The 897,333-nt window shown below is 32.6% G+C and overlaps 4 protein-coding genes and 1 long non-coding RNA gene across 6 annotated transcripts; 3 read left to right on the plus strand and 2 right to left on the minus strand.

Moving 5' to 3' along the window:
• The first annotated feature begins 212,312 nt into the window (after nucleotides 1–212,312).
• On the plus strand, nucleotides 212,313–737,162 carry LOC118183131 (protein qui-1-like). The gene is made up of 28 exons (XM_085817074.1): nucleotides 212,313–212,441; nucleotides 437,654–437,706; nucleotides 524,533–524,707; nucleotides 608,300–608,502; nucleotides 612,042–612,229; nucleotides 617,606–617,766; nucleotides 622,079–622,162; nucleotides 631,445–631,595; nucleotides 640,068–640,239; nucleotides 652,546–652,749; nucleotides 657,010–657,198; nucleotides 659,998–660,473; nucleotides 667,409–667,581; nucleotides 686,174–686,346; nucleotides 688,864–688,960; nucleotides 700,444–700,559; nucleotides 702,526–702,643; nucleotides 703,924–704,184; nucleotides 706,685–706,808; nucleotides 708,480–708,667; nucleotides 713,019–713,362; nucleotides 719,216–719,396; nucleotides 721,083–721,273; nucleotides 721,486–721,679; nucleotides 723,542–723,704; nucleotides 727,669–727,867; nucleotides 732,800–733,030; nucleotides 734,473–737,162. The coding sequence occupies exons 3-28, from the start codon at nucleotides 524,587–524,589 to the stop codon at nucleotides 734,964–734,966; spliced, it is 5,196 nt and encodes a 1,731-aa protein (XP_085673200.1). The 5' UTR covers nucleotides 212,313–212,441; nucleotides 437,654–437,706; nucleotides 524,533–524,586; the 3' UTR covers nucleotides 734,967–737,162.
• LOC146999126 (uncharacterized) lies at nucleotides 290,813–296,594 on the plus strand. The gene is made up of 3 exons (XR_015041234.1): nucleotides 290,813–290,875; nucleotides 293,404–293,493; nucleotides 296,459–296,594. It is a non-coding gene; the product is annotated as an uncharacterized LOC146999126 (long non-coding RNA).
• Nucleotides 737,163–749,171: 12,009 nt separating the features above from the next.
• Nucleotides 749,172–769,096, minus strand: LOC118183132 (uncharacterized). The gene is made up of 6 exons (XM_035352560.2): nucleotides 768,898–769,096; nucleotides 765,538–765,590; nucleotides 764,045–764,152; nucleotides 758,187–758,234; nucleotides 754,202–754,258; nucleotides 749,172–749,342 (listed from the first exon to the last, which is right to left on the minus strand). Exons 1-6 carry the CDS (start codon nucleotides 769,058–769,060, stop codon nucleotides 749,292–749,294), a joined length of 480 nt encoding a protein of 159 aa, XP_035208451.1. The 5' UTR covers nucleotides 769,061–769,096; the 3' UTR covers nucleotides 749,172–749,291.
• Nucleotides 769,097–801,649: 32,553 nt separating this feature from the next.
• Idi (Isopentenyl-diphosphate delta isomerase) lies at nucleotides 801,650–837,883 on the minus strand. The gene is made up of 7 exons (XM_035352555.2): nucleotides 837,713–837,883; nucleotides 829,806–830,023; nucleotides 819,007–819,099; nucleotides 815,355–815,485; nucleotides 812,400–812,583; nucleotides 808,391–808,532; nucleotides 801,650–801,962 (listed from the first exon to the last, which is right to left on the minus strand). The coding sequence occupies exons 1-6, from the start codon at nucleotides 837,739–837,741 to the stop codon at nucleotides 808,399–808,401; spliced, it is 789 nt and encodes a 262-aa protein (XP_035208446.1). The 5' UTR covers nucleotides 837,742–837,883; the 3' UTR covers nucleotides 801,650–801,962; nucleotides 808,391–808,398.
• Nucleotides 837,884–839,477: 1,594 nt separating this feature from the next.
• On the plus strand, nucleotides 839,478–844,232 carry LOC146999127 (uncharacterized). Of its 2 annotated transcripts, XM_085817093.1 has the most exons (4): nucleotides 839,478–839,684; nucleotides 841,372–841,530; nucleotides 841,662–843,724; nucleotides 844,061–844,232. In XM_085817093.1, the coding sequence occupies exon 3, from the start codon at nucleotides 842,419–842,421 to the stop codon at nucleotides 843,505–843,507; it is 1,089 nt and encodes a 362-aa protein (XP_085673219.1). In that variant the 5' UTR covers nucleotides 839,478–839,684; nucleotides 841,372–841,530; nucleotides 841,662–842,418; the 3' UTR covers nucleotides 843,508–843,724; nucleotides 844,061–844,232. The 2 variants fall into 2 exon arrangements, with proteins under 2 accessions (XP_085673219.1, XP_085673223.1); XM_085817097.1 differs by lacking the exons at nucleotides 839,478–839,684; nucleotides 841,372–841,530 and having other exon boundaries at nucleotides 841,578–843,724.
• The last annotated feature ends 53,101 nt before the right edge of the window (nucleotides 844,233–897,333 follow it).

Consider the following 897,333-nt stretch of genomic DNA (forward strand, 5'->3'; position numbering starts at 1 on the left):
CGCTGTTATAAAGATATTACTTAACAGTAGTTTAAAGAAGGATGGAAATTTAGAATGAGAAGTAAAAAACTAATATTCAGTTGATTTTCGCTCTTTATAACAATTAGATTCATTGAATATGTTAATGCTGGAACTTTTGGAGATGGCAGTAAATTCAGTCTTCTCCGCAAATACACTAGTCTCATTACGCAACTAAAGCAATAAGGATACTATCGAAAAGTAGAAGTAATTATTTAAGTTGATAATAAATGTATGAAAGAGCTTGATCACTTTAAGCATTATATCTCATATAGTCAGCCATTGCCCTATTCATGCATGTTCAAGAAAGTTAAGGAATGAAGTAATAAACCAAAGATAGTATTCATGACTAGAAGACATTTTCACGAAAGGGGTATGTATGTGATGCTACATCCCTGATATAATTACCTATACAAAGAAAAATTCTGTTTCAAGAATAAACAAAACTTTTGCAAGTTTGAACATTTTCGTGGGAATTTTAAAAGTCTAGGAGAAGCTCCTTCGTTGTTATCTATAGATAATGACATAATCCGAATTAATTTCCAAAGAAACCAATAGATATTCTTATTACTATTAAAATCATAGCCAACCGTAACCGTATTAAAATCATAATGTCATTGCATAATTGTGAAACAAAATTCTGTGTGTTGTGTGAGGAAGTGTATCATTGGGAATGCCTAGAAAGGTGTTGGTGAAAAGAAATGGGATGAACAATGCGGAAAAGTACTTTTTCTAGCAGTTTGCAATAATCCAGCCGAAGATTCACCCAAATTGCCAAAGAGCCAGTTTGGCATTAACAGCGGTTACTTCATTCTAGTGTACTAGGGAAAATTTATCTATAAATGTTAATAAGCTTCTGAAAAGAAACATTGTAGAGACCCGTCATTGCCGAACTAATCGGTTAAAAGTCGCAAAGCATGACTAAAGCACTTTTCATCCCGCCCCCAGAAGAAATTAAAACTTGTTAACATGAGAGTCATCAGGGCGCGACGTTCGAATGAAAGTTTTAATGCATTTTAGAAAAAACGCATCTCTTTTGCGAACTTATTTTCAAATAAAAGCATCCACTATTATAAAATAGGGACATTTATGCTATTATAAAACAGGGAAATTTATGCTGCTTCAAAATATATGACAAATTGTGCCATATGGCTGGAAGAAATAAATATATGGAGGTTTTCAATTTTTACTTAAGTATGAGATTCAGCTTATCCTCGAAGTTTCCATAAGTGCAGTTAATATTTTGATCAATGTTTAAGAAAGTTTCGATTTGGCCATAACCTAGCTAACTATTAGAAGAGTGGAAAATCAGCTATATTAAATTTACGACGATATGAGTTTGAAAATATGCTGCAGGAAAACTTAAGCGTAGCATCTTTTCAAAAAATGAACAATGACTAGATTAGTCATTATAAATAAATATATAGTTTTTGAACTGTAACTGAATTTGCAGAATAATGCAAAAGGGGCGAAGAGAATTATAGCCTTTTGATTTCTTTGATATGACAAAGTAGAACTGAAATATTCAGTGCAAACATTTGTTTAATACAGTGAGCCATGGCAGGGAATTGGAATGCAGGCTTCCGTGAATGAATGTAAAGTAAATCATATTTTGAAGCCAACCATATCTCACAGTGAACTCACTGTGATTCACAGTGAGAAGAATAGGAAAATGAAGTCAGTAATCAAAATCTTCAAAATCTTAAGATATTTCTAAAATGCAGCGGTTGATTTCTGAAGTGTCGGAAGATATATTTGTCAGAAGTCTATTTCTTTTCATAACTGCCCCTGGAAGACCGAGAACACGATATAAGCAGGCATTAAGAACGTGCCATAAGATGCAATAGAATACGATATGTAGCAATACTTCAAGGAAAGGAAATTTCCTGTGACTAAAATTATAAAATTTAGGATGAAAGATAATGTATTAAGGCGACTGCCTTTCTGTTTAATCAAAAATTCACGAGCTGATAAATCAATTTTTAATTTATCCCACATCTATCATTTACGTCACAGACGACGCATTGTTTTAAATGTGAGAAGATTTGCCATAGCCAAATGAACTGCTACTATCCTACAAGATGCTTTAAACATGCTGGAAGTCACAGAAAGTTATTTGTAAATTCCCACTTGAAAAAGGTATTAAACCAACCTTATCATTTGGATACAAAGAGCATATAGCCAGTTGTAAAGGTTGGGCTACATTCTTTAAATGAAACAATTTAGGAAAAACAAAACTTGAATTTAAAAAAAATACCGGGAAACATTCTTAATTTTGGAAAAAATACAAATAGAGAAATTCTGAAGTCCAAGTAAGGAAAATATCTGAAGAAAGACCAGCAGAAGTTTCAAATGAAATTTCATTTCTTTGCTCATCTGCTAGGACAAGACTATTTTAAACATCATTCACCTGACAAAATAGCTGAGAACTTTTAAGACTGCACTTGATTGATGACAGTAGCTAAATTCCTATAAATATTATTACTTGCATTTCTTTAAAGACGGCTAGAGCTCTGGAATAGGCGGAGGTAAAAACAAACATATTTCAGAAACTCGAACGTTGGAAACATCAGTTAGCAGACAGATGGCTTAAGTGCTCAGTCCTGGCCCACACATGAGGAGACTTATCATAAGATGAGGCTATAGATTACAGAGTTAGCTAAATTAATTAAAAATAACATAGCATTTCTTTCAATAAACCGGTAAAATCCCACCCTTAAGTTTAAAACCATCAAAAGAGCCAATAAAATGAATAATGCTGCTGACATTGACTTACCACCCATTTTGAATCATTACATTAACCATTCATCCAGGCTCTTTTTTACTACTAAATTAAAGAAATTTGCAAGTTGATCTCTTTTATAAACTAATGTGAGCTTTGATGCCTGGAACCTAAGCATGAGCTGTTAAGTTGAATTTGAGATCATTTTTTACAACAGGCATCTTCATAATTATAAGAGAAACATGCATTCTCGTGAGTTTAAAATCATCTGGTTTTTCCTTCAATTGGCTGAAATAACCGCAGAAAGATTTTAAAATAAGTATAAATAATTTCTGAGACTTTGTAGCCAGTTTATAAACTGGCATTCAAAACAAGAAACATTTGTATACAAATGTTTTTGATAATAAAAATGGAAATCCTAATTACCTCTGTTTCTAAGACAAGAAATGATTATCATATAGGTCTTTCATAAACATGAAAATTTATCCACATCGCCGTACAATTCACTTTCTGTAGAAATTAAAAATTCGTTATGAGTGCTTAACTGAATATGAGAATTTTTTCAGTCATTTGAGAAGTAAAGATATGAGAATAGGGGAAGTGTTCTTAAAGGATGAAGAACCAGTTACTCCGGAGTGCAAACCCCCGATTTATAACACTTCAGAATTTAGAATTTTGTAATTGAAACTGGCAACCAATTTAACAAATGTAAGCGTACATATAATTTATTATAAATATATAATACACACATGAGAATTTAGAATTCCAGTCAGTTCTCTGCTGTATTCTAAACTTACGTGCTAAGAAAATAAATAAGTCGCATTAGTCGAAACAGAAATCTTTTTATTTTTATATGGAATTAGCATTAAGAAATATATGTGTGATAATAATCAGCATTATAATAATGGTAAATATTCATAAAATGTGAACACCTATTTCAGCATCATGTGCCAAAACTGATGAACTGAAGAAAGAGAATCAATGTGATAATGCACTACAATTATTTATAGAAATACAACTTTTCCAGGAAAACAACCGATTAGCACATTAAGGCAAAAATGTTTGGGCTGAAAATTAGCAAAATAAAAAATCCTTGCATTTAAACGTGGATTTTCAAACCTCTGTCGATTTTCGAAGTGATCAGGCACAGGCCCTTTTTCGTCAGGAGTAAAATAATTCTTCGGAGTTTTAGCAGAATGATTTCGACGGATTTATTGGCGAAGACGGATGTGCGCCTGTTCTGGAAAACACCCAATGAGCTATAATTCAGAGCTTTAAGAAAAGTAAATATTTAGACCTTTGAAGCTACTTCAAACTAATTGAGGATAAAAACAACTTTTGAAATCAACATTAATCATATTAATATTCTCATTGGGAAAAAATTAGGATCTATGTTTAACTTATTATGGAAGTTTCTGATGTTTTACAATACTAAATTACAAAATTTTGAAATTTAATCCGGTACTTAAATCTAATTTAAACTTTTTTTCATTTTGCTTTTTTTGTATTAATTAAAAGGATAGGTGTTCATTTATAAGTATGAATTATTGTAAAAGTGTGAACAAATAGTTTCTAAAACAAATGTTATTTTTAACCAAAAAATAATAATTTAAATAATAAAAAATAAATAATAATAATTTAAATAATAAATTTGAAAAATAAATGGAAAAAAAAGGCATTCAAATTAAGATCCTAAATGATCTAGTATTTGTTTGTTTCCTTTCGACAGTTATATCAGAAAAAATATTTTATCGTAAGCATGTGACATGCTATTTGAGTTTAACTAGCAGTTAAGACTTTAAATATACATATAGTATTATGTATGCGCAAGCCTATAATCCAAATGTATTGTCATTCACTCAAAAAATATTGCCAAAATAACCAAAGTTCAGTGAGGTGAATGCTCTAAAGAATAGCAGATGAAAGAAGTATGATGCACTGAGGATTTTGATATGTATTTCCAGTGGTAATACTTTAGATATGTAACCATAAAACAAGTGAAACAGATACGATCATAGAAGTGTAAAACACGGAGTCAGTAAGTGAAATCAAACTATGAATTACACAAGAAAAATTCAAACTGTACGATTCTGCACAGAGTTCTAATTCTCAAACACTAAGAACGCAATATAGATGATAACCTAAATGTACGGAAAAAATAAAAGTAAAGCGAAAACCTGTGTACAAATCAACATGCATTAATGACTATAAATTATAAATCAAACGTTTGTGTAAACTTCTTTCGCCCTTGCGTACTATTCAGAGAATGCCGCTGGTCTAATACTGCAAGAAGTATATTTGTACATTCCAGCTATTCTCTGCAAAGTCAAGGCGAATAATATTTCGATTTTGTATTATTTTAATTTACACTGACAGATGGTAATGGAGTGAAGTTCAATTTTAGGTGCTTGTTTATGTGTGTTTCCACAAGTTTGTTAAGCTAACGACTATAACTCGCATCATAGCTTTACGAAACACTGAGGAGGGGGAGTAGGATTTAAGTACTACACTAATGTTTGTGAAAAATGAAACACCATGAAGGAATTGTTGGAAATGAATGAAATTTATTCCGCGTATTGCTGATAGTGATGCAATACGCGGTTAAATTTACAAGAAAAAAAATTAACGTCGGAAATCAGTTCTTTGTGTGTCCGCCACGCTGAACGATGAGAGCCTGTACAAGTCGCGGCATTGAATCCTTCAGGTTCTGAATGAAATTCCATGTGGCTTCAACTTGCCGCCAAAGTTCGTTCTTAGTGTGTGCCCCACCTCTTATACGAGCGAGTCACCGACCAATGACATTCCAGACATGCTCAAGGGAAAACATATCCGGGGAAAAAGCAGGCCATGGAAGAAGCGAAACCTGTTGCGTTCTAAAAAGGCGTGTTCAGTATGAGAACATGTGCACGGATATTATCCTGCTGTAATACAGCCCCCGGAATGCGTCGAAGAATGGAAAGGACCTCTAGCTCTTCAACTTTCCTTATGTAGCTATCACTGTTGAGATTGCCGCAATATGCACTAGATGAGATCGAAAATTATACCTAATAGCTCCCCACACCATGATGCCAGGCGATTGAGCGGTATGACGCTGGATAACACGCTGTGAGAGCGGATGTTTCCCTATGTAACGTCTGACGCATACTCTTCCGTTATTGTATATTGAGAAATCTTTTCAGCTCCAGATTGTAGCACGATTCATCGGAAAAAATAATTTGTTGCCACAGGGCAAGTCACACACTGTGTTGCAGTGTCCATTGAAGTCGAATTCAGTGACAGGGGAATCCTGCGTAGGAGAACCCTTGGACACAGTTCATGCTGCAGCAGACGGCGACGAAACGTGTTATGCTATTGCGTGCCCCACTGCCAGAATTTCGTCTTGTTTGAAGTCTTAAATTGTCCATTTCTTCCAAACACGCATCACTTTGTGGCAATACGTTGCGTGTGGACTGCGATTGCTCGATACGAAAGTCCTCCCTTTCGCATACTCACGATGCGTCCCTCGGTTAGTTGTTGGTATGGCATCCTCCACTGTTGACGAGACATAGTTACTAATAATTAAACGCTCACCGCAGACAGAGGACGATAAAATAAACAGATTTCAGTGCTATGTTATTTTGATGCTATTGTTATTATCCTGGCATGCAGCGGGCAATTCCTGCAATTCCTGTCCCTGCTATTTCCAGATTTCCAGATTCGTGATTAAATCCTGAATTGGGCCTGACGTCTGAGGAAGTCCGTAAATAGTATTCTCCAGATCGGGTGTAAACTGAGATAGGAAACATTTTAAAGCCCATTGCTTCCTGCAAGAAAATGCCAAGACTGGACGGAGCTGTAGAAGGGGCTGTGGTCAGGCACTGTTTAGCTGGTCACGTGTCCCAAAGAAGCGCATCTAATGTCATGAAGGGGAATGGATTGCTGACTACTGCACTAAATGAAACGATATATGCACATAATTCAAAATAACTACATGCGAATTTCAGAAATTGCTAAGTACACTATTTTCGTGGTGAAGAAATAAATAAAATGGCTTTTACTTTTCAGGTTGCTGGGGACCGGAGATTGCCTGCTTGAGCGGTGTCATGCAAAGTCCAGTATGTAAAAAATCACAATAAAGGAGTAAGCAGTCTTAAAATTACTTGGTAGTCAATTGCCATGTATTAATTAACGAAAACAAAGAGCTAATTAAATCCGACGACCATAGGAGGCTTTTACAATCCTTTATATACAAGGTACAAACAACCGGTTCTTATTCCACGCATGCGCAATAGCTTTGTAATTCTAATTTTTGCATGTATTTACCTCACTTTATATTTCCTGTAAGTTTCGTTCAATTTGCATAAATTCCTTCATGGTGCAGCAATTTTCACAAACGTTATTGTAAATTACTTAGAAATAACCTCTTAGTTGTTAAAAACCTCGTACTACATTATCAGATAGTCTTATATTTATATCTTTTTGGTTGCGCTTCAAAGTTTCAGCAGCTACTTTTGCTTAACAATATGTATATTGTTTAAGAAATATATTAATATAATTTTTTCTTTATAAATTAAAAAATGTTTGACACATTTTATAGCAGAAAGTCTAAATACAGCCATTTAAAAATATGTAAACAAATGATTATTTACAATGATATGTTTAATTATAATGTAGCACAAATCTTTAGCATATGTTTGGAAGTGAACATTTCTTTTTCAAATGCACTGACAATCATTATACTGGATCAGAAATCATTTAATTAGAGTTACTATTCTTTTTAATTTCCTGTACAAAGCCAGCTGTATTCCTTGTGATTTCAATATTCAGCGAGTATTGTAATCGCGAAACATTTCGGGTATCATATTTCAACGTAAACATCCATTGCGATGTCACTCGAATACATTTGAACACTGTTTCTGCGTGACATCTGTACGTACGGACAGAATAAAGGACTCTTTTTCCCAAATTTGTGAAATGGATTCAGAAGAGATACTTTTTCATGATATCTCTACGTACGTACGTATGTATGTATCTCGTATAACTCAAAAACAAGTAGCCTCAGAACGTTAAAATTTTGTATATGGCAATGTTATAACATGTAGATGAGCAACTCCTTTCTTGGTTGCAATCGGCGGCACCGAAGATGTCTAAATATATGTCTTATATGTACCCATTATGTTACTCGTCTCGGTGAGTAAGCTAAGTTTTTATTCTTATAAGTTGATAAATTGTGCATTTTCTGCTTTAAAACTGATTGAATTGTATTGTTCTTATGTTCCGGTTAAGGGTTTTATGCTTTTAATTTAAGCTACACGCAAACGTTATAGAATTATAGACAATTTAAAAGTTGAACGATTTTTAACTCTATTTGGTGTTTTAAATTTTTCTGTATTTTATAATTTTTAACGAAGTCGTTTTGAGTTTTAATGTATTTTTCCTTGCTGCGAAGTGAAAATTAAATTAATTGAATGAGAAATATATATCTAATGAAATTGGAGGAAATAAGTTTAATTGAAATGCAGCAAAAATTGGGCACAATTTAATAGGCTACACATTAAGGAAGTCATATGATATCCACATCAGATTTTTTTCCTTATCATTGCTAACTGCACACGTTTGAGCCCTATTATATAAATTAGCACTTGTTCATCAGCTGTAGTCATTACGTCGGGTCAATAAATATTTTTATAACTCAATAATTTTTTAAGACCTCGATTAATTTAAAATCGCAGTGGATCAAAATCCGATATTTTATTTTCGGTATATCATTGCACTCTAAATGTTTACGCAGAATTGATGGACGCACCAGTAGACATCACGCAGTGATCATCACGACTTACACATTTACAAATTTTTATTTGCAGGAAAAATTAGTTTAAGTAAAATGCATACATACTTTATTTTATTTTATGTTTCTAAACTCACTTGTTGCTTATTTGAAGACTAAATTAAACTCCTTTATTGTTGATGCTATTTTCTACATAGATGCCCCTTGCCGAACTAATGAAAATACTCTGCAAGATCATATTAACATACCTCAGTGAATTATTTGAGCATCTTAATACAAGTTTTCTAAGCAGAAAACTTCTTTGATTACTTATTAGTTAGAAGTAAAAGCAAGATCAGTGGTAAATGAATTAAATTAATGTAATGACAGAAATACCTCTTAAGGGTGATGTACCCGTTAAAAATATTATGAAATTAAAGTAAAATAAATTAAATAGTAAGGTGAAAAATATCTAGCACAAATATAAATATAAAAATAAAATAAAAAGCACAAAGTATAAAAAAGGCTAATTAAGCGGTAAAATTATCATATTTGCTTCAAGTATTAAAAGCTGTTACCATGCTGTGTTTTGTAGCCAAAGTTCATAATGGTATGATATTTTTTCCGGGTAACTTCACAACAAGGATTAGTAAATTTCTTCAGCAATTGAAATCTTTTGCATATTTCTTAGAATACCTTTCGAAATAATACCTTTCCTTTGAAAGATTGTAGTATGTCGGTTTGACATGCAGACAATCCTCTGCTAAACAGTTTGGTTGCACGTTTTTCCATATTTAGCAACAGATTGCACCGATTTTCAAATGACTAAGGTCAGGAGTTAAGAACTGAATTTCAAAGAATAATACTCAAAGGTGCTTAAAAACAGAATCACGGACTCTTTCTTTCAAAATGGGTTATAAAATGGATTCAGAAGAGAATTTTTCGTGACATCTGTACTACATGTGCACTTACGTATGTGAGTACCTCGCATAACTCAAAAACGAGTAGCCTTAGAACATTCAAATTTTGTATATGGCACTGCTATAACATGTAGCTGTGCATCTCTCCTGTTTGTTGGAATCGGACGCACCAAACGTATGTGTATGATATAACAAAATATGATTTAAAAATAATTGGCAACCTCAAAATTAACTAGTCTAAATTTGGTGCTCTACCCTAAATTCATCTGTTCTCCCAAAGTCCAGTTCCTTTCATGTTACATAAAGACCTCTGAACCACCTTAGCAATCGTCTTTGAATAAAAATCTGGTATAAAATCCAGATTTCAAAATGTGGTATTAGAGTTTTTTTCTCCTCATCTGCTAAGCTATTGGGGACATACACAACATTTTTTGAATGGAAAAAGTCTGAAAAGAAGGAAAGGCAGGATAGGAAAGGGGCCAGATTGGGAAAGGTAAAAATCAGGAAAAATAAATTGTCCTAGTTAGGGTTTAAAGTCTAGATCAGGTTTTTTAAATTTCATAATCGGTAAAAATATTTTTGATGCAGAATTTTGAAAACTAAAATAAATTAATTTTGGACAGCGACAAGGATTCTACTCTTCCTAACATTTCATTTAAATTCACTGTCTGGTTTCAAAGGTCTAAGTCTGGATTGAATGAACAATTTCTGATTTCATTTTAGTAAGAGGATTAGGCTTCTCTATTTCAAAAATAACTTCAGAATATTGTTTTAAAATTTTGTAAAGTTTTTAAAAAGAAGGGAAAAGTTTACGGGTATTAGGATATTGAAATTCTCCATACAATCATCTGTTACAAAATTACTGGGTTTATAATGGGTACCATATCTTTCTTTATTTATATTATGGTAATCATCAGATCTTTTTATGCAATTCTTCTAGCTTCTTCATTTGATGGATATACTTCTTGATTTTCAAGATTCTTCACTTACAGTATGCCTTCGTGGTGTAACGCTTAGCACACTCAGCGTGTATTTGAGATGTCCATGTTCGAATCCCAACGAAGACACTGCACATTTCTCACTTTAAAAAATCCTAATCACTCTACAGTGGCGCCCGAATTGAAAAGGTGATATTTAAAAAAGTGGTGGATGATGGTTCTTTACCACCAGGATTTGGCGACTTTTTTCCCTAATGCTCAGTGACCCTTAAAAGGGGGGAGTATGCAAGGTACTTTCTCTTTCCTTCTTGCATGCCTCAGTGGCATAACTGTAACACACTTGACGCATATTCCAGAGGTCCAGGTTCGAGTCCCGGCGAGTGTATTACTCATATTTAATATCTCCTACTTTAAAATAACCTAATGACTATACACCGCGACTTACAAAAAAAGCTGTAGTAGAGTGAAGAATGGGACTGAGAACTGCCCGTTTCCGGTTATGTTGTATCACAAATTTTAGAAGCCAATTTTCGTGATGTGCAGGTTCATTAAACTGTACTTGCCAGTTTCTTAAAAATATAAGCTATTTTTTATTATATTTTGGTTTTATTTAAACCTTAAAAAAGTAAATTTAAGAACAGGCTCAAACTTACTTCGCCAGAAAAGAAGAATAGTAATTCGGATAACTAAAATTCTGAGTATCCAGAATCTGGATAAGTCTACTGCGGTTAGCAAAGCCCTTTGATAAGCTTTCAAATAATTAACCTATGAGCAATAAAATGATAATTTGAGAATGTTACTGAGCAATCGGGAGGAAGAACTAACAATTTAGGTCAACTTCTACCATCTGCTCTATTTCAGGAAAAGATGTTTCTTATAATATATTCACCTCTAAGCTATTTTCATCTCCCATCCATGAGGAGTTAGGCAAAAAGGGAAAAAGTTCTAGCATTACCTGCAACACGTGTCTGAAACAGCAAGTAAATAAAATTAATTTCCTGTACGCCTCACGTGTTAGATATTTAAATTTCTGGGAGCGCAGCGTGATGTTTACGTTTCGTTTTGAACCGCCATTTTCGTTTCGTTCAGCAATCGTTCGTTTCGTTTAAATATAACTTTAAATTAAAGGGCAATAGTAAATTCATTTTAGCGTTAAATTATTTATATTAAAAGCAGTTAGTTTAAAAAAAACTGAAAGGCTTCAGATTTTAATGGCCACCTAAAAGAGTTTGTTAAGGATTTTTACGCTCTCGCTGAGCTCGCAGTCTACTAGTCTGCTCTTCTACTCATTCCTGCTAACCCATTTTTTTTTTGGTTCTTTTTAGCTTTATTATTAAAACACCGTTCCTTTGCACTTACATATATGTCAAAAACAAAATCACAATATATTTAAAAGTTGTATATCAGCATGGGTTTAGAATTCCGGATGTAGTGTTTTCGCATACATTTTTATATTATCAGTCTTTTCTCTGTTTATCATATCAATATTCCGTTTTCTGAGTAAAATGGTTGACAGAAATATGTTTTTTGTCTTTTTATTATTAGCGTTTTTGTGTTAAATTATTAAATATCACTTTCTTCCCTCTTAAGTCACTAAAATTCAATTCAACAGCAAAATCACAAAATATTCAAAAACAGCTTATCATTAGAATTACCGATAGAGTGTTAGAGGTTGCCAGATAAATATCTTACACATTTTCGAATAGCAAGTTTCGCACGCTGGAGATAAAAATATTTTATTTCGAACAATGTTGCCACTGTTAACATTTTTGCGATAAAAACACACTGTATTTTCCTAGAAAATTACAAGCTTTGAAACAGCACATCATGTATGTACTTTGATTCTTTTTAGCCTGCAAAGTATCTGGAAGATCAGCAGTGAAGTTTGGATTGTTAAATTTTAAGATGACAATTAATTTCATTCGAATATTTTGTGGGCAAGAAAGTCTACCTATGTACAAAATGACACTGTGAAGAGACGTCCCTGATTCCAGACATATCGGCACGGAAATACAGAGTCAAGTCGTAAAACCATGTGATATATAAATCTCTAGGGCGGCTTTTGAAGAATAATATATATTAAAGTAATAAAAAGCGTTTAAATATTATAAATATAGGTTTGATTAGATATAAGTGCAGGTGCCACCTATTATTTCTCCTAAGTAAGTAAGTAAAGGTCCCAAACACTAACTATCCAGATTAACAACGCCTTCCTTGGACCCACGGTGCAGTTCCGATCCACTGGTGTAATCAACAGCGCTGCCACCGCTGGTTATCCCGTCTTAAGGCCAAAATTACAGCATTATTGAAACATTTATGGTATATCATTTACGTCCAATGGTTACACAGCTGTTACATGATCTAGGTTACACCATAGGAAACTTGATCAGATTGAATACTCGTTGTCTACAGTTACCTACAAAACACAATATTTTACGATTTTGAATATAGAATGTATAGATAAAAGTTCATGCAGTTTGTTCACATGTACATGATATGCATACAATGGTTTCAGTATGATTACATATATTAAAAATATACTTAATACTCATAAATAATATTTAACTCATATTATTTATTATAAATATAGCTGACGTTTTACATTCTGAACTTTTATAAAATTTGATATTTCACATAATACGTAGTTATAGCCTGAAGGACACTAGCAAATAAAGTACTATGGCACAATGATTTAAAGTTCTTTTTTATCAGTAATTGATAGAAACAGAAGTTCATTAACTTATTGCAAATGACTTCAGAAATTACTCCGTTGGAACTTTTCTACGGAGTAATTTATAGTTAAATGTCTTATAAAGAGTACCGTCTTTAAATCTTAAACATAGGATGACATCTGCATGTAACAGTACAAACGCAGAGATATTGTAAAGTATATTTTTGTTGCACATATATACGATAAGCCTACGTATTTGCTGATGCTATATATTTGAATTTTATGATCTAATAGACACATTTTATAGGATTCTTATGTCTAAATGTTTGGTTGCCTTCTCGGTGTTTTGGATTATATGTGCTAGTTTTTAATGAGTCATTTTATACTGACTTTGTAAGACATTTTTTTTTTTCATTTATTGTGTGTTCCGCCATTGGTGACTGCACAGAAAGGGAGAGATGCCCCATGGAGAAGTTTTTAAGGAAGCTGGCTTATATCCACGTTACAAATGGGTAAAACCACAAAAAAACCTATGCAGTCAGCCCCTTTTCCGGGATTCGATCCCCGCACCGAATTACCAGTGCTCAATACCTTTTACTGCAAGGCCGATGGTGGGCTTTGCAAGCTTTTATAGCCATTTTTCCCGTGCATTTATATTAATCGTCATGCAGCCTTACAATTTTGTCTATCTTCCGAATGTTATTCTACATAAAGGGGTTCGATTATGAAGGTGCGAGCACTTTTCTTACCAGTCAGCCCGAGAAAACCTGCATGAAAGTAGTCCAATATCAGTGTGCCCAGACGCTTATGAAGATCACGCTTTAACTTAAAAAAAGCATCTTTATTAAAAAAAGCATCATTCTCTTTAAAATAAAAGACAGCACTTCTTAAAGCAATGATCCGTAAAATATATCCGTATGTTTCGCCTGTATGAAACATCGTAAACAATATGAACCTAAATGAATTACAGTTTCTACGAAATAAAATTCTCAGTCATAGAAAATTCTCAATTATTACAAATATCCTCTGTTTCTTGCGTAACAAGACCTTCTGTGAGGATCTCAATATTAAATATGTTAAAAACTAACATCAACTTAATAACAACTTCTAAAATAAAGCAGTTGACTGCGAAAGAGTATTTATTAAAATATGCCTACGAAATTTTCGAAACAGTTGCAACTACCTTTTCCATTCTGTTTCTTCAAAGGACTGTTGCAGCTAGCTGAGTGGTCAACGCCCGTGAATAAAAAGGAATAAAAGCGGTCTCATTATTATCGTAATTCAACATTCTTTTTCTATTTTCGTGAATTTGGGTTTATAAAACTACTTTTCTCATTTTTTGGAACGTGTTTCTTATATTTAATAATGAATCAGTTTATCTATTATTCTTATAGTTTCAATTCTAGTTTCAAAATGTTCGTTATACATATAAACCAGTAACCCATTATATAACGATATATCTGCAATTTTTTTATAAGTTATATCTTTACTTTTACCTCGTTGCATATTTTTTTCGGTACATAATTTTACAAAATCTGTTCAAAGTTTAAACCTCATCTTAAATACAAAAATAAAAAGTATACGCCAATAATAAAATTATTTACAGTATCAAAGGTATCAACTTACGCATTATCGCAAAATTCTTGGTGAGGAGAAGCATCATTCAACACCATCCAATAATGAAAAATTATCAACCGCCTTCGCCGGGAATCGAACCACAGGCCTCTGTAATACCGGCTCAGTGTGCTGACCACTCCACCACAAAGGCACGCTAAAAAGGCGGGAAAAATACCTTATAAATTTATAGAAATGAACAATACCTTATAGGTACTAAATATCAAAATGTAATACTTTAATAAATATATTTACCCTTTATACATAAAAAGGCACATTTACATTTCGGCTCTACTCTTATATGCGCCCTAATATCACCAAATGTGGCGATATGTGTTCTGCGCTAGTTTTTGACGCGATTGCGTGTTGTATGGCAACCCTGTTGACGCTGAAAAATCTTTTGCTGGAGTAGTTTAATTGCTCGTTGGTTCGTGTAGTGCGTGTGTTGAAATGGCTTATGTTGCAATGAGAGACGTGCTGGGACGATTTCAGTCCCGTATTTTAGATTGTGTGCAAAAGAAATTTAGTATTAAAAGGTACGATGTTGGAATTGTTAACGAGTATGCTCTTTGTCTGAGAAGACGGGGGGGGGAAGATAAAGTCAATAACAAGGAAATATCATCGTGGCCATCCTGTTGAGGGGCAGTGGATATTTGGAGTTGTGCAAAGAGAGTCTGGGAGATTTTTTTTTGTGGATGTGCATGATAGAAGTAGGGAAACGCTGATGCAGTGTATTAAAAAGTGGACTGAGCTTGGTACAACTATTTTTTCGGATGGATGGAAATCTTACAAGGATTTAGGAAAAGGTTTTGAACATTTATTTGTGAACAATACTATAAATTTTCTGGATAGTGTGTCTGGCTGTCATACAAATAGGATAGTGATTATGTGGTGGCATGTTAAAGGCGGTATGAAATTGGTATTTCTGCTGTTCGAAAAAACATTCATTCATGGTAACTGCATTTTATTTTATTCTTGTTCTTATTTTGTAGAATGTTATGTTCATTGTTTTTTGAGTATGAATTTCTGTCGTTATTGTTGTTTTTTCGAATTGTTTGAAATTTATTTTATTTTATTTTGTTGATTAGTGCGTAGTACCTAGATTGTGCAATTCGTAGATGTTTTTTAAAGTTGAAACAGAACGCTGAGTACATAGTATATGAAATGTATTGTTGGTATGTTAATTTATTAACGCGAGTTGTGCCTAGTTCGTAGATTCGTTCATTGCCTAGATTGTGCAATTCGTAGATGTTTTTTTAAGTTTAATCAGGATGCTGTGTACATGGTATTCTTTGAAATTTATTGTTGCTATGTTAATTTATTAAAAGGTGTGCCTAGTTTGTAGATTTGTTCGTTGCTTAAATTGTGCAATTCGTAGATTTTTTTAAAGCTTAAACAGGATGATGTGTACATGGAAATCTTTGAAATTTATTGTTGTTATGTTAATTTATTAAAGCGAATTGTGCTTAGTTCGTAGATTCGTTCGTTGCCTAGATTGTGCAATTCGTAGATGTTTTTTTAAGTTTAAACAGGATACTGTGTACATGGTAGTCTTTGAAATTTATTGTTGTTATGTTAATTTATTAAGCGAGGTGTGCTAGTTCGTAGATTCGTTCGTTGCCTAGATTATGCTATTCGTAGATGTTAAAACATATCGCTGTGTACCTGGATTCTTGTCAAATATTTTTGGTTAGAAACTTTACGTTTTTGCTATCTAAACTTTTTGTTTTTGTTACGGATTTTTAGCTTAAATTTTGTGTTCAAAACGTGGTTTTTGCATGTGCGAAAACCGCGTTTTTGGAGATATTTTAAAAAGTAAATTGGAAAGTAATGCTTAAAGTTCGAAATGTAGACAAAAAATTTAGATAGTAATATGACAGCAACTCCACGCTGTCATATTACTATTTAAATGTTTGGCGAGAAATTTGGCGACTTGAGGGGGCATACAAGAGTAGTTCCTATATTTTTAATAGAAAAATCACTTCATTTTAATCTTTTGTTATGAATTGCTATTTTTTCTAAAATCTATTAAATTTACAACGAATAAATTCTACGGATGAATTTTTTTCTAGTATATGTGTAACAATAATTAGAGAATAATCAAATAATACATAAATACATGAACATAAATACATGTTAGATTGATTATATGGTGGGCGGCATTTCAAGTCCTTCAGTTCTCGTATTCATTATAATTTGAAAGCCATTTTATAAATCTTAATTTACATAAAACTTATTTGTAAGTATAATAAATGTTTAATCTTTCTATGTTGTCTGGTTAAATTGCTTAATAAACAAAATTTCACAATAAACTGAATTGATTGTAACATTTTTCTGACCAGACTACCAAGCAGGAGATGATACGCTTTGCGTTTGAAGTCTTCTATAAGTGCCACGTGATTTTTTTTCTTTTTAATTATTCTGCTGGCTAAACGCAAATTTTGCTCGTGTCTTCGTTTGGAAGAATTTTTGACGACAACGTGTAGTTCGTTCTCCGATTTACGTAGCCAGAGTAGTCGTGTGGACGCATCTTTAATAGGTGATAAAGTTTGGAAAAGTTTCACTTTGACGACAAATAGGAGTATGAGTAGTATGAGTGCAGAAATTTGGACAGCAAGTGAATAATGTGAAATACTCTGAAATATTTTTGTCCCGAGCTAACATTCTGCTATTGAGGGAAAACGAAATGGAATTTGCGAAAGCTTATTGTTGTGAGTAGGCATGACTAGGCACGAATGTCATCGGACAAGGGCAGGTAAGGTCATCGGACCATGACTATCACCGAAACCTTGAGCGGTAGGGAAGGACAAAATTTGTCTTGTCAATATTTCAGTCGGAGTCGTCTTTTCGAGTACGCTGCATATATTCAATCATCGTCTTCCAAGTATTAAATACTACAAGGGTCCCGGTCCTTTTCCGTAGGACGCACACAGTAATTTTCATCGATTTGCCGCCGATGAATGTTATAAACTATTTTGTACCATCTAAAGACGTGACAATCATGGACCACAAATATCGGTGTATACAAATTCAAGTATGTCACGGCTTACTGTATGTGTTTCTTTTGGTCTAATCTAGCTTGTTTATATTCTGTACATATTTCACAAAAGAAGGTTTCATTTTTACATTTGCGAATTTAAACTGTTCTCCACCTATTTAGGATGCAATACCAGCTAGATTTAAGCGACCGCAGCTTTCATGCAAATATTTCGGTTATTGCATTACCCTTTGCAATATTTGAAACCTCGGGTACTTTCCATTGATTTACAGCACATATATTTACAATATACAGCATTTTACATCATACAGCTTATAAAGCTAGGCGTTTTTTTTTTTTTTTTTTTTTTTTTTTTTTTTTTTTTTTTTGACTTCAACCCAACCATGGTTTTTTCTAAAGTAAACGGTACATGTACGTTGCGTCACTAAATTAACAGAAATTAGGTAATTTTCAGGTCAAGAACGTATTATGATACATCAACAAGCATTATATGCTGTGAGTTGAATTGACATTTTACAGAACTTTCAACTTTCTCTTTCCTTTTAAAGTCTAGAAATTCTTTATTTACTCTCTGAATTTTATTTTCCACTGCAGTTGTTAATGTGAATTTATTTCTGTCATAGCATATGTGTGCTTTGCTCTTGAATCATGGAACCGGTTAAATGTTTCTGATTCTCGAGTTATATTGATAATGATGAAGAAACAATTTTATTTGGAGATTCTTAATAAGGATTTGTTTTAATTTTTCTACATTCTGACTCTTTGTCTCCATTTCTCTTGCAATCATAGCACAGAAAATCTTTGACAATCTTAGCCTTTCGCGTTGTCGTGGTATTTAGTAGCTAACGCATTCTGTACTTGACTGTTTGTCTTGCGCTTTAAACTTAGTGTACTAATAACTTAGCTTTTAGAGTATTTAAATCGGGCAATCTATCACGATACTTTTATGCCGATTCTGAAATTTTCAAATTCTGCGGTAAAACTATATAGTTACGTAGTAGCAAAAGAGTTTGGAATTCTTCTGGAGTTTCAGATTCTATTTCTGTAAGTTTGTCTACAATTCCGAAGAAAGATGTTAAATAATCCTGGACTTTTTCAATTGCATTCATATTTTTTCTGGATAAATTTTCAAAAAAGTCATTTAGAGTGATGAATTTCGAACAGTTTTATCTATGCTTCATAAAACGTTTGACATGTTTCAATGTGCACTATCTCAGATAATTTTGTGTTCAGAGCAACAATTGCTAAAGCTTTTTTTTACCTTTTACTACCAATTCATGATGATGAGTTTTGGAAGTTTCTGGCTCGGTTGACTGCCCTCTCAAATTTTTGGAAACTGAGGAAACTGCCCAATCGCAGTTAACTGGTTTGGTTAACTGCAACTTCTTGAACTTCTGACTGGATTAAAACCATTTTCATCTGGAAACGGCACATTTCAAAGTTCGTGTTATTTAACTTCTCAGTTTGAATATTCGTATTCATCCCTTTTATTAATTATATATAATTTTAGTAAAGCAAAAAAAGAATAATTTTGTTTACCTTGTTTGCCACTAAAAACACATACGCTTAACTCATTGCTTAGAAGTATATCTCCAATGGACTTCTGTGCACTTGGGAACCTGGAATTTATAATCTGTTGTCTGGTTTTTGATGTTGTTGTTGGGAGTTACTACGCAGTTGAAAGCATGATTGCCTAATAAAAGAGCACACTTAATGTAAGTGAAACGTAAATTTTAATGGGTGCTTTCCTTGAGTTTTACAAAACAAATAAGCCGGGTATGTCAACCAATGAAATGTGAGGGGGGAAACATAAAAGGTGGTTAACTTTGGTGTAAACTGCTGCGTTTGCTCGATAGAGTTAATTTGGCAATCTATTTTGGTAGGCAGGTACTTGGCTTTGCAGTAAGAACTATCCGGGCTACTCTGGAAGAATTATATTCCCATTCTAGCCTTCGATAGCTATATTCTATGTTCGGATTCCCTGCATCACAGTGTCGCATCACGCTGCACAGAATCACGGCTACTGGCTTCTGGCTAATCTCGATAACCAGACCCACACCGCAAATAGGTACTTTCTAGCGATCCACATTAATCACACATTTCTTGGCTTCTACCGCGTGATTATATCAGTTGTTCTCTGTAAATTACGTTATTTTGCTACTTCTGAAGAATGCTTTGTTACCTAATTTAAACACAAATTTTGCACGAGTTATAGTTTTTCCTTTCTTTGTTCATGAAAAAGTACAAAGCAATTATTTTGCATTTGGAAAAACGTTTTATAATTTAAAATTAACGTAAAGTTCATTGGTTGAACATAAAGTTCATTGGAACTTTACCGGGAAGGCAAAATTAAAGTAAATTTGGATCTGAGAAATCTTAAAATAATAATAATAATAATAATAATGGAAATTAGAATTACCAAATAGAAATTTATGAAAAATTATCGTAAAGTAAGGTTTTGCAGACGGCGCCAAAAATGTTGACATAGGCATTTAAATCAGAAACATAAAGGTATCTTCTTTTATTTTATAACTTGACAATATTTTTCAAAAAGTCAAAGATGTTGTCAATGTTGAATGTTGTCAATTTATTCGATTTTCGGGCCATTTTAAAGGTGTACTGCTCCCCCTCAAAAGATTACTAGGTTTCTCGACATTTTTCATATTCATCCTTATATGTTGAAAGGTGTACATTCTCTAATGTAAAACTGTAAATCATTATTCACGTAAAAACTTATGTAAACAATTCTCAATAAATGCCCGTTAAACAAGCAACCTCCTTTGGCTTGGTGTAGCACACAGTATATGGTATTCATCGATGGAGAATCAATTGCCGAAAGTTGTAATGATGGTGCGGCTGCTCCATTGATGGTCTTCTTCCATCTGTCAGTTATCCTAACCTGAAACACAAAAGAAAAAGCTTCGTGCAGCTCTTTCTAAGGGAAACTGCGTCGTATTCACGTTGCAAGGGATCCATAATAAAAACATTTAAATTTCATCAATTTAGGTTATAGCGCATCATGGCATACTTTAAAGATTTACTTCATTTAATTAACTTCTTAAATCAGATTTATGGGTTTCGATCAACTGTTTAAGAAACACTGAAAAGTGAAATCCTTTTTCCAACCGTCTCGCGCAAGTAAAATGACGCACATGATTCTATGTTATTTCGCTTGTTATAAAAATAATTTGTCAATATAACACTCAAATAAAATTTTTCAACGTAAAGGAGACTAAGCTGAAAATTGTAAATGAACCATTTTCCAGACCATCGAAGCATAATCTTTAACTGACGTACGTACGTACGTACGTAAAAATCAATAGCTTTTACAAACACGGAAACACATGCTGAGAAAAAAAGAGACAAGTTTTTCCAAATAATTTAGTTCATGTTACATTTTGTATCAGCAATAAATAAAAACTCATGAATCTTTTTTTTAATTGTACGTGCGTAAGTAGCACTTTATACGTAAATTTTGAATTGCATTATTTTACAGTAACAATTTTCTGCCAACCATCGCTTTATTGTGATCTTTTTTAACCTTACGCAATAATATGCTACTGAAATAAATATTGCTTTTGACTGTGATAAGCATGTAACTTATTCTGCGGTATATTTCTAACTCACTAAAAGGGTAAAATATTGAAGATATGCTTCGTCGGGGAAGCAGACAAGTTTGCGGATTGAATTCATAATCTGCTTAACTTTGCACTGCATGGGTCGAAATAGTGCAGAGAAAATACAGGTTTCAACACGTGCATATGACAGAGATTTACTGAGAGTAATAAGCTATAAGCTTTGATTTTGGAAATTAATCCATTTTAATTAAATGGTAGACAAATTATCTACGTAAATGAAATGAAATTTCTAGGTAAAGCATTTAATAGAATAAAATTTCATAAAATTTCAAGAAATAGGGATTCTTTGACACAAAATCATTATTTATAGTTCCGTCTTAAATTTCTTCAATATATTCTGATTTCACATAAAACAGGGTAATAGGTTAGAATTAAGAAGTAGGAATAAATTAATAGCTTAGGAAAATTCTTTAAGAATTGCAAAGTTGCAGAGAATTATAAAAACTTGAAGCACATTTCTTTTCTCATTATAAATTTCACTTACCTACTTGTTTGTAAAAATTTATTATCAGTTTTTTTTGTAATTGAATCGAGATATGATATAGTTAACATATTTACCAATTTATACTTTGAAAAAAAAAACAAGAATAACCAATATTTAAATTAGTTAGAATTAATTAGTTCAGAATTAAGAAACATATTCACATTTTGATAAACTGGTGCCCAGGATATGTTTATAAGACATAAATTAAAATGAAAGGTTTCAAAACGGGTTATGCAACTTTCCATAAGAGCAAAAATATGTAAATAGCAATCAACAGCTTGTTGATTTTCCAAATAAAGAGTGTCGCTTGAAGTTTTAACATGTTTAAACTCAATATGACCGCCTCCAGTAATCTGGGATGCTAACCATTCAAATGTATTTATTTCCATTGCCAGATCAGTATATCTATTGTAATTTCAGTAACGATTACAGTAATTCTGGAAGGCTATTCATCAACAGTGTTTCTTAATTCTGATATATGAATTTGTTCACTTGGAAAGCCGCACAGTAAACTTTAGGATAAAGTGTTAATGTTTCACTCTATATATTGTTTTTTTAATAATCAAGCTGTGGTTTGGTCTTTTTTAAGAAAACAATCTTCAGATATTGTCAGACGTGTTGTCTGGTTTTGATTTTATGTCATGCTCTACTTTCAAATGACAGTCGAATGTATCCTATAATTTTAAGCAAGGCAGAGTGAAACCAATATAAATTTGAAGGATGTTTTTGCATTAGTGTCGCGATAGAGAAATTTCTAAATGTGCGAACTTAACGCATTGCATTTTAGGGAAAAATGCGGTTATGCTTCACTTTCTTCTCAAAAACCGTCATTTAAATTTTCTTCCAAAAATCTGTATTAGTAAGTTGTTCCAATGTCATAATCCTGATGTTATTACACTGGCATCACAGTTTATATATTCCTCAAATTAATGTCTTTGGGGAGATTCCAGTTCCCACCATCTTCAAGTCACTTCAGTTGTCAACGCTTTTATGGAAACCATCTTTTAATGAAACATTTTTCATCAGGTTTTATCCTACTTGAGTACAAACACGGAAGACCATATTCATAGCCTCCAGTATATTTAACTTCCTTTATAGCTTGATGTAATACTCCGCAGATAAATTTGAATTAATTTCTTTCTATAGAACATTTTTGATTGTGTCTGTATATAAAGATTGCAATGCCAACGTAGAGTTTGACAGTATCTCTTCTACATTTTCCCAAAAATGGTAGTTCAAGTTAAGTTGTATATGGATGTATTAAAAATAAACTTTCATTGCGTATCTTCTCAAAAATTTGTCTATTTTTTGAGCAATATGTAATATTGTTTCCAGCCATGCATGTCATTTTATGCTATTCGTGCTATAATGGCAGGATGTTGGATGGAAAATGGTTTCAATTATTTCATGTAAATATCATCTTTTTCATTCCTTTAGCTTTTACATAGGATAAAACAGTGAATTTATTTTTCTTTACTACATTGCTTAGACTTCCTTTAAAAATTATGTGTGTGGAGGCATGAAGTAATAGAAATCTATCCATATTTTTGATAACTACTTAGTCAACAACAAATTTAACTGAAACAGTTTTTGCTCTCTATCTGCGAAATGGCATAAAATTTAGTGTTGCAACTGACCTTCATGTAGCGATTTAGTTGAAAGAGAAGCGTTCTTTAAATTGAAATTCAGATCTTCCGATTTTCCCATTGCGATATTACATACATTAATCATTATCAGCACTGGAATTAAACATCCTTTAACACCGGAATATTTTATTCAAGTACAATTCTTCTTTAAAATTTTCCCGGTCTTGGAAAATTTCCGCATTGAACATGCAGCTTCATTGAAGCGGATATATACCAAACTATTGCTCATTTGTCTATTCTCCTTGTTTCATAAAAAGGTTGTATTCGGTTTTTGAGACGAATATCTGGTTTTCTTTGACAGTTACAATTTTGTTTTCCCTTGTAACAAAGAGTACCTATTCTTTTCTAATCAATTTAGCAGCAAGTTTGTGCAAAGAAGAACGCAAAAGGTAAATAACACTTGAATTAAAGCGTATTTACTAGATGATACAAGACAGAGCATCCTGCAATTAGCAAACTTAATGTAGTCACTGGAAACTACTTCTATTTCATCCAAGTAACTCCATTTTCTTCAATCTACCATATTTCAATCCCTGTATGAATTTGAACATAAATAGTTCTTTAAACAGTTCTTGTTTTCGTTTCCTTTCTTTTGTCAAATATTACAACTTCCAAGTACTGCCGAAGGACAGAAAAGATTTCCAGAAAACATTTTATGAGACGTAAAAAAACATTGATGGATAAGTCTTCAATAAAATGACGTATAAATGAAATTAAAAATGAAACACTATTAAGACGAATAGGAATAAATCGGGGCAGAAGTCAGATGACTGTAAATGTAAAATAGTACATATAAATGAGCAAAGAGATTTAAACAGTGTTTCAGTGTAGTAGGTACTATTTTAAGTTTTCTTTGGATGTACCCGTAGAAAGAGACATCTACTAAAAACAGATCACGAGTTGTTTTGTTTAAATTTAAACATATTCAAGAAGTTAACTCAAATTGAAGTAACTTGCCTATTTGAAACTGATAGAGAAAATTCACTTTTGTATACATATTTAAAATCATTCAGCTAAGCGTATTCTTCTTTAGTAATACCTCTTGCAAAATGTCAACAAAAGAACGTATCAACAAAGAACGCTTTTCATTCTTTATGTAAACAATAATGTTTTAAGAGTTACAATGATGTTTCTGTAAACAATAATGTTTCCTTTTTTATTCGCACAAATTTTTATTTAGTTATTGTTAACGGATGTATTATTTACGACAGTCACTGAAATAAACATTTTATTTTTTTGCAATGAGTATTGGTGAAAAAAATTTTCAAAACAGTCTGTGTTAAAAACTTAAAATTATACTGTACTCTTTTATAAATGCTAGGGATTTAAATGCGCAAAAGTAACGAGTTTTGTAATGTTACCCTGATCGCAATATTTTTGGTGATGCAAAGGAGCGTTCTGAGGTGATTTATTTTAAGTACATTACATATAAAACGCATATTTGCTTATAACAGGCTCTATTTTATTGCAGCTATTATTATTTTAAAAGTTCTAAATACAATGACAGTGAATCTTCTTAATCTATGCATAAATCATATGAATGTGTTCTCAGAATGAGTTATTGTTTAGCTTAAAAATTAGTTTATATACCTAATCTATTAAATACATTAATTTATGTGTTTGTATTATGTAAACAATGTATGATTTTTCTTTAGATCGTTAACTAAGTGAGAAATTAAAAATAAACAACAATATTTTCTAATTATGCAAAGCCAGCATGCTCTTGAAACGTTGTAAGGTTTATTCTAAGTTGTTAACTGTTTAGTTAAAGCCACTTTTCTGTCGTTCCTAATTTCAGCTTATAATTTCCTACCAGAATGTGTTTTCAGAATCGCGATAAAATGCAATTAAAGGAAGACAAGTACCAACCTAAGCTATAATAAAATAGAAATGTGAAAACGTTTTTAGATACAAACAAATCCTTAACATTTTTTGAAAAATTATTATATAAATAACATTATTATATAAAATTATTATATAAAAATATTTATTAGAAGTTAAGAAGTAATTTTCTTTTTATATTTCTTAATTACTGAGTAACTTTTAATTAATGGTTGTATTGAAAGAGGACACTGTTATTTTTTAAGATAGCAGTCTGTCATTTTTAGCTATATTTTTCTTGTTTACTCTATGTCTTTTCACTAATTAAATTAATCATGTTACACATTGTAATAAGTCTATGTTCATGTCGTTTTCTGAAGTCAATTACTTGAATGTTTCATTTTATCTTTTACCAATCATTTAATTTTAATGTTCGATGTGTATTTTCCAATCGATCGAAAAAAAAGACTAAATTCCAAGTGTTCAAACGCTGGTAAATGATAATAATTGTAAACCGAGGAAAACAGTATTTATTAAACAAAAAGGCTTGGTTCAACAAAAGTTTTTAAAATCAATTTTTACTGATGATTTGGAAATTATCAGCTCAAAAAGTTGAAAAACCATACTTGAAGAAAGGATTGAATGCTTATGGACCTGAAAAAAATGGTTGATATCAATCTACTTCGGTTTAAGGAAAATATTTTAGACTGAAAAGCTTAATATATGGGATATTCAGTAAACAGTAAAATTGATAAAACATTAATTAATATTTTACTGAATCTGAATGATTATTATTTAATTCGTTCAGTTGCGTTTATTCTTTTTAATATACCTGTGTATATCCTTGCTAAAAAATCGGAGAAGCGTGTTTATTTACTATTAGGTATCTTTTAGTAATAAACTCATCTCCTCAACTAGCACAGAAACATCACACTGCCTAAAACATAATTGCCTAAAAGCTGTCTGTGTAGTAAGATTGTTTAGTGGACAGTAAAGAATCCAGCGTCAGTGGTAGTCTGCAGCGTTCAGCGTATTAAACATAGAGAAAGGCTACGTATTGCTGGAGCAATTATGAGATGAGAATAATGTATATTAACGTTTTAAGATACAGCAAGTCGCCCAGACGGTATAGTGGTTAGGAAGCCTACTACAGTACCGAAGAGCCCGGTCCGAATCCCGGCATGGCGGCACAAATATGCGGTGAGCCGAAAGTCCTCTCTCGTGGATTGATGGAGAGGAGAGGGTGGGAGACCCCGGGATCGCCCCTCGGTGTGCACATGGAGGTAGCAAGTTTCCTACCTGCATGATCGGAATGGTTGAAAACCAAAAGATACGTTTACTGGGCTCAGCCCAAAATCTTGGGTTGATTATGTAATCTAATGGTCCAGGGATTTCAGCTCATTAAATTTATTCATGTCACATTATGAAGCGAAATATATTGACAACTTAAAATTCTAAATGTTATGGAATGGTTGAGATAGTAATTAACAAGATATTACCTGGCAGGATAATAATATTATATATAATATATATATATATATATAATAAAATAAAGAGGATTCAATGAATTATACTATATTAGGCATTGCACTACACATAGTTTTTTTTTAGTTAAAATATTTCCAAAAGCAGTATACAATTCAGTATTTGTTTCAAACGAAGCTATTTATTGCTTTTGCATCTTAATTTCACATGTAGTATCCACCGTCCAAACAAGGTAGTGGTTAATGACCATGATTATCGTGCCGAAGGACCCGCGTTCGAATCCCGGAGAAGGCACGAATATTTGTAAATGCAATAGTGTCTTGGCGACATAGAGGCGCTCTAAATATATGGCGAGCGGAAAGTCCTCTTGTATGGATTAGTGGCAGGGGAAGAGAGTAAGAGATCCTCGGACCCATCCCCCCAGGTGCTGTTCCTCAAAATTGGGGTGCAAATGGACAAAATCGTATTATCACTTATATGGTATCCAAGGTTCTTGCCAGCAACAGGCTAAGACTTGTATTCCGTATTACGATGAATTTCATGGCCTTGTTCTGATATTAGATAAGCGCAACACAACAACAGCACATGCAATGTATTGGGAGAACGAAAAACAAATTAGTACGTAACTAAATAAGAGTGAAATGATTTGAATTTTAACGTATTTGTTACATTATTTCATTCATGATATACCCTTCCTATATTTCTAATGTAACCTAGGTACATTTCCTAATGTAAAGCTTAGGTTAAAAAAGCAAGTAGTACTTTCTATGATTATGCGTCAATGACCTGATTTCTGTCCAAAATCTTTAACATTTTCGGAGACAGCATAAATAAAAACTATTTAAAAGTAACGACTGAGACACGTTCATAAAAAAAATCCCGATTTGGTGCAAATTTTACCACTCCTTAATTTTTCCCTTTTACTATCGCCTTCCTACCCCCATACAGGTTGGTTAGCAAAGGTTGACTGACAGATATTAATTTAGGTTTAATCTTGTTTGATCTTTAATTGTTTAAGGTGAGGATATTTGTGAATATAGGACGTTTGAGAAAATAGACACACTTCACTCGATCCTAAAATCCTCTGCAGAGGTTGATATTAAGGAAAGATGGGCACAAGACTGTCGAATTCGCTTGCCTGCAAACCTCTGGCTGTAAAGTAGGATCGGGCTGAGGCAGATAGTTCTTACGCATTTTATTTTAATAAAACATACCGGAGATTTATACCGTACCTATCTTAGCATGTCCATTAAGCTTCTAGTTTTGCCTTAGATGTAAAACATTGATAAATACTTCCTCGTAACTGTTTTTTTTAATTTCTAAAATACTCTGAGGATGTTATTTTAATGTGAGACTTCCTTTTAGAGAAGTGGGAGTTTTCAGATCACAAATCTGACGATTTTGTGTATGGTCAAGAAGAGATAAACTTTTATCTAAAATAAACTGCTTGATCATAGTCTTAGCTTTGAGAAATGGTATTATCGAGCAACAAAACTTAGCTATCTGATCGACAATTTTTCCATTAGGACGTAGGGAAGTACGTTGAAAAGTTGATTTATTACTCGCTGGTATAGCACAGAGTTTATTTTTGATTCTTTAGACTCAAATTCTTTGTAAATTTATCCTTCCTAATCAAATAAAAATCATCAGTCTTCCTTCGGGACTTATGAATCTGAACTATGAATAGACAAAACACACTTTTTCTTATTCATGTAGGTGTAGCATTTTGGGCTGCTTTTTGTTAAAAAAAAGAGCAATTCTTTTAGGTCGTCTAATTTATTTTCTTTTCATAAACATTTCCCGAACTCTAGCTTTGTTAACACTAGTTCGTTTACTATCGATGCGGAGATACAAATGACGATTTAGTTTTTCTTTCGATAACTCGAAAAAGGTTCAAAAGCTTTGAATTTGATAAATGAGGTTCGCTCGATAAAAACTGGAATGGAGCTTATTAGATAATCCTCGTATAATTCATCGCATTTAAATAATCCATTGCTTATGACTGACTGCCATAACTCTTAAGTGTTATCATTCATGCCAGATTTTGAAGATTGTTAAATCCTGAATTCCTAATCAGCATGTTCTGTCCATTTCAAAACTGTTGATACAACAAAAAATGATCCTTTTAAATGCCTGATTTCCATAAACTTTAAATATCATTCCAAAAAAATCATCTATAGAGTTTAGCTGAATTAATATTCCACTAGTCTTCACTGTTTAATCGGTTAATCTGTAACACCAGGTATCGGTTGCATAAAGTGAAGCATATATTTCACTTAACATCTTTTTGTATACATGTGAAACTTAAAGCGCAAAATGAAATGAAGTAACAAGCATTATTACTCTCTGTTCTTTGGCAGCTTCATTTGGATTTATTAGAAATATTCTACTTTTAAAATTTTATGAAAGCTGCATGTGCAGTGAGTGTAGTATTGTTCATTTTCATAAAATAATTACGTATTGTTATTTTTGATAATAATAAGGCAATTCGGAATGTTTTCAGTGCTCACAGTTGCATAACAGACTAGTTCTCTCACTGGATATATACTGACATTGGTGTATTCGAACCATAACAAATACACAGTACATTTTACACCGGAATATGATTAGAAACTAAGCCCAATATTATCCATTATTGTAAATTAATAACGCTTATGATTTACTAACGTCAGACTTCCATATTTTTAACATAATATTATAACATACACTCCCATATTTTTAAATTGTCTTCTATTGTATCACTCCTAAAAATTCTTTTTTTTTTTTTTTCAATTTTATTTTAAGAAGTACAGTAAACTTAGGAATTTCTAAAATAAATGTAAAATAATGTAAGCAGTTTATCTTGCAAACATCTTACATTTAAAGCAAGTATTGATAAATTAAATTAATAAAATATGATTGTTTAACGATATAGCAAACTCAGATGTGCTCTTTCTGAAGATACCCGGGTTAACAAATAGTTTTCGAAAGTTTTAACTCAGTCAATCAACATTTTTTCCTAATTGCTGAGTATCTTTCACGTAGAAAATGTATTCATGAACATTTTGTTTCAGAATCAAATTGCTTAGTAACAAAGAAACTTTTCAAATGTTTGAATTTAAGAAGATTATTTTAGAGCTTTTAAAAACATAATACAGACTCACGCTTTTGTCCAAAAAATGTTAGACAAAAGTCGTCCTCAACTTGGTTTTGTATTTATAGGAAATTTAAAAGTCAAAGAGAGTCAGGTAACGAGGGCTATCTTCTATAAAGACAAAACAACCCAGATATAAGCCGTTTGAAAAGATAGCAAGGAAGCAGATAGTAGGATTAACTTAAAAGAGTGAATGCAACTTGTAACTTATTTTCGCACTAAATGAATTTATGATTATATATATATATATATATATATGTTGTATGAAATGTTGTATGAACTTAAATCCATTTAGTGCGAATACAAGTTATTATTACTTGCGCGATTGCTGCAAAGTTAGTTAATAATAATTTATTTCCTAAACAGTATTGATTAATTGATTATATTATCTCCTAAGTTTAATTAAAGTAGAATTATTTTAAAAGTGTGCATCCATACTGGTAAGTTATATTTTGAAAGATGTTTTGAAGTAATTTAAAAGCAAAATGTTAATAATGTTTTAACGGGAACTGGAGTTAAATCATCACGAAGAATAATATTTCAATTGTAAAAGGAAAATTAAAACACGTAATTATTGTCATTGATCGGAAATTAGTTGACTTTTCAAGGGGAACAAACCAACTCCCGTTCAATGAACAATAATTGATAAAAATACGTAAATATGAAAGTGTTTCGTCTTTACTCGAGTTATAAGTTAAAGCCAAACCGGCAGTTCTAGTCAGGCCAAATATTTCCATATATATATATATATATATAAGAATACTTCCCAGAAACAAAAGAGAAATAGCGTATTCGTACCTGGCTTAAGACAAAGCAAATTAGGAACCATCCTACCTGCCTAAAAGGAGGGATACCTTCATGAAGAAATTTTAAAGGAAACTAGTTTGTGTGTATATTACACATGATTAAAACCCTCAGGTTGCCAAGCAACCGGCTCTTTCGATAGAAGTTTTTACTCAGGTCGAATCTTCGCTTTTAAGCGTTACCCACTGTAGGCGTCGCTCAAAGTAATTAAGACCCGCAAATTTGTAAAAAATTAAAATTTAGATAGAATATTTGGTAGGATTGTAAGAAATTTACTCCAAATATAAAGCAAGATAAAAACCTATCGTATGTTGGCGTTGAATTTATAGAAAAGCTTTAAACTTTTGCCTTTTTTAGATGATCTTTAGCTACATAACTAGATATATATGTATTCGTTTTAGATACATTCTTTAAACTATTATTTTTATTTTTTTCCCTGCAGTAAGTCCCAGATTTCTGCTTGTAATCTTACCGGGACTTTTTTTTGGCCAAGACATATTGTAAAGACATTTGTAATGTTGTAGATAAGAAAAATTGTTCACTTGGTGGCAGGCGGATTATTATGCGTTAAAGGACAGTTATATTCAAAATCTCCTGTCTCATATTTCAGGAAATGGTTTTTTTAAATATTGCTGTATTTTTTTTTCTGTTATTTTGTCTATATTACATGGAAAAATGGTTGCCGGAGCCTACTCCGAAGAGGATGGACTTCTATTTTCCACCCCCAATTTTGAGGGAGTGCACACCCATGGAGGTAGGAAAGGAAGGAGGAGCCAACCGACACTAGAAGTGAAGCACTGCTTTGAAGCTTAGGTCACCATATGGGGTGTTCTTTGTTTACATTCAGAAGCTCGCTTAACAGGGTTCTGATAGTATTTCGACACACGACAGTTCCATACAAATCGAAAAAGGGACACTTTCGCATGAAAGAAGCATTCATAGTGTGATGGATAATAGCAATTTGTATAGTTTAGTGGCATTTACGCAAAAATCACATCTTGGTTATTTTTATAATAACTAACAACAGCGATATTGATTATGAATTTGTTTTATAAAATTCTAAGCTGTTGAACTACAAAAATATAGATTTTAAGAAAAATGTTATGCTTAAAGAATGAAAAATACCTTACGGTACATTTAAAATGCAGAGTAAGGCAATCAAGATTGCGATCTGATGACAATACGGTTAATTATGTGAATTGGATGGTTATTATTTATTATATTATCAAAGAATTATTAAATTGTGTAAAATTGCTAAAAGAAATACTGACCATTGAGTGGGTATTAAAAATAATGCATATAATTTTCATTCAAATTATATTCATATATATTTTTTATGTAAAACTTTCGGGTGTATGCTAAATTAGTGTAAATTACTTTACACGAAAAACATAGTGAATGCACAGAAATTAAAGATTTGCACATGCCGGAAATGAAAAATAGGAAATATGTATGGGTATTTATGCATGTGCTTGCAAAAAGCATGTATCTGCCTTTGACAAAATACATAAATATTCGTTAAATTATTTATAAACGTATTTGAAATGAAGAATTTATTCACTTATAAACAACTGTGAAAGTACTGTGAAGAAATCTAATTATTAAATGTATCTAATTTATAATGATCATAAATGTTATCTAAATATATAATAACCTTAATATTGAATTGCAAACATAAATTGAAATCCTGTTAACAAATACGTTATAAAACTATTTAAGCAAGAATTGTTCGTATTGGAAAGCAATCTGTTAAAAGGTATTGTAAAGCAAATGCTATGAGATGCGCACTTAAGAACGTAATAAAGAGTTTTGGAATATGTATTGTTGAAATGAAGGGTAAAAAAAAAATCTGATAAGTATAATTAAAAGAACTATTCCCCTTACATTTTATAATAACTCAGTTACAAGTCTTAAATAATACTTAAAAAAAAAAACTAATTTATTCCCTTTCAGAAATATTCAGAGAAATTCAGAGGTATCAAGTACTATTTAAAGTACTATTTAAAGTATTTCGCTAATTCCTAATAATTCTCTAATTTAAAATGAACCGAATAGAGCATTAATTATAAATTGACTTACATTTTTCGATTTAAAAGATGCCCAGAAGCCAAAAAACCATGTCATATTTAAGAAAGTATTTTAGGAAGAAGCTCTATAAATAGAAAAGAAATAATGCATAATTTTAATATTAATAATACAATAAACTTTTATCTTAATTTTTGTACCTTAACCGAATAAAATCGAATTACCTTATCTTTTTTTTCTAATGTAATTAACGAAAACTTGTGAAAATATTTCATTCAAATTAAACGGTTCTGAGAAAACTATCCTATGAAAAGTATAGCATTTAATTCCGTTCAGAATGAAATGTTGTTTAAAATATGTTGTTTTCATATACTTAGGACTCTGAAGTGTTGTAGAAAAAGAAAATATTTACATTTATATGTATATTTACGACGTAATTACAAAATATTTACATCCGAACGCGTCAAATCCCATTGAACTCAATGGTAAATGACCCAATGTTTTGGTCACCACGTTGGGATCGCCGGTGCTTCAGAGTAGGGTACGGGAGAAACTTGTTTAGGGCTACTCCATCTTACTTCCTACCTCCATGATTACGATGGTGTACGTATTTATTCTTAGTATGGATAATAATTTTTAAATGAAGAAATATACTTATTTCTTCATTTAAAAATTTTTCCTTTAATTAAATATATTGCAATCCTGTCCAAAAATATTTCGGAATCTACTTGTCAGTCCTTTATTATAGAATATAAGAGAAAAATATAAAGCGTGTTCATAAAACTTCTTACGCAGTGGGAAATAGTATTGTCAAAGAAAATATACAAGCGGTTTTTTAACTTTTCACACAAATGTTTTCGAATTTTATTTTGGTTTTAATATATTTCGATATGTCACTCAAGGCTTTTCCCACGCAAAATCATTCGACTTCTTAAAAAAAAAAAAAAAAAAAAAAAAAAAAAAATATATATATATATATATATATATATATATATATATATAAACAATATTTACTTGTAAGTTTGTACTCTTGTATTTACAACTGGTGTTTGATCATATTTATTTCTGCTTTATAATACTTCTTAAAAGTTATAATGGCATTTAGATGTTTAAAATAATTTAATATATTTTCCAAATTTTGCATGTAATGTAATGTAATTGTGCACGTAATGTGTTTTCCTTACTTGGAATAACTTTTGACATTACATAAGAAACTAAGTTGTGAAGACAATAAGTAACGTCTTTGGTAACGAAAGGTGATTTAGAGTCTTAATTAACTGCAAATTATTAGTAATACTAGATACCACGATAATTAAAAGTCGATGAAAGGAATTTAAAAGCATCGAGAACAAAATTCGCTAAACCGAAAATGTGACTTATAAATAACCTTAATTTCCAGTACCACACTACGATTTATTAAACTTTTGGTAAGCGAAGCTCAATTATGTACATATAATAAACTGTATGTGTCTTTATATATGTGTATGTAAATGTGTAATGATGTAGAAAATATTGCTTGCGGAGGTGTTGAAGATGTTGATACATAATGAACATCAAGTTGGCAGCCGATGTAGATTTAATATTCAATTTTATCTCTGTTAACATTTGTGGCCACGATTTATTTGGCACTCTATTCGTGCCTATTTCAAAAACATTTACATTTTTGATGTTGTTGCGAGAGGAAGAAAGCAGCGCAGCAGTCTTTTAGCGGCTACAGAGCTGCAAGCGAAGTGCATAGTTATCCAATATGGAAGCTCATTAACAGAAAGGTTTCGGTTTCAAGAAATTTTGATTTCCGACTTAGCTACGTCATTACCGTTATATAAATGTCATATGATATGCATTGATACAATGAAGTGACAAAAGTCATGGGATACCTCCTAATATTTTGTCGGTCCTCCGTTTGCCCGGCGAAGTGCAGCAACTCGACGTGGCATGGACTCAACAAGTCGTTGGAAGTCCCCTGCAGGAATATTGAGCCATGCTGCCTCGTCCATAATTGTGAAAGTGTTGACTGTGCAGGGTTTTGGGCACGATCTGACCTCTCGATGATGTCCCATAAATGTTCGATAGGATTCATGTCGGTCTATCTAGCGGGCCAGATCATTCGCTGGATTTGTCCAGAATGTTCTTCTAACCAATCGCGGACAATTGTGGCCCGGTGACATGGCGCATTGTCATCCATAAAACTCCCATCGTTGTTTGAGTACGTGAAGTCCATGAATGGCTGTAAGTGATCTCCAAGTAGCTGAAGGTATCCATTTCCAGTCAATGATCGGTTCAGTTGCACCAGAGGACCGAGTCCATGCCATGTAAAAACAGCCCAGACCATTATGAAACCACCACCAGCTTGAACAGTTCCTTGTTGACAACTTGGGTCCATAGCTTCGTGGGGTCTGCGCCACACTCGAACCCTACCATCAGCTCTTACCAACTGAAATCGTGACTCATCTGACCAATCCACGGTTTCCATTCGTTTAGGGACAATCCGATATGCTCATGAGCCCACGAGAGTCGCTGCAGGCGATGTCGTGCTGTCAGTAAAGGCACTCGAGTCGGTCTTCTGCTGACATAGTCCAAGGAAGACAAATTTCGACGCACTGTCCTATCGGACACGTCCCTCGTACGTTCCACATTGATTTCTGCGGTTATTTGACGTAGTGTTGCTTGTCTGTGAACATTAACAACTCTACGCAGACGTCGCTGGTCTCGGTCGTTAAGTGCAGGTGGTCGGTTACTGCGCTGTCCATGGTGGGATGTTATGCCTGAAATTAGATACTCTCGGCACACTCTTGACACTGTGGATCTCGGAATGTTGAATTCCCTAACGATATCCGAAATGGAATGACCCATGCGTCTAGCTCCAACTACCATTCCGCGTTCAAAGTCTGTTAATTCTCGTCGTGCGGCCATAATCACGTCAAAGCCTCTTCACATGAATAACTTGAACACAAATGAAAGCCCTGCCAAAGCACTTCGCATTTATACATTTTCTATGCGATACTACTGCCATCTGTATATTTGCATATTTATATCCCATGACTTTTGTCACTTCAGTGTATAGAAATGAAGCAGTCCGAAAAAGTTATTAAGCAACTGCTCTTTTTAGATCAGAGAGTGGAAATACCTAAATTAAAGTGAAGAATGAAAGGGCTTTTGCTAATTTAGGTTACAATTTTGATTGAATTATTTTGATATTATATATGCATATGTATTGCATCTGACTGCGTCAATTAACAAAAGGCTTATATAAAATCTTAATTTAAGTTCCGCTAAATGAAAAGAATTTATAATTTTGTGATTCTATTAAACACAATATTATCAATTTATATTCATATTAAATAACTCTAATTTTTACTCTGAAAATATATTCTCACAGAATTGCAAGAAAAAGATTCTAAGATTTGAGCCTCTCAAAGTCTAATCATAAAATCAACATTTAAATATATCGAATTGCAGACTTTTAACCAGCAAGAAATGCAAGCATCATCAAAATTAAATACTTTCTATCTTTCGCGAGCATGGATGCAGAATATTTGACAGCTTTTCATCTTGAAAGAAATCTCCAGATAAAACGCAGCACTCGAAAGAGAATGGGATTTTTCACTACGGTGAAACTTAAGTTAAATTGCCATTCTACTAGATTTTAGCCTCTACGGTTCCAGACTGCTTTAGTCTTATAGAAAGGTGGGCGCCATACGCTAAGAAACAGTAATTACATCCAAACAAAGAGGCTTCCAAAATCCTACGAAATGCCGTTTACAGTGAGAAGATCCACTGTATTCATTTGGAACAGCGAATTTGGGTGAAAACTTTTTATTCTAAAGAAAGAAAGTTCTACGAGAAAGGTAATTCGGCTTTCCCTGTTATAGAACTCTTCTTTAGCATTTTTTTTTTTTTTACCTTTTCATTCTTGTAGAAATGATAAGTCTGGCAACCAATGCAAAATATTTCTTCTTTTCTAGCGCGCTTTACCCAAACAGACAGCTGAATCCACCCGCAGATGACAAAGAAAAGATAGGTGTGCAGGAATTTCAGCTAATAGTTATTCCTCGAGGCAGAGCAAAGCAGAAGGAAGTTTCTGAAGTGAACAATAAAATGATTTGGTAATGGAGAGTGCGACGACACTCATACATAATTTGAGTTTCACACCGACATACACCCATCTGCATATATTATTAAACTGAAAATCCGAATGAAAAGCAAAACTTGAAAATGTTTCCGTTACTATTACTGAGAGTTAAGAAATACAAGATATGTTAAGAAATAAATAATTTAAAGCATATAAGTTAAACGATGAATGAAATATTTGATAAATATTTTACAATTCTTGTTATTATACATATTTAGGGACAAAAACAACCTACCCGCAAATTTTACGAAATAAGTGTTAAGTGTTTCTCTTTGCACATGAATAAAAGCTAGTTTTTCCACCCTGAAAAGATAGTTTACGCATTTTTATATCAAGTAATTTAAGGCTGCACATTAAAAACGCATTGAAGGATAAATTAGCATAAAATGTGCCATAATAATTATGACATATAGTTTTGGAAATTGATCATTATCACCATAATCTAAACTGAAAGTACAAAGTGTTGAAATGATGTCGTGTTATAAACGAAACTGTGTTTTAAAAGCATGTTGCTGTTTTTAAGATAATGAAAAATATTGCTTTAAAATGTTACTTGAGATTTTGTAGTGCACATGTTGTAATAAAAAGGAGATTTTGTAGTGCACATTTGTAATTAAAATGAGATTTCGTAGTGCATATGTTGCAATAAAAATAGGTTCATTTACAAACGCTATTCTATATTTCTAAGCAAATTAAGTAAGTTTCTATGAAAAACTGTGTCTAGGCCTGATGTTATAGAGAACGTTTTCAGCATTTTCGACTAAAAATGCTATTATATTTATAAACTTCTTAATACAATAATAATGCATATTTCTCACAAAATAATATTTTGTTTTACATTTATATGCTTTGAAAATGTTGAGATTATTTAAACCCAAATTGCCAAGTTTTGCTTTGTGTAAAAGCAAATAGGAGTCAGATTTAATAATGATGATGAATTATATTACATATAATATGTTTTCAGAGAGCGGAGATACATTTAAGCATAAAATCTACCTCTTTTGTCTTACCTTTGACCAATTATAATAATTAATCTTTGAGTTGAAAAGCTTTCATTCTTCCAGTTGCAAATACTCTTGATTTTATGTACAGATTATTCAGTGCATTAATTATAGTTACTAACTACCTTCTCATCACAAGAAAAGAAGTTAAAATTAATGTGATAATACCATGGAAATTCTTTACATCAGTTCTACCGTAAAATGATTTCAGAAGCAGCAGTCATCCAAAGCAAACAAGCAGCTAATTAAGATCAATTACTCTTGCAATCGAGGTATTTGAAGCATAACGTGCATATTACGCTATGTGAATAAATAAATTCCCTCACATTTCCATTGGCTCTTTCAAACTGATTCACATGATAGGAGAATTTTTTATTTCTTCCGTAATATACCTGCGTCTCGGAGGATTTAAATTTCTCTGCCAATCACATGAGGAAATAACAGTGCAGTTTATTCCAAATATTTTTATTCTCGATCAATCCAGACTTTTCCAAGGCGCTTTATGTCAAAACCTAACAAATAACTGTTGAAAAATAGCCAACGACTTAAAACAAAATTCTGAAAGGTTTCAAATCTTAACGGTCACCCGAAAGGGTTTGTAAAGGTTTTTTACGTGCTTCGCTGAGCCGCACCAGTCAGCTGTTTATACTCACTACTACTTTTTTGTCTTTTTTAGTTAAATTATTAAGCATAATTTTCTTCGCACTTACGCCATATTACAAAAACTTTAAAAACAGCATAGTATACATTTAGAATTTCCGATACAACGATAAGTTTTGACATACAATTTTTTTTTTTTTTTTTTTTTTTTTAATGTCTTTTCTCAGTTCATTATATCTGTGTTTAGTTTTCTTACTACGATTACATTACAAAACATTTTTTTTTATTAAACGTTATGTGACGTTATGTGTTTACTTTATTTATTAAATATCACGTATCGCGTTCTTGGCGTTTACGACACATAAAATTCAATTCAACAGCAAAATCACAAAATATTTAAACATAGCATATCTTCAGAATTTCCGATAGAGAGTCTTGCGAGCTGGAGATAAAAATATTTTGTGGGGAACAGTGTTGCCACTGCTCGGTTTCAAATCATTGATTTTGTTAGTTGAAAATTCATTAAAGTTTTACAAATTAAGAAATACATTTTTTAAAAGAATTGAAGTTCAAAATTCGCGCTTCCAGGTGCCCATGCTGAGTGGAAGACTACGTTCTTCAAAATTTGATCGCCCTAAGTACCGCTGTTTTCTCAGAGTGCGAGAAACATGCATATGTTCTTGTCGATTCTTCATAATTTAATTTCTCTAAATATAATACATGACTATAATAGTTGGTTGCAACAATTTGAAAAGTGATACGCCATTTATTGTGATTCAACGCAAAATGCTATTTCGAGACTAATATCCCATTCGGGTCTAATGACCCTCTTGGGCTAAAAACACGTTTTATATCATAAAAAAATGTGTAATTGAACCAATTTTACTAGGTATAATGCCTCTTAATCATGTCGCATTTGTTTTTCCAAACTTTAAATTAAACTTGACAGAGCCACTGTCCTTTCTTTTTTGTCACTGATTTTCGTGCGGTGCTTATGTTTTATCGCATCAACTGCCAAAAATCCAGTTTTACACAAATGAGAAGTAAAAGTTGAGATCGAAATTTTCTGAGCTCTGGTACCTAAAACTGCATATTCATCTAACCAAAATTGAGTTAATACATCGGTACTAAATTTTATTTTTAACCTATTGTTATAAGACAGTTCAATTAGATTTTCATCTTCTGAAGCATCAAATTCAGAGAAGTGGCATTAAATGGGTTTTGAATCAATGTAAATTTATCAATGTTAACATTTTAAAAGTATTTCGCAAATCGCATTTTTGGGTTTTCGAGCAAAAATTTCTTTTATGACTTTACCGGCGGTAATGCTAACGCGACCGCATTACCGGTGGTAACTCTAACACACACACACACACACACACACCAAAAAAAAATTGCACATATAACATAGAAATGAAAATGAAATAAAATTATTAAAGTTGTATAATATTTGGTGTCGTCCTTTTGACGAAATAGTGACTCTCCAATTCTGAAAGACGCACTTTTTGGGAACCACTACGTGTAAGGAATTAGAATTTTTTTTTCTATGTATAACATCATTAACTATAATTAAGACACAATAACACGCCGAATAAATACTGATTCAGAAGCCAAACAACAAAAATCAGCGTCAATTCACAAAATTTTCACAGGACTAGTTTCGATGGTTTTACCGAACCATCATCTTCAGCTGCAAAACCGCAAATGAGCAAAATGTAAGCCTGTTTGGGGCTTCTATAATTAAGACACAATAACACGCCGAATAAATACTGATTCAGAAGCCAAACAACAAAAATCAGCGTCAATTCACAAAATTTTCACAGGACTAGTTTCGATGGTTTTACCGAACCATCATCTTCAGCTGCAAAACCGCAAATCATTTGCGGTTTTGCAGCTGAAGATGATGGTTCGGTAAAACCATCGAAACTAGTCCTGTGAAAATTTTGTGAATTGACGCTGATTTTTGTTGTTTGGCTTCTGAATCAGTATCATTAACTATGTTTGATTAACTTCATATCATCCACTTTTCTCTAGTTGTCTTTAGGTATAATGCTAGTAATCTAAGTACATTAGTAGTAATATATAATTAGAAAAGGGGACAGAGGGGCTTTCGAAAGAGGTAAGAGGAAGATCGTCTGCCGAACATCCTAATGTATAATAATGGTCGCTGTTGGGAAACAGTTTGATAAATAATGTTACACATTATTTAAAATTAATTTTGTTAAAAACCTTGTAGCTAGGCATATTAATTTTATAAAGTAAATTTCACTTTTAAAGTACTGGTTTTAAGTTTTATTTGAATGCTAGTTATCTTAAATTAGGAAAAATCAATAAGTTAAAAATATTTCGATAGGTGGAATCAATAAGTTAAAAATATTTCTGACATGGTCTATTGTTATGTATCGCTTGGATTATCAATCAATAATTCAATTTAATAAGTCAAAAATTACGGTTTTGATTACAATCTACCTTACTGGTATTTATTTTAAATAACTTTTCTCTCAAATTCCTCTGTGTCTAGGTCCTATACGAAAGGAATGGTGAAAAGAAAATTGTCACCAGACTACGATTAGGCATTTTCAAATATAATCCAGCTTTCTTTAGATGGGAATGTGTAAGAGACTAAGACATTCCTTCCTTGCGGTTTTCATTCTGTAAAGTTGCCATATTGAACGATTACTTGAAAATCCCTAACTGGACTCTAGGGAATGGCACAAATTGTTCTCAAGGATTCATAATTTGAGCAATTATAGGTTTCTACCGTGAATGTTCCGAAAAATCTTAAATTTTCATTCTCTTTCATTCAGGATGGCAGAATGGATATGAGGGTAGAACTCTAGCGGTGCGACTCGAGCTCGATGATGTATTTAGTTATGGCAAAGCACACTAGGGCTATCTGCCTAAGGAAGGGATGCCTTCGTGGAGGACTTTCTAAGGGAAACTGGCTCGTATACACGTTACACATGGGGAAAACCACGAAAACGCCCATGCAGCCAGCCCGTTCGCGGGATTCGAACCTCGGACCGAACTACCAGTGTTTAGCGACTTTACCGCTGGGCCGCTGGTAGGCTGCGACTCGAGCTCGAAAAACGTTGGTGAGCGAGCTGGCTGTGCAATAATTTTGTTATCCTTCTTATGTGTAATGAATGTCCAAGCCATTGTCTCTTAAAACGTCGTCTCGAAACCATCTTTTTCACAGACAGATAGTCTCCGTCTGCTTTGCCATTTGTAATTAAGCAAACGAATTACTTAATTTTATGAGATGAGTAGTTTTGTACATAACTGATCCAATTCATTTTCGTTAATTTTCAATGCTGACTTTGGAATTGTGAAATTTACAATTCTAATTTTTCTGACATGCCAAATTATAGGCTTAAAGAACAGTCTTTTGAAAATCTGTACTTCCGTGTTAATTTCCATGTGATTACTTGTCTTTTTTAAATGAGATATTTGTGAGTAATTTTTACATCGTTTCTAAGATTTAAGAGTATTTAGAATTTCTAGACTTACTTCCTTTTTTTGAGCCATAACATAATGCTAATCTTCTAATAGGTTCCTAGATCAAATTGAAATAATGTAATCATTAACCATCAGCTGTTTTTAGTTACGAAGTTTTAAAGTTTTCGTGTAGATTTCTGTGATAAATATTCGCCTCCTTTATATTCATTCATAAAATATTTCCATATTTTGTCAAATTTATTACGAGTATTGTCATATTATTTTCCTAATAAGCACTATATTAGTTGTGATATTTTTATTTGTTTATATTTCGAGAACTCATGCATGAAACTCTCATACGTATGCAGAATTTTATGAATCTCTGCAGGAGCAGGTTAAAGACAGAAAAATCAGTGAAGTGCTGGTTAAATTCCTAAATGACAACTAAATTTGGATAATACATGAGATTCATTTTAGAGTTTACTTTTAAAAATCGCATAAATTATGCCAAAACATGAAATACTCTTCAACATCTGTTTGGTTATTCACCCAGTTCTGTCATGTAAACCGAAAGAACATCGTTTCTCTTTTTGAAGTGATTATGCTAAACCTATATTTGCGTCTTTAATATGAGTGTTGGTAGGGGAGACAAATAAACTGAACGTCTTTCGAGATCTTTGAAACAATGTTTTAGATAGCATCCTCATTGCTCCTAAATTTCTGAGAAATTCCTTTCACAACTATATTTAAAATGCCCACCATTGGCCGAGCGGCAACGTCGCTGAACACTGGTAGTTCCGTCCGAGGTTCGAATCCCGCGAACGGGCTGGCTGCATGAGTGTTTTCGTGGTTTTCCCATGTGTAACGTGTATACGAGCCAGTTTCCCTTAAAAAGTCCTCCACGAAGGCATCCCTCCCTTAAGGCAGATAGCCCTCGAGTGCTTTGCCGTAATCTAATAAACCAAACCAACTATATTTAAATCTGTTGTTTAAGGAATATTTATGCCTGAGACATGCTATTACAAAATTATGAGAACCACAAATCCCATCCTATCAATAGTTAAGGAAAGAATCACAAAATCTCATATCAATAACAGCCATGGGAAAATACGCATTTTTGCGATACTGCGATTTAAATCCCTAACGACTATTCACGACAATGTCAAATGAAATTCCTTAAAATAGTCATATATTGATGAAAGAAATAATATCCCTATGCATAAAATAATACAATATGAATAAATACTAAATAATAATAATAATAAAGAAAATCTGAAAGGTTTCAGATTTTAAATTACGTCCAAAGGGGCGTTTTTTTACATTTTTTGTATTACCTTTATTTATTAAATATAACGTTCTTCTTACTTAAACCATAAAATTTAGTTCAAGAACAATATCGCAAATTAATTTTAAATTGAGCATATCTTTAGAATTTCCAATACGCAGTCTCGCGCGCTGGAGATAAAAGTGTTTTTTCTGCACAGCGTTCATTTCTCGCTTTGAAATCGTTTAGTGTTTTTAATCAAAAATTCGTTGAAGTATTACAAAATATGAAATCGATAATGAAATAAATTTCAAATGCAAATTAGGGTTTCCACATGCCCATATTCTATGGAAGATTACGTTAGTCAAATTTGAATGGCTCTAGGTAACGTTGTTGTATCACAATACGAGAACATATATACATTTATGTAGATTCTTCATTATTGAATTTCTTCAGATATAATACAGAGCTATAATATTTGGTGGCAACGATTTGAAAAGTGATACAGCCTTTTAAATGTTTCAACGCAAAATCGCAAAACAAAAGCAATAGTGCTTCAAGGCAACTTGCCCCTTTGAACAAATAATACTATAATCTGTCTATAGTAACATCTGATTAAACGGTATAGACATTTTCTAATTCTAATTTACTTAAATGTATACAGTTCGTAGCTGCATTTTGCACTGTGAAAGATGAATATGCAAATTGCCTTGTATTCTTGAAAAATTAATTTACTGCTTAGCAAATCTGTTGAATAAAAATCTTTCATATATTATTTAATTTTTTGTATTAAATCTTACATACTGAACTGGAAAGATTTTAAAAGACTTAAACACGTTACAGAAATAACGTAATCACACTTTAATTTTACTTTAGGTTTATTTTCACAATAGCGATACTCAGACGCTATTCTCAAAACATCTACCAATTCTTAATTTCATTGCAGAAAAAGAATGCACAAGAACATATATCATATAATGAGTTATCAAATCGTTGTTATATGTTTGATGCAAATACCGTAATAAAACTAAAACGATGTATAACAGAAATTAAACAAAGAAAAATAAAAGAAAAATAAAAACATTTTTCAGAAAAGATACCACAAAACTTACTATTAACGCGCATGCGCCGCTTCTAAACGTTCTCCTCTGTCCGAGATAGACTGCCGACAGTATTTTTCTGTCATATTTCTCAACAAACTGCACATTAAATTAAAACATTAATGAATAATTAATTAATTTTCTTCTAATATCTATTCTTTCTAAAAGTAATTTATAATTTATTCTAATGTCAACTTTGAGTATTTGTAGAACGAAAAGAAAGCATTTAACAGTTTTCAGGGATTTCTTTGAAACCATATAGAAATATTGAATTCTTTTTATAATGTTCCTTTTAAGACGCATTTTGGAGACAATTTTTAATGCTTTAAATTAAGTTAAGAAAGAAAGAGAAGCAGATTTCGTTAGAGGCATATAAAGGCAATTTGTACATAAAGCAAAATTTACTGTTCTCATGATCAAACGTGATGATTATAATTTGATTATAGAAAATTTTCACGAATATCTTGAAATTTCAGAAATATGTGTGGAATAAAGCTGCAAATCAGTGATGCAGCATTTCAGCTTCGAAAAGTGTGTGCTGACAAATTAAGCGTTTTGGGCAAGTGTAATTTGTGGAATCACTGCGGAAGCACTTTTACGTATTTTTTAAATACTGCGGATGTGTGTGTATTAATGTCGTGGAAAGCAATTATTTTCTTCATGCAAAATGTTTTTTCAGAAACGTATCACTTCCTGTTAATATTTTCTGACATGTAAATCTTAAACACCTGTCATGCAGCCATAATAAAAGTTAGTTCGAAAAAAATTGCAATTAATTGTGTGCTGTCTGTGCATAAAACCTCTTTCCCATTTATCATAATTAAGGCTGTTAATTCATGAATTAAATGACTGCTGAAGACGCGTAAAGTCCTAAATCGATCAATTAATGCACAAAGAGTGTTCATTTTACCTACTTTTAGTTGGTAAAAAAAAGAATGATTGAAATGCATGAAAATTACTTTGCTGTTAGTGCATGTAACATGAACAATGCAGGCTTTCATATTTTTAAACAACTTTTCCCGACATGCAACTCACTGTCATCCTTCCAATAAAAAACAAAATATTTTTTATTGCTTTAAATATGTTCGTTTACCATAATTAGGTTTCAAATTTGTGATTGGTTATTTCCTTCCTGTAAAGACATCTAGCAGTAGGCACGTGATGTATGTATATCATGTAAGTGTACAGTGTAATATTTTTTTTCAATTGCATATTTTCTATGCTATGGTATCTGAACAGTGCTGAATTCCTTTTCTTGGAATTATTGTGGTTTTAATTCATTAAAATGGGTGCAAGAGTCAGTACGTTTTTTAGCAAATAACTTATAGCTTTCAGTAGTTTTATAACAGTTATTTTATGACAAATTTCATGCAATTGTGTTGATTTTAGAAAATGGTATATTTTATATGGTAGTAGCTAAAACTTTATGAGGTTCCAACGTAGAATTTACAGCTAAGTGTATGGAATCTTGAGAACTGGTTAGAGAATAATCGCTTAAGTTCAGGAGACATACACGTAAACTTGAGAAGTGTTAATTACCCTTTATTGCTCAAAATAAAGTTCACAAATGGTCCTTTCTCAGGACGTACATAAAAGCCTCCACTTGGGCTTGAACTCAAGCATACTAAGAAATAAAACTTAACTAAAAAGATGTAGCCGAAGCTATCAAAATTCTACAGGAGTTGGCCCCTTAAACGCTAAATGGCGAAGCTATCAAAGGCCTGAAATACGGCCGAGCGTAGTAATAGCTTAGAGAGAGTGTATCCAAAAGGCGAACGCGTGCTAATCAGAATCTCAGGTTCTCTAACGAAGTCAGTGAAACTTCGATTTTTAATATGGTAAAGCATACGGAGGGGTAGGAATGTGTTCGTGGAGAATTTTCTAAGAAACATTGGCTCGTATTAACGTTGCACATAGAGAAGGTCACGAAAGCCAACCGCGTCGAACTCCGGGTAAGCAGCAAGCTTAACAACTCAACCATTGGCAAGGTTCCACTGTATTCTGTAAATTTAACAACAAGGTTATATTTATTCTGTTGTACTTATATGAGCTGAAATACAAAGCATTTTTTACGTATTTGAGCCGCTAAATCTCAGTATACCTTAACTACTGTGTTCCTACTTCTTCCTGTTCTTTATGAAAAAGAAAATCTTGGTTGCCATTTTATTAATTTTCGATTTTCCACAATATTGCTGTTCTTAGTCTAAGGTATATTTATCATTCGCTTCCATAGGGTGAGTTCACATTATGGCATTAAGTATCGAAAGTAGTCTACATTGCGTTGAAGGGTTTTCCTTATTTTGCATAACAAATTTATTTCAAGTTTGATTATCTGCTCTAAACTTCTCAACTTCCCCTAACATTCTCTCGTCGGGATGTGAATTTAAAGTCAAGTGAAGTGCTGTTTAAACGTATGAATATCTCAGTTTATTCAGCGCGTGTTTCGCTAACTAAGCGCACGTTTCGTTGTTATTTCGCGGTCACGCTAGTAAGTCTCTTAGCCTTATCAGATTAGTATCCCGCCTGTTAGATTCCTATGAGTCCACCTCTTAGGCGTAAACTTAGTGCGCTCTTGCAATATTTTGACTTGTATGATATTCTACGTTTTAGTTTCCACCACAAGTGGACGGTGTTTTTGTAACGCACGAAGTCCATGCCTTTCTGTTAAATTAATTTGAATTAATAAAGGGTTATTTTCACCCTCTTTCTCTGCTGGTAATTAATTCAGGCCTGTGCGAGAATTCGTCAGAGTCATTGTAGGATCTAATTTAGTTTGTGTGGAATAACAGACACAGATCTTATAGCGTTATATCACAAATCGAAACCCTAGGGCATAATATGGTATAATATGAAGACAAAATATTTCTCACTACCTACCTCTATTTACCTCATGCAAAGGGATGAAGGGATTCACTGGCTGGAGGGGGATTCTTTAAAAAGCAAATCGTAAAAGGAATTTTCACTTAGTTTCAACGCAGTTCTCATTGGCAGAGCATCATAGATTGGAATAGGACGTTTCTGTAACTTTTTTATATTACCAATACCTTCTTCAAATGACTTTCCGATAAATGGATTTGAAGTTGCCCTGGTCTTAAAGCCATTAAAATCACTGGCCGTAAAGACATACATCTGATTTTGATTCTAGGATTCAAATCGAAGCAACCAACTTAACCAATTCCAACAACTCCAACGAAGCTGCTGAAGGTGACAGGGCCGGTGGTGTGGAATGGATCAAGCGCGTATCCTTTTTATACCTATAACTATCGCTGCTCCTTGTGCCAGGCACGGACAAAATTTGAAAAGAAATATCAACAGCACAGAAATAAATGACGGATCTCCTGAAGCACGGTGTGGTTATTACGAAATGATTTAAGAGTTGAAAAACGTTTTCTTGGAATGACTGTATCGCTTTCAATTTACAGACTTCAAATGTTTCAAAGTTTTATTACGTTTAAATAAAATATAGGTGATTTTTATAACTTATTATAATAATAACAGTGCATTTTCTTCCTCAGAAACAGTTTATAAATACACGCGAAATTTAAGATTTGTATAATAGTTATATCATAAGTTAATATAGGACGACTAATAATCCCACAATAAGCACTTAAACACTTAATGGTAGCCAGGGTGACCACGTTTGGGAATTTTTTACTGAGTCTAGAAAAGAGTTGGATATATGAAATTATTCCTTATTTTGAAGGCAGGAAAAGATGGCATTTAACAAACCTATGGTATTTAAGCTATATTCAATCGTTATACCATTCTTCTTATCTTTAATAAATTCAAGCAGTCGTTCTAAATTTAGATAAGGACTTTTGTTTAAGTATTTCCTTCTACAAACCAATATACCGCAGCATTTTACAAACCAACATACCGCACCAACAATTAAGGAAATTCTAGACAATGTCTTCTGTCAAAACATGCCGGATGAGGACACAGAACATCATAAATATATAAGAAATAACCTATCTGTGCCATCTACCCCAGAAGATTTGGACTTCACACTATTAGAAGTTAAACAAGTACTCAGGAATCTTCCACGTAAAACGGCTCCTAGCACGGATGGGATCAACTATACTATAATAATAGTAGTAATAACAGCTTCACTGCATTTCTTAATAACTTATTTCAACAAACTATTACACGCAAGCACTTTTCCGATGTTATTAATGTGCTAGCTGGTATTCTACCCCTACCTATACGCATAGAGGAAGAAGCAGTTAAGTAAATGGTCAAACAGCTAAGATGTCGTGCCACTTTTCATGATGAAACACTTTTCCCAGATCAGTTCGAACAACGAGCACCACACCTACACATTCATCCGGAATAAAAGGCGCCGGAGTTGATCTTTCTCGTGACTAAGGGCAAACAGCCCCATCAGATGACTTATCAATCTATATCACAAACCCTTCGTTATCTAATAGATATCAATATCCACAAAGCTACAGCATATCAATAGTCTCTCCTTAATGTATGCCATTGCGAACGTTGAACATTCTTCACCAATTATTGCCGAAATACGGAGAGATTCTAGAGAACATGCATATGCTAATTATCTAGTTAAGTGGACCAAAGCTCATATAGGACTCTATGTAAAGGAATTAGATGATGGCCTAGCAAAGGAAGCAGCCACAGGCAATAATATACCGCGCATCAGTGTTCCATGGCCAACTTCATCTCTTAAAAAGACTTAAAAAGACAAAAGTCTATTGCAAAATGGCAAAACGACTGGGATAATAGCCAGACAGGAAGGATAACACACTATTTCATAACATATGTAGATACGGACAGAATTATTGTAAATCCACTTATTGTCCGTTTTATTTCGGGACACGGCCCCTTCCCACAATATTTTGAACGAATTTCCATCAGTAACACCGACATTTATACTTGTGGCGAAATGGGGTCTCCAAACCATTATGTAATAAGCTGTTCCTTAACAGATGAACAGCACATCAAAATCTCTGATGTCAATAGACAAGCGTTTTGTAAATTTTTAGTTAAACAACGCCACCTCAAACGAAAAATAACTACCATCATGGCTAAACTAACAGCGCTAGGAACAGACTTAGGTCAAACTGTGTAGAGCCTTGAGCAATTACAATGTGTAAAACATTTTATAGAAATATATCTCGACCAAACAGCAAAAGCAATATCAATGTTGTTTCCCACCTATATACTCGTAGTTCTATGTATATAATGTGTGTTTAAAGATTATAGTATTGCAGCGTACCCCAACAGAGTGCAATATGTATCATGGTGCTGTATAAGACACATTTTTTATTTATATGTCTTTCTGTATTCTCTAACACCCTATATGTATCATGCAGTGTCATATAATGTTATGCCATTAGTTTTACGCAGTAACATATGGTACTCCAACAAAGTGTAATAAGTATCATGATCCTATATTGGACAAATTATTGATTTGTATATCTTTATGTATTCTCTATCACCCAATATGTATCATGTAGTATCATATAATGCTATGCGTTAGTTTTATGTAGTAACATGGTATCGTCCATACAATCCTGTTGTCACACAAAGTAATACATGGTAATGCAAGTATCCTGTATGTATCATGTGGTACTGTGTAGTATCATTTAGTACTATGTGGTATTATGTTGTATTATTTTATGTAGTATTATGTTGTACTATGATATGTCTATTGTGTATTATGCTAGGTTACGCTCTCTTCAGCATATAGTGTAATAGTATATTTTCATGCAGTAATAAATGCATCATGTATGTTAAGTAGTATAAAATAGTAACATAGTCTCAACGGAATCGCCTGTTATTTAGTACAAATCATGTAGAAAGTTATTTTCTATGTATGTAGCATCTTATAATCATGTAATTATACAGCATAAATGTATCTGTAGAATAATGTAGAATCATGATGTATTATAGTCTCACTAGTATTATATCTTCACATACTGTATCATGTTGCATTATGCCTTGCGTGGTGTCATACAGCATGTTATTTTTAGTAGCATTCGCATCATATGGTATCAAGCATAATAAGTTATCCTGCATCATGCATATCATTCAAAGTTAGTTTTCATATGGCTTTATATCTTTATACCATATATAATGCAGCAATATGTTATATCGTGCAAAATCATTATTATTTTAATTATTGTCATCTCTTAGTCTCTTATATCATGTAATCTGTAGTCCTTTTGCAATATATAGCCTGTAACCTCTATGCAGTATATGGTCTGTAGTCTCTATATAGTATATAGTCATGTCTTCCTGATTCATGTTATATATAGTTTTCATGTATCGTGTAATATGCAACAGTCTAAATGTTATACAGCTAACCAATGTCATTAGTACCATTGACTATCATCCAGTAACATATCACGTAGTTATCTCATTTCATATGGATATGGAGAAATCTCGTGGACACCCATTGTTTGACCATTGGCAATGTGGGTATTGTCCAGCCACACTAGATATCCAGATAAATTACACCCCAGAGGACCTTACAGGGGATCCTGCCAGGCGTTGCTTGCAATTCTCTGTATTTTACCAGACTGCGGGCAGTGCCTTTCTTTTTCCCTTAAATATACATTGGTGTTTTTACAGTTGGTGCCTTTCGCACGTACATGCTAGGAAGGGCAGCTCCAGGTCTGCTTCATACTATGTTTTAAGTAATAGCTTTCTTATATTATTATAGGTTGTGCTGCATAGCCCGGTACCACTTGTGGACAGGTAGCTCATTATAATTATGATTTTTTTTTTCAGAGATGGATGTTCCTGATAGTGTATCTAATAAAGGGAGTCACTTCACTCTCTGAATTCGGGACTTTTAGATGATGTTCAGCTGTAAGGGGGCATTTGAATATATAATGGTCGGAAACGCCTTTTTCTCCACATGCACATTGATCTGAAGTTGCTAGTTTCCTTGCATAGAAGTACGTGGGAAAAGGGCCATGCCCTGATAAGAACCACGTTATTTCTCTAGTTATTAAATTGGCCTACTTTTGGGAACAACTGATAAGTCCTTCTTCCTTGTTCGGCGTTGTCCCACCAGTTCTGCCATTCAGCTTTAGATTTGATGGTTATGATTTTTTAAGGTGGGAGCCAGGCCATGGTACTGACAAATTTTGTGCATTTTGACCCCTAGCTGCTTCTTTGGCTGGGATATCAGCCTTCTCGTTGCCTTTTGTTCCTGCATGTGCCTTCAGCCAAGTGACAAAGAAGTGATTTTGTGATGCTGAAGTTCTTTCTGTAATCTCCTGGATTAAATTTGATCGGTGGCGCGAGTTTGTGATGGTATGCATCGCTGAAAGACTGTCTGTAAAGATATGTGCTGCTTTTAGGGAGTTTGTGATGCTGTATTTTATTGCTTCAAGGAGCGCTACTGATTCCGCTTGGAATCCACTATTTTGTTGATCTAGGTGGAACTTCTGTTCTGTTGTCGAATTGGGATCTAGGAAGATTTTGATTGCGCTGCTTTTACCTTCTTCTATGCCGGAACCGTCTGTAAAGAGTTGGGGGAATTTCTTTTCGCTTACTTCTTTTTTCATGCTTAATGTGATATTATTTTTCTTTCCTGGGTGGTGTTCATATGAGTGTGCCGGTGTCTCGTAATTCTCTGCTAAAAGATCTAATGATTTGTAATGGCTCTTCTTTCGTAGTTTTAGTTCTGTTATCTTATGGAATTCTTGTTCAGCGCGTATAAAAAGTGGAGTGTTGTTATAGATTTGGAAGAGCGCCGCATTTGATGTTGCTATTTAGCTTCCTGTATAGTTAAGAAGGAAGGGTCGCTGGATTGTATGAAGCGTTTTTTGCTTTCTTATTGTCATTGGTTCTGCCCATATGGCTGCTCCGTATAGGGCAATCTTCTGGATTACTGTATGGTAGACGAGGTGTTGGACTGGTCTGCTCATTCTCCATCCTATTCCGTTCATTCGCTTTAGATTGGTTACTATTTTGGAGGTCTTGCTTTTAATGTAGTCTAGATGGTCTATAAAGTTAAGTTTTTTTTATCAATGATGACACCCACGTATTTTAGGGAGTTAAAAATTTTTATTTTAATTCCTTCTATTCCTTACATTTCATGTATTAATCACATTTCATGTATTAATCACATTTCATGTATCATTGAATGTCTCATGCAATACTATGCTGCGTATGTATGTCACTTAAAGCACTAATTGTGGCAAAGTACTTATCTGCCATGGTCCTTGTTTGGCATTTTTTCAATTTTAATTTAGTTTTATTTCACTTTTTTATTTATTTTATTTATTTATTTATTTCAATCACATGACATTCATTAAATATACTGGGTCTCGGCGACTGTACTGGGGGGTTTGTGGGGCTCCCTTCCTTCCCCATACCATCATGTGGTGCTTTAGATAAAGGGGGACGCCGTGCTATACCAATTAACCGCCATGATAGAGGGGTGGTACTCGCGTCCTCCGTGACTAAACTAAACTAAGTATTTCCTTCATTTTGTAATTTCATCAATAGGAAATAAAATAAAAATTATCGTGAAATTTTATCGTGCTATGAATATCACCAAATAAAAATAATAAAGCTAGCAGACATTATTTAATTTTTAGACACGGACGATATACATTTATTATCAAGAGTTGAAGCTTTTCTGAAATGAGTTTCGAACAGAGTGAAGTTCCAGAAGGAGACATAACTGAGAAAAACAGAAATAAGACTTCATGGGAAACAGTATCTATTGAGGCCTGTAAAAACATGGAAAATAGGAAGAATTCCTCGTTTAGGGGATTAAAATACTTGCAATCAAAATTATCACTGAAAACCAAATGATTCGTAATTGAAAAATATTAGTTACAGTTCCACTGTACTCGCATTATTGGCTACCAACAGTCTAAAAGAATATTTCCAGCAGTGTCAATAAACATGAATAAAATAAACATTCAACTACAAGCTTACTTTAAAAATGACAACATTGGACAGAGGGAAAATTAAAACATTCACCATCGACGTTTTCAATATCTGTTAAGAATTAAATAATTTACAAAAATCTGCTACAATAATGAATAAATATTTTCAGTGTTTTTTCTTGCAAGAATATCTGCAACTAGCAAATAAATTAAATATGTATGTTTGAATTGCATAATAAATAATTAGATTATCTACATGGATAAATAGAAAAATTACATAATTAAAAACGTAAGATATTTAAAGGACTATAATGAAATAAAGTTTGCTATTTTTGTGTTCTTAATTGTCGGATATACGTTAACTTGGAGTTTTAAATTGAATCTATGACTTAATATAGTCAGGACTCGATCAGATCTTAAACCCACAAGGTCCTAAGGCCCCCATGTTTTAAGGCACTCTTAAATCCTCGTATGTCCTCTCATAATCCAGTATTTATCTAGTAAAAGCAAAGAAAGTAAGCACTGAGGAACTTAGAATGAAAGCTATGCATAAAGCATGAGGCTATCCTAAAAGGACCCTGAAGAGAGTAATAACGTAATGCGCTCTAAACAAAATGAAACAAATTCATCAAATATTAATGTAGTACTTTTCCTCCTGTACTTTATAATTTAATAGAAAACATTTTTCTTGCGTCGACATCCTGATTACGGCATTATCTTGAACCTTAGAAGCCTTCGCTAGAAACAAACGGTATTTATGGCGATTGAAACTTGCATATGTGACAAATGAGATTACTATTGCATAACAGAAAGTACTCTCATTTCCTTTACAAGTTTATTAAAGTCGCCCTTAAAAATTAATGCTGGTCTAAAAATTGCTTTTTTTATTTTTTAATAAAAACTTCTTTAAATGAATTGTAGAGACATTATGTTATTTGCAAGCAGGAGACATGAAAAATGTGCAATGCCCTCGCCGAGGCTCGAAACTCGGACCTCTCGAATACGCGTCGAGCGTGCCAACCACTACGCCACGAAGGCATGCTAAGAACGCGAGAGAAATAGCTTATCGAATGATTATTATAAAATTTTAAATATTTCCTTAGTTTACTCCTGTGTTATTTTTCTCTCTTCCGTTTCTTTTTTCAAAGGGTCTCTATTCAAGAGACCCTTTCAATTCTATTTCTTATGATTCCTATCTTTTCCTGAATTAGGAATTTCATAGTCAGTGTATGTATATGTGTATTTTGTTACCATAGCTACATACGTACATCTACACTGAAAATAGTTTATTAAATTTTCAGAAATACTGAAATACCAGTAAATAGAACTTTCCAAATGTCCCATAGTTTACGAGTGAATAATTACATACGAATTATGCTTATACTCCTATCAGTCGTTGTTTTCTACTAGGTTTATAACATTCTTACTTATTTTGTATCCGCTTAAGGAAAAGGTACACGGGTACGCGTTTTAATTTAATTCACTAGAGATAAGTCTGCAAACACCCTATAAAAAGCTATAAAAAGATTCCTAACAATTGGTTAACCAGATTGAGTTGCAATTTACCTGCGGTTAATCCATGAGTTGTTGGTGTATTTTACTTTTCATTCAGAAATAACTGGTTGTTGGCATTTACACCATTAGTCATTTCACCTCCCAATATATACAAGAATATCAATTTTATAGGTTACAGAATTAAAGCTGTTAGTGCAGAGAATCTGTTTAAATGTATTCTGTTTTAAATATTTCCATGCTTAGTAATATCTTAGCAGAATTAGAGGTTATTAAATTTCTAAGTTTTTATAGGAGAATCGTTGCTTCCTGTGTCAAGAATCATTTCTATCTTCTTCGCAATAAGCTGACATACACTGGAATACTTTAGAGTCGTCAAGAGGACGGCGACTTTGGAAAACGTGGTTATAAGATCCCTGTAACATGCAGCAATCAAAAAGCTCCTGTTAGCAAGAGGAAGGTTATAAAATATTTTCTCCATCCTTCCAGCATGCCTTCGTGTTGTAACGGTTAGTACACTTGGCGCATATTCAAGAGGTCCAGGTTCGAGTCGCGGCGAATGCATTGCACATTTTTCACATTTCCTACTTAAAAAAATCCTAATGACTCTACAGTGGCGCCCGAATTAAAAACAAAGGGTATTAAAAGAGGTGGTGAATGATGATTCTTCACCACCAGGATTTGCGATTGAGTCCTCTAATCTCCAATCGCCCTTCAAAGGGGGGAGTATACAAAGTACTTTCTCCTTCCTTCCACCATACCTCTTTGGTGTAACGGTTAGCACACTCGGTGTGCATTAGAGAGTCCTGGGTTCGAGTCCCGGCGAGGGCATTGCTCATTTTTCAGGTATCCTGCTTCAAGAATCCTAATGACTCTACAATATGTGCGCCCATCCAGCGTGATGCCTGTCCAGAACATCAACCGTTAGCTGCCCTATTGGTCCCTTTCTTGGTTGTTAGGAGACAGTAACAAATCCTTGGTTCTCTCCATATGAAAGTTCGAGAATCAGTGTTTTGTCTGAATCGGGACTCACTCATGCTTGGTGTAAAACTGATGTCCTCGCACCATGCTAAATGGGTTTTCTTGTGCGCAGAAATGTGTCTAACTCAAAAAGCGGATCTTCTTGTAAAGATACAATATCTTAGAGCCCTGTGTTCGCGTTTTCAGGAGTGCAGTTGGCCATCCTTTTTTTATAGAAGACAATGCTCATCAATATTAGGCGAATTATAGTTGCAAAGTGAAATTAACAACAAAAGAAGTAATCAGAGAGATTAGAACAAAATCCTACAGAATACGCGTGGGATACTCTTGGGAGAACAATCAAACTTCTCTTCTTTCTCTTATAATACTACCGGATCTGAAAAGAGCGTTGAGACGGAGTGTCAACACGGTTCCATATACTATTTCATTTCTAGTTATGAGAGTTGTATGGCTGTGTTAGAGACCATGTTAAAGTTCCTATTTTGTTCCATTCACAGATTAGTCTTTCCTGAGCCTTTGAGAAGTTGATCCCATTATCCTTGAAATAGCAGATTACACTGAATATGAGAAATTGTTCATGTCTACTTGAATTACTGAGCGGTTTACATGCTGCAGAAAAAGGATTTAGAAGTGGTAAGTATGCACAAAAGTTTGACGAATGTAAATTGATTGCCTCCTAGTTTAAGAGTACAAAAGAAGTTCTAGGCAAATAGCTAGACGTCTGCTTCAGCATCTTTGCCAATTCGTTTTCTTAAAACCGTATATCAGATGCTGTATTTATTTATTAAATACGTTTTCTTGCACATATGATCGAGTCTCCTTTTCCTAATGTTTTAAAATTTTCGATGAAATGACAGTAACTTTACTGCCAAAGTAAAGGTTCTGATTTTAAAACATTGTTGCTATAAATTATTTCGGTCAACTCAAAATTATTTTCTGCTTCAATGTTTTTTGTGATCAATAAAAAGAAATTTAAGGGAAAAGTACTTTGTACGTAAAATTCTTTTTCTGTATATTTTGTAATAAACAGCTAAAATAATTTATTACTAAGCTGTGAATATTTTGAATAATTTGAAAAAAAAAATCTGTAAAGAATTATTTAAACCTTCTTTTTTATTCAAATTCATTTTTCAAAATGTTACCTCATTTATTAAAATGCTACTTGAGTGCAAACTAATTTTTTTAAGCAGTGCAAAATTACAGTTGAACATATCAAAATTTGGATTAAATTTAAGATCAACTACTATTTAAAACTAAGTTTTTAAGAAAAATTAATGTATTAATTTTAGTACGAGTTTAGAAAATAAAGAATTCAATTTCTTAATTCGTCTAAATTTTTGTATTTAGAAATTATAACACATAAAATATTTGAAATGGAATTTAAAATAATCACTTAATGAAATACTTAGAGACCAGTTTATAAATACACAGAGCAAATTAAATTCATTAGCGAAATGATACGTGCGAAGTTAAAGGATCATGTTCCTGCCCCAAAATTATTTTTCGGCAAAATGCCCCCCCCCCACTCCTTAGAGTTATATATGTGAAATCACGTAGCAGCGGGACAGACAATGTAAGATGAAAAGAGTAAAATTTCGCTCGTAATCAAAGTGACTAAATGAACTTAAATAAATGCAGTTTTAATATCAAAAAGAAATTAGCTCTGTAACAGTGTATTTCTAAATTATTTAAGTTCAGGATCGGAAACAGTGTTACTTTCAAAAATCTGATTAAATTTTTCCTAACCATGAACTCTGCTAAATTACCTTTTGATAAAATTCAGAAGTTATGATCTATTCAGTACAAACTTTATCCTTCAACATAACCTTTCCTGGGGCACTTCCCACTTCCCTCACCTGACCTACAAACGCGCAGCCGTAGGCTTTGAAATGTTCCGTAATATCTGCCTCAGAATGTTACGTAACAACTTTCACCTTCATTTCACCTTGTATCGCATGGCGCCCGCACTCATCTTCGTTTCCCCTCCCTCATTTCCTACATCACATTTTTACTCAGAAAAGAATTTTAAACTGCTCATTGCAAATTTTCCATGGTTGCTTCTTCCATTAACAGAGCGATTGAGAAATTTGAAGTCTTTCCTGGTACATTTTTCTTTTTCTGGGTCAGAAACATGGATTGTTAAAAGCTTTAGTGAAAATTTGATATCAACCGAAAACACATCCGTGCTTAAATCTGACATCATCTTCTCCGTTATGTTATATATCAAATAGCAGGTTAAACTTTCAGAAGGAAAACAAAATTGTATTCGTATTGTACTTCTGTGGAAATAATGCTGAATTACGTAATTAACTCTGAATTCGGTACATGAAATGGGAGATAAATATTTTCAGTAAATTGATCAACGTTGGAACTTTGATTTCCTCTTATATGCTTTGCAATAAAATGTAATGATGTGTATTTCCAATTCCTAATTGTCTCGATGAATCAGATGGGTAAAATTTTTAGAAACTCTTTTGTAAATGAAAATATGTTAAGAATAATTAAAATTTATCAAATGTGCTCATTTTTAACATTTTTAATTTAATAATTTTATTATATTGCTTAAAATATATTATTTTGTTGTACATCACTGAGCAGTTAATCTTATACAGTTAAATACTAATAAGCATTCCTGTGATAAGGTAGTATAATCATTTGTCTTTTATTTTAAGGTCAATATGAAAGATTTAACATCTTAATTTCTTTCTTTAATTATTTAAATTATCCTAAGCATAAAAAGATATTTATAACTAAGAAAGTCGACAAGACCCAAACTTTACTTTAGTTTAGTTCAGTTGTACATCTGTTACAAGAATACTTCAAAAGAATAACATTAGGCATTATCTCAGAGCTACAAGGTCGTATATACAAATTGTAAAGTTTTGTATTAATTAACAGATTATCTTATTATTTTGTCTGCACGTCTGTTTTCGTCGGTGGCTACCAGGATGCAAATTATTTAAAGTAATAAAGCGCCGAGTTCTTTAGTTTGAAACAGAACATCTGAGGCAACTATCGCGGACCGTCTATCTGATACGTCTCAGTAGAACCGAATTATTTAAATCGGCTTTAGCTTGGCTAGCAATAATTGTTTTGTGAAATACTGATTGCTGAGGTAAAGCTTACTACACGGGTTTTACTTTTATTTAATCTCTTAATTTGGTTTAAGCATTAGTTTCTGAATTCCTCGCAATCCTCGGAATTGTTTTTTACGAGATTGTGTAATCATCAGGCTGACGAGTAAATGAAAGGTCCATTTTAAATCTTCTCTAGGTTTTTAGTTATTCCTTTTAGATTCCATGTTTTTATGGCTCCAGAAGTTAAATTTGGAAACGTACTATTAACCGTGTATACGTACTATTCCAAATAAGTTTAAATAAAATTACTATTCTAAATAAAATAACAGAAAACATATCTAGCTGTAAGATTTCTGCGTGCTTGTTTAAACGTAAACACTATTCTGATTGCTTCAAAAATTCGTTGGGTTACTCATATTATTAAGATATACCTATGGGCTAGGAGCAGACATATAACACAAATCAGTATCTACAAATAAATATTATGATTCCGATATACGCATATAACAGCACAAACATATCAGAAGCAGTTTCATAACTTCCTAAAATTTTAGAATCTTTTACGAAAATGGTGCCTTGTTAAAGTGTTTGCATATAGTAATAGACTTATACATTTAACAGAATAAAGATAAAACACTTAAAAGCAGGTAAAATCACAAGTAAATATTCTAATCCAATAAATACTTTCGCCATTAGATACATATAATGGAGAAAGTAAAATTAAAAATATAATATGCAGGGCGATTTAAAAATATTTGGCTAAACTATAAAGGCAGGTAGGGAGAACTGAAATAAGTAGTTTTTATAATGGAATGTGCGTGCGAATATGGCATGTTGGATTGGTAGAGGGTATTGTTAAGGGTAGGTAAAAGCGTTTTACTGGCATAAATTGCCCTCTCTGTGCGATTTTCGATCGTTAAGCGACACTACACGACGTTACACAACATATATACAGGGCTGCGACTCCAGCCGAGCAGCTACTCAGAGGATATACAGAGAAATTTCCAAAGTACTTCCTCTGAAGAGTCCGTTTCCATTCACTGCCCCATACCTACAATGCATGCTGACAAGCTCCGCTTTCGTGAAGCATTGTATATCGTAGGAAATTTACACAGGGACTGCCAATTTACATCAGCAAAATACCTTTATCAACAGCTCTATAGCGCGGTATACCACTTGAGCGGCCTATTTCTGTACGCAGATTCCAATATAAAACCTGCCAATTCCAGTACCCTTTACAATTTTGCCAGAATTTGTTTTGCTGGCATATGCTTCAATGGTCGTTTTTATGTTTTGCTAAATATTACATCATGGCTTTTGAACTCGAAAATGCAATTCTGTTAAGCTTAGATAATTACTACGCAAGCCAGTGCAAGTGATGAACTGTATGCAGAACAGATTGAGGAAATGGCAGCGCATAGTGAGCAATATTATATAGCTGAACTTACATATGTACTATTTGTCATGTAATAACAAGATTAATTTAAGCAATAGTCATTAAAATATACTGAACAACAGCCATATTTGATCACAAATAAAAATTTGTTGTGCCAAAATGAGAAAAGGAGCAAAAACGGGTTTTTTTTTTTTTTATTTATCAAATACTAACCTGTTGACCCACATTAAGGCTGCGTACTCTCCAATAGCTTTTCAGAAGATAATTATAATTAGATAATGCGGATAATGTGAGTAGCAGTCATATCGTATCCAGATGAACACAAAAGTCGACAATATTGAAACGAAATAAATGGGCACGGAGACAGTTAGATCCAGTCAACAGTCTAAACGTAGCCACCGCAGCTGCATGAGGAGCATTAAAAAAAATAGGAATTAATTTCGAGCACACTTCAGGATTTAGTACAGCAGGTGTGAGCCGATACTGTATGAACGGACCGTTTGAAGATTTTTTTAATCTCCAGTTTTGAAGCACGAAAGAGCAAATTTTTATTTGGTTTCTCAATTACATTCCAACTTCTATTTGCAAAACAGTCCACTTTCTTATTTCAATCAAAATCACAATAGGAGGGTACCCACTGAAAATCCATTTTATGTTGAACTCTCTCAAGTAGAAAGCTACACTATCGGATACGAGTGCTTTTATTCCCCTGATTAGATAATAAAGCCTGAAGAGCAGGTGTTGAATCAGGAGGATCAAATCCTCACAAAAAATTCCAGCGAATGGAAAATTTCTGGAGAGTTATATAGATTGATTCCATCTCAATCAGCATCAAAATAGGTCAAAATAGCATGTTCAAAAGCAGTTCAAAATCAGCATCAAAATAAGTCGTGAAATTTCCAGCTGGCAGGTAAAAACAAAACGTTCACAAAAAAAGTAATAGGCCCAGCTCCTTAAGTGAAGTCCAGATGGGAACCGTAGGTATAGGTGTGAAGTCATTCATGAAAGGATTTTGGATAGTTTCCAAAGCAATCGCACAGAGTGCTTCAGGACAATAGCCTGACTTTTTTTTAAATTTAGGTTCATGCAATCCAAGGGGTTGGCAAGAGTAATTCAAAAGGTGTATTGTTAATGAAATGGAATCATTCAATTTCATATGCACATTGGATAAAACGCTTTGAGCTTTCAGGTTACGTTCTTGATTATCATTGTAGTCTCTCCGAAAATAGTTATTAGGTAGCCTAATTAATTTATTATAAAGAACAGATAATCGTTTTTAATCACATTTATAAAAAATTAGTTTTTGCTGTCAATAGCTGCATCACCAACACAGGGATGGTCTTAACTGCTCTAGAAATGATTTGTAAAACCTGGTTTCCAAAAGTCTGTAAGTTATTAATCACCCTATCAAAAGCAGAAACAAATACTTCTTTACAATAGCTGAATACACGTCTTATAAGTTGCATTTAAAGCTTCTCTGTTACAGCCCTATTTAGCTCTGGCTACTAGTTTAAAAATAAGGAGACTTTTTTCTGCCTTTATAGAAAAGAAAAGAGATAAAAGAAGAAAGGAAAGAATGCTCAGCAGATTCCCTCCAAGTTGGCTTGTTGTTGTAGATGCAGCCTAAGTAAATTGAAAAATCATTAAGTTGTATATGTCTATCCTGAAAAACTCTTGAATTTGGAAACAAAGGGTTATTGTTTAACTGTAAAACATTGGTCGGTACCTTTTTTTATGTTTCCTAACATATTGTATCCTTTCACCAATCTTCAAGTCGCTGCAGGCTTGGGTTCAAAATAGGGTTAAGCTCGGTTTGGTTCTTTTTTTACAGAGCTACACCAAAGGACTAGATCGTCTACAAATAGAGCCAATCCATCAGAAGTCATCAGGTCAAGGAGGTCATTTATGAAAACCTGAATAGCATGTGACTAATTACAATGCCCTGTGGCACATGCGTTTAAAGTCTACAAACACGGCAAAGACTACAAACACGGCAAAGACAGAATATCGAAGATTCAATGCGTGTTTTATAAACAGGGTCAAGAAGAAGACCTGTTGGCTAGCTGATTGGAATTTTCTAAACCCTCCTGGGTTGTAGACAAACGATATTTTTATCAAAATACCAGTTAAGATGAGAAACTATAAACCTCTCCATGACTTTTAGCAAAACGCAAGTCAAAGAAACAGGTTAGTAACTATTCAAGTCAGCTGGAGGTTTATTTTTTTACGAAGTGAAATAACGATAGTTTTTTTCCAAATGTCAAATACTCCAAAATTCCAGCTACAGTTATATAATTTCAAAGGCGCAGAAAGTGCATTTTTGCCGAGATATTTAAAAAATTCCGGGAAAAAGTTATTCGACTTAGACACTTTCCATGGTTTCCTTGAGTTCCAGTATGCCGAAATCACTATGGAAGATTTCAAATCCTGATTTTTTTGTGCTAGAAAGAATAAAGTTCTTTAACATGCCTTTTCATGAGCTTCTGCTTTTTCTTAAGATCGTAATTCAACCTTTATCTTTCAGAATGAAAAAAGGTTAAAGCATTAGAAATCTCTTTGTCATCAATTAAAAATTGTCTCCCAAATCCCATTCATTCAATAATTTTCTCATTAGATTTTTCTCCAATTTATTCACAGAATTATAGATCCTGTTACCGTCCTTTCTATAGTCAACCTTAGTCGTCAAATCGTTAACGCTTTGCGGCACAGTGTGTCCGGTTTGGACACATCTAAACATTTCCTTCTGTACGCACAGAAAAATTGAATTAAAAAAAAATTGTAGGTTACTATAGGTTACTCTGAACCTTCTTTATTTATAGTAGATGGCAGCTCAACACAAACCAGTCGATATATTTTAGCCATGTTTAGTTTTTTAAGACCCTCATTTTTCAAAGAAATATTCCAGATTTCTTTTAGGGTATAAAAGAAATTGTTTGAAAAGAAATTTCTATGTTATTTTTTTGGCTGTGTGCTAATCTCCTTATTCTATATCAGTTTTAAATTTTTACCTTGAAATCTTTATCTAAAATCAAACGACGAACCCTGAGTGTGCCCAGACCGGGCTCACCGATTATCTAGGACAACTGAGAGTCTGTATTCTTTATTTCTCTGCATCTCATCGGTCAGTTCATTGACAACAATGCTCGTTTCAGCACTCGTTTCGAAGCTCTATTCAATCAGTGTGCCCTTTTCGGGCACACCCACAGAAATAAACAATAAGTGCTTTCTTCACAAAATTTTACTTGTGTACTCCTCTAGGCCTAGTTAGACTGCCTACCCTTTTTTTTATCAAAACTCCGAATTTAAAAGGTAGCCTGCCGGAAAGGGTTAAAGCAATCGGATTTTACAGTTAAAATTTCTTTGCATAGAATAGCGATAATCTCCTTCAGAAATGGATGTCTCCTTGTTAATTCTGCAGTATTGGCAGTAATTAGATTTCAAATAATCAAGCTTTACGTTCAAGAATGGTTTAAAATTGTGTTGTTTTCTTCTAAGAATTCATTTTCCAGAGCATGAAAATATAATCTTTTGGAATCTAGAAAAGTTTTATTAGTACTTTCTTTCGGGACGAGGAATTAATTTGAAGGAGAAAAGGAATGTTCTTTTGAGAATTGAACCCAGTTGGCCGTTTTAAAGTTTTAACACTTTTTTTAATAGAAGTGTTAAAGGGTAATTTAATCCCTTAATAATGATACAGTGACTCGAATGAGGGTCGAAGATAAGTTTTATGCTGGTAATTTCAGCAGACAGGCATATAGAGATAGAACATAAATGGGGGTCTGATTTCAATGATAGTTGCACTTTTTTTCCTCACGGTGAGCACAATCTTCTTCGTGTTTTGTCCGGCCAACATCAAGAATTTTATGTGTTACGCCTTTAATCTGTAAGCATGCCGAATAAGAGGCCTTTAATCTGTAAGCATATCGAATAAGCATACACATAAAAGTCAAACGGAGAACCAACTGCAAATTGAGATGTGTCGTCAGCAGTGCAACCAATGTACGCGAGAATCCAAACAAATGCTACACAGACACTGCTGCCATTTATTAGTTCGTTGGTGAACTAAAATATGTATTGTATTACTGGCGCATAGAAGACGATTTCGTATGTTGGGAATGGTCACATCTCGAAATTCCTACTTTCACAGTTGTGCCAGTATTGCAGTTTTTCATCATTCTGCCATGAACGAAATATTTTGTTCATTTCGTTAGTTTTGTATTCCGAAATGATAAATTTATTTGTACTTAATCATATTTATCACATTTCTAAAACAGTACCTATCATTTCTTATGACGTAAGGAAAATATTGGTTACTTTTTTTAGGAAATATGCACTGAACATATACGTAGATTGATCGGCTGCTTGAATGTACAAATGGTTATTTTCAAATATTATACTTTTGAAATCAAATGATCGAAACAAACTTACAGATGCAGTTTTAAATAACGGCTCAAGAGCAGGAAATTTTAATTTTATATATGATTAGAATAAATTAGCATAAGAATTACATTGTCAAATTTCATATTACGTTTTTACATATAATAATTACTCGTGCTTTACTTAACTTGATTTTGTAGATATTACATGCTCATGTAATATTTACTTTTTATAATATTTCAAAACATAATTATTTATTCACCAAAAGGGACAATTTGCCCAGAAGGGCTATTAATTTAGCTTTAGAATTTTGCGTCGGTTCACTATGAATGGCGTTTCACTTTTCGAAATGTTGCCACCAAATATTAGAGCTCTGTATTATATTTAAAGAAATTAAATAATGAAGGGTCTGCTTAAATGCATGTATTTTTCTCGCATTGTGATAAAACAACGGTACCTAGAGGCATCAAATTTTGAATAACGTATGTTTGCATTCGAATATGGACATCTGGAAGCTCAAATTTGGTACTTCGAATTTGTTTTAATATCTATTTCATATTTTATAAATCTTTAACGAATTTTTTAATTAGCAGACTCAATGATTTCAAAGCGAGCAATCGCAATACTGTACAGAAAAAAAAATTATCTGCCAGCGTGAGTCTGTGTGCCCGAAATTCTGAAGATGTGCTCATTTTAAAATTACTTTGCGATATTGCTGTTGAATTGAATTTTATGGTTTTATGATATTTAATAAATAAAGGTAACACACAAAACTTTAAAAAGCGCCCCTTTGAGCGGAATGTAAAATCTGAAAGCTTTCAGATTTTTTTTAGTAATGAAATCGATATTATCCTACTAGTTACACAATAGTAGTTTCTGTTTAAGTAATATCTTATTCTGCTAAATGCCTTTAACTTATTCTATGCAAGAAACGTGTAGTGCACTCTTCGTAGTATATATATATATATACACACACATATATATATACACACACACACACACACATATATATATACACACACGCACACACATATATATAAAACTTTTTTCCTGCCTTTTGCGTTATTCCCATGAAGAAATAGTTTCGTTCCATCACCAAATTTCCATGTAAGAGCTTTCTGATTCTGGGTTTCAAAGCTTCGCCTAAAATCAAATTTCATATTCAAACTGAAAGCTATAAATTCGATGACAGCAGAAAGTTGTCTGCAACTTTGGAGAAAGAAGTAAATATAAAATTAAGTTTTCGTTTTAAGGTTAATATAACATATTTTGAAGTCCGTAATTTAAGTTACTGTCCCCAACAGCTCTCTAACTGTTTATGGGAATATTTTAAATATAATCCTTAGATAAATAATGTTGCTTATTGCAACTAGAGATAGAAAGGGAGCAAGTAAATGTTTTAAATGTAGAAAATATGTTTAAAAAATTACAACAACACTGAAGCCTAATCTAATGTAAAACTGCGGATGAATTTACTACCACATGTCTTCCTTACTGCGTGTCTTCACGGTGTAATTGGAAAGCACGTTCAGCTAAGCCTGGAAAATCCCGACGAGAGTAGTGCTATTTTTTCCCGTCTCCTCCTAAAATGCCTAATGGCCTTTACAAGTGTGGCTCGAACTAAGGTTTGGTAGCCGATAATTCACCGCCAGGGTTGGCGATTGGGTCCCGGCCTTCCCAGTCACGCTTTATGTAGGAGAGTATGTAAGGTTTTTCTTCCTTCTTTCCAGGTGCCTTTGTGGTGTAAATGGAAAGCACATCCGTTTAGCATATGCATCCCCCCCAGAGTTCGAATGCCGATGAGGGCACTGCGCAATTTTCATATCTACTGCTCCAAAATAAAATGCTTAACTAACTCTGCACACAGATGACACTGCCATTTCAAGAGTTTACTCATCTGTAAAATATAAGCTATTTACCTAGCTTGATAAAAGATAAGATTAATCATATAATAATTAAATTCCCATCTTCTTGTAAGGAAATTATGTATAAGGCACATAAATGAATTATACGTGACCTTGATTTGAACTAGCAGAGAAATTTGCAGAATTTCATACAATTTGTACAATAAAAATAGAAAATCATAAAGCCAAAAATTTGGTTTCAGCCTACCTGTACATTTATTTTAATGTTTTCCTGAAATCTGCGACTTTTGTGCACTTGAATAGAAATTCATAACACATTCAACTCCAAAAAATAGTTAGATATTGGTTAGATGTTGCTTTTAATGCTATGCATCTAAACCGCATTTACTTACTCTATTGACTACAGGGTCAGCTAAATAATTAAGAATTTTTATTTTGGTTATAATATCAGAACTGTAATCTGTCCCGCAATTCCCAGTCTTTTAAAATTAAAATCAAATGTTTCAGATTAATTCCGTATAGGATACGAAGAAGAAACCTGAAACAAAAGAAGTCATTAGTCGGACATCATTATGCCAACAGCCAGAGCGGAACGCCATCTTAGAAATTGAATCTTTGTTCCGGCGGCTTCGAAGACGGAAATACGGTTTCAAAGACAGAATTACTGTCCCTTAACAACTAAATCGTGACAAACGTTGTCATACAGATCTACCTGTCGTCGCTGAGAAATGAATAATTTATAAATAATTAATGGTCTGAGACTAAAAAGAAAAGAGGAATGTTTTTGTTACAGTAATTCCGGAGACTACTATTTTGAGAAATTAGTAAGGCTTTATTAGTGAAACTTCAAATTACCAAAGCACACTTTAAGTTACTTTTCAAAAAAATTACGTCAATTAAGCTGATAATTAAATTTAAGTATTGGCAACCATTAATTTTGTTTTAATATCTTCAAAAGGTATTCTCACTCCAAAGCACGTGTAAATTCGAATTCGACGAAGACACAAGACCGTGCCGTCAAAACTGTTTCCATCTTGCATTTTACATCTTTAATCCCCTCCATTTAGCCTTCAAATTATATAAAAGCAATATTTTTTAGCATTACGTTCTGAGATATTTGAGAATTTTCAATTATTTTTCATTCTTTATTTTTCAATAATATTTACTTATTTTTCAAGTGTAACAATATTATTCGAATTCCATGCGATGATTTCATCATTGGTGAGGAACACTGATTTTTACTTCCTTGTACAAAGTATTGTAGTTTCTCAAATTTTCGGGTTTCATATTTCAATGAAAATATCCATTTTGATCGCTCTCGAATGGAATTTAACGGTGTTTTTGAGTGACATCTGCACGTACAGACAGAATAAAGGATTCTTTTTCTCAAATCAGATTGGAAAATGGATTCAAAAGAGATTTTTTTCATGACATCTATATGTACATTACGTATGTGTCTCGCATAACTAAAAACCTTTTAGCCTCAGAACGTTGAAGTTTTGTATATGGGACTGTAGATGTGAATCTTCCCTTTTGGTTGCAACCGGGCGCAGCAAACGTATATAAAATATATATATGTATACACACTCTCTGTTACCCGGATCAATGAGATCAGTAATTTTGGTAAATTGCGCATTTTTTGGTTTAAATGTGACTGAATTATGTTTTTCTTATGTTTTGTTTAAGGCATGGATGTATAAATAAACTATGACCATTTGAGGGCCGCATTGTAAAGGAAAAACATTTGCGGGGCCGCATTTCAAAGACAAAAAAATTTGCGGGATAACACATACAATATTTTTTAACAAATTGAAATAAAAATTAGCTCTATGTTGTTTTATTAAAATAAATTAACTTTTTTTATTAATTTTTTTAATTCGAATTAGCTATGTACAGGTACATATTCATTATTAATTTGTAAACGTTTCTTTACATTTAGTTTGGATTTCATTAAGATGAAAAAAATCTGATGTGTACACCACATGACTTCCTTGTATTGGAATATTAAATTGAAATATTAAATTATACGCATTTTTTCTTGCATTTCATTTAAACTTATTGGATTGAATTAAATCTACTTCACCGACAGCGCATAAACCCCAATAGAATAAATGTTAAAAATTAAAATAAATGTTAAAATAAATCTTTAAAATTCACTCTAGTATTTGTTTACCATAGCCACACTCTGGCGCTAGATTCACTTAACAGTATTAATAATTATATAACAGTTAACTTATATAATAATTATATAACGGAAACTAAGTTAACTGTTATATAATCCAATAATTATATAACAGTTAACTTATATATTTCGTTCATATTATAACTCATAATGCACAAATTTTATATCATTTAATGAATCAAATATCAAAAAATGAAGATTGCCATTATTTTCAACATTTCTATAAGTAGAAATGTATTTTCTGAAGTTCTTTAGTGGATATGATGTATAAAAATCTGATGTGTACACCACATGACTTCCTTGTACGGAATATTAAATTATACGCATTTTTTTTTGTATTTCATTTAGACTTATTGGATTGAATTAAATCTCCTTCGCCGACAGCGCATAAATCACAATAGAATAAATGCATTCTTTAAAATTCACTCTAGTATTTGTTTACTATAGCGACACTCTGGCGCTAGATTCACTTAACAGTATTAATAATTATATGACAGTTATATAATAATTATATAACGGAAACTAAGTAAACTAATTATAATCCAATAATTATATAACAGTTAACTTATAGATTTCGTTCATATTATAACTCATAATGCACAAAATTTATATCATTTAAAGAATAGAATTATCTAATCGTTGCCACATGTTCTATTCAAATACTATAATAAAGCTAGAATGATGTATAAAAGAAATTAAGCAAACAAAATAAAAAAGAAACAGTTTTTCACAGACGATTAAGTATTTCTCATTTATTTAATTCAGTTCTCACTTCGCGAGAAGGCAAAAATACATAAAAACTCAAAATATCTATATTAAAAATTACGAAGTAAATCTCAAACACTTATTTCCTCGAAAAAATTCCAGAAAGAATTAAGCATGATTTAATTGGCAATAATAAATGAATGCTATATCTTTGTTGTTGCGAAGCTAAGTTTCTCTAGATTGGCAACAAATCCACTAGTCTCCTGTTTCAAATGTAAACATCAATGGCCGCCATTAAAAAAGGCTTAGCGACAATTAAACAACTTTAAAATTGCTGATAATTCTAAAAATATTGCACACAGATTTACTAAAGGCATAAATTCCTTAACCGGAAGATAAAATCAACATAATTCAATCATTTTTAAAACAAAAAATGTACAATTTACAAACATATAAGAGTAAAGAAACTGAGATCACTGAGCCGGGTAACAGAGTGGATATATATATAAATATATTTATATACGTTTGGTGCAGCCGATTGCAACCAAAATACGAGGTGCACATCTACATGTTATAGCAGTCCCATATACAAAATTTCAATGTTCTGAGGCTACTCGTTTTTGAGTTATGCGAGATACAAACGTACGCACGTACGTACATACGTTCGTACAGGCGCCACGAAAAATTCTCTTCAGAATTTATTTTAAAGCAGTTTTATAATTTTTTTAAGGAAAAGAGTATTTTATTCTGTCCTTACATACAGATATCACGCAAAAACATCGTTAAAAACTATCGAGAGCGGTCAAAATGGATATTTTCGTTGAAATATGCTGCCTGAAACTTTTCGCGATTACAATACTTCCTTTTTACTCCGAACAAGGAAGTAAAAATTCAAATTAATGAGATGGGATGAATTTGCTTTTGCTGAACAAGCAAATCGATATCGGGTTCAATAGAGGAGGTTGCAATTCTTAATGCATTTTCAAGATGTTTGTCAGTGATCTTTGTTTTATTTTTGTTTTTTTGTATGATTCATTTTTGAAAATAATTGTTCACAAAATTAGTATTGCCAAAAGCTGAAGACATTCATAAAGCATGATTGTGAAAATCTTTATAAAACTCCATTAAAGAAAAGTTTTCAAATTTTTCTTTCAGTTGAATGTCACTTTGCAAATACATCATGACATACTAAAATATTTTTATTTAATTTTTTATTTTAAAAGAAATGCCAATGTGTGTGTATTTAATTATGGCAAAGCACACTAGGGCTATCTGCCTAAGAGGAGGGATGCCTTCGTGGAGGACTTTCTAAGGGAAACTGGCTCGTATACACGTTACACATGAGGAAAACCACGAAAACGCCCATGCAGCCAGCCCGTTCGAAGGATTCGAACCTCGGACCGAACTACCAGTGTTCAGCGACTTTACCGCTCGGCCGCTGGTGGGTCGAAATGCCAATGAATCGATTATATAAGAATCAAATTCAAATATTTATGCTTTTAAAAAATGTGGAAATTTGATTTTGGATGATTATTTTTTTTTTTTTTTTTTTTTTCATAATTCGCGTTTAGGCTGCATTTTAAAGACTTTTGTGGCGCATGCCGCTCGTGGCCTGCACTTTAGACCCCCATGGTGTAAGGTTTTTATGCCTTTATAGGTATGCTTTTTTATGCTTATAGATGATAGTTGTAGAATTATCGACCATTTAAAAGTTGTTCACTCTTGCTAAGCCTAACGAATTTGTTTACATTTGAAACTCTTAGTACAACATTTAATTAAGTTAGTTTGTGCACCAACTGTGTGTCTTTTGCGCAGTAGGACTAAATGTAGACTTTTAGATTTCTGCTCCAAAAGATCTGTCTTTCTAACCGCCGGCCGAATTGCTTGCGTTTGCATAGGAACTCTAATTTTAATTCTATAAAGGTTTTTTTTAAAAACTCTTTTTAACTGTATCTAGTGTTTTATGTTTTTTCTGTATTTTATAATTTTTAATGAAGATGATTTGAAATTTTATGTGTTTTTGCTTTGCCGAAGGGAGAAAATTAATTGAATGAGAAATATATCTCTAACGAAATTCGACGAAATGAGTTTGAATGAAATGCAGCAAAAAATATGTATCATTTAATAGGCCTTACCAGGTTTTGTAAGGCCTATTAAATGATACATATTTTTTGTCATGTAGTGGCCACATCAGATTTTTTTATATATATGTTAAAATTCTCGTGATTTTAAAAAGGATGGAAATTGTAATATGATATTTTTTATATCTTAACATATAAATATGATATGAACTTGCCTCTTTGTACATAGAAACAAGCGATCAAGAAATTAAAATTTATTTTATATTTACTCGAGCATGCATATGTTACCTAAACTAAATACTGAGAATTTTAAATAATGAGCAAGATTATGCCTGCGTGCTCTAAACTATAAATAATTGATTATGTAGATTTAGAAAATGATACATTGTACATTGGTTATGATTATGTACAATATATCATTTGTACACTGCGAAAAAAAAAAAAAAACTGGGACAGTTCTGTATCTCCCCTTCTACTGGCCCGATTGAGGAAATTCAACTTGTGTTTTTCATGTCACGAAAGCGCGACATAGAATATGTATTAGATTTATATATAGCATTGTTCTAATGTAGGTATTTTTAAACAAAATCGTACTTTTTCTGAAATAACATACCAATTTTTTTTTTTCATATGTCGATTCTACGACTCAAATTACGCCAAACTATTAAGTTCTGTAAAAATCGCACAAGTAGTTTTATTTAAAAATTAGTTCTAAGAATTTTAGCTCCTCAATGTCAATTAGTTTATATATTTATTAATCTCTCTCTTTTTTTATTAAACTTATTTGATTCTTCCTTTCACATTTCGAAATTCAGGTTCATTCCAAATAAAATTCACCCATTTTTTGTGATTTATTTTCAAAATTTGTTTTAAATAATATTTATAATTTTTTCAAAAAAAAAACTTGAATTATAATCTATAAAACTTTTACCATCACTTTAAAATAGACGTATTTCTAAGCATACCTGAAAAAAATTACAGTTTCTTATTCAAAATTTCCGAAGATATACGTGAATTTAGATATTTTCGGGTCTTGAAATGTGGTATATTTGCTGAAGGCGATGAAACATCAAATGTGGTTTAAACACTTTGCTAAAATTATTTGTAGTAGTAGGAACGATGGAACATTTATGTCACTCATGCGCAATGTAAAAAGGTAGAAACGAGGTACTACTTTTTTTTCCGCTCCGGCATAATGGGAGGGAAAGAAAAATTGGTTGCCATACATTAAGAAGTTCGCCAAGTGAACTATTGGCGCAAACTGAAAAAAAAAAAAAAAAAAAAATTGCGCAAACATAAATTTTTGAATTTCTCCGTAAATTTTGCACCAAATTTTACAAAATTTAATATCTAGGCATAATTTGAGCCGTAGTATCGAAATATGAAAAAAAAATTGGTATGCTATTTCAGAAAAAATTCAATTTTTTTTTGTCAAAATACCTATGTTAGAGCAATGTTATATATAAATCTAATATATATCCTAAGTCGAGCTTTCAAGACATGAAAAAAGCAATTTGAATTTTGTCAATCGGCCCAGTAGAACAGGAGATATAGAACTGTCCCTTTTTTTTTTTCGCAGTGTACATCTCATAAGGAATGATTCCATTGGGTAATTAAGTTACCTCCTCAGTTATTAATTCGATTAAAGTAAAATTCCTTACAATTTTACAAAATAGAAGGATTGGCCCTTAAAAAGCACTGTTTTCATGATTCGTGCAGCCGTATACATTATGAAGTCATGCAGCATTGTCGAAAAATAGTGATCACTTTCATTAGCGCTCCTCAACCATGCTTCTGAGAGATAATTTGCAAGTATTTGTGGTGTAGTGCTCTGCATGTGCTTGGAGACGTTGTAACTACAGCTGTAGAAGCTGTAGTTACAACGTCTCCAAGTATAAATCAGTTACTTAGTACTGTGTTAGTATTAGTACCATTTGCGGGATTAACTAATTTCTTTCGTGGTTTACAGTTCCATGATCGTATCCTGATCGGCCCAGCCTCTTTATAAGGAGATCATTCGACACTCATTATAATTGATAAACTCATAGTTTCCGCTGAATTATGGATAATGACGTGGCTTAATAATATAAAACAAGTATTATTAGAAAAATATAAAGTCAATTCCTACTTAAGTCAACAAAGAGAAATTTAAAAAAAATAAAAATAATTAAAAAATTAAAATTACAAAAAAAATTTAATATGTGAAAAAACTGTACACAAACTGTGAAAAACATCAAGTGTCATCCACTACAAGTTTAAAAAAATGTATTTGAACTTGAGTGGATGAATAAAAAGGGTTTTATTAACGATTGAAAATTTGAACAAGATATAGGGAGAATGTGACTTAATAGTAGGAATTTAAAAAAGTCGATAGCTTTAGTCGATATTCGAACACGCGATACAATGGCGAGGAAAAGAAATGATTGAAATAACATCCAATTTTATTGACGCCATCAAAAATATAATTAACTTAGATGGTAGATAGCATATCGCAACATTATTAAATCATTTTTGCGTTTATTTGTGTTAGGAATATTATCTTTATTCGCTCTGTTTTTGAATTTTCAGTTACATAAGTTTAGGAATTTCAGTTACGTAAGTTAAAGAACAGCAAAAAGTATACTCTGGTTCGTAATAGAGAACGGACCTCCTGAGTGCTCGCCAAACATACTATCTAGTTATATCACGAAGGCATGTGTTAAAGAGGGAGAAAATACCTCACAATTTATTGATTTATTATTTATTAATTTACAATATAGAAATAATTAATTCTCTTATAAGGGTCAAAATAAACAGAAGAATCAGCCTTTGAAATTCTGAATCTTTTGATTCACTATAAATGGCGAATCACTTTTTAAATTGTTGCCACCAAATTTTAGATCCCTGATACTATTTAATGAAGTTAAATAATGAAGTATTTGCGTAAATGTATGTATGTTCCTCACATTGTGATAAAACGATGGTACCTAGAGCCATAAAATTTTGAATAACGTGCGTTTCCATCCGAATATGGCCATCTGGAAGCCCAAATTTGGAATTTGATTTATTATCGATTTTATATTTTGAAACACTGTAACGAATTTTTTGATTAAGAAACTCGACAATTTCAAAGCGAGCAATGGCAACACTGTACGAAAAAAATATTTTTATCTTTTAAAATTATTTTGCGATATTGCTGTTGAATTGAATTTTATGGTTTAAGTGCGAAAAACATGATAATTTAATAAATAAAGGTAACGCACAAAACGTTAAATAAACGCCCTTTTGTGCGTAACATAAAATCTGAAAGCTTTTAGATGTTTTTAACAAGTTCTTTCAATAAAATAAGAAATAATTGATTATATTTTTGTCTTCCATAAGATTTTAATTTTTTTACCGTCTTTTACCTGTTTCTGGCATTAATATCTTTCTCGCATTCAGCTGAGCAAATGTAAATACGTGCGCGTCTTCATTCATCTGTTTGCATGAGAACGGCAATTTTAAACTAATCTGTAAAAGATAAAAGCAATTCTACTTCAAATTCAGCTATTTACTTTAGAAAGCCCAATATTGTTTTCAGATATTCAACTTCCCTTTCAAATATTATTTATAAGCAGTCTTCTTTGAAAAATGGTACTATTATACAAGTAATCGCTACAAAAATTGACGTCTTCTTAAAATAATATAAAAATATAATTACACAAAGAAAAAAATCGATGCGCTTAATTAGAATTCAAAACTTGAAGCGCCTAACATGAATGAAATGTTAATTTAAGAAATGTGTTTCCTTGCAGAACTGTATATCCGTAATATGCCAAATTATAGCAGCTAAATATTAGTTACGCATTTCCTGCTACAGTTCGGCAAAAACCATTATCAGACAGCATGGTGTCATTTAGAAACTTTAAGATTGTAAATTGATTCTTATTTTTTGCAAATTTAGCTAAATATAGTTTTAACAAATCACATTATAAGGTATTTCTCCCGCCTTCTTAGCCTGCCTTCGTGGTGTAGTGCTCTGCATGCTGGGCGCGTATCCAGAGGTCCGCGGTTCGATTTCCGACGAAGATGTTCGCTCATGTTTTACCTCTGCCTGCTTCCACAAGTAACCTAATGTCTCTACACTGGCTCCCGAACTAAAAGGGTGGTGGATGATGATTCGCCACACCCAGGATTTGGCGATTGGGTCCTCAAAATACCCCAGTCGCCCATTAAAAGGGGGCGTATATAAGGCATTTTTCTCGCATTATTAGCGTGCCTTCGTGGTGTAGTGTTCTACATGCTGGGCGCGTATCCAGAGGTCGGCGGTTCGATTCCCGGCGAAAGCGTTGCTCATTTTTCATCTTACCATTCAAAAACAACCTAATGTCTGTACAACATAATCTCATGGTTAAGGGCAAAATACTTTGGAAAGTTCAAACCAAGGAATATACTTTTTATTATTATTATGGCCAGTTTAAGGATTTAATTATCAATTATCAGGCTTGTCCACGTAGACCAGGTCATTCTGAAATTCGCGCAAACCAATATTCAAAATTATTGGAGGTCCAAAATATATAACCTGTGAGAGAAAGTTTGAAATGCTTTGAACGTTTTTTAGAAAATTTAAATTCTGAAATACTTAAAAATATTTTAGAAACAGCTCCATTAAACAGACTCTTCCAAATTCCATACCTATTAAATGCAAGTATAATTAATTACAGAAATTTGTGTTACCTAATCCTCGAAAAACACTGAAATAAAACAGATTCCATGCCATTTGTAACACAAGAAAGAACAAACACTTCCCTTTCTATGCGAAATATGTAATAAATATCATCAAATTTCCATTTGAAAAAATGGGTTAATGTAATTAAAACGAAATTGAAGAGTTTAGCAATAATAATTAATTATATTAAGGTTATCTGGCTTTGTTACTATTGTCATGTGTTTGGTATAGCTAAATTTAATAGCTTTCGTGCATTAAACCCAACTATTCATTCATGCATTACAATTAAAATTAGTGTAACGTCAATTAAATAATTTTTGTTGCTATGGACGACTGGACATTTTTAGTTTAATGACAGAGAATGTATTGTCTCCATACATCTCTAATAATTTTTTGTCTATATTTATAGATAGCGACGCAAAATCAATCGATCAAATATATGCATGCGAGAAATTCTTTGCTAATTTTGCAACTTTCAAAACTTCGCTTTACATCTCAATTTGGAGCCTATTCCAGGTTGTGAAATGTCTATTCATTAAACAGTAACCGATGTCATACGATCAGTGAAATCTAACAGTGTGAAATGAGGTCGTGCTTACCAGTTCTTAGTATTTTGATTTCTTTTAACGTAGACATGTTCAAAGAAAATTCTGTAAGTTTTAATTTTTCTAATTCATTAAAGAAAATTTCGGATTTCGTAATAAAAGAAACTGGGATTTGTTACCTCAATTATTGCAAAATATCGGAGTGAAAATATCTTTTATTAATCCGACATTTTGCTTAGAATTTGCTCCAAGTTTCAAAATTTTGCTGAAATTTAGCTCATTAAAAATTAAAAAACAACCTTCTGTATTTTAAAAATAATTTTCTAATGTCTTTACTATTGAGAAGACATTTCTGGAGTTAGCGCTGCGTATTTTATTACTGTAGTAATTCAAATGTCAAGCAAACATTTAAGATCCAATGAAAGGAGATTATGTTTATTAAATTGTTTGTAACATGAGATGTGCTATCTCATACTCGTACACGCGAATTACAAACAAGACAGTTTTTAATAATTCATCTTTATTTTCTTTTATAAGTATCTTCATTCTCAAATGGATTTTTTTTATATGTGGTGTATTCCAGCAAGAGCAAAATTATTCATTTTGATCTATTATAAATATTTTTGTTTTTACTAAAATTAGGAAAGAAGTCTTAGTTGTTATTCCTCATACTTCTAATATCCATTTAACAGTTTGATGGCTAAGAAAATGTTAACTTTCAGATACTGTAATTGATATTTGCAAAGCAGTGTAAATCCTCTAAATGTTGCAGATCATTGACGATTGGTGAGAAAACGTGACTTTGTAAACACTATAAATAAGTATTTGCATAGCGTAGGAAATGATTAGTGTTTTTCATTTCAATGTTGCAGATCATTTGCGCCTAATGAAAAAAAATTCGGTTGAGTTGCTTTATAAAGGCGGAAGTGAAATTTGGAAAAACAACTTCATTAAGGGATTGACGTGACTTCTTTTTAATTTTTTTTTCTCACGTCAGAAGATCTAAATTATCTTCGGTCACAGAAAAAACGGTAAGATGGAATTTGAGAACTACAAATTTCGATTCAGGACGTCAATTGAGCAATCTCAGATCTCGTGCCTTATTTTCAAATAGCAAAGGTATCTCCATATGCAGCCAATCGTATCTATCTGGGTCATGAATGCAAATGTTCGGCAGGTGCTGACCTTTACTTGTTGAAACTTTCTAACTTCCTGCATATTCTCAATTGCTAATTTCTTCTTTTCTCGCTATCTATAATATTGCACACTAGAAGGTACCTACTTTAGAAACTCGAAGGCCTAAAACCAGACGTAAATTTGCTTGAGGTGCCAATTATATGTGAATTTACCTCTTATTGTTATAATATTCATGCTACAACAGCACATTTAATGCAACTAGCATGCGTGATGAATTACATTAACTATTCAAGATGTTTAGATTAAAAACGAAGGGCTAAACATACTACTAGTTTTGTGTTTGAGAAAGGAATTTTAACGCGGAAAGTGCTATGATTATACGTAATTAATTTGTGAATGAAAACAAATATTTACCTTAATGATTACTAATTAATGATTACCTACTAATTCATGGTTACTGCTTAATGATTACCTAACATAATGCGTACTAAAAATAATTAAAATAAAAATAAAATGGGAGAAATTCAGCTGTTTTACATTCGCAAATCACTTTTCATGAAGGAAAAATGTAAACATTCTCTACGTGCATATAAATCTCTGAAAACGATCACCTCCATTAAATAACATATACCATGGTGTATGAAATTATTAGTAATTTCCTAGGTCTATGAGGTAACATGCTTATTTGTTTGAAGAGATATCTTTTAAAATATTTACTGTATAAGGTATTTCTCCCGCCTTCTTAGCGTGCCTTAGTGGTGTTGTGGTCTGCATGTTGCGTGCGTATTCCAGAGGTCCGTGGTTCGATTCTCGACGATGGCGTTGCTCATTTTTGATTTCTCCTACTTCCAAAAAATCCCAATATCTCTACAACTGAATTAAAAGTAAAGAATTTAAGGAGACATTAACAACGGCCTTGCAAGACAGTATGAGACCGTATGCGCGCAATTACTTAAGCGTCCTTCAAACACACTTGTATAATATTTATGAAGAAAAATGTAAAATATTAAGCATTTATCTCAATGGAATTTAAGACCATAGACTTTTGCCTCTGTGACCCTCTTACGTGTGGTTAAGTAAGTAAAAATGTAAACGTATTGCTTATTGGTGTACCTAATAAACATTAGAAGCATATATATGCTCCCTTTAAAGAACTACAAAAATATTTTTTGTCAGTTATGAAACTGAAAGTTATGAACAGGGTCTAACTGAGGACCTTTGCAGACTTTATGCAAAATAGTGTTTATTTATACTCTCTATTTATCACATACAGATGGCATATGAATGACGAATGTACTTATATTCTGACGTATCCTGTCGCCAAATACACATACAATTTCTTAAAAATTCTATATACATAAAATCGTATAGTAACATAATCCATATTAAGAAGTAAATAATTATTTAATCAAATGTCTGCTATACACAAATGCTTATTCTTCAAAAGCTATTTTGTCACTTTGCTGCTAAGTCTAATATAAAATTTTATTTTTATTTAACTCATATGTATCAAATAACTGACCCATCTATTTAATTGTTTTTGCATGCAATGGTTGTCATATTCTTGTCTGCATACTAGTTTAGATCCCGCTGTATAAAAATCTTTGCTTCTTATTTCAAAATCCTGTGATCATTTTATAGTAAACCTAAATTTTAATATATAAAATCAGTAAAAGTTGAAGTTTCAAAGCGAATTTTAAAGGCAATATTTAACTCTTTAGTGTTATATTTATGGAGTAGTTCCCACTAATATTACAGCATTGAAATCCTTACACCTATTTCACTTTATGAATGAAACATGGAGATTTTAAAAGAAATTGAGTGTACTAGTTAGAGCAATGATTGAAGAGATTACTTTGTCAAGTTAAATTGACCGTTTGATTTTCTGTCATACATCAATCTGTTTTGATGTGCACTATAATTATAAATTGTAGTTATTAGCTTTGTAGTCTTCATGCTTTGTCCTTTGTTTCGATTGATCTTTATGCTTTGTCCTTTGTTTGGATTGATCTTTATGCTTTGTTCTTTGTTTGGATTGATCTTTATTCATTGTCATTTGTTTGGATTGATCTATATTCTTTTTCCTTTGTTTGGAATTATCTTTATTCTTTGTCCATTGTTTTGCGTTGATCTTTATTCTTTGTCTTTATTTGGACTGATCTTTATTCTTTGTCTTTTCGCAGCTTCTTTTCTCTTTGCGTCAGATCGCTTTGGATGAAAATTTAAGACAGATCTATGATACTAACTCGAGACATTTAAATTGTAAGAAATCACTGAATGTTTCTGCTCTCGTAAGCTTTTGTTTTAAACTACACGTTTGAACGGCCAATCTAAATTAGTTATTTTAAAAAATAAAAATATGTTATTATTTTAATGAGCCAAATAACTTTTTTAAATAAAATATTTAATTACTTAATAATGAGCTAAACGTATCGCTTTTTTGATTAAGTTAAACTTTTCAGTCCAGCGATTCCTTACTTTAAATGAAGCAAAAATGATACAATGAACAGAGCTAAATACTAAAGCTCTTCGTACAATTCCTATAATAGGACTTCTTTTAATTATGTTTCGAAAAGGTATGGAATGAAGAAAAAAGTGTTTCAAAATATTTTATTTTTCAGTGCATAAAAGCATTTAATTTCTTAACCGATTTAATACAGAGAATGAAATATCAGAACCAGCTCATTTCTTTTCTTCAAATCTTCTCAACATTATTCATATTAGTTGCGGTAAGGTATTCTATTTGTTAGTATCCATTTGCTATATTCAGATGTAGTTACCTCAGATGTCGACTATTTCATAATTTTTTCACTTGTCTTCTCTTCTCTACATATAATAAAAGAAAGTCTATGTGTGTGTGTCTTTCGTTCGTGCTGCGCGTAAGCTTATAAACCCACGGCTACGAAATTTGGTACATAGGTGCATCTAGTCAAGAGCCAGCGCACCTCGAAGCGATTTTTTCGAAATTCGAATTCGAATTTTTTTTTTATTTTATGTTTTGTGACGAAATCGCGTTATTATGAGACATAATGGGCTATAGGAAAGCGAGATTTTACTCTACACACTCCATTTTCACATCGTCATGAAACGTAGGGACTTAGCTATTTTACGAAATGTCGTATTATTTTACTAAATTTCGTGTTTCAATAAATCGATTAAATACGCATTTATTTAACAAAGGGAGCTTAACACCTTTTCAACGGGATTTTTTCTAAAAAGGTTTATTTTTGAAAATGTACAGCTTATTTTTCTTTGATTTTTGGACACGTTAAAATTTAATCCTTGCGACTGCTTTTACAAAAAGAATTTTGGAAAAATGATAATATTTTGTATTAAAAAAAAATTAATTGAAGCTTCCGAGTACACTTCTCACATCTCACATCTTTAAAAATGTGATTTTGGCAACAATTTTCCTGTCTTATTGTTGTTGACAGATTTTTGATGAAATCGCATCATTTTGACTTGTTTCATTATTTTAGAAATATCGGTTTGGCAAAAAGTTTCCATCGTATTTCTTATGTCACTGTTTTTAAGAGATTGGCATATTTAATTGTCATTTATATATATATATATGTAGAATTGGTACTTGCTATCTGGGAATATGATGTTTGTAAACTTACTTCCGATGTGGCTGTCTAGGGGCTAATAAACTAGTCCGATTTATGTAAAACTTGAATATTTAATGAAACATGAACAGTTGCTACAGACTACAAAATGATTACATGTGTAGAAAGATGAATTTACATAGATGATATATACAGATGAAGAGAATCAACTGTCTTTTACATTTAAACATCTTTTAATCGCGTCATCGTCTTAATGGCGGAATCGTCTGACTTCTATCATCGGAAAAGTAAAAAATTTATTCTCACAGCTTGTCGCGTCATTCGATTATAATGAACGATGCCATCCCACAAATGCTCGTCCATCCTGATGGAATGCGGCCTCGCATTCTCGTAACACCACCATCTACAGCTAGGGATCTGAAAAATGAAATTTAAAAAAAAAAAAAAAAAAGTTTTTAGTTAATATTGAGGGAAAAGTCGTCTTAAAAGGTTTATTTCAGCCATCTTTTCTCATCATCTTAACATCTACAGAAATAACGGCTTTATCCCTTCTTCAATGCTCTTTCAGTGTTCGTTCATCTTTAACAGTCCATCTGAATACATACATTTCACAAACACGTCTTCTTTGATGTTGTCTGGTACAATTCGTCTGGATTCGTCTTTACATAAGTTTTAATATCGTCTGAATGCGTCTTCTTAGATACCGTCTGGATACGTCTTCTGAATGCGTGTTAGATATCTTCAAGATCCGTCATTCGAATGCGTCTTCTTAAAATCCTCAGATGTCGACTATTACTTCTTCTTTAAGCCGTCTTCCTTCATACATTTCATCCTTAGACATCGTCTTCAGTCTTCTTAAATTAGTTCACGTCTTTAAAATAATAGTCCATTAGTCAAATCGGGAGAAATTTGTCAACTTGGGAAAAAGTCTATAATTAGAAATTATCAAAATCGGTATTTCATTGTCAAAGCCTTTCGGGTTTCTTCCTATATCTTCTGAATTTGCTTTTTCGCTTCTTTTTTCTCACCTTCTTTAGTTTCTTTTGTTCCGTCTTTGCTTTCTGTATCAACGTCGTTGTCGTCAGGTTTTCTGATCGACTTCTCCTTTTCAATCTTCTCCTCTTCGTTGGTCTCTGTAGTTTCTTCGACTCTATCATCTTCTTTTGCTTCTCTATTGCAAGGTATTTTACTGAAAGAAATTGTTTTAGAAATTGTTCTAGTAGAATTCGCATTTGATTCATCATCTTTAGCAAATTTCTCTTGTTCGGGAAAATGCTTCTCTTCAGAATCTCCTTCTGCAGTGGTATTTCTCCTCGTTGGCTTCAGAGTTAATTGTATTGTGCTTGAGTTTCCTTTTTGCACTAATTCATCTTTAATAGCATCATTTTCATTTATATCAGAATCTACATCACTCGGAATGTCGTCCGAATTCACAGTCAGGGAATCATTGCTACTTGCTTTGATTGTAAATGAAGTATCCAGTTTGATCACATTCTGTACTGTATCAGGAACTTTATTAACAGGATCAGTTTCTGGTTTTGGATGTAAAAAACCATAATTAACAACTTTTTCAAATCCTTCTTCAGAACCATTTCCATTGCAATAAGCATTTTTTTTTTTTTTTTTTTTTCTCTTCAGAATCATTCTTAGATTTCTTGTTTTCTGCGATAACACAAATATTGGATAGAAACGACGAACTATCAGCTTCGAATTCACCTTCAAACCTTCCTATAGGCTTAATTTTCTCATTACCAAACCCCGTTAATTGTAGACCTGCCGACTTAAGTTCAGGAGAACCTATCTTCTTATGTATATCTTCTCGGATTAGCGTTACTTGACTACCAGTATCTATTAAAGCATCAATTTGCAAATTACCCAAATTAACAGGTTTATGCATTTCTTTCTGACAAGTCTGAGTTATTGGAGTACAGGTTTTGGCATCTTGGATATTTTTAGATGATGCTTTCGAACAATCTACGGCTTTGTGTCCAAACAAATCGCATTTAAAACACTTAAATCCTTTACTCTTATTGTTACAGAAATTCGATTTATGGCTTAAACTTCCACAATTATAACACCTTGGCTCTTTAATCTTACTAGGTACAGCGCGTGTTTTATTTTGTGTGTTAGTACTTGAATAACCCTTATTTTTCGTATCTGGAACGCGAATTTTCTCATAAATTTTTAATTTCTCTTTGAATTCAGAAACAGTTTTACACCCATACAAAACAATTTTGTTACTACTCTGATCTGGTATCCCATTGCTTACATAATCAAGAATTGATGAATCATCAACAGAACCGCGACTGGCTATTTCAAGCATGGCAATTAAATATTCGGAAAGTGATTCACCAGGTTTTAAGTGTCGTTTCTGTAACAAATTATGAAGTTGTGCACTGTTTATTTTAGAACCAAATTCAGATAAAAATTTTCTTTTAATTTGTCCCATGATATTATACCCTTCAAAGACCTAATAAATACTTTAGCAGAACCAGTAAGCAATTTTTTAGCAAACACAATTTTCTGTAATTCCGATAACTTAAATAATTTAAAAGATTCTTCTAAATCACCAATGAAGGATTCAACTGGATATGTATCAGTGCCATTAAATTCACAAACAATTTCTAAAATATCGCGAAAATGTAAGGAAATATTGCTAGGCATTATAATGTTTTCATCCACTGAGTTATTTATGGGAGGTGATTCTGACCGAACAGAATTAATATCATCATTTTTATCAGAATCATAAACACTTTCGTTTTCAGATAACTCATCATCGTCATCACTTTCGGATTTAAAAGCTTAAAATCACAAAGACTATTCAATATTAAATCACAGTTTTTATCAGGATTTGAATCATAATTAAGATGTAACATATTACACACAGAAATAAAATCATTTGCAGTAAGAGTTTTAAGTAATTTTTGTTTTGTTTTTCAATATTAAAATCAGATGGAAAACCACAAAGTTACGCAATCTAGCTCTATTTTTTCGATCACCCAAAGTTCCAAACACAATTTGATGTAAAAGTTTAATTGGTGCTACTTTGTTTAATTGACTTAGTAGGCCCAGTCTTTAAAGAATTTGAAATTCTAGGAATAGAATTTAAGGTAGTCATCTTAATTCACAGTATCATAGAACACTATTCTTAAAAGTAACAATGTGGAAATAGTCGAAACAAAACTTACTTCTCTTCTTTTGTAATATTCATCATGCTTCTTCCTAGGCTCATAGCGGCCTGAGCGCCCAAATCTGTAGAATCGGTACTTACTATGTACTAGGAATATGATTTCTGTAAACTTACTTCCGATGTGGCTGTCTAGGGGCTAATAAACTAGTCCGATTTATGTAAAACTTGAATATTTAATGAAACATGAACAGTTGCTACAGACTACAAAATGATTACATGTGTAGAAAGATGAATTTACATAGATGATATATACAGATGAAGAGAATCGACTGTCTTTTACATTTAAACATCTTTTAATCGCGTCATCGTCTTAATGGCGGAATCGTCTGACTTCTATCATCGGAAATATAAAAGATTTATTCTCACAGCTTGTCGCGTCATCCGATTATAATGAACGATGCCATCCCACATATATAATACATTTTTATTTATTTTTTTGATAAAGTTGTTCTGTAGAGTAAAATTCTGAGCGGAATTTTATGTTTTTTGAGTTGCTTTCATGTTATTTTTTGCTTATTTCACTGTTTGTAAGGTATTGAAAAGTTTTGCATGATTTGTTTTTTTCAACGGAAAGTTGGTTAATTTTTTTAATACGATAATTAATATTTGTATTAAGGGATATAGCTTATTTCATTGTAATTTTTTTCTCTTGAAAATATAAGATAAAATATCATTAATTATACTTTGCTTTTCAGAATTTTTTGTTTTTTGTATTCTTTTATATTATTTATTGTTCATTTCACTGTTTTCAAGATACTGAAAAGTTTTGAATGATTTTTTTAGGAAGCAAAGTTCTTAACCTCCTTTATACCATTTGAGTTCTTAAGATTTTGCAAAGGGAAGTTGTGCTTATTTCATTGTAATTCTGTTATACGTAATAACTTTTTTTAATGAAGTTGTTCTTCAGAGTAAAATTCTACGAAGTTTTAAAATTTAACGTTTGGTGTTCCCTTCAGCCATTTTTACGGTACATTTAAAAGCCAGACGAAGGATGGCAGCAAAGCTGCTAGTTATTGAATAAATCAATGATAGGGAACACAACTGTCGTTCTGTAACAGCCTTTGTGTATATTATTCTTGTAGTAAAATTCCTTTTTTCTCTTTGTCTATGCAATGAAACCAGACGAATCTTTCTTAAAGAAATAAAAAAGTTCAAGAAAGGACCTTAACGACAGTATCAAAAGATAGAAGGAATAGTCCTGGATGGACTAAAAGTAACGAATACTAAATACGACTTCGCTAACATGGTTCCAGCTGAGAAAGGCTCTTATCTTAAGGGGACTCGTACACCTTAAAACCCGTAAGATCTTCAAATATGTGACTGTTGCAAGAATTGAGATAACTTATTTATTTTAATAGCAATTACTTCCAACTTTTTACAGCTGACTACATAATACAGCTGCTTTCTGAAATAGTCATCAGAAAGTTTATGTTGCCACAAATATTTTTATAATTTAATCCGCTTTGTGACAAAATATTTCGTCAAGGTTCCACCTAGCGCGCACAGTTTAAAACATTCTGCTGCATAATTTATTTCAATATTTAACATATAGCTTTTATAACATTTGGAAACTACTGTGAACCTAAAATTCTAAAAATTTCATGTTAAATTTTTATTTTATTTGGAGTTGAGTTTATAAAATGTATTTTATTAAAAAAATGTGTAATGTTTTCGTTCATAAAATTTTTCAATATTAAAATATTTATCAGATTTTTGGTTCAGTTAGAAAATAGTACTCATATAAAGAATTCCATCAAATTTCAAGTATGTACCATTAGCCATTTCTAAAATATCATGCGCGCAAGGTGGAAACATGGCGAAATATTTTGTCACAAAGAGGATTAAATTACAAAAATATTTGTGGCAACACAAACTTTCTGGTTACTAGTTTCCAAAGCAGCTATATTATGTAGTCAGCTGTAAAAGTTTGGAAGTAATTGCTTTTAAAATAAATAAAATATCCCAATTCTTGCAACAGTCACATATTCGAAGGTCATAAGGAGTTTAAGGTGTATGAGCCCCTTTAAGTTTTCAGATTAAGATATAACATATGAAAGAAGGAATTAATTTTAAAAATTCTAAAAGACCATAAAAATGTAAGAAAAAATGATTCTTATCATTTACGTACCATATGAATTATTAATTAGAAAAATTATTAGAAATTAATTAGAACAATTATTTATAATTTACAAATAAAAAAGACAAATGTTCATAAAATCTTTCAATTACATATATCAAAAACTAAATGCATTTTCATTTGAATGAAAGAAATACGTTACTAAAAAAGGCAAAAAACGGATGTTATTGAACCTGTTTATCAGCAACAGACAGATAAAATTTGGAACGTAAATTAAATTTCTTACGATTCGCTGAACGGCTGAATGGAAAATAAAGAATTTTATGTCGATGAGGCAATACATTACTTTAAAATCGCTGAGTTTGTTGATGAAATTGAAAGGATACATATCTTATTCTCTGTCAAATAGATTGGCCAAAAACACATTGGCGCGTGCAATATAAAAGCATATAGCATATAGGCACTAGTAAGAGCTTGCATCTAAGCTGTTGAGTTTGTTATTAAAAATGCATCGTGTTCGCCTAAATATTTAGTAGTTCTAAGGCTAAGATGGGCAAAACAAGCCGGCAGGTAGCCTAATTACTTATTAAGGCCCGTTATGAAATACATTTTCCTCTCCTTCCTGCCCGATTTTGTAAGCAAACTGCCGAAATCAGCAGCACGATTACGCATATGTTGTTACAGTGTTACATGCGCATGTAAATGCATGATTATACTACTAGCGATTAATCTCAGCTGAGAATACTCGATATGATAGAACGCATTTGCCCTCGAGACAGAATCGAGTCCTATAATTTCTAGGAGCTTTAATTTAGAAATTACACAATGAAATATGAGTTTTGTTACGCCGAAGCAAAGATCTGAAAAGGAGCTTAGGAAAAGAAAACTTCAATGCTGTATTTTTATTTAAAAAAAAAAAAAAGAAAGAAAGAAACAGTATACTTGCCAATCATTTGACGACCAATAGGAACAGATCGCATTTTTGGCTTATTTGTGTTTTACGTTTTAATTTTCTTAACTGAAATTATAATTTAAAAATAATTATACCTCTAAAGGGTGTTTCTCTCCCTCCCTCCATCGCTTCTTTTTAGAAAGAGGGGTACCGCAAAAGGTAGCCCAGTCCGTAGGATGCACTAAAAAAGACATTCTTTCCGTGGTTAAAATTATTTGCCTAGCCGCCCAAACGGGTTAGTGGTTAGCGTCGTTGACTGCCGTACCGAAGGGCCGAAATTCGAATCCCGGACAAGCATGGATGCTTGTAAACGTATAGTGTCTGTGCGGGATGGGGACATTTTAAATATATGGCTAGCCGAAAGTCCTCTCGAGAGACTAGTGATAGGGGAAGAGGGGTAGGAGACCCTCGGAGCTGTTCTCCCCTTCCCGAGTGCTCTCCACCAAAATTGGTAGCGGAGCTGAGCAAAGTTGTGTTTTCATGTGTATGGTGCTCAAGGCTCTTCCCAAAGACAGGAACAATCTTGAACTCCTTGCCGCGAAGAATTTCGTGGGCTTGTTCTGATGTTGCTGTCAGACAAGGAGATAAGTCACAACATAATAATAAATATTTGCCTACCTCTGTTCTAATAAGGTGTAATCGTCTTTGTACATTATGAAGCACAAACATGCTACAAAATCTTCATTACTTCATTATACATAACTGCGAAAACTATGTAGCATCGTTTTATAATCCACAAGCCATTTGCTCGGAAAGCCACCTAAAATAATTATTGTAAAAAATAAAATAAATAAATAATGGTTTTTAATGAGCTCAGCTAGCGTAATTTCACCACTCCAGCTGATGTTAGTCAGGAATGTTGTGAAATGAAACATGAGTTTAATTGCTCTTAAATCGATTAGTTTGTTAATCAGTAACGGATAGATTAAATGTGAAAGAAAATTAAGTGCCTCACGCTTAACGGCAAAACACTAGAGCGTGAAAGATAAAAATATTTTATTTCGAGCAATGGAAACACGTTTCTTTTAAATCGGCGTGTTTATTAATTAAATTTGAACGACAAAAATATTATTACTTTTTGCTGAGTGGTAGCATACTGCTTTTAAATTGCAGAATTTTTTGGTTAAATTTGAAGCATAAATAATTTACCCTTTGCCCAGTGGCAACATATTGCTTTTAAATCGTTGAGTTTGTTACTCAAAAGCATATAATTCCTAAAAAATATGAAAAAAATTAAAAGCAATTAGAAAAGTAAAATTTGTGTTTCAAGGTGCACATGTGTGAGAGGCGGATAATTTGTTTTCAAAATCTGGAGGATCTAAGAGCTGAAAGTGAGGAACGCGTATACATGCATGCATACATACATGACACATACATACGTAAAAAACGAATCTTCGTTATATAAGAACAAAAATCATGACCATTTATTGTAAATTATTTTGCTTTCCGTCTATAAGTTGTTCTAATTATTTGTTTCACAAAAGCATGTGGGACGTATACACGTGCTTTCTAATCAGTAAAGCATAGAGAAAACTACTCATTCTATGTTTTAGTTTATTTTAAGGCGGATTAACTTTTTGAATGAAAGCAACTGAAAACAAACGAAACTTGAAAACGAATAATACACTTCCGCATGTCTCTAATCAATATAGATCGGTTTAAAGTAAGTTCGGGAATCAATGCATTGGCTCATTTGCGTAGGATGACAAAACCAAAGCCATTTTTAATCTGCTTAAGAGCTAGTTATTCAGTAAAATTTCAGTTCTTTAAAATAATTGAAAAAAGAGAAATTTTCTATTATTTCCACTTTTTCTTTTAGATATGACGCAACTTTAAATGCGAACAAAGATTTTAAAATAAAGAAAACACTAAAATGGCTCTAATAAGCGGTAAACTATACGCAGAATTAGTTCTTCTATTAAATGGAATTATTCAAGGAAGTTTAACTTTAATAAACCAAAAGAATAAAACGGTTTAGAAATGCTTCGTAAATGAAAAATTGGCTTTAACAAATTATATTCTCTTAAATTAGCTGAATTAAAAAAATTGTTTCATAAAAATAATTTGAACGCGTATTTTTGCTGAATAGTTGCAAATTCAGTGCATAATATTTCTACATAGGATCATGCAAAATTTCCGAAAATCTTAAGTAAATGAAAATGCTTAAATGTGTTTAATAATTATGACATATTTTAAACAAATATTTTATTTAAATAATGCAATAAACATAGTTCCTGTGGTCTTTGTTAAAATTCTATTAGATAATGTGTAAAGTGAAAAGAGTTAAGGTTTGAAAAATACCTTGCAATAGACAAAAGAAACCAAATGGCTTTTTTATAAGCCAAAATAATACAATGGGTAAAAGTACTTAATAAATTTAAAACCCAAATAGTTTTCATTTACCGTGATATTTGCCCATAGTCTAATTCAATGAAATAAATTTATTCTTTCCCTAATAATTTAGTAAGTAAAGTTTCTATAAGTATATACACCTTGCGTATAAAGGGGGGGCAGTTCTATATATTGAGTTCCACTGGGGCGACTTTAAAAATTTAACTTGCGTTTTTCCTGTCTCGAAAGAGCGATTTAGAATATATATTAGATTTATATATAGAATTGTTCTAACATAGGTGTTTGACGCAAAATCGGACTTTTTCTGAAAAGTCATACCTATTTCCTTCCATATTTCGATCCTACCATTCAAATTAAGTACCAAGTTTTGTAAATATGAGACGAGTAGTTTAAAAAAAAAATAGTTCTCAAAATTTTAGCTCGTCAGTGTTAATAGAATTTGGTATATATTTATTAATATCTCTTTTTTTAATTAAACGTACTGGACACCATCTTTCACAATTCGAAATTTAGATTGAATTCAAACAAAATTCGCAGCTGTTTTCTAATTTGTTTTTATAAATTTTTAAGTTTGTAATTTTTATAAATTTTTCAAAAACCTCTTTGTATTATAACCAATGAAATTTTTGCCATCATCTTAGTGCGAATAACATGATATTTAATAAATAAAGAAAACGCACAAAACGTTAAAAAAGCGTCCCTTTGGGCGTAATATAAAAACTTTTAGATTTTTTTACTTGTTGTTATTTCCCCCCCCCCTTTTTTTTTCCTTTCTGCAACATTTACTAAATATGTTACAGCAAAGCAAAATGTCATAATCATGGTATAACTTTATAATGTTTTAACACAGAAATTCGAAAGACATTAATTTCAACAAACCATGCTTGCCGTTTAGTTTCTAAATTTTTAATAACTTTTTACAGAAGATCAATAGAAAAATTATTATTTAACTCTTTCAAATTTTGCATAAATTGCGGAGTTTAAATGTTTTTAAAATTTGGTAGCTTTCATGTGTGATCCTGTTTAATTGAAAAAACTTATAAAAATTATTTTATTATTGTTTTATTTGTTTAAGTATTATTTTATTTAGTTTATTTGTTTAAATATTTTTAGAAGTTTTTCTTCTACAGCACGTTAAAATAAGACCTTTCTTTAAGGTTAAAAAAATTTTATAAGTGAAAAAAATTGAATACTTGTAAGCGAAAGTGATGCTTCGTGTTTACAAAGAACAGCTTGATTATTTTTTTTTTTTTTTTTTAATCTTCTGCCCGAAAAGGATCATAGTATTTATTGAACCTTAATTTTTACCGAAAATAATACGAAATAAGTATAGAATTTATTTAGTTACTTGAATTTTTATAGTAGATTTCTTAATCAGTTTTTGCCATCGGTTAGGTTGTATACTTGAACATAATGCACCTGAGTGAGATTTTTAATCATAACTGTATTCAAAATACATTTTAAATCATTTTAAAAGTCATCAGTTTTAAAGTCAAATTTAATTACATTAATTTTTTTAAAATTCGTTTTTTAAATTTCGGAAATTAGAAAAATAATTAAATAAAAATAATTCGTGACCTCATTTTTATGAAACTTCTCAATAAAGCATATCATATAAAACTAAGTTAAAAATTTGATTGCAACTTTTTAAAGGTTTCGAAGTTTATTATTTCATGAATTAGTTATTAATTTAAAAAATAATGTAAAAGCGTTGAAATTCTCAGCAACAAAGAAGAATCGAAAAATAATTTTAAGCCTTCTTAAGAATCATGTTATTGGTCCTTTCAGAACACAGAAATATTACATTTGAGAAGAATTATATGAAACCTCTATAAACGCCAGTCTTATAAATTAAGATTTGCAACAATGCTTAAGGTGCTTGGAACGGTTAATGTTGTGAAAGCAATTCAACACTAGTTCTTTCACCATTAGTGTTATTTAAATATAATTTTTTTTAAAAGTCTTATCAAAAATTTCACATTTTATCTTTTACAAGACTTCCGTCTAAATCCTCTCCTAAATATGTAAATTATTAGAGCATTTAACTAGTAAAAGAATAGTTAATGCAGATTAGGTTTTACATTGTTAGGTTTTGTTATTCAAAGCTGCTGCAGCTTCGTTTTGAAGCACTGCTGCTTAACCAGATTAACCAGTATAATAAAACAAATTTAAATCATTACTAAAGTTCTAAATTCGTTGAGAACTTTATGCGATTACTATGAATGAGTGTATCATTTTTATTTAAGTCTAGTCTTATCTTACCTTTCAAATGGGACACTGTTGTGCATAGTCCGAGTAATCTATTCCGCCAGTATACCTGGCTATTTGAAAATGAACCAATGGACACTAAATGCGTTTAAAATTGATAATTGGTTGAACAAATTGCTTTCTGTTTTTTAAGAATATAAAAAGTGATTAATAAATTCAAATGCCTTTATTGAAACTGTTAAAAATGCACGTTTTTAGTAATGCTTTTCTTATTCTCTAAAAACTGCAAGACGTCCAGCCGGGATAGTGGTTAGTGACGGTGAGTTCAGTAAAGGTCCCGGGTTCGAATCATAGAGAAGGCATGGGTGTTTGTAAATGTATGATGTCTGTGTAGCATGGGGGCACTTTAAATGTGCGGCGAGCTGAAAGTTCCGTCGAGAAGTTAGTGGTTGGGGAAGAGAGATGGGAGACTCTCAGACCCGTCCCGCCGCGTGTTCTCTTTCGAAATTGGGAGAGGTGCTGAGCAAAGTCGTACTGTCACCTATATGGTGCTCAAGGCTGTTGCCAACGACAGACGCAAACTTACCTCCTTACCCCGATGAATTTCGTGGGCTTGTAATGATATTAAACAAGCGAGATTAGTCACGACAATAGCAAGAAAAAAATAGCAAAATCGATATCTAGACTTTATTTTTATTTATTTTTTTTTTTTTGTTTTTGTCTTTACTCTTGATACATTTGTTTGTAGCAAAAAATTACATCGCTTGTCTTAAGACTGACTGTAAAACAGTTTTTTTTTTTCTTAAGACTGACTGTAAAGCTGTCTCCAGTATTAGGATTAATTTCCATAATATGCTTTGAGAATGTTTTAACCATTCCATTAAGTTTGATGGCTGTTAATTTTTATGCAGGCTGTTAAACGTTTTCTTTGACTTGAATTCTAAAGTAAGCTTATAATATCAATACCGTACGTGGTACATTTTACTATTTTATAGTTCAAACATAAATTCAAATGAAATATTTCGATATAGCCTTTTGCTCATAGTATCTATTTCATTATTAGAGAAATTCATCTTTTGTGGGTGAAAATTTGGTAGTAGATAAAAGATATAACTGAACAAAATAATTAGATATTCAGGTTACGAATTAGAGGCAAGATAGAAAGCAAAGTTGTAGTCGCTAAGGCAGAAGATACCAACTCCCATTCAACTTAATAGTTCCTTGAACGTTGTAACCCTTGTTACTTGAACATTCATCACTTAGCTTCTTGAAGTCGCTATAAATCATTTTGATGGTTTCCTAATTAAATATATTTTTTTAGGTACGTAAGGTGTTATGAATGCATATTTCATTGTTTTTTCTTAAGTGCTTAAATGTTTCTCTTAATTTTTCTAATCAAAGACTACAAATTAATGAAATTCCTCTTTGAGCTGTATGGCAAAATATGGTAGTTTGTTGTACGCTTTGCATAAATTTATACCTGCAATAATGTTTTTTTTTTGTTGTTAAATATTAATATGCGATATGTTTTTAATTTCCGTTTCGGTATTTTTCTAATTATTAGCAATAATGAATATAACATATTTTTAACATAACGGCAAATTGATAGTTTCGAATTTTTGTTTCCTTTTAGATGCAGTTTAAGGTAAGCCTTTCATTTATTTTCTCTAATGTACTCAAAATAATAATAATCACTAATAGTTCTAAAATTAATTACCTGTAAAAGAAGTTTTAGGCAGGTTATTTTAACTTTTCTAAAGCCAAACATGTTAAAAGTTTAAATACGTTTCTGACGCAACACAGATTTTCATAACATATGTTCTGATGCAAGCAGGCTTAATTTATGCCATGACAAATGGACATGTCCTCCCCTTTCAAGATGTCCTCAGAATTCAGCTCTAATATTTAAAATGTATAACATTTAAAACACTTTTTAAGTCCAAAAATATAAAACTAGAACTCAGGAACGAAATTCAAAATTTCAATGTTTAATTAGCCCAGAAGAGCTATTAATTTCGTTTTGGCATTTTGTGTTGAAAACTTTTCCTTTAATGTCCGTTTCACTTTTCAAATTGTTGCCACCAAATATTATCGCTGTGTGTTTTATTTAAAGAAATGAAATAATAAAAAATCTGCATAAATGTAGGTATCTTTCTCGCATTGCGATAAAACAACGGTACCTAGAGCCATCCAATTTTGAATAACGTAATCCACCACCGAATATGGGCATCTGGAAGCCCTAATTTGGAATTTGGAATTTGATTTCTTACAGATTTCATATTTTGTAACATTTTAATGAATTTTTAATTAAAAAACTCAACGATTTCAAAGCGAGCAGCGGCAATACTGTATGAAAAAAAAAAATTATCTCCAGCGCACGAGACGATCTATCGGAAATTCTAAACATATGTTTATTTTAAAATTATTTTACGATATTGCTGTTTAATTGAATTTTATGGTTTAAGTGTGAGTAGCATGGTATTTAATAAATAAAGGTAACTCACAAAATGTTAAAAACACGCCCCCTTGGACGTAATGTAACGTCTGAAAATTTTCAGATTTTTTTAGTCCAAAGGGACTTGAGTCCCGAAGGACTATTACTTTCGTTTTGGCATTTTGCGTCGGACGGATAAATGTCGGTTCACTTTTCAAACTGTTGCCATAAAATGTTAGAGTCCTGCATTATATTTGAAGAAATTAAATAATTAAAATCTGCGTAAATGTATGTATATTTCTCACATTGTCATAAAATAACGGTACATAGTGTCATCGAATTTTGAATGACGTAATCCTCCAACGAATATGAGCATGTGGAAGACCAAATTTAAAATTTGAAATTTGTTTTATGATCGATTTCCTATTTTTTAAAACTTTGACGAATTTTTGATTAACAAACTCAAGGATTTCAAAGCGAGCAATGGCAACGTTGTGCAGAAAAAACATTTTTATCTCCAGCGCGTGAGTCTCTGTATCGGAAATTCTAAAGATTTTTTTAGCTCGTTTTAAAACTATTTTGCGATATTGCTGTTGCACTGGATCTTATGGTTTAAGTGCGAGGAACATGATATTTAATAAAGAAAGGTAACACACAAAATGTTAAAAAACGCCTTTTGGACGTAATTTAAAATCTGAAACATTTCAGATTTTTTTTTTTTTTTCTTTCTTTAAAACTTAGACACAGAGCCTTTATCTTGCTGTTCTCACTGGCGACTGATGTCGTTTATCGAAACCATGATTTCAGGCTAACGCTAGCTTGCATAGCAGTCTCTGCTATCACATGCTACTACACGACCATCACATTTGACTCGAATGATGTCACCTAAATGAGAGGGGGATTATTTTGATTGTTGTAGGAATGATCAAGCATAAGATTATTAAGTTGGTATTTAATTATATTATTTCTGAATTTATTTTATTAACTTTTGTAACAATTTCTGTAAGAATTCTTTAGGTTGTTTTTTCTTTTATTCCAGGTTTTGCAAGTAAAAAACAAGACGCTGATTTAAAAAGGGCGTGATTATATAAACTTAAGCACGTAAACAAAGCATATAGAAAAGTAAAATACGCTTTTTTAAAATAATTTTAAACGAAAACAATAGTAAATTATTAGATTATTTCACGAAATATTTCATTAATTCCCATCTATTACATAAAAGCAAATAGAGAAGGAAGAATCTGCATAAGATGTTCTGCCTTGGTCTTCCATTTTTGTAAATTGAGGTCTGTTCTGATGTAATGTCTACGATATCTCTATATGTGGTAAGATTATTTCAAATAAGTCCTGTTTTACCAGTTACCTCTTGTTTTTTTTTTCGAAACGTAATCTTGCTGCTTTAGTATTATGCAGGATTAGGATTAGAAAATATTTTCTGATGTTTACTAAAACCCCAGGATTGATTTGTTTTTCCAAATGGTACGAAAAGATTTAAAATAATGCACCTGAATCCGGTAATTTGCAAAGTAACCCTATAAGAAACTGTATTACTACACGTGCGTATAAAATTCATAGTCCAGTTTTCTTCTTGCTCAACAGGGCGTAATAAATCTCAGTTTAGTTTGCAAGGTAATCAATAGTCGATTACACATATTTTGAACTTCATCAAATCTTCCACGTACTTGTGCATGTGACGCTGCACGCAAAAAACAACTAACTAGCACACTGAAGTAAGGATTATGCGCTGCCGATTCCAATCGCTTTTATCACGAAGTCTAGAAAATGGGTAATTCTTCGGTATAATACATGGTGCGGAACAGCAGCAAATTTACGCTGGGAATTTGGGAGCAACAAACGTAAGCAATATCATAAAGTCAACTATCAGGGTTATAGGTCAAATATGCTTTCTTTTTTTAAAATTATGTTATGAGTCGTGATGGTTTTAAGAGTTATTAGCCTGTGATTATGTATATTAACTTCAAATCTTTCAACCTGAACAGATCTGGGTACGGAAGTAGCGCGTGCATGGCACATGCTTGCAAAATAAATGGCATTGTTTTGTTTAATATTAAAAAGATGAAATTAAAAGACTTAGAAGGCTGATATTGAGCAGTATTAGAAAGATGAAATTAATTGACAGGACGTAACCAAATGTAACTGGTATCAGTGAGATACAGTATAATTTAAGACACTGAAATTTATATGCGTTATTATTTTATAACGTTAATTAATGTGGTTGCATATCGTAGTGACGGTAAAGATTACCTATGCCAGGGGTTCTCAACCGGTGGTGACACAAAAGAAAAATGGGTGGTACACAAAGAAGCAAAGTATTTTTAACAATTAAATTCAAAAATTAAAACCCCAACATCATGATTGAGTTTTTTCTCTAACACTCGTAAATTTATGCGATCTGAGCTTTGTTCAACAGTGGTGGTGGTAGTAATACTTTGTAGTGGTGATACTTAAGGTTTTTCAATTTGTGCTTAGTTGGTACGCGTTGGTCAAAAGGTTGAGAACCGCTGACCTATGTCATTCATTGTAACAATCTAATAAGTACATCTATACAGAAAAAGAAGAGTGACCATATGTTTATCTTTCATATATATCTACAATTTTATTCCGATCTTCCGTCCATCTATATTTTTGAACTTCCTCCCCGTTCATTCACACTGAGCGAATATTATTCCGATCTTCATGAAACCTGGTAAATTTGAATTGCAGGTCACAGTTTTCATGAGAAGGTCACAACGTGCATGAGATATTTCAAAAACCACTCTACGGGGTCCGCGCACTTTATATGTATATTTTACGATAATTTAAAGGATTTTTTGATGAAAATTTCGGCAGTTTAAAAGCTTTATTTTGCCACACTGCAAAGCGTACGACATTTATGTTTCAAATTTAATCCAAAAACTCGTCGATAGAAAAGAGTTGACACTTGGGAAAGCGCAATACATTTATTTATATCTCGAATTTAATAAACAAACTCAGTGATTTAAGAATAATGTGTTGCCACTGACAAAATTAAAATATTTTTACGTGTGTTAGCCTTCAGCAAAGGTAAAATGTTTAATTTTTCTTTCAGATTTATTCTGTTATAAATTAACAAACTAATCAATTTAAAAGCAATAAACGCAGATTCATTTCGGTATTATTAATTAATAGCTAAAACCTTAAAATTAGACTAGTTGGACTCATTAAAGTCACCTATGTAAAAATATATAATACATATTTAGTGTTTCATACAAATATATAGTGTGATCATACAAATCCACACTTTCGTTTCGATCTAAATGAAATTTTGCACATTTGACCTTCAAAAGAAAAGTAAGGTTGTAGGATTCTCCACTGTGTAATTCTAAGTTACAGTTGAAAGGGAAGAATCTTAAGAACTAGTAAGCGAATAATCGCTTGAGTTCGGAAACAACAAGTAAGAAGGGTGAAATAACCCTTTATTATTTCAATTAAAGTTTAACAAAACTCCGTCTTGGAGTTGTAAAATAAAGCTGTCACTTGGGCTTGAACTTAAGAAACTAAGAATTTAAAAAAAAACTAATCTTAACTAAAGAGATATAGCCGAAGCTATCAAGATTCTAACAGAGTTGGCCCCTTAACGCTAATTGACTGCGAAGCTATCAAGGGCCTAAAGTACGGCTGAGCGTAATAATAACTTACGAGAAAGTAACCTAAAAAGGTGGACGCGTGCAGCCAGAATATCTGGTATCCCTCTCACTAAACTGTAGAACTTCTCGGTTATATACCACTCTTCTTCATTAGCATTCAGAAGTGATTCTAAAACTGCGTTCTGGCCGAAAGTGGTAAGTTGAAGTAAGAATCGATAGGAAAGGAAGTTTAACTCAAAATTTAACTCTTAATAAAATTAACATAATTCTTACATAGCTCCCGACTAGACGTTAAATAGTAGTAGGCTACAGGTCTTTAAACGGCCTTGATTAAGACTTTAAAGTCTAAAAACTTTCTGACGTTAAACTATACACTTCTAACTCTTTCATTAACTAGATTCACTTTAAACAGCTGTTGTTAGGGCCAACTTTACAGCAATTCTAAAGCTAGAAAATTTTACAGAATTTTACAATTTTCATCTGTTTTTGGACAAACATCAACTTCTTTGATTCCATCAGTTATTCTGCTGCTTTTAGTCTTCATCTTTCCATATGTGGAAGGAAACAATATTAGTTTTTAGAAACAATATTACTTTACAAAGTTTTCCTTACAATTACTACTTTATTGCCTCTTTTGGACCTCATACGCGTTCATTCATACTTAAGCTTCTGTTTCCCCCTGCTCTCCAGAAATATGTTCTGAAATAAACTTGCAAGGATCTTAAGTTTTACTAACGTTTATTTTTATTTTAAATCTTTACTATCACTTCTTATTTTCTACTTCCGGCAAGAATTAAAAGCTTTAACTTATTTATGCAAATTTGTCTGGCGAACGCCAAGTACTTAAGTTGTGGCTTTTTGCCAAGCGAAGAGAAGAAGGAGTTAGTCGAAGCAGGCCGCTTACCTTAGCAGTTTTACTCGGTTGCTGGTTGCCTTCCAGGCCAGAGGTTTAATCCTCGTGATAATTTTAAACGTATTGTAGTGTTAACAGTTCTCTGTACTACATACGGCTTCCTGTTAATATACGGCCAATCTTCCACGTAGGCCCTTGTTTATTATTCCAAATTTAAGTTAAAGTATAGTTAATATTTTTATATTCTTACGTTCAGACCACAAGTAGTTGGTCTCTGTATTCCGAATTACGGAAATTATTGTAAAGAGTGAAAAATAAAGGGTTTCGTATACCCTTCCTGTGTATCTTGTCTACTTCCCACATTTATTGAACATAGCTTTAGTAAGCTCCCTGTTCCGAGTCAGGTTCCTCAATATTCCCCAAGCAAGTAAGGAGAAACACTGAACCTGATAGTGCCGCCCAACGAAGAAGAATAACCATGGCCGAGTTTCAAGAAGAACCTGTGCTGCCTGCAGAAGCGGCTCAGAATCCAGAAATGCCAGCTGCCGCCCTGGAAGGATTTGGTTACATCGTCCAGACCATGCGCGCTTCGATGAAACTAGAAGCAACATTTAATGGAAACTCACCGGTAACCAGTTTTTTGGAAAAATTGGAGGACCACTTCATGATGTATCCAATGTACGAGTTCCAAAAAGTCACCTTAGCTACCAGCGCTTTGAGGGGCCAAGCGCTTAACTGGTTCAAATGTATAGGCAGAAGTCTCTTGGGTCAAGCAGAAAGTCCCACCTATACTTACGAAAATTTCAAGACTGCCCTAGTAAAAGCCTTCCCTGTCGTAAGGGATCGTGCGAAATTAGAAACGGAACTCTTCAGCATATATCAGCAAAGAATCGAAAATCTCTCAAGCTTTATTTTAAGAAAAATTCACGCCTTCAAACTCTTGTATGGAAACCGTCCGGATCCTGAGATAATTCAAGTGATTTTGCCGAGGTTACTTCCCCAAGTACAAGACTTTATTGAATTAAGGAATCCGACTACACTGGAAAAGTTATTTGAGCTAGCAATCCAGTTTGAAAGTAGAAGAACGGCGGACATTGAAAGAAGACGCCAATATCAACAACGAAACCAATTTGGTGCGCCAAGACCACAGCAAAGTCAAGCACACGGCTACGGAAGCAAAGCAAATCAGTGGGCAAGGAAACCCGAGCATACAAAAAACAGCCGGCGAACGTCGACAGTTCAATAGCAATCCAGGAAAAAAGTCTGAAGGCCAGTGGAAAAAGAAGGAAAGCATGGAAAGGAAAAAACAAGATTTAAACTAAAACGGATTTCTGCTGACGGGAGGGTGCGGAAATCCGAAGGCAAAGAAAATCCCTCTTCCTTCAAGTTAAATACAGAAATGGTGAAAAATTTGACTCTTCCGAAGATTGAAGTGTTGGTGAATAATATCCCAGCCACCGCACTCCTGGATACAGGCGCGCAGTGTTCCTGTGTGGCAGAAGACTTTTTTAGAAAGTATTTTCGTAAATATCGCATATATAATTCGGATAATACGACAGTGTTAGCTGCGCAAGGAGAAAGATGTCAGTGCATAGGTAAATTACCGATATACGTCCTTATCAAGGACGAACAAGTAAAGGTTATGTTTTTTATAGTAAAGAATCTGCAAGCACATATTATCTTAGGAATAGATTTTCTTTCAGAGGCACAAGCAACGCTGGATTTTAATGAAGCGTCCCTTAAGCTGACGATGAAACCAGTTCGAGAAGAAAAATCGGAGTCGCCGATGTTAAACCTTGACCACCTGCCTAATGAAGAGCAACAAAGAATCCGACAAGTGGTAAGTGAATTTGCTTCGTTATTTAGTGATATTCCAGGATTTACTCAAGTTACTAACCATAGTATTGACACCGGAGATTCAATGCCAGTTCGCCACAAAGCATACCGGTATGATAAGAATAAAGAAAAAATTATAGAATGGCACATCAGCGATATGCTACGTAAAACGATCATAACGCCCATCTCAAGTAGTTATGCTAGCCCGGTGGTTTTATGTAAGAAAAATAATGACTATCCATTAACACATCCAAAAAGGTGGCGTTTCGCAATCGACTATCGTAAATTAAACTCCATAACTAAATATCCGGTATATCCGTTACCTATTATTGAAGAAATTCTAAGGAACATAACGTCTACCAAATATATGACGACTTTAGACTTAACGACTGGTTATTTTCAAATAGGGGTTAGACCTGAGGATGTGCCTAAGACTGCTTTTATAACCAAGTCTGGCACTTATGCATTTCTGCGTATGCCGTTTGGCCTTTCAGGGCCACCGGCAACATTTCAGCGATGTATGGACATTGTGTTAAGGCCTGTTCTTGGAAAGTCCACATTTATCTATTTAGACGATATCATTATTACTAGTGATAATCTCGACCAACATGTACAGGATTTAAGACAGGTGTTTTCTTTATTAAATGAGGCCGGTCTTAAAGTTAATGTCGAAAAGTGCAAATTTGCAGCCCCTGAATTTAAATATTTAGGTTACAAAATATCTCAGAAAGGAATCGAGACAGACGAATCAAAAATAATCGCTGTGAAAAAGTATCCGCCGCCAAACACGGCGAAGAAGCTCTCTTCTTTTCTAGGACTTTGTTCATATTATAGGTCCTTTATAAAAGATTTTGCGGCTATCGCTGAGCCATTGTTAAAATTAAAAATGAAAAAGGAAAGATTCTCGTGGACGGCCGAAGCCAATAGTGCTTTCGAAAAATTAAAGCAAGCATTAACGCAAGCCCCTGTGTTGAAATTTCCTGAAAAGGATGAGAATTTAGAAATTTCAGCGGATGCTTCGGATTATGCGGTAGGAGCGGTACTTTCGCAAAATCAGCAGCCCCTGGCATTTTTTAGCCGAACTTTAAATCAAACACAAAGAAATTATTCCGCGACCGAGAGAGAGGCACTTGCAGTTCTGTTAGCAGTGCAAAAGTTCTGAGTCTATTTTGGAAAGGCGCCAATAACAGTGTATTCTGATCATGCGGCGGTAACTAGATTGTACTCAGGGAAAAACTTATCCCCAAAGTTAATAAGATGGGCACTCAAGCTACAAGAATATAATCTGGTAATCAAGCATACCCCCGGAAACAAAAATATCGTAGCAGATGCCCTATCCAGAATTAAAATAGATGAAGAAGGTAATACTGTAAAGGTGGCAATGCTCACAGCATGTACAATAAATTCCCGAGAAACTGTAATAACCGAACTGGGTAAGGATCCTGAGTTTGGAAGCATTTATGAGTATTTAAAGGATCCTGAAAATTTTAGCCACCAAGATATTGTGGCGATAAGAAATAGGGTGGCCCATTACGAACTAATAGATGGTCTATTATTTTATACAAAAATTACAAATTCCAACAACGAATTTCGACCTGTTATCCCAGCTAGTCTTAGATTAAATATCCTGCAGGAGTTGCATGACAGCCCTTTAGCTTCCCATGCTGGTATTCGAAAAACTATCCAACGCGTACGCGAGGCAGTCTGATTTCCTGAACTGCAAAAGTTAACAAAGGCGTATGTCCAGTCCTGCCCAACATGTCAAACAGTTAATTATATTAATTTCCGCCCGGCCGGGTTTCTAAATAGTATTAAATCCGAATTTCCAAATGAAATAATTGGCATCGATTTATTGGGCCCTTTCCCAAAAAGTCAGTTAAATAAAAGTCGCTATCTCCTTGTTATGGTTGATCATTTTAGTAAGTGGACCGAAATTGTTCCCTTAAAACGAGCCTCCGCGAAATTAGTTACTGATTCTATTTTAAATAAATATATTTTAAAATACGGGGCGCCCCTAAAAGTTATATCGGATAATGGTCCTCAATTTGTAAGTAATATATTTGAAGACGTGTGCCAAAAACTGGGCATACGTCATTTAAAAATGGTCCCGTATCGGCCGCAATCAAATATAGCGGAACGGGTCAATAGAAATATAATGAAAATTATCCGTAGTTATGTTAAAAATTTTCATAAAAGCTGGGATAACTATGTCAATGAATTTGCTTTCGCCCTTAGGACCGCAAAACATGATACAACGGGCAAAACTCCTGCTGAGTTATTTTTAGGCAGAAAGATTATAACGCCGTTAGATAAATTATTTTATGTGCAACATAGAGCCCCAGAATTTAAAATGGGTGATATAGAAAAATTAATTAAAGAAACAAAAAAGAATACTGAAGTAGCACAGAGAAAACAAAAACTTTATTACGACTTGAAACGACGGGGAGTAACTTATAAAGTAGGAGATGAAGTATTAAGAATTAAGCATTCACTTTCTTCAGCACCAGAAGATAAAACCGCCAAATTTTTTCCACGATTTGAAGGACCATATGTCATAGAAAAAATAACTCACGCTGTAGTGGTGTTAAAAGCCAGGAATGGTGAAACATGCTCCGCAAACATTGATCAAATAAAACCATATTATGATCGTAATAAAATGCAAATTTTCAAAGATCTTTTGCAGGATCCGGCACGGCAGACACCGCAGGCACAAGCCACAGAGGTGGAACAACGACAAGTACAAGGGCAAGCCATTAAGAGGCAGGAGCAAGTGAAAAGAAAGTTTCCCCGCGGGAAAATTGAAGGTAACAAGAAAAAGAAGCCGTTCCACCGTCCAGAAAAGAGAGCGCACGACCACCCCCAGAATGAAGAAGGGAGAAGTACGACGAATGCAAAGAGAGCCAGGAGAAATAACGGCAACTATAACCCGGCTCCCAACCGGAAGATTTACTCATCGGACAGGACAATCCGCAGCAAATGTCGCCGAACTGCGGAAAGGCCACCAGAGGCGGAGGAAAAGATACAAGGAAAATTTGAACGGCCAGCAACGAGGTCTAAGCAAGAACGAGAGAGAAGTGTCCCGGTTCCGCCAAGACCAGCTGCCATCAAACGGCCAAGACCACAGGCAGAGGCGAAAAAGAAGGTATTAAAGGGTGACCGAATTGGAGGAAAAAGAAAGCTGATAGAGGAAGGCACTGAAGGGCGAGCCCGCACAAGAAGGAGGATAAATCAAACTAGAGTCTTCGCTACCTTCCAGGACTGGGCTGAGAAAAGAATGTCCGAATATCACAAAGATAAGTAAAATTTTATGTTACTTTGCAAACTTAAGTTATTCTTTCATTCTTACTGCAAGTGGCAGATTTCAAGAAGTTTTACCTCATGTGAGGTCTACCTTTATCGCCAAAAAGGCGAGAAGTGAGTTGTTACCTATTTTGGTATTATGTTTTTCAATTACTCGCGAGTAAAACTAAAGTTAATGTATAATAGGAATGTGTAAATACTTGAATATTGTAAAAGTTATTGTATAAATTTTATTTAAAACATTCTGGCAAGAAAGAAGTTTTAGTCTGAAAGACTTTTGAAATGTACAGTTTCAATGTAGAAGAATTGGCACTTGCTTGGAAAAGAATAGAAGTTAACAATGTACTACTAATGTATGTTTTAAAATGCGTAAAATTAACGGCATGTTAATATGTTCTTATATACAATGTGAACTGTTATTTTAAATGTTAAGAAATACTGTGATATGGTAAAAGTGAAAGCAATGCAAAAAAATTTTTAACTTATTCGTGTGACTGTAAAAAGACCAAATTATGGTGAATATGTGTTAAAGGTTGAATGAATGTAGTTAGGGTCTCTGACGCTACACTTCAGAGTTAGCCACTTTCAGAATAGTACCTCAGGGTTTAGAGTTGAAGATAGGGTGTGTTACGAGGTCTTGTTATGTTGAATTTTAACACGTTAGTGATTGATTGTAGGCGGCAGTGTTGAACACGTATACATAAGCACATTCGTGTTTGGTGTTTTCTTTTACAACACATGTCAGAGAGCACGGGGAGAGATAATTAAAATAAAGTCATGAATGAAATAAGAATGTTAAGAGAAATGTAAATATTCATGTTACTTGCCATTTAATTGTGTAACATTTTATTAAACTAGTTTTCCTTCCAGAGATCTGGAAGGAACCAGATTTGAATAAAAGCTCCTGTTTAGATGCAGTACAGATGAAAAATTGGTTGTCCATGGAGCTGATATTGTAAAAACAATTTTTTTTTTTTAAATTTCTAGTTTCTAGTGAGAAATGTTTGTAAAAGATTGGCCTCGCGTTAGATTCTAGAGCTAAAAGTTTTCAACAAGGTCGTTTTAGACCTCAGTTTCAAACTAATTAACTCTGGCGGGAAGTATGTAAGGATCTTAAGTTTTACTAACGTTTATTTTTATTTTAAATCTTTACTATCACTTCTTATTTTCTACTTCCGGCCAGAATTAAAAGCTTTAACTTATTTATGCAAATTTGTCTGGCTAACGCCAAGTACTTAAGTTGTAGCTTTTTGCCAAGCGAAGAGAGGAAGGAGTTAGTCGAAGCAGGCCGCTTACCTTAGCAGTTTTACTCGGTTGCTGGTTGGCTTCCAGGCCAGAGGTTTAATCCTCGTGATAATTTTAAACGTATTGTAGTGTTAACAGTTCTCTGTACTACATACGGCTTCCTGTTAATATACGGCCAATCTTCCACGTAGGCCCTTGTTTATTATTCCAAATTTAAGTTAAAGTTTAGTTAATATTTTTATATTCTTACGTTCAGACCACAAGTAGTTGGTCTCTGTATTCCGAAGTACGGAAATTATTGTAAAGAGCGAAAAATAAAGGTTTTCGTATACCCTTCCTGTGTATCTTGTCTACATCCCACATTTATTGAACATAGCTTTAGTAAGCTCCCTGTTCCGAGTCAGGTTCTTCAATGTTCCCCAAGCAAGTAAGGAGGAACACTGAACCTGATAAACTTAGGGTACTTATGATGTGTTACCGCGAACAAAACTACCGCTACGCAACATTTAACTTGTTAAATTTGATATACTAGACCTCACAAGACTCCCTACACGCCAACACTTTCCTAATGTACTAAGCGATAGCTTAAATTTACTTTTAAAATGTTAACTGGAGAGCCTAACATTAAATACACATACATATCCTAAAACATTCAATTCTTTCAAAAATTCATTTACACGGAGGCCAAAATTTACCTTTTGTACAAGTTTACTTTACGACACTTTAACACAGAAATAAAACATTTCTACTTTAAGATAAACATTTAGATATTTACACATCACTTTTAAATTCACTTTACATCAAAAGTCATAGTTGCAATTTACCATCTTTACACGAAATTTTAACTTTAATTAACAGATTTCAGTATTCAAAGAGTCTTTACGACTAAACATATTCACAATTAAATTCTCGCAACTTGCGAGTTCTTAACAAAAATATTTACTGCTAGTAGCTTCTCGCCAAATTGCTAACATAAAAATCTATGATTACAGCTATTTACAACTCGCTATCTGCTATTTAACTTTTCTAAACATCTTTAGCAACTTAGAACAAGATGATATAAATTGAAATCTGTTTTCAAAGTAAAATAAGCAAAGACATTTTCACGTATCTTTTTCTGTACTTCTCCATTCTGATCTAACAGAACTGTACAAATGTAGGGTACCTCAGAACCTCCAATCTTCTTCTAGAACTTTGATGTCCCGTGCCGTTTGAATCTCTCCTTGTCCTCTTCTATTCCTTTTCTGCGACCCTCGGATTTTTGCGGGACGGCTGGGGGTTTTGGAACTTCAGTCTCCTCTTGAGTTCTGGTGGGGCCATTCGTCATTCAGGATCTTCGAACTTGCGCTTGGACTTTCTAACTTCTTGATCAGGCCCGGTTGTATCGGCTGGTCTTTTATCTCTTTTCGTCCTCAATTCTGGATCTCCTTGGGCCTCCCTCATAGTCGTTGCCGCTGGAAAACGTGGCTTGCGTCTTGTTGATTCCGTCCGTCGTTGAAATTGCTGTTTCGCTGGAAACTCCTCAGCAGGCCTCAATCTCTAAGGGGGCTGCTGAGCATTTAAAATGAATTTTAAAGAGAATTTTTCGTGGCGTCTGTACGTACGTACATACGTATGTATCTCGCATAACTCAAAAATGAGTAGCCTCAGAACGTTGAAATTTTGCATGTAGGATTGCTATAACATGTAGATGTGCACCTCGTACTTTGGTTGCAATCGGCCACACCAAACGTATATACAGTGGTGGCCAAAATTGTGGGAACTTTGGAAAATTTTTATGTTTTTGAACTTTGTATGCTTATAGAAAACGTTACGTTTCACAAAATGCAAACTTGTATATATCATTTTAAAGCGAATTTATTACTGAATTCAATACAAAACACAAAATTCAATTATTTGCAATACAAAAAAGTTAAAAACGATAATAGTTATCGATATACATTAGACAGTGATGATTTCAGTGAGTTATCAGTACTTAGTAGGGTACCCTTTATTTTTGATTACAGCTTCACATCGACGTTTCATTGAGCTGACAAGAGTTTTAAGCTCTTCTTTCGTTATTACTATTTTTGTTATTATTATTGCCAGGAAACAATTATAGCCTCAATTAGTTCCCTTTTATTTGATGGGCAGCTCATTCGGACAAGAGTTTTCAAACGGTGCCACAAATTTTCGATAGGATTGAGGTCAGGACTGTTTCCTGGCCATAACAACAATTTAATGCTCTTTGTACGAAACCACTCTTTCTATATTTTGGCCGTGTGACAAGGAGCAGAATCCTGCTGAAAAGTAAACGAAGCATTGTTGGGAAAGAAATCTCTGACGGAAGGTAGAAGTTTTGTTTTAGAATAGTGCCAATGTATTTTCTGGCATTCAGTGTCCCATCGATGACATGAAGGCGACCAATACCACCTGCTGACATGCATGACCAAATCATAACACTAACTGGGTTCTTCACAGTGTCTTGAATGCAGTCAGGATGTAGCTCTTCTCCTATTCTACGTCATACATATTTTCGCCCATCACTACCGAATAACGATATCTTAGTTTCATCACTCCATATAACTTATGACCACTGATAATCTGTCCAATTAATGTATTCCTTTGCCCACTGTAGTCTTTTTTTTTTTTTTTTTTTTTTTTCGTTGCTGAAAATTAAGATAAGGCTTTTTTCGTGGAATTCTACCTCTCAGTCTAACATCTGTTAATCTTCTCCTGATTATTCTTGAACTGACAGAAACACCAGCATCATTCAGATCACTTCTGATGGTCGCTGATGACATTTTTCTATCTTGGAGACATAGTATTTTTATTCTTCTGTCATCAATAAATGTGGTGCACCTTTTTCGGCCATTTCCTTCTTTGTTTTTTATTGAATTTGTCTCCTGATATCGTAAACAAAACTTTCGGACTCCAGATGTAATCACTGAAGCACAGGAAAGTCAAGATGAGCTATTAGAAGAAATTACTTTTTCTCTAAACATATCTATGTTGCGTATATCAAATTTCTGGTTAATATTTCTTAAACCTTGAATGTATTAAATATAAATATCGAAGTTAGTTGTTCATTGAAACAGATATACATTTTCAAGCATTGCATCAAATCTAACGCATCTTATGGTTAAAGAAAAATCTAGTTAGTGGTATTATATTACGTTTCGTTACAAATGCTGTAATTACAATTTTTATTTTTAACCGAAATTGTTTTCAGAAATATTCAGCAGAAAATGTTTCCTTTTAACAGAATGTTTCTAGAACTAAATTTTAGATTCTAATTATTTGTGTAGTGGAATATAAATAGCTCGTATACATGAAAATATTTCCTTCTCTTGTTCTAAGAAAACGTACAAAATTAATGAATGGTAAAGTTTTCCATGAAATGTATATGGCTATGAAATGTCATGAAGCATAACAACCACTGCTGCAATATATATACATTCTTATAATTACCCTTTTCAAAGTGCAGTAAACTTATATAATTTTCAAAGGAAATTTAATTTCAACAGAGAACAGAGACTCACTAAAGTAAGATTTAAAATTACACAAAACAGCAGCCATATGTTGGGCACAGAATTTTATTGAAACTCTATCGATTTTGAGAGAAAAAAATGTAAGTCTATCTTCGTCAGGTGCAAAGAAATTGGCCTCCTCGTATTGATGTTCGCTAGATCAACTTCAGAAATTAATGAGGCCCCTTTTAAATATTTGTTTCTTAGATTTACAGGGAAGAACTACGCTACGCAGTACAAACCTTATATAACCACAAACGTATCAATCCCCTTTGCATATATATATATGACCTTAAATTTACTTAGTGCGAAATATATATATATATTTGCTCCTGGCGAATCAGAACCTATACCTGTTCGTCCTCGAAATTGAAAAATTTTAACTAAACTTAACGCCAAACACAAAAGTTTTGCCTAACTTTAAATCATCTTATTTCTTGAATTATTATTAAGATGTGATTTGTTTTTAAAGCTTAAAGAAAAAACACATAATTAAAGGTATTATAAATATCCATATTTTATTTCATAAATTTCCCGTCTGTTAGTAAATTTAAAATGTTACATATTTTAATTTTTAAGGCAATAGATTAATGTTGATGAATTCTGTTTTGGCAGTTTATAACAATTATCTTATTAATAGACATCGTTATTGAAAAACACCTTTTTATGATGAAAGCAAATGTAATGAATTTTCTTTCTTGTGATTCTTACAATGTATAATCAATGCAATAGATTACTGAAAATGATAAAGCCATGAAAATACTGCATTTTTCAAATATGTTTCAAACGTGTAGAAACTGTTTTGAGACAAAGCAATCCATTGTGCATACGTAAAATTCTGACATGAACAGTCATTTCAGTCATTAGTTGAAATCAAATCAAAATATCCGATCCGACGAAAATTATGTTGCTTTCAGCTCTCATTGACAAATGGAGACACCATCGATGCAAGCAAAGCAGCTAAGAATTAGGAATAAAATTGCAATGAATTTCTATTTTTAGGGGAATAAAAGAAAACATTCTGCTGCGAATTTAAGAAAACAACATAGAGTGCTTTTTCTTTTTCATCTAAAAAAATTAAATAACACAGTCGGTTATGAAGTTAATGAATTTAGAACTAAATTTCAGTAAATATGCAGTTTTAAAAGAATTATAAAAAAACAGTCAGTTACGAATAGATTGAAATTTGTCTATATATAGTTTTAAAAGACTACACGAAAGCTATGATTTCGTCTGTGAGTAAACAGTATACGCCTTGTGTTGAACGTGACGTACGATTTTAAAATTTCCAACCTAGTATTATCAGGACTTGTGTTCCTCTTTACTTGCTTTGGAAACATGAACTGTCCTGACTCGGAACAGGGAGCTTACTCAAGCTATGTTCAATAAATTGTGAAGTAGACAATACACAGGAAAACCCTTTATTTTTTCTATCTTTACAGAGATTTCCGGAACTGCGGAATACAGAGACCAACCACTTGTGGTCTGAACGTAAGAATATAAAACTACTAACTATAACTAAAACTAACTTTGGATTAATATACAAGTGCCTAACTTTAAGATTGGCCGTTATTTAACAAAATCCGTATGTAGTACAGAGAGCTGCTAAAACTACGATACGTTTGAAATTATCAAGAAGACTAAACCTCTGGCCTTTAAAATTCAACCAGCAACCGAGTAAAACTACTATGGCAAGCAGCCTGCTTCTAATAACTCCTTCCTCTCTCTTGCTTGGCAAAAAGCCACAACTTAAGTACTTGGCGTTAGCAAGACTAATTTGCATAAATAAGTTAAAGCTTTTAATTCTGGCCGGAAGTAGAAAATAAGAAGTGATAGTAAAGATTTAAAATAAAATAAACGTTAGTAAAACTTAGGATCCTTACAATATTACATGTTTCGATTATCCGAGTTAGTATTTCACCCAATTCCATTTCATATAAAAGGCTAAAAATTTCTTTTTTCCCTTAATTGAGAAACGAAAAGATGTCGAAGAAATGAGATATAAAAATGCAAATATTAGTATTGTATTTGTATCTCCAATATGAGGCAATACTAAACTTTCATTGTAGTGATAAAATGAAGTTAAATTCTTTTCTACTGATTTTAAAGAAAACATATTTTCCAAGTAAGCAGATTACAAGAGCTTAGGTTATTTCTACAGTAAGTACTTCCTAAGTTTTCAAAATACCTTTTGCAATCCAAAATAACTAGCATTTCATAACAAAAGAAGTTAAGTATGAATTATAATTTAGAAAAAAGATAAATTTTTAATCTTTAATGCAATTACTGTTCTATAAATAAGAGTTTTTAATACATTAAAAAGAATAAAATGTCATGAATGTCAAAATCGCATAAACTATCCGCACAAGACAGCGTTTCTTTCACAACTTCTTCCGAGCCTATTTGCATATTTTAGTTACCCTTTTCCTGAATCATTATTCCATCTCTGATGTAATAACTAATTAGAGATTTTTAGGCCATAAAGATATTTCACAGTGAAAAGGAAGCTGAAGAAAGATAAAAAGAAAAGAGGTTAAAGAAATAAACTGTTAGAAACAGCTTTGTGCTCTTGGAAAAATAAGTTAAATACTACAGGGAAATGACAAATGCGTATGTGTTTCTAGAAAATACATTTTCGTTTTAAAATTTTTATTCCCAATTAAGACTCAAAAACGCATTATAAAGATAAAATACACCAAAAAATATATTTTAATATTCTTAGTAATGCATTTGATGATTATTACTAAAGTTGCTGTAAAATGTACATCACAAATGTGGGTAACTTTCTGTTGAAGACACTAGCATGAAATGAACAGAATTTCTGAAGAATTTATATTAATTTTTACAAAAGAAGGAGTTGGTTGCTCAAGTGAAACATTTAATTATCAAAGCTTGACAACTATAATGTTTAATAATTCCATTTTAATTTCTCTGTCCTTGATTACCAAAGTTCCCGATTTATCTAAGGTGAAGGTCTAAGTGTAGTAAGCTATCCTTTTCATAATTCTTAAAACATTATTCGCCAACATTGGCTCCAAACGCTCACAATATCCTCACAAACATAGAATACCCACTACCTGTGGATTGAATGAAAGCAAAGAAATAGCTATTTTATGTTCTGCCAGCAGGCAAATTCTTAAGTCCAGCTTACTATGTGGCAGATCTGCCGAACCTAAACGAGAAGCCAATAATCGCAAAATAAATCGCATCAAAAGTAAACAGTTCTCAACAAAAATCCAAATTTTGTAAAAACTGAAGATCATCTTTAGTCTTCTTTTCATCTTCAGACTGAATACTTCAGGTGAAATAACAACAGTGATAAAGCGATATGAATATAAGCAAAATTCGTTGAAATCTAAAACTCTAAGCGTTTAATAATACTGTCGCATTCTTACAGGGTAGGATACGAACTGCGCGAAATTTAATTGAAGACACCCCTTCTTATCTAATCCACGAACTGCGCGACGCTTTCCTGTCTCCTCTTTCTAAGAACCTGAATTCCCAAGAAGATGGGTGCTACAAAAAGTCATTTATAGCCATTAATTTAAAATTTTATTGAGACTACAGGCCTCTATTTTCGTTTATCAGATATTGTAAAAATTGTGCATACAAAACAAACATTAATTTAAAATCTGGCGTGCCCTAAAGTAGAAATGAATTTCTTTTACACTCATATTAAAGTTTTATGATGCTTAAAAGAATAATGAGCGAGATATGTTTTATTCTCTATAAGAATTAAAAACTTTCCAAGTTTGGCGATATCTCGCCAATTTAACGAGATAGCGATTTAGTCAATGTTAAAGAGACTTGTAGTCTTATCTTAAAAAAAAAAAAAAAAAAAAAAAAAAAAAACTAAACTAATTTTAGTGAAATTTTCATCTAATTTCACTAAAATTATTTATTTACATATGTACAAATTCGCAACAATACGTACTAACAGACGTATTTTCATCAAATATTCTTGCTTGTACAACTTTTTTATTTTATACTTGTTTTCCTTACCTGGCATTTTCATTCAAAAATCTTATAAAAATTCTTAAAAGTAATACTGTGTAATATAAATTGTTGAAAATTTAATTTCCGAAATTTTAACTTGAAAATGGGCGTGATCTTCCGTTACATCTCAATTTCCGTCTATCCGAGGACTCTCGGCCTACAATATCTGGAATAATCGAAATTTGCATTCAGTCATATATTAAAAATTAATGTTTTTCAACGAAAATCACAAGCCATGGAAAGTCACTACTGACGTTTGAAGTAAACTTTGAAATTAAAAATGACATGCTATAGGATATTAAGTTTTCGGGAACGAGAAGCGTTAACAGTCTACTACATCTTAGCCGGAATTCATGTCAGTCTTCCGACTGATAGCTGAATATGTAAAATATTTATAAAAGATGATTCGCAGAACAAAAGGCATGATTTCATACACCCATCTCCCGTGGGGCAGCTAATATGGGCGCAGCTCCTTTGCTTCATTAGACGAGCTTCGCTTGTCAGGCGGGCCGTACTGTGTCCTAAATAAACAAATAAACACCAATCTCCCGACGTGTTAGGGAAAAACATGATAACATAAAAGAATTCTACTGCCGCAATAAAGTTTGGATTTGCAGAGGATTTTATGAATTTTATTAATGACAATAGAACAATACTGGGAATTTTGTTTTGATGTTTTCAACTGTATTTCTGTTTTAATCTTTTGTTTGTTTGTGTCTAGTGTGCTGGCCTACCCATGAGACCGATTATTATCGACCAGGAGGGTTGCAGCACACCCGTATATTACATTACATTACATCCATCTACCGCCATTTAAAGGTTGACGGGAGACAGTTAAGAAACCTTAGCTGGTCAAATTCTGATGCTGATATATTACCGTACACCGCATTTTAGCTTCGATGCCACTTTGTCAGTTGGATTTGTGCCTCAAGATCCAGCCCCCATGGAAAGAATGCAAAAATTTCTTAGAATATCATCTTTTTATGAGCAGACGTTCAAGTCGTTCAGGTATGTTGGACTAACACCGGACATAGTGCTTGCAATTTTTGTCTATCCGGCCGCAGAATTACTTCTGCGGCCGGATAGACGCGAAAATTAGTCATGAAGCGCTAAAATAATGTAAGTTGGTGAAAAGTACTAAATCGTAATGCAGAAATTTCTCTCTTTTTACTTTCGTTACGATTTAGTATTGTTTTGTTCGTAATTTAAGTATATTTTGCGAATACTTGCATTAAGTAAACAACGTTAAACGGAATTTGCATATTTCTTCAGTACACAGTCTAAGTTTTGATTAGTAACAGGTATTTTTTTTAATATGAAAATGAATAATAAGCTCTTTAAGGAATTATCGTATTTACCCCTTCGTTAGAGGATCCACGGGTAGAATCTCGGCAAGGGTATACCTGCTTTTCTCTATAGGGCGTATCAAAAGATAACTTTATTTTCAGATTAATTTTCCAGCGATAGTATTCGTTTTGTTGAGCAGTAATAAAATCATAACCATATAAAATGCATAACTTTATTTTATATTTTATTATAACATTAAGTTATAAAAGAACTTTAAAAATTCCTTGCTGAAATCATGTGTTTTGATTTCTGTTTACTTCATAATGAAAAAAAAGAGATATTCTGCAATAAAATACTAAATCGCAATCAACAGTTAAAAGTTATCACTATGGTAATATTCATGTCATCTTTTAAACACTATATCTTTGTTATTTCAGTAAATGGACGAAATATTTTTTAGAACTCTCTCAATCAATGCAATGATTGCACTGATTAACAAATTTTACTTTTCCTTACGTACTTTGCCAAAACTGTGAACAAAAAGTTTCAAGAAAATTCATAGCTCTGGTATCAAAAAGAGATATGTATAAAATAATGTTTCGAAATTCCAGCTGATGCTGCTGCACTTCCTTGTGAATTCTTACAGAATATGTATCCTTTGCTTTCACTTTTACTCATTTTTTTCTAAAACAATGAAACCATTTTGTTTACGAGAAAGCTAACTCATTCATCCATAAAATTGCAACACAATGCAATCGTTTGAAAGAAAATGTTCCGGAAATGTTAGAAGTTGAAATAATATCAGCCATTTTGTCAGATATAGGTCACTACCACATACGGTGAACATAGTTTTAAATCCTAAAGAACATATAGACTTTGTTGAAACATAGGTACTGACTAAAGATAAAGTGCTGCGGAAATGGGTACTACCGGGGTCCTGCGGTTATTCTGATTGATTGACAGATGTCTGTAACCTTAAAAAGTTAAGCACTTCCGGAGCAAAATACGTGTTTCCGAGATGTTATTAATAGTAATTTTTCTTAAGTAGCATTTGGTAACCTGGATACGTCATTCGTTATATGTGTGACGTTTTTCGGAAAGGTGCTGATGATGGTTTGGAATTTTTCGCTCCAAATATAGACGAAAGTGAAAGTTATTATTATTATTTTTCTTTTCTTTAAATTTCTTCATTTCCATTTCCCTTTTTCTTACACTCAGTCTCTTTCTGTCAGGGAACAATATGAATTAAGATAAAACCCCGGAAGTACTCCATGTTTAGAGAAGTTATGACTATTTACTGATGTGAATGAAATAAAATGTGAGAGAATTATTATTGAAGTTTGAGCTTACACAAAATCCATATTAACAGATGTTAGTTGTATATAATGGAAATATTATTTCCGTTCAAAATTTTATTGTACATAGGATACCATTATTTAAGTTACGATCTAGAAAAAATATTGCTACTAATTCCGCTATGTAAATGCGCCTATAAATATGGATATTAAAGTCATCTGAGTCACATGGCGCTTTGCTTCGGTTGTAAAGTAGTCTTAACTTTGATGAAACACATCATTGTTTATTTTTTTGGGAGTATCACACACCACAATATTAACACACTTGGCATAATAAATTTAATTAAATAATATTTAAGAAATACATGTAAATAAAGAACAGGCATATAAATGCATTTAACATAAACGCAAGTATCTTAATATGCGAAGAGACAAATGAAGGTATATAAATATTCATAGAAAAGCGAAAGATGAAACTGACTTCTGTTTGCTTTTAATACATTTAAAGAAATATTCCTTGAGTTTTAAATTAATTTGCGTCATAAATTAATACGTAATTTATTTCTCTGTGTTGTACAGATGGAGAGGCGATTACTTTATTATTTAGGATCTATTTTATTATTCAGGATTATATAGGATTTCTGTAGGATTTAGTTCTCAAAGCAATTAAAAGGATTTGTTGGTAGTGCATAGATATAATATAAGCTCTGAATCTTTGAAAACTATTTTAAGCGTCGCGACTTAAACCAGGTAATGCTTGTTGAAACCAAAAGCTTTGACCAGCTTTGACTGACCCATTATTAAATAGATGAAATAAAAACGGAAATATAAAAATAATAAAAAAATTACTTGATGTCAAAATATTTGCAAAGTACTGTTTATTATGTTTTGCTCATTCTCTTGATATTATCTGCATGTAGATAAAAGTGCAAATATGATTCGTGACTTTTACAAAGATTTACACCAGTGAAAATTCACTTTTTGCATATTAAAAGTTTAGTTATCATTTCTTAATTTTACTACTTTTGCATGCTTACTAAGTATTTCTAAATCTTTAACTATATTTAAAATTCCACAGTCGGTTTTCGTTAGAAGTACAACTCTGAGATAATCCTAAAGAGAATTTCAAAAATTTTCAAAAAATCCATCGCTTACTTTATATTTATGAAGTAAATTTTACATTCTTGCATTTGTATTTCAAGTCTGAGATTAAGAACAACAGAATTAACATTTCTTTTTTCAAACATTTAAATTGCAAAAACGATTTACTAGCAATCAATTTCCACCAACTAATCGCAGAGGCCTTACAGAAGTTATTTTTGCAGCAATAGAAAATTGGAAGGGACGAAAATATTCAAGTGTTTTCTCTGTGGGTGGTAAGGACAACCGGATGACCCTTACACTGCTGCATGTAATTTTAGATTTTTACCTTCATATTTCATCTTAACGACATCCACCCGCCATTTCACGGCGGGATGTAAGTCAATCTTTCGAAAAGCATTTTATTGATTTTCTTTTCTTATACAGCATGTTTCAAGGTTAAACTTTCTTGGCCATTAATTTTATGACATCAGTTAGAAATACATTTCGCGGAAACTGCACTTCTTTTCTTTTGGTACGACTTAACCTTATTCTTAAAGCGCAGTTTGCATTCAAATTGAAATTTTCTTCATCTAATGCCTGAAAATAAAAATAACATATTTTCATATTTGTAGATGTTTTCATCGTACAATACTTTCCTGATTATAATGGTGATAGAACAAGGTGCTCCTAATGGATTCGTTCTAAGAATTTCTAAATTATCTACCTTAGACAGTTTGATTTATTTAATTACGCCAAAGCAATCAAGGGCTGCCTAAGAAGAGGGATGCCTTCATGAAGGACATGATAAGGCAGACTGTTTTGAATACACGTTACACATGGGGAAAACAACGAAAACGCCCATGCAGCTAATATGTATGCTGGGATTTGAACTATCAGTGTTCAGCGATTTTACTGCTCGGCCACTGGCGGACGTTATGTTTTAGAAATTAACTAATTGTTTCTTGAAGGAGATATTACGTAGGTCTTTCATTGCTTTTACTATCATAATAATAACAAAATATAATAAAATTTAAAATTATCTCATACTTTTTTACATTTAATTATTGCATTAAATATACTAATCTCAAGAGGTTGTATCTGCTACTCATTTAAAAAGTACTATCATAAATTACTATACAATTACATTATCCAAAACATTCACTATGCATGTTCTATGTTACTTATGATGATCATATCAAAAGAAATTTATCATCATATCATTAAGACAGAACCGCGTGTGCTTGGTTTGTAAGATTAATTTCATTCATATTCAGGATAAATGCAATAGGTTTACTTCTATGACTCTTTCAACTGAGTACAGACTATTTCCAAAAACTAATACAACACATTATTTTCCTATTACTTCATTGTGAAGCTTCTACTCGACAAAGAACATCCTATAGTTTTCTTTCTACGTACTTTTCCTTTCCTGAACGAATGACATAATGTGAATTTTAAGGAAAAAAAAAATCTTAAGTAATTTATTACCAAGGACACGTGACTGGAAGTCAAGAATACGCCACTTTAATTCCACCCATGTGCCTTTACTGCAATCCTATACTGTACTTTGATTTCGAAGGGATTGACAAAACGTGAAATCGAAACAGAAGACTACAAATTGTAAAGGTATAATTTATTAATAAAGAATTTCAAATTTGAATTAGAACGAAAAACATTTTCTGTAAAATATCTATCATGATTAATTAGCTGCCAAATATGTCAATTAACATGAAATAATTTATTGCTTGATTCTAATGTGACTTCAGGATAATGATTAGGGAAGTATTTGTATAAATGTAATCAAGTGTAAATATAAATTTTTAATTTATTCTTTGTTTTCATCTGTATATTCAACACGTTTTCTTAGCTTTCTTGCTAAATTAGTTTTAAGCTATAAGGTATTTCTCCCTCTTTCCTAGCGTGCCTTCGTGGTGTATTGGTTCTGCAGGCTGGGTCGGTATTTCAGAAGTCCGTGGTTCGATTCCCGGCCAAGGCGGTTGCTAATTTTTAAATCTCTCTTATTCCAAAAAATCCTAATGTCTCTACAAAGCAAATGGCACAGTATAGAAGATGTACTCAATTTGCTAATTGTTCTGTCATTTCAGGATACTTTTACTCTTCATCTTTGATAAGTATTGCAAAAGCTCTGTTATTACATTTAATTAACTTAGTATCTAGGAACATTTATTTTGTTTCTTCTGTTAAACATTTGCTAGCACTTATGTAAGCATTTCTGTTTGGTTAATTTAATGTAAGCTTTTACATTTAATTTTCCAATCCTTGTATTATAGCGATTATTAATTCCCACATGAATTTTCTTTTTATTCTATGACTGCCGTCATAAAATGGCTTGCGAAAATTTTGTTATGTAATTCCAATAGCTGAACGGCTAAGGCTCCGTATGCTAGTTGTTAGACCCGGTTTTGAGCTGAGTGAATGGGCTGACTGCATGCTTGGTTTCGTTGTTTCCGCTTGTATAATGTGAATACGAGCCTTTTTTCCTTAAAAACGTCTTCCACAAAGGCATCCTTTCTCTTATTCAACGACTTGTTTAGTTAGATAATATCAAAAGTCTCAAACAAAGTTAGTTGACAAAGCAAAGACATTAATAGTTCTCAATTTCGTAAGAAGTAAAAATAAACAACCATGATGAAGACTAAAAAAATAAACTATGGATAAAAATAAACAATTAAAATTAGGGCACCCTCTTAAAAATACTTTCAAAAATGCCTCATATTGCTTATTTAAAAAGTTTTAAGCCTGCATATTGCATTCTATTAGATATTATCAAATTTTAATAAAAATGTTGTAAGTTTCTTAGTCTTGCATTTTATTTCAAAATTTAAGAGTTAAAAAACATTAATTTTATAATTTTAAACTAAATACTTTCATATCGATAGTATTCAACTTGGATTTAAGTTATTTGTCATCGCATGCGCATTAAGGTTATTCGGAACTTCAGAATGCTAATTTCATAATTTAATTATATGCAATTCAGGATGTAGAATGTGACATTCAGCAGAAAAATTAATTTTTACGTCACATGTGACTAAACAGGAAAACCTTTCGAATAACTCTCATTTTTTTAAATATGTTTCAATTACATAAAAAGAAATAACTCGAATGGATAATAAGGACTATTTTACAACAACATTTTTTAGGTGAGATTTCTAAAGGTATTGAAAAGAATAAGAAATGGAAATAAAAAAAAATAAATAAATGTATTAAACATCAACACTATAAAATGTACTCGCTTACTTATGCTTCACAAATTGACGAACCTAAGCCATTTCTCCTATATTCTAATTCGTTTGTAGTAATTTCTTCGGCATAATTAACAAAATGTTTCGACGTATTTCTCTGAAACCAAATTGTTAAACAGGTATCGTCTTGGAAATATCTCTCTAAGGAAGGGTTACATAAGTAAATTTCAACGTCAAAATTTATATTTTTATCTGAAGAACAGATAGCAATACCACTACAGCTCTTCGGAAGCCTTAGGCTAAGTGATTCCATGAAAACGTAGCGCATTATTTATGTGATTGACAAGAAATACTGACAATCTAAATCAAATTGAACTTTCTTCAGAGAGAAAACTGTTAACATTACATACTTGGACATACTAATAACAGTTCATCCCTCATATTCAAGCCTTGAAGTATGAAATTCGTCTTTGACAAGATGACGCTCCAATATGTTAACACAGCAGAATTAGACAATAATTGTCAGATTTTCCTTTTTATTAGTCATTGGACTGATTGCATTGTCTCTAAAACCTGTTGATTCTATGATTAGTACAACATTTGAGATCCTAATAAGGAAAGGTTCCTCGAGATTAAAATATGCAAAATTTCTGCTGAACAGAAGAACTCCTTGATACGATTAACAACTATAAATTCCTTGATTTTTTTTCCAATGGCGGGCACTTACCTATAACGGCATTGGCCGTTACTAAGCACAGAAGTGGTAGACTTCAGTACGGAAGTCAGCCTTCCCTAACCACTGTACCGTCCGAGCATCAATTCCTTGAATTTTAAAGCATCCGTTTCCAAAAGTCCTGGATTCCGTCCTCATTCTTACCTCGTTTTTTTTCTCTTTCATCCTCACAGAATTCCTTTTTTTTCGATTATGTTGACGACAGATTTAATGTAAACGGAAATAAAATTCCTTGAGAAGCTTCACCAGTACACCATTGGTATCCTAAACGAAGGATAATAGAAACGAAAACGAAATCAAATTTATACTTCATTTTATAGTTAAGTAAGATAAAAGAAATAATGCGAATATATATATGAAGAAAGAATTAAGCTAAAATATAACCTATAAAAATTTTCAATTTGTTTATTTAAAATGAATCGAAATATTTTGATTAAATAAGAGTGGAATTAAATGATTATTAAATATATGTTCTGTAGACTATGAAATATTTAAATAAAAAATAAGAATATGCGTTTCTTATCTGAAATACGAATAAAAATAATGTATGGCAATTAACATCTTCTAGTTATCAATGTGTAACAATTGGCAGTATCAACTGCTTATTAATCATTAATAAATACGTTTCAGAATTTTAGATGTACCAAATAATTTCCCATTATATCAGCCAAATCTTGATAAAGAAAAACTTCTAATTCCCGACGCAAGTAAATAATTAATACTTTTGTTCACTTATATAATGGAAAATTTAAGCAAAAAGCAAGAATTTTCATGCTATAATTTAGATTTTCCGTGTGTCACTTTTTGAATTTCCAAATAATTCAAAGAAATTCTTTAAACCGCACCTTTAGCAATAATTGAAAATAAAAAATGCTATTATTAATTTTTTTTTTTTTTTGCTTCAGATGAACCTACGACTATATGAAAGGCGAAATGAAATGTGGCAAAATAAAGAATGACAACAGAAAACTTCTCTACAAATCTTTTGATCAGAGAGACAAATACGTAACATATTTTCGCTTGAAATATAATTAGGTAACTACTTAAATTATTTAAATACGTTTCTTTTATTCAATTTTATAAATTGCTTTTCTTCTTTTCTACAGATACTTCCTGCATTACAGAATTGAAAAGTGGAAAAAAAAAAAAAAAAAAAAAGTTGTATTCCGTTCCTTTTAAATCACATGTCATCCAGAAAACCCTTCGTCCCCCCTCCCATCATTTTTAACTTGCGGTTTCTTTCTCTGCATGAAGTTTTCTGGCCTTGTCAAACTGAATGATGGATTACTTAAGGATTGACGTTCATATATTTCGCGACCAACGGTTTAACACTTTTGCGAAGAGCATTATTTAGTTATTCGTTTAAAATCTGCTCGTGAAAAATGGCTTGCCGGAAGTAACGTCATTTCACTGTCAAGTTTCAGGTTGAAGTGAAAAATGTTACCCTTAAATTTTAACTTGCTAATGAAGAACATTAAGAATAATCATAATCGTATAAAACACCGATTTTTATCTCCTTAATGCATATTTTTACTTTGTTTAAAGTAATAAAATATAAAAAAATATTTTCAGCAGACCTAGATGAAAATTACGTACATTTTTTAATAAAAAATTTACATTTATTGTAATTACAGTAAAGCATCCTAAGCGTAAGAAAGTCTTCATGGAGAACTTGTTTAGAGAAAATGGCCAGTAAACTGGTTACGCACGACGAACCCGTCAAAACTTCCATAAAGCCAGCCTGTTCACTCAGATATGGACCCAGGTTGAACTAAAATTTTTCCGTTCAGCCAATTGGCGGGCTGAAAAACATATGATAGATCGTCTCTATTTTTAGGCCGCTTAAGAAAATGACGTCTTTTCTCTTTGTCTTAACGATTTATTTAAATTTATTGAAGACTGGCAGAAATTTACCATCAGTTGGATCAGGCTTATTACAAATATTTTATAAGACTTAGCAATGGAAATAGAGTCTTTAGGATTTAATTATATATATAAACAAATATATGTATTATATATTAAACGATTACATATTTTATACTTATAATCTGTATAAAGGCAAATCTTGTGTAGAATTCTTCGACATATCATTTAATATGAACAGTGGAATCTGTCAAAATATCTTACCAGTGATTTTTAAATCATCACATCTTTTAAGTGAGAAATATACTTCAGCCTGTATTCTGAAGAAATCACCGAGAAAATGCGTCGATTACAATCACTTACCTATAATAAAAAGCGTCAGGAAGTAAACGATGCTCTAAGCTAATATTTAATAGTTTTCTGAGGCTGTGTTTCTTTGTATAATCCCGTTCAAATTCTTTTACCAATTCTTGATTTCGATGAGTTGCGAATTTTCTAGTAGTTTTTCTTATCACGATGAAATCTTGGAGGCGTATGTAGTTTCACAAAATATAATGTTTTGCAAACATAATCAATAATATGAACACTAAAAGTAAAATTATATAAAATTAAAGTGTGAATTAGTGTCTCAAGACATTTCCCTTATAACGCTATACTTCAGTTCTTTTTTTTTAGACACCGGCCTTTTTTTTATGCCATGCACGTTTTTCTTGCACGTCTTTTTATGTCATGCACGTCACGTTTAAGTAAATCTCAGCAGAAAAAAATTTCATCCAACTTTATCAGAATTTCATTGATTCTACACCAGTTTACCATTTTCGCAAAAGAATGAATCAATGGACTATCATTATATTATTGACGCAGAAATAAGAGCTAAAACAATACTGAAATAGTTAATTACGCGTAGTAATTGCTTATTGTTTGGTGGTAGCAAAGCTAAGAATTTGAAGTTAAGATTTAATTCGTTTAGTTTTTATTCTTTCAATTTCTAAGAATTATTCAATTTTTGAGCCGCCCAGACGGTATAGTGGTTCGGAAAGCCTGACTGCGATACCGAAGGGCCTGGGTTGGAATCCTGGAGAAGGCATAGTTATAACTGTCCGTCCCCTTCATAGGAGGCGATGGTGGCCGACCTATTAGATGCTTCCATAATAAAGGGACCACCCCATCTGCATTTGTATAGATTAATGATTGTGTTACACTGTAACTGCTCGCAATCTGCCATTGAGAAAAAAAATTAAATTTTTGAAATGAATTATTTCATTACGAATTGTGTCATTATTATTATCAGTATACATTGTAGTTCCTTAAGCATTAGATTACAATTCGAAATACAGATAATTATTAGAATGAATGCAAAAAATAATAGATATACTCTCTGACAATTTTTATATTCGTATTTTACTATATTAAAATCAGCACAGTTTTGAAATATTTCATAAATAAAACAAAGTTTCTTAAACCTTTTTCAAAGTTTTTCATTGAGGACTTTTGACATTTAAGAACTCTCGGAAGTATTTCAGAGAATTTGTAATTTCTTCCTTATTTTTTTCCATCATTTTCTAAATTATTATTATTGTTGTTGTTGTTGCTAATGCTCCTTTTCTGACTTATAGTCAGCTCAAGCCCACGAAATTCCTCGTGGCAAGGAATGCAAGTTTACGCCTGTCGTTGGTAACAGCCTTGAGCACCTTACAGGTGACATTGCGATTTAGCTCAGTTCCGCCGCCTCCAATTTTGATGGAGAGCACCCCGGGGGGGGACGTGTCCGAGGGTCTCTCACCCCTCTTCCCCTACCACCAACTCTCGAAAGAGCTTTCGGATCGCCGTATATTTAGAGTGCCCCATGCCTCACGGACACTATACATTTGCAAACATCCATGCCTTCTCCGGGATTCGAAACCGGGCCTTTCGGCAGGGCAGTCGGCGACGCTAAACACTATATCAGTTACACTAAATTATATTATCTATCAAATGGTATATCTGATAAACAGTACTAAAATTTTATTTTAAAAATGAAGAAAATAAATTAAAAGAATTATTTTGGGATTTCTGTTCCTTTAAATTCGCAAAATCTGTAATGTAGTATGAATTTTTCGCATTTTACATTTTTGAAATATAATAAATACAGTGAACTCTCTCGTAACAGGCACCTAATTAACCGGTATAATCAAAATAACAGCATTTTTGGTAATCTAACTTTAAATCCGAAATTTAGGCTTATGAAATTTTAAAAAAATATTTAATTAATTAAAAACTTAACAATGGAAAACGTTTGTGTTATATTTCTGCCGTCTAACGTAGCAAGCCTTATCCAATCAGTATAAGAAAGACTTATTTAGAATATAAAATGAACATACTTTAATAATATTAATAATTAGAATATAAAATGAACATATATCACTTTTTATGTATCCATGTGTGAACTTTGAAAATAGTGTCCATGATTTCCTTGATATTGAAGGACATCACATTTACTCGCATGGAAATGATGTAAAGAACATTATTGCGTCTCTCTTGTAGTAAATTATGGTTTATGATCATATTCGCATGGTGAATAGAGTGAGAGGGATTCTCTGGATTTTAAAATCTTCCAGCGTCCATGGCCATCATCTTGAATTTAGTTATATGTTTGGATAAGGTCAGTTCTGATAAAAAGGAGGTACTGGCTTGGGTGTATATAGTCATTTGTGTTTCTGGTATACACTCTCAAGATAATAATAATCTAGAAATAATCTGACATGTAGTAAGAAATTGGAAAGATAATGAGAAGGAAGGGATGATGAAGATGAAGCCGACAAGCAGAGTAAGGAAGTTACTTGGAAGAAAGCTGACGAAGGATTGCAAAGTTTCAATGGATTTTCCCAGAAATATACATCTACGTCAGCATATGATGCTATAAAGCTCCTCTGTGTCTCAGGGAAGTTTCAAACTATGATGGCAGTCTCGCAAGCACACAGGCTATATACCATCACACTAAGAAATTCGTAATTTTAATGTGATAATATTTACTGTAATTTTAAAATTTTGTTTAATTTTATTTTTGTAAAATATGAAAAATCACGTATATGTCTTTTAATCTGAAGTAATTTGAAAGATTTTCGACATCCTTTCCACAAAAAACACTGAAATATGTTATTACCAAAAGAAAAAATTCAATTAGTGGACTAACGGTCAATTAGCTAAATAGGCGGTGGGGGGGGGGGTAAACTAGAAATGTCAAACCCAAGCAACATTAAATTTAAATATAATTTTGGTGAGGATGATACCTTTTATGTAACTGACAAAAAAATAGGTAGGCTGGCAATCTTAAAAAATAGAAATCGACCATTATTATATCCTAATGGTACAAGAATTTAAAAAAAAAAAAAAAAAAAAAAAAAGGACATGATGCATGTACTTCCAACAACATGACTTTTACAGGACATTAAGAACAGAACAAGGAGATAAAAATTTAGATTTAGATATCTTGGAACAAGAAGATTTTTGTTATGCTAAATAAACATAAAATAGAAAATATTATTGAATTATTATTACATAAATTTCTTATCTTTTAGAGTTAAGATGTTGCCACTGTCCCAATAAATACTTGCGTTTTTATTTACACATTCGTACATATCTTGTTTTTTTTTCAGAGTCAGTCCTTAAAAATTGCTTTATATAGTTTTCTGATCAAATTAATAAACCAAAAATTTTAAAAATAATGAATTAGAAAATCTTAATATTCTCAGTTTTTGTTTTCTGGACTTCAGCTCATAGGTTTCTGAACGACTCGGTTAGAGTCATATGATGGCCATTAAATTTGAACTGACACAGTTTAGAAAAATTTATTACAAGCAATTATAATTTTTAGAACAAAAAGAAGGAAATACACAAATTAAAATGAAGTATTGAAAATTAAAGTTAGTATTTTCATTTGCATCGCCAAAAGAGTTATTCTAAATTCTAAATACAATACATACTTAACTCCTTAGAATAAAAAGAATCATTCCTTGCTGATGTTGCAATTTTAATGTCCAGCAATTTATTTAATCGAAATGAAATTTTTTTCAACTGTTGTTTTTGATTTTTCGATATAAAGGTTACGTATTTGCTGCTAAATAAAAAAAAAAGGTAAATTTTAAACTTTCTGCGTTGGAGGTATTATATTTAGAGGTTTAAGACGAGAAAATAAGTCATTTGATCATCTCTATGTTTCCAGGAGTTAAGAGTTAGAATAGGGTGGATCGATACATTTGCTTGGCAAGAATTAAAGTGCGTATTATGTAGACGTCTACCGTTCACAAAGAACCTCCATATTAAACATCTGTGCATGCCCATCGATATTTCTAGAGTTATATTTCCATCTTATATCTAAATTTATTAAATGAATTCATTACAATAATCATAGATATACTATATTATTACTGTGTTATTAATTCTGAATTACCTATATTTGAAAAAGAGCACAAAATTCAACAACCATGGAGTTCGACTGATAGACAACTGGAATATGCGCTCGACGCACCGTTGATAAACCGCGGCACAAGTTGCCATATTTATTAGTGGTATGTTATCTATATCCACAATTATTCAGAAGATTTCAAAGATAGTTTTTTTTTGAATTTTCAACAACGCACTGTTTACTAATTAAAATTCTGCAGATTTCACTGATGCCGTCATGAAATATGTATTATTCAAAGCATCCATGGTGATTCATTATACTTATGATTTAGATACTACTAAAAGTGCAGTTGTCTCCTTTATTTAATGAATTTTCTTTACAGGGCATAGTTCAAACCGGTCATTCCACAGTTTTGACTTAAAATGTTGTAACAATTATTTAGATAAGTATTCGAATAATTCGAATGATGAAAAACACCCAAGATTCGAAAGTCCTAACTTCAGAAAAAATAGTTGTTGTCTAATTAGAAGTTGATAGAAGATTTACAGTCGCAACTTATAACGTGTAACTTATTATTCAGTGCGTATCCAAAGAATTAATTCAAATATTTAAAGTTAGACTTAATCTCAGTATGTGGGTACTGATTGTGTTGAAAATAAAATTATTAAGTTTTATGTAAAAGCAACTTATGCAAAGCAATTATTAATTTTTATGCAAAGTTAAATGCTTGCTTTAATTTTTTTTTTCTTTCTCGCATAACAATTTCTCTACAATGCGCGCTGTGCCATATCACTAATTTTATTTTATCAAAAAGACTGAGTTTGAGTTGAGGGAAAAAAACACTCAAACTGTTTTGAAAGTTAGTGATTTATGCTTCACTTAAATGAAAAACAAAAAACTTTTTTTCGATGTTGTGTTTCTAAAGATCAATTCTTCCAATTTCAGTTAATTTCTAGTAAAACCAGACAAAAATTATAAACGGAGGAGAGAAATAAAACCAAAAAATGCTTGTCAATCATTTTCTTTTGGTTTTCCTACTTGAAAAAAAAAATTGAGTTGCAGCGTACGATAGTTTCAAATTCGTATTTTCTTGAAGCTTACTTTCTGAAATTAGAACAGGAGTTATCGATATTTATAACTAACCACATTAATTACATAGAAAATGAGAAATTTTCCTTATTTACTTAAGTTTCTTTCTATTCAAATCACATCTTATTATTTTTGAAAAGATACAAACATGTATTTGCGGCTTTTAAAAAATCCAACTGATGCTCTCGAACTTTGATGAACACTTACCATGCGGCTTCTATCGTCACGAAGCTTCCTTCCCTACTGTAAATTGTCGATCGCATTGCGATATTATTCTTTAAAGAGTGATTTGGAAATTCATTCATTAAAAAATTACTTATAACAGCAAATTCTGAGCTTTAATGCTTTTCTAAATCCTCAATAATGTTCCAGGACACGGCTCTGAAGCTCTCACAGCATCCATATGTAGAGGTTTTATTCTTACTACCGATTTCCAATTCCGTTATCCAACCAATGGATCAAGGAACAGTAAAATATTAAAAGGCTAGTATGTCAGGCATGTTTACATCTCTGTAAATAAAGCATTCGACGAAAGAAAGCACAACAAACTAATGGTATTTGGGAAGCAATATTAAACCTAAGACACTACATCGAAATAATTAAATTCATATGGGAACAAGTGAATTCATCAACAATGAATGCTTGCTAACATCAGCGCTGGCCAGAAGTTGTGAACAATTTTAAAAGTTGTCCATCGATTAAAAATAATGCCGGTGAAAGCCTTCAAGCTGCAAAAACAAAATACGGCGAAGGATTTTATGTAAGAAGGAGAAAGTCGAGAATGATGATTGTGAAATGATAAATGAAGATTTGGATGACTGCGAAGAGTAACCGATAGTAAAAGCAACGATAGTGTAAGATCCTTAATATACAAACAGTTAAAACACATTGATAAAAGCGACAAAGGGATTGTTAGATTTTTCTAATGAAGCAAGAAGAGGACATTCTATGAGCGGTATTGAAAACCTCTGCACTCCTTACCGCGAAATGTTTAAGGAGTTGCGTCAGACATCGCCCCAAGCAAAAATCACCAGGTATTTATAAAAAATAACTGTATCGTGTACCTACTTGTTAAGCAATAAATAGAAATCATTTCAATTAACATTTAACTTTTCCCTTTTAATTACAATAAAATTTAGAGTTATGTCATTTATGCATATTTCTAAACTGAACTGAACCTGCTTTTTCCATAACAAGTTAACTACGTGGAACTGGATTTTGTCGTAGGCTCAATATATTCATGACGTAACTCTCGCGTCCGGCAAGGGTTTATTGTTTATCAGCTCCTAAATTAAGCTGAACACCATCTGCATATTGCATGGAGTCAAGAATTTCTGTAAAGATTCTTTCAAGGTACCACCAGAATTCGATTAGCCGTGTAATACTCATTTTTTTAGGAAATAACATTAGTTTGCTATCGATATTAAACAGTTTATTTTACGTACGAAGAGATGGGGTCTTTGTGGAGAATGAACAATTTGTTCATGTTATAAGGTATTTCTTCCGCCTTCTTAGCGTGCCTTCGTGGTGTAGTAGTCTGCACGCTGGGCACGTATTCCAGAGCTCTGTGGTTCGATTCTCGGCGAAAGCGTTGCTCATTTTTCATCACGCCTCCTTCCAAAAAATACCTAATGTCTGTACAAGGTATCTAAAATGGTCTCTAATTGAAATATTTTATATTTATGTGTCTGTTTGCGATAGCATAAGTTTCCCGCTTAATTGAGGAATATATATAAAGTTCTAATAGAAACTAGACTAATATTATGTCATAATAAAGAACGCAAAGCTATTTATTTATAGTAGCCATTCTTAGGTTAGACTGCAAGTGAATTTCACCGTTTTTGTATTTGATTTTGTCACTGATTGACTCTATTGGAAGTTAAGTAAATTAATTTATGAAAACTGCATATTTTGAGGCTAAGCTTATTGTTATTTTTGTTTCTAAAGGAAGGAATGTAAATAACTAAATAAGTACAAAAAAAAAAAAAAAAAAAAAAAAAAAAAAAAAAAAAAAAAAAGAAGAAAAAAGAAAAAAAAAAAAAAGAAAAGAAAAATCAAAACATTCCTCTCAGTTTTCCCGCATTGTAAATGCAAATTTATGCAAAAATTTATAGTTATAAAACTTTCAGGAAGTAAAGACAAAAACACCTGAAAAACTGATAATAAGCACATCAATGAGACTTTTAATTAAAAAGAATTAAGACTTTTAATTAAGAAAATTAAAGTCCTCAACAAAATTTTTAAATACTGAAACTGCTTTCTTTCACATCGAGTCAGAGATATAGATAGTCACATTTTCGAACAGTTGAAATAAGTTTGAAACCATCTGTGCAATAAAACTGTATTCTTTCTAAAAATCATTTTATCTGTTATTACTGTAAGAAGAACCAAATGTTAAACAATAATTTCATGAAAAAGGCGTCATTAATGTCATTTTCCAAGATAAAAATCGTTCATAACTAAATATTTTTGAAAGGAACAGTATTCTGTTTAATTTAATATATTCTTTATGGAAAACTTTTAAGAATTATTAAAAAATAAACAGACATGCCTTTTCCGAATTTTAAATTTTAATGAATAAACCTGCGCAAGTTTGTGTAAAACAATTACGTGTATTAGTTAAAGTAAATATTTCTTTCTATTAAAAGTTAATAAAACTTTCTAAAATGGTCTTATAAAGAGGAAACTTGAACTTTTATTTCAGTTTTGTTTCAAGCGGTAGGAAATTGCCCCTTTGGAAGAAAAAAATCTGAAAGGTTGCAGATTTTAAATTACGTCCAAAGGTGCATTTTTTTAGCGTTTTGTGTGTTACTTTTGTTTATAAAACACGTTCTACGTACTAAAACTATAAAACTCAATTCAACAGCAATATCGCAAAATAATTTTAAAATGAGCATGTCTTTAGAATTTCGGTTACAGTCTCGCGTGCTGGAGATAACATTTTTTTTTCCCGTACTGCCATTGCTCTCTTTGAAATCGTTTTGTTTTTTAATCCAAAATTCGTCAGAGGTCTACAAAATATGATATCGATAATAAAACACATTCCAAATTTCAAATTTTGGCTTCCAGATGCCCATATTCGCAGGAGGATTACGTTTTTCAAAATTGGATTTCTCTAGATACCTTTGTTTTGTCACGATGCGAAAAACATACATACAGTTATACATACAGTTATTCTTCATTATTTAATTTCTATAAATATAATACAGGGCGATAATGTTTGGTGGCAACAATTTGAAAAATGAAACAACGCTTATAGTAAATCAATGCGAAATGCGAAAACGAAATGAATAGTTCTTCTGGGCAAATTGGCCCTTTGGACAAAAAATAATATTAATAATAATAATAATAATAATAATAATAATTTGTAATCGTAAGAGACTCACTTTTATCATAAAGCAATCAAAATGACTTTCTTTTTATCCGAATGTTGCCCTTCTCCCAATCATGAAATAACTTGAGTTCACTAAAAATACAATTTTCAGGTTTTTTGGCCATCTATCGATGAAATCCATTCATATCCTGCAAGGTTCTATTTCTGACTTTTATTTCTTAACGAAATAACCATGTACCTTATCAATATAGTTTTACAGATACCATTCAGACTGCGATTTCATGTTAAGGAACTCGAATTCTTTATTAGAAAGAGAGAAGTAAATCAAACTTCAAGAACTAATTCCAGCTTATTTCTTTACTACAGTTTTTATATTAGTTCTGACATTATTCAAAGAGTTTTATCTTTCGGGCAGTTCAATTTTCTTGTAAGCTATCACATTCACAAAAATCTACTTTAAAAATATTTTAATCCACATCCAGTTTTCCCCAAAACTACAAAATTCAAAGTTCTATTTTTTTTTTTCTTGATTTCGTTTCTGCTCACTAGATGGCACCATGTCGTTTTTAGCTCGTTTGCTCATTTATTTTTACCTACATTTACCGTATATACCCGCGTATAAGTCGAAATATTTTGAGCAAAAAAAAAAAGACTTCAAAGTGTGTGTGTGTGGGAGGGGGGGGGGTCGACTTATACGCGGGGCCATAAAAAATTAAAAGAATCGGGAGTTCAAAAATTTCTTTGTATAATGCAGTTGTTTTCTTCCCGCACTCGAACTTATCAAATAAGTCACTTACTTGAAGTAATTTCATGACTTAAATTATGTGACGAACTACAGTGGTGGCCAAAATTGTGGACACTTTTGGAAATTTTTATGTTTTTGCCCCTGAAAAATGCGAATGCCTGCGAAATACCCTCTGAATGATTATAAAATCATTTAAAAAATGTTGTATTAGCAACGAACTAGACAACACGGAAGATGATGCTGTTTTTGAAAGTGAAAATGACGATGAAGGCTGTAGTAGTGATTGTAACAATACAGAGTTCGAGATTGAAAATATGTATGATGACGAGCCAATGACGACAGAAGAGTTCTATGAAATGTTTGGCGAATCTGACCATGAATCAGACGTTGAAGGATTTTGATTTTGTTTATTTACCAAGGTATTTTTTATCGTATATTTACTTTTTTTCTCAGATGATTTTGAATAAATGTAGTACTTAAAAAAAATTTTTCGAAATTTCTCGATCGATTTCGGAAGTGGGGGATCGACTTATACGCGGGTTTCTTATTTTCTACGAATTTTTTATGTCGAAGTGGGGGGGGTCGACTTATACGCGGTATCGACTTATACGCGAGTATATACGGTATTTAGAAGTTCGTCTCGCGCCTCTTCCCTTAGCACAAAATCTTTTTTGCGCCAGAAGAAGAGGTTAATCGGCCTCGATATTGAACGCGTCTTATATAAAATCTACGCCAAACTAAGCAGAGTATTTTTATTTATACAATATAATACGGGTTTTCTTCCGCTAAGCGCATGTTAATTTTTTACCTAACTTTACATTAAAACATTCTAATTCAGCTTCATCAATTTTTAGTAATATATTTTACTGGTTATTTTATTCATCCTTTCTGATTTGAATCTGAAATTTTCATTCTAAAATTTCGATATTATTCTGAATCCATTATTTTTTAAATAAATTATTATTTCTTAATTATTTTATTTTTTTTTCTCTCTGCTACTTTATATTTCTCATGGATTTCATTTATCACTAAATAGCTAAAGGATATGTCTTTGCGGTTTTCTTGATCGTGTAATTTAATTTTACAAGTTACTCTTTATTCATGAATAAATCCCATATGTACAGCTTCTTGTAAATGTGCTGGACCTTTTTTTCATTTACCTTTTCTTTGTCTCCAGATGAAGGGTTTTGCAAAGTTTGAGCTATGCCATAAAAAATCAACTGGTAGAAAGGTATGCTGAAGTATGTTCACTGATTTGCTGAAGAATCACTTGATATATCAAAGGAATACCACTAAAATAAAACAGTTCTCACAGCAATAAAGTGGTACACACGAAGAGGCAGACGTAACAAAAACACTGAAAAAATTTGTAACTAATTATTTTATTTACTTTTTCCTTTCCATTTCATATAGGGAAAGAATTTTTATTAGTTTTTATATGAAGTCAGAAAACTTACCAAAAACAGAGAATTTTATTTTCAAAGTCATAGATCAATCAACCAGATACCAAGGATTATGTTTTACGGAGTACCTATGGTTAAAAACCATTTACCTTCACATCAGAACATACTAGATAGAGAGCAGAAATAGGAAAATTACATAATAATAATTAAAAAGGAAAAAGCTAGAGGGAGCCACATGGCTCGAGAAAGATTAGGTAAAGGAAAAATAATTGAAATCGCAAGTTTGATTTTTTTACAAGTTTTAATAATTACTTTGTATTTCAAAATTTTTATTTATTTATTTATTTGGTCATTGATCAATCATTTCAATGCAACTTGCTTATCATCACGATTCTAATATTAAATTACTGGTCACAGGTTGCATGTATAAAATATTTTATTTTCTCAAAATTTCTGTATTAACTATTCATACAAAAACTTACAATTAAGTTTAGCATTTAGGTCATGAAACCTGGTCATTAAAGCTTTGAAACTAACTATTGATTTTATTTTCAATCTCTCCGTGACTTCATTTCAGAGAAGAAAAGAATCTTTCCTTGTTGGTGTTACTACCACTGAAAAAACTACGCTTTCACCAAAACTCCTGTGATTTGGCCTTTCTGCGCTACGACTGTGCTCATTCATTCTCTTCGATTTGTGAAGTTTAATCGTAACTTCAATATTTAGTGCTGCCATCTATTGTAAACACTTTCAACCAATGGGAATCCCCTCCTATATACGGTATGTATATATATAATTTTCTGAATGATATCATAATATTATTCAAATTACTGTAATTAATGATAATAAACATAAATCATAAATACAAAGAATTATTATTCAAATATATTATATTTTTATTTCATATTTTAAACGAAATAAAAATTATATTGCTTTCAGTGACGTTAAAAAAGTACAAATCTGTGCGAACATTTTCCATTTTTTACGTCGTTATTTGTAGATAAAAGTTGCAACAATATAGTATATTATGTATTTATTGCGCAATGTGTAGCATTGTAATGCACTGCAAAGCAATACAACTTTTAATATTTTTTATTCCTTTTAACGTGTTTAAAATATGTGGATTATTTAAATAATTATAATCATGAACATAATTTGCGACTTTAAAATTATAATAGAATTTTGAAATTTATGGAAACGTAATTTATTATTAAAGTAATTATTTTTTTAACGTAAACTTAGATAATTTAAAAATCTTAATAGGATAGATTTAATAATTTAAGCACGAATTGCAAGTTTATATAAAGCAAGTAAACGTGCTTTAATTTTAAGTATAATAACGATAAGAACTGCTTTCAAATCGCTGAATTCATTACAAAACGTTGTTAAAATGAATCAACTTTATTAAAAAAAGTGCTTTTCAATGAAAGTTTAGTTATTTCGAAGACAACATGTGAAACATACTCTCAAATGACATATTGCACATGATTTTTGCAAACAGGCATGTATAGGAGGATAATGAGGAGAGTAAATACGAATAGGATAATCCGAGCTTTCCTTGCTCGAAGCTACTACGGCTCTTAGAAGAGCCATTTTATTTTTAATGTTATACGGCATGCATCTGAATTGAGCATCCATTTGTTATTATTTTTTCAGTTACCTTACTTTTCAATTTTTATTTTGTTATCTGCAATTTATTGTATTTGTATTTTAAATTATTTATTTTTGTTTTATTCTTTTTACTTTATTATTAGTTATATTTAATTTGTATTTTGTTATTTATACTTATAAAATAATAACCACGTGAATTTTTAAGAGAAAATACATTTATAACCGTAAGATAAAACAATATAGTGCGAAGCATTACTGAATATAGGTGTAGTTAATGCATGGAAAATTAATGCTGTATTTGCAAAAATGTAGCTGAGAAATAGTAAGGCAGAAACCACATGTTTGTAATTTGCAGAATTAGATTGATCATGCAAAAATAAAAGCTTTATGGTCGGCAGTTTGAAATTAAAATCCAAACATTCATCTGACATTTTATACATAATATATATTGAATCATTAATTTTAAATCTACTTTCTTCTTATTTATTTATTTATTTAAAGGACAAATTAAATTAAGTTCTCCAAGGTGAAAATCATTAACCAAAATATGATGGTACGTAACTGTGGTATGTAATAACATTAATATCGAACAATTTCCAAGCAGTATGTTCTCGTTTAAAGCTACTGTCTGTATTACAGTGTTCAATAAAATGCCTTTTTCTGGCGCGACTAAGATTATCAAATGTATATTAACGATCACTAAATGTCTAGTTTTCTTAATAAATTAAAGTATATTAGGCTAAGATTGCTAAGGATTTAAAATTTCATGTCAGTGCTATGTTAAAAACTGCTTCTAAAAGTACAGTAATCAACTAAAATTTTCTTAATAAATTCACATCTTTTTCAATTATATTCAATTATATAAATCAAGGGATTGCAAAGAAATTATATTGTATGTTATACTGTGTAGAAAACTACTTCTAAAAGTACAAAAATTTTATTATAATCTTTTTAATAAATTAAAATGTATTGGGCACCAAACAAACCAGAAGTTTACTAGATAATTAAATGTTCATGTTATACTGTGTTGAAAACTACTTCTAAAAGTACAGTAATAATTATAATATCCTTAATAAATTAAATATATTATGTACCCAACAAATCAGAAGAGAGCTAAGGAATTAAACTTCCATATTAAACTATGTAGATAATTATTTCTAAAAGTACAGCAATTAATTATACTTTCCGAATCATTAAGATTATCATTTGTGGGTCTCTCCAGCGTTTGAGTAGTAAATTCGCTGAACACTAACAATCTGACCCAGGTTCTATCTCCGTCGAACGGTTTGGCTGCATAAAACTTTTCCTGCCTTTCTCTCCACGTGAGATAAATAAAAGCAGTTTCCCTTAAAAGAAATTATTCCAAGTTATAGCTTTAAACAGATAGTCGTTTTGTACTTTCTGTATTCAAACAATCATATCTGATGCTGAAACAGTATTGATTCTCAATTTTTTTTTACGGTGAAAGTAAAATTCTCTATGAGAATGTTATAGTAGATAGTGGTAGGTAAAAATAGAGCAGTGCTAAATGTACAAAGAAGTATAACGATTTCAAAAACATTTAAGACCGTTACCTTAAAGTTAAAATGCATGCGGGACGAACGCTCGGTTTAAAAACAGCTGACGGGCCAAATTTTTTTATGAAAATAATTTTTGATAAATTCAAAATTTCCTAAGTATTTATAAAAGCAATATAATAAACAATAAAATAATATAACAAACATTGTATACAATAATATTCGTGTACAATAATTAAAATATTAATAAATGCATGTAAAAATTAATTTGTATAATACAACAATCTAACATTGTACACAAACAATAATAATAATATCCAAATAAAGAATTTAAATGTAGTATAGTTATTTTCTATTTGAAATCTAAAGTTTGGTATCTGCAAGACCTTTTCGTTCCTTACATTTTCTAGTTCAAATATGCTGTTGGCAAAATATTACATTTTCGGATTCATATTTATTTCAAATAATTCTAAAATGTTTCATTGATCATTAAATAACTTACTTTAATTTAAAATATACGTTGGCAAATTTAGAAGAAATCAGCAAAAAAATCAGCAGAAAGTTTTTTTTTTAAATTATCATTAAGGTTTTATGCACACATGTCTTTCCAGTGTCTTGCTTACCTTTACATATATCAAACATATCAGTTTAAATTATTAAAAAAAATGAATATGGGCTTGCAGATGGCCATATTGGCAGGAGGATTACGTTTTTCAAAATTTGATGGTTCTAGGTACCATTGTTTTGTCACGATGCGAGAAACATATATACATTTATATAGATTCTTCATCATTTAATTTCTTTAAATATAATACATGGCAATAATATTTGGTGGCAACGATTTGAAAAGTGATTCGCCGTTTATAGTGAATCGACACCAAATATCAAAACTAAATTAATAGTCCTTTTTGGCTAACGCTCTTCGGGTTAAAAAACTATGAGATATTTTTTTCCAAATTTTATTGTCTCTGACCTTTCACTTATGAGTATATTAATGATAAATAATAGTACAGAATGAGGAAAATAAATGCATGACCTTTGTGGCTTTATCTTTAAACAACATACCAGTTATTTTACATAAAAAATAACTGTTAGAACAAAAAAACATGCTCGTGTTTATCTTGAAGTGACGTATCATTCTAATATTCGCTTTTGCGGGGAAGAGATAAGTGAATGGCAACTTTTAATGTTAGAAAGATGAAGGTGTTATCATTATAGTAGTTGTTATCATTATAGTTATTCAGTATGTCATGAAAGAAATAAATATGATGTTTAGTTACATATCAGTAATAAAAACTATTAGTATAGAAAATGCAGGGAGTACATCAACTTTCGCTCAGACAGCTGGGGAAAAAGAAAGCCATATTCTCCAAAATATTACATGTACTCTCGCTCCCTTTTCTCAGATTCTACTACAGAGGCTGCGCGATAAGTAATTTATTGACCATAAAAATGTGCATTACTTCTTGTTTTTACTTATGCACTCTAGACTTCCAGAAGAATATTGCGTAAAAATATATTTCGTTGACTAAATTTGTGGGGAAATGCACATTTTGATCCTACTGAAATCCTGTTTGATATGTTTACGGTGATGTCAGTATGCATATGCGTCACAAAATTTTATGAAATTCTAGCTGGAAATCCATTTTGAGGTTTCTGTGATATTTTTAGTATATGTAGATCAACGTCGCATAATAAAAATTTAAAAATATCCAATCAAATTTGTTTTACATATAATACATCTGTAACAGCAATATTAATAGCTACGAATTCAACCTGAGTAAACTATTCGGAAAAATAATTGCTTTTGTTTGATTTCAATATTTAACAAAAAATCTCAGCCTGTTCGAAGAGATAAAACTTTAACTAAAATCTGTGATAATTTCAAAAAACTATAATTACAAGTTTGATGTATAAAAGGCAGAATTTTCTTCCAAAATACAGTCAAACGTATTTAATTCGCGTAGCAAATTATTTCGTGGGCAAATAAATGTGTCAGTTATAAAAATCTGAGCTAGCTTTTTTTCCGTTAATTACATTTACAAGTTTAGTGAGAACGGAGGGATTGGACATCCGGTACGCAGAGACGCATTCTATAATAATCACATTAGCTAGCTCCTAAAAACGAAAAGGGCTTCCAGAAAAACAGAATTCCCTTGCCCAAAGACGTTCCTTTAATTCTCGAAGGAGAATTTTTTAAAAAAGTTTTATATACATACTCTTTGTGGTCTGGCGACAAGACTATCTGCATAAAGTATTTAAATAAATTTGTAGAGGTGTCTTGCTGTGTCAGCAAAATTTGCAGCTGTTAGATCGTATGCACATTTATCCTTTTTATAAAATCAAGAAACCTTTGGTAACATAGGTGACACGATTCGACAAACCATTTTATTGAAGGCAGTCCTAACGTCAAGTGTCAGAACTTGTGAAACAAATATATTAATGGATTTAACCACGTGCAGATATCTAGCGTAGAAGCTTAAGCTGGTCACATTTGATTTCTTTTGAAGTTGAACGTCGAATTTCAAAAATTAGCGGTGTTTTTCGATCTATTTCTGACTCATCAATGGTTAGATGGATAAGACCGCTGAAGACTGATATTTCGATGTAACTTCTAATCCTAACGAATAGATTTTTGTGGTATTTCCCTTATACAAAGTGAAAATGAGCCAGTGTCCCTTAGAACATCCTTCAAGAAAGCATCCATTCTTTTAGGAAGACTGCCTTTGTGTGCTTTGCCTTAATTAAATAATCCAGTTGGTGCATTTCTAAATATACATCGCATTTCATCTATAAGGTGTTTCTAGGAGTTCATATATGAATGCTAAAGAATATATCGATGATAAAGATCAGGCGCAGCAAACAATGTGTTACATACATCAACGCTTAGATGATAGAACTTCGATACATGGAAATATGTCAATTGGAATGATAAGCAGTATTTCCGCCTGCAGGCTAGATTCTTCCATGACACACACATCTCTTCTTTCAAAATTGGGTTCAAAAGGCCAACGAAAATATTGTTACGAATTTGGTATTTAAATAACTAATGTTAGTAGAATTATGAATTAAATTATTTTATTCCCCGTACATTGCTGCGAGTGACGAATATTAAGAGAAAGCTAAGCTGTAAAATTTAAAATACAAGAGCAGGTGCGTTTAACATTTAATAAATAAATATCTGTTTTTGATTTCGAGAAATTGCTAGAACAATCTTATGCGACTGATTTAAAAAGCTATAAAGGCCGGAGAAAGAACATCTCAGCTCGGGTTCTTTGGAAAAGGGCTGTTGTTCAGTGTTGCGAATCCACGGCGAGATTGGATTAGCTTTCTCTACGTTTCTCTATTTTGAATTAGTTCTGTTGAACGGTTTTAGTAGTTTAAAAGATAACTACTGTGAGATATTGGGCTATTGTACGAATATCTGAGGAAATTTAAGCATTTTGTTTTATTTGTTGTGATATTAATAAATTTTATTCATTTTGTGCATTCAATTCATAAAGAACCCGTACGCACGCAACAACATGTTACAGTTAGACAATTTTTTTCTTGGAATCAAAAATTATATCGTGCACGATACAGAAACATGTGAAATGATCATCCAAATCAAATCCATAACTGAAAAAAGACCTACCCGGACCACATATATCAATAAACTGACCACACATATCAATAAACTATCACATATTGCATGATTCTGTGCAACAGTTTATAGTTTTGTAAAACTATTGAGTGACTGAAGAAACACATCAACATATTCGTCTCAAACTTTCCTGAAGTTAACCAAACTGAACATTAGTAGAGTATAATAAACTGGACATGAGAGATTCTGATAATTTCTAAATATTACGCTTGAGGTCTCTGAGCAGCTATAGAGAACAGGTGTCTAATTATGCGCAGAAGATTCTCAAAAATCTGTGCATTATGTTTTAGGCTTTCTCAGCTACATTCATGGCTTACTTAAATTGATTGAGTTATCACCGCCCAAGGTTTTATTTTTCAAGCAAATTCACAAATAATACTCTCGTATAATAAACTGGCCACGCCCGATATAGGCATCGAGAGTTAATATGCATCATACGATTTCTACTCTCATTACTAAGGAACGTTTTCTAAATACCAAAAGAGGCATTTGTAGTTCCATCCACGTATCTTCTAGTGACCGAATGTAACATTCCCACTGAAAGCAGCCATCCACATGCTGCGATGCACCAGAGCGAAGTGAAGAATAGAATATGCTCTTTTTACTTGCTAAGAAACTACTTTCTTTTCGAATATACAGCCTGCCTCCACCTGAATAGGAGGTTTAATCAAGAAGAAAACAAATACAATTCCTCAAGTAGGCCAGGATCGGAATCAAGTTTAATACTTCAGTAAATTAGATGTTTCCTGAATATTCACACGGCAATCAGATTCAGAATTTCCTTCAGAAGAAGCCATCTTATCAGTCAAGTTCCTTACTACAGAAGGCATTAAAGCATTTTTAAACAGATAATGCAGATGATAGACAATGGAAATAATAAAGGACTCTCTTCGATGCTAAAGTTCAGAGATATTTTAAAAAGCTTGTGATAAGGATTTAATGGAGTGTGGGAGAACATAGAAATCTTGCTGTGAGATTTTATTATTCATGTGAGTCACAAGTAAAATGTATTGCTTTCAGTTTTGATATTTTTTGCGCAGGAAATACTACTTTGGAGGCAATAATATCATTTGTATTACATATCTGAATTATTTTTTACAAAGATCAGTATGTAAATTTACTATTCTTAGTATTGCTGTAGTCATAGAGGACCTTGCTGAAATAAATTACAATTATTTACGAAGATCAGTATGTAAATTTATTGAGTATTGCTGTAGTCATAGTGCACCTTGCTGAAATAAATGACTATTACATTGTCATGCGAAGACGATCGATCGCATTAACTAGTTTCAGATGTTGCAAGAAAGAATGGTAAAAGTCAGTATTTGGGTGGGCCCCGGAAAGAAAAGAAAGGAAAAAAAGGCCTTTAGTAAAAGCAAGGCAACTTCTTCCATTAGTACAGCAGACATTTCCTGAGTAATGAGCTGTGAAGACAGAACCTCTTATCGGCTAAGATGTTATTGTCTGTCGAAATTAAACGCGGTAATGGACGAACAAATCTCTCACTGAATCCCAAATAAAAATCCAAATGTCCGAAAACGTTCTCAGATGCAAAAGTAATGAATAAGGTTCAGAAGTATCTTAGAACTTATTATTAGGTTTTATAAAGTGTTTTGGGGATCCATTGCACTATTTTAAATGTATTTAACTGGAATTTTTGTCAGCATAAATTTACGTCTTTAGGTTACTGTTACTTATGTCGTAGGTGTTTGTATCCTATTTTAAATTCGTAATATACCCGTTCGTCATACAAGAAAACAAACTTATAGAAATCTTTGCAACAGCTGATTTTCTCGATCAGAAATAATTCATGCACGCTTGCAAATAAAAAACATGGTATTGTTTCACATATAACAGAAGCAAACTCTCTTTTATTGCAAGAAAATAAAATGATAAATATTCTGAAATTTTTTATATGTAAATATAAAATAAAATCTTACGATTCATGTATGTTTTTAATCAATTAATATGTAAACTAGTAAAGGAAAATATTTTTGCGAAAAATCTGTACATGTGCTTTATTAGCAATAACGCACGACAGAGCTTTGCATCTGAGAAAAAAACAATTTTCACATTTTATCTTATCCCTTTTTACTGGTGAAAGAAAATTTTTTAATTGCGTGTGAATGTGTATTTCTGCAGTTTTAAATATTAAGTAGCTTGATGAAATATAAAATAAATTGAGCTGATTCAGAAATGGAACTCATGTAAAATTTAATTTCTCAGTTCTCAGTTTCAGCTAATTCATTAACCTTTATTAGTAGGACATTACTGACTAATGGTCCGAGAAAATTTTGACAAATAGTAATTAGCTGTATTTATGCTTCATTTAATAGACGTTCACAAAATACATACAGAAAAATGTCATTACCTAAAAAAACTATAGCTGATTGCAGAATAAATACATAAATGTTAATTCGCATGCACAAATGAAATAAGTAGATAAAACCGCAATCAATTAGTTTACAAATTGTTTGCATCGAGTGTTACTACTTTTTTTCCCGTAATGAACAGAACAAAGGGCCACAAAATGATGTAATTTCAGACTAAATATAAGATTGTAAGGTTATTATTTAAATTAAGAAATTATTTACAATTTTAGCCTTTATTGCAGTTTTACCTTTCCGTTTTCTCACCAAAATATAAATGAGTTAGCTGTCGTTTAAACTGAGGTTTTTGTATTTTAAGACAGAGCGTCTTTCTAGATGCACGTGCGCGCTTCGCTTATTTTCTGCAAGCCCTGATTGTTGTAACATTCAGCTTTGCGTTATTCCGCAAGTGACGACTTGATCTTAACACTCCGGTTAGAATTACTCAGCCAGATTAGAGTATATTAGAATTGTGTAGTCTTTGACTATTACTTCGCGTTTTAGCCTAAATTCGACTGTTTCTGGTTATTTACCTCACCACCAGTCGTGGCTGATATTGTTAGCACAAGAAAGGAATTTATATTCAAATTTCTGTTTAATAAAAAAAATTATCAAAACCCTATCATGAATTATAGTTACTTCAGATCTAGTGATAATTCGCTTCAAGTGTGATGGGGTTATTAGTTTCCGATCGAGTTAAACCTCCTGACGTAAATGTATAAAATTAATACTTTAGTATCCAATACTCCCATAGTTTTTACTTTTTATATTATTTAACTTTTATGTAATCATGAAGTAAAATTATATAGATTAGATTAATATAAAGCAAAAAACAGTTTCAAATACACAGCTTTGGAAATATTGTTATTATTTCCATAAAACCTGCATCTATATAATGTTTACGGCTAATTTATCGAAAAAAATGCAAGACGCTTCCTGGGAATAATTATCATCGTTAATTGCTATGATATCTCAATTTGCTTTTGGTAAAATACCTTTTGCTTACGGGTGGAATTTTCTATGCAGTTAACTGCTTGCTTTGATCCTGTGTAATAGATTCGAAGGCTGAGTAAAGAACAGCAATGAATTTTTTATGGAAAGCAAAGTGAACGGCAACGGATGCAATGGATACAACAATATAGAGTTAGGCATGGTCTGAGGCTTTTCATTGGTAAAAATTATTTTGTTGTGAAGACGAAGATACTGATAATAAACGCAGGAAACAGTAGCCCTTTGCAGTCGGAACAGATGAGAGCATCTAAAAAGTTCTTTAAAAGTGGCTAAAAGACATCACCTGTATCTAGGAATGATAACTGATGAATTTACCATCAATGAAGACATTACTTCCAAAATTATCATAGAAGGTCTCGAGAAAAGAATACTTTTTTCTTGCATTGTTCTTTACGCTTTCAATATAGATCAAAAAGAAGAAGGAATTTCTACATAACATGATTTGGTTCAAATGGCAGATATTATAACTACCTTTTTTGTAAATTAATCTGTGATCGGAAATTAAAAATTGGTGCTTTGTTTAGATTGATTCAGAACTGCCACAAAATCTTTGGTTCCAGAAATCTCGAGACATTTTTCTGTAAAGACCATGTTGGTGACATTTTGTGACTGGAAAGAAGAAATTCACGAGGATTTCATTCTGGAGAATAGATGGCAAACATTATATCTCATTAGGTTATAATGAGCAGACTTCTGAAGAGCCTGATAAAAATCAATGGAATAACTGGTTTCCGGCCACATGATAATGCGCCATCACATAATTCCTAATTGTCTAATGAAGAAATGTGTCACGGTTCTTATGCTTTGTAGAAAAGAAATGATGAATATTTTCATTCTTAAACAACTTTTATTGGATTCTTATTAATCAATATCCTTTAATATAACCATGTACAACCGAAGTGACTTCAATCCAGACTCAATTTTATAAAATAATTTGGAATTCTTAGAGCTGTACTGTGGTGAACAGGCAAACAACATAAAAGTCACAAAAAGACATTTTTAATATTTCCTTAGGTTTTTGCGTTATTAAAACTGTAGAGACATTAGGTTAATTGGAAGCAGGAAAGATAAAAAAATATGCAACCACCTTCGCCGGTAATCGAACCACGGACCTCTGGAATACCGGCCCAGCGTGCCACGAAGGCACGCTAGGGAAGTGGGAGAAATATCTTATATACTCCCCTTTTTAAAGGGCGATTAGGGTTTTAGGGGACCTAGTCACCAAATCCTGGGTGCGGAGAATTATTATCCACAACCCTTTTAGTTCGGGTGCCACTTTTAGAGACACTAGGTTAATTGGAAGCAGGAAAGATGAAAAATATGCAACCGCCTTCGCCGGGAATCGAACCACGGAACTCTGGAATACCGGCCCAGCGTGCTACCGTTACACCACGAAGGCACGCTAGGGAAGTGGGAGAAATACCTTATAACACATATGTCAATATTTGATACGGTATACATCACTGCAATGATATTAGGTCAAAAATACGCATATAAATACCAGTAAATTCGCAAATTCAAAATCGTAATAAATATTTATAAAAAAATGAAAGGTCTCAGATCTTATAATAGGCCCAAAGGGGCTTTATTTAATGTTTTGTGTGTTACGTTTATTTATTAAATATCATGTTCTTCGCACTTAAACCACGTAAAATTCAGTTCAACAGCAATATTACAATGCCATTTTTAGAATTTCCGAGAAACAGTCTCGCTTTCTGGAGATAAAAAGTCATTTTTCTGTACAGTGTTGCCATTGCTCGCTTGTTAAATTCTTGAGTTTGTTAAGCAAAAATTAGTTAAAGTTTTACAAAATGTGAAATAGATAATAAAACAAATTCGAAATTCAAAGTTCGGCCTTTGAGGTGCCCATGTTCCGGTGGAAGATTACATTATTCAAAATTTGATGGCTCTAGGTAGCGTCGTTTTTTTTTTTTTTTTTTTTTTTTTTTTTTTTTTCCCACAATGCGAGAAACATGCCTACATTCATGCCCATTCTTCATTATTTAATTTATTTAAATATAATACAGATTTATAATATTTGGTGTTAACAATTTAAAAACCGATTTGCCGTTTATATTGAAATGCCACAAAATGGAGTTTCGAGACTAATAGTCTTTCTGGGCTACTTCTCCTTGAGGGTAACAAACTTGACGTGGCTAGAACTAAGCGAAGGTTTGTTTCCAAAAATTACAAAAGTCAATTCTAGACGCTAAGAGAAGGTGAGGAGTACTTATAAAGGTTGAAATAAAACTTTTGGGAGTAGTTACATAGTTTTTTTCTTCGTTACGTTCGAAATTCCTTCCGACAAATAGGCCTGAATAGTAACTGATAGTAACCGATGAATATATCATACTGAAAGCGGGTTCCAAATTCAAGCACACCATGATCATCAGCTCGCATCGGAAACTGTACCTGAATACGATGCCGTATAGTGGAACCTTACGCACCATCGACAGTAATTTAATCAAAATTAATCACAGAAATTGAAACTCCAAATAGAATCCAAATAGCATTCATGGAATATGATGCTGCAGACTAGAACACTACACACTATTTGAATCTCATTTCATCGAATTAAAAAGGGGAACTCTATATCCTCCAAAGCTAAAGAAACAGAAAGGATCCCAGGAACCAGTGGCTTTCTAATTAGCATACTTGAGCATTTCATCATCGTCGAAACAAGAAATTTTATAAATCTGTCTCTTCTTAAGTATCAGTATCAAAATCAACTCCATTTTTATTTCAGATTCTTTTTTGGGGAGTTTGCTTTCTAGTCACAACAAAACTCCTTCTTAACATCAGTCCCTTACGCCTCTTCTTTTATTTTGCCTTTTCTATTTCTTTGCAGCTCTTCCTCTTATTCCTAGAATATTTTAAAGTATTAACTCCTGACCTAGTTATTAAGTAAAATTGACTTTTGACTCATGAGCGACGAAATTGAATTTATGCACCGCAGTTTCCATGTTACCTCTGAGAAAAAAAAAGACTAATATATTTTTGAACCCGCTTCTATAAGATCCAGGCAAAAGGCATAAGACCCAGACAAAAAACAAAATAAGCCTGGTAAACATCTGTCTATATTTTTATTTCTTTGTGTGTCCAAATGCCAATCGAACAATAAAATGGCTCCTTACTCAAAGGAAAGCATTTTTTCAAATCTGTCTCTTATATCTTGCCACAAAAAATGAATTTTTATAGCTACATGTATACGTCAAATGTCCTTAATTTTAACTTCTAGCTATTTATTCAGTCATGCCCCAGGAAGCGCTTTCTTTCACAGCAATGCCCTTTCCTTCACAATAAGCTCCCATGGCTCTGAAATAATTTGGCTGATTAACAAGACCAGATACAAGGTACAAGTGGGCATGACACCAGAACTTCACCATTGTTCGCACAGGTTTAGTCCCGCCACACTAACTGTGACGACCTGCTCCAGTTTTGAGCGACGGACCGAGTGTCTCCCATCCCTCCTCCATCAACTACTCGAAAGGATTTTCGGCACGCACGTATTTTTAGTACCATCATGACGGACAGACATTATACTTTTACAAAAAAGCATGCCTTCTCCGAAATTCGAACCCGGGCCATTTCTGCAGCACTCAGGTTCACTGACCTATCAAGATGCCTTATTAACACGACAGGAAGTATTATGTCTTATTATAGGAAGCTAAGAGAAAAGGATCGTTTAATTTAAGTATTTTTATTCATCTATTTTTCCTGGCGTCTGCAACTTATCTTTTATCACATCCATAACTACGTGCCTTTCTTTTCATGGAATTAAAATAAATAACTAGAACTGTTTAACACTTTCTGAAGCAGATTGCTGCTTACCACCTTTTTTAAGCTACCCTATTCACCAGATTTGCCACCTACATACTAAGTGCTATAAAGTTCATTTGTAGCTCAAAAACTATTTTTTAAATATTATTCGAGGATTTAGAAAAGCACGTCAAACACTTAACCAGTATTCCAAAGACGCGTTTGCGGAGAAATGAAACAATTGTTTGAAAGTGACAACTATTGTATGGACTTAAAGACAATATATTGAAAGCATTGTTTTCTTCAATCTCCGATTTTGAGCAACTTAGTTCTGAAACATTGAAGACGCACTGTGTATTTTTTAAAAAATTGCCGTTTAATATTTTGTTAGGACTATCAAATATTTACCTTGTTATATTACGAAATGCATTCTTTTTCCTTCCCATCTGTTTACTCTAATCACAGCTGCGCACGAAAATATTATTAATAATATCTAGAATAATCCTAGCGTAAATAAAGGCTTCCGATAAGTATTAACATAAATGCTACTAGAAGCAACGCAGAAGGACTTAGAACCAATAATAATCATTGACATTTGCCGAGTAATAACAAGGAGATACATGTTCCCATTTCTCAGATGCATTGTTCGCATTTCTGGAGAGAAACAAAGAAAGTACAGAGCAGAATATACTTAAGACTTCCCTAGTCAGCAGAAAGGATTGTCTATAAATGTAAATAATATTATATGTTATGTCCATAATTAGAAAAGTCACAAGATATTTTTCTAAAGAGAAAATTTAAGCAAGTATTGAGGAACGAAAATGAGTCGATTATTTTTGTATATGATTTGTACTAAGATATGCCAGTCTTTCCAGCTATGCATAGTCAGAAAATTAATTTTAAAAGAAGAACAAACTTTGGCAATAAAGTACGAAATGTAAAAGTATTTAATCATGATACATTATTATTTATATATTATTAGCCAATACGAATTATAGAGATTTGCGAAAAGGATTATTAATTTTTTAGGAATGGTTTGAATGGAAGGGCATTCTCTGGAAGATTAATTTTACACCTCCTTTAATCTTTCTAGCATCCATATTTATCTCTAACTCAAAGTAAAACTTAAACTCACTTGAACAGCATATTGCTTATAATGTTAATTAAAAGTTTATACAGTACTTTTTACTTTTTATTAATTAATTAACTAACTGCAGAAAAATGAATTAATTAATTAGCAATAAAATGTATTTTAAATATAGACTGGGATCACAAATTTATTCTTCTACTTCTGCTCTATTTTTTTAAGAAGGTTTTTACTTTATGCCAAATAGTAACTTTTACTTCCTGATTTTAAATTTGAAAGCGAAAATGAACATTTCGTAAATTGATAAAATATTGAATTATTCAGTAAAAGTGCACAGTGTAGGGCAATGTATAACATTTATTTCTAAGCTTAATACTTAACATTCCATATCCAAAATCTTAAGAAGAAATTTCATGCATTGTGTAATTACTTTATTATGCAATTGCTTATTTAATTTCAATGTGCAATTACTCTATTAATTACTTACAATTATGGTTGTTGTGTGCGCGACATAAAGTAGCATTACTTTCTTCTATTTTGATCTAACTTCCTTAAAATAAAATAAACATTTTAATTAAGTTTAATATACATTATATATGTAACTAATTACGTTTAATATACGAATTAACTACGTTACGTTATTAGCACGTTGATTATACGAATTAACTACGTTACGTTATTAGCACGTTGATTATACGAATTAACTACGTTACGTTATTAACACGTTGAATATACGAATTAAGTACGTTATTAACGAGGTTTAATATACGTTAGGAATATACTTTCTACAATACCCCAAAAAATAAATACATGTTATGCAGTAAGACTGCGGATATTATAAACTAATTATTCTTGCAAAATACCAGATCTCCAAGAAGGAATAATGGAATTTCATAAAGTTTTAGTAGAAATGGATTAAAAACGTTTTTATTTAGCACCATGACTCACAAGAGTCATGCACATGGGTTTTTAATTTGTATATACGAGGCATAAAAAGACAGCAAACATTTGCCAACTCAAACTGGTCGTAGTCTTCCAAAGTCCATTCTAACCCTCAGTGAAGCGCTCAGTTTTCCTGGTGGAAATAGTGCCATCTGGTGTGTCCTCGAGTCTGGTGTCGAATCCCACAGAAGACATGGATGTTTGTAGGTATACGGTGCCTCTTTAGTACGAGGGCACTTAAAATGTTGTCCGACCGAAATTTCTGTCGAGAGGTTAGTGGAAAGGAAAGAGTGACGCGACATTTCAGGTTTCGTCATCTATCAGGTTCCAGTGGGCTAAACCAATGACAGGCTTAACTTTCGTCTCTAGGTCCCAATAAAATCCGTGGAAATGTTTTGATGTTACTGTAGGATAAATGAGATACGTCACAACAGCACTTGGGTTTTATTTAATTTCTTTCAAGATGTACATTCCATGGGCCGAAAAGTCAAAATTAAATATTTCAAATAAAATCGAAATCAGCAATTATTTAAAATATATTTTTCATGTGAAGATTAAGCATCTTATTTATATAAATATTCGCTATAAATGGTGCATGAAAATGCATCAAACTGCTTGCCAAGCTCGAAGGGAGGCGACTGAATCAAAAGAAATAAACTAATACCACAAAAGTTATTTTCAGATGAATCAACACACTTTTAGTAATATAATAGCTCTAATGAGCAGATTTTATATACACAAAATTAAAAAAATACGTCATGCATTCTTCATTATTATGAACATATATACTTTCTGTGTCAAAAAATGTTTTAAATGATGCAAATATAAAGTTTCGGCATTTTAAAATTTAAATAATTAATTTTTGTGCAAATTATGAAATCTAACTTTACACAATTTTGTGAACTTATATTTAGCAAACGCTATAAAAATTATAAAAAATAAAACCAAAAAAAAGGGGCGAAATATGAAAGCTTTCCCATTACGCCCAAATGGGCGTTTTTTTAACGTTTTGTGTGTTAACTTTGTTTATTAAATATACTCTTCGCACTTAAACCACATAAAATTCAATTCAACAGCAGTATCACAAAATATTTAAAAACCGCATATTTTTAAAATTTCCGATACACAGACTCGCGCGCTGTGTTTAAAAGTGTTTTTCCGCACACTATTGCCATTGCTAGCTTTGAAATCGGTGAGTTTGTTAATCAAAAATTTGTTAAAGTTTTACAAAATTTTAAATAGATAATATAGCAAGTTTAAAATTCAAAATTCGGGCTTCCAAGTGCTCATGTTCGGTTGGAGGACTACGTTATTAGAAATTTAATGGTTCTATAGTCTGTTGGTTTTTCAAAATGTGACAAAAATCTATGCATTTATGAAGATTCTTCATTATTTAGTTTCTTTAAATATAATACATGGCGATAATATTTGGTAGAAACAGTTTGAAAAGTGAACCAATGCAGAAAGTGAAACGACGCAAAATGCCGTTTAGAGACTAATAGCGTTTTGGATCTAACCCTCCTTTGGCTAAAAGTTTGACTTGCGTACGACAAAAATTGACACAAATATTTAATTTTTAACTTTGGAAATTTTATAGATTTTACAGCATTAGCAATTCAAACTTACCACCCTTATCAGCAGTTAAAAATAAATTAAGAGAATCCGAGGTTAATATTTCCCTATTTAACGTCATTCGAGAATATTCCCTTTCATTTACTTCAATTCATTTTTCTTTTATAATTTTATTACATTTGTTAATTTGTTAATTAAATAACATTCCAGTAATTATAAGTTTTTAAAGATATTTGTATCAATAATAGTTTCATTAAGTTTTATTATTTTAGGATAATAATCTGATAGCCGTATCAAAAGCTCAATAGAATTAAAATATTTTCCATTTTTACTCACTTATTTTTACTCACTATTTTTACTTTACTTATTGCACATTTTAGCAAAAATGTGCAATATTTGAAACTACCACAATTTTCCAAAATGAATTTTATAGAAATTTGCAAATAAGGTCTCTTTTTTGAAAACATTTGTATTGATTAACACTTCTCACGATAGTCTGCATATTAATGTTCGTTATTTAATAAGTGACCATCAGAAATCTTTTACTGAACTGATATTTCATTTTTAGTACCCTGTTATTTCTATATTTCTTTCTTCAATTAGCATACGAGTTTTCAGAAAACATAATCTCATATAAAATTAAATATCTCGGTGAGATTTTGTTGTGTGGGAAACGAAAATTTTAAAGTTTTATTTTTTGGAACTTTTAATATTTTTATGTAAAGTTTTAGTAAATATCATTAGAAGAGCTAGGATATTATAAAATGTTACATCTCGTAATTTTTACAGTGCAATTTATGAATATTTGAAACGTTTCAAATATTTTTGTCATTGGAAATTTATCTCTATGTCTAATAGCAGAAAAGAAAAGGAAAGAAAAAGGCTCCGTATATATATATATATATATATATATATATATATTTTATGGACACCGTGTATAAATTCAGTTAACTTCTGATTAATATCAGGATTTGAATAACCTTAAAAATGAAAAAAAGGATATGAAAATGTAAATATAAGGATTCAGGATAAAAAATTTACCACTTATTCATCACTGGCCACGAAAATAAATACGTAATTTTTGCTTTAAAAAACGGAATTTGCAAAAATGAAAATTCAGAAATGAAAATTTCATGTCTGCTAGGAGGAGAGAGCACAAGTAAATGCATAAAATAAAATAGAAATCAGGAAATAAATAAATAAAAATTAAGAAATACAGATCACTGTTTTCGCAACCAAATAAATTAAGGCAGTATTGTTAAAAGAATTAATCATATATTTCAGCGGCTATTACAATTACTCACTTGTTTGTTTCTTACTGCTTTTTTTCTGGAAATAGGCGCTAAATATCTCTCGCTAATATGCGATATAGGCGCTAATATGCGGTATATATTACTTACGTCTCAAAGTTTCTCCAGAAGGAAGATTATCTGAAGGAAAAACGCATTTTGCTAAGTAATCACGCATAGCTGGGTGATCTAATTTATGCAGCGAAATATTGGCTTTAAACGACATTTTTACCGCATGCTGAATTAATTCTTTTTTCATTTTGACACGTTTTTACACTTGAAAACTACTATCCGCAATTGTAGTTTATCACTGAATCTGAGTGAGACTGATGCGAGTACATTTTTCTTCTTTAAACCACTAGAATTAATCATACGTTTCGTTAGAGCCTCCCTTTCTGGCTAACTAGGTCAGCATGTAGAGTCATTAAGCAAAAAAGATGAAAAATATGCAACCGCCTTCGCCGGGAATCAAACCACGGACCTCTGGAATACCGGCTAGGCGTGCTACCGTTACACCACTAAGGCAAGCTAGGGAAGTGGGAGAAATAACTTCTTAAAGGGCGACTAGGGTTTTAGGGGACCTAGTCGCCAAATCCTGGGTGTGGAGAATCATCATCCACAACTCCTTTAGTTCGGGCGCCACTTGTAGAGACATTAGGTTAATTGGAAGCAGGAAAGATGAAAAATATGCAACCGCCTTCGCCGGGAATCGAACCACGAACTCTGGAATACCGGCCCAGCGTGCTACCGTTACACCACGAAGGCACGCTAGGGAAGTGGGAGAAATACCTTATAAACATTACAATATGTACATATAATGTATGTAACTTAAGTCACTTAAGTACTAACGATCTTACACAAATTCTTTTATTCTGCCAATTGTTTTCAATTTTATGAAGAATCGTGGTGATATAAATTATGATCACTAAGCTGAACTATGTATTTAGGAAATAAAAACAAACACGCGCTCTTGTAAATTTCAGTCTAAACTATTTTACGTTGTGCCACAAATTCTGGCTGAAATAAAATGTTAGTTACTTTATAAGGTATTTCTCTGACTTTCCTAGCGTGCCTTCGTGGTGTAGTGGTTCTGCACTCTGGGCCGGTATTCCAGAAGTCCGTGGTTCGATTCCCGGCGAAGGCAGTTGTTAGTTTTTCATCTCTCCGGCTTTTCCAAAAAACCTAATATCTCTACAACTTTTCATTTAATTATTTATAAAATCTTTATGCTTTCGCTGAAGATGCCTCCCATTTGCCTTTGTAATCTAACCTACGTCAGTAGGTTAAAGCCATGTCGACAAATTCGATTTGAGTATTACAGGACAGAATGACACAATTATGTAAGAAACTGATGTGATTCCATCTTCATCAAAACATATAAATATTGTACCGTTTTTCCTCAATAGATGGAATAAAGGTAAATTATGATAAATAGGAGGCATTTTTTGAACAAAATAGAAAATAAAGAACTACAAAATGTGCAGTTAAAGCTTTTTAACAGTTGGGAATAAAGGAAATAACAGTTAACTGGAATCTGCGAGAAAATTTATTTCGCGCACCGAAGACGCCTTTTTATATTTTTAAGGGAACTAAAGTGAATAATCTATGTAAATGCGATGATTTTAAAACAAATCTAGGATTGTATTTTGGATCATTATAATGGATAGGCGATAACGCAAATTAAATAACCAGCAGTCAAATGAATTTAAATGTTGATCAGTAATTTAAGACTACAAAGTTGAATACTAAGCTACAAGCTGACTCTCATATATTAACAGCTCGTAAGTTTAAAATATCGAACTGCGGGAGAATGAAATAGTTACGTTTAGCTAGATCTGACATAAATCTAATTACGCCTACACGCGAGTGGCAAAACTCTGCCTTTGTCTCAATATTAAAAAAATCCTCAGCTTAAATACTCTAAAATTAATTTGCATTCTGGCGAGGAATATGGAAAGAAAAAATTAAAGTAAAGATGAAAATCATAATAATAGGTTATTTTAACATTAAGTATCCTACGAGTGAAATCTAAATTCTATATTTTGTACTTGAATTAATTTATTAATCATTACCATTCTTATCATAATTTAAATTATGTGTTATTAATTGCAAAATCAGAAAAATTTTAAATACTTCAATGCCCATACAAATGAAAGGTACACACGGAAGGACTGATACCAGTGCTAAAAAATAAGAGCGCATAATCTTAAAGCGCTCTTGTATAGCTGTAAGTAGACCTGTGCCTAAAAATTAATTATTCAGAGGTTTCAAAGTAATTACTTGCAGGGCGTTTATTGAAAAGGGTTTAATTAAAATTAAATAAATTTACATATATTTTGAATATTTTTTAGAATAAACTTTTACATTTCTTTTCTTGATTCCCATGTTGAATTCCTTCAGACCATATGAAAAAAGTGATGCCATAATGATTTTGAAAAATGATTTTTAAGTTTATTCACCCATATAATTTAACAGCATTGTTTTACATTTCAGGGCAACTATTATTTTTATTTCACTATTATTTTTATTTCTATTATTTTACTATTACTATTATTTTTATTTCACTGCCATTATCAGTATTATCTTCGTTGTTTTCTGCTGGATTCTCTTCAGTCGTAACTTCAGAAATATTTTGGTTAGAAGCTTGCATTATTCTTCATCCAGATTTCTGTGTTTTATTTACTTTTCAAATTCTTCAAAATCCTTAAATTATTCAATTGATATTCTATGCTATTAGCTCATCAACAAAAATTCTTACTTTACTGCATCAGCCTCAAGTATTTTTCTGCCGTGACGAAAGCCGAAATTTTTATTTTACAAAACCCGCGAATTTCTTCTAAAATTTCTTAGTTTTACTGATTGAAGTAGAGGACTATATTGCCAGCAATGACCTTGTATTCCACAATACACCAGACTGTCTTCCGACATTTGAAGCGATCATGCGAAAGGGCTGGCCTGATCTGACTGCTGCCCTTGCTTCGAACTTGTCAATTGCTGTCCTTGCTTCGAAAATCGAGAAGTGAACTGACAAGGATGTCTCTTCAAATTCAGATCATCGGTACATCACATTGAGTATAAGCCATCCCCATACCATATTCACCGATCGAAGATATAAAACCTCACAGCGCCAGCTAAAGCAATTCACAAATAAAGTGGGTCCATCACTGGCATGAATAGAGGATGCTCTAATAGTGTGCAGAGATACAAAAGAAGCTGAAACCATCATGAATAACTTTATAAAGGAGCTGCAGTCCATATGTAACACTAACTTTATCATCAAGTCCCCAAAACGTCTTAAGGCAGTTAACTGGTCGACTAAGGAGTTTAGAATTCTACGAAGCCGTACAAGAGCCATGAGGGGCAAAATGAAAAAGGAGCGAGAAGCGGCACGAAAACAAGAACTCAGCATAATTTATAACAAAGCACAAGCGCATTACAAAAAGGCAATTTTAAACGCGAAATTACACTCATGTCCATAAATTAAGGATAATGCAAAATCAGGCAAAGGAAGAAAAGCAAAACAAATTTGACTTATTTGTAAAGCTAATTTATTAAACAAAAGGTAAAGAGCAAAAAAGATGCTATATGTTTGATATTATTTAAGAAATTAGCTATTTTTTCTCCCTGGAGCAAATTACAAAAAACACCTATTTACAAAAAACCAATATTATATGGTTGGTATGATTGTTAATGCATTGTATGTCTCCCAGACGATGCAATACAGTCCATACAATGCCTAGGCATGCTGAGTATCAAATTATCGATCTGATCTTGGGGGATATTATACCACTCAAAACGCATTGCTCTCCAAAGCTCCGGTAGACATGTAGGAGGAGGTTGACTGGCTGCAAATCGTCGGCAAAGCATGTCCCACACGTGCTCTACTGGATTCAAGTCCGGTGAGAATGCTGGCCAGTCCATACGGATGACATCCTCCGAATGAAGGCATTCGCTTACGATGTTTGCACGCTGAGAACGGGCGTTGTCATCCATAAACACAAATTGTGCGCTCATGGCGCCCTGAAACAAACGTACATGTTGTTCCAGAATGATGTCCCGATAGATTTGGCTTGTCATGGTTCCAATTTGAACATGCAGGTCAGTTCTGGAATCCAGAATAATTCCACCCCAAACGAGCAGTCCTGCACTACCGTAACGGTGTTGTTCAATGATGTTTTCTTGGTGGTAACGGGTACCTGGAGCTCTCCATATGAATGTCCGGCGAGAATCGGACTGCGAGCTAAACCTCGACTCGTCGGAAAACATCACACAAGCCCACTGTTGCGGTGTCCACAATGCATGCTCTCTACTCCAGGCTAACCGCAGGCGACAGTGAGTTGCAGTAAGTGGAACGCATCTGACAGGTATACGAGCATATAGAGCAATCTGCTCTAAGCGTCTGTACACGATCTGCCTTGAAATTGTCGTACCAGTGGCTGAACAGAGCTGACGAGACAGGTCTGACGCTGTGCTCCGCCTGTTTCTTTTGGCAGTAACTGCCAAATAAAGGTCCTCATTCGGCGTTGTAACTATGGGGCGACCTGTGCTGTAACGTCTACTCACATTACCATCATCTTGGAATGGTTGCCAAAGCCTGAAGATGACACTCTGGGTAATTCCAAATTCGTCTGATATTTCCAGTTGGGTATGCCCACATTCCAGACGGCCGATAATTCTACCACGTAAAAAATTATCTAAATGCGTCCTTTGTGTCAAAACTATTTGGTTATTGCACTGAAATGCTTATAAAACGCCTGCGAACAATTTTACTTCTTTGCCTGTATTCCTTATATATCACAAATTATTATCTCTTACACTCTCGTCATTGTGACGTACCATCGGTGTCATCTGGTTACTTCCTGAAATTTGCATATGATTCTTGAAGATATGTGTAGTGATTTTACAGGTGATATATTTATTTTAGAGTTCGATTTCCGCGTGACTCCGAATTATCCTTAATTTATGGACATGAGTGTAAAACGCTGTACGGACTTTTGCACGAGAAACACTGAAATTTATGGAGTCCTGCATAAAATAGGGTCAAACAAGGTATTTCGTCCTCCTCATCATCGAATCTATGCAAGTCTACATACATGGCCTACTGGCATAATGGAGGATATCCTTCGGAAAATTCTGGATGCGGTTTTCCTAATGCAGACCCGGAAGACAGAGATACTCACCCGGCTTACAATCTGATAACCAGCACGCCAAATAACGTACCATTCAAGAATCAACAATACAGTCATTAGGTCACTTCCTATTAATAAAGCACTAGGCCCTAAGCCCCGATTATAGAATTCTGCATAGGCAATGCACAGAGGACGCCCAGGTTGTCTGGCAAAACAAGTTCCTGGAACTTAAATACTTCCCTAAAGCTTTCAAGACAGGGAAAGTGATTCTCTTCGCCAAGGAAGGGAAGGATCAAAGTAATCCAGCGTCCATCAGACCAATCTGGCTCTTACCAGTGTTAGGCAAGCTATATGAGAAGTTGATCCCCCTGAGACTAAAATACTTTCTAGCGCATAAACAAACTCTCTCAGAAACACAGTTCGGCTTCCAAGAACAGCGATCAACACTTAACGCATTAGACGTAATATGTAGGCAGATGAAATATTTCCATAACAACAAACCTCATACAGCAGTCTTAAGTCTGGACCTGCAAAGCGCGTTTGGTTCCCTGTGGTGGCCGGCAATGTTAGAGGCACTTCACAAAGCTCAAATACTTGACAACATATTACAAGTTTTCAAGAGTTATCTCAGTAACAGGACCTTCATAGCAGAGCATAATGGAGGACGTTTCACCAAACGGCAATTAAGGGGCTGTCCGCAGGTATCGTGTACAGGCCCGGATTTATGGGATATCACCTTCAATTCCATTCTCAACGCGAACTGGCCAGCTCACTCGAAGGTAATTGGATGTGCAGACGATTCAACCTTAGTAGTTAGTGGCAGGAGCAGAGACATTCTAGAAAATAATTGTAATGAAGTTATCTCAATGTTTTATAATTTGTGCAGGGAAAAGGAGTTAAAAATTGTTGAGGCCAAGTCGAAATACATGATATTTCATAAGCCGGGGCAAACAATCACACGAAATCCATGTATCTCTCTAAACTCGAAGCGCTTGGACAAGAGTTGTGTCAAGCAGAATAATGTCTAAGAAGCTGCAAGTTGAGCTAAGTTATGTTCAGCTAAATATTCGCTTAGTAAGTCTATTTTTATATGCCAGGTAACACTCCATATGTAGTGCTTGACGTCCTGTTTTTGTCTTTTCGTGCTAATTCACAAAAATTCACGTTTCTGTATGCAATGTTGTGAAGGTCATGTAAAGTTGTTAATACTATACAGCAGTACATTATGATTTGAAATGTATTCGTAGTGTATGATACGTTATGCAGAGAATTCCATATGGCAAAGTGTTTAATAATAATATGCAGATTTGTGTAGGTTATGTAACACTGTATATTTTTGCTGTTGTAAATACGTTATGTCATGATGTTAAGTTGCCAAGATATGTCCATGTGCTACGTTATATCATGTCGCTATGTATGCTTATGCATGCATATGCTATGCTATGTTCAATTACTTTTGTCTACGCTATGCTATGTCCACCTGCTGTACAGGTTATGTTACGCTGTTTATATATATATATATTGTTTAAAAATGTTTTGTCAATATATATGCCTCCATGCTATGTTCATATGCAAGGCTATGTTCTGTATGCCGTGTAGGCTATATGACGCTGTGTATTTTATGTTATAAATCTGTGACGTCAATATATGATATCGCAATATTATGTATGTTACGTCGCAATACTATGTATGTTATGCCTATGATATGTTATGGTATGTCTCTATGCTATATCCACCATTCATGTAGTTACTTTGTGTATTTAATGCTGTAAATATGTAATTCTTATGCTATGCTATGTCATATCATGTTGCAATGCTGTGTCATGTTATGCCTACGCTACGCTATGATATGTCACCACGCAATGTCCACCTGTCGTATAGGTCATGCCACACTGCGAATTGTATGTTGTAACCTCAATATGTTATGTCGCTATGTCTTATCTATGCTTAACTATGTCGCTATACTATGTCCTCCCGTCGTTTAAGTTCCATTACCTTGTGTAATTAATGTTGTAAATATGTTTTTGTTGCTATGCAATAACTATTTTCTATACTATGTCACGTCGAAATGCTATGCCATGTCATGTCTGTGGTGAGCTATGTTATGTCACCATGCAATGTCCACCTGTCGTGTAGGTAATGCAACGCTAGGTATTTTATGTTGTAAACATGTTATGCTCTAGATGAAGCGGGTCCCGGACAATACCCGATTAATCTTTGAAAGCCGTCCGGGTGTCCGGCCCTGCTGTCACCTGTCACCTGATCTCACTTACGAATTGAAGTAAGTTTTAAAAGCCATTGTGTCTAGGTAATCTGGACACATAACGGAGAATTCAATACTAATTCAACATTTTAAACCTCGATTTCATCAACAATTATTTTTTCTCAGCTTTATAATATTTCGATAGGATACTCAAATTAATTTTGTTTCTAATTATTTATACAGCATAAATTATCGCATCTATACATCGCGCACCTCTCCTTCATATTAGAAAGGCCATTAGAAAAATATAGGGCGATAAAATATAATAATTTGATGTTAATCGTTAATCTCCTTAATCTCGTTTAAAAGTATTTTTTGAGCTGCAGGAGCATGCACACTCTCGCAAATACTTATACATTTTGTTTTACCACAAGAAATCGTTTTTGGCAAAGAAGAATCTGGAAATAGACTGCTTTAACAATTTGTGCAATTCTGGCTATTAAAAGTGTGATGGTGCTTAATCCTATGATAGACTGAAGTAATTTCAATTGCTAACAGATTGTCCTGTTTATCTGAAAATTTCTTCATGAAAAAGTTCGAAACCGATTGCGAAGAATCCCTATTCAATATTAACGACTGGTGTTTCTTGCTTTGAGAATGTACAGTTAAAGCTCTAACATCCTCGTACTTAATATTAACCGTTTTCCTACATACTTTACATTCTCCGTTAAAGGTGTCTCTCTTCATAAGCTAATCAAATTGAGTTTAACCACCTGTCTTGAAACGACGTCGAATATTTTGTCCTTTTTTTTTTTTTTTTTTTGTGGGACTTGTTTATTTGCAGAATCAGAATCGTTTTTTTTTCACTAGACATTATTATGAAAGTATTTAAATAATTTCAAAATACGCATTGTTTATAGATAGCTAGCTAACTGCTGACTAAATGAAAGAATGAATTGAAAATGAGAGAATGAGGGGAGATGAGGACGCATGCGCCCGACACGCCGGCAGGAAACCACGACACTATCCCGTAAGGCACTTAACTCACCGCTCACCGTAGATCGCTGCTGCATAGAATATGTATTGACATAGACGTTCTTTGGCTGCTGTGCGCGATCGTGTAAGTTTCGATGCTCTCAACCATTTCGTCCGTGCACATTGTGTCGTTATTTTCGAGAAACATGATATTCCGGGAGAGTAATATTTATTTTAAATTCTTTCCGGGAATCGGGAGATTTTAATTTTCAGGACTCAAATCCGGGAGAATCCCGAATTTCCGGGAGAGGTAGGAACCCTAGATGTGAAGGCGACAAGTAAATCCATACCTTTTAGCAGTGCGATGCGAGCTCTAATTTTCTGTTAAAATAACTTGGCAACTTCCTAACTCATTCTATTGTTGTCTGAGAATTGAATAAGTGATTGTCGGAAACGTTCGTCGTGTTCAAATCAAAATCAACAGATTTTGAAACACGACTACCATAAAAAATAACTATCAGATTGTTCTGACGTAGCTCATTTATCTGATAGTAACAGCAGAACCAGTCAACGAATTTTACTATCACGGAGAGCGTTAGTTTGTGTCTGTCGTTTTCATGGGCCTTGTGCATCGTATAGGTGACAATGCGACCTTTAGCAGCTCAATCCTAGTAGTTGTGAATGAGTGTACTACGAGGGAATTATTCAAGAGGCTAAACTGCAATCAACTTTCTTAACAGCCTGCCTCGTTCCCAGTCACAAAACCTCTGAAGAGAACGTTCGGTCCACCGAGTATTTTAAGTGATTCCAAATTCGCAAAGACAACTTACAAACTTCCAAACCTTTTCTGGATTCGAAACATGGCCAGTGATACGGCAGCTAGCATCGTTAACCAAAATGCTGATCAGAAGATTATTTGTTGGATTGTTAATATTCTCAAAGATAGTTTCATAAATCGTATCAAGAATTTTGTTAGCATACTTAACAAGTTTCGAGTTACATTTGATGCAGAAATTTTTTCTACTAACCATTGCAGAACCTGCAGACAAAACAAAACAAGATGTTAAAAAGGAATTCAAGATGAAAGCGTTATGTGCCCACATCTCGACGTTAACAGATAAAATGATGCAAGATCAACGAAGAATTAACTTCTGACTTACCTTTTGTCTTTCTGTTTAATTTAGCAGCTGCAACAATAAAAGATGTGAAATTTCCTCTAGACGTGGTTTAGTAATTTCACAGATAGAAATCGCGATTTAAGAACTTAGTAAATTTTGATGATGGCCACTCTATGTGTAAGAATAAGGAATAAAAAATATATACGATCGTTTAAAACGTTTTTAAGTGACACAAGACGAATGTGATTCAAAAAGACAGAAAGAATTCTGCTTTTATAAATGGATTTTATTGAAGAAGCTGTATGTTTTGAAATAAAGTACCTCACAAAATGACAAGGAAAGGATTTAAAAAAATACTAATAAAATAATTCTGAACAGCTTTGACCTTTCAGAAATGTCAAAGCAAGAAAAAACGACATGTAACTGCTGTTGTAAATGTCACATTGGAAAGAGGGGAAACCGTTTAAAAAGCACTTCATATATACCAACTATTTTCCTTTAAAAGGACTTTTTTCAGCATGAGCTGACCAAAAATTAAACAGAAAAGTTCTTAAAAATAAAAATATTCTGTTTAATTAATTTTATGAATAAACTCAATTTCAACGAGGAAATAATAAATAATTTTGTCATTTAGTACTTATTATGTTTAATGTATTAATTTAAAATTCAACCTTTAAGCACAGCATGTCTACTTTAAAATAAATATTTCTCTATTCACTAAATGTCGAAAAACAAGTTTTATTCAATATAAAGTGTTCGAAATGAAATACATTATGAATATACGTACAAAAATGCAAAAACCATTTCAGCACCGTAACCACCTGCATAAAGGAGAAACAGTTTAAAAACTAAACAAGGGAAGAAAGAGAAGTCTGGAAAGAGTAATGTAATAATGAAATAATAGTATTCAAATAGATATAATTAAATAAAAGTTAATAGTTAATTAAACAATTAAGTAAATATAACATTTAAGCGAAAATGTATCAAAACGTTCGCGATAAATTCATATTATGAGGTGAAACTTACAAAATTTAAATTGGCTGTTAGAAGACATTAATGAATAGAAGAAATACACGAAATTACATCATCCAAGAAAATATATTTCATGATGTAATGCAATCGGAAGCAAATCATCTTCGTGTCACTCAAAGCTATGTCATATTTCAAACAGAGAAATTTTCATTTCTTTCATTAGAATTAAATCTTGATCATTCTCATCAGGCAAATTTCTAATCATCCGATTTTCCTGTCCCCTCTTCGCGACTCTACGAACAATGGTTCTATGGTATCAACGTTATAATTCAATTCAAATTGCCCAAAAGAAGGAGATATGTAGTCTATAACAGTTACCAGAAGAATCTTTCTTCCAGTGCTTTGAAGAATGTCAGGAGCAATGCAAGTGCGTTTGTTTTTGATAGATACTACTTAGAAATTGAAAACGAATAATATTTTACGTTTCAAATAAAATCATATTCTCTGAAAATGTAGTGAGGGAACCGCCGCATTTTGCAAAGCTAACATAATATTGTAATTTTACATAGCAAGTACATATCATATAATATACACCATATCATATAATATACACCATATCATATAATATACATCATATCATATAATATACAGCAAATACAGGTAAAACGTAGCAAATGCAGGTAAAACGTGGCAAATACAAGTAAACGTGGGCACCCAGTACATGCATTAACGAATTTATGGCAAGTTATCTAATCTTGTCTGTGTGATGTATGATGTAATTTTATCACTCAAAAAACTTAGTTTAATTTTTTTGTTCTATAAATTTCAATTTCATATACTACTCAGCCTACCTGAAGTCTAATGCGAAACAAACTGTTGGTGTTTTTATTCTGTAGTATACTAAATTATCCATTTTTACTTCCTTCTACAAATTAAAGAAGTGTTGTAATCGCGAAATATTTCGGGTATCGTATTACAACAAAGATATATATATTGTCCGCTCTGGCATCTATTTGAACCTTTTTTGCGTGTAACTCTTTTGTTGCAACTGGTCATACCAAACGTGTATATATATATAAGAAGAAGAAATATTGTAGCGAGCTTGCTAAAACGTTACCAGGAGCTGTAGCTCCATGAAATAGTTCAACGCAGTAGTACTAAAATATTAACATAGAAGAAATTTTTTAAAAAAATTATTAACATGGAAAAAAGAAAAAACTGCTTACACGCGAAATAAAACTGTTAAAAATCAATGTTGGAAAACATGTGAATGCACGAAAAAACTAATCTGACCGTTGTGACATGTGAAAAGTTAATACATATAAAAATATAGAAAAATAGATCGACGAAACAAGTTAAAACATAATAAAATTAAAAAATAATTAAATAATTAAAACATAAATTGCAAAAATTATAATTAAAACATAAATTGCAAAATTAAAAAAATTATAAAACTTACAAAGCGGAAAATGGTAAATTAGCCCAATCGGACCCTCAACCAGGCTTTTCAAGGGAAAAATGATTGAATGTCGAACTAAGCCAAATACTATCACGCGTCTCGCCGAAACAGACCATTGAAGCTCTTGTTTGATGAAAAAATTTTTTAAATAAATATGAATTGTCCCGAAAGAATTTTTTTGGAGCTTCAATTCTCTGTTCCTTTTTCCCGACGCGACCGCAGAAAAAACACATTAAGGTGTAAAAAAAGTAAATGCAACTCCGAGCAATACAAAATTAAAATCAAAATAAAATAAATAGCGGTCTGCTATTAGTCAAAATTACAATAACGTACGGGCTGGTCCTGCTAGCTTAAAAAAGAAAAAAACCTTTATAAAGATTATGGTACTGAAATCAAATTAATATGCAATTAAACTCGCATGAAAACAAACGCCGTTGGGTCTTACTAGGACCAAAAAAGTTTTTAAGAAACGCATAAAACAAAAGAAACAAAAAAAAAAAAACAGACCTGGGTTGGGCCGACCTCTGGATCGCGTAACAGATTTGAAAAGGGTGTTCTACCAACCATCCCTCTCGTCGTGTGACGTAAGTGGGTGAAACAATGCTATTCCGAATAGGCCAATGCGCTTAGATTGTAATTTGGCGGGAACTCTTATCCCCCTCCTTTGCTAAAGAGGGTTTGAGAGACGCGAAAAGACATGGAAAGAACTCAAAATGGCGTCAGTCAAGTTGTTAGAAGAACAAAACTGCTTCAAAAAGGTGAAAATAGCTAATTCAGCTAAGATTACTTACTTTGGCCACAAAAGAAAGAGTAAAATGGAAAAAAGTCATTTGTTAGTAAAAGTCGTCATTCTTCAAGCTAGAGGGCGGTCAAGCTGCTATGAAAAATGAAAAGGCCCGATTTGTTAATAATAGTAGAATTTGGCCATCTAAGTAATTCAAAACTATTAAAACAATAGTATTAAATTATAGTGCCAAAATCTTTGGAGGAAAGAAAATGTACTGACGAGAATAATCTGTACATTTTTACAATTTTTACATTAGATTATCTGAATCAGCCATCCACTTTATACTGTCGCATTGGGCTTTAAGTATAAAATTTCATTATTCAAAACAAATTATCTAAAATTGGAAAGGCTAATGCCAGCTTTTTTTAAAGTATTTTTAATTATTTTATGAGGAATTTGGTTATTTTTCAAAATTGTGACGAAGTAAAGTATTTCTTCTTGTAAGTGTTCTGTAGTATTACATATTCTTTTTATTCTAAGTAGCTGTGAAAAAATTGTGTTAATGATGATTCTTTTGAAAATATTAGAATTCCAGTTGGTTAACTTTAGTGAAGAAAAAGTGAATTCTCTCCTCTTGACGTAAACTTTAATAAAATTGTAATCAATAATATTTAAGTCAAGGTAGGCTACATTATTTTGCACCGTATTTGTATTATTTAGTTTTAAGCAAGTTGGGTAGATATTAGCAGCTTCTATTTTGTTGTGGTTGTTAAAGGCAATGATATCATCAATGTAACGATAGATGTGTTGGTAAAATTTATGTTCTTCTTTACTTAGTGAACGGACAAAGGTCAATTCTTTTGTGAAAAGAATAATTCACACACAGCACTTGAAAAATTACCACCCATTGGTATTCCTTGAATTTGTTTAAAGATGCTATTGTTAAATAGAATAAAATTATTGAAAAGCACGCTTGAAAGAAAAAGTTGCCATTTTTCGGTATTAATTATTGTCGAAATCTGTGGAATTATATCTGGTAGAGCAAGTAAGCTTGTATATATTTCTTCAAGTGGTAAGGTGGTATATAGGTTCTCGAAATCGTAGCATTGTATATGGTCTATTTTAAGTGAATTAATTGTCTTGATCACTAGCTCTTTAGTTGAAATCATCCAGTTGCAATGAAGATCCTTAAAATCATAGTTATTAATTAAGTCACGTATTAAACGAAGTTTTTTTGCAAAAAGATAATCTATTTCTTTAAGATAACTTTTGGTACTATTGGCAATAAACCTGAATTTAATAGGAGACTTATGAAATTTTGGTAGCGTATAGAGATTTGCAAATCTGTTATTATAGTTCCCGGGATGTATCTTGAGTCTTTTATGTAAAGCGTTAAATTTATTGATAAGAATTTTAGTGCTGGCAGTGATTTTTTGATATATATATATATATATACCCACCAATTTACCCGTTTCGGTAATATCTGTTTTTTTTTATTGTTATATGTTAGTAAATAGTGCATTTTTTGCTTAAAATGATTGAATTCTGCTGATTTATGTTCCGGTTAAAGTTTTATGCCTTTAGTTAATTTGCGTGCAATAGTTGTAGAATTATCAACAATTTAAAAATTGAAGTGCTGGGTCTAACGAGGCCGTCATTTGCTTACATTTGAAACTCTTAAAAAATAAAGTTACTTGGTGCATCAAATTCGGTGTCTTTTTTGACCAGTGTGGCCAAAAATTAAACTTTTGTGCACCTAAAAGTTTGGTTTCTTCTCGTCCTTTGGACGAATTGTTTAATCTTGCGTAGAAACTCTAATTTTAATTAAAATATTTTTTTAATGTTTTAACCGTATTTTGAATTTTAGGGTTTTTTTTAATTTTACAATTTTAAATGAAGATATTTTGAATTTTTATGTATTTTTGCTTTGCCGCGAAGTATGAACTGAATTGATTAAATGATAAATATATCTGTAAGGAAATCCGAGGAAATAAGTTTAAATGGAGGCAGAAAACAATGTCTATAATTTAATTGGTCGTACAAGGAAGTCATGTGGTGTCCACATTAGAATTTTTTTTACATTTGTGATAAACGGAACTGCTCAGCACATTATAGAATGCAAATGGTATACGCCTTAAAAATTACGTTTTTGTCTATTTGGAAAATAATTCTTGAATTCACAACTAATTATTTTTATCGTAAGATATTCTGATATCACATAAATATCATCATTTTGGGTTTCGTTGATGAAATATTGCATTAGAATGGAGTTTAGATTGAAATATTGCATTTAATATATAATCTCGAAAAAAAAAGTATAAAGCGCTTCGCTTGGCACATGAACTTAGAAATCTAGCGAACTAATTTTTTACCATACAGATCACGAAAGATTATAAGTCTTACATAAAGTAACAGAAATAGCCCGCTGAAAAAGGAACTAATTAAGTTCATTATCATTTATAGTTGTTTGAGGCAAAGCTATCTTATTGATTTAAAACTATTTTATTGTTTTAAATCTATCGAGTTTATTGAAAATCTAAATTATTATTCAATGGTCATCGAAAACAGGTTTCAAGGAGTAAATGGACTAATGACGTTACAGGTATCAATGTAAAAACTTGTAAATTTCAAATGTTTTTCACCAGTGTATAGTTTTAAATTAATACGTACGAGATTGGCTGCCATTGGTGGAGTGATTAAAGCAGCAGAATCCTGCTAAACTTATCCTGGTTCTTTTCCTGTAGTCGGCTTAATTATTGTGATTGAGCTAAAGTTAGTCAATTTGATTTTGAGTTAGATTGGAATTTTTAGCCAAGTTTTGAATTGTTTTGTTAGACAAGGACTATAAATTTATAAAAATACTATTGTGTATTACTTCATTAGAGGTTCAGCGTCAAAACTCTGATTTCGCCTGACTGTTTTGCTCATCGTTTCATCATGGAACGTATGACTGATTTCATTAGCGCTGGAATTACGAATCTGCAGTGCATAGAAGAAGCGGATGGTCCTCTTAGTGAACAAGATGCCAGGGATCTATTTTTTCAAAGACTAAAACTTTTCATAGAAAATGAGATCATCCAGAAAAGAACCGTCGCTGCACCGAAGCCTAATATCCCTGCTGCTAAAACATTTGATGATGAATTTCCGATTCTTGGTCAGATCAAACCTAACGCTCGAAGAGCCAACAGCCCAGCCCGTTCTGATGAGGAAGGCTCCAAAAAATATAAAGCCCTAGACGATGATAGCAGCAATTCTGATATAGGACCCAGAGGAGAAACCACCATACGTCGAAGAAAGCCTGTCCGGAAAACCAACTCTTCGGATAGTTCTGATTCGTCGAGAATACCGCCTCCGGAGACGACTGCAAATGAAACTTCTGAAAATATGGAAAAGGTCCCTAACGAAACTCCAGCTCAAGACGCAGCCAGTCTGGATGCAGTACCTTTTAAAAGAACACCGCCGATAATAATTAAAGACCAAAGGAAAAATTTCATGCAACTCAAAGCCTTATTAATCGGATATAACCTCTCTACTAACAGAGATTACTACGGACAACTTATTAGCGGAGGAATTAAAATACATGCTCACAATCCTACCATCTACCGCCAAATCATTACTCAAAGATAAAGGTGTGTTTTATTATTGTTACGAGCTGCCAGAGACCAGATATGTAAAAGCATTCATCAGAAACCTACCATCTTATATGAAATCGGAAGATATAGAGGAAGAACTCAGAGAAAAAGGATATAGTGTTATCAGAGTCAACCAAATGAAGTGTCGCCATGACGGAGAAATAATAAGTTTACCACTGTTCCTTGTGACTTTAAAAAGAGAGGAAAAGAGCAATGTCATCTTCCATGAACATTTTGTGCTTGGAATGAAAATCAAAGTCGAAGGTTATAAAGGAAGAGCTGGGCCCTTACAGTGGTTTCGCTGGCAAGGGTTCCACCACTCTCAAAGTAATTGTCATCACGCCCCGCGCTGTGTTCGCATATGGTGCCGTGACAAAAGAAATAACTTAAAATCATTTAGTTCAGGTTGAGAATTCAAATAAAATGTGTGACCTATAGTATATTTGCTGCACATATGATTTATATTGTTGAAAATTTATGATAAATGATAGGTAATATGCCATGAAAGAGTAATTCTATTTTGGATAATTCAAAAATTCAATTTCATATGTATTGTTATATATATATGTGCATATTTAAAGAAAGTTTTAAGATATTTGAATCAAAAGCTGATTTCAGTAATTTCATTGGATTGTGGTATGTAATGATAAAATAATGTTCAACAGTATTAGAATCCAGAAGTGTTAATGATCAATGTACTTATATTGCATCACTAATTTGATATATGCATGGTTGAAGTTACAGGAGATCCTAATTAATTACTAAATAAAAAAAAAATAAACAAATAAAAAAATAAAAAAAAAAATTACCTTAACTTTGCTATCTACTCTTATATGCATGTTTGGTAAATGTATATGTAAATTATCAGAGAGAGTGCTAAGTGTTTGTGTAAAATAATGTAGATCTCAATAACATTAAAATAGAAATAGCAGATTGTAAGGTAATGCAACATAAGTAACTATATTTCTTCATCCATGTCAAAGCTTAAAGGTAGATCTAACACTGGTATGGCAACTTCCCTAGCTTCTGCTCTACCCACATTTAGTGGCAACTTATCTGAAAATGTAAATTTCTTTCTTGATCAAATAAATAGTGTTGCTAAATTAGAAAAATGGTCAGATGAAAAGAAAATAATCATTCTGAAAATAAACTGTAGGGATAAAGCTCTAGATTTCCTAATTAATGATCCAAGAGTGGCTAAGGAAAATAAATTTGAAAATTTAGAAAAATTATTAAAGAATAAATTTGCACGAGTTGAATCCTTTCAGGACATTCTACAGCAATTCTCAAACATTTCTCAAAAGTGTAACCAATCTGTTAGGGAATTAGCTGACGAGATTACTACAACAGCGACAAAATACATAAATGAAGATTCGGTTGAGGATTCTAGTTTACATAAATTAAAAGAGAAAGTGAAGCTCACTAAATTTCTTGAGGCCCCCAGAACAGATATTAGGATTGAAGTTAAGAAATTAGGTCCATCTTCCTTTGATAAGGCTGTAGAATTGGCAAGTAATATAGAAAATGCATTGAATGATGAGAAAACATATTTGAACAGTATAAATGTTGAGAAAAATTTAGAGATTAATAATCTTCTCAAAGAAAGACTTGAACAGAATAAAATTATTCAGGAGCTAACAGATAAAGTAAATCAACTTTCTCAAAATAAGCCTATAAACACATCTTATACAAGAATAAATCACAATGCTTCTACATCTCAAAATTCTAGCAACTTTAATAGTGTGTCTTGTCATATATGTAGCAAAAGACACTTAACAACAGATTGTTGGTATTTTCCTAGGCAACACCAGCATAATTTTAGAAACAACACATTCAGGGGACACAGACAATTTCGAAACACTCGGCGGAGGAACTATCATCCTTACAGAAATAATAGTCAATACAAAAAAGGTCAGAATAAGCATTTAAACTAGCTAAGGATTCTTGCCAGATATATTACAACAAAAATTTTAGACCCCTTGCAGGAATCCGCAGAGACTGGGGTTATAAAGAACGCCTGTATAGACATCATAATCCAAAAAAGATCCAAAGTAACAGCAATAATGTCCAACACAAGTTTGCAAAAAATAAAAGATGTAATAATAGAAACTCAACCAAATTGTTGATGTCTTGTAACTCAGAAAATTCTAATTATCTGCCAATAATCAAACTTAAAATTGGTTCTCTGACTTATGAAGCTCTTCTTGATACTGGTGCTAATTTATCTTTAGTCCAACCAGATGTTATTGAGGAAATTAAACAATTCACTAAAGTTGAATTTGTTTCTCGGATGGTAAGAATAAAAACTATTGAAGATTCATGCATCCCTTACATGTCTGCAGTTAATTTAAAATTTAAAATTCAAAGTAAATGGTTCACTAATTTATTTTATGTCACCAAAAACAATTGGAATTCTACTTATCAGATAATCCTAGGTTATGACTTCATTCAAAATAACAATATTTTGTTAGATTCCATAAATAAGAAACTCATAGTAGATAATACTCATTTGGACTTTGAAGAAAATTATCCCAATAAAAAATTAAGCAACTCAGTTAATGTAAGAAGAAAAAATTGTAATTTAAACTCATTAAGAATGGTTTCTAACATAACTGTCCAGCCAGGTCAATCTCAAATCATTTCTTTAGCTGTTCCTGAAGCTTTAAAACAATTTAAAGAAATTTTGCTTTCTCCAAAGCCATCAAAAAATAAGTTCCATATCAATGAATCTTTACATATAGTTGATTGTCACAACCACATTCAAACTATTGTTGAAAACAACACCAATGAGAAATTAATTTTTAGGAAGAATTCTGTTATTAAGACACAATAACACGCCGAATAAATACTAATTCAGAAGTCAAACAACAAAAATCAGCGTTATACCTACAAAATTTTCACAGGACTATTTGCGGTTTTGCAGCTGAAGATGATGGTTCGGTAAAACCATCGAAACTAGTCCTGTGAAAATTTTGTAGGTATAACGCTGATTTTTGTTGTTTGACTTCTGAATAATTCTGTTATTGGAACTGCTGTGCCATTTCACTTTGAGGATATTGTTAGTCCCAAAAATCATGAGACTTTACAAATCAACACACTAAATCTGCAAGAAGTAATTAAACTTAGAAAAGAGGAATTAAATGTATCAGACTTTAAACTAGATCATTTAAATGAACAAGCAAAAAATGAAATGATAGAATTGCTAATGAATAACTATGCTGTGTTTTCAAAATCATATAATACTTTAGGATCTACTGATAAAGTTGTACCAGAATTTAAACTTCTTCACAATTTTCCAATTCAAACTAGACCTTACCCTATTCCTAAACTTGCAAAACAGTATGCTCAACAAGAAATTGCAAAATTATTAGAAGCAGGCATAATAGAACCCTCTTCTTCAAGTTATAGTTTTCCTGTAATATTTGTTAGGAAAAAGAATTTACGTGGTGAAGATAAAAATGCACCAAAATTTCGTATGGTTGTAGATTATCGTCTATTAAACTGTATCACAGAATCATACAAAATTTTTTACCAAAAATTTCTGAGATTTTGCATAACATTGCTGGTAGGAAATTGTATTGTGTACTGGATTTGAAGTCAGCCTTTTTCCAGATCAATTTGCAGGACTCTGATAAAGAAAAGTTGGCATTTTGCACCGAACTGGGTAATTTTCATCCTTGTAGACTTCCCTTTGGAGCTCGCAATAGCACTTCTTATTTCCATACATTAATTTCAAAATGTTTAAATGACATTAAAGGTAGTAATGTTCAATTTTTTCTAGACGACATTATTATTGCAGCTGATAGTATGAGTGAGTTAAAAGTAATTCTTCAAAAAGTGTTTGACAGATTAAAATCATTTAATTTAACTCTAGATCCAGCTAAAGTGCAGCTCTGTAAATCTGAAATAACTTGTTTGGGTTTCAATATTTCACAAGCAGGTTTTTCTCCTTCTGAAGAAAATATTTCAAAGGTTACAAGATTTCCTATTCCAAAGGATGTAAAACAAGTTCAGGCTTTTCTTGGCATGATGAACTATTTTAGACATTTAATCCATAATTTTGCTGAGATCACTCAGCCAATAGTACACTTAACTAAAAGACATGTTCCCTTTGTTTGGAATCAAGATTGCCAAGATGCTTTTGATAAATTACAATCAATAATGTTGGACAAACCAACTATAAGGAACATTGATGATAATCATGAGATATTTTTGATCACTGATGCTTCTAAAGTAGCTATGTGTGGTATTCTGTTACAAAAGATTGATGATAAATTCTTTCCTGTAGAATTTTATTCGAAACTTCTCACTCCTGCTGAGTCTAGATACCCATCGATCAGGCGTGAGCTTTATGCTATTTTTTCTTCTGTCAAGCATTTTCATGAACATTTATATGGCAAAAAATTTACTATTTTAACTGATGCTAGACCACTCACTTTTCATATGCAGCTGGATAAGCAGCCTGACATTGTTGCCAGATGGTTGTTGTATTTACAAGATTTTGATTACTCTCTAAAACATATACCTGGTTTTTCCAATCCTGCAGATTTTCTTTCTAGAGTTCCTGAAGCATCTCATAGTGTAAACAATATCAACTTATTTCATTCAGATAATACTCAGTTAAGCATCCAAAATATAGTTAATCACCAAAGAAATGACAAAAATATTAAGGATATCTTAAGCCAAGTTAACAATAATAAAGCTGATATTTGTGGAAAATATTTTATTGATAAAAACAAATTGTGTAGTAATGATAAAATTAAGACCTAGAGCGCATCATTTAAAGACAAGGCATTTAGAAAATAAAATTCTACTTCCAAATTCTTTAGTAAAACCTTGTTTAGAGATTGCTCATGCTCCGCATTTTGGTACTAGTAAAACTTATGAATTCATTAAGAAAAAGTATTTCTGGAAGGGCATGTTTTTAGATACAAAAAACTTTTGTGAAAAATGTCAACAGTGTTTGGAGAATAAACCAAGGTCATGTAAAACAATTACAAGCAATATAAAAAAATCTGAGTTAGCACCTGGAGAAATGTTAGCAATTGACATTGTGGGTAAATTGCCCAGATCACATGATGGCGAATTTTTCATTCTAACTATTATTGATCATTATTCAAGATATTTAGAAGCTATTCCTCTGTCAAATATTACATCTGCTACAATAATAAGGTGTATGAATCTTTATTTTTCAAAATTTGGTATTCCAAAAGTAATTTTATCTGATAATGCTTCAAATTTTTGTTCAGCTGAATTTGAAAAATTTCTAAAAGATCTCAATATTGAACACCGAAAAAGCTCCATTTATTATCCACAGTCTAATGGAATCATAGAAAGAGTTCATCGAACTATGAAAGAAAGCATAGCTTCTTTATCCAATAATGTAATCGAATGGTCAGATAGATTAGCCTTTTTCAAACTATATTACAACAATTCTAAACACATAGTGACAGGTTTTACTCCCGCACAGTTATTTTTTGGGCGAGAACTCAATACACCTCTAGATACAAATAATGAACCGGCAACGGTAGATAATCCTTCACAATACTTATTACGTCAGAAAGAACACATTAAAGCAACTAGAGAATTAGTGAAACAAAACGAAGAAAAATATTTTCAGTCTCAAAATAAAGTTGTTAAAGGCAGAGAACCACCAAAATTAATTATTGGAGATGAGGTATTTTTAAAGGCTTTACAACCACCTCATGCTTTTCAGCCAAAATTCAATGGACCTTTCAAAATAATAAAAATTTTTCGAAATAAAAACTACTTAATTCAAAACATCGAAGACCACGAAACTAAAAAAATTCATTGTAGCAAATTATTTAAAAGAGTTGATCCAAGGTTCAATTTGATTAATTAAGAACATTTATTTCATCGAGCTTGTTTTTCTTGTTCACTAAGTTAGAAAAAATAAATAAATAGAAAACATACACATATTTGTAAGTGTTAGGAATTTAGTGGATTTATTTCCAACAAAAGAATTTTTTTTTGAGATTTCATGATTAGTTTGGGTGTCGGTTGGCCACCTTCACTCATACATTTGGTTGGCTGCAGGCTGGTCCGGGTTGACTAATGTCATGGAATTTAAAAAAAAAAAAAAGTGTGCAGTACACTTAGTGATCATTACAAATAACGAGCTAGACATGAAAATTGTGCTACTAAAACAAGCTTGAGTAGTAAAATATATATACATATATAACAATAATAAAAAGAGGAAGAAGAAAATTAATGTGTTCAAAAAAAAAATTTAAATTGTAGAGTAATTGGTCTAGATGAATTTAGTTATTTCAAGGGCTATTTGATGTCATCCAGAAGAATTTATAGAATCTGTATAATTAGAAACTTGTCAGAAAATGATCATTAATGCAGAGTTGTGTTTAACAGTGAAAATGTATGAATGTAAAAATAGGTATTAGCTTACAATTTCCATTTACAAAGAGAAAATTGTAACTTGACTACAGATTATAATGAAAGTGTATGCTGTAACTATATGAGTAACTTGTATGATATGTATTAGTTATTAATTTTTGATTGTACTTCATATGTGTAGCACTTATCCCAGACAGTGAAATTATGATAAAATAATTTTTGACTATTTTTCATTTGATTTAACTATTATACCAGATCATACTTGTAATAAGTGTTGTGCGTCGGTAAATTTATCGTGCAATGAACTGTGTTTCGGTGAAATTTATCATGCAGTGCTCAGCGTCAGTGAAGTGCATTTATCATGCAGTGTTCATGCGGTGATCTGTGCTTTTTCTTTGGCCGGAAGGAATGTGCTAGCAAGCCGGCATCTATCAGACTATCGCTTCAAGAATTGTCATCATTTCGTCCAAGCCCTTGGTGGCAGTTGTTGGACCGGTTTTTTTCCTCTTTGCTGCTGGAAGTTCAAGGGTGAAGGACGGGCTTCGGCCTGTCTCTTCACGGACTGTCTCTTCACCTACAGCCGTGTCTTGAGGCACGTTTAACTTTCCTGAAAAGTCCGATAACTGTAATTTTTTTTATTGAATATCTTCATTCTATATGCAGCTGCTGAAAATTCATCCTGGGTGGAATGAAGATTTAAAACAAGAATTTTAACGATCTCATTTTGCAATTTAAGACTCATCCATTGTCTATCGCCACGTGGTGACTGCTCCAAATTAATTCACTGGTAGAAGCTTTAAAATCAAAAGAAATTTCAAGATAAGTATATTCCGGGTCTACATATTTCTTCGATTCCAGATATTTCGTGATCTATAGAAAGTGATGCAAATGGATAGTGCTCTGTAGTATATCGATAAACGAATGGACGCTCAGTATTTATAGTAGGACTATAGCCGTGATCTGATATTTAATTTTCTTGTTTATTTGTGTGAGCTCAGCAATAAAATTTTTTGATAGGAAAGATAAATAGTAGATGAATAACTTGTATTTTCTTCTTCGACTATCACGAAGTCTGGGGTAAGTACTTTATTTTGCTATCCTCTGTAGGTCATACATTTTTATCCCTATCATTCGGGTTATTGCGGAAACAATGTGATGTACTCTTAATCATTGTTATAACTTCATCGCTGATAAAATTGATATTCAAAATTTTGGTTATCACTTATACACCTGAATAATTATATTAAATATTTCTCATAGCTTGCAGAAATTAACACATTTTCATTACATAAGAAATTAAAATATATAAGTATTTTTACTACATACAAATATTCTCACTACATATAGCTCTCCTCTTCATAATAATATTTTCACCACAAGGAGCATGAATCTTTCACATGCAAAAAAGATAAAACTACTCCTCCAAAGTATGCGAATTGCCTTATGGAAGGACACACAGCAAACTACAGAGGATGTGAAAGATTTCCTAAGACGAAAACTTTCTCTACACCGAAACCATTCACAGATCGTGTCATCACAAACAATTCATACGCTGAAGCGGTAAGCTCTGGATTAGCCCCTGAATCTCTCATGGAAGCTTAAAAAGTGCTTTGTGACTAACGGGCCATCGTTTCCATCATTCAGGGGGCCCACCAGCGGCCGAGCGGTAAAGTCGCTGAACGCTGGTAGTTCGGTCCGAGGTTCGAATCCCGCGAACGGGCTGGCTGCATGGGTGTTTTCGTGGTTTTTCCCATGTGTAACGTGCATACGAGCCAGTTTCCCTTAGAAAGTCCTCCACGAAAGGCATCCCTCCCCTTAGGCAGATAGCCCTCGTGTGCTTTGCCATAATTAAATACACCACCACACCACCATCATTCAGGAATATGGAATAACTCAAATCTTCAAGCAATTAACTACTGATAAAGCTTCACTTCCTGACAAAACTCAGCAACATGGATAAAACTACCAGAACTGTGAATCCCCATCCGTTTCGTCATCTGGGTGGAGGTGTTTGTATATACGTTAAACGCACGTTACTATCATGTTTAATTAAGGAAAGCAGAGACTTTAACTGTGAACTACCAGTTTTTAAAAATTTTTCAGTCTGTGTGACGCTACCATTTTTTAAAAATATTTATTTCAGTGCTCTATACAACCCGCATAATAACAGGCTTAGTGATAACATATTAAATGCCTTTTTGCCAAGTGATATCCCGACCGTCCTTGCAGGGGACTTAAATGCAAAGAATACTGCCTGGAACCGAGGGTACCACTAAAATGTTCGCTTACGCGTCAAACTATTACGCTACCAGCGTATCAAGGACTCTAAAGAGACTACTATATTCTAAAGTATTCATTTATTTAATAAAACATCATTCAAGTACATAACATACAATTAATCTTTAATAAGCCTAACTAACTACAGAAACATGTTTACCTAATTCTATAATTGCCCTGCTGCCACTCTCATGAAACCAAACTAACAACAATTATTAGTGGCCAAAAAGTAAAAGTAATAAGTATTGTAAAATTATAAGTATAAAATTAAAGTAAAGTAAATACAAAATACAAACTACATTGTTTTGAAACCCAACACTGTCGACGATCCAATGCAAATGGCAAAATTTTATATAATTACATACTTAATAATCCTATTGTAATTCATCCAATGATTATACTTATCGTCCAGATAGACTCGAGTACTCTAATATATTAGACATCGCTTTGTCTACCACTACTATTCCTATTACTACTGAAGTACTTCAAGAACTTCTATGTGACCACCTGCCCGTTATCGCTTATCTGGGAATTACTAAAACTGAAGCTCGTACTCTTAACACAATTACTGACTGGTCTCTTTTTGAAAATCTTATGAGTGATCGTATTATTCCTCTCTATAACCTCAATACAGTGCAAGGAATTGAAAATGCGGTTTCTGCACTTAATGAAATATTAAAAGTGCTATTGCAGAAGCAAGTGACACTAAACCACTTAAAGATAATAGCCTTCGACTCCCTAATTAAATTCGCATCAAGATTAGACAACGCAACAGAATGAGAAAATCCTATCATGTGACCTGCGACCCACGAATGAAACGCGAAATCAATAAACTTAATAAAGAAATTCAGAAAGACATAAAAAATTATAGAGAAGAATTATGGTGTGAGAAATTAATTAATATTGACACTAGAGATGGCTCATTATGGACATTAATTAAGAATCTTAAATCTCACTATACTACAAATCGCCCTCTTCGCCATAATGGAGCTCTCGCAGTCACTCATCAGGATAAAGCAAATGTGTTTGCGACCTACCTAGAGGAACAATTTACACCCAATGAATGGCCAAATAATAAGGACTTTGAACATAGCACATTGACACATGTCAAAGACTGGTTATATTCCCCCACTGCTAGAAACTTAATTAAATTCACCAACCCAGCTGAGATTAAAGAAATTATCAAGAACCTCCATCATAGGAAAACACCGGGAATAGATTGCATCACAACTAAAGCTATGAAATGCCTTCCCAGAAACACTATCGGAATAATAGCAAGTATTTTTAATACTTGCCTTACATCCTCATACTTTCCCAAATTATGGAAAACTGCTAAGGTCATTTTAATACCAAAACCTGGAAAAAGCCACTCACAAACTGACGGATACAGGCCCATTAGGTTTACTGCCTGTATTAAGTAAAATATTTGAAAGAATTATTCTCAGCCGAATGAAAAATTATCTTCAACTTCTTCCGCCGGAGCAGTTTGGCTTTAGAGAGAAGCTCTCGACTGCAAAACAACTTTATTACGGAGTATTCGGCAGCTGATCTACATAATAAATTGAATGTTGTTATCCTCGTGCTGGACGTAGCGAAAGCTTTCGACCGCGTCTGGCATGAGGGACTCATTGCAAATCTAATCAACCTTAATTTTGAAAGAGAAATTCTTCTGATCATCCTCTCATTTATCTCGGTCAGGACTTTTAAAGTGTACGTAAAAGGAGCTTACTCCTCAGAACTACCTCAAGGGTCTTGTTTAGGCTCTGTACTCTATTTATTTTATGCTGCAGACTTCCCTAAACCCAACAGTAACGACTCTATCCCTGCATGTTACTCAGATGATACTGCCCTGGCAGTTAAGTCTGCGAACATTAACTTCGCTATTAAGAAACTACTAGCCTTTATTCCAAGTATCGAGTCATGGTGCGCAAATTGGAAAGTGAAGATTAATGCTTAAAAATCTCAATTATTGATCATTCGCAGAAGGAAAAGAAATAAGCAACTAAAGAATCACCTTCTCCTCTTTAATGAAAGAGTTCCTATAGTGAAAAGTGCCAAATATCTCGGAGTCACTCTTAATGATCGTCTTACCTGGACTGACCATATAAACAATGTTCGAACCACTGCACTAAAAATTATCAAGTGTTTGCTTCCTATACTCGGTAAGTACTCTAGAATGGATTTGGGGAAGAAAATACTTCTTTATCTCTCCACAAGTAGACCTATTTTGACTTATGCATCTCCTGCCTGGGAGGTAGCCAAAGACTCAGATGTAAACAAACTCCAAATCGTTCAAAATAAACTCCTGCGTATTATCACGAACGCACTCTATTATGTCCGCAACAAGCCCTCCATGAGGAGCTCAAAATCGATACCATCGAGGTACATCTGCGTAAACTTAACGATAAACTCTTCAAAAATGCACAGGAATGTAAGTTCATGAATAATTTCAACATGTTTCATTATGAAGTTCTCATCGATGATCGATTTCTTCGACCTTTCGCAGCCTACATACTCAGTGCAAACGAAAATTTCCCCACCTAATACCAAGTTAGTGGAAATTTTGATCTGTACATAGTGATTTTACTCTTATTTTCTTTTACTTTACTTCAGAATACTGCTTTTCTTCAATATACAAGAAGCACTTCTAAAAGTCAGCGCCTCGGAGAATGACTTCCCACGTGACCTAAGAACGTGAGTTCTATGTTCAGCCTATTTGTAGGACTTTCTGCATTTTTAGGACTGAAATTTCTGGTATTCCTTATATTTATCATATTGAAGAACATGAGAAAAATAGTGATTTTTCGCTATTGCAACCTATTATTTAATTATTTTACTCTTTTCATCAGTTTTGGACACGTTTACGCTAAGCGAATCAGAATGCCTGATTCCGCTCAAGTGATATGTGACTTCTTCTAAGTATGCTCGGGGATAGACATCTTGAATTTGTATATATGTATTTTGTGTTAACATTTGTTCTGCATTTATTCTGTTATTTTCTAACTCTTACTAAAATTATTGCTTTCCTGAAACATCTTCGACTGTGATAATGAAACCATGATTCTGTTTACACCACCCCGATCACGTTATCATGGACTCAGAACTTCAACTTACAAGACTGCTAGACTGTATTATGTGATGAAATTTGGTTTATTCCATATGTTGTTACTCTGATGATTACTAGAAAAATTTCCTTTTATGTAATTATTTCTGCAAATTTGTACATTTAATGTTTTCTTCAGCATTTCTAACCCGAAATCTCGCAACGTATTAACGACTTCTTCACACCTCACGTGACAAGGTAGTCACGCCCTCTCAACATCTGCAATCCTAACTTAGGTCGCACTCATGCATTCCTCTACTTTCAGCGCTCTATAGCAACTAACTCAGACAGCCGGAACAAAACTTGCAAATCCTGCAAGTTAATCTGCGGCGCATCCAGCGGAACTTGGAACTTGGTGGTCATCTTAGCCTGGTTGCTTAGAAAGCTTCCACTCTTTTATCGTGTGTAACTCAGCCATGCAGGTAATCAGTCTTAAATATATCATCTAATGAAACATCGTTGCCAATGTCAATAATTCTATTCATTTTCTTTTAATTAATTAATCTTTATAATTAAAGGCAACGCAAAATCAGTGAGAACTTAGCTAAATTATTCTGTCTGATTGCTGTTTATGTTTGCTATCTGGAAATTTTTTAGTATTAAAAAATCTACATTAATTATTTTCAAATAATTTTAATAGCATCATATTTTTTCATTTCATTAAAATTTAACGAAGAGCACATAACTAACAATTGTGCTTGAAAGCTCTGTATTATGATCAAGTATTTTCTATTTTTCATATTTTTTATTTAAAATGCGGTTATTCGAATATTATTGAAGTTTTGTGCATTTAAATTTAAAAACCTGTGTTCCAAAAATTAAAAACAATATTTAATTCAGATCTAGCAAAGCCAAACTTAGGCTGATCTTAGACTGATGACAGATTTTTGAGAAATGTTCTGCTCATACACGGCCCTTTTTTTAACATCACGTTATCTGAAATTTCTTGTCGGAAATATATTATCTGAAAGCTAGAAAAATTCAGGTAATATTTCATAATTTAAATTACTATAAAAGAATAGCTTTTTGCTGTTTAAGAAGCAAGACCAATATCAAACTCCCTTCAAATGCTTATTCAATTTTGCTTACACATGGCACTAAAATACTCTCAGCTAAGATAAAATATCATTGGTACTTGTGCAAATAATCTTCAGAAAAGGTGAAAATGTGCATCGCAAGTACCATCATTGAAAAATGTTCTTTGAACATCTGATAGGTTTTAGGGTTCCAACAAGCATTTTTAAAATGGACAAATCAGTAGGTGTTCTAAATTTAATATACGTGAAAAATTCAGCTTTCTGTGTCTCAGGCGAGAGAAAAATCAGAAAGGTAAACAAATGAACATAACTCAGTTCACTGCAGATCAGTGAAACAATGCCCTTAGTTATTTTACCAAAGGAAAATCTACGCTATAAATCGTATTTAAAGGTTATCCACTTCCTCAAAATAAAGTTTGCTTATTACTAGCATTGACTTTTAGAAAGTCAATGCATTACTAGCATTGAATTTCTAAACCCTGCGGAATGTTTCTATGTCTTAAAAATAAATAGAAGTCATAAAAATGTATGCTTTAGTTGCAATTCACTGCTGCTTATTAGCGGTCAGTTTAGCTCAGTTTCAAATCATTTGTAGATAAAGTAAGATAAGTATTTATTAAAAATAGCAACCTTGATATTTCTTGTATTTTTCAAAAGTTCAGAAATGACTTTTAGACAGCCGATATCAGTTTTTAAATCTTCTTTCTGATCATTAAAGAATACAGTCTTCTCCTCTTATCCATTTTTGATCTAATTTTATTTTCTTAGAGAATTTCTGCAGTCGATATTTTAACTCCTGTGAGTTTTCCAGTGATTCAAATAAAATCTTTACGAAAATGAAATTAAACTATATAAAATCCCAGCATTTGTATGGTCACTGTCTTCAGTGACTTATCACCAAAATAAAATTTAAGGGAGAATTTTGTCATGCTGAAATAACGAAGAACAACTTCCTGTTTTATTTTACTGAATATCAAAATCGATTATTTAATAATAAGGTCAGTCATTTTCCTTTATTTTTGAAAATATTCAACCTTATCAATGTTCGTCTCCATTAAGTAAAGGCAATGGCAGGAAAGATTAAAAACAACATTTTAAGAGATGAGTATATATTTTGAAGACAGAATAATGAATCTCGTAAGATATTTATGTTGAAGCTTCTCACATAGCTTCAAAGAATTATTCTCAGCTCTTGAAATTATTATTTTTAAATGTCACAATGCATTTCAAACTGTGAAAAGTGTTTTGGCCTTGACGTCTGCGTAGATTTGGGGACAGTCAGAAAAGTTTTTGGATAGGATATAAGACACCAGTAACCGAAAGCCATTTCTGACATCGGTTTTCTATTTTTTGATTAGTTTGTCCAGTTGTACTATAAAGTATTTCTCTCGCCTTCTTGGCATGCCTTCGGGGTGTGGTGATCTGCATGCTGGGCACGTATTCCAGAGGTCCGTAATTCGATTCCCAGGGAAGGTGTTTGCTCTTTTTTTACTTTTATCCTGCTTCCAAAAAATGCCTAATGTCTCTATAGTACCTGTGGAATTTAAGCTGAATCATATTCTGAAGTAACTATAGAATAGGAGTTTGGGGACTGCAGTAATGCATTTTTCTGAATCTCACACATATTCCAATCCACTTTATCTACATACTACGCCGTATGATTGCTTCCTTCAATTTCAAAATAATCGGACACTAACAAGGTAAAGGATCATTATCGGTAATTAAAGCAAAGTTATTATTCGCTGAAACTCTAATATACACCGTAAAAGGATCAAGATCTTCGTTGTTATATCTTTCAGTCATTATACTTCTACCATTAGCAGTGCACAGATTAATTATACCATCATTTTAAAATGATGCTTGCGCATAAAGTGTTTCTTTGCACCAATATCTTTCAGTGTTGTTGTCAGTACTAAAATGTGAGTCTGGCTTATACTAGGTTTACGTTGAGAAACACAACCCACTTCTAAAAAATGAAATAAGTCAGCAAAGAGACCTTGGCATTTATTGACATTGCTTCAGTGACCATTCTGTCTGCAACATTTTGACCAGACACTCGTCTGAGCCTGAGTCAGTGGGAGACTCATTCTTCATGTTGGTATATCTTCCAAGAAGTCTTTCACTTACAATGCGTCAGGATATACCAGATCATGCAGGTGTAACAAATTGCCTCACAGCATATAAGACAATAATTTTTTTGGTCTTATGGCAAAATGACAAAGGACCTTTGTAAGCAGATATGACGCGTTTAGAGCTGTAGAGAACTATCGGGATACACTAGTCTGCGACTGTTACGAAGCAAGCTGAAACATCGCAATAAATCTGATAAAATTAGTTCAAAATTCTTGAAATTTGTATATTTTACAAATAAACCAAGCTGCACCGAGCAGCACTATGCAAAAGAGGGGCGCCGCATTCATTTACGTAAATATGATGCAGCTCAGGAGGCAGTCGCTATTCAATAAACGACAGTACATTAAATAATTTCCAGATAAGGATTTTGGTGATAAGTGCAAAAGCAAGTTCCAGGCGACATTTGCCATCAGAGCTTCATTATGGAGCTATAGGACAATTAGAAACGGCTCAAGATAGTTTGCTATTACAAGATAGTAAAATGCCAACCGCTATATTGTAAGTCGGTTGTAGAACCAATTTCTACCTATTGTTTCAGCCTCTCAAAGACCAACCGAAGTTAAGCCAATAGCTGCTACTACTGCAGATGGCCGGTATTTGCAACTTAATGCATGTCGCAACAGTACTTCAAATCTATTTCAGCTTAGATCCGAGCATGTTTTTACTACAGAAAGGATTGTATCACTCATGAGAGTACGAAGGCTACATGAAAGAGGTCTGCATGCGGGGCGACTGGCATTGTGCATTCTGCTTACTTCCCGCCACCAGAATTGAATACTTCGAACTGAACATTTTCATACCAAATTCATAAAATCGGTTAGTTTATTTAGAACTATAAACCAAAGAGTCACGGCAGCGCCTCGCAGGGCGACTTGAACTCTAAAGAGGATAAATACGATAGACAGAAAATAGAAAGTAGAAGAAGAGTGGAGAAGAAAGAAAGAAGAAACTAATGAGACTTCGCTAATCGTGACAGTCGACTTATGCTCAGCACGTAGGTTACCCCTAAGGGAAAAGAAAATAAGAAGACTAGAAAAAAATACCCACAAGGAGACTCCATTATAAAAAATGAGCATGATATGCTACAAAATAAATCTTATTCGAAATTATGAGATAGAAGCACTTCAGGTAAATGTTTGAAAACAATATCTAACCTGATATATCTCGAATTTATTAATGCGGACATTATCACATACAGAAAAACAATGACAATTTTTATTTAAATAACAAAGAACAAACATTGTTTCAAACTTTATAGATATAATTTGTACGAGAAGGAATAGATCTCAGTTTTACACATGCATTTATTTAATAGTTTCTTTCCATTTAAGTTTGCTTTTCTTTGAGCAAATAGATTTTCACTGTTATTAGAAACGATTGAAATTGATTTATGATAAAATTTAAAAGAAAACTTTTTAAGCTATGACTGAGAAGTCGCAGGTCCACTTAATGGCCTCATGATCCTTCTCAGTTTAAGTTTTAAATTTTGAAATCCACGAGCATAATATTTGTGTTTCTCTAAGGAACGAAACTTGGTGTATCTTTCCATCTAAATGCATGAAGATTATAATGCTAATCTATGATTCTTTGACTTTATTTACGAGTGGCGGTTCACGAACAACTAAATTTGTATAATAATCGTATTTTTAGAACAAACCGATGAAACGTTAATATAAATGGATAGAATAAATTCATATTTTCTAAGGAGTGATTTGGAATTCTGGAGAGCTTTCGTAGAGACATTAGGATTTTTTAGAAGCCAGACGAGATGAAAATTAGCAACCGCCCTCTTCTGGAATCGAACCGCGAACCTCTGGAATACCGGCCTAGCGTGCAGAAACACTACACCACGAAGGCACGCTAGGAAGGCGGAAGAAATACCTTATACTTTTGTAACCTCAATAAACGCGCAATCACATTAAAAATTTGTTGTTGTGTGTTGTGACTTATCTTACTTGTCTGATAGTAACATCAGAACAAGCCCTCGAAGTTCATCCTGGCAAGGACAGCAAGACTTCGCTCCATACAGGTAACAGTACGACTTCGCTCATTTCCATCCCCAGTTATGATGAAGAGAACCACGGGGGGGGAGTGGTCCGATGATCTCCCAACCTTCTTTCCCTACCATCCACCTCTCGACAGGCCTTTCAGCTCGCCATCTAGTTAGAGTGTCCCCTGCTGAAAAGACACTACATATTTACAAACATCCATGCCTTCTCCGGGAATCGAGCTTGGAGCCTTTTAGTACCACAATAGGCTCCCCTAACAACTATACCGTCTGGGCAGCTTTAAAATTTTTTAACAATAAAAAATTAGTTTAAATTTTTTATCGCGAATGCTAGATAAACATTTAAAGAAGACACATCAAATTAGTTTTAGGAAAACGCAGGTTCTCCTCTTTGCTTTCTTTTATAAAGAGGACGAGAAATAAAAATATCACTTTTGGTAATTTTGTATGTAGAATAGAAGATTCGGAAGCCGAATAAGAAAACCCAGCACAGGTTCCTATTCAAATAATAGCCCTGTATATAAACTTCCGTGCCGACTTGATTTATCTTAACGAGATCCCCAATCAATGCATGTTGCTTGAATCAAGGCAGATTACGATGCCCAGAGGAGAAAGCCACTTAATTCAACACAGAGTCACTATGCATAGCCATTTTATACAAAGGTAGTGCCAATATAATGTGCTCTTTGCCCTAAGTTATCTTTTATTTTCAGATCCGTTGTCCTTGGCGCAAAGAAAAATATGAGCAGTTATATAATCACAAGTACTACAAAGAGGACACGATTCTTCATAGGGAGTCTTAAGTTTCAATGAATAAATCACAAGAAAATTTTAGAAAGCAGAAAAGAAATGTAAACGAAAGAACTAATGGGATCCCAGAGATTGAGATGCTTGTCTGTGCTCTAAAAGTAGGTGATGGCCCAGAAGGAGGAAAGGAAATTGGAAAACACTCCAAAAAAGACATCATTATAGTAACAATCATTTGGATACACTATGAAACAAAAATCTTGACTTTATTTAAATCTTCAAAACAGACAATCTAGAGACAATTTTTGAGAGTATTATCTGCTTTTATGTACCATGTTCTTAGTAATACGGATATTACCAAAACAGAAGCATGCTTGTAACATAAATAGGGAAGAAGAACACATTTAAAAAGTAAGACAATTTTATATGCGAAGGACTAAGCCTCTGTTTTTGAAAATGTGTGTATTTTCCAACCTTATCTCCTTATTTCAACTTTCTATCTTAAAGATACTTAAATCTTAAATAATAGGAAATAGGAATAATTTTAAATAATGTGTAAATACGTACCACAGAAAAAAGAACTTGCCATTCAGTTTTCGTTTCAATATAGATAAGATTGCTTCTGTTAGAATCACACATAATTGACACTTTTAGCCAATAAAACATCGATGTGTACGATAAAGGAATCGTTAACTAGTAGCAAATAAGGATTACTTACAGGAGCTCTTTTCAAGAGACTTGGGAGAAGAATGATATTTGAGTGAAAAAGCTTTGGTTCATATTTCACGAAGTTTAATAGTTCTGAATGGCATTCGGATGATAAAGTACACAAACCAACTAGATTGTGATTTATAGGCGCATTACTGTGGTAAGAGTCCAAAGTATCTCCGCTATGGAATAGCCGTATAGAACGCGAGGTTTAGAATGCGTATTAGATAGAGATATTTACTAAATTTGAGTATGCTCTTCAGCTGGAGATGACATAGTATCACCGTCACAAAGGAGTGGGATATTAGATTCAATGCTCTCAAGTCAATGCTTCAGAAACTTTCTAACTATTTATACCGTTTTAATTAATAATCAATAATGAACCTTAATACAACCACGCTTCACGTCATCTATTACTTGAAAATAATATTTAAAAACTCATCAGGAAATGCAGAACCATCACACATGGAGAAGCGAAAGCAAAAAAGATGCAAATACAATAAGAAACCCAATCACATGCTAGAGAAATTCTAACTTTTCAGTAGACCTACCATATTGAGGCTGTAAATAAAACGGGGAGTTCATGAAGGATGAATCATAAATAATAGGCCCAGGGGCACTCTTTTTCTCATCCTGCTACCAAGCCAACTGGGAACTTACGCAACGGTGCGAGAAGAAACTGCGAAAAGAAAGTTTCTTTTTCAAACATTCGCACTTTCTTCATCGCATACAGCAAAATGTCCACCTTTTTTATTTACTATTATTCTGTGTTATCTGATCATTTCTATAGTAGTTCGATCTAAACCTGTACAAAGAAGTATATTTTTTCAAAGCACAGTCCACTCATTAGCATAGAACCCGCAGTAAACTACAAAACAATTTAACTAATAAGGACATCAAGAATATAAGCAATTTCCTAACATTTATGATGAGAAAGTCTGAAAAGAATAATTTTTCTCTTATTTTTGGTAGAAATTCAGTATCATAATATATTTAGTAAGAAATCTTTTTGGAGATCAAAAATATATTTTCTTATACAAAACTAAGTTTCCCAAACTTTCCTACAAATGAGCTGAAAGTAGAATAATTATGCTATAGAGAAATCTGGTTCTTTCATGAAAACAAATTGCTGTATAACATTTACATTTAGTATAAAATAAATTTGTTAATGTAATGCTTCTAGTCTAAGTTCAATATCCCACAGAATAAAAGAATTTTATGGTATTCTATTATTAATTTAGATGATTTTGAAAGATATAGGATGTACTTCAAAAATTTTTAAATACTTACGTTTGAACTTCGTGGCTGTCAATTAAATTTAGTCGTAGAATGGCAAAACATAAAATGAAAGTGAGATGAACGTTCAAGTGCAGCATTATATGGTTCTTGTAACATCGGCTGAAAATGTGTTTTTTGATATAAAATATTTTGGGGCCTATCATTTTAGTTTAGCAAACAATTCCTTTGTAACAACATACTATCCTTTTTAGTTATACTCTGAAATACTAGTTTCTCCTTAAGAAACCTAAGCTTACAGAAAAACAAACATTAGAGGGGTCCGTCTTCCTTTCAAAAGCGGGAGAATATCTGCTGCACCATCGGAATGACAGAATTCCTGTTTTTCTACGAAAGAATTACTTCTCTTCCAAGATTTTACTTCATAACAGCTTACCTGCTTTGATATATTATTTGAAAGTTCCCATTTTCTTGATGGGATTCCTTTGAAAAGCATTGCTACTTATGAAATCTTTGTCATTGGTCGTATACTCTTCACTGGAGAAAAAAATTCCAGTAACTTCCGTTAGTATCATACCACTGATGTTGTACTTTCGACAAAAGTTTTGAGGAAAATATAACATTGTAGTGTATTTATTTCCTGAATATAAATTTGAAAATTAAGGGTAACAAATAATAAAATTTCTTGAGGTAGCATTTTTTAACATATTTTGCGTCTTTTCTGTGCGTCTAGTCAATTTATACCTTCCAGAAATGTTTAGACAAATTAAAATTTTTTACTCAAAGTGTGAGAATTCTTAATGGGATGTCTATAGATATAACATCTGATTTCTGTCATCTATAGATTCAGCCCATCTGATCATCCTATCTGATCATCTTTAGATTTTTAATGGGAGGTCTATAGATATTTTAATGGCCTGTCTAGTATTAAAGAATCCTATTTCAAAGCTACCTAAAACTGAAAGCACTTATCAATAAATTGCGAAATTTTGTGACGTAAGTAATGAAGGGATGAGAATGTTTTTCAGCAAAAACAAATAAGTTACAAATAGCGCCACCAGAGGGCATTATATTAATAAATTAAACATTTAGCTAGCCTTTACGATAGTTTTACAATTTTACAAATTTTGTCACAAAAAAAAATCATATTCCACATGATAGATATCATTTCCAGCTACCCTCTAAAATCTCAAGATGGCATGTTGCTTAGTCCACTGACGTGTGTGCTGGGAAATATTCAGCACGTTGCGCGAAATACTGGCTAAGATCACGCAAAGACTTGGATTGTCACGGTTTACCAGATGTTTCAAATGTCCTAAAAGCCCAAAATCGCACGCATTGAGGTCTGGGAGTCGGGAAGACCACACATTACGAAAATGTTCTGGTAAAATAATTTTAATAACACAGCGCAACCTCGTAAACTTATCGTCATTATAAATAACAAGCAGAGTGAAAACAAAGTCTCCGTGAATGTTTCTAGGTTTTGTAACACTTGCTGCATGACGTATGCAAAGATTTACATTTTTACTACAGGTTTTCAAAGTAAAGCGCCATCTGGTGACACTATTTGTAACTAATTTTTTTTTCTCTGAAATTAGTTAATGAAGACATTCTCATACCTTCATTAAATCCGCCACAAAATTTCGAAGTTTTCTGATTACTGGTTTCGCTTGTAGGCAGCTCTGAAATAGGGTTTCTTTAATTATAGACACCCTGCATTTCATGGCCCACCACCACCCATGCCCTAACTCTGAAATGATAAAATTCTTGTTTCAAGAAAATTTCATTTAAAAGTACGTCTTCAGAATTTTAAACAAAACTCAAGTTATTGGTTTTAAATAATAGTTAAATTATATGTCCCTCCCTCTCCTGCCACATCGTGAAACTTCGAAAAACAGAATGAAATGCTCTTAAATGAAAATGGCAAAAGATAAAGATTCATGCTTTGAAAATGATTTCGATGATATTAAATTTTAATTTTCTTCGCCAAACTAAATTTCTACTTTTTGAACTAACATAAAGGTCTTTTCACGGATGACAACATAAGTTGTAGATAAACTTGATATGTTAAGAAATTAAGCAATATCCTAAAATATTATTCCAGCATAATTTTGCTTTTATCGTAGATTACATAAATTTATGATTAATATATCAATCAATTCCTTTGAAAGGGTCATAACTTTCTTTGTAAAGTATGAACAAAAAGTCAAACTTTATAATTAATTTTAAAAATTACGCAAATTTTCCGTGTCTACAGTTTCTTAATATTAAACTTAGGTAATGATAAGCTGTCATATGAATAAAAAAGTTTTCACATATTAAGATCAGTAGTGTATGAATAAAATGCTATTAAAATATTAAAAAGAACACTGAATTTTATAATGAAATGTTTTCCATTAATTGCTGGCTACTAGATAAATTATGGACTTTCATCTGTCTGAAATAAATCAGAGTAAAAGCATTTTACTTGTTATCTCTAATACAATTATTGTTTATACTATATTTAAAGGAACAGTTCCTAAGTTTATGTATTAGTTTAAAATAAGAGAAGCGAATAAATTATGTTGCTATTACCCTGAAATTTCTTTTGAATCATGTACTTTTTTATCTCTCTTGACGATTATGATTTATTAAATAATTAATGATGGTGAAAAAATATTTAAAAATTAATAATTAAATCATTAACATATTCAATAAATGAATCTGGAGAATTAATGAACGAGAGCTACATAGCTTAAGCATTTTGCATAAACTGTTTTCTTTTGGATATCAACCAATCATTTTCAATTATTAATCATATCTGTCCTATAAAGATAAAAACAAATGTAGTAACCAATTTGTAAGGTATTTTCTCCCTCCTTTGCTACGTTCCTTCGTGGTGTAATTGGAAGCAAGCTGAGCTAGCAGTCGGGAGGTTCGATGTCCAATCCTGGCGAGGGCATTGCCCATTTTTCATGTTCTCTGCTCCGAAATAAACCTAATGACTCTACAAATTAATTTTATCTCTTAATGTGTTTCGCTTTCGTAACGTCTAAGACATCTTTGTCATCATCCGTACTATAATGTTTTTTCCTTTACTTTGCCATGACACGTTTTCGAGAAACAAAAGCAAATGCAATACCGGTAATTGTGAACAATAATAAAACTGCTGTATAGAAGCAACGAGACAAAGGAAGATATTTTGCTGACCCTTTTGTTTTCTAATGGAAAGTATTGGATTATTATTAAACTGTCAGCATACGATTCTGTCTATAGAAATTAGCATATTCTTGAGGATATCGTATAAGGTATTTTCTCAATCCTTCCTTCAATATACCTCCGTGGTGTAACGGTAGCACACTCGGTGCGTATTGGAGAAGTCCGGATTCGAAGCCCAGCTACGACATTAAACATTTTTCCATCTCCTGCTTCAAAAATCCTAATGTCTCTACAATTTGACCTCCAATATATTTTCTGTATTTAAATTTATTGACTTTTAACTATTTTTGTAGTTCACAGTATTAAAACCAAACTTTTATATGACATCTTCTAAGTACTATTTGTAAGCAAATCTCTTTTTATGTTCATAAATCTTTTACATAGGACGATCTATGAAGAACTTAAGCCAATAAAAGTGCATTTATTTGAAATGTTGTCATCGATTTAGCATCTCGTTTCCAGTTAAATGTTTACACGATTTTATTGGCTTAAAATTTTGTATATTGGAAGAATATTTCCAGCATTAAGTCATCAACTAAATTAGTCCATGCATTTCCAAGACAATTCAGATTTGTTTTGGCCGTTATTGATGCTTTTAGATATTTGTAATGAAGATTTTAATTTCTTTTGTGTGGGCCATATTTCAGTTTGAGCTATCTCATTCCTTTCCGTTTTCCATGGTAATTACTTTATATTTATCTGGAATGCAAGCAAGTAATCACTCGTAGGCAAAATGTCAAACTGAAAATCCATATCATGCTTAATTCATTGTAATAGAACAAATGCCAAAGTTAGAGGCCTGAATTTCTAGTATTTATTATTTTAAATCCGAGCAAGATATGTGCATAGATGGCCCATTTAATATTAGTACTGCAGTTATCCTAACATCTTTCTCTTGTTAGTTTTATAAGAATAAAAGCCTAACGTAAGTATGTATAAGGAATTTGAATCACTTAAGAAAGAAGAGTTCCACAGAACAATTAAATGAATTTCTGTTTTGACTACATCTTTTTCATGATTACTGTGTTTGGTTACAGCCGAAAACATCGCGGAAGAAAACGTCGTTCAGGAAACAACGCAAGACGAAAACATCGTGCTACAAAACATCGTGGGAGAAAACATCGCAAAGAGAAAACATCGCAGTCCTAAAACATCGTGGTACAAAACATCGTCGTCGAAAATAAAGTAGTTCAAAAACTTCGCAGTCGAAAATATCGTAGTAAAAAATAAAGTATCTACAAATCATCACATGTAGATAACATCGCTAACATGCTTTTTTCAGGTATGCGTTTCTCAGACATGCTTTAATAACTGTAAATGGGTATTCCCATAATGATTTGTGAGCGCAAGATGGAAAGAAGAATAATTTTTACTTCCATATTTTTTATTAACTAATAAATGTTTGCTGAGAAAATAAGAAGGAAACTTAAGCATAGAAAATTAATGCAACTTATAGCACTTAATAGAATTTTAAACCGACATAGTTAACCAACAAAGGCCATTAATAAATAATTTTTTATAAAGTTTTGACTGGTAATTTTTCATGAAAAGTATAATCTATAAGTTGCATTTAATTTTCTATGCTTAAGTTTCCTTCTTACTTTTTCAGCAAAAATTTATTAGTTAAAAAAATGTGAAAGTAAAAATTATCCTTCTTTACATCTTGCACTTACAAATCATTATGGGAATATCCATTTACAATTATTAAAACCTGAAAAAAGCATGTCTGCGATGTTATCGTCTTGCGATGATTTGTAGATACTTTATTTTTTACAACGATATTTTCGACATTGCGAAGTTTTTTAACCGCTTTTTTTTCGACGACGATGTTTTGTACCACGATGTTTTAGAACTGCGATGTTTTCTCTTTGCGATGTTTTCTCCCACGATGTTTTGTAGCACGACGTTTTCGCCTTGCGTTGTTTTCTCCGCGACGTTTTCGTTCGCGATGATTTTGCCGCGATGTTATCGGCGGATCCCCTGTGTTTGAGGCATCTAGGTCTCACACGGCAGAAAAAAAATAGTCACACTTACAAAATTCATTGTTTAGAGCAGTGGTATCTTTAAAATGGGATACGTGAAGTTAGACCTGTCGGTACGCCAAAGAAGTAGGCTGATAGACATTTGCGAGTGTATGATGGTGTATTACGTTAGTGCGAGGTTTTTCCATTGGTCGTTGTATCTACACATACATACATATTACATTATATAAATATTATGTATAATATTGTGTTATAATGTAGAACACTATATTACATTGCATGACATTACATTCCAGTACATAATATTGCATTACATTACATTACATAATATTGTATTACATTACACTATACTAATGAGGTAGAACTTATAAGTATTTTCATTTTAGGAGTACACGATCAAAAATATTGAAATGGATGCTCTAATGTGTATTACACGACTTTATTTTATTGTCTACGGCAGCGATGTCGCTGTTCTGGAATAATTTTATATAGTTCTCCGTTCAGCCCGAGGGAAAAAAAGCATAATAATAATAATAATAACATTATAAATAAAATTTCACCCAATATTTAAGGGTGTAAACAATCTTGTATTTATGAAAAAACTCTAGAGATGATTTCTTTACACATATTATCCAATTTACAGATAGAATTTATAGAAATTCAGCTCGAAATATGAATTCAAAATAGAAATTCTAAAGGAAAGGTTCATTGAAATGGCTATCCCCGAATTTTACAAACATTTGTCTACACGATTCTCAGAAAGACTCAAATTTGCATCGGACGTGATTTATTTGTTCGGTAATATGTATCAATTTAAAAAATTCTTTTGACTAATGAAAAGAAGCAAGTCCTCAATGAGATCCAGGTTAACAGACATCCATTTGACATCCGTTCAGAAAATGTTTCATTCGAGCAGTATCCGAAAAAGGCTTCAGGAAAAAGATACATGGTGTCAGGAAAGAAATAATTGGTTTCCATCTTTATGCCCCTCCAGTTTAAAAAATACTACGGTATGCAAATTTTATGCATTTACTCACATTTTAAATGCATTGTTAAGTACGAAAGTGTTTTCCCCTTGTTTTTCCTTGGTCTAAGCTCGCTTTAATGCACTGAACATAATACACATTACTACGATTCCCGACGAAGGCGTTGCTAATTTTTCATCTTTCCTGCTTCCAAAAAATAACTAATGTCTCTACATTGGCGCCCGAACTAAAAGGGTGTTGGATGATGATTCTCCTCCCCCAGGATTTGGAGATTGGGTCCTCTAAAACCCCAGGGGGGAGTATATAAGGTATTTCTCCCGCCTTTTTGGCATGCCTTCGTGGTGTGGTGGTCTGCAATTTGGGCGCGTATTCCAGAGGTCCGCGGTTGGCTTCCAGGCGAAGGCATTGCTAATTTTTCCTCTTTCCTGCTTCCAAAAGAAAACCTAATGTCTCTACACTGTCTTCCAAATCCACTTTAATAAAATATTTTCAAAAATAAGATTGAATAATATACGTAAATAAAGTTACTGTGGACTTTTATAAACTGAAAGATGACTATAAACGAGATCAAGTTTCTTTACGATTACAAGGAACTTATCCAAAAGTATGCATGATCAGCAAAGGATACAAAAACGAAAATGTGACCTCGGCTTTCATCCCGCCTTTGTTTCCAGTCATAGCAATCCTACCATTAATCAACTCCGAGCGCTCTTCTTACTTTTCTAGGTCGTTACTTATCGACTCGTGACTGTTGCTAGCTTCTGAGTAAACTGGTAATTATGTCTTCTGGGAGTTACGTAGCTTCCTTTTGATTGGTTGTTGTGAGAAATAAATATTTTTCCATTGGTTCAAACGCAGCCAGTATCGACAGAATGGTAGAAAGCCAATGCTGCAATAAAAAAGCAAAGATTTACAGTATCCAAAAGTAACATGATATATATAATTCGAACTACGATAGACATATGATGGTACTAATATCTTACTAATCTCGAATAAAGTAATATTAGATGCCTCTAAATATTTGAAGGCGCTTTATAAAACGTAGATCTGGTATCTAAAAGTGGATTTGTATGTATTAGTTTGATATTTTTAAACTATTTTACAATTATTATTAGACGATCTAGATAGCACAATTTAAGGCACAATTTTTCCTCACATTTAAGATAATCGTAATAAATTATCTTAAGACCTATTTTGTAAATGCTTCGTTGCTTCAAACAATGAATATAAATTTCAAAAGTGTTTTTCAAATACAAAATACCGTCTCATGTTCTAGCTTAGGCATAGAATTTTAGTACAATAAATTCTTTTATACACTTTTAAATTATTAGAATCTGTTGCATGTCAGAAGTTGTTAGTTTGCTATATGAAGACCAGAGTATTATATTCTTGCCATAATATTCTAGTGTTTATAATATTACCATAATATTCTAGCCTTAGTAATTATCAGAATGGGAGCATTTGCCTCAGGTGAATGGCTAAGTGGAGCCAAATTAGCTGCAAAATTTTATAAATGAATGAAGAAAACTAAGTATCCTTTTTACTTTCAAGTTTGAAACATGTTGACAAGTGCCATTTTGAAGTAGTATATATAAAGCAATGAACATCGAGAACTTGTGCACTATTCTTGAGTACCCGCGCGCTCGAGCGCTTTAACATTAACATTTATTTTACGTAATTTTTAGCTCAATTATTATTTTATATTTATATAAAGTTCAAATGCTTTTAAGGTTTGGTTTGTTTTATTGGGATTACGGCAAAGCACACTAGGGCTATCTGACTAAGAAGAGGGATGCCTTCGTGGAGAACGTTTAAAGGAAAACTTGCTAGTATACACGTATGGGAAAAATCACAAAAACGCCGTTTGTCTGGAATCGAACCCAAGTTGCAACTAGCAGTGTTTAGCGAGTTAACTCCTCGGCGACTGATGGGCCTCAGATGTTTATACGGAATCAAATAATTGGTTGAATTTAATTAACCCCTTTAAGCAAATAAAAAATTTACATATATCTTCGTTTAATTTAACACACTAAGAAAAACAAAAATAAATAAGGCCTTGCAATCCGAAATTTTAAACGTACAACAATTCCACGCTTAACAGAAGGATTAAACTAATGTTGAAGCCCGATGAATGGGGTGCCTGTGTTAAAGATTTTATGGTTTTCCCAATATGTAAATACAAGTCACGTTCCTCCAGGAAGTCCTTCACGAAAGTATGCCTAAGAAGGTACACTCACGAAGGTATATTGAATCAAACAAACATAATAGAAATAATATATCTTCTTTTGCTAGAAATGAGAAAAACAATATTCTTGAGAAATGTGAACCTTCAGTTTTAAAAGTAGTTATGTCAAGATAATATGCAGAGAAGGGGAAATGAAAAAATAATAATCAGAGTGTCATGATCAATTCATAAAAAAACCAATATTGACATTAAACGATATAGCTAGTATTTTCTTTCTTAAATGATTTAAATTTTTAAATGATAAAAAATTAATGTCATTGGATTTTTAAGTATTTTGAAAAGTTAGAATTTAAATATCCAAATGATATAAATATTTCATATATTCAGTGCGAAATATCTATTTCTAAAAACTCTGCTATTTCAACAATTCTGATAGCTACAGCAAAATTAGGCCTATTTAAAGATAATTCAGGAATTCAATTTAGTTCAGTCATTACAATCATTAATCATTTTGAAAACATATGGGCATTTTGTTTCATATAAATCGAGAAATATTACATTACAAAAAGGTAGCTTGATTATTAATGTAATACGTCTTATATGAATAAAAACACTCTTTATGTTATTTCAATGTTACTTGCTATTTATGAGAAAATATACTTTTCAATGTTTTCATTTAAAAATTCTAAACAATGATATGCATTAATTTTCTGAATGAATAAAATTAAGTGTAAAACTTATTATGAGATATATGGTATGGCCTTGCTAGTTAACTCTGTTAAATATAGATGTGGCTTAAAATAATATTTTTTGCTCAATCCGGGACATGTTTTGCTCAAACGAGAAAATTTTTGAGAACATACTGACAACAGAAAATAAAACATATTAGGATAAGTGCTCACATACAAATGTAATTACAGATACAGTATACAGAAACAGTTGATTTAAGAAAATACTCATAACAGAGAACAAAACCAGTCAGGTTAAGTACTTGTGATTGAAAAATTTAACAAAATACAATGCGTTAAAATAAATTTTCACAACTCAACATATCTTATGATTAAGAAGTTATCAGTATTTATTGCTACAATGAACTTTATTTAAAAATTATTTATTTTCATGACATCGAAAAATTCTCTGAAGTTTAGTCAAGTATTAATTTTGTAGCTTAGCAATATAGAGTTTCTCGCTTATGAAGGAATAACATGTTGTATGTTACAGTGTATTATCCATCAGGAGGCATTATGTGGTTTATCCCTACAACTAAAAGACGTAATGGACAAGGTTTGCAAAATTACTAATTTAATTCTCGGCGGAAATCGTTCTCTTACACAACGAAAATTTAAAACATTTTTTAGATGAATTGGAAACTGAGTATGGAGATCTGCTTTTATATAGTAACGTTCGTTAAGTGCTGGAAAGTGCTTGAGGAGATTCTTTACACTTCGAAAAGAAGTTCATCCTTTTCTCACAGAAATTGCCTTCGATGAAAATTTAACAGTAAATTTAATTGATAAAAATTTTGTTTATTCACTTGCATTCCTAACGGACATTACATATTATTTAAATATTTTGAATAAATACTTGCAAGGACAAGATCAAAATGTGAATTGCCTTTATAAATATGTTGCTGGATTTAGAAACAAATTAAAATTGTTAAGGTTTAATTTGGAGTAAAATAATTTATTTCATTTTGAATCTTGCAAAGAGATCTATGAACAAATGAAGGAATGTAATATAGAAACGAACTGTAAAATATTTCTACCAAAATTGGATATGCTAATTACAGATTGCGATGAAAGATTTTTTCTATTTGATGATCTTAAACCGTCTATTGATTTATTTTGTCATCCAATTAATATTGATATCAACTCCGTTGATCTCAAATATGAAATAGAATTATGCGACCTGCAGGTTGACCCTTGTTTACATCTCGTGGAGTAACTGGAATAGAAATATTCAAATTTTTAGATAAAGAGAAATATCCAAAATTGAGAGATTTTGGACTTTAAACTGTATCAATGTTCGGATGTACATATATCTGCGAGCGTACATACTCGGATATGAAATATATAAAGTCAAAATATTGAAACAATTTGAAAGATTTCACTCTTGAAGACATAATTAGACTTGCCACAACAAATATTGATGTGGACATAAAAGATATTGTTGCTAAACAATTACGGCCACAATGTTCTCATTAATATATTACGAATATTTTAACGTTTCTTTTTAGTATATATAAAATATTTTTAATTAACATAAATTAACTTTTCATTTATCAACCTTCTTGGCCCTCGAAATGTTTGGTGAAGAAAATATGGCCCGTGGGCTATCATAAGTTGGACAGCGCTGGCTTAGTTCAAGAAACAGAGAGTGTAAACTCAGGAAGGGTTAATTAACCTTTATTCACCCAAAATATGGTTACAAGTCGGCCCCTTTCTTCGGGCTCACTGCAAAACCTCCACTTGAGCTTGAAATCAAAAGTAAGAAATAAGAGCTAACTATATCTAACTAAGAGATTTAGTCGAAGCTAACACATTTCTAATGTAGTTGGCCCGTAATCTTAGACTATCAGGCAAACTATCCAAAAGGGAGGTAATTATACGGCCGAGCGTAATAACAGATTAGAGAAACGTAGCCCAAAGGTAAACGCGTGCTACTCAGGATTCCTAACTCTCTCTGTCGAAGTTCATTGAACTTTCCTTTAATACTATTATTTCTCATTTGCATTCAACGCGTTTCTAAAATCTCATTTTGGTAGTAAGTTGAAATAACACGCTTGATATGACATATTCCCTAATTTTATTAAGATAGGACAGATTCCCTATATTAAAATAACTTTTGTAAAATTAAAAATAACTGTTATAAAATTAAAATATACCTTACAGTAAAGTTTTACGATTGATTCAGTTATTCTGCGTCTTTCTTCATACCATATGATACACATTACTCAAAATATTTTTTGTTTGTTGCGAATGTGAATGGGATTTTGAAAATGTATTCTTTTATTTGAACAAGTTTGGCCAATGTATAAGGTTAAGCTGAAGTTAAGATCATGTTGACCCTAACAGACAAGTCAGCGAGTTATCGCTACGTCTGAATTATTATGACAAATTCTGAGAACATATAAATAACCTTAACACAGAAGGAGAAAGTATGCTACAGAGGAACCACCATTCGGGCGTTTAAAATTAACGATGACAGCAATTTAAACGTTGATAAAGTAGTCTAAGACTACACATTCAATAAGCTAATCTATAAGCTGACTCAATATTTTACCTGCGTGTAAGTTTAAGACACTGGCTAGTAAGAGAGCGCAAAAGCCGGAGTAATTACTTCTATATAGATCTGGCGAAATTCTAACAGCGTGGCGAAAGTACCAGAAACTCTCTGTCTAGGATTCAAAACGCTCAACGTGTATACTCTCTAACATAATTTGCATTCTGGTGAGAAATAGCGAAAGAAGAAGTTGTATTACAGATCAAAATCATTATAATTGGTTAATTAACATAAGAACCTTACAACTTTACCTTTTTAAAATGACAAAATAGTTATATCCATTTTATTCACAACTTTTATGTTTCAAAATTTCATAATCAGCTACCCAAAAAGCTTTTGCAATTACTTTATCAAATCATTGATCTATGTTATTTGGGACAATTTCATTAGTAGTTCCACGTAAAGCTACAATGTTAATTCCATGCTAATTCACTGTTGTTATTCAAATAACGGCTTCTGCTCCACTCGAAAATTCGGCACTTTTAAAATTTTACCAAATAACTAGGACAAAGTGACCAGCTGGCGGGACGCAGAAACTACATCATCACATCTGGACAGTGCTAGGTAAATATGGATATCTAGCAAGCCTGCGAATACAGATACAGTTCAGCTGATTGAATATAAGAGCACTCATTTACTTCTTTACCTGAGGTAAAAAAATATTGAGGTATGACTCTGGTAATTATGACTGCAATGTTTATGTACAAGGAGAATTTTTAATTGTGTCTTAATACAGGATCTCATAAAGTTTTAATAAAGTTTAAAGTTTCTCATAAAGTTGAATTCTTTTTTTAATCTATTTTTTTATCGACATGGACAATTTTTTTTCAAACAAAGGAGATGCATTAAGATATAATAACACGTCGAACAAATATTAATTCATTATTTCAAATTTTCACAGTCTGTGAAAATTTGAAAATATAACGCTGATTTTTGTTGTTTGACTTCTGAATTAAAGGAGATGCCTGTTTATATTATTCACTGTAAATATTCGATTTTAATATTCATTAATCAAAATTTATAATTATAGTTAAATTTATAGTTTTATTTATAGTTGAATTTATAAATATAGTTTAATTTATAGTTTTATAATTGTTCTTTCGTGAATTAAAAGCATGTTAATTCCAACTTATTTAACTCTGGCCCGTTATGAACCGCAGTTTATTGGTTTTAACCAATTTTTCTGAATTTAGATAGATGTTGCCTTGATTTCTGGTAACAGATTTCATTTTTGATTGCAGATTTGATTTTCATTTGTACATGATGCTTTGTTTCTATTTGCTGAAGAATTTGATTTGCACGTAGTAATTCTACTCTGAAATATTTTCATTTTTGTGTCATAATGACTGCGCTAAAAATGCTGAGTTCAAGGATTTAACAGATCTCGTAAAAGCAGCTGAGATTTATAAATACTTAAATTTATATGCCCAATGCATATGAAGAATTTGTTTTACTCAACTATTCTCAGGGAACTCTTCAACTCAAGAGAATTATTTTTTAAATTTTATATTATTAATTTGAATTTCATCATTTATTGTACATACATAAAGAGAGGAAAAAAGACGAAGATTATAAAAAGCACATCACCAAGTAAATTAAATACACATAAATGATTTATGGAGTAAAAAATTCTAGTAATGATTAAAAAGGACAAAAACCCTAATTATAACAAAAAGAGTAAGAATTATTTTCCTTAAAATTTTAATGAGGTTACTATTTTTTCTGCCAATAAACGAGTTTAAGTCTTTTATTTTTAATTTATTATGCCATTTCAATGATATTTATTCAAGCCCTAGCCTAGTCATCTTTTTATACATTCTGAATTAATTCCCACTTCCTATTTGTTAAACAGCTTTGGTTTTACGAACAAATACAAAATAATTTTCAACGTTCAGAGGCTTGAGAATACGTTAAATGAAACACATTATTCTAACGCTGTAGTTAATATTAACACTAAAATTAATTTTAGGCCTCTCAGCAGCAATAATATATTAGGTATACATAGAAATTAGCAACTAGAGAAAACTTTCTGCTAGAGGAAATTGAACATCACATGTTCCTTTAAAGCAAAGAATCTCCCCTTCCCCAAAGTGCGTAACAAAAGATGCACATCAAAGAAGCCCAGCGAGAAGATGCACATCAGAGGAGGGCTCATATGAATACGACCATATATAAGGGCTGAACAATTTAATCATAGATCTGATATAAACAAAGTAAAACCGATCAAAATGTTTCCTTGATTACAGTTATTAAATTAATTTAGTCATTATATTTACTATTATATATATATATAGTATTAAAAAAGAAATTTTATCTGTACCTTTATAACTTACTCTTGGCATATAATTTTGCACACTATTTGAATAAAAAGTTAGAAGTAGTTATGACTTTCTTATATGTGGTCAAAAAAAAGGAAATAAAGCAATGATTTAAGTAAAGAAATCCCATCAGAAGGCAAAAACCGAAGCTTGAGAAATACAATGATCTTAGAGTAATACCAAGTTTATTAACCTTTTGAAGACGGGATGGCCATTATAGTGGCCATAGAGTCCTCTCTTTGAAAAGACGGGGTTGTCCACTTTAGTGGCCATGTCTTTTTCCCCCATTTTCCAGGCTGAAAAGTGGGGTGAAATGTCAAATTTGACGTCCCTAAGGTTTTAACCATTTATCTCTTTCAAAGGTCTGCCTTTTGCGACATAGATGCAACTCTCTGAGAAGCCATTAAACTACACACAAGAATCTTTGTTGCAAATAGGAGGTAATTTCTTACAGGGGAAAAGCATTCGGTTCAAGATTCCCCGTCCTTTGGTAGCTTTTACTGCTACTAAAGCCCCGGCCTTAAAAGGTTAAATTTCCCCAATCAAAATTCATCTCAGAACTATAAAAAAGATAAGTATATAGGAAGAAAGTATAAAATATTTTCATTGACTTTTGGATGATGGTAAACATAAAAACAATAAAGGAAACGTAATAGATAAATTACCGTACGATTATTAATAAAAATGAAAATATAGCACAAATAATAGTCATGATGGAATCTGGGCTTCAAGAAGGTAATCCTTTTCCTATACAAAGATATCCTCCACATCAAAAACGCCATACAAATAACAATCTCGCATGACTGTATTGTTGGCTTTAAAACAAAATCCATCCTTTAAGGTAGTTTAAAAAAAAGAGCATATATTGTCAAAAACACAAAAGAAATCACTAGATATCATGAAACATAATAGAGCCTATTTGTTTTACCAAATAATTTTCAATACACAATTTTCCACAAATTGTATTATTCGAAAAGAGTGAAAAATACCTTTGAAGAAATTTTGTGCTTGACTAAATTTAAAAAAAAGTTCTTACTATTTCGTATTAATTTATCGCCATGTTTATTCTCATTACTTAACACACGAAGTCTAAAGCTACAGATTCCAACTAACTGTAGAATCTGTAATTTTAGAAGATATTCACTTCGTAATTCTTGTCTATGAATCTGCTTTAAATATTTTGTTTAAATATTCTATTCACAGCATATCCTCATGATGTAATGGTCAGTACGCTATTCGAGAAGCCCGAGATTCGGGTGTCAGCGAGGGCATTGCTCATTTTCATGTCTACTGCTTCGAAATACCTAATGTCTTTGCAAGATAACCATCTAAAAAGAATTTATTTTGGTGAATTTAAATAATACGAAGCTTTAGAATTACTTTAAAAAGAATGACTTTTTCCTTTATAGTTTTAATAATATTTTGCCCGTATTTCAGCTAATATAAGGTTTACGAAGCTCTAACATTAGATATGTACATAAAGGAAATGGAGCTCCTATAATACTTACTTAAAGTACAAATAAAATAAAGAAAGTATCTGAAAATCAAATGAGTTTAATTAAAAACGTTAAAAAAATTGTAAAATCATTTAGAGCAACAGAATTTGCTTCTTCAATGCTTGCCAAAATGAATGAAATTTCCTCAATTATTTATAATGTTACGTTTGCTTAATTAACCAACAAATCTTCTAGCTTACTCACGTAACCAATTACTTTTCGTATACGGCCAATTACTCCAGAAACATACACATAAACAATGAATAAAATAATATAAAATAAACGAGAACATAAAAATATTTGATGGATTAAAACTTTTGCTGCTGACTCTTTCTATGTGATTAATCAACACTCAAACGTAAAAGTGTAACTAATAAGAAAATTTAATAATCAGTCAAAAAGAGAGTCCGTTTGGCAAGAAAATTTTCTTTATTTTAAGTAAATATTATTTGAAAACAATTAATATCATCTGTCCAAATATTTGAACTGCTAACTGTTTGTTATTACATAATTTTATGTTTAAATCGCTAGAGCTCTCTCTGATTAAAAGTAATTATAATTATTTTAAGTCTAAACTAGAAAATCAAATTCCAAAGTGAAAAGAAACTGCTTAATTTAAAATATATTCGTTTTATTAAAAAGCATCTCCCAAAAGTCAGATAAAAACTGTACGTTAGGCAGGCCATAACTGAAAGTAGTTACTATATTACCCAAACAAAAGTATAACTCTTCAATATGTGCCTCACAAATTAGATGAACTCACAAATATTTTATTTAACAAACTACCTACGCCATGATATGCCATGTGACTAACATGTGGATATACATTTGGGCAGAAAGGTATATCACATAATGCACACCGTCCAGAATTAATTGTAGGATAGAAGTAAAGCGCAGGAAGAAAATTCATTAGTGAGCTCTATCTCTTTAATACTTTCTCAGCTGCACAGCTGAGGCAAACAGTATGAGAAACTAGGTGAACTCACGATAATACTTTTTTCCCAATCCAATGAACTAAAACCCAAAAAGTTGAAACTAAAACCTAAGTGTGTTAATAAATTAATAAAAACCTAAATACAACTTATTCTCTTCTTACCTCTAAAGCTGAAATTTAAAATTTATTAAATCCGAATTTATCTACGTTGATATGTTTAGTCATATGATGTTAATATTTACATGTAGCAACTTTATGGGTATTTGATTTCAAATGCTTTGCAATAATACTGAGCAACGACTTTTGCATTTTGTTTATCCCACGAATCAAAATATGGGATCTAACACTATTTCTTCTATTATATGCATAATTAGATAGAACCTATTATGCAAGAATTTTATCCCTTTTTAAGTTTGTACTTGCTCTGAGCATATATAGTTACTTATTCAAGCATATATAAATATTATTCTAATTCGATACTCGTGCATATTTATTTATCGCTTATTTACAAATCAGTATATATGTATATATCGATTATTATAAATCATGACATGTCAGTATATATACCAGTCAAAGTATAGAAATCATTAAAAAATTAGGATTATGCGTTTTTCTACTGCACATAACAATCACACAGTACGTTAAAAATAAATAAGTCTTAACAGCTTTTCTAAGTATCTAAAATTTTCTATTTGAAATGCTCTCTGCAGCATACCTTACTGCTTTGAAATTAGTAAGGAAATTATAAACAGATATTACCATTTATATATGTACACATACACACATATATATATATATATTCTGCAGTTTCTCAGAAATATTCATGCAAATATTTTTCAAAAATTTTTACGCAGCTTTCTATCAACTGAATATAACACATGACTAGATTTTCGATAAAGAAATGTTTTGAAGATTTGTGCTTTCACCTCCAAAATTTTGCATTTTACCTTTGGAGATCACTGTTTAACTTTTATTCTTAAAAATGTACAATTCCTTTTTAAAATTGGCAACGAAATTAAAATGCTAAAAATGTAATAATCAGTTGCATTTTTCAATGATTGTTTTAGCAACTTCATTGTTTGTTTGTAACTGGACTTCCATCAGAGCAGTACTTTGGAGACATAGATCTATCAGTGTTATTATTCTTGATTTCTTATAAAATAAACGAGTTCTTAATTATTCGTTATTAGTCGCGTTATGCCTTTCTTGTAACAACCTTCATTTACACTAGGGAATTCTTTTCTGCGGTGTCCGAAAGAAGCCCTTTGTTGTCTTAAAAGAATATATCATACGTCCCTTTTTAAGTGTGTCTGGTGCAGGAATATTTTTCTCGATAAGTGAGTTATGTGACTTTCTTGATAAGTAAGTTATAGGCTTCTTTAAGTGACTTATATTATATGAGTTTTTCTAGTTGAAATATTCTTGCCGTTTCTAATACTATTTTGATCAATGTTTTCAGTCTGGTTCTTAGTTTTAAGGGAAGCAGAAGTATTTTGTGGAACCCAGTCATCTTCAAGGAAAGCTGCAATTTTTTGTTTTAAAATCACGACATATATTACATTTAAATGTTCCTACCTAACATTTTGTAGAAGATTTGTTTTTACTTTTCATCTATTTGTTGTTTCATTCTGATAACAAGTACTAACTCTTTTTTATTATTAAGAATTAAAGCTTGGTTTATGGTTATAGTTATCTGCAATGTGGGAATAAATGTTCACACATATAAACAAAAACATTTCTGTAGTTCAAACTCAATATAACGCTTGTAAGTAATGATGCTAAAAACCACTAGTGATTTATCTGAAATTAATGCAAAGAACGACGCACGAATACAAAGTTTAAAAAAATGTTTTTCCATGGAAAAAATTCTCATATTTGTATTGCTGATCTGTCTAATTATATGAAAAATTCCTGTTTTAATTCAGAGTAATTTATACCAAGAATGTGTGGTGTATGTACAAATTGTTACATGGAAGAACTGCTTTAGAAAGTCAACCAACAGCATTAATTATACAAAGCAGTATACATACGGGGTTATTACGGTCATTAACATAATGAGGAAAAGAGCAGTGAAATAGTTTCAGCACAATATCATATTCGAAACCAATTAGCTCTCCATTACTGTGTAGGGTTTATATTTATTTTAACTAACATTTATTTTAAGCTATCTTTCCTGTCAAGCCTTTATTTCCTCTAGAATTGCTCATGCCAGAGTATGTAAATCATAGTAGAACGCGCAGAGTATTCAAATTTTAGCAGAAGTAAGTTGAGTTTAAATAGAAGGGAAACGATATTGTAAGTGTGCTTCTTGAATCGCGAGCGTGAAGGTTGCTAGGTAGAAATTTAAGAACCGCGCGTTTTGGCTTGTGTGCCTATTTCGGCAGTTCGTTGAATCTTTCAAATTCTTAATCAGAAAGTTTGCTGAATCTCAGCTGTATCTTAGATTTTCAGCTGTACTTTTCTATTTTTGTTACACCGCCGGGTCGGCGTAGTTTGTGAGCGTCAAGTAAACACATCTGTGATTTCTAAAGTGGAATAAAAGGGATTTAAACCCTTCTTACGAGTTTGTATAATTTGCAGTTTATAGCAGTCACTACTACTTTTGCGGACAAGTTGGGGCCACGCAACATCATAACTGTATAAATAACAATTACTTTTGACAGACAGGCGTTTTTTTTTGAATAACAATGCGTTATTTACGTTCTATTTACCTTCTGCCTTTTTCTTAATTTTCTTACAAATACCAGATCAACATATAAGTTAAATTAATATATTTCGTAATTTCAAACTGCGGGTCTAATTACAAATAAGTTCAAGCAGCAGGCAATTATATTCATTTTACCCTTCTTTAGAACTTTTTCGTATCAAATGAAGAACAACGAAAATAGTTTTAATCATTTATCACAACTTATATCTTCATCTACAAAAAAGAAATCTAGACTTGAATCTATTATAATCAAAAAATGGTCACTCTCTAAATGAATACTCAGAATAAGAGTTCTAAATAATTACGTCCTTAAACAGAACAATAGACGCAATCAAACAAAAGCAAAAAAGTAAGCCTCTAGAAAGAAGATTAGAAAATTAAATCTAAGTACATAAAAACAACCTTTATTCTCTCTTCGAATGCTCTTAACTGGAAATAAATTTAGATTAAAAAAATGCTAGAATCGAAAGTAATGCGATTAAATACATTAAAAAAATCTGAGATTTTTAATTTAGTGATAGATGAAAGAAAGAGAACAGAGAAAAGATTTTATTTAAAGATTTAAGAGCGTAAGAGCAAAGGTCGTTTCTTTAAGATGCTATAGCTATGTTTTCATCAGCTCAGAACTCATTAAGAATCATTTGCTTTAAACACTTGATGATACGCAACTATATCATGTTGAACTATATATCTATATGAAGCAGTATCTTTTGATCTGTTTCCAAATTACATATTTAAAATGGGTACTATTTTCAGCAAAGTAATTGTGCAATAGCATCACAAATCTTGAAGCTGTGTATTCCAGGTATCCGAAACACCAGTTACGTAGATAGCTTGTTCTTTCTAGTCTAGGCAAAATTAAGCTTATATATTCAAAGACAAAAATCAGCTGATATTTTTTAAAGTAAATGGTTGGAAAATAAGATTGAAACTATGCACTTAGAGGGAATATAGCTTTATCTTTTGCTAGAAGGAAACAAATTTGCTCCTTGAAGAAATGCACAATATTTAATTTCTTGAAAAACAGAAATCTATGAGTAATTTCTTAAAATCCACACAAATGTTCTTTAAAAATTAAAACTACATCAACGGAAGATTATTTAAAATTTTATTTGGTTATTCATTGAGTCTACTTCATTTAACCGAAATATTAATTTACTTATTTATGTGTGATTTTTTTTTCTTTTGTGTAAGTTATACACAAAATCAATTTGGCAGAAAACAGTTTTTAGAACCGTATAAAGTTACTTGAAAAATTATTGAAAAAATTTCAGGACTACAACGAAAGAAACGGCATGCTTTCTATTGAAGTAATAAATTTACTATAACATACAAAGGAAAAATTACAATAATATTGTGGTAACTATATGGAACATTTAGGTTTATTTTACTGCATTTTCATTTTTGTGCATTGTTGTATTTTTATGCATTGCTTATATATATATTTTTTATTTTGTGCATTTTACATTATAATTTTATTATGTAATCGAATTTGTGGCTGCACATTATGCTTAAAAATCATTTATTTCGTACACAGAATTGTAGACCCTATGACTCATATAAGGTATTTCTCCTGCTTTGAAACTTGGCGACAGTTTTTATCACCAATTTAGAGATTTTTGATGTTTTTTTTTTTTTTAAAAGGTGCTTTTGAAGCTCTAAAGCGATTTCTCTTGAAGCTTCCAAAAGGTTAAGTAATTCTATACTATACCGTTGCATCTGCAGCTCGAGAGCAGTTCATTTCAAAGAAAAAGCTGAGGGAACTAGTTAAAAATTGCGCTGTTATATCAGTAATTATTACTTTACATTAATTATTACTATTTAACTTTTACTTTGTGAATGATACCAGTGTATGCAATATTTCTTGAGAGCTGAGAACTTGCCTTAGCCCTGTGGTCTGCTTGAGCTATTTACAAATGCTTACTTTGGAATGAACTATTATTCCTTTTCATAACGTATTTATTTATTTCTGCTCATCTGCATCATTTCTAAAACACGCAGCTTAAAAAAGGATATTGTTAATTTTATCATTTTATGTAAATAGAGATGCAGCTTTGATTAACTTTATATGAATCAAAAATGGGTATATTTTTTACATTACGCAAGTAAGCTGTAACTTTAATTCATCAAAAGAAAAATAAATAAAGAAAACTATTTTGTTCATTTTCGAACCCAGGCAGGACGTTTAATTGTTTTATTTTAACTGAAAAGGTAATTAAAGGTTCGTGTAGGCAAGTAAATGTAATTCTTTTGTTTAATTTCATCAAAAAGGTGTATTATACACTTTGCTTTACAGAAATAAATGTATTTTATCTTCTCTGATCTAATAATCATTATATGAATAAAATGTGGCAGCAAAAATTAAATTCCATCAATTGCATTACAGAATTAGCCTTGATGAATAAAAAATGATGACTGAGTTATCCACACTTTTCAAATATCCAAATATTTTGGCTTCTTCTAGAGTAATATATTTCACTTGTAATTTCAAGCTGTTAACAAGTAAAATGTTGTACTGTAATTAATTAAAATCACACAAAATAAAGAAAGGATTATTAAAATTATTTAAAATATTACTATTAAAATATTGAATTCTGAAATTCTGAAAGATTCCAGGATAGATTTTTAATAAAAATTTTGCTGTAGATTTGGAAAGTCAGTAGTTTCTAAGCAAGGCAATCCCTTCATGCAGAAACCTCTTCTCCTATTTCAGATACTTTTTACAGCTGTTATTTAAAACTGACTTCTACGCATTACAACTTCATTTTTTCGAATTATTATGAAACTTAGATTTTTTCTTTAGCAGTGCAGTAACCTGAGAACAATAACAATTTCAGTAATTCGGAGTCATTAAATTGATTTCAGACATTTCGGCTTCAGGCTGGAACCCACTTCAAAACGGAAAGTCAGCCTCCAAAAGTTTTAAATTTCATCCTTTCATAGGAGACGCTATATTATACTGAGAATATGATTTATGGCTTGTTTCAAAACTTATTTCAGAAAAGCACCCATTTCTCTTAGAAACTTTCCAGGCTTTCACAAAAATGTGTATTAAAGTTTCGCTAACGGAATCATTTAGCGAATTCATTCTCAGAAATCAGATTTCGTGCGCAAGATATTTTAAATGCTGTTAGATTATAACACGCATGTTTGTTTAAACACCTCATGTATCTACTGAGTTTAATGAAACTTTGGGTTTCATTCCCAACAGAACAAGGCTCACTGCGCTCCCTTCCTCTGATTCGATAACAGAAGTTTGCATTCGATATCTAAAACTTGAAAACCATAGAAATTGGAGCACTCAGTTACGATTAAAATAACACTGTCGTCCACAGCAAAATAATTTTAATTGATTGGACGTATCCCATTTATCAGTAGACGTACTGTGTCAATGGTACTGAGCTACAATTTTACCAGCGGATCTGTAAGGTGAACTGAAGGAAAGCATATTTATCAACTAAATGTAATATACTGCAAATATCTATGCTTCTGAGAGATTGACTAACTTGAACCAAAAATACAAGACATAGATTACTGACTGAATGTTTTCAGTAGACGTTTATGTAATTGAAAGTGCTAACAGAGTTTGATTCAAAACTGTATTTAAAAGTGATGCTAGGATTTTAATCGAATACTGAATCTTTTAAGTTCAGCCTTAAACTTTAAATAAGTACTGATGTACTGAAGCTTTTAAGCGCAACATTTAAGTAAATGCTTACACTGAGCTAAAAATTTGAGTTATTTATACACTTTAAAATTTTAAACACCCAGAATTTTTAATTCTCTTCTGCAGAAACTATACAAGTTTCATCACAATTCAGTTCTAAAAGCATCTTTCAGAATTTTATTGAAAGCTCATTATTTTTCATTATTTCATTTGAAAAATGAAGGAAATAATTTTGGTCATAGAGCAAATTTTTCACCATTGAACTAGCGAAACGACTTCTATTTCTGAATTTTATTTTTCCATGCGCATAAGAAACCAGATTTCACTTTGCAACTATTTATTTTCTGTTTAAAATCACATCATGAATGAAGCATTCCCCACTGGTGGATGGAGTTTTTCTAGACAGCATGTACTATACATATTTATTTATTGGTTATCAAGATTTTAGCTTTCTATATTTTTATAACTCTTACATCTACGTAATACCTAGCCTTACAATGGGCGTTGTAAAACACTAACCGCATGACCGTTGTTTCGGTTACAAAGGATGTAAAGGATTACAGTTGATTTAAAAATTCATCTTTGGAAAAAAAAAAGGATTTATACATTTTAGGTAATGATTTCAGTCTTCCTATCGATGTAGTGGACATCAAATACTCCTTTAACGCTCTGAAATAAGGAGCCGTAGATGCAATGTCATAATATCTGCCAAAAGCCCGGGGGACGCAAAATGTATGTGTTGAAAGATTTTTAAGTGGTTGATGGAAGTGTCATAGAGTACGAAAATTTAGAATTTGATATGTTAGGAAGCTGGTGATCACAACTGTCTGGTGGGTTGCAGCGCCATTCTGTAACTGCTAGTGCTTAGGGTGCAAATGATAAAATTTGAATTTAGCTGCCAATCAGCAATTGTTAATTAACAAACAGTTCTGCATATCGTTATTCAGGATACTTGTATTTAAGCAAATGGTGTTGCTCGATTTAAGTACGACTATTCTGTTAATCTTTTCAGATAGTCCAGTATTCCGCACAGACGGTATAGTGGTTAGCGGAATCGACTGCGATGCCGAAGAGTCCGGGTTCCAATCCCGGAGAAGGCATGGATGTAAATTATCTGCTCTACCCACATAGGAGGTAACGGTGGCCGTCTGTTGAATGCCTCCATAATAAAATGACGACCACTTCTGCTTTTAGTAGTGGTGAAAGCCTAAAAATGTCTAGTGCGCGCCATTTAGGAGAAAGACTTCCAGTAATGAGGAAAATATCAAGAAAACAACCTGGGAAATTAATGTTTGTTATATAGCAGAAACATATCATGTCCATGGCTTTGGTGTGGCGCATGTGTTTATAAATTTTACGTTTTATTCAAAGTTTTGATAAATTACTCAATGATTTAAAATTTAGTATTTCTTTATAAAGCTGCAAATTTGTTCGAGACTAATACATAGTTATCAGGACATGCACCTTCCGTTTTCTCTGTTTAAACCAAAATTTCTTCTTTTCTGAATATCAAATTCTATTTTTTTAATTTATGCAGTACTGGGTATTTGTGGACAGGACTTCGTCTCAAAATAAATGCTATCGATATTCGAATCTGTATCGATTGTCTTTTTCATTCACGAGGACTGCAAACAAAAGCGAATTCCTAGCTGACATTTAAAACGAGAGACAGTTCTTTATTGGTCCAACTAGACGGCGCTGCGATCACAGGTTTGAGTTCGAGAGGAACACCTCTCAAGTCAGTCCGACAAAAGCTCTGCATAACGTACATCTCCTTCAGAAAGGGAAGGCATTACGGTGATAAGAGGAAATAATTTTCCTTCAAAAGTTTTGTCTCAAAAAGTTGGCATCTGCCGACGGCGGAATAAAAGGTAAGTAATTCAAAGAATATTTTTTCTCTGATTACATTCGGGGCAATTGGCAACGGACTTATTTCTTTGCGTGCGAGTTTGTTTTGCAATTTCGCGCCTGTCCTAGTGTTTCATTTCTTCGAGGAAATCAATAAATTTTCGCCGCTGCCGAGGAAAAGGATAACTGTGTGAATGGGATGGTTGAAGTTTCTTGTATAGTTGGAAAAGGGGAATATTGTGTACGTGTTTTTCGAATATTCTAGCTTTTCGAGAGTTATTCAGATATATAAACTTCTTAAATTAAATGTATTTCTTGAGGCTTCTAAGGTTTGGAGAAATCTAAGGATAAAGTTCTTTGAGCAAATTAATATATCAGCTTTTTATTATTATCAAGTTCTTTGAATGAAAAGTTTTTTAAACTTTTTCTTTTTTTCTAATTTTGATAAATTTATATTCTGTCAAAATTACTGTTTGTTCTAATGGCATAAAGATTACTTTTTATTGGAAATGCCATATTGATGAAATAAAACATATAAACAATGCAGTGCTTTTAAAGTGTTTTAAAAGATTAAAATATATTATTAAGAAGGCCTCAGATATATGAATTTGATAATATTAAATATTTTCCGAAAGGCAGACACAGTTACTAGTGTAAATTTCATGTTATATTAAAGTTTAATAATTACTAATTTAATTTACCTCAGTAAATTCCAGCAATATGCTTATGTAGAAGTTGCAAGGTAATTGGTATGTATCATACATAGTGATGACATATCTTAAATCCATAGCCTATATTTTATTTTTTGATTAATTAATTAATTGTAAAGTCGATAATGAATAAATGATAGATGCGCATTATCGCATAAACTAATTTATTAAATTTTATCTGTTCAATTAATATTTTCATGGTTTTAGAGGCATACAGAAATATCACATTAATGAAAAAATTTTAAATGAATTCGTTGTCCACTTGTTTTGATCAGTTTTGTTTATATTGTTGTTGATCAGTTTTGTTTATATTGATAAAGGAACAGTTTTCCATGGATATATTTAGAGATAAATATTTTACTTTAAAATCAGCCGTATGTATTTACGTAACATTGGACGCTTTTATGTACCACGAATAAAACATTAAAATAAAAGGACTAAGTTTGTGATTTTTTAAAATAAAATATCACACATTTATATTAATTGTTTTGTTGTCTGTAATAACTTTTCAACGAAACAACAATTACCTTTAATTATTTCTTACTTCATTCTCTTCATCCTGAAAACTTTAAGGTAAGTCTTTCAATCTTTATTAAAAACTTTAGGTGAAAATAAAGCGAAGTGATTTATTTAAGTCTTACATAGTGTTTTACTTAATATTCAGGCATGTTACCTGAAAAGAAAGAAATATATCTTGATACGTACATTATTCGGCTATGTATGGTCACCTTGCATGTATGAAACTACTATTAATTAAGGTGCTTTATTTTATAAGCTAATCTGTGTGTGAAATGATTTCATGAGTTCGAATCAGTACTTTATCTATTTAGCTAAAACATATCGCAAGGTATAGTATTAAGGTAATTGAATTTTCTAATTATATTTCATTTGAATATCAAAGAGGTAACTAATAAATTATACTATCGTAATTGGTTCATCTTGTCTTTTCGACGGCAAAACCATTAGTCTATTTTTTTCCCGTTTTCGTTTACATGTTTTCCTGTGTTATATTTTGGTCTTTCATATTATGCTATTGGAGAGAGAAATTGCTATTCTGTGAGAATTATTGGGCATAAAAGATAAATTTTCTTCAGCCGAAGAGCATGTCAAAATTTTAAACAAATTTTCCTCGAAACAACGAAGTTTCTTATTCAAATTTTGATGTTCTAAATATGTTGGTTCGTATAATAGGCTATGTTTTGGAAAATTTTAAATTGGAAACATGTCTCATATTCAGGGAATGCGATATATCCAGGTTTAAAGTTTTGCTTTCCGATTTCATTAAACAAAAACATTAAAATTAAAGTATTTAAAAAAACATTAAAATTAAAGTATTTTTAAAGAGATAATAAATATATAACCTGCTCTGTATCTTGATGATTACCTTTAAAATTTCTCAAATCGTTTTAAAATGCGTTACATTTTGAATTGATCATTTAATTATTTTAAATTAAAATTTTAAAAATAATTTACGTATTTATCCAGACATAATTCAGAAACGTTGCTCTGTAGGTAAATCTTTCACCTATTTCTTGACTAAAACCCTGTAATTATTAATTACTATTTATTATTTTTAAATCATCATGTAACATTTTAATGATTATTGTTTATTTTTATTATTGTATAAATTGAATTTTATTTCAGTTCAGTTCCCAAATTTTTTGCTTCAGTTGTTTTTAATTTCTGCCTACCCTTTGGATAGTTTGCTGCTATTGGTTGGCTATCAGTATTTGCTTAAAACGCTATTCGAGGATTGCCATCCACGCCTGAGCAGTTCGTCAATCCGTTGAAATGCAGCAAAGCAACAAATTTTATTTCCTTCAATTCACAATCATTTTTAATCTTTTTCATATATATCTCTGAAAACTGCAAATAGCACAAGTAGGTCTGTCTCAAACGTTTTGTATATGCTGGAATTACTTCGGAAAATAGAGGGAATCAGAAAGGTAAAAGGCAAATTTCCTAATTTTGCAGAAAACTCATGATTGTAAATTTAATAATGTATACCACAATATCTTCATGATGGCTATGGTGATTAATTAAAGTATAAGCAAAGATAACATGAAAATGCATCTTTGCTAATATAAAGAAATCCTAATAACTGCTCCATTCTCTCACTGATTACATTCATGCACCTTTAATTAAAAGTTTAGCTTACTTTGATTTATTTTACGCATATAAAATGTGCAAGCAAGCAAATTTTGTGTTAGTTTATTATTTATGTTATCAATCAGAACTTTTATAACGGAAGTATTCATTAAGTTTTTGTAAAAGTAAAACGTAAACCACGTTAAAAACTGGTGCGGCCCACCAATGGCTGAATGGTAAAGACCACTGAATAGTGGGTGTTCAATCCAGGTTAGATCTTAGGCGAACGGGCTGAGAGTTTTTCCATGCGTAGCGTGAATAAGAGCCATTGCTTTGAAAAGTCGTATTCCAAGATATTTTCGTCAGGCAGGAAGCCCTCGTGTGCATTACTATATTTAACTAACCTTAACGTAAATACTCGGCGTACAAGTCCGCGTAATTCTAAAATTGTGATCTAATGTCCAGTTATGATTAGACTATGAATTTTGACTATGGTTCTGAAAAACCGTATCTGTAAAATTTCTTAGTTAGTGAACCGGATTTACTTGAGGACATATTGGAAAGAGCATTGCTATTTTCCTCGAGAGATGGAGCTACGCTCGTGTTGGCTTTTCTTCCGCTTACTGCTTTCGGTATGGAAACAGTCGTCGCTTCTCCCTTTTGCAAAATTATTGTTGCTCCTAACGAAAAGTGATCTGTATCTGATCGCCCTCGAAATCGATAAAGTGTTTTTCAAAAATATAAGACTGTGTCTTTCCTGGATTGTTACACCCCAAATAATACTTGGTACTTTTGTTTGTGTTCGACCACCACTTCAATTCCTTCGTACAGTTGCATGCATTATAGAGAGTTACAGGGGTTGCATACATTACACATTTTCACAACGGTTTTGCAACTTGTTCCGGAGATTCTCGATAGGGTTCAGGTCTGAGCTCTGAGGAGGCAAGTCCATTCGGTTAATCCCATCCTTGCAACATGACAGCTGGCGTTGTCGTCTTGAAAGTAACATGGGCCCAACCTGTGAAACTTACACAAAGTAAACAGGCATCGAAAATAGTGCAGTAAGCTTTAGTCTACAGTACTATTTTCGATGACAGTTAAGATTATAAGGCATTTCTCTCGTCTTCTTAGAATGGCTTCGTGGTGTAGTGGTCAGCACGCTCGACGTGTAATTGAGAGGTCCGTGGTTTGAATCCCGGAGAGGGCATTGCTCATTTTTTAAGTCTTCTTCTTCGAAATAACCTAATGTATCTACAGTGGCACCCGAACTAAAAGGTGGTGAATGATAATTCTTCACCACCAGAATTTAGCGATGGGTCGCCTAAATCCCAATCGCTTTTTAAAAGGCGGAGTATAAAAGGTATTTCTCCCCATTCTTAGCCTGCCTTCGTGGTGTAGTGGCCAGCATGCTCGATACGTAATCGAGAGTTCCGTGGTTCGAGTCCCGGCGAAGGCATTGCTCATTTTTCATGTCTCCTGCTTCGAAATAAACTAATGTCTCTACAAACGTACCATGAATTTGGACCAAGAGTCTCAGTCCACACCAGGAGAAACATCTCCAGACCATAATTCCACCTCGACCAAACTTTACTGTGGGCACAATATATACTGGTAAGAAACGTTCTCCCAGCTGCAGTTCCCAGACCTGCCATCCGTATGGTACAGAGGGTGAAACGTGATTCGTCCTCCAGAGAACCCATTTCAATTGATCTACGATCCACCGTCGACAAGCTGCGCGTTTGGGACTTTGAAATCAAAGGGATATCGGCGTTGAACGGCCATGAAAACCAAGCAGATAGGCTTCCTTTGAAATGCCTGAAGAATGCTGGTCACAGTTGGGAGTTGTTCTTCCTTTATCACCTGTCGTCTCTGTCTCCCTGTTTGGAGTGTGTGCCCAGGCGGGACACTCGCTGCTCATCTTATGCTTTTGAATCACACAGGTCACTGTAGATTTTGGATAATTCAACTCGTTAGTTGTGTCCCTTAAGAACTGATATTTTCGTGATGTCCGACGATTTTACCTTTTTCAAAATCAGATAATTTCGTGATGTCCGACGATTTTACCTTTTCAAAATCAGATAATTTCGTGATGTCCGACGATTTTACCTTTTTCAAAATCAGATAATTCTGAACGTCGGGGTATCTTGCATGGGACAAAGGCCAGTGTTGTTTTCTCAGGATATGCAACGGCGGATGGCATGACATATATCAGGACATCAGATATGGGTATCTGAATGGGTGCCCAAATAATTAATGGTACATAATGTATGAATATATCCGTACATTTTCATTTGCGACTTTTACCATTTGTTGAAGTTAATGTCATGTAAAAACCAGATTATCGCCGATTACAAGTTGACGATATACCCCTTAATATACGTACCTGGAAGCCTGTTATATGCATAGACGAACATTTAGAAAATATATTAAAACAATTATCACTAATATTTCAATTTTTCTTTAAAGAAAGACATATTTACCTTTTCGATCCACCAAATATATTATTTAGATATAAATGTTTTCTTGTTTCTTGTTAATATTTAAAGTTAATAGATAGGAGGCCACTTATTATAAGCCAGAGGTTTCAACCAGAGGAAATGCCTACAACGTTTAAGTATTTTAGATGTTAGTATTAAGGCTGTTAGTATAAGAGATTTCTAACTGTTTAGCTTTAGTTTATAAATATAAATAATTTCTCTTATTCAAGTTTTAGTATTTATAAATTTATGTGCACTTTTTTGAGGTTTGGAAATGAGAAATGATCTTCTAGTTATAGGGAAAGGGGTGCATGAGACATAGCAGAATGTGAACCACTGGTACAAGCTGTCATCAAAAATCCAGGATAAAAGATAATGTAAATATCTTATGCTTTTATTATAAAGAACATTTAATCATTAGCCAGGTATTGTGAGAAGAAACATTTAAAATTAATGCTTTTATTTGTTTGATAGGATGTAAACACATGTATCAAGGCAAATCTAAAATATTTGACATAGAAATATTTCGTAAACATCTCAATTAAGATATCAAGTTGGATAGAACAAACATGTGCCTTGAAGTAAACATGTTTGCTACTAGTTTATTAATTGCCCCTCATTACACTTGTTGTTTCTTTACATAATTATAATGCATAAAGCAAGTCTTTGGACAATAAAATTTTCATAATAGGTTATCGTAAGGTTAGAAAGATACATACCTAAAATTTTGAAATTATTGTGCATATTAATTAGATGGCCTATTTTGTTCATTCACTGTTTTTAATTCCTTGAAAATTGTCAGTCAAAAAATTAATTAGACTGTGTAATGGTTAATTTGTATATTTAATTTTATCCAACAGTTCGTCTTGTTGTAAAGTCTAATATATAATTTACAAAAAATAAATTTTCAGCAAATAATTGTCTGAAAGTAACAACATAATTTTAACAATAAAAAAATCGATTTACAGTTATGCATAATAATGTTATTACTATCTAAGGTATTTTCTCTCTAATTTCCAAGTGCTTTCGTGGTGTAACTGGAAGCATGTCCAGCGCGCAATGGGAAGGTCCTCATTTCAAATCCGAGACGAGGGTAGTGCGGATTTCTTCGATTTCTTCTCTTGGAAAAGTTTTAAAAGGACTCTGCAAGTTGCGCCCGAACTGAAAGTTAGTGAGCGATTGTTCGGCACCACCAGGTTTTGGCGACTGGGCCCTCATACTCAGTTGTCCTTTAAAAGGAGGAATGTATAAGGCGTTTTCTGCTTCATTTCCGCGTGCTTTCACGGTGTAACTAGAATCACGTCCGACGCTTAATTGGAAGGTCCGAAATTAGAATCTCGGTGAGAGCCTAGCTTCAAAATTTTTCAAAAAGACTTAGCTATTAAATTATTTTAAAAGAAAAACTCTTAATTAATTGCTGAAATTCCAATAAGCCGAGTATTGGAATTTGATTAACAGATTGGAATTTTATTGAGATCAATACATTGGTATTGATCATTTATTGCTACATTTTTTTGTTTGAAGGTTTTAAGTGATGGGAATTGGTACAACTCTAAGATTCTGATTTTATTTACTGTCTTTGAAAAGATACTACTATCTTTTTTCTTCTTGAAAATATTTTGAAGAAGAAATAATAACGTCCGTTCTAGCGTTTCTGTTTAAATGGGCGCCATGGAACACCGGTTGGAAATCACTGCCGTAAATAGTTAAGAACAGCCTATTCAAGATAATTCAGCTAAACCTTACACACCTCTAGAAGGCATACAAAGCACATAAATAGATCAGAATCAACCGAATCAACATAGCGGCGCAGTGGTAGAGGAAAAGGCTATGGATTTATGAGCTTATAAGTAGTATTTTTGCGACATGCGGGTACTTAAACTGCACTCGAAAGTCTTAGCGAGATGATCTGTTTGGCTATTCCTGACGAATTAATTAAGTTGCCGGTGTTAGGCGATTTGAACTAGCAACAAATCGGAGTCACATAGAACTGCAGGCTCGAAAGCATCACCTTCATGTATTGGTCCACGGAGAGGAAGAAATGTAAAAGATGTTAGATATCTGAAAATTTGGGGTTTTGAACATTTATGACTTTAACTCAAACTGAGTAGTGGTGCCGGACAAAAACCTAAAAAAATATATAATCATATGAACATTCATATATCATATCGAACAATTGTACAGTGGTAGTACAAATTAAAATTTCGGTTTGCATTGTAACTAACCTATGCAAAAGGAAAATTAATAATCCAAATTCAATAGAGCTTGTATGTTTCTTAAAAGCCTACTGGCTCAAACAAATGGAGTGACATGACAGACCAAAGTAAGTTAACACACAAAATAAACAAGTGCAATTAAAATTCTAAATCAAACACATTTATTAAATTCTTTAATATAATAATATTATTAGTAAATACTTGGGTAACTGATCAGTATACCCTACCACATATTTTTACTATGAAAATATCGCATCTGTCACACAAAATTTCTGCTTAAAATAATTAAAACATTTAATTAATAATTAACATTGTTTTTCACAAATTAAGAAGGTGTAACATATTTTAATTCTCCAAATAATTGGTTGTCATTAATTAGAAACTAGCATTTTCTGACTCACAAAGTCAGCAGGTGAAACAAATTTTAAACATCCCAAAACTGGCCATCACTTGAAATAATAAATCACATCTCAATTTTACTAGCTGTAACATTTAATAAGTAATAACAATATAAAAAGGTAGATAAATCATTATTAACTGTTCCACTATGGCATTTAGGAATACTTTAAGAGAGAGAGAAAATAATCTTAAAAATTTCACTCACATATTCTTCGGAATACACAACCTTGAGGGGAGTGTTCAGTTTTCCTAGTCACGGAGGAAGTCTATTTTCTCGAGCCAACACTTTGATTACAATTTAACTAACACTCTCGCGCTGAAGTTCATTCTGTACAAGAATATCTGGAAACGGGATGAAGTTCTTTTTGTAAAACTAACTGCCAGATCAGGGAAAGTTCGTTCTTCAGGCACATATTTCTGTTTGGAACGTGTAGGGGTCAGGAACCACAAGAGCCGGAAAGTAATAACTATACTCGATCCGGAACTTCCAAGTGTCAGGCATATTCACTTCGGGAATATCAAATTTTAGGGTTCGGAAGAGATTATTAGGAGAATTCTGTTCTAAATTTTCTTGGTAGATTTGCTCTATTCATTTCGCACTAAAGTAGTAATCAGCTCTCAGCATCTTTGCAGCGCGCGCACATTTCTCTAGACATCTCGAGAGGAAAATGTTCCTTGCATCTCGCACAAAAGCTTTTAAACATTTCGCAGAAAAGAATGTATCATCTAGAGCAAAGAAAAATGCAACCCAAGCCCTCTTGCTCCGGCACAGGCAGCAGGAAAAAACGTCCCTTGTTGGCTTTTTCTTCTCTTTCACATCACCGCTGCTCAAAATCTCTCCATATTAGACTCCAAAGGAAAAACCATAACCGGAGCCCGCTGGTACACGCCGCTCGCGAGAGCAAGACCCACAAGGGTTCAAGCCCCCACACTTTTCTCCTTTTCCTTTTAGCTCGAAAATTAGAATCAGAATGAATTCTAACAAGGTGTAAGCACCGAGGTAAACTCTCCTTTCCGCTTCCCCCCCTCGAAAATTTCATTTGTTTACAAAAAATCATAAAATTAAATTCACACCAATGACAGAATTTTACTTTATATAAACTGAGAAAATTACACCTCCACAACGAATCAAAAACAAGAAAAATCTGACAACGGAGTCCATAAACATCTATACACACAACGTGGGAAGTAAAGTGGACCTCCCAACTAACAAGTGGAAACTGAGCTTTACGAGAATCCAATTACCTAAGTTTACTGAAAGAAACATTGCAAATACAACAAAGCGAAAGGAAGACGATTTTCGTTACAAACGCCATTAGTAAAAAAGGCCACCAGCGAAGAAAGCGACAACAACGTAACTGCTCTCACTATTAGAAAAAGGCCATAAACCAATAAACCAGGTGGCTCTTACAACCGTTTCCTGTCTTTGTTTACACCAACAGTTACACCTAAATAAGGCCTTAACAATGTAAGAATATCCTTTTTACCAGATTAAAATACACATGAGTACAAATAAAAATACTAGAATAATGATAATTTAAAACACATTAATATAATTAAAATTCGCGACATAACAAATATAACCGCAAGCAAAAGAAAATACTTTTTAATGCTATACATAAGATATTTTCGAAATGCGGTGACGTTATAGAAATTATTCAATACTGCTGCTATAAACGCTAACAAGCTTGCTTGACGCTTGATGTGACACACGCTTGACATTGTAGGTGCATGACAGTCGCATATGTTTTGGGTAATTCCTTGTGTGTTGCAAACGTCTAAAGCAGCTGTAGATATGCCAGCTAGATGATCTTATTACTTTGAACGGGGATATTGGGCACCATTCTTTTGACGTAATAACAGAAAAGTAATCAAAACATGTTTACTGTGATTATCTTAAAAGCTAAGGAAAGGGACCTCCTTTCCTGATCAGTAGTATCAAAATGCCATATTTAAGTTAAGATTATGCCTTATTTTCTTGTAGGTTGGTGGTTTGGTTTAAAAGATTATATGGCAAAGCATTCAGGGTTTTGAGGGAAACCGGCTTTTATAAGTAACACACGGGAAAAACCAAGGAAACGCCCGTACAGAGAGCCCGTTTCCTGGTATTCGAAATCTGGACCGAACTAGCAGTGTTTAGCGACTTTACTGATTGGCCGCTTGTGGCTTTTCTTGCAGGTAACATTGTGAAAATATAATTCACAGCGAAATAACACTGGGAAAAGGTTCAGGCCGTAGTCTCTGAACACGATGTTGACGAAATAGATAAAATTATTATTTATGTGAAACCTTCTATTCAGCGGATTGAAACAGAGCAAATCTATGGATAAGTTTTTCTTAACTGACACTTGAAACGCCTGCTGAATGATTTAATGCATTCGTTTCGAAGTTAGGAGTGCGTGCTCACCATCCCCGGGGTTTGATAGGTTTCTGAAACAGCCCCTAATGTTGCCATGCAAACACGTAATGGTTTGGCACTCGTTGCATCGGGCACCTTCCTTTTAATTGTAGTTTTTTCCGTCCATTGTAATCCGTTGCTCCATACGCAGTGATACTGTTAAAAAACTCTACATTCGTGAACATAACCACCCTGTTACTTTGGTGTGTTTTATAATTGATGGTATCTTGAAAGAAAGTACGAGCAGTCTTGAACGTACGAGTGAATATTAAAAGAACGTATGCAACTTGAGAACTCCATCTGCCGCAAGAATCTGGCATTTCTGATATTCTATTGCTGTATGATTCTTGTGCATCTTCCCTTCCCAGAAGTTTATACATTCTTATCTGAATCACGCTGTATATCTGATTATACATAGCCTGATTTCATTCTGGTTACAGTAAATTTAAATTTAAAATGAAAACGTCTTCCCGAACAAAAAAGAAATATAAAATTAAGCAAAGGAATAACCTCATGTGTGGCGTAGATTTTAGTCAAGACTGTATCGATTTCAACGGCAAATAGATACAGGTCCCTCTTCATCAGACGCAAAGAAATCTCCAAAGATGAAAAAGGGATTTTTATATTTATACTATAAATCAGGAAAGGGAGCGAGAAGGTAGTGCCATCTGTAAAGAAGAAATATTAATGAAAACTCAAAAATTAAGTTAATGGAATTTTAAAAGCTTTAGAAAGGACTAGATTGTAATTAAAGCCAGTAACTAAGCAAGATAAAGATTTGCGAATGTGAAAAACTTCAAGCAAATCCAATTCAGCAACATAAGAAGCTTTTTGTGTAATTTTGACAGACCTATAGACAAAATTATAATTAAATGTATGACTATGATTAGCTGTCGAAGACTTGTTAGCTTCACTTTTTCGCACATACGAATTGTGTTTCTTGATACGAAATTTTAACAGTCTTTTTGTTTGGCCGATATATCTCAAATCACACTAAAAAGACATGCTATAAATTCCCCAAGATTTAAAGTCAGAAATGGAATCTTTAAAAATCTATTCATGGATTTTATTGATAGGCGAGATCTTGTTTTGAAAATTGAAATTCTAAAGAATTTTTAAGTTTTGTAACTTAGTAGAAGAATGAAATAGAAGCACGACAAAGTTACTAATACTACTACTAACAGCGGAATGTCTTCTTTGTAGACCAAAACTTTGATTACCAAAAAGGACCAAACCATGAGAGCGCGAAATACATAATAGTTAAAAGAAGCCATGTTTTGCTTAGCAGGGTGACGTGACGTAGCATGACGAGGCAAACAGACAGAAAAGTGTTTATGGTAAACAGTAGTGCTGAAATCAGATTCACTGAGAATTATAGAAATATCAAGGGAAAGAACGGAGTTGTCAGATTCAGCTTCAAAAAGAAACTAGATGGCGCATCTATAAAATTTATAACAGACAATGAGATTTATCTTGTATAATAAATGCCTTTAATTCCAATCCACTTCTTTCTAACTCTTTTAAAATTCTATTAACGTAATTTTTCAATTTTAGTTACTATTTCTGTTGATAGATGGCTCTACTCTCTTGCTGGGTTTACTCTTTATGGACAACTAATATAACCGTGGGCTTTCCCTTTGGTGCAGATTTACTCCTGATGAATAGGGGTCTGTGTCTGTGTGCTCTCAAATTCAGTTTTTACCGAAATCTACGCCGAAAACAAGCTTGTTGCTTTTCTCAAATTTTATGTTTTACTTCGGCGTGTTTCTGTTGTCTCTTGAAAAAGAAATCTATTTTACACTTAACAAGATTTTATTCTTTTTCACACTGTGACACTGAACGGAAATTGACTTTTGCATACGACTACAATATTACTTCTGCCCCTGGGAATGCTGTAAATATTGTCGTCTTTCTGTTTTCAACGAAATTTTTTCTATGTTTTCTTGAGCAAATGTAGCACGAATCGCGTCTGTTGCTGATGTTTGGCCTTACGAACGAATTCGGCTATTAATCATTGTGTTCGTGTTTTGGTTAGAGTACTGTTTAATTCTCTATAACAGAATGTTAACAACTTCAATTCACGTTTAAACATCCCAGGGCGTTCCTAATTAAGATCACGTTCAACAAAATGATTATCTAATATTTTGCCCACTTCCAGAATTTCTTTCATTAGATATGCATTTAGAACTTCTTCATTTTTTTCATTATTACTATGTTCTATAGGATTAGGATTCTTAAGAACAGCTTCTGATGTTTCATCTTTGCTTTGGGATTTGACGACGAGCAACTCATCGATATCATCAAATGATAGATCATCGAATCGTACTGCACCAAATCTGTGTGTCATCGTAATGATGCTGGGAAATTTGCTGGTATTTGGGGTGATGCGGCCTTTCCTTCATTCTCCTCCGTTAACTCTCGTGCAGTCTGTTCGTGCGTAGAATACTACACAACAGATAGTTTTAGCCGAAAATGCTTATTAGTTTCCAAATAGAATTTTCGTCGATTCACTATAAACGGCGTAACACGTTTATAACTGCTGCCATGTTGTATGTATGTATGTTCCTCGCACTATGAAAACACGATGGTATATCTAGAACCATCCAATTTTGAATAACTTAGTCTTTTACCCAAACATGTGTAATGTGCACCTGGAAGTCCGTATTTATTTTATTATTTATTTCATATTTTGAAAACTTTAGTAAATTTTTGACTAACAAACTTGAAACCGACCAGCGGCAACATTCTTCGAAATAATTTTTTTTTTTTTTTTATCTCCAACGCATGACACTGTTTCCATTCAAAAAAATGTAAGATATTTATCTTCAATTTTACATGACAAATTTTACTGTATGAAAGCAATGTGTTTTTGCGGCCAGAAACAAAATACTGTTATCTTCCCCGCCAGCCTGTTGTCATTCCGTAAAGACCAAGATAATTTCAAATTTAATCTGGAAGGTTACTGAGTAATAAACTAAGCGATTTAAAAGCAATAAGCGCAGTTCTTAAGAGTATGTTTTCTTAATTTTTAACGTGATTTATTTAAATAAACATGTATTAAAATCATGAGATGTCTAATTAGAAATATCCAATATTTTTCTGAAATTACACTAAATGAACTTAGTTTTAAAAGAAATAATTTTGCGAATATAAAAATATATGTAGCAGCTTATAACACTGTATCGGGAATTCTGAGGATATGCAGTTTTTAAATATTTTGTGATTTTGCTGGTGAATTGGGGTTTATGTGGCGAAAATGCAAAGAATGCGATCTTTAATAAATAAAGTTAGCATATAAAGAGTTATTAAGGGTAAGGCAAAAAAACCGGTTAGCCATTTTACTGAAACTGAATACTGATATTACTTGGGCATTGGCTTTACGTGATGAGGAAGCTCTGGAAATATTGAGCGAAAGATCTTGCATTCTTGGAAGATATAATTTAGGACTATAAAATTTACAAAAAAAAAAAAAAAAAAACTGATATTGTAAAATTTGTCAAATTACAGAGAATTAAATGAGCTGGGTATCTGGCTAGAATGAATGAAAATCGTTGCTGCAAGTTGATTGTATCGAAAAACATCTTAATATTTTAAAGGTTAAAAACTGGAAAACAGTTGCGAAAGAATAGAGATGCCTGGAGAAGTCCAGGTCCCGCCCAGAACTGTCGAGCCATTGAAGAAGAAGAATATTAATATTATGAACTGAGAAAAAAATGAAGAAAATTTTAAAAAAAAATTGTATGGAAACACTTAACACTGCATCGGAAACTCTAAAAACATATGCTACTATGCAGCTTTTAAAATTTTGTAATTTTTTTGTTGAACTACATGTGGCGTAAATGCGAAGAAAGCAATATTTGATAAAGCTAAAAAGACAAAAAAAAGGGATTATCACGAGTGAGCAGACTGGTAGACTGCGTGCTCAGCGACAGCGTAAAAAACTATAACAAACCCTTTTAGGCAACCGTTAAAATCTGAAACATTTGAGCTTTTTTAAAATTAAAGTTATCAGGTTCAATGTTTCTTCTTACCTTCTTCGGAAACATACAATGACCTGACTAGAACAGAGAGCTTACTAAAGCTATGTTCACTAATTGTAGTAAGTAGACAGGATACAGACGAAGGGTATACAAAACCCTTTATTTTTTCTTTATATACAATGACTTCCGTACTTCGGAATACAATGACCCTCCACTCGGGGTCTAACTTAAAAGATATCAAAATAAAACTAAACTCTAATTTAACTTTAGAATAAGATTGGCCTTATAATAACAGAAAGCGTATGTAGCACAGAGACTGTGAACACTACAATACGTTTAATTTATCAAGAGGATTAAAACCTCTGGCCTGGAAGGCAAAGTAGCAACTGCGTAACTTCTAAGGTAAGCGGCCTGCTTCGAACTCACGGCTTCCTCTCTCCTGCTTGGCAAAAAGGCCACACTTAAATACTTGGCGTTCGCCAGACAACTTTGCATAAACTCCTTCACGCTTATAATTCTGGCCGGAAGTAGAAAATAAGAAGTGATAGTAAAGATTTAAAATAAAATAAACGTTAGTAAAACTTAAGATCCTTACATACTTCCCGCCAGAGTTAATTAGTTTGAAACTGAGGTCTAAAACGACCTTGTTGAAAACTTTTAGCTCTAGAAACTAACGCGAGGCCAAACTTTTACAAACATAACTTAGCTAGAAACTAGAAAATTTTAAAAGAAAGAAATTTGTTACAATAGCAGCTCCCGGAATATACAACAATCTTTTTTCTTTTTCATCTGTACTGCATCAAAACAGGAGCTTTATTCAATTCTGGTTCCTTCCAGAGATCTGGAAGGAAAACTAGTTTAATGAAATGTTACAGAATGACATTGCAAATAACATATAGAATATACTTTTCTTAACATTCTTATTTCATTCATGACTATTTTAATTATCTCTCCCCGTGCTCTCTGACATGTGTTGTAAAAATACCAAACACGAATGTGTTTCTGTCTATGTGTTCAACACTTCCTCCTACAATCAAAACACTAATGTGTTAAAATTCAACATACGAGACCTCTTAACACACCCTAATTTCAACTCTAGACCCTGAGGTACTATTCTGAAAGTGGCTAACTCTAAAGTGTAGCGTCAGAGAGCCTAACTACATCATTCAACCTTTAACACATATTCACCATGATTTAATCTTTACAGTCACACGAATAACAAATTTTTTAACATTACTTTCACTTTTACCATATCACGTTATTTCTAAACATTCAAAATAACAGTTCACATGTATACAAGAACATATCAAGATGCCGTTAATTTTACACATTTGAAAACATACATTAGTAGTACATTGTTAACTTCTATTCTTTTCAAAGCAAGTGCCAATTCTTTCTACATTGAAATAATACTACATTTCAAAAAGTCTTTCAGACTAAAACTTCTTTCTTGTTAGAATGTTTTAAATAAAATTTATACAATAACTTTTTACAATATTTAAGTCTTTAGACAACGCTATTATACATCAACTTTAGTTTTACGCGCGAGTAATGAAAAACATAATAAGAAAATCGGTCACAACTCATTTCTCGCCCTTTTGGCGATAAAGGTAGACCTCGCATGAGGTAAAACTTCTTCAAATCTGCCACTTGCAGTAAGAATGAAAGATTAACTTAAGTTTGTAAAGTAACACAAAATTTTACTTATCTTTGTAATATTCAGACATCCTTTTCTGGGCCCAGTCTTTAAAGGTGCTGCAAACCGTAGCTTGGTTGATCCTCCTTCTTGTACGGGCTCGCCCTTCAGTGCTTTCCTCTGGAAGCTTCCGTTTTTCACCACTACGGCCACCCTTGAACATCTTCCTTCTGTCCTCTGCTTGTGGTCTTGGCCGTTTGAAGGCAGCTGGTCTTGGTGGAACCGGGAAACTTCTGTCGTGATCCTGCTTGGACCTCGTTGTTGGCCGTTCAAATTTTTCTTGTACTTTTTCCTCCGCCGCTGATGGCCCTTCCGCAGTTCGGCGACTTTTGCTGCGGAGAGTTCTGTCGGATGAGTCAATCTTCCGTTTCACAGCCGGGTTATAGTTGCCGTCCTTTCTCCCGGTCTTTTCCACATACGTCGTCCTTCTCCCTTCTTCATTCTGGGGGTGTTCGTGAACTCTGTTTTTTGGACGGTGGAACGGCTTCTTTTTCTTTGTACCTTCAATTTTTCCGCGGGGCAATTTTCTTTTCACTTGCTTCTGTCTCTCATTGGCTTGCCCTTGTACTTGTCGTTTTCCCACCTCTGGAACTTGTACCTGCGGTGTCTGCCGTACCGGATCCTGCAAAAGATCTGAAAAGATTTGCATTTTATTACGGTCATAGAATGGTTTTATCTGGTCAATGTTTGCGGAACAGGTTTCACCATTTCTTGCCTTTAATACTACAACAGCGTGAGTTATTTTTTCTATAACATATGGTCCTTCAAAGCGTGGGAAAAATTTGGCAGTTTTATCTTCTGGTGCTGAAGAAAGCGAATGCTTAATTTTTAGTACTTCATCCCCTACTTTATAAGTTACTCCCCGTCGTTTCAAGTCATAATACAATTTTTGTTTTCTTTGTGCTACTTCTGTATTCTTTTTTGCTTCTTTTATTAGTTTTTCTATATCACCCATTTTAAATTCTGGGGCTCTTTGTTGCACATAAAATAGTTTATCTAACGGTGTTATAATCTTTCTGCCTAGAAATAACTCAGCAGGAGTTTTTCCCGTTGTATCATGTTTTGCGGTCCTAAGGGCGAAAGCAAATTCATTGACATAGTTATCCCAGCTTTTATGAAAATTTTTAACATAACTACGGATAATTTTCACTATATTTCTGTTGACCCGTTCCGCTATATTTGATTGCGGCCGATACGGGACCATTTTTAAATGACGTATGCCCAGTTTTTGGCACATGTCTTCAAATATATTACTTACAAATTGAGGACCATTATCCGATATAACTTTTAGGGGCGCCCCGTATTTTAAAATATATTTATTTAAAATAGAATCGGTAACTAATTTCGCGGAGGCTCGTTTTAAGGGAACAATTTCGGTCCATTTACTAAAATGATCAACTATAACAAGGAGATAGCGACTTTTGTTTAACTGACTTTTTGGGAAAGGGCCCAATAAATCGATGCCGATTATTTCATTTGGAAATTCGGATTTAATACTATTTAGAAACCCTGCCGGGCGGAAATTAATATAATTAACGGCTTGACATGTTGGGCAGGACTGGACATACGCCCTTGTTAACTTTTGCAGTTCAGGAAAGTAGACTGCCTCGCGTACGCGTTGAGTAGTTTTTCGAATACCAGCATGAGAAGCTAAAGGGCTGTCATGGAGCTCTTGCAGGATATTTAATCTAAGACTAGCTGGGATAACAGGTCGAAATTCGTTGTTGGAATTCGTAGTTTTTGAATAAAATAATAAACCATCTATTAGTTCGTAATGGGCCGCCCTATTTCTTATCGCCACAATATCTTGGTGGCTAAAATTTTCAGGATCCTTCAAATACTCATAAATACTTCCAAACTCAGGATCCTTACCCAGTTCGGTTATTACAGTTTCTCGGGAATTTATTGTACACGCTGTCAGCATTGCAACTTTTACGGTATTACCCTGTTCGTCTAATTTAATTCGTGACAGGGCATCTGCTACGATATTTTCCTTTCCGGGGGTATGCTTGATTACCAGATTATATTCTTGCAGCTTGAGTGCCAATCTTATTAACCTTGGGGATAAATTTTTTCCAGAGTACAATCTAGTTACCGCCGCATGATCAGAATATACTGTTATCGGCGCCTTTCCAAAATAGACTCGGAACTTTTGCACTGCTAACAGAACTGCAAGTGCCTCTCTCTCGGTCGCGGAATAGTTTCTTTGTGTTTGATTTAAAGTTCGGCTAAAAAATGCTACTGGCTGCTGATTTTGCGAAAGTACCGCTCCTACCGCATAATCCGAAGCATCCGCTGAAATTTCTAAATTTTCATCCTTTTCAGGAAATTTCAACACAGGGGCTTGCGTTAATGCTTGTTTTAATTTTTCGAAAGCACTATTGGCTTCGGCCGTCCACGAGAATCTTGCCTTTTTCCTTTTTAATTTTAACAATGGCTCAGCGATAGCCGCAAAATCTTTTATAAAGGACCTATAATATGAACAAAGTCCTAGAAAAGAAGAGAGCTTCTTTGCCGTGTTTGGAGTCGGATACTTTTGTACAGCGATTATTTTTGATTCATCTGTCTCGATCCCTTTTTGCGATATTTTGTAACCTAAATATTTTAATTCAGGGGCTGCAAATTTGCATTTTTCGACATTAACTTTTAGACCGGCCTCATTTAATAAAGAAAACACCTGTCTTAAATCCTGTACATGTTGGTCTAGATTATCACTAGTAATAATGATATCGTCTAAATAGATAAATGTGGACTTTCCGAGAACAGGTCTTAACACAATGTCCATGCATCGCTGAAATGTTGCTGGGGCGCCTGAAAGGCCAAACGGCATTCGCAAAAATGCATAAGTGCCAGACTTGGTTATAAAAGCAGTCTTAGGCACGTCCTCAGGCCTGATCCCTATTTGAAAATAACCATTCGTTAAGTCTAAAGTTGTCATAAATTTGGTTGATTTTATGTTCCTTAAAATTTCTTCTATAATCGGTAACGGATATACCGGATATTTCGTTATGGAATTTAATTTACGGTAATCAATAGCGAATCTCCACCTTTTTGGATGCTCCAAAGGATAATCATTATTTTTCTTACATAAAACCACCGGACTAGCATAACTACTTGAGATAGGCGTTACGATCTTTTTACGTAGCATATCGGTAATATGCCATTCTATAATTTTTTCCTTATTCTTATCATACCGGTATGGTTTTTGACGAACCGGCAATGCATCTCCGGTGTCAATACTATGGTTAGTAACCTGGGTAAATCCTGGAATATCACTAAATAAGGAAGCAAATTCACTTACCACTTGTCGGATTCTATCTTGCTCGTCATTAGGCAGGTGGTCGAGATTTACCCTTGGCGGTTCAACCTTTTCTACACGCACTGGTTTCATCGTCAGTTTAAGAGACGCTTCATTAAAATCCAGTGTAGCTTGTGCGTCTGAAAGAAAGTCTATTCCTAGTATTAAGTGTGCTTGCAAATTCTTTACTATAAAAAACATCACCTTTACTTGTTCGTCCTTGATACGGATGTACAAAGGTACTTTACCTACGCACTTACATTGTTCTCCTTGCGCCGCTAATACTGTTGTATTATCCGCATTATATATGCGGTATTTGCGAAAATACTTTCTAAAAAAAACTTCTGCCACACAGGAACACTGCGCGCCGGTATCCAGGAGTGCGGTGGCCGGGATATTATTTACCAAGACTTCAATCTTCGGAAGAGTTAAATTTTTCACCATTACTGTATTTAACTTGTAGGAAGAGGGGTTTTCGTGGCCTTCGGATTTCCGCACCCTCTCGTCAGCAGAAATCCGTTTTAGTTTAAAGTATTTTTCCTTTCCGTGCTTTCCTTCTTTTTCCCCTGGCCTTGAGACTTTTTTCCTGGGTTGCTATTGAACTGTCGACGTTCGCCGGCTGTTTTTGAATGCTCGGGTTTCCTTGCCCACTGATTCGCTTTTTCTCCGTAGCCATGTGCTTGAGTTTGCTGTAGTCTTGGCGTACCAAATTGGTTTCGCTGTTGATATTGGCGTCTTCTTTCGACGTCCGCCGTTCTTCTACTTTCAAACTGGATTGCTAGCTCAAATAATTTTTCCAGTGTAGTCGGATTTCTCAATTCAATAAAGTCTTGCACTTGGGGTAGTAACCTCGGCAAAATCACTTGAATTATTTCAGGATCCGGACGGTTTCCATACAAGAGCTTGAAAACGTGAATTTTTCTTAAAATAAAGCTCGAGAGGTTTTCGATTCTTTGTTGATATATACTGAAAAGTTCTGTTTCTAATTTCGCACGATCCCTTACAACAGGGAAGGCTTTTAGTAGGGCAGTCTTGAAATTTTCGTAGGTATAGGTGGGACTTCCTGCTTGACCCAAGAGACTTCTGCCGATACATTTGAACCAGTTAAGCGCTTGGCCCCTCAAAGCGCTGGTAGCTAAGGTAACTTTTTGAAACTCGTGCACGGGGTAGAGCATGAAGTGGTCATCCAATTTTTCCAAAAAACTGGTTACCTGTGAGTTTCCATTAAACGTTGCTTCTGGTTTCATCGAAGCGCGCATGGTCTGGACAATATACCCAAATCCTTCCAGGGCGGCAGCTGGCATTTCTGGATTCTGAGCTGTTTCTGCAGGCAGCACAGGTTCTTCTTGAAACTCGGCCATGGTTATTCTTCGTCGGGCGCCACTATCAGGTTCAATGTTTCTTCTTACCTTCTTCGGAAACATACAATGACCTGACTAGAACAGAGAGCTTACTAAAGCTATGTTCACTAATTGTAGTAAGTAGACAGGATACAGACGAAGGGTATACAAAACCCTTTATTTTTTTTTTATATACAATGACTTCCGTACTTCGGAATACAATGACCCTCCACTCGGGGTCTAACTTAAAAGATATCAAAATAAAACTAAACTCTAATTTAACTTTAGAATAAGATTGGCCTTATAATAACAGAAAGCGTATGTAGCACAGAGACTGTGAACACTACAATACGTTTAATTTATCAAGAGGATTAAAACCTCTGGCCTGGAAGGCAAAGTAGCAACTGCGTAACTTCTAAGGTAAGCGGCCTGCTTCGAACTCACGGCTTCCTCTCTCCTGCTTGGCAAAAAGGCCACACTTAAATACTTGGCGTTCGCCAGACAACTTTGCATAAACTCCTTCACGCTTATAATTCTGGCCGGAAGTAGAAAATAAGAAGTGATAGTAAAGATTTAAAATAAAATAAACGTTAGTAAAACTTAAGATCCTTACAAAGTTAGGCATAAAATATTCTTGCAATTTGTTTGGATCGCTCGTATTGAATCAAAATGACAAGCTAAAAAGGAAATGAAATATTTACTTCAAATTTATGTAAAAGCAGAATCAAGTGTCAATACAGCACGACAGTTCATAACAAAATAAAATATACATACCAGAAATGTGAAAGTATCATTTTTATATTAACTATGCTAATTGCATATTTAGTGGGAAATAATGTCAGGGCAAGTAAATTTGAGTGCGAATAAAACAATGCTGATTGATGTAAATTGTTTTCAGCGATTGAAAAGTATCGACATTTTCAGCCACAAATAAAGGAAAGGTGTTTTTGTAACAGATCCATCTAAACGAGATTTCATTTGCAATTAAATGTAAATTTTCATTATGTAACTAACTGAAATTAATGAAAAACTTTTATTTCAAATGACATACTTTTATTTCTGTGCAACGTAAAAAATTGGCAGTGTTTATTCGCTTAAAGCGCCTCTTCTAAAATAAAATCCATGTTATTTAATATCATTTTTCTTAATTTATGTACATTTGTATATTTAATCTTTAAAATGATATCAGCTTCCTGCTACGGAAATATCTTTTAGGTTTTCATGCCTGATAAAGCTTTTACTCATAGTAAATCATTCGTAATGAGCGTATCATATTACAATATACTTTACTTTACATAAATTTAAATCTATTGGTTTATTGATTTTTTTCAATATTTTAGAATAGAAAACAGTCATGATTTTTTATATTTAACAGCCTAGTATTAATCAGTTCTTATTAAATCTTCCAGAACTTTTAAGCATTTCTTCCCATATGAAAATTTCACCAGTCTTATTAATTCGTTTAATGTTTTAAAATTTTCACTGTAGTTCAGGTTGTCATAATTTTAAGAATAATTAGTTCAAACTGCTTTCTAATTCGTGCGTTCTTTATCAGCTAGTAGCTTTTCAGCTTTGTATCTTTTCATGTGGTTGCGGTTTTTATGGGCTTTATAAATTTTTATATTATCACATTTTTTATGTAAAATCTTTCTTTTTAAAATGTATCTTCCTGCTATTATAATTAATATTTTATACGCATTAAAATGCAAACAAAAATTTATTTTTTATATTCCGCATGAATTTTCTGTACCTATGCTCGAAATATAAAAATAAATATATATGAATTAATCAAGTGATCTTCCTGCTTAACTGATCCAATAATATTGCATTGAAATTGCATGCGTATTTTTGCATTTATAAACAGTGAAGATCATTTTGAAGATTAGTCATATTATAAGTTATTTCTCTCGTATTCGTGCCTTCCTGGTGTAGTGGTTTGCACAGTGGGCCGGTGTCCCAGAGGTCCAAGATTTGATTCGCAGGGAAGGCGTTGCTAATTTTTCATCTCTTCTGCTTCCAAATAACCTAATGTCTCTACAATGGCGCTCGAACTAAAAGGTTGTCGGATGATGATTCTCGTCACCCAAGATTGGCGATTGGGTCCCCTAAAAACCTCAGTCGCCCTTTAAAAAAAAGGAGTGTCTGTACGCTGGTCCGGTATTCCAGAGGTCCGTGGTTCAATTCCCGCCGAAGGCTTTGCGAACTGTTCATCTTTTCTGCTTCCAAAAAATACCAAATGTCTCTACAGTGAACTAAAAGGGTGTTGGATGATGATTTTCCTCACCCAGGATTTGGCGATTGGGTCCCCTAAAAACCCTAGTCGCCGTTTAAAAGGAGTATATAAGGTTTTTCTCCTGCCTTCTTAGCGTGCCTTCCTGGTGTAGTAGTTTGCACACTGGGACGGTTTACCAGATATCCGAGATTAGATACCCGGTGAAGGCGGTTGCTAATTTTTCATCTCTCCGGCTTCCAAAAATAATGTCTTTACAATATCATTTCTGATTTATGGTTTGATAACTTCAACTGCATTTACATATTGTAGTATCGAACTAAAAACATTGTATAGGATCAGCCTTTTACAACATTATACTTTGTGTAAAATCATCTGCGTGTACTCTATGGTTATCAGACTCAAAGATAACGACATTTTGCTCCACTGAGTCTGTTGTATTATACTGTTTATTCTTGTATAAGTTATGCGTATATTTCACAGATTAAACAAATAAACAGAGTTACATCAATGTGCATATCAAATCTAAAATGCGTCTTAAACTCAGTCATTAGCGAGTAGATACCGAAGCTGTAGTAATCGGAGAGTACCTGTTCTGAATTCCGAGGTGAATGGATATCTCCTTGCAATTATAAAACTAAATTTCTAAAAATATAAAAATGGATTAAACAACCTTAGAGTTTTTTGTTGAAAAACAAGTATTATAAGCAGATAATAAACAAACTCCATTTTTTTCTATCCCTATCTTTTAATAAAAAATCCACGTAACTTAGAGGAATTTATTTTAGTAGTTAGCTTTTATAATATTTGAAAGGCAGCTACTTTTTTCAGCGTTAACTATTATTTTTCAGCTTAAGGATATCATCTCCAGTCTTTAAAAAAAATATTTCTTAAGTAGCCTCTATCTTGACAACGTATGAGGAAAGATGCTTAAGTCTGCTTTTTTATCTGAATTTTTTCCCCAATTTTCTTTAAAAAAAAAGAAAATTTTGAGGCTGCAACTAATTCAAGCATGCTTCTAGAAGATTTAGAAAAACTATCTGCCTTTTTCAGCTGGGTAACTTCAAAAATAAAAAAATAAAAAAGGATCGCTTGTAATTAAAAGCCTACAAGTTAGTCTATATACCTTAAAAAATGTAAAATTTTATAAATATTTTCTTGTAAAGAAAAAAATTATTATTACTAGAAATAGTAAAATGCAATTGTTTCTTGGATAAGGAGAAAAAAGTGTACGCGTAATTAATATTTCGTAACCAGTTTATCTATTTTTTTATCGTTTCTTAGATTTTTGTAAAATGTTTTTAAATTTTATGGTATGAAATACAGCGACGCTTTAGTAACATGTAAAGTATTTAGAAAAACTGGCAACGGGGTAACTTAAATGTTGACCCCCCAACCATCAAATGCATTTACATTGCTAAAAGAAAGAGAATTTAACATAAAGACTTTCAAGATTTGGATAGGATAATGCTCAAAATATAAACCTAATTACGCGTACGATCTCTGTGGATCAAACGTTACAATATTCGTTATACATTAATGAGACAAAACTTTTGGATATTTTTGCGAGGCAATTTCATACAGTATTATGAAACGCAATTGTCGCGTCTGTTTCTCATATCCAATAAAATAATCTCCGGCACAACCTAATGGGTATAGATAAATGAAAAAGAACCTGTTACCGGCATGTGCTCTTGAGTATCGGTGGTAAGCCGGAGATTATTTGCTCATTGCCCCCCAACGTCAGTTCTGACCAAGAATACCCTGAAAGATGGAATCCAAGAATAATGTGATTGATCTTTCCTCTAACTACCAGATCGTAGAGAACTTGACCCGCTTCATCCTGCAAAAAATTTATGTATTTTATGTATTTGAAAGCAAAGCTGCTAGTTTCCGCTATATTTTTGTGGCTAAAGCTTCAGAAGAAAATATTTTTGAGATAGTTACAAAGATCAGTACAGATACAAGATTATACGCTTCCCAGTACTCGAATTCAGTGATGTCACGTGACTAAGGAAACAGGTCAGAAATGGAATAGCTGCTTTAGAGCAGACTGCTAGTCATCAACGTCCAAGAATTTCAGGCCAGTAAGAAATGCATTTTAACACAAACTACAAAATAAGAACTGTTCCTTATGGCGATTAATAGCATCTTCTTGGGATTTTTTTTATTAGTTCATTATGGCAAAGCTTACTAAGGGCTGTCTGCCTATGGGGAGGGATGCCTTCGTGGAATGACTTTCTTAAGGAGACCTGGCTCGTATACACGTTACACATAGCGAAAACCACGAAACCATTCGTGCAGCCAGTATGTTCGTTGGGTTCGAACCCAATTCGGAACTTCTAGTGTTCAGTAACTTTATCCCCTCGGCCGCTGGCGGGCCCATTCTCTTGTATAAAACAGCATTCATTTAAAATTGTTAATTGGTGTACAGTAAGATCCGTATTTAAGCCTCCCTGACCGATAGGGTATATACAGATTATACGGTGTATGAAACATATTATATTATAATCTGGTGTATGAAACTTAATTAAGGCTACTCTTCTTAAACAATTAAACTACAGTACATAAACTCTCCATGTAGAAATGAAAGTCCCCTTGGTACCACGAACAAAAATGTTATTAATTAAATTGTATTCTTCGACATACAAAATTGTGCATATTACATTAATATGCACAATTTTGTATTTTGTATGCACAATTGTGTACAAATTTACCATAATATTATTATAGTGCATATTACATACTGCAAAACAATACAACTTGAATTGCAATAAACTGTTAGTAATTAATCAGCAAAGTGATAGTACTTAAATCAACACAATTTATCACTTGTGTCAGCAATGCAATTAAATATCATACAATATGCATATAACGAATCCTTAATAAAAAAATCTGATGTGTACACCATATGATTTCCTTGCACGGAATATTAAATTATACGCATTTTTCTTGCATTTTATTTAAACTTATTGGATTGAATTAAATTTACTTCGTCGATAGCGCATAAACCAAAATAGAATAAATGCACTCTTTGAAATTCACTATATTTGTTTACCATTACCACACATTAGCTCTAAGTTCACTTAACAGCGTTACATTTCATTCATTTTTTAACTCTAATCCTAATCCTAACAGTCTCTGGTATACTGGTACACAATGAGGCTAATCTTTTGAATATGGTAACAGGTACTTTGGCGACATTTTGGTAAGGCGATAAAGGTTACTAGCTAGGACTTTAGCAGTGTACATGGATAAAGTCAAGAGTGTGCGAAATGCCATTTTTCTGCAATACTGGGATGTTTTTTAAGTGAAAACAGGTCGACGTGTGCATGGATACCGTGTATGTGCAACTCTTAAAAACGCGGCAAGCAGTTTGCGATTCTGCACTTTCTCCCAATTTCGCACCTAAACTTCGCCATGATTAAGCACTTTTGTTCCATAAAAGTTCTAGCATAAGCGTAATTCGACTAGCAGATTGTTGGAAAAAAATGTTGAGTTAAAAAAAAAAATGCCTTTACTTCGTGAAAACAAAATGGCGTCCAAAAAAAATCTAGCAGGTTGCTGTAGCAGGGTTGGTCGCCAAATTTTTGCCAAAAAAATCGCGAAGTTACCATAATCCAAAGATTAACCCAAAATAACATTAAGATTTTAACCAGTTCGTTTTGCATATGTCTTAGGCCAATTGCGTATGTAAATAAAGCAAAGTATAAAAGAAATTAAGCAAACAAACAAACAACCAAAACAAAAACAAAACAAAACAAATAAAAAAAGTTTTTCGAAGACGATTCAGTATTTCTCGTTCAATTAATTCAGTTTCCACTTCGCGACAAGGCAAAAATGCATAAAAACTCAAAATATGTATCTTAAAAATTACAAAGTAAATCTTAAACACTTATTTCCTAGAATAAATTCCAGAATTGATTAAACTTGATTTAATTCGCAATAATAAAAGGAGGCGTTATTTTTGTATTTGCGTAGCTTAGTTTCTCTAGATTGGCAACAAATCCGCTATTTTGCCAAGTTTGAAATGTAAACAAACATGTCCGGAATAGCAAAATTAATTAGACTTAGCTGCACTTAAACAACTTTCAAATTGTTGATAATTCTAAAAATATTGCATGCAGATTTACTAAAGGCACAAAAACCTTAATCAGAAAGTAAGAACAACATAATTCAATCATTTTTAAAGCAAAAAATGCACAACCCACAACCATATAAAGAAATTGAGATCACTGAGCAGGTTAACAGAGTGGATATATGTACGTATATTTATATACGTTTGGTGCGGCCGATTGAAATCAAAATACAAGGTGCAATCTACATGTTATAGCAGTCCTATATACAAAATTTCAACGGTCTGAGACTACTCGGTTTTGGGTTATGCGAGATACGTACGTACGTACAGACGCCACGAAAAATTCTCTTTAGAATGCATTTTAAATAATTTTTTTTGGGAGAAAGAGTCTTTTATTCTGTCCTTACGTACAAATGTCACGCAAAACATCGTTCAGTTGCATTCGATAGAGGTCAAAATGGATATTTTCGTTGAAATATGATACCTGAAATTTTTCGCTGTTACAATACTTCCTTTTTACTTCGAACAAGGAAGTAAAAAAACCTAAAACGGAAAAATATCAGTTTCTAAATGTCATAAACATACCATTGATACCATTCAATTAATTAAGCCATTTACATTTAACAATTAACTCTTTCAATTATGTCAACAGCGTAAACGTAATTACATAACATTGTAATACTTTGATCTTTTGATATTTCCTTTACAATCCTAACTAAGCACAATTTTATCACTTAATTTATTTATTTATTCACTTTGAGGAAGTTTATTAAAGTCTAATTTTCCGAAAAGCCGATGATACTTAATCATCTACTTTTCAATCTTTCACAGAAAATCACATTTGAATATCATCGGCGGTATTCTAACACTAACATCTTATTTCATAAATAGAAGGAAGCACTTTGATTATTTGAAGAGACATTTGCTTCTTCAATGCCGAATTAGAAGCCAGACACTCCATTACTTTCATTATGATCCAAAACTCTTTGTTGCAATTAGAATACAGCTGCTCTAGCATAGTATAAGCATTCATTCTGTGTCATATTTACAGTCCCAGTCATTGTGATCTTTTTAAGAGTTATAAAAGCGCAAAAAATGTCCTTAAAGCATTTTCTATGAAACGTGTCCAAATTCCTGACATTTGAAACACCTGGCTACATTCAGATGTTCTTTAACTGAAATATGGAACCATTTCAAATTAACTTTACTTAAGTTCATAAGTGCCTTACATTTTTTAGGTTGTGAATTTGCTTTGTAAAATGTACTTTTTCATACTTAGCCTTGATTGAAAATGACAATTATGCCATCTATAATTATTTTAGGATTTTTCTTTATCCGAGATTTCTCTTAAGCAAACGCTTAATTTTAATCTCGTCTTCTAAAACTGCAACGTCATGTTTAATCAAACATTCAACTACTATACCATAATTATTTCTAAGAAGCGTAAGCGATAAAGTTTTAGAAAGAGTAATTGAATGGAGAAAATATGGAATCGTTTATTTTTAAAGACCTGTAGTTTCCTACAGTCAGAACAAATAAATATTACATTTCTGCGGGTTTGATGACAATTGTAACGGCGGTGGCTTCTGAAGTGATTGATGAAAGTAGGTAGCAGCAAAGTACCTAGCTGATATTAGTGCTGAAGGAATAGCAAATAGCTGCTTTACCATTACCTTATTAGCTACTTCATAATTAACAAAAATTATGTTCAGAGTTTACAGATAGGAAATGTAATTAAACAACTGTAAATACTAAGTAATGCGACAGGAGCATTTTTCAATAAATATATAAAATAGTGGTATTTGTAAGTAAATGTTTAACTTTACTAGTTTGTAGTGTTATTAAGATTTTTTTGAAGCATGGGTAAATGAAAAGTGAGCAATGCTGTCGAATACGCGCCGAGTATGTTTACCGTTACATCACGAAGGCATGCTTAAATTCTTGGATCTTGGATCATATCTTTACTGCTGGCTTTAGCTACTAGGAGCTCTTACCAGTATATTATCATTTTACCATAGGCCATAAAGTTAAAAATTTAAGAGGTGTATTTAAAATACACCGCGCCCGAAGGCGAGATCAATAAATGAGAGAACTCATAAAATAAGTTTTGCTAAGTTGCAAATCATGGCATAGCATGGGTGATTATATACGTAAATGGTGGCGAGAAGCGAAATGAAATTCTAAACTTCTGCGTGAGTCAAGAAGAGCAGGAGCACGTGATCAGCGTCCGGCATTTAGATTGGTCGAGGAGTCAGAGTTCGAAAAATGAAGTTTTTGTAGTTTTTGGCAATAAATAAAGTTCGAACATAGTAAAAGCAACATCTATTTGTGAATTTAAGAGTCTTATGTCTTTTGAAACACTTGAAAATCTTCTAAACTTGCGATATAATCATTAAATGAATAGGAAACTGTAAAAGGTGAAAATGAGGTCATGTAGCTCACTAGGGCTAATGAGTGAGAGTAAGCACTTGGTGTTACCACGAACTTTGATTTTAAAACACACGATACGAAATATTAAAAATAAAAAGTAAACATCTTGGTTAAATAAGTAGTAAAACGAAGAATTCATCGATGAAAAATAAAGTCCTAATTTTGCAAAGTTCATCTTTCTTGAATAGTAACTGCAAAGGAATAGTAATTTTTTTTTTATATATATATACATTATATACACTACCACCACTTAGAATTGTGGTGGATCGTTCGAGGTCTTTTCACTACGTTCTCAATAGTAGGGTCATAGTCTGTAAGTGATTTAATAGCTTCATAGGGAGAATTTCTCATATCTTCAAAGAAGTTGTGTGCAGAAATTAGGATTTGGTCGTGAATTGGATTGATATCCAGGTCTTTGTGAATTTGAGAATTTCGCACGAACCAGGGTGCGTTCACTATGCTACGTAAGATTTTGTTTTGGAGTACATTTAATTTTTGTCTGTCTATTTTTCGGGCAGTAAGTAGCCCAGGCTGGAACTGCATAGAGGATTATTGGTCGAATAAGTGAGATGTAGATATTTTTCTTGGTACGGAGGCTTAACTTAGAGTTTCTTCCAATTAATAAGTAGAGAGCAATGAAAGCAGCGTTAGCCTTATTTGTAACATATTGAATATGATCTTTGAAATTTAGGGTTTTGTCAATATAGACACCTAAATATTTATAGGAGTTGGCAACAAGAATATCTTGGTTATTGAGTCGGATATTTATATTCACTGGGATATTTTTTCTGTATCTGCGAAAGAGAACTACGCAGCATTTATCAGTATTTAGTTTGATTTTCCAGTCTTGACAAAATTTGTTAATAATGTTGACTTGGAGCTGAAGTTTCTCTAAAGCATTATTTGGACTTCGTGAACTGGTGAGGATGACTGTGTCGTCGGCATATTTGAGTATATTAGAATGAAAAGGTAGAGGCATATCATTTATGAATATTGTAAAAAGCTTCGGTCCTAAAACACTGCCTTGAGCTACTCCACTGTAAATCACTTTTTTTTGAAGAGATTGCTTCACCACAACGCACTTGAAAAGTACGATGTTTAAAATAAGAATGCATAAGCTTAATAAAGCTGTTTGGTAAAAGGAAGTTAGATAGCTTATGAAGTAAGCCAGCATGCCACACTCGATCGAAAGCTTTTTCGAAATCGAGGAAGCATGCCGCTACTCCGTTCTTTTTTGTAAATTCTTGGGCAATAAATTCAACTAAATTTAATATTTGATGTGTGGTATTGTGGCCTTTGCGGAATCCAAATTGATGCTTGTCTATTAGATTAAGGCGTTCTAGATGATTGGTGAGCCGAGCACTAAGTACTCGTTCGAAAACTTTTCCAAGCGCTGGCAGAAGACTGATGGGTCTGTAAATATTTGCTAGCTTTGGATCTTTTCCTGGTTTCGGGATCGTAACAATGATCGAATGTTTCCACTGCGATGGAAAGTAGCTGAGTCTAATACAAGCATTAAAAATATTTGTAATTAAGACTATGCATCTTCTAGGTAAAGCTTGCAACGCTTCATTTGAAATCATGTCATATCCTTTAGCTTTGCGCTTCTTTAATTTTTTAATAATTTGCTGAACTTCGTTTGGAGATGCAGGGATAAAAAAATTAATGCTGGGACTGTTGAGGATGCTATTGACAGAGTAATTAATATCTTTTTCGTGATCAGAATTTTTATTTTCATGTTGTTTAAAAATGTTTTCTAATTCTTTTGCATGAATTTCAGCTATGGAGTCTTCGGAGTGGTGAATTTTGCCCATGTGATACAGGGGGTGAATTTGATTGGGTGAAAGATTTCTGAGTGATTTAGCTACTTTCCAAACAGAGTTTGGGTAAAGATCCATGTTTTCTAGGAAATTATCCCACGAATTTGATCGATGGGTGGCGATGTCTTCTTTTATTTTTCTGTTTAAATAATTAATATGACGTTTTTCAGTAGGATTGTGAGTAATATGCCATCTTTTTCTAAGTCTATTTCTTTCTTGTATAAGGGATTTAATTTCTTCTGGGATGTCATAGGGATTTTTATTCTTGACTGTATAGGTAGCATTATTGATAGCGTTTTGAATTTTGGAGTTTAATCTGGTGATTTCCAGCTCAATATCGCAGTCGTAACGAAGTGTGGCTCTGCTGTTAACAGAATTTAGCTGTTCGGTAACCATATACCAATTAACTTTTGTATGAGCTTTAGGGAGAGGGGGATAAAATCCATAGAAGTTGAAGACTATAGGGAGATGGTCAGACGAAAGTTCTGGGAGAACATCAAGATTAGGAATATTAGGAAGGTTTTTCATCAAAACTATATCTAAAATATCCCCTAGTCCGTTGTGCGTATAGTGCGTTGGGTGATTGGGAGCAATGAGATTGATGTTACTATTGTGGATGAAGTTGCTTAAATTTTCTCCATTTCTATTTGTGACTCTACAGTTCCAAGAGGAATGTTTAGCATTTAAATCACCTGCTATTAAGGTGGGGTAGTTATTTTCAGTAAGTAGTTTCAGATTATTGAGATCAAGAGTGCTGGAGGGGGGATTGTATACGGAGATAAAAAGAAAAGGTTCTCTAAAACCACTATAGATAAGTACTGCAGCATTTTCTATAGTACAAGCGGGATTTAAATCATATTTGGCTGTTTTGATATGGTTTTTAATGAGAATTGCGTTTCCTCCCCCTCTATTATGTCTTCTGTCTTTTCTGTAGATGCGGTAGCCTTGTATTTTAAATTTGTCGCAAGAGCGGAGATGGGTTTCATTTACTAGCATAACATCAATGTTATGTCTAGTAAGAAAATTTGAAATTTCCACTTGTTGGTATCTGATGCCGTTTGCATTATAGTAACAAATCTTTAAGAAGCTATTTTTAGCTGAGATAAAATTTATTTGACTATGAGTTTGATTAAAATTCATAGTTTAGATTTGAGAAATATTCGAAGGCCGCCATACCGACCTCTAGTTTGTCTAATATTGTTTTTGCTGTTTTAAATTTCTGAAAGAATTCTTTAACTTGAGTGAATTGGATTTTTATCCAGTCAAAAAAGCTAAGTGGGTTTGAGTTTGTGTCTTCTGTTTTACTAGTGTTTTCATTTTCCTTGGAAGTATTCCATGCATTTTTTGGTTTGTTCTCAGGGAGTGAAGGAAAATCCTTTTTGTTAAATTTAAATTGTTCTTTTTTCTTTTCTTCTTTGAAAGCTTTAGATTCTTCGATTTGCTTCTGAACATTATAAGGATGTTTACTGCAACCTTTGAAGGAAGAAACGTGATTTTGCCCACAGAGGGCACAGACAGGGAGTTTGTTGTCATTTTTTGTTTGTTTACAAGTGAATGTTTCATGAGGCTCTGCACATTTTAAACAGCGAGGTTTATAGTGACATTTGTCCCGTGTGTGCCCGTACCTTTGGCACTTATGGCACTGCACGGGTCCAGGGCGAGCTTTAAAAGGCTCGATGAAGACATCCAGACCTCTGAGTTTCTTTAGATCATATATTCTTTTACCTTCTTTATTTCTAGTACATTCTGCTATAAAAACAGGAAGATGAACTTTCTTTCCTTCAATAGTGTGAATTACTTGTCGAATTTTTTGAATTGGGATACCTTCTTGGGCAATTTCGTTTTTGATTAGTTCCATATTAGCTGTTTTTGGAAGTTTTTTAATTATTGCCTTGATAGGCTTTTCACTGTTGAGTTTATAAGTATGAAAAGGAATAAGTAGTTTAGTTAGGTATTCAGTAACTGTGCGGTAGTGGTCTGAGTCATAAACTCTTATGGTCAGTGTACCTCCCCTTAGGTTTCCACGATATTTTTTTATATTTAATTGCTCTTCAAAATCTTCTTTCATCTTATCCCAATCCCCCGTGAAGTCTGCTAAGACTGTAGGGGGAATGTGTCCTGCTTTTTTGTTGGGTGTAATAAATTCACCTTCCTCTGCTTCCATATTGTCTTCAGGGTTTAGTTCCTCGAATTTATTTTTTTGAGCTGGTTCTTCAATTTCGGAATTTGATAGAGTTCTTTTATGAGTTTTTCTAGGGGTTATGTATCCTTCTTTATCTATTGTGGTTTTCTTTTTGATTCTAGATTTTTGACTAGCAGTAATATCAGATTGATTTGTTTCCTCTGTTGGATTATTTAGGGTTTCTTTTTGTTTCATTTCATTAATGTATAATTCTAAGATTTGTATATCCTTTTCCATAGCATTGACGTGGGCTAAGTGAACTTCAGTCGCATTTTTTGGATTAAATGAATTTTGATAAGCATGAAACTCAGAAAGCATAAGTTGCTTAAGTTTTTCTAAGTTATCGCAGGTAACTTCCAGATTTCTGTGATCACACACAGATTTGATACGGTTTTCAATCGCCTCCTTGTCCATGATATGCATGAATCCTAACTTTTAACCTAATGGCGAAAAGAATAAAGAAAACATACTTATCGTGAACATCAAGAAGAGACGACAGCAACTCAGGATCAGCTTCAGTAGTGAGAGCAATGTCGTTTTCCCTTACTTCACAAAAACGCAAGAAAAGCAACGCCATAGACAGAAAGAACAATTTCTTTAATCAACAGCAACACCTCATGCCAGCACTACCAAATCCATGCTTAAAGGAAGAAGAAATTACCTTATATAGGGCGACTGGCGATTAGGGAACCCAATCGCCCAAATCCTAGTGGTCGGGAATCATCACTCTACATTCGAAAGAGTAGCATCCGACTCCAAAGAAGTGATATCGCACCTCCCTCTAATGCCAAAATGACACCAACCTCGAAGGAGCGACTTTTCGTTCTAGTAAAAAGCGGTCCCTTCCAGTACCTCTTACATACATGTATGTAGGAGGTACTGTCCCTTCTCACACAAAAAAAAGGAGTGACCCTTTTTTTTGTGTGTGACTACATACATGTATGTACCTCCTACATACATGTATGTATATGTATGTTACTACATACATGTATGTACACTGCTCAAAAAAAAAAATGGGACAGTGCTATATCTCCCGTTCTACTGGGCCGATTGACAAAATTCAAACTGCGTTTTTCATGTCTCGAAAGCGCGACTTAGGATATATATTAGATTTATATATAGCACTATTCTAACATAGGTATTTTGACACAAAATCGGACTTTTTCTGAAATAACATACCAATTTTTTTCCATATTTCGATTCTACGACTCAAATTATGCCAGAATACCAAGTTTTGTAAAAATCGCACGACTAGTTTTTAAAATATTAGCTCTCAAAATTTTAGCTCCTCAATGTTAATTGAATTTGGCAAATATTTATTAATATCTCTTTTTTTATTAAACTTTTTTGATTTTTTTCTCTCACATTTCGAAATTTAGGTTCATTCCAAATAAAATTTACCCATTTTTTGTGTTTTATTTTTTAAATTTCTATTTTTAAATAATTTTTATAAATTTTTCGAAAAAAATTTTGAATTATAACCTATAAAATTTTTACCATCATCATAAAGTAGGTGTATTTTTAAGCATATCTGCAAAAAATTAGACTTTTTTATTCAAAATTTTCTAAGATATACACGAATTTACATATTTTCGCGTTTTGAAATTTGGCATGTTTTTTTTGAGCGATAATAGCGCCAAATGTGGTCTATGGATTTTTGTTACACTGAATTGCCACAGCTATTTTTAACCTTTAATTTCAAGTAAAATTTTACGGAGAATTAATTATATGATTTTTTCCTCTCAATAAGGCGTAATAAATATTTATTAATACTATATGAAAATCTATTTTTTAAATTATAGATGATATTATTCAAATTTTTAACTATTTTTTAAAATTTCTCTCTTTCTTCCTTTTTTTAAAAAAATAAGAGTACATTTTTCTAAGAGTAAATTTTTACCTTCGGCGTTTTATCGTCTGCTACTTTACTTCGTTTAAATCCAATTGTCTAAAACTGAGAATTTTCGTTTAATGTTTATTTGAATTTTATGACATTAACTGCATAATTTATTTCTAAACAAACTGTTGCTTTTGAAGTGGCTGAAAGAGCGGCAGATACTACCATCCATATTTTTAAAGCACAGTATATTTTTATAGAAACATAAGATTTAGAACAATCATTTATATAAGTCAAATTATGATATAAACATACAACCCTCTAGAGACTGAATTAGTGGAAGTTCAATGGTTATGTAGAAATGATCTGCAGCTACTTAATGGCTGGATAAGTCAGCAGCTTCTGTGGACAAGTAAGAACAATTATATAAATGACACACAACATTCTGGATTCAATTAACAACGAGGATACGGTGTTTATTAAATGAATTTAAGAAGTTTTAACACATAAAAAAACCAACTCATTTTTTATCCTAAAATGTATTTTTGTTCGCAGCGTATTTTCATTATATCCTTAAAATTCAAATTTGGAATGTAATTGTCAAGAACTGAATCCTAATCATCAGTAATATAATAAGTAATCATTACGGTTATTAATAATCCTTCTTATAAAGTTATTGCAAATATTTCAAAAAACTTTGTCTGGATGCAAATATTTTTCTATGCAAAATTTTTAATTTTATATTAATCAAGATTGCACACGATATTATTTATTTACACTTCAATTTTTACCGTCAGCTCTAGTAGAAGTTACAAATCAATTATATTTAATTAAGGATTGGATTAGATTATTTAATTATGGCAAAGCACACGAGGGCTATAAGCCTAAATGGAGGGAAGACTTCGTGGAAGACTTTCTAAGGTAAACTGGCTCGTAGACACGTTACACATGGGGAAAACCACGAAAACGCCCAAGCAGCCAGCCCGTTCGCGGGATTCGAACTTCAGACCGAACTACCAGTGCTCAGCGTCTTAACCGCTCGGCCGCTGGTGGGCTATTTAATTAAGGAATGACCATCTAAATTTAGAAACAGCGTACCGTAACAGCAATTCAATTATTGGCGCCGTATCTTTCATGTTACTCCCGATTGGCAAGCTACATGATTTTTAATGTAGTGGTGTGTATTTAATTATGGCAAAGCAAACTAGGGCTATCTGCCTAAGGGGAGGGATGCCTTTCGTGGAGGACTTTCTAAGGGAAACTGGCTCGTATACACGTTACAGATGGGGAAAACCACGAAAACACCCATGCAGCCAGCCCGTTCGCGGGATTCGAACCTCGGACCGAACTACCAGTGTTCAGCGACTTTACCGCTCGGCCGCTGGTGGACCCCATGTTTTTTAATGAGTATTCGGGTTTTGCTAGTAACTTCATTTGGAAATCGCGCTTAAACTAGGTTAATTGGTTATTTGAACATAGAAAGAACATGGGAGCTATTTGGTTAAGATGCTTTCATAGAGAACCTTTGTAAAGAGAACCTAGAAAACTACGAAAACCAACCATGCAGCCTGGGTTAGACTTCGCAACAAACAATTAGTATTTAACAATCTTCAAATGCTAGGCAACTGGCGAGGCTCTAATTAAATCTCCAATTTAATATTTTATTTGTAAATATTTAAAATATTGTTATATACTTAGACACAAAAAGCAGAATTTAAGTTTTGTTAACTCGTTAATAAACTACCAAGCCGTAGTGCAAATGAATATTCAATTTCTTTTGCAATAATTGTATTCACTTAATATTCTTGGAATATGAGCTAAAGAAGGAACGTTCTCAGAAGTTTAAAGAAGTGTTTAAATCCAGTGATATAAGGTTTGTTTTAGAAGCTCAGGATCAAAACGATTCTGCAATTGCCCCAATAGTTGACTTGTAAATGGCTGTGAATTAAGCAGATGACTTTTAATCTTACGTTTTCAGTCAGACAACGTATTCCAAATGTTTTGTATTGCATGATAATGCATCTTTTCATTATTCAATAACCAGTCGGAGAACCACTTGTGTTCCGAAAATAAGTATGTGTACTCAATCTTCCTGCATGTTTTTCAAATTTGTCTTCTTGTGATTTTTTTCTTTCCCCCAAACTAAAGTTGCCTCTCAAAGGAAAGTTTTTTGATATTGAAGAGACAAAAGGAGTATGACATCTACTTTTAGAGGCATGTCAAAAACAAATCTCTATCTATTTTTATTACACTCTGATTACTTTACTAACATACAGAGAATATATACTAAATCTTTTACTTCAGCTTAAGTAATTCGGAATTTTTGTCGGAATTCTTGTCGGAACTAGGACTTAGAAGATAAGTCAAATTAAATATTTCGATAACCCAATAAATTCAAGGTCGAATTTCAAAATTTTATTTTCGAAGGAAGGGGAAATTTTTTCAGTTTTGGTCCATTATCCTAAGTATATTTGCTTCGATTCTTTATTTTTCCATAAAAGGAAAAAATTGACGTATGGTATACATATAACGCATAGCTTCAAATAAAAATTTAATAATATACGGAGTGGTTATAATTAAAGTTCCACATTGAAACGGTCATAAAACGAAAACTACTGGATCAAATGTTATCAAGCTTGGTAGTCGTGTAAAGGAGGTCATAGGAATTTATTTTCCGGGAAAAAAAGGAAGTTCGAAACCTCACCACCAGGGAAGAAATGGCTCTGTATACAATATTGTTAAACGAAATATGGGTCGGAATCTAACTTAACCTTTTGTTACACGGGTTTAATATGTTGTATATATACCCTTAAGAAACTTTGAAGTAAGCAAATTACCATTTAAAGGCGTTAAATTCGATAAACGTTGAGTGCGCCATCCGTGTAAGTGAGAAATTCGTCCGTGAAAACCACGAATTAGCGATTAGAAAATGTGAGATCGCAAATCACTCGCACAAGTCCGTACAATCTGGAAATCATTTTCTTACAGATCGCTAATTTGTAATTTTTGAAGCCTGAATTCGGCCCTAAAACATAGAGATACTGATTCAAAACGCTTTTAATCGATTTGGGCCGAAGAAATCCCTCATGTTATCTATCTAGCTTCATTGCATTCTCCTACTGCATTCGTCATATTGCATATACTGCATTCTCCTATTGCATAGCAGTCATTCCACACCGTTTAGTGTTGAATGACAGCTACTTTTATAACTGAACCATTTTTCTCTGAAGAGCAGTCGACAGCTGGAGCACTGTGTTTGCAGCCCACTTAGAGTCAATGTTAAAATGTTTCGTGATAGATGAACTGTAGTAACATGGCATTTTAGATACTATGATTTTTATGCAGGGCTGGGTCCCACCTGACGTGTGTCGCACAGTTACTTAGGCAACATTTCACGAATGAACGTCTTATAGGCCAAAACTTCCCCTCTTCCCACCAGTCCTCAACCTCTGTGACTTTTAGCTATGGGGTTTTCTCAAAAGCACTGTTTATGGTGATAATCTAAACAATTTGGCAGAAATGAAAAATGTGATACACTGACATGTCCGTAACATTCCTCCTGATATGCTAAGAGCTGCTGTTGAGAATGCAGTAACGGGATTTAAATTGCTTTCGGAAAATGCTGGACGCTACATTGAACATGCTTTGTAACACGTTTCGGAAAATATTAAACATATTTTAAACAGATGTTTTCGTGTCTTATTTCATTTATCAATCTTGTATACAGCGCCATTTTCCCCCTGATGGTGAGTTTTTGAACTCTTTTTTTATTTTCCGCGGAAAATAAATTCCCGTAACCTCCTTTACACGATTCCCAAGTTTGATAATATTTGGTACGGTAATTTTCCTTTTATGACCATTTCAAATTTGAACTTTACTTATAACCACCATGTAAATTAAACTTTAAAAATTTGACAGTTTTGTTCAGGTCCCAGCTTTAAATATATATATATATAAATATAATCTTTTATATTAATTCTCTTAAAAAGAATGTTTTAAGAAGCTAATTTTTCTCTCGCGTTATAGATTGTATAAAAAAACGTGTTCTTTAATATGATTTAGATTGTTTCAGCCGATATAAGAATCGGGTCACTCGGTGGTACAGAATAAACCCTGCTGGACTGTTATATTTCTTTGTCATTTAGCAAAAATCTTTTAATTAAAATATTTATCCTTTGGACTTCGCTTTAAACTTTATTTATAGTTAAAATGACTAGAAAATGAAAAGCTGTCTTCAGCTGAAACGCAATTCATGTAATTGATATTTTTAAAAATTGACAAGAATGCAAAATTTATGGAAGTCTAGCAATCGAAAAATCTTAATTTTCTTGTGTGTGCACTGAAAATAACTATAGAAGGAAAGAAGAAAATTAGGGAGAAAAGTAAGCAAAAATTTGCAGGGAAATTTGGCTGTCAGACGTACCAAGATGTTTCAAAAAGTTGGACGCTTTTGAATATACTTTCAGGATATTTCAAAGAATTTAGGTGTTTAAAGAAAAAACACTTGGACGTGTACACCAGCAAATACCATCAATTGAGCTTGTGGTTAACAGAAAAGACAAAAACGATATCATTGCAGATTAAAGTGAAGAGCGACTGGTTTTAGACTATATGGTTGTATAAATTTAAATTACGTTATAGAACATCATATCGTATCATAAATTGAGAATCCTATGATTTTCTCATTCGAATTATTTGAATATTCAGGAGTTTATCCAGTGATGTATGTGGATGTCACCTAAAGACTTTTTTTTTTTTTTTTTCTCCTGATGAAACAGCGGCCGAGCGATAAAGTCGCTGAACGCTGGTAGTTCTGTCCGAGGTCCGAATCCCGCGAACGGGCTGGCTGCATGGGCATTTTCGTGATTTTCCCCATGTGTAACGTGTATGCGAGCCAGTTTCCCTTAGAAAGTCCTCCACGAAGGCATCCCTTCCCTTAGGCAGATAGCCCTAGTGTGCTTTGTCATAATTAAATAAACCAAAACCTCTTTATGAAACCAGTCTTTCCTTTCATCTCATACCTTCAAAATGCTTAGCCTCTAAAGACTGATAAAGGCTCTGACCAAATATTGATGAAATGGATTGAATTGGATTATTAAGTTACGTCAAAGCAGGGCTATCTTCCTAAAAGGAAGGATGCCTTTGTGAAGAACTTTCTAAGGGAAACCAGCTGGCATACACGGTACACATGAGAAAATCCACGAAAACGTCCATGCAACCAGCCCGTTTACCGGGATTCGAACCCCGGAGTGAACTACCAGTGTTCAGCGACTTTACCGCTCGGCCGTTTGTGGGCCTTTATGAAATGGAAGGCGATAACTTTATTTAAAATGATTGTCAAAAATATCAAGATATTTCGAAAATTTGGATGCTTTTTAATATAGTTGCGAAATGCCTAAAGAAAAAGAGCAAGAATAAAGTAGAATGCCTGAACAAAAAGAGAAGAAAAAATAAATTTTTGGGTAAAATTTAGTATTTGTATTTTTTTTTTTTTTTTTTTTTTTTTTTTTTTTAATTTAAAACTTTTTAATCTTATGGTAGTTGATTCTTACGATTTCAAAAATAAAATATTTGACTAAAATATGAATAATATTTAAGAAGCCAAATGTAGGATAAAATTGTGTAAAGCAATGGGCACAATGATAAAACTGTTTAAAGCAGTGTATGCAATTCATCCTAAGTTAAAATGTCGGTTATACATCTCTCTTATTTATATATATCTTTTCTGAGCGGAACATTGAAAGGCGTGTTAATTGTGCTTTACTGTATTTTCTCTTTTAATATATGCAGTTTTCAAACGCATCGTAGTCCGGGTTACAAAGTATTCCTCCGAAATAAACGCAATTCAAATAAATAAAATCAAATTCTGGAAAATTTATAATAATAAATATATTAAAAATGCTCAATTCGAAGGAATTAATTGAAAATTTTAAAACAATTATCTGAAGAGACAATGCAACACAAACAATTAAAAGTATAAAAATTTAAAAATTACCTAAAATAATAACTATGACAAAAAATATATATAAAGAAATCTATTTGAAAAAAATAAACGCTGAACCTTTATTTACGCAGTTCGAATAGGTAAATAGAAAATTTTAAAACAGTTATTCGAAAAAAACCATGCAACTTAAACAATTAAAATGGAATTCGAAAAAGAAAAAATTACTTAAAATAATAAGTTATAATTAAAAATATAATATAAAGAATATTATTTGGAAAAAAGGAACGATGGTGACTTTTGTTCCTCTCACGGAAGGAAACTAGGTTGCCATATATTAAGAAGTTCGCCAAGTAAACTATTCTTGGCGCAAACTGACAAAAAAGTGCCAACATAAATTTGTGAATTTCTCCGTAAATTTCGCTCCAAAATTTACAAAATTTCATATTTAGGCGTAATTTGAGTCGTAGAATCCAAATATGTAAACAAATTGGTATGTTATTTCAGAAAAAGTCCGATTTTGTGTCAAAATACCTATGTTAGAATAGTGCTATATATAAATCTAATATATATCCTAAGTCGCGCTTTCGAGACATGAAGAACGCAATTTGAATTTTGTCAATCGGCCCAGTAGATCGGGAGATATAGGACTGTCCCATTTTTTTTTGAGCAGTGTACCTCCTACATTCATGTATGTAGGATGTACTGTCCCTTCTCACACACAAAAAAAGGAAAGACCCTTTCTTTGTTCGCTCTTCTCGATAGCGAGATATCGCCCGATATTCGGGTGAAACCACACACATTACAAGGAGTTATAATACTTGACTCACTCCTTGATGGTGCGATTTTTATATACTTATTTTATATTTATTTTATTTGCAAACTAAAAATTGGTATTTGCTGTATGTAGAGTTTATGGCTGAGGTAAAGTTTTAGATTTCTGGTTAATATTATCTCTTGAAAAAAAATGTTTTACACTACTTTTTAACATGCTATTGTGATTTTAAATATCTGACATATATATCTGTTTAGATTTGATACCTGTGTTCTTACAAAAACATTTACTGGTGATGAAGAAGATTATGAATCAAAGTAGACCATCACTGAAATAAAAAGCACAGTTTAAAGATAATCATATCTTCATTGTTTGGACGTATAGTTTTTCTTTCCAAATTTAACGAAATATATATTTCAAAAAATTACATCTACATTAAAATATTGGAAATTCGGTGTCATGTTACAATATTTAACATTCTAAAATACTTAACACTATCACTATCTCACAGTACTTCTGATAAGAAATTACTTTGAATACACAGAATATATTTTATTTTACAGAAACATGGTTTTTGCCTTTATCTATGTGTAGTAAGTAATAAAAATAAGAAAATCAATGCAACTTATGCATAAAAACTGGAATAGCAAGAAATTTAGACTGAAAACGTGGTTTTTGAATAAAAAATAAGGTCTTTCAGATACTTAAAAATTTGAATAAATATTTCAGAAATTTTCAAAATTTGATGTGAGAAATCAAAAATGCTTAGTTTATAAGGTATTTCTCCCGCCTTCTTGGCATGCCTTCGTGGTGTGGTGGTCTGCACGCCGGATGCGTGTTCCAGAGGTCCGCCTTTCCATTCTCGACGAAGGCGGTTGCATATTTTTCATCTTGCCTGCTTTCAAAAAAAAATACCTAATGTCTCTACAAGTTTCATAAAAGAAATTTAAAAATCATATATAGTGATATACATTCTGAATTTTGTATAAATATTTTAATTTAAAAAAAATTATGATTATTCATAGCTTTCATTCACAAGATTAGAACATGCAATTATGTAAGCTAATTTTTCCATTAAATAATCATAATAGTCGAAAATTAATTTATTAAAAATATTTCTTGAAAAATTTTAAAATCACGAAAATTTGAATGTGTTAAAACAGCTGATCATATATGTGTCAGTAAACCTTTGTTATAATCTTCTAGATTTAACTTCCTAAAATGTTACTTATAAATGAATATTTTAATACAGTTTGTGAATTGATGATACTGGTAGTTTGTCTACTTGAGCATAATATGCATAAAAAATCGAATAATAAATTTTAATATACATTGAAATAAGAAGAAAATATGTGAATTTACTTTCTCTTACATGAAAACTATTCAGCATTATTTGCAATGTATGAGATTCAGAAAATAAGTAACCATAAAATACACTCATGCTATTGTTTTCAACTTCATATATTGCACAAAATGTTGAGAAAGAAATGTTTCTACTTCTTATTACAAAATTATGAAGAGTTTAAAATTAATTAACCTATTATGCCAAATTATGAATAAAGCTTAAAATCTTCAGTTAGCTTATAACGCTTTTTATTTTTGAGAAGTTATATGCATACAAATTCCTGGACCTCAATCATTACAGGTGAATAAATGTTTACATATATTTTTAGACTATAACTTATTTTTGTATATGCTAATTCTAATTCCAAGTCTCATATGCAAAGTAAATTTTAAAGTTAAATAATATCGATTAGCTCACTCGTGTAAGATAAAAATTCATTTTTGAGAATTCTGTCGAAAATTCTTATGTATTTTATTTATTGATTAAATCTAAGTAGAAATCATTAGCATAACTGCAGAATTATAATAATTTCCATGAACAAAGTAATTTAAATATAAATGAAAACAAGCAATGCATGAAAAACTTTTTATTACGAAATATATGTATACATACATCATCCATGCATATAGCTTTTATCGTGTTAGCAGTATGTGTAATAAATAAAACTACGTTACAGCATTACACTCTAAAGAAAATTTACAAATACCTTAAAAAAAAAAAAAAAAAAAAAAAAAAAGAGAGAGAAAACTAAAACTACTTATTACATCCTTCAATTTTTTACATATAAATCTAACTATAAGACTATAATTTATAATGCTTAAGATATTTATATTAAGAAATAACTGTATATTATGTTAGCGAACTTACTTTTGGCAAAGGAGGTGCATCCATTGTTACGACTGTCCTCGCTTGAAATGGCGAGCTTCAGAAAACATGTTCGGGGACTCTGTCTCGACAGGGACGCCTTCTGTCTCTCAACTCACTCCCTTCTCCACTGTCATAATTGCAGATGGCGAAACATATTCTGTTACCAAGACAGTAAACCTGCGTTGTTTAACGCGAAATGGAGCAAAAGCTGCTGTCACTCTGCAAAATCCCACTCTGAGGGATTTAGAGTGATCATCCACCAAATTTTAATTCCGGAGCAACTGTAGAGTTATTATGATTTTTTTGAAGCATGAGTAAATGAAAAATTGGCAGTGCCTTCGCCGAGACTCGAACACAAGACATCTGGAATACGAGCCGAGTGTGCTGACCGTTACACCACGAAGGCATGCCGAAAGGAGGGAGAAAATACATTATAAAAATACCTTGTGTCTCTTTTATGAATTGAAAACACTTTCTTCTGTCTGTTTTGTAGAAAACATTTTGCATGCTAAGTCATATTTGTGTTTAACATAATTTTTTTCATATGGGGTGAAGATGAAGGTAAATCAGCAATTATTTTAAGAAGCGGGTGTGTCGCAAGTTGTTGAAGTTTTGCGGAATGAATTTCGTTTTAGCTGTGGAATAATTGCTGATAGTTTAATTCGTTATTGCAGCTGTATCCTCGGTCACCATTATAGTGATGGTGGTACACTGCACTGATAGCGCGAATGCTCGTAAGTGGTATTGCTTGCGTTTTTTAAGGTTACGTATTACTTACTGCATAGAGAACTCAAGTACTTTTATTATAAATCTAGAAGCAGTGCTGTTAACAATACATAATAACGTTGAAGGCTTAGAAATGATTATTATTACTTATTGTAACTCATTATATGAGGATTTTGATAGCGGCAAGTGTATCTCCAATCGAGAGTTCTAGAACATTTTTAATTCTTACCGCGTCTAAAACAATTTACGGACTGAATTAGTCTGGCACTCTTAGTTTTTGTGTTGTATTTTACGTTCTCTAATTTGTTATATTTGAAACGATATCAGAGGATCAAAAGGATTGTTGGTCCTTCAGCTTCAGTGTAAACGGGAGGCTTTAGAGTACAGATCATTTAAATTCCTTGACAATGGCTGTGAAGTTTTGATTCTTCTAATGTCAAGTAGAGCCGTAACTGAACGAATTATTGCTTCTGCAATGTCAGTACTTTTCGTCTGACACGTCGTAACAGCCCGGACACTGCGACCCGTGTGGAGCCCCACACATGAATTTTTTTATCTTTATGTTGTCCGCCGCACATGTTACAGAAGTTATTGCTTTCGACAATTCACATATTTCAGGGAATGTTTGCATGAGACTACGCATAAAAAATTTTGCGAGCATTTTCCTTCTATATTTTCCCATTTTTGCTTCGGTGCACTTTAACAGATCATGATCAAAATCTGTACTCAGAGAAGAATTTGCTCATTGTAAGTCACAAGTCGAAAAAAAAGTTAAACTTGGTGACTGGTTTGGATGGCGCAGCGGTAATTAGGTGCTTAGAATGTACATAGCTCATAAACTTCAAATCGTACATCGATTGTAGATCTGCATCCACATAGAATTCTAGAGTGTGCAGAGCCGCCGGACTACAAATTGGCATTCAAGTGTATATGCAGTCCACTTCTGATATTCATTTTATGAAATATGCCTCTTATAAATAAAAAGATATGTGCGAAAATCTCATCTTGGCATACTGCTCTGAAAAAGCCAAAATAGAATTTGATAGAATCCAAATTAATCAACAGAAATTTCAGATAAACGACGTTGCTTCTGGAATGCTACGGTGAAAAGATGACGGGCTGAGGCAAAAATATGAGCGTAAGTTTTGAGTTAAAGGCACTTCTGTTAGAGGGTGAAATTCCTAACGGATAAAATAGTGAGTATTATTTTTAGAAGCGTAATATTGCAAATATTTCAATTTCTTTTCTTATTTGAAGACAATAAAAATGTGACTACTAGATATAATGTTTGAAATATTTGTCTCTTTCGCAATGATTTCTATATTGTGGACCCATAAAAATTTTACACTTAGGCTATATACGCCATTTCTTTCCTCTGGCGCGGGAGACTTTTTGTCATCAAATTAGACTCCGTCTAAAGTGTGTCTAATTATATCTCAAAAATGAGTAGCTCTTACAATAATTTAATGGCCTTCTCACACGCTGAGCCAAAGATGATGAATAAAACCCCATACCATCTCACGATCGTTAAACTCAGAAGCGTAATTTATCATCGCCTCCCGCAACGTGCATATTATTTCGCAGATTTTTGACCATTAACTCCTTCTGGTCTACGTCATTTCTTCGATAGCCGTTCTACTTGACATTCGATGGCTTCGTGCCTCTTATACGGCTGCGAACAAATTTTTATGGAAGGTGATAAAGTTTACGATGCTGAAGAAACAATCTATAAAGTAATTTATTTGTACGTGAATTTGAAGTAAATGATTAAAACTTTAGAAAATGCATAATTTTAAAATTTTTATTGTTTTTACAAAGGCGTTGAGTACGGAAATGGAGAATAATATCATAGGTAATGATTGGTTGATGATGTAATCAATACCTAAATAAGAAAAAAATAGGTATATAGTTACTAGTATTTCATGTATTAGCATATGAAGTTGCCATTACACAGTATGATGAGATTTGTAAATTTATTTAATAATACAAATATTCGAGAAAGTTTCTTTCTTTTTTGCTAACTATATTTTTTTTCATTTAATCAATGTAATAATGATCCTAAAATGTTATAGTACACGAAAAACACAACCATGAAATCATTAAATGTACGACTGATGTCTTTTACAAATGAAGACTGATGAAATTTCTTAGAAACTGAATAATGTAATATTCGTAATATTTAGTCAATTATTAGAAGTTTTCACTACATAAAAGAATATCTACAGTTTCGGTGGTAGTTGCTAAGTTTTTTATATTTTTCATACGTGCATTAATTTAAAATCAAAAAATATTTTCAGCGAAAGACAAGAGAAATAATATTTGATTTTGATTGGTAACCAAAGGTAACTTAACGTAAGTATAATGTGTATTTAAATGCGATCGTTTTAAGATTTTTCGGGTACCTGCATTAGAAATTATAACGCATAGGAGGAACCAAAAAAATAATTAAAAATTTCATTTCTGAGAACAGCTTGCTTGAAAAGAAAATTTAAGTCTTCTCATAGTTTAAATTCTAAACGCACAATACAATATAGAAACGAAATATATTAGTTGCATTTTGTGACAAATAAAAGAAGTCTAAATCAAATAAAGAGTGTTTCATTAAAGCATTTAAAAATCATATACAACGAACAAACTAATTTATCAAAATGCCATTGGTACTTAAAGACCTATCACAGAGGCGACTTTGTTTAAGGATAAGACATATTTAGTTCAAATATTTACGACCTGCAGAGTTAATTTGACGATAATGTTCAAATTAAATTTTTAAAGCAATATGCCACCTTGAGAGCTTACGATCAACTGCTATATTATACCTAGTACTGTAACATGGTGGCAAATGAAAAGGAATAAATGCTGAATATTTAAAATTTTTCTCAGTGAGTTTTTATAGCGTTATTCATAGTGCATCTTATTGCAAAATATCTTAACAAATTCTTTCTACATCTAAAGGAAGAAAATTTACTAAAGGGAGGATGTTATAGGTCTCTGTGTGCAAACCACATTTTGATACGCACATTTGTGTATTTCATACGGCTTTATGAAAAGTGTGAACATTTATCTGACATGTTGTTATTGCAAATGACTGGACGTTTGCAGTTTAATTCATTTGTCGGCAATAACCAAAATCCATCGGTCATTTAGCTGCTTCATCACCAAAAACATTCCCCAAGGAGAAACATAATTTTCACTCACGAGAACGGGAACATGGAGCACATTGTGAGCATTGTCCTCAAGTGGTGTAAAACAGGAATTAAGAAATCCTTCGTTGCTGACATAGAATGTGATGAAATGGTAGAACTGAATGAACTAGTATCTAGTTCATTAATTTAGCACTGTTGTCATAACATGTCTGAAACAAGAAACTAGTGAGTTCTTGAGGAATTTTTGCTTAAGTAGATGAAATGAGAAGGCAGTGCTGAAATCTTCAGTTACAATATACGTATACTTTCATTTTTATACCTTTTATTTTAAATCTGTGCTCTTCATTTTTGTATTCTAAATGTCATAAAACTACTTAAACTGCGACATTAGTTGCATGCAAATAACCAACAGGATTTGTTGGCTCGACTACAGAGCCGTTATTGGTCCAGTAGCCATTTGTAGAAGATAATCATTCTGACTCCCCTTTGCTCATCTGCAGAAAAAATCCTTCTTCAAATCCTTTTGATATTGAGGATTACTTAATGGCAAGTATTGTTATTTTTCTTCCCGTATTAAATTCTGAAATAACAAGCAATACATCAGTTTATCAGATGCCTTTCCCTTCTTTTACTCACTGTCCCCCCTCCTCCGGTAACATAATATTTTATGAACTTTAGTCAATATAAATGCTAATATTTGTGATTTTTTTTAATCTTTTAAAAGGTTGTAACGTTGCGCGCCTCCAACTTGCACGCAACCAAGAGGTGACTGTGAAAACTGTATAAAACACAGAGTCTTGTGAAGGGTTTAAGTCCCTTTTTATTCAACGTAAAAATTACAATTGCGTGCTCGTGACGCTCACAGACTGTGCCAACTCGGCAGTCAAATAAAAATAATAACCTGAAAAGAAAGTAAAGACAATATTCTAACTACGAGGCTCTCTAAAATACTTAACTCACCGCGTTTTACAATACCGCTGCTAATTCAGCAGACTTGAAGCTCACTTGAACGATTAACACTACTTCCCGCCAAGCACACGCGGGGTTCTTCAATTTCTCGCTAACTACCTCCGCGCTCGTGAAGTAAGAATATCACACTCCGAACTCGTTTCCTTCCTATTTAAATCATAATACTTCCGCTGGTAATTTGAATCCTTGCGCGTTCTACTAAAATTTACATATTCTGGCATTGGCAGTTCCAGAGGAAAGTAAGGCTTGACAGGAAAGATAGTTTAAACTTAAAATAAATGTTAGTTAAAATAAATATAAACCCTACATTTGCCGCTGCCAGAATTTGGAAAACTTGGAAGCAGGTCCTACAAACGACCTGTTGTAAGTTTCTCTAATTCTGAACTAACTGGCGAGAACCTCGTTTACACAAAAAAATCTTATGTAACAAATTGTATTCTGTTGCTCGTTTTAACTCACTCTTCTTACAGCAACTTTTCCTGGACTTCATCAATCAATCTTGGTCTTTCCTTCCAGCATCTGGAAGGAATAAGTATCAGTATCTTTCTACATACATTATAATTTACACTTTCTTGACACAATAAATTTTTGTTTTTAAACGATTCGTTTTTCTTAGTTATTGCTTAATTCACATTCATTCAATTTTTCAAGCATTAATTTAACTTTACCCTGGCTCTCCACCGTGTGTGGTGTCAAACGGGAATATTCGTGTTTTAGTCTTACAACACTTCCCCTAACCACCATGATTTGTTAGAATTCAACGACCAAATAGACACACCTTACTCGACATTCTACAACTCAATGAGCTACTTTAATATTCTTAAAAATTCAAATGTAGGTGGAGAACCCTACAAAACACTTCATTCTAATTTCCCCCTCATTCATCTTTAAACATGCAGGCTTTCGCTCTAAAGCATGGCTTTATCTACAATTTACTACTTAAATTTTGACTTCATTGCTTTTAAGCATTCACTTTTAGCATCTACAATTTTATGCTTCTTGACTAAATTCTACTTTTACATAACATTCAAGTATTTACGTACATTTACAAAATTTTAATACATATGATTTTTATAATTTACCATAAAATGAATAAGAGAAAATAAATTTTTACTTTACTCATTCTTCGCCAAGCTGACAAGAATACGAAGTTATTTTTATCTTCGGCCAAATTTTGGCTTTAACATAACAGAATTAGTCTTTCGACCAACAGAAAATGCTTGTTTTTAGCTTTTACACTTAAAGAAAATAATACTTTTGCCTTAGCTAAATGAAGTAAAACAAAACTAAGTCTCAACCGAGATATATTGACTTTCGTCAAAACATAGAACTTCGTACTTATGCATAACATTTCGGAACAAAAGAGAAAAAAAAATTATAGAAGGTTTTAACTTATCTTTGAGTTTTCGATGCTTGAAACTCCGTCATTCGTTTTTGGCAGAATTGGTCCCAAGTTAGAGGTTTCATGGATGTTAATCTTCTCCTTACTGCCCTCCGAGTGTCGTCCACCTGACGTTTTCTCTTGCGTCCTCTACATGCTGGCCTCTTGGCGGAGTAATCGTCTGGTTGTTGGCCTTTCCGTTTTTCCCTGGGACGGCTGGTCTTGACGTCCTCCGGTCTGGAGTCCTTCTTGAATTTCTTCTGTTCCTCGTATTTTTGTGCCTCCTGTTGCCGTTTCAGTTTCCGGAACGGCGGCCTTGCTGGCACCTGACTCTGTGGCCGTGTGCGCGTTCTTCTTGATGTGTAATTTCTGTAATTTCTCCTGCTATCCTTTGTAGGTGGTGTTTTTCTCTTTACCACGGTTTCTTTACCCGGTGCATCTGTATTTTTGTTTTTCTTAAACGCCGGAGTTTGAAAATTATTTTTTCTTTTTGATACCGACGTGCGGGTTGTAGAAGTGCTAGGTCTCTCTTCAGTTCTCTGTTTCTTGGGTGGTGGAATAGTTGTTGTTGTCTCTGGACCTTCTATTTCGTTTAGACTTGAGTCCTGCAAGAAACTTTTAAGGATTTCAAAATCATTTGGATTATAGTATTTTTTCACCTGGTCGGGACTTGCTTTACAGATTTCCCCTCTCTCGTTTTTAATATATAAGACTACTCCTTTGATTTCCTGAATTACATAGGGGCCTTCAAACTTTGGAGCTAGCTTTGCCGTAAAATTGTCTGGGGCACTTGATAAAGAAAATTTCCGCTTCAATACTTTATCCCCAACTTTAAAATCAGCTTCACGGCGTTTTCTATCGTAATATAGTTTCTGCCTATTTCTTGCCGTATCCGAGGTTTTAAGCGCCTGATCAATCAACTTTTGCACATCTTTTTGTTTAAACTCCTGCTCTCTTTGTTGCACAAAGAATAATTTATCTAAAGGCGTAATTAATTTTCGGCCTAAGAATAATTCTGCTGGAGTTTTTCCCGTAGTATCATGATGTGCCGTTCTTAAAGCATAAGCTAATTCATTTATGTAGCCATCCCAGCGCTTGTGATGTGTGCTCACGTAACTGCGAATTATTTTTACTATATTTTTATTAACTCTTTCTGCTATGTTAGCTTGTGGTCTATACGGAACCATTTTGATATGGCGTATGCCAAGTCCATTGCATATGTTTTCAAATATTTGACTAATGAATTGTTTTTCGTTATCGCTAATGACTTTTATCGGTGCACCGTATTTTAAAATGTATCTGTGTAAGAATGCATCTGCGACTGTTCTGGCTGACGCGCGTTTAAGTGGAACAATTTCTGTCCATTTTGAAAATGATCTACTATTACTAAAAGAAAACGATTTTTATTTAACTCGCTCTGGGGGAAGGGACCAAGAAGATCTATGCCTAAAATGTCATTCGGAAATGTAGCGCGAATGCTATTTAAGTACCCGGCCGGGCTGTAATTAATATCATTTATTAACTGACATTGATTGCAGGACCTGACATACGCCGTTACTATTTTGTATAATTGCGGGAAATATACCGCCTCGTGTACCCTTCTTAAAGTCTTTCTGACCCCTAGGTGGCCGGCTATTTTTGCTTCGTGCAACTCCTTCAAAATGCTTAATCGAAGCGAGGCTGGGATGACTGGCTTATACTCAAGATTTTCGTTTGTTGTTTTCGTATAGAATAATAAATTATCTATTATTTCATAGTTTTTTGCTCTATTTCTTATCGCATCGATATCTGTATGCTCAAAGCTTTCGGGGTCTTTCAAATAAGCATAGATATTTCCAAATTCAGGATCAGCTTTCAGTTCAGTAATAACCGTATCTCTAGAATCTAAAATTTTTGAAGTCAACACAGCGCATTTAAGTTCATTTCCTTCATCGTCCAGTTTTATACGAGAAAGTGCGTCAGCTACATTGTTTTCCTTACCCGGTTTATATTTTATTGTGATATTATATTCTTGGAGTTTTAAAGCCCATCTTATTAACCTGGGCGTTAGGTTTTTCCCCGAGTAATATCTACCAACAGCCGCATGATCCGAAAAGACTGTTACTGGCGATTTGCCGAAATCAACTCGAAATTTGTGTACAGCCATTAATACGGCTAATGTTTCTCTTTCTGTAGCTGTATAATTCCTTTGTGTCTGATTCAATGTTTTACTAAAAAATGCCAGCGGATGGTTATTTTGCATAAGAACCGCACCCACCGCATAGTCTGACGCATCTGCTGCAATTTCCAGGTTTTCGTCCCCCTCCGGGAATTTTAAAACAGGGGCATTAATAAGCGCTTCTTTTAATCTTTCAAAAGCTGTGTTAGCTTCCGCTGTCCACGTAAATTTAGCCCTTTTTCTTTTGATTACTAAGAGTGGTTCAACAATATTAGCGAAATCTTTTATGAAAGATCGATAGTAAGAACATAACCCAAAGAAGGAAGAAAGTTTCTTGGCGGTGTTGGGCGGTGGGAAATTCTTAATAGCTTTTATTTTTGAATCTTGCGTTTCTATACCCTTTTGCGAAATTTTATAACCGAGATATTTAAGTTCCTTAGTTGCGAACTTGCATTTTGAGGCGTTAATTGTAAGACCGGCCTCTTTTAATAATTTAAAAACTTGTTCTAGATCATTCATATGTTGTTCCAACGTACTACTCGTTATAATTATATCATCTAGATAAATTAAAGTTGATTTTCCTAGGACAGGCTTTAGAACAATGTCCATAGCTCTCTGGAATGTTGATGGGGCCCCACACAACCCAAAAGGCATGCGTAAAAATGCATAAGTGCCCGATTTTGTTATAAACGAGGTTTTATGTATATCTTCGGGTCTCATAGCTATTTGATAGTAGCCAGACGTTAAGTCCAAAGTAGACATATATCTTGTCGATTTGATCTGTCTAATGATCTCGTCTATAACCGGCAAAGGGTAAACTGGAAATTTGGTAATACTATTTAGTTTTCTGTAATCAATAGCAAACCTCCAAGCCCTTTTATCCGAAGGAGGAAACTCGTTCTTTTTCCTACATAGTACGACTGGACTCGCGTAATCACTATTTATGGGCGTTATTATTTTATTCTTTAACATCTCCTGAATATGTTCTTCGATGATTAAGTCTTTTTGTTTGTCATAACGGCATGGCTTAGTCCTACAAGGTTTTTCGGCATTTAATTGAATCTTGTGCGTCACTATTTGGCAGTTTCCTGGTTTTTCTGAAAACAAATGAGAAAAATTACTCACCACTTGCTGTATTGCTTTCCTTTCATGGTCATTCAGATGGCTAAGGTCCAATTGCGGTGTCTCCACAGGTTCCACCACCCTCTGGTCCATCTCCAACACCACGGAACTATCTTGAAAATTTAATTTGGCCCTCGCGGCCCTTAAAAAGTCCATACCTAAAATAAGAGAGTGTTGCAGATCTTTCACCACAAAAATTAATACTTTGAGACTTTCCTCTTTTACCTGTAAGTTTAATGATAATTTCCCGATGCAGTGACATGTTTTTCCTTGCGCCGCTATAATTTCCGTATTTTTGGTTTTAAATAGTCGTACCCTATAAAAATTCTTTTTGAAGAAATTTTCACTCATAAAATTTCCTTCTGCTCCTGTATCGATGAGGGCTTCTACTGGTACATCGCCAACCAGGACTTGTATAATTGGTAGCTGTGAGTTTTTTACGATGACCGTATTTAAATGTCTATTTGAGGGTTTTTTTTAAACTTCCGGGGTCTGTACCCTCCCTTTCACAGGCCCCTCTACTCGTTTAACGCTTTCCTTTCAATCTGTGTCTTCTGGGTACGCGGATGCTTATTTTCAAATTTTCTTTTTGGGCCTTGACCTTCGAGTTTCGATGCGTTAGCTTGATAGTTCTTTCCCCCATAAGAGAGATTTCCATTTCTGGTTTCCTCCTTTGAAGATTTCCTTCGGGTACTTTGAGAATATGTTTCCCCTCTCGCTTTTTCCGCTATTCTGCGATTTTGAAACTTCACCGCCAATTCGAAGAGTTCCTGCAATGTGCTTGGGTTTCTAATTTCAAAGTAGTCTTGAACAGCGGGTAACAATCTTGGTAATATTATTTCGATTATCTCCGCATCGGGTTTCTTCCCATACAGCATATTCGTTAGCTTAATTTTTCGTAGAATAAAGTCCGTCAATTCTGCTGTATCCCGTTGATAGAAACTATATAGTTCGACTTCCAGCCGTGCGCGATCTTTCACTATAGGGAAGGCCTTTACTAACGATTTTTTGAAATTTTCAAATGTATACGTCTGGCTTCCAACTTCCCCTAATAAAAATTTGCCTATGTTTTTCCACCATAGCGCGGCCTGTCCTCTTAGTGCTGATGAGGCGATGGCAACTTTTTGTCTTTCGGGAACAGGGTAGAGCTAAAAGTGGTTTTCTAGACCTTCTAGAAATACCGCCACCGAATTTTTTCCGTCGAAATGGACATTTGGCTTGATTGACGCTCTCAAAGTCTGGACCAGGTATCCAAATCCTTCCAACTGACTTGTCATTTCTTGGTGTTGTCCAGCGGTTTCCATCCAATTTTCGGCCATTTCAGTTCGATAATTGTTCGGGCGTCAATGTAACGTTGCGCGCCTCCAACTTGCACGCAACCAAGAGGTGACTGTGAAAACTGTATAAAACACAGAGTCTTGTGAAGGGTTTAAGTCCTTTTTTATTTAACGTAAAAATTACAATTGCGTGCTCGTGACGCTCACAGACTGTGCCAACTCGGCAGTCAAATAAAAATAATAACCTGAAAAGAAACTAAAGACAAGACTCTAACTACGAGGCTCTCTAAAATACTTAACTCACCGCGTTTTACAATACCGCTTCTAATTCAGCAGACTTGAAGCTCACTTGAACGATTAACACTACTTCCCGCCAAGCACATAGGCCGAAACGCGGGGTTCTTCAATTTCTCGCTAACTACCTCCGCGCTCGTGAAGTAAGAATATCACACTCCGAACTCGTTTCCTTCCTATTTAAATCATAATACTTCCGCTGATAATTTGAATCCTTGCGCGTTCTACTAAAATTTACATATTCTGGCATTGGCAGTTCCAGAGGAAAGTAAGGCTTGACAGGAAAGATAGTTTAAACTTAAAATAAATGTTAGTTAAAATAAATATAAACCCTACAAGGTAAAGTTTATTTTTCTTGTTTGCCTGTGCGCATCGCATTAAACGAATATTGTTGCCGTATTTATTAAAAAGCAACATCAAAGATATATATATATATATTATACATAGGCTGAAAAATGTAGAAAGCGATACACAGAAATAAGGCGAAAAAAGTAGTATTTATTAGCTTTGAGCAAAGTTTTATTCATTTCCTTCTTATCTTCCTTACCGCCATTTGTCGATGGGCTAATTTAAATATTCGCAAATTTCCAATTGATCCTCAAAAGTAATTTTTTGTTCTTCACGAGGGTATTAAGGCCTGTTTGAAGTTCTCAGAGAGTAGAGTTTCGATTAAAATTGAGAACGTATAAGGTATTTCTCTCGCTTTCCTAGTGTGCCTTTGTAGTGTAGTGGTTCTGCATGTTTGCCCGGTATTCCAGAGGTCCGTGGTTCGATTCCCGGCGAAGGCGACTGCTAATTGTTTATCACTCCTGCTTTAAAAATATACCTAATGTCTCTACAACGGCGCCCGAACTAAAAGGGTGTTGGATGAGGATTCTCCACTCCCAGGATTTGGCGATTGGGCTCCTTAAAACCCCAGTCGCCCTTTAAAAAGGGGAAGTATATAAGGTATTTCTCCGGCTTTCCTAGCGTGCCTTCGAGATGTAGTTAGTGGTTCTGCATGCTGGGCCGGTATTCCAGAGGTCCGTGGTTCGATTCCCAGCGAAGGCGACTGCTAATTTTTCATCACTCCTGCTTTAAAGAAATACCTAATGTCTCTACAAACGTAAGTTAAAAATACATTAATAAACAAATAAAATTTTTATAATATGTATTCTAGGTTGACAGTTCTAAGAGCTAGATTTTTATTATGCTCTATATTCGAGATAGCCAAGAGGATATTATCCAAGAGCTATAAAATGTTATAAAATGGTTATTTTATCTACTGTGATAAATGAAGTTTTTTAACTGGACTGCTATATTTTAATATTGAAACGCATATTTAATTTATATATATAAATTATATTAACTGATAATGCAATCAGATATTTTTTACTAAAATGTTGTTCCAAATCCTTTTTTGTGTGTGCATATTTCTAAAGTAAGCCTTTTATCCAATTTTTTAATTCTTGAACTAAATTCAAGAATTCTTCTTTGTACTGTTTTATGATGAATACGTTAGATAAAGATTTTAGCATGTTAATTTTAGTTCCAAATGTATTATACTTTTAAGTGAAGTGACCTCAATTAAAAGATGAAAAGATTAACATAAAAAATATTTTTTTCCTGAAAATGTTAAAGCTTTCAAATATATGATTTTTTTATTTTGAAACGTCACGTTTGATGGCAGTCCAATTCCATCGCAACACTCTGCGTAAATCTTTTAAAGATTTTCATTTTGATATTTCAATCAGTTTTCCAATATCGGCATTCAGTTTGGATTGTTCTACTGACAGCAGCACATTTCCTTTTTAACTGTCTTTCGACAGATGGCGACCTTTATAAGGAAAGCTGTCAAATCCTTAATTTTAGCTCCTTTAACATAAGTAATCCAACAGCTATTACGCTAAAGGGAGACTGAAAACTTAGGGAAATAGCGAACAGAAATAAAAGGAATTTAAATATTAGAAATTCATTTAATTGGGAATTTTACATTGCAGACAGTCTAAATATGATTTCCAGAAATATTTCATTAAAAGAAAGAGGATCGCAGTACACGTTTTCGTTTTTATTAAAATATTATCTTAAAATCAACTTGCTTCCACATACATAACAATTCTTGTAAAAGGAGAGTGATTTTAAATTCCTGACTCTTTCTGTGCAAAGTAATTGGCCGTTTCATATCTGCTGATTTATAAAAGTTGGTAACTGGCTTCGGGTATTTTGCCAAAAATAAAACTGTTTCCTGGCATACAAATGATCTGATGGCACATAAAATTAGAACATCAATCTTGAAATGTTTGGGCATTGAAATTCTACAGGGTGGTTATAACTTAAGTTCCACTTTGAAATGTCCATAAAAGGAAAACTACTGGACCAAATGTTATCAAACTTGATAATCGTGCAAAGCAGGTCATGGGACTTTATTTTCCGCGGAAAAAAGCTCACAAACTCACCACCAGGGCGAAACGCGCTGTATGCAATATTTTTAAACAAAATAAGGGTCGGAATCTAACCTAACCTTTTGTTACACGGGTGTAACATGTTGTATACCCATAAGAAACATTGACGTAAACGAAGCTATCCTTTAAAGGGGATAAAAATCAGAAATTCGTTTGTGAAAAACCACAAATTAAAGATTACAAAATGTGAGATGGCAAATCACTCGCAAAAGTGTGCGCATTCCTGAAACCGTTTCCTTACAAATCGCTCATGTTATCTAACGAGTTCCATTGGTTTCTCCTGAAGTCGCCGTTTGATGTGGTATAACAGCTAGTTTCATAACTGGGCCATTTTTCTTTGAAGATCAGTCGACAGCTGGACCTGTTACATGCACTGTGACTGCAGCTTCCTTAGTGTCAATGATAAGACGTTTCGAGATACCTGAACTACAGCAACGTGGCTTTTTAAGATACCACGATTTTTATGCAGGACAGGGCTCCACAGCACATTGGTACATGTGTCACACAGTTATTTAGGCCAAAGAATAAACGGATTATAGGCCGACATTCCCCACTTATTTGTCACCCCGGTAACCAGACCTATGACCCCTGTGGCTTTTGGCTATGGCGTTATCGCAAAAGCACTGTTTGTGGTGATAATCTAAACAATTTGGCAGAATTGAAAGATGCGATACACCGACATGTCCCTAACATTCCTCCGGATAATCTGTTGAGAATGCAGTGATACGATTTAACTTGCTTTCGGAAAATGGTGGACGCCACATTGAACATGCTTTCTAATCTGTTTTAGAAACGACTAAACACATTTTAAACCGATGTCTTCACGTCTTATTTCATAACAATATTCCATACAGTCACCTGGTGGTGAGTTTTTGAACCTTTCTTTTTCGCGGAGAAAACATTCCTATGACCTCCTTGACACGATTACCAAGTTTGATATCATTTGGTCCTGTAGTTTTCCTTTTATGACCATTTCAAAAAGGAACTTTAATTATAACCACCCTGTATACATTTATGAAACTTTTATTATGTTGGAACTGACGCCTAAGTATTGAAATCCTTATTTTTAGTCCAAAGGAACGGTAGCCCAGAAGTGGCTATTAGTTTCAAAACGGCATATTGTGGTGTTTCACTATAAACGGCGAGTCACGTTTTAAATTGTTATCACCAAATATCACCGCCTTGTATTACATTTAAAGAAATTAAATAATGAAAAATCTGCATGAATGTAGGTATGTTTCTCGCATTGTGAAAAAAACGACGCTACCTAAAGCTATCAAACTTTGAATAACGTAATCCTCTAAACGAACATGGGCACGTGGAAGACTAAATTTTGAATTTCGAATTTTTTTATTACACATTTATTATTCTGTAAAACGTTAATGAGTTTTGTTAACAAACTAAACGATTTAAAACCGAGCAATGGCGACACTGTACGATAAAAAACATTTTTTTTTTATTTCCAGCGCCCGAGACTGTCTATCAGAAACTCTAAAGATATGCTAATTTAAAATATATTGCAATACTGCTGTTTAATTGAATTTTATGAGGTTTAAGTGCGAAGAACATGACATTTTAATAAATAAAGGTAACACACAAAACATTAAAAAAAGTCATTTTAGGCGTAATATAAAATCTGAAAGTTTACGGATTTTTATTCATATTTTTAAATAAATTTCCATGTAATACTGCGGTATACCATGTATACAACATATGAAAACTACTGTAATATCACTTGTGTCATTGCTCACAGTTGCTTTTCTAAAAGTTAAAAATGCATAAATGCGCGACAAAATGGGCTAAGAATTGCAGTTTTCCCTGCAAATTTTATTATTATTTTATTTTAGCCTTAGTTTTAAAATTTAATATATTTTTGGTGTTAATGTCTGTGAAAAAAAAATGAATCTTACATTTTTTCCCTAGGAAATAACTTAGAACATTTGATTCAAAATAATTTCCCAAAGATGTTAGTTATTTTTGCTATTAATGAATAGTAAGCAATAGAAAAAGATATGCTACATGTTAAAAATCACATCTGTTATTCCTACACTTTGAATGTGTGGTATATTTATAAAGTGGTTCGAGCTTCACGAAACTAAGACAAACGTGATGCAAATTAGGAATCGTATTATATTCCCGGCCACTATTATGTGCGATAAATTACTCTATTTTTGACACAACGATTTAAAAATGAGAGATCTCTGGAAACGTCATTCCTTGTGTTTTGTCTGTCAATAAGCGAAGCAACTATATATTTTGGCTTGGTTTGGTTTATTTGATAATGATAAAACACGCAAAAACGCCATCGAGCACACACTTTATGGAATTAGAGGCAACCTGCTATATTGGTGATGCACATATTATTACGAAATTCCCAGTTCAGCAGTGACTTTTCCCTCTCTGATTCGCCTGTTTTCGTGATTCAATTCATTAACAAAGACAGCATGGTCCTTTATCGAAGTTGACGGCTTTACTTCCTGGTAATAGTTTTTAGTATACGTTGTCCCATTCTCGAATAATCACATAGGGCGAAATTATTTTACTAGGGTACAGTTCATGCAAGTGGCGGTTGATCTTAACAGGATCACACACTCCTGCCCATAGAAAACAAGTCAATGTGCGCTGCTGGTTTGTATGCTATTTCTAAATGAAGTAGTATGTTCATTGATAACGGGCTGTCTATAACTGCCACGAGCCAACAGCTGCTTCAAAATTTAAAAGGAACTATGGTACTAAGCTAAATAATATATCTCTTTCGGATGAAATTTAGTGGATTGTAACTTAATGTTTAATTTACATAGGTATAAACCTCAGAAATAGTCAATGCATTTTCTGTTTATTATTTCATATCAGCGTAGAAATGTATACATTATATGTCTTAAAGACATATCTATTATTTATGAAATGTTATAAAGCAAAGAAAACTAAGATAAAGAGTCAGCAAGCAAATTCTTATCTCATAAGAAGTTATAAGCTTGAAGCTATAAAACTGAATCAGATTTTACAAATATCTACTAATCAAGAGATAACAATCACAAGATCTCACAAAAGGGAAGGTTTGCAGCTATTCATTAATTTAAGTCTGGCCGCAGTGTATCGAATTTAACATAAGTAAATATTCGTTGCTTCTAGCAAGTCTAGACGTTAAAATAGATTGAAAAGCACCTTTGCTTTTACGAAAAATGATTCAGCCTAACAGTATATGCTGTAAATGACCGTTACGTTACAATAGCAGGAAACTTCAGAAACACTTGGTTTAAATAAAAGATTTTATTTCGGAATTTTTAAACTCATTATGGCTCAAAGTTATTTTTTGGACCGTGAATGACAATTATTATTCAGAAAATGGAAAATAAATTTCCATGTGTGCAGACTCTACTTGGAATGTGAAATGAAATATTGTAACATTGTTGATAAAGTTGATGCTGGGGATATATTAGTGCCTGAATATGGAGATGAAGAAATAATTAAGAAGGCAAAATTCTCTAATCATGAAGTTGTAGCTAAGAAGTACTATTATCGGAGCATACCACAAATCAAATATTATGAAATCTGCTGAAGGTTTTTACTTAAAACCATGCATATGTTCCAGTGTATTTCACCTATACCTCTAACCAAAATCAAGGAAAATTTTTGCCAAAATGTAAAAATGTTTCATGTAACATAATGAACAAATTACCGTAGAATATTTAAGAAATTAATGCTTTTGTATTGGTTTGTCCTTATTGGTATTTTCTTATTAATAAGATTATATTACTAAGAAAGAAAAAAAAATATCCTGATAAGTTTGTGTTCGCCTTTTTCAGAGATCTAAATGCTCGTCCGACGATATAAAAAATTCAAAAGTTCATCAATCATCTCTAATTTTTCAGGTTTTATAAATAGTTACATACAGATATATGAGATCTCAGATTGTCACATTTAAATGCGCGAAAAAAGTACTTAATTTGTGTGTGTCTGTATATAATATTTCTCAGGTAGACGGGCAAATTCAAAAATATTCGCAATCAGATCTGACGAAATTGGCGTTAGGTATATGAGTATATTTAATTTCTTGATCGAATTACAAATAGTAGAAATGCTAAAGTAGAAAGTCATTCAATAAAAACGAATAAACGAATTATTGAAGTTTAATTTAAGGGAAAAGCAATGTCAGGTTTTGTTGAACCTGCTGATGTGCAGGAGTTAATTTAAATCACAATAGTTAGATATTAATAGCCAGGTTATGAACAGCCCTCATTCTGAGCTTAGATTTTTCTTTTTTAGAAACTGTTTTTAAAATGTCTTGTAGGCCCACATTTTTTTCCCAACACATACAATCTCCCCATGAATCGCAGATGTACGACACGGGGTTTACAAAAGTAAGTTCATTAAAACATTAAATATTACATGCATAAATAAAACGAAAAAAGCAGAGAAGAGTAGCCTGGACTTCACGAAACTAGAATCATGAAACTTATTCATTGGCCAAGTCACACCGAACGTTTTCAAATCGTTCTGCAAGAATAATCTAAGGCCATGAAAAAAATTAAATGTTCCATATCTTGAGGTACGTTTTTTGAAAATTCACATAAATTATTGGATTTTAGATTGAAACGAAACAGGTAATTTGCAGATTTGCCGTGACCAGATACAATCTGAGATACTTTAAAATTAATAGAAAGGAAAGAATCGGAATGAAGTGTATGGTAAATAGAACAAAAGTAGCCTACATATTAGATCTTCAAAATATCCACCTTCTCAGGCAACTTTACCTGAAAAGGAGGGTATCTGGTGTGTGCATCTTAACGCTACCGTTGCATCACGAAGGAATGCTGGAAGGAGGGAGAAAATGTCTTATATATCCCCTCCTTTTTTAAAGCGCAACTGGGAATTAGGGGACCTAATCGCCAGAGCCTGTGGTGGCGAATTATTATCCATCACCTTTTTAGCCCGGGCGCCACTGTAGAGTCATTAGGTTTTTTGATGCTGGAGACGTGAAAAATGAGCAATGTCCTCGCAGGAACTCGAATCTGGACCTCACGAATGCGCTCCGTGTGTTCTTCTACTTACACCACGAATGTATGCTGGAAGGAAGGACTTTTTTGCCACTAATGTAGTTAGCGAAAGATTTATCTTGCACTATGTAATACAATTTTACTTTGGCCCATTAGCCTCCCAGCAGGAAAAGCCGCTAAACATTTGTAGTTTTCTCCGTGGTTGGGGCCGCGGTGAATCGGCTGGCTGTATGGGCGTTTTCGTGGTTTTACTCATGTTTAACATGGATGCCAGTGTCCCTTAAAAAATATGTGTGGGACATCCCTCCCTTTCTGTGTAGTGCCTATTGATGGAGTACTTAATAAATAAATAAATAATATTAATAATAATAAAAGCAAATTGCTTGTGCTGTGGTCTAGAATTCAATATGATCATTTTAATTTAAAAGCGAAATGTGATCAATGTCATGATAAAATTCGAGCGGCGTTATAAACTTTAACTATTCTCACCGGAGAAAACGTAGTTATTGAGTAAGCTTGAAAAAAATTGTATATAAACATCTTGTAAATATTTCTTATCAAGAGTTACAGACATTGGAAAACTCGATTTTCGTTTCGAGATTTATCTTTGAAACAACTGTAAAACTGAGGATCTCATTTGTTTTAATTTTCTCAATTTTCGATAACTGTCTTTGGCTGATTACTGGAAATGCCGTAGAGATGAAAAACAGATTCCTACCGAAGTGTCTCGAGGATTCTCAAATGTACCCAAAAAAGCCCTTTAAAGAGTTTAATAACAAGTAATGCCGACAGAACTCCATTGTATGTGTTTGCTGAGGTACCCACTGCCTAGAGTTTCGGCTCGGTTGAGTTCGATTAAATTCTTGCTGACCTCTCGACTTTCCCGACAATTCATCAGCCTTTCCTGTCCATTAGGCACTATGGATTCTTGTCGTTATTGATTGCTTCATGAGGGTAAATGAACCGAGGATTATCTTTCGACATTTGTCTCACGTGTGGAATTTTGTGTATTGACGGAATTTAGCTTGTTTACTTTTTGTTTTAAGTTTGGTATTGCCACTTTTTTTAACTAAATATTTTCTCTGGCTCAGTTCATTTGAGTTAAATCAGAAGAAATCGGAAGAATTATCTTCTAAGCTAAACAGTGAAAAAAACACAGAATAGCGTAGCATTAAATTTGTAACCCCGGAAAGAGAAGAGGGGCAGGTATTGATTTCTAAAAGTAAGAAATATTTAATTATTCAAAGAATTTCTCAGAAATTTGAAGAAAGTACCAATTAAATGACAGATGTAATAAAAATAAGTAATTAACACTTTACTATGTCTTAATAACGACACAAATGGAATTTGTGGGATTTATATTTTCTGTTTCATTTTTGTTTCTTGAGTTCTATTCAAAACGATAACTCAGTAATGATGCAAATTCTGAAAAGATGTTAATGTGATATGTCAGATATTTTATCAGTTACAGACATTCAATTAAAACGTGAAATATAAAGATATAAATTTCAAAGACGTATTTTTATAGTTATTAATATTTCAGTTAATTAAACAACAACAATTATCATTTGAAAGGTAAAAAGTCTTATGCTATATCAAGTGAAACATTCTGAGAAATGGCTGTTTATGAGCGAATTCTCAGAATTAAATATACGAATAAATTACGAACAACCTAGTAACACAATACAATAGCTTTAAAATAGGAAATATTGAACTATAGACATTTTCAACTTCAAAAAGATTTCTAGGCATTACACCTGATGAAAAGTTAAATCATATATTCAGCAATTCTAAATTATACAATTGCAGAAAGTCTACGTAAATTACCTCTTCTCAGAATTACCCTTTGGAAGTTTTGAAGCAACTTTTAACCTTTAATTGTAAAACAAATGCATGCTTGAGGTTTACTGAATGCGGCAGAGCACTCGAAAGCCTTCTGCCCAACGTAAAACATGCTTTTGTGGACAACTTCTTAAGAGTACGTTTAAGGTGATTATGGAAAAGCATACAAAGCCTAAGGATAATATATAAGCCAATAATGTCGAAGGAGAATGAATGCCTGGATGCCTTTGTTGAGCCTACTCGTATTTGAGTTAGTCATCAGAAAAACTACGAAAGGGATTGCAGCTTTCTTTCCGGTATTCGAAACTAAGTCTATCTAGCAGTGTGTATAATCATAACCTTAGCACTACGTGAAGGTGGCCCACCAGCGGCTAAACGGTAAAGTCGCTGAACACTGATATTTCGGTTCGAATCGTGCAAACGGGCTTGCTGCATATGGGCGTTTTCGTGGCTTTTTCCATGTGTAACATTTATACGAGCCAGTTTCCTTTAGAAAGTCCTCCACGAAGGCATTCTCCCCTTAGACAGATAGACCTCGAGGTTTTGCCGTAAGCGCATAAGCGAAGCTCATAACCTTTTTCAAGGTGCTTTTCTCGAAATAAAACTTAACAATAACTCACATAGTAGTGGAGAAAGATAGCTTTAAGAGGTGACATAAATTAAGATTGTGTACAAACATTCCTAACAAAAAAAATGGAGATGAAATCAATTAAAATCAACTTAATGTTAGATTAATGCTGCATTTTCCCTGTTAGCACCTGAAAAGGGTGAAGGCATTTCGAAAGATGAAATCTCTTTCTCTTCCTAAAAAAATGCATTTTAAAATTCTAAAACTGCAATAAAAGACCTATTCGTTAATGTCTGCACATTACTTGAAACGCTTTTTTCGAATTCGACTCCAGAGAAAAACTTAATAGTGCATATTTTTAGCTGGCAAATTCCAACGCATAGTTGGCATATTTTTTTTTCCAAGCAGAAGGAAATGAATGTTTATCCGAGAAATACCAAGGAAAAATCACTAATGAACGGAGTTCCTTTCAGGACTTCAAAATAAATATCTAAGAAATAAAAAACCGGTGGTAATTTGCAATAGGTGCTTGAAAAAAACGATACTGCTGCTGGCAAATAAGAGAAATGTCTCTTGAAAGAAAAAAAAATGTAGCGTTTTCTTTTTATTTGTGAAGTATTTGTGAAAATACAACAGCACTCGAGACTTGGACAAAACTTATTATTTATGTGTACATCGATATATCCTTTCTTTCTTTCGGTACATATCACACATATGTTAATGTTTACTGAGAAGGAAAAGATAAAAGATATTTTTCCATGATCAGTTGAAAGCTACATAATTTTTTCCTTTCACTTCTTATAGCTAAGTTTCGTTGCCTGACGTTTCTTGTTTTAAAGTCATTAAAGTGTTTTATTCTATATATCCAAGATAGTTTGATATCTAATAGCTAGATTTTCCGTTGTTAATCACAGTCCAAAAGTCCCAAAAGTCTAAAAGTCCCAAAATTGCCTCATCTATTAATAAATTAAGTTTAACATTATCTTGTGTTTATATGAGCTTCAGTTTGTTTTACTTACACGTAAAGACAAACGTAAAATAAATAAAAACAAAAACGTATGCGAAAGTGCAATCAAAATGAAAAGAAGAATGAAAAAATGATATACAATATTTGAATTCTGTAAATGTAAAATCAAAGTTCATATTTACAATGAGAATTCTGACATTAAAATTTAATATTTAAGAAAGGAACATTTAACTGAATTATATATTTATGATAATAAATCATTTTAAAACATAAAAAGCTTTTGCATATTAAAAAAAATTAAATTCGAATTATTCAAGCATGTGGGATCCGAATAATAGTAGAAAATTTTAAATATTCAAATTGGTAGAAAAACATGCCAATGCAAAATTTGAAAAGTAGGCAAAAATGCTACCTTTATTGGTATGGATTTTGAAGAAAACTTTTATCTGCTTCGAAGACGATCGGACATAGGCTAAACTGTACACAGAAGATAAAAATACTTTTGCTAATACAGAGATTTTATTCAAAATCAAGTCAAACTAATGCTACATTATTGCTTAATTTTAAATTTAAAAACTCACCAGTAATTGATGCGCAAGGGATTATTTTGCACCGACGCCCTTGCTATACGGCGTCAGAAATAGTTTTTGTCTTTGTTAAAATAATGATGCAAACGAGTATGATGAATTACTGTTATAAGTTACATTAATGAGCGTTTTTTGAAACAAATAAAACTGTGTTAGTTTGAGCAATGTATGTATCGCTTTTGAATCATTCATTTTGTTAAACAGTGTACTGTTTTCATTTAAAAGTTAAATTAGAGATCTTAAGAAACATCGGAAGACAATGAAAACTAATAATTTGCTGGTTTACTTTGATATTGGTTTAGTAGCGTAGAGTAACGCAATAGTCACAAAAATAGAAAAACTAAATTAACAAACATTTGTATTTGTAGGATGAAGGCATGTATAAAGCAAGTGCAAAAAGTTTGTTTACAAAAGTTATGCGTGCAACCGTAAAATCTATGAAAATTGGAAAATAAAGCTTGGTAGCAAATGTGTTTATGCATGGAAAAAAAATTATGTGCAAATATGAAACCCATACTTCATTTTCGTGAATTATAGGATTACATCACATTTTGTTCATTAACAAATTGATATTAAATGATAAAAACAAACACAGTAAGGTAAATAGCCGCACCAGATCTTCACATAAATTATACATGATTGAAATGAGGTCACCTATCATCACATATGCTAACAATGGCTGTTCCTCTATTAAGGCTGTCTGAAACTAAGTTGAGGAATTAAGCATGCAGAAAACAACATACCTAAGAGCGTTCCATAGATTTTTAAATGGGTTTAAGATCGGGGAATACGACAGTCACACCATATGACAAATATTCGCACACTCCAAGTGCTCCTTAACTATGTTGGCTGAATGGGAACAGGTATTATCACCATAAGTTGGATATCATCATCCACACCGCTTTTGCAGCTGAGGATGATGGTTCAGTAAAACCATCGAAACTAGTCCTGTGAAAATTTTAAAATATAACGCTGATTTTTGTTGTTTGACTTCTAAATTAACGTAAGTTGGAAATCAAGACTAACTGCAGTGTAGAGTCTCACAACTACACGCATGTCTACATGCATGGACGCAGGACTACACACATGTCTTACGAGAGAAGGAAAAGATTAGAGTGGTAGTAAGAAGTATACCTTCGTACACTCCGCCGGTTGACGTAGCAGAAGCTCTTCCTGAACTTGGATATCAAGTTGACAACGTGATACAACTCACACGACGCAGAGGCCCGGACATAATTAAAATTCCCTTGTACTTGGTTTTTCTTCCTCGTAACGACAAAAGCAGGACAATCTATCAGTTTGAACATTTAATGCCTCTCAGAGTGAGTTTTGAGACATGCAAAGGAAGAAGAGGCCCTACGCAGTGCTATCACTGCCAGGGCTTTTATCATGCACAAAGTACATGCAAATTTCCTCCTCGCTGTGTGAAATGCGGTGCCGACCATGAATCCAAAGAATGCACAAGACACAGAGACGCACCCCCCACTTGCGCAAATTGTGGACTAGATCACGTCGCAAGCTATAGAGCTTGCAGTGCCTTTCCGAAATCTAAACAGCAAAATAACAGACTTTACTCAGAACCGGTTATAACTAAGAGCTACCAAATGCAAAGTTCCAGAAATTCCGCGGAAATTTCGGAACTTAATCAAAAACTCACAGAGGCCAAAGATGTGATTGCTAAGATCACCGCTGCTCAAAATATGCTTAAGGACTTACAACCAACTAAGTTGGTTGAAAATGTAGTCATGCCCCAATCCAGCCAAAATGAATAATTTTTCTTGCAACTCGTATATACCGGTCAAAATTATGCTATGGAATGCACAAAATTTAACAAAGAAACTTCACGAATTCCAGAACTTTGTCAGAAGAGAAGATGTGGATATATGTTTAATCACGGAAACTCATGCTATTCAGAGTAAAAGTCTTCGTATGGCAAATTTTATTTCCTTTAGATGCGATGGAAGGCGCCATCGGGGCGGTGGCGTTATCATTTACGTGAAATGTGACAGTTTGATTAAAACAGACAACTCTAAGGCGTTTGGAATGGTTGAAGGTTCAAGTAAAGCTTCCCAGGCTTGCAAAAATTAACTTTTGTGCAATATATAACCCTCCAGACAATCAATTGACGGACAATATCCTTGATGAATTGTTTCTCAGCCAAGAACCTTGTATAATCGGAGGTGATTGCAACTCGAAACATGTGGACTGGGGCTGTCACAGTACAAACAGAAATGGCATGGTAATTCATAACTATGTGTAAAATCACCCAGTTTATTTATTTATCCCTAAAGAAGCCACCTACTTCCCGAGCATCCCAGGCTGGCGTCACGATATTCTGGGCTTTTTCCTCTCAATAACATCCCTATTTCCCTTGAGGTGCTTACTGATCTATCATAAAACCATGCTCCTGTTATGGCTAGAATAGGTGAAGCTCCCAAGACAAATCCAACTCCAATGAAAATAGTAGACTATTTCACAATATCGCTAGTACATCGAAATTCAGTTTAGGCTCTCTTAATGCTAAACCAGACATTGACGCTGCAGTAAAAATCTTACCAAAAATTAAAGTACAGTAAGGATTGGAATTCGTCTATTAAGACGAACATAAATAGACTCTCTAGGCAGATTAAAGCTCTCACAAGTGAACACCGAAACGGAGTATGGAGTTACAAAATAGACATCTTAAATCTGGATGACGGTTCATTCTGGAACATCGCTCGAAACCTGAAAAGAGTCTATCACCACTCTTAGCCAATCAAAATAACACACGGTTTTGCATATACCGATCAGCAAAAATCAAGACACTTTCGCAAAGCATCTGAGCGAGCAGTTCACTCCGAATAATAATAACTCTGATATTGACAATTCTGTTCAAGAATGACTTGATATTAGCACTCCGAACAACACGATTCAGCTCACAACTCCTTTAGAAATAAAAGATATCATCAAGCACACCAACTCAAAAAAGGCGCCTGGAAGTGATAAAATTACGAACAGATGCTGAAGATGAACAGATGATGAAGAACCCGCCCCACCGTCTAATTACCAAGCTGACTAGCATCTACAATGCTTGTTTTACGCATTCATATTTTCCTACCCCGTGGAAGCATGCAAGCATTTTTCTGATACAAAAAACCAGGCAAGCCTCCCGATGAACCGGCCAGTTACAGACCAATTGGCCTCCTGTCAACACTGGGAAAGATTCTTGAAAGAATCATTTACAATAGAATTAAACCTTTCCTCGATATCTTGGCGGATGAACAACATGGCTTTCGAAGAGAACTATCCACTTCTCGTCAGTTAATCAGAATCAGTGAATGTATTGGAGCGGCTTTGCATAACAAAAATAGTGCAGCTATCCTGATGCTAGACGTGGCAAAATCAATAGCATAGCCGTCACACAACTATCTTTAAAGATGTGCAAGTGGGGTACGATATCCCAGTGAAACTACAGCTCACACTATGATACTGCCATTTCAGAATGTGTGATGTTCGATGATATTTTGGGCCAGATTGCGTCTGCTCGTTTTATCATGACCTTTAAATGCTTATTATCATTTGATTCCAGGACCAATTAGGACTTCTGTATGAACAAGATGCTTTGCCAGTCTGAGACAGTACAATTAAGATGCTGACACCATCACTTCAAACTGCTGTTCAACTTCGGATGTAACAATTGTTGAAGTCGCTTGACTGCTGTGGCAATATACCTTCCTTCAGATGGCGTACTAACCTTTCTTCGACTGAGTGCATTTCTCCCGACAACTGTTCGATTTGTATGGAATTATTTCTGCATTTAAAAATAATCGAACTATCAACATCAATGAAAACAACACCATCTTTAATTAACTATCCTACTCGAAGGCGTCCGACAGCACGCTAATGTTCACTATCTGTCATTCTTCTTTTTATAGCCAGTGAAGCACAGGTACCATCAACATGTATTCAACGAAATATTTAAACCCTTCACATCAGCATTTAAATGAACCTCTTCAAACCCTTCAGAATGCTGGCTTCTTCAGCGAGCATATGTTCGGACACTCAATCGTGATTAGATGTAACATACTATATACGCTTACTGACATCTTCATCCGCAAACGATTTCCAGTCCTTAAATTCAACTACGTTTTCCAAAACTTCTGATTGGCACTGTGTGCTTACGTTTTAGAATCTATTGTAATACAGTTTACCTAAAATTGCGGCTTTTTTATAAATTTTATGGTGAAATTTTTGTAATTGCACTTTTGTCCAGCTGATGGCTCTTTAGTCATGAAAAAACACAAATTACCTCAAAAATAAATGCTGAGTGTAACAGGTGTTATTACTGAGCAGTTCCTGAAACTAACATTTACGAACACCGCAAACAGCATTCGTTTGAGACACGTGATGTATGTCGCCGGATCGGGTCTTTTAAATTTCCCGGTTGACGTGATATTCTGGTAGCTTCATGTATACGTCTTATATGCCAACTTTCCAAGGTTTGATTTCTGGTCTTTCATCACATTTCTCAATGTTCCGGTAGATCAACGAATATTCCGGATTTTGCTAAGGAAAATATTGTTCAGAATAAGATGAAATTTATTGAATTAATAATTAATTTAATTGTGCAATTTCTATACCCTTAAACGCAGTGGTTTTCAGCATAACTTTTCTTGTTAAATTTATTCGATCTATGTTTTCTTAATTTATTATAGACATTTCTGGAATTTTTTACGCAGATTCAACCAATGTTTAATCAGTTAATATTTGTTGTTCATTTTGCAAAAATAAACAGTCCATTAATAAATTTATCCATACAGCAGTCTGTAAATTAATTATTAAATTTTTTTTGTTATCTTTAAAAATAGTTTGATAAGTAAATGTTTCTTTCTTTGCTCTGAAAAGCAATCTTTTAATCTTTTAGTAATCTTATTTTCTCACAAAGTTTTTTTATCGAGAATTCTTTTTCAGATAAGAATCTGACTTCCTTATTTAATTCTGAAACAGTAGGCATTCACTTCATCCACTGACTTCCGCCTAATTTCCGACTTTGCAGGAAAAGACTTTTATAGCCCAAACAGCATAAGAAACTTTTAGCTCTGTCATAGATATCATCTTCCAGACGATACAGTCTGGAAATTGGGGAACATTATCTGTAGCTTCATTTCGCTTTTTTTATACATTGCCATAAAAATAGCCTAAAAAAACTAGAAACAACAGTGTTGGTAGAACAATATAGTATTCCGAAGCTGAGCGAGTTGGATAAAGCATTTTGGTACTATCTAACTTTTTTACTTCATCTGTTAATTGTCAGAAGGACTGGGAAATGTCTTTTAAACAAAATAATAATGTCTATAGCAAATGCAAACACAAGAAACATGCTAAATACAATAAATATTTCAATTTTATAACAGCAGCATTAAAATGTTACAATGCTCAAAATTATTAGTTTGTTAGAATTTATTAAAGTAATACCATACTTTGCTATATTAAAACTGAGGAACATTTAAAATAGGTATTCACAATAAATATAACCAAAATAATTCCAAACTACCTCCAGTAATATAAATCGATGCTATCATGGGTAGCTGAAAACACAATGAAAAATCACAGGCATTTTGGATTAAAAGATTGAGGAATGAAATTGTTCTCTTACTTATAGCTTATTTACCAGATATGATTCATCACTTGGATCAATTGAATAAGTTACTGCAAGGCGGCCAAGATAATATATGCTAATTTCAAATGACAAGATCTTGGATTTAAAAGAAAATTAAACTCATGGAAAGATCATTGCTGTAAAAGGGAATTGTGATTTATTTGAATTACTGGCGGGACTAAATAGTGAACATGGATATCAACTAATTTCAAGTTGTATTGTTCCCCAGCTAGAGGAACGTTCGAAGAAAACTGGTAATTTTTTTCCACCCCTATCAACAGAATTATACGATTGCGGGAGAATTCCAATCTCTCGCGTTTTCGTTCGTCCTCAGAACCTAACTTTACAAAGAAAAGAGATTTTGAGTTTAATCACATGGTTTTGGACAAATTCTGGATTTCCGGTGAAAGTGAGTACCAAGCAATTGCTACAGATTTCAACATCTTACATGTTTAAACAAGCTTTTTCTTGTTTAGCAAGTATTCAGAGTAAGGACGGAGATCGTCTCCTTTCTACGGAAGATGAAATTCGCGTTCGTATATCAAAAATCATACTCCAAACTCAACATTATGTTTCAAAAAAGTAAGCGATTTCTTATTAATATTTGTTATAAAGTACTGTATGAAAGAAAATTGTATTTTTATCTGTACCTAATTATAGTTAGAACTGTACCAATTGCATATAATAGCACTTTTTTGTTTTGAAATAAAATGCTAAAATGATAATCATTTTTTGTTTTCATTAATGATTGTTAATAAAAATATATGGACAAATTTTGTTACATGGAGGCTGGGTTCCCTAGATATTTAACATTGTCATGAGGGTTCAATAGGAATGAAAGGGTTTGGAAACACTGATCCAAATAATGAAAGAGCTATCTATTCCTTGAAACTTCCGCACATTTAGTGGAATTTGCGTCAATTTTCACCGTGGATGGAAACATACGTATGTTGTGACGAATAATAGTATAACTGAATATATTTATAATATAATGTTGTTTGTATAATAGAATAATTGAATGTAATTAAGAACGAAAAGAATTGCTCATTATTTTGCTGACATATTTAATGAGTCAAATTTGATAGTAAGTAAATTTTTATTTTATTTTATTTATATTTAATGAGTTTTGTATGCCTTATTTTATGTTTCCTCAGTTATTACTATTTCATTTTATGAAGTTTTATAATGTTAGTTATATATAGCTCGTTATAATTATAAATAATATTCGAGTGATCCATAGATTCCGTATTTTTTCAAGTTTTTCCGTAGAAAATGAATATTTATTATTTCTCCAGTATTATATTTTTCAGTTTTATTGGAGAGTTCTCAAATATAGTTAAGGCGTATTTAGTCTTATTATAAGTGATCTTGATTTTTTGGTTTATTACTTGCTTCACCATTAGACACTGCATGGAAAGGGACGGTGCCCAGTGAGGGATTTTTAAGAGAAACTGGATCATATCCATGTTGAAGATGAGAAAAACATTAAATCACCCATGCAGCCAGCCCATTCGCTGGGACTTGAAATCCGGACCGAACTACCGGTGTTCAACGGCTTTTACCACTCGGCCGCTGGTGGGCAAATGATCTTGGTTGAATCTTTTGCTCTTCACTGCTATATATGTTTTGTCTACGTGAGGATTCAACATAATTTGCATTATAACGTTATCACTATACCCTCTTATCGAACTGCTAAAATCAGAAATGTCCAGTTTATTCTCTTATCAATAGTTTTATTAAATTTGGAAAAACTATTTTGAAAAAAAAATTAAAACTTAACGGGAAAGATGTATAAACTAAAACCTTAAACGTAATATTAATTGAAACTGGCCGAACAGACGTAAAGTGGATTTAAATATACTACTTAATTAAAGTGGTAGTGCCAACGTTTTGTCCATTTTAGTCATTTCATAACACAAATATCGGTTAAAAGGGTGCCGGATTTTTAGACATTTAGAACACATTTTCCTTGACTTAACTAAAGATTTTCCTAGTTTTGGATCATTATATCTTAAGAAAAAAGTGACTTTGAAATTATTCAGTTTTTATAAAATATACGATTTTTTTAATCGTGAATGAATTCTTCCGAATGTTCATCATTTATTTCACTTTTTTCATTTTTTGACCTAAGATTTCAAGGCGAAATAATCGTCATAAGCGCTGACCCTTTCTTAACACAGTCTGTCTCATAATGTCACAGTATACATAGAGCTATAATACGAGCGATAAAAATTTATCTATGTCATACTGGAACTTATGTGACTATACATATGCATATTCATCGGAGTTTATTTATCATCAAAGAACTTTGATAAATTAGGATGCAAGAATCTAAAATTTGATATCTTTTTTTATCTCTTTGTAAATATGAGATTATGAGATGTAAATATGAGATTTTTATGGCTGGAAAAAGTCTTTTTTAGCCGTAGCTAAAAATAACAACATCTCTTTTATATCCTTTATCGCGTTTTAGTAAAATTGCACTTTTTGCGATATTCTGCTGAAGCCGTGAATTTATGCAAATAAAACTGTTTAAAGGTTACATAAAATCTTTTTTGAATGTCATATATTTGGTGTTGTATTGAGGCGTTTGAAAAAGTGTGAAAGTTTTCATTAGGCTCTTAAATCTTTTACGCACTATTTTGCAAAGTTCTGGCTTCTTACGGATGTTACATAGCGAATAAATGGGTTGCTGAGAAATTTGAAAAAAAGTTATGGTGTAGAAATGCTCTTGCATTGAAATCCATGTGTTACTTTTCCTGAATTCTGATAATCTAGAAACTACTGCCTCAGGAAATGCTACCTGAGCATTTCCTGGTATCGTTGCCCACTAATGAATAATAATTTTATAAATGCTCTTATTTATGATTATATATTTTTATTTTCCATACTATCTCTCTTATTTTCTATTATTAGCCCAAAGAGGCAATTTGTTCAGAAAGGCTATTAATTTAGTTTTGGCATTTTGCGTCGCCCACTACAAAACGGCGTTTCACTTTTCAAATTGTTGCCACCAAATGTAAGAGTCCTGCATTATATTTAAATAAATTAAATAATGAAGAATCTGCATGGATATATGTATGTTTCTCGCACTGTGAAAGAACGAGGGCACCTAGAGACATCAAATTTTGAATAACCAAACAGTCCTCCACTCGAATATGGGCATCTGAAAGTCCAAATTTGGAATTTGGAATCAGTATTATTATCTATTTCAGTGTTTCTCACCCGCCGGTCCACAAGAAATATTTGCCGGTCCTCGAAATATCCAGCTATCTGTCCAAAACCCAAAGTGTTATCGGCCGACAACCGATATTAGAATGATTTATTACGGAAATTACTTTACAATAACAATAGTTTACTAGTTTATAAAATAATATGATCGGTGATGAAAAATATAACAAACTGGCAACTATGTACCTAATAGCCTTTCATAAACTGCCGTGCCGTGCACTTTAGTACACCAGTTAGTGTGCCCCTGTCTGCCTTGTGTGTCGCTGATTACTTGAACGCTGAATATCTCTCGTAGTGTTTAAGACGTCTTAGGTTAGGTTTCGCTTTTTATCTTGCTTGTATAATAACTTCTGAATTTAATACTGAGTTATAATTACTATTTCTGTAACTTTAGGTAAATTAAAAATCAATAACCAGGATGAGTAAGAAGGAAACGAAAGGCACACTACTAAAAAAATTTAGAAAGTAAGAAAGAAGAAGAAGAAAGAAAGTATTCTACAAAACCAAGTATATCGTCCGCCCCTTCGAATACAGATGAAGGTGAATACAGATGAAGTTCACAATCTGCCAAAAAAAGAAAAACTTTGTAAGGCACTATATCGCAGACTATTTGAAATATGGGGTTTGTCCTTTGGCCACAATCGGAAGAAAATTGTCCAAAACCTGAATGTATTATAAATGTGTTATAAAATATATGTTACTTAGAATTTATAAAATATTCTAGAAAATGATAATCCATTGAAAAAAATATTTTCCTTGTCTAAATAAATTTTCAAAAACATCAGAAAAAATAGCAGTTAAAATTAATAACAAAATAACAAGAATAAATCATCAATCATATCAATATTCATCAATATCAATATACAAGATTTAGAAATAACTTAGTAAAATACATATGAAAATTAAATAATGTGCAATGTCAAAAACCTAAAACTGGTAAATTTGAGAACAAATATCCTCAGAATGTTTGACAACCGAAGTCCTCCGGACAATGCAGTATGAATATCCTCAGGATGTGAAATTGGTGAAGTTCTCAGAACATCTGCGAATTCCATCCCCCCATAGCACAAAACATCCTCAGGATGTCCTATTTAAGTCGCAATATCCCGGGACATACTTAGGATGTCCTAAGGAGGTTGATTCTCAGATGTCCTGAGGAGGTCGTAATTTAACATCCTGAGGATGTCTTATTTAAGTCGCTATGTCCCGGGATATGACAGGATGTCCTGAAGATGTTGATTCTCAGATGTCCTGAGGAGTTCACCAATTTCACATCCTGAGGACATTCATTCTGCATTGTCCGGAGGACTTTCGTTGTCAAACATTTTGAGGATATTTGTTCTCAAATTTACCAGTTTTAATTTTTTGACATTGCACATCTGAAACTTGCACATTATTTTATTTTCCATATGTATTTTACTAAGTTGTTTCTAAATGCTGTACATTAAAAATATTGATATGATTGATGATTTATTCTTGTTATTTTGTTATTAATTTTAACTGCTATTTTTTCTGACGTTTTTAAAAATTTATTTAGTTATGGAAAAGATTTTTTTCAATGGATTAGCATTTTCTAGAATATTTGCAAAATTCTAAATAACATATTTTTTTATAAAAAATGTATAAATTACATGTATAATTACTTACAGATTACAAACCCTACTACAAATATAGGTAAAATTAGATATATATATATATTTAATTACGGAAACGATTTTTTTTTAAAATTTGGGTATAGAGACATTAGGTATTTTTTTGGAAGCAGGAAACATGAAAAATTAGCAACTGCCTTCGCCGGGAATCGAAGGACGGACCTCTGGAATACCGGCCCAGTGTGCAGAACCACTACACCACGAAGACACGCTAGGTGTGGTGGTGGTGTATTTAATTATGGCAAAGCACACTAGGCTATCTGCCTAAGGGGAAGGATGTCTTCGTGGAAGACTTTCTAAGGGAAAGTGGCTCGTATACACGTTACACGTGGGGAAAACCACGAAAACACCCATGCAGCCAGCCCGTTCGCGGGATTCGAACCTCGGATCGCACTACCAGGGTTCAGCGACTTTACCGCTCGGCCGTTGGTGGGCCGAAGACACGCTAGGAAAGCGGGAGAAATACCTTATATTACTTCTCTTTTTAAAGGCCGACTTTTTTTTAAGGGGATCCAATCACTAAATCCTGGGTGTGGATATACCTCATCCAACACCTTTTTAGTTCGGGCGCCACTGTAGAGACATTAGAATTTTTTTGGGAAGCCGTAGAGATGAAAAATTAGCAACCGCCTTCGCCGTGAATCGAACCACGGACCTCTGAAATACCGGCCCAGCGTGCAGAACTATTACACCACGAAGGCACGCTAGGAAAGCGGGAGAAATACCTCATAAGGAAAATTTTTTCCCTCTAATTACAGGACAGAAAATGTTTTTCAATCGCGCGATCTGTTATTGATATTGAATTACAGTCGTGCGATAATTTCGCAGTAAAGATACATCTCTGATGACTATCCAAGATTCTAGAAACTTTGGTCTTATATAGAGATGGTCGTCTTATAGAAATAATGCTTAATTTCAATATTTATTTATAATCTCAGAACTATTGGTCACTTTCAGAAGTGATCGTTTGAGAGGCGATATTCTATATATTTATTTACTGATACTCTCAGATTCCAAAATTTGTTTATATTCTCAGAAACATTGGATGGAAGGTGGTCGTCCCATACATGCAAAATTTTACATTTCATTAAAAATGAATTCGGCGTTATTTAACTATTTCCCTATTAATTAATTAATTAGATAAAGAAAAAATTAGGAAATAGTACTGTTTATTACGGAATAATGTAGGAAGTTCTACAGAACTATATTCTTTCGCGTCATTTCACATTGTATCCGGCAAACTACTAGTTCCTCGTATTCTTCCGCAAATCCGTAAACATCTGTCTGATTTGAAACGAAATCCAAAATGGCTGCGCCATGAGGTTAACTTGTATGGATATTTTTTGTTGCATGAAAGGTAAGTTCAATTGCAATACTTGTATGTTTACTTTTTTTGCTTTTCGAATTTATGTCATTTTGACAGTTAAATGTTTCACAGCTTTATGAATTGTTACCATTCTGTCGTGAATTACGTGTATCTCAATGGCTGGCTGTCTTTTCAAATATCTAATTTGCCCTGCTATCTAAATGTTTATGACTGAATTTTTTTTAGTCTAGTTTATGCATTCAGTTTCAAAATAATATGTGTGATCAGATTGCTTATTATTTTATTGCAGCAATAAATTTATGTTAAATAGTTTGAACAATTGTATAAAAATAAGAGTTTGCATTGTTTTGTCCAAAATATGTATGGTTGAAACATTATCTTAATCTAGTTTGTAATTCAAGTTTTTTTGGGGGTACTGTTCTGTTATTGGGACCAGAATCGGAAATGTATGAACCTGTGTTCGTAAGTATGTGCATAGATGTGTATATGTAGACATACAAATATACAAGCATACATAAATACATTTCTGAACCCGGTCCTGATAACAGAACAGTACCTTTTTTTAATCTTTTTTGAATATTTTATAAAAGGATTAAGCATTTTTCAAACTGCATATCATTTTAAGATTCGACTTGCAGGAAGACAAAATATGATCATTCAATCAAATGCTTATGAATGCTTTTATCATTTTCTCATAAATATTGTTTGCATTTTTATTGTATTTTAGATACTTTAGTTATGTAAAGTGAACATGAGAATATTAGGAAAGCTGAAGAATATGAATAGCTACCATAATACATGTATTTTTTCATCGAGCCCATTGTTTTAGAAACCAATGCACCATTATTATATGCTGGCTTATTTTATAGTTATATGCAGTTTAATTTCATGTTCATGTTACTGTAGTATTGTCATTATAGTAAAAGTATTGATAATTTTTGTTGAATCTTGCAAGTTGCCTAACATTCAGAATTATTACTACCGAATTTTACTGATAGGTTTTTTCGAGTTGACATAATCTGTCTGATAAATAAAATAAACTGGTGTTTAAATTATATGCATTTCTCTTAATGTTTCATTGAAAGTGAGATGGAAATATAAATGCTATCCAGAAAAGTGAATTCTTTTTGCCTGAAATAACAAATTGTGCTAAATGATTAATGTTTATATCATTTTAGAAATGTCAATATTAAAGTTTCTCCTCCTTCTCTTCTTTGATTTTGAAATAATTTATAATAAAATAATATATGCATAAGTGTAATTAATGTAAAGTGTCATTCAATAATATAATTTATTTTTACTGATATTTTTATATTTCTTATCTGGGTTTTCTTTTGGTGTTAGAAGGAGGAAAAGACTGTAATGTTTTAATTAAGGAAATAATTAAAACATTACAGTTTTTAAATAACACAGTTACAGTAATGTTTATTGAAGCAATCAGTACTGTGTGATTGCCAGTGATTGAATAATGTTAAAATGCATTGTTCATAAGGAAATCTTTGTGTTATAGATTTTATTTTGACACAAGCTGAAATTTGAATTATTAGGAAGCACTTTGAAAACCTGAATTATTTCCTGAATCATTAATCAGGCCAATATATAACATACAAATTTTCATACAAAATTATTTCTTTGAGCATATTATAAAGAGCCCATTTAATTTTATTATTTTTACAAATTTTAGACAAAAGTAGCATGTAACAGTTCAAGATTTATTGAAGCCTACTTGTTACTTGTGGTAACAAAGAAGTGTGAAAGATATTGCCACATTAGCGAACATGACGATCATTGATGCTTAGTTTAGAAATTTAATAATATATTGAGAAATGCTGGGAACTTTCAGAAGTAGACATTTTGGAAATGATGGGCTTGATAAGAAATTTGCATGGTTTTATTATTTATTCTTTAGTTAAGAATGGATTTTAGATGTTCATGTGAAAGAATTATCTTTAATTATATGTGAAAGAATTGTTAAAGTTTGGCATTTAAAAAAAATGAATTAATAATATGCAATTATCTTTTTATTATACATATATTACTATATATTTCTAATGTGCTATGTAAATGTCAGTACTAAACAATTGAGATACTATTTTCGGGGCAATCTTTTCTTATACATGAAAAATTCTGATACTTTCTTATCATCTGCCCTCACAGCTTCAACTTATGCTAAAACAGCAAGAGTATGCACACAATAATAGCAAACTATGAATATGCATACCACACACATGTATTTACATGCTTTATATTTAATCTTTATTTCTGAATAGTATTCCATTGGATGAAAAATATGTGAATATTGACCCAATATATATATTTTTGTGTGTGTGCATCCTAAAATTTCTTGTTTCTTATAAAGTGCTTATTTGAATTACTACTTGTGAACAGAGCAGTAGATATGAACCGTAAACTAACCATTTTGCCAATTTTCACAGCTTTGCAGATAGTCAGAAAGCACCAAAATTTGTAATAATGTTAAGTTTAAATGATGTTCTATACTTTTGTGTTAATTTTTCTATTCTATTAATTCTATTACTGTGTTATCAAACTTTCTGCAGGAATTTCAACTGGTTAAGATGTTATTACCATGTGGAGAAGAAATTGGTTTTCAAGCTAGAAAAAATTGCAGCTGAAGGATTTTGTAGAAGGTCAGTCAAACTGGTTTTAGTTAATTATAATTTAATTTTGGGTGAAGAATTCTCAAATTTATTTATCATAAGTGTCTAAAGGTCTTCTAAATTAAATTCTGCTTGTTTTTGAAATTTTTCATGACATTCATTCTTTGATTACTATTATTATTTTTTTTTTTAATTTACTAACTTATGTCCTGGCACATAATGTTGCATTTAATGCCATACCTTAAATAATGTAAAATGTTAAAATAATACATTTCACTTAAAAATGTGGTTGTGACAGTAAATTTTCTGTTACATTTAATCATATCTATAAACATTGGTATACATCATTTTTCAATAATCTGTATATTATTTTGTGCATTTTTTTTACATCCAAGATCTGGCATATGACTTGCTTTTCAAACTGATAACATGGTGTAATAATGTAATCTAATGGTTAAAGTTTACTATGGAACGGGCCAAATTTAATAAATTATTCTTTGATAGAAATTTATTCATGTGTTCAGTGTGTCTCATCTCTTTAAATTGCTAAAGTAAATTTTATGTACTTGCATTTAGGAATTTTGACTGTATAAGAGTAATTTTCAGTTATTATAACATGCAAAGGAAAAAATTCATTCATAGCTCCGTATTTAAAATTAGTTAATTAAAGTCCTTAATAAAGAGGGACGTTTTGTTGCTTTTTAATGTCGATAGAGTTTAATTCAAAAATATGCCACATTAAGGGTTACTTTTTAACCTAATTTAAAATTTTCATTACTTTAACATGTCCAATAATTGTTATTTTAACTCCGATATTGTAATAATATCAAAATTCCTTACTTTTTGATAGGTAATCCAAATGTAAAACAAGAAAAGAAAAAATTAAAATCTAGAAGTATATTTATTTCATACCTCTAACAAATAAAAACAATGCAAGCACTTTTTACTGTCTATCTGCATAGTGTGGCATGTCTCGTAAGACTGAGATTTGTATGGTCAAATCCATGTTTCAGTTAAAGGAAAATGCATGCACAGTCTTCTGATTTTCCCTTCGATTAAGGATTCTGTATATACTAGCATAAGAAATATATTAGTTAATGCAGTGTTATACATCAATATTTATAGGCAATTATTGTGGCTATGTTTATTATAATTTTGGAATAAATGGCTGGAGTGCCTAAACCATCATGCTGTGTAAACAAAACTCAAATCTTCATCTCTGCATACTGCTCCACTAGTGTTTAAACCACTGAAATGGTGATTATGGTAGAACATCTTTGGTAAAAATTTACTCTACTGTAACCCTTGGCGAATCGTTTCTTTTTTTTATATCAAGATCGTCACTTGAGAGGATCGGCACCAATTTCAAGGTGGCCGCTACACAAAACCAAAATAAGAAGTCAAAGACATACACAAACTCTGTGTCCATATACACATTGACCTATTAAAACAGAGAACTGCACAAACTGGGCATTGTGCACTGCCTTAACTTTGTCCATGTACACATTGATCTATTTTCACTTTAAGAAAATCAGAAAGTTAAAAATATCATAGTTACCAGAAAAAATTCGCCACTGTCTTAACACACAGACAACCAAAAATACACAAACAGAGAGGAATAAGTTACCAAAAATACATATTTCCTAACATAAAAACATTAAACAACAAATCTTCTAACAAAAATTAAAACACAGAATAAATGAAACGTCATTTTTTTAACATGCCTTTTTTTCACATGCATATGTTTAGGTTTGTTATGCAAATTTTTCGTCTCTTAGTCACCTCAGACATACTCAAACGATGGTACCCACACCAAAATAATAAATAGCATGTTCAAAATACAAGACCATACCACTTCCGTGCAACCAAACACAGCAATTGAAAAGAATGGTAAGAACCAAAAACCTGGGACCGTACAAAAGGTTTACTATTAAAAAAAGTAGCCCAAAACTAAATTTATCACAGCACGTTGGCAATATTTGCAGAAATAACTCCTTTTTATTGACAAAAAAAAAAGTTTTTTTTTTTTCCCCAAAGGCTACTTTCGCCAACATTATCAACATTAGGGTTACCAAAAAGCTTATTTGACGCAATGGGCTTCCACATTTCAAACAACCAATACCACTTTGCGATTTTTTTTCAGACAGAAACCAAGGTGTACCATACAGTAAAGATTAGCCACATCTTCATTTACTACTGTTACAAGTACTTCTTTGGTAAATTTCTGCGGTTAAATTCAAAAGTTTAAAATTGCATTAACATGATCAGATTCAGAGTCATAGCTAGGGTTTTCAGCGCTCAGGGACAACTGAAGATTTCGCGCCCCCTACTGCTTGCCAAGGATGGAAAACATTTAATTCTAAAATGTTCTAACATCAGTTTGGCGCCCCTTGGATTCTGCACCTGGGGACAGATGCCCCTCCTTCCCCCTCTAGCTACGCCCCTGATCAGATTTTATTTTCTGCACGTAGCTAACAATTACATATGTGTTGTCAGATAAATGTTACCAGATGCAGTTAATTATTTTTTACTTGCCAATCTCATGAGACAAGTTTTTTTTTGCTCCTGCAAGACTTTACTTTGTGTTGCAAAATAAATTCATTCTCACTCTTTTTGGACTTGCCTACACATTAAATTTAAAATAGTTTTATGAATAGGTAAGATGTGATTATCATAATTTTGTTTCTCTCTTTATCTTGGCAACTTTATATGTTGATTCAGTATCCAAGTTACCTACCAGTGGCTGATTGATAAAACTGCTCATATGTTCAGCTGGTGGTTTGAGTTTATTTTCTGACATAAAATATTTTAAAAGGCATCCCCCATGTTTATTTTACTATAATCGAAAAATCAAATAATTGCTACTCTGTTTATAGGTATTAAATGTTAAAATATTTTAAATGCTTCCTTTAATTTGCATTGTAATAGTCATTTGTTTAAATTTAATTATGAATTATATTCACATATAGTAATTGTGAGTGTTTTTTTATTTTAGGTGCTGTGAAAGGCAATGACAGAGATCCAATTTATCAAGAGTTCTTATATACATAAGAATACATGGATATAAGATAGTTTTTCATGAATTCAAATAAAATGTGATAAATTGGATTAATAAAAACTATTTTGAATTTTGAAAAGTGTTTTTCCTCTGTTAATCATAATATAGTGCCATAAATTTCTGAATGTGTTTAGTTTTCATCCAAATAAATAGCTTTACAAAAATTTGTCATATTAATAGATATTGCATAATTTAGCATTATTATAAATATTAATTATAGCAGATTTAGCTGAACTACCTTTTTAGTCTCTCTGCAGATGAAGTCACAAAGGTAAGTGGTTAGATATTTTTCTGTATTCCCCATTAAGTAATTTTATCTGGTAAATTACCATTACTTATATACTAAAGGTGAAAGAATAAGCTTTCCTTAAAGATACAAAAATTTTCAGATATTTCAAAAAATTGGTATACGTAAAAAAGTTCTTAAATTGCCACATATGCGAAACTGAAAATGTTATGTATGAAATAGTTCAGAAATATAAATATTTTCACTATTTTTTAACTATAATTCACTGCATTTGTTATATATAATCACAATTTAAGGTAGCAGTGCTTTTCTCACTGTGATTTCTCATGTATTTTGATTCATAAGTACACGTACATAAATGCAGGTATTTTGATTTCTCTTTTGAGACCGAATAAAAAATGAACTAAACATTCTCGTTGACATTGAGAGTTGAATAAAAGCTCACCTCAAAATAAAATGAATTAATAAATTTATGGAAAATTTTACATAGCATATATTGAGCAGAAAGAGTAAACTTAATATACTTAATGGAATTAATAATTGGTAGAGTTGATTGCAGAATAAAATGCCTTAATTGCATGGTAAACAGTAGATCTTTTGAAGTTTTTCTATGTTGCATAAAATGCAGATTTAAATTTTTGATATTGATTGTCATATAAATGGCAATTACTGTTTTATTTTGCTCTGAAATGAATGGTTAGTAATAAAATTCTGGATGAGACAACCTTTAACATGCGCTAGAATTTACAAAGTTTAATTTGGTGCTGATTTCAACTGGTAAATTTCATTTTACTGAATTTTGCGTAAAATAATACGAATGAACCATTGCAAATTATTTTCAGAACTTTTTTTTTTTAATCTAAAAGGGCTATTAGTTTTGAAATGTGACTTCATATCGTCAGTCGTAAACTTGTTTCGCTTTTCATTCAAGTCTTGCCATTTGGCAAAATTTAACATATTTATCTTTAAAATCTAATATATTATTGACTAACAAGCCAAGCTATTTAAAAGCATTACACACAGTTCTTAACAATGCTTTTTTTAATTTTTAATCTGATTGATTTAAAATGCATTTAATTCATGATATATCTAATTGAAAACATTTTAATATTTCTACATAATTACATGATATATTTCTTCAGTTTTCAAATATATAGAAGATATATAACTTTCTGATGTCAGTATCTTATAAAATGTTTTGCTATTTCCACTGCCCTATCTGTATTGATAATCTATGCATTCATAAACTTTTAGCCTCTTTGAGTGACTGCTAAAATCTGAGGCCTTTCAGATTTTTTTTTTAATTGTGTGAGCAGAAAGATAGAATTTTAGAAGAGCTTCTTGAGTTACCTTTTGAATGATATAAAGAATTGTTAACATAATGTCAAATTTTTACAACTAAATATTAAATATATAAAAAAGCCTGCAGCATTCTCATGTTACAAAAACATATTTATTTATTCTGAGGCTAGGAATTGATTTAGTTTCAAAAATACAATTTATTCCTTTTAACAATTTCCCAACAGTGTCATCAAAACACTATAAATTCCTTACATGTTTTAAAGAAAGATGATTCATTAATGTAAAGATTATTAAATGGCTAATTTTATTATTCAATTTTTAATACAAATTAATTGAAATTAGAAACTGATTTTGTAAAACAATTTAATTATGAATAATTCAATTTGGGGGCTATTATATGTTTAAAAATGATCAAAAGATTTTTAATATCTTAAAAATAAAAGCAAAATTTTCAGTTTTAATATTTTGTATTAATAATTCATTTTAATTTCCTTGCTCAGTTTTAATATATTCACAAATTCAGATTTAAAAACAAAATAAGTTGTATAAATATTTTCAACATTTCTGATTTTTCCATAGTAACCATAGGAGAAGGATTTGAGACTATCTGTGTAAAAAAAAGTAGGATTTAGATCATCACACCTTCACATGCTTTCACTGGAATTTTCCTCTGTATATATACTGGGATGTGACACTAAGCAGTTGAGAGTATGTATTTAAGAGGTTAAAGGGATATTGTAACTAGTGTTTCAAATCCTGATAACATCCCCTACGCTGTCGGTGGGACGTAGATAGGATGTCCTAAGGATATACTGGGATGTGACATTAAGCGCTCAGGAGGATGAGTTTAGGAGGAAATTGGGATATTACGGGATGTCCTGAGGATGTAGTAAGTAGGACTTTAAATCCTAATAACATCCCATATGCCGTCGATGGGACATAGATAGGATGTTTTTAGGATATAATGGGATGTGCTTAGGAGGTTTGTGGGATATCCCGGGATGTCCTGAGGATGTAGTAAGTAGGAGTTCATATCCTAATAACATCCCGCACGCTGTCGATGGGACTTGGTTAGGATGTCCTGAGGATATCCCGGGATGTGACATTAAGCACTCGGGAGGAGGTGTTTAGGAGGTTCGCGGGATATTGCGGGATGTCCTGAGGATGTGCGCATATCCCGCGAGCAACATCCTTGGGATATCCCAAGGATGTTTTTGTGCTATGTGGGTCTTCAGGACATCCTCTCATATCCCGGGACATAGCGACTTAAATAAGACATCCTCAGGATGTTAAATTACGATGTCCTCAGGACATCTGAGAAACAACATACTCAGGACATCCTAAGTATGTCCCGGGATATTGCGACTTAAATAGGACATCCTGAGGATGTTCTATGCTATAAGGGGTTGTTTGTAGAGATGTTCTTTCCGACAAAAGCATTATTCTGAATTCCAATTATTTCAGTTGTTGCCACTTGAGGACGAGAAGAAGTTGACAAGTCACGCTTCAGGTATGGTAGATAAGGGATCCTCATTCGTTTGTCCAGGGACCGTCACTGATCCGTTTTTATATGCAAGAGTTTTTGTGATTTTTTTTTTTTTTTTTGTAATAATGTGTGATTTTTCTCAAACATTTATTTACTTATATATGATAAATATACTGATATGTAATAATTACAATATTTGCTTATCTTTAAATTTAAATATGATTGTAGGAAAATGGTAATAAGAATATTACAATTAACTTATGTAGTAATTCTTGAATACCTTGTAAAGGTTTTGGGGCGAGGGAGGGGGAAAAAACCACCGGTCCGGGAATTTTTTTCGTAAGTTTTACCGATCCGCGGATCAAAGCAGGTCGAGAAGCACTGATCTATTTCATATTTTGTAAACTTTAATGAATTTTTGATGAAAAAAACTAAACGATTTCAAAGGAATTAATGGCAACATTTTATGGGGAAAAAAACATTTTTATCTCCAGCGCCCGAGACTGTGTATCGGAAATTCTAAAGATATGCTGTCACACAAAACGTTAAAAAAAGCTCCTTTGGGCGTAATTTAAAATCTGAAACATTTCAGATTTTATTTTTTTTTTCCTTGTTCTCTTTTTATTTCTATACGTTTTCGTAAAACACTATAATAATACCGGAATCCTTAAGGCATGCGTTTAAAAATGTGTTTATTGGCAGTAATTAATTAAAACATACACACAATAACTGTAAAAAATGGTGATCATGGAAATATGTTAGCATTTATTCTTGTTGTTGAGATCATAAAATAGTCACAAATGACAGAATATTACGTATTTAAATTTATAGCTACTAAACTTTCCATGACAAGAAATATTATATGTCTATCTCAAAATTATTTACTTAGTCGTTTACGTAAACTTGAGTGTTTATTTATAAACATCTTACTAAATAAGTTATATAAAATGAATAAAACCTAGGCAATTTTCAGTTCTCTCAATAACTGTAACAATATATTGTAATAACATTATTTCTTTAACAGAAAAACTATGCTTAATTTAGAATCTTTATATTTTAGAGCTATTTCTGAATGGCAGCAAATCTTATAAATTCAGTCATATGAAATTCATTATTAAGAACGTAAATTTATGTGCGAGAGTGTTAATTTTATAAAACTCGTTTTTTCCGTTCCCGTCTTCCAAAAGAAAGTGATTAGAATTTATTTCACTGAAATTTAAAAGCTAATTTTTCCAATCAATTTGTTTCCATTCTCATGCATAATAAAGCTTAATTAAGTACTAATTACACATTATTCTTAGACGAGAGACAAAGGAAATATTTACCATCTTCACTCGGTACATTGACCTTATCGCCAAACAAAAATCCATAATTCTTCTTATTGTCGAAAGAGATACTTCTTTTCAGATTCCGAGCTGCATCACTCAATAATCCATTTCGCGAATCATCGAAGCATATTTCAGTAACGTTTTAGATATTTAAATTTTTTTATGGTTATAGAAGATAGCTCAAAAGTTGTAGCCACTTTGAATGGTTGACTGTGGTTCATGAAAGAAGATAATAAAGGATAATCATAAAAGATAATTTCTCGTAATCATCCACAAGCAGAACTTTTAATAAAGGATAATCATAAAAGATAATTTCTCGTAATCATCCACAAGCAGAACTTTTCCTTTGATTGATTGACCCACATGAGATGAAGCTACCAGCGCAATATTTCTTGGTCGACTTTGGTGATCATTAAAGACAGATATCGTCATGACTAAAAATTTCTCGTAACCATCCACAAGCAGAACTTTCGTCCGATTGACTGACCTACGCTAGATAGAGCTACCGGCCTAATATTTTCCCTGAAATCGAAAAATATTACGACTACATATGGGAAACAGCTCGCTCAATACTAGTGTTACAACTAGAAACCTCTTTCTCAAATTAGTGCTGTTTTAACGCGTTTCTCGAAAACGTGTATTATTGCACATCGCCAAATCTCATAAGGAACATTGGTTTGAGTAATGCGAAAGGAAAAGAGCAGGTTTCTGTGTCGTTTTACTCTGAGCTATAACATATTATACATATTACCTGTTGCTGACAATTTAGCCAGTCAGGTACGAGATAGTGTGAATCGTCGGCTGCCAGTGAAATGATCAAGGACTTTGGTGTCCGACTTGAGGCAGTTTTCGTCACGTAGCTATTTTACTGTCATTCAAGCAAAGCTGTTCTTTCAGTCAGCCGTTATTACGATGTTAAATTCTCCAAAAAGGTTCTTAGTGTCTCAACAAACAATAATTATAGATAATAGAATCGATATTTGATTATTCTACGATTGCTGTTGATTGAAGAATCTTCTACGCTTAACCATCATAGTGCACGATTTTATTTATACCTAAAATTCAGGCATAGGCGAAGTTCAAATTTTGAATGACTTTATTTTAAAGAAAACAGCTATGCATCATACATCCTTGAAAAATACGAATATTTTGCCTTATGTTAATAAATACGTTATTTAATTAGCTGAATAAATAAATGGGATAATAAGACAGCAATAACACTAGTGCCATCTGTCGAACAAAACTGAAATTAAAGTGTAAAAAGTCCTTGTTATGAAATAAGGCTTTGAAAAACTTTAGATAAAACTCAGTTTGAATATAAATAATTAATTAAATAAATCGTGGTCAATAGACAAAGTTTGAAGAATATCTTCTTTACCAAGAAAATTTAAAGGAATTTGAACATTTTTAATTAACTTTAAGCTAAATTAAAATTAGATGAATAGTTGAAAAACGACAGTAGTTAGCAATAGATGCTTCAGTAATTTTCTTTTTTCTCGTAAGTAATTTTTATTTTTTAAAATAGTCAAGTATATTTTAGTGAGATAATCCCAACGGTATTCATCTAATTTAAAAAAAAGTCTTAAAAACTAAAAAGTCATGCATATGATAAAGGAAAAAAATCTGAATGATGATCACTTAATTATTTTTCCAAAAATATATATTTTAAAAACATATTTTCCTAAATTCTGAAATGCAAGTTTGTATAATATCTATGCAGAAATTCCATTAAATTAATATCTTTCTTGCTTGCTGTTATAAAAGTAGCAAAATTTATGAAAAAAAGAACTTATCGAGAAAATGTTCTTTGAAAGAGGGATTTAAAAAAACTTGATAAAAGCTGCCATAAAGCTTAAAGTATTTCGCATAAATATAAATTCATAACATAAATATAAACATTTTATCATTTAAATTTAATTTAATTAAAACTTTAAGGCTTTAAAACATAAAATATAAAAAATATTAAAGTTTCAATGATAACAGTGTAGTTAACTAGTGTAAGTAACTAGGTTTTTCACTTATACAACCATAATTATGTTCTTTTGTATTGTCTTCTGTTTTACCTTTGTTATCATTCCATTATATCTTCATTCTACTTGAAAAAAATCTTCTCCTATCCCTGATTTATTGTTAATTTTTAGTCCAACAGGGCTTTGCGCCTGAAGGACTATTGTTTTCGTTTTACGATTTTACGTTCAATCATTATAAATGTCCGTTTCACTTTTCAAACTATTACTACCAAATGTTAGAGTCCTGCATTATGTTTTAAAAAATTAAATAATTAAAAATCCGCATAAATGTATGTATGTTTCTCGCATTATGATTAAACAACGGTACATAGAACCATCAAATTTTGAATGACGTAATCCTCCTATGGGCATGTGGTAATTTATGGAATATGGGATCAAATTTGAAATTTGGAATTTTTTTTTATGATCGATTTCATATTTTGTAAAACTTCAACGAATTTTTGAGCAACAAAGTCAACGATTTAAAAGCGAGCAATGGTAACACTCTATGCGGGGAACCTTTTTATCTTCAACGCGCGGAACTTTGTATCGGAAATCCTTAAGATATGCTCATTTTAAAATTATTTTGCGACATTGCTATTGAACTGAATTTTATGGTTTAAGTGCAAAGAACGTGATATTTAATAAATAAAGGTAACACACAAAACATTAAAAAACGCCCTTTAGACCTAATTTAAAATCTGAAATCTTTCAGATTTTTTTTCCAGCTATTTCTTATTGATAATAAACCTTTTATATGAATTCATATTGCAGGTTTGTTGACGTAAAATAAAGGCATCTGTGAATGAGCAATATAAAGCGTAATGATCAGATGTGCCTTCTTGTCCGCAGATTAGAATATACCACAGAATTGGTGCCATGTATAGATACACAACAGAACTGGAGCAAAAAGCAAGCAATATACAGGCCACAGGTGACGGAGAACGGTGGCAGCTGCATCTACCAGAAAACGGCACCGGAGAACGGTGGCACCTCTCGTCCTTCACTATGCAGCGCTTGTTGAAGAATTTAAAGATTTAGGTGAGAAACATGCCTTTGCAGGGGCAAGGTGGCTGTACGATGGCAATATGCAACGCAGCAAGCAATATACAATAAAATTGGTGCCCGGCTTCCTTTCCATTAATTACAACCTACATTTTACATTTTTATAACTTGTAGATGGTAAAAGTAAGACAGCAGACATCATCTTTACTTGACCGAGCCATGCGTAGAAGAAGATTATATTGCTAACTTTATATTAAGAATGGTAATGTTACTTTAGTTCTGAAAGATAAACATTGCACCACTTCACAATTATTAATTAATAAAATTTGGATTAGATTATTGTTATAAACTGAATGAAAAATTTTGCTTAGTGGTTAGGGGAGTCTGACTGCGATACCGAAGAGCTCGGGTTTGAATCTCGGAGAAGGCATGAACATAAATTGTCTGTCCCTTCATAGGAGGCAAAGGTGTCCCACCTATTAGCTGCCTTCATAATAAAGAGACCACTACATCTGGCCTTAGGAGTGGCCGATGTCAACATAGGCAATTACCTGCCATTGGGGGAAAAAACTTTCCTTTGCCGTTAGAAATGTACATGAGTCATTTACATTATACGTAGGTGAATTATAAAAAGGTTACAATCATAAGCAATTGAAAAGTAATTATTGTAGAGGAAATAATTTTTCCCCAGAGTGTAGATAGACTGCACTGGATGTCTAGCAGTTTCTGTGCGGGTAGGTGGAATTCGTTCGCAGACGCATCAGAGCGATTGAAATGGCAAGACATTTAGAAAATGATCTCCGTTGGAGGTGCGAACCGTTTTTGTTATCTTGATCGAATATCTGGAGAGTGGCCATACCGTTACTGTCAATCGTTATTATGCAACTTTACGTGAAGCCATCCGACGCAAACGCCCTGGCATCTTGAATGATGGGGATCATCGTCTTGTATGATAATGCCCGACCCCATACTGCTCTCCAAACACACGAACTGCTGAAAAGTGGGAAGTCTGGAGTTCACCCCCCAGATAGTCGAGATTTAGCACCCAGTGACTATTTCCTTTTTACGAATTAAAGGAAACCTGGAATGAGGTTCTCTTCAGACAGTGCGAAAACACCTACCGAGGAACTGGCTGAATGAACAGGGACTTGATTTCTAAGAAGCTGGGTTATGCAAGTTGACCTTGCATTTAGATAAATGCCGAAATAAGTCTGGTGATCATGCAGAAAAATGATAGGAACGTATGCTTCTAAACCTCCTTTTATATTTTCTGTCTCTTGTTAATAAATAATTGTTGTTACTCTTGTAACCTTATTGTTGGATTCATCCTCGTATAAGCATCATATAGTAAAAATTAATTTTGAAATGATGTGTTTCATGAAGATGTGTTATAAGCATTCTGTAATTATTTTTAGACAGTAGCCGTCTGCAGAGCCAGCCGTCTAATATTTTTTATACAAAATAAAAAGTTATATAATTATTTTAATAAGTTCATCTAGCAATTAATACTAATAGAAATGTATTACTTTAAATTACTTAGTTTTAAATCAAGAAGAGAAAAACTAAATTTAAAAGAAAAATAGCTTTCGCTTTACCGAACTGCAACACACTGGGCTGTGAATGATACAGATATTTTTTGTAAGGCAGCTGCAACACATTTTTTGAACCGCTGAGTTTGCTGATTAAATTCAAAAGATAAATATCTTACATTTTGCCGAGTGGCTGTAAATTTCTTCTAAATCGCTGAGTTTTCGGATTAAATTTAAAACATAAATATCTTACACTTCGCCGGGTGGCAACACACTGCTATTAAATCGCTGATTTTGTTAATCGAAAATGTCATTACATTTTTACAAAATATAAAATAAATAAATAAATCCGGAATTCACAATTCGGGCTTCGAGATGTATATTTTCGCATGGCAGATTTTGCGTGTTCAAAATTTGGTTGATGTGGATGCCATCGTTTTCCCATAATACGGGTAACAGACACACATACATTTATAGAGATTATTTATTATTCATTCAGTAATCTACATAAAAAAAGGAAAAATATCAGATTAAAAAGAAATTTTTAGGGCTATTACAGTTTAGTTAAAAATTTACCTTACATAATTCTGGAAAGAAAATCTTCGTAAATGCCGCAACATTCCAATCCTCTCCCTCAACCATAACCAAATAGTTCTAGTAAGGGTCAAAGAATAATTATTATGAAACAGATCTGGTCCACCATGGGGATAGTCAATAATCCAGCATCAAAGATATCAGCGAAAGAAATCCTTTAACAAGATCATTTATTTCTTATCATTTTCTTTAAATATTTAAGTAATGTATACATTTCACGATAATAACCTTTCTTAGACCTGATTTCTTCTTTGAGTTAAAATAACACGCCAAATAACGATTATTGAAGGAGTTAAAATCAAAACGAATCAGGGTGCTTATGAATATTAATTGCGAATAATACGCTGATTCCTTTTGCTTTAATTCCTCTAATACTCATATCTTCTTGTTTGCATACATATTCGTAAAGGTTTTACCTTTTTTAATGCTAAATAGAAAACCCTCAACGTCTTTTAACTGAAGATTGTTAATAATTATAATTTGAAATTCCTGTTTTCTTGTTAATAATTATAATTTGAAATTCCTGTTTTCATCACTAGAAGTGTTACACATATTTTGAATTAATAGTGCATGTTGACTTATTTATTAATCAACCCAACTTTCGCAGCTAACAATGAATTTCAATCAAAAGTTAAAAGACTGCATAAAACCATGACAGCATTAAGTATGCATGTGTTTTCCTGTCATTATTTGTTCGTCTTTTTTCATTTCTGATTTAGTTTTTTGTTTAGTGCTTGTGATTTAATTTCAAGTTTCTTCAAAGCTTGAGAATTATTCATACCAATCCTTCGCATTTTATTCATATTTTGTAAATCCCATCCGAACCTCCATTAAAAATACCAAATAAAAGCTTTTTCAGCACCTTAAGTGAATTCTTCCGGAGAGGAGAGGGGATTTAAACCGTTTAAGTTTTTCTTTCGGTGATTTAATTTGAAAGTGGCAAAATGAGCGAGCAGAAAATAAGATTAAATTTTTCTGCAAAAACTTCTAAGTACATAGAAATCAAATTAGAAATAATGAAAAAGTTTTAATTGTATCTTACTTAAAAATTTGCTTTTCATGGGTTTCATCAACTTATAGTACGTTTTTGCCTTTTAATCGAATAATAAAATACATAGTTCTTAATATTTCATTTGAGAGAATTTTAATTATTGACTTTTAGTTACTTAATTTCCGATTATCTTTTGATATTTCCGCAATCAGATCAAATGAGTTTACTTTAAAAAATTGCTCTTATGCTTGGTTTTTATTTTTAATACTGTAATCTGCGATTTAAAGAACATTAAAAATTAACTCTATATTTGAATATGTTTCTGTTTTTGCTTTAATACTGAATTATGATTACGGTAAAGTTTTAGAATTAATGTTTTGTCCAGTATTTTTCTGGAAACTTGCCAAAGTTTTGATGTAACCCTCAAAGCGCGTATCTACTACTTGGATCTGCTACGTAGTATTTGCTAATTTAGAAGCATAATATTATATATAGTATACAGGTGAGGGAAGGTGCTGTTTAACGTATCTCACTTGCTGATAGTAAGAACAGGAGCTCAAGTTTGTTATTTGCATAGGCCTCAGACACCGTATAGGAGAGAGTATGATTTTGCCCAGTTGCGTTCCAGGTTTGAAGAAGAATTTCCCGAAGATGAACCTCTTTTCCTACCACCAAAATACTTGAGAGTAAGGTCAGTAGACAGATAAGGTTATGCTCTTTTGAGGTCAAACCTTACTCTTTCAGACACGTGAGGCAATGACGTAATTTATCTGTCTGACCAGAGAGCTCATAGAAATGGGATACTTTAGTCATAGAAATAGGAGCGGGACATCGAAGTCAGCACGCTGCTTGACCTTGGTCGAGAACAGCAGACCATGTATTATAGTAACTTTGAGAAGAATTTAGGCTGGTATTTATATCAAATAGAAAATTTAGTTTAGTAAAATGGTAACTAATAAGTCTGGCAAATTAATTTATATATTTTACAAGCATTTTGTCGCAAAGGGAATGGTTGCGACGAACTCAAAAATTTATGACAGTCAAAGTGTTAATGTAAAAACAAAAATTATTGAACGTGAAGAATATCGTTATCATTCAGTCAAAATATTAAATACTACAGAATATTAAATACTATTACAAGTGTTCCATTCGATTAGAAAAAAATCTGATATGTCCATCACATGATCACCTGCCAATTCTAAGTTAAGACATGGAATGGGTGGAATAGCAACGAAATTTAAGTAAATTGTTAACTTCCGTTTGATTATTTGTAAATAAAATTTCAGTGTTTATTACAAACGTTACTCATTTTCATTAGTCTCTTCGTCTATTAAATGGACAATGACAACAGTACATGCTCCTATGTATCTGTTCTCACGCTTTGACTTGAAATACCGCATTAATCGTAGTATATTCCTCTGGTCATATAGGGTTTCGTATTCATAAATTAATGAGAAATTTTTAAAAGCAGAATTTTTTTTAGAATTTAACTTGCTGCCATCCGTTTCTTTTTATATTCGATATATTATTTATTTTTGCTACATTATTTGTTTAAAAATAATACATAACGATAATATTTGGTGGCAGCGTTCTTTTATTCGAAAAATGGTTCGAAATAAAAGCGAAACGAACACCGAACTGAGGAGTGAGGCTAATAAATTAAACTACTTCGTAACGAAAGCTGGTCTACAAAATGAAGTTATTCTCTTTGAATTTAGCATGATTCCAAAAATACATTTAATGCTTATAAATGTAATATGGTGTTTTCAATCGCATGCCTATTTATTTTATATTTGAGAAGATTTGGATTTGAGATAAATTTGATTGAAGATTACGTACAATTTGATTTGAATTATCTCGTAACATATTTTTTACGAAAATCTGTTTAGAGCTTCAAGTAAAATACCACGTCCGTTATAAATTTTCAAAATTTCAGTATGCTTTTTGCATTGATATAAGAGTCTTAAATACTAAAATTGAAAAGTTTTTCATTATATTTTAATGTATTTCCGGTTGTCCGTTAAAGAGTGTTATTTGTTTCTTGTAAAATATCGCTTCTGATTGTCCAGTTTTACCAAAATCTAATCTACTGTTTTTCTGAATGCATAAATTTCAAATACGGACGATAGAAACTTTTGGAAGTTCGAGCTAATAGTGATAATTGACAAAAAGACTGTCATACCCATACAGACATCATTGCAAAAATAGTAAAAACGTGTTGTGGGAATCCAAATACATACTTATTCCCTGAAAACTCGCTATCAGATTTTTGGCCTGAAAATATTACCTCCTTTACCTATGTACTATATTGGTTGGTGGGAAGTAAAAACAATTACCCCTCCCACTATTGGTGGAACCGTTAAATTCATACGCATTTGTTGGGCTCAGTGTTCGGCAATGATATTGGGCTCAATGCCTTTATGGACTTCAAATAAAACAGCAGTTCAAGTTGTCCATTTTTACCCAAAATTTAATCAACTCATTATATTAATGTAGAAAGCTTAATACTGAAAATGAGAATTTTTGGAAGTTTCCTCATGTAAGAGTTATCGTGGGTGAAAACATCGTTACACACAGGTACCATTCTTGAAATAGTAAAACCGTACTCATGATTATTCATTGAAAACGTGCTATATAATTTTTGGATCGAAAACATTACCTCCCTTACCCATGTATATAGGTTGGCGGGTGGCAAAAAACTGTTCTTTATAGATTTTTATATCACTATACATAAGAAGAGAATCATGCGTCATTCAGTTCGTATAATATAAAGGGGAATAAATGAAAATTTTCTCCTAGGTTTTCTTTTTGTTTTATTTAAGATTTTGTTTAATATTATGAAAAATTTGTTTTCTCTAAAAAACAAGAACTACAGAATGGTGGAGGGTTATGAATGTTACTTAATTAGTAATATTAATAGTGTAAATATTACTGCTTAAAGAGCTGTCAAAATGCCCAAATATCAAATGAGATGTTATTGTTTTAAAGGAGTCTTTTTATTTTCATTCCTATAATTTGAAAGACAAATAGAAATCATATGTCAGATAAATGAGTGTAGTTTATCGGACTACATGGTTGATAAACGAGTAAAGGAAAGAAGTGTAAAGAGCAATGTGGCAGCATTATGTAATAGCATGTCATGACGAAAAAAATAGAGATTGATGAACTTCTCGTTAAAATTATTGTTTCATTATTTTAAGCTACTTGTTGAATGATCTCTTTATAACAGCGTTGATTACCCTCCAAAAGTATATCTTTATTTTAGATTTGGAGGTATCATTGTAGCCAAGAAATTTAGTATTATATAAAGTTTCATTATTTTGTCGTAAAAGTACTGAGCATACAAAATTAAAGATATGACTGATTTAATTTACCTCAGAGTGAGAAAATTTAACTTTAATACGTAATCCATGGTCCTGATCTAACTATTCAAAAATAAGCGATTTTGGTTGTTGATATAAATTAGGAGAATTGCAGCAGCATCTATCTATCTATCTGTTGATATATATTTATACTTCTAGCTTTAATAACGCAGAAAATGCGAGAGTTTGGAAACGAAACTAATCGATTGATGGGTTGAAATAGTTAAATACAACGATAAATTACCAAAATGGATTTCTTCAACATAATTTACTTTGGAAATTATAAATAACTAGTTCCAACGCGAAGTGCTGAGAATGACTATTAGCAATTAATTTAAAGGAATGATGTTTTAATGGAAAACAAGTGTTAGAATTTCTTAGATGGTGTGGATACGTTATCAACATTGCCCATTTTAAGACTTGCCTTGATTTTAGAAAATAGAAAATAATTACAGAGAGCAAAATATGTCATTTGTGTTATAAAACAGGGCGAAAAGACACTGTATAACAGAAAGGGAAATTAGTTTTAGCTCGAAACTATTCAACGACGAATATTATTGTGAAAAAAAAACTCATCTGTATATACAAACTTTATACATTAGTATATTCTCTGACAGAGAAGTTTCAAGATCATCTATGGCTGGTTTCCATTTAGAAATACGTTATTTTCTTGTTTCATCATCTCTAACGAGAATTTTGCCTCCTTAGAATTGCAGCAATCGTGACATTCAGCGAAGTAATTCGCATCTTTCCAGTTCCACTTACTTCACACTTATAGGTATCCAGAAGTAAGCATCCAGAAACATGGTCTTGAACAGCAAATGTTCTCATCTCTTAGCTGTGAAAGACATTGTTCAACATGTGATAAATTTTTACGTCAGCCTAGGTTATGCTAATTTATCATTCATTTCGAGAATCACAGTTTGTAGTACAATCTTTAGTAGCCTCTAGATTAGTTTGCGGTACTATGCTATTAGGAGTTCAACAGAAATTTCAAATATGTCGAGCTGCAAAGCATCTAAAGCTGTGAAGAATAGATAGATAGTACGACCACTTGTCATCTTATTCTCTTCCTGATATAAAACTTACGAAATGGCAAGCCTTATTTTTTACATTTATGACCGAAATATGTTAACGCTATTTGAACACTTCGGTGGTGCCCCCTTTTTTTTTCCTTCAGTGTGGAGACAAGCGTGCTTCTGACTAAATTGTACATTAGTTTGAAAGAAGAACTTCATTAATTTGAAATGTAAAAATTCAAAATATTTTTATATGTTTTCTGACTAATAAGAAAGTAAATTTTTCATACTAATAAAAATACTGTTAATCATAATCAAAAAGTAAAATTTTTCTAAAGAACTGCTAATTTTATAGACCTCACTGCGAACATAATCAAAAGATCAACCACTTGTAAGTACAACTAAATGACATATTTTTAACGTTTAGTCAAAGCATGCAATATTTTAATTTCAATTTCAGACCCTTTTATACGTAGTGGACGAAGACATTTATTTGATTTTTACTTTAGTTTGAAAGGTCAGATTTTATTGCCATGGATAACTTACTTTGTCAATATAGTATCTTTGCGGCAGAGGGGCATATGAAATACCATTCAGTTGAGAGTTATATCTAAAAACTGGTAGGAAAGTGGAAGACCGTGGGAGACCCTCAGGGTGTAATTCTCCATCAAAATAGGAGCAGAGCTGAACCAAACTTCTAATGTCACCTGTAAGCTGTAAAAGGCATTGGCTAATGATAAGCGCTATTCTTTGTCTCTTGGCCATTATAAAAGGTGCAGATCTTATTCTCGATTAGACTCATTTCATGAATAACCTTAACATAACCGCAACAGCTTGCGAATTTCGAATATTTTTCTGATTTGTGGGAGTCGATTCCCGTTGTGTATCGTATATTGTTCCAAATGTCTTTATCATCTCCACTGGTTAATGCCGTACTGCCTGAAATGTACAACAATATTTTTCCTTAAAAAAAACCATCCAAATGTTATACCCCTTTAAATTCGCAGCCTCGTTAATTATAAGTTACGTTATGTACTTTAAATTTTATGTTAAAGGGAATTAAAGGTTCCTACGTTTTACCTCAATGTATGCATTAGAGCATACCTCAGTGTATTGTAAGCATACCTCAGTGTATTTAGATCAGCATTCATCAATCTCTGGTCCAAAGACCAGAAGTGATCCTCAAAGCCTACACTTTTGTGGGCCTAAATTTTTAAAAAATATAAAAAGTAAATTTCAAATTGACTGCGTATAGTATAATATAGCTGCAAATCTCGAAGTATGGAAATTACACATGCCAATCCTTTATCAAATTTTCAAACTTAAGAGTAAAATTTTTTAAATAAAAACAAACTACCAAAATGGACTTGATTTATTAACCGATCTCAGACTTAAGCTGACCTACATGCATTCAAACTTAAAATAGCGGTGCAAGAATCGGTTGGCTCATCCACCTCAGTAATGAGTACGAACACGTATTTAATTTTTATTTAATAAGATTATCCAAACCGCAATAACCTAGAATTATAAAAAAGATATAAATTTTTTTCTGTTAAATTATTACTTAATATTAATATAAAGTTAAATGAGTTTTAATAAACTGCATTTAAGAAATTCAAGTGTACTCGTAGTAACCTGTGCTAAAAAACATTTCGTACGCAAGGGACGCAGTACATTTTAAATTATCAAAACGATCATAATTTGAAAAAAGCTTCAGAAACTAATTTAAACCATTTAGTTATATTTTTCGAAGAAATCTTCGCCATTTTAATCCCACATGACGCATGCTATTTACATCAAATGTTTTTCAGGAAGTACCTTAAAAAATACTTTTAAAGGCCTTTTTCGAACTACTGCGATATTCTGAAGTTTGTCTTTTGTAAATAATTATCTGAACATTACTATACTTCAGTTAATATACAGATAAGCAATTAATTATAATGCTGAAATGTGAGATTAAGTTTGAACTGATAAATTTAAATTATTTGTAGAAAGACCCTTTTATTAACTAAAATCTTTATTGTACAAGTTTCAAGCTTTGCTCATTGCATTTATGTCTTTAAAAGTAATAAGTCTCATATCATTAACGCTAATTCCTTTTAATTTGCTTCTTAGAATTCACATCACATTATAAATCACCGCTCTCTGTTTACACAACTACAACCTTCAGTATTTTAAGTACTTAACGAATTTTAAATGAATATTTGTACTAAAACTTAGGAATAACCTGAAAAATTATTAATCGGTTAATTTATCACGTTGACTGCAAAAGCTAACCAAATATCTGTTTTTCTTTTATGCGTCAAGTGAAGTAATGTGGTGTAAGTTTTAAATGTGATTTATTTCTGACATAACCGCTGGGGGATGCTATAAAGATAGAAATTCTCGATTTTATGCTTTTAAGGCTTAGTATTAATCCTTTTGAAAAGAGGGAGGAGATTCCCATGGTGATCTGTAAATAATCCATGCATGAAACTGAAATTTTCCGCGTGGTGATCAATCACGAAAATGTAGCATTCATTATAATAATTCTCTGACTTTAGTTTAGTATGTAGATAGAAATAGAAGGTCAGTTTAGTATGTGGGCAGAAACGGAAGTATTAATTTTTATTGACTCTTTGATTAATGTTTCACAGAACTTGAATGAAACATTTATTGCTTTATAATGATGTTGTATCATTGCAAATATTGGAAGTGTTGTTTCTAGATAAGCGTTTTTTTTATCATATAAATTGCAGCTTATTCTCCGCTATTAGGCTTCAGGCGATCCGACACGCAAGAAAGGTAATTCAGTTATTCCTCTTACAATGCAGATGATGTTGCGTTGTTGCTATTGCATCATACCTTTTGAACCGCTCTATTGCAGAGTTATAACTTTGCCTGGCGCAGATTGCGTTGTTGTTATTGCACCAAACCTTTTGAACCGCTCTATTGCACAGTTATTACTCTGCCTGACGCAGATTGCGTTGTTGCTATTGCACCATACCTTTTGAACCACTCTATTGCACAGTTATAACTCTGCCTGTCGGAGATTTAGATTATGCATTCTTCTTCGTTAGAAGCAGTTGGATAAAAAAAAAACTTAGTTCTTTTATAGCATTACCCATATTTAAAACAGCCGATCTAACTGACTAAATATCAGCATGATATTCACATTGGCGAAGTTAGCAATGATTTAGATAAGGTATGCAATGTTTAGCTCTTTCATTACTATTCAAAATTAAAGATTATAATGAAATGCATTTGGGATTTTAAAAATTCACTTTTCTGAAACTAATCTGACTAAGCAACTGAGACAAAGATGTTAAGGCAACATTTACGATTTCTTATTACATTTAACTTTCGAGTTAAATAATTTTAAGGCCTGGAGGTTTCCTGACTTTCAGAAAGACTAGAATACGCATATTAAATATGGTAATACTTTTCTACAGCTTTATTTTAGAAGTTACAGTTAAGTCTTTTTCAGCGTTTAAAAATTCGATTTGGTGAGACTCAGCTAGCTAAAAAATAGGAACAATTGTGCTACGGCAGGATTTAAGATTTCAGAAGCTTCCAGTTAACATATTAAGCCACGAAATATTTTTTGGGCCCAAACCTTTTCTGCCCTCTTCAAAGACAGTCATGCATATTAGAAATGCAAATATAACTCTATCAAACGGAAATTTGTTTTTATTATTGAGATAATGCGCTGGCTTAACATACTTTTTTTTTTTTAAAGATCTATATTTGTTTGCCACTTGTTAAAAATATGCAGATAAATGCATATAAATATTTTATAATAATTAAAGGGACTTATAGTATGGAGGTTAAATAATTTAGAATACAAGGATGATATGATTTCAATTTAAAGTCACATGATGGAATAGAATGTTTAAAATATGCATAAATAGTTTCATTAATTTTCTTTGAAAAAGATTCTTTGTCCCTTAGGGATTCCGTCTCTCTCTTATAGTATATTAACTAAAGGCCACTATCTTGAATGGTATCTGCCTTAACATAGGGTAAAATTAAAAGCAAATATTAAATAAATTCAACCAAGGGACAATATTTCATTAAAAGCTATTCTTCAAGAAGGAAAATGGCATTATTTCATAAATGAATGATGTATCACAGCTACAAAAAGAATACTTCATTCTTAGAAAAACCTTGTCTTAAAATATTTTAGAATCTTCTTAATCTGTAATATTTCATAGATAATTCTAATTTTGGAAGCAATCATTTCATATCGTTGGTGAAATACTTTGTAACAAATGTATGGGGCGATTTTTCCTTATTAAGTATTCCAAATCTAACACTTTCACCATTCAAACGTTACTTAAAAGCTTCAGTGTGAGTTTTCACTGAAAGCTTTACTAAATGGGAAAAGAACACAAACGCAAGTAAGTCGCTTTTAACTTAAATTTATTTGCCTGACTGCTTGCGAAGGACAATTAAAAATATTACAAAAAAAAAAAAAAAAGATTACCAATTGCTTGGCCTTTGCAGTGGCACTTGCAGTCCCTGTATTTACAAATCCTGGTACTTTCATAGAAAGCTACAATCTCTGGGTCGGCAATTAAAAGCTCTCTAAAGCATCAGCTTATTAACCAAACTAATATCTTGAGATTGTAATTCTCTCCCTAGAAGCACGTTTGGCTAACAGAGAAGCATGGCGGGCATATAATCAAACACTGATGCAAGGCTCTTATACGGTTACGAATTCTTTCTCTAACAGTATACTTAATTGATTACCTTTCAAACTTGTATTATTATTTGTAGTGAACGAATCCGAAAGAAAGCATACAAAAAAAGATGTAAATCAAATTTGTTAGTGAAAACCTACAATGCCACAACACAAAATAATTAATTGTAAATTTCCCCCTTTTGGGTTTGGTTACTGAATGACAAATAGAAAAAATGCTAATTATATAGTGTGAGAGTAAATTAGAGAAAAGGAAATTATTACTCACAAAGTTTAGTTTACATGGTGTTGTCGTTTTTGTCGTGTTGCTTGATATATGCCAATTTCCAACTGCTACTATTTTTCGCGGGGGCAAACGTAAAGCGAAAATCTATCTGAAATGGCATAGAAGTAACATAGGTAATTTATTTAATTTATTGGCAAATCAAAGCACACGATGGCTTTTTGCTTAAAGAGAGGGATACCTTCATGAAAGACTTTCTGAGAAAAACTGTCTTGTATTCACATTATACATGACGATGCCCCGAAGCTTCCTGCAGCTAACGTATTCGCCAGGATTTGGACCCAGATTGAACAACACGTTTTGAACAGTCTTAATTGTTGGATACTGGCGAGTTCAAACAGTTTATAACTGAAATGTTTCTGTGCTATTACGCTTAAAATTTAAGCCTAAAAATTTAAGGCGGTTAGCTCCAGTCCTAGCATATATACACTGCTGGCCATTAAAATGCCGTCACCATGAAGAAAAGCAAATAGAAAAAAGATATTTATTGCAAGTAAACAGTATAGCATGAAGACAAAATCATTAAATTTGTAAGCATTTTGGGGGTTTGCAGCGATGCGAAATTAGTAGAAACAGATGCCACCGCTGGAAGGTAAAACGGCATTTAGGCATGACGTCAAACTGGGCTTGAGTGCGAAATGGGCAAATCATTCCATGCTGCTTCAATTCTATGTCACACTTCATCAACAGTATTAGCTGGACAGGGGTGGCGAGCCAGTTGTTCAGCAATCCATGATCATATGTTTTCAGTGGTTGACAGATCTGAAGACTGTGCAGGCCAGGGCAACAATCGAATACCCTGTGTATCGAGGAAGGTCAGAACACGACGTGCAACATATGGTCTTGCATTATCGTGTTGGAACATGACATTTGGGAGCCTCGAAAATAGATCACAACCACTGGACGTAGGATGTCAGAAATGTACCCATCTGCGTTCAAATTACCGTCGATCCAAACTAGAGATGTGCGTGTCGGGTACCCAATGGCTGCCCATACATCACAGCAGGTATAGGGACCCTATGCCGATATCGAATGTAAGCAGGCGACGTGCGGTCTCCTCGGACACTTCAGATACGCATACGGCCATCAGAATACTGCACGTAGAACTGGGAATCGTTTGAAAAGGCGACATTGTATCACTCCTGTACCCAGCTTTGTCGTTTGGCACACTAGATTCACCGTCTCTCTCTCTTTGATGCATTTTCAAACGAAGCCGAAGTAATGGTCACCATGCTCATAGGCCACGCTGCTGTAAACATCGACGCACCTTGCAAGCTGATACTATGCGTGCTTCAAACATGCCCATTTCCTGACTAATGGTTGGTGGTCGTACGGTTTTGGAGGGATGGCCTCAGAGCATGTCTGTCCTCTCTGGCGCTAGTCATGGGAGGGCGTTGAGATTCTGAATGCGTTCAGTATGACCCTCAGCAATTCATAGATTTCATATTCCCATGAACAGTGGCTGGATGTCGACCGGCGATATCTCGGAACGATAACTTTCTATAGGCAACGATCCTGCCTCCATCGAATTTCGAAACTTGCTGGTAAACATTTCTTGTCCTTATTCGAGGCATAACACTACATTCTGAGCAAACTCCCACCTTAAAAAGCACTTTCCGAATGAGAAATCCACTACACAACTTTTGTTTGTGCAGTGCTTCTCCCTCCTGCGTCGTCTAAATGCGCTGAAATGGTAATTGTTTGTATATCCTAACTTCTTCCTTTCATGTTATTTTGACGTTCGTCAGATTATTCTTTCCTGGTGTTGCAATTTAATGGCCAGCACTGTATGTATATTACAAACAGAACAAACCAGAAAAATTCACAATTCCAGAATTTTAGATGGAAATACGCTGAATATAGGAGCAAGTTTATAGCAGAGGCTGGTGTACTTTAAATCTTATACATGACGTTATTCCTTCGGATTCATTTAACTAACTCTCATATAACACTGCATGCCTGAAAATTTGTTCTCCGAGAAGAAGGTTGCCAGATTAAGATTTTAGTTTTAAAAAATTTGTGAGATTGAAATGCAAGGAAAGTACTAAATAATATTCGATAACTGCTAATTAAAGGAGAGCCTGGTAAAGCAGATTTGGTGGATAAGACATACGAGCAGGATGGAGTTAATCTAGAATTCGACAGTAAAAAAAAGAAATCCTGAAATTTGAAATTTTAACTTCTAAGGCATCTAAGAAGACATACGCCTTAACTGAACGACTGGTGCCCTGAGATTCATTCAGAGCAAAATGTTCCCAAAATTTAAGAAAAAATTCCACATCTAAACCACATTCTAAGTTTTTTTTTAATTTATAAAAATTTGTCATTAAACGCTGAACAAAGAAAAAAAACTGCCATTTTGGAAACCAAAAAATATAAAAGTCATGTCACTTCCACTACTATGAAATCTTAGATAATGCTTCAGGTTTTAAAGTGCTTCCCTTCGAAGGAAAAAATATAGAATTATTATGCAGCATCAATTTTGATCAATTATAACACTCTTAATAAAAATACATTCTAAAATCTTATAAAAGAAAGTAAATATGGCTAAGTTTATTATTTTAAACCTAACCCTGCTTTTACTTCTTCACCTATTACTTTATTTATTTGCATTGTATAACATGGATTTGTAAAATGAATATTTTTTTAGGAATCTGTTATCCTCGCTATACGGGACTGCAAGCATACATATACTTTCCCACTTTTATCTATCTCAAGCACTTTATTTTCAAAATATTCTGGAGTTCATTTAGTAAAATAATCAATGTTACAGATAGAAGCGTTTTGGAAACCTAAATTCTTTCCATTACTGATTACTTAAAATGGCTGTAGTAACTTTTTTTTTGTAATTGTGCAGCTTCTTTCAAGCTCTAAGCTTATCCAAAATAACTATCCAAACTATCCACGTGCCTTAACTATCCTATCGCATGCTGTGCTGCAATCGATATCGATTCAAGTGTCCTCTCCCTTGCTAGCTACACACCCTTCTGCTTCTGTGTGTCCTCCTTTCAACAAAATAGTCGCTGATTCAGGTGCGACGAATAGCACGCAGAACATTCTTCAAATGTCAACGTACCTCAAAACAGAAATGAGCATAAGACACAGCCTGTCATCGTGTTGTTAGAACATGTCTTAAACAAATGTAATTAAATCCGACATGTGTAATGATTGTGGATATAGTCTCGAAACGAAACGGGTTTCTTATGCTTGTTAAATGCTTCGCTATATATATGACTCCTCTAACGTGCAGATGATATAATTTCAAAAAATTGAAACTAAAAAATATGAAAGAAAATGTCTAAAAATTTCTTATGATATCTCATAAAAATGTTTCAGAAGTTTCAATATTTTCACGAATTTAGGTAAATCAGCCATGTTAAAACAATTTTGAATCTGCATTAGAAAATTTACGTTTTATTTTTTTGGGGGTTTATTTCTGCGTTAGACGTAAATTTACGTTTTATTTTGTGCGTTAGAAAATTTACGATTTATGTTTTTATTTACGTGGAAGGGGGGGAAGAGGTCAAAGTTTAAAGAAGTGCTGTGAAAATTTACATTTCATTAATTATTTTTTATTTCATATTTAAATGGACGAGAACCAGTAGCAGGTCTATGAGTATCATCTTTAATAATAAAATAAAAACTGCGATTAGTTTTCAAAAATTGCATTTTCAAATAACATAAAATATTAAAGAGTATCTTTTCAAATAATACATCCCATATTACGTTTAATAACTATTATATAGAGCATTGGTAATTTTAGGAGATTTTTAATCAATATTTCAAATATATCTTCCACATTTTTACCTTTTTAGATGTAATGAATACGTTTATTCTGTCTGTGTTTGTATATTAAATATCATGCAGTGTTTTAAGGAATAACTAATAAAACCACAAATTGCGAAATTTTGCGGAATTTCTGTACATTGTAATATATAGTAAACTCCTCTCAGATGGAAGCTGGTTCCAAAAGTGACCGGAACACACAAACAGCAAGTTTGTTTTCAGCAAAACAACATTGTTCGTATAAATGCTCTTCGAAATAGCATTGCAATTTTTAAATAATTTTGAAAAATGGGGAAATGACAGGTTTCAGAAGTAAAAATATTTTTTTATTAAAAAATGATCGTCGTTGAAAATTCGTAAAAGTTAAAATTGGAACATCCAAAAAGAACTCGTATGTCGCTTCGTATATATATTTTTATACAGAATGATTTCTCAAAATTAAAATCTATTTGGATGAATAATTTCCAAGACATATTCTGGCTATCAGGTATCTAACCCACAAGTAAATTGCAAAACTGCAAATAAATATTTCAATTATCACTTTTGATAAATATAAAATTAAATTAATTTTTAAAATTGCATTTTCTATAACCTATTCCGGTCCCTAAAATAATGCTTCTACTAGTAAAACATTGTTAATACTGGTAAAACAACAACACTCCATTTTTCTATGATCCTATAATTCAAGGGTTTCCTTCCATGCCCGCGGGCACCATGGCGTCCGCCGATCGTTTAACCTGTGCCCGCCGCTGTGCGATCACAGTAAAAATGTTTTAGTTTTCAATAAAATTCTACTTGAAAGTTTTCTCATTTTTAATGAAATAGAAATTGCGTCCAACACAGATTACAAGCACAAACCGAAATGCGATCGAGCTCTATTTTTATGTGCATGTATCCAACATGCATGCGTATATGTGCTTTATCCAACTATAATTTCACCTTGAACAAGTAAATGGTACCACCGGCCAAGAGATATTCTAGAATGGGCTCTTAGGGGCAAAAAGGTTGGGGACCCTTGCTATTATTATTATTCAGTCCTATGTCTTATTTAGTATCTTTTAAAATAAACTATGCCACAACAACGCAAGTAAAATCTTTCTCATATGTATTGCTACGTACACAGGGTTCGTACTAGATTGAATGCACAAGTCCAATAATAGGTTAATGAAATTTATTCTTATCAAACGAAATATATCAAAAGTAAATCCGGAGTTTTCTTCAGAGATCTTTGTACTAAGTGTTCACAATATCGCGTAGTATAATCACTAGTTATACTTCAAGCAACTAAAAACGTTAAAATACAACACAGTGCAAAACGTATCGAAAGAGAAAGTTAAATCCGATAAATCCCAGTTTACGCGGAACTACAACTCGCAACAACAGCAACTAACTAAACAATTGAACTGAGATGTCTCCAACTCCAACTACCGTTGATATGTCGTGCAAACAAGCACGACGTGTTCCGGCTGTTTTGAAGTGGTGTTGCACTGTGGGTCTGAAGGTAGACTGATACCTAAACTGAGTCCAAGACGAACTGTCGAACAGAACTGAGATGTTCTCTCTCTGGCTTTTTTATAAGTTTCATCCGGTCACGAGATATTTTTAGTACTTTCTGTTTATCGAGATATCTGGAAAGCAAAAATAGTGGAATTACGGTTACAGATAACACAGTGTTTAATTACATTTATTCAGTTTAAATATAAATTACCGAAATATCCATTTATTCAATGTTAAATGCACGCGCTCCTGTATTTTTTACTTTTCTGGCATAGCTTTCTCTTAAAATTTGTCTTGCGTTGCCTTGCACGTGGAAATACAACATCTTTAATTATAATTCTACTAAAATTAACTACCTAAATACAAAATTCGTAGCTGTATGTTAATAAAATTTTATAAAGTTTATCTAACATTTTGATTCAGATGTTCCATCTATCATAAAAATGTGTTTACATCTCGCTGAAAATACTAGCAGCAGCGCAGTTGAAAGTAAACAAGATTTGCTCGAAGATTTTGTGAACGAATTAAAGTGTGTGATGCTTATTTATAATGAAAATCGTTTAGAAAGCTGCACATTAATTTTCTTACCAAAACGAATGCAATATCCCGTTCTAAATCATCTATTCAAAAATGTTTTTTACGACATTCTGCATGTAAACAAAACTTGAGGGAAACAATTTTAAAGCCTTCAGGGCGGTTCATCTCTTTAAATTTGCAAGAAATGCAATCATGATAATTGCTTCTCTTAAAAATTTACTTTTTATCTTTCCTTTCACAAAATTATGTAGCTCGAAAGTCTATGAACTTGAAAGTAAGCATCTCTGTCTGTTTATATTTGTTGTTTGTGTGGGAATTTCGTACTTTTTTTAAAATAGTTTACAATTTACGTTAACGAGGTAATTCTAAAGCATGCATTTTGTCATTTCCAAAACAGTTACTTTGATTGGGAACCACTGGAATCTATATTCTCTTTTATTTTCTTAAGATAGTATATTAAATCAAAATGTAACATTTTGTAGCATTCTTAAAGCAACAATTTTGCCTTGCCAGTATTATTTAGGAAAAATTTCCAGTCTTAATATATACATTCAGAATGAGCTAGATTAGAGTGTTAAGAGAAAATTAATCTAAACTGAAAGTTCAGTAGCTAGTTTTAAGTTTGTTTGTGAAAAGTTTTTATCTCAACGTACACTGCATTGTAAATAATTGCTTCGACGTTTCATAGCTAATAATAAAGAGCGAAATGTTTTCAAACAGAATTTCTAAAACTTTTTACATCTCTTAGAAAGTTAATCCTCCCGTTAACATAAACCTGAAAATAATATACACCTGTTAAGATAACAAAAGCATTCGAAAAAAAAAAAGAAATACAAATGCAAATAAAATAATCTTGTGTGGCTACCACGTGACTTCCTTGCTCTGCCTATTAAATTATACACATTTTATTTCAACTTATTTCCTCGCATTATTCTAATTTAATTAACTGACACCTCAAGGTAAGTTGAAAATGACATAAAAAATCGCAAGTTTTAAAATTATATATCCCGGTCAGTTTTTGTCGTATAGTCAAATTTCTCATAATTTTATTTTTTCATAGCGAGTACAAAACTTTCCAAACGATATAAGTATAGGAACTTAAAAACCGCATTAAAAGTTACATTTCGTTGTTTGTGGAATATGTATATGTATTTTTTTAATTTAACACTGCCGAAACATGAATGTTTTCGTCATTTAAAACATTTCTATAATTCGAAATTTGTGACTACGACCAATGATTGCAAAAATAAAGGCTAGGACTTTTATTTTGTTTTGTTGTGGGTAACTTGATAATAGATGACAGCTTGGTAGGGGAAGGCACTAACTCTGTTTTTAGTAACGGCCGAAAAAGCCTACTGCGTAGATTAATGGAAATTGCGGTGTAGCTGATGACTGGATATAATTTTGGATGGAGGACGACCATCCTGGTAGTTAAACATCATTTATTTCTGGATGAAAAATTTCTTAGCACATAACTTCTTAATTTGGAGAACCACTAGGACGATAAACGCGCCGCACAATTTTAGATACGCACCTACATCTTACATAAGGAAGAACAGACAGCAAAAGCTAAGCGATACGCTGCCAGTAGAAACGCGGAGTGAAGGATGCGTAGTTACTTGCGGTACTATTTATAAGATTGAAAAGTCTTTTTTTAATTCAGAGCAGAGATTGGACAAAAGATTTCGCTCTGCGGTTACTGAAGGGAAATTGCAGACGTTCAATATGAAGACATAGTTCAATATGAAGCCTTGAAGAGGAGATATAAGCAATTAAATTTAAGAATTTAAACGAATGTTCCAATTAAGTTTAATTTGGTGATAAATGTTTCTTCATATGTTTCTTTATATATATATACATGTGTGTGTGTGTGTGTGTGTGTGTGTGATTAATATTACTGTTTGAGATGAAAAATGGTGGTGGATATGTTACAGATGTCCCATATACAAAATTTCAAAGTTCGAATCGTTCTTGACTTACACAAGGTAGATAGGCAAGAAGGTACTTACAGATGTCACAAAAAATCCCTTTTGAATCTATTTTACAATCCGTTTTGGAAAAAAGTCCTTTATGCTGTTCGTACATACATACGAGTATATCACCGAAATTATCATCGAAATGGATTAAGAAACCGTCAGATATTTCCGTTGATACATGGTACTACGTTTTTCGCGATTACAATACATCCTTTACTTCGTACAAGGAAATAAAACGGAATCCATACAGTGAATCCACCAGGAAAATGTAATTAGAAATACTGCTAACTTCCTTAAAGATTTAATTTTCTGGTTACTGGAAATGAATGCTGCGATTTAAAAAGTTTTAATTTCTAGAAATGATGAAAATACTAGAATTCTAAGAAATATTTGAAATTTTGTTTGAATTTATTTTTATTTCGATAAAGAATATTTCTCTTCCTCCCTTACGTGCATACAAGGTGTTACCTGTAGAACGCCGGTAGCAATCGGAAGGTCCGAATTTTGAATCACGGCGAGAGTATCGCTTATTCATCCTTCCCAAAAAATATATATTCACTCTACAGTTCCAAGTACTGAAACTATTCGTGAACTCGCACACGTGTTCCCTGAATATAGAAACCTGTGATGGGGGATTATGCTATCTTGTTTAACAAAACATCTTCTCAATTTTACAAATTTCGGCAGTTCTAAATAAAGGTCAAAACTCCTCGAAGATTAACAGTTTTGTCCGTCATCTGATACAAACACTGGGAATTTATGACTTCTTATTATTTTTCTAAAATATAAAAATGTATTTTGTTTCTTCATCCTTTAACACAATCATTTCGATGTGTTTAACCGATTTGTAAAAATGCTATTGTGTAATCCTCTACAGAGGGCCGGATTTACGTATAAGCTACACAAGCTATAGCTTAGGATCCCCACTTTCTTGCGAGCCCAAAAAATTAAAATATAGTTTAAGTAGTATTAAAATATATTATAACAGACTTATAAAGGGCCCCATATCTCAAAATAGCTTAGGGCTTTATCAATCTAAATCTGTCTAAATCTGGCTCTGCCTCTACACTCACTACGTACTTGATGTGAAGCAAAACTAAAATTAAAAATCTCAAAGAAAGGACGTAATATGAAAATAATATAAATTTAACCTCAGAATACCAGAAAAATAGAATATTTAAAGCGTTAAGTATATAAACATAAACATGCTAGAAGCTGGGAAGATATTTCAAAATATATTATAACAGACTTATAAAGGGCCCCATATCTCAAAATAGCTTAGGGCTTTATCAATCTAAATCTGTCTAAATCTGGCTCTGCCTCTACACTCACTACGTACTTGATGTGAAGCAAAACTAAAATTAAAAATCTCAAAGAAAGGACGTAATATGAAAATAATATAAATTTAACCTCAGAATACCAGAAAAATAGAATATTTAAAGCGTTAAGTATATAAACATAAACATGCTAGAAGCTGGGAAGATATTTCATAGAGGATTCAATGTCTGCTCATCAACAATTAACTCATAAAGAGCATGATGATTTACGCATGGTCCTATATGTAATATTTCGTGACAGTCGGACCACAGTACGAGTTTTTCTTTGAAAAGATGCTTCTACATTTATTCCTTGTTTAAATTTTTCTTTTTGTGTTTATACATATACACAGTTGCACCGTAAAGTATTTATTTTGATCGTGATGAAAAAGGACGTCTTCCATCTGAAAATCTTTTCAGAACACAGCTCCAATTCTGTATGTAAAAAATTGCATTCATGATTTTGATTCTATTTCGGGTTGTGTTTTACGTTAATGCCTGTCAGTCTTACTCTGTCACTTACAGTGTTGTTGTATCTACTTTGCTGTCTCTTTTTGTTATGGTGGTTCTAATGTAGTTACACTGCTGTCTGTTTAAAGAATTGAAGGCTTTTGGAATACGTTATTCAAAAATAAAGGAAACAAAACAAAAGAAACTCATTAACTAATAATTTGTTCCGCTATAATGTTTGTGTACCGCTGTGAGTACGATTAGCCAAAAAATTGTAATCGGAATAATATTGTGCAGCGACGTGTTGCGATAGGTCCAAAACAAGCCACTTTTTTCGTCGCCCGCGTAAGCAACGGGACGATAAAATTCGATTTTACCTCTTGGCTGAAGGCCAAAATAATCACGTGACGACTGTAATTCTTTCATCCATTCACGGAACGCATCCTTTTCCAAAAGCTAGCATTAGTAAACTTTTCGTTCATAAGTTGAGATGAAAAAACTCGAGAAAACTGGGAATACTTAAGACTTATCCTAAGTTATCCGAGGGTTTCTCATTACTTTGTTTTCTATAAGCCCATTTTTTTACATTAAAAATGAAATAAGTGAACTTAAATTATGAAAATTCACTTTGTTTCTGACGTTGTTTTTCACATACACAAAAAGAGTTTTTAAAGTAGTTTTTAATTTCCGTTACACAATGAAGTGTAGAACAAATGTTTAGAAATGAAAATGCATTTGTTAGTTTATGATGTAAATTCATTAATTTATTATGAAGTTCATTAATCTTTTTGATTTCTGTATGTCATTTCGGTTGATAGTTAAAGTACGCATACATTCTTCAGTACTTCAGACGCCCTACGCGACCAGTATAATTGACGCCTAGTATAAATAAAATATGTTAATAATGCAAAGCAAAATATAACTTTTTTTAGTTGTTGCTTGGGAGACCGGGTATTATGGCGACCTCGAGAAACTTAGCTTCCTATCCTTCCCTGTGTTGCCTGTGCTTGGAGCTGGTCCTGTTGGTAAACAACGTTTAGAAGCAGAATGTACGAAAAGTTCTTTATTTGATGCTCACGTTCAACATAAAGCTTTTTATCTTCTCATTAGGTTACGTTAGGTAATTTGTTATAGCAATGTTTGGATGGTTATTTGTCTCAGAGTAGACGTACCCTTTGTAGTAGACTTTCGAGAAACAGGCTTAATTTCGTGTTTTACACAAAATACTTTATGTAACTTCCATAAGAATCGAACTTTAAACTATAATAGGGTCGTTTACGGTTTTAATTTATAGACTTGCATATGCAAGTCAACCTCTGTAGGACACACAATAGACCCTCTTTAGGACCCTCTTTAGGACACAAAATATTTTCTAAGTTGATAGAAATAGTTAAGTACTTTGAACCAAACCTGAATATACATCTTCAAATCTATAATTACAAAAACATTAATTATTAGAATTTTACTTTTTCAATATTGTGTGCAGTTGCAAGTGTTTAACACTGAATGAAAATTGTAAAACAATTTCTGTACCTGATCTGAAGAGCATATCAAGTCAAAATTTCTCCATATAGGCGAAAATTATTTTTTATTTAACTGCTTATTTAGTTAATAAAACCTAAATGCCTGGAACCAAATTTGATAAGAGAGAAAGCATTTCTCTACTCACGTATTTTAGCTTTTAACTGAAACAAGAAACTGATAAACATTTTGAACAACATGCAGATGATTCTTTAACTGTATTATATGATATGATGTGATAAACATATTGTAAAATATATATCTATATATAATCAGAAGAAAGTGCTAAACATTTTGAGTGACAGGCAGTCAAAATAACCCCACAAATTTAATGCAAAAATTATTAATTTTGTATAAACGGACTTCAAGTTTTGTCACAGGAAGTTAATATTACGTCATTTTTACACACGTTGAAAAAGGTTATGATCTAAAATAAAAGCTAAATTTTCTTAATTATAAAAATTCTGTGAATGCTGTCTCAAAGTCAAATCATATTAAATTAATGGTAACAATAATAGTAGGAAATAGAATTTGTATTGATAATAAAATTAATTCATTTGGAAGTTGTTATAGAAAATTAATCTGATCATTCTTTAACAATATTTTTGAAATAATTGTTGTACATGATTAACCATTAGCTAAAGCTAATGCTTTGATAGCTTTGTTATGTTTAATTCTAATTGTAAATTAGGTTTTTTATTTTTGAAGAATGTATTTCTAACAAATTGAATAATTCTTAAAAACGAAGAATGATAATAACAATGACTTGCTACTCATGTGATAAAACTGTAAATCAGGATTCGATTTTTATAGGTTTCTAAAAGTATTACAGAGATAATTTTTTGCAAAGAAAATTTTAGAACTCTTAGTTCAGTTTCTCATCTCTTTAACGCATTTCTCTTTGTCTACTGTACACAAATTTCCATTTTAGAAAATTATTCGGATAATTCTGGTGAAATCAACAAGGAATATTTTAGAAAAACAAAATACCATTTCTCCACTAGGTTAACGATTTTTATGTCCGTATCTCGTTTTATAAATATATTTTAGAACAGTAGTTTTCAACCTATTTTTCCCCGTGCACTCCTTTCATTATTGTTAGATCATTCCCCTCTTTTCAAAAAATCGAAAAATTCATTTGCATTTAAGTAGATTTAAAAAAAGTAAGAAAATCTTGGTAAATTGAATAAACAAAACTTGAATAAAAGTATTTTTATATTCATAAATTAAAATTTAATACGTAACAGCTAAATAAAAAGCTGATCGTATTCCTCCCTGAAACAATTAAATACCTTCCTGGCAAAGAACCCCTGATCTAGAATTATTACCCTAACAGATTCGAACTAAAATAATAACGAAAATTCTAGAAGTGGTTGGTGATTGCCTCTCTGTTGAAGACGTTATTCTCTTCATGGTTAACAACAAGACAATTATATGTTGAATTGTCTTTTTCGGTAAGTGCTCTCGAACTTGCTGGCGAATAAATTTCCCGCGTCAAGGAGAATTGCAATGTACAGGAAGAACAGATAAATTTCCTTTGTGCTAACGAGCGTAGGGGGATATTTTCGCATCAGTCATCAAGGGTTGTTGAGGGGTAGGCAAGTGCTATCAGAGTGAAATTTAACCGCAAGGAAGGATGCAGTGTAATGTGGTTAGCTATAAAGACTGAGGCATCGACGCTGAGGTGGGTACTCCTTACCGCGACCTACTTAGTTACTACATCGAGAACGGACGGATGAAATATTTGAAGCTCGTTCTTTCACGTTTTGCGACTATGATCTGATGTTCATTTCATCGAAATGTCTGTTATGAAGTATTCTCAATTAATGTTGCAAATGCTTGTATACCTTTTCAGAAAGTGAAGATGGAACATGACACTTATATGTGGTTCATGGTTATCAAAACTGAGAAATCCGAAGCTCGCTTGGTAAAGCCGATTGTTGCGAGAGTCAACAAGCAGGAAACTGAGTTTATTGAGCTTTTTAGATTTGATGGTTTCTCCTTCGAAACCATGATTATCCCTGAGGATAAGTCATCTACGACAGCTAAACCTGAAGATTATGTTTTTCTCGCTAAAGTCAGCAATCCCCCCCCCGAAAAAAAGAAGAAGGAAATCACTAATCGTCTTAAAAGTAGTGCTAAGGATAGCTGTGTCACATCCCCATTTAGCCGCAGCTAGTCTCTTAAGCATGGAGAGTCTCTTCGTAGCTTTTGAGATGACGTATTCAGCATGATTAGTCCATTTCAATTTGTTATCAGAGATGCAACTCAGATAAGTTGAAACATCATTATGCTGCAAGGAAGAACCTCTATAAACAAAATCAGATGTGAGTCTTCCCATGTTTACAGTCGTATTCTTCTCCAAACGCCAGCTCTCCAGCCTCTCGAGAGACTTCTAGTATTTATCTTGGATTGATCACCTTTAGATGCATAGCACCAAATAGAGAGATCTTCCGCAAACAGGACAGTGTTGGTTGGTCCATCAGAAGTGAAGATACTCGGTAAGTCTTCAATAATGATATTAAATAAAATAGGGCTGATCATAGTGTCCTATGGTCAGTTTCAGTTTGTTTAATGTTGGACACAGAAACGTTGTGAAAGAAAACTTCTGATCTAAGAGTGCATATTACTGCACACATCCAGGTTTTGTAATTTCTAGGTTATATTCGAGTCACCAAACTTTATCAAAAACAGCCACAAACACAGCCAAAACAGAGCATCTCTGATCGAGAGCGTCCTTTATGGACCGACTCAGCTAACTTGTTGTTTTGTGGACATCCATTTTCTAAATCCGGCCTGAGATGGAGATATAAGGTAATTTAGACTCCAGAAACCAATTCAGACGAGATGTAATCATTCTTTCCATGACCTTATATAAAATGCTGGTTAAATAAATGGGTCGATAGCTGTTTATTATTCGAAATGTTATTACTTTTAGGTATAGAAACGATGATCACCTTTTTCCAAATTGCTGGAACACCAGTGTTCCAACATTAATTGTAGGCCTTCAAAAATACAGAGAGTGATTTCTGCCAAAGTGTCTCAGGAATTTGTGATGGAAACTACCTGTACCAGGGCTCTTGCTACCCTTGACATGTTTAATAGCTTCTATAAGTTCTGCCGTATTAAAGTCTTGATAAAAAATCTCGTGTTCACAATTAAGGGAGGAGGCCGAGTGACGAAGTTCCCGTCTAATAAACTTCTGTTGGATCTTGAAATCTCTTCTCAAGCGTTGTCTAAAAGAATAACAAGAATTAAAAGCGTTGGAAATATCTCTGTCATCAGCTAAAACACGACTACCAATTTTCAACGGCTCTCTGGTAGATACAATCTTCTTATTCTGTAATGTGTTCACATAGTTGTAAACTGTTTTGCCATCCTTACTATAGTTCATTTTAGAAATTAAATCATTGAAACAGTTTCTTTTAGCAGAAAGGATTTCTTTACGAAGGATAGCAGCACACGTTCTCCAGTATTGAACGTCCTCAGGTCTCTTAGATTGTTGAGCAGCAGTACGGGCTATAGAAGATTTTTAAGAATGACAAGGCGTTCATTCCAGTAAGGTTTATAGATAAATTGCTTGCCTCTCGGTATCCACGTTTTTGCAATATCAAAAAAATATTAATAAATCTAGAAAAGGTGGAAAACTTATAGAGAGCGGCAGTCGCGGTAGCAGATTTAGCGTTACCCAGGGTGCACCATGTGGAGGACTGCTACATTATACCCGACAATAAAATTTAAAATCCGTGGTAATTAGTTTCGTTGAACGTAGTCTGCTCACAAATAATTTTTTATACAATTTGTTCTTGTTAGGTTTTTACGAGAAAAATGGTCAACAACTGTTTATTAAAAAATATATATAAACCAGAAATTTGTTTTATTAGATAGATTTTAGAGATGAAATTTTAGTCTGTCAAAAAACGGAAATATTAACGAATTTTTCCAAAGTGTAAATAATATTTTAGATATTAAGTTTTTATTGCTACATAAAAATATTTATAATTAAATTTACATATTAAAATATACATTTTTGGAAATTGCAAAATGCAATTAAGGAGGACAAATTATGGAATTATTTAAAAAGCATCGAATTTATAAAGTAAGCTTTTATTCATATCTAATTGCGGAAAACTTATTTTAAAAACGACTTAATGATTATTTTGACAAAAGATATTGTAAGATACGTGTCAAATATTTTCTCTAATATTTATTTTAAATTTCAGATTTGATAAATATGAAAGAATTTCAAAGAAAGAACTCATTAAATTATACTAAATTCCAGTAAAGTTCAGAATAATTTTCTAAATGTTCAATTTTTATTTAGCATTTTGACCTCACTTCATCACGTAAAGATTAACAGTCTTCTTTATTTAAGATTTCTTTTCCTTAACATTTCGCTAACATTTACATTTGAAATCTTCGAAGACTTAAGGGAATATGCAAATTATTTTTTTACCCAAATTTCGTATCATGTTTAATGAAGAAGGAAACAAAAGTTGTCTTTTTTCGTGAGAATCTCTTAAATGAATAATTCGAGAAGCGTGTCCAAACAGAATGAGAGAATTTTGATGCAAATTGCATTAAATAGGATAATTTTTATTTAACGAAGCTTTGTCTCTTTAATTAAATTAGGACATTCTATTTTATATGCACGTTTTGATCTTTATTTACGAATTCTGAATTTACAGTTCTTGTTTCCTCATAATAATGTAATTGTAACGAAGGATAAAATTTAGAGGCGTCTGTGAAGACATATCGCATAAATATTTGAAATAATTCCAAAAAGTTTTCAGCTGCAGAAAACTGCATTAAACGCAGCACCTTTTCTTTATGCAGATGAAAATATCTTTTAATATGGTTTGCCGGGGTTTTTTTGGAACTCTGACAGTAATCTTTATAATATAAGTAATAACCCTTCAGCCGACTTCGTCTTGGCCACTACTAAGGCCAAGCGTGTGTTCACTTTATTATGAAGAAACTTGATAGGTGGGCCGCCTTTGTCTCCTATGAAGTGACAGATAGCTATAACCATGCCTTCTCCGGGACTCGAACCCGGGCCCTTTGGTATTGCAGTCGGCTCCCCTAACCACTATACCGTGTGCGCGCCGTAATAAATTAGGTAAGCCGTTTGCATTTCTCATTTTGTTGTACGAAATATAAATTGTGTCAAATCATTAGCGTTGAAATAAGTAAAATATATATTCATTTCTAATAAATATGTCATATATTTACAGTTCTGATATGTAATAAATTTGAAGTAATTTTATTCGTGAAATTTCAACGTTCAGAGTGCTAGGTTTAAAAATATCATTATTAAACAAGCTAATTTTAAAAATCCATTATCCATAGTATCCATAGTATGTTTTATGAAAGTTTTGTGCCCCTTTTACATATAAATTATGTTTTGGAAATTAATTTTTTTCCTGTTTGACATGAGTAAATTTAAATAAATGAATAAGTTTTTGAACGAATACGAAAAAAAGGTTTTAATTCCATTATTAATGAATTTTGATACAAAACAGCTGCTAAGAGGAATTAGGTATTAAGCCGCTTGGTAATACTGTGAAAAATCACATATATATTCAAGAAAGAATTTTATTCAAAGAGAAAAAATTATAGGCAAGGATGATGGGTTTGAGTTTTGAGCACCTGAAAAGTCATGAAGTGACATGAAGTGCCTAGTAAATACATTTTGTATATATAACCCAAGAATAAAAAAATGAAACCAACTAAGTAATACTATGATGAAAATGCATTAAGACCGCGATAAAAGGAAGAATGAAACATGAAAAATGAATGTAATTTAAATGTAAAAGTAAAATCTCATGAAGGATGAATAGAATTATAAAAAATAAGGAATGCCAGTATAAAAATATAACATTAAATCCCACTACGTGAAATGCATGAAAACACAGATTGCATCGTATTTTAATTAATAATAAAAAAATTCAGATGTAATAAAGAAGAGAAACTTTGTTGAGTGACTAGTTTTTGGACTCGTTGATTCAAAGTTATTTTTATCTGCTATATAAGGTAAGTCTGGTTCCAATTTAATGGAGTATCGTTGTACACAAATATGTTATGTATAAAATGCCTTATTCGTGTATAATTGTCATTCTAAATTGTTAAATATACTACATTGTTTTATAAATTAGACTATTACCTACAAAAAGAAGAATCTATTATTAATTACAACTGTTCAGTTTTAAAAATGTTTATGCCTTATTTTATCTTTTTATATAGACGATGCACCAGATGTTTAATTCGCAATGTATTTTTTAAGTATGCCGTGTGTTTGTGACAGCAGATTAATAAAACCAAACGACTAGTATTCGATGCTAAGAAAGAATAAACTCATGTAAACAATTCTAACAGCTGATAAAGTCAAAATCTTATTCAATTCTTTGTGTCCTTTTACTGTGTAAAATTCAAGTATTTCCAGGTAACTATAAGTCGATGAAAATTCAAGGTAAGCTATTTAATAATTATTAATTATTGAATTAACAACAAAAAAAAAACAATGATGAAAAGGTTCATAAAATTATTGATTGGATATATTATAGTTAAAGTTGCTTAAAACTACACTACTTATTAAAAGTAAAATCACGATTTATATTATGAGACATGCATTTATTGCATTTTAACCATTCAGTTTGGCAAGCTATTACAGATTAGTTAAATTTAATAACAGCATAAAATAAATATATTTTGCTTTGCCGAATTAAAACAATCTAAAAATTGGCTATTTGCGTAACGCCTGATATATGAAGATCTTATTCTCGATCAGTGGCAACTTTTCCTACGTTAAATGGAATGCTAAATGCATGGTAGAGTTATGTAATATAGCATAACAATCCTAAAACTAGAAAGACTCAGTCACTAAAAATGTTTCTAACGTCTGTAAGCTAACAATAGCGTAAACATTAGAACATTATTCAGCAAACATCATTTATGAATTCAATGTTAATAAATCCAAATACTGTATCCAAATTTAAACTTTAACTTCCGTGATAAGAATAAGATAGCCTTAAAGTTGTTTCAGTGACCGGATATAAGGCTCATCATTATCATTATTATTGTTAAGAAATATAAATGAAATGAATTTGCTTCTAGCAATTATCAATAGATATATGCTTGCATAGCTAAAGCCTAAATATATTTATAACTAGCAGCTATGCGGCCAGCCTTCGTCTATCTTTTAAATCTACTGTAAAAATGCCTAAAGGGTGCACCAAGCATTGAAATTAAAAACTGCACAGAAGTTTACTCTGCAGAACAATTTTATCAAAATAAATAAATAAATAAACGCAAATTTCAATAAAAATGTATTACATATAAAAAATTACAATGAAATACTAAGCAATATCCCTTAATACAAATATTAATTATCCTAATAAATAAACCAACCAGTTTCCCGTTGTCTTCTCTCGATCAACGTCCAGTATCCAAGAGTGACATTATATTTAAACACTAAACAGAATTATCGCCCTCATTTCTCCGAGTGGCAACAGTGCTGATTTCAGCAACAACGGCAACAGCGATATATTAGCAACAATGACTGCAAACCATTGTTGCTGACATAATGAGGGAGAATTATTGATTTGATGCGATTTCATCAAAAAACACAAAATTAAAAAAATCTCATTCGAATTGAAAAATTCGCTTCGAGGTGCACTAGCTTTTGTTTAGGTCCAATAAATTAATCCATTATTTAAATTACCAAAGTGTCATTTATCTTGTAAGTTATTCTAATTGTTTCTTATCTGATAACTAGTTTATTTAACGATGTATAGCCTTCAATCTCGTAAGAACACGTGTCTTCAAAACTGAATTATTTGCTGTTTCCCTTAATTAATCATTGGACATGATTCATATACTTAATAATCTAAATGTAACTTTCGTTATGTAGTTTACCTCAAAGCCGCAATTCTTATACAGAAGCCGGAAATTCGTCACTTGAGGAATCAAGTCAAAATACATCACTTGAGGAAAAGCTCATGCCATATTTCACGAATGAATGCAAATTCTGCTTCGTTGCTTCTGTTCTTTCATAAAATAAAAACATTTACATAATTCGTCTTTGAGCTCAAGTAGTTTGAAAATTGGAAAACTAGACAGCTTAATGCGATTGCTTACATTGATTTATAATTCTTTGTATAAGCGTTTACTCAAAGAAGATACAATTTTTCATGAGAGACATATCTGCATAAAAGGAGTTAAAGGATTGCATTCTGGTAAATTTTGGATTTATTTAGCAGGAATTTATACAAGAACTCATTAAAAAAAACGTCTTGTACTGAATATACCCTTGCATTTTTTTTGTGGTGTAAAGTTTTAGCATATTGGGCAGTAGTTGAAAGATCTGCGGCTCAGTTCCCAGGTGAATACACTAATTTATTCTGCTGGCTCTCGTGCCTCTTCCTAGTTGCTCTGTGCGTGAGGAAGAATTTAAGGAGCATATTCTCTCAAACCTGGGTTCGTGGTGTAAAGAAGATCTGTGATTTATTCAGCTAGCAATTGAAAGCTATGTTACTTGAATCCGAGAGCAAACGTAATTGCGCAGTTCTTGTGCATAGTTGATTATTTTTTCGTCTATCGCTTCTAAAATGCCTTGAAAACTTTATTTATTTGAAAGTTAAATACATAATATAACCTACATTATGATGTTTTAAAACATGTAATGTCTCTAGAATCTTATCACTCTGGCTACATACGATAACTTTTATTTGACGTTTTCATTAAATTAAAATTATTCCTTTTGTCAAGGATCTGCGAAACTGCTTTCCTGAAATCTAGTAAATAGCATGAATATTTCATATAAACTCCGCAAATCTGCATGTGGTTATTGCATAATGTTACAGAGTAGAATTTTGCCTAGGCGTTTCCATTATATTCAGAAATTTTGAGTTTACTAAAGGTGACCTTTCATAGACTGCTCTGTTGGTTAGGTTAGTTACCTTAAGTCCATTATTTTCGGATATGACAGAACTGCAGTTTCAATTGCAACATTGTCTAATAGCTGCATGAATATTTACACAGCTTATTATAATATGTGTGTTAGTTACATAATTTTTTCATGCATTATTTACATAATTTTTTCATGCATTATTTACATAATTTTTTCATGCATTATTTACATAATTTATTTCATGACATAAGTTTCATAAATCCATCAGGAAAAGAAATGCTTTGGTTAATCTTCCTGAAAGATTAAAATAAAACCGCTTTCATATAAAAGTGTAAAATGTTTTTAAATTTTTATATGCTTTTATTGAAGGTATAAGACAATTTTGTAACTGAAAGCTTTCTCGACGCATATTCGGGAGGACGGAATCTCGAATTCCGGCGAAGGCACTGTGGATTTATTCAGTTTCTGAAAATCAAAAAATTGTAAATGACTCTACAAGTGGCGCCCAAACAAAAGGTGGTGTCCCTTTGTTTGCCTCTACAAGTGGCATATTTCGCCATCAATAGGATTTGGCGCCTGTGTCTCCTAATCCCTAGTCGCTTTTTAAAAACGGGGAGTATCTAAGGTATTTTCTCCGTTTTTTCCGCATGCCTTCGTGGTGTAACTAGAAGCATTCTCGACGCGTATTCGTGAGGTCCGGAGTTCGAATCCCCACAAGGCAATGCACATTTTTCACGTTTCCAGCGTAGGATAATTCGTCACCACCATAATTTGGCGACTGGGCCCCGTCATCCCCAGCCTTCCTTTAAAAGGGAAATAATATAAAGCATTTTCTCCCTCCTTCCAACACGCTTCCGTGGTGTAACGGTAGCACATTCGGAGACGTGTCTCCTAAGAGCTGTTTTCACAGGAAAACAGCAATGAAATTACAATACGACGGTGAAGTTAGCCATGGGACTAAAAGTAGTCTTTTTTCATTGTTCAGTTGTTCAGCTGAATGAGAGACAAAAGAAACAATTAATGTGCTGTTCTTTTATTTTAATATGGAACATCCTTTTTCTGGGTTTTCGAATTTCGCAGCTGTTCGGTGTAGATACGTATATACATTGTTACATTATACCGTCACGCATACTGATATACATTACTTAAGTATAAATATTCTTGGCAATTGACTATTACTCATACACAAACAGAGTAATATTGCACAATATATGATACAATTATCCGCACACGTTGAAGAGGCCAACTTTGTCCAAAAATGCTCATTATTGATTCATTGGATAGATTGTTTATCTAGCTTAAAACGTGTTTGCGTTTTTTAACGTTCATTAGATTTATGAGTTTTATTATTATATTAAGTATTTCGTAAAGACGCGAAAACCGGAAATAGGCATTTAAACCGCGAAAAATGCGTATTCGAAAAGCAGAAAACCGTCAAAAATGAACATAAATAGTTTTTTCCTTGAAATATAGTTATAAAGGTTTTTAAAGAGAGCAAGTTAAAAGAATCTTATCTCTAATTTGTGAGGCGATTAATTAAAATAAAATGCAATATTGTTTTTGTTTACATGTTGAAAATGTGTGTTTCTCGCTATTGTATGATTTTGAAAGTGATTCGAAACATGTCATTCGTATCATTTATGCGTTCATCGATGGCTGGAAAACGCTAGCCATGTCTGTAGTTACTGCGGTTGCAAAATCTATACACATATAAGCAAACTTTAGACATTCTGCCTTCAAAAGTAATGTAACTTAATTAACTCTTCTTGCATAAAGCCGAAGTTAAAATTAGCAGTGGAAATTTGCTTTAAATTATTTGATCTGTATGCTTTGTTCGAAACCAAAATATACAAGAACTTTATAAGTGTAATGAAAACACATCTATATAGTAACATAGGAACATATATTATGTGATATTCTGAAGGATTTTATTCATATTTGGGATTTTATACAATTTTAGCTCCAGGGTGGATTTTTCGTTCATGTCTATCCTGTAGTTAAGGTTAGAGTCTTCAACTATTTAATATTGCTGACGCTAAAAAAAAGTGAAATTTTTTGTGTATATAACGACTATTATATAATATAATATATAAGAACTATTTTAGTTATTTACTATATACAGCTAAACTAAATTGAAATGAAATCGAATATAGCAATACATGCTCAATAATAGAGCAATAACAAATCAGTTTGTTAAAAAATAATTGCTATCAAATAAAGATATATTTTGCAAACATTAGTATATGGGATATAAATTTTATGCTTGAAAAACTTTCAGAAATGTATTTATCGAGGGCCTTTTTTCTTAATAACTTTATATATGGAGAAGAGTAAAATAATAAAATAAAACAAAGTGACGACATATTCCATGGCAACTAGTTGCTTATTATAAAGAGACAACGATGCATGGCAGACTTATTGCTATAGCAACTCCCGTGGCTTCTACACTTATAAGACAGTTTCAAATCTATATTTTTACGTTTAGTATTTCTTGAATTTTATGAAAGAAAGCATATAAACTGCATTATACTAAACTGAGGTCCGCTCAAGTAAAAGCTCGTAAATGTATTATTTTAACGCATATATTTGTTTCATATACTCTCTCCTGTTATAGCATTAGAATAAATTTTCGAATTTTATAACGTAACTATGAAATCCTGTTATAGTTATTAAATTCAGCAGTAGATTGTGGAATGAAACGCTTCATTGCTCTCGTTTTCATTGATCGTGACTACAATCTACTCGAGGAGGATGTCCCACGACCGATTTGAAGTGCCGTTAGTAGGCAAAGAAACTTCAGCCTGTGCTGTTTAAATCGCAGGAAAATCTAATATCCTATTTGGGATTCCAAATTGAGGCCAATGATTTGGTAGCACACTCAATCTTACATAATCACCAAGAGTTATTACACTACCAAGAGTTATTACATTAAGTATCTACAAGGATAATTGTAAGAAAATATTTGTCTGGAATTTGGTAGTTAATACAGCACTTAATTTATGCAGAATGGCGATCAATACTCAGCTTAATAACATATGCAGATGTTTTTCTGATAGTGATTTTGGCTAACAGAATTAAAGTTGAAAACCGAAACCTGCTTAACATATTTCAATGTATGAACCATACAGATAAGATAAAAGTTTTGGCAGCCGATACTCGAGTATTGTTAACAGGCGAGAAGAAAGAATATCGCGGCAAAATTAGCCTCAATTTTCATGGTATGTTTATAAAATTTATTTAACAGATGTGTACAGAAGAATAACCTAGGCATCATTCTGGGCAACAGACTCACGGATCCCGGACCTGTGTTATTTAAAGTGGATATTTTGTCCAGTGTGACACGCTGTAGAACAACAGCTAAGTGGCGAATTTTTCTAAGACTTTTCTCAATATGCGAATGAGATGTCTGCTTCCCACCTTAAAGTTTACAATTATTACTCATATTGAGGGCAAAACATACCTCACACGTCAGCTGCAACGTTGGATATCGTAACCAGAAGACTGTTACTATACTGCGTAATATAACAAGAAGTTACATTAGCATGTGTTCGTAAACTAGATAATAATCAAGTCTGGCACCAAATTTTTATTTCTATGAGAAACTTATGTCTGTGTCACTAAATAAACCACAACATAGCTTAAAATAGTATCCAAAAATATATCCCAGTCAGAATGGCATGCTACATGGAAAGCTCAAAACGGTATAAGAAATAGGCTGTCAATTTTATTTCAAGAAAATGGAGATAACACAGATGACAAATACAGAGATTCATGCAGCTCAGTGTTTCAAGCGACATTTGACTCTCATAGAAAAGAGAGATTATTAGGCATGTTGAATAACATAAACCAACCGCAATTATCTACACCAACTCAATGTTCGGCACTAATGGCACGCATGATGAATTCTTTGGTTAGATTAGATTAAGTTATTTGAACACCGCAAACCACACGAGGACTTACTGCCGAAGGAAATGGATGCTTTTGAGGGGAGGAATGTTTTGAAAGAAACTGCCTCATATCGACATCACATATGAGAAAACCTAGAGGTGCAAGTCGCCTGTTTGCCTGTGCTGGAACTACCAATATTTGGTCACTAAGGAAACTTTTGGTGCAACATATACAAACAAAATCTAATCGAGACAAGACTTATATCTAACGTAATCAAACAAACTGAACCTTAGGCTACTAAGGAATTACGAGGAGTGAACCCACCTACCAAAATAAGCAGCAAGTGATGCAAGAGAATTTCTAACGTCATTGCATTCCACTCTCCTAAAAGTAGAGTATCTTACTCACAAAATGACACGTTTAATAAAATGATCTTAACAATAGATGTTTAATATAATAGTCACCGTTTGATATTAAAGGTAAGTACAACATTATTTAGCTCGAAACTCTCACAAACTGAATTCCTAAGGAGGCATTGTTACTACTTCTCATAACACCGCGGTTTCGGGTATAGCTGTTCAGATATTTCTAGGTATGGTGGGATCGCTGCGTTTACTGTTTCCAATGCAAGAAGGAGTTCCATCTTCGACAAACAGGTGCCATGATTTAGAACAACGCAATGCATAATATAAGAGCACTTTGAAAGATAGAGCAAAGAGCTAAATACTGTTCTGACGTGCATAATGTAATATAGTATCGCGCTGAGTCTAATTGATGCACTCTGTGACGATGAAGGCAAGTATGCTATATACATTTGGATTAAATTTACCATACTTTCCAGCGAATTCTTATTATTTTCTTAATGTTTGCAATAATACTCGTATAATTGGATATCATGTGTACTAATTGTAACAATGTGCAGTGTTTCAATAATGCAAGGCAGCGGAAAACGTTATGGAGCCAAGGCATTAAAGTATCGGTGATTCTGTAAAATATGATGTTGTTGTTGTAAACTGTTGCAATGTAGTGTTTGCTAGTATTTAATATTCGGTAGAATATTCATAATGAAATGCATTATATTTTGCAATATAATGAATGTTTTCTAATGCCTAATGTTAAATAACGTAATCACCGTGAAGACATACATTTATGTCTGGTGGTGGTATGTTGAGTTACGGCAAAGCACACGAGAGCTATCTGCCTAAGGGGAGGGATGCATTCGTGGAGGACTTTCTAAGGAAAACTGGCTCGTATACACGTTACACATTAGGAAAACCACGAAAACACCCATGCAGCCAGCCCGTTCGCGGGCCTCGGACCGAACTACCAGTGTTCAGCGACTTTTACCGCTTGGCCGCTGGTGAGCCTATTTATGTCTGAGCCCTGTGACATTATTGCGCTACCTTTCCTTATTAAAACTAATTTCGAAAATGTTGGAATTTTTTTATAATTTTTGTGATACATCTGACTGCAACGTACTGTCATGTAACATTGTTAGTAATGCATTGTTTATAATGTCATGTAACATTGTTAGTAATGCTGATAACGTACGTGATGTACGAGTGTGTTACAATGTCTCGAAAGAATTCTGCCGAGATAGAAGCTGAATTTCCTTTCGGCAGTACCTTTCAGATCGAAGGCCAAAGTACAGAGTGATTCGTTAGCTACCTTCAGTAATCCTCGTACTGTCCAAGATATTTTGTACAGTAACAATGCAAGCAATAAAAGGAGAATAATGTAATGAAATTTCTTGCCGTGTCATAGATTCAAATAGAAAAAGGGAGTGGCTACAACAGATGGTTTCGACAAAGTTACAATGATTTCTGTCCTCAGTATGAAAAGTATGTAATTACTGTAACTGTCTGACACTTCTGCCTTCGACAGTAGGAAAGAGTACAAGAGTATTCATCTTTAATAAACGGATAATTACATAGGTGCGCTTTATTTTACAAAACAGAAAATAAAAGATATTTTCCTCATTAGTTGTGAGGCAGTTGACTTCTTTTTAGGAAGCTATATTTATATTTTTTCTTCAAAGGCGAAATGAAAGAAAATGTAATTTTCCTTTGGGAAAATCTTAAATTAATTGCATTTATTAGATTCTTGAAACTCATTATATGCTGATGCTATTTAAATGAGCAAAGCACCATTTTTCTTGCTTTCAAAAATATCTTAATGCAGACGCGCAAAAATAATTTGTAAAACGGAAAGTCAGTTAACTTGTTTAGCACTTTGGCAAGCAAATATTATATTAAATGATAAATTGTTTGACGGTGAAGCCTTCATTGAAAACATACGTTAAGCTGTTAAGTAATTTTGTTATTATTTCAGAAAATTTTACATGCAAATATTCACAATATTATTTAATATTACTATTTGTTTTAGCCAATTTTACATAAAATATGAATTTTAAATATAGATTTATAAAGTGAACTTATAATATAATTTGTTATTTACAAGAATCATTCTCTCTGAATGGAATTAGAAATCTATCTTAAATTATATAAACTGTATTCAAATTTTTAATTATAGTACGGAAATTTAGCGCAATATATTTTAATGATATATGAAATGATTAATATTTATTCAAAATATAGATGTGTTTTAAATTCAAATTGAGTGTAATCAGTTTCTTTGCACGATGACAGTTTTCAAGGTAAAATTTATGAAACTTCATTTACATGAAAGACAATTTGTGATCAGAGACTTTTTTTTTCTCTCGTTAATAGTTAAGTTTTGTTTAATAGTCCAAGTAAAATAACTCCAAAGATAGGCTATAATCATACAGAAGTATTTTTTAGTTATTAGCATTCATTTAATTATCCTTAAAATCGAAAACAAAAGTTATGTACTTCATCTGCTGAACATATGCAATTTCTCCATCATAAAATATCAGTGGAAAGTTTTTAAATTCTATTACATGAAATCAGTAATTGCTCAGACACATTTAGTATTCAAAACAAACATGAGATTTCTTTGTTTCTCGAAAAAAGTTCTTATTCTAGCAACGAGAAATTTTATGATATACTTTTCTTTTTGCTACTTAATTTATTTTTTTTTCTTATGCATCAAGCTGAACTGATGTTGAGATAACCATTGCTGATACAAAGTGGTCATATAAAGTATCATCTTGCATGGTGCTATCATTTTTTCGGTTTAAGAAACAATCCGAGAGTGTTTTGATTTTTTAACAAGACAGACAAAGCGCTCATATAAGAAGGCAATTCTGAATTTGATTGTGTAGGAACACACGCACATTGCGGGTTGTTGGGATTGCCTGCAAAGAAGTGTGCGATATAAAATGTGTCAATATAAATAATCAAGCATACTGTCCAACTTAAAGCTTTCCGTATCAGTCAAAATAGAAGGTAAACTTCAAAATTCGATACTGAGAAGAGCACACACGTAGAAGATGTGATTATTATATGGGGGGATACGAGAGATAAGATACTTACAGATATTGTTTGAAGTGGGCGGGAATCATCAGTCGTACAAGTACTGTCTCGCCGCACTAACTTAACAATTATGCCCTAATTTTGAGGCAGAATACCTCGGGAAAAGGTTCGAGGGTCTCTCACGCCTTTTCTCATGCCGACAACCTGTCGTCAAGAATTTCGGGTCGCGGTGTATTTTGAGTGCGCGCTTGTCGCACAGACACTCTACGCTTACAAGCATCCATGCTTTCTCCGGGATTCAAACCTGGCCCGTCGGTACGGGAGTCAGCTTTTGTATGGCTGAGTGACGATAAGATGCTTACAGATGTATTTATGATTTATCTTTTACGGTGGTGTGGTGGTGTATTTAATTATGGCAAAGCACACTAGGGCTATCTGCCTAAGGGGAGGCATGCCTTTCGTGGAGGACTTTCTAAGGGAAATTGGCTCGTATACACGTTACACATGGGGAAAACCACGAAAACGCCCATGCAGCCAGCCCGTTCGCGGGATTCGAACCTCGGACCGAACTACCAGTGTTCAGCGTCTTTACCGCTCGGCCGCTGGTGGGCGATTTATCTTTTACATCCTAGTATATTTTTATGTAACACCACCAAATCTCTGGCTAAAAATGACAGTGGCGAATCAGTTTATCTCATCTAATTGTAGTGGCTGTTTTCTCAATTTTGAAACTTTAAACAATACTCTGTGTTAATATAAATTTATCACATTATTCTACTCTTAGTGTTATTTTATAATGTTGCGTATTTAGGAGCACGCCAAACATTTTCTTATGTAAGTAAACTTTAACTGATCCTTCGCTTTACGTAACTTTGGATAACAAAAGATTTTATAGCAGTCTTCTTATCTTTATAAAATTGAAGAATCTATAAGACAGTATGAAAGCGATTTTCTAAGATATTGTTAGGGTCTTTTCTTGTATATTTCATCTCCGTATCCATTCTGAACGAAATGAAATGTACAGTTCTATGTTCTTGAAAGAGAAACTCATTATTTGCGAAGGAAATTGTAGAAACATTCCAGTTTTGAAATCTTTATTCAAGAACTTCAGCCCTGATTTACTTTAGAAAAGAAATATCAGGACTGCAGCTCCAAAAGAAATTAATTTCCTGGCAGCCATTGTCTTTGACGAGGCACTTCTATAAACGCTAACCTCCTTGCCTTGTCTCAAGTGGAGCATTCATTGTGCTTAGAAAGGCGTTTTATAAGGGAAATGCTACTGGAGTACCTCGCTGTTAGGGTCTCTTTTATTGGAGAATAGCTTTATCGTCTGTTATGTATTATGATTTCTTGTTTTTAAGCTGCAAAGGGGAAAAGAAATGAATAATTATTTTGCAGTTTCTAAAATACCGTCAAATATTGTTCCATTATGATAAAAAATTCCTTGTAATATAATTTTTACTTTGCTTAACAGTTATGTTCCTTTTGTAATATGAATTCTCGAGAAAGCACGTCAGCATTATAATAACGTCTCTTACGTACTATGTCAAACGTACTAATGAGAAATAAGTGTGAGGAAGGGGACTACATTCGATGCAATTTTAGATTGTTTTTTCGTATATTACATTGCACTATATCAGAAGCCATATTTTTTGTGATGACACACATGTGAAGGAATTATTATGTAGAAAGTATAACTTCTTATCATCATCAACGCATATCACATCTAAAGGCATTTTGCTGAAGAAGAATAATTGTGCAATTCGCATCCGATATGTTTAGATATTAGTCAAAAATTGTTAAATTTTAGCAAAAGGTTTCAAATGATATATAAGGTATTTCTACTACCTTAGTGGTGGTTTTGCACAGTGGGACGGTATTCCAGAGGTCCGTGGTTCGATTCCCGGCGAAGGCGGTTGCATATTTTTCATCTTTTCTGCTTCCAGTTAAGCTAATGACTCTACATCTTTGCTTGGAAGCATATATTTATATGTGAGTAAAGATTTTCGCAGTTGAAAATTAATAAGAAACAAAAATGTATAGATTGGCCGATGAATATCCAAAATCCAAGATGAAAATAGTTTCAAGAAATGTTTCTCCAAGATTAGACAACTTATGAAAATCCAAACATCAGCAGGTGTTATAGGTGAAAGTTATCGGAAGAAATATAGAGGTTTATAATTATTTACCTATAAATAAATGTATCTTTTATGTAAACGTCAAAAAAAATTAATAAATAAAAGAAACAGAACAAAATGTAAACGTAAACCCCTTCAGTTTTATTTCATTCGGAACTGTTTTGTAATTTTTTAACTCTTGGTTTAAGTGAGTTATTTCGTTATCAAATCAGTATGTTAGAATTATTTAAAATAAGTAATCTGAAGTCTTTCCTTTGCATCATTATTATCACTGTTTACTTACTGCTCTGATAAATAAAATTTAGTAAATAAAACATTTAGTTGTTTAAAAAAATAATTTTAAAAGTAAATAAATAATTAAGCAATAAGTAATAATAATATGTAGTAGTAATAGTAGCAGTAGTAAAAGTAATTAGCAATAGTAATACGTAATAACGTTAATTCTAAAAATAAGTAATAGTAATAAGTAAAAATAAGTAATTGGTAAAAAATAAGTAATAGTAATAAGTAAGTAATAATTAAAAAATAAGTAATAGTAATAAGTAAATATTTTTTTACAAAATTTAGTAAATAAGATTTAAAATTTAGCAAATAAGATTTAAAATTTAGTTTAAAAAAACTTTTCTTTATTAAAAAAATCTTGGTCGAATGGAATTTGAATGCGAGCGCTGCTTTAAGCAACTAACCATTAGTAGATCTAAAATTCTATTCCTTACGATCGAAAAGAGCTACTCTATAGGACGTAATATCGATATGTGTCAGTTTCCCTCTAAAGCGTCCTTCGTTTTTAGACAGACAAATCTTATTTCTTTGTGACACTACTAATAAATCCAGTCATAGACCATTCAAAAATACAGTTAAATGCAGTTATGTTCTGTATTTTTGTACGGACCAAGATTGAATTATTAGTAGTATTGTATCATATATATATATATATATATATGCACACACTCTTATATATGTATTTATATCTATAAATATACTTTTGTCTGCAAATGGATAGTAAATCAGAAAAGGTAACAATCGAAACGTAAGTTAAATAAGAAGTTTGTTCCAAAAGTTTTAATGGTCTTCCCATTTCTCTCTCCGGAAAAAAGCTACAAAACCGAGAAACGCGAATCAGGGAAACCAATAAAAAACGGAATTGTTAAAAGAAAATTAAAAATTAAAAAAATAAAAATTTACAGACATCTGAGGTTTTTATATATACAGAATAGTCCCACAAACTCGACTTCCGATATCTGGACATTCTGCATAACTTGACAACATTTCAGGAACTTTTTTTAAGATATCACTAGGCCAAACAGAGCAGATATTACATACAGTGCATATAATTATTATTTATGCGTATGTCTTTCCTGTTCTACTCAAAGATTTGAGTGTCCTTTTTCTGTAATTTTTGCCGTTTTCGCGTTGTGTCATTAATTCTTGGAACTGCTTAACAAATTTCAAGATATGCTGGCAACGCTGTTTACTTCTTTCGAGGATATGAAGAAAGTCAGATAGCTGCTGGCCACTGGCTCACATTTCTTTCTATTGTTGCGAAAACTTAGGAGATTTATCCGAAGTTCTGTGACGGAAACGTATTGCAAACTAAACTCACCCCAGTTCAATGCGGGTATCGTTCCTCAGTTTACATCCAGGCGTATAAGTGTTAACATATTTTTGGAAACTTCTGATATTCTGTGAACTGAAAATGTCGTTAAAAAAGAAAAGAAAACAAACTAACGTGACAATAGAAATGAAGCTAGATGCCTTAGAGACTGAACAAAGGGAGAAATTTAAACAAAATTACCATGGATTTAGGTGTTGGACGTACTACTTTCATAGGGTGGAAAAGAAGAGGTCCGAAAACTAGACTTTATGTGTGAAAAAAAACATGTACGAATAGTTTAAAGAAAAGGAAAAATATGAAAGTTGATGAATACGAAAAAGGGAGGGAGTCACTTTGTTTGTGGTGCAGGCAGCAAAGGGAACAAGTAACATCTATTCCAGGACCAATTTTACAAAAGAAAGTTCTAAACTGTAATGATGAACTTAAAAAAGGAGAGCCTGGATTTAGTGCTAGCGCTGGCTGGTTCGATAGATGGAAAAAGCGATAAGATGTCAAGCAATTAAACATTTGTGGGAAAAAGCTATCTGCTAACTTGGAAAATGCTGCAATATTCAAGGATAGCTTCCACAAACTAATTGAAAAGAGGGGTACATCTGGAGATCAAATTTAAAACTGTGATGAGATCGGTTGGAATTTTTGAATGCTACCTTCAAAAAACGCTGGCAGCCAGGGAAGAAAAATAGGCACATGAGTTTCAAAAGAAGGAAGGAGTCACGATCTTGGTATACAGCAAAGCAACAGTTATAAGCTCAGAATAGCGCTTATAGGCAAATCAAAATATTTCCGAGCGTTTATAAGCATAAAAAGTACACTAATGGGACCAAAACTAACTATGATCTTTCTGTTTGGCACCGAAATCAGACACGCATGAATGAACGGAGGAATATTTAATCACTGGTTTCAATAGCTCTTCGTTCCAGCTTTGGAAAAGTTTTTAAAATAAAAAAATATATATACCAAGGAAAGCGATTTTCATTCTAGACAATGCCTCACCCCATCCTGATGCCAAAACGTTACGAGACGAAGACATAAGAGCCATATTTCTCCTTCCTAACGCAAAGTCAGTGTGTCAGCCGATGGGCCAGAACGTTTCAGAGGCGTTGAAGAAAAAATACAGACGTAAACTTCTTTCATCTCTTGTCCTAGCCATGGAGCAAGGGTGTGATATGATGGAAAAACTGAAGAAAACAGATATCTTGAATGTTGGTTTGGATGAGTAGCTTATTCTTGGGGTAAAATCGAGCAGATAAGCTTTGTTCGTTGCTGGAGAAAGTTGATGGATTATTCAGTAAACGAATTTCACAAAAGCAGAGAAGAGACAGAAAATCTTCAAATAGTTGACTTACTTAAAAAAAATTCCAGGCTGCGAAGAAGTTACTGATAGTCATATTGAAGAACGGATGGGACAAGATGAACCTTGAGAAATTTTAGGACATGCAGAAATAGTTGCACAGGTGAAAGACAATGTGGATAAAAATGAAGATGAATCAGAAAACGAAGGGATTAAAGACAACGGAAAAGCTAAAATGATGACCCATAGTGAAGGACTGAAGACCTCTGAAAGAATGCTCCGTTACATGGAAGAACAATGTGCATCTTGTATGGACATTTTGTTCCTTTGTCGCCTACGGAATGGAGCTGCACGACGACGGAATAAGTGGGAAAGATAATCTACCATCACACGATATTTTTCTACCAAGAACCACTAATAACTTTCTTCATTTTTGTATGTAAGTTTTTTTAATCAATTATCTTAGGGTACTTGTTCTTTTTATGACTCCTATTGTTCTAGAACTTGATATAAAAAAATCAACATTAATTTAATTGTATGCTGTATTTTCCGTGTCCAATATTGAGCTACAAATGTCTAGAGTAATTTACAGTTAAATATTAAGAGTTGGGAATTAAAATCAAGAACATATTTCTTTCTCTTTTTAAATTTTCGTAGCGTAACCTATGTTGGTCAGATGTTTAACCTTCTTGAATCATTTCCTTGTGCGTAATATTTTTAATGTAATACACTTCTTATAATCCAAACATTCGTTTTCGATAACTATAAAAAAAAGCTTTATTTTTAAAACATTTCTTCTTCAGCTGAGATAACGCAATTATCTAAAATTTTATTACTGTCATTTGTGTCTCATAAAAATCAAATTATAGAATATTTAAGAAGTAAGAATTACACTTTTTTTTACAATAAATAAATAAAATTTCATTTTACGTTTCAAGAAATAATCTTAACTTTTAAATTTTCGATATGGAGACCGTAGTTAATTAGCTTCTAATTAGGAATTAATTAAATAAATTAAAAATTTAAGATGAGCTAAATATTTTGAATTATTTTCTTTTCTTTAAGAATGAGCAATTTAAGAAATCAAAAGCGATAATAAGTCTTCATTAGCAGAGAGACTAAAAAGCTTTTGCACTTTTAAAATACTTTTGTACGTTAAAAGCTTTGGCACTTGTTTTAACTCTGTGAATATTTCTGAAGGATTAATTTATGTTTTTTTTTATAATTAATTACAATTTTAAAGCGTGCACTCTATCTGCTTGGGTTCAAGTTTAAATACTGCAAAGACTACCAAGAAATTAAAGCAAAGCTTTTGCTTTTCTTATTACTCATGAAAGATTTTTGATATTTTACCATATAAATGGCCGCAAGACAAGAAAGCATTTTCGAATGTTTTCTTTTCACGTTTTCCTCTGTTTTACTTTCAATAAATTCATTAGCGCAATCATACATTTTTGTCTAATTTTCCAGCGATTTGCTTCACAAATTCTTCAACTTTTAAGTCTGTCCACTTTCTTCGTAGTATAATCGAAGCAAAAATTAAGCGTATATTTTCAAATTCCTTTTTATTTCCTAATTTAGAAAACTGAAGGAGATATTCGAGTTTTCTCTTTTACAGAAAAATTTTATAACTCATTAAATACCAAATGCCACGTTAAAATTAAAAGAATAATAATTTATTGGCGTTGATGATCTGGTAGTATGCAAGGCAAAAAAAAAAAAATACAACTCTAAATAACAAATATAATAATAAATATTTTCTGGTGGAAAATCTTAATGACGCGAAGAGAGAGGATATAAATCATGTAAAATTACAAAAATGTGAAGAAAACATGTTCAGGAATTGCTGCTATATTCATGCTCTTACCAACTTTTTAAAGTTTTTGTTGATAAACCGTCTTATTTTCTCAATAGAAATGATATTTTATACCAGTAAAATTTTAAAATACTTTTAGAGTCTTTTCGAGAAAACTCCACACATTCGCATTGCCCTCTCTGAGACTCGAAGAGCAGACCTCCTGATTGCTAGCCAGCCGTACTATCCTGTTACACCACGACGAAAAGCGGAAAGGATGGAGAAAATACTTTTTATACTTCCCCTGTTAAAGAGAGATTCGGGATGAGGGGACCCAATCGCCAATCTCTGATGGAGAAGAAATATCCAGCTTTTAGTTCGGGCGCCACTTGTAGAGTCATAAGGCTATCGATGCAGGAGACTTGAAATCCTCGCCAAGATTCGAGCACCGCATCACCCGATTATGCATAGAATTCCAATTACACGAAGGCACGCGGAAAGGAGAAAGAGGATACGTTGTTGAGGTTTACCATTTATGAATCTGAGAGTAACTTACAGCTGTATGAGTTTTAAAAATATTACTTGGTATGGAAAGAAATTTAACACTGTATAGAAATGAATTTTTACCCTTGCTATTTGTTTTGAACAGTTCTTATTGCAAACTGATTAGATATTTATGTGAAGAATTTATCTTAACGTTGGGGGGTGCGGAATTTGAGCTGTAGAAATAATTTTGAAATACAAAAAGAGAACTAGAGATTGAATTCTAAGAACTAGGACACACCATTTTCTAAATTCCACAATCAAAGGGAGTAAATATGTATACGATGATAAACTTTTCTACTATATAATTAGTATTTTTCTAGATTTATCTATATTTTGCTTCGGAAAATATGTTAACCTAAATACATACAGATAAAGAAATAAAACATAAAGACAAGTAATGGATTTAGTCAACTACCATTTGCATGGTTTTAACTGCAGCTCGAAATTAACTATACGAATTTCAGCGTTGATAAATAAGTGAAATAAATGTGAATTACACCTTCACTGACCGCTTGATGAGACGATCTAAAGTAGCAATAAGTACATTTTATACGTAGCATCAAGACAATGCACAAAAATAGTAGCGACTCTTTCCTTCTTTAAAATGATTTTCTTTCACATAAAAATGTATATATTATTTTCTGATAAAAATTTTACAGTGCTCCGATTCGATATTTTCCTTTTTATTATTTAACCTCAATTTAGAAATTATTATGGCTATTAATTATTACTGTCACTAATAGTTTTGTTTCCTTGTCATATACGAAATACTGTTACCTGTCATTTCAGCAGAAGACTGTTTTGTATACTTCCATGTCATGTGTCTGAAGATTGGTTTCTTAAGTATTTGCTAAATATTGTGTTTTATATGCAAATTTCCAGATTAAAGCTAAGATATTGCATTTGTTTATCTATGCATTATTATATTTTATTCAGTGTACATTTTACAGCAATTCGTGCTTTTATTCTTGTTTACTGCAACTTTATACTCCTAATATATCTTTTAATATAGAGTACATTTTGTTGCTCGCATATTTTTAATGTTAAAGTACGAGTATGTTAATTTTTATAGTATACATATGTTGTTTTGTTAATAATTTTTAAATCGGTTTAAATTACGATATTCTCATTTTTATGTGTATTGCTGTAACGCATTTTTAGCTGTTTTTTTCGGGAATGTTCTCAACAATACTTTAAAGCTATATATACCCCGCCTGTACGGGAAAACGTCGTGTCTTCAATTCAGAAATTAGCTTAAGAGCGATCGACCGAGACGAGAGCTGTACATAAGCGCTTTTCCGTGAAGCCCTCTTCACCGTTATAGCCTAAAGGCTCCGTGTTTCAGCGTATTTGTCGTAGTTTTTCGACGAGTGTAAACGTGTCTTTAGAACTTAATTATTAATTTAACTTTAGAACTTAACTGGAGAATAAATTGTGTTTGAATTTTTCATGAAGTATTATCATCGATTACTACTCCAAATTTATGAGCCCGTAAAACGCAACAGTATATCTCTGTATTCTTTTGACGCATCATTCGTAATCAACAGCATTTAAACAAGAAATAATAAGTTTCGACTGAACATTTCTAGCTTTGCTGTGTATGCTTCAGTGCAAATTTTTGGTTCCTATCCACGTGGCAGATTAATGCGCAAGACGTTTAATATCATGATAATATAACGCATGCGTGACATTCGAATACTTGTTTTAAAATAAATAAAGTAAATATAACATTCCCCACCCCTCGTCTCCCATAGGCTGTGAAGTAAGTGCAAGTCAATGTAATGCTTAGTATAGATTGCTCCTTTTGGTTTGAAACACTATATCACACGAAGTTATTTTTTTAACCTGACAATTAAAGGGGTTTTGCTGTTCGTAATTTTCCCAGATTCTAAACTGGAATTCTGTGTAGTAGGAAACTCGATCTTTACTCTCTCCAAGGTTCAACAGTAATCTCTAACACAGGTTTTCTGCTTACCTACAATGGGCTACTAGATGATATTGTCTCGACATTGTAGTGTGCGTAACAACTTATTTCGCTCGTTAGTTGTTGGACAAAATCGCGAGTTCTAATCTCACTGGCTATTTCTTTTATTTCTTGGCACACTTTATTGAATTGCGTATTCTAAAAGTGGTGGAAAAGGAGCGACATAACGAAATGAAAGTGAACCTCGTTATTTAACCTAAATCATCATAATATTATTATAAAAGGAAATAAATTGTAATCAAATTCCAACAACTTCCGCGATTTAAAATATTTACAATGTACTAAGCATTACAACATTTGACAAAAAAACCTCCTAAATGTATCAATTTTCTGGTAAACGTATCAATAACGTCCTAAAATGTTTGTTTTTTACCATAAAAGAAATATGAGAATTAAAAAAAATTCGATATTTACTCGAAGGTTTAAGTATAATAAAAATCTGATGTATACACCATATGACTTCATTGAACGGAATATTAAACTACATGCATTTTTTCCTTGCATTTCATTTGAACGTATTGGATTGGATTAAATCTACTTCGTGGATAGCCCATAAACCACAATGGAATAAATACACTCTTTCATATTTATTATATTTGCTTACCATAGTGACACTCTGGCGCTACGTTCACTTAACAGCGTTACATTTCGTTCATACTGTAACTTCAACCTCAAATTATAAACATATCGCTGGAACTATTACTACATAAAAATGTAATTTTGCCAGCTCAGTGAGAATGAAGCCTAAAAGGCGCATGGCGTACAAAAATGACGATAAGAGTTTCCTGGCATGGTAATCTCTCTAAGGAGAAACGGAGGCAACGAGAAGAAAGAAGGGGGGCTTGAAGCTTGAAATCAGAGAAGCGGTCTGACTGATGAATAAGCTAGTATCTGATTGGAATGAAGACGCGAAGTGTCAAATTATTACAACACGGTTGATCTTACATTTAATAATGCAAGTTGAACAATGAAACGCAAATAATGCAGAAACAATGGAAAAATTTGTATATAAAAAATTCACTCCGTGAAGCAATGTTTAAGTAATGAGGTTGTCATATTATAACTCAGAATGCACAAAATTTATATCATTTGAGAATTATCTAATCATTGCCACATGTTCTATTCAAATACTTTAATAAATCTAAAACCATGTATAAAAGAAGTTAAGCAAAAAAAAAAAAAAAAAGACGGATGGGGAAAGAAACAGTTTTTCACAGACGATTCAGTATTTCGCATTCAATGAATTCAGTTCTCCCTTCGCGACAAGGCAAAAATACATAAAAACTCAAAATATATATATTAAAAATTACGAAGTAAACTTTAAACACTTATTTCCTCGAATAAATTCCAGAATGGATTCAGCAGGATTTAATTCGCAATAATAAAAGAAGAAGATAGCTTTGTTGTTGCGAAGCTTAGTTTCTCTAGATTGGCAACAAAACCGCTATTCTGCCAAGTTTCGAATGTAAACAAACATGACCGCCATGGCAAAAATAATTAGGCTTAGCAGCACTTAAACAACTTTTAAATTGTTGATAACTCTAATCCTTAACCGGAAGATAAGAACTACATTATTCAATCATTTTTAAAGCAAAAAAATGAACAATTTACAAATACATAACTGAGATCAGCGAAACTGAAATCACTGAGCCGGGTAACAGAATGGATACATATATACATATATTTATATACTTTTGGTGCGGCCGATTGCAACCAAAATACGAGGTGCATATCTACATGTTATAGCAGTCCCTTTATATAAAATTTCAACGTTCTGAGGCTACTCTTTTTTGAGTTATGCGAGATACGTACGTACGGACAAAAATTCTCTTTAGAATTCATTTTAAATGTTTCATAATTTTTTTGAGGAAAAAGAGTCTTTTACTCTGTCTTTACGTAGATATGTCATGCAAAATTATCGTTAAATTGCATTCGTAGCGGACAAAATGGATATTTTCGTTGAAATAAGATGCCTGAAACTTTTCGCGATTGCAATACTCGTACACGGAAGTAAAGAGGAAAAAAAGAAGAGAAAAGAAACATCCAACAACAGTGTCTTAATTTATCTGTTATTTTCGAAACGGAATCGTTTCAATAATTTCTCTGTAAATCATTACGAAAGTCTATATATTTTTCCATACTAAATTCAAATACAAATACTTTTGCTAATCAAATACTCAAAGATATCTGTTATTTGCATTTTGTATTTTTTTTTTATAATTTTAAACATAAACTGTACCTTATATGGTTATGTATCTTCATGTGTTCTTTCATATCGATATATTCTTTCATTAATAAATTATTTGGTGACATGAAAGCTGAAACAATAATTGGTTTCCAATACATAAGCAATTGTATATTTGGCCATTAAAAGAGAAAAATCAGTATCTTAACATACTCAGTTCCAAATTAAAATATATATCTCCTCTGGTTTTTACAACATGTGATATCATCAATGGATCAATAATATGGCGTCATGTCTGCTTTCATTATCTGCCATTCATGTTTAAACCATCAAGCTCTTTTCTTTAGATTTGAATATTTAATAGCTGTGTATCTTAGGATTCCATCTAGTCCATTGTGACTTAAGTTAGGAAATGCGTGAAAATGGCATTCCCGTGTACTTTGTCACAATGTCGCTCTAAGGGAATTTGAGGAATTTCTCCACTTAAACCGTTTTTTAAATAGGGCGACAAATATGCTTGAGGGGCATTGCGCAAACTGCGAAAAGTTTTTGATTCCATGAGATGTAATTCGCAACGAACTAATAAGCATATTTAAGGGCCTTTAAATTACCAAGAAGAGCCATTTTTTCTGTTCAGAATTGGTAGTAATAGACATAACCGGTTTCTCAGTAACGAATTTGTCAGGATTGTCTCCTGTCGTGACTCTATAAATGAGAGTGTCAAACATGTCTCCTACACTGACTCTATGATTCTTAAATAAGCAGTTCAACAGAAGTGCCAGCTATGAGGATCTTTTACGGATGTGTTCATTGAACTGATATATAGAAATTGCAAACGGAAGCTGAGAAACTGAGATGAAATGCAATATAACATAACAGTCGACACAAATTTATTCTTATATATTTAAAGTCTAGAAACAGAGTTATAAAGAGATAATGCATAAAGACGCTACTACGCCAAAACTTTGAATTCTTTTACAATTTTTAAAACTTTAAGTGCTAATATAACTCTCTATTCAGTTACGCAGGTGATAGGTTCAGATTATTCTTTAAAATCAGCCAATAAAACTAAATATTTTAAAATTAACTGGAGTTTCAATATAAATAAAACAGTAAGATTATTTGGAACTATTTAAGAAATGTACAAATTTGTCTCTTGTATACTTGAAAAATGAACAATTGTTAAAAAACTGCCATTCCGTTTGATTTTAAAAGTCCTTGTCGAGCCGCTTAACCGTATTAGTACTTAGTGACTCTGAGTGCTGTACCGAAGGGCCCGGCTTCGATTTCCGAAGAAGGATGGGTGTTTGTAAATATAAAGTGTCTGTGCGACATAGGGTACTCTAAATATGCGGCTAGCCGAAAATCCTTTCGAAAGGCTCTTGCCAGCGACAGGTGCATTTGGCTCCTTCCCACAATAAATGCCATCGGCTTGTGCTGACCCATTGTCAGATAAATGAGTTTTTTTTTTTTTTTTTTTTTTTTTTTACTTATTACTTGCTTCGCCCATAGACACTACACGGAAAGGAAGGGATGCCCCGTGGAGGTCTTTTTAAGAGAAACTAGCTCGTATCCACGTTACACATGGGAAAACCACGAAAACTCGCTTGCAGCAAGCCCGTTCGCTAGGACTCGAACCCCGGACCGAACTACCAGTGTTCAGCGGCTTTTACCGCTTGTGCGCTGGTGGGCAGATAAGTGAGTTTGGCAACAACAACAACAACAATAGTAATTCTTGTTGATACGTGAGTTAAATCGATATTGGCTCTTTATCATTTCTTCCACATTCGCATTTATCTTTCGTTACCTGTAATGTATTGCGGCAAATGCTTATCCTTAGAAACAACAACGCAAGCAATTACTTATGCAAAAATTAAGGACTTTACATCTTTATATTGAATCCTACTATAGCATAATCTGCAACGTAAAATAATTTTTCTACGAGCAAATAAGAGTAACATTAAATTATTTCATGAGTTTTCATTTTGGAATTATTGATGAAATTCTTAAACAGTTCATCATTGAACGAAGGGTTTGAACAACTGAATCATCAGCCTAATAATTTCCATCTACGACCGAGTTACGCGGATTAATAACAATGAAAAGTGTTATAATTTTGAATCACCAAAAACAGTATTAATGATGCTAAAGATGTAAATGATTAATGGATTAATGATGCTAAAGGTGCTAAAGATGTAAATAATAGAGATTTAGTATATGAGGAAATATTCTTATTTGAAGCTTATTTGACTTTGATTTCAAATGACTCTAATATAAAAATCACTAACAAGTTTAAAATGTTTACAGATCTTTTCATATTATTTTTGCTGTTATCTAGGACAAAAATTTAAAAAGATAGCATAAGTCTGAGCTACTTTTGTTCAAGTAAAACTACTTTAAAAAGTTGATATTTTTGAACATATTTTTATATATTTATATATTAGCCTTCAGGATTTTTAGAATTGCAACTGACGATTTTTCCTATTGATCGGTAATCATATTTTGCAGTAGTTTGGAGGTTAACGAGGAACAGACTTGAAGTGTTGGTACCAATACAGAGGTTACTACATTGGATAATACTTTGGCAATTGTAGGTACTACTGGAAAATTTCAGTATTACTTTTCACATATATGCATAACAGGCAGTTTATATGTTGAATATTGACAATATGTATAATATATATATTGCCAATATTCAACATATAAAATGTTGAATATTGGCAAAGGCTATACTGAATATTGGCAAAAGAATGTGTAATGAAAGGGTAATAGTGTCTTTTAATGCGTGGAATTTATCCACAATAAACTGTGGAATAGTACTTACTGAATAGATAAATGGAAAATCGCTTGTCATTATCTAGTTTTATCACTTTTTCAGGATTTTAAATCCTGAACTGACACATTCATTAATTCCTATTCTGATATAGCGTCTGTAGAAAGTTGCCAGTTCAAATCACTCTAAGATAGTTTTACTATATTGTTTACAACATTATAAGGTATTTCTCCTGCCTTCCTACCGTGCCTTCGTTGTATAGTGGGTCAACACGCTGGGCTGGTATTCCAGAGGTCCGCGGTTCGATTCCCGGCGAAGGCGGAAGGCATTTTTCATCTCCCCGGCTTCTAAAAAAATCCTAATGTCTCCACAGTGGCACCCGAACTAAAAGGGTGTTGGATGAGGATTCTCCAAACCCAGGAGTTGGCGATTGGGTCCCCTAAAAACCCCAGTCGCCCTTTAAAATGGGTAGTATATAAGGTATTTCTCCCGCCTTCGTGGTGTAGTGTTTCTGCACGCTGGGCCGGTATTCCAAAGGTTCGTGGTTCGATTACCGGCGAAGGCGGTTGCTAATTTTTCATCTCTCCGGCTTTTCCAATTAACCTAATGTCTCTACAACATGATCTCACCTAAATTTTAAACTCTTGGTACAATCGAATTTTGTTTTATTTTAGTACAGAAAATGAATCATTCTTCTTTAATATTTCTTCTTTTTTTTTACCAATGGCGAGTCCTCAGACGATTTCGGTTTCCTCACTCCGAAGGCCAGAAGTGGTGATCACTTTATTATGGAAGCACCTAATAGGTGGGCCACCTATGCCGCCTATGGACGGGACGGACAGTTAAAACCATGCCTTCTCCGTTATTTGAACTTGGACCGTTTTGGTATCGCAGTCATCATATATAATATTTCCATTGAGATGGTTTGTATTCCAGAAATTATGGTAATACAAAATAAATGAATAATAATTACGGAATTAACAGTATTCTTTCTTGGTGGGGGGGCGTTTCTCATGTCGTGTGTTCTCATGATGGAAACTCACACCTTTTCCGTTACCTGTGTAAGTCCTTATTTTCTTGTTGCTTGCTATAGCTTGTCAGTTACAGAGCATGACATTCTGACAGTTTGGAACATTCGTGTTGGGCTGATATTAAGGAATCAGTCTTTTATTAATAACTCCTTCTACGTCTTATGAAACCTAATATTACCGTCTTTGGATGAAGTCCTTTAGTTTCCTTATGTTGTATTTTCTATCAATCAGTGTATAATCTTCTAAATTTTACGATCTTGTACAAAATAAATTTTCTATCACTGTTGATTTTTCGACCGAGAAATGCTATTTTCTAAAAGAAAGAGATGTGTAAATTTCCATTCATTGTTTCCCCCAATTTTCAGATCACATAATTCTACTACTTTTTCGGTCGTATTTAAGTTCCAGTGGAGAATTGAATGAGATAATTAAAGCATTCAGATAGATGTTCTATCAAGAAGCTAAGATTTTACTCAATAAATTCATAAGAGAAAAATCTCATTACTTAATCTCTTATACACTCAATCAAGTTAATTCGGGTACACCGAACTAAACTACTTTATGCACCCGAGTAATCACATTCAAGAATACCTTTTCCTCCAGATATGAATACAACAGAATATATACGCAACAGTTTTGAGTTTAAGTGAAGAAAAAATTAAGTTAATATAAAGAATTTTAAAAAAATGGCGGAAAAGAAATCACTTTCTAAATTTTTATTAGCGCATTAAGGGGTTAAAGGATGACCAGGAGAACTAGAATGGTACTGAATTCGTTAGTTGTTAAAATTACTCTATAGCTGAATACATTATTCTTAGGGACTATCAAAGGACTAGTGTTTTTTAGAGACTTGTTATTTCAGTTATAGCTGAAGAGAAAGAAAATGAAAATTTGAATCACAGGCTCTAGTATGTTTTTTATGCAGACTGATCATTTCAATACAGATAAAAATGTAGTACATAGTTTCTTTTAAGTCGCTTTAGTATGATATAACACGGTACAATCCTGTATTTAAGCCTCATTTATTATCACTGTGGCCACATTTGTTATTCTGTGTCGCCAGAAATTCTTCATCAGTAATACAAGTGTTTCATTACTTACTTTTTCAAATATATATAATATTTAAATATATCATATAATACTTCACAGACATTTAATCTGAAAAATCACGTATATTTGTTTATTTGAATGTAGATATGAAGTGATAGGTATATTAGAATATTTATTTCAAATTTAGTCATTTAACAAATTTTTGCATTGAAAAATTGCCTTCCAGCGGCCGAGCGGTAAACGTCGCTGAACACTGGTAGTTCGGTCCGGTGTCTAGTCCCGGCGATCGGGCTGTCTGTGTGGGCGTTCTCGTGGTTTTCTCCATGTGTAACGTGGATAAGAGATAGTTTCTCTTAAAAAGACCTTCACGGAGCAACCCTCCTTTTCCCTATAGTCCCTAAATACGGAGCATGTAATAAATTTAAAAAAAAAGAAAACGGAAAATTTTTAAATGTAAAATGTAAAAATTACTTATTTATTAAAATTAACCATTTATTTTATGTTACGCATCTTTATCCATATTTCTTTCTTTCTATATTCCGGCCAGAATGCTAATTTTAGATCTCGCGTATTTGAATAAGGTAGAAAAAGAGAGTACTATTTAAAGGGAGGTTTTAGATTAGTTTATTAGAATCAAGCCATACCGAAATTATATAGTATATATATACAGGGTTATTCTAAATTATTTTTATAAATTTAGAGGGGTGATAGTACCCATCCAGACGAGCAATAATTACCATAGAACATAGGGTCGCATTCCACACTGAGAGGCAGAAAAGAGGAATATTTGAATTCCAACCTGAACTTACAACTTACAACAGTGTTGGAAAAGCGAATGAACCATTCCAAAAGTTGTGCAATCAGATTTATTGTTTAGTGAAAATCTTACAGAAAGTGCTCAAAATGTCAACCACGCGTGTCGTTGTACAGTTGACATTGGAAGAAACAACAGGCGCACCCTCCCGAAGATTCCTGGTATCGTGCTAACTTTGTCCGAGGCAAGAATGATTCTCGCCATGAGATCTTCAACTGAGTCCACAGACGTCTCGTACACTGAAAATCTCATCTGCCGCCAGAAAAAAAATGTGCAGTGGGTTGAGGTCCGGTAAGCTAGGAGGCCAAGCCAGAGGTCCGCTACGTCCCATCCATCGTGCGAGATATGTGGCATTTAAAAGGTTACGGACCGTGACGGAAGAATGTGCTGGAACTCTCGGGAACAAACCACGTGTCGCTCTGGATGGAGAGCGTAACAGCTTGTAATAAACTGGGAAGTACTTGTTCGAAGAAGATACGGTATGTTGCGCTGGTCAGACGGTCTGCCATGATGTAAGGGCCTGCCAGGTAAACACCTAGGATACCTGCCCAGACGTTTATGGAAATTTTCTGCTGCTGTTTATTAAGGTATTAACTTCTGGCGAATAGTTACTGCTGGTGTCTCCTTTTCTTTCCACTAAAGTGCAGTGGGGATTGCTGTCAGATCAAACGCGTTGATTGTACCTGTTGGAAATGCCTTCTCTGCTGAATGTTGCCTCATCGCTAAATAATATTAATGCAGGAAATTCTAGATCGTTATTTCTCATTCCAAGCATCCACTTCATAAAGTCTGCTCGGCAGGGATAATCATCTGCACCCAAAGATTACATCTTTTTCACGTGATAGGGGTGCATGCGTTCCTCTTGCAAAATAAGTTGAGAAATACCGCTGTCATATGCCACCGCTCGCGTACTTATAGAAGAGGCTGCTTCAAATCTAATCAAAACTCTCTCTTCCATTTTTTGGCGTTCGTGCATTTCACGAACGTCCTGCATTGCTTTTTGAGATGGCAAAAGAACCGATTTCTCGCAGTCTTCGATTAACACTGGGAAACGTTGCACGACTTCGAATCCGACGAATTGGTATTGGATTGGATTATTTAATTAAGGCAAAGCACACGAGGGCTATCTGCCTAAAGGGAGGGATGCCTTCGTGGAGGACTTTCTAAGGGAAACTGGCTCGTGTACACGTTACACATGGAGAAAACCACGAAAACACCCAAGCAGCCAGCCCGTTCGCGGGATTCAAACCTCGGACCGAACTACCAGTGTTCAGCGACTTTACTGCTCGGCCGCTGGTGGGCTGAGCTGACGAATTGAGAAACCGCTGTCCGTACAATCTTCATGCTTCGTGTCCCTTTCCTTTTGCTTCACCGTTTGTGAGGTGAATATCTGCCGATCCCTCGTACGTATACTCCGCCATAGCATTCAAGAAAAGTTTCGGACGATGTTATCAAGGTAATACTTGAAGCGATGACGTGTCTTTTTCAATGACACCATTTACTCTGATTGGCTTTCTCCGGTACCAACTAACAGCAAAATGCTGCTTTGTCTCAGGGCAAATTTGCATACGGTTAATTCTTGATAGTCTTAGGAGATACATAGTCAGTCTCCTTGTCCTTCCTCGATGCGTCTCCACTTTCTCTTGTCTGCCTCTCAGAGTGGAATGCGACCCTATGTTCTATAGTAATTATTCCTCGTCTGGATGAGTACTATAACCCCTCTTAATTTGTAAAAGCAATTTAGAATCACCCTGTATATGTTTTAATATGTGTGGTGCCCAGACGGTATAGTCGTTAGGTGAACAGACTGTAATACCAAAGGGCGAGAGTTTGAATCCCGAAGAAGGCATGTTCGTAAGTGTCCTTCCTTTGATAGGAGGCAAACGTTTAGCCCTCCTATTAGGACTGCTGCCTAAAGAGACCGCCGTTTCTGTCCTTAATAGTGGCCAAAGTCTATTAGGACTTGGCGCCCGCCACTGTAAAAAATATTCATGTTTGTATATATATATATATATAAAACTACAAAATAATTTAATTTAATTAATTTTTGAAAACAATACACAAACATGTTACATACCCGCCTTATTATCAGACTTAAAAATCTTTACCCGATTTTTGTCTTCGAAATCACTGGTCGCAGTGCAACACTTCCAGTTAGAGAACTGTTAGAAAGAGAGAGATCACTTAGTTAAGTTTGAATAATTCTAGGAAATAAGTGTAAATTAAGTGCAGAAAAAGTATAATAATTCGAGGAAATAAGTTTAAATGAGATGCAGCAAAAGTTTAATAATTCGAAGAAATAAGTTTAAATGGGATGCAGTAAAAGTTTAATAATTCGAGGAAATACGTTTAAATGAGATGCAGTAAAAGTTTAATAATTCGAGGAAATAAGTTTAAATGAGATGCAGTAAAAGTTTAATAATTTGAGGAAATAAGTTTAAATGAAATGCAGTAAAAGTTTAATAATTCGAGGAAATAAATTTAAATGAGATGCAGTAAATTTAAATAATTCGAGGAAATAAGTTTAAATGAGATGCATTAAAAGTTTAATAATTCGAGAAAATAAGTTTAAATGAAATGCAGTAAAAATTTGTATAAATAAATAGGCATGTCAAGGAAGTTATGTGGTGTTTGTTCACATCAGATTGTGTTTTAATACTAATGGAATTTCTTATGTTTGTGACCGCAGATGGAACAAAGCAAAATATATTTCAACTAATTAATTCAACTTTTCTCACAACATCAGAGTAATCAGCTTAATGCAAAAACCTTACAAAACTATATTTTGTATTTTTTAAATATTATAATATTAAATACAACTCTGCCGTATATGAAACCATTTTCAGTTTTCCTAAAGATTATACTTACGCTGTGCTAAAAATTTTTATGTTTCTTTGCTAGCACATTCATATGTATCTTTAAACGCAATATTTTAATACCGCTTAATAAATTCACTCATATTTTGCAGTTAATTTTGGTCTTCAGATTTACAGAGAAACGTCCTTAACTTCCCTTCGCTGCATGTGTTTATGATGTGCCAAATACATTTTGAAGGATTGTGACCTGAAAGTACCATTTCAATTGAAGACAGTTTCAGCCCCTCAAGAATAATTTTATTTCCCGCCAGATATTTTTTCACATACAATATTGCTTCCGCACCCCAAGGGGAGAATCGAAGCAACAAATCTGTAGAATACTTTTAGAAGAATCCTTCAGAAAATAAAAATCGAACATTCGCGAAGAAAAGATGCTGGGAGGACGTCGCAGAAAGGATTGTAGTACTGAAATTCCATTGGTTCAGCAGTTTGAATACTTTGACTTTTTTATTTTCCTTTTTCTTTTCGCTTCTCTTTCAAACTCACGTTTCTCATTGCTTTTGAAATCATCTTAAGAAATCACGGAGACAAAAGAAAAGAGAAATTGATTAGCTAGAATATACTTTGCCTTTACGCATACTATTGCGATAAAACTTATCGGAGAATAAATGAAATAGTTTAAAGCTAATTTTTATTTTTCTTCAGTTTAAACTAAAGGAAATATATCGGAAATACCGATTATTTTTAAATAAAATAAAAATAAAAATGTCAAATATTTAATATAGAATATTTGTTGTTGTATTATTTTAACGATAAATATTTAATATGGAATATTTGTTGTATTATTTTTAACGATATTCAGCTATAAAATAGGAACAAAATGCAGTTCTTGAAAACGAGCTGAAACGTTTATGAAAATGAGTGATTTGGCTTTTAAATTCACTTTTGAGTTACAATAAAACTGGTCCTTTTGCTTATTCCTGAATGATTTTTAGTTCTGCTGTTATTACTGAGTTATTAAACTATTATTATTGTATTATTATTGCTGTGTGTAACCTGTGCTATTATTACTTTTGAAAAGTTCGAAATTTTAAAGCAAACATATTCATCTTAAGAACTTGAATTTTTTTTACACTGCTTATAAATTTCAGTTCTATACATTTGTGTATCTAGCAACACTTAAGAAATTAACTATTCATATTTGCTTATGAATTATTATTATTTATTATTTCATAAGAAACTATAAAACAATTCTTGAAATTTATCTACGTTTTATGCCCATAGGACATAGGCACTGATGTGTATTAGTTTCGAAGAGATATACTAGCTTTTCGTATTAGCACTGTAAATGCTATTAACGCGGGCTGTTTGCTTGATTTAATAAACTTGTATTCAAAACAGTAGTATCCATAGTTAATTGTACCCGTTTAGAAGTAATATTATTTCCAACAGCTTTGTTTTAAATTCTATCCCATAAAATATAATTTTTGGAAATTAAAACTTCATATTAATAAAGCATTTCTTGTTACATATTGCACGCTTATAACCTCTTTACCCAAACCTTGAAGTAGTGCTAACTTTGTTAACTTATTTATCAAATTTTGATGCATTAAGTAGCTGCAGTTATTGCGGTTGCTAAAGTGGATGTTATGAAAGAATGGAAGTAGTAACATTACGAAGAAAATTCGTGATATCCAACTTTCAAGATACTTGGAATACATCCAGTAGATTTCGCGACATGAAAAACAGGGTGGTTCAGCATTTATCTCTCGTTAGTTTTTCTAACTTTATTTCGAATTCTTTCCTAACTTAAAATTCAACAAACAGCATAACATGCATGTAATTAACTAGTGTGATATTAAACTAACTGTGTAAATAAAATAATATTTTTATTATCATATTTCTTAACGATTGTGATTTGATTTTGTTCTTTACAGAGAAAAGGAGATTTTTATCCTAGTTCTTGCTTTTTTGGTTTTCGCTCGTCTGTTAATAAATGCATTTAATTATTGGATCGAATTCGAAGGTTTATATTAGTGAGCTGAAGTATTTCCAAAGAAGGTATTTGTTCCTTTCCCCGAGTACTGAAAAACACAGTACATAAATAATATGGTTTCCCGAAAGAGTAATGAAAGCTTTTGAAGGTAAGAAAAGTTATTTATCCAAGAACTACAGGGATTTCTTTGAGTTTTACCTGCATGCTTGAGCTCAACGATTGACGTCATAGCGAGTGAAGAGAATCCGATTTGTATTGGCTTTTCTGTACGATGAATTAAATCAGCTTTGACAAGACGCACTAACGCAGTATGACAAACTAATACAATATTCTCGTGCAAAACTATTTACACAATACGCTTCTGTCTTCAAGGTAGTTTAACAGATTTATAAATAAAACATAATAACAGTATTCAGGTTTCCAGTATTATCTTTAGTTTTAATGACACAATTAAAATATGTAAAGTACAGGCTGGGTTCTGTGCATAAATTAGGCTTCTTTTTATCATGAAAACTGATAATCGAGTTCTTAATAGTATCTCAGATGTACATATTTAATGTCAGACATATATTTTTTCTTTGAAAGAATCCTGATTTAGTTATCAGCCTTATATTTAAAGAATATATTACAGTATCTTCTCTTTATTTATGCAAAGCGTGTTTATTCTCTTTGTGATTTTGGTGACGAGTCGCTGAAAATTTTACCCAGTAAGATTACAGTCACCGTTCAATTGAAAGATAACTTCTTTTAACCTAAAAATCAAGTATAAATATTAAGTACCTAGCTAGCGATTTCAGTAGCACAGAAGGAGTGTGTCTGTCTGTGTGAAGAAGCTCTTGAGTTCGAATTTCAGTTTGCATGTCTGTGACACAAACAGGAAAAGTAGCTCTGAAGAAAGATAGCTGCATCTGTTTAGAGCACAGCCAAAATGAAGACCTCTAGAACAAGCAAGCACAAGGCTAGGCATTTCCTTGTTGCATATAGTTAGAGCATATCCTGTGATGTTGTGTCTTGTGACAAAATGTCAAAATTTTACTTGCGGTGAGAAAAATCAAAATTAAAGCAAACCCTCATAGGGTAGTTAAAGAGTATGAGAATCTGAATATTAACTTCTCATGGTCTTTTTGTGTTGATTTCCGTGAAACATTGAGAACACTCAGAGAATTGGAATTAGTGCACAGAATTACGTTGATTGCTTTTATAGTGATGCTTTCATTGCGTAATGAACATCTTCTGTACCCCGATAAATTAAAAAATGCATGAGTCTACAAAAGAAAATAAATGCAGTGCAGACTTTACGTTAGTTGCTAAGCAACAATACTCTTTCGTAATATATCCCCTGCTTTTAAAAACACGATTGTTAAATATATGTAATCTGCATTACTTGCAGGTATTCATTTAAATCGTAATGATTGTATTTTATAACCGTATATCATTCTAAGCGTTATATGTATTTTGAATTATGACATCAAGAGTGTGTCATCTGTGCAGTAAACTAAATTTGCCAAAGCATTTCAGCATGCATACAGAAGTTAGTGCACCTACATTCGTCATAATCCTAAACTCTGAACGAGTTCATTCTCTGAAATTCAGATTTCCGTATAGGTTTTTTTCTACGTGGACGGATTATATTGAAGTTATTTTTATATCAAGATGGCTAATTAGTAGATGAAAGATTTCGAACAAAGGAAAAAATGAAAGGACTAAAAGATATCAAGATTCAGGCTTGTCAAACGGTAATCTCTCATGAAAAGAACTGAAGCTACTGAAAATTTACAAAATTATTTTTGCACAAGCAGATTCGTTGCCAAAGCCAAGTAGCAGCGCGATAATACCGCAGATTGAACCGACTCAACAATGAGAGTAAGCATACAATGTGTAGTTCCGATATTCATGGTACAGCAAAAATCTACTGAATACGGCTAAGGTGTTAAATTTGTGTCTTTACAGAATTCGGTCTTTACGCATTTATAAAGTGATACTGAGAATAGGAAGGAAGGGCTTTGATAAATGTCGCCGAAAATCCACAGTGTCTACTAATTATGTGGCGCACAACTGGGAAGCAATGTTTCATCGCGTGGATACACTAAATATGAATAAGTTTCGAGTCTAGGTGAAGAGAATGAATAGGTGTGTACAGAAATGCTCCGATTCCTGCTACACTGAATGCATAAAGCAATCCGAAACAGTCTAAGACAGAAATCAGTATGGCAATGTGTAACTCATTCGCAACTCTGCACAAATATGTACAATTAACATAGGTATTTATGTGGCAGAAAATTGAATGTGTGCATAATAGTATGTCGAAATTACAGTACAATAGAATTATTAATTATGCTAAAGGAAAAACTGCAAAATATATTATTAAGAAGCATGTGCTACTTTTATAGCTTTTAACCTACTGTTAGGGATGACTTTTATAATTTTAAAGCTAATTAAAAAAAAACCTATGATGCATGAAATGTCAATTATTTGCACAACTGTGCGTTTTATCGACCCTTTATAGATTATTAGTAGCTATTCGGAATGGCAATTTTTTTGGACAATAGTTGCTTGGAAGATGCGAACGGCAATGTAATGTGATCTTAATGCAACAAATCTAGTAATCTTAATGTAAAAATCTTAATGCAATGAAATTCTTAGATTATCTTAAAATAATTATATTAAACTTGTATATCTAAGCTACTCTAATTATTTATTAATTTTTTCGATTCTGTTTTTTTTTTTTTTTTTCGTTTCGTTTCTGTGTTATTTCTAGGGAAAATGAATTTTCATTAGAATTAAAAGGAAAAATAATTCCCGTAAACAGTGCACCTGAAGTTATTAATTTTAAGAAAAATAATCTTTGTGTATCTGTTCAACCGAATATGTATATATATATATATATATATATGTAATGATAGCTGCACAATTTTGGAAGCATTGATGTAAGAACACTGAGATAGAAGCGTAGTCAAGTCTTCATGCGTAGGTGACGAATCCGGTAAATTTCTGGCCTCCGAAGACACTTTATTTCATGGTTGGAAGGATGAATGCATAAACCAAAAATTTCCAGATATGACCGTTTTGAAACATAATTTCATTGCACGATAATTCACGTCAAATCATCTTTCTGTAGATAAAATATTTTTCAATCATAGTTGAATGCAATAATTTCCATATACACGGGTTTTAAAAGTACTACGTTGTCTTAAGCAAATAAGCAGCAGCGTGGAACAGGAGCGTCTTGCAAGGATGAAAGCGTAAGCGAGAAGGACGTAGCTATTCAGAGGAAGAAGCGAGGGAGTCAAAAACTTTCAGTTCCGAGTTAAAAAGTTTTGTTTTACAATTTGGTGATTGGCCAAGAGGTATCTGCATTAAGCGTTGCGTAGGATAGCATGATTAATTTGAATGACGCAGTTTAGACTTATAACTATATTTTTAAGATAAAAAGATGAAGTCCCCAAATTAAATACAAAAAATAAATAAATAAATAAAGGAGGTCAGTTTAATTTAGAAGTTTGCTTTCATATTTTTTTATTTTACACTTGTAACAGAAAACAGAAAAAATTATAATAACGCTTTAAGTGTGATATAGGGCTATGATAAGCTATATGGCTAAAGTAACAAGTTTGATAACAGAGGGCAGCGGAATGTGAATGCCAAATGTAAACGTAGAAACATATAAATACTTAGCGTCAATCATTGCGGGTTCAGCGCATTTTATTTCTTTGCGAAGACATTTTTTGTCTACCCCCAAACACACACACACATATTTGAGCTGGTGAATGTCATGCTCCCATTCTTGGTAGTTGCATTTGTATTATTTTACATTTTAATATATTCAGAGCAACATCGAAAAACATGCGGATAGGATAGAGAAGCGGAAAAGAAATGTGAACCATCTAATATGAAGTTCTAACTAAGAGTATATCAATTTTAGTTAGACGTTTTCTTAATATATTACCAAAGTTTTTATTTCGAAAGTTTTAAAATTATTATTGACTGAAGCGTTATGTAAATATCTACATCATTAGCGTTAAGCAAGCAACAAATGAGAAGGATTAATTATGTAATTACGCAGTTTACAGATATTGATTGTAAGTATCATAAGAAGTTTCTGTTTATAGAATATGAAGAGGAAATGACAAAATTCATTAAACGACTTAAAGGACTATTAATTTGCAATGACAATTTAAGTTCCTTATGTAAAACAAATTCCTAATCTTAGCTTATAAAACAAAACTAAGACTAAGATTTATATTTACATATTTTTATCTTACATGTATTAAATACATCAAAATACATAGTATTAAAATACAATAAACATTCTTTAAAACAGGGTCAAGTCAATTAATTAACAGAAGCTTCTGTTAGATAATAAAGTAAATTAAAACTAGCATTTTTTCTGATTAAACTGTCAAGAACTGTCTCATAAACTTCAAAATACTTCGCTTGAAGTTTGTTTAAATATGGGCAGGTTGTTAAAATGTGATGCCCCAGTAGCACAGTATCCAGATTTCAGCAAACAGGTTCAAAGTTAGCTTTTAAAAGGTAGTTATGGGTAAGTGAGTGTGATCTATCCTAAGGCGAGTTAAAAGGACTTCCTTGCTCTTCTTTCTCGTAGTCTCCCAATATTCCATACTAGATTATTTAATTCTTAATTTATTATTGATCTGCATGTCTTATAACAGTTGCCTTTATTTATGATTTTGGCTTTGATCATAATTTTAAAGTTTATAAATTTGACAAGCCGGCTTGGACACTTCTACAGTAGACCTTGCCGCGATGTCCACCAGGTTACACGTCCAGGAACTCAGTGAAAGACTTGGTATCCACAATTTTATAAATTTACGTGTATTTGCAACGTTTCAAAAATTAGAGAACTTTTAGTATCAGAAAATGACTCTAAAGCTTTTAGCACATTATGGGAGTCACCATAAATAGCAGTTAATTCAGTAGTTAGTGCACAGTTAATGTCGTACAAAGGTCTACCTTCTATGTGGGTCCCGATGACAACTAATGCCCCAACATGAGTAGGTTCTCTGAATTTATTTATATATATGCTCCTAAAATAAGCTGTTAAAGTACTATCTCGCTAGTATCTATTAAATAAAGTATCTGTTTATCTTATTAAAATTTTGGAAAACACCTACGAGTTGTATTTGTGCATTCTGTGACGGTGAAATTTCCATATGCTTCACTGCTAGAACATTCACATCAGACATGCAATATTTCTGTCTTAATAAGAGGATACTTACATTAAACGGAGGTCCACAAGTAAACGGAGGATCGTGCTAGATATAAAGTGTTATAACTGTCATCTAGCTGGGGAAACCGACGAGGGTGGTAAAGTTGCAACTTCACTTTGAAATACAATTGAAGAGACAACGGTTCTCATCTGAGTTGAAGAAATGTTCAAAACAATACCCATACAAGCTTTTAATAGATGTTCTGAATGCACGAGAACGAATCCACAGAGCATGCAGACGAACAGGGTCTGGTCTTAATAAAACCAGAGACCATACAGAACGGTAAACTTCCGAGCCATAATCTAACCTCATCTAACCTATGCGTTTTGTAGATGAGCATCGTTGAAACCTCAAGATATATTTAAAAGATTTAGTGCCTTGAGATTTTTTTGTGACGTATAGGGCAAATTGAAGGAAGATTGATTTTCGCTCGAATATCACTCTGAAAATCTTCACTTCGGAAGCGACTGAATCAGGGATCCCTGACGGGGAAGCTGAGCTGAGAATTTTTACTTCGCTTTTTGTATAAATTCATGCACATAGTGATCTGTTTCGGAAACAGAAATCCATGTTTTTCTCATCACTTCAAGATTCTGTCAAGAGTGATTTGCATTTGTTCCTCTACATACCTTATTTCTGCACCTTAAAAACCTATCTGAAAATTATTGAACAGAAATCAAACTTTAATTCTTTTTAAATTGATATGCATCGTACTATTTTACATCTAGTTTCTTGAAACAATGGATTTGCAGATTCATAAATTTGATGAAACAGATCTACTTGCTACCTAAGATATTGCTTCTTATTGGTAAACTTATGTTTTATAAAACACTAGATTAAACTCTCGGCAGCGGAGTTTCTAGCAAGCATTTTAAGTGCAGATCTCACGCCACGGAAAACATTAATCGAGAAATTCCGTTATTTTCTTCGTAACTAGCCCCCGAATTTGCCTTTTTTGAATGATAAAACTGCTATTTAACTGTAATTTATAATATGTGTAATTGGAAATTTTTCAAAACACAGGTAACACTCGTCTAATTAATAAAAGAAAGTATTCAGTGAAACTCGGTTTAAAATGGTAGCCTTTGCGTATCTTAGCAACGAGTGCATTTTAACAATCAGATTTCGAACAAAATTGATACTACTTCGCAAAATCCTTTATATCTTTTGTATTACATTTTGCCTGAAACAGAGTTGGGATCAACCAATCAAAGTTAGTAGTGCATAAACAGAGATTCCACTAAACCTATAAACCTATATTGAAAACTCTGAATGGAATGCATGCGCAAACATATTCCTTTAGAGTTTTCTACTTCAGATGCTTTAACAGAAGTATACACTTTATCCCTTGAAGCTCGCATTTCAATTGCTATTTTGAACATAAAGGTTAAAAATACAAGAGTTGCTATGGCAACTGAAAATTTCTTCCAGCGAAATGAATCGAGAAGAAATACCAATTTTATAGTTATAGATACAATGGATAGGTAATTGATGCCTATTATTTCTTCCTCACAATATCGTAGACAAGGAAACTTGAGTTTCATTAATTTTTTAAAAAATTTGAAAACCTTTAACTTTCAGTATATTGAACGTTGTTGTGACAAGTGGTAAACAGTGTTTGTGATATCTCTAAAAATTATGTTTTCCGTTGAGATATTTTAAAACTCATAATTGGCATTAAATTCATTTTTGGATTTATTATTTCTTTTAACACTATTTAAAAGTTAGAAATTAGTAATGGAGAATTTCGTTTACTGTATCTCTAAAAAAGGTGGACTTAAGGAGGTTAGATTAGGAAGTTGTTCTTTTATACGAAATATGTAACAAGTATTAAGCATTTTAATGCTACATTAAAGTGCTAGATAAAGTTGAAATGAAATTCTTTTAAACTCACAAAGTGACGATTAAAAGTATTAACCATTTATCTATAAAATAGTTAATATAACGAGTAAATTTTGCTCAAAAAGATTTGAACAGAATTTTTTCAACACTTTTTGTTGCTTATACGCTAACGCCACCTCGGAATGGAGCATGCCTCCTTCTTGGATGTTACTAATAAAAGAAACTGCATCAGTTTAGATGCTTCTTTCTGTTGCCCAGCATTTTCACGGTAATTCCTGCGTAGATCTAAATTGTTGTCCGCATCATTTTCTTGACAAAAACTTCCTAAATGGGTCAAGAATTAAAAAGAAATATATTACCGATATAGAGAAGATGATTAAGTTGTAGGGACAGCATGTATATTTTATAAGCAGGAAAGATGAAAAATTAGCAACGCCGTCGCTGGGAATCGAACCACATACCTCTGGAATACCGGCTCAGCGTGCAGAACCACTACACCACGAAGGCACGCTAGGAAGGCAGGAGAAATTCCTTATATACTCCACCTTTTAAACTGCGACTGTTTTTTTAGGGGACCCCGCCAAATCCTTGGTGAGGAGAATCGCCAAGTTCTGGCGATTCTGGCCCAGTTCTGAGGATAATTATCATCCAACATCCTTTTTAGTTCGGGCGCCACCGCAGAGACATTTGGTTATTTTTAAGAAGCATAAAGATTGAAAAATTAGCAAATGCCTTTGCCGGGACTCGAACCACGGACCTCTGGAATACCGGCCCATCGTGCAGAACCACTACATCACGAAGGCACGCTAGAAAGGCGAGAGAAATACCTTATAAAGTTATCAGATTATTCAGGCGGGGAATTTGCAACTATGAGATGACAGTAAATAAAACGCATCTATTCTCATAACTTAGCAACATTTCCTGGGACAAAATAATGCCTATTTAAACACATAATTCCAGTGTAACGTTTCACTCTTTCATAGACTGAAATTTGCACTATTATATGCAATCTCGGTGCAATGAATTTCTCTCGATTCTGCCTCGACATTTGTACACTGTTGTGTACTGTTCCATACTATGCAATATACGGGTATTTGATGTAAAAAAAAAAAAAAACGTTTAGGAAAGTACGTTTCAAATGATAGCATTCTTCCAAAGTGGTGCAAATGTGGTACACATTTAGAGGTACAGGTAGAAGCTTGAGCGTCTGTCGCACCCTGGGAGATTCAGGCGTGTTGCTGTTGTGTTGTGATTTATCTCAGTTGTATCAGTAACATCAGAACAAACTCACGAAGTTCATCATGACAGGAGGAGTGCAAAATTGAGCCAATCGTTGGCAAGAGCCTTGGAGCACAATACAGGTGACAGTGGGACTTTGATCAATTTTGCCTCTAATTTTGATGGAGGAAGTGGGCAGGGGGCCTCCCACTCCTCCTCCCCATCATCAACCTCTCTAGAAGGCTTTCGGTTTGCCGCATATTTAGAGTGCGCTCACGCCGCACAGTCAGTATACCTTTGCAAACATCGATCAGTTCTCCGGAATTCGAACCCGGGCCCTTTAATAGAGCAGTCAGCGTCGCAAACCACTATGCGGGTTAGGCCGCTACATTGATGTTGCTGCAATTAGTTTACTGTTAAGCTTATCCCTCAATTTCGAATTCCGGAGGAGAAGACCGCGAGTGGGAGTCCAAGAATCTTCACTCCTCTTCCCGTAACAACAACCTTTAGAGAGGACTTTCGGTTCCCCTTGTATTTTGAGTCCTCTCTTGCCACACAGACATTATACACATGCAAGCATCCATGCCTTCTTCGGAACTCGAACCCGGAGTTATCGGTACGGCAGTCAGCATCACTATGTTGTTTGGGCGGAAATTATACAGGAGTTGGTGTCTCCAATAATTTTGTGACAATAAGCAGATTTAAAAACGGTTTTGTTATAGTTCCATGACTAGTAACTTACTTCTAATAATAGGAGACTGGAAGTTTAGTTGAGCATTCAGACAAGGGGTTTAGAGGCATTGGCTGATTATACTTAAAGATAGTTGCATATATCCATGCTATATTTTAGCGCAGTGTGTCTCTCAATGAAATGTTTTTGATGTACAGTAATCTAGCCTAATTTGAATTTTAATGTTCCTGGTAGATATACACGGCGCGTTACATGGCGATAACTCTTCTGCTTTACTGTTAACAAGCCCACCAGCGGCCGAGCGGTAAAGTCGCTGAACACTGGTAGTTCGGTCCGAGGTTCGAATCCCGCTAACGGGCTGGCTGCATGGGCGTTTTCGTGGTTTTCCCCATGTGTTACGTGTATACGAGCCAGTTTCCCTTAGAAAGTCCTCCACGAAGGCATCCCTCCCTTTAGGCGGATAGCCCTCGTGTGCTTTGCCATAATTAAATAATCCATCCATCCAATCCATTACTGTTAACAAACCAATCTGCATGTAAATAAGTTAAATGAAAGACTAAAAATAACTTTCTTCCGAACTTTCGCAGGTTTGCTCGTCACAAGATGAGAAGGAGTTAGGCTAAAAATTCTGATATACTTTCAGTTCTAACTAGCAACGAATATTCATAAGAAGCTTTTCAGGTTCTTTTCTCTATTGATGTATGTAGGGACCACTGTATATATCGATTCATTCTGACTGGTAAACGATTAAGTTTTCACATTTTCAAGCAGTTGATTCAAAACTGATAAACATGTGGAAGATAAATGAAGCGAAGTATTATTATATACGTTACATTGGATATATAAGTATAACCGTATTATAGAACAGTGTTCTAATACTTTTCATAAGAGTATTTATAAAGATGCATATTAATTATTCTAGTATTTTTTGTCCCATTGTTCTACTCTAGAGACCGGTCAATACCTACACCAGGAAGCATATCGCCGACTAAAGCATCTTTCCACATGTTATACGCGTCAGATTTATACCTCCAGTGCATATACCAGGAGTATTGTTCATTCACCAATAAAACTGCGTATGGAAATCCTGTGTTCGGAAAGCAATGACGGCTACTGAATCAGCGTTTTGCTTGCTAAAAAATATACGCCGTGAATTGTTTGATAATTTGTTATTATTTTAACACGTTTAATTTAGGATGCGACATTTATTTCGTACCATAATTTCATGTAGATTTATTATAATCGATAGAATATTTTTTTTAATCTTGGCAGTGGTGATTTGCTATTTTACGTTATGTACAGCAATGTGTTTTTACTCCATTTGCTAGCGTAAATTAAATCCGCTGGTTAAGGAAATACACCATATTATTAAAATTAAGACCTTAAAATAAAAGCAATGGAAACTCTAAAAATGTTTATGCCTGTTGTGAGACCGATAGATGTCTCCTATTGCGTACCTTATAAATTCAAAAATTTCGTAAAGAAAAAGAACAATTGATACAAATGTTCTGTGATTGATCTCTTAACTAAAGATTTCAAGTTAAGTTTAGGCTGAACTAAAAAGAGAATTTAAAGGCATTTCAAGTAAAACTATTAAATTTATATTCCCTTTTTGCACAACCTATTTCTGTGAAAAAGGATTCGATGTTATATTTGGAAAAAAATACAGAACAAAATTGAAAGTGGATCTTAATTTATGGTTAAAGGTAAGAGGAAATATGTCCAGACAATAAAGAAATTGATCTCCCTCAAACAGGGGAAAATTTCGCACTAAAATTTCAAACTAAAGTATTATAACTTAAATTTTGAAAATTAAAATAGTAACCAATTTTTGATCTAATATTTTTATGTGTTTATATTCAATACAAATAGCCAACAGGTTGCGCAAATGGCAAAATATTTTTTTTTTTTGTATTTCTATTGAGAAATTGAAAAATAATCATTCTAAAATGTAGTGGTGTTCTAAAGTGTTTCAATTTTTGTTTAGATGGTTGGCATTAGTCAAAAGGTTGAGAACCGCTGGTAGAGACGAAATTCTGTCTGGAGACATGGCAGAGAGGGAGATTTTACTGTGTTGTTGAGCAACTTTGTCTTCTTTTGTAGACGGCCCTTAAATGGCTTTACTCTTAAATTTCCGGGTGGTAGAAATTATTTCACATTTACATAATTCATTAGAGATTAACAAGAATAGGTATTTCAGTATCTGAAATAATGTGTTTAATTATTGAGGTTAATTTTGTGATGGTAATAATTTGCTCGAAGACCAGTCCATTCACAGAAGAATTAAGGGTAGTATTCATAGAAATAGCCGATTTAAAGGCTAGCGGTTAAATATGATTACCAGCCCTGTTTCGTAATTTTTGATTAAAACCTTTTAGGCACAATGCTTTTCCATTACTTTTAGTAATTACAATCAAATAAATCGATTTTATGTATCAAAACAATAGGGTGCAGCAAGTAATTATATATGTATATATTTAAAGGATTCGTATGTCCTCATTGTTCAATTTAATAAAGTGAAAAATAGATTCAAAATATTGTCATACTCTGTTCTTTCATCCGCATGAAAGCCCATAAGCTTTTAGATGTAAAATTCATTAATTGTACAAATATGTTTAAATCTAGAAAAATCGTTTTATTGCAAAACATATATACTAGCACTGAAGGCGATAATCAAAAAGGTGAATGGATTTCATATGTAATAGTTATAATACTCATTACAAAAAGGTTTTAATTTTACTTCAATAAAACAGTTCGATTTTATCAATGAAAACACATGAGCTCATTTTTTTCATTTTTAACAAGCTTTTGGAAGATCTCATACTGATTTCAAACAGTTAAAAAGAAACCTTTCATTCTATCGCTTAGAAACATATTTAAGTATTTTAACACTATTCATGAAATTGGATACATTTAATATGTCTCCGCTTTCTTATCTTTTATCCATATCAAATGAGAAAAAATTATGTGCATGCTTTCTCACGAAGAAAATGATAGCTGAAAATAATTTATTTACATCAATACAAGATGTAAAATGAATAATGCATAATTCGAATAAAAGAATAAAACAGCTTGCAAGGAATGGTATTTTCAGCAAAAAAAAATATATGAATAAAGAGGACGGAAAAAAATACATAGTGGAATTTTCAAATAATTTTCTCTCGACAAAACAGCTTTGTATTCGTTCTTCTTTTGAAAAAATAAATAGGTTAAAATCTTTTAGTTTTTAAGTGATTTTCCTTCAGTTTTCGTTGAAAATAAATTCTCGAACAATTTTACGAAAAAAACGAAATGAAACAATCTTTAATTTAAAGAGAAAGGTAAAAAGTCTTACGGCTTTTTTAGATAGTGAATTGTTTATATTGTTGTCGAGCAAGCACGAAAAACTGCTTAAATTAGTACAAACATTTTTACGAGTAAAACTTCTTAAATTCCTGTGAACATTTTAACAAGAAAACTGCTTGAATTCTTGTTGCATATTTATTTTATGAATCTTTACAGATTTAAATGACCCTTCCGCTAAGCTGGTGAGCACTGTACTCTAAGAAATGTCGAGGAAGAGAAGACAAAAAATCTTTAGAACCGTACAAGCTTCCAGAACAAAAATTTTCATTTATGATAGGTTGCGTTGAAAATATTATAATACCTATGATGTTTTGCACTGGATAAGACAATATTTACCTAAATATATTTTCCATTATTGTTTTTTAATGGTTTGCTTCTATTTACTTAATTGTTAAAATACAATAGATCAATCATACTGTAGAAAACGTAAAATAGTTAGCTGTTTGTATTATGTTTATGATTTCCTACCAATGTCTAACTTTAGTTGGTGTCCACGAATTCTGTTAGATGTTAAATCAAAACATTCAGGGAATGTTTTGGAAACATTTTGGGAAAATTTCCACTACAGATAACAGTAACAGTTTTCATGAACACACAAAGATTTGATTTTTATGATTATGCTGTTATATAAACTAAGAAAAAAAATCTGAAAGTTTCAGATTTTTAATTACGCCCAAAGGGGCGTTTTTTTTAACGTTTTGTATGTTACCTTTATTTATTAAATACCATGTTCTTTTCACTTAAAGCATAAAATTCAGTTCCACAGCAGTGCCACAAAATAATTTTAAAATGAGCATATTTCTATAATTTCCGATACACAGTTCCGCGCGCTGGAGATGAAAAGGTATTTTCTCCCCGTAGATTGTTACCATTGCTCGCTTTTAAATTGTTGAGTATGTTAATCAAAAATTCGTTAAAGTTTTACAAAATACTTAATTGTTATTATAAATACTTAATTGAATCGACAATAAAACAACTTCCAAATTTGGGCTTTCGGATGCCCATATTCGCAGTAGGATTACGTCATTCAAAATTGAATGGCTCTAGGTACCGTTGTTTTATCACAATGAGAGAAACATACATACATTTATGCAGATTCCTCATTATTTAATTTCTTCAAATATAATGCAGGTCGATAGTATTTGGTGGCAACGATTTGAAAAGTGATACAGCCTTTTAAAGTTTTCAACGCAAAATCGCAAAACGAAAACAATAGTCCTTCAAGGACAAAGCCCCTTTGGACTAATAATTTGTTACTATTTAAATGAAGAGGTCCTTGTAAAGGAGTCTATGATGTTCAACGGGTCCACTGGGGGCTTTAACCGAAAATTCACCAGCAGTTGATTAGCATAATCAAAATCCCATTGGTTACAAAAAATGCATTCGAAAAACTGATAATTAATTGTCTATTGACATTAATCTTTATCATGCAGATAAATCAAATCTTACATAAACGTAAATGGATACGCTAAGTTTTGGAATTTAAAAGTCATCCGAAAGAAATATACCCTTATTAAAGTTGTTACCGGACCAACATTAGTGGCTTTTCTCTTGTCTTACGTAGCGTAAGCAGGTTTTAGTCAAATTAGTAAATTACTACAGAACGCAAGGAACAGGCTGAATATTTTTTAACTAGGTGATTTAAGAGTTACGTTAATCTGTTTTTATGCCAAATATTCAAAACATTACATGAATGCATCAAGCGAAGCTATCCATTAATAAAATTCGAACTGTTAGGCAATTAGAAGCTGTCATTTTTATGTCTGATAATTTCTTCATATTTGTAAAACTGAAAACTATAAGAACACAGAATAACAAAACAATAATTGTAATAAACTATTTTTCGAAAATTTTATTAATATTTATAGCCTATTACATTTAAGTTATGTGTGCCTAATTATATGCATTATGTTATATGCTATATAGAGAAAAATGTAAGGAAGTCGATGAAAAAACTCTATTTAAAAGGCTTCAATGCGAGAAAAAATTTTGGAAACCCTGATTTAAACGATTCTATTGATAAGTAAGTTATTGATAAGTATGTTATTGATAAGTATGTTACTGTCATAGGCAATGCTCTGATTTTTGCATGACTGAAAAGTGTAATAAATTTTGATTATTCAGTGGACAGCATATACATTTTACTGATTTTAAAATTTTAATTGAGAAATCAACATATTACATTTCAGCTAGAAATTATTTTCTAATAAAAATATCCTTCCCCAAGGGTTTTCCCATAATCACATTCTTACATAGCCTCTTCTCTAAAGTGTTATCCTATTATTCCACAAACGTTAAAATTGAAGCTGGTTTGCTTCCGTTCAAATACATTTACATACATAAAAACATATAAAATATGATAGGAATAATAGTAAATTACTAAATTAATGTGCATATATTTGTCTGTAACAAGATATGCTTCATTATATTAAAATTAATTACGTAAATTATACATTTAAATTTAACAACAGCAGAAATATATGTTTCTTATTATATATTACAGTTTCATAAGGTGCCCGGTATTTTCGAAATCAGTCTGGCGTAAGTCTGGCAATAACTGTAAAATTATCCAGAGTAGGTGAAAGTGATTAAAGTTTCATTCTGTCAGATAATTTAATTAAAATACTCTAGCCACTAGTATTATATTTAATTTTCTCCTTTAAAGGTTTACTAAACAGTCTACGAAACAGATGACAGGAATATTAAATATAAAATTAGACAAAAGTCAACAATGTATTCAAAGCATTACATAAATGCATAATATAAAAGCATTACATAAATGCATAATATAAAAGCATTACATAAAAGCATAAATGCATCAAGCGCAGCAGGATGTGATATTTTCAAGTTAATTTTACTGAACAAAATTCAGTTTCTAGGGAGTACGCCAACGGGTCCAATTTCCTCTGGGAGCAAAGGAGGTAAAATATGCTTCAAAACTATTCTGCATCATTTGGAGAAGGGAGAGACGCTTTGTTACTACGAAATAGAGAGTTTTTCCATAAAACATAACTTCTATTTAGAACTGATTTGGGTCTAATTTTATATTTAAAATTTCTTCTGGGAATATGTATCAATGGCGTATTTAATGTCGGAGGCTTACGTTCCACGCTTCTGTCCCAAGTAGCCTGACAGCGATAAACCTCCCGTTAATCACCTCGCCGTAGGAAATCCCATGTGGAATCCAATTACTTATTGGACGAAGCAAGAACAACAATTTCCTCATCTTTAATGTCACAGTTGAATGATCATGGGAAGCCATTACTCCCGGTGGCTGGATGACAGTTGACATCATCCCTTTTCAGCCATTCGTCTCATGGTCGTCCTAAATGTCCGGCTTTACGCTGTTACCTTTTAAGCACATTCTGGGTGGAACTCGGTCAATACATGAGTTATTCCTCCAGGATGGATAGCAACCTGTCATTTTGTCGCACAGTGGACATCGAGTTATTGATCGTTTCAACACTGTGTGGCTGCATGAAAGACCTTGATGCGAAGAAAAGGTAATGAAGGTGATGGTTTTGTGGAGCGTACATGATTGAGAGACTATTATGTCTTCGAATATATTTAATAAGTTGCGTGTGACTGCTGTGAAAATGGGCTATGATGAATCTCATAAGTTTGTATTTAACTAAAGTGATGTGCTTTAATTTTTACTGAAACTTCAGTCCACGATTCATAAATGAAAAATTAATTCGAATCCGTAATGTAAATTGCTATGTAACTATGATGATGTGTTCTAACTGCTAACGCAATTTCAATCCACAATTCAGGAATAGCAATTAGCGTGTTTCGTGGAAGTCATAAACATTATGATGCATATTTCGCAGCCATTAAGCATTCATTAAAAGATTGCAAATGTTTATATATATCTGCTTTTATATAAAGCATATATTGCGTTTATATAATATGTTGCTGTTATATAAAGCTGCCTTTTAATAGCTTGCACCCAGAAGCAGCTTTGATGGTTATCCATACGCATTTTTTCGGTCCATATTACCTTCTTATGTATGCATAAGCATATCCACATGCATCAATTCAGTTATAAATGAAGAAATAATTAGTGATGAAATAAGACTTTATACAGAAATTCGAGCGCCAGACTGTGGCTAGTTCAAATTTTGATTTTCCCCAAATTGCTTAACTGCATATTTGATTACAACAGCAATAGAAATGTTAATAGTACGAATTAGTTGCTAGTATGGTAGCAGAGTAACAACAATAACGAAAAAGAAAACTGTCTTAGTAATAAAATATTATTGTTGTTGTTGAATAAGTAAATGTATTGGTAGCACTGTGTGACATATGAAAGAATGATAATAATATAAATTTATTCAATGATTTAGCACATTAAAACAGGTACATAAGAATTTTATGTAATTATTAATGCATTATTTATTAGTATAGTGAAGTTGCTTTTGCAATGTTGCTAGTTTTACAGACAAAGGGGAAGTCCTGAACTTTTTGTTACCTTTTTACTTATAGTAGCTGGTATGATGATATAATAATTGGTTAAGTTGTGGTATGAATGCTGTTTGGAAAGGGTTTCATTTTCATTTCTATTGCTATTATGTACGCATATAGTGCATTTGCGTTATGAAAGAATCGTGTATGTTTTATTTATTTTGGAATAATGCAGTTGATAGGGATTAGTTATACACAATTTATTATTTTATAGACAGGAAGGAAAAATAATGACACAAAGCGAATGACTCGGAAATCTGACACAAATTAAGTTTTTTCCTTAGATGTATACATAAAAATCGGAAGTGTAACATTAGGTGTAATTGTTGTTAGGTTCAACCTAACGCTTTCGCTAATAGCTGCAAAACATTTTTGCAGATTAAATTAAAAAAGCATTCAGACACATTTTTGACTATACTTCCCATATTTTACTCTTGCCATTAGCTTAACCTGCTCAATGCAAAGAACAAATAAGCATTAAAACATTTGCTTTACTGCGTTATTTTCATTTAGTTATTTACTTACATGTTTATTGTTATTGGGATTCACCAGGTATTTTTTTAATTCGTACGTACCTTCCTCCTATTTTGCTGCTTTTAAAATATTTTTTATAGTGCTTATTTTGCATTTTTTTATACTTTTTTTAATCATTATCACATCAACTCTTTTCCAGTTTTGTTTAATTTTCCCTATCTATTTTGTAATAAAATTTCAAAAGCTTCCTAAACATTTCTTTTGTAAGACTTATGCTATTAGGTAATTCATATTAGAAATACGTATATAAACAAACTGATAAATAATGCATATAATTTTTAATTTATTTATTACAGTTTCTGTAATCTTCGTTTGTTGAAATATAAGTATGTAACATCATGTTATTTCCTTTGCTATGCGAATGAAAATTTATAGAGATTTACAATTAAAATTATATACTAGACTTTCAAAACTACCCTCGAATTATATCTGAAAATTTAAAATTGTTTTTCCGTTTGTGTATTTCCAGAATTTGTTAATATATAACGCTTTCTCTGTTTGAAGTTTTTAAGCCCCTCATCAACTAAGTTCTCTTAACCGATAATTTAGCTTTAATTGTTTCATTTCAACTAGAAAGATATGTGTTTCACAACTTTAGGAATTATCTGTTTTCTAAAACGTTAGAAGTTCATCTGGTCCACCTTTGAGTGCCATTTTGTGATTGCAGTCGCTCAACAATGTCATTTTTCACACTAATGCATAGACGTCACGCGAATATTCATTCAATTTGCAGTTACATATTATTTTGTTGTTTAGTGGATATTTGGAAAATAATTAATTCTTTTATTCACCCTAACTAGAACCAGAATTATTTAAGTTTAATCTTCAAACAAAATCTTTTATGTATTTATAGAGCCAGACTTGCTTTGATAGCATAAACCAGCACCAAACTCCTTACAGACTTGAAACGAATTATAGCTTATCCGAAGTTAATAACAGAGACTTGAAAAAATTAAATATCTTTTTATTTAATCATAACTTAAATATTAAATGCACGTCTCGTGCATTTTATAATCAAGTGCTTACAAGATCGCCTCGTGCATACAAAATCAGCCACCACTTGTGGTGAAGTAACAATCAAATTGAAAATTTAAAAGTTAGCCTAACAGTCAGTGATTATTCACTATAACTTTTATCTGAAGTTGGCCCAGGACTTCTCACCACTGTAACAATTAAACTTTGGCAGCAATAATGTAAAGTAGTAGAATTTCAATCTGATCAAAGCTGTCGAAATCTAGTAACGTGGCAGAAACACATTCTGTCTTACATTCCAAAATCTCCGACTCTGATAATCTCAAACCGATTTACACTATGGTGAGCAAATGAAATAAGAAGTGATCGCACAGGCTGAAATGATAATTAATTGGTTAATGCAAAATAATAGAAACCATACATTATATTAATATTTCCTTTTTGTAAAAACTCGTATTCAAAATGAAAACTTGAAGTTATTAGCAATCTAACGGCCATACGATCCTCCAGTTATCATTTAAATCGAGGTTTTTTAAACTGTGGGTCGCGACTCCCAGCCAAACGTTTTAGCAGTTTTGATATTTCTTTAACTTATTATAATAATTTTACAACTGCCAAATATTTTTACACAATATATCTGAAAATAGATAAAGTTAAGCCAATACAGACAAAGGAAAAAAAACGAAAACTTTTCGACGCATTCTTTTTATAATATAAACGTTCATTTTCCTTGCTTCGCACGTGACGCTGCCATTTCGTCTGTTACTTATTTAAAATTTTCACATTGTTCTATGTCTTAAAATTGGAAATTAAAATTAATGACCTAAACCTACAATAGTACATTACAGTACAAGTGAAAACATTTACAGTTTCACTCACGCGTGTGTAGGATTTGCGCAATACTAATGGGAATACTTATGGCAATACTTATATATCACGGAATAACTCACCACAAAATTTTTGTAAATATTATGGGATCCTGGGGATTGTGAAAAAATCTCAGTAATAAAAAGGGGTCGCGACTGAAAAAGTTTAAGAAACCCTGATTTAAATTTTAAGGAGCCATTGCTCACAATTGTTAAAAATTGAACCATTTATAAATAAATAGTACTTTCCAGTAATTCGGGGAAGCGTAAAATGTCTTCTTTGATTACAAAATTTGTATATTTCTCGGATACTATCAGACATAATGATTTTTGGGAAATGATAATTGCAATAATTGACCTTTTCTGTAAAGAGTTAGCAAATTTCAGTTTGCATTCTCTTCATTTAGCTTGAAGAATATTACTTCCAGTCCCCGCTATCTTCTGGTCAACATTTGCTCTATAGTACTTGACACAGTTTCTGTTATTCTGGTCTTGAAAGTATCTAGGTCCTTGATATGTCTTTTTTTTTTTCGATTCACGAATGTTGTCAACGAACTTCAATAGGCTCCTGCTTCTTTGAATGTCACCAATGTCAATACCCTTGAAACGTTTCATACCAGTTCGTGGGGAGTATTCCGTCCATATGTATGTATAACAATATACATACATTTAAACCGCCATTAATGGCCATTTTAGTTCCATGATACAACAAACACGCCATTTTGTTACTAACAATTATCTGCGTTTAACCATTGTAACATAATGTTATGCAGGGTAAAAAGATATAGCCAATAACATTAAGTTATAAAAATTTTACATTTCCATTTTCCATGATTATTTTGCAAACATTTTCTGCAATCAGAGTAAGGTTTTATTCTTACCTTATATTTTGCTACGAATTTTATAAACGCTTGTGTCATTAAAGTGTACTTAATGAAAACTCAGCTATTGTCATCTATTACGTACGAATTTTGCTCAAACTGTACCCCGTTCTCAGTATTAAAATTTAATTGTAATGAAATTCTGCAGTCACAGGCAAATTATAATCATTTTTATGTTTCTCCCTTTCTTCTAGACAATATTATCTAGACAATATTGTTTATTTTGAAATAGGAATTTTATTATTACTATTTTTATTATTATTGTTTATTTCTCTAAAGTGTGTTTTTGTTTTATTACTGTGTGAAGTTTGTAACTATATTTCGTTTCTTGTGTGGCAACAAAGCTTCTGTAATTCTTCGATTTGCTCTTTTGAATGTGTGCCAAATTAGATGGAGAAATCTTTTGAAGAGAGTGTCGGTTGATTGTGTAAACATGTTGCTTCATAACGTTATTTCTTTAAAATATGCAAAATAAATGTTTTGTTTTCTGAATTCGGATTATGCAAACGTTATTTACTTTCAAAATAAAAGTCTGGCGTCCGTTTGATAGGACGTTTGTGCGATTTCGAGTAGTTTTGATTTAGGCGTTTTGTTAAAATGGAGTTGTTAAAAACAAAACGTAAAAGTGAACGTACTTCGTTTACGTTACCTATGAAGATTGTGAAAGAAGAATTGCTACATGTACGGATCCTGACAGATTGCAAGTATTGTTGGGGAAATTGATTGACAAATTTGAACGCCTGGACAGTACTCATAGCAGTGTTTTAGAACAAACCAAGGGAGCTGATTTTGAGAATGAATTTAATACGGCTGAAGGATACAGAGATTCTTTTATAGCTTTAAGGCGAAACTTCAGAATAAAATTGGACAGTTGAATTCGATGAATGTTACTACAGATATTACTTTAGTTTCGATTTCGGATGCTAAAGAAAATAAAATCACCAAACTTCCTAAACTTGAACTGAAAAAATTCTCTGGAGACAGAAGATAATTTTTAGGCCAAAATTCATGAATGCGGATATTGTTCCGAAAGATAAATATTTGTACTTAGTGCTGAGTGCAGTACCTGGCTCAAAGGCAGCTCAACGTTTGAACAGTTTTCCTGTTATCGCCGAAAATTATCCCAAAGCTATCGAGCAGCTGAAGGGAAAAAATCAAACAGCTGAAGGATTTGATAGAGAAGACCTTCTGTACAGATCTGTGTGCTAGATTTGCTTGAGCTTATTACGAAGAGTGCTACAACAGGCAGAACAGAATCGGACTTAGGAGTACTTTATGATAGTATTGAAAGTAAATTACGAGCGTTGGAAAGCTTAGGACGCACCAAGGAAACGTTTGCGGATTTTGGAGGACCTTTAGTAGAGTCTAGCCTACCTGAGAATATTCTACGTGCCTGGGAGCGGAGTCGAACTTCTGAACAAGGATAAGAAAAGAGTTCTGAAAGAACGCTTGAAAACCTAATGTGTTTTTTAAGGTATGATGTAAAATCAGAAGAAATGATTCGATTAGCTCAATAAGGATATATCGCCCTTTAACATATATTTCGGAGAGCTCTGAAGATGCTATCACTTTAACTCCGTCAATATTTTTAATTGAAAATTGCACTTCGGATGTAGCAGATTTAGATAAAATTGACTCTCAGCATTTTGAGATAAATTAAATACCGCGCAAAACTTCTTAACGATTTAAGGAACCGCTTCCGAAAAGAATATTTGGGGCAATTAATAATGAAAAAACCACAAAAAAAAGTAACTCGGTTGCCTAAAATTGGGGAGATAGTCTTAAAAGGGGATGATTTCAAAAAACGCTTGTATTGGCCTTTGGGTAAAATTATAAGAGAAAATTCCTGGTCAGGATGGCAAAGTTCGAACAGTTAAACTAAAAACTCAGACCGGGATTTTCATAAGGCCCGTTCAGCGTATTTATCCACCAGAGATACACAAAGATAAAAATTATTTAGTTGAAGAGCCTAACGTTAACGACGATAAGAAAACGATTAGACCTACATAGAACATATAAAAAACAGGAATTTACGTCATCAGGACGGCTTGTTAAGAAACCTAATGCACTAGACCTTTTTAATAGGATAACCTATATTTTTGAGTCATTTGCCACCAACTCAAAAAGGGGGGGAGGACTTTGGGTAATCTAGACAATATTGTTTATTTTGAAATGGGAATTTTATTATTATTAGTCCAAAGGGATTTGAATCCCGAAGGACTATTAGTTTCGTTTTGGCATTTTGCGTAGGACTCATAAATGTCGGTTCACTTTTCAAACTGTTGCCACAAAATGTTAGAGTCCTGCATTATATTTGAAGAAATTAAATAATGAAAAATCTGCATAAATGTATGTATATTTCTCGTATTGTGATAAAACAACGGTACATAGAGTCATCGAATTTTGAATAACGTAATCCTCCAACGAATATGAGCATGTGGAAGACCAAATTTGAAATTTGAAATTTGTTTTATGATCGATTTCCTATTTTTAAAACTTTGACGAATTTTTGATTAACAAACTCAAGGATTTCAAAGCGAGCAATGGCAACGTTGTGCAGAAAAAACATTTTTATCTCCAGCGCGTGAGTCTCTGTATCGGAAATTCTAAAGATATGCTCGTTTTAAAACTATTTTGCGATATTGCTGTTGCACTGGATTTTATGGTTTAAGTGCGAGGAACATGATATTTAATAAAGAAAGGTAACACACAAAATGTTAAAAAACGCCCCTTTGGACGTAATTTAAAATCTGAAACATTTCAGATTTTTTTTTTTTTTTTTTTTTTTTAATTTTTATTATTATTGTTTATTTTTCTAAACTGTGCTTTTGTTTTATTATTGTGTGAAGTTTGTAACTATATTTCTTTTCTTGTGTGGGAACAACGCTTCTGTAATTTTTCGATTTGTTCTTTTGGATGTGTGCTAAATTAGATGGCGTAATGTTTTGAAGAGAGCGTCGGTCGATTGGTAGATGAAACATGTTGTTTCAGAACGTTATTTCTTTAAAATATGTAAAATTAATGTTTTGTTTTCTGAACTCGGATTATGCAAACGTTATTTAGTTTCAACACCCTTTTTTCTTACTAAATGCATAGATTAAATATATGTGGGATTTCTTACTTGCATAACAGAAATGTTCAATTTGTAGAATTTGGAACCTTTTGCAGTTTTATAGTTCAGGTATGTAACATACGTATAGCATGTAAAAACTCATTTTAAAATATATCTCACAGTTTGAATTTGTTTTAATTTATTTACATGTCATATGCAGGTAAATGTAAATACATTCCACTGTAAAAAAATATATTTAGAGTTTTTAGGGCTAATCCGTTTGCTAATACGAAATTATCTGTTTATATCTACTTTGAAGTATTAAATTTGAATTGAAGAATCAGATTACGATTAATTTTATTTTAATATTTAAGTAGGTAAAAGAAATAGAAAAAGAATCGCATCCATTAAATTAGTATACGTAATAAAAGACGATCTAGAGGATTGAACTATTGTTAAATTTTCTCGATTATTTTTTCTCGTAAATTTCATTAACTTTGTGGGAAAATTTGATATGAATATCGTTTTGTGAAGATTCTCAAAGTATCTTTAATAAAAATGGATATTTTGTTTATAACCATAATTTTAGAAAGCCATCAAACGACTGATATGTAACGTATAAATAAGAAATTTATGCTTAAATATCTCAGAGTAGTAAAATGGTATAGAAATAGGGAACAAAACTAATTGCTGCTCATTAAAAATTGTGCATTTTTTTGAAAATCTTTACAGTAGAAAAATCTATGCTAACCAATTTTAAAAATAATTTTTTCTTACATTATATTACAGCTGTTTTTAAATTAATTCCGAAAAACTTGAGAATAAAAAATTAGAATGAAGAAAAAGAATTTAATATATAAAACATTAAGATATATGTTAATTTTTATCCACGTATTTGTCATCCAGATTTAAAAAAATGCCGTTCATTAAATTAACTGTCATACAATGCGAGGGAAATCGTCAATCGCAATAGATATACTGCAGTGATCGTTTTACCATGAACATTCAATCACCCACACATTTCTTGAATTATATATGGTCTAATGCAGTTTAGTCATTGATATTACACAATCTGAGTAGAATTCTAGTTATATATTTGGTCTTACATTTGAAAAAATGTAATAACGAAGGGATTCTCTCAATTAGCAGGAATATCGATTCTTCACTCGTCTTTGAACGCAATCTACACGACCGCAAATGATGAAATGAAAAACCATTGCAGAAAAAACAGGTTGCAGAACATATGATGTATCTAACTTTCACGCTTATTTAACTTTTTTTTTCTTTCAAATTTCAAGTTTTTGATGTAATGGCATATGAGTAAAAAATAATTATTTTCCAAATCGCCTTTTTGTAAAAGTGGTTTTAAATTTTCGTCCTCATATTAAATATTAAATCATTTTATGCTTTCGAATGATTACTGTGTTTAAAAATGGAATCTGAAATCAAACGTTATAAGCTTCATCACGTGAAAGATAAACATCTGCATTCAAGTAAAAAATAGGAAGTTGCTGTCAGTTGACGAAGCGTTAAATCTTTCACTCATCATCCATATTATAGAAATGCGTTCTGCATCAGCGCCACACTGTAGATCTTTTAAAAACCATTTCAATTTCTTAACAATATTTTGAAACAAGCATAATTATAAGTTATAATATTAATGTAACTCATAAAATATATTTATAATGTTATATAACGTATACCTGGATTACCAAATGTCTACATATGCAACTCGTGCACATATCCAAATGCATTAAAACTGAAATATATATTAATGATAGTAAGTTATGTAGCAGAGATAACAATTGTACATTTTTTTGATTTTTTTGTTTTATTATTCAAACGGTAATGCACTTATAATTTTCCTTTTTTTAAACCTTTCTAATTTAAAAAAATACAAAACCAACATTCTAACGTTTAAAATTGAACTGTTAACTAGTTTTCGTTTCATTTAAATTTAAATACTGGATTTTATTAGTTGGTGATAACAAGTATTACTTTCTTTCAGATAAGAAGCAAATTCTAGCATTTTGTCTAGCTTATCGTTATCCCAATAAATTTTCTTTCATAGAAATCAGAATTCTGTTTAGTTTACCTTTCTTTAAGTATGTAAAAGAAAATAATTTTTCCTGTAAAAATTAATTTTCATGCATTATAAGCACGTTCCAAAATTTTAATTTATTGATCGACTATCAGATTTTACATTGCAAATGCATTTGCATTAACTTTCAAGCTGCTAAGTTGAATTTATACTGGAAAAAGAATTAAATCTTCTCTTTACCGGCTTAGCTTATAAATGCTAATATAATAACGGGGATGTTATATCTTGAAAGCAATTTTTTAGCTGTAAAGATGCCTAAATATGTTTCTAAGTATCAGGAAATCAACTGGTATAAGACGATAAATTGTGTAATAAAAGGGAAGATTATGAACAGCTCTTGTTCTTTTATTTGTATTCATACAAATAAACTGCAGAATGAAGAGTTCTGACGATAAAAGGTTATTTCTCAATACTTAGCTTATTACCCTATAACGTCTCGTATTCTTAGCGAGCATAAACTAACTAGTCGTTACTAGATTATACAGGGACTTATCACTAAGTCTTAAGAACGACAAAGTTCAAAGAAAAGGTGTAAAGAACATTTATTAACTCAATTATTATTCACAGATGGTACCAACTCGTGCTTACAGAAAGCCAACACTTTTGGCTTAACTCAAAAGGTAACGAGTAGCTTAATATTAAATAGAATTAAGTTAGCCTAGTTATCATAGAACGCGCAGGCTCGCTGTGACTCGTAAAAGTCGGCGAAAACAAGTTAATGACTAGAAGAAATCTAATAGCTAGTTAATTAAGGATAAACGTAGCCTTCAGGCAGGCAGAACACGTTGTCTAAATTCACTTTCCAAAACTTCCCCTTAAATACTAATTTTTTCTACCTTATTTGAATGCACGCGCGCTAACTCATTTACATTCGGGCAAGAAAGAGTGGGTTCAAAGCGAGAGTAATTAAAATAGTTGCTTCAAAATAAAATGAACTGTAATTTAAATAAATCCTCACAACCCTTTTAACTCCTTTTCGGTTTTATTAAATATATGTGTTTCAATAAATCTGAGCTACTATTTAGGGTTCTAATAATGATATGTTGGGAAAACTAGCTTACGTTTCACCGAAAGCCCAATCTCGCAGTTGGATTGGAAAGATTATGTTTGAGGATTTTTATAAATTTATAACTAATTTGTTCTAAATTTATTAAATAGTTTTAAGCACATTTAATAAACTTATGTTAATTTTTTTAAATTTATATTTATTTAAGGTATTAAATTCTAAATTTTTCCTTTAGTTTTGAGTTGCGATGGAGGACTTCTGAGCCGACAGATTTTAAGTGCTGTCATTCTGCAAAACCACTGCCATAGTAAATATTTATGCCTTGCCTAAATTTTAAATTCAAAATAATTAAAGTACTCATGCTACTAGAAGAAAAATAATAAAAATGTCATAAAAACGAAGACCAAAGAAATAGTACATGATGGTCTCACAAATACCACAATAACTGGGATAAATGGATTTTGGCTTTCACAACATTTTATGTAAAAAATGTGTCTTTAATTTATGAAACAAACAGCGGAGGGTTAAGAAGTATGAATTCACTACAAAACGTATTTACGCATTATTTAGAAATATTTTGTCACGCCTTTTTAAATCTCTTACTAACTGCAAACACAAATACTCTTACATAGACAGTACAAATACACTATCCCTAAGTTAGAGCCTTGCATTTCCATAAAAGGGTTCGACTTGCTATAAATGTCTTCTCTTGCTGCCTAAACTATTTAGAAAGCGCTATTTTACTATTCTGCAGACCTAGCTTGTTTTAGTTACTTTTCTTTTCCCACTTTCAGCCAAGTTATTTTAGTATCTCTTTTTTATTTCTTAAAATGGCGGACAAATCGGCACTTGAGTTCCAGATAGCTTTGGCAATATCTCTTTTTCGTGACTTTTCACATGTCTTGTTCATTTCCGCTTCGCACTTGAATGAGCACATATTTTACAGATGTCTCTTCACGTCTTATTTAAAAACAGGGTCTCTATATTTAGCTTAAAGCAAATGTTCCTTTATATTTTTAAACATGGAATCTTGCTTTTTCAGGGTTTTCCAATATGTTTTGGTAAACGTGGAGTGAGGAAATTCAAGTCCGGGTCTACAGGAACGTAAATTAGCAAGTAGAAATCGTAAGCAGTTGGTCGCGGAATAGAGCCAGAACGCTCATCTTTACGTCCAAACAAATGATTGCTTTAAATCCAGATTTTAATTTTGGGTCATTTACACCACGAAATAGATCAGAAATTCTGTTTCGTCATTAAACGATAACACGACGCAGTTAACAGAAGGAAGCTGAGACTCCGTCTGCTGCTTTCTCAGTTAACGCTAATTTAATATACCCCAGTGTTTTCTTACCTTCTAAAAACGTTAAATTTGTATAATTTGCTACAACGAGGTTGTATTGCAAAGTTCTGATAGTTTAACATCCATCAAAGTTTGAAAAAATAAGCAAGAACATTTTAAATGTAAAAAGGTTAAGAACCATGACATCAAGAAAAAATGCAATCTGATGATGCTAGGCTGATTTTATTTTAACCCATAAATAAGTTTAAGCTGAGTGATTAAGGTAAACGTCTAAATTAAAAAAATAATTTCTGAAACTGATTAAAAAGATAAAATGTTATATTTAAAACGAGTTATTGAAAATTGGAACGTTGAAATTTAGAGAAACAAATGGATGCAACATTATTTCAGCACGAATTAATATCACATGGAGAAGTATCCTTTTATCTGATACAGTAGTATATTCTAAATATAGCTGCGTATTTATTTTTCACGAGATCTGTTCATGAGACTGGTAATAAGAATTTCCCTTAAATGGCTATAGGTTTCATCATATAGACGCAAAATTCATGCGCTAAGAGCAATAAGGCAATAATAACCACGAAAAGGGTTTTCTTTGAAAGTAAAATAAGTAATAACAATTTAGCATTTATTGCTCTCCTTCTTACCTCTTTTATTTCTCAGACTTTTTTATGATATATATCTTCCGTATCACACTAAAAACCAAAAAACGTCTAAACATTTCCATCTCAGTTTCTGGATGAATATAGCTCTATATAGCTTGAGAATGTATGTTTTAAATCTAAATCAAGCTATGTTCAGTTTTAAAATCTATCATTATTGCCTTATTACTACGTAAACATTAATTAGGTTTTTTGAAAACTACAGATGCGTAAAATTACGTGCTGAATTTATGGCAATTATTATAATCAAGCATTCTGTTGACATATTATTATGTATTCGAATGGCCGAAAACACGAAAAGCAACAAAGATAGCTTGATGAGAGACTTAAAGCCATAAATAATGTCTAAGCGGGATGGGAAAACTAAATGATAAAAGCTAAACGGTAATTTTGAAGCTTGTAAATTTTCTCGTCAGTAAAATGAGTCGATAAAAAGTACTTCTACGCATATTTATCACCTATTTAGATAAGCAGAGAACTCGCTGACAGAAACATTGCTATGAACGTTAAATAAAAATGACGTAAACAGTTTCAAAGTTTTACGAATCTCTATTATCTTTCAAACTAGCAGTTTACAGTAAATATTGAAGGATTCAATATTTTTATGAAGTTCCGAAAAGTACGGTGAAAAATGTATTAATTTTATTGCAACTTTTTCTCATACTTTTGTCATTTATTTATAACGGTACATAAATTTCACTAAGTACTTTATCCTATAGTTTGGTTTGGTGAGCTATGAATATTTTAAAGAAAGGTTCGCACTTTATTTTTTAGAAGCTGTTAAGTCATTAAGACTATTTAACTGTAAGATTACGTCATTTTTTTCTCTTCTTGGCGCCTTGCATGGCGCAGATGTTCATTACAGCAACCCTGTAAACGCTTACTCAGTTTTTTTTATTGCTGTTGTTGTTAGTAGTAAGTCATCCCTTGAAAGATGACACGCATTTGATTAAAGTTGTCGAATAAAATATTTAGTACAGTCCACTTCTAGTTAATTTGAAATTGTTGTATAACAACGCACGCATCGCATGAACACTTTATGGCCCGCCGAGCCACAGGTAAAAGATATCGTTGCTAAAATTAACTTTCTAGAACATTTAGAATACTTTCGTTTGGTTGTATAACGCATAACTTCATATAGAGTGTTTGGAATGCTTTCGTTTTCGTGTGGATTACGCAATTAAGATTGGATACTGTGTCATCGTTCATTTCCGGTGTTGCTGTCGAGAAATCTGCAATCACGGTAAGTGATAAATTATTTATTTGTTCATGATGAGTGAATTGAAAGGGATTAAAGCTAACAAAAAAGTTTAAAATGCAGTATCAGAAAGTTTGAACATAAGGTAAATTCTACAGTGGATGAAGCAGATATTTCCTTATTGGAGTTATACGAATCAAAAATATTAGAATTTAAAAAGGAATTAAGTAACATTTTCGATTCTTTATTTGCACATTGTGAAGAAAAGGACACTGACGAATTCATTAAGGAAAAGGAAAATGTAGTAGATAATCTCGACGAAATTCATTTGAAAATTAAAAGAAAAATTTCTGAGATCAGTTCTCAAAGGAATAGCTGTTCAAATGAAAACGGTTCGAGTAAAGACATAATTGTTTCGGATATAAAATTACCTAAATTGTCTCTTCCAATATTTAGTGGGAAAATCGAAGAATGGATTGAATTTGAGGATTTATTTTCCGCAGCTGTGCATAAAAATAGCAAATTAACTAATGCGCAAAAATTGCAATATTTAAAGAGTTCGTGTAAGGCAGACGCTTTAAATATTATTCAGTCCATTCCAATTTCAGATTCGAATTATGACATAGCATGGAATCTGTTGGTTGATCGCTATTGCAACAAAAAAGATTTGATCAATTCTATCATAAAGAACTTAATTTCTATACCTCAAACGAGTGATTCTACTTCGTCGCTTTTAAAATTTATCGATAAGGTGCATGAATGTTTACGATCCTTGGAAGCATTGGAGCAAAAGGTGGAGGAATTTTCAGACACGTTAATTGTTTATTTATTAGTTGAAAAGTTGGATAGAAATACTCGGTGTTGCCGGGAAAGGTCACTTAAAAAAGACGAGATAGGAACGGTTAAACAACTGACATTTTTTTTTGAAGGAACACGCTCGCACCCTATCACATTACAAACCTCCGCATGGGGAATCGAAACGTTCATTTAATACCAAAGCTCTTACATCACTTTCGAAAAATTCAAAAAATTGTCCTTATTGTAAAGCTGATCATTTATTGTTGAAATGTGCGCAATTCTTAAATCTAACAGTCAAGAAACGATTGGAATTTGTAAAGACAAAAAAAACTATGTTTCAATTGTTTATCTTCGGTCCACACAATCAAGGACTGTAAAAGTTCTAATACATGCAGAAAATGTCAGAAATTTCACAATTCGCTCTTACATTTTGATCGAAATGAAGAAAATTTCGATAAAGCAAATGGCACATCGAATCAAATCACAAACAAGACTAATAAATTTAGCAGTAATCTTTCTCCAAATGCTGATACATTTACTCCAAATGGCACATCGAATCAAATCACAAACAAGACTAATAAATTTAGCAGTAATCTTTCTCCAAATGCTGATACATTTACTCCAATGGCAAACAGCCAAAAGGTTAGTGACACTAATGAAACCAACCAAGTAAAGTCCATTAACGGTACTACGTTGAATATTTCCAGTTCTTTTAATAAACAAGTTCTACTTTCAACTGCAATTATTTTCGTTAAGGGTAATGATGGAAAATTTATCTCGCTGAGAGCCTTGCTGGATTCCGGTTCTCAAAATAATTTCATTACTAAAGAAGGTGCTGAGTTATTGAATTTGAAGAAAAGAAAAATAAACGCTTCTATTTCAGGTATCAATGGTACAGTTATGGGTGTTAAGGAAAAAGCTATAGCAACCATCGCTAAAGCTACTAGAGATTTTATTCATACCTTACAATTTTTTGTTGTTCCAAAAATAACTGGCGTAACGCCTGCTAGGTATATCAACATTCCTGATGTTAAGCAGTTGCAACTCATTGGTTTAGCTGATCCAGAGTTTTATAAACCTGGTCAAATACATGTTTTATTATCTAACGAAATATTTTTTGATTTACTGGGAACAAATAGAATAAATATGCAAGACCTGATTCTCCATCAGTCAGTTTTTGGATACATCGTTAGCGGGTCAGTACGCATGCCGCAGCAAGGCAGTGTTGATAATTTTTGTGGGTTTGTGGAAAATGGGGATAATTTATCTGACAACATGAGAAGGTTTTGGGAGATTGAAGGTATTAATGAAGCAAAAAAAGTGAAAAGTCAGGAAGAGGAATTTTGTGAACAGCACTTTCTTCGTACACACACGAGGCAAGATGATGGCAGATATGTAGTGGAAATGCCAATTAAGGAGGAAGGACTTAGCCTTTTAGGGGAATCGAGAGAAAACGCTAGTAAAGGACTGAATTATCTACTTAAACGCTTCACTCGCAATCCCGCAATGAAACACTTATACGAAGATTTCATTAAGGAATATAATAAATTAGGCCATTCCGAAGAAATTGATGAAGGGGATAGCTCTAGTTTCTCATATTATCTTCCTCACCATGGGATTTTCAGACCCGAGAAACCTAGCACTAAACTTAGGGTAGTGTTCGATGCTACTGCTCCTACGACTACTGGAATTTCGTTAAACGAGATTCTGCTGAATGGAGGGTTAGTTCAAGACGAACTATTTGATATTATTTGCAGATTTCGAACGCATAAAATTGCCTTCACAGCAGACATTGTAAAAATGTATCGTCAGATTTTGATTAAAGAACATCAAAGAGATTTATTACGCATCTTATGGAAGAGTAGTGAAGAAGAACCAGTTAATGTCTATAGACTGAAGACTATAACCTACGGTACTTCCAACGCACCATATCTAGCAACACGCACACTTAATCAATTAGCAGAAGACGAGAAAAATAATTTTTCGTTAGCAGCGCCAATAGTACAAAGGGATTTTTACGTCGATGACGTAAAAATCCCTTTGTACGTGCTCACAGGATCCCATACTCTAATAGAGGCTAAAGAATTACAGTCGCAATTGATTAACCTATTATCACGTGGAGGAATGCGTCTGCACAGATGGTGTGCTAATCATCCTGATCTTTTGCAGTTTCCGGATGGACGAGAGGAATATTCTTTCAGTAATTTCGATGACGATCAGAGCATCAAAACTTTAGGATTATTATGGAATCCAAAGATAGATTGTTTTTCGTACAAATCAACGATCAAGAAACCAACTACTGACACAAAGAGAACAGTGTTGTCTGATATTGCTCGCATTTATGATCCATTAGGACTGCTTGGTCCAGGGATAACAAAAGCAAAAATCTTCATCCAAAGACTTTGGTTATTGAAGCTTGATTGGAACGATCCGCTACCCGAAAGGATAATTAAGGATTGGCAACTTTTATTGATTCAATGCAATCTATCAACAATTTGAAAGTCAGTAGATATGTTTTACAGGATAGTTTTTCTAATATACAAATTCATGGATTTTCAGATGCATCAGAACACGCATACGGAGTAGCTATCTATTTACGCTGTAGAAGTGACAATAATTTATCTTCACATTTGCTTTGCAGCAAGTCCAGAGTAGCTCCACTAAAACCGCTGACAGTACCTCGACTGGAACTCTGCGCAGCTGTACTGCTAGCACAGCTTGTTGCAAAGGTGGTGCCTTTATTGAAATTGGACATCAGTAAAATATGTCTGTGGTGTGACTCAACCTGGTCAAATACATGTTAATAATGTTAGCATGGCTTCAGAATCCCCCGCATGTACTAAAACCTTTTGTTGCTAATCGAGTGTAGCAGATCCAAGAGCTAACACATACATGCCAGTGGAATTATGTGCGTTCAGAGGAGAACCCAGCAGACCTTATTTCCCGAGGACTGAGTTTTGACAAGCTGCATGATGCTGATCTGTGGTGGAAAGGTCCTCCATTCTTGAGTGAGGGTGTCATACCTAACAAGAACATTGACTTTGAACAATTAGAAAAAACAGAGACATTTTCTAATGAACTGAGAAAAAGAACTGACATTGCTTGTTTATGCACTTTGCCTTCAAAATTTATTGATAATGTCCTAGATATCACTAACAATTATTTAAAATTATTACGTATTGTTAGTTATATTTTCAGGTTCATTTGGAACTCTGGGTGTGCAAAACAGAAAGGAGCACAGAGAAGAACAGGAGGAGTAAGTTCAAAGGAGTTAAATGAGGCAGAATCCTTTTTAGTAAGAGAGGTTCAAAAATGTAGTTTTTATTCAGAATACAACTCCCTCGCACAAGGTAAACCCATTAATAATAAAAGTAATTTACTTTCTTTGAACCCTTTTTTGGATGCAAATAATGTAATGAGAGTAGGAGGCCGATTACAAGGGGCCAATGTAATGTTTTCACAAAAACATAAAATAATTTTGCCTGTTAAATGCAAACTAACTAATCTGATTGCTGAGCATTATCATCGGAAATATTTACACGTAGGTTCGCAAGCATTATTGTGTTTTATGAGACAGAAATTTTGGCCATTACAAGGTAGGAATTTAACTAGAAAGATTACCCATGAATGTATAATTTGTAGTAAAAATAAACCAGTCACTATCGAACAAATTATGGGGTCATTACCTGCAGAGCGCGTAAATCCAAGCTCACCCTTTAATCATGTCGGCACCGATTTTTGCGGTCCATTTCTTATTAGGTACAAGGGACAGAGGAAAGGAACTCTTCATAAGGTATATTTAGCTCTTTTCATTTGCCTTATAACAAAGGCAGTGCATCTCGAACTAGTGAGTGATCTCACCACTGACGCATTTATTGCCACCTTAAAGAGATTTATTGCTAGGCGCGGAAAATGCTCAATCATTTTCTCAGACAACGCAAAAAACTTCGTTGGCGCAAATGCCGAATTGCAAAGAATTAACAATTTAATTAGAAATCCTGACAAAAAATTAGCAGATTATTTAGGTGAAGAAGGAATAGTATGGAAGTTTATTCCCCCACGGACACCTAATTTTGGTGGACTATGGGAATCTGGAATAAAATCCGTGAAATATCACTTAAAGCGGATTGTAGGTAATGCAAGGTTGACTTTCGAGGAGTTATTAACTGTAGTAACTCAGATAGAGTCTGTTTTAAATTCTCGCCCTATTACTCCCTTATCTTCCGATGTAAATGATTTAGAGGCATTAACACCAGGTCATTTTCTCATTGGAAGACCCTTGAATGCTATAGTAGAACCCGAATTAATTGATATACCTGAAAACAGACTCTCAAGATGGAAACGAACTACCAGATTTGTCCAGTTGATATGGAATCGTTGGCATAGGGACTATTTAAACACACTACAACAGCGTTCAAAATGGAAGGTAGAACAAACGAATATTAAAATAGGTATGCTAGTACTAGTTAAGGAGGATGAGCTTCCTGTTTGTAGATGGGTGTTAGGGCGCATTACAAGAATTTTTCCTGGAGTTGACGGTAAGGTTAGAGTAGTAGAAATACAGACAGCAAAGGGCATCATTAAGCGTGGAATTACAAAAATTGCAATTTTACCCCAAGAAGAAGCTTCCTAAGTTAGTTAAGTGTTAGCTTATTATTATAAAACTTGTATTGTACATTGTATTGTGTATAAAATTTTTATTGAAAATTGAATATTATTATATTGAATTAAGAGATATTATTCGTATTGCATTATTGTATAAGGTAGTAATTGTACAATTTTGTAGGTTATTATGAGTATTATCGCACGAAACTATTGAAGTAACCCTTCAATGCCGGGGGGTATGTTAAGTCATTAAGACTATTTAACTGTAAGATTACGTCATTTTTTCTCTTCTTGGCGCCTTGCATGACGCAGATGTTCATTACAGCAACCCTGTAAACGCTTACTCAGTTTTTTTTTATTGCTGTTGTTGTTAGTAGTAAGTCATCCCTTGAAAGATGACACGCATTTGATTAAAGTTGTCGAATAAAATATTTAGTACAGTCCACTTCTAGTTAATTTGAAATTGTTGTATAACAACGCACGCATCGCATGAACAGAAGCAAACAACCAAATTTTAAAGAAATGTTTGAGGGTTTTTTTTTTCCGAGAAAGAGAAAATGCAAATGTAATTATGCATGAACAAGGAAAAAATTTTTTTAATTATAAAAAATAAAGGTAACAAAATATCAGATATGATAATTCCTGTAGGATATCGACCATCAATGCCAGGTCTTTTAAAATATTACATATTTAAGAGTTAGTTTGAGAAACTCTTATATTTATCATTTAATGCAAAATGCTTGAATAAACTTGGACGATTCCTCCACATAGCATGGGCCATTTGTAAAGTACGTGATGACATTTGTGGGACAAACATACAGGTAATTTTTAGTACTTAGACGCGCACAAACGCTTTGCATCATTGTGTGTGGGGAGCTATTGGATATACTTGTAGATCCCATCTAGTGCAGATTCCGGGCAACTCAACAGTGATCGCCTCATAAAGGAAGTTGTGTAGTCAGAGGTCTTCTCCATTCTTTGACGCATTCCGGGCTCTGTATCTCAGCAGAACAATATCCATGCACATAATTTTTTAGACTGCACAAGCCTTCTTAGGGCGCAACAGGTTTCGCTTCTTTCATGGCCTGCTTATTTCCCTGATATATCATCTATGGAACATAGGTCGGGGAATCGCTTCCACAACTGGTGGGGCGCACACTAAGGTTGAACTTTTGCATCAGGTCGAAGTCATATAGAATGCCATTCCCAGGACTGCATTCAGAACCTGTCTGTACAATTTAATGCCACGACGAGTACAGGCTCTCATCGCATAACGTGACAGACACACAAAGTATTGATTTCCAATGTTCGTTTTGTTTTTTGGTCTTGTAAATTTGGTCATTTATTTGTGCCACTATCAGTAATATGTGGAATACATTTCACTCATTTCCGACAATTCCTTCATGATACTGCAAGTTTCACAAGCATTAAGGTAGTATAAACTACATAATTCTAAATTTCTCTTCAGACTTTTGCAGTGGTTCATCTAAATGTTCTTGCTGAAATGGCATGTCTTTTGCTTGGTCGGATTTTAGCTACAGATTTAAATTCAAAATCCCCATCTACATTTTCACTAAGTTTGTTTTGGTAATTTTCAGAGTATTGATGTGATTAGAATTCTATATAATATCATCAGAGTATTTTAATAAAATTGTTTAATTTCCTTCAATGGATTCTAACACAAATTTAATCTTATTGTTATCTTGAAATTGTTTGCTGCTAAGATTTATTCTGTTAAGAATATTGTGCGAAACTACCACCACTAAATACATTTTAAAATCTTTTATTTTAATACTAGCCGCTATGCGGCCAGCATTCTTCTGGCTTTTAAATGTACCGTAAAAATGCCTAAAAATGAATGAAATAAGCAATATCCCTTAATACAAATATCAATTATCCTAATAAATAAATTAACCAACTTCCCGTTTGCCTTCTCTCGACAAACGTCCAGTATCCAAGAGAAACATTAAATCTGAAAACTGCACAGCATTTATTACGCTCATTTTTCCGAGTGGCAACAGTGTTGATTTAATGAGAGAGAATTATCGATTTGATGCAATTTCATCAAAAAACGTAAAATAAAAAAATTTAAAAAAATCATTCGAATTTTGAAAAACATCACTTCGAGGTGCACTGGCTTTTGTCTAGATGTATTTATGTGCCGAATTTCGTAGCGCTAGGTCGACTAGCTTACGCGCAGCACGAACAAAAGGCACCAACAGACAGACTTTTCCTTTTATATATATATATATATAAGATGTAAGTTTTGCGTTTCATGTTATATTATTTTATTAAACAATATTTCATAAAATGAGTCGTAAGTTTATCACAGATGATATCGCCTCAGCAAGGAAGGAGAAAATTCCCTATATTCTTATTCACTTAAAAATCAATTGGGGAGGAAAGACAACCAATATCCATATCCAGGTGGGGATGATGAAATTTTGTCCGCCACATTTTATTCAGACGCCACTGTAAATTGAGGTAGACATTTTTTGTTTTCGAAATTCGGGCCTTCTGATAGCTAGCGGAACGTGTTTCCAATTACACCACGAAGGCCCGCAATATAGAAATTTATATATATATATATCTAAATATAATAGGGCAAAATACAAGAACATGATATACCTAACGGAAGAAATGCCTTTACAGAGGATTTTTAAAGGGAAACTGTTCGCATTCACGTTTCCCATGGAAAAAACTACGAAAACAAAACATGCAGCCAGCGCTTTTCCCTGATATCGAACTCACAGTATTGAGTGGTCCTAAGCACTCGTCCACTGTTGGCGCCCGCGTTAAGGAAGGAAAAAATTTTCTTATATTCTTCTACACTAAAAGGTCGCTAATTCAGGAGGTTACGAATGTTATGTCCACCACATTTTAGTCAGGCACTAGTGTACATCCAAATAGATTTTTTTTGGAACAAGAAATGTAAGAAAAGTAACTATACTTTCGCCGGGATTCGAAATCAGCGCCTTTCGACTGTTTGCCGGATGTGCTTCTATAAACACTATATCTGTCAATTAAACATACTAAAAATTGTATGCTTATCCAATTAGATCTATTGTTAAAAACTAGATGATGTCAATTAAGTGCATTATTAAACATTTAAAAGAAAGATTAAAATTATTAAGAGTCACATTTATTGCTTGTAAATTGACAGTTTTTAATACTAATGCTAATAAGAATATCTCTTAAAAATAATAAGAATTAATTAAACTACATCGTAAAAAAGGTCTGAAAGCTTTCAGATTTTATATTACACCCAAAGAGGAAATTTTTCATTTACATTCACATACACATTTCGAGAGCATTTGGAGTAATGTTCCTCTGGGCTAAACTATTTAAAAGCAGCTTATCTTTAAAATTTCCGATAGGCAGTCTCGCGCGCTGGAGATAATTTTTTTTTTCGTACAGTGTTGCCATTGCTCGCTTTGAAATCATTGAGTTTGTTAATCAAAAATTCTTTAAAGTTTTGCAAACTATGAAATACACAATAAAACAAATTCAAAATTCTAGCTTCCAGATATCCACACTCGAGTGGAAGATTACGTTATTCAAACTTTGATGGCTCCAGGTGAAGTTTTTTTTGTGGAATGCCAAAAACATGCGTACATTTATGGAAATTATTCATTATTTAGATTTTTTTAAATATAATACAGGGCAATAATATTTGGTGTCAACAATTTAAAAATGACTCAGACTTTTATAGTGATTCAACGCAAAATCCCGTTTTGAGACTAATAACTCTTCTGGGCTAAAAATACAGTTATACTTTGAAAGATTATATTAAAAGTAAAGATTTATGTCGTGTAGAACGACAGCACTCAAATACTTGCTTATGTTCTGCACTGAACAGGTGAAAGAGATAGCTAAATTAGAAGCTAAAGATTTTATACATGGTGCAATGGCAATGCGTTTAAAGTCATATGAATTATAAATTTATACGGCAGCGCAACATTATGGTCCAAAAACTTTCAATCTAACTTGGCGAAAAATGCTTTTGATGCCAAGAGTTTATATGGCATTCCTACGATTTTCGCTTTTCAGCAATTGGCTGGCCCCTAACCTGTAAGGTAAGACAAACGAAAACGCCTTGTCTGAAAGTTAAAAGTATAGTTTGATGAAGCATTAGCAGTCACAAACATATATATATATGGCACTAAATCTTCAATTATATTCAGGTGCATTTAAGCGAGTCAACAGTCATAACATTTCACTTCATTCTCTATCAGACGTTAAATAAGCCCATTCAGAATAATAGCTCTCATGAACTACATTAAAGCATTTGAATTAATTGCTGTCGGATATTTAAACATAGGGCAAATTTGGTATAATGCAGGGTAGTAATCATGACAAAGTAAACATTTGATTGAAAGGCAAGACATAGTTGCTTAATAAGTTCGGGTAATTAACCATTGATTGAATGGAAATATGGTTTCCATTTCATGTAGCTGAACTTAAATGATTCAGTGTTAAAATCTTTTAAACTGAAACTGAAATTATATCAAAAGAACAAAATTTGGATGGCAATATAACCTTCCAATCTTTGCTTGTGATAGTAACATCGATGTAGTAAATTACGAGAGAATGATTACTTTGATGAATAAATGAGTAAATATGTAGTAAGAGGTAAATATGCTAAATAAATAATAAATATGCTATTATAAATTTCTAGGTCTATAATACAGGGTGTTTATAGATGAATGGTGCGGTTTTAAAAATGAATTATAAATTGATGTTAAAACAAAATTGATAAAAATAATAGATCTTACCTGGTTCTTGACCTTCTCAGCTTCTAAAGAAGAGTAATTGAAATTTACTTAGCTTTTAATCCTTTATTGACACATTATAACGACGGAAAATTCACTTGACAAGACACATCTTACACATTTAGCTACATTCAACTACTTTCTAAAGATAAAAGTAAACAAATCAGTTTTAAATTCAAGGCTCACTATCGCCCCCTATCGGCTGAGTTTGCAACAGATGTATTACCTTACACGTGCAAAACCTACACCGTAAGCATTGTCAACTATGCAAGTTTCTCATATGTTACCTATTGTTTGCTTGCGTTAGTTTCCAAGATGGCGCCGCAAATGGAAAAAGCTTTCAGTGTTTTGAGGTGTCCAGATCTGTGGTTTCAATGCAGCGTGAGTTTCGTGCATGTTTTCTGTGCGGTGTCCCGTGAGAAACAGCACGACCGATTTTTATTCCAACAATAAATTGTGATGGGTGACTCGTTTCCAGACTCCAGTTGTGAACCTGGTTGTTACCCTAGTTGAACACTAATTATGATGATGACATTTTGCAAATGGATAGTGCTCCGCCCCATTTTCGTAGGAATATATGAGAGTTTCTTAATCGTGTTCTTCATCAACGTGGTTTGGACGTACTGCAGCAAGAGACAACAACTTTCTTTCCTGGCCAACCCGTTCGCCGGATTTAACATCATGCAATTTCTTTCTTTGAGGGTTTGATAAAAACCGAGTTTATGTACTCCCAATGCTCATGACCCTTGATTGTGGTTGGATAAAACATGCACTGCAGATCGTCACGGCGGACATATTAGACAGAGTATGGGAAGAATTTGATTACCGTGTAGATGTGTGTCGTGTGACCATGGGTGTACATCTTGAAAGACTGTGATTAATGCATCAAAAACTTGGACAGTGTCTGCTGCTTATGCTGAAAGTTTTGCCCAAATAAAATAATACATCAATTTATTATTAATTTTTAAAATCGCACAATTTATTTATAAACACCCTCTATTTATATAAATATGCTAACATCAATTTCTAGGTATAAAATGCTAGTTATAAATAATAGCTATATATAAAATTTCTAAATTATTTAAGGCTATGTATAAAATATGTCCAGTTTGCGGCCAAAATTTCAAACATGTTATTAATCATAAATTTAGTAAACGGGTATGTCATAAGAGAAGTTTTCTAAAAATCTCATAAATATATCCATATTTGCATCCCTACCATAAAAGCATCCATACTTAGCTAAATAATGGATTATTTCTATCTGTACTTATATATAATATATAAATTAACAGTTAATACTTTTAAAATGTTTTCAATAACTGTTAACTAGTCTAAATCCCATTAGGAAGGAAGAAAGGTTTACCGAAATGTAACTTCGGCTTACCAACGACCAAGCGGTAAAGTCGCTGAACACTGGTAGTTCGACCTGGTTTCAATTTCGGATGAACGGGCTGGCTGCATGGACGTTTTCGTGGTTTTCCTCTTGTGTAGCGTCGATACCAGCTAATTTCTCTTAAAATGTGGTCAACGGAAGCAACACTCTTCAGCAGGTATCTCTCACGTGCTTTGCCATAATCAAATAACCCAAACCAATGTAATGCTGTAGACGGAATCATAATAAATGATGATAGAATTTTATTCTAAGCGAACTTTATAAACATCCGTAGGATATTATAGGTTGAAATGTTAAGTAATACTTTTTGTACTTTTAAAAACTTGTTTATTTTATCTATAAAAGTAGAAAGATTTAAAAGTAAAGAAAAATATTTAAGCTTAAGGACTCTAGTAAATGTTTTCATTTAAGTGTTCTCTTAATCTAATCCAATTTTCACTTCAATCTAAACATATTATAAGCATTGCATTTGGAAATCCTTAACTTGCTTCGCGCTTTCGTTTGCTTCAAAAATAAGACAAGAAGTGAAAAGGAAAAAAAAAAAGTGAATTATTTTAAGATTATGATATTTCGTCTTTTATCCGTTTGGGAAATATTAAAGGTTTATTGAAATGCTATTACAGCATCCTTAAGATATATCTTAAAGCAAATATAACATTGAAAATATTTAGACATCATGTTATGGCATTGATCCGAGGGTCTCTAACCCTTCTTCCCCTACCATCAAACCACACGAGAGGCCTATATAGTATTTAGAAAGCGCCCATACTGCAAAGGCACTATACATTTACAAATATCCGTGATTTTTTCGGGATTCAAACCCTTGCCTTTTGGTATGACAGTTATACTTAGAACTCAATCCTAAGTGATAATATTCCATAAAAATTGAAAGTAATCTACAATGTAGCGAAAATTTTTTTATACATAACCTTTCGAGAACCCTCTTTCAAACGTCAGTTCGAAAACAATGAAAATAGCAGTTAGAATCAGAGACGGCTAGGGCTGCCACAGTTCGGCCTCTTTGGTGAAACTAAAAACCTTCGTCGAGAACGCCATCTTCTAAAACGTGGTTTGGTTTGGTTTGTTAGATTACGGCAAAGCACTCGAGGGCTATCTGCCTTAAGGGAGGGATGCCTTCGTGGAGGACTTTTTAAGGAAAACTGGTTCGTATACACGTTACACATGGGGAAAACCACGAAAACACCCATGCAGCCAGCCCGTCCGCGGGACTCGAACCTCGGACCGAACTACCAGTATTCAGCGACGTTACCGCTCGGCCGCTGGTGGGCTCTCTAAAACATGAGTTTAATGCTCAAAGGCAAAGAATTTTGAATTTTAAAGAAAAATACTTTTTTCAAAACATACTGACACTTTGAAATGCCAACTGAAGAGGACAAATATTTATTCCTAAGAGTAAAATAAATAAACCACTTCCAAAATAAAACCCAGATTAAAATTAATAACAAAACTGCAATTAAAATGTTCAAAAAATTGTAGTTATAATGAATAACTAGAACAAAGAAAAACGGGAAAAGCAAAAACATTAAAATTAAAATACAAAATTCCAAATATTTAATATGCTTTAAAAATGGAAACGTTTTTTGCATTTTAAAAACTATTATCGAAGGTTCGTAGAAAATTCTTAATGGTGAATTTTTTTAAATAAAATATTTAAAACGTTTTTAAACAATATTAATTACAAATTTAGGCTTAGTAGAATGCAATGATTTTATATTTTTCTTTATAAAAACTTTTGGTGCTCATATACGCATACACACACACACACACACACCTATATATATATATATATATATATATATATATGTTAATTTTGAATAAGTTTGGACAGTGATTTCAAAATCCATGATTATATTTGCTACTGTATCAAGTATGAGACAAACAGATTACTAACAGTTACATTATTTTTTTAAAAAACTGTAGACATATTTTACCAGAATCAAAAGATATCCTTTTTCTCGTCATTTGTAATTTTCTCGTTATTTTTCTCATCAAATTAGAGGAAAATGAGATTTTTATTGCCTCTTGATACGAAACCTATAATCATGTATATTATTTTATTCTACACGTAGTAAATAAAAGAGATTAAAAACGAATGGCTTCTGACGAATATAAATTGAAAGAGAAAAATGAAAAATCTTAACTCTTAAACATTTACTAGTTAAGATACCGGTGTGCGATAAATTCTCGCGAAATACTTGGCATTTTGCAAGATGACTGGCATATTTTCTGCAGTCGAAAAAGAAATAAATAAACTAGGTATTAGAATCTTATTACAATAATTTTTATATTAAACTATTATTGCTTTCATCCTTTTTGGCCATTTAAGAAAAATATTTATTATCTATAAAATTTACTATAATTTCTTTCCTGGCTTTTTACAGTAGCTTTGCTTCAATATTATCTGCGCCCACCAGCGGCCGAGCGGTAAAGTCGCTGAACACTGGTAGTTCGGTCCGAGGTTCGAATCCCGCGAACGGGCTGGCTGCATGGGTGTTTTCGTGGTTTTCCCCATGTGTAACGTGTATACGAGCCAGTTTCCCTTAGAAAGTCCTCCACGAAAGGCATCCCTCCTCTTAGGCAGATAGCCCTAGTGTGCTTTGCCATAATTAAATACACCACACCACACCAATATTATGTGCCGCAGAAACATGACATATTAATACAACAGAAGAACAGTTATGAAGCATTACCTGTTAATTGCTGTATTAATAGTAACCCAGACTTAATTCATGATAACGTTAAATAAAATATAACGTCTTGTCTTTGATATTTGTTTTGGCCGTAACCCCATAGCCGTTGGGAACAAGTGATGGTTTGTTTGTTTCACTGCATCTTAGTTTTGATCAAAGAATGGAGGGAGTCCGAAAGCTTTCTACCTTGTTTCAGATTCAAAACTTCTGAAGCGCACTTTCGAACCGATGGATTTTCCTTTCTTAAATGTCCGTCCCTACTGAAGACGTGCTAAGTTTTAATGACATGTGTGTGGGGGGGATAACTATTGAGATTATCTGCTGCAGCTGTCGTTACAATGATTACGAGACAAACTAAGCGAAAATTACCCTGAAGTAGATATTCTAAAGTAGTAGACTACGAGTAGTATTATAAAGTAGTAGTACTATAATACAAGTCATTCATCTAAAAGTAATGCAACAGCATGATTTTATTTTTTTATTACCTTAAAGCACACGAGGACTATCTGTCTAAGAAGAGGGATGCCTTCGTAGAATTCGGACCGAATTACCTGCATTCAGCGATTTTACCTCTCGGCTACTGCAACGAAATCTAAGCAATAACTACATTGCCTTTAAAAGAATTAATCTAAAATTTAATTTTCCTGTCTTCTTTCCCTTTCAAAATATTTTTTCAGGCAGGTTTTAGAACCGATGGATTTTCATTACTCAGTATATATTCGTAAATGTCTGAGCCTCCCTGGGATTTCTAAGCAGGAAAACCACCTATGCGGAGCACCAGTCCGGTCAGGTGTCTTTTATAATATAAAAGCTTGAAAATAATTATTTTTATTCCCTCAATTTTATGCATAGCTTATACAAATCATTAGTATAAAGTTACTGCAACCGAATCTATCGAAAATTACATTGTTTGAATTATTCTTGATAATTTAAATTTTCAGTATTTATTTTAGTCCAATGGGTGTTAACTGCAAGGAAATATTTTTCTATTAATGCCGACTGATTTTATATTTCATTGTATCATAATGAGTTTTTCTTGAAGGAAAAACACTTTTAATAACTTTCAAGAACAAAATTCTGTTACAATACGTAATTAATGAAAAACGTTTAACACACGTGCCCATGTTTTCTAAATGTTAACGCATCACGTAAAATGTAATCCATGGGTCATTTTCGTTTTAAATGCAAACAATAATGACACAGTGGCTCTTAAATATATTATGCACATTTATAATTAAGAAACGAATGCAGTGTAAAAATTGTATATATCTTCTCGCTGGCATCGAAGATCACGTATATAATCATTATTTTACTCTATTACTGTATATTATTCTGTTGTTGTGTAACTGAAGTTTGAAACTTTGTTATTTTAACGAACTTGGACTTTATATCGCATTAATAGTTTTAATAACAATTATCCATCGCCCGTCACTGCTGTATAAACTGCTGTTTGTATGGTAGCGCTTTTAATGACCATGTATTCTTAATAAATTGTATTCATGTCTAAACGTGCTGTTCTCGAAATGTAATGCGCATTTTGACTCAATAAGATGTGTGTCTCTGATTTTCCCAATGCATTTCTGTGCTGGCGACTCTATTCACTACTGTCTGGGGCAACTCCAGGTACACGTCAAATTAATAACGGTGCCACAGTCGCGAATCTAAGCTACTATCGATGCTAATCCACGTGGTCCAATCAGAGCTCTGGATTTCTGAGCTTAATGATCACATTCGGCCTTTGGAAAGGTTCGTTAAGACCGATTCTCGATTTAATACTTGTATTTCGAGGTTTGGAATTGCATTCGAGTTTATCCAAACACTGCAAGAGAAGTCGATGGAATTCCATATTTGAATAGTTTGGTAATGGCAAGGTTTATTTCGATTTAGAAGCAAAGGCTCTTCTACGTAAGGCACATGATATAGGGAAGAGGGAGCAAGTTTGTATTTCAGTTGAAAATATTGAAATCTACTACCAGAATTTTTTGGGATAAATTGCCTTTAGAGATTGTAGTAACATAAATTATTTTAAACTTTTAGAATATGCATATTTTAGGGAATCGTTCCAAGCGTAATCAGTTTGCATGGATCGTTTTCATAAGGCAAACCGCATTCATTGCTTTGCAGCTAGATTTGTTCAACTGTGTTTTCCTGAACTTAGAAAATAATTTTCTCCTTATAGTTATAATAATATAATAACGTTCAATATTAGCAAATACTCTATTACTTTATATTATTTTATTAATAACGTACAATATTAGCAAATAAAATGACAGTATGCTTCAAACCACTTATTATTCAAACTACTTATTGGTAATGATTTATGAATATCATTACCGAATTCTTACTAGCGACTACTTTAGGGGGGGAGTCTGATGTAGTCACTACATCCCATCCGTCAATTGCATCATTTAAATAACAACGAACTTTAAGTAAAATATTACTTTCAGTTAATGGTTTGTAAACAAAATCTAATTTGTTATTTCATAAATAGAGACCAAAATTTGGATTATTATTAAATATAATTCACCATGTATAAAAGCTGTTTTTTTTTTCGAAAGATATATCAACATAACCAAATGTTCGGCCCTTCAGTAATCAAAAATTGTATTTTATTGGGGAGACGATTAACATATGATTTAATTTGCTTTACTGAAAGAAAATTTAGTGTTTATACAGATTTAAAATAAGTACCTTGAAAAGAATACCATAATTTTAATTTCTTCTACATTCTTTGATAGTATCAACAAGTCTAAATTCATTTTGATCTACACGTATAAATATTTTTCCCGACATATTTAGGTATCAGTAAACAATGCATGTTCTACTGCACAAATATACTTGTTGCAGAGCTAAGAGAATTTGAACATTACGTCTAAATTTTGGAAAACCAATGGCTAGATTTTAATAACATTTTGTATGCATATACATTTATAACTGAGGAGGAGATGTGCCATTCAAAAGTCATTTTATGTACGCATGATTATCGGGGAAGATCATAGATCAGAGAAGTCCAAAATGCACCTTTTGATATTGAATTGGAAATGAGTCTAATATGGGCATGCAGCTGTAATAGCTAATCATGCTATTATAAGCATGATTCTCTCTCACAGCCGGGTAGGTCGCGCAGCCTCCGGCATGCTTGATATGAGGCAGCTGAGAAGTCTCTGTGGCATTCCTGAACATATAAGACGAATGTTTTCACCGTCCACGTAATCGTCGACAAACGTGTGCGTGAGAGATGCCATCCATTAACCTGAACTCAGGAACAACTGCGCTCCCGAAAATTCGAATGTACGACTCTTGCGTTTTTCTCTCTGTACATCATAGCAGTTACGGAACATTTGTCAAAATCATACAGGGGTGTGCGGCAGTCTAGCGTAATGCCTGCCCAAACTATTACACCTCCACCACTGTAATGATGCTTTTCCTTGATAAGGGAGGGATGATATTGTGTTCCAGGCTCTGTCCAGTTACAAGTACGCCAATGGCAGCATGCAACTCACTTTACAGCTGTGATGTTGTAGAAATTCTGTGTTGCTGCGCTGAAAATGGCCATATAATGATCCCCATTCGTTGTTCTGGATCTTGAACGACTTTGTCCAGGTCTTCTTAGTACATATCTGGTGTCCTGAAACTTTTTCTACAAATTTCAAACGGCAGTGAGTGTTGTAGCCACCTGCGCTTGTAATCAACTTGCCTCCAATCTACTGACTATTCTCCATTTCATTCCATCATCCAAACATTCGTTGTTACTCATTTTAACTGACACCTTATAAAACTTACCTAATAACAACTTTACCAACCTTACAGAATTTATCAACAAACAATTGCTGCGAGAAACGTAGCGAACGAGTACAAGCGCACGAATCTCCAAAAATTCTTCGTGCGTTTAAATCCCTTCCACGATCGCAGCACACAGAAACGCACGTGCACGTTTGTGCATTCGACTCTGAATATTTGCATTTTCTTCCGATAGCATAATTAGTAACTTTGGTTCAATTCCTTTCATAAAAATAGGCATAATTTGAAATGTCTTTTAATTTTGCGTAAAACTGTATACAGCTGTTTAACAATATGTTACGTTGATTACTGCAAAACTGTTATAAGCTTCAAGTACCATTTCCGGTTGTGTATTAAAAATTGTTAGTTGCTTCAAGTACTACTTCCGGTTGTTCAGTTTTACCCAAAATCTAATTAGCTGTTTATATGAGTGCATAGATATTAAATACAGAAATTTCATATAAAAGTTATCATGGAAAACAAAATCATCACACACATACTACAGACAGACGCCATTGTTTAAAAGCATAAAAACGTGTTGTGGGAAATACATACTGAAAATCCACATTATTCAAACTATTCCTAAAAGAATAATTTTCCGTAAATTTCTAATGATGATGGGCAGTTAAAATTTTTCCTATTGGATCTGATAAATATTTTTGGAATGCTTTAGAAGTCCTATAAAATACAAAGGCACCAACTATCTTTCTTTAAGAAGGATCCAAAATAGGGTGAAATAAATAGGTACTTGCCTCGGATGAAAACATCAGAAGGAAACTGAATTAAACACAAAAAGTTATAAATTCCTCTTTAAAAAAATATAATTGTTATCGTTAAAGCACGCAGAACGTATAGTTCCTTATTTATACCAACATGACTTTATCTATCTATATATATAAAGAAGAAAGTGTGTGTGTGTTTGTTCCCTAATAACTCAGTCACTACTATAGCTATCGTCAACAAACTTTCTACAATTCTTTTCTGGATCCTGGAGAAGGTCGAAATCCACTTATTTTTTTTTAAAAAAAAAGAGAACAAGCAGAGATTTTAATTAAAAACTGAAAACGCTAATTTTGGCCCTCATTTTTCCGAGTGGCAACGGTCTCGCATGCTGGAGATAAAAATCTGCTTTAGTTCGAGAACTGTTGCCACTGCTGGCTTTCGAATCGTAGAGTTTATTAATAAAAAAATCTCCAAGTTTTACAGTGAAATAAAAATAGTGTTGCCAAACTTTTAAATACATTAGTCCCGATTACAAATTGTTCGTGGGGAACAATTTCGACTATTATCATCATCTTAGGACTTTAATCAGCCAAGATGTTAATTAAAACTCTGAAAACACGCATTTTGTCGAGTAACAAGAGTTTCGCGGCGTTGAAGATAAAAATTCTTTATTTCCAAAAGTGTTGTCACTGCTCGCTTTCTGATCGTACAGTTTGTTATTCAAAAATTTGTAGGTTTTACAAAATTTATCTATATAAAGAAGAATACCTGTTTGTTTCTTTGTTCGCGTTATTAATTTCTGATAAATTTTTTGCCACATTTAATCGACTGAATTTGAGTAGAGGTGAAATATTGGATGGAACTTGCGCTTTTTCGAACAATTGATTAGAAAGTCGAAAATCATTAAAAACTGCGTGCTATTGTAACTGATATAATGAGAGAGAATTGGTTTATTTTTCTATCGAAAGTTTTTATGTGGGTTCTTGGGGTAACTGAAAGCATACTCGACGCGCATTCGAGAGGTGCAGGCTTCGAGTCCGAACGAGAGCACTGCACATTTTTTACGTCTCCTTCCTTTAAAAAAAGGGGGAAAAAAGAACCTAATGGCTGTACTAATGGCTGTATATGGATTTCTCAGAAATCTTTCCTGAAGAGTGTTTAGGAAGACGAAGAATATGTGCAGCTTGTTTCATAATAATTAATAAATAATTAAATTATGAAAATCAACTGCATATCTCATCTAATTTAGTAAATAAGTAAATACTCGCAGCAGTTTTATAAGATATGTTTGGTTGACTTATCTACAGTTAAATTCACCATTCTACTTGTCTGCGAAAAATTCAAAGCAATACTAAGATATTAAATAGCAGCTATATTGCAAATGAATTCGGTAAATATAGATATATACCAGAAGTGATATCTTAATCTTACACGCTGTTCATCACACTAATAATATTTTTAGGAAAAAACATTCTTATCAGGCTAAATTAACAGAGCAAAATTCAAAGAATTATAAGAAAGTTAACTTTAAAAATAAAATTTAAAAATAAAAAATAAAATTTTAAACAAAATAAAATTTAAATTTTTTAAATAAAATCGTAATAACACAAAGGCAAAATCTTTTCATTATACATAGTAAAATTACATTTTCGTAATTTTCCTGGGCATTCTTTGGTATTAACGAATTTACACAACACAATTTAGTTTTAATCCTCTCTATAAATATTCGTCGCATTTCAAATAAATCATCTTTGTATGTAAATAATACATTTTATCGAGGGTTATTTCTTTTGAATAGGAGTTTGAACGAGTACCAGAATGAATGCTACAGTTTTTTATGTTGCATTGTCCTAGTTACAGAAACATATCTTTGAGAGCTGAAAAGAAACACTTGTGACTGAATACTTCCTATGCCTTTTGCCCCATCGGAGGGCAACTCTTTCTAAATCTTCCGCTAAAGCTCTTCAATTCCAAATTCGAAGGAAGGCTAATCTTTTCAATGGCCTCTTGAAAGCTTTACATTGGCATTGCTTCATAAAGTCGATTCTTTCCACGCAGCTCTTTGCTGGCGTATATTCAGTTACTTGTGGATCAGTGAACTGATGGATGCTGAGAGAGCAATTTTGCTGAATCTGCCCTTCGGCGCCTCAGGCCATTGGCGCGCAGGAGACTCTGCAACCAGAGAAAGCTGCTGAATCGTGTGGAGCCATCCTCTACTTTAGAATTCACGCAGGGAGCTAACGAATTGTTCTTTAGGGATTTGTTAGAAGCAAGTCTTTGATATTGTGAGTGGATCCTGGTATCAATTCAATTCCGCTTGCTCATTATTTCTCAGTCTTGAAGATAATTACTTAAGATCTGACCATTTTAAGAGAGTGGATTTTGTATTCAAACTAATGACTATGAAATCAAAAATTGGTATAGCCAACTATGAATTTGGAAATCAAGTATCAAATACTGATGAGTATCAAGAACTTACGGATAACCAAGTAGCTTTGAGGTTTAAAACCAAGAATCATCTAAGAGGTTTAAAATGAAGCCCATTTTAAAATAAACATTGATATATTCATTCATCTGTGAGTTTTCGAATTATTCCAAAACTGACAGAAATACTGTTTATATTGAAGAAAGAAAGTACATTTTCTTCTCTAGTTATTTATGGGAAAGTCAGATGAATTAAAATAAAAAAAATTATTTAAAAAAATAGTTAGTGATAACTGTTTGTGTAGTGTATGTAACTTGATTTTCTAAAAGCCACGAGTCCATTTTATATGACTTTAAAGGTAGGGAAACAGCTTTCAAACCGAAAGAAACGGCTGATTCTAAGCAATTATTCAATGACAGTTTCCCATTCTTTCTTTAGGACATTGAGTAGTTTTCATCACATTTTTTACCATATTTTAAAATATATATATTACCGTGAAAGACCTAAATTGAGAATGTCAACATTCACCAAATGCGTTGGTGAAAGATCGAATATTGCATTACATTCTTGTACATTCGGACCCTCACCCGTGTATGTAGACAATCACAGATATGCTCTGGTGTAGGTCGAAAAGAGAGGAGTATATTTACGTGCTGTCATTGCAAAAGGAAGTGCTTCACAAATAAATGCAGTTGTAAAAGCAAGGACCTCTTGTGCAATTCAAAGTGTCCTAATAGTTTAAGTTGTTGCAGTAAATAAGATTTGAATCACATAATTTAGTAAGTTTTTAACTTCTATTATTTTCCTTCCTCATTTTGAATGTACTGTGTGTTTTAAGTTCTCATTTTAAGTCTGAAGTGCGGTTTTTCGAGACTGAATTACGAAAAAGAAAACATAATATTCTTATATGTTCAACATTCACCTTTAGCACATGGTGAATGTCGACATTTACCGGTGTAAGTCAGAAATAAGAGTATTTGGAAAATATTTCGGACATGCACCAAGCGACTATGTGAATGTTGACATTCACAGGTGAAAGTCGACATTCTCCAGATTTCGGTGTTTCACCGTAACATATATATATATTACAATATGCACTACTTCGATGCGAGAACTGCACGAGGCTCACGAGCCGCAATAGGCTCGTGAGCCTCGTGCACTAGGCCACCACTGGTGTAAAACAGTATGATTCGTGGAAAATCAAATGACTTTATTTTAAGAATTGGAAGTATATTATTACATGTTTGCGAAGAGACAATATCCATTGTTTTATCGGAGTTCAGGTATGCGTCTCTCGCTTGCTTCTGACGCAAAGTAATGCATCTGAAAAACATGCTATTTGCTACATGATTCCTCTATTTCAGTAGTATTCAAACTATAGGTGGCAACCCCAAATTTTAGTGGGGTTTCACTGTGGGTAAAACTTGTAAAAAAGGTCTGAATTGATGGTATATAATTAATGGTTGACAATCTGATTGGGGTTGCGAAATTGTTTTGTGGGGTCGTTTGCGTTTTCGGGGTCATACCGCCATAAACGTTACCATACTACTGCTCTATTTTATATATATTTACTATATAATATTCGAAAATTTAAATTTCGCTACTGAATTTATTGAGCATGATTTCTGAAACATTAATTTATAATATCATAAATTTTATATTTAATATTTTGATTAAAAAAGAACTACACTTTTATAACATAACAAAATTATCAATTTGCATTTAAACTGTAACACAAAATATTTAAATTGTACTAATTAAGGAATAAATTACTTACTTTACAGTTATGAGATACTTTCAGCATACGTTGATTAGCAAAATAAATATCTTTTTAAATGAATCAATGAAATGTATTTATAATTATTAACCATTTAAAGTAAATATGTTTTAATTTTTTTCAGGAACAAGCTATATCTTTTTTCAAAGTAATTAAATCAAAGCTATGTTTTAAACTAAACAGAAAGCATAAAGCGAATTTGAAAACTCATAGCGCCTGTAATCAATTGTGTATCGAAACAAAAATCAGTTTATTGCATCGATGACATATATCAACCATATAATCAAAATATCGAAATACGAGACAGAGCTGAAACATCTGACCAAGCACATACTATAGTAAATCACATTTTTAGATTATTATAAGCATGCTGACTTAATTTTGAAGCATCTATTCATTAAATTATTTATTTCTTCTTTCTTCATTTTTTTATTTATTTATTTCTTCTTATTTCTTATTTATTTATTTATTTATTCTTATTTATTTTTTCTTTCTATTTTCTGAAAATTAGTGGAACAGAAAAGCGGCGATTTGTTGACAGGACAGTAAGCAAGAGCAGGAATTTTCGGCTTTTTAAGGCAGGGAATTAATGTTTATTTATAGCGAAAGTTTAAAGAGAATGGCTTGAATGTAGAGTTTATTTTTATAATTCCCATTACTTTAAAGACACAAAAATATAAAATAAAAGCATAAGAATGTTTTCTTATATCACAGGCTTACGTATTCTCATCGACTTCTTTAAAATAATTTAGACGTTGGTGGTGTTTAGCGATGACAGTTAATTCAGTTAAGAACTTGATGCATTCTTGGAGAACTGAACACTTCTTAATCTAAATAAAACTGTTTGATTCAAAAATTATATTTTAACAAACTTCAAATGTTATTTGTTACGTTACCAAAAGCAATTTAGTTCGATAAGGAAGCCTAGAGAAAGAATTCGTCGTATCCTTGAGGAAATCCGCACTTAAAATAACTGGTTTTAATGTAGTTTAATTTCTATTCCTAATATTAAGTTTCGGTTTCCAAATTTGGCGTCATTACTGACCGAAGTGATATGTAACCATCAGTGACATAAACATGATGTAAAATTCGTATGGCATGGATTAGCTTTGAAATGACGTAATTAAGAACGATAAGCAGTTACTACTTTGGGTACAGAAAAAGAATATAAAAAAATTAAAAAGGAGGCTTGAGGGACTATTTTGAATTAAAATGAGAATTTTTATTTAATATTTTTATGTTACACACACAAAATTTATAACAATACAAATAATAAATAATTGTTAAATATATGTATATGAAAAACATGATATTTTTACAAGCTATCTTTATAGTTAACAAAAAGATGCACGGAGGATATCTAAAACTCTGTAAATAAAAAACGATGGTAGTAATTTATGCTTCGATATTATTCTAGCTCATGGAAACTACATTTTTCGAAGTACAAGAGATTTTATTTTACCAGCTTTATATTATTGCATCCTTTTCGGGAGAAACATCGATAATCATAATATTAAATTATATTTTTTTTGTTTAATAATTTAACATTTAATTTCGCTTGAATATAAGAAGCTTAGAAAATTTTATTTAAAATTGCATTTTCTCCAATTTACTTTTCCGTATACTAATTATTTGTTCTTCCTTCCCTTGAAGTATTTCATATACTTACAGTTTATGAAAGATTAATTAAAATTATTCATTATGGCAAGTCGGGATTTATTATCCGTAGTCCAGTACTACGAAGTGCCGTGTAAGTCGATTTATAAATGCAGATCTGTAACTTTAAGAGAAAAGGGAAAATATTATGATTTTATTAAGTTTTAATATTCTGTATTAATTCATCGAATAATTTTAAAAATTCAGTGTATATATTAATCTCATGGATTATACGGTTTAAAAAGTCTTTTATTCTGATTTGGCGACTTTTATGGCATCATTCTTTCCATCCAATTCCCTTAAACAAATGTTTCAGCAGAAATGCGGTACATTTGATTTAATCAAAAAAACAAATGTTGTTATAAAATGATCAGAAAAAAATTAAATGATAGAGTTTCAGAAAACTATTTGCATGCGAAATTGATTATATTAAAGTATATTTAAAATGTGCTATTATAAGTTAGCTAGCAGCCCTCTTAGCAACATGTAACCATGACAATATTTTATGATTATTTTATAATGCTGCTCATATAGTACCAGTTTTTTCTACTACGTTTTATCCGCCGCTCTGTAGTTTTAACTCTGGTCGTCGGACCAGAATTAAATCTGCATTATAAAACTGCATTGCCAATCATAAATCCAAGTATTTATATAAGAAAGGAACAAAACTTTATGTACTAGGGTGTATATTAAAAAAATTCAAAATTGTTTCAAGGTATTTTAATCAATAAACGATTAGATGACAAAGTACAAAGCACAGTACATATAGATATCAAGTACAGTCACAGACGGGTAAATTTATTCGTAAAATTATAGAATATACAATTTGTGAATAAATTTATTTAATATGCATGCTAGTGCAGTAACTATGTTGTTCGAAATCATTTTCAAGAACATTTCAGGAATTTTCGCCTGTTGTGTGTTATCTTGAATTTTTTTAATTTTTTTATTTTTCATTAATTAATTAATTATTTTCAAAATTAAACCTTTCTTTTTATAGTTTTAAAAATTACGCTGCCCAAGATTATTTTTCATCTGAAAATCAGAGTGTAATATGACTCACAAATATGTATATGATGTTAAACTACATGGCACTGGAAGCAAGTTTTTTTTAATTAAAATATTTATTAAATGGTTTATAATAATCATCATTTATGTATATTAGAGCTCACAAAACTAAATATATTATAAACCGCACTGATCAGAAATATCTTAAAAAGTAAAAATAAAAATATAGCTTATAAAAAATTACATTTTAATTTTAAATCGCTCAGCACACCTGAGAAGAGTTATTTACACAGGTATAATACTGCTATTATTACTATTCCTATGAAAATCTGCCAGTTTATGTGAATAATATAAAAGTGCTCATGAAATGGCAACACTTATATGGAAAATTACATGTATAATAAATGTCTCATAGAGTACCTTAACATAATTTAAGGCAAAACAAAAAATGAAAATATTAAATTATAAGCATTTCTTACATGAATGTTTGTAGTAATGGGGGAAGTGAATGAATTAGTTCGCGCTTCATGAGAACATATTTTGGCGCTTATAACGTCATCAGTATTATCTATGCACGTTATTCTTGAAAGCGTTATTTATTATTTGGCTTTAGATAACACTCGCATAACATTCAAAAGTACGGCTTATCGAGTAATTTTATAACTGGAGAACACTATATTTTTTAATTCGTATGTCAGAATTTAATTTATTAAAAGATAAAAAAACCACGAAATCTGTTTTCATTTCTTCAACCGATGATTTTGGAAAATGCGAGTGAAATTCTTTTTTCCGCAGTATGTTATTGAATCTGCTTTGATGAAAATATTTCTTTAGACCTGTCACTCTTGCGCAGCTGTCACCAAATGCGTCGCCTGTGCTCTCGAGATGTAACGGTTGGTTGGGACCTGTGAACGAGGCGTGGTTTGTTGTCATCGAAAGAATTCTTAACTGGATTCCGAGAGTGAAGGTAACAAGGAGAAGAGAAAGGCAGAATACTCCAAAGCATTTCGCTAGATGGGATTTGAGGAGATTCTCGAACATTCATTCCCACTTTCCATAGTCGATGTAAGTGGAAAGGTTCATGAATAAAGGATCTGTTCTGCAATAAGCTTAGACATGAAAATCAATAATGATGAACAATTCTGGCACTTTGTATGGAACAGTTTATAACAGATAAAATATATACTAGGGGGAGATTGAATGCTCCTAATAGTTGCTAAAAGGTGGACTATACTATATGTGAACTTTAATAAAACTTATTACGAAATGTTGTGTTCATCTTAGCTTGTAGGTGTAAGATACTGAATATGGGATGAAAAGACATGTGGTCCCTTCAAAAATGTTATTCTCACATATGCATCATTACTGTGTTACGTTTGCATATAAAGCCTTCGGAAAATAAAAAATTTGGATTCTACAATCCTCAAATCGTCTGCTTCAAACAGAATTTGAAAATGGAAGTCGTTTCTAACTTTTAGATTTTTATCTTTAGAATAAGAGAAAGGAAGAAATTATAATAATCATTACTACTATATAAGAATTTTATTCAACTCAGAAAAATTGTTGCTTTTGTTTTTATTTTATGGTCACATGCTTATATAAAGTAAATTTATAAAATTACATTCTTTTTACATTTATTTGCGAAGGAAGTTGCAAAATTGTATTAAAAACTTTTGTGTTGCAATTTAGTTGCACTTACGAGGACGCCTTATGTTAAGCTTCCTGTAAATGCATTTCCTCTTCTGTGTTCTTCCAAAGAAGATTTGCTGAACTCCTGTCTTTATTTACTTATTTCTTATATCTGCTGTTTTTCTTCAGACTGAACGCTGTTTCTGACTAGTTCCTCTTTATGGAGCCCAATACCGAATTTTTGCCCGAACGCTATGCAACTAATCCATGAATTCTGTAAGCATTACCGAACTGTGGTTTTTCGTTTTCCATTTTCTTTCGCCTTTTCTCTAAGTAAGTTTACTAACGACCCTGTTCTTGGCATTTTGCCAAGGCGGCACTTCTGTTTTTGTTCATGTTGCGGAAAAATAAAGGAAATGATTCTCAGCTTGCGAATAATAATGATTTATACTGAGAATTTTCTGTCCTGAGTGAAAGACGATGTGGTGTACTGAAAATAATTTTTTCTCGTATTTTTAGAAAAACTCGAAAGTGAATATATAAATTGTAATATAACTTAATTTTCGCTAGAAGTCTTATTTGTACTTGTTAGCTAAGATACGTTTAGGTACCTAATTAAGGTTGATTTTCTCTCATTCCTTTATTTGTTGAATTATAATCCGAGCTAATATAAAAGGATTTTCCCATGCCGTCTTAATGTGCTTAATTCTTTCAAATCAGTCTCACTCTTTTTAAATGTTCATTATATTAACTCTTTAATGGAATTTAAATCTTCTGACAGCAAAATACCCAGTAAAACGTTATTATTAACTTCCTAACTGATCTCAAAATTTAACATAACAATAATCGTTTAGGATTTTGCAGTGTACTTTCCGATCTATCGATGTGGTACTGGATTTAATTAGAAATCATGATCCACGTTTTCAACCTGATAAGATGAAATATGCAACTAAAAGATTCGAGGTTCATTGTAAGAGTTACCCGTTAGTTTCGACTTATACATCATATGCGACTACTAAAATTACGGATGTGCTCACATTGCATAAAACCTAATGCAAATTCAATTTTATTAAATGTTTATTACATATTATGTATAGAAAGGGATTTGCAGTTTTAGGTAACTGGTAGGTGGAATTTAACGCAAACATTTTGCATTGTGTTCATAAAAACATAACTATTTGCCTTTTACTAAGGTAACAGTACAGCACTTTGAATTTTTAATTAACTCCGTAATATTTTAATTGAGGTTAAATCTATGTCTCTTTTATTAAATGGTGAAGAATCTGTATGTTTGTATGCATGTTCCCTTCTCTGTGGAAGAAGGACGGCAACTACAGTCGCCAAATTTTGAAAACAGAGTCCTCCACCCGAGCATGTGCAGCTCGAATTCCGGATTTTGAATTTCAAATTTGATTTTTTGTTTGTTTCATATCTTGTCGAATTTAATGACATTTTCATTAACACATTCCACGGTTTAAAAATAATGTGCTGCCATTTTGCAAATCATTAGATGTTTATGTTTCAAATTCAATTAGAGAACTCACCAATTTAAAAGAAATGTATTGTAACTCGACAAAATATGAAGCATTTGTATTTCAAATTTAATCGACAATCTCAGCCATTTAAAATGAAATATATCGCCACTTCACAAATCATAAGATATTTTCTTCCAAATACAGTAAAAAAATACCAAATACAGTTCTGTGATTTAAATGAAAGAGAATTATGGCCACCGACAGAAATTAAATGTTTTCATCTTCCATGCGTAAATGTGTTGCCGGTAAAACCTGCAGTGATGTTCACCTTATGTTAGACTATCTTGTTTAAAAGGAAGTAGCATTTTTTAGAACATAAATGAACGTATTGGTATTGAGTATTATTTTTATGTCACGTTTGTTCGCAAAGACGATCAGAACCGTGTGGTACCCTGAGTGTTTGGTGTTAGAGAAGTTTTACAGTGTACATCTTTCTTGTTTATGTTCTGAAATTTTATGAAGGCCAAATTTCTCTTAGAGAATTTCGATGTTTTCGAAATTCACTTTGTTTCCTTTTCCTTTTTAAGCTCATAGATCATGTTATATCATTGAAGAATAAAGTTTTAAAAATTTCTTCTTTCTTTTTTAAATTTGGGTAGCTTTTTGGGTATTTTTTACTCATGCTAATTGCTAATATAGCGTTTATGCTATTTCTGCATTTTGAATCATTGAATGGTGAAATTGTCATAATTTTTTATTAAACTATTTTTCCATAAACATCTCAGGCCAACCAGCGGCCGAGCGGTAAAGTCGCTGAACACTGGTAGTTCGGTCCGAGGTTCGAATCCCACGAACATGGCTGCATGGTGTTTTCGTGGTTTTCCCCATGTGTAACGTGTATACGAGCCAGTTTCCCTTAGAAAGTCCTCCACGAAAGCATCCCTCCCCTCAGGCAGATAGTCTTAGTGTGCTTTGCCATAATTAAATGCACCACACCACAATACACATCTCAATATTTTAAACATATGCAGAGCATTATGAATTATGGATTGGTTTTTATTTAATCTGGCAAACACAATTTTTTCGAAGAATATGTTCTTATATCTACCCAAATGTGTACTACATGCTACATCAAAGCCTAGGTATTATCAAGATGTGTTTTATCTTGTATGCTCTTTTAATGCTTCAAAAATAACTTTACAGCCTACCATTAAGCCAGGTCTTGCAGTTGAGGATCCTATTTATTGGACATCAAAACAGGGTCTATCCGCTGCTTTATAGGCCATCATCGGGAAGTATCATTACCAAACTTTACAACCCTAATGGTCTACTTCAGTTCGCGTAATAAATGTGACGACATAAAGAGATTCGATTTAAATGATAGTTTTATGTAGAGTAATACGAGCCTGAAAGACTGACCATGAACATAAATTTAAATTTAATAGTCGGTTGCCTTATTTTAAATTTACGCAAAGGATATCCCGAATTTATCGCCAGCTGAAATTGATTTGCCTATCTTTTTTAAAGTTATGCTTGATTTTTTTAAATCAATTTATTTTGCTCTTATGATAATAGTTGATGCAAACCAAAGCTGTAACAGTATCTTAATCGTAACAATTTACGTCACGTAAATAAAACTGCTTCATATTAATTTGCCATTTACACAATAATGTGCATTATTTATCCAAAGTTTTTTAAGTAATATCTCAAAGTAGCAAAGCAAAAACTGGACTTCATTAAGTGATAAAGTAATGTAGAATATCAAATATAAATAGTTATATTTTTAGTGATTATCCCGTTGTAGTGTCATTCCCTTACTCATTTCATTAGGCACTTGAATCTGTTTCCTGCAAGTTGGTGGCAATCTTATATAGCTTTATGTTAATCCTCTACCTTCTATGAATATCAGTTATAATGTTGCTTATAATAATTTTCCTATTGTTATAATAATTTTCCTATTGTTACATATCTAATTATGACATCAGCTAACAGAAAATTTGGTAAACCTCAAACCCATATCTGATAAGCATTTCCATAAATTTACAATTTGTGATTCGATATTAATAAAATATTTTAAGATTAATTATTAGCTTCATATTTTACTCCTAATTAAAACTCTTACAGAACTTTGCAAAACTGATTAAACGTAAACCCCTTTATTAATTCGGCATTTTTCTTATGAATAAAGTCTTGAGAAATCATTTTTCATAAAAAATAATGATCAAAATAAAATCATGAAAATTATTTTTCTCGTGAAATCTTTTAAACAAAATGCAAACGTTCCGTTTTTATAAATGAATTGTTTATAGATATTTCGTTTCATTTAACAGTTTTAATGCAAGTAAACATATGTGAAGTAACCTATGAAACACTTTCCTAAAACTTGCACTCAGACAGAACACTAATGAATTCACTTTTTTGACGCTTTTCTAATATTTCTAATGAACAGTTATAGGAATTGTTACAACATGCGTAGCTTAATAAATAGTTTTTTTATTAAATAACCAGTTTTTGATAAAATGATTTAGCCTTTTACATATAGCTTATATTTGCATTAAACAATCATTGAATAGCGAAAAAAGGCACTCGTATATGGCCAATGTATATATTCTTATGAAATCGACCGTCAGTGAAATTCGTTTGAATGATTAACACATGGCACATATGTCTCTTAGAAGAGTCATTTCTCAAAAGCTACAGCAAATAAACTTATGTATGCAATTTACTGTGAATAGAAAAAATTTACTTGCAGTCTAAGTTCTATAGCCAATTTCTGTTAGATCAAAGCTGAAAACAAATTATTATTTAATTTGTACATTCTGTTGTTTATAACGAATTATAAGGTTTTATTTTATTCATTCAGTTACATGACGCTGTTGTTTTCTTCCATTCTGATGCAAACAGCCTATTATATGGTTTGCAACTAAAAATACCAGTTCTTTACGATGAAAATGTGATGCAATCTCTTCAAGAAAATCTGTCTTCAGCAAAATTTAATTCCAGTGTTTATAAATGAACTGTCATCAACTTTCTAAATGCTTAAATATTTGCAAAGGTATGCATCGCCGTAAATGTATGAGGAAATGGGGAAACGAGTTAGTGGAGGGTACTAATCCTACAGAAGTTTACAAGCGTGAAATAATCTTTTCAAATATCTAAGTTTTCATAAAATTTTCTTTCATAAATAAAATGTAATTTTATAATTTTCAAGATTCAACCAAGCATAAATTACATTTAATCAAAAGTCTAAGAATATGTTTTATTTGTTAAAGTAATAGTACACAAATTAGACAGAGACTTTCAATATACTCGATATCCGTACCGTTTATGAAACATTCCGCTTGAAGAATTACGCAACTTGGGAGCTTCGCCGTAAAACTGCCGTTAACTTTTACGCAAATAAAACCCTTGAAAACTCTAGCCAAACTCATATCCCGTAGCTCGTTGGAAGGAATTAATATGCAAGAGGCTGTGTTTACCTTTTTAAGTGGACATTCTTGGAGTTCTTAGCTCCACGCAACCGCGTCTTTCATTATTAGATGGTTGAGATGAGAGTGCCAGAAATTGCTGGTGGTAATTCCAGAGAGAGGGACTGGTTACTTTGTGGTTATTTTCTGCTTGTTAAAAATGTCATTAGGTCCTAATGAATAGAGTGATTTCAGAGTTTATGGTATCAGATTAAAATTTTCTGAGGAATTTAATTTGGTTTTTGTACTTTTGTCTGATTGTAGATTCGAATTCCTCGTTTTAGAATTAAAATTTGTACAGTAGTCTTAATTATTATTACGCTATGATTTCAAAGACGACCATTTAATGCATAATTGAGATAGCTTCAGCGCTTGTTTATTCTATCATCTTAAATGGAAGTTAGCAAGATATACAGCTGAAACTAAGAAAACAGAGTAAAGTAGAATATTCATACACGTTGTTTGGATAATTAGGATGGAAATTAAACAGTGAATTAAAATTACGGATTTTAATTAATATGAAAAGCTTCAAAGTTAGTTTGTTATTTAATTGAGAACGGTCAATTGCACTCTGCTTTTTTATGGTATCAAGAAGTATGGTCTTTAGATTACACCGTTTAGCTACTACTACACATTTTCAGAGTGTATATTATACAGCAACAGAACTTGAATACATTTATAAGAACAATGAGTATGCGGTTGTTGCTTTTTTGATGACATACATTGATGGTTGCTTCTTCGAAATACAGGTTATAGGAGTAATTTGAAACATGAATATTAATGAATTGATGTATTTATGTATGCAGGTAACTTGAGGAGAAGCCAGAATAGAAAACGGTTGAATATAAAGTAATTTCTTCCCTTTTCCTGAAAATACAATGTCTGTCACTTATGTTGCAATCCTGATTGGCACATTTTCTTTCGCTAAATCCACAAGGGTAGGTGCAAATAAAGGCAGCCCATTCGAAAGGGCAAGCCCATTAGAAAGCCACAAGGGCAGCCCATTAGAAAGTGCACTTTCCTTCTGAATATCAGTAATCCCCGCAAAACTTCTCTTGAGTTTTTACTGCACTGCTAGTGATGCAATTCATTTTTGGAGGGACAATAATATTATAATGAGCAGTTATTCTATAGCAGCTCATTTACTTTTCATATCCTCCAAACATCAGTGCTTCTTCATCAGAGGTGCGAAATTCATTATTCTTAAAATAAAAACATCTACAGAGTCAAGTTCCAGAATGCATGGATTGGTTATATTAGCCACATTCAAGGATGAAGATTCAAGGATGGAGCCGTTTACCGAAAGTGCTCGTTCAAACGCCAGACTATCTCCGCGCGCAAAATAGTCATGTTCGCTCTGATGTCTACCATCATTCGAGACAAAAAATTCTTGATTTCTCCTTCCTCGCACAGTCCTCAATCTCTGCCGTGAAGAGAAGATATTTAAAGAATTTTGAATGGAGGACTTCCTGCATACGGCAACATATGACCCTCGAGTTCATTTTATTTTTCCTTAGTTCTTTCGGCATATTTTTTTCCTTTTGGAACTGGGAATGCATTATTTTCGTTGGTGTCCTTCTCCAACCAAGTTCCAACATTTTACCTTACATTTATCATACTCCATTTCGTCTTGGATGTTTCAGTCGGTTTCCCGCTTCGTCAGTTCCGTCAGTTTCAGTATTTTATCATCTGTAACGCAGGCATCGCTTATGCACCAACGTTCCTTTCTATTAGCGTTTTGTGCAGTCTCCATTTTTATGGCGTGTGTTGGAGCACTCTTCAGGGCTCTTTTATTCGGTATCTGGAGTGCTTCTGTTTTTTTAGGATTCCTGGCAGCATCCACACGATACTGAAGAGCTTTGGTGACAGAATCCACTGATTTGCCCGAGAAATCATTTGAAATTTTGTTTTCTGAGCGTTTCGTAATGAGTTCCTGCTCTATGGCAAAAACTTTAATACGAGACGAGATAACTGGACCGAAATGTTATTCAAAGCTGGATCAGATGGAACTTTCAAAGCAGGCTGAGTTGGCACGTTGTTTATGAATGTAACCGCTTCTACAATTTTCTGTTCTAATTTTAGAATCTCTTTTTCTAGTCTCTGGTTCAAACCTGATTTTTTTTTCCTTTAGACAGGATTTTAAATTTTGAATTCTTCTTCAAGCTTTTATCTGTGGTGGCTATTTCTTGTTCATAGCAGTAACAATTTTCCCTTCCGACAGCAGCAGCATTCTCCTTCATTTCATTAAGGGACTAATGAGACACTTTCTTTGATTTCTGTTATTTTCTGCTTCATGTCGGCAGCATTTGTTTGGATGAAATTCTTCATTTCCGCAGCATTCACTTAAGTCGAGGTCTTCATTTCTGCTGCTTCCCACCTCATCTCAGTGGCATTATCCGTCGATGGAAGTTTTCATTACTGCAGCATTCACTTTTATTGATATCTTCATTTCGGCGAAACTAGCGGCGGTCATTTCCGTTATGATTTTGAGTTCTTTTTGAATTCTCCTGCTTATCTGCACATTAAAAGAAATCCCACTTCTGACAGCTTGTTTCGAGCTTCGAGATCGTTAATTTTTCTTACCTATTGAGTCTTCATAAGCAGAAAAAAAGAACAATTAATTATTTAAAGAAACATTAACTGTCCTATAGCTCACAACAATATTAAACTGCACTGCTAATGTATACTGCAAATTTTCTAAAATGCTAGTTCACATATAAGATTATTAACGGCTGTATCATGCATTTTATTAATGAAATGATTTAAAATTAGGAAGCCATGAGATCCAAACATTTTCATAACCAGTAGAATGGTTGATTAAGATCTTAGAATAACACTGAAATGTAATACTTCTACCATAAAGTGATGTGTAAAAGCATTCTGTGGAAATGAATTGGGACTTTTCTGTTGCGTCAATATCAAAGAACGTTTGAATTTTATGAATACTACAAGAAGGTTCTACGCAGTTGGTGAATACAATCTTAAAAAGCGAAATTATCGATATTTAGATTAATCTAATAGGAATTTTCTAGATGACTAGTAATGAAAAATATATATTTCACGAAAGCACAACTAAATTTTTAGAGATCATTAGGCAATTTATTTCGGATCAGGAATCATGAAAAATGTGCAGCACTCTTTGACGGGATTCGAGCTGTGGTCCTCCAGCTGCCAGCCGGACGTGCTTTCTAATTACAGCCCGAAGGCGAGCGGGGGTAGATAGGAGAAAAGTCCATTAAAAGTTTTGAAACAAATTACTCAATTTATGAGGAGTTCAGTCAATTATTTTAAATTGAAAATTATACGTAGCTATCAAATATTAATGCTAAATAAAAATTCACTTTTCCGGACTGTCGTCGTAACAGGATTTTCTATCAAAAATTGTTAATTAACCTATTATAGAAGAGTAATTCCTGCTGTAAACACTGATTGAAGATTTTTTTTTAAATCCGTTTATCTTTCACAGTAATTAATGCAGTTATAATACTTTCTCTTACGTATAATCTTACTAGCTTCTTCAAAATATACAGGGATTGTAATATACATACTAGTTTTGTCCATTTTCTGAAAGCAAATAAAGAACTGAAAGAATCTGGAATATGTCTTTGCTGAAGTCTGCTGTTCCAGAACATGCATGACGATCAGAATCATTTTACTGAATTGATGAAAATTACAATTACTTCTCCATTAATTTCTTACCACAGAGAAAGAAGAATAAGTAGTGTATTGAGTACTTGTTCTTCTAACTTCTAAACAGGTTAGTGAAAGATTTCAGGGAACATATAAATTTGCACAGATTGCACGAATACTGTAACCGCGTAACTTTCCTAATTTTAGTCAAAAAAAAAATTATAAAAAATATATTACATTTTAACCGAAAAATGTTTAAATTTATGGGACACAAAAGTTGCATATTGAGATGCATTTTTAACTACACGTATGAAGAGAAACAAATTGCAATTTATGAAAAATGTATATTTAAAGAAACTTATATCATTCCAACAAGTCTATGAATGGTTACAGCATCAAGAATTATACGCATATAATATCTCTACAAAAGTGATAATAAAAAGATCTAGTAGAAACTAATATAAAAAACTGTAGAAGTATGTTATATAACAATCAAATAATACTATATTTCATTATTATATTACGAATGTGAAAAATGAAGAAAACGCGCACCGAGCGTTTTCTTATATCAAAATGACTGTAGTGCAATAAATTAGAATTTATTAAGAATCGCAGCTTTATTTGGTTGCTTAATACTTTTTAGTTACATTTTGTGAGTGCTTGCAGAACACATTTAAGTCTTTTTTTTTTAATCTGTGCATGGGAAACTGTTTTAAGGGAAATCAAAATATTAATACTATCGCATTTGGATTGTCTACCTTATTGATTCCTACACGGCATTTTGGAACCGAATTAAAATAATTACCATATATTAATTCATTTCTTAGATGTTAACGTGATATCTGATTTACAATGAAAGGGAAAAAGTATTCCTTTAGAAAGTAATGAGTAAGTCACATAATGATCTCAAAAATATGTGCAATTATTTGAACTCAAATTCGATTTATTTCCGTTATTAGTGCATTGCAATTATAATCGCATTCGTTTCTAACTAGACACTGAAAGCATTGTACCGTATTTAAGCAATTAAATAACTTAAACTAAACACTAATTAATATAATTTCGTGTCTGATGATGCAATTTTATTCCCACTAATTAATTACGTTTCCCCAAATGCAGGCTTTTAGAGCTGGATACCGCATTTTAAAATGTGCACGTAATGATATGCATCCTTAGTGGAAATAATACGAGGATTTCATTTATTTACAGTACCTGATATTTATTTAATGATTGGTTCTCCAGAGTAAACGCCGTATATTAAGTGTCTGTAAATTAGATAATGAGATGTGTCTACTTGCGTGTGCCATTAATTGCATTCGAGCGTAAAATAAAATATTTCAGTGGTATCCTTAATTAATCAAATTTAGTTAAGCATTCGGGAAAATGGCGCTTATGCAAATTATATAAACTGCAACTTTTGAAAATATTTCATGTGATGTAAATGCTGAGCTTTATCAAAATAATACTTGACAGTTTTTGATAAAAAAATAAGTAATTCACCATCTTTGGAAATAATAAGATGTGTATGTTACGTGTTCTGAATATTTTCTGCGGAAACTTAATTCCTTAATTCAGTTTGAAAATATATTACTGTATAATTGACAGCATATTTGAAATCAATGCAAAACGATGTTTTAATTTCCGTTTAAGATAAAATAATCGAAATTTGGTCTTTATGTAAATTTTGCTTCATAAAAAAATTTTAATGAATTTAATATTCTCAAGGTTTACGATTTCTAAAAGTGACACTACTTCTTTAGAATATCATGTGTCCAGCATGACTACCACCACAGAAAAACCAAACTGGTTGAAATTGGGAAGGTGGCTGAAGAAAATATCACAAATTCAAAACATTTCTGAAGAACAACTCTTTAATACAATATTACTGCTTTGTCACATCACATAAAATAACAATCACTTCGATGTTACTATGTAAAAGGGAAATTTGTTCTCCGTTATGTTGATGATGATGAGGCATTCGACGCTGAAACGTTTTTAGCGAGAGAAAGGAAAAAATCGTGTGTCTTTGTTTCAGTAGTAAACTAAATTGAAAGATTACTTGAAACAGTTGTTAGTCTGAAACAAGTTAATGTGTGATAGCAGCGTTAAGAATAGTTCATTATTAGTCTCAAGGAGAACAAGTAAATTTTTGCCCTAGAAACAATAAGTAGTTTTTCAGATTCAGTGCATTAAGGTACACAAATATTTTCCGAATACGAATAGTGTTGCTTTAAACTATCAGAGGTATTTATTATGTATGAGAGGTATCTGCTGTGTAAATCTTCGTATTATGAACCTATTAAATGCCTTAGTCTATTTTTAATTGAAAATGGGCTATGATGTGCGAATATGTGTAAAATTGTATAGACCACAGCAGTTGAGAATTTCTTAATGCATACAGGATAAAGGTACCAGTAGTAATTTTAAATCAATCATCGTCCAAATTTTAAAATTCTAACATATATTTACTTTATCTAAATTCTCATTCTTCTAACTAACAAATCGAACCGTAAATAAAATGCTGAAAATGATATAAATATTACAATTCTTATTTCGTTATGTTCCAATGGTGGTCATGCAAAATGCAAAGAATAATAGGCCACTGAAACATACAAGATTTTAATTGGCAAAAATTACATTTTGCTATGTGTATTGTCATTGATGTAATTGAAAATACACAAATTGATACACAAAATAAACAAAAGCAAAATTGATTATGCCACAAAATGCGTTTATAAAAAGTCTTTCGAAATCAAGTTATTGGTTTAAGAATTTATATAACTGAGTAAGTTTAAGGATTGAGTGAATGTCCAGTAGGGAACCAAGTGATCCACAGTTCGGCCTCCCTTAAAATTTAACTAAATATTTATTTTATACCTTTAAATCATAACTTGTGGACACATACAAAAAATACATATCAGCACTTTAATATGAAATGATCTATACGAGAGAAAATCAATACTAAATGAACACCTTAAAGGAAGGAATTGAGAATGAGCCGAAAAATTCTTTTTGTCTGACAAATTTGAAAAACATGCCTACAGCTTATCGGTTACCAAGCTATTGAAATGATGCTTTAATAAAATAACAGGTGACATGTGAAAGCGGGTTCGGACACTTGGGCAGCTTACATAGACTATTCGGGTATTGTACGAAGCCCATAACTCTCTAGGTCAAGCAGCTCCTGATTCTCCTAACAACCCCTTTGGGAGTTCATTTAGAGATGTTCAAAAGCATACGATGCCAAACAAGGGCTATATGCTAAGAAATACAAAGGAATGGTATTTGCTGAATGTAGGCAGATGGTACTACCTAATCCTGATACATTTGAGGCAGGGATATTGCTGGATGAACATTGCTGGATAGGCACTTATATTAACAGGAAGTACGTCACTAAGCATCAAATATTACAACTCAAGAGATAAATACTAAACGCTAAAATACTAGTACGAACAAACATTGTTACGAGTGCGACAAGCACTAATTATATAGATATTATATGCATGTGATATAGTATGGGATGCGGCGCTAAAACATTTAAACAGAAACATTTGCATAACATTATAATAAGCACTGAGATGTACAAACCACAAGCGAAAGGCACTTCAGGCATTAGTACCATTGTAAGGATCTTAAGTTTTACTAACGTTTATTTTATTTTAAATCTTTACTATCACTTCTTATTTTCTACTTCCGGCCAGAATTAAAAGCGTTAACTTATTTATGCAAAATTTGTCTGGCGAAAGCCAAGTACTTAAGTTGTGGCTTTTTGCCAAGCGAGAGAGAGGAAGGAGTTAGTCGAAGCAGGCCGCTTGCCTTAGAAGTTTTACTCGGTTGCTGGTTGCCTTCCAGGCCAGAGGTTTAATCCTCGTGATAATTTTAAACGTATTGTAGTGTTAACAGTTCTCTGTACTACATACGGCTTCCTGTTAATATAAGGCCAATCTTCCACGTTTATTATTCCAAATTTAAGTTATAGTTTAGTTATATTTTTATATTCTTACGTTCAGACCACAAGTAGTTGGTCTCTGTATTCCGAAGTACGGAAATTATTGTGAAGAGTGAAAAATAAAGGGTTTTGTATACCCTTCCTGTGTATCTTGTCTACTTCCCACAGTTATTGAACATAGCTTTAGTAAGCTCCCTGTTCCGAGTCAGGTCTGTGCATGTTCCCAAAGAAAGTAAGACGTAACAATTGAACCTGATACCATGTGGTGAACATTTACTACAACATTAATCCTAACTTTGGAAAACAACAGTTAAAGGTCTTAACGAACTTACTCTTCACGAAGAACTGTGACTATTTTCTCTTAAATACGATCGTGAAGCTTACTTTCTAACTTTGAAAATTTGTGGCCCACAATCGGTACATGACCGATTATATACGTACATATCCTTTGCGTTCTCATAGTTAAAGGCAATGGATATTTGATTTTGGGCTTCATAGAATCCAAAAAGATAATTAACTAGTCAAGTAGTTAATTTTTACTAGTCAATAGTTCCTTTGCATACTTGCAGTTTCACTTTCTGAATAAGATCGCTACATAATTTATTTCTAACTCTAAGTAACTGATGTTTAGTAAAAATTTATTAATTAACCTTTATTTAAAAATATAATTTAGAATTATATACTTGTATTTTAATCTTAATACATTTTCTCAGAAAGTCTTGAGTATGAAAATAGTTTGATTAAGTTTAGAGTATTTCTGAAGTTTAAGGGACTGTGTAAATTATTAAGAAAAAGCTTTTCAGACACCTAAGTGCATTATTTTATACAGCGATATTGTTTATTTAATTAAATTCAAACATCTCATTTTCCAGTTCTGCTCAGATGGTGATAAGCAATGCAAAAATTAAATTATCAGTCACCTAACACCAGAAATGTGATAACTTGAGATACCTTCAGCAATAAAGCTTTCTCTGTAAAAACATAAAAACTGAAAACACAAAACTAGGTCTTCATTTTGTAACTCAATCACCTCCCATATCAGCAATGCAGAACCTGGTATAATAGCAAAAAATGTAACCATTTTATAGAAAATTACAATGTTCCAATGCGCAAAATGTGATAATGTACGAATGTGTGAAAATGCACGAAGATATGTATAATTTGCTTATAGACCAGATGAACGCCAATATTCGATTATTTTATATCTCATCAGTTTATCTTATGTCTCTTATTTATTTGGAGAAAATGAAATTTAAAATACATAAGACTAAACTCATTATACTATTATACTTTCAAAATATAGTTTCTAGGGTTAATATAAACGTACCTTTTGAAACCATTATGTAGAAAATTACGAATAATTCTTCATTCTTTGCGCTGGTAAACGTCCGTGTTAAATGTCCGATAGATACAATGTAGAAAACAGCGTAGACGTTTAGTCCACGCTCTGCTCTAGTCTCTCAGTCAGTATCAGTCAGAAGTAGTGCAATAGAAGATCTAGAGCTTTATTTCCAAATACATAGGTGAAACTAATAAAATATCCCAGAAATTTTCTGCTCTCTCCCTATCTATGTCTTGTGAAAATTTCTAGCAAAACATCTTACATTTTCATACTCATTACTGTGCTATTAGAGGCGATGCACCCTTTATTTACATTGTTACGAGTGCGACAAGCACTAATTATATAGATATTATATGCATGTGATATAGTATGGGATGCGGCGCTAAAACATTTAAACAGAAACATTTGCATAACATTATAATAAGCACTGAGATGTACAAACCACAAGCGAAAGGCACTTCAGGCATTAGTACCATTGTAAGGATCTTAAGTTTTACTAACGTTTATTTTATTTTAAATCTTTACTATCACTTCTTATTTTCTACTTCCGGCCAGAATTAAAAGCGTTAACTTATTTATGTAAAATTTGTCTGGCGAAAGCCAAGTACTTAAGTTGTGGCTTTTTGCCAAGCGAGAGAGAGGAAGGAGTTAGTCGAAGCAGGCCGCTTGCCTTAGAAGTTTTACTCGGTTGCTGGTTGCCTTCCAGGCCAGAGGTTTAATCCTCGTGATAATTTTAAACGTATTGTAGTGTTAACAGTTCTCTGTACTACATACGGCTTCCTGTTAATATAAGGCCAATCTTCCACGTTTATTATTCCAAATTTAAGTTATAGTTTAGTTATATTTTTTATTCTTACGTTCAGACCACAAGTAGTTGGTCTCTGTATTCCGAAGTACGGAAATTATTGTAAAGAGTGAAAAATAAAGGTTTTGTATACCCTTCCTGTGTATCTTGTCTACTTCCCACAGTTATTGAACATAGCTTTAGTAAGCTCCCTGTTCCGAGTCAGGTCTCCAATTCAATTTTAGAAAGAGTTAATTTTCAATTTTTATTTAGCTTCCAATTTTATTTTAGAAAGAGTATCGCTTTTAAAGTTCTGCATTTTTTATTGATTTTATTAATTCTACTATTTGAACATAAGCCACTATGTTAGTTATAATAAAAGTATGTAAAGTTTCACTGATTAATTTGTTGAACTGTCTTAAATTTTATGCCATAATTTTCTCAATCTGTTTCGCAAAAAAAAAAAAAAAAAAAAAATGAAATTTCAGATAGTGCGTAATATTTCCTTAGACAAATCACAGACAGAAATCAAACATGAACTTGCACGATTGATTGAGTATTTCTTTGTTATTATGCATAATTATCTGCTAATTATCTATTATTATTTATCTACTCTGTTTTTTAATTCTATTATTCTATTATTAGGTACATGAAATATTTTTTTTTAATCAGAAAGTCTAAATTTTTGTCTTTATTTTCAGAATGAATGCTTCTATACTTCAAGTAACTATTCTGCCGAGAAAAATATATAAAGGTATGTTTTGTGTTTTAAATTATCTTGTTTTCAGAATACGTTTCTTTTACATATTTCATGGAAAATGTCTTAAAATATCTATTTCTTGTCTTCAAATTTAGCTATTTACGTGCATAAGATAAACAGCCCTAAACTTTTATGTTTCCAAAAAACAAATGCCTATATATATTCTCGAATAAGTTGATTTAAATTATAGCCCACTTTTATATCGTTTATGTTTAATGTTAGTTACAAAATTGACTAAACGAATATTTTAAAAAGGCATAGTTCTGTTCAATTCAGGTAACTTTCGGTTTGTATTATATTGTCGCAAAATTATACAAATGAAGTTTTGTTACGTTAAATTTTGTTTGTATTCCTAATTCATGTATTTAATTAATCATTAATATTTAACGTCTTGTTAGATTAATTGCTAAAATTCTCCTTACGTTCCGGTCCGGAATAAATAACCAACAATATCTATAATAACAGACCATCAAACATCTAAGAGAAACAGAAATTTAACACAGTTTATAAATAGAATAAATAGTGGCTAACGAGTCCAGATTGCATACTAGATAATTACGATACAAAACATTAAAAGTTTCCGGTAATATTTATATGCTCGGATTATTATTAAGATATATTAGGAATTAGGTTAATAAGGAATTAGGTTTGTTTTTTTCACCGCTGCTTTTATTGAATGTCAAAATCTTTTGTTTCTTGCACTAATTGCATGTAAACTTTAAAAAAATAAAAAGAGAAAAAGTGTATAAATGTTGCATGTAATTAAAATAAAGACGATTTAAAGATACTTAAAAATATTTTTATGAAATATTAAATGCGTAATTTTTATTAAATGTATTTTCTGAAATAATTAGTATCTTTAATTCAATATCTTAAAATATTTTTCTAAAACGTATCTGTTTTATATCCGCAGTTTTAGACTTCAAATTTATATATATATATAATTACAAAACAGTTCTTTTGAAAACAAAATTAAACATGGCTTCAATTTTGGTCTTTGTGAAATATTAGTTCTAAATTTCTTACTTTATGTCTTTAATTATATATATATATATGATAATGCAGATCTTCTTCTAAGCATTTAGGTTAAAAAACGATAATATATCAACCTGGTCTTCTTTCAAGGAATATTGTTTAGATCAATTGTCTTTCCAGTGGAACATGTTTAAAATATCAAGGTAATATGATATGATTTGTTTTATATGATTACGGCAGAATCTTCCAGGGCTATCTGCCTAAAGAGAGGGATCCTTCGTGGAGGATTTTATAACAGAAACTGGCTAGTATACACTTTACACATGGGTATAACCACGAAAACGCAAATGCAGAAAGCCCGTTCGCGGGATTTGAATTTCAGACCGAAACTACCAGTGTTCACCGACATTACCGCACGGCCGCTGATGAGCCTCAAGCTAATATGTAAGGCCACCTTGTGTGCCAGCAGTGTTTTCCCTGCAAGCATAATTTCTCAGTATGGTAAAAAGTATATGATCTTATATATGAAGTGTTTATTACACATTTTTTTGTTCGCGTTACTACAATTCATTTTACCTACTGCAATTGTTTTATGTGAACTCATTACAATGGTATATTTTGCTTCCAGGAATTTTTTATGAGAAGATTGTAATTTTTTATGTCTAATAATGTGCAGGATTTTCATTGCATTCACTAAATTGTTTATTTATGTACCTCGGTGCAGGTGCGATGCGGATGCAGTGATCAGGTACCCGCGAAAAATATTCGCTATCCCAGTATAACGTGATTAGATATTTTCTAACACATATGAGTTCCTAATTCATTTTAGTAGGGTGAACTCCATGATCTTGGAGATAGTAATTAATGATTAGGCATATCATAAGTTACAAGTTAAGAGTTCACAAGTCGTAAGCTCATCAAAGATGATGGCAGGAACCCGAACGGAGACAGATGCACTATTCCTGCAGATTCTGCAGAAAATCCAAGTCCTTTTGAATTAACTTTGACCTCATTTTCTTCCAGCTTTGAAAAGTAGCTATACTGTTCAGACGATTATTCAAAACGAAGTTTATTATAAATGACGAAATATGGTTTGATTCACGAAATTAAACTTGATAGTTTATAAGGTATTTCTCCCGCCTTCTTAGCATGCCTTCGTGGTGTGGTGGTCTGCACGCTGGGCGCGTATTCCAGAGGTCCGTGGTTCGATTCCCGGTGAAGGCGTTGCTAATTTCTCATTTCTCCCGCTCGAAATAACCTAATGTAGTAAAATCTATCTACCTGGTGTAATGTAATTAAATAGGGAATTAATAGGTTGTAGGTGTATGGTTTGGAACATATTGTAAAAAGCTATTACTCGCAATTAGATCATAAGCATGCATATTATTTCGAAAAAAGCCAAATCTGAGGTAGGACATTTATTTATAAATAACCAATCATAGCCTATGACATTAAAAAACAGCCATATTTGACCTATTTCATTCTCTGCAAGCAAAGTTTTAATGCATCTAGTATAAGTATGGAAGTTCTGAGGCAGTTTGCGGAAAAATGCTAAATCGCAGTTTTGTTGAAATCCTGCTCAGAGGTATAAATAAAACTTCAGAACAAAATAAATCAATACTATTGAGTTTTGGACAGCAGATCAATGGAACAGAATGCAAGCTACCATGCCTTCAGATAAATAAAACAACAGCAAAGAAATTTATATCCTCAAATGCATTTTCATTTCCTTATATTTCTGTTTTCTTTCGTTTTAATAACTAGTTATGCGAGACAACTTTTTAAAGTGACTTTCAATATCCGAAGTCAAAACATTTCGACGAAATGCCCCATTTTAGAGGAAAACAATTTTCTTAAAAAGTAAAACATAAAACAAAAGCGCAGTTCTGGTGTAACCAATAAGATCATTTATATTCTCTTGTTTCAGCAAAATCTGAAGTTTCCGAAAAAATAGTTTTCTTTAAGAAGAATTCATATTCTGGGTACAAACGTTTATAAATGAATGCATGTTTGTTATCTTTTAGAAAGCCATGTCTGTTTTTTGTTTTAAATCTATTACCTGATGCGAAAAAGGTATGGATTTCTGTAACAGGCGTCCAGAAACATGTATTATTTTTAACAGTTTAAAAAACGTTCTTAACTATTTCAAAAAATAGTCTTAAAATACGGATATTTAAAATTCTTCTTTTCGTAGAGGTATGCACTTTTTGGAGTTCATCTAAGAATGCATGATCAAATCAGTTTCCTGTTTTGATTGTTGTTTAATACGGTGAAACTTTTAACTACGTTATTAGTTTCACCACTTTTTACTGAGTTGTTAGTTATTTATTTTAAAAAGTGCATTTTTAGTTTTTTAATGATTAAAACTCACCCCCAAATTTTGTTATTTGTTGTGTGTACATGAAGTAAACAAACATCACTGCTAAGTGTTCGCTGAACATCCAGGGACATCTCTGTGTGCATTTGGTTCATTTGGAGTTGTACTTGCAAATTTATACTGATAAACTGCAATAAAAAAAGGAATAACATTTTTATTAAAGTCTACATTTAATTACATTAAATGCATTATTCGCATTTAGATTTACTGTGCCTCCCTAACGGTATAGGAGTTAAGGGAGCCTACCGCGATATTGAAGGGCCCTGGTTCGAATCCGGGAGAAGGCATGGATGTTTGTAAATGTATGGTGTCTGTGCGGCATGGGGGCACTCTAAATATGCTGCGGACCAAACATCCTCTCAAGAGGTTGGTCGTAGAGGAAGAGGGGTGGGAGACCCTCGGACCCTTGCCCCTGGGGTGCTAGCCGTCAAAATTGGAGAGGAATAGGGCGAAATCATACTGCCACCTGTTTGGTCCTCAAGGTTGTATCCAACGACAAGTGCTATCTTGCTCTCCTAGCCACGATGAATTTCGTGGTCTTGTTCTAATGTTACTACCAGAAAGTGAGATAAGTCACAACAATAACAGCAGATTTACTGTAATAAAATGCGAAAGAGCTGAATATAAATTTTACAAAAAAATAAAACCCATACTTTCATGCATTTCTGTACAAAGTGCAATTATTATAGAATGGTACATTTTAATATTTCTTAAAATGGGTGACAGTCACATTAAATGCATTATTTACATTTGTTGGATAGTATGGACATGAAAATCTTAAATGTATATTTTGTTTAAATGCATCCAGTACGTCCATTTCTTATATATATAGTTTATAATTAGTCTTAACTTATAGTTGGCTTGTATGTAAAGTCTTATATATATATAGCTTAAAATTTCTTATATACATATATACTTTATATTACCGTATGTTGTAAATTCATTAAAATAACAATGTTTCTTTTAAAGTTTGACTTACTTTGGATCACTGTTAAAATATTTAATATTTATCGTTCCTTGAATTAATCTTTCAACTAATTTAAATTAATATGCTTCATTAAATATCCTCGGAATACGAATATTGTGTGAAATTATAATTATATAAAAGAGTCGTGCCAGTTTTAAACCTTAACTTAAGCAAAGATAAATGTTACAAAAAACGCGCTTTTATATTATAGACACAATAATAAAAGCTCATTTTGGTATTATTCTAATCATGAAAATAAATGCACGTTTACTTAAAAGTTATTTTCCTTCTATACTTTTTAATATTATTATGAAAGTTATATTTGCGACTTCTATAATTTATATATTTAATTACAAAAAATAAATATATTCCTATTCTGAATGACATTTACATGTAGTGATATACTGAACATGAAATTTTAAAAAAGAACTACTATAAATGATTAATTGGATTTAAAAACATTATATTCTAAGCAATATTACTTATAATTCATAAAGGAAAACTAAAAATTCGCCATATTTTCTTCAATCATTGCAAACGTTCTGTTGTGCCCTGTTAGTCACGCAACACTTTTGGTCGCCCACCAGCATCCTAGTAGTTCCACCCGCTGCCCTGGTAGTCCAATCTGGATTCAAATCCTTGCGAATGGGCTAATGGCGTGGGCATTTTTATTGTTTTCCTCATGTGTAACATATATACGAGGCAATGTATCTTAAAAGAACCTTCACAAAGGCATGCACCTGAAGATAGCTTTTGCGTTCTTTGCCACATTAAAATAACCAATTAACAAATAACTAACCATGCGGCAGTCGAGTTGTCTCCATAACTTTTATAGCATTTCTTCTTCAGTGATCATGACCATTGATACTTTTCCTGAAGCCTACTACAATATTTGGCATTGGAGGTTTGCTAGAAAACAGTCCGTAAACCTACAAAAGACGAAATTACACGGCGTTAGATCTGGAGGCCTTGGGGCAAAAAAGACATGAAAGAAGCGAATATTGCTACAAAAAGATATGAACCAAACTCATCTATCGCTTAAACGTTGCAAGTCCTGGGACCAACAGGACACATGATAGAATATTCACACTGTGTGCAGAAAATCTGTTGAATTCCTCCTTCTTTTTAGATGAAAATTATTATTGTATATCTTGGCATCTCTTCCTTAAAATAACGCAGATATTTTAAGAATCATTATATTTATTATCTAAGAATTAATATTTGTAATATTATGTTATTCAGTAAAATTTTCATGATGGGTCAATTTTTAAAATAAGACAGACTTCAACCTCAAACTGTTCTTGACTTTTAGAGGAATTTTTATGCTTTTCGAGAACAAATGTCTCGATCTCATCGCATCAAAATGAAAATTGCTGGTTTGCTGATTCAAATATTGGAATCGTGTGTGTTATTTTGGCTCGAAATGAATTAATGTTTTCTTTAAAATGAACAACTTTCTAAATTTGAACGTTACTAAATATGAATTATAACTTCTTTTATAAATACTATATGTAAATACGCAGGAATTCTATCAAAATTGTGTACGCTTTATTTTTATTATAATTATGTTAAATTTACCTTTCTATATGTACTGCATTTTTTCGTACAACAGGCATCCATTTATTCTCTTGCGAGAGAGTTATTGAAGTCTGGTATTTAATAAAAGTAATAATAATTGTCTGCTGAATCTGCCCTTTCTTCCAAAGAAAGCTGCGTCTTTCTCTTCTAAAGATTTTTTTTTTTTTTTTTTTTGATAATTCGAACTGAGTTTTTTTTAAATGGTATGACCTGCATTCAACAGAAAATGCAACGACTTTAAGAATTATCAAAAATGATTAATGTTTCTTAAGTGTATCCAGATCTCTGTCAGTTTAAGTGCGAATTCATAAAGATATCGTACTACTTTATTTGAGATACGAGTTCCGTATTTCATGAAGCAAATGCTCTCAGCTATTATTTTTGGGTAATTGACTTAGTGCTGAAGTCTCATTATAACTTTAGCGTTGAATTCTCATTTTAACCATGCCTTTAGTGCTGAAATTCTCATTATAATTCAGTGTAACCACATGTTTTATTGACATTCACTGCGTCAATGGAGTTTCCACAGTGATTGTAATAAAACATTTGGAACAGCCGACGGATTGTCGAATTTGTGTTAAAATCTTAGCAAATTTGAGAAGAGTAAACTTATACATAAATGATTAAATGATTATTGAAAAAGTATACGCGTTTTTTCATAACACGTTTTCAGGAATTTTAATTCATGTTTTAGTGCGGATCTAGCAGGTGAGGAATCCATGTGAATGTATAATCTGTTATAAGACCAAAATATTTAATTGTCTTGAAACATTTGATATTAGTGTTATCGATTTTAGGAACTGACAGTCTTGTGATTTTGCAGTCTGATTTGTGTATAATAAGAGCGTGCGATTTACTAAGGGAAATTTCTTATTTAATGTTTCTACAGAGGTAATTAAAGATATTTAGAGTATTGTTGCAGTTTTCATAAAGTTAGTTTTTATGAATCCGCCTAACACGAAGATTGTCTGTACCATGTTTCCGGTGGCAAAAAAATATAAAAATATCCCAACGCCTGTTTAGTGAATTATTTATTTTAAACCTTTTTATTCCAGTGGCCCAGCTTATCTACGAGCAAAAGGTGTAAATGAAAATTTTGTAGTGAAACAGAATACCTTAGTAGAATTAAGAATTGAGTTATGTTTTACTATACTGCTTTTAAAGTGGATTTTATGTTCATTAACCACTTATGATGGTTTTAAGTATTACTATATAACGTCTCTGTATAGTATTACTGTATAACGTCTTTCCGTCTTCGTCTCTAGAATACAAATTAATGGAGTATTTAAGGCGAGGAATTCAATGTTTTAGAACTAGAGCTTTGGCAGCCTTGCTTTCAGTTACTTACTATTTCCAGCTCTGCCTGAGTTTATTTGAGCTTTAGCCACTTTGTTCGTCGTAATTAAAAACGCGGCGTAAATTATTTCAGAGCCCTTAAGTAGATTATTCTGTGCGTAGACTCAGACTACTTTACTTGAATTTTATCTGATTTATTTTAAATAACTCGAAAGTAGCGGAGTTATATTCCGTAGGGCAAGTGGTGCCTTCTGTTAATTTAAAAAGTTCAGTAAAACGGTCATTTTAACCTTTTTTAACCCATTTTAACCTCTGTTATCTTAATTCGATATTTATTATAGAGCGACAACTCACTTTTCAGTCTAGTAGATCATTGATTTAAGATTATATACAAGCAGAACCTTACTAGTTTCAGAATTTTATCAGAATATTTGAAGATTTCACTAGTATTTTGTTTGAATATCGGGCCTCAGTGTCTTTCAGCGGATACTATTTTAGAAATTTTCTGTTAAGAGGCGCAAGTTATATCTATAAATTCCAACAAATTACTTTCAGAAAGCTACATGGAAAATGCTAATTTTTAAACCTCTTATTGATTTTCCATTTTCAGTAAATCCATAATACGGGTAGGATTATTTTGTTTTTCACTTCAACTGCTCAGTTTATATTTAGTTTTAAGAATCGGTTTTATATTTTGAGCTTAGTTTTCCTTGTCAAAAGAAATAGAAAATATTTATTTTTTCAATACATTATTAATTTGCTAAATGTGTGTTTAATCTTAATTCAACTAGATACAGTTTCTTGTGGTTACAAATTCGAATTAGTAATTTCTTTCAAATCATTAGCTATAACTTCAAATATTATTTATATATTTTAGTGATTATTTAAGTAATTTTTTGTCATATATTTTTTCTTAATTAACTTGAATTGCTGTTCGGTTATTAACTCCAACAAAAACATGATTACCTAATATTTCGCATGCATATAAAAAGGTTATAATCAATAAAGTGAAATTTGTAGAATTCAAAACCATTGTGGCATAAACTGATGATAGTAATAAAAGTGGAGAGCTCCATTAATAATTATTGGAAAAGGTTATTGAATTACTATGCTTTTCGGTTATTTTACGCCCAAAGTAACATAATTTGGAGTTAACCTTAACAAAAATATGAAATAAAATATTAAAGAATTTATTAAATTCTCCTCAACCGAAATATCGTTTTTCAGTGTATCTTTATGCTTTTAAAGAATCTGTTTCTAATTTGAGTCGCAATTAAATTTTCTTTATTTTCTTTATCTTTTTCAAAAGTTGTAATAATGATAGGAAAGACATTTCTGCAGTGAGCCATTATGCTTACGTTATTATTTTACAACATAATTAAAAGTACGAGGAACTTTTGAATGCAATGTTAAGATTTCTTTTTCGTGAAATAGTTCATTTTTCGGGACGCAAAAATTATGTTTTAGTTTAAATTTTATGTAGAAGATATTCCCATACACTATTTTACTAAATATTCTTCTAAAAGTAACACATTTTCCAAATTCATCGACGTTTCCTTTCAAATAATTTTTATAATACATTGTTTAAAGAAGCAAAATAAAAATTAAAATCCTTTCTTTTTAAATGTATTGAATGTTTATACTTAAATCAATTTTACTAAATCGTTAAAATTTCTCCTTGTTAATTACAGTATGATAATTTGCATCTCTCTTTGTAGTGAAATGGGAGTTTCATTTTGCCTGTGTTTGATTTAATGTATGTGATACACTTCCTAGCTTCATTTTTATTTTAATCTTCATCTTATCTTCCATTTCATCTGTATTTTTAACAATATGAACATATACGCATCTCAGTATTATGCTTTAAAACGCAGTTCACGATTTTCTTCGTAATACTTCAATGGTTTATCAAACTCATGGTAAAATACAGATGCAGATGTAGGAATGAGGACCAATGACAAAAGGAAATACGTCTTAACACTGCATATAAAATATTGTATTGGGCCAAAAATAAGAGCTTTCAGATATCCATAGCTAAATATTAAATTAAAAAATGAATGTTGAGTGAGTTCTTTGTTTTATGCTAATAAGTATATATGTACTTCGCTGTACAAATATAACATAGAGTTAGGAAATTTTCAAGTGTCCTATGATTGCACTATGCAAAATAGTGGAATGGAAGACTTTCGTGTACAATTTACTAATTTTATTTTTTAACATTATTAATCCATAGATCGCAGCTCTAGAAATCTCTTTTTAATTCAAAATGTCTTTTCTCTTTTTCTTTATGCATCTGGTGTAAAGTGCGCAGAAGTTATACGCCCATTCTCCTTTTATCAGTGCTAATTATGCATAGGTATAAACAAATAATCATAGAACAAAAATGATTCAAAGGTGTTCCTAAAAATCTGTTTCCTAAAACTCTGTTTTAAACAGCCATTTTCTTGTAGAATATAGCAGATTAGGACAAAACAGCAGATAATGCACAAACTGAATTCAGTTTATTCCCCAACATACTTACACTTGCTACTACTACACTTTTATAGATATTAGGTCTCTTAATGGTGTTTTACTTTCTGCTTACTTTCTTCTTTCTTCTTCTTTTCCTTTCTTACTCGTATCAAAAATGAAAATCTCACGCTTTCGATATTCTTGTCTTCCCATAACTGTATTGCGCGTTTCTCCATTTATACTATGCTGCTTCAACTATGCTGCTGTTGAAATACTTCAACATCCAAAATAGCCTCAATAAGGGCCGGTTATTTCTACCTTTTATTTACAAATGTTTTCCACATTACGCTGTTAATGGTTAGTTTTTTTCTGTAGTCAGGAATTGGAGCTAAGTTTTTCACACATTTCTAATTCCTGCTTTGGAATATCCTGCATCAAAAGCAGAAATTTTCATGCAAAAGATAATAACTGCTTTTAAAATTGTCTTCATATAAGAGTCTGAAAATATTTTGACTGAAGCATTCATGTAAAATCTGCCAAAGAAATGACCAATGGTTTCAATACGATTTCTTTCTCCATTATATCTTTCTGTTAAAGAATTTCTTCTATAATTTATATGATAATTCTATAATTTATATATAATTTATATGATTAATTAATATGAACGGAATTCCCCAAGAATATCGGGCTGTACATAAAATGTTATAGTTGTCGTCTAGATGGGAAGCCGACAAGGGTTGTTGAGTTACAACATCACTTTGAAATATAATTGAAAAGACAACGGCTCTGGTCTGAACTGAAGCAAATGTAAGAAATATGAGATAAAATATTTTGTTTAAGCTCTCATATTTCATTTCTGCCTTTTTTACTTCCTTGTACGAAGTAAAAAGGAAGTATTGTAATCGCGAAAAGTTTCAGGCAGCATATTTCAACGAAAATATCCATTTTGACCGCTATCGAATGCAATTTAACGATGTTTTTGCGTGATATCTGTACGTAAGGACAGAATAAAATATTCTTTTTCTTCAAAAAAATTATAAAACTGCTTTAAAATGAATTCTGAAGAGAATTTTTCGTGGCGTCTGTACGAACGTATGTACGTACGTACGTATCTCGCATAACTCAAAAACGAGTAGCCTTAGAACGTTGAAATTTTGTATATAGGACTGTTATAACATGTACATGTGTACCTCGTATTTTGGTTGCAATCTGCCGCACCAAACGTATATAAATATATTTATATATATATCCACTCTGTTACCCGGCTCAGTGATCTCAGTTTCTTTACTCTTATATGTTTGTAAATTGTACATTTTTTCTTTAAAAATGATTGTATTATGTTGTTTTTATCTTCCGGTTAAAGTTTTTATGCCTTTAGTAAATCTGTATGCAATATTTTTAGAATTATCAACAATTTTAAAGTTGTCTAAGTGCCGCTAAGCCTTTTTTATATGGCGGCCATTGATGTTTACATTTGAAACAGAGGCCATTGATGTTTACATTTGAAACAGAGACTATATAGTGGATTTGTTGCCAATCTAGAGAAACTTAGCTTCGCAACAACAAAGATAACGCATTCATTTATTATTGCCAATTAAATCATGATTAATTCTTTCTGGAATTATTTCGAGAAAATAAGTGTTTAAGATTTACTTCGTAATTTTTAATATAGATATTTTGAGTTTTTATGCATTTTTGCCGTCTCGCGAAGTGAGAACTGAATTAATTAAATGAGAAATACTCAATCGTCTGTGAAAAACTGTTTCTTTTTCGTTTTGTTTGCTTAATTTCTTTTATACATCATTCTAGCTTTATTATAGTATTTGAATAGAACATGTGGCAACGATTAGATAATTCTATTCTTTAAATGATATAAATTTTGTGCATTATGAGTTATAATATGAACGAAATCTATAAGTTAACTGTTATATAATTATTGGATTATAATTAGTTTACTTAGTTTCCGTTATATAATTATTATATAACTGTCATATAATTATTAATACTGTTAAGTGAATCTAGCGCCAGAGTGTCGCTATAGTAAACAAATACTAGAGTGAATTTTAAAGAATGCATTTATTCTATTGTGATTTATGCGCTGTCGGCGAAGGAGATTTAATTCAATCCAATAAGTTTAAATGAAATACAAAAAAAAATGAGTATAATTTAATATTCCGTACAAGGAAGTCATGTGGTGTACACATCAGATTTTTATACATCATATCCACTAAAGAACTTCAGAAAATACATTTCTACTTATAGAAATGTTGAAAATAATGGCAATCTTCATTTTTTGATATTTGTAAATTTGAAAAAAGAATTTATATGAAAATTAATGAAATATAATTTTTATACTGTTCCCCAGGTTCTTTACCTATATTTAGAACATTTTATACCCATTAAAAAAAACTAAAACGTTTTACTCCCGCACGACAAGAAATTGATTAAAATATCTAATTTCAAGATTTGAAAAATTTGACTTTATTTTCCATTTGCCTGCAGAGGAATAGGTTAATATTAGAATAACTGGAGATAAATATTTTTCTTTAAATGCCACTCATTGATATTCTTTTATAGTTTCTAGTATATAAGATTAGTCAGTTTACATATTTGTTATGAAGCCGAAAGTATTTTCACACAAGCAATTCATAAGTTTCCAAAAGCTAAAAGGCCCATCAGCGAACGAGCGGTTAAGTCGCTGAACATTGGTAGTTCGGCCCGAGGTTCGAATCCCGCGAATGGGCTGGCTACATGGGCGTTTTCGTGGTTTTCCCCATGTGTAACGTGTATACGATGCAGTTTCCCTTAGAAAGTCCTCCATGAAGGCACCCCTCCCCTTAGGCAGATAGCCCTAGTGTGTTTTGCCATAATTAAATACACCAAACACCAAAAGCTAAAAATAGGTTATTAATATAATCTTAAATCTTCATTACTTTAAACTCTTAATTTATTAACGATACAAAAATTCATTAAAGTAGAAATATTTTAATTTATATTTGTCATGCTACGAGCTTGCTATGTTCAAATATGCAAAAAGAATTAACGTAAAGATAACATAGCAGCTAACAAAGCAACTAAAATAAACTTCACATTCTCTCTTCAACATTTAGAGTAATTTAGCATTTTTAAAATAAAAATAATAACAATAATAAAAATCTGATGTGGGCATCACATGACTTACTTGTACGGCCCATCAAATTACACACATTTTTTGCTGAATTTCATTTAAACGTATTTCCTCCGTATATTTTCCTCCGTATTTTCCGTATAAAAACTGCGCAGTGGTTAACACTGCGGAGTGTTAATCCTCATTACGAATTGAAAACTATCTGCAAAATAGACACTGAAGTTTCAGAAACTGACTTAATTCACTGTTTTGCTAAATTTCAAATGTAAACAAATTACTTCTCCTTTAGGTTTAGTCGCACTTAAACAACTTTTAAATAGTTGATAATTCTACAACTACTTCATGCAGATTAACTAAAGGCATAAAAACCTTAACCGGAACATAACAATAATACAATTCAATCAATTTTAAAGCAAAAAATGCACAATTTCGCAACATATATAAGAATAAAAATAACTGAACTCACCAAGCCGAGTAACAGAGTGGGTATATACCCTATATATATTCATATACTTTTGGTGTGGTCGATTGCCACGTAAAAGGGAGGTGCACAACTACGTGTTATAGCAGTCTCATATACAATATTTCAACATTCTGAGGCTATTCGTTTTTGAGTTATGCGAGATACATGAATAGTCACGGAAAAAAAACTCTTATGAATCCATTTTTTAATCTGTTTTGGGAAAAAGAGACCTTTGTTCTTTCCGTACATACGAACGTCATGCATCGTTCAGATATATTTGAGAGCGATCGAAGTGAATATTGTCGTTGAAACATGATACCCAAAATTTTTCGCGATTACAATACTTTCTTTACTTCGTACAACGAAGTAATAGAAATAATAATACAGAAACTATTTGAAATTTAAACAACATTAATTGAAATAATCGACTTGAGTTCTCATCCGTTTTGTCAATTTAGAGCATTTCTCTTGTTACTTCAAAACATATCCACATGAATAACAGAAATATTGCAGACTTGCACAAGTATTCAGGAAAACATTTTGACTTGAAAGAAATATTCAAGACAGGTGAATTATATGATTTTAATACATAAACGTCTAATAATCATAAACTACTAATGAATACTAATTTAATAATAGTTCTAAATAAATTTTTAGTAAATGTGACGTAAAATTGCAGTCGAACGAGCAGCTATGAAATGAATTTAATCAATGGAAAGTACAGAATCTCTGTGTTTGTGAAACTGGAATTTGATTCAAATGCTTAATACAGTATCATTTTTTCTAAATTTATGTTTTAACTATTAATAATCCGTAAACAAGTAGTTAGAAATGCATTACTAAAATTTGATAAATAAATATCATTAAATTCTCTTCTTTGCAAATCTCAACAAGGGCCTATGCTTTGTACCTTTTATTATTTGTACCAAAATATTCTCTAATAATACAGAAATCTTTCTAAATAGAATTAAAAAGAGAAATATTTAAATTTGTAAAGATATCTGCATACATGTATTTTATGTACTTCCAGTTTCTCCCAAAATAATTAACATAATTCGCATTTTTAAATATTCTGCTTATGGATTGAAAATAGATGAATATTTTTATTTTTTTGATAGAACTGCACTCTAACTATCTGAATGTTTATGCTTGATCCTGACCTAAAACCAGTCGACTATGAGAATAACTATATCACGGGTTCAAAGTGAAGAATACAATATAATATTTGTATCTCTCCAGAAAAATGCATTAATATAAACAGTAGCATGACAAATCATGAAAAATCCTATTATTTGAGCTTCAGAAACAAAGACAGGGCTTTGTTCACTGCCGTCTAAAACTGGTCATGTGGTTCATCACGAGTTAGATTACTAGAAGCAGAGTTTTAAAAGGCATATTTCATGTTGTTTTTCACGTTTTACATAAATACATTTCAGGAACGTTTCTCATGGTAAAACCGAACAGGATACATATATAGTACCTCTAATTTCCAAACCGTTATCTGATTTTCAGTTGATTGGTTGGAAATAGAATTCCTTCTCCTAACAGCAAGATATTTTTAGCTCTACTTCATCCAGTTCATTTAAAAAGAAAAAGAGAGCAAACAGACACTATTTATAAATAGAAGGTAGTGTAATATTTAATAGCTAGTATCGTAACTTTATCAACATTATATGTTGTCGTTTTACATGAATTAGTAAAATGAGAAAAAATATCTCTGATATTAGTATTTAAAAGTTAATTTTTGGGTTATAGGGAAAGATTTTTCTATAAGTGACTACTTATATATTATTGTTCTCGCATCTCCCCAGTATTGAGTAGACTAACGGAGAAAAAAAGTGCGTAGACTATATTCTGAAGAAAACCCATCATTGATCGAATGGTTAGGATTATAAATACTGCTTTTATATCTTGAGTTTGAATTTAGTATTATATCAGTGTTATATATCATTATTCTGCAATAACTCAACAGGGTCAGACTTCGTAACCGTGTTCATTTGATCACTTACACGATTTTTATCATTTGATCACTTACACGATTTTTATCAGCAAAGCAACAACATCGCTTTCATTTAATTTGGTTGCGTGCGTAATAGATTGAATGCACAAGTCCGATAATAGATTAATAAAACTAATTTTTATCAAAATAAATATTTCAGAACTATGAAATTTTCCACAGAAATATTCGTACAAGTGTTCACAATATCACCCAGTATAATCAGTAGTTACACTTTAAACCACTAAGAACGTTAAACAGAAGGCAGGGCACAGTTCTATATATGCCACAATTAACAGATATGTTTCTTCTTAGCTGAGACAACGTTATAAAATGCAGATACAGACTCATTGCCTTAACGGGATTTTACTGAACTACAAACAACATTACCATATTAACATCAAATCATTTTTCAACTCTAGTAGCAAAATTATATCTTCTCTTAAAACAAAACGTTGGATTCTAAGAAGAAGTCCAGTATGAAAACTGTTGCCACAAAAGAAAGTACAATAATATGCAAAGTGAACATTTGTTAACTATGAAAATGTTTGTGAGTTACTTTTAAATTAATTATTTACATTTTATGCCGTTACAGATGCGCTAAAAATTTAGTCTTTGAAAAATCGCGAATTCTGTTTCATAGTACAACTTGAAAATAAGTGATAATAATATTTATCAATGAACGATTACGATAAGTAAATATATCGTCTTTTCACATTATTGAAAATTTTTGCTACTATCAGCACGAAATCTGTTAATTTATTAAAATCTTTATGAAATATTTATTTTATAGGGGACACTTTGATAGACGAGAAACAACGTTTTCGTGAGAACTCATGTAACGAATTTCAGCAGATAGAATTAAGTCTTTATGTCCCACATAAATCAGTTATAAGGTATGCAATCCATCACAATAAATGCACCAAAAAAAAAACCTAAGCATAATAGTACTTGCTCGAAATAAGATCTTATATTGCAGAAATAGATCAAGCAAGAGAGAGGTACTAAATCCACAGTCACTCCCAATTTAAAAATAAAATATCAGTCATACCAAAAAACCGTAAAAATAAACACCGATTTTTATTATTTTTATGGAACTTTAAAATGCCTTCTTTCTAAAATATAGTACGTACATATTGGCAGGAACATATATACATGCGCTATAAAAAAACTTTATTCATGTTATGTTATTGAAATAGCATGGGATTTTTATTCAATAACTATTTATTCTTGACTAAATTCCTCAAAATGTAAGTCAGAAATAAATTTTTAATTACTGTTTGGCAATAATTGAATGCCCATAAGAAAATGAATGTTCATTTGATTCCCTGAGCATAATATAAACAGACAATTTGTAGTATTTATTATCAGTCTTTAAAACAATGTTACTTCATGTTATGAACACGCGTAAGAAAATAAATGTTCATTGGTCCTTTGTACACTGCGACAAAAGAATGTTATATATCTCCTGTTCTACTGGGCCGATTGACAAAATTCAAATTGCGTTTTACATGTCTCGAAAGCGCGATATTAGATTTATATATTAGATTTATATAAGCATTTTCACACAGAATCGGACTTTTTCTGAAATAACATAAGATTTTTTTTACTTATTTTTTACTTATTATGCCTAGATATTAAATTTTGTAAAATATGGTGCGAAATTTACGGAGAAATTCAAAAATTTATCCTGGCGTAATTTTTTCAGTTTGCGCCAGGAATAATTCACTTGGCGAACTTCTTAATATATGGCAACCAATTTTCCTTTCCCTTCCATTATGCCGAAGCGGGAAAAAAGGCACCTCGTTCCTACCTTTTTACATTGTGCATGAGCGGAAAAGATTCACATCGTTCCTACTTTCAAATAATTTTCGCAAAAATGTCGAAACCGCATTTGATGTTTTATCGCTTTCAACAAATATGCCAAATTTCAAAACGCGCCAATATATAAATTCACGTATATCTTCCGAAATTTTGAAAAAAAGACTGTACTTTTTTTTGAAGGTATGCTTAGAAATACGGCTACTTTAAGATGACGGTAAAAATTTTGTAGATTATAATTTAAAACTTTTTTCGAAAAATTTATAAAAATACAAATTATAAAAATACAAATTTAAAAAATAAATCATAAAAAATGAGTGAATTTTATTTGGAATGAACCTGAATTTCGAAATGTGAAATTAAGAATCAAATAACTTTAATGAAAAAGAGAGATTAATATATACATACCAAACTCAATGAACATTGAGGAGCTGAAATTTTGAGAGCTAATTGCTTAAAAACTACTCGTGCAATTTTTACAAAACTTGGTAGTTTGGCGTAATTTGGGTCGTAGAATTGAAACATAGAAAAAAATCGGTATGTTATTTCAGAAGAAGTCCGATTTTATGTCAAAATACCCATGTTAGAACAATGATATATATAAATCTAATACATATCCTAAGTCACGCTTTCGAGACATGTAAAACGCAGTTTGAATTTCGTCAATCGGCCCAGTAGAACGGGAGATATAGAACTCTCCCCTCTTTTTTTTCTCCCGCGCAGTGTACATAATATGACGCGCAATTTTATAGCATTTATTAATTAATTTTGAAAACAATCTTACCCCATTTTATGGAAAATTTAATCGTTGTGGTGTTAATCATTTCAAAATCGTTATCTCCGGAGAATTTCATGCTTGCTATTTTTTTGACGTCGCTTGCGTTAAAAACTTTATTTGATGCAACTGAACTGACATATTTTTTAAGGAAATGCATGTTTATTGTGTATTAACCCAACACGTCTCAATAAACTGAATAAAATATTTCTGTTTGATATATAGCGAAAACAATTATAAACGTAAAAAGTAATTCTGCATGTATTTTACCCTTCAATATATCACTGAAATCTATAAAGTATTCTTAACACGCATATACTAAAAACGCGTAGAAAATTATTCGATGTATAATGCATTTTGATCGAAACAACTCATCCCTAAAAATGATAGTAGTGCTACTATCCCTTTAGATGTATAAAAACGACTCTGTATGCGATGGATTTTTTTGCTGGGTATTGTCAGATTTTATTAATAGATCACATTTCTCCATGTCACATCTCTTTTTATCTAACATGTTTTGATGAAAGATATGCTATGTATCATTACTGGCAGGAGCCGATCATCCAGAGAAAAGACCGAATTGGTTTTGAGTGACAAACTGAATTCTGCCAAGAATGGTACTTTATCTCAATGTGTCTAAAGGAATGGATCCTTTTACTTAAGAAATAGGTCGTGACATGGTTTCTTCCTCGGAAGCATCACTAATGTTCTGCAAGATAATATATTTAGGATATTGTAACCCGTTAAGCATAATATAAACAGACAATATCAAGTATTTTGAATGCTTATTGTTTAAAAGCATTTATAGCATTTATATGCATCTAGTTCATGCCTTCAAAATAATTTTAATGTTCCACGGTGAAGTGTATGTTAATACATATGCAGCTGTACTGTCTCTTAATGCAGCTGCACAGTCTATTAAAATTCATTAAGGGCTTAGTAGTTATGGCAAAAGTACCTGGCTTCAAGATGTTGTCGTTGTTTTTTCTATGTGTAAGAAACTACCTTCTTTTAACAAAAGTGAGCATGCCACTAGCCCATGAAAATGAGTAAAAGATGTAGTTTTCACAGAGCTATGCGTAACATACAGAGAAATTAGATTATTTTGAAGAAGAAGACATGAGAAATGAGCAATACCCTTGCCGGGACTCGAACCACGGACCTCTCGAATACGCGCCGAGTGTGCTGACCACTGTACCAAGAAGACATGCTAAGAAGGATGGAGAAATACCTTATATACTCCCCCCTTTTAACTCTTCCGCATCGAAGTCGCCCGTAACGCCCATTCATTCATGCAACGGCAAACCGCCCCAACGCCTCGTTTATTTTCTACCTAGTGCTTTTCCCCTCCACGTTAGTGTATGGCTCATTGGTTTCGCGAATTGTTAAGAGACATGTCAATCATTCTTTTGAAGCAACTAAAGGAGACATACGGAAAGCTATTGACGTTCGCAGGCGCAATCCGGCTCTAAGGTGGAACTGCACACAATGGATGAAACCGCTGAAAAACCCCCATGAGAGAAACAGTCATTTCACTTAAGTAGGTTATTGTTAATGCTGTTTAAAGAGCGATTGGGGATTATTGGACCAATCGCCAAATCCTGGTGGTGGAGAATCATCACCCACCACCTTTTTTAGTACGGAGGCCACTGTAGAGACATTAGGTTATTTTGAAGCGGAAGACATGAGAAATGAGCAATACCCTCACCGGGACTCGAACCACGGACCTCTCGAATACGCGCCGAGTGTGCTGGCCATTACACTACGAAGGTATGCTAAGGAGGCGGGAGAAATACCTTATAAACATATAATATATATGTGCTTTTGTATTAATACAATACCATATTTTATAATCTATTTGTGCACTGCCATTTTGAATACTTAAATAAAAATATATTGGTGTAATTACTTGTTTCTAATCTTTGCCAGCCCCTCTATCAAACATTTTCTGTAGAAACCCTTTTAGTAAGTATGAGTTAAAGTGAATGAAAATTATAGAATGGTATTACTGCAGAGTATGTTACTTATGTAAAACTTTCTGTGTTAATTAGGTCTAATAATTCTAAAATATGATGAACTGGCACAAAAATACACACATGAGAAGCGAAGAAATAATAGGGATAATTATGAAGCGTATTAAATTAATATACAATTAATGAATGTACGGGTACAAAATCTTGTGTAAATGTCATCACGTAACCATGTCTTATAACGCAGATTAGATGAAAATAATTGTTGGTCTTTGACAGAATTTGACAGTTTTGAAGCGCTGAATCCATCAGTGTGGTTTAAATAATCTGATGTTTATGAACATATTCAATTGACCCTTTTATAATTGCTTGAAGGAAATTTCCAACAAGCCAAAAATTGGCTAACCAATTAGCCAATATCTATCACATTTAATTTTAATTAATATGAAGGCAATACATACAGTCCATGTCGGAACCATTCATTTCGCCTTCCGAAATGGCGGTCTAAATAACTGAATTTTTTTCAAGTAATTTACATTTTCATTCAAGCGAGTGAATCTGCTTCATTAGAATCGTAATGCTTCCTCTTTTGATTTGTGTGCATTTCACATAACAGTTGCCATTACGCTTAGATAATTACTCCTCACCAATGTGCTTTTTATTCTTTGAAGAGTAGTATATATTATATATATATAATTAGACATGATAATTGCAACAGCATGCATCGGTTCCAGGCAGAATGAAATTCATAGTTCAGTTATGAAAACATTATCAACATCAGTGCAGTAGATGCTCATAAAGGAAATTTTTGATAAAATGTGATATAAGATATGAAATAAAATTCATATATATTCCTTCCTAATTGGATCTCAGAAAAAATAAAAATTCATGGCTCAGAAGCACCTTGATTTCAATCTTTGGTGATGTTTGCCTACAAAATTATAATACTAGTGCTGTTAGCATCATCTTTACAATAAAGATGCAATCTGTTAGCAACTAAAATGGATATTTTCAATTTGTCTTCTTTCATTATTTTAATATTTCATTATCTAAAAAAAGATATTTTCGAAAGGACTTTGCATATATTTATGAATCCATTATAATGAATTCATAAATGTTATTAATCCATTATATTGGACTCATAAATAAGAATGGTTCGGTAGTGTACGTCCATAATTATGTCTCCAATTAACAAAATATAGCAAACAAAAAGAAGAATGTATTACTATCGAAACGACAAATAATATGTGTACGACACTTCTCTCAATCTCATTCTCGTTTTTGACTAAATCAATACTGTTGACAACGAGTGTTTATTAGTAAAAATAAGATTTGTCTATGATCTGCTGTGATTTGTCCATGATCTGAAGTAATTTTGAATTAAGCTTTTGCAGTCCTTGTCAGTCCAAATATTGTCTATTTCATTATATTTTTAAAAACAAGTAGTCATGCTAGCTTGTATTGGAAACAGATTCATTCAACTGCAACAACAGTTGTTGAATTTATCTGTACCTTATTATTGGATGGACAAATGTAAGCATTCAATAATATAAACATCGTATATAGCATTTTTATTGTAATATAAACATGAAGATAAATGGAAGGAGAGCGTTATATTTTAAAGAAAGACGAGTGCTCATGTCGAATAATAATGACCCATGCAATTACGTTTTTTATTTCAGTATCAAATGAAGAATGACATGTTATTAAATACAAAAATCCGTTCTGAAATGTTTCTTGTCTTTCACATTGAAAGGAAACTGCTTAACAAAGAGAACGCTTTTAGCAAAGAAGTATTCAAATGTAAATGCAAATAATGAATTTCGCTATGTAGTGAAGAAGGAATTAAACACAACTTTTGTAGAGTCCTGTTCAGTAATGAAATTATATGAATTTATAGTTTAATTCGAAGAAGTGAGAACAGCTGGAGCACGGAAGCTTAATGCAATTGCCATTGCAATATTGCAGTGTAAAACAATTATTCATACATTTCCGAAAACCAATAGCATGTTTCAATAAGGACTAACAATTGATCGGTGAAAGGATCTAGATACGTGGTGTGATTAAAATTGTTTCAAATTATTTTCGATTTTAACTCAGCCATATCCTATTGGTTCTTACTCAGAATTTCTGACAGTAATAAGAAAATATGAATCAATTTAAGCATATGAAATTAGCTTAACTCAAACGATGTCCGCCGAAAACATCGCAGACGAAAACATCGTGGTAGAAATGAAAGTAAAGAGAAAAAACATCGCAGTTCTAAAACATCGTGGTCGAAAGTAAGGCGATTCAAAAACTTCGCTGTTTAAAAATATCTTGGTAAAAAATAAAGTACCTACAAATTATCGCATGACGATAACATCACACATATACGTTTTTCAGGTTTTAAAAGTCGTAAGTACATTTTCGAATAGTTATCTAGGAACACAAGAAGGTAAGAGGGACATTTTTACTTCTATATTTCATACCTCTGAATGAACTAATAAATTTTTACTGAAAAAGTAAGAAGGACACTTAAGCATTTAAAATTAAAATTAAGTAGAAAATTAATGCAACTTTATAACACTTAATAGAATTTTGAATTTACATAGTTAATTAACAAATGTTATTAATAAATTAATCTTTTTTATGAAATTTTACTGATAATTTTTCATGACATATATAGTCCAAAAATGTTTAGAAAAATGAAGATAAATACCTGCATGAGGTCACCGCTATACAAATTGTTTAGTTAATTATCAAATTATTTTCTTTCACGTTTGTTAATTTCGACCTCTTTCTCTCTTTCCTTCTTGCGCTCTAAAACCATTATGCGAAAATGCGTATGTGCGATGTTATCGTTATATAATTATTTGTAGGTAGTTTTCTCTTTGCTTTCTTTTCTCCCACGATGTTTTGTACCACGACGTTTCGCCTTGCATTGTTTTCTCCGGGACATAACCACTCAAACAGATAACTCTGAGCTTTAAATAAAATGCATTAAATTTAGCCTATGTTATGTGCCATTTAAAGAGACACAGCAACACACAAAACTTTTCCTATCAAAGTTACATGTAACCTAATCCAAATAAAGTCATTGCGTTGTGTATTAACCGGATTAACACTGAAATAAAAATAAGTAGTGGACTGGTGAAACACATGAGCAATTCAAATAAACATACCTTTGATTGATCCAGAAAAATATGATTATTTATTTAAATCTTATGCAATTTATATTTTTGCAAAGTTTAACAAGAGTGGGAATAATAATAGAATAAAATAAAAAGTATACTTTAACAAATTAAACTCATAATTTTACCTCAAAAGATTCTACAAAATCAAACATTATATTGAATTAATACTGGCAAGCATAATCATTTAATTGTATGATAGAATAACATACCCTTCCCGGGGAGAAAAAATAATATTTAACAATTAGCACTTTGCAAGAGAATTCCACACTGAATAAGCATTTATGAACTTTGTTACAGATTTGAGCAAAACCCAACAAAATAACACTGATTTATTATTGCACATTTTAATTTATGAAATGAGAGAATAAACCGGCTAAAATTTTTAAGAATAAAAAAGGCTTTACATCTTAACAGACAACTTATTCCAACAGCGTAGCAATGAAACTCAGTTAATTGCACCTGATATTAAAACCGATAAAAAAAAATACTGCTTTAATTAAATTATTTAAAACTAATAATATATGTGTTCCTAGCCATTCTGAATAAGTTACTTTATCTCAGCAAATCAGAATTTTAGGAACAGCATAACAAGAAAAATTTTCTTAAGTACAAAAGAAATTAGTTTATCATCAAAACCACAAAATATTGGAAAAAAAAATAAATCACTTAGCTGTCGCTTCTAGGAGGCCTGGCTGGAGAGGTGGTTATCCAAAAATTTCTTACTTTAGACAGGTCGAAAAAAACCAGAAGGCTTGTAGAAAGTTCTGTGAGGTCTATTGACGCTTTCTGCCGGGAAATTCTTGATTTAGAAGAGTAAAAATTTATTAATTTAAACGGGTCGAAAAAAAAACCCAAAAGGCTTGTAGAAAGTTCTGTGAGGTCTATTGACGCTTTCTGTCGGGAAATTCTTGATTTAGAAGAGTAAAAATTTATTAATTTAAACGGGTCGAAAAAAAAACCCAAAAGGCTTGTAGAAAGTTCTGTGAGGTCTATTGACGCTTTCTGTCGGGAAATTCTTGATTTAGAATATTTATCTGCCATAGACATCGGCTTGACGAAATTTTAGTTGTCTGATAAGTACATCACGCCGGGAAGACTGGAACTGGTTATTGAGAATTTTGCTGCCATTGATGTCAGCATTTTGGAAGATTGATTTGCCAAATGACATCAGTTTGACGAAATTTTAGTTTTCTGATAAGAACATCACGCCGGGAAGACTGGAACTGGTTATTGAGAATTTTGCAGCCAAATGAACATTTAAAACCAATTGCTAATAATTGCAGATGACAAAATTAATGCCTATTAATCCGTTGCATTTTTCTTTCGAGGGCAAAAGCCCAGTAGATCACGCGGGAGAAGCTCCGCCATTTTTTTTTTTTTTTTTTTTTATATAAGCCGGCTTGCAGAGCACGCGACTCTAATCTCGTCACATCAGCTTAATTCGCGGCCAAAAAGTGACCTTGTCCCTCAAAAACCACCCGTTAAAAAGTAACGCGCGGGAACACAAGCTTGGCACCACGCACGCCCCGCCAAGGTGAAAACCAGTTGCAACACTCAGCTTTCCGTCATGCAAACACCCTCGCCAAAACCAACCGGTTTGAAACCACAACGGATTTTCCAACTCGCCGACCAGCCACACCTAGAAGAGGGGAGAATTTGGGAATCTCAACAACACTGGACGAAGCTCCAGTGAAAGGGCACTGAAGAACCCTAAAAACGAGCATTTTACCGGAAAAGGGAGATTTCCTCCCCCAGCATAGAAATCACAATGACAACTGTTAAAATCCATTAAGTAAAAGCTCATAACTAAATTGTAATTGAAGTTAGGAAAATAAAAGTTATCTCAAATTAAAGAGCTAATTTTTCTGCAACTATTGATATTAAAGTCTAAGAGTTTAACTTAATTTTTGTCATGAAAAACTGAGTTTATTACGTGAAAATTCACCTATATCCATTGTCTGAGTGTACAAGTTTGAAAACGCAGTGGGCACAAAACGACGCTAGCTTATAAGCATTTCGCGTAAAACCAAATGACCCAAATTGATTGCAATAAACTACTAATAACCAAATAAATTAATAAATCTAAACCTGTTGTGTAGCTAAAATTTTGAATATTGACACATTAAAATTTTGATTTCTGTTATTCATTTAATTACATTAAATTTTTAGTGATTTAAATATATTTATTATTATTTAAATTTCTAATTCAAATGATTTACTGTCCTTACGGTAACATGCATGTTTCATTTGCAAATGGACATGCATGGATTTTTTGTTTGCGTGTGTTCATAATAATGTTCCACTACCAAATTAAATACGAAACGTATCGAACAACTCATTAGATATCAAAACAATCTTAACATTAGAAGTTTGACTTTCAATCACAAATGATACTTCCCTTTAGCACCTGGTGAATGATGGCTATCATTTGTGACAATAATAAATCTCTGACAAAGTAAATAGTTACTGGAAAATTATCAGAAACTGTTACGCTGCAATTTCGGGTAGAGAGTTTCTTTTTGTGAAAATCTTTTGTTGCAGGTGATATTGAAAAAGAACTTCAAAGAACAAAACTTCTAAGCCAAGAAAGTTTTTTCCTTCTTTTTAGTCAACGGTGAAATATTTTCATTTTCTTTCCAATTCCTCTCTTCAAAACTTCTTGATAAGTAAGGTATAAAAATGGTCGATAAGATATCGTGACAAAAGAGAAAAAAAATGTACTTTAACCTCCTTTTATTCCTTTTTCTTTGAAACCTTTTACAGGACTGAAAGGAAAACTTCTCACCACATCTCAGATTTATCATCTCTTGTGACAACTTCACGCCAGTGGTATTATAATGAATAGATAAGAATATTTCTGAAAATAACTGAATATCAAATTACTAGTGACAGTTAGACTTTATATGGAAATAACGAGAAACAGCAAATAAGTATTTTTTGGTCACAATAACCTGATTCGCAATCTGCCAAATCACTTAAAACCGTCCAATAGCGATGCTAGCTAGAATAATGTGCAAATCTGGGAGGTAATCGGAAACTGCATGAGGTGCAGGAAAGATCTCCGACAGACTTTCACTTCTTACTTCAAGTGATACATATTCTTTGACCAATCTTTGAGGGATTGATTAAATGTACTGTGGTTTTCTCATAGCCACGAGTCTTATTTCTTAAAACATACCTCTGTTCCAAGGAATTGCAGATAGTATTCCAGCATTCGCAAATAAGTTTAATTTATAAATCCTACCAGTGGTAAAACATTATTTATATGAAATAAATTAATAGAAAAGTGTATTGTATGTTGCATTCGATATTTACAGAATCCTCGTACAAAGGAAAATGAAGAATTCTGACAGTATGTATGTACTCTACAATATCATTTGAGTTGGGTGGCCCAAGATAAATCTAACCCAAAGCAAGTGAAGTCTTCCAAGTCCGTTTGGGCTCCATTTGGCTCACCCAATATAATATCGCCTTGTGACTCAAATGTTCTTCTCTTGCTTTGGGTTCGCTTTGGGTTCAGCAGACAGACCGAAACATAACTTTCATCAAAGCACTATGTATGCAAATAGAGACGTGTATGTGCTCGTGGTGGGAATTGCTGAGTGGAGGTATACCTAGACGTCTTTGTTTTGCTGAATTTCGATGTATTGTTTTCTGCTGTCAGTTGGCTTGCGTTCCTGTTGCTCACGTACTGTTCGTTTTTTAATGCTGAAAGTTTATTTGGATCTAAGATAATCGCAGAAACAGCGCATAATGCATCAAGGTATATGACGATATGGTTATTCTTTAAATATATGTAAATATCTACAGATTATATATATCCACCTTATACAAATTATATATATATATATATATATATATACAGATTATATATATCCACCTTATTTCCCAAATAACCTGACAGAATGGCGCATGCGTGTTTGGGACCGTAATTACTCTGATGGTGGTCAGACAAGAAATAATAAGCAAACATCATAACTAAATAAATATCTTTGGGTAGTCCTTTTAAGTAAGACATTGTTCTGCTAGCTATATTCGTTGTACTTTATTTTTGGTACATTATAATTAAAAATTATTTTATTAATTTACTTGTTTTGCTACGTCGTCTTCTACTAGTCAGATCGCATTTGGAAAGAAGCCGTTTTACAACTAATCTCTGCTGTATATTTTTCAACTATTCTATGTTGTAGACAATTCCTTTCAGTTCATCGTTCAAAAAGCTGAATAAAACTTTGATTTTCTTTGAGGCAAATACATTATTTATATTATTATTTATTTATAATTACACATTATTTATTAGTTTACCTCAGACTATATAAAGTAATATTCTATGATAAAATTTAAGATAAATAATGTATTTATAGTTTATTTCATAATTTGAGATATAATCATATCAACGATAAATATCTTTTAGTGGAAACAATAGTGAGTAATCAACATTATAAAATAGAAAATATAAAGGTTATTTTGTTTTTCTTGTAGCTAGTTGCAGTGGAATAGGTTTTGATTTGCATAATGAAATTCGACTGAGAAATAAACTACCGCTTTCCATTTTGTCAAAAGACGCAGATAAAATGTCATGCAGGAAGTTTAAATGTATAGCAATATTTCAGCAACGAAGACTCAACAAAATTTAAGATGTCATTTATTGCAAAATATTGCTTCAAAATATACAGAAGTAGCCTAAATGTCCCAGAAAGATTTTTAAAATGTCTTTTTGCTCTTGAATGTTACATAAAAAACGATACCACTTATTATAGCAAATAACATCAGAGGAAGAAGACAAAATGTGGTATGCATAATCACGACCTTACGGTTGTTATGCATTGAAAGGAAGATCATCCAATTTTCCACTAAATACATTGTATGATAAATATCAACTGCAGGAAAAAAGAGCTTTTTTTAATAAAGCTAGAAATATATTTATTTCTTTTCTGAATAAAGGAAAGGAAAATAAATTGTGACGCTTTTGTCTAAATGGGACGCTTAAAATTTCGCCATTTTTCAACTGTCGTATAATTGTGCTGAATAAGCTGTTGTCAAAAGTGGCTGAGTAAAGTAATTCTTCAGTTAAACGATTCTCGTTGTTTGTTATAACCTGGAAATCCCCATTGCGGTATTTAAGTTCCCTTTTAAGCTTTTTAGTCTGCAAAGTGGTACTCGTGAATTTTAAATTGAATTGTGAGATATTTTAAAGCCTTTCTTTCTTAGTCATTTTAAGTTAATAAGTTATGCTGCTTTAAGGCCAGTCATTTAAATATTTTTAAAAGGGACGTTAAAAACACCTTAAATGAATTGACGTAATTTAAGAGTACTTGAGAAGAAAATTGAAATCACAATAAAATTATTTATTAATATAGCTTAATTATTTCCATGAAATTCTCCGAAGAGACATCGCAGAGATGGCATGTGTTTTAAAATGTATTTAGGAAATAAAATCAGAAAAACTCACATAAAAGACCATAATTTGAAAACTGACATATTAAATTAACTGTATAGTTTCAAGGCTGCACTGCAGTTTTCTGTGATAAATATCTATCAGAAAATGTCCTTTAAGGACTTATATATTTGCAATAGAATGAAAGTGTTTTCTGAATGTTGCTGTAGTTTGCAATATATTTTTTCTGGCATCGCATAAAAGGGATAGAAAGCTCTTACAGTTAATGAAAGTATTTCGAAATGATGTAAATTGTTTTTAGGCTTTCTTCTCTTGTCCAGCAAAGCCATCTTTCCTACTATCGTTACGGAAGAAAATATCTGAAGTTTAAATCTAATAATGAGACTTGTAGTAAATAAACTCTTAAGAAATACAGAGAAATATTTTTATGGATCACAAGAAAACGTATCAAATCAGAATAAGGGGATTTAGCTAAATAGCTTAAATAATTCGTAAAATATATTTTATGTGTTAATTTTACACTTAACACGAAATCAAGCAAATTAGGGTGAGAAAAAGAAAGCTCTAAAGCTCTCATACTGTAACGTGAATGTGAGATAGTTTCCTTTACAAAATTCACCACGAAGGGGAAATTTCCATCTTTGTTTAGGTAACTTTCGCGTGCTTTGCCATATTCAACTAAATAAATATACATATAAGAACTTCATGGTCTTCACAGAGTAACTTCTTTCTTCAGTCAATGGAATAGAACTAACCACCGCTTCCAATACACACTGCTAGGGGATGATTGTGCCTTTTGATTTTCATCTAAATAATATCACCCGGCGTTTATAATGTGATAGCACTTAATTGAAAATCTGTGATCTTACGGTTACATAGTGGTGTGCTGTTTTAACAGTAATAAAATTAAGCTACCATTCATTTGAAAGATTTTTTTTTTATATTCTGCAATGTTTGACAAGACATAATCTTACGTTTGACAAATAAATACTCAAATCATTTTAAAATGTACTTGTAAGTTTTTGCGTTTGAATTGCAAGACTTTTATTGCAAATGAGTGCTAATGCATAAAAGAACAGCGTTGGAAACAGAAACAAAAGTTTGAGACATATATTTAAATTTAAATATTTTGTGATATACGTCTTCGAATTTCATGACACATCACTTGAGAAACACTTCATCATTTTAAAACGAATTTTGTCTCCCATAAGTACCCATCTTGGTGAAACACAAATTAGTTTCGTGATTGCACTGGACATGTACAAAAATCTAATGTTGTTGCATAACTTTTTATATTTCCTGTACTTTGAATGTACATTTGCTGAGCAAAATGAAGGAATAATATGGTAATCTTGACATGCCATGAGGACACGGTTGTTTAAAAATAATATAAGATCAAAGCACAACATTCTGTGAAGCATAATATACGTGATTATATCACAAGCAAGAAAGTAAATGAATGGGAAATTTGTGAAAGAATGTTTTAAGGTATACAGATTCTGTTTCAAGTCTTCATAGAATTTGCTGATACAGAAAACGAGACGTTTACACCAAACAAATGCTTGAATTCTATATGATACAGCAATCAGCATTAAAAATATTTTAATTCAAATTTTTAAATTTTGCAAAATTTATAGCTAAATTATGAATGAAAGTACAAGTGAAAGTGTACCTACACAGAAGTGCATAAACCTTTAAAATCATTCAGGAACTACTTACGCTTAACTTACATCGTATGGAAAATATATTTTTGTTGACGTAACTCGTAACGTCCACTCGTTTTGGAAGAGGTATTTTGATGCATTGCAGTAAATGGAACCTTAATGATACAGGTACTCATAAATCTAAAGCTTACATAATTATCTAATCATGTCATCCAACCTTCTTGTAATTTATCAACAAAATAAATATGTAGTAAGTCTTGTAAACTTAAAATTATTCTTTGATGATACACTTTTTCAAAGAATATCCTGGCTGCGTAGGACAATGATATTAGTCTATTTCAGGTCAGTTCTAGAAGATATAAAGGTTTTCATGCATGTAATTGCTTACAAAAGTAAAAACACTCCATATATGTTTCTCAATAGTTGTCAAAGCAATTTCAAATACCACGTGATTTTAAAACGGAGGATAATCAATCTCAAATTAGGTACAGTTTAATAACTAATAATTAAAGCTGTATAATAAAACTGAAGGCAAATGTTTAAGGACAGCTGACTCATATTAATGCTCTTAAATTTTATAGGATACGGAACAATTAAGTAACAATGGTCTTACCTTCATGTGTTTACAAGATGTGATATTTCAGATGAACTAATATTTCAATATTAGAAATATTAAATTCTAGTTGATACATTTTTTCTTCGACTTCTTTATCTTCTCTTCGAAATCTAAATAAACGAACTTCTGAGTCAGAAAGATATCAGTACCTAGATTTAACTGCTGTATATAAAACTCCTCTATTAACATTGTTACGAAAATGCATATTACGGTTAATCGAGGTTAAATGTCATTGAATTAATTCCTTCTAAGAGAAATATCATGTATCTTCAATCCAGCTATCTAATAATATATTTGTTGTTGGTTTGGATTGGTTTATGTGATTACGGCAAAGCTTCGAGGGCTATCTGCCTAAAGGGAGGGATGCCCTCGTGGATGACTTTCTAAGAGGAACTGGCTCGTATATACGTTACACATCGGGAAAACCACGAAAATGCCCATGCAGCCAGCCCGTTCGCGGGATTCGAACCTCAGAACGAACTACCAGTGTTCAGCGACTTTAACGCTCGGCCGCTTGTGGGAATATTGTTGTTACGATATTCCCACAAGATTTGGGATTTAACTTTACTAGCAGTTAGTTTTACGTTAACCTTTTCTCCCTTTGCTCCTTGTAAGTCTGACTCAAAGTGTAACCTTCACTGAGGGTGACTTTTTTCCTTTGCGCTTTGCCTTATGCGGTAAGGGACATAGTTCAATCCTATGTTGTAATCTTAACCGAACGCTCAGTTAATTTGTCCCGGAGTACTCCCATCTTTTCATAAAAAGAAAATTTAAACATCAAAGGTTCCATAGAATTCGTAATTTTAACTAAATTCACTTAGTTATAGTTAGCTAATTCCTAAAGTGTAATTGATGTGATTCGAAATGGCGAAATTCGATTTAAAGTGTAATAGATATTATCAGGGTTTGGTAGTTAGTTGTCTTAAACTTTACTACCAGGCTTTGTGTGTTAGTGGTTAAGCGGAGGTAATAGCTTGCCAACCTCTAGACTTAATTTCTGAAATTTATTCCGTATTAAAATTATAAGTAACAATTTTACAAAAGGTTTTTTTAATTATTAGTCCAAAGGACCTTTGTCCCTGAAGAACTATCGTTTTCATTTTGCGATTTTGCGTCGGTTCATTATAAATGTCCGTTTCACTTTTCAAACTGTTGCCACCAAATGTTAGATTACTGCATTATATTTGAAGAAATTAAATATTGAAAAATCTGCATAAATATATGTATTTTCTCGCATTGTGATGAGACAACGGTACCTACAGCCATCCAATTTTGAATTACGTAACCCTACTGCAAATACGGGCATGTGGAAGCCCAAACTTAAAATTTGGAATTTGTTTTATTATCGATTTCATATTTTATAAAACTTCAACGAATTTTTGATTAATAAACTCAAGGATTTCAAAGCGAGCAGTGGAAACGTTGTACAGAGAAACATTTTTATCTCCAGCACGTGAGACTCTGTATCCGAAATTCTTAAGGATATGCTCAATTTAAAACTGTTTTGCGATATTGCTCTTGAACTGAATTTTATGGTTTAAGGACGAAGAACGTGATATTTAATAAAGGTAACAAACAAAATGTTAAAAAAAACGCCCCTTCGGTCATAATTTAAAATTTGAACCCTTTCAGATTTTCTTTTCGTTTTTGTTTTATTGCTGATAATATTGTATTGCAATAAAAGCTACACAAATATTGATCTCAAAGTACTTTATGATGTAACGTTTGGCATGAACATTTTATAACTAACTGGAAACTGCTTGCTCTCAAACCTGAAAGTTTCTCTTAATCACTTTTGAATATGACTTAATTTCCTGCAGCTTTTATATTAATCGTTTCATCTGCAATTCTACCCATGAATGAAAGAAAACCATATTCGATTATTTTATATCTGAGTGTAAATGAAATAATATTTTGCTTTTATTTAATCTCTTATTTGAAAAATAAATTACAGCTATGCATAATTATTTTAATTCTAAAATTTAGCTTCAGTGTACATTTACTGTAAATATACATCTCTTAGAATTCAAAGTTACTTTTTTGTTTTTGGTTACATAAACAGTAAAAGACAGTGCTTCATCCTGTTTCTGTCTCACTTCTTGAGATTTTAATACACAAATTATTTTTGACTACATTTAATTGTTTAAGGGCATAGTATCCAAATGGGGATATTTATCCTTAATGCTGTATCGTTTACCTATTTTGCAGGTATTGCCTTGACGTTAATTTATATGCTCAGTTCCAAAATGACTGATCTTTAGAGGAGTTTGTTTCAGCCAAAAATAATATATTACTATTATGTGTCCATACTTTGTTATAAGTACAACGTTTTATTCATTTTTATCTTCTGTTAATTTTCAAAACATGGAGACCACAGGAAAGTGTAAGTAAATTAAAAATATAGAGTAAAATTATTCGGTAATAATATAATGCTCTCCCAGAGGTTGCATTTGTAATGTGTTATATAAATGTATTCATTAAGAAAAAAATATAAGCGAACGAAGTTGGGAAGAATGGAGCGAATGAGGAGAATCGTAAACTTTTATCTTGCATTACCAATATTTCTCTAATGATCATCTTGATTCTCTAATGTTCATCATCCTGATTCGCCACTTCGTAACACGTGACCACAAGTGATCTCATCTCACGTAAACTATGCTACAAAAATCTAATTCTGTCAGTTATTATCTACATTAATTTCAAGTTAAATCTTAATTCGGAATACAAGTGTAAATTCAAGAATTATTTCAATTCGTACGAATAGCTTACTCAGAAATTATGTAAAACAACAGTGCTTTACTTCGCTAGTGCATTCTCATTAGAATTGATGAATTTAATCCTTGACTTTGCCTTTTCTATATTTTAGCCTTCGGATGAGCCGTGTGGTTGCATTCTAATTGACTTAATTACCACGAATGGCCTTAGGGCATAAAATTGAACTATCCGGTAAAAATCCTATGTAATTGTATGCCAGTATTGAAAGAAATAATCAATCTGATTAGAAATGGCTGCGATTTGTTTTGAAAATGAGGCGTAAAAGGTTACCAGAGAGGATATTCCAGCATCAGTTTGAGATGGATCAGATTCCAGAGAGGATTGGCATCAGTTGTACCACTTTTCCGTTTGGCGACTTTATCGCCTGCGTCGGCAAAACGGAAAAGTACCCAGTCCTTTTTTTATGATCTGACAGAAATTTAGATTACCTTCAGAGCACTCGAACTTCCATGTAATAAATCTGAAGGTTTTATCTTTGCTTATTATGATAAACATTCTGAAAGCAGTTTTGCTACATATGCAATATATCTCTCTTTATCTCACTTAGATAAATGTTCAGTAACGGTAACTGAGTGCTCTTTTATCTGTAAGTCATTTAAACTTACGTCACTAAGTAATATTCTCTTGGAATGCGCTTTTCGTTTGCCCTGCCAACACGTAACAACACTTAAACCTTAGTAGGATTTCTATGTCGTATAAATTCATTTCAAATTTTCTCTCACTGCTTTAATAACAGCAATCTTAATTAATTTTCCTAATTTGCAATCTTAAATGAAAATACATCAGCAATGATTGCTACTATTATCCACAAAGGACAATAATAATCAGTAGGACCACTGGCCTTGAGATCAAATCTTTATATGAATTTAAAATACTAATTTAGCTTATCTGTTAATATTTCGCGCCCTGTGGCGGAACATCGCTAATACTTTATAAATCATATTATTAGATAACACATATTAACTGAAAAATTAAATTTTAATCTAAGCTAAACTTCTAACTAACACTTCTGGCTAAGATCTTGTGGTATAAATAAGACTGCTTGAATGTCGAAGAATTATACCATCAATTGATATAAATTAGCTCTTGAAGTTTTGTAGAAAGACATATAGTTTTGTCTTTTGAACTTTCGGCATATTTTTATTGCTTAAAATGAATGCTGAAAATGTACCCTGAGCCTTCATTATAATATTGCGGAAGAGTGCGGAGCCAGAGCCGGATTTAGAATTGGGAAGGCCCTATACTATTTGAGATATGAGGGTCCATTTTAAGTCTGTTATATATTTTAATACCCTATTTATACTATATTTTAATATTTTGCGGGGAGGCCCTAAGCTATAGCTTGCGTAGCTTATACGTATTTCGTGCACTGTGCGGACCGCAGACAGAACGATCAACAGTAAGATCTGAGTCAGCCCAGACAAAGCAGAGCTTTATGGTTTTAACGAGAAAACTAAGATTACCTTTTCCTTTCCTATTGATAAAAAAGAAGAATGGAGAAAAAAGTGCTAAATGTGCTACGCATTGGAATTAAGTGCAAAAAAGGCGCAATAAAGAATATTACTTTACTTCCGTATCCACCATGGCATGCATATTTCAAATGTAAGGAATCTCTACGAAAGCAGGTTTATTCAAATGTGCTGTATCTTCAAAAACGTTTTTTAAGAAGTAAAAGTTCCTGAAATAGTCATTTAGTAAATGTCTTTCATCGAACAAACTTTAGGATTTACTAACAAAACATTCAAGTTTATCGAAACAGTTTAGCACTTCTACACTGTATGCCTTTCAAACTCGGTTCTAGAAAATCTTTCGTTTTCTGCTCTGCTTCTATTCTATTCTATTAAAAGGCTTTGTTTATTTAAGTAATACACTTCATGCTCTTAAGAAGACTAACTACTGTTTCAAAATCCTCAAAATGGACGGGCCAAAGGAGGAAATCCAACGAAGATTTATTGCAAGCCCTAAATTTCTTTCCTTGGAGAGGATCTTCTCTCACCCACTACTGCGTCTGGTATTTATTTATAGTAACAGATTTTGAGCTGTTCTGAGCCTTCGGTTTCTTTGAAAGGGAAAGACACGTTTGCATAATTTCTCTGTCATTCAAGGTAGAGATTTTTTTAACAGATTTATTGTAAATTTTAAGAGTACTTCATGTAAGGTGATTTTGCTTTAAATCGCATGCACACGCGATGTTTTCTCAGCTACAATGTGTGCACTTTTATTTAAGAGAGTATTATTTTTTATTCCATTTAGACTGCCAACCTCGAAAAATGTAACCTTATAAAACCTCTTTATAAAATTTTATTACGGCATTTTAATGCCTGGAAGCGAGGTGTATTTTTATCTCTGAAATGTAAAATTGTGACGGCTGTTTTCTTAAATCTTCTGTTGAAATATGTTTAGGAAAATATTTTCTTAGCTTTTAAATGTCTCCGGCAAGTATATTTTTATTGCTTTATAAGCATTAAAGTCGGGTAATAAAGAAAATATTTAGAATTATTTTGAGCATAGAAAGCTGAGCTCAGATAGGCAATACTACCATTTTATAAAAGCAGTTAATACTAATTACTTAATATCAGAAGTATGTATTCAAAACGAAGGTTCTAAAAATTTGCATTAGGTAAACAAAATTTATTGTATTACGGAAATAATATATATCTGCTATGAATTTTCCTATTGCTTGTTAATGCAATGAGATTTTATTGCTACATGAACTGCCTGAGGGACTGTAATTTAATTAAAATGTTATTACGTATTTGACAGAACATCTAGCTCGTTTTTTGAAAGCCAAATCTCATACATGACAAATTAAAAAAAATTACTATATTTTTAGTTTCACAATGTGGCGTGCGAATTATTTAGTGTTTTAGCTTATTTACATCTCTTTGTATGGCTGAGATTCCTTAATACCTTGCTATCAACATAAGTTATGTACAATTTTAATTACAACTACGCCTCAAATGGTTTGTTCAAATAACTCATAGCGTTACTCAAAGAAACATTTTATCTTCAAAATGGAGCACTACCAAGTTTCCAATTTTCTGACTGCTAAATATTTGTCTTTGTAAAAATAATAGCAAACCTTTATAATTGAAAACCTTAAAAGTATTTGGGTTGTTTCAGCAATCGTAAAAACACAGTCTTATAGTGTACGTTTTGTTATCATTGCCTTTACTTGTCTAATGACATAATTTCATACTGTTCAATCACGAATATATGCTCTTTTGTACCTCATAAAGCAATAAAAATGAACAGAATGCATTTCTTGATGCTACTATGAAATTCTGTGCAACAAATACAAGGACACAGCAATTATAATCTCCATAACAGATAAAAATATTTGCATCGTATTGTAAGGATCTTAAGTTTTACTAACGTTTATTTTATTTTAAATCTTTACTATCACTTCTTATTTTCTACTTCCGGCCAGAATTATAAGCGTTAACTTATTTATGCAAAATTTGTCTGGCGAACGCCAAGTACTTAAGTTGTGGCTTTTTGCCAAGCGAGAGAGAGGAAGAGTTAGTCGAAGCAGGCCGCTTACATTAGAAGTTTTACTCAGTTGCTGGTTGCTTTCCAGGCCAGAGGTTTAATCCTCTTGATAATTTTAAACGTATTGTAGTGTTAAAAGTTCTCTGTACTACATACGGCTTCCTGTTAATATAAGGCCAATCTTCCGCGTTTATTATTTCAAAGTTCAGTTAGAGTTTAGTTATATTTTTATATTCTTACGTTTAGACCACAAGTAGTGGGTCTTTGTATTCCGAAGTACGGAAATTATTGTAAAGAGAGAAAAATAAAGGGTTTTGTATACCCTTCTTGTGTATCCTGTCTACTTCCCACAGTTATTGAACATAGCTTTAGTAAGTTCTCTGTTCCGAGTCAGGTCCTTGCATGTTCCCAAAGAAAGTAAGACGGAACATTGAACCTGATAGTATGAGATTTATGGGTTTTCCTCTATCCGATAAAAGTGAAATAGTCCAAAACCGTTAACATATATAAACAGAATCATCGTTATGTCTGAAATTTATTACGGAGTCAGTTAAAGGCTTAACTGCGTAGTCTTATAAAGTCGTAACTACAGAGTTCAGATAAAGACTTAAATAAAACGTTTTATTTAAACAGAACTTAGAACATAAATGCACGTTAACAAAATCAAACCACAGCTCTTGGTGATGAAACTAAACAGAAACAGTCAATTTTAATTTAAAACATAGAATAGTACTACTATATACCTTTATAATTGGCCCGTTTACTACTACTAGTATATACTTTTACAATTTCAGTATTGGAGTATAATAAATATTATTTCCATCTGAATCACATTTTAACCTTATATTCGCTTCTTCTGATGTCCTATTAAATGAAGAACATAAGATAAAAGTTTCTAAAAAATATTTAGATGAATCTGAATGAGATGCTGAAAGCTTACATGATTTCTTTAACGTATAAAGAGCAATCTAATAAATAAGGAAAATGCTAATGAGATTTCATGCCGCTTAGGTGTGAGAGAAATGCCATAAGTGCAGTTATTCATGAAATTATTTGTCACTGATCAATCGCTATTTAATAATAAATTACCGGTTGAAGGAACTGCGTTATAGGGTAATCTACCACTCAATGGATATTACACTGGAGAACGTATTAATTTCCTCTTGCGCATTTAGGTGTTTTAAATGTGAGTATTCAGAGTACATAAACGCATTTACAGCATGTCACGAAACTAGTTAATAACAGTGATCAATATTTATATGACAGTCGATCTATAACCCACTTATTATAAAATATTCTAACAAAACCATGCACCTGTTATAATAGATTGTAAGAATATTTTGCAGCATTTAATACAGACGTGAATATGATAGCATGTAGAGTCATTAATTGCTTTAAGTATTGTGGTTAGAAAACTGTCTCAAACGGATAAAACAACTTGAGCAAACTGCACCTATTCTTGCAGCTTATTACCTATCATCTAACTCTTTAGACTAGAAGGTCAGAGCTTCTAGATGAATATGACAAAGTATTCCAGGTGTCTTCTCGAAGGATTTTTTGGTACTTATATATGAGAAACTTATATTATACGTATTTACTTACACATGGGAAAAACCACGAATACCTTCAGGGAGCTTGCTCATTTGCTGGAATTCCAACCTAGGTCGATGTATCAGTATTTAGCAGCCTTTCCACTCGTCCCCTGGTGGATCCTTGTTAAATTGTGTTTGCATGTATTCTGTTAGGGGACTAAACTTGAATTTACTTTAATATAAGATGTGGAAAAATTTTAAAAGAGTGGAACAAAGAAATATTGATTGACTGAAGTAAATTATGATTCAAAAGATTAATCATTTTAATTACATTTCTTTGTTCCCATTTATTCATAACTACTGTGTATCTTGTATGGCAAATATACCGGTTATCGTCGTCCACTGTTAATTTGACCAGCACATTTCTAAAATAATAATAATAATAATAATAATAATAATAAATATTTAACGTCATATAAAAGAAAGACTTCACGTCAAAAAGCAAGAGACTTTGATGAGTGAATAAATCACTGGTAGCAAGCACGTTCTCGAGGTATCCAGCAGCGCAATGAATTCGAGAAACTAAAAAAGAATATATTTCTTCAGAAAATGAAATACTGCCTTTGCTTGACCAAACATCCTGAAGAACATGTTTTGACTTGCTAAATAAGACCCAGTATGGACACGGAATTTGGGAGTATCCTTGAACAGAACGGAAGAAATCCAATTTAAGTGGTCTTGACGCTTGAATTAATTTACGCGAAATGAGAAATGGTGATTTTGTTATGTTTGCTCAAACAAGGAGCTCAAACATTGCTCAACATCATTTTCTGATGCAGAATATTTTGAAATGTTTTAACATACCTGCAGGTTTAAAAACATTTATGTCTAGGTATGAAAATTGCCTATTATTTGCAAGTAGCAATTAGCAAACAAATATGAAACTCAAAGTCTTAACACATTTGGACTCACTGAATAACTGACTTCACAGTTTTTGAGACCCTTTTCTATGCTAGCTTATTTTAAATATTTAAATTATTTATTGATGATCAAGCTAAAATGATTAGAACAAGGACTTAATTTGCTGACAGGTTCCAGAAAATACTAATTACTATTAACATGTCTATAATATAGAAACCCAGTTTTTATTAAATAGCAGCCACAGAAACCAGACTTTGCTAACTGAAATAAAAGTGAAGCGATTGCTAGCAATACAACATTAAAGCATGGTGCATTTAATTCAGTCTTAACACACTTATCGAAGGTAAAGATCTAAAATTTTTATATCAGCTTTTTCATACTTCCTCTTTAATGCAGCTAGACAAAGATCCGTTAAGTGTAGATTCAACCAAAAACAAAAAAAACTTCGTCATAGTTTTCGTACCATTTCCGATCGGCATTCATTAAATAGTCATCGTCACTGTAACATAAGTCACGCAAAAGCTGCTTCAAGGTTTGGAACAGAAATGATTCTCTTCAAGTCAGCTTTAGGGAGTACAGCGATGAAATCTACATTCCTAAACAGCAGTCTGGAAACTCTAAGCCTAGATTTCTGTAATACTTTAGCTTAACACTATTCTGCAGAGTTTGTTATGGCGTACTATATCTGCAGCTTGACGGAGTTGACAAATCAAATTGATACAATAAACACCTGTTACGATGGAAATTTATCGCATAAAATCCATACGTAATAATCTCTCTTCATTTCAAAAAAAACGTGCTTAAGGTCTTTTTGTCAGATATATGGGCCCTGAAACTTATAGGATAGGATAGATCTTTAATTTTTCTACACTATGATATCTTGTTTTGTTAATGGGCACAGAGCTGAAGTGACAATGTGTCAAATTGCCGTGGAAATGGGCATCACCATTGGATGAGTAAGGAACATTCTACATGAACACCTGGGGACCTCGAAGGTTTACGATATATTGGTACAGAGAATATTTACATCAGAAATATGGGGTCGAATGTTCTGAAGAACTCTGTATAGTCCATAAAAAATTCAGAGGGAAAATTTATGCTTAGTGATACAAATTTATGTCTAGTGACAGTATTTATGCTAGTGACAAAAAGTGACAGAAATTTATGCCTAGTGACAGCATTTATACTAGTATTTATGCCACTAGTAACTTTTTGAAACTTCGTGAAAAGTTTTGTGATTAAACGTTTTCGAACTTCCTATCACTAGTAATTATGGTAGTGTGTCACTAATATAAGTATATTCACTAGGCATAAATTTCTGTCACTAAGCATAAATTTATTTGAATTTTTTATAGAATATAAGGAGTTCTTAAGAACATTCGACCCCATGATTTTGACGTCAATATCCATTTCTGATGTAAATATTCTTGGTACCAATCTATTGCAAACCTCCGACATGCGCAGCTTTTCATGTAGAAATGTTCCTTATTGATCCAACGCTGATGCCCATTTCCACAGAAATCTTAAATATTGTCTTTTCGCCATTGATACTAGCTCACATATATTCGGCGGTCACATCCACACTGTAGCTTGGTCTGGTATTACATTCCAATTACACTTTCGATCGCTTAAACATAACAGCTCACCTTTCGACGGTAGCATAAATAAAATGCTGTATCGCCATAGACTCCAGTATTGCATTCATGAATAATTGTTGGCATTATGTCCTTTTCAAGTGATCTTTGTTACCAAATTATATTCGATATGTAATAACAACAAGAAGCATTATTGCCTATCATCCATTTAACTGCCTCTTAACAGTAAAATAATAACACATATTGTATATGTTTCTCTAATATTTCTGTCATTGATTTTGGCAGCTTGAAATTAAAAAAAAAAAAAAAAAAAAAAAAAGATAAAAGTAAAAAAAATAGTCATTGAGTAGACTTTAATTATATGGGATTTAAATTTCATTAAGTTTTTCTTCCAAATTTTTAACTCATTGGAACGTTTTTGTAAATTTTAAAACCTTTCGAAGAAATCATTGACACGGCAGATAAAAATTGAAAGAAGGAAAAAATTATTTAAAGAAAAACCCATACAATTTCAAAACAAGAAGTCTTTATTGTAGTTAGAACTTTCGAGATATTAATTTCAAGGATCGATCGAAACTTCAAAAATATATTTCATCAGAGGATGTAGCTCTGTATGAAGCTAAAGGACAGACTCATCGACAATTTAATAATCAGCATGAACAAAAATAAAAAAAATAGTGAAAATGGCTCTAATGCTTAGTGACAGTCTCTTCCAACGGAATAATAATACTCATAAACAGAGATCCAAATCCATTTTAGAAGGCAAAGTATTTATCGTGCTTTGGGTAAATCTTTTAATAAATAATTGGTTCGACGCCTGTAAATGAAAAAATTATGTGAAATCTTTGGAATGTGAATTTACTCGTCAAATTTATTTTTCAACCTACTTCGCTGATATTACTTTATGAAGACCTGGTTTGCCTAGAAAAATGAATTTTTCTCCCTGCTGGAATGAATGCTTGATAGAAATATAGATGAAACGAAATGGTATCTAATGGAATTTATACTCTTTTTGTGCTTGTGTTTATATCGGGCAATTGAAGTCGAATTTATGTGGTTGCCATAATTTTACTCCAGGAGTAAAAATCAACAATTACTCATGAGACTTAAGTTATAGATTTCGATGCATTAAAACGTATATTTGTCAAACTCAGAAGCAGACTGATTATGGCACTAAAAATGCAGAAAGCTAATGTGTCGAAAATTTCGCATCAAACAATGAAGTAATTTATTTTAATCTAATTAAATCTGTTACGTTTTCTTCATTTTCTATTTAAACTTAAAATATTTTACTTTCTATCATGCTGTTTCGTGGTTACCTTGTAAAAAATTCGAACAGTTACCATACAGAGACCTATTTTTCTAATAATTAAAGCAAGAAGTGTTATTACATTTTTCAGTTATTTGATTTGAATCTCAACATATCAAGTTATCCGTAGCTCTTTATTTTGCTTAGTCTGGCATTAGAATTAATAAGAGAAGAAAGTTAGATAGGCTTAAAGAAACATGACTAATATATACCAGCGGTCGTCAACTTTTAGAACTTCATGGACCGCTACATATATAATTTTATATTTGGCGGACCACTAAAATGAATTTTTAAAAATTGTAAATACAGTTATACAATAATAATCAGCAAATTACACATATTTCGTTCACATTGAAAAATTACATGAAAAGTACAAAAATCTTACCTTCTTGTACAGAAAGCCTCACATGTCCATAATACTGAAAAGGAACTTCACGAAAAGCAAGAACAAATCGGAAAACGCAAAGCAATGTCAATAAACTGATAGTGTTATGCCACCAATGTTTAACTATTGTAAACATAATAATCATCGTTTACTCAGCAATGGCGCCATCGTCAACAGTTAGACAAAACAGAAACGGTAACTTCCAGTGATGGAATTATAAACTAGAATGCAGATGGTTCTCATAAAAATTCATCAAGTTGACTATTGACACGAAGAAAAACTGTGTTATTAACGACTACAATAGCATACGTTTTTTATTCAAACGTGAAAGACATTCCATAGAATAGAAATAGTTTCCAATTAAAATAGAAAGATAATTCCAGTTGGCGCTAGTATTCATAATAGCAGCATATCCATGGATGCCAATTCTCACTTTCAAATGTCGCTAGATACGCCTGCAAAAGTAGCTAAATTCAGAAAATATTTCGCTAAAAGTAGTAGCTAAAATTTAGAAAAAAAAAGTATAATTCATATTTCATAATAGATTTTGTTAGTCGTCATTTTTTACTGAATCTTCATAAAAATATAAATAATGTCCCAATTTTTCTGCGTACCAGCAAAAAGTTATTGCGGACCACCGGTTGGCGACCGCTGATATATACAAAATATGATCCTTAATTTTATAAAAAGTATAGAAATGAAAAAATTTAACCAATCAGTTTTTGGTGGAAAAAAGCAACTTGCTCTGAATTTCAAATTAGGAATATTTTACTCAAATACTTTTAATTTGTTTTCATTTTAAATTGTGTACATAATAAACTCCTCAAAATGCATAAGAGAAAGAATATTTTTTTTTTCCTTTTAGGGAACCACTTTAAGACTCAGAATTATACGAATACTTAAATTGGCATTGCTGTATATTAAGTAATATATAAATTATTGCATAACACTTTACGAATAAAAAAAATAGATGAAGCTTTCTGAATGCAGTTGATACTTATTTACCTTCGGAAAATAGTTTTCTTTTGGTATTTCCATGTAGGCTAAAGCTTCAGGAATTGTTGTCTCAAACCTCATTCGTCTGATCTAATCAGAACAAGCAAGTGAACTGTATCAGGGCAAGGAATAATGTAAGATTGCATCTATCGTTGGCAAGGGCCTTCACCATCACATACATGACAGTACAACTTTGCTGACTTCCGCCCCAATTTTAAAGGAAAGAAACCCTGCGGAAGGGTTCCGAGAGTCTTCCACCCCTCTTTCCCTACTATCAAACCACTAAAGAGGACTTTCGGCTCGCCGTACATTTTAAGTGCCCCCTGTTCCGCACAGACACTACACATTTACAAATATGCACTCCTCGCGATAAATAAGTATTCAAATTCTGCCCTTTGTTACAGCAATTAGGGTTACTAAACACTATATTGCCTTAGCACTGTACCTTAAATTTTAAGGATTTGAGCTGACAAATAAAGACGTTTTCCTTGGCATGTATATTTTTCGTAATGTTTTCGGAAGTGCGAAGCAAGAATTAATAAATTTCGTTCAAAATATTTATTTTTGAATTTTTTCCCTTCAAAATATTTTTCAAAATACATATTTTAAAGATTTCGTTGATCGGTACATCAGAAATGAAAGAAAAACTATTGCTTACAGATTAAATTATCTATAAATAAATTCATTTTCAATGCAGTGAAATAACACATTAATCAATTTATTTAGATCTATTAAGTTGCATATATAATTCAAAACCTAAATATAGTCGTAGGCTGATTTACATGTAGTATCATTCTGCAGATCATTAAATAAGGCTTGGAATTACTTCGAATGCTAATCTAAAAATATTTAATATAAATAATTTCATTAATAATATATAACGTTTAACCTTTAAGTCTGCAATTTTACGCAAATTCACAAAACAGAATGAAAAAAAAAACATTCAAATGAATAAAATTTGAATACGCATGAGCGATTAAAATAATCGAAACCTACCATTTTCAACGTAGATTCAACTTTAAAGAAGGAAGAGGTTAGTTTCGTTGGAAATTCTAAACTGAAAATTACTCTCAATTTTGTGTTATATGTAGTACTGCGATTTTTAAGACGCATGGAAATTTCATTGCACAAAATTACTGTGCAAGAAGTTGTAAAACATATTCTTTAGTTCTCTGGTGAAAGTGAAACATCATAAAGGAATTTCGGTCATCTGCGAGTTAAAAACAATTTTCTCCGTTTAAATATAAACACTTATCATTATTGGACTAAAAGGTATAAAGATATTTCCTGTATAAAGTTGTATCTAATTTAACATTGGCATTTTCCAGTTTTGCCCGCTGTACTGCATTTAAGGTATACTTTTTGACAGTAGGACTTAAGAAGTGTACAGCATATAACAAGAGACGAAATAGGGAAAATAATCGATTGAATACTTGGTAAATTCATATCACGTATAATATATTTCAATGAAGATTAGTCAACATGAGCTAATTTTTCTAACTTTAAAACAAACAGAAATGAAAAGGAAACGATATATTTATTATGAAACTCTGAATAAATTATGTGAATTATGAAAGTACGTAAAAGGTCATATGAATCTGATGAAAAATTCATTCAGTTTTGTCATTTTAAATAACATTTCTTTAAAATGATCTTATTTTGCATATGTTTAAGATTATAATGCCTTATTTAGTTTGCATTATACTTTTATGACAGTATTTCATTTGGATTAAATTCAACATATCGCAAATCTAAACTGAGTAATACTTTCAAAGGAAATTACCCACGTTTTTCTATTTCATATTTTAAATTTCATGCATAGTATATTTAAACATCCCTAACACGCTTTTTGAAACATAGACATAAAGTTGTGTTTCTTATTAAGAATAAAATTGAGTAGAGAGTATCCTCTAAATCTTTGAAGAGGAAGATATTTATATTATGAGACCGAACATTGTGTTGTAGGATATGAACTCTTTCAAACTAAGTTTTACCAACTCGAAATAGAAACAATATTTTTGGTGACAACTCAAAGCTAACAATTTTCTTCTCGAACTTGACCACAGGTGGCAACCGTTCTGAAGGCTAAGACCGCAGGATTTTCAAGAAACTTTCTAAACAACAGAATGTTTTCTTTTTCCTAAATTGTTTCTTCTGGTTTCCTAAATTCTTTTTTCTTACTTCCAACTGCTGTATTTTTTGCATGTCCTGTAGTTTTCAATTCTTACATCATATCATTTTTGTTTTTGGTGTGTGTAGCTTAGCATTTCACATTACCATATAATCTTAAATTTATGCATCATTTCTTATGCGATGTAGTTCTTTATGCTTATTATATTCTTCTCTTTCATTGTGTTTTTACGTTTGTTAATATTCTTCTGCAATTCTATCAACAAATCTTTTTGTAGGTCAGCCTTTTGTAGGTCTTTTGTAGGTCATTTGATAATGAGCTAATTCCTTCTTAGTGTGCATAAGCATGTGCATAAACATTTGTACAGTATAATATTAGATTAATGTTATATTCACGTACAGTTATATTAGTGTGTCTATAATTAAATGGACCCAGTTCAGACTTACGGAAATGATGATGCGATGTTGAGAGTACAATATGCAACGTAGGAATTCTTTAAAATGCTAGGATTGATTCTATATAATCATTATTCACTCTACCTTCTGAGAAGAAAAATAGACATTTACTGATCGAGCAGTTTTATCAGAAATGCTGCAGTATCGTTTAGCTGCACCGAGAGAATAGCAACGTTTCAAAGGCTTGACAACCTAAGTAGATTAATGGTTGAAAATTGAATTATTAATAAATTTTAAAAAATAAGCAGTTTGGAGTGCTTCGCGGAAAAGGTGAAAAGGATTTCAAATGAACCGTGGAAGAAATCGATGTTACTGTGGCTGATCGTGTCCTATTTCCGATTTTCTTCGACAAGCGCTGGAGTGGTTTACGTGTTTTGTCCATCCCTTGGTCTATGATACATTTCAAAGTATCCATATAAGATCCCTAAGTTTCAAATGCTGTACTTTCAAGACCTGCAACAGCTCACTGAATTCGCACCAACTCGAGAATAGCCATTGGACGTACACGCCTTTGGAGCATTTTTGCGGTTTGACAAGGCGCAGCTTGTCTTAGATAGGGTAATGAATGTCCAAAACTAAAACATATGGGGTAATGCAAAGTTCCAGTGTTGTGCCTGAACTGCCTCTGCTTTCTTATTACGTGAATGTGTGATGTAATTTTGTAGCTGACTTAATTTTTGGTCATTTTTTCTTTGAGGAGAGTATTTATCAAGACCCTTAAAGAAGTAGGGTCATAACTGCCTACTACTACGAACTTCTGCAGCAGTGACTTAAATTATTATTTAATTCTTACAAAAACGAGAATGCTTAGAACACTTAATATTGGGTACCAAGTTACAGACGTCCAATCCGGATATTATCGGGTAAATTAGGGAAGTTTCCCGGATACTTGCCTCCTCATTCTCTAGACTTGAATTCCTGTGAGTTCTGGTTCTAGAGATTACTGAAGGATGGTGACGATGAAGGAAAAATATGCACTCTGTCTCAATCAAATATAAGTTAAACATGCCTTATTGCTGCAAACCCTTCCAGCTACTTTTGAAATGTTATAATGCACTTTGATCATGTTGCTGAACAATATAGAAAATAGTAAAAAATGTTTTGATTAAATGTTTTATGTGTCCAGTTTGCGTTTTGTGTTCCTCAAAACTGGAACGGAACTTCACAGTTAGTGCGGTGGGACAATACCCATACGCCCAATGGTAAAATTCCTGTGCTTTGTTCACTTGCACCCGTACCTATAGTACTTGGTCTGTCAATATATTCCAACAAAATTAGCCTGAAAATTGTAAATGTGAGTGAGAAAGGTTTTCATAGGTTGTTCATAGAAAATTTTTCCAATATTCAGAACGGAAGTCAATAACATGCAGTTAAAATTATCCGAAGTATCATCAATTGAAATTAACGGAACTTTCGCTACTTTCAACTGTGCAAAATAATATTTCGAATGCATATTCTGAAAGAAATGTTTTACATTAGCAATATATTAGAAGTATTAGTGACTAATTGTGTTTTATTAAGTACTAAAATTCGAAATTTTATAGTTGATTTTGAATTTAATAAAATTTAATTTTTATATCATCCTTGTAATTGGTACCGTAGTTTTTGAAGGAAAGCGTATTACCTTATGTATAAGTTCTAATAGATCTTCAGTATAATATAGAAGGAAATATTCCAATTATATATCTTAAAATTAAATATAAAATGTAATTAATTACACCAATATAAACAAAACCTCAAGAACTTGGATAAGATACCTCATTAAAAATTTTATTCATTTCTCCAGAAAACATTATTCGCATTTTATTGTAAAAGCATTTTTTTTAGTGAAATTTTCGTCAATGTGGTATCGTAAATTTATTTCATCCATTTTTTACTTAAAAATGTCACGTGACCGAAACTGCTATGATTTGAAACTGTATATGATTTTACTAGAAAGCCAGGCGGTCATACGAAATGACCGCTGTTCTAGATATTAAAAATTGGAATTAAAATGATTTGTGCAAAGATGTCCGCTAATTCAAATTGAATTACCCAGGGCAGGCGGCGAGGACGCTCCTTTGCTTACTACCCCACGGTGTTTCCCCATTCTACTTGTTTAATTGCTTAAAGTAGAGTGCAATGAAGGAAACCACTGGCGGTACATTTCTTAAGAGCCACCGCTAGCTCAATAAATAAAGGTGATTTAAATAATAAAATGTTAATTCACATGTCAAAGATCTCTTTGTACACAACATTTCTTGTGTAGATCTTTCCATAATTTTTAAGCTCGCTTTGCAGAGGACCATCGATTATTTTTAATTTTACGTCCGTTCTTTCACAAACTCTTGAACATGCAACATAAAGTTGACCGTCTTCAAATGCAGGCTCAGGTGAAAAAATGCCAACACGCTTAAGCGTTTGGCCCTGAGGCTTATTGATGTCCATAGCAAAGGCAAGTTTTACAGGAAATTGTCTACGTCTGAATTGAAACGGCAACCCTGTGCCGTGGCAACTTCACCTCATCGGCTAGTACAGTTACGCAAGCAACCAATAAACTATCGGCGACAAACAGACACTTATGCCGCATATAATAAAGATATATATTTATTTCATTTTATTTGTTTTTTCATTGTTGTCGGTTTTTGCCGGTTGCATATTTCCGAATTCTATTATATATAGATATTCAATTTATTTATTAAATGTTAAATGCACGTGCTTTTGTATTTTTAATTTTTCCGGCTTAGCTTTCTCATAATATTCGTCACGCGCTGCACTGCACAGGGAATAAAACAATTTACAGTTACGCAAGCAACTATCGGCGACAAACACTTAAGCCGCATATATATAAGATTCGTTACTTAAAGTACAGTTGCTGTCAACTGTTCAGCAAAATAGTTAATCATGCAACTATGTGAAAATTCAGAGGAATCATGTTCATGAAAATTCAGAGGATGTGTTCAGAGGAATCATCAGAACACTAGAATTACACAGTACTCAGGCTGAAGCCGTGTGTCAGAGTTACTTCATAAATGTTATAACAACAATAGGTAAAATAGAAAATCCGTATTTTTCATGAATGAAATTGCATGTTTAAGGTATTTCATGTTGCTTGATTTTTCACGCCCCCCCTCGAGTTAAATAAAAAAAGTGCAATCCAAATTATATAAAAAAGTGCGCATTCACTTTTGATTTATATTTGCCTAATTTGGCAATTCGCGTGATATCGCGTGATATATAGTCTTTTTCCAATTTAAACATTGTAAAAAAAAATTTGTTTTGTCAAATTTTAAAAAAAAAACAGTAATTTCACTTTCGACTTCTATTTGCGAATTCAAGCCGCATAATATCGTAATAGACATTTTTTTCAATTTAAACATTCTGAAAAAAATTGTTGATAATTTTTAATTTACCAAGGAGATAGATAGATGCCTTATCGTCTTTCCAGGTTATTTACGCATATTCGATTGTGATATAGTACCTCACAATCAAATATGCGTAAATGGCACCACAATGAAACTGTATGTAAATAAAAGTACGTGGAGATGCAACCGGAATTGTTGTAAACCGAAAAAGAGCATCCAATCTGACAGCTACTCTGGTGGTTTCAGAATACCATTCTTAACAGCGTTGCGTTTCATCTACTGTTAGACAGAGGAACTAACATCGACTAAGTGGTGGAACTAATATCCATTAAAACATCTCAAGATCTGTCAAAATACTGAAACAATTGACTGAAACTATTTTATTAACAGAGGTTTGTTTGCTTGATTTACTTCGACAACCTAGAGGATGAATAGGTAGCCCTGGAAAAATAGTCGAAATTGATAAGGTTGTTCGTGCGGCGAGAAAATAACTTTGGCAAGGTGCTTCCACAACGACGGATATTCAGCTGGTTATGCTGTGAAAGTGGCAAGTACTTGTTCACGTTCCAAATCGGGACGCAAGCACACTGATATCAACGACTGCAGATCACGTAGTGAAAAGATCCGACAATATACTCAGATTGTTGGCGAGTCTATAAAACCGATGAGCTTTAAAAGTGTGCGTACAGCCATTTAACTTGAATCATGTATTGAATTTTGTTGATCCAACGCAGGTGCTCACACCCAAAATCTGGAACGATTGTGGGGGCTCTGTTAAATGGCGGAACAAGAAGCAAAGGTGTACGGCTCGACAGCATCTAGAATCGTATCTTTCCGAATTCATGTGGCGGAAATACTTTGAAAAAGATAAACCTTTTGATGCCATATTAAAAGTTCTCACGGAGGTACGGAAGCCCCAAATTATATGCGAGTTGTTGGCGAAATGCATTGAAGGATAAATAATTCTGAATTTATGTTTGACAGTACTTAACAAATAGTTATTTTCAAGCGTGAATTTCAAACTAAGAACTTAAACTAGATATTCTTAAAATTTTTTACGTTTCTTTTAAATACATCCGAAACGTAAAATTCATTTAGCTGCGGTTAGTATTATTGCATACCAATCATTCCATTAAAAAACATAGACTATGCCTTCGTTTTATTTATAATAATGTAACTTCATTCCTTTTTATATTTAAAAAGGCAACAATTGAATGGTTCAGAGAAACCTGTTCTGTTTTTGTTCGAATAAAATCCAATAACGCAACCATCTACCCAAACGTTGAAAATGGATTTTTCATCTGTGCTCAGCTCTGAAGTTTAAAATAATGGCTGGATTCTTGCTTAAATTGATTTTCTAAGAACAAAGCTTCGCTGAAAGTTACTCATTGAATATTATCTTTTACTATACAACACTTTATATTTTAGTATTCTTTGACTTCCTGCCAATATTTCTATTATTGTTTAAATTAATGCTTTGCTATATACGTGCTATACGCAATTGTAAACTTTAAAATTTTATATTTTCCCCTGGATTTCATTTATCGTACTTGTCCTTATTATTACATATTATACTTTGTTTAATACAGTGCAAATAATTTCAATATTACATTTTATTTTACTACAGAAGAGGTAAAAAAAAATACAACATGCATTTAAATTTTACTAGTTATATGTACGTTATAAAATTTCAGTTTAAAAGCAAATTGTTTTATCTCATGTAGATTTTTTTTCCATTCCCTCACTGTTCATTTTTATTGTGCTATAAATAAATTTGCTCATTGTACTTAAAAAGACTGATAATAGATAAATAGACTAAAACATTATTATTTGTGTGATGATGAAAATGAACCTGGAAAAGTAGTCAGAATTTCTCATACTAAATTAATATTATTTGCATTTATATAACTTGGAGATGATTTATTGCTTGAAATTAAAATTAATTTATTGGTAAATTTTTATAGAAGTTTGTTTCAGCGTATAGTTCAGAATTAATGAAATGTTTTGAAATTATACGATAAAATGCACATTGGAAAATAATGCAGGTTCGAATTCCAGCCTAGATATCTTATTATAAATTCTTATTATTGTAAAACAGTGAATTTAGGCAACACAAAATTAATTTAACTTCCGCATAACGGCAAACGTTCACATTTTAAAACTAATTTGCTTTTATTCCGAAAACCATTCAAAGATAAATTTGGCATTTGTTTCTGGCAGTGTTCTCCTTTATAAAATATATTTTATATCTTTAATTTTGTAGAAAAAGCGATATTTGATAACTTTTAATTGAAAAATATGACCTTTAAGTACAAGAAGGTTTTAAAATGAATGGCAAAAAAATATCCTGTACTTTTAATTCGTATATTATTAGATGAAACGTATAAGCGATCGTATCTCAATTTTCATGTACAGTTTTAATTATAAAATAAATTGCTTTTGCTAATATACAACATTTTGCACTGAACATATTAATTTAAAACAAATTTCAAATGACAACAACAAAATAAATCAGTTTTACTTGATAGAATTGAGAATGTATGTTTTCTTTTTGTGTTATTACTTCTGAAACACACAATGCACTATAAATGTGGAAAATAGCTAAAATTAAAGCCAAAAGCATATTACAAATTGCAATTTAAATAATTCTATAATACTTCTAGCCATTCGGCTTAAACCATATTAAGAAAATTATTCATGCTTTCAAAAGATCAATGCAAAGACAGAGAACCTGCATACACTTGTATTAGTTTTGATTTATAATCTTGTAGATTTACAACCATCTGCATTTAGGAGTTAGGATTCAAAAAATTATCATTATGTTTGTACAAATAAGAGTGTCATCAACAAAAATTTTCACATTTTGTAAAAACTATTTTAAATGATTAAAAACTTAGATATTTCTCACGCTTGCTCTTTTTACTGTTTATTTCTGTAATAATCGACTGCAGCAAAGCAGCATGCAAGAATTACCTGCTCAAAATAAGAGATGCTTTCATAGAGGACCTAAGGCAAACTACATTACTCAAAACAAGTAGGAGAGCACATGGCTTCAACTAGATTACGCAAATATTGCTACTGTTAACTAATGTCAAACAAAATATCCATAGTTGAAAGAGTAGCAGAAAACAGAAGAAGAAAACTTCATATGTAAATCAATGTTCATGACTTCAAAAACCAGAAAAATGATATAAGTGGAGAAATTGAGATTTCGCAGAAGCTGCTGTTTTCATTGTCTCAGTGGTGAAATTCAACTCTTCTGCTTTTGTTTTGAGAAAAGGTGACTGGAAAGTGTCACGACTGCGTGATCGTTTCGAATCCATGGCTTGGTGTGTTATCGGGAAACTGGAATCCGGGCAAACGTAAAGAAGTGTAATGAACTCTGTTTGGAGTCTCAAGAAATGTCATTGCAAGACTTTAGACTCGATTCCAAGAAACAGAGGTGTTCGACATTGTCCAGGACAAGGTCGTCCTAGTGGTACCAGAGCAAATGATGACCGGTATATCCGATAAATACAGAGGAGAGGCCAATCAAGGCAGAGGAGCCAATGAGACGCAAATTCAGAGAGAGTTTCTTTTGGCAACAGGACGGAAGGTCTCAACCCAGACACTTCGAAATAGGCTTCATGAGGGTGGTCTGTATGCACGTAGGCCAATGTTGTGTATTCCGTTGACAGCAAGACACAGTGCGGACAGAAGAAGGTGGGCTGCTGAACATCGAGGTTGGATGCAAAATGATTGGAGCCAAGTGCTGTTCACGGATGAGTCCCGATTCAGTTTAGAGTGTGACACCAGACTTATTTTGGTATGACGAGAAAGGATCACTCGAAATAACTCCATATTCATTCAAGAAAGATCACATTACAGACGAGGTGGTGTGGTGGTATAGACTGGAATCAGCATAATCGGACGTACGGACCTACATATCATTCGGAGTGGCACTTTGATGGTTCAAAGATATGCAGACGTGATCTTGAGGCCCCATGTCGTCTCTTACGCTGCAGACATTGGTAGTTCCTTTTGCTAATGCAGGATAATGCCAGGCCTCATACAACTCGTCTTGTGGAGAACTTTCTTGAAGCTGAAACAGTACAGCGTATGGAGTGGCCCACATGCCTTCCTGATATGAGTCCGATTGAGCATGTTTGGGATTCACTCGGATGGCGCGTTCCTGCAAGACCAAGACCTCCTGTTACTGTCCAAGATTTCGAGATCACACTTCTTCAAAATTGGAACAGTAGTCCGTTAAGTCTAATCGATAACCTCATCGCATCCATGCCAAACAGGTTTGTGGCAATCTTAGCAGTTTGGCGAACCACATGCCATATTAAACATCCTGTCTCATCTCCAAACAATAAGTTTTGTATCGCTTACATGTAACCAAATTGTTGCTCTGAAGCATCATGTCATGTTCTTTCTGCCATTCCAAAGAATTTAAGTTCCCATACAATTGTTTTGCTTCCTTTGTTTTCGGTGTTGCATTTTATTATGCCTGTGTTCTCCATTTTATGGTCATGTATGGCCTATCGCAGGACTTTTTTTGTTTCACTTTTTTCCTTGCTCCCCTAATATTTTTGGGCAGTGTAGCACAAAGTACTAGTAATCACCCGTCTTATTTACTCGTCATTTGATAGACTGTTCTTTTTACCGAAATTCTATTCCTATAGTTTTTACTTGCGTCAATGGACACAAGGAAATTCGAAACTCGTAAGCACTAAATGAGCTATTACTTCAAATGATTTAATTTTGCCCATTAAACATACGTTTCGGTTGCTGTACTGCAAAAAGGGTTGCCAGAATCATGAGCATATATTATATTGTCCTTAATCCTGATCCTTAACATGTACTTAAGATTAAAAATTTCTTAAAATTAGATTCATAATTTTATAAAAATAGACACTATATTGTGGCTCTAAAATGAAACATTTGTTTGGATTTCCACCGAGCTCAAATTTTCTTTAGAAATCTATTTAGAATTCTGCAATTCACTTAAAACGAGAAGTTCTTAACGTCTGTGCACAAAAGCTGTTGAAATACGTTTAATAAAACATTTCGGTTTTAAGAAGTTATATACAAATATGTCAACAAATTTGGGTTTAACCAAGACGGAGTCATTTTTTTCCAAAGTCACCAGCATTTATATTGTAATTATTCAATAATTTTGTTTTAAACTACTGTAAATTTAAATAACTGAGAGCTGAAAAACTCGCCTGAGTAAGTAAATTCAGTCTTGAATATCTCTACAAAACATGCAGGCCGAGTATAAAAGCTTTTTACTTTACACTAAATTTAGCACGATTAATCTTTTACACTTTCGAAGCCATTTAAAAAATCCAGAGATTTACATTTATGGAAACTCTTCTTTTAAACACATACAAAATTCTGCACATTCTTATAGAACTTTGTAATTGGAAGTATATATTTAGGCTTGACATTTAAGCAAATAAAATCGTTTTATAACATCTTATGAGATGTTTGTTTTGAAGGTATATTTAATTATGCATTTCTTTGAGAAAAACGGAATCTATGAGTATAGTAATCATTTACAACAAATGCGCTAAAATTGTTATACTCGTATATATAACATATATTATGCAACACGGAGCAAAATATTATCGAATTTTCGTTAGAAAATGCTATACCGATCTTCGCAGATAAAAAACAAAAGAAAAAAAAACTAAATTAAACTAACTTAGCATGCTTTGTTTATACCAAAAGGAATGCCACTTTATCCAATTAGTTTAATCAGCTAGCATTTATTCGATCCTTTAATTCATTTAGTAACGCCATTTATGTGTTTTATTTATCCGCAATGACAAGAACGAGAGAAGGTATTACAGTGACCTTTTAAGAGAAGCCGATCGAAAAGGGATTTTCGTGAAGATTTTCTCTAAGAAGGGAAATTAGATTCTTTACTTGTTAGGAGGAGCAATTTACTCGTAAGAATCGTGACAAAGTATAGTAATTGTCTTATCTAGCTCGTGTTGTATATGTTATGAGAGAAGGAGACTTGTTGCCAGTAAACGAAAATGTCAAGAAATACTTGAGAGCAATGTCATGATTTGGAAATTTTTATTGATGTTTGGTGTATACCAAACGGTCGTCGCCTCACTGGGTGGCATATGATAGTTTTGTCGTTATTCGAAATAAGCTTTTGTTTCTCGCTTTTAGTTTTATTCAAAGACATCTGAAAGAATAATAAAAAATAGTTTTAAAAGTTCTTATAAATTAAGCTTTTAATTACAATTTATAAAATAAGTAATGAACTAAAGGTAAAAAAAATAGTTTAGCATATAGTTTAATTAGAATAAGATTTTAAATAATTCTGTATACAAAATAAATTTACAGTTTTATATCACGAACAAAAAAAGCTTTGATAAATTTGTAAAAATAATGGCTTATGCTTGTGACAATTCATTGCGATGATTACATTTTTTATTATTCGTGATATAAAATTGTAGACGAATTTTGTAAAAAATAATTACTTAATCTCTTTTTCATATTTACTATATGATATATTTTTTTTCTTTTCATTTCTTGAATTATCATATGTCTTAAATAAAAACTTATTTTCTGAACTTATTGTTTGTGTGGTTACTTTTTAGCTTAAAAGGGTTATTAATCTAGAAGAACGATTTTTTCCCTCTTTAATAGTTGTTTCACTTTTTATTCGAGTCTGTTGCCATTTAGAAAAAAAAGCAACGTATTTAAAAACATTAAATGTTTTTATAGAATTACATTAAACATTTTTCACTTTTTAAATATACAGAAAATGTATAATATTCCCACGTTAGTCTAAATGCATATTCGTCTAATATGCTGTAAAACGTTTCGCTGTTCCACCTGGCCCATCTCTATGGATAATATCTACCGATAAACCATATCAAAATTAAAAAAGCTTTTTTAGACAATTGTTAATATGATAATTTTTATCAATGATCCTCATTATCAACCTCGTTTTTCTACTGGATCCACATTTTAAATTATCTGCATTTATTAAAGCAAATATATAGAATTAAAATGAAATTTAATATGTTTTCCGTGACTCACCAACGTCTTAAATCGCCCATAAAGTTAAAGGGCGGTATTTAAATTAAAAATTAAATCACTTTTCAGGCAATCGATTATATGGTTAACTGTAACATAAGGATCAGACATTCGAATCCTCGTATCCCTCGAATCTTGAAAAGGATAAGACTTTACTTTTCAAGATTATTTTCAATATTGTTTACTTTTCAAGATACACTGAACCAAATCTTCGTGTTCTGCTTCTTTATTTATTGTTGTTCATATTTCTATATTCGTTTCGTAAATTATTCACACAGTGAATGTGTTCTCCTTATTTATACATGCAGATTTACCTACATTTTCTTTGTAAAACTCTCTAACAAGGCATCCTGTTATTCTAACCTTTCGCCTTTTAAAAAGAATCCTAAATTAACTTCAGAGCCGATATTACATGCTATGATAACAACATCAGGTTCCAACTGGCGAACAAAAAAAATTAACTTTAAACATAATGACATAAATATTCTGTTTTAGTAAAAATTCATTATTATTTTTAGTCCAAAAGAGCTATTAGTCTCGAAATAGAAATTGAAACTGTTCTTTGAAACTGAATTTGTCTGTTAGTGATTAACAAACTGAGCTTTTTGAAAGCAATAAATGTAGCTTTTAAAAATATTATTTTTTAAATTTTTTAATTGGAATGATTTAAATAAAAATGCATTTTATTCATAATATACATAACTAAAGCATGAATGACGTAATAATTGCTCTTTCCGATTAAACAGATGACACGTTCCTATAATATAAATTAAATATAATATAAATTCATCTAGTACAGAGGCTGTTCACACATTTTTTAGACGATGTATATTGTATTCACAAAACTAAATTACATAAAATTTTTGTGTTTTAAATGTTCTATTTGACATCCCTTATTCTGAACTATCTTTCGACACCACAATTTCCAGGATAATAATGCCTTTTGAAGTGGCAGAAGAGATATTTTATCCCTTTCCTCCTGAAGAGCTTTCCAGAGTCCTGTTAGGGTTTTGGGTCAACGTTTGGATAATGCAGTTTTTAAAAGTCCAAAAGCATAAAAATCCATAGGTGACACATCGGGAGATTTAGTAGGGATATCAGTGAAGGGTATGGCCTTGATACCAGTTTTTTGTTCCATTTCTTTTAGGAAATTTACAGTGGATTTGGATGTGTGACTGCTAGCTTTGTCCTGATGGAGTCTCACAGATTGATGGCACTGTGGGTAAAGCGATGGTATTTCATTCAGAAAAATTGGAGTTAAAATATGTTCCTGATAGTATTTGGAGTTAATCTTGATATTTTTTTGCACTCTCTTTATTTTTAACTTGCCATTATATGAAAAACCAGCAACAATCATGAATCCCTTAGAAAAACGTTCTTTCGATTCTTTGAACCATGTACTTATTTTTTTTCCTCTTTTATGATAATAAATGGCTCTTTTTTTGTTACAATCATTTAAATACACCCATGCTTCATCTACTGTGACAATTTTTTTTTTTTCATTTTCTTTGGATAAGTGTTTCTCATATAGAATTCTGCAGCGTGTCCTGCGTTGAGCGATATGCTTTGGAAGACGATGCACATTGCGTTTTTTCGCTTTCTTAAGATTTAAATCAACGTTTATCATTTTATTTACAGTGTACACCGAGCATTTTAATGATTTTGCAACTTTCCTTTGACTAGAGAGATTTTCTTTTAACATTAAACAACGTACTTTTGCAATTGTCGAAGATGTCCGTTTTTTCCTTGGATACTTGTTTGGAATATTTGTCACACTTAAGGTTCCAATTTGACGTTTTCTTTTCCTTTCTTGTTGATGATATTACCTATCGACGCTTTAGATATCACAAAACCATGACCCTCACATCGTTTTTGGATAACGGAGTATGCATATTTCTCTTCGGAAAGAGCGTAAATGTAGCCTTCAACCCACTGCTTTGTTAAATTCGCCATTTTGAATAAAAAGAACACTTTCAAGCCACAGACGATAATTTTGACTTTTAAAAACATAATACAATTGCAATTACTTCTTTTGCAGCAAACGATTTTTTATTACCGCTGACCAAAATCGTCTAAAAATGTGCGAACAGTCTCTGTATTCTACAACGTCTTTCTGTATTCCAGTTGGACCATCTCCTTTGATAATGATAAACTATATTAAACACTCAAAGACCCTTTGGGTCGACCATTAAAATATAAACCTTTTCAAATTATCTTAAATCTCTTTTTTCTAATTAATTAACGTCTATGTTTTATTTTCCAATATTTAGTTTTTCTTTACTGAAGCCAGCAACCTCCAAATTACGAGTTAGGTCTAAGTAGTATTATCTACTTTGTTCAGTTCTTTTAAATTTAAAAATTTCTTTTGACGCTAAAAAATGCATAGTGTGTGTTTACACGCACAATGTTTTGAATTTCAAAAACTGCATTAAAAAATTTTAGATCTGATAGTTATATAAAACTCTAAAATATGACTTATACTTGGATCGTACAGAAATGATTGACACAACGGTTCTCACAACGAAACTATTACGGAGGGAAAACTAGTGAAATAGACACAAAGGGTTGTGAGCTACTCGGCATGCATAAATGAAGCTGACCGCAAGCGAACGGTATAATTCAGACAGCGTGAGAGCGTGGACAGCAATGACGGAAGGTGATTATCGCGGCCAGTTGGACAGCGTGGTTCCAATGGAAGGAAGGGATCCATCGTGGCATGGTATAGGTGGGCGGGAACAAAATATCCTCAAGGCGTACCGTGTCCCAAGGCCAAGTTCGTCAAGCTGTCCAAGCGTCCCAAGGCTGGCCAAGTTCAGCAGTGGAGTGGAGACCGCAGTGAAAGGTGTCAGCGCGGGACGACCAGTAACATCGCATACAGCAGCAAATGTGGCAGCCGTATCGGATTTGATCACGGGGAACAGGCGCGTGACGTTCAACAAGATGCAGGAGGAGACAGGGCTTCCGCAAGAAACATTGCAGACGATTATGTATGGTGATTTGGAAATGACAAATGTGTTTGCAAAGTGGGTGGACCTCAGACCTCGAATCAAGACCCCGGACTACGCCTTGTTGAAAATTCTGCCGAATTGCATGGAATTGTCCGTAGGTGGTGCACCAACATCCCCACAGACTGGTTTACCAAAGCCCATCGGGACATTCCAGCCAGATGGCAGATGTGTATTGACATAGGCGGGGATTATTTCTTAACTGATGTGCTATCAGTTTTTGTTAATAAATTGTATTTCGCTCTGTGGCAGCATTTGTGTCATTCATTTATGTACGACCTAAATATTTACAGGGCTAAAAGTCAAAATAGTTTTGAAATTTCAGGAAGATAAAGAGAACTTTACTACTATTTGTTAACTTCAGAATACTATAAGGTATTTCTCCCGCCTTCTTAGCATGGCTTCGTGGTGTAGTGGTCAGCAAACTCGGTGTGTGGTCCGTGGTTCGAGTCCCGGCTACGACATTATTCATTTTTCACATCTCCTGCTTTTAAAAAATACTTGATGTCTCTACAACACTGCTAAAAATAAATTGGGACAACGATTTCCTTTATTAAACCAGAAAGGAAAAATGTCTTAAAGAATGGAGAAGGGGTAATGCATTGTACAATTAATCAGTAGATGGTAATTGAAAAGTATGTGGAATAAGGGCATATTATTCTTATATTTTTGCATCAGTAAAAACTGGAATAAATTAGAAACATGAAATTACCTGTCAAATAAATATCGCTGCTAGCATGAATATAACTATATTTGTAATTTAGTATGTTAATAAATATAAATTAGTTTAGAATGTTAATAAATATAAATTAGTTTAGAATGTTAATAAATATAAATTAATATTTACTTTTCCATTGAAGAGAAATAACCACTGGAAAGTACATTTAAGTCGTTTCTGGATACTGGACATACTTACATGTGCCCAGTATACAGAAGTGAATGACTAAAAATAACTACGATAAATAAAAGCGGTCTTATGAAAAGCGATATTGGGAAATCATCAAGCACAAATATGATGAAAGAGACAGATTTCTATGCAATTGCATGAATACCGTGGTTGAATAATACAAACGGATGATGTTCAAAAACCACAAAAGAACGGAAGACGAGAAAGTACATTCTAAAGATTTTTTTCCTAAATACATGACAAAATCACAAAACACCATACATTTAAACTTGGTATTCAAAAAGGATAGGTTTTAGATATACGAATGCATAGGCAAAATTAGTATTTTAAGCGTTTTCATTTGGTCTATCAGAAGATCTGTATTATATCCGTAGTCAGATCTGTCAGTACCAGATTCTTTCCCTATCAGAGAAATGTTCTTTTACTAAAAAAAGCTGCTTAACATATCACATTAATGTTTAGATGCCAAAAGATATTTTAGCAAATTTAAACATCTGTAGAACAAGGACTCCCAATAGACATCTTGGGGGTCGATGAAATTTTAAGAGGAATCGATGATGACTATGGAGGTCGATCGCCTAATATGTATCAACAAACTGCTGTTTTGCTTGCTGTTTCTGTTATCATAATCGTCGCTCAGTGAAGAACATTTATTCATTTGATTCATTGAGATCATAATTTAATTGCCCTTTGTATTCTGCATACAAAAGTTTTGATGGGGTAAGGAAGGCAGAGCAAGAAAGCCATTTTGTAATTTTTTGAATATGTCGAACAGAGTAAATACCGATCTCTCCAGTTTCGTATCATATGTTTTTTCGATCACATGTTTTCGTATCACATGTTGTTCCGGTTCTCTTGATTCTTCACTTCATCAATCGTCGTATGGATAAGAGGTCTGAATAATTTTAATTTAAATCAAATTGCCAGTATTTTTGTTATTACCTCTTCGTTAGACGCCAAATCTTAAACAACGGACTATCTGCGATATATGATTTATTTTATACATACCATAGGATATGTAAAGTTGTATTCAGACATGCATGACATTAATACGATACAGTACACCTTTCGTAACGTGATTACGGGTCAGTTCCTATTTTTAAGCCAATAGGGAAAACTTTTAGACCTCCACGATGACATTCCGCCCCTTAGACAGACAATCGTACTGAACTTTGCAATAATCCAATAAATTTCAATTAGTCTTTCTGCTCGAAAAATCCATATGACTAATATATGACACATTTAAAATGCGGCAACCTTATCCCCTTCTTGTTATGCCACTGATCGTACAAATTGAGATAATATTGAAACGTTAACGAGAGTATGAAGATACTTTTTCATTAACCAATTTAAACTTTAGTTCGGATTTCGCATTAAAGTTTTCTTTTTCTGTTGCTTTTGGGAAAGAAATGTAAATAAAAATGAAGAAAAGCCAAGTGGTTTATATTTTCTAAGTAATTAGTCAGAAAAGAAAGAAACGGTCAGCTCGTCTTTAATTATGCTGTTACGCTAGACATTTGCAGCCGAAGAAATTATCAAAGTTGCACTTTCGATTTTCTCTTAAACTAGAGGGTGTAGAAGCAGTGTCGTGTTTCCATCTAAGAATGAGCAGTAACTTTTAATAATTTTCATGAAGTCCAGTTAACATATGAGGACAAGTTTAGCTAAAACATCTCAGTTAGAGTTACTTAGAGGATATGAAGACGTAATTAACAAGGGAGGATTTGTTTATTTCAGCTTCGTATAAAACAAGCTTTCCTTAAATTATTTCTTAAAATTATAGACAAAAAGACTATGGATTCTATAATTAATTCTTTAGATTCATAGGTTCTTAAAATCGGTAGATAGTAGTTAAAAATAAATGACACGACTTTGTAGAGCCCTTAGCAACCATACTCTTTTTATATAAATAACCTAGCAGAGCGTTTCTCAATCTGTGATCTGCAGCCCACAAATGGTTTTCGAAGCCTGCCGTTGTTGCCGTCCTAGAATTCCAGAAAAGACAAGAAATGAATTCCGATTAACTGCATGCGCCACACTTCTCAGAATTTGAAAATGACGCATAATAGTCGTCTATCACACTCCCAAGACTGATATTTTATGAAGTTTATCACTCTTTGCCCTACCTATGGACTTCATACTCTATCTTAGCAACAAAAGAAGGATTTAAAGCACTATGACTAGTGCCTTCTCGTTTTCAGAATAACTATTTGCGCAGTTGTCAAAATCTTCCCCTTCTGCACGAAATCATCAGCCTTCATTACACACCTTCCAAAATGGGAGATACTTAAAGGAGATCGATAGGGTTTTGATACTGTCAGAAGAAAAAGAGTTTACATGAACAAAGTTAAGAGGAATAGACGAAAACATTTTACTTCAACGAACTGTTATAGAATAATTTAAATTATTCGCATTCATAATATTGACGCTTATACAAAGAATATTCTCAAAAAACAACCCAACACTACGTAACAGTTCTTCCTTAGCATCCTTGAAACTGCTTGTTGCATCAGGGGCGGGCAGTACGTCCCTCTTCGAATTCGCACATACCGAAAGATGTTTGGAAACGGCTGAAACGGATTCAGTTCTTATGACTGTAAGGCAGACAGCCCTTGGATGCTTTGCCATAATTAAATAAATAAACCTATGACTGTGGTGCTTCTCGTCATCCTTTCGCTGTACATATATTGTAAGGATCTTAAGTTTTACTAACGTTTATTTTTATTTTAAATCTTTACTATCACTTCTTATTTTCTACTTCCGGCCAGAATTATAAGCGTTAAGGTTTTTATGCAAAGTTTGTCTGGCGAACGCCAAGTATTTAAGTTGTGGCCTTTTGCCAAGCGAGAGAGAGGAAGCAGTGAGTCAAAGCAGGCCGCTTACCTCAGAAGTTACGCAGTTGCTGTTTGCCTTCCAGGCCAGAGGTTTTAATCCTCTTGATAAATTTAAACGTATTGTAGTGTTCTCAGTTATCTGTACTACATACGCCTTCCTGTTAATATAAGGCCAATCTTCCACGTGTATTGTTCTAAAGTTAAATTAGAGTTTAGTCTTATTTTTATACTTTTACGTTAGACCCCGAGTAGCGGGTCGGTGTATTCCGAAGTACGGAAGTTATTGTATATAGAGAAAAATAAAGGGTTTTGTATACCCTTCGTCTGTATCCTGTCTACTTACCACAATTAGTGAACATAGCTTTAGTAAGCTCTCTGTTCCGAGTCAGGTCCTTGTATGTTCCCGAAGAAGGTTAGAAGGAACATTGAACCTGATAATATCAGCGCACCTGTAACTAGATCAGAGACAATCCTGATTCATCATGAAGCTCCAAAGTGCTATTTTAACCAGCTTAAGAATCCTTTTTGGTAGAAAATGATATTATTATTAGAAAAGATTTATGGAGTGACATATGTTCTTATCAAGAAGCTGCGAGTTCACAATTTGAAATTTATTTCCTTAGTAGTAAATGTAACGAATTTTCATCGGTTCATCATCCCTTCTATTGTGATATTGACACTAACAAACTGCCATTCAGTGAAAGAGAACAAATAATTGTAATCTCGAATGACACCGGGCTTAAAATGAAATTGCAAGTGATGTGATTAATTTCTGCACCTAATTACCAGTGAAAATGGAATATAATGAACTATACGTGGTAATTTAAAGAATTAAAATTCATTTTGTTTTTGTGCATCTGTTTGAGAAAGGATTTTCAATTAACTTAAATAAAAGAAAAGTACCGAAATTAAATTTTTGTATGTGCCGATATCAGACTTAATTTACCAGCATACGTTCAAACACAGAATAACTGTGTAAGAATGGGACAGCTCATCAATATTTTTAATGTGAGTGCCAATATTTTTTTAACGTTTAGTTAATGAGATAAAATTATTAAAAATTTAATACCCTTGAAGTTTTAAAAACGAATATAAATTTGCTTCTGTTAATTTCATTGTTTAATATCTATATAAAATTAAATTAATTTTAAATAATCGTACTTTACAAATTAAGAATACTGGTTGAACGCGTACTAAATATTGCCTTCGAAGGGAACAAAATTACTGGGATCCGCAGAACATTCTAATTTACGCAAGTGTGTAGAGATATTAGGTATTATTAGAAGCAGGAGAGGTGAAAAATGAGCAACGCCTTCGCCGGGAATCGAACAACGGACCTCTAGAATACGAGCCCAGCGTGCAGACTACTACACCACGAAGGCACGCTAAGAAGATAGGAGAAATACCTTATAGACTCCCCATTTTAAAGGCGACTGTGGTTTTAGGGGACCCAATCGCGAAATCCTGGGTGTGGAGAATCTTCATCCATCACCCTTTTTAGTTCGGGCACCACTCTAGAGACATAAGGTATTTTTTGGAAGCAGGAGAAATGAAAAATGAGCAATACCTTCACCGAAAATCGAACTGCGGACCTCTGGAATACGCGGCCAGCATGCAGACCACTATACCACAAAGGCACGCTAAGAAGGCGGGAGAAACTTGAAGAACTATTGAGAAATGTTGACTTCGAATATTTCTCCATTTACCCCTCAAGTTTCTATTTTTAGCACAAAAGGAGCTATTACTCTCGAAATGCCATTTTGCGTCGGTTTACTATAAACGGCGTACCACTTTTCAAATTGCTGCCACCAAATACTATTCCTCTGTTTTATTTTTTAGAGAAACTAAATAACGAAAAATCTGCATCGTCCTCTAGATAGAAAACAACGGTATGTAGAGCCATCACATTTTGATTACATAGTCCTCCACCCCAACGTGTGCACCTGAAAGCCCGAAATTTTGAATTTCGAGTTGGTTTTATTGTCTATTCATATTTTGTAAAACTCATTGCTATAGAATGGCAATTTAAGGACTCAACTACTTGAAAGCGAATAGCGGCAACACGTTACGGTATACGCTCAGGACTGTTTGTCGAAAATTTTAAAGATATACTGCTTTTAAATATTTTGTGATTTTTCTGTTGAATGGAATTTTATGTGACAACGTGATTTTTAATAACTAAATTTAACACATAAAAAGTTAAACATAAAAATAGTTTTTCCAAAAAATTATTAGCCCTCTTACTAAGAAAACTGAACATTAATATGATGAACTGAGAAAAAACTGAAAACAATGTATGCATGCATGTCAACACCTAATACTGCATCAGGAATTCTACACATATGTAGCTTTTAAACATTTTGTGATTTTGTTGTTGGCGTACCTACGAAGTAAACGATGCCTAACAATAAAGCTAGAAAGACCTCAAAGAGTGTTATAGCTCAGCGAGAGAGAGAGAGAGAGAGAGAAAACTTAACAAACTTTTTTGGGCCACCGTTAAAATCTAAAACTTTCCAGATTTTTTTTTTTTTTTTTTTTAAATATTTACTATTTTAATAACAGTAGAATCTTTCAAAACCGGCAACAACGGAAATTCGCTGATTCCGGATCAGAGATAGTTTGTAATATTGTCGCAAGGTAGTTATAAAAATTAACACGGAACATTCCATTCATATGCTCTACGTTCATATATTTATACAGTACGTGCGCAAGGGGAAGAGTAAAGAATTATTTATTGCGGATTGAAATACAATACGTACCTCCTTTGCCACATCCAATGCCATCCTAGCTCTGAGAATGATTATGTATTACATCTAATCACTAAACTGCGCTTTTTAATAAATATAAAAGCTTTAATAATAAGTCTCTTTTGGTATCAAACATTCTATTCGCAATATCTTGAGTAATATGTCTTCTTTAGTATAATATCTCTCCTTTATAACTGATTCCAGTAATATATTTTCTTTGATATGAGCTCGCCAAACTTTCGGTAATAAAGCATAACTCTCAATCATTGCCTTGCGAAGTTTATATTACGGAATTTTTCTTTTCCTCCAGAATGCATCAACATAGTCAGAAAGAAAGAAAACTAAAATATTTCTAACTAATAACAGGTGACCTGTCTGTCCAAATCAGAACAGTTCGGAATAGATGTCATCCCCTCTGGGCCACATGATGATATTGATGGTTGGGGTATGGCATTTTGATAAGCGTAGGTCGTAAAAGTTCTGAGTCAGCCGTTACTGAACCTTTGGTGACAGTGCTAATCCACCATGGAATGATGATAGATATTAATGGAGATATTAAAGTGAAAGCTGAGATGTATTTTGGTGGTAAAAACTAAATGTTGGCTATTGATGCTAAAGATTCAATGGCTATACTGTCTGGATGGTTTAAAAACTTTTACGAAGAAATGAACATTGCTAAAATCCATTTATTTCAGTTATTTTTAAGTCTTTTTTTCATAATAAAAATATTACTGTTATTGTTAAGTAACGAAAGATTACAGTAACTGTTCGATGAATTCAACTGAAATTACTTTAGTTTTTAATTTCAATATCAAGCATTTCACGATATACTTTTAAATTAATACGCTTGTTTAGAACTTTACGACTGGGGAAGCGAATTTTCGTCCAGACATTGTAACTACATAGTTTGTTAAATAACGTGAACACAGTAATAGTGGCAAGGAATTAAAGACAATTATTAAACAACAAACGACTAATTATTATTTACAAATGAATGTTAATATCTTATGCTGTTATTCCTGTTAGTTAACATTAATATAAGGTATTTTTTGGTATGTCATTATTAGTTAACATTAATATTAGTTACTTATGGTTTGGTACTCGAGGATTATCTGCCTAGAAGACGGAGAAACTTTCCTGACTGGAAGGACTTTTCGTGAAGGACTTTCTAAGGAAAACTGGCTCGTATACACATTGCACAGGAGAAACACCACAAAAATATCCATGCAGCCAGCCTGTTGGCCAAAATTCCAGCCACTCATGGAACTACCAGTGTTCAGCTCGGCCGCTGATGGACCACTTATATATTTATCTTCTACTAGCTGTAGGCCCACAGCACGTACTTCCATGATGTGCTTGGAGTGATTAAGGCCAATCTGAGACTTAAACTATATTGTTACTATTCATTTGGAATCTTCTTTCCAAGTAGAATGATTAACGGTTTTTCTCTTGTTGAATAAAAATGTTACTTCTTTTGCGCTTAGAAATTTTAATACCATGCATTCAGAGCGTTTTTAAATTGTGGGATAGGAATATTTCTCTTCGGAAAACGGAGAATATCCTTCAAACCACAGCATGTCGACATGCGACATTTTAAAGAAGAATAACTTTAAAAGTAGCCGACGATATTATTTTAAATTTATTAATTATTTCTTATTTTCAAAGTTCCTTATTAATAAGTTATTGTGGGATACGTTTAACCAAAATATTTGCTTGTTTAAAATCTTTATCCAAATCGTTCTAAGGATACCACTTTCTTTCAATATCTCACGCAAAATTATTTGTATGAATGGTTACACAATTTTAATAGATAAATACTTTTCTTCTCGTTTTTTTTTCTTACTATGGTTTTATATGAAGGTGAAGAATCTGGTTATTTCAACAGAGCAGTGCTTCTGAAAAGATATGCTATGGACACTAACATTTTTCGAAATCGCGTAGGTGTATCGTGGCAAAAACATTATACATTTATTATGATGTGAAAACAAAAGGAAATATAAAACAGCGCTTCGCAAATGGAATTTGTCCAGGATATAACGGTGCCGCGACGTCGAATATTTTGAGAATGGTTGCGGCAGAGCCTGATGTTAATTACTCATGGAATAAATTAAGTAATACCTGAAAGTGATAATAACAGTGCTCCTTTATGTCTCGCAGACGCGAGAACATTTCAGATCTCTTTAATGAGGATCTTTATGCAAGCAACTAGTATCCCCAGTAATTTCAATTATGTAATGCTACTGCAATTAAAACAGTTGCAATCTAATCACAATTTCTTCCTAGCTACCGGTTATGCACTCGAGATCAGTAAACAACTTTAAATGGATTTCCTTCAATACCATGCATTTAAATGGATTTCCTTTAATGGATTTTCTTCCTATGGAAAGCTGTTCTTTGCCTTCTCTAAATAATCCTTGCCTTCTCTAAATAATTATTTTATATTTATCTATTAAATAAACCAACATTTTGTCATATTTAACTGATCGCTGATGGCTGTGCTCATAAAGTGTTTATTGTTCTACATTTCAAGCGTAGATATAATAGAAAAAGAAGTTAGTAAGCACGCTGGCTTGTCTCAAACGACGAGTTGATTCTGTCCACCACATTAAAACCCACTGACTAGCAAGCCCGTATTTATACAACCTAGAATATTGTTTGTGATGTCTGTAAAAACGTATATACACTTGCATCTTAAAATAAATCCAAGAAATTAAGGTAATATATTAAAAGTACTCAAATCCAGGTTATAACATATCAGGGGCATTTTAACATTAAAATCAAGATAATAATTCTTCCTCATGTTAGTTTTGGGGAAATTGTGCTTTTTTAACGAAAATCCTGTGCGCCAGTCAGACGGTTAAGTTTCTCAGCGTAATTTGCACTCACATTTCGGTTGATGAAAGTTATAGCTTAGTTAAAGCGTTATACAGTTTTAAGACGCGAAAGCTAAACTAAATATTTCACAGTTTAATATTATCGAAATATGTTCTAATCTAGATTATAAAAGATTGAGTAATAGTTTGGAACTTTTGTTACCATGAAATCTCAAGAAAATCTTGAATTGAAAAAAAAAAACAACCAAAGGTATTGTTTGCTTTTATTTAAATAAAGAAAACAATTCTGAAAGAATTCAGGTTTTTAACGTTGCATAAGAGAGCTTGTTAAGATTTTTTTATGTTCTTGCTGAGCTCTCAAGTCATCAATCTGCTATTCGACTGCCACTAACACAACATTTTTGTCATTTTACTTTATTTTCAAACATCACTTTCTTCGAACTTATTCCACGTTAAGTTCAACAATAAAAATTATAAAGTATTTAAGGCAGTGTATTTTTAGATTTTCCGATAGATTATTAATTGTTCTATCATCATTTAGTCTTTTCTCTTTATCATGTCAGTAATCAGTTTCCTTAATAAGGTGATTTGCACAGCTTTTGATGTCGTTTAAACTGTATTTATTAATCATCACTTTTTCTCCGTTCTAACACCGCATATAATTCAACATCAAAATCGAAAAATATTATGTCATGTAGAAGTGAAGGCGCCACTTAAACTTTTCCTTAAGTAAATAGTTATTAGCCCCACACACTAACTAGAAAACCAACAACCTTCCGGTACCCTCGAGTCATAATGAAATTATGATTCCAGCCAACATTGAAAGTTCTGCTATTACGTTCTTTTAGATATTTCAGCACACTTATGCGGATACATTGTCAGTTCATTATATTCAATTCCGTGTGTTTTTACAATAATGAATTTACTATAATTAGATTTCATGATACATTACGTTATTAAAACAAATTCAGTTTTGACAATTTATTATACGTTGTTCGCTTTTGATGCTATGTTTTGCTACCTTATGCTACGTAGAAGTTTATGTTCCATCTATTATTTACCCTAAGTAAATAAATCACAAAATATTTAAAAACCTCATATCTTTAGAATTCCGATAGAGTATTCAGTGTTGCCATAATTCGCTGTATTATTTATTATGTCGATAATATTTGGTGGCAACATAATTTTATTTGTAAAGTGATACAGCCAAAAAGTAAGCGTCGAGATTAATAGCACCTCTTCTGCTAATAAAATATGTTATAGTTAAAAATTTAAAACTTAGAAATTTCCCAGGGAGGCCACTGGGCCGATTTGACATATTAAAACATTTAATGAAGCGAAGAAGACAGAGTATATGCAAAACAATATTTAATGGCACTAAGGTGGCTGAAATATACATTTTATGTTTATCTTACATGTGAATAAACAAGAATAATATTGGATAAAACTTAATTGCAAAAACATGCTGCAGCAATATTTGTATGCTGCATGTAAATATTATATAAAACTACTCTTTACACACTACATACAATATGCTGCTGCAATTTAAGAGTAATAAACAGGAATGCAATAAATTCCATTGCCATATGAGTTTTAGTTGCATTTCATTCACTTTGAACTACTGCGCACTTTAAGCTAATTAAGTTTTAACCATTTGAATTGTTATAAGCGTGCTCAGAAAACAAAGATAAGATAACCAATTTTTTTGTTTCATATTCTTTTCTTAACACGAATATTAGTGAACCGCACGAGATTTAAGGCGTGAGGAAAATGGAAGAAGATTGAAATTAATTAAAAATGCATTTGATTTATAATTAGTTTACTGCAATAAAAATGAATTTCGTGCTTCTCAAACAACACTTGTTTTAGATCATGTTTTAAAAAATGTTGCTTAATATTAAGAGAAGGAAAGTTTTTGCAATTATGAGTTGCGTCCTAATGTTTTGTCTCCTTTTTAAGGGTAGAAATAAAAATATTTGCAATTAAGCAGTTGGACCGTTATTTCTTTCACAAGTCAGAAGTCCTAATAGAGGCATATTTTTTCATTAGATCTACTAAACAATTAACCTTTAAAAAATGTATGAGTAAGTTCGGTAAATTCAGAGTTACATTTTTGTGTTTTTCAACAATTAATTTTGCTCTCATGTTTTATTCAGTAAATAACAATGGCAACATATTGTTGCGTTTCTTACAGTTTCGTGGATTTGGAGGGATTGACGACAACACTTGAAGAAGAATGAAAACACAGTTTATTAGCCAGTATTAATTCAGAAGTCAAACAACAAAAATCAGCGTTATATTTACAAAATTTTCACAGGACTAGTTTCGATGGTTTTACCGAACCACCATCCTGAGCTGCAAAACTGCAAATGAACAAGATAGGAAATAATGATTATATAAGATAAGAAAGCCTGGACAAGAATAAGCAAGTGGCGCCATCTATTGGTGAAACCAGAACTAAAACATTAAAGGCCAAAGGCAAAGATGGATTGGTGTGGTGTATTTAATTATGGCAAAGCACACTAGGGCTATCTGCCTAAGGGGAGGGATGCCTTTGTGGAGGACTTTCTAAGGGAAACTGGCTCGTATACACGTTACACATGGGGAAAACCACGAAAACACCCATGCAGCCAGCCCGTTCGCGGGATTCGAACCTCAGACCGAACTACCAGTGTCCAGCGACTTTACCACTCGGCCGCTGGTGGGCCCCAAACATGGATTGGAATTAGGATCGTTAACTAGAACAGAAAGATTTTTATGAATGTGAAATGCCTCTAGAAAATCCAGTTCTCCAATGGAAGATGTTTTTTGAATAATTTTGGCAGCAGAAAAATTGAAAGTGGGATTTTCGGACCAACAATGTTGAGCAACAGAAGACTTCTGTGTTTCTTTTTTTCTAACATATGCCTCATGTTCCTTGACGCGAAATATTAAGGCTCTCTTAGTTTGGCCAAGTAGTATTATTATGGCAAAGCACACTAGGGCTATCTGCCTAAGGGGAGGGATGCCTTTGTGGAGGACTTTCTAAGGGAAACTGGCTCGTATACACGTTACACATGGGGAAAACCACGAAAACACCCATGCAGCCAGCCCGTTCGCGGGATTCGAACCTCAGACCGAACTACCAGTGTCCAGCGACTTTACCACTCGGCCGCTGGTGGGCCCCAAACATGGATTGGAATTAGGATCGTTAACTAGGACAGAAAGATTTTTATGAATGTGAAATGCCTCTAGAAAATCCAGTTCTCCAATGGAAGATGTTTTTTGAATAATTTTGGCAGCAGAAAAATTGAAAGTGGGATTTTCGGACCAACAATGTTGAGCAACAGAAGACTTCTGTGTTTCTTTTTTTCTAACATATGCCTCATGTTCCTTGACGCGAAATATTAAGGCTCTCTTAGTTTGGCCAAGTAGTATTATTCAGAACACCTCCAAAAACACGTTTACAATCGTCGAAAAAAACTACCACAAACACGAGGAACAATCAGCAACACAGTCTTCAGGATATCAGTCTATAACGATAAAGACAGCTTCACGGCAAAGCACTAGAGCACAGCTCCCGATTCGGTTCGGTCTTTCTCGAAACTCTACGTACTCTCGATGCTCTCCACGTTACAACTCGGGATGCACTCGACGATAGCCTCAACGATGCACGCTTTCGATGCATCAAGTTTATAAAGCCTTCGGGCTGCTTAGAAGAACATTCTGGGCCAAACTGGTAAGAATTCGTTCTAGAATGTTCTCCATCGGTCTATGGCATATCTGCAATTTTGTCACCAAATATCGCCAAATGGGCAATTTCGCGCCAAATCTTGCAACCTTGCTTTCCTTTTATTTTTTTCAACATGTTTTCGATATTTTCTGGCAACCTTAAACCCGCCCTGCGGGGAAGCTATCTTACTGCAGCTGAGTATTTTGTAGCAATATCATCTCTATGGTTCTAATTTGTTTCATTTCAATCACTAAAACGACTTTCAAGCAATTTAGTTTTTGTTTTGAATGCTGATAACGCTCAGTGATATTCTAAAACTGCCGCTAAATAGACTTTTATGTTTTTTCAAAGAAAGGGAGAAGTAGAGTTCCTGCTAATTTAATGCCCACGGTATCGTCTTTTTTTTTTTTTTTTTTTTTTTTTTTCTGGAGATTGCCAATGAAACTTTTCCTGTTAATTCTAGATTCTTATCTTAATTTTTGATTTTATGGTTACAGCAAAAACTTGTTCAGCTTTTCTTTTCGTCTTCAACATTAATTGCATTTTCTTCTTACTTGGTTCGAAATTCAGAATAATAATTCCTTTTTTAAATTGTTAAAAAGGTTTTCTAACACACGTTTTCTTCGTTATCTATTAATTAAATTAAATATTTTTTATTATTAAATTAATACCGCTGACTTTTACGAAACAGGTTTTCTTTTTTATTAACTACTTTCATTTCACCGGATGGTAAATCATCTGAGTATATTGCAAAGCATTATTAGAATAGAAATATTATTACATTGAATTATTTTCAGTGGGTTTTTTAAATTGCTTTCTTGGTGAATATCTCAAAATCATGTGAAATAGAATATAGCTTGCAAATACTCTGTTAGATTAGGCTTACGATTCAACAAGTGATAAATACCGTGGTCGTCGTAGAAAATGTTTCGTTTCCTTGAATAAATTCCAAAATGAATAATTGTAAATAATTGCATTCCCGAAAAAGAAATTTATTAACATGCAATATGCCCTAAAACACAGTAACCTTGAAAATTATCTTAAAGAAACCCCGCAGCGTGATCTGCTTTGCCTGATTTTTCTGCTGCTTGAAAAGTAGTTCACTTCTTAAAAGGAACTAGAGCTTAGTTTTTCTAGCGTACATCGGGTAATTTTATCTTTAATTACACTTTAAACAGATATAAGTTAAAAATAAATTCTTCACAGAAATTCCACTTAATGTTTTGTTGGAAACTTTCGTGTAGTTTGTATATAATCCTGTTCGTTAGTTCGTTTTGATTGATTACACACAAAGCACTTTTCTAACCTTTCTCCAAACAGAAAAAGAAACCTAGAAATCTTTCGCATACTATCGTTTCGAATAAATTCGTAAAAGTAGATTGTGTATCTCCTGAAGAACTAAATGTGGTGGAAACGCCTCCGGACAACTTCGGGGAATGTGGATAAAGAAGGGACAATGTTCTCTTAGAGTTCTCCAGCTGACACCCCTATATCGGGGATAAATTCAGGAAAGATATATCCAATTTGCTGTCAAATAAGGAAACGTTGTTGATATACCTGAAGTTTAATTATTAACAGTACTGAATGATTAAAGGGAACGTTTTCGGTGTGATAATATTTGGGAACGTAAAAGCAAATTTTAAAGTATGTAGTTTAATTTCTAATTTAAAGTAAAGTAATTTATTCAGCATAAAAATTAAAACATAATGTGTATTTAAATACCGTGCAGTAATGGGGTTAACATATATTTTCCATGAATTCCTATCTTAGCGACTCAGTTTAATGGCTAGCTGAACTTTTATATACCGCTTCCACTAAATTCTCAGTAGTAATATTGAGCTTAAAATATACTCGAAACATCATTTTTCAGTAGTAGTTAAAAACATTCCAGCTCGTAGGAAAGCTATACTGTAAAGAAAATATATAGTTTATCTTGAATAAATCCACCCAAAAGTTTTAATTAGCTATTATATCTGAACAAACCTAAATTTTAATGGATCCAAAAATGCTAATGCTTATTTCTTGCACTAACTGAAAAATGATTGATTTTATTGGATTTGACACAGGCCTTGGTTTGGTTTATGTGATTACAGCAAAGCCTCGAGGGCTATCTGCCTGAGGGAAGGAATATCTTCGTGGAGGACTTTCTAAGGGAAGCTGTCTCGTATACACGTTATACATAGGGAAAACCACGAAAACGCACAATTAACTAGGCCGTTCGCGGGGTTCGAACCTCGGACCGAACTATCAGTGTTCAGCGACTTTACCGCTCGGCCTTAGGTGGGGAACATTATTTAAACTCAGCAAGTACGTTTAGGCATTAGTGCAATTGGTTATCTTTTACAGAACAAGGTAAATCAACCAAGCATGATAAATAGGGAATCGATTACCAATCATTCGTCATGGCGACGTTCCTTTCAGCTGAATTTAATTACTTATTAACTTAAATAAAAATTTCATTTGTTTAAAATGAAAGTCCACCATATTGGCTGTTAGTATTATAATTGCAACAGTAAAGACCTTGTTAAAATAAGTAATAGCTATGGTGACTGATCGTTTACACATTGCTGCAGCAGAAATAAAAATATAGGGATTAAAGTCTGAATTAGAGAATTAATAATAGCCTTGTATTAACCCTAAATATTCCTTTTTGTACTGTTAAGAAATAAGAAAAGGATCTTTAGCAAAGTATAAGTCTTCGATTTAAAAGCTTTCAAAATGTACTTTGGCTATATATCATTCAAACAATTCCTTGTGTTGCGAAAATTATCAAAATCGAAACAAAACGAAAATTAAAGAGTTGGGTGCATGGCTTAAGATGTGTTTTATCTCCTTATACACATAAATATACGTGAGGTTTTCTAAACCCTAAATCTAATTACAAAGTTTGTAAAACGGGCACTCAATAGCTCCATCGAAAAATTTCTTACATTCAATTATACACTGCCCACGGCAGTTCAATTCTAAAACAAAGACGATTGAATTAATCAGGTTCTACATAGTCACGTGTCCAGCAGGGAAGGTGCTAAATAATCGAATAGACGGACTTGTAACGCCATCTTTTAACAATATCAACAAATATATCTCAACACCTGCTACAAATGAAAACTGGATCCTACATGTCCTTACTATGAGCAGAATAAGAAAGGCCTAAAATACCTGAAGATCTCGGATTCTAATTCAGATCTCGACTCGCTGATCGATATTTTTGAGTCCATCAAATTTCGCCAAATATTACCATCAAGGCTGCTAAATCCTTCAATACTATGCCATGGTGCGACTGAAATATCTAAGTATAGTTCACTTTACATATACACATATTTTACACAGCAATTATTAGATCGTAAATGAGAAATATGAATAGTATGCTTCAATAATTTTTCATTTTTTATCTCTGTTTTCATGGGTATGATGTACATTAGGTGAACTTTTACGAGGGCCATAGTTGAGCAGCGTGATTAATAAGGAATACTGGTATAAAATGTATTGAATATAGCACGCATACTATTGGCATTGAATGCCTTTAAAGTGTTGCCATCTGAGGCATTTAAAGGGGAATACATGTGAAATTATTATTATTATTGTTATCGTTATTATTATCATTATAAGTAGAAAGACACAAATTATATTAAATTATATTAAATTAAAGACACAAATTATACACAAATTATATTAGATTTCATTCAGTTCTAGGTTTTAAGCTGCAACATTTATCAATTATCTTAATCACTTCTTTAAAGATATCATACCATAGCACGACAATGCAAAACCTCTTGTTTTCAGGGAAGGTAAACGGGCATAAATCAATAGCCCAAGATTCAGAGACCCAGATCTTTGCGTTTCTCTATCTTAAGTATTCCAAAATTTGTTATCTGTAAAGCGCAAGATCTTGGGCTTCCGTCCCGGGAACCCATAAAGGCCTCCATAATTTGTTAGCCACACTATTGCTCCTATTTAAACCAATGGTTTAACAAAGCTCGTTATCATTCATTTTCGTCCAATTATATAGCTTAGCTTAGTTCTACCAGATGGGAGTGTTTAGTTAATAAGGAGACATTTGTCCCAATAATGGTAGCAATGTTTTTGGAAATACATTCACTACCAACCTCGATCGGAAACACGTTGATTACACTTCACATTTACAGAAGATTATCTGAGAGTACTAAGAATGCTATATTTTGATGAATATCTTCAAATTGTTCTATTGCATTAGCTTTAATTTTCCTTGTAAAGGTGAATAAGCACACCATATTTTAATTTTTAGTTTTCAATACATGAAAAGAAGCAATGATAATGTCGGCCTCTAAAATTTTGGAACACCTTTTTCGTGTCTGATTGATGAAGAACTGGCTACAGTGTGTATCGAAATACTTCGATAAAGTTATACATCTGCCCTCATGAATCACAATATTAGCCAAAATATAGCTAAGGTAGAATGTTTACAGTCGTTCAAAAAGATATATACACGCGTATAAGTCGAGATATTTTGGACAAAAAAAAAAGACTTCAAAGTGGGGGCGTCGACTTTGGGTCCATAAAAAATTTAAAGAATCGGAAGTTCAAAAATTTCTTTATATAACGCAGTTGTATTCTTCCCGCACTCAAAATGGACGACTTATCAAATAAGTCACTTACTTGAAGTAATTTCATGACTTAAATTATGTGACGAACTAATCACAGAGTTTCATACTTTAACTAGAGTAAGTTTCGATTAAACAAAAGAATTTTCGGCCCCCGAACAACCGATCAGTATCGAGCGATAAAAAGTTTCGCCAACACGCCAACAAAAGAGAAATGCAGATAGTTTTTACGTACGTATTAGTCTTTATAATAGTTATTGTTCATTCATGAAATACTTTTGTTAACAGGCATACACGTCAAAATTTTAAAAAATTGCTCAGTGGGTTAAAGATGCTTGAAACGAAATACTCTCTGAAATGGTTATAAAATCATTCAAAAAATGTTGTATTAGCAACGAACTAGACGGCACGGAAGATGATGCTGTTTTTGAAAGTGAAAATGACGACGAAGGATCTAGTAGTGATTGTAACAATACAGAGTTCGAGACTGAAAATATGTATGACGAGCCAATGACGACAGAAGAGTTCTATGAAATGTTTGGCGAATCTGACCATGAATAGGACGTTGAAGGATTTCGGAAGTGGGGAGTCGATTTATACGCGGGTTTCTTATTTTCTACGAATTTTTTATATCGAAGTGTGGGGGTCGACGTATACGCGGTATCAACTTATACGCGGGTATATACGGTACATCCTTCTTTAAAATAATTCAAAAAGCCGCTTTAAATCATTCAGCCAATTGAGGAAAACCGTCTTTACGCTTCATTTTGATATCAAATTTAACTTCTTTCAACTCGAAAGAATTTTTAACCATTCTTGGTTATTTTCATTGTGTCCAAATTATTACTATGAGCGGTGAATTCATTTGTTCCATATCTATTCATGCAGAAACGATTCTGATGAAACCTCCTTCCTCAACGCTGAACTAATTAATTAAAGAACTGAGTAGAACTTTCCAGCCCTTTTATTCTCCAGGGTATGAGTGGCTTATTCATTACATTTCATGAAGAGTTTAGAAACTCATTTCTTAATGGACTAGCGGATTATTCAAAAAAAAGTTATTATTTTTCTAATGTGATTCTTCAACAAAGTAAAGGGGCCATTTAGCTATTAAACTGTTTATATAATATGGATCATATCAATGAAGTAATATGGCAACACTGCAAAAAATAAAACTCTGGCTATCTCCCTCCCCCCAGTATTTTGTACCTTGCAGAGAATATAAAGAAGGGTACAAAAACTGGACTATTTTGACATGTGCATCATGCGAATGATGGGATTCTTTCTACAAAATGCAATAAAATATTTTCGAATTTACAAATATTGATTAATACTTACAGTTAAACTGAAAATTGTATAAATTTTAAAATGCATGATAATGCTGTTTTTATTAAAGTAGCTTAAAATTAAAGAGGGCAATAAACACATTTTAAAAATAATTGCTTAGCTCTAAACACGACAAATTATTCAGATGAATAGATTAACAAACATCTATGTATAAGCCCAGTATTATGCGTATGCACAGTATTTATAGGTAAGCAGCTTTTATGAAACCGCGTTCGTCAAATAATAAGCAGATAAAACAATTGAATATTGTTGCAAAGATGAAGTGATTGTATTAAGACAAATTAAGGGAAAATTATTCAAAAGTTTCAACGCAAGACTTTATTATTCGAACTGCATAAGTAACCACTTGTATACACTTGATAAACAAGCTGAAACATTTCCGACTGGGAAGGTTCTAGAAAATGGCGTATAAAGAAGATAAATTAACAAAACGTTAATTTAAACAAAATCAATTTTTATGCGACTTGCCTTTGATGGGTTTCGAAGTCGGGATCTTCGGCTTCTAAATCTGATGTCTCACCCACTGAGCCTTGATGCGGTCGGCCGAAAGGAACACTTTTCGTTTGAGAAATACAGCCCTAGTTCTTTTCCTGCCAAATTCTTAGGCATGAGTATTTAATAAATCAAAAGAAAGAAACATATTTTGGATATATAGCTGCTCATTGTTTCTCAAACAAGATCCATTATAAATGAGAGGATAGGATCTCTAATATTAGAAAATATTGTTGCGTGCGTACGAGTTCGTAATCGATTGAATGCACCAGTCGATAAACAGTTAATAAAATCTATTCTTATCCCAAGAAATATAATAAAATGCTGAAATTTCATCAGAGATATTCGTACAATATCACAATATCTCACAGAAGTTATGCTTTAGCTACTAAAACGTTATACAGAACTCAATTCAAAACAGAGAAAGCTAATCCGATCTCACCGCGAATTGGCTACAATCAAAACACGAACTAAGTAAACAATTGAATTGAGATGTTTTTCTCCCGCTTTTATAAGCTTTTTAATCCTGCACAAGAACATTCTGGTATTTTCTCCATTTTTTAGGATAGCAAAAGAGTACAATTATGATATATCTATTTATTAAACTCCTAAATGCGCTTTCTCCTGTATTTTAATGTTTCCGGCGTAGCTTTCTGTTCAAATAAGTCTCGTACTACATTGCACGAGAATGTAAAACAATTAATTACAAATTCTACTAAAGTAGCAAACTGAATACGAAAACCGTAACAATATAACATAGGCTTAAGTATTGGAAAAATGTGCTAGATGGCTGCTATGATTTTTTACCTTTAGCATCACGTTAATTCTAATTGGTAATCGCCAAAAACATTTCGTAAAAACATGAAGAAGCCTTTAAGCTTTTTGAAGACAAGAAGCGTTATAAATCAACTAAGGTCTTACCGGCTTTCGAGCTACGGATCTTACAAGCTGGGCACGCGAAACACCTACAATTCAAAACACACACATAGTGAACAGTTTATATGAATATGGCAAAGAAAGCAAAGGCTTCAGAGGGAAAAGATGCCTTCGTGGACCTTTTTGTGAGGAAACCTGGCTCATATTCATATCAAACATGGGAAAAGCCAAGAAAACATGATATACAGCCACGCCGTTTGCAAAATATGCAGCTGAAAAACTAATATACAGCCAGCCTGAGTACGAACCCGGTTTGAACCAACAGTATTCAGTCATAACCATCCGGCATTGGTGGTATTGCACGTGGTTGAGAATGCAATAATAACTAATATTCACTACAGTTAAAAGATGATTTATTTGAAGGACGAGATCTAGTCCACCAAATTCAAATCATTATCAGTTATCGTCACTACATTCTTACTTCTTCATGCCACTGTAGAGAGCATTAAGTTCTTCGAAGTCAAAAAACCTGATAAATGAACTTTGCCTTAGTCCAGATTCGAATACGGAACTTCCACTTGTGGAGTCATTAGGATTTTTTTGAAACAGGAGATATGAAAAATGTGAGTGCCCTCACCGGGACTCGAACCCTGCATCCCTCGAAAAGGCGTCGAGTATGCTTCCAATTACACCACGAAGCCATGTGAAAAGGAGAGAGAAAGTATACAGTTATCCAGATGGATTCACTAACCACATGACCTTGAAAACATGCGTTGAAAGAATGAAACTGATTTTTATACATACCTTTCTTAAGCCTTAGCATTTTTGCTATGATTAATTGCCAACTGATCAACTGATGCAAGCATTATTTATTGTTCTTTAATCATTATTTAGAGCATACGAGTTAGTGAATGAACTGGCTATTTTAATTTTATTTGAAATAAAAAATTCGAAAACTCAACCTTACGAAAACAAAGCACAATGCCCAAAATTCTATGGTATGCGCACTGTGTGGCTAAACGTAATAAATAAACCTAATGACTACAGAGAGGAGCGGGTGCTTACAATAATCGCTAGAAGTTTCATTTTTCAGATATCGTTGCCAGATATTTATTCAAAATTAATTATATTTATAAAACGATGCAAATCTTTATTTGACGACTTCGCGAAGATACTATGCAGATTTGCCGCCTTAGTATGTAGCAGATTTGCCGCCTTAGTATTTTTTCTGTGCTTATATTCGGCCTAAATTAAATATTTTCTTTAAAGTTTTCGCTAAGTTTTCCCTAAACCTGAAAGTAACAAACCTAAATCATTCACTCAGATTGGTGATTAAAATAATCGTATTCCATAAAATAGCTTACGTAATTATGTTAGCAGCTGAGCCCCTAGGAGTTATTAATTCTTCATACCAATTATTAAATATTTTGGGGGTACCTATTATTGTTAAACAATCTGTATCCATAACCTAAAGTTAACAGTGAGAAAAGGAGAGAAATATGTGATAGAGTTTAGAAGAAAATAACGAGAGATCAATTAATCGAGAAAGTTTTAGAAAAAGGTAGAGAATTTTAAAGGTATTTTTGTTTCTTTAATTGAGTGTATGTTTTCCGGAAGGGAGTGGGGACATTCTGACGTAAAGCAATCTAATAAAATTTAATTTTCAATTTCAAAGCTCTTTAATTACTATTTTCGAATTTGCTATCATTAAATTCTCTCTTATTTTGAGAAATTTGTTGCTACATTTTTTTAGTACCAACACACGTCTTCGATACAATGCGGAAATGGAAATCCAGTTTAATGGAGATCATGATGGAGAAGGAGACATCAAATTGGTTACATTATTATTTGCTCATGACAAACAATTGCTCAACAGAATGTTTTCGTATCATTTTCATATGTGTTTCTTATTTGTGCATTCATAAATCCTTCTTAAAAGAAACAGTAAATTCATTCTTTGGCAACTCATTATCTTTTCAGTTCGTCCACTTTTAGCTATTTTCATCCGAAGTTTTTTGCTACTCCCTCCTGTTTCTTTTAATGCGGTTAAACAAAACCACGAAAGGCATATATATAAAAAGAAAGATGCCTTCGTGGGTAACCTTTTAACGAAAACTGACTCATATGCACATTACAAAGAGAAAAATTCACGAAACCTGTTATGTAGACAGCTGATTTTGTGGGTATGGATATGCTTGGAACTACCGGCATTCAACGGTCTTAGCCATTCGGCCACAATTTTTTTTATATTCGCTTAAGAGTGTTGAAATCGAAATATCTAAGCTAAATACGGTCTTATCTTATTGGGATATTCAGAAAATACAGGTAATTGAGTTACCTTTATCCTATAGTTGAAAGGTATAATAAAATATATGCAAGTAGGTGAAATGTATAATATACTGTAATTTATAAAGGATTTCTTATAAGTATTTGTATCTTACTTCTATATTTAAGAGAGAATTACACAGATAAAAAAAATTTAAATGTGAAAGGGTTCAGATTTTAATGACTGCCCAAAAAGATTTGTTAAGGTTTTTCACCATCGCTGAGGTCGTAATTTGTCATTCCGATGTTGAGCTCACTCCTGCTAACCCATATATTTTTGTCTTTTAAGATTTATTATTAAACACCATTTTCTTCGCACTTATGGCATATACAGTTCAACGGCAAAATTGCAAAACTTTTTACAGCAGCTTATGTTTAGAATTCACGATACAGTTTGGCTGGCATTTATTTTTTAAATTTTTAATTTATTTTTTTCCAGTCTTTTCTCAGTTCATCATATCTTTAGTAAGATGGCTTAAAGTGCTTTTTTGGCCTTTTTATTATTAACGTTTTGTGCTTTAATTAAATATCTTGTTCTTCGCATTTAAAATTCAATTCAACAGGGAATTTTCAAAATATTTAAAAACAGTATACCTTTAGAATATCCCATATACAAATTTGAACACTGGAGATAGAAATGCTTTATTCCGTACAGTGTGACCACTGTGAGATAGCTAATCAAAACTTCAATAAAGTTTAACAAAATATTAAATATAAAATTCAAAATTCGAGCTTCCAGGTGAACATTTTCAAGTGGAGAACGGCGTTATTTAATGGCTGTAGGTACCGTGGGTTTTTTCCACAATGCAGAAAACATACATACTTATTATTTAATTTCTTTAAAAATAATGCAGAACGGTAATATGTTTTTAAAGTGATAATTTGAAATTTGAAAAGTGATATATTCATTTATAGTGGATGGCTCTAAATCCCGTTTCGAGACTAATAGCCCAAACGTTTACAACTTTATTTTTCTCCAGAACAATTCCGTATATATTCTACATTATTCTAAATTAATTAAAAATTATTACTACATTTTATATCTTTCTCTTAATTCTTAAATCAATGACACATTCGAAGTTACAAATAAATTTCATTTGGCCTAATTGAAGATCATGCAATCCGGATTATTCGGCATTCGAATAACTGGAGTTCGAAGAGTTTAAATGTTAGTTTTTCGGAGACAATGGATTTGAATTTGATTTATTTAATTACGGTAAAGCAACTAGGGCTATCTGCCTAAAGGAAAGGATGCCTTGGTGGGAGACTTTCTAATGGAAACTGGCTCGTATCTCGTTACACATGGGAAAACCACGAAAACGCCCATGCAGCCAGGCCGTTTACGGGATTCGAATGGGATGAAACCTGTTGGACCTCGGAGACAATGGAATGTTCTGCTTTAGTGTTGATATTATAAATTTTTGATAGATCCTTAAGTTCGTTCATAGTCTTTAGACATTATTAAAGTTTTCCAGATTAGAAATCTAATTACGTTGTAATAAACCTTATTTGAAGAACATGTTTCAAATAATTTGATCAAACAATTTTTTTGCCTCTTTATATGCGAGCTATACGATCTGAATGTTTATAATATTTTGCGCTGTAACAGTAACGTTACACTAAATGTAGTACTTTTTTTAAGTTTGCGCTTCAGCTAAAGCTGTAAACTGCAACTGCTGTATTTTTCTCATAGATATCATTAAATATTTTTTTAATTCTTTGCGATTACTCGAAGATACATTTTATGTCGATATTCCTGATGCTAAAACAGAAGCATGAATCAGTTCTTTTTACGTAGATTGAGCTGAAGAATTGATAAAGTAATTTGCTAAGTTTCTGACATTTTACATTAATTTAAAACTAAACTCATAAATTTAAATTTTTATCCTAGACTTAAACGTACTTCTAGTCTAAAAAACAAATCCCCCTACTTTTATTTATATATTTTTAGAAAGTCCCTCAACATGTCACCTTGTAACATCAAGCCCTCCGATTAACGGTCGGTTACAAATCAAGAGCTGAATCGGCTGGTAAAGGAAACAATAATTCTACGTCCGTAAATCATTCGCTTTTGTTACGAAGCTCTTAACCAACTCCTACTCTGTATCACGGCAGCCCCTTTTAGATAAAGAAAGATGGACGAAGTTGAGAACAGAACGCAAAGAAACCCTTATCTTGTTTGAAAAGATGGAAGAAATATTAGTAAGATGTCATGAGCCTTTGAAGAATACATCAGACTAATGGAAGAATTTTTCTGTTACTTCGAAGCTCTCTCTCTCTTTTCTTTTCTTTTTCTTTATGAATCTTTTTAGAGGGTTTTGAAAAACAAGCAGAAATATTTTAGAATTAGAACTTATATAATATATTGTAGTAGACTCAGTTTATGTCATATTTTGTAATAAATGAGTAGTAGTACTTCCTAGTTAAAATATATTTTCTTTGTAAGATTTATTATGCAGTATTTATGTTGTATTATTTCCACACATAATGTAAACCTGCCAAAACACAATGTGTTGAGTCTCATAAAAAGTGCCGGTTGCTTTTCGTATGTGGTTGGATAAAACAAGATTCCATTTTAGTGATAAAAGATCTGTTTGAGAAGCTTCAACTTCCGATTGCTTTCCGTATATGGTTGGATAGAACAAGATTCCTCCTTATTGTTAAAAGATCCGTTTGAGCAGCTCGAGCCAACTAATTCAATAGTCCATCGCGATTTAGAAGCTGAATGAAAATTGTTTAAGTAGCTTTAGAAAATTCTGCCCCTATTGTTAGATATGGTCTTAAAACAAGTAATAGAAATTCGCACACTTCTGACTTCTCTAGGTTGGAAAAAAGACCAAATAAAAAAAAACAAAATAAGTCAAATTGTCACCGAGTACAAAAAACAGTTTTTTTTTTTTTTTTTTTTTTTAACACGAAACGTAAAATGCAGTCAGTTTATGAAGACAAGATATCAACAGCAACTTCCAAAAGAAGATATTATGCGAAAAACATAATGTTATGAGGTTTCTTTTTGGATATGTAAGAAATTATCTGTTATAATCCGCTTCTTGCAAACTAATTGATCGCTGAAGATTTATACTGTTAGAAAGTTGCTTACATGATACGAGCAATTTAGAAAATATTAAGACAGATTAGAAAGAAAATTATGATTTTACTGACAGTTTCTGCGTTTCTGACTTGCTCCTGTTGCCGAAGAAACCGAATGGTGCTACATAGAGCCAAAGTATAGTGTGATTCAACAGTGACAATCAAAGACACGCACAACCTCAGCAAACCACAAGATAGACAGACCCTTAAAGTTTGAGTCTAGTCCTTATGGAACTGACATAGGCAATTAACGTGTATGTCATGTAACTAGTCAGTCGAAATGGTGACGTCTGCAGTGGAGAAGGCTTTTATTGTTCTTGAATTTAGCAAAACGGAATTTGCAACTGCTGTACAACTACATTTTCGATCGCAATTCAAAAACGAATCTTCAACTAGAAAATCTATTTATCTGTTTGTGCAAAGGTAAAAGTCCTGGACCACCAACTGTACGACTATATTCCAAGAAGTCGCCGATAGAGTTTGCATCGTGTCGTGTGACTAAGGGTTCACACATAGAACATCTGTGACTGTCTCTAGCAAAACTGAAAATAATCCTATAAAGTTCTTTTACAATTAGTATATAATATCTTGCATTGCTCTTGATTTATAGTGCATTGAAGTTGTACACTTCATTAGGAATCACCCTGTACATACAGCCAAACGTTTAAATAACTAGTTTTCTAGCTATACATATTAAACAAGCTGAAGGTTAATAACAAGGCCTCAATTATTCGAAGCGAAAGCCAGAAACGATTGTCCGATTGTTCAAACTGTTTTGTTTAATTAATACTATGGACGAAACTAAAGGCAATATTATCTATGAGGCAAAATGAGGACGATATTCATAGTAAAAGAGAGGACCATCAGATTCTAGTAGAAAATTATCTATTATCTCGAATTACAGAAATAAAGAATAAAAAAATATGATAACCTTTAATTTATACAGATTCTCTTGCATAGCTGCATAGCGGATTTTCAGAATGGTGTCATTCGGCAAAGCATTACATACGTAATTTATCTTTTAAATTTAATCAATATGTTACCGATTAAACATTAATCGATATGTTACCGGTTGATAAATTAAGCGATTAAAAACTCATTTCTGTATGTGCATTTGCTTGTTGAATGCTTGTACATTTGCTAGTTAAGTGCCCGGGATAAATTTATTGCACTCCTTACTAAAACTTAAACGATTGGATTTATTGAATGAGTTAAAGTTTTAGTCTGCTCGGAAAATTAATGGTATTATTTTCTCTCGGAAGGTTTTAACTGCTTTTGTTAACCAATTAACTGCTTCGTTAATTATTTATGTAGTTAATTACATAAAAGATTTTTAAAAAGCAACTAAATTAAAATTAAATTTTATTGTTCATTTAAATTCCGATATGTTTAGAGGGAAAAAGAATTTCATTTAATTCTTTTAATATTTTCTTTTCCAGAAAATCCATGAAGTTGAACCATAATCTTTGACACTAAGTGGGCAGGCACAGAGCATGGCCCACGATCTTCTGTACCAAGATGACACACTCCAGGCCACCTTTTTCGGCAACTTAACTGCCGTTCCGGACCCTCCTTCTAGGGTGGTAAACATCTTCGTCAGTTCTACGAAAACAGGTACAGTATAGTTACTTCATAACGTAAATAAAAGCTGTTACTGTAAACGCTTCAGAAAGGATTTCCTCAACTTTGTTTCTATTATTTACAAAGAATTGTTTAAAATTAAACCGAAAAGCAAGTTTAGTTGGAGCAAAAATTTTTTTTGTTACCCAGAATAAGAGGTACCTGTGTTTGATCGCCTTCGAAATCGATAGAATTTAATTCAAGACCTATGTTATGGATACTTTTTATTCACTAGATCTAAATATTTCAAAGTTTTGTGTATCACTTCCGGTTGAAACGTCATTGCCCATTTAAATAGTTTAATCATGATCAAATATTCGGAAACTGTCTGTCTAGAGGTATAGGCATGCCTTCGTAGTGATAACGTCGTATAGAAATTAACCTATGTTTACTTAACACCACTCACGTATTCAAAGAACTTTATAGGCCATTAGTCCTCCCCTCCTCGTTACGATGACGGTATATCTTACTAGAAACTTGTATCTGTATGTAAATAATCTAAACATTTAAAAATAATTCCAGTATTAAATATTTCTTTGAGGGTTAGTCATTCTCCCTTGCTTTAGTTTAGAAAATGAATTCAAGGTAAATGTAATTGATAATATTAAGGTAAATGTGATTGTTTAGATTATGACAATTTTGAAAACTGTTACCTTTTAGCAAACTATTACTTTTATTTGTTAAACTTTACTTAAACTGTTAATTTTGAAAGCAATTTTGAAAACTGTTACATTTCAGCAAACTGTTACTTTTATTTGTTAAACTCTAACTTAAACTGTTAATTTTGGAAGTTACCTTTCAGCAAAAATGTATTAAAATTAAAATTTTGTACTGAACCTCTGTGAAGAAAATCTCATCGAGTAAGGGTTTTTTTTTTTTTTTTTTTTTTTTTTTTTTTTTTTTTTTCGACTTAAATTCTTCTAAATAAAGCACTGGCTGTTAATATTTAAAATTGTATCTTATAAAAATTATACAACTTACTGCCTCAAATTTAAAGAACTTTCACTTGCGAGGAAAATGAAATTCAAAGGGCATTTTAAGTTAAATTTTATTATCCAGACTCAGAAGCAATCACCAGGAGCAGAAATTTGGACGGCGTAGAAGTGTTGATCCACGATGACTTGGAAATTGGAGGCGAAAGCAGATTAAATCTTCAGTTTTATTTTCATCAACATGTTGCGGGTACACACAAGTCGGCACATTAAATGTGCCTGTTCCAAAAGGCTTACATTTTTTATAACTTTGTAGCAAGAAAGCAGCAGCAGACAGACAGCAGTGCAGCTAGTCCAAAGCGTTGAAAGCCTGTGTGTAATATTCAGGATGAAATCTCAAGTCATACTGAGTTAGTTTTGGTTCTCAAAGTATTTTGATTGATAGTTAATATTGCTGTAAAATTACTATTGGCTGGTTGAGTTTTAGTTCCATTTAGATCACCATAAAGACGTAAGAATGATATGACATAGAATAGTCTCGAAATGACGCAGTGCAGAGAGGGGGTAACTATTTTTAGAATTGAGAAGGGAAATTAATTTACGCTGCTAATTTAATCTTTTACATATTATTTTCTTACATATCCCATCTTCAAGACAAAAAAAGCCGTAGCGACAAAAAAGCCTTTATAAAGAAAAAGCTTTAAAGCACTAGCAAATGAAAAAAGAATAAATAAATAAAAAAATAAGTCATAAAATTTCGATCCTGTAAAGTATAATTTATAAATATCCATTTTTTAATAAATTTAAAATTTTAAGAATCCTATTGAATTTTTCAGCATTTCAGTCCAAAAGTCCTTTTGTTTGAGAGTTAACATAATCATAATTCTTCACGGAAGGTTCTTGTTATCACAGAATATCACAAAATAAAACTGTTACATAATCATTACTTAAATGCAACACACATAAATAATTATGATACTAAGTTCTATACTGATAAATTATAATTTAACACCATAAATATAATAGGAGTAGCAGTTTCAGAAATTATGGTTTAACTGTTATTATCTTTCATTTACTTGATTTTACCAAACTGGAAGGCCTCGCAATACTTCTAAACAAACATATCCATCAATAGGCCTGTCCTCTTGAGCTAACCAGTGCGTTCGCTGCACTGGTGGCCCAGGGTGCCTAGGCAGTTACTTGAAAAGGCCTCCGTTTCTTGCATAAGGCAACTGGACTTTGAGAACTGCACTAATACATTCCCCAAACAAGGTATAATAATATAAAAAAATTACATACATTCATAAAATGAGAGCCTTCAACATTATCTTACATGAAGAGGGTCAAAGGAACAACTGTACAAAGGTAATTACAGGCCGCTGTTTAGGAACCAGTACACCCTCATCATACTTTATACTTGACACACAATCACTCATAAATTTTAACATGAATTTACCATAATTTCATACTATCTGTACTAATGTCACTTATTTTTTACATCTACTTGATTTTTAGAATAAATATAAAATTCGTATTCAAAATTTTCAACAAAATTTCAAAAATACAAGTTTTTATCTTAATGGACTTCCTTAAAAAAAACTAAAAGTCTAAGAATTACTTATTTACTTTTTCTAAATTATTAGAATTCAAATTTCTAATATCAATAAATTATATTTTTTCATACCACAGTGTTCAATTTTAATGTCCAATTTATTAAGAGAAAAATATCAGTTCCCAATGTAGATTCAGTTACGGAAAAGAAGAAGCGAAAATAATTTTCTGCCACCTAATTCAAGTGTAAATTTAATCCTATAACTTCGAATTTATTTGCATAAGAGACGGATCAAAACATGCAGTGCGATAATCTTGAAAACACTGGAATGATTTGAAACTTCAGCACTCGGAAAATATTCGTCATTTTACTATAAACAAACGCTGAATTAATTTTGAAAGGCTGGCACTAGATTTCATTTCTAAGTACTCGCAGCAAATCTATGATTCGAATTCTTTTCACATTTTCATATCGTTGTTCAATTACGACGTTGCACTTTTTAAATCCCCGTATATGCTAAATTAAATTTCGAAGAATGGATTTTGACTTTAAGCACACTGGTTTTGGAACGGTTCGGTGTAGTTGACATGCTGATACCAGGTTGCGCACATAGATTGACGGGAAGTAAATATATTGAAGATTAGAACATGAAGGCATTAATTAACTAATTTGCTTTCACAATCGTAGCCACAGTTTCGATGATAACACTTCTGTGAAGCACAGGTACACTCTGATGATTTAAAACACTTTTTTTTCTTCTAAACACTTAAAAGATTGCTGTACACTTCCTTTTCACTGACATTAGCACTTTTGGACTTGCAGATACTCGATGGCAACGCACAGGAATGTATCCAACGCAACGTATGAATTCTAACGCACAGGATATGTATCCTACCGGCTAATTAAGAACTTGTATTGAAGTGTAAAATATGTCAATCCTTAATTGCCTATGATGAGAAGAACAACTGCACATAATATATTATTCATAAATTGTATAATCTATTTCTTTTCTAAGTTTTATATAAAGGAAGAAATATTTTAAATATTTTTTAATCAAAGTTTACTATTATAAAAACATATTCAGTTTAAAAAAGTGCATCATATTTGTGAACTATCAACATGCATCATATTTGTGAACTATCAACATGCATCATATTTATGGACTATCTGGCATTTAGAGATTTTACGAGATATTTTCATTCTATTCGAACTCTTTTTATGAAAAGGACTTTCAAAAAACAAAATGGGAATTTTCAACAAAATTGAGTACTTTTGTAATTATAACTTATTTATTTATCAGTATTCCATATTTATTATGTTATACTTTTAAAATTAGTCATATATTGATATTGTATATTTATTTATAACTCATAGTTCTAATGTTCAAAATTTCATATGCTATACAGTCAATATTTTATATGAGAAAGTCAGAACTATGATAGGCCATAGTTAAAGCTTGTACGCTATGTCCTGGATGCTTTCATGTCTTTTCTCATAATTTTGCTTTACTAATATGCATGCTTTTCTCACCCTGGTCCTCTCTTTTTGATGGGGGGGGGGAAGATGTAAGATATAAAAAAATACGATCGCGATTTTTCTAGAAGCTACTCTGTTACATAATCTCTTCATATAAATGCTGCGTCATATGTTCTCCTAGACAGAAAGATGCCTTCTCGCCTTCATCCTGCTAACGCCTCCGCTATGCTCCTCTTTCTTTGTTAGAACGTTATGACGTATTAAAGTTTAAAGTCAGTCGTATCTAATAGTTCAATTACTGAATACGTTATTTGAGTAACTTCATCTGGAAAAAATCATCTGCTGTAAATTAAAATAAAGATATGCTGTTAAAAGTGAAAAGTCCTGAGTCGTCATTTTTCTCCGTGTTTCAATCATCCCAGCTTCGTCAACCATCTGCCAAAACGCGTAATGGAATAGCCTCACCATTTACCCACGATGTGTTGAAATAACTGAAAACATTACATATATATATATATATATATATATATATATATATATTAAATTTTAAAATTTATACCATTTATAAGAAATTATCATATCCTCTTTCATGAGGGCTTTCGTGGCGTAGGATTTAATATTTCTAACTATATATAGTGGCGTCTGAACTAAAATATAGTTTAAAATAATATTTAGATGAATTCAACTGGATTACCATTTAGATTTGTTCGACTGAGTCACGTGTATCTCTCCCCGCTCGCTGTTTAGTGGTTTTCGAAATAGTGGGCATGCCGAGCAGCTGCAGAAAAATGCTGGGCTGCAGCCAAAATTATTAAAAATGCATCTTCTATTGGTGAATTTGATTTTCTAGAGGCGTTTCACATTCAAAAAAAAATATGTCTCTTCTAGTTAACGGCCCTAATTCCAATCCATCTTTGCCTTCAGCCTTTAAGGAAATTATGTTTTAGTTATCGTTTCATCGATAGATGGCGCCAGTAGCTTAACTCTTATCCTGCCATTCTTTTCTTATCTTATCTAATCACTATATCTTACCTCCTTCATTTGCGCTTTGGCGGCTGAGAATGATGGCTCGGTAAAACCGTCCAAACTAGTCCTGTGAAAATTTGCAAATATAAAGCTGATTTTTGTTGTTTGACCTTCGAAATTAATACTTAAATAAGGCAATAGCGTTTAATGATACTTTTTTTTAAAATTTCATGTTTGGAATAGTCGAATTTTCCCTCGCAAGTATTTACAACTAAATGACTTAGGTGAGCAGGTCATATTTATAGGCTCCAGGATGCTGTTCGAACCTGCATGTAATAGGTTATGTTATGTAGAAGTGAGGGGCCACCTAATTATGTAATAAGTGAAGAAGTTGATAGCAATTATGACTAGAATTTCGGAGGTGAAAATTCGGAATACAATATGCGCTCCAGATGCGGAGAAAACCCTGGCAGTCAGACAATATTAGAGACGCATTACACTTCCGATAAACGCCGAGGAAACCAGATGTAGAGAGCTGAGTGTACGTACTAATGACGTTAAGAGTAGAAGTTTCTGATAGTCTGTAAGTTAGGAGTTAACAATATATACGTCTGGAACCAACAAGAAGTTCATTAATTAATTAAGAGCACTTATAATCAACAACATAATATTACGGCCGTTCAAATTCATTTTCAGTGTCATACTTTAATTTCTTTATCATCTTAATGTCTTATTAACATGCAAGGAATTCTGAAACCTAACATATAACATTAAGCTCGTGTCTCAACGAAACAAGTGTTACATATTATATTACGTATCTCTAACCGTGGGCTGTCTCAAGAAGCTTGGAATGAATAGTAGAATTTTACGCCTGCTGCACTGCTTCTTGACCGACTTGTTACCTCCTAAACTGAGTTTATTTTAATGCAATAGAAATTTACATATACTGCTCCAAAGTTTTGAGGTGCTTGTTCAAAAAGAAACCGAATAAAATATAATACTTTAATGCGCGAAACACTATTAGGTATATTTTCTTTAACTTCTACCTGCTAAATTTATTTAACTTCTGCCTGCTAAATTTATCGGAATTAATAGTATAACAAAAGAATTCTTATTGGTATTTTTATACGAAACTTGTATTACTCTTGTTAATAAATAACATTTATTAAAATCTATTATTTTCACCAGAATAATGGGATTTCAAAATATTGAAAAATGTGTGGGAAAAATATTATTATTACGCTATAGTCGTACAAAATAGTAACTAAAAATAGGCGAAGTATATTAGAAATCAAATTCCTTGCAGGCATGTAAAAAGACCAAGTGAAAAAAAATGAGAGAAATGCAGATGTAGCTTTCGCTGACGTGACCAGGAAATATTTCACTAAATTGGCAACTGGCGATTTGCCCATTCATCTTCTTCAGTATGCCTAAATTTCTCAACAATTTTCTCCAATTGAATGTAACTGAAATCCATAATAAAATGATACTCCGTTATGGCTCAAGTTACATTTCCTAAAACTCTCAGAAGGATTGGTGAAAGAGTTAAGAAAATATACTTCAATTTTCTATATTTTATTGGTGCGAAATGGAGATAAAATTCTCTTTCTCCATGCAAAATATCTCTCAGCCGATAACGTGCCTTCTCAATTTTTTTTCCACATAAATTCGATACGAATGGATAAATGTAATCTGGCTGTAAAGTTTAACAACTTTGAGAGTTATATTTGATCTTAAAATCGGGTATCTATCGTTAATAATATCTGATGCATTTTAATGCAAAATAAATTAATTTCAAATTTTGCATTTGATAAATATTTTAAAATTATGACTAGAATACAAAATTATCTAAAAGTACATAAGGGTACATGATAAGCTGTGTTAAATCTTTAAGAAAATAGGAATTTTGTTATTAAAATTTCATATATCTTGTTCATTAATTTCAATTAAAATTTAGGGTTACCTTCAGTTGTCAAGTCCTTACAGTTCGAATATTATGCTATCCTAAGATTATATGTATTGAAAAACGGTTCTTTAGATACTACTTAGAGCAAAGCTCATAGTTTAGAGGAAATGCGAAACAAAGGATTATATTTTTTGTTAGAAAACAAATTATTAATTTTTTAGTATGTCACACCTCAGGCTGAATTTAAACAGAATTTTTAAGGCTGGAAATTCGTTACATATCTAAATAATATGACAGTTGCATTTCTTTTCATTTTTTGTAAACTAAAATAATATAGTTCTGCAAATACCTGGGTCGGAATGAGTCAACGAAAATGTTACGTGCAAATATTATCTGAAAATCTTAAATAAGACATTATTGATCTAAGGGCCTATAAAATCTGTAAATGAGAACACAAAACTTAAATATTAATGCTGTAAAATAAAAACATTATTCACCTAAATCATAATTCAAATATACTTAATTCAATTGTAAACTAATTCAGCTGTTATCATTAATCGATAGTCACTCTAATAAATTCATTTTGACTTCCCAATTAAGTTTAACCACTAATTGAGCTATGATTTCTCTACTAATTATATCGAAGTTCAAAAAGTTCCGCAAATTTAAATCTAAGTATTCATAATAAAAAAATACTGTTCGATTTTTTTAATATTTTTAATCTTTAAATTTGCTATAGAAGACATTTTTAAAATATTACTTTCAAAATATAACAAAACTAGCATCGCCTTATTATTGTAGAACTTGAAAATTAGTTTAGAAAAATATTTTTGGAGTGATTAATTAAAAACATAAAGAGAAGCTCCCGTGAAAGTAATATTTAAAATTTTATTTCTGACTTAATATTTTTCATATTTCCCTAACGCTTCAAGCTGAAATATGAGAAATTCGTAGAAATAATGTAATAAACGTGGAAATTTTATTCATATATGAAATACACTCCGATTCAGAAACTGTACCTGAAAAAGTTTCTTGAAGGTAGACAAAAAGTTAATTTATAGATTTATTATAGAAGACTCTTTCTTTTATTATATGTAGAGATGTACATATTAGTTTAGCTTATAAAAACTACTTTTAGGAATTTGAAGAGTATGAATGCCGTTTTTCTATAGAATGAAATATTCATTCGAACATGAAAATTTATTCATATTTAAGCGTTACATTTAAAGAAAACTGAATTAAACTACATTCTCAAATAAATATCTCATAAAAAATCCTTAAATTTTCTTCAAGGGTTTAGAGTTTTACTGCAGTTGGCAGTTTGTTAAGTTTGTCAATTTTTTAAGTCGCTGTGGGTCCTATAATATGCCGCGGATATGAATAAAATAAATTTGTTAAAATTAATTCCTCATTTCATACAGCATATGAAGTATCCAAACAGTGTTTTAGGAAGCGTTCATTTACTGTCTTTTACGGTAGCAAGAAACTTAAAAATATAAGCAGTAAAATAGGCCTTTGGATTAATTATTTCGTTTAGTAAATAATCTCGAAACACATTTTAAAATTTGGAGAAAGTTACTTGAAACAGAATCTATCTAGATACTTAATCAGTCAGTACATTAGTAATAATTCATATACATCCAAACCAATTATCATGATGAAGTTATTCATGGTTGTGCGTTTCAAATTTATGTATCTGGAAATCTAATACAGTGTAAAAATAAAGTAAATCCGGCGCCAGATGCGAATAGTTTTCCGTATTTAGAGGGCGAGGTTTATTCTGCACGAGTTTTTATTTCTTTGAGCACATCTTAAAGTGTGTCGACTGCTGCATCCAGGCTAAGGATAACCTGTGTTGAATGCATCGTTAGAATTTCTTGTCACTTTCTCTGCTTTTTAAATTTAGTATACTGGTTTTCTCTAACACCAAATGTAGCATTTTTATGCGTAATTCTAGAAGATATTGACAGTATTAAATCTTATAATCATTTTATAACAACTTAGTTCTTGACTGCATTACGAAGGCAATGGCATATACAGTGCTTCATTTCATAATACACTAGAGTACCACTGAACCACGAACATTCAGCGTTATGAAAATAATATGTTGCTGGCCACATACCTGCTCATTTAAAGGCGTTGCCGTAACATATATCTATAGCTGGAAATGCAGAAAGAAAAGTAGAAAATGTGAAACGTAATATCTCGCGATTTAGATATCTTAGATTAAGGACAAACAGTAGAAATGCAATGCAAGGTAGAAATGCATGCAATGCATTCTGAATTAATTCGAGAATTGGAGTTCTCTCGTTCTACTGTTATGAAGGTTGTCTATACGAGCAAGAGAAATTATGGTGATCTGATCATGGAAAACACAACCATATCCTACGGAGCCAGCGACCCCAAATCTTAGCTGAGGTTATAAGGTATTTCTCTCGCCTTCGTGGTGTAGTGGTTTTGCACGCTGGGTCGGTATTCCAGAGGTCCGTGGTTCGATTCCCGGTGAAGGTGATTGCTCATTATTCATCTTGCCTGCTTCCAAAAAAATACCTAATGTCTACAAGGTGACCATCGATCTGAATAACAGAAAATTTGGTAGTTGGTAATCGACAGTTGGTAGATAGATCGTGGAGCACTCGTTTCATGTAGGGACTTCAGAAGCCGAAGACTTATGATGGTACCACTTATTTTTGTACCTCATCGACTTTAAAGTCTTCCATGGATTATAAAACCGTTGATTGTGGCCACTGTGCTAGTGTTAACGAAGAGGAACCTAGCACTAAACACAAGCCCCATAATGAGAACTCATCAAATGCAACCAAAATGAAGGAAAAACTTTAATTTACGTAAATATTTTATATAATATGCAAATAGTATCAATTTGCAAAATATACCTTGGCAATCGAAATTCGAAATGAAGGAGAGTGTTGCCACCATTTTTATGACATATTGGAAACTTTTAGAAACGCTTTTTTCCTAGAAGGGTAGTAAGTACCTTAACAGCTCAATAAGACCCATATTAAGCCAAGTACGTAATGGAACCGTATAACAATACTGCGACCAGCAAACAGTGCATTGAGATATTCTGAGCACATTGAGAGACCATTAGGAAAAATTAGACCTAACAAAAACTTGACCGGGATCCACATTCTCAATCTCTAATGCTCGCTGTCATATGTCTTTAGTAATATTGTTACGAAATGCCCAGCTGCGATAAGATAGCTTCCCCGCAAAGCAGGTTTAGGGTTGCCAGAAAATGGCAAGAGAAGACATGGTTACCAGTTTGGTCAAGAAATCGCCCATTTGACATTATTTGGAGACAAAAATTGGCAATATCCCATAGACGGATGGAGAACATTCTAGGATGAATTCTTACCGGTTTGTCTAAGAATGTTCTCGAAGGCAGGCCAAAAAACTATATAAACACCCTGCCTGTACCCGGAGTAACAGTGTATCGCGAGTTGGTGCATCGTTGAGATTATCGAGTGTCTCGTCAGTGTATCGCGAGTTAGAGCATCGCCGAGTTTTATCTTGTGTTGAGCTCCGAGAGCGATCGACTGAGTCGGGAGCAGTGCTTTGGCAAGAAGCTGTTTTTATCGTTATAGCCTGAAGGCTGTGTTGCTGATTGTTTCAGCGTGTTTGTCGTAGTTTTTCGACGACTGTAAACGTGTTTTTGGAAATGTCCTGCATAATAATGGCTAAATAATTTGTGTTTTGATTCTTCCTCAAGTGTTGCGTCAATCACTCCAAATCCACGAACCCGTAGAAACGCAACAATATCTCATGCAGTCAAAAATTTTAACTAAACTGCGATTTCTCATCCACTCTACTGACCTGATATTGCGCCATTGGGCTTCGACCTCTTTGGTGCAGGAAAATGTACAGGCTTTAAAGAAGTATGCTAAAGAGTACATCCCTGAATATTTCCAAAAGTAATTCCAGAACTGTCCTCAGTGTCGGCACAAGTCCGCTACTTATAATGGAAACTTACTTTCGCATGTGGAAAGAGTTACTGCCACAAGTGGAGTTTGAACGAAATTTGTCTATAATTAATTAAAATGTCAGGACGATTTTTTTTTGTAATATTTTGGCTACAGTTTTCGTAGATGTGCTGTATTAAAGCTAAATAATCTCACAAAATTTCTTCAGTGATTTGTTCTTTCTTTCATGCTTACTTGTATGTTATCGCGAAATAATCTGCGTGACCAAATTTGAGGACAGCGGTAAATGTAATGATGCATAAGTGTAAATATAATGACGCGTGTGAATATTGTTGTTTCTATTATGACAGATTCTTATTATAAATCTCGTTATTTTTATATGACAGTTCGTTATGGACTATTAGGAAAAGTGAACTTTTTTTTAGATATGAACCATGTTCAGTCTTCCCAAATAAGCAAATATTTTATATTTTTTCCAAGCCATTAGCGAAGGAAGCATATCTTTTTTACCCGAGCAAATAAATTAAAGCCACTACACTCAATTTTTAATTTAATAATATAACTTTTAAAAGCTTCCCTACTTTCGTTGAATTTACCATTCTCGAAATGCACTTTTGTCAATCTCGTTGTGATTTATTTTTTTAATTTTCTGGAGTGATTGCCTTGGCAAACTAAAGGGGGGAAGTAAACGGAAATTTTGGTTCTTGTGCAGTTTCAGGCTAATAACGCTGGTGATTTAAGCTTAAAAATTATTCTTCTAGAAAGAAGGAAAAAGAAGCGCACTATGGATTTTTTCTTGGATGGCTCTCCAGTTAAGTAAAAAATTAGCTGAACCTCTTTATTTAAGACTTTTTTAAGAGAGAGAAGTTGAATGAACGTCGTTTTTGAGGACCGTTCGGCATCTTTTCCTTTATCCCCTTTTTAAGTTAATTGATTGAAGTTTCTTAAGCAAAAGAATGAGAAAAAGAATATGTGCTTTCATAAACTTAATTATGGTAGGAGGTTTTTATTTTAATTTATTTAAGATATGAAACCAAATAAAAGAGAGATTTAGGCTAATAATGTCACAAAATCTAAATTCAGATATAATAGACTACAGATTACCTGGCATAATACTGGGGACGACATTCACACTTAAGCAAAAATCACGATTAATCCGATATCAGCTGAAAATTAATCTCAAGAAAGGTAATCCACGCTGTAATTACCAGAAAAAAGTACTGTTCATAATTTGCCTGTATTTCAGTAGCTTTTAAGAATAAAGTCCCTTGGTTCTGTAAAATAAATTAGCATTCAAAAGAAGAATTCACTTAAAAAAGAAAGAACAACGTCAACATTTTTCATTATATTAACTCTTCTATTTTGATAAGAGTCAATGGGAAACAGTAGATTTGTTAAACAAAGTCCGTTTAATTGAAAGTTAACTGCTAGTAAATACGTTATAGCCATCTTATCTTTCTTCGTCAGCTGATGGAATGCAAGGAATCTCTTGAATGGTTATCAGAATTTTTAACGATAATTTTGACTTCATAAAATCATCCATTTTTTCCCAGCAGTAATATTTTCCAGACATGTTGGAGAATGTTCCTCCTTGAAAGGTTTTATTTTAGTCAAAAATAGTACATTAAGTCACATACTAAGAATTTTGTGTGCGCAAAATAACACATATTTTATAAATGGACAAATAATAAACATTTTATAAGGCCATTTATAATAAGGTATCTCATAAAGAAGACGAAACAAAACTTTAAATCATAAAATTTTATTTATTGTCTTCAGTCGTTCAACATGCATTCCATTTGCATCAATCACATATTGAAAGTGCATCATATCATATTGAACTGTCGCGCGAAGAATGTCTCAAGGAACTGCAGTAACATATCTTCAGGCTTGTTTTCCATTCAAATAGAATCTCTGTGTTTCCTCCAAAGACACAATTTTACAGGTATACCCATAACCAGAAGTCAAATGGATTCAAATCCTGAGGAAGAAGAACCAGGTATTCAGGAAACTTCTTGAAATACACATCCATCATCTTTAAACCGAGTCCTTTCAGTGATCGGCATTGAAGTATAGAACAGATTTTCATTACGATAGCTGTCTCTAAGCATTCTTGTGGAGAGAAAGAGAGAAGAGAGGAATTACTTCCTGCAGTAATGATAAAAGTGACGGAACAGCTTTTAGACCCCTTGAGGAGTACTCTTCTCAAAGAAAAAGGAGGCCAGCATTAGATTCTCAACTCTAAAACGGCATTAGTTACACTATCAGTGCAAAATCAATGCGTTGATGTAGGTCTGAGGGTGCAGATTTGGTACAATGCGGATCATGTATGGATACCATTTTAAAATGGATCTCAGAACTTTTTGTGCTGGTAACCAACGGATAGAAAAACCACGTGAACCGCTGGAGCACTTGTCGAAGAAAATCAGTAACGTCTGTCAACCACAGCAATAGTGACTTCTTCCTCCGTTTCATTGAAATCTTGTTACGACATTTTCCTCGAAAAGTACTCAACCACCATTTTTTTTAAATTTAGAAGTCGTGCCTTTTTTAAACTATTTTTTGACATATGCTCTTTTCGTAAACCTTTTAGTATCGATATTCTCGAAGCTCAGATAAACTGTTACTACAGAATCTAACAAACCAACTGAACCTTTAGAGCTGAAAGGTGATTTTACATCTTTGATTACTGGTATTGCAAAGAATAGTAATATTTTTATGTTAATTTACAAGTCATTATGATTTGAATCTGTACTTTAACTTCTTCTTTCCGTAGTACTCACAGAATGAAAATTAGTTTTTGTGTTTTAAGCCGAGGATTCCAACGTTTAGAGCTTCTAGCTGCCTCATCTTGTTGCTATTTGCTGTCGCCAAGCAAGTTTATTTCCGAAAGCAATAACTCGCTTCCACTCAAGTGCATGAGATTGGCTCAGGCTTTTAGATGCAGCAGAACACTACACAGTTCTTAATTTGCATAACATCCACTCTATATTACATACATGAAATGCACTATCAAGCAAATGCAATGTGAGATTTTATTTTTATTGCAGTTTTCCTTTTCTTGCGGTATATATAATGTTTACGTCAAATTTCAACGAATTACGTCAAACAAAATGAGATCTACATAAAGCCCATTCTGTGAGTACGTCACTTTAATTATAACCAGTCTGTATAAGCAAAAAAAAAGCTAATTTTAACGATAAGTGATGTAGTCTCTAGTTTTAAAGATTTTCGAGGGATAATAGTATCAGAGAAACAAAAGCCCAGTTTTCTACCTAAGATAAAAACTTAGAATATTTTGTCAAATAGTAATTGAAGAAATATTAGTAAGAGTTGAAGGCTATAAATCACATCTTCCCGATTTACTAAACACATTTTAGTTTATTCTGGAATAATTGTTTTAAAAATAAATGTATATCATTCAATTGCTGCAAAAGCATAAATGAAAACCAACATACTAATAATATCGAATACTTTTTGTTAATATAGATGTAATGTTAAAAGTTCTTTTAATTACATCAATAATGAGATTTTGTTTCATAAAATAATTGTTTTATTTTCTGTAATAACGAGAATATTTTCATAAAAATAATTATGTTAATTAATTTAACTTTTAATTAATTAAAATTTTTAAAAAAATTAATTATTTTAATTTTCTTAAATTATACACATTTTTTAAATTAAACACTTCCTTTAAATTTGTTTCCTCGAATTTCATTAGAGGTATATTTCTCATTCAAACGATTCAGTTCTCATTTCACGGTAAAGCAAAAATGCATAAAAACTCAAGACGTTTTCCTTAAAAATTGTAAAATGACATAAAAATCTAAAACACCAAATACAGTTTAAAACATTTAAAAATATGTTTTCAATTATAATTAGAATTTCTACGATAAAACAAGCATTTCGCCCATAGAAAGACAAGATTTGGTGTAAAAAACTTTTAAGTTAACTTTTGGTCCTATTAGACAAAAAGATATTTAAATTGGTGCACGAACTGGGACTTCATTAACTATAGTACTAAGAGTTTCAAATGTAAACAAATTGCCTTCTCATTAGGCCTAGTGAAATATACACTTTTAAATTGCTGATAATTTTACATCTATTAGATTCAGATTAACTAAAGGCATAAACACTTTAACCCGAACATAAGAACAACATGATTCAATCACTTTTAAAGCAAGAAATGCACAATTTACCAACCAATACGCGAATCGTAAGACTAAAAAAATAGAGCTCATCAAGCCGAGTAAAATAAGATACCCGAAATTTTTCGCGATTACAATACTTCCTTTACTTCGCGTAAGGAATTACATCTATCAAATAAACATATATTTAAAATAGCTTATTTTCATGTCAGTTTTGATGTTTTAAAAATATTTTAAACTTTTTATCGATAAAAATTGCTGAAAGAGTATTTTGCGACCTTTGCTTTTTTTAATTTTTTTACAACTTTATCAAAGTTAATGTTTTTAGCTAGTGCGTTTTCAGTGAAGATGATTGCCAAGTCATTAAGTCTTCTTTGACTCATTCTTAATCTATGATAGCTATTTAATCAAATTTAGCTTTGAAATGCTTCTATTGTAAAAAGCACTTCAAAGCTTCCGTGGGGGCTTAAAGTCAACTTTGTACGTTCTTCAATTGTTGTAGCAATAAGATGCAATGACTGAATGGCTGCGAATTTTAATGCACCGATTTTTGATAGAAAGTACTGACAGATTGTAACACGCATCCTTTTAATTTTTGCTGCAATGTCTAGGTTTATGTTTCGCCGCTTCTCCTGGCGTCTTTGTATTAAACCATTTTTGTCCTAATTTCTCTATGGGTATGCCCATTTCTTCACATTCTGAAGTGGAAAATATTAAAGCATTTTCAACCATGTCGTCTCAGCTCTGTTTCAAAAAAAAATAATGCAACTGATTTTTGTATGATTTTATCCAAAGTAATTCCTTCAAGTTGCATGTACTGGTGGGTATGATACATCTCCTCAAGAATATTACATCACAAATGAAGGTAACCGAGAAAGTTGAAACCACAAGTGCTTTGTATAAAATTCTGGTCTGAAGTCCTTGTGTCTACATTTTCTGTTGCTTAATTTTTTCATGATTAATCCATATAATTTTTTCGTGCATTCTATGTAGAAAGTATTTTCACCTATCTACTTACTTTGTTCGAAAACATCATTTATGCTTGTTAGCGGAGCAAGAGCGCAAGAACAGAACAAAATATATACAACACTTACCTTAATGAATAGCCAAAAGGAGAAATGGGAAGTAAAAGATTTACTATAAATAAACTCATTTGCACGTTTATTACTTCAACACGCACATAACTAAAACTTCTACTGGATTGAATGACATAAATTCCAAATCTCGCTTCTTAACTATCTTCTTGTATTCAGTCTACTGAACTAATCTAATCTCACTTCGATAAAGCGGCTCGGCCTTATATATATATACACCTTCCCCCCCACACACAGAGAATATCCTTGTATTATTAAGCGTAAATTATACCGGACTTTTCCGGCCTAATTTTTCATTTTCATCGACCTTCTGTTTTGCTCTATGAGGTTCGATGACATCCTCTGGGGGTGTTTTCTAACCTAAATGGGTAACTCGGTTGTTTTAAGTCTTAGAGCTTAGAGAGTTAGCCTATGGAGGATCGTCCTCGGTTTCCTTTAAGGGCGCGGGCCTGCCAATCTGTGCAAATTCAGATTTTCTTTAAATCTAGAGAAAAAATTATTAAACTTCTTAGTTTGTAACAGTATTTTGACGCTAGCTTACCCACCCTCATTCGCACATAGAGCGGTATCTATCGCCAGAGTAGCCGCATGAAGGAGGGCGCATGGCTGGAGGGTTGGAAAACTGCTCATATCTTAAGAAATTATAGTATCTGCTCTTCTAACATAAACTTTTAAGCGTAAACATGGCTCATTTAACCCTAATCTCCCTTCCAGGATACAAAATCCTTTTTTCTGTGTTCCTACATATAGGTACATATACTTAAAAACTCAACGTTCTTCGGAGGCCTCTCTGATCGTAAGCCCGGGGCTGTCCGCACCTTCCTCGGTCGCAGCTGGGCCCATGCACACCTTTAACCATTGCTAGAAGATCATTCCTCTTTCCTTTTCAATACTTAAAAATACATAAATATATTTATTTAGATTTATATTATTTTTAAAGCGTTTTATAAATTAAAAATCATAAAGAATAGAAAATGTTGATAAATAACCAAAATTATTTATAATGAGAAACTAAAACTAAATACTTAACAGCTAAAATAAAAGGATGAACTTATTTTCCATTAGACACTATAAAATCTCCCCTGGTGGAAAACCCCTGCTATAGTAGTAAGAAAATCTTACTTTTGCATGGGAATAAATTCAATTTAATTCAGTTTTCTTGAAGAATGAAAACACCATTATAATTCGTATCTGTCAAATATGATGTTTTTTTCCTAAAAAATATTTTCAGAAATGAATTCCATCTCATATGCGTAGTTTACTATTTAAAAAAACATTATATTATACTGTATCATTTAAATTTAGTAGTCACTTTTTTTAAATCATTCTTCGACATACGCCCTTTTCGTAAAACTTTCAAACACCCAAATTCTCTAAAGTTAAATTAGGCTAGGTTCCTGAATACGATAAAGCACGAGGGCTATGTAAGAGGAGGAAGGCCTTCGTGGATGACTTTCTGAAGGAAACTGGCTCGTATTCATGTTACACGTGGGAGAAGTCACAAAACCCAAACATGCAGCCAACCTGCTTGTGTGAGATCGAACCCAAACCAGCTTAAACTACCTGTATTCAGCGGTCTCAACTATTCGGCCACTGTGGAGCCGATATTCGCGAAGCGCAGTTAAACTGTTACTGTAAGTTCTAATAAAACAACTTGACCTATAGAGCTGAAAAGAGATTTGATAACTTTGTCTACAGATACTCCAAATAGTTGTAATGTTTGATCTTAATTAGCCGGTTATTATTATTTGATCCCTTCGAGGATTATGTGCAGGAAATTCCATGTAGAATTTTTTGCCCATTAAAAATTTTGTTAGCTCCTGATGGATTGGATTGCATTTCAAGCGACGTTTCCTGCCACAAATATTCTTTCTGGAATACCTACTGAGAGAAATATTCTTTATTCTCCTCCCTTCCCCAGCCCGATTTACTCTCACGTTAAATGTCTGTACGGAAATTGCATCGCTATATAGTTGGTTAAACGAATACAAATTTGTTTAGTTTTAATGTTAAAATTATTTCTTAGACAATTAATTTATACAGTATGGGCCATGAAGATGTTACTATCGAGAAAACTCAGCATAAAATCTGATTTTTTCCGTATATTATGCACTTCATGAAGTTGCGAAACACAATTGTCGGTATGTATCGCCCTGTCACAGGAGAAATTGAATTGAATTACTATGGTTATTCAATGATAATGTTTACTGAGATCTCTGGGTTTCATAGCATAAGCATGGCCTTCATCATGTCCAATAACAAAACGTAATAGGGTGTGATTCTGTAAGATTGTGAATTAAAAAAAAGAAAGAAAAGCGTGTTGTTAGTATCCCCCTATGTTTGTCAACAAGGTATAGCCTCCAATAATAACTTGCAAGACATATGACTATTACTAACTTGCAAGACATTGTTATTACTCAGCCGCACTTTAATTTGCCCTTTATGTTATGCGGTAGCATTTTTATTGCCCATGTTTATTTCTCGTAAAGTATGTTAACATATCAAGTTGACATATACGCCGGACTCAATATATGCAATCCCTAATTTTAACTCATAAAACCTCATTAAAATTACAAATTCAGTTCATTCGTGTGGAAGCCATCATATATTTGGGCTAATATAACAACCGATATGCTATACATAACTTATGCCCAAATTTCGTTAGAAAGACTGAATAATTATTAATAATGCGATTGATCCATCACTGTTATTAGGATATAAATCTTGCCCATAATTTCCAAAGCCTTATACCATATAAAGGGAATGGTTTTGATCCTGTAAATTGCTCTACTGGTGTATGGGATTCAGTCAATTTATTTCGAAAGATGGGTGATCATTATGAAGCAGATGGGAAGCTTCCTGTCATAGACCTATGGGAATAAATCATTGAGATTCGATCGATATGATAATTAACATCCCTGTATCTGTTACATGTGAATGGATTTGGAGAGAGTTACGTATGGTTTATTTAAATTAATTGATCCTAATTTAAGGTATAGAATAAAATAATGCTACTTTTATGTTTCATAACTAAAATTAAATTATACGCCATTCATAATTTAAACTTTCTAGCGTCATAGCTACAGCAAATCCAATAAAAATGCATTAATCAGTTATCATAGTGTTTATACATTGGGGAGAGATCAGGGAAGTAATAATGTCAATAATGATGGTAGGTATAGTCACTTACCCTAAGTATGCTCCTGGTCATTGTCCTCGACCATAATGAGAAGAGATGACGCACACAAACGAACGTATGGAACACATTCATTTTATTTATAATTCCATCACGTTAATATGATCCTCCTTAAAAGCCGTCAAGAAAGGATGATATGATGGGCGATATGAGGTGGCTTGCCTCTTAAGATGAAAATTTGAGTCACATAATATTATCAAAACAGGATCAACATTGCATTAGATAATGAAGGTTCTAGAGATCATGCATAAGGCAGTCGATATTTTTCCTGTTATTCAATTGTCTTCAGCATTATTACCGCCGAGAGAAAGACCAAGCGCCGAAAAAGAATACTGTCGAAGATAAGACACGCAGTCATTTCATAAATTCGCCATCTCAAGGCCTTGGCAAAATTTCAAAAATAAAAGATGGCAACACACATTAAAATGAACGTGGGAATAATAACAACAGCCACCACAATAGCAAACATGCCTCCATAATAGCACTAACTCTTTCAATTGCAAACGAAAAGCAGAGAAAGGTAAGAAGAGAAAAGGGTCCGGTATGCGAGCCTGGTGACACGTCCAGCTTGCGTCTAGAATACTTAGATACTTCGTTCCCAATACGGGCATTCAGCACGTAACAGTAAGTCCTGATTTTACTAGTTTCTCAGAGAATCCCATTTTGCGTTTGGCCTATACAAATTCCGGAAAGAAAATTTCTCCATGTGAGGTAGAATTTGTGGCGAGAAAGAAATAAAGCGCTTTTGCTTCATGAATGAAGGGGATGAGCCTCATGTCTTGAAGTCTTGAGACGGTGAGCTGATCACGTGAGCATCATCAACGAATCAGGAGATGTGGGGGGCAGCTTGTTAACTACTTCGAAGACTAGATAAAAATATGCAAATAAGCAATAACGGAAATAAATTAACATACATAAACTATAATATAATACAACTGAAAATTGTTCTTGTAAGAACAGGAGCAGACACGTTTTAAACTTGAAGGCTGCTTGTTGTGGGGTCACGATCAGGCTTGTAGGTGTAAAGTCCATTCAGTATATCAAAAACGCATTAAAGTGCATAACGTAACGAAAATATATGGAAAATATATACAGTGATTACTCAAAATGATCCTCAAACTATGGTCAATATGAAGGGAAAAGAAATAATGAACGTAAGTCAGATATTGCCGAAATGCGTCCTGCAATCTCATTAGCTTTCTGAAGAACTTATCGTTAGTCCGAGAGGTAAAGTTTTTGATTGACTCCAATTTAACACCCGCATGAAGGCTTCTATTTTGAATGAAATACTGTGCATCCGCAATAATCCGTAAGAGTTGTTCTGCAGAACCTGGAGCTTCTTGAAATATCTATCACTGGCGTTAGCCCATGCAAGGGAGGCATATGTCAGTACTGGACGAATAACCGACGAATAGAGTCCTTTCTTAATACTAAGGCAGCTGTTTATCCTTCAACAGAGGGAATAATCTAAAACTTATTCCTGATTTTCCATATACATTCGTAACATGATTTGTAACTCCCAGGTAATTTGAATTATTAACTATAGGCTATTGAACTCCAAGGAGTATAACCTTGTTTATAATGGCATCTCTCCAGCGAAATTTTCTAACGAGTAAGGACGTTTGATTTTTCCAGGTGGCTGACATTCAAATAGCTGTACCATCTCTCTGTTTGCCCGGCGGGGATCTTTACTTGTAGCTTGACCACAGCATGATCAAGCCATCTAAATTTGGATATTAGAGCCATATCGTTGGCGTAATTGGCGAGAAGTTCATTAATGTAATCGTCAAAGTTGGGAAAGTCATTTATATAAAGGATGTAGAATAAAGGTTCCAAGATTGACCCTTGGAAATTTCTGCAAGGATATTATTCGTGCTGAAAGTAACGTTTTGGTACTTAAGCGAAAAGGTGCGATGTGCGATTTTTCAGGAAAACGATTGTCATAAGAATCAGTTGTCTGGGCATATCCAATTTAATAAGATTGCAGACAAGACCTGTATGCCAGATGTTGTCAAGTACGTTGGCCACGTCTAGCATCAAGACCCCGACATTGATTTTATTGTGTAGAGCAGAGCCAATGAACTGGGTTAACCTGACCAGTTGGGGAGAGGTCTTACGAAAGTCGTGTTGCTAACCGGCGAGACAACGGAGGTCAGTGAGCAAACGTTTATAAATCACCATTTATAAGATCTTACTAAAGGAAGCTAACTGGCATATAGGCCTATAGTTAGAAAGGTTATCATGCATTTCCCAGGTTTAGGAATCAAGAGGATAATCGCAAGTTTCCAAGTCTGTGGTAATGGTTGTTGTTGTTGTTGGTAATGCTCACTTGTCAGCCCTATAGTCAGCCCAAGCCCACGACATTCCTCGTGGCAATGAGTGCAAGTTTACGCCTGTCGTTGGCAACTGCTTGAGCACCTTACAGGTGACAGTGCTCAGTTCCGCCCCCGATTTTGATGGACAGCACCCCGAGAAGATGGGTCCGAGGGTCTCCCACCCCTCTTTCTCTACCACCATTCTCTCGAGCGGACTTTTGGCTCACCGCATCTTTAGAGTGCCCGAGTGCCGCACAGACACTAGACATTTACAAACATCCATATCTTCTCCGGGATTCAAACCCAGGCACTTTGGCATGGCAATCAGCGACGCTAACCACTATACCGGTTGGGTGGCTGAGGTAATGATTGGGCAAGCAAGCATTAAAAATGCTCGTTTATTTGCAGATCGTTTCGAAAGACATATTCTTAAGCACTAGATTGTTGATATCTTCACATTCTGAGGCCTCTGTAGTTTTAGAGTTCTAAGGATACAATTCACTTCGTAAGGGGATGCAAAATTTGCAATTTTCAACACACTTGGTAAAGTACTCCAGTTATTTACTCAGTGACTTCAAGGTCAGAGCCACCACCTATTGGGAAATTGCTCAGGCTGAACTGACAGAATAGGTGATCACTAAAAAATTATGACTTTCTTCATCAGAGTAAATGAGGCTATTCTTGCTCATAATGAAGTTCGTTGAAGGAGCTAATGCGTTTCTAAGATTTTACAATTACAAATCTCCTCATGTAATCACCTTTGAGATTAAGCTTGTAGATTTTGTTGTTCCATAACCTTGTCCTGCATGATTGTATCCAATGTTGTATACGGCGGTTAAGTCTATTAGTTTCGGTTTTGATTTCCGGGTCCCAAGAACGGTTGAAGCCCTTGCGTAGCCTGTTTCTGGAAGCAATGACTTCCCTGATGTTCTGAAGGAATTGATGTTGATACTGATGATTTCGGTTAACACTTTTTGAAGCCTGGGTCTTAGTACTTTTAAGAAAGTCAGTGAATCAAGCGTCCTCTACAGTAGAGACCATAAAAATGTTATGATACAGGCCCGAATCCATGATGTTCACAGGGAGCGGCTTCTTTGATTTGCTAACTCTAAAATAGGCTAGGAGCGGCCCGTGATCAGAGGGATAAGATGAGACTTTCTCATTTTCATGAAGCGTCCGTGATTGGCTCAGTGCTGTGACTTCCTGATCTTTGAGTGGGCCATACATCTTTTCGCTTCCTTCCTATCCTCCCCGCACTTTACTGTTTTTTCCTAATAGGTTATATCAAATATTGTGCGTTCATGTCCCCTTTTACCACACTGACTTTAACACTATTACGACAAGAGTTTACGTATACAATGGATGGTATTGATTGTGACACGCTGTAAGGTGATTGAAAGGAGCTTAAATTCAGGCCTGATGTCTGCTATATTTACCAGTGATGCACATTTCTAACACATGTAACATGCCTATGGAATTTGGAGAGGCACGATACATATTCTTATCCAGTTTTTGATGTATTTTTATAGTTAATTTACTCTAAACTTTCGAAATTCTAAGGAAAATTATCACTGATCCCGTACAAAAAGTATTTAATTATCAAGTATTTAATCATGGCAAAGCACACGAGGGCTATCTGCGTAAGGGGAGGGATGCCTTCGTGGAGGACTTTCTAAGAACAACTGGCTCGTATACACGTTACACAAGGGGAAAACCACGAAAACGCCCATGCAGCCAGCCCGTTCGCGGGATTCGAACCTCGGACCGAACTACCAGTGTTCAGCGACTTTACCGCTCGGCCGCTGGTGGGCCCTTAATTATCCAGTATATGAGTATCAATCAATACAAAGAATCTATGGCTTTCTCACAACAGATGACCTACCATGCTGTATCTCTAACAATCCTATCCTGAATTTCCCTTTGATTATGAATGTGAATCACCTGATATAACGAATTGACAGTCAATCATCAGATGAATTTTAGTGTTTCTCATACAATACCAATACTCAGACGAAAGAATGTCTATGGAATTATCTTATTGACGACCATCAAGGAATATGATAGGTCCACTTTAGTTTTACATTTTTGGTGATGTTCTATAATTTAATATAATAATTGGATCATGTAACAAACCGTGTGATATGTAATAAAACTAAGTAAATAAATTATTTTTATTTATTTAGTGCTGCTTTTCATGTGGTATAAAAGGTACTTTCTTCCTCCTTTCGGCATGCCTTCGTGGTGTAAAGGTAGCACATTCGGCGCGCATTCGAGAGGACCAGGTTCGAATCCCGGCGAACGTAATGCACATTTTTCACTTCTGTTGATTCGGAAAAACCCTAATACACTCTATTGTGACGTCCAAACTAAAAGGTGGTGGATGAGGATTCTTCACCACCAGGAATTGGCGATTGGGTCCCCTAATCCCCAGTCGCCCTTTAAAAGAGGGAGATTATAAGTGTGGCGCGGTCCACCCTCCTGGCAAGACCAAGCTTATGGCTTTTCTAGACAGGCCACAAAGGAAACACAGCATAAATAAAGGAGGTCTCCAGCCGCAACCATATTGGGTGTTCTTTGTTATTGTTCTATTCCAGTTGCGACCAGGTTTTTTTTAAATTCTTTCCATGATCTCTTTTGGTTTGTTTTCTTGCTATTATAAACCAGATCTTCAAAGACCTTCTTGCTACGCCTAAGGTATTTTGTGTTAATTCACACTCTTCCACATAGTGCCTGTTATTTCCCAGCTTCCCGCATAGTAAAAAGTATACAAGGTATATTCTCCGTCCTTTCCGCATGTATTCGTGGTGTGACGGTTAGCACACTCGGCGCGTATTCGAGAGGTCCAGGTTCGAGTCCCGAGGAGGGTATTGCTCATGTTTCACGTCTTCAACATCAAAATAATCTAATGACTCTACAGGTAACGTTGTTAGTTTCTTTAGTTTTGCCAATGGGTCACAGGCGGTTGGTCACCAGACGAGGTGTACGTCTTCTGTTGCGAGAATACCGAAGCTAGAGAAAAGAATCAGAGCTACAGCATACGTTTGGACACATTCTACAGTTTCGAATAGTAGAATAATAAAATACTTCGAATATTAGCAGCCTATAAAAACCGTATATTCCGGTGTATAGCGCGCACTTTTAATACAAAAAATAAAATCGAAATTTGTGGGTGCCGTTATACGCCGGTTATAAAAATGATAGATTAAATATAAGGAAAACTTCAGCGTAGAAAAATAGATTCTTTAAATTACCTAAATGTTGTTTATTTAAAAGAAATGAACCTTTTGAACTTAAAAATTTTCATTATCGGATAACATAAAAAGTTCGTAATGTTCGCCTTCCGTTATATTTTCGGGCACATCATCGAATTCTTTTCATCTTCCCCATCATTCTTACTCTGATCCATAAATAAATAATTGTCTTCCATTCAAACTTTCATCATCACCAAACATCCTTGCTGCAGCACGATTTCCATTTTCTTTCGAAAAATGAAAGACTGAGCGTTTGAAACTAGCATAGTGTTGTTTCGTTTGGCAGGAGCTGTATATATTACTAAAAGGAACGCTAAATCAACTGTATTTCAACTAATTCAAATGCGATTTTCTAAAGCCTGCTAAATAAAAGTGAGCTTCGATGTTCACTTCTGAACATCCGAATCCTAATTCTGTGAACTCATTCGAGTCGGAAAGCATTCTTACCCCAAATTCTGTCCTCCTTTTCTCGAAACACTTACTTCTTCAAGCATTTCCCTTCACATATGCATTGTTTCCCTGACCATTTCTCATTTCATTGCTTTCGAAAATAAAATCAGGAATGAATGACTTCGAAAGATAAGAACACATGTATTTTTCAAGTTTTCTCGTAAAGGAAAGGGTGCGCGTTATACGGAGAATATATCTAAAAATTAATAAATGTAGTTTGAAATGTTACGTGCGCGTTATACGCCGAAATGTATGTTATATATTATTTCCATAAATAAGAAATGTTAAACTCTTGTGTTATATGCGGTATTTTCTTGAAGTAATACAAAACTACAATACTGATATTACATGCAATTAACCATGTGATACCAGAGCTTATTAAATGACGTAAAGTTTCTAAAAAAAACAGTTCTTTGCCCCCCCCCTCTTTTTTTTTTTTTTTTTTTTTTTTTTTTTTACGAAATGTGTAGAAAAATTTCATAGCCCTAAAAACGTCTAATAAGTAAATGACCACTTTAAAATCTATCTTAAAAAATACTGTTCCTCTTAAAAACAATCTTCATCAGACCTCTGCAATGTACGACCTACGGGTCAACAGGTGACCGATTTCATAATTTTCAAGTAGCCGACTTGTTTTCGAAAATAAAATATAATATATAAAAATAAATTATAAAACACAAATATGAAACGAACGCTTAATACTTGAACACTTGGAGAATATATAAAAAATAAACTGCTAATAAATAATAAAAATAGGATTTACTTTTGTTAGATGGCAAAGCTGTAGTAACAAACCTGCACTTAATAAAAATAAAAATTGTAACTATAAGGAGATAAATGTGGCAACACCGATAAATGTGGCAACACCGATTCATAATTCCTTTTCTGACATCTTTCAGACATATGGCAACACTGGTGCCGTTCTCTCAGTTCCCTGTCAGTTGTAGCATTTGCTCAGTAGCGCAAGGATAATGGCGCAATTATAGTTAGGCAGTCAAATAATTATTATTATTCACCAAAAAGGATTGTTTTAAAATGAAAATACCACTAACCGGAAACATCTTAATACACACATTTTAGTTGATTTTGACCCTTAGCCAAACAATGATTGCCGATGACGATTTGAATCAAATTATCTGTGCAGAATAATACTTATATAAAGCGATTGAACTTTAATATTATATCGAGTTTGATTTTAACTTTATTACCATCCTGACCGTAATATGAGACGATGTCTTTCGCGTTAAAATGCTTTTCTGAAATCGTACTCATATTTGAATATCCTAATCTTTAAAAATAATACTGAGATATGTTTCGCTTAATTTTAATACATAGCTTAAAAGAAAATGTATTTACTTAGTTGTGCCGTATTTAGAATCTATAACCTGTTTGTGTGAAACTGTCTTACATACGAGCCATTCTAAAGCACCTTCAAACACGCGGATTCATCTTGCATGTGATTTCATTTTTTATTCGCGTTAATACGGTAACTTTAGAGAAGAGCTTTAGGAAAAGTTATTTAATTTTAAGAGAGATCATGCTTTTCGAACTGCCAAACATTTGTACCGTTTGTAAACATATATAAAATGTTACTGCGAATGTTTATAAAAAATTAAATAATTACAAATTTCCCCCCTTTTTATATGAAATAGTCAATTTGATCAATTTAATGATAAAATAATTAAAATAAAGGCAAGATAATTAATCGCAACAACAGCTGTTAAAATGTTAACTTTTAGCTTTCACATCAGGTTTCGTTTAATAATTTAAGAAATAATAATAAGATATGCGTGAGGTGTAAAGTCTGTGAACATGAGTGACATGAATTTCCACGTTGTCGCCAATAAGGCTTCACAGCAAACATTGACGGAACGATAAGATTAATTATATATCTGTCTAAAAGGAGGATAAAGAATGAATTGTATGTCTTCATAAAAATGGATAATTAATAATGGATGATACAAATATATAGACATTTTCTGGATCTACGGACAAAATGACGCAATTGTTGGTGACAAACATTTCATCATAAGAGATTTATTGTGGAATTTTACTCATGAAGAGTTAAAAATAAATGAATATAAACAAAGACACTTACTTCAGAGCTAATCCATCAAATTTATTGTAGCTTCTGAAACAACACATCGGAGTAAAGTGCTGTAAAAAACAATTCTTTAAAAATGTCAATGATTCTGTTTCTGGTAGGAGCTTACCAGAAACAGTACTTACTATAAAGTCTATTGTGAGAAGAATTGCTGAGAAACTTAGTAGATGATTTTAGCAATAAATAAATTTAGGCTTCAAAAGACAAATTAATTGTGCTAAGTCTAATGAGAGTGTGTGTGATTATTTTGCATATTAGTGTAATAACATCATTACGAAAGCTGTTAATTATTAACGTATAACGGAATCCTTGTTATAGGTATTAATAATTAGCGGAGATCTCTAATTCCAAATGGAATTTTGACGAATCAACTAGCATGAAAATTACATGCAATCTTTTCCTTTGTAATTCAAAAATAAGCTTGTAAATACTGAACATAAATTTTTCATAAACTTTTCTGACATCTTTTTTTTTTAGATTTAAACTTTTACGAAAAGCTAAGAAGTCTTGAACTGTTAAACAGTCAACTCCCGATTAACTGCGATAATACAAAGCAAGTCCGCCACTCTAAACTTAAATCATAGTAATTTGACAGCAGATAGAGAGCAAAGAAAAAAGAAATCGAAAGATTTACGCTATTACTACGCTTGGCCGTACTTTAGGCCCTTGATAGCTTCGCCGTTATTTAGTATTAAGGGCCCAACTCTGTTAGAATCTTGATAGCTTCGGTTATATCTTTAAAATTAGTTTAGTTCTTAGTTTTCTAAGTTCAAGCTCGAGCGGAGGCTTTATTGTAGCTCCAAGAAAGGAGGCGTCTCTTAAACTTTATTGGAATAATAAAGGATAATTTCACCCTTCCTACGTTTGTTCTGTGTCTCACGAACTCAAACGATTATTTGCTTGCCAGTTCTTAAGATTCTTCATCTTTAATTGCAACTTAAAAGTACACAGGTTAGAATCTTACAATATAATTAATAGAACATTATTATTAATAATGTAAAGACGGCGTCGCCCAACCGGTGTAGTGGTTAATGTCGCTGACTGTCATGCCGTAAGGCCTGGGTTTGATTTCCGGAGAAGGCACGGATGTTTGTAAATATATAGCGTCGCGGCACTCTAAATATGCGGCGAGCCGAAAGTCTTCTCGTGTGGTTTGGTGGAAGGGGAGAGGGGTGGGAGACCCTCGGACCCGTCCTCCCAGAAGTTCTCTCTATCAAAATTGGGGGCGAAACTGAGCTAAATCGCGCTGTCACCTGAATGGCGTCTAAGACTGTTGCCAACGAAAGGCGTAATTTAGCGCTCCTTGCCACGAGGAATTTCGTGCTCTTGGCCTGACAATGTCAGACAAGTGAGCATAAGCAACAACACATGTACAGATAGCGCATGACTTCCTTGTACGGCCTATTAAAATATATGATTTTTTTTCTGCACTTCATATAAACTTAATTTTTTGAAATATTCTAACTTAAGTATAAAATGATATAAAAACCTGCAAATTTTGAAATTAAATAAACCGATGCATTTTTGTCATATGGGAGTCAAACTTCTTAAGATTTTTAAGTTTTCATAGTAAATGTAAAACTTTTCGAAACATAGTATACCAGCAGACTGCATTAAAAGTTAGATTTCGATATTTTTTTTTAATTCATTCTTTTTCAAAATCTGACATTGCCAAAACATAAATATTTTCGTCATTCAGAAGAGTTCAATGATGATTATGATCAACGACTGCAAAAATAAAGGCCACTGGTACGGACTTGTATAAGGGGCTGGTTATATAGATAGATAGATAGATGTACATGTTTGGTCGTTCAACTGCAATAAAAAGGGGAGGTTCACAACGAGATGTTATAGCCGTCCCATGTACAAAATTTCATTGTTCTACGGCTAATCGTTGAGTTATGCAAGATACATGCATCAACAGAACACGAACATTTGAATCAGTTTTGCAAAAAAGAGTCCTTTATTTTGTCTGCACGTACAAGCGTCACGAAACCAATCGTCCAAATGAATTCAGGAACGGTCAAAATGGATTTTTCTGTTGAAATATAACACCCGAAATTTTTCGTGACTTTACTTTCTTTACTTCGCACGAGGAAGTAAAAAAACTATTGTAAACATCATTATAAATTTTCCAAAAAACTAAGTTATAAATGATATTAAAGAGAAATAATTTCGAGACAGATTAAACAACGTTTAATCTGCTTGCGTTTGAGCTAAGTGAGCTCAAACTCAAGCAGAGATGTTGCTTCGAACGTTTTGTCTTTTATCTCGCAATGGTTATATATCACAGAGTTCGTACATTTAACTGCATATTGTTGGGGATTAAACTATTTTCCAAATATTATGACATCATTTGCTATCAGTGCCCCAATCCCCTGCATTTTAGTCCACTTTTCATGTGTCCCGTAGACAGTTTTATTTTACATTGATTGCTTATGATAATAATTTATCGATCATTCCTCAACAAACAAACTTAATCACTAGTCTCTGTTAATCAGCCTCTGGATAATCCGTAGTTGACTGTATATAAAGCAATAATTCCGCGGAAAATTTAGAACAAAATTTGGGAGCCAAATTGGCAGTGATTACATTTACGCAGAATTTCTTTTATTTAGCTAAGCCAGAACGCTTAGCTCTTAACTACTGTCATATCAGTTATCTAATCTTTCTTCTGTAATCTTAAACTGTTAAATTACTTATTCACCACTATTTCAAGACTAACTCAGATCGAAACTAAACCGAAATCTAATCGCTAGCTTAGAATATATCTCACTTTCAGAGTTTACAAGCAAGCGCAAATCAGAGCTTTAAGATAATTCCTTTCGTTTACTAACATGAAGGAAACGATTATCTCCAGCAGCATTCAAGACAATTTCTAAACTTTATTCTTATCTCACACTATTGAATAAATTACGACTTCTACTTTTGACACTGACAGCAACTAGAAATCAAATAAATTGTTGTCAGGGGATCTGCCTTAATCTGAAACAGTAACAGCATAAAATATTTTTCACGCCGATTCGTAAGCAAATGTAAATAGCAGTAGCAGAACCAGTACTAAATCAGCTCTTAACATTTTCTACCTCTTCATATTACTTAAAACAGATAATATCTCTACTTTATTTCTTTCAAGTTTTAATTTATATCAAGTTTAATCATTTCCTCTTCCCACAAGGCGAGTTTTGAAAACAGGAAAAGAGGTAAAAGTAGAGGATAAACCTAAACTGTAAGGGTGAATGTGAGATAAATTTTACATTTTGCTTCATGAACTCTTGGAAAGGAACTCATGAAAGTAAATTATCTGTTAAGTATTTCTGGCTGCTGGTGTATATCATCACGTTAGTATTTTACCGAAGATTGTCCTCTTGGATCACACATTGAAGGCATTCAATGAATGATTTTTAATATATACCGCAACGAAAGATTATTTTACGTGTAAAAGTATAACATTTATTTTTCATCACATAAGAAGAAAAATAGCATTTCTTTTCGTTTGCCTGTATTATTTTGCAAATAATTATATCAAAAGTAATTTTAAAAGGCCACTTATTTTACGTATAATAATATTAAAAGTTTTAATTTGCGTCACAGACTGGTTTCAGTCTTTGGTCAACTTAGAACTTTTGTACTTATTAAGACTGTTAGACGATTTATCGCCCCTTCTACATAAATAGCAGCAGATTCAGCAGAAGGTTTAAACGAATATTTTTACCTAAACTTCAAACTTGATAACACACGACTTGAGTTTACAAATAAATCTTCGCCAGCTTGCAGGATTTCGGAAGCATATAAATTGAATTTAAAATCCGAAGTAATTTAACGCTAGGGTTTACAACAGCAAAATTCTAATAACCGTCGGCTCATTTCTAACTAAATGCAGAGCAATTCGGCTAGCGGAAAGGCTAACACTGGATCAAGTAACTCGCAATGTTGGGGAAGGAAGTATCACATCTGTCAGCATTGTTGCTAGAGCTTTTTCTAACTTTCAGGAACTCTGTTGTTACATACACTTCCTAATGAGAGCTCATTTACTTCCTAATGAGAGCTGACGAAAAATAGGTATGGTAATATAAATGAACTTATAAGGTAATTAGTTAATTAAGCTAAATCTTTATAAGTTTTCTTATGCTTTAAATTTTCATGTCAAAATCAATGATAACTGTAGTGAGGAAATTAAGTTTAATTTAAATAATTAAATTACAGAAGTAAAATTTTAATCTTTTTCTGTACCTTTTAGCGTAATTTTATTTCGAGCAAAGTTTGAAATTGTTGAGTTGTTAGGTTTTTTTTTTCCTGTTATTGTTGTAAATGGAAATCTTGAAAACAACTCAGTCGTACCCTTGCCGAGAACCAAGTCCGAGGCTTGGTAGTTGATTCTGCCGAACACTGCAGTTTAAGTCCTTATCACATATGTTTCAGCTACGCGGGAGTGGTCGTTGAAAGGGACATTTCTAAGAAACCCCACATTTGCACGAAACCCACGTAATTAGGTTACTATTTTCACGTGCTACAAAGACTTAAATGCTAAACAGTAATCGATTATCGCTCAGATTGGTATCGCGTGATCCTTCAGAAGCAGTCTGCTTGGTTGATCTCTACGCGGGACAGAGCTGCAGACGGTACATTTTCGGCGAAGTTTCAAAATATCCCGCGTATCCGGGACATGGTTTTCGTAGCTTGGCGGGACTTCGCTTCCAGCGGAGCTTTTTCTTCCGGTAATCCTTCCGTTTAAACCAATGCTACCAGAATCTCGTTTCTCAGAAAAGTGCCATCTAGCAGAGACCGTCACTAGATGTGATAACCCTTTTAGGGACATGCGGGAGAAATGTCTTTAATTATTAAATTCTCTTTTATCAAAAAGCCCGACTGTATCTCCTCTCAACCTAAAGCGAAGAAAATTCCATCGGGACCAAATCGGACAAATTAACCCATCAACGAGCCCGCCTCTCGGAACGAAATGCTTTGAAAACGGCCGCGTTGTCAGATAACAAACCCCTCCAAAAAAATCGCTTTCGTTTTCTGAAATCTCTCTAAGATGGCCCAGCCTAAGGCAGTATGTTTGCTTCCCCTTAGTGTGATGGATAAGCCATAAAATTGCCTCCCCGGTATTGAATGGCTTGCGTTTCGTTTCGTCTTCCTCCTCTTTCTTTGTACTAGTAGCCTGTAAACTTGTTTCTTTTAACATGTGACGGCCGAATTTTCCGAAATCTTCTTAGAATTTTAGCTTCCAAGCTTGTAAATTTTCAATTATTCGACATGTTTTATTGGGCAGTATTTTAAGAAAGATCATTATTTATTTTGTTACACAATTTCTTGCTATTTACTAATCTATTTTATTTAGTTTTAGTAGGCCAATTTATTTTTGGAAATTAAATTTTAATCCATTCTTTTAGCGACTATTTTCATCACATTATAAGTCCATATATATTTACGATGAGAGTACAATATTTATCAGGAATTTTTGGAAAATTTGGCATACGTATTTATATTTTAGCGTTGAATTTTTTCCACAAGTTGTTCGTTAACAGTCGAGCTCATCCTCGTAAACGCTTGATCTTTTCAGCATGGAAATGGCAAGCAATAATCTTCCAAATATTTTTCGGGATTCTATAGCAATTTCTAGAATTTTGGCGGTTTTCTACAAATATTTTGGGTACGTTTAGCTATTATACAGTTGCTACTAATGTGGAATTTAAAGCCAAAAATGTATTCCTTCGTTGATTTGAGAAATCGCATTTCGAATTTAAACGGAAGTTTAAATGAATTTGATACAATCTTAGCACAGACTAGAAGAATTATTTCTCTGTGTTGGATGGATTTTTCTCACCTTTCTGCATTTGATAGATTAAATGCATAAAGCAGACACGCACAAATAGAATTTAAATAAATTTATTTAAATAAATTTCTATTTTCATTTAAAATTTGTCATTATTAGCACCTCCCGCAGTTTTATGCAATCATAGGATTTTCCGAATTCTATTAGGTCGTTAACATAATTTCAAGGTCGAATAGAAAAGTGATAATATGGAAAGACTATGTCTTAAGTACCAATAGCCAAGTATTTGTAATTAAATAAAAATAAATATTGAATACCAGCCGCTTTTTTATTTATTTTTAGTCATATAACAAAAGATAAACAAGAATACTATTACATCTAAGAATTATTTAGTAAATTATTTTGCTAATGTTATATGAATGATGAAACACGGTAAAAATGTTTTAATGATTGAATTCACCGTTAAAAATCAAACAAACCACAAAATTCCTTTTTCCCAAAACTTCGTAAAATGTTTTGATTAAATATGATTTGAATAAGTTTTCCAATTCTGTTTTGAGTGATATAAATGAGGATATAAATATTATTAAATTAGGATATAAATATTAGGATATAAATTATTATTAGTAATAATTTTTGTATTATAACTTAGCAGAATATCGTTTACCGTTAAAATTTATATCTAAAAGAATTAAATTTTGTAAAAGAATTTTGTAAAAATTTTGTCTAAATTTTGTAAAAGAATAAAAAATATAATTAACTGTTCCATTTTGTCCTCTATGCATCTATTTATATAAAAAAGGAATCTGGCTAGGGAATTTACGACTTCTATATGAACTAAAAATTGGTATCTTGACAAAACTTGTCAGAGCATAAAACGTGTATATTCTGTGATATTAGTGTATTAATCATACTTCTGTATCCGTAAATGCAGTTTATAATTACCAGCATAAGTATCATAATGGATTTTATTAAAACGACGAAAACTGAATGCATTATCAAAGTACGGCTCTTTATCCCGTTAAGTATTGCTTGGGTCGTAACCAACACGAGTTTTATTTTTGAAATATTATTCCAAAACATTAAGCGTTAAACTATATGCATTTTAAACAGTTTTACTTTTTTATATGCATACAAATGTTAAGTAGCTTTAAATTGTACTTCACTTCTGAAACTTCTATTATTTTTAGAACAGATCAAGGACTTTAAAGAACAAGTACATTTTAGTAATATGCAACGTTAATGATATAGTTCAAATGTTATTGAACAACTGTACGATTTGTAACTGGCACTGGAAGAAGCAAAATTTATCTACAACTTTCCCTTTCTTCCCAAATTCGTCTGATTAGCAAGGATTGAATAGATAATTGTAAACGTCTTTGCTAAAAGTAATAATAATCGAGAAGAATCCTTTCTACCCCTGCCTCCTGGGAAAAGAAAACGACTTGGAAGGGAACCTGACCTCCGCAGGCTAACTGACACTAAAGTCTCCAAAGACTATTTCTAGTCAATAGAGTTTTTTCATTGTAGAAATACTCATTACCTAGAGCTATCTTTTTTTCTAGCCATTGTAAGCTACAGATATAGTGGGAAAAAATTCTCATTTTACATAATTTTCGGATAATTACATTTTACGTTAAATAATTTTAGATTTTGATTAACGCAATCGATGAATATGGCAGAATAATAGTTTGTTGTGTGTGTGTGTGTGTGTGTGATTATGGCAAAGCCTCGAGGGCTATCTGCCTAAGGGGAGATATGCCTTCGTGGAGGACTTTCTAAGGGAAACTGGCTCGTATACACGTTACACATGGGGAAAACCACGAAAACACCCATGCAGCCAACCCGTTCGCGGGATTCGAACCTCGGACCGAACTACCAGTGTTCAGCGACTTTACCGCTAATAGTTTGTTGTAAACATTGTAAATTTCAACGTTTTTTTAAGTAAAGATTTCAAGTAAACCAAACCAAAGATTATTAAATTAGTCTTATAATGTTTACTGTTTGGTTTTCAGTGTTCTGAATTTGCATTTTAAAAACATAATTTAAATAATCTTTCTTTACGCTAGTCGCTTTTAAAATGTTTACCTATGTAAACACTTACTAATGTTTAATGTAGCAACTTTGTATGTACTTAACGAAAGACTTAGAGGAATTTATAAAGAAAACTAGTTCACATGGAAAAAATCACGAAATCTTCCTTACAGCCAACGTATTGACCAGAAACTAAAACCAGGTCAAAATACTTATGATCATCTCTTTTATCCACATAGCCATTGGTAAACTTTTCAAACTTATACTTGTTCTTATTGCAGTTATAAACAGAAATGTGAACACTCAGATACTGCGCTTGTTAAAGTTAGTACAGTCTGCGGCTGATTCTATATCTTCCGAGGTGTTTTCGAAAAAAACTTGAAAGATAATAAATTATGTTACCTGCTGAGTCATCGAAATATTATATATTTGTTTATTGAAACTGAAAATTTTATAATTTTCTATAAAACTGCAATGGAATTATTGCATTGAGTAATCTTCAGTGTGATGTAATTAGTGCCCTAAATATAAAAGTATGTAAAAATCAAATTGGAAATTGCAGCAAATCAGTCCCTAGAAATATGCTACGCCTGTATTAATCTAGTAGCAATCAATTATTCATGAACATTATAGTATGCATGACATATAACAATTTGTCAGCAGTACAGGAAACAATTTCGATATGCGTGCCTTTTCTTTTAACATAGTTTTTCTCTCGTTACTTTTAAGATAAACATATAACTTGAAATAGTTTTTCTTCCTCCAGCTTTCACTTATTTACTTCTTAAAATATCTCCACTAAAATCAGAGTGATATAATCAACGATTTTTCTTTATTATATAAAAATAAAATTTATCCTTTATTATATAAATAATTGAAATGCTTAAATTTGACATTCTAATAAATATTTTATAGTAACTCTCTGAAAAATTTAACTTCTTTTAAAATGTATGAAAATGAATTAAATCGTGTATTTTTTTCAGTCTTAATGATAATAAAATTTTAGAATCATCAGTTATATATCCGTATTGATTATGAGAAATTATCTCATTCTTCTTTGAGCTGGAAATTGCTCAATGGAGCTTCTTCCAGCTAGAATTTGAACTCGGGGTGTAAGTGATAGTAGATCGGACTATCAGTCGGAATGCTTGTGGTTCGTATTCCGCTGATAGGATAACGGATGTTTCGTGTTTTTTTTTTTTTTTTTTTTCTCGTAAAAACGCTATGTCTCTTCAATGGCACCCCAACGAAAACATGTCAGACGATAATTCGTTAACACATGAATTATTCCGACAGTACCTCGTGCTTCTTCTCTCTCGCCCTTTAAATGAAACAAATAATAAAGGAATTATGTCATTCTCACTATCTTGTTATAAATAGAAGTCCTTCCAGCTAGAATTTGGAAGACCTCCTTATTAGAAGCACAATGAGGGCACTGCTGAATTTTCGCATTTCTTGCTTCGAAAAAAATCCAATGTCTCTGCATGGTATCTTTTTGTTTGTGCAGCATTCGAAATTATTCCGCTTTCGCAAATTTTTCAAATTTACTTTTTCTTGTATCGTTTTTCCATTTGTCGTATATTGATAGGTGAAACAATGCAGATTTCTGTCTATTTTCTTAAGTTTTCGTGTCGGCAGAAAAATATACTGTCGCATTTAAAATTGGTTTTAATGCTGAAAATGATTTGATTGTTTGGTTCTATTTTTCCTTTTTCTTCCTTTAAAGATTTATTTTTCTTCCATATACTTATTTATTTATTACATTTTAATCTAATAGTCTCCCAAAAACTAAAGCAATAAAAAAGTTCTTTGATTCCAAGATAAAAGAAACTTTCATTATGCTTTGAATTTCTTCAGCAATCTTTCACCAGTAGGATTTATTTTCTTCTTTCACCTACTGATACTATGTGATTCTATATCTGTATATGTATGTGTGTGAGTGTGTCTAATGGTTTAATTGATATATGTATGTCATCAATGATATATATATGCATTCATATTTTAGCATATGTATATATTAGAATGCATATATATATATTTCATTTTATAATTTCATTACACAAAAATTTTATACCTTAGCGAGTATATCTTTTATAGTAGATTTTGGGAAAGCTTGAATTTTGAGTGAAAAGGAAAGTCAAGATTTCTACTACTTTACCCCGTTCAGTGCTTTCTCTTTTACTAAGGAATTAACATCATAGGAGGGCTGTTTTTGCCCAAATGTTCGGCTTTTGTGGAAACGGTTAGGGGAAACCGGAAAAAAGCAAGAAATAATTTTTCATTCATGAATTGACATCTTCAAGAAGCATTGACTCTCAGTGAGTAAAAGACAAACATCTGGAAAGATGTATTTAAGCATAAAATGGTTTTCGAATCCAAATAACATTAATTTAGAGAAATTTTTGTGGATGCAATATATAATATTGAGATAAAAGTATAAAAGTAAGTAAAAGAGGGCGATGTAGAGTGATTTCACTGTTCGACTATTCGATACACTATTCGACTATGTTAGAGAAAGGCCTCAAACATAGTACTGTCGGCTCTGTGTTTAGATTTGCTAAATTTACTAAAGCACACGATATCTATCTACCAAGATAGAGATATTCTACTTCCGACGAGCTTTCTAAGAAACACTTACAAGCATTTAGTTTACATGTTGAGAAAAATTATAAAAATTCCATGCAGTTGATCTATTTCGTCGCTGAAAATAGAAGCCAAGAAGAATCGATAGTGTTCTATGGCTTCAGGCACCTAGATTTTTCACTTTGATTTTGGAACTAGAAATATAATTACAAATGTCTCTACTAGGGGAGATCAAAATTCATTATTTTTTCACATATGTAAAATCTGGTTAAATACGTTTTTTCGTTTATAAATTACAGAAGATTTTTCAATAACTCCTGATATTTTAAAGGAAACTTTTGATGTATTTGCTTCCTGTAACACGTCTAAATAATCATTCATTACAGCCACACTAATTTTAACGATCTGAAAATTAACAAATGAGTTGAATTCTTTCATAATTATAATAAAAAACTTAATTTGGGTTTAAGATTACCTCAGAAGTGAATTTTTTTTTTTTTTTTTTTTTTATTTTTTTTTTTTTTTTATTTCTTAATTTAGATGCCTTACAATCCAACAGTTATTTCCCCTATTAAAATACGGCCATATTAGTGGCCGGTAAATACTGGTAGTTCGACTTAGATTTACACCCTGACGAACGAATACGATGGCTGAATGGTATTTTCCCATGTTTTTTCCTATGTATAACATGAATATGAGACTTTTCTCGTTAAAAAGTCCTCTATGAAGGCATCTCTTCCCTTAAAAGCAGATAGTCCTCGTGTGTTTTGCTGTATTCCGTGTGTCCTCGTGTGTAATCCTAACCTTCAAACTACGGCACCTGTCACACTAAATCAAGATAAAAGGTTTCTAAACAAGATTTTTAATCGGTCTGCGAGCCCCAGTGGCCAAGCGCTAAAACCGCTGAGTTGTGGTAATCCTACATAAGTTCAAATCCTGGTGAACACGCTTGTTCGGTGAAGGTTTTCTACGTTCAATGTGAAGGAAATCTAGTTTTCCTTAGAAAGTCCTCCCTGATAGTTTGCCTCTTGCGCAGATGCCAATTCCATTAAATTTTCTGCATTAAACACAATTGTAATTCTTTCTTTTTAAAGAAATCTCAGGGGAAATAATTGTAAACATCAGATTCAGTGCGATTATGAATTATTATTTTAAAGTGGAAAAGTTTGAGTGGGGAAAAGCATTTTTAATACGCTCATAAACAACCCCTCCTCTAAATTGGCATCAAACTGTGTCAATTTCTACAACAATCTATATAAATACGTTTCCAAAAAATTCTGCTAAAATATTAAAAGTTGTATTTGTAGAGCATTTATTAGTTAGATTTGTGACTACCTACTCAACTTTTGTTTTTCATAACCTATAAGGTATTTTCTCCGCCTTCTTAGCATACTTTCGTGGTGTAATGGTCAGCACGCACGGCGTCTATTCGAGAGGTTGGTGGTTCGAGTCCTGGCGAAGGCATTGCTCCTATTTCACATGTCCTGCTTCGAAATAACCTAATGTTTCTATAGTGGCACCCAAACCAAAAAAGGGGGTGGATGATGATTCTCCGCCGCAAGGATTTGGCGATTCGGTCCCCTAATCCCCAGTCGCCCTTTAAAAGGGGGAGTATATACGGTATTTTCTCCCGCCCTTTTAGCATGCCTTCGTGGTCTCAGTACGCTCGGCGCGCATTCGAGAAGTCCGTGGTTCGCGTCCCGGGTAAGGCATTGCTCATTTTTCATGTCTCTTGCTGTTAAAAAAAAATGTAGTGTCTCTACAAACCTTCCATTCATCAGAATAGTAATAAAGTTATGAAGCATAGGGAATAGGAGGGAAGGAATTTTAAAGAAAAGATTATTTTTACAAAATGACTCAAAATTTCTTGAGACAGTATAAATAGTTATATAACTCAAATAATTAAATATTTGACCTCTTAATTTTACCAGTATTTCTGTATAGAAATAAAACATAATTAAATATCTTTAATGAGTATCATAGACAGTGGAGCACATCGAGTGAGCTTCACAATATTTTCAAAAGCAGCCACTTTGACAAATGAACAGAACTGTCGGGAATCGCTTATGAATGTCACTTACACGTTTCATAATGCCAAGAATGTTATAAAAATAACGGTTATGCTATATCAACAACTTACCGATCTTTCCAAAGTGCTTAAAAATAGAGCTGTTCCAAAAATTGTATTCAGTTCATTCACGGTGTTTAATCAAAAGCTCGTCGTCGATTTTTGAACTACTTATCGATAAGCTATTGAATTCAAATTTTGTACACACACCGTTTACGGATGATAATAATTCGATTTAGAGTTTTTAAAATTTAATGTCGAAGAAATTTTTTGCGCATATTTCCATTTAAGAATAAACTAAAAATCTCAAAATTTTTAAGTTTGCATCATTTTACAAAGCGTAAAATAGCTTTTGAAATAAAATTTGCATGAAATTCGTAACCTAATTTCTGATTTTGGGGCGAATTTTGTTTTAAATTTATATATCTTTTCGATTATTTGAGGTAAAAGGATACTTGGAAGTAAAAGACTGAACCAATAGTAATAATAATAATAATAATAATAATTTATCGTATAGATTAATGGTAATAAGAGATTACTTAATAGCTTCTTTGCTAAATTCCTGTACAGTTTTATAAGAAGAATCATAGGTTCTTAAATTACGAAATCAAATAATTGAATCGCATTGTCAGATGCATAATATTTATAAATTTATCAAAACAGCCTCACGTTTTTGTTATTCGTGATATAAATTTGTAGATAAATTTCTTAAAGAGAATTATTTAATATCGTATTCCCATTAAATTACACGATACATTATTTTTAAAACAAAGGGCGTTAGCCGAGAAGGTCTATTAATTTCATTTTCCGTTGAAAACTATGTCAGTTCACTTTTCAAACTGTTGCTACCACATATTACAACCCTGTATTATATTTAAAGAAATTAAATAATGGTTTCGGTTTATTAGATTACGGCAAAGCACTCGAGGCTATCTGCCTTGAAATTAAATAATGAATAATCTGTATAAATATATGTATGTTTCTCGCATTGTGATAAAACAACGGTACCTAGACCCATCCAATTTTGAATAACGTACATTTCCACCCGAATATGGGCATCTCGAAGCCGAGATTTGGAATTTGTTTTATTATATGTTTCATATTTCGTAAAACTTCAATGAATTTTTAATTAAGAAACTCAACGATTTTAAAGCGAGCAAAGGCAACACTGTATGAAAATAATAATATAAAAAATTATCTTCAACGGGCGAGACTGTGTATCGGAAATTCTAAAGATATGCTCATTTAAAATTTATTTTGCGGTATTGCTGTTTAACTGAAGTTTTATGGTTTAAGTGCGAAGAACATGATATTTAAAAATAAAGGTAACCCACAAACCGTTAAAAAAACGCCCTTTGGGCCTAATGTAAAATCTGAAAGATTTGCATTTTCAGATTTTTATGTTTGCATTTATTACTTTTATTTTTCTCGTTTTAATTCATTAATGCTCTTATAGGTAAACGTTCATTTTGTAAAAAATTCTATTTTTTATTCAATAACTGCTCTAAAACGGAAATTCTTAAATCCCTTTATATATGCATCCACTTTGTAACTGGTAATAAATTTGTTTCTTTAGAGTCAGTGTAAGGCCTTTATCCCAAAACATCAAGAAGATTTCTCCCCACGCTAATGACAGCCATTACCCATTGTCATCAGAATTGCATGGGCCCTTGTCCCCTTAGGCATTGGGGGTTGGAAGACATACAAAAATACGGGCTAGTCCTTTTTAGCGTGTTTTTTCGATAATACAAAAACACGGGACTGTCCGTTTTTGAGGGTACATTTAAACTAACAATAATCCGTAACGAACCGTTAAGAGACCTGCATAAAAGAACGAGAAAATCCGGGCCAAACCGTTAATGGGTTAAAGTGATGCCGAGTTACCAGACACATTATTTTGGTTCGTGTCACACTTTGAAATCTTAATCTTTTTGAGGAGGAAAATATAAGAGTTCGGAAGACGATTAATTGTGCTCTCGCCGAAGACAGAAACTGAGACCTGTCGATTGTAATCGCAGCTGATGACCACGAAACTATAGAATGATGTAAGGCAGATTGATTGATTCTTTACAAGACGATTAAACGTATTTATTACAGTTATTAAGCGTTTTAAAACTCACTTATTTAACTCACACAATTTTTACTTATAAGAATAGTAAATAAATAGCAGTCCATTTAAAGGAACGATTATTTTTGTTTATGTCAGAAGTCAAATACAAAAATTCTATGTTAATACTAAAAATACAGCCATACTAAAAACCTGAATTTTTTATCTCTGAATACTTTTACTGCGCTTATTCTCAAATGGCAGCTTTATTTTATGATTAATTGACATATATATATATTAAAGAAATCATATAAGTGTATTTAATTGTATAATTAAACGTATTTAGTATATTGTATATTTAAGGATATATTTAACATGTACACAAGGAAATACCTAAGCATATTGAATTTTTTAAAGGTTAAACCGGTTGAAAATATACCATGCTTACTCAATAAAAACTTATTTAATGATATTAAGTAAAGCTTCATTTTTTACTTTTACATGACACCTGCGACACGTAGTAATTATAATAATATCGTATAATTGTAATAATATCTTTCATCGTAACAAAATAACCACACATGTCTTAATTAATATTTTCGTATCTAATCACCTTACTTGTCATTTACAGTTTTTAATTAGGATTAAATGGAGTGAATGCGTTTGTAATTTTGTTCCTGATAGATGTAATTTTTGATTCATACCAGTTTGCTTAGAATTATACGAATCTTGTATTACAGAAAAATTCTTGATACATTATATGCAGAAAAATAGATAAAAAAAGTTACAAAATTACGTTGACAATTTATGGTGAATATTGAGATGAACCGTTAAAAGTGGTCGTTTAAACAATTTTACACCAGAAAATTTGCAACATATACTAATAAGGCGATCTGAATGGAAATTAACTTACAGTGCGTTTTTTTTTTTTTTTTTTTTTTTTTTTTTTTGCCTGCAGCATTTTTTAAAGAATTTTATTATATTTTTAAATTATTGAATGCACTTATATTCACTATATGCCTCGATGGTAACGACTTCTGTGAGAGCTACAGAATTTTTCATACTTTTATTTACCACTTTGACGAGCCACTGAGGTAACTGATGAATAGAATGATTCCTCCGAAAAATAAAAAATAAAAATTAGTGCAAAAATTAATCATTTTACATAGTCAAACTGTAGAATAAATTATGATTGTTTTGTTGCGTAATCAAATAATAAGTGTTATGTTAATGTTTACCAAAGGCGTGTCCTAAACGGGATATAAACAAGCTATACATCATATGAAGCACATACATCAATAAAGCTTTTATGGAGACAAATCCGCAGAGATTAAAAATGACATTTATGAGAATGCCAATAGAACTTTATGGGGCCGTGAAATGATATAGGCATCTATGGGAATGCTTTGGTATTCTCAGAAAAGAAAAAGTCTGTAAAGTAGGTTGTGACGTATAACATGCTTTCAGGAACATTAAAGGCCCGTCCACACGAAGACGCTCTCGACGTAGTTGACGTAACTTTTTGACGCCGGTGTAAATTCGCAGGACGCAGAAGACGTAAAACTGAGTACGCTCCTGTTCAGCTTTTTCGCCCGCGACGCGCGCGTATAGGCAATAGCCGACCGAGTTCTTATCACGTGTCATAATCAGAAAACCTTCTTGCTTACCCGTTTCAATATGGCGTCAGAGCCACACAGAGATGAGTTTTTGCTTAGAAATATAACTGTATACAGCAATAAAATAATCAGCATTGTTCACGCCATCTTCAGATTTCTCAAACCGTACATATTAGTATACATTTAAAATTCTCATTAAAGGGAAAACTGTATACTTATAATGATCAAAGCAATGATCCGACCAGTATATCCATATGCTTCACCTATTTATAACACCGTTAGTAATAGGAACCTAAATAAATTACAGTTTCTACGAAATCAAAGTTTCTGCCTTACAAAATTCTCCTTTATTATTATAAATATTGGCTATATCATGTGTAATAAAAAGCTCTATAAATATCCCAATATTAAATACACCAAAAACTAACTTCAATATAATAACTTCTAAAATAAAGCAGTTGACTGTGAAAGAGTATTCAATAAAATACAATTACGAAATTTTGGAGGAAAGTTACAACTTGTGTCATACAGCAATCATTTATTTAAGTTTAATTAAATTACCTTTGCAGCGACTTCTACTTGTTACATTATTTTTCACAAATACTGCTATCACAGATAGCTGAGTGGTCAGCGCGCTGCTTTGGTGGCGGAGGAGTGGAAAGGTGGCAAGTTCGAACCTCAACCGTAGAAGGTATAATTCAGTTAGATTTTCTCATTTTGAAACGTGTTTCTTATATTTAATCATGAATCATTATATTCCTATTTTATCTATTATTATTGTTTTCATTTCTTATTTTATTCAATATTATTGTTTTTAATTTAGTTTAAAAATGTGCAGTGCAAATAGAAATCCTTATGTAAAAATATATCTGCATCTCTTTATCATATATCATCTATAAATTCTCTCTTTATTTTTAATTTATTGCATATTTTATCATGCACATAATTTCTCATAAACTGTCCAAAGTTTGAACGTCATTCTAAATTAAAAAATAAATAAAAAGAAAAACAAAAGACCAAGGGAGAGCGAGTTAAAAAAATATGAAGTTGATTTTATTATATGGTGGATGGTGTATATAAAGAGAATTAAGTAATTTAATTCTCTTTATATACTGTATTCCAAACCAATTTTATAAATCCTAATTTTCATACAATATAGAATCTGCAAGTCTGTCAAACTGGTCGATACTCATCCTGAAGGAATTAAAAAACAAGTAATATACCCCCCCCCAAGAAAAAATTAAGTCAATTCCTACTTAGGTCCACAAAGAAAAGTTTAAAAATACAAAAATAAATAAATAAATAAATAAAAATACAAACATAATTTTTTTTAATGTGAAAAAGCTGTATCAAGTGTCATTCACTGCAAGTTTAAAAAATTGCATTTGAACTTGAGTGGATGAATAAAAAGCATTTTATGTACTGAAAATTTGAACAAGATATAGGGAGAGTGTGAACTAATAGTAGGAATTTAATAATTCCAGATATTCCTTTCGAAAACAAGGCAGTAAAAAAAAAAAAAAAAAAAAAAAAAAAAAAAACCTCTTTGAACAGGTCGCTCTAAATAAATCTTTCGGACCCATTCTTGCCATTTTTTGCGGTTTTGCCTCTGCTTAATAATTGCACATAATAGTAAAGTTTCAGCTATTAAAAAAAATCATCTGATTCGGACAACTTGCCGCAAACATACAGAAGAACAGCGAAGTAATAAGATACAGCTCTGTTGACGCTATATTACAGCGTCACGTGATTTTTGCGCAAAATAATTCTATTGGTTAAACGCACTCTTCGCAAGCGTACTCGTTTGGACGCTTTTACACTGGTAACATAAAAGCGCGTTCGTCAGCTACGTTTCGAGCGTACTCGTGTGGACGGGCCTTAAAACATGTTCCAAAATATTCCTAAAGCATTTACAATACTTTTATACCCTTTTCTGATTACGTTTTAAATAAAATTATTAAAAGCCAAAGCATTCTTACCATATCTAGCTAGGAAATTTATTAAATAGAAAAAACTATTTTTTATATGTTTCTTACTTTCATATTAGGCATATTTAACATAATAGTGCCCTGGCAACCGCAATTTTTAAATTTTAAGATGTATTGCGGGTACATGAATAGCTGATGTTGTATAAAACACAGTATGAGTATTATAAACATAATTACCGTTATGTTTAATAGCTATATTGCGCATATTAAATAAATCATAATAGCGTGCTCCATATTCTGTATTATGCTATTAAAAATAATGCAATATATATTGTTCACTACATTAGAGAATAATCTCTTATACCTATAAAATAACGGATTCTGACATTTTTAGTATGATGCACAGAAGACAATAGCATAATGCATTATTTCAAACCTTCTATTTTCCAACTTCTACTAATAAACGGCTACTTTTGAAGATGTAGCATCACTTTAGATGTTACGTTTTACCAGCCATTATGACGGTAAGTAATCTCTGAGTACAAAAACAGCGAGGAGGCACAAATAAAACGATTAAAAAATGTAAACCTTGACACAAAAAAATGGGACAGTTCTCCCGTTCTACTGGATCGATTGTCCAAATTTAACTTTCTCGAAAGCGCGACTTAGAATATATATTAGATTTATATATAGCATTGTTCGAACCTAGGTATTTGGACACAAAATACGACTGGATGTTTTATTTAATAATGACATACCAATGTTTTTCCATATTTCGGTTCGAAGACTCAAATTATGCCAAAGTAGCAAGTTCTGTAAATCACACGAGTAGTTTTTAAAAAATTAGGTCTCAAAAATTTAAAAAATTAGTTTTTAAAAAATTAGGTCTCAAAAATGTTAATTAAATTTGGTATATATTAATTAATACTTTTCTATTAAGCTTATTTCATTTTTCCTTCCACGTTTCGAAATTTAGGTTCATTCCACCAGTTTTTTTATGACTTGTTTTACAAAATTGGATTTTTAAATAATTCTTATAAATTTTTCGAAAAAAAGTTTGAATTTTAACCTATACAATTTTTAGCATCATCTTAAAGTAGATGTATTTCTAAGCATACCTATTAATAAATCTTATAAAAATTAAAGTTTTTTTATTCAAAATATCCCAAGATATACGTGAATTTTTATATTGGGGTGCTTAGAAATTTGGCTTATTTAATACAAGCGATAATAACGAGAATATGGTTTATATACTTTGTTGAAATTATTTGAAGGAATGAGCAACGGACGTGAGAAGGTTGGCATAAATGAAGAATTTCGCCAAAAATGAATTATTCTTAACGCAAACTGAAAAAGTGCGTCAAGATAAATTTTTAAATTTCGCCACAAATTTCTCACCAAAAGTTACAAAATTTAAAATCTGGACATAATTTAAGTCGTAGAATAGAAATTCGGAAAAACATTGGTATGTTATTTCAGATAAAGTCCAATTTTATGTCAAAATACCTATGTTAGAACAATGCTATATATAAATCTAATATATATTCTAAGTCGCGCTTTCGAAACTTGTAAAACGCAAGTTAAATTTCGTCAAGCGGTCGAGTAGAACGGGAGATATAGAACTGCCTTTTTTTTTTTTTTTTTTTTTTTTTTTAAGTCCAAAGGGATTTCAGTCCCGAAGGACTATTGCTTTCGTTTTGGCATTTTGCGTCGGACTCATAAACGTCGGTTCACTTTTCAAACTGTTGCCACAAAATGTTAGAGTCCTGCATTATATTTGAAGAAATTAAATAGTGAAAAATCTGCATAAATGATTGTCTATTTCTCGCATTGTGATAAAACAATGGTACATAGAGCCATCGAATTTTGAATGACGAAATCCTACTGCGAATATGGGCATCTGAAATCCCAAATTTGGAATTTGTTTTATTATAGATTTTATATTTTGTAAAACTTTAACGAATTTTTGATTTACAAACTCAATGCTTTAAAAGCGAGAAATGGCAACGTTATATAGAAAAAAATACTTTTATCTCCAGCTCGCGAGACTGTGTATATCGGAAATTCTAAAGATATGCTTAATTTAACATTATTTTGCGATATTGCTCTTGAACTGAATTTTATGGTTTAAGTGCAAAGAACATGATATTTAATAAATAAAGGTAACACTCAAAACGTTAAAAAAAACGCCCCTTTGGACGTAATTTAAAATCTGAAAAATTTCAGCTTTTTTTTTTTTTTTTTTTTTTTTTTTTTTTTTTTTTTTTTCCCAAAGTGTACAATTTACCAACACATAAAAATATAAAAAAAAATTAGCTCAACAAGCCGGGTAACAGATTGGTGTATATATATATCTAAATATATATATATATGTGTGTGTGTGTGTGTGTGTGTTTTCTGCCGTCTATTGCAACAAAAAACGGAGGCGCACAACTAGATGTTAGATCAGTCCCATATACAAAACATTTCAACGTTCTACGGCTACTCGGTTTTTTTTTAGTTATGTGATATATATATATACGTATGTACGTCCAGACAAAACGGAAAATATCTCTTCTGAATCCATCATTAATACATTTGACACTCCATTTTGGAAAAAAGGGTCGTTTCTTCTGCCCGTACGTACAGATGTCACGCAAAACAAAATTGTTCAAATGGATTCGGGAAAGGTCAAAATAGGTATTTCCGTTAAAATATGATACCTGAAATTTTTCGCGACTGCAGTATTTCCTTTACTTCTTACCCAAAAATAAAAAGAATGGAGAAAAATGTAAAACGGAGAAGTGGGAGTAGTGAAATGAAAAAAGGTGTATGTCAGATACTGTGTGACTGCCGCAGTTACCTACCAATGCGTTTATGGTCATTAAGCTGGGGTGCGAGCGAAAAAAACTCGAGAATCCTAAAAACTGCAGTCTTAAAATATAATGCTCACAAAAACTAATTACATTTCATCTGTTTAATTGTTTCAGCCCTTAATGAGCTTGTACATCTGTGATGACTGCGGAAAGATAGAACTGGACGCGAGTAAACTAATATTTCAGTATGCTGCGATTCATTATTACCTAACATGCATTTCGAATCTTCCAACTTAACGTGGTATTACCCCTTTCCCAATCGTCTCACTGAAGCCACGAATAATTAAATATATCTAATTGCTCATATATATTCATACATATTTCCGAATCATATGATATGTTAACGTCTAGGAATGTTCATGTTCACATATTTAAACTAATAACATGGTGATCTGGATTAACGGATATTTAATGATACTGAGATGTTATGGAAAATTCTGCATGTAAATGTCAGAACGATTTACCTTCTTCTTTTATCACTCTGTGGAGTTCTGTTGTATCTAAAGGCTTGTATCGATGTTCTGCAGCCATACTAGACTGAAAGCAAGTTATCGTTTTAGATTGGAACAAATTTATATGAAAATAACTAAGCAATTCTGAAATTCTGAAATAAATAGGCACAATACTGAAAATGATACGTTTTTAGTTTTTATCCTTTCATTCATCTTCTGGCAATATGAATAAATATCTCCCTCAGTGCAGTATTTGCGTAAATATCTATAATGATGTTTTGTTTATTTATTTTGAAATCCTAGTTGATGTTATTTCCAATGCTGCTTTATTTTCCTTAGAGCGAAACTTAAAATCAGTTGATAATAATTAGTTGGTCATAATGATGCTTCGTTCTTTTTTTCTTTTGAAATCATAGTTGATGTTATTTCCAATTCTACTTTATTTTCCTTAGAAAGAAATTTAAAATCAGGCCTAAAATTTTTGCATCATTGAAGTGTGTTTAGGAAAATTTCCCTGTTCCATTTTCATCCAATCTGACATTTTTTTTTTGCCGTGACCACTCACGGTAGTGAAATTCATGCCTCTTTTCCCTTCGAGAATTCTTCTCTGCTGCTGGCTTCCTTTAGAAACTGCCTTTCCGATCAAACTCTTTCTACTAAGACGTGTTTCTCAGTGACTTCTTTTGCATGAAACATACCCGTAGTGCACCGCTTTTTTCGCTTTTTTTCGCTTTTCTTCATGATTTCCCCATACTGGAAAAGAGTCCCATTTTACTGAAACTCATTTTTCGATTCCATTTGCGCACCGGGTACTTGAAGAGCCTTCTGAATTTCTACTGATCACCTCATTGTGATTTTTGCACAACAGCGCTTTTCATAAATTCATAATTTTCAAATATTCCAAATATTTTAGATTTATTTCAAGCACTAACGTACTTACTTAAAAAAACTTAGTTTCAAAGCATTCTGAGTTATTTCATTTTATGACCTAAAATTATATTTAAAAAAAAACTATTGGCATAAATATATGGAATTATCACCAAATTTTTGTTCGATAACTCGGCTGTCGTGCGTATTACCACCGTGTTCAGTGAGATCTGTCGCATAGTTTACCGCTTAGCCATACAATTAATAAAATATAGTTTGAATTCAGAATTAGGCGTGAGATATATATCCATATTTACAGCATCGTTACCAGAGAAGTCTACCAGAGAAGCGCACTAACTTGTTGCTAACTTTCTCTGTTCTTTCGTAGCAGGACATTACATGGTTTTATAATAGAACACAACACAGTAATGGGATATTTTAAGAGGCTTAGCAGGTACTTGAAGCGAACTTTACAGCACTTTACTGTTGAAGTGGTATCTTACAACAAGACAGTAAATTTTTGACATGATAATTAAGTAGATTTTGGCGAGCATATAAACTATGTCCTTAACACAGAGTCCATTTCTTTCAATATGAATTTTTTTTAAAACTTTCGATACCTTTAAAACTTCTCTGTTGATAAAAGAGCAGGGATTCAAGCAACACAATGATGGAGAGGCGGACTTTTGGGCAACTTTATGCATAGACCAAAAATTTCACTAGAAACCATTTTCATCCTTATAGTACGTTAAAGAGCCAACTACTTGAATGTCTACGGAATTTTTCAGTCTGTTTCTTCAACGTAGAGTTAATATCGTTGAGTATTCCAAAAGAAATATTTTGTCCCATGTTGTATTACTTTTGTCCCATGTTGCATGTACTTTTCGCTCTCTAAGTAGTACAAATCATAAGCATATGTTTGAGGTAAATTATCAAGTCTTTAAAAACTATGCATTCAGCTAAGAAATGTTTAATCTAAATTTATGTAGATTAAACATTTCTTAGATGAATGCATAGTGCAATCTAATATATATAATATATATATATATATATATATTTCATTAAATATAGATCAGGTATAGATATAGATTCTATCCCTATTTCATTCTATCTAAATGCTCGCATCTGTTTGGTGATACGTCAGACATTGGGATAATTTATTTGGAAGTAATGGAAATTTGAGTCTTGCCTTAGTTAAATGAAAGCAATGAAGATTACCTCTCAAAACAAGACTTTTCTCTTCCATGGCCGGCACGAAAAATTATATGCGTTGGCCACTACTAAGTCCGGAAGCGGTGGTCTCTTTATTATAGGAGGCACCTAATAGGTGAGCCACCGTTGCCTCTTATCAAAGGAAGAACTAATTATATCCATGCTTTCTCCGAAATTCGAACCCGAGTCACTACACTTTGATCTTAGTACAAAATCTGATGTGTACATCACATGACTTCCTTGTACGGAATATTAAATTATACGCATTTCTTCTTGCATTTCATTTACACCTATTGGATTGAATTAAATCTACTTCGTCTAAAGCACATAAACCACAATAGAATAAATGCGTTCTTTAAAATCCACTCTAAGCGACATTCTGGCGCTAGGTTCACTTAACAGTATTATATTTCGTTCATATTATAACTCAGAATGCACAAAATTTATATCATTTAAAGAATTATCTAATCGTTGCCACATGTTCTATTCAAATACTATAATAAAGGTAGAACGATGTATAAAAGAAATTAAGCAAACAAAACAAAAAAGAAACAGTTTTTCACAGACGATTGAGTATTTCTCTTTCAATTAATTCAGTTCTCACTTCGCGACAAGTCAAAAATACATAAAAACTCAAAATATCTGTATTAAAAATTACGAAGTAAATCTTAAACACTTATTTTCTCGAAATAATTCCAGAAAGGATTAAGCATGATTTAATTCGCAATAATAAATGAAGACGTTATCTTTGTTGTTGCAAAGCTAAGTTTCTCTAGATTGGCAACAAATCCACTATTCTGCTGTTTCAAATGTAAAAAAGCAATGGCCGCCATCAGAAAAATTATTAGGCTTAGCCGCACTTAAACAACTTTAAAATTGTTGATAATTCTAAAAATATTGCATACAGATTTACTAAAGGCATAAAAACCTTAACTGGAAGATAAGAACAACATAATTCAATTATTTTTAAGGAAAATATGTACAATTTACAAACATATACGAGTAAAGAAACTGAGATCACTGAGCCGGGTAACAGAGTGTATATATATATACGTTTTGTGCGGCCGATTGCAATCAAAATACGAGGTGCACATCTACATGTTATAGCAGTCCTATGTACAAAATTTCAACGTTCTGAGGCTACTCGTTTTTGAGTTATACGAAATACGTACGTACATACGTTCGTACAGACGCCACGAAAAATTCTCTTCAGAATTCATTTTAAAGCAGTTTTATAATTTTTTGGAGGAAAAGAGTCTTTTATTTTGTCCTTACGTGCAGATGTCACGCTAAAACATCGTTAAATTGCTTTCGATAGCGGTCAAAATGGATATTTTCGTTGAAATATGCTGCCTGAAACTGTTCGCGATTACAATACTTCCTTACTTCGTAGAAGGAAGTAAAAAGCTGAGAAGCGATGAATGAGAAATCGCTTCCGCGTCTGAGCGGCTCTCTATAAGATAACTGTCTACTTTAAAACCATTAACGAAACCATTTGGGAGTCAATTTCAATAAAATTATATCATAAAGGAAAACCTCATTTTTGAAAGGATTTCAATCAAAATTTGCCGCAGTAGTGTTGAATAAAGACATGTGTTATGGTTACTGTTTCGTTAACAGGCCCTTGAAATTTAATAATGTAACTACATAAATTGTTTTCCTGTAGTTCAAAAATTTCTTCTCTACCATAACAATCAAACAAAATTTATATTAATTTTAGAAATGCTCTTGAAAGTAATATAATTAAATGGCTTATTATGAAACTGCTGCTTATGGCACTTTTTGACCAAATTTGCAATATTTCCAGTGAATTAGGACTATTCTTAAATTTACTATATGATTTCAGTACGCTAGAGAAAAACATTACAGTGAAGTACTTTTCTCTGTGGAACTGTTTGTATTGCCTGTTGGAGCACTCGACCAGAATTTATTCCGAAGTAAAGCTTCCCAGCTGTCCAGTTCCCTCTTAATCTCTTTAAAAGCGAAGAATCTCTCTGGCAGAAAGATTTGTCTTATGACGTGTATGTGGAGGAAGCATTAATCACTCCAATTGGAGCCGTAACTCGTGGAAACAGGCAACTAACACTGGCTTTTTCAGTCTAGGTACGCCGGCTACCTTTCAGTATTTCTTTGTAATACTTATTTAAAGAAAAGTGCATTAAGTGCTTTTCTATGTTTTTTAATGTTATTATCTTTTCGCTTCCTGAGTTTATCTGTGAATTATATTAAATTTGAAGTATTATTGCTACATTAATACCGATTTTGAATAAACATATGAATGTTGTTATTAATTAGTGATTGTACTAGAGACGAAAAATTGCTAAGAAAACGATTAACATGCAAAGTTTCATTTTATATACTAACATTACTTATTAGGTAGTTTGTGCATTTACTAAAGCATATTTTGTCTAAATTAAAATAGAGAAATGCGGTTAAAAATATAAGCTATAATTTAAGTTCATCGACAGTTCAATTCAAACACATCATCACATTTATTCTCCTTAAAATATTTTTATATGTTATTAATCTTTCACAAGCTCATATTTTTGTGTGAAAGGGCTCCCTATTCTTTCCTACAAACCCTCCAAATTTCGTGGTCCTAGCTTCAATAGTTTTTTTATGGCGAATTTTTGAAGGTTTAAAGAATAGGCCAAAAATCGAACGGAAATTCCCCGCAGAAACTCCCTTCGCGAATTTTAAAAATCCGAGATAGCCAAAATGTTGCTCTCGAAGAGTAGATTAATTTAAAAAAAAAAAGTTTCTCTCTAGGCCCAATAGGACCCGACTTTCATAGGGTCAAAGTTCACGAATTTGACACATTTCGGCCGCGAGAATTCCCTGTAACCGTTGCACCGAATTTCAAACCGCTCACACAGCACTTACCATTCGGACACATGAACAATCCCCCGCAAGCGTTTTCTCGTAGCTCAATTTTTGACCCCGGCGCAAGCGACCGAAATTTCGATGGGGTCACCGAAATGGTGACTGAAATGGGCCAACTGACACTGACGGAAATTATACTGATTTAAAAATAAACATGCGATTATCACATCAGATAAAATCCTTAAGCTGCGATCAACAACATTTTAGTCGAATTTTGTACACTTTAAGCAAAAATCTTTTATTAAATGATTTTATTTAACTTGTTGTTTTTTCTCTCTTTGGACCAACTTCGTTAATTAATTTTGTGCAGCTTTGTCTGATTTATTTTAGTTAGCATTATATTAGTTTAATATTTTCTGTCTTGAGTTAAAGCCCAAATGGAAGTTTATTGTAAGCCCAAGATTTTTTCTCGCATATCCCTGTTAACGATCCAGCTTGTCGCATATTTTGATCTTTACACCATTGATATACCGAAAAGTCGTCTTTCAAATAAATATTTTGAAATTTCTAACCTAATTTGCCAAATTTTCCTATTTTTCAAAGATCGATCATTTTTGCTTAGTTATTGTGCAGCTGCTAGTAAATAATGGTTTCCAAAGGCTTAATCATTCGCTATTAGCAGGCCCGTGAATTTAAATGCTGATGCCACTGGACGTCTGAATCAAAACAAAAATTTAAAAGAAATTACGCACATAATCTTAAACTGTACTAAACAGATAATTTTTCTGTTTTAATGGCAATGTTTTCTTTCATCGTTATTCTTCTGCGAGTTGTGGATTCAAATGTCTATAATAAAATATATAAATATAATTTTAAATTTAATTATTTTAATCAAATGGCCTTTGAAAAATACTTTACAATACTCCTGCTCATCTGTGACTGTTTCATCTGTTTATTATTTTTGTTCTTTTCTCTTCCGTTGCTGTTGTTTTTAAATTCAATAATTTCCATTGATTTTGGGCCCACCAGCGGCCGAGCGGTAACGTCGCTGAACACTGGTAGTTTGGTCCGAGGTTTGAATCCCGCGAACGGGCTGGCTGCATGGGTGTTTTCGTGGTTTTCCCCATGTGTAACGTGTATACGAGACAGTTTCCCTTAAAAATGTCCTCCACGAAGGCATCCCTCCCTTAAGGCGAGATAGCCCTCGAGTGCTTTGCCGTAATCTAATAAACCAAACCATCCACTGATTTTGGGTTACGAACCTGTGTGCAAAGTACGGTCTCAAATCTAAATAAGCAGTTATCACTGGTCCAGGAATGAATTAATCTATTTTACATTAATTCCTATGAGGAAAGCTGTTTCGGTTTACGAACATTTTGATTGACGAACGACATTCAGGAACAAACAAAATTCGTAAACTGAGGTTTCTCTGTGTCATATTCTGTCCCTTTCTATCCTTCTACCATAACAGCCTTGTGTACTGTGAGCCTTCTCAAGAAAACTACACTTCCTTAGACGACTATTTTTTAAAGTAACCAACATTTGTCTGGATATTTTGACTAAGATCAAAGTGTAAGTATTTGGATAACAAAAAAAAAAGGAAATTCTTTGGAACCACGAGTGAACATTTAATTTTCATTCATCTTCATTCTAGAGTGAAAGTTCTAAAGCTCAATGATGATTGTGGTGGGATTTCTTGATAATTTCTTTTTATGTTTATGCTTTTATTCTTTGCATATAAAAACTTGAGTAAAGCGTATTGCTTTGCGTATGATTTCACTGCAGATGAGCATTGCTAATCACTGCAGATGAGCATTGCTAATCACTAGCCCTCGTGAATTTAATAATATAAAAAAGCATCATTGTGAAGAAAGTTTTCTGTCCCCCCCCCCTCCCCTGAAAAAAAGAATTTGCGACTCCGAGGAAATAACTGGTAATAGCATTAGCAACCTTCCTTAAGTAAAAGTCGGTTAAAGTGCTTCAGACTGATTAAGATGCAGAAAAAGAAAACAATGCTTAGGCATGCAAAAAGGTTTTTTTATTGTTTTTATTCACTTATACTCGTATTTACAGTAACTGAGCATTTTTTAATTTGCAGTGCACCGTATTATTGTTCTTTCTTAATGTCCTATGTTCAAATAGCAAACACTTCTAGACATTCTTTTCCCTTTTTAGTTTTTTAATGTAAGTTAATTATTATTTAAACCTAGGTTATTTTTATTTGGCTTTATTCAACTTTCATTAAATTTAATTATGACTCTCAAAGTTAAATGTGTATTCTTAATTATCATAATCAGATAATTCTTGATTAAATCATCCTTTGATATGTATACGCAGTAATCTTTCAGATATTCAGTATAAATAAAAATAACTGAATTATGATAAATAGGATTTAAACTTTATCTAATTTAGTACAGTTTACAAACTGATATTGAATTTCGAATAAAACCGGGGCATTGTTACTTCATGCTGTGTTTTATTAAAAGGAAATTATATACTTTTTTCTTACGTAGATTCTATTTTACAGTTTTTCACTGACTAAACACGCATGGAGTAAACACGTGATTTTTAACAGCAAAATCTGTTGTTGTTGAGGCTAATTTCACTTGTCTGATATAATAAAAACAAGACCAAGAATTTTATCGCGGGAGTGCAAAGTTACATCTGTCTTTGGCCTTCAGCATCATATATCCGACCCTATATGTGATACTACGGTTTTGCCCAATTACGCTCCAGTTTCTTAGGAGACTCCAGAGGAATAATTCGACGGTCTTCCAGCCCCTCTTCACCTATTACCAAAGCACTTCAGACGACGTTCGGCGTGCCATATGCCTCCATGCTGCACATACATTATAATGTTGCGGAATTTCTATATAATTTAATAATTGTAGTGAAATTTTGCATACCTCTTATATAATATAACATGAAAAGCCTCAAGACAATGAAGCTTCGCCTTAAAAATAAGGCTACAGGGGCAACTCCATTCAATCGTCAATAGCACGAAGCTGACGCCAAATTTGGCGAGAAATTGCCAAAAGTCGCGGAATTGACAACCGTTTTGGGAAAATTTGGTCCGATCCCTGTATAACTGTAATTGGTCTGATCTCTGTATGTAACTGTAACTGTAACCGACCCTATATGTGACTGTAATTGTATATGCTTTCTAGCGGTTTCGAGTAATTGAAGGTACTGAAAATTTCTCAATGGCCAGTGGAAAACTATATAAGACAGGAGAGAGCATCAGTTCTAAATTTTAATCCAGCACTTCTCTCACTACTGCCACCGTCACCAGATGGCGACACGTGCAAGATCTTCTTACCGACTTTTTCTCTTCTCTAGCTTCCTCCTAATGTTTTCTCCTGTTTTCTAAATCCAACTACCTCAAAATCATTAAGCGGTAGAAACCCAGCAAACCATCTTAGTATCTTAGTTCTAAATTTTAGCTCAGAGCAGAGTTCAGCTTTACGTCTTAGATGCGCTTTCCTTAGCATTCTGTTTAATGTTCGTAGTAGTTTGAAGTGGTGCTTATTGATACTTTTTCGCACAGTCTGAGAAGAGCTGTACGAGTACTTCTGTGAAAAGTTCCAAAACTGCAAAGTTTTCCTTTTTGGAAAATAAATTTTAACAAGCTATTATCGGTTCTGTGTGCATTCAATCCATTACTAACCCGTATGCCCATAACAAAACATTTACAAATATCCAGGTCTTCTCTGGGATTCGAAACCGGACCCTTCGGTACGACAGACCTTCGGTTAGCCATACCCTTCAGTAAGACGGGATAATTCATGTATAGTTATATAATATGTGAGAAGTGATATCGAATGTTCATGAAACTAGCGCTCTTAACCCCTGTACCATCTTTGCGCGGCGCATTTCCAACTCTATCCAACATAAAGGAAATTGAAACGGTTATTATATAAGCGGTTAATGTTCTCTAACTTGGAAATACCTAATACTGGTTATTAAAATGGTTACTAGATAATGAAGAATGTTATATAATATGAAAATGCGTAAAATTTGATATTACTGAAACAGATCCTCCGGACAAAGAGCAATATTTTGTTACAAACTAAGAGCATTAAAAAATGCATATATAATAACTATACATTGAAATAGATGAATATTTAATTCCTCTGTTTTGGTCTACACGCTGGAAGCGTATTTCAGAAGTCCGTGGTTCTATTCTCGGCGAAGGCGTTGCTCATTTTTCACTTCTGCTGCTTCCAAAAAATACCTAATGTCTCTACAAATAATTTTATTGACTCTCCCTTTGGTGTGCTCATGCGTTTAAAAAAAATGCATAGCTGTATTTTGCATATTTCGTCACAGAATGAATGCCGCTTATTCTAGCAAGAAACACTGCGACATTTCTAGCCTTCTATTTAAACCTAATACGGAGAAAGGTGCATCTCATGTGTGAGAGACAAGAAGAGGGTTAATGGGACTTTAAATGTATAAGTTAATATAATTCATAATTGTTCGCTATGCAAGGAATTTTTGTCCTGCGTGAAGTTGCTTACTTTTTTTAACGCAAAATGGCTTAGATTTATAATGTTTATGGCAAAAATCACGATCGAAATTATGTATAACCAAATCTTTCAGGTATCGGGAACTGAGGTGAGTCAGAACTTGAAACTACTGTTCAGGGATCTTTCATGTATAGTTATGTGAGTAATGATATCGAATGTTTATGAAACTAGCTCATTTTGAAAACACATACTTTCTTAAGTGTTTTCTGTGAAAAGAAAAACAATTACTATTTAACGCAATTTATCTCAATATCGATTAAGATTGTTTTAAAAGATAGTTGTCTAATATACACATTGCTAAGATTCTAGACAATGGGAAGAGAATAATGGGTAATAAAGTCTGTATTCGGGAAATGGAACAGAGCATAGGTGTCAGTCAGTTAAAAAGTGATAGAGAAAGTATTCTTCCTTTTAAAACTTACTTGGGCAGTGCCTACAGCAGTTCCACTTTACGTTATAACTTGTACGAAATTGAGCAGACAACACTTTTATCTCTAAATGTGTCATTATTTTTACAGCCTATAATCAAGAGAATACTGCAAATTTTATGGCTTATTTGCTAAAAACTATCTCGGAGATAATTCAAGCAATAAATAAAGAAACTACAATTTTTATGGCTACAGTTTTATGGAAATATTATTATTGTGTTTCGCTACCAAAACCCTGAAATATTTCAGTGACTATTTAAGTGCAAGCCATCAAGTATGGATATAATAGTGTGATAATATTGAAGAGCAGCATTACATAAAATGAAGAGGAACTTTAATTAAAGTTTCTGAAAGTGTCTGGGTAGTCACGTTGAGACTTAAAAAAATTACATTTTAATTAAAATTAATTTAATTAAAATTTTGCTAAAATAACTTCTTTTAGTTGTGTTTGTAACAAATACTAAATTGGTTCAAAATAATGCAGTTTCCTTTACAGGAGTGGCTATAGCACAAACATCTGGAAGCTTAAGGCAAGATATTACAGAAAAAATTATAATTATCTTTATCTCATTGTCGTTAAGCAAAGGCTGAATGCCTAAAGAAATCTAATACCTCGTCGTCTAAAAATATATTATTTAAATGAATAAATAAAAGATTTGTACAATTCCGATACACACTTCTTAACCAATAGCTTTGGTAAGATGAGATAACGCACCAGTAACTTTATCTAATGATGTGGAAATCATCAGGATGGAAATCAACAATACAAACTTTAAACATTCAGAAAGTTAATAAATAGTATAATTATTTATAAATTTTAAAGGAAAGTAATTATTTAAGTATTATTTTTGGTAAACAATCAAACAAAACCGAAATAATTTAAACAGTACTACAGTTAACATAAATATTGTTGCATAAATATTCAAGCTTCTATTTGTTTTATTAAGAAAACAAATACAGACATTCGAATTTCTATTTGTTTTATTAATTTCTAACATAAATATTCAACTTTCTATTTGTGTTATTAAGAAAACAAATACAAACTCTTCGTATTCCACGAAATATTCTACGAAGCTTACAGATATAAATAAATAAATCATAATACAAGGAGATACAATTCAACAATAAAAATATAATTTCTAGGTCTGGAGAGAGCAAAGAAAAAATTATAAAATACAAGTACTCATATAATAAAAATTCTAAAATATACCATGAATAATTAAACTATGTTAATACTTATATAAAAACGTAAACCAACTTAATAATTATACAATAATAATAAAAATGAGATAATACTTAAAAATAATATTGATACAATGAAAAAATGATGTATCAATGTTACAATCATACATAACGTAATCATACAATAGACAATACATAACGTAATCATACATAGACAATACATAACGTAATCATACATAGACAATACATAACGTAATCATACATATACAATAAGCAAAATATGATAATGACACATAAAAGACAAAAATCCAAAGCTCTGTTCATGGCCGCTGTCCCACAGCAAGGACAAATTGGTTTTTCTTAAAAGGCAATGAACTCTCCTTTCTTGAAGGTTTTGCATTCATTAGATGGAGATCATGCATTCTCGCCTTCCCAAAAAGGAAAACCTTTAAAATCCTTCTTTCTCACTCTCCCTTGTTCTAAAATATTTTCTCAAGTTTTTTATTTAAACTTAAAGCGGATATTGTAATTATTATTTGCTTTTACAAATATATTTAAACAGTTAGAAACCAGTTTTTCCTATTAAAAAATTAAATAAGAAATATAAATTTCCCATGAAGAAAATGACATAATATACCTACATTTTAATGAAAAGAATATTTTAGAAACTTCCGAAAGAAATCAAAAGGAACGATTCTCTCTACTGAATTACATTTTGTACTAACGTTTCAGATTTATATCAGCTTATTGAATCTCTTCCTGAACATCAGTTATAATATTTTGGATATAATGTCTACAGTAGACTTCCGATTATCCGCGGCCGCGCCTGCCGCAAAAAGTTTTTTTTTTTTTTTTTTTTTTTTTTTTTTTTTTTTTTTTTCCTTTACAAGCGTAAAACAAAGAAAATAAAAATGTTCACAAAACTGAAAGAAACGTTAAATTTGCTAACATCGTGCTTATTTAAGGCAAAAATATCCCAGGCCTTCTCGGAACCTTCCCCTCTGATGAGTAAGTGATTTCTTACTCACTCTTGCAGTGCCCGCTCCCCCGCCCTCTCTCGCCTTAATCTTACTGACACATCCACTTCCTCACACTCGACATTGTTAGTTTAAGCCTGATGGTGTTTGCGAACCGGCCGAGTTGATTTCTTTTATTATGTTTAGTGCTTTTTGGTTTTGTGTGGTTCCGATTTAAAATGTCAGGAAAACGAAAGAAGGTTGTGTTAACGATTGCGCAAAAACTATAATTAATTTCCAAAGTAGCAAACGGCGCTACAAGGCAGTAGATGGAATTGGATTACGGAATCGCGGAAACAACAGTTGCGTGACATTCTAAAGCAAAACGACAAATTGGTGAACTTTGCATCAATGTCGGACAGTGCTTCCGCGATGAAAACGCGAAAAACAATGAAGGGTTCTACCTTTGATGAGCTAGACACGGCATTGACAGAGTGCTTAGCTGAAGTTCGAAAAGAGGGTACTCCTGTAAATGGTCCTATCACATTGCGGCAAAGGAAAAACCTTTTTTGAGTTGTTAGGCTTGAAAGGAAATTTTGATGCGTCTCCTGGCTGGTTGACTCGTTTTAAGCAGCGACATGGAATTCGAGAAGTTGGACTTCATGGGGAGAAACTTATTGGTGACGAACAAGCAGCCGACGATTCCCACCATGAATTTGAAGAATTTGTTTTAAAAGAAGAGCTATCTTTTGAACAAATTTACAATGCCGACGAATCGAGACTTTTGTGGAAATGTCTTCCCACTCGCACTAGCGAAAGTAAATCGGCGGGTCATAAAAGCAGCAAGGAAAGGATCACTATCATGTCTTGCAGTAACGCTACCGGTGACATAAACTTAGACTTGTTTTTCATTGGAAAGTAAAAAAAAAACCGAGATCTTTCAAAAGCAGAATGATAGAAAATTTGCTCGTTGATTACTTTAATTAAAAAAAAAAGGATTGATGAACCGAAACATTTTTCAAGAATGATTCGAAAATATCTTTGTTCTTCAAGGGCGTAAACATCTTAAATCGAAAAACCTGCCTGAAAAAGCTGTGCTACTGATCGACAACGCACTTTCTCACCCAGCAACAAGCGTGCTAAAGTCTTCTGATGGACAAATTTTTGCAAAGTTTCTCCCCCCAAACGTTACTGCGCTAATCCAACCCATGGACCAAGGAGTCATTGCAACAACGAAGAGAACATACCGAACCAAGCTGCTATTGACCAAAACTGAAGAAAGTTATGATCTGAAAGAGTTTTGGAAACATTACACAATCTTGGACAGCATCTACGATATTGCATCTGCATGGGACTCAGTGAAACCGTCAACCCTCATAAAATCATGGAGAAAACTCATGCCTAATGTTGAAGCCAACAACAACCTAACTCCTTTGAGTTCTGAAGAAGAAAATGAAGATGTAGACACTTCCACGGCAACTCTTGCCGATATGGTGAAAAGAGTTCCGGATGGTGAGAACGTCGATGCCTAAAACATAACGAGTGGTTGGAGTGTGACCTGTCTTCGAACGCTTGACAGATTCCGAAATTGTGAAGAAAGCAATGGGAGAAACCAAGAATGAAGTACAGCGAAGTGAAGGCGAAGAAGAGCCCACTGTGCAGATGCAGAAGACTAACGAAGCGGCTTTGCAACAAGTCGACGGACTGCCGAGCTATTCGGAAGAACAAGACTACGCGGAGTTTGCCGAGAAACTTATGCTACGAAAAATGGAATCTCGGATCAAGAGAAAATGCTTCCAAAGCAAAAAGCAAACACAAATGACTGATTTCTTCAAAAAGGTGTAGTTTTACAGTTATGCTTTTGTAATTACATAATACATTACAGTATTAAAACAGTACACATGTATTAACTTTTCCGTGTATCCTTGACGCCTCTCGTAAGTACAAAGCACTTTTCTGTTTTCATTTACAAAATGCATTTAAGGTTAGTTTTTAGTGATATACTAAACTATTAAGCATTAGTTAAACATTTCCTGCTGTTTATTTTACGTTTTATTGTACATAAAACGATTTTTCAAAGATAGAATGACTGTTTTATCTTTTGCTATACCCGTTTTTAGCTTTTTCGGATTATCTGCTATTTTTGTTATCCGCGGCGGCCGTGCCACCTGATTCCGCGGATAATCGCGAGTGTACTGTACTTAGAAATTTTCGTTTTGCTGATTTTTAAGCAGTAGGATTTTTTTAAATAATATCATTTTCTCAGCTGATTTGAACGATTCTAAAAATACCTGTTCAAATATGTTAATCAGTAAATTTATCAGGTTCAATGTTTCTTCTAACCTTCTTCGGAAACATACAATGACCTGACTAGAACAGAGAGCTTACTAAAGCTATGTTCACTAATTGTAGTAAGTAGACAGGATACAGACGAAGGGTATACAAAACCCTTTATTTTTTCTTTATATACAATGACTTCCGTACTTCGGAATACAATGACCCTCCACTCGGGGTCTAACTTAAAAGATATCAAAATAAAACTAAACTCTAATTTAACTTTAGAATAAGATTGGCCTTATAATAACAGAAAGCGTATGTAGCACAGAGACTGTGAACACTACAATACGTTTAATTTATCAAGAGGATTAAAACCTCTGGCCTGGAAGGCAAAGTAGCAACTGCGTAACTTCTAAGGTAAGCGGCCTGCTTCGAACTCACGGCTTCCTCTCTTCTGCTTGGCAAAAAGGCCACACTTAAATACTTGGCGTTCGCCAGACAACTTTGCATAAACTCCTTCACGCTTATAATTCTGGCCGGAAGTAGAAAATAAGAAGTGATAGTAAAGATTTAAAATAAAATAAACGTTAGTAAAACTTAAGATCCTTACATACTTCCCGCCAGAGTTAATTAGTTTGAAACTGAGGTCTAAAACGACCTTGTTGAAAACTTTTAGCTCTAGAAACTAACACGAGGCCAAACTTTTACAATCATAACTTAGCTAGAAACTAGAAAATTTTAAAAGAAAGAAATTTGTTACAATAGCAGCTCCCGGAATATACAACAATCTTTTTTCTTTTTCATCTGTACTGCATCAAAACAGGAGCTTTATTCAATTCTGGTTCCTTCCAGAGATCTGGAAGGAAAACTAGTTTAATGAAATGTTACAGAATGACATTACAAATAACATATAGAATATACTTTTCTTAACATTCTTATTTCATTCATGACTATTTTAATTATCTCTCCCCGTGCTCTCTGACATGTGTTGTAAAAATACCAAACACGAATGTGTTTCTGTCTATGTGTTCAACACTTCCTCCTACAATCAAAACACTAACGTGTTAAAATTCAACATACGAGACCTCTTAACACACCCTAATTTCAACTCTAGACCCTGAGGTACTATTCTGAAAGTGGCTAACTCTAAAGTGTAGCGTCAGAGAGCCTAACTACATCATTCAACCTTTAACACATATTCACCATGATTTAATCTTTACAGTCACACGAATAACAAAATTTTTTAACATTACTTTCACTTTTACCATATCACGTTATTTCTAAACATTCAAAATAACAGTTCACATGTATACAAGAACATATCAAGATGCCGTTAATTTTACACATTTGAAAACATACATTAGTAGTACATTGTTAACTTCTATTCTTTTCAAAGCAAGTGCCAATTCTTTCTACATTGAAATAATACTACATTTCAAAAAGTCTTTCAGACTAAAACTTCTTTCTTGTTAGAATGTTTTAAATAAAATTTATACAATAACTTTTTACAATATTTAAGTCTTTATACAACGCTATTATACATCAACTTTAGTTTTACGCGCGAGTAATTGAAAAACATAATAAGAAAATCGGTCACAACTCATTTCTCGCCCTTTTGGCGATAAAGGTAGACCTCGCATGAGGTAAAACTTCTTGAAATCTGCCACTTGCAGTAAGAATGAAAGATTAACTTAAGTTTGTAAAGTAACATAAAATTTTACTTATCTTTGTAATATTCAGACATCCTTTTCTGGGCCCAGTCTTTAAATGTGCTGCAGACCGTAGCTTGGTTGATCCTCCTTCTTGTACGGGCTCGCCCTTCAGTGCTTTCCTCTGGAAGCTTCCGTTTTTCACCACTACGGCCACCCTTGAACATCTTCCTTCTGTCCTCTGCTTGTGGTCTTGGCCGTTTGAAGGCAGCTGGTCTTGGTGGAACCGGGAAACTTCTGTCGTGATCCTGCTTGGACCTCGTTGTTGGCCGTTCAAATTTTTCTTGTACTTTTTCCTCCGCCGCTGATGGCCCTTCCGCAGTTCGGCGACTTTTTCTGCGGAGAGTTCTGTCGGATGAGTCAATCTTCCGTTTCACAGCCGGGTTATAGTTGCCGTCCTTTCTCCCGGTCTTTTCCACATACGTCGTCCTTCTCCCTTCTTCATTCTGGGGGTGTTCGTGAACTCTGTTTTTTGGACGGTGGAACGGCTTCTTTTTCTTTGTACCTTCAATTTTTCCGCGGGGCAATTTTCTTTTCACTTGCTTCTGTCTCTCATTGGCTTGCCCTTGTACTTGTCGTTTTCCCACCTCTGGAACTTGTACCTGCGGTGTCTGCCGTACCGGATCCTGCAAAAGATCTGAAAAGATTTGCATTTTATTACGGTCATAGAATGGTTTTATCTGGTCAATGTTTGCGGAACAGGTTTCACCATTTCTTGCCTTTAACACTACAACAGCGTGAGTTATTTTTTCTATAACATATGGTCCTTCAAAGCGTGGAAAAAATTTGGCAGTTTTATCTTCTGGTGCTGAAGAAAGTGAATGCTTAATTTTTAGTACTTCATCCCCTACTTTATAAGTTACTCCCCGTCGTTTCAAGTCATAATACGATTTTTGTTTTCTTTGTGCTACTTCCGTATTCTTTTTTGCTTCTTTTATTAGTTTTTCTATATCACCCATTTTAAATTCTGGGGCTCTTTGTTGCACATAAAATAGTTTATCTAACGGTGTTATAACCTTTCTGCCTAGAAATAACTCAGCAGGAGTTTTGCCCGTTGTATCATGTTTTGCGGTCCTAAGGGCGAAAGCAAATTCATTGACATAGTTATCCCAGCTTTTATGAAAATTTTTAACATAACTACGGATAATTTTCACTATATTTCTCTTGACCCGTTCCGCTATATTTGATTGCGGCCGATACGGGACCATTTTTAAATGACGTATGCCCAGTTTTTGGCACATGTCTTCAAATATATTACTTACAAATTGAGGACCATTATCCGATATAACTTTTAGGGGCGTCCCGTATTTTAAAATATATTTATTTAAAATAGAATCGGTAACTAATTTCGCGGAGGCTCGTTTTAAGGGAACAATTTCGGTCCATTTACTAAAATGATCAACTATAACAAGGAGATAGCGACTTTTGTTTAACTGACTTTTTGGGAAAGGGCCCAATAAATCGATGCCGATTATTTCATTTGGAAATTCGGATTTAATACTATTTAGAAACCCGGCCGGGCGGAAATTAATATAATTAACGGCTTGACATGTTGGGCAGGACTGGACATACGCCCTTGTTAACTTTTGCAGTTCAGGAAAGTAGACTGCCTCGCGTACGCGTTGAGTAGTTTTTCGAATACCAGCATGAGAAGCTAAAGGGCTGTCATGGAGCTCTTGCAGGATATTTAATCTAAGACTAGCTGGAATAACAGGTCGAAATTCGTTGTTGGAATTCGTAGTTTTTGTATAAAATAATAGACCATCTATTAGTTCGTAATGGGCCGCCCTATTTCTTATCGCCACAATATCTTGGTGGCTAAAATTTTCAGGATCCTTCAAATACTCATAAATACTTCCAAACTCAGGATCCTTACCCAGTTCGGTTATTACAGTTTCTCGGGAATTTATTGTACACGCTGTCAGCATTGCAACTTTTACGGTATTACCCTGTTCGTCTAATTTAATTCGTGACAGGGCATCTGCTACGATATTTTCCTTTCCGGGGGTATGCTTGATTACCAGATTATATTCTTGCAGCTTGAGTGCCCATCTTATTAACCTTGGGGATAAATTTTTTCCAGAGTACAATCTAGTTACCGCCGCATGATCAGAATATACTGTTATCGGCGCCTTTCCAAAATAGACTCGGAACTTTTGCACTGCTAACAGAACTGCAAGTGCCTCTCTCTCGGTCGCGGAATAGTTTCTTTGTGTTTGATTTAAAGTTCGGCTAAAAAATGCTACTGGCTGCTGATTTTGCGAAAGTACCGCTCCTACCGCATAATCCGAAGCATCCGCTGAAATTTCTAAATTTTCATCCTTTTCAGGAAATTTCAACACAGGGGCTTGCGTTAATGCTTGTTTTAATTTTTCGAAAGCACTATTGGCTTCGGCCGTCCACGAGAATCTTGCCTTTTTCCTTTTTAATTTTAACAATGGCTCAGCGATAGCCGCAAAATCTTTTATAAAGGACCTATAATATGAACAAAGTCCTAGAAAAGAAGAGAGCTTCTTTGCCGTGTTTGGAGTCGGATACTTTTGTACAGCGATTATTTTTGATTCATCTGTCTCGATCCCTTTTTGCGATATTTTGTAACCTAAATATTTTAATTCAGGGGCTGCAAATTTGCATTTTTCGACATTAACTTTTAGACCGGCCTCATTTAATAAAGAAAACACCTGTCTTAAATCCTGTACATGTTGGTCTAGATTATCACTAGTAATAATGATATCGTCTAAATAGATAAATGTGGACTTTCCGAGAACAGGTCTTAACACAATGTCCATGCATCGCTGAAATGTTGCTGGGGCGCCTGAAAGGCCAAACGGCATTCGCAAAAATGCATAAGTGCCAGACTTGGTTATAAAAGCAGTCTTAGGCACGTCCTCAGGCCTGATCCCTATTTGAAAATAACCATTCGTTAAGTCTAAAGTTGTCATAAATTTGGTTGATTTTATGTTCCTTAAAATTTCTTCTATAATCGGTAACGGATATACCGGATATTTCGTTATGGAATTTAATTTACGGTAATCAATAGCGAATCTCCACCTTTTTGGATGCTCCAAAGGATAATCATTATTTTTCTTACATAAAACCACCGGACTAGCATAACTACTTGAGATAGGCGTTACGATCTTTTTACGTAGCATATCGGTAATATGCCATTCTATAATTTTTTCCTTATTCTTATCATACCGGTATGGTTTTTGACGAACCGGCAATGCATCTCCGGTGTCAATACTATGGTTAGTAACCTGGGTAAATCCTGGAATATCACTAAATAAGGAAGCAAATTCACTTACCACTTGTCGGATTCTATCTTGCTCGTCATTAGGCAGGTGGTCGAGATTTAACCTTGGCGGTTCAACCTTTTCTACACGCACTGGTTTCATCGTCAGCTTAAGAGACGCTTCATTAAAATCCAGTGTAGCTTGTGCGTCTGAAAGAAAGTCTATTCCTAGTATTAAGTGTGCTTGCAAATTCTTTACTATAAAAAACATCACCTTTACTTGTTCGTCCTTGATACGGATGTACAAAGGTACTTTACCTACGCACTTACATTGTTCTCCTTGCGCCGCTAATACTGTTGTATTATCCGCATTATATATGCGGTATTTGCGAAAATACTTTCTAAAAAAGACTTCTGCCACACAGGAACACTGCGCGCCGGTATCCAGGAGTGCGGTGGCCGGGATATTATTTACCAAGACTTCAATCTTCGGAAGAGTTAAATTTTTCACCATTACTGTATTTAACTTGTAGGAAGAGGGGTTTTCGTGGCCTTCGGATTTCCGCACCCTCTCGTCAGCAGAAATCCGTTTTAGTTTAAATTATTTTTCCTTTCGGTGCTTTCCTTCTTTCTCCACTGGCCTTGAGACTTTTTTCCTGGGTTGCTATTGAACTGTCGACGTTCGCCGGCTGTTTTTGAATGCTCGGGTTTCCTTGCCCACTGATTCGCTTTTTCTCCGTAGCCATGTGCTTGAGTTTGCTGTAGTCTTGGCGTACCAAATTGGTTTCGCTGTTGATATTGGCGTCTTCTTTCGACGTCCGCCGTTCTTCTACTTTCAAACTGGATTGCTAGCTCAAATAATTTTTCCAGTGTAGTCGGATTTCTCAATTCAATAAAGTCTTGCACTTGGGGTAGTAACCTCGGCAAAATCACTTGAATTATTTCAGGATCCGGACGGTTTCCATACAAGAGCTTGAAAACGTGAATTTTTCTTAAAATAAACCTGGAGATGTTTTCCATTCTTTGTTGATATATACTGAAAAGTTCTGTTTCTAATTTCGCACGATCCCTTACAACAGGGAAGGCTTTTAGTAGGGCAGTCTTGAAATTTTCGTAGGTATAGGTGGGACTTCCTGCTTGACCCAAGAGACTTCTGCCGATACATTTGAACCAGTTAAGCGCTTGGCCCCTCAAAGCGCTGGTAGCTAAGGTAACTTTTTGAAACTCGTGCACGGGGTAGAGCATGAAGTGGTCATCCAATTTTTCCAAAAAACTGGTTACCTGTGAGTTTCCATTAAACGTTGCTTCTGGTTTCATCGAAGCGCGCATGGTCTGGACAATATACCCAAATCCTTCCAGGGCGGCAGCTGGCATTTCTGGATTCTGAGCTGTTTCTGCAGGCAGCACAGGTTCTTCTTGAAACTCGGCCATGGTTATTCTTCGTCGGGCGCCACTATCAGGTTCAATGTTTCTTCTAACCTTCTTCGGAAACATACAATGACCTGACTAGAACAGAGAGCTTACTAAAGCTATGTTCACTAATTGTAGTAAGTAGACAGGATACAGACGAAGGGTATACAAAACCCTTTATTTTTTCTTTATATACAATGACTTCCGTACTTCGGAATACAATGACCCTCCACTCGGGGTCTAACTTAAAAGATATCAAAATAAAACTAAACTCTAATTTAACTTTAGAATAAGATTGGCCTTATAATAACCGAAAGCGTATGTAGCACAGAGACTGTGAACACTACAATACGTTTAATTTATCAAGAGGATTAAAACCTCTGGCCTGGAAGGCAAAGTAGCAACTGCGTAACTTCTAAGGTAAGCGGCCTGCTTCGAACTCACGGCTTCCTCTCTTCTGCTTGGCAAAAAGGCCACACTTAAATACTTGGCGTTCGCCAGACAACTTTGCATAAACTCCTTCACGCTTATAATTCTGGCCGGAAGTAGAAAATAAGAAGTGATAGTAAAGATTTAAAATAAAATAAACGTTAGTAAAACTTAAGATCCTTACAAATTCTAGGCCAGAAAAGTTTGAAGAGAAATTTGTAGTTTGAGTAATATTCAAGACATTTCATGATTTTTCTATGTAGTACATAAAGACTCTAGACTTATGTTTGATTCTTAAAATGATAAATGGCAAAACTCTTATCAATATTCAATGCCGTAATTATGTTTTAATATTTTTTTCAAATCGATGCAGCTTAAGCATGTCATATCATTTGTTATAACTATACAATGGTGAGTCTCCTAACTTTTGTAATTCTTGTATTTTTATATGTTATAAGGTATTTCTCCCGCCTTCTTATCATGCCTTGTGTATTCCAGAGGTCCGTGGTTCGATTCCCGGCGAGGCCGTTGTTCAATTTTCATTTCTTCCTGTTTCAAAAATAACCTAATAAATCTACAGTGGCGCCCGAACTAAAAGGGTGTTGGATGATGATTTTCCACACCCAGGATTTGGAGATAGGGCCACCTAAAAAACGCAGTCTCCCTTTAAAAAGGGGAGTATATAAGGTATTTCTCCTGCCTTCGTGGTGTGGTGGTCTGCACGCTGGGCGCGTATTTCAGAGGTCTGTGATTCGATTCCCGGCGAGGGCGTTGTTCATTTTTCATTTCTTCCTTCTGCAAAAATAACCTAATGACTCTAGAATGTTTAAATGCAATACACTAGTTCTTTAGAATATGTAGTAGTAATTCGATAGATAAACAGAAACTAATTATTTTATATCTTTTATATTTTTTCTTCAATATCTAAAATGTAAATCACAATATACAAAAAAAATAAAAAGGCATTTTTATTTTGAATTTCATAATGAAGAATTATATTAATATTACTTTACTGCTAAGATCAACTGTCTCTCAAAAGATTACACATACATTTTATTTGTGTATAAAGGCATCAATTTCTATGACTATCCCAAGGCACAAAATGTTAGCATCTGAGAGAAACTCTGCAAAGGTCATTTAAAACGCCAGCTGTACTCAAATTTTCCTCACTCATTATACATACCACGGACTCTTGTATCTGTGAGCCGGAAAGGAATTCAATTCAGAAATTGAATACATAAAGTGAGATATGTATTACCTCTCGAAGTATTTGAACTATTATGTATTTTGAAATGTCACTGATTAGATGACATTTTGCCAGATTTCGTCATCAGGATCCACCAATTCCTACAATGTAAGTTTATAAATGAACTTGTTTAAAGAAGGATGGGAGAATGTGCGCATTCTTAAGCTATGTTATTCTACACAAGAAGTAATAGTTAATTCGGATGTAGTCATAAATATAGTTGATATTTATAAAATTAAAGTAACTTCATTACTTTACGCGCTCAAAAGACTTAGAACCAGGAAAAGAGAGAGTAATCATTTGTATGCAATTGCCCACCCTCTGCAGCAATATTTCACGTAAGGGAGATTCAGAAAGAATTAAAATCTGATATCGCCTCTTTACATTTGATTCTGGTCTTCAGACTTTTCACTGTATCTTCTTCTGTTAAGTTCACTTCCCCCTCTTTTTTTTACTTTTAGTTCTTCCAATGCTTTCTTCAATTTTGAAAAGTGTTTTGATTGTAGAAATTGAGCTGCATTTCTCATTTGCAATTTTTGAGCATGTGAGAACAATTTATCAAAATATCTCCTGGCAGTGCAGGTAACGCTTTTAATAAGCGTGAGGATTTATGACAGCACATTTGCTTCATTATCAGTTTTGAGTTAATGTAAATAAATAATCTTATAACGGAAATGAGTAGGCTTAGTTATGCTGGTGGTCAGAAGTTAAGAAAAAAACCCGTTTAGAATATCGATCTATTCATGTATTTTTATCGAAACAAATATTATCTATTATATGTTGTACAGATATTAGGTACTTTTTGAAAGCAGGAGATGTGAAAAATGAGCAGCGCCTTGGCCGGCAATCGAACCGCGAACCTCTGGAATACGCGTCCAGCGTGCTGACCACTACGCTACGAAGGCATGCTAAGACGGCGGGAGAGATACCTTATAATGTGACTCTCCCTTTCTACATTTTGGCAGAGACTGTCGACTGTTGATGATTAGCTCTATTATATGTGACTTTCCCTTTCTACACGAGAATTTTCTTCCAGAATCCATTCAAGAATGTAAGTCTAAATATGATCTCATGCGAAACCCATGGCCTTCAAGCTAACTTCTGGCTCCGTGAGACCGGTAGGCGATATATCGTTCCGCTTAGTCTTACATAATAATAACTATAAATTCAGAAGAAGGTATAAAATAAACTTTTTTTATTAGAATTTCAACGACTTAATGCATTGTACAATTGACAAAGCAATTCGTTTTCTTGCGGTATTTAAGACATAGTCGTTGAACAAAAACTTATTTAAATATGCAATTCACACAGCAAAGTCTTACTGTAAATTTGTCTCCATGCGAGCAAAACCCGTCTATTAATGCCTAAATCCGATTCGAATAACTGCTGCCAGGTGCTTTTTCTTAGCTTCAAAACTCTGCTCTTATACACGGTGAATCTGAAAAAGTGGGCAGAACTTTACTGGATGATAGAACCCAGCTATACGAGCAATATTAATCATAGAAAGTTTCCGAGGAATGCAAACTTTAGGTGGCACTTTAGAACCACTAGGTGGCATTGTAAATGGTATAAAAAGGGTCGGCCCTTCACACTTAACGGCATTTTTATCCGTGTATTGCCGAGAAAATGGCTGGTTATACGAACCATAAAATTCCAAGACGATGGATTGGTCGAGGGGGTCCCATAGCTTGACCACCAAGATCACCGGATGCCCAGTGTTTGGACTTTTACCAGTAGGGCCATGAAAAGAATAATCTTCGACTGCCTCTTTGAAACCAGTATGGATCTAGTCGCCAGGATCGCAGTTGTTGCCGGCGACACTCGGTAAATGCCTGATGTCTTCGCAAATGTGCACCAGTCCCTATCCCGCAGGTGTGGTGCCTGTATTACATCTGGCGGAAATGTCTTTTGAGCATGTATATCAATTACATTCATGTTAAAAAAATTTTTCTGAAGTATCTCCTGTCGTTTTTGTGTTAATTCTTTAAATGTGATAATGAAAAACTACTATTTAACTTCTCCCCGCTTCCGATAAGTTTATGCATTCCGACCATAAACTCTGTGACGAGTATTGCTCGTATATCTGCGTTCTATCACCCCGTAAAGTTTTGCCCACTTTTATCGGATTCACCCTGTATACGTTAACTAGTTTACTTCTTGTTGGAAGACAACTAAAGTACAAGTGCAAGTAAAGATGAAATCGTAAGATTATGGTTTAATAAATGTAAAACATCTTTCAAACTGACTTTTGTGCTAAAGAACTCATGAGATTAATTGTAGAAGATAAGTTTATCGGTTTAACCATTGCGGAGTATTAGATGTGTTAGTCTAATTGCTAAAATTTCCTTTTTTTCATAACTGTGACATATATGTTTGTACTGCAATATTTATTAATATACATAAGATTTAATTAATCACATAAATAATAATGTTACCTTTCTTTTCATTTAATATAAGCGTCACAGGCAAGTAAATGTTGATTTAGAGATTACCTAAACATACGTGCATGCCGTTTTTGTGATATTTTCCCTAAGGCCCATTAGTAATTGTTCGAATCTATTTTTTTTTATTTAATCAAAATTCATAAAAAGTGATCTAAGTGGTAATGAAGCAGACATATAAAAGCATCTGAAGTTACATAACTAATCGAGGATACAAAACGCTAATTAACGAATATACCCGAAACTAGAAATGATAATTAAATGGTAATCTAAGAGACTCAAACAAGCTCACTTTTCAAACACCTTTCCTCTAAATTAAAGGAAGCAGCTGAGTGTACTAAATTAAAAGAGAAATTACATAACTTGCTCCACTTTACTTCTCAGCGACGTAATGCAGGAAAAATTGTGTATGTACGCTTTGATAAATCCCTTGCCAAAACAATCAGAACACAGCGTGAGGGAACTCCAGGCAAGCAAAATTAATTAAGTTGAGTTAGCTCGCAGCTTGTTTCTGCAGATGATATTTTTTGATAAAAGTTCTGTTTGAGTAGTAAAAATATCCTGCGGTTTTAGGAGAAGAAAAATATTTTAGATTTCTTCACATAGCGTTTTTGAATAGAGGCATGCTTTTTGCTATATTCGTTTTTTCTGCGAAGTGGGAGTTTTATTAGAATGACAGAAATGTTATTTATATATCCCACAAAATGGAAAATTGTTTATTTTACAAAATAAATTTTACACTATACGAATATAAGATTAAAATTCCGTTTGCATCTTAAGCCGTCAGTTTTAAAATATTTTTTCCTATAGCCAGGATCTACTTCTTCCAAATGCAGTGAAAGAAACTGGAAAATAAAATGGGATAATCATAAAGAAACTGGAAGAAGCGAACATTGAGAGACTCGTAGGGCTTTTAAAGGGATAAATTTACTAATAACAGTTTAAATTTTGTGAAAATGTTTCATTATTTCTACAATAAAATGCAGTGTCATTAAATAACTTTTTCTAAAAAATCTAACGAAAAGTATAGTGAAACATCTTTTTACAGTGACTATTGACGATGTACATTAAATTTTTTAATAAATAATTCGGTTTAGTTTTATGCTGTTTCTGAATAAATATATTCATATAAGAGCTTTTTCTAAGCACAAACCCACCCCGATTGATGGATCTGGAAAGCAGTAAAAGAGGAATGGAAATCAATGCGCCTCAGAAATTTTACGAAACGTCCTGCTGTCACTAAGTCACGATGCAAGTTAGTCCAGAAAACAAACTATCAGATCAAACATTCAAACAAATACTCTTTACATTTTAAACGTCAATTAAAAGGCCCAGAAACCGTTTTAAAAGTGTATAAACACACTAATTTTACGTCTGTATCATATATATGTGATGGGCTGTCGCAATACTGTGTAATGTAATTCTGAAAACTTATATGCGTGAATTTGTACTGATTATAAAATGCTGTCATGTGAAGTTTTTAATCTTAAGCGAAGGGTGTAATATGTTGTGTCATCAGATGAGTGTAAGTATAGCCGTGGTTTTACATTTTTTCATCTGAAACAAAGTGCTAAATGCGCAGCCCTGTATACAATACATAGTTATTATCCCGAAGGTCTATCAATTTCGTTTTGGCATTTGCGTCGATTTACTTTCTGCGTTGATTCGCTTTGCAAACTGTTGCCACCAACTATTACAGCCCTATATTATATTTAAAGAAATTAAATAATGAAGAATCTACGTAAATGTATGCATGTTTCTTGCATTCTGATAAAACAACGGTACCTAGAGCCATCCAATTTTGAATAACGTAAACCACTAGCGAATATGGGCATTTGGAAGCCCTAATTTGGAATCTGGAATTTGTTTTTCTTTGATCTTTTTCATATTTTGTCAGACATTAAAGAATTTTTGATCAAGAAACTCAACAATTTCAAAGCAAAGAATGGCAACACTGTACGGGGAAAAAACTTTTTTATCTCCAGAGCGCGAGACTGTGTATCAGAAATTCTAAATTTCTGATAAAATGATTTTGTAAAATTTCTGATAAAATGCCCATTTGAAACGTATTTTGCGATATAGCTGTTGAAGTGAATTTTATGTTTTAAGTGCGAAGAACATGATATTTAATAAATAAAGGGAACACACAAAACGTTAAAAAAAGTCCCTTTGGTCGTAATGTAAATTCTGAGAACTTTCAGATTTTTTCCTTATCTTTTCATTATTTATTTATTTATTTATTTGAGAGGCGACTGAATGAATAAATACGTAATACTAAATAATCTATTAAAACAAGGATTATTAAAATCAGAGATACATACACACACAAATATATATAAATATTAATACATTTAAAATCCATCCCATATTCAATTCGCAACAAATTATATACAAAAATAAGAACAACCATAAGCACAGTGGTAAATTGCATATAAAATGCACAAAATTGTTAAAACTAAAAATGAGAAAAAAAGGGATCATTTACATCTTTCGTTACACCGTCATCAGGGGTTTGATGCAACGAACATACTAGAAAATACATCAGCCTGGTTTCTGAACAACAAAGCTAGAAATTAAAAATTAAATTATTAGAATAATCTCAAAAAAGTAACCAAAATGATATGTGTATTGATCAGTCCAACCCTTACAGGTCGCAGTAAGTACTGCTAAAAATTCCGAGAACATTGGCGGCACAATTTTTTTAGAAGTAGCATATGGCATTTCCATTTAATTAAGAGTAGGATTCTCTTTTGTGAACGCATTTATGAACGCTTTGTTTAGCTATCTAAAACATTTAATGAAACATTCATTAAACATTTTTATCCCTTGTAGATTTTTTAATTTTTTCGTTACAGAACAACATGCATTCTCCATAAGATTTTCTCCAGAAATATATGTTTGTCAATTTGGTATTTTCATTGAGATAAACGTACTTTGATAATCAGCTCATTCAGCCGTGGGATAAATATTCCTAAACATGAGAAATTTGTCTTTTAGGTTAATAATCTGAATAAACGAAGAAAATAACAGAATGCCATACCTTAAAGAAATTTTACTCACATTGCTTACTTTGAAAACAGGAATATATTCCTGTAAAATAAGAATAACAAGTTTAATTTAACCGCGGTTAATATGAACCGCTGGCTCTGTAGAAAATTGTTCGGTGCGTGTTGTCTTATAACGGAAAATAACACATACTTTAACATGAGCTATGGTTTTGTTATATAAAGTCTGCAATACTTTAATACGAGCCAGTCTAAGTCCTCCACGAAGAGATCTATCCTCTTCTACGCTTTTTCATTTTTAAATAACCTAATCTAATGAATGAAAAATACTACGTTTTATTTACATCAGTCATAGCAAAAACTATGAAACCTAATATAAACAGGCTCGCTCATGTGTCGGGATTCAATCTGAGGTCGAATACAAGGGTATCGTCGTATTAGTCATTCGTCTATCATTGTGCCAAATGTAAGACAAACAAATATCTCTAGTGTATAGATTGCAAAATTGAGAAAAATCCATTTTCGTGTGTTTGTTGGTTATTTGACTGATAGAACATATGTTTTCCTTTACCTAATGGAACTATTTCCAGATTGCCTGTTTCAAAACAAGTGCTTAAAATGGATTTCGAAATTTATGCTGTCATCAACAAAATTTTAACCTAGGATTCGTCTCACAGCTATCCAGTGACGACATAGGAAGGAATGTCATTGTTACATGGGAAATTCACTACTCATAATTATTATATATGCAAAAATGTAGGCTAATTTAAACACCGGAAGGGAAAAAAACAGACAAATTTCTGTCATAATCTGCCATTGATATGAAGTATTTAAAATTCATACCAAATTTTTATTGAATGCTTCCGTTAAGAGTAATTACTATAATGTAGAGTACGCGAGATCTCATAAATTTACAGGTGATGTTAATAAGTAATAATAAGATTTACAGGTGATGTTAATAAGTAATAATAAGATCTACAGGTGATGTTAATAAGTAATAATAAGATTTACAGGTGATGTTATTAAGTAATAATAAGATTTACAGGTGATGTTAATAAGTAATTCTCATTTTAATAATATGTAATTCTCTGCAGGTTTAGAAGTAAAGAGAAATATTGTTTTGCAGACAATGCTTGCTGCTTTAGAAACTTTGAAACTTCGAGGATCAGTACATTCAGCAATGTGTTAATACTGAAGGCGAATTTTAAAACCGAGTAATTTTATAGTGAATATAAATATACGGTTTTTTTTTCAAAAAATATAGCGTAATTTTTTTATCCATACATAAAAATAAGATATATTTTATAAAAATCTTTGTAACTGATTAATGCAATTAAATACAGCCATACCTAAATGGAATGAACTAGGTTGTTTCACATTAAATCATCATTCCTTTTTTTTAATGGACAGCCAAGCAAAATTTATTTTCTTCATGCAGTATGAAATATTTAGCGCACTTGGCTATTGCGATGAAAACCGCATGTTGAAATTAACAGAAAATTAAGTAAAGAAAGAACTGCTCTGGAATCATTCTTGAAAATAACGTGTGTTAAAATATTTGCAATAAAACTGTATCAAAGATTCAACATATGTGCATTCTACTACTCTTTGAATTTCAGATAAAATTTTCTGTTCTCATTATATTTCGATTTCAATAGAATACACATAATTTGGTTAATACGATATATCCGTGTGTGATTATTAATGATTAGAGGTACATTAAGCATTCTGCAATATTATGCTTGCTGAAGTTAATAACGAAAATTAACTCAAGGAACATTTCCTTTGAAAATAGATTCAGTTCGTCTTTTTTAAAGTGAAGAGAATCTAAAGGAACCCTTTGAAACAAGTTATTTAAAAATGCCCTCCTCTTTTGCATATATAATAATTTTGGAAGAAATTTAATAGGTCGTGCAACAACGAATAATTATGCTCGTCTTCCCATAATGACTTTAACTTCACACAAGGCTACATAATTAAACTTTCCTAGGGATTAAACTGCGCACTGTGTTCAACGGGTTGTCTAATTATGTACAATTATCTTAAAAGGTTTTATAGAAGGAAATGAAATGAAAGCATCATTGGAACTTTGTTCCGATCCCTTCATAAAATCCACTTTGAATCTCACTTTCGCAAGGACTGCTGGGTAATTCATTTTCATTTTACTTGTCTACCCCTTTGCATTAGATAACAATCTTAATTAAGTCCACAATTGAACAAGTAAACGTTTATGTGAATGTTCTTGGTAAATAGAGAGTAAATTAATTCTCCGAATATTCGTGTATAAGATTTGTTTTAATGCACATGGGAGAAATGTCTACAATGAAGAATTAACTTAGTTTGTTCGATTACAGAATTAGGAAGCTTCTTATTTGTGTTTTAAACTATGACTTAGGACATAACTGACATAATTATTTATTTTAATTAATAATAATTTAATTTCATTTAACTTATTAAAAAGTAATAATTAATTTACTCTATTATTATTTTAATTGGTTTTATTTTAATTATTAGCCCAAAGAGGCAATTTGCCCAGAAGGGCCATTAATTTCGTTTTGGCATTCTACGACGGTTCACTATAAATTTCGATTCACTTTTCAAATTGTTGCCACCAAATATTAGAGCTTTACATTATTTTGAAAGAAATTAAATAATGAAGAATCTGCAGGAATGCATGTATGTTTCTAGTAGTGCGGAAAAACAACGGTACCAATTCTGAATAACGTAGTCCTCCATTCGAATATGAGCATCTGGAAGCCCAAATTTGGAATTTATTTTATTATCTATTTCAGCGGTTCTTATAACCTTTTGACTAACGCGCACCACCTAAACAAAAATTGAAAATCTTTAGTACCACCACTACAAAGTACTGCCACCACCACCACTCTTGAACAAAGCTCAGATCGCACAAATTTACGAGTGTTATCGAAAACATTCAATCAGAATGTTGGGGTTTTAATTTTGAATTTAGTAGTTAAAAGTACTTTGCTTCTTTGCGTACCACCTATTTTTCTCTTGCGTTTAGTACCACCGATTGAGAACCCCTGATCTATTTCATAATTCGTCAAGCATTAACGAATTTTCGATTAATAAACTCAACGATTTCAAAGCGAGCAATGGCAACACTGTACGGGGGGGGGAATTGTCTCCAGCGCGTGTGACTGTGTAGACTGTGTATCGGAAATTCTATAGATATGCTCTTTTTAAATTATTTTGCGATATTGCTGTTGAATTGAATTTATGGTTTAAGGGCGAAGAACATGTTATTGAATAAGTAAAGATAATCCAAAAAATGTTTAAAAATGCCCCTTTGGGCGTAATAGAAAATCTGAAAGCTTTCAGATTTTTATTTTTAATTATGTAATATATTATTATTTTAGTTAATTATTTAATTTAGTTTATTAATTCAGAGTTATTTCAAGTCGTATTTTCATTCTTAAATATGGAACCCAAGCTTTTTTTTTTTTTCAAGTTCTTTCATTGCATAAAAGTGGACAACAAACTTTAACATTTTATGCTGTTCATTATGTGTTTTATCAGTTTCAAATTAATATAAATCAGTCTTGGTTTGTATAAAATATGCGTATGGTCGTTCTGGGCTTTACAATGATTTCCTACGATTGGCCTTTTTTATTTATAATCAGAAATAATACATGTCGCAATTAATTATTTCTATATTCTGCTATAGAATAATGCTCATTTAATTTTTTTTTTTTTTTTTTTTTTTTGCATGCGTGTGTGTATACACCTATATTTAAAACGCTAGCCAAAACTTTATATCGCTCACGGGAAATTTTAGAAATTTAGCTGAGAGAAAATGTTGGAATACTTTCTACAGAATAAATGCATAAAGTGACACATCCGGAGCTCTCGTTATAGAGCAAATTAAATTCAAAGATCTGTGGAGCTTTCAACAAATTATGGCTTTTCGTAGAAAGGGCGTTTGAGAAAAACTGTTCGACATAATTACATTTATTTGAAAGTCTTATCCAGTACTGATCAAAAAGAACAGCTTAATATTTCAGCTTTACTGTTTTTCTGTTAACATAATTAGGGAACATTTTCTTTAAGTAAAATAATTACTTTTCTACGTATTGTTTCATATCTGAGTGACTGAACTTTGAGAAGCTAGCGAAATAATAATAATATGGTAAATATAAAACTTTTACTGTCGTAATAATAATACTAATCCTTTAAAAAACGCGCATAAAACACATTGTACTCATGTTTCTAAGAAAGCATTGATGCAAAATGAAAATGACGATATTCAATTTAATAATTTACTGTCACGCACAGTAAACAGAAAGAAATTAAAATAAATCAAATCAGATAAGTTTTTAGGTATCATGGTAAAAAAAAAAAATTGCACAAATGCCTAAGATTTCAGATGGTCAGAGAGTGGAAAATTAAGTAATCTAGCAGATTAAAAAATTAAAAATGTATTGCACTTGCAAGATAGTAAAACATAGCTTATTAAGCAAACCATGGTGCAAGCAAAATAGCGTTATTTAAAGCTGATGCTTATTTAGCAGCAGCTCTTTCAGCCGTTCAAGGAAACACAGTCGTGTTCTTGAACTGAACTCAGGAGCGGAGCGGGTTATCGGGAATTCAAAAAAATTGCCCGATACGGTGGTACCTGTGACACTGCTTCCTTACCTGATGCCCGTGGTTTAAAAAAAGGTGAAGCATCAACCATAATTATAGAAATCATGGGGCAACCACTGAACGCGCTTTTGCTGAAAGTAATCTCGTCAACTAATGCTGTTTTTCTTAACTCATATTTTATTCGTATCACTTTTGCGTTCAAATTGTTTTTTTAATTATTTCCGTCAAAGGGCATGTATTATTTTAAAAGTATGTATGCATATTTTAAAGCCATGTGTTATTTTTAAAGAAATTAAATAATGAATCTATATGTGTTTTTATATATGTGTGTTTGTCGGACATATGCCTGTTTAACTATGTTATACGCTAGGCGTCCCCGTCCTCCGTCACCTGTCACCTGTATGTGTATTTTTCGCATTGTGGATAAACAATAGCACCTAGTGTCACGGAATGTTTAATATACGTAGTCTTCCATCCGAAATGGGCGCCTCGAAGCCCGAATTTTGAATTTTAAATTGTATTTTATTTATTTAATATTTTGAACAAACTTAACGCATTTCTGCTTAGCAAATTCAGTGATTTAAAAGCGAGAAATGGAAAAACTGTTCGAAATAAAACATTTGTATCTCGAGCGCGCCATTTTGCAAAATTTGGGAACATTTAAGATACTGACTTACAGTTTCAATTTACACATTCGGCTTTTTGAAAGGAATGTGTTGCCGTTGCCTCAAAGAATACTTATTAAGTCCAGCATGTTGCCATTCGGTAAAGCGTAAGTTGTTCAACTTTTAAATTTAGTTTTTCTGTTATAGTGCATTATATCAAGTGATTGAAAAGCAATAAAGGCATTTTCAAAAAATATTTTTTTATCTGATTTATTAAAATAAAATTGAGTTTAAAACATGAGATATCAAATTAGAAATATTAAGTATTTTTATGAAATGAGATTAGCTGCTTTCGTTAAAATCAGAATCATTATATACTTTTTCCTTTTTTATGGTAACCCGTCTAGGCGGCTGTCCTCTCGAGCGGCTAGTTTCCAAAGAAATGATGAATGGAATATTCAAAAGCATGTATCGCAACCCCTAGCACTTTATCGGGAATTCTAAAGATGTGCTACCTTTAAATATTTTGTGATTTTGCTCTTGAATTTTATGTGGCGTTAATGCTAAGAAAGCGATGTTTAATAATGAAGCCCAAAAGACAAAACAAGGGTGTTAGCAGGAGTGAGTCCAAGAGCAGACTGGAAATTTGCAATGCTCAAGACTCATCTCTAATATGAGTATCCTATTATATATTTTGTGGCTACCTTCATCTAACCTTTAAGAAGACAATTGAAGAATTTCATTTTATTATTACTTATCAACAACTTGGACATAAATATTGCTCAGATGAAATACTTTTTAAAACTAATTTGAAATATGAGAGAGAATGAGCTAAAAACTGTGACAAACGTCTGAAAATAAAACAAGAAGATTTGATTGGTAATTTATTCTTTTGTCATAACAAAAAGGTATTTTGAATTTTAAATGTTTAATACGTATATGCGCATATATTTCCTTTTAAAAGATGACGAATTTCTTTTCGAAATATTTCTCTTGTTCATAATGATGTTTGACAGAAAGCATCATTACTCGATATAACATACCTTCTTAAGCGTGAAATATAATTTACGAGGGATTATTTTCTATTTGACGTTTATGAATGTTTTCATTTTATGTTTTATAAAAGGTTAAAAAAAGTAGTTAAAAATTTAGTATTAAACGATGAAAGGAATTTGTGTACTTTGATCAAAAAAATAATCATTCAGTAACCTCAGTGTTTTACGAGTTCTGCTGCTTGCAACCATAATTTATCATTGTATTAAGAGCGAATTTTATAACCATTGAAGGAACTTATTCAGCATGAAATGAAGTTTTATATTTAATAGAATATCGAGATATTTTTGAATTCCTTCCTTATAGATTGTGATTTATATAATTTTTTACTATAATTATTTTATGCATGAGGTGTCTTGTAGTCCAGTATAAAAATCAAATGTATTCAGTATTGGAGTGAATCTTGGAGAAATGTATACGGGTCAGCGGGGAAGTTATCTCCCGTGTAAAAACAGAACAGGTGTGTTTTGTAACCTGGTATGTCCGCTAACGATGGAACGGATAAGACTGTAAATCACAACAGTTTAACCTAGTTTCTAATCCTACTGGCTATATAAGAATTTTGGTCATTTCCCTCCCGTGTAACGTAATTGAGAGCCAGTTTCCTGCAGAAAGTCCTCGAAAGCATGCCTTTTACTTAGGCAGATAGTCTTAGTGTGCTTTGCCATATTCTAACAAATTCAAATCTTTTAACGCTGTGAAACATTTTTAAATAAATATTGAACGATAGAAAAATGGCATATAATTCTTTGCGTATTATTAATCAAATTTTTAAATATATTCATTTAATACTTTACTTCTTTTCAATATCTAAATTTCTTGATCATTCCTATGAATTTCCGAACACTAACTTAAAATGAAACCCATTCCTTTTCTGTCCTCAGATTTAGAGCTTGAACGTCGTCAACTGCATGAAGTCGTTCTTCCTCAACTCCAACGTGACTGGTCATCTTTGGGACTAGATATTCAGTTGTTGGACATACAGAATGGAGGGGACGAAGATGCGATTATTGCTCCTCAGGCCATTGCAAGACATTTGGAGGACATAGAAGAATGTCATAAAACATCCTTGGGCTGTTTCTTCTTGGTAATATAAAACTTGCAATAAATAAAATGTTTTACAAACAAATATAGTCTAACAGTAATTTTTTTAAACCGCCTTGAAAATGCAGCGGTCAAAATTACCGAATAGAGATAAATTCGTATCTTATTTTTTAATTACTCATTTTATATTTTATTTAGAGATTTCATAAACGCTGTTTGCGGCCAACGGTTTAATAATTTCACCTTAATAAATAAATCATCTCTTATTGTTATTTAATGTTTATTGTGTGATAACTTAGTAGCCATTTGCTAGCATGCTGCTTCTTATTAAAATTTCCAAAATAATTTTTTGGTATCTTGACCAAACCTTCCGAAATGGTCCTAATTTATACAGCTTTGTTTTTCTCAAATCTTAACTGTTTTGCACAGGAAGCTGAAAAGCAGCTAAATTTGTATTCTGTAAAAGTAGGTTAATAGATTTAATGAAAGTTAAAATTATTTTGTATTTAAATTTTAGTAAAAATTATCTATAGTTTAATAAAACCAAATCTGAATCAGTAGCAAGTCAAAACTACACTGGAAATAAAATTAAAATAAAACCCAGAATTTATGTTAAAATAAGCGTAAAAGATCTAAGCATGAACTATTAGTATTTAATTTTATTATGTTAAAATGTAAGGTTTTCCTTATTTTGCATAACAAATTTATTTTAAGTTTTCCTGTTCTCAACTTCTCAACTTCCCCTCGCATTCTTTCGCCTGTATGTAATTTAAAGTTAAGTGAAGTGCTATTTAAACGTATGATTATCTCAGTTTATTCAGAGTGTGTTTCGCTAGCCAAGCGCACGTTTCGTTGTTATTTCGCGGTCACGCTAGTAAGCCTCTTGGCGTTATTTACGCCGGTTAGATTTCTGTGAGTCCACCCCTTAGGCGTAATTTTGAATTGCGTTCTTGCACTCGTTTATTTTTCAGAATATGATTTGTAATATAGTTTACGTTTAGTTACCGCCGCAAGTGAACGGTGTTTTGTAACGCACGAAGTCTGTGCTTTTCTGTTAAATTAGTTTGATTTAATAATTCACCCTTCTTCTGTGCTGGTATTTAATTCACGCCTGTGCGAGAATTCGCCAGGTTCATTATAGTATCTAAGTTAGTGTATGTGGAAAAGTAGAGATAGGTCTTACCAAAAAACTAACAATTTTCCTATGTACTAATCTATAAGGCTATCTGAGTTTCAGTAAGTACAAGAAAGGAACTTTTTATTAATAATTGCTTATCATATTTTTTATTACATTACTGCTTTGATTAGTGTAAAAGGTCTCATCCTGTAGAGTTTCTCCAAAAAGAAACAATTTCTTTCCAGATTAGTAACCTGAAACTGTAGTAAAAGTCTCACAATAGCGCGTATATTAAAATGATACACCGAAATTAAAATATTTCCAAATATAGACATTAATCGTTATTTCCACTTGAATCAAAGTAATTAGGCGTAAGGACACTCTGACAGACTCTGGTGAGAAGAGGAAGAAATGAGTAATATACGTTGAGTATAACTGCATTAGTTTATATATAATTTCTCTAATCATTTGTCTAATCATTGTCATATTTCTTCTATTATTCGTAATTGCAAAATTTTATTGTTTGTTCTTATATTTTAAGAAAATAAAGTAATGTGCGCTTAAAATTTAGAGAAGAGATAACATTACTATTAGACGTTAATACAGTAGAGATTATGATAATTTTCTGAACGCAAAATAGTGAGAAACAATTGTGCGCTGCATGTGATACGAACCATGGAACCATACACCACGAAAGTTGACTAGGCATACTTACTACCCAAGAGCACGCACGAGAGAATCTTGTAATTCTTTTCATTTGTCTGTAGTTTAAAGTAATGATGTGCTATTTGCTCGCAAATTGATTCAATAAATACATTCACTTTACTGAGCGAGAGAACGTTGATTCGTCATAAAAGAGCGGTAGTTCTTGTAACGTTTACCTATCGAGAACTTTATTGTAAGTTTGCCAGGTAAGTTTTAGGAGAGAAAAGAATATTTGTTCTTTGTTAAAAATGAGTTTAATTTTTATCATTTTTCAAATTTTCGAATTTTTTTTCTATAGAACTTTATTGTTAGATCTGTATAGAAAAGAGGCTTTAAGTAATCTGAAAATTACAGCTGAAAAGTACCAGTCTAAGGATTAAGCTGTTGGATTGAGTTAATTTTTCCTATAACACTGATTGTTCGATTCTTTCCGCTCTTCGTTTCATTTTCGCATACAGTTCTTGATTCACTCTCTGTTCAATATCTTAGTCATCAAAGTTATTGTTAGGAAGCGGGAAGTCAGAAAGAAGAACCGAATCATGAGTAAAAAGTTCTGATCTAATCTGCAGAAGCGGTTTTGCGCATTTCTACTATGATATAGGGGAAATGTGTTTCAATTTCGGTATAATGTGACGTAATAAATCAAGAAGAAATTTTAAAATATATTCTTATTCTTTTCTTTCCTGTTACAAAACATTCTAAATATATAGCTGTAGGTAACAAAAAATTGCCATGTTGGCCCAATGTAAGAGAGATGTGATTTTCTTTAAGATACACTTCTGCATGCGTAACCTGACGTTAAAAAATTATTATTAAAATATCAATATTTATCTCAGAATGTTAATGATAAAAGGATGCATATTTACGCAAATATATCTCAAGGTGTAGTAATTATATTACATAATTATCTTCCTTTGGAATATTCAAAATATAAGATGTCTCAAAATTAACGCAGGATTTTAATTGCTTAGCACTTTTTTCCGTTGGGATTTTACGATGGGTTGAAGCACATGTTGTAGTATTCACATTTCGTTCATTATTTAGTCAGTTGTGGTGGAGAAATATACACAGGAGCATATACTTATCGTAAAAAACATTTTTAAAAATATAAAGTTACGTACTTTATATTTTGCACTGTGTGTAAATTACGTGCTGTGCGGTACGGAACTGTAAAAGGAACGGCACGAAATTTGACCAAGTAGGTTTGATGATGGACGTTCTCGTACCCGGTGCTGGGCCGAAAATATTGTCACTATGTGCTTTAGTGCCGCTGAGTGTTCGAGACCGTCAATTTGCCGCAGGTGTGCTGAGTTAGAAATTTCAGATCGCAAAGTATTATTGCGAAAGATGCGTCCGTACAAAATTCAGATGATTCAATAGCTTAAGCCCAAAGATCATGTAAAGCGACGGTTATTCATCAATTCTATGTTAAGCGTGAAAAACATTTGCTGAATATAATTTTACATATTTAATCGGAATGTTTAATATTTCAAAGTACATTGCAATTTTGCCAGTTCTTGCATAAACAGAAATTCATTTTGCAAAATTAAATACTTGATTTTGCAGCATCCTATATTAAGTTTTCATATATGCAAAGCCGCATTTTTTTCAGGCTGTTCTTCTCCCTTTGTAAAATACTTAAAAAACCTGATCTGCTATCTTATATAGGAAACTGCCTGATATATACATAAAAAATATTTGACTTATGTGCCGTGCAGCTGAGTTTTGTTGGACTTTTTAATTGTTTCATTTATTTCTAGTGTCTGATCGGCAACAAATATAGACCATATCCTCTTCCCGCTTCCATCGATGCCAAAGATTACAACCACATCCACAACGCGGCAATCGAAGCGGGGCTTGATGCTTCCCTGCTCGACAATCACTATCTTCTCGACACAAATCTTTTACCTCCTCGCTATGTACTTCAGACTCAACCACAGTCCAGTGGGTAAGTTGTATTAGATGCTTTAAATACGCTTTTAAGTTTTCAATGCATTAGAATTAGATTTACAACAAATTAATTCACCACAAATTACAAATTAAGGAATTTCCATTTTTATATTTCAGTGGTATTAAACGGTATAGAAATATTTCTTTTTTTTTAATGGACTTCTAATACTTTAAATTACACAAAAATAATTCACTAATTGCGATAACTAAATAGAATCTTTCTTTCTGAAATTTATGAAATTTCTAAGATTTCGAACTTATGAAATTCGCGTTATTTTATTGCCTCCCAATAAAAAATGAGAATATTAACTTAAGAAGCATAAATTTTTAACTTTATTTAAGTTTAAAAAGTTCAAAAATAATAATCGTATATGTAAAATATTCATGCTTATTTATTAAACGCATAATTATTAAAGACACAGTGAAACAAATAAGTATCTCATGATTATGTGCACTGAGGGAATGACTTAAAGCAAGAGCCGCCTATGAAACCTTCTAGAGCTACTTCCACCTTAATAAAAAGAATTTTCCTACGATTTAAAAAAAATTATTGATTGGATCCTGTGAGATGAATTCTGGCATTTCGGAGGTGGAGTGCAAGTTTGAATTTTCAGATGTAGTTATTTGTGAACGTATAGTGACCGAAAAAAGTTCAAGTTGTTTTTAGTGGTATTTTGAAATTACGACAATGGTGTGGCTGATCAAAAACTCTTAATAGACCTTACCAAGGATCAATTTACTTAAATAATTGCACGCGGCAGATACACAGTATTGCCTTGAGTGACATCGGAACTCGTTATCGAAGTCTCGAACCCATCAGCATAAGGAATGTGGACAATTTTCTTCGTGATAGGGGCGTTAATAGCCAACGCTCAAATAGAATACTTCTGATGAATATATGAAACAAATATGTTCAGCTAACGTGTTTTCGACAATGAGCAAACTGAGCACATGATGACTGGAAACGACAAACTCGCATTTCTAGCTATTTCGGGTAGGTGGAAGGATCTGTGTGAGAAGAAACCTTCGTCAGTATTTAAGTCATGGATTCCACAATTAACTATGAAACCACTATACAGACTACAATGATTTCGAAATGATGTAAGGGTTTTTTTAGCTAACAATTAATGGCATCCTGGTATGTTAATACTATTGTTAACAGATGAAACTATATGCCCTCTTGTACGAAGTAAAGGAAGTATTGTAACTGCTAAAAAATTCGTGTATCTTATTTCAATTAAAACATCCATTTTGACTGCTTTTTGATTATCTTTAAACGATGGTTTTGAGTAACATCTGTACATACGGACAGAATTAAGGACTCCTCTTTCCCATAACTAATTGTGAAATAGATTTAAAATGTATTCAAGAGAGATTTTTTTTTTTTTTTTCCCTTGACGTTTGTAGTATCTCGTAAAACTCAAAACCGAATAGCCTCAGAACATTGAAATTTTGTATATGGGACTGCTATAACATGCGCACCGCCCTTTTTCGTTGCAGTCAGATCCACCAAAAGTATATATATATATATAAACCCACTCTATTACCCAGCTCGGTGAGTTAAGTTTTTCTATTCTTGTTTCTTCGTAGATGGTGCATTTTTTATTTTAAAAGCAACTGAATTATATTGTTCTTATGTTCCGGTTTAGATTTTTATGTCTTTAGTTAATCCGTATGCAATAGTTGTAGAATTATCAACAATTTTAAAGTTGTTTAAGCTCCACTAAGCTTAATGACGCCTCCATTTGTTTACATTTGAAACTTTGTACCAGAGTGAATCAGCCCCAACTTCAATGTATTTTTGCCGTGTGGTGCCCAAAGTTTTGCGCATCGAAGAATCTGTCTTCCTGCCTAATTTTAATTAATTTAAACTTTAATTTTAAGTGCAAAAATTGTTTTTAACTCTATTTGGTGTTTTAGGTCTTTCTGTATTTAGAAATTCTTAATGAAGATGTTTTGAGTTTTTATATATTTTTCCCTTGCCGCGAAGTGAGAACTGAATTGATTGAATGAGAAATATATCTCTAATGAAAATTGGGGAAATACGTTTAAATGAAATCCAGAAAAAATGTACATAATTTAATAGGCCGTACAAAGAAGTGATATTGAGTCCCCATAAGATTTTTTCTGATTATTTTTCTATATAATGGTACACGTTAGTACGGATCTACTGATTTTAATACTTGTTAGTGCATCCACATTTACAGAATTTAGATCTTTACATCAGTTTTCATAAGAAGTTTTTCAGCTGTCTAATCATCTAAGTGGAATAACTGTAACATTAATGATATTTTGCAATCATTTGCTTTCGTATTGTATAAATATTTTAGTAAAGAACTGAACAGGATTAAAAAAGTTGCTCATTGCATCATTTATAGCTTCACAGAGTTATGTTTTACAAATGATGTAGATATACACGCAAGTTAGTACACTTCCGACGGTATTTTTGAAAAAGGACGGTAGAACCATTAAATTTTGAATAATGTTGCCGTCCACCTCAACATGTGTACCTGAAAGCCCGAATTTCGAAATTTATGTTTCATATTATAAAAACTTCTAATGAAATTTTGATTAACAAACTCAACGATTTGAAAGAGAACCGTAGCAACACTGTACGGAATAAAATATTTTTATCTTCAGCGCGCGAGACTGTCTGTCGGAAATTCTGAAAATGTGCTCTTTTTAAGTATATTATGATTTTGCTGTTGAACTGAAGTTTGTCATATAAGTGCGAAAATCGTGTCACATAAGTGATATCTAATAAATAAAGTCAACACACTAAACGTGAATAATAAAAAGACACAAAAAAACGTTTTGCGAGTTATCTTACAAAGAACACTGAACACTGATATGATGACCAGGGAAAAGACTGAAAAACAAAATATGGCAGCTTTAAAATGTTTTTTTAATTTTGAGTTGAGTCATATGCTTTGTTGTCGAATCATATATGGCATAAGGGGGACGAAAATGATGCTTAATAATAAAGCTAGCAGCAGTGAGTGCTGGTAGACTTCGAGCTCAGCGAGAGCTTAAAAAAACCTTAACAAATCCTTTTGAGTGATCGTCAAAATCTGAACTCTTTCAGATGTTTTTCTTTGTATATTTGTTTTAACTTCTGCATGTTAATTTTATTTATTAAGTATCACGTACGTGTGAAGGAAATTATGCTTAATATTAAAGCTAGCAGTAGTGAGTGCAACAGCAGACTGGTAGGCTGCGAGCTCAGAGCTAAAAAAGCCTTAAGAAATCCCTTTAGGTGATCGTTAAAATCGGAAAGCTTTCAAACTTTTTTTTTTTTTTTTTTTTTTTGCATATTTTTTATTAAGGTTCTGTATGTTAACTTTATTTATTAAGTATCACGTTCTTGATACTTAAGCAACATAAAATTCAATTGTGCAGGAAAGTCCCTAAATATATAAAAACAGCATAGAATTTCCAACAGAGTCTATCGCGAAGAAGATATTTTTTTTTTATTTCAAACAGTGTTGTGAATGCTCTTTTTCAAATCGTTGAGTATTTTAATGAACTATTCATAAAAGTTTACAAAATATGAAATAAATAATGAAACAAATTTTTGGAAATTCAAAATTTGGGCTTCCACAGGTGCACATGTTCGGGTGGAGAACTGCATTATTAAAAATTTGTTGACTCTGGATACCGTCGTTTTTCACAGCGTGAGGAGCATACGTAGATACATGCAAATTCTTAGCCCCTTTTAAGCTAATAAATATTCTGTATAAAGTGCAAATATATGAAATTTGTATCCAGATGGATGAAAAATTATTTATAATAAACACAAGGAAACAGTAATTTAAGTTTCATATCAAAGTCTTAAAACACCATCTCTGATAATATACGGAGATCTTGTATATAAAAATATGCAACCGCCTTCGCCGGGAATCAAACCACGGACCTCTGGAATACCGGCCCAGCGTGCTACCGTTACACCACGAAGGCACGCTAGGGAAGTGGGAGAAATACCTTATATACTTCCCTTTTCTTAAAGGGCGACTAGGGTTTTAGGGAACCTAGTCGCCAAAATCGTGGGTACGAAGAAACATCATCCACAACCCTTTTAGTTCGGGCGCCGCTTGTAGAGTCATTAGGTTAATTGGAACCAGGAAAAATGAAAAATATGCAACCGCCTTCGCCGGGAATCGAACCACGGACCTCTGGAATACCGTCTCAGCGTGCTACCGCTACACCACGAAGGCACGCTAGGGAAGTGGGAGAAATACCTTATAATCTGTCTAACCACAAGATTTGTTTTAAAAAAATAATTAGGTTATGCTAATTTTTTCTGTTCATTTTTTTCCTTTAACTAAAATGCAAATTAGAATTAGTTTAAAAAGCGAGTGCTACTATATCTGAAGAAATTAAATTGACAAGGCTTCAATTTTGATTCTGAAATGAATTCTATAGACCTTTGAAGCCGCTGTTGTGTATTCTCCCCTGTATTTGGTATCCATGAACGGCTTACTAGTTTAATTAAAGCTGTTGCTAAGCAAGAATGAGTTAACATCGTTCGGAAGCTAGTGATTCTTTATAACTTAAACTTGTGTGCTGCCGAAAATTATATTTTATTTCAGACTTTGGCAATAACAGTGGATAACTGTTGTTAATTTTACTGTAACAATAATTTCTTTGCCTTAGAAATAAATATTATTTGTTGAATTTTAATAAGCTGGGAATCGAAAGTCGCAATGCGGAGTCGGTGAGGACCAGTGCAAAAATACGTAACTTTAGTATTATGTAATCGAAATTTAAATTTATTTTATGTGGATAAGAAAATTGTAACTTTATTTATATAGAAATGCTTGTCCTAAACATTTATTCGGAATTTCCTTATAGTGCCATCTGCTTAAAAATCCTGATATTTAAGATCTATCCTTAAAAAACTATTCAAAATATTTTAATTACTCGTTATTAACCAAAGGAGCTCCAATATTTGAAGCATAAATATACATACAGGAATTCTTAAACCCGTGAGTCGAGTAAACTAATTTAAAACTTCTAACCAATTACAAATTAGACTGCAAAGCAAAATTCGGGTTTTGATTTAAAAGCTAACAAAAGAGAATGATTAAAAAAAATTTCAAACGAATGTGAGATAATCGTATTTAGTATCTATTCTTCAGTTTTCCTCGAAATTTCTTTAGGTTAGACGTTAATAAAATCCTTTTCGTCTGCTATTTGTAAACTCCGATTTATTTCGTCTTTAGTTAAAAATTTCTACTAATATTTCTCTAAATCTTTATACCACTACCATATTACTCATTATTTTTGCTGGACATAGTCAGCTACTTTTATTGAATATTTCTTAATAGTTGTTATTCAACTAGTCATTAAAGGAGTGTATATTTGACATTTTCAGAGGAAAAGAGCCCGTGAGCAAACTAAGGCAGGAGTCTGAAGAAACGAACTGGCCTGATGAGGAGGAAAAGCTAGTTCGCATAATTCAATACGGCGCACGATTAGGCATTCAAGAAGGGCTTATTGAAGCTGAAGACCATTCTCAATCTTATTTATTATCGGGTGAGTGTCAAATTTTTATTAATTAATTTTTACTTTTTAAATTTTTATTTAATATCCTTCTTACATTCTAAACATTTTTCAATTCTATTAATAACCTGACACTGCCATGAAATTGTATAACTGGAGCGTCTTCGGTGTTACTATGACACTGCAATGACTATTTTGTCATTATAGCCTCTATTCGTTGACGAAGACCTTTCTTTTAAGTTTCGGTAAATGTATTCAAGTATATTCCTTCATTCCTGTGGAGAAATGCTAAACGGCTGTGTATCAGCTTTAAGACGATTTGCTCTGAGCTGAACCGATGTTATAACTCATTGTTTCCTGAGTAGACAGTAAAACCAAGAAAAAAAAATTAAAAACCTAAAAGGTTTCAGATTGTAAATTACGTCCAAAGAAGCTTTTTTTTTTAACATTTTGTATGTTACATTTATTTATTAAATATCACGATCTACGTATTTAAACCTTAAAATTCAGTTCAAGAACATTATCTATAAATAGTTTTAAATTGAACATATCTTTAGAATTTCCAATACATAATCTCGCGCGCTCGAGATAAAAATGTTTTTTTCTGTACAACGTTGCAATTGCTCGCTTTGAAATCCTTGAGTTTGTTAATCAAAAATTCGTTAAAGTTTTACAAAATACGAAATAGATGATAAAACAAATTCCAAATTTCAAATTTGGGCTTCCACATGTCCATATTCGCAGTAGGATGATGTCATTCAAAGTTGGATGGCTCTATGTACCTTTCTTTTGTCACAATGCGAGAAATATACATACACTTTATGCAGATTTTTCATTATTTAATTTTTTTGAAATATGATGCAGGACTCTAACATTTGGTGGCAACAGTTTGAAATGTGAAACGAACATTTACAGTGATTCAACGCAAAATCGCAAAAAGAAAACAATAGTCCTTCAGGGACAAAGCCTCTTTGGACTAAAAACAAGCCCATACCATTACCCATTCTAGCCCATGTTTCAGTGAAAACAATATGCCAAATAATACTCACTTGCATTCACCAGATCTATCGTATCTGTATAGTAATGCCACAATCTGTAATGAGATTCATCTCTGTATATGATTCTTTTTCACTGAGTTTCTTGACGATGTGATTTCCTCTTCTGTAATCAATTTAGTGATAATTATCTTATGAAATCCAAGCGAAAACATTTTGAGATGAACGGTACAGATAGTGGTATCACTTTCAGATGCCATTCGATGCCATGATTTGCCGATTTCAGCAGTCAGGTTATGCTATGGTCTCTAAAAACGGAACTTGCTGGTTAAACTTTGTCATATGTGGGAGGCATTCACGAATCGGGATTGTAATTCTATAACCTCTCACATTTCCATTTTAGCAATGTCAATCATTTTTTCAGTGGTATCTAGAACTTGCCAGAAATCTCAGTAATGGAATCACTGAGTCAGTGGGCACTGATTATCATTCGTCTTCCAGGCTTCCTCAGTTCTCGTCCTGCGTTAATTTTAATAGCTGTAATTACTATATTTTTCCACTTAAATACCATTGTCTTTTAAAATACTGATGACTTGCAACATTGACCAATGGGCGATCGTGTTTTAATTTCGACGAGAACAGTCATTAAAGGCAATATTACGTTCTAAGTAATAGACGTAATAAATGTGCATCTAGTTATCTTAATTCGACATTAAATAATTCAACTGCATTCATTTAAAAAAATGAATGTAATATGAAAGGCAGCTGCGTTGTCTAACTCAGAGAAAATTTGAATTTAATAATGGGAATCCGATTCCATTGTCTTTTGAAAAATAGGAATGAGCATCTGATGGAAAGTAAAATTTAGACTTACCAATTACTGTTGAAAGTGCTAAAATTATCTGTTCGAGTAACAGCAGTCGAGAAAATATCGTTCCATATTACTATATTGGTAAATATATGTCTGGTAAACTAATGGATGCTATGATAAATATATTTACATATTAATAAGGCTGCACCTTACTTATCAGATGGAAGCTGTTTAAATGTTATTAATTGTGATAAGCATGAATCTGCATACTATTATAAATTACTTTTTTAAAAAATATTGCATCATTTAGGACTCATTCTCCTCATGAAAAATGATCTATTCCATAGTTAACAAACACGCCAGTTAGCTTTGGATTACATCTGAATTTTCACACTGGAAGGTTAGCAGGCGAATTAAAAGTTTGCTCTTTTTATATTTTCCCTGTTTTAATTAAAGCTGGACATGCTCTAACCTAGTGCAATATTCTCCTATCCCTCCAATTATTCTATTCTCTTAACAGGAGATGCCGCTGTAAAAACCTGGATTTCAACCCGCACTGAAATTCAGAATTCATATGCTCTCTGTGCCATAGAGTTATTAAGACCAAACCCAGTCTGTCCAAATACGATGTTATTGGACCAGAAGCAACTTCGTAACAGAGTATGTGATGATCAGTCGTTATTCAATTAGCAGTAATTATAATGATCTTTAGCGCGGAAATTTCAATAAGATTCCATTTTTCGTTTCATTGTTTTTCTCAGTTAGCAAAACAAATAACATCCATCATACTGAGAATTAGTTTAAGATATAATTTAATTTTTCGCTTTAGATATTTCAGAAAATTTTTGTCGTATATAAAGTAAAGGAATCTTAATAAATCGCACTGTAATTCACATAACATTCTATCAAAAGATTCTGGGGAAAGAATTACTGGTAATTATGTATTTAAGATTTAAGTATATAATGCTAACTGACGAAATGTATGTAATGGTGCACAGGGTCGTTCTTAGGTGGTATGGGGCCCCTAGGCGAAATAGGGGTGAGGGGTGGCTTCGCCCCCTCCCCCTCCCGGAAGCCAGAAATGGACTGTGAAAATTGATTGAAAGATACTTTTTCCAGAAGAGCAAAGAGCAAAATTCATTATCGTACCTAATGTAAGCAGTACGTCGGAAAACGCCACTAGTCTGGCCATTTCCTGACCTTTCGTGGACGCCGCGGGACGGCATAGATAGGGATTTTATCCGTATATATGTATATTACATGAGCATATCAGAAGAATCTACACTACTGAGTACTGACGACGTGAGTAACTGAGTAATCTAATTGAAATAAGGAGAGGTAACGTGGACGATTAATGCTGAAGCAGCTTATTGTAACGAGGCGTGAAAAATTAAAAAACAAAAAAGAAACGAAAAAAGAAATCTGCAGGCTTTTCAGATTTTATATTACACGCAAAGAAGCTTTTTTTTTAACGTTTTGTGTGTTACCTTTACTTATTAAATATCATGTTGTTCGAACTTAAACCATAAAATTCATTTCAAGAGCAATATCGCAAAATAATTTTAAATTGAGCATATCTTTAGAATTTCCGATACACCAGTCTCACGCGCTGGAGATAAAAATGTTTTTTCTGTGCAACGTTGCCATTGCTCGCTTTGAAATCTTTGAGTTTGTTAATCAAAAATTCGTAAAAGTTTTACAAAATATGAAATCAATAATAAAACAAATTCCGCATTTCAAATTAGGTTTCCCAGATGCCCATATTCGAGTCTGATTACGTCATTCAAAATTTAATGGCTCTAGGTACCGTTGTTTTATCACGATGCGAGAAACATACATACATTTATGCAGATTCTTCATTATTTAATTTCTTCAAATATAATATAGGGCGATAATATTGAATGGCAACAGTTTTAAAACTAAAACAGACATTCAGAGTGATTCGACGCAAAATGGCAAAACGAAAACAGTAGTCCCTCAGAGACTAAGCCCCTTTGGTCTAATAACTGAAAATTGATGTGGGGATAGATTAATAATAAGGTGAATTTTTAGATATTAAAGCAGCCCAAGCAATGCATTCATGTCATGCTTGCGGTCCCGTTATCTTGCACCAGATAGTACCATATTATTATCCCTGCGTCAGATAGATCATTAGTAAACCTGTCTAGACATCTAGACTTTGGTATTGTCGGGATTTATGGCCTTCGAGAAGTGAACTTTTATCTCTGCCATATGCTTTGTCAGCTGGGCACAGGAAGTAAAATGGCGTGAGAAATATATGCTCATATAAATATAGTCCTGGTGGTTATTAACTGCTGTACTGCCATTAATATTCCCTTTATGTTTTCCCAAATAGAATAAAATTTGTGTACTTCTGAAGTGACTTTCTATTTGCAAAGAAATAAAAAGAATAAGCAAAATTTAAAACAATGCTAATTAACTGTATTAAAAAACATTTTGTGAATTTTAATTGAGATAATTTTTTAATTGGAAAATAATATCACTCATTTAATGTTTAATATATTTCATATTTTTACAGGCGTACATAGACATTTAAGGCATGCCATAAAATTGAGCAAAACAGATCCAAGCAAAATATTGTGTGTTGTAAGGCAATTTGAAGGTAAGAAACCGTTTAATTACGCTTATACTTGCATAGCCTCTGACAAATTTTAATATTGAGTAGGTTTTACTATAATCGCATTTTCTTAGATTATGTAGTTGCTTGCGATATAAAACTGGCAACTGAATTAAAATTTTCTAAGGTAGAAAGTTATATGAACCTGTTCCAGCAATTTTTGTATGCGACAGAAGTGAACTAATGACGAAACTTCCAAAAATATAAAGTAGTAATTAAAATTAGGGACCAAAAGTAATTTCGGACTTTCAATGAAGTCGTAAACAGGATGAAATCTGTCCAAAGTCATTAATAATAAATCGTGAAGAATAGCAGGTATTAATGCTATTTACGATGTAAAACGCTTCAATTCATTTCGAAACTGAAGAAATGGTTTCTTTTGCAAACAGCTAAAATGGTTGTAGGATGTTCCATATTCTTATAAATTGTCAAGGAAATGTTGGCGCTCTCAAAACACGAATTAAAATTTTATTTTAATATAAAAGCCATCTGATTATTACCTTTGTTACATTAGAGGTATCCTGATTATCCGATCTTCGACTATTACGTTTAACCAATATTACATTTTATCCATCTTATTGCAAATATCTAAAGTGAACGTTATCGTTATATAAAAATACCCCTTGTTTCAGTATGTTTCTTTGTTAATGTGACTTTTATTTTGTGCTGGGTATATCATAATGGCCTCCTTTTTTATTTTCATGTAAAAAATTCTTATTGCTCTAGTTATTGGGAGATAAAATTACATTATGATATCGGTACGCAGCAATCTGTGTATTATGTATAATGCTATAATAGATAGTGTTTCTATAATAGATAGTGTTTCTCTTGAGTAAATTTTGTAAAACATATTTTTTACATGGAGGATTTTATTTATTTCAATAGTGGATTTCGTTTAGTTCTGAATTATTAGACTACCGTGCTGTACCGTTTATCACTTATAAACTACGTAGATTCTATTTTATACAATATTCAGTAATGAAACTTAATAGACTCAGTTCACGAAGGTTTTATATTCAGTCATTCAGAGAACAAAAAAGTTGCTTAAAATCGATGAAAATATACAGTATAATATGCAATATTTTTCAGAATATTTCGTTGAAGCATTTTGTTCTTTAAACATATTTTGTTATTGAATTTTCATTGGAGAATTTATACCTAGGAAAGAGTTTCGTTTTTGCAATATTAATTAACAATTAATAGACCTATCCACTTCATATAAAATACTTTTGCTGTTTTATGCCTCTCGTTTATACGGCATTCTCAGTCATAGAATAAATTTCCAGTTCTCGGCGCGAGAAATTGGAAAAAATTGCTTAAATTCTCTTACGCCACATTTCGAAGCACCTTTTCAATTACGTCTCTCAAAAATTTTATCGTTCAGCTTGGTTCAGATAAAAAGGATCTTCTCCATTGTAGCGTCAGTTCTAAGAAACCTTTTTCAACCGTCCTTTACACAATCTCTGGTCATCCCATCTTTATTACAATGTATTCCGGCATACAACACGAACTGTTAATGCAAAAGTTAGATCGAAATTTAAGGGTGCACGTTATACGCCGGATATAAAAATGATAGAATGAAAAATAAGGAAATGATGAGCAGACAAAATTAGATTTCTTTATTTATTTAATTCTGTTTATTTAAAGCAATTATGTACTTTATGAACTTAAAAAGTTGCATTATGAGCGCAATGAACATGATAAATTCGTCACATTCATCTTTCGTTATATCGTCAGGCACATCATCGAATTCTGTTTCATCTTCAGTATCACTATAACTCTAATATATAAATAAATTTTCATCTTCCTTTCCGTCTAGATTGTTAGATACACCACATTCTTTAAATGACTTTGGAATTATGTCGGGTTTAATCTCATTCCATGCTTTTATTATCCACTCACATACTATTTCTAGACTGGCATGACGCGTATGATCTTCTGTTGTAAATGTTTTTTCACCTTCTAACATCTATCTATTGCTCCGTCGTTTTTATTGATACACACATCTACAAACTAAACTAATGGCGTTTATCATCCTGGAGTAACGGCCATGTCTGTATTCCACTGTTTCAAAAATTTCTTCTTATAATCCGTTAGAGAGGATATGAGCATGTCCCAAACTAAAAGACATTCTGGATTCTTTAAAGCTACAGGGCGCTTGTACTAAACATTTCCTATCGACAGTTTCATACCGTTTTTGTTCCTCTGTCCTTTCTCGTGAACATGAATAAAAACACCATTTGGGAAATCACATTTCGGCATCGCCTTTCTTTTAAAAATAACCATGTGTCTTAACCAGGAAAGCACTATGATGTTGTTTTATTCCCTATCATACGAAACATACTGTAATTTCATTCATATTTCCAATATGTGACAATATTTTTTTGCTTTCGTAGATCAATAATATACTTCAGAAAACTTAACAGTTTATTATTCTGATCTTTCGGAAGCCTTTGTGAAACTTTTGTTTTCGCGTAGCAATAAATTATTTCGTGACATAAATCGACTACGGGCAAAACATTCAATAAATAGGTTACAACAACTCAAAGTCGCTGTAGAGTTTTCACTTTCATTTGCATTGTTTTTGTCCCAATTTAAGGCAAATAAACGTGCGCTGTTCCTTATTACAATTAATCCATTCTGCGACTGTTTATGATCCGCAGTTCGCAACACTTTTTTCTACAAGATGATTAAAAAACACGTTAACAAAATTACATGGCAAATTAGGTATATTGCAGGGATAAAAAAATCACATAGGAACACAGGGACGCAAATGTTATCCGGAGCAACTAGAAGGCATTTAACAAAACCATTCCAGATGATTTATTTATATTAGTCAGAGGTATTTTTATTTCGAAATTTATTCCAATAAATAGCGCATTCTTTGCAATAAGAAGGTAGAATAACTTCAAGTCATTTGAGAAAGTTTACTGCAATTCTTCTAATGACTGGCCTAAAAGTTTATTGCATTGCAAACATTAAAATTTTTTCATTAGCTTAGACTGAAAACGTTGAAAGTAAGCGGGGAATAGTTGCATTCTTTTCTTATTTCTCTCTCTCAGTTTTTATCTTTCTCTGTTTGTCCCTACATACGGATACACATAAATTAAAACGTACTTTAATTTTGTTAAAAATATTAACTGTATTAATAATAATTGATGTATTGAATGGAACAAGCCCTTAAATGAAAAATAGAATTCTAAAAAATCACTGCCGTGTTAAAATTTCACATAGGCCTTATTGCAAAATTCCACAAAGCACCAGTACTCCGCCAATTTTTGCAGTTATCTGGAAGCATTCTTAACTGAGGTAAAACTCAAATAGATTTTTACTCAGGTAGATTATTTTCTGAAACAATCGGAATGAATATACAGTCATTTAAGTTTTTAGTCCTAACTTAAAAAACCATTAAAATATTTGACTCATAATTTTGTTAAATTAGTTTTACTGACGTACAGTATATCCATTCACTGAAAAATGAATTCCAATGTTGCTGTTTCTGTTGACCAGAATCACAGTACCACTTTGGGAGGGACGGTTTTGAGTATCCTAATCTTAATTTTCTAGGATGAACTTAGCGTTCTAAGTTAACTGAATCAGTAATAATAATTAATTACAATAAACCATTTCTCAGCGAACACCTTCCTTAGACGAACATGGGACCAGAATTTCTGAGAGCGTAAATATACATCGGTTCTGCTAACTGTAACAGGTCGTCGAATGCGATCCCTTATTAACTCAAGAGAAATCATTTGATATATATTAAAATAGAGATGAATATTGAATTACCCAAATATCTTGATTTTTGTTATAGATCAAAGCATTACATTTCCAGTTCTTAATGATAACAGCGAAATTACTTTCGTGGAAAACAGTAGGAAATTATAAATGCATCGAGATGTAATTTGGCATATTTGTGTTTATTTTGGATTAAAAAAGAGCTGTCTGTAATCGATTCATTCTGTTCCTAAAATGTTTACACTACCTTTTTCCTTGCCTGTCGGAGCCAGCTACTAATGTGGCCATCAAGGCATTTACTTTTATTAGATGACATTGCTACAATCAGTCGCCTTTAAAGCTGATTTTAAAGCTGATTGGCCTGTGTTGTTTCTCATTGTCACTTTTGTTGTCTTAATTAGGTTCTTAATTAGGATATTTTAAAACATAAATAAAAGTATTAAATAATGAAACACAATTACAAATTTTCAAATATACTGATGGAGATCTGTTGCAGAGGGGCTTGATAGATATGGTTGGATGGGCATTTTAATAAACAGTGAGTGTTTTCGAAATTAATACACAAAATGTAATACTTTTCAATATTTTAACACCAAAAAGTTTTTACAATATTTTAGATTTACCTGTAAATTTTGTTTTACGTATTTAAAAACAAAATTTACAGAACTAAACACTAGAAGTGAATATTGTAAAACTGTATATTTTAAAATTTATTTAAAATAAACAATTTTACAATATTCACTTCTAGTGTTTTAAGATTTTAAGTATATGTTATTTCTTCCGAAGATTTCTCTCTTATATTTATTCATTATTCTCCGTAATTAATGCAGCGCTTAGATTTATTGATAAAATGCTATTAAAAAACCGTTGAACCGCACATCTGATTCAATATTTTTTCGTTAGTAAGATTGCAGTAACTTAAAAATACGGTAAATCTATAATTAAATTAGCATTTGCTGTCATCGATAAATATTTTCGCCAAGACGATCATTTCCAAAGAAGAGGCATATCGTCTAGGGTCATAAATAGCCTTAGAGTTTGTTCATGCTGCATTTGCGATGAGACATGAAAACAAAAGAGTTGGCGTAATGAAAGTGATCAAGTTCCTGACTGTATCATTATTGAAAACCATGTCGGAATAAAGATTAAGCTCTTAAATTAATTAAAATATTCCTAAATGAATTTAGTTTGTTCAAATTTCAAATACTACTTTTTGAAAACATGAATAGAACGACAAGTTAATATTATTAATTTTGATTATAAATATTTTAATAATTACTATAACTGTTTTAGAAAATATATTATAAAGAATTCATATCTTAAAGTTTTTTGAATGTGTTTTACAAAACAAAAACAGGAAAAGAAAAATTCTGTAGCATTTTATGATTTTTTGGCAATATTTCTGGTCAGGTAAGGTTTTTATGTAAAAGTTTGTAATTTATATTTATATTAACCAACTCGTTAATTTAAAAATAGATCTTTAAAAAATTTTAGAGCATTCTAATAAATACAATAAAATATTTTTGGAAAAAACATTGAAAATTATAGGAGAATAAAGAAATTTTAATTATTGAATATTTCTGAAAAAAAAAAAATTAAAAAAATGACAGGTATTTTTTTCAACTCAAAATCATTTTGTCTTACAAACCCATTTACTAATATTCAGAAAAAATAGATGTTCTTAAATAAAGGAAATCATTTTAAGTGTACCGAGTTTTTTTAAGATTCCTTGCAGTGGGAGAAATGCTCACAGTTTTTAATTGAATCCGGTTCGTGTTTCGTTATACTGCAGAAAAACTGCTCAATATACATAAGTAAACCACTGAACACCAAAGAAGAGAATTCATAGTGAACTACCAATATCCTGTGCTTTAGCCACTGCACCACTGAAAATGGATATCAAGAATTATAAAAACTTATCCCTTTAAAAGCATATTTAAATTCGCATTTATTACCATCGGTAACAATATTATCTTTTTAACTGTATTTATTATCTTGGTAAAGTTGTCAATAGTACATTAAAGGCAGTTTCTGTTGGTGCACTGACGACAAGCACACCTTCCAGCCGGTAAATATTAACGCATAAAAAACAGAGAATAATCGATATGACGAAGAATAGAGAATAATCGATATGACGATGAATAGAGAATAACCGAAATTAGAGAAAAAAAAAGAAAGAAAACCTAACATTTTTAGTTGTTTTCCTCAAATAAATGCTCTTCAAATATTGGCGAGGAATTACAGAGATAAATTCAAGCGTCATTATAAGCCATCAATTTAAATTTCCTTCAAAGGCAAATGATCATTTTCTCTCTTCAGACTCTTTAAAGCCAGTCAAATTGCCGCGGCCCATGAAGTATTTGCATTTTCTGATACGGATTCCTAGTTATCGGAGCAAATATTGCTCTTGAGATTAAATTCGAATTTCCAAAAAGCAAATCTTTCAAGAAAGCGATTTCTGATTATTTATTCATGGTTCTACTGAACAGCAATTTACCTCCAGCTATTAAGAGATTATTTTGTTCCTATCGAGTTTGAGATAGATTTTCATTGTCGGCGAACGTTTTCAGACGTTTCTTTAAATGTAAATGTGCGTAGCTGCATATATTGAATAAAATGATTTATATTCACGTTTGTGACTACAGTATTGAAAGGAAATTCTGAAATGAATAAAAATGTTTTCACATTCCTTCAACTACAGTTCTCTACACATTAAACCGCTTTGGGGAAATTCTTTTAGAAAGTAATATAATTTCTGCTGGACTAACATTTCACACCAGATGTGATTACTGATTTTTATTAGAATTTTTCCGCTGTATCTACATTACTGTAATATTTAAAATAGCTTGCTGTAGTTGTGAACAATGTATTTAGTCTGAAAAAGTGAGATATCTGAAAATTCTCGTGAGTTGTTAATTTATTTGATAGTGCCTCAAACTGAAACATGAGCCCTTTTTGAGTTAATAAGTTATACAATGCTTACACCTGCAAATTTTAAACTGCGTCAAGTGTAAATCTCACAAAAGTTAAATTCACAGAATATCGAATCTAGTGTTTGAGAGACAAATAACTTTGTCAGGTAATATTTCAGTATTTACGGATTAAAAAACAATACAAAAAAATCCTTTGTGTTTATAATTTCGATAGCGAACAAACTTCCATAATTTAAATTGTAATTTCAGCTGATTACCAGAGCATTAACTTTCTCTTTGTCGGCATCATGTACGCTGCCTATGAGCAATTTAAATATAAATTGCAAAGGTAGTGAGAACCATCTATTGAGCTGAATCAAATTTCAACTACCAAATCTCATTTCATGTTAAGAAGTAAACGGACAATCTTTTATTGCCAAGATCAAGTACTCTGCATGATGAATAATAAATATTTTATCTTCTATATGAGATACAAAAATACTAGTGTGCGCCACGTGTTGAACTAGATCCAATTGAGAGAGATGAAGGAAAAGAGAAAAGAAGAAAGAACATCAGAAATAAAGCTATTTAAAGTTTTGGAAAATAAATATTAAAATATGAACACAAATTAGAAATAAATGTCAAACCTTTATCGAAATCCATTTCTTCGAATGAAGGCATCTTTTATTAACTTGAAGTGTAGAAAAATTTGACGTAATTTTTAAATAACTAACAGTTTAACGACAGAAGAGTTTTTGATTTCTCCGTTTTTAGAGTCGAATTCATTTTTAATTAAGTTATTGCGATCGCTTACTCTTTAAATGTCTGTCTTTAATAGTCTGAGATTCATGAATTAAATCAAACTGACAAGGATTACGTTGTCAAAGGCTGGCAAGGGCAAGTCTTAAACCCTTCAGCGCTTACAAGGTTGCAATCCCGTGTTGTGACTTACCTCACTTGTCTGATAGTAACATCAGAGCAAGCCCACGAAATTCATTATGACAAGGTGAGAAAGACTGCACCTGTCGTTGGCAAGAGCCTTGACCACCATACAGGTGACAATACGGCGATTTCGATGGATATTTCCCAATTTCGATGGAGAGCAACTCGGACGTGTCGTTTGCGCCCACTGCGATGCGTAACTGGAATGCGAGCTCAGTTCGTTGATGACCATCAAAACGTTAATGAACTTACCAGTAACTCAATTGTGGTGCAAGAAGCTCAAGAGAGAAGTTCATCCTCGCTAAGCAAATGACTGACATTTATTATGGACAACATAAAATTTTATAAACGTTTTGTCAATAATAAAGAGAGTTGTAACAAGTTGTTCGAGCTCTTAAGAGCACCCTCATATGTTGAAAAAGCCAGTGATTAAGCCTGTAAACTTCCAGTTTCCTAAAAGTCTTCAGATGATGCATTTTGGAAATTTCCTCCAAGGCTTGAATTTGATAACAAAAGGTTGATTAGAGATAGCGGTCTCATGATACTTGTTTTCCAAACATTATGATATATATGCAAAACTTCTCTCGTATTCCCTTCTTTTATCTTTTGATTTTCTCAACTGGATCTAGTAACTTTCTGAGATACTTTTAAATTGACTAAATTATTATAAATGAGTAGAATGTTTACTGCCATAAATATGCGTAGACCACACCAATTATGAGATGGTCGTGATAGACAGTTTCAGTTATCAATTGTTTTTTCAGTCGCTTCTTTACTTATTTTTTTCTTTTTGCACGTCTTCATATTATGAAGGTTCTTTTACTGTCAACCTGAAATTGTATGTTTCAAACGACACAAAACCTCATGTATGAACTGCTGTACAACCTCTGGCAGAAGAAACTCCCTTTCTTTAGTTGTAGTAATTATGGGCGTGGTGGATTGAGTTTCGAATATGTAATTTAAACAACTGTATGACATGCTTCGTTATTCCATGTTGGGGCAATGGACAAGCGGACTCCTTGCAAAAAGAAGTGCCAGCTTACTACAAAATCCTAATACAGCCATTTCTTATTAGAAGATTAAACTGTTTTTTTTAATTGTTTACGTCTGATATCTTACCAGGTCTTCAGACTCGTATAGCCTTAAAAAGTTGGAGAATGATAAATCCTTATCTTATTCCTGATAGTCTAAGACGCATTGCAGTTTCTGTCTGTCTACAGAACATGTTTGCCTTGCCGCCAACCTGCACCGCATAGGCATTTCAAGCGATCTTATTTGCTCACTTTGTGATTCTGGAAAAGAAATGGACAGGGACCACCTGCTTCGATGTGGGGCTCTTCGAGGTCTTGCAGAAGAGTCGAGATACTGGAAGGCAAGAACGCTTCTTAGGAAATGGCAGTATCTTTTTGTTCATAGTTCTATTTTTAACCTCTGTTCATAAGATCAACAGATCTTTAACTGTTTATAAGATCAACAGTTCTTTTTAATTTTTGCCTAGCCATTGGAAATTTAAAAAAACATTTCTACAATTTGTTCGATCTGCCAGTATTCGTGTATATTAATTTAATTTACTATGATGTCAAGAATTATGTTTCTGCTTGTAATTTTCTCTGACGTGCATTATTAAAATTTTTTGTTAATATTTAAAATATATGAAAGCTTACTTTGTTTTTAGGCATAAATCCCTCTGACCAAGCAGCTAGCATATATTTCGATAGTCCGGCACCGGACGGTGTGACAACAGATGATGATAGTACAGCTGGGATACAGGGTCTCATCGAAGATATCATCTTACATGTGGACAGGAAAAACGTTGCTTATTTTAGGTAAATATACTATTTTATAAATTTGCTGTTTTTTTGCAATTTGAAAGCATTTCTGATAAATTATTTGTCGCATATAATGTATATATATGTAATGGTATAATTTGGGAACAGCTGTAATGGACTACTGTGTAGTTTGGATGGTGCATAAATGGAGAAGAAAAATTAGCAGACGTGGCGGAAAATATGCCATATAATTTATCTCAGAAGGATTCATTCTTACTGTAAATAACCTTCTCACATCCTTATGGGTGCGATATGCACCTCCACAATTTTAGCTTATTAGATCTTTATGCGCGAAAGGTCAATAGGTCTTAAGGAAAGAAGTGTCCACTTTGGCTACTGGTTCTGACAAGATGCGCTTGCGCAGATAGGCTATTTTGAGTAGGCTGGCGAAAAAAATTGAAATTTAGTCCTCGAGGGGGGGGTGCGAGATTTTGTATTTTCTAGTAGCTTGTGTAATCGTGCGTAGGAATTTCGTGCGTAGAAATTTCATGTGTTCTCTTCCGTTTGCTGTCTTCGGTGTAGTTGCTTGTCCCTCGACTGTTAAGAGGGAATAGCTGCAATCGGGCTCCCCGACCGAGCTTTCAATTGGAAGTTTGGGGAACTGGACTTGTTTAGCACTTCGGAAACAATAGTACTTGAATTGTGATAAGAAAGATTCTTAAAAATTATGATGTCGGAACATTTTCCGTGATCTTGGAGAAACTTGCAAGTGCGACTTCACTTTTTGCTCAGCTGCCTTGGGAGTAGGTGGGCTTTCCTACGATGATACCAGATGGAGGTCTTGTGTTCTGAGTCTTTGGGAGAACTAGGTTTTTATCTCGATCGTAGTTGGTTAATACCTTCAGTTGGATTCGTGTTTTTTGGCCTTTCATCGGTAGTACTGAGAGACTTTTGGTTACGCTTGTAATGTTGCGCGTAAATCACTATTTAACTAGATATTTACTATCAAATCAAAATTACATGTGCCCAATATTTGCGGGCCTTTAAAAAGATATCTTGTACATTGCGTTATAACCCTAATATAGAGAATAATAAAATGCCTCACTTACCCAAAAATACAGCATGAGGCTTCAGAGACAATTTTCTTTCTCAATCTCACTTTATTGAATTACTTAAGCATTATCTGGATTAAACACATCATATTAATATCATAGCACACAAAAATATAAAAACTGCCCAGTCTTGTGAAAATAGAAAGCAAATCTAAATCTAAAGACATTGTTCACTTTCCTTCTCGAAAATATTTCGGCGTCTCGTGCATATATTCCGGAAGTTGCTTTATACATGACTCGTAGATTATTTAAATAAATCATCTCCTATTTCAGCATGATGGTATTTGTACTACTCGCAAGTTCCCTCAATAGACACGGCTTGAGCGTATGTACCACGAGGTAACCACCCGATGATAACAGAAGTAATTTGTTGGGCAAAACATATAGTAACAGAGTTACTTCATGATAGATTAAGTTTCAGCATTATTACTTATGGATATCTCCAGCAATTTTAGCCTGCTTCTATCCTTTTTACCATCAATGCCAAGCTCTGCATTCCAAGTGTGCGAGCGATGAAAGGACCGCAGTCCCGCATACTCTCTCAAGCCATAGTCAGCAAAGACAGAGAAAAACCTGTCTGGCGGGTATTTATATGCACGTGTAGTTTTGCGATTCCGATTTATGTTATGATAGTGTCCATGACGATGAACTGCGTGGTGTGAGAAACTTCCATTCTCACAACGCTTTTGAAGAAACGTCGAGTCAGAGGACTTCGTCCTTGATATGGCGTACTTCGTTCGTGAGCTACGTATTTTAGATTTTCCGCTGTGAACAGCAAAGTGATGACTCTATTCTGGGCACTTGGACTTATGCCTTTCATGTTAATGGGAGAAGTAAGATTTGCAACAAGCACATGAGAAATTTTTCTTTTCATGACTGAGACGCCCGCATACCTCTGTCGACTGCTGCTTAACGTAACGACTCATTACTTCCTGAAGAATGATCTCTTCCGCCACGAGGAAGCAAGACTTCGTTCCGAGTAGTGTTAAAAGGGTAATCCCAATGCAATGTGAGCGTGAACGAGATACAATCTTCGAGAACCGCTTCAGTGGAGTTTCAGTCTTCCATTAAGAAAAAATAAGTTAGTTTGAACGTGGACAGTAGCCGCCTTTGTCACCATTTTTTAGTTGTGATGAATGTTCACCCGTTTTGGACTGCGCGATTGGACAAGTAATTTTCTTTTCCTTTTCCGTTACTCATGCTTAGAATTTTAAAGTGTTTTCTTGGTTTATCATAATTGTGCAAAAATCTGAGAAATGTTTTGTTTAATAATCTAAGAAAATAGAAATAGGGCTATTATCAGCAGGAATTGCTCTTCGCCAATTTTTCTTGGTTTTAAATGTATAAAATAATTAAGTATTTTACCTTGACTGAAAATCCACTATATGTAATAAATCATATCTTACTCGGAATTTTCAATTATATTTAAGAGAAAATGCTTTAATAAGGCTTACTGCTAACCATGAGGAAATAACCATAGAAATTTTTGGGTACCCCTGTCTTTGTTATAATAATAGTAGTTGTGTTCCATATGTGTAAATTTTTGTTCATTGTTTTGGCTTAGCACTAATGAACTTATAAGTTTCAAGGCAAATTGTAATTAAAGTAATTAATTTGAAAGGAAATTAAATTCCCACAATAATGATAAGGTGGAATTTATTGATAACTCCAGTTGTTCTATAAAAATAATGTATTTCTCCTTAGGTTCTAGCATGAAATAAATTGATATGTAATAGTAAAAATGATTTATGCGCTATTACTTTTAATTCATCAAGATCATTCACATGCACGGTCCCAGAAATACCAAAACACAGCGCAAAAAAAATTATTACTCATAATTACGATCACAGAAATGTTAACTTTGTTCGAACTTGAATTTAAGGTTAAATTAGAAACTAGAAATTTTTTTTTTTTTTTTTTTTTTTTTTTTTTGGGTTAGATAATTTCTTGACCCGTGAGTTTATGTTAAAAAGTCAGTTCAGTACCGTGGCGGTACTATACTTCGGTACCGTACGCCGTACTGAACACATCGACCGGTCCCAAGATCTCCTCATATTTAAAAGTCAGCAGGACCTAGGTGGCGGGCTACTTGCCGATCTGGTCAGCCAGTTTTTATCATGCCGCTGATTCTTCCCTTGTCCAAATCTGACAGCTCATCATACTGTCTTCGATAACATTAATGGTGTCCGGGGTGAAAACGCGTAGTCTGTCACAAATTAAATGCAATTAGAATGCCTCTGCTTACCTTTATTATATGGCCTCAGTAACATATTGAGCTTTTTCATGCCCACTGCAAAAGGAAGAACGATGTTCAGTGCTCTCTGGTGACTTTGCAGAATGTGTTGTCATGCTGTATTTCTAATCATTTACATATCTCTGCTTGACACTGTAACAACTTCAGTTATTTTCTAACTCCCAGCCCATATTTCTTGGAAAAGCTGAATGTGACCTTAATCACCATACCTATTTCTGGTACCGTTCTCGGTTCTCTGGTTCGTTTCGTGGTGGTCCGAAAGAGACTTTTGTTTCATGGAGAAACACGGAAGAATTAAATCCCTTGCTTAAAGTTCTTACGCATTTTCTTCTATGTGTCTGCCCGTCGCTGACTACCCCTGTAGACTAGACAGCTAACTTCCGGATCACGCTCCACGTCGGAGCTTTGGAATTGTCAAGGACATTTTCCCAGGCTTTGCAACATTATACCCGCAAACAATCCGAGTGCACTCGCCAGTCGAGTGACGGTCTGAAACGTTCGAGCAAAAGGGAATCTAGGAAGCTTTCTCGATACGTTCAGACGATCTTGAACAAAACAAGGTTCACAGCACCAAAGTGAGTTAATGAATCTCTGTGTGAAAAAAAGAGAGATTTCTTCTTTTCAGCTAAGAGCATTTCCTTTTCGCTTTGTCAAGAACAACTTCCTACATATCTCTAAAGAGAACGGTTAGTAGGTTGTCCGGCACCGAAAGGCCTAAGGAGTTCTGAAGACTGCTTCTCTTACTCACGAACGTACACCTGCACTAGGAATCATTAGCATCCGACTAACGGACAGGAACATTTGCCAAGACGTTTTTTCAACGTGAAAAACAAACTCACTATCTTATACATTATTTGCGTATAGCCCAGAATTTTAAATAAATTGAATACGCTACCGACTACTTGGCTTTGTATCAGCTCGTTACAACACGTACTTTTATGCAAAATTTTATTGCCGTCCGACAATTACTTCTTGGTACATAAATTTTATGGCTATGGCTGTATATAGTTAAGAAATACACTTTCTTGCCTTTTTTTTTTTAAAATTACTCTGTTTACAAACTTTTTCCTCGTTGTGCACCCTTAACTTTGGTTTCATGTGACATAATGTTTTTACGTTTATATAACGTTTATATATGTACCTTGGTAAATAAAGGGCTTATGTCAAGTTTCCAAGTTTTAAGGAAATTTTATTTTAACATGTAAAATTCAAAGAAAAAGGAATTGGTTCTTTACATCGGTACCCCTTCAGGTATACACTTTAAAACACTTCAGGTGTAACTTTAACACACTCCAGGTGTAACTTTACACCTGAAGGGGTTCCTTAGTTTTTTAATATTCATCCATTAAAATGTTATTTCACATTCATTAAATTATTCTTTAATACACATTCATTAAAATAATGTTATAATGATATTTCTCATTTCAAGGTATACATCATATTAGTCTCTTGAAAATGGGTCTAACATAGAATGGAAGGACTTTGGGAGATCTCCTAACGCTTAAAATTTCATGTTGTTGGTGTAAATGCTCGTTTTGAACAATTTAAGCATACCTCCTTTCTTGCAAAGCTAGAGAAAAATGTGTGTACATTTGACAATTTTTTGTATTTTAAATTTATTTGATAAACAATATTTATACGTTATTATAATTTTGTGTTTTATTACGCGTATATTTTGAAATAAAGATTGCGTGTAATTTTGCCGTAATATAAAATTCCAAGGATAATAAACAACAACAATTTATGTTAAGGCTCCGATATCCTAATTACCATTACTCTTGAACATTTGCAACAGCGATCACAAAGTTTGCGATTTTTATCCCCTTCCTCCCTCCCGACATATGAGCAAGCGCCGAACAAGGCGGAGAATCCAATTCCTCCCTCCTTATTCTCGAAATTGGCCGTTAATTAAAGCGAAGAGCGAAAAGCTTCGCATTTATACCACGGGTAATGACAATTTAGCATGTCTGATGCGGGCTCGAGTAGACGTTATTAATCTCGGAACTTCTTTCTTCCGCTGATGCCATTCAGAAATCGTTTCGCTCTTCCACCACGCATGGGAGAAAAGGTGAAAAAAAAGGTTCTCTTCATTAACCGACGTCAGAGAAAAGAAGACGGAGTTTAAAGGATGACATTGCAGCACGGGTGCGTCTTTCTCCCGCGAAGAAAAATGAGTCGATTTATTTGGAGTGCTTTTAAAGTCGAGGCTATAGCCGTCGCAGGAGATTGACTCTGGGAAGATGGTATAGGAATTCTAAACTCTGAGCATTTTTCTTGAGCGAAGTTCTGTCATTCCTTTTGTGCTCAGGAGAGTACAGGTTAGCTATTTGCTTCAGATTTTCCTGTGGGTAGTAGAAACAAAGGACTTTTCTATTTATAGGCACTTATCTGAAGGAAGCGCAGCAGACTCAAGGGAACTTACATATCTCTTTCTTTTTAAGCAATAGACACTTCCAAATTACAGTTTTGTTTTCATTTTAATCTCAAGGATTACGTTTATTCAACTGAAATGAAATTTTCTCAGTAATATTTGTCATTTAACGAACTGGGATCTTTACAAAGAAACGGAAGTCGCTTCTTGACATGAAAAGAATAATTGGGTATCTGATCACTGAAAAAATAATGTCATCACAAGTACATTTATTATTTACGTAATAAATGTACTTGTAATGTTACTTGTGTACTTGTGTAATACACTTGCAATGTACTTGTGTAATAAAAGATGTAATACTTACAATGTACTTGTGTAATACAATATATAAAGTACATTTATTATTTACGATATCTTAGCAATGTTTAAAGTGGAGAAATATTCTTTATGTTTTGGGTCATTTATCTGCCAAGGACAGTTACAGGGAGAATTATATTAATTTTCTGGAATTTCTTTTCTTCTCTGAAGATGAAAGGAATTTTGGAGCTCGGAAACTTTTAAAAACTGCCCCTTCCTCAGCCTGGAATTGAACTTGAGACTTTCACTAAGCAACATAAAAATTGCTTTAAGCAATGGTTTTGTACTCCTCTCTAAATAAATTCAGTTTAAGGAAAACCAGACATCCGCTTGTTAGTCATACGAAACTATTAAAAAAGTATCTTTTTTTTTTTTTTTTTTTTTTTTTTTTTTTTTAATTTTAGTCTTCGGTTATGAAAAAAGAGATTCTAGAAACATTGGCGATGCTTAGAATCAAATTTGAGACTTTTACACTGCAAGATCACTTGAAGGAAATGCCTTTAACTCCGAGTTAAAAGGAAAATATAATGTGAAATTTATGTTTCATATCTTATTCAAAGTATTCATTTGTACTCTATTAGAAACAGAGCAACATTTTAGAGTATTTACGGCTAGCGGTAAATTAATAAGCTCGTATTCTTTTGAAACGACGTTTTTCTTCGTCAGATTTTCTTCATCAACAAGCAATTAATTCAGATTATTGAAATGGGTGAAGATGGATATAGATTGAATTGCTAAAAGCATTTAACTATACAGCAGTGTCAGTCTGTATACCAAGCAATGTAAAACAATTATATTCTGTGCAACTGCACAGAATGCTTTTAACACAGGGCAAGTTCATCTTCAGTTACAAGAACTGATTACATACAAAGCAATCTAAACCAACTGCATAGAATTAAAATCGTTTATAATTCTTTTGATGCAAACTGAATGAATTTTTAATTATAACCATCTGCTTATTCAGTATCAAATTCTGTTTCTGTTAACCAGTAAACTGACCACTTTCAATACGGACATCTTGAGAGAGAGTCGATCAAGAGATTTTTTCATAAATTTCGTTTAATACATACACTGGCCAATGAATTAGAAACCTTAAATTTTTATTTGAATGCGTGCTAGGGATGATTTATGCAAATATTTTTATGAGGTGGATTACAGTTGGTTACAATTCTAGTATAAGTAAGGTGTAAGAGTTCTTTTTACGATGAATGAAGTAAAATGGGGAAAACAACACATCTTTCACCATTTGAAAAAGCGCTCATTATTGTTGCCTGTTTAGCAGGGGCCTCGATTTCGAAGACAGGAAATCTCATGTATGTAGACTGAAGCATGTAGACTCGATGCCCAAACGAATCAGATGAGTTATCCGTGCAAAATGTGGTTCAATAAAATCATGATTTGGGATTTCTTATTCATTTGTATCTAGTGTACACTATGTACTTTTGTAAAATAAAAATATAAAATGATTTATATAATGATGTATAAGGTTTAATTGTTGAAAATATCCATTAATACTCTTAAGTAGTTTTGTAAGTATGCGATGATTTGCTTTACAATTTTTTTGTCTCTGAACAAATGACACTCGCTCTCTTACACTGGCTCATGGATATTTGTATCTACCAAAAAAGCAATATTTGAGGGTTTGAATTACTTAATCAATATAAGCCTATAAAAAGATAAAATGAATAACGGAAATCCAATAATAAAATAAAATATTTTAATATATTAATATGGTATACAAAAATTAAATTTTTTCACATGGATTTTTATATTAAATCCATTTTTTGAGCTTAATAGTTTTACTGAGGATAAAATGTTATTACAGTAAAGGAAAATTATGCTGTTTTAGTTAAGAAAATATAGTCTGTATTAAAATGAATTCAAATGTGGGAAAATCTATTATGAATTCTAATGCCGTGTATGAATTTCATAGAATTTGTTGCAGTTTTAATGAGCCACAGTAACAGATGCTTTCATGTTAGCTTAAACATTTTCCGTAAATGGAAATGATTGTCCTAATATAATGAGGAACCAAGAATCATTAAATTTCGTGAAGGTATTCTCGTTAAACACCTTTAACTGATACAGCAACACACGTTTTAATGGGTATTTGATTATAAGGCTCTGTTATGTGCTATATTTAACATTTCTTTCATTCGCAATTTAATATATGAATAAAAGACTGAAATAGAAAATAAAAAAATTATATTAAATATTTCCGGTACAATGTAACTATTTTGCTTTAAACTAATAACAGTAATAAAAATATAAATCTTTATTGAATTAAATTTATATGTAAAATGGTTTAAATATCAGTACATGAACTTTAAATGGCAAGATTGAAAATTTTACTTCAAAATGTGATCTAGGAATCCTGCTTAGGTAATGTTTTATTTATCAGTACATATGTTCAAAATTTGGTTTCTACCTTATAGCATCCCTTGGAGCAAGTCTGGATTGGATTCAGAAATTCCAGAACATGCAGCTTATTTGAAGACATTTTCTGAAGTCATCACTTCAAAGCTCAAAAGCCTTATCGATTCTGCCACGAAAAGCTGGGCTCCTAAATGGGAACTTTTTCCTTCAGTATACAGGAAATCTATTCAGGTATATTAACATTTTCCGAAATTCTTTAATAATAACCACGCAGTGAAATGTTAAGGTTGCAGAATTATATAGTATATTTTCGCATAATGAAAATCGTATTATAGTTGAATATTGCAACTCTATTGTAAGTTTCTGCAAAACTGAGTATTTTGGCTCTCTAGTTTAAAAAATAATATAAATGTATCTTAAAGCATGGCCTAAAACAACTTTTCTTTTTTTAATATAATATGATCCAAAGTTTTCAGTTTTCATATAAATTTTCGGAGCTTACATAAAGTCCTTGTACCACTTTACAGAAAATCCCTATACCATTATAAGTAATCATTTCCCAGAAACTATGCGACCTACAATAACATGGGTTTTGGAAGATATTCTACATCGCTCCAAATTTTATTTGTATTTACTGTGCTTCGTCGTATGCTCCTTTTGTTGCCCTCTAGATGATATTACAGGTCTATCCATACGTGTTGTAACTTAGCAACATTCATTAGCTTCACCTATGTAAAGAATTGGAAAATCTGGAAATATGGTTTAGTAGACATAACTGTTATATACCTTTGATACCCCAAAGGAAAACACCAAGAATGGGTATATCAAGTGAGCAGTGAAACCAGCAGATTGTCGGTCGTGGTCTCCACATCTCCCTGATCAATCACTATTCCAGATCTCTCTACTTTTTGCAGACGGATATGAGAAGCTCCTATGTTGCTATGCTACAGCATGTATGAGCAGAACTAGAATATCATGTTGACATCCTGAGGGCAACGATCGCTCCAAATGTCAAGGTGAAGTAAATGTAAGTAATGTTTGGAGAGATGGAGAAGTTTTTCTAAAAAACTGCATTATTCTAGATTATATAATTTCTGGGCAGTAGTTAACGATATTGGTAGCGGGACTTTGCATCCTTGATTAACGAAGTTTAATATGCAGGACAATCTTTAATTACAAAAAATAAGGATGTTAATAGAAATCGCAAAGTAATCTGTAGCAGTATAATTTGCTGAATGTCTGATAAATTTCAGTACACTCTATTTTTTAATGTTATTCACATAATTCTTAAAATGCATTGTGTAATAATTATATCTGATAACTGTAAACAATCTCACTCTCTAAGTCCACTAGGTCAAGACTTGTTAAGACTAAGCGAATTATCGCTATACCTAGATAAACACAGGTAAGACGGGTTTATTAAGAACTCAGATACAGCTGAATAGAAGACTCTTCTTTGCTTACAAAGCAGTCAGCATTTATGGGATAACTTATAAGTAAGGAATTTCAAATTAAAACTAAGCTAAATCTTAAGCTCGGCCAAAAGGCTACACAGAAATGATTAGCGCGTAAGTTGGCTCAAACTTATAACGGCGTGACAAGCGCTATTAGCAAGAATAAAACAACGTCGAAGACAGACTGCCAACGTAAAATTTCAATTAGTAACGTCGTCTTCAGCAGGAGGAACATACTCTGTCTATGTAATCAATCTAAAATCTCCCTTTAAATATTGTCTATTTCTACTTCATTTAAATACGCGCGACCTAAAATTTACATTCTGGCAGTAAAATGGAAAAGGAGAAATGACAGTATAACTGTGTAACATAAAATAACTGGTTCATTAAAATAAAAAAGAACTTAAACTGAGATGGCTTTTTTAACCAAAATTCTAACACAAATCTCTTTAAATGCCCCAAATAATAATATCAGTGTTCAAAAGGAAAGCATATAGCAATGAATAAAAACTATTTTTTCTAATATTGCAGAGAAACTGTAATAGTAAAACTGCATTTCGTTATCAAAACTGCAATTGAAGACACTGGATTTGTGAGATTTTATTATTTAGGCTAACACAGTAATGACCATGCAACTCTCAGTAGCCATTGAAGCAGCCAGTGTTGTATAGCCGAAAAATCAGTTCCGACTTTAAGCGACATTCAATTGAACTTGAACATGAGATGCTGAGTTTCAAAATGAGAACGGGTAAATAAATTCTATCAGATGAATTTTTGAATAAAACGGCTTATTTAAAGAACTATCATTGCTTTGTTGATTCCTTCGGCAAATACTAAAACGACTAGTATATGCTTCAAAGAATATTAGCACTCTAAGTTAGCAATTTCCCGTAAGCATTAGACATATGCGCGTATTGTTGCGTGCGTACGGGTTCGTAATAGATTAAATGCACACACAAAGGAGGATAGCCTGATAAAATTTATTTTACCAAAAGAAACACTTCACAGTTCTGGAACTTTCCACAAAAGTACTCGTACAGATCTTCACAATATCACAGAGTATAATCAGTAGTTACATTTCGAACTACTAAGAACATTAAACACAAGGCAGTGCAAAGCGCAACTAAAAGGCGAAGCTCTCACGGGAATTTTAGTACTCCGAATTCAGCTCTGAACTAACAACTACTTCTCCGAAACAGTTCCAACATCCTCTTTAAGAAGTGAATAGTGCACAGTTAAAATAATGCTTTCTCATGTCTTATATAGTTATTCCGTGACCGTAAGGAAATTTTTAGTTCTTGTCAGAATTAATGGAAGGCGTATGAGGGCCGGCTAATGTTAAGCTATATATAGCATCAATTACAGTTATTCAGTTGCAATACCCATTACAGTTATACAGGGCCGGACCAAAATGTCGCAAGATGGTCGCCAAGTTTGGAGATTTCCCGCCAAGTTTGGCGAAATAAATTAGTTGCCAAAACCATCGCCAGCTAGACGATATCTCACCAATTTAACGGGATAGCCATTTACTCAATGTTAAATAGACTTGCCCCTGTGTTCTTACTTTTCCGGGAAGATTCTCTTCTTCAGATTTTCATGTTACATTATAAATATACATAAAAAACTACAATTTCACTAAAATTATTTATATATGTACAAAATTCATATTAGTATTTTAGACTTTTATACAGTTATTTTGCTAGCAAAGAACAGAACTAACAAACTGACAGGGTGAGCAACAATTTTCAAATTTTAGATCTCCATACTAGAATACATTTCTTTGAGCCTTTTTTAATGTCAGTAAAAGCGGGACATTTATGTCCCAATCCCCTGGGAAAAGTTAAATTGAAATCGCTTCATTCCCACTCTAACACTCTAAGGGCAATAAATTAATTCATTCTGGATTCATTTCTTTGGATAAACACATATAAACTATAGAAGACATGGATTATCAGTTTCTCAGACAATTTTAACAATATATTTATGACTTCGAAATTGAACTGTACTTCATATATTTGTTACTCCATTCTCAGTTGATATTTGGAAATGGAATCCATACAGCTATAATCAGGTATGCATTATAATGTAAACTTAATATAAATGAACTTCTAAATTTGTACTTACCTAAAGAAGAGTTTTAGCGCTTCACAAGCATTCCATTCTGTGCCTCCTTTTGAAAGCACGTATCTTTGCGAGCATCTGGTTTACATTATGAAACGTACAGAATTTGAAATAAGAAATAAATATTCAGGTGAGCATCTTGAATATACTCTTCGCAATCCCTTCAACGTCTATCAAGCTGAATATATGCAGGGTATTTCATATAATATGAAGCTTTAGAAGATGAAGAACACACTGAGATAACCATTTTTATCACAGAGTGCGTGGTTGAAAACGAAACGTAAAGGCATCGAAGAGCGCTTGATGGGGAAATCCAAGCGAATGAGGGCAAATACGAGAATAATACAAAAGATGAAAAACAACTTTAATCCTGAATTTAAATTAATTTTTCGCGAAAACCAAAGGCAATAGAAGAACATAAATATTTTCAGAACTTATTTGATCGAAGTTATTTGATTTCAGAACTTATTTGTATACAGCTGCGGCGCAAACAAATATTCTCACAATGCATTTCCTTCAGAGATCAAGAAGCTCTTGAGGTTATCCTACACAAAGATATCCAAACAGATGGATTAGGCGATAAAGCGAGCCTAGAAATGATACCAAGTTTCTCAATCCGGTGAACAGGTACATCCAAGTATCGGTGCAAGATATACGCCGCAGAATAGATGATGATACATCCTACAGCAGTTCAGTTATGAACTTAGGCAAAAAATTATGCTTTCTCCCGTTGAGTCGAGAGATGCAAATCGGCTGTTTCATCAATCATATACTGATCCAAGGCTGAAGCAACAGTCCGTTTATGCTTGCAGAACATTCATTTGTTCGAAAGTAAGCACATTCTAGCGCTTTTGCGTTTCGTTTTCATCCTACTCTCTATGACCAATCTCCCCATTCCCCCACTCCAAAAAAAAAAAAAAAAAAAAAAAAAAGAAACCTTTACTTTGATGTGTTTCTCCAACTTCCGAAAGTTCGTCCTACATTTTATGAGACATTCTGTATCGGCACTGGTATTTAAAAAACTTGGCATCCACATTAAAAATGCTACGTTCCTTGTTTACCTCATAAATGTACCGGGGATTAAAAAGTGTATAAAATTATATCGGACGCAAGATTCATATTATGATTATTAATAAATTTAAAGTCTGCATAATTTTGTTGAGAACTGCGAAATACTTGATAAGATTCTATAAAGACATATAGCTTAGAAGTTTCGGAATATTATATTGAACTAAAATTATACACGGACATTATGTAGTGGAATATCATAAGCCTTTTCTTAAGAACAATTTTCTAATTAAGTACTATTATTTTATTCAAAAGATAACATTCAGATAACAAACACAATCACCCGCGTCTCAACAAACAAGTTTTATCATCATACTGACAAGTACTCGCCTAGTTCTGTCCATTCGCAAATTTTCTAGAAATAATGAGAATTAACCCAACGCCTTTCACCGAAACTTCACAGCCTGTTTGCACACTTTTAGACGACTTTGGTTTACTGTAAAACAAATCGTCTGCTTGGAAAAAAATTTTTAATTGCAATTATAATTTCCAAAGTGTAAATAATCATACTTGGCAATTTTGTTTTCATGCAAAAGGGCGCTTTTAAAGAAGCTATAGACGGAAGACTATGTTTGAGCTCTTTTCGAACAAAATCATTCCTATTTATTTATTACAAAATGCTGTGAAAGCCGTGATTTTTCGATATCTAAAGCAATGATAGATAATATTGTCAATAGGAAAGGAAATAAACCTCAAAATTTGGCTTCAAGGAGAAAAATTGTTCAAAACACATATTCAAGGAAAAAACGGAATGATATGAATGTTGCAAAGGTAAGAACTTTTATGTTAAAAGAAAAACTGCGGAGTCTAAAGACAATTGAATCATTAAAATGCTCAGTGTCAACCTTAAGTAAAGTGATTAATGCTGATTTGAATCTTAAGAAGGTGAAGAAACGGAATGTACACAGTCTTTCTGAGCGACATATCGCCAAAAGCAAAAGCGCTGCAGAATTTTCTATGAGAAGTTGTCACAAAAATTAATCGTGGGTCATTTTACAAATTAATCATGGGTCTATTATCAGGAACATATTTTATACCCAATTTTCAAATATGAAACACCTTCTCTATACCCACAGTGCCCTCAATCAGAAGAACTGCATGAAGAGACAAAGCAAGCAGCCGCACGGCAAAATCTATTGTTAATTTGCTGGAAAAAATGGAACAAAAAACTTGTATCAAGACCATACCCTTCACTCATATCCCTACTGAATATCCTGATATATCCTCCACGGAAGTTTGCGCTTTTAGACTTTTAGAAAGCGCATTGTGCGTCATTGGACTTTGGAAATCTGTTCAAGAGGAATGGGATAAAATAACTTTTTCAATATTAAAAAAGTCTTTATTTTCTTGGAAACTGTGGTATAGAAATATAGTAAAGAATAAGAGTTATCAAATGGAACATTAAAAAGACAAAAACTGTGGGTAAACTATTTCTGTAAATAGAATGCAAATCTTCTAAAAAATGCGCGAACGGCCTCTGTGAGGATAAGAAGAAGAAGGTATGTATGCTGCTGTTAAAATTTGGCCTTTTAATTTTTCCTTTAATTTATTTATTTAATTTGACTGTACATGCATAATATGTTTTCGGAATCAGAAGCTCGGTGTATTTATTACAATAGTTGTTTTAATCTGTCTCCATGCTGTTGACTCCTTCTGCCATTCTCTTTCCATATCACCTTGCATACCATTATGGGTAGTACAAAAGTTATTGTAAATTACTATGTAATCAATAAAACCGTATTAAATGTTTTTGGAAACATGGTAAAATAGATACAGGTCAAAAATTCCAAGTAGTTCCATTTTAACGTTTTTGGAAACATGGTAAAAGAGATACAGGTCAAAAATTCCAAGTAGTTCCATTTTAACCATTTTAAAACACAGTTGCTCCTTTTAAAACGTAAATGCATAACATCAGTTACTGTTACCAAGAGAAAAGCATTTCTGAGTTTTTAAGTTTAGAAATAGCAAATTTACGTCAGAGGAAAACTCATTTTATCAGTAGCAGAAAGTATGTTTTAAAAATTTTCTTTTCCTTACTTTCAAAGATAAAAAAACTACAACTTGGTGTACATAATATGCAAAAGATTCAAATTCAAAAGAACCAACGTTCCTCTTCTACAAGTGCAAAGTTTTGTGTTCCTCTTTATGGAATAAAATAAATGCTACTTACAAGGAAATTTCAAGAACATAATGTATATATAGCATACATATAAAGCACTGTTATGGGTCAAATATTTTATTCGTATTTTCCCTTAATGTAAATGCTATTCAAATTCTTTGAGTTAAATGTATCACCGTCCTTAAAAGCTTAAGCTTTATATCGTCCTGAGAAAACGTTAACTTATAATCGATACAGATATTTAAGAGCTAATAAATGTACATCTCCTCTCTAAGAAGAATATTTAAGGATAGATGAAATTTAAAACCTAAAAATACATAAACTAAAATCGATGAATTCATGGGTAACGAACGTTTAGTGCAAAGAATTAATATTTTAAAGACTAATGTTGGAAATCTGATGAAAGATATGCAATTCCAAATTCCTGTTAAATACTTTATTTCAATTACAAACATTCAATTCAATAAATTCAATAAATTTATTTCAATAATTAAATTATTTATTCAATAAATTGAATTAACCTATATATGGCTTATAAGTTATTTGCTTAAACATGAGAACGAAAGATTTATGTTGCTTAGATGTAAGTAAGAAGATAAAACTAGTTTGATTTACCTTATTCAATAATTTAGAAAACATTAATTAATCATTTAGGAAACATTTTTATTTAGAAAACATTGGTTAATTATTCATAATTAATCATTTTAAGCATCATCATTAAACATTAATTAATCATTCATAAAACATGAATTAATCATTATCAATCAATCAATAGAAAACATTAATTAATCATTTTCATCATAAGTCTTATATAAGTAATATTATCTCATCGTATGTAATTTGCGGTCTAATTTAATAACATTAGATACAAATCTATGAAACATAAAAATGCATTACGAAATGCTTCATCATTGTATTGTTACGAATTTTTGTAGATATGTAAATAATTTTAGCGAAATTTGTGTTTAAAACTGTAGTATCTTTGTATAAAGCAACATGAAAATTCTGAAGAAAGCGAAACTGTGCCTGAAAAATAAGGTTACAGGGGCAAATCTATTTAACATTGAGGTAAATGGCTATCTCGCTAAATTGACCAGATATCGTAAAGCTTGCGATGGTTTTGGCAAGCACCTTTTGTCGCCAAATTTGGAGGAAAATCCCAAAAGTCGCCAAATTTACCGTTTGTTCAAAAGTTGCCAAACATGGCGATTATTTGGCGATATTTTGGTCCGGTCCCTGTATAACTTATACCATAACTGAATTGTGGTAGTTGATCCTTATATTTAATTATAACCGTATGTGCCCCTTATATGTAATTTAACCGTATATACTATCCAGTAATTTCGAAAAATAAAAGGTATTAGAGATTTCCCGGCGGCCGGGAAAAGCTGCAAGACCAAGAAAGCATCAGTTCTCAGTTTTTAGTTAACAACTGATTTCGGACTATTAAGAGATCTCCGTGAGAACTTCGCCTTTTAAATGCGCTTTGCACTGCATTGTTTTAATGTGTTTAGTAGTTTGAAGTGTAACTACTGATTGCGTTCCGTGATACTGGAAAGAGCTGTAGGAGTACATTTGTCGAAAGTTTCTGAGCTGTAAATTGTTTCTTTTGGGAAAATGAATTTTATCAATCTATCACTGATTCCATGTGTATCCAGTGACTTACAAATGCAGCAGTATTATGAAGTCTACTATAGTCTGTTACTTTAATATAGGGTCATTTTTCCCGTCAAGCGTGCCTGATAAACATGGTAACGACAAGTGCGGCACATGGCCGAGTTCCTTAATTATTTTTTCTTCTCGTTTCATTTCTGTTTAAAGTATTTTGAATCGTGAATAGCGCACGAATGAAGGCTGACTTCCCCTATAGCCTCAAATGAGGTGGAGAATATGAATGCTGTACAGTTTGGACGATGACAAATGGAAGAAAGTTGTAAAGCCTTGAATTGCTTAAAGTATCAGTCTTAGAAAGAACTGAGCTTCGCCGGGAATAGATACGCGGATATCTTTATCGCGGATTTTACTCACTTAGCTTATTTTACTCACTGAGCTGCAAAAACCTATAAATAACTTGGATAATTTGTAAAATGTCCACGATGGACGCCTCGACATTCTGGAAGTTGCTAGTCACGACATTTTTACCTCACGTTTTGTTAAATGACCTACCACGACGTTAACAGTATTTGATGAAACCCCAAATTACATTATCCTTTGTCATTAGACAAGGCTTCTTGGACACCAATTAATCCGATTTGCACAATTATCCTATCTACCAAATTTAGAAGAAATATAATCAAACCATTTCTAACAGTCATTGCGAAACGTACCGGTGCTCTATAGTCCTTAGCCCACTGTACAATTTTTCAGCCGGCCGTTTACAATTCTGGTGTGGGTCATTCTTTGAAACATTTCGAGATGGTTACTGGGAGTTGCAAAATTGGCAAAATTCAAAGAGACCAAACAAATACGTTTCTGTCATTTTAGCCTATATCACGTTGTGGCTTATATGCAGTTTCTTACAAGAAATATCATTTTACGCTTCCCGAGGAGCAAAAAATAATCCATCCAAGGGAACGGTAATAAATCATACATTCAGCTGCGAAGATGACCTTTGCTTTCAAAGATACTGTTTGTAATTATTGTAGCATCAGTTCGCAAGCATTCTTGTGTTTATGTATGTTGATATGTAAGTAATAATTCATGCATTGCTAATGGACGCCAATATTTCACTCGCAGATTCAACTTCAAATATCTGCCTATTGATTCTAATATTTCTACACTTTCATTTTAGTAGCTATAAACTAAGAACACTGGAGAATTTCTGCCATATCTACGCACATTTTATGTCTTACGAGTAGCTTTGCATTTCCCTTCACTCTGCAAAGACTGAAACTTCCCTGGTATTCAATTTTGCTTTTTTTTTAATGACTGCAATGCGGGCAATAGCTTTTGGTAAGATTTGCATATGATGCATAAAAAGTTTTTATGGCATGTTTACTGATAAGGTATGATTTCTAATCTCTTCATATTCATAAAAATTTTAGACTGCAAAGAGAAATTACACTAAAATGCTGCCACAGAACTAGTACGAAAGCCCATTCAATATACATAGTGAGTGCATGCTGCCTATGCATACCATAAATTGAGTCCACCAGTGCATATATAATTTTGTAGACATCTGTATTAGCTTCTAGATCTTTTTCCACTCTTAGAAAGAGAATTTCAACTACGGTCCAATATTTGAAGTTCATGAGATGGGTCTTATCATTTCAGAAGCAGAAGTGAAATATGGATCTTTACGTATGATTATTTAAAGAGTGTACAGTGATAGCAAGAAATCTAATGAGCGTGGACAGCATTAACTGGCAAAAAAAAAGTTTACGCAATAGGAATGCAAAACTGCCTCAAATAACGTCGAAATTCAGTACAGGGATTTCATAAAACATACGTATAACATGTATACCTATAAATTGTTTATTAATTTAGCTCAGTTCGTTCTTCCGTATTGTATTCTTTAATTATTGTTACGTATGTTTAACATATAACTCAATTATGATATATAAATCACGTTTAGTAAGTCTGCATAAAATGTAACGTATGAACATGCAAAATAAGTGCAGTATATATCAAGTACTGCAAGGAAGCATAATATTTAATGTATGTATAATATGTAATTCAAGTATAGGAAGTACACATAACATGCAGGTATAACATGTAATTGAAGCATAATATATACAACAATATGCATTTATTTAGCCTAATATACTCTTTTAATACTTTAATGCACGCATGATATATAATTCAAGAATAATATGTAAATCACAAAGAAGAATGCTTAAAATGTGATGTATGTATACCATGTATTCCAAGCATGTATACCATACCATACATATTTATAATATATATTATAAATATATATGATATTTAATGCTTCAATGTAATAATGTAATCAAGTGCAATACGTAACCGCGTATAAACGTACTTATCATGTGTAAATATGCCTGAAGTTTCTATATGATTTTAATCTATTTATCTAATCTACTACTATCATTTTGATGTATCTTTTATAAGCAAGTTATAGTCACACTATTGCATGCACAACTCAGCATTTTTGTCCTCATAAGAACACCAAAGCCTTTATACGACCATGAACCTCATATAAATTCCCGATCGGGCAGTTTCAGAGAAATGTTGCTCATGAACAGTGGAAGACAACTGCAAAAAGCTATTTACTTTTGTTAGACAGCAGGTGCCTTCGCCTTTTGTAGCTTGTACAGTGTACAATGTACAGGCTCTGAGTTGCCCAGTCGGTACAGTGATTAATGACACTGAATGCCCTACTTATCGGCCCGGGTTCGAGTCCCGGAGAAGGTATACCTGTTTGTAAGCGTATAGTGTCTGTGAAGCAAGGGAAATACATGTTGAACCGAATGTTCTCTTCAGAGGCTGGTGGTAGAGAAAGAGAGATGAGAGACCTTCGGACCATCATAATATGGGAACTATATTTTTTGCATTGTTGAACCTATAATCAGTATTTTATTTTGTATATATAATTAGAATCCAGTACATAGCAACTACTTTCATTGATATCTCAATAATCAGTATTCTAATGTTTCATATGGAGTATTTTCTATCATGTATTTATTAGTAGCTAGGCAGCATTATCAGTGAAGTTCTTATGTAATATTATCGTATATTCTGTTTTAGATTCCTATTAATTTTGCAACAAAGTAGTTTAGCATTGCATTTTTCAGTTTATTAAGGAGCATCAGAAATTGTAAACCGATATTCCACTGTATTCTTCTACTTATATTCGATAGCATATTTTGTAAGTGCTCGGTTTTTTATACTTATATATATAGATATGTATATATTGAAACTGTATACAAATTAACAAATACATAACTGTTTTCACTACTTTAACCTTAAACTTTCTTCATGTGCATTAAGAATGTATTCTGTAATAAAGTTTTGTGTAAGAGGAGGAGGAGACCCTAGGACCACCTCCCGTAATTTTCATCCACAAAACTGGGACGATTACTTTAGCCCATCGATACCCAATATACCAACCGGTTCCGGTTGGTATAGCACAGGTGTCGGTCTGGCTTCAGCCGCTTCAACCTGTACCTCTACAGGCTTTGGTGGTTTCGTAATGATATGAAAATAATCTATTTGTCACTGAATGGGACGTCGTAGCACCTGCAAACGTTACTGAAAGATGAATTTTGTTGCACATTCCTTCTAATAAGCTATGCTTATTCATGGCCAATATTCATCATGATGAATTTGGTGTCTTATAACAAAACCATATGCGCATAAATACGTCTAGAGATACCAAATAATGGTTAGCGAGACACTGACTTAAGTTTAGAATCTTGCAGTGGCCACATAAGCCAGTGGTCTCAAATTAAAATTGCATATGGGGGGGATGCACGATCTGAAAGCCGTTGACGGGCCGAAATTGTTTTACCAAAATACAGTTTTTTTAACAAAGCTAAATTTTACATTTTATTTCTAAATATTTATCAAATCATGCCGAAACAATAATAACTACGCAAAGGGAAAAGTTCCAGGTGTATATATATAACATTTTTGTCTGAAATCTAAAAGTTGGTGTCTGCAAGGAATTTCTGATAATTACGTTTTGTATTTCAAACATATTGACAACTGAATATTAAATTTTCACATAGGAAATTTATTTCAAATAATTCTAGTGTCTTGTGCATAATACACACAAATTTATTTTTCTGTTTAATCAAGTTTTATTTCTATTAGGAAGTGATGCGTGAATCTCAAAGTCACCTTCTAAATAGTCGGCGTTACTTGCGAGAGCTTGGTGTGTCCCAGTCCTTAGATAGTGACTGTGGGGCTCTGCTTCACATACAGCAGCTTATGTTGGGAGATGACGAAAAGTTGCGACATTCTCCTATCATCGTCTGTGGCAAGGATGGATGCGGCAAATCTACTCTTCTTTCACAAGTAAGATCAGCTTCCTTTTGAAATATTTGTTTATAATTTGAATTCAATGAAGTAATTTGCAAATGTTTTAATTTACATGTTAGTTAGAAAGAAGTGGCAGTCTGATTATGTCCTTGAAAATTAAAATTATATATATATATATATATATATAGATGAATTAGAAGGAAAATAACATAATTTTGACTTCTGACCAAACTCGTTAGCTAATAAATCTACCACTAGAAACTTCTGCGGCACTACTACACTACGGTAGCTGCTAGAGAGACGGATGCGTTGTATTTTCTAGATTTGTTGACGTAAACAAGAAAACAATCTTTATATTGTAAGAAAAATTCAAGAGAAGGGGTATATTGGCAACGAGAAACTGAGCCTTATTCTCGTTTCCCACTAAGCGACGAAACATTTGAAATCCATTCATGAAAAGCTACATTTGCACAGCGTTTATTGATTGAACTTGTATAATTACTTACTGATTTTACAACCTTCCTTTAAATATAATGATCTCTAGACCATTCAAGAAAATAAGAAAGAAAGGTAATATTAAAATAACAAGATAACATAATGAAACAAAGTGACGACATATCACATAGCTCCTTAAAAGTTGTTAAGCCACCTAGGATTTCAAATTTAATTCTGTTGTAAAATATATTCTTAAGCATAATAATACCCGTTGAAGCTATATTAAAAAGAATTGGTCCGGGAAACATAAGAAAAATCATCATCCGTTTAAACACTGTAGCATCGCAAAAGAAGTAAAGAATTTTTGTTTAAAATATATTAATGAAGTTCTTTAATTTCCCGGTTTTTCCAGTCAAATTGTTTAGTCATTCTAGTAAAGGCTAAGATATGTCTAATAATAAGATTTCAGTATCATTTTACATTGTAGTCAAGATAAGCCGTCATTAGCATCGTTCACTTAGTCTCAACAGCAGTGCCAAGCAGTGCAACAAGGTGCCTTTCGTCTGTGTTCTTGTCCTTTTTTAGCGTTCCTCACTTACATTGTCAAATCCTGAAGGAGAGACTATCTGTTCTATCTGTAAGTACGATAGTAAATTATTCATTGTTATTAGACAGAATATCTTTGGAGAAAAGTAAGAACGTCTGTTATGATATGTACGTTTAAAACAAGAATACGTTACATGTACATAGTTTAAGAATACGTTACATGTTAATAAATGTTTGTTTGTCTTTTAAAATCGCCTATTTAGTGTTTAATTCAAATACAAAAGGGAGCTAATATATCTATGGCGAAAAGATAAAATAGTATCAGTTTACAATTCTATCCAAGTTTAGATCCCGACGAACGAGTTGGAATGACAACTCTATGAGCGTTTTCTTGTTTTTTCCCGTGTCAAACGTAAATATATCTTCAGAAAATTCTTCCAAAATGCATTCATCGATTTAGGTAGATAGCTAAAGCTTGTTTTGCCATAATCAGTTAAACAAACAAGAATTATTTGTTTAAAACTAGATGGGATTTTATAATGGAAGGTAACTGCACCCATTTTGAAAGAATGAAATCCGTAAATAATAGTTTTTATTTATAATGTAAATATATATATGCTTGCTTAATGAGACACAAAACGTATACTTAAAGCATTCTTATACCTGCAATTTTCATATCAAGAACGATTTTTTTCTTATGAATGAGAGCTTCATATACATATTCCCACTGTTCAGCTTTTACCCCATATAATTTTAATCTTTAATTTTAATATCTTAAATAATAGTTCATTAAGATAAACTTAACTATTCAGTTCTTATTTTACTATTTCGTTCAATTATGACTTACAGCAATAAAAAATATCTTTTTTATATCTCCGATGAACTTGTGATTTTCATATCTTGCTCCAAGTTGTATCATTCAGCCACTTTTTAGTTTTATTATAAAATGAGATAAATGTCATGTTATCATACCTTAAAGCATAAATAACTAGAAAACTGATATTATTGTTTATATATTTTAAAACGTATTTAATTATTCAGAATTTTTTAAAAAATTGCATTCATTGAATCAAAAGAAGCAAACATCATGAATACAAAAATTAAATTACATACTTAATAAATCGAAAGGTAAAAATCCCATAATCAAAAGAGGAGCTCATTTCGTAACCTCATGGGCAAAAACAAATAAAGCTCATCAAACATTTTCGTTTTTCCTAACTTCTTTCTTCCTGTATGTCTAAAGCAACATGAAGGTATACATAAATAAATGTAGAAATATACTTGAAAAAACACTGTGGACGTCCCTCGAGTTGACAGAAAAAAAAATATTCATTTTACGGTTATCCAACGCATTCTGAATTAAGCTATGTTGTACCATAACCTGAGGCATCTTCCATCTTTTCTTCTCGTGTTTCTGACTGAAATTGTATTCTGCTTTTCAGAATTCTATTTTGTTTCTTTACTTCTCTTCGCAACATAAATAGGGAATTGGAAACGTCAAGTTGAATTCGATGACATGAATTCTTAAAATAATTCCTTTGTTTTCCACTTTAAGCAAATATGAGAGTATCTAAAATGCTTAAGGTAGCCTGATATGTGGTATATATTTCAATTTATCTTTAAATTATTTATCTGCATATCTATTAATAGCTTATGTTTGTTATTTTGACACCTACTCATAATGGTATTTTCTGTCATGAGCATATGAAAATTCCTAGACTTTCAATGTAAATTCAGTTTTTGCGACAACCACAGTTGTTAAGAACTTAATACTTCACCTTATTATAAAGAGATTCACAATTTCCAAGGGACGTACTAAATGGGAACAACTTCATAGAAATAAGTTAAGGATTAATTTTCTGCAGTTATTCAAAAAGTAATCATTCCGGAGTTGTAAACATGAAACATTTTTGCAGTGCATTGCAATGCAAAATCAAATTGCATAGCGAAATATATTGAAATAGATACCATTGTCAGAAACTGATAGAAATTATTTTTAAAAAATTAATTGCAGAGGATAAGATCTCCCTTCAGCCATAACTTGTTTTTAATTTTGTTAACTTTACCAAATTTAAGTTGCATATAATTCATTAATCTAGACATAATGTAAAGATGAAATTAAGCAAAAAGCAAATTTATGTTGGATAAATGCTGAAAAAAATTCTGTCGATTTCGAGGGCGATCAGTCATTTATTATTCAGGAGTGTAAAAGGAAAAAACTGCGGCATTGGGAAGAGTGAAATTTTTTTATATGTTAAGCAATGTGTGGTTTTTCAGTATGGCAAAGCCTCAAAGGTAATTTACCTAGAAGGAGAGATGCGTTCGTCAAGGACTCTCTGAGGAAAACTGGCTCGCATTCACATTACATACACGGAAAACCACGAAACCCAACCTTGCAGCCAGCTCCGTTTGCCTGGACTTGAACCCAGGGCAAACTACCAGCATTTAACCGGCGTAAAACACCATGATTTATTGAGTAAATTGTAATGCTTTGGTTTAGTTGATTATTAACAAAGCACGCTAGATCTATTTTTATGAAAGATTTTCGAAGGGAAACTGGCTCGTATACACGTTACACATGGGGCAAAAACGTGAAAACCCCTACGTAACGCCTCGAAACATAAATCACTGATTTCAGCCTGTTCGCCTAAGATCGAACGTAAGTCTGACTTAGTGTTCAGGGATTTTATCACTCGGCTGCTAAATAGTAATGAAACGTGAGAAAGCCAAAGCATTAGAATTTTAAAGGCATGGAAGAGGAATTAGAGTGCAATTAATATTATTACCTAAAACAAAAATCGTTTGCTAATGTGAAAAGATTCAAGAAAGATCTATTCACCAATTGAAGAAACTGCGTGAATTATATTCGCAAAACCATATCCAAAATTGTGATTAAATACCTATCTATGCTTAGGTATCGAAGATTTCATTATTCCTCATTTCCGAATCAACAGTTCGTATTCCTCGATAAGAAAATGTAACGATTTGATAAAAAAATGATATAAGAAATGTAAGAAGAGTAAGAAAATGTAACGATATGTGATTTTAGTATTATAGATGAGTTTTCCTTTATTTTTCTGCTATATCCATTAAGTTTAGCTTTTAAAAGGGAACACTTTAAAAAATAAATAAATAGATTAACCACAATTTATGTTAATTTTAATCGAATACTAATGCATAGTATCAGCGCAAATCTTAAACATATAAATGTCAATTCTTCTTTTAAATATGAATTCTTCTATTAATGATGTAGTGTATCTTTGTGTTTCCTCAAGAAAATGTTCGTTTGTATTTTTTATATACTTTTATTTTCAGGTAATAACTTACTGCACAGAATGGCTTGGTGGTGACGTCATTCGCATAGTACGTCATGTGGGACAGAGCCCATGCTCGACCTACACATCCGAATTATTACGAAATCTTTGTTTACACATCAGTTTAGCTTTCGATTTTAGCCCAAAACATCACAGCTATGAGTTAGGAGAACTAAGCATTTGGTTCCAAGTAAGAATAACTTCAAATTAATTTTCAAGAGTTTTTAATTACCTTTTATTATAATAGTCGTGGCTTGCGTGATAATACTTTTATAGAAAAAAAAAAAATATTTGTTATGGTAATGAAAGATGCTGCTTCTGTATGTTTTGCACCATTCGTCAGAGGTTTTAGAGGATGCATCTGTCGCCTTTTTACCAGCATTACAAATATTTTGTAAGCACGTAAAATCAGCAGATTTATTAGCAACTCTTTCCCATCCGAAAAATATGTCTTCATTGTAATAGTTAATAAAGTAATTCTGTTCAGTCTTGTTGTCAATTGTTAGATTCATTCAAATGAACGTCGTTATCAGGTTAACTAACCTGGATAAATTATAACCAGAAATAACAGCTAACATCAATATTTTGGGAAAACACCGTACCATGGAAAAAGTGAACGAGTAATGTAATTGAACCGATGAAGGTTATTCGATAAACTAATCTATGACTACCTCTTTGACCGCATCATTCGCTGTTAAATGCTGTTTTTGAACGCTAAAAATATGTTTACGCGTGACCTGAATATGGCACAATATCTCATTGCATTTTAGTATGTTCAATGTGTTGACGTTGAAAATACTCAATATTGCATTTTCACGTACGAGAATAATATCCTACGTTAATTCAGACACAATAACACGCCGAATAAATACTAATCCAGAAGTCAAACAACCAAAATCAGCGTTATATTTTCAAAATTTTCACAGGACTAGTTTCGAGGGTTTTACCGAACCACCATCCTCAGCTGCAAAACCGCAAATGAACAAGATAGGAAATAATGATTAGATAAGATAAGAAAGCCTGGACAAGAATAAGCAAGTGGCTTCATCTGTTGGTGAAACCAGATCTAAAACATAATTTCTTTAAAGGCCGAAATCAAAGATGGATTGGAATTAGGATCGTTAACTAGAACAGAAAGATTTTTTTGAATGTGAAATGCCTCTAGAAAATCCAGTTCTCCAATGGAAGATGTTTTTTGAATAATTTTGGCAGTAGAAAATGTGATTTTCTGCTGCCAAACAGAACCCTGTTGTCATTCCCTTCTTTCCATCAATTAGCTATAAAGTTGCACATATTTTGCAGAAATTTAACTTTCGGGTTGTTTATTCTCCCATCAATAAAATTCCGACTTTCATACTCAAGGACCCCATTCCAGATATGAATTCTTGGGGTATTTATAGGATTCCTTGCCAGTGTGGTTTGATTTACATTGGCCAAGCTAGGAGAGCCTTAAAATTTCGCGTCAAGGAACATGAGGCATATGTTAGAAAAAAGGAAACACAGAAGTCTTCTGTTGCTCAACAATGTTGGTCCGAAAATCACACTTTCAATTTTTCTGCTGCCAAAATTATTCAAAAAACTTCTTCCATTGGAGAACTGGATTTTCTAGAGGCATTCCACATTCAAAAAAATCTTTCTGTTCTAGTTAACGATCCTAATTCCAATCCATCTTTGATTTCGGCCGTTAAAGAAATTATGTTTTAGTTCTGGTTTCACCAACAGTTGGCGCCACTTGCTTATTCTTGTCTAGGCTTCTTTATCTTATCTAATCACTATTTCCTATCTTGTTCATTTGCGGTTTTGCAGCTGAGGATGGTGGTTCGGTAAAACAATCGAAACTAGTCCTGTGAAAATTTTGAAAATATAACGCTGATTTTTGTTGTTTGACTTCTGAATTAGTATCCTACGTTAATTTTTAGATCTTTTCAGACTAAAGAGAAAGCATCAGATTCATCGTTCAATCAGTTCTAATTTAAAGCTCGATATATTTCTTGGTTCCCAAATGATAATTTCTTGTGTGGTAAATGTGAAAGGCTAAGCTGATTCTTATGTGAAGCTGTTATTCGAGAAACATGATAACAGTAATACCATTGAAATAAATCTGAAAACTTGTGTTTCAATAAATTTTGGAAACTGCCTAACATTTATGATTATTTCTTTCAGTTTTCATACATTTTCTTAGTATTACATACAATTAATTTTAATAAAGAATAAGTAACACTTAAGAAATTAATGCAATATATTAAAAGTAAAATCCATGTATAATGCACCAGGGCATTCTGGCATTAAAATCAAGAAAATAGCTCTCTCATGACAGATTTTGGAAATTTGGACTTTCTTAATGAAACCCCGTTCCGGTCAAAGGGTTAAGGCAAGTTCAAAACGCCACCCATCTCCAACTTTTTTTTTTTTCTGTTTATCCTTTTTTTAAATGTTTCATCCTTGAGAGATAAATATATTTATGTAATAACAAATAACTTCAGTACACTGTATAATACACAAATAACTTTAATGAAAAAAATTTAATTCGCAAATAACTTTAGTACATTATATGCAAATATAGTGAACTATCCGAAATGATTGCTTCCTAATTAGTTCGAAAAAAAGTGTTATTGTTACGACGCAAAAAAGCACTTTTTATCTCTAATCCCACACCGATCGTAGTTTAAAATACAGGCAGAAAAGCTAAAAATATATAATGATATTACTACATAAATTGTGTAATGTGTGTCGCTCAGGATCATTCTTCACCATGACTTCGCAAAGCATTCATTGCCATATTTCCTTCAAAAAACTAGTTAAAGTACATTTGCCTTTATTTAGCTTCATTCATTCCTTGGCGAAGAAATAAATATTCGGAGTAAGAAAAGAGCCTTGATCTTCAGCAAAGAGAAAAGATGTGAACAAAAAACCATACGTTAAGACCTTAACGAACGTAATAAATATAAATCATTATTTTATAATATTTTTAATAAAATGTTATTTTCAGGATTTACTGAAGATGGTCGAAGAAACTCCTACTGACTTAGTAATAGTTTTGGACGATCTTCACGAATTACGATCCCCTGCCAGCAACCAGTCAGCTATTTTAGGTTGGCTACCATGGAACCTTCCACCGAACGTCCACGTAGTCGTATCCATCAGCGAAGAAGCAGAAGGTGTTCTCCGTTTATTGCGCTCTCGTTCCTCCACGGGTGACAACTTTGTTCACATACCGGATCTTGGACCGTCCGCGGCCATCAGCATGCTGCAATCGAATTTGAAGGACCGTAAGCATACCCTCACGACAGAACAAATGCAAGCGATCAAAACAAAACTAGCTCAGACCAGTCCTTGTCCTCTGTATATTAAGTTGTTATCGAGGATAGCTGAGACATGGCACTCATGGATGGAAATTTCTGAACTTACAATCCCAAGCAAACTTGAAGAAGTGGTTGATTTCATACTCACGGGCCTTAAAGAAAGGTACTTTTTATATCTATTTTCACTATTTTGATATTAAGTAAAGAAAGTATTACCATTTCCTAATTATTACAATAAGTTTTAATGTCAAAAAATAATAATTTTGGGGAACAATTTATACAGTCATTAGGTGTTTTTTATGCTGGATACATGAAAATCGTCGACGCGCCGATCGTGTTACCATTACACCACGAAAGCATGCTGGAAAGAGGGGGAAAATACCTTTTAAACATCTAGATTGTTTGCGAATACAAAAAAATAAATGCTGAAATGTAATTATTTTTTAATTATCAGTGAATTCAGAATTATTTATTTTTCCATGCTATCGAATTCTTCCTCCAACCCCCAAAAAATAATGCTTTTCCAAAGAAACTTTTTATTAATTTTTTGTATTTAAAATTACTAAATTATATTCGATCCTTTAATAACGAGCTTAAGAGACATTAGCATTGCAGTTGCAAATCCAGATATAATTTTTGCTTCTCCAGAAATTTCGTTAACATGATGCTCTTGATCAAAAGCCGTACTAATAATATAAGCATTAAGTTGATACATATGTTGTGAGTTATATAAAATTATGTGCTGCATTCATATTACCCATTTAACAACAGGAACAGTTATGCTTCTTATAATGACATACAGTAAAGCACAATTACCCCCATCTCCCCCCCTTTGTAAGAGAGCTTGAAAGGAGAGAAGGGAAGGAGAAAGTGTATCGTTTGAATCTCAAAAATAGATGGGCTGAACTTCCTGTCAGTGAATTCAAAGTGATTAATAGAAAATAAAACCTTTTAGTAAAGAGAAAAAAGATTTTGTCTCATTTTAGAAAACAGCTTATAATAGGCAATACGGACTGACCAGCTGCCAAAGTCTCTCACTGGTAAGTCTAGTCCTTGGTTCAAATCCCGACAAGCGGGTTGGCTGCATGGGCGTTTTTGTAGTTTCATCATGTGTAACGTGTATATAAGCCAGTTTCTCTTAAAACATTTCTTCACAAAGGCATCCTTCCCACAAAGGCACGCAGCTGTCGAGTTCTTTGCCAACCAAATAAGCACAATAAATAAGCACTTAGAAATATTGATGGCATAGCACTTAAATACCATAGAATGTAGAATGTTGAATCTGTAATGAACAGCAAGAATTTTGATTGCATAGAATGTTTATCCATAATGAATAGAAAACTGGCATCCGAGGCAGAATAAACATTCATCTTTATTTTAAGAAACATGTTGTGGCCTCAAACATTACTTATGCCTATTTCAAAATGTTTATATTTATGATAGCTTTGCAGTAAGAAAGAGCAACAGGGAACAGTCCATCAGGCCGAAAAGTAGAAAGCAAGTGAAGTTGTGTTCAGGATGAAATCTTAATTCCGAATTAGTTTTAGTTTTCAATGCATTTGACTGGTTAATTAATACTGCTGTAAAATTATTATCGGCTGTTTTAGTTCCATTTACATCACCAGCGTTACGTAAGAGTCATATGGCATGGATTAATCTGCAGAAAAGGCTATGATATTTTAGAATACAGAGGGGAAAATACCAAATTAAGCATTAAGGGGCTATCGCTAATTTTAATTACAATTTCTCTTTTAGATATGTTTTAGCTTGAATAACTTAGCACACTACGTTTGCCTATTTCAAAATGCTTACATTTTTTATAACTTTGCAGTAAAAGAGAGCAGCAGACATCAATCCACCTTGGCCGAATGGTAAAAAGCTCAGTAGGAAATCTTTATTCAGAATGAGTTAATTTTTGGTTCTCAATGTATTTACTGGAAAATTAATATTGATGTAAAATTATTATTGGCTGTTTGAGTTTTAGTTCCATTTAAGAGTCTTACGACAGGGAATAGTTTCGAAATGACACAGCGCAGATAAAGGCTTCTGTTTTTTTAATAGAGAGGGAAAATGAACATTTAAGCATTAGGGGGCTATTGCTAATTTAAATTATAATTTATCTTTTACATAAATATATTTACGTTTCAGTCTTGCATATCATCATATCGAATTTCAATAGCTCCTATTCCATGAATCTGATACACACGAGCATGCAAATGCACCGTATTTGTGCGTATCAGGTATGTCACATTTTTGCTCAATATTCAAGTCTTTATAACCATATTACATTTGGTATTGCTCTCATTGTAAGTATTGTCTACTTATATCAATTTCTTGCAGCCATATTAGAAGCAGATCATCAGTAACTTTAGTAGATTTGTGTTTGTCATTTTACATTAAAAAAGCGCTTGCATAATTACTTGCAGTAATATTACAAGCAAATCTTCTAAGCCTGTACATGTAATAATCCTAGTAAGGTTCCTGAGAACGCATCTGTTATTGTTTCTCAATTAAAGCCACGGCATTTCAATTGCCACGAAGTTTTTTAGTAATCTAATAAAAATTTTTACAGTGTATGTTTACATTTAAATCCTAGCAACACGGTAGCGATAAATATTGTGCTTTTTATAATTAAGCCGCATTCGTCAAAGATACTAGTGACTGGGAAGTTAATAATTAATTGGAGAAAGTATAAATCCTACTTGGACCGACTAATCTGCTGAGCTTAAGACTTTCAATTAGACCCGAGGATTTCTGCTCATTAAACATGAAGTCTATTAGATTGGATTGCGTTACGTTGAGGATCTATTTTTGGGAATTTTCGGCGTGCTTCTTGTAGGATTCGAAATTAACAAGCCTTTTATTAACTACTTCGAATCAGTCCTCAGTTTGAGATTCCCAGAATCCGATTGTAGATTTTCCACAGTTTAAATATTTGTATCAAATTTAACAGAGAGTAATACGTCGGAAATATTTCTGTTTGCGATCAGATTAAAGAAATGAAATATCTGATGCTGTGCCGTGTATTTTCATTTGATTTCCTAATTAATACATATCATGAGCAAATATATAAATGCTCATGTAAGTATAATATAAATATATAATGCTCATTATAAATATATAAATGCTCAGTATTAAATTTTGGTTTAAAATAAAAAAATGTAAATTCTTGGAGTAGATTAGTAATACATCTAGCCTTTACGAAAATGAATGGCTTGTAGATTCCATATCAGATTATTAATTTTTTTTCGAATGACATATTTTAATTGGAGATAAACAAGGAAATCTCAGAAAAAGTGTCTAAGAAATTATGCATCATAGGGCAATAATGATTTAAACACAATTTCAAAAAACTCAAAATATTTTCTTCCTCCGCCCTTAGAAACGCATTTTACTAACGTAATTAAATGAAAGCAAAAATTTATGTTGCTTGAAATAACAGGTTTAATACAAAGTAAGTAAATTTCTGAAACATTTGTATTTTAATGAATTTTCTACGTGAGGCAATATTGAAAAGAAGTGCAAAGAATCACATTTTTCATAAAATTTTAGGAGGTAGGTATATGAATAAAATTATTGTCAATTTCCTTGGCATTCTTTCACGATTAGTTTCAGTTCCAAAATATTTTACTGGGTATTATTATATCCCAACCGACAGTAACTGTCTTAGATTCTTCTAGTCACCTGGAACGTTATCATTTCCTCTTTTCATCAATGTAGCAACAAGTCGAGAAAAAGGGAGTTCAGCTTTTTTTTTTTTTTTTTTTTTTTTTTTTTTTTTTTTTTTTTTTTTCTGTCGCTCGATCTCAGTTATAGTCTTTACTCGAAAGCTGACAGAGACCTTCCTCTGCGTAAATACTTAGCCAGGTACATCGTCCAAGGGGTGCCCGTACCAGCACATAAACCGGACATTCAAGGAGAACTGAAAAACAGCATGGCACACGAGCTCTTCACCAGACGTATTTCCGCTTAACTATTTGTACCTTGGAATTTTACGTTATTTACAATGCACTCGATATTTACTCACAAAGCACTGCAGACAGTATCCAGCATATTGCATTACTGGCTATAGACGTTACCATAAAGAATTAAACAGCAAATCGAAAATTATAGGAGGCTAAAATATGCCATAGGTAACCATAACGTGATCTGCCATTGAATGTAAGTCAGGTATGTCAAACTCGCAGCCCTTCACTCATTTCTCTAAGGCCCTTCGTTCACCTCTAGAAAAGAACAAAATCTGTGTAATTATAATACTGATAGAAATTGGAATTCTATCGAATCAAGAATTCAGCACAAAGGATATCTCCGAATTTCACAAGTACCTGCCTTCACGATGTCTATAAAGCTGCATCAAACGTGAGTTTGTAGACTCATTAGGTTTTCTGAAGCAGTAAAGATGAAATAAGTGCAATGCTCTTGCGGTATTCGAACTCCAGACCTTCTGACTGCTAGCAAGATATGTTTTTCAGTTATATCAAGAACGCAAGCGGTAAGAAGAGGAAAATACTTTACAGACTCCGCCTCTTAAAGGGCAAACGGAACCAATCACTAAATCTGTAAAGTAATGAATTATCCTGCACCAACTTTTAGTTCGTTCGCCCCTTGTAGTGTGATTTAGAAATTTTTTGAATCCGTGAGAAATCAGCGATCCCCTCGGAAGTATTCGGACCTTCCCATTGCCAGCTGGACGTGTGCGTTCTAATTACCCCACAGAGGTACGCAGTAAAGAGGTAGAAAATACTTTGTAAGTTTCATGTTCGATAGTATAGTGGGATTAGCGTTTCTCACGTATGAAAAGGAACAACTCCTTAATGAAATCCATGTTAACGACTTCATCTGACCTCTGTTCTGAAAATTGTCTTGTGTGGAGACATAATGGTCACACTACCGCACTCCAAAACGAGTTGCGAAGGAAACGATGCCAGGTGCTGGGAAAGAAAGAACAGTTATTTGTCTGTTATCAGGATTTAATTATTTTCCTTGGATTGTTTTAAAGAACAACAAGTATTAGGAAAGATTTTATGTATTTACTCCTCACTTTAACAGTCTATCATTAAGATGAAAACGAACTTTTTATTTCTTTTGGACTACAGTATTGTTTTAAAGAACAACAAGTATTAGGAAAGATTTTATGTATTTACTCCTCTCTTTAACAGTCTATCATTAAGATGAAAACAAACTTTTTATTTCTTTTGGGTACAGTACTTTTGGGCTACAGTACAGTCTTTTGGGCTATTTAGCCCACTTGAAGTACTGAGTTTGATATGCCTGATGTAGGCTATTCGAGCGGATGTATTAATGAATATAGTTTCTGTCTGTCTAAGTGAAGACAACTGACAAATTTATGTCTAATTATCTCTTGATTAAAAGAGCTGATGAAGACTTCTTTCGTGACCGTTATACTTCTCGCCAAGTAGGCATCTTTGTTTAGGATTAATTATATTGCTCAAGTAGACATTATTTCATGCTTACCTCTAGTTTGCATTGGATCCATTGCGGATTCCTGCTATACATTTGGCTAGTTTCCTAAAAGATTAATAGCTCATTTTTTCCCACAAAGAAATGTCCATCTATACGTTATTGGATTCTCCAGGCAATCAATGCAACATGTTCAAACAATGCTATGGTTAGAAAAATCAGTAGCTTTATCTCCAGTCATCAACCTGTAAATACATTTTTTTCAGTCTGCATTCGAATCTTTTTTTTTTTTTTTTTTTTTTCGCAATGTACATGAATTGTTGCCTTGTATTGCTATTAGTACAGCCACTCAGATGTTTGCATTGTGCTACGCTATCCGATGTTAAGTGGCTGAAAACAATGTTATGGAGGCTCTCATGTGTTCCTGTTTCATAATCCATTTCAGTCTGATAACCTCACTTCTCTTGTTGGAGCAACTTCAATGTCTATCTATGTTTCACTGAAAGACAAGAAAATTTTCCACTGATTCATTTGTTAAACAAAGTGAGAACATGAATGTAATTTCAGTAATAATTTAAAACTGTAGTTTTTCAGCAGGATTAAAGAAACATCAAACGATTATTCACAAAAGCATTTATATGTTGATAAAGTGCACTTTCGTAATACGGTAAAAATGTTAACGACTCACACATCAATTAACTATATATTTCTTTTCTCTTTAAATGAATAGTTAGAGGAAATTTGATTTAAAATTTTGTTAAACGTTTTCTCATTTCTTCTATGTGTTTTTAAAAAAATTTAATATTCCTCCCAAACTTTAAAGTATATTAGAATTTTATTAAATGTAGCGTAATTTATTCGAAAGTTTGATCTGACAGTTTATTTGGTAATATTTTAGCCGTGTAGTTTATTGCAGGAGTGCAGGCCGAAGCAATTATTAAATACATTGAATAATTTTATGACTACGGATGCAGCAATTTGGAGAAATCGCGTTTCTCCTTTCCTCTGTCATTGAATATCATGTTGACCAATTTATTAATGACACATGGCTATCAGATTCGATAGTCATGTGTCATTAGAATTTTGAAATCTGTGCATTAAATTTAGTTGGAACTAGGTAACAGTCTCTTTGTTAGGAATTTTATTTAAAACCTTTAAAATATGAGGTGGTTCTTTCTCTGTCTAAAATATTTAATTTTTTATGGTTATTGACCTATATTAAAAGTATGCTTTTGTAGTTTAATGTAGTACGTATTTAATTACACTTAATATTCTGTCCCAAAATTTGACTTTTTTAAAACAAAATAGAACTAATTTGAAAGAAAAAATATCAACGGATTTCATTTATTCATAAAAAATATTAATCTGCTATGATCGTTCTGTAGGGCTATTTTCAGCACATTTATGAAATAAATAGCTTAGAAAACACAGATAATGCATCTCATCATTAATAAATATGTTTTGCTGATCGTTTTGCTGATTGCAAAGATTTAAAAATATTCTTTATCAGCCCTCACTTTATTTAACGAATATAGGTAAGGAAAATTTGTTAAAGTTAACATTCTTCACTCTGGATTAATTAATTTCCTTTATTATTTTTCTGTTATAAAATATCATGTCAATATGTGTAATAACTAAAGAATTTTAGTTACATATTAACACTCTTTTTTTTACTAGGCATGGATTTAGAACTATGCGGAAAGTCACAACTTTTCTGGCATGTACCACTTTTGGATTGAGAGAAAATGAATTGATCGATCTTCTGGCATCTACTGTCGAAACTATTGATGATGTACACAGCAGACAAGTCACAAGACCAGTGACATGGTTCACGGCGGTCAAGGAAATGAGTAGGTACTACCAGTATGTCGTTGTATTGTCGTTTTTGATTTTGCAGTATCCTTTCATTCATGTTTAAAACAAAACCATTCGTGTTATAAAGAAATTAGATCTTATGGAATATTTTGATGTTAATTTGCATCCAGATGAAGCCTTATAGCTATTTTTATGAAGCACTTGGTAAAATGAATATCATAGATTTTTTTTTCCTTTTTCTAATGGAATATAAAAGAATTAAGTTATTTTATTAAACATTTCTTATATTTATATCTTATATACATAGGTTGTAATATCCTAGCTAAATTAGAGTTCCTTGGAAACTGTAACATGGAACAACTGTGCAACGACTATTTGCTGAGTTCTTGTAGTGTAAGTAACAACTCCGGAGAAGCGTTGAATTACCTTGTATTCCAACTTAAAATGAATTAACTGTTAATTCATTTTGAATTTAAGAGTTCGACCATTTTGAATCAAAGAATTTTCCACAAGAATCCTCTACCTCGGCTTTAACTCAAAACATAAAATATAAAACTAGCTAATCCTAGATAAAATATGGTAATTTTGGCTTCCCTGCCTCGTGAACTCAATCACATTACAGGTACACTCCCCCTTTGGGGTACATTGTAGAAGTTCAACCTCCACTATTACCCCTCCAGAGGAGCGGCGCACCACCTGGAAAAATCTCCAGGCAGCACTGGTCGTCAATTGTTACCTGCCAGTCGCATGGGCGAGCTCATCGCAGAGGGCCGTTACCCAGAAAACGGGGGGGAAAGCCCCCGGCTACTGATTCACACCGCTCAGAACATGCCAGACCCCGAGGCCGGCCAATAAGTGACCTTTCCCAAGGCCTTCAGAACCGCCAAGTTCATAAATTTTATACCCCCGTGGCCGAGACTGCGTAGGTACAGATCCTAGCCAGTAGCTTCGCAGAGTTCTCTACGTCGACCCCCGGGGGGCCCCAAAATAAAATAAGTCAGACGAAGCTGCACAGAGTCAACTCGCTTGTGTCGAATGAAAAGAGAGTGACAGCGCGCTTTTACTCTGCATCAGATAAAAGAATGTCTGGAACAACAAAAGGAAAATATGAAGAATCAAGATGGTAGAATGAGATATTTCACTTAGCCGCCATCAGTCGCGAAGAAAGATGAAATGAATGAAAATAGACCAGCAATGTGAAAAAAGTTGGATCAGTAAGGTAGTAGGAACTTCAAATAATTAACAAAATGTTAGTTTAGAATATCCGAAGGATATTTGTGTTTTGCTCTAGGAAAAGGTGAGCATCGCAAAGAGCTGATACAGCTGTTTGGATGTAATAGTACAGAAAGAAAAAAAATTTTTGCAAGGTTTCTTTATGTAATTTTGTATAGTATCAATTTGAAGATCTCTGTGAATATATGAATTTGGGATGAACCAGGGTGCATTAATAATTTCACGAAGGGTTTTATTTTGAATAACTTAGATCTTTTTTTATGTGGGGTTTAGCGGCGTGTCCGCATACCGGACTGGCGTAAATAAAGTAGGTCTAAGGATGGACTTGTATAAAATAAGCTTATTGTTGATAATCAGATTGCTATGTCTGCCGAGGATAGGACGCACAGTAGCTATTGAGGTATTGAATTTCCTGATAGTTTCGTGTAAATGTTGCCGAAAATTGAGTTTTTTGTCAAGTATGACTCCAAGATACTTCACTTGATCCGTCCACTCAATTTCGTCGTCAAAGAAGATGGGATTAGGCGGAAGAAAGTTTGTTTGTCCTCGTCGTCAAAGAAGATGGGATTAGGCGGAAGAAAGTTTGTTTGTCCTTTTCTGAAAATAATGGCTTTGGTTTTGTTAGTGTTAATGACAATTCTCCACAGCGTCATCCAGTTTTCAAGCAGCTCCAAATAGTTTTGTAGAAAGGCAAAATACGCTCTCCTACTGAAGTATCCCAGACTTCAGCTTAAATACTAGTTTATATCTCATTTCCATAAATCGTAATCCTGAAATCTCATTCTGTCAGGGAAACATTGATAGATTAGGTGGAATTTATTAGAATTGATAGATTAGGAGTGTATAGGAAAGGCTTGTTCCAAAATAAATATAACTATTAGAAAAAACGTAAAACCCTATAAGGTCTAGTGTCAGAAATTTGAAACAAAAACACGATAGCAGTGTCCTCAGAATTCTGATAAAATTTATGGTGTAACGAAATACTCAGGGAAAAGTCACAAGCGCAAAATAATTTCTCTTCACTTTGAGCCTTCCGAAATACAGGTGTGCTCTCATGCGTTTAATCTTTAATAAAACATTATTGATGTCTTTTATTTTCTTGCACTTATTGTTTATAAATGTATCACGAATTGAAATTTGTCGTTGATAAAATTTGAAAACGCCATGTACGCTTTTGCGCACCTGCCCTAAGATCCTGGAATGGATGCCTTCTTTAAAGGTTTCTTTATAAAACAAAAGGCTAAAATTTATATTGTGTTCAACAGAAAAAAGAGAAAGAACTAAAATTTGACACAATTCATAATTAAAAATATGAGAACAATCCAAAAGGAATTAGCCTTTTATCCAATCGGCCATTGATAGGTCTGAGGATGATATTAAAGGATGAGTTGGTAATGCGAATAAATGCAATACAGTGAATCAAATACGATACGAGGTAAATCAGAGAAACGCAAAATGCTTAGAGTTTCTGTCAGGAAAACAATTCCCAGAAACAGATTCGCTATTTAAATCCCAAAGCTGTTACAGGGTGCAATAAATTTCATTTTAACTGCAAACTGTGCGCCATTGAAAGAACAAAATAAGATTATGTATTAATTCTGCAAAATATTGTATTGCTTTATTCACTTACCCGATATCAACAACTTGAAAAATTTTACACTAAGCTAGATTATGTTACGTAAAGAGGTAGTTGACTTTTTCTATTACTTAATCAATCAATAAAACTTTAGAGCAAAGAAAAAACTTGTTATAAACTAAGATAATTAATTGTCACTAATAGTAAGTTCAAAAGTACATACATGGATGACAAATTTTCAAAATTAATAGCGACAAAATTAATAGCGACTGCAATATGCTTTAACCGTTTAACCGAAGTTCATTCTTTTAGTTGAAGTCAAACTCGATCTAGCTACTGTTATTACGAACGTCAATAAAATTCTTAGGATAAAAGCCGAAATAAACAGTCCAGAATCTTTATTCAGATAAACCTTTACCTAAGTCAAATGTTCAGGATTAAGAAACAAGCAATATCTTGTTGAATAGTTACAGAATGTTCTTTGTTTTTTTCGGTTGTTCATTCTCTATTTGTCTGCAGCCGTGGATTTCTGCCTTATATAATTCAGACATTTGCATGAGTGGTTGTTTAAGATTTTTTCTTCGTATTCTTTCCTCTCTTCAGTGAGCATTGGAAAGGTGAATGAAAAAAGGAAGAAAGGGCAGTTTATTTTAAGTCAGTTACAGCAAACAATAAAGCGTTACAACAAAACGTCGTCTACTTTTATTACAGGTACATTTCCTCTGTTTACGATAACTGTCCTTTTCTTTTAATTCTGTCCACGTCTTTGTATTTTTACAAGTAAATTTTGAAATACAAACAACGCCTGTTGTGAAAGGAATACCTTGGTCAGCGTTATGAACACAGTTTTTTAATAATACCCTTAGTTTCTGTAATTGAAATTAATTAAATTTTAATTACTTTAAATTACTTATTAGTTACGTTACCTTTTGGCTGATTATGGATCAGTCTGGATTTTTGCGTTTGGAAATATTTATAAAGGTTTTTCAAAAGGTCCTTTCTTATTTGTGTCTATTGTATAGTAATGCTTCAAACCTCAAATTCTAAAATACACTCATTTTTGTGACATATTAAAGTAAACTATATTCTTAATACGCTATTTCCTTTACTTTTAAGAATAGAAGAATTTAAGAATATGTTTGCTGGAGCAGTTTAAAAATTTAAATGGGTAACTCGAAACAATGATTTAATGCATTTCATACAATTCTATCTCTTCTGGCACCTTTTTGTACGGCATACCATTAAAATTTCAAATATAAAATTAATATTCACATACTGCCATCCGTCAATCCGTCAGTAGAATAAAAACTATTTAAGGTTTTTTCCCCACCATTTCCTATCTTTCCCAATATTAAATCCTCGTACTTACGCATTTTATTACCTCTTTCTCACTCCAATATGGCCTTGGCATTTACTTTTAATAGTCAGCCCTCATCCACTCTGGAGTATGGTATTTAAGGCGTAAAGCTATCGAACGAAATAAGTTTTTTAATATTTCTTGAAAACATTAAGAGTGCTGCTCGTGTAGGGTAAGATGATATTAATTCACTATTAATAAGTCTCACTTTTAAGTTCTTTACTTCTTTCTTATGTTCAATTTAATTTCACATTACTCCTTTCTGTTTTCTCATAATTTCATGCACTGTACAGATGTATGTCACTATTTTGAAACTTTAAGGATTCTTTTGCAATCAATCATTTGATCTGTGGATAAATACTGCCTCATGTGCTATTAGCATTTTTATGCAGAAGAGAATATTCTAGCTACCAAATCGGGACCTGCGCTAAATTTACTAAAACTTCAGCATACATTATGTCTTCAATCAAGGAGAACAGAATGTTCGTAAAGGATAGCTAAGTCCTTTATTTTCTTAAAAATTGATTTAAGACGCATGCTTTAAATAATAAAGTTTTAAGAAAACCGTCTCAATAATGGAGGTGGAAAGGTAATAATATAACCTGAATTTCATATGGTCTCCCACAGGGTAAAAGTTCTAAAAGAATTCTTAGGCACCCACAGCATTCCATTCTGCGAGTCATCATCCTTTCTTTTCCTGCCATCAGCCTCTCAGAAAGACTTCGGGCTCGACAGATTTTAAATTGCTCTAGGCCACAAATCTGTCATAAACTCTTATACGTAATTCGAACGTAGGTCCATCAGCGTGGGAATCTGTCAGCCTGTGCGACTCTCTAATTCTATAGCTTTTGAAAGCAGATTAAAGAAAAACTAAAAAGCAAAATCTTCTTGTCTTGGTGATTGATGGTTTTGTTTCGAATAACACAACGTCAGTCATTAAATTTTAAACTGGTTTCTTTATTTTATATAATTCATTTAAATAATATTCGAACTTAGTGCGTAAATAGGATTTTTTACGGTTTTTGATTGATTGATTTGTTTGTTCAGATCTTCTTTTATCGTCCATAATACTATGGAATAGATTGCCTTGAATATTTTCACACTTGAGTATTTGAAATGGCGATACAAAATTTCAAAAGGTAGTTTTCATGGTAGATTTTTTTTTTCATATATTGTTGAGTTTTTCTCTCATATCCCTGTTTAACGAGCCAATTAATCTTTTGAAAATTTTGATATTTGAAACATTGGATAAATATAAAAATTATCTCTAAAATGAAAATTCTTTTTAATTTTCTGAAGTAATTTACCCTATTTCGTCGGTTTCAGGAAACTGTTCGATATTTTTTTTTACTATCGGTAATAACCGATCATCTGAATAAAATAATATCGGTAATAACCGATAATAACCGTTTTCTTATTGATAATAATCAATAAGGAATTTTTATATTAAAAGATATCCTAAATAGTTGGCAGCCTCGTGATTTTAAATGGTGATGAGATCTGTTTTCTGAAATAAACATAAATTTAAATTAAACGGCATCTACTATGGCATTAACTACGGCATCGGATAAATCGGCAAACTTTGATAAAAATTATTTCGATGCTACATTCGATACAAGAAATTTTCTTTCAACTTCCGTTTTCTTCGTTTAATAATCTTAAGCTTTTCTGCGTTTAATAGTTTAAAAGTCTCAAAACAAAATATATTTCAAGCATTTCAAGCAATACAGAACTAAATAAATGCGCAAAAGAGCAAAATATATTTCTCATCTACTGTAATATTCATGGTTGTATGTACCCAAAAACAAAATTATACCGCGTTCATATATGAATTCTATTGCATAATTGAACATTAACATAATTTGAAGGAGCAATAGAAATAATAGCATAAAAATGACATAAGAGAAATGAAAAATGGCTATAGTGCTTAATTCACTTAAAACTTCCATTTGGCAATTTTAATTTTAAAATCCATTACTGTTAGAAGTCTCCAGATTTTGTTTCTAATGAGATGCATTCCGATGACCTCATTGATCACGTGACTATGATACCTGTATACCTGACTGATGTATACCTTTTATAAACAAACAATGCAGATGACCTCAGAGATCACGTGACTTATGTACAGCTAATGCAAACAAGCAAGGTCAATCTTCCTCTTCTCTTGCGGAATGTATCTCATTACACACGACCAGGACTATTGTGATAGGTAGAAAAGTTATTTTTACTTTTTAATGCCTTAACTAAAATTAAGTATTTGGAAGTTTGTATATGTTTTATTATATAATTAAAGTATGACGAATTTTTATCAGTAGGATTTTTTAATCGACTTGAAACCATATAAAATATTAAGTTTTATAGTTACAAAATCCTGCCCATCCTAGAATATTGAAAATGTTTTCATAAAATTTTGCTTTTTTCCTTTAAAACATTCTATGATTGGAAGTACAAAGGCTGAGTAATTTATTAAACGAATTAAATTCATACTTAAAGTATATGAAACATTTGAAGGAAAGTAAATTACTTCTAATCTTCATTTCAGGAATATTAATGTAATGTAAATATGGCGTATGAATTATATTTAATTTTATATTCTCAAATATGTTTTTATATTTCAGTTTAAGTTCCTTAAAACTCGAAATACCCGGATTAAAAAGGCTCACCAGCGGTCGAGGTCACGATGGCTGGTAGTTCGAACTGGGTTTAAATCCTGGCGAATGGGCTGGCTGCATAGGCGTTTCGCGATTTTCTTTATAACCTAACGTAAATATAGAGCCAGCTTCTGTTTACTTTCATGAAAGTTTTCATTCCTTCCCTTAGGTAGATAAATCACGTGTGCTTTGCCTTTATGAGTTTAATCTAACCTAATTTCAGATTGGATTGATTAACAAACACTCCAGATCGACGAAAAACCAGGATAACTGAGTTTTATATCAAGAAAATAGAGAAATTTCCTCCAGCCGAATTAAATAGGGAAATTCCTTTTATATGCCTAATCTCGGGAATTTATTTCAATTAAATAAAACTATAAAATTAATTTATATTTTCATAAATATTCATGAAATTTTAATTTCATGTTTAGTGAACTGAAATTAAGTAAACACCTTTCTTTTCATTGGCATAAAACAAAACTCATAACCTATACAGTGCGTCCACAAAGTGTTAAGATTGAATTTATAACGAGACGACATTTGAAGAACCAACTTATTCTGCGTTTAACCTTCTACATACGTTCCTTCTAACATTATACATCTTGCCCGCAAAGTCAGTCTTTATTTTTCTATTGTTAGTCACAGACATATACGTCCAATATTTCCAATTGCAAAATTGTTTTAAAAGACTTAAATATCCATGTTTTGATATTATTAAATTTTGAAAAGTCAGTCTTGGAAAAATTCTTAAATCTAACTTTTTATACGGTCCACCGGTTCCTCTCTTTACATATAGCAAACGTTTATTCTCGTTATAAAATATAAAACGTTCGATTCCCATGTGAAATGTACACAAAAAAATAAATGATTACAGTTTCGCATAATTATGAAATAAACAATATGCAGAAATCAGTATCCCGACAAGCCGCCTTTGGAGTAAACAAGTAGCTGCTATACACCTTCGCATGGAGTCAAAAATACTGTGGATGGAAGGTACGAGCATTGAATGATGGGATGACAAAGGCCTCAGATATATACACAAAGCCACGAGCATTAAAACCTCAGTAACAACAGCTGATCAAAGTACCCGACATGTAGATTAGAACAGATATGTGAACAGATATGTTATGAATGGCATACCATACTATTATTCGAGTTGCTGGGCCAACATGATGATAAAAATTGCAGGCTTCTAAGGTTCGTTCTTGTCGGGTTTTCCACACATGGATACGACCATCATGTTGTTTTGAACAAGAGGAACATACCTATGGTATCGAACAAACTACTTTAGGCGCTGATTTTTGTACTGTAGCTTCCAGAGAAGCCGAAAAAATGGTCACTTTGCCCATAATCCATTTGCTGCGGATGTCGTCGCACCGTACGTGTGGATACTTAATGCTATCCAACACGTTCAGTTTCCTGATTCAGGATACGTGACGGAGTTTTATTATCCTTAACAGCTTTCCACGCCAGTCGTTTACTATACTGGAAGAGATTTATACTCTGGCAAACTCTGCACTACGGAACAAAATCACGAACCTGAAGGTTTCACTGTCCCTTCTAGGAAACAATGCGAATGTGATTGGTCCAGTTGAGGTGGTTGGCATACGACCTGCTCTGTTGGGAGGGCAGCCTGCGTTATGCTGGTGGGTAGCAAATTTTGACGACCAGTCAGATCTCCAGACTAATAGCGCACACCATCGTGATCTCTGGTCGCCGGCAGTTTAGCGTTTTGTTAAGTTCAGCGCAGGGTTCAGCTGTTTAAAATTCCTTAACCCAGCAATAGAGGCACGTGGTTTGGTGAAGGGATTTGTATTATCAACTTCAAGGTGATTTACGACTGGATTGGGCACCAAGTGCCTGTTATCGAGGATGCTCAGTTGGAACCCGGTCCCCGTAGTCTGTAGTGGCTTTTGTTAGTCGAAGCACGTAAATACGTTTTATTTGATATCTCTAACAGTCATACGGTCAAAACGCACGTCGTCTCAGACTGTAATGAGTATGAGTGATTGACATACTGCAAGTCACTGTGAGTGGTTTTCCTGGACAAGGTCGACTGTGAATTTTTATGACAGTGACTAGATGAAGACCAACGCTAGCAGTTGTTGCATTTGCGATAGTTAAAAGTCCCAGTAGGCTATGATTCTCCAGCGAGCGAATTCTGAAGCGCTTTGATATAAGTTTCCTCTTACAATTCACATAATACGACCATCAGTACGAAAGGGTAGTGAGTATATACGATTGCCAAATGAGAAATCGTTATTTTATTTTATTCTTTCTATTTATTTTGCTTCGAAGTGTCATTACTTCTGCCGATTTCTGGGCATTTCTACCTTTCAAGAAAAGTTCATGTTTCTTGTGTACTTCTTTCATAATGCCGCAAATTTAACAGTCAGGGAGTACATTTAAAGAGCAGTGGACTGTTGTTTTTCCTTTCCATTTTTACGTCCTTGTACGAAGTAAAGGATGTATTGTAATCACGAAATTTTTCAAGTATCATATTTCAACGAAAATATCATATTTCAACGAAAACATTTTGACCCTATCAAATGCAATTTAACGTTGTTTATGCTTGACATCTGTACGTAAGAACAGAATAAAGGACCCTTTTACCCAAAAAAAATGGTTGCAGAAAGGATTTAAAACGGATTCAGAAGAGATTTTTTGTGACTCCTGTACGTACGTATTTATGTATCTCGCATAACTAAAAAAACGAGCAGCCTCTGACATTGAAATTTTGTATGTAGGACTGGTATAACATGTAGTTGTCCATCACCTTTTTTGGTTGCAATCGGCCAAAACAAAATGTATGCATATATATATATATATATATACTATGTAATAGAAACAAACTTAGAAGCATTGAACAGTAGGAATTTAAACGGCTCAGAAATGTTGAAAATCGAATCAACAATGTATAAGAATTTGGCAATCGAAAATTCTTCATATTCTAAGAATGCTATATTATCAAACGTCATCAAATATGATAGTGAAGAGGTATTAAGTTCCAAATGGAGTAAATTGTGTTTTTGAATGACTTTGCATTATAAGTAATTTTGCATTTATAAGTAACTGCATTGTTTTATCATTTATTAATGGTAATAGTTTGCTTAAATCATTTTAAGGCCAAAGTTAATAATTTAAAAATTTTATGATTTATTTAAAATGTAGTTTTGTATTTCTGAACTGGAAAAGAAAAATTATTGAATTTGGTAAAAATTAGGTAAAGAATTTGAAGGTTTTACTTAGGGAAGGTTCCTAATATGAATAAGACTTTTGTACTATTGTTTAAATTTCTTTGAATTTATATATTTTTAATTTTTACTATATTTTAAGAATGATATTATTGTTTGAAAATTTTAAATTCTAGGAATTTCTTTAATGTTTTCAAGATAAATGTTGAAGGCTCTCACCTTATGAAAAAATACCATTTTTATTAAATCTAAGTATTTTTTTCATAAATATAGAATGTGTTTAATTTTTATAATGGAATGACAGCAGTTCGGAAAAGGCCAGTTGCCTCTATCGAAGGAACGGAGGCCTTTTCTATAGTAACTGCTAATTGGCAAATCGTTTGGCCACTGGTGAGGAAAAAACACCAGTTTACTCAACTGATAAACCAATATGATGGAAAGGCTAGTATTTAGAGAAAGTTGTGGAGTCTTCAAGTTTTGTAAAGAATAAATAAATTTTAAATGTCTTAATAATAGTGAAAAATTTGAAATGTGTTGTGTTTATGAATGATGTATTACAAAATTTTTATATTTTAAAATACCTTACCTAAAAAAACGTAATTAAATAACATGAAAATTGGCATCTTAATTTGTATTATAATAGAAATATTTTCATCAACAAAAATTGGAAAGACTTTTATTTGAACATTTATTTTGTGAAAAATTTGAACTTTTATCGTGAATTTGAACTATCAAGAACTTTACAAAATTGCATTGGACATTCTTATTTCAGGACTCTAAAATATGCAATTGTTTTAAAAGAATACAGTGTTAAATTAATAATTCAATTCAAAATTTTATGACTTTCAGTGAAATTTCAAAATTAAGTCAAAATATCGGTCAGAATTTTATGACAATAATTTTTTGTTTAAAAGTTAATATGTTTTGTATTTTCAAAATTGTATTTTTCGCATTTTGCTGCTTTAATGCTTTTTCTTCCACCCTGTTCACCCAGCCTTCTTTTGAAGGGGGGAATATGTAAGATATAACAAAATATGATTGCTGTTTCAAAAAAATAATTGGCGACCTCAAAATTAACATTCTAAATTTGGTAATCTGCCCCTAAATTCATCTCTTCTCACAGGCTCCAGATTTTTCTATCTTACGTAACATTTTAATGCAGATGCCTCTTGTCCAATCAAATTTATTGTAAACCAGAACTCTGAACTGAAACTTTTTCGACTCCCACCCTTCTTCCTCTGAAGTTCTATGATACTTACTCTCCCCTTTTTCCGCATAGCTCTCCTGCTGGCAAGACGCTTTTAAACCATGCTTCTGCTGCTTACTTACGTAAGATGACGTTCTAATTCAAAATGCATCAAATATAATAAGGAAACATCGTGTTGTCTGAAAAAGGATGATTTGATATGCATGGAAATAAAGATTGTAATTTTTCAAGACACGTTGTGCTAAATTGCGTCATCAGGCTTTCCATTCTGCCACCTTCAAGCCACTACGGTCTTCTCCGTCATCCACGCAATATTGAAAACTGTTAAAGTTCCAGTGCCTTCATCTACGCATTTTGAAATCATTACATACATATATGTAACAGAAACAAACTTAGAAGCAATGAACAGTAGGAATTTAAACGACTCTGAGATGTTGAAAATCGAATCCACAATGAATAAGAATTTGGCAGTCGGGGTAGATTTAATTCAACTTTTTTTTATTTCAGCAAACATGTTGTAGTCACAATCAAGTTGGGACATTAAATGTGCCTATTCCAAAAGGTGTGCATGTTAGATAAATTTGCATTTGCAATAAGTTCGTAGAAAGCAAGTGCCTTATGTTCAGGGTGACATTTTAATTTAGACTGAGTTAGTTTTGGTTCTCAATTAATTTTATTAATTCTGATTGGATAGTTAATATTGCTGTAAAATTATTATTGGTTGTTTTAGTTCCATTTACATGATCAGAATTATGTAAGAGTCATATGACGTGGATTAGTCTCAAAATGACGCAATGCAAATAGAGGTTACTATTTTTAGAATTGAGAACGGAAATTAACTTACGCTAATTTAATATTTTACATATTCTGTATTTTTCTTACAAACACTAATAGACAAATATATATATATATAAATTCTGGAATTATGATGTTCTTATCTTACGGTTAAGGATTTTTATGCTTTACCTTATTTTTATGCCTTTTATGTTAAGGATTTTTACAACTAGTAAAATTGTCAACAATTTAAAAGTTGTTTAAGTGCGGCTAAGCCTAATTTATTTACCATATAGAAGCCATATTTGTTTAAATTTGAAACATAACAGAATAGTGTACTAAATCAGCTTCTGCATCTTCAGTGATTTTTCCCGAGTGGAACCAAAAGTAAACTTTCAGTTTTGTGCACCGAAAAATCTGCTTTCTTGCCCGCTGGCCAAATTGCTTGTTCTTGCGTAGAAACTCTAATTTTAACTGCAAAAAATGTGTTTAATTATTTTAACTGTATTTGATGTTTTATATTTTTGAATTTTTAATAAAGATATTTTAAGATTTTATGTATTTTTGCCTTGTCGCGAAGTGAGATTTGAATTAATTGAATGAGAATAATATCTCTAATGGAATTCGAGGAAATTGGTTTAAATTAAATGCAGGAAAAAATGCGTATAATTTAATATTCTATACAAGGAATTCATGTCGTGTACACATCATATTTTTTTAATGCTGTAAACTATTTCCAAACGTGAGAACAGAATGTGCCTGCTATATAATATTGCATATTCAGGATGCAGATTTCCGAGTTAATTGAGTCACATAGCGTTCTTTCATCTTGAGAGCGTTTGGACTTTCATGAATGAAAATATATGTGAAATACATATGAGAGCTTGTGGAATTAGAGTGGCAACTTCTTCAGCAGATTCTGTGTAGCCCCTTGTTTCCGAGTGGTTTTCGGCTGCTTGGCCCTTCGGTGATACTGGCGGCACACCTTTCGCATATCACGTAGAGACTTGAACAAGAAGTTCTTACATGGCTGCGATAAAAACACATATGCATAAGATACTGAAACCCTCGTATATTGATTGGAAAATAATTCCATTGTAAATGGGGATATTATTCAAAAGTAAAACTGGTTCCTCCATAATAATTCCATGCATTTTTATTTCTCTAGGCATTTTAACGTATTTATTAACTATCCTACATAAATTAACTTGATGCAACTATCAAAACATTGTTTGTGTATAGCGTTATTATTTTCTGTTAAAATGTGAAATATTGATCTTTGAAAGTATGTTGAATCAGTCGAAAATTAAGAACACATAAATAGACTCTCAACGATCTTTATTTTGCTTGGCCTAGAAACAACAAGCAATTGAGTAATTAGTATTCAAGCTATCTGGAGTACAAATACTTAAAGTTGTACTATAAATAAAAAAACCACTAAGAGTTTTAAGTACTTTCAGCTTATTTGTTTCAACATTTTTAGAAATTCTGACTCAAAGTGGGAGGAAATTTAATAACTGTGAAAAGTATTTGAGATAAAAAATCATCCTTATCTAGAATTTAGGCAGTGAAGCCACTGGATAAGAGCAGGCGTACATATTTTGTCAAAATTTACTGCATTTTTCGAAGATACATCAGTCTTCATTAAAACATTTCTCGGGGAGTTTGAAAATTTGCTGGCATTTATTGATGATAAGGAGCGGGTAATTTGTTTTCCATTTTACAAGGAAATACCTTTTGAGAGTTCAGGGTAAGGAGATTTTTTTTCTTCAATATATATACAATGTTCTGAGTAGTTCCGTGTTAACCTTTTTGTCTTGTTCCATATTTTTCATTCATCTTTTGTAGTTCCTATTTATCTCAAAGTATTATAGAAAGAGCACCAGACACTGAATAATTCATAAGGAAACTGGATGATAAGAAAACCTTCAGCGAAAACTGTACAAAAATTTTATCGTCCATTATAACGGAAGAGTGATTAAGCGAAAGAGGAAAAGACGTAGTCCTTTGGATATTAATATTTAAAAAAAATCATTTCTTTCTAGAGTAGAGTGGAATTGAGATGTGCGTCCCTTCTTTTACTAAAGAAAATAAAAATTGTTCAAGACAAATCAAAATATTCAAAGCCATCAAAAAGAAACAATATTAGAAATTTAATAACGAAAATAAAGAATGTTTTTCATTCGCTGTTTCGAAGATAAAAGGCAATAAAAATCCAATTTTGCTTTCTTTTTGAATTATTGCGGTGGACGATTTGCGTTCTTCAGCTGCAGTTCAAACTAAAGTGCTTTTTCAGAAATTGAATATTCAGATGATATTTTGTATTGATTCGATTCTTGGTTCTTCGCTTTGTTCGCAAATCATTGGATCTTAAATCATTCATAATGTTATTTTCACAAATATTCTCATTTCCTTTTAAAAACTTTATTGGTGTCTTCTCTAAATTCGAATAAATTCAGTTACTTCGTATTAAAAGCTTAATCCATTTATTTTCTGGATAATGCGAAAATTTACAAAACCAAATAGCAATGTTCTCTATCGATTGTGTTAATGTCCAAAATAAATTTAGGTGAAATACTGAAAGAAAATACATATATCTTTTTATTCATTGCGAAGTCATTGAAAAACAGTTATTATTATAACTAACTTTAAAATAAGCTTTGCTTTCGGCCGCAGAGGCAAATATTAAATGGAAATTTGCTGCGGATATTAGGACATTTCCTTGAATTTATGGGACAAAAGAGCACTGATTTCTTCACATTATGTGATATACAGCAAAGCGTATAAACTGTGTTATAACTGAATGCTTTGTATTACCAAACTAAGTTTTCTCAACAAAACAGCTTACGTATAGCTTTCGGAAGGTAATGGGATATATGGCTAGAACGTAAAGGAGTAAGTTGCTGTTGATTAAAACGTTACATTTAATTATCAAAACAATTTGAAATGTATTATAATAAATATTCCCGTTGCCGTTTTGGTTAAGCATGGTTCTATTGTATTATAGTACCGTACAGTACAGCAAGTCCTGTTTAAATTTGTGATTAGTTGTATGTGTCTATTTAATGTAGCAACAGTATAATTAAAATTTATTTAAATCACTTATATTATGTAATAAAATAAAATATCAGTTCTTATTTAGGATTGTTTTATACTTTATCTCACATTGCTAATGCCTTTCTGAGATACAAATGAAGATTCCTCTTTTTCTTCATGAGAAAATGATTATGCTAACTGATTCCTAATTGAATTGACATTTTTCTCCCACTATTGTTCAAAAAGAAAGGAATAATAAGAAAAGTGAAATTCATCAGAAGATAAAATTCATTTCGAGCCTGCTGCAAATGTTTATTGTATTTTTATTAATATTTCCCAATGAAATGTAAAACTTCGTTGTCTAGTTTTCGAATTTAAAATTTTAATTTGATTTTCCTTCAGATATTACTGTTCCATGCGGTTTTAAAATATGTACTCTGAAATATGCTATCGCGTGTATTTAAACTTGATGATATTTTATTCTTCAGCTTTATACTATCCTATCTAGCATAACATATTGTTCTCTGAAATATGCTATCGCGTGTAAACTGATGGAATATTGTGTGCCTGCTAGAGATAATCCTTCGGTAGTTAGATATTATTAGAAGTCTTTTATATTATTATATATAAATATTTCATAATTTTAGAAATGTTTATAGCACTGCCATCAGAATGTGAAATTCAAAAATTGCTTACTTAAATTTTAAATAAATGTCAAATTTAATGACTCGAAATCTTAAAGGAAATGTTACTTTTAAATTTTAGAAACTTATAGAAAACATTTTTCTAGTGTAGAGTTGTTCCATGCCTTTAAAAGTTTATTCGATTGAATTTACTGAATTCCAGCCAAAACTACTGAGTTAACTTATATTTTTCGAAAGAACTTTTCCATAGTTTATTAAATAATTTCATGACTACTGCATTGTAGCAGTAGTTCTCGTTCATTATGTCCAACTTAAGCTCAATTACGTTGAAATGTGCACTGGAGAAAGCATGTACCACTATGACATGACAACCATTACTTTCTTTATCTTCTGACTTTGAAGCTATATCTAAATTGACAACTATGCAAAATCCATAAATTATATTTCCAGTAATATTTAGTCAAGAAACTGTATTTCCTGCCTTAAGTTTAACCTTATAAGGTTCACTATTAGCTTTCATTAACGAGTTATTTTTATATTTTAGATATTTACTGCCTTTTCTCCTTTCCGTTTCCTTGCCAGTATGCAAATTAGATTCGAGTATTTAAGATGAAGTTTTTAGAATATAAGAAAAGGCGTGTATATGCCTGTTTGAACGTACGTTACTTGTGTTCCAATTCTAACAGCCTGAATTTCTCGGCCTTGCATTGTTTGCTGCCGATATTTAAATATCTACGCCGGTTAGCTTCGTCAGCCAACTTCGCGTTAAACTGAATTATGTAGTCTTTGACTACTAGCTTATTGTTTCTTTCAGTTATGTCGCCATAAGTGGTGAAAGTTTTCTTTATTAGTATTGGGGATGTATTGCTTTATGTAAAATATTTACTATTTGTTTAGAATAAGATAATTCAAAGACGTTTCTTAGTTTACTGGTAAGGTTTCGTAGCTTTTCAGAATTCTTCAGATACTCTGATATATATGAAGGCCATCTTTGCTAAAGTTATGGAGAGGTTATCAGTTCAGCGTTATTTCTAAATGTTTTGGATTCTCTGACCTAAAATACCGAGAAAATAATGGTGAGCGTTAGCGGTAAAATGCAGGCGCCAATGAAAGTCAAGCAGTTAAATTATAAATAGAGAATCGTTTCGCTTCTGTGTATGTTACGGAGACAGAGAGAATGTTTCTATTCTTCTTGAGATGCGATTAGGCCCCTCCTAAGGAAAGAACGTGCGCTTGAAAGAAGAATTTTCACATGTGAAATTGTTGAAAAGCCTTTTGTTGTAGGAGGTAAATGGATGTGGCAGCTTTTTAAAGAAAAAGTTTGTCTTGATCGCCATTTGTTGTTTAAATGGGTTTTGGACTTAAATGCAAACAAACGTATTATTTTCTTGAGAGATGTTTTGTCGGTACGTGAAATTATCTTGGAGAATTCCCACTACAAACGACATGAGAAACGTACCCTACTCGCCTTTCCTTGGGGCGATTCCTAATTTTGATAGGTATTTGGTTATAATTGGCCCAGGAAAGGTTGCTGCAGATTGTGATTGACCAATGATAATCAAGTGAAAGTGTTTGCGTCAGAAGATGGAATTTTAATTGATACTTAGATTTGGTCGAAAAAACAGGCTTTTTTTTCGGCGTTTAGTTCTGGACTTCCTTTGTCGACGACTAAGAAATTTAGCGAAAATGAAGGGGGAAGAAAAGAGACAGAGAATGCAAGGAATAGCGAATAGTAAGGTGTGTAATATCCCTCTTTCGAGACGGAGAAAGAACTTGAAATGATGGATGATGCTGGAGATGACTTGAAAAAGACAAAGTGATAAAAGTTCCTGCTAAACACTGATGAAATGTTCTAGTTTTACATCTGTAAATTAAGAAATTATGTGTATTAAGAAATGACTCAGCGATAAATGTTCCTGCCGTACATTGATGAAATGTTCCAGTTTTACAGACGTTTAAGAAATGACTGAGTTGTAAAGGCTCTTATACTACATAATGAAATGTTTCAGTTTTACAGACGCTTAAAATGAAGGTTTCTGCCCTACATTGATGAAATGTTCTTGTTTTATAGACATTTAAGTGATAAAGGTTCTTGCTTTATACTGATGATGTGCGATTATCCTGGCGTTCTGCAATTGTCCTGACGTTTCCGACGTGTTATAGACTATTCTGAACTGCTATTTAGCGTGTTGGAGAGGATTGTTCCCCTCTATGAACAACAACGAACAGTATGAAAAACTAAGGCAATAAGTGACTGTATTTGAAGAGGTTACATGAGTTCATTTACAACCAGACCCTCGGTGTGTTATCCTTCAGCATCTCGTAAGTTTGTTTCAGATTCCAGATTATTGAAGTCTGCTGTTGTAAATACCCTTCAGCAGCTCCTAGCTTGTAGAGCTGACTTTTTAAATCTGAATTTTTTAGAGTAAATATTTCAGGTGTTTAGAATAAAGCTTTATTTGTATATTTATTGCGACTTTAATATGTTAATTTGCTAATTAGGGGCGTATAGAAAGATGAATGCTATTTTTCCACAATAGTACAGTTTATGAATCTTAAATTGTAATGTCAGTGGAATATGGGTTGTTAATGATATATTTAAATTAATATAGCTTGGGCACAATTTTTAAATTTCGAGATTATTTTCTCTAGATAATGATTTCGTTATTTTATTTATTTTATTAATTCCTCATGCAAAGTGTTTCGAAAAATCTACACTCTTTCGATCTCGAGCAGTATAATAGTACTCGATTTATAATTAATTGTTTTAATTTATTAATAAATTATTGACAATTTATGCAGTTAGTGGCAAATCGATCGTGTCGAGTTTTGACTGAATATATTACTCTGAATTTTAAACTTATCGTGCGCTTCATAAAATTTATTTTCTATAGCAAATATTTTAGCTCTATTAAGTCCTTAAATCAAGCTTTGATCCTTTATATACACTTACAGGAGCACTTCTGAAAGAATATTATGTTGATCGAAGGCCATATCTCCACTGGAGCCATAAAACGATTGCCAAATACATCATGAACAAGTACCTGAAGACTTCAAGAGATCTCCAGGCTTGTTACGCTGAACTGGCCAGTGCCTTTCAACTGGGATTTCTAATGGAAAAGGAGAAGGTGATACGTCCTTTTATTGGTCTTAGACTGATAACTTTCCGTGATTCGTCCCGCTTCTCTTTATAAAACACTCAAATTTTCAATATCATTTTGATTACGTAACGTTTTTTTAAACTTGATATCTGGCGTGAATGCAAACATACTGATCTGATATCATATGGCATTAATTTGAAATTCAAGAAAGCAGAATAACAAGAAATGCATAGAATGAAAGAAAAACCTCCTAAACTTTAAAATACATATGTTTTACTTTAGTTATATGAAAACTGTCAAGACGGTAATCAAAGTACCGTCTTGACAGTTTTCATATTCAACTTGACATATCATAATTGTTTCAGCAGAACCTTTGTTAGCCAGCTTAAGTAATCGATGGCAATTCTTCGTTAACAAATCACATAAGGTTTTAATGACATCCTAAATTCAAATTTTTCTTTTTAATTTGAATATATAATATTACAGTAAGCTTAAAAATACAGAATAAAGCTCATTTGAAAAGTAAATTATTGCAATGACTTCGATCGCCACGAAAGATATTGCTTCCTCAATGGCTAAACTGCAACGGCACTTTTAATTTAATTGCTCGCGACGTCATGCAACGACCATAGAAGACCCGATACGGAGCCGCTTCATCAGCAATTGGTTCTTACAACAAATTAAAGATGGCGCCACTAGAGAAACAATGTGTAATGGTCACAAATACTACGCTGTCTGTAGAATTTTCATTAAGCTGATGTTGAACTTATATTTGTAGGAGTGTATGAAACAAACTGGAGCAAATTTACCATAATTTTATTTGATGTCAATCAAAATCAAAGATGAAAAGATAGAATTATTTCTTGGATATTTTGCAAGAGAAAATACTTAGTATGAAATCGTCATGCTTAAAGCTGAGAATTCTTTGCAGAAAAGGCGAACTTTTTTAGATAAGGAAATAACACGAAGCTAATTAATTAATTAATCTCTATATTTTGCTTGTGAGGTATGCATTCAGCATATTGTTAAGCACAGGCGTTATATACCGTTCTAAAATATCTCACATAAATAGGATTAATGGCTGTATACTTTTGGAATGAGCATATGAGTTTATAAAATACGTTAGAATTTTCTTTCCTTTACCTCTCTGCCCTTCTGAACTCTTCTCGTCCTTTAAAATGAGAATTCTAGATCTTTTTATGTATATATATATATAATCTGCGCCATATTTGCTTCCACCCGCATATTTCTGATAAAAAAGGCTGCAAAAGTGCTTAACCATTTTCGATGGAGATGTCGCAGTCAATACCGTGAAAGATAGTTCTTCGAGTTTTATAGCGAATTACGTACGATCTAACGTATAATTCTGTTAATATAAAGAAAAAATTCTAAAATAAGTAGGAATATTATGGTATTGGGATCCAAATTCCTCATATTTCATTCTAACACTCCGAAAAAATGTTTATTAATAATGTTTTTTAATTAGGAGTACATAAAAATCATACAAATATTTTACTTTTTTCATAAGTAAAAATATATTGCTGTCAACTTACAAAACTTAATATTTACAGCTAAGTAAAATAAAAACACAACTCAAAACAAAATTCAGTTTTAATCTCTGCTTTTGTTTCTGCACTTTTTTAACGTCAAATGGTATAAATAAACAACTATCAAAATATTATTGGTTGATTAAAATTTAAAAAAGTTTGAAAAGAATTACAATTGTACATTTCTATAAATTTCATCATCACCGTTTGATTTTATTTTCCAGCAAAATAATAATAACAATAATAAATAAAGAAATAAAATTCTGAATGTTGCAATTCATCTACTATTGAGTGCTAGTAATGTAGTATTTTGTTATCTGGTCAATGATTTTTAAAATAATAATTATTGTTAAATGGTATAAGGAACTATGAAAGAAATAACTTTTAAAATATTTGCTTTACTTACAATAACAAGAATCGCATTTTTTTTATGTTTTACTTTAGTTACCTGAAAACTGTCAAGATGGTAATCAAATCCCTATCATAATTGTTTCAGCAGAACCTTTCTTAGCCAGCTTAAGTCATCGACGGCAATTCTTCTCTGGAAGATAAGTAAAAACTCTCGTGCATCAATAATTAATAACAACGTACGCTTCCGTTTCTCATTTTAATTTATAAATGAACAAAATTTTGTCATTTAGCTTTAAAAAAAATAATGCGCATGAAAGGCGTTAAAAAACAATTTTCAGTATTTGAAAACTGTTCGGATATTCTTTACTTCATTAACTTGCTTATTCCTTTTCCCTCTGCAGTCTTTAGTAGATGACCATGGTTTTTCATTTTTTATTTATTTAAGGAAATTATACCCAGTAAATTAATACAGTAATTTATTTTTGCGAAAGTGAGACAACATCATTCATCTCTCTTAATGAAAAGACATATCAGCTAAAATTCAAAACAACGAAATTACATTTACCTACATTAAATCAGAAATAGTACTGGTGCAAATGGTTATGGAGAAATAAAAAACATATTTTTTTTTATTATTTAAACGTAGGAAGAAAATTCTGGAACAGATCCATCAAAGCGTAAAGACGACTGGTGCGATATTCTAAGAGAAATCGATGAACTTTGGTATCATTTGCTTCGAAGTAGTAAGTAAATTATTTCACAAGTTATTTTAATAATTTCTTAAAATGTTCTGTCTAAATCTTCTGTTATATGCAGATATTTTAGCATACAGAAAATATGTATTAAGGGTATAGGTTCTCTTTTTGTTGTTTCAAGCCTAATCATAGCTAAAAGTAATAATTTTTTGAGTATTAAATTTTCTACTTAAAACGTAATTAACTGACCAATTTTCCGATTAATTATTTTTTTCACATTTTCTGTTAGATACTATTTTTATTCCGATTTTGAAATTTTTAGTTCTTAGTAGTAGTTAAAATTTCTGTTTATTTTGTAGGATTTCATCCGCCAGAAATTTGTTGTGATTCTTTTTTTTTGTGCAAAAAAAAAAAAAAAAAAAAAAAAAAAACATATCAAATTTATTATCTACAACAAATATTTTTTTTATTTCGCTTTAATTTATGACTACCTATTTTAGCAACATCGTGATTTGATATATATAAGGTATGCTCTAGTCAATAAGAGACAATATTTATTGCCCAATCGGACTCTAAAAACAGACCTCTAGAATCATTATATGTCTTTGTAATTTATGCGCAATGAATCATTCCGCCGTTCTGTAATACGGCGCATTTTGATTTGACATACAAGGTATGCTCTTTATGATCCCAACAAAATAGATACTTAAACAAAATCTGAAGGTAACTAACACTCTGTGGTTACTATCTTTAAGGACAACAACATCTTGTTAGTTGAATTATCAGATAGAACCAAAGTAACTAATTGTTTTCAAGCAGAGTTTGTTCCTGTACAAGCAGCCATCTAATCCGTCATAACCTTGAAACAAGACCGACTATATTTATTGATTCAACTTTAGTAAAATTCTGTTTCATGTACTCATTATTACAGTTTGTTTGTTCCCCGTATCCAAGAAATACTTTTTGTGCTTCCTTTGAACAAGAGAGATATTCTGTGCTGGAGTGTGACATCTACAGGTAGCCAAGGAAATGAAATGATGGAGTGGCTACCTAAGCTAAACTAGTTGTTTTCTCTTTCAACTCCCTGTTTATCTTGCTCTTCTTTTTCGTTTTCTCATATTTCATACCAAAAGTAAATTTTCACCCTCTTCTTCCAAAATTTTTTTGCAGCTTTTTAGGTAATTTTTGCAGACCCAAAATGAAAATTATGTTTAAATTTCCAACTATGATTACCTATAGAATGATTTTTAATTTCGCCTTTTCGGACATATGATTTGTATTCTTCGATGCGAAACTTAACGCACTTTTAGTTTGGCTGATATAACTCAAACAACACTGACAGGATATGGTATGAATTAAAGTCAGAAACAGAATCGTTAAGAATCGAACCACGAATTTTATTGATAGGTGAGGAAATATTTAGTCTCAAAATCGGTAGAGTTTTGACTAAAATCTACGTGAAACATAAAGTTCTTGCTTTGCTAATTTTTTGTTTTACTTTGACGAGTTTCTCTTCTGTCTTCAACGTTTAGTAGTCGAATTTTCAAAATCAAATTGGCCACAATAAGTCAAGTTTTGAACGTCAACAAAGGAAATCAGCCAACGATCTGGACATGCTTACTAATCCTGAAACCAAAATTTTGGAAAGTAATAAAATATTGAAAATTAATTGAATAAATAAAAACAAATCAGGGAAACCAAGCCAAATTCACCGCATAATAAAACAGGTTAGAAAAATACCTAAAAAAAAGAAAAAATGCAATTAGTAGAATAACCCCTTTAATTACTAGACCTGAACACATACGCACATGTTAAAAATAATTCAAGCTGAAAAAGAAATGGTGTTTGTCTAAATAAATAAAATAAACATCTCTCTCACATTTCAATCCCTATTTCTTTATTCTCATAAATTTTCATTATTTCCTGTGAGAAAATAAGTGCTTAAAATCGAAACACACGTCCGTTGCATTTTGAATCATGAGACATATCTCAAAGAAATGCTTGCTGTATTTAGTGCTTTTATAGTAAATTAGAGCTTTGGAGGATAAATCTGTTTAAACACCTGTGTGTCCTTATATAATGAGACGGCACCGGGCAAAATCGTTTTATCACTTATAAAGTGCCTAAAGCCCTAGACTACAATACACGTAATTCTGCACTCCTCCTCATGAAAAAAACTCGTGGACTTGATATCACTGTCAAACAAGTGACATACATTACAATTACAGCATTCATATAATATCCCATGGCCCAAAATAATTTGGTTGATATCAATATCAGTATATATTTTCACATATTTTTAGGTTGGTACCAGTTTCAAGCAATCTATATTTTTCTCGAACGCCTCCAGGTTTGAATTCATTCTTCAATAATTTTTTTCACACACTTTTTCAACACTTAAAGCTTTTCTTTTTGAACCTGGACCATAAATAACCAGTTATCCATCTCCAATGCATTCGTTTTGGCCTCTTATCACTGTTCTTACTGCCATAAAAACCAGAATGAGCTATGATTCAAAGTAACGCTAAATTACATGTGTTACTTAAATATTTTATTTTTTTGTCAAACTTAAAAATTATCTCTTTTGATGATTTGGGTAGAAATTTGTAATCAATTTCTAAACCGTAGAAATATGCTAATATGCAGAACCAATAACCCTTCTGGTATTCAGTGCCATCATTAAATGTTAATATCACGAGCTCCGAGGTATACTTTATCAAAATCTATTCCGTATTTTTTTGCCGGATAGTAAAGATCTTCTAACACAAAGTTAAAGTTTTGAGTCTTTTATTTTAATAGATTAGGATTCAGCCCATCAGATGTCTCCACTTGTTCACGTGACCATAGTCACTTTCCTTCCATACATTTGACTATTTGTCTTGAGCTCAGCCTATATTTAGTTTACCTCAAGGTCCGCAGTGGAATACCATTTCAAACCAGCCGGAACACGTCATGCAATCGCGGCATATCATCGGAACTTGGAGTTCCGATGACATGCCGAGACTATTAGATTATAAAATAGCGGATATTATGTATGATCTATGATACTCATAGAAAAGAACAAAGAAAGCGGTGGAAGGATATTTTATACCTGAATAAACTGTTGCAGTCAGTATTAGATTAGAGCGAAAAAAAGCATAACTATTTTCCCAAAGAAACGTAATAGAATTTTAGATGGTTATGATACATATTTTAATCTCTCCCAAAAATATTTACTTGATTATAACATTCGTTTCTAAAGGCATAAGAAACTTCACCATCTTTTTCCAATTTTGGTGCCATTAATAAATCAAAACTTCCTTGTGATATACTTTTCCCCTTAGTAAATGTTTTTTACATTTAATTTTAAGTGTTAAATAATCCTAACACCTCGCCAAAGATTAGAAAGTTTGGCTTAATTAATATGATTGAATACGACAAAGCACAAGGAGGCGATCTGGTTAAGAGATGGGAGACCTTAGTGGAGTATGTTCTAAGGAAAACATTACACGCTGTAATTACATGCTGTAACATTACACGCTGTAATTACATGCTGTAACATTACACGCTGTAATTATTTACATTACACGCTGTAATAACCACGAAAACATCAAGCACATTCTTAGGATTTCAAAATAGAGATGGATAATCAGCATTCAACGGTTTTATCCACTCGATTGCTGGTAAAAATGAATAGTTTCCCCTCTCAAATGAATTACTGTCGTCGCATATTATTGCATTTTTGTATTATATGAGTTCTCCAGAGCAGTACTGAGAAGGTACATGGTTCAAAAAATGCTAACTTGTAGAATAAAGGGAACAACAGCACTGCGAATCCTCACAAGTAAGCACTGATTACACCCATTACTTAAACTTTGAAGAGACAAGGATTTTTTGGAAGCATAAAAATGAAAAATGAGCAACGCCTTCGCCGGGAATCGAGCCACGAAGCTCTGGAATACGCGCCCAGCGTTCAGACCACCTCACCACGAAGGCATGCCAAGAAGGCCGGAGAAATACCTTATAGTTTAACCTGTAATTTTTCTGTTACTATTCTGTAACAGAAAGAATTTGGTACGTGCTGCCCTATATGTGCCAGAGAGTTTTCTCTAGAAAGATATGCAAGTCATCTTGATATTTCCAGCGATACAATGCAGTTACGTCATTATTTCATTTCAACTGTGGTGATTTTTTATAAAACATAGAAATGCCGTTTTTTAGGTTAGTTGTTTCAATAAATAAAAAGGGAAAAATGCCACACTTTAAAAACTCTTTATTTACTATCGAACAATGTTATACGGTATAAGAGCAACATATAAAGTCCAATGATGATAGTGATGATGACCGATGTTAACGCGCATATCATCCCACAGAAAACTGTTTAGTTCATGTTGTTATACAAAATTTTAAAAAATTCTCTTCATATACGAGGGCCATCCAGGAAGTAGATTACGTTTCCGTCTGTGTCCGCTAGGGGCGGGGCTAGCGCGGCCATCTTGGGGTCAGAGCGTTGCGCAGCTCAGTCTGCATCTAGCCGTGCTAGTGAGAGGTTCGTGCTGTGCTCCGTTCAGATACTGTGACGGTTTGAAATGTCTGCGTTAATTGAAAATCCCGCGAGCTGCGAGGTGCGCTCAGTAATAAGGTTTCTGACTGCAAAAAACTGTAAACCGATAGAAATCTATCGGCAGCTTCGTGAAGTGTATGGGGACAACATTATCACTGAAGGTGGAGTGCGTCAGTGGGTCATAAGGTTTCAAAATGGCCGAACCAATGTTCACGACGAAGATCGAAGTGGGAGACCCAGCATAGTGACCGCCGAACTTCTCGAAAAAGTCGATGCTAAAGTCCGTGAAAATCGAAATTTCACAATAACGGAACTTTCTTTGAGTTTTCCACAAATTTCGCGAAGTTTGTTGCACGAAATCATCAGCGAAAAGCTTGGTTACCACAAGTTTTGTGGTAACCAAGCTGCAAGAAGAGGTAACGAAGTGGTTGAAGGCGCAGGCGGCCGAATTTTTCGACGAAGGAATTTCCAAGCTCGTGCATCGCTACGATAAATGCCTTAATTTGTATGGTGACTATGTAGAAAAGTAGTATTTGAGTGTGGCTTTCATCTGTATATAATAAAATTTGTTTCCTATACTTTGTTTATTTTTTTATTCCAAAACGTAATCTACTTTCTGGATAGCCCTCGTAATTTACATCTGGCGAAAGTCGACAGAAAAACTGAAAGCACAGAAAAGAATTTACTTACTAATAACGGGTTAAAGAATTCTTACAAGATTTAATCAGTTAATTTATAACACCATATATCTCGGGTCTCCTACTTCATTTTACTGTACACATTTTATACACATATTTTGTTTATATTTCGATTTTTTTCTTTTTAGCATTTTTTTCTTCCTTGTATGCCTGAGTTCATGTATGCCTTTGTATTATTGTATCTTAACTACGCTGGTTATCATAAATTAAGGAAAAATCACAAAAATCACGATTACTGAAAAAGTTACATGTAGAATTTTATGAAACTTACCTACAATGTACAACACATAGTAAAGTATCAAATAACATAAAAATAAATTAAGAGAAAATTATGCTAATATAGAAATTAGCACATGTATAAAATGAACAAATCGAAGGTGTCAGTTTGCTATAGGAAAAGTACCTTCAATATGGAATATGGTCGCCTCTAGAAGCAATACAGCACATACAGCGATGCGTGATGCTTTCAATTATGTGGTCTATCAGTTCCATAGGAAGCCACAGCCATTGCTCTTGCAAAGCAGTTGCAAGCGCGGCAAAGGTCTGAGGGGAAAGTTTGAGAGCAGTTAGACGTCTCTCTAAAGCATCTCAAAAGTGCTCGATAGGATTTAAGTTCAGGGATCGAGCTGGCCACTCCATGCACATAATTGTTTCCTATTGAAGATAATCATTTACGATGCGAGCCCTGTGTGGTCTTGCGTTGTCGTCCTGTAACAGGAAAGCATTACCTATTGCCCCGGCACATGGGCGCACATAAGCATCAAGGATGTCATCTCTATAAACCGGAGCATTCACGATTTCCGTTGGAAAGACATGGAGGTCTGTGCGTCCACCGAAAGTGATGCCACCCCAAACAAAGACACTGCCTCTTCCGTATGCATCTCTTTAACGGGTGTTTGACGGAGGATGGTTCCGGGTTCTCTCCATATCAAATAACGCCTATTATCGCTTTATAGACAAAACCTGAACTCATCGGTAAAGAGAATAGCCCTCCATTGCTCAGGCGTCCAGTGGACATGTTGTCGTGTCCACTGCAAACCGTCTCTCCTATGGCGTGACTTAAGCGGCACGCAAATCGTTGTTCGCCTCGCCTACAGACCACCTTCGTGAAGACTTCTACGCGCAGTTGACGCTAACACCAACCTCCCGGTGGCTGCAGCAAGGGAGGATCTAAGAAGAGTCGGAGTAGCGGTTCTATTCCTGAGTGCACATAATGTCAAATATCGGTCATCGGCGCTCGTCGTAGCAGTTGGTCGTCCTTGGCTGAACCTCCTAGCTGCCGAATCTGTGATTTGAAATAGCCTCCAAAGTCTATGAACCACAGAAGGACTCACCTTTAGCCATGTGGCCACCTCTGTTTGACTTTGTCCTGCCTCTAGTCCCCCAATGGCTCTTCATCGCAGTTCTGCAGGCAAATGATGCCTGGAAGTCCTTGTTACGAATTGGCTATCTCAGATTTCTGATGTCACTATCACAGTGAAATATGCGGGCTCGCGCTCAAACATGGATTTTTATGTTCCTCGCAGATGACGTATTCCGAGTGCAGCTCCACTGATTTGCATATTGGAGTTTTACTCAGCTACTCTTACTTGGCAACATATTCAAATTTTACACGGTTTGGCTTATTTTTGAGGGAGTTATCGCTATTTTTGTGATTTTTCCTTAATTTATGATAACCAGTGTATAGAAACTTTTGTCTTTCATCCACAGTTACTTCCTATTTGTTCCACCTAAGAATTTCCTATTTCTATTGCCTTTCAATCGATGTCATATCTTCAGATTTTATATTTGAATCGTGTTTTCTATCTAGTAATATGGCACAGCTTTTCTCTCACTTATTATGACTCCTCTTCTAAAGGTTAGCTTGTAGAGACATTAGAGTATTTCGAAGCAGGAGAGATGATAAATGAGCAATGCCCTCGCCGGGACTCAAACCACGGACCTCTTGAATACGCGTCGAGCTCGCTGACCACCACACCACGAAGGCATGCTAGGAAGGCGGGAGAAATATCTTATATACTCCCCCCTTCATAGGGCGACCAGGGATTAGGGACCCGATCTTCAAATCCCGGTGTTGGAAAATCATCACCCACCACTTCTTTTAGTTCAGGCGCCACTGTAGAGACATTAGGTATTTTTTAAAAACAGGAAAAATGAGAAATGCCCTCGCCGGAACTCGAACCACGGACCTCTCGCATGCGCGTCGAACGTGCTGACCATTACACCAAGAACGAATGTGCAGAATAACGGAGAAATACCCAAGCTTAAACTTATTCAGAGTAATATCCCAATTCAGACCATAATGTTAAACATGCAAAAGAACTTTGTTACGCATATGTATGGAAGACATATCAGTCTTGCAACACGTACACTTACTGTTGATTGAAATACGTACAAGAATATTCAAAATGACTGGCACAAGATGCAGATGATCGCTGTTCTGGTTCCTATTAACAATGCGTTAATTTGATATACAGTAACCCTTCGACTTGCGTAATCCTCGACTTAGGTAAATTCACAGTTACGAAAGTGCATAGATGCCGTGACATTCAAAGCGCAATTAGAAATATTCTTTTACTTAAGCTTCGCGTGGATAGTTTAAGTAAGTCGCATGTGGTTTAGTCACTTGTTCATCACCATTACTATTCATTGTTTATTCATCTTTTGAGGAAATAATCATATGAAACATAAAATAAAAAATTTAAAGGACTGTATTTTATAGATAGCAGTGCAGGAGAATTATTGCTACCTTCATTTCAGCGCATTATGCGTTTCCCATGCTTATGTCTACTTTAAAATGAATTCGAATTGCAAAACTAAATGATGTTTCGTTAATAATATAATTAAGGGATTAGTGTGGATCAAATGAAAAAACAAAAAAAATCTTCGAATTTTAGAATTTTAAAACCGCTGTTGCATATAACTTATCTGCTTTCAAATTTGTTCAGTTTACTTATTATAAAAAATGCATAACATTTATTTTTTATAAAGCATCAGTCACGTGTTATATATATATATATATACACAAGTCATATAGCATCAGTCACATCAAATATATATATGTGTATATACATACAAGTCACATCATATATGTATGTATACATATAAAATTAAGCGTTGCTGTCACGGTGCATTTAAAAAAAAAGGAAACGAAAGAAAAGAAAATATTAATGTAAAGTATTACTGGTTTTGAAATAAAATATAATAATTGAATGACTAACTGTAATAATAACAACAAATTTAATAAGAAGTAAAAAAAGTAAAAAAATCAGAAATCAGAAATGATTCAGATTTTAGCTTTCAGGTGGAATAGCAAAACATTTTATGATATTAGATGAGTATGCATTTAGACTAACATGGGAGCGTTATATATTTGATGTTTGTTTAAGTAAATGACGAAGTGTAAGTAAGTGACGAGTTGAATAAGTGACGAAGTGTAAGTAAGTGACGAGTAATGTAAGTGAAAAATATTTAATGCAATTCTGTAAAAATATTTAATGTTTTCAATTAGATTTGCTTCCAAACAACTTAGTTTATTAATCAATCGGAGACAAATTAAATTAGAAAGATAAATATACATTTGGCGAAAGGCAACAGTCTCGAATGGAAAGTCAAAAACGCATTTAAGTGAAACAATGCAAAATCGTGTTTCAAGACTGATAGCCCTTTGGGCTAATAACTGTTTCCAAAACGTATGCCATAAAATTTCTTTATAGGAAATTGATAATTTCCGAAAATCGGTCGCGGAAAATTTTATCTTGCGCGCTATAGAAGTCTGCGACTTGGTGTATTACTGTGCTGCACAATAACATCAGAGCAAGAAATGATAATACGCGCGTTATTGTTATTTGGAATAGGAGAAATTGTTTATTGTATGTTATTTGGATTTTGATTTTCGTTGCTCTTATTGTTCTTTGTTATTATTATTATTATTGTTGTTGTTGTTATTTTCGACTAGTTCTATTCCAAAAATGCCTTCTAAAACTGTTATCAGAATCTGCGTTTTAGATCTTAAATCAATTAAATCGAAGTTCTGCTTTGAACAAATATTCGTTATTCTTAGTAAGCATTTCTTTTATAGATAAACTTATTTCCTAAAACGTGTCGTGTAAATTTTTATTTTTAATTTTCCACTGCGTTTCTAGACACCTCGAAGAAACCTTTTTTCAAGGCATTAATTGATTTCATTTAGCGGATTTGGCGTCCTAAAAAAATAAAAGTATTCCATCCAGTCGATGCATTAAAATAATGAAATCGTTAAATTCTCTTTTAAATAAGCACATAAATCTAAGGCAATATAATGAAATATTATAACAAGTTTTTCCCCTACTGTTCGGTTGGTTGGTTATTTGAATATAAACGACAGCGCCACCAGGGCTATCTGCCTAAGAGGAAGAAGGCTTTCGTAGAGGACTTTCTAAGGAAACCTAGCTCGTATTTACATTACACATGCGGAGAACCATAAAAGCCAACCATGAGCCAGTCCGAGGTTTGAACCCAGACCAGTCTTAGTACCAGTAATCAGAGGTTTTACTCCCCGGCCTTGGGCACCATACAGGGATTCTTCTATTTGATTCTGATGTTTCTAGTAGCTCATTTTAATTACATGAATTTATATTCTATATTTTGAAATTTCGGAAGACCAATTCTTAAACTTGTAGTCTCGTTGCAAGTGCGTAGCTTGAAATAATCTTGCATATTAAATTAAAATCTGCGTTATCAGGCTCAGACAGCAGTTTGCTTTCAATCTTTAGTTTTACTGCTTTATTTATTTATTTACCTTTTTGAAACATTAAATGTCAACTGTTCAACATTTTTGAATGTAACTTAGAATTTCCAGATTGCAATTTATTTCTTTCAAATTTAAATCATGTATTTTGAAAGCCCGTTGTACAATATATATATATGACAAACACCAGCAAACTCTTGTTGCTCATTTCTTTTGTTTTTCATTAATATTAAAATTTAAAATACGTAGATTTATGACGGATTAATCAACAGACTTCATCATCGTGCTCATGTATAAAAAACAAACTGTAGTGTACGCTACAAGGGAGAATTTATTTTCGAAATGATTCAAAAAAATGAATTACTTTAGAGCGAAAACATTTCTTTTTTTCTGCCATGTTAAAAGAGAGTTCAGTTTTTTTCATTTCCCAACTTTCTGAACTGTTTTTTTTTCAGTCTAGAATTTTATTGTTCTATGTAGAAAGGAAAGTTTAGGAATCTGAAAACTATAATTGCGTTTCAATCAAGAGAGTCAGCAGTTAGATTGAATCAACTCTTCTGATCCTATTACTCGTTTGATTCTTCCCGCTCTTCGCTGGATTGTCTCACTTTGCTCTTGATTCACTCCTCATTCTGGATCTTATTCATCAACGCTGTTGGTAGTGAGCGGTGAGTCTAAAATCATTAATTAGTTCATTGAGTGAATGACTCTGATCTCATCTCACAGAAGCGTGTTTTGTCCAACTCTAGTGTGGATTACTCTGGTTTAGTGTCAAACGGATCATTTGTGTAAAAGGTTGCTTATACGACTCAGTGGCAATCAGGAATTAAGGAAGGAAAAGATGGTCCCGTCTACCATACAAGCTGGAAGTCTTCAATAACCTTTCAACGGAAATAAAAAAAAAGCAGGTCGTTCTTTTATTTCCCCCCTTTCTCTTTTAGTTTAATAATCAACACTGAATGCAAGTTACTCATATAGCACATAAAAATTTAAATAAATATGAGCTTAAGCCTTGAGATTGTCTAACAAGCACTATTATTAAAACGCATGTCTGACAAACACTATTATTAAAACGCACCCCAATCAACTTATAGTTAACTTATAACCTTATTCTTTTCCGAAACTAAACTAGCTTATTGAAGATTAATCAAGGTCACATTAAAAAAATGACAAAAGATTTTATGAGTATGTTGCAACAGCACGTTAATCCATTATTGCCGCTAATTTGCATTCTTTGGCGAAAGTACTTCTCTGGCAGCGGATCGAAAATGTTTGCCGAAAATAGTCGCTGGTGTAGTAAGTACCGAAAAGAATACTTTCAAAAAATATCATTCTAACGAAAATATCGAAAATATTCCAGCAGGGAAAAGAAATCTGTCATTCCAACAGCTAGCAACTTTCTTACTGTAAGCGAATCGAAGGCTGAACGTGGATGATGAAATTAAAAGTAAAAAAAAATTCTAAAGCTGGTTGTTCGTATAATTGGTCTTGCTAATATTATTAAAAAATTAAATGTTAGTAAATGAAAAATTTTTGAAACTGTATACCACTTGTGTTACAGGTGATAGTGGAAAACTCAAGCAAGATGCCATATGTAACTTCGATTTTTTACAATGCGCTGTAAGTGGGGCTTCCATAAGCTACGTAAGAAGTATGATCGAGCTCGTTAAATGCCATGTAAGTATATTTCTTTAGTTAGAATAGGGGCTTGTTTAAACTTTTCTGTATCTAACTCGGGAAATTTTCGTCATTAAGACGTTCTATCGGCGTCACCTGATGGCTTTTCAAGAAATGTGAAATATTTCTACAAGTAAAAAATTTTTTTAGTGTTCGATTTCCGTGTGATTCTGAATTATCCTTAATTTATGGACGTGAGTGTATATTATAGAATATATCTTTTACGAAAATGCAAAGTAATTTCCTAGCCTTCTTAAATTTGCTTTGCATTTTAAAGGAGTCATGTGTAGGCACTTATGTATACATTTTGAGCACTTATAATTTCGCCTGAAATTCTATTTCGTGTGAAATAAGAAGGCTACGTGTGTTGACTGTTTATATAACGTTGTGAGTGTGTATGTGGCGTGCGTGTAACACAGTACGACTGAAGGAATCTTCCGAATTTATTCCATGCAGACACTGTAGATATACACAAAACTGAGCTGGTTTTCTCTTAATGCCGAATGTTTATTTTTCTCTTTATTTTCCATTATCATCCATCAAAATTGCCGCATCTGTAAACATTGGCATATAGTTTTTCATTCAACCTCATTATCATTTGCCGTTCCATTCAAATACCTACATCTATTACAAAACTTTTCCGGTACAAAAGTTCACAAATCTCTTTATAAAGTTCTTTCGAATGGCACTCTAAATTTTCTTAATAGTATTTGGTCACAAATGTTTGGAAGTGGAAATCACTTTGTAAACTCTCATTGTTTTAACTTCCCTAAAAATGTCTGATTTTCTAATTCCGTTAAGTCGCTACTTCTCTCAAAGTGTCTAATTTTTTAAACTTCTCTAAAATATCCTCAAGACTGTGTTTAAACGATGCTAAAAATACTAATACTTATGAAGCATAGGACAAAATTATTGTAAGACATAAAATGTCATTTGTCAATGAAAAATGAGGAGGTTATAAATCTGACGAATACGTTTTATAGTTTACAAACGAAGAAGATATTTATGTTAATATCAGAATCATTCTGATGCTGTTCTGAAAACAAATATATCTAAAGTTTTGGCACATCTCCTTATATTATCTCCTAAGCACTCAATACAGAACTCTATGGGACTTTATAAATGTCTGCACAGTAACCCAAATTGTGCCATAGATTTCCCAGAATTTCATTTTGTGGGCATAACAGTGAATTAGATGAGTGAGAGAACACAAAATTCTCTTTAATGTAGCCCTTAAAATAAAGCACAAGAAAACTTGGACTTCGTTTTAAATAAAAAAGGAAAATAATCTTGATAAAAGAACTTTGATGTTCTCATCAGACATTTTAACAAATATGTGTAGCTTCCACTATCACATCCGATCGTCTGCTGTTCAGTTTCTACAGCAACTAATATTATATGAAATATCTTCCATATTTTCTTTTTTGGAGGACTATAAATAAGTCTAATATCTGCCCTATTTTGCGTATAAAATATTACTGAAAGAATTTTTAAACATCCTGTACAAGAACTCAGTTTTTATATTATCAAAAATAACTTATTCACAAGTTCTGTTTTATTTATACTACTTTTAGGATGCTTACAACTGCTTTTTTAAAAATTATTTTCATAACATTTCACAACAGCCATGCAAATCACTGTCGCTTTCATACACCATATTGGAAAGACCTAATACGTGTTTTAATCAATTATTATTTTATTTCACCCCGCTAGAGATGTAATTTTTTTAAATGTAGAATAGTTTAAGATTAGGATAAAAGCAAATTTATCCTAGCCTATGTTTTTGGCTATTTCAAGAACATATATTTCTGTCCTAATAGGCTTGCTTTTCCAGTTTTAAATTTCATATATACGCAGTTCTTTTTCAGTTAGATTCGGAGTAGTCTTGAAAATTAAAAATGGTAATTTATTTTCTCACATTATTATAATTTGATTGTTATAATAATTTCATTTATTCTTAATAAAGATCTTGGACTGGGAAACTGAAGTATTATCTGCTGTGACAAAACAAGCTGTGGATATTTTAAGCCAAGATCCCACACAGCTTACAACTGAACTGCTCAACTGGCTGAAGCCATTTTCCGGTGAGTCAGAAATGCAATTTTTACATGTTCCCTATTTAAGTTCAGTTTTAAAATTTAAAATGCATTTAATTAATATTTCCTACTTCTATTCTTCTATAAAATCGCGAAAACCGTTCAGAATCTCAAACTTTTATTTTAAATTCAACTGAATGATGACTATCAAACAGTTTTTAGCTGTATAAAATTCTTTTTTAATGACAATGATAACACCTGACATTTTAACGTCAGATATTACTGAAATTTGTAATGATGATTTGTATTATTAATGTCAATTGTTTCGAAGCGCTCAAATTCTAGCATATTTCTCACTCAAAATAATTCAGAAAGAGAAGCATTATTTGGGTAACTTTTAATAAATATTTTATTCGAAAAAATTATTTTATTTTTAACAATAACAATAAACTTATTATTCTTCGAAGTATTTAATCATTAAAATATAGTGAACTGCCATTTGAAATTCTTTTTATGCTAAAGCTTGTATGCGTCATATTTTAGCATAAATTAGTACACATTAAACTAAAGCGTAACTAATATAATTTTCAATCGTTAATAAAATACTTTTTATTCATCCACTCAAGTTCAAAACATTTTTTTAAACTTGTAGTGGATGACACTTGATGTTGATACAACTTTTCACATATTAATTTTTTTTTTAATTTAAAAAAATTTTTCTTTGTTGACCTAAGTAGGAATTGAATTTAAAAAAAATTTGTTTAATTAATTATTAATTAATTAATTAAATTTTAATCGTTAATAAAATAATTTTTATTTATCAAGTTCAAATACATTTTTTAAACTTGTAGTGGCTGACACTTGATGTTAATAGAGTTTTTTCACATATTAAAATTTTTTTAAAACATTTTGAATATGTGAAAAAACTCTTATTTTTATTTTTTTATTTATTTATTTATTTATTTTTTAAATTTTTTCTTTGTTGACTTAAGTAGAAATTGACTTTTTTTATATTACTTGTTCATTGGGATATTAAAAGACGGTATTAGAAAAGTATGTGAAAATAAATAATGCAGCAATACCAAAAAAAAAAAAAAAAAAAGGGAGAGAAAGAAAGGAAAAGAATTTTCAAATAAGTTAAAACGTTATAAAAGGCGGTTTTATCTAAAGTTTTGTAATAGGAATCAGATGTTAAAAATATGGAGTGTAAGTTCAACGTGAATTATAATTAATGAAAGAAAAGTAGGATATTTAATAATATAATCATGGTTAACTTACATGTGATAAATGTCATATTGTGAATTATTATCTATGCAAATGTCTTCTAGAGCTTGCGGGTTCCAAATGTATAAAGAGTCTAGTCACAAACGCACTCAAATTCTGCAATCGTTGCAAGCAGCCTAGATTGATTCCTACAAATACATGGTTGACGCTCAGTTTACCACCTCAAGTAACAGTATTGACAGTTCCTCAAGCCATAACCCACATGGTAACGACACCAGACAGTCAGCATGTGGTGTGTGCTTCAGACTTGAAAGAAATCAGCATGTTCCATATACCTTCTAAGAACCACGTTCGGTCCTTTAAAGGTTAGATATTCCTGTTTTATGTATAATTTAGTATTGGTTTACTAATACGCATAAATAAATTGAGTTTTTCTTATTATTTTGTAAATTTATTACTCCATTCAGTATTTAATGCTGTTGATACAAACTATTAGAAATTTTATTATTTCGCCTGCACAATTCAACGCTTCCTTTACACTGTTCTTTAACTTTCATAAATTAAATGAGATGCTTTCTAATTCTAAGATGTTATAATTATTTTTGAAACAATTATTCATTATACAAAGCTGAATTACTGTTATTTCTTAATATTGTCACCCTAACGTTTTTCGTATCGATTCTTTAGTTATCCATTTTGCCCATTTGAAAGATTCTGATGCAAGAGAGAAACGATCTGAAAGCTCGGAATCAAAGAGTGCCTTTAAGTGTTAGGAAAGCCGAATATTACTGCGTGCATTGTTGGATGAGTACGAAACTGCCGTGAGTAAGTTCTGTTACCACGAGTCCTCAGATGAGTAAGGGAATTAGATGACTTAAGACATTAGGTGTAGACATTAGGTATATTTTAAAGCAGGAGACATGAAAAATGAGCAATGCCGTCGCAGGGACTCGAACCACGGACCTCTCGAATACGCGCAAAGTGGGCTGACCACTACATCACGAAGGCCTGCTAAGAAGGCGGGAGAAATAATTTATAATAGAAGCCAACTTTCCAGGTTTCCTCAAGGCAACTTTCTGCAGGCTTTTCAGACCGTTTCATTTGTAGTTTTAACTCGACAGATATGCGAAGGACACCTAATATGCAGTAATATTAAGTAGATTTCATCCCCAATTAGACTGCAAGTTGTCACTGGATTAGTCAGCCGAAGACATCTTATTACCCTTTGTTGTTCTATTTGCGTAATTATGTTTTTGGCAGACTGTTGCATTTCTGAGGTTCTTTTGGTTTGCTTTTATTCGATGTTCAGCCATGAGTTGCTTTACTAACGACTGTACATTTTTCATGTCCGCGCACCATTACCAAAAGTTTCGCTCAGTTGACGATGATTTTCAATGATTTTCATTCCCTGAAAATGGAGAAAACGAGATTTCCTTTAGCCGGATAGTTTAGCCATTACTCACTCAAAACGTTAAAACTACTCTCATACTTCTACATACTTCCATTCGTGAGGAAAAATTAAAAACTTAAATTAGAACTTAAATGCACCTCGTAGACCAATTAAATGAGCAATTAACATAGGTCATAGACCTTAAATGACCAATTAACATAGGTCATAGAAATATAGAATGTCATACAGAATTTTTTAACAACTTAGTCAGCATATTAGTTAACTAGTATGATCTAATAATAGCTAATTTATAGGTCATACGTATCGGTGATTTTTTTTTCGCAATCAAAGGATTAAATATTATTCATAGTCGCTTCTTATATTTACTTTAAAACAAATAGATCAAAGAATGACGAAATCAGAGCCTTTCTTTTCGATAACATATTAAATGATCATTACATAACTAACAAAATTTTTCTTCATTTATCTATAATTATATCAGTTTCTGCTTCTTCACATTATGAACAATTTTAATTAATAATTTTAGCGTAGAATTATTATTACATTATTAGCGTATAATGATCTTATATTAAAAGAATAATGTAGGTAATTATCTAAGATTAAAAAATATGAAAGCAAACTTCTAAATTTAATTGGCTATAACCTCTTTTATTTTTATTCAATTTGGGGTCTTCATCTTTCTGTATTAAAAATAGCGCTATAAGTCTAAACTGCGTCATTCAAATTAATCATGCGATCCTACGTAACGCTTAGCGCAGATTCTTGCCCAATCAAATAATTGTAAACCAAAAACTTTTTCTAAATCGGAACTGAAACTTTTGACTCCCTCCCTTCTTCCTTTGAAGTACCGCGACACTCTTCCATTTTCACTTGCGCTTTCATCCTGTTAAGACGCTGCTGCAATCATTTATGTTCGTTTCTATCGCTATAGTATCAGAATTGTTCTGGAAATAGGCACGATTGGAGTGCCAAGTTAATTGTGGCCACAAATATAAATTTAAATGAAAAAAGAAAATTAATCCGGCTCGACTTGTTCGCCGTTAATATGGATCAAGTATCTACGCTAAACAACACTGCCACCCTTCTACGTCTCAGTGTTTTTGCATCAGTGCTTCCAAAATTGTGCTATCATTACATGTATGTATAAGAAATTACGGTATTTATGCAAATGATAATTAAAATCATCTTTTGAAGATAATTTTAAAATAATGGAATTTATTAAATGTTCTAAATCATGTTCACATTCTTAGTATGTATGCAGTTTAGAAATAATTGCCTTTTCTCAAATTCAGGTTTTTCATATTTCGTAAAATAAATGTGTTTTCCATATTAAGTAACAATTGCACTGAAATATTAGTTATGGGTTCTTCCAATGATTTAATGTCCATGTAATATCTAACAACTTTCATATATTATAATCAAATATTGGAAATTAAATTAAGTTACATTTTTAGGTCACAAGGCATCAATTACATCTCTTCATGTAACATCTTCCGGTCAATGGTTAATAAGTGGATCTGAAGACACGGATGTCTTGGTCTGGCACATGGATTCTGGCCAAATAAAGCATAGAATGAGGTAATTTTATGAACTTTGACAAGCTTATTTTTAACCTTTTTTTAGAAATATATGTATAAAGAGTTTAATTTCATTAATTATAAATCGTATAATTAAGAAATACATCAAGTATATTTTAGAGAAAGGTATTTTTAAATCAAATCCCATTTGCGTAGAAAGATGCAATATTACATTAATTATTTTCCTTCGCTGTTTGATAGTTCGTTTATTTGTATATTATTGTATACAGTATTAAAAATAATACTGAAATTACGAAAATTTCAGTATTATTTTTAAGTTACCGGACAGCATGATTGTAACATTATTTTAATGTAAAACATTTATGTTTTAATTTAGTTATTAAAATAAAAACGAGTTAAAATATGATGTCACTTTTTAACATTATGTTTTTAAAAAACATTTTACTGTAATATCAATTTTGAAAACAACATTCTTTTCTTAACTTGGCGTGATGTGTAGCATCCTGAAATTCTACCAATGGTCTAAACTGCGAGCAAATAATATTATTTGTATGCTTTGCGGCGTTCGCATTAATAAATTTGTAGAAACCCACTTCAATAATAGTGATAATTCATGGGTTTTGCACACCAGAATGCACCTGTTTACGATGCTCTTGTTCATAAATTTGGGCCTTCAATATACGGCTTCGAAAGCTCTGTATTCACATTATATGGCACCGTGTAATATTTTTTTCGTTATCATATAAGCCAACTCCTGTAAAATTTTGATAGCTTCTGCTATATCGTTTTAGTTAAGCATTAGTTAAGTTTGATTTTCTTAGTACTCTTGAGTTCAAGCTCAAGTGGAAGCTGTTCTGTACGTCCTGAGAAAGGGCCATTTGTAAAACTTTACGCGCACATAGCTGTAAATTATAGGTTGGAACCTTATAAAGGAGACAAAAACGTAGTAACCTATAACTGTACCGTGCAATACACAGTAACTGTTTTTAACACCGTGTTTATGTTTTGCGTCATGCAGTACGTAATTTTAATTTTCGTTTATTCATTACATTATTATTTGTGTAAGTTGCACAAATATCGCCTTATATATAGGCTTAATCTTATCGGGGCTTTTACTTCACGGCAGGAGATCTTGTGTTTTGCTATCCGTGGATATGAAAGCCTAATGACTGTTGGGTCGGGTATACGAATTTTAAACAAAAGTACTAAAATACAAAACTTTCTATACGAAACATTCGCGACCTTCTTTTTTCGGGATGAAGATATGAGAATTATTCGCAAGTTAGAAACCGTTACACATAAAACTGACTTATTCGCGGACTTTTTCCAAAGAAACCCAGGTATACATATGTTATAGGAATCAATTTCAATCAAATCATCGACTCTGACCACAACTGATTATCTATAAAAGTTTATGTTGAATTACATCGACTCTGACCACAACTGATTATCTATAAAAATAAAGGCGGAATTCATTGAAATGCCTTAATGCATGTGAGATAAAAATTCAAATCTTTATCATGCTCCTTACGATCCTGTTTTTTATTGAATCTACTCTAATTTAAACAAGTCAGTTATCAAGTTCAAGCATTGTCCTATATCTATAATATTATAACGTAGGATGATCGCGACAATATGTGTCTGTAATATATGATCCTTATTTAGGTAATTAGGTTCTTGTAATATATTCGTATTTCATGGCTGTTTGCAGCAATCATATCTCAGGAGTACTATGTGTCACTTCCACCCATTCCGAAACCTTAGTCTTGAGTGGATCAGAGATCGGAGTTGTCATCGTGGCAAGTCTAGACACCGGGCAAGTAGTCCAACGTCTCGAAAAACATCGGGGACTTATCAGTACCATCGCAGTAAACAGTGGTGATGATATATTTGCAACTGGTAAATATGTGTTATTAATTACACTCATTTATTTCTTTACATTATTTAGCTTCGCTTTCATATATTTATTCATATGATTATTAAATGTGGATATGAATCATTACTCCTATTAATTTTAACATCATTTCTGTTAATTAGTCGTACGTTTCATGAATTCTTAATGATTGTTATTGTGCATTAAACATTTTTCATTTGTTTTCGAGAATCATTTTTCGAAGTCATGGCACACCTCACCTAATGTCACGAAACACTGCAGAGAAATTTTTTTTTTTTTTTGCATTACGTGATTAATTTCTTATATTAAATACTAGGGATTCAATTAATAAGATGTTTCTTTCAAATATCTTTGCGTTATGATTCATAAACATTCCAGCTAGCGATTCATTTCAATCTTCATGAAGTGAACAAACATAACAATGGAATGAAAAAAACTAATTCATACATCCTTAGTTATATTTGACATAATTATTATATCGCATTTATGAAGTAAATTGTTATATTTGAACGCGTGAAACTGTAATTAAATTTATAGAACGCTTACGTTATTAAACTGTGATGTGAAAATACAGAAGTAATATAAACTGAACACAAAAGAGTTACTGTCTATGTATAAATATATTACATTTAATAGAAATAATAATTTAATGAAAAAATATCATTTTAAGCATTAATATAAATATATACAGTTTTCTTTTGCCAGAGTTGTACCTGTATTATGTTTTTATTGCTTGCCCGAGGAAAACATTTTTATATCTTGGTCTATGGCCAAAAGAGCAAAATGCAATTCTTGATCAAAACTTTTGAGTGATGATCTTTATTTCTTGATAGCGTAGAAACTTTGTTCACGCATTTATATTGTTCAAAATGGTAAAACAATGTTTATAAATTTTCACCAATGGATAAAACCTCCGTTTTTGCAATTACCCAGAACTGAGATAAGGATGCGATCACTTTTTATGTTCAATAACTCACCCTTTTCTTTCATATAAATCGAATTCCACGTGACCAAATGAAGATGAACATGGATTTTGAACCCAGTCGACTTTCTTCATTAATTCAAGGAAATGATGAAGCTTTTTCTCAAGTGTGCGCAAATATTGGATAACAAGTTATCGTAGTCTTTTTTTTATTTCTTATTGTTTCGAAATGTCCAGCTGCGGTAAGATAGATTCCCCGCAAGCCGGGCTTAGGTTTGCCAGAAAGTTCCCACTGAAAGCAGTGTAGCCATATCTTTCGCGAAATCACCCATTTAGCGACAAAATTGGCGATATGTCATGGACGGATGGAAAACATTCTAGAACGAATTTTTAACGCTTTGGCCCAGAATTTTCTCGAAGGTAGCCCAAAACCTATATAAACCCTGCTGGTACGCGGAGTATTGTAGTCTGTCGAGTCGATTGCGAGTCTGTCGAGTGTCTCGTAGTCTATCGAGTTGATCTTCAGTCTAGTGTCGAGGTGTCTTGTCAGTCTATCGCGAGTTGGTGCATCGAGAGCGTGCATTGTTGAGGCTATCGAGTGTATCGTCGAATGCATCGCGAGTTGTAGCATGGAGAATCTTTAGAGTACGTCGAGTTCCGAGAACGATCGAACCAAGTCGGAAGCTGTACTCGGGTGCTTTGCCGTGAAGCTGTCTTCACCGTTATAGCCTGATAGCCTGACAGCTGTGTTTCTCATTGTTTCAGCGTGTTTGTCATAGTTTTTCGACGTCTGTAAACGTGTTTTCGAGCTGTCCTGAGCAATACTGGCTACTAAATTGTGCCTTCATTCTTCATTAACTGTTGCCATTAATCACCCCAAATGCACGAACCTGTACAGTAATGCAACAGTATTACAATGCCAATTAAAGATTTTAAAGGAGCCATTTTTCAACACATCTTTTCAAAGTTTATTTTGTTTTAGAAGTGCATCAAATGGTCCCTGCATTTTTCGGCGAAGCCCATTTAGGTATTCCGTTATGTCAGCTAAATAGGCCATTTTTGCAACCAGTATCTATCTTTCAACTTAGCCGCATAGTAAGCAAATAAAATTTTTATTCTTCTTTCAGCTTATGAACTTTAGACAGAACTTTCCCTCTCGACAGCCAACAAATTTTAGTTCTTAATAAGAAGGATTGATGTTATGATCTCTTTCATTACATAAAACTGAATAAACATGCTATTGATGTGGTCTACGTTCGACCACATTCACCATTTTTATAATGTCATTAAACGTAGCTTTAATTCTAGAAGTAAATTATTTGATATGAGAGCTTTAATATAAGGAAAGCAAAGTATCATTTTAACATAAAGATTTCCAGACGGAATGTTGGAAGTCAAGGACGATGACCCATCTTGTCATTGTAGCCTCACCATCAGTGCCTAAATTTACGTACCTTTTCGATGAAATTGATTTGTATGAAAGTACTGATTGATAACTTTCAGCCTAGCCTTCGGCGCTGTTGCCTGATAATCAGAGCTTTGAGGTTAATTTTTGAGACACACTTCTAGTCCGTTCACAGCACTCAGTTGGGAAGCACTAGTTTAGACGAATGGCATAAGTTATGGATCGAATAATTCAGAAATAATGTATTTGTGCTATCATATGTAACGTAATGTTCCAAAAATGTTTGTAAAACAGTTGCACAGCGATTGCATTTTATGAGAATTCGAAAGCATTTCTCACCTTTTGCTAAACTGCAAATTACAATTAATAAGAACTCTTTGCAGAAGAATTTGTAGTTAAATGAATATACTGCAGTCGTGTTTTATGTTAAAAAGGTATTCTTCAACTGGTAAATATACAAGCACTCTTTGTAAATATAGTAAAAATTATTCTTATATTTCCATGATCTTAAAATAAGTAAGTAGCTTTAGAGATTGTTAAGGCAATATTTTAATACATTTAATCGCATTGCATTATAGAACAATATTTTTCAACAAAATCTTCCAAGTCACTGTCCAAATGTCGATGTGAATCCCTTTTTCTGTTGGTACACACTGAAATATCTTAAGGTATTGGTAACATCAACTTAATTCAATAAAGTACCGGCCCACCAGCGGCCGAGCGGTAAAGTCGCTGAACACTGGTAGTTCGGTCCGAGGTTCGAATCCCGCGAACGGGTTGGCTGCATGGGCGTTTTCGTGGTTTTCCTCGTGTGTAACGTGTATGCGAGCCAGTTTCCCTTAGAAGGTCCTCCACGAAGGCATCCCTCCCGTTAGGCAGATAGCCCTCGTGTGCTTTGCCATATAAATACACCAAGACCAATAAAGTACCTTAGGATTTCTTACGTATGTTATAACTGTGTCAAGTTCTTTCATTACAAAGCATTTAGTTTTAAGGCAATTATGTGGATGTTATATTTTTATCAGAAATTTTTTGAAATTCAGACTTGCGTTCTTCAAAGGATGTCCGCCGAAAACATCGTGGCGGGAAACGTCGCGGAGAAAACGACGCAAGGCGAAAACATCATCGTACAAAACATTGTAGGAGAAAAACGAAAGAAGGAGAAAACATCGCGATTCTAAAATATGGTGGTACAAAACATCGTCATCAGAAATAAAGTGGTTTAAAAGTTTAAAAAAGTCGAAAATATCGTGGTAAAGAATAAAGCACCTACAAATCATCGCATGACATATCGCAGACATACGTTTTTCAGGCTTTAAAAGTTGTAAATGTACGACGACGTTTTCGCCTTGCGTTGTCATTAGCGGCGTTTTTGTCCACGATGTTTTTGCTGCAATGTTTTCTCGTGTAACCCCTCAAAGTCATACTTTATTCGAAGTACCTCATCGTTATTGACAGCATTCAGTTCTTGCCTAATCAAATTTTTTTTGATTGGATGTGCATTTTTATTGTGGAGAATGCACTTTATCTAAATAACCCACACTCATTTAGATAGTGTCATATCCGTAAGAACATTTTCCATTTTATCCATTTTTGAATTCAGTGGGAAAGTTAGTATAATTCTTCTCCAGGTTTGTGACGACGTAAGTTGCAATGTAGGTTAACACAAATATGATTGCATGATATTTTATTTATGCAGTTAAGTATGTAAACTGTGGATGCAAAGTGAACATTTAGTAGCCTTAAACAGGAAGAAGAATTTTTTCTAATTACAGTCAAGCACAGTTTATCTAATGACTGTTAAAATTGGGAGATGAAAACATTTAGAATCGTAAAGCTAAAAACCTATTTTATGTTTTCCACGTATACTTTATTTTTGGAAACGTAGAAAAGGGATACGAAAGGCATCAATGTAGCACAAAATTGCTAGCAGAAATATACAGAAACTTACTTAGTTTTGCCTTAGTTGCTAGATATTATTATAACATACCATCGATGTTACTAAAGTTTACTTTAAAATATTTTTCAGGCTCCAGTGATAAGACAGTTTGTGTATGGAGTCTGGAGGATTATACTCTCCTCAACACAATTGGCTTAACGTCATCCATTTCTCGTATGGACATCAGTCGGGACAGCACTTTTCTTGTTCTGGCTTGCGATGATCAAACACTGCACGTCCGCTCACTAACTACTGGATCTGAAGTCCATTGCCTTCAAGGAATCGGATCACTAGTGACAGCTGTCTGTTTCGGACATGATAATTGTAGATGTGTGGTTGGATGTGCAGACGGGAAGTGTCATGTGTTTGACATACATTCTGCTTCCCTTATTACAACACTCAGTGGTCACGTAGATGCTATTTGTAGCATACAGGTAATTACTGATACGATTGCATTTATAAAAATAGGATTTGCTTTAACCTACAGCTCGCAGTATATCTACTTGGTAACATTTAGGAAACTTCTGAATTATATATATTTCAAGTTTTATGCAGTATCACCTTTATTTCAAATCTTTCGTTTGAGTTTTGTATTTTATAAACAAAAAACAGAAATATTATTTTTTTTATTTTAAGTATATGTTATTGACAGTGTATGAAAAAAAGATGTTTTATATAATACCTGCCGTTTGGGGGCAATTCACCAAATATCCTAATTATTCTAATACTAAAAGTAAAGAGAGTCATCCAAAGATTTTTATAGAAAAGGTGTATTTGAAAGTGGAAGAAATACAAACTTAAGTATAGGACTTTCTTTTTGAGACAAACAAGAAATTTTCGTATCGCTTACTACGTTTTGGTAAGTAGATTCGATTAAGAAAACATGGTTCCCTCCTCCTCCAACTTTTGCTTGCATTTTAGATAGTTCATCATAGAAATGTCGTTGCATATCAACATGTCATCATTCCTTTTCGAGTATTATATCCTGATCTTCCATTATCATACAGCTAGTCTGTATGTGCTCTTTGCTGAATACATTGAAAGTAACATATTTCGTTATTTCCCAGCAAAAAATTAAATGTAAATAGAGAATTCTCTGAGGTAATCTTCATGTCCCTTGCTCCATGATATTAGAAACGTCATTACTAGGTGTACTTTGTATTTTGCCGGCTTGTCATGTGGCATTGCATAGAACGCTTGTGAAATATTATTCATTTCATATTTTGATGTCCGATTTTGGGCATTCTATACAACATCTAATTTCAAACATTGCCTATAGTATACATACAAATTTTGAAGAATTTTGGTTTTTTTTAATCTTTGAAAGAGAATCTTAAAAATCGATTTAATTAATTTTAATAACTTGGTAACTAAATATTGAGATTCTGTTGATAAGATTTATGAATATGTAGCACAAATATCTTCAGTCATAATTAAAAAGCGTATTTGAACTAAATGTGTGTCCTACTAAATGCGAATATGACAGAAAAGCTATATATAACCTTTTTCATTTAATTGATTGTAGTTGCTGAAACTGAAAAAATAAGCAAACTTTTTAACTTTTTAAAACTTTTTAACTATTAACTTAATTCTTCAGGTAAACGGTTCATATTCGATACTAATTACTTATATACATTCTATAACACTGATTTTCAACCTTTCTTGCACTATGCACCCCTTTTCACCATTGCTAGATGATCATCCCCCCGTTTTCCTTCCAAAACACAAAAAATCCATGTACATTTTAGGTTAAAATAACACACATGTACACTATTATAAATTTAAATTATTTTCAATGCTTTTATAAATTACACCAAAAAATACAGAAAATATTAATAAATGCCAAAAGATAAATAAAAGTAGTTTTTTATATTCATAAATTAAAACTAAATACTTAACAGTTAAATAAAAGTCTGACCACATTTCTCCCCCCCCCGCCCGAAACTATCAAATACCCTAAGTGAGGACCCCTGCTGTATAATATAAAAAAGACGCACCAAGAAGGAGTTATCCGAATGGGACAAAATTGCGCATGTCCATACCTTACAATAAAATACAAATGGTTAAACTTTGGAGGTCAGTGTTTAGCTAGCTGGAGCTCCTGCGCATTGCAAAGGAGTATCCGGATGGTATATAAAACAGAGGACATTTCAATGCTAAGGGCATAACTGCGAGTGTAGTTCGTCGACCCTCGTGAAATGTACGAATGTACAGAGAGGACGTACAGTTGGACCAAAAGAAGCAAGGTGGTCAAATCTCTGTATCCCTAGACATTTGGGTCGGAGCATTGCCACCATTTAACGATACTGACAGCTCAAGTGAATGAGGGGTGGACCATGACCTAAGGTGAGTTTTAGTACTACCAAAAACGATACTGACAAGAACTGTTGAACCATGGCTGTATAAAGCATCAAGGCGGGTGAGCCGGGAGTGGCGACAGATGCTCTCGGCCCACCGCCCTGAGGCGCCTTTATCAACGACCGAGACCTATAACCAGGACACCAATGACAATTAGATAGGCAACTCAATGGGGGATGAAGTCATGGAGGCCATTATGCCGCCTACCCTTTACCTTTACACGCTGCCAGGCACATTTGCAGTGGTGCCGGGAGCATTCGAAATGGAGTCTTACGGAGTAAAATTGCTTCGAACTGAGCCCAAAGCCTAGCGAAGACGTGTCTGGAGACGTCCAAGACATCGGTGGATACTTACCGGACTGTCATTCGCCCCATAGTCCGACAATCAGGAGTTATGGTATGGGGTCTATCTCATTTGATATCTGAATCCCTTTGATTGTCATCTATGACAACGGCGGTATGTTGACACGATTCTATGACCGGCAGTGTTTTCCTTCCTTTCGCAGAACCTTGGTCTCACATTTCAACAGGCTAATGTCCGGCTTCACGCAGCCCTTCTTTCCACTACTTGTATCCGTGCTTCTCCAATACGTCCATGGCTGGCACGATCGCCAGAACTCTCCTCAATAGAGTGCGTTGGACTCTAATGAACAGTCTTCTCTGACAATCCTTGTTTCCCGTCGATCTAACTCGCTAAATGGAATGATTATGATAAGCACTTTCGCAAGAGAACATTCGCCAAATCTATGAGTCAGTGCCCAGCCGGATACCAGTTTTCATCAAAACCACAGCATTAATGATTTTTGTACTGTTGTAGCTGTATTTCCTGAATAAAACCTTCAGTTCCTATGCTACTGCTTTCGCTTTCAGTACATGTAGTACATAACATCTACCGATTTTCGTCCCATTCGGATAACTCCTCCTTGGTGCACCGCTTTTTGTGTTATAGAATGTATAGTTGCAGGCTTCCGTAAATAAATAAAATTTCGCATAAAACTGTTCCTCATATCCTTTCAGTAAAACTAAAAGCTGATATGATTGATTATTTCCCAATATTTTAATTTTGATAATGTAATATGAAAATCATCTTTATATCACCTGTTATACTAGACTCCCTATTATCTGTTATTCTCCAATTCACCATATTATGAAGCTCGAAATAATTATTGTTATTGAAATTATTATTATCAGATTATTATCATCACTCTAATATGCGTTTATTCATAGTCTATTTTTGCATTGCCTTTGATTAAATTTTCCAAATAGCTTTGTCTTTATCGGTAACTACTTACCTAGTAATACAGATTGTAGAACATCACAAAGTACTTATAGTTTACTGTTTCAATTTCCTTTATTATTCACCGCAATATATTTATTTTTCACTGCGCAATTTTTATGAAAAGCGCTGTATCGTAATTACATAATAAATTATTTAGTTAATTATCATGTAATTACGATAGTATTAATTAACTACGATATTATTACTGTTATTATTTAGTTAATCGCCTTACTATTTTCGTTCATTTCTTAATTTTACAGACAAATAAAGGAAAAAGTTAAGACGGCAATGAATTATGCCCTTTGCGGCAAGCTATTAATGTAATTGTTTGTTTAGTTCAACTCATTTAATAACCAATCATCGGGAGTTTCAGGTTATTTCTATACCCCAACCACAACTCAGTACCTTATATAACGGATAATCGGAATTGTGCTTTATTTTTTTATGAAAAAACGAAAAAAATATAGAAAGATGCAGGGTGAGTATAATCAGAAAGCCATTGGAAGATTAGATGTTTTTCTGTCTAATGATCGAATCCAAATTTCTTCAATTCGCATTCAAATATTAATTTAGTTTTGTTTACAAGCAAAATTAATATTTTTCAGACAAGATATGGGGTTGAGAAGCCTTTTGGGGCTTTTAGCACTCATCAGTTAAAGATTGTTTTTATGAACGCCTTAATGCAAAACTAAAAATGCTTTGAAATAAATTTTGCAGCTTATCTTCTTTGCACCATTAGCTTACAAACAGGCAACATAAAATTTTGCTGTAAATATCATTCTCTAAAACTGGCCATAGCTTATTACATGAGGCTTAAAATACTGAAAACATAGCATCTCCGAAGAGAAACGTTTAGGCAATATTCTAATATTTTAACATATATACAAGGTGGTCATAAAACACATCTCCGGTATATGAATTCCTAGCGGCCTATCCACTCAACCAATCGAAATGAAATATCAGCTATTGTTATTTGAAGGTATGCGCTCTAGATTGTTATGATGTAAAACAATGGAGTTTTCACGGTTACAGTCACAGTGAAAACATTTCGAAATTTTCGAAAGGCAACACCCACTTTTCTTTCAGCGCTTTGAAAAATCATTAATGGCATTGCAGCGATACACGTATGACAAAACTGCGATTTAAAACTTTTGCAAAGAAAAGCATTGTAAAGGGCCATTGACAATGCAGAGAGGAAGTGCATAGACACACTTTGCATAATTATATCTTAGTAATTTATTTATAACTTTATTTAACGAAAGGCCTCACGATGTGGCACCTTTATACTAAGCTAAAGTGAAATGTGGCATACCAAGAACATTCGTTCTCACTGCTTCTTCGAAAAGGTCACTTCCACAGGTATAAAATCGTTCTCCATCTCAAGTGCTTGATGTACAACAATGCTGCAAAATTAGGTGATTCCATAACTGCTGCCGCGAAATGTCGTTAATGACATTGTATGGATTCAAGATGATGCTCCTGTAAATTTCACCACATGTGTTTGGCAAGTGCTACAACAGTACTTGGGAAATATCTCCCATAATTTTGCAGTTTTAGTGCCACCGTGATCCTCAACCTCATTCCAATGGATTTCTTGTTTTAGAATTATCTAAAGCCTAATGTGCGGACATGAAACCCAAGAAATTTGTCTGAACTGATAGATCTTATAAAACGTAAAGTTATATAGGTTCCTCCTACCATGTTACGTTCGCCATTGCTATCAACAGTCTCTCGCATTCAATGTGTTATTATCTGTGAAAGTGGGTACGTTGAAAATTTGTCATTCCAATAAAAGTATTTTTTTCTCTCTCCTTTTCTGTGTTGTTATTGGATCTTTAAAATTATTTTCTTTTGAAATGATTTATGCTAACAGTTTTCGTCATACGTGAATTGATCCATCGCCATTTATGGTTTTTCAGTGCGTTGATCAGTTTCAGTGTGTTGATCAATTTGCGCAAGTAAGTGAGCGTTTTCATTTGAAAATTTCGAAGTGTTTTCTCTGTAACCGTAATTGTGAGAGCAATTTTATTTTAAAACATCACAATCTCTTCAAATAACAATATCTGAAATTTCATTCTGATTGTTTAAGTGGATAGGCCGCTAGAGGTTCATATCGAGATCGATATATTATATCTATTATTGATTATCAATATATCGAGAAGTTTTCTATGTTTATTCTGTAGTTTACTGATTTTTGTTTATTGTTATGACAGCTGCTTCATTGTCATGGCTCATTTCTCACCCTTGAGGCCTAGCAAACTGCTAGTTCTGAGAGGTATTGCAGCTATCTCACGTGTTATGACAATCTGCAAATTTTAATAGGTGTTACCATTCTAAGCACCGTAAAATCGTTAAAAATCTACCGTGCTTAAGAAATAAAGAAAGTTTAAAACAATGTACGCAATTCCGAAAATGTGCATCTAATTGCTACAGTATATGCTACAAGGTTACACTAATCAATCTAAAGACCAAGTAATCCTATTAAGCTGCCGGAAAACTTTTCGTACTATGTTTACTTGTAGTTCTACAACCCACGTTGATAACATGCCATATAAAAAGAACTAAAATACCACTCTCGTAGTTTAGCTTTACCGAATATTTTTGTTTGTTTTGTGTTTTGGTAAAACTGTTTCTGTTGTATTTCGTTACAGGTGCAGCCAAATGACACGTTTCTAATTACGGCTGGTGGTAACAAAGTAGTAGTTTGGAATTTCACGTCACCGAAGCGTGAAACTGTCAGTCAATCAAAGCCGAAAGTCAAGAGGGTAGACAGTCACCGCGAACCCATAATGTGCATAGCTGTCTCCAGAGATGGCACTCTTGCCGTATCAGGTAAGTTTGCAGATTTTGAAAGACTAAACGTCGCGTAGTATAATAAGTACGTTGCTGTCGAACTTATGGAAAATAATTTCACATTGCCGAAATTTCTTTTGAGCTTGTACATACATACATAGAGACAGACAAAACAAAAAGTTTCCTTTTTCCTTTTGAAACTTCTTTTCGTTACCAGTGTTACTTTTCTATTTGTTGTACACATCCTGCGGTATACAACAAATAGAAAAGAACATTGAAAAATTAATAGAGGAAGATATCATTGTTCCCCTTAACATGTTTGAAGCAGTTTCAAATAGTAAAGTGTTACGGTAATATTAACTGAAGTTTCTTTAGAAAACTGAAAAAAAAAATCAATAACATGACATTGTAACTATACACTGGCTGAGGAGGGAAAAGAGTATGATCTGAAATTAAAGTTAAAATGTGCGGTTTTTCAAACAACTAAGTGTATTGTGCATAACGTGGGGAGGGGAGAATATAGTATGTTGAATTTTACCCATTTTCAAACCTGAAGAGATGTTGCAGATTAAATATTTAATATTTTAATATAGATCAAAAAATAAAAAATATCATATTACAGAATTTTTAAATTTTAATATATAGCTTCTTAAAACTCCGAAAAGAACTGCGAAAATTGTTATCGACATCCAGATTTGGACGCCCTGTACATATACTAAGGTGTAACATTAAGCACTCGTGAGGATGTGTCGAGGTTAACGGGATATTTCAGGACGTCCTGAGGGTATGGTATGAGGGACTTTTAATCCTCATAACATTCCATACTCTGTCGATGAGACCTAACGAGGATGTATTGAGGACATCCTGAGATGTGACATGAAACACTTCTGAGGATATGTTTAAGACATCCTTTAGCATATATGCATATCTCGTGATCAACATGCGCAGGATGTCCGGAGGAGCTTCTGATGCTGTATAATGATATTTTAAACTTATCACTATGTCAATTACCAATAAAAGAAATCAAAAACGAAATATTTTTAAGCTATGAAATGGCAAACAATTTGTTCATGTTCATAATAATGATTGTTTAAAATTCAAATTAATAACTGAATATAAATGCAGGTCAATTCCATTGCTAATTTCTTAACTCTACAGTAGGATAAATTAATTAAGAATTTTCGCGTTTTTCCCCTGCTGACATCGCATGGTTTTAATCTGAGGAGTGATTTCATGCGCGATTAATCACAGGTTCAGTCAGGATAGTTGCAAATCATCGTAAAGAGTGCGCATGTTTAGTTTTCAGAGCGCAAAAACGTTACTTTGAACTAATATTATTCGGGATAGCGCTAAACCATCTTTTGTTAGGAAATATATTGCTATAAATGTAAATAAATCAATATGTGAAAAAAAATTGATATGTTTATTGATAAATCTATTCTGGTGAACCAAAAGATGAGTTATAATCACGACTTTCTACAGTAAAAGAACAAACTGTGTAAATAAATTATATATCTTCTGTCGAGAATGGGAATGCATTCACCTCGTGAACTAGCATTGACCATTTATAAATTTCTTCGGTCCCATCGAGTTTTCGAAGTCAAGGACAAGACTTTGCTCAACAAATTTTAATTTTCGTATTTTTTGCTTCTATCAAGTGCTAATTAAATCTAATCATAATAGAATTATTCTGTATTCAAAACTTATTCATCTATAATGTTTCAGGCTCTAAGGACAATCTCCTTAAAATATGGAATTTGACGACTGGAGAAGTCAGTGAAACACTTTCCGGACACTCTGGTCCAGTGACTTGTGTTGCCTTCGCTCCAAATGGTTTGTTTGTAGTCTCTGGGTCTGAAGACACAACTCTTAAAGTTTTTGGTTTAACTTTGGGTCTCGTAGAAGCAACGTTCCAGGTAATAAATATTAATAAAGTAATTTTACTGCCATATCTAATTTTCCTCTTAACCTTTTATCAAACTATTCATCGCAAGTTATATTTTCTAAATAAAACATCGTGCTTACAATCAGACATTAATTTGTAATGTATATGTAACAGAGAGAATGATGTACATTGAAGTATATTACACCAAATATTTAAAATAAACTTATTTATTATTCAATTTAGGAACACCAAAGCAAAATTCTGAGCGTAAGTGTCACGCCAGACAGCAGGCGAATTCTATCTGCGGACAGTCAAGGATTCCACAGATTATGGACTGCTGATACTGGAAGCCAGTTGTACTGCTATACTAAACCTATAGTTCAAGTTACTGTAAGCGGCAACTTTGTGTTCGCTGTTGGCGGAAAAAACGACAACATGTAAGATAACTTTAAAATGCTTAGCTATGAATTGACCATTCGCATCAGCTACGTAACATTTCTTATTCTTTCCTACAGTATTAATAACAGTTTTCCGTTTACAGTATTTGGTTATTATAAGTGTGTTAAGAACTTGCAGGAAACGTTTATTAAAGCAGTCTATTTCAATTCCTTTCGAATTATTTCCAGTTTGTAACTTCCTACAGTTTGCTGCAATGTTCAAAAGATTTTTTTTAGTTTTCTTATTTCATATATTTTATTTTTTATTTGGATTTCGGTCACACAATTTTACAACATTTCTCATATTAGCACACAATTTTACAACATTTCGTATACCTTTATTAGGATCTTTGCAATTCTCCGACGATGGTAAACTTAGTACATGATATTATATTCTTCGTCTAAACTTTTTGAAACAAAGCTAATAATAACAAAATTAATAACAAACAATTTCTGTTTTGTATGTAATACCAAGAAGTGCCTGAAATTGCATTTCGCCTGATTTTTACTAATTTTACGTTCGATTTGTACTTTTTGTGTTAAAACGCAGTTTGTATCCAATATCTCTTGGTCTTGTAAATAAGTATTTTCATGTGGCATAATGATCTATTCAAATGAAGAAACTATGTATATTTGAGAATTATATATAGTTTTGATTATCTAAAATATTTCGATTACTTGATTATCTAAATAATCATAATAAATTACATTATGATTATGTAAAAAGAAAAAAAACACAAATCACGCAATTTACTTGAATTTTCAGCCTTACAAAAGCTAAATTGGTTCGTTTTTTTAGATTAATAAATAACAGTTTGACGTAAAATTAGCGTTATCATATAATGAATATAAAGTAATAATATAAAAATATATCTTATTTTAGCATTGTTATTTTAATTCTCTGCAGAACATATAGTGTATTTAGAGTTAGATATTGTTTTTAGCGTACATGTTATTGTGTGCCTTTAATTCCACGTAACACTTGAAATATAACAAAATTTGTATATAACCTTAGTGCATCTGATCAGCAGAATTTTAGCATATAAAACACTTATCCTAAAGCAAATAATTACATCTTATATATGAAAGGAATTAAAATGATAATTTCAAATGATTCATGTTAACTTGAATGGTAAATTTCACCTGTAGTATGGCTATATATTTTATTGATAATACAGTATGGCTATAACCTGTCAGTATTTTCGATTTATAAAAATTTTACTCAAATACATAATATTTAAGATTTTCAAAAATAGTGATTTCTTTCAAATGGAATTTATTTCATTTAAATGGAATTTGAATAGAGTTTCATTTAAATGAAAGTGATTTCTGTATTTAAATGGAATTTATTCAGTAATCTGTGTCAGCGAAATTTAGTATTTTATTATTTTTTAACAAATAGACATATCTGGTATCTTTTTAATTTCTTGCCATGGAAACAACAGAAATTCTTTTAAAAATGTTAAAAGTCAAACCTGTTGGTTTATAATTATTCAGTATTTTACAGATTATATTTGTGAATGTGCACAGCAGATGAGTTCATTAACGTAAAAGCATGTATAAGTTAGGCATCGGTGCTGTTCTTAGTAAAAACTGCATTAAAGAAATTTTATAGAAATATTTTATATCATATTTCATGTTGCAGCATAAAGTACAGAACAACAATTTTAACTGTAACTGAGTACAGCTGCTTAAATGCTAATTTCAAATGAGTAAAATAATATTTTATTCCTGCAGAAAAATCCTTTCTCTTTCTGAAGATATCATTTATTTAAAACTAAAGTCATACTTAAGATAAATTATACCGGTGTTCAAAATTATGTTTATAGTTTAAAAACTTAATGTAATCCGTTTACTTTCAGCTTAAAATTCTGGCCTGTTATTGATGTCGATAACGAAAGAAGTGTCAGTCACAGTGATTCCATTTTGTGCTATACTGTGACTCATGACTGCGCAACGGTCATCACTGGTTCCAACGACATGTCTTTGAAAGTCTGGGAGGTGGCTACAGGAAAATTAACCCAAGTAACTAACACTTCAAATAATGCCTTAGAATCGTTAATTTTTTTGCTTTTCAATTAGCCTGTTAGTGGAACATGTCTGATATTTGGAAGAATTAAAAATAATTTTACGTTTTCACTTAGGTAATTGGCAGGTAACTGTTCCTGTAAGCCAGAATTTTCAGGTTCGACAACTTTGTTAATTCATGTTTTTCTGTATACATGATTATCCAAAAAGAATGAACCCATTTCATTGAGCTACTTCTAACCATAAAAGAAATATTTTATTGATAATACAGTTATTATTCTTGTCCAACAGTTGTTCAAATTGGTTGAAAACAGCTAGCTAAGATTTCTGTAGTATCCGCTGAAATGCTTTTCTTATTTTCTCTACTATTCCTCATAAATACACAATTGGTCCAGGAATTTCTTCTTTACACGTACATCCCTTGTCTCTTGATACTGTCGAAATAAAAGTCAATAGACAAACAAGACAAGGCTCTTCCTAACATCGACGTCACTTACACAAGTGGAAGACAGGAAAACACAAGGGAAGTAATTGCTTTTGACCAGACTAGGAGTCAATGACGTCGCACAAGAGCAAACCTCGTAGTATAGCAATCTTGATCGAAACCACCATTCTCGTCCAATGTCTGCGAGAACGCAGAAGGTTAGGATGCTGAACAGAATGCTGAGGTATCACTATTCTGAGCAAATGAAGGTCGATTGAAATCCTCGACCATCCAGAGCTCGGCAGAACGCCCTCTTTGCGACTATTCAGAACTTAGAAATCTACGCTTTTGAATGTACTTCTTCCATGATGATAGCTCAGGGCTACCAAATAGGATTTAAAAAATTTTTTCATTCATTTTGAATAATTCTGGCTATTTCTAAGTTGCTGCTTTGTAAGACGCGACTTTTTATCCACTGCAGAACTTGACTGCATCAGATTTTCTTAACAAACAATAGGGGAGGATTGTAATATATGACTACCTGAATGCGGTAAAATATCTAAAATTGTGTCTACCTTTGTGCCAGCTACAGAAAATAAATTTAATGTCAGCGAGACGCATAATATTGTTGTTAAATATTAAACGAAACACTTCATCCTTACTTTAACAAAGAAGTTTGTTTTCACCTATTGATTTGATTTTTGCTAATAAATAATCGTTTTTAATGAAAATCAGTAAGTGTTCACTGAAGGGAAAATTTTATTTACTAATTTCGACGTCACTAATAATAAATCCAAATTCAAAACATAATTTAAATATATCTAGACTTACTATTAAAATATTTCATTGAATTAAAATTACGCAGTCGTAACTGAACAAGTTATAAACTGATAGCTGTCAAAATGGATATTTTCGTTAAAATATCATACTCGGAATTTTTCACGATTACAATACTTTCTTTACTTCGTAGAAGGAAGTAAAAATAGGTTCGAAATCACTTGATTCATTCTAATTGTTAAAACTTCTAGAAGAGTTTTAATTTGGATCATTATTATTATTATTGCATTCTAAATTATCTTCATCATCAAGACGTAATCTATTCTAAAATTCAAGTTCATTCGCATTCAAATATTAACTCTGCTTCTTCCCAGTGCGTGTTGATGCATGTATGGGTCAATAAAAAAGCTTATTTTTAAAATAAATAAAATTTAAAAACTGTTGATATTTAACCGAAAGTTTGACTATCAATACATATTGAATATTCTGTATTCTGATTACAGAATTTAAATATATAAGGTATTTTCTCCCTCCTTTATTTATGCTTTCGTGGTGTAATTGAAAGCATACTCGAAGCATATTCGAGAGCTCTTGGGTTCGAGTCCCGGCGAGGGCAACGAGCATTTTTCACGTATTCTTCTTCAAAATAACCTAATAACTCTACATGTGGTGCCCGAACTAAAAAGTGTTAGACGAAAATTCGTCACCACCCATTTTTGGTGATTAGGTCCCCTAATCCCCAGTCTCCATTTAAAAGGGAAAAGTATATATGGTATTTTTGCCCTCTTTTGCACGTATCTTCATGGTGTATTCGGAAGCATACTCGACGCGTATTCGAGAATTGCAGGGTTCGAGTCCCGGCGAGGGCGTTGCAGATTTCTCATGTCTCCTGCTTAATGACCCTACAACCGAATGACTAATGACTCTAAAAACAAGTATGTACAAAAGACTCATAATAGAAGTTTTATAAGGTATTCCTCCCGCCTTCTTAGCATGTCCTCGTAGTGTAGTGGTCAGCACGCTGGGAACGTATTCCAGAGCTCCGAAGTTCGATTCCCGGCGAGGGCGTTGCTCATTTTTCGCATCTCCTGCTTCCAAAATATCTAATGTCTCTACAGTTTAATTAGTTAAATATTGAGTCAAATTTCAACTAATACACATATGTGTCAATATGCAGTGTAGGGTAAGCAAAACTGTAAAGAACAAATAATAAAAAAAGAAGCGATAAATAAAATATTAAATAAACAAACAAATTAACAATAATAATAACTAGAATCAGAAAGGTTTCAGATTTTAAATTACGCCCAAAGAGGCGTTTTTTTTTAACGTTTTATGGGTTACTTTTATTTATTAAATATCATGTTCTACATACTGAAACTATAAAATTCAGTTCAAGAGCAATATCGCAAAATAGTTTTTAAATGAGCATATGTTTAGAATTTCCGATACAGAGTCTCGCGCGCTGGAGATAAAAACGTTTTTTCTTCCGCATACAGCGTTGCCATTGCTGGCTTTGAAATCTTTTAGTTTGTTAATCAAAAATTCGTTGAAGTGTTACAAATATGAAATCGATAATAAAACAAATTTCAAATTTAAATTAGGGCTTCCACATGACCATATTCTATGGAAGATTACGTTATTCAAATTTTGATGGCTCTAGGTACCGTTGTTTTATTACAGTGCGAGAAACATACATACACCCATGCAGATTCTTTATTATTTAATATCTTTAAATACAATACAGAGTAGTAATATTTGGTGGCAATGATTTGAAAAATGAAACAACGCTTTTCGTGAGACGCAAAATGGCAAAACGAAATTAGTAGTCCTTCTGAGCAAATTGCCCTTTGGACAATAAAATATATTCATGGGTAGGGTGACGAAATAACAAAAAATGAAAAGATACTCGCATTTCATATTTATAGTACCCTGTAGACTTTTATTCGCATTGCCTGTTCAAGATTGGATAATTTCATTCCACATCTGAAATTCCTTCGGCACTTTTTAAATCAATTAAAATGTCTCCGATCATTTATATACCCAAATGAAAAATTTAAAAGAAAAATAATAATAATAACGTAAGTGGGAAAAGTTATTTTAGCTAACATAATATTTTTATGTTAATTTTTTTGCACCTTTTTAGTGTTTCTTCCCTCAATAATCAATCAAAATGTAAATTAAAGTTGAGGTTTAAGTACTGAGCGAAGTTTCAGCTTAGAGAGAGATCTATGGCTAGCCGCCAGCAAACCTACTTACTCTGAGACGCCCACCCATAATCGATCTGCCTTTTCTGTGGATGTTTTTTCTATTATTCAGCGTGCAGGAGTCCACATCAGCTGCAGTCGAATTAATTTGTCATTGAATATTAACTTTTGTTTATAGTTTATCACATGAATAAATCACTTTTTGCTGGTTTTCAACCTTGCATATAATAATAATATCATAAAATGTCCTCCTTTTTTTATTGATTCGTACCTCAGTATAATGCTTGTTAACTGCATTAAAAACTATGTATATTACATGTATATTTCCTGTACTGGATGTAATTATATTATGCAACAGATATCCGTGTAGCTATTTTTATCTGCGCTTTTCTATATTTAGTGCAAAACGATTATAGATAGCTATAGAATGTTTTCCCATAAACTTTATGCTTTCGAGTTTTACTATACTTCAGTGGGTTTACTTGGTGTTATATAATATAGATAGCTCAGTATCTATAAATAAATATTTAAGATTCCTTCTTTTCTTACATCTTAGGTACTGGCTGGTCACGAAGGATCAGTCACCTGCGTAGCTGTCGCTCCTTTGAGTCCGTCTTCAGTGGTTTCAGGATCCTCTGACTGCACTCTCATCTTCTGGGACATGCTAACAGGAAACGACAACTTGACTTTCAGAGGACACACAGACTCAATTAAATGTGTGGCGCTTACACCAGATGGCTGCACAGTACTATCAGGTAGTAAACATCACATATATTATGCGTCACAAAATAGTGTATCACATTGTATATAGGTGGGAATATTACAGCAGCATTTGAATACTTATCTACCAATAAACGGAAATATTGTTTATTTTAAAAAATGCCTTTTTTGGGGAGGTGCCAAAAATAAGAATCAGACTGCTAAAGATGTACGTTTTTTTTAATGTGTGCGCGTGTGTGAAATATGCATAGAGAATTACGAGAATAAATCTTTAATTTGTATTTCAAATTTTTATTCGTTTGTTATTGATTAACAAAGAACGATTTAAAAGGAATAACACATTTTCAATCATTTAAATCGTCATTTTACTTTCCTTAGTCATTTATCTTAATACATAGAAGGTATATTTAATATATCACATATCCAATTGATAATTGTAGAGGCATTTTCAGATATGTTTTAATTGGTAACAGATGTTTCTAACCCCGCGTTGTTACACAGACTGGAATAAAATTTATCTCTTTTTTTCTTCGAGGTGTTTACTAATATCATTTTGCATGACGTTGTTGCAGATTTCGAATACGTAAAATATTTCGTTAGTGCAGCATTAATGATTTAAAAAGTGAATAAAATTTGAGTTACCTAACAATATTTTTACGACAAACACGTATTTTACACCATTGTATCATAAATAAGGTGAGTTTCTAATATACTATAATTTAATGGATTGTAAACTTTTCTCACTCTACATCTTAGGAGCATTATCATTGGTATCCAAAAGTGTTTGCAAGAGTAGATAATGTGATTATTTATGAAGAGATGAGTAATATTTGTGAGACTGTGTTCACATTTTTTAACCTGTTGTCTACTTTTTCATTTTTAAAAAATTTTTAATAGCTCCTTGAGATGTTAGACTATAAACTCTAAAATTACAGTATTGTAATCGAAAGTGTTTTGGGTGAACGTGGAAATCTAAAAATGTAAGTTCTTGGATGGAAAAAAAGTTAACAGACTAATAGAAAATGTAGTGCAAATAGGAAAAGTTCACTTCATATAAAAAATGCCTTTTCTTCAGTTTTATTAATTTATATATTATTTATTTATTTATATTTCATCAGCGTACCAAATATCTGGAATTCCGTGCTGAGAGTAAAACAACATGAAGACGCCAAACATTCATAATAAAAATACCCAACTTCTTTCCGACCGCATGAAGCGATCATTTTCGAATATTGGATTTGCTATGGGATGTTAAAAGCATCATTTAGTCTTATTTAACGCCAGACATTTTACCGACCACGTTAGAAGCGTATACTAAAATTGCCAAGCAATTTTATTCTGCCGTACTACAAGTCTCATTATTGCTCCCGTCTTACTCGACATTTATGGGAACCGAATTCCTCTAGCTCTTTACGCTGATGACATTTGTGATCCTATCAGAAGAAAAATGAACAAAGTCTGCCTACCCCACAGCGTCACAGGATCATATTCATTCATTTGGAACCTGGCTAACGGACCAGAAAACTCTGCTAGCAATGAGGGAAAAGATGCTGCTATATTTTCTACAATAAAAATAAATTCTTATGTTCATCATGTTGAGTGGTGCAATGAAAACGTATCCTTATCAATGCAGCATCTATAATATTATATGTCTGTACCTAGATATATACTAGATTTAACTTCGTTTATCACGTTGCGTTTGCGTTCCTAGGTACTGAGTTTCTAAACGCAGACTGTATTCCTTAATATATTTGCTAGGAATACTATACTAACTCTAGATGACAAATTTCTCATTCATTGATCCTTACGCATCCCATATGTATTCGTGCTTGTCCTGTGTTCCCATATTAAATCGCAAAACATGTTGTTGTGACTTATCTTACTTCTCTGACAGGAACATCAGAACATGCCTACGAAATTCATCGCGGCGTGGAACGGAAGATTGCGCTTGTCTTTGGCAAGAGCCTTGAGCACTATACAGCTGACAGTACAACTTTACTCAGTACCCCCCTCCCACAATTTTGATGGAGAGCACTCTGGAGGGACAGGTCCGAGAGTCTCCCACCCCTCTTTCCCTATCACCAACCTCTTGATAAGACTTTCAGCTGGCCGCATATTTAGAATGTCCCCATGCCGCACAGACACTACACATTTACAAACATCCATGTCTTCTCCGGGATTCGAACCCGGGCCCTTTGGTGCGGCAGTCAGCGTCGCTAACCACTACCCCGGTTGGACTGCACTGCAAAACATACTGCACTATACATACACTTTGTCCACAAATTTCTTCCCCGGCCTATATTTTTGCAGCCATTGATCGGAAACATATAGTTCCAGTTATAAAATTGTTTTAAATGATATAATTATTTATATTTTGGCGTTTTTAAATCTGCGATACCAGTTTTGTACAAAATACGAAATTTGACTTTTAATACATTCCCTCGGTCTCTATACTTACATTTAAGAAAAATTTATACTCGTTATGAAAAATAAAATGCAGAATATGTGACATCCGCATGACAAAGTTTGACCGAGATATTTCATTTTAAAGTTTGAGATAACATTCAGAGGTCTTACACAAACAGAAGACAGAAATTATAATTTTGTGCGTTACTAAAAATAAAGTGTCAGTTCAGAAAAAGATTTCTGTTATTATTAGATTAAGTATTGCATAATTCGTTCTCAAAAAAGAGGTCTTGTTCTCGAAACCCTGGATAATTCATGTGCTTGGAAATATTGGCTGATTTCCGTATATGCACATTGCCAACTCTTATTTGCATAAATTATTTGCATAAATTAGAAATTTTAAGCATATCTAATTTAATTAATTGCTTTGCATGCTTATTATATTTTGGTTCTAAAGTAACGAATCTTCATGAGAATATTAATAAAATACTTTTAGCATTTGAACATTTATAAAATTATTTTGGCTTAACAGTTTTAACAAAATTATAAATTAAAATCACAAAATGTTACAAATCACAAAAGGTTATCATTGAATGGCGGAAAAATCAACCTCGAATTACTTTAATTTATTTATTAAACGACCCCTTAAGATAAGTCCCAAAAGACGTCAAATATCCCAGTTTTGACAATTTAATGCCAGTTTTTATCGTACTTTTTTTGTAAGTCAACTTTTTGTTTCTTATTATTTATAATGTGTATGAAATTTTCCTAATTATAAATATAGAGACAGAGGAGTCTGCATAAAAAGTTAGAAATTATAATTTTTTTTAAATTGATTTTTTAATGTAAAAATGACAAAACATGAATATTTGGCCTTTTGAAAACATTTTTATAATTGGAAATAATGTCTACGATCAATGTTTGTAAAAATAAAGGCTAGGTAAGGAATGTTATGGATATGACATAATATTTTTTGAGCGTAGCAAAGTTTTACGCTAAGCACCATCTCTAACATCTAAGACACAGGATTCACGAGCTTAATAAACTGGTTCATTTGGACTTGCAAACGTACTTTCTTTCTAGAAAAGAATTACTGTAAGGAACCGTATTTCTATTTTCCGGGAGACCAAACTCTGATCAATTAGCTACATTTATCTTAGACTTTTATTATCTCGCCTAGGAGTCATAATTATTTCTGATGAAATCTTCTATTACGTAACTTAATTTCAGTTCTTAAATTAATTTTTATTAATAATTTTAAAATAAACATTTTGAGTTAATTCTTAAAATAAAAGCTCTTTCGCTCATTTTCATTCATTCTCATTGATGCCATGTCAAAAAAAAAAGCATATTTTTGCAGTTGAATAAGAATTAAAATCGGAAATCATTGTGATTTGTTAAATGCACCTTCACCTTTAAACGCACTGATAAATTAGTTTTTCTGAATCATTTTGTGTTTTGTACAACCAGTATCAATACTTTTTGATAAGTAGCTATATCACAATTTACCATGTATATATATATATATATATATATATATATATATTTATATATATATATATATATATATATATATATATTAATTTATAAAGTTTTCTTCATCAATAACTACTAACGAAACGCTATTAATCAAAAAATCTAAAAACTAGATTTGTAAAAAGTTTTCCTTATTTAATGCCTGCCTTTATGGTGTTACTGGAAGCACGTCCGACTGGTAATCGGGATGTCCGGAATTTGAGTCTCGGCGAGGGCATTGTGGATTTCTTCCATTTTCTGGCTTCGAACAATATTTTAACTTCTCTGCAGATTCATGTTTCCTTTTAATTATTTATTATATCTATTTTCTTATATTAATTTTAAAATCATTATAGCAGAAGTGAGAATCTGCTGATTATTGCTTTTTGATACACAAAAACATTTAATCTGCAGGAAATACAATTCTCCTCTATTAATTGGCTTTCAAGTCTCCCGCATGCGAAACGAAAAATCTGTAGTTTGTTAAAGTAAGCGTTAAAATAAGTACAAAATAAGTTCTTATAGAAGAAATTCATATTTTGTGTAATTTCTGCGTCTTTAACAAAAAAGCGATGGAGGATATATTTTGCCTACTTACTAATCGCTATTGACTACCAAGATATTTGCCTGCTATTAAATATCATAATGGTCGAAAAGATTGAAAAATCTAACATTTTTCCGATGCGAGTACTATTAGTCTTTAGTGTGTAAATAAAAACACAATGCGATTTTCATTGTGAACAAAGGAACGTTTTTATTCTTATTATTTTTCGTATCTGTAACTCAAATTAATCTTCTAAAGCTCTCCTTCTCAAAAGAAGTTTACCTTTTGACAGCTTTATTCATTTAAACGGCAACTGTATTATTAATTATTGACTATTCTAGAAAACAAAGACCCTCGCAATGAAAGTTGCTTCATTGTTACCATACTTAGTTTGTTGCTGTCGTTAACATAAATACCATATTTATAATAAAAAAGGCTGTTTCAGTTTGTATCAATTTACTGAATAAATTTCTGGGAAATACGACTTTTGCATTGCTTTCAGGAGCTTCAGACAATACAATACAGCTGTGGAACATCCAAACTGGAGATCGGATTAGCATGCTGGACCTTCATGCTCAACTTGTGTCAGTTGCTATCAGTTTTAATTTAAGTCAAGTGGTTGTGCAACTTGCAAAAAGTTCTTCGGTGCCAATTTTACGTCTTCATAACAATCCTGCAAAAGGTATCACGCTGGATATGCTTCCTGGTCAACAGGAAGATCTAAAACTCTTTGGTAAATACAAGTAGTCTTAATTATTAATTTTTTAATTATTAATTAATCTCAATTTCAGAAATGTTTGTACTTTTCTTGTGGACTATTAGACAATTATTTACCACTTGAAATATATTTGTTCCCACTCTGAATTATGTGAATTGTGTAATTTCTTTATACTGTCAGTAACTTTAAACATCGTAATAGGTATTTTAATTATTTTACCATAAATTAGTTTATAATATCCTAGCCAAAAAAGTTCCTTGGAAGTTAGAGTACTAAAGAACTGTATAGCGTTTATTCGCTGAGTTCTTGTGCGTAAGCAACAAGTCCAAAGAAGGTTTTTAAATACTCTTTTATTCTAACTCAAAATGAATTAACTAATGACTCCTCTCGGTCTTTCTGCACAAAATCAGCTTCCGTAGTTGGCCCTTATTGAAGGATCACCTACGTATATTAGCAGGTACGGCCGTAGAAAACAAACTTAGACGAATAGCAACAATGTGGCCGAAAAGCAGAATATGCTATTCTACTGCAGCACAGCTTAAATACTCGTTTCTACTTCATTTACATAAATCGTAGACCTGAAAACTCATTCTGGCAGGAAAATGCAGGTGAGGAAGGTAAAGTTAAAACTTGTTGCAAATAAAAATAACTATTTCAAAAATAAAGGAAAACCCTTCAAGCTATCTTTCTAATAAAAGCTGTTCTTTTAATTCTCGATCATTCATGTGTAATTCTTCTCTAAGTCTAAAGGCAAGCAAAAACTGAAATTTATTACAGTAAAATATATTTAAAAGAGTTCCCTTTCTTAATTTTTCATCTAAAACGATTTAAAGAAGTAATTTTTAACCATGATGCATTTCTAGAATGAGTGGTACCATATGCATTTTATCTTATCAGAAGTTTTGAACATTCCAAGCTCAGAGACCTTCCGTGTAATGCTTCCTTCTGCACGATATACACAGATATTAAATTTTAATTAAATTCTTTTACTTCTATGCTTACATCTTTTTCCTTTATTTTTAAGCTTTCTTAATAGTAAACTAAAATATGATTTAATACAATAATATCAAGAAAGACAGTATTTACCATTTCTTTTAGCTCATCCTGTTAATATCAAAAAAACGTCAGTCCGGGCAAAAACTATAAGAAATTTTAGTTACTATAATATAACCATTAGTTATAACTTATAATACATTTAGCATTAAATGATTTTGTCTCGTTAGCATTAAGGAAATAAAGTTAAAAGATCTTCAAAGAAATTGAAGTTCTATGTATATAAAAAATGAATAAATGCTTATAAAAAATGTATTGTTTAGATTGGAATTTGTTTAATTACTTCTAAGGATAATAAGAAAAAATACTTAACTAACATAAAGTATTTATTATCCTTTTTACGAATAAAATTTATCAAATATTATTAAAAATATGTACGTAATGATATCGCTATTTTGCTTTAGGTCCGGCGGGTATACTTCCAAAACGAGTGTTACTACGAGGAAATCTGAAGCGAGAACAATCATTTGACTCACTTTATTGGGATTTAAAATCTGCTTCTCCGAAGCACGACTTTTTGTTGAACTTGGATGATGTAAAGCGGCAGCCATTGCCCTTCTCGTCTTCGAGCAGTGTGTGGGATGGCACCAAAGGAAGATTGCCTGGTAGCATTTTACGTCCATCCGATCCTCTCAGCATGCAACCTAAGCCTAAACTTGCCAAACATAAACTTTTGAAAAAACAACAGAGTATGTTTGCTTTTTTTCCTGAGCACAATCAGCAACAGCAAGGTCTAGCTGCAAGAGACATGGAATCAAGGAAGGCAGACCTCTTGGCAAGAATCCAGTCAGCTAATCGGCAACTGAATTCTCCCGCCGAAAATCCAAAAGAAGCAGATCCGAGTCAACAAGAGAAAGGAGCTGACGTTAGCGAGTCCACTATCTGCGCCATCGCTTGAGTTCAAGTCCATTCAGTGCAACATATTTGGCATTTTCTTTCAACTTTTCATTTGATGACGATCTTTTAACACACCGGCATCCAGTGATAAAAGAGCTATGAAAAGAGCATTGTAAAACTTCAAAGTTGTTTATTGTTTTTACCTCTGCTAATGGTTAATGGTTGGTATATTTACACTCACTAAATATATGTAACTGAAAGGAGGCTGGGAAAGGGGAAGAATTAAACTTCACGACCAAACAGACTTAACGCCAGTGGAGTAATCAGAAAATTGAGATGGGCTAAGATCATTTTCAGTACGATAAAAGTCATAAGCATAAGTAATATGCAAAAAAATATATTCATTCCAGGTAAGATTTAAAGTAACCCGATTCTGTTTTCTTTGAAAGTCTGGTTACACCACTGCTACGGATTGGTAACCTATGCACATTCTTACACTTAAACGTGAACTTATATGTTGTGTTACCAGTAGAATTACAAATTTTGTATTTTATAGCTATGCAACGTTCTAAAGGTTTCTTTGAATAATGTGACAGTCATGAAGAAGTTATAAAAACTGTTCCAGTATATAGTTTTAATAGCCTAATAATTAAGTCAAGAATTTTTATGAATGATTTAGTTGTTATTTTGAATATTTGATTAATAATTTGGATAAATTCCGAAAACAGGGAATTTTTTTTATTTGTGACCAGACCTGATCGGTGGATCAATTCCTGATCAGCTAGATGGCAAAAAATGTATAGTTTTTATAAATATTCTAAATTATTACTTTAAGTATATTACACTCAAAACTTTATAGTTAAAAAGGAGAACTTTGCAACAGAAAATCAGGATTGTTCTAAACGTTAGGTCACATTATGATTAAAAGAAGTAGAAGAAAACGCACTAAATCAATACATTAGAAGAATTTTGGGAATCTTAAAATCTAATTAATAGTTCTTTCAGCTCTTTTGACCTTATAAACCAATTTTAAATATTATATTGAGTTAGCAAGTTAGCTTAAACTTTTACAATCTTAATTAATACATCTGCATGCTTACACATCAATTTAGTCAAACTATACGTAGATTTCAAGAATATGATAATTAAATTAATATAGATTTTTTGCAACGAAATTTAAGAATTAAAAACGTAATATTCTGGATCCCAAGGATGCCATAAACTGCACAATCAAAAACATTCTCAGTCTGTAGTGTCTATCTGACAACTCAGATCTGTGGATTGAAGACCATGTGCATAATGGATGACACAACGCCACTTTTTAATTATTTTGAATCAGACCAAATTATGTCTTTGAATCTGATTTAACTACCTTTAAATACACTGCTTATAAATGTGTTAATAACAATTATTTTCATTGAAAAAGTTTTGAAAATTTCGATACAGTAATATAGTGCAATGTTCATAAGACGTTCCGCGAACTTTTTACAGAGCGTTACGAGTATAAAAATTTAACACAAACATCCGTAACAAAACTGAACTTTCGTGAATTCTTTTGGGAGAGAATGGCAAGAGTTTCATGCGAGGAAATAACGCAACAGAAGTGAAATTAGTTAAAACTATTAAAATCAACAGTTCATGCAAAATAACGAAATCAAATTACGATGTAAAGTTTAATTACTACTTTGCAAAGACTAGATTGTTACAGAAACACTCCAAATATCCGAACCGAGCTGTAACACAACTTTAACCGGATGCTTCGAAAGTCCGGATAATTGGATTTTATTTTGAATATTTATTCATTGTAATTCGAGTTTTTCATAAATCATATTTCACTTTAATAAAGATTATTCAGTTAATGAAAGAAATATTACTTTTTCAATAAAATAAGCTACAAAACGCTATTTTTCCTCAAAATTTAACAATGAAATTAGTTTTATATTTATGTAAAACAAAACATGTTCGTATTCAACTAAAAGTACAGTATTTTTATTGAGCTGAAATAATAGAACTATAAAAAGAAAAACTGGAGAAAAGGGGAAACTTATTATGGATAAGCAAGAACTCATGCAGTAAACAAAGATATACTCTATCTATGCATAGATAAACAAAGATATACTCTAAGACACAATAACACGCCGAATAAATACTAATTCAGAAGTCAAACAACAAAAATCAGCGTTAATTTGCAAAATTTTCACAGGACTAGTTTCGATGGTTTTACCGAACCATCATCTTCAGCTGCAAAACCGCAAATGAACAAGATAGGAAATAATGTTTACATAAGATAAGAAAGCCTGGACAAGAATAAGCAAGTGGCGCCATCTGTTGGCGAAACCAGAACTAAAACATAATTTCTCTAAAAGCCGAAGGCAAATTTGGATTGGAATTAGGATCGTTAACTAGAACAGAAAGATTTTTATGAATGTGAAATGCCTCTAGAAAATCCAGTTCTCCAATGGAAGATGTTTTTTGAATAATTTTGGCAGCAGAAAAATTGAAAGTGTGATTTTCGGACCAACAATGTTGAGCAACAGAAGACTTCTGTGTTTCCTTTTTTCTAACATATGCTTCATGTTCTTTGACACGAAATTTTAAGGCTCTCTTAGTTTGGCCAATGTAAATTAAACCGCACTGGCAAGGAATCCTATAAATACCCCAGGAATTCATATCCGGAATGGGGTCCTTGAGTATAGAAGTTGGAATTTTATTGATGGGAGAGTAAACAACCCGAAAGTTAAATTTCTGCAAAATATGTGCAACTTTATAGCTAATTGATGGAAAGAAGGGAATGACAACAGAATTTTTATAATCTCCTAAAATAAGAGTGTGGCTTTTGGTGTGTTGAGATGAGAATTTTTTAACTGCTTGATTAATAATGTTGGGTGAAAAGCCCCTGTCAATAGCTATTGCTTTTAAATAATTTAGTTCTTCATCAAGGGCCAGTTTGGAGGAGCAAACTTGAAGAGCACGGAAAACATAGGAATAAAATGAAGCTAACTTTTGTTTAGTCGGATGACATGATTTAAAGTGTGGTGGAAGGCAAACCGATGAAGGTTTACGGTAAACTGTAGTACTGAAGTTGGATGTGTTACGTGTGACCAGAATGTCGAGAAACGGAAGAGAATTGCAAGTCTCAAGTTCAAAAGTGAACTGAATAGCAGGATCAATAGAATTCATTGTTGAAAGAACTCTATTTAAATCATCTTTATTACCTTCAAACAGGGTAAAAGTATCGTCTACGTAGCGGAACCATGCCGGGAAGTTTAAAGTTTCAAACAATTTTGATTCATAATAATGCATGTAGATATCAGCCAGGATGGGACTGAGGGGGCTTCCCATGGCTAATCCCTCAGTTTGCTTGTAATATTTATTTTGGAAAACAAAATGTGTTTGTTTCAAACAGAGTTGAGTGAGAGAAACTGTTTGAAACAAACACATTTTGTTTTCCAAAATAAATATTACAAGCAAACTGAGGGATTAGCCATGGGAAGCCCCCTCAGTCCCATCCTGGCTGATATCTACATGCATTATTATGAATCAAAATTGTTTGAAACTTTAAACTTCCCGGCATGGTTCCGCTACGTAGACGATACATTTACCCTGTTTGAAGGTAATAAAGATGATTTAAATAGAGTTCTTTCAACAATGAATTCTATTGATCCTGCTATTCAGTTCACTTTTGAACTTGAGACTTGCAATTCTCTTCCGTTTCTCGACATTCTGGTCACACGTAACACATCCAACTTCAGTACTACAGTTTACCGTAAACCTTCATCGGTTTGCCTTCCACCACACTTTAAATCATGTCATCCGACTAAACAAAAGTTAGCTTCATTTTATTCCTATGTTTTCCGTGCTCTTCAAGTTTGCTCCTCCAAACTGGCCCTTGATGAAGAACTAAATTATTTAAAAGCAATAGCTATTGACAGGGGCTTTTCACCCAACATTATTAATCAAGCAGTTAAAAAATTCTCATCTCAACACACCAAAAGCCACACTCTTATTTTAGGAGATTATAAAAATTCTGTTGTCATTCCCTTCTTTCCATCAATTAGCTATAAAGTTGCACATATTTTGCAGAAATTTAACTTTCGGGTTGTTTACTCTCCCATCAATAAAATTCCAACTTCTATACTCAAGGACCCCATTCCGGATATGAATTCCTGGGGTATTTATAGGATTCCTTGCCAGTGCGGTTTAATTTACATTGGCCAAACTAAGAGAGCCTTAAAATTTCGTGTCAAAGAACATGAAGCATATGTTAGAAAAAAGGAAACACAGAAGTCTTCTGTTGCTCAACATTGTTGGTCCGAAAATCACACTTTCAATTTTTCTGCTGCCAAAATTATTCAAAAAACATCTTCCATTGGAGAACTGGATTTTCTAGAGGCATTTCACATTCATAAAAATCTTTCTGTTCTAGTTAACGATCCTAATTCCAATCCAAATTTGCCTTCGGCTTTTAGAGAAATTATGTTTTAGTTCTGGTTTCGCCAACAGATGGCGCCACTTGCTTATTTTTGTCCAGGCTTTCTTATCTTATGTAAACATTATTTCCTATCTTGTTCATTTGCGGTTTTGCAGCTGAAGATGATGGTTCGGTAAAACCATCGAAACTAGTCCTGTGAAAATTTTGCAAATTAACGCTGATTTTTGTTGTTTGACTTCTGAAAAGATATACTCTATCTATGCATAGTTATATTATGATTTCCGTAACACAGACCTTGAGCTTATATATTATATTGCTTTTCTATTAGTTTTCGTAGGCTACATAATCGCTGAACGCTAGAAAACGTAAGAAAGCTGTTCACTAAATTCTGATGAACGAATTATATACGTCCAGCTTAAATTAATTTAAAAGTTTCTTAAGAAAACTATTATTTTGTTATATTTTTATGTGATTAAAGTCAGAGACAAAAAGGAGTAATACGCAAATAAATAAGAACAAATTTAATTTTACTTAGCCTAGAAAACAGAACAAGTAATCCAGGTAATTAGAATTCCGAATATCTAGAGTCTGTATAATTGGGATTGTACTTTTACCTGTATATAAACGTTAACAGCAAATAGTCAAACACTCAGCTTTAACGGGTTTTAATTTCATTGAATTCATTAGGACTTCATACAGATAACTGGGGGAAGAATACCAAAACTCTTCCTGGGTGTCAGTTCGACAAGTAAATCAAATTGCCGCTCCATTCCCAATATAAATCTAGTCTTTGTTATATAACAAGTTAACTAAATAGTGAGGCTGTTGAAAGAACGTAATACAGCTTGAACTTCTAGTTACTAACTGCTATTTCGTATTGTCCACTGTTTTAATTAAATTTAAATGTTAACTAAATTTGTATACTATTTTATTATTTAGTATTTTTGAGCACAAGCAAAGAATAGCAGAACTAAATTTTATACAAATATTTTAATAATTTAAATAATAAGAAAAAAAATAATCTAAGTGCATTCATGTAAATTTTGTATTTCACTTTCAAGACCCTTAAGTAAATTGAGAAAGAAAAACAGTAATATTAAAACTGTAAACTGGAAGTTTATTATTTGAAAATAATATTATCATAGCTATACTCATAGTTTGAAATTGTATTATTCTTTGTCAGTTGCATTACACTTGTTTATACTTAGCTGATTGCTTAGTTAATTTATCAACTAAGTAATGTTTTTCAGTGATATTTTTTGTAGAATATTGTATACGTTTTCACTCACCAATCTCTAGTTTATGGCAGCCATAAGTGTGTGGTGCACAAAGTACAACAGAGCTTGTGTATATAGCATTAAAAACGAAACAAAATTTGAATGTCTTTTTAGAAAAGTTAGTAAAGGTACAGTTTCGTATTTATAAGAAGGTTTTACATATTCCCAGAGCTACGTAGTCTCTATGTCACAATTTCCACAAGTCCAACCTTACAAATTTTGCCAAAAAGCATTCTTGCTCAACTTATACCTATTATTCTAAACAAAGGCTTGCAATATCAGTTTTTGCTACAAAATTACGAGCTTGCAACAAAGCTTGCTTAAAAATGGAGTCAAAATTCGTTTTGAAAGATATATATATATATAATACATTTGTAACAGTTTACATTTCTAAACTTCAATTTTAAAAATAAAAAAATAGGCAGATCATTAGCCATTTCAGTAAAATTTCGAATTTAAAGGACACACTTATTAAGCATTATTATTATTATAAATGATTCTGATGAAAGTAAGTGATACTGTTGCAAATTAAAAGAAACGTTCTCATCTCTTTTTATGAATATGTAAGCATCAATGTTTTGCTCTTATAACATTTTATTTTCCTCTTTTATGAATTACGTAAACATCATGTTTTGCTTTTATAACTTTTTATCCTATTATCATTTTATATCGTTATTTTATTCATTATTTACATTATATCATACAGTTCTTAGTAATTTTTATATCCGAAAATTATAATTAAGCGTGCTTTTAGTTATAATGATGAAATTAAAGATTGTTTACATATAGAAATCAATATTTTATACGTAAAACATCAATATTTACTGGAACATTTCATCTGTTATATTGTTTTCCTTAATAATGTGTTCAGTGTTCCGAAATTACGTTCTCATGAATTAAGAATTAATTTTCTTGTATTACCGCATTTTATAGTTAATCCAACAAGTTAGAAATTTGTAACAGATTAGAAATAATCAATTAATCAACTGAGATAGCGTTTTGATTCATGTTATGGTTATTTCAACAGTTCAGCTGTTATTATGCATGGAATTTGTTCTATATGTATTTTTTCAGGTCTATAAAATTTCTGCTGCTTCTTTTAAATGACGTATATTTGCTATTACTATCACTTATAACATAGTATTCTTGCACTTTTTATTGTTCTCTTCGGTACTGTGCCAATAGGATTTCTCTGTGAACATAACGGAAGTATTGGGAAATATTTATTATAAAATGAAAATACTGTTTGGTATGATTTTAATATTTTAATACGCGTTGTTCTTCTTTACTTTATTTAATATTTTATTCTGATTTAATATTCTGAAGCTGATGAAGGTATTTTATCTTCTGCTTATAATGCTAATTCAATATTTTCCCCCCTCTTGCCATTTTTATGAATGTACTGAGCATTTTCCTCCTCATTTCTGACTCGTATTTTCATAGTGATAAGATAGATAGTTCTGTACTTGATATTTATTCGTAAACTTTCATTTTATTCACTTAGTTCAAGTAGAATATGTGTTTTGAAGTTCTTGTGTTCTTGTTGTTCTTGTTTTGAAGTTCTTGTGTTCTTGTTCTTGTTGTTCTTAAAAAATACTTTACACACAAACCTCAGGCATGCAAGTTTTTATAAAAATACAAATTTACGTACACTTAGATATAATTTCATGTATGTTTCATGCTTGAATTTTATCGTATATATTTCCATTTTACTTCAAAAATCGGATTTTTAGTTTCGAACTTACCTTCGCTAAGCTTTCTTTTCTAGTAACTTTTTTATAAACATAGTTTCTACGCTTTATATATTTAATATTTAAACTGCAACTACCTTCTATTTTTAACACGATGACTACCACGTGGCATACATACGTTCTGATCTTAAACGCCAATACGACTTATTTCGTTCCATTCCTTCTACATATTGCTAATATCGGCGGCGCTTTGTTCTTGTGCACTCGGATTGTCGAATATTATTGCACGAGACAGGAAATCGTTTAGTTTTAAATAATTTTCAGGTACAATAAATTTATATATATATATAAGTCACAATAGTTATATTACCGCCATATTAATTATATTATTAGCCACATTAATTAAAAAACAAATACTCCAATGGAAGTTAGAAATATGAGTAATTCAGAGAATGAAACATTTCTGGCGAACGATCCAGATATTGATGGAAATCATAATTATATTATTTTACAATAGTTTATTACAATAGAATAATAAGGTTGAAACAGTTTTTGTGAAAAAAATTTTTTTGTCTTATTTTGTAAGTGAATTATTTTATTATTATTATTATTTCTCTTTGCCCGTGCATATTTACTATTGTTACCTCAAGCGCCCAGTATACGCAAAATTAATTCGTGCTTGCTCCGAAAACGTTCGTAGTTGACTATAAAAATCAAGCGCACAAATACGAGTATATCGTAGTAGAGCACTACGATATACTCGTATTTGTGTCAGAATGCTGAGTCAAAATGCTCTTACGAGTTGTCTCAAGGTTGGCAGTCAATGTGTTAAATTAATTCAAAAGTTTAATGAATTGAGCCTTTTCGTAACGTATTTCAGTTTAGTAGCTCTTAGCTTTCTTATTGTGTAATAATGATGATTTTGATCTTAGAATGGTTCTGTTCTGTAATATAGTTCATTGGCTAGTGATATTTTCCCTCTATTGTTTTTGAGTGCAGAAATTATCTTTTTTTTTTTTTCTTTAAACATTCACATTCTAGGTAATCCTACTTTCAGTACCTTTAAAATATACCTGTTATGACGTCATCAATTTTACCAATATGCCTTACAAATCCTATCTGTTACATATTCATACCTTCCCGAGATTTTTATATTATATACACTCTATTACACATACCTGTACAATAAAACTTCATCTACAAATTAATTGTTTTCTTCGTATCCTTTATTTTATGCATACTAGTTCAGTGTTTCCCTAAATTGTTAGCATTGCGATCGACATGCATTTGATTATTTTGGAAAGAGTTGGAGATAGAATAAATAACAACGAAATAAAAAATGTATGTAATTATTTATAATAAATCAATAATTGTGAAATTATTAATAGATATAAATAAATTTTTGCTTTAAAAATATTGCACGGTTAAATATATCTTAAACAGTTGATCTTATCCTGGTAGCATCGCTCCAAAAATATACGCTTATTTTGAGGAATTAAAATATATGTTACATTTATATATCTAAAAATATATCGAAACAAAATATATATAAGTAAGTTTTCAGAACCATACTGCTTGAATGTGAGGAACCATACTGCTAGGGAGTTATATTTCAAGAAATAAATCAATTCATGTAGGCCTACTGAAATTAAGATAATTTTAGTCATATCATAATAATTAAAGTTAAGAAGAAAGAAATTACGAAAATTGTGGGCACCACATAAGGCCACAAGATTTGGGAGAACGACAAATTTGTCACGACATCATTGTTAGTTAAAGAATATGAAATTTAAATTTTTATATAAGCTTCATACACAAAAAGTATCAATGAATAGAAAGTTCTCGTAGTCGAGGTTTCCATCCTTATATAATCAAAGCTATTTAATAAAGCAATTAATTCAGATTCTAGATGACAATATACAAATATTACTTAAATTCGAATTTAAATTTTCGAAAGAAATTTTTAAAATATATTTTTACGCTAGAAAAATACTAATACTGAAGCTTGACTTTAATAAAACTCAATCAAATTCCTCTTTGTAGAAATCATACAGCTTGAAATTTTTTCAAATACAAAATTCAGTTTTGTATGTAAAAGGGTTAAAAGTCGCATATTTTTTCAGTAATTTCTTAACAACACTTTTGCATACCATGGAACTCCTTCTACACCTGAAAGCATTTATAAAGAACAAATAATAAATTAGTTGGAATTCTTTTTGTTTAAGACCCATATAATAATTTAAATTTTTTGTAATTAAACGAAACATTTCTCTATGTCCAGACTTAACCGATTAGAAACCCTGGATTATTTGATTCATATTTTAAAGTGGAGCAGTATTCCATGAACTTGCTTCAAGCGATATTTGACCGTGCAATACATTTGAAATATCCTGTATGTTTTCCTATATTTTTATAACTGAATAAAAGAAACAAAAAATTTCATAAATGTTTAGAATGCAATAAAATTTGTCTTTAACGCATCCTTTGGGAAACACAATAACAACTAGTTTCATAATTATTTGAAAGTAAATTGTATTATTTACATTAGTGATTAAAACTTCTCAGAACAGAATCAAAAGTATTTGAGAAACTTCCTGATATTTTTATTATGTAAATATTCACTTTCACATAGATGGAGAGGTCAAAAGGTCTGCTTAGTTTCCCGTAAATAATTCAGATATATGTTAATTTAATCTTTGGCACAGAATGGTAAGACCGGAGCGATTGTTACAATTTTCAGCGTATTCGCTAAATGCGTTGATTGCTAAATGCGTTAATAAATTTTATCCCAATTAGGTAAGTGAATAAATAAAAATAAAGTAAACACAAAACAGCATCCATAAATATAAGGAAAATACGCAGTGAGTACGCCAGAATAGGATTTATTGATGAAACCTGACTGGAGGATTTTTCAGTAACTTGGATTGCAGGCCAAAGGAGGTTAAAACAATTAAGCAAAATTATAAAATTTATTTCTATGAAACAGTTCTAAAGATTTTGTTGACAGTGCAGATATAGAACGTAAAAAGAATTTCAAATAATATTTTGAGAATGAAAGAATTTTAGTTGTAATTGCTGTCGGTTCCGGCGAAGCTGAAAGAAGATTTGGTAATATAAATAACACAGCTGGAGTTAAAAACATTCTATTAATTCTTTAATGGTTATTAGATACTATTCTATATGTTCATTTCTGATTGAGAGAAGGATATTATGCAGCAAGCAATAAACTCATAAAACGAAAAATCCTTGTTATAGCTATTCGTAACCAAAGTATGATTAGCAAAGTTTACAGTGCATTTTGCACAGTATTACACGCATGGGACTTGTAAATAAATAATTCTAAATCAACGTCTGCAATACGTTTCGCGGTGAACTGGTTAATAAAATATATTAATAAATCCGGAATATCATTCACTACTGTGACCATTAATATTTCAAATGATCCGTCTGTCAAAGAAATCTTTGACGTTGGCAGAAATGATGTTAAAAACGTAGATAATAGGCAAGCTTTTTGGAAAAGTATAATAGTACAAAAATATAGTAATATACTGGGATTTATATTATTTATATGAAGTTAAACAGAACTTTTGACCAATCTTTCAAATATAAGTAATCCATTCTTCAAATTTCGCGTACCTAGAGCTCATACTTAATTTTATGAGTTATTAAAAACAGAACTAAAACAATTTTTATGAATATGCATTTAAAAGCATGTATGCATTACAGTAAAAATTATTCCCATCAGAATTACTGTAATTGTCCCTTTGATCCATTTTAAATTGAAAGGTCAGCAGATATAGTCCTTACTACAAATGATGTAAACACCAAAAACTCTGCGATATAGTCTTTACTTACGAATTAGCTAAAATTATTCATACAGGAAATAGTACTGATTCGTCAGTTATGCGCAGATCAATTTACATAGAAACAAAGTTTAATATAGTATATCCGAAATTTGTGACATCTGAATTTTTTTTTTATATTACGCATTGTTTCATGTAAGGAATGAGACTTTTTGGCTTACATAAAAACCTTGCACGGTTGTCAAAACAGGTGTTTTTATTGACTATTGAACTTGCACTGATGCAGCACTCAAAAATAAAATGTGAAACTTTGCACTGCTTTGGGTGTAAAATGAGTTCAAATGTATATCGGCGATGTAGATAGTTTATATGGCTGATGTGAATAAATATATTTGCATTCTTTCGAATATATTTTGTTCATTTATTTAATTTAGTTATTCATACTAATTAAAACAAAATCTTGACTTGAAATGTCATTTCTAATGAGCCATCTGAAATCTGTCGTATATATTCATATAGGGTATATAGCAATTCACTACCAAAAACAAATAATAGAAATGAGTGAAAATGGTAAAAATGGTACTAAGTATTTGCATTTAAGTATCCCAAGAAGGTTAATGGCCAAAGACGTAAATATAGGAAGAGCAAGTGTCGTAATTTAGGAAGGTCATATAGAATGTCCTAGATCATTTTCATATATTTTAAATGATTTTCAGAGATTTTACAAATTTCGAATAAATCCCCCAACACCTCTCATCACACAGTATTGTTATATATTATTAATTAATTCTCTATCGTATTATTTCGCAATTCGTGCTTCAGTGCATTAGTTTCTTCAAGGTAAATCAAATTTTATTAGTTGCCAACTTGAGACATCACATCACATTTGCCGCCACGTTTACGTGACCTAAGATACAGCGATCTCTCGCCAGGACTCGGACGCCATCCCAGCCATCTCATTTTCAAACTTGCCCCAACTTTTCGGTTTCTTCAAAGAAAAAGTGTGTCAATTTGTTTCTCTCATTCCCCATCACCGGTGGCGTGGTGCTGTAATCCAGCTGCTTTAGAGGTTTAGGCTGTTGGACGGCGTGAGGTTGAGAGTTCTGTTCCTGCTGGTTCCTGGGCCCCTATACCAACCACGTCCCACCAATGGTACCAAAGGTTGGGATAGTGCTTGTGAATAGTTCTATGGTTCCGAGAATCATGGTTATATAACATCACAATGTCACGCTTCACTTGGAATTCTCTTAAGTTTACTGGAAAGTGTTACAAAAGTTAACATCCAGTATAACTACTACAGTATCACAGCGTTAAGTACACAACATAGAAATCTTCATTTCTTATGACAACTTTCGTAACACTGGGAGAATCTGGCGGATTTAGAAACGAAAAAATATCAGTTTTAAAATATGTAATATTTAGTTATAAGTTTATTTGAATTATTACTACTATGCATTTGGTAGAAGGGTTTTTTAACAGATTTTTTCCATTTAAATATTACTACCTGGCCATAACAACGGCTTGCGTTTATGTGAGTTTTTTTTCTTTCCTGAAAGATGAGATCTGCAGGAGCTTGAAAATGAGTTGTCAGTTTCCAGCCCAAAGTTATGGAACAGTTGTCATTTCTGATTAATGTGAAACACGTTTCTAATAATTTCGTAGTGTTTCAAAATAAAACTTTGGGAACATTGAAATAAACACAGGAGTTTTTTTTTTTTTTTTTTTTTTTTTTTTTTTTTTCTCAAGTTTTTCAAGTTTTTTGTGTTTGTTTTTCAGTTTGGCCGAATTCGGGAAAAAGTGGCATCTCCGGTCTTATCGAGAGATTAGGGAAAAAAACTAACGAGCATTTCACGCAGTAAAAGAAATTAATTAGTTATAGTCTCCAAACATTTGCCGAGATAGACGTTTCCCTAAAATCAGACAGTGGTAATACAGAAAGGTGATGTACAATTATCCAACTTTCGAATATTTAAGCAAGAGACTAAGCGAGCTAGTGAGGAGGGCCTCTTTAAAAGTTACCGAAATAAAACCTATTCTATGTAACAAGTTGAAGGCTTGTAAATTAATGTTCATGCCTTCTTAGGACTATTAAGATATAATCTTGGAGATTAAATGCTTAGAAGCAGAGTTATATTATAATCTGCTTAAACACGCTATCAGATTCATAAATCATGAATTTTTCATAATTTTGGAGACGATAATGACATGCATTCAAGCAACGATGGAAACACTAATTTAGTACACTTTCTAATGGCCAAATGCTTAGAAACCTTTTGCTTCTTAAATTCAGGAGGGAAACCACCTTTATTTCCTTAAACTATATGGATATAATATTATAAAGTATTTCTCCCGCCTTCGTGGTGTAGTGGTTCTGCGCGCTGGGCCGCTATTCCAGAGGTCCGTGGTTCGGTTCCTGGCGAAAGCGATTGCTAATTTCTTCATCTTTTCTGCTTCCAAAAAATTACCTAATGTCTCTACATTGGCGCTCGAACTAAAAGGATGGTGGATAATAATTCTCCACACCCAGGATTTGGCGACTAGGTGCCCTAAAACCCTAGTCGCCCTTTAAAAGGGGAAGTATATAAGGTGTTTCTCCCACCTTCTTGGCGTGCCTTCGTGGTGTAGTGGCTCTGCACGCTCGGCCGATATACCAGAGATCCGTGGTTCGATTCCCGGCGAAGGCGGTTGCTAATTTTTCATCTCTCCGGCTTTTCAAATTAACTTAATGTCTCTACAATATTTTTGCGAAATATTACACTGCCCGAAGATGTGTATGCGTTGCAAGAAATGGTGATTTTAAGATATATTTTGCACAATTTCTCAAATGTATAACATAGTAACCGCATGGTTGAAGCTTGCAGATCCTAAATAGAAACACATCGCATATTAAGCAATTAGGTATGTTCGTAGTTGTGGTAATTTTATATGCGTGTTAATGATGTGTTTCAGATAAGAATCTCTTATATTAAAATTTAATGACTTTTTTCTTGGTATGACATTTACTTATGTTTTAATATAATAAAATATTTGGTTCGAGATTTAAATTTCTTCATGCTACTGAGATACATAAAACTATAAAATTTATGTAATTTCTTAGGGTTACAAATCAATACAAAATAATTAAAATCCTTTGTACCCCTTCAATAGAAAAATGAAGGTTTTTGAAGAAACCTTTTACTATCTTCAGCATTCTTCCCGATCATGGTATTCCTTCAAAACTTTTATCGTGCAATCCTAAAAAATAAACAGAAAATACATACTTCTTTAATTTAAAATATTTTTCATAAAATATGAATTTAAAATTTATGAAGGAAATATTTTAAAACTTAAATTTTTGAGATGAATTTAGTTATTTTAAATTACTTCTGTACATTGGGGAAGGAACTAACTCCTAATCCTCTGATAAGAAATAATTTAAATTATTTCGATTATTCTTGGTTATTGCAAATATTCTTCCGAAACAGGAGACTTATTTAGAGCTCGCCATTCAAAACCAAGCGATGGAAAATAGATCCTCCGAAAAAAGGAAATTTTTTAAATACCTGCTTATACGATCCAAAGCAATAATAATAATAATCTAAAATAAAAACGTACAGCAAAGTACAGAGGAATACAATTCGAACCTCTAATTCCTAGATTCTGAGACAGAGAACTTCTAACCAAGGATGCTGCAGATCCTAGCACTAAATGTATATACTACTACCTACAGATCACTTTTGCCATATATAGTCTATTTAAAGCATTTAAAAACAAATGAATAGCTTACGTAAACATAGCCTGTTTATCTGTTTTTAAAGCTCAAGGAAAGCTTATTAAAATTTATGATTCACTTATGTCAAGTGTGCTTCTTCCGTATATAAGCACATTTTCTACTATCTATTACTCTCAACAGCACCAAAATCCAAACCGCAACATTATCTCTTTAATGCATTTTTAACATAAAACATTTTTAATGAAATGTTTCAAATTTAATTTCTTCAAGCACCCCTGTTCTGGAAGCTGAACTGATTGTCTCACGATTTAATTATATACTTTGATGCTACGCAGTTTAGAATATAAATATTTTATGATGACAGCCATTCTTTCAATAACTCCAGCAAGCAAGCATAGCAAAGAGTGCTGCGCATGTCTAAAACACAACACCATGCACCGATCAGAGCTTCGCAGGTATCAGAAATCTGATCGTTATTCCTCGAGTTTGACAATAGTACCTCTCTTTGGTAATCACTTATATGAATTCAAAGGTCAAAAGCTTCTTAAAGTAGCATGAAATGGGATATTAAAATTAAGCTATTAAAGTTTTCAATTTAAAAGGCAAAAACGAAAGGTCTTAAAATTGCCTCAGGTTTCATAAATTAATGCAAATGCTTAACTTATTCTTTTTTTTCAAACCTATGGAATATTTTCATTCCTTTAAGTTTTAGTGGCAAAATACATATGTAATTTAAAATACAGCAGTTCCAAATTTGCTTTTATATATCTTTACAGAAACACTTTCAGAATGTTCTATATACATATATCACCACGAACAAAGAAATTCTCGATTCAAAACCACAAAAGTGTATGAAAACGAAAACATTTACAGCCCATTTGAGCTTGTTTAACTATCAAATAAATATAAGTTTGATCAAAGCAGAAATATGGGTATTTAAAGCTATCTTATGTCAATAGGATATTTTGAAATGAAAGAAAGAAAACAATTATTTTTGAGAGGCTATATTAAAAGTAGTCAAATTTGATGACCTTTCGCTAAAACCATTTTTACAGCTAATATAGGACATTTCCCCTTTAAGGAAAGAATTTGGTATTTACATTTTCTTGTTACCGTTTTCAGATACCATTTTTAATATAATCTTTTGCTACTTTTTTTAAATTTTCATTTTATTTATTTTTGATTGAAATACGAAATTAGATATTTATTTTGGAAATGGCTCCTAAAATTTGAAAATGAATACAAGGTTATGTAAATGAAGTTTCCGAGCGAAAATATTCATGTCAACAAAATGCAAAACAATGTAGTAAACAAGGTTATTGGATTTCAAGGAAAGGCATTTCTAACATATTAAATTTGAAAGGGAGAAGCGTCTAGCTAAAAGTAGAAATGGCTTAAATATCACATTCTAAGACTAGTCGTACGTGGGTAAATATCAAGAAAGCGAAGTCTCTGATCTTGAGAGAAAATCCACCGAGAAAGAAAAATAGATTATCGAAAATTGTATGGAAACACTTACGCTGCTGATAAATAGAAATTTGTGGTAAAACTTCATGAAGCATTAGTATTTTTCAGTGACTGTAAAGTAAAAAGTATCAATTTTCTCTTGTTCAAAGCTAACTAAAATAACAATACGAAATTACTTCGTGAAGGTAAAAAAGCTTCCCAACAGGATTCAAGATAGTTTCAAATTTAGTTTGGTTTAGTTTATTTACTTACACCAAAGCACGCCTAAAAAGCACGCGGTTATCTGTCTTAAAGAAGGGATGCCTTCGTGAAGAACTTTTTAAGGGATACTAGCTTGTATCCACGATAATTTCAGCTTTTTGTTGCAAAGATAAATTAAAACTCAAAAATGTTTTAAATGTAAAATTAATATATGTACATAAGTAAGTCATAAGTAATTTTAATGTAAAATTAATTCACCGTACTATCAGCAGAGTATTATAAAAACAATTTTTGAAGAAAAAGTTCTAACCTATGTAGAAAAGACATCATTAAAGTTAAGCGTCATGTGGACAAAGCGCCTAGTCACACGTCTAAGTCAACCGCCCCTTATTTAGCAAAGGAATGGGAAACAGAGATAAAATGCGCTGCATTTAGTGAAATACCGGTAAAATCATTTGACGCTTCTCGTAGGAGCTTTTGTTCTTTTAATTTGTTAAAACGAGCCTAAGATTAGTTTGATTACTTGAATATGGTAAAGCCACGAGGGCTCCTGCCTTAGAAGAGGGATGCCTTCATGAAAGACATTCTTAGAGAAACTTGCTCGTATTCGCATTAGAAAGTATGGAAAAATCATGAAAGCCAGCCCGTTTGCCTGGGATCGAATTCAAACCATATAGAACTACCTATATTCAACGCTCTTAACCACTCGGTCCCTCGTGGAGCATAAACAAGCCTTAGGAAAACGTCATCCAAGAACACTAAACGGACTTTTGAAAACGGCCTAAGAGTAATGAGATAAAATTGATAGGATGGTGCTAAGGAAATAGAAAGTTCGAACTGAATCCAAGCTATCGGACAAAAGTAAATCGCTCCAAAACACAGAAATATTATATTTATACACAGAAATATATAATTTATGCACAGAAATGAATTATCAAAATCATTTCTATAAATTGTGGACGATCTTTTGTACTATATGAATGGGCATTTTCTTAGGTGGATTAAATTAAGAGCTGTATTCCTTGTTGTTCAAGCAAGAGATTACTTTAAACAACCTATTGGATACTTATCTACAACGGGCATTGTTAAATTCTGTATTATGATTAAAAATTAATTTTGAAAAATATATATTAAGTATAAAAATATATAGTATAAATATATATTTAATTTATATTAAGGCCTACATTTTCTCTTCGGAATAATGTAACTTTATTAATGATTAAAATTTTTATTTTTATTTTCGTTAAACAATTTGCTTCTGCTCTCAAATTACATATTATATTATCAAAACATGTATAGTAAATTCTCGAAGGCTGTTTGTTATTAAATATCAAAATAAGTAGATGAATTTACCTCATTTTGAAATCGTTGTAATTTTGCATGAATATACGGATAATAAAAAGAAGAAACCTACTGGCATGCTACTAATAGAGAATGAGGAAAACCTTTTATGCCTACTAAAACTTGTACTCATCAACATTTGAAAAATATTATGTTGCAGCTTGTAAGAGTTTGAAATATGATCATCAAGGCTGTAGGTGAAATACATGATTGATTTTGCACTGAACTTAAGTATTGCAAAAAAAAAAATATCAAATGGACACAAATATAAGGGCAATGTTTTTCTCTACAATGCTTTTTCTGAAAACCACATTCCCCTTACATGTGCAGTTTAACAGCTTACATTAATTTACTTAAATTTATACATTAAGCGTACATTAATCTCTTTAAATTTATGTATTAAATTTTCGTCAAAAGAAAAAGTGTTAATTTAAAGCATTTAATTATTATGTTAGTATACCTTTTAATTAATATCACTATAGACCAGGGCTTCTTAAACATTTTTCAATCGCGACCCCTTTTAATAACTGAGATTTTTTTCGCGACCCCAGATATTAAATATAAAATAAAGATAAATATCCTCCGGTAAATAATTTACTTTTTTGGTAAACAATATACATATAAAAAGAAGTATTTTAGGACAAAATTTTTAAAAATTCTAATGAGACAGATGTACTCGTTTTCTGCTGTGTAACAAATTAAATGTTGGTGCAATATTTGACACCACTGGACATAAAGCATCTTCAGCATGTTTTAATATTGAACGACATTTGGTTTTAGTTAGTGTTAAAGCTGAAAACGTAGTTTTATAAAAATATGGGGTGCTGAATGAGAGAAGAACATTTAAATGCCACTCGTTAATATCAATTAATGTAATGTCTTTATAAGTCTAATTTCATTAATGTAATTTCTTTAAAAGTCTTATACTAGTTTCTTTAAATTCAACTATCGAATTGAATTTTCGCTACCCCAAAAATTTCAATTTGCGACCCCATTTTGAATCGCGACCCATAGTTTAAGAAACTCTGCTTTAGACCAATAATTTAATTATTAATTTCAGAATGCCTTCAACACCTCAGGCTGATATATTTAAGCCTGTTTTTAATTCACGCCTTATTTTCTGTAAAGCATTTCTGAAATTTTAAATCATCATATATGATAGACAACCTTATATTCAAGCCAATACGGTAGCAGAACTATTTGCAGGAAAACAATGTGAGAATGAAAAAACGATCACTAAATCGAGGGCATTAAAGAAATAATTCCAGATGAGAATAAAAGTATCTATCATGCTCATTTGCCTTAAGGAACTTAATTTAAGAATGCCACATATTGAAATCCGACAGTACATTAAGATTAGTGTTACACTTACGTGTGCGTCTTCCCATGTGTTACATTGTTCATTGTCCATTGGATTCTTACAATAATCCTGCAGAAAAAAAAAAGGAAACATAAAACAAAACTCTTTTTTGAAATTAATTTGGTCCTCTGAAAGGGGAAGAAATATGTGTTTAAACTCAAAATATATTTGACAAATGTTCCAAATTTCATAATAATGTACTTTCTCAAAAGAATAAAAATATTAATGATTCCCCTCTTTCTCTAGGAAATATGTCGACAAGCGAAATATATCAGAATTTAAAGCCACCATCAATAACACATTTGCTCCTTTATTTGGGCTGAAAAAGGCTCATCATTGTTTGTGTTATACTTTCACATTTCAATCATGAAACACTTAAGGAAAAGTCATGAAACACCTACACGCGTTACATAAAATATATAACTTAAGGATTATATATCTTATATAACTTCTTTTATATACATTGGCAATAATTATGGTGTTTGTTCCAAAATTTTGCTAAATTTCAAAGCATCCTTTAATGAAATAACCGCGAACGTTTAGATGACCAAATGAGGCAGACATTCGTTGGTAGATTGAAGTCAGTGTAATCCCAAGCTCGAGTAAACTTTAATTCCTAGCGTTGTATGTAATCTGTTGAAGCAGTTTTAGAAGATCGGATCCCTATTCAGTAGTTCGAGGCAAGAACTTCGGTCAATGTTAACTGACATTTGGCACTTTCAGTAAGGTGCCAGAAGACTACACAGGCCAGACAGTTCTCTCGTGCTGTGTGCTGGCAATAAAACCTTAAATTAAAGGGTTACTGTTTCCTGATGCTTTCTAAGAGAGGTTTTCTTCTCAAAACATAAAACAAAATTGTGTCTGGCATGATAAAAATATATCTGTGTCCGAATTCGACGGCCACGTTGTCCATTGATACGTTTAGACTCAGTACAAAAACACTCATTTTCGAAGCACCTTTACCTCGAGAGAACCTCGTACTTGACATCTTTCCTCTACCATTAGGAAAGTTACCACTGTTGCGATGTTCCATGGTCTAAGGACGAATTATGTTAGATAGTTGCACACCATTCCATGTGTTTGACAGAGGCCCCCTTGACCGCTTATATGTATAGAAAGCAGATATCAGAGCTTTAAGTGGCACTTTTCAGAGCCGCATATTTCTCTCAGCTCCTTTTTCATAGGCCACAAGTCTCGTTCACATAAGGTTGTACTAGTAGACAGGTATCTTCAAAGGATACTCTTCGTAAAGATCGATCAGCCAGATCTTGAGACCTAGACCTGATCAGAATATCCGAAACGTACTTAGAAATTAACTACAATTCGCTAACCACCTTTGAGAAATATTCAGGAGCTAAGAACCATTTTGGTGCAGAACTGAGTACGGCTGCAACAAGGACAAGTTTTCTCATTAAGAAAGTAAGGAATCTCTGTGCAAGATATCTACATAGATGACCATACCCTCCATTAGCCTCATATTAGGCGCCATCTTGCAGTATCACATTAGGGTATTTCCTTTGTTATGAGCATTATTCGAGATCATAAGAGGGTACTTTCACTGCTGTGTAGTATAAATTATTGTTTTATATTTCTCTGTCTCCATACTAAATTTCATTAAAGTCTGTCTTATACTGTTTAGCGAAATTCGAAAAAACTCATTTATTCTCTTAAGTTTGAACACGAATAAATTACTTAGAGCTAGGTAGTAATTGATAAGAGATATTCAAAATATATATGCTTCTGGATAAAAGAAAGACTTGCTGTAGACAGCTGCGTATTGAAACAGATAAAAATGTGAATATGCACATAAACATTTCTCTAAAATTCAAATTATGCCCCTGATAATGGAATGAAATACAAAAGTTATGTATCAGAATGCAGATTTTCAATAGCATACGTCTTATCGTTACGTTCGTTTTGTAGCAATCCTGATAGTGAATTCCATGACTATTTTTCAAAATGAATATCAAAGAACAACCGATTTCCGATCAAATACTTCTTAATTTTCACCTAATTAACATAAAACAACTTTCTTTAGAATCTGACGAATTCGGAGCTCTGTTAAACAGCCCGTATATATGTTTATGTATATAAATTATAGTGCTGTTATACAAATGAAAGGATTTGCATAATTTTATTTAAAGTTTATTTAAAAGCAGTTTCATAATGCCCTCGATACCTGTATGCAAATTGAGAGATTTCATAAATGTGCAGACATCCTTATAGAAATTCAATGCTAATTTACAACCGTACTAGCAGCATCATATAGAAACATGAAAGTGGAGAACATTGCTACATGAAAGCGGAGACACTGAGATGCAATGAAGTGATTTTGCATACTTGCCATGGTTTTGCTTCATTACCTGCTTTATTATTTGTTCAGTAAGGCAAACAAAATTCCTGCTTGTTTAGTAGTATCCTAGTATGAAGTTGCTTATACTTTTATGAAGAGTTCTTTGCTTTTTTAAGTAAAAAAATTACTTTCATAAAGATATTAGATTTTTATGCTGTGACATCGTTCTCAAATTTTCTGTCTTGGTGAACACAGAGTGACCTGAATTAACTTACTAGCACCTCTGTGATGATATATATTATACAATACTTCGTAATTTTCTTGTAGTATCATGACATTTTTATTATTCTTTTTACTATTATTTTAGAAAGGATTTCTGGTCATAAAATCATCCTGATTCCGATTTTCCAAGAATTGTTTCAGTTTAACAACTAGCATTGAGGAAATCATTTCTGAAATTTGTATGTTGCCTTTTTTAGTTATGCTTTTTTGGATATTGCATGACTCCGATTACGCGCAATCCAGCAATAGCCGAAATGATAAAGCCAGTTCGAAATACTAAATAGAATAATAATAAATGGTTTACAGTTGCAATTAATATTTTTAAGCTGTTGTGATTTAGCAACAAGTAATTTTTATAAACTCACGTTGACATTTAGTTTAAAGCGAACTCTCATCTAACTGAAAGTTAAAAATCATATTCATTTTTGTCATCATTTGCTCAATATAGACTATGGTATAAAAAAGTAAGCAAGAAACAAATCATTAAGAATAAAAATAAAACATTGTTGAATGAATTTCAATGAAGTTTCTATAAAAAGATTTGTGAGCAAACCGTACTATATAGTAAAAGTACAAATAATAATCTCACACATCTGTCACTGAAATAATCTTAGTTCTCACTGAAATAATCATACTATAATCATATGCAGTTTGATCATTGTACTAATGTTTTTATAGTTGGCTTCTATGTCAACATGAGCATTAAGTTCCTTTGCACCAGCTTGCAAATGCCTTCCAACGTATTTCATCTTTCGAAGAATTTAGAAAACAAAAAAAAAAAGAAGAATTGTATCACAGCAAATAGGGCTAATTCATGTTTTTGGCTTACGAAAGATGTTTTCTAAATTTTCTATCAGACATTTCTCGCAATATGTTGAGTTTGTGACACTTTGGAAAGCGCAACTCGAAGAAGCTCTATTTTGAAAAGTTTTATTTTGACTCATTATATGTTGCACAAATTTTGCTTGTATTATTTTTCTTTAATTTAATTATACAAATTTTCAATATACAAATATTGAATATACAAATTTTGTTGATTGATATACAAATTTTGTTTGCATATTGGAAATCAGTAAGAAAAACTACATCAAACATGTAAATTTAAGGTTTTAATTCTAAATAATAGCTTCCTCTTTGGCTATTTTTACACTCGCTCTTTATTTGAGCAGTACTGTAGTAGTTGCTTAAAAAAAGAAAAAGCACTTGTTTCTAATTTTTTTTAAATGAGAAAATTGGTAAGATGTTTTTTTTTTCTTAGAAGCATTTAAAAGTAAAATTTGTTTCTCATTTTTAATATAAATAAACTAGCAGTAGATGAACTCACAGAAATTTCATCTTTTATTCTCCGTTAATTTGATTTTACTCTTTGTTATATCTACTTTCTAAAATTAATGATTGGATTAAATTGAAATATACACTTACCAACATGATTTTAGTTAAACGATCTGCGAAGAATTCGAAATAATCATTCTGTAAAATAAAAAAGAGTGGAATTAAAAATTAATCATTTACTGAATTTATGAGAGTTTAATACAAAAACATTTCCTCTGATTCAACTCATTCAAACAGTCGCATTTAACTTACATGTAAAATTCGGCAATTATTCAATATCTCATCTTTCATATAAAATTCTCTTACAGCAATGCAATTTTAAGACAACAGTATAAACATTTATTAGGTTATATGTTCTTTTAAAGGGCTCTCATCCCTCTAATTATGTCGTTTAATATAACAGAACATCTAATTTTTGTATTACGAACTGTGCAGGTATGTAGAAGATGAAAACTTGCATCGTTGAAAAGTTTCATTTCCAGGCTGATTAGGTATTTAGAATTTAGAATAAAAAATGTAGTTTATTGTGTTTTGAGTATAAATTTGTGGAATATTTAATTACAAATTATTATAAAAAAAGTATTGGCAAAGTTTTTTTTCCAAGGGCAATAAATTTTTATAAGTGCGTCATCATGTTCTTCAACATTTTTGTAGAATTTAATAACTGCGTTACTTATGAGTTCTACGATGGGGCCAAGTCTGAGATCTTCATGTATTGGACTACTTTCAATATACGTATCAAGGAGTATCTGTTCTCTCTTTTAAGAGCTTTAGTTTGGAATTTCTGGCTTTTTCAAAAATTGTTTTTTGCTGCGTATTCGACTTTTACATATAGTTATAACATATGCTAATTTAAGATTTATAATTAAAAAAACGTAAATGGCGTAACAGCCCTAATGGACCAAGGCCTGCACTGCCCGAAATCTGCTTTCCTGACCGTGGGCCCCGGGGTGCGTAAGCATATGTCCTGAACAAGTGGTCAGCTTGTCGCAGGACCCCGAGTGTTTAGTCCCCAAGCGAACTTGGTACTCATTTTATCGACCCAAGTGATGGAAATCAAGGGATGAAAGGCTGAGTCGACCTTGCCCAGCCCGAGAATCGAACCCCAGACCTGCGGTGCTGCTGCGCGATGCGCTAGTCACTGCGCCACCGGGCCTTAAGACATATGCAATAAATTATTAATTAAAAAATATTACTTTGTATAAAATTACTTTTTTTAGTGAAAGTTTCCTTTATTTCTCTAATAAGTGTCTTAAAGCTGGTAATAGAAAAAACGAATTTTTTAATGTTCCGGAATATGACCAGAAATGTAGCTGTCTACAACTAAATGTTTCGAAATATGACTAAAAAGGTAGCGATCTACAAATGAATAATTAAGATATGCTGTTTCCTTTTTTTCATTCAATTTCTTCGCTAAATATCATTCATTGTGTTACTTGTTTCTTTCAGACGGTACCGTTCTTAAAGATGTTGGAGTTGATTTTAGGTACTTACGCTTATTCTCTAATTAATAAACCAAACTTCAAGAATATCCAGATAATTTTGCAATTAAATCTGAAAACATTTTATATTGTCTGATTGGGAATGATAATTGTATCACAGCAAATAGGGCTAATTCATGTTTTTGGCTTACGAAAGATGTTAGATGTGCACATACTGAGCAAATATGAGTAAAGTATAGAATATTAAGGAACCGTAGCACAATTTCCTCAATTCTCAATCTTTAAAGTGGGCATCAGATAGATAAGGCGTAATTTACTGATAAAAATACGGAAAGATGAATTTGATTACAGTTTATATATTAATCCATTTCGCTAAGCATTCCTGAAGATTTCGATAGTGTCTAAGAAAATTCTCCTGTTAGGAATCTAGTACTATTTCACTCAGTATTAGTGGTTTTACTCTTAACACCTGTAGGTTATTACATTTGCTTTGAAATATAAACTGTTCAGGAAGTAAAATTAGTATGTAATTGTACAATGCCTTGAATATCTTCAGTAAGCCTTCACAATGACAGTAGTAAGGACAGGACAGGACTAAGTGTGGGAAGCACCAACACATCGCCATGGGCAGAACTGGTGTCGCTCCTTCACACTAATCGTCTTGAGATGAACACCTCCACAGGGCGTACTTAATGCCACGCATCGGTGTTAATTGAAACGTTAATCATTAGGGCATAGAGAACTTGTGGTACGGGAGATACAGTTGCTGATGACAAAGACATTACAAATACAATACCATACATTACAGTTGATGGTGAAATTATAAATATAAATATATGTACACAAATAAACAAAAAAAAATTGAATGGAAAAACATTAAACATTATTATCTTGGCTAAGTTATTGTGATATTAATGTGATGTTTTGGGGACTGTAGCAGTTCATAGATGGTTCCCAGTTCATTGACAGTTCATGGATTGGATCAGAGTTCATACATACAGCTGAGTTCACTAGGTCCAGTTATGTCATTTCCCCCCCCATGTGCATAACTGTGGTCGTATTGTCTAGGTTCTAAATCTGTACTGACCTTGATACACTAAGATAAACTATTGCAATGACTATAAAGGCACCCCCCTTGGAAAACTGGCGTTCGTACCAGAGAAGAAGAAGCACTTATAACAGTTCCAAGCCGTGACGGTGGAGTGTGTCAATTATGTTTTTGATACTAATGTGGATTTTCCGGTGGTTTATCAGGAAGCGTTTGAAGTCTGTTCCTGGTGCTGTGGGATGGCGGATATGATAGTCTGCTGTTATTAGGGATTGGAATAAATAATGGTCTGGATCACCCGGATTGCCATAAACGCATGCTGAACGGGTGATAATCCTGGTGAAATACATAATCATCTCTTGGTTTTGAAACATTGTCCTAAACATATAAGAATTATAATTTCCTAACATAAATTTATATGCAATTATAAGGTATTTTCTTCCTCCTTTCTGAATGCCTTTGTAGTGTAACTTTAGTATACTAAAGTGCGTATTCGAGAGGTCCAAGTTCGAGTTCCGGCGAGGACATTGCTCCTTTCTCATGTCTTCTGCTTAAAAATAACCTAATGACTTTACACAATCATATCATGCTATTTAATATTCAGAAAAGTATAGAACTGAAAAAAAAATCAGCAAACGCTGTCTTAATACTCTTGAAACACGTGATTTCAGTTTATAAAGAAAAATATAAGTTTAAAATTTTGCCAATATGTTAAACTTAGTTTCGAAATATTTCAAACTGGACATAATCTCTAACTTTTTATTGAATATTCAGTGGATATACAGGACAAAAGAAAGATGCGTGGCATTTAATAAGTCTGAAGTGTTTCTCGTTTTCCTGAAAACTGTACTGATAGTTAAATTTGCCTGTCAACTGGGTTTTAAAATTAAGTCACTAATCGAGAATTCTGGATTCTGAAAAATATTAAAAACTGCTGACAATGACAGCTGCGGAACAAAATGATTTTACAATTTTTCAATATTTGAAATGATGTCAGAAATTATTCTGAAGTCTCAAATCGATTATACCTCGATAAGGTGTGGCACGAGAAACTGCCGTTATGAACAACTTTTACATTAAATGTCCAAAGCTTCAGTAATATTTCACTCAAATAAATGTGTTACGTTTACCTGTACGGAAAATTCTATTTAAAGTGCTGAGGATTCTCTCGAGATTTCCAGTAATATCTTTTCTGAAACAGAGACTGTTCGAAGGGAAAAAAGTTTATTATTTTTCAGGGAAAAATCTCTTTCCTAGCATCAACTTATACAAACAACCCCAACATCTTAGACATCCTATGTTTGGTTTAAGGCACCCAGTACAGTGCTTAAAATGTAAAACGAAACTCAGTAGAAAAGTTTCCCGTAATTGCGTCACTAAATTTTCAAGTATTTAAATGTGCCCACACATTTTGTTTATATTCTCTAATAGTACTAAATTGGTTTCCTTTAACTAAAGAAAATACGGAAATTTGCGATAAAGCCTGCAATACATTGTGGGACAGTTACAAAATTTGGTCTAGTCAAAAAATGTATATTTCATTAAACCGTTATATAAATTTATCTAGATTGCATCCGTTTATAAAACTGGATAGTTACGTGAAATTAACTGTCATATAACAAATTGTTTAATTTTTCTAAATATAAATTAAACAGTTCGAAATAGCCATTTATAAGAAAGTGCTAAAGCATTATTTTTCAAATTTTTGTTGTTCAAATTCAAAATTTTTCTATTTTATCTTTGATAGATCGTTGAATCAGTTTCTAAGCATGACTTATTCTTGCTCGAGAATCAGTCAAACCGGGCTATATAGCTGAGATAAATATACAATGTTGTTATATTCGACTCATTCTAAGATAAATCGTATAATTGTATTGACCTGACCAAGCTTTCACTCATTCTTTCCCAAAGCAACTGTCGCAAATATTGTGTTCGATTTCACTGGGGCAAATAGCCGAGTAAGTAAGACCACCGAGCATTATAAATAGACCTGTATTAACAATCACACAATCTATAAAACTTCATGAAGGTAGTCTTTATCTTAAGTGACCAGCAATTTCTGCACCTTTCACTGAAGAATAATGAAGGCCGCAATCTTTCGAAGTAACGCCAGATACTAATTATATGGTTATATGATATTAACAAGCATTGTTCTTATGTTTTTTTAGTTACCATGAGTTTTCTTTGGACGTAAATTGTACCATAAAAGAAGCCAGTGTATATTGTGTGATAATACCTTACTCGCTTCCCAAACGGCATAGTGATTAGTGACGCTGACTGTCGTGCCAAAGAGTCTAGGTTCGAATCTCGTAGAAGGTAGGTATGTTTGTAAATGCACAGTTTCTGTGCGGCATAGAGCACTTTAAATATGAGGTGAGCCGAAAGTTCTCTGGATGTGTTGTGTTAGGGAAAGAGGGGTAGGAGATCTTCGGGCCCGTCCCCTCAGGGTGCTCTCCATCAAAATTGGGAGCGGAACTGAGCAAAGCCGTACTCTCACCCGTATTGGGCTCAAGGCACTTGCCGACGGCAGACGCACTCTTGCACTCCTTGCCACGATGAATTTCGAGGACTTGTTCTGAGAAAATTCACAACAACAACAACAATGTTCTACACATATCCAGCTAAGCACTGATTTCACTAAAAATTATTCACCACTTCACCTGCACATTTGAAACTAAAAAAAGGAATTTTATTGAATTACCAATAATCCGTCAGAAGGTAAAATTTCGAGCGTTAGACTGCATAATTATTTAGTTTAGCAGATGCTGCTGAAACCTGCTGTTGTTTGTTTCTAGAAATTGAAATATTTGATTGCTTCTGAGCTAAATTATAATAAAAGATTTTTAAGAAATGTCTTAAGAATGTCATGTGTCTTAAGAAAAACTATGCAATGAAAACAAAACATTCCACAAAATAAAGCAGTTACTTTAAGCAGATAATTTTAAATATACAAATGTTCTAATCACTTATAATCACAGCAATATAATACTATCAACAATATGTTTTGCATAATATTCTAATCACTTAAAATAATCACAATAATATAATATTATCAACAATACATTTTGCGTAATATAAAATAAGGCAACCGATAATTAAAAAGGTGGCTTGATCTTCATATCAATACGCAAGTCAATATTACATATATTAGAGTCCTGAAAAATTATTCTTTTTGATAATTAGCTACTTCTTTCACCAATCAAAAGAAGTGTCTTCTCCGAGCATAAATTTAGAAGCTCGAACTCTTGCACGGTAGGAGTCATTTGAATAGTATGAATCACCTTTTAATTCATTCAAGAAGATTTTGAGTAAAATTAAATTTTTTAAAGGATTTGACCTCAAAAGAATATTTTTTGCCATTTCTTTCAAGCTTTTATTAAAAATGACATTTTTTTCACAAAATGTGTATCCGAAAGACTCTTAATATGTGTATAGAAAAATATGAATTAATGACTTACATGAGTTTCCTCGTCGTCTTTGCACATCTGTCCCAGACGTTCTTCCGAAGCTTCAGATTCAAATTCTATCGGATACTCCAAGAACCAGTCGAATGCCATTTTCATTTCCTAATTAAGAATGAATACATATATTAAATAATCGTAATTAAGATGCTATTGTAAAAAAATAGTTCAGCTGCACCATTAACTTAGTTTGGCAGAACAGGTTAAGTAAATTGACCATAATTACACTATCAAACACAAAATTTCATTCCAGAGAAAAGGCATAAATCAGAAAAAATTAAAGTCTCTCGTCTTAGCTACTTAACTTCTGTGTCACTTATTAATTAGAGTTTCACTTTTAAAATTAATTATTGTTTTTTATTAATTAGAATTTCACTTAATTAACTTTTATATTACTTATTAATAAGAATTTCACTATTTAAATTCGAAAATGAACATTTCTTGTTTTCAACGGCAAAATTTTAATACATTGGGTGTTGCTTCAAACCCTAGCCAAGCACCTCTATAAAATATTATAAAGTATCAGTTTTATTATTTTTAAATGCATTACTTATGTATTATTTTTAATAAAATAAAGAAATAATATAGAGATATAAAAAATTATGACAGCACTTAACACTCTATCCAGAATTCTAAAGATATACTGTTTTTTAAATATTTTGTGATTTTTATGTTGAATTTTATGTGGTGTAAGTGCAAAGAAAATATCGGCTAATAAATAAAGTTAAAAAGACAAAAATTTAACAACAAAAAGACAAAACATGTAGTGCATATCATCTTATTTAGAAAACTGAACATCGATATCATAAACCGAGAAAAGACCGAAAAATACACAAAACAAAAATGTATGGCAATACTTAAAACTTTATTAAAAATTTAAAAAATATGTTTTTTTTTTTTTTTTTTTTTTTTTTTTTACTTATTTATTGAAGTTTAAATGGAGTAAGTGCGAAGAAAACGATATTTAATAGTTAAAAAGAAAAAAAAAAAGCTGTGTAAATAGGAGTGAGTCCAAGCGCAGACTGGTAAACTGCGAGGTCATCGAGAGCATAAACAACCTTAACAAACCCTCTGGTGAGACATTAAAATCTGAATCCTTTCAGATGTTTTTCTTTTCATTCTTATAATATTTTAGTTTATTATTTACTTGTTTATCATTAATATTTTTATAGTTTGCATTTAATTTAATTATTCAATATTTTTTGTTTATTTATTTATTCATCTTTTTATTTTTGTTCACTATTCGTTACATCCAGTCTTCTGTAGTGTTCCCGCAATGATACGTTTAGGTATTAAGACCTACAAAGGACAAATTATCATGTCAGGAGTTAATCCATGAAAACTAATAGAAATTATTTTTGATTAACACTCATTTTCCGCATGTTCAGTTTAAGGATTGCTGACGGAGGAAGTAAAGTTAACAATTGTTTAGTCAGTTAAGAGGGTAATGCATCTGCAGATGTCTCTTACATAGTAGTGTGTGCACTTACTTCTGGCGGTAAAATGTTCACGCAATCCCAAATTTTCTGATATGCTTCTTCCCCTGCGAAAAGAAAATAATAAATTAAAATATTATCTACATCAATACAGGCATAAAACGTACAAAATAGGAAAATACGTTATCATAAATTCTGATGGCAGTGCAATTTTTTTTTAACTTTTACTATTAATTGTTACACCCAGATTTTATCAGAAGAACTAAGCAATAAAAAGAGAAGATAAGCGAACGTCCAACCAAATAATAATATTTCATGAATCTGCCTATCTTCTGCTGTAATTCCATATCAGTTCACATTACAGAAAGTCATAAGATTCCTATTCTCTCAGTATCATATAATAAAGCATAGGCCTCTGAAAGTTAAAGAGAGTAACAAATAGGTACTGTTCGTGTCTTTGATCCGTTAATAGCTCCGTTACCGTTAAGTTGGTTATTTGAATATGACAAAGCACACGAAAGCTATGTGATTAAGGGAAGGGAAGCCTTAGTGAACGACTTTCAAGGAAAACTTGATAGTATTTATGCTATATATATAATATATGTTTTATGTTATAACCGCGAAAACAGCTATTCAAACAACCCATTCGTTTTACTTTGAACAAAAGTCATATTCAGCTGGCTTAACCACTCAGTCACTAGTAGGACACTTCGTTACTATATCGCACAAAATTTTATCAAGTTACTTTCTGCATTAGTTTTCTCAAAATTCACTTGACATCTTCTTGCCTCTTATGCCTCTTAATCTTTGTTTTAATTTTTAGTAGACATTTAGACATTTGAATTTTCTGTTTCTTCATTTTGAAATGCTTAACTCTATAACAGATCATAACTCTGTATCTTTCATGATTTTTATCCGTTCTAAAACTTTAAAAGCACTTATATGTAATTCGATATGACTTGGTAATAAACTGAATTTTCACTTCACATTTTATGAAGATAACAATTAAGAAATAATAAGTTCACATCAACAAAAAAAAAAAAAAAAAAAAAAAAAAAAAAGAAGGCAACAGGCGTTAAATCTAATCCATAGAAAGAAATTAAAGTTTGGACGAAACCTAAGTTTTATTGAGTCCGAATGCCAGTCCTGAAAGATCCTCAAATCTTTCACATACGAAACACAATGAGAAGAAAAATACAAAATTTTATTTAGTATTAAAATTTTAATTAAACCGAAATTTGAAACCTGCGTTTAACGAGAAACAAATTTAACAATACAGTTTTAAAAAATACACCTACATTTGATAAGACGATACAAATAAAATCTATTAAATGAAGTACATAATTAAAATTAACTTAGTTCATTAATTCAAATTAATTTATTAATTAAATAAAAGTTAATTTATTGAATCTTGAAATTTATTTCTAGGTATAAATTGATAAGAATATTTGTGCAACATTTCAAGAGTTTTACGTTTTCTAGAATTTTTAAATCAAATCAAGTGCAAACCAGAGATTATTTTAAGTTAACAAAGGTAAACACTATACACGGAATGCTAAATTCTCTCCAAAAAAATAAAGAGTAAGGCACTTTAAACCATCATCTGCTGATAATGGTGATTCAGGTCTGCTCAGGTTGCAAAAGGAGCTCTGTATTTTTTAATGAATAATGCTATTTTCATCAATAACTTTAAATTTTCTAAAATTTTGAGTTGAAACTTCAATTTTTTAGGGTAGGATTACAGAGTTTAAAGTCGAATAAAAAGGGGAAATACTCGATTTTTTTTAAATCTTTTGTTAAATTAGTGGATTCGAAGATCTATAATTCTGTCCCTAGAAGAGACACTAACCTGTTTTCGTCTGAAAAAGACGAATGCGTGTTGATAGAGTTTTATATAACAGATAGAGATTGGTTAAAATTTATACATAATTTATTTAAATATTTTTCCACTTTCCATGATTACCTCAACAAAAAAATATATTTCCAAGGTGTTTAAAAACATACGCACTTATTTAATTTGTATAATGATAATTGACTCAAACACTGCTACTAATAGTAAGTTGGTTTCGCTGTGCATTTACCAAAGTTTATTTTTTGACTAAATCCAGTTGAAAACTAATGGACCATTGCATTGTTCATTTTCTCCTGAAAAATGGGAGATTATTGCAGACTTTTAGATTTCAAGACGGTTATTTTTTTAATTATTTTGGAGTATTACATATAAATAAGTAAAGTGAACTATTTAAGAATTTAAAATTGCCGAATGGAATGGTATTTATTATTAGTTTAAAGATGAATGAAAAAATACAAATAGTAGCAGACAGGAAAAGTGAATAAAATTTCCTCGAGATTTTTGGAAAAAATTAAACTTCTTTACCTCCTTTGTAATGTGACCATTTTCAAATTAAATCTTTAAGACATTTGCCAGCAAAATACTTAAGAAATGGCTGTAATATTTTCCAAACGAATGATTTTCAATTTTGCCAATAATGTTCATTTGTAAAAGATGATGTTTTTAATACTAGAAACAAATTCTCTCGTAAATTAGTTCCCAAGACTTCCATTACATTTCTTCAGTTGCCTTAAAGAATTAAAGCAGTTAAACATCTTTATGAGACAAATCTACATCATAAAACTCTAAAGGCGATAAGTCAGCATAAGGATTATAAATCTTTATTACCATAAAGATAACTTCATGCATGAGATTTATGCCATAAAAGATTGTGTATTTAAGCTCAGATTATTCAAAAATAATTTCTAATACATTAATTTTTTGTGCTGTCTTCTTGCCATATAATGTAATCTTCCTAAATTCTGCTACCCTACAATGTAGTCCCTAAATTCTACCACCCAGTAGGGCCGCATGGATTGCACAGGCTCTGATGCCGGACATGCTGACAGAGCTAAAATTTTATGGAAGAATCGAAATGTAAGAGTTCAAAACATCCCTTCTGCATATTAAATAACGAAAGGCATTACGTCTGCAAATATTTTTGTACTAGATCACTGGCGAGGAAGAAATAAGCAAGCAAGTTCGTGCATTTATTTCTTAAAGCAAGCAAGTCGGGTCTACGATTAGCTAGTGAAGAGATATTTATTCAAGCAGTCGTTTTGAAAACCCTATGTATCACTTCAGTCAGGAAGGTAACCCTGCCGAATGATTGTCGAAGTGATACCATAGGATCTGCATACGAGAAGCCTACCTTTCAATATGTAAAACATGGCCAAAGAGGTCGAAAAAACATGAATTAGTGTGATACAATTTCGGCCTATGAATATAGAGCGGGGTGAAACAGCGATTGCCAAATCAGGAAATCCTTTGTAATCGAATTGCAGTCTATGATCGAAGCCAAAAAGATTTTTAAAAATATTCTAAGGTCCTAAAACAGAAAGGAAACTGAGAAGCGTATATACCTAAATAGCAGCTCACATCGAAGAAACATTTGACCAGCTCATCTTGGGACATATCATTATCCTCTTCTTCTTCGTGTGGTTCCAAGCCAAATGAACAAGCAAAAGGGCAAATCAAAATCAAAACTACAAAACAAAACGTGAACATTTTAATTAAAGCTTCCATTTCTTTTTCTGATATTTCAACTGCCGAAGAATATTTTCAGGATATATTTAAAGGCTTTTAAATAAAACAAAGCTGCTTTTTATCCTTATTTAAGCTTATTTAAGCTGTTTAAACAACTGTAATTCTTCTATTGTTGTTTATCCTCAGGCAATGGAAATACTCTTTTTTTTAATCCAAATGCGCTCCCCAGGGAAAATGGAGAAAAATACCTAAAGTTATTGGTTATTGGTTCCTCGTAATATTATTACACGCAAAATGTTGTTCAAATACTGTGACTGATATGCAATGTTTTTTCCTTTTATGATTGTCCATACACATCATGCTAAGATTATTAAGGAAATGAGGTTCAAATGGATGTGTTTTCCATGATGTGGTATTAATCAATATAAAACTTTGCAAATGGAAAATTTTTAATTCGATCGCTGTTGTTACCCTGATCATTAAGCAGAGCTTATCGAGCAATTAGATTTTTTTCTCAATCTAATTAAAATAATTATTTTTTCCATTAAATTAGGAACAATCAGCTAATTCGCTTAAATTAATGTTCAAAAATTCTCACCAAATTTTTTACCTCAAGAAACTATTTATTACTCGGAAATAACTATCTATATCTCTTTAGTTATTTATGACTCTACAGTAATTAAACAATTCCTTTACTCTAAAATGAAAAAAAAAAAATGTTACACTGACTCTCTAAAAAAAAGAACATAGTATATTGTCATTCTCTGAAACATTAACTGTACAAAACATAGATAATAATATGAATAGATAATGAATGAAAAAAACCTATAGAGTAAAGAAAACGATTACATCTGCTTGAAGCTCGTGCAATATTACTCAGAAGCTGCAGTTAGAAAAAAATGTAAACAAAAATATTAGAGTCAAAATATTGTTCATCCTTCCAGCTTGCAATATGTAATTCGGTATTGAGTATTGCAAAATAATAAAAATTTAAACATTGTTCTCACAAGTCCAATCGATGAAGAACTCTAATTAACCTTTCTGATTTGGTTATCGTGGGCGATTTTGAATGGGTATGGATTATTCTATTTGTTTCTACAAGTACATCATCAATTGGAGTTTGCTCTACCAAAATATTTTCGCATCGTTGACTTCCGCTGAATTTCGATGGAAGTTTCTCGGCAGTCGATAATTCCAAAGGATAAAGATTTTGTACTGCTCTTATGACTTCTCGATTTTGCACTTAAATTCTGGCTCGTCGACTTTCAGCGTCGGTACCTGGAAATAATTGTATGATTTTACCAAGAGGGCAATTTAATCTCCTTTTGTCATCGCTTCCAATTAAGACAATGTCTCCTTCTTTTAATTTACAACTTCTAGCGAATTTTTTGCTTATTGTTTTCAAAGTTCCCAGATATTCCTGTCGAAATCTTTTCTTGAAAACCTGGTTAGCATTTTGGATATAACGAAATCTACATTTATAAAAGTTAGAACTGAAGTCATGTTTTACAATTGGCGCTGAATGGTTTTGTATTTCCCGTAAAAAATTTCCAGGTGTTATGGAAATGAGACTTGAATCAGCCGATACAACTGTTAAAAGTCTATCATTTAAGATACTTCACAGTTACACAAAACGGTACGCATTTCCTCATAACTAAGGCAGGCTCTCCCAAGAACCTTTCTTAATATTTTTTTCATCATTCCTATGAGGCGTTCCCACTAGCCACCCCACCATGGAGCGCCTGGGGGAGTGAACTTCCAAATATACGTTCATTAGCTCTTTTTTTTTTTTTTTTTTTTTTTTTTTTTTTTTTTTTCAATTTCATTGAAATCGATTAAAGCAAGTGCATTTCAAGCTCCACCAAAATTTGTTCCATTATCAGTATAAATTATGCATGGCTTCCCACGTCTAGCAGCAAAAAGATGAAAAGCTTGTAGAAATGTATCCGTCGTTAAAGATGTAACCAGTTCCAAATGAACACAACGGTACACTGCGCAAGTGAATAGGCAAATCCAATGCCTTCTTGTATTATCTAAGAAATATAGATCCAGCATAATCTATGTCGGTTATTTGAAACACTGAGGTATCTTGTACCCGATCTCTAGGAAGTGGTAGTGCTGGTGGGTTAACATTTTTGTTTGAATAACGCTTACAGGTTATACAAGTTTTCAAAACGAATGATACAACTCTTCTTCCCGCTAATATCCAAAATCCTTCTCTTAAAGAATTTAGGACGTGAGAAACTCCAATATGTTCTTTCAACTTATGTTCTTCCACTATTAAACTTCTTATAAGAGTATGATCTACTTGGCAAAATAACAGGAGTTCTGAACTCAGATGTATCTTCTCGTTGAAATATCACTGTTTTAGATCTGATGATCCCACAATCAATGAATAGATTAAGACTTAAAATCCGTTTATCTTCTATTCCATTAAAGGACTCATTTTGTATTAAACGAATCAAGATATTCTCTGCTTCATTTAACTCAGATACAGTAAGTTCACCTTTTTTTCTTATTTTGATGTTTACAGTTGTAAAGAAAACAACACATCCACGCTACCAGTCCGATTGTCTTTCGATAATTTGAGAATCTAGTAGCAACTATTTCACTAGCATTAAGATTTATTAAGGACGAAATAATCCTTTTCTTTTTCTCAAGAGCTATTTCTTCTTCATCAGCACTAAAATCTTCTTTTGGCCATTTTTCTGGTGATAAATATAGTCATTTAGGACCTTCCCACCATCTAGATTCAATTAAATAAGAAGCAGAGCATCCTCTACTGGGCGAATCAGCAGGATTCAATGATCCTGGTACGTGCCTCCAAGATTCAATAGAAGTCACTCGCTTTATTTCCTTAATTCTGTTGGGAACAAATACGTCCCATACTTCATTCCTCTGTATCCAAGCTAGCACAGTAGACGAATCTGTACAAAAATAAATATCATCAGCTTGAAATTCAGGTATTATGCTGGATGCTAAACGTGTACATATTGTAGCTCCAAGAAGTTCCAATCGAGTTATGGTTGTCTTTCTTTCCGCTGGAACTCTCGCTTTAACTTGCACCAAATGAACTTGAACCAAATCCCTTGTTTGTACTCGAATAAAGGTCGCAGCTGAATATGCAAGTTTACTTGCATCAAGAAATGAAGTGAGACATTTTCAATCTCACGATAGTTTAACCATCTTGGTTTATTTCCAGACACTTCAAATTATTCAACCATTTACAAAATTGTGAGTTTGAATTTGAATCAACTTCTTGGTCCCAAGATAACTTAAATTCCCATAGTGCTGAAGTAAAAGTTTCGGCACAAGAGTTACGGAGCAAGCTATTCCTAAAGGGTCGAATATTTTGTGTATAGTAGCTAAAATCTCTCTTTTAGACAAAATTTCTAGTAGGCAGGTGATGTTAGTAATATTAAGGCAAAGGTAATGTCCACATCGTTCCCGAACCATTCCTAATACATTTGTGACACTAAAGGAATTACCTGTTGGGTCACTGTATTCTCAACCACGTAATTCTAGCTTTCTTGTAGCTAAAGTATCTGAAGCAACTTGTATGAACTGTTGCAATTCTAAATCCTTTTTCACACTCGCTAAACAATTATCTACATAAAAGCTCTTCTTCAATTGCTCAATAATATCCACTTTATACTTTGGGTTTCCATTTAGTTGTTTCAAAGTGGATTCTAGAAGATGGTGAATTACAGAAACTAGCAAGAAAGGGCTACTTGTAACTCTACAATGCCTACTATGCCTGTAATACTTCAGTTTTCCATCAGTTCTATACCATAAAAATCTTAGATAATCTTTATCCTTAGGGTTGAGACTTATTTGTAAGAATGCTTTTCGTATATGTTCAGAAACTCCTATTCTGTTCATTCGGAATCTAAGAAGAATTGAAGGAATCAGTTCGATAAGGTTCCGACCCTTTTCTAGACAATCATTGAGACTAGATGACCCTTTCTGTTTGGCCGAGGCATCAAGCACTAGCCTGATTCATGTAGTACTTTTTTATTTTACTACGTGTCGATGTGGTAGATAATGGCATGTTACATCAATTTTGCTTTTTGGTACTTCTTCTATGATGCCTTATCGTTCCCATTCACTAAAAACTTCTCCATAAACATCATAAAGTTTCTTAGCTTTTAGTCGTTTTACTGTAGAATCTAATCTCTTTACAGCTAAGTCATAGTTATCTTTTAACGGTAGATGGTTATCAAGCCATGGCAAGCTGACTTGAAAACGTCCCTCTTCGTTCACGTTTACAATAGGTTCATCTTTACAAGAAATGATCTCTTGCCTCTTCTTGAAGTTCCAGTTTATTTTTCTTCTCTGAGGGATCTAGAATTCCAAGTGAATCTAGAGACCATAGATCGGATATCAATATTTCTTTATTCAACATGGATGTGAAGAGGAGTGCGGAGTTGTCCGAGATCTCACTCATACCATTTTTCCCAAAAAGAGTCGAGCCAAGTTTAGTTTCTATAGCAGCAAGGCCTGAAGTAAGCAATTTAAATCCTCCGGTCATCAACTTGCCTGCAATGTCAGCGCCGATAAGTATTTCTATTGGTCCATTGCTATCGTCGCATACGGAAATATTGTTCTCTTTAAGCTCTTGAATCCACTCGCCTTTAGCAACCGGTGGTATACTTCCACAAATAATATCTTGGCTAAGAGCTTTGAAGTTACAATAATAAGTTCCATCCGTTTAAAACAGGAACACTGTAAAAACATCGTGGTTTATGACATCAGTACATGACCCGCCAAATAATAAATGGCTCAATCTTTCTTTAGATGTACTCTGAAATTTCATTTCATCTGCAGTGCTTTTTAGATTATAAGATCTTTGTGAAGCTGAATCGATAATAGCACGTGCCTGGCTCTTTCTATCTTGCCCTTTCAACGTAACCGTTAAAGTTTGCAAAAACACATTTGTTGTTCTCGCCAAATTGGCGAGGGCTTTATCTTGTTCAGGTACTGCATCCGTATTTTCATCCTTATTCATGCTAACAGGAACTGGAGATTTTGATTCAGCTTGGATATTTCTACATAAAAGTATGCGGTGTTTCTTCCCACAAATCACACACGATGTTCATTTTTTTTTACATTTAGCTAATGCATGTTTTCTGTCTAAGCATAAAATGCAACTGCGACTATTTAGAAATGCTTTTTGCCTTTCCTCAGACGTCATCTTTCTTGCTTTAAAGCAATCGCCAGATGCATGATTTCCAGCACAAAAAATACATCCAGTTGAATTTTGTTCAGATGTTGCTATTAGAGTAGAAGCAGAAGGTGTTTTGTAAAATTCTCCACGGTTTTTGAAGCCAAAGTGTTTAACATTCCCAGGCTTAGGAGTCTGATATTTAGTAAAGCACTGAGTAGCTATAGATACTCTCTCTTCACCTTCAATTTCATCGAGCAAAAATGAAAGCATCTAAATTCATGCGATGTGTTGACGCATTTTTCTCTTTTTGCTCATTACTTTCAGATTCTCTCCGACTGCAATTGATAACTCAGACCCTTTGCCATGCTCTTAATATATCATGCGGCAATGACGATTCGACTAGAGGATATAACATCGCCGCATATTTATCTCTAGCAACACCCAGAACTTCTAACGCTCTAAGTTTTGATTCTAAGTTATCATAGAGTTTTCGTAATGAAAATTTCTGCTAAGAGTATTTTAATAATCCTAACGAAAGTAGATCTTTAACATATACTTCTATAAGAAGGTCTTCTTTCCCAAAACGCGATTGCAGTTGTTGTAAAGCTTTACTATAATTTTCACCACCGGGCGGAAAGCTTTTGATTAACTCTTCTGCAGATGACCGTTTTTCCATAGACTACAATAAATACGCAAATTTATCATGATCATCTAAATTGGGATCAGTATCGATCTTTTTTAACTGGCCCCAAAATCCTAACCAGCTTTTAATATTCCCATCAAAAATCGGGAGTTTGAGTTAAGCTTTCATTAACAACAGAACCGTTTTCCTCTTCAGCTAGAAGCGAAACTAATTTACTTTCTACCATTCTCCACTTATCAATATAGCATTCCGACTCATCAAACTCATTATTTATCATAGTTTCATCTTTATCAATTTTAATAAATTCTTCTCTATAAGTCTGTTCTATTTCAATCATAGGTTTCGCTTTGTCCTCAACTAATTTAAGTTTCGAAATTTTTCCGTCTAAAGATAAATGATTTTCATTCTTCTCAAAATTATTTAAAGCTCTTGTAAACAATCTCCTAAATTGACATCGTTTGCACTTGAAAGCATCCATTATAAATAAACGAAAGGATTCTACTTACAGATAACAGTCCTGTCGCGGACGCCAAATTTTCAAAAATCTCACCAAATTTGTTACCTTAAGAAACTATTTATTACTCGTAAATAACTATCAATATCTCTTTAGATATCTATGACTCTACAATAATTAAATAATTCCTTTACTCATACTCTAAAATGAAAAAAAAAAAAAGACTAACTCTCTAAAAAAAGAACATAGTATATCGTCATTCTCTGAAACATTAACTGTACAAAACATAGATAAATAATATGAATAGATAATGAATGAAAAGAACCTATAAAGAAAACGATTACATCTGCTTGAAGCTCGTGCAATATTACTCAGAAGCTGCAGTTAGAAATAAATGTAAACGAAAATATTAGAGTCAAAATATTGTTCATTAAGGTGCCTTACATTTGACTATAATTATGTAACCAATAACAGAATATTATATAAATACAGCGTAACTCAATAGATACAATGCATAAATACAGTACAATCTTTTTAATTTGAGCGAAAGCTGAAAACCCGAAACTCTCATCTGTGAAGAAATGATTTCTGGAGCTCTTTTTGATAATTCGGACTATTTTTGTTAGTCCCCACGACTTCAAATTAGTTAACATCTTCTGCTTATAGCATGAATATTGATTTAGGTTGCATTAAATTTTATAATCAGAGAATAATATAAAAATAGATATTTTAGATTAAATCATTTATTCACTCTTTTGCACTCGGACTTTATTCGCCTAGCTTTCAGTAGTTGGGACTTTTTTTGTGTTATATTTAGATATGTAACGTGTAATTTATTTGAAGGTAAAATATGCATATAAAATTTTACAGCCAAGATATTTTAACGCTACTTTATTATTATTATAATGTGAACATTTTGCAAATGAAAATTTTTATTATAAATTATTCGTAACTTTCAAGAGTATGATACCGTTTATAGCAATCAGCAGAATGTAAGCCTGGTTGACGATCGCAAGTTTCAGAAAAATAAGCAATTTGTCTTCTAGCCCCTTGGGTTGAATAGAAAAAGCAGTTATCACTAACACGATCTATATTTCGCTAACACTATCTGTTTTCGCTTAACACTATCTAAATTTTCTCACACGTTTTCATCACTTTCACTAGAATTACTATATTGCAATACTTTTCCTTTTTTCCTCACTGAAGAAATAGTGTCGCTGTCATCAGAATCACTTTCATATTCATCCATACTGAATTCATCATCACTACTATCTTAAACAGCGCTTCAACAATCCAATCACAATTTTCACTATGATGAATAGTAATTTTTTATTTGTATCGGCCAAACAAATGACTTATCAATGAAACATTATATCACATGCAATTAAAATTTAGCTGTGATCAAACAGTCGCGTGATTAATCACGCGATCTAGGAAACAATATCCGTAATTATTACGGCCTGTTAAGAAATATTCTTTCAGTTCAAGAAATATCTAGAAATTTCTAATATTTTTGACTTGTTCAAAAAAATTTTAAATTAAATTAAAGTCAAAAATTGCGATTTCCTGCTAAATAAATTTTACTTTTCATCTTCTCAGCTCATATTTCTCAATGTATCCAGCAAAATCTTTCATTTAATATATTATATATATATAGAGAGAGAGAGAGAGTAAAATAAGAAAAAAATGTGTCATTTTGCGTTTTTGTTTGTAAAAGGTCCTTAAATATTATAATGTTTAAATGATACTTTTCTACTCCTTTCGGAGTTATTTTCAGTTCTAAATACCTTAATTAAATGGCAGAAACCTTATTTGCTTTTAAGGTAACTATTAAAGCACTGTGTTTAAAAAACAATAATTCTGATTGTCTTACAGATTTAACATCAAGCTATTAAAAATTTTCTTAACAACTTAGTGATATAATATGCAAATCTGAAACGTGGCGGAAGTGCTACAATTGTGATACCACAGGGACTGCCTCAAAGTCAAAAAATGTTTATTGTTGCAGGCTACGGTTCGTAGAGAAATTTAAGGAAATATTGCTCCTAGGCCTTCGAAAACGGTCGCCGACACTTAGCCGACGAGACAATTAACCGACACCAGTTTGCCGACAAGACATTTAGCCGACATGGACACTTAGCCGACAGGACATTTAGCCGACACGGACACTTAGCAGACAGGACATTTAGCCGACACGGACACTTAGACGACAGGTCATTTAGCCGACAAGGACACTTAACCGACAAGACACATAGCCGATAAGGACAGTTAGCCGGCACTGACAGTTAGCCGAAACGGACAGTTAGCCGACAGGACATTTAGCCTACACGGATAGTTAGCCAATAGGACATTTAGCAGACAGGATTTGGCCGACACAGAGAGTTAGTCGTCAGGACATTTGGCTTCGGGGCACTTAATTGTCAACGCATTTAGTCAGCAGGACACTAAGCCGACAGTGACGTTTAGCTGACACGTACGGTCTTGTGGGTTAAGTGTCCGTGTCGGCTAAATGTCCTGTCGGCTAACTGGTGTCGGTTATGTGTCCCGTCGGCTAAGTGGTTGTCGGCTAAAGTGTCACGGACCCCTTCCAAAATTCGTATTCCGTAACTTCTAGTTAAACTAAATCCATTTAAGATATCGCTAAAAATCCCCAATTCTCCGTGCTAATTGTTGCAAAGGCCCGGTGGCAGGGTATTTGCCCACATTTCTAGTTCTGACTGAGCTTTTTTTACTTAAACATCGATGTATATACATACATACTTCAACATAATACACGGAACAAGCATTTACAAACACATATAAGTGGCTACAAATTTGATTAAAAAACAATACACAAAAAAATTATGATGTCAAATGCTATTAATAAATTTGAAAAACTTCATAACACTACTAATATAAAACCTTAATTATAAGCAAATGAAAACAAATATTTGCATAAATTAATATATATATATATATATATACTAAATTTTGTAATAAAGGTTGTCTTTTAAACGTTTCTTCCTGTTTCGGTACAATAAGAAAATATTCATATATTAAAACTAATGTGATCTTTAAATAATGGTGTAATCATCCTAAATATTTCTTCAATTATGAGGCTGCATAGCGAATACTTAAATATTTTATTTAATTTCCTACAGTGTTCAGCAAACTGCCATGTTTCATAATCAATCGCCTGTTATGTCACTATATTTCCCTTGTAAAACACTGCAGGCTGTATAGATAATACATAACTATTACTTTAATGCATGTATAAAAATAAAAGCTGTGTATAGGTCGTGTATCACGTCTCTACGTTTTTATTAATAAAATATCTTAATCATTGGTAACGATATTTCTTTGTCAAATAACTTTTACATATTTAAATTTGTATATATTCTACTCATTTAGCAAACATGTAGATCGAGTGCTGATATTTTTTCTATCAACAAATAGGTTTTCTAAAGTCTTTTGAATTTTTTTGTTCCCTTAAAAAAAATAATACCTTTTTTCGAATCAAAAACGAGATATTTTTATTAACTTTTCTAAACTGACTACAGTTAAAATAGTGAAAAGAAATATTTTGATTTTGGTCGCAATATTAACAATTTAACTCTGTATAAAAAAAAAAGATCCGAAGAGGAATTTTGTTGTTTGATAAAATGATTTAATAACATCAATGTTGTCAACAAAATTATTTAATGCCTGACAATCCTACTATAGAGTACTAAGTACCTAAAGCCGTGAAACGTTTAGTAGTTCACTCTAGGTTCTGCTTTTTGGAGGTAAGAAAAACTGCTAAGGCTTTTTTGATCGCCTCCCGTGTAAAGTAAATACAGACCAGTTTCCCTTAGAATTTCCTTCACGAAATAATTCTATCGTGTAGGTAGAGAAGTAGTGTTCTTTACCAGAATCAAAATAGCTCAGATCGCTCCATCATACAGAGGGTGTTCACACATTTTTGTAATGATTTTAATTTTTCCATGAATTTTATACTATTAATTTTAAAATGCAAACGTGACTGGCATCCAACTGGAAAAAGGTTTAATTATCGTCTGCAGCATTAAAAATATACTTTTCTTTAAATTGTAGCTTAAAAATAAAAAAATGGATCGAAGGCTATATTTTTGATCAGTCCAAACAAAAATACTCTTATTCAGTTATTAAAAAATGATGTGAAAAGCGTGGTTTTAATATTTCTTTAAGTAAATTAAGTGACATAATTAATATGAAAGAAAAGAAACGTCAGACTTCATTCATATGTGACTGGGAAAAAGGCAAAAAATGCATATCCAACAAAGGTAGGTACAGGTTTTATTAAATCTAAAGTCGCAATTCATGTTTTAAATAAAAATCCAGCCCTCGAAACAACTATTGCAAAATCTTTAAATATCTCTGCAGAAACTGTGAACAAAATTATAAAATGTGATTTAAAGATAATCAAAACAAAAAAAGGTGATGTTCATCGCCTAACGCCAAAACATGTTTCTCGGCGTAAGACTAAGTGTGGATTGCTGTATGAAAATTCTTTGGCAGGTGAAAAAGGGAAATATATAGTTATAATTGATGAGGCTTGGATATGCTTATCTGATTGCAATAGGAAAAGATCGATTTACTACCGAAAAAGAGGAGAAAAAGTCTTAATATGTTAATTCATAGAAAACAAGAAAAGTTTTTCTTAAGGTTTTACGGTTATTACTGGATTCTCTCATAACGGAAAATTTAAAATAAGGAAAGAAGAAAAATAATGTCAAAAATGCATTCGGATTACTATCAGAAAGATATTTTAACACTTATTTCTAAAGATGAAATTCCATCTCTTTATCCGAATAATCTTCACTATGTTAAGTTCCAACGGGATAAGGCTCCAAGCCATACCTCTAAATCTACTGATCCGTTTTTTGAAAGAATAGGAAATGAAACCGGAATTGAACTCCCCTGATGTGTGTCCTATGGATTATTATGCATTTGGATTTTTAAAACGAGCTCTTTATAATTGGCATCTCAAAACACTGGATGGACTCTGGAAGATTGGGAAGGAGGAATAATATTAACCTTTATGTTCCAAGAAAAGGATTTTCATCTTAGAAATCAAGAAGAATATTATTGTTCAACTGTAATATTCTTCTTGAATATAGTATATTACTGTATAGCCGAAGAGAGCCCATAATAATGGTGTTAAATTTACAAGACATATATGATCATGGAACCTCAAAGAATGACACTTTCAAACTCGGAAATTCTCAAACACATATTTTTAAGAAGAAAATTATACTAATGTGACTTCACATAGACGCGATTGATGTAAAAAAAGTAAAATGTCTATTTCATTTACCTCTAAACCTCTAAACGCCAACTTAGGCATATAATGCCTTCTGTTTGTCTGAAATAAAAGGCTAAAGGAACTTAATTTATATTTATAGTATTTTTTCAAACAGCAAGACTTTTTCCTTATGAACTTAATTTACATTATCTTTCCAAACAGCAAGGCTGTCCTTGGGACATGATCTCCACCATGAATGTTTTTCCTCTGGGCATCAATGGTTTCTTGTGAAAATTTAGAAAGAGAGAAAGAAGGATTTACTCCTTCTGGGAATCAACAGCTGCTTGTTTTTTAGGGTGATCAGTTATTTCATTGGCTGCTAAGAAGAAAGGCTGAACTCACTTCAAGGCCAAGTGATGTAACCTCCTGGAGACAACAAGCAGGAGTTGAAAAGTAGTTCTGGATTCGAAACAGAAGTACTTTGAAAACTTTATTTCTAATGCAAATTATAAGGAGAATAGTTTAAAGGTCTATAAATTGTTGGCCAATATCTTGAACAAGAGTCCAGTGTCGAATGACAGCTATTCTCCACTTAAAACTAAAATCTTGATTTCTCATAAAGGCATAGCAAATGCTTTTGGAAGCAATTTGGAAGCTTTTGGAAAGCCAATATTCAGAACAAGAGTCCATTTTGGAAGCTTTTGGAAGCTTTTGGAAGCCAATATTTAGATATGAAAGCATTTGGGAAGCTTTTGGAAGCCAATATTCAGAACAAGAGTCCAGTGTCGAATGACAGCTATTCTCCACTTAAAACTAAAATCTTGATTTCTCATAAAGGCATAGCAAACGCTTTTGGAAGCAAATATGCTCAAACTCAGAGAAAGGGAATATGTGCAAGAAGAATCTCGAGGCTTCTAAAAATAGATCCGAAAGAGACTCCCTTTAGTAAAAACAGAGTTGAAGCAAAATCGAAACGCTGTTTTAGAGCTCCTTTTAGAATACATAAATTGGATTTAGCGCTTAATTGCTTGAAAGTTGAAAAATCTCCAGGGAGGATAATATACATGCGGAACTCCTTAAACATCTAGGTGTAGTGGCATAGAGGTTCATCTTAAGAGCTTTTAAACATATTTGGAAGACAGGATTAATCCCCTCACTTTGGAGAAAGGCCACTATCATTCCACTACTAAAAAATAATAAAGACCCTAGGTTGCTTAAACCCTTATCACATACGATATTTGTTGCCGGAACAAAACGTTTGGTGGAACAGTTCTGAGAAACGCTCTTTGGCGAAATAGGGTTACCATCTTCACTTGGTAAACAGGGTGAAAGCCAAACAAGAATCAGTTATCGCTCAGATTGGCGAAAGCAACGTTTCCTTTCAAGTGACGTTTGCTTCTTCGTGTTGTTTTGTATCGCTCACACTCTTTTCGTTTTAAACTTTATTGTTAGTAATGGAAGATAATAGAAAGGTAATTGCTATCAAGTTAATCACTTTGATCTCCACTCTGGCACTTCAAGTAACAGATAAACACACTTCTGGTTATAGCAATCAATTACATCAGTAATAGCCAAATTCTGTATACACTAAGAATAGTTTAAAACGTGTGTTGGATAAGTCTACTTATCATACATTACTTATGTGTATTTTCTGTTGTCTGCATTCCAATGAAAATTTGATGACTCACTGGAAAATTTGTGACCTGGTGACCACCTTCTGACCTTGACTAACTTTATGGCTCATAATTACTGTTCTGTCCATTCAAACAAACAAACAGACACACACACAAAAAAAAGAGGGGGACCTTTTATGACAAAAGTCTATATGGCTGATATTTACATCCTCACAGCCAGCAGATACTATTCAGCAAAATGAAGGTCAAATAAAGCATATGAATACATGAGCAATCAAACATGTGCGAGTTGTTTACTGTCCCCTAGAACACTCGGTAATATACCTAAAACACATTAATTATACCAACTGTAGAAATTAAGTGGTGCACATCATGAGTTTGTTTTATGTGATTACAGCAAAGCCTCGAGGGATGTCTGCCTAACAGGAGGGATCCCTTTGTAGAAGATTTTTTAAAACAGTGCACAACTGATTATCACCTTCATGTCTGTTTACATAAGGAATTGTACTTTCCAATTAAGTGCACGGGCCTACTAGTGGCCGAAGCGTCGGTGAACACTGGTAGTTCTGTCTCAGGTTAGAATGCCGGGAACGGGCTGGCTACATGGGCGTTTTCTTGGTTTTTCCCATTTGTAACTGGTATACGAGCCAGTTTTAAGTAATCAAATGTTATAAATGCACAGCTGTTACATTTCTTACCATTTATTAGTCATGTTTATATTACGTAGATCATACATATGATATAATTATAAATTAACCCAATAACAAAATGTGTGCACTCTTTAGTACTCAAATGCTCATCAATTATTTTTCATCTGTTTATTACATATCCATAATAATTTGCAAAGAACTGATGACTACAGTTGCTGCCAATTACATGATCGTTATATGAATTAAAAGTAACTTTAAATAAACTTTTTGGCAATGTTCATTTTTGTATTCATACATACATATAAATTCATACACATCTAATAAGTCATATATTTACATACAGATACAGAGATGCGATGGTTTAGAAGTTGTTAATATATATTTATTAGTAAAAAGATAAGTAATTAGGAGAAAAACCGCGCATATACAAACGGATTTTAAAAAATTATTCAACTTAAATTTAAGAAATAAAATTCTATTAAATAACAGTGATAATACACGATCAGCACGAAATACGACAAATTTGGCGAACTTTTGGCTAAGAACAATATGTAAACAAATCCGAACTGCAAGAACATCGTAAAATACTGTCAACTCTGAAATTTCCACGATTATATATTTAATGAATATATAAACCTTTCAGAAATGACTCAGGCAGTTATATTACAAAACAGCAATAATTAAATCGGCCTCTATTTCCACCGTCCATGACTTCACAGGAAGGAAGGCTCTTGCAGAAATTGTTGAATTGTGTCTTGGTCAAAGAACGTGTAGAGTCAAATATGCAAATGAATTTTGGAGGTATTTTAACTTACAAAGTGGGCTTTCCCATGGAACCGTAAACAGCTGCACCCTCCTTAATGTTTATATCAATAACTTAATTGAGATTCTAAAGGCAATAAATAAGTGACATTAAATGTCTTTTATTTTCGGATGACTTAGTGATCTGGACCCAGGCACCCAAGAAAAATGCGAAGACTTTTGTTGAGGAGATACTCAACAAAGCACTTAATGTACTTTCAGAATGCCATAATGCCAATAATATGAATGTTAGCTTTAAAAAAAAAAAAGGCTATGCAATCATTTTCTTTAACACATCAGAGTTTCGGTTTGAATTTGAAATATAGAAACAGCTTCATTGCACATACGGATTGTTTTACTTATTTAGGTATAATATTTGATAGAAAATTGTTTTTGCATCTGAAAACAGCGTATTGAATCAATTTCAGAACGGTTCTAAAAAAGAAGCGCTTAGCAGAAGTCATGTTCCCGCTTCACTCTCAACATTACTTCGTAGTGTCACTTTTGACTCACAACTGCAAACTACTATGAACAATCTCAAATTTTCTTAAAAACTCTAGAAAGTCTACAGAACCAAGCGTTAAGGCTTATCATTGAGGCAGTGAAATCCACGCCTATTGATACAACGTTGTGTTTGACAAAAAGAAAACCCATTCAAAATAGTATTCAAAAGAGAGCTTCAGTTCTTTATGACGAACTTATTAGACTTTAGGATACTTCTTGGAGAGCTAAGACCTATGTGTTATGAGTTATCAAAAACTACTGGGCATTCAGTTCAAGATAAGCTGTTAATAATATTTTGCCTTTGTGATAGCTTCGTGGTTGAATAAGGCAATATGTAACAAGACGAAACACACATTTATTAAAATAATGTTCAAAGCATGATATTAAACTCAGAGCCGTGCATCCCTCCTACAGCAAAGCAAATCTAGTACAGTAAGACCCCGCTTAACGCTGTTTCGTTTAGCGCTGTTTCTGTTTAGCGCTCTTTTATTTCAACCCGGGGATTCCACGAAATCGCTCGCAGCATACGGGGATTCCCCGAAATATTATGCAGCGATAGGTTTCAAATACATATCCGAAAGAGTGTACTTGTATTTCTTGTTTGGTGCGGTATTGTACAGACATATTTTGAAGGGGTAAATGTGGAAGATGTCGAAGAAATAATTCAAGAAGCAGCGGCTAGTCTTTCTAATGATGAGCTCAAGGACTGAACAAGAAGAAAACAAAAATGTTGACAGCAGTGATTCAGAAGAAGAGCAAAAAGAACTTTCGATGGCGTTTGTAAAAAGGAGTTTGTCTACCATAACTGAAATAATGGATCAATTCATTGAAAATGATCCGAATTTTGACAGGAGCTCAAAAGTAAGGCGTGGTGTTAGAGATGCTCTATCCGTTTATGAAGAACTTTTAAGAGAACAACGCAAAAGAAAAAGGCAAACAACATTAGATGCTTTTGTCACAAAAAGGCAGAACACTGAAAACGCGGAAGGCTAACTAAATATGACTGACTTAGAATTTTATTTATTTTTTTTTTAAGAATATTCGTTTTGTTATTTATATTTTGTTTTTATTTTTGCAAGAAATAATAATGTGGTATTAATTTGGGCTTTAAGAAATAAATGTTTGGTTTTATTTTTATTAAAAAAACATACTTTTTAAATTTAATACCTAACCAATTTCCTAGCCATCTTACCCTAACCCCAATATTTACATGTAAAGACAGCCTCGTTTAGCGCTGTTTCGCATTACGCTCTACTTTGATGGAACGTATCCCACGCGTTAAGCGGGGTGCTTACTGTACCTTCCTCTTCTGAGGCTAATATACAACTCTCCTAAAAAATACAGTAACCCTCTTTGGTATATTAAAGAACCTTGCCTCTTTGGAGAAGAGGCTACGCCCGCCAAGCGCGCTTTGTTGATCGCCAAACAGTCGCAAGATACCACAGCCTTCATAGTATAACAAAGACCCCTTGAATACTTAGCAAAGCGACTAGGGAGTCGATATTTGCTTATTTAATGGTATTCAGAATGTTCATGAAATTTTTAACCAAGTTAGGAATGCTGTATCCAAGCGAAGATCAAATTTCTTCGGGTGCATTGCACCGATGCTTTCTAAGAAACATTAAGTTGTGACACAATGATCCGCTCAAAGAGCTTGGCGTTGGGGGGGGAGGAGACAAATGGGTTGTACTCCGTTATCATGGCAAACTCTATTCCATTCTTTACGAAAAATAATATTTCGCTGCCTTGTTGTCGATTAAATCACTTTTCCCTAGAAAAAGAACAAAAATATAATTTGATGGAACGTAATGACTTTTATAATAATATAAGCTTCTAAATTTTGCAATCTAAGTACAGGTAACACAGTGATATAAATTTTTAAAATAGTTTAGTAAAGTTATATATCTTCAAGGTTAAATTTTATTCAAATAGTTTCACTAGATTATAGGCTCAGTAGACAATTTCGATAGTTTAATAAGATGCAGTAAGCTAAGTTTAAAACAATTCCAATCATTTTTTTTAATCAAAAATGTATGTTCTACGATGGCAGACAGAAAATTAAATATAATACATAACCAAACAGCAGTTTTTAAATTGCATAAACTAAATAAAACTATCCGTATGACTATTTTTCATTTTACTTTTTTTTTCCCCACTTCTGAAAGTTCAAACTCACAGAATCAAAACTTAACGTAAGAAGAAAAAAAAAAAAAAAAACCTGAAAGCTTTCAGATTTTACATTACGCCCAAAGGAGTGTTTTTTAGCGTTTTGTGGGTTACCTTTTATTTATTAAATAACATGTATCATCTTCGTACTTAAACCCTAAAATTCAGTTCAACAGCAATGTCGCAAAACGATTTTAAATTGAGCATATCTTTAGAATTTCCGAAATACAGTCTCGCGCGCTGGAAATGTTTTTTTTTTTTTTTTTTTTTTTTTTTTTGTACAGTGTTGCTATTGCTCGCTTTGAAATCGTTGAGTTTGTTAAACAAAAATTCGTTAAAGTTTTACAAAAGATGAAATAGATAATAAAACAAATTCCAGATTAATAAAATAAATTTCAGAATCCAAATTTTGGCTTCCAGATGCCAATATTCGGGTGGAAACGTTCGTTATTCAAAATTTGATGGCTCTAGGTACCGTCGTTTTATCACAGTGCGAGAAGCATACATGCATTTATGCAGATTGTTCATTATTTTATTTCTCTAAATATAATACAGGGCTGTAATATTTGGTGGCAATAGTTTGAAAAGTGAACCGACATTTAAAGTTCTCAACGCAAAATGCCAAAACGAAATTAATAGCCCTTCTGGACTAACACCCTTTGGGCTAAAAATAAAGAAGTTAACTTTTAAATTTCCAAACTTTTTTTTTGACTAAACTATTTAAACATTTATAGTTCTCTTGCGTTCTCTGATATACAGCTGGGAAAGAAAGGTAAACAAAATTGCGTTTGTAGTTACAAAAAAACTAAAATAAAAGTGGCCAGACTGCTTTTCTTCCCTTTGAATTTTTTTTATATCTATCTATTATACGTTCATATAAAGGATTTGTTTCAATAAATATGTAGTCGATTTTATGATTTCATTTTCCTGTTTAACCAAACCCATTGTACTCAAATAATGCATTAGTAAAACGGAATCAAATGAAAGATTCGAGCTGATTCATAAAGTGACATTCCTAACCATATAAAAACTGAGGGGAAAAAACTTTTATAGGCGATCGTGTTCTGTCAGTAACCTGAATGTTGCATCAACATTTATGAACAAATACTAACTGACTGCCCTAATCGAATTTTGTAAACATTCATTTTAGACCAGTAGCATTATACAAATTTGAATTATTGTAATCGGATTTTAAAAAAATTGAATTCGAGGTTTTAATTCAAGCTCAAATCACGCTATTGTTGTATTATAATAATTTATATGTGAATTTATATGTGAAGATTCTAATCAAATTAATTTCATGTAACCAGTACATCGATAAAATTAAATTGAGTCACCTTCCAAAATTTTTTAGATGTAAAGCATTCCAAAGAAATTCACAAACATTCGTAATTTTATACTATATGCAAAACTAACTTATTACACCACATTAATAAATAGATAAATTCTGCCACTATGAGAACTATGTTAACCAAATACTCAACGCATTGACGAAACTTTCTAAATTCAGAATTGTTATACAACAGATTCAGGCTCAAATAACATTACATTCTCTCCCTATACTTAACAAAAGGAAAAACAATAAATTTTCAGTGCTCTATGCAACTAAATATCGTACATTTACAAATTTCTCTCGTAGATAACATTGCTCTGTTTCGGGGTTAAGAATAGATCTCTCTCCTTTTTTTTAATTCCCTCTCAGAATAGGAAGAATGACAAATTCATTCTTTCATAATAAGAACTTATAAAAATACTACATGAACTTACTGTAAGCATTTTTTTTACAGTAATTAATATGCGCTTGCTGTGCTACGAAAGCCTATACTTGCAACACAGGCTTAGAAATTGAACTCTCTATTTCAATCCCTAAGGTTGAAGCGGAACACAGAGCTCTTGTCAAACCTCTGGTTCGCGGAGTCGAGGAAGGCCTTTTGGATCGAGGAAGGCAATTTATAAACCCTAAGTTCTTGGCCGTCACGCTAGCCCACTCGGATGGCCGCAGCCACTATCATCCGGGCCTCTAAGGGCTTTGTAGCTGAATCATCGGCCAGGGAAGCTGGGGGCTTCGCTATTGTCGTAACACAGTAACCGTAACATAGTAATCCGTAACAGCATAGGCTGCTCTTTCTGGCAGTTGGAATCGGGTTCGTGTTATTGACGCTATTGTTATAGTATGATATAGTCATACGAACCGCTACTTTCATATTAAGATACTAAGCCAATGTAAGCAACCCAGGGCGTCTCCCATAATCAAATAAACTATACCAAAACTCTCTGATAAAATTAGCGGGATGGGGGGGGGAAGTGTTAGAGATATCAGGCTGTCAGGGAGAGAAAATGCCACAATATGATGAAGCAAATTCCCGCTGAAGTAAAAATGTGCAAGTTACTCAAATGACTGCTTTTGAAAATGAATCATACGATTAGCACGCAAGATATGATCACCTAAAACAACTCGCAAAACCATCAGTTCCGGGGGCGTAACGGCTAGAATGCCTTACTTTTCCTGTTCTTTCAGAAGCTAGTAAACAAAGAATGCAAGAGAATCCCTTTAAAACATCGTCGTATTCAACACGGTTTCATGTTAGACCTCCATACCGTTGGTTGATCCTCGAGCAGGAAAAACGCAGGTTGATTCCACAGTTGTTAATCGAATGTAGTGACAATAAATCTAGGAAGGAAAGGAAAGTCAGAGCTCAGAGATCACAAACCGCCGTGTACAATGCAACGTTGTATTGCATCCAAGGTGGATAAAGTGGAGTGAAGAATACAATATTTTCACTGCTCCAATATCGATGTGGACATCTTTGTGACGATTAGCTGATGCAAATTTAGTGTTCAGCCGTCCTTTGCAAAGACGCCTATTATCATAGAGCCCACTTCGTAAACATTTGAAACTGTGTCTCAGCAGAGCTGCATGGAATGCCGAATGACATAATCCTCAATGATGAATATCATTTTTGCCTGAGAAATAATGATAGACGTGTGTAACCAACGGGAGGATGCCTCTGTCATTTCCGAACGACATATTACCAGTCAAAGTGGAGTAAAAATGGTTATAAGTGTCATTAGTATTACGTTCTTTCATTTATAATGTGCAGAAGCACGTTAGCGAGATGCCGTTATATTGATGACCCTGCCGTAGTCCCATATTCATCTTTTATATGTTCAGAGCATATACAACGCCATTTTTAAAAAGATAATGCCCGGCCATACATCGTAAGGTGTGAAAATACTCCCTTATCCAGCTTGATGCTTGATTCTCCAATCGCTTGCCAATCCATCATTTGTGGTATATATTTGAATGTCGGTTGAATACTTCCCTTTTTTTTCTATGAAACAAAATGAACTGAGGTGTCATATCATCAATGAGAGGGGAACCATACCACAGGGCACGATTCGGATACTTATTGCTTCTCTGTAAAGACGCTACTATGTGATAACGTCAATTGATGGTCGGAGCTTTCCACAAGAGTGTTTTATAAAAACGTTTGTGTTTACTTTTCTAGGTGGCATTACTTCGCATGTTATGTCTCAGTAATTTGGTGCAGATAGCTGGCAAAGTTTTAAACGTTGAGGATATTATATATGTTGACTCAACAAACATAGATATTACATTATTTATTATTAAGATTGAATTAGATAACTTATACATAAAGGAGACATTGACACTACATTGGCGGCCACTAGTGGCGAGCGTGTGATGCAGCACAATTACCGTGCACTTGCTTGGCCACAGTAAGGCCAGAGGCACGCCATCTACGGGCCAGTACAGCAATGAATATCCGTCATTCCCTTTTACATGTAAACAAGACCAGTTTACAATATAAACAAGACCAGTTTCACATGTAAACAAGACATTGCATGTTACATAGCAGTTAAATTAGTAAACATTTTGGCATTAAATCACTACTCAATAGTTGACCCTAGAAAACTTAAATCTTTAAAATTACTATTTACTGATATTTTAGAGTTCTAAACAGTTAATTAAATTCCCTAATTAGTATTTCATTAAATTCAATAATTAGTCCATTAAGTATAATTTTATAGCGTCAATAATTTCTTCCTAATTTTCTCTATATCGAAGAGGTTTTATTTTATTTCTACTTGATCATCTTAATACTGACTCAGTTTTCCTGGAATTTGAGAATGTTTAGTAAAATCCCTTTCCTGTTCCTTAGGTGGATTTTCCTTATCTTCATCTACAAGAACCTGTGGTGCTTGACCAAGTCTAAAGAAACCTTCTGCTGTTTTGTTCCACTCTGTAGTTTTACATATAGTATTATGTCTTTATGAATGTGATGCCGGTTTCCCCATTACACAGTTCCATCATTCGCTTTTATGACATAAGCTCTTGATTGAAGACCTGCTTTCATGATTATATCCTGTTTCCAAGACTCTTTAATTTTCCTTTTGAACCACACTTTATCATTTTCATGAAGTTTTGGAAGCTGGGTTGCATGCTTGTTGGCATATTTCTTTTGCATGTTCTACCTTCTTTCTAAACAGAACTTTTTCCTGTCCTTCTTTATAAAGCTTTGCTTGGACCTTTTATTTGAAATTTTGGTTGCAATGTTTTCCCTCTGAGCGGCCAGGGTCTTCTCTAAGAAAGCACAAATTTCCGAAACCTACTATGAGAACAAATTATTTTTTTGATTTTAATATAAAAACTCTCCTGGTATTTCATACCTGGATTTGCGTGCTTTTGATATATTGCCTTAATTTCTTTGACATATAATATGTGATGGAAGAAAAGATCTTAGTCTTCTTCCCATTAATAATTCAGACGAAGATGGAATATCTTTTGCAGGTTTAATTCTATAATCTAGTAAAACAAATATACAAGTCTTTTTCCGAAGCTTTGTGCAGAGACTTCTTGAGAGTTTGAACAGATCTTTCAATTTGTCCATTTACTCTAGGAAAATGTGGTGATGTGATGTTATGCATAACACACCATTCTTCAAAAAATTTTCGCAATGCTTCCGAGTTGTTTTGTGGTCCACCATCAGTGATGAGCTTCTCTGATATTCCATGTGTTGCAAAAATGGACTTTACAATTGTCATTACAGCTTGAGTTGTTATACTTTTAAGTGGTTTCAGCTTTACATATTTTGAAAAGTAGTCTATAATTAATAGATACTGTTGTTCCTTCAAGTAAAAGAAATCACAAGCAACGTTTTGCCAGGGTCTGTCTGGTAGATCACAGTCTAAAAGAACTTCTTTCTGATCTGTCAGAAATATCAATAGGCTATATTGATATTTCTGACATATGTCACATTTGGAAACATATTCTTCGACGATGTTAGTCCAGTAAAAAAATTCTCTAGCTTTACTAGAAACTATACCTTTGTGAGAAACATGCAGTTTTTCATAATTTCTTCCCTAAGAGATGCTAGCACAACTAGTCGTTGTCCTCGAGAAATTATTCCAATCCATACTATGCTTTTTCCTATCCATACATTTTTTACGTGAAAGGGTCCTTTTCTGTCAATTTTGCGATTTCCTCCTATTTTGTTGGAGAGGCTTGTGTTAATAGACTTACATTAACAGTAGGTTCTTGCCTAAAAGTGTCATGAAAGGTGTCAACAGTTGATTGTGCTCTGGACAGGGCATCTGCTATCAGCATTTCGTTTCCTGGGGACATATTTTAATTTGAAATCATACCTGTCCAGTTTGAGGAGCATTCGCTGAAGACGAGGTGAGATTGTATCATAAGGTTTCTTACTAAGGCCTAGTAATGGTTTGTAATCAGTTTGTAACAGTAAACATATATTCCATACGTAGAGTAGTTGAAATGTTCCAATCCATATACTACTGCTAAAAGTCCTTCTTCAATCTGCGCATACTTTTGCTGCGTTTCTGACAATGATGCTGATCCAAAAGCCACAGGTTGATTATTTTGTAGGAGAACCGCTCCAATTTCATACTTACTGGCGTCTACTGACACGGTTGTGCTCATAGTCTCTTTGGATGTTTTCATCCCATAATCATTCGCTGTCTTTTCTCAAGAGTTGCCTTAACGAATGAGTTAGACTTGACAATTGAGATGTAAATTTCTCTAAGTATGTCACTATTCCTAAAAATCGCTGCAAGTCTTCTCGGACTTTTGGTTCTGCAAATTTTTCAATCTCTTGGGTTTTCTTTGGATCAGGCGCTATGCCTTTATCAGACAGTACATGTCCTAAATAAGTCACAGAGGTTTGAGATAGCTGCGTCTTCTCTCTGTTAAATTTTAAATTAGCACTTCTGGCTATCGTAAGTGTCTTACGCAACAGCTTGCAGTGTTCTTCGACAGACGAAGAGCTAAATCATCAAAATACGGATTTACCTCATTTCATTGCTAAAAATCTCCTCCATGGCCCTTTGAAATTCTTCAGGTGTATTGTTCAGACCAAAAGGAAAAACCAAAAATCTGAATCTTTCCCAGGGCGCTGTAAATGTTGTCAAGTAGGATGATTCCTCATCAAGAGGTAGTTGCCAAAATCCATTCTTGGCATCCAAATTGGTAAATATTTTACCTCCCTGGAGTTTTGTCATGAGGGCTGTAGGAATTGGATAGTGAGGTCTTTGAATAGCCTCATTCAGCTGCCTTGGGTCAAGACAAATTCTCAATTTTTGGAGTATTTATCACAACTATGTTGCTCACCCATTCTTTCGGCTCGTCAATTTTGGCTATGATGCCATTTTCAACCATTCTGTTTAGCTCCCGCTTAACTTTTTCGTGCAAAGCAAGTAACACTTTACATGGTGCAGCAACATGAGGTGTATAATTTTCTTTTATTTTTATCTTTACTGTGCGATTTAGTTGCCCGCTTCTGGCTTAGTTGCCCGCTTCTGGCTTCAAATCAAACGATCAATATTGCTTTTTTGATTCGTCACCACAAACATGTCGAAAAAGCGCAGTTTTTGTGCTTTGCGACTCTTGGCTATATCTTAGAGCCTCCATATAATCTTAAAAGTCTTCCTTCCATTGTCTCCAAGCCTCAGAAGGGTTCGATCTAGTGTCAAACGGTGACAACGTGCACAAGTTATGCGCCCATTTGCTCCTTAAGTTTTTCAGACGCAAGTAATTCTTAAAATATTAATTTATGCATTAAATTCGTAAGCAGGTTAATTCTGACACCATATTAGATATGTTGACTCAACAAACATAGATATTAAATTATTTATTATTACGAATAAATTAGATAACTTATACATAACGAAGACATTGACACTACATTGGCCCCGGCAAGTCTGTGATGCAGCACAATTACCATGCACTTGGCCTGCCCACAGTAAATCCAGAGGCGCTGTCATCTATCGGCCAGCACAGCAATGAATATCAAACAGAGGAAAAGGTCCTTACTGGTCCCGAAAACCAGAAGAGCCTTAATTTGCTACGTGCAATGATTGAAGAACTATATCCAGGTAGAGACGGTTATGTGAGAGTCGTCAAAGTCAAAACTCACTTGATCACCTCGTTCGTCCACTTCAAAAGATTTACCCATTAGAAATTGATTCTTCTGTGGATTCGATTACATCAGATGAACATCTTGCTAATGGTCCCTGTACTGAGACCAACACAGAGCAGATACGTTTATCATTCCAGCGCTAATTCATTGCCTACTAACAACGTCAATGAGTGAACGCCCGATTCAAGACAATGTGCCTGCGGCTCTTCGGACAGCGAGATATGGCAGCGTAATCAAGGCTGCGAAGAGTGGACTCTGAACTTTTCAACATTTTGTCAATAGATGGTGGGAAATATCCAGGGGACTCTGTTTCGTGAATAACTTTGTTTACTTTTCTGGGTGGTATCAGATTTGCAGCGCGCTTCGCAAGTTATGATCTCTATTTTTCTTGGGGTAGTGTTATAAAAATTCTATTAATGTGCATTTTCTATGTACCCCATTGGAAATTTATGTTTCAATTCAAGATGTACAGAAGTTGATTATATTAAATACCCATTAAAGCTGTTATTCGTCTAAAATAGGACTATATCATTTCATGTCAAATGGATAAGGTACTGGAAGTCGTGCACGCTACCCAGGCAGAAGAAACACATTTATCACTTTCTCAATATTGAAAGCAGATATTCTGATTAGCATACTGTGCCTAGGTATTTTTTATTAAGTGTCTGCTCAGAACAACCACTGACGTGTAACCTCGGTCTAGTTCTGCTTTCGCATTAGATTTTTCGGTAAACGTTTACAAAAGGATGCCCCTTGATATTTCTGGCGATTTTTTTAGGCGCTATGAATGGCGCCAAAAAGCAATTTTTCCAAGACGGCTGTCACCTAATGGTTTAGTTTGGTTTATTAGATTAAGGCAAAGCACTCGAGGGCTATCTGCTTTAATGGAGGGATGCCTTCGTGGAGGACTTTTTAAGGGAAACTGGCTCGTATACACGTTACACATGGGGAAAACTACGAAAACACCCATGCAGCCAAACCGTTCGCGGGATTAAAACCTCGGACGGAACTACCAGTGTTCAATGACGTTACCGCTCGGCCGCTGGTAGGCCCGGCTGTCACCTAAAACAACGCCGAAAATGTACATTATAAAAATAACAAAAGTACTTACCTCTTGTACTTTTGGCTACGTCACATTGTCATCGTAGGATGACTACTACTCATACACAGTACAAGATTCACGTATAAGCTACACAAGCTATAGCTTAGGACCCCTACTTTCTTGGTGGCCAACCCAACAAATTTAAATATTCTATAAATATTGAAATAGAGTATAACAGACTTATAAAGGGCTCCATTTCTCAAATAGTTTAGGGCCTTATAAAGGCTCTGCAACATACATAATGCAAAACATGTAGTCCCGAAACAGATCTTTCTTCTGATAACGCTCTTGGTGACGCCACATAAACTCTGCAAAGTAGGAATACAAATTTTCATTCGATGACTGCCGAAGACCCCGCTTACGAAACTCGCGCTTAATGTGGGTGAACATGCAGTCAGTGGTGTTGGTATGAGCGCCAGTTTCGAGTACCTTTCTCGCGATAAACCCACCCACAGACATCCGATTGAAATTTAAGCTCAACGCGTATCTTTCGTACAAACTTGACATTCATAGCGAGAACTAATTAAAACTTCGCTCATACACCAAAATTTATAACTTTCTTATTCTTTCGCTCTAATTCATGAAGAAACGATCTAGTAGTTATCTTGCAGACATGTTTCGTGGAAGTGACGGGATAAAGACTAGTTAAAACAGCCAGCAATCAGAAAGTAAAGGTCAATTAACAGCAATTAAAATTTCAATAAGTATTCAAAACATGTGATTTGTAGTACGTGATACACGTACTACAAATGACCAATCATTAAACTACAAGTTCTAATCAGATTAAACTAAAGAAAAACATGGGCAGGTAAAAATGAAATGGCTGCTATAACGTGGGGGAAAACAGAGTGGATGCTGGTTTATCAGAAAACTGGTACCGTCAGTATTTGGCGCCAAATCAAAATCATTTTTTTACGCTAAAACCGATTTTCCTGGGGTACGTGACAGGATTTAATAAGGTTATTATTAGAATTATTTTTTCTTTAATTTAGTTAAAGTATTATTGTATTGTACTTCGTGAATTAAAGGTGATATAATTGCTATGAATCCTACTACTGCAAAACACATGTAGTGGTGAGTTGCGTTCTTTTGCCAGAACCATTAATTTCTTGAAAAACGAAATTGGTAGTGGCGATTTTTCAAAAGGAATAATTAAAGATAAATTTAGCAAGTTACAAAAGGATATTGAGGAGCTTAATGAGGCTGTTTTGAATTCAATTATTCCAAACGACAAAATGGAGGATAAAATTTCGAAAGAAATAGAAAGCTGTGGTATTTAACCAGATTAATTTATTACCATTTTTGGCTAATAACTAGAGAAGTTAGGTGCCTCAGAAGAGATACATTTAGAAATGAGGTTACATAGTATTATTTCTAGCGATTTGTCTTGTAACACTAGACCTTTTAAGCTCCCAAAAATTAAGCTTAAGAAGTTCAATTGAGATGTCTTGAAATGGCTTCAGTTTGTTCTTAGTTCAAAAAAGGTGCCATGATTAGCAGTACAACAAGGACCATGATTTGCACAAAAGCAACAAATTTCAGTATCTTGTGCAAAGCATGAAACAAGGTACACTAACTAGAGATTTTATTGACAGTTACCCAGTGGCTACAAAAAATTATCCAAAATCTATTAGTACTCATAAGAAATATATTGGGAATCATGATTTAATTATTGAGATATAAGTAAGATAGTTCATTAAATTAATTGTCACGATAATGGATAATGGTAACAATTGGACGATAACTTGTCAGTTTAACCTGGATAAAACATAAGCTAGATTTATCGTCCTACCGTCATATGGTGGTAAAAAAAAGACTTTTCAGCACATTACAAAAACTCAAATCTTTGAATATGTTAGTAAAATATGACACTGAGTGCAGGGCATTATCACCATCCTGTCATTCAGTCAGTCTTAACACCAAGGTAAGACCAGTATTTGATGCATCATGTAAATCTAAACATGGACCTTCCCTTAATGATTGCTTGGTAAAAGAGAACAATTTAATCAAGGTTTGGTTTAGTTTGGTTTGGTTTATTTAATTATAGCAAAGCACACTAGGGCTATCTGCCTAAGGGGAGGGATGCCTTCGTGGAGGACTTTCTAAGGGAAACTCGCTCACATACATGTTACACATGGAGAAAACCACGAAAATGCCCATGCAGCCAGCCTGTTCACAGGATTCGAACCTCAATTTAATCAAGGAACCACCTGTATTATTAAGGTTTAGATTGAGCACGGTGGTCTTATGTATAAGAGTACAGTGGATATAAGATGCACATTTCTGCAGATTGAATTCAAAAGGATCAAGATTTTTTAAGGTTCCTTTGGTGGGAGAATGATAATCTCATAAGAGTGCATCACCACACATAGTTAAATTTTGCGACCACACCAGCTCCTATCTTTTAGGTGCTGTCATTTCTTTCCGTTTGTCTTGAATGTCTGCCGAACTAAATTATGCAGCAGAAAAACATGGAAATTCTTTTTACATAGATGAGTGTGCCCCATTTCTTGATACAGAGCACGAACTGAAGTTTTTTTATGGATAAGCCAATAACCATTTTGGCAAAAGCTAAGATGGGCCTTCAGATGTGGATATTTTGTCCTATCATAAATTGTTATTAAACTTTCGAGCAATGATTCGAAATCCATTCCTGAAATATGATTTCAGTCTCTAACAAAAGGGATTTTTTGACCAGCTGGGATTCCTGGAGAATGCAAGAAGTTTGGGACACTAAATCGGATTTGGATTGCCTACTGCTAAAAGAAGTCGAACAAAAGTTTTTAAAATCATACAGCGATGCCAGATTAGTGAAACGTACAGAGAAAACATTAAGAGTGATAGAATGGTATAGAAATAGGTTAGAGCAGCTATTCTTATCCTGTGGTACGCAAGAGAAAAATAGGTAGCACGCAAGAGAACAAAGTATTTTTAACTATTAAATTCAAAAATTAAATACCCCAGAATAATGTTTAAGGTTTTTTTTTTTTTTTTTTCTCTAAAACTCATAAATTTATGTGATGTGAGCTTTGTTCAAAGTCAATAGCCACTCATAGACTTTAGAAAAATAATCCGTTTTTATTTTCATATATTCTTTTAGCCATAGGCATAACAAAATTTGTCATAAATGATATTTTTGAAAGTAGTAATAGAAATGGTTGTATTTAAGAGGAAAATAAGTTCCTATAAAAATATAATAGTATTTTGTTAATTCTTTTAGAGTTCATCAATTTATTAGCATGTCTACACTTGCTGTCACCACCATTTCCAGCTCATACTGCTTTCCTTTCAATTAGAATCATTTTTTTATTTCGATTTGGTGTCTCTAATATCAGGTATTTTATCTTCTTGTTGCTTTGTATTCCTTACTTTTCTACGCGATTTGAGAATCGTTTCTTTTTGAAGAACTTGTAATATACTGTGCATTTAAATATTTATGAAAGAATAATAAAACAATCCTAGATTTTCAAAATGGAAAAGCCTGACTAATTGGAAAAGTGATGATTCACAGGTGATGGAGCCAGGACAATCTACTAGCTCTAAGAATATTGAAAAGAAAAGAAAAATTGTTTACAGAAAATATAATCAGAGTTATTTATCATTTGAGTTTACTTGGAATGGACCCTCAACCTCAAGGTGTTGTTTCCGGTGAACTATTACCTAATCAAAGTATGAAACCATCATTTCTTAAAAGACATCCTGAATCTAATCATACCAACCTAAAGGATAAATCTTAAGAATATATTAAGAAGAAATTATTGGATTTGAAAAATAGTAAACAAGTGATAAAAGGTGTTGTTACTTCAAGTGAAAAAGCTTTGGAAGCTAGTTACCTAGTAAGCCTAAGAATTGCCAAGACTGGGCAGGCTCACACTATTGGAGAAAACCTCAGATTACCGGCAACTAAAGCTACCGTTTTAACATTATTCAAAGAAAAAGTGGCTAATGAACTTGATAATATTCCGTTATTAAATGATACAGTAAGTCAACGAATACATGAAATGACAAATTCCATAAAAGAGACACTTATTCAAAAAATAAAACACAGCGAGAATTTTGCATTACAATTGGATGAAAGTATTAGCATAACGAACTTTGTTCAATTATTAGTTTACATACTTTCCGAAGAAGATAAAAGAGTTTCCGAAGAGTATTTATTTTGTGAATCTCTTCCTCATAGAAGAAACTCAAATGAAAATTTCACAATCATTTACAAGTTTATGTCTGAGAATGATATTCCTTGGAATAAATGCATAGCGTTATGTAGTAACAGAACTCGGGCTTTAACAGGAAAATATGGCAGTGTTATTTCTCGAACAAAAAATATACTCACTGTTTTATTCATCTTGAAGCTTTAGTAGCCAAAACAATTCCCAAAAACCTGAAAATCATTTTGAATCAAAGCTGGGAAAATTGTAACTTTTATTAAAAGTTGAGCTTTAAATTCAAAAACATTTACGAATCTATGCCAAGAGATGGTCAAGTGAAAATTAAATACTTTTCTTTTTAATATTCTGAAGTAAGGTGGTTTATTCAGAAGTAAAGTTTTAAATCGTTTTTTTGAACTCCAATCAGAAATTCAAATTTTCCTCCGTCATTCAAAATTTGAATTGCAAAAATGTGTATTTAGTGAATTATGGTTGGAGAGTTTAGCATATTTAGCTAATATTTTTTGAAAGTTAAATTAATAAAACTTACAATTAGAAGGAGAAAGTGTTCATTTGTTTACCAGTAGAGAGAAAATAAATACAATGATAAAAAAATACTTGAGCTAATAATCTAGGAATTATATATTTTAAGCTTTACGACCTTTAGAAAGTTTTCTAACCGAAAATAATTTGAAAATAAAAGAAGAATTAGCAACTGACATTAAAAATCATTGTTTTTCATGGATAAATAATTTCTACATGTATTTTCCCGAGGATTATGAAAAAGAAAATTGGATTATAAACCCATTTTGTCCAAATGTACCTGAAATTTTATCTCGTGAAGAAATAGAACAATTGATAGAAATTTCCTTTGATCGAACTCAAACTGATGATTTCAAAAATAAGACACTTGTTAACTTTTGGGTGAAATGATAAAAAGAATTTAGGCATTTCAAATAAAGCTATTAAATTTTATTGCCTTTTTGCAGAACATCTTTGTGCGAACAAGGATATTCTTCCATGTTACATTTGAAAAATAAATACAGAACAAAATTAAAAGTGATTCCTAGTATACGATTGAAACTAAGTGAAATAAGACCAGACATTAAAAAAATTGATCTCTCTTAAATATGTCTAAATTTCACATTAAATTTTAGAATTAAAATGCAACTTGAATTTTGATAATTAAAATAGTAACCAATTTTTAATCGAACATTTTTAATGTGTGCATATTTAATACAAATGGACAATAAGTTGTGCGAATGGCAAATTATATACCTGTTTCTTAAATATTTCTACCAGAAATTGAAAAATAATCATTATAAAGCATAGTGGTGGTGCTAAAGGTTTTCAGTTTTTGCTTAGATGGTACGCATTAGTCAAAGTTTGGAACCACTGGGTTAGAGCTTTTAAAGATCATCGTACGAATGTTCATGATGATGAACAAAGTGGGCGACCTGTCATTACTGAAGATTTGGAGCAGAGCATTGATGAATGAGCGAAATGCAATAAACGCTTTATGATTTCTTCATTACATGAAGACTTTCATTGGGTTTCACGCAGTGTTTGTTCTGTATGAAATTGTAAGCGCGTGCTTAAATTATCAAAAATTGAGCACAGCTCGGGTAAAAAAATTTTGACAAAGTTGCACAAAAACAAACGTTTAGTAGCACTTTTATAGTCAGTGGTACAGTAAGAAAGCTGATGATTTTTAAGCCAAATTATCACAAGTGAGAAAACCTGGGTGGCTTATACTATACCAGAACGGAAGCAGCAATCCATGGAATGCTGGCATTCATCATCACCCAAGAGAGTAATTCAAGCAAACAATTTCAGTCCAGAAAATCATGTGTGCTGTGAAAGGTGTTGCTTGTGAGCTTTTTTGCATCATGGTGCCATAATAAATCATATGATGTATTGCGAGACCTTAAACTGTATCATGCAATCCAAAACAAAAGGCATAGCATGCCAAGTAGAGGAATCGTTTTCTTCATGACTATGCCTGTCCACGTGCGACTAAACAAACTCAAGATCTCATCGTGTTATATCACTTTGCAAACATCTTTATCATAGCGCCCAGTGACTTTCACCTGTTCCTGCACTTTAAGAAGCATCTGGCTGGTCTTTGCCACCATGAGGATGATGAGGCCAAAACAAACAGCTTGCAATGGGTTTCAAATCAGTTGGCAGACTTCTATAAAGAGGGGATTCAAAAACTGGTTCTTTAATACGATGTGTGCTTTAATACTGGCAGAGATTACATAAAAAATAGACTCAACTACAGGCTTTCATGTAAAAAAAATTGGTAAGATAATTATACTTGTTTCTGTTTCATTTCCAAATAGTACTTACTTTAAAAACATGCCTGAAGAAATTGATTTCTCACCAATGGCTATGCCTTAACTGCATCGGAATTTTATATGCAGGTCTTTAATTTTAAAAAATTCAGTTTACATTGCATTCCCTCAATGAAGATCTTATATTAGTACCCACACATATCAAATGTAGTATTAGGTGAATATTTTCGCCTTTATAAAAATTCAAAAAACAAAAAGTATGTTGAGTAATTTTTTTTTTCCAATAATGATTGAAGAAAAGTGCATAGATATTTGCTTTATTTCAATAGTTATCATTTAGTGTCATGAATCGAACACATTTGAAACTTATTCCATAACAACAAGTCTTATTTATTTCAAACTATACAAGCATTTATTTTAATTCTTCAACACATAATGATAAAACATACAATAGTAAACATTCAAAAAATATACAAGACATACCAGAAACCTTCATTACTAATAATTGAATATACATAGCTTAGCTGTACATATGTATTCATAAAAAGTAGATATACAAAGGATTTGAGCAACAAAAGGCACTAGAACACACATATACCACAATTTACTTAAATGATACAAGGAAAGAACTTCATGTATAGGTGGTTAAAACAGACAGTACAGGTGCAAGCTTTAACATCTAAAAAAGAAATGAAAAATCAGTAATTCAAATGAATTTAATTCTACAGAAAACCATTACATAGAAAATTCATTCATTCAAGTTATTAATCTAAAGAGAAATAATACTTTTCTTAATATATGAAAATAAAGCCACAATAATAATAATTAATGCTGATTTGAATCTTAAAAAGGCGAAAAAACATAATGTGCATCTTCTTTCTCCAGGATATATTGCTGAACACAGGATTCACTGCAGAATTCTTTATGAGAAACATTCGGACAAAAAAGGAAAAATGCTGTCACAATAGACGAATCTTGGTTGTGTTTAAATGATCACAATAAAAATAGATCCATTTATTATCAACAAACAGAAAAAAATCTTAAAACACCATTCAAGGAATCTAGAGAAAGTTTTTGTAAGAGATTTAAGATATTTGCTAGTTTTTCATATAATGGAAATTAAAAATAAAAAATCTGATGTTGTGCACCATGACTTCTTTGTACGGAATATTAAAGTATACACATTTGTTCCTGCATTTCATTTAAACTTATTGGATTGAATTAAATCTACTTCATCGATAGCACATAAATCACAATAGAATAAATGCACTCTTTAAAATTCACTATATTTGTTTATCATTAAATCTACTTCGTCGATAGCACATAAACCACAATAGAATAAATGCACTCTTTACAATTCACTATATTTGCTTACCATAGCGACACTCTGGCCCTAGGTTCACTTAACAGTGCTACATTTCAATAATTTTTAACTCAGAATGCACAAAATTTATATCATCTTAAGAATTATCTAATCGTTGCCACATGTTCTATTCAAATACTATAATAAATCTAAAATGATGTATAAAAGAAATTAAGCAAACAAAAAAAATAGTTTTTCACAGAGGATTCAGTATTTCTCATTCAATTAATTCAGTTCTCATTTTGTGACAAGGCAAAAATACATAAAAACTTAAAATGTCTGTATTGAAAATTATGAAGTAAATCTTAAACAATTATTTCCTCGAATAAATTCCAGAATGGATTAAGCACGATTTAATTCGCAATAAGAAGGTGTTATCTTTGTTGTAGCAAAGCTTACTTTCACTAGATTGGCAACAAATCTACTATTCTGTTGTTTCAAACATAAACAAGCAATGGCTGACATGGCAAAAATTATTAGGCTTAGCAGCACTTAAACCCCTTCATGCCGGGTAATGCAAACGCGCACTTATCGCGGAGGCCGGCAGTGTCTTACGCGAGTGTCTGTCCAGGGAGTGGGGCTTTTTTGCTATTAAGCCTAAATCCACGAAATTTCCGAAGTATCAACGCATTGTTTAATAATTCTCTATAGAGTATTTAAACGGCTTATGCTTTATAGATATTTTTATATATACTTTAATTACCTTATTTCTTGTTTAAATGCATATTTTACACATTTTATTTTCATTACTCACCAATTTATGACTTTTAACATTATACGTCTGAAAACTAAATATATTACTTAAAATTCTCTTTTCGTATGAAAAATTTGAAAAAAAAGGGATCCACACACAGCCCTACGTTACATTCCTTGTACTCGTAATAACTCATTTGCCGTTTTGGAGAATTTTTCTGGGAATATGAACAAACGAAGCATCGTCGTCTCATTTTCTTATCAGTCTCTTCTGAACAAAGTTTTGGAAAATATCTTTCAGTTAATCTGAGTGGATTTAATGATTGTGGGTTTCTTTATAATACTCATCAAAATTGTTAGAGCAAAGAAAACAAACAATTCTTCCACTGTAACATTTAAATACTTCGAAGAAGTTGCTCCAGATTCATCCTCAGGATATTTACTCCTTTGATACAAATTAGTCTCTTCAGTAATTAATTTAATTATTGTATCATCAAAATAATACCTAAAGAAATCAATTTCTTCTTCAACCGAATTATCCACTTTAATTCCAGGAACAGCTTTAAATGGTAATTCCGATAAATTTTCTATTGTGGATGACCATGGAGAAGTACTTGCTTTCGACGTACTCGCCATACAGATGTCCGAAATGTCCTCATCATCATTAGATTCGCCAGATTCTTTATGATCAGAATATATCATAGTATCACTATCACTACTATCAGAATCTGTTTCAGAATCAATATCTGAAATAATTTTGCAGCATTTCTGCTATTTCATGCTCTGTTAAACATTTTCGACGCTTCAACATTGCAACGGTAAAAACAGAAAGAATTCACATCTAACAAGATCTAATTATTTTCTAAAAACTGAACTGCAAACTGAAATACCCAACGCTTTAGCAAAAATAAAACTTCTCTACTTACAATAAACAACTACCACGGGCGAATTTAAAGAGACGTCATAAAGCACGCCATTCGGAAACATTTATTTCCCCTTTTGTTTATATAATCAAAAACACGTGTATGCGAGTTATGCTTCTCTCATTTCGAGTAGAAGGTCTAATGTACATGTATCTGAAACCATATGGACATACAGTGTCATCTTGTGGCAGAAATTATAGTTTTTAAAACATTCCAGGACACTGGCACAAATACGTGACAGTCCGGGCTGAACGGAAAAACGCTCTGGCATGCCTGCGTTTCGGCCGGGAAGTGTATGTGCCAGTTGGCACGAAGGGGTTAAACAACTTTTAAATTGTTGAAAATTCTAAAATTATTGCATACAGATTTACTAAAGGCAAAAAAACCTTAACCGGAAGATAAGAACAGCATAATTCAATAATTCTTAAAGCAAAAAATGCACAATTTACAAACATCTTACATATAATAATATAAGAATAAAGAAACTGAGATCACTGAGCCGAGTAACAGTGGATATATATATATATACATACATATATTTTGGCGCGGTAGATTGCAACCAAAATACGAGGTGCACATCTACATGTTATAGTAGTCCTATTTACAAAATTTCAACATTCTGAGGCTACTCATTTTTGAGTTATGTGAGATATGCACATACGTACACACAGACACCACGAAAAATTATCTTAAAAATTCATTTTCAATTAGTTTTACAATTTTTTTTGGAGGGAAAGAGTCCTTTATTCTGTCCTTATGTATAGATGTTAACCACAAGCATCATTAAATTGCACTCGATAGCGGTGAAAATGGATATTTAACATTGAAATACAATGCCTGGAACTTTCCGTGATTACAATACTTCCTTTATACTTCGTACAAGGAAGTAAAAAAGTGGTGAAAAATGTTAAGATCAACTCTACATATTATCAAAAACATATTTTATACCCAATTTTCAAATATGAAATACCTTCATTTTAAACACAGAGTGATCATTCGGTAGAACTGAAAAAAACAAAGCACAAAATCTACTGCTAATTTCCTGGGAAAAAAAATGGAACAAGAAAGGGGTATCAAGGCCATACTCTTCATTCATATCCCTACTAAATCTCCTGATCTATCAACTGATTTTTTACGCTTGTGGACTTAAAAAGCAGGTTGTCCGAATGTCAACCTACAACCTCCTTAGACTTTGAAAAGTTGTTCAAAAGCAATGGGATATAATACCTCTACAACTATCTTCATACACCGTCTTGGAAATTACGATGTATGAAGATAAAAAAAAGAATAAGAATTATCAAATAGAATATTTAAAACAAAAATTTTAGGTAAAATATTTCTGTAATTACAATGAAAAATCGTCTAAAAAATGTGCGAACAGCCTCTAATATACAGCATAAGAAATGTCCGATTCATTGCAATACCAATACAAATATTCATAAAAATGAGCAGTTAGATACATTATAAATTATAATTTTACAAGATATTTTAGAAAACATGTAACAAAATGGAATGTAACAAATTTGGAAGGTTAGGAGAAACAAAATTTCATTGAAACAGTCAGTGCACTTTCATTCAGAGATAAAAAGTCAGCTATCACTTCCAGCTTGATGAATGGAAGAACACCAATAACTTATTATTGACGATATTTTCTCTATATATCACCATACTTAAAAAAGCCATCAATTTCTTCTCATGGCATCCTGTGAAATCTATTGTGTACAAGAAGCTTATTACATACCTCCAACTACCTTTAAACAACATTATTAGCGTTTACTGTGAAGTACCTCTTGCAAGATATAATATGGGACAGCTGCATGTATATACACTGTCAGCTGCATTATTATGCATGTAAAATAGCACCTACTGTATAATATAACATATTTTGCATGTATAATATAAAATAGCACTTAAGGATGTTTGTTTGTTCGGTTTTTGGCACACAACCTGAAAAGATATTTGCGCCAGACGCATATCAGTCCTGATTTTAAATAAAAGTTTAAAACCAAGACATAAAAATGAGATACATAAAGATGAAAAGTATATAACGATGAGATGATTACAGATGTCAAGATCAGTTAAATACAAAGTGTTAAAACAAAAAGTTAAGAATGTGTGTTAAAATACAAAGGAATATTCTAAAACATGATTCAGATTAAATAATAAAAATCTGACTCTAGCAGGTAATGAAATAAATTAGTGCTGACCTCTTTTCCAATTATTCAGTCAAGAGGTAAGTCACAGCTGTTAAAATGCTTCATATGAAGTCTGTTAAGTTTAGGGCATCGAGTTAAAAAGTGATGAACTGTTAAAACAGCATTACAATTGGGACAGATAGGTTTGTTTTCACCTTTTAAAAGATGATTTTGGGTAATACGACAAAGACCAATTCTAAGGGAGTTAAAATTACCTCTAGTTCCCAGCAGCCTCCCTATATTCAACTTTATCCTTGATGCTTCGTAACTTGTTATTTACTTGAAGTTTCCAAAATTGCTGCCATTTATTTATGACCTTGTTTTTGATGACCATGATGATGTCTCTAACTTGAACAAAACCCAGCAGAGAAACTCACAGCAGATTTTGAAGTAACATCTGCCAGTTCATTTCCCTCACCTATGTGCCTAGGCACCCAGCAGTAAAAAATAGTTAAATTCAAATGCCATCCACGAATATTTAAATTCAAATGCAATGTTGAAATTTCAAGTTGGAGAATTCTGGGTATCAATAAATGCCTCAAGAGCTTTTAGTGCACTATACAGGTGAGAATAAATAATAAAACCTTTTCTGAGTTAGTTTTGATATATATAAAAGGACACAGTATACAGAAGTCAACTCCACAGTAAGCACCGAGCAAGCCTCATGCAAATGCTTTATTTCTTAATGATTTACCGCTATAAAAGAGGATACAACATGACTGGCTGTTTTTGAGCCATCAGTGTATATGGGAATGTAGCCACTATATATTTGGCTATGCTCAAGAAAAAGCTGTTTATAGTATCGTATTGTTTTTATTCAAATGATGGAAAACATTAAGCAGCTGGATTTGTGAATTTTCCCAAGGTGCAATGTCAAAATGCTTTACTGTCTGGGAATTCAAGCTAGTTAGAAGATGTTATTCAATCAATGGCCAGACTCTTAGGAGGAAAGAAGGCACACAACATGGTCGTGCTTCAAACAAGTAAAAAAAAAAAAAGTCACGGTGGTGTAAAGTGGTGTTGCCAGGATGTCCAGGCTATGATAGTTTATTAAGATAATGACTAATAAATAACTGCTTACGCCTTAACTGGAGAGATGGCTCAAATAAGTCAATATACAGACTCTGAACGGGAGACATCCTAAATGGCCCAGAACATATCCGGAGAGCCTGGTGGCGAACAGGTTCAAGTTTTGACAACATAGAAGGTCATGCCTCGTGCTCAGCCATAGTCCAGTTTTGAATGCATTAAAGCCCTGTAAACACTAAACACGGAGCATAGCACAGTGATCTGCCCCCCCCCGAACGTGTTCGACAATACTTTTAGGAGGTTCAGAGTTTTAAAGCATTTCTTTCTTAAGTGAAGCATGTGTGGAACAAACCATTCTAATACTGTTTTCTTTATCTAACTTCCTGAATATGCAATGTTATATTGTCACAGTTTTGCTGTATATGTTACAAATCACATCACTCCAATATTAAAAAAATAAAAAATATTAAGCACATTTTATTGCTTTTAAAACATTTGGCTGTTTAATGACTATGGTTATAATTCAAAATAACTCTTAATTTAAGATAGTGTAAAACACCTAATAACAACACAAAAACATGCTATTTGCCAGGAAAAATTGGAAGCTAAATTAAAGATCTTGTATCTTAAATGGCAATACTTGCTGTGCTATAGGGAAAGTAATGCCTTGTAAATGTAACATGATTTAACGGCCCAAAAAACTAGTCATTTGAAAACCTTACAATCTTTCAAAATGTTCTAAAGATTTTATGTTGTTCTGGCAAAAAAGTAACATTACACAAATCTGCAGAAATATTATTCAGCATTTCTGCAAGCTAATACACATTTTTCAAGTTTTAAGAAGAGTCTATGATAAATTCAGAGTCTTCTTATTCAGAAATAAAATAATATTTATGAGTCATACCTTTAGAACTAAAGACGATGAATGGTTTTATGATCACGCAGAGGTTTTAATTTGTCCAAGTTATCCCAATAATTAGGCAGGAAAGACTTTGCAATGAGTTGAAACCAAGGAGTAATTTTGTAGCCTTTGTTCTTCATTCCATCTAATATAAAGAGTCTATTATGAGCAATTATATGAATAATTATCACACTATACAATATGAAAAGAAAAATTACAAGGCTAATAAAATTTACCACAACACATACTAAAAGCTACTACTTATGAAATAGATAGGAAGAGAATAAAGATCAAGAAGTCCATAATGAAAGGATTTTTTTTTTTTTTTTTTTATTCTTTTTAAAAAATTTCAAAGAAGTTATTCAGAACACTGCTTAGAGATACACAGCAAGCAAAATCACATGTCAACATATTATGATTTCATGCTATATACAAATTAAAGCAAAATTGCCTACTTTATTGATTGTACATAATTAGTATAAAGCACATACATTATGTTTCGTTATTGAAAAAGTTTATAAATTGTTTGTATCTTAGATGATTAACTCCAACTTTTCTTCCTTTAAAGCACCTTTCAGTTCTGTAGAGCAGCTTTCTCAGACTGGCAGTCTCCAAAGCAATATTTTGCAGAGCACATATGCATTTCAATTATATATTTTTTTTTAAGCATGGTACTACAGAGATTTCAAAAATTTAGATATTTGAAGTCAGTTTGCATTATTTTCATTACCATTAAAACCAAACATGGATAACAAACTAGAAAAATCCACAATTGGAGCTAACTAATTTACATTGTGATATAAATCTCATTTAAAGATTTGAAGACATAGATTTTCCTACTTTTATTCATACTTATTAAAAAATAGAAAATCCCAGATAGGAATTTTTGCACTAAAAAATGCTTCATTTTGTAATACATATTTATATATGAAAATGCAAACATCTTTTTTTTTTCACAGTTGATAATTAGTAAAAAATGAACCGAATTAACTAATGAGCATCTGCAATCCATATTGAAGATAATTTCTAGGAACTTCTCTCCAAAGTTACAACTTTATATTAACACTGTTAAGTGTCAAGCTGTAGTATAATTAGTGTAGTACAAGTGCTATAATTATTTACATAACACAAATACATTTTTAATTAAACATTGAGATGAGAAACGTGATAAATAAGAGAAAATTGATAAATAAGTGAAACAGACTAAGTCATTATTTATTCTCAAGTTTTGTTCCAATTGGTAAAGTTTCTGAGAAAACTTGAAAAGTTTTAAAAATTTGTTTTAGTTTAAAGCAAATTATTTAATAAATAAGTAAACATGTTAGAATAATTTGAAATAAATTATGAGTTTGAAAATTTAATATTTGGTTGTCAATACATTTGAGCCTGCAAACTATAGTAACCAGGAAATGTTTTGCGATACTGCTTGCTTCAGATGCAAAATAAATATAAATTTGAATCTGAATTTTTTCCTTTCTGATACTATTTATTATTTATATATGTTTTGATAAATATTTAGCAAAATGAAATTTAAAATAATTTTATTATGTTAATATAAAATTATTATTTTGTTTAAAAATATAGTTCTAACTGATTAGCTATTTTTAGATTATGCCCACATGCAAATTTGAGTTTGAGACCATTTCTGCAAAGTGCGATTCCAAAATATTTTAGTGCATCATTTCTTGAGAAATAATATGGCTTTGAATATAAGTTTAATATTTCTAGGGCACTTCTCATACACAAAATTTAAATTGCCTCATATAAAGTTTAAAGGTGCAATATTCAGTGTTCTAAGGAACACTAAATCTGGTATATTAGCAATAAATAATAAAACCAACTGATATGAATGATTACAATCAACCAGCTACTGTAATTATAACAGTTCAATCTAAATTTCTAGTCAACTTCATTCTGGGCATTATATACATTCACTACTGTATTACTCTATATAAATATATGCATATAGATGCATAACAAACACACACAGATCTGTGCTATATTATATGTCATAATATATCCAGAATTTCATTTATTACTTAAGCACAGTAAAATCCCAACTACCCAGTATTTAACTAACTTTAATTTGGGAGAAAAATTTAGCAAATGAGAGATTTGCAACACCATTATAGAGCTCGTAATACTATTAATATATATACATTATAGCCAAAACAGTGTGATTTACCACCAATAATGGATAAACATGACACCCCAACACATTCACACGTTCATTTGTTTAAATGTACATTCAATTAATTCTCAAAAAGCCAGTTTAAAATTTGCAAAGGAAGATGCAAGTTCTATTTTTCTTAGCATTTTGATAAAAAATATATTAATATTTGGGACTGCATGAAGTGGAGTATTTTCAAAGTTCTGAGCCTAGAAAAAACACCCGTACATTACTTAAAAAATGGACAAACGGTGTTCATGCAACACGAAAAATTATGATAAGCAATTTAAGTTTTTATGTGCTATACTGTAATTTGTATCTCCTTATTAAGCAAATACTTCTGCTCATTTAAACTTCTAGAATGATCGCCGACATACATATACCATGGTACTCTTGTTTCACATTACTTGCTTAGAGGTGCTGTGGGTTTTGCTCTTATATAGATGAAAGTGTATCATGCTCTTGGAGAGCTTTTGGAGGGTGAAGATATTCAATGCATGAATTGGCATGCAAAGTCAATGAATCTAAATCCCATAGAATATGTTCGGGACCTTCTCAAGGAAACATTTGGCAGCATATGAACAGCTACTAGTAATGATCCTGCAGCTGAAACTGGCACTACAAGAGGAATGGGGAATGATAACCTTAACAGCTCCTCAACTACCTTGTCTTCCACATAGAAGAAGAACGTTGCAACTCCATTATCCAAGTCTGGTGATTCTATCCCCTTCTAAAGAATATTTATTTATTTATTTATTTGGCTAAGGTCTGTCACATGGATGTTCTTGTCTTCTCTCTAGTTCTGCTCACACAGCTACTTTTCTCTAGTTCTGCTCACACAGCTACTTTTTTTAATAAAAAGCTCTTTTGACCTTTTGATTTTTTGTTTGGATGGTTTTACTCACTTATCCCAGATTTCCACATTTTGTGCATATATATAGGAAAATTTCAAGCAGAACCATGCAACCATGCAAAACAAAATTATCAAAAAAATTTTATTACCTTTAGCAACCTGTAAAAGATAAGAAAAATATAAAGCATTCATAAATTGAGAAAAGTTGACATTCCAGTAATATCTTGTTTCAGCCATGTCATGTCAATCAATCAGCCATGTCAATCTTTGTATTTGATCATTATTGAATAAAACATGCTTTGCAAACCAAAGAACTTAATATGCTATAGGCAATTGATATAGCCTTTGGCAACACTTGTCATAATTCTATTGCACTTATTAATCATTACTACTCAATCATACGCAATATCATCTAAGGCTATTTCGATCATCATAAGGATATTTTGTTTTCCACAGCCCCCTTTCCTACTAAAAATAATATCAATAAACAAACTGTGGATGATTTTGCTTTTTTAGAATACTTCAATGTGAATTGCTAAAACATCACACCTATAAAATTATGTAAACATTTACATAGTCTGACAGGAAATGAACCAAAATGAAACAACTTAAGTTTGGCCAAAATATCTATCTTTTAAAAACATCTTCAATCAACATAAGTACGATAATAATTTTAATAATTTTATACGTTTTCTAAAAGTAGTTGTGTCCAATTTAATAGAAATATGTTACAGCACAATCAGTCTTTTCATATGATAAATGTTGAATAAAACATAAAATGCTAGCAAGATCCATCACACATACCATTTAAATTTTCATTTTATAGAAACATCCATAATTATTTTTGAAGGAAATAAAACAATATGTCATGGATGCCCTGTATGTATCAAATGTTCCTTTGATACACTTGGGATACAGTAATAATTTAAACTAATCTCATGATGTAAGAAATCAAAATTTATAATATAAGAAAAAATATAACATTTTACCTAGGAAACCTTGGAGATCATTTCGGGCTACATATACACATTCCTTCACTTCATTTGGGTTAGGATTAAGTTCAATATCTTTTTTAAGAACGAGGATGTAATCTATTTCTCTCTCTCCCCACTGGTCATCAGATGGTGCTGTGTACATAATTCTAGTCATATACAAGAAATCTTCAGGTGCGACCTATAAAAATATTATCTATTCAGAAAACAAAGCCACATAGTTATCTGCAATTAATTATGTCATACCCTGAACTATCATTTATTTAGATCATACTAAAATATTTATCAAAAATCTATGTAATCTAATCTCTAAGGCAAATGAAAGCTATACCCAAAATTATGGCAGTATTTAAATCAAGAATGCCATTACAGTATAGATTCAAATGCATGTTTCTCTTTCCTTTGAATGATTTTCTTTCATGTTTCATTCCATAATTAAGTTAAAAACAGTGGTATTTTACATGCCACAATTTAATAGAGAATACTTTCATCTTATAATCTGCACTTAATGACTGTCAAACAATTATACAGGTTAATAAAATCATTTTCAGTGCAGCTCATCAAGTGAACGATTTTATTAGTTCCATGACTTATAATCTAAGTTTTCAAAGAATGCAATAACTGCATTCAAAATAATATGAATCAATGCATTTTTACTTTTTTAGTGAAATTTTATTAACACACAAAAAATTATACCTATATGAAAGTTTAGTTCATATTTTAGGCCTGTATTTTAACTCCAAAGTTAGGAAACTTCTCAACTCCCTTCTTTTCCAATAACTGTTCAGATTTTAATATAACATATATATTACATGACATTCTATTAAAAAAGACTTCATGATTCCTTCCAAATATTGTTTGTTAAGCATATTTCAGATGAAATATTATCAGTTAAGAGCTATATAATTAGACTACAATGAATAATGAATGATTATATACAGTGGACTTTTAATTTGAACTTGTACAAAAGAGCAAAACTGTTCAAATCATTCCAATGTGGAATAAATAGTATTCCTGAAAATCAATTTTAAAATATAAAAAAGATAAAATTTTCTAAATTATGTCATATTTGTAAACACATGTATAACTATATTAAGTATATATATAAAAGTGTTACAAAAAGTACTGACCAGTAGTTTTCTGTTCACCCCTATTAATTTCAGACATTTAAAAAGTTTTGCAATTTGTAACAATTTTATGGTTAATGACAGCTGAAATGGAATGCATGTATACAAACACTTAATAGACTCAGTAAGTGCTTCTCAGGTGGTAGTAAATATACTCGAAATCATGGACAAATTCTTCAAAATTAGATTTGTTTTTCTCATTTCAAAGACAATTTTAACAATTTCTTCATCACTTACTTTACAAATTTCCAAATCACTGCTGTTTGAGACATTAGATTGTAAAACTTAAAAGTAGGACTCCTTGTGACGTTTCTCCTTTTCCTTATTGGGTTTTCCATTCTGTAATTTATGGAAAGGTAAGTAAATCCAGTAAAGTTCTTCACTTTTACTGCAGATTCCACAGTCTCGAAGCATTCAAATCAGTGAAACCAATCGAACAGTTAAGTCATAATTTTTAATCTACTGAAATAAAACCTATGACTCTTATGATAATGACTTCAGATTTTGATTATACCTTCATTAATAATAGTATTATGTACAGCCTTATTAAAGGACTTTCAAAAACATCTCGGCCACAGTCACATTACATAAATGGAAAATCAACCATGCAACCAGCCCATTCGCCTGGGCTTGAACACAGGTCAAACTAGCAGTATCTAACGAGCTTAACTTACTCATCCACTGGCAAAACTTTGGTACTTTGGTACGAGTGGGAAGCCATATGAAAACTTAGAAATTGCTGTAATTGATCTTCTCTAATAAAGGAATGATCAGAAGTAACTTTCAAAAACTTTCCATGAGCTATTAAACTCATGAACTCCAAGGTTTCAGATAAGTGTCATTTTCAACAAACGTCTACTCTGCATATTTTTTCCCTACAACCATAGTGCGCCTACAATTTGCATGAACATTTAAAAAGCAGTAAGCTTTAAAGAGCTCCATGTTCCAAACTCACAAATGAAAAGAAATTTTGTGAACGTCACAGAGATTTTGTGAAACTCATAAATGAAAAGAGATTTTGTGAACGTCACAGAGATTTTGTGAAACTCACAAATGAAAAGAGATTTTGTGAACGTCACAGAGATTTTGTGAAACTCACAAATGAAAAGAGATTTTGTGAAACTCATAAACGAAAAGAGATTTTGTGTGTGAGACTAGAAGCATGGAAAAGGAGAACAAAGATACTGCCACTATTCTAATAGAAACTGTTCGGTTGCAATGCATACATTAATCACCAGGTGTTATATGTTCCTATTAAAAAGAGTGCAAAATAAAAGGTGCTATAGAAAAAAAGAATAATAATCAAAAACTTTTTTCAGGAAGGAAATTAAAAAATAAATATTTGGAATAAATCCAGGACATTTAAGATATTTTATCAAAAACAAAAATAATGGTAGTCTTATGTTAAAACCATAACTAGTTTCTTTTCATGTTTGATTGCCATGCTGGTTAGTTTGTTAACTGAATGAGGCAAAGCAAAAATAGATTATTAGCCTAAAAAGATGACTTTCTGAGAGAAACTGGATTTTTTTTATATCATAACCCCATGCAGCCACACATTTCACATGAATATGAATCAAACTACAAGTATTTAGCTGTTTATTCTCTCAACCCGATGCTTGACATACCTCTGTCACAGAACATGTAAAATTTTGGTACATACTTTAGTCACAGCAATATCTATATGCTGGAAAAAAGTAATAATGAATAATTTATATATACATTGGACATTTATTTTTAATTGTTTTTCAATCTTTTATAAGTACCTGTATGGGTTAAAAAGCCATTTAGTTTCTTCTCCAGAACAGAATTTATTAAAACTTACACTGGCTGGATCAATTCCTAATTCGATGCCTAATCTTCTCTGAGCAGCTCTTTTAACTCCAAGAGCCTTAATTTCCTCCAATTCAGATGCAATATACAATGGATGACTGCAGCAGGTATTTGTGTAGTAGCCTGTTAAACAGAAAATTTTATAAATTAAAACATTGCATACTTATCCGTTCAAAATACAGAAAGGAAAATGGCAGTATTAAACTACACTGAAATCTGCAGTAGAAAAAAAGCATAATTATAGAATCCTGCATTAAATTGTAACAAATTATTTATATTTAGTACTTTTAATTACACAGTAAAAATTTTATTTCATCCAACTTATCACAATTTGTGGTATTTAAAAAAAAAATGGAGAGTCAGGGTAAACCACTTTACATAATAGCTTGTTGGTTTTCATTTCATTACAATTTGATTTTCTGAATTCAGAATCCTTCATAAATTATGTTTAATTTAATTACTACACATAAGAGGTTACATGAAAAAATGTTTCATATGGTGGATTCATATATTCAACATCACAAAAATATCAGTTTTTAATTCTTTACAAGTAAAATAAGAATCTGTTTTATTTACCTTTTCTTTTTCCTTTTTTTTAATAGAGTAAAAAGAAGAAAAACAAGTGTCATGTACAGTACACTCCCGATTATCTGCGGAATTGGGTGGCATGGCCGCCGCGGATAACAAAAATTGTGGATAATTCGAAAAAAGCTAAAAACGGGTATAGCAAAAGAGAAAACAGTCATTCCAACTTTGAAAAATCGTTTTATGTACAATAAAACATAAAATAAACAGCAGGAAATGTTTAACTAATGCTTTATATTTTAGTATATCACTCAAAACTAATCCTCCCACAACTCAAAACTAATTTCCCACCACTCCCACACTTACACACATTTTTCTAATTCTTTTCCCCCTGCTCTGCTTTTGGCAATTTCTTTATTCTCATTATCCACATTTTACTGCAATCTTCCTCATCAGAAATATCTTATTTCAAAGCATAAAAATATTGATGTTGCTACTGCTAACTAAGCTTAACAGAAACTGTGCATGTCTCAGTAATGTCCATTACCATTAGCAAGAATGTAAAAATTTTGAATATTATAGAAATAATTTCTAGGTGAAAATTGGCACGTTTTATAATAGGAATAAATCTCAGTTTGTGAAGTCTAAAAGAATAAGGGAAGGGCTAATTTTCTGTGAAACCACAAAATGTAACAGCTACCTATCATAAGAAGGACAAAATGTTAATGAAAATGGGAAAAGCCTTCAATTTTTTATTCATCTTTAGCTTCTAAAGAAGATTATCCTGAAGACCCTTAGATCATTTCTTCAATTTCATACAAGCATACCGTCATCATAATGTCTAGTCTATACTGTTATCATATTGCCTCTGATCATTGTAAATATTGTGCGATCATCACATAATTATAGGTGTTGTTAAATCCTACAGTAAGTTAATATCTTTTTCCAAACATACAATTTCTTTCTTGTATGTTATGTACAAATATATACACATAATTTTCACTGTAAAATTTGCAGCAATAAAAAGTATTTTGAAAGAAATGTTTTCCTTTTCCAACATTTTCTGAAACAATTCATTGCAATATACAGCTGCTTAAATCTGCTTAAATTTTTAGACTTCTTTACTTAATACATGCTAGTGAGAGAAATAGTATATTGCAATACAGAATAAATTTTTAAGAATATAATATATGAAGTAATATAAATACTACTACAGTGTAAAATAATATGTTACAGAAGTACAGTATATTTTATTTATAAATACTGATAATGCCTTGTGTCAAATTCATCAAGTTTCACCAAATTTATACATATAATATGAGTATTCTATTTTATACAGCATCTCCTATTATCTGCAGTCCTGGAATAAATTCCCTTCAGATCAGTATTATCGCCAGCAAGCTGAAAAATATTTTGTAAGAGTCACTGTACTTCATCACTTTCAAATAGTGTCTACAGATATCCAATGCAGATGAAATACTAGTCTACACAGAGAAGGATTTTCAGATCACAACAATGTTATTTGTACAAGCATAACACCATGATAATGATTTCAGTACGGATGCAGCAGAAGGAAAACTGGATGAATAAAAAATCTGGCAGCAGACCACAAAATGTAATATCATGGAATCCAGAATACCAGAGATCTCATCTGCATGGCAGGGCTAGATATGCATCCTCTTGTGTGTTAGTGTAACACTCTGATATTGACCATTTGTTGCACAGTAGACTACATACTTACATTCTTTTGTAGAGGATTTCCTTAACAATAAAGCACTGAAGTCTCAAACAAGGATGGTTTCATGAACAGATGGTGTTTTCTGATAAGTCCTATTTTTATCTGGATTACAATAATGGCTGTATATGTAAAAAATTGCAATGGTTTCATGAACAGATGGTATTTTCTGATAAGTCCTACTTTTATCTAGATTACAGTAATGGCTTTCCAGCATGTAATTTAGATCTTAAATAAATGAGAAGCATAGTATGTGATGACAGTTATGATAGATGTTCCTAGCTACTATGAATTACATGCACTATCAGCTGGCAACTGCTAAATCAAGAAAGTTAAGGCGAAGATCACCCCCCTTTTTTTTTCAACACACTTCTGGTGCTTGAACACTTCACCAAGCTTTCACAACCCAGCAGTAGATACCACTCCTTCCTGGACTTATCTTTAACAGACATGCCAACAACCGAACATGTCTGGGATATAGTTACTCATCATTTTTTTTCGAACAGTCAATATCACTGAGCTGTAGACTTGTACTGAAACAGACTGGCATACAGCACACCAAGGATACATCCTAATTCTTTTCAATTCAATGTTGCAACATAGATGGCTTTCAAAAATACTAATTTTGTACCAGCAATTTTGCTGCAATGATCTGAAATCACTCATTTGCATAATTTAACGTTACATATTCAAACTGGGAAAACTAGTAGTTATTAGATATAGTACATGTAACTAATCCAGTTCCAATCGCCAGTTCAACAAGGGTATCAGTTTTTGGAAGGCACAAACTAAGTAAGAATTAAATGAAATAATAATATAAAGCCAAATATAGCTTTAACATACTTCATTTACATCACGAGACAAGTGTATTCATTATCTAGATATGGACTGGATATTATCTGGATATTATCTGGATATGGAGGTGGGACAAAAATGCTGGGAACAAGGCATATATAACTATAATCATTACAAAATGCTTTTCTGAAGAAATACTAAAGCAGAAGGTAAATATATTAAAAGATGAATGTTTAAGAACAAATATATAAAAGTACAATCTGCTGTCTGAAAATCTTGAGGATACACATATTACATTTAAGGATTCAGAGCATACATATAGTATAAGAGCCAATAAGCAATATACAGTAATACCAATGAAAATATATATTTGATGATGCTTTACATTTTCATTTGATTATTTTTTTAGAACTTAAAACACAACGATTTATGTTCAATATTGTTCAAACTGCTTCAAATGAAAGTCCTTAATAACCGCATGCAACAATAAACAAGTGCTCCCATCTAACAAATTTATTTAGTATTTCTTATCATTGCACTACAGAATTCTGCACTGATAACAGAAAATGTGATCTATTGATCAACTAACCTGGGAAGGTAATTTTGGCATCAGATCTTTGTTGCAATAGAAGTTCACCTTTCATGTTGAAAAGAAAAACACTAAAAGCTCTGTGCAGTAAACCTGTAAAAAACAAAAAATTTAATGTTTTAATATGTAAAAAAAAAAACTGACCCTTCCTCAAGAAAAAAAAAGGGGGGGAAGGAGAATTTTTTGTATTTAGCATTACAAAAATGCAACTAACTTTTCTAAATGGACCTCAATCACAGGCACAGTTTTTCTGTTAGAACTTTTCTAAATTTTAATTTCATATGACAGCTAACCAGAAAAATAATTATATGACCAATTAATATAAAGTTTGGTCAACTAACAGTCAATAGCATAACTTTCTTGCGATGTAACTGGTTAGGTCAACTCCATAAAATCTCATTAACGGACACTCCTGCATTAGTGTATTAAAAAGGCATTTATTTTAAAAAATTATAAAATGAATATATTTTTACTAATTGAGCAGTTTTAAATTACATAATTACTGGATAACATATATTGTTTTTACGAAAAATAAATATTTTTACCAAGAATTTACAGTTTTGCTATCTTCAATTATTTTATTTTAATCACTTGATGCAATTTATGTCTTTACATAAATTTCTCAAAATTTTGTAAACATTATTCCCAAATTGTCACTAATATTTTACATTCTTCAATAGCATGGGCATATATAGATACACATTTTCATATTTTTTTTTACTCATTTTACTGAATACTCCTAAATTAACCCCTCTTATAACTGCTCCAGTGACTGATATAACTGCTCCAGTGACTGATCTTCCCTTGAGGAGAAATGGAAATATTCCAAGTCCATGGAATAAGCAAAATTGATAAATGAATTAAAACTTTGCACCTGCAGTTTTAATGAGGACTAAGGAAAGATTAAAAACAGCAAGCAATAAAGTAAATCTAAAGAAATAATGAATGCATGAAGTCAACTAACCACAGAAGTCTATTATGATTTAGAATCTTACACCAATAAAATTTTTTAAGGGAAACTAGTCCTTGATAAAGTTCTGACATATTACGCAGATTAGGTTGAATGTGTGTGGAAAGAAACACAGGCAAGATAGAAAACAACTTGAGCAAAAATGATCCATGCATCTAATTAAGAATGTGTAAATTCTATCAGGAGACTTGTTGCTTATGTAGGGGCTAATTCCTTCAGTCTCAGATCAGCTGGGGTCTGTGCCTCTGGCGGCAACTTCTGCAAGTAGCAAAGTTTTAGTATGGATATTATTATTGCAAATATTACAAAACTGCATATTTCACAGAAAATGTCAATTAGATTATAGTGCGAAAATAGATTTTATTGTGAATATGTAAATATTTATTAAGTTATTGGGCTGTGTGAAAATGATAGCAGGGTTCTTGAGTAGCATACATAAAGACATTATAGTGAAATGAAATTTTAAACTGCCACATTAAAGTTGCAGTTAATTTAGAGAAATTGGTGTGTTCATTACTAAATTTATTTCATTTGTGATTTATAACATGTATATATTTGTTTAGGATATTGATTAGTAATATGTCATTTCCATTTCTTATACTACGCTGAACTGATTAATATTTAGTACTGAATCATTTTCCATTAGTTTGGCTAGTTATTATTATTGGCTAAAATCATTTTCCATTAGTTTGGCTAGATAATACAATATTTTTGCAATATTTGCAAAATTGTGTATGTACAGAGAAATCTAAAGATTTTTATTATTAGAGTGCAAAAATAGTCCTCTGTGTGAATATGTAAATATTTATTATGTTATAGGGCCGTGTGAGGACGATAGCAGAGTTCCTGAGTAGGCTACATAAAGGCGTTATAGTGAAATGAATTTTTAACATGCTAGGTTAAAGTTACTGTTAGTATAAATTGGTATAAAATTATTCAATCTATTCCATTAGTGATTTGAAATTTGCTTATATTTGTTTAAATGAAATTTGTATTATTTAGTAATGTGCGAGTCCTATTTTTGTACTGTGCTGAACTATTTCAGTGTTTAATATTGAATCGTTTTCTTAGTATCATTTATTAGTATGAGTAGTCATTGTTGCATATATTGAAAAAATGCCTATTTCTGGGAAAATGTAAATTTGATTATTTCAGTGCACTGCAGAGACAACTTTATTAGAAGGGTTCGAATGGGGTTTTAATTATGTAGCATTAAAAATATGTATGATATGCATGTCATGCATGTCATGTCACCAGCAGCTGAGCGGTTAGGTCTGAACACTGGTAGTTCAGCGGGGGGGGGGGGGGGGCTAGAATGCCACCAAATTAGTTGGCTGCATGGGCATTCCCATCGTTTCGCTCACGCATAACTTGCATATGACCCAGTTACTCTTAGAAAGTCCTCAACGAAGACATCTCTCCTCTTAGGCAGATAATCCTCTTATGCTTTGCCATAAGTAAAGAAACAACCATTTGTTATGTATATTTCTGTTATAACAAAAATGGTACATAAAAAATGTCTTACTATAAATAGGATTTTACATTTATCTCACACCCTACCTATTTCTATGTTTATTTAAAAAATTTTAATTTACTAGAGAAACTTAAAGGAAGATGAGTGAAGGCGGCAGTTTTACGTTTTTGCTCCATATAGGAAAAATGCTAAATCCGGCGCTGACTTCCTTCAAACCTCTGATTGAAGTCTCATAACAAACTTCATTTGGTACTTATTTTAGACTAAATAATTAATCTACCTTCATATAAAGTACCTAAGGTTTGTTTATTTTTAGTGCATATAAGGAAAACAGTACAAGCAAACAGATGAAATGAGGACATAATATTAAATAAGGTAATAAAGCAAAAAAGGTACGCAAAAAAAGTATTATTAATGCAACAGAACATTAGAATCTATTCTGGGAGCAGGAGAAAGATCACCCAGACAAATAACTATTGCGTAATAAGATAGAAAAGCTGCCAAACGACTTCCATGCCGCCGCGAATCGCAAAGCAAAACAAAACTGAAAATCACTAACCATGTCTTGTTTGACCTTCAAAATATCACTCAATGATTTTTAAATACAGACTTGCTACAAGAAATAAGTGGAACGAACTAGAACTTTCTCAGCGCTTCACAGTTGACCTTGGATAGCCCTGTTGGTAATTCTCAAAGTAAATAATACTCATAACTTTGCCTTGCAATCCCTTTTTTTTTTTTCTTTTTTTTTTTTTAACTAGACCTTCTTTTAGCTTTTAAGTAGATTTAAGGTCTACAACTCTCATAGAAATTAAAATGCTGTTATATTCAAATAAATTACAATCCAAACTGCAGTTTAATTATAACAGCATATGCAATTTTTAATCAGTTTTATAACATTAAATAGTACTAAATATAACCAGGATTTGATTCAAAAACATAAATTGAAAAAAATTTCCGAAAAATTTGGCGCAGTAATATAAACTTCAAATTAGATATTCCGTTATAGTATATAAGAATAAAAAGATTAATGTACTAGCAGAAATTTTGTAAACAATACATTTCATATTTAATAAGTTGTTCCCTCAGAATCATTTTCATGCCTAGGAACAGGGTCTCATCAAAAACATTAATTAGGGATAATTATGAATAAATTTAGAGCAATGTTGCGGAACAGCACAACATAATGCTTCTAATCAAGCAGTCATGGAAAAGTTTTCAAATAATTAGTTCCATCATGCATTAAAATAATTTAGAATCTCCCTTTTGCAAGTATTAATTTATGATTATGAAAATATTCCTATCAAATTTAATAGCTCCATATCAAAATGTTTATCTTCAGTAAAAGATACTTCAAAATTTAGATTATGCAACTAAAGTCACTTAACAAATCTACCCAACCAATTATATTATTTGAATTTTTTATGATAAATTTATTATAAATACAAAGTAAACATGTAATGAAGTAACACTAGCAATTATGTATAATTTTCACTCAAATTATTGATTTTCAAGAGTTTCTCAGAATTACTGCTGCACCACAAACGATATTCATGGAAAATAAATGACATTTTTTTTTTTTTTTTTTTTTTTTTTTTCGGTTTTGAAAAATGAAACTAGAAGACACTTCCTAGAAGAAAACTTTGGTCAGAGAGGAAAAAATGATATGGTATTTAAATAATATTTTTATGGTAATTCATTATTAAATTATATTTTTATGGATAGCATAAGGACTATATGCCTAACAAATGCATTAAAAAATGCTTTTGCGAAAGATTTTTAAAGAGAAAAAGGCTTATATTCATGTTACACATGGGAAGGAGGAAAATAAAAAGTAAATGCAATCAGCCCACACTTTAAAAGTCAAGCCACCAGTATTAAGTGGCCTTATCCACTCTCTGTACTGGTGGGCTTCATGTTAAATATTTAATCATATTAATAACAAGATAAGGCTTCAAGTTAGCCTTTTTAAGTAAGAGATATTACACACACATGTAAAAAATTTCATGCAACCAGCCTATTTCAGAACTAGAAATCGAAGAATATTGAAATTATCAAAACAAAACCTAAGCTGAATGACCTACTGAAACAATATACGATACAGGTAAAAGACTTGTACAGGTTATTTATTTTGTGATGTTTAAATTAAGTACCAGAAAGCACACAAGTATCTAAAAGGGGTAATACTTTTGTGGAAGACTTATTAAGGAAAACTGGCTTGCATTTACATTACACAGTACGAAAACCACGAAAATATCCATGCCATCTGCAAGGATTCGAACCCTGATCAGATGGCTGATCAGATGGCAATGTCACCTACTCAGCTAACAGCAGACTTTTCGTAGTGTTATTTCTATGACTAGATCTTAATCCATGCTCACTAGTGGTTATTCGATAAAACTATGAAATACTGACACTCTGTTGCAAGTTCAACTCCTGCCACCTAAGCTGGGGGGGGGTTGTAAAGCATTTTTGAGATTTTCGAAATGTGGAACATTAATACAAATTTATTTCCCCCTCAGATAATTTACTATAAAGTTATCCATTCTTAAACAAAATAATAATAATAACAAAATAAGTCTCTAATTCGGATGTCCATTATCCGGAATGATCTATAATCCGGACCTCAAAGCCACAAACTTACGCATGCGCGTAAAGCCAGTAAAGCGTTTACCTATGCACGCTTCCGATAGTGAAGAAAGTAACAGAGAACATTATTGAAAACGAACAAATTTCGATTGACAAGTTAGTCGGTATTCTCGACACAGCAATTACAGGACTTGAACAGTGGAACTTTATAACTGAACAAGAAATTATGTCTGTTTATAGAATTAAAGAGAAAGTACTAGCACAAAAAATGAAGCAACTTAAACAACTTACATTGACAGAAATGTTTACTAAAATAAACAAATAAATATTAAGCTTTTTTTTTTTTAAATTTTGATACCCTTTAGATCATAATTGCTCTTTATTTCATAAATTAGGGTTTCATATTTTTAATTGTATAATTTCTGCATGCCATCTTACCAGATTTAAATTCATGATCTATAATCCAGAAAAACCCCTAATCCAGAATCGCTGAAGTCCCGACGAGTTTGGATTATGGACTTTGTACTGTCTAATAAACTACAATAAAACCTAACTTTGGCAATGATTTGGTTGAATAATTTTAATAAATACAGATAGATGCATACAATAGATATACATTTTAACAGTTACAATTTACAATTCAATTTTCTATTTACTTATGCTTCTCATTAAAATCATTTTTTTTCAGGGAGTTTTTTATTTAAACATACAGGTTAATAAAGGCTTTGGTTTTCAGCAATTTCCTCCCCTCTCCTTCCCATCCATTAATATACAAAGAAGAGTGAAGATTTCAAATGACATCCTTTCTACTTCTAACAAATAAAGATAAGAAACTACTAATAAATCCTTTTAGGACAAGCTGTCTGCAATAAACTGATACAATGCATTTGGGGAAACTGCATCTGCTACTGCCTGAGACCTTACCTGAGAGATAAAAACAACATCAGAATTTCGACCATTTGGGACAGTTGTAGTCATTTGAATGAAAGGCCGTTTGGGGTGCTATGGTCTTCAAAAAGTTAAACCATAAAATTCAATTCAACAGCAATATCACAAAATATTCAAAAGAGCACATCTTTAGAATTTCTGATACACAGTTGTGCAGGCAAGCCTCCACATTTATTCAGCGTCAGGTACCTCACACGCTGGAGGTAAAACTTTTTTCTCCGTACAATGTTGACATTGTTCACTTCAAAATCATCGAATTTGTTAATCTAAAACTCTTAAATGCTTTACAAAATATGAAATAGGTAATAAAACAAATTCCAAATTTAGGTTTCCAGATGCCCGTATCCGGGCAGAAACGTATGTTATTCAAAATTTGCTGGCTCTAGGTACCATTGTTTTATCACAATGCGAGAAACATATACACTTATGCAGATTCTTCATTATTTATTTTCTTTATATATAATATGAAGCTCTAATATTTGGTGGCAACAATTTAAAAAAGGATTCGCCATTTATAGTGAATACACACAAGATGCCAAAATGAAATTAATAGCCCTTCTGGGCAAATTACACCTTTGGGGTTAGAAAAAATAGAAGTTTCAAATACTTAGTACATTACGCCCAAAGGGAACTTTTTTAATGTTTTGTGGGTTACTTTTATTTATTAAATATCATGTTCTTTGCACCTAAACCATAAAATTCAGTTCAACAGCAATATCGCAAAATAATTTTAAAATGAGTATATCTTTAGAATTTCTTATGCACAGCACTGGAGATAAAAATATTTTTTCCTGTTTCGTACAGTGTTGCAATTGCTCACTTTGAAATCTTTCAGTTTGTTAATCAAAAATTCGTTAAAAGTTTTACAAAATATAAAATAGATAATAAAAGAAATTCCAAATTTGGGTTTCCAGATGCCCATATCCAGGCGGAAATGTATGTTATTCTAGATACTATCGTTTTGTCACAATGAGAAAAACATGCATAAATTTATGAAGATTCTTCATTATTTAATTTCTTTAAATATAGTACAGGGCTGTAATATTTGGTGGCAACAGTTTGAAAAGTGAACAGACATTAAAGTTTTTTATGTAAAATGCCAAAATAAAATTAATAGCCCTTCTGGGCTAAAAACACTCTTTGGGCTAAAAACACTTACTTAGCATAACAAACCTCTGTTCTTGATGAATTTAATTTATTTAGCTACTGAGTACTGTTCTGTTATCAGGACCGGATTCAGATATCATCAAAAGCTGGCAATTTGGTTAAAAATAATCATCAAAATATTTACATTAAGTTCGAGAAAAATAACAGATATTTGACAAATTACAAATTTTTTAATGCAAATTAAACAACTTGCCAAAGTAGTCGCAAAAAAAAAGAATGGTAGGCAATTAACTCTTAGATTACTAACGGGACATATATGTGCTACTAAAGTTTAAAAATTACTGCTGAGTTAAAAGGTACTTTGAATCTCCAGAATGTTAGCAATCATCTTCCAACAGTTGGAAAATCTAGATGCCGCTGTACTCGTTAGACACAAATGAACATAGGGAAAAGAACAAATATGAGTTGCCCAAAGCGTACTGCTGGGTTATGCAAAGATTGCTTTTTGCCCTGTACCATACGATATAACCTATTTCATACAATAAAATTTTCCAGAATGTTAGGTATGCTTATATTAAGACAATCACTAAGTGTGGGACATATGTATCCCACCATTAACTGCAGCTGGGGCTTAAAAACCACTTGTCAAAAAATCTCAAATGCTAAATTTACCTTATTTGTGATATACAGTACAGTCTTTAATACGGACTCGTCGGGACTTTGGCAATTCCGGATTAGGGATTTTTCCGGATTATAGATCATCAATTTAAATCTGGTAAGATGGCATGCAGAAATTATAAAATTAAAAATGTGAAACCGTAATTTATGAAATAAAGAGCAGTTATGATCTAAAGGGTATCAAAATTTACAAAAAAAAAGGCTTAATATTTATTTTGTTCACATTACTAAACATTGCTAAACGCATGCATAAAGCATACATTATGAATAGTCAAAATTAGAAAATTGCAACCAGAAAACTATTTGATGTGTATATTTATAATGACGAGGAATTTTCATATCAAAGACGGAGTACATCGAGATGAAATACTACATTTAGTAAGGAATTATAAGCCGAATAAAATAAAAACATCTGCCCTGAAGATAAGGATAGCACTGACGGATCAACTTCCAGTTCATTGCGCGGCATTCATTTGAAATGAAATTAAAATGAATTGAAAAAATTAATGACAAGCTGAGTTACTATTTTTATTCACGAGCTGTATACATGAGTAAATAGTTATTTTCTATTTTATTGACATATTAATACATAAATATAAGGATGGATGTGATATTTGCCATTAGCAATTAAACTGATTCATTTAGTTACAAATCTCACGGGCAAATTTATGTACGTAATAATAGCAGCAAGAACTCCCTAAAATTGATACCATTCTTAGGAAGCGAGCAGGAAAAGGAGCAATTACTGATCAAGCAACGTGATAAGGAAATACATATTTGATAATAAACAGTTTTTAGAATTAAGAACTTTTTTAGAAGTAGATAATCCTAATGTTTCACTAACAGAAAGACTGTGGAATGATCTTGCAGAATTGGAAACTCTTCTTTCTACAACTTATATAGCCACAAAAAAATATGCAATCTGAAGAATTGACAGGAGGGAAGAATGGGATGTTTGTTCTTTCTGAAATAGAGGGTTTATTGCAGAAGGAATCATTTCTTCAATAAAGAAAAGAGAAACTAGTTTGCTAGACAATGACATCTTGCTGGGTTCAATATATGTAGATCCGAAACACAGTCAAAAGTCGTTAATTTGTACACCCATAATCCAGACCTCAAAGCTACAAACTTTCTGCGCATGCGTTGTATTGACGCATGCTCGTAAGACCTTTACGGCTGAGAATACGCGTGTGCGCATGCGCAAAATGAGTTTACGCATGCGCGTTTAATGTACAGTATAAGCTAAGCTAAAATTATCTAATTCAGTCAATGTTGCAGATTGCGTTGTTCCTTAATCTTCGAATTAGATCCGGCTTATTAAAGCGAAAGTATGTTTCGAAGTCCATTAAACAAAAAGTGGAATTGCAGCAAAAAATGGATAAAGGCATATCCTTTGTTTATCTAACCATTCCGAAATCTGAAATCTGTTTATTAATTTCACGCTGCTCTGCAGCGGGGAGGGGGGAACACCGCGCAATGAATTGAAAGTTGATTTGTCAGCACTATCCTTATCTTCAGGGCAGATGTTTTTATTTTATTTGGCTTATAATTCCTTACTAAATGCAGTATTTCATCTCAATGTACTCCGTCTTTGATATGATTTAAATCAAATTCCTCGTCATTATAATTCGCTTCCGATAGCGAAGAAAGTGACACAGAGATTATTGAAAACGAAAACATTTTGATTGACAAATTAGTTAGTATTCTCGACACAGCAATTATAGGACTTGAACAGCGGAACTTTGTAACTGAACAAGAAATTATGTCTGTTTATAGAATTAGAGAGAAAGTATTATCACATAAAAAATGAAGCAACTTAAACAATTTACATTGAAAGAAATGTTTAATAAAGTAAACAAATAAATATTAAGCATTATTATTTTTTTTTTTTTTTTTTTGTAAATTTTGATACCCTTTAGATCATAATTGTTCTTTATTTCATAAATTACGGTTTCATGTTTTTAATTTTATAATTTCTGCATGCCATCTTACCAGATTTAAACTGATGATCTATAATCCGGAAAAATCGATAATCCGGAATCACCAAAGTCCCGATTAACAACTTTTGACTGTACCGAATTTTCTTGGATGACGAACAAATTAAAAAAGGCAAAGAAAGTCCTCTATGAACGTTCATTAAGAATGAAATTATTCTCAGAACAACTGGAGAATTTGAATCAGGGCAGTCAAACTGCAGACATTGCAATTGAGTCTCTATCATCCTCTTCTAGTGATAAATCAGATTTTAAGAAATATTTTTGGATAATATTGAAAAGGCTAAGGCAAAGCGAATGAAAATAAAGAACCAAGAGCCTTTAGATATAAAAATGAAAAAATACAAACAAGATTTCTACACGACCTTTAAAGAAATAGAGAAATATGATTGTGCTTGCAAGACAGCTCTTTTAGAACTCATAAAAACCCGCCCTGAAAAGTTAAAATAAGTCATATATATATATATATATATATATATATATATGAGGGATTTGGAGTCGGAGTCATTAAAATTCCAGGAGTCGGAGTCGATCATTTTCCCTAACGACTCTACAGCCCTGGTAATATGTCAAGTGAGTAAATTCAAGTACATTTACACATGTGTGTGATATGCACATGAGTGGATTGGCTACTGCTGCATGTATAGTCATATCAATGCCAAGAAAACGTGACAGTTCTGCCAAATGTTGAAACCTAATGTGCAGAAAATCAAAAAGTATGAAGAAAAATGTAAACATGTATAATTTGCACATATTTTTATATTAAAAAAATATGTATAGTCAACTTACTATTTTCAATCAAGTTTGATTTTATTTTTGATGATTAAATCATCAAACTATTTCAGACTTTTTTTAATTAGATATACTATATACAATTAAAACTTCAGAACTTCCCTAAAATCAAAAATATATAATATAGTAAATGTATAATAGTGTTAGCAATACAAATCAGCTAAAATTTTATAAGATTTAAAATCAAACATTTAAAATATTTAAATAATTATTTTAATTTAACTGCATTTTATAATTATTCACTTACCTTTATTTATATTAGTCATTAAATGACAATCTTTTTTGGTACGTGGTCCAATAACATTATCATTTTCATCAACAGCAATGCACATTTCATCCAAAAGCCTCACTTGCACGGGATCAAAATTGGACAAATTTTCCTTTACTCCAACAGAGCTTTGCACAAAACGACAGCTTATCTTTTGGTTACTGACGCTTACATTATTCAAACTACATCTTATAAACCTAAAAATAAATGTCGAAACATTTATAATAAACTGATTACATTTATAATACATTATAATGAAACATTTATAATAAACATTGTTCCAGTCATTTTAATTTCCTGAAAATATTTTACAAAATGTTCACTCATTTAAAAATAAATCTATATTAGTTCAACATTATATTGTAATGAGAATAGCGAGTTAACTGTAGGAAATGTCTACAACATAATTTCCCATGCTTTTTTTGAATCACCATTGCCATTTTGAGAAATTACTTTTCTCAATGACTTTTCCGAATTTGTTTAGGATCCTTCCCCTCTTTCAACAATATCATAATAGGTGTCTTTTGACATGATCTGTGGATACCAACTGAAAGCAGAAAAAAATTTCTAAGTCTTTATGCATTTCACCAAATTTTAAATTAACACTCATCCACCAATGTGAATAAATGCTCATAGTTACGTCTCTTTACACAGTGGAAAGAAAATTAAAATAAAAATGATGTCAGAAGTAAAGGTAAACTTAGGTGAAATTACTGCATTACATTTTTTAAACGGGTGTGGGAGCACCGAGTGCAGAAACCGAAGCAAGTGGATCCATAGAGGGAATTTGGAAGTCAAGTAATATTAAATTATTCATTTTTATTTCAACTGACATTTGTGGCCAACAATTCACATGGCACTCTAATTGTGACTATTTTCCAGAACATTTACACTTTGACACTGTTGTGAAAGGAAGAGAGCACAGCGAAATTGCATCCAAGCAGCACAAAAAGTAAAGCTAAAAGTGTGCATTGATCCATTCTGGAAGATCACCAAGAGGAAGGTTTTGGTTTATATCAGAAAAGTTCCAGTTCTAAAAATTTTGAGTTCTAAGTTCCTAATTAGCTACGTCATCAGCATTATGCAAGCCATGAGACATAGATTTATCTAAAAAGGTACAACTCTGATATACGCCCTAATTTCACCAAATGTGGCGATATGTGTTCTGCGCTGGTTTTTTGCGCGATTGCGTGTTGTATGGCAACCCTATTGACGTTGAAAAATCTTTCGGTGGAGTTCGTTGGTTCGCGTCATGCTCTGTGTCTGAGAAGCTAGGGGGAAAAGATAAAATGGTGAAAGCTGTTGAATTGAAGTTCGGCAAAAGGAAATATTGTCGTGGCCATCCTGTTGAGGGGTAGTGGGTATTTGAAGGTGTGGAAAGAGGGTCTGGGAGATTTATTTTAGTGGCTGTGCATGATAGAAGTAGGGATTTGTGATTATTTGTTATTTTATTTATTTGTGAAGCATAGAATGAATTTTCTGGATAGTGTGTCTGGCTGTCATATAAATATGATAGTGATTACGTGGCAGCATGTTAAAAGCGGTATGAAATTGGTATTTCTGCTGTTCGAGAAAGCATTAATTCATGGTAAGTACATTTTATTTTATTCTTGTTCTTATTTTGTAGAATGTTATGTTCATTGTTTTCTTAGTATGAATTTCTATTTTTTTTTTTTTTTTTTTTTGAATTGTTTGACATTTATTTTAATTATTTTGTTGATTAGTGCATACCGTCTAAATTGTGCAATTCGTAGATATTTTTTAAAGTTGAAACAGAACGCTGTATACATGGTATTCTTTGAAATTGATTGTTGTTATGTTAATTTATTAAAGTGAGGTGTGCGTAGTTCGTAGATTCGTTTGCTGCCTAAATTGTGCAATTCGTAGATGTTTTTTTAAGTTTAAACAGGATGCTGTTTACATGGTATTCTTGAAATTTATTGTTTTTATGTTTATTAAAGCGAGGTGTGCATAGTTTGTAGATTCGTTCGTTGCCTGGATTGTGCCATTCGTAGATGTTTTTAAGTTAAAACATATCGCTGTGTACATGGACTCTTGTCAAATAGTTTTGGTTAGAAACTTTACGGTTTTGCTTTCTAAAGTTTTTTTTTTTTTTTTTTTTCTGATTTTTAGCTTTAATTGTGTGTGCAAAATGTGGTTTTTGCATCCGCGAAAACCGTGTTTTTGGAGACATTTTAGGCTTAAAGTTCGAAATGTAGAAAAAAAATTTAGATAGCAATATGGCAGCATGGGGTTTCTTGCCAAACATTAAACGAGCATGGGGTTTCTCGTTTGGCGAGAAATTTGGCGACTTCAGGGCACATATCAGAATAGTTCCTCTAAAAATCATGCAGTCCAGATGTGTTATTAATTTTCTTAGAATACAGACAGATGAAATACCCAAATTGAAAATGAAGAATTAGAGACTATTTACCAAATTAAATTATAAAATTGATTTACATATTCCTCCCCTTCAAAGAGAAAAAAACTAGGCGACAGAAAAGAATGCTTTCAGAAGAAATCATTAAAGCATTAGCAAAACAAATGAAACATAATTGTTTAAAAAAAAACAAAATTTTGATCTAAAAATTTTTTTAAATAAAATGTTAAAGATATCATTTTTAATAATATATGCAAATTGAAATTTGAAAGTCTACAAGTTCATTTTTATGTGAAAATACGGTAGAGTGTCCTAATTTTTTTTCAAGAAATAACAGGAAAAGTTCAGAGTTTCGTAAAAATCTTTGTATGAATATCATAATCATATTTTGCAATCTTTAGCTTGAATGTCTTTCATAAAAATTGTTGTTTTCAATATAAAACCAAAATTTTCTTTTATAAATATTCATGAAATTTGTATATTTAACACTTCTAAAATAATCCACATTTTCTTAATTGTAAAGGAATAAAAAATGTAATTCAGATCTCAATAAACATAAAAAAGTAGCAAAATTCAGTATTTCAACAAAATAAACTGTGATAAAAAAACAAGCAAGTCCTCTACAATGCAAATGAGCATTATAACTTGCTGATAGCTGTGGGATGCTTAAATAAAATAGAACCTAAAAAACCTCCTTTCTTTAATAAAGGTAACTGGCTTCTAGTATTGTATGATTATCAAAGTTTGTATTTATAAACTATGGCCATAAAATCCTTCAAATTAGATAATTGAAAAAGAAAAAAAGACAAAAAAATTAAAATGTATGACATATAACTTGTATGTTCAAGTTAGGTCTTTTAAATTTTATAAATAAAATTCTACACTGCCTTACAATAATAATATGGACCATATAATCTTGAGAATATAAAATAAGAAAATTAATTTCATAATTATATCTGGAAAGAAGGCTTTTGAAACTTAAAATATAAAAATTTTTCAATACAACTATTAATTACATTACAAAATCACAAAAATTTTAAAATATTATAATGCAATTACTTTTTCATTTAAAACATCATCTGAAATAATATTACTAAAATAATGCTTTCTATTATCGACATTTCTAATTTACTTATTTTATACAAACTGGTCAACAATGACCAGTTCTCAAATGTGTCAAGAGAACTTCTTTCCTTCTATTTAATTTAGATGGCCAGCAGTAAATTAAAACTTTTAACATGTGAATTCATTAAATTTCAATCAAGATGCCTTAATAAACTTTCAAAATTCTAAGAAAAATCAAATCACTTTTATGTTATATGTTAATGGCTTCTTGATGATCATCATAAAATATTAATGAAATATCTCTTGAGGCTCAAAAGTTAGTCACCTTTAAATAATTAGCCCAAAGGACGGTACAAGGGCTATTAATTTCCTTTTGGCATTTTGTGTCGAAAACTTTAAATGTCTGTTTCCCTTTAAAAGTTATTGCCACCAAATATTATTGCCCTGTGCTATATTTAAAGAAATTAAATAATGAAGAATCTGCATAAATGTATGTATGTTTCTCACATTGTGGAAAATAGTGGTACCTAGAGACCTCAAATTTTGAATAAGTAGTCCTCCACTCAAATATGGGCATCTGGAAGCCTGATTTGTTTTATTAGCTATTTCAAATATTGCTGAATTTTTAATTAACAAACTTGACAACTTCAAACCGAGCAATGGCAACACAGTACAGAAAAAAAAAGGAAAAATATTATCTGCAATATGTGAGACTGCATATCGAAAATTTCAAAGATATGCACTTTTAAATATTTTGTGATATTGCTATTGAACTGAATTTTATGGTTTAAGTTCAAAGAACATGATATTTAATAAATAAAGGTAACACCGAAAATGGTTTAAAAAATGCCCCTTTGGGCATAATATAAAAACTGAAAGATTCCAGACTTTTTTTTTTTTTTTGAATGAATTTTGAAAATATTTTTTAACACTTTACGAAAATAATCTTCAAAATTATACATTTTCATTTTTTTTTCTTCCCTAAGAAATCTCTTAAACTTTTTTTAGAAAATAATCGGTACTTACGTATTATCGCAACCAGGTTGGCGCTATTTGTAAGTTTGAGTAAAAAAGTATGAATAGAAAGAAAATGTACATTTATTAATTAGAGATAATTTTTAATACAGTTTTTTATATTATTTTGTTTTAAAATATAAAATAGCAATTAAACCCTTCCGGTTTCGAATTTGAATAAGTTGCAGAATTATTTTTTCGGCGGAAATCTTTTGGCTATTGCTTTTAGCACTGATTGAAAACCGTATTCACCATAACCATGTACACGTCGACTTATTTTTACTTAAAAAAACATCCCAGAATTGCACAAAAATGGCATTGCGCACACTCTTGACTTTATCCATGTACACTGCTATTTTCTCATAAATTACAAAAATTTGCACGAAAATGCAGGAAAATTTTGTGAATCTCCACATGCAATTTTTACAAAACTACGTATAACACGTAGGGTTGCCGTAAGTAGGGTCGCCAAATTTGGCAATTTATGCGAATTTTGGCCTGGTTGCGTTAATACGTAAGTACCAAATAATCTTTCTCTAGGAAAGTCAGTATCATTGAAACTAACAAAATTTAAAGGCATAAATTCTCTTAAGGAACTTTACACATCCCCACTTTTTTAAATTATTATAATTCATGTAGAATAATTTAAACTGAATTTTAAAATACTTCAGTTAACTCCGTTTAAAGAACAGTGTGTATAAATATTGGTAAGCAATATGAATAAAATCTAAAAAATATATGTATTGAATAGTATCTAGTTAATTTCTTAAATTATATGCTGAAATATAAGAAGTTTAGTTTCATAATATTTCCTCAGAATTATAGTATGCATTTCTATGCATTTTACGAATACAGTGAATAGATTTATTTATATTACATGGCCTAAATAATGAACTATATCCCCCTTAAAATTCGAAGATATAATTCAAAAATTTCTTATTTACATGAAAATCTGTTTTATATTTTTTGCTCAGTGTATTTTATAATCCTTAGCAAGTTTTTGAAGCATAGATGAGATATTCTGAAGTAAGTATTTAAATGTAGGAGGAATAGAAGACTGTGTTACTTAAACTATTTTCATGTAGTTAATATTTTGAATTTCTGATGGAATTTAAAGTTTCAATATAAATCAGTACTGTTCACATTTCATGCAGTGATTTGTGTTTTTTTTTCAGTAAGTACAGAAGGTAATGTTACATAATACTACAGTTTATAGGTTAATCTTTGGATTATGGTAACTTGGCAATATTTTGGTGAAAATTTGGCGACCAACCCTGCTACAGCAACCTACTAGTTTTTGTTTGGACGCCATTTTGTTTTGACAAAGTAAAAAAATTTTTTTTTTTTTTAACTCAACATTTTTTGCTTAATCATGACAAAGATTAGGTGCGGAATTGGGAGAAAGTGCAGAATCGCAAACTGCTTGCCACGTTTTTAAGAATTGCACATACACGGTATCAATGTACACGTCGACCTATTTTCACTTAAAAAAAATTCCCAGAATTGCACAAAAATAACATTGCGCACACTTTTGACTTTATCCACATACACTGCCAAGTAGTAATCTTTATCGCCTTATTAAAATGTTGCCAAACTACCTGTTACCATATTCCAAAGATTAGCCATTAATCTTATTTCTTCTGGCTGTTTACCAATTACAAGGTTTCCAAAAAACTATATTATGCAGAGGGATGCCACCAGCGGACTAAAGGAACTAGGCTAGTCCCCAAATATTTTATGTATTTATATTTCTCAAGTATGTTTTTATCTAGTATTCAAAAGCATTAAGAGAAACATCACTTTACTACTTTTAAAACTGGGTGTCATTTGAATGTAACAAGGTTTTTGGTGGGACAAGCTTGGATCTAATCAGCTTTTGGAAGGAGTAGCTTGCTTACCCCTCTTCACCTAAATGTCTATGGTATGCTATTAACTACTCTTGATAAGTCATAAGAAATTTTAATTTTCTTGTAATTTTTATGTGTGAAATTAACTTTTATAGTTAGTTCACCTGTATGAAAGTTTCTTACATTAAGTGAAACAATGTTAAACACACTCAATTAATGCAGTAATGCCAAGTTTGTAGTATGGAAAGGGAAGAGGTATGAAAAGCTAGTCTTACAGAAGAAATCACTGTGGAGTATGCCAAAGCAGTCTTTGACAGTTTTGTGATGACATGCTCATCAGCTGTCACTGTCACAACAATCCTGTAGTCTCAATTGTTTATCTACCATACTTTTGGGATAATATATTTTCAAAAGACACAAGCATGATAAAAGGTCAATCTATTCCACATGTTTTTATTTGCACAAGCATAAAATATTACACCTGTTATTCCTAAATAGAATATTATATATTTCAAAATGATTCACAATATACAAAATAAGCAGCGATCTGTTTTGATGGCCATGTGCTCTTTACGAGTTAAAATATTTTTGACTAATTATTTTTATGATCTCCAGCACATTAAAAAATTGTTTATTATGATAAGATCATTTTGACTGCCCCTTCATCCAATTTTCATGAATTCATTAGTTTTTAATCCTTACTGTGATCATTAGTCTTCAAATTATGCCATCAGCTCTCCTACTCAAAATATATTAAATCCTGTTATGATGAGCACCTTCTTAAGATAACCAGTTTTGAAAGTGATCAGTAGTTCTGTAAACATAAATACTAGTACTGTATTTCACCTCTCTATGACAACTATTCTTACGGTCATCTAGGAGAGACTTTAATTTTTCTTCATCCTAGTTCCCTTCACACTTTTTTTTTTATTTTACTATGTGAAAAAAGAAAACTTACAATTTAAATAAACTAATTTATAAACACGATAAAAAAAAAGAAAAATTACAAGAATATTTTATTTTCATTATTTCGGCAAATTTACTAATATATTTTGGAAGATTAATTTTTTTTTTTTTTTGGAAGGTAAGTGGCTCAAAGTTCTAGCACCCATTTCCCTAATAATAATACCCATTTCCCTACTATATTTCAAGAATTGTATTATTAAAATGAAGAATCTGTAGATCCATAAAAGATACGTTAACTAGCTAATTTTATATGTCTCATTCATCCACAAAAACATAACAATCATTCGAGCTTCTTGTTTACATATCTAAGTTTCTAAACAGAAAGAATTCGTAAAAAAAAAAATTAAGCATGCAATTACGGAAAAAAGAAGAAAAAGATAATTTATATGTAATAGTAATTCATGAAATTTTGTCAGAATTAATATAATTAGATAATGAGCAGCCTGAACATACACACATATTTTTAAAACAACACCTGCACAGATATACACATAAGTCCGCAAATGCACAATTAATTACTTTCCTTTGAAGGTGCACTTCATAATTTTGTATGTAATATACAACTTACAATTCGACAAACTAAAACTTAAGTACTGAAAACATTCATAACTTACTTCAACAATTTCGTCATTGTTAATGCCATTGTAAGCTTTAATGCTTATTAAGCAGTAATAATTTTCACCATTTACATAAACCTAACTACAACTAACGACTACCTAATATTTTACTACGTTTTGCTCAGATTAACTTTACTTCACAACTCTCAGACTACACCTTGATTTCTATCTACAAGGTCGGCGTGCATATGTTTATAAACTTTGCAAGTAACACCGCACTCTGGCGGTAGAATTGATAAAAATTCAAATATTTACCTCTACATTAGTAAAATATATGTTACTAATATTAATGTAAAGTTATTATAAATGCCTGTAAATACTTATAAATTAAGATAAATACTAATTTAAACGTGATATCTTCAGATTAGAGTAAACTTATTTTATAATTTCAAAAACATGATAAAATATATATGCGTAATACCAACACCGACTCAATAATACGCCCATAAAAATCCTGGTTATTTTGACGCATTAAAGTACGCCTTAGGTTCTTTATTTTTCCTTGATAGAAGTAAATGTTTTTTAAAATGTCTTCTGCTGTTAGATTGTAAGTTTCACCTACGAAACTTATATTAGAGTAGAAAACAAGAATGAGAAAGAAGAAAGTGGCCTCTTGTCAGCATGCGCTAAACAAATTTTTCTCATAAAAATTGAATGTAGAATCAATATGTAAGAGACTATGCTAAATAAGTTAAATAAGCTAATTAAAATATGGGAGCAGCCAATGGCGCAACTTGGCCAGCCTGGTGAACGTAAATTCACTTTGTAGCCACAATTTAGCTGCAGCAGCCAAAATGCCAAATATGTTTATATATACCGCTTAGCTATAAATGAACTTGCACTTAGAACTCACTGGTATATACATAATAAGCCATGAAAAGATATGTAAATATCCCCCGATCAGTGGAGTAGTTAGGGTGGGTCAAGGGAGAACATCTGTTCCCGGGCGCAGCATCCAGGGCCTCAAACCGATGTTAAGAAATTTTAGAATGAAACATTTTTCATTCTTGACACACAGAAACGGAGGCAAGATTTTCAATTGTTCCTGGGCTCTGAAAACCCTAGCTATGTTTCTGTCCCAGCTTCAGGAAAATTCGCTTTTACGAGAAATTAAAATCTTTTGAATTAATTAATGAAATCCAAAGAGAAATTTTGTCTTTATGAAATAGGGGAAAAGCGAAACTATGATTCATGTTTTTTAAGCAATGAATATCAAACAGTATGATAATTGCATAGCAAAAAAGGTTAAAGGAAGTTTTTACAAGAAGTTTCGACTGCCAGCTGAAAATTATACATCAGAGGAAAATTTTGTCAGTCTTTGAAGCTAAGCATATACTTTTACGGCCGATGCTATTCACACCACCGGTGCGATTAGCCGCTTAAGCTATTCGCTCCAACATTAACCACGCATGCGCATTGAGTTGTCAATGGGCGGTGTGACGATGGTTTTTGAAAGTTCTTTGATTTGCTGTCATCCGTGGTGTTAATCCATAATGGGACTTATTTCTTCTCACACATTATTTTATTTATATATATATATAAGAGGTATTAAGTAGATTACAAAATATTTACATAAGATTAACATTAATTAAAGTCAATTGGAGAGTACACGCCTGCATATTATCGTGTAGTCCTATTAAGATATACGGTGAGTGCACGCCTGCGATAATCGTGCAGTCACCTCCGACGCTGTCCAAACCTATGCTATATACCAGGCTGAATCATCAGGCATTCGCTATCCCAAGTGGGAGATTAAATGGCGGCTGTGTAGTTACGGTGCAACAATTTTTTGTGTTTTTTTTTTTTTTTGTGTAAAATGGGCGGATGTGCAGCTATTAATTGTTCAAATCATTCACGGAAAGGTCATACATTGGTAAAATTTCCTAAAAATGAAGAAAGAAGAAAAATATGGGTAAATAATTGCCGAAGAGACAATTGGAAACCTGGTCCAAGCGCTGAAATTTGCTTAGTAAGTATAATGTTAATTACGCCTTGATTTAGAGTTTATATCTTCTCTGATGTTTATAATGTGTAAGTAAAGTGAAATTCTTGTGTACAATAACCTAAGTATCTGCTAATTTCTGTAATAATAGCTATAATTAAATTAGTCTAGGGTTAATGTACCCGTCGCCAAACATCGCCAATGTGGATGTTTTAAATGTGGAAAAGAAATTTCTCTTCTAATATAAAGCGCAAATTTTGTTTTCCTGTGCTAATTGTGGAAATTATACTAATGTAACATGAAAATTAGCATATTGAAATTTATTAAAAAACAAATCATAATTTGGAAAGTCAAGATAAAATCTGAATGTTTGCTAAAGATATATGTAACATTATACTATAGTTGCAATATCGTTGGAATGATATATAATTTTTTTCTTTATTTTATAATCACTATTGTTAAAAAGTTAGATGAGTTTTTTATGCACGGTGCCCACTAATGTTTCTTGGTTAAAATAACTTCCAGAATTTTGACATTGACATCTGAAGTCAATAGAATAAATTGAATAGTATGAGACAAAATATATATAATCTGACTTCAATAATTGCAAGTACCATATATTTATAATCACAGTATTATACAATTTGGCAATGGAGTAAAGATTTAGAAATGAATGCAGAACATTCAAATAAGCACAGAAAACTTGTGAAACTGCATGTGTATTTTTCAAAAATAATTGTAGTGTTTTTAATGCATGTGTAGTGTTTAATGCATGCATAACAATCAAATAAATCTGCCTATAATGATGAATTTCAAAGGCCAAGCCAAAATCCTTTCATGAATTTGATACTTCTAAAGAATGTGATCTCGTCAAATTAAATCCTCATGACATTGATAAACAGTTATTACTGATATGTGTTACAAAGCAGATTTTTATACATGATAAATAATATTTTCTGAAGCGTTATTTTGTGTTGTCATCTCTAAATAAGAAATTGCCTGCAAATTCAGAAAGCTACTGAACTATGTTCTAGAGTTTTTAATAACTTTAATTGGATATGTCTGTGGGGATGTAATTTAAAAAATTGTCGTTTAAACTGGCCTTGATGCTTTTTAAAATGCATGTTGGCACTGTGCTTCGAAATTAGGCCTATGTTTTGAATGATTAGAGAATTAAAAATTAAATATTTCAATTAAAGCAATAAACATTACTACAATTATAACAAGAATCATAGTCTGCTCTAATTATAAATGTATTTATCGGCCTAGTATCTTAAAAGTTGGGTGAAGTGAACTCATATTTTCTTATCTATTGTAAGAGCACTATAGCAAGAAATATAAAGTTTTATTTTAGTTTTTTTTAATTTTATAGCAAAACACTACTTCATTTAATTTTTGGATAATGTTCTAAAGAACACTTTAAATTATAGGCAAAAAATAAATATTGGATAATTAAATTCTGCCCAAGCTTACAAGATGCTGCTGCTGATATGTTAGACATGGTTTGTTTATTGTTTCAGTTTTTTATAATACTGCGCCTAATTTAATTACCTGCATATTTATTTATTGCCTATACTTACTTACAGTTCATGCTTGCTGCCTTTGGCACAACCTCACTGTGTGAAACACTTTTCTCACATTTCTTTCGTGTGGTTTGTTTTTTGTACTTTTATTTATTTTGTATACTTTTTTTTATTACTTTATGTATTTACAGGATCATTTTGAGGAATCTCAATTTGAGTCACTATGCAAAGATAGTTAAAAACTAAGAAAAACTGCAGTACCAACACTCTTTAGCATTCCAAATCCACCACCATCTGTAACTGACAAAAGGATAAGAGAAGTAAGATGTCCTAAGCCAAATACTGAAGTGGTAAATTATTTAATATTCTCCAAAAAAATTGTTGAAAAAATCATTGTTATTACAAATATATTAATTCAGTCAACCATTGTTTAAAAAAATAATCACAGCATAACATGTTTACTATTTCTTTTTGAATTTAGGAAACTCTACCTGCTTCAAATGAAGAGTTGTTAAAAAAAATAGAATTCCTTGAGCAACAGCTTCAAGAAAAAGATGCAAAATTGACATCATTTTTGTCCGATGAGCAAGTAGGAACCCTTGCTGTGCAGTCAAAAAGGAACTGGTCAGAAAAGTCCATTATAAAAGGACTGAAGATGCGATTTGCTTTGAGCAAACATGGATATAATTACCTCAGAAGTACTGGATATCCAGCACCATCGTACAGTACCTTGAACAGGAGGATTAGGGACATAAAAATTAATTTCAGCATTTTAGAAAATTTGTTTTTTTTCCTCAAGACAAAAGTTCATTCATTGGATGCTCTTGATAGGAACTGCTGCCTTTTAGTTGACGAAATGGAAATAGCTTCATATCAAAATTTTGATACATCGTCTAAGTCATTCATTGGAAATGTTACGTTAGGAAGCTAAGCATTACACTATTGTAATGCTTAGAGGCCTTAAAACATCATGGAAACAGATTGTTGCCAATGAATTAACAGGGCCTTCAACATCAGGTTCTGACATGAAAGATCTAATTCATAGAACTGTAGTAGCAGCTACAGAAATAGGTTTAACTGTAAGAGCCTCTGTTTCAGATATGGGAAGCAATAACAGAGCAATGTGGTAGTCATTGGATGTGTCTGTCTCTAGGAGAGATAGGAAGACAAATTACAACATTGGAGGACCTGATGTTTTCATTCACAGTATTGCAGATGTACCACATCTCATTAAAAATATGAGAAATACATTTCTTTCAAGTATTATAATATTACCAGAGGAATTTCGCCACCAGCATGCCTTGCCATCGAGGATAGTATCTTCAGTGTATGTGAAACGACTCTGGTCAAGTGAGATAGAAGCAGATGCTGCCCTGAGATCTCTACATCACTTGAACAGAGTTCATCTCTTCCCAACACACTTTTCCTCGATGAATGGGGCATCTGCTGTGCAATTGTTTTCTGTAAAAACAGCTGCTGCTATTGAAAAAGCAGGTATTTTACACCAAGTTGCAAAAGAAGCATTAACTTCCGCATGGTGGCTGAGACTTGTAGCAGAATGGTTTACAATTATGACTACAAGGCATCCAAAAAAAAGCATCACTATCAAAAATCAAGATGAGAAATTTAATATTTTATTGAAATTCATTCATGTGACTGAAACTGTTCAGTTTGGGAAAGCATGGAAGCCATTTCAAACTGGCATTATTATGAGCACATTGAGTGTTGTGAAACTCTCAAAAGAATTATTTTCCGAGGGGTTTACATTTTTCTTACCAGGCAGGTTGACACAAGATGCGCTGGAAAATGCCTTTTCACAGATTAGACGAAAGTTGGGTGCAAAGCCTACTGCTTTGCAAGCCAAGAGAGCACTGAAATTAGTGTGCCTATCACAGTTCATTTCAGATATCAATAATCCAAATTATTGTTCTGAAAGTGACCACAGCCTCTTTGATGCTTCTGAATTAGAGGTTGCTATCAGAAAGGAGGTCTTGCATCCTATCTCCAATTCTGTAGTGCCATCTACCTCTTCTGCAGTGGCAGTGAAACGTCGCTTGCCCCCAGCTGTGGAAGAAAATGATATACATTACGTCGCAGGAGCCATATATAATAAGTTGTTGAAAAAAAAAAGCATATGTGAAAATTGTAAAACAGCTATGACCATTTCAGAGGACATGCTGGAACCTGACATACCCGAGCATCGCACAATTCTTACAAAACATAGCAATAAAGGTGGACTGAAGGTCATCTCTTCAGGAATGTATCAAATATGTAGGGAAGCTGAACGAGAATTTCAAAAATGTAAAGATGTACTCCTTCGTTTATAATCAGCCATCACAAAAGAATTAGTTGAAAGAATAATTGATAAATGTACGCATGTGGCCATGCCAGAATGCTGTAATCTTAAGAAAGTAATTATTGATAATTTTTTTTATTACTAGATGCAAAGGCCTTACACAGCATCTTATCAACAAAAGAGCCCATAACGTTTCATATTCATCAGCATCGGCCAATAAGAAACAAAAAGTAAAATAATTTTAGAAGGTATGTATGTTTTATATTAAATAATTTATGTGTTTTATGTAATATGTATTACTTTTTCCTAGGCTACAAGTATATAAATTTCTGTGTTTGATGTTATATATGTTACTTTCTGCTAGGCTATGAGTATATTATTATGGTATTATTTTCTTGTTTCTAATATATAGAAATATAGCATATTTTCCAGTATAAAATTTCAGTTCAGTTTTACTTAAAAGTATGGGAAAGCAGATTTGTTTCATGCATGATCTTTATAATACTGGTATGAAATGAATGAATTTTAATCTGTAAACAATTTTTTGTTAATATTGAAATGTGTTTCCTTGGGTACATTTTTAGGCACTTGTGGATCATGTCAGACAACATGCAATAGAAAAAAGATGTCCGTGTGCATAAATTTTTCATTGTGTTACTTCATTTTATCTAAATTTCAAGGATAATTCTTTTCATTTTTATATGGCATGTTATTAGTATAAAGGCTAGTGAAAATAAATTGGTATGTGTATCTGTTTTTGAAGTGTAATGCTTAAATTAAAAGATGGTGTGTGTTTCTTCATTTAAATAAAATTTCAAAGATAGTATTTTTCAGCGTTGTACTGTTTGTTATTTCTCAATGTAAAGGGTAACAAGGGGAAAAAATCTGGTATGGTACATCTGTTTTTTAAGCATGATAATTTTATTTATTTCTTTAGTGATGCATATATATAGAAAGAGAGAAGGTATTTGGTCCAACTGAAGTTATAATAAATCTAATTTTACTAGATCTCTCCCTCCCCTCAGGTGTAGAAAATTTTCAAATGCAGAAAGTTTATTTGCAGAATTAATTCATTTCTGATAAACTTATTATCATTAATTTTTTATATACCATGTTATTAAGTTACACGTATGACTACTGTGTAATAAACTTGTATTTAGGGCAAAAAATTAACTGTTTTGCAGCTGGTGACTAATATCATATGCTTCTAAGAATATTACTTTAACTTTTTTCATAACTTTTGTATTTCAGGAACATGAAACTGTTATTTTGATATACTTAAATAATAAAAGTGTGTATCTGAATCAATTAATGGATACAAATATTTTACAGTTATTTTTAGAAGATATTTGCCATATCGCTTCTAATAATTCATAAAGTATATTAAAATATAGGTAAATAATTTGGTGCAGAATTCAAATGTAGGGTTTGAAATATAGTGAATCATGAGACTAAATGATTTTTATTGTCATGATTTGCCTGGGCTTAAGAATGTACTTTTCGCCCGGTGGAAATTGTCATCAAACTGTCCTGAACAGGCTTTTTGTTGATAATAACTTCCAGGCTTATCAGTACCTCCTTTTGAGTGGAGGGTATACAAATATAGTACCCAATTTAAATTACATTGTGATTGTAATAATATTGTGGTATTAAATAAGTGATTATAATTACAATTTAGATAATTGCTTTGTAATTATATTACATTGTATCTGTGAACTCTTAATTTCATTACTTTATGCAATTATGTTGTAAGTGCATAATCTAATTGCAATAATATAATCTATTCACAATTACAAAATAATTATAAATGCAGTTACATCTTAAATAGAGGCCATTTTAATACTTTTAAATTTTTGCAAGATAACTTCCCATTAAGGTTCATTTGGAGGAAACTATGCAAATACTAAAAAAGAAGTTATGTTAAATTTACATATTTTGTACAGTAGTTTCTTGTTATAATGCTGTTCAATATATCTTCAATACTTTTGTAAATTTAACGACATTCTTTGCAATTATTGTGGGGCTTTAAAAAGAAGTTTCTTAGTTATGCTTTCTAATAAGAATGTGTTAAAAATTAAGTATTATGTATAATAACTAACAATTAAAAAAACTTGACTGCATGAAAATGCTGTTGCTGTGTAAAATAAAAAATAAGCTTTCTTTTATGCTTTGAAATGAATTACATGTGGTTAAGTCGTCCTTTTACAATTTAAGAATGTGGTTAACACACATTCTTAAATTGGACAGGTTTTATCTAAATTATTAGTATAAAATATATAAACTATGAATTATTTTGTAACATAACTCAAATTACAAAATTCATTCTATATACGTTCAAATTTATTATCTTTTATGGAATAACTGTTTTTTAATTTAGGTAAAAATTGGATTTTTAGAAGTATTACAAATACAATGCAACACAAAGGTGATCTGATTGGAGAGGAAGGACTTTTTATTACGGTTTCTAGTTCGTATTTATATTACATTTGGTGAAAGTCATCCAAAACACAGAATGCTGTACTTTCTTCTTCCATATATGTTATGAAATATTTCACACATTTAAAAGAAAGTGTTTCTTCAGAGTCTTGCACAATTATTTCCATATACCTCAGACTAAAATGACAACATATTCTTAAGTTATTTTTTTAGTATGAATTTACAGTGTTTTTATGGAAATTTTTGTTAAAATGTCATTAAGATAAATTTATTTGCACACTCTACGCTTTAACTATTTCCCCATTTGACACTATTGAAAGTTTTTATTCATATCTTATTTATTTTAGTCTGCTAACGAAACTGAAACATCTAAAGAATAATTTATTTTGAATATGTTTACAAAATATACGCGAAATTTTTATTTAAGTGAAAACGTCTATATACTATTCGAGAATTAATTAATTATCCGAAAAGTTTATGTGCGCTGAATGCCGCGCGTCTGTAAAATAAATCTTTAAAAAAAAAAACAGCAGACATTCAGCCAGCGTGTGCGATAAACGCGCCAAAATTGGTAGCGCGTTCCCTCCCTCGCCAAGAGAGAAAAGTTGGTGATTCAGCCTGGTTTAGAGGAGCCTTATCCAAACCCTAACTGACTCTTCCCTGCGACAATCAATCGCCAGAGGGAGTTGTACAATTTTTTCCCTCGAATACCAGGGGGAGGGAGGTATCAGACATTACAGGCGGGTTTCTACCTTGGCGTAGTTTATCATTTTTTAAGCGTTGGCGACAAAAGTTTAGAAAGAAAAATGGATTCATTTTCTTATATATATAAAAAGAAGGAATGCATTTCTTTTATTAAAGTATATATAAAAAAGGCACATTTTTATGTTCGCAGTGTTTATCCTTTTCCTGAACGGTTTGAATAGTTTAAATGACTGATTTGAAGGGGCAAAATCGTGTTGACATTTTATGTACATCTTAGAATACATTTAGCTTTAAAGATGTGTTTTGCGCAATCAAGCCTTTCATTCATTCCTGTTTGGAAAAATTTCGTCCGATAAAAGATATTAAAAATTAGACAGAGGATTTCTGTGTAGAAAATTTAGACATGAAATAAGTTAAAAGCGATTATATGAACTATTAAATGAATTATTCTGTATGCCTGCTTATTTTTTATGGAATTTTCAGGACACAAAAAGTGCTTCAAAGAACTTTGAAATATTAGTACAAACACATTAATCGATTAAATTGAAATAAATAATGGGATGTAATTTAAAAGACAGAAATAATTTAATGTAAGAGATTTAGATTTAAAAATTTGCACACACAAATGATTTATCAGATTTTGTAAGGTTTTATTTCATAAATAACTGAAATATGGCATTTGAACCTATAAACTGTGTGGATACTGAAAAAGTGATGAATGCATAGAATATTATCATTTTCAGTAAGTTTTCTTGTTGAATAATAAATTCTGACAGTCCTATGCTATAAGAATAGGATTATAGTTTGTTTTCATAAAAGTTAAAGTTTGCATAAAACTTCCTCTGTTAAATAAAAGAATTTAGGTAATTTCTGTAACCTTTTTGTCAATACACTAAAGATTTTTTAACTAATTACTCGTCCTCGCTTGCAATTAGAACCATCATTAAATCCTTATTTTATCTAATCATTTCCTGAACATTATCATGTATATAGATTGACCTCGTCTTTGTAACTGATAATTATTACTTGCAAATTATTCTCTTGCTGGTGAACTATTAACAACCCTTTCTATTGCTGAGTTAGGATTAAGAACCTTCGCTCTCACTACCGCCAGCCTTGCGAAAATCAGCGTAAAATGCTGGTACCTGGGCTGCTTGTGCGCATGTGCGAATGTAGGTGGTGTGAATAGCCTGTTAGCTATTCGCACCGTCGGTGCGATTAGCCACTGCGTACTTTTACTGCATCAAGACTTTTACATTAGAAAGTGAGCAACATATTTTAATTTTCAGAATTTAGAAACATAAACTGAACAGATAGTGATGTAATATATATAAATGAGATATTTCGGGTCATTGTTCTCAGTTTTCTACACTTCAGTTATTGAATATTCCACTGTAGTATATCTCCGATGGCTTAAAAAAAGCATACCATTCCTCGAAATGCCAGCTCCAAGCACAGCCGGCTTAGGCACTCGAGAATAAAATATGATCTGTGTGTCTAGGGCGCAGTTTTTGATGCCATAACCTAAGTTGTTTTTACAGTTGATAACTAATTAAAAATTACCTTTAAAGAATGAGGAGCTCTCCCAGAAAAATAAGAGTACAGGTGCAGATCCAATTAACACTGAAGTAATTGGCTATCTCGCAAAATTTACGTCTGTGGATCTCGCCAAACTGGGGCCAAATTGACGACTGGGGATCTGACGGCTATCTCACCAAAATGGGCAGGGTTTTGGTGAGGTCCTATTTCTGTAGAACTATAATTGGACTGATCTCTATATGTAACTGCAACTGTATCCGGCCGTATATGCGACTGTAACTTTCAATTTCGAGAACGGTTATCGTGGTGCTGAAAGGAATAAATTCATAATTCTGGGGAAGGGCGCTGCGATCACCGAGGCAATCGGCTGCACGTTCGCAGCGCTACGTAAAAAAAGTGAAAAAAAATCCTTTTCCCTAAGTGATTATCAATTAAATTACTTTGAAATAGTGTTTTTTCTACAAAACCTATACCTATTCAAAGAATTTCCTCTCCGATGTTGACGAGAATAAAACAGCGAACAGTGTGAGGATATACTACGAAAGCCTGGAATTTTAAGATAAATACCTTTCTTTCATCTAAATTAAATCAAATTTCTATAAATAAGTGCTTTTAAATCAATAAATTTAAATTTTTCATCAGTTTTTAGCACTAAAAAATACTTGAAATTGCTCATTGCTTGTGGCTTCCTTTGTGAATCAATTCCAAACAGACGCCAACGTTATCAGTTCACGTCTATCACCACCTACAAAGCCCCCCTTATCTTGTTTTGAGGAATCTCGTGAGAGGGAAAATTGGGGATTTGGGGCATCGCGTTACGTCTCTCTCGGATCTTTTTTTCCCCTTTTTTTTGATCGCTTAAATATATTTTTGCCTTTAAATAATATTACACCTCACCGTTTTTTTTCTCATACTGTTCCTTGCTATCTGTTAAATGTCCAAATGTAAGGGATGGATTATTCTTCATTGCCTTAAATAAATTCTTAGGACTATAAGCTTATATACATAACAGTGAGCTTCAATGAGTTAAACTATGTTTCATTTATGTTTTTAATACATATACTCTGTAATTTATACAGACATATATATATATATATATATATATATTGTGTGTGTGCGGTTGTGGTCTTGTATTGTGTTTGGTTCTATGTTCTTTGTCTGCTGCTGTTTTTTGGAAAAGGTATGAAAATGTTTTGAACGAAAATAGCATAAGTTCGTTTAGTTAAATTAATATATACTTTTGTCTGATGTTATGGGTCTTTTGCTGTTGTGTCTCAGGCTGCAAGTATACATTACTTTGTTTTGCATGGTAAATACCTTGATACGAAGCATTTTAACACTGTCATTTTTTTTCCAGTTCACATCTATTCAGCATAACTAAACACACTCACTACACACACACCTGTGAGTCACTATTTACTGTAAATGAAGACAACCTTTTACTACACTCATGGACACAATCGTATTTTAGGACATTTTCTACTTCTTTTCCTTTTCTTTCTATAGGCCCTTTTTTCCCCTCTATTAATTTTTGAGCCATTTATTTTAAATTTTATTTTGTCCCATCTTTTCTTCCTGGCTTTTCGAACTCGTACAAAATGTACGAAGTTTCTTTTTACTCTCTTCTGAAATACGAAATTGCCCCCTTTCTATATACCTTTCTTTCGCACCTAAGCTTGAGTTTTCGCCCATCGGTGCAGAAAGACTTAGCGGGTGAAAACAAGACATCTGTCTATTTTGTCTGTCTATTTTGTCTGTCTGTTTGTCTGTCTAATTTTCAGAAATCGAAGGTACTGGAAATTCCTCAGCGGCCTGGGGAAAACTATATTGACCAGAGAAAGCATGAGTTCTCACTTTTTAGTTCCGAGTTTATTTCGAAATATTGACAGATTTCCATGCGAGTTACGCTCTTAATGTGCTTGTTATTGTGTTGTGTTTAACATTCTGAGTAGTTTAAAGTGCTTTCTGCTGATTGTGCTCTGCCATGCTAAGAAAAGTTGTACGAGTATTTTTGTGAAAAGTGTAAAGTGGCTCTTTTAAGAAAATAAATTTTATCAAACTATCATCAGTTCTCTGTGCATTCAATCCATAACGAACCCGTAGCTACGTTAACAATGCATGTTCAGCATTAGTTTTGAGATTTGTATGGAGCATTCTATTTATGACGCAGATAAAATTATTTTCAGAACATAGTTTTGAATTACTTGGAACTTATACATGCTTCGAATAGCATTATGTGTTATGCTAGAGAGATATGACTTATACCGAATCTCACCTTTCATTTGTTACATCTTTCACCGAGCTTACATATGAGCTTGATGTTTCTATTTTGCACGATCTAGTTTGAATGACTTGACTGCTATTCAGCGTAACATGGTAATAATGAATAAGAGTGTGTTCCTGTTTCCGAGAATTTGAACCGTGTTATATAAGTATAGTGTGTAACCAGATATGAACTCTGCAGTACACCATGCTTAATGTTGTGTTTATACTTTCATTCAATATAAATATAATAACTAATTTCCTTTATTCCGGAAATAATAAATAATTCCCTTTATGCCAGACAAGGTAGACTGCTTTTTCCGCATCTAACATAAAAAAGCGCAACTCATTTTTTATTTGCATAGAAATTCCGGACAAATTTAGCTACATTACTTGCTTTGTCGTGGAAAGTTGTTATGGGAACCGAATCTGTTTATTTGGTTAAAGTAAACTTGTCGTCTATTTAGAAGAATTTTTGAAACTGTTTCCTAGACCTGAGACCTCTCGTATATAAGTGTCGTAAAAATTCTCTTTGGGAATCAGCCTATATTGTGACAATTTAGGATCTGGCAACATTTGGCGAAATTTGAGAAATTAAAAAACTTTCAGAAGAATTCTGAATTTTCAAGCTAAACATTATGAGGAAAAGGAAAAGAAAATACTGACAAAATTTTTGGAAATCTCTCTCCTCTGCCTTCTCTGAAAAAATGTCATAAAAAATGAGGAATCCCACCATTCATTATCAATCAATCACTGAAAGAAGTCAGAGCTTTTAGTTCCTCTCTCAATAGATGAGTTTATGATTTAATGCCACTTTTAGCATATTTTGTTTTTTAACGCAAAACTTTTAGGGCATTCTACCCTCGTTCCTTCCATATTTGGGAAGATAATTTTCAATGTAATGTCCTATATTTTGATTATTACTAGTTTATGAAATGCCCTAGATTTATAACTCGTTCTTTTTGTCCCGGAATCGATAAGATGGGTCATAAAATTACTGAAAGTTGTTCATTTGAACACCAGGTTTACCACTTACACCATTACAAATGATTTTTTCCACTTTTTACCTTTCTTCATAAAAGATCTCTTTTCGAACTTGAACATGATATGTACCGTTCTTAGATATATACCATTCTTAGACTGAGCAGTGCGCACAAAAGTGCAGAAGGTGTTTAGACGATGTGCATCGGTTTACCAAGAAAAATTAATAGAGAAATGGAAAGTATGAGGATCTGATATAGTTCAAATCGACTGAGACAGAGATTGTGCGAAAAGTGTGTTGAATCGGATGAGTCAGTCTTTCTTTGAAAATGTTTGGGGCACCTGACACAGTCTTTATACCACGTATTGTATAAACGTAGTCTCAAGTGTCCTCTTAGTTGTTAATAAAGTGTATTACGGCAGGTATCAAAAGAACTGATTCTTCTGTGCCAGGATTATCCAACCTTTTTGTCTGAAGGGCTTTATACAAGATTTTGCATGTAGCATGCGGGATACGAGTCCTTCTACAAAGTGCAAAATAAGGTGAAAACAGTAGAAATGCACCATACAATGAGAAATTACAGTTTTATGCATAATTTTATTATTTTATTTCCCACAATAAAGATTCAAAAGCACTAGAAATGAATCGCAAACTGGGCATTAAAATTTATAGATAATACTAATATAAATTAAAATTAGTTTTATCAGTAACTTTTGTGTGGCCACTGCTCGCTTAGCATGAGATTTGACAATGTTTTTGCTTACGCAAATAGCTGGTGTGTGCCCTTGATATTGTAACGTTTCAAGCTATTTTATAGACCACCACAAGTTCTGAGAAAAGGAATGGCCACATCGAAAGTTCCCACGGACAGAGTATTTCTTAGGCGAATTCTCGGAAAGAGGATGTGACCAGCAGTCACAAAACAATCTCAGCTTTTTTGTTCCTCTTATAGTTGTTCGAAAGGAGACATTGTTCAGTTCCCTTTCATCAGTTTATAGGTTCAGTGTCTCAGACTACCCGGTTTGAGACCCCCAGTTGGAATCGAAAAGATCTCACGGACTTTTTCCCAGGCTGTCTTCATCATATCCAGTTTTTAATCAAAGTGCTCTCGCCAATCAAGAGGCGCTTCTAAAAATTACGGACAATTAAGGATCCTGGAAGTTTTTCCGACTCGCCCAGGACAACTAGAACAAAATCATGGAACGCAGTTTCAGAGAGAGAAAAAAAGTGAGAGTTAGTTGCAGTAAGGAGAGAGAGAAACCTTCTCTCGGGTTTTCTAGATCGGCCACGAGCAAATTTTTGCTTCGCTCTGCGTAGAGCGATATTAATATCTCGGCTAAGAGATTTACAGCGAGGTAGCCGGGTTTGCCGCTACCTTACGAAAAGCATCCTGCTCGGACACAGCTCAGTCGTGACCTTCGAGAGGGAGAAGGCCATGACACTTAATAAACATGGCGGAGCTTTCCTTCCGATGTTATCGTCGGAAAGTCATTTGAATTTTAAAATTTTATGATATAGTTCAAATCGGCGAAATATAACTTTATTATGTTGCTTAGTTAATTAAAATAGCTGAAAGAAAGAAGGATTTATATACATACACACTTTTTAAGCGTTTTACAAATATTTTAATTAACTTTGTGAAAAACAAACGAACATTTTACAAAAATTTAAACGCTGATTGAAAATTGCCACTGTAATGATAAATTGGGAAGGGGTTCTTAAGATAATAATTAATATTTTACCTAGGCTCAAGTGTTAATTTATTCGCGTTTCAGAGCAAAATATATAACCATCATCTTCTATATCTCCAGCGTATGTAAATGAAATACTATATAAATTAGCTAATAAATGTGATAAAAATATTTCATACAAGAAACGTACCTAAATCTTATAACAAAAAAGCCTTCCAACATTCATATTGGAAATGAAGTAACCTAACAAACAACATGCACAATTGGCAATAAAAATATAATAAGCATATAAATGATAATCGTAATTCCCATTATCCTAAAATTTAGAAACCAAAAATATGTATATACACCTGCATATGATTGAAAGAAATGGTGCTAAGAAACATCAGCATTACTACTAAATATTGTAATCCATAATTATTGCATTTTTAAATCATATGATATTTAAAAGACATTAAATTTTACATTAAGTGCAAATTGCAGTTCTGTTATTTTTCTCTTTGAATTTGTAGTATATCTCTTGGCATGAATACGAATGTTTCAAGTTATGTTTTTTAATTATTACATTTGAATACATTCCATTTTCATTGTTAATTTTTGTACATGCTTGTGATAGCAATAAAATTCAAGATGAATGGGAAAAAAACTTTTTATTGTGTGCTATTTAATGAAGAGAAGAATTAAATGTGCAGTTCTTACTATTGTGTATATTATTCAAATCATTTCTGCCAAGTATACAAGGGAAAGTACTCAAAGGAATGTTATTGATTTGAAAAAATGAATAAAATGGCCGTGAGAACCTGCCTCAACTTTTAACCTTGTCTAAAACAAGTGTATATAAATATATTTACATATGATAGAAAGAAAGGATGTTAAATCATCAGCATTTCTACTAATTATTGTACTTTTAACAGCTTGCTATTTAAAATACACTAAATGATTTTTATTTAATTGGAAATAGTAGTTCTGTTACTTTTTCCTGGTAACTTTTAAACACTGGATAGTTTATGTGTTTTTTAAAATATTGCCACATACACTAAATATCTCAACATACACTATTTAAAAATATTTAAAACATTTTTTTAATATTTTAAAATAGTGTGTGTTGTTTGTTAGGTTATCTCATTTCAAATATGAATGTTGGAAGGCTTTTGTTTTTTTTATAAGATTTAGGTATGTATTATTTTTTAATCACATTTATTAGCTAAGTTATATAGCATTTCATTTACATACGCTGGAGATATAGAAGTTAATGTTCGTTTGTTTTTCGGTTCTTTCAATTATATTTATTTACAAAGTTAATTAAAATATTTGTAAAACGCTTAAAAAGTGTGTATGTATATAAATCCTCCTTTCTTTCAGCTATTTTAATTAACTAAGCAACATGATAAAGTTATATTTCCGACTAAAATTTAAAAATTCAGATGACTTTCCGACGATAACATCGGACGGAAAGCTCCGCCATGTTTATTAAGTGTCATGGCCTTCTCCCTCTCGAAGGTCACGGCTCAGTCCGGCAACCACCGGCTTAGTGATTCGATTTATTCAAGACAGCCTCATCTTGAGCCTACCTTCATCTTGAAATATTTCCAAACAAGAACTTTCTTTAGCCCATTCGATACAGGACTTTTAACTTCATAATTACTTTTCTTTGATTCTAAGAAGACGTCATTTATATAGCGCAACCTTAATTTTAATATTTGGAACAGAAGAAAGTGACAATGATTTTTAAATAACTGATTGATTAAAAAAGAAAGAAATGCTGAAATAACATTTAAAAAATACTTTAATCGACTTTGATTTATTACCAACAGTTGCATGTGTTTCAATTAGGTGTTTTAAAATAGGTAAATTATTAATATTATTACTTCAAAATAAATTGCATTTAATAAATATCTGTGTTTTTTAAAACACTATAGTTTCTAAAAACCAGTAGCAGATCTACTAAGTACCCTCAACAAGCCCTCGAGAGAAATATTTCCGCGAATTTTCGTTTTTGGGATATCTGATAGGCTGACTTACGTAGAAACTAGTTCCTTGGGGAAAAGCTACGAGGAACACAGCTTTAAGCAAGACATTTTCATATCGACTGTAAAATGTCCCGCGTAGCTGACGACATTGATATATTAATTTCGGCTGGAAACTCTTCAGTTGTAGTAGCAGGAGAAGCTCATTTCTCGGAAAAGTTTTTCCTAGCCTTACGTATCGGTAGATGTGATGATAGGACGCGTCCTTTTTTTTAGACACACTTTCGTAGGTAAAACACATCTTTTTATCGAAAAAAAAAATTGCGTCTTCTATCACAGACGCATTTTGGGGAAACATTTTTACGTAAAATGCGTTTGTATAATCCAGAAAATGTGAAATTTTCCGTCACATCTATTTCAAATTACTAGTCTCGTTTGTGTGCCATTTTTGCTTATACTCTATCGTAATAACGACTTAAAATCATCTTAAGACTTATTTGGGCTCTCTGACAGTACAGTAGAGTTTATTTTCTCAAGATTCTGCATAATAGCAAATGACTGCTTTTCAAATTCAAAGTATTGTATATCTACTCAAGGTTGTATTTCTCTTCCAGTTTGTAGATTATAGCTCTCAGAATATTTAAATAAACATCTAATGTCTAATAAAATGGAGAAAAGACACAGATCAGTCTATTACACAAACCGAAATACACAGGTAATGTTTCGGAATTTGCTATTTTGTATCGAATGGGCTACAGAATATAAAATACTGTCTCTATCCAGACATTGTTCCTATTTTCACGTGACCGTGCTTTAATGAAACGCTCATACAATTTAAATAAGTAAAAAAAACGCTCTTTAATGTGGCAAAATCATTAACAAACTTTTGAAACCAGGATTACATTAAACGAAATTAAAAACGATACTAACCCTTCACTAACGAGCATGAACTATAAATACTTTATAATACATCCTTGAATATATGAATGTGTAATCAATTAAAAATATATAGTCGTTTAGTATTTTTTTATACTTAGCGGATTATCATGGTTCCGAACAACTGAATATTACATGTTGAAACTGCTGCATTCTATGTTCGTTGCAGCTCAGTAGGAAAATAATATGTTGATTTAAGCTATATTTTTCAAAGGTCGTCAAGCCCTTAACTTGCAAAAATACTTTGCGATACTGGGAGGAGCTCTGAGCGTAATAGCTTCCTCATGGAGAGGAAAGTCTGTTTGCTGATAATCAGTACAGGCAGATGTTTAGTTTACACGTCTCTCTTTTTAACCTTTTAGTTCTTAGATTTCTCATCATCTTTTGTTGATAATAATTCCTTTTTTTTTATGTGTTTATTTACTTTTAGTTTATTAGACACTTATTAGGCTATACATTATCTATTTGCATTAGACACCCTTTTTATCAGTTACGTTCTTTTAAATTTATGCACTTTTGCCATCAAGAATAAAGGTTCTTTTAAGCTATCTTTAATATTTTATTATTTTTAATAAAAGCATGAAAGGTATCCTCCATAATTTAGATAAAAATACTATAATACTAAGAATAGCATAAAAAGGGTGCTTACAACTTATGTCATAATGTTACAAGTAGGTATTTATAGGATCATAAAAAATTTTCTTATATATCATGAAATATTTTGTATATTCATTTTTACATGCTGACTGAATAAATTCTGAATTTCAAAATTTGAAATTCTTAAAACAAATTTATCTTAAACATTAGGAATAAACATTAGGAAAATTCAGCTGGAGAGTTGTTATAAATCTATGTATGAAATAAGCCTTTCTCTATATTTCAGTTAGACCCTCTTTTAAGATAAAAGAAAGCAAATTTCCTCCGTTTTTACCATGTATATAACTAGATTTAGATTATTTTAGGAGTAATTCATCTGCTGGCAACGGTATTCCTTGAAACGAAAAATTTGGAAATAAATCTTCTTGCTGAGTAGTGGTTACCGTTTATAATTGTCAGCTTGCTTTTAAAAAATCATTCTTTTGTTTAAAGAAGACACTGTTAACTACACAGTTTAGCAAAATTACTATTTGCACAAAGAAAAGTTGTTCACATAATACTTTACTAAATGGAAAAAATATCCATTTATATTAAAAAGGCATATGATACCTAGTCACGGTCATCAGGTTAAGGCTCAATTTCAAACCATACAAATAAATCTATCAATGAGTGTTAGTTTAACAATCATTACCTAGGGCAGGCTCGTTCAACCCAAAAGACTTTGTGGGCCCATTTTGGAAATTCATTTTATTCCAGGGAATAATTAATTCGTTTCACACGATTTATGCATAATGCTGCAATGCAAATATCTTATAGCCAACTAGATAAAAGATTTCAGTTAAAACAGAAAAATTTTTTGTATTCTTCTCTCCCACGCTATCTTCTAAATGCATCATCTTTTGCTCTTTGCTTCTCAGCTTTGCAACTTGCCGCTGCTTGTTGTTTTCTTTTAAACATACTGATGTAAACTTCTTTTAGAACAAGGAGCTATAACGCCCATTTATAAGCGTCGGCTTAGTAAAAAAAATATATGTCAACCATGAATAAAGTGGAAATAATTTAATTTGGCCACTTTTCAGGTTTCTGCTTCTTTATGCATTCATCTACGAAGCCACCAGATTTTTTAAGTTGTTATTACACACACACAAAAACACGTAAACTGAAATCATAGCTGGTAGCTTTGCGATAAAATACATAAGCTCTTCTACCTTAAGGAGCTATATCCTATTCCTCTTGTCAGTGTTTTAAAGACTTCTCCCAGATCTTTCAGATCTAGGTAGCAAGAATGGGCATAGGCTGAGCATTGATGTTTTTGGCTGCTTCTTTGGCGAGGTCATCGGCTTCTTTATTCCCCTGGGATCCAGCATGTGCCTTTATCAAGGATATATGAATAATCCTTCGACTCTCGCTCTAAGTAAACACTGAATGTCGGCTATCAGAATAGAGGGATGGTAGGGATTAAGGATTGCATAAATAGCAGAAAGGCTGTCTGGAAAGATGCGGAATGTGTGTTCACCAAATTGTTCCATCGCTGCGATGGCCTGCCTAATTGCAACCACTCCAGCTTTTTTGAAATACCGTGTTTCCTGATCCTAAGTGCCCTTTCCGTGCTTGTAAAACTTCATTGTTACGCTTTATTACAGCGCTGCATCCAACTTATCCATCGAGTTTGGAACCGTCTGTGTATTGCAAATTGCATTCCCGAAAAATTTTGGCTATTGAGCAGCTTTGGGTGAGCATGGATCTGCTCCATGTTGCGCTGGATGGACACTATATAGCGACTTCTTGTACTCATAACCGGCTGGGTTAAGGTGAAGATCTCTGTACTTTGCCTGTTTTTCAAGCAATGGGCCATAATGGGCAGATAAACTTGTCAAAACTACCCCCGTGAAAAGAAAATTAGAAAATGTAATTAGCTGTTGTGCTTCCCAGTACGCCGCTACTAGTAGCCAGCCATAAATAAAAACTGGCTTCATTTCAACAATATATTGGGACAGTGAATAATGTAACTTGTATTTAATAAAGCGTTTGTATGATTATTTGTTTGCATAGATAATCCAGTTTATAGCGTAGCCAGCACATTCAGTATTGTGGCATAAATTGCATACAATTGAGACTGTTAATTTTTTCCATTGCTTATACAACATATCTCCCTCATCTAGCATGCCTTCGTGGTGTAATTGGAAGCATACTTGACGCGTATTCGATAGGTTCTGGCGCGTATTTGAGTCCCGACGAGGGCACTGCACATTTTTCACGTCTCCTGAGATCGAAAAAAATTCTAAATGATTCTACAAATGGCGCCCTAACTAAAAGGTGGTGGATAATATTTCTTCACTACCGGGATTTGGCGATTGGATCAACTAATCCCCAGTAACCCTTTAAAGGGAAGAACATTTAAGGTATTATCTCTCTCTCCTCCCAGCATGCCTTCATAGTGCATTTGGAAGCATACTCGGCGCGTGTTCGAGAGGTACAGGTTTGAGTCTCGGCGAGGTCATTGCACAATTTTCACGTCCCCTGTTTCGAAATAGCCTAATTACTCTACAGTGTAATCCACATTTGTTTGTAATCAGCACATTATTTTTGTTAAGTCAAAATCGAAAAGGGTATGTTACTGTTACTGTGCTCTAATTATTTGATATGCAAGTAACATAGGCGCATTCGCGCATCTTGAAATATACCTAATACTACCTTTGCAAGCTCTAGATTTAATACTGTTTTTGCAAGCTCTAGTCACATTATCTACTTGAAATGTACCTAATACTACCTTTGCAAGCTCTAGATTTAATACTGTTTTTGCAAGCTCTAGTCACATTATCTACTTGAAATATACCTAATACTACCTTTGCAAGCTCTAGTCACATTATCTACGCTGACAACATAAAATCAATAATTATGCATCTATATGGCGATTATGATAATAAAAGAACTATGTTGACTAACAGACTCAGCTGCCTTTGCAGCTTAACTGTATATGTACCTATGCATTTCAAATGGACCTTGTTTGCTAATGTAAATTTTTTTTTTTTTTTTACTATGAATTTCAATAAATGCCATCCGGACCGTTGGCCTTACCTGAGGCAAAACTTCGTTATTATGGTGGATAGGATCTGCCATGTAAACGTTTCTTGAAAATAGACTGTTACACTTTTCTTGAAAAATTTAAGGTCAGTGGTCATCCCTAGTGGCGTTTGCGCCATTAACCACTATACCGGTTGGGCGGCTTTACCGGAGTGTAGGTGTATTGCCTGCACAGGTATGGGTATTACGTAAAAACCCACGGTAGAAAGAAATATGAATTTTGGAAGTTTGATCCAAGAAAGGCGAAATTGCAAAATTCCTTCAAAATACTGATTTAGATGCTTTTGAAGATTACAGCTGATTTGTAAATAATAAGTGCACAAAAATAGCAGGGTTTGGAGACATTTCATCTTATCTACAAACAATCATCTATGTTTCTAATCATCTATGCCAGTGCAGAACAATCATCTATGTTTGTTTTCGACGGCTCGCGTTTCTGCTCTCATTCGCACGTGAAAGGGTGCAAAATACGCATATTCCGCCAAAGACGCACGTGCTGGACTTTCGACTTCGTCCGATATGGCAAAAAATAGACTACGTGGTGATAAAGCGCAAGGTCAAACATACATCTTCTTATATATAAGACAACGCTGGCATTGCACGATAATCGTATCTCATTCCCTTTTTTTTTTTTTTTTTTCCTACTTACAGAAGGATGTTTATGAATATTAAAAACAGAATGATAAGTACGTATTTTCATGGACTTCAAACTTTGGATCTGAAAATCAACCTACAGCCATCCAACCTGTGTTTTAAATTGTCTGTGTTGGTCCATTATCTTATCGATGGCTTTGCACTGTAGAGGGTTGAAATTTCTAAATTTGATGCAGATGATTTAAATATTTACGACAAGGGTTTTTATCAGACTGCTATCGATTTCTTAGGATAAATGATACAATGACTTTATTTTATCATCCTGAATTCATTCAATACTTGATGTTTCGTGAAATTATTCCGTTTTTTTGATTTATTGTCACTGAGACAGAAAACAGTTTTAATATGTCTATTACAGAAATAGCCAAAGTAATTAAAGCTACATGTTAAAATTTAAATATATTCAAGACCCGCAGATTTCCCAAGAGCCGCAACTTGATATTTATATCATTTTAAAAATAATAACACGTAGAATTATTATTATAATTTTTGAATAGAATTACTTCTATTTAATTTATATTTCTGTGATTATTTTCTAACTATTTCTATTTAATTTATATTTCTGTGATTATTTTCTAATTATTTGTATTTAATTTATATTTCTGTGATTATTTTCTAACTATTTCTATTTAATTTATATTTCTGTGATTATTTTCTAATTATTTGTATTTAATTTATATTTCTGTGATTATTTTCTAACTATTTCTATTTAATTTATATTTCTGTGATTATTTTCTAATTATTTCCATTTCTATTTAGTTTGTAGAAAAACTAAGGACAAATATTGATCCATACTGGAGATTAAACTCCGTAGCCGAGGCAGATTATTCAGTTTTTTTTTCAATTGACATATATATAGCCACAATTCACCTGACACTCTAATCGTGGCTGATTCGAAACATCTACATTTCCGACAGCTTTGCTGTAAGAAGAGAAACAGCAAGCAAAAATCTGCATTTGCTGAGGAGCAGAAGCAAAGTGCGTAGTTATCCAGGATGGCGTTTTATTAAGAGAAATGTTTCGGTACATGAAATTTTAAGTTCCTAATAAGCTACGTCATCATCCTTATGTAAAAGACGTATGATATAGATTAAACTACAAAGGACGCAGTTTAGAAAAAGTTATTACTATTTTTAGAATAAAGAGAGAGATACACAAATTAAAATAAGGAATGAAGGTGTTATAGCTAATTTAAGTCACAATTTTGATTTACATATTTTTTATTTTACGTGTTTATGTATGTAAGATATAAAATGCGAAATTGCTTTCGTATTTTAGTACTTTTGTATTTTAATTGCTTTCGTATTTAGTAGTTTGCCCTACTAACTTTAATTCAGCAATAGCCTCTTTATTGTTCATTTTAATTTGGGTACTTCTCCTTTCTGTCCTTAAAATAGTAACTTTTTACAAAAATATTAATCTAAACTGCGGCATTGCAAAATTAATACGCATCATACATCAGAAATTTCAGTAAAAATCGAAATTTTTTGGAATCCTCTTCCACGTTTTTTCGGAATGCGTCACATTCGGTTTCCGCTTCACATCTGCTAAATTTCTCCTCTTGTTTGCTGTCTTCAAAAAATATATTTTACAAGTCTATCGGTACCGATGTGAAAATGTTTTAAGAACAGGGCGTTGTAACGTCCGTTTTATTTGCGTTGGCTTAATGAAAAATGTGCATCAACCATGACTAAAAAGGAAATAACTGAATTTGGCCACGTCTGTAAGTTTTTTCTGCTTTGTGCATTTATTTACGCCACCATCTTCCCCAATTTATTACATTTATATGATTAATGTGGTTATAAATATAAATAATTCGAAAATTATGTTATAGGACAATAGGCGCGAAACAATTTTGCCTAAAAACATGCACGGCAACGTACTCACATCATTAGATTATTTGGACTAGCGTAACATACTTTCAGAAGTAAGAAATATATCTCTCAGATTAGTTATTTCAATAAACAAAAAATAGAATGACACGTTTTAAAAACAATTTATTGACAAAATTTGCCTTAAAAACAAGAATATTGTTGTAAGAAATAAGTGCAATGTATTTAATTAAACGATGGCCAATAAGAAACGTTGGTGCAAGCTTTTTGCGCAACATGATTTGGCGCTTGCTTCTGTATAACGGGAAGATCCAATAATTCTTGTTACTTATGCTCTATATTCAAGAACACATATTCCTGTGATACATAAATTTTAAACTTCAGCACTTTTTTTTTTTTAAAGGGAAAATTAAGACTTTTTTCGGGTTTCGGATTAAAATTGAAGATCCGAGGGGGGTCAGTTCATTTATGTCCACTGAAAGGGATTTTGAGGAAAAAAAAAAAACTTATTTTTGGTTTCTGGAACTTTAATGATAAATAAATATTGTTAAAAATAAAACAAAAAATCGTAATAAACTTTTAACCTCTATTTAATAAAATGTACATTATTAAAGAAATGGGGAGAGAACTTTTAAGGTAATTGAAATTCGTTTCCCCTTAGTTTCTTCTGTTTATCGTGAGAACGCGAAGCTTCTTGGCTGTCATAATTGGTTCTTTCACTATTGAAGTTCTTTCTCCAAATTTATTTGACAGAACTTGGATCAGTTTTGCGTTTTCTTGTCTTTTAGTAAGTTTTTCCGATTTTTTGGCAAGCATATCCATCTCTATATCACATCCGATTTTTTGGCAAGCATATCTTACGATTTGTAAGTCTCGTGTGATACTTTGTGGTGCACGAGGATTTCTTTTTCTTTAAATAAAAAAAAAATAAATAAATAAATAAATATCCATCTCTGCTTTTTATGTACCGCAAGATTGCAAGTGTTCTTTCTTGGGTAACTGAATTCTATGTTGAACTTAGAATTAAAAATATCTTTTAATTTATCATATGACACTGGATTATTCCTTTTGCATACATCGTGTAATGCTATGATGTTTAACTTTTCCCGGAAAGTATATGTTTTTACTCTTTTTTAAGGAATTATGAGACTTTCTTCAGTTGAGGAAGTTGAGAAACTCGATTCACTCATTAGAAATAGTTTCCTCATAAATTGTATGTTTTTAGTTTGTATGTACTTGGCTGCGGTCTATCGGTTCATTTTTGTCAACGGCCAAAGCTTCTATTATTTTTTAAATTTGATTTTTGTAATGCCTTTAAATAAAGCAAAGATATTTATACAAAATTACAAATCATTCCATGGCTGTCTTGGAAACAAGATCTGAGAATAAATCCTATGAAATGTTCGATAAGAGTAAAAGCTAATGTATAAAGATCCTTCATTTCCAAAATTCGGCATCGGTATATCATTAAGATATTAATTATCATTAAGGCAAAGCCTTTAAGACCGATGAGATAATGATTTTGGATATTATAATTCCCAAGTTCATCGAAAACTTTGAGAATTCGTTGTGTTTCACTTCTAGCGATGAACATCGTGAAAGATCAAAGTGTTTTTCTTCGACCACAAGTCAAAGAAAAGCATTGAAAAAGTTTGCACTTACAATCAGGTCTTCACTCACTCGTGGTTGTTTTTGAAACTTTCATAGCATTGCGGATTCTCCCCGTTTTCTTCCTCTTATTTGAAGAAATCTCGGCGGCCGCTGAATTGGGCCTGCACTAGAAACTTCATTTTCCCTGTTCACAAGCACTATTAAAGAACAGATGGTTTGTCGGATAGGCTTGTCGTTACAAGAGGCAAAAACGAACCTGAATAAACTTGATCAAGGATGCTGCTGGACATAAATGCTTCTTCCCTTTTGACGCGTGGATAAACCAAAGAACTTAAAAGAAGAAGTTCTTAGGAATTAACTGCTAGAAGTTCTTTGGACAAACACTGTTTTTGCCCAGTATGCAAATCTTTCCTTGGTTAGAGTTACGGGCATGAATGCTTTCCTCCTGAAACGATTTACAATATAAAAGCTATTCTTATTGCCCACTAGATGGAATTAATTGGTGTAAATGGTGTTCTTCCTGGCCTTCAATTGTAAACTCATTTTAAAATTGTAAACTAAAAGCGAAAGAGGCCGTAATGGTTTTTACAATAACAATAAATTGCGCGCAGAATAAAACTGTCGAGGTCTCAAGTGTGACTGACAAATGTTACAAAAGATCAATTTTTGGGGGGAATGTACAAAAACTAGAAAAATCATTAAAATGTCCATGTAGCCAGTCCATTTACCAGAATCCGAATCTAAGTTCTAATTTAGAAGTAATGTTGAAAACAGGAAAGGATGTTCTTTTTAGTAAATACCAGCATTCCAATAACGCAAATATAATTTTGTTTTGAGTAACAAATAACTCAGTATCTATCATTATTAAAAGTTTAGCTTAAGAATTTTATTTCAACGTCTTTTCAGTTATTTTCTTACTCCTCTTTTAAGACTTAAATGTTTTTAGTAATTTTTCTTTGGCAACAAAGATGAGAAGGATTTTAGAAGGAAGAGATTTTAGCTTAACTGTAACAGAGGAGAAAGCATTTAAATTAAAAGGCCGTTTTTAATGTTTAGCCCTCTTTAAAAAGTATACACTGGAGCTTTTAGATGGCAAAATAGTTACTTCACTGTTATTGATTCTGGCATTGTAACCACAGAAAGTATTCCACGAAGGCATCCCAACCCTTAGGCAGATACCCTAGTGCCCTTTGCCATAATAAACTAAACCAAAACAGTCCTTGTAACACCAAATACGGTCATAATAAATTATGCTGTTCCCGATGCAAGTTTCCAGTCATCAAGAAGCTAGTTACGATCATTGAAAAAGAAAAGCAAAACTCAACGAAGATAATAATTTGGCAGAAAATTGAATACTAACATCTGCTAAAATGTGTATGTTAATGAATGAAACGCATATCGAAATCTACTAAGGTAAGGCAGAAACTTTGTAAGGGATCTTCGTTTTTTAATGCGCGCTTTTGTGGTGTAATTGGAAGGAAATCCTGATAGCAGTTAGGAGGTCTGGGATTCGAATCCTAGCCAAGGCACTGCTGATGATGCTTTCTTTCTGCTCAGGAATAAACACAGATACCTCTACGGCTTCAGACATTTCATAGTATTTTAATCGTACTGTTTAACAACAAGTTTAACTTCAAGCAATCAAGCAATGTATTTTGTTGATCTCACGGTACATTTCAGTGAATCTGTGAGTAGCGTACATCCAAACTTTTTTATGACAAACACATTAATTAATGATTTTCAACATCTTGGCTATAACTAACTCATCGCGGTGCTTTAATCATCAGTAATAAAGGTAACAATAATTATTTGCATGTACAATAACAGTTTTAAAAATACACTTTGGTATGAAAGGCTATGAAAATTCTTTCATCCGTTTAGATCAACAAGGAAGCACCTGGAAGACAGACACGTGCCTTGAATATTCATACAATTGACCTACTTCTTGAGGCCATGAAATCTAGACCCGCTATCTTCAGTAGTTTCTCGGTTACTTTACTTCGTGTTCTGCAAGTAGTTTTGAAAATTCTTGAACATTTACCCCAATGGCATTCTAGAGTACACTTAACCTCATGCACTTGTTGAGGTCTAAATGCTTACATCGTCTCTAACAGAAGTCAAAATCTGAATACGTAAAGTGAGGGTGAAAAAAGAACTTGATTCAGATAGGCTCTTTTGTTTCGAGATTCCGTTTCTTTTATACTTCTCTCAGTCGATGGAGTTATTTTCTTTACAGACTCTTTTCATATGCAGCTTTTATCTTAATACAGAAAAACGAAATAAAGTGACAAACGTTAATTTGAAAGTTACAAAAGTACAAAAATGCTAAACATAGTGAAGCAAAGCATTTGTCAACAACAAATGCTAAGCTTCACTGTGTTTAGTGTTTACTTTTCTTTGCACAAGACAATATTGAGCTTCACTGCCATAACATGTATATAATATGAAATAGGAATAATTTTTAATTTAATTCACATTTGGATTCACCAGAATTTATTCCGTGATGTTACAATTATATATTGGGTTTGCTTGAAACGTGTTTTAATAAAATACGAGTTCGAAAAATTTTAGTATTGTGGTTCCATTAAACGTTTAATACAGTTTGCAAGCATAGTGTACCTTAGATCAGTGGTGCGCAAACTAGGGGTCGCCAGAAGTTTTTGGGGGATCGCCAAATTTTTATGAAATGCATTATGCCTGCATGCTGCATACCAGTGTTCGCATGAAGTTGTAGCATGTAGCAGTTGGCCTGCAATTGTTTTAGTTTATCCTCGAGTTTTATCATGTGACGTTGTGTAATTATGATTTTTTATATTTTTATCGGGTTTTTCTACTCTTTGTTATCAGTTATGTACTATCATTAGAGAAAGATCTCTGTTAATTTTATTGAATTTCTCGAAAAAAATGATAAAATTTTATATATTATTTGTTTTAGTTTAAATAACTTAACATCTATCTTCATAATGGATAAATGCGAAATACGTACACCAGATACATCTTCAGCTAACAAACGAACAAATACTGATGAGGACTCGCAAAATACTGAACTAAATGCCCGATCTAAAAAAATAAGAAAATACAATGAGGAATTAATTAAGTATGGTTTTACATTTTATGTTGTTGGTTATGAAGAACGCTCGATATGTGTCATTTGCAACGAAAAATTAGCAAATGAGAGCATGAAACCAGCTAAATTAAAAAGGCACCTGGAAACTAAACATAAAGAACTTCAAAATAAAAATGCCGATTTTTTTCAAAGACGAGCTGAAAATCTGAAAATTCAAAGTGCACATTTAAAGAAATTTTCAATAATACCTCAGAAAGCATTACGAGCTTCTTTAGAAGTTTTTTATCTAATAGGAAAAACAATGAAACCCCTATACAATTGGAGAATCCGTTATCCTTCTTGCAGCAACTAAGATGACATCAATTATGTATGGCGATAAATATGGAAATGAACTAAAAACAATACCATTATCAAGAGATACCGTGTCTCGGCGGATTTCCGAAATGTCACGAAATATCGAGTCAGAAGTCATAAAACGCATACAAAATTCATCTGTATTTGCTTTACAACTGGACGAGACTACCGATATTACTAAAATGTCACAACTAATTATTTACGTTAGGTTTATTTTTAATGAAGATATAACAGAAACGTTTTTATGTTGCAAACGTTTGGAAGGAAAAACAACTTGAGAAAAAATATTCGAAGTAATAAATGAATATTTTGAAACAAAGTTCCTTACCTGGGCAAACTGTGTTGCGGTTTGTACTGATGGTGCTGCAGCATTAGCAGGTTCGAATAAAGGGCTCAGAGGCTTAATTCAGAAGGTGGCGCCTCATATGGTATTTAATCACTGTATGATTCATCGGCAAGCACTTGTTGCAAAAGATATGATGAAGAGTTGCACAACGTATTACAAGACGCTGTTAGTTCAATTAACTACATTAAATGCAACAGCCACAACAGCCGTCTCTTTTCAATACCTTGCAATCAGATGGGCTCAACGTATGAGAGATTACTATTACACACCGAAGTCAGATGGCTTTCACGTGGGAAAATACTACGACGGATATTTGATTTGAGAAATGAAGTGTACATGTTTTTAATCGAAAAGAAACATAGATTGGTAAGTTATTATACCAATGAAGTTTGGCTAGGGAAGCTGAGCTATTTAGTTGATATTTTATTTTTGAAAAACTTAACGACTTAAATTTGAGCTTGCAGGGTGAGAATTCAACTATCATAACTTCAGCCAGTAAAATTCAAGCTTTTAAGAATAAGCTTAGTCTCTGGTAAATTGAGCTGAATAAAAACAACACCTACATGTTCCCTTGCTTTAACGATTTTATCAAGAAAAATAATACAGATATATTTACATTTAAAAACATCATTTCCAATCACATTGAAAAGTTAAAGAAAAATTTTTCCAGAAGATTCGAGGATTTTCCTGAAAACGATCTTGGTTGGATTCGTGATCCATTTTCCTTTGACATGTGCAGTTCAGCTCTTCAAATTAGTGAGAAAGAGCAATTGATAGATCTAATTAGTGATTATACTCTTCGAAATCAATTTAAGACTCAGCCTTGCCAAAAATTTTGGCTATCTGTAAAGATCATGACTTGTGAAGATCGTGACTTAAAGAGAACGTGAAATATAAATAATAGGACAAGAACTTGCATTTTACGGTGTGGCAACAAGAGGAGGATTCGAAAGATTTTTATATATATTTTGTTTTAGAGAGTTTAGGAAATTTTTTTTAATAGTTGTAAGAGTTTTAACTGCAGTAGTTAAGAGTTTAGAATTTTGATAGTTTAGAGCTGCAGTATTTATTTTTTTTTGGTTCTGTTTTAAAATTTAAATAAAAGTATTTTGTTTATTCTGAAAAATTAGCTTTATTCTTCCTACAAGATTCAATATTCATTATATTGAAATAAATTGAAATAAGGAAAGGATCTTTACTGGCGCAGTCGACAGGATCGGGATTTACCCGCATATAATTACGAACCAAAATAACTCAGGTGAGAGCTCAATTTACCTTGTAAACGTAAAAAAATTAGTTAAGATTATGAAGAGTTAATTATTGTTTCCGTCATGGAATCTTAGTTTATTTACTTGTCAAAGTAATGAATACGCCAGTGTTCAAATGTAATTTTCAAAGTAATGAATACGCCAGTGTTCAAATGTAATTTCGTTTGACTCGCCAGAGTAAGTGAACAACACATTAAGTATTGATTCCACTGATTGATTTTCGTGCCGAATAAAATTAAATTAATTGTGAATTATATTTAAATAGAAAAAGAAAAGAGAATTTTTTTTTTTTTTTTTTTTTTTTTTTTAAACTAAGAGTCTATTGGCTGAATAATGAGACATGGCTTTTATGGGACGTGGGAAAAAAGAGGATTTGCTGGCTTTAGCTGCTGAATTAGAAATTCAAGTAGATCCAAGTATGAAAATCGTGGCGATAAAAAATGAAATAATTCAAAGTGATACATATGATGAAGCATTTGCTAAAGAAGTGTTTTTAACGATTATTGAAGAGAGGAAAAGAAAAGAAGAGGAACAGCGAAGAAAGGAAAAAGAAGAGATTGAGGAACAGCGAAGAAAGGAGAAAGAAGAGCTTGAGGAAAGGCGAAGGAAAGAAGAGATTGAGGAACAGCGAAGAAAGGAGAAAGAAGAGATTGAAGAAAGGCGAAGGAAAGAAGAGATTGAGGAACAGCGAAGAAAGGAGAAAGAAGAGCTTGAGGAAAGGCGAAGGAAAGAAGAGATTGAGGAACAACGAAGGAAAGAAGAGATTGAGGAACAACGCAGGAAAGAAGAATTAGAAGCACAGCAGAAAAGAGAGCAAATGGAGTTTGAATTGAGGAAACTCGAAATTGAATCTCGTGTTCGACTAACACAAACTCCACCAACAAATGAAAATGGACATCATAATTTTGATTTAATTAAGCTTATTCCCAAATTCAATTTAAGACACGATGATATTGTGATTTATTTATCCTTATTTGAAAGACAAGCTAAAAGGACAAAGATTGATCCTAAAGATTGGGTTTCATGTTTATTGACTTTAATGCCATCTGAAATCATTCAATTAATTGGTAGGAAATCTGAAGAAAATTTTGAAGATTATGAGTACATTAAGGTCATTTTATTGAAGAGATTTAAATTAAATCCTGAAAGCTGTAGAAAAAAATTTGTGATGCCCCAAAAGAGCGCTGAAAAATCATGGAGAGATTTTTGCTACGAAATTACAAGTTATTTTGAAGAATGGATCAATGGTCTTGAAATCACAAATTTTGCCGCGTTAAAAGACTTGATTATTACTGACCAAATTAAGAAAAGAGTACCCTATGAAGTAAGAGACCATCTTCTTGACGACTGGGCGAAGTTCGTTTCTCCAACCAAATTAGCTGATAAACTTGACGAATATGACGGTGGTAATCCATCAGCAGACAGAACCAATAAAAAATGGCAACCTAATTCTCCCCTTCCAGAAAGAGCTTTCAGAAATAAATCGCTGTCCGCTGAAAACACGCCAAGAGTGTACCCATCCCGTAGGAGTGACGAACCACAAAAGCCTAGTTTCAAACTAACTTGCTATAATTGTGGAAAAGAAGGTCATACATCTAAGTTATGTACCGAAAATCGGATACCAAGAAGTGCTTCTGCAACAGCACAAAACAACTTAATACAAACACAAGCACCCCTTACAGAAAAAGAAAAACCAGAAGTGCTAACTGCCAAGATCTCTATTCCTGTCTCAAAATCAGTGGACGTGTCTAGAAACATAGATGAATTAAAACTTGTCAAAGTTAAATGTGGAGATATTATTTTAAATGGAATCGTAGACACGGGAGCACAAATCTCAGTAGTCCGTGAGAAATTGGTTGACAACATACCTTGCGAAGGAGAAAGTAAAATAGAGATATCTTCTGCTTTTGGTGAAAACGAAATTACTCCACTAAAGATTTTCCAGATGAAAATTGACGATGATTTTCACGGTAGAGTGTCCATTACGTGTGCTGTTTCAAAAAAGCTAGTCACCGATTTGCTATTGAGTTCTTCAGCTTATGAAACACTCTGTGGGAATATCGAACTGTTTAACTGTGATCGTTATTGGGATGCATCCCCCTTAGAGTACAAAGAGACAGATGATAAACCGTTACCAGTTGAAGAAAATACTTCAAATTTGGCTGTTGTTAATCAGCTTTCCCAAGAAAACATAGAGTCTGGGAAAACAACGAATAGAGTAAGGCTAGAATTCAAGACACATCAAGAACAAGACGAAACTCTGAAAAAATGCTTTGAATGGGCAAATAAAAATCAAAATTCACATACTTTCGATGATGGCATATTACTTCATTCCGAATATATCTGTGGTGAAAACATTAAGCAAGTTGTGTTACCTTTAGAAAAAAGAAGGGAAGTCCTAAGAATGGCACATGAAATCCCTCCTGCCGGCCACCTCGGTGAGAAAAAGACAAATCAACGAATCAAGTACTCATTCTTTTGGCCTACTATTAAGCAGGATGTTAAAAAATTCTGTGAAAGTTGTAAAGAACTGCCCTTTACAGAAATAGAGAAAACAGAAATGATAGAAGATAAAATTGTTGAACAGGAAGCACAGAAGGAAGAAATTATGACTGAAGAAACTAAGTGGGTAGAAACAGAAGATGAACTCAAAGAGGAAAAGTTAATTGACAGCAAAATAACAGATGTGGAAATTATTCCACCTGAAGGTAAAAACGAATTTATGGGTAAGACTGAAATCCCAGTTGAAAAAGAAACTGTCAATGAAAGTGAAACTCAAGTGAAGCCAGTAACCAAAACAGAAAATACAGATGATGCTGAAACTGCAGCTGAAAAAGAAATAATTTCAGATGACAATAAAACTCAAGTAAATCTTGATGATGAGAACATAGAAGAGAAAGAATATATTGCTGAAATTGGAAACGAGAAGGAAAAAGTAGATGATAAAAAGAATGACTTAATAATCCATAAGGAAAGTGTGAAAGCTGACTTAGTAACTGAAAATGAAAATGTAAATCACACGGAAGCTGCAGATCTTGAGACTGAAAATAAACTTGCAGATAACAGTGAACTATTGCAATTTACTGAAAAAGAAATTCTGGATGATAATAGAAACAAAAAGTACAATAAGGACAGCATAGATACTGTTAAACTGGGAGATGAAAAGGAAAGTGTGTATTATACAACAAAAGTTGAAACTGAAAAGGAAAATGTCATCCACAATGAAACTGAAAACCACAGAAACCTTTTAAGTTCAAGGGTGAAAACATGGAAGATTGAACAGAAAGTTATTCGGATGACAGCGAAGAACTGGAAGACGAGAAAGAAACGGAAGGAATTACTGAATTAATAGAAGAGCCCGAGTCCTATGTAGACGATCTACATCATGTTGATGAAGAATTATTAGAAAAAGCAGAAGAAAAAATTGCTGAGATTTTTTTAGTTTATAGGACTTTCAGCAAGCACAGAAATCCCATATTTGAAGAAATTGATAAAGCTGAAACAATTGATAAATGGTATGAGCTACTTGACAAAGCCATTGGAAAGATAGAAGAGAGGAAAGATGATAAGGAACAACAGCTACTAGGATTGCCTACCATAGGTGAGAATGATAATGAAGATAAACCATTTACAAAAGAAATGCCCATAGCATTTTTCAGCAAGAAACTAACGCCCTGTCAACAACGATGGTCAACCATCGAACGAGAAGCATTTTGTGTCATCGAAGCCTTGAAAAAATTTGACACATGGATTTTCGGTGCCAAAGTGCAGATTGTGTCTGATCACAATCCCCTCACCTACTTGACCCAAAGCGCCCCTCATGGTGCTAAACTGTCTCAGTGGGCCTTAGCGTTACAACGGTATAACATGACTGTGACATACCGCAAAGGAAGTTCACATGGGAATGCTGATGCTTTGTCAAGGTTAGCTGTTAACTCTTTCTCTCTCAATGAACTCTGAGCAACATTGTCTCTACGGTGACGAATGTGCTTCTTGTGGGGGGACTTGTAAAGATCATGACTTGTGAAGATCGTGACTTAAAGAGAACGTGAAATATAAATAATAGGACAAGAACTTGCATTTTACGGTGTGGCAACAAGAGGAGGATTCGAAAGATTTTTATATATATTTTGTTTTAGAGAGTTTAGGAAATTTTTTTTAATAGTTGCAAGAGTTTTAACTGCAGTAGTTAAGAGTTTAGAATTTTGATAGTTTAGAGCTGCAGTATTTATTTTTTTTGGTTCTGTTTTAAAATTTAAATAAAAGTATTTTGTTTATTCTGAAAAATTAGCTTTATTCTTCCTACAAGATTCAATATTCATTATATTGAAATAAGGAAAGGATCTTTACTCTATCCGTGGAAAAACAATATCCCGTTTTATGCAAGAATGCCATCAGAGTGTTAATACAATTTGCATCAACGTATTTATGTGAAACTGGATTTAGCAAACTAGTTTCAATAAAAACTAAATACCGCTCGCGTTTAGACCCTGAAGATGATATGCGAATTGCAATTAGCAACATACATCCAAACATCGATGAGATAATTAGAAACTTGCAGCCACATACGTCTCATTAAAGGGCAATTTACTGATTTTTGTGTTATACAAAAAGTATTTTCTTAAAATTATAAATAAAATTAATATGAGTCAGATATGATGATATTTTTACTCAATGAAACAAAAGAAATGCGCGAAATATACATCGTATTTGTGAACATTTATCTCTAGGGGTCGCCAAAAATTTTCTCTCTACAAAAGGGGTCGCAGTCGAAAAAGGTTTGCGCACCATTGCCTTAGATCAGTGACATTTTAGTAATATCGGTAGTCTCGTCCAGTTGTAAAGCAAATACAGATGAATTTTGTATGCGTTTTATGACTTCTGACTCGATATTTCGTGACATTTCGGAAATCCGCCGAGACACGGTATCTCTTGATAATGGTATTGTTTTTAGTTCATTTCCATATTTATCGCCATACATAATTGATGTCATCTTAGTTGCTGCAAGAAGGATAACGGATTCTCCAATTGTATAGGGGTTTCATTGTTTTTCCTATTAGATAAAAAACTTCTAAAGAAGCTCGTAATGCTTTCTGAGGTATTATTGAAAATTTCTTTAAATGTGCACTTTGAATTTTCAGATTTTCAGCTCGTCTTTGAAAAAAATCGGCATGTTTATTTTGAAGTTCTTTATGTTTAGTTTCCAGGTGCCTTTTTAATTTAGCTGGTTTCATGCTCTCATTTGCTAATTTTTCGTTGCAAATGACACATATCGAGCGTTCTTCATGATCAACAACACAAAATGTAAAACCATATTTAATTAATTCCTCATTGTATTTTCTTATTTTTTTAGATCGGGCATTTAGTTCAGTATTTTGCGAGTCCTCATCAGTATTTGTTCGTTTGTTAGCTGAAGATGTACCTGGTGTACGTATTTCGCATTTATCCATTATGAAGATAGATGTTAAGTTATTTAAACTAAAACAAATAATATATAAAATTTTATCATTTTTTTTCGAGAAATTCAATAAAATTAACAGAGATCTTTCTCTAATGATAGTACATAACTGATAACAAAGAGTAGAAAAACCCGATAAAAATATAAAAAATCATAATTACACAACGTCACATGATAAAACTCGAGGATAAACTAAAACAATTGCAGGCCAACTGCTACATGCTACAACTTCATGCGAACACTGGTATGCAGCATGCAGGCATAATGCATTTCATAAAAATTTGGCGACCCCCCAAAAACTTCTGGCGACCCCTAGTTTGCGCACCACTGCCTTAGATGATTCGGGCTAACGCCGGGGAAGTAGGTCACAGATAACTGAAAAACACGGATAATCCGAACTACTGTTTTTCATACATACTGCACGTGTTTATTTTTTTTTAGAAAGTCAGTAATTTTACTTTGTTTTGGAGAGTATTTGTATATTTGTCGAATTTCTCTGCTTATTTTTCGAAGTGCTATTTTATTATTGTATTCGATTCCCATTTGATCGACGAAGACCAACAAAGTTTAAACAGAAATGATTGCTATCTCGGTTACTAACGTAATTTTTAGTGTCTTCTTCGCTTGTATTTTCAGTGTCATTCTCTGCCTGTTCAGGGCGCGTATTTAGTTTTTAAACACTCTTACGCATAGCGTTGAGGGTGCGTGCGTCGTTACTACCCAAGCACGGGTAATCCGCAAACCGCGTAATTTGCATCCGGAAAATCGAGAGTACACTATGCACTGATCTTGACTATATATTTCTGACGGTTTCATGTTCTTTAATTTTGAATAAGTATTTGAAATTTCAAATCATCCTCCAGTAATTCTCCTATATTTCTAAAAATAAATAAATAAAAGCTAAAAAATATAAGCATTCATTTTGCGAGACATAACAAATAGATGGAAAATTTAAAATAACACATTCATACTATCATATTTCTCACTTTTATATCATCATTCGTATTATTCTTATTATCATTATAAAATGTGATGCGTAAGTATATTTTTTTCCTCCAAAAGATTATATCTAAAACTAATTTCTCAGCAAAACTTTTTTTATGCTTCGATGATAGACTAACTCTGTTAGGAGATTAATTAAAACATCTATTTAATACTGGTGTGTGTAATCAGTTTTCTAAAATTATTTAAGCGTAAATATTATTTTTGTCATATATGTTTTGTTTTAGATTTAAAATCGTAAACATTTCGAACTTAGAAAGACTTTTTACTATTGAAACTTCAGTTATTTCACAGTATAGACTTAATTTTAAGCACACGGAAAAATCGGAAGCTATGAAATGAGCGAAACAATTGAACAAAAATCGGCTATTTATTCTGGAGATCACTATTAGTTCACTACTTACGCTCAGCTAATCTCTGCGATAAAATATTCGACCATAAGCTGGCGAAACCCTTTTAGGAATCTGAGGTAAGCAACGATATGCTTACCTGCGAATGATTATACATGATTTTCTGTTTGAACTCTTCGTAAATTGAAGTATCTGTGAAAATCTACGTTTATAAATGTGTAAAACGCGAAGTTGAGTTATTTAATAGAAAGCATTAAAATTGTTTGAAAGTTGCAAGTAATTTGTTCAATGAAATGTAGCTTGTTTCATATAACAATGAGAAATGCGTTTTCACAATAAATTTGCGTTGCTTTCGCTAACTGAGGCAGAGATAAAAATTTAATTATATATGCTTGTTTTTTGTAATCCTACGGTACACACATACACTTGCTGTAAGTTTTCGACGAGAATGACTTCGACGGAAAGAGGAGTCTGGAACATTTCGAAAGAATTATTTGCCAACAATCCGTCATTTTTAACTCAAATTGTGGTATGAAGCAGTTAGCTCGTATCTGCTTTAAGCATAGCGTTCGTGAACGAGTTTGAGATCTAAGTTATTCTCATTCTTTTTTAAAAGAAAAAGTATTTATACACTCTAATTTAAAAAAGTCTATGAAGACCATGGAATTAATTTTTATAAATGCAAAATAAGTATTGTTATCGACAACTAAAGTTTAAAATCGGAGTATTGTTTTCATACGAGAAAGAGAAACGTAATAAAGAAATATGTAAATGCGTACGTACTTACGCAATTTTTTTATAGTACTGCTCACAGCAGTACTTATGGATTGACCGCCACTAACCGTGAGTCAAGTCCCCCGTGATTAACTATTTGAGGAACATAGGTATCTTTTAGTTTGATATTATTTTTAAAATTTACTCAGATTTACTCTACTGCCCTGCACCGGTGACCCTGCCTAAACTGCAAAGAGCGCCAACTTATAAGCCACTGATGACTGGTATCTTGACGGGCAGGGTGCGTTAATTTTAAAATTTATCTAAATTTACTGCTCTGTATTTACTATACTGGTGATCGATTAGTTGCTGAAGTGATTGTCAACCTAATCTATCTTAATTTAAGCTTAAAAAAATAAAAAAAGTCTGAAAGCTTTCAGATTTTATATTGCACCTAAACGAACGTTTTTTCTTTTACAGTCACATATACGTTTCGAGAGCATTTGGACCAATGCCACTTCGGGCTAAAACTATTTTTAAACAGCATATCTTTAGAATCTCCGATAGACAGTCTCGCGCGCTGGAGATAAAAGTGTTTTATACCGGCCACTGCTCGCGTTGAAATTTTTTTTAGTTCGTTAAAGTTTTACAAAATATGAAATAGATAATACAACCAATTCGGGCTTCCAGGGGCCCATGTTGGGTGGAGGACAATGTTATTCAAAATTTGATGACTCTAAGTACTGTTGTTGTTCACCTTGCATACCTACATTCATGCCAGTTCTTCATTATTTAGTTTCTTTAAATATAATACAGAGCTATAATAGTTGGTTGCTACAATTTGAAAAGTGATACGCCATTTATAGTGATTCAACGCAAAATTCTGTTTCGAGACTAATATCCCATTCGGGTCTAACCTCCCTCTTAAGCTAAAACATGTTTTAGATCATAAAAAATGTATACCAAGTTTACTAATTATAATACCTCTTAATTATGTCACATTTTTTTCCAAGCTTTAAATTAAACGAGACAGAACTACTATCTTTTCCTTTTTGCCATTGATTTTAGTCCAGTGCTTTTAACGATAAGATGTGGTGGCAACAATTTGAAAAGTGATACATAGCATTTAAGTGATTCAACGTAAACTGCCATTTCGAGACTAGTAGCCGTTCTGAGCTAATAAAAATCTGTCTTAATTTACTTTACTGACCCGGACTCTAGATCCTGTAACAGCTTTAATATCGTTATTAATCTTTCGTGCATTTGAAATAGATGAATAATAATAATGCACAGGTTATGGCAATATTTGAAACGCAGGCTCGAGTGCCACGTGTGGCTCTCGCATGAACAATGTGTTTTGAGTGTTATATAAAAGTTATTGCTGTGTTCCATCATAGGAGTTTGCTTCAAATTATTATAGTATGACAGTCCTCTACTTGACAAATAACCTTGATAGGTACTCATATGCTTCGTTTTAATTTTAATTTAAAACGTGATCTTAGTTTAAAGCTTTCCCACATTAGTGAACATTTATATTACTGCTTCAACCTACGTAGATAACGGGTCGCCATCGCCGCCGATGGTTACCTTTAATACAAATTTGTTTTAATAATCTAACTAAGTCATGCAGTTCTAAATACGTGTAGTTTATTACATATCCAATTCATAGATAATTTTTAACATCTGCTGCATTATTTTAAATAATAAAATATATCTTTAACGCCACATATTCTATAACAATTGTTTAGAAGTTCTTTCTAGCGCAGCGTTTTAAGCATCTGCTTTGTATGGAACATAGTGCAGATTAATTTACTCTCGAGTTTTGTTAATTATGTAACAAAATTTATTTTCTGTAGTATATGAAATTATATTAATTAATTAATATAATTAATTTTGCTATAGTATATGAAATTCTGTGATTCGTTATGGATGACGGCGATATCAAAGGAGAAGCGGCGTTATTAGCTGATAATTCTACTAAAATCGAGCTTCTGCGGTGGTACAGACATAGGTATTTTTGGAAGCAGGCAAGAAGAAAAATTAGCAACACCTTCGCTGGGAATCGAACCACGGACCTCTGGTATACGCGCCCAGAGTGCATACCACTACACCACGAAGGCATGCTAGGAAGGCGGGAGAAATACCTTATACGGTGACAGATACGTTGCAGATTATTTAGATCCTCCAGCACTGGGCGTAAAGTTATGACTTTTGTAACGTCGACTGGAACATTACTACGAAAACTATTTCTATAGTGTCACAGCATATCGTCTCACGCTTCTTAGAGGCTCAGTTGTTGTGTTTGCCTATGACTGCGATTCGGGTTATGAACTCAAAAGTTAAGTATCTGTTATCTTTTTTCGGATTGCTACAATATACTTTTTTCTCATATATACGTTCTTCTTCCATGTATTTTCCATTCATTGAGGATGAATTTTCATCTCCCCTTTCAATAAATCTGTAATTTCTCCAGCTGAGAAAGCAAATATTTTAGAAAATTTTTCTTTATGAAGGAAAGTGGACAGTTGTGACTTGTGACTAACATAAAAATCCTCATATTCGGAATTATCTTAAATTACTAGTTAACTTTTGATTTTTAAACTTTTCATTTCAATAACGCTATGCTAAGTTACTCATGAAACTATAATCTTGGAAAATTGCACCAGCCAATCTCAAAGAAGGTTAGTTTACTTGTTTATTTCAAACTTAATGACAGTATTTGTTTTCAGTAATTGAATAAGTTAGCGTCATAGAGATTTCATAGTTTACCATGTAATATAATCTGTATGTCCAGTAATCTTGCATAAGCACTATCTGATATAAAACGCAAGGGTTATCCGTGCTTATTGTATTTTACGAAATGGCAATGTACCACCGAATACCTAATAACATTAGGCCGATGTATCTTCTGTTCGGCATTATTTTACATTGAAATTTTCAAAATCTGTTGCAGTTCCCAGACTTACGTTACGTAAACATTCATTAACATTGCTAGCTTTTCAAATATGTGATTACCCAGTGAATATTCGTGGAAAAGAACTTCGCCTTTTACTTCTAGAGAAGTTGGAACTGTTTTAACTCAGAGCAGAAAGAAGGATTTATAGTGAAACAGAAACAAAACTGTGGAGTTCTAGCCTTACAAAATTATCAGAATTAACCACTATGAAAAACTCTCTTTTTTTCAACTTTTATAGACAAATAAATGTAGGCATATAAAAATCTGTAAAAACAAAGTGTATATCTGCATTATGGAAATTGATGTCGTCAGAACATCGTGTATAAACTAAATATTGGCGAGATGGTTTTAGAAATATCTCCACACAAAAGCATTCCTTTCCTTAGACAGATAAGCCCAGTATGTTTTATTTAAATTGATAAAAATAACCCCATTCCAAGCTGAATGCCAGATTCTAAAACGAAATGCTTCATATACCCAAGTATTCCCCTTGTATGAAAGCTCCCTTCGTGCTAGTTCGGTTTTGCGGAAACCCGTATTTTTTGAGTTTTGTAAGAAATTTGAAACGTATTTTAAAGAGAACTTCAAAGAGTAAATTTCAGTACAGTACTTGCAGGAAAATATGACTTTAATTGTGAAATATCGGAAATTTCGAAAAGTTTTTCTGGAGGTTTTTGTAATGCTTACGAAGAATTTTATAATAGAAAAATGACCATATTTTTATGGCGTTCTCGTTAGCCAAATCAGGTGACAAACTGCCATTTCTGCATTGGGATAGGCAGACGTAGAAATTGTAGACGATGAATACGAAACTGTGACCTGACGGATATGAATGATAGGGACTTGTTCTCAGATAAATTTCCTCTGTTAATTACATGCTAATCTCTAGTATCTAGAAACTCCAATGCACACCATTGCACTACTGCAATTGTTAAGCCTCCTAGTATGCTCAACCTCTTCCCAATTTTGAATATTCTACGTATATAGACTGTCTATTTATGATATCTTTTTCTGTTTTAATGATATCTGGGATGATTTTTTCCCCAGTTCAGTGAGTGCTAAGAATATTTTGCCATATAAAATTCCCCTCGCAACGCTATATTTTTTCAAGAGAAACCTGTATTTTGTATCTTATAGTTTGGATGGTAATTACTTTATCACTTCATTTTACTGTGACGCTATAATTAGAGTTGGAAAATATATGAGTTGCGACCTGAAGGAGGCGCGAAAGGTCAAAAACAATCTCACGGTCTGAATGACTGATAATAACATACCAATGATCTCCGAAAATAAGTTGTTGTGAGTTATATCCGAGTTGTGACCCCGTCAGCGAGGAAGCTCTGAATTCTTTTGAAAATGTAGGCATTATCGGGGCCCTGATTTGGGGAATGAAGAAGTTATGCACCGTTGACCTTCCCAGCCAGACAACTTTTCTTGTTATTGCTCAGATGTACTATTTTTAATATGGTTTTAATTAACATAAGTTTTATTTTCTGTTGTTTGGTTTAGGTCAAATCTTAAAACTAATTTTTAACTTCTACTGACTCAGAATTTCTTAAAATGTTTCATAAATATAATTGCGATGGCAATACAGTATTTCACAGGAATGTTTTTAAAATTATATATAGATACTTTTTTCTGTTTAAAATTATTTTTTCGTCACAAATCCTTGTTTGACAGTCAAATTAATCATTTCAAAATTTTAAACTTCGCACAATTGGATAGATTGAAAAACAATCTATTAAACGATTTTTTTTAAATTAACGTAAGTCGGGCCGCTTTTAAATTTAATTTGCTTTGCAGTTGATTTATAGAATTGCTAAAAAATTAGTCTTTTAATTCAAGATTCATGCTTTTATTTTTAACAATCCCATCGATTTGACTAGAAAAAAAATATTGGACTTTCAAATTGAAAAGAAATTTAAATGAATGTAACTTAATTTTATACCAGATAAAGAATGGATTTCTTACGCTCAGCAGCACTTCTTTCCTTTATTTATTATTCTTTCGCATTGCATAAAATGAAAAATATGAAATAAATTGTTTATAACAATTTTAAGGCGCATGATTTTAGTTAAATGTTCCAAAATGTAATAAATAATAATTTCACCTATCATAACAATCCCATCAATTTGACTAGGAAAAAATATCAGGCTTTCAAATTGAAAAGAAATTTAAATGAATGTAACTTAATTTTATACCAGATAAAGAATGGTTTTCCTATGCTCAGCAGCACTTCTTTCCTTTATTTATTATTTTTTCGCATTGCAGGAAATAAACTGTTTATAACTATTTTAAGTCGCATGATTTTAGTTAAATGTTCTAAAACGTAATGAATAATAATTTCATCTATCATAGTGATCTCGATCATATGTAACTAAATACAAGTAGAATTCCCATGCTCGAATTATATTAGAACAAAACCTATTTCAATTTGAAAGCATTTTAGACTGAAATAAATGTGATAGCACAAAAATAATATATATATATATAGTGTGTGTGTGTAATAAAAATAAAAATTACGTAAAAGACAAATTATAATTTAAATTAGCAGCGTAAATTAAGGTATTTGCCGGCGTATAAGACAAACCTTCTTTTTATACACATTTTTGAAGGATAAAACTTTATTACTGATCATTATAAATGAATTTACAGTATTTTAAATATAAAGTAATACAAATACAAAGTAATACTTTCTGCAAACATCCAATCTATGAGTTGCTTTTTCTAGATCGTCTTCCTGATTCCACCAAGTTCTTATCATTTTCTTAGTTGGGAGTGGCTCGAAATGCTTCTCTGCAGCCTTGTTTCCATGTTCTTTAGCATACGCAATCACACGTAGATTGTATGCTATGTCATGGCAATGCCTACGTTGTTTTTGAGCCATAATTTGCCAACAAATTTAAGGAAAAGAAATTTCACACGTTTAAAAGTCGTTCACAAAAATTGGAAAGTTTGAACAAATCCAGATACGATTATCCATAACAGCGCATGCGCAATAACTGAAATCTAAGTAACTAATATTCCCACACTTCGCAAGAAAATAAGGAAAAAAAATCGCATAACTCCGAATAGAGGAAATTTCCAGAAATGAATATAATCAAAAACTAATTATCGACATATAAGACGCACCCTGTTTTTCAGACCTATTTTCAAAGAAAAGAAGTGCATCTTATTAGTTCCGGCAAATATGGTAATTTCCCCTTTTCTTTCTTTGCACTGCGTCATTTCGAGACTAATCCACAACTCTTACATAACTGTACTGATATAAATGAAACTAAAACCCAAACAGTCAATAACAATTTTATAGCCAATCAGCATGCATTGAGAACCAAAAGTAACTCAATCTGAATTAAAATTTCATCTTGAACATAACGCATGTTTTCTACTCTACGGCTTAGATGGACTGGTTGTCTACTGCTTCCTTCTTACTGCAAAGTTATCAAAAATATAAACTTTTTGAAATAGGTACAAATAATGTGACAAGTTGTTTGTGGTCGCAACATGTTTACTGAAATAAAGATGAAGATTTAATCTGCCTCGACTACCAATTTCCTATCCTTTGTGGATCGGCCATTTCAGCATTCTATGCCATCAAAATTCTTGCTCTTCATTATGGATTCAACTTTCTCGCTCTACACCATCAATATTACGAAACCGTTTTTTTATTACATACATAAAAGATTACATTTGGTCGGCTTAAATTTCCCTTTGATGATTTTAATTTAAAATCTGTGATTGTTAGCGGCCCACGATTTTGTTTTTATTGGCTTATGAATTTATGACTATGTTTCACTTTTCAATGAAGTTAACACAAATCATGTGATTTGAAAAGCTTTTTATGTATTTTATTTACAAAAATGTCAGAAATTACTTTTTGCACTGTCAGTGCAATTTGTATGAAATGTTTAACGTAATTTCTATTGTTCTAGCAAATTTTGAAAATCGCCGCATTTTTGGGGGGCTATTTGACGTCCATTATTTTGCAATTTCAACATCTAAAAATGTATCGCTTACAAACTTTTGAAGGTTTCACAGATTATAAAATTAACTCTTCAACGTATTCAAAAACAAGAATTATCAAAACATATCAATCAGGCGAATTTCTATATTAAAAAATATGTTACAATGTGAAACAGAAGGGAGAATACCCGTTCTTCGGCTTGAAGTTTATTATGTGATTACTTCATACCATTTTTCTTGCTACTACAGCTTAAAAACAACATCATTACTTAGCACTTAAAATTATTTGCAATGTATTCGATCGCGCCATCAGAAATGCTTTCAAGTTCAGAAGTTTATTTACATTCCATTTTCAGCATTTCGTTGTAAAAGTTGATATTTTAAAGTTTATAGTGATTCGTAATATTAGATTCTTGTGTGGAGTTTGAAAATTCTTACATCCAAATATGTATCTGTCATAACTATTTAAAATTAAACAAACTCTTCAACCTCTTTTAAAACAGGAATAATTAAAAAATAGGCGACTTTCTAGTAATATTTAAATCTAGCCGCGTTTTTTACGTTTTTATTCAACTCGGTCATGATGTTTGTCATTATGAACAAAACACTATATACAATACTTTAGATATAGAGCTTTAAATTCCCTGATGAGCTATCGTGCTCACATTTTGCACACACTTTGGGTGGCGATAGAATGAAGTGAAACGAATTTTTCAGAATCCGATTTAGAGTTTTTTAAAATTTAATGTTGAACAGATTTTTCGCACATTTTCGTTTAATAAGAAAATTGAAACTCTTAGACTAAAAACAAATTGTTTGCAACATCGGATAAAGCGAAGAAAATCTTTTAAAAGTAGTTTATATGAGATTTTAACGTAATTTTTGATTTTTTTTGGCAAAATCTCTGTAGATTTTGATTATTTGACACAACAGAATTTTTGTGGGAAAAGAGTGATTATTTATTGTTGAAAACTGATTTTTCAGTTGAATAATTTGTTAATTGAGACTAAAAAGTTAAAAATGAAAAATTAAAAAAAAAAAAAAATCTGAAATGTTTCAGATTTTAAATTACGTCCAAAGGGACGTTTTTTAACATTTTGTGTGTTACCTTTCTTTATTAAATATCATGTTCCTCGCACTTAAACCATAAGATCCAGTGCAAGTTTTAAAACGAGCATATCTTTAGAATTTCCGATACAGAGACTCACGCGCTGGAGATAAAAATGTTTTTTCTGCACAACGTTGTCATTGCTCGCTTTGAAATCCTTGAGTTTGTTAATCAAAAATTCGTCAAAGTTTTAAAAAATAGGAAATCGATCATAAAACAAATTTCAAATTTCAAATTTGGTCTTCCACATGCTCATATTCGTTGGGGGATTACGTTATTCAAAATTCGATGACTCTATGTACCGTTGTTTTATCACAATACGAGAAATATACATACATTTATGCAGATTTTTCATTATTTAATTTCTTCAAATATAATGCAGGACTCTAACATTTTGTAGCAACAGTTTGAAAAGTGAACCGACATTTATGAGTCCGACGCAAAATGCCAAAACGAAACTAATAGTCCTTCGGGATTCAAATCCCTTTGGACTAAAAAAAAAAAAAAGGTTTTTACTATGTAAGCTTTTATTTATAACTCATAAAATCATTATTGAACTGATGGGGGGGGAGAATAATTTAAGGGAAAAGGAGATTATATAATTCTGTTTACAAAATTCCTCTACAACGGTGCATCACGAATAATAAAAGCCTAAGCAAAAATCGAATAATTAAATTGCATTTTAACTTTTATCTTTATAAATTTATAATGGGTACCCTGCGTTTATTATTTGTAATATAAAATTAAATATGCATTTTGTAAAGAGAATTATTTAATTTCTTGTTCAAATTAAACTATATGATAATTTATTTTTCTCTTTTCGTTTATTAATTACTTTATGAGTTTAAATAAAAGCTTATTTTATGGAAACTTTTTTATTTATTTTTATTACACATTTTATTTGGTTGATACTTATTCGAGCCTTTTGTTTTTTATGGAATATTTTGACAGCATGATTCATGTATTGCTATAAGTTTCATTCTATGATTTTTGTTCTCTCCGCTTGGTGTTTTTCACCTGTTTCTAAAGTAAATGATGTCGACGCTATGGATTTGAAAAAAAAAAAGCGTTATTTCTACAAGTAACATAGCAACAGTTCCACAACCAGAATTGTCTGACGTTTCCCTTACTATCCACGGTGTTTGTTTGTTCATGTGTCTTTAATAACCTACGCAGTACTAAAGTTATTCTTCGAGTCTAATAGGTTTCCATTATCCAAATATGTTGTCCAAAGGGTTTCCTCTGTTTGAAATAACGCACATCAGAATGTGAACATTTCTTTAAGGGGCGTCCAAGAACGAGATGTTTTCGATAATTATTTAATTTAGCCTTTTAATTTCCTCAAGCTCTTGAATGCCATGACCGCTTTTATCCTTCATAAAAGTTTTTGTTATTTAGGATAGATTTGTCTATAATTAGAAATACTTTATTTTCTTACTTTCTTTAACGATATAAATATTACTTGAAAAGAAAGAGAGTTTAAGAAAATTGTGAATAAAATAAGTAATTGTAAAATGCTAATAATAGCTGTTTAAATACAGTTCTCCGAAAGTAGATTCAAAACGCCGTGCAACTCTGAGGACAGAGATAAAACAATTAGCTCAACATGTATTATCGAAGGCCTCAAGTGAAAGATTATGTAATTGCCTAGTTCATTTTCGTATTGCATTTGAGGATAAAAAGTGTCTAAAAATTCATGGAACTAAGCGCTGTTTTCCACCCTTGAAAATATACACACATGAGATTATCTTGTGCTGTAAAATCCTAAATTCGCATTTGTATGAGTACAACTTAAATTATGATTTAGCCAAATAAATTTTATTTGGCAAATCAGCGGACTTATTTCCGAATTAAAAGTATATTATATTACTAGAACTGTGTTACTATATACTATATTACTATTTATATTACTAAAATTGTGTTACTATACACATTATTAGTAGTAGAAGAAATATATTACTATACCTTATATTACTAGAACTTAATTAACGATCTTTTGAATTTTAAATTTCATTAATTCTCAATTAGGTATAATTGTGCCCAAATATAAATTTATTAAAGACTATTGAGGAATTATTCTTTGTGTTAAATTTATGACGACAGTTCTTCAAATGTGTTTACTTCGGAGTTAATAGTTTAATCACTTAATTAGTATGGTTAACGAATCCATATATATATCTTTCTATTACATTTGATTTTAAAATATTTTAGGTATTTTATTAGAACTGCTGTAAAATATGATTTAATCTTTATTTAAATTTTTAGGAGTTACTTTTATTTATGATGTATCTGGATTCTGTCATAATTTTCGTACCATTACGTACTTAGTTACACTGTCTGTAAGAATTCCACTTTTTACATAACTGCATCAAAACTATTAATACATAAATGGGTACAAATAAGAAACTTTTTAAGATTGAGGAAAGCTTTCTAACCAATAAAAATCTATTAATTATTATTATTTTGATGTAAGTATTGTAAACGGCAGCTGATGTTCGAATAAATATGATCCTTAGCTTTACATTTCTTCTTGACATTGGCTAAAGATCTTATATTTAATTAAAAATTTTTATCTTTAGAATTTCCTTATCAACTGTCTTAAATCGTACTAGTTGGCTGGAGGCATTAAGCAGCACTACAAGTATTTTAATAAAGGAAATTGCAATTAAAAGAGCCATATTTCAAACGTTTTAAAGTTAGTGTGATTATTCGACTAAAAAGTGAAAGATTCCTAAAAAAAAAAAAAAAAAAAAAAAAAAAAAAAAAAAAAAATCAGTCATTCACAAGAAGTTTGGACATGCTATTGTAGAGACATTAGGTATTTTTGAAAGCAGGAAAGACGAAAAATATGCAGCGCTTTTGCCTGGAATCGAACCATGGACCTCTGGAATACGCGCCCAGCGTGCAGACCACCACACCACGAAGGCATGCCAAGAAGGAGGCAGAAATACCTTATACTATTTATAAAATATTGGATACTCAAGATACTAGCAATGTTAATACATTTTGGAGACAAATTCGTAATTTTTGGCCCATATTAACGCATTTGTACAGATCTTTATGCTTAAACTTATGTTATTCAAATTTACTCTATTTTCATATGAGCTACATAAAATTTTATACTCGACGTTGAGCTTAACCTTAGGGTCTTAGGTTGTTTGCGTGCGACTGAAGGGGATAAGCTCAACTTTCTCGCCTTGAATTGAGTTATTCTGGCAATTACTTTGTAATTGGAATTATTGAGTAATTACTCATTAATTTAATCAATAATTAATTACTCATTAGAATTAATGAGGAATTACTCAAGTAGTTGTAATTACTTGTTGTAATTACATTTTCATTGTCGAGCAGTGTATAACGGAAATATTATATAAAGCATATTGGTATCATTCATCAACATGATCATCACAATTCACTGGTGTGGATTGGTGCTTATTCGTACATCACAATATATAAGAAGATCAAATATTAATACATTGGTTCGGACCAATGTTGGTCGATCCAATGTTGGTACGAATTGTTTTGTGTTGGACTAAAAAGTGTTGGAGATAAATCCAGGCGTGGTCGGTCTTCGTAGTCTCGAATGAGTAAGTACAATAAAAAGATATGACAGTCGTTGATTAGAAACAGTTACCTGTCTCTCTGAATGATATCTGACCAGCTTAACGAAAATGCGCACAAAACTGTCAAGAAAACTTTAGAATAAGAAAACTTTCTTCTCAGTTTGTTTCTTACACATTGATTGCAGATGAGAAAGAGGACAGCATTGAGTGTCATGAATTGATCCGAATGACTGACATTAATCCTGGTTTCTTGAAAAAAAACTGCTTATGAGATAAAGCATCAGTTTTTTGCCGAGTTAGAGAAAGTTTATCATGGCATAGAAACTTCGTCTTCAGAAAACTTAAGTAAACACCATGTTGATAACTTTTATTGATTCAAAAACCGTAACTCATAAGCTTCCTTCCTCAGGAATGGGTATAAGAGTTCAATAAGCTGCCGTAAAGGAATGATGTTTGATTTCTTTTTAAATGTCCAGTTGCAACACTGATTGAATCTAATTGCACCTAATATTATTATCAAATTTCTTGAGAAATAATATAAAGCAAATTTTTCCTGAAGAAATGGAACATATCGATCAATCTAAAGAGCAGTAAATTTTAACGTGGGGCTTTAAGTACACAACTTCTCTTCGAAAAATAATATTTTGCTGCCTTCGAGCAAAAACGTAATGATTAAATTTTATGTTAAAATAATTGAAAGCTTTCAGATTTTATATTACGCCCACAGGGGCATTTTTTTAACGTTTTGTGTGTTATCTTTATTAAAAATCATGTTTTTCGCACTTAAAACCATAAAATTCAGTTCAAGTGCAATATCGCAAAATATTTAAAAGAGCACATCTTTAGAATTTCTGATACACAGTCTAGCGCGCTGGAGATAAAAATGTTTTTTTTTTTCGTATAGTGTTGCCATCGCTCGCTTTGAAATCGTTGATTTTTCTCATCAAAAACTCGTAAATGCTTTACAAAATATGAAATAGATAATAAAACAATTTCCAAATTTGGGCTTCCAGCTGCCCACATTCGAGTGGAGACGTAGGTTATTCAGAATTGATGGCTCTAGAGGTACCGTTGTTTTATCACAAACATGCATACATTGATGCCCATTTTTCATTATTTAATTTTTTAAAATATAATTCAGGGCTCTGTTTATTACTCTTTTTTTTTCAGACTTTTATAAACACCTATTTTAAAAAGGTCATGAAGTTTCTCTAGTTTAGGACTTAATTAGGTATCCAGGACTGGCTAGAGTAATTCCAAGTTTTATGATAATCTTACGCAAAGACTTTTAAGATTAATTTTTAAGTTTGTGTAAGTTATAAGTGAAAATTCCGGAGATACGGGTTAGGTCTTTTAGGTTGATTTCTGAATTTGCATACGTCGCAGTAACATTTCTTCATTTGAATGGCGTCGTTCTTCCGTTATTTACACTCTTTGTTGGTCCAAAAGGACAATTAGTTTAAAAACATGATTTTCCGTTGTTTCACTTTTCCTTCAAGTCTGTTGCCATTCGGAAAAACGTAAGTTATAAGTTTTTTCATAATTAATCTGTTTGTTATTACTGTCTAACCACACTAGCAAGAGCAGTTTGGCTGAGAGCCAAGATGGGTCAGTTTAATTGAAGGAGTGCGGGTAAAAAGAGTGGATATTTTTTTCCTCTCGGAGGTCGTAGCGGTTGTATCAGCTTTAATATCATTATTAATCTCTTGTGCATTTGAAACAGATGAATAATAAATAATGTACAGGTTACTGGCAATATTGAAACGCAGAGCCGCATGCATTTTCTCGAATGAAGCATGTAATTATTTTTTTTAATAGTTTTTATACCTTTTCTTCTCTTGTTTGTATGTCGCCGTTTTTTTTAGTGTAAAATAAAAGTTATTGCTGTGTTCCATCATTACAAGTTTATTTCAAATTGTTTAAGAAGTATCACAGGGTGTGGGTGAAAAGCGCGGGTATTCTTTCCTCTCAGAGATCGGGGGTCATTTAGTGCTTTTTCTTACAATCGTTGAGCATCGCTGTTACTGACCTTTTTTTTACTTTCAAATCTTCATTTTTACGATGAGTTCTAGTGTTCCAGAAAGCTCTAGAAATTCGATTCGACAATTCGGATTCTGAATTCTCTACGAGTTCCGAGGACCCTTAATTCTGTGTCACCAAAATAAATGCGAAGGGAAAAAAATGTATGGCATGTCTAATTAAAACTAATAATAATTTTTATGCAACCTCTTCTCATTAAATTGCTTTATTTTATTTATAGATAATTTGATTATATTAATAAATCTAATTTATTAAAGAATATTTAACAGATAAAAGTTTTTCATTCAATGTTTGAAAATATTAAAAATTAACTAAATTGTTAATAATTTAATCGTTACCTATTAAATTATTATTAAATTAACATTATCTATTAAAATATTTATAAACCGATGACGAATTGTATTAAGACAAATAGTTTACTATTACAGTTCTTTTAGTGCTTTTTCTTTGAAATGTCACAATCTGATGTTTCTATGCATTTTAATTTAATTCCATAATTTTAAAATTTCAGGGTACATCAGCTTAAAATGTATAAATCGCAGACAAAAATTTTCTGTTGCGCAGCACTCGAAAGATAGAGCTTGAAACAGAAAAACCATTTAAAACTAACCGGACTACTGCACTCACCCCTACATCACTGATAGATATGCCCATTTCCGCCCCAAACCGGATGTTAACATCTACATTACATAAACCTGGAATACGTGGTTGGACAGTAATTACCAAACTATTTAAAAGTAATAGATGCAGTTCTTAAAATATTATTATTTTTTTACTTTTTAATTTTACTGATTTAAATAAAATGCATTTAATTCATGGTATATCTAATTAAAAACATTTTCTATTTTTATAGAATTATATTACATATTTGTTTCACATTTTAAATAGCCAGAAATTATATAACATTTCCATATTAGTCTAAATGTATATTCATCTAATATTCTATCAAATGTTTCGCTATTCCACCTGGACCATCTGCTTCGATAATCTCTAATGATAAACAGTATTAAGCTTTAAAAGAGCGCTTTTGGGAGATCATTAAAAATCCGAGTCCTTTCAGCCTTTGTTTTTTTTTTGGGGGGGGGGGCGGGGGACGATTTCATTTTCGTATCTAAAGGAACTTACTCTTCAGATTAAACTGTAAATACATAGTTTTCTCTTAATCATAATATAGGCTATTCGTGTGCTTTTTAAATTGCCGCACATGATTTTTTAATTAATCGTAAACTTCATCCCCGATGTTATCCCGATCAGTCGAACGTTGACTGTTTCTTCTTTTCCGCTTTGTTGTGTTTGCGACTAATGTAGAATTTACAGAAAACTGTTAGGTAATGAAGTGCAAGTAGAAGAGAATTAAGACAATAAATATCGTAACATCCAGTCTCACCGTGGTTAAAAAAAAAAAAAAAAAAAAAAAAAAAAATGTTGCCAAAAGGTTTGTTATTAAATGTGTGAAAGGTATACTCACAAAACTGTAAAAAGTAAGCTTAATAACAATATATCATAGCAGGAAAACTCTTTTTGGTTTAATCAACATTTCGAAAAATTTCCTGGGATAATGTAGACAAGGGAGATGGAAAAATATTTCCTTAATTTGTTGTTTAACATGGTTTAAGCCTAAAAAATGCAGAAAAACTTGCTTAAAAGTTAATCTATTAAACAAATTAACGGATTTAAAAAATTCAAATAAAACAAATAAACCAATAACGACTACCTCACATTATCCCTAAAACGTCTCACAAACCTTCAAGGTAACCTTAAACGGGAAATTTAACACAGCAAGTAGTTTATAATGGTATGTCGAAGATAGCGTCAAAAATTCACAAAATATTGTACCGTGATATGATATTTAAACATACCAAATGTGGAACTGGTATAATGAATAAGAGCTACCACCATTCAGAAGCCTAAGAAAGTGACATTTTTCACTTGTACAGTTAGAAGAAAAGATAAATGCTAATTATTTTGCTAAATTATTTTGCCCTGGACAAATATTTTGATAAAGAAGAAACTTGAATAAGCTAACCGTAAGCTGTGATGCGTTCAACCCTCAACCATCAACAAATATTGAGTGACTTCAAATTTCAGAGTTTTCCTAGAGGGAAAAAAAATTAGAACTTTTCTGTTAAAACAGTTTCTCTGCAAATATTTAAAATTTGATGAAGTTAAAAGTTTAATGAAAACAAAAACAAAAAAAAAAAAAAAAAAAAAAAAAAAAAAATTGTAAAAAAAAATTTAAAACTCAGGTTTTGTTGGCTGTCAGGAGAAAGTAATTTCTCGGATTTGCATTTAATACTAGAAGAATGCAGATGGGCTTATACGGAAATTAGAATGGAATTACACACATATTATTAAAAATTAATGTTACGTGTACCAGTTAAAAGAAATTAAAACTTACGTCGTTGGATATTAAAGCCATTATTTAATTAATCCCTTTTATAAAGACTTATTGGTATTTAAAAAAATGCGGTATAAAAATACGAGGAAGCAAAAGAGACATAAGTTTAGAATTTTATTATTAATTGCTATACGTAGCATTCATTTTTACTACTAGTTTCCAGTTTTTGAATGCTTAAGATTCCTCCTTACTTTCATAAAGCATTTTCTAGATAATACTAAAATGTGAAAAATAAAAGTTAGGATACTTCAATTTTCTTTTCCTGTTCACTTAAATATTTTTATATGCATGTCTGCTTATGTTTTATTTAGTCTACTTTTGCACTTTGAAGCTCTTCTGCTGTGAGAGAACTTGCAACCGTTTGCAAAAATGATTAAAATTCAATTTATTTAAATTTCCCTTTGGTAATTTGATATAAAATTGCCACAATGTTATTTTAGTCACACACGATCAAGGAAATTATGAAATTAAAGAAACGAAATTCAGTCAGGATTGTTATGAAGATTCTGCTTTCGTAATAAATTAATACTACTCCAATAGAATTCTGTATGAAACGTTAAAAATTTGAGTCAAATTTTACTTATTGACGGTATTGTCAATTATAAACAATTCGTTATTGTTAATATTTTTATTCAGTATTGTCAGTTATAAAATATTATATCAGTTTTTGAATTGTCATTTTATAGAAAAATGTATGATATATATAGTTGTATTTTTAGAAACTTAAGTTTTAGTTTCAGAATTTACATATGAGAAATAAAGATGGTTTTAATAGAAACTTTTCTGAAAAAATCTGTTCCGAATATAAGCGGACATCTTAAAAAAAGGAACTGAAATATTTCGATTTAAAATTTAGTAAAGAATAAAAAAAAATGCTTTTCGTACAGTGTTGCTTTTGCTCGCTTTGAAATCGTTGAGTTTCTTAATCAAAAATTCATAAATGCTTTACAAAACATGAAATGGATAATAAAAAAGAGTAATTCCAAATTTAAATAAAATAAATAATTCCAAATTTGAGGTTCCAGATGCCCGTATTCGGGTGGAGACGTATGTTATTCAAATTTTGATGGCTTTAGATATCATTGTTTTATCGCAATGCTAGAAACATACATACATTTATGCAGATTCTTCATTATTTAATTCCTTTTAATATAACACAGGGCGATAGTATTTGGTGGCAACAATTTGAAAAGTGAAACGGACAATTAAAATTTTCGACGCAAAATGCCGAAACGAAATTAATAGCCCGTACGGGCAGCATATTTCACAAGTGCATATCAGTGTAGCCCTTGCGGGAGGGGTTTCGAAAATGGACCAATGAGCTCCTATTGCTCTTGTGACGCTAAATCTTCGTGCATGTGAGTGTATATTGCTTACGTTTTAATTTGCATTTGTTTCGCAGTTATAAATATATGGCGAAATAGTAGAAAATCTCGATGTGCTTTTGTTTTCTGAGTTTGATTAATCGCTGACATTTCGCTTTCGCGATCTTTTATCACGCATTAATATTAGGATTGATGTTCACGGCATATTATGTGGATTAAGAGAATAAGTGTATATTTTTTTAATTGAGCTGAGAATGACTGAAAGTGTTACAATGAATCTAGTGTTTTTTTTTATTTCAGTGCGTGCATTCTTTTAATTTTTAAAGTGTAAGATTCAGAACATATATAATCTGATTATATCCATTGTTAACATTCAAAATTATATGTGAATAAATTGAATATACTCGTTGTTAATACGATAAATTCACTCTGTTGGATGAAATGTTCTTGTGTAAACAGTACATTTAAAAGTGAGCATTTATTAAATGTGAAATTTAACGCACTAAATGTATACGAATGCAAATTAGTAAAGTTCACTTTGAATAAAATTCTGCATTGGTTATTATTATAGAACATCTTTTTCATATAGACTGCAATAAAAAGTGCTGACTTCTATTTACATATATAATTGGTATTGTAAATATTTTTCTCATATACATAGTTTTATGTACAGATTGCATTTGGGCTCAGATGTTTATCACATATTTCTTTTTTCGTCTTATTTACCACTTATTAAGTAATATTTCACATCGATATTTTTGCGAAGTATCCACCATGTGTTTGTATTTATTTCAACCAGGTAGTGAAATCTTCATAATTTCCTGTATTTGATCTAACTTCGCAATGGAAAGTTTCAGAAGCAATCGACGATGCTTTAATTATTTTGTACAGAAAATTGCGTGGCAGAATATTTTCAACCATCTTGCTTAAATCTTAAAGCACGCGGAAGGTCATGTGACATGGCAGAAATATTACTGGATGCTCATTGGTCCATCCTAGAAGCCACTCCTTGGGTGGCTACACAGATGTGCACTTGTGAAATATGCGTACGGGCAAACGGCCTCTTGGCTAAAAAGAAAGACATTTCTACTTTTCCCTTCTAACGAGCCTAATTGACGAAATTTAACTTTTTCATGTCTCGGAAACGGAACTTAAGATTTACATTAGATTTTTATGTATAGCATTGCTCCATTTTTATGTATAGCTATTTTGACACAGAATCGACTTTATCTGAAATGACATACTGATATTTTTTCCTAATTTCGATTCTACGACTAACGTTATGACAAAGAGCAAAGTTTTGTAAAAATCGTATTAATAGTTTTTAAAAAATTGAATTTGAGCTCCTCAATGTTAATTTAAATTGACATACATGTATTAATCCCTCTTTTTTTTCATTAAACTTACTTGGTTACTTTTTTCAGAGTTCGAAATTTAGGTTTAATTCAAATGCAATTTGCAGATGTCTTTTGATTTCAAATCTGGAATTTTTAGTAACTTTTACAAATTTTTACAAAAATGCTTTGAACTGTAACCTATAAAAGTTTTACCATCACCTCAAGATTTCTAGACATACCTTCAAACATTAAGAGATCATATTCAAAATTTCTCAAGATATATGTTAATTTATATATTGGTGGGTTTTGAAATTTTTCATTATTTATTATAAGCGAAGATAACACCAGATGTGGTTTACGCAATTTTTTAAAATTATTTGAAGGAATAAACGATACACTTTTATTTCCGCTCATGCACCATGAAAAGGAAAAGAACATAAGTTACCATAAATTAAGAATTTCGCTAAGTGACTTATTCTTGGCGTAACCTGAAAAAACTCCTCGAGTATTTGAATTTTCAAATTTTACAAAATTAAATAATTAGGCATAATTTGAGTTGTAGAATCGAAATAAATCAGTATGTATTTCAGAAAAGTCTGATTTGGTGTCAAAATACTTATGTTAGAACAATGCTATGTACTTTAAATAAAATGTAGTTTATCCTAAGTTGCATTTTCGAGACATGAAATACGCAAGCGGTCCAGTAGAACGGGAGGTATAGAACTACCCCCCTTTTTTGTGCAGAGTGTACCTGAGTCTACTCATTCTCGCTCTGACATTAATCTTAGAATAATTACATGAGGATATGTCTTACTTTAAAAGGTTTGTCAGTGTTTATTCCAGAGAGAAGTTTTACACATATTAATAGTTTCTCTTAATCTTTTTTTTTTTTTTTTTTTTCAAATCTGGGTCATTCTCATAAATTAGAACGTTCTGCAGATCATCTTATTTCTATCGCTTTCCAAAGCAATTTTTAGCATATGTTATCACAAATGTACTTTGATTTTTAAAATACAGTTCATTAAAATTAATTTCATTTTATATTGATATAAATGAAGTTAGTAGAAGAAAAATTACGTTTGTTTTTTTATCATTGAAGACTAATAGAGTTTAGAAAATAATTATTTTATTAACTAAAAATTAAATATATGTTGATACTAACATTAATGAAACGGATGAGCCTGCCGACTGTTGCTGTGTTTGGATTTATACTACTAAGAAGACCTACAGTCATAATACTTTAAATCCCTCCTTTGTTCCTGAAATTAGAGTGACAAATCCGCAGATTGGGTTAACTGGTTTCATAAAATGTCATTAATTTTATAAAATGGCAATCATGAAAGAAAAAAATAATAGATGATTGGCATGTGTAATTTTCAAATTCTGAAAATTTCAGCAATAATGCGGTATATGCAGTTAATTTGAATTTTTTGTCATTTTTGAAAATCTAGGAGGATTATAAGTGTAGGTAGGCTTCGAGGATGACTTCTGGCTACAGACCATAGTTTGAAAAACGCTTCTGTATACCATGCAGCTGCCGTTAGCTGATCTCGTCTTTAACCGCTCGCATCACAGAGTTTAATGCTACCATATATTATAAGTTCTACCTTTATTTTTATGTTTTAAAATGGAATTAAAACAACACATTTTTTGCACCTGTCTCTTAAAATTTGAAGTAAATGAGATCTAGTTAGATTGCAAAGAAATATTGACTATACCGCTAAGCGACGGCAAATGAAAAATTTGTAAGAAATGTGAAAAATTTTAAACATTTTTCTTTCTATTACGATTCTGGTTATACATTAAAATTCCAGAGATGTCTGAAACTCATTGTCATTGCAAAATGATGTGCTGTATTCAAATGACGATGTTATTCTCTTCCCCAAATGATAATACAGGATTTTCTATTTTCCATATCAGCATTTTAAATTGCTGTCTTCGTAGAACGCTATGAACTTTTTAAAATCTGATGTAACAGAAATATGAAGCAATTTTTGCGATTAGTCACGGAAAGATACAAAGTCCAATGACGACCTGAAATAATTTTGTGATATTACGAAAATTCACGTTTTGTAATTTGAATGCAATGCACTTTACGTAAAAATTCTGATGTGCATAATCGGCAAACGATCGTTCAATCTCCTGCTTCGTTATAAAATTTGAGTCAAAAGGCTGCGTGCCTGACTAACAAATGTTTGCTGGTTGGGCCTTAGCCCAGCTCGGAGTTGAACTTAAATTTCATTCTAAAAATCATTTGAGAGGAGAATTACATTTTCTACTGAACGACTTTACTAAATGAGAAAATTGCCATA

Source organism: Stegodyphus dumicola, chromosome 1 (genome assembly GCF_044657685.1).
Source record: "Stegodyphus dumicola isolate Sdum_Otavi_A_Nest chromosome 1, ASM4465768v1".
NCBI lineage: Eukaryota > Metazoa > Arthropoda > Arachnida > Araneae > Eresidae > Stegodyphus > Stegodyphus dumicola.

Excerpts from the sequence above, each read along its gene's own strand:
- LOC146999127 (XM_085817093.1), top strand. The coding sequence starts at position 842,419 with ATGAGAAATACATTTCTTTCAAGTATTATAATATTACCAGAGGAATTT.
- LOC118183131 (XM_085817074.1), top strand. The coding sequence starts at position 524,587 with ATGGCCCACGATCTTCTGTACCAAGATGACACACTCCAGGCCACCTTT. Across the intron at positions 608,503-612,041 it reads CCTTGGGCTGTTTCTTCTTG|TGTCTGATCGGCAACAAATA; the intron begins GTAATATAAAAC and ends ATTTATTTCTAG. Across the intron at positions 706,809-708,479 it reads CAAATAAAGCATAGAATGAG|CAATCATATCTCAGGAGTAC; the intron begins GTAATTTTATGA and ends GGCTGTTTGCAG.
- Idi (XM_035352555.2), bottom strand. The coding sequence starts at position 837,741 with ATGGCATTAACAATGACGAAATTGTTGAA. Across the intron at positions 830,024-837,712 it reads ACAATGACGAAATTGTTGAA|GTTTATAAGATGTAGTTTGA; the intron begins GTAAGTTATGAA and ends ATTTATTTTTAG. Across the intron at positions 819,100-829,805 it reads AATGACTAATATAAATAAAG|GTTTACTGCACAGAGCTTTT; the intron begins GTAAGTGAATAA and ends TGTTTTTTACAG.
- LOC118183132 (XM_035352560.2), bottom strand. The coding sequence starts at position 769,060 with ATGGAAGCTTTAATTAAAATGTTCACGTTTTGTTTTGTAGTTTTGATT. Across the intron at positions 754,259-758,186 it reads GTTTAACTAAAATCATGTTG|GATTATTGTAAGAATCCAAT; the intron begins GTAAGTGTATAT and ends TTTTTTCTGCAG. Across the intron at positions 749,343-754,201 it reads ACACATGGGAAGACGCACAC|GATTGCACGATAAAAGTTTT; the intron begins GTAAGTGTAACA and ends TTTATTTTTTAG.